At 41.8% G+C, this 1153433-nt stretch overlaps 6 protein-coding genes and 1 long non-coding RNA gene across 14 annotated transcripts; 4 read left to right on the plus strand and 3 right to left on the minus strand.

Moving 5' to 3' along the window:
• Positions 1–1885: 1885 nt before the first annotated feature.
• LOC106500024 (uncharacterized) lies at positions 1886–3280 on the minus strand. The gene is made up of 3 exons (XR_001295306.2): positions 3058–3280; positions 2451–2612; positions 1886–2119 (listed from the first exon to the last, which is right to left on the minus strand). It is a non-coding gene; the product is annotated as an uncharacterized lncRNA (long non-coding RNA).
• A 341-nt stretch (positions 3281–3621) lies between these two features.
• Positions 3622–202348, plus strand: PTK2 (protein tyrosine kinase 2). Of its 5 annotated transcripts, none has more exons than XM_067290110.1 (33): positions 3622–3744; positions 20279–20337; positions 49225–49251; positions 94397–94623; positions 106546–106712; positions 114357–114444; positions 127768–127847; positions 128998–129060; positions 134089–134143; positions 138124–138264; positions 138981–139058; positions 140083–140190; positions 141804–141921; positions 150337–150367; positions 152486–152538; positions 166097–166153; positions 168582–168679; positions 171242–171326; positions 173068–173168; positions 174631–174746; positions 175443–175543; positions 176424–176513; positions 177058–177262; positions 183385–183496; positions 185588–185674; positions 186718–186855; positions 187833–187964; positions 192205–192267; positions 194533–194572; positions 195280–195386; positions 199142–199297; positions 199920–200000; positions 201060–202348. In XM_067290110.1, the coding sequence occupies exons 4-33, from the start codon at positions 94429–94431 to the stop codon at positions 201270–201272; spliced, it is 3159 nt and encodes a 1052-aa protein (XP_067146211.1). In that variant the 5' UTR covers positions 3622–3744; positions 20279–20337; positions 49225–49251; positions 94397–94428; the 3' UTR covers positions 201273–202348. The 5 variants fall into 5 exon arrangements, with proteins under 5 accessions (XP_067146211.1, XP_067146213.1, XP_067146215.1 ...); XM_067290111.1 differs by lacking the exon at positions 3622–3744 and adding an exon at positions 4664–4681; XM_067290112.1 differs by lacking the exon at positions 49225–49251.
• Positions 202349–203613: 1265 nt separating this feature from the next.
• Positions 203614–204995, minus strand: RPLP1 (ribosomal protein lateral stalk subunit P1). The gene is made up of 4 exons (XM_067290115.1): positions 204824–204995; positions 204583–204657; positions 204264–204378; positions 203614–203734 (listed from the first exon to the last, which is right to left on the minus strand). The coding sequence occupies exons 1-4, from the start codon at positions 204893–204895 to the stop codon at positions 203655–203657; spliced, it is 342 nt and encodes a 113-aa protein (XP_067146216.1). The 5' UTR covers positions 204896–204995; the 3' UTR covers positions 203614–203654.
• Positions 204996–214002: 9007 nt separating this feature from the next.
• AGO2 (argonaute RISC catalytic component 2) lies at positions 214003–265909 on the plus strand. Of its 2 annotated transcripts, XM_067290116.1 has the most exons (19): positions 214003–214208; positions 233947–234142; positions 238242–238362; positions 244519–244700; positions 246040–246176; positions 246318–246452; positions 249360–249447; positions 250245–250392; positions 250576–250695; positions 251050–251172; positions 253009–253142; positions 256060–256244; positions 258051–258210; positions 260575–260665; positions 261307–261501; positions 262500–262634; positions 263910–264011; positions 264649–264848; positions 265204–265909. In XM_067290116.1, exons 1-19 carry the CDS (start codon positions 214178–214180, stop codon positions 265310–265312), a joined length of 2592 nt encoding a protein of 863 aa, XP_067146217.1. In that variant the 5' UTR covers positions 214003–214177; the 3' UTR covers positions 265313–265909. The 2 variants fall into 2 exon arrangements, with proteins under 2 accessions (XP_067146217.1, XP_067146218.1); XM_067290117.1 differs by lacking the exons at positions 214003–214208; positions 233947–234142; positions 244519–244700 and having other exon boundaries at positions 238245–238362.
• Positions 265910–276489: 10580 nt separating this feature from the next.
• On the minus strand, positions 276490–279169 carry CHRAC1 (chromatin accessibility complex subunit 1). Its single transcript, XM_067290118.1, has 3 exons — positions 279008–279169; positions 278351–278477; positions 276490–277149 (listed from the first exon to the last, which is right to left on the minus strand). The coding sequence occupies exons 1-3, from the start codon at positions 279140–279142 to the stop codon at positions 277007–277009; spliced, it is 405 nt and encodes a 134-aa protein (XP_067146219.1). The 5' UTR covers positions 279143–279169; the 3' UTR covers positions 276490–277006.
• Positions 279170–286833: 7664 nt separating this feature from the next.
• Positions 286834–747896, plus strand: TRAPPC9 (trafficking protein particle complex subunit 9). 3 transcript variants are annotated; one of them, XM_067290119.1, is made up of 23 exons: positions 286834–286873; positions 288351–288951; positions 297939–298084; positions 300608–300736; positions 305838–305864; positions 307260–307381; positions 309718–309843; positions 317757–317973; positions 319869–320012; positions 338754–338880; positions 344682–344827; positions 349850–349935; positions 360070–360196; positions 363489–363621; positions 368359–368522; positions 379338–379490; positions 388916–389040; positions 456198–456340; positions 468135–468245; positions 507731–507884; positions 520456–520546; positions 737908–738131; positions 744723–747896. In XM_067290119.1, the coding sequence occupies exons 2-23, from the start codon at positions 288368–288370 to the stop codon at positions 744900–744902; spliced, it is 3459 nt and encodes a 1152-aa protein (XP_067146220.1). In that variant the 5' UTR covers positions 286834–286873; positions 288351–288367; the 3' UTR covers positions 744903–747896. The 3 variants fall into 3 exon arrangements, with proteins under 3 accessions (XP_067146220.1, XP_067146221.1, XP_067146222.1); XM_067290120.1 differs by lacking the exon at positions 305838–305864; XM_067290121.1 differs by lacking the exons at positions 737908–738131; positions 744723–747896 and adding an exon at positions 560113–560471.
• Positions 747897–810432: 62536 nt separating this feature from the next.
• KCNK9 (potassium two pore domain channel subfamily K member 9) lies at positions 810433–895157 on the plus strand. Its single transcript, XM_013961464.2, has 2 exons — positions 810433–811030; positions 894032–895157. Exons 1-2 carry the CDS (start codon positions 810433–810435, stop codon positions 894871–894873), a joined length of 1440 nt encoding a protein of 479 aa, XP_013816918.2. The 3' UTR covers positions 894874–895157.
• Positions 895158–1153433: the final 258276 nt, after the last annotated feature.

Consider the following 1153433-nt stretch of genomic DNA (forward strand, 5'->3'; position numbering starts at 1 on the left):
CCACCGTACCCCTAATTCCTGTAACTCTCATCCTCCATCTGTGTGACATTATTCACTGTTAAATGCAGGATTTGATCCTTCAGGCTAACCCATGCCACCGACCCTCCTAAAAAAAGACTGCATACGAGAAAAACACGCATCACCTTTTTTGCAGTAGATTTTAACTCTGATAAGGTGGGCATTGTCATTTTATTTATATCTACCTTATAAAATAGGTACCTACTATTTGCTCTTCATTCACCAATGTCAGAGTACTATATAGTCTTCCTATGTATGCAGTTGTCACACCTCCTGCTTTCCTTCCTTTATGGAAGAAGGCTTCTTCATCTGCGATTGATTTAAATGATTAAAAAAATACTGTTTGTTCTCTTAATGATGAAGAATTTTGCTGTGTATTTTGTGAAATATTTCACAGGTTGCCATTTTCTCATTTTTTTTCCTAAATCCCCCTGCATTTCACTGTCACCGCTTGAAATAGCCCTGCAGTTCAGAGCTACCTGCCTCTTGTAAGCCTGATCACTACGGTTGTGTTAATGAATATTTACCATCCTGCAGAAAAGCTGAAGATGCCTGACTGCAGCTGTGCTCCAAAACACCGGAAAGAACTGGATCTTTTTAAAGCTATTACCCCCAGCTCCACCATTTAATAAAAGGAAAGATAATACATGCTTCACCATAATGAAGTTTCCTACTTTTTTGTTTATAGCAATGCAACACAATGCTTCACGGGTTTAATAATCCCTGCAAATTAAATGAGATAATGTCATGGACTGGACAAATAATAAGATTAGTATTAAACTGAATGTCTTACTTCAATATTAATTGCTCAGTAATGAACTATAGGGGATAGTTTCTTTTCCACCTATCTACAACCTCTGTGTAGTCAGAGCTGGGAGGGAAATTATATTCCTTTTCTGCACGAGTTTTCAAAGATTAGAAGAAAACAAGAATCTTAAAAGACCAAGGTACAAGTCACATCTCGTAAAAGGTTAGCTATGTTAAGATTTAAGCTAATTACCTAGGCTCTCCCGTAGTCAATTGAGAAAAATAGGTACAACCAGAGGGCAATTCACTGTATGCCCAATAGCTAGGATGAATGATTTGCTAGAGGTGTCTGTGCTTCTTCCAGGCAAGCGGTTTGGCTCAGACCCTAAAGTTAAAGGGGAAAAAACTACATCTACAGCCAGAGCAGGGATTTGAAGCTGTATGCCTCATAGTCCGTACAGAAGCCATGACTACCCCTGCGCTCCCTCCCATGAATTTCTGCTGAAACTTTTGTTTTGTGTAAGTATGTAACTTTTCATTGAACAGGAACACCAACCCTGCTCCCCTCTTCCAGCCAAGAGCTTGAATCGTCTAGCTTTTATGGCACTTGCTCTACATTTGACTAAAAACTGCGTTCTGTAACTTGAGAAACATTTCCCCGCAAGGGTCTCGTCAAAATTGGCATGTTGCTGAAAGTGTCTGTTTTGATAAGCATTTTGCCGATGAAAAAAAGCAACAACAAACCCCAAAGAAATTATTCACTAGAACTCGAAACAAAGACTTTTCAGGAATTGGTAGAAACCACCAATTTGATGTATTATTTTGGGCTTGCCTTCATCCCATTAAAAGCAATGGGAAAGCTCCCAAAGACTTCAAAAAGCATAGTTCTTTTCCATGCAAAAAAAAAACCTATGAAAAGATTGAGCAGAAAGATGAGAATCAGACTCTCATACATCTCCTAATGGTTTTCCCATCTGTAAAACGGAGAGAATCGTTGCATTGATACTTTGGAGAGAATATGCAGAGAATAAAGTTATAAATACTCAGGAATTGTCATTATTTATTGAAGCAAAGATATTTGAAAAGCTATCTAAAAAAGAATATCTATGAAACCTGTAAATAAAAACTATAGGTTATATTACGCATGATAGAAAGTAGGTATTTTCTTGTACACTTAGGATAGAGCCCTGGAGACATGAACTATTTGTTTTTAGGCCTGTTCACCCAGTGACTAATCTGTGAATTTGGCAACTCAAATACTGCCTCAGCTTTGCAGTGTAAAAGATGGGGATAACAATATCTTCTTCACAAGTTTGTTCTGAGGCTGGAACACTTCGACATCTTTGGATGAAGGCTGAGACAAAGGAGAAACAAATTAGTAATTGGGACCAAATGCTCGGAAAGGTCATTTAGTGCACTTCCCCGCCATGGCTGGCAACTGCATCGTAAAAATTTATGAAGCTCCATTTTCCCTTTCTAGTATTTGTACCTCCCCTTCACTTCCCAGTATATTATACAGAAAACAATCATGCTTCTGATACTGCTTTTACTCATGCATTTCCTTCCATTTTTACTACGTCAGCCCTCAAGAGCACTCAGTTTGTCCTGCGCGTTACTGTGATCTTCCTCTTTATCGATGCCTCCCAACTTTCCCTCATCAGTAATTTCCATTAGCCCATTTCTACCTTTTCCGGCAAGAGCATCAACAGTGCTCCAAGACCAGTAATTACGAAACAACTGAAATCGTTCTTCCTTCCTCCTTTCTCTCCTCCGTCGCTGCACGGTGGTCCAGCTTCGACTGAAGGCGTCGAGCGCGTTTGCAAGCCGGTCAAGCCTACAGCGGTGTCCTAAAAGACCGACACGTCCAAGGGTGAGTCTGAGGAGGTCACCGAGGCTCCGTCTCCGTCGCCCGTCCCGCTCGCGCCGGCGCCGCTCGGGGCTGGCAGCGGGGGGAGGACCGAGCTCAGCCGCACTCCAAGCCAAGCGGCCGGTTAACAGGTCATTTTAAAAAATTAACAGTGATTTTTTTTAAAATGACCGTTTCGGATTTAGGCTATCGAAGTTAACTAGCCCGTGATTTTAGATCCCGTCCTTTGTGCCTTTTCCTTCCCCAGAGCGCTTCCCTGGGAAAAGGGGGTGACTATTGCCGGGCTTCGCCGTGGTACTCGTGAGGTTGAACGCACTCAACGACCGACAAGCGCGCGAACAGTGCACTCCTATATAACTTAAAATTTAAGTATTTCCTTGAAAGAGGATATCGCCGTCCTGAAACAAGAGAACAACTGTGCTCACTCGAGCCCCTGCGGGACTGAAGAGAGGCCGGCGGGCCCCGAGGAGGCCGCGAAGCAAGTTTGTCGGGGGCTCTCTTCCCTCCTCGGGGCGGCTGGCAAACCAGCGGCGGCCTGAGGTGCGCGGAGGGGCTGCCGAGGGGGGAGGACGAGGGGCTTAAACCCCCCTGCGCCGCCTCGGGGAGCGAGGCCGGCGGGGGGGAGACGGGGGACGAGAGACGCGCCCGCCCGCGCCGCCCCTGACAGGATCCGGGGCAGCGCCGGGGGGTAACGGCTGCCGCCCCCGAGGCCCGCGCGCGCCGCGCCTGCGCACGCGGGGCGGGCGGCTCCCCCCCTCCCTCCTTCCCTCCCCCCTCCGTCCGCCCGCCCCCGCGGTTTGGGGGCGGCAGCCCGACCCTCCCCCCCCCCAACTCCCTCGCAGCCATGTTAGTGTGGGGAGCGAAGCGGGCGGGGAGGGAGAGGGCAGCGGCGCATCCCATGGTGCAGCGCGCCGGGAGGGCGGGGGAGCGGCCTGGAGTGGCCGGGGCAGGCGGGCAGGCAGCCGCCCGCAGCGCCGCTCCGAGCCGCGCGGAGCCGAGCCGCGCGGAGCCGCCGAGAGCAGCGGGGCGGCCGCCGGCACCGGCACCACTTCGCGGCTTCCCCGTTCCCCCGCCTCGGCCCAGCCGCACGGAGGCGGCTTCCCCGCAGCCCGGTGAGTGCTGGCGGCGGGGGCTGCCTGCGCGGAGAGGGAGGAGGAGGAGGGGGCGGGGGGGGGGAGCGAGGCGCAACGGTCCTAACGGCCGTAACTTACACAACGGGGGGCGGTGGGGAGGGGGGGGCAGCGGCTTCGCCCTCTCCTTCCCCCCCCCGTCCGGCTCGTGGAAGCGGCCCCGTCTCCTCAGGGGAAGAGCGGCCCGTTTCTGGTGTGTCGCCGTGGGGAGCTGTGCCGGGGGGGGGCCCCTCACGCCATGTGTGTATATATATATATATATATATATATATATATAAAATATATATACACGCACACACCGTGCGGGCCTGCAGCCGCCCGCGGGCGAGGCGGGGGGCGAGGGCAGAGCCCGGCCGGCGGGAGGGCGCCGCGCTGTGGGAAGGGGGGAAGCGGGAGGCTCCGCTGTCCGGGGCGGCGGGGGGGGGACGGGGACGGGACCTGGCGCAGCGCTGCCCCGCGGGAGCAGGGGGCGAGGCGAGGGAGCCGCGGGAGGCCCCGGCGGTGGCGGCGGGGCGCGGGCGGGCGCGGGACGCTCCGCCAAGTAAACAAAGGGACGCGGGAGGGAGCGGGGGGCCCCGGCGGCCCGGTGCTCGCCCCCCCCCCCGCTCTCCTTCTCTCCCCGGCCGCGCTGGTAAATCTGCGGTCGCCTTTTCGAGCCGGGGCGGCGGTGCAGGGGAAGTGGTTGAGGGTTTTCTTCTTTTCTTTTTTTCGCATTTTGGTTTCCTTTTTTTTTTTCCTCTTTTTTTCTTTTTTTCTTTTTGTTGCCGTGCTCGCTGGAGAGCGCGGTCGCTGGAGCCCAAGCGAAGCGGCGGCAGCTCCTGGGTCGCAGGCGCGTTTTTAACGCCGGGATCGCTTCGCAAATCCGGCGCGGGGAAGGGGAGGCAAGTGTCGCCGAGTGTGGCTGCAGAGCAGAAGTTGGGTGAGATAAAGGGGCACCTGCTGTTTGGGGAGAAATTCAGTTTCTTTTCTTTTTTTCTTTTTTTTTTTTTCTTCATGTAAACCTGCTTTGGAGGTTAAAGTGAGAATTGTACCCTGATGCAGCTATAACAAAATATCTTCCTGCTCAAATCCCTGGGGCTAATTTTGAAGCATGCTCTGCGTATCACCAATTTTCACATCCATTCTCTTTCCAAACTTTCTTTACTCACATGACCTTTTTTTGAGGAGGAGGAGGTGGTCTTTCTCTTTGGTTTCCCCGTCTTTTTCTTGCTTAAAAACGGTACTTCACTAACTACATTGCTTCTGTTCTAGTGGAGTTGTGGTCTGTGTTATTTAAATGCTCTGAAAGCAGAATGATCCCGTAGGCCCTAGCACCAGTGTCAGACCCTTGCAGTGTCAGCCTGCAGTTTGGTTAAGATAATAGCACTGCTGTAGTAAATGTGTTGAACAGAAAGTTCACTCGAAAGCAAAAAGAGTTGGGGATTCATATTTAAATAAATGGGAGTATTGGATTTAATGCAAATGTGAGCTTAAAAGTAAAGGGGTGTTGCAGTGTCTCTTAAATTCAGATTTTTGGGAGCCTTTTGTTGTCCGTACAACATCTTTTTTTCTATGTTAATCAGAAAAGTCCCGCATTCCTCAAAGCTAATCTGCCTTTATCATCTCTGATTGTATTAAACCTGAGTAAGGTCAAAGGCACAGCTGGATCAGGGCCAGAAAATATTAAATGTTACATAGTTACTCGGAACAGCTTGTTATCTTGCTGATGTTGTCTATGTCCAAAATTCCGCCACTTCCTTTCTCCACCCACCTCCCTTTTTGTTACCTCTGAAATCAGGCTGTTATCCTATTGTGGGCCTGTGTTGGACCACCTTTGCCTGCATGGATTGATTTGAAGGATAGAGGCCGGCAGCCTTTGAATTTCTTAATGTAAGTGTTATGGCTGAGATTCTGTAAAGAAAGTATACATGTGCCTTTGAGATGGGAGCCTGTGTAACAAATTTAATGGATTTAAAAAGCTTGCAGGTGCTATCTTCATTAAAAAAAAAAAGAGAGGGGGGGTAGGCACTTTACTTGTAGCAGGGAATCAAATTTTCTCTCACAGTACTCTAAACTAATGGCTATTCAAAAAGGGGATGTGTGTAGAGGAAGGGAAAAATATTATGTGTCTTAAAAATAAGTTCTGGAATTAATTTGTCTTTTATGCTACTATGTCTTAAATCCAGTTTTGGTAGAGCATGGTTTGGGTTGATATTTCTCTTGGCTGACTCTTAATTTTTTAGGAAGGTTAAAATATACTCATGTAAAAAAGATGGCATAGTACTTCTTTTTCAAAAGCTCTAAGCTTTATTGAGCCCTGGGTATTATTAAGAGTACTGAACATACGTAGTTGATACAGCAATCAACCAGTAGTAATGGTAGCAGAGCATGTCACTGAGAAATGAATATTCTTAGAATAGTGCTCTTGTGTTTTGAATATATAATTACTGAAATAACCTTAACAATTATTTCAACTTCAGATATCTGGTGTAGTGATGCAGTTTTGCTTCAAAGTGTGTTACATGTTGTGAAACTTTTTGTTTTGTTTTTTAAATATAATGGCTTACTGCATTATGACTAATACTTGAATAGGGGAATCTTGGTTTTGTAAATTCTATCAGACTAACAAACATTTTGGAGGAAGATAGGGGATGGGTTTTTTTTGGGGGGGGGAGAGATTAGATAAGTGCTAGACCAGGTGGTTTTGATGGTTTAGCAGATTATTTTAACTATATACATACACAAACCAAATATACATATTTGAAGCTATTTTCTTTTCCTCAATAAGAGGGTAACTCGAAAAAAAAAAAAACCCAAAACTGAGTGTCTCTGAAAAATGAGAAGTTAGTTATTGCTGTTTGCATAATGAGGTGATCGATACTTTCTCCCTCTTCTAGTCTTTGCAGTGTACATGGCATACTGTCTTTAATATGACATAGCGTTCATGATGAAAATGAAGGCTATTCTAATTCTTTTCATATCGCTTAAGACTTGTGGAAAAGTCTTTTTCCCAGTGACAGAGAACTTTCTGTATTCTAACATTTATAGCCTTGTTGCATGTTCCTAGAAGTACGTGTATGTGTTCACTAGCATTTTTTTTACAGTTACCCTGCACTGATGTTTAAAGAGAAGTAGCATTTTGCAAAATATTGGTAACTATAAATAGGTTGTTGTTTTGCTGTAAAACCTGTGTGTTGAAATCTTGTATGTTTGTAATCTTACTTGCATAATTTCTTGTCCTAATTTGAGTCCCTAGCTCTATTTTTGATATAAACTGTTGCACACAGTGCCTCTGTATTCTCCTGTTCTGAACAAATGTCAGTTAATCAGTAGAAGATATTTAAAAAGGATGCTCTTGTGTTAGAAATTGTATTGTTTTTTTCCCCCCGTCTTACAACTGCCACTCTGGGATGCTAGTAGTGAAAACTTGGGTTTTACTTACTTCTCACCAGAAAACATATGATTCCTCATTTCAGAAAGCTCTTTTAGTGAAAACTCAAGTGTGTGACTGTTGTTAATTTCCATGAGCTGGTAATTTCCAGTCTAACTCTAATTTTGTCTCTTATCTAGTGTAATGTAGCGTGTTACTTGCTAGTGTAATTCTAAAGTTCCAGCTACCTTTGCTAAATGAAAACATGGACATATGGACTTAATTTCTTGAAAAGATTTTAATTAGAGGCCAGGATTTTAAAACTCCTAACAAAGAAAACATTTCTTACTCTTATCCTTTTGACTTCTTATATAGAATGATTACAGAAATGATTTAAGAATAACCTAAAATTCTGTTTTTGAATGTGTTTATTTAGCACTTGAACTACAGTAATTCTTGTCTCCCTGAATGGTAATTTCTTCTTCTTCTTCTTTTTTTTTTTTTAAGATTTTTTTTTTTTTTTTTTTTTACTATTATCTTTTTAAAGTGTCTGGAAAAAAACAGAACTTAACTCTGATTAATGCAAGTTTACATTGTGTAAACTGTTAGCAATTTCAGGCGAGTTTCTCAATTCATGTACGATTGATATTTAGGATACTCTGAAGTCTGTGTTGTACCACAGTGTTCAAAGAACATGGTTTATTGTGTGTGTTAGAAACATGAAGGTGACAGAACAGAGGTAAATGGGAAATGAATTGAAAACTTGATGATGGGTGTCTGTTTTTTAAATAGCCTTTTAATGTTGGAAAAGACCTTTTGTGGAAGATGGTCAAGTAGATCTTTCTAAAAACTTTTATTTTTTTTATGTCATGTTCTCTGTATTCAGGCAGCAGTTGATGGCTAATCAGATAAACTATTGAAGAAATTGGTTATTTAGGAATTGAGCAACTTAAAGAAGAACCTGCATTTTTGTGTTGTTGGCTTAAATATTTGTTTTCCTCTCCTTTCCTTTGTAAGTTTTTCTTCGTTTTTCCATGTAGGCTTCCTAAGGTGCAAGTTTGACTGTTTGCTCAGCATTTAATATTTCTGACATTGGGATGTAAATATTAAGACCGGTGACTTTTGAGTGATAGGTCTTCATGAATAGAAAATTGCTCTGTGATTTTTAAAAATCAAACAGACCAAAAAAAAACCAACCCACCCTTGATTTGATTTCTTCCTCTTTTTTTAGAAGACCTAAAAGAGACCACCATGATTATCTGGAAGCTATATGAACTATATTGCAAGTGGCAGGGGGACACTGAAGGCTATGTCAGAGGCTATGTTGTTGGATGGAGAGAGATGGCACTGGGAATCAGGTATATGGAAGAAATAGTCCCTGGAAAGAGAGAAGGGGGCCAGAAGTGTCTCCCTTCAAAGAGGGAGTGAGGAAAATCCACCAGAAGACTTGCCACCAGTGTGATCAGAGGTGGGAGGAGAGCCGTGGAAACTGGATGGTCTCTGACTCTGACAGTACTTGAAGTTTGCAGGTGCTGATCACTAGTGCTGTCAACATTTCCTAGATTAAGAAGAATTTAGACAATAGTTTCGGAAATCTGGTTTACAAGGTTTGAAAGCAATTTTTGTCAAATAAAATTGAGAATGAAAATAGATGAAGAAGAGAAACCGAAAGCCTTAGGCTGTGTTATAGAACATCTGATTATTCTCTCACATCGGCATTAAGTGTGAGGACATCTGAACTTGCTTCACATCTGCAGCAGTCCACAGGGGAAACTGGTAAAACTTCTCTATTGGAAGTTCTTTGTCCCCATTGACTTCAAGTCTCCTTTTTTTCTATAACTTTCTGTATTTGGCTTTTTCTGTCCCTTTCCACTCCCACACCGCATTTTTTTCCGTTGTTACTGCATTGCTTTACCTGTTCTCTCCATTTTTTTTATCATGTTCAACAGTGAAAGGGCATATAGAAAAGTTTATATAGGTTACCTAGCATCCCACTGCACCAAAATATTTCTCCTTTATTTTTGGCTGGGAAGGGGAACTGGCAAGCACTCTAGTCAGTTTTGTTTTGCTGCAGGGTTCCAACTTCACACATTTTAACGCAGGTCAGTTTAAAGTTTAATCCTTAAGATTAATCTTGACCCTTTCCCTGCCTATGGAACCATAATTCAACTCGCTTTGAGACCATGGTCTAATTTACTTCCTTTACTTTTGATTAAAAAAGTATTAGCAAAAGGTGTGCATCGGTTGTCCTGGAGGCAGTAATGGGAGATGACATGTTTTTCCCCACTGCTGGCTGTCTAGGTATAAAGATGATGTGACAGGAAACTCAGAAGCATTTAGGCTGTGTAGAAGTGAGTGCCCACACAGTGAGGCCCTTAATGCCTCTTCAGAGATTGTAGTGGTTTGTGTGATACAGCCGAAGCTGTTCTTACTGTTTGTTTTTAAAAAAAATAAAGGTCAGAGGGCTCTACTGGCTGCTAGCTACTCCTGCTTCCATGCTTGATGATCTTTTTTTTTTTTCCTTGTTTACCCACACATGAAAATGTGGAATTCCTGCTTTTGTTTTATTCTCTTTTGGGAGAGGGAGCAGATCATGTCAGGCTATTAAATATCTTTGGAAGGCAGAAATCATTTTTCCTTTAGTCCCATTACAGAAGACTTTGAAGCAGCAGCAGATTTTTGAGGATAGAAGGAAGGAGCTGCTGTTCTTTCCCATTTTCTTGTTGCTAGAATAGTAAGTAATTGGGTTGCAAAGGTGTAGCAAATGTCTAATTTAGCAGAAGCTAAAAATGAACAGTGATAGTTTTTTTTGTGTCGGTGTGTGTGGTTCTGAATACACCTCTTTAATCAAGGACCTCGCTATCTTCCCAGTCCTTTTTTGATGCTGAACAGAGTGTTTACTGAAATACGCCGTGGGATTTACCATAGCCAGTAAGACCTGGTTCGTCTACACTTGACACTTTATTGAAGCATCTCTAGGAAATAAAGAGGTTCAAAATGACTGCTAATAAATTAGTAAGGTACTGAAGGTACTAATAAGAGACTTTTTATAAATTCTAATGTCTGAGTTATATCCAGCAGTAGGGATTTATGTCCATAGCTTTTTTTATACTGTCATTTGTGAATGTTTTCATGATCAGCATGAATACTGAATGCTGATGCAAGTTTGTCCTCAATAATACCTTACAACAGTGAGTTTCAGAAAGCCTGTGGTCTTAAAAGAACACTTCCTCATACTAATTTTAGGCAATTTTTTTTATTCCTCTTCTATGAAGGATAGTGTAAAAGCATAAAATCTACTGTCTTTCTTTTATTTTTACTTAGGAATCTGTTCTTCATTTCCTCTTTTGCACTAAGCAATCATAATCTTTATGTTCTTAGAGAAAAATTGTCTGTGTTCTGGTTTAGAATATTGGAATCTGTATTGCCCATCTTTTTCAAACATAAGATTAGTACATATGATAGTGAAGCTAGTGTTTAAGAGAGTACTGCTCCTTCTATTTATTTTTGGTTAATTAACCAAACTGTTTCTCAGCTCTTACTTCTGCTATTTCTAATATGCTTTCTTGAGGCAGAAATTTCTTTCTGTGGTACCTGAATGCTTTTGTGTTTCTTTTCATGTCCTTGTAGACCTCAGGTTGTAGCTGGTTCCACCTGTTCATCCTGTTCACTGTAGTTTACTGTTCTGTAGTAGAACCTATTTAAAGGCAGGGGTATTTCTCCATAACTGATTTTACAATCTAGGTAGTGGCATACAAAAGCAAAAAGTGTAACATACCTTAATAGTTCAGTTGCTTGTTTACTCTTTGTAAAGAATTAAACTTGGTACTTCCTTGATTGGTTTTGTATTAGTCCTTAACTCTCACTCTTCATCCCCAACTAGTTCCAGAACTTGATTTAGGTAGTCTTGTAGTTCTGCTAGTGCCCACTAACGCTTCTGATGCCTAATAGCACTGTTCTTGCCTGCTGATAGTAGAAAAAGATAGGAAACACTGATATAACCACAGTATTGGAAACTGGAAGACAAGGATTTTATTTCTGCCTCCTTCTGTGGATTTTTTTTTCTTCTGATGTTGGCTAAGCTAGTTTAATTGTTATGCTATTGTTTATTCCCTTTAAAATAAGGACTGTGCTTTGCTCGGGTTTTGTCCACTGTTAGGTAAACACAAGGTAATTCTGAAGTGCTTCCTGTAACAGGAGTTTGAGGTGCTTATCCCTCACGAGGAAAAGGAGCAACCATGAAGTTGGATCGAGGCTGTTAGTTTAAGGTACAGTCTTACTGCTTGGAATGAATCTTGAGATGGCAATCTAAATTAATTCACATTTGTCAGTGTACTTGTTAACCTTTCACAGTACTTGAACTGTGAAACTACAGAACTACATTTGCATTCATGAAATATAATGCCAGTGCATCTGATTTAATAAGTAAGAACAAAAGGAGGTTGATAATATGTATATGGCACATGCAGATGCTTTTAAGATAAACCACAAATTGAAGGGTTTTAATCTGTAAGTTCCATATTTCATTATATGGAAGAGTGTTTAACTTTGTCACATGTTTAGCTGTAGTTTTATATTGTTAACCTTCATTTGGGAAACCTTTACACATTGCTGATGTGTAAGGTTCTCTTGCTCAAAGTGAAGTTTTGTTGCAAATGTTACAAATTATAGTTTCTGTTCTTACTTCTCTGTTAACAGCACCATTATGGGAATGTTGTTAACTAACAGCGAGAAAAGTAATTTTGGATTTTTATCGTCCCTCTATATCAGGCTTAAGCGCTATATCCTAGAGGCTTCTAGATCCTACTTGATTTATTAGCTATCTTGTTATTTTCACTTTATTTTATATAAATTGCAAAGCTGATTGGTTTTCCTACTTGCATCTGTCTTCTGGTACCTCTCATTTACAGCCTTTCCTCCTACTCTGTATTTAGTGCTTTTTTTAAAAAAACAAACTTGTTCAGCTGTCTGCTCAAGGCATACTTTTCAAGTCCTACAAGAGTTGAGCAAGTTTGGATGTGCATGTTACTGATTTGTGCTCAGTTTGTGATTAACAGTGTTCTGCTGTTGCAGAAAAGGACACACTCTGCTGCCGTGTCTCCATGGGGGTACATGCTTGGAATAACCCTTCTACTGAATTCAGTGCTGGTAGGATTTAGTTAGAATGCTCTGTTCAGTTTTGGGCACTGCACTTCAAGAAAGTTTTTCTGTCTCCTGGACTCTGTCATTAACAGATCAGATACCTGAAGAATATGGCAGATAAGAATTGAACAAATGGAAGTGTTTAACTTGAGACTAAAAGGAGATAAGTTTTTCATGTACATTAGGCTACTACAGAGAGGAGGAAGATTTAGACCTGGGAACTAAAACAAAACACAGTGGTCTTAAATAGTAGGAGTGGAGACTGGATTACTTTGGGGGGAAGGAAAAACTCCATGCTAAGAATAGCAAAGCTTTGGAATAGACTGCTTTGGGAAGGTAGTGGAAGGAACCCTTGTCCTTGATGGTCTTCAAGAACAATTTGAACATCTGCCAGAAAGGAAATGCTGTTTCCCCCTGCCTCGCGACTGGGGGATTAACAAGATGCGCTCTTCAGTAGTTTCCAGCACTGATTCTAGTTATGTCAATAGGTAAAGAAGATGGGGTTGTATTTTCAGGTTTACATGGACAGTCAGAAGGTAGCTGGCAGTAACCCCAGCAACAGAGAGTCTTCTCTGAGCCCTTGTAAGTCCTCTCCATTATCCAGTTGGCTGTTGCCTGATAGTTTTCAGTTTTGATGTAAATCTGGTTCAGGCAAAGCATCTTTTATTTTCTTGGTGGGATGCTGTTCTTAATTATGTTTGTAAAGATCAGGATGAGAAGAACTCTTCCACAGATAAAATTGCTATGCTCTTCTATAGATGCAGATGTTACCTGGATATGACTGGAAAAGCAGATTTGCAGACTAGCTACTGATCCTACAGCAATTAGATTAGTTGCCATTTTGTTTGTACCTTTACAAATTCAATGAAAGAAAACATGAAACACTTCTAATCTGTATAAGCAAATCAATAAAATAGCCTTGGAGGATGACTTCTCTCATTTCCTTTGGTATTGCCCTTTATATAATGAGTATATTCTATTACATGTTAATAAACTGAGTTTTCTTGCTTTCAAAATAATAGCCTAGAACTTCTGATGAACATGTACTTTCTCTCTCTCTCTCTCTCTTTCTCTCTTTCCTTCATTCTTTCATACAACAGCTTGCATTTTGATGTTGCACCAGTAGGCTTCCTCTTGATTATAACTCCAGTGAATCTGTTTTAAAGCAAGTCAAAATCCAGTTTCCCAACGTTTTGTCATGGAAGGAGTAAGTCACTGCTGTGTTTGGGAAACAGAATTAAGTAATCTTTAGCAAAAATGTGTACAGAGACAAAATGTGGTCTGTGTGCCTCTACTTGTAACAGCCTCTGCTGGAAACTAGTATTAATGACATGCCCTTCAGTTGAGGTGTTCCTTCTGCATATAAACAATAAACTCATTGATCTAACAGCTTTTTTGAGGCTGTGTCAAAAGTTGGAGGCAGAAGCTTCTTAAATCAGCATTATAGTGGTACATCTGGGTCTTCAGGAAGTCTTCAAGCAAAAAGGTGGAGCTAAGAGTGTCCATTTATGGAGTGTGTGTAAACCTTCAGTGAATTGCTTGCTATGGTTTGGCAAACAGTCATTTAAAAAAAAAATCAGGTGGTGAGGAGGCAAGGGGAAGCCTCTTCTCATCATTTGTATTAAATTCTGTTTAATCAATATGTAAAACCACCTAAATAGACTAGCTATTGAATCTTCATTATCAGTATAATTTAATAATTTCAGATTTGTAAGTGGCATTTGTAAGTTTTTTTTCTTTCTTTTTCCAAAAGTCATTTTGCAACTTAAACAAGGAGGAGGGCATTGCTAATGCATACCTTAATATATACATGCATAAATTGCCGCAGATATATTAGTCAATAGTATATCAGAAAAATCAATCATCTCAGTCAATTATTAAAAGTTAATGATATTCCTTCATTTTGCGCATGTATTTTTATGGACCAGATTAAGGGTTGAAATTAATAAGAGAAATAGAAAGCAACTTGTATGGCATGTGCTTCTATTGTGGGAATATCCTGACTGTCTGTCTCCTTGAATGCTGTGTGAATATTACATTGATTTTATTAGTCATGTGATAGTGGAAGGAATAAACATAATGTAGTCAGTGCCCCTATAAAACTTAGACTAAGAATGGAGTCAAAAGGAGAGAGATTTAAATGTTCTTTAATAGCAACTGTAACTTTCTTGTTTGCCTCATGGTAGTAGGTTCTGTGTCGTATAACTTGAAAACCAAACATTCCTCTGTTCCATCCTCTGCCCAGATTTAACATTCATGTTTCAGTTTTATATGAAAACTAGCTTCAATTCCAGGGATTTCATATTCCTTTGTTCCCTAAAGTTTGTTACCTATGTGAAATTAATAAATAAGCAGGTGGAGTGCTTTAGATGAATTAGAAGAAGGTGGTGTGCAGCACAGATTAATTCTTAGATGGGGATTTAAATGAAGTGAAAGTTTAATTGTTTCATAGACTACAAAGCCTCCACTGGTTCAGCCTTAGTTGAAGGGAAAGATTTTCTTTGTGTAATAGCAGCAGTGCTTGTCTCATGCTGTTTCAGTGCTTTCAACAGATAGTTTTATGCCTTGCTCTGGTTTCATCAAAAGAGCGGAGGTAATTCGTAAGACAGGAGTATGTATCATTGGCTTCATGTTACAACTGAATCAGCATTTTCTTCCCTTCCATTTTTCTTCCCCTTTTGCCTTCCCTTAAAGGCAAACAAAGCCCTTAAACTTTCATAGTCCAAGGAAAAATACTGAACAATGGAGCTTCCCTTCCTAGGAAACAGATTTTGCATTTCTGTAATCTATTTATCTGTATGACTTTTTGAGGTTGAATGGGCATTACATTGAAGAGCTTGCTCACAAAAGTCTCTTACTTCTGTTGAAAGTAACTTCTGATTCAACTACAGTTTTCTCAAGAGGGAGTAGGAGCATTGGTTATATTACAGCAAGCAGAAGATCATAGAATGGAAATACAAGAAGGATTGCAACAAGTAGGTGACAAAAATAAATTTAGAGCAGCATATTAACGTGGAAGTGCTTAAAGTTAATAGAAAAAGTAAAATAAGGTAAGATCTTGTGAGTTGCTTCATAGAGGTCAGTTTTGGAAAGGCAAGATGAAAGTAGGGAGTCATGAAAAAGGATTGGAAGGATAGTTAAAAGTTAGGAGGGGGGCAGTGTGGTGGCCATGTATATATAACATAAGTACTTAATGCACATCTCGCTTGAAATATGATAGTTTTTTGGACTCTTACAGCAGTTTTAAGTGTTCCTACAGTCAGAATGTTGAAGTTACATTCTCGGTTGTTAAATCTTTGGATTTATGTGTGACTTTTAACATGTGATGGCTCTTATGAATAGGAGGTAATAATGAGTATGGACCCGTTTATTTTGTGTTGTTTTTAATATGATATTACAGATGCAGGATCTTATTGAAGTTAGTATTTCTTCCCCTGTTTCATGGTCATAACAATCTGGTTAAATGTTTCTGCAGATCTGTTGGTGAAGTTGAGAGTGGCCAATATGGTTGGTTATGTCTTGTGGCAACACACTTATCTACGTCTGGGTGCAATGATTCTGTTGTCATAAACTATATTTTATGGGCTGTGGTCTTCTGGTGTCTGAGTCACTGAACAATGTTAAGGCTGAGTTAGTCCTTGTGCACCAGTTATTCCAAAACACTAAGGGTTTCAAGGCTGCTAATTTTTCCACAGCTTTGTGTCAGTGCAAATAATGCTTTTTGGGTACTCTAGAATTTGACTGCCTTGACTGTTGTAGGACTTATCCTGAAGGCAACGGATGATTTGTCCGTAGATTGTATTCAGGGTTGTTGTACAACACTCTTGCATTGGTTTGTCTTTTTGGTGTCACTTATTGCCGGAAGTGCTTCAGGCAGGTCGGTTATCCCATTGCTCTGCGAGCAGAGGAGCCAAGTGTATTCAGCTGAGGTCAGCTCATATTAGACCTCATTACTCTGAGATCTAATATCTTATGCTCGTTATAGGGGTTCTTATGAGAGATTTAGGAGAGAGCATAAAAATCTATGTACTATATAAGCATCGGTAATAATGGCAACGAATGTAGCTAATTTTAACGGTGTTGTCTCTCATAAAACGTTACTGGTGTTCAGAAATTGCTGGTGTTTCCTTGCACTGGCATAATTCTTGGAGTCTTCTGTGTCTAGCATCATCTGTTGGAGCTTCCTCTGATTTACTGTGGTGCCAGTGGGGCATCATCAGAGACCAGACCTGATCATGTTAGATAATTTATAAGAATAAAAATGTTGTCTCACACGAAAATGTTTGCCTTCTTTGCTGTCACAGACCGCAAGTAGAAGGTGAGGTAAAGGAAATAAATCATATTGGTCTTTACTGGTTCATCTTTAGCTTTGTAGGACTTGAGATGACAAGCCTCTGTATGGAAATGGAGTGGAGAGGGTTAAAGGAGAGGAATTTGTGAGAGGAAATTAATGGAAGGATGAGAAAGGAGTAAAAGGACAAGGTGTCTTCAAGAACATGATTGTAGAGCATCGAAGGTGTCTGAAAACATAAAGAAGCTGAAGATTGGGCTCCATGCCTTAAATGAGCTTTTAGGTTTTCCTTCCCTAGGCAAATGGATTATGTCTTCAGTGGTATATGTGGTCTAGAAGCCAAACTGGAGAGGGACTGGAGTGAGACTGGAAGACAAATCTATAAACTAAATTTTTTAGACAGGGTATTTAAAGGGTTAGGCCTAAAAGTATGATAAAACTTTAACTGAGAACAGGTAGGATTATGGGTGATTTTTAAGAGGTGAGATTAAAATATGGCTGTAGGTGGAAAGAAAGGGAGAAATAGATAAATATGATTTAAAAAAAAAAAGAGATAAGGAAACAGATAAAACTGGAACAAACAGTACTTTCAGCCAGTTGGAGAAAGTCTAAAAGGAGTTGTTTTCCACCAGAAAAAGCATGTCAAAGTTAAAACATCTAAATATTGTCAGTTTGCTGAAACCTTTCCCTTGAGGAGAAAGAGCAGTTCCAAAAGCTATGAAGAGTTCCATCCTAACGCTCTCAGAACAAATGTCTTTTTTGTTCTCGTGCTGTTTCAAATAAACAGTCTTGTAGGACATAGAGATTTTTAAAAGTTGAAATAAAAGCAAGATATTTTGTTTAACCCAAACAACTTCTTATGTTAAATCTTCTTTTGGCCAATTTAGAAGTTTTCAGTGTTTATCCCAATTAGAATGAGACTAGCTTATATTTTGCATTTAAAAAGCATCCTAACTGGTCAAACTGAGTTAGGCATAGAGGAGTCCTTGCTACCTCCTGCTTCATGAAGTAGATCGATACATGCAGCAAATGAGCAAGCAGTGGATACCCAGCAAAACAAGTCTTGGGAAGATGCGCTTAGACGCAACTGTTGGTGTAAGAGGATGAAACGACCCTGTGTTTGGAGCGTCTCTGCCTGCATTGCATGCTAGTGGCTGATGACCGAAAGGGAGGCCCATTATCTGTGTTTCGGAGATGCAGTCCAGCGTCAGATCGCAGTAACACGCATTTGTCCACTCAGCTTTGCACACATGGGTAGTTTATTGAAAATCGGTGGGACAGCTTGTGTGGAAAATTCAGTGGGATCATCAGTGTTTGCATTATTGATGCCCAAGCAATTAAAACAATATTTTTCTGATATGTTTGGTGCACATTTGATGTTACATGACTCCCACAGTAATACACGCAATATATATTTTTTAACATGCTTAAGGGTGCTATTGACATATTTTTCCCGAGTGGGGAAAGGTGGTCACTGTTGGTTTTGGAAATAAAAAGTAGTTTTTGCAGGATCAGAGAACATTTTTGTTTCTCTAAGCAAACCAATAACTGTATGTATTTTTCAATCTGAGAAGCAGTCTCTTGAGGGATTTCTCTTTTTGTAAAGGATATAAAAAGTTGTCATGATGTCACTCCCATTGTGTTAATCACTGGTGTTTTCATGAATTGTCCCAAGTCATGACTAATTCCCTAAAAATACTTGGAGCAGCCATGGTTCTCGGGAACTCTGTCATTTGCCAGTCAGTAGTTTGGTACCAGAACAGCCAGCTGACTTAACAGGTTCTATGCTGACTTTAAGATTAACAGGAATAACACCACCTCAAAATACTAAAGTAGTTCACTATTAAATATTTAAAAGTAGCCACTATTAAAGTAGTTGTTGGTGATATTTTTTTTGTTGGTATGGATACATGTCATGTGAGTGTCTGTGGCTCAAAGTGCCTAAATTGAAGGTTTACCCATAAAAATGAAGGAAGTCTTACACTGGCAAGTAATGATGGAAGACCAGTCTGGTTATTCAGTAATCATTTTCTGTCTTGAAGTTCTCATGTCGTCCAGCTCTTCTTAGAGAAATTTTATGGATATAACCTATTTTAGTCTTTCTGAGGAAGCGTAGGTGCTGGGACTACATGAGCATAGGAGGATTTTTTTTGTTTTTTGTTTTGTTTTGACTGTCTGAAGTAGCTAATGACATTTAATATAGTGAGTCTCTGCCTCCCCCGTATCCAGGTGTAGGGGCGTGCATGTGGGGAGCGGAAGGAACATCTCTCCACTGCTGTCACCCTTTTGCACCTTCTTATCAGGGTGAGACAGTTTCTTCCTGCTGCAAAATCATGAATTAGAAGCAGGAGGAGGCTGAGTTGCATCAGGCCTCTTTAGTCTGCATCACTGCATCTGGTCCGTACACTGGCATGTGTTCACACAGATCTGGCCATGTGTGAGCCTATTTCCCATACAGAAGTTGTTCGGTTAATTTTTAACATAGGCACATCAACTTTGTACGAAACAGTTAAAATTCAGACTGTAAGTTCTGTAAAGCAATCTCTGTCTATGCTGCTAGCGTGCATAAAAGGTGCAAGGGGAAGAGAAGACCCATGAATGGTTTTCCATCACTTTGCGCATGTTCAGGCATTTAAACTTTTGTGAATGTTTCACGTAGAAATTCCAAGTATTACGGTTTTCTTATTTTTTTCAATTTGCTATAGTTTTTATGAACAAAATGGTATTTGTGTTGTGTTTTTAATGTAATTTATTCTAAAGTCTCTTTGCACTGCTGCTTTTAACATCTCTCTGTTATTTTACCTCATCAGATTCTCTTCTGGAAATCTTTCAGTGGCTTTTGTGTGTGGGAAAACTTAAGTAGTTAAGGTGAATAAAGGTTCAGAGATGTTCTTAAAAATTGATTTCTCCGTGCTCAGTATGTACCTAAGCTCACTCTTTCTACTTGTACTGCCTTAATCTCTCTAGTACATGTTTGTTCAAAAGGCAAAAGAGCAGAAATAACTAGTCTGTAGATTGCTCTGTCAAGTTCTCTGTTTGTGCTGCCATCATTTCCTTTAGGGGGAAAAAAAAAATTTCTGGACTGAAGTCTTACGTGCATATTTTGACCTATATCTGTACATGTTTGTTGCTTGAGCTAAAAAGTGGCCTGTCTGTGCTGTGATGCACCTACCCTGAGGAAATAAATGCTTTTCGCTGGTTCCTCCCCCACACATGCTTTTCCCACACTTCCCCCCCGGCCCCCAGGAAACAAGCTGACTCTGATTCCAGATCTGGATGGTGCTAATATTTTGAATCACTCCTCAGGCTTTCCGATGTTCCCTGTATTGTAATGCCATTAAATACATGGGTTTGGCTATATTAATTGTTCACTTCAGAATCTTTCTCTTCCCCCTTCAAAATATTGAAAGCATAAAACTTTCAAAATTTTGAATTTATTTTTGAGACCTATAGGATTGTCATCAAATTATTTTGTAAGGTACTTGTTTCCATTTTAAATCTATGCCTCCTGGCTTCTTCTGCAGTTTTTGTGGGGCTTTTCTAAGGACTTACCCTATTTTCAAGTGCAGATTGTTTAGCTGTATCTACTGCAGTTCATTTCTTTGGAAAGTTATCTTGTCTTAAGACTGAGAATGTCATGGTTAAGTTATTTATGTTTAAGTTTCTATTAGATATCTGACTGCTTTGTTGGTAATCAAGAAAATATCCTAATCAATTTTAAATGATCATTTCAGACTTCATGTTCCATCCTGTATTGAGCACCTACTGCTGAGAGCTGGAAAGTCTACTTAAGGTATGTAGTATCTAATACTTTCACTTTCTCACAAGGTTTTATTACAGGTAGAATGATCCTGGTTAAGATTTTTCTGGTTCTTTCCTTGTAGTTGCTGGTGGAAATCTTGATTATAAACACTGAATGTTAAACAGAAGTTTTTGGATTTGTCTTTTTATCAGAGCCTCTTAGCACAGGCCTTTCTCTGACACTGCATATACAGCCTTGCTGTTCAGCGCGATGGGTAAAGATGTGGGCAGGCCTGTGTAGCAGTTTGTCTTGCACGGGAGGAATTTGTAAGGTATTTTCTCACCTACTAAAATTACTTAGCTGCAAATTCACTGACCAGAGTGATATGCTAGCATTGGAGCAAAATGTTAATGATTCTTTATTTTCATGTTCTTATTTTCTGTAATACATAAATATTTGTCTCAGGCAAAATCTTTGCTGTAGGAAGACTTCACCTAATCTCAAGCATTTTAGCTATAAGAAAGAGTAGAAAAACTGGATAACCACAGGCTATTCTTTGTACTCCAGGGCTCTAGTCTTGGTCTCCTATTTTTTGATCTTTGTGTGCTCTGCCAAGATGAAGGGTTATATTTGCAAACTTCAGTTTTATCCTCTGTATCCTTGGTATTTTTCTGATTTTTTTTTTTTCTTCTGCTTTTATTGCTGCTGATGTACGTGGATGTTTGGAATATTCTTGCATTCGAGTGTAGTTAGAGGAACTTGTTGGATTCTTTTTTTTATCTATACTTTATTGCTTTCTCGCTACAGCTTTCTCTGTGGTTAACAGTTTGGGAGCCTGTATTACAAGTTTTTTCGTGTTCTTTTTTTGCTCGGGCTTTGGCGCATAACAAATCTCATCTCTTGACACTTCAAGAGCACTTTTCTATCTAACTTGCTGATGCAGAGCACCTTATTGAAGGCTTTTATATCATCTGTTTTAGATCATGCTAATGGTCGTCTTGCCTGTTTTTTAATATAGAGAGGAGAGGAGGTGGGACTGCCAGCGTTCTGGATGGGGTAAGCCCCGGTGCCTCTTCAGACTGCTGTCTCGCAGATTATATGCTAGAGGCAGTAGTCTGAAGTTAAAAAGCTCTCCAGGATCTCTCCAGCTTTCTACCTTCAGGCAACAGCAGAGGTCGCTTAGCATCTTATGACTATCTAAATCTGCTGGAATAGATGTCTTTTGCTCTTCAGTAGCATTTTTTTCCTGCCTAATTTCCTATGCTATGAGTGGCCCGGGTGGTAATCAGGCTTTCTTAAATTTTCAAGTTTTTGGTGACTAATTGCTCTTCTTTTCTACCTACTGTTCCTTCCCATTTCTGGTTTGGGATGCTGTTTGTATGTGTTGTACAGTTACTGGATGGAATTCCTTGGAAAAAACTTTCCTTGCTCCAAGGAATAAATTGAAAGTGGTTTAAAAACGGTAGTCTTCAGTTTTGTGACTAAATTGGAAAGCCTGAAGCACTGTAGGTGGAACAGAAAGCATCAGTAATGGTATTTTATCAATTAAGACCAGTATTTGTTGGCCTGTGTGTCTTGCTAAATCCAAGTTATAATTCGGATGGAATCCCAGACATGTTTTACACTTCTTACTATACTTATTCTCCCTGAGTCACTGCTTCGTAATGTGAAAAAATTAGTAATGTGGGAAATCCAAAAAAGTAAGGATCTGAAAAGCTTTGGGTTTCTTCTGGGTCGGGGAAGGGAACTAAACAGGGCAGCTGCCTTCAGCTTATCATATATGAAGGACTATAGATCAGACCTATGGTTTCAGGGTTTATTTTTAATGCTTCCTTTCATTTTGCTTGACCTTTTAAAAGGAACGGCGACTACTGTCCTGATGTCATAGGCAAAAGCACACACTTGTATGTTTTGTGCGCTGTTTGTTCTTCGGAATACATAGTTTGTAAAAGATCGAAGTGACTCATATCCTGGTAAAACCATGACAACTAAGTGCTTATTAGTTTGTTAGGTAAATATCTTGCAGTATCTTCCTAGATAAGACTTGGTAGAAAACCAGCTCTGTGAATGACAGGGTTGCGAAATGTAATGTCAAGCGAGCAGAAACAGCAAAAGACATTAAATGGTGAATATTTCTGATCTGTCAGGTTTAAATTGAAGTGTGTGTGTATCTTTTATATATTTATATATATATACACACACATATATAAATTTATTTTTTTTTGGCTGGGAATTTGGTAGGAGGGAGAGATTAGTACTACTTACTCTTTGTATTATGTGTGCGAATACTGGAATGAGAGTTGCAGTGTACCGAATCTCTTGCTTACCCAGCTGGGTTAAAGACCGTTATTGCAGAGTCGCACATTCGGATTGCCAGTATTTAAGATCTTGTACATGTATCATGATAGTGTTTTCATTGCACGATCATATACTTTGTTCCGCAGAGCCACTGCCTTGTTTGTTGCCGAAAATATACCTGTGTATTCACTGCGCTCTTCAAGTCCTTCTCTGACAAAACTTCCTGATGGGTTTTTCCACAGAGTTTGCCATGGTAGTGTCTGCTTTACCTATTCCTCTCCCAAGGTTGTTAGCATCTGTCTTGGATGGAATCACTGAATGTAGGGTCAAAAGGACAGAATAATTTTAGGCCCCACATGCCATGCTTTTTGTTGTTGTGATACTTAAATTTCTTGCATTCAAAACAAATCTTTCACTGATTTGAATAGCACCTGGAAGTACTTGGCAGTTCTGTGTTTAACCTCCAGGGTCTCAAGGCATGCGTCCCTAAAAGAGAAATATTGAGATTGTGGAAAGCTTGATTGAATGATTCTGTTCACCTCATCCAGAAACCCTGAATGCAGAGATGACATTTAATTGCTTAAGCTCATAAGGTGTTTTTTGTCTTCATGCCAATTCTGATTCTCTACTTGTATGTCCCAGCAAATGCAGAATACGGATTTCAATGGGGAGGGGTTATGAGCAGCAGTTTTATTACCTTTATAAGTCTGACTTATTCCTCAGGCAAGTCTTTGTGAACTGAACTGATGCAGGGGGTCTGCAAGTAAAACAAGGTGCAATTGTGTATTTTCAAAGGAAATGCTGAACACCTGTTAACGGCAGGTGGTGCTTGCACTTCCACCTAAGAAGGAGCTTTCCAGAAGATGTTCCGGTGATTGTGTCCCTACTGCTGGTGACTCCCAGTGCTTTGCAACTTTCCAGCTTTATTTTAATTGGAGTTAAACTAATAGCAATGATTTGACAAGCAGCCTTGTTCTATCTAGCGTGGAACTTGTTGTAAAACAGTGTGTCAGATGAATAAATTTAACTATCATAGTATCTTTCTAGGAGTAGGGTGCTAGTGTTGTTAAGCTGGATTGGCTTAAGCAAACAAACTTGTGCTGAATTGGCTTCCTATTTGTCTCTTGGAGTAATAAATATTTCCCTCCTGAAGTCTATAAAGAACCATGTTTTCTCTGTCTTTTGGAGGTTATGCATCTAATCTTGTTTTGATACATTAAGAGCTTTTCCCTTCTTGACACAAAATTTGTTTCAAAATAAATGTCACTATGCAGTTAAAACTAAAGAATAACCACTTTATTCTGAAGAGCCAAGATAATTAATGTATAGTGCTTCAAGTCAATAACCACCTATGTGCTTATAGCTCCTCCTGGCTTCTGAAAGTGGAATTTTGCTGGCCTTCCTATCTGGCTTATTACTCTAGACTTCTGGGGCATTGGAGGACAATTTAAGTTTCCCCCAAGGTTACAGTAAACTTCCATGCATGCAAACCCAGCCTGCTTGGAAGAGTGTGCGAGATCACCAGTGGTTCAGTGCGTAACATTTCTATCTGGGTTCTTATTGCGAAGGGTTCTAGGTTTCATCTATATTGGCAGACATCACCAGGGGCATTTATTATGCCAAGTTTTAAAAGCAATGAACTTGAATTTCATAAGTGCAAACTATGCTTGCAAACTATGCTGTGTGGTACTTAAGGCCTTCCTGAACTCTGTCCTGGCCTTTGCCCGGCATAGCTGTTGTTCCTGAGCCTGTCTCCGAAGCAACTGTGGTCTTTTAAATGAAGCTAAGTGGGCTCAGTAGAGGGGGAAAATAAACATAGAATTAAAAAAAATAATAATAATCCCTGCTTGGGATATTCTCCTTAGCTGTCTCTCATTCCTCATTGGGTTTTAACTCCTAAAACATCAATCTATCTGGATTGTCTGGGAATGCGTTACCGAAGTAGAATGAAGTAAGCTTTAGTCCTCCCTCCAGAGGTGCTAAAGAACTTCTGTATGCTATAACAGATTATTTGTTTTGCCTGCTACCCCTTCTGGTAAATGCAAGTAGGGAAACAAAACAGAAAATAGTTTGCCAGTCAGTAAATACATGTTTCTTTGTAATACAGGTTGGATGGATCTGTAGTATTACAGCCTTGTAATGCCACGCACAGCCATGTAATGCTGCTGATAATATTCTCCAGACTATGCTTAAATTGCAGATTTCCGAGTTAGTCACTTGGTTTGACTTTTCCCCTGTATGCCAGCTATTAGCCTGTACACTGCAGCATTATTTCAGCTTGGAAAAGTATCGTTTTTCCCCCAAATGCATACTACTTGTCTTTCTGGAGCAACAAATTTCTTCATAACCCCCAGCCCTGAAAACACATACCTGCTTAAGTTTGTGCAACCGTGTTGATAATGTTCAGATTCAAGAACCACTTACTGATTTGAAGTCAAGCGTGCCTATTCATGTTTGAATTTCAGAGTGAGGATCGTAACGCTTGGTTATTGTGGTGGCAGGCTCTCCTTTATACTTGTAAGGAAGGTGGATGCAACCCATTTTATTGTTTCAAAAGGCAAACTAATTTTGGTTCACCGTAGCTATTCTGTTCCACTTTTAGTGTGTTACTGCTCTAAAAATAGATGTAGAGCTCTTGGGGGTGCAGCGCTATTTATGTTCTAAAGTTACTGTAGTTTGATATTACCATGAGACTACTTCATTTATTTAGCTACTCGTATATAATTGTCCTTTTGTCCTGTATTTTGATTAATGGGTTAAAATCTGTACTGCTTGTTAGAGTCTGCAGGAAATACGCAATACTTAACGCTGTGGCCTAGAGAAATTTCTAAAAGCAGCAGGATGTTCTGAATCATTCATCTAGACCGTTCTTATACAAAATAATCAATGATAATGTGCTTCTCGCTGCTAGCTGATAGACTTTACCCATCCAGGACATCCAAATTTCAGACACTCAGCAGATCAGCTCTGCATCAGCCTTTGAGTGCACCTCGAAAAGTGTATTCACCTTTCTGCTTGTGGAAAGAAAACACGAAGAGAATTTTCTGAGTGCAACAAAAAGACCAAAATCCAAAGCAGACCCTAGCCTTTCCAAGACTTGGAAATTCCAGTTTTCACCTGCAAATTCAATTTGATGTGCCTGGCTTCCCAACTATCCTTTATGGTACTGCTTGTTGTTTGGTGTAGCATCTTGAGTTGCAACTGTAGACCAGGTTGTAATGAGCGTCCCTATGCCAAAGAGATTACATTTCAAATATAAAAAAAGGGAAAACTGATGGATACAAACATACTGAGAAGTTGTAAAATATTGTGGGAAAAAATACTGTCCAGCTTGATAGGCAGCAGGCCCAGCAAATGACAAGCCAGTGACTGCCAAGGTTGGTCTGTGCTCTGTAGCGAAGGAGAGAGCTGGATTATTTCCTGGCGGATGATCACAGAGAAGTCCTCTGAAAGGCAGCGCTCTCAAATATACTTCCCGAGATGAATTTTAGTCAGCACTGCCAGAAATGCAAAGAATTTCGCTCTTCAGGAAATTCAGGATTTATAAATGTGTCATGCTCAAAACTGGACCTTATATTCAAGCTGAACTGAATAAATTGGAGAGATTACTTATCTTTCTCACTTTTGGCACCCTTGTTCACAAGTCCCAGTATAATTTTTTTCTCCCCCTTTCCTTCTCCCCAGTAGTCTCACTTCTGGCTCTTGTTCACTTTTGATTTGCTAAAACCTCCAGATGACTTTCTGTGCAATTTTTCTCTTGCCAGTAACTTCCCCTATATGCATGGCTGGTTGTTCCTACCTAGGTGTAAAGCTGGTGGAAATAATGTGAGATAAGTGTTAGAGATGTCCGAGTAGTAAGACATGACTTCTTTGCTTCTTATCTATCTGTAAGGCACATTACCAGTTATACATTAACAGCCAGGACAAATCATTTCAAACCAGCCTAATTCTCCTTTAGATGCTTACAGATAACTTGTTTAATTTGTATCTTATTTCTTTGGGACCTTGAGTTGCATAATTCTTCGTAACGGATCATAATTCTCTGGATGCTAGTTTCTTTTGAAACTTAAATGTTTCATATTTGTTTTGTCTATGTTTGCAGCTGAGTAGAAAATACTTTTAAAAAGCTTTCTTTCGTTCATTTAGTACTCCTGTGCTGCTTGCCATCTCTGTTTAAAAGGTCCCAGCTGAGCGACAGTTTTGGGCCAGTAGGTTGGGGTATACGGTGTTGACCATTACGTACGGCAGTGGAAATGACACTTGTGTTCTCATGTGCTTGAATTAATTTCATGAAAAGCATTTACAGCAGTGGGAGTTGACAGAAATTGTGGTTTCTTTTTGATTATATTGTGTTCTCTTCCCACGTACTGCTCCCTCGGGTGCAGAGGAGGTAGCTGTCAGAAGTGCTGTGTTTTCTTATGCTTCTTTCTTGTTGGCAGCTATCAGTTAATACCTTTTTCTGTGGCAAGATGTAAAGCAGGTAACTCGAGTTCGCAGGCAAGATGCTGGACAAATGCAGCTTGTACAGCTTGCTTATTGAGAAGGATTAAGAGGACAGGAGAAGACGGTAAGAGTCTATAACTGTGCCCGTAAATGAACATGTTAGATAAGGTATAGCCCCCTTTGCCTCGAGGGAGCCTTGATCACATAATGAAACCTGTGACCTGTAACTGTTCAGATACCACTGAAATACAACCCTCTCTTTGGTAACACGTGGAAGTCGTCTGGTAACACAGTTCGCTCACAACTATAGTGTGAAAGATACAGTCTTTAAATGGCTAACCAAGATTCTGATTTAAAAAAAATAAGTCATTTCTTATTTTAGTAAAATAGTATTAGGCATGTAGAAAGGAAAAAAAGGCATTTAAAGTCAGGGTTGTCCACAGGCCTCCGAGTCTGGCATTCCAGATTATATTTGTATTTATTGTAAGCAGGTGGTGGGGTCATCACTTCCCTCTTCCAGGATCAGTCTACTCGGTTTAACTTTCGGGACAGGATAATAAAAGCTTGACAATGTCATAGTAGGTGTTAAGGCCCAAAGAAATTGGGACAGCCACGATCATCAAGTTCTTTCCTTTTAGCCCACTCCTTTATTCTTAAATGATTTCTGCAGAGCAGTGTCCAAAAAGAACGGTAGGTTCTTTCTAATAATATTAACACTAGAAATGTATTTTGGTGACTTTCTCCTGTTTCTGGAAGTCTCCTAATGTTGTTTTGTTAGTACTAGCTTTGCTAGGAGCCTGGGTGGTATTGTATCATAGTTATTTTAAGTGGAACAGTTCAAGTTGTGCTGATCTGCTTTTAATGTATGCTGACTCTCAAATTTATAAATTAGGTTATTTTTAAATTGCACTCTTATTATGGTGAATAACTTAACTTACAAGCCTCTGCATAACAATTTTTGTCTTAAAAGCAGGGTCTTAACTTGCACCACCTTTTTGCATAATATTAGAGGCTCTGTATTGACCCTTGTTTGATACCTTAAAAAAGCAGTTTGAAAACAGAAAATGAAGATACTAATTTATTGGGGTCGAAATAGTGCTGAAGAACAATTTTGCTTAAAACAAGTCTCAACCTAAAAGATTCCCTAGGTCAGAAGCTAGTGGCGTTCCCTCTTGCAGCAGCTAGTCCATATTGTAAAGCTGGGATCCCGTGCGTTGTTCAGAGCAGCAAGTCAGTGCTTTTATCCACTGTCAGCCACATGCAGATCTGTGTGTATGCGAAAAACATCCGGCAGAGCAGCTTCTCGCTTTGTGGGTTTGTGCACTTGCGGTTCTGCTGGTCAGAGTGGATTTGTGTCCTTTCACATCTACCAGAGCGTAGGCGTTTTTGCATTGAAACCAGTCTTAGTTTCATGTTCTGCTTCTCAAGACAGCTAGTTGCTAAGCACGGAGTATGTTTGTCCGGTCTGAGCTCTTGTGCTTCTAGCTCTGCCCTAAATACTAGTGCTAGTACTAATACTAGCTATCACTAGGTGGTTTTGAGGGGGGGAAGGAGTGGTTTTTTTTTTGTTTGTTTGTTTGTTTTCTCTTCACCTTCTCTACCAGATCTTAAGTGGATCTAAGTAGACAGTGAAGAATAGGACATCTGGTGGCGATGGTGGGGAAGTCTGGGCTTCAGCTCAGAAGTTCCCTGTTAGTAAAATTCAAAGAGGAGCTGGGCTAAAGCTACCTGGAAGACACATGAGGGGGATGGTGTGGGGGGGAGATGTATGTATATGGTGTGAGATTTCACATCAGTTACTCGCGACTTTTAGAAGGAAAAGAATAAGAATTAGAGCTCTTACACTGAATCCAAAGTTCCAGAGACCAAAAAAGTCACTGAATCCGATTCATATTTATTTGACCTTGCTTTTGATGACAAACAGCGTTTTAAGCATTCTATAAATATAGCTCTTCCCTTGGGAAGGAGAAAGACTTGCACAAGCCAAACAGTAAGTTATATTGCTTGATATACTGATGGTATCTGTATCCATAGTGATGACATAGTAATGAGGCCTTCTACAGACAGCTGGAAGTAGCCTCACGATCCCGGGTCCTGGTTCTCATGGGGGACTTCAACCACCCTGATATCTACTGGAATGACAACACAGCTAGGCACAAACAGTCCCGGAGGTTCCTGCAGAGCATTGGTGACAACTTCTTGACACAGGTGGTGGAGGAGCCAACAAGGAGAGGTGTGCTGCTGGACCTTGTACTAACAAACAAAGAAGGACTGGTTGGAGATGTGAAGGTTGGGGGCAGCCTTGGCTGCAGTGCCCATGAGATGGTGGAGTTCAGGATGGTGTGAGGAGGAGGCAGGGCACTAAGTAGGATCGCAACCCTGGAGTTTAGGAGAGCAAACTTTGGCCTCTTGAGGGACTTACTTGGAGGAATCCCATGGGTTAGGGCCCTAGAAGGAAGGGGCATTCAAGAGAGCTGGTTAATATTCAAGCATCACTTCCTCCAAGCTCAAGATGGGAGCATCCCTATGAGTAGGAGGTCAAGCAAAGGAGGTAGGAGACCTGCATGGATGAGCAAGGAGCTCCTGGCAAAACTCAACCAGAAGAAGGAAGTATACAGAAAGTGGAAAGGGGGACAGGCCACTTGGGAGGAATATAGGAATGTTGTCAGAGTATGCAGGGATGCAACGAGGAAGGCTAAGGCCCGTTTGGAATTAAATCTGGCTAGAGATGTCAAGGACAGCAAGAAGGGCTTCTTCAAATACATCAGTAGCAAGAGGAAGACTAGGGAAAATGTGGGCCCTTTGCTGAATGGGGTGGGTGCCCTGGTGACGAAGGATGCAGAGAAGGCAGAGTTACTGAATGCCTTCTTTGCTTCAGTCTTTACTGGTCAGACCAGCCCTCAGGAACCCCAGACCCTGGAGGCAAGAGAGAAAGTCTGGAGAAAGGAAGACTTTCCCTTGGTGGAGGAGGAGTGGGTTAGAGCTCATTTAAGCAAACTTGACACCCACAAATCCATGGGCCCTGATGGGATGCACCCATGAGTGCTGAGGGAGCTGGCGGATGTCATTGCTAAGCCACTCTCCATCATCTTTGAAAGGTCATGGAGAACAGGAGAGGTGCCTGAGGACTGGAAGAAAGCCAATGTCACCCCAGTCTTCAAAAAGGGCAAGAAGGAGGACCCAGGGAACTACAGGCCAGTCAGCCTCACCTGCATCCCTGGAAAGGTGATGGAGCAGCTCATGCTGGAGGCCATCTCCACGCATGTGGAGGAAAAGAAGGTGATCAGGAGTAGTCAGCATGGCTTCACCAAGGGGAAATCATGCTTAACCAATCTGATAGCCTTCTCTGATGGAATGACTGGCTGGGTAGATGAGGGGAGAGCAGTGGATGTTGTCTACCTAGACTTCAGCAAGGCTTTTGACACTGTCTCCCATAACATCCTCACAGGGAAGCTCAGGAAGTGTGGGCTAGATGAGTGGACAGTGAGGTGGATTGAGAACTGGCTGAATGGCAGAGCTCAGAGAGTTGTGATCAGCGGCGCAGTCTAGTTGGAGGCCTGTAGCTAGCAGTGTCCCCCAGGGGTCAGTCCTGGGTCCAGTCTTGTTCAACTTCTTCATCAATGACCTGGATGAAGGCACAGAGTGCACCCTCAGCAAGGTTGCTGACGATACAAAACTGGGAGGAGTGGCCGATACGCCAGAGGGCTGTGCTGCCATTCAGAGAGACTTGGACAGGCTGGAGAGGTGGGCGGAGAGGAACCTCATGAAGTTCAACAAAGGCAAGTGCAGGGTCCTGCACCTGGGGAGGAATAACCCCATGCAGCAGTACAGGTTGGGGGTTGACCTGCTGGAAAGCAGCTCTGCCGAGAAGGACCTGGGAGTGCTGGTGGACACCAAGTTAAGCATGAGGCAGCAATGTGTCCTTGTGGCCAAGAAGGCCAATGGGATCCTGGGGTGCATCAGGAAGAGTGTTGCCAGCAGGTTGGGGGAGGTGATTCTCCCCCCTACTCAGCCCTGGTGAGGCCCCATCTGGAGTACTGCGTCCAGTTCTGGGCTCCCCAGTACAAGAGGGATGCGGCACTACTGGAGCAAGTCCAGCGAAGGGCTACAAAGATGATTAGGGGACTGGAGCATCTCTCTTATGAGGAAAGGCTGAGAGAGCTGGGCCTGTTTAGCCTGGAGAAGAGAAGACTGAGAGGAGATCTTATCAACGTGTACAAGTATCTGAAGGGAGGGTGTCAAGAGGATGGGACCAGACTCTTTTCAGTGGTGCCCAGTGACAGGACGCGAGGCAACGGGCCCAAACTGAAACACAGACAGTTCCATCTGAACATGAGGAAAAACTTTTTCACTGTGAGGGTGACAGAGCACTGGAACAGGTTGCCCAGAGAGGTTGTGGAGTCTCCTTCTCTGGAGATATTCAAAACACGCCTGGATGCAATCCTGTGCAATGTGCTCTAGGTGACCCTGCTTGAGCAGGGGGGTTGGACTAGATGATCTCCAGAGGTCCCTTCCAACCTCAACCATTCTGTGATTCTGTGACAGCAGGAAAACCTGCACAGAATGCCGCTGCCAATGTGTAATAACAGTATACAAACAGTGTGAATAATATGGGTCAGATTTTGCTGTTCTAGCTTTTCTAACTAAAACTCCCATTTGAAGGTATGCTTGTACAAAGAAAATTAATGTGGTGGCTATATTCACAGATTTAAAAGGTAGCTTAAATGCGAAATGTATGAATCCTGGAGTTAGACTTATTCATTTAGCCTCGAACACTTTTCTGATGCATTTTTTGTGTTCCCTAATTCTCAGTTAATGGGGAAAATGCAGAAGTATTAAGTTGGAGAAGGCAAGGTTGCCATCAGTCAGAAGGTTCATCTATTTTTTATGTATAAGATTATGTAATCACATCTTCATTCAAGTTCCTTGCCTGTCTTGTATTTTTTTAGGAAAAATAATATTTTTAACTCCTAAACTTGTATCTGAACTCTAAAATATTTTTGTCAGCAGAGATTTTTTGTATTATTTTGGAGTCGGATGGAGTTTAAAGTAAACTTGGTACTTTAGGATGAACTTCTTTCTTCCCCTTTCCTCAAAATAATTTTTGAAGAGGAGCTTGCAGAAACCCGCGAACACTTGAAAACTGGATTATTGGAAAGGCTGTAAGCTTGGCCTCGCGTCTAGATTTTTTGCTGTCGTGAAGGTTATAGTTGGTTAGAACGGACTGAATGAGAAGAAACTGAACAAAAGCACCAAGTCTTTTTGTGTAGGTGTAAGTATAACTTTTTGGCTGAGTCACCTTAAATACACAGCAGTGGAGGAATTTGGCAAACTTACACATTCCTTTAATCTTGTTTTTTCACCTCTGCAGCATCCATATTCTCTGTACAGCTGGTGTGATGACTAATTGAGGTCATATCCAGTCTGTTCATGAAATCCTGAAATTGTTCTTCTGCTATCTTGGGGGATTTTCTTTTGTTCCTAATGTTCCCTCTTATCATTCGTGTTGCATAAAATGTTTGTTGAAGTGAGGGCATGTTTTGATTTGTCTAGTGAGAGCTCTTAAATTTCTGAAGAATGCAGAGATTCGAAGGAGGGAGGCAGTCGGAGATGCGAGCAGCCCAAGGGCAGGGAAACCTATCCAAGCATACTTTCCTTTCCCTGCAGAAGAAAAAAATGTGAGAAAAAAATGTTGGTTTGGATTTTTGGTTTGTGCAAATAGTGGTATGTATGTATTTTACCTTAAATGGGGTGGTTGTTTACAAATTTTTGTTAAAAGCATGGAGTATTAAAAAAAAGTTGAAATATTCATACTGCGTAGTTGTTGAGACTTGGTAGTATACCTTGGTTGTTTTTTTTTCCCCATGTTGTGGTTTGTAATATGTTCACTTTGTAGATAACTTCTGTTACATTCTTAAAAAAAAAAAAAAGCCTAAATTCATTGAAAATTAAATATTGATTTGCGCGTTGCTGTTTTTAAACTTTAAAGCCTTTCTGAATTGTGGTTAATTGAACTTGGCTTCATACTTGAATACACAGTGGTTGTCCTGAAAGCAAGACATCTGAATTACAAATTAATGCATTTTTTTCACGTGTGTGGCTCACGTGTTCTTTAACTGATTCCGCTAACATGAGACCAGATCATTTTGCTGAGCAAGCGACTCTTTGAAATGCTTGGCTTAAATGTGATGGGAAAGTAAAGACAGAAAATAAGCTACTGCTAACAACTTTCTAATTTGAAAACATGAAAGTGATGTTATATCTGCTTACATGTAAAACATCTGGGAATTCAGTGGGGTTTTTTTATCCACTCTGTCCATCTCATGCTCTTCAGTTCCCCCAGAGAATTCAGAAGTCAGAGCTCAGTTTACTGGAGCTTTCCATAACCCACTTTAGTATTTTGCCATTAATCAGAGCTGTAATCCAGTCCATAAATGTTACCAAATTTCACAGATCTCTGCTATTGTAGTCTTCCAGAATATTCATTTGAATAGAGCAGATTTTGTCACCTGTCAGGACTTTCTGGAATGACAGGGTTTTGTCCCTGAATAATACATTTTCATGGCTCTTGTATGAAGCCAAATGAGGGTTTTTCTTTTTTCTTTTTTTTTCTTTTCTTTTTTTCCTTTTATGCACTTTAAAAACATTTGGTTGATGCATGTTGTTGTTCTGTTCTTAACTAGTGATTGCATTGCTAAGATTGCTTGCCTTTCATTTGAATAACATATGTGTTGCTAAGGGCGGGCGAGGGAGAAGTCCACCAGGCCCCTGGTCTTGGTCATTATGTGAAATTCAAAAGCCCACCAGGAGCTGTGATAGGGGACAGCTGTTGAGTTCAGCTGCTGAAAAGAGCCGCTTACTACCTGCAAACCTTGCCTCTGCCTCTGGTAAGCCGACAAAGTCAAGATAATGCAATGAGATTGGAAAAACCGGTTGATTCATTGGAAAAGCTGACATCAGAAAGGAGAGCTGTTTTGGCCTAAGGGCGTCCGATGTCGTCGTCTGGCTCCATCTGCCTGACCAGCCATTTGCGAGGAGACAAGGTATCCATGCAGTAATGGTCTGCACGGGAGGGGGTGCAAGTCCTAGGAACCAAAGGTTTTGTGACAAAACTACCAGATTTGCTGTACGCTAGCTGTAAAAGCAACATACTTGCTTTTGGGGGGCTTGGGTGGAGGCTGAGGGGAAAAAACGGAGTTAAGTCCTCTGGAAACTAAATCTCAGAAGCTGAAATGCAACAAACTATTTAGTATCTCAGAGTCTAGCTCTATATTTTTGTGATTTGGGGAAGAGGTGGGGGAGCTGGAGCTTTGTCTCAATATTAACTTATTTTTTTAAATAGTCAAACACGATCTTTTTCTTCAAGCCTTTCACAAATGGATGTGCTTGATGTAGGTCAGATTATAAAAGAAAGCTAAAACTCAGGTGTTCTCGCATTCACGTTAGTACTTTGGAAAGGGGCTGTGGAGTGCATCACGGCTCAGTACCGTGTGCCTAGCCTCAAAACTGCACTTCGTAATGATTTTTGGAGCAACGTTCAATTTTTATGTAGACTTTAGATTTCAGAGCTGTATGCAATTACCAAACCTATTGACATTAGGTAATGTCTACAGACAGATGTGAAGATGTCTTAATTAGAAAAAGCAAGGTTGGAAAAAACCTGAGATCTTGCTTTTTTTTTGGTATCGCTTTTTCTGAGGTGACTCAAGTGAGTTTTAGACTGTAATCCTGTATCACTGGGATAAGCCTTTTTGCACGTGTATGTTGTCTGTAAGAGGCATTTTGGACCAGATAACACTATTTTTACTTGTAGAGAAACTCTCTTGGATGAAACTCTTACAAGCTAAGGTCTGTACCACCCCTGACTTTGCTTTTTCCCTCTGTCCCCAGTCATGTTCTTACAAATGACAGTGCTGCCCAGTGTTAGCCTGCTTTTCTAAATAATTAGAAAATGCTCTCGAAGCAAGAAAGGTGTTGTTATAGTTACTGTGATGAAGTGGTGTGTACGTGGGGGTGTGGGAAATAATGCTGTATGAATCTATCTTTTCAGAATCTATCTATTCTATACAGAATAAAGCTGTATTTATTCAGGTTTTTCTTAATTTTCAAAACAATATCTGTAGGTATGAACTTTGAAGTCAACTTAAGAAGGTAAGATGTTCTTGGTAAGCATGTAAGAAGGTTTTGTGATCTTAGGTGTCCTGTTTAGCACCATACTGTGCCATTCATTTGCACCTTAGTCCTGCTTTTTAAATTTGGAGATGGTTTTTCAGGCGTTTCTTTGTTTCCTCTGGCATGGCACAAAGCGAAGTGATCTTCACAGCTGCTGGGAGCAAGAATAAGTCTGAAAGCGTGAAAAAACATGCAATAAGGGGATGGGGTTCGTCTGGCTAAATGGTGGTGTCTGCATGGTTGGTACACTCGTCTGAGCCACTCTAGACACTTACAGTAAATGCTGATTTGTTCAGTGGGATTGAGGGAGCAATTAATCATTTTGTGAAGTGAGTTGCTATCTTTAGAAACCCTCTCAGGGAGGGAGAGTCTTAAGACTGTACTTGCAGAGCAGTACCAGCTAGGGGTCTAGGAGTGGCTGTGGAGAGTTTGTAGGATTTTGTTGTTGTTGTTTATTTTTTAGCTGTAGATTGATCAGAGAGAGGGATGTAATTGCACTGCAGAAAACTTAGTATACTTGGAGTCGAATCTAAAAGGTTCTGCTTGACTGCAGCTTTGTTGGCTCCACTGGGGAAAGCCTTAGGGCACCGACAGGCGCAGTCTAGCTAGATCTGGTACAGGGATGTGAAAAGTTACTGCCCTGACAGTCCGTCCCTCCGCTTTCCTGGAGGGCAGCGTCCCACGGAGGAATCGGCAAAACAGACTGCAAGCTCTTACCTGCTTCAGGGTCAACTTGGGCAGCTTAGCCAAATCTCACGAGGAAGCCTCCAGGCTCGGGCAGAGGAGTTTGGGCTGCTCACGTTGCTTTCTGGAAACTCAGAAGCTCAAGTTGAAAAGATCTGACTGTCCTCGCTAGGTTCTTGCCGGTGGACCAGTGTGAAGTAGCTGTATGAACTCACAGGCCTTGAGCCAGCTTGTTAGCTACCAGGACGGACTTACAAGACCTGATCTTACTTGTTGTGCTCCTCCTGGTGCTCTTTCAGCCTTCCACCCCCCCCCCCCCCAAATCCCTAAAAGATCCTGTTGAAAGCTTTTGCCACTGGAGAAAAGGCCATGAGAAGTCCTTGCCTTAAGTTTTGTAATCTGCATCCTTCCTCATTCCTAACAGGCATAGGATGATAAATCTGTTCTTCTCCAAGTCTGACATAATCACCTTATTTTTAAACATGACTTTGGAAGTTTTTTATTAGAGTTGTAGCGATCGTGATTTATCTTGCCTTCATTGCACAAGAGCATTTTAACATTTTCTGAGAGAATACGCTCAGAGCCTTTCTCCTCTGTGACCACTAGGCAGGGAGAAGCAGGAGAAGATGAGATCTTTGGGGGAAAAACTTCTAGAAGATTTCTGGAATGAAGTAACAGTGGTGTTTGATAGCTGATGCTGGTGCCTTTTTGTGAGCAAGTAGAGGGTCGTGCTCTTAGCTATGGAAGGAGAGGGAGACTCCATATGTTTTCTTTGGACTTATGACTTCTGTGCTCTGTGATTCAAGAATTGAAAGAAAGGAGATAAATGGACCTCCTTAAATTGCATTCGTTTGGCAACAGGGATGATATCCCTGTCATTGAGACTGAAAATAATAGTAATTCTTTGGTTCTTTGAGCTTGCTCTGGTTTGCTCCGAGCTTGGTATCCAATTATTAAGGACTAGTGCACTTTTTTCCTATGTGGTGCTATAGCAGACAAAAATAAGTAGAAATTGTTTCATCTCCAGTTCCATGACATGTTTTTAGCATATGCAACCTGAAATTCCTTTATATTGTCGAGAATGCTTAAATTGAAGAATAATGAAATATTAACTATATCAGAGCTACACTAAATAGTTGCACACTACAGTTCTTTATTTTGATTTCTTTCTGCATATCACTATAAGATGCAGGTATTGAGAAATGCCTGAAATACTGCTCATGCAGTAGAGCTAGATGATTTTGCACCAGAGTAGCGTAGCATTTTAAATCAAATTTAATTTTATGCCCCCTCTGAACTTGAGTGGATCTTGAAGCAGCTTGCACTGAAAAGGGGTCTTTTATAATAATTATCAGAAATTTGATTTAGGTTGTTAAGCTGGGCCTTGAACCATTTTCTTTCTCTTTAATTTATGCTTTAAGCTTGAACTCGAATGAATTTTTTGTTTTGTTTTTGAGTGAGTTTTAGGATGCCCTCTCCAGCAAGTGGGAGAGGGATGGTTGGGGAGAAGATGTTGATGGACTCAGTGTTGGCTCCATAGCATTCTCTGAATTTTAATTTTTTTAATTAAGTGTTGCATATGTTCTCTGTCTGCAATTTAAGGAGAGCAGAAGACATTGTTACCATCCTGAATAACTGCTAGGCAGACATGACATTTTGTATAGGATAATTTGGTAACTAGATCATAGTATAATAAATATAACTACCCATTTTTTATGTTACTGAGGTTAAAAGTACATGAAACAACTGTCAGTTCTGTTCTTCATAATCCTTGTAACCAAGCTAAATTTTTTTTTGTTCTTGCTTTTTAAAGATTCAGTGACATCTGATTTTTGACTAAGTTAGTTAAGGAGTAGAAAAAAATTATGTATTTCTTTTAACTGATCTTTCTTTCCTCCACACCTGACAAATCAACAGAAAATAAAAATCTGTTTAGGGAATGTTCCTCAAATAGTTCATTTTCATTTGAAATCGCAGAAGTGGTGAACTGGTGTTGGTATTTAAGGCAAACAGGATGGTGGGGCAACCAGTAAACTAAAATATTACTGAACAGTTCAAAAATTATCACTGTGGCTGTTGTTGTTTAGGGGGTCACTGTACTTGGTTGGTTGCGCTGCTTGACTTCGTGTGAAGGGAGACGAGAGATTCCCCTGGCTTCAGTGCCGATCACGATGAGCTCACGAGAAAAGGGTATTGGTCTGGCTTGTAATTCATGTCCAAATATTTATCGCTAAGTTTCTGGATGTTAATAACAATTTATGCTAAATGCTATGTACAGTTCTTCTGCATAAATAACGTTTTCTGTAGTACAGACATTATGTTTTGTAAAGGAAGACTTGTTATATTGCCGTTCTGCAGTTCATTGCTCAGTTGAAAGTATACAGGTTCTCTTTGGTACTCATCTTTGTGGGCTTACTTGCTGCACAGAGGTAAGAATTCATTTGCTCACCGAGTCCCACCTATCAAATATACCTGCGTAAATAGGATTTTTGTGGCCCTTTTCTATTCATCCTTCAGAGAGGTCATCCACGATTCCCTTATTTGCTCCAGTGCATACTGCAGCTAATTTGCTTGCTGATAAGGAATCGTTATATGTCAGCAGTATGTGTATTCAGCATTGGTATTGCATTTTACGTATCAACAAAGCAAGTACAAGTTAACTTAATTGTACAAGTGTACATATACTGTATGATCATTTTGCATAAATGGAAAAAAGCTGTTAGTGAAATATTTATGCACTTTACAAGAAAAACAATGCTGTTTCTAAACACTCACCAGTAGAAAAAGTAAATTTCAGGCTGATTTTTGAAGTAATAGATATGCTTTGTCCTGCAAAAATAAAAATGTCTTTTCTAGAAAATTATAAAATTATGATAGACTTCAAAAATTCACTTAAAAATAGATGTGCAATAAATGCTTGTTGACCTTGTATTGGCAGGTATGTTTAAGAGTAACTACAGGATGGTGATTTTCAGCTGAGAAAGTAATGAGCAGGTTTTGTGGGCTGTACTCTGTCAGCATTCCCTTCTCCGCTGCTGCCCGTAGAAGTGGCTCGTTCATTATTTGCGAGGATGATCAGTTTGGCAGCCCTGGAGGCAGACGCGTTCAAACAGCAGCGGTGCGAATAGGGCTGCCGTGCCCTGGCCTTGATGCAGGGAGGAGAGCTGCTGCCGGGAGCGCTCTTCGATGTGGTCCCCGATACGGTCATCGCAGGGCAACTTTCTGTCGTTGCCTTTCGGTATTTTGGTGGATGGTCTGGTTAGTTTAAATTGGACCTAAAAATTGGACATAAAAAGGCAATCATCGCTTACGTGGGAGGCCAAATTTGAGTTAGCTGCCGGGAAGGTAAATGCAATCAGAGCGTTAACTGAAACAACCCCAGCAGCTTTAGTAAACACAGTATTGAGTCTGCAGAATGCCGAGTTTATAGCAAATCTGACATTTATCTGCCACCGAAGATGTAATGAATCTTAAATCTTTCTGCAAGTGCTTCTGGTGGTCTTAATCTGTTTTATGCCGGAGGCAGAGAAAAATGATGCATTCAATTTTGTCAAATTAAGTTTTTACTGTGCATTAAATTGATTAAATAGAGCAGCAGATTAAGGAGAAAAAGACTCTTAAATTACATTTCAAGACTGATAGAATCTTAATGATGCCAAGCTGAAGTTTTTCAATGGGCTCGTGGATATGAAAAACCATCAATCACGGACGCGAGACTTCAGATCTTGCTGCATTAGAAATAATCTATTTGGCTTGCTCGGGTTGCTGACGTGAGCCGCGGGCACGCTCGGAAGTCGCCACAAACCAAGTACGCGGGTTGCACGTGTGCTGTCTTCCATCAAGCTGATGGGGTCTCCTGTTTGATCACGTTCTCGCAGAGAAGAGCTGCGTAGGGGATTTTCCTGTTACATGAGTGACAGCATCTTTGGAGAGGCGCTCGCTGATGGCTGCGTGGCAGAAGCAGTTGGGAGAAGAAAGCCCGGCTCGTGTTGCGCGCTGGAGTTGTGCACTCTGCTGTCTTGTTCCCCCCTTTGGATAGATCAAGCTTTCATCTGTCGCTTCTCTTCTGGGTTTTGTCCCAGTGTATATGTGTTTTCTTCTGCCTGTGGTTCCTCCCTGCCTTGCTTGTCACCTTTTGGGCTGTCTTAAATTCCTATCCATTTTCTTTTCTTACTGAGAAACAGTAAAAAAGGTGATAGCAGAGGGAGAAGCAAGGGAAAAGACTTTTCTCCGTTTCTGCTAGTGCTTCTGCCCTGCTTGGAGTGGGATTGGGGAACCCGCGTATCTCAAATACAGCCATCACCAAGTATAGCAATTATATCAGTTTAGATGAACACATAGTATTTTGCTTTGTAACTGCTCTTTTGTCCTTTCCTGATTTCTGTTGTCTTTATATCTGTGGCATCAAAGGTCTTATTTAAGACGCTGAGCTAGGATCCACGTCGTTCTGCCTTAAAAACAGTGTACGTATGCTTTTGTAACAACAGAAATAATATTAATCTTTCTGCTGCTTCTCAGTACCCTGCGTTGTCTGGTTTCTTCTCTGACAAATAGTATGTTCAACCTAGATGGTTCTTGAAACGATCTTCCTCTCTTCGTGACCTACACTTTAGAAAGTTTAAAAAAGATGATTTACATCTGAATTATGCTTTGAGGTGTCCTGTACCTTCAAACTTTTACGGTAGTTTGAAGCTTAAAATCCGTGTCCCTGGTAAGAAGCAGAAGACTTGCTGAAGCGACAAGGTTGTTAAAGGAGTCTTTTTTCTTTCTTTTTTTTTTTTAAGTGCCTGTAGTAGTAAATTTATTGAAAGTATGTCTAACAGGCTGAACACGGTGTCCTCAATTTTCTGTTATTTCTTACATTGTTAGACTCCAAAACTGTCACGTCTCGCTGTTGAGAACCGATTTCAGGCCTCCGTAGCTTTGACTACAAATGCCGTAGGTCATGTGCTTGTGGAAATGGCCATTTATTGGAAAAGGACATTACGCTTTGCTTTGAAATAAGCTTTAGCTGTACCCAAATATTTTTTTCTCCATCTAACCCTACACATACAGCAGCATTCTCATTGAAAAGAGATTTCATCTTGTTTATTGGAGTGGATTTCTGAACACAAAAATAAAATTCTGCAACTGCTGTCAAACTCACTTTTGCAGTATTCCCGTTGAAATTAATAGAATTTTCTTTTAATTTTAGGCACTATGTAAGTTAAGGCACTAGGTAAGTCTTTTCATGCTTTCAAGCATTAACTAAGTAGCAGTCCCTTTTTAGATAACTACACTAAATGTGCAAAGATGATAACTATCTTGTATAAAACTTTTGGCAGACTGCCTTCTCACAGACGTGTGTGTTTACTGGAAAACTGTCTTTTAATTTCTCTTCCTTCTCCTTCCCTCCATGCAAGTGGTGTTGATTTATCCTCTTTGACCTTCTTTTGCTCATCTTTAATATTCTGTAGCTTCAAATGAAAAAACTTTAATTCTGGCTTCTGGAAAGCTGCAGTGACGACAGAGTCCGTGTGTGGGCTGTGCCCATGGGAATCGTATAACTGTACAGTGGCAGCACACGAAGGGAAATGACTCTCCCAACTCTTTAAGAATTTCAGTCTTTTAAAAGAAAAAGAAAAATACTGTTCCGATATTCAGAAAAAAACTTCCAGTTTTCTTGTTGTTAGTCTGTTGCTGTAACCTTTCTTAACAATTTATCTTTAAAAAACAAGAAAGCAGCTTTCTTCTGCCTTGTGCTCTGGGATCTGTAGCTCCGTTGTGCTTCATGTTCAAATATCCATGCCTGAAGTACTTTCTCCTAATTCCCGTCCTTGGTTTTGTCCTTGGTGTTCGTTTTTTTTACAAGGATAAGGCTTCACCTTGCAAAGTACCTGGAAAAATGTGTGGTTTTTTCTTTTTATCATGAAACATCTCCGTGCTGAGTTCCTGTCATATCTTGGAGTGCAAAACAGCTTTACTGGCGTGCAACGATAATCTTTATTTTAGTACAGGAACTATAAAAACCTGTCACCTCTGGAAAATGTGCATAACTTCTGGTGGAACATGGCATGTCACAACTCCATTGTAAAAAATGATGGGGAAATTTAATGACAGCAAGCAGCACTGAGTTGATGGGGTTTTAAAATACGCCTCTAAACCTACCACGTTTAAGAGGCAGCGCTGTGTAGTGCTGGCGGTGTAACGCTTTGGTTTTCCCCAAGTTTGCCCGGGGGCTTGAAATGGCAGGTTGGTAAAATGTCACAGGATTTCAATCGGGGTTACGTGATCACAGATCATAGTGCTGGAGACATTCCTGGTAGACCCAGCACAGAACGTCCTCCCTCAACCTCTTAAGCAGTTTAAGGTTCCTGGGCTTGCATAGGTCACGTCTAAAGCTTGTGCCTAGTCTGTAGCGGGATCGTTTTGGCTTCCCTTCTCTGGACCTTCCCTAACTCCCCTATGTTTTCCTTCTGGTGCAGGCACCAGAAGGAGCACACGAGATGTGGGTGCTTTATGGTTTGGTGGAGCAGCAGGTTTGCATCTGCCGTGTTTGTCAGCTGCCACGTTTTGAGCTGATGATTTCAGAGGAAAGAGTCACTGCACATGGGTTTCCTTCCAGAGCGGTAACTGCAGAAGTGCAAGTGTTCAGTGCAATGAAGGTATTGCTCAGAATACCTTTCCCTCCCTAGATGCATCGCTTCATGTTTATCTATTTTGAAGCTTATCTGCTGCCTTTTGGCAATGAGCTTGGTTTGTGAGGCCCTCTAGGGTTCCCTGCCATCGGCATGGCGTTTGGCTGCGCTCCGTAACGCTTGCAGACTTGGAGATCTCACTTTCCCATTTCACAATGCTGAATAAAAACAATTTTGGGGGGAGTTCACTCCTGACTCATCTCTAGCCATGCCTCTCATCCGCACAGGCGAAAGGGGTATAGTATTTGTGTGTATAATGAGGATAAACGCATTAACATAAGAGTTGGTCAGATACTGCATGTTTCTTAATATATATTGGGATTGATTTTCCCCCCCCCCCCACCAAGTAACCATTCAGTGAATTTTCTTGCTGCTCTTTATCTCCTTGAATTGTACGATAGCTTGCATTACAATTTTTTTCATTAAATCTCTTATTGTTTAATATACCTTCCCTAAAACTTGGCTAGTAGTAAGTGGATAGAGAACTCTGTGGATGTGCTCAATAATGTAGTGTAAATGAATTTACAGTTTTCAAGTGCATATCTCTTCTAATTCAGGGCAGAGTCCAGGTGAGATTAAGAAAAACATGTGGATTACACTCAGCATCTTAATCGGAATATGGATTTTAGATTTAAAAAAAAAAAAACCCTAATATTTACCAATTATAATCCAAATAGTTTAGGAGGAGTATTTTATTCAGTGGGAGAGGGGAAATTGCAATTGGAAACTTGAAAGACTTCTGTAGATGTTGGAAGCTAAGGAGACTAAACGTGGCTTTTGCTTTAAAATTGCAGTGGGTGGGAAGCAGGTATAAACAGAAGACTGGGGGTGGCGAGAAGAACGTGACAGTTTAGCTACTGATTTGTCCATTTGTTGTCAGTTGTAGAAATAAATACAAACTGCATGGATTCCCCAAGATACAGGACAAGTTAGCTGACGCTGACAGTTGTGCTGCTGTAACATGATGTAACGCTGTTGTGTGTTCAAAACTACCTGAAGTGTGTCAACCCTTCACAGCGCTTGGTGATCACAGTGTGACTGTACCTAGCATCTAGTTTATTAACCAAACATAATCTCAAAAAAAAAAAGTAGTGTTCTGTGCAGTATTCCAATTGATCCTCTAATTTTTTCAGTACCTTTAATACTGTGTTGCTTTTGTGATTAAGGAACAGCAGCTAGCATTAAAGGTAATAACTAACAGTTGCACAGGAGGCCTCAAAACATAGTATGACCTGTGCATCATTCCTGAGGAGGGTCTCAGAGCAGTTAGTTCTTGGCTGTTTGCTAGTTAACCTTTTTAACAGACGGAGATTAAAGCATTAAAACATTACTGCTGCTATTTGCAGTTGAAGCAAAGACTTAAACCAGAATAACGAAGTATTACAGTGCAACCTGGATCTCCTGTGAAGTTGGGTTGTAAACAGCGAACGTGTGGTTTTGTACGTTGAAGGTCTTCCTGTCTGGCCAAAGGACAAAAAATGCTGGTAAGCTGGTGGATGGAGGAATCCATCCTATAACCGCCCCCCTCTAGCTTTCCAAGGGTAAGGGATAAAAATTTGCAATTCATGGTACGTATTCAGCTGTTCCTGTGCCTTAGGCAAACGCAATAAATATGTCAATAGAGGAAAAAGAACTCGGGCTAAGGAAGCAAATGATATTTTCAGTGCTCTTATGATTGACTTCTGAATCCTGTGTCACACGTTGGTGTCTGCATGTCAGAGAAGTTCCTAAAAACAAAAATAGAGAATTGTGAGACTTGTAAGGATGATCACAGGTTTAGAAAAATGTGCCGTTGCACTGAGACGCTTCTGGTTCTCATTCTGTGTAGTTAATATAAGAAAAGATTTGACTGAGTCACTCCTTAACCTAAAACTGCCTTAATGGGAAATGAGCTAATAAAGGGCTGTTATCATCCAGCTCTGCAGCTGCTAGAGCAGAAGTAGGTTAGACTTGGGTTAGGAATAAGGGCTGTACTTTGAACAACGAGGAAAAAGATCTATATGGAGCAGTCTGAGCAGTTGTTATGGTAGATTTTGCGTGGAAACCTTTTAATTGTAATGTGAGGCTTTTTTTTTTTTCTCCTCTTTTTTCCTCTCCTTCTTTTTGGCAACTTTTCCTTAGCAGGTGGAAGGTGTGCTGCCAGAACAGATTCAGGATAGGATCCACGGTAGCTCCATATTTAAGGACTTTGCTCAATAGATAGATAATCAGGAATATGTCCTCCAGTTTACCAACGAATGTTGTAGTTTTACCAAGCAGTTTATTGAAAGGTGATTTGCGTTTTCTGCTTAATCCTTTGCTCTTTTCCTTTTAATATACTCTGCTGGAGGAAATGAGATCGCAGCTTCATTAAAGCCTGGAGGAGGATTTGGCAGCCTTTGAGCCTGCCAGAGGGTCGTAGGAAGGGAGGCTTCTGGCCTGTTGAATCCAGCCTCTAAGGCAATATCCTTAAGCGTCAGCCATGCAGAGACTAAAAGCTGGTTGCTTGCGTGTATTCCTGAACGATTTTAGTCCTGGGATGCGAGTAGGAAAACTGCCTTTTACGTTGTGGCTGCGATACTCCTCCTTCAGCTGGAAGGCTCGCTGTGCTGTTGAGTGCCATGTGTTACCCCGCTTCCTGGAGACTGTGGTCTGCGGTTCTCGGTGTGCTGCTAGCCTTTACTACCATTAGAGAGAGAGCGTTTCTTGAGCTGAGTATCAAATTCATTTCAAGAGAGCACTGTTAGGCTAGAGACGCAGCTGCTGCTGCTGCACTAGAACAGAATCAAATTTCTTGTGGTCTGCTGCTTACCGCAGTTCTGGAGAAGCACCAGTGTTGCAGACTGAGTGCGAGCGTGAGCCTCCGTTGTTGTCCATGGAGGCATGTTCTCATTTTACCTTGAGGTAGGAACATGAAGCTCTCACAATATTCCTGTTTTTGATGATTTAGATGTTACTCTTGGAAAGCAAGATGTTAAATTGTGGCTCCGTTTCCAAGAAAGCGTTTGAGGGAAAACCTGCAATGCAAAATGCATACTTTCACAAAAGCACGTATAGCATTACGGGTATATGGATGCCTTCTAGTTACGGGATGTCGTAAAAAAGGCTGCTTGTGGCTAGATCCACAAAATCGATATGAGGATTATACTGCCCAAAACCATCTCAGCAGGTATAGAAGTAGTAGTCTGTCTTAACATGAAGTCCATCCTGTTCTTCAGCGAATTGGTGTAGACAACTGTTCTGTTTGGCAAGCTTTTTTGGCTGAGGAGCTTCTTTGTTTTGTAGCGCCTCTAATGTTGTTACAGCTTTTTTCAAGTTCTGCTTTTGTCATCTGTGTATAATATTACAGGAATGTTGGTTGCAAGGGACCTCTGCAGGTCGTCTGCTCCATCCTCCTGCTATCTAAGATTAAAACTTTTTTTGAGAACTAGACCATCTTTGCTAGGCATGTGAAAAATTTGCAAGGAGTATCGTCCAAAAATTATATTTTTCTTTCTGCCTAATCACTAGCAGTTTGTTCCCTACTTTAGTAGCATGGAAAGACTTGTAAGAATATAAATGCAGAATGCGACTGACCCCTGGAAAGTTGTGTAGTGGTACCTGGATACGCAAATAGTGAACACAAAAAATGCACAGAATTGGTGATTTTTATCTTGGAATAATGACATAATTTTTAATGCCTTATTTATGCTATTACGAGTTGCTGTTCTGTGGTGGCTGGTGTTTTCCGCAGTTGAGATGCATTAGCCTCCAAAAGATCTTATGCTTAATGGAAATCCTTGAAAAATATGATACAACTTGCTAAGTGCGTTTCTGCAGTTTTGAGCAGGCTGATGTGACCTTCAGGCTTCAATTTCTTTTGTCCTTCTTGTTTTTAAATCTAGCGTGTGTGAATTAATCTCAGAAAACAGTCTTTCTTACACTCAGTTGTATTAGAAGAACAGGTACTTGCAGGAAGCTACATTAAGTATACTTGTCCCAGAGGTGTAGCATCTCTTCAGTTAATGCACTTAGGGAACTAATTTGAAGTGGAACTTGGAAGTAAGAAATCATTACAGTTGTTGACTAAATATAGCACTGTGCTGATCCTGTAGGTACCCTGCTTGGGTCGGTCCCGGTGAAGTTAAAGGGGTTTGTGGGAATGCAGGTGCCTTATTCGCAAGTAAATCGCCGAGGAAGCAGCAGCTCGAGCGCTAGGCACGAATGCCAAACGCGAGCGGTTCCTTCTGAAGTTAAAAATTGTGTGTGCTTTAACAGCCCAGCTTTCCCTGAAGGTATTTGAAATTGCATGGTTAAGTTCATGGAATACGAGTTAATGTTTTCTGCATATCTGTGTGCGTGTTATAATGTTCTTATCTGGCAGTCATGTTTACTAGCATTTTCTTACTCTTCTGTGTAGGTACGCTTAGTTAGATAGTCTGCTTTGAGAGCAATAAATGCTGTGATATAAACTTTTCCTGTACATCCAGACTTGTGCATTTTTTTACTGGAGCTTGTAGCTGTTCTTTATAATAAACTAAATTTTTTCAGATTCTGTAATTTTACAGACAACTGAATTTAGAAGTTAGTTTCCATCATAGTAGAAAAATTAAAATCAGCCATGATACTTTCTACTTTGCAATTTTATTTTAGATTATTTTTAACTCAAGTGGATAAAACTCTTCCTATTGTATGTCCTTGTGACGAGCAGGAATTTTTTTTGATTGCATCAAAACACGTGCGGAAACTATCAAGCAAAGCTCTTACAAACATGCAAACCGATAGAAGGACTTGGCGTTTCTCTTGGTTCATTTAACTTTCAAAGTTAACTGTTACTACAATGTATTTTTCTGCCAGCACAAAGATTCATTCCATATATGTGTGTGTGTGTGTGTATTTGTATGTATGTGTGTGTGTGTATATATATATACACATACATACATGCATACACACACACACACGCTGCTCTGTATTCTGTACAGAAACTAAGGCCGGAGACAACTTGAGGCTTTTCCTTCCTGCAGTTTCTGCAGCTTAGGCGTCTTCCTGCCTGTTTATTGTCGCTACCATCTAAAGGCATTTCTCAGTGCACCAGCTGGTTTTGCTTGTAGGAGGAGGCATGGTGAGCTTATCTTTTTATAAATGTAGTTTGTTACCTTTGAAAACTCTGTGTGCTTTTGCTGGAATAAAGCATGCAATGTTTTCTGGTGTTTTTGGGGGGGTGTCCTGTTGCTGTTTCTATTTTGCATTTTTAAGTGTGTTTTAGCTTTGTGTCTTGCCTCTCCGGGACAGTTGTTTCATCAGAATGAGCACTAAAGTTTAGTTTTGAAAGTTTGGGTAAGCTGCCTTTTTAGAGACCGATTTATTTCGGATGTGATTGCATTTGGTATTCAGGTTCCATCGGGCTTTGCAGACCCGGAAACGGAATATGAACAGAACCAAGCATGACATTTAGTGTCTCTCAGTACTAAATTTATTCAGTCTCCCTATTTTTCCTAATAGGTAGCAAAGTAGTGACCATCTGCCCTGATAGTCTCTGAAGCTGCTCCAGTTCTTAAGCCTGGGGATAACGTTCAGAGTCCACATGGATGTGTACCCAATACATTGATTTTTTTTTTTTGTCACTCAGCATTGCATTTAGGTATTTTGGTTTTTAAATCCAAACAACTATGCTGCTTCTTCTCTGACCTCTTTCTTAGGCTTTCTTATTTTCTTACTCCTTTCTTTTATTTTTTTCTTACTTCTATTTGTTTCAGCTATTCATCACCTTCTCAGTTTGTGTCCCCAGTCCTAGTCCTTATTGCCTTTAATAATTCTTGATTCCTAGGTTTTTTGTGGGTTTTGGTGTTTGTTCTGAATTCTCATTGGGAACCCCAAGCCCCCGCTATGGTGGTGATTATTGGAAGGAATATAACAAGCTATAGCTTGGGAAAAAAAAAAAAAAAAAAAAAAAAAAAAAAAATATATATATATATATATAAAAATAACAAGGAATATAACAAGTCGGAAGGAATATAACAAGCTATAATTACCTTTTTAGGGAAATTTAATGTATTTGCATTAATGTCTGTCATTCCTTAGGGTTTAATTTTTCATATGATTTGGGCTTTGAAGCAGTGATTTTTTTGGGGGGTGGGGGGATCCTTCCCAGAGACGCATGCTATACTGTACCTGAAGACATACTTGACACTTACTATAAAAATGTTAAGTAACAATCAGCTTTACCCAGATAGATTTCCTTTTCTTTTAATTTTACTTTTCATGTTTTGACCTTACCCATTTGAAAGCTTGGCTGCCTCTAAAGTTTTAAGAAAAAAAGGAAAAATAAACAGTGTCGTCCTCTTGCGAGGAGGCGAGGACTAACCTGACGGTTTCAGCTCTGAAATTATGTGGGTGATGATGGCAAAATCTATAGGTAACATTAGTTCAGTGACCTGCATCCTGCTATGATAATTACACATATATTGCTTAGCAGTATAATCTTTATCCCCCGGTTAGGTAGGCAAACCGTAATCCTGTTAATGAACGGGGTGAGACAGGGAAAGCGCTTTGGATTTGCGTGGGGCTTGCCTAGCAGCTGGCAAGCTGCTTCAGACCGTGGGCTGTATTAAGCAAGCACGGCCTTGCGGAAAGGTGGTTAGGCTAATGCAGTTGTTTTAAAACTACTTTTCCTGCTGTTTCTAAACATATTTCTTTATTCTTCCAGATATTTCAAGACTTTCCTTGCCAGCAGGTAAGTTCTCTTCTTTCTTATGTCTTGATGCGCCAGCAGGCAGCTTTTAGAGGCTTGCTTGTGATACGGTGACGCTTTTATATAAGCAGAGTATCGGTTCTTACCGGCACTGTTTTGGTATCCGGTCGTTTTGGCGACTGGAGTTCAGGCTAGGGAGAAAGCAAAACCTGTTGAGGTACAGGCACTTTGTGTTTAAATCGTGTATTTTGACAAGGTAATTGAGATACAAAGATATGTGGTTGTTAACAACGCATGTGATACAGTTAATGTTTAAAATAACGCAGCACAGCATGGGATAAAGCTGTCAAAAGAGCAGAGTAGCAACAGTCACAACCAGTATTAGCGGTGAATCAGAGGGGCAAGGCGCAAGGGAGCGCGGAGGGACGGCTCGCGGAGGGCAGCGCTCCGCTGGGGTGGTGGTGGTGGGGACGGCGGCAGGCAGGTTAACTTGCCCGGGGCCGCAGGGGATTTGTGGCAGAGCTGGAAATAGTGTCACCTTCGGTAGCATTCATTAGTGTTTTATAATACTGGTTGCAATACTGTTTTTAGTAATAAGCATCGTTAATCTGTATAAACTAGCTCAGCGTGACGATGCATGCTTTTTGCTCTTGGCAGCATTTTGTCCGTCTGTTCTCCCAATATGTGTAATCAAGGGAAAAGGTCGCTGTTTATAATTATACGGCAAGTTCTCTGTTAATGAAGCTCTTCCAGAGTCATACTCGCAGTAAGCTTTTACTTGAAGTTGAGCGAGTTTCAGGCTGGATCTTCATCGTCAGGCCGGCTGCTGTTGGTCCTTGCTGTGTTGGTGATTTTGCTCATGTAGCTGTTGTTTATTGCTTGTTACAGAACTGTGCTTCATACCTATCTACAAAACATCTTTTTATAAGTGAATATCTGAAGTATAATGGTCCTTGGTCACTTTGAGTCTGCTGGGGAGGTAGTTGTTTTTTTCCCTTTGGAATCAAATGCCAATTCTGATTAAAAGCTTGGTAGCTAGTATGGTGTGCAGTCTTTCCACAAAAACTCTTAAGCGGCTGTTCTGGGAGAAATCTGTGTCGTCTTGAAACAGCAGAGAGAATGCTAAACATGAAGTTATTTTTCTTGTAAGAAAAAATGATTTTAGAACCCTGAGAGCCGTTGTCAAGAGGCAAAGTGCTTGCAGAGAGTATTGGGAAAATAAATGTTTGTCTGGTGTTTAGCCAGGCTGAGGGAGGGACGTGGGGTGTCTTGTTCTTCTGCAGCTTTTAAAATAAGGATGCATGATAAAACTTCTGAGCTCCCATTTGGGACTTGAAGGGCTTTTTTGTCTGATATGTGACTCGGATTCACAATGAACAACTGAAATTTGGTTGTCCTAGAGTGTGTTCCCTATTTAAGGCTGGTTTCAGGTTGATTTCTGACCTCTATCTTCAGGGCATTTCGGGCAGATGGGGGGAGATACCTCCTCCTTCCTCTTCCCCCTGCTGTTTCCCCTCCCTGTACTTTCTGCACGATGGTAGGATGTGGCAGCAGGATTAGCGGCTGAAATGTGCCACCTTCTCACTTTGCGTGTGCACGCAAGTGTCCTAAGGCTTTTAGGAGGCACTGGGACTTGTAGCTGCGGCACTGAAGTACAGAGAGGGCAAATATTTGCCCTACGTCTTGACGTGGCGACCTGCGGTAAGGCAACAGGCTTTGTAGATAGAGTAGAAATGCTATACGCCGTAGCTTGACTCTAGCAGGCGTTTGGCAGTACTTGCCAATAAGCAAATTAAGGAAACTTGCTTTCAAAACGTGCTTTTAAAGTATTGTGCAAATAGAAGGGTGTATCGAATGAAATCCTACCGAGGTCTGGCTTGGCCTGTAGCATTGCAATGTCTTCATTAATAACCATGCTGACGGATTTAATGCGCTCGTTCAATCGACAAGCGACGCCCATAGAAAAAGGCTCCAAGCGCATTGGATGATCGGATTAAAATTCAAAGAAACTTGATGAATTGCAGGAATGGCCAGGATAAAAGATATCATGCATTTGAATAAAGACAAGGTTTCAATTTAGATAGGAGGCTTTAATTGATGCTGTTCTATCTTCAGAACTCATGTTTGCAATAAATAATGATATTTACTTATTTCGAATTTTACAGAACTTTATTACTTCCCTCTCCTTGGTGCCGCTTTTAGCAATGAACAGAGGTAGCTAGCCATGCTCTCAGTTTTGTCACCTGTCTTTTAGTACTCTGAATTTGTGTCATAACACATTTGTGTTTTTTGCAGTATTTGAAGACTTCACAGTAGCACGGAGGATGCTTCAAATGATCTTCGTCGTAGTGTCTTTGTTTAAGATGGGATTACATGTAAATTCTGTTCTTTGTAGTCAGCGGCCTACAAAGGTCACCCAGAACACTTCCTTTCCCTTTGGTTTCACGGTAAAATCTTAGTGTGACTTAGAGTGACTGCATGCTGTTGGATGCATTAGTGGATTAAGTCATTAAATCCTCACTCAAGGGAGTTATCCTACATTAAGCTGTATCACTACTTTGAAGTCTATAGGTAGCTTGGCTTTTTGCTACCTTTTAATTGAGGCAGTAGATATGAGGGTTGTGAATCTTTTGGAATGTGAACCTGTAGAGGCTTAGAGGGCAACTTGCTAAAGCTTCATCATTTCAAAGCCAACTAGGGAACATGCAATACTTCTGTCTGCGTATGAAGCTATCTTTGAACAGGAGCGTGTTCATAGTATGCCTGGAGGAATGGAAGACCAGCTTCCTTTGGTAAAATCAGCTGAGACTTGTCCGTGGGCACTGTTGCATTTAAAAGTAATCCCTCCTGGATTTTGCTAACCTCTGGCTTTTAAATAGATACGGCGTGATAACCTGTGTGTGACATAGCTGACTTTTTCTTTGGCCTTGGTCTTTTGTTCTTGATCCTGCAGTGCAAATGAGTATTCTTTACTAGAATCGGGAAATAGTAAGAAACCAGGAGACTCTACTTAAGAGGTACACTAGATGGATAGAGAAAATTAAGCAAAGTTCAGGATAGTATATACTGGGTTTTCAGTCAGGAATCCCAGAATCTCAAATACAGAATTGGGACCACTCCCAGGTCCTCGTCGGCAAAGCTGTTCTCTGACCAGTCGGCCCCCGGTGTGTCCGGGTGCCTGGGGCTATTCCTCCCCAGGTGCAGGATGTGGCGTTTCCCGTTGCTGACCTTCACGAGGTTCCTCTCTGCCCATTTCTCCAGCCCCTTGAGGTCCCTCTGAACGGCAGCACAACCAGCTTGCTGAGGGGGCCCTTGGTCCCATCATCCACGTCATCATCAAACAGGTGTTGCTCTCCTACTGCAAGGTACGGAAAATTAGTAGGGAATGAGTACCCGTTGTCCGTGTAGCCTTAATTCCAGATAGACGGTATATTTAAAGTCCGACTGGTGTTTTTGGGCGGATTTTTTTTGTGCTGTATAGCGTACAGTTTAGGTAGGTGCCCTTCACACAATCAGTGTCACCTTGAAATATTGAATGGGTTTGGCATCAGTTCTAGTTCCAAGTGCTCATTTTAGGATCCCCAAACAAAAAAACAAAACGCATTGAAGTGATACACTGTCAAGTCGGTCTGAAGAAGTTGCTCTTCCTGAATTAAAAATGTGTCCTCGTTCAGTCTTTCATTAGTGCGTCCTGCCTGGCTGCTTACGGGAAGCTAATTGCCAGGGGAAGCCGCAGTAGCAAGAACATGACAGAGCTGAGGATATGCAAAATTTTTAATGTAAATGTTCATATTTATTATGAGGGGGAATAGATTATGCAAAAATGACTTATGCAGCTGAGAACAAATTCAATAACATAAGCAGAAAACTGCTGTTAACATCTCTGCTTAAAGGAAAAAAAACCTGACCAGCTGTGTAGTTAAAAGTAAAATATTAGTGCTAAACTGTGGCTTCTGGATCTGTCACTTCCATTTAAATTAGGATGAACGCTAAATACAGACTCTATTAGGGACTAAACAGTTCCTCCCTGCTGATTTCAGAATTCCTGTTTTACAGCGCCCCATGGCTTGTACCAGAAAGTCTGCAGGATCTGCTTCACTAGCGGTAGCGTTTTCAGAAATGCCTTTTCAAAATCAGGATTTTTTCTTTTCTCCAAGGGATCTTTGAAAATTTCACGAAGAATTCAGCATCTTATCCAACGATAAATTTAATTTTTTTAATTTCTCCAGTTGGTTTTATTAGTTGTATATATATATTTTTTAATTGTAGTTGTGAGGTTTTGTAATGGAGTCTTACAAATGAAAGTGTATGGGATTAAAGGGTTTTTTTTGAATTTGAGTAAAGCCAGTGCTATCGAATTAGGGGAGCTGTCTGCCTGGCTCCTAAGTGTTCAGAAGACATGAAGGTTTCCTTTGTTTTGATGAAAGTGCGCTTTATAGCTGAAACTCTTTCAATCAGCAGCGAGGAATGTGCTATTTCTAGACTTCCAAATATCGTATCGCAAAGCTTGTATTCCTGTAGGATGAAAATTACTGTTGCTAGAACTTAAATCTCACTTTGAGGAAGTTTTTCCCTTGCTGCTTGTATGCTAGCTTTTTTCCTGTTTTAAAACTTTATTCTGCAGTTCTCATAACATAATCATCCTCACCTTGCAAAATGCCTTTTCCCATTATATACCTCTGCTGCTTTAAAAAGTACTATATGCCTGCCAGCCATAGCTTAAAAGGATGTCTGGCTCTTTGCATTGAACTCTTAACAGAGGTGGGAAATTGGTATCTGAATGAACGGGAATATAACACTGTCTGCCTTTCTCGTGGTACCTCATGTCTGTGTTTACAGGTGCCAGCATTAAACTAATCTGTTTTGGCCCACTACATCGGGTGAGGGGACAGTTAAGACCTCGGAATTAAATCTGAATATTTACAAACCTTTCTAGTGACTCTTTCTAGCCTTATTTTGGCTGCTCTTTTCTAACCTTGCCCCCCAAACTACGTATTTTGCAGTTAATATCCCCACAGTTCAATAGCAAAGTGTCAAGTGTGCGCTTTTGATGATAAAAAGTTGTAATCGGTGAGTTTGGCCTATGTTAGAGTTCATATCAAAGAGGATGAGGCGTACTAAACTTACTAAAATCCAGAGAGCTTAGCAGTGTTTTCTCTTTTTCCTTTAGAAAATGATGTTCTTGTTAGTCTTCTACTATGTGAAAACTTTAAATGCTACTAAAGCCAGGTTTGCTCATTTTGAAATCATTTCAGGGTGTAACTGGGTTTGGGATGGCTCAGGAAACACGGCCTTAGATACGCTGCAGTCTGAAACAGGAGAAGAGACCCTCTATTCCTCTTGTAACAGAGTACGGAAAGAAAACGGGCTAACGCAATGAGGGAAAAAAAAATCTGTGAATCTCTTAAAATGCAGGGTGGCTGGAAGGTGCTGCTTCTCCTCTGGGCATTGCAGAGTGGTGCTAAACAGTAATATAGTATATGTTTGTCTCTAGATCTAGTCCGTGTAACCACATCGGAAAAAAAAATGCTATTCATATAAATCCATTTACAAGGCATTGCTACACTTTGGTGCATGTACTGCCAGTAGGGTGAAAATGTAGCTTAAACAGCGATTATCTTCTCTCCCAACCGTGCAGAGCTGAAAACTGTTTGAGGGTTATATTTGGGACCTCGGCCTTACGCTATAGATATTGTCAGTTGGCTACCTAATATCTGCTGCTTGTTGTAAGAAAAATAAGTTTTCTAATATAGCTGTTTCTAATAATAGTTGTGTTCTTTGAATATATTGCTGCCCCATTTTAGATAATTGTTAGAATTATGCTTAGAGACTTTTAAACTATTGGGACTATTTATTTTCCGTTATCACCTCTAGAACTGTGTTGGTGGGTTTATTTGATTCTAATCATGAAGGTGTTTTTTTCCTCGTTCCTTTATAAGGTGTTTTATTCAGCTGATCTAGAACAGTTATGCTAAGTGTAAAACTTCTGCTGGCAGAAGGAATCAGGAAAAGTCGCAAATAAGAGCCCGCTCTTTCGTTGGAAGGCTGCAATCTTTCCCTTTGCCCTGATAATCTTGATGAATTGTAACCAGTCTGTAAAATGAGGTACAGTTAAGAAATTTGCCTTGGCTGCAGACCGCTGTTTTCTGGGAGTGTGGAAGGAAAGAGGTTTTAAGATAGAGTATGGCGAGCAAGATGATTTCTGTGGAGGTAAGTCGGGAGTAGTGTGGCACCCATCGTAACTGGCTCAACCTGTTGCGATGCTCAAAGTAATGAAGCTTGATGTATTTATCAATTAATGTGATTGACATGATTGCCTGTGAAAGTAGGGAGCTGGGACTCAAAGGACCTTTCATGTCATCAACTCCTGGGCCCAGGGTTCCTATAAATGTTAATAAGCCGGCTTAATCGTCTGAGAGAGCGTGTTTCCAGACAAACGAGCAGTGTGCAGTAGCAGCAGAGGAGTTGCAGCAGGGCTCAGAGCTGTGTCGTGCTCTAGTGCTGTCAGAAATAAGTAACTTGTAGTAATGTTTTTCTTTTAGAGAGATCCAGGTGCTTATTCGCTACGGAAAGGTGTATGCCTGGTTTGGAGAGGAGGGAGTACAGACGGCAGATGCTTATTTGTGCTTTCCATGCTATTACGTTTTCTCTTTGGTCCTGTTGCAGGGGAACGAGCGTCTAGCAGCTGGCAGTTCAAATTCAGCTGAGGTAGGTCGTAAGCGCTTTGCTGTGAGCAAAGTGAAAGAAGTTCATTCCACGCCGCACATGTATATGTATATTCTTACCAGCAAACCGACGGGCAACGGTGATGCAGAAAGAGCCTGAGGGACGTTGATGAGGGTTAATCAAATGGCATGCTTGATCTACATCTAAAGTAGTTTTTTGTCCGGACGCTGCCAAGGTTACAGAAATGTGACATCGCTCATGTTTCCGCAGCAGAAACTGTAATTCTCGGCCTCGGGGAGTTGTTGTATAATGAATGCCGTTGCGCTTCTCAGAAGTGAAGGCGGCCTCTGGTCTCCAGCAGAGGGGTGAAGCTGGGGCACCCCTTTCTAAAGGGTATTTGGTCAGACCTCACTGAGTATCCCCGTTCTAGCTCAGGATAGCAAAATCGGTTGGCATGAGACATGCTGATAGCGGCAAAGCGTGCAAAATTTGCATTGTTTGCTTTGCACTTCCTGTTGCAAACCAGGAACCAACTTCCAGCGGTGCAGTAGAGCGTAAATTGGAAAGTAGCTTTTAAGTCAAAAGGCTGCGCTCGCTTTGAAAAGTGCGTGCCTGCTCAGCTACCCTGGGCCATTCTGTGTAACCGGCTGCAACTTTTAAGGGAGCTTTTTAAGGACGTTTGATAAGTGGCTAGGAATTCAAGGGATTTTTTTCATGTAGGGTTTTTTTTTAATCTGAGTTTATAAAAGTTTGTTCAAAAGGCAGGGCAGTTGTAGGTATCTACCAAGAGGGCTGCAGCATGGAGGATTTGCCTGTCCTCTTTTGCAAAAAAAACCAACCAAACAAAAAAAAAAAAAAAAACAAAACCAAAAACAAACAAAAAAACCCCCAAAAAACAAAAAACAACCCCCCCCCCCCCAAATTCGAAGAGCAGAGCCAGACCCTGAAATGGAGGACAGAGCTAACTAGGCATTTTAAGGTATTCTGAATGAGAGATTCTGCCACTTCTTTACAAAACGAAACCTTCAGTGGCAGTCTCTGAAAGTATCTTGATGTTCTGGTTCGGAGCATCTTAAAGAAAATGCAAACTGCTGAAAAACTAAAGAAATTAATAATGAATGTACATAACCATGTGTCCCTTAGTGTATCGCCTGAGCAATATCTTGCTGTGCCCATGATATGCGTTCACTCTGCTTTATGGGACTACTCCACAGAAAGTACAATTTCTGCTAAACTCTGTAATCCCTTCAACTCTTGCAGTTCTTTCGACTTAAATATATAATGCACCTAAGAGGTTTCTGTGCAGCTTTCTGTTAAAGCCCTGCACCACACTGGTCCCCTGTGCAGTTACATTCACATCCCATATCGTAGTGTGCTACTACTGAAGCAACCTAAATGACCGAGCAGTGATTTACTGAGCCTTGCTGAACTTTGCATGAGGTTACCTCTGTGTTTTTTTTTTTTTTTTTTTTTTCCTCCTGCAAGGATGTTGGGAAGAAAGTTCTCCCCCTCCACCCATTTTGTGGAGAGGGTAGTAGTTAGTGGAAATGAGCAGAGTCAGCAATAGGTTTTGATGAGAACCGGGAGCTTTCTTGCATGAGCGCGTTAAGGACACTTGCTCTAGTATTGAAGTACGTTCGTATCTAAAGTTTGGTAGCAGCAAGTGTGAAGTAAAGGAAGGGTGGGGAGAATAAAGAAAAGTACGGCTGAAAGGAGGTTTCTAGAAATCAAGTTGGATCTTGTGAGGTTGTTTATATAAAATGTTAGCTGTTAGAGTGTGTTTTTTGTTCTGCAGGACCTGAATTGGGAGCGGCTTGGAATCGTCTCCCAAAATACACATATACATGTTTGAAGTTGAACATCACAGGCTACAGTGAACTGAGAGGAAAAACATTTCGTGGTGGAATTTTTATCAACTACGTTGTTATAAGTTACGCCTAAAATGACCATAAATAAAAGACTATATGAGAATTTCTTCAGTTTATTTTTACTTTCTTAACAATCCTTAGTGTATAGTTCCAGTGCTTTGCTTGTTTAGTTAGCTAATAACTTTATTTGTGCAAGTTTTTGTGCTCGACAGGAGACTGAAGGAGGGGAGTAGTAAGAAAAATTGTAGACACTGTACCTCTGGCTTCTTTCCCCCCTTGCTGTCTTTTTATTTTAAGAAGGTGAAGAACACCTTTAAGAAAATATCCAAACTGCTTAAAGGTAGCAGTGTTGTTTCCTGCAGGCCTTTCCCCTGTTAAGGATGGGGAGGGAAGTTAGTACCTTGATGGAATTTGGAAGACTGTGGATGTTACTTTGCTAGGCATCAAACGGATGCTCTTCAGGTTTTCATACGGAAGGCCAAACTAAAACAAAACAAAACAAAACCACTATCCATTCTTGTTGCAAACATATTTTTCCTTTGGCCTTTATTCCTGCTAAGGGGCCAGAATAACAGTAGTAATCTGTTAGATGACTGTGCTCCCGTTGGCGAGCTAGAATTACGGTCAAGATGGATGCCAAGAGGTATTGATCCAGCCTTTGTCTCATCTCTCTACTGTCCTCTTCCAAATGCTTGATGTGGGAAGCGGATTCGCTTTAGAAGCTGTTCAACTTCTTTAGAATTTGTTTAACTCCAGCACAAAGCTGTTTTCCAGATTATATCTTCGCTAATTATTCCTTTAAGTTTTTAAAACCTTTCTTTTAGAGTTTCTAGTTGGTCTCCATTCAAATTGGTTACTTGCACTAATATTTTTTTCAGGTGTTTTTGTGCAGCAACACGTGGTAACTTCTATGAAAGGGCTAATGTAGAGAAATATTGGGACTGTATTTCCAAGGTTAATAGCCCTTATCTTGTGATTCAGATTTACCTGCTTTCTTGAATTAAATCTCCGAAGGCTGGATGGGCCAGGATGTAAGCACATGTCTCTGTTGTTGTTTCTTCTCTTTGTCCTGCAGACACTTTGAAAGCCTTAGTTGCAGCTGAAGCTCTATTTAGCAGTTCAGTTGCTCTTTGAGTCCAAAGAAGTTTGCTCCACTAAAATACAGAAGCATTTTGCTGGTGCTTTTTGCAGTCTCAGTAACACGTTACTGATTAGCATTGAAGCTGCTGCTGATTGTCCCCCTGGTCAACTCTGCATCCTGCAAGAAGAGGAGTGAGAGGTGGTTACGAAGCTTCTGAAACCTAAGGCCTTGTGATACAGAAAGGTGGGGGAGCTGATCAGTACAGTGGGATGTCATAGGCGATCATGAGAGTTGAGGTTCTGGAAAGATTGACCATGGAATTGTTGAGGATTTTGTATGGAAATTTTGAAGGAGGACAGTAACCTGGCTGTTTAATGACCTGTCTCCTTCAAAGCCTGAGAGGAAAAGGAAGTCTGTCCTCCTGCCCTAAGACAGACTTGACTATATATGTCATTCCTGAAGATATCTAGCCTGTTACGATGGCAGTTTCGCAGCTCTTTCTCCAATTTAAGAATTCCTACTGTAATTTCATTTCAGGATATTTAAGCTAAACTTCTCTACCAGCAGTTTAAGCCAGCTACGTTGTTTTCCATGTCCTGGTAACAGCACAAGGCTTACGGCCGTCCTCTGTCCATTTATACGTTCACTGATCGTTGGCTCCTCAACAATCTCCTGTTTTCTAAACTTAAAAACTTTAAAACTGTCTGGTTTGAAATGCATCAAACAGGACAGTGGAGGCTAATTCCACAGGCTTTTTCAAGTGGTGCTTGACAACTCAGTGCCAGATGAGAGATGAGTTCTTGGCCCTGTCAGGCGCTGTTAAGTGCTGACAGCCTTGCTCCCGTGACATCTGGTAATGTAGGTCATTCAGGCAGCTATTAAAGGGCTTTTTAGTGTTCTGCCTGCCATTGTTAGACCGTGGATATTTGTTTAATATCCCTTCCGCTAGACCCGAAAAAGGACCGTGCCCAAACAGCTGGCTCTTTTTCAACTGTATCAGCTGGTCTTGTGGATTTTTGCTTCTCTGTACAGCTCTTGCCTAGTTTAATCCTTATAACAATAATCTTTGCTTCATGAGAACACCTTCATTGGCGCTCAAGTTGCTCTCAAGTCAGTGGATACAGTTAAGGCTGCTTTGAGATTTCTGTTGAATTTGGAGCCACAGTGAAGAAGTTGCTTTGGTCTGCTCATAAATCAACGTATTATTAAAGGATGCAGACTGGGAATATTTGCTACCTTTGACTTGCGTGCTGTTTCATCTTGTTTCATAGTTGAGCTCTGGTGAGGTACTAGAAAACTTTTTAAGACGGAGCAACATAGATCTGTTACTCTGGGCACTTTGTGATATCAGTTTGCAGGCATTTTTGTAGATAAACATAACTTGTTCCAACAACACAATGCTGAAGAGTTGTCTTTTCTGCTTGTAGGAACAAATGAGGCTATTCAGGGGTGATTTGGCATTGGAAAAGTAAGTTGTGTGTTGCCTGAAGAAACCCTTTGATTCTCTGCAGAGAGCAACTGCCTGAGGAACCAGCACTTGCAGGTTTATTGCTGTTCTCACAAGGCAGAGACCTGGGTGAAAACTGTAAAGGAAATGGTGCTTCTTGGTACCGAATTGGAAGAGGGGTTGACTAAAGTAAATAGGAGGTGAATTTTCTGTGGTTTAGGGGCTCAACCCCGCCTGGGCTCTGCTGCAGTTTTAAGGAATTTTGGCTGCTATACGGGATAGGGGCTGTCCTGTACAAGGCATCAAACCCAGCTTGTCCAGATTTCTCATGAGACTGTCTTGAACTGAAACTACAGTATTTGGAGAGGGGCTGGGGGTTTCTTGTCTCTTTGATGGTATTTTCTTGTTTTTAAACTGACTTTTTGCTTGATGTGATTAGGCAGAGAACTTGCTTGGTTAATACAGCTTGCGTTATAAAACTTTAATTGAAAAGGCATTATGTAAAAATGCATTTTTAGTTTCCTCTTTTCTTAGAGACTTGAAGGGTGTCAACACTGGCTTGTTGATTATTCTATGGTACTGAAACTTTGAAGTTAGATAGCTGTCTATATCTTAGCCTATAAGTGAAAGTTTACTTACATGTATGGAATTTATGCTAACTGCTCCACTAGTATGTTTTTAAATATAAACGGAATAACATTGTGTTATTTTGAGCTGATGGATTTTTATTCAGTTTGTAATTGCATTTACTGATTCAGAAGTATGAGGAGTCACTAATACTATGTTTGAGTTCTATGTAACAGGTGGGAGCCTTGGAAAATGCTTCCTTTTGAGGTGTCGTGATACAGAACTAGAACTCTTAGCTGTAAACATCTTAGCACAAAGTTGTGGTAAACTTCTTGTTCTAACTTTGTATTTAACATATAGAGGAGAAGCTGATAGAAGAAGGGAGTGAAGTGTCCAGACTATACCATTTCCAGTAAATTAACTGGGCCCTCTCTTCCTATGCAACTTTCTTGTTGTCTTTTGTATAACCAGTTATTGGATGGATGAAGGAGAAAGCAGCCTAGATATGAACAGAGACTCGTAAACCCATAACGAGCTTCAGTTTCTTATATCCCCTTTCAGATGTGACTAGTTATTCCTCGTTTACCTTTGAATTAATGAAGAAGGGTTTTAAGGAGCATCTGTAAGATCATGGATGCCTCCCACAGAACGAAAGCAATCCTTGCAGAATGCGTTTCCTTAAAACAGCAACAGAGGCTTGTTCCCTCACCGCCACCTGTTTCAGATGTCTTCTACAGAGGAACATCCCTTTGACCACTGTGGATAGCTGTCTCTCATTCCCTCCTCTCCTCCCACACCTCCTTCCTCCCCATCTGAGAAATCTGAAGAGAAAAACAATACAAATGAAACAGCACAGTGAGCCTGTTGATGAGCAAAATTCCCAGACAGTAAAGTTTTTTTTGCAGTAAAACATGGAGCAGGATGTGTAAAGTTAAGTTCTTTCTCCTCTTTGTTTTCCAGGTCCCCATGAAGCAGATTATTGCAGGGTATAAGCTTTAAAATCGTGAAGGGACTTCTCAAATGCATCCTGAGAGTAGCAACAGCTGTTTCTGTAAATAGTCTAGAATCCAAAGAGGTAGAAGCTTGGAACTGGTGCCGAAGGAAAAGAGTAATTTAAAACATTCTCAGATTTCACGGTGCTGGCTTTGTATTCCTCTACCATAAGCCTTCAAAAAAGTAAATGGAAGGAAGTGGGAGAAGATGAGGAGTCAGTCCACCCACAAGAAAATCTGCTATGCTGTATATGCCTGAATATTAATGCAACCCCTGAGAGTTTAAAAAATGGCAAGTCTTTATTTACAGAGTAAGAAAAATAAAGCTGACAGTGGTCCTTCTAACATCTGCTGTCCTAATAGCTTAGGCTAAGACACTGCCTGCTGCCTGCTCTGTTGCTCACCATCAGAGCATCCTTTGGGAAGGGGAAGGATTGGGAAATTCATTAACAACACATTCTTCCTCCTCTCTCCAACTTCCTACTCTGTTTCCTCTCCCCACCCCACTGTCAGTAGGTTGAGATTTAGCATAAAAGCAGTGAATTCTGTCAACTTCAGCTGTCCCCAAGGACTTAGCCAGTCCCCTGGCAAAGTAGGTGCTGCTTTTTGAGAGGTGAGTATTTTGGTAACTGTACATGAAACAACCATGGAAACCCCAAAAATAACTCCAAGGAGGCTTTACAGCTCAAAAAGAAATATGACTGCTCCTGTAAAATTTAGTTCTGAGAATAGTAAGGCTAATTAGGTGACCATAACCCAGAAGAGAAGTGTTGCTCTAAAACTCTGCATTTTTCAGGAATTATGACCTTAAATGCATAGTAAAGCTCACCAAATGGGGAAAACAACAGTAACTTCAGTAGTGGATCAGATTCATGCCAGAAGAATCTCTTAGAGAGATCCAAAATAGCTTATGCTCTAGAATTAACTTATGTTGGGATACTGGCAGCTTCCTCTGGTCAGTTAAAGCACTACAGAGGGATTTTTTCTGTGTATTTTTGTAATGTAAATGTAATTCTGTATATTTTCTCCTCTCCCTGAATAACAGCTGCACCAGACTGAAGCTGGAAAGGTTGAACTTTACTGTATCATACTCTTTCAAATCTCAAGCATTCTTAAAGCAGAGCATTACTGAACAAGAAATTCTTAAGTAGGTTCCCCCAGAAGTTGAAAATGAAGACTAAATTCACAAATCTGAGTTTTTACACACTTGATTTATGGGAACATCACAAGAGAGAACTTAGCTTTTCAGGCAATAGATAGTTTGCTTTGCATTTTTATTTGGATTGCTTCTCTAAGGAATATTTCCCAAGCACTAGTTACCCTTTTTCTTCAGGAGAAAAATGGCCTAATTCTGATCTAGAATATGGAATTTGAATTTGTCTGTAATATCAAGAGTCAAATGAGGTCATGGAGATGATGTTGCTTCTCAGTTGTGCTGAAATATTCCTGCCAGAGGACTGGAATTGAACATTGATGCTCAAAAACTAATGTCATTTGTCTTCCAGTTTTATCTGTCAGGATAGTGATAGTTGAGTAAGAAAGAGCTGCTCTGGTACTGCCACAGAGATGACTGAGCATCTCTGTCTTCAGAGATCCTTTATGGAGCACACAAAACCTGTCATCCTTGTTCTCCTTTGCCCTTTTGTCAAAGGGGGTTGAGGAGACGACTCTGTGCTAGAGAAGAAAACATGAGTGGAGCATCAAGCAGGGTAGGGGATTGCTAGCAGAAAGGGATGATATATTTAGAGACCTGTTCATCTAAGGTAAACTTCCAGCAGAGTTTCAGCAGGCTTGAGCTTAGGGCGATGTATAGTTCGGGAGCCATACCTCCAGGCGTGATGTAGTGGTGATGCACGTCTCAATGGTTTCTGTGAACAGGGGAGGAGGTCTGACTCTGGCTGAAGGCATCTTTCTGCTTCCCTAAAAAGGGGGAAACTTATGGGAATAATATTTTCCATTCTTAAATGTTCCACATACAGAAAATTATAGTAATTAAAAGGAGGGGAAAAAAGCAAGCTTGGGAGAATGAAGGTTACAGTGCAGGTTCTGTGGCTGGAGAGCATCTTTGCTGTATTCTGGATGCAAACATGGACAAACAAATGAGTTAGGATGAAGAAGACTGTTCCATGACCAATAAACTCTTTTAAAATTAACATTAGAATAGTCATGAGGCATTTTTAACTTTACAATCTATTCTGCAATAGCCTCAGTAAAAAGCACTGGTGGCTTTGCCAAAAGCCCTCTGCTTTTTGTGAGGGCAGACTTGGTTTGGGAGCTGTCCTTTTTCTCTTAGCAAAACAAATGCAATTAAACTTTCTTATTCCATCTTTTATATCTGTTTGCAGAACTTAGGAACAAACATATTTATTTTAAGTCTGTAGTTATTAGAGGGGATAAAGCAATAGCTGAGAAAGTGGCCAAGTCTGTCAGTGGTCAAGTCCAAAACAAAAAATAATAATGATGTGATCAATATGCTGTTGGCTGGACCTCTGCATTTGTTCTGTCGTAACAAGTAAACGTGCTTGTCCCTTCTCTCTCTTGGAAGGAGATGTGTGGTTCTGGTATGTTTGTCCAGGAGCTGCGAAGTTGCAGGAGAGAAATGGATAAAACAAGTCTCTCTTCTTCATTCTGCAATGAGACACTGCCTTGAAATAGATCTGCAGACTTTCTTCATGGTCTCTGAATACTGAGTTTAGTCAAGGTCCTTGGGGAGATGCGATTTCTGTAAGGATTCTGTATGTTTGGCCAGGTCCTGTTCCCCTTCCCAACAGTGTCCGAATTCTCAGCCCGTTTGGTCAAAAATTGATAAATGGAGATGTTAACCGATGTGACACAACACCCAAATGCCTTAATACAACTTAAGCTTCTGACTTTTTTCCCTGCCTTCAAAGAGCTGATGCTGATACTCAGTAGTCTTTAAAACCAGGCTGAAACTGAGCAACCAAAGTCATAGTCACTGTAGAAAAGCCTCGGCTTAAATTTCCTTGGAGGCAAAATTCAGTTTCTTAGCTGAGGACCTTGAGCTCTCTATTTTATTACTGGGTAGTTTGAGAGTTGGTTTTGGTTGCAGAATGTTTTCTATGAAAAGGCACGGTGCTTCTCCACACTCTCAGTATATTCTGATACAGGGATTTCTCTTGGAATAAATATTTTCCAGTATTTTCTCTGATAACTGTGTGTTTAACAATGATGATATCAGTAGATGTCAGCATACGTATCTTCCATAACAAAAATGTTCTTAGCGTTCTACAGCTCCAATTTCTGACGACAGTTGGTTACCTCAGTATAAATTATAATCTGGCCTCACCTAGGACAGATTATTTTACATAAATGGTCCTCAGATACCTTCCTGAAGAACCGTATTTATAAAGTATTGCAAATACTTGGTCTTGAATATATTTGTTAGAGGCAAATATTTGACTTTTTTAAATTTTGTCTTCTCTTTGTACCCCCCCTCCCTCCTTCTCTTTCTTTAAACTGAAGGTTTGGGATTTTTAACTCACTCCAGAATGCAAATTCAATGCTTTGGGCTTTTTTTGTATTGAAAGACAATATAATTTGAAAGAGGAGAACAAGCATTTGTCCATTACATAATTTTTACAGTAACAAAAAGATATGAAGTAATTGCCGTGATGTGTGTGGAGGTTTTTTGTTTTTTTAATCTTAGCCAGGCACTTCCTTGATTCTTATTTTGAAAATCTCTATTTTCAGAATGTAAAATAGTTGATAATTTCTAAACCTGAGTTTAAAAAAAAAAAAAAAAAAACTTAGTGTGATACTTTTTTCTCACCTTTTCCATTTTTGTAGCCTCACTTTACAACCGGAATGTTGTTATAACCCACTGCAGCATGTGTTGCTTTATGACCGACGGTAAATATAATCGACCTTGTTTTTGAAAGCGTTTGGCTATTTAGGTAGCGCTTTGGGGCTCTGAAAACTTTGGCAAGGGGAGGCGCGTGGGCAAAGCCCCAGCCCTGCGCTGAGCTTTGTGCCTGAGCAGCGAAGCAGAACATCTTGGGGCTGCCATGCGGCCTCGCTGCTTTTTTCTTTTACTTTTCCTTCTTTTTTTTTTTGCAGTGAATATATATATATATATATATATATTTTTTTTTTTTTCCTCTTTAAGCACTACTTTTTTCTATATTTAAAGGCAGCATTGCATTTCTCCCAAGTTTTGAAATACCCTGCTTTAGTCCCACGTAGCCGGTGTTTTGGGAAGTCAAGATGGCAGGGCTGTACATTTAAAAAAAAAAAAAAAAATAGAGCACATATTTAATTAAATGGCTGTTTTTGACTAGCCTGTGCCGCTACCAGCAGGCAGCCAGGTTAAGTTGAAGGTTGCTAGCTTTAGATTTATTCCCTTTTGGTTGCGGTCTTGGCTAAGCCTCGCTGCTGAGGGCTGCGAGCGAGCAACGATTAACGCGGGATCTCTCAGGAGCTTGATGACTCTGCGTTAGATCCTCGGTCCCGCTGGCTCCTGGCGTTGTATTTCAGCCGAATCGGTTGTTCCTAGTCTGTTTTGTGGAACCTTTTGCGAGGAGTAGAAGGGGTGTTTTACTTATTCCTGGCTGCCGCTGCGCGCCTGAGGTAAAGCGCGTTTTGAGCCGGGGGCCGCTGAACTTCGCGGAAGCCCTCGCGTGTTTTTTAGCTATGAAATGTCTCGAGCATCTGCAGGTGATGGGGGGGGGGGATAACCCCCAGGTTTGAGTGCTTGGCGGCGGCGTTTCTGAGCCGGGGCCGCCGGGCTTTGCAGCGGGGGCGGCGCCCGCAGCGCTCGGGGCCGCGCAGCTGCCGGCGCGACGCGGCTCCGCCTCGCCCGGCGGCTCCCGGCGCGGAGCTGGCGGCCGCCGCGGGCCGAGCGGAGCGGCACGGCGGGGGCCGGCACCAGCGGGTCTCCTCCTGCTGCTGCTGCCGCTCCTGCCGCCGAGCCGGGGAAGCGCCGCCGCCGGGGCTCGCTCGCCCCGGAAAGGGCTGGGCTGAGGCGGCAGCGGGCGCCGAGCCGCCGCGGCCCCCCCCCCCCCCCCCCCCCGCGCCCCGGCAGCGCTGCGGCACCGCGCCGCGGCGAGCGCGGCGGAGCTCAGCAGCCGCCGCCGGCCCCCGAGCCCCCCTCAGCCCCCCCCGGCCCGGCCCGGCGCGGCGGGAGCGGAGCGGAGCGGCGGGCTGGGAGGCTGCGAGCCGGCGGCGGGCTGCGGCGCTGCCCCGCTGCGCGCATGGTGCTGCTGGAAGGGGCAGGCCGGCAGGGCCCGCCGCAGGCAGCTGCCGCCTGCATGGAGAGGAGCGGCTGCAGCCCCTTCCCCGTGTGCTGGGCGAAAGGTACGCGCGCCTTCTCTGCCTTCTCCCGCGGGTCTTCTCCTCCCCCCCCCCCCCCATGCTTTACCACCTGTGGGGAAATGGGGGGGTTTTTTCTATCAAAGGAGGAAAAAAAAGAATGCAAAATAAATATATATTTTTTTATTCTGATCATGCAATTGTAACGTGAAGCAAGTCAGCTGCATCTTCTTTCACCTGACAGCTGTAACGCGCCTTTTGTAAATTATTATTATTATTATTTATTTCTCATCGCTCTTCAGAATTATCTGCAATGAAGCCCTTTAGCTGTTTTCGTTTTAGTTGCGCTGATGCGAGGATCCGGTTGCTTTGTCGTTCGTGTTTGTGTGCTTTAAAACCCCGCGCTGTAACTCTGCTTTTTCTGCTTTCGCCCCCCCCTTTGGGCAAAGGTGTTTTTAAGCGATTGATACAGCGTTTAAGGTGAAACGATAACATCATTTTAATTGATGTCTTAGGAGCTGGCACCTATATTATATGCAAAAAACCCCAACCAAACAAAAAACCAATAACTAGGTCCAAAGTATGCATTTATCATGGTGAGAGGGTTTGTCCTGAAACTGAGGTTTAACAAAAATTGCATGGAAATGTGAAACTTGCTCACACGGTGCTGCTTAACTTGAGTTGCAAGGCATCAATATTTACCCTATTGCAGTCCAAAAGGTTTTTCCCTGTTGGTGGTGTGGGTGGGAGTATCTGTATGAGGATACAGTGCAGGGATTAAGCTCAAAATTCTGCTAGTAGCCAAAGAATCAAATCTTCCTTAGACGGAAAGCAACTTGTTGTGAGTGGTCCTGTAGGAAACACCGCTCAACTTGTGCTGAATTTCTAACTGCCTCCTCCTGGTCGGAGGACGTGTGGAGGAGCATTTAACGCTGTCCGTGTCTTGTGCTTTCTCTGCCTTGCTGGCCTGGCTGGGCTAAACTATTCACATACCCTCATATATATATATATATATATATATATATATATATATATATATAGGGAAAATAGCTGAAAGTAAGAAATCACCACCTAGTCTGTGGCAGACTAGCTAACTGAGGAGATGGAGCTGGGCTTCAGCCCCTTCTTGGAAACTCCAGAGTCAAAATGAAGATGCTTTCTGGAGAGTGACTTTCAGCATGTACAAGTAGGACAGAAAAATTCTCTCTTAAAAGAAGAAAAGCAGGTTGTTACCATCTGTTATTGAGACTTTTTCATATTGGGGATATCGGTTTTCTTCCTTGTGCCCCGCTTCCGGAGGCGCCCTGCAGCAGGCTAGCTTGTCCTTGCAGCAGATGAGTGTGTCGGGTCCTGGTGAAAGGTGTTGCTCCCCCCACACGCTCCAGCAGCTCCAGTAGTGCACGAGGTGGGATCGCTGCCGCTCCCAACGTGTCCTTGCGGCACGACTTCGCCGAGGATGGCTTACCCTGCCTTCTCCTTCCCAACACGGAGAAGGGCCTTGTAATCTCTGGAGGCCCCTGCTGGGGGGAGAAGGGGGACGCCAGTAGCTACCGAAGAGGACGGAGGCGCAGCAGCTCCGACTCTGCTGGCTGTGATCGTTTCTGGAAAAAGCTACACATCCTCCCCCCAAAAAAGGGGGCGGCTGAGAAATTGCTCGTGCCGTATTTGTGGTTGGAGGGCGGCTGTTCCCTAGCTGATGAACGCTCTGGGTACCGTTCACCAGTGCAACCGCAGGGAAATGAAACGCATCTGGCCTACTTTGATAAGGGCTGCGAGATATCTACAGTCAAAGAAAGGTAATATATTAATGAGATAAGCATTTAATTTGGGTGGCTTTATTCCGGCCCTTTGGCTAATCTGTTAAACCTGCAGTTTGCTACCTGCCGTAACAAGCTAAACTGGACAAAATTGATAAACCTTTATTAAGTATTCGGTAATGTGTTTTAAAATGTGATCTTGATGTATTTGTTTTATTTTCCGTAAGATGCCGTTCTAAATGGTCTGCTCTCTATTTGATGGTGAGAGAGCTCTTGGTGCGTTACGTGTGATCTCAGGGCAAGCATTTGAAAATACCTTGAAATGTTTCACTAAATCCGTGTTCAAATATAGCATGCATATACTTTTTTCTTCTAGGGTTTCTAAATCTGAAATCTTTCATCTGCTTCGCGGTCCTGTGTGCTGACTTGACTGCAGTTAATTCTGCGTGCTCTCGGGCGCTAGGACTGCATCAAAGGAGAAGTCGGATAGTACTTGCTTGCTTTATAAAGTATTCATGCCGTCTGCGTTGCCAGCTTCTGCCGCCTCCTTCGCGCTAGCGTCAGCCCTGAGTCATGTCACTGAACTTGATAATTCAGTCTGGATCTGCATGCTCGAGATCCGAGAATATTTGGTTTGGCAGACTGAGAAAAAGTTTGTGTTTTGTTTACTGGAATACTTCTCCTCAGCAAGCAAATCTGTGTTACCTTAATTCAGCAACGATAGGGGTAAGGCATCGATTCTTGGCTTGCTTTCTCTCATTTCCCATACTAAGTAATTTCAGACTTGAAATTAAATCTCTGATCTAGTGAAAGGAAGGGATTGGAGCTTGGCTAGAGCTTAAATGAACACTGATGCGAGTATCTCGGTTGCTGGGAAGACAGTGCGTTTCCTCCAGTTAAGTACTGAAATTTTGTGTCAGTGTCTCATAGGGCTAGTCGTCTTGGGATAATTTTTTCTGACTGTAACAGTAGACTAGAGAGTATTGAAATTATCTTATATAATTTTTTGTGTATCATTATTAATCTTACCAAAGCTTACAGATGCTAACTGTAAGTTTTAAATGATATGATTTATTGTGGTTTATTGTAACTACCTTTGCTAGTTTCCTTTTTCCCACCGAGTTTCACGTGGTTTGCCATTTTAAGTTCACAAAATAGTTCAGAAAAAGAAATGTGAATTTAACAGGTAAGGAGTTGTTTGATAGTTCTGCTGCGTAGCTGTAAATTATCTACCCAAAGAAGGAGGAAGTTTCTTTAATTTACGCTCCATATGAAGAGCTGCCTGTTTAATAATTCACGAACAATAAATTGGCTCGATGCAGTTAGGTGTCCCCGGACTGTGTGAGTAATTCTAGTGAAGGGCGACTGTGGTTCTTAACTACCAGTTTTTAAGACTATAACATGAATAGATATTTCCTGTTTCCAAATAATCAAACCCAGTTCCATCCAAACCGCTGTGCTGACTTGGTATTTTTAAGCCAAGTATGTTGTGAAACTTATTTAATCCGCTAGAAAGAAGTTCTGTCCTACGTATTGCAGTCTGTTAGTATTGCAATATTTTCTTTAAGCGATAGAGCGATTTTTTTTAAGTAAATGGATATTTTCTGGTGAACTTTGCGACGTGAGGAGGTGTTCACACGTGGTGCCTCCTGCTCGTCTTTTGAGTGTAAGCCAAGTGGTTAGATGCATGGGGAGGAATGGTGAAGAGCTCCTCTTCTGTCCCATCTATCTCTGCTGTTTTGCTAACAGAGAAATGACTTCCAAGTTCCGCTTCAATTTTGTGGCGACTTTTAGTTGAGGTGACTGGAGGAGGCACCCGATGCACTTGTTGCACTTTTTGCCAATCTGTAGACGTTGTTAGGGAATGCTGCTTCTCCCCTGGTTTCTGAGGACATGGCAAGCAGGGAAAGAGGGACTGTTATTTCAATTAATGTGTGCCTCTTCTGGTGTTGGAAGTATTTTAAAAAAAAAAAAAAAAAATTAACCTCATCAAACATCACTAATTCTTCCAAAGCAATGTAAGAAAAGTTCCTGAGATGCCTGTGGGAATTTAAAAGTGAGAATAGCCTGGAAAAGTAGGCAGGGAGGTTGTACGGGGTTGTTTTTTTCCCTTCTTTCTCTCAGTGTTTTAGCACCGCATGTGGTAGCAGGGCTCTTTTTCAAAATGCCTGTGAAGGATACAGCTATGAGAGTCCTGATGCGTTTCTGCGAGGGTGATCGTTTCTTGCTCAAAGTGGGCAGAAAATGGAACTTGGGATATTTGTACAAAAAAGGTGAAGGACTGCTTTGAGCCCTCGGGGAGCATTTCGTGTCGCCCATCTCACAGGTGATCTTATCCGCGGTAGTACCTACTGAGGAGCCGGTGTGGACTTAAACTCCGAGCTGCCTTTGAAAAACTAGAAAGTAAGCAGGGAAAATAAAATGTTTTAAATATCCTTTTGAAGATGCCGTAGAAAAAGGCTGAGGAGTGTGCCTGGAAGTCAGCATTTCAGATGGTGGTACATTGATTGAAATAATGCTTTTTTGCTGAATGGTGAAACAGGAATTTGACCTTAATATCTTGTTCAGTTTATATTTGAAAATTTTCATGACAGGTCACCAAGGATATAGATACATTATATAAACACACATGCTCACTCTCAGAAAGCGTGATTTTCCTCCCCCAGTTAGCTTGGCAACAGTTGGAGTATTTAGAAGTTAGTATCTTTAGATGCTGAAGATCTCTTACCTATTTTAAATTTGCTTTTAACGAGCAAAATCCTTTGGGCAACTGGGCTGCATATACAGCTTTTATTGGTAGGATTAGTGCAATGAAATAAGCTTTTACGTGTTTGTAACAAAGATAGCAGCTCACTTCACTTCTTCCACTTCCTGCAGTGCTGTTTAAAAGGAACCGGATAGTTGCAAATTCATGTCGTTTAACAACTTCAGTGTATTAGCAAAGGGGATGTAGTTTTCATCAGTCATTAGTCCAAAGAACTCTTTAATATCCTTATCTTGTGACCTGGCATGTATTTGTTCATCATAATCTATTAAAAACCGGAGATATCTTAAATTAATAGGCACTGATCACATTAGAGCAGGCAAGCACGCACAAGGCGCTGACTTCTGTGAACTAACACAGCAAACAAAGCAAAGGCATAATAAAACGTCTTGATAAATGTTCCATTAAAAACAGGCGCAGCGTATCATAAATGGTATTTTAATATATCATATTATAGTTGTAAAAAGTATCGTAGCATTCATCAAGATCTCAGTATCTTGCCAAATAAATGAGACCACTGCGATCCTCTTGAATCTTGGAGAAGAGAGGGAATGCCCCCGATTTCTCAGCCAAGTTGTAGTGGGGTTACGCTGATAACTGAGACACGTCTGACATTTGAGGTGACACTTCATTTCCTGGAATACAAGAGAGGGTTTCTTTCCCCTCTTCTCATATTCAATGTAGCTTAGCAAAGATGTTGCTAAAAATGTATTTTTGGGTGGAATTCAATCCTGTTGAGTCATTTCATTGAAAATAATTTGCAAACAAACTTCCATTATTCATTTGATAGAAAGATTTATCGGAAGAGGAAACTGTTTTTTTGCCAGGAGGAGAGCTGCTTATTACCTCTCCCCAGCACCACCACTACTTCCCAAACTGGATTTCCCCTGCCAAAGACTTCAGACCCCCAAAATGAAGCACTTGCATTTTTTTTTTTTAATTGGACTCAGAAATTCTCTGAAGTATAGTCTATTGCTTTATTGAGAAATTTCTAAAGAAAAAGTTTTTCCATCGTCTCAATCTCCTCATTTTGTGCAAGTGCAGGAAGAAAATCAGCGTGGGACCTTCAATTTTGCAATTACTAGGTACTGCTGTACTCAAGGCAGCTGAAAATGTTGAGGTAGAAGCTAGCAGTGAAGAGCAATGGAAGGTGTCATCTCAGCAGGAGAGGAGGATAATGAACATAAGTGTGTCATTTTGAGACTAAAAGCTAAATTTTGACTGTAATTTGACATAGTTCAGAACTAAGTCTGTCAGAGGAAACTGAGTAGTCATAACTTCTCCTATGCATCCAGTGTTTGATATTTTAACTTACGTTAGCTGAATGTGCCCTCAAGGATATGGAAATTTCCTTTCAGAAACAGATACCGATACAATAATCTTCAACGTGTCCAAAAACCTGATAAACGCTTTTGGTTCTCAACCTCGTAGAAGATGCAGATCATCTTCACTGTCATGCTCCTTTGCTCCTTACAGTGGAGACAGACTTTATGGTGTCCTTTGACTAATGATTAAAGAATAGTGGGTCCTTCTTGTTACTGAATGCTCCCTAGTTCCTGTAGGGAATTGGACTGAACCAGTAATATTTAAAACTGTCAGGAAAACCAGACTTTTCTTCATTTACATGGTACTACTTCTTGATGAAGCTAGCCTACTTGCTCACTCTGTTACTGTTGGCTGGTCATGGATTCCTCTGCCTGTTGAACTTTTGCCTTTAATAGATCTATAAAAGGATTATCGTAGCAAAGAACTCTTTCATCACAAATAGCTGCATGATGGGTAATGGTCTATAGTCACGTTAAATCTTTATTTCTGGGGAGGAGGATGGGAAAGACGACTAGATGTATTCCTGAAGCTTCTCAGCTGGCTTCTAAAGATAAGGAGCAGTAAGATTTAAGCTCCGCTCATAGGCTCTCTGCTATTACGCTGCTTGCGACTCTGCCATGATCTGTTGTCCTTGCTGTTCTTAGGAGATACTAGTAGGACTCGTATTCCTAAAATTGTGGTGTATTCCATTAAGAGGAGTTTTTATCTAGTCCGTGACATGACAATTGGCCAAGATAAAATGAAGCAGAAGTACAGCTAAAATACTGTAGACTGCAGCAGCTTTTTCAATTTGATGATAACGGCTGATTCGCCTACAACAACTTGCATTGCCGGTCTGCTTAATGTATTATTACGGAACAGCAGCTTTTTGTCCGTTCAGGTGTTTATGGTTGCAGCTGTCTTGAATCGTACTTGTATGATTAAAACTCTGGCGTCAAAGGTCTCTGACTTATGATTTTACGTAGATTTACCTGTCCAAACTGAAGCGTACGTGTGCTGTAGCGGTCCATCCCAGACCTTTACCAGAGGCCGCGCTCTGCATCTTCAGCCAGCACTGCGGTACAGTGTGAATGAATGGAAAGCAGATCGGTGACCTGTGTGCAGCTCTATACCTGTCCGTACTGGCATAATGCCCTCTGGCGAATGCGTGGGATGGACAGACAGCAACACTGACCCTCAGCTAAATGAGGATTTAATAAACTCATCATAGGTTTTGGTAGAAGGTGGGATTTTCTGTACGCTTTTCTAAATCTGTGCCTTCTAATACTGAACTCCTGCTGTAGTGATAGCGTGGGGATTTAATAATAGGGATTTCCTTGCACTAATGTAGGAGAATGTCATCGTACCATTCCTCTTCTGCCCTTTGAGGGTTTGCGTCTTTATGCTTTTGCTGCTGAGTACCTTCAGCCATACTGCTTCTATATACGTCCGAATGGATATGAGTCACAGTCAGTACTTGGATGGGAAAATTTCCATTACCTGCTCTTTCTTTCAAAGCCATTTGGGGAATCCAGTTGGTTCTGTTATCTGTTATTGAACAAATGTCTTATTATTTTAGGATGAGCTGATGTATTTTTACTAAACTGAAGTGTGTGATCTGCACTGTGGACATGGTGCATGAAGAATCAAGTTTGCACATCTAAGCATAATTTTAAATGTATTTTGTCAATCTGAAGATTCAGTAAGAATTAAAGTGACTTGTTTTGTTGGGATCGTTCTTTTAATATCGTTCTCACTTGTTGAAGACTGACTTGCCCCACATCTTGCTGCTTTCTCTGGGCTCTGTAATGGGATGCTTGTAGCATTCAAGTGTGCTATAATTTCATGATGAAAAGCAGTGTATTACAGTAAAAACAGCAGCTTTTGCCAGGACTTGTGGCTGCCTAATAGTCCCTATGGTGAATCCCTCTTTCGGTTAATTTTTTGAACTCTTCATTTTTAAACTTTTTATTGTTCAGGCTGAAGTTTTTCACACCTAAACTCAGGAATCTCTTTGCCCCCAAACTGTTCTTTTCTAGAAATTTGGAGGGAAAATATTTGTGCTGTTTCTCAGCCCTGTATGGTCTGTAAAGGAGCAGTGACTGCTGAGGACAAGAGGATGATAAAGTTGTAGTTTCCTGAATTCGGAAAGAAGCACGCCCGGATTGTATTTCTGCCCGTTATTTTATCTGATAGTTAAAGCAAAAAGGTAATGTGTAATACTGCAGGCAAAGCAGGGCATAAGGACTTGCTTGGTTTAACTAGAGTGCTGCCATTCGATTAATGACAGAGTTGGGGCTAAAAGGTGCCGCAGCTCGCCGCTCGTGGGGAGCGGTGGGTCAGGCTGCCCGTAGGTCATCAGTGCTGCTCTTGCTTCCTCCAAGGAATTGTATACTGGGCCCTTTTCTACTGAAGATAAAGGGGAAGGGGGAATGTATGTAGTGCTTGTGTAAACACAGTGCATCTTTTTAGCATATTTTACACCTGCAGTTTTAGTACTCCTTTTTTTAGTTCACTATTCTTGCGTTTTTCTTCGGTTTGGACCCCAAGATGCAGTCTGACTACTTCGCTCTCGTTCTTCCATTCTAGTGAACAACTGCAATGTTCACCGGGTGCATCCGACGCTAAGAGTGACGACCGCGCGAAAAAATTCTCTTCCAGCTGTAACAAAATTTACTTCCTCTGTTTCCTGGTAAAATGTGAAGCAGGAAATGTGGTAAAATCACAAATGGATTTGAGAAAGCTCACTCTGTACTGCAGAGTAACGAAGAAGATATTCCTGTAGACATCGGCTTAGCCCTTTTTGCAGGGCATTCGTCGCGCAGTTCAAGCCAAGCCTCGCAGGTTCCTTGGGAAGGAAAGGGGAAGAAGCACTGCTGAGCACTTCTGTAACGCCATAACTGGACACTAGCATCCTTTAAGTAAGGAAAGTCAGGTGTGCAATTATGCCCATGAAGATCTCAACACATACCTCTTTCTTTTCAAGTAATACGTATCCTTTCGCAACTTGTTGATATCTGCCCCGCAATAGATAGAGAAAATAGTGATGGAGACAGTCGCTCTTCTGAAACAGTACTATTTTACTGTTTGTGTGATTAAGTCTTTAATTGTTAAGAATGTGTTGATGACCAGCCCGGTGGGAGCTTTTTTAAGATGTGATGTATGTTTATTGAGCTTAGGGAAACGAATTTGAAGACTTGCCTGCACAGAAAGCTTGCATTAATTCAAATACATGATCTTTTTTTTTACACTAACACTTATCCAGCATGGAAAAAACAATGGCAAACACTCGTTTCGGTTTAATCTAGGTTTATCTCTACTCTTTTTTTATTATGTTAAAATCACACTTGAGCCAAAGTGAAGTAAACCTGTGGGGAGGATCTGGTCTTCAGAATCTCGGAAACAAGTAAAAATCAGTCAAAAAGAGGGGAATCGTCATAAGGTGAGCTTCAGCATGGGTCCTAGCGCTGCATCTCTGCATAACTTAGTAAGCTACGTGCCTGAAACCCGTTATACCGTGAGGATCATGCTTGGATACATATTTACAAATACATCATTATTTTGACACAAGGATGCTCACCATTCTTGAGGCATCTGAAAAATGTGACTTACGGATATTTATGTTCAGTATCTCGAGAGATACTGTGCTAATTTGCTCAGTCGTTGCATTTTGTGCATCCTCTGGCAAGTGGAAAAGTTAAGCCAGCTCTGAAGCTTGCGGTTGTGTCTCTAGTTTCCATTTTTCTTTGGTATATTGGGCAGTTCGGAGTTGAGCAGGAGCATGCTGTGTTTGGAGAGAGGAAGACAAGAGGGCAGACTTAAGTAGAAAGCCTAACCTTAACGTAAAATGTCTTTACTTACTATTAGTGTGTGGTTGTGGATCTACAGAGGGTGTTGAAATACTACAATGATTTGTTTTAACGCTTCTTTTAAAGAGAGGGTCGCTTATGTCTAAAGCCGGTCAGTATTTTCCTGTTCAGCGATAGGAACAGGACAAGAAGTCGGGGATGCCTTAATGTGCCCCAGACCTAGGGCACAGCAGCTATCATGAATTTAGCTTGATTTCTGTCCCCGTAGCACCCTCGCTGCCTCAGCCTTGGGATAATTGTATAATACAGGAGTTTGTTTCTAACGCTCTGTTATCAGTGTACCATAAATATATTTACGTATTTAAACCTGCTCTTCTCCGGAAAATGGGTGGATGTGCTCATCGTTTTGCAAAATTAAGGCCAGACTGAAGGGCGAGGGTGGATCTTAAACGCTTTAGGATAACGATTTTTTTGTAAATTATGGCGTGTGTTTTCTTTGAAATTGGTTGCATAGTGCAATTTACCCTGAACTTTTACATGAAATATTATTTCTGGCTTTGATTCCTCCTTCCTTGCATTCTTTCCGTTTTCCCCTCACTCCTTTCGGGCCGCGGGGAGGCTGTTTGTTCTGTCGCTGTGAACTGTTTTGGTTAGGATGGAGGAGCAGGTTATATAAACGTGTTGTCTTGATTTATACGTTCGTAGCTTTCTGTCAAAACAACATGTGATTCTTAAAAAAGATTCCCCAAGTAATTTGTTATATCGCTCTTTAATCTTAGTTTTGTTGCATTAAAACAAACAAGGAGTTTAAATCTCTCCTAGAGGATGTCCTGGAAGAATGGACAAACCTGTTCCAAAAAAACGTCCTGGTTGCTATAAATAAGACTGCTGCTTCTTACGCCTTCTAATGCAAAATGAACAGCAAGGTAGATCTGTAAATGAGAGATGAAATTCATGCAGCAGCATATCCTGCCCCCCCCCTTCCTAAATTAAACTCTGAGAAAACACATCCGGTTCTAAAAATACGTTTTTCGTCTGGAAAATGAGGAACAAAGTGTTTGATGGTTTTACTGGGTATTTATCCTTATTTATTTTAAAAAAAAAGTTAATTTCAGATAACTTTTTTTATATCAAGTATTTTGCAGATGATGGAAAATGTAAGAATTTAAAGCAGACAAGCCAGCGAAATTGGAGGGGGGAGAAAGTCTTTCTAAATCCTATCATTTTAGATGCTTTTAAAAATAACTTAATTGATATATGTGTAAGGGAAGATGGATATGAGGAATGGGTTTTTTTGGTGTTTTTTTTTTCTTCCAGAAGTAACTTCACATCATAAAAGTGAAGTAGAGAGACTGAAGCAGTCTTGTTTTCCTGTTTATCTTCATCTCTGAAGTCTTTGAGCTCCTGGTTTCGATTGGTGAATTAAAAAACTGAATGAATCTATACTTAATCAGTTTGCCAATATTGAGCACAGATTGGGAGTGTGTTTAGTGCGGAAAAAGGTCTCTGCAGTTCCAGCGCTGGGCTGTAAAGCAGAAACTTAACTCCAAACGAAGAAGTCTTGACAGAAATACAGCTGTCTGATCCCTAGCAAGAACATGGGAGGGGATGGTTAAAATAAAGACGTAAATGGGCATAGACTCTGCTGCCATTTTTGTAGGGAAGAAACGTGGGAACACCTATTCCTGAAGGATGTTATTGCAGGGAAAAAACCCTTTTCATGGGTATTTTGTTTTTGCTACAAAGTATAGAAAAGATGCAGTCTGTACAACTAAAGTTCTTGCTATAAATGTGCTTTTTTCTGTTTAACTGCAAGCATGAAATACATTTTTACAAGCGACTAGCATGGGACAGGAAAGAATTGTCATCTTCATTAACTGGCATACTAAATGAGCAATTACTGTTACACATGAATGAATCAGAATTTACCCTTTATTCTGAAGACCTTCTAAATATATAGTCTTAAAGTGAAAGACTGTTGGTTGGGGGCATGTTTTTACTGAAAGGGGGAGTAGAGCACAAAGTCTAAATTGAGTACGATGCTTTGTATTCCCATTTATTCCCATTTACTGTAACATCCTTCTGTATTCAGAACAAATCTTACTAACTCTTAGTCTCAAAAACTCGACGTTCATGTAGCTGGAACGTTGACGTGGCATCTACCCAAAGGAGCACCAGAGCAGTTAAGCGCGGTGTGTCCCAGGGGTTTGCCTGGTCTGTAATGTCCTGGGTCTGTGTGGTACAGGTGGAACAAAAAGGTTCAAGCGTGTCTGAAGCCTGACAAGCTCCACGTTTTGCTCTTTGCTTGCTTCTCCATTGATCGCCTCTCATCAGCATCCGTTGTTCCTCCCTTGTCTTCGACAAAAGAACGTAGTTGTGTTTTAATAGAGTTTTTTCCCGTTCGACTGTCCGTTGTCTGCTAAACTTGCTTCATCCACTCAGTGAAACGTCCTGCAGCTGGTTGAAATCTGCTGCAGTAGTGTTTGAGAGTCAAGATTCAAACAAACCCCGAGCTTCTGTTTAAACCACACCTTTCTTAGGAGGTTTACAAAATAGGTGGACATAGTTAGAGATTAGCTTTGCCCGTACTGCCGTTACTGTGCCAAGCCTATTTCAGCGTCCCTTTTTTCCATTCCACTTCATCGTTGTTGTTCTATCATCATGTGTTCAAATGGTTTCTGCCTGGAAAGTTGCTTCTTTTAAAAGCTAGTCTGGTACTTGCACCACCCTTTTAAATTTTGATGCCTAGCTGCAGATCTCCAGATAGTATCTCAGTACAGCTAAGCATCAGACATTCTGTTGATTTTGGTGCAAATTGTAGGTGCTTATCACCTTCTAGCTTCAGCCTTGTATCAGATACCAACCTTGTTTTATCTATCCTGTTCCCAGAAGTTTCATATTTTCTGCACCTGCCAAGTTATTGGAGTTTTGTATAAAAAGGTAAAATTAGCATCAGAACTGCCTACTCTGGTAGTAAACACTTTGCTCCTAAGCAAAGGCAAATTATCATCTCTTTGAGGAAACTAGGTATTCAGACAACTTTTTTTTTTTTCCTCTCAGACTGCGCCTTCAAGGCTTCAGGTTGCGCAGCGTCTAATCTTAACCAAAAGTCAGGAGGTGCATCAATTTTTAATAAGTTTCCAGAGATATGAAATTCCAATATATTTTGGGGTGTGTGCATAAGAAGATTTACCCGTGTATACGTAAGCTATATCCATGCGCCCAGCATTTCACAGTATACTTTCCATCCACTTCCTTCGCATTTTATGATACCATCAAAGTTGCACGTGGCCAGACATAGCATCAGATTGTGTTTTGCAGTTACTTGTGTCCCAGAAGAACACTGGGTGCCGTAGCAGTCTCGCTGGCCGGTTTGCAAGCACTGCAAACTCGGAAGTTGCTGGCCTACAAGATAAATTGCTTCCATTACTCTGCTAACAGGAGACACGAGAACATGCTTAGATTAATGACAAGCAATTAATTAATGTATTTCTGAGGTCTTACATGTAGTCTGTTGCATACCATGCTTTTGCATCTGTTATAGGATTAAAACTTCTATTTCAGCAAAGCTATTATTGCAAAAAGCTGTATTGTGAATAGTCATAACATAAGACCTTCTGTGCAGTTTCTTTTCTCTTTTGTTTACTCTGAAGAGTAAGGAATAGAGATGTAGATCCATCAGTGACCTCAAGAGCTCTTCAGCCTCTTGTTATTAAGGAGATGCACATAGGAGCTTCTTCGGTAGGACATGCAGTGGAAGGGGAGCCTTATTTCAACTGGAGGGAGGCTGGACTCTAATTTTGGGGCCTGCTGCTAAGCACGGTGAAAGTTAAGTCAGTCTGCTGTGATCATGTCCCTTATTCATGTCCTTCTTTCTTCTGGCAGCTCTGACCATCATGGGATATTTTTCTGAGCCATTTCAATGTGTTGGTGTTAAAAGATTCTTGGTCTCTTTTTCGCGTGTCCCCGTGTAGTTGGTCATACGTATCAAATCTGGGTACCAGGTAATAGTTGATAAATGATTTTAAAGGGAAAGGGAAAAAATAATATTGAAGTTGAAAATTACACTTGAGTTATAATATTTTAACCAAATTGTTTTTGTCGTCTTTGGCCATTAAGAGAGGCGAGTTCCTCCTCCTCTCCTATCAGTGCCCTGCCCTCCCTTCTCCCTTCCCCTTGCCCAGCTACTGAAAAATCATCAAATGCAATTTAATGGTTAGCATGAGAGGCTCAGAGCTGACGCTTTTGGACCACGAATAGTTCACGTGGCTGTATTAGGAAAAGCAATCTCACCAAAACACGACCCTTTCTACTCCTTCCGCGAGTGCAGACAAGAGTCTTACAGTTCAGAGCCTCAGAGGAAGATAGTTTCTAACTCCCACGGATTTTTTTCCCCTTTTTTTTCCCCTCCTCCTCTTCCTCCCCAAGGTGTAGGCCAACAAGAGCAGGGATCCGACACATCAGGCTGCTGCTGCCAAAACCGGGAAGCCTCCTCCCTGCTGCTGGCCGGATGCTTTGGCTGTTTACTTTGTGCCGGCTCCAGAGCTTCTTAGACCTCTCTCGGAGCCACTTCACCTCATTTAATTGGCGTAAAAAACTCAACGCAAAACCAGAAAAAAGAAGCCTGGACAGATTTTTCTGTCTTAACAAGTAAAAGCAGCTCAAGAAGGTGTTTGAGAAGCACCGGAAGGCCGCAGAAGGGAAGCGGGAGCCGAGTCGATGAGGAAGGGGGTGGCGAGCTCTCCAGCTTTGGCAGCAGCAAGGACAACTTGGGTTTGCTAGGCTACTGCAGCAGCCTGCAGGGACAACTTGGGCTTTGAGAAGCCACCTCAAACTTCTGGACAAGCATATTCTGTGGAAGTAATCGCGCGTCGATCCTGCTGTGCGCAGACATCGTGCTTCTCGCGGTCTGGGAACGCGGACTTGAGGGCTCCTTTATTGGTATTTGAATGTTAAACTGTACCTGGGAACTTGGGCGGCATTTGCAAAAGTATCTCACGCTGTTGAAAAAGCTCTGTGAAAGTACTGCATGAGCGATGGGCCCTTTTTAATTTCTATTTCTACAAATTCCTCTAAGGATCAGAATACGCAGTGTAGATTTTCTGATGCATTTGTAGATATGGTGATTTTTTTCCTATGATTCTTTAATTTCTGGTTTGCCTGTGCAAGAAAGTTGTCCAAGCTCTGTTATTTGGGCTGGCTATCTTGAGGGCTGCAATTGGGATTTTTCAAGGCAGAATATTAGCGCTTTTGCAGAGTACTGTGTTCCGTTGTTGAACATCAGTGACTTTTAACGTACAAATCTTAGTAATAATATGTACAAATCTTAGTAATAATATGTACAAATCTTAGTAATAATATGTGCTTGCGGTTTTCAAAGGTGAACTGTTGAGTGCTTTGAATTCCCCTGTCCATGGCTGATTTTATTGGCTCTAAACAAGTTAAAAATAGTTTAAAAGCGTGATGAAAAATGCCTCTCACAAGGAGGTTCTGTTCCTTGTTTTCAGTGGGATAACTGTACTCTGAAATACCTTTTTTTTTTTTTTTTTTTCCAATCGAAGTGGTGTTTGTTATTGCTTATCGTAACACTAGCCTGGAAGCTCTTGTACCCAGTCACTGGGGAGCAGAAGGAATTCAGTGGCAGCCCAGCTGAAGCCAGGCCGGTCTGTCACCTTCTCGAGCTACATCCAAACTAGCAAACGGGTTTATTTACGGAAAAAACTTTCTTTTTATTAACAGCTAGATAACCTTCGGCCCCAAACCATCAGCGTTGCTGTACACCTCTAACGGTAATGAGTGGGAAGAATATAACTTAACTGAATACTGGTTGTCAGAAATCAAACCGCCTCCTGTGTGAAGCCTTTCGTCTGAAACTAGTAAGAGATTAGTTTAATCAAGTCTCTAGCAGCTCTTATTAGAGGACATATGGCTCAGTTTATCCTGCCTCGCTCCTCGTGGGTTTTTCTAAACCTCGATGGAGCTCCCCTTGCCCTCCCAGCCTTTTCGGTCTCCCTTTACTCAGCTCAGTTACCCTGCTCGGGGCTTTCAGGACAGTCATTAAGATGTGGTGGAAACGCCGTGGACTTTTACTCTGATACGCCTTGAGGCTGGGTAGCGGAAACTTAAAAACCATAGTTTTCTGCTGGTGGAAATTGTATGATACTAAGGATGCTAAAGTGCTAGTTGCTGCCCCCTCTTTTAACAGTATCGAGTTAGAGGATTGCTCTTGCATGGCGAGTATACGTCAGCGTTTTAAGCACTTCGCGTTTAGCCCCCAACAAAAAGTTTTGCATGTCCTAATAGGGATTGAAGGAAGAGAGGATTGATAGGTCTATGTATAACACTGGTTTATGGAGGCATCTTGTTTATGTGACGTCAGCTTAATTTATTATCGCCGCCTGTTTCTGCTGATAGTTAGATTGTTGTGTACGAATAGCATACTTCATCACCGTGACATGGTGGTGAACTGATTTATGGCTTCCAGGGAAAAAAATAACTAGAACAAAAATGCACTGTAAAGCAGCAGTTTTATCATGATCAGAGTCTTTTTAGCACCTACGTACATTCAAATATATTATAATAACGATGCAACAAATTGTTGTGAAGGCAGTGGAACCTGCTCGCTTGAATTCTCCAGGCTTGCCTTTGTGGTCTGGCACGTGCTCAGAAAGGACGACTTGACTCCAGTCACCCCACGCGTCCTTTATGCCACCCTCGCCTGCCAAGGGGCAGCGCATGCCGGTGGCCTTGGACCTCCGCTGCGTTGATAAGCTGTTAGGTTTGTGCTCATTAGCTGGCGGATGGGCTGGCGGAGAATGCGTGAAGACTGAATTTTGCTACTGGTTTTCACAAAACTTGCAGCAGCTTCGTTTTCTGCCGTTTCTGACCCTCGTTCCAAGCAGTTGCTTTAATGGAAATAGGCTAAAATGCTTTGTGGCAAAGGCTGTGTTTTATTTACTGCACGTGGATTGTAAAGCTTAGTCTAGTTTTGATCCAGGCCCTCCCCTGCTGTTGGGGGAGGGGAGGGAGAGGAAAACATGGTGCTTCACTTATCCTGATCAAGTGTTCTTGAGATGTTCCCATGTGATAGAAAAGAACAAATTATATGATTTTGCTAAAAATCAGTCGCTTGGTAAGCAGTTGTCTTTGTCTGTCCCCACTGACTGCACACGGAGGAAACCCACGTTCTCAAATTATATCCTCTTCAGTCAGTTAAGTCACAGCTCTCCCTTAAAATCATGGATTCCTTATTTCTCAGGATAATGCAACTATTGAAGCCCAGAATGTCCAGAATATTAAACAAATGTTCCTTTTCTCTAGGTTCGGTAGTCCTGTGTTGGGTCGAGGTAAGGGCCTGGAGCATGCCTTTGAGGGGGGGGAGGAGATAACATCTTGGATATCATCTGTCCTCAACAGCTTTTCAGTGCTGATGGTGCTACTCAAAGACTTCAAGGAGCTTTCACTGGACAAGACACCCCCCCCCCCCCCCCCCCGTGAGGACCGTGAGCCTCCTAAGTATTAGGAAGAACAAAGCCAAAGAAATCCCCTCCCAGTAGTTGTGCAATTCACAGGCCAAAATTTAAAACCTCCCTGGTTTTGTGGGGAAAGCGTGGGGCTGGGAAGCTGTGCAAGAAAGCGTTTCCAGCCGCAGTGGGATCGTGCTGCTGACTGACATCCAACACTGAGAAGTGTCTCGGAGGCCAAGGGCAGAGGTCCTAGATAGTGTCAGCCCTACGCTGCCTCTGTGGCACGTGAGAAGGAGCCACGTGTGGTGGCAGCACTGGTGGAGCACACACAAATCCTGCCCCGCCACAACACGATATGGGAGCATTGGCATTGACTGCAGAAGGCTAAAGAGGGTCTTGATGCACTGTCTTGAGCAGATCAAGTGGTTTAGATTGCATCTTTAAGGCTGTTCCCAGGCCTTTACAAAAATCTTGAAACGGGCCATACCGTGTGTATCCATCCGCTCCTTGCTCGGCCAGCAAACTTCTTCCCCCGAGGGCTGACTTAATCATTACCCTGCAGGCTTGGACTTGTACCTGCTTTATGGTTGCGTCAGCATCTGAAGCCTGCAAGCCAGCAAAATGAAATAACCTGCTGATTTCTTATCAGGCATTATGCCTTTGACTTAAGTGTTAGATCAAGTGCCAAATGTGAGAAGGGACAGCTGCTGGTTTTGGACTAATTTGGCTAATTCTGTTTCGTGGTGTGACACTGTTGTTTAATGCAACAGATAAAAACTTGGGAAAAAATGCTTAGCTCAAGACTGGTGTGGCTGGCGTTCGGGTTCCCAAATGCAGCATGAAGATCTTCAGCAGCCAAGAGCTGTGATTTGTAAGGGGATTCAGGGAAAGGTCCTCTGCTCCTCACGATCACAAGGAGACACGTGGTACACACAGACTTCCCTGTGCAAATGACTGATTTTTATATGCAGATACACAGAAGCATCATCTCAAAAAAGCTAGAATCAGAAAAAGAAGGATTGCGCTTGCCCTACGTTAAACTACCATTCAGTTACTTGAATAAGAATCGCTTTGTATTTCATTTCTGTCTATAAAACAGGCTGTAATTACTGGCTTTGGAAAACACTTGAGCCAGAATAGGCTTAAGTACAACTTTTTACAGGTCATTGATTTTTGTAATAAGCCGTTGTCATGCAGCGCAGCAACGTGACTGCTGTCATGCCGCTCCTCTCCCTGCTCAAACGCGCCTTTTATCTGATGGTTTTGGTTTGCATGAGAAATAGGTGTGGAGAACACAAAGGCAGCTAAAACTGTATTAAAGCGAAGCAAAAATTGAGAGCCTGTGCAGCTGGTTGATTTAAAATACAGGACTGGGATGATGATATCAAAGAATAACCTAAAACTAGGAAAGGCAGGATTAAAGTCAAATGATACCAAAACACAAATATGTTAAGCTGCGATAATGCATAGCCAGAGTACCGTACTTCTTTCCTTAACTTCTTCTAATTCAGGCATTTCTAGTTCTTAATCTTCGAGAAGCACACCTGCATTATCGCTAATCCTAATACACTCTTTACTTTTAGTACTCTGGAAAGATCGTAATCACTCAGTGCTTCTATTTGCTGCTTTTAAAGCTGTTTAGAAGAAGATCTTATGGTATTTAGGGCCGCCATGAAGATGTATGCAGTGTGTGGTATTAGTGTTTACTTGGACTTCAGTGGTACCAAGTGAAGGTTCAGACTGCTGTTGAAAAACGAAGCAAGTATCTAGCTGGATATCTCGTACTAATTAAAGCATATATAGACACTAGTTTTCTTGTATTCCCAACACAATTGATGTTTCCTCATTATTAAATTTTTTTGTATTTAAAATAGAAATTGGTGCCAACTCCAAAGTGAGCTGCTGAGTAGCACAGAGTATGCACGACATTATGGTTAAAATTGGGTTACACTGAGTTTTTGGGGTATGTCGGGACTTAATCCTGTGAGCTGGTTCCATGAGAGAGAAGGGTGGGGTCTGTCTTGAATATTGCAAAATTAAGAAATGGCAAGACATCTTCATTAATTTGAGATACTACTGTACAGTACAAAATACTCATCCTTCAATAGCACTTAGCAAAAGTGGCGTGCGAGTGCTTAAGATAACCTGCCTCAGTAGCACCTCTCTATGGAATGCGCCCCTGTTAAAATTAATTTAGTGGATATATAAATTGATAAATTGATTTTTGCTGAGTGTGCTTGCCTTGAGTTTAACAGGCCTGAGATTGTCATGTTGCTTTGCGTCATGTGGATCTCGTAGATGTTTCCCCTGGATTCCTCTTTCATGCTCCCCCAAACGTTTAATCTCCTAGAACATTTATACAGCTGAAATTTTTTCCACGTTTGTAGCTTGCATTGCTAAGCTTATTTTGACTTTGCTTTGTATTATCTTTTCCCCTTGGCTTTCTAGTGTCTTTCTAAAATACTTAACTGTGTGTGAAGAAAGAAAGATTATAAATCTGTGCTTTGAACTGCATTGAGGCATTGAGTTAGTGCCCATCTTTAGGCAATATTCTGCAAACAAAGTGGTCAGCGAAACGGTCGGTAACAGACCATTGTTCCATTTTATATTGATATAGTAAAATATCCGATGTGTCCATTTGGGTTAAAATAGATATTGAGAGATCATTATTAAATGGCGTTAATGTGTCTCGCCAGGCTGTTTTATACTTTGGCCTGGAGGTCTTGATCAATGCTTTTGACTCCAGTTAATGTGTGTACAAAAGCTTTGGGGGAAGGAGGGAGGGATTAGGCAGGTAGAGGGGAAGAGAAAATATGTGCATTATTGGAAATGTTTGTAGAAGGTGTTAGTAAGAAGAGTGAATATAGTTGGAAGATGCCTAAGGTGGAGCACAGTGATTATTCCTTTGTCTTTTCCTTTGCTTTAGATAATCAGCGTTATCTGAAAGAACGATAACAAAAATAAACTCAGAAGAGAGTAAGCAGCCAGTTTCCAATGTGTCTCATGGAAATAGCTGAAATTACAAACTGTTTCTGAAGGCAAAAGTGAATATAAAAGAAAAACTACCCTTTCTCCTCTCTTTCCCTGTGTTTATCCCTAATTTGAAATTACAAACCTCATGGGTTTCTTCAAAGAAATGTTTCATCCTTAAATCCGTAACAAGATGTTAGCATCAGATAAGTGCGAAAGCAACCTCTGTTGCACCTTTAGCATGGTTGCTGCTTCTCTTTCCTGGGTCATGGACACGTTCTGCAGGTACCGCTTTTACCACTTGGGTCATTCCACCTTTCCGTTCTGTCTGAGCCTGTGGGAATGGGACTGTTGCCATAACCAGGCTTTCCATGTGTGCAGCTGTGCCATGCAATCATCAATGTGTGTTTAAATATGCATTGTTTGCTTAGAAGAAAAGTATTTTTGTAAGTGCCACTAAGAAGGATTTTAGGGAGTCATCCAACCTTGGGACTAAATCTTGTGGTTTAAAAAAAAAAAAAAAAAAAAAAGCATTTCTGGCGATGGCATACCAGAAGTCAGCAATGTGCAAAACTGTATGCAGACTGTACAAAATACAAGATTTATAGTGAGGAAAATGGTTTAAAATTGTACCTACCATCCGTACTTTCTGTGAGGTTGAGAAAGACAAGTCAATATTTGCATGGCAAGCTGCAGGAATATTTAGTAATAACTGTGAAAATGGATTGAGCTGTAAACTCATGAGGTGTTTACTGACTGACATGACATATCATGGATAACTAAGGAGTTTAAAGTGTGGATGAAATTCTTAATTTACAATCTGAAGCACCAGCTTGCAGAATAGCTGAGGTTGGATGGGACCTGTAATGATTGTCTAGTTCTTCTAGTCGTTCATTACTGAAGAGATTGAAGAGCATCAACCCCTGGAGTATGTCGGCAGTGACTGGCCTCCAGCTGGACTTTGTGCTGCTGATCACAACCCTTTGAGCCTGGCAGCTCAGCCCACTGTCCTTTCACCTAGCCCGTACTTCATCACTTTGTCAGAGAGGTGTCATGGGAGAGAGTGACATGGGAGACAGTGTCAAAAGTTTTGCTAAACTGAAGATAAACAACATCTGCTGCTCTCCCTTCATCTACCAAGCTAATCATTTTGTCATAGAAGACTATCAAGTACATCAGGCAAGATGTCCCTTTCGTAAATCCATGCTGACTATTCCCAATTGCCTTCTTGTCCTTCATATGTTTGAAAATGGTCCTCCTTCTGGGTCCTTTGTCTGGGTCCTCCTTCTTGAAGATAGGGTGACACTTGCTTTCTTCCAGTCCTCAGGAACCATCCCCCAATCGCCATTTTCTATCAAAGATAATGGAGAGTGGCTTCGCAAGGACATCTGTTGGCCCTCACGGGTGCATCCCAGCAGGTCCCACAGACTTGTGTATATCCAGTCTGTTTGAACGTTCCCTGACCTGATCTTCCTCTACTGAGGGTAAGTCTTCCTTGCTGCAGACTTTCCCACTGGTCTCATGGTCCTGGGGTTTCTGAAGGCAAATCTTACCCATAAAGGCTGAGGTGAAGAAGTTGTTGAGTACCTCAGCCTTTTCCAGGTCCCTTGCCCCATTTGGCAGCAGGCGCACGTTTTCCCTAGTCTTCCTTGTGCAGCTGTACTAGAAGAAGTCTTTCTCATTGCCCTTAATGTCCCTCACCAGATTCAGCTCCAGGGGGTTTGGCTTCCCCAACCCCGTCCCTGCATGCTTGGCCAGTGTCTCTCTGTGTCCCTCCTGGGTGACCTGGCCGGGCCTTCCACCTCTGGTATTTTTCCCTCGTATTTTTGTGTTTAGCCGGGAGCTGATCATCCAGGCAGGCCTCCTGCCACCTTTGCTTTGCTTCGTGCATGTTGGCATGGACCATGCTTGAGCTTGGAGGGAGTGATCACTGAAAACAAATGAAATCATCTAATGTGGTTTCTTTCCGGTACTTGCTGAGAAGACAGTTCATCTTCAAGTCTGAGAAATTAATGAATTTGTGATATCTCCTGGCGTGCTGTGTCCATGTTTTATTGCATTCAAACGTAGGGAAGGAAGCTAACTTGGGATGTCTTATTTGGTCAAGCAGCATTGCTTGCTGAGGCTGCAAGTAACCCAGAGGGGTTTGTTGCTTTTAGTAACTTCAGGTATTTTAGAAATATGAAAATGCTTCAGAGTTTAAGTGATGTAGAATTTTTACACTCGGACCGGAGAAAGAAATGAAGCCTGCATTTTGATTGTGTTTGTGCAGGAGGTAGTGATTAGATTCTTACGGGAGGAATTAGCTTCAAAATTTTGAAGCAAGATGGAGCAGGTTATTCTGTGGAAATGTGGCCTAGCAGGGACTTTATCTCACAGATATACATGCTTTCAGGCCTGAGATAGGAATCAGAATATGGAGATTCAGCAACATTATAAAACTTCGTGATGTCTAGAAAAGGCAACATGAAGTTACCGTGTGAGTAACAGCAGCTTGGTTCAGTGTTGCATGAACATGTTCACACCTTGTTGTTGGCCATCTGCCATCGCTAGTATGAGGGGCTTTTTTTTTTCTGTTTTCAATTTATTGTTAATTTGCTAATACTGAAGACATTATTATTGGCACTGGAGTGCCTTATGAGATTAGGATGACTTCATTATAAGTTTATTAATCACTTTTAAAATTAATTGATTTAAATGTCTTTTATGGGTTTTTTTTTTGAGTGTCTCATTACTGGAAGTTATTTAGTTTCAAAGTACTGAGAGCTGGTAGTGAAATATGAGACTGAGCTTTGATTGTTTGTACTAAGTGAGGAGTCATAATATGGACTTTGTTCCTGACGTATCTACAGGCTATGGGGAATACGCAGTGCTTGTAAGAAGAAATACCTCAGATAACCAGTTTTTATACAACTTTCCCAGTGTATCTGGTGCCTGAATAAAGAAAATGGCAATGAATCAAAAAACAAATTGTATCTTAAAAAAAAAGGGGGGGGGAGAAAAAGGAGCAGGAAGAACAGTGAGAAGTGCTTTCTTGTATTGTATTTGATTTGAGAAGCTAAGTACAGCGTTGCTATTAAAAACGAACAAACCCTAAAATACCTTTTAACCTCATAAATTGTCTGAATAATGATATGCATCATTAGTCTGGCAGCAACTGCAACATCTTAGCAGAGCCACTAAGTATCAGTGGGCCGGGAGCTCTGCAGTTTGGTTCCCCCCCTCCATTCCTCTCTCCCAACCCTCTAACAACTCTTCATAGTATTGAGAAATACAAACGTATTTCATAAAGCTTGAGAATTTGGGAGCGGTAGGCTTTACTCCTGACAGCTCAAAGGGATGGTTGGCACACAGCTTTGCGTACAAACAGGTTGGACTAGACTTGATTTTAGACCATCAGTCTTAATGTTCCCCTGTTCTTTAAGCACCACAATATCCAATAAAATACTGCAGAGCTAAGTCTTCATGCAGAATTAAGTCTCCACATGCACTGTAGCATGTTTCTGCTCTGTAATAGCATACTGCTTGTCTGTTCTAATACCAAGAGGTCTAAATCTGGTCTATTAAACTGAGATCTCTAATGGCAGTATTACAAACCAGTCTGGTTTGAATTTAGAAGAGCTCAAGTAAGCATTCTGGTTGTGTAGTCTTACCTTTTTTTATAACTTAAAATAACCAACCCGATCTCGTAAAATAGTTGTTTAGCTATGCTTGCCTCAATATCAACTATGCCTCACAAATTTTTGGCCTAGGGCAGTTTTACAGTCACGTTATAAACTCGAGAACAGGGGCTGGTTTAATGGAGATGTTAATAGGTTCATAACCAGAGATATGGCCTGTGTTCCTGTAATTTTAGAGCTATCAAATTTATTGCTATTTTGGTACCTCATAAAGTAAACATTGGGATTTGTAAAAGAGGTTGTAAGGAATCCAAAGTTGATTGAATTTTGAAGAAAAACTTGCTTTTGTAATTTTGAGCTGGAGAATATTTTAAACAGCTCTATGCTGTGAGATCTTTGGTGCTCAGTTGTTTTCAAAGTTGAAAACTGACAGTACTCTCTACCCGGTCTTGTCCATCTGATGCTTGATCCTGGATTTTTCCCTCAATGCGGTGAATATATGGAGCTCTTCTATGCAAAAATTAGCTCTGTATTAGTATTTTGCCTGTCCACTGGAATTATGCTGGTTAAGAGGACCCTGTATATGGCAACTGATGTCTTTCATCACTTTTCCATTTGCTGTTCCCAAGGGGTGTAGATTGTCCATAATAAATCTGTGGTCAGGCATTTTTCTAAAAGCTCATTTCTACACTTCCATGTCACTTTTCTCCCTGCTTTTTCTGCCAAGTAATACTTGATGAACACACAAATTATGTTGATGGCATACTATGAATTAGTATTAAAACGCAGGCTTTCTTTTATTCCTCCTTTACTACAAAATTCTTTGTGTTGCTTTGGTCTGTGGCAAAATTTTCCACCAGTTGCATGTTTCCCTTTTTACTATAGACTTTGAGATAGGGTTGTTTGTTTTGAAGGAGGCAGAACTTTGTGGAGAAGGCTTAAAAGCAGCCTAAGTTTGAGATGAAAATTCCCATTTAACTGCTGCTAGTTGCCGTATTGGGTGCAGATAGGACCTGATCTAAGGGAATGGCCTAACGAAGCTCCCTGTCCTCCAACCATTTAGTTTCACAATGGCTATTTTAATGTCACGGAGAGGAGCCTCGCAGGAAAAGGAATGCGCATGTAAGGTCGTCTTGTGTCGGTATTACTCTGCCGTGGGGAAGGTTTACATACGTGCTTCAACTTTCTAGCCAAGGATTATATGAAAACAGTTTGCATGCTTTTTTAGAGAAGACAACTCAAGACTAACTTTGTTAGAGGCTTCCCTGTGTTTTCTGGTCTGTATCTGATGGTGTAGAAGAGGTTTTAAGGTGAGTGTAAGATTAGCTTAAAAGTATTAAGCCAATCAGTTGTGAGAACGGAGAACAATAAAACTAGGTGCAAAAGCTGTAATAGTTTATTGAATTTTCGGTCACAGAGGCAGCTGAGGGTTTTGAACAAGGTAGCAGGCAGGTCCCCCAAGGGCTAGGTGCTGGGAGGGTGTTTGGGAGAATCACAGAATGGTTGAGGTTGGAAGGGACCTCTGGAGATCATCTAGTCCAACCCCCCTGCTCAAGCAGGGTCACCTAGAGCATGTTGCACAGGATCACGTCCAGGTGGCTTTTGAATATCCCCAGAGAAGGAGACTCCACCACCTCTCTGGACAACCTGCTCCAGTGCTCTGTCACCCTCACAGTGAAGAAGTTTTTCCTCATGTTCAGATGGAATTGTCTGTGTTTCAGTTTGTGCCCGTTGCCTCGCATCCTGTCGCTGGGCACCACTGAAAAGAGTCTGGTCCCATCCTCTTGACACCCTCCCTTCAGATACTTGTACACATTGATAAGATCTCCTCTCAGCCTTCTCTTCTCCAGGCTGAAGAGTCCCAGCTCCCTGTCTTTCTTCATAAGAGAGATGCTCCAGTCCCTTCATCATCTCAGTACTCCAGATGTGGCCTCACCAGGTCTGAGTAGAGGGGGAGAATCACCTCCCTTGACCTGCTGGCAACACTCTTCCTGATGCACCCCAGGATCCCATTGGCCTTCTTGGCCACAAGGGCACATTGCTGCCTCATGCTTAACTTGGTGTCCACCAGCACTCCCAGGTCCTTCTCGGCAGAGCTGCTTTCCAGCAGGTCAGCCCCCAACCTGTACTGCTGCATGGGGTTATTCCTCCCTAGATGAAGGACCCCGCACTTGCCTTTGCTGAACTTCATGAGGTTAACAACACCCAGTGCTGCCAGTCTTGAATTCTTACAGTTCTGCTGGACGGATAGTATTCAGTTGTTTATTCAAGAGGTGCAGACATACCACACGTACAGGCTCTTTTTTTCCTGTTTATCATTTTACTGTGGGTATGGATTATGTAGGCACTTAACATTGCATTATGCTTAAAAGTCCTGTTTCATCCTCCAGTAAATGATGTTATCTACGTTTCCAGCCAGGATATTAACAGTGCTGAATTCCTGCTGTCTAGGCCCTCCGTGGGGTTTGACGTTGCTGGTAACCTTGCATAATGGCTAGCTGCTGCTGGAAGGGGAAAGGTCTGTCTCCTGCCCCTGGCCACCCACTTCTCCTTCTCTGGCTCTGGGCCTGCCTGACCTCCGTGGGGAGCTAACTCAGGGAGCTAGAAACCCTGGTGCTCTTGGCTGAGACCCATCAGCTAGGAACGGAGCCTGGTGGTTCTTTGCTTGTCTGAGCTAGCGGCCTGGAATGATTCTTGCGGCTGCGTCAGGAAGGCACAATGTCTTGTTTTCTCTCTCGTAGTACATTAATTTCTCACACACCATCAGCTCACGGTTGATTAATTTGCAGCCATAACCTAGAGGCAACAATTTTTTTTTCTTTGAGATGCACGGATCACTCCAGGAGTCTGCCTTTTGCCACCAGACTTGGAAATCACTTGGAAACCAGGCTAGTAAATAATAAAACTAGCCACTTAGTTCATGGGAGTAGGGACAGTGATGTCCCTAGTGGTTCCTTGTTAGCTTCTGATGGAAGAATGAATTTCTGCATGGCTCCGAATAGATTGAGTCGCACTGGCTTTCAAAACAACCCAAAATGAGTGATTTGAGAGTGTCCCAGCCTTAAGCAGGAGAGCCTAATGTTGGCGTGCTGCGTTTTTGTGCAGAGCTTCAATTTGGTGATTGCTCTGTCAGGGTTTCCACATGCTGGTCTTTGGGGCACCGCAAGGCGGACCGAGAGATCTCCTGGGATGCAAACTCCTGTTAAAACTGGAAAGCACTAACTAGTTCAGTCAAAATGAACCTTGGACATGGGTGGATGGCTCGTTAAACTGAATGGCTCTGAACCGTTGGGTCTCAGAGGCTTTGGGGAAGAGCTGGGTTAAGACATGAAGAAAATAAAGGAGGAAGTCTTGCCTGAGAAGCAATGTCACATCGTTTGGATAGGGATGACTTGCTTAAAAAGACACTAGCGATTTCTCTGGTGGTAATCCTGTTAAATTTTTGTATGTATGTAGATGTGTAGCTATTTTAGTAGGGGGCTCCAAAAGAGCAATCAACTGTCACTTAAAAATGAGTCTTTTAGGATTGCCAATAAATACTTTGTATGAATCAGTGTAAGATTTAGGTGTAACTAAAGTTAATTTGTTTTTTGTTTCCCTTTCCTAGAATATGACAGATACCTAGCATCTAGCAAAACCATGGCAGCAGCTTACCTCGATCCGAACTTGAATCACACGCCAAGTTCAAGTGCAAAGACGCACCTCAGTACTGGGATGGAGCGTTCCCCGGGGACCATGGAACGAGTCTTAAAGGTCTTTCACTACTTTGAAAATAGCAGTGAACCAACAACGTGGGCCAGCATTATCCGGCATGGAGATGCTACTGATGTCCGAGTAAGTCTGTTTTCAGCATTCTCAGGCCATCTTTAGGCTACATGTTAACTACATGCTCCAAAAGTATGAGGTAAAAGTTTGGAAACAAAGCAGCGTAGATGTTTTGCAGTTTATTTTAAAAGAATCTTTGTCATATCCCGTGAATAATTTCAGAAAAAGCTTTAAGTGATACTTTCTTTAAGAAAAATCAGATGTATGTATTATGTATTACCTTAAAGTAATATCAGAACTCTTCTCGTTTTTGCAGAGTTGAGACTTTACATTCAGGAAACGTTATCAGTCTAGACTCCACTGCTGATTTATGTCAGATGACTTTTACCACTTTATACTCCCCAAAAGCCTGTGTGGCGCTTTGTGGCGTGCGCATGTGTGTAAGCTCAGAGAGGTGGTCCATTAAACTACTCTTTTCTTGTGTGTAACCCCAAACTTACTGTTTTAAAACAAACAAATAAATAAATGAGTCTTGTGCCCCATGCCAGTGTGGGGAAATGGCACTGAAGTTGCTACTGCAGACCCTGTTCCCACTTGGTCTTTCTGTTTGTGCAGTGTGGTCCTTCTGTTAATCTGCCCAAAAACCAGGGTTGAGTTTGTTTTAAGAAGAACTTTAAGGTATCTGTAGTCTTAGAGATATGTGGAAACATATGTGTGCATGAAAGTACAGTATCTGTTCTGAAGAGGGAAGCTGAGCAGCTCTGTGTGGAAGGTGTAGGGCAGAAATCTAATGTCAAGGCCCTTACTGACCATTTACTACACTTACTCTTTTCATTTTTTGAGGTCTTATGGTAGGTAAACTGAAATGAAGCAGGAAGGGGCTCATGTCAACATGTCAAGTGTTTTTAAAACTTTCTGGTTCACTCGTTTTTAATTATCCCCCAAGAGCAGAACTTTGAGTGATGGGACGTGGTGGTGGGGGGTCGATTTTTCTCTGTAAGGTTCTCCCTGCAGAAGTAGATTCCCATCTGCTTATTCCTTTCAACACTGGTATTGTCTGTACAGTACCTCACACTGCACTTTAAGGACATAATTCTGATCTGCTGAAAGGAGGGAGTAATCAGAGTTCAGGAGATCCGTTGTCTCTTCCTGACCACTGCAAGAGAAAACTAATGAGAAAGCCTAAGGGGTCTTGAATGTTTTCTCTTTCTTTCCTACTGTTTATTTTCTAGCATCACTGTGTATGAAGAGAATTAACAGCATTCCTAAGTGGAGTAAATCTTGTGAAATTCAAGGATTTTCTTTGGGGACTATCAGAAAATCTGCTTCTTGTCAGTTTAATAAGCTCACATCTATGTTTAGGGATGTCTTGGTGAGTGGAGAAGTTGCACCTCTGTACAAGAATCGGAATTTTTGTTACCGATACACATACATGTATTTTCCATGGAGTAGGGATTTTTGAGTGCCACTTAAAATATCTTTGATCCCTGACTTCAGTATGTTGGTTTCATATAACCTATGTGATTGATTCATTTGATATAGAAATGTATCGCTGGGTACAAGGGAAGGAAAAGTAGGTCTCTGGGTGTCTTTAAGCTTATTTGCAAGCATCTGCTGTGGAAGTATGTCCAAGAATTTTTATATAGTCCTTTAAATTGAGGTTATCGGTCTTTCCAAAGAAATATCTAGAAACTTCGAAAACAAAAGCAGAGATTACATCTCTGGTTTCTCCAACTCAAAAATACCTGTGGTTATGGGCTTTTAGGATCTGAAACTTGCTCTCCCTGTAAGAAATTCAGTGCTGAGTTCAATTTGCAGAGTTATACACTGTTGTTTAAAGCACAGACTTCTTGGAATTTTTGTAAAAACTGGATCAAAAGAACAGACAAACAGCAGTTATTTGAGGCTTGCCTTAATTTTTAGTTTGCCCATTTATATATGCCCATTTATAACTGATTTATTTGGATATTTGTTTCTAAAAGTAGCATTTTTCTTTTTTTGTACTGATCTGTTTTCCTAAAAAAGAAGAATGTACTTTGGGCAAGGGTCATGGTTATACTTTATTCTTGAAGTTAAAGGATTTTTTTTTTTTAATTTTATTTTGTGAAAATGGTACAATGACTGCTGAAATGTGCAGGTACTTCATGGTAATGATCTAGCCCTGATGTATCACCATGTCTTGACACTTATTTTAGAAACAGTAAACTGTCGCTGGAGAACAAGTCCACATTCCTTTGAAATGACTGCTGTTACACCGAGCTGAATAATTTAAAATGAAAATAACCTTTAAGGTTTTTATGCCTTAGATTGTCTCTCCGTTTTGTGGAGGAGGTGGTCTGCAGCAGAGCTTTCATTTCTTCTGAATTAAGATCCAGAAAGGTGATTGGTGCTGGTTTGGGGTTTTAGCTTGTTTCCAAGGAGCTCTTTAAGCATATTCAGTGGTAGACGCCTTTGAAACAGCTCTGCAATTAAAAAAGAAATAAAAAGTTATTTTCAAGTCTTCTCACTGGTTAGTATGGCTTCTGGGATCATAGCCGAGGAACCTTTCCAGTTTTCAAAGGAAGTCTGACTTGGGCTGAAATCTCCAGACTGGCCTATTAAAGGTATTTCTGCTGTTAAAGCAGAGGACTTTGTGGAAAGTACTTATACCAAGGGAAAGTAAGGATGATATTTTCTTTCCTGGTTTCTCATATTTCCTTAACCTAACATCTTGTATTTTTAGCCAAGTCAAGTTCGCCTTTGTCAATGGAAAGGTTGTGTTTAACGGTCCAAGACCTCGGAAAAGGACTTATGTTTTTTACTCTTCTTTCCCCAAAATATGTATATATTTAAAGTTCCCTTGTAATTTCCAAAAAGCAGAGTGGAAACGGTGCTTTTTCCACTCTTCAGTGATAGACATCATACATGAATCCTTGATCATGAGGGGAAGCCCTTTTAATGAATAGACTAATGCCTGTTGCTAGCTCTGTTAAACAGAATCTAGCCTTCTGTAGGATTATCCCTAAGCGGCTAGACTAAAAGTACCATATCCTTGCTGTTTGTCTTGAAATGTCTGTGGCCAGGCTGGGCTTTGCTTCAGTGGGATCTTCCTGGCTGTGGACCTCTTTTTTCTGGGTGGATTTAGTCCCTCGGAGAAAGCTGTCTCCTGAGGGGTGAGAGTCTGTATTCTGCGAAGGATTCAGGAGCAGCTTTTCAGTTCTTGGAAATACATTTTTGGTTTTCAAGAGCTGGCACGCTCTCTTTATCCCCTTCCTTTCCTTGGTGTCACGCTAGGGACGTACTTCATTTAAAATATATATATATATATATATATATATATATATATATAAAAAAAATGTACAAACACTATTCTCCTGTGAATGCCTATATAGCCATGCGTGTGCCAGAGAAAGAAAGGATCTTTGTCTTCGCCATTTATCTTAGTACATCTTCATTTGGAGGTGTTGTCTACAGAGGAGGCTCTGCAGGGGTTTGGGAGGAGGTTGAGCTTGCTCTGCCCTGTCTCCAGCCTTGGCTGTGGCATGCGAGGAGGTGGGTGCCCTGAGGGAATTTCTTTGGTCTCGAGCACCCGCGAATGGAGACAGTGTCGGTGCATCCCGATCAGCAATGACAAGTAAATAACCTTTCTTTTTCCAGAAGATGTGATCGAAGCAGAATTAGGACGACCATATTTCTTAGATAAACAAAGGCGCAATTGACATTTAGCAGATTTTTATTATTATTATGAGAAAACAAACATTTGAAAACTCTGCGTGAGCCCCATCTAGGTGGCTGACACTGAAGTGTTGTTCTGCTCCGTGGTCCACATCCCCGCTGCAGAGGTGCCTAGTTTGCATCCGCTATACCTTCTTCTAAGCTTACAGCCTTCAAAACTGATTGCTGATTCTTAAATAGTAGTTGTGAGAAGCAAAGATGTGTGTAGTAGTAACAACCAGAAATCTCAGACCACGTTATTGTCAGGTATACATTACATCTTGCTTCTTATACAGGTCTGTTTTTTTCCAATTTTGTAAGACCAGCTGAGTGAGATGTACACTGGATAGATAACAGTAAAACTTTTGGTGGTCCATGCTGTCCTTATTTCTGGAGTTACGGAGTGGTACGATCAGAAGTCTTCAGTAAATAAAGATACTTTGGCCATGGCTCATTTAGCCTGCTCATGATGAAGATGCCTTTTCCTCACTCTTCTATGCAGTACCACCCAAAATGTTGGCCTCTTTAAAGCTGGCAGAATGAGAACTCAAAAAGCTAAGGTAAAAAGGAGGAGCATCCTTAACTAAGGATGAGGATATATCTAACTTGATGGACCTGAAAAAGTTTCTGAAGTCAAGGAGTATGCCATAGTTGTGTCCCGTTCCTGGAACAGAGTAAACGTCCAGAGCAAATTCTTCAGTTTCCTTATCCAGCTGCTGAAACTTATTTTCCGCAGAGAGAAAGCCTAGGTGCATGGTTGGAACAGTTGTGTATTCCAAGCAGTTCCATAATTTGAGCTTTTTAGAAAGAGAAGGACTTAAAGCATGTTCAGTCGAGACATCACTAAAGCAGTTTATTAAGCTGCCTCACTGTGTTAGTATTTGTTTCTTGCTTTTTCTTGTTTGCCTCTCCCTTTTGATCCGTATCCTGTTTTTATGTTCCCAAACCACTGGCAACTTCTATTTCTTAGTCTCTCCTACGGCATTTGTATTTCATTCTGTTTTGGCTAGCAGTGTTTCCTTTCTGTCCAAGTCTGCCTGCATTAGACCCGTAAGTTGTTTTGGGGGTATTTCTGCACTGTGGATTGTTGCTGTGCTTTACCCAGCACTACAGGAGACCTCACAATTTGATCTGGAGATACAGTTCCCGGTAAGGCTTTGGTGCAAAGGTCTACAACTCTTAAGTGATATCCTAGTCAGACGAGCATTTCTTTTGGCAGCAGTGCCAGCTTCCTTCTCACTGCTTGGGTTTTTTTCCTGCTGCCACCTTAGTTGTTGGCACAGGTGGTGTGACTGTTTGGCAAACTCGGTCCAGGTTAATTTTAACCTTTCTTTTTGATTTTTTTTTTTTTTTTTAAACCCAGATCAGTTCCGCAGTCTTGTTAACTGCGTGGCCTTGCAGACTGACACAAATGTGAGAAGAAGGGAAAGGCCTGTTTGTGCTGGCGCTACTCAGGCTTGCAGTGATACTGCACCATCAGTGAATAGGCTATTAAGGAGCAGTATGGTGCATCTGTCATCATCCATGGAAATACTCCTGGTTTCCTTCTACATCTAAAGCAGGATATTTTCTGTCTTCGTGAAGGGCCAAAAGGGATTTAAAGGCGTGCCAGTCTAACCTTAGTCCCTGAGAAGTTTATTCTCATGTTCTAGCAATGATTCCACCTACTCAGCCCTACCTCTGTCTTCCAAGCATTTCCCCTGTTTCAAACCCATCTTGTTTTTACCTGATATCTGGACAAAAGGTAGCAGATGCTGTGGCTAGCTCAGTGCAGAGCCAGTCTAGATGATACTGATTCTGACTGACTACTAGGCTGTCACCACCACATTCGGATAGCCAGAAGCTGAACACGCTGCTGAGTGGGTCAGATATGCTTTATTGCTTCTTGGTTTCTCCTAAAACAAGCAAATTGCTTGAAGAGTTATGGGAAATTGGGCGTGTTGTAGGACTGTTCTGGTATGTCTGCTGCTAGCTGTGAAGGACGATGTCAATCTATTAGACAGTAGAACTTATCTACTAGATTTTTCTTTTAAAATGGATCCTTTTGATAATGTACTACTTGGGTAGGGGATTGGTCACACAGAGTTCTTCTGTAGTCAATGGAAAGGGCCTGTGAACACTAGCAGGACTCAAAACTGTGCCAAATGTGATTTTTTTGGATGATACAAGTGTGCTGTATACACAGTGGCTAGATTTCAGACTCTTAATTTCTACGTATGTGCAATAATATATCTGCTTTGAGACAGTGGAACTGTGTGGTAGGAGCAGCAGCAGACTCGGTAATGCACTGGCTTCTCCCATTAATTACATATGGGGAAATGTATGAAATCATTCCTGATCTAGTAAAAGAGCTAGCAAACAGGTGCCATTTACAGGTTTTTCCCTCTTCTGTGCTGCATGCCTCCACGGATTGCGCTGGATGACAGGGCAGCGTTGTGTTGTTAGTGAATCTGTGCCTCACTTCTAAAATCTTGAAAAAAGGTATCAAGAACACAGAACTATAGACTTGCGTGTGTAAGCAGCATGAAAAAGAAGGCGTACTGCACCGTGATCATCAGACTAATTAGACAAAAATAGCTTTAGTCGTTAGAATACCTGTTTTATTTGTGCAAAATATTCTGATATCCTTGGATGACAGAGGCATGCAAAATAATTTTCTAAAAGCAGTATAAATAGCCCTTTGACATTTTACTGAAAATATCACCTAGATCTACAAATGTGGCCTTCAAGTCAACAGGACTTTTACTGCATTAGAATCTAACCATATAGGACTGGATCCAAGGAAGCGCTTAGACTTTGCAAGTGCAACTGAGGATAGGGTTTAACAGTGCAGTTAAGACTTTATAATTTGGATTAATCTAACCTAGACCTTCTCCCTGACCCTCTTCTAGGCACAACTCCCTGCTGTTTCTCTTCTGTTTCTCATTAGACTCCGCAGTGAGTTCTGGAAGTTAACCTTCCAGAAAACTAAACTTATTGTAAATGTTTAAAACGATGTTCTGCTGGTTGAAGAAGCTGGAGCAGTGTGCAGTAGCACCAGAAGAGCGCTAAGTCAGCGGAGAGGGTTGGAGAGCATGGCCATGCCTGCTCCCTGGTTGTCAACGCTGTCCGGTTGTGGGCAGAGGTTCTCTGTTGAATTGGGCCATGGCATGGAGGGACTCTTTTGGGTGACTGACCTATGTATGGCTTCAAGTGCAAGAGAGATGCTGAGGCACTTATTGCTCTGTTGTCCTAGCTGATGGTGTCTCTGGGCTGGCACGATGACAATATCCTAGGCACCTTGATAGCGTGGTTTCGGGCTGTAGTTTCAAAATATACCTGGCTGGGCTTCACTGGGGGAGTTCTTGCTCAGCTGGGTCAGTTCCCTGGTCTAGTTTGTCATGTCATATGTGAGCGTGTGCTGGATTAGTGCAGGAGGGAGATGGATAGCAAACATGAGAAGAGGAGGGATGTGGGCTTTGATCTTTCAGTGCTGTCAGAGGACAGCTTGAATTTTGGTGTTGTGAAGTGACTCCAGAGTTCTGCTTCATGGAAATTTTGAATCTAACTTGCGTCGGGGCTTTGTTGTTTACTTCTGTTCAGCTCCTCATTTAAATGTCTTACCAGGAGTAGTAATACTTACTGCATAAATATTTGACATATTTGAAGTGCTTCCCAAGCATTAACGCTGTGTCCCTATGTAGGAGAAGTTACCTGAAGACTTTTTCTAGTGCAGGAGACTTTCTCCTTTCTACTAAATGGGGAAATTAGGTTGGCAGTCACCCTGGGAGTATGTTATTCCAACTTCAATTTATTCATAGCAGCACATCAGCTTTGTTAATTTACAAGCAAGCAATTCGTTTCCACTCATTTGCAGAAGCACGAAATATTGCTGATACATGTCCAGGATAATCCGAGCCTTTCTCCAGTCTGTCTTGATTTTCTAGAGCCTCCTAACTACTGTAGGTGTTCTTTCTATTTTTGGACACTTTCTCCTTCTAATTTGGGACAAATATCAGCCTATTGGGCAAATTGGCTGTGTTGAATATCTTTTTGGACAAATTAGTAACAAGCAGGATTTCTAGCGTAAGACTCGGAGACACTGTGATGAATTTGAGGTCACAAAGTTGTAATCAAGGTCGAAACCTCCCTGCTCCTTACCTGTTTTTTCACTCAATAGAGCATTCGATGAGCGTCGCGAGCCGAGGGGCTGCTCGGAGCTGAGTGCGGAGCGTTTTCAGGTTTCTTTGGCTCTGGTTTCAGGTAGAAGGTTGTCAGGACGTGGTGTGGAGGGGTGTTTCCGTTGCTGCCGTGCAGCGGTTAAGCAGTTAAATTGTGTGTCGGGAAACCTCTGATTACATATTCTGATCACTGTTGCAAGCAACATCAGGGGGCTTCTGGCAAGACTCCCCAAATCGGGGCTGGCAAAGGCGGAGATGCTGTCGCCCGCCTGGGGTAGGGGCAGTGGCTGGGGTTGGCCTGCGGAGCCTGTCCGGAACCGGGGGCTCTCTCTGCCTTATTTACCACCGCAGCAGCGTTGAATACCCGACCCGCTTACGGCCGCCGTGCCTGTCGGGCACGCGGAGGTTAACCTTGGACTGTTTAGAAGCAGCCGCCAGATAAAACAGATCCCGTCGTCCTGCCCGGCAGTTTACTCCACTGTTTATGCGCCGCGCTTCCGCTCGCGGGAATTCGCGGTGCTCAATGGACTACGCTGCCGCTGTCGTGCCCGTGTAGACGGACTCGGAGGTGGGACTCTCAGTGTTTCAAATCAGACTTCTCAGTTTTATTAATAAAAAAGTAAATAAGGAAATAGATGTTTTGCTTGAGAGGCTTCCCCTGCAGACCAGCCATTTTGAGCCCTCATCGCTGTATTTCCTTATCTTTCCATTTTTGATTGCAGCTGTGATTTGCTAGTATGTGGAGTGATCTCGCAGGCATTCCTGATTTAAAATAACAAACCAAAACAATTTTAAAAGCCACGTATGTTTGATTCGCATGAAGCATCAGTTCATCCGTTCTGGGTTCACATAAAAGTTTTTAGGATGCGTTTTCAAACACCTGACCTCCTTTCTCCAATACTACTTGTTTATGTCATATTTAATTTTAATGGGCATCTAACTTGCCTGATTAGGTAGCTGATATTTAAAATGCTTTTCACTGCGTATGTCTGTTTTAGACTTTGAAAGGAGAGGTGTAAATCTTCGTTATCAATCTCTTTAGTGGCAGGCGATTCTTAATCTGCATTCTGAGAGGAGTTTCTGTGGTGTGCTTTACAGTGAAACTCTCCTCTCTGGCTTTTCTTTTTTCTTTTTTTCTTTTTTTTTTTTTGAGTTGCAATATATGCTCATGATAATTATTTTCATGGGGTGGTACTGATCACCTGACCAGAAGGAATATTGCACCCTTATTAAAAAAAAAAAAAAAAAGTGTGTGCTTGTTTTTTTTAATAGCTCTTGTGATAAGTTTAGGATGGATTGATGATGTAAAAGGGATAGAGGCATGAAAATCTCACTTTTGGTAGGAATTGAGATACCTGACTTCTTCCAGCCTATTTGAAATCCCAACCTGAAAATTAGAGAGGTTCTTAAATGTCCCACATGATTCTTTTTTTGAACATAAACTAATGGTTTTTCGACTACCTTATGCATCAGTATTCTCAGTTGTCCATGGTCTTAGAAAATGTCCAGTTTTGCCTTGATTTCTTCTTTCCAAACTCATCTCTTGTCTTATAGCAGCAGGCGTAACTGCCATTTTAAGAACACATACCCCCATTTGCATTATCGGCCGACAGCATTGGGGACAAGGAAGGGGGCAGATTTTGGAACAAAACCCTGCATGCTATCTACTTTGTTTACACAAAGTGCAGAAAGTGAAGAAAATGAATGAATCTGTCTTCTGTTCGTGCACATATGGAGAACTTGGCAGTGCTCCATGTAGAGGAAAGCACGCCTGCCAAAATGTTAGGCTTTGCTTAACCAAGCAGAGATTGTCTTTTGGGTGAGGAAGAGGTTAAATGTTTCTCTGCTTGTCGCTTCTCAGAGTCCCGAGCTGTTGTTACTTGTAACCCTGGATGCAGGCGACTGTTCTGCCTTCGGAGCGTTTGCGAGCTTCTGCAAAGACCCATAAATACTGGCAAGAAACAAACCTGATCAAGCTTTGCATCCTTTAGTCGGTTCCTTCAAGCCAGACTCAAACCAATTTGCTGGCCAGATAGCAGACCTGTGGAGCTCGTTGCTGAAGGATGCAAAAAGTTAACTGCTTTAAGAGGAGACTGGACAAGCAATCGGAAGAGTTGAGTTGAAGGTTGACGAATAGACAGAAACAATGCTTGGCTCAGGCGATCCACTCGGATAAGAATAGCCAGAGGCTGGCAGAGCGCCTGGCTGAAGTATCTGCTTGTCCTGGTTTCCCTCTTCCCCAAGTACCAGTCTGTGGCCACTGTGGTTTTTCCTTCATTTGTTTTACCAGCATACTGGTGGGGAGGTTGTTTTCATTGGCATCAGGCATTTGTCCCAGCAGCCTGGGCTCCTTCTGGTTGCCCGGTCTCAAGTGCTACTAGTGCTCCTGGAAGGCAGTGGCCATCTGAAAATCTTGTTCTGACTGAAGGATTTACCAGGGTGTTTTGAAGTTTCCTTCCCACATGATGCGGTCCTCAGCAAGTATCTCACAGGCTTTGCTGCTTGTGTGCGTCTTCCTCCAAGCGGAGGACTCATAATTGGTGAGGATTATCGAAGGAAGCCCTCTCCTGTCTGTGGAAGATGAGGGTGTTGTGGTACTACCGTCACTGGTATGGAAGACACTGCTGCAGGTGGTCATACTGCTGTTCTTGGAGACAGCGTGCTGGGTTTGATGGAAACGCTAACTTAGACTCTTTCTCTGAACTTACTAAACAGGCTTGTGCTTCCTTTTTGTAGGCTTTAAAGGGTTTTCTTACATCTCACTATGCACCATGTTGCTGTTGGAAGATCATTTGAAGGTTGCGGTTTGATAAGAGACATGAGTTGGTCCAGCAGCTCTCTGCTTCCAAAGCATGGTCCTGCCTCCTATGTGTGTTGTCTTCCCCCTCTCTGCAGCTTGTTTAGCGCTTCCCTAGTCCTTTCTTTGTAGTTAGCTTTTTGCTCGCTTAATTTGCAGAACCAGAGTCTTAAACAATTTATTTGGGATATAAAATACTAAGTTTTGGAAAACGGCATCATGCCTTACAAACTTTTGCTTGGCTGACTCCAGTAGGCCACCGCCAGGTTCCGAAGAACTTATTTCTGGCTATCTGTCGACGCTCTCTGAAATTCTGACCAAGAACCAGCAGCTTCCCTATAAACCCTGGAGAGCATTTTCAGTAGGATGGTTGCAGGGCCAGGAGCCATGGACCGTGGTTGCCCAGAAGCCCACATGGGAGCGGCGATAGCCTGTGCCCCTGCTGGGCTCTGGAGCTGCTGCCTCGCAAAGACCAACTGGTACCTTTACGGAGTTGCGAGGCAGCAGGGCTGAGCCCCTGCTGGTTTTCTAATCTGGGTAAGAGGAGGGCAGTCCGGCACCTTGCACTTAAAAGGTTGCTAATCCGCGATCTACTGACACGCGCGAATTTTAGGTCCCAGCGTGTTAAACCTTGCATTTGGGAAGGCAAACAGCAACCTGATAGGTGATGTTTTTTGGAAGGTTCCTCTCGCTGGCAAGAAATCCTCAAACTCTGACGTGTACCGGCAAGCAAAGCAGCGACACGTTGGTTTTGTTTGAGAACCTTCCCAAACGATGGCTTGGCTTTCTGGGAGGGATCTGTGCTGCACCTCAGGAGCAAATGCGGTGGGGACGGAGGGGGGGCAAATCAAAGAGCTGGGAGGCGACCTCCGCTAAATCCTGGCTGCTCGGGCCCTCACTAAGATGAAAGTCTAAAAAATTTTCCGGCTGTAGATCGAGAGTGATTTTGAAGGCTGGTGGCAGGTTTTTTTTATTATTATTATTTATTTAACAAATACATGTCCCTTTCATCCACAAATCTGCTCTTCGTATTTTGGCTTTTATGTTATTCTGTTTTACACAGAGGGAATAGTGGCTTAATTCTGATAAGATGCAGGGAAACATATTTACATGATCTTTTGTGAACGTACGCCAGCAAAGCTTCAGAAATGGTAAACAGTTGTCTGAAACCAAAGCTTTCAGTTTAACATGTTTAGCGTTCTTAAAGGTGATACCTGATTTATTGCTTCGCATTGTGCATAGGGCATGACACGGTTACATTTTAAAGCCTTGCTGTAGAATTTCTTTGAAATATCTGTTGCATTTTACGGCTTATAAGGAGTGTATGTTTCTCTGTTTTAGGGCATAATTCAGAAGATTGTGGACAGTCACAAAGTGAAAAATGTGGCCTGCTATGGGTTACGGCTCAGCCACCTGCAATCTGAGGAGGTTCACTGGCTACACCTGGACATGGGGGTGTCCAATGTGAGAGAGAAATTTGAACTAGCCCACCCTCCAGAAGAATGGAAGTAAGAGTGTGAATCTGTTCAGTGTCAAAATGAAGTTGTATAAGTCTTTTTGCCATGTCGGAAAAATTGACTCTATAATTTGCTTTATTGAAGAAAATCCTCTTGTGGTGGAATAGAGGGGGGGTGGCACAGGGGAAGAAGAAGTGGGGAGGTTTGCTTTTTATGGTTGGAAAGGGGTTCCTGCAAACTGAGGAGAACACGTGAGTCTAGCCTGGGATTTAGAGGAGGCCTAAGATAGGAGCAGAAAGCTCTGAGCTGTTTGTCAGAATTGTCCTAAAAACCTGCAAAACTTGGTGAACACCATCTCACGTTTTGTCATCTTTAAAAATTTTAATGCAAGAGTCTTACTCCAAATCTTGTTCCTATCTATGGTATAAGCACGCCTCTACAAATTTAAATGGACAAAGCTTGTTCCTTAAATGAAAATAAGAAAATATGGTTGAGTAGCGGCTGCATTTATATGTAGATTAAGTAGGACAAATATAATTTGCAAAGAATAGATCAGCGTGGTCCTCTGCAATTGTAAAACTTGTTAGGGGCCAATAAATTGAGGCCCCAAGGGAGAAGTGAAATCTGCCCCCTCCCTCCCTCTCTCTTTTTTTTTTTTTTCTTCTCCTTCTCCCTATCCTAACTGGGACCTTCAGTTATCCTTGGAGTAATGAGCAGCAGAAAGATAACTGCAGATATCTCCCCCCCCCCCCCCAAAGCCTAAGTCCCTTTGCTAAGATGCTTTCTCGATATCCGTTAGTTGGTTAGAAGAAGCGGCGTGACCTGTGCTGTGTTGAAGGTTGGGTTTTCTTTAGCTTTTTAGCAGGGTAAATGGAAAAGGCAAAGAGCAAGTTGATGCACGCTCAGGAGAGGACGTAGGCTGGAGAGGAAGAGGCGAAAGACTGTCCGCTTCCCTGGCAGAAGGACAAGAGGAAACTAATGTTATCTGCAAAAGGACACAGTAGGCTACTAGGGCAGAGGGGAGCTCAGAGTTTTAAAGTGCAGCACCACAGAGCCGGGTATAGCAGTAAAGTCATAAGAGGACGTTGAAAAGTAGATTACTAAGCTTACTAGTTCACGGCAGGGGTTTTGTGTGTGGTTTTTTTTTTTCCCCTTCTTTCTATTCGTAACCACAATTTGTGCAAAAGCTGCTAAAAATACAGTTGCTGAAGCCTACAAGTACAATCCTCTGCAGAATTACTGTGAATAGTCTATGCTTAATTTCTTGCAAATTGAATTAGCATAATGTACTAGCAGATGTCACGGTTTGCAATTTTCAGTTTATAAATTCACTTTAGTGGCCTGTCTTTAATCTATCAAAAAAATGAGGAATGTTTAAAACCTAGGTGTCAGAAATGTAGCACGTTCTTTTCTACGCATCTTGCATTTTATGGATTCTAGTATGTTTGTGGGATGTGCATCAGTATTTTCCCCCCATACCTCTCGAAGTTTTTCCTAGATAACATTTTGAAATTACAGATTTAGAAGTAGAGTATTCCTAAATGCATCCCGTGATACTAGTGTTGTATATAAAATGTGAATAATTTATGCTATGGAAATTTGTTACATAGTACGCAAGTGCCAATTGCATTTATATTATGCAATGCAACTCGCATTCTACATGTTGCAGAACAAAGTTAATCGGTTTTAAAAGCAAAGTTAGGTGATTGTTTTGAAGTTTGTGGAGAGGGTTTGTATAAAATACTCATGAAAGAGCTATGATAAGATATAAATTATTCAATACCTTCCCAGCGTGTCATTTTATATTTTATCGAATACATGCAGCCTGACATACCTTTTAAACCCATGGAGATTTGCTGTGCATAATCAAAATGTTGCTGTCATATTTGTAATACCATAAAGCAGAGCGTTTAAGATCATATGACAGTACTTGTAAAAATATTTAGATTAGTAAAGGGAGAGAGAAATCTTGGAAGAGTACTCGAATTAAGAGCTTTCTATAATATTAATAATCCACTAACTGCCTCTTGTGGAATTTTTTTAATTATCTAAATTAAAATGGTTGTATATTCAGTATCTACAGAAGCAGATTCTCAGACATTCTTCTGGACTAATCCAGACATTGGAAGTTACGGTGGTTGTCAGTAGGATGTAGGCAAAAGTTGCTGGAATAAAATCTGTCCCCCGTATACGAAGCTTTTGTTTGGGGCTGTTGTACTATTTATAATGCTGCAGCCGGAACGGGCCAGTGAAGGGCAGCGATCGGGATATGACTCTGTTTGCCCCAGATGACCCAGCCGTAGTTAAAGCCTAGGAAGAGTAAATAATAGTGGACTTGAGGTGAGGAAGGTCACCCAGAATTTTGTCATTTTAAGTATCTCTTCCCTCTTCCTATGGCAAGCAGTCCAGCTGCAGGAGCACACACAGTCCAGCTTCACCAAGCTGCCAGGGGCAAACCTCAGTTACGTGGCAGAAGAGCAGGAAGGAAATCACTGCTTACTGCAAGTCTTTCTTATCCCCCCCCCATGTTTGCTTTGATATACTACTTTTTCCGGAAAGGAGAATAAGGTCAAAGTTTTGCATTTTGCATAAGATAGCAAAGGTTGGACTGTCTTGTTGCTTAAAAAGAACATGCAGTGAACACCTAATACTTCAATTTTTTTCCTATAAAAAAAGTTAGAAAGATTGGTTCTAAAAGGCAGATAAAAGCATAGTATTAACTGTGCCTGCATCTTCACTGTACCTTCACTTTAGGGACATTCATGCTCGTTAACTGTATCAAGCAACATATCCTCTTTTTATTTTATTCTCTGGAAATGACGATAATTCCCTCCTTTGTCAGAAAACTCTGAATGTATCCAAACTGATGGTGTCAGAAATCATCAGAGTTATAATTACTGGAATTGCGTGCTTATTTGTTTATAATGGTTCAGGAAATAAGTATTCTGGGGTCTGCTGTATTATACGTCACATTGGGTAATACTGTCTTTTCTCTTGGAGGTGTGCGAGATCTAGGACTACAGAAGCACTGTATAACTTGAGCAGTTTCATGCAATTGGTTTAGAATAACTGTCTTCCAAATGCAGTCTGAGAGGGTTTTTGTTACTGAATTACTGAATTCCAGTAATGCTGCTGGTGTTATCTTACAGTAGCATGAATTGTTAATTCTTCTTTGAGCATTTGGTTGTGTGATTGCCTGTGTAGCTGCGTGTGCAAGAAGATGCCAGATGATAGGTGGAAAACTGAACAAACAGAAAGACCCCTGGCTTTTTTATGGAAAGGTAATAAAGACTGGAGTGCCTTCAGTTTATTTGTTTCAGATTTTCTTAGTGTTTGTGGCAGCAAGGCAGAACTGGGCAGGTGTAAAGCCCACTTTTTAATGAAGAAATGTCTCTTTACTTTAGTATTATTATTTTAATGATTGGATGTTTCCAAGGGCGGGTATGGTGAAGGATGAAGGAGCCTTCCTCTTAACCTTCGTTTTTATCTGTGTACAGTGAAATATGGATTCCCAGGATGTGGAATTCTGAGCTTCTAGTGTTTAACCTTGGCCAATTTTTGATAGTACTTTGTCTTAAATGGCAATCATAGCAGCTATCCTTTCTGTCCCGAGAAATGGTATGTCCCAAAGAAGGGTTCCATTTGCTGGTTGGTCTTGTCCCACAAGGGAAAATCGAGAGATTCAAGTAACAAATCATATCTCTTGGAACAAACTCTGCAGGTCTCAGATTATAGAGATCTTCTGGTTCTGCAGTTGAGAGCCTAGGTAAAGCAGGAGCTTGTGAGCAGACATCATGCATTGGCTCCATCCGGTAAAAGAAGGCCAGAAGGGAGCCTAGTACTTAGCGGTCCTGTACTGTAGGTTTTGGTAGCTGCAATAGAAGAGCCTCTGCGCTGATACGAAGGCCAGAACACCAAAGGTCTGATTTAACGAAGCAGCTGAGTTCATCTGACAGCTTGCTGCTCCTTTTCCCTGCTCTGCCTTTCTTCTTCTCTCTCTTGGTTGCAGTTGCACAGACTTTTCCCTTTCTTTGTACAAGTCCTAATGGTTGTCTAATCCTGCAGTGAGCTGATTCAGTTTGTTAAACTCACACAAGGCTATTTCTCCCTCCTTCGTTCCCCCTGTCATTCTCCTCCTCTCTTTTCAGGGTACTTTTCTGCTGGGGTTGTGAACTGAATCGGAACCTGCTGGGGCATGGTTAGGGCTGGTGGGATGGCTTCTTTCAGAGCCACAAGATGTTAAGACTTGCCTCATCCTTTCTTTTTCAACTGCACCAGCTGCCCAAGTGGTACTTATTGCTCAAGGGGAACCTCCAAGAAGTGCTCAGTAGTGTGTGCTATGGGCAGGTTGTTTCCCCATGCAACTTGTTAGCTCTGAAGCCCACCTTTCCACGGGTCCGTAGTGTGTGTCAGAAGGAAGAAGGAGGTTTTATACCTCAGTAGCAGTGACGGTCAGGTCTCAGAAGATTCCAGGAAGAAGTTATCCTCAGAAGGCATGGACTGTTCAGCAGATGGATGGATGAAATTTTTCCAGCCTTCAACATCAATACATGCATGGAAGGCATCTATACCCCAGTACTCTGCAGCAAGTCCTTTTGGTAGTAGGAGGGGATCATCAGCTGGGATCCTCACTCAGAAAGCAGATGTGTTTTGTGAGAAAGGACTTGTTGTCATGTTCAGGTGGCTGCGTTTCAAAGACAGTAGATTTCGATGATCCTGAAAAACAAGCCCATTCTTGACCTGGCATTTGGAAATCAGCTTCTTATTCATTCCCCTAGATGTAGTCAGAGATTAGTTTATAAGCAGATAATGAAGGTCACTTTCAGTGACTGTCCCAGCCAAGCTTTTTACCTTCCTGATTTTTCTCATGAGATCTTGATACAAAAAGAAGTACTTGTCATTGCTTCACTGAGGAGCCATGCAAAATCCCTGCTTTTCCTGTATTTTCTCATCCCAGAGAAGAGAGGTGTGCTATAATCCACTCTAGATGGGGGTGACTGAATCCAGATGTACACTGTTGGAGGTCTGAGATGAGTTCTGTAAGCATTTCTTCAGGCCTGAATAATCTCTGTTTTTTGGCCAGCAGGATGACTGAAAAAGAGATGTTTCAGAATGACTAACAGTATTTAGTAAACATTTGTTCTTAATATGTTGGAAGAACAGATAAAGGATTCTTCTTATATATTGTTACATTAATTTCATAGTGTTTGTAAGATGTTCAATGGCTTTATAAGTTTAGACAGTGTAAAATAGATTACATGATTTCATGTAGCCCCTTCAACTTGTAGGGTGTAATGCCTCAAAACTGAGTTACTGTTTGGAGAGAGAAATCAGCTCTGTTTTTAGATGGTTTCTTTAAGTGGGAATTGAACCCAAAAGTTACTCTTTGATGGTATAAGTGCTACTTTGTCTTTATTAGTTTTGTTTGTTTGTGTAGCATGAAAATTCAACCCCGTTTCAGAATCTGGCATTGAATAAGATGTCCAAAACACATGCTTTGAATCATAACATTTCCCTTCCAGGATTTAGAAGGACCCTTTGCTTAGGCATTTGTGATAGAAGACACCTCCTTAGTGTAGGAACGCTTGGGTTAATTAACCTGGAGGTACTACAACATGGATAGTCTGCTACCTTTAGTCACATTTAAGTGCCAGGTCAGTCAGCTTTTCTTTGCTTAGAGGTTGGCTCTTCGCTTTTGAATACTTCTTTCCTGCTTGCTTTTTCATGGCCATGTATTTGGAAAGCGATCTAGAGGCCTGCTGCCAAGGAAGAGAATTGAAGATAGAAACAGAGAAAGGAGTAACAGGGAATAGAGGGAAAAATAATACACCTAAGGAGTGACGAGAAATTGGAAAGGACAGTTTTCAGAGGACGTTCTTTTGGTCTTAATCTTAAAATGTAAAAAGGCAATTAAAAATGTTTCAGAGCAAAAAAAAAAGAAGGAAGTCATTTTTTTTAATGCAGAAAACTTGCTTCATTCTGTATTAATCTCTACAGTATAATTCAGAGATAAATTGCAGGGGCAGAAGCAGGGATTGGGGACCTCTGTTCAGCTGCTTGGTAGTGTGGTGACACTGCTTTCCCTCCTCAGCACATAACCACCTTTAGGTGTGTTTTGGCTCATATCTAAAATTTCAGTAAATAACTGAAGATAGCCACTATGTATCATGAAATGTAAATACTAACCAACAATAAAAGGTGCTTCTGTGTGCTTTCTAAATTAGAGTCCTTTTCACGAGAGTTTTTCAGCTGCGACTTTGACTCTTTCTGTATTTTGGTTTCTACCTGGCTGTGTCATTCACCCATCTTTTTATATCCTATAGTCTGAAAACTCTTTTAAGAGGGTTGTTTTCTGTGTGTAAGAAGACTGAGCGTGCGTTTTTCTTTATGAAAAGAGGCTTTTCATTATTATGAAAAAACTTTGTATTATGAATATTCCTAGTCTGTTTGCTGTGTGCTACAGTTTTACATAGTTTTCCATATTTTGAAGATTCATAACCAGGCAATATATTTTCAATGATTTCAAAGCAAAGAATCCTGCAGCTTCTGCTTGCAGTATGTTGTTGCGTGGAATCCTAAGCAAAAGCAACTTCTAGGAACTTTTTACCAAATCCCCAAATAAACCTTGATGACAGGCAGCCAAATCAGCTGCTTAAAAAAATTCTCTTTGTGATGAAGCCCAGAGATTGAAATGTTGCAGAGTTCACTCTTAGTATCATGAGTAAATGGTTAGATATACTTATTTTGGGGACGGAGTGTAGAGAATCTTATACTTGGGATATGCTGGATTGACTCACCCAAAGTAAAGTGTCAGGACTTCACTGCAGAAATGACTTGGAGGAGGAAGCATGCAATATGTGTCAAACGTCACTAGCTGTTACTGCAGGGCAAACAATAATCCTAAATTTAGAATTTGGAAATAGAAGCTTAAGCTTTGGGAAGGCGTATAAATTTGGGATTGGTCATGAATTAAGGGGACTTCTGAATCTGTCTCACTCCATTATGTGCCGTTATCCTGTAGAATATGACTGTCGCTCTGAAAACTAGTTCATTCAGCTTTTGCATGCATCTTAATGCCTTACTAGGAAGTAGGAAAACCTTTTACAGATAAATCTCTTCAAAACCTGTGGAATAAATCAGGGGTGCTTGATCAGAGAAGAAGCCGGGTCGTTTTCTTTGCGAGTGAGCCCTTGGTCTGTCGGTAGGATGTGGCTTGGAACGGTAGGGTGTATGTGCTCATTGCTGGCAGCTGCGTATTAAGTATTCTTGCTTGAGAAACCAAAGATCGCTCTTGCCATGAGGTCATGCCAGTGGTTATGTCAGCTCAGCTGCTGTCATCACCTACTTGGGGCCTCCCTTGCCTTGGATCTGGACCTGATAGCTTACCCGCTTTGAGTCTTGATGCCTCAGTCCTCACTGAAGCTCTGAGAAGGTCCCAGGGCACCTTCTTACATGTGCTTCTGTTCAAAGAAGGTCCCTTCTAACCATCTTCATGAAATATCATGTTCTGTGTGCCCTCCAGCTTTCTTCTTTAGATTTCTGAATTGTCAAAACAGAGAATTTTCCCTTAGTTTTCTAAGTTTGTTTTGATTTTATTATTATTTTCAAGAACACTTGAAGACTCTTTAATTTGTGATGAAGTCTTGATTGTTATTCATGCATTGTCAGTTTAATTCTCTTTTTCTTGCTTTTCAGATACGAACTGAGAATCCGATATTTACCAAAAGGATTTCTAAACCAGTTCACTGAGGACAAGCCAACTCTAAATTTTTTCTATCAACAGGTATAGTCAGTTCTGCTACTCTTTATTTTGCTGGCATCAATTTGGAAAGTTCTTGCTTTGTTTATGCAGAAAAAATACTGCTGCAGAAACAAATTGTTAAAATTTAAGGTTGCGTAGGTAAAATGGGGAACAGACCATCACATCTTTCTCCCTGAGAAGTGATGAGGATTGTTTTCCCAGGACAAGACAATTTTGCAGTAGTCGTCTTAACTCAGATGAAATTTACTGCTCTTCAGAGGAGTTTTGATAGTTTTTCCCCATTTTATTAAGTTCTTGAATTTCTTTATTTTTGCAAGTGTAAATAAGCAGGCAGTTGTGGGGGGGTTTTGTTTTTTTTACAACCATGTGATGTTTTTTCTGACTGCATTATTAGGTTATTTTCTTGATATCAGTATCCCTTTAGAGTCTAACTCTCCTACCAATTAGCAAAACTGTGTAATGGTAAAAATTCCTAAAAATTAAGCACCTATGTCCTCATTTTGTACTCTAAAATAAATACTTTCAAGCTGTCTTTAGACTGGCAAGTTCAAACTTCTGTTAGAATGACTTTGGTAGGAGTTTGGACTTGAATTTGTAAAGTGGCTGCTAATTTTAAGAATCCATGCATCTCTAAAAACTCCGACTTAAAATTACTTATTTGCTACGTGTTAGGCGAGTCTTTTCCAATGTCTGGCTGGTGCGATGTCTTTGTTCATGACTGAAATATTGTCAGTGCTTTACCAACAATTTGCGTTACTGATGGTGGTGAGTTTGTGAACCACATATTACATGATGTTTCTACATTATACTTTTAAACAATACTATATCATACTATATGGAGGATTATTTTTAATCTAGATCACTTCAAGGAGTCGTTTTATGGAATATTATCATAACTGAGACAAAATGGGGTTGGAATGGGAAGCAGGGAGAGAGGCCTTGGACTCGTTAAGTCAGCTGCACTGGCCGAGCTCAAGAACTACACCGTGAAGCTGGAGTTACGTTTTGAAATGGGATTTCTTTTTTTAGCCGATGCATTTTGCTGGGTCAAAGGAACAACCTTGTGAAGCTCTGATAGCGTTACACAAACCCCAGAGTTTCTACAAGCGATAACTGTTCTCATGGACTATCCTTTTGTTGCGTCTCTGCCGGGTTCAAACATATCCTCAACGTATGAGATCTTGTGATCGGCTCCAAAATAAGAAATTTCCTGAATTCAGTCATTTACCTGCTCAACATCTGAGAAAAGTTCAGGAGAACTCTTCCAGGTTGCCCCCCTTCTCTTACCGGGAGGGTATTATTATAGCGTAACAAAATTCCCCTGACTATCACAGCTTTGAAGCCTGGTAAGAACACAGAGCTGTGTTCTTTTTTTATCCCCCGATTCAAACCCAGGAAGGGAAGGAGTGATTTCTTTTTAACCCCTTCTGATGTCCTTATTTTTTCTTTCATATGTGAAGATCTGCATTGTTTTGATTGCAGAAATGACAGAGTGGCACTACAGACCAGTAACATCTTCTCATTTATGTCTCAAATTGCTATTTCTTTCAAGCAGGGAATTTAAAGTACCAGAGGAATATACTTAGCATTTTCTGAGAAACGTGCATTTACTGAATTTGGGAAAAACGTTAGAAACAGCTACAAATGGCTGGGAATAGCAAGACAGTTTAGAAGGTGTGCAGGTGCTGATGTGCACACGAAGACATCTGCATTTATCTGATAATGTCCTGAATCCCAGGTCTGTCTATTACAAAGTGAAACTCAGATGTTCTTCTCTCCTTGCTCCGCACCCCATACAGGCTTTTTTCTCTTCCCTTTTCTCCTCCTCACCCTTATCACAAGGTATTTCTAAAGCCAACTCTCTTTCCAAAGTCACTCTTCTTCATTCAGGGGTCCTGCAAGGTATTTGGGTCTTCGTTGTCATGGAAATCAGTGCACAACTTTTCAGAGCCATCGCTCTCTGTCCCTGACTGTTCTGCTCCACGAGTCTCACTTGGCCTCTTGGGTAAATCAGGGCAATTACGTTTGTCTTATCTGGTTAACCCTTAAGGCAACTTCACTGACTTCTGCAAAGACGGAAGGGGAAGAGTTAGAGCAATGGTGCTGCAGCATTCAACAGACCTAAAGCAAAAGGGAAAACGGGAAGACAAGGAAAGACAGATCTTCATGTTCTGTTCATCTCTTGTTGTCGTTCCCGCGACATTTTAACATTCTCTTTTTGCTAGCCGCCGCTCAGCCACGCTTGGATTTGTGTCATCAAACACAGCGTGTTGTATGGAGGCAGGAACACTGAAATGCTTATAAATCATATGTGCATATATAGATAACTCGAACTTTCTGCCCAGAAACAACTACATTAGAGATGATGAACATAGGACCCAGTTACAGCGTTAACAAAAAAAGTAACACTTCTGAAATCAAATTGGCTTTTGTGGATGTAAAAGTCAAATATGCTGTTGCCTTATGTGTTACAATTGAGAATAAAGATTTTGAGGACCAGATGCTGCCCATGACTAAATCTTTCTTTTCAAGATGTGGCTGAGGACCTGTTACTATCCTGATAACATCTAAAAGCAAGTTGTCTGTCTTATTAAAAAAAACACAGTATCAAATGTAAAAGGCCCTGGAGAAAAAACAAATATGGTGACTTCTGTGAAGGAGAAACCTGTGAAATGTCTGTGGATTTTAGAAACCATGTAATTATTTTTTTTAAGTTGCTGTAGAGCAGCAATATTGTTGAAAAACAAGCTGTGAAGTTGGAGGAAGACGGAATCCATGAGCGATTCCTCACAAAAGCGCAGAACATTTGTAAAGATAACAAAGAGCATTTGTAAAGATAACACAGTGTTACCTTAATCGCTGTCAACAGACACAGTTTATTCATATAGTTAACCCAAACCACAATTATGAGGCTGTTAAACTGAAAACTGGCACACATTTGTAGCTTCGCATGCATGACTACTCCCATTCACTTCAATGAGTGCCTGCCTTGGTATAAATATATGCAAGCATTTAAGTCTCACTTTGGACTTAATAGCTGAAATATCTTTCTTTTTTTTCCTTGATTTTTGACTATATTAAGAACGCTGTGACCCTTCTTTGTGTTAAATATTCTTTATTTCCAAGAGCCTTGAATAAATCAAGGCGCTCCAAGAGGAGCCCTGTGCCATCGGGGGCAGTCGTTCTGCCATCTGCAGTGGGCGTAATCGGTTCTAATGGGAAGCACAAAAGCAGCGCGTTTAATGAGGCTTTTCACAAGGGTGCCCCAGTTTCGAAATCTGTACAGCAAAGGATTAAAATTTAGCAGTGAGGGGAAAGCCCCCAGAATTTGCTGGAAAGGTCGGAATTGCTCACGCTAATACCGACGGCGTACTTTGGCGTTGGGAGTGCTTGGCGTGGAGGCTTGCGGTGGAGGCAAGCCTGGCGCTCCGGTCCTTCCTCTGGCCGGGAGGAGCCGCGTGTTCACTGAAATTGGGTCCTCACTTCCCAACTGAGACCGCTGATTAAAAAACTAACACGCTAGAATTTTTCTAGAGTTTTGTCTTTGGTTTGCTGGGTGTGGAAGGTGTCAAAGGTAGCAGGTGATGGGTCTTCAGATGTCTCCGTGTCTCTCTCTCCGCCAAGTGGAGCACTAGGTGGTTATATTGCATTGACTCTATTATCCCCCTGGGCCCAAGTGCCTAAAATTTTAGAAAGTTAGGCCAACTGGATGCTACCAAGTGTTGTTTGGATCATGAGATTAAATATTCAAGAGGTGGGAAATGTCAGGTGTAAGGTAATCCGGGCAGTTTGCAGATGCTTGCGGCATATACTTTATAGCCAGCTCCTCAGTTACTGTCCTGTTCTGCTGTACCCAAATCTGACATAAACTGAACTCTAAACAAAATGACCCTCCGAGCCCTTAAACACAAAGTACTCAAGATAGGCGAAGAAAAATATTGTAAGCGACTTTTATCAACAACATCTATTATCTTTCATTCTGTTGGCTGTCTTGTAATTTTGGAAAGAATAAAGGTATTTTTCTTTTGTATGAATTTGTACAAATGTTCAAGAACATTTTTAAGCAGAAGGATAAAGGTTTGAGAGGAGAACTGAAAATTTGGAATTTTTCAAGGAATGACAGCTATGCTTCATATTTTTTTAGACTTTCGGGGAGCCTTTCAAATTGCTTTGAGAAAGCGTTGGCAGAATCTGTTGTGTCATCCTTTCCCTAGGTCCCAGTGAAAATGAAGTGGGGGGGGTAAAGGGTACAGGCGTCTCCGTCTCTTTCCTTAATAGCCGTGCGCGGGACAAAAGCTCCGTCTTGCCTGGAGATAGAACACACATCGTTTAAAACATTCATATAATTAGAATCCAACGTAAGCTGCTTGAATTGCCTCCCTTTGATTCGGGGACGAGAGCCTGCCCACGCTTCTGCCTGAATACCGTGTTAGCGCCCAGTAATTGGAGCTGGTTTATCCCCTGCTGAAAGGGGAAGGAGCATCTGCACGGGTGCAGCGGGGGAAGCAGCTCGCAGGCATCAGCTGGGCCGTTGTCGCTGCCCTCCTGCCTCTCCTAGAAGACTTTCAAAAGAAACTTTGGAGATTTTTAGGTCCACGAAGAACAGGGGAAAAGTTGTTTTGATCAACGCAGATGCAGCCCGGAGAAAAATTCTGCTAGCTTGCAGTGTGGAGCTGCTCCGGAGGTGAACCCAGGTGTAATGAAGGAGCCCCTAGGCCTGACCTGTGTCTCAGCTTTGCTTTTTTAATGGGCTGAAGTAAAGCGCAAGAGAAAGAATTGCAGGTGGAGAGAGGATGATCTCAAAGGTGGAGCAGGAGAACCTGAGCTGAGCCACACAGCGTTTTCTTAAAATATGGTATATCACTAGTTGAGACCTCTGAATAAACGTGCGCTTTTTGATGTTCTGGTTAGGTTCTTAAAACTATGTACTAGTGCTGTTTTTAAAAAAAAAAAACAGGTTTGAAAAAATGTGTGACTAGCTTTATATTAAAAAAGAAAAAATGCAGCACTCCAAGGAAAGATGAGGCAAAGTTTCTCGTGGACAAACAGCACCTTTTTGTTCAGCTTCCGCAGTGTCTGTGAAGATAATTTCAACGCTTTAAATGTAGTTCTTGAAATGAAAATTCTCACTTATATGGTGGTAGAGAAATGTATCATGCAAATTAAATATCATTTTTTTTAATGCTCTCCCTGACATGTAAGAAATATTAAGTCAAGGTGCAATTACTGTAATAACTTAATGATTAAAGCTTTATAAAGCTTTGGTGCATGAGACATAATTTGAAATGCAGGCTGGGAATTAGGCTCTTTAACCTAATTAAATAACAGCACCTCTTACGTGGTAATAAAAATAGGAGAGCTAAAGCAAATGACTTTGCCAATAAAGGCTGTGAAGAAGATCGGGGACAGAGGGCCTAATAGTGGCAGCCTGTTTAAAACAAACACCAAAAAAACCCTGCAGGAGGGGTTAAGGGTTGCCACACCAAGCGTGCCCTACAGGGAAGGGGAATAAATGTAAGAATTGCAGCTGCTTCCAAAGTGAGAAGATAAATCAAACCGAGCATCACCTGTCTGCTCCGTACGGCTTGTGAGAGTAATTACGAGTGAACTACCCTTTTATAGGGATCTGTTTCTTAAAATTGCTGCAATTCACAGTTCCTAGTAAAGTGCTCATTTCCAGCTATAAAGGTTGATTTACGATCCCCAAACTCCGCTGCCCTTCTTGTTGCAGCAGATCTCGCAGCTTGTACGGTGGCGGGGCTGTTCCTGCATCTCCTTGGCCGTTCTGCGTGAAACGGGTCTGCTTTCTGTTAACAGTCCTCCATGGCAGGAACATAAAACATCCTCATATTCCTAAATACTTCCTAAATACTCAAACTCGGACTGGAGTAAAGTGGCTGCTTTGATTTTGTATTTCCCCCTGTCTGCAGGAGTTCTGAAAATAGCACTTGTGGGCTTTTTTTCCACTGAGGTATGTGAATTAATATTAATTCAAGACTAAATTTAAAATATGCAGGGCCTATATTTCCATGTATCAATGCATGCGTTTATCTCTGTGCTACTGAGCAAAACATTCTTGTTACTCCCTTTACTAAATTACATTGTATATAACGCACATCAGACAAAACCAAAGTGGGATCGCATTGATCCTCGTACTCATTTGATGTGGAAAAGCAAATTTTTGTGTGGGAGAGGAGGAGTATAAAATTAGCCCTTAGCAAAGCGCGCTTAGGAGGTTGAGTACTATATGACTCCCACGTGTATAGTCCTACTTTACGGAAGACCGGAGCAGCAGCAGTGTCTGTTGCGGTGACATCTGGAGAGCAGCCCGCTCTGACAGAAGGGATAGTTTTTAGCCATTCTGCCCCGAACAAAGCCTTGTCAAAAGTTGATTTTTTTTCCGATCTCTAATGCCCTTATTATTAACACAGGAGGTTCCAAAATGAGTTAGCGATGTCAAAGATCATCTCCTACATAATATAGAGACTGTGACCTTGGAAGATGAAGAGGAGGAGCAGCTGAGGGCAGATGGCAAATGAATGTTATCCCAACACTGAATCTGTGCTTTTAACTCCCCCAGAAAAGGCTGAAGCTTTAATTTTCCCCTAATGTGGACTCATCTTCTCTAACGAGTCTCATATTATCGGGTGACTAAATAAGGGTGGGGAGCAACCACATATGTGTTTCTCTGTCCCCTGCATATTTTAAAAGCTATCGTTATGATCATTAAGGTAGCTTCCAAAAATATTGGTGGCATTAGAAGCATACTTTGGGTTTTTGCGCTAATGTGGCTTTGTTCAAAGCAGATTAGGCACAAATATTTGAGGATTACTTTTGCACAAAATTTATGAAACTTTAGTAGCTGGAACCGTACTCTTTCAAGGCAAAGTCACGTCTGAAGCTGATTATTCTGATCCTGTAGTGAGGAAAACTTGGTGTCCTACTGGAACCTACTGTTGATAGTTTAGGATTGATTTAGCTGAGAAAAGATGCAGGGACCTTCTCTTTATGGCAGTTTTATGATTAAAAATATAAACAATTATGTAAAGTGACTGAAACACTTTCATTGAATGATTTATCTGTCCCATGGCGTCCTACAGCATTTCAGCAGTGCGTTTAACACTACAAAACAGATCGCAGCAGAATGTGCAAAATGTTTGTGGTAATTATTGCCAGTATTATATCCCAGAAGGGTTCGAGTCCCGAACAGGTGGACTTGCTTATGATTACTGCTGTAAGTACAGACAAAAACGCAACGGGAACTTGAGAACGCGGAGGAACTATTAATTCTGAATGTGAAGGCGCAGGATGAAAACAAATGTGCTGTGCCTTAATCATCGGTCGCATGCGGGGTTGCCAAACATCAGCTTTTGAGACCGATACATTGAGCGAAATCTGGACTTTGTGTTACAGAAGCCGGAGTTAAGAGTTGGTAAATGATGGGAAGGAGTTTGCTGGGCTTTCTCAGGACTTGGTGCCCCCACAAGTGTTGTGCGTTGGTACAGAACGATGGTCCTGATGAGCAGCCTTGGTGCTAGCTGACACTTGAGTTCCTACATGCAAAAAGCAAATGCCTAAACACCTTCACGTGTTGGACTCTTGAATGGTTACCAGCAGGCGTTAGGGGATGCACGTGAGCTGTTAGAAAGGAGGAGAAATAATTATTGTACATAGAGGAAGACGAAGAGTAGGGTTGGTTTTTCCTTATGTATATGTCACTGCCAAGCACAGATACATCATTTCTGAATATAACGCTTAAAAACACCGGCTAAAATTCTGTGGATAAAACGCATGTCCTGCAGAGAGAATGATGTAATGGAAGTCTTTCTCGTGGGCCCTGTTAATTCTAATTACGATTTTTATTCTACTTACTCTTAGGTCATCTGGAAAGACATGTTATGTTTGTTTGTTTGCTTGCATAGATTTCTTTTTAGGCCAAAGAATCACCAGCCCAATGTTTGTGCTTTAAACTCTTCGGAGGGTCCTTCACCGCTTCCTACGTACTGTTTAAATGCAGTTTTCAAAGCCCATTTCAAATGCCCATTTGAAAAGAAAAAAAATTAAAAATTAAAATAACTAAGTGGTGTAAGTAGGTCATAGACACTGAAAGTAAAGAGAGAGAAATAGATTACTTATTTTTAAACTGTCCTTCTGAAAAATTGGAGATTATCCTGTGGGAAATTTCTTGGCAATGTTAAATGAGATGGGAAAGCCAGTAGAGAGGCTAATTATTGGTTTGTAGCCCATTTTAAGACACCGTTTGATAGTACTATTGCTGAAGAATTTCTGCAGTAGCTTAGCCTGATAAAAACCTCAATAGAAAGTTTGATAATCTTATTTTGTAATTTTTCTGTAGGATAGAAACAAATTTAAAACTGGATTATAATATTAGGACGCAACAAGTAGGTCCTTTTATTCCTAAACTCCTGGAAAGCGTTCAACAGTAAGTTCAAAATTATTTTACTCACGTTCTTAATAAATACCAGTTTTAATGCAACATAGCGTTTTTATGAACTGCGCTGGCAAGATGGCTCGTCAGCCGCAGCGAGCGGTTTTCTGAAACGCTGCAGCTGCGTAAAAAAATCCCGTGCGGAAAAATGAAGCAGATGGCTCTTGAGAGCAGCAGCTGGTATATAAAATACGAGACCTGCGATAGATTTCTTCTTGGATCACGTGGACTAGCATCGGACTATTCTCTCGTTTCTCCGCATTCACAAACACGGGCTTTCTTCTGTCTCTGGTTTTTATTATAAACTGTACCAGCTGGAATTTGCTAGCCATTTGTATAGCTAGCAAACTGCCCCGTATTTCCTAGGAAATTCTGAAACGTTGGAGGAGATGCACCATCAGCAATTCGTCTATTCTAGCGAAAAGCACAAATCGTTTACAAGTCTGACGTCGGAACTGAAACTGAACCCGGGCTTTTCTTTATGTGCCCGGCTTCCTCTTGTCCTTGGGGAAAAGGCTGTTAACTTTGGTCGTGCTGTTTCGATTTTGCAGTTTTGAAGGGGTTCGCTGTCCACCTCTTCCTTTCTTCTGGCTGAGGAGCAGCTTTGGGCTCTTTGGTTGCTCAAAAGATGCTAGCGACGTAACCGATATTTTTGTTCTGGGTAACCAATGCAGGCCACTCCAGTGGCCAAAAAAAATAAAAAGCAAAAGTACTGGCGAGCTGCTGAAGAAATGCGCTGTGGCTTAAGATGATGTTGGGCTTTGAAATTTTTGCTTGTTTTAATTATGAACCCCCTTTCTAACCACGTATTGAGCGCAGGCACCATACGTCATGGGGGTTGTCTTGTTTTGTTGGACTTTATGTTGTTTGAAGGCGTAGAGAAGACTTGTACGTCTTGCCTTTGAGGATTGAATTTAAGCTTGGCTTTCAAGTTTTCCCCGTGCTGTGTTCTTTCGTTGTAGTAGAACGTTCATAGCTGTCGGGACCGAGAGGTTTGCTGTGAACGTGACACGTAGGTCACGTTTGAATGCTTATTCAGCAGCCTGTGAGTGAGCAAATGTAAGCACAGTTCTTGCTTTAACCCTTACTTTGGGGTAGTACTCATCTAGAAGCCTGAAGTGCTTCAAATTTCCATTGTATTACATTTAATCAAACGTACTATTCATGTACCAAAAAGCATGCACCCGTTTGAGTGTAAACGTCACTTAAACTTGCTGGAACATTTCAGACAAATCTGGGGGGACAGGTGCTTAAAATTAACGCTTCGCTTCGCAGCGAGAAATTATTTTGTCTCTATCCTCCTTTAAACCTTGTTTCCCAATGTATTTTTTCTCTGCCAGTTCAAATAAGCACATTCTGCTAGAATGCAAATGGGTAAATAAGTGGAAAAACCAGGATTGTGTTGCTAGCGGAGTAGACCAGATTAATTCACTTCATTAAGATACAGTATTTTTGTTCACTTCTGCTTAATGTTCTCTTACACGCTAGAAAAAATTAAGGTACCTTTTAAGGTAGCTTAAATGGCATACCATAAATTTTCCGTTTTGGCCGTCAGGTCTGATTTTAAGCAATTAAAATGGGGAAAAGAACCCCAGCCAAGGTCCTTTGTGTGCTTGGAGAGTACATGTTACGGTGAATGCTTCAGCCCTCCTCCGGGGTTGAATACTGTTACCTGAACTTCCAAGGCGCCGGTAAAGGTCTGCAGATATCTCAGGAGAGGGCACTTCTGCAGGCGTCACGTGAGGTCCCAGGTAATAATAATATCACTGAAGATCAGTATTCGTTCGGACTAGATGATCTCCAGAGGTCCCTTCCAACCTCAGCGATTCTGTGATTCTGTGATTCATCCTTCCTCTTAACGTGCCGCTTCTGGCGTCATGATGAACAGAAAAGACTGGACTGTTCTCCTCTCGATTTTCAAAGTACTGTGTACGTGTGTTTATATACATTTAGGCTTAAGCTCTTGAGTAGTGATATTGGAAACCTTTGCTATCCATACTAGAACACTGTTCAATCTGATTAGACGGCAAGTTTACGGCCATGGGCTTCCCGAAGCTTATAATTTCTTCGCATACCTTCCAAAGTTTGAAAATAAATAGGTCGTGTAACATGTAATGTGTATGCAATGCTTCATGGTAATCAAGCCCAAGTGCACATTTTTATGAGAGGTTGTCATGACTGATTTTGTAAACGGTGTCACTGGCCCGGTTTTTTTGTGCAAGCGGTGTATGCTTTTTCCATGTTTTCATCTTGCGTGTTGAGCAGATGAAGGCAATTTTTTCTCTCTCTCTTCAAGTTGAATAACACAGTGGCTTTGAAAGAGTTCAACCTCCAGACGAGCGTACAAAACCTTCAGAGACCCCCATGCAGTAAATCAGAAGGGGACAGATTATCTGTTGGACCTTTCTGTTGGAAATGTGAGGCAGAAGAAATGCAGTTAATTTCTTCCACCTTTATGTCCATCCCTTCTCACATTAAGACACGCAAAATAAAAATTGCTTTTCTCCTTGTCAAGCTAATAAAATTATGCGGTCGAGTAGGCGATTGTCAGTTTGCATGATAGAATATTGTGAAAATGCCTCACTTCTGCGCTGGCTTGCAAAAGTACTGAGAAGTTTCACGATTCTTACTTTTTCCTAGAAATTGTTGGCATTGGGAGGGGAACTTTTCAGCCAGTTCTGGTGCCCGTAGTTGCAAAGCAAAACTGGGGAAACATGGCTGGAATTTGTGAAAGCTCACAAGCTAGAGGGCAAGGGGAAAGAAAAGCCAAACTAGAAATGCTCGGGTAACATTGCACATTTCTTTATAGAATAGTAATTACTTGAGGCTGGCAGCATTTTTAAATATATTTGCGTGAAACTAAAGATGTTCTTAGGCTGCGAAGTTTAACAAGTGAATTGCCTTCAATACTGGGAGCTGCAAGCCAATGAGCTGAAGATAAAAGAATTAATATTTGATCATTATATATTAGTAGCCTCAAATTAACGTAGTTTCAGCAAGGGGAAATTTTATGTGTCAGCAGTGTAAAAATACTTTGCTGGAGCTCACAGAAATGGAGATTTGCAACTTTGATCACGCAACAGGTTTTCAAATGAAGCTGTAAGCAGCTAGATGGTAATCTGTACTGTAGATATGCATAATACCTGCGATCACATAGCTGACAGTTGTCTCTGATTTATACATGATTGCTGTTTCGCATGAGATACTAAGTTTTAAAACAGTAAGCATTACGAAGAGGCAGAAGATACTAATTCTAAGTTTTTTAATTTGTGTATAACTTTCTTAATTTATACTATCATGGGGAGTACAGATTGCCTATTTATTTCCATATGTGTATATAAATTCCAGACTACGTGATGCTGATGGACAGTTGTTTCAGTCTTTGGCTTCTGTCTCTGTAATTGGTGTTTGTTTCGAGCTGAAGTGAGAAAAATTAAAAACTTACTGTTTTCTCAAAATACTGAGCCCTGGATAAGTCCAAATGCAAGAAACTTTTCCCTGAAGTTGCAGCTATTGCAATAATTCACGTTCTCACCCTTATAAAGCTTATCGTATTTCTTCTTCCACATCTTCCAGGAGCAAATTAAAATTTTTCACGCAATTCCCGACTGGGAAAGTCTCACGGATTTGCCGCTTTGTAGCGCAGGGCTGGGTGCAGCTGCTGCGTCGCGGTGGGAGGAAGGCTGTGCCACCAGCTAGCATTGTAAAGCATGGATTTCAGAGGGGGTGGAGGCTTGAAATACTTTTTCATACAACTTTCCATCACTCAAATGTTTCCTAAAGCGTACCTCTCAGTGTATCATCTCCTTTTTGATTTGCAGTTAAGTCATGTTGATTTGGGGGGGTCTTTCCAGCCTTTCTGCACCAGGAGGCTGTGGGATCACGTTAGCCAGTTGAGGATCTCATGAGATGGAGCGTAATGTGAGCCGCTGCAGAAGGAACGGCTTTACGCCTGTAGAGAGATGTTGCTGGTGAAAAACGCCTGGTGCACTGAAGACGAGGCTGCAAAAATAACTTTTTCAGCAGTAGTTCTGCGTTCTGTTCTCTCGCTGCTTTTGTTAATGGCTGTATGAATGATTTATTCCAGTTGTGAAAGCGTTACCTAAAAATTAGGCATGCTGGCTTACGGCCAGGGTAGCGTATATAAAACAAGCCCGGGACGTGTGATCCGGCCTTGACCCCCCCGTAGGCCGTATCATTTAGTACTTCGCCTGCTCGCTGGCGCGGTCCTGGGCCGGCCGGCTCCACCGCTGGGCCAGCGTGGCCCCAGCGCGTCCCTAGCGTTGGCCTCAAGGGCAGAGGACGCTTCTTGGCCTCTTTTATTTTCTGCTTTAGATAGCAGCCGGTGCAATCTGCCTAGCGCGTAAGTATTTACCCTCTCGTTTTCTTTTTTTTCCCTTGCAATTTAAAAGGTTGCTCGGAGTCGGCGTGAAGCTGGTTTTCACACGCTGCCGTTTTTAATTTCCCACTAACGAGGGGACGTTTGGGTCCGCGTTACGCACGTGATCAGCCGCACGTGCGCGACTCAAAGCGGCTTCACCACGGCGGTTCAAGAGCAGACGCTGCGGTCGCCTGCCTTGAGCGCGATGCAACCTCGCGCCCCAACCTCCCGCGAGGGTCGCGATTGCGTTTAATAAAACGTGGCTAAATCGACGTGGACGGGGAAGCAGGTACCAAGTTCGCTGCGGCGGAAGTGGCTTTCTCACCAAAACGCAGCTTGTTTATGGAGGATATGTGCAGAACTATATATTTTTGCGCGCTGTAGCTAGTTCCCCCCCGCAAAGATTAAACCCAAGGAAAGACGTGTTTATTCCAGAGTTGCTTGGACGGTGTTTCAGTTTGTAACAACGCTGCCCCGATCTTTCTGTGATGCCAACCTCCTTCTTTTGCTGCAGGTGAAAAATGACTATATGTTAGAAATAGCAGATCAAGTGGACCAGGAAATTGCTTTGAAACTAGGTTGCCTTGAAATCCGGTAAGCTGATAATTTCATTTATTATTCAACATGTTTCTGACTGAATTTATACATTAATGTTGAAGCTGTTTTTAGCTCCTAGATTTCTGACGCATATAGCTGAATAAAACACTATAAAACCTTTTTGCTATAAGTAGTTTGAAGAAAAAAACCTGATTGCATTATAACCAATTTCTAGTGATTTTTAAATTAAAATTAATATTAAAATTATAGTTAACTACTCTTGATATTGCCTTTTTGGTGAATTTTTCATTTGAATAATTCAGAGGCCTGCAAAGTACAATGAAATATAGTAAAAGGAAAATAAATCAGAGATGTGAGCAAATAGTCTTGTCGTTGTGCATCCAGATATACTACAGCTGAAGAATGTAATTAAGGATAAACGCTGCTACCTCTTCTCTCTGCATCTCCTCAATTTTTCCTGTGCTATTTTAAAAATTACTTTTTCAGCAAATAGGCAAATGAACAAATCATTCAGGAAAGGTAAAGGATCAAATTTTTTTTTCTTTTTAACTTTTTCAGCATTCTTGTCAATGGTATAGACAGCTGTAAAGTAAAGATGAGTTTATCAGACTAAGAGATCCTCGAGAGAGTTCTCATCGCAGCTCTTGAAGCGCGTGTCTTGTTTTTGCTGATTTACAGAGACTTTCCAGCCTGAATCGTTTGATTTAGTTAGACTGTTGTCTTGCACAGAGAGATTAGGAAAGCAGTAAAACTTAGAAGAAATGGATGGCAAGCTTAAACTTCTTAGCAAAGAAGAAAAGTGGAATTTGAACAGCAGTTTTCCAAAATAAAACGGAATTTATGTTTGTCAGTAGGACCGCGGTAGCTGTGGAATTGCTGGGCGTTGTAGGAGAACCCGATGCCCTGGCTGTACGCTTTACCGGTAGCCCCGGAGAAAACAAAAATTCTCTGTGGAATTACAAATTCCTTACACGCTTACAAAATTACAGCTTCGTGTAATGACTCAAAACGTGTAATGGCTGTGATAACCCAGATGATGGGGTGATAATGTTGTAATATATATTTGAATTCATTCTGCAAGTGGTTTCAAACGGTAAGTTGCTGAAAGATTTGAATATGTTGATATTGTAGTTTTAGGTTGGATCATCCAGTAATTGTTGCTTTCCACTGTTTTTCCTGACTTCAGGAGATCCTACGGAGAGATGAGAGGCAATGCATTAGAGAAGAAGTCCAACTATGAAGTGTTAGAGTAAGTATTGTGCTCTAGCTTGAGGTTTGAACTGTTTCTTAATCAGGAATATTAAATTTGCCTCAATAAAAGAAAGCTTTTGTTGCCATTTTATATTTCTTGAAGCTTGTTGAGGCCTTCAAGTGTATTTTAAATAAGAAAAGAATAACAAAACCTTTCAAACTATAGAAGTAGAGGGAGCCTGTTTAACTCTGGTCAAGGCAAAGAAGGTTGCAGTTGTTAAAAGTTGCTGATGAGGATGATTATGGTGATTTTTTTCAATTTTGCTAACGCTTATGGGATCATCAAGTCTGGTCCTAAGGTGATTTTGTTTCTAAATGATTTTCTGTGCATCGCTGCATTCATCAGTTGTGACTAATCTGTGGTAAAGTCTGAGTTACTTGAAATGTCTGTGGTATCATTTTTCCTTTTTTTTTGTTAAGTATGTGGTTTTGCTGAATTGTGATCTTGCAATTAACCCCTTTATTATGTATTGATGTACCCCAAGCTTTAAGAAGACCCAGAAGCATCCTTCTACCAAAACGATTTTGGCTACTTAAGCATGTTGTGTGTTAGCTGGCTTCAATCCAGGCAGTCTGAAGTACTTAAGAAGTTTTGCAGATTGAAGACTGGTTTTATCTGTGTTAATTCAGTGGCGCAGCGTGTCCACACGTATTCCAGCGAGCTGGGCTTCGCTGCTAGTTGTCTTTCTGAAAATACGCTGTACAGTGTAACATAAAATTGGGAGAAAAGGTTGGTGTAGCGGTAAAGCCTTGATTTTTTTTTTCCTTTTTTGTAAAATAAATATACTAACTTAGAGATGTGAAATTGGAGTAGTTTGGAGGCACAGTGCAAGATTATTGTAAAGGGTGAATAAATTTATGAGTGCTTTTGAGGGAAACCGCATAATTTTGTGAGTAAAGCTAAATTTTGGCAATTGCCTACTTACAAGACAACAAAATTTGCACCTTCCAGTGCTCCACTAGGAGGTTTCCGTATCTTCAGACTCTTCACTGCAGATGCAATGTGCTACATGTGCATCCTTTAAAAGGACATTATTCTATATAATTTAATGTAGACAGTTCATGCCATTCTTAGCTCTGACATTGCCTCTTTTGGGTTATTCTGGCAAAATCAATTAGACATAAACTTTCAGAAGCAGCCTCTGAGTTTGAATGCTATCAAATTTGTCCATTTTGTTTGAATATTTTGGAGGAGGATTCAGCTCACACACTGGCCTTTTGATTTTGCCTGGACTTGTGTGTGGTTGGAATCTGTAAATCTTTAGTCTTTAGTGGCAGATATTCCAGACTGAACATGATAGAGACAACTTTAAGGGTTAGAAATCCAATTTTCTTGCACCTTTTTAAATGGAAAGTAATGTTTACTTCAAAAGTTAATCAGTTAATTTAGAAGAACAACTTGGATTTTATACAGTGATCCCATAGCTGCACAGACTTTATGACATTTTGTTGTTTAAACTAAGGGGTTTTTTTAAGGACTTTATTTAGTTTTATGTCAGCAGCCACCAGGAGAAATATATCCTGGTTAAGAATACACATAACTAAATGAGAAAGGAATAATAAAGATGACTAGAATGAGGAGAGAGGAAAGGTTAAAAGGCAATAGAAAAAGATATGAAAGTAGCGTGGCCTGAAAGTCCCATTTTGTGTCATCCCCTTTAAAAGAAGAGAGTTTGTGTGATTAATGACTACCTGTTGGCGATTCACCTTGGATTTAGAAGATGTGTTAAAACAAATGAGATAATGCAAATGAGAGAAGGTGACGGTTTCCATTTGCATATATTTCATCAAGAACTTGAGAAAGGTATTTTTGAGTCACTTATTGGTCAACCTTTAAACTACAAACATTTGTAATTAGGTTAATAATTTCAGAAACAGTGAGATAAAGGAAACAAGGTTCGTAACAGATGACACGAAATATTAGTTAAGAATTATCATGGAGAAGAGGGTCTTCAGGACTCTGAATGGGGGTCGCTTCCAGTTTAACAAGACTTGTTCACAGCGGAGACGTTTTCCAAGCAGCGTCTGTTTTGGTAGGTATAAAATTAATTGCTGTTGTGAAAGACAGGGACAAAAAGAAGCAAAACTGTGATGTGCAAAATATGACAACTTAGTGCCGTGCAGAACTAGAAAAGTAGAATTGTGCACTTCAAGGGTTTTTTTGGTTGTTTTGGGGTTTTTTTTGAGAAGCAATGTATATCTTGTATGGGATTCAGCTGGGAAAGGTGAAGGATAAAAGCACCTTAAAGTAGCTGTAGATAATTATAAGCTAGTAAGAGCCTGCAGAAAGTGCCAGTAATCCCCCAAATGCACTCATTTGATCCTACCACCTTAATAGCCTACTGAGGTTTTCTTACACAATTAACATTTATTTTTCAAGTGAGGCTTTTTGTTTCTTTTTTTGTTTGTTTTTTTTTCCGGTAGCTGTGGTCACATCGTGAGACACTTAACCAGCTGAGTGCAATTGCAGAAAGCACTTTTTTGCACTTGGTACGATTGCTTCTCGCCTGTCTTTGTCTGCCTGGTGTACATTCATCTTTGATCAGATTTTCATATAAGACCAAATTTGGATGGGAAAGGGTGGATGGAATCAAACTGCTGAGTAGCCTTTAATAGTTGGGTCTTCAGACAATGAAAGGAGGGTTTTTTTTCATAATAAATGCGAAGCCTTTTTGCATAGAACAAGGATAATTGCAAATAGAAAAATGGGAGCTATGTGAAAAAGCAGCTGCATCCACAGGGTTGAAAAAGCATATAAAATCTATTAAGCTATCCTAATACGGCTTTTTCGATATAACTTGGAGATAAAAAGTAGAAATAAAGGTGAATGTTGCCTAAAGCTGCTTAATCATTATATAACAAGCTGTATCATCTATCTGTAGTTGGTATTTTATTAATCCTATTGATGTTTATGCATGAAAACAATACAATTTTACATATAAATCCATGGGTAGGATAGAAGAGATAAAGCTAAATATAAAGCTTTGTGAACCAGGATCCGGTTACTAATTACTGGCAATCAGAAAATAGGTGTCCAAATCCTTAATCTGGAGCACTGAGTTGGTCTTTTTTCCCGAATTGGCCATTTTTTGCCCACGCAACGCAGCTGAGGATGGAAAAGGAGTTTGCAGGATCGCGTGAATAAACCTGCGTTGCACCTTCTCCTATAGCAAATAAATCTACTGCCTAATGCAAAAATAGGAAACGCCGTCTTTGAAGAGCTGTCATTCATTATACTCTACGTGAGGATTCCTTCTGGATTCGCAGCGTGCAGGTCCGTACCAAGAGCCACCGCAGGAGTTATTTTAATAACGCGCTGGCTCAGGACGTGGCAGCCCTGTGCTGCCGGACTGCGGACAGGAGCAGCGCTGGAGGCGTCCCGGGTGCTCGTTTTTGAAAGCACCATTTCCTTCTAAAATGCTTCGCGTTCAACTAACACATTCCTTGTCAAAACGTCTTTGCATGTTATTTAGATGGTAATGGTGTGTTAGATTTATTTAACTACGTGGGATGATAAACCGCATCCAATTTGCATTTGAGAAAAAATGCATCAAAGGACTTAACGTTTATGGAAGTTTTATCATCTCTTTCAGCTTACTGTCACTGCACAGATGCCAGCGTTCGCTGCTGAACGTGAACGCTCTGCTTCTCGGAGCTGAGGGTGTTTTTAGTACGTTTTGTGAAATTGTATTCTACTGGTCTTTAGGGAGCTTTAAAAATAGCATGTTTTATTCTTATTATTTTTAGATTGAATTTAATGTTGGTTTTCCTTTTGCGCCGCTGGGTAGCAGTGAATAGATACTGTATTTCTCTCGCTGGCTAACAGCTTTTTTTTCTTTGTTGAATATTTGAATTCCAGCTTTATTTCTGTTTACGTGCAAAGCATGCAGTCACGGAAAGTTTTCTTTCCTACTCGTTTCGGAGATAGAGAAGGGTCGTTGTTGAAAAGAGGTTGTAACCTCTTGAGCAAATGAAAAACAGCAAGTTGTTGGTAACACCACTGAGAAGGCAACAACAAAAATAATTTTCTTATTTAAATTTTTCTTGCAATTTTTCCTCTGTCTCATGGAGACTTTATGCTAATGTCGATGCAGCTAGTTCGTGCTCCTGCAATATTTGATGTGCCTGGCTGTGCAGTGAGCTCCTCCTGCACCAACGCCTCTGGCAACTTCTCTGCCACCTACTTTCTTTCTTCAAGCTAATGTCGGTTGTGGTGGTACAGATACTTGTCAGATATAAGCTAGGTGCAGCACGTTTCAGCCAAGACTATATTTAATCTTCATGGCTTTGGTTTTCAAACTAGGGCTGGCAACCCTATTTCGAACTGTGAAGTTGTGAGCGTGACGTAATTGAGCTTGCAGAAACGGAGCTTACAGACAGGGTTAGGATCCTGCCTTGTGGATGCGAGAAGTGAGACTGCTTTCAGTAAAAGCTGGGAAGTCTAACGTTAGATTGTAAATATGGGGAAAAGCGACGGTGGCGATTGCTTCAAAATGTTACTTGTCGTGCTGCAAAGGGTGAAGGGGTAGAGGAAAGGCTGGCAGCATCCCTCTGAGGTGGCATCATGAGAGATCCTCCCCTTTAGGCTGCGCTTTGTAATCAGTTCTAATAAGAGGAGTTTATTAGAATTTGCAGTCTTCATGTTGTTCCTTTCTCAGATGACTGCATGCAGTAAGGGTTTTTTTTTTCCATTTCCTTTAAATTAATAAAACATGCACAATTAACAGTTTTTCTTCCCAGAACCTCTCTGTGCCCAAGCCAACATTTAAAGTCATGTACGTTACACACTAGGTACCCGTTGTAAATGCAGCGTCCTTTAGATGAGAGGATGCTGCTGTAGCATGTTTGCTGTGGACTGGCTATGGTCAGCATTTTGATGGTACTGTATTCGTACTCTGAGCTCATCATGGACCTTACTACGAAAATCGTAATTATATTGCATGCATTGGCTAAAAGAAAACACCCTGAAAAACAGCAGTACCGTATCTCACGCTTTTCGTTAATGATGTGTGTGTTTTTGTTTCAGGAAAGATGTTGGCTTAAGACGTTTTTTTCCGAAGAGTTTACTAGATTCAGTAAAGGTAAGTATAGTTCCAGTTCGTTGTGTACTCCTGGAAAAAAAAAACGTGCTTCAGAAATCTGACAGCTGCATGACCGATTTCCCTGTGTAGTCGCAAGTAAATTGTTGTACAGTTCTGTCTCGGTGAAAAAAATTGCAAATCCGCCTAACAAATTGGTGAGATTTAGATCCCCTAGTTAAACAACAGACATGCAAACCAGGAGAAACTAAGGTGATAAAGCTTTACACGGTCTTGCGGAGCGGATAGGAGACCGGTACGCCTCTGCCCCTCGGATCCTGCGGACAAGAGTCAGACAGGACTCCTCAGCTCCTCTGATATCAAATAACTTACTTTTCTTCTAAGAGAAAAATGAGACTTTTTGAAGAAAGGGGAAAGGGACACATAAGAAAACAGCGTGTTTTTAGTGACAACTTGATAAACCAAATTCTGCTTTCCTTGCTCCCAACATATCCGACTCACTCAAGGAAGATTTACAGCAATTTCCACTCATGTTAATCGTAGTTAGACTACAAACTTTAATCAGATCTCACTTCCACTGAAGTCCGTAATAAAGTCCATAGTCCCTGAGTAAAAAAAAATGCAGATTTTTCTCAATATGTTATGAAGAAGGGGTTAAGAATTGTCACCAAGTCGCTTTATTGCATCTATAACAGTCTTGATATTAAAATCACAGTAAAGTCTCTGCTGTTCGTGTGGAAATAAACTATCATAAACTCGTACTTTAGAACTGGTTTTGGTAAGCAATGATGGTTTTATGGAGGATTTAGTTAGAGAATTTAGCTTACATGTGGAGAGTTAATTGTTGTGATTTAAACGGAAGGGTAAACAGAAAAGGTCTGTCATGAAGGGGCTTTTGTTTCGAAAGACTTTTTTAAAAAGACTAATGAAGCTGAGTAGGAAGTAATAGGAAGTAATCCCTATGCATTTTAATTTAAGGAATTACCTAGGACTCTATTCTCTGCTACATGCTCAAATTGTGACGAAAGGCTCCTCACCTAAAGGAACAAACAGCTACCTCAAAAAATGTGATGGGGGGGAGCCAAAAAGACCTGATCAACAAAGAAAGCTGCTCTTTAGAAATCAGGAAACCAAATAGCAGAAGTAGCAAGAATTACCAGAAAGTCAAGCTGAGCTGAACCTTGCAAAGATATTAATAATAAAAAGTTGGATATATTAAAAGAAAAAATAAGGGAAAGAAAAATAGTGCTGCTTTTCAATGAAATGAAGGACTTACTAAACATAATCCAGGATTGGTTCAGGTAATTAAGTGACTGTCTCACTCTGTGAAAGCTGATAATGTTGAGCTGCCGGGGAAAGGAGGGCTCCTGATGCCCATGAAGTGTAAAAGCACTTGCTTCGCTCCGTCAGTGGGGTAAAACTTCGATTCAGTGCAGTGCTAATGAAATCTGCTGCTGTTGCAAAGCTCGGAGATGTCAGCTAGACAGAGGATCTCACCCTATGTATAGGAAGCCTAGAAGGCTGGAATAATGCAAATCAAAATATTTAACAGTGCATGTACTTGCGTATTAACAGCAGGAGTTTCAGCTTTATTTGGGAAGGTCGTTAAAGTTGTGAGTTTAAAGACACCGGTATATTAGCTGATCGCAGAGTGACTATAAGACATGAATATAATGTTGCAAAAGAAAGCAAGTGTAGTCCCAGGAAGTGTCTAGTGAGGTTTTGTCCAGGATAAAACGTTTAAGTCATCGCACAGTGCGCTGGATTTCATATATATTGCAAATAGCTTTGCTTATCTGTGTTCAAGATAGAATATGTCAGCCTAAATCAAGCACAGAGAAAAGTTATTATGTCAACAGGCCTTCTATTCCCCTTATTTTGCTAGAGGAGAATAATAAACTTTCCTATGTTTAGCTTAGTAAATGATGCCTCTAAGAGGACGTGACAGCTTATTTGTGCCCTCTTTCCCTCTGTGGTTATATCATGTACGCAAACAGCATGGGGGAAAAAACTTATTCACAGTAAACAATATTGGGGGGAATAGATACAAACCAGCCTCTAATTAGTTTGAAAAAGAGGAGTTTTCTTCTGCCAGAGAAGCGGCACTCTAGAACATGCCTAAAATAATAGTGGAGAAAAAAAAAACAATTATAAGGTGGAGCTTGATCATTTTATGAAAGCGTTTGAGTCCAAAAAAATTGGAACATGAAAAGTTTTCTTCAGATATGGAAACTTTAAGAAATGTATTTAAAATGTTTTAAGTTACATACATGTGTGTGTGCCCAGCTTCATTACAGCATAAAACATAGCAACTGGAAACCAAGAGCCATGGTGGGAATGGAGAAGAAGACAGACGTTAGTTCTGTTACTTACATTGTACTTTGCAATAAGTTTTGGAAAATGACAGTATTTTCTATATCTTGTCTCTAGTAAAAAAATACTCTTCAGTGTTAGACTGGGAATAACCTCCGTTATATAGGTAAGGATGCTGAGAAGCAGAAAGGTCTGCTATGTCCGAGTCCCAACAAAGTCCGAGGCAGCTCGGGGCGCAGGGTGGAGGTGTCCTGGCTGCCGGACCCTGCCTTCATCCTACCCAGTATCCGCAGCCTGTTAGTTGGCAAAGGCTTCTGCCAAAACGATACAGTAATTTGAAACTACAACAAAATGGCAAGTTTCTTCAGCGAGTAACAGCATCGACTTTGTGTGCTCAACTGAGATTTTTTTCAGCCTGCTTTGCATCTGCCCTGGGCATTAGCGTTCCAAAACGGATCATTTTGTATGTGAACGTGTAATACCACTGGATTGCTCGCTGGATCACTGCTGTTAGAGTCAGACTCTTCTGAATACTCGTTTCTGAAATCCCTGGCTAATTTGAGCTCTTAATGTACTTTAAAGGGTTACTAAAAATGAATGCATAAACTGAGTGCAAGTGCTAACGACTGAAGAGGAAGTTTATGTTTGTTTGTGTAGTGCCTGGGGCTGTCTTAGGCAACGTGAAAGAATGAAGTGTTTTAAGGCTGTTACAGTAGGGAAATGAGGTATGTTTTTTTAGGGAAACAGTGATCTTTCCTGTCGTAACCTTGACTTTCTACAAAAATAGATCTGGTTTTACCTTCTATCATTGTTAGTTGGAAGATGCATCAGAAAGAGGCGGTTAAAGGTAGTTTTTTTTTGTTTGTTTGTTTGTTTTTACATCCCATCCAGCTACTTTAGATGCAAATCAGGCTTTGGCAACAGAAGAAAGAACAGCTGTGTATGTGGCTTTGGCATTTTGGCATTACATGATATAAACAGTGGTGAAAGACAGTGAATCAGCTGGCTTGACACACAGCATACATATGCTCTTGATTAAAGACGCAGGAGAGAAGCTACTGCGCTTTTGCTGGCAGCATCTAGATGAATCCTGGCGTCTAGGGACGGGGCATTCGTTAGAGGTTCTCGATGCCTCGTTCGGTTTTGCCCAGCCAAACTTGCTGGTTAGGGGATTGGTGGGGCATGTAAAAGAAGTTATTTTGCAGATTCTGAGAGTTCGGTATGTTATGGATAGCCTATGATACTTGCTCACAGAGATTAAGACATAGCTGCAGCTGAGGGTTATTCTTGCCACGTAAGAGAGTAACGTATGATGACATAAAATTAAGACCTAGTATGAAGGTATAGGTTGCTGGTGGCAGTGTTTTTCTACTGGTAGACAATTAAGAAAGTGGGAGAAATGGGGAATTTAGAAAAAACAGTTTCTGCAGAAATTAACATGTTGACTTACATTGTAATTTAATTGAAACTGTATTTGCCAGGTATTCCTGCTGTAGTGTACAGCAGAAATAATTTTGTTCTCAAGCAGAAGTTTGAAGGCAGCAGTCTGTTGTTCATATTGTGAAGCTCCTTTTTTTCCCTTGAGAACCGTCTGCTGTGTTTCATTGATAAAGAAACTGTTGTTAAGACACTAAGTGACTGATACTTCTACTGTACACTATCACTAGTTAGAATGAAAATAATTCAAATTTAAACTTCTTAATATACAGGCCAAAACACTACGAAAATTAATCCAACAAACGTTTCGACAATTCGCCAACCTCAATAGAGAAGAAAGTATTTTGAAGTTCTTTGAGATCCTCTCTCCAGTGTACAGATTTGACAAGGAATGCTTCAAATGTGCTCTCGGTGTAAGTACGGGGTGGGGACAGCAGCATACGTGCTGTAGTTATGAGTCTGATTGGTTTTTGCTTAGTCCTGCAGTTAATTGCCTGCTTAGTTCATGCTTTGATTTCAAGAAGAGTCCCTGGATTTCATTAACACCGAAATAAACTGATTATTCCCAACATTCTCAGATGACTGTCGAAAAAAGTATCATTCATTAGTAGAGCAGGGATTGTACTTTAATAACTATTTGTGTTGGTGCTTAGTTTGTGAAAGTCAAGCTATTTTTAACCTGGTTTCCTACGGAAATGAGACTGCTGTGCTTCTGTCTGTTTGTAAATCCTCCTCTCATACCTTTTAATCTCCACCCATCTCAAACACATGTGACAGAGGGCCTTAAATCTGGAAGCTTCCTGAAAATAGACGCTCGGGTAGAAATTAGAACATGAACATGGACATCCATGAGAAGACAAAACATAGGAACTCACTTCTCCTGTGGACCCAAGATAAAACATGCAGAAACTCACTCTAGTACTGCAGATCCCCAGGAAACCAGGCCTCAGTAGTTTTGCTGCCCACAGAATTACTCGATCTTAATATATTTTAAATGTTTGAAGAGTTTAGAGGCTTCTAGAGCTTAATTACTAGAGACTGTAATGATAACGTTGGAGGATAGTGTTCCATAATGTTTTCTTCTCTTACTCTTGAAATTTTGCCCCGTCTTCCTCCTTCAATCCCGAAGTCAAGCTGGATTATTTCGGTGGAGCTGGCAATCGGCCCAGAAGAGGGAATCAGTTACCTTACGGACAAGGGCGCTAATGTAAGTTTGCTTCTGGTTTCCTTTCTCCGTTAGTGCCTTAACAAGCTATCGAGTCAGCCATGGCCTGTTGCGAATTGAACTTTAGACAAAGAGGGTGGAAGGTCTAATCCTTGAGTTAAACTCGGAACAGCCAAGAAATTCAAAGTAAGAAGCTTATTCAGGCATTAACTCATGATGTGGGATGGGAGAAAGTACAACCGGGTTAAGTAGGGATGGTGTCAGCCTCAGTACTGAATTTGCTGGCTTTGGTACCCAGTGAAGCACTCGCTCAAGGAACTGGAGTATTAGTGGTGACTGTTTTTAACAGTGAAACATGCAAGTTATTCTAAATTATTCTCCCCTGTCTGAGGGAGACTGTTTAAATGAAGAACTTGTTTAATCAATTAGTGTCTAGCACTTGCCATGCAGTCATTGCTGGTTCATAATTCACTTTATTCTCCTAACAGCCTTTTAGTTTTGCCTGATACTGACTGTGTTACAGCATTTCCTTGCACCATGGAGGTGTTCAGGAAGTTTGTTCAGTCCAATTCTGCTAATAATGAAACATTTGGGAGCTTTACAGCCATGATTTAAGTTGAGCAATATTCCCAACTTCTGTTGAAACTAATTCAGAGGTGGTGAAGAGATGTGGAGATCAGGAATATGTAGTCAGCTAAGAATATGCCTTTTAAAGCAGTCTGGAGGTGTAGATGTATGCTGTGAGTGCGGACACCATGCGGTTGACCTGTTGAGTTTTCTGTCTTGACGTCCAAGAGGTTGTTTCCACCGTGTACTTAGCGTGTGCCCAGTGTTACTCAACAGTGACCTCTGTAGGCAAACTTGGTGCTTGGTTTAATTTTGCAAATTCTTGTAAATACCGTTACCCAAATCCCAAAGAAGTTGTAGCAGGAAACAAAGGAACAGACTTTTTACAGGGTGGTTTGGAGATCAAGGTCTGCATATACTTTTGCAACTTCAGGAGTAAAGCCAAAGTGTTTTGCTGTAATTTTGAATCTTCTCCACTTTTTCCATTGCCTTTCTGCAGCCAACTCACCTGGCAGATTTTAATCAAGTGCAGACTATTCAGTATTCAAATAGTGAAGACAAGGACAGAAAAGGGATGTTACAGCTCAAGATAGCAGGTGCACCTGAGGTACGGTATTGACAGTTGTGATAAACCTATTTGCTTTGGTTTTCCTAAAAAATGGAATTAGCATCCTCTTAATGAAGATGTTCTGTGTATTATACTTAGGTTTTTGTCTGCAGCTTCACTCTGGATTTTTCTACTGTTAATGTAGTTATGATAAATGTATTATTCTAAAAGTGTATTTCACATTTATACATACAAGAAAACTCTATTTATCACTGCTTTTAGCAAACAGCTGTATAAATGTACATACCCTTACCAGGGATTGAAGACTCCAGAAATTATTCTTTGATTTCTTTTTTTTTTTCTCATTTTTTCTCACTGCTAATCTACATGTGATGTTTTTCGTACGTAGAGATAGCCTGAAGCCATACAGAGAATGAATGGCACGGCACAAACATGTAATAGCTTTTACTCTTGTTTCCTTTTTATCAAGCATCTTGCCTAATCCAGTTATAAGCATCTCTGAGCTTGGGACTGCCTGACTATATGTGTATAGTGGCATGGCCAAAGACTTTGGTTATTGCTAAACTCTCTCCTTCTGTAATACAGCCAGTGAATTATATTTAAGCATATTTTGCGTTCCAGGCATTCTGTATAGTTATTCCATTTTTCTTGTTATTTAAGGGGGAATGAAAGGTGATCATGAGTAGGTATAATCATTATGCTACTCAGATATTTTCGTATTTAAAATAGATTTGTAGTTCATTTGATTCTTGTATACTCTAGTCTTTATTAAAGAAGTTTAGTTTAGAAATATTAGCTCTTAAGTGCAACTTTTTAGTAATAGCCTGTATATGCATATGGTGCTTTACGCTGAAGTGGATACTAAGTGGCTTCACTTTTGTGAAAAGAGGAAATAGGGAATATTACATGGGGAGAGAGCTGGAAGTAAAATTAACTTTTATCTCCTGGAAAACAGTCTCTGTGACAGACAAGGATAGAAGGCAAGTTGGCAAACGTGCAGGGGAGGATGAGTGTTGTCATTATTAACACGAACAGTTTGCCTGTATGTCTCTCCTCCCCTTCCCCACTTCTCCACTCTCCATCTTTTTTTAACGTTAATCTGTTTTTTAAGTTGAGGAGATTGCTTTTTAGGGCAAAGAATGAATTGCTGTAAAAGAGTGGAAAACACAAAAAGAAAGGTATCACCTGGAAGAGTTTTAGGGAATAAGCAGCTTCTACAGAATTGCCGTGATTATGACCGTAAAAGTCATAGCAGTTGTAGTAAACTGTTGTTGGCCAGAAGTTTGACCAGGAAACCATTTGATGAGCCCAGATCAATCTTAAATTTGGGTGTAAGGTTTTGTCAGCTCTACTTTCTGACCTCATTATTTGAATGTGCTAAATAGAAGGTAAAGAAAGCAGATTAGGACTGATATACCACCTCCAGAATATTAAGGATCTCTCTGTATAGGAGTATGGCACCTTGCATGCTGTGGTGCCAGCGAAGTGCAACTAATGTTTTATAATCTGATAGCTCTTCTCTTACCCATCTTCTTCTGTTTACTGTTTGCAAATGTGTGTGAAGTTCTGATGCAACGACGCAGCTGTTCTACTCCGCGTTTGCAGCTACAATAATACCTCTTTGTTGGTGCCTTGTTTTTTCCCTTCTTCAGCCTCTGACAGTGACAGCACCATCCTTAACCATTGCAGAGAACATGGCTGACCTGATAGACGGATATTGCCGCCTGGTGAACGGAGCCACGCAGTCTTTTATTATCAGGCCACAGAAAGGTAAGGAGGTGTTTCGTCCTGCAGGAAACGCGTGGTTTGCTACTTGCTATGCTCTGATAGATCATTAGTTGCTCTCTGCTGACAGAGTGTTTCAAACTGGAATAGAAGACACAAGGTAGGAGCAAACCCCCCCCTTGGAGACTGCTGTCTTTCTAGGAGGAAACTAAAGGTGTTTTTGTAAAGACTGATAATAAATGCCATTCCATAGAAAATTATTTAGATGATAATTCAGACTTTTTTCCAGGAGTCAATGCTTTTACACTATTTTTAAACTTAACTAGCAGACGTAAACAAATTGTAATTAAAGACACTCCTAACAAAGCAATGTTATCTTGAAATGTGATTCCCAACATCTGAGTGGAAATTCAGAGACATCAGTCAGACTGGATTTGGAAAAGATTCTGACAATTGATAATTTTTGAAAAATTCCACCTTCTTCCCAGATACACAAAATGTCTCCATTTTTATCTTGTAAACTTTGATAGGTGGCTGATGAGTGTTTCTCATGAAACAGAATTAAAGTAAAGCAAGTATTTTGTGGAGCTGATCAGTTGTTTTTGTAGCAGGCCACAAGTTGGTAGCAGTGATACTAGGGTGTGGGTACAGCTAGCTTTAAAGAGAGAATTGTAATTAGATTTTATTAGAAAATCTTCACCTTTCAGCAAGGCTTAAATTATTGAAAAATACTGAAGCAAAGCTGCTTAAAACTGGAAATTTCTGCCCTCTGTATTAATCTTTACTTGTGGAAATCAATGCAGCATTTTTGGTTCCTAAAGCAAGGAATAAGCTCTTTCCTTCTTCCGTATTTGTAATACAAGAGACAGTACATGCATCATCCCAGGAAGATGCTAAACCACTGCTGTCATCGTTGATGAGTTGGGTTACTCAGCTGAACACTTTGTTCAATACTGGAAGATTAGCTGTGTTGGCTACCCTTTTCATTTACACACAAGAATTCTGTTAAATACAAGTACAAAAGTGGACGTTTTACCAGTGTTGTTATGAAATAGAAGCTCTACAATCTGAAGTCCCCTTTTAGCCGTGTTTTTGCTTTTTTGTGCCACTTTTTTTCCAATCTGTCATTCCAATTGGGTAATATTATTGACATGGTTCGGGTCTTTCACAGGTCCATAATTAGCATCCTGCTTGTGCACGGCTCTGAAATCTGCTCGTACCCTTCTGTTAACAAAAAAAGAACAATACTGGGTCATTCAGTATCGAAGAACTGTGACTTTAGGGTGTTAGGCATTTGGATAGCACTTAATAATTGTTTAAATTATTCTTAAATCTGAACGTTTCTGTTTCTTATTTCTGACTCTAACGTGTACAGCTAACTTTTAGCTCCAACACAAGCAGCTTTGTTGGAATTTGTGTTAGTCATGCAACCTCATCTCCGTGCAACGGCAAATCTTTCCTCTGCTACACCAATTCCACTCCGCTGGCCAAACTACGTGCAGCTCAGCGAGGATGAACCATTGGCACCAAAACGCAACACCAAAAAAAGGATAAGCTAGCGTCAATGATAAGGCTAGCTAACTGTTCCTTTAAAAGTAAAATTGGCACCACACCCCCAAAATTTTCATTTCACTGGTCTTAGTCTGTACCTTCAAGTGATTATCTTTTGTACCTGCTCTTGGTTTGAAAAGTAATCACTATTTCTTTCCTCTTACGGAAAATCATGGTTTTGGGTTTGTTGCCGCTCTCCTTGTTCTCTCCCCAAACTTTCTTCCAATAGCCCCCAGCTGTTCAGATCGGCAGTTTGCCAACCTGAACTAAAGTAGACAAAATTTAGCCTTTAAGTTTCTTATATCCTAACACTTTCCCTCTCCCCACCTCTCGCTCATCCTAGGTTAATGGATAGCTCCATCGCTCTGCCGCTGTTGTCCTCTGCCCATGTGTAGGCTTTGGCCAATTCCTGCCACTTCTGTGTAGGTGGTACTTCAGCGATTTGGTCCGTTTAGTCTGCGTTGCCAGTGCCCCTATCGGCTTGTTCTCAGTTACTAGGATGGCTTGCTTTTCACATAAATGCTCTTAACTACCCAAAATGCCGTTGCTGTTTTCTTTCTGGGTGATGATTGCAATTCTGCCTTTCACAGTAACAACCACAGGGTCATTAAAGCCTTCATCATCAAGCTTTATCTCTGTTCACCTAATCTGCAAGCTTCCAGCGCCGCGCTGTGCTCCAGGCACCTGTATTTCCATTTCTCTGCCGAGCCCTGCTCCGCTTTCCTCTATGCTCTTCTTGCCCAAGCCAGGGAACAACTCCCAGTCAAAATCTATACAAAAATCACCATGTCCTCCTTAATTTCCAGCCTCTTCCACGATGCATACAATTATCTGCCGTCTAAGACTAGCAGGGCAAATGAGCCCTGAGTTACTGCCCTAAGTGGCGATAAAAATAGACCCAACCTTTTATTATTTTCAGTTTGTTTCTTTCTAATGTTGTCTTCCTCCGACCTGACTTGTCATCCAGCTATTGTGGCTTGTCTTCTAGAGTCACTAAGCTCTTTAAGGGCAAGACCTCTGATTTTTCTATGTGTCGTATAGTACTAAGCACAGCTATGTCTTGCACTGTGGTTTGCCTCTAGGCACTAATGCAGAATAAATCAATGCATGTAGTGGCATGTGTTTATTTGTATGATATTCGCAGTGTATTTTGACATAAAGCAAATGAGCAGTGATTCAGTTAAGGAACATTTGTTATATAGCACTTCGGGAACTGTTCTTAAAAGACTCTTCTTTATGCAAACATGAAGAGAATCCCTTAAATAAACTCTCTTTTTCTTGTTTCTCCATAAGTATGATTTCCTAGATACAAGCTCACCTAAACCATTTGTTGTGCATTTAAAATCAGTTGTGTTTTCTTGTCTGAGGGTGGTTTTTTTTAATTATTATTTCGTAGCGATACTCAACCCATTAGTTAAGTGTTCTGCAGGAGAACTCTCCCCACCACGAGCTGCGTGCCCAGAGCCCTCCCGCAGTGAGCACTGATTGTATAAGACATATCAGAAAAAAATCCTCGTAGCAGCTCTGGATCCAAGAGATGCATCTTTTTCTTCCTCTTTGAGCTTTCCCCTTCCGTCAATGTAGAAACTTTAAATTTAGCATTTGTATTTTCATTATCCTACTTTCTCTTCTAGAGGAAGAATACAAATGAAGTGACTGATAAAAACTTACACCAGTACTAACTGGCTGCTTACTGGCTGGACGTTGCGCTAAGTAGTTTCCGGTGATCTGAGTCTAGTGTCTGAACTCTGTGTCTGTCAGTTAAAACAAGTCTCTTAAGTAATGCAAAATTGTCAAACCTCTTATAAAAGACTAAAAATACTCCAGAAAAAAAACCACTTAAGCAACTCAAATAGATAACTGCTTGTCATTTCTTTATGCCAGAACTAATCTTTACATTTAAACAGTTTTTCCCTCTGAATCTAAAAGGATCACCACTAAATGAAAACTAGTCTGCATTACTTCATGATGAAGTTAAATAATCTATGAAGTTATCCCAGAAGGTATTTGTTCACAGTTCATTCGTGTGAAAGCTGAATGATTTGCATCTTATCAGAATAGCCGTATGTATTCTAATTCTTACGATACTGTCACTTTGACAGGCATCTTTTTACAGTATTTGCTTTCCAAATTATTTCAGTCAGATGGGAACACAGTTTACATTGTGGTAAATCAAAGTACTTGAGAGCTCTTCTCATGTGTCCTTGCTCGTGCATAGCCTTTTTTTTTAACTCGGTGGACAACTGGGTAGAACATGATAGGTTTCAACTCTTGAAAAACAACATGTGCTTTTACTTGGGTGTTGTTAAGAATATGCTTTGACTTTGCAACTACAAAGGGACTCGTGAATGTTTCTGATTTTACTTGGTATATAAGCTGCAAATGGCTGAGGACCAGCTTGGGAGACACTACCTGAAGTGATCGATTTATATCTGGTTTTCTTTGGTTCATTGGGGTTTACATATATACACACATATAAAAAAATACATATATATATTAAAAATATATATATATAAAAACATATATATTTATAAACACATATATACCTATATATGCTTACTTCTCCCATTTCCCCTGTTGGTGGGGCATGTCTCTAACAGCAGTAAGGCGGAGGTGGCCCCTGCAGCTGGCCGATGCTAATTCTTGCAGGAGTCAGGCCGCTGCTCAGGAGCGGCGCGGGGGGCTCCTGCCCTTCGCCGGGGCTGAGCAGGCGTTCGCCGCTGCTCTCCCGCCCCGGCAGCCCGGCGGGCAAGGGCCTGTGCTGCTCACTGCATCGCTCCGCTGCTAATGAGAGTTGAAAAGTACCCTCAGACGTCGCTGGTATTGGGAGTTTGCAAATGGGAACATTGCAAGAAAAAGGAGCCCGGTTTTGACAGCTCTTATTAGACCTGTCAAAGCCAGGCTCCTTTCCTATAAATTTGTAGCACAGAAGGGAGAATAAAATCCGTTATGCCCCCTGTGGCATTTGGAGGGTAAGGGACAGCAAAAAGGATGATAATCAGGAATGATGGGATTTTAATCACATTGGAAACTTAAGTCCTGCCTGTTTGTTTTTTTTTAACCATCTGGAAACTTAAACTTTCATTTAACTTGGCCTGGAGTCTCTGCTTTTCTCTGTTCCTGTCATTTCCCTGCATCACTTTCCAGCCATCCTCAAATGCTTGCGCCTTTATCACACTCTGCGAATCTTTTTTCACTCCCTGTGGATGCTGCCTTTTCCTGATTCCACCACCCTCCTTCATTCCAAGATCAGCAGAAACCTTTTCTTGTGTGGAGCCCTCACTCCATGACCATTTATTGCTTGTCCATTCCTGCAACTACTGATTCTTCCTGTTGCCTGCTGTGATCTGCTTTTTCCGTCCTTGCCTTGTGTGGCTGCAGTTGAAAATAAGTCAACTTTTCAAAATTTGAACAATAATGAGACACAAATAAATACAATAAGAGGATGTTAATATACCACAAGACACTAGAAATGTAGGAAATGCTTCTTTACTCTCGGTTCCATCTTGTGGCCCTCTGTGTTATTACTCATTAACTACATACCACTACTCCACTTACTACTTAATACCACTTCTATTCATGTTCTCTTTCTCTCATAAAATGCATAGAATGGGTCTACTTTAAGATGGAATCAGGATTTTGTAGTAAAAGAGATGTTTTGGTAAGATCCTTGCTATATATTTTGCACCGATAGAAAGCTGTTTAGTAAATGAAGCAGAGACTTGCAGGAACAGAATGGGAGATCTTATGGTTAAGGCAAGTTAATCCTGCCCTGGAAAGTTAGATTCAATCTTTCTCTCTCTTAGAGAGATCCTTTTTGATAATTAGCAAGTGACTTCAGCTTACATTGCCAGTTGCCACCTAAGGCTATTTCTCATTTTGTCAAGGCGTCGGGGTCTACATTTGCAGGAGAGATGAACAATCTGACCTGAAACTGAAATCAGTAGGAACCGTGCTTTGAACATATAAAATATTGTGTCTCTGCAGTGTTATGGAATAATTCACTGATGTTTCTGAAGTCCTCAAATATGATACTGATGTGCCCCATACAAAAACCCCAGAGGAAAATTAAAAAATTCAGTCTTTAGAATACAGTGTAAATGGTGTGTATTTAGTATGTCATGGAGCTACAGAGTGAACGGCAAGGAAAATTATTTGGAAAAGCTGGTTACTAATCGAGCACCAGTTATCTTGATTTAGAAATATGGAAATGATGTTTAACTTTGCAATTTAGTAACATTCTTTTGACATAGAGGTTTGTACATGTGTATCATTTCCGAAGCCTTTAAAAGTAACAGACTGCGAGTGTGTTTTATCTGTGACACCCACATGATTCATCAGCACCGTCTGAACCGTTAAATCCACTGCCAAATCTAGGAAAGATACTGCAATATGGACTGGCGCACAGGACACTTTCACAAATAATTACTGCTGGTGTAGAGATGAGGTGAGACTTAAGGTTCTTGAGTCTTATTCTCAACCCCGGCGAGGCTTGCACAGTAGCAGGCAAAACTTCTCCAAGCTTGATGCCTTTGGCTCAGATCCATCCAACTCGAACGTGCCCGTTCTGGTCTCTCTCTTTTGGGTTCTCCCCTCTTCCCCCCACTCATCTTTTTAGTGCTAGGCTTCTTCAAGCTTCTGATCCCGTGCTTGTCACCCCATGCTGCCTTTCAGGATCTTTGCCTTTGGTTTCCTTTCCCAAAAGGTCTCGGTCCTCCTCATGTTTCACAATACCTTTCTCTCCTTCCTCATGCTTCTTGTATAATCTTGCTGTCCTTTGTCTGTCCCCCGGTTTCCGGTCCTTGTTCTGGTCACTTTGCCTGGCTACTCTAGGTCATCTCCCAAATCTCAACTCTTTCTTATGTTTGCCTTCCTTCCCATATCTTCCTTTTGAACCCCCAGTCTGACCCTGAGGTGCACCTCTCTTATCCTCTGTGCAGTTGAGTTGGACTTCTTCCTGCTCTACACTTTTAAGTACAATTGCCTGTCTTTTCTTTTCCTTTCTTTTTGTCTTTTTTTGGTTCCAGTGTCTAAACGCCCTAGGAAAGATCTGTCTTTGTAGCCCTGGGCTGGTTTTGGAGCATGCGTATTTGCCTGCTCCATAGGCAGGGAGCCTGTGGAGCCCAGGTCCGCGTGAGAGCTTGAAGAGATGGAGCATGTTCAGTTACTTGCATGCACGCTGGGGTCAGTGCTGGGAGGGGGGCAGCGGAGAGCACGCTCGGTCGTTTTGTGGACACGGTGCATGTGCACTTTTTCATATGTGAAAGCTTTAAGGGGATTAAGGAGCACATGCTTGAGGTATGTGGTGCCTGTTTGGTTTGTCGCCCAGGAGCTGGAAAATGCTGGTTCATGGAGAGCGGTGCTAGGTGCAGCTTGGCCAGCGTTGGGTGTTATTAAAGGCTTGAGCATCCTCACTGAAGAGGAGATGCTTTCAGCCTAGTTTCAAGGCTCTGTTAGCGCTCTGCTGAGCATGCCTGCATTGCAAGGTTTATTTCCCCCCCCCCCCAAAATGGATAGCTTGACCAAAATTAGGCAAATTTTCATTGAGATGGCAAACGGAAATATTCTGATACAACTGCATTCCTGCTCCAAATCGTAGAGGCCCAGGCAATTTCCAAAAATATGTGGATTTTTGTTTCCTTTTCTTTAACACTGCGAAGGTCTGACCTGTCCCCTAAAAATAAGCTAGCCAGCCTGAGGCAGAAATTCAGTGTGGAAGCCATGGACCTGGTTGGTGAAAGTACAGCAATGCTGTGGGAAACTGAGAATGGATCTTTGTGACCTTAACAGGTGGTGCTGTTAGCATCTTTTATCTTGGAAACTTTGCTCCAAATGTGCTTAAAACAAACCTATGTTTCTGAGCCAAGCTATGTCACTAAAACTTTGGATAACAAAATAGGTGTAACAAAATACTCTGTTATGCAGTGTAGAGCACCATCACATCGGTAGTGGGCATTTCTCCACTCTGTCCCAGAGCACACAAACACGAGATTGTAGCTTTCTTTTATAAGGTCTGGAAATTTCAGGAATTTAAATATACAAGAAAAAAACCTCTAGAATTTACAAGATTTTGTGAAAACAGTGTATGGCGCGATTTTCTAAACGTGTGGCTCTTCCACTTGCTCTCAGGTCGCTTCATCAGTGCTCCTGTGACTTAGAGATACGCGTCTGTTCTACTTGCCTACTCCTCTCTCCTTCGCTGCATATTTCAATTTACCATAAACTGTTGGTACCTTTAGTAAAGGCGTAGTAATTTCCTCATCATCCTCCCCCACATGGATACTAAGTGTCTCATCATCAGGAAACACAACAGCTTTGATTATTTACATCCAAGCATTTGTACACAATAACATTATCAAAGCAAGTTACACTGGCAGAGGTTTTGCAGATAGTTTATAAAAAGCTATGTTCATCTCTGGCTACTAAGCATTACTATTTTATAGTGTAAACCAAATGTGAAATTGGTATAATACGTTACGCAAGTTAGTGATTTATATCAGTTGTCTTGTCTGGAAGTTCAAGTTGACTTCAGTAATTTTATTTATGTTAGTACTTAGCACATCTTGGAGATTAAAGGGGAAGCATTTATCAGTCGAGAGATGAGATACTGTCATGCCTTGTGCAGGTGATCTATCAGAGTTAAATTGTTATGAATAAAAAAGGAGGTTTATATATTTTGTGCACGTTTTTCTTCTCAGATGGGATCTTGTCAGAAGTTCTGTATCACTGGTTAGAAGATGCGTTGATATGCTGCTGATGATATAAGTCTAGAACAGTCTTTTGAATCAACATAGTTTGCCTGAGAGATTGTGATGATTAATATTTCATGCATGTATCTATTGCACATTGAAAGAGGCTATTTGGAAACTTGAATGAAATTTTAATCCTGTTTTCTTCTTCTTTACACAGAAGGTGAAAGAGCTTTACCATCAATACCAAAGTAAGTTTCATGCTTTCATTTTTCATATATTACAAATTTCTTGAAAAATAGTTCTGCTTAAATGACACCTTGGGACTTTTTATATATGCTTAGTTTCTGTTGTTGCTTTTGGAGTCTAGCAGAATAGCAGGTAGTCAGAAGAGACCATGGGACGTAAAGGACTGACAGAGGCATTCAACTATAAAGATACTAGACATAAAACCTAATGAAAAAAATGCATAATGTTTAGATTGACAGCAGCAAAAGTAGGATGTTTTGGTTAAAGACCGCACTGGAATGCGGGCTATTTAAGTCCATGAGTAAATTTAATTATAGGAGTGATGCTAAACAGTTTTTTGAACTGTGAGTTCAGCCCCTCTGTGAGTACATCTATAATGCTGTTCTGCCTTTTTGTCTCTTTTCCCTGCATATGTGAAATAGAGAACATACTTCTGTCCTAAACCTGTCTGGTCTCCTTTCTTAATAACACTTGCATAGTTGAGCCGATCTAATTTGGGACCTCTAGGTTCAACTGTAATAAAGAATAGTATTTAACATAGCAAATATTTTAACCTATTTTTTGACAAGGTACTTAAGTAGCAAAATTGCTCTCTAGTAACAACTGTGGATGTGTAGAGAATGCTAATCCGTGTCAGACAAATGAATTTGATTTTTCTCTGGCTATTTTTATGGTGACGCTGGGTTCCAGGTATGATGGCACTTGCTGGCTGCATTTAATAATTCTTAACTGAACTGCTCTAAGACCCCTCTTTTTTTTCCCCCCCATCTCAAGCTCGCAGACAAATAATAATAGATTTCTCATTTAAATCGGTTTGAACTAAGCGTGCTCCTTATGTCGCTGGAGACTGTATTCCGTGACGCACTGATAGCAAGCCTATTAATTCTCCCTGCTGATTCTCTGCCCTATTAACATTAGTGTCGAGATTTATTTCTTCTCTCTTTCCTAACGGCGCTTGCGCTCTTTGTGGCTTCCTAGATTCCTGTCCTTTTCCCGAGCTGCTTTTTTGTTTGTTTGTAATCTGGCTGTTTTGTTAATAGCCACATTCTGCCCCAATTTAAACCCCCGCAGCCGGGAAGAGCAGGGAACTCGCTGTTTACTGACATGCAAGATGGATATAAATTTGCTTTTAGCTGAGTGGATACGGCTGAGAAAGACAGAATAAGCTTCTAATCGCATTAATTTTATATTACTTTTTCCCATTTTTAAGGATTTCTGGGATAAACTAAGATTTTTCAGGAAAAGCTTCCTCTTCCCATTTTTGGGACATCTAAAATGAATTTGTAAACTTGAGTTTGTTTAAATACAGGTACTACATATGCTGTTAGTCTGACAGCAGAGGAATGCTCTTTTGTCAAACGTATAAAAGTACTAGCCAGCATCATCTTGCATCTGGAGAAATTTGCTTCTCACAGATGAAATTTCAAACTTCTCAAAGCGTGGAAGTGCGCCACTCTTTTGCTTTCTTACCATTGAAGTTATATATGTACGTGTATATGGGGAAAAAAAAATGTGCAAAGAATTTATTGGAGTGTTTCTTTTACTAATGATCTTCCATAGATAAAATAAATTTGATTTTAATTGGTCTCCTTCATTTACTTGGCATGTAACTCAATTTCAATGTGTTTCTGTACAGGATAAGTTATCCAACAGACAAAAACTCCATTCATTCATCTGGAAATATTACATATAAAAGTCACAGTACTTGGTGCATAGCTCTATTTTAGATACACTTTTTATCTCCAATATTTGCTACAGAAAGCAGATAGAAAAAGTTGCATGCATCGGCAGTGTTTAGACATGCACTGCTTGGTTTTAAAACTTGCATAACTTCCCTAAAACGTGCATTTAGGGTTTTTTTTCGAGCGGAATGTGCCCTTAGGAATTTATATGCCTGTTAAAGCAGTCCTCGTAAAACGTTCCCTCCGCTCCTACTCCCCCAGCTGGCTTGGAAATGGTAGTTTCTTTTTCCCTTTTTTTCCCCCCCCCGTTTCCCCCCCCTCGAAATGTGCAGCTGTGGAAAACGCCCGGGCCCGGCACTAGGCGCCCTGGGCGGGCGGGCGCCCGCGCCGCTGCAGAGTCATGTACGGCATTCAGCGATTTCACCCGCTCTTTTGCAGGCTGGCCAACAACGAGAAGCAGGGGGTCAGGTCGCACACGGTCTCCGTGTCAGGTAAGGAATCGTTACGGGGTAAAAAAGAAAAAACAAAAAAGCAGCAGCGTGAGGCTCGCTGGCGGCTGGCGGGGTGGCTGGGCGCTTGCCGCCGCAGCCCCCGTCCCGCTCCCATGCCGCGGCTTTTCCCAGGACCATGCCGGGGCTGCCTTTGCAGCGGGATTTCGAAGGAGAGGCTTTCTCCAGCTCTCCGTCGCGTCGCTGCCGAGGACGGCCGTATCCGTGCCGGAAAGCAGGGCCAGAACACTCCAAAGCAAGGCTTGGCTGTAAATATTTCCACCGTGTTTTGTAATGCCATAGAATATTTTGGAGCATATTCATATATATATATATACTGTATCTTAAGTTGCTTGAATATGTGGCGATCTGTAACGCGGTTGCAAAGGAGCTGCTTAAAACAAGGGAGAACAGGCAATTAAATATTAACAGTCGCTTTTCTGAAAGAAGCAGCTTAACAGCTAATTTTGTGTAGCTGCCGTCGAGATCAAAGTACGGTTACATTTTTCCCATTGAAAGTCACTGCATTAATTGAAGGGTGAGGATGTGAGGTAATATATGTTGTTTTTCTAGCCCATGGGCTTCTAAGATTTCTGTTTGGAGTTACTGTATTTTTTTTTCTGTTTTTAACGTTTTTATACTCGACAGCGAACATTTTTCTTTTACAGAGTCTGAAAACAAATCCTTCTGAGGGACTCAGTGTCCTTCTTAGTAGGAATATGTTTCTGAATCCTTGCACGTAACATTTACGAAGGAGGTTCTCCACGCAAAAGTGTACCAATATTGTGACATATCCCTACAGATGTACACAATATTGGGCCACAAGCTTCAAGAAGCGTTTTTGTGACCAAAATAACTGCCCGCTCTTGACTCGCAACCCCACCGTAACGTTTATGTGATCAATTAGTTGCCCATATTAAGAAAACTTGCATATTTCTCGCAAGAAGGAGAGAAGATGTCTTGATGTTTATTTAATTCCCGACTTTTTATGCTCCTCTCCCCACCCCTGTCCTTTTTTAAAGACGGTTAAGATTCCCCTGTTGGCATAGCAAGGCCAAACAGACCTTGTGCAGGGAAATAAGGGAGGGGATCTGGCATTCAGGTGTTCACCTAGCCGCAGAGGTGTAACAGAGCTTTGCAGGTACTGTTACCTCTCGGAGTTGAATAGCAGCTCGGGTTGCTTCAGGACCTGCCCGGCAAGCTTGGGGACCCAGAAGCAGCCTGTTCGCTCTTGGTTTACCCGCACGGCTCATTTTAGCTGTCAGAAAGAGTGGAAATTCCTTAAACGAAGAGGGCAGCGCTTTCTAATTGCTTCGCTTGCACAAAACAGCTTGTCTTCAGGAAAAAAAAGAAAGTCATACTTCCTTGCCACCCTGTCAGTTTTTCTAAGAAATCCCATATACTGTCATTATTGAAAAAATCATGGTAATAAACGATCCTTGATTTTATTATGGTCCTTCACAATCCTTTATTTGCAGTCTCTTTGCAAATTTAGCCAAATTCAGGCATTGCCTGATACACTGTATCTTGAATTAGTGTTGTGTCTCAGAGTGCAACCTTGCCTCTTTCCTACTGAAGCAGCAGTTTGTGGTTAACGTAGGGAAGTTCATCTTCATAGCACCTGACTCGGGAGGTTAGGGTGTCACGTGAAGACGAATGGTTGGCAGACAAGAGCTTGGCTGGGGAACCAGCCTTCGAACACAGCATCCGGTAAAACGGGAGAGAGGCAAAAGCAGCAGCGCTGCGGGATCGCTAGCTGTTCCCAGCGAACATCAGGGAAGCTCTCAGGGACCAAGCTGCCCCATGATGACGTAGGCAAAACGGGCAGCAAACGTCCCTCCCTTTCTTTCCAATACCAAAATCAAACCCACGTATGTATTTTTCTTGTGTTGTAGTGAGGGTTAAGATCTTTCCCCAGTGAAATCGTTATGCTTGATACTTGGGTTTTATACCATGTTACAAACCACTGGAAACGCTGGCACAAGACTGGAATGATTCGAGTCATTGCATCTATTATTCAGTCTAAGTTTGCTCTTCCTTTTAATAAGGATGGGTGGAACACTTCTTTTTCTTTTTTTTATGCCCCAAATTTATTTGAAGTGCATCAAGTGGGGCATGGACGTCAGGGCACTGAATTTCTACCACAGAAATAAAGTCATCTGATAAATGTTGTCCTTGGGAGGTGCTTTCCTTAAGAATTTGAGTCCCTGAGGGTACCGACTTGTTTCAAACGCAGCAGTACTTCACGTAGGCACGAGGAAGTGTCGCTCCTGCCGACGCCTGTAACCGATACCCCGGTGTTGGACGACGGAGGCGACAGATGCACGAAATGTTGGGTTGACCCGAGAGGGCCGGGGCAGCGGAGCCGGACAGCTGGCAGCATCCAGCACAAAGCCAGCTGTGGGCGATGCTCTCGGCTTGCAGAATAAGGGCTTTTCTCTGGTGGCATTGAAATGTCTCGGAGCGAGAGGCTTCCAGTAAGACGAGCCTTTATAACTTATTGACAGCTGTAATGTCCTTGAGGCCTTCAGTGGCTGAAATCATAAATTATCTCTGCTGCTTGTTTGCAGTGAGATCGTGGTTCTTTGCTGAGGCTTCTCCCAGTGCTAAAGCTTCGTAGCAAATATCTGAGCCGGGCATTCGGCAGAAAAATTAAGCAGTTGGACGTATTTGTAGTCTTAATACCCTTAGTTCAAAAGGAAAGTTTCCAAGTGAGTTCCCCCCCGCCAAAACTGGAAACCAGCAAGTGCTGAAAGCCAGTGTGGAGCATGGTTTGGTCTAGAAGTTCAGGTATTTGTCTGAAGTTTTCGAGGTTTGCCTGTTAATCAGCCTGTTAATGAAAGATTTCTGAACTTTCTTTCCAAACTGTTTATTAACATGCCTTGAAAAATGTCTGGCCTAGTGAAATGAAAACTTGTTCTTTCCAAGTATTTTGATATTCCAAGGCATACAAAGGTACAAGGTTATTAAAACCAATTTTTTTTTTTTCTCTAACCTTAACTAAAGACCTTTTCAAACTAGTGGAGGGCGAAGCTGGTTCCAGAAATCCAAAGCATCAGATCACTGGACCCAGGAGCCAAGAAATGTTCTCTTCTGGCTGTGTGTCCCCGAACCTTGTTTGACCACATTGCTGTTATTGCCTGCCTTTTTCCATTTCTTCTTGCGCTGTTTGTCTGTCTTGCCTGTTTAAAACATACGGTCCTCGCAGCAGGCACCATCTTTCATCACGTGCTAATAAGATGCCTACCAGTTCTTCCCCAGTTTTTTAAGCATAGTAATAATGTTTATCCCTCACAACTTGTTATATTTGTTTGTGTGTGTGTGCGTGTGTGTTTATACAAAAGTATAAATAAAAAGCACAGTTAAGTTTGAGTTGGATTTCAGATTTCTTTGGTATCGATCTGATGTTTTGGCTTAAGTTACTGTGACTCACCCGAAGCAACTAGAGCTCTAACTAATAGTTAGATAGTTCCAGCTTTTATCCCCTTCTCCGTCTACATCCGTCTTTACATTAAAAAAGAAGTCTTTGTACTTAGCAAGAGTGTGCATTTGGGCAGCGGTAAGGCGCAACTGTTTGCTGTGTACTTGAAGTCAAGATAAACACATCCAGTTTGCAAGAAGTAACATAGCAGTTTACTATAATTTTATTGACTAGATTTCATGCTGTTTTGCTTGGAGCCTTTTTAAAGTGCCCTGCTCTAGTCTGCAGGAACTTACTTTGGCCAGCAATTTGTTTTGAAATAGCAAACGTTGGCCTTAGTAAGGTGAGGCATGTATTTCTGACGCATGTATTTCCAAAAATAATAACTTACCTAGTCAGTTATGTATTATAAGTTGTTCTTCATAAAATGAAATCAGTAAAGCCATAGTTTGCTTGCTCCCTTTTCACATAAACTCCTTCTAACATAGAGTTCCTTGATTTCTCCCCACCGCCACCATCCCTCCTGTAAATACGACTAGGAAGAATAAATATCGTACTTCTGCATCCTTTGGCCAACCTTCATGCTTCCTTTGCGTGAATGAATCCTGCGGCTGTAAGCTCTTCTAATCCTGGCTTTACCAAAGCCTGTGTTACATGCAGAGCTACAGAATACGACGTTTTGGGCCCGTTCATTTTGGGGTGGAAACGTGTTGAACAAGCAATCACAGTTGACGCTGGGATATTCTGGTCCTGGTGGATAAAATAATGCATCTGTGAGGAAGAAACCATAACTAGGGGAAGACGAATAAGGAGGAAGATGGGCCCTTCTGCGGGCACTAGCACAAGGCACGTCCTTGAGAGGGGTTTAAGGGCTGGCTTAGGAGCCAGGCTTGGGTCGTGGTGCGTGTTGGTTTTGCAGCTTTAATATGTGCTTATTTGGCGATGGGAATTGCAGGGTGTTTAAAGCTGTGGTTACAGACATTACAGCAAACTGTTTACACCGTCTAAGTAACAGATCACATGCCAGACCTCTTTAATAGGGAAATAGGCAACTGAAAGAGAAATTTGCTTGTCCTCAGGTTCCCTGGCTGACACGGCTGTCGTTAGTAACGCAAACAGCGTTTTTAAATGAAACTCTAACTGCATGCCGTGCTTTGGGGCTATCGAGGAACATGCCCCGTATAGGAGAAATCCGCTCTCTTGGAGAAAGCTAGTTTATTGGAATTGAAGGATTTTAGCATCCGGGAAAGACTGGCTTCTTAGCACGTTTCAGGTTTCTGCCGAAGAATCATCAGTTTATAGTAGCATCATTATGGGCGCTGAAATCACGTCCTGGGACCGAACTGCCGATTATGGCAGATCCTCAGCTTCAGGCAGTTGCCATCTCATTCGTGTCACCTGGCTTAAAAAGGTAAAGAAAGTTGGAGGACAGTTTCGCTTTCAAAGGAGATTGGACATAATACATCTCTGAGAGATTCCCAGTCGCTTGCTTAGAAGAACGAAGCATAGCAGGAGCCAACTGTCAAAGTGCAACGGATGGGGGGAAAAACGCTAAGTGCATTTAGCTGATTTCAGTATTGCAATTAGAAGTGAAATGAAGGAGACGTTGGCCGACAGAAGGGCCTGAACGTCACCCTGAATGAGGAGGGCTCGTGACAGGCAATGCCGTGAGCCAGGGTGGGAAGGCAAATAAGGTTTTATTGAATCACTTCTACTGGCACAGCACAGTGCGTGCTCTATTCTGCGATTCCTGTGCTCAGAAGGAAGGTCTCTGAAAGGGTTTCTTGTGTAGGACTCCCGTTCCCCAATTCCCTTTGGATAAGTCGGTAGGGGAAAAGGAAAAGGTGTTCTTGGCCTGCGTTTGAAAAGTGATTTTTTGTTTTTTAATTTGGACGTGCTTATTTTATCAAGTCACTTCAAAAAGCCAATGCTGAAAAGTGCAGGTAAACAATTTTTAAGATGAGAAATTTATCTCCGGTGCTCAGGAGCGTGTCTGTTAGATCAGTTTATATCTGAAAGGACCATACTCTACAACCTACTGTTTCCGAAAGGAAAAAGACTCCAAAACTCTTAGCATATGTGGTTAGGCACTGAAGTTATTCAGTAACTGGGGGAATGTAAAGACTGTGTACAGCTATAGATCTCCTGTATGGTCACAGGACTAGGAGCTGTTCAAGCCCAAGTTTTAACAGATTGCTTTTATAACCTTGGGCAAGTCATTAGCCTCCAAGTTCATGAAGATTACTTTTTTCTCAATTAACCCAGCTGCTCTGCTGATTAATAAGATAATATGCTGAAAATATCCTTGCTGCTGCTAAATTACAGTGTTTGGGATTCCCATCACAGTTGAATAGACTGGTGTGTTACCTTCTTGTATTTTAGCCTTGCTGAACTACTGATGCTTCTTTTCTCGGACAGTAAGACCAGACTGGACTGCGGTGTCAGTCTAAGGTGATTTCTTGTGTTTAACCTGATTTTCAGCGCCTGGGAAGTTCTCCCTGTTTTCAGGGACCTGGGTCGCCAGTTAAGGAATGCTTTCCCTCCCATGCTCCTCCCTTAGGATCCGTTCTTTTGATTTGAGCCAATGCTTTTGCACTGCTAGTAATGACCCTGTAGTACAACTACGGAAATGTCCCACACATTATTAGATTTGCTTTTTGCTATTTATGCATAAGCACATTTGCTTTGACAAATACATTTGGTAAATATTCTAACCGCATAATGCTCATTTTATTTCAAAAGCTTGAAAACAAATAGATTTATTCCTTCTAGAGATTTTTTGGAAGCTTTTCTCAAATTGTTTAATTCAGGAATATAGGACTAAAATAGAATGGGAATATAATTTTTTTTTTTTGTAGCTAGACTTGAAGATATGATTTTAAGACAGAGGCAAACTTCTGTTTAATCTAGCAGAATAGTTGCATAAAATTTAACTGTGGACAGTGGATCATCAGGGCAAAGTTTTAAATGCAGGCCATGAGTTGGACTGAGTTTCTTGAGTTTCCGGGAACATACATACAGTACGCGATGAATTAGGAACACCTTGAGCATTTGCTGAGCGCTTCGTCTGAGCTAGGTTAGTCAGGCTTCAGGCAGCTGCTTGCTACCCGTGTGTCGGTACGAGGGAGCCCAGCATTTCATCTGACCTGAAATTATTTTTGTAGCCTGGGTCAACGTGTCAAGAGTTGCAGCACCTCTTCCCTTTCTGGGATAGCTTGCGCTGCTGCCAGTGGCTCTATGAGCCCTTCTGCTGTTGCAATACAGAGTGCTGTATTCCTTTTTTTCTTATTCATGATAATAGCAGGAGTATTTCTTCTTTTTCGTACTATGTCCAAAGCTTTGTTATGAAGCTCAGGCTTGCGTTAGAGTGATAGTGCTGAAATTTGTGCTGTTAGGAAGATACGTCCCTGTCATTTCCGTAATATGTCACGTAAATATTGGTGGTACACTAACTTACTGAATAATAGTTTTGCCCGCTCCTCAAACCTCCTTTGGTTTATAACGTTGAATCTCATTAACATTCTGTCGTTTTGAATGAAATGTCGGTTTTCGCAGTTGCTGAGCGAGTCCTGTTTGTTTACAGTCACCCTGGCGGTTTTGGTAATGGTACTTTGTTGTTTTGATTGGAGTTATCAGCTCAGCGAAGCATGAGTCGTACACAGCAGCACGTCACCCGTGTGATTTGCATGTGTGAGACTCAACCTGCAGCCTGCGGATTGGGCAGCGATTGAGCACATTTGGTACCGCCTCAAGAAATTCTGCACCTTGTCCCTCAAAAGCTGGCAACTGAAAAATTGCCCAGCTGTTTATAAGATGACGCTTTTGCATGAATGTATCTGCTTTGATGGTTCCTAGGTTGCTGGAGTCCACAAAAAGTATCAAGATTTTCCTTTTATTTTTTTTCCTAAAGAAGGTACCATAATTCTCTTTTTCCACTTTTGACTGTGACCAGCAAGTACCAGCAAGAGGGTGCAGGTTTTTTTGTTATTTGGTTGTCTTTTTAATCCACATCTCACGTCTCCTGAGATGGAGGAAAGAGGGGGAAGGAGTGAAGCAGAGGGGAGCAACCAGGTTGACACGAGAAGTAACGGAAGGAGCAGAGCTGTCCTCAGGCTCTGGCATCTTTTTGTTTCCTTCTCTCCTCTCTTGCCTTGTAAAACTGGTTGTGGTTTCTTTGTGTTCTCTCCTACCCCAAATCTCTCTCCTTATGATAAAAGCTGATCGCATGCGGGAGGGTAACCATGACAGGGGCCTGTGAGGACCTTGGAGCATTTTCTCCAGGAGGTCCTCAAAGAGTTGGAATATCTATTCCAAGTCAGGTCCACGCTGGGCATAAAACTCCAGGGAGTTATTTCATATCGTAATGGGCGTCCGTGCATAATGGGCGTTTTTGGTGGGATGGAGACAGCGAGCGCTTTGCCTTGTTCTGCCCAACTGTGCCGTGTGAACTACTGCTTTTGTGTTCAGCTCTTCTTGTGAGAGTCCAGCAGGTCCATACTTTTGTGTTTAAGTCTAGTGAGTGCCACTTAAGCCAGAATTTGCCTACCCCGCGTTTCAGTACAAGGTAGGAGGGGAGCTTGCAAAAATGGATTAAACTTCTGGGAAGATGCCGTTCTTTGCATTAGGAACAGCTGATGTATAGAGAGAGGATTGGCCAAAGTTGACTTTTTAATAGATTCTGCTCTCACTTTTAAGAAGTGAAATAAGAATAATTTATTGCCGGGGAAGGGAATTTTTGAGAAAATGCCTAACGGCCTCGGGAATTTCAAAACCTTCCGTATATCCGTTTTGCGTATGCCGAGTTGTAATGTAAACCTTTACTTTTTGTGTTCATGCGTTGTAGATGTGCTCTCTGGTCTCCTTTGGTTTTATTTCCAAATAATTTGTTTCTGTTTTTTCTCTTTTCTTTTTCTTGCCTCTTTGTAAAGGAGTCAATCACTGTCAGCATAAAGTAAAGAAAGCTAGACGCTTTCTCCCTTTCGTCTTCTGTTCCCATGAGCCGCCGCCTACGGGTACTGCACTGCTCTTTGCCTAGGCTGCCTTGTTAACCCCCAGCTGAATAGTGTACTAACTCGGTTACTGTCTGTTTGCGACCTTAGCGGCAGGTAAACAGAGCTCCAAGAATAATTTCCTTCAAATTTCTGCTGCCCTTGCCCTCCCCCTGAATTGGATTTTCATGCAATGTCGCAAACTTGCCGGTTGCCGTGTTTATGGGGGGCTTTGTCCCACGTGTCATGTGCTACAATGACAAATACATCAGTAATTCCATTTGTGCAGCTCTGCAGTCCCCAAATACCCTTGGGGTTTTGGTTGTTTTCTTTTTTTGTGAATATATCTGAACTTCATTCTTGGACCCCTGATACAGCATGCTCGTGAATGAAATAGAATAGCAACAAGAAGCATCAATTAAGATCACTTTAAATTAAATATTGAATACCGTGATGCTTGTGGCTGCTTACTGGTTCAGCACTTTGAGAGGACCAGATTGGCTTTGTTAGGGGTAAAAAAGAATTGGAGGAATAGGGGCGTTATTTTTACCATATTCGTATGCATTTTCATTTTATTCTTAAATAATGTCTGAAGTGCATCAGCTTGTGGTGTGGGTGTTGGTGTGGCATACGGCCATTGCCGGGAATGCAGAATACAGTGTTTATTTGAACAGATTCCCTGTAGAGTTGCTCCATGTACCACGCATTTAACTTTCAAGTTTGTATAACTGTAAATGTTCTGTATAATTAATACTTACATTACTCTATTTCTTATTCGTGTCCTAGCGATAGCTTTAGGAGCACAGGTCCTTTGAAAGAGTCAACGCCAACCTGGGTTTTCAAAAATCATGAGTGTATGTGCGAAGCTTTGCTAGCCAAATTGAACTGACTATCTGGCTGTAGGAGATCTGTCTTGTAGTGGAAGTATTGAATTAAGCCACAAATTGACGTTGCTTAACGATGCATTGACGTAACTAGTTCCACTCCCAAATTTAATTTTTGTGTAACTTTGTGTTTGGAAGTCATTAACTGTTTGATCATGCGAGCTTCTCAGAATGTATCTCTGTCCCTTGGGTTTTAGGTGAGAAGTCTTAAATTCCACTACTTTTCTGGTTTCTCTTGAGTCAGGTATATAAGATAACTGCAGTCTTAATACTTTTGGATTACTCATGAATTTAATAGTATATTTTCCCCTCCCCCTTCTCTGTCCCTTCTCTCTCCCCCTCTGTTTTTCTCTCTCCTTGCATGCCACCTGGATCTGCAGATGAAATTAGTGGGGACGGTAATATGTTTTCTAGTCTGTGTGTTACTAACATGCAATATGCAGCTCTTATATCCATATACCGCTTAATGCACATTTCAGTAATCACTTTTATACAAATTTTAGTATTAAAAAGCAATCTACATTGGATATTAGCTAAGAAACACTGTACTTTACAGGCCACGCGACTAACACTTTCTGCTCAACTGGAGTAGAAAAAGGGGGGAAAAAGTATTTCAAACATGCGGGGATTTGGTATTGCATGTGTTTGCAGTGCAAGTTCTGGCATGGCGCAAGGGAGGTTTACGGGTTTTCAAGAGTGTCCATTCATTTTGATTAAAATGGTGCTATCGCACATTTTTCTTTGTGAATGAGCAAGTAAATTGGACGTAATATAAACTGATAAATGAGTCTACTAAGTGATGCTTGACTTTAAAGGCATGGCAGCATCAAAGTGCTCCGTTGTCCTCTAGCGTTCCTTGCAAAAAAAGAAACTATGCAAAATGGATTAATTTAGATTAAATATATGAAACGTTAATCAGATTTCAGCTACTCTAAGGCCTAATTCTAACGGAAGATATGAAAAGGAAGGAGAGGAAAAGAGCTAGAGATAATGACTTTTGGCCTTCCTCTCGGTAAAATGTAAAGGGGTGTATAAATTCTCTTCTCCTTTCTCCCCTTCAGATATAAATCATGTTAAGGTAATGCTACCACAATTTTCTTTCTTTCCTAAACCATTAAAAACACAAAGGGTGGGTTTTTTTGTCATAAATTCAGAAATTCTATTTCATAGGCTAATCTTAACTTTTGGGTGCTTATCTCCTTTTATAATTTTTTGGGATCTGGGAAAAAAATATATAAAAAGGGAAATGTCATAGGGGGTAAAACTCAGGAATGAGCTGTCACAGATGTCATCTACAGGGATGTGTTTTTTCCCATGCTCTAATAAATACATTTTGATATAATAAAGCTCCAATTGGCTAACTCACCTCTACACCACCACCACTGCATGCTTGTCCAGAAGAGACCTATTTGCTTTTCATCCAGAATAACCTAGGGCTGGCCAGCAGATGAATAAGCTCAGTCCCGTTTTTAAGATGCAAGAGAAAGCAGCAGGGAAGAGCCCTCTTTTTATATCTTTGTCTGGATTTTCAAAGCTAGAACGACTCCTGGAAGCACGGCTTTGCTGGGAGGGGGGTTAAACCTTGAGGGTGCCGCAGCCCAACCATGTTCGTAAAGCCACCCCGAGAGCCTTGCCCGGCTGAGTTTTGCTTTCCGCTCTCTTTCCGCGTGGGTCCTGCAAAATCCCTCGTGGAAGCCTGTCCTACTGCACGACTCTCTAGTCGTGGTGTAAAGTCTGCAAGCGATGGAGGTCACTGATGTCTTCGGTGCAGAACACTTTCAGCACTTGTCACTGTTACGCCTCGAGGAAATTTTCCTCCGATTCCCGAAAAGACTGGAGATATGCGGGAATTGTTTTCTGACTTCTGAACTATATATTCCTCTCCAAAATGTTAAATGTGTACCAAGGAACATCTGTTAATTGACTACATTTAATTTATTTGGATTGGCCAACTGAAGACCCTCCCAGCTGCTGTACGGTTTTGGGCAATGTATCAAAAGCCTGTAAGGTGGGCTGCAGTGTTCTGATAATGCTCTAGTATGGAGGAACATCATTAATTAAAACGGAAAGATGAACGAGCCAAGTCATTTATCACATTTTATAAGCACTGTTCCATAATCCAGTGACAAATGTTTTGATTTTTTTTTTTAATGACCAGCATTGCACCGGTTCTAGTGCCCAGGTTCCTTCAATTCTTCTTGAAGCTGTTTATAATCTCACTCATTCATTCATTACATGCCTATATAAAGTACTCTCTGGTATCTGCCTCAAATAATAGCTTATAAAGGTAGCTGATATATATAGATAAGCGTTTTATATATATATATGTATATATATGTGTGTGTATATATATATACATATATACACACACACATATATATATATATATCAGTCGCGCTTGGCCTAACAAGTTAAAAATATCTCACCATAATATGACAGGAAAGCAGAACGATTTATCCCAGTTATGTTGCTATCACACTAATGTTTCCTTTCAGACGTTTTCTTTTTATTTTCAAACTAGAGCTTATTTCTCACAAAAAGTAAGTTTATAGTATAGGGAAGAAAAAAACATACCAAAAAAAAAATTAAATAAAGGCTTCTTTCTTTCCACTGGGGTATGCTGCCTGTTTAGGCTTGTGCACTTTCTGTATAATACACTGAATTTTTGTTACCTGACTCTCTTTTGCCAGGTTAGATAGAGATTTATTTTCTATTTGCCTAGCAAAAATCTTAAATGGCATAGCAAAAATTGCTTGGCAAAAACCTCGAGTGGCATAGGATTTTCTGATTCTGTTTTTGCAAGATACAATATATTCCTATGGGTGTTTGACAAAAAAAGGCTTTATTTATTTATCTGTTTTCTAACAGTGCCAAGGTAGGGTCATAAATCTACATTTAATCCCTAAAGTGTGCTGAACTTCAAAGGTTACAGGCAACCTGTAATTTCCTAATTGTCGAATATTCCTGCTGTTTGAAAATGAAGCCTCTTTTTCACGTACCTCTATAATAATTAGGAGCCTTGCTTGGGTTTCAGAGTTGGCTTAAGTTGGTTGGACTGAGGGCTGCCAGCGAAAGGGATCATCCCATCCTTCTGTCCACTTTCTCTCCGGCTTTATCCCACTCACCATTTGGATACCCAACCTCTAGAAAGGATAGCAGGGAGGAGTAGGAATATACATGTCCTGGAGAGATGGGGAACGGGGGAGCGAATCAGGCCGTTCAGAGGCAGCCCTGGATTCGATCGGCTGAAACCAACCCTGGAAACCACATAGCGACCTTGAAATTGTTCGGTTTTGAGAACCCTTATATGTATTTAAAGAAAGTTGGTGAACAGAATTTAATGGCCTTGCAGTGAAAAATCCTCTCGCTGTTGTGGATTGGGTTTGTCAACCAGAAGGAGAATTTATCCAGTTGTTAGGAAATGACCTACTCACACCGGAAACTCTTTAGAGCAAGAGGAGGATCTTCTGATAGGACTTGACACCATTTAGATCATTTTGAGAACTGATGATGTAAAAATAATAAGTCTTAAAGGAAGAAAAAGAGTCTTTTTTCTTAAAACTTGAGAATGCATGCTTTCCAAAAACTAACTGTGAGGTGTTGGTTCTTGATATCAAAATTGGCTAGTTGTTGGAGTGAATTTCCATTAAACAAGGAAAAACTAAGATGAATAGAGGAAGAAAGGGTGTAAGGCAAGAGTGTGACCTTGAAGGATCTTTATGCTCTAAGAGAATCTATGGAAAATTATTCACCTTACCACGCTGACCGTAGGTAGCTGCTGCCCTGGAACATCTTCCCTGTCTGTTCTGCCTGTTAGGTAGAACAAAACTAGCACACCTTTATTCACACTTCATTGAGAATAAAGGAATTTAACCTGTCGATATTTGCTGTTCCTATCCATTAACAATGTTGTTTTCTCTTTTTTGTGGCGGGAATTTGCTGTTAAAAATATTTTCTTTTTAAGTCAGCAGTTGAGATGGATTGGTTTCAGTTACAGAACTTACACTTTTTTAGAGTACAAATGAATTCTCCTTTTATTCCTTGTTAAATGCATCTACGTGACGTAGTAGAATGGGCACTGAAGTCATCATCACTTCCATAAGTAATTCATGCATGAGCAAGTTTAAGTCATGCTATTGTAAACGCCTCCCAGCAGCGGTGAAGTTGGGGTTGTGGTGTATCAGCGTTGATAAATTGGAGACAGTGGTAAAAACATTGAGTTTGTTTTCACTTGCTTTTCCCGAAACTCTTTACTTCCTCCCTTACAGAAACAGATGACTATGCGGAGATTATAGATGAAGAAGATACTTATACAATGCCGTCAAGTAAGTATGCTAGTTAACTTGGGAACTTTTGTCTGACAGCTTCTTAGGTTTAGCGGGGACCGAATCTTGTATTTCAGCCTTGAGTAATATGCGTGCAAAGAAAAGCTTCATGGTGAAAGATGTTCTGAAAACTCATGCATTCGGTGTCTTTCAAGTTCAACTTTTGGAGCAATGACAACCAAATTCTGCAACAAGTTTTGCTGTTGTCAAAGACTTTACAGTAAAATCCCTTTTTTATCTCAAAATGCAGGATTTTTCATTATGATGATGAATACATGCTTAGAAAAAGCGGATATAATTTCTTTGATAAGAGCAAACAGTTTGGAAAGTCTCTAGCTTCTGCGTGTTGCTCTGTAGCTGTATCTCAGCCTTGCTCTGTGATAGACTTGCTCTAATTCCTTGAAGCTTTAGGAACATAAAAATGCAAAGTTTTTCTCAGTCTTCATCTTTGAAGTCAAAAAAAACCACAGCCAATACAAGGATGTTGTCTTCTGGCATATCTGAATTGGAGCATAATCCTGAATTGGAAGGTTAGGGTTCATTAAGTTAACAAGAAGGTCTAGTGTTGTCATGTTAAAAGTTGTGTCCGCACATTACGGTTGCGTTATGGCAGTCTAGGATTTCTGTAGAAACAGATAATCAGTGTACAGACCTGCAGAAATGTCAGGTTTGGCTATGATGAAAGGGAAAGATGCTGATAAACTGATAACCATGATCAGCTGGAGAATGATGAATGTGTGTAAGGATTTCTAGAGCCTCCCTTACAGGGGAGGAATGTTTTGTAATCATTTCAGCATCTACAATATAGTACGCTATTGTGGAAAATGCTTGAAAAGCAAGAATATATATGTTTTCCCAAAACAAACGTGTTTTGAATGTTGTGCAGTAAATCAGTACGTGACTCTACTAAAATAATTGCAGGATCAAAGGATACTGCGATAGATTATGTACTTTATTAGGTGTTAACATATTAACTCTGTATGTATTTTTTTGCAATCTTTTCACTTAAGTTCTCGTGTAAGTAGTTACTTGTGAGCTCAGCCCTGGATGATGCTGAACACTTAAGTATGCCTTCAGCTGAGACCCCCGAGATGGACCCTTGAAGGGAAGTTCATTAAGTGCGTTGCTGCACTGAAGGGGATTCAGGTGTTCAGCTCTCGAAGGACTGAGCCAGGAAAGATCACGAGAACAGCGCCATGACTTCTGTTAATGCAAACTTGAAATTGCTTCAGTGTGTTATTTCTTCAGTTTCTTTTTAAATGTTAAAAAAAATATATTTGTCCTTGTCTTGTTAATGTTAAGAAGCTATCTCTAAGTAAGCGTTTGATTTTTCTCTTAATTGCACTGCAGAAAGCTATGGAATAGATGAAGGTAACAGGAGACCCTTTCCCCATCTCTGTGTGCTTGCAGTTTGGAATGATGTGGAATTTTTCAGTTTTACTATTCACTTTCATTTAATAAGCATTATTTATTTATCGTTAAACCAGCTCGCTTGGGGATTTTAAAGAGGAAAATGCAGTATCTAAAACAAGAGATGAAAAAGACATTTATCGCCTTGTTATCCATCTAGAAGACACTATTTTTGTAGTGTTAATGAAGCCATAAAATAATCAGGCATGAAGTCTAAGCTGGTCGATTATATATATACTTTTCTCTGAATAGTAGAAGAAGAGGTGAAAACATAGTGTACATGTTTTTCTGCTATTCCTGAAATATTTTTCCATGTCTGCTAGAAATTAAATTGCAAACGAAGTAATTCAATTGCAACTGATTAAATGTTCTTCTGAAGTAGTGAGCCATTATTATCAGTAATATCCCCACTCTATTAAACCATAAAGTGAACAAAATTGCATAAGTCACGAAGCATCGTATCAATTTTATGTCAATTATTCGCTGATAGAAGTGTAGTGCGCTCAAAATTCTGCTCTTTCATTTGATCTTTATTTGCCATGGTGTTGTTTCAATTTTTTTTCCCTGCAGTTACCTCTTTAAAAATTCTCCTGGCTCATTTGATGGTTCAAAGATCTAAAATACCCCATAGTGGAGTTCCCTTAAACGTATAAAAGCCTGTGTGCACAGGCTGTATTTAATACATTCCATATTGCCCTAGGTTGTTTGTGTTCTTTGTCTTTTGTTAGCTTTAATTAAGAAGGATTTAATTACATCTGTTGCATTGAAATAAATAATGCAGTCAATTTAGCAAATTCAATTTCAAAATTCCCTTTTCATTGCTTTGATTCAAACATTTGTTTAAGAGGATTCCACTGTGTGTATACAGTATTTGTATAGGTTGGTGTGCAGCAGATGTTAATCTTAGTTATTCATATGTGAGACATTTGAGTGACTGACTTTGAGTTTGGTATCTTGTGGATTATTTCTTTGCCCTTCGTCAGCAACGTGATATTTTAAGTGCATTATGCTCTTGCAGCCAGGGATTATGAAATTCAGAGGGAGAGAATTGAACTGGGGCGCTGCATTGGGGAAGGACAGTTTGGAGACGTACACCAGGGAGTTTACATGAGTCCAGTAAGTATCTCTTCTGAGTTAATAAAGCTGATGTCTAGTTTAAAAAAAAACATTGTATGCCTCTTATATGCCTTGGATTGAGTCCACTAGGAGAAGCAAACATTGACTGTGATTTACTCCTAAGAATAATAGGTGTGTGCAGCATGTTCTCCATGTTTGAGCTGATGTAGAAAACTTCCTCGTTCCAGGGTAATCGCTCTGCTCTATATCCCCATCAGGAAATAAATGAAAATAGCCAAGTGAATTATTCAGCCCATACCAAAGCTCCTGGCTGAGTCAGAATCGGAAGTCACTGCTTTTAACCCCAGCTGTATGCTTGCCCGCTCTTTAGCTTGAGTGTGTCCGAGCATGGTAAGCGCGTGTGCCCTTGGCCATGCCCCACTGTTGGGCATCCAGAGCTTCAGAGCCTTGTCAGAAGTTTGACACCGTATTTATGGGTGGTAAACCTAAGTTAGCTTTAGGTTTGACATTCAGTGCAGAAGCTGCCATTTGTGTCAGGATATGCTCATCTGCTTGACTTTGGCGCGGGAATGGGAGAACTTTCCTGGTCACTCTGCTGGAAGGGCAGTAACCTACAACAGAGCAACAACCTTAAAACCAACGGGGCTGTTTCTACAGTGAGCACCTAACCATATCTCTCTCTAAGAAGCTCATATCTTAATAAATTACTATATTGCCCTGAAAGAAAAGATACAGAATAGTTGGCCATTGATCCAGCACAAGAGTCACCCCACTGAAACCAGAGGGGTTGGCATGACTAATCGCCTGGTGCTTATGTGTTTTTGCAGAATGCAATCCCAAAGATTAAAATTGCAGTTTAGATGGATGAAGGATTGACTTTGTGGAAGTATGCAAGAGAAAGTTGTAAAATTATTTCACTTCAACAGAAAATTTCAAGGTTATAATGACTAAGGATTCTGCACATTTCAAGTGAACGCATCCATTTCTCATCTGAAAGGATTCAGGGGGTTGGTGTTTTGACAGCTAAACTAATAATTCATGTATGCAACAACCTAGCTTGAACTTCAGAAAAACGCCATTGACTTCAGGAAGTGTTGTGCAGTAAAAACTGGAGATGGTGGGGTCCTGTACAGGGAAAAATGTTAAATACTTATACAGGTTTGAAATCTGTTCTGGTATCTTCATTTAGAAACAATGCTGACATACTTTGCATTAAGGGGTATCCTTATTTTTCATTTAATCCTGTCCAAGTTAACCGACGAGTAATGTTTCACTGAACTTGGGGCAGAGTGGATAAATCTAGTGCTCTGTAAAACCAACTGAAGTCCCCTTTTTTAAGGAATTCCATTCTGAAAATGCTTTCCATCGCAGTCTTTCTTTATCCTCAGTAGGAAAATACATTTTGTTCAGTCATCCAGTGCATAGTAAGAGTTTTTTAAGTGGTAACCTGCTGATTGCTTTTATTAATAATTTTTTTTTACTACATGTCAGACACTGGAATATGTGAAGGGAAATTAGTAAGGGTTTAGCCTGAAATTTAGGTGCATTAAACAGGCTGTTACTTAAACCTTTGGAAGAAACGTTATGGTAGGTGAAGGATGGGTTACAATACCACGATGCAGTTCCATCCTTGTATATATATGTTCAGCTCCCCTGTGAAAACACGGGGGCGGTTTCTGGCGGCTGGTTCTGCTCGCTCAGATGTGAATCTGAATATCCATCTCATTATGCCCGTTAGTTGCACTTGCAGAGGTTTTTATTGCATTGAATGCCACTTGCTACTAAATATCCCTGAAACACCTGATAACATATTAGGAATATGGGCTTCTCGTGGGCGAGAGGAAGCCTTGGGTGTAGCAGCTTCTGCCAGGCCTCTGCAGAGCCGTTGCAGAGAAGCCAGCGGCACGTGAGCTGCCCGCTCTGCGACGCACGGCGTTGCCCTTCGCCTCGCCTGCGTTTGAACCCTCCTGCTTCAAAACAGCGTTGGCCAAGCCAGTTGGGTGGGGGGCTCTCGTGGGCGCTAGGGAAGCCCGAGCACCTAGAGCTGCTTGGCAGAGCAGAAACATTCTTTCGTAGTTTGGGTTCAGCTGAAAAGTTTAATTACTGTGGATCCTGCAATCTGCTTAATGTAAAGAATTTCAGTCCGTCGAAATTACAGCCAATCTCTGCACTGCAAAAGCCTCAGAAAATCTGTTAGTTGGCTTTGCAAGCTGCTTCCTTGCGTAAGCCAAGTACATTCTTCAGGCAGAAATCTACTCGTTTCCTCTGTTTTTGCTAAATATTATCATAGTTTACCATCTTCAGCGGCACTAGAAAATTTACAGTACTATTCAGTTAAACATTATCTTTCTATAATTCTGTATCAATCACAACACTTTAAAATAAATAAAATTTTTCTTGGTTTCATTAGATGCAGGTGTTGTACACTATCTTGATTATAATATTTTAAGTTTTAACATGCCGATGCTTTCAAAATGTAATTTCTTAACTAAAGATATTTTAGTTATTAGTCATTTTCTTTGAAACAGTTCTGCTAGGATTTTAAAGGAATGAGTTTGCGATGGGCTGTATTTCAGCTACTTCTAAATTTTTGTCTTCCAGGAAAATCCAGCTATGGCTGTTGCAATCAAAACGTGTAAAAACTGCACCTCAGACAGCGTTAGAGAAAAGTTCTTACAAGAAGCCTGTGAGTATTAAAATATTTCTTCAGGGCCAGCTTCTGTCAGTGGTCCTTGCAAAGACTTTGCAGCCATCTGTGCCACAAGCTACTGATATTCAATTAAATGTTTTAGGTATAAAACCAAGAAGTTATGAAAAGATGTAAATGTTTTGTATATTTATATAAAATGTGTATATAATAATAGGTTTTTTATTTTTATATATATATATATATAGCCTATGCTTATATACATGTGTGTATAGCATGAGCTTTGTCCTCTCCTGCAATATGTGCCAGGCAGACTGCTTTATACCCTGGCATTGCCCGTGTGTATGACTATATGTAGAATACTCGATTTTTTTTCCAATTTCTTTTGCAATTACATTCTTAGCTGTTGGAAAAGTAAATACCATTGTTCATGGTAGTAACTTAGCAGTCAAAGATACGCTGCTGATTCTTAACAATCTAGAAAATAATTACTCATTTAAAAGGGCTCCTTATTGTTCTTTGAGCTTGGCAGGTCAGGAAATGCTAGCGTGGCAGACAGATAACTAGTGCTTTTTAATTTTGATTTAATCAAACTGTATTCCTGCTTCATTTTGACATCAATGAAGCAACGTTTTCATGTTATAAATCATACTCAAAATTGCTTGGAGCTTGGTTAGCATAAGAGAACCCTAAAATTAAATGGCTGGGGTTTCTCTTGGAATATATACTTTATTTACAAAGATTTTAATAATGAAATTGGGTTCAGAGATTCTAGTTTAGTAGTGCATCCTTTTTCAGGATGCCAGAAATAGCTTCCTTCCCCCACTCTGAAATCCTCTTTAATTCAAAAAGGAGGAAAGGAGGGCAAATTTGAATGATTTAGGGATCCAACTTCAATTCTATTTAATATTTTACTGGTTGTTACTGCGCAGTTGATATTTCACCATGCACTCCTTTGTTTCTTCCTTTCTATTAATGTCTATTAATAAACTATTTCATTGATAGGGATGTCTGTTTTATTGACTTTTCAGTATTATTCCTAATAGGTAAATATTTTAAAGTGTATATTCTTATGTGTGTCCATATAGGTTTTCTTGCAGTATAATGTGTTGTTGAACTATTACGAGATTAGCTCTTATAAATAGAATTGTCAAAAGGTTTTTCTTGGGGACTGAGATATTACAAAACGTGTTGATTATATGGTTGCTGTGTGCCAGTGTACTTCTGAGCTCATCAGAATAGGAAATCCCAAAACACCTGCTGCTTTTGCTGGATTCATTTGTGATTAATTAAAAACCAAAATATGGGAGGTTTCTTCTTGTCCAGTTTTTTGAACTGAAGCAGACTTTTGCGGAAATACCGTGTATTTCTGTTGACATTGTAAACTGTAAATGTAAAAGAGATGCTACCTTAAGATTAAATTAAGGATACTTGTCATGTGTATGTCAGAAGATAAATGCTTAATCGGAAGACTGATGTTTTGCTTAACCTACTGAATACACCTCCCCACAGCATTAATAAGCATTTGTCCATCTTGCTGCGTCAAATATGCTGTGACTGCACTGCTGAGCCTGGAAAGTTAATTAAGCCCACAGAAAATAAAATCAGATGGGAACATAATCATTAAAGGAGATGTTGTGGTTATGCCGTAAACTGACACGCGAGCACTTGTCTGAAGTCCCGCAGAACTGTTATCGTGTCTCCTGGCTATTGGTGGCTCAGTTATAGACTAAAAGGTTTTATGTAATGCACTAACTTGATTTTTTTTCCCCCCTTTTAGTAACAATGCGTCAGTTCGATCATCCTCACATTGTGAAGCTCATTGGAGTTATTACAGAAAACCCAGTCTGGATCATCATGGAGCTCTGTACTCTTGGAGAGGTATGGAAAGTTCTCATCCGTCTTTGGTCTTCACCCTTTTAGCTTGTACTTTTGTAAAAGGCTGAAAAATCATTTGTCTCGATGCTGACGCAAAGGGGTCTGAAAATTCACTTGGAGGCAAAGTCCTCAAATGTGGTACCATGACTGTGTGCAGAATTGTGGATTCGGGAGCAGCAGAATTTGGCCTAAGCCCTCCACTAAGGGAACTGCAGCAGCTGAGACCAGCGTGATTTAGTCATGATTTTCAGAGAACTTCAGGTGCTGTTCCAAAGTGAGAATGAGAGCTGTGGCAAGTAAGACAACGATTTTGAGATAGCATTTAAACAGCATTTGCAAACATACCTTCTTCAGGCAAAATTATATAGTGTACGTTTTATTCCTGAAAGATGGCGATAGTAGCTTGTGTTGTGTGTGCAGCAATTGGAAAAAATTGTGAGCATGTTTGCTCTTCATGGGCAAAGAGAGCTCATAATGTTTCACTGACAGTAGTTAAAACTACGATTTTTCACCTTCTGGAAAGTAGCTTCCTGAGTGATGCTTCTTTTTCCCTGTGAACACTGAATTTATTATGATTATTTTCTGTCCAGTGTCTGCAGCAGGGACCCTAGAAAAGATGGTTTTCCTCATTATTATGTCTTTTGGATGAGTGGTTTAAACAGACCTGGATCTCAGCTTTTATAATTGACTGTTTTTCTTTGAGCCACATGCTTCTGAACATTTGAGATGAAGTAATTTTTCTTATTGCATTATAAGACATTCGTTTTAATTACCAAACTGCAATACAGTTGTCCAAGTTGAAAAAAAAGAAAAGAAAGAAAAGGGGCAGGAAAGCTATACTGGAGAGGTCATCTCCTCTCGAGAATTTACAGATCTCTTTTCCAGTACTCAAATTGTTTTCAAAGCCTTGTATTAATTTTAAGAGGAGAATCCGTTAGGTCTTAATTGCCTTATACCAGAAGTATAGTTTATAAAAAGTCTGCATTAATATTAGCTACTCTGAGCTAAAGCTGGGAATTTGAGCAAATGCAAATGTAGGTTAAAATTAATGCTGCCAAAACAATACTAATCTAACTGGTATTCATATTGGCCGTATACCGCTGCTTCCTGAAATTATCTAGGCCAAAAATGAGCAGTTTTCAAGGGAAGAATGCATGAGAAGACCAGGAGTGCTTGAGTGGGGACCAACAGCAGCATATGTATTTTGTCTTCAAAAAGAGCCTGAAAGCCATGCAAAAATTTCATCTGGGTTTGGCTAAACAGTTTTCACACACCAGAAAATCTGTCTGGTTTTCACCCAGGGTCACGTTTCTGCGTGACAATTGATTTGGTTTTCTCCTCCAGTCTAAAGGGAGGGCATGTCAGTTGGTACTTGGGTGAACTTTACGCTTTGAGGTATGTTTTGTTCCAATATTTTCTCTTTCTGTCATGAATTCTGTCCTTTTTCTCTTCTTGGTGCAAAAAGTTGAGATCGTTTTTGCAAGTACGAAAATACAGCTTGGATCTGGCCTCTTTGATACTCTACGCTTACCAGCTTAGTACAGCGCTTGCCTACTTAGAGAGCAAGAGATTTGTACATAGGTAAGATTTTATGTATACATGTCTGTGTGTGTATATATATGTTTTTATGTGTAACTGCAAAAATTTTAGGATGTAAGAAGTGTCCTTAGATGGTTGGCAAACCTGCTTGAGTGACGACAAGCATTTGCAGTACCTAGTTGCATGCTTTGAAGCTTACCTGCTATCTTCTTTTCCTTGACTTCTCCTGAGGAACGTGTAGCAGCAATACTTAGACACTCCTAAAATCCACTTGCCTGTTTTATGTCAGGCTCCATATTAGACTTTGGCTGTTTTTTGAGGCTCTGCAACCAAAATTACACCCTTTCCAAGAGTGCCACCTGCTGGCCCACTGCTAGATTGACCTGGAGATGTTGCCTGGCTTTAATCAGAAGGGTGGAGTTCAGCTGAGTTGTTGCTTTGCAGTTGCAACGTGTTTTCCCAAACATTGACGTTGACAGTTGTATTTTTGGATGGTAGTTGTTGCTTATAAGGATCAAGTATACTACAGTATTTCTGTAAGCTTTCCATTATCAGTAGAAAATATTATGTAGTCTTATTCTCTTCATGGACAGCTAAACCATGATTAGAAAAATAATTTGGCCCTCTCCGAGGAGTTTGATACTTCTGGGATTTAATAGATATTCATTTTTTGATGATGATATTTTACCACTTCACGTTTTTTAAATGACTGGAAATAGTGTCTCCTCTATTTGGCAGGGATATTGCTGCTAGAAATGTGCTGGTGTCTGCCACCGACTGTGTGAAATTGGGAGATTTTGGTTTATCCCGATATATGGAAGACAGTACTTACTATAAAGGTAAGTTAATATTTTGGATTCCTCTTGCAGGCCGGTGGGAACACACTTGCTTCTCACAGTACTGAGTTTGTTGTCAAAAGGAAACAGCCGGATTTGCTTGGTCTAGCTGCTGTAATTGTATAAAAAGGCAAACTATTCAACAATTAATAGATGGCGGTAGATTCCTTCATGCATGTTTCAAAAAGGAAAATCACAGGGTCTGTTTTCCATTGTAAAACTTAGGAAATTCATTCGCAGGTAAAATGGTGGGTTTTAGGACAAGCTTGTAGTGCTTGCTTTGCAATTTTTGGATGATCCACAGGTGAGGCTTGTTTGAGATGATGTTCCTATTGACGGCACAATCTAACTAGCCTACAGTGAGTTCAAGGTTGCCTACAGATATTCGTGCTGAGTTTGTCCTGTCATTAGATGCTGCGTACTCCAAATAGCAATAGACTAGGGAGATTTAGTAGAAAAAAATCTTTGAAACCTACTTTTTTCCATTTTGTACGGAAAACTGAAGTTAACTCTGGTAGCTGTGAGATGTCCTGCAGCACCTGATAGATGGGAAACAGCAGGAGAATAGAGATGGCAGTATACGGAGCCAACGACATTTTAAATCTGGTGCCTATTATGAAAGCATGTTTTTCTATATTTAATCTTCAATATATTTCTAAGTTTGCCTCATATATTTAAAAATATGCCTTATCTGGACCCCTTCTCCCCAGAACGTTTCCTTACGCCCCTTGTTTCTCGCAATAACACCGTGAGATTTTGTATGGCAGTTTCCGATTTGGTACCGGGGTGTTCCTGAGTGCGATCGGTGTATCGCGAAATCAGAAGAATGCGCCTGAGCCCCGCAGCAGGACTAATGGCCCTTCTGCTCTTCCCTTCCCCGCAGCTTCCAAGGGAAAACTGCCCATCAAATGGATGGCTCCGGAGTCGATCAACTTCCGACGGTTTACCTCAGCTAGTGATGTGTGGATGTTTGGTAAGTGAATACCAATTGTTTGGTTTCTTAAACGTCCTGCTGGAGAAGCTGTGTTTCATTTTAAGTGATGCGAGATGAATAATGTCCAGAGAATTGGCTGGGTTTTTTATTGGGCATTCTGAACATCTGAACAAACAAATACGGGTTCAGCTTCTTTAAAAAATAAAGTCTGAATGTTTTTTAAGCATACGTGATTTTAAACATACATGATTTTTGCCAGGTGTAAAACAGTTTGAAGAAAAGGTGAGTGCAGTTAGAGTTTGAAAAACTAAGTCTCCGGCTCATTCTGGCTGATCTTAAACCAGCACGCCATTTTTCTCTTTGTGCTTTTAACACCATTTCAACAGAAACTGTTTTATTACATAGTTTCTGCACCAAAAATTTGGCTCGACGCCAGCGTTAAAACCCCCTCAAAGCCAAAAATACCCTCTGCGGGTCAAAACAAGCCAGCCAGAACGAGTCAGAGGGAAAAGCAAACAAAGGGGGGGTTTCGATACCGATTTCGCCGTCCGCTGACTCTAGGAAGATGTGTTGTGTTTCTCAGGTGTGTGTATGTGGGAGATCCTCATGCACGGGGTAAAGCCCTTCCAAGGGGTGAAGAACAACGATGTGATCGGTCGCATTGAGAATGGCGAGCGGCTGCCGATGCCTCCAAACTGCCCTCCCACCCTCTACAGCCTTATGACCAAGTGCTGGGCGTACGACCCTAGCCGGCGACCCAGGTTTACTGAACTCAAAGCACAACTCAGGTAGGGTTATACTTCTGAAAGGTGGTTTCCGTGTTCAAAGATGCTTATTTTTGCCGTTAAAATGTTTTCTTTCCAGGGAAGATGAAAGACCGTGTGTTCAGTTTTATCTCCAGAGGGTCGGGTCACTGGGGCTCTTTTGGAAACCTGGACCTTATCTAATGAAGAAAATCAGACTGGGCAATAAATACACCGTAACTGGAAATACAAGTCACCTTCTTTCTCTCCCCCCAAAATTCAAAATTTTTAGCAATTTGTTTATAACTTTAGATAACGTATGTCACAGTCCTCAGGGCTAGTGGTGGACAGAATTTGGAGTGATTACTTGATCAAAAGTGCAGTTGTCACAGTGTAGCGGTGGAAACGTATCGTTTCCAAAATAAAGGAACCATCACTTTTCAAAGCAGGTGCCCTGATTTGGGTGCGCGAACATTTTCAGTAGCACCTCCACAATTTTGAAGCGGGCATTGATGAAAGCTAGTTTTGAAAATCACTTATCCACCCGGTACCTCAAAATGTGATTTGCAGCGTGCCAGGTGAGCCGACGTAGCGTGCAGGTTGCCCTGTGGCAGCTCTTTCTGTGTCGTTCTGTAGCCTGCAATGAATGCAGCATGATGAATTAGCAATGACTTTCCCCTCTATGAAGCAGGGGTGGACAACCTTACATTTATCATGGAGTAAGTGAGCACATGCCTGTGACACCAGGCTAAATTTGCACACTAATTTATTCTGCAATCATTGATTCCTGTGTCCGTATCTCAGTTTCTCCAGCTGATATTTAAACTTTGAAACATCACAAAGATACTGTATAGGCACATTTAACGTTTGTGATCACCTTTGCGATCTTCTGAGCGCTCAGCGTTTATTTTGTCTAGGTCAACATTAGCCTTGGAAGCACTGTTTTAAGTTTTCTACAGCTATAAATCTGCGAGTGGCTCCGTTGTGATTTGCTGCCAAATACTTCATGGTTATGTTTCGCCTGGTTTCAAAGTTGTGCTTTGTGGCATGTTTTATTTTCATAAAACAATTTGGGCTGTCGCTGGATGTTCAGCTATACAGGATGATTCATAGGTGATTAAAATAAATGATAATTTTACTCTAATTACGATGCTCTTTCAGAGCTGCTGTATGGATAACTTGTCCTGGTCTGTAGCTACCTTTGAGTTTTTTCCTCTTTCTTAAATGTCGCACTGTTGCACTGCCTGTTCTGCCTGGAGCTCCTGCGTAGACTAATAACTGGCCTAACTGCAGAGAGACGTGGTCCTTCTCACAAAGAACTTACCATAATAAGCGAGTATCTCACCAGCAAGGCAAGAGGGAAAATAAACCCAGAGCGAGAGTAATTGTGCGGGCAGTGAAGCAAACGTAGCCTGTACTCGGAGGGAGAGCAAAGGCAGCAGTGCTTGTAGCAGCACGCGTCCGGAGCAGGGAGAGGGCAAAAGTGAAGGGCAGGAGAGATGTCACCAGAATAACGGGACAGACCAATGACTCTTTGCAGAAACGCACAGCCGAAGGGCGAGAAGCAAGTCACAAATTGCAGCAAGGCAAATCCCAGCTGGATGTAAAGGAACAAATGTTTTTTCCTGGTGAGCGTGGTTAGGCACCGAAACAGGACACCTGGAGAGACTGGGATTTCTGTGCTAGAAGACTTTTAGACCCTGACTGGAAACTACCCTGAGTGACCTGACCTTCATCAGCCCTGCTTTAGCTGGACGTTGGACTGGAGACCTCCAGGAGACCTCCAGGAGACCTTCCAACCTAAATGATTGACTCACTCTAGCTGAAGGGTGAACCGAGGGAGGATTTTTTTGCTCCTCTTGTGGTGCTACCTGATTTGAAGCAGTCTTTGGAGGACAAGCTCTCTTCTGGGACGACAGCAAGCCTAGAATCCATTTTCTTCTCTTCTCACCAAAGCAGAGACTTTTCTGCCATGCCAAAAGGGTGACCTTTCTCTACTGCTGTCCTTAGGGCTTCTTTGCGCCGCACAAAGGCAAAGTCCGCCTTTCATTGGAAAGGTTGCCAATTCCCTTATGATGAGGCAATCTCAGGCAACTAAGCAAGACTGGGTTTCAGAACTCAAATTCCCATGAACTTGCGAAAACAAGCCATTTCCCTGGTGGCCTTTTCTGTGTGTTGTTTCTGCTGCTCTTTCTGGATACTCTCCAGGGTCATTTTTCAAGCTGAGAGCAGGCTAGTTATATTCTTGAAGCCAACGATACAACGCCGCAACATTCCTCTGTGTTTTAACGACAAAAGTCCATGAGTTTGGGAAAAAAACCTTTTTTTTCTGCGTCGGAAATAGCACTGATGGGAGCATAAACATCTCGTGTTCTCAGTTTGTTATTTGCTGCTTTACTCTTTTCATACCAACATCTGCTTTGCACAAACATTCTTTGCAGCTGCCTGTGCCCCATGAAGAGGCTGATTTCTGTAGAATTTATATAGTGTTATTAGGGTAGTAAGAAAGCAGGGTATTTTTCTAATGTGTATGGGTCCAAAGAAGTGTATAGGGATCAGTTAGGCTTCAGAGCAAGCACAGAAGCAAACAGATAGATTGTGGATTTGCAGTCTCACGTCTTCCTCGCTTCTTTGCTGTCTGTACGTGCTCAATATGCTGCGGGCGTTGTATTGCGAAGGCAGCACCAGTACAGTCATAGGCTTTCTTGCAAGTCAGCTCCCAGGCTTGGGCTTGCAAGTGTGGTGCCCCAGATGTCCCTTTGGTTGGTAATTCTGTTAAAACTCTTTTTTTGCATTCTGTGTTAAGCAGGATTTTACTTTTGAGCCTCTTGATATAATTCAGTGATGTTTCACTGCAGCACTGAATGCGTTTTCCATCAGGTACCCACTGCTGTCTTCTCCTCTCTACTAAAACCAGCAAATTAAGGAGCGGTTTTATCATTGCTGTGATAAGATTGTCTGCTGGGCCCTCTGTTGGTCGCTGATGAAGAAGCACAGGTTTTAACGGAGCAGACGACCTTGCTAGTGTCCCAGGACTGCAAATCACACACTAAATACAGATACAGCTCTACAAATAATGTAAAATAACATAAAAGTAACAACTGATTCACGGTCTTAAAATCTGTTTGAGTGACAACAGTGAGATAATTAAGTGATGAAGGTCAGACTTGGGGCTTTTTGTGACCGCATTCGCTGTAGCTCTTGCAGTGTTGCTTATTAATAGAAGAAAAACTGATAATACGGACAGCTCTTGAGTCCTGCTGTTTTGTAGCATCCTGCCAACATTTTCTCCCTTTTTTTTTTTAAGCACATACTTGATACGTATGATGTAGGCTGCAAAACACTTCATTAGCCTTTTGCTCTTTGACAGTGACCACGAGGAATAATCTCCCTGTAAAAGCAGTATTAAATTAGGGCCGTATGCAAAACCTGTTCCTCTGCATCCAGCCTTGTATTTCTGGTGGCTGGAGACAGCAGAGAGAGAGGAAGAAGCGTTAAAATGTTGGCGCTTCTTGACAGTCCCCGCACCGCGGCGTCGGAGAACGCTGGCATTGCTTTGTCTCCTCAAATGCAAGGAGACATTTCAGGATTTCCCCTATTCCTACGTTGAAACTCTCAATAAAGGTTTCCTTTTCAATGTCACGGGCGTGTTTTAGGGAAAGGGTTCTTTGTAAAATAAATAAGCTTATCAATTAAGCAAGCTTTTAATAGTTGGGAGTTTTTCCGCAGACGTCTCCACCTAGCCGAGCAGACGAGTGACGCTTGCTCGTACCACCTTAAGATTTGCCAGGGAAAATGGTATGAATAGAAATGCTTCTCCGCTCGCTCCTCTTTGCTGCTAAAAATACACGCAGTTTGGGAAAATATGCCTAGATCTGACTTTCCTGACCTTCTGCAAATTGCAATAAACTGTTCAGAGTACTCGAGCAACTGCGCCGAGAAAAGGTCAAAAATATCTCTTGGCGTCCTCGCGCTCCATCTATGGATCGGTCTTCCCGGTGCGGAAACAAAGGCATTGCTGTAAGTCAGTTATATTCCTTGCCCGGGGCCGCGTACGGCTTCTCGGCGGCGTTCCCGTTTCATACGCTCTTCTGGGCAGCAGCGCTCGAGGGCATCCGAGCCCGAGGATCGTCCTCGCGCCACGTGGCCCGTTGGGCGGCTGGGAGAGGACCTCCGAGCAGCGGGGAAGGAAGCCGAGGCCGAGGCGCCGTTGGGAAAAACCCCTCGTTTTAGTAGAAATTTGTCCCTTCCAGTGACACTGTTGAGCTCGGTTGTGTTGTGTGAAACACCCGGGCGTCACAGACACCGTGGCGTTGAGAGCGAAGTGGACGGGGAACGGCGTTTCCATCTTTCCCGTGCCAAAAGAGCAGACGGATGCCACCCGTGGCCCTGACCATCCATAAGCCACCTCTAAAAGTCGGCTGCTTTTAGCCAACTTTTGCCCCGTTCCCTGTGCTCCAGTTAGAGCCTGACGGCTATTTCAAAGGCTTGTCGCAAAATACGTTTTATGCAAAATACGTATTTTTTTTTTCTTTTTCCTCGGCATCCTTTGATATTTCCTGGAAAAACTGTAACCGTGCTTCCTGGCTATGGGTGCGTGTTGCCCGATTTCCCAAGCTCCGGAAAGCCGCGTGCCAAGTACCCGAAATGCGACCTAGCCTTAAAAGCAGCGTTCCCGCTAGTTCTGGGTGGATTCGAGTACGGATCGTTTGAGGGGAATGATTTTCCTCTCCGGAAGGGAGAGGGTGCTGAAATAGAAAGCTCTTTCTCTCGTCGGTCCCCCCCGGCGGGCCGCCGCCGCGTTTCCGCGCTGGTTGTATCGGGATGACTTGTGCGAATAACTTGCCTGGTTTTGTTTTCGTTCCACATTCTTGCGCTGCTTCAGCAGCGATGGATGGAAATCGCAGCAGCGCTTATAAACGCGGGTTTGCTGCCGTCAGGCTAGATGGCTTCCCTGCTTTTTAAAAGTGGCGTGGGTTTTTTTTTTCCCTCTTTTTTTTTTTTTTTTTCCGGCCGAGGGAGGAGAAGCACAGCTCGGGTCTCCCACCAAGCAGGAATTTCTCCCGGAACGAAGCAGGAAAGTTCCCAGATTAGAGCACGCTGCTGCAGTCGAGCTCATCGCTCGCCTGAGTAATTCGGGTGGCTGTTGAGCGGACCGAGCAGCAGATTAAAAAAACGCGGGATTCAGCTCCGCCACGAGAAACTCCGGAGCGATAAAGCAGCTGGAATCGCTCCGTGACGGCATTACCGTGTTACGCTGCAGACGGCGATGGGCCCCGCGCCCCCCTCCCGCAGAGCCCCGCGGCGGGCAGCTCCGGTGGGCTCGCCAGGCCCCATCGCCGAGCTTCCCTCTGGATATTTTTAAAATGGCAAATATCCAACGTTAATAAGCCGCGTAGCAGAGCTGGGAGGAGGCTGCCGGGGAGGAGGCGGCCGGCTCGCACTGAACTCCAAGCGCTCTTTCGCCTCGGCAGAGCGGTGGTAAGTAGCAAACTGGCGTCGCTGCTGTCTTGCGCTTTGGTGAAAACGTAGCCTGGCGACCTGGATATTTAGGAGGCGAGTGAACGCTGTCACACATCTCTGGGAAATATATTTGCTGAATGTGCTCCTGCTTAGGCTAAAATGTAAGAGGGAGGCATAGTGCTTGCAATGGTTTTGATTGCTTTGTTTAAAAAAAAAAGAAGCAAATCCTGGTAATTTGAAGCTCTGTCAAGTTTCCGTAAAGAACATTTTCTCCTTTGTTTTGAACTTTTGCAGCAGTTTAGCAGAAGGGTTTTCTTGCGAAAGATAAGTCCTTGTGCAAGTAAATGCTTCGTTTACTGTGTTTGAGTATTTTTCTGTGTAACTAAACATCTAAAGAAATGTTAACACGCAAAAAAAGAAACTTTCTTTTTTTTTTACAGGTTCAGCCACAACTTTCTAAAAACTAGCTGCTGTTTCTGTTGTTGAAGGCACACTGATAATCCTACAAAAGCATTTCTTCGCGAGCCTTTTTTTTTTTTTTTTTTGGAAACGTAACCAATCTATGTAGAAGACGTGTGTCCTTCCGTTCTTGCTCCCTTTGCTGAATAGTATTTGTTTGCCTGCGAGACGCAGGGGCTCCGGCGAGAGGTCTGCTAGACACTGAACGGGAATTGTATTAAACGCAACGTTTGTGTTTTCCGCAGTACAATACTGGAGGAAGAGAAGCTGCAGCAAGAGGAACGGATGCGAATGGAGTCCAGGCGGCAAGTCACCGTGTCCTGGGACTCGGGAGGATCCGATGAAGCCCCTCCTAAGGTAGCTAAGACAGCAGAATGCAAAGCATGTGCTAAAAAAAGAAAAGAAAAGAAACAACATCCTTTTTTTCCTTTCATTTATTTCTTCAAAGCCTCCTTTGACCGGTTGGCACAGACAAAGGCATTTTGGCTACTTTTGTCGTCTGCTAATACTTGCCTGAAGTGACCCAGCTTTGTTTAGACTGAGTTATTAGAACTGATCTATACTGTAATTTTTTATAAATACTATAAATACTTTAAATAAATACTAGCTAGTGAGACGGCACCATAAAGTTTGCTTAGGACTCATTCGTGAGGGGATAGAAAAGAATTAATTTTGCTTTCTTTATTCTGAACAGAAAGTTGCGGTTTTGCTTCCGTACCTACGTATGTTAGTTTATGTTTAATCTCATTTCATTGCATCGGCCCGTTTGGATGTCCCTGATGTATCCTGCAGTTGTGAAGTCGTAACCTCCCCGCTTGCTGGTCCTCTTCTCTCGCAGTGTCCCTCAAAAGACACATTTTGCACTTGGAAGGATCGAGCCTGTATTTTGGAAGAATTATTTTGTGCAGTCGCCACCATCACGTCCAATACTACCTGTGCCATAACCGGTTTGTGATGGTGAAGTCCTGGAGCCCGCTGTGCCAGCTCTGCTGCTGCTGCTGCTGGCTTTAGGTGTACCACCGCGGCACCTTCTGCCACGCGCATCCCCCAGCTGCCATGGGAAGGTCGCTTAGTTTTGTTTTCTTTAGTTTCCCCATAGGCCGCTTGTTGCCTGATGGATTTCGGAGCTTGGTTCTCCATTTTGATAGTGGTAGGCAACCAAGGAATATGGACAACGCGAGCGTTGCTTTCATTGCAGTGTTAAAACCAGCAAATAACCCATCAGTCTGTTCAGTCATCTCAGATTAACTCAGGTTTTGGTGCATACATAAATAGGCAATGTAAAAAGTTGCAGAAGCAGGTGAACTGTGTGAATTGGAAAAAAACGCTACTTGGTAATTAAAACCTTGTCTGAAGCATTTATTTAGCCTTGTTCTTTGGGGGCTCATCCGGATAGAATAAATGCTTTTAACGTAGTGAAGAACAACATGCTGTTAGAGATGCTCATCGTTAAAGCCTTGGGCTGTGACGCTGCCTAAACTGAACCACCTGAAAAAAGATGTGTTAGGACTGAAATTAATTCTCCTACCCCCATTTGGAGGGTGAAGTTTTTAACTCTTTGAGATGCCCTCACCATATGTGCAATGTAGTTAGGTTAGGGTTTTGTGCAGTGGTTTTTGTGTAAGATGTTGGCATGTGTACTAATGGCATGTGTCCAAATTGAATTTTGTGGCTATGGGTTTTAAATTTCTCTGAAGTTTTTATGTTTTCTAGCGGTGGCGACTGACTTTTTTCTTAGGACAATTATAAAAGTTGAAGCCCTTTATAGAGCTTGAACTCAATCCTACGTGTGCACAGATAATTTATCACAGCAGTTTTGTCCTGTGAAATTCGTAATGATAGAACGGTGCTCTCCCAAAGTAATGCGGTGGGAGCCTTTAGCTGCCAGAGGGACTATAGCAGCCCGTTTGCACAACGATGAGTTGTTACATTTTTTTTTTTCCTCCTTTGCTGATTTTTCTCCTCCTGGGACACTCAGCAAAAGAATTTGCTTTTGGGAACGTTCACAGAAACAACAGATTGATGGTGAAACTTTGGAGATTTTTGTATAACACAGGTTATGAACTTAGAAACGTTACTATTTGCTCCTGGAACCTTGACTTAAGAATTAGGCTCTTCTCTGGTGCCCTCTCTAGAATTAAGCAGCACAGAGCAGGGTCTTTAGTACTGGCAAGTCAATAGGCAGAAAGAACTTCCAGCACAGGCTTTTTTTGTTGAAATATCTAGCAAACGATTTAGGTTGTTCTGTTTGTGAGCAAAAATAGAGGAAACTTCAATTGTTTGTAATAAAAATAAATAACGTTGTAAATCAGCTACGATATTTATTTCAGTTTGCTTTTAGAGCTTGCTTTTGTGATTTAGCTCCTGTAAACGTTTGTCTTGCCAAAGACTAATCCTCTGCTTTTACACTTCTTTAAAGCCTCTTTTAAAATCCCTTTACCCTTACAGCCCAGTAGGCCTGGCTACCCCAGCCCAAGATCCAGCGAAGGATTTTATCCAAGTCCGCAGCATATGGTGCAGCCAAATCACTACCAGGTATTGCGCTGAACGCTGTGCACGCGCTCTGTTGAACGCGGAGCTTGTAACTCGCTTGCAGCTGGTGGGATCGCTTCACCTCTTGCGCGGTTTAGTTTCATCGGGTGCTGTTAGGTGTTTTCCGTTTCACATCGGAGCAAACGCCGGGTTGAGCCTGGCAGGTTTGCTGCAGGCGGCAAACGTTTCCGCAGTCGCCGAGGCCCTCGAGCGCCTAAAACCGCGCTGAGGCACGGTAGGCGTTTTTGCATTTACTGGAGGAACGCGGCGGCGTTCACGTTGGCGTTCGTGCTGGGCGGCGAAATATATATATAGCCTCCTTTAAATCTGTCGCTCAGTATACTCGCTGGCTTTGCTTTTATTCCTAACACTGCCGACGAAATTTAAAACACAAGTTAGTCCTGAAAGTACTTTAAGCATTCTTGGGTTTGCGCAAAGCTGCGGCCCTATACAGCAGGCTCAGCTGAGGGTGTTTGGGGTTTTTTTCCCAGATAGAGGAGATTTCCATTGCTTTAATGAGAATGCGTCAGACTCATTAAAACGTCTCTGATTTTTCTCGGGAGGAGCTGCCGGGCCGTGCAGCTGAGCCCAGTGCTTGCTGCTGCCCCTCAAGCCTTAAGCTCGTCGCGTGCACGGGGGGGACGTTTCCCTCTGGCTCCGTGGGGTGACCCGTGCCGAGCTCCGGACAACCCGAATGAGCTCCGCGTCCCTAACTTAGCAATGCGTCCGTAGGGATATTTTTGCTCGTCGGGGGACTTCGATCTTCTTTGCCTCCAGAGGTTACAAATTACTTTGCAGTGCTGCTGTTCGGCTGGGAGGCCTCAAATAGCATTAGGATTAGAGAAGGGGTTTTTGTGTGTGTCATATTTTGGCTCGGCTTCCTTCTTCCGGTGTCGCTTCCCCTCCTCCCTCCCCAGGACTGCCTGCATTGAGTCACTTCTGTGCTCTCCTCTTGGCTCCCTTGAGGGGGAAAAAAAAGAACTTCTAAACATGGAGAAGCACAGGGCACGGTAATATAACCTCTTTTTTTTCCCTTTCTCCCGAAGGTGTCTGGCTACCCTGGTTCTCACGGGATCCCCGCCATGGCGGGCAGCATTTACCCTGGGCAGGCTTCTCTCCTGGACCAAACTGAGTCCTGGAACCATCGGCCTCAAGAAATATCAACGTGGCAACCAAACATGGAGGTATCGTGGACCAGCGCGTCTCTTGTGGCACGCTGTACACTAAATGCACTTTGTTATTATTATTTAGGTACATCTGGAGATTATTGTGGGAAAATTAAGTGCATTTGTCTGGGGTTTTTTGTTTGTTTTTTAATTCCTTGATTGCCGTGGGATGGGAGTCGGGACTGAGTTCAGTTCTCTCTGAACCAAAATCTCTTACGTGAGGTTGGGCATAAAGCGTTTGTACTCTTTACGCTAATTCTTGATGAAGTTATTGCTGCTTAGCATCTTAACCTAGACATTGAGGCTAAATGAGCGACTGCAAACATTTTAGGTTTATTAAAAGAAGGCTCTCCTGAAACGTGTGGCTGTTAATAGAGGAGGGAACATTTGTGTTGAAGTGGTCCACAAACCTCTTCTTGAGTTGTGTTCCTAGGAGGTGCTCTTCAGCCTCTTGGGATTGCATAGCGCTGCGAGGAACACCAAATTATTTCTCCCTTTAGTCCTCTCTGATTTTTTCTTTTTTTCCTGTTCTCTTTCAACATTTTTTGCTTTTTTAATATGTTTTCATTGTGTGCTTTACAAGTGTTGGCTAAAATTGGAAAAGATACCCATTTGGATAAAAAAGTGTTTTGCAATTCTAGCAACCGGATTGTTGCATTATTGCTCAAGACCAAGAAAATGAATTTGGTAAATGTTTTTGTTGTCCTACTCGAGTGAAGTGCAAAGTATGGAGTGACAACGTTATTGGAAGACAAAGCAGAATTTTTCAAATCTTTTGGGTTTCAGGGATTAGGAACAAGGCAGTTAAAATGTAGCAGTGGGAAAGAGTTTCTTCTGATGGTCTGCTTCAGTTCCTAAGGAGATCAGGGACTCTGCTTGAGCACTGTTGTGTGTTTGGGCTTTTTTAAATCTATTCTTTTGTAATCTATAAGAAATTGCAGCTGTTTATGCAAATTTCGAGGAGTTGTGAGACTGAACAAAGCTAACTTTTGTAGGATTCGGGCACTTTGGACATACGAGGAATGGGACAGATTCTTCCCACACATCTCATGGAGGAGAGATTGATACGACAACAACAGGAGATGGAAGAAGATCAGCGCTGGCTTGAAAAGGAGGAACGATTCCTGGTAATGCTTTGTTTCATAGCGCTTCTTAATTCATTCTGGCTTTTTTTTTTTTAAAGGTTGCTAAACTGATCACTTTTATTGAAATGAGAATAATTACTGAACAAATAAGTTGGCCCCAAAACGTGGGTTTGGAAACAGATTTTAATTGAAGTGATCAGCTAGTAAGCGAGTCCTGTATTATAAATATCTCAGACAGCTGGTTTCTTTCGTGAGTCTCGCTTTATTCACATGAATATTTATGTATAGGAAGTTGTGGGTACAATTCTGTGGCAATCTGGAGATTGGCTGTTTTTTTTTTTTTCTTAAGGAGATAGAGCGGTGCCTGCTCTACCCCTTAAAAAAAAATCCTGACTGTAGTAAGATTTGTAAACAGAGACACATTAGTGGGAAGAAGTAATTTAAAAGAGTGTGAGGAAATAGCCTCTCTTTAAGGGGAAAAGCTCTGAGTACCACCAAGGAGGAGGAGGAAGAAATGCATTGGTAATGGGACTTTTTATTGCCGTTTCTCCGCAGTTTTGTGGTTTCTTGTTGTCAGTTGGGGTTCAACTCTGTCTTCCCAGTTGTCAAAATTCAAGTTCTGTGTTCAAATTCTTCTCCTCGAGACTGAAGGTGCCTGATGGCCACAGTCACGGCACGGGACAGCAGTGACGTGTTACTCTGGGCTCCTGCTGGGGAGCCGACGGGCATTTGAATGCCTGTTGCAAACTGGATACGGATTTATACATGGTGTGAAAAGCTAAGCAGGCTGTGATGATAGCAACAAGATGTATTTGAACCCGAAGCAGGATATGTCAAAGGAAACTGCTTGGTTCATAGGTAGGTATTTCAATTTTCTAGTTTTAGCCATGAGGGACTCAAGGTGACAGAAAGAAGTGACAGTCATTAGACCATTTGTTTTTCTTCTTAGGCACTAAGAGTGTTAAAAGGCTCTTTATTGGGCGTGTTTATTTTGATTCTGATTTTGAATAGTGCAGAGAAGTAAAGGTTTTTTCTAAATTATTCACTTGTCTTTGAAGTGAATAATCTGCATCTGGCCGAGCCTGTTTGCAGCAGTCATCATGGGGAGCCACCCTTGGAGGCCTTGCAGATCTCCTGGAGATAGCCACAGTTTACACACAAGAGTCCAAACACAGGTCCAGTGTAGAAATAATCTAAATGTATCTAAAAAGCAATAATCTAAATATTACACACTTGTGCTCTCTCTCGCTCCCTGCCCCGTGTTTCCTAGTCAAGGAATGACATTTCTTCTCTGGGACTTTCCTAACATGACTCCAAGTGTTTGAGGGAGGAGAGGCAACTCGTTTGCTCAAGAGTCCTGTTCCCGTCCCGCGCTTGCTCTGACACACCTTGCTGCCAGAAAGCTAAACCTGGGATTTCGGTAAGCCGTCTTGCCGAAGCGTGGCTCTCCTGTGCCCGCGAGACGCTGCGATGAGCAGAGAAGTCCTCCGTGGGGTTTCTGTTGGCACGACCGCTGTTTCCCCCGAGTAACGCCAGCTTGCTCGTGACTCAAAATTTACTGCTGCTTCTGCAGCGAAAAAACATGACTCCCAACACGTTAGTACAAGCGCAAGCGGCGCTGATGCCGCGCTGGCTGGAAGCGACGCCCCGGCTCAAGAGTTACGGTGCGGTGGCACTGGAAGGAAGATCTGCCAGCGCTCGGACAGGCTGGTGTGTGCGTGAGCAGCTTGCCTAAAGCTGCTCCTTGGAGAACACGGAACTGGTCAGTCCTGGGAAGAGCTTCGGTGTGCGAGCTGCGGTCGTGACGGCATCCAGAATGCGGGAATGCGCCTCGGAGGAGAAGGAAGCAAGCTGCTCGCTCCGATTCAGGAGCTTTGTGGGAAGCCCCCAAATAAAAACAAAGCTGTGCTTTAAAAAATAACGAGTGAAGAACCGCTAAAATTTAAACCGAGAGTCATCCTCTGCGTCTCTGCGCATCTTTTTAGGGCGTAGCGTAGGGAAGTTGGTGATTTTTATCCCCTAACTTTTGCCCTCTAGGTTCAGAAGCTGGGGCTAATGTCTCTGTGTGTTTTGCAGAACGATTTTCTTCTTTGGGGTTTTTTACTGAGCTCCTTCCCCGCATATATTTAATTTGCAGGTCGAGCCTTTCTGTTGTGGTTGTGCTGACGGTGCCGGACCTTGTTTTAATCTATATAAAGCAAGCATGTGTGCGCATGCCTTTCAGTAATTTCTCAGCAGACAGAGCAACGTTGTATTAAGAAATTTATAGTCCTTTCCCGCGATAGGCTTAGAAGAAATAACTTGCATAGTTTCCTTATCGTGTTTGGTTTTGTTTTTTTCTTCTGAAATTCCCACATAGTTGTGGTTTGGGTTTGTCCTTTTTTGACACTGAGAACCGCAGTTCAGCTGTAATTGATGTGAGCTGTTGCTAAAATAAGATTTTAATTTTTAGCCTGAGAAAATCCCACCGAGGCATTATAATTTGGCATGTCGTGAGAATACCAAGACGTGCACGCTCTTTTATTAGTGAGGGACCAGAAATACTGGAAATAAAATAGATGATGTTCCACTATGCCAACGTACACATCCTGTCTGAAAAGTCCTCCTGACGTTTCCAAGGATCTCAGACGGAGGACTGTTTCGTTAGAGAAACTTTTCAAGGGTTTTGCTTTTCTGCAAGATTTAAATAAAATACAATTACTCCCCGAAATCGATACCTGTAATGAATGTAACAGCAAGGGCAAGAGTTTTTGCTTAAACTTGTGTTTTAGTTTAGCCCCGCTGGTGCTTTCCCAGGAGGATTTTCTCAGCGCCGGGAGGAGCGAGGCGTGTCAAGGAGCCTCCCGGCGTTTGGGAAGGGGCAGCGGGGCGGTGTCGGGGCGGCAGCAGGACGGGTCAAGCACGGAGCGGGTGAATTTTGGCACGAGGATGTTATGGCAAAGCTCTCCGAAGGATCTCGGGATTGAAACTTGAGCAGCACGTTGCTACCTAAGGCGATCGGGGGGCTAAAATTGAAGGATCTGTGGAGTCTGATCGCTTAGAAGGATGCTGCGAAATTACTCCAAAGGGTTAAAACGCAAGTTTGGTCTTAGATGTTACCTGCACTGTAAAAACGAGTTAGTCTGTGGAAGTCTGGAGGGCGAAGGCGCAGGCGGCGCAGGGAGCCGCGCCGGGGGCTGCGTTGCGGGCGGCCCTCGAGCCGGACCGGGCTGCTTCGGTTGCCAGCGGGTGAAGCAAGTCTGTTAGCGTTGGGGTAACTTTTGCTTGCTTCTCCTCTTTTTAATCGGGAAAAGCGCGTTATTCGGCCTAGGGTGGATGTTGGTGCTTCCGAATCTTGTAAAATGCTAAATATTTCGCTCGTTTTGGGGTCTGGGCTGGGGGGAACTTCTGGAGTCATAAATAAAATCTTAGATTTCGTAGATCACTGAGTTAAAGACCCCTGAGATCAAACAGGCTTTGGCCGTTTCCAAAGACTTTGGGCACTTGCCGAGGCTTTTTTCTTTTTTATAGTTGAACAGAAATAAAAACGAGCTCCCCTTCCTTTGCTGAACTTGTCTCTCAGGGCGGTGTTAACCTCTGCTCCAGACCAGCTCGTCCTTTGCCTGTCCCCATGCCGAGTTTTTGTTCTGGAAGAATAAACGCCGCCTGTCTGCGTTTGCTGGGGAGATGTGAGAAACGACCGGTTACTACAAGAAAAAAACCCGGGTGGTTTTATCCTTCCCCCATGGAACACCCGACTCCCTCGTTCCCGCGTTTTGCCTAAAACTCGCAAAGCAGAAATCGAGCCGTTTGCTGCCTGCACGGGAGGAAGAGCGCGGCCGGGCTCCCTCGGGAGCTCCGCGCAGCGCCGGCAGGCAGAGCTCCGGCGGCCGGCGCCTTCTCCGGCTCGGCGCGGGAGCCAAGCGCGCGTGACCTCCCTGGAGCAGGAAGCGGGAGCTAACGCTCAGCAGCGGCGCTCCTCCCGCGGCGGGGATCGTGCCGCAAGGGGAGAAAGCGATTCGCCAAGCGGCTTGCGCTGCCTTTGGGAAAAGGAAAATGCAGCTTTTCCGATGTTGCCTTGGGGAAACGGTACTGGCAGTATTTCTGGCCCGGGTTTTTTAGCCGGGGTAGCTGCGAGGGAGCCTGCCGGGGCGCCGGGAGCCGCCGCGGGGGCACAGAGCGGCGCGGGATGCCAGCACGCGCTCCTCCGCCGTGTTTTCCTGTCTTTACCGTGATTTCCATCCCAGGCAGGTCGAAGCTGCCGGCAAAGCGCAGCATGAAGCTTCTCCTTCTTTCGTTGCAGAAACCCGACGTGCGGCTCTCCAGGGGCAGCATGGACCGGGAGGACGGAGGTCTCCAAGGCCCGGTACGTGTGCGCGGGAGCTTCCCGGCTCCCAGCTCTTTCTCCGCTTCCCGGGTAGAACACGCTGTACGCTGGCTTGATTTTGGGAGGCGAGTTAAAGCTTTTGCTAGCTGTTTCCACTACGATTGCATGCCGGCACAAGTTTCCAAGCGGCTCAGCTTCTGCGGGAACAGCAGCTGGGGCAAAACTCGTTCAGGCAGCAGTTTGGGTGGTTTTCTTTCCCCCCCCAGAAGCTGCTGGTGAAACAGATACCAAAACGTTTCCGCAGACACGTCGCAATTATTTTTAAGTGCCTGTGCGATATATAGCCGGGCCTTTTATTTAAAAAATACAGAGAGTTGCTCAAACTTCTGTCAACAGGAAGCGGGATTAAAATAACTTTGGCAGTTGTTTAAATATCTGAAGGGTTTTCTTATAAGGAATGTAAATGTTACTGTTGTGTTACCCAGAACTCTGCCCGGGGGGAATGATCCGCTGTGAAACAAAAGGAATAAACCCCGCAGCCACTCATTTTTTGCCAGGCCACAGCTGCAGCTGCGGTATTTCTTACGGGCTGAACTCCTGTCTGTTTAAATAAAAATAACTCTCCGACTGTTTAATTACCGTTGGAATCGCTGAATCACGCTGATTGGAAACAGGGGACTGGGCTGGAGACCATGGCAGCGACCGAAGCCTGACGGCTGCTCTGTTACTCGTCTTCGGCGATCACCTTTAAAACGTTTCTCTGAAATTAATGTTTTAAATTCGTTTTCCTACTTAGTCTGGGATGCGATTGTAAAGTCCTGGTTCGGCTTCAGTATTGAAGCTTTTGAACTTTGGAGCTTTGGTTTCTACTCCCGGTTCCTGAAGGTGCATTTTTATTTCTCAAGTCTGTAATTACCGACGTGAAGGAGGCAGGTTGAACGTGCTCCTGTCTTTCTAGCCATCGCATTTCTGCTCTAGAGCACTAAGTTGAGAGAATATCATCTCTGAAGCTTGTAAGAACTTCTTAGCGTCTGTCTCCGGCTTTCTCCCCATGTGATATATTATTAGTTGACCTTGCTTGCTATAAGTTGTGCTTCTTGCCACAGTTTTCCATGACAAACTGGTAGAAATCTCAAGTGTCCTACAAGTTTCGTAGTGGAAAGATGATCCAGTTGTCAAGACACGAGCTTCTCTGCTCAGGTCTGAGGGTCTCCTGCGGACTTGCTGCATGCTGTTGGCCAAGTGCTTGGTGTTCTTGCAGTTTTCAGCTGTCTAAAACCAAGATTAGGTGCCTATGGAATTGGGAGCTACGGATCGTAACTGTACTGCTCTTGTCCCTCTTACCTGGATATGTTTTTGAGAATAAATAGAGAAGGTGAGGTGGTCAAAAACAGTTGCTTAAAGGGTCAGAGAAGAAAGTTAATGAATTAACATTCTTAGGCAGTGATTTATGATAGCATTATGCAGAGCTGAAGATGAATTTGAGCAAATACTAAGTTTTTCTGCTATAAAAAGTGAATTCTAACTTGTCTGAGCATCTTCTTCAGTGTCGAAAAAGCAGCGTCCTGAGGGTCTGCTGCAAAGGAGTGTTCTGACTGCACAGCAAATGATCCTTATTTTATAAACAAATGCCTTGCTGAGATGTCTTACTACTAGACCTATTAAATTTTAGCTTCCTTCAGGGTTTTACTATGCAGTGGAAATTCCTTTGTGCAGATGCATTTGCATAAAATGTGACTCATTGGATTACAGTGTCTCTTCTGACACAACAGTTCCGAGTTTTGTTTGAAGTATTAATTTGGTTGCGACTCAACAGATTTTCATCTTTCTTGGCATGAAAATTGTGTAACTATAATTACCAAAGAAAGTCACAAAAGTAAAACAGCTTGGAAGCCTGTTAACGTTACTGAAACGGTTCAGCGGTGCAGAAATACCTCAGTCTTCTAATAGTTCCACTGCAGTTTGCTCCTCACCACCATGACTTACACAGTTTGATTTCTGCATAAAGGACAAAAGCGACTGCGAACACGCCAGCTCATTTGACTAACGGTGATATCAGCCTTGCAAGGATAAATTGTTCTTAGCCTAGGCGGAGGCCAGGGCTGTTGTGAAGAATATAAAATACGTGAAAATATTTTCATATTGTGAATGATACAGTTAGCGTAGCTAATGAGAGCAAATAGGGAAGTGTTTTTAAACGTTGGGAAACGTGCTGAGAACTGTCTACTCTCAGTGCTTAAGATTATACTAATGCAAGTTGTGAGCACTCTAATAACCAGTTTAAATGTGTATTTTGTTTTGTAGACTGGTAACCAGCACATATATCAGCCCGTGGGTAAACCAGGTAAGCGGCAAATTCCTCTCTTGTCCCCTTGAGCCCTTGACTACAAGTCTTCCAGCCACAGTAGTGAACGCAGATTTATGCTGGTATTTTCACCCAAGGGGTGGATTCGGTTCTGGATGAAAGTCACGACACGTAGGGGTTTCGGTGTACTCTGTGTGTTCAAGTTTCCCCTACAGTCACCAGGGATTTGGTCAGCAAAGCCTAGAAAGTGTTTCAGCAGCAGCAGCCAGGACGTGTCTAGAGGAAGCTGAGTCACTCCGTAGGACTCCGTGGAGCGCGGAGTTCAGACACGTAAAACGCAGGTAGACACCTAAATTCAGGTTTCTCAGTCTCGCTCTGAATCACATCTAGGCTTTCTGCCATGAAGCAGTCTAGTTTTCCAGACATGCAGAGCGTGGGCGGCACTCAGGTATTGCGGTACCAAGTGCGAAACACTTCTCAGGTCTGGGCTGGTGGCCCTGCGGTGCCACACCAAAATGGCCACGTCCGCGTAGGGCTTGATGAATTCCACAACCTTTTCTTGAGATGAAACGCAGATAAAAGCGGAGTTCATCCAGGCGGGTTTTTTCATAAGACACGTGATGGCGTTAAGATCTGCATTTCCTCTGCCGGTGCAGTAAAGCACCTTTATCGCGATGACAGGCCGGAATTAGGCAGGTTTAGCTGATACATCGGTCCTCTAAAACGCAGATTGTTTTGTTAACCAGATCACGCAGCTCCGCCAAAGAAACCTCCCCGTCCCGGAGCCCCCAGCCACCTGGGCAGCCTCGCGAGCCTCAACAGCCCCGTGGACAGCTACAACGAAGGGGTGAAGGTACATGGCTCAATGTCCCGTGCAATATGTTTCGGGAAATTACCCCTCAGAGGTTAACTTATCCTGAAGCAGAGAGACCTCGGAAAGCAAAAGCAACTAAACTTCCCAACTCACTGTGTTGTCCTGGGTCATACCTACACCAGCGCTCAGTCGCAGATGAGCGAGACGTGTCTGAGCTGTGACGCTCCAGCAAGCGCCTGCTGCAGTGTCAAGGCCCCTAAAACCCTGCTGGCTCTGGAGAACAAGGGAAGAGGGCGAACGGTGTGGTCAGGGCGCTCTGCCTGTGTAGGTGATAGGATACGTGGTTAGAAATACTCTCTAATTTGTTGTTTCGCCTCCAGTAAAGAGGCAGCAACACCAAAAATGAGACTTTTTGGAGCTCTCTGGCAGAGAAGTGCTATGGGGAGCTATAAAACGCTGCCTGGTCCCCCGTGGCAGCAGCTGGTGTAGGTGGAACGGTTCCTCAGCCTGTCAACCACCTCTAAACTGTGTCTCTAGGCTCCGTTCTCTGCCTTTGAGACTCCTCAGGTTCCTTATCCTTGGGAACTAGGAACCTGAGTGACCTCGGTGCCTCCCGAGGACAAGCAGCGGAGCTATTTCTGCCGGCGGCGGTTTCCAGCGGCGAGACACAGTGCTGGCTGGCCGTTCCCTGTCCCTAATGTCCTCGCAGAGAAGCGCAGCTTGCGCATAGACATAGCGGTTTCGTTACTTTATGACCTTCGCTGCCGGAAAAAATCCCCCCCGACACACACGCAGACTTTGGCTCTGACTGCAGTGTTACCACCCCGAGCGTTAAGGCAGGGTCGCTTGGGCTGCTGCTGCCGGTTCCTCTGCTGACGCCGTCAGCAGCACCCAAGGAAGGGATTTGTTTGTGCTCCAGCTCTTCTGCGCGAGGAGGAAGATGGGGTCAGCAGTAGAGCGCAGGCTCCTGCAGAGACACACAGTCAGCAATTGCTGCCGCAAGAGATGTTAGTTTCCACGGAAGGAAAAGGAAACCTCCCGCTAGTCTGAGCCCTGCCAAGTGCGTACGAAAGAGCTGGACTCGGTGCCGGGGTAGGCACAGATATGGCGGGACACGACACTTATTTTAGGGGATTTAAGCAAGTACGGAAAAGAGTCCAGTTCATCTGACCGCAAAATTCAAAACTAGCCATCAAAGCAGTGTGTTTAGCACAAACTGGCCTTTCAGCCGCTGCCTCTGTGTCCCTCCTGCTCTCCTCTTTGGAGATTATCTGCATGTTTGAGAATCAGCATAAATGGACGGCAGCGGCGAGTCTGAGCAGGGTTATTTGTTGCAGACTGGTGCCAGGGCTTTTCAAGCTGCCAAGCCTCAGAAAACGTTAAAAAGCAGCAGCAGATGCGTTACTAAACTTGGCTTCTCTAGCTAAAACTTCCTTTGTACGTGGTGATACTTGCACCACGGTCTCTCCCTTGTCTAACAGTGTACCGTTCCTTGCTGAGGCAGTGTCAGCCTGCCTGTGCAAAGAGGAGCCTTAGTGTTGATGTTGGCTATAGAAACAGCGACCCAAAAGAGTTAAGAAACGCGGATATCCTTACGCTGAAATGTTAGGAGCTACCGGTAGGAATGAAGTGGTTTGGGTATAATCCCTCTGGAATGGCTCCCGAGTAGCTCTTCACCACCACCGTGGTTAGTCATCGTGAACAGGAGCTGCACCGTTAGATGACTTCATATTTCCTATCACGGGTTTGAACAACAACAAAAAGACCGAGCGAGATTAAGGCAACGTTTTCTCGATCTCTACAATAACGGCTTGGTTGTGTAAAGGGCCCGGGGGGGGGGGTTCGCAGGACGCACGGTTCCCCCCTATTGCAAAGGCCCTCTACTCCGTTTGCCGCTTGCCCCACTGGCTTGTTGCTGTCCAGCTTTGCATGGTCTCTTCCCCCCGTGTTCAGTGAGATGCGAGCATGGGCGCATGGCCGGCATGTCCGCTCCGCGGGCACGCAGCCGGCTGCCAGCGCGCCGCGCTGCCGTACCGGGGGGCCACGAGCTAACACGGCCGCCCGCACCGTTGGGGGGCACCTTTTCGTTGCAGGCTTTTTAACTGGTCTCTTATTGCTACACATGGTTTGGTTTGGTTTGGTTTGGTTTTATTTTATTTTTTTTTTCTCCTGCTGAGTTTTATTAATATTGTTTTTCTTTTTTCCCTTCTTTTGGTAAATTTCTTTAACCTTCCCCCACCTTCTGCTCAACCATAGCCGTGGAGGGTAAGCAGTGCGCGAGCGCGCGTGTACGTGCCCCGTGCCGACCTCTTTGCATGCGACTTTGCGACATGGCTCTCTAACTCCTTGATCACGGAAGCCAATTGCAATCGCGTCCCTTCACTACTGATCTGAGCAATTCTAACGTTCGTCTGCCTAAAGCATCTTCTGATCAAAACGCGAGACTGAAATTGCGTCACGGTGGCCAGTACCTCCTTGGTGGGACACAGCAAAATGGAATCACCATGCATGAAATCCTGCACTCCTTCCTTAGGCAAAGTTTCATCCAAGGATTTTATAGTCTCAGCAGGGCGGTATCTCAAGTGCTTCCTAGAAAGTTAAAAAAAACCTTTCAGTAAGGATATCCTGCAAGGTGCTTGAGTTAATGCTCGTTTGCTTATTCGTTTGTAAGCGGGCGTTTGCAGGACGTAGTGAGGGCTCCGTCAAAGAAATCAGTTTTTTAATTTTATTCTTCGAGGGGCTGGTGCTATGGTAGACTCTCGCTTTGGAAGAGAAACTGTGCAGTCCAAATCGTTTGTTTTCTGCAATCTGGAGTCTCGTGCTTGCAGTGAAACGTCCTTGTGACCAGGACCAGTAGCAACAGCCAGCAGCAACCCGGTTTGGTGGTCTGCAGCGCTGTGAGCTGATCTCGGTCCGACAGGCTGGACTGCAGCTGCGTGACCAGCCGGAAACAGGCAGTTTCTTCACCACCTTCTCCCACTGGGTAGTTGCTTGCACCAGTAGTCCTGAAGAGCTGCAAGGTACTGGGAGGCTTAGAGCTTCACAGCTCAAGAGCAAAGCTACTGAGGATTTTACAGAGGAAAGGAAGTTTTCAAAGTTTGTTTCTTTTCTGACCAGGATAATTTCAGCCTGTCTTGGATTTAACTTTAGCCAGGACCAACTTGGTGGAAGTTTTGCTTGAGTGAGGACTACAGGATTTTTAGCCTATTGGCATTTTTCTGATCTGTTGGAAACAAAGCGTATGAAAATATTCAGTGTTTTCCACCCGTACTGGTGACACCGTTTTTGTTAATTTGCTGTGTGTTTTCACTAACGAAACACTTGAGAATGTGTGCTGCAATATTCTCTCTTTCCTGTATCCCTGTGTTGAGTCCCTTGGCGTTGTTTTAGAGCACAAAACAGCCTTCCGGAACGAGGGACCTGATAACTCGTTGTCTTAGCGATGAAACTTGCCCGTCAGTAGTGAAGCACTTAGACATAGATTTGTCTTGCAAATACTCCGCTCCTCGTTCCGCAAATTATTTGCTTCTGTGTTGTGGGAGTTGCACTGGAAGCTCTTCAGAGAACTCCTGGTGGGAAGTTCTTCAGTGTCCTGTCACGGCCAGGCTCAGTCGGAAGAACAGAAGGGAATTTCCTTCCGGTCTGAGAGCGGGTGCGCGGGGCCGGGACTGGGAGCCGGCGGGTGGGAGGGCTGCGCCCAACCCGAGGTCTTCCTGGCGCTCAGGAGAGGTTGGGAAGTCGCTGAGCCCCATCTGCTGGGGACCCGAGGTTGAACAACCTCTCTCCGCTTGCAGATCCAGCCGCAGGAGATCAGCCCTCCTCCCACCGCCAACCTGGACCGCTCCAACGACAAAGTCTACGAGAACGTGACTGGGCTGGTGAAAGCTGTCATAGAAATGTCCAGTAAAATACAGCCAGCCCCGCCGGAGGAGTACGTGCCCATGGTAAAGGTAGGAAGGCGTTTTCTACAGTCAGGGTTTGTTTTCTCTCCTGGATGACGTTGTTCTTATCTACATGATGTGGGAGAAGCTTCCTGGAAAGCTGGACGTAGAAAAGTGTTGCGTATTTGCGCAGGGTGACTTGTGGTCAGAGCGCTGGAGCTTTGGATGCTGTTACAGCTCTGCGGACGCGGGTGCTTTCCCCGGCTTGCCTGCGCTTATCAGGGGGTGGGGAGTTGTGCGCTAACTAACTTCTCTGCATTTCATTTTTTAAAAAGAAGCTTTTTCAATTAATCCTGTGACACCTTGTTTTGACGGTATGAAGTAAGGAATTACGGATGGGGTTTTCAAAGCCGCTGAGCCATGTGGTTTTAACTCTGTTCTTACCGAGATGAGCGATAAGAGTACCCGCTGCTTCCTTCACTTCTGCTGTAAGACTTTTCTATCCATTCCAGGTTTTTAAAGTTCAATAGACATCTGCTTACGTGGTCTAGAGTAATTCCTGTATGTAGCTGATGAGCTTAAACCAAACAACATGCTACGGAGAGGGGTGATTGAATCAGAACGTGGTGACGTGTGCCGTTGGGCTGTCCTCTGTCAAATTTATTATTTTCTTTTCTCTTTTTCTTCTTAGGAGGTTGGCTTGGCGCTAAGAACCTTACTGGCAACAGTCGATGAGACCCTGCCAGTGCTTCCTGCGAGCACTCACCGAGAGGTACGTAGAGCTCCGCTCACGGAAAGCTCACGCGTTAAGTTTGAAGTTGTCCTCAGGCAGGACAACTGTCTGGATGGGGTTGGGCTTTCCTAAAATTGAAGTACTAGGGTTTTTTTTTAACTTCTTTGCATCTGCACGTGTTAGATTCACTAAGCAGAGTGAACTCTCAGGTTAGAATCCTTCACGAAATGAATTTTATTAGAATTGAATTGCTGTGTGGACATGTGCTTGTATTGCCCAAAGTGAGGACACCTGAAGTGGGTGTAACTGAAAAGCGCACAACACGTATACAAAGTGAAAGGAAGAACGGTATCAATGCTTGTATGGAAATCGGCATTCCAATTCAGGAACGCCATCTGGGAATTAATTCTGACTGCAAGTTTAATCTTTCATTAAACTACAGCTTGCACACAGTCATTAAACGCTTAATTTGGCGTAGCTCGGTGTAGCTGGAAGCATTTGCTGAGAAAATATCCCTTAGTAACCTAGTTCTCAATGAGAACTGACCGAGATCCTTCAGTGAGGTTCTTAGGAATAAACATTTTCCCTCTAAACCCTGGATGAGTGGGATAATGAGAAGGCCTGAGAAGGATTCTTTAAATACGCTCTTAGAGAATCATCCCGCCTTAGCTAATGTGGTTCTGCTAAGCAATCTGCAGCTTGCTTCTTGCCCTGTTTTATTTTTACTGCTTTAGAGCTATTAGGGAAAAAAAAAGAGGGAGATGATGATAATAAGGACCGGGAAACCTAGGACAAAGCGTTAACTTTTGGACTCGGGTTAAATCCAGTCTTAGTGATGAGGGTTAGCGGTGGGTGGCTGACCAGAAGACTGCTCTTGAGCTCCATGCGGCCGATAATCAGGGCAGAGCAGCGAGTGCGGAGACTTTGCCCGCTCCACGTAGTCTCCAGGGAAATTGCTGCAGCTTCAATCCCGAGCGGGGGCTGCCCAGGTTTCGGTGAGAGGGGAGACAGCGCCGCTGCTCCGGTGGTGCTGCTGCCGCTGCCGGGAGCGCAGCGCTCCCAACGGTCTGCCCGGCTGACCGCACCTTGCTTTTCCAGATCGAGATGGCCCAGAAGCTGCTCAACTCCGACCTGGCCGAACTCATCAACAAGATGAAGCTGGCCCAGCAGTACGTCATGACGAGCCTGCAGCAGGAGTACAAAAAGCAGATGCTCACGGCTGCTCACGCTCTGGCTGTGGACGCCAAGAACTTGCTGGATGTTATCGATCAAGCCAGACTGAAAATGATCGGTCAGTCCAGACCGCATTAAATCCCGAGGGAAGAGTTTCGGCGTTCCGTTAGAGAGCTCTGCTTGCGAAAGGATGTTACTCCACCTTCCACCAGCAGCGAGGATTCACCCAGCGTAGTCCTGGCTTTCCAGCGACTCTTGCTTCAGCAGACCTGACTGACGGCTGTTGGTTTTCTCTCTCCTTACGAAAGTTTAACCCGGTTTTTATCCTAAAGCCAAGCTGGTCCGGGATTCAAAAAGTGGCATTATCACCAGATGAAGTCTGTACAGAAGTCCTTGGGAAAATCACGACTCTGGTGCGCAATTAACCCCCCCGCCATCGCCTAGGACGTGCTTAGCCTAAAGCGGCCACGGGGTCGCCGTCTCGGAGCCGGAGGGGTTCGAGCGGCAGGTCGGGGAAAGATATTGTGAAGTGAAGAATTCGGGGAAACCTCAGGGCTGAGAATTCTTGCCCACAGTATATAAACTATCCAGACTGGAATTTTTTTATTAGAACACTTACGTCGCAATATGCTAATCACAATTTACAGAGAAAGAAAATAAAAAGCTATATTTTCAAGACTTCGGTCATTTCAAGACAAACTAAAGCCCTCTTCATTTTCCTGCCTTTTCCTTTTCTGTGGACGTGTGAAGCATTTGTTTGGAAACTAGCTGTAGAACACAACCGAAAACTCTCGTGTCTTTCACCAGAATAACGTGCCAGTTTTTTTGTAGCAATGTTATTTTCCTTGGAAGCAAAAATGCTGCTTTGTACCAGAGCAATTCAGAGCCGCATTTAGAGGAGTTCTGTAACCATTCACGTTCCCCATTTTTATATAATTTATAAAGAAAGATTAAAGCCATGTTGAATATTTTAAACCCACTGTAGTTAACTAACCCATCTTTTTGTCTATCTTGCCTGGGAGGAGTTACAGTAGAGCAGTGTAATTAGATTTTCCTTGGTTTTCCAGTTATACCATCTGTTCTGTTAAAATAAAAACCACACTCCCTTTTTGCTGTTGAGGGATATAAATTATTCTCAGGAAGAATATAATGAACTGTACAGTTACTTTGACCTATTAAAAAGGTGTTACCAGTGAAATTCTGGCTATAATATATATTTTGCATGTATGTGATGTGTGTGCGCACCTCAGACAATATCATTGAGTTTTGTCTGCTGTGATTTATCCCCCTACCCGATCCCCCAAACTTTGAAGAATTGACTGAAACAGCGAGCATCCAAGGAGGAAAACCAAGGTTTATGTTCTCTTCCAAAAACCCCACAGCTTCTCTCTAAATACAGAGCACAGGAACAGGTTAATGTCACTTGGTGCCTATGCAGCTCGTTCGCAATCCGCTTGCTGTCACTTGTTGCCCTCCTGTAGCCTTCTAGAATCAGTTTTCCTCGAGGGAGTTTTAAGAAGGGGTGGGCAGGGGGAGGCAGGCTGCAGCGGACATCGCAGCAGCTACACAAGGGCCACCCATGGGTACAGCCTTTGCTCCAGGACCCGTGCGCGAGGAGGCCACCCGCACCCCCCAGGAAAACAACTGGAAGCCAGTTCGGGAGGAAGAGGGAGCATTTCTTGTTCTAGATGTGGAATAAGCCTGCGTAATTCTGGAGTCCTTCCTCTTGCAAAATCAGGACATTCTGCTAGGATACTGACAAACTTAACATACACACTTAAAAGACAGACTGAGCCCTTGCTCAGTTGCTCTGGAGAGTCCTTGTTCCAGAGCTTTAGTTACTATGAACAAGGTCACACAGTCTCCCATTCCCACCCTTCACAGCAGAGATGCTCCTTAACTATTTTTGCAAGAGTAACAAGTTAGGCAGTTTAAGCACCTTACACAGCCTAGGCTTGGCTGCAAGCCAAGAGCCTGAAGCCTTCCAAGACTTTGTTAGCTTTTAAGTCACATGTAACCATGAGTAAGTAACAACACGACTTTAGCCCCTAATTACAGCATTTTCCCAAGGCTCAACTGCCCTCCAGTGTGAAGTGCATTTAAACCCTGCCACGGCCCAGCCCTTTTAAGGGCTCCTGAACAGGTTAAGTTACCTGCTGCTAGAAAGCGCAGTGTTGTTAATGATCCCCAGGTGCTGCAGCTTCAGCAGTAGCAGCAGCTTTGTTAAACCTGACCACAGCCCACACTCACTGCAGTTACACTTCTCCCTTTGCTCATAAGCCATGAAGGCAAGTGAGAGCTGTAACCGTCGCAGGCGCAGCACACTGACAGTGACAACATTCAGTACCACCGCCTGTCAGGAAGGGTTGCAGAGCTCTGAACTGATGCGCAGTATGAAAGCAGCTTTGGTAGCTACAGGTAACGCACCAGTCCTCCATCCACTCCCCTTCACATGCATCATCTTTATATAAACAAAAAGTTCACTTAAATGTTCTTTATTACAGACATGTACAAAACTAATTAGTCAAAAAGACCAAAGCCCATGTCATCATCAGATTCCTCTGATTCTTCTTTCTTTTCTTCTTCCTTCTTCTCCTCAGCTAGAAAAGGAGAAAATAGTCAGCATTTTTTCATTTTCTCAGGTCACAAAAGTCACAAGACTTTCTACAGAAAGACCATAACATTAAGAAACAAAGCCTGTACAATCACAACAAGCTAATCCAATGGGGCCCAACGAGACTAGTGTCTCCATTACTAGAAACTGTTATGTCTTATAAGCAGGACAGAAATGTAGTTAAAATCTTTTTTTCCAAATTCCTGTCAAACCTGAAAAGCTTTACAAAGCAGGCGATCTCTCTCTAGCCATCACCCTGGGGTCCCGATGATGCATACAAGTAGTTCAGACTTGATTCAGCAGTAATGCTAGCCGTGCCCACTGACTAAGTGCAATTCCAGCCTTTCTAAAGTTAAAGGCTGCTTTGCTTTTGAACACTTACGCGCACACTAAGAAGCTCAACCCCCCTAAATATTTACAAGGGCAGAGTCAGCTAAGGAGCTGCTTGCCATCAGCTTCCATCAAGCATTTCCTCCAAGGAAACACCGCCGCCTCGGCCAGCGGAGCCCACTTACCGGGGGCAGCACCGCCCGCAGGAGCAGCGCCGCCAGCGGGAGCAGCGGCGGCCGGAGCGCCGCCACCGGCTCCTACGTTACAGATGAGGCTGCCGATGTCGATGTTCGCCAGCGCCTAGGAAGAGCAAACACGGAGAAAGCCTCGCCAGGCCGGGCCGTGGGAGGCAGGTTTCTGCCTCGCGGTGTGGCCCTAACGGAGCTTTCGTTAGGGGAAGCGCCTTCAGCGGCTGCAGGCGGGGAGCCACCCCCGCCGGGAGGGAGACGGTGCGGAGCCCCGGGGCAGCCCCCCCCCCCCCGCGGGCAGCTGCCCCCCGCCTACCTTCGCGAAGAGGCCCGGCCAGAAGGGCTCCACGTTCACTCCGGCCGCCTTGATGAGCGCGTTGATCTTGTCCTCCTGCAACGAGAGCAGCGCTAAGGCGCGGCCCGCCCGGCTCCGAGGCAGCCGTTAAACGGCCGCCGCCGCGCGCCCGGCTCCGAGGCGGCCGTTAAACGGCCGCCGCCGGCCATGCCGCGGCTCGCCGCCATCTTGCGAGGGCGCGGGCGGGCGCGCGCGCACTCACCGTGACGGTGACCTCGTCGTCGTGCAGGATGAGCGCGGAGTAGATGCAGGCGAGCTCGGAGACGGAGGCCATGGCGGGGGGCGCGGTGCTAGTCGCCGGGGTGGAACGGCCTTAGCTTCAGCTGAAGGACACAGCACCTTGTGCGGCCACTGAGGAAAGGGGGCATGTGCGCGCGGGGGGCCTTTATAAGGGCGCCCTGAGCCAATGGCATGCCGCGGCAGGTGAGACGTCACGGAGCCGTCAGCGCCGCTGCCCAACCTGCGAGCGGCGGGGCAGCGCCGGCCAATGACGTCAGGGGAGCGCTCCGCCAATGGCCGCGCGGCGGGGCACGACGGGACGGCGGCGCGGCCCGAGGGGAGCGCGGCGGCGGCGGTTGCGCCATGGCGGCTGCGGCGCCTCCCCCGCTCTCCGCGACCCTCCCGGGCGAGGGGCCGGGCCGCGCTCCTGTGCGGCTCCCCCCTTCCAAATTAGCGCTGAAATAGCGCTAATCAGAAGACGAGAAATTAATCTTCTCCCTTCTTCATGTGTTTTTGACGCGTGTCTGGGGGATAACACCCGAGAGCCACACGGACTACAGCTTCCGTGCTGTAACACCAGTTTGGAAAATAGTTATTTTGAGGGAGGGGCGAGCACTTAACCGATCAAACTATCTTTCCCACCAAAATAAGAGCTTTATTTTCTATTTATATGCAGCCTCTCAGTCTACTTCTAGACAGAAGTGGAGTTACTTAAACAGCATTTTTTTCAGAATACTCTTTATGTTTGACAAATAGGTCAAACTTTCAAAAAATAAACTTGTGCAGAATCCAGTTCAAGGATTTGCAATAAGCCTGAAGGTTTAAAATCCAAAAACGACAATTTACCAACACCAGCAGAATGTACCCAACACCCTAATACTGTAATGCTCCTTTATTAAAAAGGAAGAGGATTTATTAGACCATTACAGGTTAAAACCGAGGCACACAAGAGCAGCTCGACTTCCCTGTATCCCTTATGTGTTATCAGAAAGGACATGAAGTATCACTAAATTACCATTTGACACTCCTTGCTGCTGGAGATGACAAACGCAGAGTGCTGCAGCACTTAACTTCTTGCTTGTTAACCCTGTTAGGGGAGTCAGCACCTCTGAATTAAGCACTTAGGCTCCCTGTAACAGGCACAGGGCAAATCCGCAGGAGAGATTCCCAGCAGCCACCATCTGAGTGGGTAGATGCTTTGCTAAACAGCAGGGAATCCTGAGGACGGGGCTGTCTCGCATGCTGCCGTGCTGTGGAGTTTTAATGCTTGATTCCAAGCAGCAGATTAAAGCATCCTTTCACGAGGCTGCAGTACCCTGGGCCCCTCTTTCAGCGTTAGGGGCCCGAGGATGCGTTTTCCCAAGTGATTCAGGTGATGGACAGGGTGGTTCTGCTCTCGCCATGCCTCCCTTGCGCCCACCGGCACGCACAGCACTGGCAGGCAGGCCGGCGAGATGGGCTGCCCGAGAACTGGCAGCACAAAGAGAAGAGTTGTTCTCAGTTGAATGAGCTTGGAGATCTGATTTATTGTCTAGTTGCATGAGTTTAACCAGTGCCAGCGTGAGGCAGGAAAAGGCAGAACCAAAAGTATCCCAATTTTATCAGAAGATCAGAATTCACAGAACTTGGCCTTTCCTTTCTTTTAGGATGCAAGGGAAGGAGAGAGGGATATGGCCATATATTTGGCTGTGCACACTGAAGGGACTTTGCAACGAAGCTGGCGCAGGAGATAAGTAACAGAAATTGTGTGTGAAAAGCAAACAAAAGAGTACAGACTTATTAAGAGACCAGTCATAATTTGCTTATGCAGGAAGTTCATATGCAGGCTATAACTGTTCCAGATTATATGCAGAACTACTGATCTGGAAGCAGAACCCGGAGTTTCTTTAAGAGCATCAGAAATGTGGAGGAATTGCTTTATATCAGCTACAGCACCTTGGGAAATGTACAGCTTGTGAACAGGCTAAAAACACTGCAGGAGACTCGAACTTCAAATAAGAAGGATTCCTCCCCAAGTGGATCCCATGCCAGATTGCACTTACACATGTGGAGGAAGGAACTGAAGAATGAGTTGCCTAAGCAGAGGGAAGCAAGGGGAACTATAAATTGCTAATGCAGGACACCTAATAAAGGCCAGGAGCCTTTATTAGAACAGCTCAAAGACCTGCTCAGATACCTGATACTTTATACGTTTAAAGATGCTGCCAGGTAAGAAACCACAACGCTCCGAAATAAGTCTGCTCCACTGAAAACATCCTGCATTGAATGGAAAGTAACCCTAAACGCCTTAATATTGTCCCTGCACAACCTTCCATCAAGATGCAGAGTTAAGAAATAAACTATTAAAACTTAGAGTTTAAGCGTGACATTCGCATGAGCCTAGGCTTTGTTTGGTAGGGACGTTAATGAGATGAGATTTGCCTACACCCTTGCTTCATGGCTGTCTCGCTGCATTTATTGAGTGGCACTGACGTGGCTGATCTGGAGGGGCTCAGAGTAAAGTTACGATGAAAACAGATCACTGTGTAGTAACAGAGAAAGAACAGCTTTTGCTGCTTCCCAGAGCTTTTAAGCTTAGCTATCCAGGCAGCATTGCTGGTTAGTAGGACCTAATCGGGCCAGAATAAGGTCTAGAAACTTGCAGCAGTGCGGTCTTTGTTGGTTTTGATCCTGCTATTGTCCATACTTTGTACAATCCACTCAGCACCTCCGCATCCATACTCATGTACCCCCCCACACACACTCATTTAGGGCTTGGTGTGATGGGAGTGCTTAGGAGACTGCTACATCACACCGATTTTTTAATTTAAAGCAAAGCTTTGCTAGACTGACATTCATTAACAAAACACTCCCTACTAATAATTAGTTCTCACAATTGTTATCACGGCATAGTCATTCTTACGCATTACCCATCGCTACATCTACAAAGCAGTCGGTCCTTAACACTTTTATCCTAAATTAGCTGTGAGAATACAATACTGCAGAGCTGACGCTGTGTAGTTAGGGCATGACTGTGGTCCTCGGTGGTCATCAAGGTGGCCAAACGCAGGAGCTCTTCACTGAGGGGATCTTTCTCTTACCCTAGCCTGCCAATTTGGGAATTTCCTCTTTTTTGTAAGATATGCTGCATTAGTGTGCTTACGTTCGGGTTCAAAACGAGCTAGTGTTAAGTCTGCTTGGTGTGCTTCGGCTTTCAGGGGTGCCACAGACCCGTGCTCCAGCTACAACACTAGCTCAGTGCGGCTTGACAAGAGAGAGGGCCACCTGCAGCTGCCCAGCTGGCACACAAGCATGTGTTATTCTTTCACCCAAATCCTTCCAGGGCTCTGGAAAACTTTACTACCTTGTGACTTGATACTGAGGTAGTAAGAATAAGTAAAGACAGGTGAAACAGCAGCATCTGACATCTGCTACTTGAAGACAGTATTTCAAAATATGGAACAACACATGAGTTAGAAGCTTAGCCAGGCATAAGACCAGCAGGTAAGAAAGTCAGTGCCTGCCCAGCTACCCAAGAATGAGAGAAGATATGACTGCTCAGCTGAAAAAAGGACCCCCTTCCCCCCAAAAAAGAAAACCAGATTACCTTAGCTTCTAAATAGGCTTCATTTTGCCCAGAATCACATCTTCTGCATAGTCTCATGGTCTCCTTAAAGCAGTCACTGGATGACAGTGAAGGGACTTAGCAGTAGCTAAACCCTTTCAGGTGGTCTCTCTTCCTACTGTCCACCTTAATCTCTTCACGCTTTTCTTCTGTCAGTGGAAGTCTACTGTCATCATCTCGTTCTTGTCCAAACAGTCCAGTTTATTCACTAGCCCTGGGAGGGTGCTAATCTGGCCATGCAAGCTTTATCTCCTGGTTTTAGCAATTAGCAACACTAATGAACTTCAGGTTGTTGATCGTGATGGCAGCTCCTTCACCCAAGGTAAAGTCTGCCTGACTTCCAAGAGGGGGAAGGGGCTGGTAGCTCTCAGGCTGCCCAGTTCTCTGTTTATTGCCGTTTTGAGCCACCATTTACCTGCTGTGAGCCAAGACAGCCCTCCCCTCCCGCAACTGTTTCCCAGTAAAGATACCAGTGTCTTCTTTGCACAGCAGGGCTTTAGGACATGCTGCATTCTGCTGTGCCATGCTGAGTCTGGTGGCCTTTTCTGGAATTTGATAAAGCACCTGGAGATCATTAAATTGATTTTTCTAAATTTGTTCAAGAACAGCCTCAGGTGCGGTATCTGCTTCCCTTATCCTTTTTGGAAAGGTCTTTTTTCCATAGCTGAGGGTTTTTTCAATTTTTTTCTATCTGTGTTTTGTACTTGCTGATAACTAGGTTCAAATCCAAGAAATATTCTTATGCCTGAGTTCACGACCAAAGTGGGAAGCCCAGCTCAGAAACCTGTGCAGATGGCAGGCCCCTAGCAGAAAAACAGAACAAAATTGTATTACTGCTGTAATGATCAGCGCACGGTGCGTATCCCCAATAGGTGGTGCTGCATCTTTTTCATAGCGTTTAATTTTTGTGTTATTGGACTTAATCACCTAGGAGGGTGAGTCTTTCTTGAGTAAATTGAAGTTAGTAATCTAGTAATAATATATATTTTTTTAATATAAATGTTACATTTCATTTGGCAAGGGAAATCAAGCATGGCTTTTCAGCCTAGTGGTTAGTACAGTCACCGGGGTATAGGGAGACAACATTAGGTTTTGGTCCCTCCACAGCAGATTATTATTTTAGTGATCACCGATTTCATCACACGTAAACAGTCCTTGGAGAAGAGCTCAGAACCCCCGCATCTATCTACCATGTGAAAGCATTAGATGGCAGAGTCATGGTCATTTGCTCTTTCGTTCTGATCTCATTCATTTTATATTATTATTATGCAAAGGGGGATACAGAATATGTGAGGAAATCTAATACTTTCCATCTAATATAATGTAAGTTTGAATCCTCTCAGAGTGACAAATCAAATCTACATGATCTTTCTCCCAGTAACATTTCTTACCATTTAACACTGCTAACAATGTCTAACAGACATTCATAAAATGTGGTTTTAAAATGAATTCAAGGGAGGGTTGTTACTTAGTGGAAATCAATGTACGTTTTCTCACCAGAAGAAAAGCCGTATATTCTGCCACTAGACTATTTGTATGCAAAATTTTTATCTCAGATTGCCTCTGCTGATATAGGTCATTTTTAAAGCTGCTCATAAATACCATCTTCTCTTCCAAAATGACTAAAAGATGCTTGTTTTTTTCCAAAAACAATGATTCCTTCTTTGGCAGATATCAGTTCTGCGAAATGTCAACTTTAAATCCAGCAGTTATGGTAGGGTTTTGTGGCCAACAGTCAGACAAGTCTTTCTTTAAAGAAAAGCATTTTTACATGTTTCAGCAATTCTTCTTATACTACTGTGTACTTGTGAATATGGTGCATAAGGAGCATGCATATAAAAATGCTTTTATAGTTTTCAGACCTCGTTGGCCTCAAATCTTCTCAAAAACTGGCGTTTTTTCTGGTGAAATTGCCTGGTAAGGTGTAATTAGTTTTCGGCATGCTCGGAAACATCAGTTGTCAGGTGTAATGAATAAGAGAAAGCATTAGAAGTAGAACAAGTTACCAGGCCCAAAATGAGCGTGTGCCCTGTTACTGCGAGGTGAGGGTAGAAAAGAGCTGTAACTCTCTCCTTTCCTCGACACACAGAAAAGCTGCTCGAAGTGCAGAGTAGCAGGAAAATAGCCTAAAAGAAAAACAGGACTTGTCTGCATGAGAAAACCGTACTTAAATAAAACTATTTAACCAATTTACTATTTAACCGATTGTGCAAGCCTGCAGTCATGTACACACAGTGATCTGCCCTTTTGCTTATAAAGTTCTAAATCCACAAAAATCGGCTCTAAATCAATATGAGTATATTGCAGTCTAGGATGTTCCAGGTATTAATTGCTGCTTTCAGGATCTATGTTTTCCAGGTAATTTCTGAAATCAATTGCAGAGTATCCTCTGGGGCCCGAGAGAAGTGGTGTTAGCTATGTTGTGCTATTTTCAAACTGCTAGCAGGTACAATCGTGAGTATATATATTTTTTCTTTTGCAGCCATGTGAGGCGTCAGATGAAGTTCCACGTGGGTATATCCCTTCGGCGTGTAAGCTTCACCGACCATTGCTTTCACGCCAATATTTCACATGCAGAACGATGTAGAAAGGTGAGACGGGACAATATGTGTTTATAGACCTAGAGGACGGAGAGGGCCTTCTACCAACACGAGCTGGTCTTCCTTCACGTGGAAAAATATCATGCAGTAATCGTCGCTCCTGTCCTGTTTCTCTCCGTGTTGCAGGTTTGCAAGTTGTGAATGTCATCATGGAGGTTAGCTTGAGTGCTACTAGTTGAGGTGACCAAATTAAGCAAGCCTAGAGTACTGATTTTTTTTTTTTTTGCAGATGAAAGTTGTGTTGTTTTTTTGAGGAGACCCATGCATCTGTTATTTGTTTTTTTTTCCCCCTAGGAATTGCCTTTGGCATTATAATTAGGAAGGGCTATTTTACTGTATTCTGCAGTGACAGTCCTGGAAGTCTGTTGACCAAATCCTCATAACTTAAAACATAGCCCTCATAACCTAAGTCCGTGCACTTTGTGTGGTAAAATTTTTACAATGTAAAAGCTGATTCTCACAAAATATGACTTAGAGTACAATCTTAGAACTGAAAAGTTTCTGTTATAATACTTGATTGAAGTATGTAACCTTTGATAAATTTTTGGAGTACTAATGGCTCTCACATTGCTTGATGTGCTGCTGGTGGTGGTGGTATATATGTTACTGCCAGCAGGTGACAGGGCTCAGAGGTCACTAATTTTGAGATGCTGTGGTTACTTGTGATGAAGGCTGATTTTCATCTTGTATTCCGTGAGGAGCAAACATAAACTATGTTATTTCTCTTGCTAAAACAATAAACAAACTGCTGATATGATGAGAGCTGTGCTAGTTCCCCTCCTTCCATCCTTTCACATGAAACTTTTGAGTAGATATACGTAATGGTAAGTGCTAAGGGAGGGCTATAGCTACTTAGCCCAGCCGGTGCTGGCGTGAGGCCGGGAGTCTAGGCTTAATGCGCGAGATCAGGTGATGGGTACTGGATGCGAACTTCTCCATGATCACCACTTTCAGTGGACCGTTTTCGAGAAACCTATTTTCATGCTCTCTTGTCCGTAAATGCAGAAGATCTAACAGGCATGGTACAATGCATGTTAAAGAGAGTTATCTTCTAATCAGAAGGAACAGAAGAGATTGATTTAAATATCAGCATCAGAGGTTTTGATACTATATAGGGACTGCGTGATTTCCCACTGTCAGCTCAGCATTTAGTACTGTCTAATATAGCAGAAAGACCAGAGTTGCTGCAGATGACTCTCTTTTGGCTCGTTGTTTTTGGGGATTTTTTTTTTTTCTGTTTCCAGCCTCTGGTAAGACTATTTAGCATAAACAAGGAATTAGTGATGTTTATGCAAAAATCTACTCAAATCCTCAGAGGGAAAAACAGCAACCCCTTTGACAGCTCCCTTGGCTCTCTTCAAAGTCTATCTTTATAATTTTGCTACAGCTTCTTGCCTCTTTACTCTAGAACTAATTTTGAATCATGATTTTTGTCCTTTATTTGTTTACACTTACCAGGAAATCTTAACTCTCTGGCAACTAGAGGAGCCTGGAAGGCAGACAAATCCATAATCACTTCACTGGAAAGCCTAGTGGTGACAATGGTTTCAGGAGCAGCACGCCTGAAACTAAAGCTGAGCTCAGAATAGAGACCTGTGAATATCCATCAGTATAACCCAAAGGGAAGAGTGGACACACAGCTGACGTAACTCTGGAATAGCGAGATGCTTCTGTAGAGCTTCAGATATGAAGGAGGTGAAGGAGGATATTAATTGGCTTGACTGACCACGCAAGCAGTATGTTCACCTTGTGCTTTCGCAGCTAGTATTTACTGAAGGAATTCAGCTGACTTTGAAGGAGCTTTACTGTCCTGGGATGAGTCCTTTCAGGTTTTTTTAAGAGGCTTCTTCATCTAAATGAGATTACTAGAGCAGGTGAGTGAAACTATGGATCATAGGTGCTGTATTCTACTTCTATAACTAACACTTTCTGGTGGAAGTGAGTGTCATTAGCTTGCCCTTTGCATCCTTAGCAGGTTTAAGAATTTTATTCCTACTTTCTCCCCCTGAAAGGAAGAAGTCCCAACGAGGTGATTTCAAAAGGACGATGACTCCTGAAGGAATCATCATCACCACTGCTATCTCTGGGTCTCAGTGTGTCATACTGACCAATACCGTCTCTTTCACGTTAGAGAAATTGCTTGGTGGTATTCTCCTGTATTAAATTTATGGCCAGGGATTATCTTGTTGTATAATACACTCAGGTCCCAGATCACAGCTGCATTTAATAGGCACGACAAAAAGTGGATGTGGTTATGTGAGATCCACGAGGTCAGCGATCTGAAGGTTTCGCAGCAGCATTGCCCCTGTCGCAGGAGGCTTTGGGGAGGAAGAGAGGAAAGAAGTCCAATTTTCAAGTCAGCGGGGCATTCACAACCAGGCAGCGCGTATAACATCGAGGCCACTCTATTAGCCCTTTCACCCGCGCGCAACTGGGCAGAGTGCCTTAAGGGAGAGGTAGCGGGGAGGGAGCTAGAGGTACTTTGAGTCGCGTTTTCCAGGCTCTGGGTGAGAGACGGGTCTCTGGCAGCCCTGGCCGACCCAGAACGAGCCTCGGCGGGTGACGCCGGGGCCTGCAGAGGCTGCTGGCGCCTGCTTAGCCGCCCGCCGGCGGGCGGTGAGGAGAGCGGAGCGCGGCGGGGCCGGGGAGGAGCTGCTCAGCCCCGGCTGATGAAATTCCTGAGGAGGAAGAGGGGGAGGAAGGGAAGGGGGGGGGATCAGCGCGGAGCGGCGCGCTGTGGCGGCGCCGCTTCCCGCCGCCCCGGGGCCGCGGCGCGGGGGGCGGAGGGCAGCGGGAAGCGGGCGGCGGCGGCGGCGGCCGGGCAGGCGGGGCGCCCCCGCCCCGTGACCCCGCCGCTCCTCCCTTCTCCCCACCCACCGCCCCGCGCCTCGGTGCCGCCGAGGAACCTGGTTTCCCGGCGCCGGCCTGACCCTCCTCCTCCTCCCTCCTTTTTTTTTTTTTCCCCTCCTCTCCCTCTTTTCTTTTTCCTCCCTCCCCTCCCCTTCCTCCTTCGGCGACAGCGGAGCCGGGGCTCGGGCTCGCTCCCTCCTCCCCCCCTTCCCTCCCCTCGAGCCGCCGCCGCGGTCGGGACCCGCAGAGAGGCGCCGCCTCCGCCGCCGCCGCACACGGAGACATGTACCCGGGAGCCACCTCCGCCGGACCCGGTGAGGCTCCGGCTCTTTTCCCCTTCCTTCCTCCCCTCCTCTTCCCTTCCCGCCGACTTTCTCCCTCGCCGGCGGCGCGGCGGCGGGTTTGAACTCGGGCTCTGTTTCGGGGCGGGGGTGACCGCTGGCGCACGCGGCGGTCTGTCAGCGCGAGGCGCCGCGCGCGCCCCTTCCCCCCCCCCCCCCACGCCGCCGCCGCCGCCGCGAGACAGCGAGGCGCCAACGGCCGCCGGCGAGGCGTTGGAGGGGGGAGGGAGGGGAAGGGGGAGACCCGCGCACCCCCCCCCCCCGGGTGCCCGCCGGCTTCCCGGGCCTGCTCGCAGCCCTGCGAGGCCGCGCTGGCGGGGGAAGGAGGGGTCAGGCCGCCGCCGCCGCCGCCACCTCGGGGAGGGAGGCGAGTGAGCCTGCGTGTCCTGAGGCCCCTGCGAGGGGAGGGGAGGGAGAGGAGAGGAGAGGAGGGTCGCCTCGCTCTGCTCTGCTCTGCCCTCCCCTCCTTTCCCGCCGCCGCGGCGAGCCCCGAGGCAGCGGGGAGGGGCGAGGGGAGGGGGCCCGGCTCTGTGGCGGCTGCCGGGCCGCGCCTGGGGCGGGCGGGGGGGGGGGTGCGGGGCCGCCTCGGCCTGGCGGCGCGTTTCCAGCCGCAGCCTGGCGGCGCCGCCGCTTTGGACCCCGGCAGGCGGCACCCAGGTGCCGGATAGGGGCCGAAACGGTTATCGCCTTCGGCGGAGGTCTTCGGGCTTTGCGGTGAATTCTCGGGAGCAAACAGGAGGGCAGCGTGGGCAGGAGGAGCGCTAGCAGCGGCGTTAATACGGTTTAGGGGAAAGATAGGTTAATACGGTGAGAGCTTGTATGGTTAATGTGGGGCAATGCTTTAATTTGCTTTCTCTTTTTGAGCGTTGGGCTGTTTCTGCCACGAGAAATCTGTTCTAATATAGAAACTATTGTGTTTACCTGTTTTTTTTTCCTAGAAAAGTTTAAAAATTAGTGAAACTTCCTGTATTTTTAGCTTACCGTTCTTCATAGTTTTGTGTAAAATCTTTTTTTCCCTTAGAGGGATGATCTAGTAAGGAATAGTGTAGAGAAACACAGGACCTGTAGCTGGGAGACCTTTACAGCCTCTCTCTTGAGTGCTGCTGCTGTAGGAGCATTTACACCTTAGAATCCACAGTTAGGTGCTAGCTTCCTTTTCTTTTTCTTTTTCTTCTTTTTTTTTTCCCTTCTGATGTGATTACCTTGAAGGGAAGAGAATCAAGGAAGATCAGGATGGTAGTTCTCCTCTTAGGAAAAACAGGAGCTATACTTTTCCTTGCTTTTCTTCCTATAGTTTGTGAAGGCTTTTACTAGATACGGCAGGGAGATAGACCACTGTAGCTGTATGCATCCAGACTGATGACGTTCAGTACTTTTTTTTTTTTTAATTAGACTGTTTTCATGTTTCAGTAGCAATAGCTGTGCATAAATACTTGCTTTATCATTTTGCTCGGCTTCTAGTGTCAGGTTCTCTTGTTCACTTTCGGTATGCAGATAATCTTGGTGCTTAAATTGTGCTGTTGCTAAGGCTGTTACGTTCACCTCTTACTATTACATCTTTTGTAAAATTGTATGTAAGGATTCTTCAACTATCTGGTGGGCTTTTTCTTCTTTTTTTTTTTTAAAGAAACCAAATAATTGAAAAAAACTGCCTGTATATGGGCTGGGAGTAGGTTTACATGTGGGAGCAGCCTCTATCTTCCTTCATTTGCGCTTTATCTGATCCTAACACTGTCCCTTCTGCACAGAATGATTTTACTTCCACAGCACTGGCACTGGTGGCTGCTGTTTACCGCCAGGGACCCAGATTCAGCGTGTATGTTATCAGAACAACCCTCCCTGAGCCCCAGAGAACAAACACCATACCTTTACTGAGCTGCTGGTCCTCTCCAAACATTGCTGTCCTGTGCTGCAGGCTCCTGCTATTCTGCTCCCTCTGACTGAGCTCATCTTCTGTCTCATTTACTTCCTAGTTTATCCCGGGCTCAGCCTTTTTCCCTCTGCAGAGCTGGGCAGGGACAGCGTCTCGTCTAGAGCACGAGCTGCAAGTTGTTCTCCACGTCGTGAGGCGCTCTGTTTCCTTCCTGTGCAGTCATCCACAGAGAGCCTTAGCAGCGCGAGGGCTTTTAGCAGTCCAAAAAGCTTCCTGCTCCGCATCAAATCATACGGCAGGACCTGGGATGAGAATTTGTAACGAGAGAAGAGCTGTACCATGAACCAGTCTGGAAACGGAGACTGTCAGCAGGGTGCTTAGTTGTCTCCTGTAGGCTAAACGTGGCCCGTGTACTGCTAGTGAAAGTCCCCTTCTATACATTAACCTGATACCTATCAGGCGAATGTATGCCGAGATCCTCCTCAGAGGAATGGGCGAGCAGGAGCGCGGCTCGCAAACGTTCGGCACGACACAGCTGCTCTAAGTGCGGGAGAGCTCCAGCCTCTACATGTCTGTCACCACATCCTTGATGCAGCTTAAATGCTCCATTCAGATCTCTTGTAACTTAGATCTGGCCGCTGTCTGACGGTTCGTTGAACAGCGCTGCTGCATACGAGCCACTTTACTTGTCCTGCTCCCGTCACCAAACTGCACACCCCAGCCAGCCCCGTTCCGAGGGTGTTTGTGGCGTTGGCCTTCTGCCAACGTAATCGCTCAATTTGCCACGGGGTTTGCTATTTTAATCTTCATTCTTTCTCTGGAGACACTATAAAGCAAGTTAGGGGCCTGTATCTGACTAATTTAAAAAAATTGCAGTTAAACATGGAAACTTTGTTCTAACATGCTGTTACATTGGGGGGGGAAGATATTTTTATACAGGAGAGTAAGATATTTCCATACAAATTACTTTTTATCATTAGAAAAGCTCTGTTCCTTTTTCCCAAAACATTGTTCGACTTTGAGATCTTGACTTACTGTTTTATTTGCTGAGACTTTGCACCCGTGAACTTTTCTCCATCAAGAAACTATAGAAAGACTAAAATTTTGAGAGTGTGAATCTTATTTGAAAAAGAGAAAAGTTTCATAGTGATGCTTATTAGGATGTGTTTTTCTAGAAGGACAGGAAAATGCCAAGGAGGTATAATAAAAGCACTGTTGCTAGATCAGTTGAGTTTGAGGAAGTGATTAAAACTTTCATAAACTTTTGAAACTTATACTGTTTAGTATTTACATATTTATAAATTCTAAGCTTTGCATGCTATGGATTCTGTCTTTGTTGAAAGAATATTTGTTTTTTGTTTGCTACCCGAGGTTTTAATTTGTTGTCGAAGCAGCACTTGCCTGAAAAAGGGTGACTTCATAAAGGGGGCTGTGGCTTTAAATATAAAATACCAGGAGAAAAAAAAAAAAGAGTTTCTCTATGAGAAACAAGTTTGACTGAGTTTTCTGTAGCAGGCTATAGGAGCTAAGATTATCTTATCACTTGTCATTTAGTTATAAAGTACCTTCTTAAAATTGTTAATGTAATTTTGAAACTTTTAAATCGTGTTGGTCTTTGGTGTGTGTACTTATGTTCAATTCATGTATACTTCCTGAAGATATGCGATGGTTGGAAGTCAACTCTCTTTGATCTTTAGTTTTGTTGTGGGAAAGGGTGTATTCATGGCTCACTGGGAGAGGTGGTGGAAAAGGCAACGTCTTCATCTGCTGGACCTTAATTCTACCTGCTTCCTCTCAGCACCTGCCTCAATAACACCAACAACTCCCTTGGACTACCTGTCAAGGGTCTGCTTGTCACCTGCCCAATCTTTCACTTTTAAGCAAGCCTCTTAATATTATTTTTAGGTTGGAAGTGGGCCTGTTCGTATTGTGCTATCCTGCTGGTATCCCATGGTTGCACTTTTTTTGGGCTTAATTTTAGACAGTAAATTGTGCTGAAATTCATTATAAGCTGCCATATGTAAAAGAGGAAATGAGAATTTAATATACAGTGCTCTCAGTTTTTCCTGAGACTTTTTTTTTCCTTAAACTTAAATCACATTTGTCAACCCTAGAGCCTGCAAAACAAAGGTAAAAACAAAGTACAAAACAAAGCCATGTTTAAAAGTATTGTTGTCATGGCCAGTATATTTTCCTAAGAAAGAAAAAGACTCTGTATTAATGTTTCCACTAGCTGTATAGTTTTAGGTGGCTTAAAGATGAGGTAGTTATTTGGTAAAAAGATGCCTGACGTCATACACATGAACCAAACTTTCTCCTTTTCTTAGTGAACCAAAGTTTACAACAGATTCGCTATGTGAGAAGTGAAAGTTTCCAGCAGCGGCTCTGACACACCGACTATGCAGTAATGCAGGATTTTTGTACGCTTATTTTTCCGTCGACTTGAAGTTTTTCATTTTTGCAGAAGTGTTGGGCACTCATATATTCAACTGTGTTTTGTAATGTATATAGAAAGAGTACAGAGGGCGTGGGGAACATCCAGACCTTCCCGAGGTCGAGGAAAGTACCGCTTTCGTACTTCGCATACCTTCTTCTGCACTGTTAGCACCCTCGGCCTTCCCCTGTTTCACCGAGGGGTGGGGAAGGCAGCTAAATGCATGTGCTCTGCAGGAGAAAACTGGGGGGTTAGCCTAGCATACGCTGCTCTGTCCTTCCGTCCTCTTTAAACAGCATAACAGGGAAAGCTTTTGCTATTCCAGAAAACTGAGCGCTTCTAGGGACTTTTGGCCATCGAGAAACTGCGTGGATCAAACCGACGAACACAGGAAACTTCTAACTGCTGAACTGGCTTTGCAAACATATGCAGTTCTCATTAACTAGAAACTTTACATGTGTAATGAAAGCCTTGTTTGTATGAGCTAAGCGTGTGCCGTCAGGAGCTTTTCAAAGCTTGCAGGACTTGTCAAAATGCTGTTGTGTATTTCTTTCCTTATTTCAAGTTTTAGCGGAATACTTGGTCTTATTTTTCGTGACAGAATTTCTAATACTCAAGTACCAGAAGACAGTATTCAGCTTTAAAATGTCATCTCTGTCTTAAGTGACAATTAAGAAAAGTCAGCCTCAAGTATCTAATTTTTGAACTAGAAAAGGGTAGCTGGTGGAAAAATCTTCTGTAGTTTTACCTATAATGATTGTGGGTAAGGATTCGCTCTCTGCATTGTCTAAATAATTTGGCTTAATATCATGCATCCTTTCTGATGTACACGAAAAGCAGCCCACTGGTGTGGAAAGTAGCCCTTACCCTACCAACTATGGAGCTACCTCACTTTCTAATTCGGTGCATTTTTTTTTTTTTTTTTTTTTACTGTCCAATTTATTTTGATATCCAAAGCTGAATTTAAAGTTTTTCCAGATTTTGATAGCATAAAACTGATAAGAAAGTGGTAAAGTAAAAGACGGACCTGAATAGCTTCAGTCGCATCTAGACTGGACCTGTGTAATGTATCTCATGCCTTACACCCGAGTTGTAATTTAGTAGTGCAGTGTTTTCTTTGATAGCCATTTCTAAGTCATGCTTCAAAGAAAGGCTTTTTAGCACTGTTCACAGTGGGTTGTTTTTTTTTTAATCCTTAGACTGGGATGATATCCATATTTTTGTCTACCTAGGATAATTTTTCATGTACTCATTAAAAAGGTTTTAATAGATAGTGTCTTTCGGTGTGTTTGGTGGGCATCATAGGTTAGCATAATTCTTTTTAATTTCTTCTCTATTTGAACTTATTTTGCTATTACTGCTCTTCTGTCAGACTACAGCTAGTGCTTTAAAAAAACCCTCTTAGTGTAAGCATTATTTCATATGTTTCTTCAATCCTTTTTTTTTGTACTAAGGAAAGATATTTATCATTTATCATTGAAATATCTTTGTTTATAGCTCTGCTACATCTGTGAAGCTATATTATACCTATGACTTTTGAAAATTGGGCATAGTCAAGCTGGAAGCTATTGATTTAGATAAGTACTGTTGATAATGATGTAATTAAGTCAGTCCAAAGCTTGCTTTGATGTTTTTTTTTTTTCCTCTGGTGTCTTTTGAGTTCAGTTCTCATTGAGCTGTCCACAGTGCTGCCAAATTTTGGTTGTATTTGGGTTGCGAAACTGATTTTAATCACAGTCATGGTGAGAGCAGTTCATTCTCGCCTGTTGCAATTCGTGCTTTTCTCTCTATTTTTGTCAGTGCTGCTCAGCTGTGCTAGTTCTGTCTTTTTTGTAGGCTTTACTCTGTCTTCTTTCAGTCTTCATTAAACAGGCACCTGAAAAATAAAACTCTGCAGTGCCAAAAGTAGAGGTAAAAGCTGTCCGTGCGTAAGCCTGTAGTTTTACATGCATCTTAAACTAGCACAGTTTAGCACTGCTGCAGAAAGAAACGGTAATGCTGGCATTAGTGCACGAGGCTGCGTTGTGCACCATTTGGCGAGCTGGCCCGAGCTCAAACCAAGCCCCCTCCGTTCCTTGCCTTCATACCCCTCCTCCTCCTCCCTAGTTAGCTTTACCTGCTTTGCTGCTTTGCAGGAGCACTCATGATAATACAAGTTTTGGGACTGCAGGGCAGATTGAACGGCTGCATGAAAGCAAGACTTGTTTTTCAGCGCTAGTTCTGTCTTATACTAGCGTTGTTATATGTGAATTTGTTATGGCCTGAAGTGAAGCTGTCAGGGCCTGGGTTCCAAAGTGAAAATACGCCGTGATAGCTCTGCAGTCATAAAGGTCTCTATCTGAGAGAGGTGTTAAATACTTCAGCTTTTCAGAGATGTGGAATGAATACACAATTCCGTACTGTTCTGGATTCCAGATATGTTTCCTTTCCTAACAATTCTGCTGGCAGCAACCTGGTTGCGTTTCATGATACATGTTATTTTGTAATCAGAATGTGGAAAATAGGCTCCATGTCAGCTCTTCCTCTGTGCGAAGAATTAAATCACGTAACATGTAATTTTATAAAGTATGTATAAATCTGTGCTTAAACAGTACGTACATTGTATGTCCTAGGTCGTTTCCTACCTGTGTTGGGATGGGATTGAAACAAGGGGCCTACATATTTAAAAAAAAAGTCCTTAAGCTTTTGAGGAATAAGGTAAATTCTCAGCATGTCATCTTAAAAATAAGCTTTTGAAACTCCGTTGGTTTTACGGTGCAGACTTGTGCATAGACAATCATTATGATAATTTCGTACCTAGTCTAGAAAAAAAATTCTTGCAACTTTTTTTTCGGGCCAGACGATGAACTGACTTGTCAGGCAGTGTTCAACGCTGTGAAGCGAGCGTGGGTGGTTCTGTTAGAGCTGCTAATGTCGCAGATCGGATCTTCAGAACTTTTTGTCTTAGTAAGGCTTTTTTGTATTCTGAGTTTTAGTAATGAAATTTGTTGCAACCTATTGATGTGAGAAAGTAGTGAAATGTGTCTTTTAAGTTAGTAGTAGGAAGTGTGTGGATGTGCTAATTGTGACTTATTTTAAATAAGCCAATTTTAGAAATATTCCTGAGAGAGGAGGTTTCACTGGCTTAACTAGATCAGTCTAAAAACTGTTTGAAGTTAAACTTGTCGTGTAGATGAATAAGGCTTTAATACATAATTATTACTGGGGCCTTGTTATATACCTTCTGAAACTTGCTTAGCTAGTGTTTACTCTTAAAGGACAGGCTTTATACATGAAGAGGATAAATTCTGTCTAAACGTTGCTGTGTTCTTGGCTTCGCTTATCCTTTGGTAACGAACTTATTCCGTTGTCCTTCTACATGACTTTTGGATTTCCGTGGCTGTTCCCTTTCTGCTAGCTTTTGTCTATGCCTCTGTTCCCCTGTTGGTTGTCCACTCCCACCACACTGTACTTCTCCATCATTTCTGAAATCTTCATTTGCGGCCTGTGGAAGACAAGTCTGAGAACTTCTGGAGAGCAAGATTTTTTTTTTTTTCCATTTGTGTGGGTTTCTTTTTTCTTAGCCTGTTAACTGGCTGTCAAATATAAGGTTTCTCAAACAACAGTACTTTCCCCTTGACTTCAACTCGACTGACTTAAATGTTTCTATTGAAAACCTTAGTATGAGATAAAAAACCCCAACCCCAAAACCACAAACAAAACAAAAATAGAATTGAGAAGACGCTCAAGTTCAGGTAGAAATGACAATACAGCAGAATGAATGTCTCGGTGAACCGAGTGCATTTCTTTTTAGGAAAAGCTTCAGTATTTAATGAGAGGATGCTTAGGAGTGATTGGTATAGGGGCAGACTATTTGAATAAAGGTGTGTCGCTCAAGAAGCGAGAGCTTCATTCAGAAGGAAGAAATCGGTTTTATATATTTCTTGAGAGAAATTTGAAAATGGATTCCTGTTAGGGCAAGGAAGAGAAGGAGCTTTATTATTTGAGTCACAATCTGTGACTAGAATACAGTAGTATTCCTTTTAATACAGTCTCCCTCTTAATGTAAACTTCCGGTGGAGGTACAGGCCTCTCTGTAACAAAGTTCAGCTTAACAGTAGGCATGTGCGCTTTTTTTTTTTTTTTTTTTAAAGTTACCTTTCACGGAACCCTTAGAAGTAATCTGCAGAGCAAAAATGGCAATTCACGGGACGAGGTACTAGGTTTTGGCAGTGACGTTGCGGGAGAAAACGAGTTGTTTCTGCAGGAAATTTCTGTGGGGATTTGGCTCTTCCTACACTAAGATGTCATTACCTGCTCCCTCTGCCCAGGCTGTTGTCACTGTGACCGGGGTGGCACAGTGCCGCAGCTGAATCCTAATTCACATCATGAGAACCTTAAGTTGGTTACAAGAAGCAGGCGGGGGGGGAAAAAAACAAGATGTAATAGGAAAAAATTATTATAGAAGACTTCTACCCAAAGCCTACGCTCTTGCCATATCTCAATTATTCCATTATTATAAACCTGTACTTTACCCCTTCTTTACGGCGACACCGAAAACCACAGCCCTATCTCTTGAAACCGCATTAGATGCTGTTGGATCTCTTGCATGTTAAAGGTGCTTCTGCAGCTGCTTTCGCTATCTAAAATGATAAATCATAGCCTCAGCTCTTAACTGTGCATTTTCTATTTTGAAACTAAGCCTCGAGAGTGTTCATGTTTTCAGTTTAATTCAGTGTAGAACTGGACAAAGATCTCTTTTTCAAGGAAAGCACGACTGCTTTGCAGTTAATAGCTTAACAGGTTAATTTTGTAAACTGAAAATGTTTTAGGTAAGGAGACAACTTTATATTTTTAGATTTTACACCCCAAAAAACGGCTAGCCAAAGTCCGTGGGGAATATGAATGCGCTTGCAAAGGTACAGCACAGAATATGGCCATCCTAGCTTATTTCTTTAATAATCTGAGAACAAATCACTTCTGCGTTTCATTAAGTGTTATACAATGTGAATCCCACAGGGAACGCTGATTCGGGGCCTCTCTGGCACCAGTTTCCAGCTGGTGAGGCACAGCTCACTGGAAAGGCATGCCAGCAACAAGAGCGTAAAGCCCCAGCTATTACGGCTTGTCAGGCTTGGTGGAGCTTGCTGTTGGCACCGCAGCCTCCAGTAACACAAAAGGCCGGAGGAGAGGCATGGGATGTGATGGCAAGGGATCGGAGAGGAGAAGGAGGGCGAGGAAGAGGTGTTGGGAGAAAGGCTGGGGGTGCGACACTGAATTGAGAGCTGGGACTCTGCTCAGGTGACTTGATCTATCCAGTATCTGTAGTCTGTAACACGGAGATCAGTCTGTGCTAATTGCAAGGAAGTTTGGGGAAAGCCCATGCAATGTTGAGATCTTCGGTTACTGTGGTAATGGAAGTGCGGTGTCACTAGTGAGGCGCACAGTTCTCAAGCTGCTCTCTGGTTGCTGTTTGTGTGTGCAAGTGGCGTCGAAGCACTTAACGTGGTAGGTTTTAGGCTAGGAATCCATCGCCGAGTTCAGTTCTGCTTCGGGCGGTAGCTGGACTGACGCGTCCTGTGTGCTCTCTCCAGGACTGAACGCCTGTTCTCATTTATATCTGATAGTCACACCAAGAAGTCTAATAGAAACTTCAGTCTGTCCACTGGAGTAAATATCGATGGAAGAGTCAGTGTACCTGTATGAGGAAGTCGTGGGTTTTTTGAACCTACTAGCAACAAAGTGATAAAGACAATAGCGGTCAGGTTATACTGTTTGCATGTTCAAACCTGCTCAGTCGTAAGTGTAGGAATATAAGTGTCAATGAAGACAAAAGTGGGGAGCCACGTTTCTTTCCTAACCTGAATGCAACTTTTCAGAAAACTGAGGGTAAAGGAAGGGGTAAGGTGAGATGAAGAGAACAGAATTTCTGGCCTTTTCTTTTATTGGGGAGAAGCAGCCTGGAGAAAGGCGTAGAAGGTAGTGGGTGTTTTCTTTTTCTTTTACAAGATGTATATACTCACGACATCAGCCTTCTGGAAAGGCAAATAACAGAGATTCGACTGAATAGAGGCATTGCTCTTTATGAATATAGAAAATACTGCTTCATTTTTTATTTTAAATTGTTAGAAAAGTCACCTGGAATAAATTCAACATCCTTTTCTAAGGTAAGAAAGAATGAATGAGTTGTTAAGGTCAAATGCAATAAGCAGCACTAAATGTTCTCCATTTCCTCCCCTTGTTTTAGTAGAGGTTCGCCTAAAGATGGAGTTATTCTGCAGTTTGAATTCACACTGAACTTTAATCTGGGTTGCTTGCTTGTGGTAAGCCATAAGCATCCAGTGTATTGTTTTGATGAAGCTTGCTGTTTTAAATTGGTGACTTAATTCAATATTGCAGTTTGTAATTAAAAGCATTTCTCTGCATCCCTTAAGAAGGATTTCAGTCGTATTTTCTTACAGTTTAAATCTATCCGTACTACTAAGGCTATTACTATTAATGAATGAAAATAGATCAATTAGTAATAATAAAAGAAAAATTACTAATATTAATACTGCTAAAGTCTATCCTAACTGTTAATAAGCTTATTAATAGTAAGGATAGAGAGTCCTTACATTTTCCTCCTATGTTCTGATGCTGCTCTTCTGCCACTCAGCCCCATTTATAAGTGACCAGTTGTTATAAGTAACAAGCAGATGAGAACCAGCTTGTCAATATTTAAAAATCTGGATGATAACTCTGAAGGTCTAGGTTGCAAGAAGAAGGTGGGAGGGGAAGAAAATAAGACTAGCGCTTGGTGGCTTTTTCTAGTTGACATGGTCCATAAGAGGTTCGTGGGCTAGAAAGAAGAACCGTTATTAGTTTCTCCCCTACTGCATTTTACCAAAAGCAGCGATCTCTTCCTCTTCGGTGCTCTGGTCTGTTGTTCTTCTTACAGTCTTTCACGTATTCGCATTGGAAACCTGGTCATAACTTGCAAAGTGAACTGTATTGATGTCTTGTTTCTCCCATTCGCCTCCAACCCTGACACCGGCTGACACCATTGATGCCTGAGAGTAATTTGATTTCCGTGAATAGTATCACTTTCAGCATTATGAAGAGATCACATCCCTATCTTATGGGGTGGGGGAAGTAACTGAGATAACTAGAGCAGCAAAAGGTCTGTAACTGCTTACTTATCCCAAGCAAAATAATAAAATGGCTGATATAAGAATTAACCTTCCTTGAATTCTTTTGTATTATGTGACAGTTACACCATAAAAATCATATCTAGATTAGGTCTGCTGAACATAACAATGTTATAGGTTTGAAGGCAATGTTGCTTATCCAGTACTCCTCCTTATTAAAACATTTAACTTCATACTACAACACTAAGAAATTAGAAGCAATCTGGCACAACAAGAAACCTAAAGTTCTGAAGAGAGTTATCTAAGGGCCTTAAAATATGGCCAAATGTGAAGACAGCTCCTTTTTTCTTTTTCTTCCGCCCCCCTCCGCTCTGGTAGGCCAACTGGGTGCATACAATGCTTTGTGGTTAGAAAGCCTGGCAACTGCTCACTGAGAGACCAGAAGGACTTCTAGAGGGAGGGGCTCCATCAAGAACGTGAAAGACATCACATACGAATCCTTGGCAGGATCTGGGCACAGTTCATGTATGGCCAGAACAGGAAAAGAAACCTCATCCGGACAGAACGAGGAGTGCGAGAAGAGCTGAGTTGCTCTAAGGCTCAGATTCGCAGTGCGCGTGGAGACGTGAGGAGGCCTGGGACAAGCGGGTATTTGACGGAGGTGCGGAACGGTCTGAACGTGACGAGGAGTAAGGGCAGCATGTCCCCAAGCAACCTAACCGTGGATAGCATTTTAGGGGCCGTTTCAGGAGAATGAGCAATGGCTTAACAACTACAAGAAGATACATGGCTAGAAAAGACGTGGAGAATACAATACGTCTTTACCGATTTCCAGTCCTGCCAGATGCTTACCAGGTTATTTGCCGTGCGACTCTATAAAGTACTGTTTTTCTAGAGGGTGCATTATTAGCAGAAAACCTCAGGAAATCTTCTGACAACCGCCTGAATAAAGAACCTTCAATAGTTAATATTTAAAATAACACTATAACAGATGTTAAATTCAAATGAAATTTGGACCACATCATCCCTTCTTCTACTTCCCTTCCTTTCCTAGGGGTTAGTTTGTTGAATTCTCATGGATAATGGATAAGTCCATTACCTTGTTGTACATCGTCTAACCCAACGACTTACATTAAAAATGTCTCAGTCACGGTATCGCATAGTTTCCATACTCCAAAACATGCTTAATAATGAGTAGCAGAGGAAGATACACAGGTTCCATATAGATTCCTTCGCCCTTGTAATATCAAGGGACTATTAGCTGCAGCTTTGAGTTCTCCTTATCTCTTACGAAACACTGCAAGTCTTTTCCCTATCTTTCTCTAACGGTTCTTAACAGAAAGCCGATGTGAAAGTTAAACTTCTCTCTAAACTACAGACTGTAGCAAAACTTAATGATGGCCCAAAGCTTTTTTTAGTTGGGTATTAAAAAAATAAAAAGCTTAACTTCCAGTGTTCCTTTTCACATTCTGACCACGTATAAACTCTGTGCAGATCCTTGTCAAGGATTCGTGTATGATGTCTTCCACGTTGTTGCTGGGTCCCCCCTGTCTTTTGTATTGCAGTAACCGTTTGCGGAAACCCTGTTTCCCTCCTCCTCCAGCCCCTTTGGTCCCTTGCTCTGGCAGCCTCGCATCTTACTTCAGTTGTACGCTGAAACCCTTCTAAGAGAGCCTGTATGCATTAGGACACCGCTATCCTCACAGATGTCTTAGAAACCGTGTGTTTTAAGGGAATACTGGGCAGAAATTTGCCACCCCATGTTCTGCATTTCTGGTAGAGCCCACTTCTTTACTGACCTGGGCCATAGTCTCAACTGCATCTACCCTGTGGTATTGCCACTGGCTGGGAATATCTTCCCCTCTCCACCTGCTGCTGAGGAACGTCAACCTGACTTGCTTCTGAGACGCTTGGGTTCCGGGTCGGTGATGGCTAACAGCAGCTGCTCCCACCAACGCTAAGCAAACCCAGGGACTCCTCCAGCGCTGTTTTTGCTCTTGGTGGGTGGAGAATGGTGGCTGCATTTGTTGTGCCAGACCGGCAGATCAGAGCCTGTAGACTCCTACGGACCTTGCCAGCACCATAGGGTGAAAAGGGGCTACCAAGGAGTAGCTAGGGATTAAAGCTTGCTACTGCTGTGCTCCTAGGGGCCATCGCCCTCTTGACTGCCAGCATCCCCAGGTTACTGCTGTTCGCAGCAGCTCCTACACGTTGCTCCTGTCTTTCAAGGACAGATTATCCTCACTGGTTCCCATCTGCATTTCCATATCCCTATTTTAGGATACTTCCCTTCTTGCTGGCTCTGCAGGCCTTCCATGCTCCCACTTTGGATCCCACTCCCGACGTGGGACCATTTCCTCATCCTGTTTGCAAGCCCAGTGGCGGGCACCCGAGGTGGTCAGGGGGCAGGTGCACATGGCGTATCAGGAGAGGCTGAGAGAATTGGGTTTGTGCAACCTTAAGAAGAGATGGCTAAGGGGTGATCTTCTTGCTGTTTACGACTGCCTAATGGGAAGGTATGGACAAGATCAAGGCGGCAGCAGCAGACGGTGCACCAGAATAGGACAGGAGGCAACAGTTGCAAGCAGGAACACAGAAAATTCCACTTGGACATAAGAAAAGTTTTTATTTTGCCATGAGGGTGGTCAAACATTGGGACAGGTTGCAAGAGAGGCTGTGGGAGTTCTGTCTTTGGAGATATTCAAAACTTGACTGGATAAGACCTGAGGGGCTTAATCTAACTGGACCCTAAGGTCCCATCTGACCTACGTTATTCTCTTACTGTGATACCCTGCACTTCTGGAGAGCCCCTTCAAGTGGGTGTCTTCCTGCCCCTCGCTTTGCTGGTCTTGATTCTTTCTAACCTGATCGTGATGAATGTGTTTATTTGTCATTATTTGTTTCCTGCAGTTCTGGAGGCAAAACAGCTTACCAGCAGCTGAGGCCGAGCTTATAAGCTTTTTCCAAGGCGCAACACCACCTCTCTGGGCAAAGGATGGTGTCAGTGACCCACCTGGAGGCAGCTAAGTCCCTGTGCAGGTGCTGGCATTGTTGGCACCCTATAAAAAGTAATATATAAGGTGGTCTTCTTGCTGTGCTGGTTGGGATCAGCAAGCAAGGCACATCAAATCAAGTGCTGCAGGGCTATGTTGAATTAAGATTCCATATACTGGCATGCACAGCTAGGAAATGTTTTGAAGCCTTTCTTCAAGACATCCTTTCCCCGTGGCAGCTATATTCCACATAAACGCAGCAATATCTGAAACCACCCGTCCTGGTGATGCGGCAGATCTGCCCTGTTGTCCGATATTAGGAACTTTACCTGAAAGCGGAGCTTCCAAAGACGACTTCCTTAACGGTAGTTTCATTTAGAGACCGTATTTTTAGAAAAATGGTGTTAGAGATGCTTCCTATCGCCAAACATAGGCAGCGTTAACCCCATGCTGAAACATTCTTTGAGCTGTGAAAACATCACCTGGTTATTAAACATGTGTTAGGACTTGCTACACAAGGAAACTTATTGATATAATTACACTAGGGTAATTATACTCAGACAATTTCCTGTGTCAACAAGCCCTTAGATGCAACTAGTTTGGCCCCTTTGTATTTAGTAACTGATTAAGCCTCTGACTGCACATTAAAATTGTGTAATTCATGGCTAAAAAACTTCAATGCGCCGGGTTAGCGTTGGCCGGCAGGGCTTCCAGAATACCAAGCAAACCAGCAGCTAAGCTTTAAAAAAATTATCGGGAATTAAAGACCGAAAGAATGAATGTTCTAAGCCTGGGAAACAGCTATAAATCAAACTGTCCTGAAACAATTGCATAAATTTCAGCATAGGAGCCGAGCCGCACTCATTCAAAAATGGGGCTCGCCGACACCTTTTAGGTACTAGGAGCTTCTGGGCCAGGTGACTCCTTGAGTCACGCTCTTATCTCTGCTCCTGATCCACAATATTACGATGGGGGAGAAGCACGCGTGCGGGCTGCCTTGCGTTTGCAGTTCTGCTTCAAGTTTGCAAAACTCCGTGTTTGCACTAGAGTAGCCTTTCTGCGTCAGTGGATGGTTTCTGTACCGCTTCCTTTTGGCAGCGAGTATTGCCTGAGGTTTACTTTCATTTCAGAAAGTGCCGCGAAACTGTTACTTTGCTACTTTCTGTCTTTCTCCAGATTTCTTTTTTGTTGTTGTTGTTGTTGTAGAAATTGCCATTCTTAAGACTGATAACTCTGAACATCTGGTCTGTGTAAATTGGATGAATTATGATGGGAAGTCTGTTTTTCATCATAAAAATAAGCCTGAAGGCCACGTAGTGGCACCTCATTGTTCAGTATCCAGCTTAACTTACTTCAAGCCCTAAAATAAGATTTCTGCGTTTTCTTCGTTGTCTCAGTCATTATATCAAGGCTGAAACTTTCTCTTTATTTGTGTCATCAGGGAGCAAAAAGTGAGGCGCTTCACATACGTATCACACCGATGCTCTAGTTTACTAGTCTTTCATCTTTCTTCTAACTTGTTCTTCCCTTGACAGCGCTTTAGAAATAAAATCCGGGTGTGCACGTAGATCGCAGAACACTCTGAAATACTGGCTCTGGAAGCCTGATCCGTGCTCTCGAAGGAGTCTCCGGAAAACATTGCATTTTATTGATTAAGGCTAAGGTTTCTGCTTCAACAGAAATGAGTAATAAGGCTGTGTCCTCTCTAGACCTGTCTGCCGTGCTGTCATCCGTCAGAGGAGATACCCTTCGGCTGCCCTGACTTTACTGAAGTCAGTGTTTCGTGACTTTGGAAACTCTGCAAGTAGTTGCTGCCATGCATTTTACATGAGAGCGCTTGATGTTAAATTCTTAATTTGAGGCGGTAGTCCAGAAGGTGAACTCAGATCAACAGCTGTGATCTGAAGTTAAGTTCGCATCCCTTGGTCCCGTAGCTGACGCGTGCACATGAGTTTTATGTGGCGAAAATATAGGTTAGCTTCTTTATCAGGTCAGTACGGCTGTTCAGTAAACAGGCCTTATCTCATTCAAGCAACACCCTGCCCTAAATAAGTTTCTGTCTAGTGAGCTGAGCCAGAAATAGCTTCCTTTTTTACTGGATCATAAAAACATGTCATTTCAAAGAAGTGTTTAAAATTGAAATACACAGTGGGAGTAGTTTTACTTTCTGAACAGCTCGGTTCTGTCCTTCTCCATCTTACGCGTGTGTTACAAAACCGTGCGACCACGTCGTTTCCCCAGGAGCCTTTGCTGCTCTCCGGTTTTGGTTTTATTTTCGTAACTGAATGTATGCGCTCGCTTCTGTCGCTAAAGCGCCCGTGGAAGACTGTTGCAGTGGTTTTGAGCAACAGGCGGCTGGTTTTGATCCTCGAACACTTGCCTCTTCCTTACGCTCCTGGGAAGTACCAAACGGTCCCGTTTTCATCGGAAGATGTAACTTAACAATACCTGCTCTCCAAAATGCCTTGATTTTGCCACGTGTGTAGCTTGTGGGGAGTTTTCCCCTGCTATTCTGAGCACATTTGGTCTAGAGTAATTCTAATTTTAATGAGTCTTTGCACTTCCACATCCTACAAGTGTGTAATTAAACCGGTCATAGCGGTAAGGCAATACCTAACCCAGCTAGAATACAGAATGTGGTTAACGAGAAGCGGAAATGTTTAAAAACCAATGCCAGGAGCCTGGACAGAAAACGGGTGGTACTATGGCAGTCGTATGGAATGAACACACACAAAAAAATCATGGGATAACGTTAATGATTGAGTGCTGTGGCTAGTGGGAGTGTTGCGTTACAGAAGGAAGGGCATAGAAATAAATGCGTTAATGCAGTGATGAACTGTAAAGAAACAAGCAATAGAACGGAGGAAACAGTCGGTGGGTGTCAACGTTTCTTTGGGAAGAAATGGTGATTGAGATGGTTAGAGCAGAGCTGAACGCCTGCTGCACATTCCCAGGGTCTGATGTGGATATGGATAATAGAAACCTTTGTAACGTTATAGGTATAAGTATTCCTGGGAATGGTTTCTGTGGTACTTTCCAGCTGCAGAATAAAAGCTATAAATAAATCCGTTAGTTATCATATCCGTAACAGCTGGCTCCTTCCGGTTAAAGATACAGATACTTTTGAAATTTGTAATACCAAGCAAGGGGAGAGAGGGGTTGCAGAGGCTGAGTTAACCACCCTAAGAAAAACACTTGAAAGAGGCAGAGATCCTACAAGGATTAGGAAAGAAATGACAGGTCGGTGAAGAAATCTGTCTCAGAAGTGCAGGAATAAAAGGGAAATGACCACAGGCTGAGAAGAATTAGTCAGCAAAGTATTTTGACTTTCTTCAGGTGTGTAAATATAAAAGGAGAGGCGGAGGGGCTGCTTGCAGTGAGGGCTGGCTTTGAGACAACAGATTCGGTAGCTGTCGTGTGGAAACGAAGCACATACTTCATTTCTCACTAGAGGTGATGACATTGCAAAGGCAAGATGATGCACAGAAAGAATAATATTTTAATGAGCCTTGCTGCGTTTGCACTGAAGGCAAAATGGAAGGAGTCGGCATCCTTAAATTAGGGAGACTGAATAGTGTTTTATCACAGAATCCTGAAGTTTCAGGTAATGAAAATGCAAGTCTTCAGTCACAAGCATGTTTAACAAATCTATCAAGTTGGTGTTCGAGAATCACAAATTTCAATGCCTGTATTTATGAAGGGGAGGAAGAAAAGCACATTGAATGTCTGTACGTCAAAGGGGTGTATAGCTGGGCCTATATTTGGAAGAGAAGACCTGGAACAAGCTTCCCAAACATTAGCCAAGAAATCACAACCAAGGAATTGTTTATCTTATTAAAAAGCCTGTGCAAAAAGCTCTATTGCATTCCTAATGTCAAACCGAGCTATCTGAATTTTGATAAAGTATCTGATAACTGGGAAATTGTTACTGAAATTCATTACATGTTTTATTAGTTCTTATATATGATAAGATCGTATAGCCAGGAGTTAATAGAGTTACCTTCCAGTAAATGAGAAGATGGTCAGTCATAAACAACTGGGATGGACACGTGCTTCCCGACTGCTCACCGGGCGGCTGAGAACTGCCCTTGTAAGGCAGTGGTAAAATAGGCAAATGAAGTTTTGGGTTCGTTCCTGGGGCATTTCCAATGGCGAGAGGAACGCTTTCGAGCAATAACGAGACCTTAAGTCCCTCTTGGTGAGGAAAGGTGACCTGAAAATGTTACTGCAACAGCGAGAAGAAGGATGAAGCCTGTTTTAGGAGAGGAGACTATTAGAAGATGTACAGTCTAGCAACCGGAGTTAAATGGGAATTTGATTTGAATCTAAGCATAGATTAAGAAATACTTCATCTAAAAACTAGTGAGTATAACCTGACCATGAAAAAATTTAGGTTGAAGAGCAGAAGGATGTTTCTGAACATTAGAGCTGTGTTTCCCTGCCAGTGTTTTTTGTCCTGCACCACATGAGAAATCTGTCCGGAAAACCTGGGTACTGATGTTTTGTGAGTTTTCAGCATGCGAGTTGCTACCTTACCTGCTTTTCAGTGGATTTTTAATGGAATTTCATAGATTGAAACAACCACAAGCGACTATCACACTCCTGTTTCATATTGGAGGATCTGTATCAGCCAGCTACCGTTTGAGCTCAATAATACAGTACAGCAGTAGTAAACCATTAATTCTGTATGCTTTCTATTCAAAGGAAATAGTAGCAGGCAGGAACGATTGCTGTGTTGTATTCCCATCTCTTGCAGGCTGCACAGAGAGCAGAATACATCTAGCTGGAACGTGTGCGCAGTATTTGCTTTACATTTGCATACATACAGCTCATTCAAATGCCATCCCAGAGGTGTTTTAAGTGGTAGGAACTCCATTTTATAGATGTTTGCTCATCTTAACATGGCTTTGGCGTCTGTTTTGAAACCAAGATTCTTCCTTGTAATGCGTAAGTTCTCACTTTTCCAGCAGTGCCTGCTTAGCTTCTCAAATTCCCATCCAACTTACTTGTGGTACAGGAAAATGCAACTGATTTTAAGGTTTTGTTTAGTCATAAGGGCTAGGAGGTATAGTAACTAATCAGCCGGCGTGGGAAGAGCAGATTCAAACTTGCAGACTCCTGATACTGTTTTTTTTTTTTTTTTCCAGTTTTAAGATTGTTAAAAAAATTTACAAGTTTAAATGTGCTATACTTCACTGGTAAAGTTTGGCTGTCGATTTAATATAGTATTGTATAGTATATATTGTATAGTATATATACAGTATAGTAAAATAGTATTGCTAACGTGTGCTTTTTCTTTTTTCAGTGCTTGCCCCCCCTCCACCGTTGCCACCGCCAATACAGGGATATGCCTTCAAACCCCCCCCTCGACCGGATTTTGGTACTTCTGGGAGAACAATCAAACTGCAGGCCAACTTCTTTGAAATGGACATTCCTAAAATAGATATCTACCATTATGAATTGGATATAAAGCCAGAAAAATGCCCTAGAAGAGTTAACAGGTAATAGCGTGCATTGCTTTTCCTCAGTTTGTTTCTGTTCTTGTTTTCATTTGAAAATGCTGGAGCCACGTGCCGGTTTTCCTTGACAGCTCTGGAGGATGCGTCCGTCTTTATTTATTGTTTTTACTGATAGTTTCCAGCTCTGCATATCCATCAGCAGCCATTATTTCTTATACTTTCATTTCTCCAAGTCATTCGGTACCAAGTGAGATTCTTTAAGACTTTTGTGCTGATGGTCCTTTATTTTGAATGAAGTTCTTAGGATCTTAAAAAGCTGCTCATCAAAGCTACTGGGGACATCAGTATAAACTGTATTAACTCTAGTGGAGTTAGCTCAGTATGTGCCAACTTGATAAAGATGATTCTTAATAGTGCTTGGTTAAATATTGGAGCCGTTCAGCTGTGTTACCAGCTTGTTTTCCTGTCTTCCCCTACTGACAAGGGGAGGTAAACCCGTGTGTTGGTACTGCTGCGAGAAGATCTTGAAGGAGCTAAATTAGGTAAGAAATTATCCTTCATCGTCAGGCTCTATATAAGGGAACGCTGTGCTCCTGAAACAGATAGCAAGGTGAAAACATGGATCAGCTGGCTAAGAAAGCAAGCAATTAGGTCCTGTATTTTGCATATGTGCCCTATTAGTCACAGTGTGGCAACCTCATTGACTTGAGTGGTGCTGCCAAAAGTGAAACCGAGAACGAGGCTTGGCACTAACTAGAAACCGCAAGTGTCTTCATCAGGCCTACCTACGTCTTGACTATAGAGGACTGGAATGGACTGTTTATATATCGAAGAGCTAAAACTTTCCTTTTTGAAAAGAGGTCGCGATGGGCAGACTGTGTAGTCATACACAAACTATGGAGTCCAAACCCCCCCCCGAAAGCCAAAGCTTTCCTAAGATGAACTAATAAACTGGACTACGTTATTCGTTATACTGGAAAGTCTATGGATGATACCGTAAAGCTGCTAATTATGTGTTACACTTTGCTGTTTTCCTCTATTACAAATTTAATTTTTAAGCTAGTTTAAAATTGGACTTAATTTCGAAAGCAAACACCGTTGTAAGTACTTTAAGCCAGATTCTCTTCCTGCCCAAGTGCGACGCCGTTGAGTTCCCTGGATTTCACTCAGCACCTCGGAGCGCTGAAACTCATTTTTATCAGTCCCTTTTTTCGTAGCGGGAGCCATGACGGCTTTGCTTTCCTTAGCTTGTCTCCCTCCCTCCTGCTCCAGCCCCAACAGCTCGCGTGCTCGTGCCTGTTGCGGATTGCCGTACCTCCGGAGCTCCGCCAGAAGCTGCAGTGCCGCGCAGCTTTTGTGCGGTGTGTGTTTGTTGTACGTGGTCACCTCTTTCGTGGCGCAGTGTTTTTGTGCTTGCCTCTCTCCCATCCCTGCGTTTACCAGTGGGGACTATGCTGACCCTGTTCGGTACAGGCTTGGCTGAAGGCAAAGGTAGAGAACGTAATTATTAAATAATAAAATAGCTTTTCTGACTGAAAAGGCAGATTGTATTCCGCAACAAGCTGTTTTTCAGTGACAGCTTCTGACCTGTTCTGCTTTGTCTGGTTAGTCACTCCTGTTGTGGTAATAGGAGCAGGTATAAACCCACCTGGATTAAATACCTTTTGCGGTAAATGAGGATGCTGTGAATGCATTCCGGAATACTACAGCGTGTGTTTCTCAGTGCGGCGTGGGGAGAATACAAATTGGATTCACCTCATGAAGTTTGTTTTATTTCTTCGTTGAGTGCTTATTCCTGCTTGCGTTATGCTGTGGATGTATGTGCGTTCCAGTCACCTGCCTATGCCTGGGATTTTGCCAGCCATGACATTTGAGTCCTACGTAAATGCATATGCATATGTTTATGTGTGTACATATATACACACACACACACATATAGGATTATGCAGGATGTGCCAAATGAATACAGTCCTGCTCATCTTTTCATGTGTCACAGCAAGTCCAGGTCTAACGTGGTAGTTTGATAGTCAGCGTGGGTGATGCCCAGATCTCTTCTGACCTAACAGCCCCGTTCTTGGCAGCTATCAGAGTTTTATTTAACTTGGGCCTTCTTTAAGAAATTGTGCTTCAAATGATATCTGTAAGTAGCAGTATAAGACTTAAATCATAGTATAGTATATTATCAGTGCGTGAAAAAACTAACTTTGTTAGTAGTGGTGTCTGTTGATGCCCCAGAGCACTAGTACGGCTCAATAGTCTACCGGAATGGGAGGCTCAAGGGCATAAGCATTTGAAGGAAGAAAGGTCCTTTGCTCCATGGGCAGTTCATGGAGATGTTGTCTGTGCGCTCCCCTGCCTCCCTTCCCTCCTCTTTCAGAATCATGTGTCTTGATCCATTTGGATCCAAAGTAAAGCAAGAACCAGCATGATGTTTGGTTTGGCACCATGGATGTCCTCGGTTTAATTCATGAGGGCAGCTAGGACTCCTCAAAGGATCAAAATGTGCTCCGCTGGCAGTCAGTAGTCTCGGGTTCTTGGGGTGTATGCGTAATCTCACCAGAAAAGTGGTCCCAAAGGGCTGAAGTTAGAGCATTGGGAAATACCCTTCCTTTCAACTTCAAAGAGGGAAAAGAATTCACTTTTCATTAAGTTCCACCCACAGCTGAGAAACACCATTGCTAAGTACGGTTTGAAGCTTGAAAACCTTAATTAAAACGAAGTGCTCATATTTATACCAGACAGTTTACAATCAGAATGATTTACCTGCTAAGATAATGGGTTTTCCATTGCTCAAAATCTCTAACATAAGGTCAAAAATATCTCCCTCCTTCCACTCTCCAAATTATGTACTTGTTCAGTGAGACGTTGCAGACCTGAAGCAGAAATTATTGGACCAAGTTTTATTTATCCTTTCTCAGAGGGCAGACGAATTTCTTTCAATGGACCCATCCTGTCTTAAAGCCTTGGGACATAGCAAAGAAACTGTCAATTAAGACAGTCTTCGTTCTTTACAGTGTGTGATTCAGAGTTTCGCCTCAGATTTTTGCAGCTGCACACGTCGCTGTAATATCTAACTGTATGCTAGATTAGATACTTTTTCAAGTAAAGGAGTATAGGGTAGTGGTTTCCCAGCCCCTGCAAGCTAGTTGACAGCAGTACTGAAGAAATAGCTTGCTGTGGCTTTCCTTTCCTCGTCTGTTTAAATTTTGAACACCCTTTTGCCCCAAGCCATGTCTTTAGGATCTTCTAGGCAATGAGTTGCAGACCGCTGACGTATTTCAAATCAGTGGTCTGCAACTCACTGCCTGGAAGATGTATTTCAGATTTTGCAAACGTGTGCTACAGATAGCCTGAAGGATGCCTGGGGTGTTTGAACCAAAGACCTTCGGCGTCAAAGGATATTGTTATTCCAGTTGGCCACTAATTTGCTAGTGACCTGCTTTGCCGGGTCGGCTTGTAAGTAAACATTGCGGTTTGACAAGAACCTTGTGAATGGTTACATCAGGCTGAAACAGAACCTGATTCCAGCCATGCTTAAATTAATACGTGTTTTTAGTATGCGTGGGACCTGGTGAATGCTGGTGTTTTAGCTATGGGAAAAGATTAGGCTTAAAAGTAATCCTTCTGAATGTGATGCAGAAAAGCTTGCATATCACTGTCATCAGGGGAACGTTGTGCTGGTGAAACGTGGTGAGGGAAACCTTGATAGTGTTTCTTTAAAAGGTTCTCAGTCCTCTGATCTTTTGGTCCATGCTCCTCTGGTGACATGCAAAAAGGACTGGAGGACAGGGGAGCAGAAGCCTCAGGAGAATACCACGCAGCTCTAGTTTTGGGGATGAGATAGCAAGGATTGTTCATGTGCTGGTTCAAGTGTATCATGGAAAAGGTGAAGAAAAGTTTCAGTCTGAAAAAGCCAAAAACAGCTGCTTTAAGAAACCAGTTCAGTCTGTGAAAAGGTTGGGTTAAATCAGATCAGTCAAACAAATCTTGCCTCTAATGCCCAACAGTAGACAATCCTTTAATTTTCCATCTAATATTTTGGGGGGGTTATGCCTATACTCATAAATGTTAGTGATAGTATTCATTTGCTACTTAACATCAAAACCAAATCATTGATTTAACATTCTTTTTGTATTTCCAGAGAAATAGTGGAGCATATGGTTCAGCACTTTAAAACACAGATTTTTGGGGACCGCAAACCAGTGTTTGATGGAAGAAAAAATCTTTATACAGCTATGCCGCTTCCCATTGGGAGAGATAAAGTAAGTTTTAAAACAGGAGTTTCTACTTGGACATTTTAATGTAATATTTGCAGAGCCTTTCCAGCAACTGACAACAACCGATTGTATATTTTTGGCGTAAATGTGTTCCTCTGCTGATCTACGGTATCACCTTACTCAGGGGGTGGTTTGACAAGACAGGCTGAGCAGACGTATGAGCTTGTTGCCATCAAAAGGGTCGCTCCCCTTTCCATATCCCTTCTTTCCTCTGTCTCTTTCTCCCCACTCGCGTAGTTTTCAGCTGGTTTGGTGAGCTGGATCAGTTGCCCAAGGAGGCATGGAGATGAACTCCATACTGGTGCTAGGGGGAAGGTGAAAACATGATTGGGTTTGGGAGAGGAAGCACCCCTCTTGGCAGCAGCAAGCTGTTGTATCAGCTCGTTAATCTTGTCAAAACCTACTGTAAGCTGATTCTCACTATCCGCTAGTTGGAAGAAACTCCTCCAGCGCTCGGTTGGCAGAATGGCACGTGCATCTCTTCCCTAATCGTTTGCAACGGGAGAGCCAAATTAGTTTAAACTGCTTAGGTTAAGACTGCTAGCTTAGCACTGGAGCAGCTGAGGAGCACTCACATGTTCTGCTTTGCTCTCTTCTGGGGGCACCGACATCTTCAGGCACTCCAGTTGTAGTTTTAAAACACATGTCTGTACCCATAGATGACTCATTAAGCAGAAAGTACTGTGTTAGAACATGCTAACGCACAAAACCTATAGAATAATTAGTTCTACGCTTCTGTGGTCTAATATCACGTTGAATTTTCTGTGGTCTTTTTATTTAGATGAGAAACACTTCAGGTTACAGGTCATTCTCGTTATTCATTTGTATTACAGTAGTTCCCAGAGGCCATTTTACCCTTCTGCTGTGGGTGCGAGGCAAGGCACGTACAATTACCGTGAAAGTGTCCTGCCCCGTAGAAATTGGTTACAGCCAGAGTAGACAACAGAAATAAAATGTAAGAGGAAAGAGAAATACAAAGAAATGTGGAAACTTGCTATGTGATGAAGTTGGAAATAGAGCTTAGGTCTTCTGAAATGCAGTGACAGTGTGTTGTGAACTAGATCACAGTGTTCTTCTCCATCTCATACGCTTGACGTTGTTAATACTTCTACCTTCATCTAGCTCTTACTCTGATATATGTAATGTATAACTCTTGATTTCCCCCAAAATGTTCTCTGGTTTTGAGTGAGTGTAGAGCAGTAAAGGCCAGTCTCTGCTCCAGTCTGAATTAGTTTTCAACTTATGAACTCGCGTCTAGGAAAACTCAAAGCATTTAAGATTATCGGAGAGCAAAAATTTTTTCACTTTCGCTCTTTTAGTTTACTAATATATAGTATCCCAGTTCCTACAGATTTGACGGGCAAGATTCTGAGGTATTTACCATAGCTGGAATGATGTGTGTTGAGTGTGTGTGGGGGGGTCTAACCAAGTCATCCTGACACACGTCAAATCAGTTTATAGCCGTAATATTGTCCGTGTTGTGTGTGAGTGACTAAATGAAAAACTATGGAGAATAAACAAACTTTGATCAGATTAATTCCTGATCTAATGAGACTTCAGAAGATGGAAGCTGGCCCTACTTTGATCGAGGGTTGGAGCAGGTAACCTCCAACCTATGTAATTCCATATGGTCTGTAGCTGAGTAACCGCTTGCTGAATAGGCCTCTACCCTTGATGTTTTGAGTTTTGAAGTCCATGGTAAAAATGAAGTGTAGTGACAGTGTGTCATCAGGAAAGAAGTGGGTATTTTGCCAGTAAATTTGCCATTCACATGACTTTCTTCTTGGCCATGTCAGGAGTCGAGAGTTTTATCTGTCGCTTTTTGTAAAGCCTGAAAGGAGCTGCCCAAACAGGACGTAGTAGGTAGTTTTCTCAAAATTTCCAGCCCATCTTTCCCAGGGTATACACTGAGAAGCTGACTCCAAATTAGTGCGTATTACTTCTAGTCAAAGTACGGAAAATGCTTTAAAATGAGAAGTAAAGTTAAGGTGGTTGTACTGGAAATGCCTTTGAAGGCTCAGTTCCTCTGTGCGCATGAAGATAAATGTTGTAACCTCCTCTTAGAAAAAGGTTAACTTGAATAATTTTGTTAATCGCTCTGAGTGCGACAGAATTACGAAGCGTGAGCGATGATAATTTGCAAAGGGCTGGTGGTGTGGATCTCACTGGGGAGCCCGTTTTGCGTGGAAGTTAGCACAGGACGGCTTCAGGAGCGTCATCTACGTAACTGGCTCGCATTTAGGCTCACTTGAATAAACTCTCATTTTTTTCCCCCTCCCCTTCTCCCATCAGCTATAGGACTTTCCTCCAGGGCAATTAGACGAGTGGGGTGTTTTTTTAATTGTTCTGTGTATAGAATCCTGTTGGAAAGATTAACACGTAAATGATTAATACGTGGTGCTAAATCTAAACGAGAGCAGAGCCTGACTGAGCTGCAGCGCCTGTCGATAGTGGAAGAACTGATCCTGCGCAGAACCCTGATACCCAAATTGCTGGCATCTTCCTCCTGTTGCTCTTGCCCTTACGTACTCTGTCCTCATCTCTGGTCAGCGGTGGTGGCTCTGGGGTTTTTTTTTGTCCTTGATGACAACCCTGCTTCTTTTATAACTTTTTCTCTTACATAAACTCTTTTCATCTTTTCTTCTCGGCCTTTGTGATTATCCTACCTACTTATATGTTCTTTCCTTTGTTTCTTTAGAGCTTTCAGAGGAAATATGAAATACGTAAATATTAACAGAATATCTCCTTAGTTTTCACTCTTACACACTCGGGAAAAAGCAATGTATAGGACACTGTCAAATTATAAAGACGTTAATAGTCTCTTTGCTTGTAGCTTCTAAGAGCAAGCCTAGTTCGCCTTTACCTGTGGCTTTTAACGAACCTGCTGCATTACTTCTCTATTTGCCTGAACTGCGCTTCTAAAATTAAAAGCTAGAACTAAATTTTAACTTCATTTGGAATGTTTTCCTACCTAGCAAGATTCAAGAACAACTAATACATCTTAAACAGTCTTTAATTTAAAAGATGCACATAACTAATTAAAAGCGCTTTACATGAATTTGATGCTGAAAGACTGAGCAGGAGGCTGGCACAGAAATATTACTTCTGGTCCCTTTTGGAAGGGAAGCCGAGGCCCAAGGGCAGCCGGTTAATCCAGGATACGGCCCCAGCCATGTTACTTAACCTTCCTCTTCTTGACTTTGTCCGTCTGAAACACGGAGATAGTACCGGGGGCCGCGTGCGCGGTAGAAGTAGGCACCTTTCCTGACTCGTGACCCGGAGGGCTTCCAGAGCAGCGCACGGGAGGTGAGGCCTCGAGTATTTGGTTGGAAACTGCGCCTCTGCTCTCCTCTGAAGCCGTGGAAAGGAGAAAGCTCGCGGGCTGCTGGGCAAGAACGCTCTGAAAACACGCTGAAAACGTGACTGAAGAGTCACGAAGCGAGGCATGGGTTTTACAGAGAGGGGACTGGAGTACCGAAATCCCCAGGGCCGCGTGGCCGGGCTTCGAGAGAGCTGGGAACAGAGTGCGGAAGCTCCGTATATCGAGCGCCAGTTTTAATTACTGATGTACGCTGACTCCTACGAGTCAGTCAGACCTACAGGAGCTGTTCTTTCTAAGAACAACGTTCAGATTTTGCCCCGGCTTAGTGACTTTTTGCATGGCTATACGGTAACATCCCTTTTGCTTAGTTCCTTACCTGCAAAATTGCATTAACTGCGTTGCAGCTTAGTAATTGCTGCAGCAGGAATAGGTTAGTGACCGAGACTGAACACTTTCCTTTGGGACAGGTTGTTCCTGGTGCAACTGTAGGAAGTCAAAGATTAAATTTAGCCTTGCTATTTATTCCTAATAGTAAAGTAAAACGGGAAAGCTTCCCATTTAAAACTGCTTTTCTTTTTTTCATATTTTGCTCACTCTATCAAACTTAAATGTGCCCTTAAAAATGTAGAGCGGGATAAAGCACGAATGATCGCCAGATTTAAATTCTGATTTGCAGCACTTAAAAGTCTAGGTAATCTTCTTATGAATGTGGATTATGGAATCATTTTTGGTCCTAATGTATTATTATGATTTCTTTAATGGACTCAGTAAAACTTAAACGCTTAAAAAGCACGTCATTCACGTGAGATATTAGAGGATGAAAACCCGGGAAGCTGGTTTTAAGCCTTATGTACTTCAACGGTGACACTAATTCAGTTATTTTGAAGTGGTTTTAGACTCAGCAGTAATATCTATTTGGTCCAAATATGCCAGTGTAAATTCAGTTACAGCTATGCTAAATGTAATAGGTATTTGTCTCCTGTCTTAATCTGATAGTTTACTGATAAATTTATCTAAGATAGCTGAGTACGTGCATGTGTTACAACAGAGCATATTTTTGCTGCTGAAAAGGGTAAAGTGCTTTCGAATTCTGGCATACCTACTTTTAAAATTAAAGAATCTGGGAGCGGGTTGGACACAGGTTTGCACTCAGGCAACTGGAATACAAATTCTTCAATCCCGTGTCTTTTATTTCCGCCAGGGATACACAGTTACTGCAACACAAGTAGTTCAGTTCTTTATCTGTTTCCATTCCATCATGGGTAAGGAGCTTTGGAAATTGAAACCTGGAGGGAAGGGGAAAAAAAAAAAAAGACAAAAAAGTCTTTGTTTAGATTCATGGTACCAGAGTCATTAATAATCAGCCAAGTTCTGTGTTCAGCAGTGTCAGGGGTAATAAAAATGGTGTTTGGCAGCAGGAGAGAAGTGTAAAAAAATATGTAATTCAGGTGCAACAAATATTTTCCATCCTCTAAGTGACATGTAGGTTGAAGACCTTTTGACGGCATAGCAGAAAAAGACTTCATAAAAAGCTTCCAAGCTGTGTCAGCTGAAAACCTATACCTGCCTTTGCATCGCTCTCCGGTAGGATTAACATTCGGGGCCAGATTCAAACCAGTGACCCAGCAGTTACCGACTCCCTTTTCCATCATTCTCCTTCCTCTGCGCGACTCTTCCGGCGAATAATGTTTGTGCAAGAGGAGCGCTGAGGCTGTAATATTAATTTTAACTATCTACTCTAAGTTGTCAACTAGGCTTTTGGCTTATAGGAAGGCTTATTATTTGTGTTTTATTTTTACTTCTTTTTTTTTTTTTCTTTTCCTGTGAGCGAACCAGTTAACTGGCACAAAAGACCAGATGATTGCAGATATTAGCTCGCTGTTACCCACGTATCGTTTTCGCTACCCCACTAATTACAGTTTGTCTGTTAAGTGGATGCCTTTTGTATTGCAATTGTACGCTCCTTGGGACAGGAAAATCTAGTGTTTTTGTTTATATCCAACACAAAGGATATTCTGATCTTGTTATTTCTTGTCGTCGTTCCCAGAAGTTTTAATCATTTTAAACAAGCCTTAATTTTAGTTAAAGAATGTCTATATTCAGACATTCTTTGTGTTAATAAAGAGGAGAAGGCAGCATTCTAAAATGCATCACAGCTAAAGTAATTTAAAATAATATAGTTTGTCAATGTTGTGGGCAAAAAATTCAAAACGGAGCATAACAAGCCTTTGCTTGCATGTTACTATTGCTGGTACTTGAGCCATCATTTATTCTTTGGCATCTAGAAATAATAGTTATTTCTTTATTTTTTTTTTTAAAGCTCTTTCTGGCTTGTTTCTTCTCATTTGAACTATATTCCCAGTATATATAAAGTACTCTGTCTAGTGCTCTAGAGAGAGAAGGTCTGAAGTTCATGAATCTTGGCAGGTAATGACAGCCCACATTTTATTCTGCACACGCAGAAGTTGACGTTGTGAGTGTTGACACATCGGTACGTGTTAGATATCTGAATTCAGGTTTTCCGATTTTCTCTGAGACCTTCCTGGTGATACACGAGCGCTTCCAAAATGTACGTTGCCTTAATGAGGGAGGTAGATGCAAGTTGGGAAGTATGCTGGTTTTCTGAATTCCACCTTTGGAAAACCTAGCTGTAAAAAGAGGCTGTACCTAATATATGTTGTTTCTTCAGCATTGCTTTGTGTCTTCTCCCATGCTCTAGAGTTGATACTCAGAGGCATTCATGATCCCTTCTAAGCCCCTTTCATTTTTCCCTGTAAATGGAAAGAATCATCTTGGTTTGTTGTTTGGCATTGTTGCAGGTGGAGTTGGAGGTCACGCTGCCAGGAGAAGGGAAGGACAGAATATTTAAGGTGGCTATAAAGTGGATGTCCTGTGTGAGTTTGCAGGCTTTACATGATGCTCTTTCTGGTCGGCTGCCAAGTGTCCCATTTGAGACCATCCAGGCACTGGATGTAGTCATGAGGCACTTGCCTTCCATGAGGTGAGGGGAAGACCTTGACGTTGTTTAGAAAATTGCCTTACTGCTCATTCTGCTTCAGGGGCTATTTTACCTAGCATGTACTTTGATAGATCAACCGCAACAGTAGTAGATCTCGTGTGCTCAGGCGAGAAGCAATACCGCTGCTTTTCTGCTCATCGGGCGAAACTAGTAGCCTCCAAAGCGGACACGAGTCCCTTTCCTCGCTGGTCTTCAGCCTCATTCCATGTTTGTTTGGTCCGATCGAGGGAGGGCCCTTCCATCTCACCCATCCCTCATCCCCCTGAAGTCTTAAAAGAGGGACGTCCCCCAAGTTGAAAGCAGTTGGAGGCTGGGAGACACGTAAGGCTGGTTTCAAACATCCTTAGCCTGTTCTTAGGTTTTCCTGGGCAGATGTTTATAGCCAATTCGGTACACGGGATACTGAGCTAGACGGGCATTGACCTCACCTGATAGAGCTATTTTTATAGAAAACACTTGAAAAAGTTCTTTTCCAAGCAAGTGGGATCCACAGCATTTTCAGTCCAACCCAGGAGACGCTAGGTTGCATAAATTCTGCTGTTCAGACCACTGTTCAAATTAAAGTCAATTGGAAAGTAAAGAACAAAGCTTAATAAGGCTGAACTTTCCTGTTTTAAAGGACTAAACTGAGAAACTGAGAATTAAATTTATGTAAATATCTTTAAATATCCTATATTAAGTTGAATTTATCCCTAATGTGAGGATTAAAAAAAGGTACTTGAGTCAGCTTTTACAACAGAGAAAACAGCCCATACCAGTTAGTCACACATCTTTGCTCAGAGAAGAATATTAGCACTGGTTTTGATTAATTTCATATTAAATGCGTAATACTTAAATACCAAGATGAAAGATGCATTAAAAATATTTGTTAGATCAGTCTTTTACTCAGGCAAAGTTTCCATGGATTTCAGAGGAAGCTATTTGCAAATAAGGAGTGAGATTTAGACCGTTGTTTTTAATGTTAGAGATACTTAATTATTTTCTAACTGAATCGTAGCTGAGTTTTTAATAGAGCACAAAGAACGCTGTAAAGCTTTTTGGTTTGTATTAGTGGGTATGTTAATGGGGTACACTGATAATGGGTAAAAAAAAACAAACAAACTGAGTACTAGCTAACTTCTCACTGTAACTAACTGCAATTGAGAGGTGTAACCTGAGTCCTGATGAGAGTTTCAGGTTATTTATAATAGGAAACACTGATATTTCTGTGTTTTTGAGTAGGAATTTGTATTAGTTACTGTCTTAATGCTTAAGTTTTTTCCTTCTGCTTTTATTTTATGATCTGATTCCTTAGCTAATGAGTTCATTTTCTTTATTCCAGATATACTCCTGTGGGGCGATCTTTTTTTACAGCATCAGAAGGGTGCTCAAACCCATTAGGTGGTGGCAGAGAAGTTTGGTTTGGATTTCATCAATCAGTCAGACCTTCGTTATGGAAAATGATGTTAAATATTGATGGTAGGTCCTATACAAATTCTTTCTTCCTCCTCCTTTCTCTTTTGATGAAAAGCCAAAAATGTAATCCCGTGTGTCGGATTTCTTAACAATTTTCTCATTGTTATTGTAATATAACTTTAATGTACATGTGTTTGTCTGTAGTATCTGCAACCGCATTTTACAAAGCACAGCCAGTTATTGAGTTTGTATGTGAAGTTTTGGACTTCAAAAGTATTGAAGAACAACAGAAACCTCTGACAGATTCCCAAAGGGTAAAGTTTACCAAAGAAATAAAAGGTAATAATAATATAAAACTGCTTTATTCCCTGTGATGATATATGAAAACCACATGTTCAAAAAGTTTTTCTGTAGCAGTTGATTTCTTGTTGGGTGACAGATTGTCACAATGAACGGCGAACATAGACTTTTGAGCAAAACTAAGGCGCAAGAATCATTTTGTTACTTACGTATATTCCAAGAATTTCGGAACTCTGTTAATCAATTTTACATTTAAGCCTGTACCTGTCCTTTTTTCCTACTGTGTCTTGGGTTGAGCTCTGTAAAGTTACTGAGTTACTTTGTGACTATAAGCAAAGTTGCATCAGTTGAGATAAATATGTGGCTTCTTACTTGATTCATCACCAGTATAAAATACTAAGCGAGCATATTTATTTTTATTTAAACCCTGCATGCTTAGAGCTCAGGTATGCACATAAGTAAGCTAGCACGTGTTTGAGAATCCATGGTCATGATAATACGCATGTGCTTTTAGCCTGCGGCAAATATAGGGTAATTTTAATTAGCTTTGCCCTTAATGAAAGTGCTTCAGTGAAGATGATGCATTTTACTGTACATGTCAGGATGAACCAAAGCTTCCTAGCAGATGGGTAGTAATTTATTGTACTGAGATTAGCTCCTGGCTTGCGGTTGTGCAAGCTTCTCCTCCTGCATGTTCTCTTGACATAGCTCCAGTTCTTCGTGCCTCACCCCCACCCAGGCGCTGGGTTGAGCGTCACATCAAAGTTAGCTCTGCACGCTGGCATCTGCGAATATCTCAGTGCAAACTGCTCGCATCTTTTCTCCTGAGTACATAGCGCAGCATCTCTTATTATATCAGTCTTCTTGAAAAACATTTTTTTTTCTTCCCGCTTGAATATTGCTATCCTTTCTGGTAGTTAAAGGTTATATTTACTGCAGCGCTCTAACTCTTCTTAAAGTACCCCCCCCCCCCTTTCTAAAGTAAATAAAAGTTAGTTACAAATGCAAAAGTTTCACACTCTTTTTCCACTTTTGCAACATATGTCAGTAGTGCCAATCCTGATTTGATAGCAAGGTAAATTCTAGATTTGAATCTAATGATTTCAGAATGTTTGTAAAGGCCAGGAGTTCATTCGTATTTTTTAAATTACCTGGACTTAAATTTTCCCAGTTACTGCTGATTTTAAGATTTTCACGTGCCAGATTTTGCTAATAATTTGACGATATGTTTTTCCGTACTTAGGTATATTTCATACATATATTTTCCTGGAAGAAAATTACACTTATTCTAATACGTAATGACTGAATCAAAGAGTAAGCGGAGGGAATATTACTGTTTGTGCTCACAGTATCCTCGCTCATAAGATTTCTTCTGGGAAATCAAGGTCCTCCCTCTGCTCACCTATCTCCTACCTGATGAGGTGATGTAGGCTTGCAATGCAGGCAACCCTCTTGGTGCCCTTATATATCTGAGAAGGGAGACTACATCATAAGCCTGAGCGGGTTATTGGAGCTCCTACGTAGCAAGCCAAGTGTGCCTTTAGGGAGGTCAGGCTTTGTAGAAAGAAAGTCAGAAGAGAAAACCAAACTCCCCTAATCTGTCTTGCAGTGAAGGCAACTTTAGGGCTTCCTTGTTCCCACCAAACGTCCAGAAAATCATCTTGAGAACATATATTTGCCCAGCTAAGAGTTTGCAATAAAAGTATAAATAAATCCACGCCTTTATGTTGTTGGGTGCTTTATGATGGGATTGTACCACTCATAAATGTTTTGCAAAAATAATAAGCAGGCACTGAATTGCCAGGTATTACTGTCATTTTTTTCCATGAGGATTTTCAATCTTCAGATAAGAAATAGTCGTCTCGGATTTTGAGCAAAGCTAATCGTAAATTGATGTACTGAGGTAACAGTTTATCTTCTAATGAAAATATTATGATACAGGCTTCAGAGATACTCATGACAACTTGATATTTACTGATGCTTTCAAAACAGTTGGCACCTGGAGCCCTGGCAAATAACGTGGAAAGATTTGTATGTTGTTTGGCAAGTTATTGGTGCCTTTAGCAGAGAGGTTAAATATACAGTGTTCTTCAGCAGCTGCATGAGCCTATACCCATGTGCAGATATATAAGGAATTTATATCTGCAGCCCCTTCTTTCCCAGTCCCCTACATTCAGCTTCCTCTTTCTAATAGTCTACCCGCATCTGTTTTTGTCTGAATATGAAAGTAATACAAATGAAAATGCAGTATTCAAGCTAATTTTGAGAGGGTAGCGGTAAATGAGAAACTTTTCTGTATTGTGTTGTGTTGTTTTGGGGTGGGAAATGTGCAGAGTGGGGACAATTCCCCTTCTTTTTTGGCTAGCCTTCTCACCGAAGCTTGTTGGCTTTTGGGTAGGCTTGGCTTTTGTGCAAGTGGGGATTGTGACAGCTGTTAGTCTTCACTAGAAGTACAGCCCAGCCGCCTCATTCGGAAGGGTGCCCAGGGTCCCTATAGGTACTTTTTGTTTCCAGGTTCATTAGGTCAGGGTTGGTTGCAGCAGTTGGAGGCCTCCCAGTCACTGTATGTTTAGACATAAAGTATAAACAAGCTTTTGTTTCATGGAGGAAGCTGCATGGTCTTTTTTTTTCCTTCCACCATCCTTGACTTCCTTAGAGGTACAGAACTAAAATTATTTGAATGCGGTCGGCTTTGTCTTTGAACTGTTGGGGCTTTTGGGTTTCACCTTGCCTCCAAAATTCTTTGTTGGACTTTGGCTGAAGCTCAGGAGGTTTTGAATATGAAAATTGTTTTTTTTAGTTCTGTCTGGGATATTCTTCAGTGCTCTGAGAACATGCTGAATAGTGTTAAGCTTTACTGTACAGATTGAGTAGTCTTGTTTAGTAATAAAGAGGACAGACCCCTTGATTTTGAAGAAATGATGATACATGTTTTCCAATTTTTAGGTCTAAAGGTGGAGATAACACACTGTGGACAAATGAAAAGAAAGTACAGAGTGTGCAATGTCACCAGACGACCAGCAAGTCACCAAACGTAAAGTATTTTGCTTCTTTTTAAGCATATGTTTAATCTCCTGCTGGAAGGGTCCCTTGCCTGCAAACCTGTCTTGCAAAATTATACTTTATTTGGTCAATAGATTTAAAATCTACCTCAGAGTAATTTCTCAGTCTTGCTATTCTTGTTCTGTTTTATTCTACAAAGGCCTTCATGGCACTTCAACTAATCCCTTCATCTTAGACCTGTTACCTGTTTCATTTTTTTTTCTTTATGGATTTCTTCAACACTGGAAGAGCAGAAAGCCCTTTTGGTAGCCTGATGTTTCCCAGAATTGCTGAGTACGAAACTGATGTCAATTGGGATCAGGTTCTTAATCTTGCTTACTGCCAATCCAATGCCCTCCCCAAGAAATCTTTATTTTTATCGCTAACCAGAGACTTGCAGATAACTTCAAAATACACAGATATCCTGTTGGTTTTGTGAATCTTATAGTGGAAAGACTGTATTCTGTGCTTGGCATATCATAAAATATAGGACCAAGTATCACAAATAAGCAGAAAATATTAGTTGTTGCCTCTGAAGCACCCACTCTTAAGGAGCTTATGTTATAGCTTCAGATAACATGAATGTTAGAGAAATAGCCTTCTGTGGTACTATTAAAAGACACATGATAGTGGCAGTGATGGAATCTTCATTATAAAAGCATACTTAGGTCATTCAAAAAAAGATAGGTTGAATTTCCAGCAAATTTAACCTGTGCCAAGAGGTGCATAGAGCATGGGAAAGTGCTTTAGATAAAGCGATGGCTTATTTTCACATTTGACTTCCAACAGATTCCCGCTTCAGCAGGAGAATGGACAAACAGTTGAATGCACTGTAGCTCAGTATTTTAAGGACAGGCACAAATTAGTTCTACGCTATCCTCACCTTCCATGTTTACAAGTCGGACAGGAGCAGAAACACACGTACCTTCCTCTTGAGGCAAGTCAACTTCGATATAATACTGTGTTCTGGGAAGGGGGGGGGGGCAGAGCAAAAAGGCTGAACTGTTGACAAATTGTGCTTTACGAGTAGCCAACTTTAGAAATCGCGTAAATAAGCAGGAAAAAAAAATAACAGTTGCATTTTGTTTTTTTTAACTTACGTTTTGTGGGGCTGTTTTAGGTGTGCAACATAGTGGCAGGGCAAAGATGCATAAAGAAGCTGACGGACAATCAAACTTCCACTATGATTCGGGCGACTGCCAGATCAGCGCCTGACCGTCAAGAGGAGATTAGCAAATTGGTAAGTGCTCTGTAAGCGATGAGAGCAAAGTGTGGTAGCAAACTTAATTTTCCTCCTACCGCTAGAAGATATGAAGTAGTTTGTACCGCTGCGCACAGCTAATATGTCTGTTTTTAGAAGGCTTTCTCTGTTAGTCACAGAGAAACGTACTCTCACACAGGCTTTTCAAATGCTCTTTTGGTGCTTTATTTCAAATTTTAAGGCAAGTGTCCAAGTGGAATTAACAGCGGCTCTGAATGCTTGGCCTCACCCGTGGTGGGGACACGCGCTCAAATGCGGTCATCTCTGAAAATTTTAGATCTCATGAAAAGGGCTTTTTTTCTGCAAGCAATATCTCATTCCTTCTAATTTCAGATGCGGAGCGCAAGTTTTAATACTGACCCTTATGTTCGTGAATTTGGGATAATGGTCAAAGATGAGATGACCGATGTGACCGGCAGAGTCCTACAGCCTCCCTCGATCCTCTACGGAGGCAGGGTACGTTAAACCGGTGCTGTACTGTCTGTGATTGCGTTGATTACCGGCTGTGGTAACTTCTGTAATAAGGTTATTTTAAATGAATGAAGTTGAATGTAATGGGATAAATTCATGTTTGGTGTAATGTTTAGCACGTAAATATTTTTTTAAAAAATCCTTAAACTTAGTGGCCATGTTTTATGTGATATGCTACCTGCCCCATCGCTTCTTTATTTTTAAAAGAAAAGCTAGGGCAAAAATACATTTGTATCAACTATAGAGGAAAATATGTATAAGTCACGTTTTTCTCTCGTGCACTGTTTTGGGAGGTTTTGCAAGGAGAAAATTGCAAATAGTGGTTCAAATCAGTGCATATAGAAAAGAACAAAGACAAATGTTGTGGGGGTTTTTTTGTTTTTTTTTTTTAATTTATTTTTGCCTCCCTTAACTCTGAAATCTTCTTCCTGAACTTCTGGTTGGGTTTTGAGAGTCCTGGGGGGAGCAGCTGTGTTTAGGACAACTATCTTAAGGTGTTAGCTCTATCAGCATGTTATTCTCTAGAGCCACCCCTGCCTGTTGGAAGTATTTGACAGGTTTTTTTCTTTAAAATGGCCTGTCCAGTGGCCTCTGTCGCACATGCCCTTGCTACTACTTTTTCAAAAAAAGCTTGAGAAGCAGGGATTTGTTATCGATTGTATAATGTCCCTCTTGATTTTTATTTTTTATCAATTACATAACGTAATTTTTCTGCAAGAGGGAGAGTCTTAATGTCTACGATAAATTCACTTGTGGAGACTTCCGATGAGCGTCATGTAATTGAAGCATTGCAGCTGAAAACAGCTCTGTTCCCAGGCGCAAATCAGACCGTTCCCTCTGTAAACCTGCCGTGGGACGGGATCTTGAGCCTTCTCCCTAATGTTCTCCGGTCAAAACCAGACAGATGAGCTCAAACCTTCCTTCCCTGACAAGTTAAGCTAAGCTGGCTGCCTTTGCCTGATCCTGATTAGGGAGAGTGCTCCCAGGAGCTGTTGTGGCACCAGAGAAGGGGCAGCGAAAGCTTAAAGGCAGATAAATGGTGACAAGTCGGGGTGGGGGAGGTACAGCCTTCAGCCCACACAGCTCCTGACGAAACGAATTATTAAATTTGTGTCCTGAACGTTTGCCGTACGTTTTAGCCATTGCTGCTCAGTGAAGGGCAGACACTGCAGGAACTTGTGTAAAACAGCTACTGGATACTAATACTTAATAAGGTAATTAACATCAGCAGAATCGCTTTAGTCATTCTATCCCTTCTCCTCTAGATAATCCATCACAATAATGTCCACTCAATAGGAGAAAGAGTGTTACACAGGTCAAAGCTCGATAACCAGTCATCTTTTGTCAGCTCTTTCCCTTTTTTTTTTTCCAAGTGACCTTGAACCGCTATTTGTCTCTATTTACTGATGTGTAAAATATTGATAATACTTGAATTAAGTCACTCAAGTGTTGGGAAGCTAAATTAATTCTTGGAAAGTTCACTGAGCAGTTGTGAAGCCGCTGTAGGAATGTGCATTCCTTACTATTATTTGCCGGTTGTGAATCTCTGAATTACTATCCATACGTAATTTCTACTTGCTGCTGATTTATATAACCAAAGAAAATCGTCAGCAGTAAAAATGAGCATGTGATTACCATAAGCTTTATTTTTCACCAGAGTAGCAGGCTATCTTTTGAAGATAGAATAGGTTTTTGAATAATACAGAAAGACCTGAGAGTTTAAATAGCCTGGTAGGTAGAGCAGAGCAAGAGTGTAACTGATTTTTGTTGGTGTGAGTCGTTTTCTGCATTATTTTTTTTTCTTTTTCTTTCCACTTCCAGAATAAAGCAATTGCTACACCAGTTCAAGGTGTTTGGGACATGAGGAATAAGCAGTTTCACACTGGAATCGAAATAAAGGTGTGGGCAATTGCATGCTTTGCTCCCCAGCGCCAATGCACTGAAGTTCATCTTAAGTAAGTGTCTCCTAAGAAGATGGCTTTATTACGTATTCATTACGTACAGAAGTGTCATACGTTGCACTTATTTGTTTACTAGGTATATGTATTTTGTTAAATTGTTTAACATAAGGAAATATGTCTGTAACACTGCTCTTGCTGTGCTTTCAGTGTCACGGGTATTGAACCGTACAAATACAATTTCAGTGTTAGCATCATGGTTTTGTGAAATCCTCAGGATCAGAACCAACTTACACTGTATGGCAAGTTTCCTACCACAATTGAAGCCTTCGCCTAGAGTTAAAGATGAATAAAGAACAGCGGAGACTGTTGAAATGATACAATGAACAATGTTTATCACTAAGTATTTCTCAGTACTGCAAGCTAGCATGTGCGTGTCTTACGTCTCAATTTAAGTATATACCCAGAAAAAAACCCTATCAGTGTTGAACCTATTTAAAAGGTAAACTTTAATGTAAAGCAATCAAATTTTGGTCTCCAGTTTTCTGCCCCCAGAGGTACAGTAATGTATAAATTACTGTATTTACAAGATGAGTAAGAGCAGTTTGTTGTTTTGTTGACCTCGAGCATTTGAATGAAACTCAATTTTCAAACCTGGTTTCTCTATTTTGGGGGGCACAAATAAATGGAAGACTGTTGCTAAAAGTGACACCTATCGTCCTTAGATCAAGGAGAGCGTGCCTGCCCATGTACGGGGATTATCTCATTCCTTGGCACGCAGTCGCGCTTTCCCTTCGTGCATGGGCAGAGGCAGCTCTTGGGAGCTTGCTCGACTGCTCTTTTCCAGGGGAATGCGAGGCAGTCATTATCCGTAACAGTAGCATTACCATAACAATGTTCTTTTTGATAACTTGCCAAATAGCTAGGGAACGTTTCCCTAACAAGCGGTGATGAAACAGTAAAAATCTTACCTTTCGCTTCTTGTGCTGTTGTTAAGGACGTGTTCTCTCTAAGTCCAATGCTGCTTAGGAGAAGTTGGTCAGCTTTGGGGTGTAAAGCTCACCGGAGGAATAGGCACAAGCCTGCAACATAATGAGCTGAAATAACTTAATTTTAGCTTAGATGGAATTTGTCCTCATCCTGCAAAGAAGTTCTTTCATACTGGGAATTTGTCTGCATCCAGTCCCTTCTTGTTGCATCTTGTTGAGCAAGCTGAAACTCAGCTGCTGTTGAGTTGTCTAGTTCTTAGCTCAGACTAAGCACCTTCAAAATCCCTAAAAGTCTTCAAAATCATTCGGCTCCAGCTGTTGGGAACAGTGAGGTAACCTTTCCTGTTAGACACCATGCTAGTGGATAGACTCCTATAAATACAGGCTCAAAACTTGCAGCGTTTTAGACTTGTCTGTCCTGCTACTATTTCTGCTTATAGTGGTGAGTGCCTGTTTTGCCAGGGAAAACGTGTTACATACCTATTTTTACAAGAAGTCACAAGCTGCCGGGCTGAGGCTCACATTCTTTTATGATCCCTGAAAATAATGTTGGATATAGAAGAAACTAAAACTTCACAGCCTCTAAGTGGGTAGGACTGTGTTACCTGGCTCCCTTCTGTGAAGACAAGCAACTTCTTAGGCACCTATGGGGATGTCTACTCTGAAATAATAAAAGGTCTTTGTCAACGTTGATGTCAGTTAACTGTTGCTACCAGGGATCAAGCAGGTATCAATTAAACTTCTGGTAGTAGAGACAAGTGCCAAAAAAGGACCTCTCTGGGTGCTTCTGTGTTAGTGTTTTAGGTTGGTTTGGGAGTGCGTATTTGAAGAGACTCTCCTGCAGGTCACCACTTGCCAGGCCACGTTCTGCATCCAGGAGCAAGCAGAGTGCACACTCTGGATTTCTTTAGGATGAAACTCAACTAGAGGATATACATCAGCCCCTAACGGACATTCAGCCCACCACACCTGGCTACAGCCAGGAAAATCCCAGAAACGAGTCTGGTGTGGGTGGTGGTTCCTCAGCGCCAAGTTCTCCACCCTACAGATCTGCTCGGTGGCACCTCGCTACTTGCTACACTGGATGTGGCCTTTGCTTATCAGGATGGGAGTCACGGACTATGCATGCGCTATTGACTGCAGGCATCGAAGTGCCCCAACTTTGAAGATGCTTTCTAGACTCCGTATACTTTATAGGCCCCTAGACTCCTACACTTAAGTGCTTCTGGTTGTCTTGCTTAAAAGAGGCACAGTGAAAAATTGCTTCTTGGTCACCTCTCAAAGGGAAAGATAGCCAAGCACTGCAACGTGAACAAGGGCCAGGAGACGGAGGCAGACTGCAGCACGGCGGAGCTGCTAGCAGAGGCCCTGACGGACTCTTCACTGATAAAAGCCTTGGACAAAATTAGGTTGTCTCCAGTACCGACACTCGTATTGGCACCGTCCTGAAGCAGGTTTGTCTTGAACACCTCCAGGATGCGCCCTTCCTCCGATATCCAGCAAGTTTTTCTTGTGCAGTGTTGTTGCTCTTTGCTCAATTCGCTGAGCCACAATTGCTAAAGACTTCTGCTGGTCATTCTCCTTAGCAAGAAAAGAACAAGCTCCTGACGTTTTTCTAGCGATATGCGCTGAAGTGTTGTAGAGCTGCCTATCCAAAATGGTGTTGCTGTAGTGTTTTGTGCAAAAAGCAGCTCTTACTGTGTTTCTCATCGGCAGAGCTAACGGGTTGGAGTAGCTCACTTGCTTTGCAAGTGAAGTTTTTATGAACAGTGTTATTTGTGCAAGGTGCTTGATTATCTTCCTCTATTTTTCCTTCAGTCACTGAATAGGGAAAGCCATTTAATTAGAGATGCACTCGGGGTGAATTCTGGGGTTTTTTTGGACAGCAAAGCTTTTCAAGTTTAACAGGATTGTTCCATTGAAAATGGGCGCAAAATCGAAATGGTTTTGGCCACCTAAGAGTCTAACGTGTGTACAACCTTTAGGTCCTTCACAGAGCAGCTGAGGAAGATTTCCAGAGATGCGGGGATGCCGATCCAGGGGCAGCCGTGCTTCTGTAAATACGCGCAGGGAGCCGACAGCGTGGAGCCCATGTTCAGGCACCTGAAGAACACTTACACGGGGCTGCAGCTCGTCGTAGTCATTTTGCCAGGGAAAACACCAGTCTATGGTGAGTACGTGCAAATCATGAGCGTATGCGCGCGTTGATCACTAGTTCCTGTATTTTTGTGAAGTGTCTGAATGACGGAAGTTTAATTCTGGTTTATTTGTATAAATTCCAGGTAGGAATGGGCTGTGCATCAATTTTATTCCTCTTCTTGTGCTGCATGATGTTTCATATTAATACTGTAACTTGGTTAATCATTTTTCATTTCAATTTGCTTCATTATTTTCTCCTTTTAATTTGCTCTTTCACATTCATCCTGCTCATGATATGTTCCGTTTGTGGGAAAGCTAAAATCAAGGCTTTTTATAAAATTGTTTAAACCTGATTTTCAGTGGCTTACAAAGTACTTTATAGCAAGCTGTGTGCTAAAAGCTCCGAGTGACTGAGCAAGCAGTGAACTCAAAACCCGTGTGTAGCTTTTGAAACGCCTTTGCTGACTCAGCCTTTGGCAAAAACCTGCATGAAGTGGAAGATTTCTGCCAGTGGCTTTTTCCTGGTCTTTTTGTTTTTAACTCTTGGGTTGCGAGGACGCAAACGCATAGAATTTCACAGGTCAAAGCTCAGTGACGTTAAACGGTTTCGGAAACAGATCGATCGTTTGTCCAGTTTACAGGGCTCATCCATACTGGTTCAATACGCTTCAGACAAACCGTGTACGTTGTTTTTAATTCGCTCTTCCTGGACACAGGACTGCTCCGTTTCCCATCCTGTCTTCCTCCTTTTCTCACTTATTTACTCCACCTCATTGCAGCATCATCTGCCTTTTTTCTCCCCGAATGCTAACCGTTCCATTGGCGTTTTTGTTTCCTTTAAAGGAAGTTGCTCATCGCCAATTTGTTACTAGAAATCCGGTGCAAAATGACGCCTTCGCTTTCCCTGCTGGGCGTTGAAAGGGGGCTCCTGCCTCTCCTTGACCGCTGAGCGGAGGCGGCGTCGCTCCCACCCGCCCTCCTCGTCGCTGCCTTCCGTTAGGGTTCTCCTCGCCCCTCTAATCGTCTCCCTCTCTTTCCTCCCTGTGCTCTTCCGTGCTCCTGGGCTTTCTATACGCCCAGTTTTGCTTTTTCCCCTCCTCTTTCCCTCTGGTGACACCAAAGGGGCGGTTGCGTCTTCTCCGAGGGCAGTGTTGCTTCAATTCCTGTGGAGCCTAAACGTCTGCTTTTCCAGAAAGTGAGATCATGGCGCTCTCCAAGCCTGCGATCTCGGTTTTATTATTAACGGTAGGATTTGTTTAAACCTTTGAAGAGTGAAACTCTTAACGATGCTCCTTCTGGAGTTTTTACGGGCCACCCTTTGCTAACCTGTCCGCTTTCTCCGCAGGTCAGGTTTAAAGCTAATGAGCTGATGAACAGGAAGGATGATGTTCCTGGCTTGGCTGACTATTACTTACCGCCTTTATTAAGTTTGCATTATTAGTCCGGGGTTTAATGACAAAATAGCTGTTCATCCTAATGGTTTTCGTATGATGTGACTTCACTAGCCAAAGTTTCTTCTGTGCCGGTGATGAAACACAAAAACTCTGAAATTACAGTTAGGGTGATTTAAAATAATCCATAGTTAAGACGAATAAAAAAATACCGTTTGTTACATTTAGGACCCGGTTAGTGTACTGTCAGCAGGGAGAAGTTATACAGAACCGAGAGGAGGTTTGCTTGGAGGCTGGGGTGGTTCTGTATTTTTTGTTTTTAAAAAAAGCTCGAACGGCCGCTTTGCTAAAACTCTAGGAGTAGGTATTCAGCGCTGAATTAAATGTCTCCTTCATCTTTGGATTAGCAACGTGCAAATGCTTTTTGTTTTTGCTTTGCTCTGCAGCGGAGGTGAAGCGTGTTGGCGACACCGTGCTGGGAATGGCTACGCAGTGCGTTCAGATGAAAAACGTGCAAAGAACGACACCGCAAACCCTGTCTAACCTTTGCTTAAAAATAAACGTCAAATTAGGAGGCGTAAATAATATTTTACTGCCACAGGGAAGGTAAGACCTTTCACAGAGGAAGACGGTATTGTATTGTAAAGAGAATGTGGATCATATTAACATAATATAGGTGCTTTTATCTGTAGTAGATAACGCTGTAGTTTTTTTTTAAGTGACTATTTAGTAAAACTCTTTTTGGGGTTCTAACATGGTCCTGCAAAAGCTGGGTTATAAACACTGAAGAAAAATAGTTGTTCCCATTGAAATGTGTAAGAAAAAGTAATCAAAATATTTTAATTGCAATCTGATCGTTAAAGTCTACAGCTTTCATTTGAAGGAAGAATTTACGATTTTTTTTCTCACTTTGAGTTTGTAGAGACCTATAGAAAACATCTTGAATAGCAGCACCTTTTCCTATATAGTTTAATTATCACAAGGATTCTTTATTCCACTGTGTGTCTCGACTTACACAGATATTTGAAAAGACAAAAGTCGGGAGCAGAAAAGACTAATTCATTTCCAGGTCCAGTTTACTCTGCAGTTTCTTATTATCGTTGCGGTGCTTTAGTTAAGCCCTAAAGCACTATGAGCTTTAGTTATACTGTGATATAGTCTGGAAAGTTGCTCTGATTCTATGGACTCCCATATTTAACAGATCATTAAGTTCTCTGTATACTTGATTAGAGTGAGAGTGAAATAATATCTTTTTATTTGTAAAAACGACTGGACCCTGTTGTTCAAGATTCTGATGGGTTTGTGTATCCCTTTGTAACAAATGTTCTCAAATGGAAACCTTTCGGCGGTTTTATGGAAAAACCCATTCCAAAAAATTCTGATGGAAAAATGAACAAAATTCAGCCTGTTTTGTCTTACCTCTGTAGGCTCGAGAGGGTTAACCTAAAGATAGGTCTAGCTAGGTCCATCAAAATGAACAGCTAGGTCTCTACTTGGGTAAAAAGATGGATTTTTTCCACTCCTTGCATGTCGAGCTGTGGAGAGCTCAAGGAATAACCTGCCGTATCATTCTTGGGATCCCGTTTCAAAGAAGTCAACACCCTGTTTTGCTCAGATAAGCAAATGTTCGCTTCATATTTAGGCTAGTCAGAAGGCAGCTGCTGAAAAATAATTCAACAACAAGCACTTGGGGAGAAAAAAAAAGCATGTTATCGGAGGGGATGTATATTTTGTGTACCTTGTAAATTCTGTTTCAAATTAAATTATAATTAAATTCTAAATATGCTCAGCTTGGATAATGTGCTTGTCCAAGTCTCCTCTATTAAAGCAACTAAAAATCATTATATTACAGAGCATGCCCTTCAAAATGTTTTTTTAAAAAGTTAAAAGTATAAATATAGGCACAAGTATGAAGGTAGGCACACACCATATCAGCAGTTTTATGTTGTTTTCATAAATACGAGTTCTCTGCTGTGTCGCCCGTGTTGACAGCAGTAACGTGGCCAGAAAGTTGAGTTCTGCTTGTTATTACCGATAAACTATTTGTTCACAAAAATGGAGTTAAATAAAGGGAAAAAGACAAAACGGCACAACTACATATAACACCTAGCTGTTCCAGACAAGTGGATTTTGGGGTTACTTGTGTCAGAATGTTTTAATTATTATTTTCTGTTTTGTTTTTTTTGGGGGGGGAATAGAACAGTTTTCTATTTGTATATTATAAATTACATTATTACAATTACCTTCAAATACATTTTAGAAAAGGTCTGATAACAGGGGCATCTATCTACATAACTGTTCCCCCCCACATCCACAGACACAGGCAGTTCTGGTGGCCTAAAATCTCCCATTTAAAATTAAATGGTTTGTTAAGCAAGAGAGTTTTAAAGCTTTAAAATTTGCAGTGCAGTGTTTTGGTGTTCTGCTTTTGATGCAGTAAACTCACCTCATGATTTAATTAAAACTTTGAAACGTATTTTTAAAAATTCTATTTTTAAAATCACACCTATAACATCCAGATTTTTCATACTTCCCTACTGGCGCTGTTTTTCCTTTTGCGTGCAAAATCACCGTGGACGTATAGAAGCACAATCCTTTAATTTTCTCAGATGTTTGATGCCAAGAGAACAGCTTTTAATCTCTTCTGCGGTCTAATCCATGGAGGCTGCGATTCTTTGACTTAAACTTAAAAGGATTTTTTTTTTTCCCCACTCATTTCTTATAAAAATTAACAGTTTGCAATTAGCCACGCTTTAAAAATAGGCGCAAGTATTTAGGATCTAGCATGGGAACCCCAGTCAGGACTTCTAAGTCTTGTCACAGGGCAAAGGATCAGCTCTGGACGGGTGCAAACCGTTGACTCATTCCCGTCTGTACCGCGGGCGTACGAAGTGCTGTCTCTCTGAGTTACGACCGGCTCCGCTAAGCGTCAGCCTTGCTGCTTTCACAGAGCCGCTTCTTCTTTTGCAGACCACCAGTATTTCAGCAGCCCGTCATATTCCTCGGCGCAGACGTAACTCACCCGCCAGCTGGCGACGGGAAAAAGCCTTCTATCGCTGCGGTGAGTAAATCTTTAGCCCCTGCTCTGCCCGGCTGCTCGGTTTTGATGCGTTTCTTCCAATTTGGTGCTTACTTTCAATTACTTGGAGTTCCTGTTCTTCTAATTGCCCAATTACAGCATTATGTATTATTTTTCTGCAGAATCTAATGAAACTTTGGGGATCTTGCTCTGATAGTAATTACTTAAATGTATGTATTAGCTTGTAAAATGCCTGAGATGCTAATAGGCAGAGGAGCTTTTCTTATCAGCTGATATTTATCGGTGACCTCTAATAAGTCAGTGTATCTTTAAAACTGCCTTTTTCAGCAGTTAAAAATATTAAAAATTTGCCCATTGCTGCTAGTGAATTATGCTGGCCCAGTTGCGGTTTTTGTTGGTTCACGCTTCCTGACAAAACAAATTGTCTTGGATTTTTTTATTTTTTATTATATTTTATTTATATATATATTTATTTATTTATATTTATATTTATACAAATATATATATTATAATTATGGTTTTGACTGCATCTTTGCTTGGTCAGCCCTTTAGATTGCAAGATACTGTTAAAAAGACAGTTCAGTTATTTTCATGGAATAACTTGTATTAAAGTGCTTTCAAGTTCAGTTTGGTATTAAGCTTTTTTTTTTCCCCCCCCACAGGTTGTAGGAAGCATGGATGCTCATCCTAATCGATACTGTGCCACTGTCCGGGTCCAGCAGCACCGCCAAGAAATCATCCAAGATTTGGCTGCCATGGTCAGGGAGTTGCTTATTCAGTTCTACAAGTCGACCAGATTTAAACCAACTCGCATTATTTTCTACCGAGATGGCGTTTCTGAGGGGCAGTTCCAACAGGTTACATTTGTGTTTTAAGATTTTGATTACGTAGCTTTCTGTCGAAGACTTTGTAGTAGATGTAGTTCTGTGTAGTGGAGCTATGGAAAGTAGTGTATCAGTTCTTCCCTCAGCAAATACGTTGGACTCTAACCAAGAGGAGCAGGAAAAGTGGTTTTGTGTTTTTCAGGAGCTTTTTATTTTTTTTTCCCCTTAAAACACTTCCCTTTGCACAAATAAAATGATCAAGTACAGTTTTAATGCTCAAAAGCATTGAACATCTGGGACTTATTCAAGATGTGTTAGTCAAATTGGATCCCATAAACATAGACAGTAAAGAAAACCTAAGTGTAAGCTAATATTCTTATTTCTTTCCCAGAATTTATAAATCCTGTGTTTTCACATTGTCACTATTCATTTATTCCCTATAAAATTTAACAGATATCTTCTTATATTTATTTTCCTTTCATATGAACTTTATGGCTTTTCCTCTCACTAATATTGATTTTTCCGTTTGCTGCTGTTTTCCACTGCATCTTTCATTCATAGTTCAGGTAATTATGATAAATCCCAAATCGTTGCTTTTTGTTTTATGACGCTTCAATTTTTTCCAGTTTTTATTGGTCCACCATACGAGTTCGCAAAGCTGGGAAACAGTATTCGCTTCAGCAGTTCTGGATTTTATTCCTCAGACTAGTCTGGAAAATAATTAGGCTGTTGTACATTCAACAATCTAATTAAATGTTCATTTGTATCTGGCAGTTAAAAAGATTTTAACATCCAGCTTATTAGTCCAAGCCGCATGCTTAGAGTTGTACAAATACGGACGCTAATTCAGGCCCGGCTCAGCAAGCTGGTGAGCCAATTTGTTCTCATCAAGTGAAGAAATGAAGATTTGATCCCACATGCTTTGACATTTCATTACTCTGAGTGACGGTGCAAGAAGGGATGTTATAAATAAGACTAATTAGTAGAAAACTGTCTCGTATTTATCACCCTTTTCTATTTTTATGACTCAGGTTCTCCATCACGAATTGCTGGCTATTAGAGAAGCATGCATTAAGCTAGAAAAGGATTACCAGCCTGGGATTACGTTTATAGTTGTGCAGAAAAGGCATCACACCAGACTCTTCTGCACAGATAAAAACGAACGGGTACGTTGTGATCTGCGACTAGCCCAGTTGCCTATGTGCTGCTTTAAAAATGTGTCGCTTAACTAAGTAGCAAGGGACTGGTCGGAGGAGGTACGCGGTGGGATTTCTCTGCCTGCAAAGGAAAACCTTCATTTTCTGTTTTTATTTTATATAATAAAAAGGCACGAAGCTGTTACGAAAACGCGGCAGAATGTCCTTCGACGTGTCCGTACGTCCTTTTTTGCAATCTATCAAATTCTTCAGGCTTCCTTTCAGTTTTCGTACTGGCTCAAGCTCCTCAAGGGTTGAGATTCACCCGAGTAATGCAGGGTCTCACAGTGAAGGTCCCTACATCCAAAATAGTCGCTTCAGGCGCTTTTTGTAGTTAACAGAGGTCTAATTGGTGTTGCCAACACAGTTTAAGGCACAGTTCATCTGATTCCGAAGTAGCCAGTTCCGCCGAGTTCACTGATTTGATTTTGGTTGCCGGAAGAGTGGCTCCCGGGGAACTGGCTGACACGTAGACACGTGCACAGCAGACACAGAAATTAGGTGGGATGAACCCTGCACTTCTGGAATATTTTCTTTTCCATGAATGCTACCTTTAATATGTCTTAGGTGTCTAATATCTTGGACACGTGGAATTCAGTTTGGGCATAGCGAGTGTCACAACGCATTATTTTATATTATAGTGCTGAACACTTCCAGTTGTTTTATGAATGTTTCTTAATCCGTATTATATCTCTGTGAATACATGCAGAAGCCCCACTAGGCTTTAAGGCAGTAATTAGTTACTTTTAATGCTGATTTGTATGTGTTTTGAATATTGAGAGCATGCTATAGATTGCAACTGTTAAAGTATTTAAAAGTAAGGAATATTTTTAAGTTCTGCTCTTACGTAAAGAGTATTTTTAAGGGAAAGGGAGGCCCCCTTACAGCTGTGGACTCTCCTCTTTCAAGAATAAACAAGAAAAGTTTGGAACAGTCTCTCTTGGATTGGGAAGGTGAAAAGGATTTGACAGCTCAATCACAGGAAATTCTTTTTGCATTGATCAGAAAAGCAAATTTTTATGGGTAACTTCTAAGAAGATTTTGCAGCTTTTTTTCTTTTTCTCTAGTAGAGACGCTCCAGATTCTCATTTGAACAAAATTTCATTTTTACTGGTCCTTTTTTGACTTTTTGCTTCTTACCGATTTCTTTATTTTAAGATCTTTGTCGCGTTTCTCTTTTGGCTGCACAGCTAAAAGGAAGAGTTAATCTGAGCCTTACTGTATTTGCACTTTTTGTTCTCGCAGGTTGGGAAAAGCGGAAACATTCCAGCCGGTACCACAGTGGACACAAAAATCACCCATCCGTCAGAGTTTGACTTCTACCTGTGTAGTCATGCTGGTATTCAGGTAGGGCATCTCGTGGGCGATGAAAACTTTGAACAACGTTGGCTGTTGGTATTTCGTGTGTTGGTTACACAGGTGACAAGCGATACAACGTCCGTCTGTGCGTTCCTGGGCCGTGCGCGATGCTCTTCTATCGTTCTTAAAACCTGAAAGAAGCAACGAAACCAAACTGATGCGAAGTGCAGCCTGTGCATGTGGTTTGCTGTGCTTCGCTCCTGTTTGCTGCTCTAAAGAGTATCTTTGTTCTCTCCGTGCGCTGCAAGGGGAGCCTGGACTGCTGACACACATATATCGATAAGCACCTTAGTTTCATTCCGTACCCTTTTGCTTGTCTGGAAGTTATCTCACTTGCGTGGCTGAAAGTTATAAGAGACAAAGTGCCTCTTGCGTTAAATTCGCTTGAAATGCGTATCCAATTGCGAGGACGTAACTAGCGCTTTTAGATATCACCATTGTAGCTTTGCGTTTTCCTGCGATTTCTTCTCTGCGATCAGAAACAGCAACAATTAAACGATAGCAACAGTACTGACAGTCAAAATGTAATACTCTACGTAAAGATTCTTCAACGCGGGCACCAGTTAAATTGCTGTTAGTTAGGAATGTTTTTGAAGTGCTGATGTCCTCCGTGATCTGCCTGCAGGGAACAAGCAGACCTTCTCATTACCACGTCCTCTGGGATGACAATCGTTTCTCTTCAGACGAACTGCAGATCCTTACCTACCAGCTGTGTCACACGTACGTACGCTGTACTCGTTCCGTTTCCATCCCTGCGCCAGCGTACTACGCGCACCTGGTCGCCTTCAGAGCCAGGTACCACCTGGTGGACAAAGAACACGATAGGTGAGTTACGCGATTCTGAATTACGGCGTGATTTGAAGGCGGTAGGAAGGAAAGGGACTTGTTAACTCTGGGGTCAGGGGGCTCCTCGGTTAGCAGGGAGAGGGTAGGTTTGGTCTTTCCGCTGAATTACGCTGTGAAAGAGCAGAAGCTGCTTCTGCGTCCTTCTGCGCTTTCTTCTGTTTCAGAACTTCAGTGGTGTTTTAACAGTGTTAACTTTTGACCGTTCAGAAGAAGTGTTTGATATGAAAATCATGTATTTAAGGAGAGGCGGATTAAATAGGGCTTCTCTTCACCTTCCCACCCCCCCCTTTTTTTTGTTTTTTGTTTTTTTTTTTTCCCCTCCCTTCTCTTTCAGTGCTGAAGGAAGCCACACTTCTGGTCAGAGTAACGGCAGAGATCATCAGGCACTTGCTAAAGCAGTTCAGGTTCACCAGGACACGTTGCGCACTATGTACTTTGCTTGACATGTTCTGATGTTCAGCGACTCAGTACAGTACGGAGTTGGATTCACACGAGACCAGCTGCACTTAGACCACCAGTTGCCCAAGCTACAGTGACCGCCAGCCATGAGCGATGCGTCCTAATTTTTTTCTCTTCCCGTTTGCAAGAAAGCCTTCCGTCCAGAATTTCAGACTTGATTATGAACTGCATCCTTCTACAAAACCCTGCAGTCGTCGGAAACGTGGTTTGCCAAAATCTCTAAGCTGCTTGGTATAAAACAGACCCATATTTTATAATTAAATCAAGAGCTGTGATCTCAGGGCTTAGGGAAACCCCCACCCCACCCCCCCGCAAAACTCATCCTTCAGTTTGCTATTCATTTTAATTGCTTTTAATAATTTGGAGAGATCTAATTCACACTAACGTTGATGGGCTACAATGCTGTGAACTAGCTTTTAATACAAAGGAAAGCAAAGCGTTTTTTGACTATTTATGCCTTGATTATTCTAGATGCATTTACAAAACTTTATTTTCAAAAGGAGAAAGTGACAAAATTCTGGTTTTCAACTGTCTTAAAAAGATTATTCTCTGTGCGTCTAAGGGTAAATGTATTTTCTGAAGCTCGTCCTTGAATGTTTTTTATTGTGCTGCATTTAAAAATGTTTTTCATAGACTAAATATGAAATTAAAAAAAAAAAGAGAGAGAGAGAACTTGTACCTAAACTTTTAATAGGTCCAGTTAGATTGGCAAAAGAAGAGGTGCCATTTAAAAAATTTGTAAAGAGTTTTTTTTAAATCATACTGACAGCTAATTTTAGAATTTGTCATACAGGACTGTGACACTTAACTTTCCAAAGTCTCTAAAGAATACGGGTCTGTGGTGATAAATACAGTACAATCCTTTTTCACTGTTATGTTTGAATTAATGTAAATTTTATATATGTTTCGCAGTATTAATGTGATAGACTAGAGGCTATTATTTATTTTTATTTACTAAGGAGTGCTCATTATACTTCTGTTAACATATCAAGAAAGGCTTTGGGTTTAGAAATTAAAACCTTATCGTGGGGACACGGCTATTCCGATGCAGAAATACGCAGTGGAGCCCGGCAATCCGCGCGGTGGGGATCGGACAAGCGCGTCTTTTCGCGGGGCGGCTTCCGGAGCGCGCCGGCGGCTTTCTCCCCGCGCCCTTCGGAGCCGTTCCACCTTGGCTCAAGCACAAAACGATTTGTATTTTATTTACGTGCCGGTCCCCGGCGGAGCGGGCGCCCTGGCCGAGGAGGGCGGGCCGCCGTTTGTAACGCCGGCTCGAGTCGCAGAATCTATGCAGTAAAGGTAAATCGTAGGGAACCGAAGTTTACTGACGGAGGGGGGCGACGCTCTCTTCGTTACGCCTAAAGGTCCGGAGGAGACGTGGGAGTTTTGCCCTTCTCGCGGGAGAAGCATTAATTCAGACTGACGACGATCACGCAGGCGCTTCCGTTAGCTTGCACGCTGGGTTCGTAACCGCTCGGGGAACCGTTGCGCTAACCGCGACGCCGCGGGCGGGCGGAAGCGGAGCGAGTGCGGGCAGCCGGCCGCCGCCGCCTCGCTCCTGCGCGGTTTTCGCCAGCGAGCCGGACTAGGCGCTCGGAGGCGGCGTCCCGAAATCTCCTCCTCCTCCGCGCGTCCGTTTTGCTTTCTCTCTCCTCTCGGCGGACGCTCAGGCGCCGTTTCGAGCGCGTTTACCTCTAGCCGCGGAGCTGGGCGAAGCTTTAACCGATACCGAGGTCTGTGCCACGTAGCGGGTCGGGGAGAACGGCTTCCTCTTGAATAAGCTAGAAAATGCCCATTTTTGCTGCCTGCCAGCTCCAGGTACCTAACGTTGCGCGAGCTCAGCTCTTCGCCTTGTGGCAGCGTCTTGGCTGGCGTCGTTGTCGTCGTTTAGCTGCAATAAGTTTGAATTCTCGTAGCAGACTAGTCGTGTTCTTCTCGTTGTCAGTCAGGCTTGCGGGGTCGGAGTTTCTTCTTGGTCGTAGGTGGGTAAATCCAGGCTTAAAATCCTGCTGGGGTAACAGAAAGCAAAGTGCAGGGCGCGCTTCTGGCTTTTTAAGCCTGTAGCGCTGGTTCATCCTTCGGCTTTGGTTTCCCTGCCCGTCCTCCAACAAAATGGCAAAGCGGCGAATGATTTAAAGCGTTTTTCCGAAAAGCTTTTCGTGAAGTTTGGAAGTAAGGACAGCGTGCGATAGGCCCAGCCGCTGTCGTTCCGGGCAGCTTTTTAATAGAAATAACCTGTTTTAATAGAAACAACGTATTCGGAAACGCCTCCAGTCAAGAACAAGGCTCCAGTCTGTGCTTTTCTCGCCTCTGGTAAAACCAGCAATAGCTCAGGTAAACGCAGCAGCAGGATTCGCCAGCGGGGCGACGATGGAAGAGGAGAAAAAGGAGAATGAGGCCGAGGCCCACCTTCCCGCTGCCGCCGTCGCTACTTAGAACCACTAAGTCGCTGCGCAGCTCAGGTCAGCAATAACCCGACGCGTTTTTACCGCCTGGCAGTGGGTTTTCGAGCCCGCGCGACGGCAGGCGCTAAAGGTGCCCGGTGCCCAAAGCGAGCCCGGCCACCAACGCGCTTTCCCCCGCGTGTCGGAGCCCTTAAAGGAGGCTGCTCGCGAGCTGAGCGGAGGCGACCGACTTGCCCGGTTTGGCTCTCTGTCTTCTGTCGCCCTTCTGACGTAGTAACACTATTGGAACGGAAATATCCCAATATCGGAAGGGGTTGCGGAAGGTCGGTCCTGGGGCAGGCTCAGGCCGGGCTGGCCGGTCCCGGAGCAGCGGCCAGCGTGGGGCCGGAGACCTTCCGCGAGCCCTTCCAACCCCCCCAGAAACACGAGTAGCGAAGACACGAAGGCGAAATAGTCGGAAGGGTTTTTCTGTTCGTTTTGCTTGCTAAATGTAACGCTGTCACTAGGTTTGCTTGGTTTTCGACTCGTCTGCTCAGGCGGCTCGGCAGAAGTAACGCGGGCTCTGCCTCTCGCGGCACCCGGGGAAGCGGGTCGCGTCGAGCCCTGGGAGGAATCGGCCTGTCGCGCGGCGTCGGAAGCGGGTGACTTTGTCCCTGCCCGGCTTTGGGCTGGCGTCCGAGGTAGCCCAGTTATTTAGTCATTTGCCCAAGATATCAGGAAGGAGGTGTGTGTTCAGCTGCTGGAGCCAGCGCGGGAAAACTCAGCTATTTTTGAAACAAAAAATCCTAAATATATAGATATCTATCTATCTCCTTCCTCTTTTGCCAGGCGTAGCTTCCCTGGTTGGTAAAGCCAAAACGTCGCTAAGGTTTAGCTTTAATTCGAACTCCCTCAGTAGCTCTTAGAGCCCTCGTAGCGTTTTAACCGCCGTCTTGTCGAAATGTCAGTCGCTTTTCTAACGAAGGCAAAAGCTCACTTTTTTCACGAGGGTTTTCAAGGCGGCGGGTTCGGTTCCCGCGCGCTCGGGTCGCTCTGTGAGAAGACCGAGGTTTCGAGCTAAGAGGCTTCCGCAGCGGGTAGCTGGCGCCCCGGCGGCTTTGGGGGACCTGCTTGCCCCTCGGTGTGATCCCGTGACCCTTCCTGGTGGCACAGAGAACCCATAAGGGATTTATTATTTTATTTTTATTTTTTAAGCACTCTCTTACACATAAAAAAGGAATGTAAAAAAGTTCTCACGCTGTGTTTTTCACCCTCGATACCGGTGTGCTAAAATGACATTATTTCCTATTTTTTTAAATACTCTTCTCCTACAGCAACACCTCTTTTTGCGTACTTGTCCCGCCGGCGCGGCTTTCTCAGCTTCTGATACAGGGCAGCGCTTGTTTTGCTTTCGTATTCCGTTTGGTGACACGCTTCTGGATGCGTGCGTGCAGTCTTTTTAAGGAAAACTTCAAGCAGAAGGTAATTGCACTGATATATATATATATTTTTAAACTCCCTTTTTACTGTAAGGCTTCTTTTTTTGCATCTGCTGTAGCCGCTGGACAACACCGTGCGTAGCGCTGCGTGCAGCAAATACCGAAACGCTGCGGATGCCGTTCCCTGTTGTGCTGGTGTTTTAGGGATCCTGCCGTATTTTACGGCATCGAGACTCAAGCTGCGGTTTTGCAGGTCCTTCGACTTTCTGTTTGCGTCGTGGCGTGAACGCGAGGGCGCCGTCGCTTTAGTGGTGCCAGCGGAGGTGTTTAGGGTTCGTGTGACTTAAACGCTGACCTCCAGCCTCGGCGCGACGAGCTGCGGCCGCGTCCCGCCGTTCCCTGGCTTCCTTCGGCGCTCGGCTTTTGTGGCAAGACGCGGCGGCCGGGTTTTTCGGGCCGACCTTGCTCCTTGGTGCGGGAAAGTCTTCTGGAGCGATTGCAAAACCGAGCTTACCGGCTCGCGGCTGGCCGGGCTGAAACGCGGAAGACTCGGTTCGGCTCTTGGTTAGAGCTTAGGCAAACTCGGCTCCCCCAAATCCCGAAGGAAAGGACTTTGCTCCCTAGGAAGCGGCTGCTTTTCAGAAACTGTCTCGCCGCGTCCTGCGTTAGGGATGCGTAGACGCCGTCGACGCTGCCGTGGTCCGCTTAGGAAGCGGCTTTTCAAGAGCTGAATGTTTGCGTTGCAAATCTACGCAAAAGGCGATGCTCTTTTTTCTTCCGTAGTCGATTTGGTTTTTGGCCCCCCGCCTTTCGGATGCGCCGGCATCCCGGGCTGCTTTCGCTTCGTCCCGTCGTCTTCTCCTTAAGAGCAACGAAGATACCCGCTGGCCTAACCGCTCGCTGATGGCCGGCAGGAGTTGCAAAGTGACCAAACTGTCCCCGGAAACAGAGATTTAGGGTTTTATGACCTTTAGGATGGTTTTGAGGGCGCTCGGCGGGCAGCAGTGAGCTGGGGAGCTTGCGCGGCCCCGGCTGGCTGCCTTTGCGTTGCTCGCTCAGGTTAGATCTCCTGCTAGAAAACATATATATATATATATATATATATATATGCACACACACACACATATATATATATGTAGCCCGGCTGACGTGAATTTTCAACTCCTCTTTAGCTGGCCGGCGGTAACGTTGAATCCCCAGAATGTTTCCCACTTAAAAGAAGGTAGTAGCTTTTTTTCCCGTTTTTTTTCATTATCTAGTTTGGGGCGGTAGAAATAGTGATTTTTGATTACGTGGTTAGGGGGAGGCTTAGCTGTTTTATGTGTTTTGCTTAAGGGAGATAGACTTAGGGAATAATTTACCGTAGACCTTTGGGGGGGGGATTATTATTATTATTATTTTTTTTTTCCACATTTTGTAAATGAGGGCATTTGCTCAGGAAAAAAAACTAAGGCGAAAATTCCAGAATGATCTATTCTTGAGAAATCAAGCCGTAAATTGGGGGCAATGAAGAAGTTCACGCGGAAAAGCCATGTGCTCTCCCGAAGGACGCTGCCCTTCACTTCGGGTAATTTGCTGAGGCAATTTAGCAAATTTTATATATTATATGTGTGTGTGTATATATTACATATACACACACACACACATATATATATATACATACATGTATAGACCCGTCGTGCCTGCTGGCAAAAGGAAAATGGGCCTGTTATTTCTGTATGAAGCTATAAAGGCAGAATTTTGTTGGGGTCGTAGGCGCGGTTTCGCCGACTTCAGTAGGGTTTTTGGTTCGTTGGTACAATCAGGAGAACTGGCAAAATTTCCGGCGGTTTGTAAATCCGGATCCAGCTCGAGGCTTCGCGCAGCCCAGGGGTTGCCTGGGCCGCGGGAGGGCGAGGTGGAAACCAGAATGTATCGTTTAAATCCCTTTTTTTTGTTCTTTTTTTCCCCCCCTGCTCCCCGTTGCGTTTGGTACGCTGCAGATTTCACCGGCACCTGCCGAGGTTTTTGCCGCCTGTTTTACCGCTTTCCGATTTGGATTTTTGTAAGGTGGTTGAAAAAGAAGCGAAAAGGAGCTCAGCAATTGCGCGTCCCGCGGGCTCCCTCCAAACAAAATGCGTTTTGTTTTGTTTTGTTTTTTACAACCATTTGAAGTTTACTATTTTTTTGGAAAAAAAAGCAAAAAAAAAAAAGATTAAAAAAAAAAAATAGCAGGAGCCAAGGCGCCGGGGGTCTCCTGGCGGGTGCTGCCGGGGGGCTCGAGTGCCGGCGCCCGGCCGCCTTTCCCCTTCGGATCTACCTCATGTAAACAGTCGGGTGCTATTTCCTCGGAGCGGCGGGACGGCGGCGCCGGGCCGCCCGCGTCCCCTTCGCTGTGCCTTGGCGGCTCGTCCCGCGGGGCGCGCGCCGCTCGCCGTCCCCCTTGGAACCGCAGCCGCGTTTTCACCGCGGAGTGGGTTTTTAATTGCAAAAAAAAGAAAAAAAAAAAGAGCAGCAAAAGGTAGTTTTAGCAAGCGTTAGGCTATTTTTTCGGCGGATCGGATCGGAAAACGTGCGGTGGCGCAGCGGAGCGAGGCAGGGAGATACCCAGGAGTGAATTTTTCAAAAGATGTAGTCCCAACCCTGGATATATGCGTTTCTGTGCGTATCTATCTATATACCTACGCATATATATATATATGTATACACACGCACGCACGCACGTTACACAGGGTTGTGTTTGTGTACGTGTGTGCGTACGGACACGTATATAAAGCGAAGGGAGTAAAACGTCACTGCGTTTTTCCACCCAGTTTTGTATTTCACAGTTTACAACTCTGTCCGCGTTTTTCTATCTCCGTAAACCTTTTTTTACTCAAATAGGATTCCCTTGGGGAAAATTTTAAGTTGTGATACGCTATCGTTTTTTTGGAAATTAAAAAAAAAAAAAAGTTTTTATCAGTAGTGAATACAGAGGGGGGGGGAATCCGTTCCGTCAGTTGTATTTAGCTTAAATACGCAAGGAAAATCTCTATGTGGAATAGTAAAAGTGCTGACATTCCCTAGGGGCAGGACTGCCGAGCTGGTTCCTAAGGCTTTCGGCTGCAGAGAGACTCGAAAAAAAAAGAAAAAAAGGAAAAAAAAAAAAAAAAAAAAGGAAAACGCCTCTGTTAAACGTTTTTATAAAACTGCTCCATCAGGTCTTTACTTAAGCTATATTTCCTAAAGCCTAATCATCCTTTAAGATGCTGCATCTAAATTATCAGCATGGTTGCACTTTCTCGGTAAGAATGGATGCCCTTCAATTGGCTCACGATAAGGACTTTAGTTTTTTAACCAAACCAATAGTACTTTGGGCAGAAGGTAATATTTATATAGGTACCTCAAGGAAAAAAAAAAAAAAAGAAGAAAAACAAAAAAAAAAAGAGCCTGAATATGCTGCATTTTGTTCCTTTAACATTTTTCATGTAGCATTTGTTTGCTTTTATTTTTATTTTTATTTTTTTTAAGGCTGTTCCTAGCTACCCGTTTTGCTTTGGGGACCCCGGTAGCGTTTAGACCGTCGTTTTCCGTAGCTCTCGTCGAAAGTAGTATCCTGCCTCGGCTGAACGGCGGGCGCGGGAGGGGAGCCGCTTTGCGCGGGGGCCTCCGGGAAAAGGATACTGTCTTTCCAAAACAGACAATACGTGTTCCTCGTTTTTTAGTACCTTTTCCTTTTTTCTTCTCCCCCGCTCGTACGGCTTTCGTGACTCTTTTCTCAGCTGCAGCCCGGGCTCGGCGCCTCGGCCCGGCGTTCGAGCGAGCGCCTTTCTGCTTCTTCCTTTCCGAGCCGGTGAAAATCTACAAAATGTGCGGAGACGGGGAGATTGCGTTGTCGAGAACCGTTGAAGGAAGCTTCTAAGGCTGTGAAATCGAGCATTTATTGTCGTGTTTTTAAGCTTAGGTGGGTCCTTTCCCGAGTTTGTTTTACAGCTTGCAAGGTAAAAATAGTTTGCACTACTTTTGCAATAAACTCATGAAAAAAACCTAACAGTTTCTGTTTTGGTTTCTTACTGTATATATCTATACAACTAATACTAAAGATTTAGCATAGTGGTTTTCACCTCAAAACATACGACTTGTAACAAGCTCAGAATGCTGTAATTCCTGACAAAATAATGATGTGAATGATATTTTATAAAGTTATTTTGTATGGTGTCAATTTTGTTTTGCCTCATAGTATGTCAATAAAAGAAAGTTCCTCATCTTTACGAGCTTCCGTTGAAGGCCTTTTGCTTGCAGCGGGGCGCTTTCCGCAGCGACCGGGGGTGCTTTGGCCGTAGTCACCGTGGAGCCTTCAGGCTGAGCTGATGGAGAAGAGCGTTCAAGTTCTTGTGTCCTCACCAGGTGGCTGAGGGTGCTCACTGTGCCCCGGGACGCTCCGAGAGGAGTGAAAGAGGGTAAGTGACCTTTAGGAGCCGTCGTCCTTTCGGCGGTTTTGCAAACCTCGGGAGATGGGAGCTTTACGGTCTCCTCAGGCAGCCTGGGTGAGGAGGATCTCCCACGTTATTAAGGCAGCCTTCGCGGAAAACCACCTGGAAGGGGCCAGCTCATGTCCCCCAGCGTCTGGCTTGCTCGGGAGCTGGACTCCAAGCCTAAGTGCTGCGGTGTCCACTAGTGACCTTCAGCAGCCGTGGGGAGCCGGGGACGTAGCAGATAACTATGGTCCTGAGGTGCTTTTGGACCCACCCGGGGAAATTACTGTTAAATACTGTGGGTTATAGCCTGCGTTTTGCAATAGCCCACGAATCCAGCTCTTGATTTCCCGCAAGGGCTAAAGGCCGGCTGCTTGGTGACTGGGAGATGGCGCTTTGAGATCTTACCCTGGTGGGCTGTCGTGCTGGTCAGTGCGCTCACAAGGTATTTCCTTTAGCGTATGAGCCAGCGTTAACGTTAGCGCTTCGTTAGCGCTTCCGGCATCTCTTGGTGGCCGTATCAGTTTTGCTGGAAATAGGATATAGCAGTAAAAGGAGCGAGGGGAGCTGAGAGACGATCAAAGCACCATCAGAGCATTTCCGGAGAGGGACGCCAGGGCACGGACTGCAGCAACAGGGGTCATCGTTGGGGTGAAATGCTGCTGGGGTCGCGCATGTGCTGGCTTAGCAGATCTGCTGGTGGGAGCGGTGGTGGTGGGGAACAGCCACGCAGAAGGACGCTAGATTTGCTCATTGGCTTTACGGGGACACTCAAAGACACCCGTTGAGCAGAGGCTGGAGGAAGGATCTCATCATTCAACCTCTCTGCTTGCTCCCCTCTCCCCAGGTGAGCGTTTTGCAGACGCAGCTGCCCACCAGAGAGGCTGGGTTGGCTGTGGGGCCAGCACAAGGACCTGTTTCATACCAGGCCTGTACCTAAGCAGTCTGGCTCGTCTCAGGCTGCGTAGCCTTGCGGAAAGGGCACGTCCCGCTCTATGGACACAATTGCTCGTGCGCACACCCCATTGCTCGCGCGTGCCTTGTCTCGGGAATTCACGGCCAAGGGCAGAGATGCGCCTCTTGCTTATTCTTGTGCTTTGGACGCATCTTAATTCATCAGGAGACTGATGGTTTGGAGAGGAAGGCGGGGAGGAGAGGAGGGTTCAGACCAGCTGGCTGCAGAACCCGTGAAGTCTTGGTGCTTCCCGCGGGAGCCAGGGGAGGAAGCAGGCCAGGCACCGCCCTTAGAAAGCAGCACAACCATGGCTGGTGTCTTCAGCTCTGGCAGCAGATGGCTCCGAGTCTGTGCGAGGCACGTGTGCATCACGGACCAAGTGCTCAGCGTTCTTGGGGCGGGTGACTCTTCCTTGGGAAGATTTGTGCACGCCCCTCTCCGGTGGCACACAACTCAAGAGCAAGGGAGGCCGGTCCAAGAGCGCAGGCAGAGCTGCTAGCTGGCATGAGACCATTCTTGAGGCAGAAGGGGTTGGGGCTCTTGCACAGTGTCTGACAGGGGTGCTGCTGTGTCACCCAACAAATGCGAGCGCACTCAGGTGACAAGCCATCCAAGTGCCAAATCCAGCCATGGTCACCCCCCCTGCAACTTATGAATAGCGGGAGGTACTCACCTGCCACAGATCTCCATGTACTTTTAATAATTAAAAAAAAAAACCCAAGCCCTTCAACACTATCCTTCTGCATACAGCTTGGGAATTTTGCTGCAGCTAAAGCATCGCTTACTCTTCACTGCAGTGTTCCTGATGCGATTTTTGGGTTATGGTAACTTTGGGAAAAGCTTTTATAGTGCAGCCTGCTTTGATCTTGTAAAGTTTCCTTTGTGGCCCTGCAGCTTTATTCTTCTGCCAGTCTCTGATCTTACTCGTCTAACCCCAATTTTTGCATTGTTCGACCAAAAACGCAGAGTGCGCCAGATTACGCAACTGGCAGCGCTTTCTGCCTTGCATAGCAGGAGCTCGACAGGGAGGACGCAGGGTAGAGCATTTCCTGGCAGCTCTTTCCCATGCCATCCAAATTAGGGCGTTGCAGGAGACCTCTCACTTCCTGGTTGATTAAGGGCAGGCTGCTGCCTAAGCTTATTGGATTTGGAGATTTAGTGCCTTAATAACCTTCTTCCCATGCTTACTTGGAGCAGGGAGCTTGGTTTCACTGCGAGGCAGTGAAGCAAAACAAGTGTCCATCTCTTAACCTCCCGCCATCTGGAGAGCTGCTAGTTGCTTCGATCTCTCTCTAAACATCAGCTGCGCATCTGCAGCGACTCTTGGTTAACGCAGGTAGGACTCCCAAAGCAGGCTAGACCTACTTAGCACTGCTAGTAGAGAAGGCTTCGGAGGGCTCCGAGCATCGCGCAGCTCTTTCTTTGCCCCCTTCCTTTCTAGGGAGATGAACAGCAAGCGCACTAGGTTTGTGCCTTGATCATGTACACGACTGAAGCCGGAAAGAACTGTAGAAAGTCTCTGCATTGTGTCACTTTTCATATAAAACATTTATTTTAAAAAGTTGCATACAAAGTTTTACCTAGGACTGTTGCCATTTCTGTATTTAAAAAAAAAACCACACAAGATAATAATAATAAAAAAAAATCCAGCTCTACCACTCAATTGGCGAAAGGGTTGCTCATTCTCTTGCCATTCAACAACCCACATTCAATAAACTTAAAACAATGTCCATTTCGGTAGAAAACCGCAGACAAATTGCAGAAGTAGAGACTTCACCGGAGAAGAAGATTCTAGATATACATATTTACATCATTATCTAACACTTTTTACCGCTACGGCCGCAGAGCCACATTAGCTATTGGAACGGATCTCATCCTCCAGCCCACTGCTGTGCAGACACGGCTATTTAGGCTGCATTACAGAAGCAGCTTTTTTTTTTTTAAAAAAAAAAAAAAAAAAAGATTTTTTTTTAAAAAAAATGGGCTTAGTCCACTGCTAACGCCCTGGCACTGTTCCAGGGAACTGGGGGACGGTTTGATCAGCTACTGTCTGCCCACAGAGGCAAAGGCAGAGGATTGTAGAGGTCGGGTAAGAAGCCTCCCCTCCCCTCATTTTCCACGCTGGGGAGAGACACGAACTGGGGGAGGACGAGCCTTTGGCCTGAAAGCTGCGCTGCTCCTAAGACGTTTTAGATTTGTTTAACGATTGTCTGAAGAAGTAATTTTAAAAATCGTCCGAGCAAGTTCTGCGGTCAGATTTACAATAACTCTTCTTTCCCCGTCATGCGTCTGGGAGAAGAATTCCATTCTTCAGCAAGGATGAAGTTCAATTTCTAAACTTCTTAAACAAAGCAAAAGCAGATGGCTCAGTGTATAAATATATCCAGCATCTGGATTCTCAGTCGCAAAACCAGCATCCTTTATACAACAGAAAATGGATTAACTATGAAGTAACTCTCTGTCAGCCTTAAGATCCAATGTCCTCTTCAACACTTTCATCTTCGTTGTCTTCCTCATCGTTGTCTTCATCTTCCCCCACTTCTCCATCTCGCTTCTCTTTTTCAAGCATTTTCAGGTATTTGCTAGCTAGGATCTTCTTTGGTAAGATATCTGAAAGGTAGAATTGCTTCTTTTATAGAAAGTTTGAATGCTTAAATTATCTCATTAATACTGCTGCATCCATATCACTACTGAAACACAGTCCAAAAGAGGCAGTTTTTTAAAAATTATTATTATTTTAGGGAGTAACCAGATTATTTACTCTGCCTTATAAACAAGCTGTAAGAAAAGGAGGGAACTGCTCACTTAGGGCACAAGTAATCAAAGATGAGGAATATATTTTATAAAACTGATTACAAACAACTGTGTTTGCTACCTATTCGCTTACATTTTTTTATTTGATGTAAAGGTAAAACAGAGTGCTCAGTTACTTAGCCAGCTTGCACAGATTTAACGGGATAGCTATCCCATTTATGCTCTGTGGAAAAGGCTTTTCTGTGCTCAGAAAGGTATTGTTCAGGGCAATAACGATGGACCTGAGACAAAGCAGGGCTGCAGGCTCTGAAAGCATGTCCACAAGGTGCCCAAGGAAAAACTGGGCTACGAATCTCTCATTCTCAACCCATGCTCTATGCCAATATCTTTTCTAAGTGTTAAAACAAAAATCCCAGTACCACCAAGAAGCGTGCGTGCATGCACACGCATGCACGTGCATCTCCATACACTAAAAAGAGAGAGAGGAACCACAGAATAAATCTCTCCGAGAAAGACGACTTGTAGATTTAAATTTGTAGTTTTTGAGGCCACATAAGTTGGCACCTAAGGATGTAAAATGGTCTCATTTATAGGCTTGAAAGCTTTCGGATGCAGTTATTTGAAGCTAAGAAATGGGTATAGCAACATGCTGAAGGCTGAAGAGCCTTGTGTCATTTTCCAGCACTAGAAAAATCCCAATTCATTAACAAATAAATGTTCTTAGTGATGTAGTTTGAGAGCTACAGCTGAATGTTATTCAGGAGATTAAGGACCAGTAGGAGAATCTTGTCCTTACAGAACTATTCAATGACAGCACCCTTTCATTTCACAGAATCATAGAATGGTTGAGGTTGGAAGGGACCTCTGGAGATCATCTAGTCCAACCCCCCTGCTCAAACAGGGTCACCTAGAGCACGTTGCACAGCATCGCGTCCAGGCGGGTTTTGAAAATCTCCAGAGAAGGAGACTCCACAACCTCTCTGGGCAACCTGTTCCAGTGCTCTGTCATCCTCATTTTCCAAATTACATCCTGGATTTACTATTACTCTATAGATACCTGCAAGGAACTGGAAGGTTTCACACTCTTCCGCAGTATGAGACAGGTCACTGTAAGTGAGAGCACTCTTCTCCTTGCCTCTGCCATGCTTGTAGGAGTACGTAGCCAAATACTGAACGAAAAGCTCCTAGAAATCAAAACAAAATAAACAGTCAAGCAGTGAAGTCATATGCATAGTTGGCAGCAGTTTTCTTTAATCCCCGATTAAAGCCCCCTGTTTGACAGTACATATACCGGGCACTCTGTGCAAAGCCCCGCGGATTTCAGAAAGGCGTAAGGCCCCGATACGGAGCACAGGTCGCAGGCTGGGGCTCCCCTAAGGAGCTTATTTTGTGCTGCTCCGCGAGACTTCCCGCGGCCCAGCGGGCGACACTCGGGACCGGCAAACAGCAGGGGATCGTTCCCACACAGGCCTCATTTCTCGACGGCGCTGGAAGCGGGGGCTTCGGAGTCTCTCCAGACGATGCCCAAAGCCCTTTTACACTACGGCAGCCAGGGGATAAAGGCCGCGGGCAGGAAAGGCCGGAGAGATGCGGCGAGAGCGGCCCGGGGCGGCGGCGCCTCAGCGAGGAGCAGGCCCGGGAGCCCCTCACCGCCGGGCCTGGCCCAGGCACGGCAGGAGAGGGGAGCGAGGGGGAGGGAAGGGGCAGCCGGTACCGTGGCCTTGGCGGTGAGGAAGAGCGCGTCCTGGTTGATGCTGGACACCTCCGGCGAGCTCTTCATGATCACGCGGATGCGCGAAAGGGGCAGCGACACCAGCCGGTTCTCGCCGCCGCTCAGCCTCGCCGCCATCTTCCCCTCCCCCCCGCAAGCGGCGCCGGCCCGTCAACCCCGGCCCGGGGAGAAATGGGCGGCCGCCGCCGCCGCACAGCCCGCTGGGAGCTGTAGTCTTCGGCCGCCAGCGGGACCCCGTGCGCTGCGGCCAGGCTGGCGAGGCCCGGACTGCAAATCCCATGAAGCACCGCTCTCCCGGAGGGAGGACCACAAGTCCCATGGTGCACCTCGCCCAGCGCTGGGAGGTGGGAGGACTGCCCTTCCCGTGATGCACCCGCCGGCCTTGAGGCGATGGCGGCGCCAGGCGCCCGGAGCCGCTGCGGCACGGCTCGGGGCTGCGCTTTCCCCGGGCGCCGGGGGGCTTCGGGTGCCAGTCCCGGGATGGGATGGGATGGGATGGGATGGGATTGGGGGGGGGCCCTGGCGCCTTCCTGCGGCCCCTCCGCACGGGCCGTAGCCCCAGGCGGGCGCTGGAGTGTCGGAGCAGCCCAGCCTGCATCTATCCCAATTACAGGCCAGGCTGCAAAATGATTAATTAAACTGTAATTACAGGCGGCTAAACACCTCCGTGGCTGCTGTAGTACAGCGAGAGGGAGTGCTGCGACGCTGGGAGGTATGTGGAGGTGTGGAGAGCACAGGGAAGCGGTTAAATGGTGATGGGGCTGTGTGTTTATTATTAATTAGCACATTCACCATATACCTGAATACGCAGCAGCGCATCGTCTCCTGCTCAGGTGACTCGTGTCCCGCTTTCCAGCGACTGGCGTCAGCTCAGGCCCCCTGAAGGCAGCGGGGGTTTTGCCCTTGACCCTGTCGGACCCAAGATTTCATGTGCGCCTGTGGGGGTGAGACCCACCGTCCCCCCCCCCGAGGGCAGCCTGGCGCTTCCAGAAATGATGATGCGGTGTTTGCATTTCATTAATGTCTTTATTCAGGAGTTTTCGATGTGCTTTGTGAGCAATATGCCCGATCGCGTGTGTTTGTAAGAAGTCTGCTAAGGTGACTTGATCGCTGCTTAATAGAGAGAAGCATGGAGGCTTTTCTATAGCACGCAGAAATAGTACACATTGAATTTGGGGCAGAAAGTGTCAATAAAGAATCATAAATTGAAAATACAGGGAATTTGTTAGCAGGATATAACTAGCTTTGTGGGTTTTGCTCAGTTTTGGGACAAGGCTTTCATACAGCTGATTTTTTTGGTTATTAATGAAAGACAGCACCTTCAGCACATGTCCACACCACAGTGCAAGGATGACGTGGCAGTACCAGCACTACTGTATTTGGAGACATCTTTTCTGATTAGTTTTTAAAGACAATCTGTATCTCTTAGACTGCAAGAATCCCTTGAGGGTACAATTTCTTTGACGCTGTTCTCTGTAAGTTATGTCTAAAGCAAAGCATAACGTACTGTGATGCTCTGCTGCTATTTTGCAGGCTCAGTTTCTTCTTTGATCCTTATCCACTTGTGACATCTTGTGGAAACACTCGACATTACTATGACAGCGAATACCGCTCATATCGTTCATGATTTCAATATATGTGCAAAAGTCCATGAAACTACCAAAATTTCTGACTGTATTGAGCCATTTGGCTATGGGTTTGGGAGCCATATAGATCCTGTAGGAGCTAGGCGCCTGTTACTGATCCTTTTGCTCAGCAGTGGACGATGCAGCGTAAGGTGGTCCGGGCAAATCGGGACCCGCTCAGTCTTGCCTGGCTCCTGTGCTACTATGAGCCTTATCCCTTCGCCCACCCAGCGCGCCCGGACTCACGGCGCGTGGGACACCTCTGTCGTCCGTCAGCACTGTGCCGGGGAGAGGAAGGCATTGGACTGACGGAGGACGGGAGTGGGACCACAGCAAACTCCAGGCATCTCTCCCTTCCCATGGCGAACGTCGCTTTGGTTCGCAGGAGGCAGAAGCACAGCGCGGAACACAAGGTGGATGTGTACACACTCTGAGGACACCATTATATTGCAATATTATTGGCACTTGATAATTATTTTTAGTACATTTTGAAGTGGCAAAATTACTGTGGTACCAGCGACTGCCTGAACCTGTTCCTCATTCGGAAAAAACCCCAACCCATGTAGCAGTTCAAACTAGAATTATTTCTTTTGAATCAGAACTGAGTTGGTACTGTTACTAGGAATTATTTTTTAAACCTGACTTGAAACCTGGCTAAAATAAGTATCTCTCATGATGAATTCAAAACAAGTTTGGCAGAAAACTAATATGTGCCAGCGGAAATCTGTTCAGCATAGGGCCTGGTTGCACCGATTGCAAACCGCAGAGCAGTGTCACATCATGGTCTCTCCCTTCCTACTCCTGCTTGAGTCACTAGTCCTCCTTTTTGCTGTGCTTTGCAGACTTGAATAGGAACCTGCTCAGTGCAGGTACTTTTGCGCTTAATGAGCGATAACTACATTGTGTCTAATGGAAAGGAGTGACCAGAGCTACAATTCTTCTTGTCCCATAGTGAGGAATTGTTCCTTGTCGCTGCCACCTGCCTACCTGAGCTTCCCTGCAGCAATCTCATTTATTTCACTCTAGATATAGGTGTCTCTGGGTTGTGTATGGACATGCACAAGTTTCCCAGGAAAAGACAGATCAGACACCTTCCGCTCCCCCCTCTCTCTCATTCCCCTCCTGCAGTTTGTACTCTCAGTGCAGTGCCACAGCTTCTGTTGAGCTTCTCAAGCTCTGCTTCGTTTTTAGGGCATCGGAGAGAACCGGCGGCACTGTGTTAACAGGATAGGGATTGTGCAGGCTCCGCAGAACGGGAGGCTGGGACTAAAGCCTTTTCCTCGCTGCAGGCTCACCCTCTAGCATGGCCATCTTAATTTATTATCTGTGAGGCAGTGCATTATAAATCCCAGGTTACTGGTATGAATTATTAGTGTTCTGAACCAGAACAAAACTGGAACAAAATCATTCATGGGCTGAATCTGAAGCAGAACCTAACTGAAGAAAAATTACTGATTTGGCTTTCTAATTTACTAGTTTGACTTCTACTGTCCTCTCTTGAGTGGAAACAGAGCAATTGTGGTAGTAAAACTTCCTGCTCCAATAAATAATTGGTCTGCTCAAACAGGGACAGAGCTCATTCATAGGTACTAGTGAGCTGCCTGAAACCAGAAAAGCATGTTGAATCTTTGAAAAATACTTTTCTGTATCAGACCTTTATTGTATGGTATTAAAAATCATGATAAACATGATGTATCAGAATTCCCCATGGAAGGGAATCTGGAGAAGGTGTCTGCAGAATTCCCCAAAGTTACTGAGATACGTTAAAGTACTATCAGATAAAGAGCAAGTATATTATAGAAAGAACATGAAGCAATTCTAGCTGCACTGAAGCTCTTCCAATTATTCCAGAGAGAATATAATGAAGACTGCAAATTGCTTGACAAAACCAAAAAAGTTCAGGAATACATTTTCTTTACACAAAAGCAGAGCATAGCTAAAAAATTGACCATTACATTGCAGAGTGACATTTTAAAACTAACCCATGTGCATTTAAGAAGTGCATTAAGACTAATTAGAGATTGAATTATTTATGATCTGTAATCAGAAACAAGACTGTTGGCACTGACCATTATGTCGTGAAGAACAGTGGGAAAGTGCTGGACTAGTGAAAAAATGTGTTTGTGTCAGTGAACAAGGGAGGAAGCTGGAGTCAATCTGACAAAGCATAAACACGGTATATGGATAAGCAATTGGCACATACTGCAGTAAATGTAAAGATACATTAAAAGAAAAAGCTGTTTAGCACAAAAATGCATACCATCACAAAAGACATCATTAACTATGCCGCATCTGAAGCACAGCAATACAAAAGCAGCATTCACAAATAATGGAAACAGTTTATGACAAAGGTTATGATGAAGCAGCAGCATTGTCTTGCACAAGGCAAAAAAAAAGCGATTGTGAAGGCATTTGATGAAGTGTTATTGAGTGGGGATATATAAAGTTGGGTTATACTTAAAGTAAGAGATAAAGCTGAGCCACTGGTAAATTAGATGTTAACGCACAAATGCAAACAGCAAATGATTGAATTGACAATGGTCACTTTAATATATCTAAACATTTTGACGTGTCAGGTAAGACTTGGTGCAGAGTTCCTCCATCAGAACAGCTGAAAGGATGAAGATTTTCAACTTTAAAAATGTTTGAATGGAAGCCAGGTTTTTAGGCAGACAATGATCTTCCATTTCCAGTTTTGATAGATACCCATTTAGGGAACTTCTCTGCAGACTTGCTTCACCACCTGGGATTATTCAGTATATTATATACCTGCATCCTGGCGTAGCTTTACAGCAATGTCAAAGCTCTAAATCACAGTGTTTACACAGCCACAATCATTTCCTAGAGATGCTAAAATATTAGATGTTGCAATTTACATCTAGTCGTAACTCTGGATTTCTGCAAGCCATATTGTATCACCATCATCTTTTTGTATGGTAGGAAAAAAATGAAACAACAAAAAAACTGCTGACGCTACTCTGTACCATTGGTTGGAGGGGGTTTCAGACACACTTTTGACATAGTTCATGAATAGTAATGAGCGTTGGCTCTGTTCACGTGAGACCAAATCCTTAAGGTGCTTTGGTATCACTGATACCACAACTAAATATGTCAACATTTGCCACCCAGTTAGTACCTGCATCATGATTGTAGAACTAAACATAGCAATCACATTTCAGTGAGGAACACTCCCAGTCACATTCTTGGCAAAATTATGTGACTGAAAAATGATTATTTTGTTTATTAAAAACTGTCATCCTCTACCCCCTCCATCCTAAATTTGGCTAAGTTTGATCATGCCTGTCTTCCTTCCCAAAGAGGATGTGCAGCTTCCTACCCTTCTTTCCTTCTGAAACAGAATGGCTCTATTTGAAAACTGTAGTTTAATCTGTATTATCTCTGAATTACTGTTAAATCAATTTACACCAGTTAAAGGAATACCATCTAAAAGCAATTGCCTGTCCATAATCTTCAAATAAGCGTTAATGCTATTGAAGTTAACTTTTGCTTTTCAATCCACAGTCCTTATCAGCCTGAATTTTTCAGTCACAATTGTTTCCCACAGTGAATAATTCAGGATTACAGGTTTCTAGAACATAGCTAAAACTATTAAACTATATGCTAGCTGCGAAGATGAGAGATTTATGTCTTAAACTTCCATTAGGACAGAACCTAATGCTGTGACACGTTGTCCTACAGTGGCCAGTTTTGCAATGCCTTAGGGCATCAGACGGCTCTTGGGATCCAAAGCATTTTGGAGGAGGTGAAAGAAAACAGTATTAGTGGCTCTTTGATTACTAGAGTGGCTCTTGAACACAGTCTCAAGACCTTTAATTGATTGTGAATCAGTATATGGGGCTAAAACAGAAGGTGAATAGGAGGGTCCAGTTCTCTGCTGCCCCTTGTTGCTGCCCAGCATGGCAGAATGGGTGCGCACAGACCACTTCCAACTTCCGAGAGCAATAAGGAGGCTGAATTAAACTGCACCAGCTAGTTACAGTCCCTAGGGGAGCATCTGCCTGCACAGGCTTGTTGGAGTGCCCCTACCTTTAAGTCCTGATATGCTCCTTTCTTCTCCTACAGGCATCTGCACTGGGAAAGTAGAGACAGGGAAGCTGAGTACCCCATCGTGCCAGAGATATTGCAAACTGGGAGGCAGAGAGCAGTTTTCACTTCCATGGCTTGGGCTGATAGCTGTGGTGGTGGTGGGGGTGCGTAAGAACAGATCAGGCAGTGAGATGGTTTGGTTGATGATCTGGCTTGATAAATGGATAAAATACTCGGGCCAAGCGTCTCCATGGGGAATGACATGGCAGCAGGCGTCTCTTCTACGGGGAAAACGAGTAGCATGTTGGAAGCAAACGTGGCATCCAGGGACACATGTCTGCTCTCCTGGATTTCTGTGGAATACAAAAAACCCCAGCCTTGTAAAGTGAGGCAAAGGTTGTGAGAGGTTTTGGGTGTTTTGTAAGCAGGGATGTATTTTAAAAAAAGTAAAACTGTTGTAGAAAAGTCTGGTTGCGGAGTGTTGATTTCCAGTTCTCTCCATAGTTGTCAAGAGGCCACTAATGTGCAAAGAAGTAAGTCTGCAATATATCCCTTGTGTCTTCACATGCATCTGTAAAGCTAAAAAACGCGGTGCTTTCTAAGGAGAGACACCTGTCAGCTGAGAAATCTCCAGCTCCTTTTATCACAGAGGCTTTTGACTTGTCACTGAGAAATATATGTTTTCAGGTTATTCAAATAATTATCAAGCTAAATGGTTTAAGACAATTCATTTATCTACATTTATATATAATATTTGTGTGTTGGAAGTAGGTTTGGGCTCCTATGACCCTTCCCAAAGCCTTTAATCTTTCCTCAGCAATATACTTGTGACAAGGTCTCAAGGATGAGCTGTAAGGGGGCCATATTAACAATAATTAACTTAAATGAGGTTTTCTGTCTAAAGCCAGTAGTTAACTGTGTTTTTTATTATCCCCAAAGTGTTTGTATAATAACTAGTTCTAAAATTGTTTGTTTTAGAAAAGTTAAACGCAGAGGTAATTCGACTCATTTTCGTTGGTCTGTTTTTCGGGAAGGGATACGTTTGCACCACTCGCATGAACCATCTGTTGAAGAAATGAAATGGTGACGTTCTTTGGGCTGCCTGCGTGAAGAAGTTCCCCCTATCAAAAGCCAACGTTTTATCAGACTCGCTCGTGGACAGAAGGTTTATAATTTCATAGCGATTTTAAGTTAAATTGACTGTCAAGATTCTGGATTACAGCAAATTCCTCAGCACGTAGTGGAGCGTAAAATGGGAGGAGGTGTAAGTACCGAGAAGCGTGGCACCAACTAAGAGCCTTCCGTTTGGAAAGCAAGCTGGAAGGATGTCCTCTGGGTGCCCTGGCACGGGTCCGTCCTGCCGACTCTTGGCTGAGAGAAAAAACAAGGGATACGCTGAGAATTAGTCTCAATGTGGCTAGCTGTTGTAATGAGGTGTGACAACACCTCGCTTTTCTTCACCAAACCTTGGACCCGGTTCCTTCACTTTGTATTTTAGTAGAATATAACGTGGTCTGTTTTGCGCTTGAAAATCGCCTGATTTCAGAGGTATATTTGGCAAATACCGAGACATGAGACATGCCATTCCCACCCTAGCTGTAACTTGGATCTCCTGTGCGATTAAGACTACCTTCTCATATAAGGTACATCTTCCCAGGCTCTCAGGATTTTTGTTCTTTAAGCTCGAAGGTGCTGAATGCTCATTCGAGGAGAAGGTTGCCCCAAGTAAGCGTCAGAGTAGTTGTCAACTGGACGATAAGGAGAGATCCTGGCAGCTGGCCATGAGAAATCACTCTTATTTCGGTGACAGCCCGATTTACGAACCGACGGACAAGCAAGGCCTCCCTGCTCCCTGAATAAACACCATTTCCCGGAGCCACCGGCCGCTCCTTTCTGCCAGTTTTGTCGCCCCTGGGGCCGCGCGGGGGAGGGGCGCGGCGCCGCCCGCCAACGGCTCCACCGCCTCCTCACAGCGTCGCCCGCCAACGGTGCCGCCGCCTCCTCACAGCGCCGCCCGCCCGGGGAACAACGGCTCTGCGCATGCGCCGCCCGGCGGCGGGGGGGCGGGGCGACGCCGGGCCCGCCCATTGCCGTCAGTTCCGCCCCGCCCCGCCCCGCCCCGCCCCTCCGGCGTGTCCGGCAGCAGAAGGAGGCGGGGGCGGTTCCTGTCCCGGCTGTGAGTGCCTCCCCCCTCCCCCCCCCGCCCCGCGCTACCCACCTGCTCCTGCCCCGCGCGCGCGCACGCGGGGGGGGGGGAAGGGGGCGGCCGCCTCCCCCTGTGGGGCCGCTCCCCGCCGTGCCCCCCCCTTTCCCCCGCGGGGCTGCGAGTCGGTGGGCCGGGGGGGGGGAGCTGCTCGTTTTTCCTTTTTTTTAATTTTTATTTTTTTTGGGAAAAACAACGTGTATTTTTCCCGGCCAAACTTCGCCGCGCCCGGAGCGTGGAAACGAAAGCGCCCGCGGAGCGGAGCGGCGGGCGCCGCCGTCGCCCCCTCACGGGCTCGGCCGTGGGGACCCCGGAGCGCCGGGAGCGGCGCGATAGGCGCCGCCCCCCCCGCCCCGCCGCGCGCGCCCGGCGGCCGTTGGCCGTTAGCCGCGCTTCTCTGCGCTGTGAGGGGAGCGGGCGAGGGGGGGGTCGAGGGGGGCTCGGAGGAACAGGTGTCCCTTGCTTTGTGCCGTCTGTAATTAAAAAAAACACCCTTGAAACAGCTTCTTTCGCCACCTGCATGCCTGCGCACAACACTCCTTTTCTTGGTTCTGGTTGGTAAAGCAATTAGTGTCGTTGTGCTGCCTCCCCCCCCCATACGTACATTTTTAGAGGGTATTTTGAAGCTGAAATCCACCAGCAGGTCTGCGGTCCAGGAGGCCTCAGAGGAGATAAAATGTTTTAGCTGTGCACGTCTTCTTTTAAGACACAGCCGCAGTAGTACAGTCGGTTTTAGAGCTCAGAGGGGAAGGAATTTTAGATATTTAAACATAAAGGAAGAAGTAGTTGCCTGGTCCTGATAAACCTGCGTGGGTTTTGAGAAAATAATGGCTTCAGTTCTGCTGGAAGAAGTATTCTGGACCTGATTTCCACCTGGCCTTGTGAAAAGCTTTGGCAGCTGTATGGTCATTCTGATTTGGCATTAGTCTACCCTTCACCTTACCCAATTTTCGGTGTTTCCGCAAGGTGTATTGTGGAGACAGACTGGAGAGTCCAAGTCTCAGAAGAGGCCTGTGCTGAGGTTTCGGCAAACATTTGGTCTGTGGCAGTGGTAGATTAAGAGTAGCTAGAGATTCTTCACTGCCCCGTGGGCTTCTGCAGGTTTGCGTTGCTTGCACAGTTACTCGTATAGCTGCACAGGGAATAGGATCTGGGTGAAGAACAAAACTTACAAACTTTTGTTCGTGGTTGTATGGCTGTGTGACTAAGAGCGCTCTATTTAACTTTGTGGCATTGAAAATTTAATAAAATTATGAAAGAAAGTATCGCAGAGCAAATAGTGTTTTAACTTGAAAAAGGGAGAAGAGAATAGAACAGTTAAGTATGAAAGAAGTTTAAAGGAGTGCATAATATACAGAATGTAGAAATGTTTAGAACCACAGTCCTCGATTCAGCAGCCACGGGTACATCTGAGTGTTTAAAAAAATAATAATCGTTTTTCTTTTATTAGCCCGCAGTTGATGCAAAATGAGTGTTCCTGACTACATGCAGTGTGCTGAGGACCATCAGACTCTCCTGGTTGTGGTTCAGCCAATTGGTATTGTACCAGAAGAGAGCTTCTTTAGGATCTACAAGCGAATTTCAGCAGTGAGTCAAGTTAACGTGCGCGACTCTCAGCGTGTGTTGTATATCCGTTATAGGCACCATTATCCGCCAGAGAATAATGAATGGGGGGATTTTCAGACGCACCGCAAAGTTGTGGGGCTGATAACTATTACAGACTGTTCTTCTGCAAAGGACTGGCCTCAGACTTTTGAAAAATTCCATCTTCAGAAGGAAATGTATGGTTCTACACTGTATGATTCCCGGTTGTTTGTCTTCGGACTTCAGGGAGAGATTGCAGAGCAGCCACGCACAGATGTGGCGTTTTATCCCAGTTATGATGAATGTGAGACTGTGGAGAAGAGAATAGAAGATTTTATTGAATCCCTCTTCATTGTGTTGGAATCGAAGCGACTTGACAGAGCCACTGATAAGTCTGGAGACAAGATCCCACTACTCTGTGTTCCTTTTGAAAAGAAGGATTTTGTAGGTCTGGACACAGATAGTAGGTAAGCAGCTATTTTTATCAGCTGACAGGTTTTGAAAAACGTATGTGGCAATTGCTAGCCCCTAGAGTAAGCCTATTAGAAAGGACAAAGCATACTTTGTTACTGCAGAGGTCACGCCCCTGTTTTATTGTGTGTGTCTGCTGTAATTTAAGAGAACTTAATTTGCTGTCTGACTATATTTGATGTTTTGCGTTTATCTGTATAAATATTTATGAGGCTAATCAAATAGTAGGAAGAAGTCACAGAAGAGATTTGACAGATTCCACTACAATGAGACTTTTTACTGAAAAAATAAATATTTTATAGATATACAGTATTAATAAAGAAATTCAATTAACATTGACAAAATTAATTTTATATTTTTTGTAGTAATATTTGAGTTATCATACCTACTGTGGTTTTTTTTCCACAAGACTCTTCTTTTTTATGCTATGAAATAGTGATCATACGATTTTGCTAAGTTCAGCGTCTTGCCCTATCTTTCTTCTTTTCTTTAATTATTTGATGTTCTTGACCCATCTTGTTTTGCTACCATTCCATTCACAATTGTTATCTTTGTGCAGAGGTTTTGTCTATGTTATAGTTTTTATTTTTAATTCCCATCACATCACTCCCTCCTAACCGTTTGCATGCTCAGCTTTCAGATTTGAGTGTTGCATAGTTCTGGTGTTAGGGATTAGTAATTCTGGGTTGCTAGCTACAGGCAGATGCAAAATCTATTTGACTCCACTGTTCAAAGGCAAATCCAAAGTAAGAAATCAAACATTTTCCTATCGTCTTGGAGAAGACAGAGATGTGGAAGTCCTAACAGAATACATAGTATGTGTAGGAGTAATATCTTTCAAATCAGTCTTTTACGACTAGGGATGCTAGCAGTGGTTAAAGCTCAGAGGTATCCATCTGGATACTGTATGCCTGCTGTAGAGGTATGCTTGTAAGGCCTCCTGACCAAGTTAATTAGCCTGACTTGCATAATTAATGTTAGCCTTAGAATCTCTGTATAAGAGTGTAATATGCTGGAAGACATTATTCTAAGTTTCTAAGTAGCTTGAAGCCTCCATTAAGTTATCTCTGGTTCCTTGAAGGGATGGCCAACACTACCTTCCTCCCCTGCTCCAGATCCTCTTTGGTGGTGTGCAGTTGAACTTGCTCCAACTTGCTACCAGTATCGTTTCCAACTGTAGCTACTCTTTCAGTGTTCTGGTTAGTGCCTGCACTATTTGACTTTCATTAGTAATATAAATTATTATGTAATTGTTTTTTCATGGATAGTATGGACAGTAAAATTTTATAGGCTACATGAGCCCTTTTAGAATCTTGGCTTTAATTACTCAATTTGGATGAATTTTGGATGAACATAATCACCAAGATTTTGTGTTTCCGATTAAACTAAGAAAACTATGAATTTTGCCCCCAAATCTTTGCCTTAATATCAGAATTAATTTTGTTGCTCTGTTGTTTCTTCTAAGTAACATGTTTCCAAAGGGTAAAATTACTTACTTATGAGCATTGACTGTGTGTAGCTAGTGGCCAAATATTTCCTGTGAAATACCTGAAGTGGTGGGTAGCTCAAATAACAAGGAGTCTATTTATTCATCCATATCCAAGAAGAGGTTTTGTGCTGTTGCACTGAAACCTGGAAACAAATTTAGTGTCATGCTTCAACTCTCTGCAAAATATAAAGTGCATGTCCCTTTTCCCCGACCCGAGTTCAGTAAACGTATGGATTTACAAAGAATTAAGCAGTAGTTTAGATATGCATACAACCTTGTCGAATGGCTTGAATACTAAATAGATTTTCAGTAAGTCTAAGTCAATGGATATACTTTAACTAAATGCTTTCTGCACTTAACTCCTAAAAGTAAAGGTGATAAATGTTCTGATATTTCCTCTTCAGTTGAAAAATAAAAATGTTTTTCAGTTTTTTATTTTGCTGTGGAATTAGCACTTATGATTGTTTTAAAACTTGACTTTATATATAATAGCATATACAAGCTAAAAAAAAAGATCTTTCTATTCAGTTTAGTATTTTGCAATAGACAGGAAACTAAGAAAATGTTCTAAATACCTGAGATTTTTTTACATCATTGAGTTTTGTAACAGAAAGGAGAAATGTATGTAATCCTAAATGGATGGGGATGACATTCCCAATTGGAAAAAGTGCCTTTAAGAAAAGTTGTCATCCCTGGTTCAGTTAGAAATACACGTGCATAATGTACATGAGCTGCTTTGCACAATCTCCAAGGCACCTTTCGTGGAACATGACGTATCTCTGCTTCTGTGGTCTACTGAGCAGAAATTCAGGAATGTGAAATGTGGTTGAACTGAGATCAGTTTATTAACAAATTTACACTTTAAAACAACTTACACCTAAGTCTTTAGATGTGAAATACTAGTGTATTTCATTTTGTTACTTGGGTTTCAATAAAAGGTTTTTATTGTAGCGTATTCTCTTTTGTTGTGACTGATACCCTAATTAAGGGGAAATCATTGTTTTAAGTCATCATATGAAGATACAGGGTTAGAAATGACCTTATTACACTGAGTCCAATTTCTGTTTTGGCAAGATGCTGCTTTGTATAATTCTGTCCAATGAGGGACTAAAGGTTGTCTAAGTGCTTGGAGTGCATAAGAAAACATCCAGTATAATAACTTTTGCTACTTTGTTGGTTATTTGGATCTTTGGATATGATGAGTTTAAAGAATGAAGTCAAAAATCAAGATGTTATTGAGATAGTGAGGACAATGAAACGGCTTTTCTTAAATAGAGGGAAATTTCTAAAGGGTGAAAGGCAAAGATTGTCCCCTTAATCTTTTTACAACCTGTTTTTATTCATCCCCACTCTGTTTTCATTTAATTGGTATAGTGTATCCTGACCTTGCAGTCAGTGTGAAACTAACTGCTGCAAGACCCTCAATGTTCTGTATTAAGTAGATGGAAGTTAGTGCTTGTAACAGACAGTACGCATCTTCGCTGCTGTAGTTGTGGATGTCTGCGTAGTCTAAATGAGCATATATTTTCCATCAGTTTCTAAATTTTTGAAGTTGAATTTGATAGTCTGTAGCAAAGGTCTCATTAGATTTAGAGTATAGGTGTAACCTTCAGCTAATGGACCAGGTTGACGTGTTGAGTGAGAGTATGTTAAAAAGTTACATGGGATGTAGTAATTATGATCATGTGATTCCTCCCCCCCCCCAAAAAAAAGACTAATTAAAACTACTCACCTTTTTTTAGTATCTTAAGTTGAAAATAGACTTTTCTCCAAGATTTATGGTAAAATACTAAGGTTAGTGCCAGTGTTGTGATCAGAACTAGATGGATAGGATTGATGTTTTATCTTGCCCAGTTTATAAGACTGACATTAGTATCAAGACTGAATATTTGCCACTAGGTTGCATAGTCATTGAAACCTAACTGTCATCTTTTGAGATGCGGTGTTCATAAATTAGGAACATGAATTAAGCTGCATTTCAGATAAGATTCTGAGGAAAGGTACAGTTGATCTTTGTCTTTTGACAGGTTGTTTGTATACTGAGCAGGTGAGATAGTGTTCCCAGAATTCATATGGAGACAATAATATAGAGAAAAACATTGTACAATTTGGGTTGAGTAACTTTTTTGGCTGGTAAAAAACTTTTTTTACATAGCAAAAATAGTGGGATCCCTATGAGGGAGTCCTAAGAAGTGTTGGAAAGATAGGCCCATTAACAGAAAGCTGTAGGACTGGGAGTCTGACCAAGGTTTAATTTGTAGAGTAGCCAGCCAATAGGTGATCATGGCAAATCAATTAATTTTCCTATGTTTCTGTTCTTCATCTGTAAATTACATAAAATATTGTCACAGGGCTGCTGAGGATAGTTGAAAAAGTTTTTGAGATCAGTTGCCCTTGGTAGTTGTTTGTAGATGTCTGGGAACTGACTCGAATTGAAGGGAATGGAATTGCATATTCTCATAACAACACAAAAGTCTTCCCAACTTGAAACTGGGAAACAGACTTGCCAGAAATAGTAGAGTAGGGTCATAGCTAGCGCGCACTGTTTTAGAGATAATTTCCATGTTCTTCATCCGTATTACTGAGTATAATACTGTGGGGCTCTATTCAAGATGTAGGATAAGACCTTTCCTTTGAAATCAGTCCATTCTTGACCACCTTGACAAACTCCATTTGCTTAAATTTTCTGTGACTTTTCTGTTTTCAGTTAAAAAAATCCTCAACGTGCTTGTATGTATAATCTTTTTAGATAAGCACATTTTAATATTGTTTGTGTCAGTTTGTGTGCTAGGGTCTTTTTTTTTTTTTAATGCTCATAAGGCATGCATTTAATACTATTGAGTGATTAGAAAGTAGAGCTCTGTTTATAAAAGTCTGTTTTTCTAAATAGTATAGTTGGTGGGATTTGTTCACTGATCCGTCAAACTTTGTGATATTTAAGTATGTGTATGTGGCTGTTAATTTTGTTTCTGTTCTTTGTCTTTCTAATTTTTATTTTGTTCCTTTCTTTTTTTCTTCTTCTCTAATACTGCCCTGTGAGTTTGTTGTTGGGTCTAAAAAGGTAGGCTGTGATCGCGTATGTTTAAAAATAGTTAGCTTTCTTCCATGTACTGCCTTTCCACTCTGCCTTCATTGCATAGTTTAGTGTTGCTTTTTATATTTGTTTTTCAGTACATACAAAAATGATTGCTGCCTGGACCCTCACTACTGTGGTTGACCCCTTTTGGCGCATTTGGCAACTGTATTTGGTAGCAATGCTGAATTTTTTTGTAGGACACACATAATTTGCTTAGGTGGCTGCTGGCCTCTGGAATTTGCTTTATTTTTTAAACTCTAAAGCCATGAAGCTATTGCTGCCTGTGTTTGGTTTCCAAATTCAAAAGTTCTGGAAGTCAGTCAAATGCTGTAGCTGTGTTTTTTAAGTCTGGATAATGTTATGATTGGTGATATCTATAGTTATGCATGCTAATTGGAATTGGCAGAATTTGATGGAAATTTTTGTTGAAGCATTTTGCATGAATACTTTTGTGAATTCATTTTGCATGTTTTTATTTTTAAATTTAGCCTTTTTGAAATTTTGAGGATTCAGAAATTCCTTTCAAACTTGTTGCTGGATGGTTTTTAGTGAAAATAATTTCTGTCTTGAAATATAATACTGTTGCTCCGAATTTTCCAAATGTTATCCTTGTAGCCATTCCAGGCAATTTTAGTTTCGGAAGGGGGAGGTCAGAGAAGAAAAGAGTTGGGGATGGAGGAGTAAAGAATGTATCCTATATATCAAATGGGGTAGAAGTGGAAATGGGTTACGGTAGTGCTTTCTGGTTCCATTTTGAGAACTGGAACTGGATTTTTCTCCTCCAATTTGAAGTAGTAGTAATGGTTACTGATGGTGATGATGGTGGTTGTTATTCTGAAGAGCACCATATGTTTGGTACAAAATTAACACTGCTGGGCAACTTTAGAGAAGAAGACTTTAAACTAGATTTTTAAACTTTATAGTCATGAGAATGTACGTGTGTTGAGGAAAGGACCTTCTGAAGAGGTGTTTGGATGATGGTCTGAAGTTATGGAGTATATGGCACGTAGTCCTGAATTACATGACATTGCCTTCTCTGAGATGTTTTTGGGTGCATCGCACTCCCTGGAAGGGCCTCTTTTTGTTGTGTCTTTGAGTGAGACTGCTTACCTAACATCTTAAATAACCTTCCTGGGGAAAAAGACAGATAAACAACTCTTCGCACTGGGATATGACAAGGACCTGACCTCTGCTTATCCTAGAAGAAGTAGCAATTAGCTTGTGTGGACTTCCTGTCATCAAATAGATTAGGATTAAGCAATAGAGAACCAAAACAATTAAACAATGTTTTAATCAAAATTAAATTAGGAAGAAGGTATCCATAAGCTTCTTGCTTTCAGCTTTGCAGCCTGATTCTTTGGGTAAAGCTGTGAAGCTTTATGAATAATCATGCTTTTATCCTAGAAGGGTCAGCATGTATGATTTTTTTTTTCCATTGGATTTACTATACAGTAACTGATTGATCCAGTACTTGATTAAATCATAATTCACTTAGTCATGATGTTAATGACCCGATTTTGTAGATGTGATTTTTCTGAAACAAGCTTCCCAAATACAAAGTAAATTGAGTTTTGCTGTCTGTGGAGAATGGGTTTAGTTTTAAAGAAACTGCTTTTTTTCTCTTCAGACACACTTGCAGTAATTGAGAACCAGTATATTTCTAGTTTAAGGCTTGAATTCATAGCACTTAATTGTGAGTGCTGTATTAAGACACAATTTATACATCTATACATTGCAAACTTCCTCTATAATCAGTGGAGAAGTGTTCTCAAGGAGGATGGTGAAGGCTTTGCAGAGTGTGTAGGATATAGCTCCTATCTTGGCACCCCATTTAAGAGCCTAAAAGTAGGTAGAATGAATTTAGCCTTTGAATGATTAATAGTTCATATCTCCATCATCAGGAATAACATGTTTTAGCTTATAAACAGGGAGAGTTTCTGAAAGAGAAATGTTATGTACAACCAATATTTATTGATGTCTAAGCTTTACTGCAGTGAACAGATGCATTCACATTTTGAATATATTGACATGCACATAAACGTTTAGCAGAATTAGATATTGGTTAGGAAGAGTTGGTGAGGCTGTATGACTGAAGTGTTTCCGGTATGAGATTCCGGTTTAGAAGTCGAGCTTTATTCTGCTTTTGCTATATGACTTACACTTAAGAACATACCCCTAAGAACTTAAAAATATGCTATCTGGAAAATATTAGTTACTGTAAAAATTTTCTGACCTTTCTCATGGAAGTCTAATGATGTTATTAAGATTATATTGAATTTTTTGAGTAGTATTTATTTTAAAGAATGTTCTTTAAAAATTTCTTCCAGTTGAGTGCAAAAAGCAATAATAAAATCAAGCAAAATTGAATAATTGATGCAATCCAAAAATTGGTAAATAAAATCCATTTGGTTTGCTTTGTTTGGATATTTCGAACTCTTCTCTTTGGTCTCTAAATTTGCATATGATATTTTTAAAGTGTTACTGCTAGTCTGTTGATTGCTGGCGCTTTGGTATAACTGTGAAATGATCTCATTTGAAATATGGACAGTAGCTTCTTAAAAAAAATAATTATATAACCTTTCAGCTAATCAGAAGGTTTGTTTCTTGGCTGTAATACTAACATTTGGAGGAAAAAACCTGTTACAGATCATGATGACAAATTGATACTGTAATTAATATCAGGAAAGAGAATTAGGATGATAATGAATAAAAATAATTTTGTATGTATTAATAAGAAAAGCCTTTACGAAATTACAATTTTGCAATAATAAGGAATGCAATTTGTCCATAAACCTACAGAATACTTGAAAGTTTAGGGAGAGGAAATTTGAAGTGTTAGCATTTCTGAATGAAATTATAGCTCCGGAAGGAAGCTATGTTTCCACATTCCACTATTTATTCTGTGTAACAAATTAAAAGAATTATAACATTTGTAATCTTCATTTCATTCTAAAATGCAGAGATTAACAAAACCCTGACTCGAATCAGGATGGTATAGGAGAGTATAAATTGTTTACAAGAGTAAAAATCAACGTTTTGACCAACTGTATTTCTCTAAAAGTCAAAGCTCATATTGAAGTCTTGTTAAGATTTGGTGTCCTTTCTGAGTTTGTGCAGAGCAATTTTAGTTTTCACTTTGAATTTTATTGCTTTTTTGCTTAAAACAGATCCATAAAGTACAAGCTGGTTGAAAAACTAAAAGATAAGAAATAATGCTATTTCTTGACATACCTGAAAGATAAACAGTCTTTTTGTAGTTTTGTGTGTTGCCCTCTTCATCATATCAATTGTGAATATGATGTGATTGATCAGAGAAGTGGGAATATATATTTATGGATTTATGGGATTTATTTGCATTATTTTGGCTGGACAGAAGCAATAGGAGGCATACTTCTTGACTTCTTGTCAATAATACTGGTTCTGATGGCTTTTCTACTTGATTTGTAAATATGAGATTGCATGTTTTTCCATATAACTTTTACCTGTAAATTTTTGTTCCCAGACTGAGCCATGAGTCAGTTATTTTGCCTTCAGACCTTTCCTCTTGATGAACTTTTTTTTTTTTTTAACCAAGTTCAAAAAATAAGACATTTTTTCATGGTTGAATGTAGGGGCTATCATTGGGACTTGATGCTTGTCTTCAGTAAAAAACAGTAAAATGTAGTTAATACAAATGTTTTCATTGTTCTCATCTCTCCTAGCCTTTATGCCTAAAGGAAATAATTTAATATGCTGTACTTTGGTTGCCTTTCCAGTTGTACGAAAGTATCTGTTCATTTAATATTTTCAGTAAGACTTTATTGTCCTGGTCTATTCATTGTTGTTGGGATAGGAAAGAAACTGTATTGTTGGTGTTGTTTGAACTTCTATTTGAATAAATAAAAGAGGGTAGGAACAGAAACCCTGTCAGTTCTTGACTTAAATGATGGTGGTCACGTTGGGCCTCTAAGTGTAGAGTAGGAGGAAAAATGGAAAGGAGCTGCAGGCTTAATTCTTCTGCTAATTATCCCTTCAAAAAAACCCATTCTTTTTTTAACAGGCCATGATATTTCTAAAGAGGTAATACTACTTTACAGACATAGGCAGTTCTTTATTTTTTATGAGTATATTTTTATTTAATTTATGATATTATTAGATGCTATTTAAGCGCACTGAAGAACAATCTTCAAACTTTGTCTGACTGTATATATTAATGTTATATAGCCAAAATATATGATGCATCAGTTTTCTCCATATCTCCTCAGAACATTGGTTCTTTTGCATATTATGCTGGTTGGAATTCATACTGGATGTTTGCTCAGAGAGTAAATTAATGTTAATACATTATTAAGGAGGAAAGAAAATTGACTTTAGGTTAAATATTATCTCAAGTAGGTGTTTTCTGGATGTAATTATAAACTGCATCTTTTATTTTGCAGACACTACAAGAAGCGTTGTCAAGGCCGGATGCGGAAACATGTTGGTGACCTGTGTTTGCAAGCTGGGATGTTACAGGATTCCTTAGTGCATTATCACATGGCTGTGGAACTTCTGCGATCTGTAAATGACTTTCTGTGGCTTGGAGGTAGGATTAATTGATGATAGTGGATCAAATAATTATTTGCTAAATCCAAGGAAATCAAGCTGTCTTCTATAACATTCCTTCTACATTATGAAAAGGAGGAAAAACTTTAGGCGATCAAAATCTGAATGTCAAGAGTGACTAAGAATTAAATCAGAAATAAAAATTGGTTAATAAGACATTAGAAAAAAATGTGATTTTAAAAAACCCAAACACCTACGATATAAAATGTGCTATTGCAGTAAGGCATGTACTTTAAAAAAAAATTTGAATGCGACTTTTTAATGTTTTTTTGGAAAGTGTTTCTTTTTTTCAGTGGATTGTACAGATGATTTAGAAATCTTTCCTGCATATATTTACTAGGACTGCTAGCATAGCAAAAGATTTTTCCTTTTATGTCTGCTGAAGCCTCAGGGGTTTAACTTCCATTGACCTATCTTTACTTTCACATTAGATCCTAGGCTTCACCTTTTTTTTTTTTTTTTTTCCTTCAGATTTCCTCTCCTGCTCTATTCTCTTTATTGGATACAGACATGATCTCTGAATTAAATTCCTTTTTCTTAGTTTCCTACTTTTTTAGTAGAATTACTGTCTCCAGCTCTACTTTTAGCTTTCTCTTTCATTTTACTTAGAAATCCATTTGGCGTCTTATCTGCTCTGTAGATTACAAACTACAAAAACCTTAACAATTTCCAGCTTTCCGCTTTTTCCCTTCTACTCTTGCAAAAGATTAAATTGCTTAGGGTTCTTCAAGGAGGAAAGGATAACTTATCTACTTGTGCAAGGCATGCAAATATTTTAAGCTCCATCTATTGGATTATAAAATTATAGAATCATAGAATAATTTAGGTTGGAAGGCCTGCTAGCCTGACCTTCTGCTCAAAGCAGGTCCAATTAAATCAGGTTGCTCAGGGACTTCTCCACCTGAGTTTTGAATCTCTCTAAGAGTGGAGGTTTTACAATCTCTGGGCAACCTGTTCTAACATTTTACACCTCGTAGTAAAAATAACAAACCAAAACAAAAAAAACTTGTATTAAAGCAAAATTTCCTGTGTTGCAACTTGTGTCTGTTGACCCTCCTCCAATCACTGTACACCTCTGAGAAGAGTCTGGCTCTGTCTCCTCTGTACCTTCTCGTTGGATATTTGAAGACAGCAATAAAATCTCCCCTTAGCCTCCTGCTCTTAAGGCTGAGCAAACCCAGTTCCCACAACTCTCCTCATATGTCCCCAGATGAGGCCTCACAGATGCAGAATAGAAGGGAATAATCACTTCTCTTGGCTTGTTGGCTACGCTGGGTGTTACAGCCTCCTATGCAGTTGGCCTTCTTTTTTGCAAGAACCTCCTGCTAACTCCTATTAACTTGTCTACCAGGACCCCCAGGTACTTTTTTGCAAAGCTGCTTTCTAGTCGGTTAGCTCCCAGGCTGTGCTGCTGCCTGGGGTTTTTCCATTTGAAATGCACTTGCCTTTGTTGAACTGCATGAGGTTCCTTTCGGCCCATATCTCCAGACTGTCGAGTAGTCTCTGAATGACAGCCCTGTCCTTCAGCGTACCAGCTGCTCACCCCAATTTGGTATCATCTGTGAACTTGCTGAGAACGAGCTCTGTGCAATCATTCAGGCTGTTAATAAAGATATCGAAGAGTATTGGTCCCAATATTGACCCCTGAGGGACACCGCTAGTAACTGGCAAGCAGTTGGACTTTGTGCTGCCGGTCGCATTCTTTGAGCCTGGCAGTCCAGGCAATATTCCACCCACTTCGTGATTCACTTATCCAAATCATATCTCATCAATTTGGCTATAAGGATGCTATGGGAGATCACATCAAAGGCCTTGTTAAAATCAAGGTATACAATGTCTGTTGCTCTTCCATTGTCCGCTGAGCCAGTCATCTCATCATAGAAGGCAGTGAGGTTGATGAGGACTGATTTATCTTCTGCAAATCCATGTTTGCTGTTCCCAGGCACCTTGTTGTCCTTTATGTGCTTGGAAGTGGCTTCCAGAAGGATTTTCTCTATAGCCTTTCCAGGGATTGAGGCGAGGCTGACCTGCCCATAGGTCCCTGGTACCTCCTTCTTGAAGATGGGAGTGATGTTTACCTTGTTCTAGTCATTAGAAACTTCTCCCAGTTGGCATGACCCATTGAAGGTGATAAAAAGTGGCCTCACAACGACACTGGCCAGCTCTCTTGACAGCCTCAGATGCATCCTGTCTGGTATTGTGGATTTGTGTCCAGTTGGATTAAGCGCTCCCTAACTCTGTCTTCCTCTGCTATGGATAATGCTTCGCTCCCACAGACTCTGCTAGTGGGCTTGGGGACCTGGAAAGCCTGAGGGTAAACCTTACCAATGAAAACAGAGGCAAAAAGGATGTCAAGTATCTCAGCCTTTTCCGTGACCTTTGTCACTAAGTCCCCAGCTGAGATATACTTCGTGTTCATGTAAATAAACTGACACTACTACATGATACTTCACTTCGTGTAAATGAGCTGACTCTACTAATCTGTTGGTTCTTTAATTTCCAGCTGCTCTTGAAGGACTATGTTCAGCATCAGTCATCTATCATTACCCTGGTGGTACCGGAGGTAAAGCTGGAACTCGTAGGGCACAAGGAGGTTCTCTTTCTGCTGAGGCAGGCAACAGACACAGACCAGGTAAGCGCTGGAGTTTATTTGTATTCTGGTTTTCAGATGTTCAGTAATGGTAATATCCTCCCCACTTCCTATGTTTAGTAAAATTTTACACATAACAGGATGAACTGAGGCAAACTAGAGCTATATTTCTTTTTGAAAAATTTGCATTAGTGATTCTTCTGCTGGTCTGATACTCATGTCAGAGTGTGTGCCTTACACAGAGTTGTAAAGATTTAGATCAATACTACTTCATCTGATTGTTAAAATTTAGTTTCAGTATTAACTTGAATTTTGACGGAGGAAATGCAGACAGTTTTCAGAAAACATACATGGTATGGAAGAGCCACACATATGAGAAGGATAAGTTAGGTATATTTATGCTGAGGTGTTTTGCTGTTCCAAAGTCAACATTTAACAAATAATTTTGGTTAACTAAATACCTATAAACCAGCATTGTTTTCAAGATTCAGCATGCTTTTTATAAACTCTTAGATTGCATAACTAATACAATGATTATATGACATTGATTCGGTAGATGTTCTTTGGAGACTTGGCCTGCTTAACATGCATAGGAATTATTAGGAGAATAACAGAGGGAAAAGAAAGAGAAAATGTCATTAAGTAAATCCATGGTTCACCTATATCTGGAATATTATGTGCCATTTCATTTTCCCAGCTCAAAATGGTGTCCATGTTCCCTATCTCCAGTTTCTCTACTGGAAGGAGGTTGCAGTTTGGCAACAAAGATGATCAAAGACTTGGTATGGTTTCTGTCCAAAGAATAACTGAATAGACTAGGACTCTTCAGTTCTGCCAAAAGAGATGATTGAGGAGAAATGTGACAGAGATCTGTAATACCGTGAACACTGGGGGAGGATCAGATGTTCACTGCTTCTTCTGACACAAGAACTAGAGGACATCAGAGAGAGCTAGCAGATCATAGGTTCAAAGCAAATGAAAGGAATTAGTCTTCACCCAATTTTTAGGTATACTGTGGAACTCCTTGCTGTTAGGAGTTGCCAAATACGATAGACTGATAGAGGCAAGGCTGCCTCAGCTCCATGTTCTCAGATCCAGCCAGCTGTGAGACTGCTTGTGTGTATCCCCAGTAGGTACACATGCAAACGTACACATAATACGTATACACGTGGCCAACCACACAGCTCGACACAAGCAGAAAACACGGCACTCATGCAAACACAGACAGTGCTGACAGCCTAATCCTGTTTCCTTTTCTGGCTGATCAGTGTGAAAGCCTGTTAGTGTTACACACGCATGTACACACACACACACAGACACACACACACTGTGGATCCCTCCAGTATCTGGCCCAAACTTCCAGCTACTCCAGTACTTAGCTCCCAAACCTCTTATCCTACCTGCTGGCTAGTCTGGCTTGATGTTTGCTAGTGATTACACCCTGGCATATGCATCCACACAGTATGCACACACTCTGGTCTCTCCACTTGCTGGCATCCTGGGTGCATGTACCCCATGACCTGTGGGCGCTTTTCCCATTGTTAAGCACGTATGTACATGGAATAGAGTCCGCTCGCCCATGAAAATAGTAAATGGAATTTAATAAGAAGACAGGACAGACTGTAGTGACGTGCGTTGCAGGGTATAGCCAGACAAGTGTACTGACCAACAACCTGTTTACACGTGACCGGCCTGTGTTATCCCCTTCTCCCTCTATTTTTCCATGCTTGTTCCTCCCCAAACTGCCTTGATCCCTTCTTTTCCCTGCCTTTGGTTTGTTCCCTAAAATACCATAATAACTCTTGTATGAACCTGAGATGCTCTTCCTCTGTATCCCCTGATGCGTCCCATACCCAGGTAGGCAGTAACCCACCTCAGTCTGTAAGGTGATCTGGAGAGCCTCTCCTGGTGACTCACCTTAATGGATTTCACCCCGGACAGCTCTGTGGGATCTGATTAGGTTATTGGGGTTCCTCCACCTGATACTGTTCCCCTGTGCTCCTTTGTGTTTGTTGACATGAGCCTCGAATCACATAACTGAACGCTCGCCACAAGGTGTTGAGGCTGCTGAAAGTTGAGGTGGCTTCCAGGATAGGCTGGGTAGGGTTCTTGGAAGAAAAATCTGTTGATGATTTCACAAATATGGGAAAACTGCCTCTGGTTCAGAAAGTCTGAGCTCCAAATGATGGTAGGCAAGGAGAGTATTCAGTAAAATATCATAAAAGCTTGCTTTGCTTTCATATGCTTTGTGGGAGATAGACCAGTAAGCTGGACAGACCTCTGGTCTAACTCACTACAGCTGTTATTTTGTACATAGTTAGGTTCTTATAAAGTATTGAAACAAATAGAAACTGAGTTTAACTGCTGGTATAAGTACTCTTTTGTGTGTGGTGTGATTAAAATTAATTCCTTCATTTAGAAAAGCCCAAAGTTTATTCATATATAAATCACAACCTAGCAAACATATGCTTTGTATCATCTTTAATACAAGAGGTGTGTGTTGACCCCAGATAATTTTGAGGTCAACAATTAGAATTACCTTATTTCAGGAGAAGATACCAGGTATACATACAATATATCGGGATTAAAATCTGTTCATTTGGTCTTATGACCTGTGAGTGTTTTTTAAATGTCGGCTATTATGGTATAATGTCACACAGTTAAGAACCTTTCTCCACTTTTCAGCAAATATTTAACGGTATGTGTGGCAATCTCTTCTTTGCTAAAGGGTGCTCCTTTTTAGTAAAGGATGTAACAAATAAGTCACAGCTGTAAAAATAATTGAATAAAATATATTTTGGGTGTAACATTGCTTTTGTTGATAAGTTGTTTTGTAACTCAAAGTCATTCTGTCACTGTTAGTCTGCAAGCTTGTTAATGCAGTTTTACTTTAAAACTGTGTAAATTCCATGTGACAAGGTTTTTTTGAGAAACTATGAACCAAACATTAATAAATGAAGAAAAATTGATTACATTTTTTTGTCATTCCTTTCAGATGAAACTGTTACTTCATGGTCCATGAGTTATTGTTCCCTTAATCTAGTTATGACCTTTTAATGTTTTGAGATCTGAAATGTTGAACTCTAACGTCTAGCCAAATAGCTAGTGATGTGATGTCTTTCTCCTGTATTTTCTGAAAGATTCTTTTCATTACCCTTTGCTGACTCTGCAATGCCTTTCATTTAAAACCTTTTTTTAAAAATCGCAACCTTGTTTATACAGTTAACCCACCTGTTATGACTAATTTTGTAAGAACAGGATTTAACCTAGGGAACTAATTCCAGTGTACCTTTCTGTGGAATCAGGCCAGATCCAAAAAGGGCCTTGGGTTTCCAAATTCTACCCAAATCAAGATATGGCATTCTTGGAACTTAAATTCAAATCACACCTGCTTTTGAAGAATATAGATGTGATAATTATCTTTATATCTTCCTGACATGCTTGGAATTACACCTCTTCTTGCACGTGTAACTTCAGCCTTGATGGGACAAGTTTTCTTGGTGTTCCCCCTGTGCCCAGACCTAGTCAAGAAGAACATGTTCCTCTTGAATCTCCTGTGACTTCCACCAGTTGACATTTTTAGGCTATCGTGCAGGACTAGGCTACTCAGCAAATGGTGTGGTATCTGCTTTATTAAAAAAAAAAAATCTGGGAGAAAAGCATTAATATTGTCTCTCTTTCTGTAGTATAAAACACAAACTTAAGAAAAGGGAGGTGTTAAATTGTTTTTCTGCTAAGCAGAATTGTAATGTCATATTTCACACCTATTTGGGAAGTGTTGCAGCCATCAGAATATTGTCTGGTTTTTGGTGGCGAACCCTTCACTTTCTTCTGAAACTCCCTAGAAAGAGTGTCGCTACTCAGGAATAGTTCATTCAGAAGAGAATTAGTCAATAACATAGCGCTTAAAATACTTGCCTGAGTGAGGGAGATGTGGAGTCTTGTCTTCTCCAAAGACAGATTCCTTCCTTACAGTCATTGCCTGAACCACTGGGCTGCAGTATCTTGCTAATGGTAAAAAGATGTTTTAAAGAAAAAGTGCAGCTTCTCAGGTTCCTAGAACCTTGTGTTCGTAGAGGGAGAGCATCAGAGTGTGTCCCTTTGAACTGATGGATTCACCTCTCTGCAGCCTTTAGTATAAAAATAGATTGGAGAATTGCTTAGTAGTTCTGGTTGACCAGGAACCTGGACATGTTCTATTGGCTGCGTGATTTGTATGTCCAATAAGCTGAATTCAGATTGCTTCACGTTTAACTTACTAGCTGTTCTGGGTTTCATTCTACTGTGTTTTGTTTTGTTTTGTATGGAGCGCTAGGCTCTTAATTTGGTCACCTGACCTTTCCCTGTCCCCAAGAAGAATTAGGAAACCTGAGTGAGGTGTTGAAGTCCCTTTTTGATCTGGCTCTAAATCTGTAGTCCACTAGTCTGGAGAAGGAGAAAATCAATTAAAAGGAGGTCCTGCCACTCTCGTGGAGCAATTGTTTTGGACTGTTTAACCCTCAATCTTAACAATTTCATTGCCATTTTTGATCAGACTTTAGGGTCACAAGATGTTGTATTTCTGATTAAACCAACTTATCTCCAACAGTCCTGTCAACTCTGTTGTAAATAGTCTGGCTTGTTGAGTTGGCCTTATTCAAATCATTAAAAAAAAAAAAATCATGGAGTGAAATTAATGACAACTGTAAGGGATATATTGGTTACAGTTCTTTAAGAATGTTACCCTAGAGTATTGTGTAGCTTAAATGAGCTCACATAGGGAGATTTAAGCACTGTAGGACCTGATTAGTAAAATATAGTAAGTGGACTGTCATAGAAACTTGCCAACTAAAACAAGAAAAAAGAAAAGGGTGAAAAGAGGATTTGACTTTAAAATATATCCTGAAAATTCATCAATTCTTGTTGGTGTGTCTTAAAATTGATTGTAAGGTTAGAGGATTTTTACATTTGGTTTTTAACAAAATTAGATTTAACGTATGGTGACTACTTATATATTTGGCAGTCCTTCAATATAGGAATGATGATTCTAATAAATTTTATAATTTTGTTCAAGCCTGATGATAGTTATAAACCATATTATAAGAGCTTATTTTGTTGGCTGTTTTGAAGGCTGAAAAAAAATCATTTTTGTTCCTCCTTTTAGGGGCACAAGAAGTTCTCATTGATCCAGGTACATTATTTTCGTGCATGTTTCCAAAGTCTTTTCTTTTTATTACTTGCATTTGTTTTGCATTTGTATAGGTAGTTACTGCCACTTGCCAAAACTAGTACTAATTCCTGATGCTTCCGTTTTTGGCTATAAAGCTTGAGGAAGCACAAAGACTGTGAAGGGCACAAAATAAATTCTGTAGTTCCATTGTTGTATCCCAGTAAATCCTTATCAAAAATTGTTTCTTCTCATGAGTAGTGGGGTTTTTAAATTTTTAGCAAACAAACCTGCATGATCACATGTAGTCTCGTAGTCTCAAGGTACTCTTTCAGTCATCACCAACAAAGATTTTGCGCTTAAGACTTCTTTAAAAGCCTAAAGCATTAACCTGCAGGTATGATTCTTTAGGTTTGACAGACATAAGAAAAATGTTATTTTAGCATTTAAGCATATAAAATAACATGTTTCTGAATGCACAGAAGGAGTAGAAAGTAGCATTCACAGCAGTTCTTGACCGTAACTATTCCAAGAGTTTGGTCCAGCTCTGAAACGTGAAGGTTTCTTTGCCATCTTAGCAGAGAAACCTCTTGGAGAAATAAATTATAGTATAAACATAGGCATGGACTTTGAATCCTACAGATTAAGTAACGTTTAAAAAGGTGTAGAGCCTTTCCAAACCTTTGATGTATGTGTTTAATTTTATTATGTTAACTCTGCAGTAAAATTAAATTCGAAAAATAAAATTGTCATGTTCTTCGCAATACCCCAGATTTTTTTGTCTTCTATTTCAGATTCTCATCCCTTATCTATGTAAAGCCTCTCTGTCTCTTTCTCTTTCTTTCTTATATATGAAATGCAATTTCTCATTGTACTGGCCTCAGGTTTTGTTTTTTTTTAATAGTTTAGTAGTTTTCTGGGGCTGGAGATAGGGAAGAGAAATATTTGTTTTAAATGATTGGAGGAGAAGATCACTGTTCTAATAATTAGTTTATAATAACATATTGCACAATTTCTTTCTTAAGTGTGCTTTAGAAATTCCATTTATAAGTAAATGAAAAACTTAAAGATTAAAAATACATAGTCAGATTTGTCTGTAATCTAATTTTAACAATGTAATATTTTATTCATTGTCTAAATATTCAGATCAGTGTAAAATATTATGAATTTATTTGTTTTTTAATAAGTGAAAGGTTATTTCGTGTTTGTTGTTTTATGATTGAATTCATTTTTCATTTGCATTCTTTATTAATATAGCATAGTAAAAGAGAACACTTATTTTCTAGGGATGGCATGGTTCTTCAGTTATTCTTTGTGTATGCTTTGGTAAAACCTGCAGCATATTCTACGGATTTTTTCTTAGATATTTAATGCTAGCTAGAAGTATTTCTGCTCATTTCCTATCCTCTTCTTTTTTAGGTGCCCTGACTTCAAATGGTATAAATGCAGATACCAGTGCTGAGATAGGACGTGCCAAGAATTGCCTTAGTCCTGAAGACATCATAGATAAATATAAAGAAGCCATTTCTTACTACAGCAAGGTAGTCCTACTTAGTTTTAAGAAACTTCGCTGAAATTCTTGTAGATAATGAACTGTTGTGTTTTTGGTTTCAGAGGCTCTTTTAAAGCATGTGCAAAAAAGTAAACGTAAAGTAATGGGAGAAGTAGGAGTATTTTATGCCACTGCACTAAATGCTTGGCTTAGAGCCTGGGCATCTCATGACTTTGGTCAAAGATGACATCTAAAATAGCAGTGTGCTGAGTTATACTATTTACTATGTCTGCTTGTACCCGTTTTGGATTAATCGTCTTATTTTTAAAGCACTCTAAAAAGAAGTGTTATATTTGGAAGGTTTTGATGACTGTGAAGTAGGTTTATGGTCTTCAATACATATGGCAGTGACATTATTGATGCTTTTATGCACTGTGTGAGCTGAATGATTATTTATTGTGACTGCTGGAATGATCTCTGAGGAACGTGTTCAGGAATTTATACAGGGATTGCTGATCCTGGGTGTGATTTTACAGGACTGCTCAGGGAGGCTAATATTTAGAGCATGCACAGAGGTAGGGGTTACTGAGAAAATGTGAAAGATGAACATTCTTCAATGAGGATGTGCAAAAAATTAAATAGTTTTCAGCTCTGCTGGAGCATTTTTCTAGATTAGTGTGGAAACGCTGAGCCCGTATGGTAGTAAGGTAGTTTAATGTTCTCATTTATAATATGGAGAAAAATTTTGGTTTCATACTGTGGCAGCAATGGCTCAGTATCCACATCAACGCTAAAGCTAGGTTTAGTTGTACTATTGTGTAGTTGTCCATTTACACTTTAATCACTTGTTCATTTCAGTTATCTCTCTTCTTTGATTTTAGAAGTATCTTTAAATTGAGTTATGAAAATACGATATGTTGTTTCCACAGTTGTAGCAAAGGGAGACTCTCCAAATGTACACAGAAGATATATTGTGTACATCAGTTAATTTATGATGAGGTGCAGTGAAAAGTGATGGTTTTAGGGATGGTTTCAGATAATAAAATCTCTTGCTATACTACAATAATTCTCCAGTATGCATTCAACTTCTTGTGTTAACGTAATGATAAGTTGCTTGTCTAGAAAGAGGGTATTTTTTTGAAGTATACTTACTGGACTTAGTTTAGGACAGGTTATTCCTATTTTGATTATAATAATATCCATTGTGCTCTCTCCAAGTAACAACTATGCTTCACTGCACCTTCACTTGCAAGTAACCAAGAGTTGTTTTTTTGTTTTTTGGGGTTTTTTTTTTTTTTTGATCTGTAAGACCTACCTGTAGAGTAACTTTTGCTGAGGAAGCAGCACTTTTTACGTTGTTTTGATGTCATCACTGAGCTTAAGAAACCTTCATAGTTTCTTCTAAAATGTATTCAATCCCCATAGTCTTTTTTTGTTTTTGCTGATATCTCAAATGCACAAGAAAGGAATATGTAACTGTAATTCTGTGGAAAGTTACTCTTGTATTTCATTCTGAGCCTTTTTTCCCACATTAAATTTCAAACATGATGAACACCTCAACAGAGTCTAACTTACATAGGTGATAGGCAGACGCAAATGTCCAATATCAATATTATTTGAGAAAATAACTAGATCAGGTTGCTTGTCTAGAAAATTGCCTATGTGTTGTCTGAGCTCAAACAGATCAATGCGTGTATACATTGTTTCCTGTCTTTCTTAAGCAAGCTGTGTAGTGTAACTGAAATGTTCATTTACAGATAATATTCCCAACTGTATATTACAAAGATTAGAAGGGTTTGTAATTCATTTGTAATCTATAATACTGTTTTAACTAAAAATAAATTTCAAGCAGGAAAACTAGAGTTCTGTTACTATTGCTTCCTATGTTATTTCAGGTATTTTGTAATAAATAGCAAAGGCAAAATAATTTCTCAGTTCACTGCTTAGATTGGTGAAGTGGTGAAGTATTATTATAAAACTGACCTGTGTGTTAATGGCTTTTAACTTATGTACGTATCTACTATGCTGTGAAGGTAGAATTTTTTTGTTTTGGACACACAGAGGTTATACATGGGGATATCCAAAATGATGGTGTTATTCCAAACTTTTCTCCTATCTGAATTCACAGGCTGAAGTTCTGCTGTGTCTTAAAATAAGAAAAGTTGAGTGAAGATGTTGAAAAGTGTTGTTTTGCATAATAACATTTTGGATGACACCTTAATTTTCGCTTGGGTGTATGTTGATAGTTTAACAGTATAGTCAGTAGCATTCAGGAGTTGCTGGCTTTGGGAGATGTGACAACTGACTTGTGTGTTGAGGAGAAATGCTCGTCAAATCTAACAGGTGCCGTACTTTAATATTGTTTTAATTATCTCTCTCTTCAAGTACAAGAATGCTGGTGTGATTGAACTGGAAGCCTGTGTGAAGGCAGTGAGAGTCCTTGCAATACAGAAAAGGAGTATGGAAGCCTCTGAGTTTCTTCAGAACGCAGTTTATATCAACCTTCGTCAGGTCGGTGCAGAAAGTCCAGTCATTTTTCTGTTCTCATGCGAGAAATTATACTAAAGCATTGAAAGTTGCTTAGATTCAGGAAAATCAAGTTCCTTTTCTGTCTCACTACCTTGCTCCTCCCTAGGACTTTTCACATCTGTGAGTGTGGTTAAAAAAAGTATTCAGAGTTCATGTAAAAACACGAGGAGTTTGTTTGAGATTAGTCTTTATTGGCCCTTCTCTCTTGTGAAGGCAAAATGTCCCATCGTTATTCTTTTCACATGTTATGCTAGGGAAAAACAGCCATTAGGGACAGATCTCCTAGGACTGGTTTTTCTTGATTGTATCTATTGCTGGATGAAGCTGTGAGCAAATCAAGAATGGCCTGTTGCAAAGTGAGCTTAGAATCTAATTAGTATCATTATCAGCTGATTTTTTTGTTGTACAGTGCCAAGTCTGGGTTAGGCCAAATCAGAAAGGAATTCAGATGAGAAAAGCAGTATTTAGAACTGTGAGAAAAGGGAGGAACATGTGGAGGAGAAAAAAAGTCTGGACCTTCTCATTTGAGGGGAGGAACAAAGACTTGATAATTTTAATTTGTAATTGCAAGCAGCTTTTTGAACTGTTTTTGTACTTTACGAACATGTGTATTAGAATACTTGTTAACTTGTTAACACTTGATAACACTGAATCAGCAAGGTTTCAAGATGGAAAACGATGTGTTCATATACCTACAAATTTGGCTGTATTCACAGATCCTGCAGATTGGCCAAAACCTCTCTAGTCTGAGTTGGAGAAGATGGGTTCTGGTGGTCTGATTCTTGTATAGAGAAGCTGGTGCTCTGTACCAGCACAGAACAAGACTAGCACTTCAGCAGTGTCTCTTGCTTTGTGCCATTTCGGAGACTGCTGTGGTTGAAGCAATTCAGAAACAGTTGTTAGCTTTCCTACCGTTTTTCCTTTTTAGCTCATTATGGCTTGATAAGGCTAGCAGCTTCTTAAGTCCATACCATTGTGCTTATTAAGCCCAGTGGTGATAGCAAATTTATGAGGGATGTAGCGTTCGTTCTTTCGTTTGTGGAGAATTCTTTCTGTGGAGTTCTGCTGTGGTCTTTCAGATATTCGCAAGGTGGTACTCTATTTTGATCATTTAATCTGTAAATTTTATCAGTTTTCTGATCCAACATAGAGGAGAAGTTAGTTATATGATTATCTATCATTATATAAATGATTACTTGGTGCACAGTGCCTTAAATGCTAAACCTTTTTGACGCTAAGGGCCTTCTGTTCAGTTCTGTGGTCCACCTTTCATTGGCAGCTCTGTAGCCTTTCAGGTAAGCTGTTGTGGGAGCGTTTTCCCCGTGCTGCTCTTGTGCTGTTCTTTGACCTGCAAACTCCAGTCTTGTTATGCTGTGTTTCTTATGGAGGCAGTTGCCACCATTGTGAGAATCGCTCTCTCTTTCCCCCTCGACTGCTTTTCTACTACTGATTTTGCTACTTTTAGTTTATATTGGAGGGAAGGAAAGACAATGAATAGCAAAATAGGTAAGTCATTCAAATAGCTGCTAAGTATTACTCAGTAGTATAGATGCACGAAGCTTGGCAACTAGTCAGTGTGCAACACCTGCCCCTGCTCAAAGCTTGCTCCAGCCACTCTGATAGTGTCACAAATGGAAATAACTAAGAGGGATGAAAAGCATCCAATACTAGTAGAAAAGTGTGGTGAAAAAATCATCATCATTTTTGTCACCTCCTGCACTGGAGAGAACGCCCAGAGTAGGGCATTCTGGAGGCCCCATCACTTCTCTTCCCAGCTGGCCAGCTTCTCTTTCTCTTTCTTTCTCTCTGCTTTTTTTTTTTTCCCCTAAAGTAAATTTGAAGTTGATGTAAAACATCAGATACTGACTCCACAAATAAATCTTTGTGCATGTAAAGCTTGTCTCAGTGTGCGTTGTCACACTACTTAAAAAATGTACTATTAATGCCAGATGTCCCACTGTCTGGAAAACCTTGAAATCAAAATTAGGCATATTACTTATTTTTGTTGTAGCTCAACCAGAATTTAAGGATTTAATGCAGGTATTATTGAGTGCAATTCTATTGCTTGCATTATGCAGGAGATCAGACTAGATGATCATGGTGCTTAGTAGATGTGTTCTAAAAAAAGAAATGCACTAAATTGGATACTAAGGAACATTACGGTCATTTTTGTTCTCAGATGATATTGATATTCACTGATTCTTTTGGAACGGTATTTTTAATTTGGGATTTTTTTTTTCTGTTGAATCTTCTCCTGTTGTTCCATTGTCTATATCTAATAATCACTTGTTCATTTCGTAATATAAGCTATGATATCTGCTGTTGTGATATTGGCCATTGTGTGAGTTCAGAATTAAATGTATATGATTGCTTTAAAAACCAGCTTGACAATACTGGTTATTCTGCCATTGGGGCCCATTGCTGAGCTGAGGACCAGTCTTAACCTTTACTGATTTCAATCAAGGATGACATTTACATAGCTTGAAACTGCTCATATCTACTATTTTGTTATTTTCTTGGATAGAATTGTTTCTGGAAAGTATTAATACAAGAAATATGAGGAAGATAATCTTTCCAGTGTTGAGGCATCTATTTTCCATAGTGTGTGGAATGACTGAAAATTATATTCTCAGCTATTCAAGATTTATTGTACATAGCACGGAGGCAGATAATAGTGGTACTTAGAATTTGGACTAGAGGAGAAGTCATCTTTTCATAGGTTAAAAAGAAACAAACTGCAGAATTGTGTATTTCTGTTGCAGGTAGATAGCAGAAACATCAACACAATCAATATTAGAAAGCGAAAAACCACCTCACCAGGATAAAGTGTATGCTTCTGATAAAAAGTAATGCTAGTTTCTTTCCATATATTCAATCTCCTATCCATTCTAAATAGAATTATGTAATTTATGTTTTCTAGTTATAGGAGCGCTCCAGGGTAATAAGACTTATCTTTGCATCCAGTTATGAGGAATAAATTGTAACATCCAATTACAAATTGTGAGAGAGATTACTAGAAGTTTACTTCAATATAGTAAGGATAATTAAAAATCAAATAAACAGCTACCTTCTTGAAAGTCTGACTTAGAACAGGCCTGAGAAAAAGCTGGCCCAGTTGCTTGGATGGTGAGCTGGGGCTTTTAAAGATGTAATTGCTAACTTGTTTTGCTTTAATAGTTAAATGAAAATTAACCAGATGGAACAGATGCTGTGCTTCAGATATTGGGTACAGGCATACCTCGTTTTATTGTGCTTTATTTTATTGCGCTTTGCAGATATTGCGTTTTTTACAAATTGAAGGTTTGTGGCAACGCTGCGTCGAGCAAGTCTGTTGGCGCCATTTTTCCAACAGCATGGGCTCACTTCATGTCTCTGTGTCCCATGTTGGTAATTCTCACAATATTTCAAACTTTTTCATTATTATTATACCTGTTATGGTGATCTGTGATCAGTGATCTTTGATGTTACTATTGTAATTGTTTTGGGGAGCCACGAACCGTGCTCATATAAGATGGCGAACTTAATCGATAAATGTTGTGTGTGTTCAGACTGCTCCACCGACCGGCCGTTCCCCCGTCTCTCTCCCTCTCCTCAGGCCTCCCTAGTCCCTGAGACACAACGTTATAGATTAGGGCAATTAATAACCCTACAATGGTCTCTACGTGCTCAAGTGAAAGGAAGAGTCACATGTCTCTCACTTTAAGTCAAAAGCTAGAAATGATGAAGCTTAGTGAGGAAGGCAAGTCGAAAGCCGAGAGAGGCCGAAAGCTTGGCCTCTTGCGCCAAACAGTGAGCCAAGTTGTGAATGCAAAGGAAAAGGTCTTGAAGGAAATTCAAAGTGCTGCTCCAGTGAACACATGAATGATAAGAAAGCGAAACAGCCTTAGTGCTGACATGGAGAAAGTTTTAGTGGTCTGGATAGAAGATCAAACCAGCCACAACATTCCCTTAAGCCAAAGCCTAATCCAGAGCAAGGCCCTAACTCTCTTCAATTCTGTGAAGGCTGAGAGAGGTGAGGAAGCTGCAGAAGAAAAGTTTGAAGCTAGCAGAGGTTGGTTCATGAGGTTTAAGGAAAGAAGCCATCTCCATAACATAAAAGAGCAAGGTGAAGCAGCAAGTGCTGATGTAGAAGCTGCAGCAAGTTATCCAGAAGATCTCATTAAGAGAATTGATGAAGGTGGCTACACTGAACAACAGATTTTCAATGTAGATGAAACAGCTTTATATTGGAAGAAGATGCCATCTGGGACTTTTATAGCTAGAGAAGAGAAGTCATTGCCTGGCTTCAAAGCTTCAAAGGACAGGCTGACCCTCTTGTTAAGGGCTAATGCAGCTTGTGACTCTAAGTTGAAGCCAATGCTCATTTACCATGCCGAAAATCCTAGGGCCCTTAAGAATTATGCTAAATCTACTCTGCCTGTGCTCTATAAATGGAACAACAAAGCCTGCATGACAGCACATCTGTTTACAACGTGGTTTACTGAATATTTTAAGCCCACTGTTGAGACCTACTGCTCAGAAAAAAAGATTCCTTTCAAAATATTACTGCTCATTGACAATGCACCTGGTCACCCAAGAGCTCTGATGGAGACGTACAATGAGATTAATGTTGTTTTCATGCCTGCAAACACAACGTCCATTCTGCAGCCCATGGATCAAGGAGTAATTTCGACTTTCAAGTCTTATTATTTAAGAAATACATTTTGTAAGGCTATAGCTGGCATAGATGGTGTTTCCTCTGATGGATCTGGGCAAAGTAAATTGAAAACCTTCTGGAAAGGATTCACCATTCTAGATGCCATAAAGAACATTCGTGATTCACGGGAGGAGGTCAAAATATCAACATTAACAGGAGTTTGGAAGAAGTTGATTCCAACCCTCCTGGATGACTTTGAGGGGTTCAAGACTTCAGTGGAGGAAGTAACTGCAGATGTGGTGGAAATAGCAAGAGAACTAGACTTAGAAGTGGAGCCCGAATATGTGGCTGAACTGCTGCAGTCTCATGATAAGACTTTAATGGATGAGGAGCTGCTTCTTATGGATGAGCAAAGAAAGTGGTTTCTTGAGATGGAATCTGCTCCTGATGAAGGTGCTGTGAACATTGTTGAAACGACAGCAAAGGATTGAGAATATGACATAAACTTAGTTGATAAAGCAGCAGCTGGGTTTGAGAAGATTGACTGCAATTTTGAAAGAAGTTCTACTGTGGGTAAAATGCTATCAAACAGCATCGCATGCTACAGAGAAATCCTTCGTGAAAGGAAGAGTCAATCCATGCGGCAAACTTCACTGCTGTCTTATTTTAGGAAATTGCCACAGCCACCCCAGCCTTCAGCAACCACCACCCTGATCAGTCAGCAGCCATCAACATCGAGGCAAGACCTTCCATCAGCAAAAAGATTACGACTCGCTGAAGGCTCAGGTGACGGTTAGCATTTTTTAGCAATAAAACATTTTTTAATTAAGGTATGTACATTGTTTTTTTAGACATAATGCTATTGCAAACTTCATAGACTACAGTATAGTGCAAACATAACTTTTATATGCTCCAGGAAACCAAAAAATTTGCATGACTTGCTTTATTGCGCTATTCGCTTTATTGCAGTGGTCTGGAACCGAACCCGCAATATCTCCGAGGTTTGTCTCTATTTCCCACCACCTAATAGGTCTTTAGCTTTTATACATTTGTAAGGCCAGGAGAGACGATTGTGACTGCTACACTAGTGGCCTGCAGAATGCCTGCTACAATCTTCCCAGAATCAACTGATTTGGGATATCTGTGGGTTTTTCTTTTCTTTTTTTTTTTTTTTTTTGAATCCTGGGGTGGTAGCACTGAGCTGTTTGGGCTGAGGGAAAACACAAAATTTTGTTCTTCTTGTTGTGATGAGGAAACATAAGCGATTTCCTGCAGCCACAAAAAATATTTGAGTAACTTTGTGGGCAAACCTTAAGCAACTAGTTAGGTAACAGTGTTAAAAACTTATTCAAATATGATAAAAAGAAATCTTCAGAAAACTTGTTGCCTCTCTGATAGTGGTCCCAATTATTAGTTAGCAATCATGTTCATCTAAGTATTTATCATGACCCTTTTCTCTTCCCATATTAAAAATTTAGTTTTCATAGATGCACATACATTGACAGTATTATGTATTTGAGAAATAGGTTGGATAATTTTTTAAGCTTTTTAAACTTTTGTATTTGATCATGTGCTCATGCCCTTTCCAACTCTGCTACCATGCGTTTTTTGACTGTACTCATTTTTTTTTTATGACATAAACGGAAAAAAGAAAAAAAAAGTTGGAGCAGCTTCTTTCCTGCTAGGGTAGGTGACCTTAATCCAACGCTTTTCTTTCTGAATGACAGCTTTTGGGGATTCTGACAAACTGTTCTTAAGAAGTTCTGTATCTTCATTTCATGCCTTAAAGTTCTTTCCAACTGCTTTGATTTATGAAAGTTTTCAGCTTAGTGCAGTTGCCCTTTTACAACTTTTGTTACAGTTAATCTCTTATACGGATGGGCTGTATGTTTGCATTGTATATGTTGTGTTACTAGTTCTGGGGGTAACAGCAACTTCAGATTCAAAAAATTGAACCTGCAGAAAGTCATTTGCTAGTCTGTCTCTCTTCTGAAGATTTGAGATATCAGATAAGGGCCTGGTGCCTTCTGAAGACACTAGGTCTCTGTGGGGTATATATCTGTATGTTCAAAATTGGTAGTGACTTTTGAAACCATCTCTCACAGTTGTGTTAGGATTTAAGTGACTAAAACATGTTTTGGAACTTCATTTATAAGACCTATGTTCTTAACTAATTGTTTCAGTAAAAGTTATTAGTGTGTCTGGGATCATCCTCTTAGTTTCCAAGACTTAAAGCATCTGAAGTTAGACACACGGAATTCACTGATGGATATTTTCAGTCTCGAAGAATGAGTTGCAGAAATGCCGTTTCTTCTCTGTTAGTGCAATTTTTGCATGAAGTTTGTTATTTTAGATGCCTTTAAAGCTGCTGATGTATTTTTCAGAATAATTCTCGGTAATTTAAAATCTTTTGTAATGCTCTTGGACGTGCACGCTGTATATCGTGCACTAGGTGTCAGCATTGATCTGCTTTCAGAGCTTTTGTTGCCTGTTGCTGGGATGTGGAATTGAAATACCTGGTAGCTTTGAGGCTTCCTGCACAAGTTTCTTGGCTGTTCTCAAAGTGGGATTGTCATTCAGACCAGGGAGGAAAGCGTGATTACCTGGGACTGGTGCCACAGTAGGAATAAGCTAAAGAAGTGCATGTCAGGAGTTTCGTATCAAGCCTGTTTCAACTTTAAGCCTATCTGGCCTTAACCTTGCGCTAAATTCTTCCTCGCTGGTTGGCAGTCTGCACAGAATCGTGAAATTAATATTTTGTAATTTACAACGTTGGAGATGCATAAAGTTGGGACAACTGTTTCCTTGCTTTCGTAGCCTGAGATTTCAAGATTAACTAGTACGTTTGCTCTTAAAGGGTTGAAAACATCTGATTTGGTAAATCAATAGTGTTTGGAAGTAGTGTATTTTTCAGTTCTTATTACACATACAAATATCACACCAAGTGCCATCCATAAAATGGGGAATTGTTTAGCTGTTATTGACTGTTTTGACTAGCTACTTGTTAGTACTGCTGACAGAAAAAGTTGATAAAGAAACCCCTATCTGCTGCTCTTGTTAGCTGTTGAACTTGAAGCAAGCTGAAGTTTTCCTGGCGGTAGGAGATGTTAAGACTAGCTGAATGCAAAATCACTGGCTTTCTGTAAAGTTGGAGAATGTCTACTACATGTTTTTTTCCTGTTATGTTTTACTCTTGTATGCTCTTTAAGATTTTATTTGATTAAAAACAATCCTTTTCTCTTTCCCCTTTCAATTTCAGCTTTCGGAAGAAGAAAAAATCCAGCGTTACAGCATTCTTTCTGAGCTGTATGAACGCATTGGTTTTCACCGAAAGTCTGCGTTTTTCAAGCGTGTAGCAGCAATGCAGTGTGTTGCACCTAGCATACCGGAACCTGGCTGGCGGGCCTGCTACAAATTGCTTTTGGAAACTCTTCCTGGCTATAGTCTGTCACTGGATCCGAAAGATTTCAGCAAAGGTAAGTGTCTGTGGGATGGAGTAGCATACTAGGTCGCTCAACTGGCTTTCTGTAAATTTTTCAAGTTCCTTGAGACATTTCAAATGCGAACAAAATCCTTTACTTGTCTGAAACAAATTGCAGCGAGTAGAGCTGTTCTTTCTGATGAGAAATACTGCCAAATGTTTTGCTGTATTCCCTTCTACTCTGTTTCAAAAATATGTCGTTGTGTTTGATTATACACTCTTCAGTACAAAACAGTCATGTTTTATTTTCGAGTATTTTTCAATTAAAGTGCTTTCATCTTGTGTCTGAGAAATTGTATTTCTTTTGATAGTCTGTGTTGGCTTATAGTCAAAGAATGAAAGATTCTTTCATGTGTTTTTATATATAGACATGCACACATGTACATGCACACATAGATATATATGGGAGCTATATATATAAATAGCTATATCTATACTTGTATCTATAGCATTAAGTATGATGTCACTTTTTTCCACAAATTAAATAAATGTGATATTATCTGCAAGACCGACATTTGGTTAAGAGCACTCCAACAGTTTTTAGATGCAGTATATCATTTGAGTTACTGTTTTATTGCATCTATTAAAAAGCAGAGCAAAAAACGGCCTTAACAACACATGACTATTCTTGTAGTTGTAAAGTACTGTGTTCACTTTCTGTAAGTTATATACTGTCTGCTGACCTTCTTTAAGTAAGCTATTTTTGAACAATTTTTAATAATTATAGTTTGGTATTGATGTTAGCTAAAGCTGAATGTAAGGTAATCATTTTTAAAGCTTTCTTTATTTTAATATACCATGCTGCATCTTTCCTCCGAAAGAAAAGCCAACTAATATGCTGCTCGGGAACTCCTTTTGAGTAAACCCTCGCATGTTACCCCCAAAGTTGTATTCTTTTTGGATAGTAGCGTTTCGGGGGGCAGTCACTAACTGTAGCTGTGGGAACAGGGCAGCCAGCAGTGGGCTGGGCACGTGTCGATGGAAGGGAGGTGGGGGCTCACTAGCAAGAAGACTCTCTGAGCTGTTTAAATATGAATGAGCTGCAGCTGGTAGATTCTTCTCCCTTTTGTGAAAATACACTGACTATTTATTGTTGGGATTCCGGTTTGAAGTTATCCTGTAAATTTAAGTATTTCTATACATGCTAGGTTACTCAGCTCCTTTATTGTCAATGGCTATGTAGTCAATTCAGCCAGCTGGGCATATGGAAATGCTCAGCTGACCAGCCGCTAGGTGGGATTTTCCAGGCTCTCTTAAGCTGCATTTATGGGATTTCCATTGACTGCAGCAGACATGTAGACAACCGGCTGTATGTGTAGACATTTAAAGTATATTTATTTTTTAAATCAGATACAGCCTCAATGGCCATTGGAAAGAGGTGATGTGTGAGAGGAGGCAGAAAATGCCAAGTGGACTATACAAATCCTCTAGGAAGAGGGAATATATTGGGAAAAAATATGCTCTGGCCTATTATGGCAAAGGTGAAGACTAGGTTGGGAGTGTGTTGGGAGGGAAGGTTCTAGAAGTTCTGCAAAAGTTGTAGAGTGATGATTGCAAATAAAAGTGATGTCGTGCTTTGTTTTTTTTTACTTCCTGGGAAATGTTAACTTGATTTTCTGAAGTCTCATGTTAAATTTGTGAGTAGATAGACAAGCATATAAAACCAAAATTCCTTTACACTGAAATATTCAAGCAAACCCAAATACCCTAATTTTTCTTTTGTTTTGAATGCAAACTTTTGGTTTTGTAATCAATAGGTTCAATTTGGTGATTTTTATACAAGTATCATTAAACTACTACATAGTATATAAAGAAAACTAAATACAAGTATTTTTTTGATGACTTTTAGCTTTTTTAAAAAATGTAACCGACTCTCTGTTTCCTTTACAGGAACTCATAGAGGCTGGGCTGCAGTGCAGATGCGTTTGCTTCATGAACTAGTATATGCTTCCAGAAGAATGGGCAATCCTGCTCTATCTGTCAGGCACCTGTCTTTCCTTCTCCAGACCATGCTGGATTTTCTTTCCGATCAAGGTAGGATTTAAAAAAAAATAAAAAAAAAAAAAAAAGGAAAGAAGAATCTGTACTTTCTTCTGTGCTATAGTGAAGCAGTGTGACTTTGTTTTGAAATATACTTAATTTGAGAAGTAATGGAGAGGCCAGAAGTTGGGGAATTCTGTGTAAGCAGGAGATAGCTGGTTGACAATAATGCAATCAAGTATACAGTGTTATTAGTTTTAGATATCAGAGTGTTCTGAGCTTGGTGTGTAGTACTTAAAACTTTCTTAAAGGTTGTCCACCTGTGGATTGACTGCCTTAAGCCTAATGCTCTATTCCCTCTGTAAATATTAGGTATATGACTAGAGGGCTTGATTTGTGTGTAGATGGAAAAAATTACATATTATTTGAAAATACTAGAAACCTCCTTAAGTGCTATTAACAGAGAGATTGAGAGGAATTGAGGCTGGTTAGTAAATTCAGATTAGAAAAGTTTACTTGGATTAGACTGAATCTACTATGAGCTTTCTCTGATGAAATGTTTTAATAGTCTGGATACAGAAGTCGTCTAAGGGAGCAGGGTCAATCCTTGCTCTTTTGTTTGAGACAATGAACCTGCGGCAGCTGCACACGATGGAGTTGAATTCAGCCCTGTGTAACTAGGACAGTAGGCTTAAGTTGCTAGAAGTTAAACCAGCTCCTGTGTTTTTTTTCCTTTTTTTTTGTTAATTCAGCAATAAGTTTCAGTGCGATTTATTAAATTTGTCAGTGGATGACAAAGGACTGAATGTGTCTGTGGATGATTGTCAAAAATGGTGCTTATGTGTGTGAAGAGCTTTTGGGGGGAAGGACAAGCAGTGTTTACAAGATCACATGGGAAAGCAAAAGGTGACTATTATGTTAGTATCATATTTCTTAGGAAAAATGTTTCATAAAGGTTTTATTTATAGCCCAGAATAATAACACTGAACCAATGATAAAAGGTAATAAAAATGTTTTTGATTCCCTATAAACCTAGGTAAAAGGTGCATTTTTTTTTCCCAGTTGTTCCCTCATTTAAGATACAGAGGAATGGAGTAAAATGATCCATTTTTTTCCATTTTCTCCTTTAGCAGTAGGCAAATGTCTCTTCTTGGTGACTATCCAGCAAAGAACTTTGCTGGCAAGCTTTAGCTTTTTTGTTGCCAGTGAATTCACTTTGTTTAGTGGCTCAAACTGTGAAGAAAGGAAAGAATCATAGAGGAACTGATAAACTGGAATAAATTATCTTTCTATCTACCAATCTTATTTGCTCTCTAAGGTGACTTGGGTTTTTGTGGACTTTTAGATCAAACTTTATAGATTTATGTAGGGACAGTTTGGCTGAAAATAAGACTTTAAGCTGCTCTATTACGTATGTTCACCTACAATGTTGCTAATCAGAAAATCCTAAAATGGTTTGAAATTTTAAAATGAAATAACTTGTTTGTTTTTACATTTGCAACTAAGCTTTGAATCTCTTAAACTTTGGCTGGGTTTCAGATTTCTTCTGTATAAAACAGACAAAATGAAAGCTGAAATTCTTGTGTATCTTGTCTTCAGACCTTATAGGACTAAGTAAAGCTTCCAGTTTCATATGACCTATGGTAACTGTGATGTTCGGTGTCTTTGAAAAATTAAACTTCATTTTTTCCCAAGTGTTTGAATAATAGCTGAATCTTTTTCTTTCTTTTGCTGAAGAGGTCCAGAAAAGACTGTTATTGATAGCATGTTACCCAGACATCATAAGCGTTACAAACTGGGTTGAGTATGCATGACAGAGAAATATATTTCTTGTCTGTAATTCTTTTGTAATTCTTCTAAAACTGATTTTGCGTGGTATTATGCAAGAGTTCATTTAGCATAGAAAATTACTGTGCCTTTTTTTGCTAGAATACTAGAAAAAAGGATTATACACACACTCACATACACACACACACACACACACACTCTCACACTTGATTATAGTACATATATACACACACACTCACACTTATGTGTAGGATTATACTACTTACTATTTTAAGTCTGTGAATGTTTTCCCTTATCTTATGAATTTTTTAAAAGTCTCGTAATTAGTACTTTTTTTCCCTGATAATTACATGCCAAACTTTGCTTTCGCACTAAAACTTCCAGCTTCTGTTAGCCAGCTAAAGGTTTATTTCTGAAGAATGCTCCCCTTTTATTGTTTTTCTGCTCTTTATAGAAACTTGGCAGGTTAGCAGTTACTAGGTGGAGGAAAATTCATTCTTTTAAAAACTAAGTTTTTAATCTGAATATGTTTTTCCTAAATAAAATAAATGTACTATTTTTAAAGCTTGTTATTGATAATACACTTACAAGGTAGCTTGCAGGCAAGCTTTAAAAACAAAACAAATGGAACTGAAAACTCTAAACTAAAAGGAAATCACCAGCTAAATATTTGGTGCTCAAACTTGAGCTTCTAACCTTTTCTGTCTCAGAATTAGCTGCCTGTAGACACATGAAAGGAATGTTCTCTTGATCTAGTTTGTTAATCGTTCATTTGCTACTTTGGTTGAAGTTGAGAAACACGGGATTTCAGAAAACAGAAAAATTTCGCTTCAAGTACAAGCGAGGTAAGAGGATGAGATTTAATAGCTATAATGGAGGATCTAATATTTAGATGCTCTTGATTCTATTCATAGAATACAGATGCATTGTCTAAATTCCTTTGTATTTAAAACAAACTTTTCTTGTATTGCCACTGAATGACTATTTATTTTAAAACACAAATTTTGTAGCTATTTGCTTGAATTACAATTTTCAACTAGCAGCCTGGCAAATCTGAATAAAAAGTAGCATCAAGTAAATGGGAGATGTCAGTCACTATTTTAACAACATAAGAGTTAAGAGTCTGATTTAAAATTAAGCTATTTAGTTATATAAATATGTAAAATGCAGCCTTCTGGTTAGCAAAAGAGGTACCAAATTGAGCATAAAGGCTCTCTAATCTCAAGGCATTGTGTGTTAACCCTTTGAGAATCATTCTTTCTATAAGGAGAGTTAAAATGTGCAGTTGCAGAGTTGCTTTGAATTAAACCCCTCTCTTTTGCATAATGCACATTGAAACGTGTGTACAGTTCACACTGAATTAGATTTGGGTAAGGTCAGATACTTGAAAAAATGATGTTGTGGATTTTTATTCTAGTATCAACAGTGCTTAGAAGGATTGTAATTTGTGTTGTGTGTAAATGCTTCTGATTTAACTCATCTAATAAGACTTGTCTAACGCAGAGTTACTTGGAAACGGCCATTATCCAAGCCCATGGAGATTCCACTTAGAAAGAACGTGTGTGTCAACCCTGCAAGTTCAGATCCAGCTGTGTCACACCTGCTATTTTCCTTCTGGTAGCAAGGGTCCGTGCACTGAGGTGGCTTTTTCTTACTATTTGTGGTATGGGCTGAAGCTAGGAATGCGTTTTTCCTTTCTTTGAATGAGTTAGTCCTTTAAAAATACTTGAAGTTTGTCTGTTTTATTACTTGGGAAATAGTGTATGCTTTTCAGTGCTTCTTGGTAGTATACCTCTGTCATTAAGACCGTCCTGTCTTCTGATTGTTGTTGTGTTTTAGTTCTTTTCAGCCTTTTGGTGAGATGAAAGGCTTACCTTGCGAGTTCTCTGCTGAGCTGGCTCTTGTGTACTTGCAATTAATTAGACTACCAACTTGATAATGGCTCAGCCGTGCATGAAATACGCAGAGGTCATGTTTCATCTATTACCAGCATTCCGGATGTCTTTATTGTTGAGATGAGTGACACTAGGTGAGGGGGAGACCAAGATCTGCAAGTACTTCCTGAAGCAGGGCAGGTTGCCTTTCTCTCATTTCTGTGCATGGCTGATTGTTGTGATCCTTGGTCTGGGATCTTTTGACTTTGTCATTTTTGACCGTGATCATTTGACACCATTGTTGGTGCCAGCTGTTTCCTCTGATACCACCAAACTATACGACAGAGGATGGTTCCCAAAACAGTTTGGCAGGGGTTTGAGATTGTGGAGGCTAGTATGAAGCTGCATGTTGGCTTTTTGACACCTGTTCTACCTGCTGGTGATGGAGAGTCAGTTGACAAAGGTAAAAAGACAAATGACAGTGTTCCATATCTTTCTTTTCTCCATCATGGTTACTGAGTTTGGAAGCAGCCTGTATGATGTCTAAGGTCTGCTGGGACACTTTCTGAGGCTTCTCTAGCCAACTCCCACTGGATTGTCAGCACAGGTAATGCAGAGTTAGCATGGCCTTTGGTGCCTCAAAACTTCTGTTCTCTTCTATGGCTCTTATCACTCCCCAGATTTAGCACTATAGCTCTTTTAAAAAAGAACTACGTGAATTGGTTAACAATTCAAAGAACAACAGCGTGGCCTCTTATGTATTTATGTTTACCTTTCAAGATTGGAAAGACAGAAAATAGTGGATATCATAAAATTCGGAGTCCTTCTGAGACCTTTGTCTTTAGTCTTGTCAGCAACAGCAGTGACCAAAAAAAAAAAAAAAAGAAAAGAAAAGCCAAGTTCCACAGACATGACCATAAAATGTCTGATGAAGTTATCAAACCTTCTTTGCTTACTGAGTATAAGATTTTGAACAATCGTCATTTATTTGCCTTCCTACTAATGTCAGAAGGGAATTTGTTTGAGCCCTAGCAAACTCCAAGTGATATCATGAGCTTCATAACACGTACTATTAGAAGAGAGCCTGATCTCTGCAGAGCAGACGCTCATCATTCTAGCCACAGCCCCTGATTTTGTTCAAGGACACAAACTCTTCAGTGGAAGACTGAACTTGTTATGACACTGCTCATCAGCCAGAGGACAGATGGGCTCCTGCATGTGGTAAAGGATTTAAGACTTCCTTGCAGTAGCTGGATATTTTCACTTATTCAGAAGCAAAACTCAGTTCATGACTGTCCTTTAGGAGGGATTTTTGCTTCTGGATTTTTCTTTACGGTATGCCTGTGTTTTTTTTTTTTTTTTTTTTTTTTATATCTCCATACAGACATTGCGCAGGAGACACCTCAGAGTGGCTGAGATCGTTTCTTGTATGCCGTGGCTGCCCTTGGTCAGTAGGATGATAGAAACAGTTCTATCTAAGGAAAAGTTTTTTGTTCCTTTCAAAGGCCCTGAGCTGAGTTCTCAGAAATATCCCTGGGGCCGCGTTAATTGTCTAAATATCATTGACATGATTCTGAACTCCATGGTGGCAAGATTCCACCTCAGCTGCAGTACTGGCTATTACTTGGCACTTCAAAATCATATGACATGGTGAGCTATGCCATGCAAATCTTAGAGGTTTGTAAGTTTGGCTCCAGGCTGTTTTCTGATGAAAACATAGTCTCTTACCTTCCAGGAGATGTTTATTCTCAGCCTATGGTATTCCCTGATGAGGAGTTTCTGCCAAAATGTATGCTGGATGCTCTTTCAGTTCCCCATATCCTCTAGATCAGTTTTGATGGACATGTCTATGTTGGCTGAGCAGACCATTTTGATGCCTTGACAGCTTAGGGTTGTTGGTAGCTGGATGTTGAGGGACTGCATGTCAATCATCCTGGATATTGGAGAAGTCAGAAATCACTTTCAGAACCTTTTGATCCTCCTTTCAAGACTGCTGTGTTCAGGTGATAGCCGACGTCAGCTGACAGGAGTGTGAGGTCTGTGCCTTTTGCAAAGAAGTGATGAGCTTGATCTTACAAAAAAATCCCTGAACCTGGCATATTTTTAGAAATTATAGCTAAACCTGGTCTGTTCGTAATTTGATCATGTCAGACTTGGTGTCTGACAACTGTAAAATATCCCTTTCTGTCTCATGGTTTGCAAGAAGAAACTGCAGTATTTTACAAATGTTTTTATTTATAGAACAGATTTCATATGCATTCACTTTGAGATTTAAATTTCCAATTGCTGTGTAAGAATATGGAAAATAACAAAGAATATTAAACTGGGCTCATAAAAAAAAAATTGACAGCTAAACCAAAAGGAAATACGTAAGTGCTCTTAAACGTACTCCTTCTGCCAAGCATTAATTGGCAGAAATAAAGACCAGACTTGCATTGTCTTGAATTTCCACCCAAAGACCTGGGAAAATTAAATCAAGCTGCATGGGCACTTGGTGAGTTATACTTCCTCACACAGATTTAACTAAGTAGTATTTTATAGGAGGTAGGGATACAGAATAACCTATCAGCTGATGAATAACTGCTCTTAACTCTAGAGCATGAAATAATTTACCCCCCCCTCTTGTTTTGAGGGACTGCTGGAGCAACTTGTTACTATATGTTCACCTGTACCTGAAAGTAAAGAAGGTAATGAGAAGAAATTAAAAGAAATGTCTTGTTTGCTGTTAGCATGGAGACTGCTTAAAGATGTCATAGCAGATTCTCTGTAAGTGTATTCTCCATTTGAGAAATTTCCAAAAGCAGTGAAAAAGCAAGTCTAGTTAAACAGCAAAATACATACAATTACGGTAAAAAAGGTAAAATTTATAAAAGTGGATGGTGTGTGCAAACATGGAGAGTAGAAGGGAGCACAAACCCTGGCAGGTTATGTGGGGGGAAAAAAAACCAAAACCAAAAAACAACAACCCACAAGTCAGAAAAGACTCTGAACTTGCAGAAGTCATAAAAGCTAATAACTTCGTCAAACACCTCAGAAGCAGGAAGCCTTCCAGAGCTTTTGTGGAACTGAAACGTAACTGAGACGTGAAGGAGACACTCAGGGAAGACTGAGACATAGCAGAAAAGTTGAGCAGGGTTTTCTTTTTAGGAAGTAAGATTTCCATGCTCAGTCTTTTCTCTACGGAGAATGAATTTGAGGAACTTTTTCGAAGTGTCATTAGAAATGATCTATAGTGGGGAATCATCTGAACCATCAAATGAATAGTAGTAAATTGTAGGGACCAGATAAGGTCCAAAGATGCTAAAAAAAAAAAAAAAAAAAAAAAAGAAAAAAAAAAAAAAAGAAAGAAGAAGTACCTGAATGATTAACTGTTGCGAATAATGGTTTTCTTTAATTGTCTTCATTCTCTTTTTTAAAATGGAAAGTGGCAAATGAACCTCTGCATTTTTTAAGATTTTGGAGAAGGAGGGGAGTTCTTCTAATTAAATGTGGGTGCCCTCAGTGTAGATGCCCGCATCCTAACCAGGAGTCCTAGTAATTCTTCGGACCTGACCTGTCACTCCCTTCACGTGTATGTGGCTAGCTGAGCACTGGCTAGGTGTCTGCATCTGACCTGGTTACTGAGGCTTCAATTGAAGGGTGAAGTTAACTGAATTCCATCTTTTAAAGCCATCTGCAGTTCAACGAGTTTGATATCTGTGCTGGATAAATTGTAAGAAACTGTTTTGTGAAACTAAAAAAAAAAATCTAAATCTTTCATGTGGGTTTATTTAACCAAAGGTCTGTGATACAGGGCCATGTATGTCTGAAAAGGACATGCAGTCTACCATATACTCAGAAATAACATCCAAATACATGGTTTTTATGTAGGTTTTATTAACATAAAACCTGTTATTCTTGTTTGGAGAAAGGTGTAGGGAATTATTTGGTACCTCAGTACAGTACATTTTTGGTTGCTCCTGTTTCTTGTAGTGTGACTATAATTTTCTGATTAAAATACAATTTTGGTTATAACTTAATATTGAGTTGGTAAGGAAGGTTTGTCAGAATCATCTCATATTTCCATTACTGTGATATATTTAAAATATGTTGGAGGCGAAATTAAAGAACATAGTTGTCAATAGGGCCCAGCTGTCTTGGTTACTGTCATCATGTGCATTTGGAACAAATGTCTTCCCCAAAGATCTTTTAAGTTGAATTTATGTAATCGCTATCATTAATGATACCCTAGGAACTATTGCATAATTGAATCATTGCATCTTCCTTTAGTTTTTCTACAGTGTAGCAGATTTGCCAGTGAAAGTGTTCTCAGGAATGGTTTTGACTATTCTGCGTCTGCATTAGCATTATAGTTTGGGTCAAAAATGTGTTTTTGGAAGTGGATCACCCAGTAATTCCCCCATACTCAGCAATCCAACCCAAAGCGTGGCAGTCTCGGTGTATGCAAACTGATTTCCTTCAGATGTAACTAAACCAGTGAGTGTGCTCTAGGAGCATGCTTGTGCATACCAGTGGATATTCAGGCCACATATACTAAGACTAGTTTCAAGTAATCCCCTCAAATGTGTTTGATGTAGGTTTTGGGTCCTCCATGCCAACTGTTTTGCTCCATAGCACCTCTCCTTTTGTGCTGCACTACTTGCTAATATAAATATAGCCTGTCAGTACTTAGCAATATTTTGTAGTTATTCACAAAGACAATGTTTAAATGAGGACGGCATTTCCTTAGAACCCTCTATAGCACATAAATTCATTTTTAGAAAGATAAAAGTTACTGATTTCGAAGGCTGAAGAGTGAAGTTTTAATCAGCCTGAACACAGAATATGATGTAAATTAATACTTGACGTTAACTTTTGAGTTGAAGTGAGGGTTTACTTAAATGACATTAATGAACTGGTTTTAATGGACTGTATTGTATTTTGGTTACAAAGTGCCTGCAAGTTGCTTTTGCATAATCTGTAAATCTTTCAAAAGGGAGCTAGTTTGTTTGGTCTTAGAATATTAAAATTAACCTATTTCAGGATGGAGACTGAAATCGTCAATGTAGTTGCTAGGAACTATTTATAGCAGCATAGTAGGTTCTTAGCCATTAGTTGCAAATATTTTTGCAGCTGTTATTTCAGCATAGTGCTATATCTAATCTACACACATATATAATTTTAAAAATGTATATATAAATATGTGATTGAACAGACTTGTTATCTGATAGGTGTTTGTTGTCCAGGAATGGCGCAATGTGGTGTAAGCAAGAATGAATGTAAAAAAAGCTTGAATCTGGATGTTTTCTACCATGCTGTAAAGAGATCATACAACAAGTAGGAAGAAGTTCCTTAGAAGTCACTTAACTCTCTTTATTCTTCATGGTACCTAACATGATCAGATAAATAGGAAGAGCACTGGCTATGCACCATGCAGAAGCCCATGAGCCAAAGTTTTGTTTTTCTCTGACTCTCTCTCTGCTGCAAGACTTCTAGGAATGATGCTATATGATCCTAATTAAACTTTCCTGCATAAAGTTAACATGTGTAAGAATAAATAAGATAGTATTTAGAATTTGCTTTAAGATACCTAGCGGAGATATGAATTTTATTGCTTTTGTTTTAATTTCATGTTTTCTTTAGCCCTGTACTGTAAAACTTGAGCAGCGTTACATACTCCTGTTACTGGGGCTTCGTTGTTTATGTGCAACATGTTTTTCCTGCCTTTTTTAATCTCCTTTTTTAATACAGAATGTTAGCTGCATGGTAAAACTGTATGGGCTTATTTTATTTGTTTTATTAAAAAGCTGTAATGTATTTTCCAGAAATGCATATCTTTTAAACTGTGTTCAAAGTTAAGGTTACTAGAAGGAAAACCAAAATGGCTGTACGTGTTTATCTGTTTCAAATAATCATCTGCTTATCCTTGACTGTAGTATCTCTGTTTTATGGAGTGAAGATTCTGCTTCAGACCCAACTCAATGAATTTATTAATTTTGAAGGGCAATAAATAAAGGAGACTCAGTAAACTCGTCACAAATGCACAAATAGCTATAAGAAAGATTTAAATTTATTTATATAGCACAAAATATGAAGGCAAATAGTTTCTTGAATGATATGGTATTTGAAAGAAGAACTACTGTAATGTAAATAAAATCAAGAGTGACCGACATTGCCTAACATTATAACAAACCTGAAAGTCTTTGTCACGTGATTTACCTTGTTTTAGATTTGTGTGTTGATGAGCACAAACTCCAGCCTACAACATATCCAGATTCTTAGGTGGAATAACAAATTATTCATTAAAATAAAATGGTGCATTGCTTGATGACAAAAAATTCTCATTAACTCAGTTAAAATCATTCACAAGTGAAATGAAGCTTCCAAGCTTTTACTTAGGGCTCCCATCTTCATGTAGTTGTCTCTGCTTTTGAAGTGTTATATGTTTGATTGATTAATTGAAAAAAAAGATAAGCGTTCAAATGAAGACAAATTGCCAAGTGTTGTTCCAGAAAAAAGAACTTATGTGAAGACATACTTTAATCGACAATATGAGGACATGAAGAATTTGTGCTGTATTTGAATACAGTATATTGGGAAAGATGTCCTACAGAAATTAGCATGTTGTTCTTGTCATCTTCTGTCTCCATATGTCTCTTCCACCCAAAATACAAAAATCAAATGTCTCTTACAATTAGGCTATCATATCTATAAATTTTTTTTACAGTCTGTTTTGTTCATAACAGCTTTACAGCAGTCCTTGATAACCTTTTTATTGGTATGGAAGTTATCTTTGTTTAATTTCCTCTATTTTATGTTAAGGTAGATCTTCAGGTATTATTAATATGAAAAATGATTGATATTGTGGTTTACATAGTGATTTTTTATCTACAAAATATATTTTGAAGTGTTCAAAATACACAAACATCTGAAGTTTTCTCAAACATAGTGGAGAAGCAGCTACTGAAATTTTAATGGTATGTTTCTGAACTCTGACTTAGTTATATCCATTTTTCATGAGGTTTTATCTAAAAATACTTTTGTGCTAGCAGTGAATTTCAAGCTCAGTGTGACTTAATGTATACAAATATTTTCTATAATTATTAAAAATCCTATATTAAAAGACCTTTGTGTGTTTAGACAATTTCTTTCCATTCTTTCTCTCTGTGCGGTGGTCTACTTCAGAAGTAGAAAACATTAATCTGACCCAGACAACTCTTATTTTTTGTGCATGTGGAAAAAAATTTCTTCTTTATTACTGATTGGGCAGGAGAGGGGGAAAAGCTGATCCTTTCTGAAAGTGAACTATTACACAACAGATTACTGAATCCCTTTGCTCTCATGCTTTTCTTCGTATGAATGGAGCCACTTTCTTTGATGTTGTTCATGATGATCTGTTTATGGAAGCGGGTCTTGTTCACCTAGCTCTCTGGCTAGCATAGATTAATTATTTTCTTGTTGTTGCCCTTCTTTTTCCTCTCAAGCTCTGTGAATTTTATTAGTTTTAGTCTCCTTTGTATCTACTTAGAGATTTATTTTGCTTGATTTCTCAAAGAACCAGAATTTATATGATATGCTGTCTGCCAGTGCCTTTCTGTTTTTCCCATAAGAATAGCTTTTGAGCCTATTGACAAAATGTGGTATGGAAAAGAGCTCAGAGGTGTTAAGTTTGTTCCAGTTTCGTGACACTTGTTCATACATAGAAAAGGAAGACCCTAACAGTGCCCATATCTGAGGGAAAGGAAAAAAGACCTTTAGCTGTAGTCGTTCCTTTCTGTCTGGCAGTCTGATAGGTAGGAATCGGACATGATGTTCAGGGCAGTATAAAAACATAGGTGAGCGCTGAGAGTTATTGCAATAGAGGATACTGAGATGAAAACCCAGCATTCAGTGCATTGCTTACAAAGCAACTTGTTCAAGCATTGGATCTTTGAGCGGTTTGAAGTTGTATTTACTTGCTCCGTGTATTTTTCTTTCTCAGAAAGGTATTAAAAATGCTGTTCGTTTAATAAAAATGTAGAAAATGCTGTCATCTAATTCCTGTCAAACTTAATGTAATAAAAAAACAGGTGATGTGTGCTTGCAGATTAGAAGAGACCTGCTCTGTTCTGCTGAATTAAACAACTGAAATACTGAATTAGTGGATTGATCTTGCAAGTCTTACTAAGACACTTCACTGACAACATCACCTTGCTTGTGGTGATGAAAAATGATGTACTGAATATACAAGTAGTATGTTTAGTGTCCTACTGCATCTATCCCAAACTAGAATTTGAGGGACGGCTCAAAGGTCATGAAGATCTTTTGCGTGCATCCTGTAATCTAGTGGTTAACTACACGGTGAAAACAGTTTGTAGCAGTTATAGTCTCTGAATACTCGGTTGCTACTCCAGCTTTTGTGAGTATTACAGTCCTAAAATTTTTTGGGAGCTGTTTTGAAATTCCTTTATTCCTTAAAGGATCAGCAGCATCTTGATGGCAGGGGTTGTGCTGAAGACCTCCAGCAGCGGACACTTGCCTTCTTTCTTCTCTAACTGGAATATGGCTCAGCAAAGAGTTTTCTTTTTTGTGAGAGAGAAATCTATGTTTCTGGGTGCAGATCCCTACTTCATTCTCCTGCTTTTTCTGCAGTCAGATTGACTCTTCTCTGTCTTGTTGCATGTAATTTGGCAAGGCGATATTTCACCTTTTGCTCCTGAGACGGTTGGGCAGGCCAGCTGGCTGCCAGTTCTCTGCGGCAGACTGCTTCAGGAGGTCTCCTCTTCTCCGACTTTCCCTCCATGAACTTCATTTGCTCTTCCAGTGGGGAAGGAAAAGCTCAGCCAGCACAAAGAACCACAGGGAATAGCTTTTTTGTTAAACCTTTAATTCTGAGCTCATCATGAGGGGAGAGTTGTGGTCAGAAGTTTTTTAGCTATTTGTTTCCCTACTTTCATCTTCAATATTTTAGTGAGTGGCATAAGGAAACAGAAAATCATTTGTCTTCTAGTATAATTGGCGGATCAGGCATAAACTGTTCCTTTTCTTCATTCTGTCTTGCTGTAGGTGGTTCTACAAGGGACACAATGACTTCAGCAAAACAAGATCAACCAATTGTTTGCCAGAGAACATATATATTATTTTTTAAATTTGACTCCATTTATAATGGGCAAAGTACACATATTCTACATTTCTTCAAGGTATTAAAAATAAAAAGCTAAAAGACACAGTTAAATCAATTGTTTTCTGCTGATTGTCTTCATTATCTGCCAATGCATGAAATGCCATTGGTTTGAAACTGTTAAATCATGGTTACTGAAATGTTTAAAAATGTTAGTGTATAAATGACCTTCCTTCCTTCCTGTCCTGGCCTGATTTTTCAATGGTTCCATTACTGTGAAACTAACAGTAAGACTTTTCTTTTTTACATTAAGTAGTGTTCAGTCACAAGTGATTTCTAAATATGCAGCTAAAGCTTTCAGATTTTTGGATTCTCAGAAGAAGATTAGAAGCAGGTTTGCAACAACACCAATGTTCATTGTGTTGGCATGAAGTAGTTAAGCAAAAAATTACAAAGAATTTTGGTGGACATGAAAAATTTTCAGTAATCAGAAGAAGCATGAAGATGGTAATAAAAACAATATTGTACAAAATGGGGAAATTGTACTGTGAGATTATATTGAACAAACTGAGAAATATAGATACAAGTATTAATACTGACTGTAGCTTTATTCAGCTTTATTTTGTTTGCAGCCATTCTACCATCCTGATCTTTCAATGAGTCTGGAAGGAAACTGGAGAAAAATTCATGAATGTAGTTATTCCAAATGAGATAATGGAATTTGTGGATCATAAAATTGTCAGGAGTACTTGTTTCAGGAAAGTTTTATAGAGTTAGAGGAAATGGACCTCTCAGAGAGGCTTTGTGTTTGCAATATATGTATGAATGCTCTTGAAGAGTTCATTAGGTTGTACAGAGTAACCTGCGATGTTGTACTACTCCCCAGTGAATTTGGTCAAATTGCAAGGAGATTCAGGATTGCCGACATTCACTTTTCAGCTTTTAGAAAATAACCTATCATTTCTCACTCAATAAATGAATCTCTTTAATACCTACACGAGAGCATCCAGTAGTGCTTCCAGCTGCAGTGCGGGCTTTTAAAGCTGTTGAGGAGAATTCACAGGTCAAAGGATCAAGTGCTTATCGTTTTCCTGCTAACATATCCAAGCGTGAAGACACTAGGTGGGTAAAGAGCCCTCCAAGAGTAGCTGTTTTCCATCCCTTCCTTGCAAAGAGACAGATAACTACTGACGGTATCTTATCTCTTTCAGCCACAGACAATCTTCTAAACTATCAGTCAGGAGACTTAATAGTTGAAAAGATCCTCCTAGAAGGTTGGTGCGGTTTTTTGTTGTGTGAGAACAGGATGGCAGCCAGGCAGATGCTAGGAAAGTTCAGAGAGCTGTTTGGAAACAGCAGTCTGTAGGAGGTTGTAGTAACCATTAGGCTTTGATGCAAATGTGACTATACGGGTAAGTCTGTGTCATTCGTTCATACTACAGGTAGCAGAGGTGCTCAGGCAAGGGAGAAAGGCTCCGACATTTGCTTTCAAAAGTGGCACTTGGGCAAGATTGTGCTCTTATTGCTCTTTTATATCAAGTACGCTTCTTGATGCATCGTATTGATGTAGGTTCCTTTAGCATCTCGGTTGTGACCTAATGCTAAGTGGAAAGCAATAGAGCTGCTGGCTTGGCAGCAGCAAGTTATAAACAGCTTTCAATATCATATCAGGATAGAACGAGGTCCCATTTTAGCTTCGTCTTTTGTGGAAAGCATGCTGAGCTCGTACTGTGAAATGAAAATGCAACTCTAAAATCTATAAACAGATCCTGTTTGAAAATGGCAGCATTCTTTCTTCGAATGTGACAATTGACAGAGTTTCACACTGCAGCTTTTAGGAAATGAGAGCCAATTCTTTAGAATGACAGACCTCCCATTTCAAACAGAAGTAAGTGCACAATGTACCGTCGTCATCATCACTCTTTCTTGACTGTTGTGATGCTTTCCATCTCAGTAGATTCTATATATGCTGTATACCCTTGCCGCTATAAAATAGCGAAATAACATCCTGAATGCTGTAGTCTCAAATTTTTATGAAAATATTCAGTCTTGAACCACTACAGCTCCAGGCTCTGCTCTCGTGGTCCGAGTGTCTGTGTATGTCTAATAATGTAATTCCTGGAACATTTCCTACACCCAGTTAAAACGTGGTGAGTGTCTCAAGAGAGAGTTCAGTGAAACATAGACACAAGCAAGGCAATTTGTCAGTTGTGTAGCATTAATTTCCCAATATAGGTAGTTACAGCTAATGTTTACTTGCTGAAAGAGAGTATGTACTCATGGCCTTAGAATTTTACAAACTAAGCTGGACTGGTGTGTGCAGCAAAAATATCAGTGGAAGACACATGCCATGTGTACCAGAAGATACATGTGTGATACCTGTAGCCTCTGTTGTGCTGCGATATTGGATTGCTGTTTCATCAGAAGAATCGTACAGCCTGAATCTTGAAAAGTTGAGTTTGAGGAAGCTCAGTCATTGCATATGGAGAATGAAGTGTGTGTATGGAGTGTTATCAATAGCATTTCAAATACGGTATTGTGGTGTTTGGTTTGACAGGAGTTAACAGAGAAACAAACAGTATAGAAAATAGGGAAAGAAAAGTCTGGTAAGAATAAAAGAGGATGGATGCCCCTGGCTAACTCTCACCAGGCACTGAAAATCCTTGGATGAAAAAAATATCCTGAACCTTGAAAGTGCTGTCCTGAGTGAGGTGGTAGGGATGAGCTGGCTCACAGCAGCGGCTGCCGGAGGCGTTCTCTTGCAGAAAGAGGCATGGGGTCTACCTGAACCATGAGTAGTTTAAACTTAAAAGAGAAACCACAGTGTTTCTCCCATGCATATTTTCATAAATCTAGGGTCCCTTGGGCTAATGATCTTTTGTTATTGAAAGTGCTCTTTGTAATTATGGCAGTCAGCTGCCATTATAGGTCTGGAGAAACAGCAGACTGGAAGAAAGGTGGAAAATCCATTTAGGCAGGTTGTATCACCTTAATCTGTAAATGGATGAGAAATAAGAGGAGTAGTAAATGATAACATAACGTAGACCTGTGGACTGTATCCCAACATTCAATCTGCTAGTATATGATTTCATTCAGGAATGAAACTAGTAAATTATTTCTATTAAGGTGTGCAAGAGACAAGCTGGTTAAATGCCTTACTAGTAAATACATGTCTAAGTCTGAGGAATAAATATGCAGAAAATGTTCTAATGGTGTCAGGAGTCTGGTAGTCTTACTATTGCATTTTAAAAAGTTTAAAAAATGTAAAAAAAAAAAAAAAAAGTCTATATGTTCATTAATTCTGTCTGATAGCTGAGCCTGCATACCTATCCAACCTGAACATCTGTTTTGAGACTTTATCATCTGACTTTTCTCTTGTCATAGTGCCACTGAAATTCCAGAGGTATTAAAATAGATGGTTGTTAAATATTAATGGTCCTTTACGTACATGCATGGAGTCTGTCTATTGCCTAAAAGAACTAACTTTTTAAAATTAGCTGATAGTGGATGATGCCATTGTGTACACAGTTGTCGCTTTGGGATATAGCCTGAATCACCTGGGTGCTTAGAGATGAGAGGCTCTCAACATGGATTTTGGTGGCCTAAGTCAACTTGACTCTTAAGTTGCTGGACTCGGAAAAGCTAAAAAAAAGTGCATAGATGCAATGTACTGTGACACAAGTACAGCCCTGTTGAGCTCTGGAATTGTTACAAAAGCTGTGATAAGTTAATGATATAACGAGCAAATTGAGCATATTTATTTACTGCCATATATTGCTAATGGACTGTCAACTGTTTTAAGTTCTGAAAGTCAGTGATTTGGTAGATTCTGATAATTCATGTTGGACATGAACAATTCAGTAATATTCATGTTCTGTTTTCTGTCATAAATCACTGCATCTTTTTTTGCACAATGATGTCTTAGCTGTATATGCAGTTGTAGATAGGAACAAAGAAACAGCTTATAGATGTTGCAGAATAATTAAATGTTTGTAAGTTCATCAGTTCACCTATTGCTCTTTACTCCTGTTGAAATGAATAGATTTATGTCTTGCCGGATTTGGTAGATTAATGTTATTTGCTCTCTCAGACTTAATATTCCCTTTAAATGCAGTCCTTCCTTACCCTTCAGGGAGAAAAGATAAAGATGAGAGAATCCTTCCCACAATCTCAGTTGTGTCCTTTAGGGAGAAAAGATAAAGATGAGAGAATTCTTCCCACAATCTCAGTTGCAGTTTCTAGCTGCTCCTGGAAGTTTCTGTGATCAGTTTTGCTAGGAACAAAGAGGGAAGCGGTAGCAGCTTGGAAGGAGAGTAGGGTGCTGATGGCCAGGAGGCAGCAACAATGGTCTAAGACGATAAAACAGTAGAAATACTGGTGTGACAGTACCTCTGATGGTCAGGTAGTCCAACCTCCTGCTTCAAGCAGGACTGTTACCAACAGTCAGATTGGCTGTGATTTTATTTAGCTGCATCTTGAAAATCACAGAATGGTTGAGGTTGGAAGGGACCTCTGGAGATCATCTAGTCCAACCGCCCTGCTCAAGCAGGGTCACCTAGAGCACGTTGCACAGGATCGCGTCCAGGTGGGTTTTGAATATCTCCAGAGAAGGAGACTCCACCACCTCTCGGGGCAACCTGTTCCAGTGCTCTGTCACCCTCACAGGGAAGAAGTTTTTCCTCATGTTCAGACGGAACTGCCTGTGTTTCAGTTTGTGCCCGTTGCCTCGCGTCCTGTCGCTGGGCACCACTGAAAAGAGTCTGGTCCCATCCTCTTGACACCCTCCCTTCAGATACTTGTACACGTTGATAAGGTCCCCTCTCAGCCTTCTCTTCTCCAGGCTAAACAGGCCCAGCTCTCGCAGCCTTTCCTCATAAGAGAGATGCTCCAGTCCCCTCATCATCTTTGTAGCCCTTCGCTGGACTTGCTCCAGTAGTGCCACATCCCTCTTGTACTGGGGAGCCCAGAACTGGACGCAGTACTCCAGATGTGGCCTCAGCAGGGCTGAGGAGAGGGGGAGGATCACCTCCCTCGACCTGAAATGATTTGAGAGTGGGAAATCAGGACATCATAAACTAGTTCAGGCTTTTAGGTAGTAAATATTACTGGTGATGCCGTTCAAACCTAATTGCTTGTAAGACATTATGCTTCTGCGTCTGGGAATCTTCAGAAGATTTTTATTCAGTTTCTTCATGAAGGCAGGATATTTTACTTTCAGTATTACAAAGAAAGTGCGGTCCTATTCCAAAAGAAACTTCCCTTGCTCATTTCAAACTATTCCTTTTTCCATTTGTACTAAAGTGAAATTTTAACACTCAAGGCAGATTTTTTGCTAGCGGAATAGTGAAAACCCGGTTTCTGAATGAGTCTGTCTTAGGTTGGTCACTTCCTGAGGATTGCTACATCTAGCAAACAACTCGCCACCTGAAACTGGTTAAGTTATGGTATTTTAATTAACAATGTTTATTTGCTTGAACATTCTTGTATTTTTAAACAAAATCAAAGCAAAATTTTGTTACTGGTTGTTGCAGTTTAGTAGCATAGTATAGCACATTTATTTCAAGAATGATGTAGTTTTAGCATGAGGTAACATCAAAAGTCAGTTATTTCTCCTTTTTGCCTTGGGGATTGTTTCAGCTGATGTTTCAGAACAGGGCTTGTTCACATAGCGATGATCTTATTTAATAACCTTGCGGCCGTTTGTTTTGGACTGTGGATTTTCTAGCTAAATTGTAGACGTTGTCTCGATGATGAAAAATCTGTCAAAATTAGGTGTACACTGAAAGTTTAAAAATTACAAAATGTCAATAAAACTGCCTTGCTTATGACAATTTAATTATTTTTGTTATACCTGTTAAGGCCTCTGGAGCATAGCCTGTAAGCATGTATGCAAATATTAATGCGCAAGATATTTAATAAAAAATGTTGGCAATCCATTAGAGTAATTTTGTACGAATGCGAAAAGCAAGAAAACCTTTAATTTATGACTTCATTTTAAACTTTTTTTCATATAAGTTTGACTTTTTTTTTTTCTTTTAACACATTTTTTCCTAGAAAAGAAGGATGTAACACAGAGCTTGGAAAGCTACACAGCAAAATGCCCCGGCACTATGGAGTTCATCACTCTTCCAGACGGCCTGAAGTTACCTCCCGTTCCATTCACCAAATTGCCTATTGTGAGGTAAGACTCCAAAATATAACCCTTAACGTTTCCACAGAACCTGTCAAATTTTAAATGATACTAGAAGGATATAGACTTCTTGTTTCACATAAATTCTTCACAATAACATGAAAAAATGTCAAAATGTCAAATTGAGAAGTTCTTAGGCCAAAAAAGAGCCTTTGAGTAAGAAATATTCTCCATAGTCTTTAGTTTCAGAAGGAGAGAGAGGTTTTTTTATTTTTTTTTAATTTAACTGTAATTCAAGAGATACTGATACAATCTAAGAAAGACACTTTGTAATTGAAACTGAGATTTAAAGTAGATACGTGACCATACCGAAAGCATCAGCATGAGTTGGATGCTGTCTCTACCCACGGAGCTTAGAACTCAGCTGGAACTGATGCCTTTTGTAGCTGTTCCTTTCAAGATACTGTGTTTTCAAGCTGTCCTGTTCACTGGCCTTGTACACTGTTCTAAATCTGTGTTCCATGATATAGCGAGTTTTACTATGTACTCTGTAACTTTTTCATTCTATTTGTTACATTTGTTGAAGAAAGACCCCAACTATTTGTAATGCATTTAACACTCTAGGTGTGTTCACATTAGTGATTTAGTGTGTGGGAAGTGCTCTTTTTAGAACGTATTTGTCCTCAGCCTTTCCTTGAGGTTCGGTTGTGTGTGATCAGACACGCCAGAGGTGTCCTGGAAGCAGTGGTTTGTCTCCTGGGAGGAGAAGCTGTGCACTGGCTCACCACCTCAGCAATCCCACTTCAAAAGTGTACTTGAGGAGGGGAAATGCATCTTCTGGGCGGTCTTCCAGCAGCGTGCAGGATTCGGTTAGCAACGACAAGGCGATGTGGGATGGCTGCGCAGAGATCTGCTTTGTGTTGCCCACTCAGGGATGTGCAGTGAGTGGCAGCTGGTATTGACTTCATTGCTGGAAGACATGCAGTGTGGACATATGTCCTAAAGCCATGAGCGGTAGCACCACATCAAATCCTGGTCCTTCCCTTTGCGCTGCACCAGCTGCTAATCTAGATGCACCTCTACATGTGCTGCAGTGTTTTGTAAGGTGCTATATCACAGTGGGAAAATTATTGGACTAATTTAATATCAGCCTACCTCAAGGATGGTATAGATTCACTAAAAGTGTATGCGTACAGCTAAGCTAGTCATCTTCTGTCTCCTTTACAGCCAAGAGACACAGGTAGGCACAGTTTTTTCTGATCCAATTTAGATACCTGCTTAATGATGAGCTGAATCCCTGGAATCCATGCATTATACTGACTAGTTTTCTGTTGACCTGAAAGATGTCAAGTGATAGTTTCAGATAGCTCTGTCTGTATGTTAGATGGCTTCCCTGAGAAATACGTTCTGAAATAGAAGGCGCGTATTTTTTCTCCTGAAAATTTTGTCTGAAGTGGTTTTTAGAAATCCTAACTTAGTGAAAATTTTATCCTAATCTTTTTTTAAGAAGTAAAAATATGAAATAGTATTCCAAAAATCTAAGTTAATTAAGAAAATTTGTATAATCCTTTCTCATACTTGAGTTAATTGATTATAGGGAAGTTAGAGCAATAGCTTCTAAGAGTAGCTTATTTATGCAAAATAGTTTCTTTTGAGAGCAAGGGTGCCATCAGCCTCTTACTGCCTCTTGCAGTTCTCTGTTCTAGGAATAATCTTAGTATTATAGAATGTAAAAGCAAAACCACCTTCCTTAATCTGACTGTGTACAGTATCTGACTGTTTTGGTAGTCAAAATAGCTGTAGGAACACAGCACTAAAGTTTCTTTATGAATCTAACCCTTAGCTTGTGCTAAAAGAGCAGCATTGTGTTTAGCAGGGAAGTGTTAAATCCTGAATTAGTCTCAGGTTTAGCTTTTTGCTTAACTTTTAAAACATGAAGAAAGTGGATTGTATTGGATGTATTCCGTAATACTTTCTTGTTCTTCTCCATCTGAATATTGAGGAGGCACTGAATTCAGGTCTGGAGGACATGGGAAACTCTGACCAAATCCTTTTCTATAGAAGTCGTGCATGCAAAGTGCAGTCAACACTTGGCAGCAGATTGCCAGTCTTCCGTGGAACCTTACCTGGAACGTACTGTGCGCTGAGAAGGGGACGGGCACGTTATATACAATATACTGGCTTGTCCCTCCTAGGCCACGGTTTGAGAAACTGCTCGCTATCCAGATGCTTCCATTTGTGTTGCCAGGTTTCACTGACCTGGCCGTGCTTGGAGTACTGAAAATATTTGAAAATATTTGTTTGGCAGTTAAGAATTGCTGTTTGTGCTCTCCCCCCGCTCTCCTTGTGTTTCAAAAGTTCTCTAAAAACCACAGTGATGATAATAGCCTGAGAAAATATTTAGTTACATCTAAATATGAAGCCTGCAGGCACGTCTGCCCAGCAGGCCTGGTGTAGCGTGGAGCTGCGCAGCTGGCTGCAGTGCGGCCAAGAGCCTTGCTGCAGCCCCGTCAGCTAAATCCTGCTCATTTGGGGGGCATAAATTGTAAATGTGTACAAACGTGGGTTTGGTCAGTGCTGAACAACGCAAGTTTGCAAATCAATTGCTGCTAGATCACTTCAGAAACACGCACCAATGTTCACTGATGATCACGACTTCTATTTGCTGTCGGCATTTTAGGGTTTGCTAGTTTTTAATTCATTTAATGTGTGGTGCAGGTTTTGTATGTAGGTTTCTTAATCAAAATACTGTGTCAAACATTCAGATGTCTTAGTGAAATGTCTTAGAGAAACTTATAAAAGCAATAAAAGGTATTAAGACTTGGCAAAGTCTTTATATTCCATTACTTATGTCAGCTGGCATTTAATGTATAAATGTCCTTTATTTAAATATTTACTCCTGGCATTCCATATAGACTGCTTCATAACTTTTTTTCTACCAAGTCTTTTAACTAGCTACCTGGTCTGTTATTGGCTTGTTTTAAACATTATCACATTTTAATGCATTTTTGTTTGGTCTTTGGAACTTTGCTCTTTTTTTTTTTTTTTTTTTTGTCATTTAAAATACTTTGGTGCAATCTAGAAAACTCCTTCATGAATCTTTAATTCTTTTGCTGAAGCTTCAAAAGTTTGATTTTTTTGGATTGGAAAATATTTCATTATAGCATACTGTGAAATCATCATCTAGTATTTTCTCAAATACATAATAAAAAAATTTATTGATTTTTTTTCTTTTTATATCAGTCCATGAACTATTACCATTTAATAAGTTAGCCATATTAAAACTCCTTTTGTTACTAACATACTTAAAGGAAGAAAGATTTTTCTTCCTTTTCAACATTGATGACTTTTTAGTTGTCCTCATACGTTTTTCTTACCACTTTAAATTTACTTTAATTGCTGCCAGTTTTTCTTTCATCTGTTTATTTAGGTATAGTGCTTTTTTTAAAAAAAATTATTTCCTCTCTAAGTAAGGTTGTTTTAATTAACACAGTTTTTCAAATAAAAGATTTTGGTCCTCTCGGCAGCTAGTGAAATTATTTTGTAATTCCTAATTGCTGCTTGTTTGAATTCGGTAGGGCTAGGACTGGAGGTAGAAGACTTAATTTGTGCAAGCTTTCCGTTCAAAGGAATTTAAAAAAATTACTGTATATGTGGTTGAAGAATATTCCCCCCACAGGCATGCATTAAGATTAAAGAGGTTAGTTTTGTAATTCAAATAGTATTTATATAATAATGATGGATGAGTCAAAGCATTTCTGTATATAAAATGCCCCTTTATTAACAGTTTATGTAGTTTAACGTTAGCTTCCTCAAATGAGTATCATTTGCATGTTTCGGTTTAAATTGCATTCTAATTTGTATCAAAATCCTATCAGAAGAGTTAATGCATTCATTTCGACGTGGGAAATATTCAGGAATCCGTCATAGTTTCTCTTTATTCCTCCAGCTCATTATCAGTATTTTTGCATTTGATTGTTGGCAACTGAGCGTTGCCAACAAATAATGTATGGATGTGATTTATTTCTTGTTCTAAAATACTTCTAATGTTCTCTAATAACTTCTTATTAAGTGTTTTATATCACTGAAATAACATGTCTTTGTATTATTGCTCTTACAGCTTCATTATTTTTCCGCAGTGGCACATTATCTTGAATGATTTGGGTGATTTTTAAAATAAATTGCTCTCTTGTATATACCTTTTATTAGTGGGATACTGATTTGTTTGGTTTCTATAACTGTTATTCATTGTGCTGAGTTCATTGGTTATTTCCCAGGACTTAAATTATTTTCACCTTCTCATTAATGATCTACTGTTTTGAAAATAAGTATACTTCTGTAACTTCGGTAAGTGAATGACTTCAATTATATCCTGTAAATGATACAAAGTTACTTTAGCACGTGAAAGAACTGCATTTTAAAATGAAGGCACTTGATCTTAATTTGTGTTTCAATGACCTTTACAACTGAGAAAGGCAGGTTTCTTCCTTAGTACTCCAGTGCTGTGTTTGAAGAACGTCATAAAACGTGAAAACTTAATCCGGTGCTGTAACATGTATAGCTGCTTTGGTATATTATGGCATTATCAAAGAATTGCAATGAGATAACTTTCAGTGTAGTAGATGGATTTGGGAAAGGGGGGAAAGAAGGAAATTAGTCCGTGAGCACATTGCGGTTTTCTAGGTTTCTTGTACCTGGCTTCTTAATTGCTTTCAAAAATCTCCTGTGTGTTTAGTTAGACTCTGTTATAGTTAAAGCCTTGGTACATGCCTACTGTATAAGTAAGTGCCATTTAAAAGTTTACTCCTGGAAAGTTTTTTTGAGCAATTTATTTCACCCTTATTTATCTATCTCAGTGTGGTGATGTCTCTAGCAATTAGCAAAAATTGTACGTTTATTCTATGAGAAATATTTTTTTTTTCTTGAAAACCAACTTCAGAAAAGTTGACGATTTAATCCTTGTGTGATTATAAAAGGAAGTTTCTGGTCTCTTGTCATTTTTTAATAAAAAGTATGAATACTTTATGCTTAATAGAAGTTAGCAAAAAAGATACGATACTATGATAGAGTGGTGCCTCTGATCACCTTTTATTTTTCCTTTCCTGACTCCTTCCTGACTCTAAGTACTTGGGAATCTTCCGGGCTCTTATAATGCTACTACTGTTATTAAATATCCACTGGTTAAGTGTCCGCTGCTTGCTCTTATTTTGTTTGTTTAGTCTCCAATTTCCCATCAGCATTGGAGGACCGGTGGTTTCCTTGCATAGTAGCATAGGGATTTTGGTCTAATAAGGATGTAGTCTAATAAATCATCCTTGTCTTGTCTTGTTTGTCTTGCTTTCTGGTCTTTCAGCAAGACCGCTCATATTGCTATAATACTTTGTTCCTTCCAGAAGGAGGTCTGTGCATTTTAACTGTTTTAAAATCTGCTTTATTCACCTTGGAGAACTTTTTGTTGTATTATGTTGTCCAATGAAATTTTATCTGTCTTCTACTTTGGGCTTAATTTAAATATTCAGTCACTTTCTGTGCTAGTGTTATGGAGTATCCATCATTTAATTCACACTTAGCTCGGAAGCTAATAGCTGGGTTTCAAATCACCGATCTTGCTCATTTTGTGCTTGATGGTTTCTGAAGAAGTTTATTTTTTATTTTTCCTGTGGTATTTGTTTCCTTATACCTTTCTGAATTTTTTTCCTTTAGTTTCCTTGTATTGCTGTTATTTTCTTTTTTATACCTGGTGGTTGTTTCGTATTTTCCATTTCCAGTATTTCAGTCAGTACCAGAGTGTCATTTAGTATTTATCGGCATCATTTTTAACATAATCATCTATAAATATTTATACTTAACAGATCTGTGAAGCTCTTGAATCTCCCCACCAGCCTCCGACCTCACAAAATGAAGAGTTTGCTTGGTCAGAATATGTCAACCAAAAGCCCCTTCATATATTCTCCAATTATTGCACACAGTCGGGGTGAAGAACGAAATAAGAAAATAGGTGAGAATATTTTACACTGTTTTCAGTTGTTTTGTTAGGTTGTAAAACATTTTCTCAGTCAAACTGAAACTCAGATTGAACCTGAATATTGCTTTCTTGTATTTGAGTTAATCAACTTGCCTGACACTGTGAAGAAGCAAAGCTTTGGTCTCCCAAGTGACTTTTGAACACATGGGAGAGCTTCAGCCAAATTCAAAAGGGGGGTGAAGTCTCATAGGTGACTGAATTTTTTTCAGAGAGATAAACGAGTGGTGTTTCCTTCTCAGACAAAGAGAAACGAGGCAAAACTTAGTTCTTGCACATTCTGTTTGGCAGCAGCCAGCTTGGCCGCTTGTCATGAGCCTGAGCTAGTTGTCGTGTTGCGTTTTTCTCGTCTGATGGGGGTTTCATCATGGACACGAAGAAATTAGGGTGAATGAGCTGCAGCTTCAGGGACAAAGGACGCAAATCCATAGGAAACGGCATTGCGGTAGTTCATTGCTTATAGAAAATGTTTCTCTTTTTGGTTAATAAATTGGGTTAGATCATTGGGTTTTTAAAATTGGTCGTCGGTTTGCTATCTCTTACAGGGAAAAAAAATGTACCCATGGGATAGATACCCGTTCTGATTTACCTTAAATTCAGAATGGTTAACTGTTTAGTCAGTTTGTCTTAAAGACAGTTGAGCAAATACCCCCAAATCCTGTAAGCAATGTTTAGGATACTATAGCAATTTTCTGTTAGAAGATTATTTAATTTGTTACAAAACACTTGAGTGCAGCAATTGTGCTACTGGAAATAGGCTAAAAGGCTTATTTCAAACCCTGGATTAAGTTACAAGTATTGGTAGTCTTATTTGTTGCCTTCGTGCGTATCAAATGCACGATACTTCTTAACATAATCATTAGTGTCAGCACAAAAGGACTTTGTGCCTGTGGAAGAGAATTGATTGTAAAAACTTGAATACAGAAATTTGCAGAGTGGTGTTTATGTTAATTTGACTCGTTCTGTTACTGTTGGTTCTTAGTACTGTCTAACCGCTGGCGGGGGGAAGAGTGGAAAAAGAGTGGTTTGAAATGTCACCAAGGTTTCTTAGATTTTCTATATCATGCTTTGAATCGTAAAAAACTAAACCTTTAGCAGGTGAACGTCGCTAATGTTCCATCTAATTCTTCAAATGGGTGCTTGAGGAACAAGTTAGCAGAAGCTCGCGGATGGGGCAAGCGTGAGCGCTCCTCAGGACCTGAATTGTTGTTGTTCAACGTCGTCCTCCAGGGCTGCTTTTTTTTCCTTCTTGCCTCTCTCTTCCCCTTCCCGCAGTCCCCGCTCCTCTATTTTTAAAGCTTAATTTGCTCTAGCGGTGTAGCAACGATTTGGCTTGTTTGTCTGCATTGTATTTGGCTGGCAGAGCCTGTGGTCGGAGTGTGGCTCTGTGATTCCTCTTTAATGCACAGGGCTCCTGCCTTTTTCCACGCCGTGTGCTGGGTTAGCTGTTGGCCTTAACTGCCTTTGAGGTGGACCCGTGATTAGGGTTAAGAGGATAATCTCCACCTTGAGAAAAACATGCATATTTTCTAATTTGTTTTATGATAATGTGTGTTTTCAATGAGTTGTTGCAACATGAGGGAGGATGTAAAATGCAGAGGTATGGATTATTATCTGGCAGACTGGCTGGGTGTGATTTAGTGCTTGCTCTGCTCCAGTACTTTTTTTTTTTTTGATTTCACAGGATGGCTAAGAGAGGATAAGAAATTAAAAACGTATTTCTGTGGGAAGGGCTTAAAGTGATTTTCTTTAAAGAAATGGAATTTCTTTGGAAAATGGTTCCCATTTGTCTTATTAATTTCTTTAAAAAACCCTCAATTCACGATTAAAATTTTAACATTTAATCTCTTTAGCGTACCTTGTCATAGTTTTTTCTTAAAATAAAACCTTATTGCTAATCTTGTCAACTAGTTGTTTTATGTAGTATTCCTGTTCCTTCATGGATGCAAACGGGAGCCTGTGTTCTTGGAAACTGCAAATTAAGGTTTGGTTATATTCTGTGTGTGCCATAGGAATTTTATATTATACAGGGCAGTTCGTTTCTTTTGGTTTTATTTAGGCCAAGGAGGTGTTTGAACTGCTTGTGATCATGTGAAGTGTTAATCTTTTGCCATATAAACATCATATATTGACTTTAAAAATAACCTCTAATGTTTAATTCAAACTCTCGCAAACAAAAGAACACGCAGAGCAAAAACAGGTGCTTCCTTCGCAAGAAGCTGAAGAATTTGACATACTTTCAAACGAATCAAAATATTTTTAAGACATGTATTTAATTTATCACTGTATGGATAGATTTTAAAAAATAAACAAAGCAACAAATAATCTGCCTTTTTCCATTACAGATAGCAGTATGTATTTTTCTGCTGTTCTAAATGACTGGTAGTTCACTGAAGATTTTGCAGATAAACTTGGCTTATTACCTGGGGCATTTTGTATTGATAATAAGCTGTATTTCAGATAAATCCTTGTTGCAGCAAGGGAGATCAAGTATTGCTGACAACAAAAGGCAAACAAAGCCCTTTAGAAAAAGTCTTAAGAAAATGCTTTCAGCTTTTGACTTTTCAAATTGATAAGCTTTTCTGATTTGAAACAATAAATTGGGTTATTATATTCTGGTTAAATTGCTTTAATACCATGCTAGTTATGAGAAATAAGCCCACTGTTTTTTGACATAGTTAAAGTGATTTGTGTTATAAAAAGCTGATAGTCTAAAGCAGCAAGAATGTATCATGTAGTTCCATTAGGAAATCTTCCAGCTGCTCTGTCATAGCTACATCACCACTTATATAAATACAGCTGTTTACCTAGGACCACAGGACCCAATTTTATCTTTCTGTTCAAAAGCTTTTTTCCCCAGGGAAGCAGTTCTTCAACGCTGCCCTGGTCCTTTATATAGGATGGACAGACCTTCTCGAAAGCAAACCAGAGGCAACTAGTGAAGGTGTCTTTTTTGGTGAGGAATAGTCACGTTTTTCTGGGGCAATGATAAGACCCAATGTATATTATTTTTGCTTACAAAGAAATTTTAGTAGTTTTGTAGGGAGGTGTTCTGTGCTGAGAAGGGGGTCAGAACTGCAAAAATGAAGAAAGCAGCCTAGGATCGGTTCTTAGTGGAAGACGTTTGTGTGTCTTTAGTTTAGAGGAAAGCTTAGAGTGATCAAGCAATGCGTCTCCAGCATGTTCTTCTGGTAACTCCCTTTTCCAGAGTCACTTTTTATGTAGTTGTGTGTTTGTGTATAGGATGCATTTTCAAAAAGGATGTTCTGACTGTATAGTAGTCCGTCTAATCTGGAAATTGCCGTAGTTCACAATCACTGAAGTGCCCATCTCCATTGGAACAGCCCTAATGGGGGTTCGGTGCTTAAATATCTCTGAAGGTCCGTGCAACCGCTCTTTAGAGGAATAACTGATTCTTTCGGGGAGTGGAAGAGGCATAAGACTTTTTGGATGCTAATAAGCAAGCATATAGATAAAATTCTACCAAACATCCCCTACAATTGCGCTTTTGATCATTTTGTTTTAATCAATTTTTCATTGCCAGGTTTCACAGCATTATAACCTGTTCGTATCTCAGAATATATGTTTTTAAATTCCACTTGCATTAATTGGAGTTAATCATTTGCATTACGAACGTCTCCCTTGAGCTGTCTGATATTGCTTGCAAAATGTAACCACGTAGTAAATGATTGTGAATGTGTAATTAGATTACAGAGAGTTTTAACTGTAAATTACAGTCTTAATAATCGTGGTTTATACAGGACACTTCTAATATCCTTCTAAAAAGTATTAATAAAGTTTGTTAAGATTATTGAGTAAACTGGTTAAAAGCTAATCCATATATGTTATAGATTAGGTGATGGTCATGATTTAGTGAATCCATTTAACAACCATCGTTAAACCATCTTTTGTTTATTTGGACTGCAGTTCCTCAGCTGACAGGGAGAATATTATGACCTTCAGTTTAAAGCCTGAGCGTAAGGTGCTGGTGGTTAGCTGTGAGAAATGTGGCAGGTAGACAGTAGCTTCTGGACTGAAAAGCTTATGACATGCTGATGTGAAGTAGTCTTTCTGAAGTGAATAGTTCCTCAGAAATTGCATCTCTGCTGCTGACCTCATTTCCTTAAATTTCTCACTTTCTTAAGCTAAAAAACCCAAATTTTAAACTTGGCAGGGTTAAGTGTCTTTCAAGCCGAACCTCTGTCGTTGAACAACTGTAGTGAAATACAAATCGTAAATACATGCTAGTCCCTAATCTCTGCTCTGGTCATGTGTCTTTCCTAAGCGTTTTCAGAGGTTACTTAATTTGCTTTATTGGTTAAGTCTCCATTTTGTGACTCTCAAAAAATATATATCCATATATCTATGACACCTTAGCGTCATCCTCCCCTATCACAGCATTTCCCACACTTCTTACTGTTTCCCACAGAAAATTAATAGGAGGAAACTCAGGTAGCATCTTGCTGGTGAGCAGTCTTTTCCTTCTCAAGAAGTAAATAAAAGAACATCCTGAATTACTCTCAGCTAAGCGTATATGAAGATATGTTTCCATTACTGTTATTTCCTCCTTCCTGTATTGTTCACTCTGTGTCTGGTTGCTTTTTATCCGAGTCTCGTTTAGACAAGACGATGTGTAGTCTGTACCTAAATCCACGTATGCAAGCTGTAAGTGTTTAACGTCAAGGATGCGCTTGAGTAGTACTTTGAATTGATGCCTGAGTTAGTTTTGCCCGTGTAACGCTGGCACGCTGAGGCTTTGGAGCACTGCAGCCCGTATTAATGAACGCGTCTGGTCCTTAAACCCGTCGCTCTGCCTGTGGTTTATACCTCGTGTCCCTCAGTGCACCTGAGTGGGGACTTGGGTTGTGGCGATTATACAGGGATTTTAATTTAGAGCGTAAAGATGATATAGCAATCTGACAGCTCAGCTGATGCTATTTTTTTTATAACACTGTCATTGGGCAATTCCTGTATTAATTCTGTAATCTTTTGGTGTAGACTTCCAGTGGGTCCAGGGAGATGTGTGTGAAGTTCAGCTGATGGTGTACAACCCTATGCCTTTTGAGCTCCGAGTGGAAAACATGGTATGTATCTTTCTAAATTTTCCCTTTTATTCTTCTTAAAAAAATGTCCCAGTTCTTTTCTAAGTTGAACTTTCAAATATGGCTTTCTGTATATCACATAGTTCAAAAATTGCTTAAGCCGGTATAACCTCAGTTTAACAGTGCAGTAGTGTCAATTTTCTCCTTATATTTTGTGGTGGCGTTGAGGTATTGAAACAAAAATCTTTGCCACTCAGAGTGTTTAAAAACTTTACTGTTACTTACTTGTAAATCAGTTCTGTACCTCCCTGTGCATTGATTAGAACTCATGCTGAATAATTTAGATATACTGGCTTTCAAGCAATAACCATATCCTGCGACATAATGATTAGTGTATTCTTCCTAATGCAGTTTAGCAATCTGCATTTGTCATAGCTCTCCAAATTCCGATTTTACCTACCCTTTTTAAAAACTAGGAATTAAAATAATTAATTCTAAAAAGCCGTGCTTTTTAATGGAAACTTCAGCTCATGGAGCTGCTGTTCCCAAAGATGTGTGTTATTTGAAAATACAATAACATACAGTGATCTGGAGGAAGCAAAACAGCTAAAATACCAGGCAGGGATGTAAGGTTAGAAGAGAACCTGTTGGTCAAGCCCAAGCCTTCTACTGCTTTGGGCAACTGTATGATATTCTTGGTGGACTGCTCTCGTTGTATCCTGCAACAAGCTAGGTTGGTTTTGTCCTCTTTATACTGAGTAGAAGCACTTTTTAAAATTGTGATCCGTTTAATGGTTTTTATGTTTTATATCCACTCACTCCTAATCTAGCGTCATCCTTAACTAATTTTACCCTTTTCCCAACATTTAATATCGTTTTTAAAAATAATCATGTCTTTTAGAGCCCATCGTTCTGTTTGGCTAAGTGAAACAAGGTATATATATTTGCTCAGTATTTTTGATTATTTATTGATAGGTCTATTCCAGTGGCTAGTCAAACAGTTTGTTAAATAACTAGCAGACTGACATGCTATAAAATAAAAAATATTTTTCCAGCGGGACCAAACACACCCAGAGGTTGTGTTTATAGCTTAATAAAATTCGTTTTTGGAAGTTACCACACTGGTTGCTTTAGCAGCATTTTATCTAACACTGAAGGAGCTATCCCAAATTGTTAAGAACGAATAGAAAAATTAATTGTAAAGTAGTATCTCAAAGGCAACTCTAATTTATTTAAACAAATTTTCATTTATAGTCTAAATTGTATTATGTAACTAATCATGTAATTATATATTCAAGAAATTGGTATTGGATAGCTTATCCCTAGAATTTCTTAACGAGGACTTGTCTGAAGGCTTGCATACAGTTAAGAACTGCAGTCCCCTCAATTTGGCGGTTGTGAGACCACATCTTCAGAACCGCGTCCACTTTTGAGCTCCCAGTGCAACAGAAATCCTGACGCGCTGCGGTGAGCCTGGCAGAGCGTTCCCAGGGTGGTTAGTGCGCTGGAGCGGTTCAGAGCTGCATCTGGAGGAGGAGAGGTTCAGAGCTGCATCTGTTCAGTCTGAAAAAGCGAGGACTAATGGGGGATCCGTACCGGTGCCTTCAGCTACCTCATGGGGAGGTGCAGGACAGCAGAGCCCGACTCTTCCCAGAGGAGCAAAGCATAAGGTGCAACGGACAAGTTGCAGCAATGGAAATTCGGATTAGATATTAGGAAAACTTTTTTTTTTCTTTTCCAACCCTGAGCATGGTCAAACATTGGAACAGATTGCCCAGAGAGAAGATGGGGTCTGCGTCTTCAGAAATATTCAAAACTTGCCTGGAAAGGACTGTGAACAACCCAATCTAACAGCAAAGTTGGCCCTGTTTTGAGCAGCAGGTTGGACCCGAGGGCCTCCAGCATTTCCTTCCAGCCTAAGCCCTTTTCATCCTATGAGTTACTACTTTATCACAAGAATAAAATCTTTTGTTTTTATTTTAATAATTCAAGGCACTGTTCAATATTTCAAAATGTTTTGGTTTATTATTAATGCATACTCGTGCCTGCAGTCCACACGCCTCCTTGTTGTCTGATTTCTCATGATGTGTCACCTTCTTTAATATTACTGTAGACTCGCAGAGACACTTTCTTAGTGATCGCATCCTTCTGCGGCCTTCAGCGGCAGTTTTGGCTTATTCTTTGACTCAGTGCCTCTCCTTTGCAGCATGCCCACTCCTTCACCCTGGCTCTCAGTAACTGGCAGGCCTCGGCTGAATTCCCCTCTGCTCGATTGCCCTCGTTCTTTCCCACCTTTCGTGGTTCACCATTCATCAACATGCAGCTCTTCTGAAATCAATAGTCTGATTTCTCTCCTGCTCCTTATCCCTTTCAGTCATCTTTTGGCTCAAGATTTGCTGCTATACTGGCTCACTTATTTTAAGTTAAATGAACGCTGGAAGCATCAATACAGTCTTTTATCGTGATACTTTCCGAACGTGTCTTCCCGTTCGATATGGCTCAGAGTTGTGTAGGTAGATAACTTAATGTTGAAGCACAACACAAGTTGTTAAGCAGAGTAATTCACCGCTGAAAGCCTTCCCTACCCTTTTTTTCCCCCCATCATTTGAAGTGTTTATGTCAAGTTTGTGTAGTTCTATTGAAATATGCTTAAGGAAAAATAATTGAATTTTTGGGCTTGACATTAAAACCGTGGAGAGGTGACTTAGTGGTCAGTATCATTCACATGATGAGCTCTGTCCTCACTGAAAAGTTGCGTTTTTGGGTTTTTTTCTTGGTTCAGAGCTCTTTGTGCCGATCTGCCTTGTTCTTGCTGTTGTTTCCCCCTGCTGTGCATGTCATGTCTATGGTTTGGGAGTCTGTTTAGATACCTGTTCTTTACGTGTGTCTCTCTCCTCTCTTTTTCCACATCATGTATTTCTTTTGATATGGTGGGAGCTCTAATCCAATGAAAGGTGCGATTTTGTTTGTACAATAACAAATAAAAATGTTTAACCAGGGAATGTGGAAGCGACTAGATCCAACAACTATGTATTTTGGCCAATAAAGCAAAGCAGGAGGGATCATAGGTGTAATTAGAGAGAACGCTTTAGTAAAACTTAGCAGGTATCTTCAGTCAACAGAGTGGGAGAGATACAAATAAGCCTAATTATTTTGTCTTAGATGGGTTAGAATCTTTTTGCTATCCTGGTGGTGGAACCAAAGTAAAGAGAAGCTTTGATGTATATCTGGAAATAAGTGCATATACCACTTTTTTCCAGAAATATTAGTTTCTGTTTAGATTTGTTCAGATATACAAAGGCTAGCCTCTACCTCTCTTACAGTTCCTAAGCCTTTTTTGTGCCCAGGAAAGACAAGTCTTCAGATTTCAGACCATCAGAAAAGTGCAAAATTCTGGGAAATCTTTGACTGATTTGTTTTGTATCTTGGGAAAAAATGTTTAAAGCTGTAAGTCATGGTAAAGTCTGCTGAGATCTACTATTAAATAAAATGCATATGAAGATGCAGTGCTGAGTGTCTTAAATCACCTAAGATTTTAACTACTTTTTTTTTCTTTATTTTTCAAGTTTTGTATTAAAGGCAAATGTGCCTTTAATATTATAAGACAGGCTCAAAATTTTTGAGGGAATTTTTTTTATTTTTTGAGTGAAACCTTTTTTTTATTACAGGAATGGCTTTAGAAGTAAGTTTTGGTTAATCACAGAATAGTTGAGGTTGGAAGGGACCTCAGGATCATCCTGCACTTATTGTGGAAAATATAATCATGGTTCTAAGAAGGCAATGATATATATAGGACAGTATAGACTGTATTTAATAAATGAATATTGAGAAAATAAAAAAGTATTACCCCAAAACAGTACCTGGGAGTACTGTTAATTTATTGGTAATTTATGGTATTAAAGCTCATTATTTGAAAGAAACTCTATATTCTGTAGTTTTCATTCAGTTTGGTGGGTATATTTATTTGAAAGTAACACAAATGTGGTGTTTTGATTAAGGATGGTATGAGAATAGCTGTTAAACTATTGGTAAACTTCAAAACTATATTATTTACCAAGAGGTTTTTCGGTATTGATGTTTAAAAATAACATCTAAAATTGTATCTACTAATTTGATAAGTCTTTGTGCATAATCAATATAATTGAAGATCCACTGGGCAAGAATGTACACGAAAGAAAGGGAAGACGGAAAAAAATGGTTGGTGTTTCTTAAGGTCTGCATAAAATAACCTTGCTAGAAATAGTAGGAGAACCTTTTTTTTTTTAATAAATATTTGAAAATAGTAATGAACATTGTGTAAAGTATCTTCAATGGGAAAACTAACCTTGTTGTCAGTGTTATTTGAAAAAAGAATGATTGCCTTTCAAAATTAGTAAGTAAAGCCTAAAAAGGCTTTAGCGTACATACCCATTTTAACAGCATCCCCAAATGCTGTGATTTTCATACAAGTTGTTTTGCTTCTCTAAAACTAAACCTAATTTTTGAGGGATGGAAAGGCAGACTGTGGTAATAGCATACATATATTCACTCTAAGACTCTTAGGTTGCTTTATAAGAATATAAGGAAATAAATCTTTTTTCCTCTGGTGATTCATATCTTCCCTGAAGAAAACCTGGAATACAGGTAAATTTTTTCTGTAACGTCAAAAAGAGCTATGATTACTAAAATATTATTACTGATATACAGTACAAGACTCTAGGGAAAAGAAATCTAACACCTACCACCTTTTGTACATCAGATATGCTTAGGGAAAGGATATGACAGTACTTCAACCTGAATTTGGTTGTTCCTGTTATTAGAAAACTTTTTAAGCACCAGAGGGCAATGTTGGGCAAATATTGCTGAATTTTGCCGTCCAGCAAATAGCAAAATTGAACATGTCATTCAGACATTCTAGATATGTCACTGTATTTTAAAACTTACCTGTGTTGATTATATTTTAAGGGTGAGTGTCTTGATCCCAGTTTATGCCTGAAACTCTGAATCCCAGTTGAGGTTTATTTTATTTATTTTTTTTCAATTTTGATGAGTTTTTACACTTTGTTTTAATATCTTTGCTCTTAAAAACTCAAAATTTTACTGAAAAAATTTTGTGTGAGTAAAACTCACATAATGAGAGAAGGGAATGATGTATTCTCCTTCGTGGGATAATACAATTGAGACTGTTTAATATCTATCCCAGTCATAGTCTGTGCTTAATGCACACGTTTTGGCATTTCCATTGCATTTGCTCTGTAGAAAAGCTCTCAGTGTTCATTGTCTTTGTTGCTGAAGAATTACGTGTTAGAATGAAAATACATTTTCAATGCAATATAAGAAAAATACATTGTACTGAGGACTTGATTTGCTTTATCAGTTATCCTGTAATCAGCATGCTGCATTTGTGGATACTATGATCCAAGGGTGTCACTCTGACATTATCCCGGGGGTATAGACCAATGTACGCTGTATTTAGCAATTTTTTTGTTCTACTGTTATGAACTCATTTTATTACTAGTAACTTCTCAAGCAAAGTAACTCTTCCTTCTTGTCCATAAACACATTCATATTTTGGATGATTGTACTCCAGAAGTGCTCAGGTGCCTGTTTGTCTATTACTATCTGTATTTATGTTGAATCTTGTCTTGCCTCCCTCCCAAACCTGACATAAGGGAATGTAGAAGAGTCTGCAGTTAACATGCTCATATTGTCTCAGTCCTTTGGCTAAGAAGATGCTTTCTCTGACAGCCGGGTTCTGTTCATTGCTCTTCTTGACCTTTGACTATTTGCCTTTCAAAATATTATCATTAACTTAGTCCATTTTTCCTCAATTCATTTTACTCTTTTTTTAATGCCTATGATCTTTAGCTACTCAAGGAACTCTGGCTGGACTCTGGTTCATCCCATGTCTCAGTTCTCTGCAACGAGAGAACTCGTAGGTGTCAGATTAAAACTCCAGCTGGACCGTGGGGTTTTGGCCAGCACTTCTGGTTTATATGGCAGCCTGTATTTGTGGACATGTGGGTGCTTTTTATGTATTTCTCAGGGCTGTGCTGGTGTATGGTTCTCCTTGGGGTGACTTTTTTTTTCTCTGCAGGGCCCTAAAAAGTCTTTCAGTGGAATGTCTTCCCATGTGCTTCATCAGTCTAATTTGATAATGGAGGATGTCTAATTGCTGGGATGAGGGACTAAACTGTATTATCTAAGAGCAGAAGACTGGTGATACTGCAAGAAGTAAAATGGTTGTATAAATGTATGTCCTAGAATCCAGCATGATTAAAATGCTTTTACCTTTTCTCAATCCAGAGCCATTATATAAAGGTGAATCTAGCAAGGTAATGCAAAATTCCCTTCCGTGTGCAGGGAAGTTAAGTTTTGAAATAGGACGCCCAAAATGCCTTTTTGCAACCTATATTCTGGAAGTGCTGACTATTCTAGAGGATAGTCTGTTATTTCAGGGCATTCAGTCAGGCCAAGGAGATAAATTCTGATGTCCTTAAGAGTTGCGGGCATTCAGAGTTCAACTTCTTTTGCTTTTAGGGTGCAGATGTGAAGTACTAGATCCTCTGCTCCAGAATCCACCTGAGCCAGGCCCTCACAATATGCTGCTGGTATGGAAGACTTGCTGTATAATTTCCTTTTAAGCAGAGCATTTCCAGAGTTTTATACAAAACATCAGATTGACCAGCGTGATTTGGACCTCATTCATCTAGTCAAGAGAGCTGTGATGCCTAGGTCCTCCTGAGTTAATAAATACTGTAGGCCCAAAGTTGTTATTTTTCCAGGACCACCTTAGTGACTCAGGCCTTAGCACCTGTGTCTCAAATGCTGGAGGCTAGATGGCTCTTTACACTAGAGAGAAAATGCTTCCCCCCATACTGGGGTGTCCTCACCAGGAGCGAAAAAGTTTCCATGAAGTGAGGTTATATGGAGTAGGGTTTTTGCCTCTTGCTTGGCTAGCTCTGAATCTCTAGTTAGTCTTGGTTCTTGTCCTACTAAAACCCAAGGAATCTGGTCTGTCCTTTGCTTGGATCGTGTCTTATCTGAGAACAGTCTCAAATGCGTTATGCCCTTAAGACTGCTGTATCTTTTTTTCCTATCCCACCAACTTCTGAGTGATTATAAAAAGCACTAATAGTGGAATGAGTGATGAAGACAAAATGTGGTCCTCTCAGGTTGGCTGTGTAATTGCAGTGCTACTTGTCTAAATCCTGACCCACTTAGGAACAAGGTGTCATTTTGTGAAAGCAAACACGGTTATATGGAGTTATCTTAATGGAATTGAGCAGCCTGACATTCAAAGAGAAATTTCAAATATGATGAAGAGTAGTAGGAACGTGGGAGAAAGCTTTCTTTTTTCAACTCCCCCCACCCTACCTGAGGAAAACTGAGCTAATTAGGACCATGTCTTAATGAGGAACTTCCCATATTTCAGAAGAGTGACTGGACTGTGATTCCGCAATGAGTCTTCTGTGCTGTAATTTCTTAGTGTTTTGGATATGTTTGTATGCATTCGATATCTGGATAAATTTTGGGAGTTAGGTAGGAATGGAAAAGTAGCAGTGAGTATATTATTTGTCACAAGGTAAATTCAGTTTAGATGTTAGGAGAAAGTTTAAACTGGGAAGACTGTCTAAACATAGTGTTAAATTATCAGCTTTTTGAAACTACAATTGAGGGACATTAAAAAATTGTCTAGATGAACATGTAAGAAATGGTTTATGTAGAGCTGGCTCTGCTTCAGAGCAGGGAGATGAATTAGATGATACTGAGAGGTCCCTGTCAGCTCTACCTTTTGACAACTTTCTATAGTTGATATTAAACCACTTGTTGGAATTTTTAGGACTCTACAAGTCCCTGGATCAAAGTATTTAGTTGAGGTGAATCCTGACGAATTTGAATATATTTGAATGTTTGCCCAAGTGGTAGTTCAGTGCTTTGGGGACAGCTAATTTTACAAAGCCTTTTGTAGCTGTCTTAAGGGTAAGTTCTGGAGCATGTGGGGATACCTTTCATATATGCTCTAAGATTTGCTTCAGTCGAAGCAAAACCAGAGTGATTATGATGAAGACTGAAGCTAAGTCAGTAGTAGAAAGGGTAAATGTTCACCCCTTTTCTGAGGGATGAATCCTCAGGAGGGATTCTTGTTGAATCACATGCAATCAATCATGTTGTATGATATCTAAAATTAGTTTGTGCTAGCCGATTATTGTAATAATTACTTTGGTCTCTTTGGAAAATATTCTCTGACTGTGCAATATTTCAAAATAAGGAGAGCACAGAGGTCCTTTGAAGTTCTTAGCTACGTAGATGTATCCTTTTGGAAAGCAATGATCAAGTTTGCATTTATGAAGTGGGAATCACAAAGCCTCAGTGCTCTGATATACTGGGTGATGAAAGTGTAGCACGATAGAATTATTTTTTACTTGAAATTTGTTGTCATTGCTCCTGACAGCTGAAGTCTACATGTGGAATTGGGGGAAAAAAGTCTACAAAGACGCAATTGCTAGAATGAAGGATGTATAGCTTTTGGGTATATTAGGCACCGTGTGAATGTTGGTGACTTCAGATCTTCAATAAAAAAGAAGTCAAGAACCTGCCAAATACATTCAGCTTGCTTTCTTAATTTTCTAGTGTGTTGACGACTTCCCTATTCACAATCTTAAATGCAAAACTTTTCTTTATTTATTACATAATGTATGCATTATATAGGTGATTGCTAATTTTCCACAAAACACTGCCTTTTCAGGAGGGAAGAAATTCTGATGAAGAATTTCGTTCGGTTTTTGACCATTAGGGGTCAAATTTAGTTAGTATCCAGGAATTGCTTGAAGAAAACTTGGTGGTGATTAGGCCCTATGCAAATCAGGCCATTAAAGACTAAGTGCATACGACAGGTCAAGTTCCAGTCATTGCCTGGATAATTCAGGTGGTGCCATTTTCTTTTCCTGCAGTACTTGTTATCAAATAAGTATCAATTTTCCTAATTTCTAATTGAGAATAAGAGGCAGAAGAGTGCTAGTTGTTTGCCTTTTGCACCTGGCATGAGCAGTAGAGGTGCCCCATTCAAAAACCTGTTTAATTAGAAACTAGGCAATCATGAGTGTTTTCAAGGGAAAGCAAGTACTAGTGTTCTGGCACTGTGCAGGTATCACTGATGGTTCTTAAACTTTGTTTGGTTTTCAGCCTCTGTGTGGCTTTCTGTGGCTCAAACTGTTAATCTTTTTATCTGTCTTTACAAAAGTAGTATCCACCTTTTTGATAGCCTCTTGCGTTCCTGTGAAGCAGTTTCATAGAACTGGGGTTTAACCCAGTTGTACTTTCCATATTAAAAGTTGGAGAGAATAATACTAGATAACATCTTCATAAAAAATAAATATTTAAGCAGCCACAGTGTTGCACAACAATAAATTTATTACTTCTAACAGTACGTACTGTGTTCAAAAGTCTTAAATTTATAAATGGAGATTAGAAAACCAATTAATCTAGTCAGGAAAGTAATGCTGTATTTAAAAGTTTGTTAAATAATTTTTTTGGCTTCATTTCTTGTTTTTGTCTCATGTTTTAACTTCAGGAAGCTTAGAGATTTCTCTGACATGCATTAAGGGAGTAAATCATACAGACTAACTGCAGATATCTAGGCTGGATAGACAGTCAACTTAGCGAGGTGAATGTCTTATTCCAACTCCTAATTTAGACATTTAAGTTAGATAATAAAGTTAGACTGGCTGTGTTATCTGTAATTATCCAGATTTTTCCTCCCTCTAGATAAGTCTTTTTTGGCCAGGAACTTTAATTAAAGCTAGGCAATGGCTGCTACTGATGTTTGATTTCCACTGTCCAAAATATAAGCAACTATATAAATAAGGTCACAGATACAATTAAATGTAGGTACAAAAAACACCTTGCAGATTATATCACTTAGGTTTTTTATTGTGCTTGGGTATATATTTTTATTTGTAATCCATATATTTTCCCACCGCAGACAGATCTTGAAACGCATGCTTCACTATCCAATACAAGTCTTACAGTAATTCTAGATGCGTGCTTGTGTCACCAGTACTTTAAAACCAAAGCAGCTGTTATGACAAATTTGAGTGAATCCTAAAAGTGTTTTGATGATGTAATGTAAAGGATTAAAATATAAGTGTTTGTATCTTGTAAGTGGATTTATATGTGTAATGTGCCTTTTTCCAGGGTCTCTTGACAGCAGGAGTAGAATTTGAATCTCTTCCTGCAGCGCTTTCTCTCCCTGCGGAATCTGGTCTCTATCCGGTAACTCTTGTTGGTGTTCCTCAAACCACTGGGCAGATCACTATCAATGGTAAGCAATATCTTCAGTCATTCTCTTCCTAGCAAAACAGTTACATTTTTTAAGTCTCTGCGGATTGCATATGTTTCTATGACACAGTTTCAGTTGGTATCCTTTATATATTTGCTGCTCTGAATTCTCTCCATGTAAAACAACCTCCCTCAAAAAAAAAAAAAAAAAACAAAACGAAAACCCCCTTTTCTGTGCTAGACTTCCTTAAGAACATAGCCCGTGATGCTGAAAAATCACTTGTTTGTAATGGCAGCAATGAAGAGCTATTTACAATAATATCTCCAGTATGAGAGGAAAAGGATAATGAACTCAAACTCCCCTTCATTAATGTTTTCATTTGAAAATCTTCTGAGAAAAATTACTTAAACTTCTGCATGAGAATGCACGGAGATAATCTTGCAGTTCATTTTTCTCAATTAACCATGTTCATGTAAGACTACAGAAATTTTTGTAAATTGCTTGAGTAGAAACAATTTAGCTGATGTGGGTAGTCTGTTGCAGTGCAGATATCATTTCATTAATAAGCCTAAATAGAATTGTGTAAGTAAAGAGAATTAAAGAGCTTCTGTAGAAGACTAGCAGATCAGTCCCTTAGAAAAGGTGGTAAATGAGAAGATGACAGATTTAACAAGAAGTAGCACTGAAGCATATTACCAGTGTACAAGTTTAAGTAGATGTTCCTGGAATATAGGATTACAGGAGAAGAACCATTTTAATAAAGTTCAACACCAAAAGAAGAGGGCTCTGAACCTGAAAAAATTTTGTTCAGACTCAGTTTTTCTTAAATGCTTTTCTGTCTGCTCATAATGCTGTTCTCCATTTGGGTTTTTTTTCATAAAGTATTTTAGTAAATTCGGAATAGCATCAAAGCATTCAAAAACATTTATGATGTCTGCTTTTAGTTTCACATACTAAAAAGTATTACAAGTAGAGGAGTTGATTTCTGCATTTGGCTGTTATTCATGTATTAATGTGAATATTGTGAGGCTGTGCTAGGCACATATAGTAAGGACAGATTTTTCACTAGTACTGTACATATTTTTTCTGGAAACTTTCTAGTAATTTCTCTTCTTTACCCTATCAGTGGATTCACAGAAAATCTTTCTTTTTTTCCTTTTTCCAGTAAAGAAGAATGTCAGTGAATTGTCTCTTTGTGCCCACTTTTTTGACACTAGTGTGTCAAACAATAAATTTTCCTTTGGACATAGGTTGTATGTATTGCAGAATAGCTGGGGTTGGAAGGGACCTTTGGAGATCTTCTGGTCCAACCCCCCAGCTCAACCAGAATCACCTACAGCAGGTTGCCCAGCACTGTGTCCGGGCAGCTTTTGAATACCTCCAAGGATGGAGACTGCCCAGGCTCTCTGGGCAACCTGTTCCAGGGTTCCACCACCCCCACAGTGAAGAAGTGTTTTCTTGTGTTCAGGCGGAATTCCCTGTGTTTCCATTTGTGCCCATTGCCTCTCATCCTGTCGCTGGGCGCCACTGAAAGGAGTCTGGCCCCATCCTCATGACATCCTCCCATCAGATCTTTATGCACACTGATAAGTTCCCCCTCAGCCTTCTCTTCTCCAGGCTAAACAGGCCCAGCTCTCTCAGCCTCTCCTCGTGTAACAGAGGCTCCTGTTCCTTAATCATCTTAGTAGGCCTCTGCTAGACTTGCTCCAGTGTGTCCATGTCTCTCTTGTACTGGGGAGCCCAGAACTGGACACAGTACTCCAGATGGGGCCTCACCAGGGCTGAGTAGAGGGGGAGGATCACCTCCCTCGACCTGCTGGCAACACTCTTCCTGATGCACCCCAGGATACTATTGGCCTTCTTGGCCACAAGGGCACATTGCTGCCTCATGTGCAACTTGGCGTCCCCCAGAACCCCAATGGCCTTCTCCACAGAGCTGCTTTCCAGCCAGTTGCCCCTCAGGGTGTAGTGTTGTAGGGTTGTTTCTCCCCAAGTGCAGGATGTGGCATTTCCCTTTGTTGAACTTCATGAGGTTCCTGTCAGCTCACTTCTGCAGCCTGTCGAGGTCCCTCTGGTGTATCAGCCACTTCTCCCAGCCTTGTGTCGTTTGCAGACTGGCTGCGGGTATGCTCTGTCCCGTCGTCCAGGTTGTTAATGAAGATGTTAAACAGTATTGGCCTCAGTATCAACCCCTGGGTGACACAACTAGTAACTGGCCTCCAGCTGGACTTTGGGCTGCTGTTTGCAGTCCCCTGAGCCTGGCAGTGCAGCCAGTTTTCAGTCCAACTCACTGACCACTTATCTAGTCCACACTTCATCAGCTTCTCTATGAAGATGTTATGGGAGACAGTGTCAAAAGCCTTGGTAAAGTCAAGGTAAACAACATCCCCTGCTCTTCCCTCATCCACCAAGCCAGGCATCTCATCGTAGAAGGCTATCAGGTTGGATAAGCATGATTTCCCCTTTGCAAATCCATGCTGACTACTCCCGATTGCCTTCCTGTCCTTCTTGTGTCTGGAAATAGTATCCAGGATTAGCTGCTTCATCACCTTCGCAGGGACTGAGGTGAGGATGACCAGGCTGTAATTCTATGGATCCCTCTTCTTCCCCTTCTTAAAGATAGGGGTGACATTTGCTCTCTTCCAATCCCTAGTATTACTTGGTAAGGAGTCAGTGTTCAGGTAATTTCCTGTTAAATAGAACCTTTTTTTTTTTCCTTTAGTGACTGTAACCTTTGACTAAAACATGATAGTGTGACAATCAAAGAATGAGCTGCCTTTCACAGGGGGACTGTGCGTGTGTGTGTGTATTTTGTTCTGTGGGTTTTTTTTGTTTTATTTTGTTTTTTAGACAATTCATTTGCTTTAGAGTGTGTTTTTTAAGCTTCTGGATACAGTTTCCTATTAATATTTTTTAGAGGAAATGGGTGACTCTTAGCATATGTTGAAGGATGAGAAGTTTTGTGTACACCAGTGGATTAGGTGACGTGCTGTTGTAAAATGGTGGTCTGCACACTGTGACTTGTGATTACAGAAAACTTACCGCCAAGCGTGGTAGAAATCCTGGACTCTATTTTTTGTTTTGCCTGTCATAAATATAAAAGCATAGATGCATGTTATTCATATGATGTGGTGTTTTTATAAATATTATCCCTTTTTAGGGGATTGAAAACCTTTTTAAATTTTGTGTCCTAGTAAGATTCTGCTGTAGAGAAGGTGGTGATTTGGGTAGTGGAAACACTGGCAAGATCCGACTGCTAAGCTTTCTGTACATTTAGACCTGTCAGAAAACCAAATAATTTCAGAATATGCTGTTATTTTCTCCCTAAAATCAGGTTATCATACTTCCGTTTTTGGAGTCTTCAGTGACTGCCTTCTGGACAATCTGCCAGGAGTCAAGACCAATGGCTGTACTGTTGAAGTCATTCCAGCTTTGCCAAGGCTGCAGATCAGTACCTCCCTTCCAAGGTGAGAAACTGAATAAAGTGGGGATTCTGTCTCTGCTATTGTTTATCATGCATAAAATTAATACAGTTTAATTTTAACTTTTACACTAGAAACGTGAAACACAAATTTGCTTGCTTTTTTTGTTACTGGTTGAAATCTTGGAATTTCGTAGAAAATATATTGAGATCTAATTAACTGGGGGAGTGTACTGGTTGGTCTTTATTAAAGATGTCCTTTTAAAAGACTGGTTACTATAAATGCTAAATTTTTGTAAAATGTAGAAGTAAACAAACACAAAAAACCTTATGTATTAATATAGGGTTGGAAGGGAAGCCTCTGGAGATCATCTGATCCAGGACCTTGCTCAAAACAGGGCCCCCTTTGACAGTAGATATGACTTTTAATGTTAGATCAGGTTGCTCAGGACATTATCTAGTCAAGTTTCAAATATCTCTATGGACAGTGTTTCCATCACCCCTCAGGGGACTATTTTCCAATGTCTGACCAACTTCACTGTGAAAATTTGTAATCGGAATTTCTCTTCCTGCAACATATCCTAATTTGTCACTGTGCACCTCCAAATGAGTGTGGCCGTGTGTTGTCCTCAGGTAGTTGATGACAGCAGTAAAAATCTCCACAATAATATTCCACAATAATAAAAGTGCTGGCAAGACATTGATCACATTCAGTTTTTGGAACTTTTCAAAAAAGTACAGAGCTGCTCCCTTGTGCACTGTAAGTGAATTTCTATTGTTAGAAATTATACATATGTTTTCACTGAAGTTGATGGGAGATTTACTATCATTTCGGGAAGATTAAGATTTCATTTTAGGGAAGATTCTTTTTAGAGACTTGTTTTTCTCTTTATGTACCTTCCTGAATTTTTTAAACTGTAGAATTAGGCTATCTAAATTGTCCTAGGGGATATATATACCTGTTTTTTGTTGCATTCTTTAATATGGTTTACTTAGTAAAGCAATCAGTGTGGTTCTGATTTTTCCATACTGCATTCTGTTTTTCTCATGTGGAGTGGGTTGTGTTAATGGTGTCATATTACAAAGATATAAAAGCAATATCCTGATGAAGACCATATGACAGCAAAATAAGAAAACACTGCAATTGAGTTGCATGTTCATAAATTCCCTATAAAAATTTTTCTAGATATGGCAGTCTGTGTAGTTTAACTGTTATCAAAATTAATATTGGATAGTCAAAGTTATGAATATATTGAAATACATGATGAGTTTGAAATACAGAGGGAATTGCAAATATTCTTAAATGACCATAATATTTCCACGTGCTGAATAAATGTTCAACTGCTAATGTTGACTGCTTTTGTTTGCATCAGAGCTTTATTTTCCTTTCCACTGATGTTATCTTTACTCTTAGTTTCTTCAAATACTTTAGTTTCAGTTCTCAGTCTCAGTTCCTAAGACATCCTTGGAATCCAGACGTGCTTCTGGCTGCCTTCCTGCATGCTGGAGAGCCCCTTGGTTCCTGTCACTTACTCTTTCTCCCAGCATCTACGATATCAGCAAATTAGCTCATACAGCTCTCTCATCCTTTGGCTGCTCTGGAGAATGGGGTACTTTTAAAAGATGTAGGTGAAGAAATGAAAGAAAGAACATTCTTGATATACTGGCAGCAGGATGAAATCTAAATGTGTTTTCTCTCCTTGCATCTTGCTGATTTGCTTTACGTGCTTTCCTGACACCCATCTTATCAACACTTGATGTCTTAAGTTGTATTTGTGAGAGAGAGTCTTTTCCTGGCAGAGTATGTTAGCTTTTACAGCTGATTGTCTTTGGATCCTTCTGCGGGGACTGAGCTGACTTTTCTTCCTTCTCATCAAATTTATTTATTTTTGAAGCATTTGAAATAATCTTGATACAGTATGTATTATGTCGCTTCTTTGGTGATAAAAGTGTTGGTCTGTAGGACCAGGTTTATCTGGTTATGCTAGTTAAAAGCATATAGACCATTGCTGTCTCTTCAATAAATGACTGATGTAATAGTAATTTTGGGGTGCCGGTGATATTATATAATAATCCCAAGCCTTTCTAGGCATATTGCAACATCTATTTAGAAATGTAAACAAATTTTATTTAACTATATTATGGAAGGTCAGTTTTAATAAGCTTAATTTAGCAGAGGCTGTAGTGAAGTTTGCTGTTTGTTGAGAATGGCATTGTTTTTAAATATATACATATATAAAAAATATAAAAATGTATATAAATTATATATATATTTTATATACATATATAAATATAAAAATATCTGTCACTGAATTAACATAGTGTTAGTGTAACACCCTGTGAAATAATAAAACAGTGTGAAGACAATGACTTTGTTTTTGTAGAACTACAAATACTATATAGATAAAACTATGGACAATTTCTAATATGGATGAACTTGGATGGAAATCGGTTATTTCCACAGGAACTACAAATTTTTGAAACTGCATGACAATGCAGCAGGCATTCTAGGTTGCTTTCTTGAGTACTTTCTAATGCAGCAATGCTGCTATGCTTGAAGTCTTGTTTATGGGCAAAGAGGAAATGTACCTTATGTATAAAGCCAAGAATTTTTTGTTTGTATCTTAACTATCTAATTCAGGATCATTGTTAGTCCAGAGGTAATTACTACAGAAGAAGAAAGAAAAAGAAAGGAAAGAGAATACTCTATACAGAGAAAGAAACACTAATAATAATACACATAAAATTGTTGCAGACACACTTCCAAGTTTTTATCTATTTTCCTGGTGTCATGCTTATCCTTCCACTGCTCCTCTGGGTCCTCAGGTTGGTCCCTCCAGTCTGATTGTGGTGTTCCAGTGAGTCGTCAGCATCTGGATTCCTTTGCTGGGAGGAATATAGCGTTGATGGTCTCTTGTGTTCGTTACTCCAGGGTACACTTGAGGTCATTTTTCTGTTTCCTAACAGGCTGTTACACCTTGCTCTTTCTTCACTGGTTTGCAGCTCCATGTTAATCCAAACTTACTAGACACGGTGCATTTTTCATATGTTAGGTACTTGCTCTTTTTTCACTTTGTTACCCCCTGAAAATGGGTTTTGTCGGCTCCATCTGCTTTTCTTTAACCGACCATTGGTGAGTTGTTTATAGCCGGAGGGTCTCCAGTGCCAAGCCTGTGCCCCATCTCTTGTCATTCCATGCCAGTACTCCTCTGTGCTGCATCTGGTGTCTCCACTTCTCAAGGCCTCTGCCTTGGGGCCTGTATTTCTCTCTGCTACATCATTATGTTATACTCATAAATATCACATTCTACATAGAATTGCTACTCGTTGCTACTAGCTGTGTAAAACTATGGTTGCTCCGTACAAAGATAAAGAGTAAAACAAATCAGGCGTAGCCAGCTGGTCAGAAGAAAAATCGCTGCTGCAGCTAAACTAAGTCAAAACCAAGTTGCAGGCAGGGCAAGACCGGTTCAGACAAAGGGAGCCCGAGACGCCTTAATCTCGAGGCCTTCCAAGTTCAGAATGGAGCCCGTGGCTCCTAGCTGGCAAAGGCGCTGCCATATTACTGGGCTATGGGGTTACAAGACTTGGACGGATGAGAAGTGAGACAGTGCTCAGTATAAGAAGTTCTATTACAGCAAAGGATGCGTCAGCTGAATTAGCTTGGACTCAGGTGTCATATATACATGTATACAGTCAAAATAGCCGTTCTTTTCGTTCGTTAGTATACAATTCCTTGATATTTTTGTCTCAGTAGGAAGGGAAAAAGGAAATTCCCTCTTTCCTCTCCCATTGCCTCTCCAAATGCCCATACTTCAGAGTGTTGTAATGACAAGGATATACCACAGCAAGGTTTAAATGATCAAAAAAAATGCGTGTTGTATGTATTTGTTGTCAAAGACGCTTTCTGAAAGACTAAGACTCTGCTGTGATACTTGTTTGTGGAGGATGCTTATCTTGTAGTAAGTTAAGAAAGGATGGCTAGCAAAAATACCTGCCAAGAGAAGTTACTGAACAGGGGGTTGACAGCAAATTTATCAGTCATTAATCTCAGTAGCTTTTGCCCTTGTATCCTTGATCCCGTCTGGCCACTTTGCGATAGCATGAAAAATACGGTCAGAAATTGAACCTCTGCTCATCTGTCTTGTTCTGCAACCCTTCTTCCCTCATTCAGGTTCCTTAAGTAGTTCATTTATATTCACTGTTTCACCTTTCACTCAGTGATTTTCTTCCAGAATCCACTCCTATAAGGCTTATGCCCTCAGCTGTCCACTAAAACTGCACTCTCCAGGCTCCCATATTACTTCTTCCTGGCAAAGTTCAAGGTTATTGCTCAATTCTCTTTTATCCATGTGCTGTCATAGGCCTGTGCATATCTGCTATTTCAAAAATTGACTGATTTGACACATTTGTTATTTTAAAATCAAACTCCTGACATTCATTTAAATAAATGCATTTAAATATTTAAATGGACTATTTAAATAATTAAATTTATTATGGTTCTGGCAGTAATTTTTAATAACCTTTCACTGTTAGAAATACATATTCTATATTGTTTGAAATCTGAATTATCTTATGCATAGCATATTAACTTTTGTCCTCGGTAGCTCTAAAAAATGGTCCTAGCTAAAATTAGAATGGAAAGTGATATCTAATATCTTGCAAGATTGTAGAGCAGTAGCTTGTCAATCTTCAAAGAATGGTTATTGGAATATAATAACTTGAACAAGCTTTTGACATGTGTTTCGTAATATTTGGTTTACATATTTATCACTCTCTGCAGGTCTGCTCATACGCTTCAGCCTTCTTCAGGGGATGAAATCTCTACTAATGTGTCTGTCCAGCTTTACAATGGAGAGACCCAACAGCTTATCATTAAGTTAGAAAATATTGGAGCAGAACCTTTGGAGAAGCTAGAGGTCACAGCAAAAACAGTCAACACTAAGGGTGTGTATGCTGATATATATGTAGAAATAATGATTGCTTTTTCTTTGATAAAAGGGGACTACTTGCTATAGGCTTAAGTTGAGGCAGTTTTGAATAAATATCGTAATCACTGTTAAGTTTGATTATATTTGTAGAAACATGGAAATGAAAGAGGGTATAAGAAAACATAGAAAGAAAATGAAAGAAAATATAGAAACATTTGTGTGTTGAAGGATCACCAGCTTTTTGGAAATCTAGATTTCATTTTAATGTCACTTAAAAAAAAAATCCTAAGGCAATAAATAGTTAAAAACAGGAATCTTGGATCTAAATTATTTTCTCCTTATGCCTAAGTATGGTGATTAGTTAATTAAATAAATTATCATTAACACTAATGTGTAGATGAGAGAGTGGAAGTAAATAAGCCTACTTCTCTCTCACTCAGGTAGCAATAAGAAAAAGCTGGATAAAACACTAAAAACAAATCAATGAACAAAATAAGCTATTATTAAGATTAAGGTAAAGAAGAATTACAGTACATACTTTTCCAGCTTTCACTTATTTCTTCTAAGATACTCTGTATGTATTAATATTAAAATGTAGTCTGTAGGGTGAAGCTCAGTTTTGTTTTGTGATGTGTTTTATCATTTTTGGTTTGTCCTGTGAGGCACTGTTATAAAAATGATAATAAGAATTGCTGGTGAAAAGGAAGATAATTTTTACTTACTCTGAAAATACCATATTTTATTGTAGGCTTTTATTCTGCCAGTGCCAAAGTGTTAAAATGCAACGTGATACCTGGTGATTTTTGCTCAATTTGAGTATCCAAGCTCACAATTTCTTTTTTCAATAGAGTATCCTCTTCTCTCAACTTGAGAGAATAGGAGTTGCCAATCATCTCAGAATAGATTTTCTGTCTGAGACTTGTTCGCAAGACTAATTTTAAAAGCTGAAAAGTATAATGAGTTACTGTTTTTATTTTAATAATTTCAAGGTGCTCCTAATATGCTAGGTGCTGTATGTATATAATGGAAAGACCAAATACAGCACATATATTAAATGGTGAAAAATGTGGGCCTCTGAATTGAAGGTGTTAATGAGACTCTTAATACATAACACTGTGCTGTTAAACTTGGTTAAGAGTTTTGGAAAAGAGATCCTTTTCAACTTTCCAACTATCGTAACTAGCACGATTAAAAGTTATAATTATAACTAAAAATTATATTTTAAGAAATGGGGGAGAAAAAGGAGAAAAGCTGACACGTTCAACTGTGACTTCATTAAAACTTTAATTTTTCTTCATCCTTTCATGTTCTTTCTGTATAGAAAATCTTTATAATGAACCCTCCTAGTGTATTTGACAGTCTTTTAGATGCTATTAAGCATGATAATTGTCTTCATCAGGAAGAAGTTCTGATGAATAACTAAAAAAAATAGGCATACCTTTATTCAAAAATGCAACACAAATCACCTTTTCTGAAAAACAGGAACGAGACAGTTTTAAGAAGTGAGGAATGATGTTTGTGTTAGAGTGTACTAACTTCAGAAAATACGTTTGTGTACTGCATGTATTGAAAAATGCCTGTTGTGAAAATCATAGAATCATAAAAAAGTATAGATTGGAAGAGACATCTGGAGATCATCTTACCCAACCTTCCTTTGAAAGTAAGGCTTCAGATTAGGTTATCCAGGGTCCTGTCAAGCTGATTCTTGAAGGTATCCAGAGAAGAAAATTCCACCACTTCTCTGGGCAACCTATTCCAATGTTTCATTTTTCTCACGGTGAAGAATTTTTTTGTTACATCCAGACAGAATTTGCCCTGAAGCAATTTGTGCCTACTGCCTCTTGTCCGGTCACCATGCATCCTTGTGCATAGAGTACGTCCGTCTTGTCTGTAATGGCTTTTCAGTACTGCTGGGGAGGGGTGGGATTTCCCCTGAGCATTCACTTGTCTGAACTGAACAAACCCAGTTCCTTCAACCTTCATATATCAAGTTCTCCAACCCTCTAATAATTTTAGTGGCCCTCCAGTATTTCAAGGTCCATTTTGATCTGGGGGGACCAAAACTGGACACAGTATTCCACGTGTGGTCTAACAAGTGCCAAGTAGAGTGAAATATCACAGAATCATAGCATGGTTGAGGTTGGCAGGAACCTCTGAAGATCATCTAGTCCAACCCCCCTGCTCAAGCAGGGTCACCTAGAGCACCTTGCACAGCATTGCGTCCAGGTGTGTTTTGAATATCTCCAGAGAAGGAAACTCCACAACCTCTCTGGGCAACCTGTTCCAGTGCTCTGTCACCCTCACGGGGAAGAAGTTTTTCCTCATGTTCAGATGGACCTTCCTGTGTTTCAGTTTGTGCCCGTTGCCTCCCGTCCTGTCGCTGGACACCACTGAGAAGAGTCTGGCTCCATCCTCTTGACATTCTCCCTTCAGATATTTGTAGACGTTAATAAGATCTCCTCTCAGTCTTCTCTTCTCCAGGCTGAACAGGCCCATCTCTCTCAACCTTTCCTCATAAGAGAGATGCTCCAGTCCCCTCATCATCTTTGTAGCCCTTCGCTGGACTTGCTCCAGTAGTGCCACATCCCTCTTGTACTGGGGAGCCCAGAACTGGACACAGCACTCCAGATGTGGCCTCACCAGGGCTGAGTAGAGGGGCAGGATCACCTCCCTTGACCTGCTGGCAACACTCTTCCTCATGCACCCCAGATACCATTGGCCTTCTTGGCCACAAGGGCACATTGCTGCCTCATGCTTAACTTGGTGTCCACCAGCACTCCCAGGTCCTTCTCGGCAGAGCTGCTTTCCAGCAGGTCAGCCCCCAACCTGTCCTGCTGCATGGGGTTATTCCTCCCTAGGTGCAGGACCCTGCACTTGCCTTTGTTGAACTCCATGAGGTTCCTCTCCGCCCACCTCTCCAGCCTGTCCAGGTCTCTCTGAATGGCAGCACAACCCTCTGGTGTATCGGCCACTCCTCCCAGTTTTGTATCATCAGCAACCTTGCTGAGGGTGCACTCTGTGCCTTCATCCAGGTCATTGATGAAGAAGTTGAACAGGGCTGGACCCAGTACTGACCCCTGGGGGACACCGCTAGCCACAGGCCTCCAACTAGACTTTGTGCCCCTGATCACAACCCTCTGAGCTCTGCCATTCAGCCAGTTCTCAATCCACCTCACTGTCCACTCATCTAGCCCACACTTCCTGAGCTTGTCTAAGAGGATGTTGTGGGAGACAGTGTCGAAAGCCTTGCTGAAGTCAAGGGAGACAGCATCCACTGCTCTCCCCTCATCTACCCAGCCAGTCATCCCATCATAGAAGGCAAATAGGAAAATAGGAAATAATTGCATCGCTTTGTCTGCTGGCCATACTCTTGCTGATGCAGCCCAAGACGCAGTTTGCTTTCTTTGCTGCCAGGGCATGCCGCTGACTTAGGTTTTGCTTTCTGTCCTCCAGGACTCCTACGTCCTTCCCAGCAGAGGAGAAAAAACAGTCAGACCCCAGCCTGTACTGCTGATTATTCTGCCTCAAGTGCAGGACTTTACATTTATCTTTGTTAGACCTTATGCAGTTCTTGTTGGCCCAGTCTTCCAGCCCATCAGGGTCTCTCCTGATACTTCCTTCTGATGTTACCTACCTCTCATCCCAGCTTACGGTCGTCTGCAAATTTGGCGAAGTTATTTTAAAATTGCATTACCATGTTATGACCAACTTTTAAGGAGAAATAGGTGCATAACAGTATTGCACTAACCTCCTGTTGTTAAGTCCTGCAGAACATTTTTCAGTGTTCGGTTTACTTTCAAAGTCAAACATATGTGTTATCAAATATTAATTCGTTATTCAGTGACAACAAAACTTGTTTTTTTCCAAGAACAGAAATGCATATCCTGCAATATTCTGTAGAATGTTACTGTTTATATATAGAAGAATATTCTTTGTTTTGTTTTCTACTGAAAGAACCCCCAAAGGATGGACCTTTGCTCTGTTTTTAATGGACACTACAGGATTATATTCATTCAGTAAGATAACATTGTTAAGTAGAGATGTTGCAAGTAATGGGGTGCCTCTGCAAACACTCATTTTTATGTATTCATTTCCTTGAGTTGCTCACAGAAGTGAGATGAGGCCCCATATTTGGATCTGTAAGCTCAAAATGAGGCATGTTATTGTGGGAAAATACATATTTAAATAAGCATGCCTTATTACATGACAGTATGGTGCTGGGTATCACATAAAGGGCTGAAAAAGACTATCCATGGTAAAAGAACCAATAGTCCACATTAACCATGCAGTAATTATGTTATGTAATTGTGTGTAGGTGCTGCAAAGGATTTGTCTTTCGTTTTAGTGTAGTGATCAGTGTAAATGACACAAATGCATAAAGATGGACTCACCATACAGTGCAAGAAAACTAACAGGGTTCTAGTGATTCACAGAGAATGAGAAATTGGAAATGTCAGCGACTCAGTTTGGTCAGTGAATATGTTCTGTAGGCTGAAAATACTACACGTGGAAAGATGTGGACACTAGTTTAAGCCATCTCTAATAGTAGCACAAGCTTTTAACTTGATATTATGTACCATGATGATATAATATATCAAGTTAAGAGCATAAGCAGACTTATGAACTGTCTGTAGTACCTTTAGAAGTTTTGTCTCAGATGTTTGTTACTACTCCTCAGCTGAAACATGGCTGTGATTTAAACTATTCAAGGTTTTCTTGAAATCTGTTATGCGTCTTCACCTGCCATAACCCCAGCCTCCCCATCACCTTGGGAGCCCACGAGTTGTTGTTGCCTGGTTTTGGCCAAATACAGGGAGCTTGCAGTCATCCTTGGTTTCATCTGATATGCTGTGGTTCTTCTGGTCTCACAGTCCCTCATGAGTCTTGTGCAGCTGTTGCATGCGTGCCTGTCTGACTCCCATTTCCTTACCTTCTGTTTCTGGGGCAACAAATTTAGAACAAAGATGAATGCTGTAAATGGCAGCCGTTCTCACTTTTTGTTGTAGTATACTGGATGGTGTTTGCTGTTGCAGTGCACTGACCTGACCTCCTCCTTCATTACTCTGTTCTCCAGATGTTGGCTAGTCAGTCACTTTTCTTGGGGGAGCTCACTTCTCTGGCATTGGTTTTTGATGTCTTCTTGTTAATGAGATCCTCTGGGGGTCAGGTCTTCAAACTCTCTCTCCTGTTCTGTTTTCTTCGGCTGCAGTTCTTTGACTTTTCAACTCTAAAAGCTTTGACAGCCCAGGTGTCTTGTCCACCCAGGGGCAAGTTTCCCAGTGATGTTTTGAAACATGAGAAGAGTGTGCCAGGTGTTCATACCAGGCTTGCAGGTTGTTAAGGTTCTGGTAATGAGCATCAGCTTGGATGATGAAGAGAAACCTCATTGATCTTTCTTAGAAGCAATTGACCTCTGGAATTTTAACAGAGAGAAATTAATTCACCTGTCTAGCTGTATTCTTTTCATGGTCTTTGAACACATCTGCTTGCAGTCTCAGCTGTTTAACGATGCCCAAACCATGAATGAGAGATTCACTCTCAGGTCCGTGTAACTGATTTTTAAGGACTGTGAATATCCTGGAATAAATCTACTTACCTTTGTTAACAACAAAAAACAGTCTTTCGAATTGCAGTTGGCTTATGTTTGATATGGAGTTCTGAATGCGCACAGGCTTTCCTCCAGTTAGTGCAGAGGTCCCTGCCATGATATGACAAAGAGGAGTGTTGGTAATCCTGCCCCGGTCCTACCTGCCATGACCTTGCTATCAGGGTTTCTCAGCTGACCCTTCCTTTTTGCCCACACTGGTTGACCCAAATCTTCATGATCTTTTACAATTCTTACTAACTTTTATTCCAGTCATAGGATGAATGCTAGATGGCTAATATTTTTTGAGATGGTTTTGTCTCCCGTTAAGGAGACGTACTAATTGCCTGGAGGAGGCTCAACGAGATCCATTTACCAGGGAAAGAGTATAGTATAGCAAGTCCTGCAAGTCTCTTTCTATCTACGAGCTCCGAGTCCAAACAATATTTTGGACTCAGAGCTCGTAGGTAGAAATATCTGGATTCTGGTTTACCTCCTGAATTTAAAAGAGTCTGGTTTTCCCTCATTTCCAAGGAAAATTAGCAGTAAAATTGGTTCACTGCCTACAAGTGGATGAAACATGAGTGTTTTTAACCCTATAGTCTTAATATGCATGCCCCACAGTTCCACATTTGCTAAAAAGTTCCTGCATGCTTTTTAGTGGTAAATACAACATTTCATTTTTACTAGAATTTCATGCACTTGGAGAAGCTCATTTGTATGATTGCTAGTGCCTGGGTGTTTAGAACTGGTAGTTGTTTTGGGGTCCTGTGTCCTAATCTGGTAGGAATATATGCCTCATCGTTGAGGCATCAAGAACGTGGAGTTGCAGATTAATTACTACAGAAGCCTTAGGAATTTTGTTGCCTTGAAACATACTTCAGATTTCTGTCATCAGGTATCTGATCATATGTACATTCAAAGTACATATGTGCATGTTGTGTTCAGAGATACAATAGCACGTGGGATATTTTGGTCTTATCCCTCTGTGCTGGTTGGAAAATGCTCTTGCCATTCTATTCTTTCAGCTATTCAACTTGAGAAGCAGCATTATTTTTGGCTGTGCTCTACCCAGTCTTCACCGTTCAGCTGTATTCTGTCCCTTTTTTAATTTCTATACTGTTTCTTTTTCTCCCTACCTTTTAAACCCTTTTCCCCTCCACTTCAAGTGTTTTAATTAAATTGCCTGTAATGCTGTTAGAGAGTCTCTGGGCCTCCAGGCTGAACTACATCTTTCTGTCTTCCTGTGATTCCTTTTAGATGTGTGCTCATCAGAAATGCACAATTGTGCTCAGAATGCTATGCGACCTATATACAGTTTCTCTGATGCTTTACATTCAGTTTGCTCTGTCTGCAGGTGTGTGCTTAATGTTGTAGGTAATAGAAGATTCATTTTCATCCTGTCCCGTTCTCTCACAGAAAGAAAAAGGCACAAGAACTTAAGAAATGGCCTACTAGGACTGACAGTCTATCTAGCCCAGTATTCCCAGTGACATTAGGGGATGCTATTAAGGGAGAGTACGCAAGTCTGACAGCTTGGGGGTCTATTTCTGTTGTGCTTCCTCAGCATCCATAGTTGTACATCCCTGCCTAATCCTTCTTGGTAGCCCTCGGTGGACTTGCCTGTGAATTTGTCTAATCCCATTTTGAAGCTGCTGATACTGCCTGCTTTGGCCTCCTGTAGCAACAATTTCCAGAAGTTCGCTACCAGCTGGATAGAGAAGTTCGGTCTCTGTTCTAATGGGATCTACTGTTTTCATAAAGTGCTCCCAGTTCTCATACCATGGGATTTAGTGAATAACAGTTCTGCATTCGGCTTGTGTGCCACCTTGTGATGTTGTAAACCTGAGCCATCTTCCCCCACTCAGCCTTCTCGCCAGACTGAAGGGTCCCAGCACGTTTTAATCTCTTCTCACATGGCAACTGCTTCACCCCCTTGATCATTTCAATTGCCCTTCTCTGGGCTGTCTCTAACCCCAGAATGTCCTCCTTGCAGTGCAGAGACCAGAGCTGCGAACACCGCTTATGACGTGAGTGCACCAAGGTTTTAGACCCACTTTGTCGTGTTCTCAGTACCTTTCCTAATGATGACCAACATTTTGTTAGGCTTTTTTCTCGGCTGCTGCTGCACGCTATGCTAATTCCAGAGGACTGTCAGTGGTGGCTCCGGGGTTTCTTTCTGGAGCTGTAACTGCTGCTTCCACGACCAGCATAGTTTAGGCATGGCTCAGATTTTTTTCCTTAGCTGCATTACTTTTATGTATATTGAAGTCCACCTTCTTGCCTACTTGCTTGGTTCTGTGAGGTCCTTTTGAGTTCCTTGCCATTGACATTACTACTTTCCTAAATGAATTTGAAATCTAGTCAAGAAATGTCTGGAAATGGATCTGATGAAGTGGTGGATTTAACCTGCAAAGCAACTTAATGCTGTTAGCCTTCAACACAGTTATTAAAGAAATGTCTGTGTCTACACTGTTGTTAGAAAAGGCATCTTATGAAGACAAGGATGAAATTAAAATCTTGATAGTCCATAAATTCTACACCTCTGTAATCTATGCAATTGAAATATTAGTGTTCTAATGTACCAAATACTAAATACACATTGCTAGTCTAATTTGAATTTGTTCATATATAAGATGAGCAATTCTTAGATTTCTCATTTTTCATGGTTTTATTTGTCAACTGGTTATTTTAAAAGCAAATAATTTTGAAAAAAAATGGTAGGTGATCATATTATGGCTTATTCTACACAACGCATGCACTTGTGGTGGTGGGAGGGCAAAAATAGTTAATTATGACTCCTCGTCATGGCTTTATTATCCATGTAAATTTAAATGCCAAAAGAAAAAGTTAAATAATTTCAGTAAAGAATTTTATAGATGTGTCTACATTGAGATATACTATTTGTGCATCTTTTGAATGAGACATGATTAGGAAAATGAACCATCTGAAAAGAGACACAGCAAAGAAACAGATCTACTTGGGATCCTAAGTTTGAGAAGAACTGAGGGATGGTTCCTGTCGTCTCAAAAGATCTGTGATTCTATGGAGCTGCTTTGTGCAAAGAGCTAATGTGCATTTGTTTTACAGACCCTAAGTTCTGTTGAGAGTGAACCTGAAGTTAGATTGTGGGTGAGCTCTTACATGACGTTTATTGTTCTCACTCGGGCAGTCTCTTCACTCGTAGTGTCTTCAAGTAAATCTCCCACTTGATGAAATTACATTTTTGGAAACAATTTGTTCCTCAAACTGGAGTTATACTCCAATGTTTGTCATATTTCATTCCTCTTTGCTTGCATTGAGGAATAATAATCCCTTTACCATACTATGTCTTTACTCATCAGGAAAAAAGGGATAGAGATTGCTGTACTTGTTAAACTTCCTTCTTCTTTTCTCGAAAATAAAAGAAAATCAGAATGCTGTGGTCACAGCTAAGTCAGTAGGGGAGGTGGAGGTGACTTTAGTGAAACAGAATTATTAGCAGGAATTTTTATTTTTATCTCATCTTCATTCTTACAGAGAAGCCCATTATATTGATTTGAAGCGTAGAGTAACAAGGCAACAACTGGTCTGCGAGAAAGATGTACCTCAGTTCAGTTATACAGTTATTATTTAATAGGAATTAAAGGGAAAATTGTTCACTTGTTTTTGTAAATGCAGTTGTTTCTGGGCAAATTAACAAATTTTGAGCAGGAATTCTCATTGTTTTCTTTGAAAGAGCCTTAATTCTAGTTTATATTTGTTGAGGCAATCTTCCTACCCCATTTTCTCACACACGGATGAAGTTTTTTGAAAGGTTCAGAAATGCCCATACACAATACAGTAGGCTGGTATGAAATAGAGATGAGATCTGGGACTTTGTTGTTGCCGTTTTATGCAAAGCAGTGCTCAAATTGTGATTAAACGAGCCTTTAGAAGAATCCTTTAGTATACTTTGCAATGGTATGTATCGTTATAATTTAATAAATACCTTTTTAGGATGCTCCCAGTCAAAACACCACATTTACTTCATGTATTAATAGACTTCTGTAGTGCTCATCGTTGTGCAATCTTGCAAATACTAATGAATTTATGGATTAAAAGTGAAGCACTGAGAGATTTAAGTGATTTTTTTACCCAGGATCATTCACGAAGTGCATTAAAGAAATAAGATATTAGCAAATATTTCTTGTGTCTATTTAGTGCCTGAAGTAACATTAATTCAGAAAAAAGTTACTGTGTTACTGTATCATTTTAGTATTTAACACCCTGTTTTGTCATTCTAAAATTTTTTTTGCTTTCTCTGACATGAAATTAATAGAATATCACTGACTGCTTTTGCTGAAGGTACTTAAATGCCGGTTACTTTAATTTTTGACGTACTTCAGGTTTGAAATAGCACATAACTAACACCACGTTCTTTTTTTCCTGAAATAGACTTATCATTCTCTGTTCTTCTTAATTGCAAACTAGACCTTTTTGATGTTACTGGAGTACTAAAGAGACTGAGTAACGGGGTAAAGTGTCTCAATCTGTTCATGAACAATAAATAATGGATTTTTTCCTCAATGTGCTTTTTGGCACTTCAGGTGTAGGAGAAAGGAACTAATAATGACAGATGTCGTTTCTCATGTGGAGCAACGATAAATAATTTATGACACAAATATCTTTTAATGCCACTAATCCTGTCTGGCAGCATCCTTAATATTTGGGTCTAGTATACATCTTTCCGCATCTCAGTTTTGAGAAAAACTTCGTTTTAATAAAACCCGAAAGGGAATAGCCATTCTAGTTTTCTCCTGTGCTCAGTAAGTAACTACCTCAGGATGTTACAGCTACGTCAGAGCTCTAACTGACTTATCGCACTATAATATTTTGATGAGATGGTGTTTGCATGCATGTGCCATTTCCTGATCGGGAGACTGTCTCATTCAAAACGATACGAAGTTTTAGTTCCCCGTTAGGTTATATTCTTGAGTATTCAGAGCATATATTTCATGCTACCTATCGTCAATATGTTTTTCTGGTAGTAGTGTTGAGTTAAATTGATACTTTGAGCTTTGTGATCAGCATGTTTTCAGGCAAATGTCAGTAACATCTTTTATGTCTTGCTACTGTTAAATTCATATTTAATGCGTTAATTCTAAATGCTGTAGAATTTAAACAGAAAATGACAAATCAGTTAATAGTTGGTGTAACAGTAGTAAAATTAAATGTTCTTAACACAGTTGTTATGCTCATGAAATATTTGCTTTTTTTTTAATATAGAAAAGCTGTATGGTGACTTCTTGAGTTGGAATCTAGAAGATACCCTCTCCCAGTTTCCTCTAAAACCTGGGAAGATTGCAACGTTTACTGTAAACATTAAAGTGAAGCTGGACTTTTCCTGCCAAGAAAACCTTCTGCAAGATCTCAATGATGGTGAGTTTTTGAATTTCTTCTTGGTTAGGAGTATTGTATTTAGTTCTAAGAAGCACATATGTCGAGTTGTCATGCCGTTCTGTTTTAAATATGGTGTGTGATGTGGCAGTATGCTTTCATATTTGTATCTCCTAATGCAAAGGCACAGTTCTTCAGTGAGAGGTATAGATGGAAGACTGAATTCTTGTGACAGCTTTGGACATGAGAGTTTGGCCAAACTTTCTCATCATGAGATGTTGCCCAGATATATTTTTAAATCTTTCTTGACAGAGAGATCATTTTTAACGTGTCTCTCTGTGGTATCTTCATCTTATGAAAGCAAAGAAAAATAAAGTTTGCAAACATCAGTGGGCATCAAAGAGAAGTGAATATTAAGTTAATTATTCAATTATCTAATATTGTAAAATTCTTAATCATGGCTGACTTCCGGCATTTTGCCAAAAGTGGCACACTGAAACACAGGGAGTAATCTCCCTAATATTTATAATGTATAAAAAGTTTCATGTGGTTAAACTCATAGTTTCTTTTGCATCAAAAAAAGAACAATACTTGCCTGTACCAGAATTATCCAGAATTGCAAGTATCAGATACTTGTGCTAAGGATTTCCTCTCTGTTAGAACACAAAATCTTACAGAGTATTTGCTGTACTCTGTATATTTTAGGTCTTCATTTTTTTTCCAACTGGCATATTTAGTTAAACTAATTGAATTAACTGGAGAAAACAAGATATTCCTGTATTTTAATAAATAAAAACATAATTATAATTTGGACTCTTTCCCAGGATCTAATTGCAGGTATGCATAATTGATATAATTAATTATTAAAATACAAAAAAAAATCAGTATGGAAAAATACAACAAACAATGATATGCATAGCTTATTCAAAGTGAATAGGACTGAGTTCTGTGAATTATCTTGCACATTCATTTAGGCTGAAATTATATTAATTGTTGGTAAAGATTAAAAGACTTCTTATTTTTTAAACATCCCTGGTATAAAATACATAAATTATCAAAATACTTTAGGGCTTAACTGCACAATACCCACAGTTTTGCTGCACTAAACTTTGTTTTGAAGGACTCCATTTTTCAATTACTATTATGCTATAGCTTTTTAAAGAAGATTCAGTGGAAAAGGTGAGAGGGAAAGCTTGAGACTGCTTTGAAGCAGGGAGTTTTTTTCTAATTTTAAACTAAAAATACAGATTTTTAGCCTTGATAGTAGATTTGAGTTATGGTTTTTTTGTGTTTTTTATTTTTTAACTTTTCTTCCTGGGCTTGATGGTTAGAACTTTTTTGAAAAGCTGGGACGGGGGGAAAGGGCGAGTAAGACGCTTTGATATCGTTATGAAAACCCAGATGTCAAGAAACTGAGGCTTTGAGAAATGCCCTTGGCTGGAAATGGTTCAGTAATTCTGTACAACACGAACCTGTGCAACAAGTTCCCAAAATGAGGGGAGGCAGATCTGATTGCTGGTATCATTGGATGACATGTACAGTGTGTACTTTGAAAGTATTAATAGAAATGCCATGTATGTTGCCTTTTTTAGTAGTTTGTTTAACTTTTCTACATAGATTTTAAAATTCACAAGCATTTCACAAGTATCTAGTACTTTCTAAAGAAGTAGGTAAGATCCTAATATGAACAGCTGGAAAAGCCAATGGCTGCTACAGCCTGACTTTTAATTCTATGGTCGCTCTGGTGCCTTTTTCTTTAAAGACCACATTTACAATGATGATCAGAATCCTTTTGTCTTTTAAAAATAACGCCCTTACGAGGGTGTCTGTTACTTTGATCTCTTTTCATTCGATGCTGAAATTGCTTCCTTTTACGCTGTTTGTAATTGGAACATAGCACAAAAAGGATAAATTACAGATGTTTCTGATGATAGTTATTCAATTGGAAGGTAAATTAAGTCGTCGGTCAGAATTGCTGATGTAAATCTTGTGTGTTGATGTAGACCGTCTGCTAAAGAAAAATGCTAGATGTTCTCCTAGATTAAAGGAAGCAAAAACACACGCGTGACTCTACAGGATCAGATCAAATGTCCATCTAGTGCAATATCCTGGCGGTACTAGTGGCTAAGATCAGACGTCTAGGGGAGAACATAGGGTAAGTCATGAGCATACGTGCTGCTTTCCCTTAATGCTTGTGGACTCCAACTGTTGCCAGCTCAGGAACGACCTGAACCTGACATGGTTTCTCTGTAGTTAGTCATTCTCCATGGCTTTCTCTTTCATAAAATTTTCCAGTCTCATCCTTGAGCCCTGTGCAACATCCTGAGACAAGAAGATCCACGGCTACATTACTTCTTTTACCAGCTTTGAGCCTAATACCCCTTAGTTCTTGCGTTGCGACAAACAGCTAACAACCCATCATCTACACCTCTAACCTGCCCTCGTGATTTTATACATCCCTTCCTATTACCTCTGCAGGTGTCTCACTTAGGGGCTGAAGATCCCCAGCTAGCTTAGTTGCAAGGAACTGTTTCCGTATCAGGGACATTTGATCAGCCTTCTTGTCCCTTCTGAATCTTTTTTCCGTTCTATACCCTTGAGAGAGGCTGTATATGATCCTGGAGAGGTGGGTGATCTATGGATTCCTGCAGCAACCTGAAGATATTCCTTGCTCTGTTCTCTGTTACTTTCCTTATAATAATGCGCAATGAGCATGGAGCTGGTAGTTTTGTGAGGCTGTGAACCATAGCTCCAAGATCTTGCTCCTGACTGGTAATTATCCACTGAGCGCCCATCGTTTCCCGTGTGAGGTTAGGATTGCTTTTATCTTGTTAATTTATACTGAGTTTTATTTGACCTTCAATTGGCCAATCGTTAAATCTCACAAGGGCCTTCTGCAGTCCCTCAAAGTCGCCCCTTATCCTTACTGCCCTAGGGATGTTAAAAGCAGTCTTCCTTGCCCTATCTCTGTGCTCAGGCAGGCAGCGGTACAGTTTAGGGAAATAATTGTGCATAATATTCATATAAAAAATACTGCAGTCATTTCTCAGTCTGTCCCAGCAGGTCTGATGACTTCTACTTTTTTTCTCAGAATGAGAAATCTCTTTTCCTGTCCGGTTTGAAACTGAATTTAACTGACTGACCTTGTCCCTCCGTTCGAATTCTATGCAATTTTCCTCTTTCGTGTCCAAAATTTTGTAACCAAAGGTTTTGTGGCTGAGAAGGAGCAGGACTGAATGACGGCAGTGCCTTTTGGAGCTGTTAGGTGTGTCTGACATCTACCATTTATTCAGGGGGACTAAGAACGGTTTTTGGTCTTTGCATGCAAGAGCCTCAGTGTTAAAATTATATATGTAGACTGCCTCAAGACATAATGATGAAATTCCCAAAGGCACTTAATTGACAGCAAAATTCAAGCCCCGTTATTAAATTTGATACAGTCACGTAATTGTATAGCGGTTCAGATAAACAAATTGCTAAGTGTCGGTGAATCAGCGTCCGGGTGCGTGCTCATCTGGGCAGAGGCAAGGTAATTCAGGCTGGCAGTGTATGTCGGAGACTGGAAGCTTTAGCTTGGAAAAGGCAAGTGGGCAATAGTGAGAAGGGCTCTACCTCTTTTATGTTTTTCCTTGTTTTGGATCAGTCGTGATAGCTGCGTGATTTGGGAATGCAATTTTGCCCTTCTGTAAATACAAACCAGATCTTTTTTTCACAGGCACTTGCTCCAATCTGATTCTTTAGCAGTCTGTTATTGGGGAAAAGCGGATGTGAAGAAGTGTGGTGCAAGGAAAGTTGAAAGAGCTTCTGTTACCAGCCATCTGTATCAGATTCTTGTTGGGCTGGGATGTGGGAAATGAAAACTTCTGTTGCTTCTTTATGTTGTTTTCACTCTAACGCAGCCTTGTGCTGTGCTTCCGTTAGGAGCTCTTTACTGTATGACATTAGCCAGAAATGAGAGGCAACATTTCTTAAGCTTACATCTTTGAGAAATATCAAGAAATACACTTTTCTTAGATAGTCATTGCTGAGATTAAAATCCTCCGCTAAACATGATCCCTCTCAGAACGCTAACTTCTGTATGCATTTTGTGAACCTTTAAAGCTAGGTTATAGTGCTGTGACCAAATCTGGATGTGGTCTTTGTGGAAGTGTTTTTGGAAATCTAGGGCAAATATTTGATCTATAGTGTCGCCAACTGCAAATATTAAAATGTCATTGGATTTGATTAAGATAATGGAATTGTTTAGCATTTTAGACTACAAATTAAATTAAAAAATTAAGAATTAAATTAAAAATTAAATTGTATTTAATATTCAGAAGATCTGGAGCTATATTAAGCTTTTATCTGTGATAGAATATCATTGATAAAGTGGTAAAATTTACATCGATACAGGCAGGAGTACCAGCAACAGTAAGGACAGCACTAATATTGACCTTTTGTATAACGTTTGGCTGTGACGTCAGGAACACGTTATTCTGTCCTTGGTGGGTAGGCTGCCGTGTGGGAGCTGCGTTAACGCAAACAGAGCCTAATAGTTTGCCAGACAGAGGTGCCGAGGGGTGCACGTTCCATTAAAGCATGGCGTTTAGGGTTCTTGGCATGGTCCGGGTTGCCTCGGCTTGCTGTCTTTGGAAATAATCCCTTTGCCTGCACTTTGATCAGCCAGGTAGGTGTGCTAAAGACACTCGCATTTTGTTGTTTGAGATTAAGCTAGCCAGGCTTGCATCTCGAAGGCGCTTGCCCGGGATTTAGGGGTTCCCTTTAAGAGATCCGTTGGCTGCGAATGCTATTGCAGTTTTGTGTCTTTTGTCTCTGGGTTGAGATTCCTTCTACAAGTGTTCTTGGTTCTCAGATCGGGGAAGTCAGTGTGTGGATTTGATTTGATTTGATTCGAAGGTTGCACTGGGCAAGACAGGAGGAAGCACTGCGTCTGCTTGGTACAGCCAGGCTTAAGGAGCTTCAGTGTTAAGGTCTCACCTTACTCTTGAATATTTTTGATATTGGTATGCAAGACCATGGTCTACCTCATCATTACTTTGTGGCTTTTCTGCTTAAATGAAATGCTTCAGTTTCATAGTTGGATTGTATCCACTTAGAATATTCCTGTGCTTGTATAGCTTATAGACAAGGTATATCATTGTCAGAAAGATCTGGTTTTGAACTTGAACGTAGTCTCAACAGGTCTTCCAAAAAAGAAAGTAGCCCAGAGCACTGTATTAGGATAATTGTATTACAATAATGATGATGGGATGTCCTCCAAGATATTACAGTATGATCGTTTATATGTTGTTAGTTTGGTTGCCTTTATTGCATTTAATAATTGAGAATATTTTTTCAAAGCAACTTCATTTTTAAGGAGTTGTATGGCTCTTTACAGTTTGGAGGTGATGGCTTTTATTTTGGTTGCAGTGTTGATCTGAGGAAAAGAAGGTTCTTTTTTTCTTTTGACTACAAATGCTTTCCGCGTCCTCCATAAGTTCGTCGCCATATGACTTAAAAATCTATTTTTAATTTTTTAGGAATTGTCCTTATAGAATTTTTTTTTAAGTATCAGCCTTAGTGATTACCGAAGATAAGGAGCCTTTTGCTCTTCCAACTGCCTTTTAATCCATCTAACTTACCTCGTGATTTGGCTGATATAATTTGTTTTTCTTATTTTTTACAGCGTATAAGAGCCATAAGACCTTAGCCAATACTGGTTGTACCAGCCACTAGACAAATGTCGGGAGAAGTGGTGCAGGCCCCAGATCTGTACAACATAAATAGGTAGGACAGACATGAAGCAAGCAGTAATAAATTTATTAATGGAACATCTGGGCTAATTGTGCCGTCACCCTGTTAAATGTCCTGTTATGCTGCTTCCTTGCAGAGGAGCTTTATTCTGGTGCCTCCTGGAGCGTGCCGGAGTAGTCTCTAGTCTACGATTATGAATTTCTTTACACTTTCGTTGCTCCCTTTTTTGGTATTCTGCCTTATTCCAAGTTTAACTTCCCGATGCTAGTTCATCGTCATCAGGAAGGAACCCTTAGTTGACTGTTTGCTATTATTAAATATTATTATTATCTTCTTCAGATGTAATGAAGTCTTGAAGAGGTGCTTATTCCACTACATGCCATGAGGAAATAATAATGAGGAAAAAACCCAAAAAACAGTTTAACTGAGCCAGAAAATACAACATTAGCATACGCTACAAATATATAACTATAGAAGACACGTCCTTGTTCAGCAAGCGTACTCTGTCTCCAGTCTCAAACTGGTCGGGCCCTTTTTCTACACGCAAAAGTACTTTGAAACTGTTACAATATTACTGAGAAATATTGCCTAGCAAGAGGCTTTATATGCTGAAGCTTCTGTCAGGCAGTGAAGATGGGGAACTTTTTCCCCTTGACTGACAAAAGAAGCAAATGGGTTGAGTGAGCGTTTAGTTTTTAAGAAGGATACTTTATGCCAAAGTTGCATGTTTTTGAGAAATTGCTTACTGTGTCATACGGTGAGAGCACTCAGGTAAGAAAGAAGTTACTGTAGTGTTTTGATAGTTTTTAGTGTTAAGTATTTTTCTTGTATTTTTAGAATACAGCAATAGGTGAGTTGGTCTTTGCTATTTGATAGTAACCATTTCTTCTGCAAAGGAGAAATTTAAATTAAAATTTTATAGTTTTGCATCTCGTACACCATTATGTTGCCAGTTAGCTGTGGAGTGCCTTAGAATGCAAAGGGAATTTAGGACTTTTTGGCTTCGGTGGTAAGCTTGTTCAGGAGTTGCCCAGCTACAGATTTGGCAGCTACCTTAGCTGTGCTGATGCATCTGTTTAAAAATACATCTGTTTTTGCCATTTGGATCAGGTCAGTGATCATTGTGCAAAACAGCATTGCGACCGACGGGGCTGAGACGCGTTGGACCAGAGCAGCGCGGGCAATGTTTTACAGCAGCTCGTTCTTCGGGTGCTTCGGTCGCTGGGTTGGGAACCGACAAGTTTAACTGCATTAGTGAAATTTCACTTGTTGGTGTATGAAATTGCGTGGGATTCGTTTGCGTGGCGTAGCGTGAAAGGGGCTAATGAAGCTAAATTGACAATTTGCTCAACGTTTGAGAGGAGCGAGGAAACGCCTGTGAGAGGTTTTGCTTTGTTACGACAGGAGCGACTGCGATGCTGGAAAGGCAAGTTGCTTTTATTTTTCAGCTGCCGTGGAAAAAGTGTTGGTCATATGCTGTTACCCTGGAAATACGCAATGTGGACTGCAGAAATTAGGACGATTTCTGGATAGAGCAGAAAGGCAGTTGTTCTTTGCCTAGTGAAAGGCCGCTCCAGCCGTCTATCTGACGTTAGGGGTTATTGAAGCAAAGCTGTGATGGAGGTATCATCTTCAAAGCTCTAAGCTTCACGAAAGAAAAAATGCATTGTATTTACACTATGAAAACTCATATAATATAAGCATGGAATAATTTAAAACTCCTGGTGAGCTGCTTCCCCAAGAATCTCATAACTTCTCAATTACCTTTTTTCTTCTGTAATCACTAAGTTTTGCAACTTACAGCTGCTTTTAAAAGGATGTGTTCCCCCATTCTGTGCTGACCGTTCCGATTTAACGTACGGTAAAGGAGCTGGACGATATCTAATATTTCCTAACTTTGCTGCCTATCAAAGAAGCGAACAAGCTAAATAATCAGAATAAGCAGAACACTGATTATTTTTATCCTCTGGCAAAACGGTCCCCTTGCAAAGTCAGTTGTGAAGAGGTGAGTCATTTAAAGTACAACAAAGTGCTCGGTCCTGGACTCTGCGCTCTAAGCAACATGTGAGTGCCACCGTCTTTAAACAAAAACTTTCAAATACTGCTTGGATTACGTCAGAATTTCCTCTTAGCCTGAAGCAGAAATAATGTATTCTTTAATATCCTACACCCTTTTGCCTTGAGGTGTAATTTAGAAATTAAAAAAATAAAATAAAAAGTTAGTTTGAGTCTTTATATTTTTGTCTAAGCAAATGAAAATAGAATGGGTTTTTAGAAGATAATAATATTAACGAAGCCATTAGCTGTATGTCCAATATGTTCAAGTTTACTTGAACTTTTTATTGTGTTACTGCCTCAAATCTTAGGCTAATAAATCAGTTTGCTTTAATATCAGGTCACCCCCATTAGAGGCTGGTGTATGTTTTCTCTGCTCCGAGATTGAAGCCTTTGATTTTGTTTTGTTTACTGCAAATGGAATTCAGATTGAGTGCACCCAAATTGCTCTGCAAGCCCAAGTGAGTGGGGATGGTTAGGAGATTTGCTTCAAAACCATGTGCCAAAACACTAGATGTGGCAAAGGTCACCTTACCTCTGATGCAAGCCCTTGTTGCCTCTAATGGACATTAAATATAAATGTGAAAATTGTGGGTTGAGGGGAAAAGGCAATTTTCATACACTCCATGCAAAAATTGATATATTTTTCGTTTAGGTAATAATTCTTTTGCTTCTGAAGGTCACCAAAGCCATCAAAATCATTTTCTCTTCCTTTAAATTAACATCGCCCATCAAGGCAGGCTTTGCCCAAGCGCAGCATGTCGGTGCCTGGGAATCCATCTTCCCTTGGACTCTGTAAGGGTGATTGACCTTTTAAAGAGCTCTGAAGGCTCCGGGTTGATTGAGCAGATGCTGTTGATGACATTTCGTGATGAAAATGACTGAGAATGTTAATCTTTCTTTTCTATTAAATGTTTTTTTTTTCTTATGAGTCTATTGAAAACTTATAAGATTTTTCACTGGTAAGTCTTCTGAATCAGCACCTTCAAATTTGTTGGTATTCATAGGGCTGTATCTTTGAGGCTGAATGAAGGCACTTTTTTAAACAATTCAGTAAGTTATGGGAGGAAGTAGGAAGTAAAGGAATATGAGAAATGTCCTTTGTTTTCCTGTTGGGATATCAGTGAAGAAGGTCTTCAATGGTGCAAAAAAATTTCATGCTCCATCTTTTTCTTCTGGTTTGAGCTTTTGAGGAACGCATCTGCATGCAGATCCAGATTTGAGGTCATCCATGTAACTGAAACATAATAAAACAAATATAATTGTATGAGGATTTTCTTTGTATTTAATCAGTGTGTGCATGGTAGCTGCTTTGCACAATATAAAAGAACAAGATCCTGGTCTTCCTTGGACTTCTGATTTACTTCTAAAACTCTGAATAATAAATTGTGAATCTGGTTCTTAATGTATGCTAAAACATATGCTATCTATTGTGATATTTCACATGCAATTTCCTTCTTTTCCTGTGAACTTCATCGAGTTTTAGGTATATTTTTATTTTATTAGTCTTCTAGAGCAGAATATAGCAAAATAATTTAAAAAAATCTTTTTTCTTTAAAATGTTAATATTTCATTTTGAGTATTTTCCCTCTCTTAGATAAAATAGGTATAGATTTGTTAGAATAAAACATCATTTTTGAGAGGAAAAAGTAAAGCAATCTCATTTATTCTTTTTTCAGATGGAATCAGTGTTAGCGGACTTCCACTTTCCAGCCCTTTCCGACAGGTTGTCAAACCACGAGTAGAGACTAAACCCATGAATCCACCAGAAGGCAGCAAAGCTGGTGACTTCAGTCACGTGAAGGTAAGTAAGTGGCACCAAAACACGCGAAAGATTTGGTTTCCATTGTACCGCACTATGGTTTGTTTTGTGATTGAAAAATAAAGGATTCTTTTCTTCATAAGTATTTCCTTTTTTGTTTTCTTAGAATAGCTTGATATCCTTTGAGTAGCAAGCCTTTCAGAAGTATTCATGGAAGTAATACAGTGGAATAATTGAGAGCGCCAAATGACATGTAAATAGGTGTAGCAGGATGAAAGAGCAGCTGCGCTGTACTTGCTGGGAGAGCCACTTCCCTGCAATTAGCCGCTGTGTGTTCTTCTGATGAAGGTCTTACCTGCTGAAGATGTAAACTTTTTATTTCAAGCAGTGAAATAAGAACAGCTTTATGCCGGTCAGATTTGCAGAAGATATAATTTAAGGTTAAAATAACAAAGCTTGTCAAAAATGTAACATAGGACTTCATCTTCCATATTTTTGGCGAATGTTTTGCACACTGTTCAATATTTAATACAGCTCCTTTAGGGAGCTGTATTCTGCATTAGTTTGTTCCGTCAGAAGTTAACTTGAGTGTTATATTGCACACTGAAATATTTGGCTCAGCACATCTTTGGCTAAGATGCAAACGGTAGCTTTGTTTCTTTCACTGTATCTCACTTTGCATGTCCTGGTATTTTATGGCATAGCAAGGTATTTTGCAATTGCTCATCAGTATAAATCATCATGATTGAGAAAAAAAATTTGGGATGCACACTAGTTAAGTGGTCAGCATTGATTTTTAATTAAATTTAGAACTGTATGGAAACTAGAGTTTCTGTCCGATAGAAAACTCTTGATTTGTGGAAGCAAGGGGAATATTATTTTGAAATTGGAATAAAATTCCAGGCATGTAGACTCTCTCAGTGCACCAAATACATGAAAAAAATCCTTTCGAGCACTTTTTGCTTGTCAGCTAGTTGCCCTGGCAACCACAAAAATACAAGCTCACAGTAATCTATGTGATGGTATTACAAGGGTGTTGGAGAGCTGTAGAGCAAGAACTTGTGTTTTCAGCAGTGTACAGAGAAGCTGCCTGGTGGAAACACACACATACTTGATTCTGCTGTTAGGTTTGTGGGATGCATTTTGATTTAATTAATTGATATTTTCTGATGGAAGCACCATGCAGGTGGTCAAAACCACACTCAATGGAGAACACATTTATCTGTGTATTGAACCTGACTGATATGACTGGTTTAGAGCTCCCATAACATGCTTGAAGTTAACTCTTTACTGTGTTAGACATCTGTTCTGAAATTGGCTTAATCACTAACATCCTATTTTTGGTGAAGTGTGTTTGGTATAGAAAATCTATAGAGAATCAACAGGAAAAATATAAATCAGGGTGCTCAAACATCCAACAGAATAAAGCTCTGGAGGAAGCCTACAACATTATGTTTCTAGTTACTTAAATTATAATATTCAAATCGCATATTTGCAAGTGAAATTCATCAGATAAAAGTATGATTTAGTTTCTTCCGAGATCTGCAAACTTTGCCTGTTATGGATGAGAAGAGAGAAAACCACAACGAGGGTATCATCATCTGTAGGATAACTTATTGTAAGGGCTAATATCATTTTAACAAATCTCCTTTTTTAAAACCTTCATTTGTATTTACCATGTTACTATATTTATAAATAATAGTCACATCCCAGTTTGTACTAATTAAACTACTATGAATCAATCCTTTGATCTGGCTGAATTAAAAATGCCTATGAAGTTCAGACCTGCTTAGAGTATCTTAGAAGTACTTTTAGATCCACCAGACTATCTACGTAATTAAGTCTACATGTACGTGGACGTACACGGTTGATACAGGCCAAAGGACGAGAAGAAATTACCTGCCACAGTTCAGTAGATTGCATTTGTCTTTAGGTAACTACGTTACATTCGACTTGTAGCCATTCTGCGATCAGGTATTAATTACATCCAGCTTTTTCTCGCGCTGTCTGCTACTGCTTCTGTTTATTGCTGTCTGTTTGCTTCTGTCTGCTACTTCTGTCTACTTACTGTGACAGGGCTCTTTAGTCTAGTAGAAAAACACATGACAAGAACCAGCAGCTTAAAATAAAAGCCAGACAAATTCCAATTAAGGAATCAGGCAGTTATTGTGAATAATTGAGTCAATTAGCCATTAAAGATACAATCAAACTGTATTCTGGTCTAGTTTGCTTGGCTGGGTTCTGGTGGATTTGCTGTATTTTCAGTTTTGATTTGCTTGACTTCATACTGCCTGTCTTTCAGGCTATATGAATCTATGCTGGTTGACAAATGTAAAGGCTTTGGCACAGAAGGAACGTTGCTGTCTGAAGTGTAGCGATCTGGGATATATAACAGAGATGATCCAACATTCCCTTTGACCCTGAATCAAAAAAATTTTGATGTTTATGAATCTTTCTGAATGACCGAGAACTCCTTTAGAAGGTATTTTGGTTTCCTTCTGTTGCTGCAGAACAATTCTGAACATGTGGGCTGTTGCCTGCATCCTGCACAGTGCCCTTTGGTGACTGCTTGATTATATTTTAAGATTTGCCTTGTAATAGTCAAGTTAATTAAAGTGATTTGACAAGGACTAATGTGAGAAGCACGTGGGAGTTTTTAAGTTAAGAAACAAGACAAACCTTAAACATTTGCTGTGAAACCTTAAACATGTGAAATCTTAAACATGCTGTGAAAATGGTCTAGCAATAGGTGTCTGTTGTGAATTTTCAGGATCTGTAGTTATTTTTCAATCCTATATGTGCATAAGCTAGTCTTTGAAAGTAAGGTGAATCCTTGCAAATGAAAATTGATATAAATCAGTATTACTCCTGTTACTGTTTCTCAAATGTCCTTGTTTAGATACTTACAAGCATTGATGCTTAAGCCTTCCCTCCCAACTTGTTTTACTTACAATTTTTGTTCTTCAAAGTGCTGGAATACTGAATATTGTCAGTATTGCACTTGAACTTTCCTGCAGTCTACGATTTCAATTTTGCTACAGGCTGTCTTCTGATAAACCAGTCACTGGCTTCTGGAAATGACTGTTGCTATAATGATCTCATAAATTCAGTATAAAAACTGCTTTATGGCCTCATGATAACGCTTGCTTACCCCCTCAAGCGGAAAAGAATATCACAGTGTGATATTATGTTCAGATACACTCTTTTCTACTGTTCACTTCTGAGTAATTGTGGTAACTGTTGTCTTCAAAACCTTAGTCATCCCAGGGTACATGAATGCTGCAGGGTGAGTTAGCCCATGCTTAGCTCCGCATTGCTGTGGTTATACCCGTACACGAAATGACTTGTTTTAGGGCTGAGTTTGTTACGTTTTGAGTAACATTAGACTGTGTTTAGATATTCAGCTATTCTATGCCTGAATGCAAAAGCTGCAGAAGAAGTTAAACAAGTATCATCATCTCTCAGCAGAAAATGTGTTATTTTTAACCTAGGGCGTTCAGTACTGGATTTCATGCTTGGAAGCTGAGTTTATTTGGCCTAGTCTAGTGCTTCACAGTGGTGGAAGAAATCCACCCTCACTCCGTGCCATGTATTACAGACCTGAGGCTTGGAGAGATCAATCTAATTGGTGCGAATTTGGTCCTTAAAGTCACAGAGATTGCCATCGTGTAGTGGTAATTCACTGGTAGTTCTTATCTATCACCAGATGAAAACGCGAATTATCCGTCAAGGTGTCTTGGTTCAACACAGTGTTCATGGTTTCTTTAAAACAGATCTTCTGGGAGTAGGAAATGCTACATGACCCTAATCTGACAAAAGACCAGTTCAAAAATTGAAATGGATCTTTTAGTTGAAAGAAAATGTTGAAAGTTATGTGGTGGATTTTTTTTTAAATCTTGATTTAAGATGTTAACCATTGACTATCATTAATGACCAGTTGCATCGCAGACTGCAGGTTGATTTATAATGTAAAAAGGCCTCATCTGACTGATACTTGTTTTGAAACTTGTATGTTCAGGAGAATTTGCCTCTGCATAGTGAACATGAGCTGGAATTCAAGAGATTAAAGTGCAGAAAAAGAGATGTAAGCAATCTAGAAGAATGACTGTGTTCCTATACTATCAGTAGATGGTAGGAAGTGTTAGAATAAAATGTGGAGCTCCATATGCACCATCCTTAGCGTATCTTTTCTGATTCAGATGATAGTGTATTAAAATGAGATGTCAGACTTATTTGGATGTTGTCCATGCAATTCTCAGGCTATGCTCTTTTAGTGTGGATGCTGTTAATTGAGACAAACTTTATTTTGTTGTTGTTTTAAGCTCAAAATCTTTAGAGTTGTAAGCCTTAAGTCTATTCTTCTATGTTTAAACCCTTGAATAGAACAAGTTTTTAATGGTTATAGATCCTACTGAAGTTAGTGGGAGATGTAGATCTACTTTTTAAATTTGGATTGCCTGAATGTGAATTTAGGAGTGAGATCTTGGGCATAAAAGCTTAACCCATGTTAGATGTTCTACTTTTGCATTGTCTGGTTTAGGAATTGAATAGTATGCTTGGAAATGCTGTGGCCCTGAGTCACATTTTGTATTGGTGTATTCATGCCAGCGTTGTATGTGTAGCTAGAACATTCATATAATATAAAAAGCATGTAATCCTTCACGTTATATGGGGTGTCTCTGGTTGCACAGTAAAGCTGATGGGATGGTGCTGCAGCCTGGGACTGATATGCGCTCCCTGTTCACAGTGCTCTTGCTTCTTGCACCTGGGAAGTAAAGTTGGAAAGGAACTGCCCCAGAAATCCTTTTGTAAATCCATGCATGCTAAGGAAGAGACTATCATGGTACCCTAGTTCTGATTCAAAAAAATACTTGTTTCTTTGAATGATTCCTGGATCACCGTTCTCCTTCAATATTACACACATCAGGTCTTATGAAAGAAAAAAAGGAAGATCCAAGTCTGGGTCTTTGTTTCGCTAATAACTCTTCAAGCCTATAAAAGAGACAATAATTATATAGAAATCCAAATCAAAGGGCTTTCACTTCCCAAGTTTGTTTCTTCCAACATCATCATATTTTTTTTTGATTGTTAATTGTGATTTGTGAGGTAAGTACCCGAAAACCAGTCACATCTACTGGACTGTGGTTGGCAGCCAAATCAAGCTTTGCCAGGTCAGCAAGGTGCTTTATGTTGCTTCCCTGGCCAAAAATTGCAATTGCTCCTGTGACAAAGAGAAAAATAAAAATGGATTTGTTCTGCAAAAATGAGAGAGAGTTGAATTCTTGGTCATTGGATATACCAGGCAAAATTTGTTTTTGATCTGATTTTGGATGAAAGCCTGCAGTTCGAACAGTCTGGATCTAAATCCTCTAACTTCCCTGCCCTGTTTGGCAGTTGATTATATTCCTTTAGGAGCTTTTTGGTTCTATAATTAGTTTGTTGGGTATTCAGCGCTCTTTCTGCTCCCCAGTGCTCTTCTTCCTGTGCAAATTGTCGCATCAAGAAATGAACGCTCTGCTGCGCCCTGGAGATGATTCTCCCTCAGAACACGAGGAAAGTATTTTACCTAAGTAATTTTCCCCAGTGCCACAGGAAAAATAAAATTGCTACCTTCCCCCCTATTTTGAATGAATTTGATTAATTCGTAACATCTGGTATTCTACATTCAATATTATCACTGCAGTAGCTACGATTTCAATTCTGAATGGTTTACAACTTTGAGTACTTCCGTTTTTGCAATTTATGAGGCATGAAGGAAATACTTGAAATTGTGTCTTGCTTTGATAGCAGAGTTTAGATAGAATCACTATCTGCCTGTCAAAAGCACTGTTTTCTCAAGGCTTTTATTCATTGTCACTCCGTGAACAAGGTATGATAGTCTACTTATACCCAAACAAATATCTCATCAAGGATGGTTGCGGCAGGTACAATCTCCTACATAAAACACACTATAACTCTTGTCCCTCTTTTTGACTGAAGATGAACAAAGAAAAATTAAAGTTGACATCAACACAATGAACAGAGCTTATGGGAACAGTAATAGACTCCACAGGCACCAGAGGTCCTTTGCTGAAGGAGACATCCATTGCAGTCCTTGGCCTTGCTATTCACCTACAGTCAAATCTTGTTGCTGTAGTTAGTGTGTGTCAGCATCTCTTGAGACTACTGATTTCTGGTAGCTTTATCATCAGCTTGCTAGACTACACAGGAGTCATTAGTAGAGTCAGTGATATCTGCTTCTTCTGAGCCTTTCCTCCAGAGGAGAGATGACGAAGGGGAGGATACGGGTCACCTATATTCTAGTGCTGTCACATGTGCCACATAATCAAAATGTTACAAATTCAGGATGCCTCCACATGAATATATTGAATTTTGCTCTTGCAAATTGTTGCAAGTTTTGTTCCTGTCTCTTAATGAGGATAGATGAGGTCAGGCAGTTGATCAGCCCTCTGAAGACTCTTGTTCTCCTTTTGGACTTAGCGCACAACAGTGAACTGCCTTTTATCAATACTCAGTCTCCCTGTTTGCACTGTCTTCCAGTTCCTAATTGGCTCATGTTCGGTCACACCAGCTTCTGGACAGAATGAGCTCAAGCCTGTTCATGAAAAAAATTTGTAGATAGTATTTAAAAGGTCTGTGTTCCCCCAAGTACAGAACGTTTTGCTCTGCCACACGAGAATTCGTCCAGAGAGACTTACCTGAAAATACGGAAGAGATTTGCATTCTGTGTCGTGCAGACTTTTTCAATTGTTTGATACTTAGGTTTCAATTATAATGGCATATTTTTGAAGATTCTGAGTATTTTGTTCACTTTATGGCCTAATGTATTTCCACACTTCATGCTTTAAAAGATTTATGCAATATTTGTACCCATTTAATTTATGGGTAACGATAAACGTTGAATTTTGCTGTGCTCCTTTTCCCTAGGCTTGTCATTATAGTTTCTGGTTGACTGTAGCCTTTTACCTTGACCAGAAGTGTGGAACTGGCTGGAAGGAAGGCAGCTGCTCTAATGGGAAAACGTGGTGGCAGAAGCTGAAAGGGACCAGAAAATAGTCCTGAGGAGACCAAGTGAGAGGGCAGCTCTGATGGGCGGAAGATGTGAAGGATCTCCAATGCCTGTATACATCGATCTGATAGCTAGTGAAATCATTCATTTTCGTCTGAAAGTATATTTAGGATTTTAATTCAACACCTGTGAGTGTGAAGTTAAATGCAAAGAGTATCATAGAGGTGCTGTCTTATCACACTTAACTATACGCTATCTTAAGGACATTTTTGTTCCTGACGTTTAAGACAAGGTTATGCCACTCACTGAATAGTATCTAAGTTCAGGGAGAGTTCGATTCAATTCTTTAGGTCTCTCTATAAAAAAAAAAAATGTTATGCAGTGTAAGGTTAGTGTTTCAATGTAAAGTTTATGTATACTGGGCATCAAACGGTTGAAGAAGAGCATATTGGAGATGTAGTAAAAAGCAATTTATGGAATTGGGCTACTCTTCTAGAAGGTAAAATTCGGAATTGAGGGGAGGAGTGGAATCATGCTTTTTGTTTCATTTTGAATTTAGTGTTACTTCTTCTATTTCAAAATCCTGTTGCTACTTAGTAAGACACAAAAAAGTTGTCTTGAACTGACTCCCTGTACGTTCTGCTTTTTAGCTTTATATTTGCGAGTTTTTCCATAGAAGCTCGATAACATTGATGGCTGCATTTTCATTGCTAAGCTAGATACTTAAATTTCAATCCTTTTAAATGTGTTGTAGCATAGTCAATATTCTAAGAACTTTCTTGAACAATTTTTGTTTTACTGCCATTGGGCTCGTTATGCAGTTTCCTTCGGTTGCTCAGCAATACTCAGGGCTTCAGAGCCAAGCAGGTAACATAGTGGGGAAGTTGTTTGCCTACCAGATAAATACTATGCAGTAGTATATAAGCACAAAGCTTAACTGCTCATCAGCACACAACACCCACACCTGCCCAGGTGCACTCCAGTAACACTAATAGCATCACAAGCAGCAAACGGATAGGGAATAACTACATAATTACTCCAAAGAAAGCGTTTGGGGAGGCTGCCTGCTGCACTGGAGCTGATGCCCCGGAGAGGACTCGTCTGGCGACTCCTGTTGCTCCAGGCTGGCCACTGTGGAGCGTTTTCTTTTTTTTCTCTCTCCTTCTTTCTCCTCTTCTCCTATTCCTCCTGCAAAATAACCTTGATGTGAAGGTATGCAATCAGTTATAGCTCCTTCTAATAAAGCTTTGCCGCATGCACACCCTTCCGGACTTTTTTTGCAACAAGCTTATTTCCTTCTTTGTATCTTGTGTCTTGTTTTGCCCTGAAAATAAGGGAGGCTGCTTTGTTATTACTTTGGAAACATGCTACCTGGAGGAACTATTTTTCCCAATTTCTTAGTGATTTAGTTAGAAATGTAAGCTTACATGCGAACCTACGTTATATCCTGTGACTTAGAATCTAATAATGATGTTGCATTACTATTATAAATCTTCCCTTGGAACAATAACAAATGGCCTGTCTCAAAAAGTCATTCCAATATGATAGACTTAACCAAATGAGCTAGTAAACAATCATTTAGGGTAAAAATGATGTGTGGTATGGAAGAGCAGTTTGTGGGAAAGGAGACGTGCTCTCTAAATGACAGTGACTGAAACAGTTATTCAATAAATGTAATATTACTTTTGGTGCTGTGCAGGAGTTAAATGAGGAACACCATCTTTCTTTACATCCAAAAACGTCTAGTTAGGCTCACGTTTCATTAACCACTACTGGTGGCAAGCAGTATCTCCGTCTTGCTCATACTCGTTTCTGTAGGTGCTACTACTGGCAGTTGCTATTTACCCTTCTTGTCCAGTGCTTGCTGCCGGATACCTTCAGCCCTTTTAAATATATGGATGAAGAGGTGGAAAAGAAAGGATAATTCTAGGTTCTTTTCCCTCTCTTTGCATTCTGTGAAGATCATCTAAAGTTTAGTTCTTTGCATGTGAAGTGGACAAGTTCAGAAGGTAATAATCTAGACATTTGCTGCTGAATTTTATTTAAACCTAATGTTAGATTGTTACTAAAATATTGCTCATGGTGCAGATGATAGTCTCTTCTTACAAAATGTTAATTGGATCTTTTTGGGGATTCCATAGGTTTTAACAATTTAATCTTTTGCAGTGGTATACTATTGACAAATAATAAAGAGCAGCTTTTCTGAAAGCTGATTTGCAACTCCATGTGCAGTATGCAGGGCTTTCTCAGCGTATAACCATGATTTGTATGAAGCTGCTCACCTTTTATTCTTTTCTTTTATATGTGGATCAGTTTTTTTTCCCCCTCTATATTTGAGAATAAATAATTCTGCAAGAAAGTTTAGTTTTGTAAATTTTCCAATAACTTTATTCTTGAAATAGTCTTAATTTCTCCATCACAAGCACAGATCGCATTTATGCATGGAGGTTTGCTCTGGTTTTTGGGCAACTTGCCAAAGGAGTTAGAGTGCATCTTAATAGAAAAGCTGAATCTTTAGATAGCGCGTCTGCTGTTTGTTTAGCTAAAAGTGGCATTCGTAATAGCTGCCTTACCCAGGAGTATGAGAAAGGGAATGAAGTTTAGTAATTTATCACTGTAGGGACTTCAAAAGAGTAGGTCAAGTGCTGTAGTTTTTCAGCGGAAGAAATTGGAAGCGTGGAATGTGATAGCTGTAATTGATGCGAAGCCGTTTTTGAAAGGGCACATCAGAATCTACCAAGTTCAGCTTCACCTAGGGAAATGACTGGATAATCATCACAGCAAGCTCCACATTTACTGTTAATGGGGTAAAACAGGTTTTAAATGTCATACTTTGCAGTTTCCTAGTAAGATGGGTTGACTTAATATTCTGGTTGAGGGATTGCTTAGGAGAATTCTGGTTTTTATTTATTTGTTTAAGACTTTCTACTGCTATCAGTGAAAACAGCCATAGAACCAACACAGTGAAGCTTTAACACAGGCATTATATCTTCATATAGTACTAAGAATAATATCATGTTAACTTTATGGTTGTTCAGCAGTGAAGTCTGAATCTTCATTAGTGTAAGTAGGCCAATTCTGTCTTTAAAAGCCTTACATTTCCAAAAAATGAAAAAGGATCTGAAAGGGTCAAAAGTAGGGGAGAGAAAAATCCTAGTAAAAGAAAAGAAAATGCAAGACAAAAAAAAAAGAAAGCCATTTATAATATTGTTACATGAAATAAATCCAAGTTATAACTCATCTTTTGTTAGCCAGTTTGTGAAACTGGTTTCTGTGCATTGTTGTTAAACTGCTCTTTTTGCTGGATATTGGAATGACCGATGGCGTGAGAGGAAAAAGAGATAATGAAATCTATTATTACATGAAGAGGTGAAAGTTCAGGAGTTTTGAGATGCTGTTTTATTGTAGGATCAAAAGGAGTGTGTTGTATAGATTTTTCTCTGCGGTTGGTTTAGAACTAACCTTGTGTAGGCATACACTTATAGTTAAATGAATTCCTAATGTTACTAAGTTTAAATAGAATAAAAATTTTGTTCTCCAATGGTAGAACATAGAGAGAAATATTAGTACTACTGCGGTGGAAGACTCATCGTTTTAAGTGATATATGTTGCTTGTGCCTAGAATATTTTCTATACCCGTTGACTTAGAGATCTATAGCTTGGGGATATATTAGTACAAATGTTAACTGACTTGGATGTGCATCAACTGACTGTAGCCATTAAGCACAGTGAATATAACATATCATTCTCTAGAATTATATTTTTAACATTGCAGAACTCATGAAGAGTAGCTAATTTTAAACCTGGGGCTCTTAAAGCATATTATTGATTTAGCTGAAATAGGTCTGAGCAAGAGAAAAAGACAAATGACAAGAAGCAATTAAAATGCACGTTCTTTAATAAAGTGGTTCTTTGGAGCATGGAGGCTTCTAGATTACTTAATGGCAATAGTTAATTTCTATATACTAACCTTATTAATATTACAGTTATGTTATGTCTTTGCATAAAATGATCAGCAAACTGAGTGGCACATTTCAAGTTCCGTACAAATAGCTTTATTTGGATTATGGCATTTCCTAAAAATCCACTCTTTTTTTTTGGTAACCACTATGCAAATGCAAGTAAAAGACGATTGTATTATTACTGCTGCCATTTGATATAGTGGTTGACAGTCCAGATCACTGCAAAGAAGTATAATTGGGAGTATTTCAGGTATAACCATCAAATGGTCCTCTCTGAGGAGGATGAGAAATGGTTGATGGAGTCCTTTTTCTTTATTTAACAGAAAAAACAACCCCCTCCCCCTTCCAAAAAAAAACAAAGCAGAAACCCCCCACCAACAAGAGCAACCCAAACCCTCTATCTTGACTGCTGGAGAAATTCAACGTGAGATATTTCCCCTGCTTAACATCCTGATATTTTATTAGCTCCAAAACCCATTTCTAGATTTTTCCTCTGCTAGATGCTTGTTTCCAGTGGGCAATTATCTATGCCCATTTCTCAGTATATTTTCCGACTCTTTCTTGGTCTGATGCTGTGCTGCAGTGCTCTGGTCAAACTAAACCCGCTCCCTGAGTTTATCTGCTTGCTTGGCACCCCCTCTGGAGCTCCTGCTCCAGCCTAGAATAGGAGGGAATAGCTACAAATAGAGAGCAAATGCGTTTAAATACAAAAAGCTGGGATATTAACCATAATAGTGCTCTGTGCAGTCATTCCTTTTATATATAATACACTCATAAGCCAGAAAAGGTAGCTTATCATGAGGGCTGGATGCCACTGTGATTATCATAGAATAAAGTTGTGTAGTGACATAAAGAAGCATATGTTATTCTGATGCTGCTAATCCATCCTGGGAAACTTACCCTAATGATCCATCAAGTCTGGTCCTGATAAACCTCACTCGGTGATTCCAGCATCAGGCCAAGAACACTGAGCCAAAACGTGCGTTCTTAGAGAATCATCCAATTTTGTTAAAATATTGCAGTGACAGAAAATTTCTATATTGTTACAGCAGTTACTTTAATAGTTAAATACGCAGGTCGTTCAGAAGAACGCATTTTATTATTAGTCTTGATTTGTTCTCATTCAGTTTCCACCACTGGATTTTGAAGCAGGTAGAGGGCCTTCTAGTGCTAGACATCTTTTGTCCACTTGTTGTTAGTGAGCTCGCGTAAGTCCAATTATTGTTGAGGTTTATTTTGAACTTTTGCTTATGAGAGAGCTATCTTATCCAGAAAGAGGGAGAACGTTACCTTTCCAGCACTGATATACAGCTGCATGATCATTTTCCAGAAGGTACTGCTTTTGGTATTCAGGCTGTTTCTCTGTCAAGTGGTGAAACCAGTTTTACAAATTCTGAGGTATGCTTTTGAACATGGTACATTTTTGAAACTAACCTTTTGGATTTCTTTACCATCATGTTACCATAATACAGAACTTCATTTTGTTCTAACTGTTCTTGATACTTGGTATCCAAGAGTGTTTGAAAACTGTGAGCAATGATCTCCTAGTCTAGATGGAGTAGAATTGGAAATGTTAGGCTACAGTTGGATTTTAACCAGTGAGGGCCATCCCTCATGCTCCAATGGTAGTGATGCTGCAGTGTCTATTTGTAGAGGTGCCTGGCATTTGAATTCAAAAGCCCGGCAGTCAGTATATGGTCATTCTCTCTGTATGCTTGGTCTAGCCAGGGGACCTTGGTTCCCCATGGAAATCAGGCGTGATGGCGTAAGTAGGTGGTGAACAGGGCATGGCAGCTCTCTCCAGTGTGCAATGCCAGGCTGAGTCCTACTGGATTGCAGGGACATCACTTTAGGCCCTTTTAGCATCCTAATAGATGTACCTTTGAATCTCCTTTGGAACAGCAAGGGATAAGAAATGAAAGTTATACTCCAAGAGCAAACTTCTGTGGGATACTGGATGAGAGAGGAAATGGGGAGAAATCCAGACATCAGCCTGATAATTTTGTTTTGTAAGAAATTTGTGCATTCAGGACAAAATTTACAATGCTTCTCTAACCTCTGTTACCGTGAAATCCAACTCGCTCCAGGCAGGCACGTACGGGAAGAGATACCAGAAGGACTAATTGACAGCAGTAACCTGAAGTAACTTCAGTTGCCCTTCCTAGAAGGGAAGAGTTGCCGTAATTGCTACCGTCTGGTGGCGGAAAAAATGGCCAAGATCGGTTCCAGTGCCTGGAGAGGGCCTCCTGTGCCCAAGCAACGTATGGAAGGGCAAGGGCAATGTCAGTGGTGTCGGAACATCTTCCTCTGCCTCTATACCTATGCATTTCTGCTCATCATTTCAGACATGCATAGCCCTGCTTTATTCTTTCACTTGATGTTCTTCTTCTTTCTACAACTAGTGGGTTTATAACCATTTCTGGAACTGCCTTTGTGGGGTAGGTTAGTGCTTTAATAATTAAGCTATTGGGAGCTTTTCAGCCTTTTGGTTATTTATCTCTTCTCATCGCTCCTATAGTATTTTTTGCTCATTGAAGTACTTTGCCATGCAGAAAATCCTGCCTTTCTTTTTCAGGAATCTTGCCATCTGCTGAGTACCTTGTACTAGCTTAATGTGTGAAAGTCAGTACGGTTCTCCTCATGTTCTCTTCTCCTTGTTTGTTCAACTTACTGACTTGCAGTGTTATTCAGAAAGAAAATCAAACCGCATGAGCGTTCGGCTTTTTAAGGCTACAGAAAAGAATACCTACTGGAAATGGAAGTCAGTCAATAGTTGTGTTTGTAGTGAATTTTCATTTTACATCTTAACTTTTGACCTCCTTTCTAGATTCATCAAAATCTCCCTATGTACTTCAAAGTGGTTGTGCCGTGTGTGTTCCTAGACTACAATGTGAGGAAGTCATTCAGTGTAGGGTTCAAAATTCAGTTTTTCTCACGTATTTTAATATATGCAAGTGTGTGAGTTAGTTGAACACCACCTAAAATAGTGGGCAAACATACACTTACTGTTAAAAATCGGCCATCCTGTTACTCTTAAAAAAAAAAAATTTCTTTCAACTCTTCAAACAGACATCTACTACTGTTGATATTATTATTTTTTTAATCTAAAGTTTTTATTTCCATTGGTGTAACAGTGGTATAAAATACCTGGTCTGGTGAACACAATGCCGTATATTAGATTCATGGTCCTGCAAAGAGAACCAAAAAGTGAAAAGTTATTGGAGTCTTCTCAGTGGATAAAGATTAAATTGCGATCATTGAAAGAGTTAAAAAGTGCCTAGGGGTGGTCTTATGTATCTGAAGAAAGAGAGGAAGCTGCTCAGTTGTTGTCCACCATGCTTTCCCTACAGACTATCTGAAATTTCTAAAAAGGAAACCTGCTTTTGGAAGCAGAAACCCGCAGGTCTGGGGATTAGAAAAGCAGTGGAAAATGTCCTCTGTAAATTTGCTCTCTGAGAAGAGAACAGCTGGTTCCAAGAGGTTGAAAGCAAAAACCTCAAAATGTTGCAGACTGGGGAACGATTAATCCTGTTTGCTCAAATGGTTAATGTCTGCAGCGTAGTGAAACATTTCATTAAAATTTTGTCAGGCACGCTGAAGTGTTAGTCTTGGACTAACCTAAACAAATGTGATGGATTGGCATATGAATATCTTGCAACATTACATCTCGGCAGAATTTCACAGTTTTTCTAACCCGTTTTCATTTTTTCCTTTTTTTCCTGCTTCGTTCCTCCTTTAAAGGAAGGTACATTTTATTTTGGTAACTTAGCTTTTTTTTTTTTTTTTAAACTTATTACTCAACTTTTAAGAGTGGCTAAATGTTTGGAGCTCTAGTAGGCTTTTTTTTGTTTTGTTTTAATCCTATTAAGTCTTTCATTTTAGCTCAACTTACAAGTCCAATGGAATAGCTTGAAGTTTTCATACTTGTGCGTCCAGGTAAATAGGTTGCTTTTTTTTTTTTCCTCTAATGAATAATGAAAAAAATTGAAGAATAGTAGCAGATTGTGAAAGGAGATTTCCATATTATGGAACTGGAAATGCCTTTCCTTGCAGTATTTTCTATGGGTTTTGTTAAGGACACTGATTCGAAAGCAATAAAGTGGAAGGTAGCTGTTGCAGATTCAGAGCTTCTCTGCAACAGTGATACTCGTGGAGTAGGACCAGACCTGCAGTGGCTGGATGTAGCCGCGGAGAATGTTGAATGTGGATTTTCGATATAGGGCATGAGGAGCGCTGGGTTCCTGGGGACTGAGGTTATCTGCAGGAATATGGGTTGATTGAACTGTTAAATGAAAGCTGAGGGGAAGAGATGAGGGCTATCTGTATGTCTTCAAGGTGTATTATACTTCTACGATACATTAGAATACTATATTATAGTACTCCTTCTTTTCTGTAAGAGAAACAGGGACCAAACATGACATGACAGGATGTATAAGAAAAGATTTTCTAGTTATTGGCTTATTCAGTTGGGCTATACCTTAAGTTTTGCTCCGTATTTGACTCCAGTGCCTGCATAGTCCCTAATCTGGGGGATGCTTTATACATCATGAGGCAAGGCTGCACCTATCTCATTGACCTATCACTGTCAGGTAAAATTTCACTAAAATCTGAATATTATTTGCCTCTTATATTCCACAGCAATGTGCATATTCTTAAAACAACTGATTACTACTCTTTTCTTTGCCGTTATCAGGAATCCACCCTACCCTGCCACTAACATTTATTCAGGACTTTCTAGCAGCTGATGATCGTATCATCTATGGCAAATTGCTACCCTGTATCTTTAATAAATATTTGCGGCACAAAGTGGAAAGAAAACTATGATCTAGTAGGGAGAATTAGTATTTTTCTGCAGGTAAAGACTTTTATTCTTAATAAAAAGCCAAACAAAATTATTTTAAGTACAAATAGACATAACTGAATTGCCAAAAAAACACTTCCCCAATTGCATAATTTCATGTGCTTTGTTTTGGGATGGTTTTCATTTTTACTCTACTTTTTTTTTGTCTAGTAGCTCAGAAGAAGAGATTATGGCTCTGAGTCTTACACAGATCCGTATCGTTGTTTTGACAGCAGTGTCATGTTAAAACGTCAACAGTGCCGAGCCATGCTTAGATAGCGGGGTCTGTTCAGGTCCCTGGCCTTTGAAAAGTGATCCAGCTAGAACTGATGTGCGCGTCTGTACTCGTTCACGAAAATGCAGTCACCCGCCTGTTCTGATGTTAATTTAAGAGGACAGTTCAGTGTTAGGGCAGTCTTGGCAAGTGTCAAATGCGTTCATTCTTACATCCGACCAAAACTGCAGGTGATACTCGGATCAACTCAAGCTGAAGTTATCACAGCGTCCCAGCAAGGTGTTATTGGGCTGCAACCTCAGCCTCTTTTAAAGGAATCTGATTGCAAATCAAGCCTCTAAATATGGCCCCCCAAAGAAATTTCCCCAAGTTTACCTACAAAGGTAACTGCTTAATTTTTAATAAATTTTCCTGTTCCATTAATATGTGGTTGAAAATGAAGCTGAATTCAAAGTTACAAAAATAATAGCTAGGTAGCTAGAGAAGGCATGTATAAATTATTTGTTGCCCTAAACGGATTATGCTTTTATACATGAATTTGGGAAATTGACCTCTCAATAAATTAACATATGATCGAGGGAATGGTAGGAATGGTTAGTGTAAATTTTGCTATCTTTTTTCCTAAATTAACATTTTTCTTTATTATTTGAAATGATCAAAGTTTTTTAAAAAACATTCTAATTTAAATGCTATTGGAAAATGTAATAACTTGTTTCACTGATTCTGGTTTTAACCTGTCTCTTGGGTTTCACAGTAGTCGGGACTGAAGGTTCACGGTACGGTTTTTAAACACGTTTCAGGAGGGAAAAAACCCAGTAGGCATACTTCAAGTGTAGAGCCGAGATATTTGGACGTGCTGATTTTTTGAGGGCTATTAATAAAGGCTATGCAGTTAATAAGCTGAGATTGTTGCTTTAATATAGCCTTCACATTCTTTTGCTTGGTCCATTGCTTTTTTGTCTTAGATTGTATGTTTCCTGGAAAATCATATGAATTTCTTTAAATATATGTATCAGTGCCTTCAGCGTCCTGACCTATGAGTGAGGATCTGAGGCTAAGCTACAAATAACTTGGAAATTGCAAGGTAAAATGAATTAATTCAGCATTATGGGAATTAATTTTAAACTGATAACTGGCAGTTAAAATTGTATACAAGTAGGCAGATTAAAAAAAAAAAAAAGGAAATATAACTTGCTTTTATAAACCAAACTGAAATACTAGGACTTGTGTATTTCAGTCTCGCTTGTTTTATATTTAGAAAAAAAAATACTGTGACTCTTCTACTACTTTCAGCTGTCATTTCTGTCAGCTCTTAATTTACTTTCTGAAGTTTAAAAATTTGTTCATTTAAAATTGCAAGTTGGCTGCTGTCTTATTACTGCTTCTGTTTAACACATGCTTGAAAATGTGCTACTTTTGAAGATGCTTATTTAAATGAAAGCTTAAATCAAGCATTTGAATATTTTTTTTTCACAAATCTATTTCAATTGTCTGTGTAATGGGTCTTCCAATGTTCATATTTTCCAATTTTGACTTGAAAGTGGAATAACAGAATAAAACTTATTTAATACAAATGCGGGGACTAGTTCATTTCTGCTAAGTTATATAGAGTAAAAGTATTGAATAACTGTATGAATCCTTAAACCCAAGAGTTTTGCAAGGTGAGTTTTGTTATTATATTTTTATGTCGAATGTTGTAATTATGAAAGTTCATGTGGTGCTTAGCAGTTGTGATACAGCAGTTCTAGTGAAGCTTTCCGGTCCTGATTCATTAAGGGAAATCAGTAGATTACTGCGAAAAGCAATATTTATGAATATTTATGAATAGGTACAGCAATATCTGCCATTTTAGTTGTGTGTGGCTATAAACTTTGTACTATTTGCAGACTTTTTGTCAGTTTTGGTGCATTTCTGTCCTTCCTGATGTGATGAGATCCCAAACACTGAGATTTTAGAGCATTCTCTAATCCGTTGAAGTAATGCATCTGCAGGCTGATTCGTATTGGCCTGGGTGCCTGGTTATTTCCCCAGACTATTTCAGATAGTCATTAACATCATGTTGAATGACCCAGTGATATTTTCAAAGCCACTCTGCAGACCTGTGGCATTGGCGCTGCGGCGTATAAACGGCAATACGAGGTGACCATCTTGTGCAGCAGACATGTGGTGAGGCTGTCAGAACCTATGGGCAAAAGCGACAACAGGATGCAACAAAAAGGCAACAGGGAGAAGTGGATGAAGTATGAGCATCTTCAGACTAGAAGGAGGTGGCCCCTGATTTTAGTCTCAGGAAAACTGGGAAGATAAGTGAAATACAAAGGAATTTCGGAGGAGCGAGGAGCTGCAATTATGCTGTTACGCTGCAGCATTTTTCCTCTTACCCAGCCTATTATTTGGTTAGGGGAATATTTATGGTTAGGTCATATTTAAGGAAACTAACCTCAGAACTTGACGTTCTTCAAAGATTTATCTCTGTCATCCTTACTGAAGTTCCTTGGTTAGAGAAGAGATGTGGGCAAAAGGAAAGAAGAATGAGCAGTGAAATACTCGTACAATATATAGTAATGGAAAATAGGAAATACATGTTCTCTTTGAGAGCTCCTCAGCTGTTTTTCTTATGAGAAAACTAGTAACTAGTTCGAAGAAAAATTGCAGCAACTGAAGCACCATTTCATCTTTTATACATGTGATTCCTTGTGGATATATTTAATAAAGTGATATTGGACTGGGAATTGAAGCAGTATTAATGACTCTAACCGTCGATGAAAAGAATTCATTATCTAACTCGCGAGATAAACACCATTTGTTTCATATGAAGTCGAGATCTGATAACTCCTATTGAAAAACTTCTAGAAATGTGTTACATGGCGTGTTTGTATTCAAGACTGAAGGAAAGCCAGAAGTCTACTTGTAATTTTTGTTCAATAGCTATCTTTTTCATGTAACAGTTTCTGGATGAAGAGTTTGATGTAATCTTAATTTTTAATTAGTGTATTCTTCTTAGAGCATCTCTGTCTTGTAGAAAAACACTTGTGAGGGAAAAAATTACCAAATATAACACAGTATTCCTCTAAACAGGCCTCTTTCATTGGCGGGGTGAAAGGACAAACATGATATATTATAGTCTGGTCACTTATTTTGTTGTGGGAAGAGGGGAAGGGTGAATAACAGTGGGAATATTTGTTGTGAATTGGGGGAAGGGGAAGAAATGAAGGCCTGAACCGAGATGAAAAATCTTCCTTCTGTTACTGTCTTCATCAAAGCGTCAGAATTTGGCTCATTGCTTCTGTAGATGGTTGCTTTAAAAGAGAGAAAACATACACTGAGATTGGGAAGGGTATTTGAATTTATATTTAGTATTCCCATTCATCTTCGCTATGTTTATTTATCCGCGACCACTTTTTAAATGACAGCCATGGTAATTTTAGCGATAGAGCTTGAGCAAACATGTTCAGCAATGTTCGTCCTTGCCTAGCTGGCTTTTAGAGGCCAGATTCCAGGGAATGCAAACAAAAGGCACGCTCTTCCATTTATGTCAGTCTTGAGATCATGCCGTTCATTATCTTCAATAGAAACTTTCTTATTTTTTTATAGTACTATTCATATGACTTAATGGTCATTTACAGTTTTAGAATTCACCATGTTCCTAGTGCACTTAAAGGTTTGGAAGAAGAACATGTGAACTGGAAATGTTGTACCGTTCCAGTTCATAGAGAATCATTTCTCTTCTCTCCTTCAGTTAAAACTTAAGACAAGAGAGGGAGTTAATATGTGGTATTTGGATGACATAAGGTAGTTGGATGAGCCTAAAAGCATGCCATCTATTTAAAATGTATAAGAGTATAAATAGTCACCAGATGGCACTGTGACTGAAATTTAAATCAGGTAACCGTAAATATAGTCAATCAGATCTTGGAATGAATGTTAGTTTTCTCTGAAGTTATTATATGAAGTGGTGGTTTTTTTTTTTCCTATGTTTAACTTTAGTTGTACCTTTCCTTAACTTCAGTAGCTAGTGCTGAGGAGCTGCTAGTTTGTCCAAGCAAAAACATTTATGAAATTCAAGCCATCCAGTTGATCCTACGGATTGATTTGAGAATATCTGGTTAAAATACAACACATTTGGACAACTTTTGAAATTGTGCAACAGATTACTTGCGGAAAATGCAGCCATTCTGATCAGATTCAAATGGGACTTGAGCAAAGATTTGTACCAGAAACATTTACGCAGAAGGAAGTTCAATCTGAAGAGATTGGTTAATGAGTTGTACAAAGTCATACAATAGTAGTGACAGTGTCCTGTTTTAATTTGTGGCACAAGTTTAACTAGAACTTGTATCAAACTCTTTACCTTCCTTGGAATAAAAGCATTATTGTAGTAGGTGTTGAAGTTAAGTGGAACAGGATTTACTTTCTTTTCCACATAGGTTTCATCTAATTGTAATCTAATTTCATCCAATTGTAACTGCAGGTGTCAGTTATCCAAGCAGTGTTTTAAAAGAAGGCTAGCAGTCAAGTTACTGCTCATTTTAATGTCTTATTCTGTCATGAAACTTTCTGTTTGCAAAAATTGTAAATCTCACCAGATCCAACTAGATCACACATCACTTTCCTTCAGTGCTAAGCATCACACTTTGGTTCAGTAAAAATCTTAGTGGCAGTAACATCACTTGGCAGATATGCAAAAGTCCTAGAGAGATATGGAATAGTACTGTCAGTGCTTATATAAATTTTCCGAAAGCAGAATTTCAGAATTGTATGCGGTATGTTGTAATTCTTGTGTGATACATCTATAAAAAAGATTGGAAGTGTCTAAACTTGAGAGAAAGAATAGATGCAGATGCATAGCTGACAATAGACAAATTGGAGTGGAAGCGTTGGTTCCATTTGTCTTGCAGCCAGAGCTCACTGCAGTGAACAAGCTGATCCATATGCTTTATGAAAACAGCAGTCCTAATTATCCCAGGAGCTGAATTTCCTTGCCTGAACATTAATATGCCTCTTACTACAGTACAGTTTACTTTTTCAGTATTTAAGTTTTGTAGGACAGATGATTACTTTGTCTTACCAGAGATATGCCTTTAAGAGGGTCACAAATGAGAGAAGGGGTTGCATTTCCTTTGGAGTTCATCCTTAAATAATCTTCAAGGAAGATGGAAAGTCTATTCTAAAAAAAATCTATTTCATTTTGGCTGGGAAATACTTTTTCTTCCCTAGTGTTTTGGTTTTACTTGTGAGAGTACATTGAAGATCTTGTCTTTACTGCTGAAGAAAAGAAATTCAGTGTACTTCAAACTTGGTTTAAATTTAATTTCTTATTTTAAATGCAGGTAATACCTGTTAAAACTGAAAACTCGAACTCATATATATACTTCCAAAATAAAATCAAGTACTTATCTTACACAAGATTGCTCCAGGCGACAGTGCAGGTGGGGTGCTGACAGCCTAGAAAGGAACTTTGCAGTAAAGGACCGGGTGGACGACAAGTTGAACTGGAGCCTTGAAGAAGGCCGACTGCAGACTGGGCTGTAGCAGAAAAAGTGTGGCCAGCAGGCCGAAGGAAATGATTATTCCCCTCTGCTCCGCCCTTGTGAGACCACATCTGGAATACTGTGCCCAGTTGGGAGCTCTTCATTGCAAGACAGGTATCGATGTGCCGGAGTGAGTCCTGTGGAGGTCCTCCATGCTGGAGAGGGCATTGGAGCCCATGACGTATGAGGAGAGACTGAGAACTGGGTTTCTTCAGTCTTGAGACTGAAGAAGTTATGAAGGTATAATACGAGGGTATGGAGATAGGAGGGAGCCAGACTTGTCTTGGAGGTGCCCTGTAAAACAACAAGAAGCAGTGGATTCAAGCTGGACCGTATGGAGTTTTAATTGGATGTTAGGAAACTTCTTGTTCGCAGTGAGGATACTCAGACCCTGGAAATGGTTGCTCAGAGATGTTGCAGAATCTCCATCTGCAGAGATGCAGATAGAATTTGACTGGATGAGGCCCTAAATGGTCTACTCTGACTTGGCCATGCTTCTAGCAGTGAGTTGCAGCAGATGGCCAGCAGAGATTCCTTCTAACCTGAAATATTCTATGATTTATGACATTATTGTCTCTGCAAGCACATTTTTGTTTGTGAAGATCTTCATAGTTTGGATCATTTTTTTGGACTTCCGCTTTTTCCAGGCAATAGTCGCCTATCAGGAATTTAGCAGTCTGTATTTTCATCTGATAGTTTAAAGAAATGTAAGCATTCACCTAATCAATAAAGGAAGCTCATTTATTTCTTTTAATCTGTTGACCTAAATAGCCACACTGGTATTAGTGCACTGATATCAACTATGGTCACAAAGATTTTGACTTAAGATGGTGAAAATACTATGAGTAGCAAGTAAAAGCTCCCTTTTTTGGGAGAATGTGTGTCTGAAGTCATGACTGCTGAATTTAGAAATCTGTTTTTGGACAGTTTTCCTTTGTTCATGTTGAAAGGTAGCTCATACAGTTGTTAGGAACGACTGTGTAACCATCATTTTCTTATTTCAATTGTATGGAAGCATATTAGAATGAAGCTGAGCTCCAGCAACTCAGACAACATAATTTGTGTGCCGTTGATCGGCATGTATGTTTTTTTTCTTGTAAAATGATTTTTGATTCTGCCCTTGCTTTGTGTACTTTGAATTCTAGGCATTACTCCATGTTTTATGTCAGGCTTTTCAAGATTTTTACTGTTGTGCTTTTATTCATACTGGTATAGGGGGGGAATGGAGGTCAAAAAATGTCATACCGTCTGTCTCGTGTGCCACAGATGTTCATTTTTCAGCTTCACGCAGAAAAAAATTGAAATTCGCTATGTGTATGTGACAAAGTGTTTCTGAGGACAAGTGTTCAAATGCAATATTGTCAAGCTATTTTTAGCCAACTGCTGTCCCTACAGTGCTGTTTAAAGATTCAGTTCAGGCTGCTAATAGATATATTTATAACCATTCTGTCAACTGCCACAGCATGAGTGCTGTTACAGATGATAATTCTATTCTTGGAAGCAGTGCCATGGTTACCAGTCCCCTAGCTGCTCAAATAGGAGCTATACATCTGTATACACTTAGTAACATTTTAATATGCTAACACATTTTTACGCTGCAAGAAAGAACAAAGCCAGGCTTGATATTAAAAGAAGTGATATATATGCAGAAAACCGCACGAAACAATGAAAATTGGTACATTTGCTTGTTTAAGAAAATACAGTGACTACTTTAGCATTGTACATTCTGAGGTCTGGGTCTGGGAGAAGCTGTATGAGGTTATGTTTTGCCTGCATTTATTTTTGGTGTAAGCTATATGCCTTCACTGGTTTTATTTCATGTCGGATTGCTAATGCGTAGACGCTCAAGTACAGTGTGAGTATGTGTACACACGCTTTTGGTACTGTGAAAAGTCATTATGCTGAGAAGGATGAGGTTGTGTTCTTCCAAGAAATTCAGAATTTTAGTAAATTCGAGATTTATAAACTTAAAGGTGTGATTTGACATAAAAAGTTTCATGTTCTTTACATTTGTGTGCTGTGCTGCAAACGTAGGCTTACGAGGTGCGGCACTGGCTTCGGATGGCTGCCTGACGGCACGTGGGCATCTGGGTCTTTTCTCACATCCTGGCCAAGTGAGCCCAGGGATCTCATAGGAACTTTGGAAGCTCCTGTATTTGAGTCCCAAACCCAAGTAATCCGAGGTCCTGCAGCCCTTTTAGTCTCCATCGCTTTCAGGTAAATATTTGCTAAGCAGTAGTACACCATCTGGGACTTGACCACTTTATTAGTGTACCCTAAGTGCCAAGGAGGCTTTAAGCAAGTATGGCTGGAGGCATCACATTAGGTCCCATGTTTGAATAAGCTGTGTTCCTGGTGACTGCACTGTGATGTGCCTGACAAGCAGACTAGAAGAGAGAGTAGAGCTGCATGGTAGGGTAGCGGTTAGGGCTTTATTATTATTATTATTATTATTATTATTATTATTATTATTTAGCTGTTAGGTTTGCAGGGAATTGGGCCATGAGTAGTGGTAAAGGGCTCTGTACAGCATAGGTGATGTCAGTTTTGGGATGATGTGATACTATCCACCATGCTGGGAAGCAAATGACCTATTAATTGGTATGTAAACTATTCTAAAATATGTATGCAATAGAAATTTATCTTTAAAAGTCAAGATAAAAGTGAAGGGAGTCCTGGTGGACAACGAGCTGGTGAGGCTGCATCTGGAGTGCTGTGTCCAGTTCTGGGCTCCCCAGTACAAGAGGGATGTGGCACTACTGGAGCAAGTCCAGCGAAGGGCTACAAAGATGATGAGGGGACTGGAACATCTCTCTTATGAGGAAAGGCTGCGAGAGCTGGGCCTGTTTAGCTTGGAGAAGAGAAGGCTGAGAGGAGATCTTATCAATGTGTACAAGTATCTGAAGGGAGGGTGTCGAGAGGATGGGACCAGACTCTTCTCAGTGGTGCCCAGTGACAGGACGAGAGGCAACGGGCACAAACTGAAACACAGACAGTTCCATCTTAACATGAGGAAGTACTTTTTCACTGTGAGGGTGACAGAGCACTGGAACAGGTTGCCCAGAGAGGTTGTGGAGTCTCCTTCTCTGGAGATCTTCAAAATCCACCTGGATGCGATGCTGTGCAACGTGCTCTAGGTGACCCTGCTTGAGCAGGGGGTTTGGACTAGATGATCTCCAGAGGTCCCTTCCAACCTCAACCATTCTGTGATTCTGTGAAGATCACTTTTGTGATCCAGTATCGCTTTATGTTCAGATCACTAAGAAACGCCTCAAGCTTGAGGACAAAATATGCTTTGCAGTGTAAACTTAATCATGTTACGACTAACTGGGTCTTCATCTTTGAGGATGACTGACTGAAATAGGCATATCTTGTAAAATACGCCGTTCAGGCCTCTTTTCTTTTGCGACCAGCAATGCCTTATGATGCCAGGGATGTCTTATTGTCCAGCTTCTTGTTACCTGGAAACTTGTAGACAATTTACACTCAGTGTCGGATCTGAGCTGTAGGCCACGAGAATGAGAGACCATTTGTACGTTCGTGTTCTTAGTCTAGATACTCTTTTGTCTCTATGGAGTTGGGGAAAAGTGCTTATCTGAATGATGGGCAGCAGCTGCTAATTTTTCTTTGCCCTTAAATTCATTAGGTAAAGATCGAAGAAAGCTATCTCGCCTTTTATACAACTACTCATAAAAAGATCAATATGTTTTTCAGTACATCTTCCTTGCCATTGAACGTATCAGTTTTCTGACAGACATTGAACATTAATTACAGATCATGGCTGCCTGAAAAATTGAAAACTAAAGTGTACTTTGTTTTTGTAGGAAGAGATGTGGAAAGATTAATATTCTGGGCTTTTGCAGAAGAGCATCAGCATTATTGATTTTTTCAGCTGTGGGAATTACCCCTATCCGTACTTTAAATTGTAGAATTCATTGCTGCCAAATGGTGGGAAGGCCAGAAGAATAAACAGGCTCAAAATTGAACAAGACGAATTCATGGAAGATTGGATTTGATAGGTAGCTATTGTCAGCCTGATCCAAGTGCAATGTCTTTCCTAAAAACTTTGTTTGCTGAGAATAAGCAAGGATAATGATCACTTTGTTGCCTTAATTGTCGCACTCTTACTTAAATAAATACTACTGGTCATAGTAGGATGCAGAGCTAAAAGATCACCTGGTCTGACTCAGTAAGATAAGCCTTGCATTAATGAAAAGAGCAACAAGACTCCATGTGACAAAAGGATTTTGTTACAAAATAAGGAGAAGTTCACAAGTCATCCAGTATATCACATACCATCTTAATTGAAATGCCAAGTTTGTTTGTTTGGGCTGATCAGTGGAAACTTTCTATTTTTAAGATTTTTTTTCATAATTTTTACTGGTCTGTTAAGTATTTTTTTTTTTTTTTCAAATTTGGTAAATTTGTTGAACAGGTTTAAAAAAATAGGTAAGATAATGTGCTGTCCTGTTACTTAATTTTACTCTTTGTACAAATTCAGTAACAGCACAAATTTTTAGCAGGACTTTCAAATATTTTTGAAGTAATCTTGGTACTTTTATGTAGCTGGCAGACTGTATATAGCAGAGGCACTAATAGTTTTACTAGTCTTCTTACAGATAACTTTTGTAGTAATCAGTACAGGCAAGTAGTCTTTTTCTTCTAATTATGGAGGTGGTGAAGAGTGAACAAATATAGATCCAGATTCTTTTAATAGATTTTCTCAATTTTTACACTGGAAGTGTAAATCATGCTGAAATTTGTCTTTCTAGTTCATTACTAGAATTGTGAAGTGGCTGATTGTGCCTGTAAGGGAAGCAGTTATCCAACTTATATTGTGGATGTGAAATAGTTCCCTCAAAATTGTGTTTAAAGAAAGAATAGAACCCAGTTTAAGGTGGACTGAATATGGCTTGGTATGCTCAGAAATGGGTACTCTTTTCAAATCGTGTGTGTTTTCTAGAACGTGTAAGGGGCTTAGATGTTGGGTAATGTGTAAAAATCACGAGAGCAAGCATGAAGCTTAAATCGTGGTTTTGCACTTGCCTTCAGATGGAGGAAGAAGCAGCAATAAAAATGTCATGCTAGTGATTAATAGTGATTAATTCTACTACTATGAAAAGAAAAAGTAATTGATTGGCAGGAAAGGAGTTTTTAACATGATGTACATCTTTTAACATATTACATCTGTGAGATTTACTACTCTTAATCAGGTAATGCTATTAAAGCTATACTATGTATTACAGTGAAGGTCACTGTGATTAAAACTGTCCCTCTTCCAGTAGTGCTTGGAATAAAAGTCAAAGAAGATACACTGCAAAAGGAAGGTCTTAGGGCTATCCTATCTAAATTGTATTGCCGAACTGTTTTTTTTTTCTTTTTTTCATACACAAAAATATATGAAGTTATAAACAGTCAAGACAAATTTGACTGAATAGTGAAGAAAGGTAAAGCATATTGAAGACATGCAGAATTCTGATACACCTTGACCAAAACAAAATACCCTAACTTCATTGCATATGCAACGGCAAAGGCAATGCGCTGGTTTGTCAAGCTCAGAATTGCGGATATACAGCTGGATATATATACCTATATACATACACCTAGAATGAAAATCAGGATTTGGAGTTTGGTTTTGGACATGTGTAGAAAAAGGAAGAAAAAAGCATCCGAAGATAAGGTTATGGTAAAGACCAAAAATCTGGACAATGATACTGGAGAGTATGAAAAAAGTTTTGGTAAAAGGGGAGAACGTTGAAGGAAAGAGTTATTTGATTTTCAGATAGTTATTTGATTTTCAGATAACATACCGTAAATGACATCCAGATGTGATTTTTGAAGTGACAGCAGTTTCTTTTTATGAAGTCTTTTGAAGGATATGGTGCTTTTATATTAAAGGGACAAAACCAGATTCGAGATTGGCAACTGGGAAAGGTTCCTGATGACTGGAAAAAAGTTGATGTTATGCCCGTCTGTAGGAAAGATAAGGAGGCAGATCCAGGGGTCTGTAGGCTGGCCAGCCTCATCTCAGTTCCTGAAAAGAAAATCGAGCACAATCTTTTTCAAATACATGAATGAGAAGAGGGTAATTGAGCACAGTCAGGGTTGCCTTCTTTGATGAAATGGCTGGCTCTTTGATGATACTGAGGCTGATATTATCCAATATCTTAACAGTCTAGGTGGTGAAACAGAATGCATCCTGAGCAAATTTGTGGACGATAGTGAATGTTGGGTGGACGTTCTAAATGGTAGAGCTTGAGTCCAGAAGTACCTTGAGAAACTAGAGGACTGGGCCAACAGAAACTTCAGAGGTTCCACAAGGAGAAATGAAAAGTGCTTTGCCTGCTGAAATTATCCTTGTGATTGCAGGGGATGCCAAGTTTTGTATGAGCAAACAGTGTGTCCTCATTTTGAATAAGGCAAATTGTGTGCTGGGATACATTAGGAGAAACACGTTCAGCAGATGGAAGGAAGCCGTTATGCCGTACTATTTGGCTGCACCTGCTATACTGTGTCCACTTTTAGTACATGGTTCAAGAAGACTGTGGAGTAAACGGAGAGGGACTCGCAGAGAGCTGCCAAGAGGGACCTTGACCATTTGACTTATGAGGACTGGTTTGGTATAGGGAGGAGAGATCCTTAGTATCACCATCCACTAATGCAATGCTTAGACTTGTTTGAAACTGATTCTGATATTGACACATCTGCCATTTTTTTCTTTTCTGTTCTTGACCGTAAAAAATGAGTATTATGGAATCCTTCATGGAGGTAAAGCAGTTTGATTATTGTGAAGTTCTCAAATACTTTTAATCTATTTCCTTCTATTTCTTCCTCATAACATACAGAAATTATATTCATTTTGTTGCTTCAAAATGTTGTGTTGGTAATGGAAGATGTCAAGCACGAGTGCTGCATTCAGTTTCATTGGCCATGAGAGACTGTTGCCAGATCTCCACATTATCTTTGTGTTTGGTAGATCCATGCTTTACTTATTCCCTTTTTATTCTCTCCCAGAAAACCAAGCTATTTGAAGCAATTGTTTCTTCTTTTCTAGAAGTTTTCCCATGAAATTTTTTAAATTCCTGCTAGCCTTGCCTTTTATGTAAGGCTGCAAAGGAGGTTGTGACAGATTGGGTTGCAGTTTCCTCAATATGCTGCTAATACTCATTTTTACATCTCCCTTTCATGAAACGCAGATGGTCAGGTTTTTCAGATGATCAGTGTCTGACTGAAATTTGGTTTTGGCGAAGAGCTGATTGTCTGAAGCTCGTCCTAACTGAAGCAGATGACACTGCTTAACTGAGGGGAAAAGACGAGATGGTAGGGATTTGTTTCTTGAGAAGGTGTAGCTGCCTTTAGTTGTTAAGACAGATGTGATGTTCCACTTATATTAAATGTTTGCTTTTCCTTTTGGATATCAAGCTTATTTACTAATCTTCATTAAGATGCAATTTTCTGCTTTTGTTTTACTCACTAGATTCTGACCTTAGTTGCTTACATCAAATGTCATACTTGTCTGTGGCTTTGTCTTCGAGAGGTATTGAATTTCACTTACCAAGAGTATATCCGTGATGTGAAATGTACCTTCCTGTGTTTCATGTTCTGCATAAAAGACGTTAGGTATAGTCTTTTGGAAGGAGTATTACCTTTCAGAACGTTTTTTCTGTTCAGGATCTTAAAATGACTGTTTGCACCTGCGTATCTCAGTGTCCTGTTCTCTTGACTGAGAACAGGCAGAATTCTTAAAATGTGGTTTGTAGATTTAAACACTGCCATTAATCTTCTGCTTGGCATGTTAGTTCCCTTCAAACTCTAGGGTTTAATGTGAAATCCATGTTTTGAGGTACTGTATAATTTTACCTTGGAGGAATATTGCCATAACTTTTTGAGAGTTTTGCATTCACAGTGCTAGTTCATTGAAGGTACATGTCTGTGTTCTGGTTTCTCTGTATATATGCATAGGTTCTGTGTTAGCTGAGTATTGTATGTTGTTTTGTAAATAGATTGCATTTTGAGAACTAATAATTTCCGTGTCTCAGTTATCAGCAACTGTGTGTGGCAGACGTCCGTGGCTTTATCCACGTTGTTTGTACTGAGATGTTCTGGAAGACAGTTTTTTGTAGCATATAAATAATTAAATGCTTACAAGTCTCAAGCAAATGTGATACCTGAGAGAAATTGTGTATTTGAATTAAAACTTAAAAGAGAGATGAAGTTATATAAAAATCACTGTGAGCCTAAAATGTTGTTTGCTCTTCATAGACGTTACTGACTTCATAAAGGGGTGTTTCATTCCATTGGTTTTGAGCTGAACATCAAGAATTTTGCCTGTGCGTGTTTATGAAATAGGTACATAGAAAGCATACATTTTTATGCAAATCACACTTAAATTTATTTTATACATAATCCATTAGTATATGTATTAGTATATAATGAGTTGAAAATGATGATTTTCTGATCTTGCTTATTTGGAGGGATGTCCTATAACATGCAACATGTAGCAATGTCCACTGTTTTGTAGTATTGAATGGAAACTGGAGAGTGCTGTGGGGAACTGGAAAGGGAACAGGAGGCAGCCGGGTTGCAGTGAAGGGACATGGACAGCCACCAAGTGCCAGGCAGTCACAGTGTGCCTGCTTTGCCACAGGCGCGAGACCTTCCCTTTCAAGCATGAAAAGACCTTCCCCTTCAAGCATGAAAGAAATAGAGTGATTGTCCTTGGGATGAGAGAAGGATGTAGATCTGAAGAGCTGATGAAGATGGTCAGAGGAAAAAGTGGGTTGTGTGCTTAAAGGGTTTTCACTGGACCTTGAGCAACTTCTAGCACCTCATTAATATAATTTATGGGAACTGTAAGGATATCTCACTTAAGTAATTTTCCACTAGGATTTAGTTCTTTGTATTAGAGCAGATTTTGTCTGCATAACTGGATTATCTTGGCCAGTAGCATCTCCTGTGGCTGCAACTACAGTTTGAATATCTTCCCTGTTATTTTCCTTCCACTTTTACCTTCCTCCCAAACTGAAATTGTGAAGGGGTGAAGTAGTCCCAAATATCCCTTTCTTCCTTCTTTTTGTTTGTAATAATAGGAGCTTGTGACACTGTGCAGTTTTAAATTAGGTTATTTTAACAGCGGTTAGAATTGTTATTTTAACTATAACTTGTGTTGATATCTGTTAGCAAATCTGCAGCGTATAGGAATTTTGAAAAAAGAAAACTTTCTTCTTTGTGAAAAATGCAGTCCTGGTAATCTGATCTCTTGGGTTTTGTTCAAGAAAATGACAAAGGTAAGAGAAGACCCTTCTTTTTGTCTCTCTCTCTCAAAAAATCTTTTGTAGGGATTTAAAAAAAATATATTATTAGTCCTTAGTCTGAGGAATCCTAGACTAGTATTTGTATTTATAGTAGCCCTGCCTTTAAATCTCGGACATAAATCTTTTTCCAAGGGATCAGATCAGAGTGAGATTTCCACTCTGTAGGTCTGGGTCATGCTCTTGGGTATTCTGTGTAATGTCACACAGTCAGCCAGGATACAATTTCACTTCATTCTGGTCTGCTAAAGCTGATTCATGGACTAGGTTAGATTTCCTTGCGGTCACCAGTTACTTAATGGTTTTCTCAAAACTGGTGTCTGTACATCCTCTGATACTGACATTTAAATTTTGGCATCAACATCTTCTCTTCCAAAAACCAGGATGACTCTGACTTTGAATTCCCTTCTGGAGTTTCTTGTAGTAGAACTTTGCAATATTATGTTGCAAGAGAAATCCTACAGATGATTGGTTTTCCGACTGTCCCATGCCTGGTAGTTTCAAGAATCCATCATTAGAAAGTTCTCGTCTGTCTGAAAATTTCTGGCCAGCTCAGCATCTATCTGCTACATAGATATTTAAGAAAAGATAATTGCTATTAGGCTTCTTGTAAGGACTCATCATGTTTTTTAGACTGTCAGTTTTAGGATCATTAGTGGTAGCACTGCTGATGAAAGCTAAATAGTCCATTATGAGGAAAAGGAGTAAGCTTCTTCAGAAAGAGCTCTGTGAGTCATAAGTATAAAGAACTAATTTTTATAGCATTAACGTAAGGACATCCATCTTGTTGCTTGATAAAAGACCAGCCAAGAATACTCTGTCTCTTCAAAAGTGCTGTGTAAGCAGATCAGCACGAAAAGTATTTATTTTACCAAGGTAAAATTAATGCATTTGACATACAGCAGTAGTATTTTTTTTTTTAAGCAGACAGAAGTTTCTACAAGGATAGAGAAAGTAGGTCTCTCTAACACCTGTGCCAAAACACTGTCCTTTTTACGTTTCAGAAATCTCCTGGGTTGCTCATGTCCTACCATTTCCTTCCCAGAGGATGCTAAAAGTAGTTAGTCCTCCACAAGAACAGGGACTGCAATCAGAAGATGTCTTCCATTTGTTTTAATAAGGCTTTATTCACTTCTTGATCAGGCAGTCCATAGTAGATACCCATCATAACGTTCCCTAGTTCGCATCCTCTCTCAGTCCTTACCCAAAAGCTTTTTCTGGTCTGGTCATCTCTTCTGCAGCAGAGCTCCATGTATTTGAGCCTTTATATCCCAGCTTTTTCTTCCCACCTTGTCTTCTCTGCTTGTCTCCAAGTGTATCCATCTGTTGCAGCACTCTGTTGTGTGAGCTATCCTGTTCCATACTTGTTTTTCACCTATGCTCCAATCCTCTGCTTCTCTTCAGGCTTTGGTCTCCACCCCTCAGTGAACCTAACTTGGAAGCTCTCCTCACTGGGGTAGCAAGTTTGTTGGCAAAGAGGTGCTTGCCTTGCTTCATCAGGTCTCTGTCTCTTTGAAGCAGTTCTTGTTCCTCAGAGAGGTGCACTGGCCAGAGAAGCCAAAGCCCAGCTGTGAAAGATAGCTCTGCAGCTAGGTGTCCGCTCCTGCCTGTCCCCTTAACTGGCATGATCAAGGGGCACAAAAGCCCTGTAGCTGCCATTGATCTGCACTCTCAGGTCTTCCCAGTAGCATCATTGGTGCCCACAGGAGTGGGAAATACAGGGTAGTATTGAGAGCTGGATGAGCCTTAGCGCTCTCTTTGACATCCCCAACCAGGGTCCTAAGCAAGCGGTACGTTTCCTGGCAGATGGATGCCTATGTCCTTCACAAATAGAAGTTTCACAGCCATATACACAGTTTAAAGTCAGTAAAACTGTTTGTGGCAGACATTTACTAGGATATTTAAAGCAGCCCTCCAGAGGGATGCAGGATTTACCATGCTGTGGAGTTGTCAAGCGAGTCCTTAAGCAATTTCTCTATACTTAAGTATATATATTTCTTAGATGCAGTAACAGATGACTAGATATGTAAATGCTGTGTTTAGCACAAGCGGTGTGGAACGATATGAGAAGCTTAGGAGGGCTCCATATAACAATTGAAGATTTCATATTTAAAAGATTATTGTGCAGTTAGTGTGGAAAATAATCTATAGCATGACATGCATGAAACTTGAATTACCTTTTCTTGCTTCTTGGTTTATTAGATTTACAAACAATGTATCTGTCTTAATCTATATCTATAAGTTTTTTAAAAAAATCTTAGTTTTGGGGCTCAGTTTGTAATCAGTAAGAATACTAGGCAAATGCCATTTAAAATGTTATTTACTAAAAGTACATTTTTATATGAAAACGTACATGTTTGATGTCCCAGAAAATTGTAAACTAGAAATAAATAAGAATCCAGTTTTCCCAGTTAATGAAGACAAAAGCATGAGAAAGTGCAGGTACAATGCAGTATTTTCAGGAGACTTCTTCATTTCTTTTTTCATGCTAAGGTTTGGGGGGCGGTCAATAAAATTAATTCTTAAATCATATGTGAAGTTAAATTGGCAGTAGTTTCAAGAGGTCACGTACTGTGTTCTCTTGGGAAACATGTCCTTTAATTTCTAAAGATCAGCCTTTTAAAAAAGTAGCAGAAATTTGAACCAGAACATGGAGATTCAACTTCTATCTGGATTTATAATTCTATATAACAGTCTTTTGGGTTATTACTTACTAGTTTTGAGATGTTACTATTCCTGCCTTTTTCACAGGATTACAAAAAAAGAACGTTTTACTGCCATTATGCTTCCCTGCTTTTATTAGGGTAGGACTTTTCTATGTTAAGCACGCTTTAAAAGAAGATTGCTAAAAGCATGGCTCTGAATAAGGTGCAAGAACAGCTGCACTTAAGAAAGCTCCATCTAGCCTCGTATCGTGTCCCTGATACTGCCCACTACTAATGGAAGTATTTAAGGAAAGAACATGAAAAACTGGCATATGAAAAGTCATCCTTTTCCATTCTGCTTCTACCAGGTTGCAACAATCAGCTGCTTCTTGGCTTCATTAAGCTTTGGTTGTACCTGATGCATCTTGTTTAAAACCTACCATTCAGGCCAGTTTTCTGTGAAATTTTCGTATCCCCTTTTGAGCTGGTGGCCTGCACAGTATCCTGCTGAAATTATTTGGGGTGTGTGTGTGTGGAAATCTGTTGTCTGCCAAATAATTGTATCAATTGGCTTTATTTTCCCCCTCTTAATAGTAACTTAGTCATTTGGTATTCATTCTCTGCAGGCTGTTTATTATTTGGTAGGCTCCTTCAATATTCCCTTCCAGGTGTCTCTGTCCAGGTGTCTCTGTCCAGCTGAGGAGTCGCCGCCTGTGTGATCTCTCCATTCGGAGCTTGCTGCCTGCTCCGCAGATATTTCCCGAGAGCTGCCCACAACAATCAGGCTCCGATTTCTCACCAGGCGCTCTGCGTGCATACTTAGCATCGTAGTTTCCAAAAGGGGCCGTTTTGCCTTTGTCGTCACAGAATTTCCTCTTCAGATTTTGTCACCCATGCTGTCCGAGTTGTTAAATCATTTTCTAAACAGCCAGATTTCAAGTTAACTGTTGTGAATAATTAACTTCAACGTACCATTAGGAAAGCTTCCCGCGTATCGGTGACCCCGTTTTCTGTGAACAACCCTTTTCTCTTATCCCATGTCCCTTGGTTTCTAAAGTGCTTTTTAGGAACCTTTAGAAGATTTGAACCTACTAGGTCATCCTTAGTCATGTTTACTTTGACTTCCGTGAAGATCACATTTGGGTGATGTCATTTCTGACTGCAAAATCCATTTTCAGTGTTGCCAACGCATCGCTTCAATCCATTTGTCTGCCGAGTTCTTTACTATCATGTTTTCTGCCTCTTGGCTGAGCCCAGAAGTCATTTACACATCTGTAGTTTCCTACTGGAATCGCCTTCCTTTAAAAAGAAAAACAGGCGCATTGGATATCCTGCCTGCAGATAGCTTGTTCCAGTAGTTCACTGGTTTCATACGTGAGTTCCTTTAGTACTCGAATGCGAATACCACAGTGGCAATTTGTTTGTCCTTATTTGTCCTAAAATTCACTGACCTTCCAGCTGGAAGGTAATTCTTCAGGCTCATTCTCTGTAAAGGAAGTTGTATGTAATATCATACATAGAAAAGGAAAATATATTGCCCATCCACTTAGTATTATGTCAGCCACTGAGTGATATGTCAGTCAATTTTCATAAATTTATGTTGACAGTCTTTCTTCCTTGCAGATTTAGCTCTGGGGAATATGAATGACTAAAAGAATGCTATCAAATAACATTTAAAATGCTATGTCCTAGAAATGGTAGAAACATTTTGATTTGAAACTCGCTCAAAAACTAGGAGATTAAAAATTTGGAAGGATTATTGTTTTGTGTTCTGCTTAGGCTAGAGGAATATTTTTAAAACTTAAAAAAAAAAAAAATCCATACAGATTTTTTGTGCTCAGAAGAGCTTCTGTGCAGAAGGTTTTGAGGTTAATTAAAAATAAGGGGGATCACAGGAAGCTAATGGAAGTTACATTTTGCTTGACCGTTCTTACACTTGTGTGTATTACCCTACCTTTTAAGAGTATTTGTTTGCATACATTGTTGGCAAAAATTATAATGGTAGCACTTTTTTATATTTTTTTTAAGAAAGACTTGAGGGAGAAATGGCCCATTTGTCAGTGACTGATAAATGTATTGAATAAAGGTTAATTACTCTGTGATTCACAAAATAGCTGAAAGCACAGATGAATGCACCATGGAGACAAACTTTAAAGCATAATCAGTGCTGGCCTTAAGTGCTGGGAGAAATGGTGAGAAAACACCTTTCTAGGCTAAGTTCGAAACATAATAAGTGGCAACAGATATGATTACGTGATGTGATTTAAAAAGCTTCAGTATCCTTTGTATAAAGGTTAATATCTTTTGTCTATTATTTAACAGCATTATAATACTGTGTCATCTTGAAAAGTCTGTGATTGCTTTTATGCCGTATATGTTTTGGTAATAAAAATAATAGGTAGCAAAAGACACTGCCCCTGCCCTAAATGTATGTTTTTATCTTTAGATTATTCAGAGTGACAGTACATTACCCCATAAAGATTGCTGTAATGCTTATTTTTTATATTTGATGAGACAAGTGCGTGTGCTAGTTAGCGTGGTTATATTTGTCATTCGCTGAGTGAAAGTCGCAGAAAGTTGTGGAGTTGGTCGATAATGTTATCAGTAACATTAAATTATCTGTTTAAATTTCAGATTCATGAGATGTTCGCTGGTACTTGAATCTTGTGAATGTTCAGCATAGTATTCTGCGCAGAGATTAGGACTTGCGAAATTGCAGATTTTTCCCTCGCAAACAGGAGGTTACTGGTGGGGGGACGGCATTGCTACAAAAGGATTCGCATTATGCTTCGCTCTGCGTGACTTCTTTCTCCTCTTTAAGAGGCGAGGTTATCTGCTCGGTAGCTGATAAACACAGTGATGTTCTTTTTGCAGCCGACGTCCGAAAGTCAGTAAAACTTGAAATATTTTAAAATTCCTCGTTAAAGTATAGAGCAAAAAGTGAATGTGTGCCATTCTTTTGTGTTATGTGCCGTTATAAATTAATAAGCAATGATGTATGCATATAATTAATTTATATATATAATATGTATATCTATAAATATGTTTTATAAAGAAGAAGGTAGATCTGGAAGGGACTTTAAGAGAAAACCTAGCCTACCGTGCTGCCGCAAGGTTCAGCTTACACAGAAGCAATGTCTGGGCCGTTCTAGAAGAAGATCTGGTGAGGGAAATGCAGCAATCTTCCTTTAATCCTCTCCGGTGCTTTGCTGTTGTCAGTGAGAGAACTTTTCTTACTTCTGCGGTAATTCTTCCTTCCATAGTTGTCCTCTCCATGGGGGACGTGGACACCAATTTTTCCCATCCTCCGCGGATCAGACTTGTCCTTATTCAGCAACTGTTCTTGGGTCTTTTCTGCCGAGCTGCTTTGAGTCTTGCTAGTTAGGTCAAAGGACTCTACCCAGGTAGTAGCTAGAGTTTTAATTCGAGCCTGAATCTCCAGTTCATCAGGTGACTTTGGGAGAGATGTTTAGCAAAATAGTACATAAGAGTACGTAGTGCTGACATATGAGATACTTGATAAGGAATGCACTGTATGAACCAAGATGACAGATAACTGTATCGATTAAGGAAATTTAATTGAACATACACTCCTTTAAACGTTTGGCCTTTAATATATGAAATAGGTATTCAAGTGAAATTTCATTTCACTTGGTGTCTTTTTAAACTTGCACGATGAGTTAGTAATTGGTTACAACTGATAAAATGTTACAGCTAACAAAGGAGTATTTGAAGTCGAAAAATTCTTTCACTTTTTTTTCCCATTTCTTTCTTTTTTTTTTCTCCCTTTCTTTCTGAAGATCCTAGGTACTGTTTAAATGAAATGTTGAATGCATTGACTATTACACAGAGTACCTCCTTGCAGCGATGAAGTTGGCCAACCTGAAGATATTGGTTGCCTACGTACTTGTTTTCACCTTGCAGTACTTTGAGAAAGGCCAAGTTAGTAATGTTACATACAGTAAAAATATGTGAAAATACAGGGTCTGTTTTATTTATACCTGGGGTAAGTGAAAGCGATTGTTGCTGCTTGTGAAAGATTTAATGTACACTCAGCACTGGTTTGATTATTTTTGATTAAAAATTGGCATATTGATGGAGGCTTTTTAACTCAGAGAGGACTGAATTTTTTAAATTTTAAATAAGCAAGTCATATACCTGGAGCTGATTCTTCAGTTTGCCTCAGCAGTTATCTTATTAAACTGTCACATTTGATGGAATATATTAAATATATAAATATATTAAATATATTCCATTTGATGGAATATATTAAATGATTTACTGCAAATGAAAACATTCTTTCATAATTACTATTAAAGCTATAAATATTTTAGAAAACATTATGTATTTGTTTTCTCAATGGACCCATATATTCTGAACCAAAAAGTGCCTTTGTAAGGAAATCATTCATAAGTTGCAGAGGTTGTATAAACAATAGATTATTATTATTTTTTCCATTAAGGACAGAAAATGGGATAATGCATTTTTAAGCCTGAAACCTCTTGATGCATTTGACAGGAACACGTGAAGGAAAGCCTCGTGCTTTTTGCGACGGGTTTGCCTTTTGGGGATTTTGTTGTAGGAGGAAAGAATTCATCTAATACACTTTTTAGTGATGGCAAACTGCTCTGTATATAACTGATGAGAGACTGACTGAGTGTTTCTGCAGAGCTTTGAGGCTAAGCTGTGTATTAGTGTAGGTTGTTAATTCTTCTACGTGTATCGTATTACTTGGTTGTTAAACATTTTTCCTCTTGGTCCGGGATTACACGAGGGCTCCTGTTGTCCTGCAAAGTCTTTAGGGCTGCTTGAAGTTACTACCCCAAACTTCAGCTCCTCCCTGACGAACCTGTGAATTCCTGATGTTCTTGTACTTAATTGTACAAGGTAACCTAGCAAAAATGGATTTCTTCCCCCCGTGTAGCTATGTGTTTGCATTGCGTGCACAGTAATACTAATGTGGGCTTGATGTGATTTTTAAGATGTAAAATGGTAATAGCCTGTGATGTGTGTGACAATCTGCTAGGTCTAGTAGGCTAAGCTATAATATTGTGCTCACAATTAATGTTACCGCTTAGATTTTCTTTTCTGCTTGCTGATAGAATCAGGTACATCCTTGCTAGCATAAAAAAGGAAAAGTTTTTAAATTACTTGCACGTGTAACAAATGGAAACTCTCTCGAGATTCCACCGATAATATGGAAAGGATTAAAATATTGAATTAAGCAGTCTTTGAATAGGAAATGTCTAAATGCGTGTTCACAATGTAGACTTATATGTACCTTGAAGTACTCAAAGCTGGAGCCTTTTCTATACCAATGCATAAGGCAGTGCATACCCCCATCTTCTTTCCTGCTTGGATGCATGTGTATGTGCAGTAGTGTTTTCCTTGGAATTTTGTGCCTCTCAAATTCCACTGATCTGGGCTGGAGCGTTCAGCTGATCCCTTGCAAATAGCCTGTTTGCTTTGGCTGTCTGAACATGCTTTCTCGCAGGAGTTTTCTTCTAATTCTTTTATTCTTTTTGTCTTTGTTCTTCGCTCTTTACTTTAGCTCTTTATTTTATGCTGCTATCCTTTTCTTTTATGTGGTGGTGATTGTCTGCGCTGTATCTTCTGAAGAAACTATTTCTTTCTGTGGCTGTTCTTAATGCCTTTTTCTTTATTTTTCTTCGAATTTTGTTGTCCCTTTGACAGATTATGTGGTGTTATTTTTTCTGAGTGGGGACTAATTAGGAGTTATGCTGACATAAAATTATATTACAGTCACTGCAGTTTTTGGAAACAATGTCCATTGGCTATGAGCTTGCTTAACGAAAGCATAAAAAAAAAAGTTTCCAGACCCTGTTATTGTCTCGATATTGTATTACATCTCTCAGTCTTTCAGGATCCGCATTGACTTTATCATGCATAATGCTGCAGGGTCTCTCCAGAGAACGGCAGACAGGTATAATACTTCAGAACTAATATTCTGGCCAATTCTTCGAGTCTTCTTTCTTTCCTGAATATAATGCACATTGTTTATACTCTCTTGAATATCTGTATAATCCCTTGGCTATCACCGGCAGCAGCTTAGCCTCTGCCGCCTCACCTAGCGCTTCTTTATACTCCCTTGGAGTTGCCCCACTCTTTCGCTTCCCTGTAGAAGAGTCAGGGGTTGTACATGAGATAACTATATCGAGGCTGTTAGCCGTTATGCCGAATTATCTCTGGATGGGTATAGAGAGCATGGATTAGGTTGGATTAGACAGATGATTTATTCCATTTTCTTAGTGCCGTGTTTATGTACAAGTCTGATTGTAGGCTGATACGTTTTTGACCTCACCTCTCTGTTTTCCCCATCTGAGACGGCAGTTGCATCAGAACGGCGATAGTCGGGTTGGTTTGTGTTTCGAGGAGGCATCTTACCCTGCTTATTCAGGTGCACACCTGCATGCTACTGCCTACCTGGTGTTGCTGTAGGCTGCGACCACTGCAGTGCCACATTACATGTTGCTATTCAGCAAGCATAAACAGGTCTGGGACTCAGTTTACTCCAAGATTTCAGGTTTGTGTAGATGTGAAATGCCAAGCAAACAGCAGAATTGGCTGTGGGAAAGCTAACCTAACTGTTGCTTTGAAGGCATTTTTTTTTTTATAGCCTGACAGCATGAGAACATAATTTGACTGAGTGCTGTAATTGGACTTTTTTTCCCAGTGGCCTACTTAGCGATTAATTATTACATTAATAATATTCTGGGTGTTACTTTCGTTTCCTGAATTTGAAATTTCCCAGCCATTTTGGACTAGGAGAATCATTTGGGAAGACCTTATGACCGTGAACAGGGGTGCGAGAGAATGGCATTCTGATTCCCTTGTGCCTTTAGCTAAGCTAATGGACAAACACAAAACTGTTTTACAAAGTCCTGAAAGTCTGAGTATCTGATTTTGAAGTCATACTTTTAGTACCAAGTGAGGCACCTCAAACACAATCATTTTGCTCTCTTGTAGCTATTCTATCCTAATGGAAGAACTCCTTTCAGGACTTGGAGAAAGCACTGTAAAATTCATCTCTTTCCTAAGTGGCGTGCGTAGGTGCTTTGTATGAGTCTTGGCTGAATGAATTGTACTCGGAGTGAATAAAGTATTAACATGCTTTTTTTTAAAGTGGATATAATAAAAATATAAAATGCTTATAATAGGAGATAATCGTACTGCAGAGCAATCAGTTTTGTGGTCCTGCTGCAAATATTTAATATAACTTGTTAGAAACGCTAAGAAGGAGCTAAGAAGTATATCACACCTGTGATAGAGAACAATGTCACGTCTGTCCCAAGTTAACAATATCTATTTTTCCTAAGTAGGAATTCCACATACCCATTTTGAGGGACAGCTGAAGTGCTAAAGAGTTATTAGTTGTGGCAGATATTCTTGCTTAAACTAGTCAAAAATTATTGTAGATTGGTACCAAATTGAGTCAGTTCAAAGAGGGCGCTATGTAACTTCCCACTGAGGCCAGAATTTGAACTGTCCCAAACACCTACCAGGACAGGGTGACAGCTCTTCAGGGTATCTGACTGTGGCATCTGTCAGGAGGATTTTCTACTCCCACTGAACAAGTGCCTGTTTTTCTTAATAAGAGAAAGGAAAATGTGATTAAGGCTAAGACTACTAATACTCTCATTAATATCTCCAGATTTTTGTCTAATTATTTACCTTTCTGCATCAAGGACTCCAGCTGTTTAGAAAATGTGTGAGGCTTTTGATGCATAATAAGGACCTAAGCAATAGCTCACAGAGATTAGCAGAGCCAATGACTGCAATCATTTTCAGTCTTAAAATGTTTGGGAGGAAAAAATGGGGATACTTCTTAGAGAAATCTGATTTGAGGTATAAATTTCAACAGATTATGAAGACTGTTGTGATCCCACACCAGTCCTGTAATTTTAATTCTTTCCTGTTTTGAGGCAGACGTCAGCAGGACGTCAGAAGTTTGCACACCTCTGATGCCTCTCTGTATATTTGTCTCCTTAGTGAATAATGAGTGAGTGTGCCAGCAGGTCGAGGGAGGTGATCCTTCCCTTCTGCTCGGCACTGGTGAGGCCACACCTGGAGTGCTGTGTCCAGTGCTGGGCTCCCCAGCACAAGAGAGACATAGACCTACTGCAGCGAGTCCGTTGAAGGGTCACAAAGACGATTAAAACCTGGGAGCATCTCTCGTACGAGGAGAGTCTGAGAGAGCTGGGACTGCTGAGCCTGAAGAAGAGAAGGCTCGGGGAGGATCTTATCAGTATGTGTAGATACCTCATAGACGGGTGTCAAGAAGACGAGGCCAGACTCTTCTTGGTGCTGCCCAGTGACAGGACAAGAAGCACTGAGCACAAACAGAAACCCAGGAAATTCCACTTGAACACAAGAAAACACTTTGTCCTTGTGAGGGTGTCTGAACCCTGGAACAGGTTTCCAAGAGATGTTATGGAGTCTCCATCCTTGGAGATATTCAAAACCTGACTGGACATGGTCCTAGGCAGCCTGCTGTGGGTGACCCTGCTTGAGCAGGAGGGTTGGACCAGAAGGTCTCCAGAGGTCCCTGCCAACCCCAACTAACCTTGATTCTGTAATAAGGGTTAGCTGTTATCCTTGGCAGATTCTAGCTGACATATTCTTGTGACACGGTATTGGCTAAGCGTTTATAGACTGCTTCATCGTGAAGCAAGTTATTTGTGTACTTGTACATACTGCAGAAAACTACTAAATGTAAGAATACTGCTTAATCATTTGGTGGTATTAGAACTAGACAGAGTGTCTTTGTGTCTGTCTGAAGGCTTCTAAAATGGTTGGATATTGGCTTTAGAAAGACCTTCTTTTATAGAACATTGAAATCAGGAAATAAAAGGTGTTATTTATGGAAAATATAGGTAAGTTGTCTAAGGGAAAAGGTGGATCTCATGTTTGATAGAGATAGCTTTCCAGCAGAGGTAAAACGAGCAATTTTAGTGAAGTCCTTGAACATACGTCTTCTCTGTAAGTGCTATCAAATGAAAATGCTAGAGCGTAAACTTCAGGTGCATCAAGAATAGGGTATAATGCACAAAACAGACCAGTCATCTCTTCTCCACTAAAACCAACCTTTTAGAACATTATATTATATTTTAATTTATTTCAAAAGATAAACATGATACTCTTTTAGTATTTCAAAAAGTACAACAGATTTATAAATCTACCCTGCGATAACCGTATAAACTTCCCGGAGAAGCTTTAGGAGGCTTCTTCAGCAAAATGACTGTAGTTTGAATGTTAAATATAGTTGGTTGTCAAGTACTATAGCCCTGGATTAGAGGTTACATGTACTTTTCAGATGACTGATTGATACGTTATTTTAATATTCTGTATCACCAGTTACAATGCAAAATGTGGCTTGAAACTGATCTCAGGTAAACAAATTTACTAAGTAAATATTTTCTCCTATTTTCCTGATGTCCTTCCCATACTTCTTTTTCAGGTATAGTATAGCAAGTGCTGATTTCTTACGATTTTAATGTGGTATAAGTGCTAACACTTCCTGCTGTATTTCAGAAAGAAAATTTTGCTGTTTTCCTTCTGTTCTTGGCTTTTTGTTTCCTCATTCAAAAATCCTTGTTTTGCCCCATTTTTTTGAACATCAAAACACAAAGGTCTTAACATCTCTGTTCTGCTCCAATTTCTTGAAGTGTGCCGTTGGTTCAAACTGATCAGCTTCCTGATATGAAAAATATCAGTGATATGTTTGTTTTTCCCTTGCTGGGTAGTTTATCTCCTGTGCTAGTTGTATTTCTCGTATTGTAAGGAATACTGAAGCGGTATCTTTATTCCTCTCCCTTGTTTCTGAAAACTGAGCTTGTGCACAGGTAGCAGGGCTTTCTTCAATCAAACCGCAGAGGCAAATTGCACTTAGCAGCAGGATGACTTTTGTGTCGTTGGCTGCTGTTGCTAAATAAAGCCTGTAAAAGTAACCACAGTCCAAAATAAAACTCTTTTTTTGTGGGTTAATGAGTACATTCCACAGCCTGTGTATGTGGCTGCTACCAAAGCTCTCACATACTTTTCAACATCATTTTCAAAAATTTTGTCATAGTATTTTAAACCTTTTACAAAATTGTTTGGTTGGCATTTAAAATCCTCTACAAATTAATTGATGTATATCTCAGTGACCTTCTAATTCCTTCTCTTCTGGTCTGAGAGCTAAGCTGCAGTGTTACTTTTTTCAGTGACTCCCGGACATGTGAAATTACGGAGTAGTTGGAATATAATTATCCAAATGAACTTTAGCGAATATATGAAGGTTAGCACTTTGCTCATGAAGACTGTCAGGTTTTGAGAATGAGGGGCCAGGGTTCCAGTTTTACGTCTCTTCTGAAAAATAATGCTTTCAGCAATGCATCCTAATACTGTATTAGGATATAAAATTGTTACCTGATCCAAAAGAAAGAGCTCTCTCTCCAGAAAGATGAAGAATTTCCTTTCTCTAGACCTTGTTATACCTTTTAAGCTACGTATTCGTTTTTTCCAGAATTCAGATGCAATTCTGAAATCTTTCGGTGGCCTGGCCCCCCGTTACATTTTTGACTTCTGTTTTCCTCAGACTTCTCCTTCTATATTTGCAGTGGGTAAAGCCTCCATTCGTAGTAAAAATATAGATGCTGAATAGCTCCTCTAATTTCTTGAGCTGGGAAGGGTGAGTGCAAGGTACGTGGCACATTTATTATGGTTCATCACCTATATTTAACTGGGATTTGATGATGTTTCTGACAAGCTGCTTGCATTTGGACCGAGTCAGCAGTTCTCCACGGTGACGCATGGGCTGGAACAGATCATCTGAAAAGTGCAGAGAGTAGAGGACCCGATTGCAAGGCAACGTTAGGAAGGGCAGTCTAAAGTAAATATGGAAAGCAAGATTACTGCTAGTTTTGATTCGTCAATTTGGCAGGTGTGAAACACTGAATGTATAACTTTTTGTGGTTATACAGATATAATGACTGAAAGGACCAAATTGTGGAAGATCCAGGAAGATTTAGGTCTTTACGCTTGTCATTAAAATAGTATTTTTATTGTTAAGCTAAGATTCTACATGCCATATGTTATTTACTAGTTTTTCTGAGTTTCTATTATGATCTTGAATCAGAACTGCTGTGCTTTTTTTTCCAGGCTACTTATAGTAGATACTTTTATTATTTAAGAAGTATCTATAAATGACTATTTGCAATTGTGACTGTAATGAAATTCATTACTTCATTAATATGAATTAGGGGAGATGGAAGTGTGCTGTCGAATGCCCTTTTCTGTAAGGCTATTGTAAGAGAAAAACAGAATATCTGCATGGGGTCTAGAAAAAAACATTAAATGAAAATTACATTTTTTTGTATACTATTCCAGAAATTAGAAAAAAAATGTAAAAAAAAAAAAATCAACCAAGAGATAATTTTTTCCTCAACCTTGGTTTCTCTTTTCCCCCAGTGTCTGTTATTTTCATATCGGATCTTTCTGGTAATATTCCTTAGACTGTCAGACTGAACAGATAGTACCCATGAAAAAATGGAATCTTTCATTAGATGATACAGTGAAAAACAGCCTAAAGCTCTGCTGAGCATGCATGTAATCAAAACAGGAAAATATTGCTATGCAAAACACTTATTACACTATCCACCAGGATCATTCAAATGATCTACTTTTTCAACAGCAGAGCAAAATTCTGCTTTATATAGCTGTGAATTTAACAAGCAATTTGTTGTTAAAATATTTGGCAAATTTAAAAGTAGGACATTTGTAGGTCATATTTGGAACATTTGGATTTATAAAGGAAAAAGGTTTTATCTTTTAAAGTTTATTTTGAAATATAGTGCTAAAAATCAATCTACAGTCCTTTCTTTGTTTCTGGCGCTCTCCTCCATGTGGTGCTGTTTATCTATAGCAGTGTAAAGCTGGTTTTTGTCATGAGTAGATTTTCTGTACACTACATTTCTATACATTAAAACAGTTGATGCCAACTTCTTAGGTTGATAGAAATAGAAGAAAATACTCCACATCTATAGATAAATCAGCAACCTGAAACACTGAATAGATGAATTGTGTCTCTCACACGTCCCACGTTTTGACTGATAATCCTGTGACTTGCCGAGATTACTGCAGAAAACCCGTCTGAAGCATATAAGAGTAAAGTATCTAGGATTTAAATCTATTCGCTTTGAGCTTTGTGCCAACAGGTCCCATTCATATACGGAAGAGACTGAGCTTCAGAAATATGAAAGCCCTGGAGATGCTTGGTAGTCCTGAGCAAAATAATGTGCTTTTGTGTGAGAGACACTAAAATACATCTCATTAATCCCAGAGCAAATGTTTTTATCCAGTTAGCTGTATTTTACTGTGGAAGTGCTTTAGCGCTTATTTTTATAAAGGGAGCCCACAATCATTTCTCTCATCCCCATAGTTATCATAATGTCAGTGCAGACTCTTATGTCAATAAGAGATTACGGTGACACATTGCACCCGCTGGCTAAGTGCGCAGGGTCCCCTAGAAAGCTGCTAAGACTGTTTGGTCACAGGTGTCCCTTTGCAGATGTTGGGAGGCTCATGGGAACACAGGAGTCAAATTCCACCTTTATAGCCTTTATATTGCAGAAATGTTTTAAAATACTTTTATATCAAGGGGAAAGTACTGTGCTTTCAGGGAGAGAAATGGGATGGCTCGTGAGACTGAACAAGGCCTGAGTGGAAGGCATAATAACAAGACTCCTAGTGCATAAGCGGCGCAGGTGGTATGAGTTAGGGAAAGTTTTAGGGAAATCAGGTTAATAAACCAACCATGTCATTAAGTAATATAGAATTTCTTTGTCAATAGTTGAAATGAATAACCTGGATTTCCAAGCTTGGAATTTCAGTCCTATACAGAAGAAGGTTATATTAGATCAATAGCGGGGACTGGCCAGACTGATGATACTGATTGCAAGATCTCAAGGGAGATTAGTGAGGCTGTGAGTTACCAGTACAATAGTAAGAGATGACTCCAAATGTTCTCTTGTAGAGTGGACCAACACTACACTGGGACATGACACAGACTAAATTTGCAGATACATCTGTTTTGTGGAGCAGCTGATTAGAATACCCGTGAGATAAAGTCAATCTATGACATTTTCCTGGGGAAACATGTAGGACCTGGTTCAAAGCGTTAAGTTGAAATGCCACCTGATAATAGCGATTATGGTATACCTGGATTCAGCATTGTTGCAGGAGCAACACAAGCTGTGCTCAGCTGCTTAAAGCTACCTAAAGAGAACATTCATAAAAATGAGGAAGACTAGTAAAGAAACCCAAAAGAGCAACTAAGAGAATTAAATCCCAGCGGGTAGCATGGAAACTCTTTGATGGCACCCTATCAGAAGCACAGAACAAAAATATTCTGATAGGAACAGCCTTTTGTCTACCAAGAATGACTTGAGAAGAGGACAAGAAAAAATGGCAAACAGCAAAGCAAGGGAGCCTGTTAAAAGCAAGATGACATCTTCTAGAAGTGCTCTGGAAATGTTTCTGTGACAGTCTTCCTCAGACCCAAGTGTTTGTAGAAGGTAACATGATACAAATAAAATTAACAGTACCACCAGCAAGAGCACCTTTGTGGACTAAAGGGTTGTAATGGTTAAAATATCAATTGTGGTTTGTTACCTCCCTCTTTAAATCATCTTAGTACTCGAGGACTGATAGGTGGCAAATATGATGTCAATATTTTTCAGGAATTCCAGATCTGGGAAGCTGCATACTGCAAAACCTGATGTCTCTATTGGACCCTTGAATAGAATTAGTAATACAGAACTAGCGAACACATGAGTATATCAGATATACTGGGGACATGGCTTTTTATGTCTTTTTTCCTTTTTAAGACAGTCCTGCCTCACATACTGGAGTTCTTCGAAGAAGTGAAGAAACACTTGAATAAGGGAGACACTAAAAGATTTCGTGAATTCAGGGAAACATTGAACAAATTCAGAGAAGAAGAATTCAGTGAGGGATATTAAATACATAGAATCTACCTCTGTCTCAAAGAATCTCATATTATTTGTGACTGGGAGAGTACGCTGGGAAGTATCTCATGTGCATGCTCTGTTCTGCAGGCATCCTAGTTTGCCTGCTGTTGAAGACAGGATAACGGACTAGATGGACATTTGGTCTGAACCAGTGTGGCCACTCTTACTAGTATAAAGACATAAAAACTTTTCTCTACTGAAAGACCAAAGAGTAAATCAGCAATAAAAACATGCTATCTTAAATATTTTTAAAGAAGTTATATCCTAGCAAGGATTGAGAGAGAGCCAGGAGGTGGCTGTTCTCATACAAAACATCTAAAGTACAAAGTATCTGTATTTTAAATGATTGCACTCATCGTTAACTTTTAAAGATGTGTTTTTGTATTAGAACTATTACTGCAAACCAAACCAAAATTTTTTTGCTTGTTTTATATCTCTTATGTTTGTAAACTGATTCTTGCATAAATATTTGAAAGATGCATTCTAAAATGGAGGAGTGCGCATATTATAATTTTGTCAGAATGAGCAAAAACATACAGCTGCTTTTAACAAGTTCATTTTTTTTTAAGTTTGTATCACAATTTTCATTATATGGAGAAAGTCGAAAAAGCTAGTTATTCTCTCTGCAATGACCAAGCTTAAGTTTTATGCTTTGCTGTCTTTTCTTTATTGTTTTAAACTAGTATATGAGAGAGTAAAAGAATTTAATTTGTATGAAGGCGGAGAAGGTGAGAGCAAGGCCTGAAACATCTGGGTGATGTGGATAGAGGGTGAGCCGCGTGTATAAAGAACTCGCCAGATATTTGCTCTGTAGAACAACATTTTTCCTTGATGTCATTCATAAAGCTGTCATACCAACACCACAATAGAAAGATACTTCCCTGTACAAGTTTTACAATATCGTGCAAGCTTGTTTGACAGGGCACATGACAGGCCTATCAAAACAGGGAGTCCTCTGTGACAAAATTCAAGACAAGTAGCAATCCTGTAAATGAAAAAGGCGGAATTTATATATGTCAAAAGCAACCCCATTTTTACTGAAATTTCTTCTTACCGTTTTGCCTTGTCATTTTTCTACCTATAGGATTTCAAATAATAAAATGAGAATCATGTTAAGATACTGTCTTGCAGTACCATGCTTTTATATAATCTTAGTTGAACATTTCTTGCCATATCTCGTCCTTAGAGCTCTTCCTTTAGCTCATCCTTAGAGGTGATGAATATATATTTAGTTAGAAAGAATTGAATTAGAATAGAGCGAAATGAAGAAATAACTTTTTTGTAACTTTTCCTCAAAATATTAGAGACTCACAGTTAGCGAAACGACTGGCTCAAGCCTGACCTGTTGTTGCAAATTCTCCTACCTGAACGAGCTCAAGCATTCTAATTAAGCCAACTAAACAAGGGGAGAGAAGCAAAAGGCAGTGGTGCAGATGAAAGCGTCCCTAAATCAAGCGCAAATACTATATTTAAATGCCGGAAAACATGAATGATTTATTAATCTGAGGATATATTTAGAATGGTGCAGACTGTTGTCCATGACACTGATTTCTAATGGAATAAAATGGTGAGGTGGTGGCACGTGTCAATTATGTTTAAAAACACATAGTCATTCACCTGTGTTATAAACCCCAGCACAAATGTGCTCAGCTAGCAGTAGCTGTAGACTGTTTCTTGAAAAGAGGATGGCTGGGTAGCAGAAAAAAAGGTTAGAAGGTTCCTGCTTGCTCTGTCCTGGCTGCTGCATGCTGCGTTGTTCACAACCTTCTGGAGAGGGAGAGATGTTTCCTTCCTGGGAAGCAGCTTAAAAAGCTTGAGAGGCGAAGAAGCTTCACAGGTGATGGGTGAGAAAGGGGCAACAGGAGTGGCTGAAAGGATGGGAGCTCAGACAGCAGGGAGCCTTGACCTCAGCAGACAGGGACAGTCTTGGGAATAGCAAGGATCAGCTTGTCAGGTGTCTCAGGTGACAGAACAGACTGTTGACATAATAAGTAGGTGCTGATAGGTACCTGATAGCACCTAATAGGTGCTGATTTGTAAAGTGAAACAGTGGTGGCTAAGGAACCGATGTCTGCAATATCCATGCTTTTAGGTAGGTGGGGGAGTTTATTTCAGACCAGCTCTATTTTGGTGCTGTGAACCTGAATGCCTAGTAGTGGATGGAGCACATCTCCCAGTTTAGTATCAAAGACTTATTGCTGTTGGGAAGGATATCTGGAGATTGTCTGGTACAACCCTCGTAGTCAAAGCGGGGTCATCTAGAGCCAGCCACATCCAGGCAGGTTTTCAGTATCTACAGGAATAGAGATTCCACAAGCTCTCTGGACAACCTGTTCCAGCATTTGTCCACCCTCACAATAAAAAAGTTTTTTCTTATGTTTAAGTTAAATTTCTTGTATGTCAATTTGTGCCCATTGCCTCTGGTCCTTTCATTGTTTGTCACCGAGAAGAGCCTAGCTCTGTCTTCTTTGCTCCCTCCCATCAGATGTTTATACACGTTGATAAGATCCTCCTGAGCCTTCTCTTCTTCAGGCTCAACAGTCCCAGCTCTCTCAGACTCTCCTCGTACGAGAGGTGCTCCAGGCCCTTAATCATCTTTGTGGCCCTTCAATAGACTCGCTCCAGTAGGTCCATGTCTCTCTTGTGCTGGGGGGCCCAGCCCTGGACACAGCACTCCAGGTGTGGCCTCACCAGGGCTGAGCAGAAGGGAAGGATCACCTCCCTCAACCTGCTGGCAATGCTCTGCCTAATGCAATCCTTCGTAATTCGCCCTGAATGAATCAGGTTTGTGTGCTTCAAGACCATTCCACAGAGCGCACAAAGGCTCAGTAAATGAAAACAAGCAGGAGACTGACTTTAAAAGGACATTCCTTTCCAAACTCGAATACTACTGAAGATGCACACATAAAGACCAAAAGTGGACTGCAGAGTTTGCACAAAGTCACCTAGATGCACTGATAGAAACCCTGCAAGAATCTAGTAGATGGGGGAACTTATTTACAAACCCTTTTCATTTCAGTTCTGTCTCATTTTGCTTATGTTTAAAATGGTACCTGTTCCAGTTCCTGATCCAATAAAGCATGACTATTAGGGGCAGAAGGGGAGGCTCGTGAGAGAGAGAAGTCCAGGTAAATCCATCTCAGAGTTCCCACTGACCTGAGGTCCCATCGTAATTTCACAGTTAAGTCTAGCTCATAGCGTTTTAAACTTGGATATTGTTTTTTTTAACATTTTGTGCCTACTGCAGTTACCTTGGCACGATTTTAGAACCAAATAGTTTAAATATTACATATAACGCTAATAACACATGTTTTTGGGAAGTTCTCATTTTGACTTCTTATCTGCTATAGAAAAGTTAATTTCCTTTTTTAATCAATAATCCATAGACCTTCATTTTTCTCTAATATAGGTTGAATGCAGAGCAGTTGCCTTAGGCCATCAACCCTCAAGTACAGTCCTCAGGAGTAATTTTTACTTTTTCTCTATTAAACTGTGAGGCTTGTATATTTAAACTGAATTCTCATGTATCTTTATTTCAATAGGAAGAAGTTACCCTTGTGTTACCTGGTAAAAATAGATTGCCAAACAGATTGTTTACCATTTGGTGTGATAAAATTAAAATGTTAGAGATGGACAAGAAGAACTTGGTTCTTCATATTTTTAACATTTTTTTCAAAGTAGGTTGTGACACTTGTCATCTAGATGCAAGAAATGTTGGCAACTGTTTATACTTCATTGTTGCTTGACTTTGAAATTGAGTTTTGACTACTATTTCTCTTCTGTTAAAGAGTGAATAATACAAATTTATTAGTAAACAACCAGTGACTTTTAAATGTTACAGTCCTTAACAGTATTCAGTAAAAAGCTATGCGTAATAGAACATGGATATATAATATTCAGTGTTCAAAATTTCTTCTAGCAGGCAATTACGAGGGACGTATCTGTGGATCAGAAGGGAGTGCATTTTTTAGCAAATATGAAATCTAACTACCACCTAATTTGAATTATTTATCTTAAAGGGCATAAAGGGCCTTCAGAATTGCTGAAATAATTTGTTTTGACACTTTAAATAATAAAACTTAATTCTTCAACTAATTACTCCTGTCTTTTTTTTTAAAAAAAATAATAACCTAAAAAAAAATCATTTTATTTGAAGAAAGAGAAATACATTCATTCAAGTTGAATCCATTTGAATAAAAAGTTAAAATCCTGTTGATCACCATTCCCAGCCAAAGTTCTGTTAATTGCCTTTTTTTTTTGTCTTTAAGCTTTGTTTTTAATACAATTTTACAGGAATAAGACATTGGGTTTCTTTAAACTATCTTGCTGGATTGGACACCATACTTCCTCAGTAGGCAGGCAAAAAAGGGCGGTTTCTACACTATCGCATCAGCCTCTCTTCACTTGAATACTTTTCCCTTTTCTTGAGACTTAAATATTCACACCAAACCAAAAAGCAGTAGCTTCAAAATAAATGGGGACTATGTTGTAATATGGCTGGAACTAAACTAAAGTCACTCCTGATGATATGGAAGGGGTCAGGACTCCAGATGGCTTTGAATATCTCCAAGGCTGGAGACTCCACAACCTCTGTCCGTTCACAACTCTCAGAACTGACTCCACTCACACTCCTCAAGTCCTGGGGACTTCTTTTGCTTCCACAGAACTTCTCAAAATAGGCTTTAGTATTTTGTTAATTAGAATGTCGTTCGTTAGGCTAAATAAGTAATTGTAGGTATGATTTCTACATTCTTGGAAGTATGGGATGGTGTCCCACCCTTTGCTTGAAATTAATCCCGAGGAATTTCATTGCATCATGTGCAGTAGTTCTGCCATTCTGGTGATGATGGAATGGCTAAATCTTTTGACTTTGGTTATCATGTAATGATAATAATTTGCATTTATATCATATGGTCTTACATTGTGCATACATTAGGATGTCTTTTGGTGAAATGGTTAGTAATGTGCCTATAAGCAAAAGCCAGTATTTTAGTAACATATGGATGAGAGAGTTTAAAGGGGATTCTTTATTCTTGCATTGTCCATTTATAGAACTCACTATCTTTATAGTAATTGCATATATATTTAATGCTGTTGAAAGTTAACAAGTTATTCTCTGTTATTTCAAGACAAAATGAGAGCATTTTGATCATATTTAGCAATAAACCTTTAAACACTTATTCTGAGTATTGTAATTCTGTAAGAATAAGTAGATAAGGATGCCAGTGCATTTTCTGACTAGGAACTAGATAGGATTGTCCAGTTGTACCTTTTGAAAGGTTTATTTGAGCAGAGATCTAGGGAGAAGAGACTTCAGGATTGTTTCATGTCCTAAAATCATGTTTCATGTTTATGGGATCCACCTCACTAAATGGGGCACAGGCATCTTTGCCAACAGGCTGGTCAATCTGGTAAGAAGGGCTTTAAACTAGGAAAGATGGGGGAAGGGGAGAGTTATTGAGACCATGCAGGCAGCAAAGCAGGGCTCAAGTGGGGTTACCTCCAGCAATTGCAGGCCTGTAGGTAATGGTGTTCCACGGGGTTCAGTACTGGGTCCAGCCCTGTTCAACTTCTTCATCAGTGACCTGGATGAAGGCACAGAGCGCACCCTCAGCAAGTTTGCTGATGATACAAAACTGGGAGGAGTGGCTGATACACCAGAGGGCTGTGCTGCCATTCAGAGGGACCTGGACAGGCTGGAGAGGTGGGAAGAGAGGAACCTCATGAAGTTCAACAAAGGCAAGTGCAGGGTCCTGCCCCTGGGGAGGAATAACCCCATGCACCAGTACAGGTTGGGGGTTGACCTGCTGGAAAGCAGCTCTGCGGAGAAGGACCTGGGAGCGTTGGTGGACACCAAATTAAGCATGAGGCAGCAATGTGCCCTTGTGGCCAAGAAGGCCAATGGTATCCTGGGGTGCATCCTGGTGTTGCCAGCAGGTGGAGGGAGGTGATCCTCCCCCTCTACTCAGCCCTGGTGAGGCCACATCTGGAGTACTGCGTCCAGTTCTGGGCTCCCCAACAAGAGAGACATGGACAGACTGGAGTGAGTCCAGCAGAGGGCTATGAAGATGAATAAGGGCCTAGAGCATCTGTCATACATGGAAAGGCTGAGAGAGCTGGGACTGTTCAGCCTGGAGAAGAGAAGGCTGAGAGGTGGATCTTAGTGTGTATAAGTATCTGAACGGAGGGTGTCAAGAGGATGGAGCCAGATTCCCCTCAGTGGTGCAGGCAACGGGCACAAACTGAAACACAGGAAGGTCCATCTGAACATGAGGAAAAACTTCTTCCCTGTGAGGGTGACAGAGCACTGGAACAGGTTGCCCGGAGAGGTTGTGGAGTCTCCTTCTCTGGAGATATTCAAAAGCCGTCTGGACAGGGTCCTGTGCAATGTGCTCTAGGTGACCGTGCTTGAACAGGGGGGTTGGACCAGAAGATCTCCAGAGGTCCCTTCCAACCTCAACCCTTCTGTGATTCTGTGATTCATTTTTCTTCTTTCTAAAAAACAAAAAGTTGGTAGTTATTTTTTTCTAAAATCAGTGACGCGTTCTTAAATAAACTGAACACAGATTAGATGTAAGACGAAGAATTATTATCTGATGTATATTATTATATGAAATAGTTTTTCCATGTAAGCTGTTCAGAATTATTCCTCCTTTCCTGCTTATCTGGTTTTCGGTTGTTTTCCCCCATAGTGCTGTTATTTCTGTAGAACTTCATGGATGATCAAGCAGGATTCACAAGTGCCAAGGGTTGTGGCTTCTGATTTAATCAAGTATGACTAACAGTTGGGAAATTCATGATTATTTGTCTGTTTTAAACCTTTGAAGTTCTGAGTCACTGTTTGGGAGTTTCCTGCTGAATATTTATAAGTTCTCGGAGTGAGCTGACTCAGTGTGTTTTTTAAAAAAGCATTGGTAATCCCTTTAAATGTGTGCTAACCGCTTACATTGGAAAGGAAGTAGCATCCAAAACAGAATCAAAATAGTGATTTAAAGGTCAGACACTGGTTACCTTAAAAAAAAAAAAAAAGCAAGCTATATATTGCAGGAAATCTGTTAAGAATTTGTTTAGGTCAGTTCACCGCTGGGGATCACTAGGGAGACAAGCGATCACATGACAGAGAGATTTTTGCTGGAGTTTTTACGTGTGTAGTTAACTGCTGGAAGGTGGGGAATGCACTTAGTGTCCTCCGCTCTGAAAGAAAGAAAGAAAAAAAGAAAGGAAGAAGGAATCGGAGATTGACCTTCTCCTCTTCACACAGAAAGGAGATTTTCTGTTCATTCTCCTTTTAGAAAATGGAGAGCTCTTCGGATATTTTAGCATACGATGGTTTCAGATGGTTCAGATGGTTTACAGCTTAGATGCTGGAATTAGATCTGTCAAGTTGCCTCCTGGAAAAGATCTTTGAGTCAGCTGATTAATTTTCTCATTAATGGTAAGTTATTGGACCTAATTGTAATCACTTCTAGTTAACTTTCCAGAATCTGTTGTGTTGGATGGGGGAAAAAAACTAACAACATATAATAAGCTTTTATTTTGGATGTTATTTTTATGGGATATTCTGTTATTTTTAGACACTAAGTGATCTGTGTGAAGAATACAGGTGTGTGAGTAGTCACGTTGCAGCTTGGAAGCAGCGATGTTGCAAGTATCGCCCGAACCGCGCGATCGTGCTCGGAAATCAATCATGAACCCATCCTGCACCATAGTCTGACACAGAGAGTCCAAATCATCGGTGACTAGCCCTTTATAATTCGTTATTTCTGAGAAAACATTCTGTGATAGCTTTCATCTCTTTGAAGATCTTCCGTTTTTGTAAAACCTGTTTTTGCTGTTGTGACACTCGTAGAATTTAAAGTTTATTCTCAGCCTTTAGGACTCTTTGGTGCAGTTGGGACCAGGAGCAGGCAACGGGGTTGGGTCTCATTGCCACGGAGCATGTTTACTTGGCTGAATTACGGCAAAATGGGATCAGTGAAGGGAGGAAATGAATTTTAGTGTTGTCTCTACTTCTGATTTGTATCTGCAATTATCTTCTTGTGTTTACACAAGAGCTAAGGCCATATTCCTTATATTGAGAAAAAATATGGGAGGAAATCACATACACTGCATTTATTAAGCCCTGTATGTTTTAATAATTTGAGTGAATGCTTGGTTGCTTGGCATATTAACTTTAGGGTGGTGTGCCCAGTGAAAGAAAAGAGATGCATTAGAATGGAAAGCGTTGCTGTTTTGCAACTCTAGGACCTGATTTCTAGCTAAACTATAGTACACGTTTAATTTCTGAAGTATTAATCCCTGAAAACTGATTTCACTTTTTGCATACTATTCATTTCTATCATTGTATTAAATAGTAGCTTAAAAGAAGTTGCTGTATTCATTCCAGTTAAACCCCTTTTCATTCCTTATTAAATAAGTGATAATTTTAGCTCAGTAAGTTTACTGATTGTGAAGCTGATAGAGCTACTACAGCCCGTGTTTCCAACCCAACTAGCAGCTGAAAAATCTGGAGTACTCAGTCTTCCATTGTTATATGTTAACGGCTGTGCTAAATAAACAGATCTATTAAGTCATTCAAGTAGTCTTTTCTAAACCGCTTTTTTTTCAGTTACTGATGCTTCTTAACAATCACGTAATTTGGCTTCTCTCTCCTGATCGCAGGAATTCCTGAAAGATTGATCTAGGATCATTTAACACAAGCATGCCAAAGAGCTTGGATGTAAAAAACTGATTACTCAGTGTCAAGTGTTTTTTATGTGTTCTGATTTGTTCTGATTTGCTAGATGCATACATAATTTTTAAGGTGCTTCTGCAATTGCAGGGGAGCATTTGTTTGGTCATTTGAAGGTGTGGATGTGGTTACAGCAATATTCTGAATAAAAATAAGCCTGTAAGACCAGAGAATGGGAGTTGAGTTCTTCGGGAGATCTTTTGTGCATGGTGTGCCCTTTGTATGGGATGGGTTTATGTATTAGAAGCTCTGAATTTTGCTTGCTTGGGTGACGGGAGAGTCCTGGACCTGTATCTGGCTATATGCCCTAGGGGAATGCCTGTGACTGTCTTCCTTCTTCCTCTGGGATTATCTTCTAATACTTTGGTATTTTAAAAGTTTGTAAATTTTGAAAAGGTAAGTTTCATATTGTCTGTCATTGGGGAAGCAGAGCAGCTGATATATTTACTTTGCTCTTACTGCTGTGTGTAGCAAAAATAGAAATGTAACAACAGACTTCACGATAATAGGGGGTATATAGATTGAGATATCGTTAAAATGTTTTTTTGTGGAGGGCAGTCATGGCTAGCAAACCTATCAGAGCTCTTTGAAGCGTATGCCGAGTAGGTGAACAAAGGAAAATTTGTTGATACGGCTTGCTTTGATTCCTGAAACACTTTCAACAAGACTCGCACAAAAGCCTCTGAAAGGAACAAATATGCTATGAGATAAAAGCGAAGGTCCTGCCACGAGTCAGGATTTGATTAAAGGTAGGATAAATGGTCCATTTACTCGCTAAAAGGTGGTCTCCAGCGTAATTCCATAGGGATCTGTCTTGTGCCTGTGCCATTCAACATACTCAGGAATGATCTGGGCATTTGGGTGACTAGTGTTGTAATAAAGTTTATCAAAGGTAGCAGATATGAAATCCAGCCTTTAAGGGTTGCAGGATAATCCTGTGATAGACATGTGGTGTTAAAACTTCAAGTGGAGATCAACATTGATCAACACGTGTGTTGTAAAGTAATGCACGTAAAGAAAAAGCTGTCAGCTTCGAATACACAGTGATGGGCTCCCAGCAAAGAGACCTCGGAGGTATGAGATGTTCTGTGATGATGTAAGCTCAATTCTTAGCAGTGAAAAAGGCAAATAGAATATTAGGAATAATATAAAGTAAGGGAACTGAGAGCAAAACAGAATGTTTCTTCTGTGTTTATCCCGCTTGTTGTGCAGTCGAACTCTTTTCTTGCAAAGGACGTGGTAGAAGCAGAAGAGGAAGAGAAGAGGGATGGACTACTGTTGAGGAAGTGTGAAGCAGAGTAGAGCTGTTCAGTGTGAAAAAGAAATAACGGAAGAACTTGGTGGTGTCACCCAGAGATCTCAGGTTGTTGCTACAAGTGTATTCTGACTTGGTGGTGGTGTAGCAATCACCTTGTTGGATGGGAGGCTCTGAGCAGAAAACTTGCGCTCACACTTGCTAACTCTCACACTCTCATACTGCTTTTTAAAATTCTAATTTACTTAACCCAACATATATGCTGAATGATAATACTTGATTGCTGAGCCTGTCGTAGCAAACTCGAAGTTTGAGTAGCAGCTCCAAAAGCAGTGCTCTTGCTTTCTCTCCAAAGGGAGAGAGGACCTGCACGTGGATGAGAAGCAACATTGGTCAGATGTGTCGTTCTTAATGTAGGTGTCAGGTCTGCAACACTTCTTTGTGTTCTTTTGCTGCTGTTCCTTTCGGGGCGGTGCCTGCTTTTATCCTTGTTACTATGTTCTCATGATATGTTGGACACTTTACATATGCTGAATGCATGTTCTTTATTCTCGTTGTTGTGCCCTAGGTTTGGGTCTAACCACCTGTCACGGCTGCACACCTTTAGTGACACGGAATTAACTGAGTGTTGATGATTTGTATTTTTCCAGTTGGGGCCTTTGGTATCATCCTTTGCCTGTACCTTCAAGGCATCTGCCAACATCTTGTGCTCTTACTCTTGGGGACCCTGCGGTGAGCTGTAAGAACAGGTTTCAGTGAGGAGAGGCATTCGCCGATGCATCGCTGCAGCTTCTGTGCAGCACAGACGTGTTGCATAGCGGTTGCTGGGAGAGCCAGGCTGAGATGTTGGTCTTTGCATGGAGAGTGTTTCCCCTTCAAAGGGTGAGGGGGCGATGGTTGTTCATCAGCATTGATCTTCAGGAGTGCTATCTGAATTTACTCTGCTTTTCACCTTCCAACTTCAGAATCAGGGCGAGGATTTTGGAATTAGAGAAGTTATCGAAGAGCACGCGTGATGACTGGCGCCTCCATTCCTTCAAGTCCTCATGCATAGAATAGGAAACAGGGGTGCATGATTTCTGAGCACACACTTTTCTAAAAGGCTCTGCGGTTTAGTGTCCATAGACCCCAAACTCTCAATGGGAACCTTCCACAGCCACACTCAAAGAATAAAAATTACTCATATGTAAATTATGTCTAATTTCTCATCCATATCTCGGCCGAGACTCAGACTCCATGATAACTGAGGTCAGGATCGTGTGCATCTAAGTTGACAGAGGCAGTTCTGAACATGCATCAGCCGCTTTGGTGTTTGGCTGCCGTATTACTGCCCTGGCAGCCTGGATGTAATTTGCCTTTAATTAAAGAGAGCAGATTTCTGTGATTAATATTACAGGAAGAAGTATATATTACATTTCCTTAGTGTTTTCAGAGGGGAATTGAACTTTAAGGGGGAATACTATCTGGAGGAGTAATGCTATATACTTTCTTTTACATCTCCTGTCTTTTGGAAATCACAACTTGTGTTCCACCTAAGGAATGCACAGTGCAGAAATTGTGAATAAGGAGCTGCAGCAGCCAATTAGAAAGTGCATGGCTGAATGTGAAATCAATACCCTACAATAAAAGATGCTTGTATTTGATCTGTTGATCTGTATATGTTTGTGAGAGTGACCTTTGATTCACCCTCCCGGTGGATGTGCAACGCCTATAGCATGCCTGCCTTTAAACTTAATGTTATTCTGCTCACATCTCCGTTCTCATTATAAACAAGGCTATTTTTAGCCGGCTCACATTCAGAATATGCCTTGCAAGCTTAAGGGGGATTTACTGAGCTCCTGTGTGTATTCACTAGGGATTCCTTGTGGAAGCTTACTGATTTAGGGTCGGGGAGGGGAAAATGAACTATTTAATTCACAGCATATGCCTGCAGAAGCTATTTTTAGCTTCCGCTACTTTTCATGGCCGTTGTGCTATTTTTACCAAGGGATGCGGCAGTTTCATTGTTCAGTGCCTTAACTAGACATAAATGCAGATGGATGAAGCTGGATAAACATTGGTGCACTGCAAGTCCTGCTGCTAAAATTCGGTGTGTGCGCAGTAGGCGTACTTGAGTAAATCTGCACTACAGCCTGAATACAAAAAACAAATATTTCTCACCTTGTTTCATAGCCTAGGCATGTAAATTCACCTGAGTAACATGCTAAAATTTATACTTAATCTTGCTTTAGACTAATGAAGTAGTGTAACAGCAATAGCAATCTGGGCTTAGTTTGTATTTATATATAAAAAGGATTTAATTTACTATGGTGGCACAATATTTATTTTATTGCCAGTCAGTTATTAAGAATTTTATCATAGCTTTTGTAATTGCCATGTATATGCTTAATGGTAGGCACAGGAAAAAATGAGTACGGAGCATTCTTGCTGCAGTTCAGTCCCCCAGGGTGATTACATGTGCGTATCCATTTTATAATGCACGTGTCAGGGATGCTGCTATTGATTACTGTGCTATTTGGTGCTTTAAGGAACAGTGTCTACTGGGACAGTGTTTTCTATTTGGGGGAAAATTAGTGATTCTGCCCTGATCCACCAAGTATTCTGTAGATTTGGGTTGGTCTCATGATTTACATTCAGAAAAATGGACAGGTACTTTCTGTCCTATGTTGACTGTTTGATTTCTCATAAAAATGCAGAATTTATTTTTTTTTCAGCTGTAATGGAGAATTTGAAAAGAACACGAAGAATTTTGTATCTTTTAGAAAATACAGAAAACCTAAGGTATATTCTGTGTTTCAGAAAACCAGACACGTTAGCCCTAAGTGAATAGACTAATATTCTTCAATGAGAGACAGAACAGTGAGTAGATCTCTTTCTGCAAAGTCGCATAATGCCACTGTGCACTCATTCCCGCAAGTAATTCCTTTTAAAAATGCGATTTGTGATAGAAGGTAATTTTTGTGAACCATGATACGATGTTTTCTACAGATGGAAACATTTTGTATATTGTTGTTCGTGTGTTGCACTTCTGATCTTCAGTTCTTGTCCTGGACCTTTCTCAGGCAGCCTCCTAACTGTGCCAGATACTGGTGGTGTTCCCTGAAGACGTAAAGGGGAACTAATTTATTTTTGCTTCTGGAGTAACATTGGGCTTGAAAGAAATTGAGGTGTAAAGGGTAATCACAAAGCACATACCCCACTGCTCCCCCAAATTTCCTTTCAAAACCAGTATTACAAGTAAAGGAAGGGCTCAGGGCTTGAGGGATTAATGTGGATTCCTCCATGGAGGAAGCTTGGAAGATGAGATCAGCTCTGCGGTCTCCGTCTTGCAGTGCGAGACCGGTCAGCAGAGTGAAAGCTGAGAAGCGTGCTTAGGCCGGGCAGCCTAAGGTACGTTGGGAGAGCAATCCGATTTCGGTAACGCTGTTCTTTGCCTGCCTTTTGTCAACAGACAGCGACGGAAACGTGGTGCTACTGACATTTAGCTGGAGCCCTTTTTGATTTGATTTGAGATTTTTGTCGTGACCGTGAGAACTATGGTCTAGCTGGTCAGCAGTCTCGCTTTTTCCTGTTTGGTGGTGTGTGCGTGCTTGTGCCTTTCTTTTTTCTTTCTGTTTTTTCTTCCCTGAGAACAAGCGGATCAAAGGATATTCAGCTTCTGTACGCAAAAGCACCTATTACTTCTCTCAACACTGCTGTTAAGCCTGGTTTTTATACAGACTTTATCCTTTGTCAGGTTACCACGTGAAATCACGGATTGTAGACTCAGCAATAGGAGAAAGAAGCAAAAATGACAAGTATTTTTCTTTTGTTAGGCTACTGTAAATTAAAACTCATGAAAGCGCTAATTTAAATCAATTTTGTTGGCCGGATGATTACATGGACATAGTCCCAGTAGATGCTGTTCTTTAAGGCCCCAAATAGCACAGTAATCAATAGCAGCGTCCCTGATAGGTGCATTATAAAAAGGATATGCAAAGCCACAGGCTCATTTAAAAAGCATATACACAGGCAGAGAGGTATTCTTTCTGAATGCCATCTCACCTGACTGTTCCTTCTGGCCTGAATTTTTTCATGAGACCAGGTCCAAACTTGGAGACAGCCTGTGCCTGCACGAAGCAGCCCGAGGACTGGGAGCTTCACGTGCTGCGTCTGGGTCCCCTCGTCCTCGGTTTCCGCTACCTGAGCATCTCCTTCTCCCGCCTGCCGCTGTGGGCTCCCATTCTCGTCTTTTCCCGAAAAAGATTCATCTGTGTTCAACGTACAGCTTTTCTGCGTGAATTGTGGTGCTGTTTGGCTTCACAATTTCAGGTCAGAACTGAGGAACCTCTGGCGTCTGGATAAAATTCAACCACGTTAACAAAGTTTTCTCAGTTTGGTGATGGAAGTTTGTCTCTTAACTGCTCAGGACAGAAAGAAAAAGTGAGGAATTGCCACGAGGAAGATCACCATAAAGGAGCGGGATCAAAAACTGCAAAGAACTCCATTAAACAAATTCAATCACTGATCCTTCCAATATTTGCAGAGAGCTTAGTATGAACGTGCTTACCCGTTTTTAGCTCTTTTTTTGGGTTTTTTTGCAGGCTGGATGAATTTTTTTATATTGTGTGGCTAGTCAATATTTCTTGTTTGAAAGTCAATATTTCTTGTTTGAAATTAAAAAGCCTAATAGAAAGGGAGAGAAATGGCCAATTCATACCGCATTTGCTCGCGGCCGACCCGATTAGTCGTGTGACGTAGCTGCTGTGCGTTTCAGCGTCCGCTGCAGTAAGCTGGGCTTGTTGCACTGAAATGTATCTGCAAGGAGAGCTTTTATTTCTGTTCCGATTGGAAAGTGGGATTTATTTTTTTTAGCAAGGTTATCATGATATTTCAAGTCCGCGCATGTAGAAAATAAAGTCGGTGCTCGTCTGCTTCGTAGGTGATCTGATTTAATTGAGGCAAAGTGCAATGTTATCTTTAAACGTACCAAGCAGAGAAGAGGTGACACCTCTTTGAATAACACTTAGGTAATTAGGAGTATTTTGCTTAGCACTGAAAGAGAGATTATCATCATGACCTGGGAATCCTCCTTTTTCTTAATTCACCACACTTCTTAGTAAAGAAGTGACTGATACGCAGCTCTGCAGTGATTTAGGGATGCCCCAAGTTGAGTTGTTGTTGTTCAGCTCTTTGCTGTCACTAGTACATTTATTTCCAGGGTTACCTGCTGCTACGGAGGACACCTGAATCAATTTGAAAAACTCGCTTTCTCTTTGTTGCTGCCACATAATTTAATTAATTACAAAATATTCTCGAGCAGCTGAAATTCCTGAGAAGTGTTATTTATTTCCAAGTGTGCAACCCCTGAAAGGATTTAAGAAGCATGGTACCCAAAGGAAGAAATTTAGAAATTAATTTTGCAGAGAGATTCTCCAGTGCCTTTTGGAAGATGGACTCAATGAACTAGTGCATTTTTTTTATCTCTTTCTCTCACCGATGAATATCACTGATGGCCCATCACAGTTGCGTATGGGAGTGGAATTGTCTGAGAAATGAGAGAAAAGGAGGGAGGCAGATAATGTTTTTTATATATATATATATTTTAAAGGCCGGAAAATAAAAGACATTCAATCAGGAGAGAAAAGGGGCCGAAAATCAGAAAGACTGGCTAAACACTTATGATTGCATTGCCTCTTTCTGGAGTGTGTCCTGCTGATGCATGTGCTAATTTGGGTGAGAAGCAGGAGATGGTGAGCATGATGGGATTTGGGTAGAAAACATGTTTATTGTAGGGCATGTAATATGATAAAAAGGAAGGTATAGTTGAAGATTGCACACCTAAAATACGTTCTTTTTCAAATTTCGAGCCCTAATCCTATGACAAATTACACTCTTTAGTAAGAGTTATTTTCTATAATCAGGTGAGAAAATCAATATGGGAAAGAAACTCGGATTTTGAATTTAAATATTTTTCATATTCTTTTTGTGCCTTTAGCTTTTTTAAATCTTACGGGGAAGCCGGCAGCGGTACGTTTTGGTATTTCTGCACACTTATTGGAGACGGTGTCTGCGGAGTCTCAGGAGCGTGCCGGCTCTCGCCAAGGACTTTAAATACTTAACTGAGGTCAGAAGCTGGTTTCACTGTTGGTAACACAATATACAGTATAAGTGGTGATGCAATACTGTGGATAAGGAGAAGCGTTATAAAATAGAGCCTGCTGGTTCTCCTAGCAGCAAGAGTGTTTCCTCTACAGGATACACACCAGGGGGAAATTTGGGTATTACCATTCCTGCTACGAGTGCTTAGGAATGAAGCTTTCTCGGTTCTTTTCCTGCTTCTGCTTCTGGCTTGTAACTTGTCCTTCGGAAAAGTTACATCGCAATCCTCCTTAACATCTGCCTTTGAGAAATGGATTTGGGGTTTGTGATTTCATTGGGATCTGGAAACTTTCTTATAGGTTTTTAAGTAAAATATTCAGATGAGTGGGTTTTTATAGCTAAAAATTATCTTCCCCTAATATTGATCCATTTTTCCCAAAGGAAATTTGAGGGCTTTTTTAATAGTGTATTTCAGCTGGTTACTGTTTCAAAACATCTTTTTTTAAAGAATCATTCCTACCTTGTATTCTATATACTGCACACTTTACAACATTGGAAGCACTGAGTTGTGGTCAGGAGCTCCTTGGCTTACGTCTCTTTTGCCTGGGGGATTTGTCTTCCCCACTTCTGGTAAGCAAAAGTTTAGATGCATAGAAGACCATGCAAAACCTTAGTATTATATATAATGATTATTTTCCTTTACATTCAGTAAATAAAGATTACATCTCCAGAGAAAGATTCTTATGTCCTTGACTTACAGTTGCCTTAACATAATTTTGGTCTAGATCAATCTTTTTTGAGCTAAAGTGGTATTCTTTCACTAACTATAACTTTAAACACCTTTTTTAAAGCTTCTCGACTCAGCTGTTTTTCTTGGGATAGCCGGGGAAGCCTTACTGGTGAGCTAGCGTACAGAAAGGGTGTCCTTAGTAAAGCTAAATATCATCATTTAGTTAGGAAGCTTTGATGCCCAGCATTTTGCTTTTCATTTGCTACCTAGTGTTATTCAAATAGCAGTTCTTTTATAGTTTTGCTTTTAATTCTGTTATGAGAGCGGATATGGCAAGGATTTCAAAGTGCGGACTGGAGAGATTTTTTTTTTTTTTAAAGTACCTACTTTATGCAGAAAATGTCTTTGAGGACAAAACAGGTCAAGAAACCGGAACGGTCATTTTTTGATAGCTTATGAGTAAAATATTTCTTCTCAATACAGCAAGGTGGTATTAATGTCTGCTGCCTTTAATTAAGAGTCTTGGCACCTGGAACTTATGTGGGGAGACACGTTTCCAGCCCTTCCTCAGCAGAAGGAAAGACCAACACAGTAAGTGGTCAACAGCATGCAAATTCCTCCAGCCAAAGTCGCCAAGCGGTTGAACAGCTTTTCCATGTTCTCAGTGGGGGGCTTCCACGACGGAGCCCTGCTTGAAAGCTATAACCTATAATCTGCCTCCCTCCCCAAATTTATTGATATTTCGAATTCCAGATGCGCTCCATTCTGCTTTCCTCTTTTTTTATGGATCAGCCGCTGGCAAAATTACGTTGGCAGTGACACCCTGCCTTTTCCCGCTGGCTTGCAGCGATGCGGTTTAGCAAAGTCGAATAAACTCTATGGATATCCTTAAGGATTAACAGGATCTGCAGCTCAGGCTGTCATTTGGGTTGGTTTGACAAGGCCGCTGGAGTAAGTACCCAGCAATGGTTAGATCTGTGGCGTTAGCATTTGGGGGGAGTTCTGCTTTGGAGGTGCCGTGGGTAAATCGTTTTACGCTGGAGCTTTGTAAGCTTACAAAAATGCTGGATTTTTTTCTGTCCTAGAGACAGAAAATCAATCATCCGTGTCATACGTGGAGTTCTTCCAAGGCATGTGTGGGGGAGTTTAAAGGAGTATGTATATATCTTCATTTTTACATCCTGTTTATATGCTATGAATCCTATTACCATCCTAAATTATACGAATGAGTTTGCTTCGATACATTCCTCACTGCGGCACGTTATTATGAAGCCCTTAAACTCTGGTGCTCATCGGTGGCACCTGATGGTTGTATTTTTAGACATCTTCTGCACATTTTTCATTTGTTGTAGGATGTTGGGGAGCCTTTTGCTTGCAGAGTGATGATGCTCGGATATATTTCCTATACAGAATAAACCAAGTAACCGTATCGCAGTAGGTTGACAAAGCAGGACACCATGAATATTGCAGCAATAATATAGAGCATATATAGCTAGAGTTTTCATAAAAGAATTCCTAACTTAAAATTGAAATTCTTTCTTACCTTCTGACTTAAGTAGCGTCAGACACATGTAGAGCCTAGCTCTGACTTTTATTAAATCATCCAGCTGCTTAATTCGAATGAAGTATGTTTAGAATGGGTTTGCATTTTTTCTTTATTTTTGTACTTAATATTGATTGCCTCGCCTGACATAATAGAAGCTCGAGTTCATTAACTGCAAATTAGGAATTAACGCAGAGCAGACGGAAACGTCCAGAGTGCCCAGCGGATATTTTGGGTTGCACTATAAGGTGACTCATATGAATATTAATGAAATTAAATCAGGAAATAGAGTTAGCCCCCATTACTTAAAAGCAAGCTGGAAATATGCAAAATATGTATGCGCACACATGGAGCAAGACGTCGGATTCTTGATTTGGTAGTTTTTAAATCACTGTGTTACGGTAATTTTAAGAAATGGCGTGTAAGAGTGTTTCTGTTCTTTCACTCAGAAACAGAATGGTGTCAAACATGAGTATTTTTTGGAAGCTAAAAAATCCTTATAGATTGCTCCTTAGAGCTTATGGGGAAAAAAAATTAACGAGTTTCATAAACTGCCTTATAAATCTTGGATTGAAAGGGAAAGTATCCTTAACTGAGGAGTGGTGACACCTGGCAGATATAACTGTTTCCCTTGACTTGTGTTGCCTTGGCTTTTGGGGTTTCCACTAATCCTGGGAAATCGTCCTCCTTTTTAATATTTGCTAAACAATCTTGTTCCTCTAAATTGAACTTCATGGAAAGATAAGGTTCATGCATTTCGTCTAGTCAACAGTTATTTTTACTGTGTTAGTTTTTGTGTGTTTACGCTGACTTATATGAAGACCAGATGCTTTAGTTTTGTTTAACCTTCCTCTCCATGCCTGCAGTCGAGAACTTTAAAAGCCTATTTTATTAGGAAGGTAATGACTGGGTCAGTATTTTTTAAGAGTATAGCAGAGCATATCATTTAATAAAGCCTAAACGCTTAGAAGCGAAAGTTAGCTTTTCATTTTTCCTAAGTTTACTGTAGTGCAGGGAGGAATTGCGTGACGGGACGTCTGGTTGACTTCATTCTTTACTCCGTAGTACTGGAAAGGATTAGGGGGAAAAATAGCACCTGGTTCGATGCGATGAGGTCGTTTGACTGTGGATGTTTCCCTTTTCTTAAGGTAAGAGAGTGGATGGTTTAGGAGGGCGAATTCTTGATGGCCTAGAAACTTCGTTGTTCAATTACGTCGAATGGTCTCATACAACTGAGCCGTTTTAACGCCCGGCAATGAAACATAGCTAACAAATAATTTAATTTTATTTCTCTAGACGCTGGAAGCCATTTTGAACTTTAAATACTCCGGTGGACCAGGACACGTTGAAGGGTATTACAGGAACCTTTCGCTAGGCCTCCACGTAGAAGTAGAGCCGTCCGTTTTCTTTACACGGGTCAGCACCCTGCCAGCCACCAGGTAAACCTTGCTTTGACTCCTGTGTTTGACACGTCTCTGCTGTATTGATTCTAACTTCAGAAGCTTGCAGGAAATTTCTGGCATCATCCGCAACATGTAGACAAAGAATTATGTCCACGAGTTCTCAAAATTCCTCTCGTTGAGGAGTTTAACCCCATTTGACCTCAGACTATGATTAAGGCAGTCACTGGAGAATTTCTGAAGCTCCAGTATTTTTTTCCATGACGCTTTATTTTGTGGGGACAAAATATTGCCTGTTTATTGTAAAACTTGGTGATTTCTTTCTATACGTCTTTGCTGTGGTGGCATGTTCTGCTTTACGTTGGTTAATGTTTGCCCCAGCACCGTCTTGCAGAGAACGCACGTGGAAATGGTTGTCTTTGGAAGCGAGGAATAAACTGTAATCATTCTCTCTTCTGGGGCTTTTTTCTTCTTTTAAGCCACAAAGTAGTTTCCCATGTACCTAGCAATTTTTAAAAATCGTAGTGGTTTGATGGGGGTCAAATACCATAATTACTACATTTTGATTGCCCAAAATTCGTCTGCAACTGTGAGTGGAATCGGTTTTAATAATTATTTTTTGCTGTAATTGTCTTCATTTGTGGCTAAGTGCAGAGTTCTTAATCTGTATATTTTTATTAATTTCATATTGTTTAACATACTGCTTAAGCAAAGTGGCTTTTGCAATGATGAATTCTGTAAGTTAATGATTTTACTCATCCTTTATCTTTTTTTTTTAATGTCTGCATCTAAGTTCACCTATGTCAGTAGTTAAATACTTTGCAGCTTATAAATATTTGGGATGTAGTCAGACTTTTGGCAGTCAAAAGGACTTCAAGGTGGCGTGGGAATAGCTGTTATTCAAGAGATGAATGACTGAGCTTGGCTTTGTTGGGAAGAAAGAAGACTGAGAATGGAGCTGTTTCAGTCCATAAATACTTCTGAAGTACCAGGAAGGAAGAAGTGCTCTTTCAGATGAAGGATGAAGTTAGTACAAGAAGAAGTTGTTATAAACTGAACAGGAATATGTTTGTATTACACCCCCTTCTAATTCCGACTACCAAAATAGCAGGATTATTGAAGAGCACGCTGGCGTGTGTAGTGGGGGCAAGCGTTCTGCTTGGTTCCAGGTTTGAACTTCTTTCAGTGCAATTATATAATCTTGCTTTGATAGTAGAGGCTGAATTTAGTGGAGCCAAGAGATTCCTTCCAGTCTCAGGTCCTTTTCCATGACAAACTTCAGAAAGAAAATCCAAAGACAGACAAGACAGGAATACCAGCCTTGGAGGTATCGGGACCAAATTTCATTTTCAAAGTCACCGATATCATAGTATTGCAAAAATGGCAAAGAGCGGATAGACAGCAACCTAGCTTGCAAAACGCAAAGTATTTCTTTTGTTCCTGTGAGCAGCAGTGAAGCCTCAGGAAAAATTCTCTGTGGCTAGCTGGGGGCCTGAACTTAAAAAAACTTGAAGAAAATGTGGGTGAGTTGGAGAAAGTCTAGAGCGAGAAGTGGAATAAAACGTGACTTATGCTAACAGACTGAAATTGTTAGACTTGCTGAAGCTAAAGACCAGCCTGTGGCAGGGGATAGGTTTTTACTTACATAAATAGCACCGCAAGGCAGATAGGTATCTGTTTTTCACAGCAGATAATACAGTAAACAATGACCTTTGCATGCAGCAAGGGAGTTTTGGGTTAAACAAGGATAATAAAACACTGCAATAATTTGTATAAAGATGTTTTAAAATGAGACAAACGAGATTGTCTCAAATGGAATTTTTTTTTATGAGTAGTGTCCAGCCGTTGTAGAAGAGACACAAAACTGCATGGTTTTATTGGAAAGCAGCTTTTTCGAATATTTTGCTGCTTGAAAGTGTGGCGTAGTAGACTTAATTTTATTATTTTAGGAACTGTTGTAGAAAAGTAAATCTAACGCTACCTGTAAAGGCTGAACTTAATACCTGGAATAGTTGTTTGCAAAATTCCATTAGCATATTAATGACATGCAGACTTTTGGCACCGCAGCGGCTCTTCGTTAGGCACGCGTAAGATCGTCAAGGCTTTATTGAGTGACCTCTCTGTATCAACCTGGACATGCAAGTACTGCAGCATCCTCGTTTCCAAGTAGATTCATTACATAGGTTAAAATACTCCTTTTGTGTTTATCATTTACTTGCGTAGTCCTTTTTGTTCAAAATGTCAGAAACGTCCTTCATACTCTGTTTCTCTTAAGTATACTTTTAAAGGTAAAAGTTTAAAGGTTCACTGAAATTACTTTCCTACACTTGCAGAGTAGCCTGGATTTGAAGCTGCAAACCTTCCCCAAAAGCTTAAAGCATAACCTGATGATTTTCTTTGACAACCAACCGCCAAAACGTTTGCCTTTTGTGCTAGGTTTCCGCAACGATGCTTTCTGTAACACAAGGTTACCCTACCCCTCCGTTGCCAGTCTGTTCTCAGGAACGCGCTGTGCCTGGAAAACGTTTAATCGTAAAATCTATAAAATATACTGAGGTCTTAATTCAACGGTGAAGTTTCTGCATCGTTCGGCTGTGTACACTTGCACAAGTCTTAGAGCAGCAGGTGCTATATATAGTTGCTCCAGTTCAACCAAATGCGTACATTCACATTGTGTGCATTTGCTTCATTCTTTGCCTGTTCATCACACACATCAGCCTTTAAGTCTGTGCAAACTTTATTTTAAGCATTTCGCTGACTGGAGGTGAAGTTAAAGATGTGACCGACTTTAAATTAGGATGCCTAAAAGCTTTCCTGAATTGGGGGGAAAAAATTGTAGTTTAAATGTCCTTCAGAAATGTTCTATTGCAGGACCTGTCCAAAGGCTGTTCCGATCATTTTTTCGTTGCGTAGGTGTACGGTGACTGCTCAGTCATGAATGCATTTGATTTTTATATGCTCACCGTCTCCCACAGTTTGTTCAATACTAATGGTTTTAGTGATCAGAATGCTGTTGCTTTACTCTTGCGCTTCCTAGTATTGATTCCCCATCAGCAAGAGCAGTCGCAGATCATTCTGGATTGTTTTAAAGTGAAAATTGCAGAAATATGTCATCTTCCAAACACCTAAGGATAAGTATTTATCATCAGGTGAAGCAAAGCTTGTTTCTTGACTGTTGATCATCTCTGCCAATTTCTAAGACTCTGTTACAGCAAATATAAGTCAAATTTTGCACTTTCACTGTTGCTCTTCTAAAATCTTGAATTTGATTTCCCTTTGATTTACAGCTGAGATTTCATTGCTTAAATTCTGTTTGAGTTTAAATTCTAAACTTTTTGTTTAGTAGTTATGAGAAACTGTGTTCTATAACTTAGCTTTTCAGCTGTCAACTCAGAATGAAAGTTGTCATTACTTTCATTTTCTCAGTTCAATTTTTTCCCTTTCTTCTAAGTTATTTTGTTTGTGTTGTTGCTTTACATTTTACCTCAATGAAAGTAAGAAACAATAGCTTAATAGGTGCTGGGCTTAAAAATCGAAGTAAACTAATAAAAAAAAACCCTTAACATTGATTTATCCCTTCAGCCTTTACTGAAAAACAAGGAAAAAATGTGAATGATTTCTTTTTTCTTGCAATACTAACATACAGATTATGGTTTATGTAAAAGTCTTCCAAACTTAATTGATACTTCTTTGATACTGGTTCTCCCAGTCTGTCCCACAGCCTGCTGCAGTCTCAGAGGGCTTCTGGGATATACTTGCTTGACCCTTTATGTACCATAAAATGCCCATAAATCAGCATAATAACATTCGTTCCACCGTCTTCTGTAATTGGGCACACCATGTGAATTCACTCCTTATCAGGTCTTAGCCCCAAAACTACTGCTGCGACTTCAGGCCACAAAACAGTTCAGTTGCCAGCATATTACTTCCAAGACCACCAGTAGAGATACAGCGCTAATGGTTCAGTTTAAGGGGAACGTTGGGTTGCCGGTTTCATGTGATGCACCTCTTCATTTCGGCATACCGTTAGCTCCAAGAGCGTTTGTCGTTGAGACCTGTTCTAGCTGGATTGTCTTGAACGATGTCTTTTATAGGTGTCGGTTCTCTCAAAAACATTACCTGCCAATTTTGGCAGACACTGGATGTTGTCCCTTAATGCCTATTATCACAAAGTGGCTGATGCACAGAGCATGAAAAGATGCCAGCAAGCATACTGCTTTACTCCGTACTTTTGGTAAGAATTCAAGTAAGGTATGATCTAAATGCTGTAAAGGGACCCATTATTCTCTTTGCGTCCCTTGCCATTATGCCATCTGGACAAACGTGGTTTAGATGAGAGCCGTCTACGAAAGTCTGAAAATCCCTCTGTTTTGCTTGTTGCAAGGGTGACAGGTTGGTCTGAATTTGTAGATGAAGTCAATCTGCAGCACATCAGGCACGCTGCCTTCCTTTTTGTGCAAAGCTTGAAAGCCAGATAATTAAGGATTTCTTAGCGGTACATTCTATAAATTCAAAAAGGTGGAACAAGGTAAATTTTTGAACGTTCTTGAAGCAATGGAGTTTTCTTCTTGTCTTAAAACCACCGCACAACTGATGAGGCATCAGCTGCAGATCTTGTCTGGCAAGTGCAGACACTCAAAGTCTGTTCTTTAACTGAGTCAAAGGAAAAGGGACCTGCTGCAGGTCTTGTAAATTCAGTAAGTGCCAGGTCATGTAGATTCACGTACATTTTTCCTTGCACCATTAGTGTATGTTTTTTAATAAAATGTTTTAATTCTATAAACAAGACATAAGTCCACAGTGATGCCTACGACGTGCTCCCTGCTAAGACCTGTCATTGCTTTGTATTTAATGTTAGAATTCATTTATTTCCAACTTGGTTTCACCAAAGTGTTAGGAGACTAAGAAAGAACAACCTTGAAATGTTGAGTATTCTCAAATGCTCCTGAGTTTGGTGGACAGAACTTTGGGTCTTAATGAAACCAAACAAAGTTTTCGGAACAACAATTACTGTTTCCATGGTTTCCCACTTTTTCACTACGCTAAATTTCAGCAGAGTTTCCTTGGCAGTCAGATATGGGGTAGAAATCCTGATCATGCATTACAATTGATAGAAGGAAAAGAGGAAATATGTGTTTGCCTGTGCTCAAGTTCTTGTGACTGCAGATCAGCCACAGCCCTCCCTATCCTTGGAGGGTAGCTTGGAGAACGTGCGAGGAAAACATCACTGTGTTCTTGCTCTGTTGTTACATTCTTCCTTATGTGCCAGGCTAGATGAACCTTTCCTTTAATCCACTCAGATTATTTTCATGGATCCAGCCTCCTCAGGAAGAGATCCCTTCGCCCATCTACTTCTTTTGCTCCTTTGCATCCACCAGTTTTGCTCAGGAGTTTTGCTCAGGAGGAAGAGCAAACATCTGCAGATCTTTGTTACTGTGTGTTCTACTATGGTGATGCAGATTTCAAACCCTTGCTGTAAAAGCAGATGTCTTGGGTCTTAGTTATCTGACCTTAAAACCCCTGATGACAGCAGTTGCTCTGGGGAGAATACACTATTCAAAACCTTTGACTACATGATACTAAGGAAGTTGACCTCTAGTGAAGAAGGTGCAGTCAGGAAGCTCACAGTCACGTGTTTGTAGTGATTAAGCATATTTGTGTTTACATAAGCATTTAAGGCTTGACCCGTTTTACTCTCTTGGGGTATTTGCACTGCCCAGGCTGATGAACTTTTTCATCAACCTAATTAATGACAGCCAGATGGCATATCGTTGACCTTGCAAAGGTGTTGACCTTGCAAAGGAAGTGATCTTCAAAATGCCTATGAGCCAGCTTTGTGAAGACCGAGCCTCCCCGCAGGCTCTCTGCAGAATTGACTAAGACAGCAGGTATGCCCTGCTCTGCCTTATCAGGTTGTTCAAACAAAATGTGTATATCTTTTAATACAATCAAATATGAAAGATACAGTAAAAAAGTCACAGATCTTTGAAGCATGGAGAAAAAGCCTTTCAGTTGGGTGCTTGAAGATCAATCTATTTAGTTTATTGTGAGGAAGGCTAAAATCTGACTTGTTTAAGATGAATGGCTGTTGCTACAGGGAGAAAATATTGAGTGTTAAATTCACTCTTTTGTTAATGAAAAATAATAATAATGAAAAACAGTCGAAAGAGATACCAGGCAAATCGAATTACAAATAAAGGTCTCATTTTGATCAATTAGACTGATTAAACATTGGAAAGAGCTGTCAAGGAATGGATTTAGTAACCTTTTTTATGTTCTCAGGACTGGATGCCTTTCTAGAAGATACTCTTTATTCATGCATACACCATTGAGCTCAATATAGATTTAAGTGAGTGAAGTCAAAGAACTCATGGCACATGGAAAGTTAGATTCAATTCATCTTGCTAACCTTAAACCTTGGTAATTGTATAATGTTGCAGTAAGTTTGGAGAAGAGCAGCGAAAAGTAGTTTATGGATTGAAGGAATTGATTTTTGAGATCAAAATGTTAAATATGTACCATTTGGCACATAAAGACATGAGAACATAAATCTGCAAGTATTTGTAGATGTGCTGGGAATATTTAGCATAACTGAAAGGGTTTATAGCTAGGAAAAGTCAGATGAGGACAATCCTTAAAATAGCTGAAAAGACCTTTTAACAGTGAGATGTATAAATTTCTGACTTAACCATCCAAACGTAGGGTGGAAAGCTTCGTTTTTAATAAAAATTAAATTGAAGAAACCCTATTAAAATACAATAATAACAGTGAAGATGCTCTTTTTTGTCTCCCGATATTACTATGTGAAGTAGCTATGTTTGTCAGTGGCTTTTGGAGAATTGGGTATTCTGGCAAGTCATTGCCTGTCTTCGTTGCCAAGTGCTTCTCTTGACTTTATGAGTAGGGGTGTTGTGTACGCCTGTTTAAAGGAAAAAGTAAAAGAAACAAATAAGACACTAAAGCAAAAATGTGGATTTAAGAACACACATTGATTTCTGTCGATGGGGAGACTGAGCTGAGTCAGGATGTAAAAAACTTGCCAAAATCCCCCCCTCAGTGTTTCTTGCTTAAACTGCCTGTAAAACTAAGCTAGAAGCAGAACTGCAAGGAGGCTGTTCTCAGCAGTGAGCCATCATTACAACATGACAGCTGCATCTGGTTTTTAATACTGCCTTAAATACTACTGAAGCAAGTCCTCTGATGTTTCTTCGGAGTGGATCGGAAAAATACTTGCACTACCCCTGAAAGAAGTGTTTAGATCAAAATATAATTGTCTCTTGTCTTAGTTTCCCCTGCTCCCAATTTTGTGACCATTTTTGGAATCGTAACAGGAACTGTAATTTTTTTAAAAGGATAATTTGATCCATCATATCTATACCTGTTGTTTGTGTGTTATATCCTGAATTATCTAACAGAGGATAACAGAGAAATTCAAACAATAATCTTCAAGACAGTTTAGAATTAACTCTATGATTTTCAATAAAAAATTAAGAGAGTGTTTGAAATGATTATTAACTTAATTTTGTATGTTATTCTGAAGACCTTTAGATTATAAATCACCCGACTGAAAATAACAGGATCCAAAACAGTGAAATACTCTTCCCAAACCTGACCAGATCTTTATGGTTAAAGCAAAACGGCTCATGGATAACTTGAAGTTGGTCCTGCAAAAAGAGGGCCATTTCGTGGATCCTCGCAGGACTCCACCATCTCATGGTCACTGCAGCCAAGGCTGCCCCCAACCTTCACACCTTCAACTAGTCCTTCTTTCTTTGTTAGTACGAGGTCCAGCAGCACACCTCTCCTTGTTGGCTCCTCCACCACCTGTGTCAAGAAGTTGTCACCAATGCTCTGCAGGAACCTCCGGGACTGTTTGTGCCTAGCTGTGTTGTCTTTCCAGCAGATATCGGGGTGGTTGAAGTCCCCCATGAGAACCAGGGCCTGGGATCGTGAGGCTACTTCCAGCTGTCTGTAGAAGGCCTCATCGACTTCCTCTTCCTGATCAGGTGGCCTGTAGTAAACACCCACAACAGTGTCACCTCTATTAGCCTGCCCTTTGATCCTTACCCATAAGCTCTCGACTCGCTCTTCATCCACCCCTAGGCACAGCTCAATACATTCCAGTTGCTCTCTCACATAAAGAGCAACTCCACCACCTCGCTTTCCTGGCCTGTCTTTCCTAAAAAGCACGTAGCCATCCATGACAGCACTCCAGTCATGCGAGCTATCCCACCATGTCTCTGTAATGGCAATGAGATCATGGCCCTGCGACCGCACACACATCTCTAGTTCTTCCTGTTTGTTCCCCAAGCTGCGTGCATTGGTGTACAGGCATTTCAGAGAGGTGATCGAGCATGCAGGTTTCCCAGGAGGGATACCAGAGGGTCCTCCATAGCCACATCCCATGCGCACTTCCCTGGCTGCATTCACCTGCTGGAGGCATCCTGACTTGAGCAGTCTTTTGCCAACTACCCTGTCACTATAACTCTCCCCTTCCCCCATCTTTCCTAGTTTAAAGCCCTTCTTACCAGGTTGGCCAACCTGTTGGCAAAGACCCGCGTGCCCCGCCTCGTGAGGTGGATCCCATCTCTCGCCATCAGTTGTCGATCTTCAAACAGGGTCCCATGGTCGTAGAAACCAAAACCCTGTTGCCAACACCAGCGGCACAGCCAGTCGTTAACCTGGAAAGTCTGTCTCCTCCTCCTCTCATCCATCCCCCTCACTGGCAGGATTGAGGAGAAGATGACCTGGGCTCCCAGACCCTTGACCACCATCCCCAGAGCTCTGAAATCCTGCTTGATGGTCTCCAGTTTGCCCTTGGTGTCGTTAGCGCCCACGTGGAAGAGCAGCAGTGGGTAATAGTCCGAAGAATGGACAAGCTTTGGCAGTCTTTCCATGACATCTCTCACACGAGCCCCTGACAGGCCACAAACCTCTCTAGACATGAGGTCAGGTCTGCAGATAGATGCCCCCGTCCCCTGCAGCAGGGAGTCCCCCACAACAATCACTCGCCACTTCTTCCGGGCGTTCCGGCAAGGCACAGGTACTTCCCTTGCAGCCAGGTCCATCTCCTCCTCATCCTGGAGGGCACTGAACCTGTTCTTCAGCTGCAAGTCTTCAGGAGGAGCAGGAGCCTTTCTCCTCCCACGAGCAGTGACCAGTTTCCAGCCTTCTTCTACAGTGTTATGATGTACCATTTCACACGGCACAGAGCCCTCCAGCAACTCCACTGCTGTGGGGGGTTGGGACTCCCGAAGCTGCACAGTTTCCGAGAATACCCTGTCTATCTCTTGCTCCACTTCTCGGATGCTGCGCAGCCTACTGACTTCCTCCTGTAACTTCCAGTATGGGAAGTTGCTATGGGATATATTAAAAAATCCTACTTCCATAAATTTTGTAAACATACTCTCTAGCAGAAGTTTCACTTGCAGATCTTAACTTCATATCTACTGGAGAGGCAGAAGTCTGTGGTGTCCTTACAGGTCTTGTCCCACTCTCCCAATGCTGAGATGGAAGCCAGGCTGCTTTTTCTCTCCTTTTCATTCATTACCGGTAACAGGTTAGCTACTAACTTGAGTGCTGCCCTTCCAGTATTTCTTTTTTTGTGTGTGTGAGTTGTTAAGGGAGGGAATTCTCATTAAGGGCTCTGACTCCTCATTTCTTCTAAATTCTTGAGTTTGGTCATGTTTGCTTCAGGCACTCAGCTGCCTTTGTGCATTCCTCTCTATATTCAGTGGGGTTTGATCTGAAAAGAATGAACCCCCCTAAAAATACAAAAACAGCCTCCACATCTCCTTTTGCTTTTCTCTTTGTCTAGGAGAGATGCCCCTGTCTCCAAGCAGCATTTGCTTGTCATTTAGTGCCCGATTGCATGGGATGCTGCTATCACTGCTGTCGCCTGAACTTGAGCCTCCCGGGCTTGTTGGAGGAGAGTTTCCATCTCAAGGGCTTGCAAGGTAGCAGCACAGTCCCTTCTGCGCATGCTCCGAAAATGATATTCCTTGATGTTCAGAAGAGAACCATAGTTTGATCTAGAGAATCTGCTTCCAAAATAGAAGAGCGGTTCCTAAACTCGTGAACTGCTAGAGTTTAATTTTCCTTTGGAAGGGTTGGCATTTGGGTTTAACTGCAAATTAGTGTGCAGTAGGGTAAACGTACTTGGCTACCTGAGACACTCAACTGTATATTATGAAGTTTGAATACATATAACTCTTGAAAAGTTTAGTGTTCATATCTGCTCGAAGATATTTCTGGTTACCAGGAGAGAATTGTTTCTTTATTTGGTTATTTCTTCTGAGGTTTAGCTTTTGTGAAATGACTGAATAAAACTGGAATTAAGGATATTTTGCATGCTGTGCTTGCTGTTGGGCACGGTGAAACCAAAGGGCAAGGAACGGCACGAGCATGCAGACTTTCAGGGCCCAGCTTAAGCAAGCTTTCGCTGAGGCTCTTCAATTTGAAAACTCCTATAGTCGCCTGAAAGCTAAGTAAAAACTGAGATCAGCATATTTATTTATTCTTTACTCCTAAAAGATAACCTGCCTAGGTGTAATCCTTTAAAGCACACTAGACCTGCACGTTGCAGTTATTGGGAGGACAGCTCTGATGGTCCTCACCTTGCAAATGTGTTTCTCCTCCTTCCTTTTGGGGCGTCTCCTCCTGACGGACGATACCAGCATCTTCCCCTGCGTCTAGACTCTGATAGCACTTACCTGTGCTGTGATGGTCCGCGATCGTTGTGCGATGGCGATGCTGCCTTACGCTGTGCTTCACAGCGGCAAGTTTGGTCTACGTGCATTTAAACGTCAAAGTAATTTAGGCTAAATGGTAGCGATGCTTCGGAAGGCCGGGATATTTCTCTGTTGTTCATTAGCTTCTCGGGAAGTTTTGAATTTCGGAGTAGACTGATAAAGCGTTATCACGGCCGTATGATTGCATCTGGCCTCATGGCATCTGATTCTGTTTCTTTCTTTCTTTTTCTTCTCTATTGTACTATAATCTTCACTAAATGCTGCTGTTGGCAGTTAGTTCCACAAGGAGAAAAAGTGCCTAAAGAAAACTTAGAGCAGAGTTTCTTTTGCAGAGCTTTGTCAGTAGTATTTCCCAAGACTATCAGAGATGAGGTTGGTATATTCGTAACGAAAGATTTCTAGGGAGATTTGGGTTGGAAGGACAGTGGCTGACGAATGTAGGGTTTTCTCCTAGGACTGCCGGTGTTTGCTTTTCTGCCAGAAGAGACAGAGTTATCTCACCTCTTAGAGACCCAGTTCTCTCTCTCGGAGCAGTTGCTATAATGTAGAAAGTATCCTAGTTGCCAGCTTTCTTTGGTCCGTAGACAAAAGAGCTATAGCAGTACATGAATTGCCCTCTTTTGCTGGGCAGGGATTTAAATTTTGCTTGTAACTTTGTTTCTTAAAAAGATAGTGTCAAGGTAATTTGAAGTAATAACATCGGTCTAACATGAATGCTCAAGAAATGAAAAAAAAATCTGTGGCTTTTTAACAGACATGGATCTGAGAGCTGCAGAGTGAGAATATGTGACCATATGCTTTGGGGCTTGTGCAGGTCGTAATCATCGTTTAACTTTTTTTTCCTTTGACTATATATGCTTCTGTCTAGTTTCAGTAAAAAAATGAAACATAGTTTCCAGTAAAAAAAAAAAACAAAAAACTCTTATAATTGGAGTATAAAATATGTATGTGAGAATGTGTATATATATGAATAAATATAAATATATATTCCAATATGTACACACACACACACGTATATATATTATAATTATTCTGTGGTGTATTGTTGAAGCTCTAATACTCTTTTTTTCTTCTCTGAACAGCACCCGGCAATGCCATCTACTTCTTGACGTCTTCAACTCTACAGAGCACGAGTTGACCATTAGTGCTAAGAACAACGAAGATTTAATTCTGCACGCGGGCGAATGTCAGCGGTGAGTGCTTTCGGTATTAAAAGGGCCCTATTTGTGGCCCTGTTACTTCTTGTACCCTATTGATGTTATTGCAGGTCTATTTTTCTTTTTTAACGTTTTATACATGTCAAAGAATACAATAATTTTATTCATTTTAAAGTAACATAATTGATTTCAAGTAATTTCTCAATGTAATTTATTTTGGCTGTGAATCTAAAAAGACTGAAAATAACAAAATATGAAATAGCTGTGAGATAAACAAATGGATATAGCATTGACATGGCTAGTTTAGCTATAATTTAGCTATCAAGGAATGTTTTAATAGCATTTTCATGCGTTCTGAACACAGTTGTTCTGATGTTGCAGCCTGAACGCACTCGACTGTCATCCTTTCACAACTTGAATGAGTCTTTCCTCTATACAGATCCCCAGCCCTTCTATCAATTTTAATAAGAAGAGAACTGAAGGAAAGAAAATAGAATTGAAGAAAAAGCAGTGACAATTTCTGCGGAAAAAAATAGTCTAGATTAAGTAGGCTGTTATGTATATTGGCTCTTATAATCCTACTAGGGTGATGTAAAATGTAGCTAACTGCAACATAAGACACTTAAGAATCATTTGCCGTGATAGATTTTCTTCCTCGAATTTCTGCCATTGGCTGTACCTAGGCACAGTGTTGCTTGGTTTATCTTCCTGGGATATCTGTTACGTCTAGGTGACGTCATTTTTGTCCTGGAAAGGTGAAACTGTGAAAGAGGAAACGTTTCAGGTTGGTCATGGAGAGCTTGCTATCTTCACCATCTCGATCCGGTTATTAAGTTCAAAGTAAGAATAAGTCATTGGCAGGACATGCAATTGGGCAGAACAGAAATTTGGAATAGCTCACAATATTAGTAAGGTTGGAATGCTTTTTGCCGTTAGCGACTCTGATATCGCAGCCATCGGCAAACACATCTGCTCAAACTGAGGCTGAATTTTGACGTTTTTTTCTTTATCGAGGAATGGACAAAAATATCACTAAAATACGGCGTTTGTGCCTTTTGCATTTTATTTGGAAGGCATCAGTCTTTTTTTAAAAAAGCAAACTAAATACTCACCAAAATGTGCATATTCTTATCCATGCTGTGTGTGTAATTGTGTTCATATGACTCTTGCTATTTCCCATTGATTTTTAACATCATGTATTTGGTAAGTTCCTTGGAATAATGATAATTTCGGTCTCCCAGTTTTGGCATTGATAGGTAGTAAATAGAAATAATGCTACAAATACTGTTATAATGTTACTTTGCATCTCCTTGACTGAATTGCTTTCATTTTCCTATGGGTTTAATATTTGAAGTTTAAATATCCTTAAATCATTATATTGTAATGGATATAAACCTTTTCAATAAGTCCTTTGAAACAGTCATTTATCAAGGAGGATTGTGTAACTGTTGAAAGTATTTGGACCTTTTAAGGATAATGATTTTAATCTTACTGTAAAATATTGTTTTTATTCTCATTTAGAGGTTGCCCTAGGTTTCCTGTGAGTTCTACACTCATTTGTTTTCTATTTCTTGAATGGTAAGCTATTAATTTAACTCTGTATATGGCTGCTATATTGCTTAAAAGATTTAATTTTTATTCTGATCGATCTGCTAGAGAAATTTAAATGGAACATAAACTGGGCCTTAAAATTACCAAATCCCTAGCAAAGGGCTTTTGTTAATCTTATGAAAAAACGAACAACTCGGGAATCTTCCCCTTCCTTGGGGCATTGGTTCTAGGTCCTTCTGTTTCAACGTCGGACAACCAACTTTGGCGGGTTGTTTTTCAATCAAATGTTTTCAGTCGGAATATACAGTGAATATTCTGTGTTATGGAGCAGTCAAAGCAGAATATACAGAATAAGCACTCCCGTGCCCGGTAGGAAGGGATTTGCAGGGAAGTCTTGTGTTGCTCTTGCGGCAAACGCTGAAGGCGATGGAAGGCGTTGGGTGCTGTTGAGAAGCCATTGATTAGGAATATTTAGTGTGTGCAGTGCAACCGTTCTCAAATTTGTGTATCAAGCAAAGCTCCTGAGAGGCTGCACTCTTCTTACACGTTAGGATAAAGAGTTGTAAGGAACACGTACTTTGCTAACCGGTTGTTTCTTACTATCAAACGATGATGGTGTTGATGGGTTATTTCTTGACTCCCTTGTTCTGTCTTTTACTGTTATCTTTTCTGTGAATGCACAAATGCAAAGGAACAGCCTTTTCTTTTTCCCATATCCCAGGATATTACATGGACAGTGATCTTCATACTCCCCTTTTCAGTTTCTATACGATTTGAAATAGTCCTTCATGTCCCACTGTGGGATGATGAGTGGTGAGTTTTACTCTGGGGCCTTTTGTCCACAGAAGACTTGCTTGGAAGGGAGCAGAAAGCGGGGAGAGATTTACATCTCCTCCTTTCCTGCAAGGTGGCAGGTCCAAGAGAAAAGGGGCATGGGTGCTGGAGGGTCCTTCGCTGTATTGCTGAAAGTGTGTTTTGGGTTCATTGGGTTCTGTAGATCAAAACTAAATGATTTTTGCTGCTTCCCATAGTTGATCTGCAGTTTTTTTCAGCTTTAATCTACAATCTGAAATATGTTGTTTGGACAGTTGGTGTCCTGGCAAAAAGCTGCCAGATAAGTTACTCTAGAGAAGAAGTTCTCACTAGACTGAGTGAAACTGAGAAGTCTGCAGTGTCTTCAGTTAATTAAAATATTTGTGATGTACAACACTGTGGTGTCTATATGCTTTGTTAACCTATTCAGTTGAAACAAATCCTCTTAAATATAATATTGGAAAGCTCAGTCTTCAGATGATTTCTAGACTAGTGGAGCCTGCCATCTACAAAGCTGTTTCATGAAATAACTGTGCGCTGTTGAAGCTGTTGTACAGTTGCACATTGTTGGGCTCTGCTATCAGTGTCGAAATGTTATGGATGCAATCAATAGTAACTGAACTTGTTTATCACAACAATGTGGCATTTGACTGAATGTTTTGAAATGGCAGAATATAGCAGACAGCTCTGGCAGGGAATTGTATTATGTATGTTAACAAAAAAAAAAAAAAAAAAAAAGGCATTGCCAGTAGCAGTGATTTTAATTTATTGAAAAACTTAGGTATGGTAATTATTGTGTTTCGTACTTGATTATCAAACCATTAAAATTAAATTTCATGACAACCCTCATTTATGCGTAAATCACTTCATAATTCATGGTAATAGACGTTATCTCATTACGTGCCCCAGGATATCTCATTTTGCACAGCATACTGCACACTGCCTTTGCATTTACATTCAGCGCGGCGTGCGTCTGGCGTTCAGGCGTCCCAACCAGCGCAATCAGGGGAAGATTTATCAAGGCAGCAGCCTGAACAGATCAATCCTCTCATCTGTCTTTGTGGTACAACACACCCGAGCTGTGCAAGTCTTTCAGGTATATGGGATAAGCAAAGGCTCCACAGCTGGTGGCTGTAGATATAGCAGTTCTAGACATTGGAGTTTTTGGACTTTTTTGGCCTTGGTGTGAGGACCATAAGGATTGAAGCTTGGGACTGCAGGGGATAGGACTGGAGTGAGGAATGAAGACATGAAAAGCAAACAGGCCGTAAGAACAGGCTCGGGAGAAAAGGGTCAAATGGTGTCACTCATGGCAGAAGACGTCTAGTGGATGCCATCCACTAGAGAAGCCATCTTCTCCATTAGATGCTGGAGTGAGATTCAAGTTTTATTGAAATTTGTATTTCACTGGGAAAGGTAATTATTTCTGAAGCCCCTGGACAGGTGTCTTACTGGTACAGGCCATCATAAATGATAGTATCCATTTATTATTAGTTCAAATGACAGAGCAGCAAAATTAATAAGTTCTGACAACTACTGGTGACCCATATGAAAGTTGATTTGAAATAACCTGATCAGATTCTTTCTGCTTTTTTTTTTCCTTTTTTTTGGCATGTGGGGGGTGGAATGGGGATACTTGGGAGCTGCATGAGAAAAAATAGGCTAAAGAAATACTAGAGTACCAAGAGCATTCAGAAGTTAAGAAATTCCAGCTCATCTTGCTGCTGGGTAGCCAGTTCCTGCCTATTAGAAGGGTTATTGAGCTGAGTGAGTGAGCTTTCTTATCCATATCCACTATAATAAGTTACCCATTATTTTTAAATCAGCAGAATGTAGGTATTTTTCCCAGTTTTGATAAGTAAACTTTTGTTGTATTGTTTCAATTATTTTTAAATATATATTTTTTAATCCTAATGACAGTTAAGAATAATTAGTTTAAGAAACAAATCATTTTCGTTATTATCTCTTAGTGTGGTGTGTTTTCATCCATGAAAACTAAAGATTATGTTTAAAGTTCGTTGTGTGTGTATTTTTAAAGAGTGCCATTGACTACTGCTTAATTAATTTATTTAAATACATTGATTAATTGAGCTATAAAGTCTGTGAATATCTTATTAGACTTAATTGGCTAAATGTTGAATTTGCAGAAGTGCCATTACTCTGGAAACTGGTTGCATGATTAGCGTTAAATACTTGCTATCTTTTTTTACAACTGTTAATAATAAATGTATATTAAATGATCAATGTTTGCAATGATCTTGTATGCAACAAGAAAAATCCTTCAGTTGAACTGGAATACCGTATCCTGCAATTTCTGCAGTGCTAGTTAACAATGCACGTACATATTTAAAACATTTTGAAATATGTCATCTGCCAAAGGGTGCGAAAATGTAAATATTCTGCCCCTTTCTAAATCATCAGTAAGTCCCCTCAACAGATTTATTGTCCATGTGTAAGTAAATCATGATTGTTAGTTCTCTTAGCTGCCAAGACGATGTTTAATTTGTGCTCTTGTTTATGACAGGGCATGTTGTCTGTATGAGAGATTAATTATGTCTTCCTTACATTGACGTTATAGTTCGTGTTTTAAGACACAGCTGCTGTGACTAAGGCTCTGCGTGCTGTCATCAAAGGAAACTAGAATTTCACAGCAATTTCCCTGGGTCTTCCTGTTAAATCCATGGCAAGCTGGCAGTTTCTGAGGTAGCTTGAAGTAAATTTAAAAAATGATGAAGAGTGTATTAACTAAAATATGAAAATCACTTACTGCTTTCATGGTAATATTATTTGTTTTGCCTCATACTTGAAATTTGTTAAATACGTCAATTTTGTAAGGCTTGCCTTTTTTATACTAATAGGCAAATCAATCTTTAAATATGCCACATAATTTGGTGTAAATAATTAGTTATTTTCAGCAAAGAATTTGGGAAGGAAATGTTCAGTAGGGTAGGGAAAATTAATGTACATAGCACTGGTCTGATCAATATTATGGTCCCATTCTGATGTTTATATTTATTTCAAAGCACTTGGAAAAATTGGAGAGAGTACTGAGAAGATCTGCAGAAACGATAGGCCAGCCAATTGTTGAGTAAAGAAAAACTTAGTTTTTAGACTGATTTGTAGTTAGAGAACTCAGGGAATTGCTTCCATGGAAGGGACATACTTCTATGGTAAGGAGCAAAGGCGTGATGGTTGATCGCAGGATGGCTGTGAGTCCTCCATGCGAGTGTGCCATGAAAAAACAAGTATGATCCGAGAAGATGTCAGGCAAATAGAGAGAGGGAACAAATACTGCTGGGACAGGGTGCCCAGGGAGGTTGTGGAGTCTCCATCCTTGGAGATATTCAAAAGCCGTCTGGACGTGGACAGGGTCCTGGGCAAGGTGTTCTAGGTGACCCTGCTTGAGCAAGGGGGTTGGACTAGATGATCTCCAGAGGTCTCTTCCAATCTCAACCCTTCTGTGATTCTGAGAGTCTCTGACATTCAGTTCTGGTTACACAGATACAAGGAAGAGGAGATCAAATGGTAGAAGATGCAGATCACTGATCAAAAGTGGATCTCAGCTATCTGACTGTTTTTCTAAATCACGGAGGACTAATTGGTAGCCCAAGGTTGCATCTGGCCTGCGTGACAATTTTTCTGACCTCTAAGCATTGACTTGAGCTCAGGAAATCCCATTTGTAACATTTCTAATATTTTGTGTGTGCAGCTCAGGGAACGGGAGAGCTGTGAGTGCAGACCAAGTTCATTTCTAACAGGATTTATTAAGGTAGAGCATAAACATTGTTATATAGGTTGGCCCCTATACAAAATATCAGGCAGACATAATACAAGTTTGCCATCCTAGTTTTAGATGATGTATCACTCCAAATCTGATATTCATGTTTATTTAACCCTTAATTCCTAAGTAGAACGTTGGTTGGAGTGCAGTGTTCCAGCTCTTCAAAAAAGTCAGAATAATTGATTTTAGAATTCAGATTTAGAATTTTTTTTTAAAAAAGACTTTTTTTCATAGAAGAAGCCAGACTTTTTCCTTCCTTCATTTCTTCAGTACTTGGAAAAATCATTTATTTATTTGAATTTGTTGATGCTAGGCACTTACAGAGGGAAACAGATTTTGGTCCTTAGTAACTAACAATCTAAATGGAAGCATTTAACAAAGTGCAGACCTATTAAAAATTGGCTGAAGTGCTTCTACTTTGTCACTGGTTTTCCATTTCTGTGAAAGATGTGTGGGAGAAACGGGGAGAAGGGCAGAATGTAGGAAAATTCATAAATGCTTCTTTCTTTAGATAGCAATGGAGCAGCAAGCTAAACGGGAGAAAAGTGTGTTGCTTCTTGAAGAAAGTCGTTGTGGAGATCAGACCACACACTTCCTTCATTCACACGCATTGAGGCCAATAAATTTGTATTGTAGTTTTAGAAAATCATGTTTCGACATCGGTGGATTACAGAAAAAAGTAGCAAATGAAAGTTGCCCCTTGTCAGCCTTTTAGCCCCTCATTAAAATTAAATCAAAACAAAATACTCATTTCCAAAGGAAGGAAGGCTTCCATGGGAAATATGGATTTTGTCTGTTCTTTTTCTAGTGGATTTTCTGAACACGGAAGGAGAAAGCTAAGTATTGCTAATCGACGTTGGTTTTTCTACCAGTGTTGGTCAATGATTTGGAGAGATGAAAACTTAATCAAAATTTCTGTCTTGTCTCAAACCTGCTCAGTAGTCAGCACAACCCAGAGACGGTATTGCTGTCTGCCATCTTGCAGTTGTATGTTTTCCTATGTGAAATTTTCATGTGGGTGTTTACGCATTATAGTGAAGTCCAAGTTAGAAACCTAGCTAAAGGAAACGATGTGAGACAGACATTAGAAAGACAAGTATTGCACGTATGCTGCTGGGCTGCCAATGTGCATATGTGTGGCCACCTCCCGAGTTAGCCCTGCTCTGAGTAAGGGGCTTGGACTGGTCCCTTCCAACCTAAAATATTCTGCGATTCAAAGAATCTACCTACACGGCGGTATACTCGCTCGTCCTTCCCAAAGCTGACCGTGCTGTGTTGGTGTTTCTCTGCTGGACATGTGCCCGTGTGAATTGGTTCCTCTCGTGGCTGTAGCAGTTTATGCCTGCTCAGGTTGCCTATCTGCCCAGCAAGTGTCCTCTTCTGGCACTCTGCGCTTTGCTTCCTTTCCTCAGCCATTCTTCCTGTATCCTTCTGCGTAGCACCATGTTACGTGCAAGGCTCTTGGCCTCCAGATCCACAGACTGCTTGAAGCAGTGTGTTAGTGGAAGTAGTCCGTATCTGCACAATCCTGCTTCGTATGCCTGATGAGGTGCGTTACTTTTTATGTTCCTCCACACCTGGTGAAGGCACCAATCTGGTGCCTCCTGTGCTCATCTGGAAAAGCAGAAGGGATATGCAGAAGCTTTATAGGTTATAGATTGAAATGTGAAGTGAGCTGAATGCTTTTTACCCAATTAATCATCATCTTTACCAGGGGAAGAAAGCTATCAATGCATTTTGGGACATTTTTGTTCACACTGCCAGTAGCAGAGTGAACAGTCAAGTATAGGTACAGCTCCAGGTCAGAACTGAGTTGATGGATATCTATGGATAAACAGATTAATTTAGCCTATAGCACACTCTGTATTTAGGAACACTTGGTGTGTTTTGCAGCTGTGGTGACATGGGGACGGCATTAATGGGATGAAAGAGGATTGCCTTGAATGGACGCCAGTTAAGTCTGCTTTAATGGCCAAAGGATTTATTAAAGTAGCACTTGGACGCTGCGCTGATTTGGCTTTCTGCCTACTCTCTGATCCCCTGTAAAAAGATCGTGATGGTGTAGCGTAGATTCATGAAATTGGAAACAAAAATACGCAATTCCTATTAATTTATTTTAGGTGATCAAGAGCGCAATTAAAATAGTTGTTTTATGAGCCTTTCCTTCAAAGGAGAACAGTCCTTTAAAACTGGTGCTTCGCTAGTTTGCGTTTATTCTTCAGTCTTGACGTGCATTGCCTTCTTCCTTCATTAGCTGGAAGCAAAAGCTGAAACAACAGTGACCTAAAAGAGGAGTCTGAAAGACGTTACGTAAAGGCTACGGTATATAAAGCCTCTCTATATTATGACATTTCTCTTTTTAAAGTCATAAAGGTGTCTTTAGAAGTGTGTTTGAAGTGGAGTCTCTGTTTTCTTTTCGGTCCCTGAAGTCGCTAGACTAACTAGGATTCTAGACAAAAAGTCGAAGCCTTCCTGGGAATAATGTCCTGATTTATAGGTTCTAAATTAAAAAAATACAGTGCTCTGCTAAATTTGAGTGCAATGTGTTATTTACCTTGCAGAAATATAATAGCGACCCTGCTCCCCTCCCCCTGAAAAAGTATGCACTGCTTTAGGAGGGAAGGGCAAAATAAGAGCATGTGAGTAAGACAAAACACCTGTGGTGGTTGTGTCATGCCACTTGCCTATGTTGCTATTTCTATTAACGGATTTGAGTAAGTGATGTTGACAAATCTTGATCTGTTGGTGACGAGCTTCAAATTTTGCAGTGTTAAGTTCATCGCCTTTCCTGTCTTTGGCCCCCTTGCCCCTCCACTCAAGCCTGCTCTTTTACGGGCTGGAGTTTTCCCAAGGGCGAGTTTTACCCCTGCTAACTTGGCCGGGTTTTAGTCAAGCGCGCAGCATTTGTGCTCTGCTTATGCAAATGCATACCGCTTCCAGTTGGTTTTCTTGCAGTTGGCAGGTGCAATAAAAATGAAGAATCCTGTCCTGGCTTTGGATTTTTGAAGAATAACAGACAGTTCTCAAATGAAATGGTTGGAGCAGTTTGGTCTGCTGGCCCTCAGAAGGGCTGTTACTTGACGGACGGAAACTCTGATTGAATCCCGTCATGCTTTGATTTCTGTCTAGTGCTGTATGTGTGCTTAAAACTTCTGTATCTACGCTTTAAAAATTACTCCTTGCCTTATATAGTGCTTTCAGGCTGCCTTTACCACTCAGGGAATGGGCGCAGGTCCAAAAATTCCCGGGTGTGAAAATGCCTGCTCGGTGCTCAACAGCGTTGAATAGCAAACAGCTCGCCTTTCGAGCGGGCGTATCGTATCGGCAAACGCATGCACATCACGGGATATTTCCCCATAGGAAAAAGTTATATTTTGTGTGCTCAGCGATCTCACTGTGATGAACATGAAGTACTTCTAATACTCTTTAATAGCTCGAGTTTCCAAATAGCGCTGCTGTTGGCTTAGTTTCATATTTTGAGAAGATTTTACTCTCTGGAAGTTGGGATTCAAAATTCCTTTAAAATTTGAATTTCACTCTAGGACACTTGTAGGTCTTAATTTCAGAATAAATGTGGGTCAAAGCATTCTGTAATTTCTATACGTATAATTTATTTGACCTTTTTTCGACAAAATATGTAATGCCATACTGTATTCCAACATTATATGATAATAATTGTATTTTGAGATTCTGCTTTCCTGATGTGAGTGCATTAATCCTATAGCATCCTTACAAATATTAACCTCTAATACACCTTAATTGGTCTAATCTTCTTGACCTTAACAGTTAACTGTTAACATTAATTGTATATCCCCTGTAAGAGTTACTTGACTCTGAAAAATCCCCCCCAAAGTTGAAAGGCCAATGTTGCTTGAGAATACTGACTTTATCTTTTATTTTGCGATCTTCTCATAGTCTCGTTCCCAAAGAGGACCAGTTTCGGTACTGCCGCACAGCTTGCCCTTGTATAACACACCTGGCAAAACTGACTTTGGTCGCAGCTTTCATTGCAATTCTGCTTTTACGCTGAATTTTCCGAGGGGACTAGAGTGGAGCGTTATTGGCTTTGTTGCCAGTATTAGAGCCTGAAATCTTCTTGCAGGCTTTTCTGTGCGCGAGACCTCCCATGTTGAGTCACTTGAGAGCAATGTGATATAAAAAAACGCCACCATAGATTTTTTTCTTGAAAACGTGAGAGCATTAAATTGTTTTCTGCGGATCAGCCTTTCAGTGGACATAGTTCAAACTTTTGCTGTAGTGATCAAAGCTCATAATTTTAAACTATACGGTGCAGGAAATTTGATAGAGTATTTCCCATAATGATGCTGTTTTTAAGGTAGGTATTGTGGTCTCGTGTTTGTACAGATAGCAGAATGGGACCATGGTGAGACCGCAGCCTGTAGATGCTGCTACGCTTGAGCAAACGCTTAAAAATAAAATTAAAAAAAAGCAGAAAGCAAGTACACAGCATAAATGGAAGAACAAATTATAAATTTATTTGAAATTTAGTAGCCTTAGAGGGTTGGTAGTAATTTTTTTTTTCAATTTCTTCAATTATAGGATTAAAGTTTTGCTATCTGTTACAACTGTTGTTGAGGCAGTTAAACAGAAACCGGTTTATTGATTTGTTTCTTTACTAAAAGATACAAAGGGTGAAAGCAGTGGAGAGGCAGGAACAACAACCACCTGTTTTACCATTTTTTAAAACAGCTGATGGTGCTATAAGCTACAAGACAAAGTTAGAAATTCTGGTCTTAGTCTATAATTAAAAATTTAGAGATAAATTCAGTATGCATTGAAACTAGATATACCCAATACAGCAGAACAGAGTTTGGCCAATGGTTTAGTACAGCTGCAGGCCTTTAATGCAGTTAAAATCATTTTTCTTCTTTCCCGTCTAAGTCTCCAGGAACTACTGTTGTTTTGGAAAGAAGCTGTTGAGTCATTGTTTGCAGGAGGAAATCTTTATCTCTTTAAATTATTTCAGCTATAACAGTTTTCCATCTGTATTTCCTTGATATGTTTATTCTTTGTCTTTTTTCAGTTCAAAATGAACTGGATGTCAACGCTGCAGGACACGTGGCACAATGTTCATTCTGCTCGTAGCTGCTGCGACGCGTCCGTGGCAAAATCCTGGCTGCGGATGTAGCTTAGCTAAAATCGTTTTCATTGACTAACGAGGCTGCAACATAAAAAAAATATATCTACAGATTACCCGAGGTTGCTTCCACCAGCTAAACTTTGTTCTCAGCCGAATCGGTTGTATCAAAATGGTGTTAATTAGTTGTGCAGCTCCCTGCGTTGGCAGAGCTTTAACGGCTTCGAGGAGATCTAACACCTGGTGATGCCAGGGCAAGAGCTTGGCCACGGCGTTGCAGAGACCGCGCTTAACCTATTCGAATCATAAGCTGCCTTTGATCAAATACAGTAATAGTAATAACCTGTAGCCATTTCTGAGCTCTTAAAGAAGTTTCTTACAGTAGGATTCCTCCACTCTATAAAGGTTCAGCATGATCTGAACAAAACCAGGCTGGATCAAGGAGGAACTTCACGAGAAAAGAGGATTTTACTGAGCAGCTTCTGCATTAGCAGTGACCATGTGTATAAACCATGTGTATCGCTGTGATCCTGCCATAGCTGAAAAATAGCTCGTAGCTGGCCCAAGCTTTAAGATGCTGGTAGCTTTGAACAAATCCCGCTGTCCACTCTGGTATTCAGAAATGCTACAGCAAGGAGAAGCAGCAGCTCACATTACATTAGTTTTTTACATTCCTGAAAAATACCTTCTTTAGGGCCCTGGTGTAAACGGTGTCATGGGTGTAGGAATAAATTCATGCAGATTTGTCTTTAAAGAAAGTGCTTGTGGTGGGAGTGACACTCTGGGTTTGTGATTTTTTTTTTTGCTAACTACTAGAAATAGAAGTGAAATGGACTTTTTGTAGAAAAAGGAGAAACTGTGTCTGTTTTTAAAGCTGTTTTTGAATCACACTGAATACTTGTATGTGTGTATTTGGAAAAAATATCAGAAATACATTTGATGTAATTTCCACTGGGTAGGTTATGTTTTGTAAAAATAACAGGTACACGCAGTATTGTCAAGGAAGGGAGTTAGTTAAAGTTCCTATTTGTCTTAGTGGCAGAACGTTCCTTGCACAAAATAAAACTGTTTTTTTTTATCTGAAGTCCTGCCACTGTATGTTTCGGGGTGCACACGCAAAGCCTTTTCCCTCGCGCTACTTGGAGTGTCCTTCGTACGTATTGAGCTAAATTTATTTGGCAAAGAGGAGAGAAAAGGCGTGCGATGTCTGTAAATCTAATCTTCTCAATTTAAACAAAGCTTACGCCGAGGTCTTAAGAGTTCAGTGACTGAAGATAGTAGGTGGTAAGAGAACGCAAAATTAGAAAAATGTGTATATTAATGATATTTGTATAGCAGTTTACTTTCCAGTTTGAAAAAGGGGGCAGGGGAGCAACCGGTAGGTCTTTAAATAGGCTGCCAGGCCACCGCTGCATGCAGGTTCTGGTGTGACAGATACTGCATTTCTCATTAATGGTACCTTGCAAGCGCCAGCGGTTGCCATAGGAACTATCTCTGAGCCTTATACCTTAAATTTATCCTGACAAAGGTTATTGTGGCAATTCCTACTAATTGGCTTTTTTTTTGCTGCTGCTATTTTTAGCTCTTGCCCTCCCCTCTGTTTAAGTCACGCATCCTAAATTGAGCGGCTTGGCTGCCATTCTGGCGCTGGGTGAGAAGATGCTTTCCAGAGCCCGGCTAATTGGCGACTCAAGTCTGCGTTTTGCTCTTCAGTGCTTGGTCAGGAAAATCTAAGTTATAACCTTCAGCGGTAACTGAAACGTTATCTGTTTTCGCGTTCGGACGTTGTGATGGAAAATAATCTAGGTGCTCTCGAACTGTGGTTTTGGTTCATCCGTGCTGCTAGTGTTTATTACCGAAGGTGATATTATGAACACACAACGGTCACGTTGTTTATTACCGATATTGCCACCAGCGGAGACACAAGGAAGTTAGCCATATCCTGAAGAGCTGAAAAGCTAATTGAAAGGCAGACTCTAATAAAGAGAAGATTGCACGATGAGGAGGAGGAAGGAACAGGGGCTCCGTTTGTACCAATGTTGTTACCTGGCACGAGCTGCTACGGCAGGTTGAATTAAAAGTTAGAAACAGGCTGATGAGATCATCATCTCATTTCCTGTGGGTGTTTTAGAGGGTTTTAAAGGACTACTCCTTTAATCTCGTGGCTAAGTACTCTCAATTGAATCGCTTTAATTGCTCAGAGCAGCAGAGAAGTTACAGGTGATACGGTGGTGGTGGAAGTCAAGCACAGTAACTTGTGGTAGGGTGGAAGGACTCATCAAATCGTTCAGTCCTGCCAAACCGTGGGAAACTTTTGCAACTGTGATAAGACAAAATGTAGCTGTAAAGGAGACAAGGTGACAGGAGTAAATCCAACCATGCTATTAGGGGAAGAGAGGGGGTGGACAACTCTAAACTTCTCAGTAATGTGGAGGATAAGTATGCGCTAGAAGCCCACTGGTTTCCCCATGGCAGAGTTTGCCCAAAGGTGTACCCAGTCCTTTGACCGTCATCTTTACAGACATATCAGAAAGGGAAAGACACTTAAAACTTCACAACTCTTAAACGTTGAGCTTTCTCGTTATATTAGTCTCATGATATTATTCTCATTTGAGTCCTGGTGTTGATCAGCATTTGAGTTTAGGGTCCTGCTAACTTAAAAGTTGTAAGAAACGTTTAGGCACAGTGGACTCCTTGTGAGAGGCTAGGGATGACCTGTTTACTTGCTTTGAAGCCCAGGAATGAGTCCACTGCGACTTCTTTTAAAAACAATTTAATATTCTCTCCTTGCTTTGTCAGGATGAATTTGCAAGGACTGTAAATTCATGCCTGTAGATGGACATTTCCTGCAAAAGCTAAAAAGTTCCCAAAGGAAATTTTGGGGAAAGAAATGGAGATTGGGAATTTGGTACCTGATCAAGGATTATGCAGAGGTACATTTCACTTTTTTCTGTGAGGGATAACTTTGGCCAGAAGCCTCTTGTTCAGGATAAAAACAACATGGAAAGCTCTGGAAAATTGGCATGGGCTTTCAGTACTTTTAATTCTCCTCCTTAAACTTTTTACTTGGAGGACAAGATAGAGGACAACACTATGCTAATCAGACCTGATCCGATTCTGAGAGGATTTATATCTTGTTTACAATAAGTCTGACTTTAATATAATTTAAAGGGAAGGGTAACAGAGCTTTGTGTGATATGAAATTGGTGTTTTGTCGCTCTGAGCCCAGCGCGATGTTCTTCTGCAGAAACCTCGTTCTCTGTCTTGTTTGGTGCTGTAACTCCTGCCGCACCATTGAACTTTCTACATGGTTTTACGTTCTTCGCCTGGTATGTCTGAACAGGAGCAGAAAACAGAAGTCGTATTCTGCTCATTTTTTGGAAACTTCAGCCATTTAACTTAGCAGGTAGTTAACCAGAATAACAAAGTCTGTCTTGCATGGTTTTTTTAATCCATATGCTTAAGCACGTTATGGAAGAGGTGCATGCTATGATGCGAGGCTGGAGAGACAGAAGGTGCCGGGAGCAGCCTGCCCTTTGCGGTTTGCCGTAGCCATCGAATGCTGGCGCGGTGCCCTGGCAGCCTCTGAGCATCACGAACGTGCCTGGAGAGGCGAGGTTTGCAGCGGTACCAAGAGCTGGCATGCAAAAAGAAGAGCTTCAAGATTTCCAAAAGTTTTTACTTTGAATACATCAGCTATAGTGGTCTGAAATGGAAATGATGATTTACAGTCGCTTAGGAAATTACAGCATTGTTAAAGACTACTGGTTTCTTCCTATGGTCAATTATGGAAATGCCAGAGCCCTGTTAGAAATCCACGATTAAATATGCAGTGAAGAAAATGGCATTCTCCTGCTACTATAATTTCTCAAGCTTTTGAGGCATTTAAACCTAAATTTTGTGTAGCAAATTACACGCCTTTGCTGCATAAAAGAATTTCTAGCTGAACACCCACTGGAGAGCTTTTCCTCTTGTGTTGACTTTTCTATTGTGTTGACCACTTGCTCTTTATTTTTTGTTCTCTCTCTTCTCTATTCTACCCAGCAATTTTATATCTGTTTTGTGTGTGAACTCATTGACAACGGCTTGTCTTTTCCCTGTGTGTGTGTGTGTGTGTGTGTGCGCGCTCCTTGACGCTAAGTGATTCTGATCACTAATTAGGACTCATACCTGCTACTGCAGAAATTACAAGAAATTGAGGGATAATGTAAAATTATGCAAAAAGAAGAAACATTAATTTAAGTTGCAGCAGTGAATGTCTTTTCAGATCTTTCACTTAGGAATACAGAATGTATCCAAGTCGCACACATGAATTTGAGTATTATAGGAGCAACTGTAAAAATGAGTTTTGGAACCGTGGTAGAACATAATATGCACGTACCAGATTACGAGCTCCGTGTGTTCCTCTTTGGAAAAAGAAAGGTGCTGAAGAAAAGTCTAAGGTAGCAGCGAGTTTCAAAGGAAGCTGGTCATCTACCTGTTTTTCGAAAGACTGTAGATGAGTGTGCGGTGAGTACTTAGTGTGATTTTCAGCATCCGCGTTGCAGTCTGTAGCTAACGCCTAGATCGGGATAATTCCAGCTCACTAAGCGGACTCAAACTGAGTGGAGTTGATACGTTTTGGTACCTTCTTGCCATACAGATCCCTTTTACGAGTGATTCAGCATAACAGGTTGGTGGAAACTCATGTAGGGTAGTGATCTAAAAAAAATCTGCAACAAACGTGAGCTGGTTTGGAGTGGAGGTAAAGTTTATGTCCTTGCATTAAAATATAGCTCGTAAGCTCATGATAGCTTGAACGTTTCGTTCTTTTTCTTATTAATGTTAATAGTATAGTTAAGGTATGGTTTAAATACACGGGAAGTTGATTTAAGACCAATTTTTTGGGATGTGAATGCTTCATCAAAAATATTAACGAACTATATTTTAATAAGAGTATAACTATTCGGGACCCCAAACCCAAATATTTAGTGTAAGCAAAATGAAGATGTGAACAGAATTTGTATTTCTGATTGAAAGTAAAACAGAAAAAGAACTCATGGAGAATAATAGTAAAGATATGTTTTTAAATTCATTTCAGTTTTAAAATCCTGGTAACTTAGTTGATGAATTTTCTTTAAATATATAACTTTTGAAAGGGGTCTGTGGGACTGTACAATAGCATTGACATCTCCCTGCACTGAAAGGTAAGGGTGTGTAAATCATCTAGAATCGTTTTCTTAGTTATAGAACTAAACCATAATGAAACAGAAATGTTTTAAATTGGAACCTTGTCTGGAGTAATAAACCTTCCCAGCACACTTCTAATTATCCCTAGATGTATATGCACTTATATGAACTGATGATAAAACACTTCTGTATGGGAAGCATTGATTCCCATTATCTCTCTCGTGGATAAAGCTGCCTTCCTTCCCTTTTTGTTTATTCCTTTAAATAACTATGAAGTAAAAATTGCATTTTTTCATTATTGGTTTAGATAATCACCTGCAGGGCTGAATAGTAGGCTTCTGTAATTAGTGTAATTAATGGAGAAATGGGCTGGTTATGTGATAGCAGCGATTATAACAGTAGCATTGTTCTGGCCTAGACTATGTTCTTCTTTTATTTTAAGGCCTGAAAAAGCAGTTAGTGCATATAAAGTCTCCTCACAGGCTAGTGTTTTATTCTTCATTTGTGATTCTAAAAAAAATTCATTTTACACTGAATGTGTAGTGTTTTCTTATGACATGTTGTGAAGTGCAAATAATGAAAAGCTGTAGTGTCTTTAGATGAAGGTAGAACATGCATTTACTCGATTGTAGTTCCTTTTTTCTATATGAAGTGGCAAATATTTTCTAAAAAACCCACAATTTTGTATGCCGTTAATGGTAAATTTTCTTTTATATGTAACGCCTGTATTTAGCAGTGAGTAGATTAACTGGTTTTCCAGCACAAATACTATTATATGCATATTACTCCACCTAATTTCACTGAACAAAATATTCGCCTTATCAGTAGCTTTTATGCAAAGTGCTCCAGTTTAATTCTAAAGCTATATTTTATTTCCATTTTTGTTTCATTTAAACACAAGAATACTCCAAATTTGGGGGTCTCGTGAATTCAGACCTTGGCTACTTGTCAGCCGTTCCAGCCGGTAAGGAGAAAGAAGTAGGTTTGGACTTTCTTCCCTACGATTGCATTGGAGCCGACCTACGGCTGCGTGTACTTCCCCTTACGGTAGTCTGCCACCGGACTGCGGGTCTCCGCTCAGATATTACGAAACCCCGATAAAAGCACATCTGCTGATATCTGTAATGGCTTGGGTTTTGGATGTGAAGGACTATCGGGGACTTGTTCAGGTCACTTAGTGCATTCGCTCCGAGATAGCTCAAGCTCGCCCCGTTCACTGTTTCGTTGTTCCATTTGTTGCTTTGGTGGGCGTTTTCCCTGGTTTGATGAAAATGTCTCTAACCTGGGACACAGTAAAAATGTGGTGTACACCTAAAATATGAGGTGCGTAGTATTGTGTGCATTGACTAATGAAATAGAGATAAATGTTAGTATACAAAGTTATTTGATACTGTGTTGTAGCGAGCAGACTGTGTTGAGTCTGGTCTTTCTTTTCTCCCCTGGTAGAATTTCTCCTCTCCAGTTTCCATTCAGCGTTTTGTATATCTGCTGCAAATACCATAACTTTGAAGTTCACTTTCTGTTCATTTGAACTCAATAGTGTGATTTTACTGGATTCTAAATTCAGTAAAGCAGCCTTGCCCTTTCCTTGATACTAAATAAATAACTAAAAGCTGAAATTAACTTCCTAAATAAATAGATCCTGACTTCCATGGGAACTGCAGATGCTTGTGTTCTCAAAAATATAACTACGGGCTTTAGGATGTACTCGTCCATTTTTGAAAACATTGGCCCATGCATTTTTATATTTGTGCATACATTATATGATGCCAAGATGTACTGTAGATATCTGCAGATTCTTAAGTACATCTCTGATCTACAAAGGTTGGTTTGAGGGCTAATATTACCAGGTGGCAGACCTGGTAATAGTCCCAGACCACCTAAGAGAGATCTCCCTTGATGGACAGTAGATTACTGCCCTTGAGGGACAGCAGATTACTGTCTCTCTGAAGAGGCTCAAGTGATGGGAAGACAATTTGTGACTCTGGGCACCTCCAAAATATATTACAAACTGACAGAAGCCGAGATTCAAGACTTAGCTCTGATTAAATGCGATTATTTTACAAAAGTTGATTTAAATCCTGCAAAACAAAATTAATTTTATGTGCTATGAAGCCATACATGTGATTTAAACACTGTGGTTTTGCTTTTACAATCAGAATCTGGAATCTAGTTGTTATGTCCAGGATTAGTACTATGTCTGACCTTTCAAATCTGTCTTTTTAAACCTGGTTTTCAATGGAAGCAAGGCTGATGCAATTGCTTTTTCTGTTCTGTCACTCCTAAGTTTTGAGTTCACTGGGAAATTGAGGAAGAGAAGTCTCAACGATAGATTTCATTCTTAAATGTTCTATCAAAATCATCAATGCAGGGGAGAGAGAAAAAATTGTTGCCCCTTTTTGGGGAAGGACAGGCAGAACTTAGTGAATATATGTTTCATTTGGCCCGTGGAGTTTTTTTGCTTGTTTGAGAGGGGACATGGAAAAAGGAAATCCCCCCCCATCTGAATGATGGCGGATCGAAGAACACAAATCCTTATGAAACAGACTTTATTTTTCCTTCTGCCTATGGGAGAACTTATTTGACTAAAAGCGGTGTTCTCCAAAATTCCTCAGAGGGAAGAATTTTGACCAAATGCTTCCTGTGTTTCTGTATTACCTATGTTAAAGCGATTCTGATCTTTTTATCTCCATCTGAGAAAATTTATTATGTTGTCTTTAGGAATACAGTAACTTGACAAAGCACGGAGTCCTAGTGTTAAGTGTAGTCGTTCTCTTTAGGGCTGAGTTCACTAAGACATAAGCCTTTCATGGCGCTGTGTGCCTTCTGCTCCCATGTCTTTGAAGAACTGTTTTAGACGTCCAAGCGTTTATCTCCACTTCTGAGGTGACGTGATCCTGGATGATGAGAGGATTAGCAAAGTTCCCTGCAGAGCACCCAACTGAGCAGGCTGATGAGTGAGATTTATAAGAAGCTACTGAAAGTCCTGCCGTGACCGGAAATGATGTTCCAGGAATCGGTGGTGCCCAATAACCTCTGTCCTTCTGAGGTCCAGCTTTTTTGCCCCTTATTTTTCAAATCTCCTCTTTTAAAAGGGTTTGTTTTGTTTGATAGGTTTGGGGAGTTTTTTTGCCTTTTAAGGGTAAAAGCTATTTTCAATATTATATTCAGTTTTTTCTAACTGTTCTCCTGTATCACTTTTAAAGATGTTTTTGGTGGCTTTGCTGTTTGGAAATGAAGTCTAGCTGGTCTTTCTGGCTAGATCCAGAAAAGCAGGAGATTTTCCTGCGTTTTCATCCTGTCCTCCCCATCTTATTCATGGGTCTTCTTTACACTAGCAAAGACAGGATATAGAGTACTGGGAGACATGTTTGTAACTGAAATGATAGAATTTGTAGAAATTATTCCAGCCACCTGGAATTCTCTTGCTCACTGTAGGAAATTGAACCTAACAGGGTATTCTTTGTTGTACCAGTTTAAATGATTGCATATGTAATGCACATTTTAACTGAAGAACAAATATATCTTCAGAAAGTAATCTTTGTCATCCCTTAGTTGTGGAAGATCCCCCATGCCACTGTGCTTGGGAAGCAAGTCCGTGTTGGGAAGAGGAAGGGGTTCTGCAGCCCAGATCTCCATGCTGTCTTTTGGCGAAAGCTTCAGCCTTGGTGCCTCCACTGCGCATCCCACAAGAGTGGCCACGCTAGGTCTGACTAAATGCTGATTTAGTCTAATATGCTGTATCTAACTGTAGCTGATAGGAAATATTGTTTCAGCAGAATTCTTAAGAACATGGCACACACACTGCATCTGACAAAAAGTTGAAATTTTCTATTAACAAAGCTTCTCTGAGTTAGACTGAAGCATGTCTAGCTTTGATTTAGACTTCTTGAAGGTACCTGGGAAGCCTACAGGTGATCAGTGATGTTCTACAGGTGATCAGTGATGTCTTGAAGGTTACGTGTTGGTTGTGTGTTGCATGTCATAGTGTAGTCCCTTATCTACTACCAATAATATTAATGTGGTGTAGAAGTACATAATTACAATTTGGCAGTTGAAAATACATTACCTTAAAAAATTAACAATGAAACAAATATGTTTTTGAGTCTACAGTTATGCTGAGTGCTCATCACTTGGAAATTCATTGTTTTTCAAGTCTGCTTCAGATCATATAAAAGAAACGTATTCATATTTAAATGTACTATCTAGTACATTTGTACAGCAATAATGGTGTTACTATTCAGTTAGAGGCTTTTAAAATCATTTAATGTAAATAGTATATATTATGACAGCAGTTCTGTTGCTGATTTCAGATTTTTTAAAAAGCAAATGATCATTTGCTCTTGCACATGTATTTCATTGTACTTTTTTATGATTTTCCTTGTTTCAATTTGGAAATCAGTGTGACAAGTTTCTGAACCCAATGAATATTGTTCTGTTAGTGTTTAAAGCAAACGTAATGATTCTCAAAGATTCTGGATAATGCGCAGAATATGCTAACAAAGAAGTAAGTTGTATAAACTAGGAGAAACGAGACTTCGCTTTTCAGAAGTGGATTTAGAAAGCAGCAGTAACATGCACAAAACACCGAAGCAGTGATAAGTTCAGCCACGGTTCTCCGACAAGCAATACTGGAGCCTCAGCTGTCATTAAACTGCTTTTGCACCATCCAGTTAATGAAAAAGGATAGAGACCTGCCTTCTACTTGCAAGTGAATATTGTCCTATTTTAAGGACTAAATTGACAAAATAATCTTTGGGGTATTGTGGCTGGGTAACGGATTCAATTTGGATTAAAACCAACTTTGGAGCCTGGCAAAAAGTTGAAGTTTAACAAGTGTCTAATCCACAAGCATGTCCAGAAGTGCTGGGCCTGAAGCTCAGAAGATCAGAGCTCCTGAGTGGTCTACAGGTTAGGATTACAGTATGACCATGGCCAGGAGCTAGGCTGTCGGGAGGAGACCAGGGAGTTCAAACAAGGAGCTGTGGTTCTGTGACAAGGCAGAGCTTTGGCTAGGTCGGATGACAGGATCAGAAGTGGAAACTAAGGACTTGGAATCGGGGCCAAACGGGCCAAACATAAAAAAAGCACGGCAGGCATAAAAGTTACCACAAATTAGGCATTTTCTAGAAGGAATCGGGCCTTGTTCTATTGTAATGTAAATAAAAAGTGTGTGTGTGTGTGTAAAAACCTCCGCTTTCATAGTGCAAGTTTAGCATCTCGATCAGGAGGAGAGTCAGGCCCATAACCTCTGCAGTACTTACTTCTCAATAGTAAAAATGTTTTCTTCCAGCTACAGATTTCCCTCTGACGCAGAAAAGCCCACTTTTCTAGCGTACGCGGTTTGTTTTCGCTATCTTCTTAGACGATACATTCCTCAGGGCAAGTCTGATTCATCTTGCAGGCCTGGGTCTGCTAAAGCAATAAAACAGCTTTCTTGCCCATAAAATAAAGCTTCAATTTTGCATGGTGTGCCAGAAGAGAGATTATATTTGACAGTTCCAATATTTTGATTTCACACCATACCCCACTTTGAGTTGCATCTGTCAAGGCAAAGGAGAGGTTTGCTCCTACGTAAGGTATTGAGTAGAAGACATGATAGTCTTTATTATGCCGCTCTGCAAATTTCTATTTGTCGTCAGCTTTGTCTTCAGAGGACAAGGAGTTAGTTTCATGTTGGGTATGATTAAAAAAGAAAAAAATCAATACAGAATTAAATGGTCGTGAGTCAGATATGGCCTGATTGTGATGAAGAGTTGTATTACAGATTTCTATCTTTTTTTGCTAGCTAGGGCAAAGAAAATTCAAGAATTAGAAGTTGTAGAATGTAGATAAAAATAAATATCCAAATTAGCTGAATTGCTGTGTTTTAATGTTTGGGGTGCCAAGGCCTGTCATTAGTTCCAACTTTTCTGTTTGCATTTATCAGTAGTAATTAGTTTAATCTAAGTTGTTTTTGAGAATACTGGCATGACCTTGGAAAATTGTTTTCATCGTTTTGCTAATTTGCTCCTTATTTCTATTATTTTAGCCTTTCACACTGGAGAACCCTTATTACCGCATGACATAATGTTTTCTAGACAAACATGGCAGTGGGATCGATCAGGGGCTTGGTAGCAGTGGTGAAGGCGGGATGCTAATTAATTACTATGACATTTTATATACTCTTCAAGCCTCTTCCAACCCATATGTACCCTTTCAGTTTTCTTATGGTGAAGTCTTTAAAGAGTCTCCTGGTTTTTCAGGCACATGTTAATGAAGGCAGCCAGTGCTGTAACCTGTTAATCCAACCAAAGCTGCTCTTGGATTCAGGAGCGGTAGGACCTTGAAATACTTGGATGTAGATGGAGAGGAACAAGAAGAATCGGGTAACACACACATTTCAAGCTCTGATATAAGTACTGAGAGTAATACTAAAGAGGAAGAGACACTCAAGAAAATCTGTTTTTATAAACAGTCTTTGAAGTGTTCCTAATGGAGGAGGGTTGAGTGAAAGAAGATGAATTTAATGGAAACAAAAAGTGCAAAAGAACTAAGGAAGGCTTCAGTTGTTCAAAGGAGTTACAACCATTTAACATTATTTGGAAATTGCAGTTCATTTACGTAATAAAATCATTCCAGATATGTTACTGTTATGTCATGGAGCATTTTGAAGGCTAACGCTTGAGACTTGAATTTCACTGAGACTTCTTTATGAAACCGTAGAAGAGGGAAAGTAAAATTTGATTGCTTTTAATAGTCTCTGTTGCTGAAGTGATTGTTGTCGGTGTTTTCATGACACTGGAGTGGGTTATGTGCTTAGGTCTCCAAAACTGAACATGAGAATAAGGAGCTTTACAGTTCTGGTGGCAGAGAGATGGCTGTTAAAATGCACTCATATTAATGAAGAATGAATGGATACCCTATACTGAATATATTATTTCAAGTTCATGTAACTGTGTCATCAGCAGCGTACGGTGCACCATTGCGTGATAATCAGAAATCTGAGGGGATAATCAGAGAGGTTTTTCTTCTTTTTTTCTGAATCCAGCAGGAAGTTGTCTCTGAACCCCAACACAGGAAAGACTGTTGAATCGTGACCCTTAGTGATTCAGGTTGCTGCCAGAAGATAAATGATACTGAGCTCACATGCACTAACTTCCTAATGACCTTCTCAAATAAAAAGAGAGCAGGACTTTTACTGTTAGAGCAAATTCTTCATCTGTCTGGAGTTCAGTGATGCAGGCTTTATCTGAGCTAGCTTGTTGTACCTGTGCCTCTCCAAAGCATCCTCCTCCTCCTGTGGGACACAGCTTAGCACTTCAGGAGATTCCCACTAGAACCCGGTTTTCCGTTCACTTTTTACTGTGCAAATAATGTGGTTTGTTAGTGCAGGGTCTTGTCAAGCAAACTGGCAACCTTAAACACCACAGTAATTAAAAAGCCACAGTAAAACGCCATGCCATAATCACCATGATGATTAGGCTTTACTGTTAGCACTCTAATTAGATTAAGCTTAGAGCTCGCTTTGAAAGCTGCTTGTCGATGCTGAGTGGCATACCTGTATGAGTTTACACTTGTCTTCATGTTTTCTATTTTCCCCTAGGTGCTAAAGTGCTAAATTCTGCAGACTGTCTGTCAGATGTGTCTAGTGGCTTGGACTCAAGCGTTGGCCTGGAATGTGTTGCTACATCTGTCTTGTATCACTTGCAAGTGCATTAAATAGTCATATAAAAATCGGCAATATAAAATTCCTTAGGTGTTCCCTTTGCCTCTCGCTCCCCTTCTCTGTCTCAGCTATTCCCCAGCGAAGGCTCTGTTTTCCCTTCCCCTCAATCCCCTCCCCACCTCAAATGACCTGGTCTCCTAAACCAGGCAAGATCCTGCGTTTTTTCCCCCTGCCTTCAGGGGATATTGTGTGTAGGTGTTGGGAATAACTGGAGGTCGGAGACTTCCTTACAATTAATTCATTCTTGTGAAATTAGTTGCAGCAATAGCACGCAATAAATGTACACCAAGAATTTCAGTTTTTGTGAGGGCAGAGGTAATAAGCGGGAGATCATCCCATGAGTTCTTGTGTACATTTCATTGTGTTGATGTGTTTTCTGAGCTAACGATGCCTTATGCACGCAACGCTTTGAGTACTTGAATGTTAAAATACAGCCAGCCCGACTCTGCGTAACTTCGCCTGTTGAATGGGAACGCTGTCCTTTTGCAGCTGACGTAAATATTTATTTATCTAGAGCAATCTTTTAAATGTTCTGTTCCATGTTTTTCATCCCCTTTACTGCTTGAGAGTATTTTATTTATTATTAATTGAAGATTTTCTCCGCATTACTTTATAATTATTTAGTAGGAAATGTAGCCTGGCATCTGGAACTATCAGGGGCATGGTGTTCTAGAAAAAACTTCAGACAGGTTTTTTTGCCCTTCTGCTCTTCCTAAGTAGTTTTAAGACAGAATTAGATAATTTTATGAGTAAGATTACAGAATCCCACAAACAATCACCGAATGGATGAGGTTGGCAGGGATCTTTGGAGACTGGCTAGGGAAACCCCTTGCTCAAGCAGGGTCACCTAGAGCAGGTTGCTCAGGGCTGTGTCCAGTCCGGTGTTGAATATCTCCATGGACTGAGACTCCACAACCTCTCTGGGCAACCTGTTCCAGTGCTTGACCACCCTCACAGTAAAAAAAATGTTCTCTGTTCAAGAGGAATTTCCTGTGTTTGAGTTTGTGCCTGTTGCCTCTTGTCCTGTTGCTGGGCACCACTGAGGAGTCTGGCCTCATCCTCTTGACACCCTCCCTTCAGATACACACTGAGAAGATCTCCACCTCAGCCTTCTCTTCTCCAGGCTGAAGAGTCCCATCCCCTTTCCTCATAGGAGAGATGCTGCAGTCCCTTCATCATATTCATTTATTGTCTTAGCTTTATTTTCCAAGAAAAAGCAGTCACTTGTTGATCTGAGACACCAACCTCAATTGTTTGGTTGACTCCAACCTCATTCCTTTCTTTTTGCCTCTTCATCTTTTTCGACAGCAGTCCTTAGTCCTTGATATATACCTTATTTTTTCAGCTACTAGAATAAGTTGTAGGTATCATGTTTTTAAGAGATTCTCATTAGTATATGACCAAGTATCTCCTTATGCCTTACCTCCAAGTATCTCCTTATCACAAATGTAATGGTAAACATATTCAAAACTGTTTTCAATAATTATCAATATTTGAGGTACTTTTCAATTTAGAAGAGCATCTTGACTTGTAGGAAGCATTATGGATTCTGGCCATGTTTTGCTGAGATTATATAAAAGTTTTTTAATGTAAAGTGAGTACCAAAAAATTTTTTCCTGTTGGTAATTTGATGTAGTTGGGCAGTACTTTAAAGCTTGTTGGTGGGAGGCTACAGCTTACACTTTTTTCTCAGATGCAATATTGTGTTTCATTATATTTCTGTCCTGACTCCTGGTAGTATTGCATTAACCTCATCTGATGTTTGATAAGTTTTTTACTGATGAAAAAAGCAAATGGAAACTTGACATCTTGTAGAAAGTATTGTTTTCTGAGCCTGGGTTAACAGTACATCAATTCAGCTTTCCTGCTGTTGTCCCTAATTAGATAAGCATTCTACAGGGCTGAAGCCATTTATCTCTATTACTTCAAGAAAAAGATTTCTTTGAGAATATAGTTGCTCTTTTCAATATTATGTTAAGATTTCCACTCACATAAATGTCTGATATCTCTTATTTTTAATAAGTGGTCAGTCATTTTACTTGAAACAATATCCTAATCAGTATAGAAAACGCATGTATTTTCAGCAGGCAGTATTAAGTGGTGCTGTAGACACTTCCTATCCCAAAATGTGCAAAGAAGTTTTTTGTTAATACGCAGCAAAAAATCTAACTTCTTTTGACGTGCATCAATGTTTGCATGTGTTGTCATTCTTGAGAGAAGATAACAGCCAAATTCACCTCATTTAGTTTAATACATATTTCTTAAAGCATTTCCTAATTCCTCTCGGGAAGCTGTTCATTCATCCGGTTCAAGAGATATTCTTAAAATAGGGGTAAAAAAAAATCTGTTTTAGTGTTCGTTACCTGTTTCAGGTGGTATTATCTGAACTTAACCAACCTAACCAGTAATGTTGGAACTGAAAGTCAAATATAATTACTGAGGAAAGTAGTCTTTCCTGTACATAGCTTTGGCTAGAAACATGAAAGAACCTCAGGACACCAGGGTGGTAAATCTATTTTTAAAAGAGAGCATTGCTATTTAATGAAATGCTGAGCCCAGGGAATGCAGTAAAGGGTAATCAGAGGCACTTATCACCTTTGACAGGCTGCAGTATTTCTTGCGGCTTTGTTTCAGCCCATAACTTCTTTCTTCAGTAATCAAATTCTTTCTGTACCCATTTCTACGGAAAACATTGAACTTAAAAAAAAGAGCGCAATAAGAAAAAAAAAAAGCATAGCTGGATGGAGTGGGAGAATATCAGATCTGAAATATCTAGACTCCCTAAACCAAAGCTCCAAATCCCAGGAGAGTTGACTTAGTTCTTTATCTTTTGCAAGCTAGATAACCTGAAATCTAGGCAGGATCATTAAAGCCCCTCCACTGGCCTGTCCGTGAATCACTTTACTGGTGTTCAGAGCACGCTTATTGATGGTCTCGTTAAACTGTTTTTCAAGGACTGCAAACAGGAACTCTCTAATCTGTGGTAAACACAATATTCTACCAAGCATAGACCTGCCACAGCCAGAAAATAAAAGCGTTGTGGAGGAAATCTGAGCCCCCGTCATTGCCATTATTTCCATTATGTTTTTCAACCCTGAGAAACATTAGATACGTTAGAGTAAAGGCTGTGGTATGTCAAGGTTGTGCTGGTTTTCACCAAGACAGTTCTCAGGCTCCATAGAAAGGTGAAATTATATTCATGAAAAGATCATGTGTGTTGCAGGTTGATGAACAGTTGGAAAGAAACCATTAGAATAGGCGCACGGAGATGGTTTCTGGTGCAGTGTGATCAACATCGAGACCTGGATGTTCAGGATTCCCCCTACCTCTTAAGCCCATTAAACTAGTGTGAGTATAACTCAGCATCAGCTGATGTCTGGAGAACTGTCGAGAATTAGCTGTGACCTAGTGGCAACACCGTCGCTTTTGTCAATAATATTTCCTCTCTTAGAAGGTCTTTTTAAAGCTTCAGTTCTTTGCAATTTGGAGTGTCTGCTGCTTTCTGACCTTGTGGATAAGTAGCTTGAAGCTATTTTTAGACCTTTTGTGAGCGTATTTGTGTGACACTCACTTTTTTAACTTTGAGAAGCCAACGAGCTGTTTACAACCTACTGTTAAAGAGTCAGTGGTCATAGCTCAGCAGTTAAAACTGAATTCTGTTTTGCACTTAAAAGCTGAGATTCATCCTTTTAAGCCTTGTGCTGACTTAATGATTCAATACAGGTATATGCTTATGGGAAGCGGTATGTGGCTGCCTTGCTCTGGCTGCATAGATTTCTTCCTTATAAAGAACAGGTGTAGTTTATACCAAGGATCTTTATGCCATCTTTTCCTGTTTTGATGCGTTTTCATTTCTGACAATGCAATTCCAGGCATAAACCCAAACCGCAGCTATCTTTAAAATAGTCTAAAATTTGAAGTACGGGTCAGTAATGTAAGCAAGAAAAAAAAGATGTTGCAATTATCCCCAAATTAATCACTTCATTTTCAATAAATTCAGAATTAAAAATCACCCTTGAGAGAAATTGATGTGTAAGATATTGGAAATGTCTTTCTAATTTTTTTTTTTCTCATAGTATTGTGATAAGTTTGTCTTGGAATCTCATAAAATAGTTTGGTTGTTCTACCCACAGTATTTGATCAAAGTCTAAGATCTTCAGGTATTTTTCTACTAATGAAAACTGGCTGTGGAAACAGTGCTTTACATGAATGAGCTCTGTTCTCTTTGTATATGGTTTGCTTTTGATGCATTTTAGTGTTAAATAAGTATGGTTTTCTTTTGTGAGCGATTGCCCTGCGTACAATGTTCCAGCAGGGATGTGTGCGTTTCTGACCACTTGACGCCGTAGACTTTAACTTCTCCTGTACTTTAGGAATGAACTAATCCCCTTAAAATTCCTGGGCACCTCCTGAAGGTGTAGTTTGGAGCAGACCTCAGTGGAGCAGCCTTTATCAGCTGCAACAGAAGGAAAAAAAAGTAGGCTTCATCTGCTTGGGAGGTGCTTATGGCCATGAGCACTTTTGCCCTTGATGCCGTGCCATACTGCTACGTGCTTTCAGGCCACAGAATTAATCCTTCAGTGAGCTGTGTTGGCCAAATTCCAGGAGAAGTCCGATGTTTCCTTGCAGCTTCCTTAAAACTCTGGTAGGACTTCCCAAGAACATTTTGGAAACTTTTCCTTGGCAATGCAATTTCCTTAACAGAAGTGTGTCATCCATCTGCCTTATTGAGATGGCATTATTCCCATCCGTAGCATGTTACGTACCACACAGCTGCTGTTGCAGTTGACGTGCTGAATTAAGGCAAAGCTGTGTCGTTACTTTGCCGCCGATCGTGGTGATGAGCACGTCCTGTAGCTTAGATACTGTTTTCTCAGAAGCTTGAGAGATGAAGCACTCTGTTGACAAGAAACCCCACTGTGGGACAGAGCTGGAGAACAGGGAGAAGCAGTTCCTTTTTTGCGGCAAATATAATTAAAAACTTCCATGCACTCGCAAAGCATTAGATTTTTTTGTGCTTATACATTTGATACTCATTACTATTTTAAATTTGTCCTTTTAGCTTCTTTATTTGATCTTATTGGTTTGGACCCAGACGTGAATGTAACCATTTTGTTACACTTCCTCTCCTGAATTCAGTTTTCACTTATATCTATGCATTACATTCTGTATTCTGTATTATTCATTATTCATAGGAGGGGACATATAAAGCGAGGATGTAAAAGGAAAATTATTAAGATTCTAAAGGTGAATGATCAAAACTGAGGATGCATTAATTTTAGGATAGCAGAGCACGTGCTTCATGTTTGAAATTGGGAGCTGAAGTTTTGCTGTTTTTTCACTGGAGTTCAGGCTTCTAAGTACCAAAGTAACCTTAGAAAATGAAGTTTGTCTTAAGTCATTAGGTGTTTTTGAAAATAGCCATAGGCCTAAGTAATGGGCTATGCTGTATTGTATAAGTAATGCTCTAAAATGCCTCTTCACAGAATCACAGAATGGTTGAGGTTGAAAGGGACCTCTGGAGATCATCTAGTCCAACCCCCTGCTCAAGCACGGTCACCTAGAGCACGTTGCACAGGATCACGTCCAGGCGGGTTTTGAATATCTCCAGAGAAGGAGACTCCACCACCTCTCTGGGCAACCTGTTCCAGTGCTCTGTCACCCTCACAGTGAAAAAGTATTTCCTCATGTTCAGATGGAAGCGTCTGTGTTTCAGTTTGTGCCTGTTGCCTCGCGTCCTGTCGCTGGGTGCCACTGAAAAGAGTCTGGCTCCATCCTCTTGACACCCTCCCTTCAGATATTTTTGTACACGTTGATAAGATCTCCTCTCAGCCTTCTCTTCTCCAGGCTAAACAGGCCCAGCTCTCTCAGCCTTTCCTCATAAGAGAGATGCTCCAGTCCCCTCATCATCTTTGTAGCCCTTCGCTGGACTTGCTCCAGTAGTGCCACATCCCTCTTGTACTGGGGAGCCCAGAATTGGACACAGTACTCCAGATGTGGCCTCCCCAGGGCTGAGGAGAGGGGCAGGATCACCTCCCTCCACCTGCTGGCAACACTCTTCCTGATGCAGCCCAGGATACCATTGGCCTTCTTGGCCACAAGGGCACACTGCTGCCTCATGCTTAACTTGGTGTCCACCAGCACTCCCAGGTCCTTCTCGGCAGAGCTGCTTTCCAGTAGGTCAGCCCCCAGCCTGTACTGGTGCTTAATAACATGTACTGGTACTCTTAATAACATGTTTTGTATCAGTCCTGAGCAGCGTTTACCCCAGCTCATCACACAGCAGCACGGCCATGCCCAGCAGCATCAGGCCCAGTTGATATCTGATACGTCTGGCATGGGAAGAATATTACCAGTATCTCCTTTTTTTTTCTCAGTCTTCAGATGAAAAGTGTTGACACACACTTAGCGTATCTCAAGATTGCTATCGCTATCAGTTTATTTAAGCCCACTTACGTTCCTTCTGAATGCACAGTGACTTCAGTAGGATGGGACCTTAATCAGGAATATTCCGGATCATGACCTCCTCAGTAGGAAAGAAGAGAATGTCCTGAAACCCACTAATGGAGTGATGTGCGAGCCAACGAATAGGTGTTTAACAGGCAATGACTACATATACACGGGCTTTCATCATGGGGTTGTTTAAACCTAGACTCTAAATCAACAAGGACTATTCTTACACCAGTGCTCCTTGTTTTTTGTTTCCTAGGCTATAACATGCATGTCCAAGTCAACTTCTTTCTTGTATTTCCTCTTGTAGTTTTATGTGAGGTCTCCTTTTCTGGGAAGAGCCAGCCATCCGTAATTGCGCAGGAGAGCTTCTTGCCTTTTATCTGGCATTATCTGAGAGTCTGCGCAGGCCTGACTCCTGTACAATGATATTTTGAAGTACGCGGTGACATTAGACAGTTGGTTATGTCTGTGCGACTTGCCCTGAATACATGCTCACCAAAACAAGCCCTGGTTTGTGTCTTCTGTATCCCCTCTCGCTGTTCTCAGTACTGCCTTCAACTGCACAAACTCATTTACTTTTGATCCTGTGTACACAAGAACTCATTTATACACATAATTAACATTTATTTTTTTAATCATTAGTATTTTTAAAAGTCAGCTGAAAGGTTATTCTTGTGGTACTTATATTTCAAAGGCAATTTAAACCACATGGCTTTCTCTGTTTTCTACATTTCCATACTGCTCCATCGAGTAAGAAAATCACATTACCTCCTTTTCAAGCCTTCCATTTGAGTTTGGGTGCTTGTGTGAAATACACAATAAACTGTGTGTGGCATTTCTGATAATGAAATAATGGTTAAACCAGGGTTTCTAAGCCTGGTTGGCTGTTTTCCAGTGGGATAGGAATTTTCAGGAGACAGAAGGTCATATATTTGCTATTAAAATAGTATTGTCTAAAGAGATACAGCATGAAAGGAGATAAACAGCTAAAAAGGGAGTGACTTATTGGGAATTACTTGAAGGAAAAGTTCGATTTGGCTTAAGATACAGAGGCTGTCCCAGGTTTGCAAAACCATTTGCCTCTCTTCATTTTCAGAATTAAGTTAGTTCCAAGAAGCCATTTGTGCTTAGAGTCATTAATTCATATCTGATATTCTGATTAGGAGCTTTAGAAATAATTATTGGTTTTAATGATCTAAACTATATTCGATTGTTCTCAAAATGGGATGAAGATGCCTTATTTTTTGCCAGGTTAGGCAATATTCAGAAAGCGAGACTCTTGAAAAGCACCTTGGGGAGAAGTAAGTGTTGCTATTGCTGCTCCTATGTCTTCTGTAGCCTTGGACAGTCACTCGTGTCTCCCTTCTAGAGTAACTTTTGATCCCAACTTGCATTCGGACTCCTGAAATAGCTGCCAAGGACTGGACCAAAGTGCCTGTGCAGTATTGCAAGGACAAGGCACAGAGCATGGGTGAATTGGGTAGTCTGCGACACGCACAAGTCAAGTAGTAGTTTGCTGAGAACAGCTGGAGATGAAGAGCCTGAAAGCTTGTAGATGATAATTGTTTGAATATATATATATTATTTTATTCCTTTTAATGTTGTTTGTGATTGCAAGCCAAAATTAGCATCCCTGCTTATTATCACTCACATGAGAGGCAGCAATTAAGGTGGTGATTTGATAGTGATTTCTCTAGTTCTATGATAGCATATGGATTTGCATAAGGGAACAGTCCAACTGATAAAATGTGTGTAAATACCTGTTTGAAGGATATTGCAAATAGAAACTACTCTTTGATGACTTTGTGCTCAACTGTGTGTCATTAGTGTCTTGTATATTAATGAAAAAACCCTGCTATTTAACCCATTTCCTAATAATAACTTGATTTACAATTAAGAAAAAATACTGTTTGGGTGCAAAGGTCGTATGTGTGTGTGTGAGAGAGATGTGCATAATTTTTATTAATAGTGCTGAGCAGTTCATTGCTGTGGAGCCTGCACACCTCCTCGTATAAAGCTTCCTTATTCTGACCGAAGAAATCAGATAACAGCTTCTTCATGCGCCTACTCATATTTGTGAACATTATACTTGGTAATAGTTACAAGATAAGCTCTGTAGAGCAAAACTCATTCTCTACTGTACTGACACTTTGTTTCCTTAAACTAGTTGTGTCCTGTTCCTTGGCAGGATAATTGAAGTGTGGTTTCACTGACAAGTCTGTTGCTTCTGGGACTTGAGAATCTGTATAAAATCTATATAACATCTCTATATACCACCAGAATCAATAAGGCTGTGGCAAAATAAATACTTTAAAATCAGTGGACTGGACAACTTGTGTACAAGAATCTTCAAGGAACTAACTGAGGAGCACTGTGAACAACTCTTGTTATTTTTTAAGAAATCTTGAAAATGTGAAGGTCATGCCTATGGGAGAAGAATACAAGTTACAGGTCTAGGAAGGGAAATGGTTTAGGGAAACAGTGACTTGGAATGGAATTTGGTTATCACAGTAAATAATCTCAAGGTGAACTTTTACTGCAGTGCCCTGGGAAAAAGGGCAAATGTTATCTTTCTATATAAAGAGCAAAGAGGAGCAAGTAGGAGAAGATTAATGAATAATTCACTGTGAGTGTAGTGCCTAGTTTTTTCTTGAAGTCATTGTCCATGTCTGAATAAGTACATCTACACAATGAGTGTTCATGTATCCTATCATTTTGCCCCAAAACTTTTGAATCACTTTCTTATGCAAGACGTACATAAAGCCCTGTGGCATGTCATTTCCTCTCATCTAATCGTTGAGATGTATTTCCTCATGTATGAGTGGTTTCTCAGTTGTGTAGTCTGTTCTGGGTTTTTGAGCACTCTTTTTGGTTTATCTCCGAATTTTGTTTTGACTATCATCTCAGTATCTGAAGATGACCTTTCAGCAATGTGCGCCATGTTATGGTCCCATTCCCATAAAAGAGAAGCACATTGCCATGTATGGTATGATTTGCTGGGAATTTAAGCCTTTTCTCTGAAGAGAAAGTGAGTTGATGCTCCAGGTGTATCACGTGCAGGAGGTCGTGAGATCCCTCAAAGTATCCTGGTCTCCTACCTAGGTCCTACGCTGACCCAACTCTACTACGCTTGCACCATGCCACCGGGCCCCTGGACCAAGTATAACCAGCAGTGTGGGGATGGGACAGAAGCCATTCTGTGAAGTGATCCGATGGCCATTCCCAATCACGGTGCTCCTTACCATCATTACTTCTGGTTTCTTTCGGGGGTTACAAAGCAGAGACACTTGGCATTTTTGTCACATGTTCCTTGCTGATAGGCGTGTGCAGAATCAGTGTCAAGACGAGGGCTGGGACATGTGAGCACGTGGTTCCTGTCTGCGTGTCCAGTTCTGCAGCACACTCCTCCGCTTGAGACTGAAGGAAGGATATTCTCTAAACACGACGGAGATTATTACAGTTATTACAGCTGTTTGTCTCTGGTTTTGAGGTGGCCAGAGAAAGGCTTCTTCTCCTGGGAAGACTGAGAGAGCTGGAGTGAGAGCTAGGAGTGATGGTAGACTTTGTTTTTTTGGATTTGCTTTTTACATCTGGCACAAAATTCCGGTTTTTTTTGAATTTACAAGTTTTCTTTTATGCCTTCTACCAATACAAAATTACACAAATGAGCAACTGAATCTGAACGTATGCATCTTGAAATGTATTTCTCCAATTATTAAAATTCCACTGAGAGAGAGGTAGGAGGTGCAGCATGGCAGTATTCATCCTGTCATTATAGGATGGCAATCCATATTTAGATCAACTGTGATAAATAAAAGTAAGATATTCATCTCAATCTTCAATTGCTATAGTGCTGAGCCAGATATTATGCTTTCCCAGATATTTTAATGGAGTGAATGACTATTGATTGTTAGTCTCTCATGACCCCTGCAGAAAGTGTTGTATTTATGGGGTATGCTATTACCATCATTATTATCTTAAATTTCTTATTTCATTAAGTAGCTAACATTTTTGCAGCATGGTGATTGCCACAAAAGTCAAAATCATTTAACGGGCAAGTGAACAAAGAGGTAAGTTATGCCTCTTCATTTCCAGCTAATGGTTTTCAGATCTGGATTTAGGAATTAAAAAGCCAGATTCTCAGCACACGTAGTACAGTGGCATTTAAACAGAAGATTTATGTAGATAACATTCTTTGAACAGTTTTTCCATTTTCAAATATTACCTTATATACAGTGGAACTATTCTTTCCTGGTTTAACTTTTTATCATCTGAAATATTTTGGATCAGATAAGTAAATGCTGTTGAATTTTACAGCCTTCAACACTGTAGTTTGAATTTACCTTCACTTCAGTTACTTTAAATAAATAATTAAGCTCTAAATGCAATTTTTTAAATTTAATTGACCTTTCAAAGATTAATGGAAAGATTTATCTTTTGTTCTGCATAGTTCAGATACTAAAGCAATCCTTTTTCTTTATGAAGTCAGTTTTAGGCCAGGAGGAGACATCATTACTTAGGGTCTCTTGAGCTACTTATTTTTTTAAGCTTTACTGAAATGCATGCAATACAGATTGCAGTTCTAAAGCAGTGAAATAATTAGAAATAAACAGGAGGTAATGTTAATTTGGATTACGTTTCCTCCTCATTTTCATCTAGTGATATGCAGTCATCTCATAAGAGATTTGCTTCTTGAGGTCCCTTTTAGCCTGTGAATTATTATGTACCGGGATGTGATTCCTCTGCTGTTTTGTTTTTTTATATCAGCTGCATAACTTGTATTCAGGGTGAACTATGTGTGCTTGAACATTATGTTATAAAAAGGGTTTTACTGAGATTGTACCGTGGAAGAATCAGGTGAGTTTTTTTAAAAAAGTTGGCTTGTTGTTAAGCCTTTTAATATTCTCTGCAGTTTTTACCCCTTAGAAGTGCAAACAACAGGATCATCTTCACTTCTGGCTTTTCCTGAAATTTATTTAAAGCCATTAACTCTACGGGGCCTGTTCATAAACCTAAGCATAAGTCGTATTAATGTGCTCTGCGTCTGCGTCCCTGTTGTCTCCTTCATGAAAAAGGAGGATGAGCAGGAAGCGTAATATTGGATCACGTCGCAAACTGCCTCCTTTCGGCTTCGTTATGCAAACAGCTCGCCAGCTCCTCGGCGGCTGATAGCGCTTAAATAGGCCGTTAGCCACGAGGAAGAGGTTTTTGGGTCCCGGTTATGTCATCTCGTGGTGCAGATAACTGAATAAGCACCGTCTCTGGCTTTTTCACTCTTCAACCCTAAGCGGCGGTGTTTTATTTCCATGCCGAAAGATGAAATCGGGTTAGGGTCAGCACGCTGCTGCTCTCCTTTTAATTCCCTCGCTGCTTTTAACCCTGTTGGGTGAGCGTGTCATGTCACGTTTTGCGTCGCGGGATGTGGAAAACGCTCACGATTAGTCATGAGGCCATTTACAGGAAGGCTTTTTTCTCTCTATAAAGTCCTTTCTGCTGTGCATTTTGTTATCGTCACAGAATAATATTTCCAAGAAAGTCGTAACTCATTTTCTCCAAAGAAGTGAACTGAACTGTCCGGTGTCTCCAATCATCCTGCAGAGTAACACTTCAGATGACTGTCACTGAAACGCCTGCTGCACCGTGGGAAGATTGGTCTTTTTTTTCTTCCGTACGTCGTTACGCGTCCGGGGGACACGAGACGGTGCCGTGCAGACATCCCGTCGGCATTGCTGCGGCGCCGACCTTTTCCTCCTCGTTCAGTGAATTTGTCTGTGAATAATTCGCGTCGCTGTAACAACGGTCGGCTGTCAGCGTAGCTGTCCCCGTGGCTCGGGCTCGTGCCGGGGCAAAACCCGGCGGTCTCAAACATGATCGTTTCATTATTTGGGAAAGCTGTCGCCGCTTTATCCCTCTTCCCACATGAGCAGAGTTGGCCACAGAGGAACAAAACCTATTTTCCATTTGCAGCGTTGGCTATTAAATATTTGTACGTAACGCAGTGTTCTTGTACAAGTATCTTCCTGATTTATTTAAAGCTCTCCCTGGAGAAAATTTGGAGAGCTACCTGCAAGGTAAAGTAGGTTAAGATGAAACTTCAGCCCCTTTTCCCGAAGCGAGTAGATGTTTCAGTGTTTGGGTTTTAAGTTGGGCGATGGTCAAGGCATCGCCTTGCTCTGCCTTCCGCTGTTTTTTAGGAAAAAGCCTGCGTGATCTCCATGGGCCACTTTAAATTTGAAAAAATCCTTCTCTGTGTAAGTTGTAAGCCAATGTCCAGCTCATCTCTTTTCTCTTTGAGTCAGCCAGTTTCGGGCATTTGTTCGTCCGTCGCTTAGTCCCTCGCCGGTGAAACGCATCTTTGGAGATGGGAGAGATCATCACGTTGAAAGTGAAGTGGAGGAGCTGTGCTGGTTTAGGTGTAAATCAGTAGTGATGAGGGACTGGTTTAGGTTAAGGTACTTAGTCTTTGGTTTGATTTTGATGGAAAGCCTTCCAATCTACTGTGCGTTGCATAGGCTGAGGACTAAATCCTGAAGAAACATCATTGACACAAAACAGAGACCAAACTCAATACGAATATATTTTTAGCAGAAGCAGCAGCAGAGTACTGAGCGCAAAAGGCATCTGCATTCAGGAGAAAGAGCTAGAATTTAATTTTACCCTGCTTTACCTTGAGTGTAACTGTAGTCCTGTAAAATTTTATTTATCTCCGTTACTTCCATACGGTCTGCCTACAACTGTATTTGTAATATTGTGTTACTGGTTGTACTGTGTGGTATTTTTCTCCCCACACTTCTCTTTTTCTCAGACCTCTTTGCTTTCTAGCAGACAAATATGCGGTTGGGAATTTTTTTTCTTATATCTTTTCATGTAGTATGAGGTGTCGCTTGGCTAAATACAGTCTACACAGTGTAAAAATAAAACGTGATTAAAAAAAGTGAAAAATGAGTTCTGACCACTAGATGAAGGAAGAGGCAGAGCTGCTAAGGAGTGCTGTTCACTGCACTTTTCCATACCTTTGAGCTTATTAAAAGTTATTTCAAACCGAGGTGTACCATGGACTTTTGTCAAGAAAAAATCTAACTATATTCCCCGAAGCCGATGCGGATCTGTTGTGGACTATTGGGATAAAAGTGCTTACATGCATATTTAATTTCCGGCGGGGAAAAAAATTACCATATTGCCAGTAATGATCCATTAAAGGAAGACTGCTGTGTGAATGCCTTCAATTAAATATTAAATATTGTTAAGCTAAAATGGTTTTCTAATATATCATTCACTGAGAAAAGTGTGCCGCACTAAATAAATGAGCAGTTTTCCAGGTCTGCTGGAAGATGGGTTCTGAACGTGTTTGTTTGGAAATGAAAATAATCTGTTGTTTTAATACGAATTTAGGTAACTAATGATGAGTATTTATGTTAGAATTTAAGCAATACCGTATATATATTGGAAATCAAGCATGGGTTTGCATCTGGTTCTTTACCACAGAGTGATCTCAGAAAGAAAGGCAGAAATGATTTAGCGATATTCCAGTTGCATCTCTGTCTTCCACCCGCATTGCCTCTAAAAAATCTGGGAAGCTCAACTGGCATTTGCCGACTTAGGTCATATTTATATGCCAGTAAGAAGTGATGTTATAGTCATGTTTTCCTGCCTGTTTTTTTTTTTTTTTTTAATCCACTCTACAGATTCTATCTAGGTGTTTTTCATTACATTCTTTATTTCTGACGCGATTCCCACAGTTTCAGTGTTATACATTTGGTAGTTCATTTTCGCTTTTTTATATGCCCGGCGTTTGATGGTCTTTGCATGTAAATGAAGAAACCGTAATGATCTCTTGCTGCAGCAAAAAAAATAATGAAAACAAAACCACCTCTCAGAGAGGCATAGATTAATTCCGCTGACTTTTTTGATTTTTAAATGTGAAGATCAGCGATGATGCAGTCTGCAGAGGAGGCAGCTTGTAGACACGGTACTTGTGGCACCGTCGTCTCAGTGCGGTATTTGTCCCTTTCAATGACGAAGATAGTTGTGCAACGTTAACAGCTTCTCCTGAGATGTCGCTTTTTGCTCAGGGTGAAGCATGACCTGCCTATTCAAATTCATCTTTCCACAGCAGACTTTATAAGCTCTGGATTATTCCTTGCTCATCCTTTAAAAGCCTCTTTTTCCACTTTCTGTTAGGGTCAACATCCTCTTAAATGAATGCTAATTATGCAAAACCTGTCTAGTTTGGTGGGATTTTAAAGCACTTTCCTGTTGACTTCCATTACCGGCGTTTTCCTTTTGGGAACGCCTGTGGGACATGTTTCCCTCTTTGATATAGGTGGAAATAGAGAAAAGGAGTAATAGTAATGCTGCTGTATGATGTGAAATGCCCTTCCCGTACCTCCTCTTCGACTGTAGTTGCACTCCACCAGGAATGGTTTTCAGTGCTGGTTGCTTGGTCTTCTGTTTTCCTTAAGTGCAAAGTTGTCTCAAAAGCTATGTATTTTTATTCTTCATTAACTACTTCTCTGTTTCAGCCAATTCAAGAAATTAGAACTGTTTTGGCAGCACAGTACATTAGATCTTCTATAGCTTAATAAAGCACACCAGGAGCATTTACATGCCAAGAGGAAAAGCGGATGAATCTCTGTAGAGCCACAATGAGGTCAGCTGGTTCCAGCTGCAAAACAAGTATCTTGTGTACTGCTCACTAAGGCATTAAAATGTTGTTTGATGCTTGTTTATCTTACCATCTTTAGTAGGCTTTGGCTCCTGTTTTTGGTAGTGTACATCATATGGCTCCTATGTCGTTACTTTTTGGGATAGATCCCACTGAGCCCAGTCCACTCTCATCTTGTAGTGATTGGTTTCACAGTGGTCTACAGAGGTTTCTGCAGAAGTCCTCTCTTTAAAGTTGTTACAGTGAAAATTCTTTTTCTTTCTTTCTTTTCCTTGTGCTACAGTATGGCTATCCAAGTGGACAAGTTCAATTTTGAGAGCTTCCCAGAATCCCCTGCTGATGGGACCCAGTTTGCGAATGCAAAGCAGCTGGAAGAAGAAAGGCAGCAGGCAAAAGGTCTGGAGATTAACAGCAAGCTGGATATTTGCTGGAAAATTATATCCTTTCATAAATACTTGCTTTAAAAATACATAAATAGGTACCCTGTGACACATTTTGTTTTATAATAACTGTATATTATAACTGTATATATATTATATATGTGTGTATGTGTGTGTAATGTATATGTATTATAACTGTATATATGTTATTGTATAATAACTGTATAGCAGTGTTACTGAAAAGAAAAGTAATTAGAACTATGAAGCTTATCATAATTATAGACTGTTTAAGGTTAATGGTGCTGTATTTTATTTAGATGATGTTTGGGTTTTACTGTAATGTTTTTTTCTGAGTCATTGAGCCTGCTCAAGCCCTGCATGTTTTTCACAGCTTTTAGGGAACTGAGGAAGCATAGTGAGGATTGATGAGTAGTAGTTTTACAGGGTCAAAATTTTCTATTCTCCCCCACACTCTGTGAGTGAATCACACCCATAAAAGATACGTTAAATGATTTATAGAGCTTTCATATATTTAATGATATTTGAACAAATCAGAGCATATTAGAAATATTTATATCCAATTCGTTACAGATCTAGTAGTATAACTAATTTTAGGCAGCCTTTGTAAGGCTTAAAAAGGATTTCAGTGATGACTTAGTCATGAAAATCCTTAACATAGCCCCCTCCAAATCATGCTAAATGCAATAAAATATTGCCTCATTATTATTAATAAGGAAGTACATTAAGAAGATTTCATATACATTCAATCTGCAGTTAAAATAAACCATTTGTTTTCCTGTAAGTTTCGTGATTTCCATAAAAATTCTTGTGCGAGGCTTACCAAAACTACACTTTTCCATGATTGTCGACAGGGAAAAGCGGTGTGCAGCCAGCAGCCCGCCGAGCCGGGTTTCGGTACGCCGTGTCCTTCAGGAGGTTTATCTTTTTCACTCAAATCATGCCCAAATTCGCATGATTGTAGGTGGCATGAAGTGTGAGAGAGTGGTAATAAAATCGTGATTCATCTTTAGCGATGCCTTATTGTGCTTTTAATTGTACTTTTATCTAACGATCTGAAATGATTCTTCATTACTAATTATTAAAACTGCATAAAGCTGTACATGGTTAGTCAAAGGCAAGACTTGAATTATAAATGAGGTTCCTAAGTGCCTGGCTCCATCCCTGTGCGCTAGGCAGCATTTCAGAAAGAATTTCACTTATGCAAAAATGTCAATATTTAACCAGAACTCACTTAGAAAATTTCTCTGTTATAGAAAGATGTAGCTATTCTTTGATAACCTAGTTGAATTCTTAAGCTGGAATTGAAGCCATAGCTGTAATAGTTTTATCAGGGTGTAAGAATACACCCTCATTCATTTTTGTTGCTGAGCAACACTGTTAACATCCGTTCTGTGTTCGGTATTTAAACCGAATTTTGCTACCAAAACGGTCACGGCTGATATGTAAGTCAGTACCGAAGAAAACTGATAGGACAATTCATGAATTTTATCTGTTAAATTCAGTGCAAGAGTTAGTTTCTATGTTTCTAAGATTTTTTTTTGAATGTTTTCTTTGTAACTAGAACTAAAACTAATGTAACGTAAGGCAACGAAGCGTGTGTGTGTCTGTGTGTAAAAATTATTGAAGAAACTTGTACATTGTTTTCTAGATTTTATGTCCCAACTGCAGTCAGTCTTGCTCATCCTTTCATTCCTTACAATAGCATTTAGATTTCAGCCAGCAAAAAAAAAACAATTCTCTTCTCACTTCTACAACTTTGATTTTCACAAAACTTTGAGAAAGTTTCTATTTCTGAGACATCTGTCCTTCTGCTAGAGCAATTTGCAGCTAGCAAGCAGAGTTGATTTCAGAAAGACTGATGGACAGCTTAGCTGTATAAGCTTTGTTTTCCTTCAGAAACCAGTCTAAATGCAGTCAAGAGATAAAAACTGTTTATTTGCATAAATACTAAGCTGTGTTTCTGCTTATATTCCTTACCAGAGAAGGCATTTTTGCAAAGGCCTTTTGTATGGGAAGACGAGGTGATCTCTTAGGTGTCTACCGTCTTCAAACTACTTTGAGCTCTCCAGCTAGCCTTTCTGTGCCAATATGCCTATATAAGCGAGAGGAATGTAGATTTTAGAAAACACAGTTCAGATAATTTTACTATAGGTAATCATATATTATTTAAAAGGGAAGGGATATATTATTTAGTTTATTAGAAATAAATAGAAACCGATGTTTTTTTCCATCAATACAATAAAATGGAAAAATGAGTTGTCATGGTTAGAATTTACGAGAGATTCAGTGTTCATAAGTAAATCAATGAAAAGTTCATGAAGATGTTTCCAGCATAGGGAGGCCAAAGCCTATTTTTACATTTAAAATATATTTGGGTATATGGCAGGAACAGTAAAGAAAAAGAATAACTCCGTTTTTCATACTTTTTAAGCAAGCCATCATCTGTGTTGGGAAGAATTACAGTATTTGGTTGATACTTTATGAAATCATTGCACAAACAAAGGTTTCAAATTTTAAGTGGATGGATGACATTGACTGCCATAAAAAGTCAGTTATTTAGAGCTCCTTGGAGGACCAAAAATAGTCCATAAATGATGAGAAGTATCAGTTTACTCCTTCAACTCCTTCCGGTATGGCAAGTACATTTTCCATTGTTTTATCCACTGAAATATTCAGGGCTTCAAATCATGAGATTTTCAATGTTTCATTTGCAAAAGTATCGTAAAGCATGATATTTTATTTTATACTTTTGCAGGGCGGGAGGCAGGAGCTCAGGAAACAGCATACTATTCAATTCAACCTTTGTGCATTTTTGACAAAATTAAAATTATTAGGAAAATAGACCGTCTTCTGAGAAAGCTTACTGCCATGCCTTTTCAATTAAAAAGAAACTGGAGTAATTTAATTTAGAGTATCACTGAGATTATACGTGTATTGAGATAATTTAAATTAAGAACACGCTGTCTTGTTTTTTAGCATCTGGTAAATGGCATCTGGTATCAGCTTAAAAACCAGGGTTTGTTGTTTTAACACAGGATTTGAACAGATGGAGCACATGTAGTATTAAGGTGGCTAATATTTTCAACTTACGCGTCTCTTTATATTTTCTAAATATTTTTAAACAAGATTCATATTTTTCTCATGGAGCTTCTATGCGTTCGGACTTGTGGATCAAGCATCTGTGCTAAGTGTCTTTTAAAGTTTCTAGGGTGCTGTGTTTGTCGCAGAGTGCTCTAAGATTTGCATCTTTATATTGATACTTGATACTTGACTCAGACTCTTAGCTTAAGAAATGTCAGATTCCGCAGGTGGAAGATGAAGGGTTTGTGGTCTGTACCCACAAGAGATGATTACTCCTCAGAATATTCCGTTGATTTGTGCCATCTACTTTTGACTTCAGAAGCTCAATTATGCTCAAACTCATTTCAGAGAATTTGGTCACATGGAAGTGATCTTCATTTTTAGAAGAATATGCAAAGATTTAACAACGTTCAGATGGCTGAAGGGATTTTTCATAGGAAGCACAGAAATGCCTGGCTAGAGGTGTCATCAAGAAGTTATTTATGCTTCAGTTTTGTATGTAGTTCAGTTTGGCATAACTCTTGCTGCTCTTGTAATGGACAGTCTTTCCCTCTCTAGCTCTGGCTGCCTCTTCTCACCCTCCTGAAGAAGCAAGGTAAGAGCAGACTTGCTAGTCTAGTGAGAAGGGCTTTCAACTTGGTACCTTGCAGGATGGAGGCCGAAGCCTGAAGAGCAGTCGGAGAACAACAGAGAAGGAGGATCCAAAAGAGAAGGTGGGTGAAGTCTTCCATAAAGAACTGGAAGAAGTCTTCCCATTGTAGGCAAGGAGACTTCTGGAGTGTGTTAGGGATGCTTTCTGTGTACAGGTGTTAGATGGCTTGATTTGGTATGTGCTGTGCTGGATCTGCTACTTGCAAATAATGAAGGTCTGGTTGGGGATGTGAAGTGTGATGGCAGCCTTGGCTACAGTGACCCCAAGGTGGTGGAGTTAAATATCCTGAGGGAAGTGAGGAAGCAGGTGGCAAAGTAATGACTCTGGGCTTCCGGAGAGGAGACTTTGGAGAACTGGTAGGCAGGCAGGATTGTACAGGTTGCAGAGGGGCCCAGGAGAGCTGGTTGACCTTGAAGAACATCCTTCTCAAAGCAAAGTTTCCGAGTGGTCAACAAGGTACATCCTACTCTTCAAGCAAGACGTAGCATCAGAATAGTTTGGCTGAGCTGACAGAGCTCAAATGCAAAAAAGAAATGTATGGAAGGTGGCAGCGGGACCAAACCTGCACGATAGGTACATTGGCAACAAAAGGACAATCAAGGGAAATACAAACCCACTGCTGAGAGGGTGGGCAACTTTGTAATCAAAGGTACTGAAATGGAGAAGGCTGGGATGTTCAGTGCCTTATTTGCCTTGGTCTTTCCTATCAAAGTCATCTCTCAAGCCTACCAAAGCTCTGTGCTTAATGGCAGAATTTGGGAGGGAGAAGTAGTAACAGTGGTAGAAGAAGTTAGAGACCACGTCACTAAACTCAGCACACAGAAGTCCATGGAACTGAATGGACTGCATCCGTGAGTGCTGAGGGAGCTGCCCAGGATCATCGGAAGACTGATTCCTAACATCTTTGAAAAGTTGCAGTGACCATGACGAGGGGAGGTCTCATGATTTGCCTTTAGTCCCAAGGGATGTTATGGCACTATCCTCGTGGAAGTCACTTCCAGGCCCACGAGGGACAAGGTGATTGGCAGCAGCCAGCACAGATATCCCAGAGGCAAGCTGTGCCTTGATCAGTCTGTTTGCCTTCTGTGATGAGACGACAAACAGTTTGGTGATCAGTAGCCAAACTGGAGAAGTGTGGACTGGAAGGCTGGTATACAAGATAGGTGAAAACTGGCTGGACTGCTGGGTACAGAGGGTTGTGATCAGCAGTTCAGATTTTAACTAGCAGCCATTTATGAGTGGCATTCCTCAGAGTTTGATATGGGGACTGATATTGCTTAATATCTTTATCGAAGACCTGGATGATGAGACAGAACGCACCCTCAGCAAATTCGCAGATGATGCTCAATTGGAGGGATCTGCCAATATCTTGGAGGACATGGATGCCATTCAGAGGGGTCTTGACATGCTGGAGAAATGGGTTGGAGAAACCTCATGAGCTTCAACAAAAAGCAAAGGAAATTCTTGCACCTGGAATGTAGCTATTCTGTGCGTCAATATAGGCTAGGAACTGACTGCTGCTTTGCAGAAAGAACATCGGGTCCTCTTGGACGTCAAGTTGAACGGGAGTCAGCAATATCCCCTTGTATTGACAACAGCTCGCACCGTCCTGTCCTGCATAAATGGGAATATATCCAGCAAGTTAGGGGAAGTAACTGTTACTCTCCCCTTGGCACTCCTGTATGTGCAGCTGGAATGCGGTCTTGTTTTGGTCTCTCAGACTGATGGAGATACTGAAAATAGGACATGGGAGGCCACCAATGCAATCAGGAGACTAGTGCATGTGTGAAGAGAGGCTGAAAGAACCGGATTTGTTTAACCTGGAGAAGCTAGGCCTAGGTGGGGATCTGATTGCTTTTTTTCAGGTTCCCAGAGGATGGCTGTGGAGAAGACGGAAGCAGACTCTTCTTAGAGGTGCACAGTGAAAGGATGAGAGGCGACTGCAGCAAGTTTCAGCCAAGTAAATTCCAGCCAGGTACTAGGAAAAAACCTTTTCACAATGAGGGTAGTCAAGTAGGAGAAAAGGTTGCCCAGAAGTGCTGTAAATTTTCTGTCTTTGAAGATATTTAAAACTTTGAGACAAGGCTCTGAGCACGCTGTTGTAACTTTGACATTTTCCCTGCTTTGAGCAGCAGGTTGGATATTGACCTCCAGAGTCGCCTTCCAATATAAATTATTCTGTGATTTATGCAGCCTCACAGTGAACTGGATCAGAGAATAAGTCTGCTGCAAACTAAACTGTCTTTTCTTCCCCTGTCTCCTCCTCTGTCCAGGTTTGGTTTCAGTCTGAGAAATTTTCTAATCTGCTTCCCAGATCAAATAAGAATTGCTATTTCAGTGAAATGAGACTATAATGTTTGGGAGAACATTTTAAGCCCGGCTCAAATAGCCTTTAAAAATGAGAGCCCCACTGCCAATTTAAATATCACGTTCCATTTTTAATTTTTCTAACAGGGTTTTTCTTACTTCAGCATTAATTTTAGTGATGTGTATGAAGCCTGGCATATTTGCAGTGTTTCTTACATTCTGGAAATTGTATTCGGTGTCCCTTCCTCTGGTTTTTACTTTCTATATTTAAAGCCAATTGTCAGCTTTTCTTCAAACCATATTTTCTTTCAGTCGTGTCAGCAATATTCATGATGAGTGGAAAGCAAAGCTGGAAACATCATTTCAGGTGAGGCTTCTCATGGAATCAGAGATTTACCTCCTGTGTGTCAAATGTGTTGTGTACTCCGAGAGCTAGACCTGTCTTCTTGCAGCAGTGTCCCATGTCGATACCAATCAGTATTTTGTGTACGGTCCAACATAACTGATCTCTGCTAGGCATTTATTCCTAACCTCCATTTATGAATTTCTTGCTTTCTTCCTGACACTTGGAGCTTTTCTTTGTTGAATTTCATCTAATCGATCTTGGTAAGTTGCACTAGTTTATTAAGTTTCTGAATTCTGAATTCCAAATGCACAAATTTTATGGATTGTTTTTGTTTCATCATCTAAATAGCTAATCAAAATATTTAAAAGATTAGGTATTTTATAGAACCTTGAGTTATGCTATTTGATATGCTGTCGGGGCTAGACAGCAAACCATTGATAATTGTTATTGAAATTTGCTTTTCTAACCATTTCTCTGTTCAGCTTTTAATGATTTCATCATGGTCATAATTATGAACCTCCGGTTATGAAAATATTGCGTGTTGTGGTACTTCTGTACATCAGAAAAGGTTTCCTTAGAAATACTTCAGTTGGAGGGAGCTTTACATTTCCATGCAGCTTCTTAGCATCAACAATTGTTTGCAATAGTAACAGTTATTTAAGAACCTTAATGACTCTGTAATTAGTTTTAGTAATAAAGAACCACAATAATAATCAAGCTGAAAACTTAAAATATGACAAGGCTACTGCTATAAGTAAAGTGTGATCATTAATCATTTAAATTTGTTTTTCATTAGTGTAAATTTTATTTATGCAACATTTATGAACATTTCCTAATTTGTTTGTGTTGGTGTGGTTGCTTCCACCTGTATTTATTTGCAGAGGAACGGAGAAATATGTTACTGAGAATAAATTTTAGAAGGATGCAAGAGGTGGAGTGCTGCATAGCAGAGAGAAAAAAAATCAGCAATTTTAAGATAGAAACCTTTTTAAAAAATATAATCCCCGGTCTTTTTAAGCAACAGGTTTCAGGTAGCATGTGCTGTTATGGTTGTGGATACCCAAGCACGCGTGAGACAATCAAGATATTATCAAAGACAAAATTTTGCCTTAGAGAAATAACTAGTTCAGTTGACTGTCATTCAGGTTTTCGGTATGAAACACTTTACATTATATACAATCTGTTGTGTTGCTAAAGAAACATGAAATAAAGGTGTACTCTAAAAAATTAGGTTTTCTTTTCTTTTTCTTTTTGTTTCGAAACAGCATCAGGTAGCTATGCATTCCTTGGCTCTGAGGCCCCAGCTGAAACTTTGCTTGTGCAAATAAAAATATGGTGTCTTAAACTGCCAAATATGAACAGTTGCACTGGAAACTGCGAGGCAACTGTTTCATCCCAGGCTGATGCATACGGTGCTAATGATAAAGATTATGTGGTAGGAGCCAAGGCCCAGGTCCCTAAAGACTTTTAAGCATCTGACTCCGATGGAATGGCAAGTTTTTCATCACAGTGAGAGTTCAGCGAAACGTTTGGAGGTTTATTGAAGTTAACGTATTCTGCAAGGTCCAACTTGACTTCGGCAATCTGTACTTCTGTTTATCTGTGCAATTTTTTCAAAGAATTTGAAATTCTAGATCTTACAATTTTGTTATGTACCAGGTTCCCCTTTGAGCTAAGAACCAAAGGGTATATTGGCACTCGCTGCTCCAAGGGTTTTGCTTTAACTGACATCCAGAGGCTCCTCTTAGAAAACAGGCAAGCTGAGTTAGGCTTTTTCTCCTTCTTGCTCTCTGATTTTACTACTGCACACCCCTGTTACTTATATACTCCAAGGCGATGCCTTTGCTACACTGTTCAGTCCATAGTGCCTCTTAAACGAGCAATTTTGTATAGTGGTCTGATGTATACTCAGGAGACACAGATCGATAGTATTTAATTCAATGCTATTTGTGTCCATTTGGCATGGTTAGAGCATACCAACCGTACTGAGTCCCTCTGTCAACTTAAGGGATTTTTGTCTCTGAGTCTACTTTGCAGCAGAGCTTAAGTGGAGCTAGATACACAGCGACTTCTGCATCTTCATCTTGGTGGTTATTCTAAATTTCTGTTTACTTTTTAATTTTGCATGTGTGTGAGAGACTGTCATAGAGGTAGAATGGATATGAAAAAGCTTAGACCATTGTTTTAATACAGATTTTAATAAAGATCATTGTTTTCCTGTAACACTGAGAATAAGATAAAGTTGGATACAAATTACACTTTATTTTCATTATTTGTCACAGAGTCATAGAATGATTTTGGCCGGACAGGATTTCTTCTGGTCATCTAGTCCAACCTCCTGCTCAAAGCAGGTCCAAGTAGGTCAGGTTGTGCAGGGCCTTGTCCACTCAAGCATCCCCGAGGATGGAGATTCCACAGCCTCTCTGGGAAACCTTTTTCTAGTGTCTTTTCACCCCACTAATATGAAGATTTTTTTCATTCTATCTAATTGAAGTTTCAGGTGTTCCCAATTTGTCAGGAGTCCGTTGCCCTTCTTCCTACCACTTCAAGCAAAGTCTTCGTCCGTTTTGTCTATGCCCTCCCTCTAAGACAGACAGCAATAAGATTTCTCCTTAGCCTTCTCTTCTTAAGGCTGAACAAACCCTGTTCTCTCAACCTCTCCTCATCTGTCGTGTGCTCCAGCCCTCTAACCATCTTGGCAGTCCTCCAGGGGACTTTGTCCATTATTTCAGTGTCTTGTACTGGGGGAGCCCAAAATGGGCTGTAGGACTTAGGAAGTGTAGGTACGCTCTTTTTGTATTATTTGAGGCATAGGTACGCATATTTTTTTAATCAGTGTAAGTGCTTGTCATAGAGGAGTAATAGCGGCTTAAATATAGACTTTCTTCTGGTTTAAATATAGACTTTCTTCTGGTTATTCCACCACCCTGGAGAACTACTACTACTTTTTTTTCAGTGGGACTCTGAAGAAATATCGCGTGCGTAGCAAGTCTTCTGCGCAACCTTTAAGAAGTTGGCTCTAGTAAATAAGCTGTAGATGCATTGCTGTGTTGAATTTGAAATTGCAAAATGTGTTTTCCTTATGAAGACACGGATCTGCTTTGATAGCATTTACCGATAGTAAAGTGTGGAGAATCACCCTTTTTATAGTCATTTTATAATGGTATCTGAGACATTAAGCTTTCCGTGGAGCTTTAAGCAGTAAAAATTTGTAATATTCTAGGCACCACTGTGAGCTAGTTGTAAGTAAATTACAGTTAAGTTAGTTTAACATTACAGTTAATGGCAGCCACTCTGTTTTAAAACTTCTTTAAAATATTGCCTTTTTATTAGTTTTTCTCTCACTTACTTATATTCCTTACATTAAAGATGTGGTAAAAGAAATATTTATCTGCTATCTCTATAAAGTAATGCAAATTATGTATTCTCTGTCCTCTAACTCGGTTTATGGAAATTGTTCTGTCGTGTTGGTGTCCCAGGTCTTATTTTCCAGAAGTGATACTTTTTGGAAGTGGTGTTCTGTTGCCTTCAATTTTCCAAATAGATGCTTTTCTTTAATGTTATTTAGGGCTTTCAGGCTCTTTGAGGTTTGTGAATTTTTCAATTGTAGTCCTTTTAGGGAAATTAAAGCTATTTAAGACATTTTTCAGTCCATATGAGGCCATAATGAGGATTATTTAGAAAAAAAAAAGTTGTATTGATCCCCCTCTTATACATCTCCTTCAGTTCTTAGTCTAAAAATCACTAATTGCTAGATCTCATTTTAATCTGAGGTTTTTAAGACTTTTTCTTTGCCTCCTATACGTCCTTTAAAGTTATGTCCTGTGGTAGAAATTAGTTATCTGCAGTACCTGTTCATTTTCTTTTGAATAACTTATAGGAGAAGATATTTTATCTGTCAGATTATGTGCTTCTCTTTCCAAAGTTTTGCAGAAAAAGTATTGGATCATGCTTAGGAGTGGTTTATAAAAGCTCATAGATTCTTCTATCTTAGATCTTTTTTTGAGTAGGACAGTTCCAGTAATTTTGGGATAGTTGGATGGAACCTTGATCTATCTTGCTATCAAGAAGAGTTAAGCCCTTAATTACGGTTGGACACCTGTTTACTAATGGTTATTTCATTTGAAGATTGATAAGTTGGAAAAGGAGCATTTCTGAGTCTGTGTCCATCCGTTCCTCTCAACTTACCTGAGATAGGGGCCTCTTGTTCCTGTTCCAGGCAGACTGCCTCCCAACCTCTCTGTAGTACTTTCATTCTGTTGTTGTTGTTTTTAATTTATTTTTCTTGTTTTTTTCCGTGGGTTGAAAAGCGCTTAGGTTTTCATTTGCTGAGTTTAGTGGGAGTTACTCCTGAGATCTCTGTTGTCAGCAATATGTGCATTCCCAAACGAAGAGGTGGCATCTGCAAACCTTATAAGGTTTGCCTACCATGAGGAAAAGATACTCTGGCATCTGGTGATCATTCCATCTATCTTTTCCATGCTTTTGAGAGTCGCATCTTGTACCCCAGAAGACAGGCAGTGCTAACTAAAGAAACAAGAAATCTATGATCTGTTTTTGACCCAAGGAGAGTTCATTCCCAGTGGAAACTTTAGCTCAGTAACCTTGAAATTCTGCAGCCACCCAAAATTTATAGTGACCTTCTAATAAGGAGAGCAATGCCTGATATTGGACAGATCTGACCCATGCTCTAGATTTGGATGCTTGTAAGAGATTAAGGTATTTATGGTGTTAGAGACCATAAATATTTAGATGATATCAATGAAAAGCTGCATTCACTGGCTTTGGTACAACTTTGTACCGTAAGGGTAACTATTTACTCTTACCTGGGCAACGGGCTTGCAAGTCATGTCTCTGGAAAAGATGATTTGCCTTTCTGGCTTCCGCCCCACGCGTGCAAGACCAGTGCATTCTGGTTGACACTCACCATCAACTACAGTATGCTTCATCAGCTCCAAAGTTGGTGACATAAACCTTGTCTTCCAGAAAGCAGCTGACTTACAGGACTAGGGTATTGAGCGAGTTTGCTCCTGGCCTTTTTTTCTGAAACTCTGACTGCCGAAATAGGTTTTCCTTTTTCAGAATGATAGTTCACGGAAGTGGAGAGAGATGGTTTTGGAGCAATTAAATGCAGAATTGGAGTTAATCTGTAGCTGATGAGGCCTGGACATAAGCCTCGTGAATCCTTGGCCAAACTGTTCACAGGGTACTATTGGATGTGTTCCTGATGGTTGGTCAGAGCTGATGTCTACCTGCTGTCAGATACCTCACCTGTCCAGTTGTCACCACTGATGCAGCAGTGGCGATCCATTCCAGCAGCTAGGGCAGCTCCACCATCTCCACTGCCTTGGGCGCAGGGTCTGAGGACCAGTCTTCTTTTCCTGGCTCAACCCTGTTCTTCATCTCAAGGATGCTGGATGCGTCTTTGGATTACACTATCCGTTCTCCTCTCTAGTTAGAGGCTGTCTGTTCAATGGCAGCGCACTGTACTTGACACTCACTGGTAACCAAGTGTGCTTGATCCTGGGACTTAGGTTTAACTAAATCAGGAACCCAATTTAAGGCTGCTTTTCCTAACATCCAAGATTAGAGCTGAAAGTTTGCCTGATTTTCCATCAGTGTTGTTAAAGCCCACAGGCAGCTATTCGTCCCGTGCCTCTAATGCATTTGAGTTTATAAGGTAGCCATGACCTTAATTTTGTTTAAAACAAGTGTTATTTTGATGGATACAACCCACAGGAAATTATTATTAATTTGTTTAAATGGAAAATACTATCGTTAGGAAACACTGGATATTGTTTAACCTTTTATATTAGAACCTGTTTTGGAAGTCCTTCAAAAAATAGGGATTCTGCTTTTCCCAACAGGCTATTGAAGTACTTCACTGCCCTTAGTTCTGCCTCCACAGAACTGGCACCTAGCCAGTATTCACAGCTATCCCATCACACATTTGTTCTGATTTGTATTGCCCTGTTAAATTTAACCCTTTTTGTTTTCAAACTGTTCTTAATTTGTCATCTGGATAGCTGAAGATATCAGCTGTTCTAATTATTATCGTCAGCCAATTCATGGGTTAATAAGACCATGTCTGTAGCCTTAACCTTTAATGAGTCTCCAGGATGCAGTTTTGTTTTTCAATAATAAAAGTTGTGTGCATTACCTGCTCTTTTTTTTTTTTATTTTTGCTCTCTGAATCAAAGTTTTCCTTAATTCTAATTTACCCTTCTCTGAAGCGTGAAGGGGAAGCCAGTGTGGAAGGCGTTCTCAATCAACTGGTCCTAGAGCATCTACAGCTGGCTCCTCTTCAGTGGGGTGAGTAACATGAAAACCTATCAATGACCTTTTTTGAGAATGTATTGGTTTGTAATTTTTGGCAGTATTTTCTCCTTAATAATGTTCTTTGTAACGTCAAATCATCAAACCTGTTACAGCATACAGTGCTGTGTATGAGAATGCTACAGTTTTCATTTACAATTAATTTTCAATCAATCATACAGAAGGATTTGCTAGGGTTTTTTTCTTTGGATATTTTTGCTTAGCTGAAGATAAACATAAAATTGAGTCTATTTTATTTTAAGTGTCAGTGTTCGGTGATAGCAACTGTGAGACCAGGGTACGCGCTTATTCCTGTAATTTGTGGTCCTGGTGGTTTTGTATGAGAGTTGGCTGCTGCTTAAACTTTTCCTTTACCTGATAGTGTGTATTACGGAGTAATATCTTTAAAATGTTTTCATATGGAATTATAATAAACTTTGTGGTATATTTATTATCATAATCTAGGCGTTTCCATTACTCTAGCTTTTCAAGCACAGAAAAGGTTATTACTTTGGGTAGTGGAGAAGAACAACTTCCCTTAATTGTGCATTCAGAATGATGTTCAAATTATGAAGTACTGAATTAGTTTAATTCTGAAGAGTCATGAAAATGTGACTTCTGTCTGAAGTTCTTAACAAGGCTTATTTAGAGGTTTTGAAACATGATGTTTTATCTCCAACGCTTCTATTACAGTGACACTTTACCGAGAAAATCTCCAGTTCATCAGAAAATTGTTTTCAAAGCCTTTTGTGTTTAAAGCAAGTTTAACTGGATACTCCTTGTTTAATGAATTTAATGACCTAGAGAGGACCAATTTTAAGGAACAGTGATACGTCACTATTGGCTGAGTTAACTGTTAAAGCTAAGGAGACCTCAAACTCTAACCCCAAACTCCAGTATTTATGTGTATTTGCTCTTTAAATGCTCTTTATTTTTCAAGCATACAGACCATCCTCAACTGGTACGTTAAAATTTGTAAGGTGAGAACATGAAAATGGGTAATGGTTTAAAGTAGTGTGTTGTGTACATGTCAGACTTTAACCTCTGCCCTTAACTGATGCCAGACTCTCAGGGGTTTGGTAGCCCTCGCTTGCAGGACTTGCACTGGCCATGGTCGTCTTGGTCCTAATCCGTGAACTAAGTGGCTTGTGTCAGGCGTGAGTTATGAGGTCCATCTCCAACGGGTCGCTTTGGTGTCATCTCAAGTCTGCTGAGCTCCCCTGGAATACATGAATGCGGTGCTGATTTACAGTAAGATCAGCTTGCCTGTGCAGTTGGTAATTCCTGATATTGCTGCTTAATTCGGTTAAAGCGTCCTTGTTCCTGTAGGTTTCAGCCCACATGAACACTGACCTAAAGCCTGTGACACTCGCTGCCACAGACCACTGCAAAATCCTTTGACACAGTCTGCAGGCTGAGGATGACCTACACCGTGATTTTCTATATTAAACAAATCAGAGAAAGGGAGATCCTATGGGATCTCAAATACTTGGTCTGCCGCAACGTATATATGGTATATCCTTATACAGATTGCTTAGGGGTGGTGACATTGTCAAGAAAGTAAGATAAGAGATTGAGAAAAAGGCTAAATTTTTTTGGAAAGTTTTTGCAGCAGAAAATACTGGTTTGGCAGAAGTCTGCCTTCTGCCTTGTTTTCATGTCTAATACTTTCTAAATCTGAAATCATTATTGAACATATTATCTGTTTTGCATAATATAAAAATTATGCCCACGTAAAAGATGTAACTCACGGAGGAGATTATTGAAAAGAACGTTTTGATTAAATGCCCCATTCTTCTTGAAAACAGAAGGGAAAATGAAAATCAAAACCGATGGAGAGGTTTCTTTTAATTAACTATAACTTCAGATATTTGGGAGTTAAATCTTTGTTTAGTTGATTTTACTACATTGTAGCCAGGTAACCCTGCCTGCAGTCACCATAAGGAGAGCCACGGGGGTCCTTAGAAAGGGCTCCACGGTGATGGGCACTATCTTTATTTCTGTAGAGGATGGGATAAGAATTTAAAGATTATGTTCTCAGTTTGGTAGGTGGGAGTAGCAAGCAGTTGTCGGGCTGTCTGGACAACCAAGCATGTGTGTGTGTGTCAAGTATTTACCCGGTGTGACGCTGTCAGCCAGAGTTTGAACTGGCGCTTTGGCCAGAATGTATTTCCCATTCAACTCATTTAGGCACAGTAAAGGGTTTGGGGTTTCAAATCATCTGAGATGTAATGTGAAATGTGAATTCGGTATCCCTGTGTTATTTTTTCCCGAAATTTGGAAGTAATGGAAGTAGCATTTTTGTTTTCATGTGGTTTATTAGAGATCTCAACTACCTTGTAGGAATCAGCTCTTTCATTGATGGTGGTCTACACTGAGGTCCAACAGGATGATAAACTTAGGAAAGCAATCTTAAAAGTTCTTTAAAGATTAAGATTTCTAGGAGAAAAGAGCTATAATCTTAATATATATAATTATTAAGGCAATTCTTTGCAAGTTTTCTTTTCCTGCCTCTTCCCCTTTTTTGGTGTTATTGATTAAAAAAAAAAGTAGCTGTAAAAATAATATAATATGGTACTGTCAGCAGATTGAGGTGCTTCTTTCTCTTAATCATAACACTTCTTGTAATTACAGCCTTGCTCAGCTTTGAGTTTTCTTTTTTAGGTAGGTAAGAATTGCTTGCATTTTAATTTTTATTTAATGCTAGCAATCATTTTAATGCAATCTTTGCATATTTTGGCTAAGAAATGTTGCCTTAGTCTTATGCAGTAAAATTGATTCTGTGATTATTCAAGATTTTTGCCATGTTGATGGTTACATTGAAAGGTTTTCTGCATTATATATGCTTACACTGAAACATGAATGAATATTTAATAGGATTCTGATTAAAAAGAGACCAGCTCTTGTACAAGCTGGAATTCAGAATTCCTTTTAAATTTGACATATTTAATTCATACTAGAGCAATATTACACTTCTAAAATTATAAAAACACATTGAAATAATTTTTTATGTAAATTTGACAATCCTGTCTTTGCATTAAATACAAGGGAAGACTGTTAAAAGTTAGTGGCACTAAAATGTCGGTCTGAGGGTTAGAAGTCAGCTCTAAAAGTAGTTGTGCTGAGGGAAAAGGTGGCTTTTGGTGGGCAGTGTTGTTTGTGATTTCATATAATGTAGATGACTGGGCAGGAAAAATATTTAAAACATAAAGGAGCATAGAAAAAGAAAATATGTCAAAGGGCAGAGTGAGAGTTCTTAATGTGTTGTTAAAATTGATTTTAAGATTTAGGACATCTCTTTAAAACGGAGTTGTCTATTAGGGAGGTTATTAAATCACACGTAATTGAAAAACATAATCCTGCTCAACACCAGCAAGTTCAATGTTCTCTAAAATTTATGACATATTTTCTTTTTACTGCTGGGCAACAAACCAAATGTAGGCATAGACGTGGTTTTAAGGTGACGATATTAGCATCATCAAATCAAAGAAACATAGCCTGCAGAGTTTAATGACTCTTCTAAGACATATGTTAATGCAACTTCTGGGGTTAGATTTGGAAAGGGTCGGGTGGCGGCATTCGGAGTTGCTTGCACTGCAATATTTTTTCAATCTTTATTTGATTTGTGTTGCTAAATTTTGCAAGGAGGCAAAATTTTGAGACTAAACACTTCTCAGTTCGATAGCCTTCTTCTGCATTTTGTAGCAAAATTATCATAGGTACAAATGGCGTGAGTAAAATGTTGCTGATTGAACTTGAAATGCGCTGAATTTGGGATAGACGGTGGATTGGACTTGGAATAGGCTGGAACCGGGATATTCCTACGTTCAGATCTGAGAACTGCCTCTTAGGTGAGAAGTTCCCAGCATTTTGCATGCTGTACGCAGAAAGTTTTCTTGAAACTATTCTCCTGCATAAAACGGAAGAAACCTGACTTCCCTCATTGGTTGCAACCTCCAGGTAAAGACAGGATACTTATCTTTTCTTGATGGTCCTCATATGTAGAAGAGTGAAGGTTTATTAGAGAAATTTGATTTCGAAATTTAGAATTGTGGACAAATCTAAAAGTGCTAGATGTGATAATAATTATCATATACAGTACAACACAATACGATAAGCAAATATTTAGCTTTTCTCTCCCTGGAGAAACTAACTGAACAACTGAAAAGGAATGATTATACGTAAACTCTTAAGCCAATGTAAGCAGTAATGGTCTAAGAACCAGACATTAACCAAGCATCGCTACAGGAAAAGTCCAGAAACAAATTTTTGCTCTCATTCATTCTTTTGTTTCATTCATTTCCTTCATTCCTCGCTTCTTCCTTTATAATATGAATTAATATGAAATAATATGAATAATATGAATTTCAAGAGAGTTGATAACATTCAAATTAAGCCTGGATACCTTTTCACAATGCAGAAAGTTTCATTTACCAGTATGTGATTGACGGGAAAAGTAACAATTCTGTTACTGAATGCTCTCCAGATCATAATTAAGGAGAGTGATGCCAAACAGCCAAAGTCTTAATTATTTACTTCTAGGTGGCGAATGCTGCACATTTTGTTGGGGGTTCACAAGAAGTTGGCTGCCTGCTTGCATCCTGCAGGCATACTGTGTTTAGGGAAAACTCGGAACTGAAGGATGATTTTAAATTGTGCCTCATAGGTGAATGCATCAGGAGAGAAGGTAGATTTACATGTATTTTGAAGTGTTTTGTGAGTATACAGTCCCTTTTATGACAGCTGGTTTGGAAGTTCTGTCTGCTTAGGCAGTCTGTCAAAGCATCTTACAGAAGTATTACTTTTTAAATAAATTATCTTGTTACTATACCATTTGTTTTAAAAAGCACCAAATCAGGAACGCTTCTTAATGCACGGAGCTTATTTATTTCATGGATCTTAAAATTAATTACTGCACCTACTCATCCATTTTATTTTGCATTTTCCAGTCGGACCTCAGACCATAATTAAATCTTTCTTTCCACCATTCATGGGTTTAACTCTTAGGGACCTCAGCGGTGTCAGATCAGAGTGTCCTGAATGCAGAGGAAAATACCATAAAATGTCTGTCAGGAGGTAGCGGAGGCAATCACACATCTCTAAGGCTGCAGAGGTATGTTGTGGATGCCATCCGGACACCTGGACAGCTGGTTGTCCCCACGGGGCTAGTTAAAAAGAGCCAGATCTCTGCAGACCCGACTGCTACCAGCTTTGCTTCACTCAGGGCAGCCCGACAAGGTTGCTCTTCCCCCTTAGACGAAATGCTAGCACTGTCCTGAATGCTCGTTAACAGAATATTTCTTAATGGCATCCCTATCACAGCTGGGGAACTGCAGGGAAGGAGTCGTACTTTCTCCTTTAATAAGCCACTGATAGGCTCTTCATAGGAGCATTTGCTTTGTAGGATTATATAGGGAGAAGTGTGCATTGTGCTTGGGAATATGGAGAGATTAGGAGGGTATTTGAGGGCCAAAACAAGACTGAGAGCTTACCTGCTATTCGTTCTCTGAGAATATTAGACGTTGGTCTGGACTTTCCTTTTAGCAGTCCATAGTTGAGTCAGATATCCTTTCTTTGAAGGGTTTCACATGGAATGTTAAAAATTAGGTTTCTGTCCTTCAAACACAATTACGAATACCATTCTGTTCATGTATCAAAGTAAAATATTCTTTAACGATTTCTAGTTTAGAATTGCACTAGACTGACTATTATGATCAGTGCCAGGATGAAAGCAAGAGCATCAGCCAGAAAAAATGCAAGAGCAAGCTGTCCGTAACGTGGAGAATCACGGTCTGGTTCATAGAGAGACTTGAAACTGAGAAACGATCGTGTGGGAGATGAATTCTACTAGGTAACCAACCTTCCTCATCCATTTAGAAAAATCTTCAGGTTTTTTGTTTTTATTTTTAAGTGCAAGAGAAGTGGGAAGGCTTTCATATCCTAACAGCTTGTGTGCGGGCTGTTGGGGGATATTTTGGCAATGTCAAGCCAGCAAGATGCTTTAGTTACGAGGAAGTGTTAAGGGACTAGGGTAGTACATTGAAAAAGGGACTAACTTGATGAAACTAGGGCAGCTGGCACATTAGTAATGTTCTCACATGTCAAAATATGCCATTGTGTGATATACTTTGAATCAGCTGTTGTTTCTAATTCCTACTGAAGTCTTGGTTATCCTAAACTGAAAGGAAGAACTAGTAGAGAAAGGTTTCAGACATAAGTGGACCAGCAGTGATTTCAAAGAAAAGCTACTAAGAATAAAGTGAAAACAAATGAACAAAAACTCCTATGGAAGACAGATAGCTCAAGACAGTCAGGTTGGTGCAACGCCTGTGGGTACCTCCATCGTGGATGTCCAAAACAGCTGGTAGCTGAAGCTGCGGGGCCACTGTTTCCAGCAGATCAGTGAGAAAAGGCTGGAGGGAAAATGGTCTTACAAGTATTATTGGATTTTTTTGAGTATTGCTCTTGGACCATTCTTTTACAGGTTCACTAGTGTGAATCATTAGTGACCTTTGCTTTAAAAAAAAAAGAAAAAAAATAAACTGATGAAATATGCTGATGGCTCAAAGATGAGCACCATCATCTCTCCAAAAAAGGATCAGGATACCACACAGCAATCAATAGATAATTTTGAAAACCAAAGTGCTGCAAGTAAAATGCATGAAATGTAGTCAGAAAGGGAGATTATCTGTTCTGAGACTGTTAACATAGAAATCTGCTTGGAGTGATTGGAGAGGAGAAGACGCTGGGTGCATCTGAGGAAGCGTTACTCTGAGCTACCCTTGTGATTCAGCAATGAGAAAAGGTGCATGTGATGTTTGTGCAGGTCTGTGATGGACCTTCCCATGGGAAACTTCCTATAGAAAAGATGAATTCTTACCAGAATAGGTAAAAGTAAAGTTTTGGAGGTGATCAAGGAGTGGAGACTCTTGTGCTTACATTATAGAGATACTACGCAGAGTAAAATTAGCTGAAGTCCTGAAAAAACAATACCTCAAATCTTGAAAGCAGGTCAGGCAGGTGGGGTCTGTGTTCACTCCTTAGACTTCAAATACACAGTCTAGCTTGCTTTGAACTGCGTTTTCTCTGAGAGTGATTTTTTTAATTTAGCAAAATTAAGGCATAGAGAAAAGAGATGATTGATCTCCACGAATGCATCGGAGGCCCAGGTCTCCCAGGAGGGGAAAAAAATTGCTGAAGTAGGGCAACTTTTGGCATAAAAGCATGCTGAATAGAAACTGGCCGTTAATGAATATAGTTTAAAATTTTTTAAAAAACATTAAGGATTTTAGCACAATCTTATATCAGGAATATTGGTGGGGAGGAATCTACCGTATAATGGCATTTGATCAGAATAAGAAATGGTAAATTGTGGTAGCAGGAAAATGCATTATTCATGCTTGATTCAGTCACATATTGTTCTGATTAGTAACTTATTTTGTTTTCAATATTTGTTTTACAGAACCTAATTGTATTTTTAAGGGGAAAAAAAAAGAATTTGCTATGCATACACTCTTTGTACTTATTTGTAGGAATACTGTTTACCACGTTACGTTTAAGCCATAAGAGGTGACTGAGGAACATTGTAAGGATGATAAATTGTTACACAGTTAAGCAAGGTGTTTTATTTTCTAGGTATTGTTAGAAGTAAATTTCGTAACAGATGAATTGAACGTTCAAATTAAAAGTTTAAGAGCTATTGAAAAAATCATGAAAATGGGTTACACTTTGCAAAAAGGTCTAAGGACTTGTACGGAAGAAGATTGAAAAGGCAAGATTGAAATTTGGCATGTGAAGCAATTGGTGCCAAATATCACCGAATCTGTCGGGAAGTAGATTTGTATTATTCTGCTGGACACAGAAGATACCATTTGCATAAAAATTTTAAAAAGTGCGATTCGGCTTGTGTACAGTTAGAAAAGAAAAAAGGAAAACCAATCCGAAGGTGTACGTATTATCAAGAGAGGCAAGAAGGATGCTTTGATCAGGCAGGATTTTAATTACCCAGCAATTAAACGAGCCGTACGGTGAAGGGTGTAGAGAAGGAGAATGGAGACTATGATAATGGCAATGCATAGCCTGTGTAGGACACATTCAACAGCTCATGATTTCGCTTTAAAAAATGCTGCGTGTGCTTGGAACCTAATGGCATATCTATTGCAAGCAAAAGCAGCCTTTGCACCGACTTCCTCGTGCTTTGGGTCAGATCCTCTTTTACACGAGACAGTGGGTCATCGGCCTGGATTATAACATCAGCTGGGGAGAAGGGTCCACGTGTTCTGCTGCAGTTTAAAAAGTTTGTAGTCCATCGATTTAAATGGAAAGTTTTCCTTTTATTTGGCATTTTACCAAAAACAAACTTTTCCAATGGATGCACATATATGTCCGTGTGCGCGTTTTCACGCACACCCGCCCTTCATGTGCTTTAACTCTTAGGTTAAGGTCAGCATGGCCTCTGGTCAGTGGTTCCTTGGTGGACCGGCGTTTCGGGAGGAGGGAAGTTGGTTCCGTTTTAAGCGTTTGTTCTGAAGGATTCCTTTATTTCATCAAGGAAGCAGAAGGGCGTTAATGACTATAAAGAACGTAAATCCACCTCAGTAAGCCTTGTAGTACCAAAATTAATAGCTTCCAACTGTCAAAGCCTCAACAGTGTGAGCGCAGACCAGAACGGAGAGATTCGTAGGAGAAAACATAAGCTATGACTGCAGTCCCCTCTCTCTCTCTCTCTCTCTCTTACTCTCCCTTCCACATTTTTGCTCTGTCTGTCTCAGTCCCTAAAAATTGGCAGCTAATTTCCTATTTTCTAGCTCAGAGATTTTGTTTCCATCTTCTTTTTCTCTATTTTGTGATTTTTCTTTGCCTGTTCTTCCACTGTTCTTTCAGTTCTTTGGTAAAACTGAATGTCAGGACTTTTTTTCTTATATTCACTTTTACATTGTATTCTAGACCTTTGTATGTAGCAATCCTTTTTCTTTTTTTTTCTTTTCTTTTTCTTTTTTGGAAGAGAAAGATTGCACAGTTTTAGGCCAGAAAGGCATTAAAAGCAGGTAAACTTTTTGATTTGATTTTCAAAGGAAGCCTGTCAAACAGAAGATCTTTCCCGGGCTGTGATTCTGAGTCTTCATCGATACCATATACTTAGTACTGAACTTAGGCTTTGGGGGTTTTTTTCTTTCTTTTTAGTATCTGTTCCCTTATCGAGCAGACTGTCAGGGATACATTAGAAAAAGTTATGGAAAGATAAGGGCTATTTTTTAGTATCTTGAGATATAAAAAAAGAGCTGAGTGAATGTGTTCTGTAGCGTGGCTTTGGACAAAAGGGATTTCATCAAAAGATACCATAGTTGTTTCCCGTCACTTGATATATTTTGCATGGCATGACATAAAGCTGTGGCTCGGTGATATCAGAAATGTACAGAACTGTTACAGAATTTTTATAGCAAGGCCGGACATGAGAGGAGAAATAAGGAAGAATCTCAATTAAAATTTTTAGCAGTATATGGAAAGGGTAAAATGTCCTAACGCAGCAACTTCAGAGCAAATCGCTCATTGGATCTGCTTGAGTTTGGCGGGTGCCACTGGGCCCGGTTCTGCTGGGAAGTCTTTGAATGATGCTGGCAGCTGTGAGAGGATTTGTTAAGTCTGATATTGCGTGACGGGAAGGCTCTGAGCTGGTTTTATGCTGCACCCAAGCGCCAGTGGGAGCAGCTCAAGCCTGGCCTGAGTCTTTGCCTTCCCCACCGCCGAGGCTGGTGGGTTGGGTGGACCATGCGCTTGCACCTCTCTGTTAGGCTGCTTGGATCCAGAGCTGTTGGGTGAAACAAGATACAGTTGGAGCTTGCCTGTCCTCCCCGGAAATTTAGGCCTGACCCGGCCAGAATGAATAAACCCCACTAAGAGGGGAGCTGCCTGCGTGTGGCCGTGTCTCCATGTGGGGCTGCCAAGCGGAGGTGGTCGGGAACCACGGTGGAAACTGGTGTCAGGAACCATGATAGAAAGTGGGGTCAGGAACCACGATGGAAACGTGTTGAGCACCATGATGGAAACGGGTTGGGAACCACGAGGGAAATATCCCAGAACTGGCTGTGCACGAGGTTGGGTTTGACCTAAAAAGTCATTTTTAGCTCTTGCTTCCACGCTGCATGAAATGTGGCTATATATATGTATATATATGCACTTTGCTATATCAGACTGAACCTGGAACAGAATAGTTGTATCCACTAGTTCATCCTCCCACAGCATTTGTTGCCAAACTGGGGTAGCGAAATAACGAAAATTAAAAAAAAGAATGAGAGGTATAGTCAAAGTTTTTAAAGCCGATGAAGACGAGACCCGTAGACAGCTGTCAATCAGAGGGAACTAACGTCCTGAACTCCGTCGTCAGGTAAACGGACAGACTGACCTCTTCGGGTTTCCTAGCAACCCTAATTTCCTGTAGCTTGCTAGAACAACCAGTCTGTCGGTGAACATCTGCTCCTAATGAAACTGTTAAGCAGCAGTGCTCGCGTTATTGGCTATTTATCAACTATTTCTGTTAACAGGAGGAATTTGAAAAGAAGTTAATCCCTTTATGGATGCTTACCAGTGATGCGTAGGGTCCACATACTGTTTGAAATGAAGCTCGTGGCATGAAATACCCGTTTTTAGGTAAAACGTTACTTAATTCAGAAATAGATTGCAGAAGACGTCCCTCTAATTCTGTTTGGAGAGCCTTTTATAAGCTCGGTGAGCTGTCTCTGAACCGTACCGTGGGCAGGGACTTCCAGATTAAATTTATTTGTGACTCATTTCCAGCCCTTTTGATCTTGTGTCAATATTGTTCTTTAGTTTGAAATAGCTTTTCCCTGTCTCTGATGTTTGCCTTTTTTTCCCCTCTTTTCTTTAGTGCATTTACACACAGCAGTCATAGAACGAACTCTGCTAGACGCCTCAATAGTACAGGTTTTTTATTCCCCACCCTATAGTTATCTCGGTACACCCTGTCTGTGCCTGTCGTAGTATTTTTTTTCTCTCTTAGATATGGATGACAAGGTTATAAGGAGTGTTCAACCGATTAGCTCTTCGGTACGGTCATTCCTGACACAGATCATTGGCAGTCTCTGCCTCGATGAAGTAAATCTGTGCTTTCATTTTCAACATCATCTATTGTCATCTCCCGTGTAGGTGATCACCTAAATGATAAATATTTAGTATTTCACATAACAGCATGTATCACATAGAAGATTTGTTATGTACCTTGGGTGTTTTAGGTTTACCCCTGATTTCAGCTTAGTCTCGTTCTTCCATCTCTCAGCAGCTTTTTTATCCCATCACAGCTTTAGTAGCGTTAACAAGGTAGATAGATAATCCTGCATACACGACTTTGTTTCCAAAACTTTCAGAGCTTTTCACCCGTATTATCCATTTTTGGATGAAACAAAATTACTTGCTCTCTCTGTTTTCATTTAAGGGATCTGACAGTCTGGGCTACTGAGACCAGCATTGCTTCTCTCACAAGCTTTAATTTGAAACTAGCAATGATGGCATGAGTCCAACCTATTAAACCTTCCGGCTCATTTCAAAGTTTATTTATCCCAATGTATTTCAAAGTTTATGTTCCCCAGTGTGGTTTTGGTTGGAGTCCAGCTACAACAGAGTAGGGAGCAAGTTGCTTCTGTCTCCTCTGGTACATCAGGATCTTTAATGTCTGCGATGGGTGATAATGTAATCACTCTGAGTAAATACAAAATAATTAACCCACCAAAACTTTCAGAAGAAAATTTTGATTACATTTGGCATTTTTGGGTGCATAACACCATAACCAGAGAAAGGCAGAGGAAAAACAGCCGCTTGTGGCTGTTGACGTGGCAGCTGGATAGCTGTCTACTGAGAATTGGATTGAAGCCTGAAGTTGATTAAGAACTAGTCAGATGTATAACAAGTTTTTTTTCCCTATTTTCCTAGCTTGTGTTGTGAGTGACGCAGTGACATTTGTCTACCCAGGTATTTGTATTGCCCTTACGAACGTGGAACCAAATGCCTGTTTCTTGTTGTATCACTTCCCTTGGTATTATAGCTTGGAATAGAATAGCTAGGAAACTCAGATGTACAGATGAGTTTCAATACAGGTTTGCATTATACAGCAATTACACCTTTCACCGTACCCATAGATAAAATCTTGGAGACTAGAAGCAGCATGTTACTTTTCCATTTCTGGACCTTCCCCTTCAATTATTGCCCTTGGGAGAGGTTGTGCAGTCCGTGTGGTTCCTCGGAGCCATTAATACTCAGAAGTCTCTGTGCAAGCATTAGATGTTACGGGAAGGAAAAAAATATGCTAGAATGATGCAAGGAATGAAAATGAGACAATTCAGAAATATGATTGTTTACTTATGAGAAATTGCGGCTTTGGAGCTGTCACAGCTCGTAGTTTCGGCCCACGAAGTCCACTGAGAAAGATGCGCATAATGCAGGCAAGGGAGAATGAGAAGAGGCAAACTAGGGTTGTGCCATGTTGTGATACACGTGACAGCTTGCAACAGGGATCGGACACGATAATCTGGAGGCTGGTCTTCAAGAGGCACCACGGCAAACAGCCACGTTTGTCTGTATTTTGACAGAGGGAAGAACTAAACTAAAGGATCATCATGCAGACCTAACCTCTGCAGGTTTCCTTCGGTTGCTTTAATAAATTGTTTCTAAAACAGTGTATTGTGTGAGATGAAAAACAACTCTGGAACCTCCGTATACTATCCTCCTTAATCCTTCTCTTTATCTTTTATACTGCTTTGGCATGCACAACTTGGTAATAATCCAGTGGCATTACCTAATTTATGTAAAATGCCACAGATGGCATTTACCCCTATCTTTTATCTGGAGTTTCTGTCCAAGGAGCTGTTTATTTGCCATACAACACGCCATAATAATCAACGAACCTTCAGTCGAATTAAGCTAGAGAGTCCTATGGCTAGTGACTCACTATGCTGCGTATCTAAATTTAAAGATGAGGGCACCAAAGCTGCATTACAGAAATCCTGAGATTTCATTTAGTGCAACATTTTAGCAACTAAAACGTTGCTCTGTTGAATTTTTGAAGCTGCTTGTTCCTTCAGATTAGCTCACAGTGTAGTTTATTCTTCTAATTGGGAGCTCACTGTGTTCTTTGGGATAGTGACTGTTTCTCAGTTGCACAGATTCCAACTGTGAGCCTTGATTGTTCAGTTATTTTCATTTTTCACAAAAATTCAGACTAGCATTAATGGTTTCACATGTCGCAACACGCACATTCCCAGTATGGGAGTCTTCTGGATATCGTTGGATAGTATTATTTATGCTCAAACTTGCAATAATGAAGTCTTTGAACTACTTTTGGGAAGAAACTTTAAACTCAGATACTGTAGTGATAGGACAAGTGATAGATGATAGGTAGTCAAAGGACTTTTTGGAGATCTGGGGTAACACTAAAGAAATGGGAGATGTAAGTACAGGTCCAAATATTTTGTGCTAAAGTAGAATCGGCCTCAGCATTTCTCTAGAAACAAAATTTGAGTAAACAGTGTCTGTCAATTAAATCTATTTTTATGTACAAAGACTAGACATTCTTTAATTTTCATTACTTCATATTCTCATGGCGGAGTGTATTATAGTTTGTAAACACTGAAATAAATACAAGTAAATGTTTTGTTCAGAAAAATCTGACTCAGATTTAATAATGTCTAGGTGAAAAGCCATTCGGGATTCTTTGTATTTTAAAACAGGGATTAAAATGAATCAGAGTCATCTTGCTATTCATTAAGCAGCTTTCTCTGGCTCCATCATAAATGATAAATGATATGATGGGAAGACTCATCACTTGCTAGTGAAATTTGAATATCAGCAAGTAAGTTGATAGATACAAATAAAAAGCAAGTTTATGTCATCATAAAACATCTTTAAAACTTTCTTATGCTGTAAGATAAAGATGAACAGGATTGGACACCTTCTACTGCCCAAGAAAGTGGAAAATTCCAAGGTCTTTCCTGATTTTTCCATTCCCATACTCCATTCTCACTAGCTATAATTGGCAAGAATGTAGAACATCTAGTGCTTAAGCCTTCAGAAATAGCTGCATATTCTTCCTTTCAACCCCTTTTAACGGAGAATCATCATTATGGGAGACTGAGGCATTATAAATAGATACGTTGATTACCAAACATCCTCACCCCCCCCCCCCAAAATACCCCAAACCCAACCAAACAAAAACCCGTAAAACCCCATCTAAGATCTCTACCCCCTTTTTGGGACCGAATGTCTTGTAACTGTGACCGATATCTGAAAGAACCTGGTCAGAGAGTATTGGACTCTGACATTAATTTTTATGGGAGATCCTGGGAATTAAAAAAGATGGTGCTGTAGGTAGAAATGTGTCTTTCATTCTCCTCTCTCCGTATCCCCCCCCCCTTTTTTCTTCTGTATGTGGAGGTCTCGTACTGATGCCAAATCATGTTTGTGGTTTTGAAGAAGTGTGGATTAAAATATTGTAGGCTCTGTTAGATGCCTGAAAGCACTAACTACAGCAGGAAATTTATACTTTAGCCTGCTAATTGTTGGAAAATATGAGCCCTTGATTGGTAGGCAATTAGAAGCGTAACATTCTGTTAAACATATCACACAGCATATGGCATGTGAGTAGCGAATCCTCTAATTTAAAATAAAAAAAAAAAAAGTATGTAGTTCTGTATATTAGAAATCTTTGAAGGGGAATGAAAATTTGCCATTTGTCTGAATGTCAGAGGGGAAAAATTCATCCTTAATTGTTTGGGTAGTCTAAATTTGGTTTATGTTTGATTTGGTTTATGCGATTTCTCTAATGATAAACAAAACTAAAAGAAGAAAGCCCATACTATATTTAAATGTGCTATTAGTTCCAACTAATCAAAACTGTGCCTTTCCTACAAAAAAGATTTTGCATTACCTACCACATCTGCTTTAATTCAAACAGGTTAAAAATGCGGAAGCAAAAACATATTTGCAGAACCTCAGGAACAAAAAGTCAAAGGATGGGGAGTTCTGGAATTGAGTGGTGGGCAATCAGATGGTGTGCTGTTTTGTCAGCTAAATTATACACATAAAACTACGTGGGTGTGGGTATGGCTCCATAGACAGATAACCGCTTTCTTTTCAACCTCAGTGGCTCACAGAATCACAGAATGGTTGAGGTTGGAAGGGACCTCTGGAGATCACCTAGTCCAACCCCCCTGCTCAAGCAGGAGAGCACGTTGCCCAGGATTGCGTCCAGACGGCTTTTGAATATCTCCAAGGAAGGAGACTCCACAACTTCTCTTGGTAACCTGTTCCAGTGCTCTGTTACTCTCACAGTGAAGAAGTTTGGAGGCTTCATATACTCTAGTTTTTCAGTACGTATTCCCTTCAGATCTTAAGCAAGGTTCAAGAGTTTTGTTTTTCTTTTCCTCTATTTTGGGGTTTGGGGTTTTTTTTGCATAACATTTTCACAGATATACCAAGCTGCTACAAGAAATAACCTTTGGTTAGACAGTGGCTGAAGTCTTCCTCATATGAGCCTGGGACTGACTAGTCCTTAGAAGATGCACTAGCCCATTTACGAGGCTCATCGTAAGCACTGCTAATTGTAGGCCTGGCTAGCTGGAAGACAGCTAGCAGTCCAGGCTTAGATGGGAGCAAGTAAACTGCATCTGAGAATGAAATACTTTCCTTTCTCAGTGGTTGTGCAGGTTGTGTAGCATTACTGCATGCTTTGAACTACAGTCTTGGAGGGGATCACACTTCATTGATTGACCACATACATGCAGCAATTTCTGGTACGTATCCGTGAAGTTTCAAAGATCTTTGAATCCTTCAGACATGTCCTTGTTAACTCAACAGGATACTCTACAAGCTTGTTATCTCTAGCAATTGTAGTGGGTAAAAAATTTTTGGTGATTGGCAGGTCATATTTATCTTCTTCCTGGAAGTTTCTGCCTTCCATTGCTGATACGTTAGGATTACTTGTCATTTTAAAACTGTGCCTTATTTTGGCTTTAATTTACACCTTGTCCATGGTGTCTATCTCATGGCATAGTACCTGTGAGATGTCAGTCTGATGGTACATTGCCAGTACATCTCAAAGCACCCTTCTAATGTTGCCTTTATTGAGGGTTTGTCCTGAAATGGTAAGTCGGATGCCCATCCCACTCGCCGTCCCGTCCATCCCTTGTCACCCTGCGACTTCGGTCCTAGAGAATAACTCTCAGCGCAGTGTAGCTGGCTCCTGCAGCGTCGTAGCCTGGCCTCGTGAGATGACAGCCCCTGCCTTAAACAGGGCAGTGAAGAAAATCGTTCTGCTCTAACAGATAAACCGATCATTTTTTATGCTCAAGCACTGACATCGGTGACTTTGCGCTTCAATTTGACGTTGCATTATACAGTTAATTTGGCACTGAACTGGAGAAAACGAGAATACTAGGAAGCAGATTCCTCAACCTATTAATAGCCTGTTAATATTATATCAAAGAAAGCTTTTCATGTTGCTGCAAGGGAAGGGGAGAATTCTATTATTTTTTTTTTTTTTCTTTGCTTACCAAATTATGCAGTTCCTTTGGAAATCTTAAATCTAGTACGTTTAAGATCAGTTGTGCTACAAAGCCTGAGGTTTGGTATCGCTTGTTCCTGTTGTGTGTTGTAGTCAGTAATCGTTTTAATGAAGAGCTTTTAGCGTTGAAGAGATTCTATTTATAGTAAAGCCATTAGAGCATAAAGCTCCTCATTGCTATTCTGCAGCATGGCGCTGTAATGTTTGTCAGTGGAGAAAAGATATTTTTAGCTGCAGCATTCAAAACCCGAGGCTGAAAGGTCACGAATCCTCGCGGGGATACGTACTGCTACATCGGTGCTATCACACAGCTGCTGTTTACTCTCTCATCGTGCTTCAGTAATAAGACGATTTCTTTATTGTGACACTAAAGGTATAAAGCATCGGAAGGATTTTTGTGCATGAAATGAATACTTGGGGCACGATGATGTATCCGCTCGCATTAAACGTGCTCCTTCTCCTTAAGCGAACGGTTTTATTTTCCCAAAGACCATCTCGATACCTATTAGTCAAAAGATTCGCTCTAGGAAACCTTTTTTTTTATTAAAGGGGATAAGACCGGGCGCAAGCGAAAGGCAAACTGCCCTTATAGCGACGTGTTTTAGGCACGCGCTATATCTGCCTGACATCTCCACCGTTCATTTCCTTAGCTGCGCGAGCCGAAGACGTAATGCCGGCGTGCGGCTTGTCGAAGGAAGGAAGGAAGGAGCCTGGAAATAGCTGCTGGAGCAGAAACGTGGGTGGTGGTGGTTAGATCTGCTCCAGGGCATGCCCGTAGCATGCCGGTGAGGACCGCAGCGGGCACGGAGAGATCACGTGTGCCTACTGAACCAGCATAGACCAAAGGGAGAAAAGAGGAGGGGAAGAAAGGGATAATTCCAGGAATACAAGGCTGCAGATACTAGCTGAGCATCCAACGTGGAGCCTTCAGAGCATCTGCTAATATCTTGATATAAAAATCTGGGGGAGAAGAGATTAATTGCCACGCGGACAAAATTAGGGCTCTATGATCCAAGGAAAGGCGGAGAAGAAATAGTCTGTTGGCAGGCGGCTCAGCAAAACGACAAGGTTTTTCAGAGGGGAGGCGCCCGGGGTTTTGTGCCGCTTGGGGAGGCGCAGGCCCTGTCATCGTATTTTCATAATAATAAGCTGCTCTGTAACTCTCTTTATTCACGAAACGTTATGTAGCACCAGAAAAGGGATGAGTAAAATAGTACACTGATAGGTAGACTTTTCTTCTCGGTGTATAATGAAATTAATTGCGCTGCTCCGCTAAGAACGTCTTGGAGTTGGCACCGCTGGAGGTTGTTCTTATCTTCTGACACGTGGGTACCATTATCACCTGCCTTTTCAAAGAGGTTCCTTCATAGCAGGAAATTATTTTAATTCTCCTCTTTCTGTATGCCCGAGATGGCTCTTAACACCATCGTTTCCAAGCTTTGGTAGTTTGAGTTAGTCCACGTGGTTATAGCTGTTAGCATTGTTCTGTGATCGTGGTGCCAGGCAGCAGCCCAGGATGAAAACCTCTCAAAAAGGAGGAGAGAGACTGAAAACATCTTAATTCTGCAAGTATTTTCTCTTGTAATTGGATAAGGTTTAGGTAAATGGGCATCAGCTGAAGGGAATGACGGAGAAAGGGAGAGTATGACTTTATGAAGAGGCTTGCAGTGCTTGAATGGCTCGTTCCTGCCAAAAAATGTATATACACACACACACACACACATATACACTTTTTTTTTTAACAGAAGAACTTTGTAATGTCAGTGATGGTTTTAAAATATTGGGGGAATTGGAAATTGTCTGATGGTAGCATATTTCTTGCAGGACTCCTGCGAAGCAGAGAATTTGGGGTGTGCTTTTATTGCTGTCGCTGTTAGATTGCAGAAGGAACCAGCCTGGAATATGATAAAAATTACGTAAAATCGTAAACTGGGATCCTAACTGCAAATCAAAATGTTATTTGCTCATAGCTTTCATGGCCTTCAGAGGTAATCGTGGTGCTTGTGAAATAAAAGTAAGTTCTAGGTCCCAGACTGATAAAATAATGGAAATCCTACTGCATGCTCTCGTCTTCCACGCGTTGCGTAGTGAATCGTGATGCTTTTTATACTCACCTCGCCGTGTGAAATCCCGTGTAGGGTTGCTGTCTGGGCTGCATTCTCTCTTGCCTTTTTTAGACTATTGAATTCTTATTTGAGCTTACAGCAGATGTAATTACTTTAATGGTGGTGTCTTGCAAATTTGCATTCACTATGACATCTCTTTTTTTTGTAATTGCTTTTCTTACAGTTAGCCATTCAAATACTCAGTAATTTGCTTTATTGGCTAAGCATTCTTGTGGGGAACAGGCTGTTTTCTGATATATATATATATATGTATTTTTTCTCACAGTGGCATTTGTTAGTAAAATAAAGGCAGCTCTTTTAGGGTCTAATGGGGTAATGCTCCAGGCTGGTCTTGCGTTGGCATGAGGCTGTCGACTTTCGACATGAACTTTGTTGTAAATTCAGGAAACTCAGTGCAAGTCAGTTACTAAAAACATGTTGTTTTCATTAAATTCTCCCCTAGATCTCATCCATAAGCAGGGGGATAGGTTTAAAAAAAATTGAAAAATAAACTTCTAGATCTTTATTGATGTATATTCAACCAGTGTGCATCAATTGGCGGTTGCCATTTACTCGTTTCATCTTTTTGTTTTAAATAGCTAGCTTCCCTGAGAGAGCAGAAATGTCAAAGCTGTATCTTCAGCGAAGCCAAAAATGCTTGCCTGCACTTACCGTTCTCTGAAAATGTATTTTGCCATAGATGTTTTATTTATTCTCCTTTCTGCTGGCTCTGCAACTTGTATAGTCTTTATAGTCTTTTCCTAATTCGTTTATTAACCAAGGGGAATTTTTACTTCCTACTTGCTTGTGTTCGGCGATTTATTGCGTGATTGCCTCTAATGTGTAACTTGTCAAATTTTATAAAATACGCAGATAACGTGACCTACTTCTGACCTCATATACCTCTGCTGAGTTTTGCCCCTAGCACATTTGGTGGCCCTGCAAGTCCTTTTAGCTGCTGTTTCCCATCACAGAAATGTCTTTGGCTCCTGGTTACTTTCTAAAAGGACGAACGATTCCTGACATAACTGAGTTTTCAGCTGAGGAATCTCGATTTAAATCTCCTTGCAACAACTAAAATAGCAAGGGTGGTTTTTAGGGAAAGACCGAGTCACTTTGAGAGAAGTGCACAAGTTGTACAAACCGTCCGTCGCAGGATCTCATCGCTTCAGCTGCAGCTTTTCCGGCTGGTGCACGCCGTGCTGGAGAGTTCAGTGTACCGACTCGAGCTAATCCATGGCTTTGCTTCGCTGTAGAGACAGAGCCCGTGCCTATTAAGTGAATGTATTTTACGTGTAACTAGTGACTTGCTGCTAGCAACTCATAAATGTGTAACTAGTGACACGTTTTATGCTCAATTTATAGCTCTCGTGAACCTCAGAAAGAGTCTTAAGACACTACATATTTTTTCTATAGTTTCCTGCTTGTGGTTCAAGGTTTGTAAAGAATTTATAGAGCTGTAGGTAGCCTTGCCTGACTGTCTCTCTTCTTAGATACCATTTCAGCGCTTGGAATCCAAATTACGTTAGCAGCACCTTGGGTCGGGGTACTTACGGGTAAGCACTTCTGGAGGTGCACTTTGTTCTTGCTGTCTATTCAACGATCAGGGCCCAGCATAAAATCTTCCTCTTTGTTCAAGGCTCTGACTTGTGTGGTGTTGTCACGCTGGAAATATCGTGAAGACGTGAGAAAAGGTACTCTGTTGTTATTGCCTGCCCATGTGTATTTTGTTTGCTGAATAAATAACCGAGAGGCTCCTTCCATTTGGAAGGTTTTTGTGGTATAAGTACACAAACACATACATTAACTTTTTTTTTAATTTCATAGGATTCTTCAGTGATATGTTCAGCATAAACAGGAATAAATGAACTAAGATTTGGGGAAAACTATATTTCTGCTGAATAGCATTACAGTAGTGCAAAAAATTTCCTTCTAAAATGTTTCTCGGTGCTTCTGAAGGAAACACCTCAACCGACAAATGTGATTGCTAAAATAACTGATCTGTTCCAAGAGGGTAAAAGTAGGAGACAAAAGAATAATTTTGCCTTTTTACCCAATGAATATGAGTCCAAGAACTGTAACATGAATAATCCAAACTGATTGTTAAAAACATGGAAAGAGAATGTTGCTGTGTTGTGAGGGAGGCAAAGCCTATGAAGATGTCTAATTTGGACACCGTGCATTGCATCTAAGAACAAAGTGACTTATGAGCTAGAAACATGACCGTATAAAGAGACGGCCTCTTTAATAGCTCCCATTCCTAACTAGTTCCCAGAAGAAAACATTGCAATGCTCTCACCAAGAGCTGCTAGAGCTCTGCTTTCATACTGGGTAGATCTGAGGAAGCATCGTTATCAGTCTCTGCAACTCCATCACCAGCCAGACTCCAGCAGCATTTTAATAAAATAAATGGGCAAATCTTTTTAACCAAAGAAGCAAATCCTATTTTCACCATTTTTTCTGCTTGGTTCCTTCCCCAAACTCTTTGCCCCGCATCAGCTCTCCATACCTCCAGGAGAGGATCTCAAGCCATCTCCTCCTTTTCCCTTGGCTTGTTTAGTCCTCACCGGCTGGACACTTGCAGTTCCTGCACTCTCCCAGGGATCAGGAGATGACGGGAAGTTCTTATCCCATCTGGCTCCAGAGCAGAAGTCCTGAAAAAGCCAAACGGGTAGTATTCACCGAGGGCAGAATGAACTTAAAGCTTTTCATTTCTGGCCAGCATTAGGTTTATAATGCTGTTAAACCTCTCTTTTTGGGGGGAAGCTGATTAAAAAACAAACAGAAACCCTCAAGGGGCTTGATACCAGAGAATTGTATATCTTTAGGTAAAAGTTTGTTGTAACTTTTGAGTTGTGCGACCGCACTGGTATGAGAAGACGGTTGTTTTCACTCTGTTGCTTACCTCTTGCGAATTTATGATGCTGTTTTTCTGAGAACATTGCAATGTTTCTTATCATCAGTGAACGAATCATATCCCTGTGAGGAGCATAATGTGCATATTACATAGAGACAGACTGAGAAAATATCATTATTTTGCCTTCGGCTACAGAATAAGTCAGTAAAATAGTGGGAATTTCAGTCTTGCAGTCTCTTGCTTTAACCAGTAAATGACTCATTTATGATACCAGCTTAAAATGCAGTGCGAATGAAGGCTGGTGAATAAAACTTAGACAGTGCTTGCTCAGATCAATGTCCTCTTTCGGGTTTGATAGTGTGGGACGTTCAGTCCAGTTTTGAAATTAAACTAAAATTATGAGACTATATTTTGCTTCTGGCAATTTCCCTGATTAGTAAGCAAAACAAATGTTTTTCTGCACGGAATTACTTCCAATTTCTTTATTTACACATCAGTGTGACATGGTCGTCCTTTTGCTTGGAATTTGGCTGTTTCTCAAATTTTTTTTGTTACTCCCTTCAGCTGCCACTGGCTTGGCGATGAAGGGACATTAGGCTTACGTTCTTTTGAACTTCGAAATATCCCTCCCAGCATCGCAGCGATACGTCCTGCGCCGAGACCTGCCTTGACCTGGCGTCGCGAGAAGCCTCCCCTAGTGCAAGGTTTTATTCAGAATTGCAGGTACGGCATCCCCAAATCTGGGCTTCTTCCGAGTCAGTATCAAGCCTCCAGACTTCAGGTGGGATTTCAAATTTATAGTCTCCTCCTGCTCCTGCAGCCCAGGGTTTTCCTTCTACTGCCTCAAGTGTGGTTTGAAGATCGGTTTAAATTGATGTCAGATGAGGCCAGCCTGGCTCGACTGCTTTGAGAACTGTAGGCTCAGATCCTCCGGTCCCCAAAAGAGAGGAGAAATGGTTTGCTCAGGAACGGGACTCCTCAGTGTGCCTGTCCCCACCAGTCCCCATCATTATAGGAGTTTAGCTGACGCTTACGTGCAACGCCTGGTGTCCAGCTCTCCGTGCTGAAGTTGTGCCACTAGAAGTCTTCCCTCTACTAGACAACCAGATGGCCAGTTCAGTGGCTACAAAACCACATCATGAAATATTCTTTTATCCTTGTATCTCTTTGGCTAGATATTTTAAGCTTCAAAACTCTGTAGAGCTGACGGCTTATTTGCAAATTATCTAATGAAGCTTCGTTTTTCTTCTCCAGTGTAGTATGACTGAAGGCAAGCGGGGGAAGCAGAGTGATAAACAAATAATGACTTAATAATCACAAATCTAACCGAGAAAGCAGGATTAATTATTCATAGAGGGTGATTTATCTTAAAACTCTCCCTTAGAATAGTAGCTGAAAAGCAGGTAAATGTTTCTGCTTGGTCCCAGAGGGCTGGAAATACAGGATTAGAGTCAAATTTGCTGTCCATGTAGTGATTTGGGAGGGGAGGAAGGTCTGTACAGCTATTTTTTGTATATGGCGTTTGTTTGCGATGACAAGAGGGCTGCACTTTTTCAGTGTGTGTATGTGTACTGTTGCCGGTCTTTCATTTATGATGTATAAAGACTGCACTGCAACGTCTCGCATTTAGCTCTCATGCTGCGTATTTTGCAGCAAGCATTTACAGGTATAAAGAAAAAAGAAATTAAAAATGTCATGTAGTAAATTTAAAAAAATACTTTAAAATTGTGAAATCACTTCTCGAAGTTACAATTTCACTCTGCAAGCGCACGTAGACCCCCCACAAAGCTGTAGTTGCAGAGCACGTTTCGATTAAGGATGAAGACACCTCCAAGGTCAGGCGGCAAGCTAACAGCAGAGATGAGATTTGACAGCGCGCTTCCCACCCCGGCTCCGTCTTCTGCTTAATGTGCTTATAAAAAGCTGCAAAACCCTCTTATGTGCACTGCAGTTTTTCTTCGGTATTTACACTAATTAGATGTGGACTCGAAGGTGACCTGGAGGACGCAGGGTTATGATGAAGAGAGGGAAAATAAGGTGTGAAAGTTGAATAGCTTCAGTGGAGTGTGAGCCATGGATCCGCTGGGTTCAGTTACGTTGTCAACATGCCCTAAGATCAACGCTGAAAATCTTGTTGGCCATTAACCGCTATGTTTTCATGTCATCCTTTCTTTTAAGAGAACGTGTACTTACAATTTTGACCACTGATTTAGCTCCCGAGCATTTCTGTTCATCCAGCTAAACTGTGTAATACTGTCATTGAAGTGTTGTGAAGTGGCCTTTTTTTTTTTTTAATGGAAAAATATCGGGGCATGTATGTGCATTCAAAGTTTATTCTACTGATTGGTTCATTTACATGAAAATAATGCAGATTTACTGGAGCGTTTTGGGAGCAGCTGTGGTATTTACTGGCTCTCTGTTTGTATTTTTCTTTCTGTTCCTCAATTTTAGAGTTTGTTGAAATGTGTAAAGAAATGATTCAATGCAACAAAGTGGAAAAGGGAGGCAGCAGGGGCCTCCCTAGCTCTTCTCCCTCTCTCTGTGAGATGTTCGTGTTTAGTTGTCCCCGGAGTGCGTAGCATTAAAGCGGGCACGTAGGGATGTGCCGGCAGCTCTACGGGAGGGCGATGCTCTTTGCTGCCCCCCTGCCTCTGTGCAGAGGGGATCTTCGCGGCTTCAGATCTGGAGTACAATTTTCTTTGGTGGGATTCGCATCGAGTTTTCTTGCACACAGCCACCAATATGCCTTAGTTGTTTCTCCTGTGGCAATGTTGAAAACAGAGCAGTCGGCCTTAGAGAATGCTGCTCAGGTTTTGTCAGTGCTAATTATTAGGATTTCTAATTTTCCTCGGAGCTGTGAAAACATATAATAGCTTTTCGTGTATTTTAATTCACATTTTCCTTGGAAACCTGGAGAATGTTTCCTACCGACATCTCCACCTTGGAGGTTTTCATGTTTTTTCTCTTAACATCCTTCTTGGAAGAGAAGATTCTTTCTGGATGCCTGGTGCCAAGCTAACTTCATTATGCTAGTATATATATTATTATTTAGTACTTTTTTCCCTAGAGAAGAACACCAGAACTTCTAAGAACATCAATGTGAGAGTGGCTGTCCTTTCGGCATATTGAAAACCCACCCGTTTTCTTTGGGAAAAGGGGTATACTTTGTGTGTAGGACATCAGTCTGGAAAGACTGAGAGAGCTGCCCAGTAAGACCTCATTGCAGGTACTTTTCTATACTGAAGCCTAATAGAAAATCTGCAGTAATTAGACTGTTTAATGTCTCTTTGCGTGGCTTAATAATAGAACCTGTGATAATAACATCCTATCAATTGAAGATTTAATATATCATTTCAAGTGATAAAATATATATGGAAGTGTAATGGCCTCAGGACTTGTCTAAACAAGCTTTTTTTTTAATTCTCTATTGAAGACAGTAGTTCATTTGCTTCAGCATTAGCAATATTTGGATCACTGACTTGAACACACTGCTGGCTGTTCAAGCCATTTTCAGGCAATAAAACTCGTTCTGAGCCAACAGGCACTCCAGCACTTAGCTGTGATCTAGATTCCAGTGCATGGAGCCATCTGAAGAGGGCTTTTGGCTCCCAAAGATGTACATCCTTTTATATTTTTTCAGCAAAAAAAAAAAAAAAAAGTAATTTGATAAGTCCGCTTTGGTCAAGAGCGTTTAGGGGGGGCCACACTTTTTTTGTATATGTCAAGTGAAAACAAAACATGAGACTGTTGGATTTTTCCTCTCCTGGGAAAAATAAGATTTTACCATATAATGAGTTCTGGGCGGACAGTTATTGCAGACATCAGTACTATCTGTGATTGGCACATCGCTGCGGATTCCTGTTTCTGCCAGCCAAATCGGAGTCGCCAACGGGAAGGGAGTTGAACCGGGTTTTGTGAGAGGTGGTTGTCTCTGCTCCTTCACATGAATCACCTTGGTATCCATTTGAAGAGGTTCATATTTTTAGTCTCAGCTTTCACATTTTTCTATAAAATGTGTTTGTTCCTGTTGCTATGTCTAGACACAGTTTTATGTATGTTTGTGTGTGTGTGTGTATATATATATATATATAGTGTTTCTACTGCACATGTATGCTTATATATGTGCATGTACAAAAAAATTTACTGGAGCTGTATTCAGGCCGTTTTATTTTATATGACTAGCATGTGATTCTGCAAAAATATAAAATTTGGAGAAGAAAAAAGTTAGAGGAACTGGATTATGGAATTCAGGATACAGAAAACTTGCTAATTTGGTCTTTGAAAATGCTAGTGATGTTTCCACCCTGGATCCACTTGCTGTATATTCCATAAATAGACTTTATTCATGTGCCCCTAGGAGAGATGTGGCTGCAATTTATGGAAACCTCATCGTGCTTCACGAAAATGCTGAATCCTGCAGCTTTCACCGAAATGCGCTGGTTCATAAATGTTGCAAGGCCACGAGCAGTCCGAAAGTAGACTTTTTTTTTTTCCATTTCTGGCAGGCGATGCGGTTTTATTGCTTGAAGATGATTCCTACTGAGTTCAAGGCGAAAATAAGCGATCTCAGTGAATTTTTGAAAGGATTTGATGCTGACTAGCACAAAGGTTCTCCAGTAGGGCTGCCAGGCTGATCGACAAGCTGTGATTTCAGAGGCCCTTCGCCTTGCGTCGCTTCTGCTCTCACCTGTGCGGTGTCGCTTTTCAGCCAAGCCTTCCGCTCCCGATTTGCCTGTCAAGAACTAATTTTCCCAGCGCAACTTATGCTGGGGCTCAGCTCCGTAGAGCTGCAAACCCTAGAGCTGCTGTGCACTAATGGGGGTATAAAAATGATCAATAGAAAAGCACTTTGCTGGACGGGAAGACTTTTTTTACCTGAAGATGAAAGCTGTTAGTCAAGACAAATGATATCCTTTCCTTATACCAACAAGCGCGTGCATGCTGTGTAGAAACGCTGCCGCGTTGAAATTGGGGCTTTTAGTGTCCCTGCAGTGTCCTTTGCAAAGCGCATGATGGATTAGCAAGACCAAGTTTCTGTTATACAGCTTAGGGTCACCTCGTTCTTCGTAATAAGAATTGATGGTGGTGCATGGCTATTTATTTACCATTGCGTGTGTGCAAAATACAAGTTTTGAGATGATCACATAAGAGCCGTAAATTAAAAAAAAAAGGGGCATTCACTGTGGTTTTGACTTGCTGATTTTGAGCTTTGCGGAGCAACCTCAGCGCTCTGGTGGGACCTCAATACGTCCCGAGCCTCGAGGGGGCTCTGAGGTTACTGAGTCCTCTTTAAGGAGCCCAGGGCTCTCTTAGCTCAGGTCCTGTGTGTTTGAGTTTTCGTATCGCTATATAAAGTAGGTGTGAGAGTATGGCTAGAATATAGAGCACAGAGAGAGTAGAGCTTAATAACGCTTTAAATGGGGTTTAGCCTCTAACTGTTTTCCCTCGTTCCTACAACCTGACTCCCACCTCTGTTCCTTCCGAATCTGAAAATAGCATATATATTTACTGGAAAAAAAAAAAAAAAAAAGCAGCATGATGTTGGATTTTGGCTTTTCACTAGATGGAACAATCTAGAGCATCAGAAAGATGTAAGAAAGTCCTAAAGAAATATTGAACTGAATGAAAATGTCAGAAGAAGAACTCTATTTCTTTTTTTATAAGGGAGAATCATGAATATTTTGCTTCCTCTGTAGCAACAAATCCACAAGGGATGAAAACATCCTCTAACCAGCTGCTTTGCAAAACGTACAAAATTCATAATGTGTTTGATTGCAACGTCAGTGTTACTTAAGCTTTGCACCGAATTTTGCAAACATTTAATGAAGAGCAGTTCATAAATCCGATAAGGTACGCTTACAATCTCTGTCAAAATCTGCCGTAAGCACCATTAAGAATTAAAAAAGTTTAAAACTCAATGGGTAGTTACAAATAAAGCAAGGAAAGAAAAAGGTTCCTGTATTACTCGGACATTGGGCAACGTCAGGACTTGATCCCTTCGCCTGGAATTGCCTTGCGTGGGTGCTAGTTCGAATATTCGTTAAGTGTGCCGGAGAAATGCGCAGAAAATAAGGCAGAATTACAGAACTGCTTATCCGAACTGGCAACAGACTGAGGAAGGGATTTCTCCTTGTTTTATTTTCATACTTCGGAAATAGAAGAGTTAGGAGATTGAAAACCTTTAATGGGCTCACCGTGAAATAAAGACTTCCCCTCCCCCCCGCCCGAACTATGGACCTGTGAGTGAACAAACTAATGTGATCCAACTAATAAAGCCACTAAATTAGCTTGCAAATTCTTCTGCTGAATACTTGTGTTGCATAATGATTAGAGGTTATAATCAAATCTTAAATAAAGTGAGCTTATCTAAATAGCGCATGTGCTGCAAATGCTGTTAATACAATGTTTTTCAATAAGCTTCTGCTTCTCGGATGATGATCTTCAGGTCACCTGCAATACCCTTCGTGCCTCCTCTTTGCTGAATTTTATTATATTCCCCAGTGGTTTTCCAACACAGAGGTAAAGGAGGGCCATAATGACATTATTGCTGTGGTTTTTGTTGCTGAAATTTTCTCCGAGCCCTTGAGCAAAGTGAAGCTGAACCAAAATTGGTGGCATCCATCAGCCACGGAGAACAAATCGTATCACTTCCCGTCAGAGGGAAATGTAATGTGTCGTTACAATCCATAATTAAGTATCCGCTCTTTCTTCTTCTCCCGCTCTCCAACTTATTTACTCGGACATTCATTATTTTGACATTTTTGCTGACCTGTGTCCCAGAAAATTATTTTGTGTGTCTTGAATTCCCTTTCCCAGATTACCCTGAGGTGAAAGTGTTTGCAGTCCCCTCCGATGGCAGAGGCTGCTAGGAAAACCAGCTGCTCTTAGTGCAGCCTTAATCTCAAAATACAGTGTAAAAAAGCTTCAAAAAAAAAGAAATGTGGAAAAGAAAGGGAAAGTCACATGAAAAACAATATGTCATGTTTGAATGTGAGGAAAAGAAGAATGAATTGGATGCTTTAAAGCACAGTGATATCTCAGGTGATACAGAAAATAGGAAAAATCACAAATGCTGATTCTGTTTAGTTGGTGGATTTCGTAAATCACGGGAAGAGAAAAGGTTGGTTTATGTCGTCTTAAGATCCTTGCAAAGCAGTGAATAAAGTAAAAATCAGTCTTGCATTTCAGATTAAGTTCAACAAGTAAATAATAAAGGAAATGAGCTTGAAACAAACTTTAGAAGTTTCTGAAAACCTTTGTCGCTAGTTCTGACCATTTGGCATTAATGCTGTACTTTTTTGTTTGTAATAAAATCTCATTGTATTTGCTAAAATAAAATGTGAGAGAGATGCAGTAGCTAGTTTTGGTTTCCCAAACGATATTATGCTTATGGCCTGCAAGCTGCTCCCAAATGGGGGAGGAGGGGGAAAAAAAAAAAAAAAAAGCACTTAGAGCAGCTGCTCCCAATTTTCTCCCTGTGATGAATTACAGCAAATTAAGTTTGGAAGCCCCAAAGCTCAACTTTTTTAATGCAATTTAATGTGTGGTGTTTCTCGTATGCCAGTGTTTGACCAACAGTACGATGCACGAGAACTTGCTGGGTGCAAAGCCAAGAGCGTTTATGCGGCGAGTTTGCCAGGTATTTCCTTCAGCGTAATAGGAACGCAACAGTTGCTGTTTCAGCAGAAAATTTCAAATCTGCGGAAGCCGACGATGTTCGATTTTCAACTCCGAGTGATGCCTGCAAAAGGCATCCCTGCCCTAGCGAGGAGAGCAGCGCTGCGCTTGGGCTGGTGGGATCTGCGTGCTCTGGGTGGGGAAAGCAATCCGGGAAGCCAAATGCTCTTCAAAACGAGCAGTGATCTGATTTTTAGTTCAGCTACGTCAGGTCATCCTTAATTTTAGGAGCTGTGTTATTTGCCTGCTGGCGAGATTATGGAAAACTTGTTTTCTTGTGCGGATACTTTTCTCCTTAACGGCCCCTTTCAGCTGGGCATTACAGTTTCATGAGTTAAAAACCTGTAGTGATAGAATAACGTGGGAAGTTATTGGGAATATTTATACATTTTGGAACAGCATGGGCAATAATATGTTTTGGAAGGACTAATTTTCCTCGCTGTTGATTGTAAAAATCCATTTGATTTTAACTGACTTTTTATTCCAATTTGGCGGTACATCTGGCTGGCACAAGTGGTTTTGAAAATACAAATTAAATTGATTAGCAAGCATTTAATCTGAATGAGATTTTTTCTGAGCACATTTTTTTCCCCTAATAATAGTTATCAGTGTTTTAACAACTGTTCTCTTTAAATGAAATATTATGCATGTTTTTACTTTTAGGAATTTTCCAAAAAATAATTTTGCAGGTCTTTTTTTACAAAATCATAATGCATAGGGTCGGACATAAGAATAGAAATTTAAAATATTCCTTACAGTATGAAATTGGAAAAGAAGTTTGGGTAAGATATCATCCATTACCAAAAATAATTTAAAATATATTTACTTTCTTCTCAATGTCTTCTCTCCAAAATTTTGTTAAGGCGAGACTTTTCTAAGCATCTGCTCTGAAGACTTAATGAAGTTATAACTATAACTTAGCACTGTGGTTATTCAGGGAGTCTAAGTATTTTTATTTTTCACTGCTTTTGATTGTATATTCTAATTTAGTATCAGTGAGCCTTGTTTTGGAAGTGTCGGTTAACTGCACATTTCCCCCGCTCGTTAAATACTTTAAATTTAACTTTCCACTAATTCTGGTTGAATGAGTGGGCTACTGTATTTGTTGCAGTTCATCGTGTGGGTACAGGAGAGTAAGAAAAGCAAAAATGAATTTATCAGATTCCCAAGAAATTCCATTTTTAAAAAGATTATTAGAAGCAGAGTATAAAATGATGCAGATACGGAGTCTTTTGACTTCTGGCCGCCTGTTAAGAAAGCCAACGGACTCTCGTGCCCGGTTGGGGAGAGGTGCGGTGGAGGTCCCTTCAACAAGGGTGAGGGCACCTAGACAGAGAGGACGGGAAGGGGCTGAGGCTGTTGCCACTTGGAGGAAAGAGTTGAAAGCAGGGAAACATTCTGCAGGAAAGGGCCCTTGGAGAAGACAGCACGACTAGCTCCAGCCCGTTCCCTTCATTCTCTCCCATCTAGTTGTGCTTGAACTCTGTTTCAGATAAATTCCTGGTTTGGGGCACAATGCTCTATTTCCAGGTAGTCACCTTGTCTTGCTGCTTGCAATACCATTGTGACCATGCCATGCAACGTATAAAGCGATGGCTTTATTTTGGGGTCAAATAACGATTCTATTCCGGTCCGTTAGTAGTGATTCTGTACCCTCCAAAAGTTGGCGAAATATTATTTGAAACCTTTATAAAACTGGCTGCGTTTTAAACAGCGTTACGTGTAGCTCGAACGGCAGCTTGAAGACGTTGACAAAGGGAACAGTTCTCTCTTCGGAGTTTTTGCTCAAACTTGAAGAAGGTTAGCAGCCACCACGTGCAAGGTCCTGGTAGCAACAGCAATGGGTAGTTGTAGAAGTGACCAGTGTTGCCGGGGGATTCCCATGCTAGATGGAGATCTGGAGACCCAAAACAGAGTAGATAAGGCACAAGATGGTGGCTGCGAGTGCCCCAGCTTTAAAGTAACAATCAGATACAACCGCTATTGGAAGAACAGTAATTACAGAAGAAGTCGTCTCCGTTGCCGCAGGGCGTCAGCGGGAAAGCGGTGTTGCATGCAAGAGTAGCTGAAAGGTGGAGGAGAACCTGCATACACGTTGCGGAGTTTGCAAAGCACAGAAAAAGGCTTTGGTGCAGAGTGTCGTCGGGGTTGCGTGTCCCGAGTTGTCTGACTCACAGAGGGATGAGATAAGGGAATCATATTTTCAGCATGAAAAAATTCCATTCTTAACACTTGTAATAAAATCCAAATACCCTGAAAAGGCCCAGAGGAGTCTCGGTGCGGAATCAGTGTCCTGCCACGCAGACCTGTTGCAAATGGTGTCGTTTGTGTGCTGGGTGTGAGACAACTTAGAGAAAGCCATATTTCCGTTCTCATTTAAAATTCAATTTTCACAAGAACTGTAAGAAGAGAGTACAATTTCAACCCCTTTTCCGCAGGGTGAATTTGTACCAATACTTTAATTATGATGAAATGTACGGTGGCAGCCTTCTGCAGCCTAACAGTGTTGGTGCATATTGTATAAAGCCTAAGAGCTTGTAACGTACCCACGTCGTCTCCCTTGGAATAATCCTTTAGAAATCTGCAGGCTGCTGAACCAGTGACTTTGAAGCTGGCATTTGTTGATCAAATTGTATAGAATGAGAGAGTGCATTGTCTGTGATTTTGTTTCCCCGGTGTTCGTTATCATCGTGAATTCCCTCTGGCAGAAAAAACAGGAAAACAGGAAATGTTGAGTGTTGGGGATCTGCCATAAGGTGGAAACGAGTTTGGAGCTGGGAATGTGAAATATAATGGGATGCTGTAGATGGGTACTTTGTGTTTAGCACGTATCAAAATATTATCATTAACCTAGTGGAGGATGTTGAGGGAAGAAACCTCTGGTCTGCACATGGTATCTCTTATACATTGGCACAAAGGTCACCATCTATCACAGTGGACGTGAAGTTCTCGATAAAACGTTGTGCAAGGTTTCCATCCCAGATGCAAGCGGAATATTGGCAAATAGGTGACTTTGCTCTGAAGCTCCGGACTGTGAGCCTGCTTGTTGTAGACTGCTGCTATAATGAGCACTTGCAGCGGTTTCTCCAAGATTGCTTTATAAATCTCCAAATTGCACTGATTTAATGAAATAGCTTGGTTAAGTGAATTTATTTCGAACTATTTATCATAGTTTCATTGCAATATGGGCCTAAATAAATGGGATTTTTGTCGTGATGGAATGCAAAACAAATGCTACCTTGCCAATTAGATCTTTAAAAAAAATTAAAGCAGAGGGGAAAATTATAGCTGCGTTGACATGCATTGATGATATATACTTAAAAAAACCCCTCCCAAATGAATGTACAAGAAGTATCATTGATAACTAAGAGAAAGTGTCTAGTTAGGGCTAATTTCAGCACAGAAGGAGGTTGCTGGCTGGAAGCCAGCAGAGGAGAAGTTTCAAGTCACACATCTTGCCTCTAGTTTCTCTGCTGGTTATGAGGAGGAAGCTCCAACATAGATTTAGAATAATATTTATTATGTGGCTGGTAAGTTTTGAAATTACGCAGGAAGTGTTTTTTTTTCCTTTTGGTTTTTCAGCAGATTCCTTTTCTGTTTCAGCTGAGCAGTGAGGGAAAGAGTGAAACCTAAGTTTTGCGAAAGTTCCCACGGCCTATAAGCTGGCCTTTTAGGCAGTGTTTCAGATTTAAACAGACTCTGATCGTTCCCGTTTCAGTTTCGGAAACATCAGGAAACAAAGCCAAAAGCCCTGAACACCTTTTCGTTGGAATCGCGTAACGTTATATTTGCTTTATCTTACAGCGACACTCTGTAGAAATGTGTAAGCCAATTTTTTTGACTAGCTGGTTTCCCCTCTCAAGTTGGCATTTGTCCCCTGCTGTCATTCACCCCCGTGGACTATTCTGGTGTGGATCAGAGGGGTGTTTAGCTCTTTCTCCTTCCTCAGGCATGAAGGAAAGGGGAGAACAGAAAAGATAAAGGGATGATTTTTCCCCTGCCTGCACCCTCCAGCAACCTTGCTACACATCTCGGCTCAGTAGTCTATCCCTCTCCTATCTACTGCAAACTCCAACCCCACTTCTTCATCATGTACAGTTTTATCATTCATTCACCATCACCACAGTCGTGATGAGCGAAGAAACGTGGTTTGCTATGGAGCTCGATGATCTTAAATTAAAAAATACAAAATAAAAGAGCTGAGAGATATTTTTAACTTTTTACCTTTTCATGTTAACATTGCAAAATTTTTTGGAAACGTGTCAACAAGATTTTACCGAGGGACAGGAGGTGATATTTCAGAGTTGTAGGGAGATGATTGATTTTTTTTCTTTTTCTTGGTGGGTTGGGAAGGAGGGAGATGGCTGAAAACTAAAACAAATCTTGTTCTTTCTAACAGCATAAAGAGTGTTGGATTTAGGAGATAGATGATGCCTGCTTTCTTCTTGCCTTTAGCTTAGTGTGAGAATTGATGGGAGTTTCTCTGCTGAGGCATTCATTTTTCAAGAAGCCTCTGTCAGAACATTATACTTTTAAGACCTCTACTCATTTTTTTGAAATTTGGTTGAAATAATACAAAGATTTAAAAAAAAATGAAGAGGAGGACAGATGAATGTGGAGCCAGTGTGATTGAATAAACCCTGTTTTATTGCGAAAATAGGTACACGTGAGCAGGTCTGAGCCAGATGCAAAGGGAGTTTTGCCTTTTTTCTCTGCAAGCGTTTTCATCAGGCTCTAACTTAGCTGGATTGTCACCATATTTTCTCCCAGCCAATCAATTAGTAGAAACATTAATTTTTTATAAATGTCAAACTGTTATAAAATTACTTTGTGTCAGTTGTTTTTCCCCTGGAACTAATTTTTATAGCACAGGGAGAAGTACTAAAGTGTATAATTTTTTTGGATCTGAACAAGATTTGTTACAGTAGGATAATAACCGTATGTTTTTTAACAGATGGGATATCATTTATTTTCTGTGGGCCTGCTTTCCTTCATCACAAAACATTTCATGGAAAAATATGAGTGTTTATTGGTAACATCTTTCTTCCAACCTACCCGCAATGAGGTCATGAGATCAGTACCATGGGCTGTCCAAAGCAAGTATTTGAGTTTTAAAATTCAAGGATTCCCTTTTCTTTGAATTTCTTGCTAATTCAAGCAGGAATTGTTGTTACTGTTTTCATGTCCTTGCAGTATATTAAGCTAACGAAGAGGTTAGTTCTACTGTGTTGCGATTTTAGCTTTGACTGAAAGGAAGAATGGGGAGTAGAAAGATGTGCATCTAAAAAGGTATCGTGTTGGTTGACCTTTGAAACCTTTTATCAAAAGTGGCAAGTTTTGGTGATGAAGTTTTAACCTCTGAGAGTCCAACCAGTGTATCTGGCATTTTCTGCAGTGAAATGTAGAGATCTTCCTGGCATTTTGCTTGAAATTGTGTAAATTTGTGCTTGTGCAAGGAGCAGGTGGTTAGAAGATTCCTACTTCTGTTGGTCTTTGAGGAACCCGTTGTTAACACTCCGGAGTAAGTATGGAAAAAATAAAACTGGGGGCCGACACTGCTTCTTGCAGGCTTCCTCTGAGCTGAACCTGCAGCGGGAACGCATGGCGCCGAATAGCCGTCCATCAGAAACCATCCACCAAGGAAGGTGGGCATCCATGGCAACCTTCTCCATATTCACTCACAGATAGTTTCCTTTCCTCCTGGCTTTGCAAGCCCCACTGAGTGGGCTTTATTATGGGAGACAAGCGTTTGTGATGCAGAACTATCAGAGTTGCTGTTCACTCAGAAGTGTGAATTGTGTTTTGCAAAAGCTGGGCAAAAGATTTTCTTTTTTTTCTGCTCACTTTTCATCTGAACTTCTCTCTCAGGAAGGAGACACTGCCCTTTCTAAGAGCTCTGCTCATAGAGAAGATGGCATTACAGGCAGTAAGAAGAAATTTTTAAAATAATTCTGCTGTTACGTTCCCAATTTCTGTTTAATTTCTTATGCAAATTCAGTTCCATGGTGCATATAGAGCTTCACTCCGTTTTTTTTCCTACAGTGGGGCCTGAGGAATCCCAGTTTTCAGACTAGGATGTGGTTACCTGTTTGCTATACTCCTGCTTCTCAGGCTCTTAGATTTTCTTTTTCAAACCAACCAGCTAAAAGGTATTTGGTGCTTGTGACTAAGAAGCTGGTTAAGATATGGCTGGTTGCTCCTGGGATTAAAAAGAAATAATCTTTGAAGAATGCTTAGCCGCTCTCCTGGTGCATATTTGCTTTTATATGAGGTAGCTGCATTTTTTTGTTGTTTGTTTAGGAAATATAAATCTCTCTTTTTATGTAGTGCTTGGTTGAGATATGGTGTATCCTGCTCATTCTTTACTACCTGTCAGCTTGAGCTTTTGTGAGGGTACGTAATTGGGAAAGTAGGCTGCTAATTGTACACTCAGCGGATTTGATCTGCCGTCAGCGGCAGACGAGAAACATTGACTCACAGAAATACCAATATTACTACACAGCCATTTGTTACTCTCTTTCTAAAAGAGTCTCATCTACCTGAGCCATCGTGCGCTGCACGGAGGCAGACGTAAGCCTGAAGTCCACCGAGGATAAACACTGTGCTCGTACTTTAAAAAAATGGTCACAGAATCACAGGATGGTTGAGGTTGGAAGGCACCTCTGGAGATCATCTAGTCCAACCCCCTGCTCAAGCAACAGCCTATTTACCACGATCGGGTTGTAAAGAATACTAAGGGTGTCATTTCGAACAGCTCAATATTCGGGGTGGTATTGCTGTTTGGCACTTCTACTGATTTTGTATGCATGCCATTTTGCAAACCGATAGTGATACAGGGTCTGATGTCTTGGCGTGTCCACCTCATCAGTCAGGACTAATCTACAGAGGGGAAACACTGTTCTCCTTTTGAGCTTAAGAAAAAATTGAAGGTGTTAATGCCCTCAAACCAGGTGGTAAAGAGAAATGAGCAGGAAGTAGGCAAAAAGAAACAGTGTCACATAGATCTAATCGCCTTTCATGAGAAAGAGTCAAGCCTTATGGAGAGTGAAGAATCAGTAGATGATGTACTTTTTTCAGTTTAATAAGGTTTTTGACATTTCACATCACGTGAAGCTAAAGAAATATGGTTTAGCTAAATTACTGTACAGTGAATGTAAAACTCATTGGAAAACCGTTTTCACAAAACTGTGACGAATGGTTCATTGTAGGACTGGAAAGATGGGTCGGACGGAGCTCTGCAAAGACTTGTTCTGGTGCGTATTTTCATTACCAGCTTGGGCAGTGGAATAGAAGACACTTGTCAAATTTGCAGATGGAAACAAGCTGGGATGGGCTGCAAGTGTGTATGAGTACGGAATTAAAATTCAAAAATTTCTGAAGAACTGGACTACAAAGAATAAGAATTTCTATAGGAACAAGGACGAATTGCTAAGTTTAGGCAGGAGTGCTTGGTTAATTCTCAGGTGTGTCTTTCCAGGAGGATGCAGACTAATTATAGAGAATTCAGGGTATGGTCATGGTTATAATTAGACATCTACACAGCATGATCTGTGAGGGGAGGATGGAAGAATTGGTGTTATTTAACCTGATAGAAGACTAGTAGGACCATAAGGGACCTCCAGTATGTGAAAGGCTGCTGTAAAAAGGAAGAGCAAGGCCTAAATAACTGATTATTTGTGTTTCTGTTTAATAGAAGTTTTTGAAATACAAGTTGCAGAAAAAGAGATTTTTACAGACTATTTGAAAAACAATAGTAAGGATAGCAAAATTATGGAAGATATTGTCAAGGGAGGCTGTGGTGGTTTTGGAGATGGGACTAGACAGAGGCGTCTCAGGAATGATTAGGTATAACAAGCTTCTCTTTTGGGGAAGGGAGATGGAGCAGAAGTCTTCTTCTGGTTCAAGATCTAATTTTCGTGACAGTCTCGCCAGGCTGCCGTCTGTGGCACACCCGCATTGCCGTGATCGTCCATCCTCACCATTTTAATTGGGGAGGGGGGATGCTCAGGCATATAAACTTGTCAAGCTGTATCCTCCATTGCAGATGAGTGAGTAAATTAGATCTTTTATTTTTACATTTGTGAGACTATAAAGGCTTCCCTTGCCTATCAAAACAGAGACTTACACTTTTACTAATGGGTTGTAGGAAGCAAATGAAGCTTGAATTCCGTTCTTTTCGTTTTGACAACTGTTATTGATATGAAGTGTAATGAAAACAGCCTGTCTGTTGTTAGGCTTTTAGTTATTTGGTATGTCGTTTCCAGCCTCTAATTTAGAAGGATGAAATAATTGACCTTGTATCCTTATAGGGCTGATTGGGAATTAATGGCTGCAGTTATGTTTTATTTAACCAGCAGCGCTGTGCAATTGAGAACAGTTAGAGATGTCTTTAATAAAAATAGAGGATGGTTTGGTTAAATGTCCTCACAGAAATTTTTGGTATTTGATAGCCTTCTGATTGCACAAATGTGGAGTGAAAAAACCTTGCCAAACGATGAGTAGTAACAAAACCCAAAGAACTGAAGTCATTTTTGTTTCCTGCAGTAGGATCTGGTAACTGCAAAAGTGAAAGCACCTTGATTCATGCTGCTTACAGAGGAAACGTATGTATCCTTTGGAAGGGTCCAAGGATAACGGCTCCAAAGAAGAAGGGTGGTGGAATACCCAAGGGCATCCCACAGCATCACAGCGAGTCACTGTTTTACGTTGTTGTTGCCGTTGCAATTAGGATCAAATTTCTGTCAATTTGACAAAGTTTGGTTGCGTGTCAGTTGTATCGCTGCTAAATTCTGGTGAAAAGATTTCATGATGCCTGTGGCTGACGTAGTGAGGGTCTGACCTGGAGGATCTGAGAGATCCTAACAACCCTTTCTTGCTAGCAGGAACTTGATACCTTAACAGGAACTTGATACCTTCCCATCTTCAAAACACTGTTTTTGAGCTGTGCCCGATAGGACTGCTCTAATGCACATAGCTTATTTGCGTGTGTCTAAACAGAATTGGTATGTAATTATTTTCAATTACTAATTTAGAGAGTTACTTCTTATGTGGAGAGTGGGTTTCCTTGGACAAGAAACGTTATTGGCAGATGTCAGCAGAGAATTTTGCAAAATTTGCTACCGAGGACGTTTAGCTTAGTCACTTGGCAAGGAAGAACCTAAAATGCATTAAAAGCCTGAAGATTTTCACTTAAGATTATGGTGCAGGAGCTCGGTGCAGCTGTGCTCCGGAGGGTGCCGTGCTGCACGATTTGGGGCATCGCGCTCAGTGCCGTCTCTCTCCTTGCGACACTAAGCTAAATTGTCTTCCCTGGATGAAAAAATACTGAAATATTATCTGAATTACTGAAGACTTATTGTACCATCCTTTTCGGACAAGCAAAGCTGTGTTGGTCGCTGTCTACTGACCCTTCGTTTGTCGCCTACTTCCCGCGCATCTGCTCTCCCTCTTGCCTAAGGGCTGCTTGTTCCTTTAAATCCGGGCAGAGTTGTGCAAACAAACAGATTTATTATTGAAAGTATATTATTAGTATGGTGCCGAACGCAGAGCCTCTGGGTGGCACCCTAACATGAATAATGATAATTATAATGAGTCGAGTCAGCCATTAAATCACTTCACCTTCAAATCTCGGCTGCGTGTGGAAGCCTTTTTTATTTCTAGAGCTGACTCCTTCCGAATCTAAAATTCATCACGGTGTGCATTTTTCATCCCCGCAGACACGCTGCTGTTCGGTGAAAATTAGGCTGCAAAAAGAAACCGAAAAAGCTTTAATTAAAAAGCAAATGGCATTCTTCAGCAGGGAAGAGAGGTGGTGAGATCTCCCCCAAGGCTTCTCTTGCTATAAAAAGAGCCTTCTATTTTTGTCTCGCTTGCCTTTAAAGTCAACCGCCTACCTTATTTATGCATCCCCACTTGGAACTTACTGATCCAGTTGTAAGCGAGGTGCTCAAAATCGGCAGCCGCGCCGGGGCAGCCTTAAGGGTACGTTGCTTGCTTCGGAAAAGGAGACGCTGGGGGCTCTGCCCATTGCTGGTGCAGCTCCTCAGGCCCCGGCATACAGCTCGACTGGTGTCCGTACCTCTTATTTTTGATATTTAATTGCCAACATGTGAGGACAGATTACTTCTGGGAATAAATAGAACATCCTGTTTTTATTTTTCAGGCCACATTTGGGAAACGCTATGGTCTGGGTTGTCTAATTTCACATTTTCACAATTCTGTTCAGGATGGGGCGAGTTAGGGGTTGCACTACTGAGGCTGCTGGGGAGAAGTAATACATTTAGCGTAGGTATCCTGTTAATACATTATGTGCTGCTTTGAATAAATAACCTCTTTCTTATGTTTCCCAACTTCATAGAGTTGGCTGAGATTGAGCAGAAGCATCCTGATGGCTTTTGCATGCAGCTTAGTTTTCTGTCTCCGAAATCAAAGCAATGAAAAATCCATCACAATTTTTTGGTGACCAGTTTGAAGGCAACGTATGATCAACTTATTTCGCACTTCACAAGAGCATATCTTGTTCTGTTTTATTTAGCTGTAATTGGCATCTTTTTTGGCAGTCTTAAGAAAATAAAAGCGCTGAAGTGGGCCCTGGGAGCTGATTAGACCCTCTTCAGTACCGAAGGCTTGGACTCAACTTTACTCTGCTGTTCCTCTTGCTCTATCGTCTTTGCACTTGTGCAGCAACCAACACTGCTGAGCTTTCAGACCACCATCTCCCATATAAATAAAGCACAATAATTTTTTTCTTAAAATAAAACCATTTTAGTTTCTTTTTGACTGTTGGACACTTTGTTTCCAAGAGCTTCTTTGCTGTTGAATGTCTCCTTGTATGGAAATATCTGTCGTCCGATGGTGTAGTATGATCTTCCCAGGGGTGAAACCCTGCTTCTATTTTAGATGGGTTTTGGTTTAGGGACAGCAAGGATTTCGCCTTTTATGTCCCAAGTTATGATGGTATAGATAGCCAGTGATGTAGTGAATGATGTTTCCTGAATTTAGGGAATAATATGTCTTCGGTATTTTTTTCTTAATTAACAAATTGACATTTAAATTACTACTGTGTTGTACTGCTGCAAACACCTGTACTGATAATACGTGGAAAAACTTGCTTATTCTTATAATGTTGAAGCTGCTTTAGACTATACTGATAACATCACATTTTTTCCCTGAAATTGCAGTTTTGTGGAATTCAGAAGAGGCATATAAATATAGACTCTGAAATGGCTGCAAGCTATAACTTGATTGTTCTGAAAACTAGACTGCTTTTCAAATGATCTTGTGGAGTTTGAGGGTTTTTTCATTAATAGGTCCGATTTGGTTGCTGTGGCCTGTGGAAACAGTCCTGTGCTCTGTGTGGATGTTCAAAGTCCCTTTTCTTCTACGTCCCGGCTTTTCTGCATCCTCCTAGCTGCGCACCAGCTCAAGCCTGGTGCGAGCTCAGCCTCTGCTCTGGAATAACCTGCAGCTGCGGGTGATTTGACAGCCTCTTTATTTTCCTTTTAAAATGTTGTTAGTTCATTACTTATGATAATCACATATGGGAGACCTTCTTCTCCTTTTGTTAGGAGGTAGATATTAGGTAGTAAATCCTTCAGAGCCGTCCCTACGCAGCTGGCTGCTTTTGCATATGAGAGTACAAACCCATGAAAGTTTGCAGCTATTTTTAACCTTTTGCCATCAAATGCACGCATAAAACTTTACGGCTTGTGGTTTAAAATCTTTCGGTAGTATAAAGCCTTTTGGAGTCATCAATTTTATTATAGACTTCTAGGTGCGTTGTAACTCTTTGGAGAGACATTGCCTTGCTCGTGTTGGTATAGGTGAGCACCTCTTCTTGTAGCCCTGCGGTCCGGAGTTACTAGCGGTTGCGATGCAGCTCGCGCCTCAACTGATGTGCTCTTATTAAAGGCTGCTGATAAAATTAACGCCGAAGCTGTAGGGTGACTATGTTAACCCAGGTGACTGCTCAAGTTGGAAGCTCTACTCAGAGTTGCTGCAGGAATGAAAAATGTATACTTCAAAAAGGTCTTTTTCTTATCCACAGTACCAGTTACGTTGATTTTTACAACACACCCAAACCTTTGACCTTATTCTTATCATACCTTCATACCAGTACAGGAGGTTTTGAATGGTTTTGTGATTTTTATGAATAGGAAATACGTTTACTATATTCCTAGAAAACTCTTGGGACTCTTAAATATCTCTAATTTCCCTCTTTTAAAGCCTCATTGCAGTTCTCTTGTGATGAACTAGGACTTTCAAAGACGTTCTCGAGTCATGGGTGGCTTCAGATGAGGGGCTTTAGGTTTTCGGGTGCTTCGGAGTCTCCTGCCTGTCATTCTGCGTTCTTATAATTTCCATGATCTTGTCTTCAAAAAGTTTTTCTCTTCTCGCAGTTTGAAACGGACTATTTCACACACTCGGCTTTTGTCTCCCGTTGTTTCCAGCTGGCCAGGCAGTGCCCACCGCTTTGCTTCTTGCCTTGTTTCCCTGCCTAGCTGTCTGCCCTCGGCTGTCTTCTCCTCCAGCCAGGCCAGCGCCGCATTTCCTCGTGACATTCAGATCCTTCCAGAAGACACGTTTCCATTAAGATGCCAAAAAACCTGTTGACAATTGATAATGACATTTTTTAAAGGCATTTAGGAAAAAGGGGAGCATAACCACACTGCCTATTCTATGTATACATGATACCTGCTTCTCTTTTGTCCGTCGCTTGCGACTTTTAAAATGCAGGCTAATTTTTGCATCTTTTTTGCCTTGTTTGCCTTTTTTTTTCTTTTGACAAAGCCTGATTTTTTTAACCCCCTGCATTTGCAAATTAACTACAAAAAAGAAAAGGAAAAAATATGGGACTTTGAGTGGTCTCCAAGTAACTGTCCTTTAATTGCCGTCTTTCTGAAGTAATTACCTACAGATTGTTTCGGCATCTATGCTCAGCTGTCATGGTAATAACAGAACTCCAAATCTATGGTTTTTTGTTTTTTTTTTTCCTTAGAAGATTGTTTGCAGACCTACTAGGCATTAGCAGTACTTTTCAGATTTGAAAAATGATACTTTAAAATCAGCCTCTGTAATTAAAATATTATTAAAGGAAGAGAGTGGCAAAATGAAGTGTCAACAGAAGTTAATGATGTGTAAAGTACCCATGTTATTAAGCGCATCTCCTAGTTTTTAAATTTTCTTGGCAACTGAGTTGTCACAAAGCAAGTGAAAAGCATCAGAATTTTATATCAGTAAATAATGGTATCAATAGCATTATTGATTGGTTACCATCAGTATTGATTTATATTAACAAGTAATGATTTTTGACTTGCCGGGAACACTGGTGGTCTCCAGCAGGCTTCAGCCCTTAGGCTGGGAGAGCAATAGCAGCATTTCTTTCCGCTGATGAATGACCGTTTAGACTTTCCTTTCAGTTAAAATTACTTCATTGTAAAATGCTGTAGATATTAAATTGGGAGAGAAAACTATTTATCCAGCCCTTGCTATTTGTTATCTCTCTCCTTTAATATTGTGTGGAAAAATGATCCCCTTTATGCAGAAACAGATTGTAAGCATTAGACAATTTGGTATCATAAACTATATTTCCATCCTTAAATATACCATAGGGAAAGAAGAAGTGACCGTCTGAGGTTCCCCAAGAGCAGGAAAATATATCTGTGATCCTGAAGCCCAGTAAATTGAATAGGGAAGGAAAAGGATCCCATTGCACTTGAACTACTGTGCGGTAACCGTGCAGTAAATCAGAAGTCAGATTCTCCTTTGCCAAAAAATGGAGAGGGCCCTGGTGAACTTCGCTCGTGCCCCAGTTGTTGTGTTACGTGAAGTTGTGAAATAATCGCCCCCCGGTCGTGTTCATCGTAGAATTCTTGATTTTATACAGCTGTATCAGATCCTCCTTGGGTTGTCTTTCACCGGCTGCGAAATCAAAATACTGTTTTTTTTTCTCATACGTTAGACTTGCCCTGTTTCATCCTTTTTTGTCACTCTGTGGTTTTTCTTCTGCTGTCTCTTTGAGACGGCAGTATCTGAGATATGGGCGCACCATAGATTTTTATATAGTCGCAATGAATGTTTTCTCTCATTCTCTCAATACCATTCCTTATTATGTGTTACATGCCGTTTTCTCTCGTAATGACTGCTGAGCATTGCTATTTCATGCCATTTTCATAGAGCTGTCTCCCGTATCTCCAGCATCTCTTTCCCGACTGGTAATGACTGACTAAGAGCCTGTCATTGTACTTAAGACCTATCTGCCTTCCTCTGAATTTCAACTGCCATTTTATCACCCCATCACTTAGATGGATTTCGCAACGCTGCGATTTTTCGCAGGAAGCTTTTCATTTTGATTATTCTGAACAATTTTCCATTGTCAGCAAAATCCATCCCTCCGCTCGTCAGTCCTTTTCCGCATCGTTTGTTAAGCTTCGCAACTGCGCGGGTCCCTCGTGTGCTTCTGCATCCTGCTCTGAGCCAGCGCCGTCGTGTTACAGCGAAGAAAGGACAGGGACTTCTGTGAATTAAGCGAGGATTTAAGGATGAATGGCCATCAATCTGGAGCTCCTGCTCATAAGCGCAGATTGCCATTTTTTGGGAAAGTTTATGAAGCTTTGCAATGATTCCTTTGCTGCAACTGTTACCGTATTATGAATCTTCGGACAGAAAAATAGCAAGCAAGTAACTATTGATCATCTGATATTCCCCACATTTACATGCGCGTTAAGTGCAATTTCCTTTTGTGAGTTTGCTCTATGAGCCCTAGACTGGCCATCAGAATGAAGTAATGGTGACATATTTCAGTTTTATGATCCTTTTTTCAAAGCTAAACCTTTGATCAGTGCTGCTATATTTAACATCCTTTGCTGTTTTTCCTTAAGTAGTGTGACGCTGTATGCTGCCATGGCAGAATAAGGTCCATAGTGGACATTTTACAATACACCAGAAAACATAATGTATCAAAAGTTTATATTGAGGTAATTTTTAGTAGCATTCCAGCAACGAGTTTTAATGGCCATGGTGTGAACCGTGATGCATCAGCAGATCTAGACTGCTGATTTTTTTAGTAGAATGACAGATTCTGTGAATCTGAGAAGAATTCCTGCAGCAGTGCCGGTAAGCAAGGTGTCCTCTCTTAAAACGCCACTGCTTCTGAAGGGTGGCTGCTGCATGAGTCCGGTACTTAAACTACCCGCCTACATTTCTAACTATAAACACCTCCGAGTTTTTCTTCTTAGTATTTCTTTAAAAAGAAAAATAAACACAACTGTGAGAGAACATTTCTCTACTGTCAGACATAGCTGAGCTTGGAACTGCGGTTGGCCGTGGGGAGTATGCAAGACAGAGCCAGACAGAGGTGTGTTTGTAGTATTGTAGGCTGCTTTGCATTAATTTCCATGAAGCTAGGGTGGTGACAGGCAAAGAAGGTTGAGGCAGCCTAAATTTCAGTACAGGGTGTCAAATGAAGTAGCTCTCAGCTCTCTTGCTGGTGGACCTACACAGCTTGAGTTGGAGGCCTTGCTGGCCCTGCCTTTTCTGCTGGTGTCACCCATCTTGGCTAAATTACAAACTCGTTAAATACAAGTTGTTTTGGTATTCCTGCAAGTGCAAAGGGTAGATCAGGTGCAGTTACTGCTGGTGTTACCCATCCTAGCTAATTTGCAAACTCATTAAATACAAATCATTTTGCTATTCCTTCAAGTATAAAGGGTAGATCAAGCAGATACAGGATCCAGCAGTTGCTCAGCATGTTCTTTGCAAGCTAAGATATGGTCTTATGTGTCAGATATTTGACAGTTTGCAGTTAAATTCAAGGAATCTTCCTGAATATGTAAAGTTTAGCTGTCTGCATTGGCTTTTCTTTGTCTGCTTCTTGTGCTACAAATATTTAAGTGGAAGCTCTGGAGGCTCTGCTTATTAGTATGAGAGTTTGAATTTATGTCTTCTTGGAAGTAGTTAAAACCAAAAATAACAAAATCTGAACACATAAGATATAGTTTATGCAAAAAATTATTTTGTGTGAGTATTCGTTAGAGAAATGTCCACATTAATTTTGAAGACGACTACATTTCTTAGAATTCTGGCACAGCTGAGCTCCACTGTGGAAATACATATTATAAAGTTTATGAAGTTAATATATCATGCCTAGAGTTAGAGAGCTTTTTCTGTAATACCAAAAAGCATAGGCTATTTAGTGGTAGTACAGTGAAATACTCTTATATTTCAGAAAATTTGATATGAGTAGTTCCAACATGCTGTTGTGATACACTCCTGGAAAATCACAAGTGTTATTTGTGTTTATACTGAGATTGTACTGCTGGTAGCTTTTTCTGTGAGCTTGTTACTTTTGCTAATACTCGATTTTGGTTTGTTAATATATTTGGCTGCTCTGACCAGTGCTGTAGGTTATGATCTTAACGGGTTGAATAACCATGGCAGGGTTTTTGGATTGTTGACCAGAAAAGAAGATTTTGCAGAAAACAGTCTTGAATTGGGGTTTTGTTTGTTTTTCCAATTGTGTCTTCCTCTCATTTTGATAGTAGTTCAGCATTTTCTCTTTTGGAAGTTGTGACCTCTCTGTTTGGTAGAGCTTTTGAAAGAAAGGTCCATGTTGGAGTGGAAGGGAAGAAGTTTCCATAGTCCCCCCTCTTCTGAACTGAAGCTCTGCTAAGAACAATTTAAATGGGTACGCAAGATTACAAGGACTCCTTTAAAGATTAAACAGGAAGAGAGCTCAAACATGGTATATTTTTTGAACATACATTAAAATCAAGGGATAAAATGTCCTATTAGAGGTGTGAAGAGGCAAATTAGAGATGACACCTTTCTGGCACCGTGATGGTTGTCACTTCGTAATGAAAGATTGAAAGATTTATGGCTTTTAGAGCTATTCATTACTCTATAGATTAAGACTTGTGAACTATTTGCTATGCTACAGGTCAGGCAGCCCCGTTGCTGTGAATAGGACTCCTGTTAGTGATGCAGTTGGCACTTTTCTTCCTGGTCCTATTAGCAGTTATTTTCCAGCAGTTTCACTCTGCTGTTTACTCAGTCCCCGTTAGCTGAGGTGGCAGCTCGCGTTTCCCAGGACCCAGCTCAGTACTGTATGGCTGCAAGATTTTTTGCAGAATGACTTTCAAATGCTTTTGAGTCTTCTTTTTCTTTTTTTCTCATCAGTCTTATTGCACAGCCATGGTTAACATCCCTCATTACAGATACCTATTGGAAGTAGCCGTGTATTGGAACAGCAGCAATGAGGGAAGGAGGAATGGCTTTTAGGTCTATTAAATTATTTTCCTCAATCGAAAGATAGCTCTGAGTGTTTTCCAGACTTCTGGAAGAGGTTGCCCATTTCTAGGTATTGCAGCATCATTCCTGCAGGAAAGCTCATGCTTTGCTAGAAGGGAACTTTCTAAAAACCCTTTACCTTCATTCGAATTACAAACACTGAATGTTGAGCTGTGCAGTAACGTACTGCAGATGTTTCCAAGGTACTGTTGTCTCGTTTGCAGAGCAGGTCCGTAGTACCTGGTGGTGGGCCTTTGGGTTATGAGATGTTGGCCAACCAAAGGGGTGCTCGTGCAAGATCGCCCTGCTCTGAAATCCTGGTAAAAACATCGCTGTCATTATGTAGTATCATTTCACTGCTGTGATGTGTGAAGTAGTGTTTAAAAAAACTCATTTAAAACAATTAAAGCCGGCATTTTGAAATCCGTAGTTAGTTTAGTTGCCTGGATAAACCAATGTTCAGGTACCTAAATAAACAGTCTTCAGTAATGCTGATCTCCAGTGGCTTCCATTGACTCCAGAAAGTATTGGGCTGAATTCAACTGCATCTGCTGGAGCTCCATGTTGTTACAGGTGACTCTGTCTCCTTCATTCATTAAATACCAAATCTCAGGGAAGATAATTCTTAGACACTTAATAATGTATTTTCCGGGCTGGATGAGATTAATTTGCCCTTGTAATCCTTCTTTTTTTTTTTTCCTAATAAATTCAGAAATTAGTAAGTATGACATCTCCAAAGACCCTCAGGGGAAAGTATCCTGAAGAACGTAACTTGATAGGACAGCTTGTGCTTATTTAATTTCTGGCTTATGACGTGTTCAGTGGTGCTTTTCTCAGAACTTTCTGGGACGTCACAACCAGACCTAAGAGAAGAAGAGACTTTTTTGAATTAGGAGAATTCTGTAAAGAGGAGAGGGAGGCATTTTTCATGAATTTTATCAGGATGAATATGCATTTAGTAGACATAGATATTAAAGTCGGTGCTTGCAGAAACCTGCTGAATTTGCCAAGAAGCATTACCAATTAACATAGTTAATTAACAAGAAGCTATGTTAAAATTAGTTTGGGGGTTGGAAGAGGGGAGCGAGAGCGAATTTTAATTAGAGGAAGAAATCACAGCTGCTATTTAGAGAACTGGTAGGGAAGTTTGCAGGTCTAGCTGCCGGAAGAAGCACTGCATTGCGGCTATGCCTCCTTCATTCATTCATTCATCCCAGTCTCGGTTTTCTACGAAAGAGCTGCTTTGGTGTTATGTATCACAATTTCCAAGCCATATTGATTACCCTAATCAAATTTAACTTTCTGCAGGCTAGAATAATAAAAAAAAAAGGTCTCTTTTTTTGGGACTTCTCAGAAAGGTATGACTCTCGTTGTTTCTTGAGGATCTAATGTTTGAGAAATTATGCTGATTTTCTCCTGTTAAGGATTTGGATCCTGCTGAGTAGAATCTGCTCAAAGAAAAATGCCGACTTTCCCGGCTTATATTACCCTGCGTGCTGCTACTAAGCAAAGAGGAGAAATCAAGACATTTATCTTTGCAAATTGAAACAAGTTTCAAACTAGAAATATATGAAAGTTACCCATGAAGCAGAGAATGTCTCACATATGTCATTTTATTTTCTCAGTGAAAAACAGTTTAGAATTTTTTTAATGGGTTTCTGAATAGGCGTGAATAGCCTGGGGAATTTTCAGGTCTTTTAAAAATACATTTATTTTAAAAATTAGATTGGACATTCAGATTAGGCTGTGTGAAGCAAGCTTGAATCTACTTAGACTGTAGTGCAACTCAAGAAAAGTCATTAATGCCCAGTTTTAAATTCTGATAGACAAAATGAGCATCTATACCATTTCCCTATTTACAAGCTTTTCTGGAAGACTTTTTTTTAACACCAGAGGTTCACCAGTTAAGGCAGGTGTTTATGCCATTAAGACCAAGGGCAGAGTATGCACTGGGTTAGTCATGTTACTGGCTGTTTTATGTCAATATAGGTACTGAATATATTTGATATTTACTGTATTTTATAAAGATATGCTGGCAAAATTTTTGTGTTGTAGTTTGGGTCACACATTCTGATTTTATTTATGTAGACGTGTGCTGGCCACCACGGGGATGGGACTTTCGTTTATGCCCGATCAATTTATGGATAATGTCAGTGAGAAACTGTGGTGCAGATCTGCAGAGACAGTATTTTTGAAGAGCTTTGGCTAGTGTTTTTATATCTTAAGTACATGTGCATGAAGAGTTCTTGAGAATTGACCTTGGCTTTTATGAAAAGCGTACATAGGTAGCAGAATGAGCTTGGTGACTTGTGAACGCCTTAAATCATTATTTATTGCCCTGGTAGTGCTAAATAAAAGCCAGATGAAGAGATAATGTTGTTATTCTTTCTTTAAAATGTGTGCTTTTCAGTTTAGCGTAACATTTCTTTGACTTTTTAATGCAGTAGATGCATCCTGAGAAGCTCTGTATATAGAAGCAGTTCTATTTAAATACCTGTTAGAAAGGCCATTAATAGCAAATCTGGTAGCTTCTGCTTGCCATTCCCCATTAGGCATCATGATCCTTTGTTTCTGCTGACATAATTATCTTCACGGGAGCCAGTTTTAATATCAAAAGGCAGAATTAAGAGTTCACATTGTAAATGAGCAGCAGGAACAGATGGACCGAGAAAACAGTTGGGTTTCATGCAAATATCCATAAAGGTGATCAGCAAAGTAATAAAAAACGTGGCATGTGTGTTCCTTCGTCCTAATGACAGAGGCCTAACTGGAGAGGTTTTGGGAGCAGTTGGAGGTTTGGAGAGTTAGATATTCTGCTCCTGTATGTTAAAAACTCGAGTTTTGGTTTGTGAAAAGGAGATGCTGCCAAGACCAGTGGACTATTCAAATGATTGCACTACCAGGCCCAGTAATGAAAGTCTTTTCTTCACAGATTTGTAGTGCTTAAGGCCTGAAAGCATTAAATTTCATCCAATGAAACAGACACTGAGCTGAGAAACTCGGGTTTGGTTAAAGCACGCCTGTGAATAGGTAAAGTGGGATTAGGGAACCTTTTGCCTGGGTTTCAGGTTTATGGTTGCATTAGCACCTACACTTTCAAGTTCTCCTCACTATCACCCGTCCCTCTGTACCTCTTATCTTACTCTTTCTGGAGATACTGGTCTTCTGTAATGCTTTCACAGAGTCACAGAACAGTTGAGGTTGGCAGGAACCTCTGGAGATCATCTAGTCCAACCCCCCCTGCTCAAGCAGGGTCACCCAGAGCAGGTTGCCCAGGGCTGTGTTCAGTCAGGTTTTGAATATCTCCAAGGAAGGAGACTCCACAACCTGTTCCAGTGCTTGACCACCCCCACAGTAAAGAAGTGTTTTCTTGTGTTCAGCTGCTTTGACTTCATTGCTTTGTGGTGACACTGATGCCTTCCCATCCTTCTCTATACTTTATGGAGCCCTGCCCTTTGGTAGACCACTGGTCTGTTTGCCCTGCCCTTTCTCTTGCTCCTGTAGCTGCCAGAGAGAGAGAGAAGAGAGCGGCAGAGCCTCTGATGAGATGGAAGGGGGGAAACAGCTAGAATATATGTCAGCGAGCTGATGTTTCCAGCTGGTTCACAGAAATTTGCAGCTCTTAGTCTGGAGAATCTGGAGTCTTGTGATGAGTTCAGAGAGGCCTTTGCAAAGAATACTACAGGGTATTTGCCTGCCGTCCATCCCTTGCTAGTCTTTGCATTGCTTTGAAATAATATACATTGAATTATTTTTTCTTGCACTTAATAACATTTTCTGCCCTCTGTATTTATAATGGATTTAAAAGCTTGGATGTAACCTTGGTTTCCTTAGTTTTGCTGTAACCATTAAAGACTTCTAGCCAGAGCCACTCTTGTTTTTTGCAGTCTGCTCTGGGAGGACAGGGCTTTCTCAGCTAGAGCCGGAACTTCATGCATTTCACTTAGCTTCTGATTGATTTTGTTGCTGCTCGCTATTGGTACTGTATTAAAGTTGTATTTTTATTGTTGTAAGCTCCTGCATTCTCTGGTGGTTGGCAATCTAGAAATGTATTAAATAATATTGATTTCTTCTTTCTCCCACTTGGCAAACATTTTATTTTACTCTTTCTCTAATGCTATTTTAAGCATAATTTACTGATTTTATTTTCTTTCTTATTTGCGGCTTGGCATCTCGCAGAGCAAGGGGCCATAGTGGTGCCTAGACAGAAGTCCTAAGATAGAGGATGTTAACAAGAATATACTTTACCGCACCGTAGAGGATTCCACAACTTTCTTGCAGTTTTGTCCTGAGTTAGAAACCCATGCTGAGGTTTGGCGTGGCCATGCCGAGCAGTAGGCCATGCTGAGAAGAACAAGGTAAACTGTGATTTCTGAGAGCTTCATTGCAGTCATTAGGGGAACAAAATGGCCTTTTCAGCTGTGGTCTACTTCTGTTCAGACCTTTTTTTTGAGATAATAGTTATAGGTTATTTTTTAAATCAAAAGAGGTTGATGTGGTGGCTTGTTGTCACAGTTGATTTTACTTTTGCTTTGTACATTTGTACAGCTTCACACAGCTCTGATTTGTTTCCGTCACTGAAATAGATGATGTTTCTGTAATAAATAGTGCTTCTATCCAAATTTTGTACAACTGTTAAGCATTTCATCTTGGAGGAGAACTTTTTTGTAGACCTTCAGGACAGGCTAGTATAGCAGCTTCTCTGAAGCTCTGTGTGTGTGCGCAGGGGGTACAAGTTAACTGGTTTTCCTGGAAAGAACTTTTTATTTAAATATTCTGGCCAAAAGTTTTCAGGAGAAATTCCAAAATTCTGGAAAAATTATTAACCGTTCTTTTTTTTTTTTTCCATTAGAAAAGCTTGTCTCTTGATGTAAAAAAGAGGTAAAAAGAGAAGTCCAGTCTCAGCAATTCAGCAAACTCTAATGGATTTCCTTTTTGTGTAGGAAAGAGTAGTTTGGAGAGTGCTTTGAAACCCCTTCATGAGAGAACGAGCACTCACATTTTTCGCTTGATTTTCCCTCTTCAAAGACTGATGAAATCTAATCTTGTATCCAGTCTCTATAATTTGGAAGTTGTAGTTAGCTGAACACACATAATTCCAAGGGAATGATGCTGCAATCCAAAATCTTTCTTCTGGACAGAAAAGAAACACCTCTATTTGCAAAGCCAAGAATTTATTGCTGGTACGACTGAAATCTTAACAGGCGAATTAAAGACTTAATATTAGTCTGGATCTCATTATTACAGAAGAAGAAAGAAAGAAAGAAAGAAAGAAAGAATGCCATTACAGAAAAAGTTTCGATAATAGCATAGTTAAAATTCTTATACATACACACCTCTTTCTCTGCTGTTGTACTCATCCTTCTACTGCCCTTTGGCATCCTAAGGTTGATGGTAGCTGTCTTCAGAAGAAGCAGGGGGTTGTAGTGAGTTATCAGCATCCCCAAGTTCTTCCCTGAAAGGAGCATGATGATGATGATGATGGAGTTTCTTCTTCCTCTCCTTCCTCAAGAGGAGTATGATGTTGCTGCTTTCTTCCTCTGTACTTTAGGGTCCGCTTGAGGCTGTTTTTATGTTTTCTGATACGCTTTTACACCTTGCTCTTTTTTTCATTGATCTACAAGTCCATGTAACGAGTGAATTCACTGTATGTAGTGGGTTTTACATATGCTAGCTAGATACATTAAATCTGTTCTTTGATCTCTTTCCTACCCCTAAAACCATTTTTTCCACTCCCAGATGTGCATTTCTTTAACTTACCGCTGCTGAGTTGTTTAGGGTCCTGGGGTCTCCAGTGTCAGCCTGTGACCCTTTCCTTACCACACCGTGCCTGTACTCCTCAGCACCATATCCCACGTCCCTGCTTTCAAAGGCCTCTGCTGTCCTACTGGGGGCTGTGTTTGTCTGTGCTACACCATTACCCTAGAGTCGTAAATACTTCATTTTAGCCCAAATAATTGCATGTTACTACTATTTATATAAAGATTACTAGCAATGCCAATTCGATATATACTGGGCTGCTGCGCTGCAGTGGATGGATGATCTTGTAGAGCCTGAGGAGTTGGAAGCTGTACCTCCCCCAGGCAGTCTGCACCACTTTGCCTTTTCAAATTCACATTACTTCAGAGCAAAGAAATATTCTGTATTTTTGTTGCATGTGCTAGCATTGCTTGATGTGTTACAAATTCATCTCAGTCATCTGAGTATTAAAATTGGCATTTATTGCCGAATAGCTCTTATGGATAGACACCATATTTTCTTGAGCCCAAATACTGTGTTGGGTTGATTTTGATGCCAAGGCACCACTGTGACAAGTTTGTAGCATCATATCAGTGCAGCTCACGTTCTAGTCACGTTGATGCCTTAACGTGCATCTCGTTCCCTTTTGCTAATGTCAGTGGAGCCTTCTTCTCAGATCCACTACCTAGCTCATTTAAAATTTTAAGGAAGGCGTGTTCGTGGAGTTAAACTCTGGGGATAATGTTCATGCAATGTGTTACTTATTTGTCTAACACTGCAGTTGTATGCATGACAATTTGCAGACAAATGTAAGAAGTGAATCCTAATTCTTTTATAATCTAATTTAAATACAATGCCGGCTACAGCAGCGAAGCAGTAAGCAAAGGATGATGGCAAAGAGGATGGATGGATGAGGTTGCAACAGTGAAAGATCATGACAAAGGAGTATTTTTGCTGTCCGTTTTAATTTCACTAGGTCCCGTATGACATGTTTTTTCACCAGGTCTGCTCCTTCTAACTGTCAATGACTCCCAACGTCTGGACAAATCTTTATTTTAGAATCTCTTTGATAACCTAATTCTCCTCAGTCAATTGATTTCTGACCTGACTTTCATTCTTGTTTCAAATGATGTACTTAATAGTTTAGCTAACTACAGTTGCCAGTAATTGATCTTATTAACCGTTTTTCCTTAACATATCTCAACCTTTTTGCCACCCATCTGCTTTGAAGCTGCCCATTTGTATGGATTCTTTGCATAAATATTTTGTGGCTCATTTGATTCTTTGCATAATTAATTAATTGCTTCTCATTTAGTTCTCTGCATAACTAATTTGCTGCCACGTAATTAACAACTCTTTAATTCCTTATTAATTATTTACTGTTCTTTTGAATATATGAATTAATTGACTGTTTAAATTTGCTGCTGTGCTGATTTGACATCTAGTTAATTGTTTTGATCAATCAATTAATTAGCTGCTTAATCTCTCCTTCAAAGTATAACCCCGTGACTGCCTTGTGCATGTTCTGCTGCCTTTCCCCATTCTCTTCATTCCTGTCGTTCAACCTCATCCTCATCTGGATGGTCCACTTTCTCTCCAGGCATGCACAGCCCTCGAGGACTTTCATACTTCCCTCCGATGAGGCCATCTCCATAACCCCAGTGACGTTCCTCATACCTCTGGTCTTCCTCCAAGTATGTTCTTCTTCCCTCTCTGCTGTTATGCTTCCATAATAGTAACTTGGTTACGTTAGTACACTTGAGCCTCAATAGTTGCTCTGTTTAGAGCAAACGAGGAGGGTTGAATCAGGGGGGAAAAAAGACATTATAATACTTGCCAATTAAACTTCCAGCAGGGAAATGTGATATGAGAACAGACCTGGAAAATTATGCATTTTTATGGTAGGCAGGGTAAGGATGTTTCAGACGCAGTTGAGTACCGCGTGGCTATTCCAGATGTTTGGGATAAACTGATCTAGCTGATAAAGTTCCCGAAACTTTGCAGCAAACTTTTTGAGCAAACTTTACAGCAAACTTTAGAGCAAACTCTTCCACTCAACTTATTTTTTCCTCTCGTTCTTCACTACAGAAGATTTTGTGTAGACAAGGAACCTTTCTCTTCACACTTTGCTTTATTTATGTTCGAAACCCATACTTAAGATTTCACAACTGGTTGCTGGAGAAAATGCTGTTCTTTTTGGGGACCAGGCCTTTGAAAGAGGTGTTATCTTAAAAAATACTTTCATGTTATATATCAAGAACAAGCCAGCAGAAAACATGCCTGATATTATGAGAACTCCTTCCAAATGGAATTTTTTTTTAAGTTTCCCACAAGGTGTCAGCTGCTCTTCGAAGCTATTAAAGCGTGCCTTCTTATACAAGTGGAAGTGTGAGAAAATAAATGGCTTTATCAAGCATGCAACATGAGACACGGGGCTACATTTGCTTCTTTAAAGCAAGGTGCTAAGCTGAATATTAACTTTCACAGCCAGAGAATAACCCTGTCAGAATCAAAACTGGTTGGGCTGGCTCAGATGTTGTTCCAATACGTATTACAGTGATATAGTACACGTAATATGTATGTTACGGTATGTGTTAAAAGGACGTCTTAGCATGATTACTTGTCCGCTGAACCATGTTTAGACAGTATAAGAGGGTCCATAGACACCTAGTGCACATGCACATACCTCCAGGGAGGTGACTAAATTTAGATATCTTAATCTTGAGCTGAGTCCTACCCTGAGTGTTTTTGATGAAAGACTTTGACAATAAGGCACCAACTAGTGCAGGAAAAGTCATCTTTCTCTATGCTGAACTGTTTGGGACACGCTCATTTGGTGAAAAACATTGGAGAACATGGGGAAGTTGTTCCCACCTCCTAGGAAAATGATTAGCATGAAAAATTGCCATGAAAACGTGCAAGGCAATATTTACAATCTACTGGCTCGCCTGTTTGCTCTAAGCGCAATGGGGAAGAATTTTAAATAATTTTCTTTTCCTTGTTTACCTTAGGCAAATTAACGAGCGGCTTTTTTTCAGGGCCGATTCACAACATAGTTAGCCTAATTTGTAAATAATCCGAAACAACTGGATTCCCTGAACATGTGCTGAATAATAATGGCATGAACTAAATATGAAGTTGTTGTTGCCGTTCCTCTGATGCTGCTTTAATTAGTCCGTGATATAGTGAGCATGCTGCAAAGTGTGGATCATCTCTTAGCCTCTCCGTATCTTGTTTGGAACAATGAAGCTTTACTCTTCGGGCTTCCAGGCGCTGCTTGATACAAAAGCTATTAATAACTATGACTAGCGTTGAGCGTAGAAGTATTCCATTTCAGTGAGACTATTCATATGATTAAAATGAAGCCTTAGACTCAGATAACTCAGCGAACCAAAGCCCTGATAATATTCTCACTGGAGTTTTGCCATTGCAAAAATTTGTTTTAAACAGATGTACAATCTCAGTGAAAAAAAGCTTTTGCAAAAATTAACGGGCGGTAGGAAATGGGTTGTAATGTGACAATGTAGGAGAAATATGTGAGTAGGTGAAACAGATGGGAGAAATTCCAATTTTTATTCCCAGGAAATACATATGTATTTATTGTCAATATTTCTTACTATTGAGAAAAATGTATGTCAGCAACCCAATGGCGTATAGGAATTACCGGAGAAGGTGAAATAGCTAAATGCATGGGACCTGCCATCCCTACTCAGCTCTGTCTCATTGCATTTTTATGTCAGCTTAAATCCACGGATTCAGTGAAATTGTTGGCACAGACCTTGATTTCTTTGTCTAACTGAAACTGTGCAGACAGGAGCCCTTAGACTTCACTGTTGCTCTCTTATTTAATGCTAGGGCAGAATGACTCCAACGTGGAGGGCACGAGGGAGCGCGGTTCTCCTGGTTGTTGTCCGATTCCTCGGACTGAAACTTGTTCCTTGGCTTTCCATAAGTTTGATAACTCCCCCTCAAATCTGAAGTAAACTTTTCTAATAATTTATTTAAATTCAGTTTTACTGTTCTTTTTCTTTGGTTGTATTTCTCAAGGTTAGAAGGATCATGCACAAAAGCAGGATTACCCGCGTGTTTCAAAACCTGTCGCGATCACGACGCGGCTCCGTTGGTTGCATCAGCAGAGCTGGGAGTTGGTGTTTCAAATAAATCACTGCCTTCGCATCTACACAAAAATGTTGGAAGCAGATTCATCTCTTTTGCAGGTCTTTACCGTTATATCCTTCTACTGGAAGCAATAGGGAAGGTTATGAAAATAGACGAAGTGTGAAGGATATGTTGTTGCTTTTTTGCATCATCAGCCGTATTATTTTGGGTATGACTGAGTAGTTGCAGTTGACAGAAAGGATGGGGGCAAAATACCAGAAGCCAGTGCTTTGTCATGGATTTGTATTGTATCTCAACTCAGTAATGCTGGTTTTTACTGGTTATGTCTATTCACTAACATTTGAAAGCTGTAAGAGAAGATGCAGTGTTTAGTCTGGAAGAATATCAGCCTCAAAATTAGGTTGGCATTGTTTTAGGAAATCTGTGGAAAAATAACTCAAACTGCTAAATAAGGAAAGCTGGCTGCTTTTGCTGCTTCCGCTTCAGTTTACAAAAGCTGTGTGCTTTATTTGACAACAAGGGTTTTGGAAAAGTTTGATGCTCAACAACTTAATGCTCTAATTATCCACTGTGAATCATTCTTAATTATAAAGCAACATATAGAAAGTTTTTTGAAATATCAGGAACATATGACCAATGGCTATCTTTTGAAATCTAAAAATCCACAGGAAAAAGCTAGTACTGAGACATTTTACGATGCTCGACCATTTTACAAAGCTCCTCTGAAAGGCAATGAAGTATTGTAATGTATTAATAAGAAAACATATGAACATACATTACCTTAGCTATTATTCTTCAACTTATCTAAGAAGCTGAAGAGCAAGGTATTTTTTTATGTCTGTATACCTATCTCAGTACTTTCAAAAGAAATGACAAAAGTCTTTCCTTAAATTTGATTTAAAATAGTATAGCGGTATCTTAAAGCTTTCCAGAAAGTAGAGAGTGTTGCTTCAGCCGTCTTTTTATCAGTTACAACTTGCACAAACTACTCCCAGTAATTCATTAGCTGCCTGGTATGGGCATGGTGGAGGCAGCTGGGTTTCAAAGCTGTGGAACAAACCAAAAATGCTGGAGTTCTCTCTTTAAGATTAATGTTTTTGTAGCCTTGTGGTCTGAGCATGATGAAGGACAGTGTGTATAGGGCAGAAAGTCAGAGTAGACTTCTTCCAGTTCACTTCTAGATGGGTTGTAATATTGTGTTTGATTAGAAAGATTCCAGAGTTACACTTGGACTTTGAGCTTCAAGAAATGGAGAATTCCCCATTTCCCTTTCGTTCTTGCTTCCCACTGCCAGCCGGGAGCTCCAGAAACTAGAATGAAATTGTCCTTTAGGGCAGCAGCTACCCTAACTCTGAACTCCCTACTTTCATAGGCTTATTTATAGCTGAAATTTTTAGAGACTCCAGAAGGACACACAGCAATGTTTGATAACCTTAGCTATCCATGAGAAGTGTTTCTGAGAATTTTGGTTGCATTGTTCAAAAAATGAAATAAAGGGAAAAAAAATGACCCCGCCGTGTGCAATGGTCAAGTTCTGCTCCTTCCGCTCTTCGGCAGCAGTTGTCTCAGCTACAGCATGTGCTGGCAGCACAGTGGGATCTGCCCGTCCCTGTGTTACGTCTCATCCTTGCATCCTTGTTTCTGTCCTCACAGCTCTTTCCCATAAATAGCAGATTTCACCAAGAAACCTGCATATCAAGGAACTAAGGAAAAGATGCTGGAAACAGCATAGGACAGAAGGGCTGAGGGAGGAGGCTTTTGAAGGGGAAAGGAGAAAGATCATTTGGAACAGATGAAGATGTTGAGGATTTAAGAGTTGTTTTCGCATATCTTCCTTGAGCATGTGTAATATATTACCTTTCAGAAATAATTAGATTTTCTTCTTAAATGGTTCTGCTATTCAAAGCATGCTGCAAAAGTTTAAATTCCCTTTGATAGCAACATCTGGCCCTCTGGTTATTCTCCTAGTTCTAACAAATCGGAATTTGAGCCCTCAGTGCCTGGACGCAGCTAAGGCTCAGTAGCAACAGCTTGTTCCCTTGTACGACCCATCCTTCTCGCTTCAGCAGAGTCCTGGGCTGCCAGATGTTAGCTCTGCTCTGAATCGTTGACTTAGTCCTTAACAAATCCTTGAGTGTAACACCCTGTCCTCAAGAGAGGATGAGTGCCAGCTTGTCTGAGGCACAGACAGAGTGACTAAAATGAATTCGGGAGAATCGGAGACATACTCTTACCCTTCTAATGTGTTAAAAAGAAATTGGGACAAATTCATTTTAGTCCTTTGGGGAAAATGTTACCTGGGGAGCACCTTGCTCAAGTTAATCCAAATGTGGACCTCTAATCTGGCCTCAATTAAATGTGATAGGCAAATTTCAAGATGATCTGGGTAAGCATACGGATAAGAGAGCTTTTAGACTATTGAATCTGCAATGAAAAGTACAGTTCTAGATTCTGTTTCTCATTCTCCAGCTCAATAACTCTGTTGCTCTGTTACCTTGGGCAGTCTCTTAGAGTTTAACTTTACAAAGTGTAGGGTTCCTGAAAGGTCCATTTGAAATCAGGAGGATCTGTGGGAGCAGAACACCATGGGAGGATGAAGACAGTTGTACCCTCTTTGGTCTTCCTAACTACCTGGGTAGACTGCTGAAAAAGGAAGGTGAAATAACTTCTTCCATTTCCATTGTTTCATGACGCGATTTGAGTAGGCAAGTGGCAAACAGTCAGATCGTTAGGATATTCAGCAGCAAGTTGATTAGGAAAGTGCATCCCTGGCTGTAAATTGTTTGTGACACCCCGTGAAAAGTATGAGAAAATAAGAAAATCTGTGTGTCAGAGTTGGGTTTCCTCCAAACCCACTGCTGGGCAAGGCTGAGTGCTTTCCATCCTAGAGCCTGGCGGTGCTGATCCCAGGCTGGCTGGAGAGGGTCACGCCACAGCAACTGTCTCTTTGAGGCAGAGACCTGTCCACATTTCTACTCTTAGCTTCTGCCCACCAAAGGATAAGATAGAAATGACTGGAAATCGCAAGAGAGAAAGTCCTCAGTTGTTTTCTACATTTTTTAGATAGTGTTTTCTAGTCAAAACTGCCCCGGAAAGCGCGTGGCTCTTTTTAATATATACGATTATTGTAAAAGGGTTTGTAAAAGGCCTGGTCACAATAAATCACTGAAAGTTTCAGACGACATGATACGACTGCCAAATCTTGAATTTTTGTTCTCTTGCTTTTCATTCCTCTTCCGTCTGTCTACAGCTTCCAGATTCTGATAATATTGCAAAGTTTATAAATCAAAATGTAGGGAGTGATGGTAAATGTATGGGCAAGAGTCTGAACTGCAGTCTATAAAGTATTTTACTTTATGAAGTCTGCTTATAATGAAATAAGACCACTCTACATCTGTTTCCAATAGCATTAAGTTCAGTTAAATGTACTGTTAAGGATCTCTAGAGAAAGTTTTTTCAAATAGTTTTGATTTAGAGAAATGTTTCGTGCCACAGATTTCTTCTGATAGGTTAGTGCGTTTGAGGTGGGGGAAGAAAGCAGCTATTTGGAGTCACTGAACGCCGGGATGCTCAATGTCTCTGCTTTTTGGTAAGGGATAGTGAGTGAGTAGAGAATTATTTGGAAAAGTCCTGGCGAGGGAAGGTGCAGAAAGGTCTGAAAGCAACACATGGGGCAATTCTATCTCTTCATATAGCTGGCAAAAGAAAATTGAAGCCACAAAAGTATAGGGAGGATGGAGAACGTATTCCAGGGGCAATTATCATACAGTTGAAATCATTGATGGGGAGGACTTGCCTTGACTTCCTTCCTTGCCTATAAATCATTATGAATAAAAAGTTTCCACTACTTTTGACATCAGTATCCTTTGTGAAAGATACTTTAAACAGGATTTTCCTTCAACGTGCACATTGTACATTATGGAGCCACCAAATCATACAGTGTGACAATATTGGAAGTACTGTGCTGAATTTTCATGTTTGCATCTTGGCGATTTCCAGCTCAAATAGCTCAGCTATTACTTGGCTTTCAATTCCCTAGTGATCTGAATGTCAGTTCCTGTTCTTTTGGGATTATAAATAATCACTGCTAAATAGACTTTGCAATGACAAATTTATTTAAAAACATTCTGGATGGCGATGGAATCAGAATGGGATTTGTCCAGCTTCCCATAGCTTTGTTTATTCTTTAGGACTTATATGATTCAAGAAAAATCAAAGCATCTGTTTTCTTGAAGTAGTGAAATATGAGGATATAAATCAGAGTACACAAGGTAGTTTTTTATATAACAAACAAGAAGTGTTATTTTTGAACTTTGTCATGTGATTATGAAAGTTTTCACTACAGTAATCCTCAAAGAACACCAATTTATTAGGAGATAGCTGACTTTTCCAACTTCTCCAAAATACTTGAAAAATAGGCAGCTATTAACAGCATATCTGCTGCATACAAAAAGGGCCGTGGGTTTTACTTTTTTGCAGACAAATATTTGGCAGAAATATCAGTCAGAAAGGTGTTGGTTTTGACATTGCCCGGTAGGATGATCAGACTGAAATTTTTTTTTCAAGATTTTAGGTTTTCTCAAAGTACTCCTTCAGTCCTCGAGCCACTTTCTGAACCGTGATGATTTTAAATTGAAGAGGCACAGCAAAGCTGGTGTCGTTCCAGTTGGCTGATAAATTCTCATCATCTGCATTGCGTAGCTGCTATGTATGATACAAATAAAGTAACAACGGCTTAATGCTGTTAAGAAGAGTTGTTCCTCTGCTTCGGCATATTTTGCTAGCCATTTCTGATTATTTTTTGCTATCCGTCCAACAGAAGCCCTCGTGCTGGTTCTTTTCCAAAATATTTCCTATTAAAATTCTATTATGCAGTAGATATTTTCTTCGTAGACAAGTTGACCTCAGTAAGGGAACATCTGGTTGCTTCCTTGTATGCCTAATTTGGTATTGTGTTTCAGTAGCGCCCGCTTTGGCAGTGCCTAGGGGCAAGTAGCGCAGGACCTTTGGCTTCTCTACTGCGCAGTGTTTTATGATTGCAAGCCCGCAGGGTTGCAGAATATGAATGTCTTCATTTTGAATTGTTAATTAACGGTAGAAGCAGGGCGCGTAGGTAAACTGTGCGGATTTAACATGTAACTCTAAGTTGGCAAAGTTATGTTTCGGTTTCTCCTGGAGACTGGAGAAGGAGCAATAGAAAGATTTTATTTTTACCGTTTCTTCAGAAAGCACGCGCTGAGGCTACAAGAAAGTATGTAGAGATAAATGAGAGAGAACAGGAGAAAACAAAGAACTTCTCAGCCTGATGGTTTCGGAATTGTGTAACGTAAGCGCTTGTCAGAAGGCTCTAGATTTCATACGTTCTTTCAAATAATGGCTCAAGACTTGTTGAAAACAAAACTCTACGTCTCCAGAATTTGCATTTGAGTAACTCAGGAGGATTCAGAAGGTCGCTAAGCAGTTAATGATTTATTCTCCAGCCCCTACAAGTATTTCTTCAAAAGCTTACAGTCTTGACTGGGGTTCCTAGTAGGACCTCAGCATCTTGTAAAAGTAGCATCAGTTTAATTCCTCGTGCATGTGTCAACACACTGGCTTTCTGCAATCAGTGAATGGAGCTTACTGACTCTGTGAGAATGTTGTGGGTGAGTGCTTGACTGCGGTTTCTTTTTTTACTTAATCTTTCAATTATTTGTAAAGTTAATGCTTAGGGTGTTCTAAGAGTTCATTCAGCTCTACTGTGCCAAAGAAGGGCTGGTTATTTTAAACTGAGATCAACCTGTTGCATTGTGTGTTAATAAATGTGTGTGTGTGTATTTATGTGGTAAATAAAATGTAACTTCATTCTGCATTGCCTTCCCTTTCTCCTCTTGTTGATTTGAAGCTTGGCAATCTTTTCTCTTTCGAAAGCAGAGAGCAAATAGAAGAATCTCACATTTCATTAATAATAAGAAGAAAAGGAGGTTGCTAGCTCTTTTGCTTGCAAAGAGCCCTGAGTATGTAGCTTCTGTAAACCTATTCCTTGGCTGAAAGTTGAGTTTCCCTAAAGCTCAGAGGGTTGTTACCCACTGTTCCCTCAGCACAACTAGGAATGAATGTCAAGTTCCCAAAAGCTGTTGTGAAAAACTCCCGATTTTTGTTTTTCTGGGGGTGAGGAGACTCCATTCGCCATCCCTTGGTCTGCTAACACCCGCCAGACCTGGCGGCAGAGCTGCTGAGCCATAGCCTCTCCGGGCCTCCCGCTCCATCGGTGACGTGGGGGGACCGTGAAGGGCGTGAGGAGGTGGAGGCCGATTCCCCTCGCTGCTTTTCATCTGATGAAAAAAGACCCCTCAAATTCGCATTGCACTGTGCATTTAATAACCAGAAGATGCTATATGCTAGCCTTTTCTAACATAGCTCATACTGTTGATTTTAAGCTTTATCAAATAGTTAACCTCTTTTTTTTAAAAAATAAAGTACTCAGTTTCAGAGCAAGAAAATGTAGGTTTCTCCATGCTTTTGTTTTTCCTTCTACACTTTGCAGCTTATCATGTAGTAAATTGAAACCTATGCACGTATTTAATATTGCTTGCTTTTCCTGCAGTTTCAGAAAGCTGAAAAAAGAATGTTTTTAATAAGCTGAATACATTGTTACATTATTAGTAGTGCTTTATGCAGGTGTTTTCCAGTTAGGTATGAAACCATGGTTCTGGGCTTATTGAGTTATGGTAAAATAACCCAAAGAGAACAGACTTTCGAGCCATTTTTCCCGGTGACACTGTATTACTTTATCCTTTCCTGTTTGCTTTGCTGAACAGGTCTGAGAGCTTCCTCTTGTAGCACGCATCAAAAAAATCTCTTCCGTAGCCCCAGATTTTAAATCTTTCCTCCTTTGCAAATTGAAACGGTCTTGCTAGCACCAAGATGCAAAGAATTTGCCCAGCATGTCGGTGTCCCATATCTGCTGGGTGAGAAGCCAAAAAGCACTTTACTTCCAATGAGATCTTGCGTTATTGAGCAAGGTGTCTTCTTCAGTCCCACTACGGGAGAGCCAGGTGAGTCAGGCCATGCCGCAGCCCCGTGCTGCTGTGCCGCGACCGCAGTTTCACGAGAGCCCGAACGAGCGGCTTGTTCTGCTGGGTCTCAAAGCGGGTGTTTTTCCACAGGAATCAAACTCGCTGCCTCTGCGGGAACTATTCTTGCTCGTACAACTCCTATAGGATATAGTCTGAGAAGACAGCTTAACGACCTGAACGCGTATCTTGTAGCCTACCTAGCAAAAATGAAATCTGAAGATTTAAAATCCCACATTTTGGAAATTTAACGCTTGAATAGCATTTCTATCTCCCCGATGATTCTGAGGCTTTTATGTAGCGAATGCTCACAATATCTGGGATGCAGCTGTTCGCTGGAGAGCTGCTGGGTAAACCGGAAAGCTCCCAACCGAAAAAAATACGTGGGGTTGGCACCGACTTTAGCACTCGAGAACAGTCCCTTTATTTCTTTACTCTCCATAAAGAAGAGAAGGAGAAAACATTTACTTTCCTATGATAGGCTGGATATTTTTGGTATCTATGAAATGTGGTTCTTTCCAGAGCTATGTGATTACCCAAACAGTAATGAAAAGGAGAAGTTTTGTTTAACTCTCAGCTGGTGGTTCTACAGGGCCCCCAAAAAGTAAATCACCTTGAAATCACCGTGTTAGGCAAGCACAGTCAGCACACTGCTGCCACGGACTGTACCCTCAGGAATGGGAAACAAGGCGAGAGCTCTCCTTGGTTCAAAGCGGAGGCTGAAACTCCTGATGTTTCAAGGACTTCATATGAATCTCTGAATCTTTTATGTGCGCGGTAGTTCAGGATGCTTGGCACTTCATAAAGGCACGTTGCTCTGCCTTCAATATCCAGCCCCTGAGCTAGAAAGAGGTCGTAAAAGAAAAGCCACAAAACTCAGGTTCTTGTCCAAAAAATTAAAGTGGACAACAACATGAGGAAAGGAGGAGGAAAAAGCTGACTTAATCATGCGGCATACTAATATTTGTTCGATCCTAATGTGGGCTGCCGGGTTGAATTTCAAGGACCCGATACAACATTTTAGAGGCCTGTTTCTTCCACTCTGGAAAGGCAGGAACATCTGACTCTGTCCTGGAGGGTAGTCAGAGCGTGCTTTTAGTGGTGAGGATTCATCTCCAGACTGGGCATCAGGAATTCCCCCCAAATCTCTGTCCGAGCTTACAGAGCCATAAAAGGCCAAATGCGAATGCGCTGAGGAGGCCGGCAGGTCTTCTCCTCTGCTACGCCTTGGAAAATGGTGAATTCTTAACATTAGTGTCTTGCAGAATCTGGAACACAAGTGTTTGAAGATTGTTCTAAACTATATGGGACTGGCTGGTGCAAGGAGCTTGATCTCTCTGCTGTGTATTAAATATTGAAAGTGTAAGTTAGATCTGAGAGTCTTGAATTTCATTATAAACTCTGTCCTTAATCTGCTGCATCCTTTTATACCAAACCATATTACAGGCCTTTCAGTTCACCCTTGATCTGATAAGTTCAGGGTGATACTCTTGGTAGTGCTGGAACCATCCTAGATGGGATTAATAAACTTTAACAGTGAAAGTCCTTTTCTATATAGAACATGTATTTTATCAGAAAACATTGCAGTAAATGTTTTTGAGGGATAGATGTATCTTTCGTGAAATTGGAATTGCAATTATTTTGATTATGGGTAGGAAGCAAAGTGACTCGCTGGATGGAAGTCCCATGACAGAACGTGAAAATAATTTATTAGAGATTAAAAATTGCAATTTTTTCCTCAAACTAATATTACTGAGTTCAACAGCACCATCTTTCTAAACTTCTAAAGAGTCAAGTGTCCAATAAAAATTGTATATTTGATATTAAATTACTAAGATTGCACAAAATGGAGTAAATATTTTGTGAATCATAATGGAATGAACCGTAAAAGAAGGTTACCGTCATTGTTCTTTTGATTTAGATAGTAAAAGCACTTTTTCATGGGCTCTGAGCTCACTACCATTTATCTAAAATTTCCTTGCTGATTTTGGCCATTGCGATAGCGGAGAAGTAGTTCAGTGACTTACCTAAAACAAATAAATCGCAATCACTCAAGTGATGCTCAACATTGAGATAAGTTGCTTGTTTTCTTGCTCTGACTTTCTCAACTCTGCCTCCTCGCTCTTGCAAGCTCAGTGAGTCAGAGCTAGTTACACACTGCTTTATCCATTTTTGGGAGAATATGTGGGTCCTCCCAGTAGAGGTAATGCCAAGAAAAACTCCTCTCGGTGATGATTCGGAGTAATTTCTGCACATCACACTCTGGTGAGCCTGTTCCTATCTCTCAACATACAGGCAGAGTCATCTCCTAGCTGAGGTCCTCAGCTGTGTAATCTTTCACATATAATAATTTTAATCACTGATGCTTTTTTTCCCCCCCTTAATGGGCTCAAACCGAAGTGGATTTCATTCGGTCATTACAAGTTAAAAGAGCAAAATGTCTCAAAGCAAAACAACCAGGCTGCTGGGATAGGTTAACTGTGCTTGTTTCACAGAAAGAAGGCAGTTCCTGAGAGTCTAAAATTGCTTGCCTAAGGTCAAAGTGAATTGATAACAGATCCAAAACCAGGACCTGGAAATATGGTTTTCAAGGCTCTAATTACAAGCTGGGAAGGGAGTAGTTATCTTAAGCTATTTTATTGCGTTGCTGCTTTGACCTGAACATAGTCAAGAAAAATCAATATTTTCCATAGACTTCTGGAGATGGCTTTGTGGGTGGATGAGGTTACTTTGACTTATTTAATGAAGCCGGTGGCGTGAAGTAAATAGTGTCATTGAGCTTGTTCCCACGGACTGGACGGAAAGCAATGATTTTTAAAGAGGCTGCTTTTTGCGCGTTTATCGATCTTTTGGTGGATCCATAGCTACTGATACTTTTGTGATGCCAGATTATTTTATCAGTAACTTCAGAACTCATTACGTGTTCCCTTCTTAATGCATTTATATTCCCTTTAGCCACTGACAAAGCATGGGACAGTAGGCTCAGATTTCTGGCAGAAGGTGACAGTTTCTTCTTGAGTTGGAGCAGTCACCCTCTATCATTGCCCCGATAAAAAAAGGTGCAATAATTAAGAACTTCAGTAAGTTTGATTCGAAAGAGCCAATATGTTCCGGCTACAGGTTTTAAGGTTGTTACTTTATGTGCTGTGCCTTTATGACACAGGAATGGGAGCGTCTGTCTGCTGCGCGGTGAAGCCAACACCCCCCCTCAAACCCTCGGAGGAGCCCCGTAAGTCACGAAAGGCTAAATAAGACAATCTATATCGTTGTACTTGACAGCAATAAAAGAGAAGTTATGCTGTGTTTTGGCTCATGAATTTAAACACCAGCGGAATTATGAAAGCCTCTTAGTGTTACCGGCGTGAGGACTGCCAGTTGCAAATTGCAGTGCTTTTCAGATGTGCTGACGGGGCACTTTGAAGCCTTTTACAGAGAGATTGACTTGATGGTATATTTTAATCTTGTTAAACTGCTGCATGTACTGTAATAATGAGTCCCTAGCCGGGTTTGATACGAGCGAATCAAACAAACTTGTTAAAGTCCTTAAAGTCTCATAATTTACCAAGTATAAAAACGATTGTAAAAATAGAGTCTAATTGAGGTACATATTGCCATTTCTGTTTCTTCATGCTCCACAAAGCCAATTAATTCTCTCAGCAAACCCAAACATGTGGCAAGAATTGAATGCGGCCCAAGGGTGCTCAGATCTTTGAAGGTTTGTTTTTGGAGGGGACCCGGGCAAGAAGCTATTAAGCCAGTTACATAGCAGATGTGTCCAGGTAGTCTCAAGGGCACCGAGCACCATTGATGTCTGAAGCCAGGGAGACCCGTGAGATGTCTACCCAGAATGGGAATCTACCCACTACCCAGAATGGGAATTGGAAAGCCTTGGTTGGGACCATAGCTAGAGGTGGTGGTGGTGGTTAGGCGTTGCTGGATAAGTCCCATTGCAGATGTTACCGATGAAGGAAGTTGCTTTCTAAGATCATCTATTCCAGCAAAATCAGCTTTTGTTCTTGAGTGATTCAGAGGGAAAGTGACCTTTCATGCCTGCAAGTAAAGAGATTTTATGTGTCATTTCTCTTTCAGGGGGTCTCGGAGAAATGTAAACTCTATTTTTCTTTCCTCAGAGGGTTTCCAGGTGCCACGTCCTTTGCACCAGTAGAGGGAAAAGGATGCTGGTCTAGGGAAATCCTGATCCAGATGCTTGGAGGAGTTTTGTGGCACAGATCAGGGTGGTCAGAAAGAGTTGTCACGTCAGTAGGAACTTGCAGCCTTTGGAGGCAAGTTTTGTAGTTTATTCTGAGTATTCATAACTTCCAGATAGCTCAGGCCGGTCCTTCTAGGTTCAGAGCAAAAGACGAATGCAGCATTTCCGCATTGGCTCCTTTATGGCATGTGGCTGCTTCTTAATCCTCTCCCTCTTCTGAGACTTCATTTTTAAGAGCAGAAGTCCCTTAAAATGTTAGGCTTGCTCAGTTAATTAGCTGAATTTAGCAATAGTGTTTTAATAAATATTTGCGTTAAATTCCTCCTTTTCTGTTACTCGTAGATGATTTCATCTAAATCAGAAAATTTGTCTTTTCACAGCTCACGGGATAATTTCTTCCTTCTCTTTAAAGAAATGCTGATCTTTGTAAGTAGAATAAAACAACCAGTTGCTTCTTTACCCGCCGGTGTTCTTTAATCAGTTTACCGGCCTTTTCCCAGCCAGGATTTTCTTAGCGCTGCAAGTCTGATATTTTGAAGATGGATTTTTTTTTTTGCTTGCGTGCCCGTGAAGAGCCTTGAGCACAAAGTCATTATCTGAGAGCTACAAACTGGAATTGATCTGTCTTAGAGTTAGCATAATTTCCATGTCTGCGCTGACCCGCCTGTTATTGTCCAACAGGTTCCTGAAAATGTCAAGAGCCAGAGGGGAGGTCCTGATGAAATTGCACTTCTTCCTTCCCTCGGAGTAACTGCATTTTAAAGTCCCCGAGCCCTGTAAATAAAAGAGAAAAATTGGTAATGAGAAGAGGAATTAATAGGATAGTCTCTCACATGATTTATACAGCTTTCAAAAACTGTTGCGTTATTGTGCTTAAAAGTGCTGGTCTACAGCAGTTTCACACTAGGAAGACAAGATTAAAAACTCAAAGGGGCAGCGCTGGGAATTAGAAGCTAGAAGATCTGATGGATCTGAAATGAAATAAAAGCTGCTATTGGGGAAAATTTATTGGAGAGCTAAAATAGCGTGGCTGCCGATGAAGTATTCAGCGGACCCGAATGTTTACCTTGATATAGACGTCACATTTTCAATTTACTAGACGAGTACTTTTTTCAAGTACTGTTGTCATTATGGAAATTAGCCGAATGAATGTACGCCGTACGATGCATTATGCAGTGAAGTGGGCTCCGAAGCCAAGGTGCCGTTATGCAGAGGCGTTAGGCTGGGCCGACGCGTGGGCAAAGTCATGTCATCGCGAGCCCGTGGGGTACGTGGCGCCTGGGGAGCAAAAATTTCAGCCAGGAGTTAGAAGGGGCTTTTGATTAGTAAGGCGAAGAACGAACAGGCACTGATGCCTTTGCAAGGCAGCTGCCTTTAATGAAGATTGCTTTTTGGTGAAGTTAGTTATTTTAAACCAGTAGCAGGTATAATGAAATACATTTTTATAGTGAACCTTATTTTAGCGAAACAAGGACGTAAGTCCTAATGTTGGAATGCAATGTGTCCGCTCTTAATGCCATTATTTCTAATATATTTCCGTATGTATTAAAACCCCTCTCTCAAACGTGTGCATGTTCTCTATTATTCTTGCAGGACACAGGCCCGAATTGGTAGGCGTGTGCACAGCGCTATTGTCTTATTCATAATTGTACTGTGCGTTTAATGCATCTGGGATAAAACTAAATTGATTGCTACTGAAGTAAGGTCCCGTTATGAGCATACCAAGTTCCTGCAGCTTTTCAGTTTTTATCGGGTCTTCTCTGTGAACGCTGTTCTTGTAAAGAAATTTGGCCCTGGAAATTGTTTGTGTCTCTGTTCTAAAGCTTTAGCTGTTACAGAATGGTGTTTCTCTATTGATCTTAAAAGAGCTGCACCAGTTTGTGCACCAGAATCTGTCTTCTTGGTGTAAAATATTCTGCAATAATTTAGGAGGTGAATATGTAGACATTCATTTAAATAGTGCTTACGTGCTAGCGTTTGAACTTTTTGATAAGAATTTTCTGGGTGAAAACTCATGCAAAAGAGGTCAATGTAGCTGAAGTAAGGACTGGGATGCTAATTATTATTTTAATTGCATATGTGGTTTTTTCAGTGGATTATTATTTGCCTGCTATTTGCTGTAGGGAGTTTTTGCTAAGAATTTCCATCTCCTGATACCGTCGAATTATCTGTCTTACTTTTTTTTTCCCCCTTGGAAGAGCCTTAGAAGTTTTTGAGGCAAACAAATTGATTGTCACACTGCAGCGTAGGAGGATTTAGTGTTGCATTTGTTTGAAAATGTTATGGCTCCTGGAGCTTCGTTGGGAAACTAAAAACTTCTGTAGTCACTCCTCCGTTTTCTGCTCCATTTGCACCTTTTTTCTGACTACCTAGAAATAATCTGCAGTAGCGTTAGGAGGAAGTTAATGAACATAAAATAAGAGTGCTGCAGGAATTAGCAGAGCTGCGAGTAGGAAATGCATATTCTTAGAAACTTGCTGTCAGCAGAAGCTGAGATCACAGGATGAATTTTTTCTTTTGTTTATTATTTGTTTCAGGCTCTTTATCTACAGTATTTAGCACAAAAGGAAACAGATTAAAATTTTTCTACCAGTATTTCCAGGAAAAAAAGAGAAGTTTTATTTTTGTCCATTCAGAATGAAGCAAAAGCATCTAAAGAAGATCAGGGCTAAATATTTTTAAAAGTTAGCCTTTTTTTTTCTAGTATGGTATGCTGTTTACTAGTAGTTAGTCCGTTAAGACTATGTAGAATACTTAAACGTTGGAAAGCAGTGTCTCCAGGTATGTTATACGATTCCGTAGATGCTGTGGGTGACATAAAATGCTCTTTGCAAAATACCATTTTACAAAATGCATGCCAGGTGTATTGCCAGAGACCTTGTACAATACAACAAGAAGCTGTGAATACAACCAGGTATTGCCACATTTGGGTAGCACAGTGTCTTCTCTGTGGCGCCCGTTCATGCTGGCCCAAACGTGACTTCCGCGTACCAAAGACGTTCCCCTGGGGAATGAGTTGCATTTTTAATGAGCCACCTCAAAATAGGGAACACCACAGAAAGGAAGGTGCCTCCGACCAGACCTGGTGATTGCATGCAACCCTCCTTTGGAATATATTTTGAAATCGCCAAATAGTGACAATGTGTGCTGGAAGAGGGACATTCATCCTCTTCCCACCTTCAAACAACTCTCCAGCACTGCTAGATGCCTTACCGAATGGGAACTTCAGGTAGGCACCAAAAATGAAGGCAACCAGAATACAACTTGCTGATGCTTCTCCTCAGCGACCATCATCAGTGCCCTCTTCAGAATCATGAAATGAGTCTTCTTAATGAGCATCCCCTAACGTACATTTTCCCCAGTGAGCTAAATGCCTCGTGGAAGTTGGGAGAAGGTGAGACTTGCACAGCAGAACGTAATCACGGACAGGAACGCTCATTTGTTAGCGGGAGGGTAATTTTAACGCAACCTTACTCAAGGGAGATGCCCAAATACCTTCAGTACATGCACCTGAGTGCTAAAATTCATGACAGCTGATGAAAATGAGATGTTAGTTTTATGGCCCATTCCAGTCCTTATTAGGGTGTTCTCTCATCCACTGTCCTCTCTCTCCTCCACAGGGGCTGACTTAATACCTGTCACCACCAGCCCTGTTACTACACCTTTATGCTTTGCTGGGCCTAACTGCCCTCTTCTTTCAGCTTGTCTAATTGCATATTACAATATAGATTCATTAAGAGCAATTGTGCCGTGTCTGTGATCAGCTTGCAGTTGCCTGCTGCTTTGTGAGGCCCGAAGGAGAGGAAGTTTGTTTTTTACAAGGATATTAACTGGTCTCATAAAAATATTATGTCACCCTACAAATTGCATTGTATTTTTGGACCTGATGGAAGATTAAACAGCTGGAGCTCAGCTGCTACCACCAGTGCAAGACCGCTGTAGGCTTTGTAGGAAGCCTACGATGTGTCTTCCGGGGTTGTTCATTTTTAGCTTGCTTTCTATAAAAAACAAGAAGAAAGAAATAAAAAAGATGCTTATTCAACTGCTCTGTCAATTCCCACCCTCTGTTAACTTTTGAACTCTCTAACCCAACCTTGGAGAGGGAAATTTCCATCTCAAGGATAGCAATTTCATAGTAGTTGCAGGAAAACAACTGGACAGAGGAGACGCATTCTACCTGTGCTCCTGCTTAGGAGAAAGGTTGCAGCCTGGCCTCGGTAGTTTTCTGTTCTGCTTAGCCAATTTACTTGCCCGGTCAGCTAAAGTTTTACTGAGAACCAGTTTTAGAACATGCTCCCTCTTCCTTGGCCATTGGGTAGGGAAGCTGGAAGGGAACCGAGGGAATTCTTCGTGGGTTTGGTGCAGAAAAAGTCATGGAGGCAAGAGGGAGCAGAGGTTATTGTCTTGTGAGGGTGAGATAAGACTTGAATCTACAAGAAAACAGCAATAAAATCCATCTTCCTTACCTTTAGATGTCTTTAGTGTAGATTTTTATGCCTGAGGTTGTGCATGCTCTCATAACAGTCATTGAACATCTACTCAGGGGAGTTGAGGGTGCTGTTCATCAGAGCAGTGACCTACTCATGTGCCTGCAGACCACTCTCAGATGAATCTTGTCCTAGGTTAGTTCCATGGCACAGGGAACAACTTGTGTTTGGTATAAATGGGTAGGAGATGACATCAGTTCATTGGAAAGAGCAATTCATTGCAGTCCCTAGGGTGTCCTGGAGCAGTGACCCTTGTTTCCTGACATTTGTTGCTACCTCTGTAGGCAGAAAATGAAGTTTAAATATGTCCCTGCTGCCATAACTTGTTTCAAGTGGTGAACCTGCGCTGGGTGATCGAATAGACAGATAGAGCTTCTGGTGATTTACATACTCTTAAGTCCATAGAAACCATAAAATGAAGGGCCATTTCTTTCTTTTTAAGGATTTTTTTGTGTTTTGTTTGGTTTTTATTTTGGCAAGTTGAGAGGGACCAGCCTAGTTGCTGAGGATGAGAAGGTAAGAGCCAGAACCGATTCCAGAACTTCTGTCCTTAGAAGAAGAAAAGAAGCTGGTTCCTCTCTGACCTTATTGTCTTTGCTAATATGGAAATACAGCAGGTGTGAGAGCTGCCGTTCTGTCTTTGCTCAGCTTTGTCGTCATTCCCTTACGCGGCCATGCTAGAGGACTGTTCTGGTTGTGTTTCTTTGGCAGCTAAGGAAGAGCGCTGTAGTTGCACACTACAGACATAATGCTTTATTGCTCATGTATACTTCTACAGAAGCTGATGTTTTTGAAAAGGCAGTGTTTGCTTGAGTAGTTAAATCAATTTAAAATATATCTTTCATTTCTGGCAAGTTTTGGACCATTATTGCATATTGCCTAATCTTAAATAAAGCAATTTGTAGATGGCAACTTCCCCCTAGAGCTGTCATTTGCACACTGACTGCTTAATATTGTTTAGCAGTCACGTATGGTTTATTGCTGGGATTTTTTTTGAGTATTGATCTTATTGTGTTAATTGTGTTTTGTCTGAATGAATTTCAATTCTGGAAGGCAGCCCCAAACCAAGTTTGAATTTCAGAAAGATGATGATAGTGTGTTAATCATAGAGACTCTGCTGGTGGCATTGCTTTCTTTTGCTTTTTTTTTTTTCTCGGGATTATTAATAGATCCATATAAATTGATATTACTAATATTGCAATGCTAAGTGGTGATTAGTAAAAATTTCTTGTGTGATGAAGCTGTTCAAAGGTTTTTTTTTAAACAACACCCCCCCCCTCCGCAGTTCCTTTTCTGAATTCCTGTTGAAATTCCTCAACTGATGACTGATCCTGTGCCCAACAATATTTTGGGACTTGTTGGATGCTGAAGACTTCAGAATATCAGGCTACTTATCTGGATGCTTGAATATAAAAGCAAAGCCTTTTTTTTTCTTTGAATTTTATTGGAAAACTTGCAATTGACCTGAACAATGTGAAAACAATGAGCTTCGGCAAGGGATAATTATTTTTTACTTAAGTAGATTAGAGGAAGGAATTCAAAAGAAATCACTTAAAAACAATCCTGCTTAACATTTGTAGGCAAAACAACTCCTATATATTAAGAATCAAAGGTTTTGCCCAGTTCCCACCTCCAATCTCCAGATGAGTGTTGTGAAATGTCCACCTTCTCATCCAAATCTGCAGAGGAACCTTTTCCTCTCTTCCACAAAGACCTGTTCCATTCAGACCATCGGTAGGTGGCTGAAATAAATAAGCAGGTTTTGCAGTAACTAACTCCACTGTGGACACAGGGAAACTCCCAAGAGAATACGATACTCTCTCTTCTGTACAGACGTCTAGCTGCCCTCTACATGTTGAATCCGAGCATTGAAATTCAGTGTATCGCCTCTTGCTCCCATGATTTACACAGCAGAACAACACTGGATCTTCTTTATATAGGCAGGACTGTGTAAGCAGGAAGGGAAAGGTGGAATTTGCTTTGTAGTTTATGCAGTCACTTTGTAGTGTTTCAAGTGCTTTAGCATCTTTCAGTAAAAGTCACTATAAATGTAAGAATGTTATCAATAATTCATGTGTTAATAGCCTGAAAAAAAAAAGACATTTACTCCTGCAGGGTCCAAGAGGCCAAGTTGAGTATTTTCCATGGGAAAAAAAAGCGGGAAAAAAAGGCTGCTGAAGTCTTTGTTGTATCTCTCTGAATCTGCAAGAGAGGCATGGAACAAGACCTGGAAGTCAGCAAAATCTGATTTTAAAAGGAATTAGTAGAATATATGTAGAATGAAGAAGTAAGAAGAACGGTATGTATAGCTAAAATGTGTTCTTGCCAAGCCCGGATTAAGCTGATTTGTTTGCACTGTGGAGAAGTTAGCCTCAGAGATACTGTCTTTATGGTACCTTTTAACGGACTCAGGGTGATCATGCAACATTTTTGTGCCTTAGGCTGTCAAGCAAGCTCTGGCTTTCAACCCTTCCTGCCATTGACATATTGTGTATTTGAAGCCGTGGGCATCTGTCTGAGTCCATGGAAACTGTTCTTGTGTCCTGAAACTTTGAGCCTTTGCAGCCTGAAGGAACTGGCGTTCAAGACCACCAGATGATTCCTGTGCTTAGGTTGTTTAGTTTAGTTTTTTGTTTTATCAAGACAATGTCTTGTGGTGTTTGGTAGTGGAAATAAGTAGTATCTATCACAATGGCTGCTACCTCTCCTTGTTTTTCCTTTACTATACCTGGAGCAGAATATTTCCTCTCTCTAAATAGAATATTCTCTAATTCCCACTTCCCTTCATTAGACATCTTGTGCTCTTCACCCTGATGCCATCCCCTGGTTCTTTTATGGATCTTTTCCTATTGAAATTCAGATGTTCCACCCCTGAAGTCTTCACTTTGTCTCTTCTTCTTTCCTTGCTGCTCTGTAAGGAGATTGTGAAGACGATGATAGTTGGTGAACTGAGATGGAATACCTTCATCTGAACCTCAGATGTGCCCAAGAGGCTGGAGTGCAAGCACTCAAACAGCAACACACACATCTACTCTGTCTTCCCGCTAAATGGGCAGGAGGATGCTCTGCCCTTATCCGTCTCAGCACTCTGGCTTTTTTCTGCATTTGCCTAAAGTTGCTTTGGCCGTTTGGGCTTCCCTTCTCTTGCTTACAAGAAAAGCACAGTTCAAAGTCCCCTTGGGTGTATCAGCAGTGCTTCAGATAGGCAGAAAATAAGCAGGCTGCTGAGCTCTGGAGATCGCAGTGGCCCTGCTGCCCAGCAGGCAGTGCAGAATAAGCCCAGCTAAGAAAAGTTGAGTTTTGTTGTTTAAGTAGAGCAGCAGGGAGCATAAAAGAACCAAAGTGGGGAACTTGGCCCTTTGCGATGATTTCCCCCATGCGGAGGCACCCAGAATAAAAGTGCTTGGATCCGGAACGTCCTGCGTTCAATCAGACAGTGGAGGTAGCTAGCAAAATACTTCCCATGCATGACAGAAGTTGCCAAATTAATGAACTTTGAGCAAACTGTGGCAAAGCCAAAAACATTACTGAATCTTCAAGTCAGAGCTAGCATTCACAAGGACTAGATGGTCTCCAGAGGTCCCTTCCAGCCTCAACCATTCTGTGATTCTGTGAAGGTGAAACTGCCAAATTCAAAAGCCAAGAGGGTGATATTTGACTTCAGAAGTGCTGTTGGCCCATGGAAATACGAAGCTCCTTGCCTTATTTGAACCAGGTTGGGACACTGTGGTACGTTTAAACTGATAAAGCAAATCTGCTAAGTAAAAGCTGCAGGGATCTCCCAGTTTTACACAGTAGAATCTGTAGAGTAACCTCTGCTACTCAGTCTAACAATAATAATAGCAAAATCTAAGCACGGTTTTTGGAAGGAAAGCGAGTTATTAGTGAATAAATCCTAGAAAAGTCGTTCTGGAACAGCACCTTCTCGGTGATGAGAGCAGATTTGCCTAGAGAGGCCTGGCTTGTCCTGAGGGTGGAGATAGTCTCCACAAATGGTCTTGCACGCATGATGTCTCCCTTGCTGTGTTGGAAAATGCTTGATTTGGAGTAAATAATTCTATGGAAATGGCCTTTTCCTTTTGGTGAGTGAAATTAAAGCTTTAATAAGCTTTAGAAGAAAGAAAAGGCCACAGCATATGCATTATGAAAATGCACAAGGGAAATAAAATTCCTGTCATGGAGAGAAACAGAACCATTTTCCCTTAGTTGGTACAGTAAAATTTCAAAGTCTATGTATGGATGTTTTTTATCTGTTAACCTTGCTAATTTTATATTCAAGGAACTGGATGAACTGTGCAACAAGCTAACGGTAATGTTAATCCCCCAAATCAATGCAGAAAATATCTTGCTTCTATAAAAGAAATGTCTTAATTGGGACGCTCAAGGAAGAAGGTCAAATTAACCGTTTCCTATCCTAATATATTTTGGAAGAAATGTGCATTTTCAAAGATGCTCTTCTAAGAAGAGGTTTCATTTAATGTCAAGTCTTTAGGCACTTAGCTGAGAGAAAAATCCAATTTTTGAAAGTCAGTACTATGAATTCAGTTACTATTTGCTGCATTTATTTTTATTTTTAGACTGGTTTTCTGAGGAATGAGGCTTTCTGTGCTTGTGCTTATCTCCCTTGTCCCTACTAACTTTTTAACCTGTTGGACAACCAAACTCAAATTTAAAAGAGTGAGAGCGCGCTCAAATGTAATTTAAAGTTCTACCAGTTTTGCAGGAAACTGAAGAGAGCGACCCCAAATGTTACTGAACTCAAGGAGAGGCTGGAGAACTTGTCTGGTCTGTGTCACGTTTGGCAGCAGTTGTGGGTCCAGCAGTTTGTGGGTCCAGATTAGCCCCAGCGCTTGCTCACTTATGCTTAGTGACAGTGATGTTATGATGACTAGGAGCACCCAAACAGTGTCCTTCAGGAACTAGGCTTCAAGCCCGTTTGCTCAGGTGTTTCTGGCATTGCTTTGGCAAATTATTTGTAGCTTAGAGCAAACTTTTAACAAACCAGAGTGGGAAATAGCAGCAGTCCAGCGTGGGAGCCTGAAAGCAGAGTGAGCAAGCTTGTGGCTGTACTGTACTTCCTACTCAAACTCGCTTTTTTGAAACCAGTTCAGATGTCACTGTGCTGTTGCTGTTTCACTAGACAACGGTTTTGCTTATATTGTTAAACATAAAGGCCAGTTATTGCTGTGGATTAGTATCAAACAAAATTACTCCCTTATGCTTGGGCAATAGTATCAGAAGACAAAGTCTCTCTCCAAAGTGCATCCTACAGTACCTTCTACACCCTACTTTAAGTATGGGTAAAACCCCACCAAAGTATAGTTTCAATGATATGCACGCCACGAAATGTCTTCTCTGGAGCTATCCTTCAGTGCAGACTGAATTATTTGGCTTTGCCTTCCTGTGCTCCTTTGCACTAGGAAACGGTTCTGCTTGCTCCCCGTGCTCCCGTCCGTTGGCAAAAGAAGACTTTGTCCTTTACAAAACCAGTACCAGATGATTGACCATGCTTCGAAGAGCACAACAGCAGAAAGATGGTTGATTAACAGGAAAGTCAGATGAACAAAGAATCTGTGGTGATGGGCATCAAGTAACAACAACAAAAGGTGTCTATACTTCTTAGCTGAAACAGTTACATTTTATCATTTGCTAAATGTTGCCCTTAAAAAAAAAAAAGCACCAAAAAAACCATGAGACGTTTTGAACTTCAGTAACTGAATTGCAGCTTCTACTGAGATTGCAATAAGCTGTGCTGGGCTGGTGCTGTACATTAATTTCTTGGCTGGCGTAATGAGGCATAGAGTTATCATGCCGGGTCACTCTGGGCAGAGGAAATTGTGCCAGTCGGAAGTGATAACTTGCATTCTGTCCTGCCCAGGTGGAATCGCAAAGATTTGGCTGTGCCACTCGAGTCTGTAGCCAAGAGCTCATCATGCATGCAAAACTCGAAAGATCAGATGGTGCCTTGTGTGAATGGCAGGGGAGCAGAGATTAGTTAGGAAGAGACAGAGTTCGTATGTCAGCATGTTTTAGGCTTCCATTCTTTATTCTTGACTTCATAATTCAAACCCGTTGATGTCCGTCATACCGTCTTCCGCTCCTTTCTTTAGCTTATTGAACTGCATTTTAAACTTCATTGGTATTGCAGTCCTTTCACTGCTGTGCTCTTGACACAAGCTGAGGATGCATCATTTAGCATGATCCTGTGCTTTGCTTTGTTCATTGAATTGACGGCAGGAGGATGATGCGTGCTGTACTAAATATATCCTTGGCGTTTAAAAATGGCATCTGGGTGGACGTATTGGGCTATGCTCCACAACATCAAGAGTCATGCTTAAAAAAAATCCGTTTCTTCCTAAAAAATGTGCATTTTTTGGCAGTTCTCAAGGTGTGTTATAGACCCAGTTATTCTTAGGCTATACGGATACGATTTTCACAATATCTTCAGGGTCTGACCTGCCCTGTCATATGTGATAAAAAGATGTTCCAGCCCATATGTCGAATGCTGTAAGGGCATTAGTATAACCAATAAAAGTCCCTTATAAACTAAAAATAGTTTTAACAGCAAATCAGCATATTTTTTAGTGCTTGCTTAAGAACTTGGTCAGAAGTTAACTGAAGGACCAGAAATTAAGGTTCTGCTTTTTAGGGATACTTTATTTTTCTTGCCCAATTAGCCATATGACTTTCAGCTGTCATTGAAGGGCTGCTTTGCTGGAATCATGACTTAGTTAGACACAGTGTAATAAGTATAAGACTAGTAGAATCCAGTCCTTAATTTCTTTGTAACTCAGTTTATCCTAAAAATGTAAGGAATTGTTCTTGTCACTTTTGATAGTGGAATGAAAAGAATTACTGTCGTATCAAAGATATCCTACATTGGCTAATCGCAAATAGTTATTTTGAGTCCAGAAAGGAATTGGTGAGAAAAAAAATTGTGATCTGCCTGCGGAATCCAGACCTGAGCTTTTGAAAAGCTGCTACATGCTTCCCCTAATTGGCTGCAAAAAACTGGTAGCTGCTCCTTGTTCAGCAGTTTCAGCTGTTGTTGGAAAGAATTCATGCATTTTTTTAATGTCATTTTAATATGCGATTGTGAGTATTTGCTTACCGACTGGTGCAGCAGAACATTAAATGCAATCTGGAGAAGCCTGGTCATTCTCAGCAAACTTGCTTACAGCTACACGTACTGCGATATGATGGATTGTCAGCATGCACAAAGTTATTTGCGAATAATGTTTTGGCCTTTATTTTGGCTGCTGGGTAGTGATGAAAAGGAATATGAAAGTAAAGATACTTTTCTTGCGCAGCCTTGATCCCTTAGCGGTGGTAGTGCTAATAGCCGTGAGTCCTGCCGCTTGTGGGCGTACGGCATCCGGACGCAGCAAGAGGAGCAACAGGTTACCTGTTTCTGCTGGTGTCCTACTGCTTTGGTGGGATTTGATCAGTAACTTTCCCCAGTTTTAGATGCTCAGACACAAAGAAGGGGTAAGATCTATCGAGCTGGCAGATGGCAACAAATATTTCAGCTCCAGAGACTATTTCAACATTTTTTTATAAGAAGGGGAACCATCTATCCATTCTGCTTCTCCTTTTCTTCCACCTTAAGTTGTTGTATCAACAGCTGTTCTTCTCAAGCCTGCTGGAAATGTTTTGTTTGATATCTGGGACTAAGCAGAAAGCTACTGTCTGTGGGAAAATAACATGGCATACTTCAGTTGCATGGAGCTGAAGATAGGCACTTGCATGCCCCTAACTGGGCAGGACAACAGCATGAGGAAAACAAAAGTGCTTTAGAGGGAAAAAAAACAGCCATTTCATTCTCAAAAAGAGAGATTTCTTTCCTAGCCTGATTTAGCTTGCAAGAGCAGAAATCAGTTAGTACAGTGCTTCAGGAAAGATATTCTGGTGGGTTGGTTGGTTTAGTATAGCTGATAAAGTGGGTTCATCTTAAGAAGAAACAATTGAAGGAATGGGCAGAAAGTTGAAATAGTTCATCTTGGGCCGGGCAGCTCTCCTCACTGTGGCTGAAGGCACGTTTGAGAGCTCCAAAGTTCAGCAAAGAAACGATATCAGTGAGATGTGGCATCTCGTGTGGCTGGCGCTGATTTATTTTCACCCAAAGACATGCCCTTGAGAAGGACGTGTGCAAGCGGCTGATTGTCCGCAGAAGCAGCAGCACAGAGGAGCTCTAGTTTTGCAGCTGACCACAGATCTTGCAGTTTTGAACACAGAAAAGTGGGAAATCAGCAGAAGAGCAAAGTGAATATACTGCGTAATTGGAATCAGCGCTCTGCTTGGACTTCACCAAGCACGCTGACATTTTTCTAGGTGATTCGAGCCCGAGTAACAGACTGCAGTTTCTGATCTGTTTCTCTCTCCTTCCTCTTCCCCTATCATGATGCTGGTGTTCAAAATACTTGTATTCAGATTTTTCTGGGTTTTTTTTTCCTGCTTCTTGAAGCAAAATGAGTGTTTAGTTATATGATTGATTTTTAATTCATGTGCAGAGAACTCATCAAAGTTTTACTTTATTTTTTTCACATGGAAAGGGAGCAGTGCAAATGCAGTCGGGTTTGCCCATCTGGAACAACAGATTGAAACTATGGTCTGGTGAGAAATTGGGAAATCATTCAGTCAAACTATTACCTGGTGGATTTTGCTTTGATTTGTATGCTTTGGGGTTGAGGGAAGAGGAGGCAGGGAAGCTTTAGCGTATGGACTAACCTTAATGTGTGTGTGCTTAAAAAAGGGAAAAAGTTCTCCACCAGCCTTTTTATGGGAAGATAGAGAAGCCCATGGCATGTTAAGCAAGGTGTTGTGATTGCACAGTGATGAATAAAACATGTGTGTCAGTGGAGAGATCTCACTGCTGATTATTTAAGTGGATTTTTCTGTGGCCAAACTACTTGTAAAATATGCAGACAATTTCTGAGTATGAGCAGAAAAATAAACCGAAGATTGCAGAAAGCTGTGGAATGATTTGAAGTGGTGGGGTTTGTCACAGGAAGTGGCTAACCCCTCTAGTCACAGGATTTTTGAAAGATTGGCTGTATGCGTTTGCTAGCAAAATTGCAATTATGATCCGCAGCCTAGAGATTCTTCAGCCCATCTGGCTTTGAGGACCTCATCTGGTAGGTAACACCAACCTTCTGGATCAGGGATGTGGGTTATGGTTGTGTTGCCTCTTAGCCAGTATCCGGTGGTTTTCGTGGATCAACGAAAGACAGGTCCAAGCAACACGCATGGGAGGGAGGCATTTGAAATGTCACTGAAGCCCAGACTGCAATTGGGCTCTTCCTGTCCCCTGTGCCCCGTGGTGTCCTCACAGTGCATCACAGCCGTTTACACTCTCTTCTCCTTTGCTCTTGAGTAATCATTACTTTATTGTTCCAAAACTATGGAAGAGCTGCAGCAGGAGAAGTGGAGGTCATGGTACACGTTCCTGGTTTTCATGCTGTAGGTGGTGGGAAATGCAGACTCTCACGTTTTCGAAGTATGAGCAATGTGGTGAAGGAAGGCACAACCAGTGCTTCATCTGTGACTGTATTTCTTTAGAAAGACTGACATTTGCATTTACTCGGAGACAAATTAGGACTGTGGCTTTCAGGGAAATAAAACCCGCTTCCCTGCAGTTTAAAAGGATCTTGCTCTCAGTAAGGGGCACGATTTAAAGATGCACCTGTCACTTCTGTGTTTCCTACCAGCTGAGTTTGATATCTCCTCCCAAGCTCACTGGTGACTGTGGAGTCCATGCTACAGTAACTTGTGTGCCCATGTGTCCTTCGCATTTCCCGATTCAGATATATGGATTCTACTAAACTGAAAATTAGGTGATAAGATAGAATATTGTAACGTCTGTTCGTGTGTGTGGATCCAACTATAGATGCCTTCTAGGACTACATCAAACAACATGACTAACGTCTGCCCTGTATCTTGTTCTTTCATTTATTGGGGCTTATTTTAAAATTAAATGTGCATACTTAAATAATGAGCTGAAATCAATTATTTTAATATGCTAAGGATATGATTTTATTAAATCTTCCTTACTGTATCTCTTTTTGGCTCACGTGTCGCTTGCTGAAAAGAGAGAAAATGTATTTAAGGTCCTTTATTTCACAATGTGGTGTAATTGGATGTTGCTGGTGGAAGCTGCAGGTGCAGTAGCTGAGCAGTCTGAATTCTTCTCTCCATGACCATGAGCAGTAGCAGCACACGCTTCCTTCACGCAGCAGTGCCAGTGTCCCCCCAAATCCAATTTAAGGGGAGTAACGTTAGCTTGTTTCACACGTCTTCTTCCTTTGGGCTTTACTTAGCGTTTGTGTAAAGTTGCCGTGTGTGATATTTCACCTCAGCGCTCTTAAAGAGCTTGCACTCCACGTTCTGAAGAACCGTATCTCCTCTACAGCACTCGGCCAGAGATCGTGACCGTTCTCAGATGTATTTGCCATCAGGGCTGGCTCATTTTAATGAGGGGAATTCAGCATTTTGCCCAGGCGCTGAGGACAGTGGAGGATGCGGGACTCCAAATGCATTAGGAGAATTCAGATTGTTGTAATACTTCATGATAGGATCCCTCTGTTGCTCTAATGTGCTATTTACTGGCCCCCTTGACACCATTTGCCCTCTTCTGATATCATACCATTCTGATATCATCATTTATTTGACCATTTATTGATCCACACATGGATCCCAGCTCATCACTCCATCAGATATCAAGGGCTTTGGCTCCACCTTCCAAGCTCTGTGCAGCTCTCACCTTTCTAGTCAAGCTTTATGTCCCCTGCTTTGCCAATATCTCCAGTTTCATTTTATAGCTTTTCAGGTGATTGCCTTCATTTTTTCTCTTACGTGGCCTCTAGCATATGTTGCAGCTCTGTCTGGCTCGTGTTAAATTCCTGTAGGTTCCTCATGAGGATCATTTTGCTTAAACTGGGTGTAGTGCAGTTCTTCCCCTGTCCCCCTGTAGACCTGACTGTGTTTCCATCCAGATTCCATACCAAAGTGCACTTGTGTGCACCTCACTTCAGGTTGTGCCTCACCCCTCTGCTTTGCTGGTTCTCTTTCACTTATGGTTCAATAGAGCTTCAGAGGTTTCGAGGTTCATTTATACATTTTCTTCATCTTCAGCATGTTTGCATCAGACGTTGACTTGTCCCATTAGCTGAAGACTTGGTCTGATAGGCTATTTTTAGCTAAACAGGAATCCTATTGCTAGGAATTAAGTCTAAAATATACTCTATGTGCTTTTTCTCCCACCCTTTAAAATGATGACCCCAAATTCTTTCTACGATAACATCCTGAAAGTGTGACAGTGCCCAGGAACTGGAGATACGCTTCTTGACAGAGATACGGTACTTTGGTTCTCATCATTTCTGCTCACCTTCACATATTATTCATAGTGTAATAAATGCTGCTTTGGTTTGCCATAGTTTCTACCATCTCTGGTTTCTTTGGTTTTCACTTCTTTTTCCGTACATCAAAAGCAATGCTCAAAGAAAAGTTAATAAATAGAATTAAGAGGAGGAAGTTAGTGGGACTAGAAGAAGAGCTTTCAATATTCTTATGGCTTGGTTCATTGGTGACCACTAGATTTTAGCTCAAGAAATACAATTTTAACAAGCACTTTGCAATCTCTGCCCATAGCTCCCAGCCTCAGGAAATACATTAATACTTCAGAGCTTTCATGTGCTCATCTGTGTCTTGCTTTTGGGGGACTTAATGGAATTTATCCTGTAATTTCACTGAGCAGATATATTGCTTTTCTGTCTTATATAGGTTACATGAAGAAATTGAAGAAAAAAAAAAAAAGCTGTGCAACCCTGTTGGGAACAGAGATTGTTAAAGGCAGAAATGTTCTTCGAATTATATCATAATAACAGTTTCTTTAAAATAATGCATTGATTATAACTGACCCATGACAATGTTAGATATTGATTTTTGTTATAAGTGTTTGCACATTAGTTAGACTAGCAAGCTTGTGTTTTTCTTTTTCTTTTTTTTTTTTCCTTTTCCTTTTGTAGAATGCAAACAGGAGGATTGTAACTGGAAAATCAGTTTCAGAAATATTCCATAGGGGGATGGAGACATCACAAATAGCTCAACCTGTTATACTGGTCTAAATGTGGCCAGCCAAAATGCTGAATTAAAATTAAGCCTTCAGAGGAGACTTAGACATGAACATAGAAAAAAAGCAGTCTTTTGTGAACGGTGACAATAGAGCCAAAGGACCTATTGTGCTTTGGTATTTTGGGACCTGTCTCCTTCACCCAGTCACCATTTTTCAAAAACCCATAGAAATTTATTTTTCTTTGAAATGCTGTCAAATTTGGATGAAATAAGCCGGTGTGTCCAAACGTTACTGGAGGATTGATGGACAGGCAAACAGTGGTACCGCATGTATTTTACTCGGGGGAAATCAAACCAAAAAAAGGAACAAATGCCCCAGGACTGTTCCAGTGCTTAAAGTATGTCCTATCTGCATGCTTTTTCTTACTGCCCATCATATTATATTCTTAAGGGAAATGGAAAATATTCCTTTTTTCTTATTCCCAATCGAATATCTCCATTCCGGCTGGTTAATCCTCCCTCTGGAGTTTCACTGGCTGCGTTGTCCTCCCAACCTTCAGTGTTACATGTTGGTCTCTTTAGAGCAGCCTTTTGTGTAAGGGCAGAAGAAGTATTTTCTTTGTTGTTTTTTATACTGGTTTCAGATATACATGAAAGTATTTATATGTTCATATAATGTAACTTAAGCTTTCATAGAATCATAGAAATTTTGGTCAAGCTATGGTGGTCATCTAGTCCCATCTCGTGCTCAAAGAGGGGCAGTTGCCAGCAGTAGATGAAGTGAGATGTGGTTTTCTCGCAGGATATTAAAAATCTCCAAGGATGGAGATCTCACAGCCCCTCTGGGAGACCTGTTCCAGCACTGCAGTATCTCTGGTGAAGAAGTTTATCCTAATATTCAATCTAAACCATGATCTCCAAACCTTCCAAATGACCAATCTCTGATCCTTTTAAGTGGTTGTTTGTTTATCTGTTTTCTAATTCCTAACCACTGATTCCTGAGTTCAGTGGCAGCCTGTATGAGGCCAGCTGTGTCATTTAAATTTAAGCATTTCAGCTCTTGGAAGACCATACAGTACATAGCAGGCACAAAGTAATAAACATTAAATGTTACTATTGCCAAGATTGCAGCAACAGCAATGAATTGATATAGCCGCGAAAGAACCAGATCATTTGAAGAGGCAAAACAAGTCCTATACTGGGGAAAAAAAAAAAAAGTGAGAAAATAAATTCAAACACTAAAGCTGTTCCTTGCAGCAGTTCCTTGATTTCTGCCTCGTTAGAAAGTCTAACACATGATGCTTTTGCATGCTGTAACCACTGGCTAATATGTTACCGTGAAGCAAATGCAAGTTTCCTCACCACAAAACGCCACTTTTCTGTTGAGTTGATTTTACTCTTTGTGCCATATTCACAGAACCACAAAATGGTTGAGGTTGCAAGGGACCTCTGGAGATCATCTAGTCCAACCCCCCCTGCTCAAGAAGGGTCACCTAGAGCACCTTGCACAGGATCGCGTCCAGACGGCTTTTGAATATCTCCAGAGAAGGAGACTCCACCACCTCTCTGGGCAACCCGTTCCAGTGCTCTGTCACCCTCACAGTGAAGAAGTTTTTCCTCGTGTTCAGATGGAAGTGTCTGTGTTTCAGTTTGTGCCTGTTGCCTCGCGTCCTGTCGCTGGGCACCACTGACAAGAGTCTGGTCCCATCCTCTCGACACCCTCCCTTCAGATACTTGTACATGTTGATAAGATCTCCTCTCAGCCTTCTCTTCTCCAGGCTAAACAGGCCCAGCTCTCGCAGCCTTTCCTCATAAGAGAGATGCTCCAGTCCCCTCATCATCTTTGTAGCCCTTCGCTGGACTTGCTCCAGTAGTGCCACATCCCTCTTGTCCTGGGGAGCCCAGAACTGGACGCAGTACTCCAGATGGGGCCTCCCCAGGGCTGAGTAGAGGGGGAGGATCACCTCCCTCCACCTGCTGGCAACACTCTTCCTCATGCAGCCCAGGATACCATTGGCCTTCTTGGCCACAAGGGCACATTGCTGCCTCATGCTCCACTTGGTGTCCACCAGCACTCCCAGGTCCTTCTCGGCAGAGCTGCTTTCCAGCAGGTCAACCCCCAACCTGTCCTGGTGCCTGGGGTTATTCCTCCCCAGGTGCAGGACCCTGCACTTGCCTTTGTTGAACTTCATGAGGTTCCTCTCCGCCCACCTCTCCAGCCTGTCCAGATCTCTCTGAATGGCAGCACAGCCCTCTGGTGTATCGGCCACTCCTCCCCGTTTGGTATCATCAGCAAACCTGCTGAGGGTGCACTCTGTCCCTTCATCCAGGTCACTGAGGAATAAGCTGAACGATACTGGACCCAGTTGGTGAAACGGACTTCTTTGCTCTTATGCTGAAAGCTGAAAAAGTTGTTCAGTGCTGCCTGCTCCCCTTCGCTATGGTTAACCTAGGGGCTGACCACCCCATGGTACCGCTCATAGGTGTGATCATTAGTAAGCTAGCCATGGGTCATGGGTAGAGAAACCAATTCTCCTCTAGCAATAGGCAGCAACGTGCAATACCCCTTCCAAAAGCCCTCAGTGATCTGTAATCATTTTGGCTGTCCGTATTGCTATTTTTGCTGGGCTGCAAGTCGAATGTGGCACTTGAGGTTTCAGTTTGGTGGCGTCGGGAGAATGCAGTCAGAACTGACTTGCCCGAGATGAAAAATTGCGATGAATCTGTGAGCACTGGGCAGATGCTGAGAAGAAGCCATTGATAGCATTGCCAGGATCTTTTATATTTAGACTCTGAATAAGCTAAATCTGGGCTGGGGCATTAGTGTGAACCTTTCAGATGGGACATTGCAGTTGTCGTTCTTGAAGAGATGAAGAAACTTCGTTTCTGATAAGGTTTGCATGAGGATCTCCTGAATCCTAATACCATTGCAAATGAAAACTTTGGTTAGAAGGGAAAAGAATGTACAAAACTCTCACACCATAAACATTAGAAAACGTGACATTTTCATAACCATTCATAGCTATAGTATATCTAAAGCGCTATGTGTAGTATCTGTAAATTGTCTTGAAGCTGAAAAAGTCATCAGTGTGGCTCTGCCCGGCTCTCTGGGCACGCTTCAGGGTCTTCCGCCAACTTCGTTTCTTCCCATCTATGTTTTTAATGCTTTCATTTCCTTTAATTTAAGCTGTAAATCTGAATTTCCCAACTTTCTAATATTTGGGATTTATCTGGTTTATCACTACGGACTTTTAGAATTACTGAAGTTACCAAAATGTGCCTTCAAGCTTGGCTTCTTCTTAGGTTTTTATCTGCAAGTGCAGAGTGTATTGCAGGGCATCCTCGTGGTAGTACAAAGTTCAGCTTTAACAAACACTATAAGCTTTTATTTGTAAACATCTCAGTGAAAGGACAACCCTAAGAATGAAAATTTTGAGTGCCACTTGAACTTTCACTGGAATTTTATGAAAAATGGATGAGAGTAGTGAATGCAATAGATACTGAGAATTACCTCTTTGTCAAATTTTCCCCAGAAAAATCTCATTTCTCCTGCTTTTTGAGGAAGAATAAGCTTTTCTTTTCTTGTCCCTCGTCTGGATCGCTTTATCATTGCCTGTTGTATGCAGGCTGTGGGAATATCAGTTATACTTCAGTAGCTTTTATCTAGAGCTCATTAGCTGTAATTGAATTTATGTACCAAGCTGAATATGTTTATTAGTAACTTGATAATTAATCTGCTGCAGACACTTATTCTAGGAGAAGGGGAAGAAAAGGAGACAGTCAGACAGCTTGTTATCCATCAGATACTGCTCTGGCCTAAAAGAGAAAAAAACAGTATATGCTAGAAGGTGATGAAAGTTTAAGACTTTAAAAATGCTGCTTAAATTTCAGCCTCGTTCCATTTGCTTATTTATTAATTTGGCTGTCTCCAAACTAAGTAGACATGAAGGAAAAGTGGCTCAGTAGTTGTTTTTTATAGAATAGGGTGGCCCAGATGTTATGCAAGACGGGCGACCTAAGCTTGGCGCTGTCCAACCTTTAACACAGTAACTCCTCGTTTTAATCTCAGACTTCATCAGTGGCGATTTCACTAATTCTTGGGCAACGTAACTTCCCAAATGAGGAGAATTTGAGAGAGAGCACCTTTCTCATGCTACAGTTGATATCAACGTATGTGAAGGTTGATAAGACTAAGAAGGTTGAAGAACATACAGTACATTTGGGTATTTCTTGGTGGTGGACAGGAGAGCCTACTGAAGTCTGGGAGCTGTTATCACTAACATTTTGGGAGGCCTAAAACCAAAGATGAACATACAAGTCCTTCCTTTTCCATTCCTAACCCCTTTCCTACGAGGTTTTGAATAGAGCAGGCACATACCACCACCTTCATTTTTCCTGCATATGTCTTAGTTTGCTAATCCTTTCTCAGAGCAGGCTTGAGAGGACATCACAGGTACCTAACTGCTTCGCTTTCGCTCTAGTTCACCTTATGCATTTTTAAAAGTAGAACACGCTCAGCCGAATTTTTATTCTCTATCAAGTGTAAGAGTCAGGACGACATTATGTCCCGTTAATCGCGTTTTAAAAATATGCCTGGATCCTGAGAGGAAAATCACTCCATTCCCTGGCTCTAGGTAACGAAATAGAAAAAAAATTATTACCTCCGGAAAAGCTGCGGTTCGGCACGGTCTATAGCAGAGCCTATTTGTGTGCTTTGTCGTATTGGGACCGGCGTTTTTAGGAGAATGAAAGAAAAAAGATGAAGTGGCTCTCCAGAGGAGCGCAGTGCACAAAATGTGCCTTTTTGTACCCGGACTTGAAAAGCAAGGCATGCTTTTACCCAGCGGCGCAGCCTGCAAATGGGATTAATCCAAGAAATAGATTTCTCTTCCTTGGTTGAAGACACCTGATAAGTTGAGGCTGATTAAATGCCTTGCGTTTGCTTTATCGAGTAATCAACCTTCGGATCCTGTTATTTGTGGAAACGTATCGGAGATCGGGGTTTTAAAATGGGGAAATGATGACTGAAATCTCACGGCTAGACTTGCTAAGCTGAACCTGCCTTGCTGAAAGCTGTGACCATTTTGAGAGGCTAAAAGGGCCCTCGTGCAGTAATCTGAAACCAGCCAAACGGCGGCTCTGTGCAGAATGTCTCAAAAACAGCCTCTGTTTTATTCCAGACGGAACTCCTGCCACCGTGTCTCATTAGACAGGGAAAAAAAAAAACGGTTTTATGATTCGTATTGTCATGCAGGCCTCGAGTTTGCCTCACTGGAGTAGAAATAGGCAGCAAGCAATGAAGAAACGGGAGCGTGGGAAAATTGGCAGTGATTTTCCCAGCGTGTGGCAGGAATTGGTGGGGTTTTCTGCCTGTAGTTTATGGTGTGTATATCAATACATATATAAGTACATAAACACACACACACATAGAGGCACAAAAATTTACCACATTTTGTATCCCAAGGCAGGATATATTACCTAGGTTTGGTTTATGTCCTGCTTGGTTTAGGGAGGGTTGGGGTGTCGGATACTTCTCACGATTGGGTGAGTTTTAATATACAACTTTGTCATGTTTTGGATACTGTAGCCATCTGTGATGATGACGATGGTCCTCAGAGTTTTAATGGCAGGACTGCTTTCCGCACGTATTCTTTAATAAGTGCTCTTTGGGGACGTTATCTTTGTGTCTTGCTGTAGGATTACAGTTTAGGGAGGGCTGTTTTGAATCTTGCCAAATTTTGCTGGTATTTATTTCTTTTTATTTGCGAGAAAATGTAAAGGCCGTTTTGAATTAGCACATTTTTATAGACATAAATGCAAAGAGGAATTGTCTGAGGCTGCAGACAGATTTGTGGTTTAATTTCTTTGCCTTTTTTCTGGTACTTCTGCCCAAAAAATAGACATTACTGTTACATTTTTGCATGTATAATCCATTAGAATTAGTTTTATGTTCAGGAATAAAATGGAATATAAGGAAGAAATCATTGCCTCTAAATTCAGTTGCTCCCTTGAAGATATGTTAGTTGAGTCTCTGCCTGGAGTTATATTTGAAAGACCATTAGAATCATCAGTTTTATATGATATTGAGAAAGGTCTTTTAATTCTGAAAGGTTGCCTTAGTGCAAAAAGAATGAGTTTAATATATCAAATGAGCAAAACTTCTGAAATTCATAGAATCTTTGAGCATGGCAGAAATTTTCCTAATGTGACCATTGCATCATACTGTTATACATTATTTAAGTATCTAGGGAGATGTTTTCTCACTAGGCGTTTTGCACCCATACTTCATCTTATAATGTACGCAGTTCCTGTCCATAAAATAATTTCAGGTGGAAAGGACAGGACCCCTGGAGGCCACCTCGTCCAACCCTCTGCTCAGAGAGTTCACCAATCTTCATAAATATTAATGTGCTCTAAAAATATCCCGTCAGTTTAAGAAACATGGATAGGAAATCTCTGTTTTCTTGCACATTAATTTCCTTAATGTTGTTTTTGCTAGTCTTTTGCAGACCTTTCTCAATGCAGTATTTTTCTGCAGGTCTGTCTGTATTCTTGTGGCTTTCTTCCATGGTCCTAACTTTCGCCATGCGTTAAAATAGTTTTGAAGGTTAATTCTCCACTCATTTCAATGTAACCTGAAAGACTGTGGTTTTGCTTCTTAATATTCTTCTGTGCTTGGAAATATGCAACAGTCAGGATTTATTTCTGGATGGGAGGATCTTTGCATCCATGGTGGATTTATTGTGTCTCTTTGAGTACAATGAAAAATGATTTAGTGAGGGATTGCTGGACGCTCAGAAAAAGAGAATAAATAAATAAATAAATTGGATATTTCCTCTATTTTTGTAGGGATATTGAGAGAGAAAGTGATAAAATGGCATAAGCATTCTTTAAAAACACCCGCTTCACCCCCAATTCTTTGCATCATCTAAGGTGAAAGCCAGCTCCGGACATGTGTGAGAAGCTATATATTGTCTATGTATATATATTTGAAACTGTATTAATTCACATATCTACTCTCCCAGGCTGATTTCTTACCCCCATGCCTTACACGTGTTATTTATCGCACACCACTGTTTTAAGAGCCGGGACGTGCTGAGGATTGCACAGTTGCTGTCCGATTGATCTTCGACATGGTAGCAAATCAGTGGAGCAACCGTGTTTAACATAATCCTCAGATTGTAAAAATCCAAGAGTATCCCTGAGCAGTTTTTTCTCTTTCCCGTGTTTTCTTTGTTTTCTTCTGTTATTAGCACGATAAGGCATTGCAGCCAAGGGGTGCTGAACCTTATTTTGAGATAGTTTTTCTAATTCGAGAGACTTGCTTGCTACTCCTTTTGGGAAGGGAACAGAGCCTGCCACAACTACAGCCCTCAAGTTTGTGCCTTCTCTGACAAATGTCCATGTTAGGCAAAAAAATAAATAAATAAATAAAAAATCACAAAATCACAGAATGGTTGAGGTTGGAAGGGACCTCTGGAGATCATCTAGTCCAACCCCCCTGCTCAAGCAGGGTCACCTAGAGCACCTTCTCCAGGATTGTGTCCAGGCAGGTTTTGAATATCTCCAAGGAAGAAGACTCCACCACCTTTCTGGGCAACCTGTCCCAGTGCTTTTTCCAGCGCAAAGTCGAGTGGGACAGGTTCAAAATTGGACTTGTTTTGAGTCCTCGAGGCAGCAAGCTCAAGTGAACTTTTCAGGCAGCGTGCTTGACCCATCAGCTTTATAAGCATAGCCACATGGTTGTACAAAAACCTGGTGGTTTGGTGTTTTTTTCCTGCGTGTGTGGTAGTTTTATCTCCTTGCCGACAGGGCTCAGCATCTGTTAGTTGCTGAAAATTCACCCACTGCCTGTTCGGGTAAAAGCCACTGAAATTGTTTTTTTTTTGCCACATCCAACCACCTTTGCTCGAGTCCCAGAGAGATATTAATTCTTTGCAAATATAAACTGTGATAACTATTTAGCTAGTTTTTAGTTTCTGTAATTACACTGAATAATCCTAAAGAGTTGGACCTATCTGGCGATGGCTGAACGGGCATTTTGGGGGCTTGAACGCTGTGCTCGTGATTTCCATAGTGACTGCTGGTGCTAACTAAATCTCAGGCTCTGTTGGGCCCTTTTGGTCATAAATTATGCATCACGGACTAAAAGACATTCGGTCTCTCTTGTTTACTTCTTTTCAGTCCTTTTGGCGCGACGATCTGGATTCGTCGTCTTGCTTGAAATGCAAATGCTAAGATCTATTTGTTGCCGACTGCCAGAAAGCAAGAAGTAGTATTTTAGGAGAAAGAAATCAAGCAAGGAGGCAGAGCCGTTCATTATTTAAATGACAGCGTTGCATGGTGGTTTTTGTCTTGAAATAACCTTCTGGTTTGCTAAAATGTGCAGCACTGCTTTTTCACTCCAAAGCGTGAGTTTGTGGTACACGCGTTACTATCTCAGCGCTGGAAAGGTGGGAGCAGATAATCGGGAAGTAGTTCTAACCCGCTCTACATCCCGGTGAGGCTAATGAATCAGTCTTCTGCTTCACTAAGTGCACATTGGTCTCCAAGCCATTTGGCAACCCTTTAGATCTGACCCGAGAAAATAACTAGAAGAGGGTTTTTTTCGATCCAGCTTCAGCCTCCCAGAGTCGTCATTCACCTCCTGCTCTCACAAGGCAAAATGAGGAGCTGAGGAGCCTCCAGCTTTGGAGGCTGCCGAGGTGTCTCAGGAGAGAAGTTAGGAAGTGGCCATGCTGTATCTTCAGTAGTTTTGCTTTGCTGTCTGCCCAAAAGCAGCGTCTTTAAGTCGGCTCAATGAAGAAATGGCAATCGCTGTTTCCCAGTGCCTCGTTTTGTGCTGCGTTGCTTGGTTTAAAGATACGCTCTACTATAACTTCTGTGCTTCAGACGCTTGACTTATTATTTCCCCCCTTTTCACCACCCTTCTAATATTTCCTGGGTGGCTTTGAGAGCGTCTATAACTAGGTCTAATTTTTTGTGTGTTCAAACAGCAGAGAAAATTCAGCTACGGTTGGGTATTTCTCTGCTTAAATTTGTTAGCGATGGCCAGAAGTTACTGCCAGCAAAGGACCAACACAAAGTATGTTGGTTCCCCCTAACCTACCTCTCTTAGGAATTAATATCCTGAAATGATTATGCTGTACCTACATGTGGCCACCTAAACACCACCTGTGCTCGGGTTTTGGGGTGAAATTTCTGACTTTTAGAGCCTCTCCGCTCCCTTTGAGATAACCAAATTGTTGCCTTCAGGCTCCAGCAGGCTTCGCAGATGCAGCTCTTCTGCTGTAGCTGGAGGACACTTCTCTTTTGCTTGTTTCTCGGTGGCTTTGTGGTCCCTGTGGTTTTTCTCTTTTGGCTTGCGACGCCTTGCCGGGTTGTTATTCGCGAGCTTTTGCCAGCAGTAATCTCCGGATCTGTTCATGGTGTGGATGGGCACCGCAAAAGCTCTCGTAAAAGCGCTCATAAACACTTTCTGGGCGAGAAGAAGGTGCTCCAGGTTGGGGCTTGTTTAAAAGATAGTGAGCGTGTGCTGTATTTCTCATGTACTCATCTTCAGAGTCCCGGAGTGGATTACTGGCATTAATTTTATTGTATTATTAATTTTATTAATTTCGCACTGTTTATTATTTTATTTCCTTGATTTCCTTATTTCCTTTTGATGATGCCCATTCAGAGGGGTGGGAAGACCCGTGATTCCCCGGTATTGGATCCCCCTGTTATCCGGGATGCCTGCAATGCTGGTGTGCGGCGGCACTGTCCTTACTCATCGCTGTGCCCTGGAAAATCAACCTTGTTGCAACGGGCTATAGCACACGTAATAAAGGAACTCGCCTCGAGGAACCAGCGGTTTAAACTGACTGCGGACAAAATGAGCGGAAAGGAAAAGCATCATCATCTCCTTCCTCGAAATGAATCAGAGCTCGGGGTAGTTCCTGACGTGAAGCAAAATTTTGGCTTTTCTCCCTGGTGTTTTATAGTACCAGTTCTCGCACATCTTGCTAAAGGTATTAGAGGAATTATGTGGCAAAGCAAGGAAATACACCTAAATCATTGGAGTCTCCGTCTGTTGCCTTAATCGTAAAATCAACCTCACCTGCCATTAAAAAAAAGCCCTCTTTACTTACAGCTTAAAAACAAATTTTAAAAAAATTTCCCGTGCAAGTTGAGTTCTTTAATCGCTGCCCAGTGAGTTGGGGTCAGCGTGTGGCATGACAGCAGCGCTGTCGCGTCCGCCCGCGCTGCGGGAACGCTCTCGGGAATCACACACGGCATCTGGACTGAGCACGTGTGTCTTGAGCAACACAATGCTCGGTTTTGGCTCCAAACAATGTAATAATAATAATAATAAATAATAATAATAATGATGATGATGATGATGAAATTTCGCTACTGCATTCTTGCATTGCATGCTAGTGTTACGCAGAAATATAAATAAAGAAATAGGTGAAGAAATAAAGAAAGGGAAAAAATGGCCTTTAGGCAGAGATTGCACTCGTGCTGTCTGTATTCAGTGCCTAGAAGCACGACGGTGGCATTAATAAGGCCTTTAGCTATGGTCACAATTAAAAAATAATAATATTTTTCAGTGGTCAGTATCTCAGCCTTATAAAATCAATGTTTTATGGTTCTATGCAACAAAAACGCCGATTGTTGTCTGCCGGCAAATGGGCTGCGTTTCGGACCTGAAGAAAGGGAGATGAATTTCCCGAGTTAGTGATGAGACGCAATTTCACGTCGGCGTTTTTTTGGTCCCGATGTTAAGATGGTGCTCTTAGCATCTCACACAGATGCAGCAGAAAACACCTGGTGCTGCGGCGTGACGGAGGGAATCTTTAATGTTGCACAGCGCCACGTGACCCAGGCAGGCAGTGAAAAAAAATTAGTCCGTTATTGGCAAAGATTATGCAGGCAAAATACATTTCCTTCGTGCAGCGGGATGCAAAAAAGCCAGCACGGATGATGAGGATGTCCATTTAATAATGATGCGGCTGTACTGTTTTTCCCTACCTTCTCGTATAACTTTAAATGTTTAGCACTGAGAAAATTTTGCTTGGATTCCGGTGGGTTTATTTATGTATTTTTTTCTAAATAACCTCTCAGTTAGTGCAATTTGAATTGCGCCTGAGCTCCTAAAAGGCTGAACATATTTCCTTTCTAAGCATCTTGTGGCTTAGGTGTGTCTGTTTGCTGCAGAGACCACATGGACGGGAGCCTTTTTAGGACAACATTGGAAAATTAAGTTTAAAGAGAGCTTTTTTGGTTTAATTTGCTGGGTCAATCTGCTTGAATAAGCAATAATCTTGCATTTGCCCTGGTGCACCCTTGGGTGGAGAGCACGTTGAGGCGGTGGTGGTGCAGTATCATTTTCGATACCGTAGAACACTGCAGGTGTGCTAATAATTGATGATAAACTGATGCATTTAGGTATTTTTACTTCCGGCTGCCTGTTTTTTGGCTTAGGAATTGTTTGCGATTGACGGCGGGTCGTCCGTTGACTTTTTCTGTGCCTTCGCTATGGCAAGAGGAGCTGCTCTTTCCCTTTGCTCCCTGCTCCCAGCCTCCTCCCCAGGAGATCAGCTCCAATCTCCGCACCGGCTGACAGTTAGCAGTTGTGACAGGCTGGCCTATTTTTGGAAGTCTGTCCCCACTCTTTCCCCGCTGGAAAAGAAAGGCGAGTTATCTTTAAAAATTCAGCCAGCCAGCCATCCGGAGGAGGAGGAGGAGGAGAAGAGCATCGCCTGGCACTTGCCGCTCATTGCTTGGACCGCGGTCTCGCTCGTTATTTTTTCGGCTCGTGTCACAAGATCGGGGAGGTTTGCACTTTGCCTCTCGCTGATCCCCTACCGCGAAGCTCGGCGGGCGGCTTCCTCTTGTTTCGCGCCGAGAAAGATTCAGACTCGGCGACGGCGCGGAGCCGCGTGGACGTTGTCCAGTGGTGTCTCAGATTTCACACGTTCGGAGCTGCTTTGGCAAAACCCGAAATACAGCGGCTCATCTCCAAGGAGCAGAAACAGAAGTGCAGAATTTGGCGGTTGGGGCCGAAAGGATTTTTTTCCCCCTCGTTTATTTAGCCCCTTCTTTGGAGTCTGCGGGTTCTGCGAGCAGTACGATGGATGTGTTAAATCGCGCTGCGAGTAGGGGTAGTAGCCGCAGCGCTCTTCCGCGGGAGGCAGCAACTGCTTTGCACGTAGCAGTTGCACCTCGTCTTCTGATGCGGTCCTCTTATAATCGAATTACTGTGCCCGTGTGCATCGCAAAGGCAGCCCAAATAAGGCACGTGCAGCCCGGCAACTTTCTTAATTAGAAATTCTTAATTAACAGATATAAACAAATGCTGACGTCTGACGGTGGAAGGAACGTGACAGAATCACGCCGCCAGTAGAGAGTTTGTAGCATCCCGAGGAAGCCGGAATTTCAAGTACGTGAAACTGTGACCCGCGTGGCATTTAAATTCAAATTCCCATTTAATCCGTGTGCCTAAAGCTCAGGAACACGTTGGACCGCTGCTTTGAGTTTTGCTCTCCCGGAGCGCTATTATTTGGTTTCCTCACAGGTGGTTATTATCGGAGCTTTAAAAATAGAGGCTGCTCCCTGTCTAATCTATTCATTTAACCTTGTTGCAGAGGCTTCGCTTCTTCCCGTGTGCTCTGAATACCTCCGCGCCCACGCGGTATATACCTGTCATCGCTGAGATAGCAGGACACCTTTCCCTGGAAAGCCAGTGCTGAGTCATCTCCAGAAACGCTCCCGTCCTCCCCGCAGCGGCGCGGTAGACTAGGAAAAAAATATTCAGAATATCAGTGAAGTAAGGAGCACCCAAAAAGCGGTGTTTCCAAGGCCACGAATGGCTAAGCCGCTATTTCTGAGCAGTTGTGGCCTCTCGGGCTCCCGAACCGCTAGGCGCAGATTTACGAGGCGAGCTGGCTGATGTGGCAGACCTCATCAAATCTCCCAAATTAGGTAGCTGTAGAGGCGAACCTGCGCTCCCTAATCAGGGGGCCTTCGCTTTGCGTGGATCGCGTTGCCTCGGGACGGCTTCTCCCTTGTCGCCTTTAAAAGATTATAATAATAGTATATGACTGTTCCCGTCGCCTGTGCGAGCCGGAGCTGGATCCGCGCACAGGCTTGTCCGCTGGGAGTGGGTTGAATTGAAAGAGAGGCAGTAAATTAATTTACAGCTACAATACGGTTTTTTATTGATTCCTGCAAGCCTACCGCTGTTTTCCTCCGTTCTACCTCCCAAATAAATAAATGCATATGTTACACATTTTAATTCTTCGGGGTGAAGACCTTCTAGAGGAACGTAGCTCAATTAATTACGTTCTCACCCGGTTTGTTTTTATTGCTTCGCGTTAAATTCACACCTCTCGCTCATCTAAGCCTTCACTGCCAGAAAGGGATGCCCACGCACACACAGGTAGGCACATCATGTTTGTGTTTCCTTCTAACAGCCAACTTCACGCGTGTGCACACTGCATAAGCTCAGGCTCGCGTGGTCGGGTGAGCAGGGGCACGCGTTTGAACATCTTCGGTATGCCCCTTGTGCGTCTTGGGGTGTAAACTATCTCGGTATAAATGTGTGTATTTCTGGGAGATTTTATCACACCAGGTGGACGTTCTTGCACAATAGTTTGATTGCGAAAGACCAAGAGACAGGTGAGGAGGAAAACATTTTAAGAGACTTTTGGGGCTGTATGTAAGCGCGTGTGGATGTGTACACCATTGCCCCTTGTCTCTTAAGGTTGATTGAAACGGTAAATACGTTTGCAGTCCAGCAGGAGATCTTTCAAACCACACCTTGGTAGCATCAGAGAGGTAAGGAGCGATGCCAGGGGATAACTGGTCCCTGCCATCTCTGGGAAATCATGGATTTATATGCCTGAAGGTGCCAGTAAAGGGAAACGTGCCTTGAGTAGTGGCGTCCCTCTGCACAGCTTGTGCAGGAAGGGAAGACGGTTCCTTAATTCTACCCCTCATCTCATATACAAAAGCATAAGCATAATTAGGCCCGTAAATTGATGATTACTCTTTCATATCCATCACCACGAGGATGTCGCACTTTTTAAATATTCATACCAACTATCTGTGAACTAGCAACGTAATGAATGGGCTGTGCTTCTTGGACTTTCTCTTTTCATATGCTAAGCAGTAATAGTTAATCAGCAGTGGTATGTGGTGCAACATCAGATAATCAGACCAAAAACATCCATCTGCTTCTCCCGAAGTGAATCATCCTTCCAGCATCCTCGCTCTGTATCTTCTGCAGAAGAAGAATGGCACAAACTTCTTCCAGCATAAAAAACATTTGCCTGCTTGTTCTAAAAGACTGTCTAAGTGTGCGGAGGGAAGAAGTGAAGCGATGCAGGTATGTATTTGTATAAGGCTGGCTGATACGTGACACTGTCCCTATGTCCTTAGTATCAGGGCACCAGGAAAAATTGTCCTTCTCCACCGACTAGCTGGCCTAGGCATGTGGGGAGGTCGCCGTGCCCTGAAGTTTTAAGCTGGTCTCGATTTCTATCTTGAGTGTTAGACTCCAATCATCCAGTCTTTCCAGTTTGTGCGCTTCTCTTTTTCTGAATTAATTATCCACACTTTTATGTATTTCAGTTAACAGGTTCCTATATGCGGCGATCAGCAAATTATTTCTTCCTTTTCGGTTGCATGTGTAGATTTTATCATCTTTTTATCAGCTTTTCTCCCAAGGTACAGAACTGGTTGGACTTTCCTAAATCAGTTCTCTGGCTATAAACTCTGATGACAAATTTTAAGTAAGCCTGTATTGTGACACACAAAATATTTACTATGAATTTGGTCTGAAGTTAAACTATTTACATGTTTAAGCTATTGTCCTCAGCTTATAAAAAGCAGTCTTTCTGAAGGAAGCCAGGGGATTTGCCTTCGTAACTCGATAGCTACTTTGAGAGTAAAAGCTGCTTGCAGTGTGTGTTTTCTGTGGTCAGGGCTCCTTTCTCTTTTTTTTCAATAATTATTTAAGACACATGATTAAAATATTTCTGGTTCCGTATACTAAATGCCCAATTAAACCTCTCAACTACGAGAAGTCACAATAATTGATACTTTACACTGAGCGGTAGGAATTGTCTGATAGCTTTAACCAAAATGTCACCCATTTCTTTGCCTGCTTTGAAGGTGTGGCAAGAGCTCTAGGATTTAAGTTATAAGTGAGTTGCAAGTACCAGGCTTGCTCTTTTGGTATGACTGAGGTGTAGCTGGGGGTCAGGGCTGTGCCTGGGGATACACACAGTTTACTTATTAATTCCTCCTATGGTCCGGGAACACCTGAGCCTGGCGTCTGCGTAGATGAGATAACGAACTGCTTTAAGACAGTGGACCAACTTGAAGCTGGATGGGTGCCCGAGCCTTCACAGTTAAGTTCACGTGAGGATGTCTGTCAGTCTGACTTCTTGATCATTGAGAGCTGTGCAAATAGATGCGTAACGTGCCACCGTACTCAACTGAGAATGTGTGACTATCACTTGGAGCACGTGAGGAAGTCCACTCAAAGCATCCGGCAGAAGTCGTCAGGTTTCCTCCTCTCCCTCCCGACTGCCGAGGTCTCCGGCAGCATCTGCTCTTTGGGTTCCTTCACTGTGTCTTGATCCAGCTAGTGCAAGTCTTCTGCACTGCCATTCCTGCTGCATGGAGCATGAATTCACATTGCATTCGAAAATGCAGGGAAAAATCTCGCTTTTGCCTACTGAACGTTTCTCTCTTTTGCTAAAGCTTGCTATTTCCATCCACAGAAATATTCATCCGGTTTTAGTGTTAAAATTTACCACTCCTTTTGTTCTCTTTGTGTTCATCGGAGTCTCATTTAGCAATAAGGCAATGCTGGCATTGTTAATTTTTTTTTGTTTGTTTTTTGTTTCTTTTTGCAAAACCTACTATCTAAGTGGCTTTCCAAGGGCTAGTTATGCATATGATTGCAATTCGGCAAATCATGTGTGTCATTGAAATTCCAAAGCATGCAAATTAAAGTGCTTCCATATGGCTACCTCGGCTTTAGCGCTTTGTTAAACAGCGGAGGAAGGGGTCTAGCTGGATCTTTTCTTGCATATGAACATCCATCTGTTCTATCGTTGCCCTCGTCTCTGTCACTTTGGCGTTCTCAGTCTTTACTCTGGCACTTACGTGACTGTAAAAAAAATGCTTCTTTATGGATTTGGTCGTTATACTTGCTTCCCTTTGATCACCAGCTTGCAAGCTGGTCAGCATCAAGAAGCTTCTGCATTATTTATCGCTGTGCAGGGTAAATCAATATCTATGTAATGGAACAAGAACATACGCATTAAGGCTGTGGATTATGGTGGGGTCTCTGATATCGTGTAGTGTCTCTGGACCATGAGCTTTCAGCTATCTTTTAAGGCTGGCAAGATGCTGCCTGACAAAAAAAATATATATATATATAATATGTATATGTATATATATATATAAAAGATGTAAAAGAACTGGTTCAAGCAATTCTGGCAAATCTTCCTCTGCCTGGACTCCCAGGGAAAGGGAGCTGTTTGCAACCGGCTGGGGGGGATGGGGGGGAATACTCCATTTTCCCCCCTATTTAATTAAAGCTTCCATTTTTGCATGTCTATAAAACTCACCAGAATACAAGTGAAAATACTAATTTCTCATAGGCAGGTATCGCCACGTTAGTATGCTTTGTTCTCACGCATGTTCAGGCAGAACAGCGGTAATGAAGACTAAAATGACATTGGCATATATTAGTGTGGAGAGAGCTGACAAGTATTTAAGTTGCCTGGAGTTAGCGTATAAGTTATAATAAGAGGAAGCAAATGTCTGGTTTCACCCAGTTACCTAGAAAGGAGCTTTATGTCATTCTTAAGAGCTTACTCATGGCTCTAATTTTACACATAGTTACATCTGCTGCCTGGTATGGCAGCATACTGCTTCTTAACGCTCAGGACCTGGAAGCCAGTTCACCGAAGACCGACGGCTAATGCCTGTCTAATGAGTCTAACGACTAGCATTTTTCTTGCTGTCCTCCCAAGAAAACATTGGGGTGAGGGAAGAGGGGACCTTTTAAATTGAATAATTCATTAACATTATGGATTCTCATTAATAAAGATAAAGCTATAGAGGTTCACCTGTGTTTCGGGATGGGAAGACGTGGCTGGGGGCATCTAGCATTTTTCCAGGCTTGCACCAGTCCTTGGTCGCAGGGGGAATTTTCTCCTTGGCTCTAGAGTATCTGAGGAATGGATTTCTTACCCCCAAACTGGTGATATCGGGTGATGTTTTAGGTGTCTTGACTGCAAATCATTTGGAGGCATGGAGAACTGCAGGGCTGTGTGATGAAGCTGGTGTATAACTTGGTTTGCAAGATCTTTATTACCAGCGATGGTATGAGAGAAAATGATAACACAGGTTGACTTTTAGATCCTCGGTTAATCATGAAGCAATATGTCTTAGGGGAAAACAGAATTGGTGCTTGAGAATCAAGTGTGTTAAGTATGATATTATGGATACTTAGCATGGAAACCCATAATCCCAGTTTATAGGCTCATTTTTCAGAGGAGAGTCATACTTTTAACTCTCTTTCTCTTCTTCAGTGTCCTTCATATCATGTATTTTTATCAGCTGCTCCAATAACACAGAGCAGAAGATCCCTACCCTGATGATTTTGAACTCTGATCTTTCAAACACTTTCTTACATGCTTATGTTTATTCATGTGAGCTGTTCATTTACCAGTGTGTTTGCAGGGTAAGAGACCCATAAAAAGTGCATTTTGAGTTTACTAGCCCAGAGTTAAGGAAGATAGGGGAAAGTGTGTATGTGTCATTGCAAGCTCCTTTATTTCGCTGTGTTTATTGTAAAGAACATAGCAATATGTTCTATGATGAAATTTATCCTTGTGCTGCTGGTGGCACAGAAGACTGAATAAAATACATTTATTATAGCATAATAAATCATATTAATACTGAATAAAATAGCATTGGGATCTTGTTACAGATACTGTGACTGCAGTATAACCCAGGGCAATATGTGAATAAGTAACATTTATTACCAAAGTCTAATTTTTATGCTGCTTTGAAAGTGACAAACATTTGACACGTTCAGTTAATTGGTTTAATTAAAATTCAAGATTAATTATGAAGATGAGTAACTCTCCTTCATTACCTTGTAGGAACAAAAGATACTTACATTTTCAGAAAGAAAAGATGATTAACCTAGTAACATGCATCAGAAGAATAGCAAATACTCCCTTACAGGAGCAGAGATCATAAATATTAAATTCTGCCTCCCCCAGCAAAGAAGAAGTGAAAGTCAAAGCAAACTGAGTGTGCAAAACTGCTGTTTTTCAAGAAAGCAAGTTTAAAATAACCGTAAGTGCGCTTGTCCAAGAGGTAAACCATTGCTTCGGAGAGATCAGAGACGATTACGACAGTGGAAGATCTTGAAGTCTTGCTCTAAAACACGTCTTTGGGTTTTTTTTTCCCCCTCCCAGCACACTTTTGAAGTATAATTTAGATGTCAAGGACTGTATGTGGGATTGGTTTCCTCGGTCTGAGTTCAGAAAGTCCATCCCATGTTCACGGAAAAAAACTTGAAAGAGGCTCTTAGACAACGATCCCGATTTCTTCCATGCTTTCCAAAAAAGTGGCAACAGCAGACGATGCATTAGCAGTGCGTTATATTTATAGGCCAATTTAGTAGGTTTTTCTATTAAATCTTGTCAGGCTCCCTGATTTATATGGTATTTGTCCAGCAGGCCTCTAGCGGATAGGGCTGGTAATATGAAATATGAAATGTGCTAACCTCCGAGTTAAGCTAATGGTGAAGTTGAATTAGGCTAATAACAGTTTAAAGCGGCCATATGTTTCCTTTCAACTTTGTAGACTTTCAGTCTTAGATACGTTTTTGCCTTGTATAGAAATGTGAGATTTTATTTCTTTACAAATACAGCTTGCTGTTCCGAAGGGCCACCTCCAGCTCTTTGATTTATAAGCAGGAGAAAAAAGGATTTTGTTTTTTAATGTCTTCTGAAATCGCAGCTTTTGAAAAACTTCGGCTTTTGGCATTTCTGGTGTCAATTGTCAGCGCTTTAGCCTAGATTTTTAATCCATTGCGAGAGCTCGTCGCTGGTTTGAAACCACTAGGATAGTTGTTTCGTCTCCGCAGCCTTTTTATGAGGTCCTTTGAATTAGCTCCGGGTAAGCTGCTGGCCTTGCAGCTCCCATGCCGCTTTGTGGATTTGATGGGCAGCAAGGCGCTGCTGAATTTGCCGTACAAAGAGGCTCACGGCTCTCTTCTGGTGAGAGCAGAGCGCCTGTTGGCCGGCGTTCAACTCCATTTCGTTCAGATTTGACAAGCAGGTTGGGCTTTCCAAAGCCGCCTTCCCTTCGGTGACATCTCTGGCTGTCGGCGTGTCCGGTCTGCTGGTGTGCGTTGCAGTCAGCTGTTTCAAACGTAAAATACTGGTGAGTGGCTTTTTCGAAAACGGAGCGCCGCTCTTTGCTTATGAATGAGCGAATTCAATTTTTAGGAGTGACATTTGTGTAGGTGCTGTGCCTCGAAGGTTGCAGCTTGTTTAAGACTTTCTTCACCATTACTGTTTCTTTTATCCAGGTTTTCCCACCTGTGTTTCCTGCCTGCTCCGGTTTACATAGGAATTCACTCTGAATAAACAGTATCGCTTAGAAAAAGTGAAATCCTCCTCCCGCTGCAATTATTCTCTTCCGAATAATGTATATATACGAAAAATTAGCATTCTTTTCGTTGTCTTGATTAACAGCCAAGTTATATTTTTATCCCCAGTCGATCTGCAGGCAAGTTTTTATACGTAGGTCTGGATGTGCTTCCTGCAGTTAGTGTCATTACCGGCACGTGGACCTCAAGAGTGGACCTCAAGAGTGGACCTCAAGAGGCATAGTTAAGTTCCTACAGAAAAATTTGCCTCTGTTGCTTGACTCATCTAATGCCATGGGGTAACCCTGCAGATCATACGTATTTGTGCTGTGGAAATGGTGCCTGTCCAAAGACTTCTGTCGAGGGGATGGACTATTTTTAGGTGGATAAGATTCCTGTTTGGGAGCATTAGCAGCGAGCTGTGTTTTGCCATGGGCGGTGCAATAAGCTTCCCAATCCTGACTGTCGCAGGAAGGGTACAGATCTAGGATGAATTAAATTGCTTTTCAACATGTGGCCGTGAGAGCAGGTTGAAACAGCCCAGGAAAATCTCACGAGTGTCGCCTCTCGGTCAACCCACACGTCCGAATGCGTTTGTGTCTCGCATGAAGAAGGTCTGTCATGTTAAGCAGCAACTACAGCATATTTCCTGTGTACGCCATTGCCCCCTGGCGCGTGGTAAGTTTGAATAAGACAAAGATTATCTGCTGCACAAATGAAACCGAGATGGAAATCCCTTTGTGGCGTACAGCTGTGTCGCAGACTGTTTAAGGTGGTCAGTGTCCTATATTGGTTCAGGCCATCTCAAATTTCTAAGCTTCCTAACTTTCTGGCAGCAATATCTGGTGACTCAGTTCAGTGGTAGTGACTGTGCACTGGGACCCTTCGGCCAAAATGGAAAGTGCGAGGGATCCGGTCGCTTTTATTTTTGCCCAAAAAAAGTTTCCATTGTTTTCTTCAAAAGCACATGTGCTAGCCTCACGTCGTGGTCAGACACCAATTTAAGGAAAGGTAGGCTGCCAATCTGTAAAGGGTCACCTTGTTAGCCTCACTGAGACCTTCCCAGGTCCCCAACGTGATGGTGAGAACCTTTCTATGGAAGATTCTGCACTATTAGAACCTCCACAGAAACTGCATTGCTGGTGTCTCTCAGTTTGAGGCCAGTCTTATCGTTCTTGGGATCATTGTTGTATTCTTCTCTGTTTGACTTCAGGATCTGAGGAGAAGCTTTAGATGCCTGAAAGCTTGTCAGCTGGTTTCAGTAGTTTGTTTGCCAAAAGATATTACCTCTCCTAAAAGCCTTGCCCACATCAGAAAATTATTTACAAGATTGGGAGAGGCTGACCTGTTGTCAGAAGCTATGTCACCCTGGAATTTCAGGAGAAGAAATAAGAAGGAAAAATCTGAAGTTCTTCTTTGGCAGATGTATAATGTAATTTACTACATTTTGGGGAAGATATAGAAAAATTGCAAGTTTTCAAAGAGGGAAGGAAATTCTCTCTTTTACATTAGAAAAGTTCGTAGTCTAGCAGCGAATAAAAAAGAGTGCTGGTCTGTGCACTTCTGTCTCTCAAAAGGGAGTCTACTGAGAGCTCTTCCATATTTATTTTTCATTTTTCCTTGCAAGATATTGGAAAAGTTTTTATCCCATTTGAGTTACTGACATATTGACATTGCATATTAGCAAGTCTCACTCGTAGCCCCTCTTATTTCCATCTGGCAGATCAGAAGTCCTAAGAGCATTATACAAACCTGAAATAGGTTCTCTTAAATTATGCTGGAAGATAAATTTTCCAATGGAGCACTTATGTATTTTCATTCTCTTTAGTCGCCGGCTTTTGGTGAAGGGGGTCAAGAAAGGGTAAAACATCCTAAGAGCTGTTTCAGGTGAGACCAGATGTGCAGCTCTAACCCAGTGTCCTGACAGCAGCCAGCAGCAGGAGTCTTTTTTAGGGAAAAATGTTTGAAACGGCAAGCATACAATAACGCTTTCCCTAATGTACACTTCTAGTTTTGGATTTCCACATCCTAGGCGCTTTCTGCGCCCGAGGTTGTATCCGCATCTCTGTGTTTAAGGGCTCGCGGGGAACTCCCTTTGATGGATTTGTCTAATTAGGCTTTGAAGCCATTTGTACTTCTCAGTGCCTGTATCATAGGCAGGAATTTTTCATGCATGTTTTATGCTGGCTTAAAGGGCCTCCTACGATCACCTACAGTTTGTTTGCCTACCATAAATCCTTATCTGGGTGTATAAATCCAATTAGTATACCTTCTATTCTGTCTGTTGAAACTTTGGTAAACATCTCTGCATCAACATTTATAGGTTTATATAATAAGCTGTTATTCCAGTTTCTCCCCTCTCTAAGTATTACAGCTATTCTTTCTTAGCTGTAGCAGAAGGAAATGCTTTTACTTTGAAGAATTTGCTAAATAAATCTAATCTACTAATAAAGATTTAAAACTCTTTTAAAGCTTGTAAAATTCACATATAAGCTCATATAGGACTGCTGCTTTGTTTGTGTGCATAGGAAAATATAGGAAAGCATGTATATATATACGTATACATGTATGTATGTATATTATGTATATATAAAATTAAAAATATAATGGGATTATCCAGCCTCACCCTATCATCTTTTTCTTATTGAAACCATGGTCAGGCCGTAGGATGGTTGGCATATCTGTTTCACATAATCCTTTAATAAAACCTGTCCGAAAACTTCTGCTATTTATTCTGAGCTAGTTATCAGATATTTCTTGCTATTCCTAATGAATAGACTGGCCTCATTACCCATTTTTTTCCTTAAGCTTAACATCCTGTTATTTTTTCTATATTCTCTTTTGCTGTTCAAGAGATCTGTTTCTGGCTTCACTATTTTCTTTGAAAAGTTTTAGCTACTGTTTAGTCCTTGGTTTGTAGGATTGGAAGCTTTATCAATTAAGGACACTTTTCATCACAGCTAGTATCCTGTTGTGGTTTTTGTCTGCTTGTTCGTTATCTTTTTAAGGGGCACAAAGTAAAGGCGCGTTGAATGCCTATGAATGTTATTTGTATTTTATTTCCGTCCTCTTCACCCTAAATTAATGGGTGATTTTGTGTCTACAGTGTTCAGTGTATTTCTTCCCAGCTGTAGAAAGGAATCAAGGGCTTGCTTTAATATTTAACAGGATATCTCTTCTGGAAGCCTTATCATTGTTAAGTGATACTTCCATGCTTTTCTTCATCCTCCATGTCCTCCGCAGGCCGCCTCTTCTTTACAATGATCTTCATCTTACCGATCTTGTCTTAATGGTAGATTTTGAAAAATACGCTTCCAGTTCCCTCTGCCTCTTTGATTCCAGTTTTGGAGGTATGATTTCTGAGCCTAGCTCCTCGGGGACCTCACTCCTCGCAGGGGCTGTTTTATATCTCTCCTTTTCCCTCCTGCATATTTGCTCTCTCACTTGAGCAGCCAGCTGTGATTCTCCAAATCCCACGCGGTATCCAGAGCTGTGGTCCCCCCGGGAAAGTCTTTTGGGGAACAGCATTTCTAATCGTTCCCTGCCCTAAACTATCTTTTTCCCAGCCGAGGGAGTAACATTAGGGAGCTAGCAGGCCAAGGAGCAATGGGATTTGCTGGAAGATTTTGACATCTCGCCCTTCAAGCTGCAGCCCAAGCAGTGACACTGTAGGTTCCCCGTCTCTTAGTGCTTTTTTTCTTTTTGGCAATTTTTGCAAGTTTAGCATAAAGGTAAATTCAGAAATTTTAAAATAATTTGGATACTCTTAGCAGTTGGTGTTATTATGAAGATGGAAGAGATGAATACTGAAGAGTGTGTACTTTGTGGATTTGATAGTACCTCAAATTACTTTTAAATTGTCAAGCCGTGTTGCCAGTGTTCCTTCTGATCAATCCCCAGTGCCCACAACCTAGCGAAATATTAAAAATTATCCAGGCAATGAATTCCAAAAAGAATAAAAATGGGAAGTGGAGGGTTTTTTTGTTTTTAGAAGCCAACATCTGTCATTTTCATGAAGCACTGGTTTTAGAGATTGTGTGGTGATAAGTGTTGTCGCTTGTTTTATGTAAAGCAGATTTGTCCAGTAATTCATTTTTTGGTATGAAAAGTCATTTAATGAATAATCCTGGGGTGAGGAATACCTGATGCTCCGCCATGCCTACTGTGGGCGACCGAGGGAGGGTAACAGAAGAACACAGGAGAACAAAAGTGAGGAGGAAACATAGGCTGTGGCTTTGGTGGAGAAAAGAAGGAGCAAGCGGCCCCAGTAAGAAATGCAATACAAGATGCAAGCCAAGGTGGACTGTCGGACTAGGAAGATAATTTTAGTGGCTGTGACTCAAACAGGCTGGGAAGCAAGTGTGTGGGAACTGGATGCCAGGTAGGAAGAAGTCGCAGCAGTTGAGGTGGGAGATGATCAGGGCAAGATGATCGGTGGGTGGTGGTGGTGGTGGTTCCGGGGAGATGTTGAACGAATGCTTGGAGGGAAGGAGGTTAAAGTTTCCCAAAACTTATAATTAAACCATTACCCCATATTGTAGCAATGAGAGAAACTTTTTAGTGACATCTAATACCTTTTTTTCCAGCGGGTTTTGATTCTCTGACAAAGTAACCGTATGATGCATTTTCAGCTGGAGGGAAGTGACATACGGTGTTGTTTAATAATTGAATTTATTATAGAGCATCGTGTACCATAATCAGCCCTGGAAGTACTGTACACATTGCTTAGCTGCCTGGGAGAAGGAAGAACAGGACTCGGGCTGTGCAAACAACTGTGCTGTTGTGCTTGTAGATGGCTGCAAATATCAACAAGTCAAGCAAGTGACGTTAAATTATGGAAGTGACTGTGGTACCACTGGTCCTTGGTGGAGCTAGAGCTCTTTCTTACCCTTTGCTCTCTTGTGCAGTGCTTCTGCTGGCAGAAATACTCTCCCAACGCGGATCAAGCCCACAATTTTATCCACCAGTAAAAGACTCTATGCAATGGGGAGAATCTTTCACTTTTTTCCCCAAAGAAGTGAAATATATGAGAGCAATGAGACCCTCCTAGTGTGAGTCCCTGGTGATATTTTTCGGTCCTGGGGAAGGAAACCTTTGTTCTAATTGGACTGTGCTAGTGCTGTGTTTATAAACATATTTTTAAAAAATCATCATTCTGTCTTTTTGTAAGACCGAATGTGAGCCAGAAAAAGCAGGACTGATATTCTGCCTTGGTTAGATATACATATTTTATCATATTAGCAATTTCTGTTGTCATATTGGTTTCCACTTTCATTAGGGCAAGACATTCCAGTGTTTATTTTCCTTTTGAGTTATCTGAAAGAAATTACAATTTAATAAATACAAACAACTGCATAAAAACAACATTAGGACTGAGGGAAGATAAGTACGAAATAATTAATGTAGAGGTAACGATTCTAGCTTCTCTCCTCCCATGGAATTCCCAAATAGATGGTTGCAGACTCTGTGTTTTGGGTTTTTTTCCCATGCATGAGACTTCCCTATGGAAGTGGCCACAGCACAGTCTTTCCTCCCACTGCTCTGAACTGATTTTGGACAGTCAGGTTTGTCGCACGGTTTCCCACCCTGTTGGGTTTGTGCTTTACTATTAGTGCAGTTAATGGCAGTGAATAACGTAATTCCTAGCCCTCTGTTTTGTTCTCGGGCACGCAGGCTATGTAAAAGGAAAATTCAGTCTCCCCTTCCATCCCTCCTCTGCCATCTCCTTGAAGAGACTATCAGAAGGGCAATATCAGAGCTATGTCTCCAGCACAGTCCTGTGAGTGCCCATACAGTTTACTTGCTGGCATGCTCCCTGCACTGTCCTGGCCTTTTCTAGCTATCCTTCTCCTCTTCCTGGGATAGCATGGGCCAGGAACTGTTTGCAGTAAGCGCTCTGGATGAGGCCATACTGTCCTGGAGAGGAAGAATCTGGCTATAGGTACTTGAGACTTGTGCCACTTGTCCACCTGGTGAGTTTTATTTATTGATACAAATTCAGCTTGTGAGTCCTTCGGAGCTCCTTTAGCAAGTTGAATCTCCAACACCTTCCAGGAGAGGCTCATTGGGCCCTACTGGAAAGAGAAGACTATAAACCTTGCCTCTAGCCCCTGCCCAGCAGGTAGAATCACAGCCAAACACAACTTACTGGAGTTGCAGTAGGAGAAATGAGTGAAATTATATGTCCTGGGAAATATGAGAGGTCAGGGAAGAAGATATAATGTTCCCTGTTGGTTGTAATGTCTATGAATCAGGGACAAACTCCCAAAGGAGACATTAATAATTCTGAACTAGTTCCCCTGCTCAATTTATTTTCAGTCAAACTGACAGCTTGGTGGTTGACCTCTTTGCATCATGAACAGCAGCAAAGTACCCTCTCTCCACTTGATATATAGGAATCTGAAATGTCAGCTGATGGATTATCTTTGCAAAAATGATGAATGTTTCTGCCTGATATTTTCCCAGTGATCTGCGTGACTACATAAAAGCCATGAAACAAGAGAGACCATGGATACATTTGTCACTTCCTGACCCAGCTAGAGCTTTCGGGACTGGTTAACATAACATTGTACTGTGTGACGACACTACGTTATAACAGGCTGCTATTTCCCTGTCCCTTCCCACCCGACAACAACAAAAAACCCCCACAACACCCTCAAAGCCAATCCACCATTTAGCATCGAAGAGATCCAAAAGGGAAACTGTTGGATGAAAGGCATGTCGCTATTGTGGGAACAAATTTATTGCATTTAAAACAATACTTTAAATAGCTAAGAAGAAAGTGAATCATAACTTTGAAATTGTTTGAGAGGCCTCTAATTTGTATGTATAAGCATCCAAGAAAAATGATGATTTTAAAAATCGTCAGGTGGTATTCCACAAAGGGAAGATATCTTCAAACAGAAACAATAGCGACAGGATTCATGTCACCTGGTGTAGATGTCTGCTTCTAATCTCGTTGTATTAGGCAGCTTTTATACTGAAAGGATATTAATAAGCGTGCCGTAACGCAGGTGAAGAATATCTACATTTGCTCAACTGAATTCTGCCCTAATTATTTCCTCTAGTAAGGAACTAACCTCTTTTTAGGTCCATGAGTTATAGAATACAACCTTGGAACATCTCCAGCCGTACAGGATGCTTTGATATGATGATAAAATCCTTAGAGTCATTAAGACGGCAAGCAAGGTTTGCCCTAAATACCAATCCAAATGTTGCTTTCCATCCCGGTGACAGTCATTGGCATGTATACAATGCCAGGGCGATACCAGTGTATAAAGATCTGAGTGTTAAAGGAAATACGGCAGCAGTGCACATATAAGCTGTAAATGAGATAAGATTGGTAACACCAAAAGGCACTATCATTTGAGGAAATCTATTTAAATAGCTGCTTTGTAAATTAAACTCATTTGGAGAAATATTTATTGTCACAGATAAAATTTCACTGTGGATTCTGCTTCTAGGAAGCCTGCAACATTGTGCGATATTCCATAACGCTCATGAGGGCAGAATTAAGGTACGTGCCGTTAGACTAGTAAACAGGGTGAATTGTGAACATGCTCGAGTCATAGTTTTGTGAGTAGGAAGGGCAGAACACACACTGTTTTTGTAAAGTTATCTTTAAAACTCTGGCATGTTGAATTTAAAGGATATTTGAAGGGTGCAGGTTAGGTTTATTGAATGAGACCCTAATGAGATGGGCTGTTTAATATGTAAGATTGAGAGGAGGAAAAGATTTCTAGTCCGTCTTGAACTCTGTCAGCACAACTACTGTAGTTTGCCCAGGGACTGTTAAAACACTAATTTCTTTGCTGAAAATGGGGAAGTAAATGAAACCAAATTTTTGATGTTTGTTTACTTTTCGTTGTTGCCTTGAGGTTTGATTTTTCAAGGTGTTAGAGTTATTCCAGGTTGGAAATTGAGTGACTTTCTTTGTTATAGTCTATTTTAAGCTGTAGCCCAGGAACTGGATGTTACTGAGAGAGAAAGAGATGCTTTACAGGAGCGGAAAGGAAGTCTTCTCTATGGAAGTCTGTTGACAGCTGAGCAGGGCTCTTTCCAGAGCATTGCAAAGCTAGCTGTAATGTATGATATTTAATTTCTATAAATGCAGGAAATAACTTCTGCTTTCAGTTCCTCTGTAATGCCTCCTCTTCTGTGTTAAAATTCTGCTTTTCTCATTTCTGCAACGTGCCATGCATTTTATGTGCTATGGAGGTATCTAACTGTGATCAAAAGGAAAAGGAAAATGCATGCTATCAGGAGGAATGTCCAGGTGATGCTTGCTGTTGGTAGATGATCTCCCCAGAGGAGTGGTGGGTGTCCCATCACTGCAGGGCCCTTGTGGCTATTTAGGAAAAAAACACTGGAAAATATGGACCATACCTTTTCTGTTTCATATTCTGGACCCCCTCAGCCTGCTTCCTACCCTGAAATGAAATATTCAGCTGAACCTGTCCTGGTCTGACAACTTTCTCTTGTCTCTAGTTCACAGCTCAGCCTGGAATTCTTCTTTAATCTTGCTCACTAGTCAGAATATTTCACAAGACACTTTTGGCCATTAGTCAATTCAGGTAAGATAACATATGAAATTATGGCTTCAGGAGGTTGTTAAAAAAGTCCCACCAATAACTCCAAACCCCTCTCTTCTATGCAGTTAACACTGATAAAGTGGTAAGTCCACATGAGAGTAAAGTAGACCTACTGAAGAAAGCGTTACAATTAAATTACTTAGAGAGGATAGAGAAAGCATACCTGAGATAAGGAATTACTTTGATTTCAGAATAATGTCCGTTTTTGAGTAGCTTCTGTTAAATTTGCAGGGGTTGGTTAGCAGCACCCAAATGAGCTGCATATCGCCAATATTGAGGTCCCCCGTCTGAGGAATTCCCCATATTCTTGCGATAGGGTCTTGCATTAGTTGAGCGAGGAGATGTAGTGGATGACTTAATAGAGCTTTTCTGTCCTTAATTCCTAAGACCTTTTTTACTTCTCTCAGGAGTTAGTGTGTGGCCATGTTCTACTGTGCTTAAAATTGCTCTCCTTTAAAGGTTTATGTGATCAGCAGCCCCTGCAACTTATACCACCTGTAGAGAAACTGCCTATTGTGAATAATGGCCTTCTCCCAGCAACCAAAAATAGCACTGCTTTTTCTGTCCACGTCTGTGGATCCTGGTGAGGATTTTGAAAAGCCAGCCGTTAGACATAGATATAAATACATTCCTATTTGACAATAAAAATCTGTATCTTCAAGCTCGATTGTATTTCTGGGTATCTATCTCTAATGTATAGAAATAGTTTGCGTTACGATATTAGGAAAGTCGTACGTTAGCTTAAAAGAGAGAAGGTGAACTGTAGGAATGAGGAGAAACCTAAAATTTAATATCTGATTTTTTAAATAGTACAGCTAATTAGCCCTGGTGTGGGAAAGTAAATTAGAAAATACAGTCTATGAAACATGGTAAAGACTTATTTTCCTGCGCTCTTAATAAGTTGATTGTTCTCTATTATTTATATTCCCATAAAACCTGTAAGTCTCTGCTGGCTAATTCTGCTGACTAACTAATATTGGTGCAAGCACTGGGACAAAAAGGGGAGACCTTATCCAGAAAGTAGCCGTCTGTGCAGAAGATGAGAGAAAATAGCTGAAGGAGCTGGGGAGGGTACCAGGAAATGGTGAGATACTCCGGTTCACCATGGTAGACAAGGACCTCTAACACATCAACAGCGTCGCTGTCGTGAAGCATTTGTGGGCATCACACCAAGGAAGTGTTTTGGGGAGCAAAGCAGCCTACCTCTTCCAAGAAGCAATGGGCAACACGAGCAACAGCTTGAAAAAGGCTTGATCTAAAATCAAACAGATGGATGACGGATGTTGCTCTCACATGGCCATTAGAGGGGAGCTCAACCGTCCAGCGCAGAAAGAGGGAAAGACAGGGGAGGACACACCGTGGAAAACATTGAAAGCAACAAAATGTGATGGGCAATGCATTTCTATACTATTATTACCCTTCTTATGTGATGGTATGATGTCAGAATTCTTTAAAGCCTTTTTATAGGCACAATAGCAACACCATATGGAATATTTCTGTCTTGGCCATGGCCACGTGCTAGTCTTTTAAGAATACCACGTGCACTCAGTTTAATCTGCAGCGCTGAAACTGTAGATGTCTGTGGAAGGAATATGTTCACAGAATAAAATTCATCCAATAGCCAATTAATATTTAGTAAATTCTCTTCTCCTTACTACTCACAGTGACGCACAGGCAATTCTTTCCTGGGGTGGGGACAGGTAAAAGGTCCCATTTATATCCAGAGTTCTGAAATAATTTCATGATTGGATGTTGCTGATATGTTACTAAATAAAGATGACAGAAAATACAGGATTTTCTACCCCCAAGTTTACAGTTATCTGTGGGAACTTGGAGGATTCCACAGCATGAAACTGTGAGCTACCCCTTCATATATATTTTATCTGTGGAGGTATAAACGTAAGAGCTTTTAACTACTATGCTTGAAAAGCAGGCTACTGAACAGGATACAGCTGAGCTCATCTACAGAATGGGTTTTCTTTCTAATTGTACTAAATATTTCTTTTTTTTTTTTTTTTTTGTATGTGATAGAAAGCTCCTTCAGGGAAGTTTGTTTCTTAAGTGAAAACAAGCAGGACAAATTGCCACTCATGTATTAACAGATCTCCATAACTTCAAAACCAAATTGTGCCCGTGATCTTCCTTAACGCAGAGCGTGAGGCCTGACTTGCTGCAACTTTGCTCACCTACTCCATCCCCTTTCTGAAACATCGCTGCACGGCCTAGGCAGGTGAAAAAGGAAAGGAAAGACTTTCTGTGTCCTCTAATGTTCTAAACCGTTCTATATTGTCATCACATTTATTGTGTTAGGTGCATTAGATTAACCTGTTCAATCTGAACAGGATTTAGTAGTGTCTAGCAGACCTGGGCTAAACCTCCTGATCTGAATTTCCGCTAGACAGACAAAAAAAAAGCATCTGCCTAAACATACATTTAGGTTCGCAGATAAATGAGAATCTCGGTGGTGGTTTTGTTGCTGCCACTGTTAATAAATGTCTAAATGCTCAAATTCTCCCAAACTAGGGAACGTTTGTAGCTGTTCAGCAGACGAAGTCCATTTCTTTCAGTGCTTAGGTTAAAATAAGAATGCTGATGCGATTCTACGTGCAGATTGCAGATCTGGGGCTGGAAATATTTCCATTTCTGCCACAGTTTAGCTAATTGGTTTCCAGTTGCCTCTTTCATTTCACAGCAGCCAAATGCTCATCTTCAAAGCTAGCAGCCACTGCGTTACTAATTCTATAAAGCAGAAAAATTTTGCTTGGCTTGATCATCTTCGGCATTTTTCTGGTATCTGATGATCTTTGAGCTACTTGTGACACTGATAGCTAGAGTTAACTAATTTACGTTACTTCTACAAAACATAAGCTTAGCAAGATTAAAATTGATTTCTACTCTACTGTTGTATCCCTATGCCATGAAATTACACATGGAATCACTTGCAACTGCCATTAAGACAGGAGAGATCTCTTGATGTCAGAAATGTCTCCCGATTTAGAAGAAATTCATATTAAGGAAAAATGCAGATTTTATTGGCTGTCGAAATACAAATAGCATGGCATGTATTTATGTCAGATGCATCCCTTTGATGTATACCTTTTAATCAGCTATCCCGTGCCAGTCCAGAATGAGAGCAATTTGTAGGTTAATAATGGTAGATTGCGGAAATTTTTTTCTTTCTTAAATGTTTGCATTCTGAGAAGGACTTGTTGGTTTGGACTAGAGGTTTCCCACACCGCGCATGTGTTCAGGCTGAGGTTATCTATGTGCGTCCCTTGCAACATCATGTACTGTGCCTGGGTGCACCATTGCTCTCTGTATGCACGTCAAAAAAATTAGACCAGTGAGTTACTGACTCCGTTTTCAGTAATATCAGGAAAGATAAAATGTTTCAATTAAGCTCGATGTATCTCATGGAGAAGCGAAGTTGAGCACTAGTAACATCCTAGGTGGCATTAATCAAAAAATAAGAACAGAACTAATAAGGTTTGTGATTTGAAGATTGTTAATGTTTCCCTAAAGAAATTTTTACTTTTTTGTTGGGCTGATTTGTGACGCTGTCCTCTTCATTTTAATATTCCAGTTTTCACTCTTACTTGTCTACTTAGAGAATGTCTGAGAAACCCCTTTAGAGGGTTAGCAGAATTAATGCTGGTTTACTCCTCTCAGAGATAATTACATTTTACAATTAGCTAGATTTTATTTTAGTTCTTCTAATTGTTTAGATGGCAGCAATGATAAAATTGTCATGGTCTCTCATATCTCTTCTCTGAGCTGGCCCAGGTTCATTATAAAGAAGCCTTTGGGAAAACATTAAGTAGCAAAATTTCCTTGTTCAAAGGCAGCACTCATCATCTACAGTGCATTAAATTCAGTCATTTTCCAGCTCTCTTATATAATAGCAGTAAGGAAATCTTGATAAATCTGAAGATGATAGTAGAAATTATATATTAGATATATTCCTTACACATTTTCGGATGTCAATTATTTTTATGTTTCCTTTTTTGTAAAGTAATCCTTTTACAATACAGATATTAAAATGTTGTCTGAGGTCAGGTTCCAGACATATGAACAGGCTTATGCGTAGTTATATCTTTAGACCATCATGGTAACAACAACGCTGTTGTTATAAAGAAAGATAGCTATGGTTTTGAAAAATTGGATGAAATTCAGGAATGCTCAAATGACTAGAAAAATACATTATAAAGAAAGGCTTGGGAGCTCAATGTATTTAATATAAGAAGACAAGGTTATGAGATGCTGATCACAATCTCGGTATATCTACTTGAGGAACAAAAAAAAAAAAAGGTAATGGAGGGGGTTTCAGCCGAGCAAAGAAAGATCTGGTAGCTAGAGACTGAAGCTGGATACATTCAGACTTAAATAAGGTGGCATTTCTGAACAGGGAGAGTAATTCACTGTCGCAGGAGTGGGGTTGGATTTGCCATCGCTCAGCAGCCCACGTTTCTCTGAAAGTCATTCCAGTGCAAACACAGATTAAACAGGGGGAATCCGGTGGCCTAAGCGGTGTAGGTCATCCAACAAGCTCTGAGAAGACCCGTTTGTTCTCCGAGTTACCGCTAACGTGGGTGGACATGTTAGGGATGCTGTGACCTGTAGATGTGACAGCGGGATCTGTTGAGAGTGTGTGGTTGGTCTGGTGTCGAGTCTCCTCAGGGGTGTGATTGCTTTCTGTGAATTTAGATGTTTTGCTAAAAGCCCTACTTCCTTGCTTCCATTACACGTAATAAGGAGCCTGACAAGAACAGCGACTGCTGACCTCATGAGATGAAGATGAAGTTAAGTTAGTGATGAAGAGTGTGTTCCTGTTCTCCTTGTTATTGAGGAATGAGATGATTGTAACCAACATGCATGGATAACGACTTTTCAAAGTGACGAGCTTTCCTGCTCCACTCTCATGCACGTGGTTCATCCCATCGCATGGCTTCCATTGAAAACAACCGTGCTACAGTTTGCACTTTTTTTCAATACAAGCTTAAGCTAATGAAGTCTCGTAGTTGTTCCCAAATCTGTGGGTTTTCTGTTTGTACCTTTTAAAGATTTCTTTACCATACCTTGCCTGCAAAGGAAAGCAGCCAAGAGAAATTAAAATAGTCAAGACAGTTTAATGCAGAATTTTCTGGAACTTATGTTAGGAAAATCAAATTGGATCAACACCTGGTCTTTAAGTTATTAAACATGCTGAAACAAAGAATTAGTCCTACACTCTTCATTCCCAGAAAAGCAGTTCCCAAATAAAGCCAGGAATCAGGCTTAAGTGGTACAATTAACACCATATAGGATATGTGAAATAATTATCTGATTATTATTACACCAGTTAATTTTGCAGCTGCCAGAGGTTTTTCATTTTTGGTGGCACGATTCCCACTCAAGTGGGCAGCCCTCGGTGCAGCAGCCGGTCTCATCAGTGACCATTGCACTTAGGCCTTGTCTCACTTACCTGGAAGGGAGTGAGCACATTTCATTTGAGGGCATTGGGCAGCTCATTGATTATTTCCATACTAACTTTGAGCCTGGTTTCCTTAAAACTTTGCTATTACTCTGAATTTGTGTTTGTGGCTGAAAATAATTCAGAGATTAGGATGAATAAAATTGGATGTTAAATATTTAAGAGGAAGTGGTGGGAATTTAATTCACAGTTTTCTTTTGTTGCAAGTGGACTACCGATCAAAAGCAGAAATGTGCCTTTCGGATATAAAAAGCTCATAGTTTCTTTTTGGTAGACATCTGTGTACGTGAGAGTTTTTAATATGAATAAAAGCGGTGCTTGTGCTTTGAGAAACAGTGCTTCTGTTTCACACATGAGATCTCTACTTTGCAGATGAGAACCTGTAGCAATGTCACACAACATGCAAATATATCCATATTTGCAGGTGTCCATCTGTGTATGTATTTAATGCTGGTATTTAAAAATATGCTGGACAACAGGAAAGTTGTTGTTGGCCAATGAATCTTAATCAAATATATATTTACTAATCTCTCCTAGTCAGTGGTATTTGAAATACTGTTTTCCATACGCTGTGTTGTCTGTTCTAAGAATATCTCAGATACCACTCTGTAACAAACTCAAATGTTGGCTTTTACTAAAAATGGACTTCAAAAAAATTATAGCAGTATTTCTACCTTCAGATCCCACACCAGGGCTAAATGTGATCAGCTTGCTATCAAGGAGCGTTAAATAAGAAATCCCAACTACATTCCGGAGACGAAAGGTTGGCAAGTGGTGACCGGCTTCAAGGCTCACTGGGACGTTGGCAATATCAGCATGTATTCACGTACTGAAATGATGGATCCCTTCAGGTAAAAGGTGTAGGGGTAAGAGAGGTTTTCAGTTTTTGAGTCATATTTGAGGTGGTATTGTTAGATTGTCCCATGTTGACCTAGCAGAAGAGCTGTTTAAGAACCAGCACACAGTCACTAGCAGCCCAGCGAAAAAAGCTGAAACGGCTGAATAACAAAGTTTCGTGGAAATCTGGTGGTCATTTTGCATAGAAAAAAACTACCCCAGAATCCCTCCTGTTACTATGCCCATAGCTGAAAAAAGAGTTGTTTGGTTGTCAGATTCTCAGCTCAGGAAGTCCGAGATCTCATTGAAACCTCAGGTCTTTGGGATGATTTTCTCTTACAGAAGTACAAACTGGCAAAAGTCAGTGTTTGAAGTGTTTGACTTCTGAGAACTGCTTTCACTTGATACTTGGAACTGACTTTGAGCAAAGGTACCATTATGTTCCTATTTGAATGTATAGATTTAGATCTGTAGGTTCTTAATTTCCAGTGCAAATTTGCTCTGCAGTTGTGATTGGTTTATATCTATCTGCTAAAATATTTTACGTGCACTCAGACTGTTCTTTGAAGAGATTTTTCTGTTTCTGTCAGAATGATGATCAAATTTATGACTGTGTTCTAGGTAGGAACATCAGTTATTCCAGTAGAAGTGAAATAAAAAGCTATTTACTTGTTTTCTCAGACAAAGACTTGCTGGGACTTTCAAGTAGCTGAGATGTCTGTATCACAGCAAGCCTCCGTAGCACAATGAATTCTCATGCTGCCTTCACATGTGTTCCTGCACTGTTCAGTAGAGAGGCCCGTGAAAAGGCCCTTGTTGATACCCTGGGGACTAGCTTGTTATCCTTCTTTTTGTAGACAGTTTCCCTAAACAATGTAGTTCAGTTCAATGGAACTTAAAATAATAGGCAGCGGAGCTGAAAGCGGCATTGCACTGCGAGAGCGTCACTTTAGCAGGAGCGTGTCTTTGGTCTGTTGTACTAAAATAGATCTGCTGCTGTCGAATGTGAAAACCTAGGAAGCTCCCTACTGCTTGTTTTGCAACTGCAAAGATTGTTGTGGTCTTTCTGTTGGGGTTTAATTTATCCGGCATGGAATAGAGAGGCAGGAAATGAAGAATTTTTAAAGGATGGAGGAATCTCTGGTTCTGCTCTATTCTGTATGAGAAGATGGAAGGGAGGTCTTGTCCTGTGCATGTGCCAAGTGGTTACTTAAGGCTCAAACTACGGGACAGGATCATCTCACTGCTTCACTCAGGCTCTGAGGAAGCATCACTTGATCTGTTCTTTGCATTGCCAATTGGTTGGTATCAAAGTTACACAAGTAAAATTTCTTAGATGTCTTTTTAAATCTTCCGTGAACTGGAGGGATCAGCCACGTGATCCAGCGCTGTCCTGTGAGGAGAAGGGTTATTAACACGGGATTTGTTTAGATTTGTTTTTTCCTAAGAAATTTCATTTTCATTAAGTCTTTCTCCCTTACACTCAGACCACGATTTCCCTTAGCCTATAACAGGGGAAATGATCTTCCCAATTTAATATTTTCCTTTGATTAAAATTTGTGCAAGTCATGTTGAGAATTGTAACATCTAGCTGTGATAGTGTTCTTCATCTCTGGTGCTCAAAGGACTCCGTAAGGAGGCAAGCGGCATTAACACTGTTTTGTAGATAAGAAGTTGAAGCGCGGGGAAGGAGATGCCTTTCCTAACATTTCACTCAACTGACGAGTGCGGTGCTCTCTGTAACAACGTAATGTTCTTTACCTGTAAATAAGCTCACTGAATATTGGTGAATCAGATTATTTTCATGCTTCAATGCTGTCTGCGGCAAGTTACCTGTATGCAAACATAGTCTGGCTTTGCAGACAGCGTGGGCTGTGACATGCTAGCTGTCCTAATGCTGCGTTAAGAGAAAAAGCAGATTCTTAATTTTGAGCTTTTTTTTCACCCATGATTGTAATAGAAAACCATATCTTTTTAAAAAGATCACACTACATCAAACTGTGTAGCAGACTGAGGAGATGAAAATGTCCCGGAGGTCCACGGGGAACTCGCTAACATTGGGGCTTGGACACAAGGCAACCAAATCTTGCGCGGCAAGGCTATCATTCTGAGAAATAGCTTAAGTAATGATGCCTGGGGAGCAAGTATGTCCAGCACTGGGTTTTCCATGGGGTTTCCCCCCACTGCTGGTTTTCTCACAGCAGCGGAGGTTGAAGTATAATACTTCTACCTGTAGCTTTAGGTCTGGTTGGGAACTGCTGTTGGGTAATGTTTATAGTACTTCAGCTTGGTTTCCAGTCATGCATTACTTAGCCCTGGTTAAATATGTTCATCCACAGTACCTCTCGAAACACTAAGATGAAACAAAAATTGAGTTTCGCTAGGTTCATTTTGTTCCTGGAAGTAGGAGGTGAAAACTTGGAGCAAACAGTACAACAACACGACGTAATGGGTGGCCCGACTCATTTCAACCTCAGATGACTTTCTGTTAGTAGGCAGCGGCATGAAGACTGTCCACCATGCAAGATTATTTGCAATAGATGGCTTCAGTAACATTTTACAAGTTTTTAAAGCCAACACCTACGATAAGTTGCTGATTCCTGAATTCCATAGCCAGATTTGATTAAAAAATTCTCCATATTTGACCGCGTTTACTCACACAAGAAAGAACTGTTTATTAACAGCAGTAACCTTGTTGCAGCCATGACAGTCAACGGATATTAATGAGCTAAAGTTTATAGGAAGAGGTCATCTCTTTTGTTACTTCTCTCTACAAACCTTGCTCCTCATTAATATGCATTCCTGTTCCCTCCACTAGAGAAAACATAATCCTGCACCAAAATGATTGTTCGCTTTGAGCTTTGTCATCTCAGGCTTCACAGTGTTATTTAGTTTTGGGTCTCATTTAAGAAATTACTCAAGTAGTGTTTCTGAAAGAGGTTTGGAATGTTAATTAGGTCCATTAGGTCTGTGCTGAGGCCATCAAATTAATTTTGCTTCTGTCCTGTGTAGATATGAATCTTAGCTTCCTGCATTGAAAAGGCTATTACATTATATACAACCCGTCGTGTCTCTGGAACTTCTCTATAAATGCATTTATAGTACTTATCTGCCCCAAAGAAATATTTCGGCTCGTTCAGGATAAGACGTTTAAAACACCAACTTTGGAGAAGAATACAACCTCCTCTGCTTCTTTTTACTTCTGATTTGTGGCAAAGTGCTAACTGAAGTTAAACTGAAGTAATAAGTATGTCCTTATTCAAACTAAAGGGCTTTTATGGAGGCTTCAGAATTCCTGGGTGTTTAAACTGAAATGAATAGGGCATTCTACAGCTTTAATTTTAATAAAAGTGCTTATTTTATGTAGAGTCTTGCATACAAACTGCATCTAAGATACTTTCTGAAGTTGAATTGTCACAGATGGAAGGAGAATTCATTTTTCTTGGTTTGTTTGAAAGAGGCAGGACTTTGTATCTTTGGTTTTATACGTCCATTCGTTTTATATGTCCTCTTCGTTGTCACAGAGAGACGGGTACGATACTAGAGCTACTAAAAGATACTCTGGCAAGTTGATCATAACCATGAAGGACTGCCTGAGGAAAGCATTATTGACACTAACCAGAAAATGCACATAAAACTGTAACATCAGTAGATGATTGTAATTACACGCTTCAACCATTCTTGCCACTTTTCTTGAAAAGGCAATCTGGCGCACTGGGCTCTTGGGCATCTTATGGGGTGGGGAAGAGCAGACTTTGTCTCCGGACTCCTCTGGTTCACTTCTCCACAGTGCCCTTGGCGCTGCATAGCCTCGGGCGTTCACAGCATTTGCATGCACTAGCTCACGCTTTCCAGCTCCATCCACTTCATTTGCAACTCACAGGTATCCCAGATTTCTGCCCAGGAAACCTAATTTGTTTATAAAAGCACAATCAGTTGGAAAGGCCAGATTTAAAAATCTTCCTCTCGAACCTTAAAGTTTATCTGTCCCCATCCCAGATTTGCGATTTCCTAAGGGGAGATAAGCAGTAATTGCTTGAAGATACTGGGGGTACTTACAGTTTAATTACTGAATGACTGTAAATGCACGGAGAACCTCTGATAAAAGATACTTAGGACATGGAAAGTATATTTGTTCTAATGTCTCACTGCAGGGACCCTTTCCTCGAATGAAAATCCTTGGGATAATATAATTGTCATGATAGTCGACTGAAAGCCCATGCGGTTCCTCTCGAGTTCTTTTTTCTTTTATACGTGTTACCTTAGGAAGAAATTATTCCAGTTAAATTTTTCACAACCAAGCTGTAAACTGAAAGTTCTGCTTAAGGAAGTTAATAAAAGAATGCAGCAAGAAGATGTGGTGTCACGTGTGATGTCAGGAAATAAATAGTGTAATTAGGTTTTCTGTCTCAGAGAGAGGAAAAATAAAGTGCTGGACTGGGACACAAAAAAGGAAAGAATTCAATTTCTGATATTTTAAGTGAGAAAAAGATTTTTTAAAAAAAGAAGAAAAGAAGCAGAGCTTTACTGAGCTCTTTTACTGCAGAGTCCTGTTGTCCAGCAGCAGGAGATACAACTCAGAGCTTCTCACTGATGTCTTTTCTGTCTCCAACAAGCCATTGAACTGTGCCTTGATTTCTTCATCAGCAAAATGAGACTAGGGATGAACATTTTGGTACAGAATACTGTGATGTATGCAGCTGAATAAATTTGAAGAATTTTTCAAGCATATTTGCCGCTAAGCTGAATTTAACCATCCAGATAATTGTAGCTGATATTAGGAGTATATTAAATCAACGTTATTTGGTATGTTTTTCTGTAAGCAATCAAAATTTGAGCTGATGTCCCAAATGTCAGGTTCTCCCTGGAGATGCATTAGTGTTTTGAGCCTGCAATATGCCCTGCTATTCCGCAAGTGAAATCGCAACTCTTTTCCCCCCAGAAAGTTGACAAGGTAAATACCGCAGTGAAATCAATGATACAGCCTGGCTCAATTCTGTGTGTGTTGCTTTTCCCGCAACCTTTGATGTTAATTTGGAAAGCAGAAAATTTTACAGTTTCTTACTGGGGATTCAAGGCTGGGAGGCTCGATTTTTCCCAACAGCAGATGGATTTTCATTTCTTTGTTCCATTTAATTCATTGTTCTTATTAACCTGATCCCTGAAGGTATGCAGTAGTCAAGAATGCGCCATTCCTGATTGCTTTCTTTTCCCAGTGGCAAATTAGCCAAACACAACTTCACGAAAAGTTGTTTTTAAACAGCAAAAATCAAGCATCAGTGAAGCATTAGTGGAGAGGGACTTATTGGACGTAGCGAGGGGTGTCTACAAGGTGAGGGGCGAGCGATGGATAAATTCCTTTAACTTTGTAAACGGTACCATGTTAGAAGTCTAAGATGAAATACCGCTGTGTCATGGGCTCAGTCAGCATTCAGCAGACAAATACATTTGTCATTGGTGTTGTGATTAAAAAGCATAAAGTAACATAAATCCAATAAATTATTCCAGAAGTTTGTGAGGGGTTTTGCATTTTTTTAAATCTGAAACCTTGCAGTTTTCTGGTGAGGGTACAAAAAGATCTCGGCGAACTATGGAGTAATAGGTTCTCCACTTAAAAATTATGATCCGTGTCATAATGAATATACGGCAAAAAAAAAAACAGTAATAAAAGAAGACAGCCAAATCCATGGTGAAAAAAGCTGAAAACATGCCCATTAATATGTCCAAAACAGCACGTGAATTACCTGAACGAGAGCATAAGAGCTGAACTGGCTTTAACGAAAGTAAGTTGGTGTTTGAGGTAATAGCGAGAACTTAGCTCAATGAACGCTGCAAGGTGAAGCTGTGCTGCTTGGCCCCATTAATCTGTGTCCACGGTGCCTCCAGCAATTTGTATTTTGACTTTTTGCTGACAACGCTCGAAATCACTACAGTCTCCTCGGCAGAAAGAAATGGTGAGTTTTCCTCAAAGCTTCAAACTTTTGAGTAGCCAGGATACTCCTTAATTCAGTAATAGGGGCTTGGCCATAATTACTACCCCAAATATTCCTTTGCCCAGAAACGAGTAAAGGCATTTCTTGCTGGTTTGCCTAGATTATATGAATGTAATATAGATTTGCCCGTAATACTTCCCATGTGTGTTCCCATGTGATTTTTAAGGAAGCATACACCATGGCGGTTGTAGCGTTTGGCACTTACAGGCTTTTACGTATCCCAGGCATTGTTAAGGCATTAATGGATCCTGACAACGTGTCTGCGAATGAAGAGTAATTGCTGATAAATTCGCATTCAATGAATTTGAAATGTGTGCTTTGATCTTGGGGAAATTGCTTATCCGTTAGGGAGTAAACGGCAGGCTGTGGTTTTCGCTTAGGTGTGCCCTGAATCCACTTATTGGAGCTGCATGTGTTGAGGAGCTGCAAGAATTTAGTTAACTTCAAGGACAAAAAAAGGAAAATAATAAACAAATAAACGCCAAGGCAACAATCTGGCATGTTCATTGCTACAAATATAACTGTATCTAGCAATAATCCTGTCTTTTTTCCTCTGTTGTTTTCACTGTCCTGGATGCCGTCAGATCTTCCCTCTGTGCTGAATTCGTGGCTTCAGGTTCAGGATCTGTTGCAGTCTGTTAAAGACGCGAGAAGGAATCAGGGTGAAAGCTTCCTAGCACTATTTCTGCTGCAATTCCATTATCTTTTATTCTGAACTCAAGAAAGCATGCATACCAGATTGCGGCAGATTGGTTTGGCTTTTCATTTTTTACTGCTCCTTTGGCAAACGAAGGAAGATATTGCCGTCCCCCGGCGATTTTTCTACCGCGCTTCCCTGTTCTAATTGCAAAAGAGCCCATATATTTGTGGCTTGGGGGAATGGGTTGTCCAATACCTTGAAACCCTTTGGGAGTTTTGATTATTTAAATTTAGTGTCACGTCCTGAGCTCCACCTGCGCTCCCCCTTCCCTCTCCTCAAGGGCTACTCGGCTTGGCTCGTGGGGCTCAAGCCTGGCCACGTCTAACCCACCGCGGTCTGTGACTCTCTCCACCATTGCTTGCAGATCCAGGAAATTCAAAAGCTAAAATTCAGGCCCAAAAGGGATATTACATCTAAAGTCGCTCGCAACGTTCAGCGAGTCCGTCAGAAAGCATGCGGCTTCCTGTGGATTTAGGCAGAAATTCTGTTGCTAGGAAGTCTGTAAAGCAACGTGTAGCATGAAGAACGTTAATGCGCACGGTAGTCCCCAAATAGCCCTTGAATCCATGCCATCCGTTGCATGTCAACATTTGCTTATGGAAATGTCTTTTCCCCAAAGCTGAGTCTACTTCAATCCAAACTTTCCAAGTTTGCTGTAAAACTGCTCATTTTTTTCAGTTAGGCAGATGAGTCCGAATGACTCTGGTGCAAATAATCAGCTCCGACCTCCAGCAAAGCACTTGTATTGTTGCGGTGCAGCATTTCTCCTGCAGCTTTTGCTCCCTTTGTTCAGCTATATGTGTAATTTATTCTTTATTTAAGCTTTTCCTGTTACAGATTTCATAATTGCAATTTAAGCATTACAGTGGGATAGGGCAAAGATTAATTTGATTTTAATTCATTTTCTAATTGCAGTTTTCTCCAAAGCTTGAGTTACATTTCTTTGTGTACTTAGAGCGGCTACATTGGGCTAACATAAATATTAGCCCACTTAAACCTACACATTGTTTTTACTCTTAGAAAAATCCTGTCGTTAGCTTAGCAAGACATTTCAGCTCTCTTCACCATGAAATTGCCACAAACAAAGAAACAAAAATAGAGCTGTGCTATTTAATTCTGTGCGCGCGGCATTGAATAATTATTCCTTAAGATATCTGTGAATTATCCTTTGAATAGGGAATCTTGTTTTCAAAGAAATTTACGGGTTTAAAGTTATCTCATCCTGGAGATGCGTCCGAATGTTGCAGGTTGAGTATCTGGACTAGTGGTTGTGTGGACAAGGGCTATCTACTGCCACGGCGGTCACAGGGAAAGCTTGTGCTGGAAAGGAAAGTAAAATGGAGGATCTGGGATCGCAGTCATCATCGAGATGCTCTTTGCAACTAAAAATATGATTGGGAATTTAAAGGTGAAGGGTTACAGCAAAGTATCTCATGTAAAATAGAAAGATCTTCTGCTCTGTGGACTAATCTTGTTACTGGTTGGTCATTGACATGTGTCCCTGGTGGTGCTCCTTCTTCAAGAGCTTGCAGGCTTAATGCTTCTACCAGTTTTGTTCATGGAGGAAAAATGTTTCCGTTTTATGCTGCTTTTTTCCTGGAAGACTAGTTAGGCCTCGATAGAAACGACCACGTCAGTAGTGAAAAAAATTGTGCAGATCTTAACAGAGCAGAGCTCTGCTTCTAAATTTGTTAGATAATTAAAACATTAAAATGAGAGTCTGTTAGCGTAGGAAAAATCTTTTGGATTTGTACCATCTCCGAGTTTTGTGACTGCAGATGTCTTGGTTGAAGGAAGTTGTGTCATTTACCTCTCGCACAAATCAGAGAGCCACCAGGAATGTACGCTTATTGATTCCCATATTAGCAATTGAGCTACTCTTAATAAGAATTCAAGTAGTAACAGGATTAGGCTGGGTCACATCATGATCCTGACCTGTGCTCCTCGGGGTGGCTCTGCTTTCTGTAGCAATACTTCAGGACGTTTTGTGGCAGTTTCGGGGACCTGTTGATGAGGAGCAAGAACGGACATACCCCAAGGGCCAGGGAGCAGCGAGGGCCAGCTGATCTGGTGGGAAAGCGGTGGCCAAGTGACCTCCCAGAACAGCCGCGTGTGCTCAGAGCTTTACTCTAAGAAAGAAAAAAAACGACAAAAAGACACGAACAAAGCAATGATACCTTTTGTATATTTATACATATTCAAGTCAGCTCCGAATGCTTAGCAGCTTTGAGTAGAACAAAGAAATGGAGAGCAACGCCAGAATTGTATGCTTTAAGAGATAGCTGCAGGAATACCGTTGACTGCTACCTTCTTCTGTTCTTGGGAGAAGGTTTATTTTATTTTATTTTATTGTAATTGATTTCACCCCCTTCACCACCTTCCTTTTTTGAAGAGAACAGCATCTCTCAGCTCCCCGGCCGCCAAGGCAATGCCGTGCCTCCATCGACGCACATACATTTTCCCAAGTGCGTTGTCTATAGCGGAGCATCAAAAATCAGAGCGGTAAACTGCTCCAAACAGGCTTGCAGCGTCTTCGGGCATGTCATTTTAATGGATTCACTGCATTATTTAGCTGTTGTTAGGAATCTTAGAAATGCATTTATTGCCCAGCAAGTTAAGAGTCATTTATGAAGGTGTCAGTCAGGTGGATTTTTCTTGCTTGTAAAATGTCACCTGAACGCTGGCCCTGCATATGAAGTTTCCCACTTGGTGACAATGATGAAGCTTTCTAATTTTGCTGGGAATCTGAATACATGCAATGCTTGTATGTAAGGATCAGTGTAATTCCTGTGAGTTTGCTGGGTTGTATGTGCCATTTTGGATCCTGGCAGCTTAAGTGGTTTTATGGCCATTTTGTGCTGCCACTGTGACATTAAAGCTTTTGGAAAGTACAGGAATCTTGTTCATGATAGTATTAAACACCTCAGCCTCCTACTATGTCCTTGTTTTACAGAAAAGCTTTTCTAGGTCTGGTTGAAGAAATAATGAAGGAATCTACATTTGCTATATTTATTTGAAATATAAATATATTTATTGGGCAGGTAATCAATCGGAAGAGGTGTGAAGATATCATCTCAATGAACCTTCCCTTTCTAAATAAGGTGGCCTTCCATCCCATGGTAATATATAACACGGCAGAGCGGCCTCTCCAGTAAATTTTATTTCAACCTGCCAGTGTTTCAATAAGGTAGCTGGGAATTACTGGCTTTTTACAATGTGTTTGACACTATTTTATGTATGTGTTTTGAGGAAGAGAAGTGAAATAGGTAAGGATTTAAGTCCAGTACTAAAACTGTATGTTAGAAACTTGCACAGAAAGTGCTGGCAGTGTGCAGTTATTGCTGATGACTGTCGCAGATATAGTCTAAACTTTCTGTGAACGAGCTCAGAGGTCTCTCGCTCTGATAGTGAGCACAGAAGACATCCAAAACAGGAAGATGAGTTTAAGGCATTTGGGGGAGTGCGGTTTGGGTCTGCTTATTTGAGACTCTGTGCTTTTAAGGTGCATGCTGATGTGGTTTTTTACGCCTGTCTTTCCAATGCTTTGGTTTCGTGCTGCTTTCTGTCAACAGGGTGTTAAGAGCTTGGTATATGGAAGGGTGTCTTCTCCAAAATCCATACAATGTGTATAATTTGCTGTATACCTTGAACCTTCTGTGTGCTCATGAACTACTCTTTCTTGAAAGGTGACAGAAAGATATCTAGCAATAATTGGGTGATAAATTAGGAATGTACTTTAACTAAGGTGATTGCAATCCCGAATTTGCTGAAGTGTTTAACTTCAAAAGTTATCCCTTTTCGTACCACTTTATTTTAAACTTCAAGGTGATTTCAATGCCGGTTGTTCAGTAGCCAGGATGAATGGAAATACTTATCATTATGTAGGTGGTTGGCTACAGGGTTTTATTGCATCTCTGAAATAGAAACAATACTCCTTTTCATTTGTGTGGAGACTTTTGCCTGAGGATATTAATGCAGTTCCATAACATTATTAAAGAACATTATTAAATCTAGTGTGTCAGTAGAGTAGATATAGTTACACGCCAGTAGAGAGAGCATACCCCAGTGGGGAGCAGAACCGTATTTTCCTGATCTCTTGAGTATAGAGCTTATATTGGAGAAAGTCACCCGCTCTAGCAGCGGATACAAGGCAATGGGTATTTGTAGATAAGTAAGTCCTCCCAGCGTTCGTTCTGTCTCTGCACTATGGCCCGTCAGGTCACAGCTTACCATGGCAAACTGCTTCCAGATCATTGGGATCAAAAACTAAGTAACATGAGCCGAGGCTGTCCTAACGTAGTAATTCTCCACACTTTACGCTGCACCTGACCATGAAATGTGGATTATATCAGGGGATGACTTGTTTGGTATGAGTGAAAACAGAAGAGCGTGGCATTTTCAAGGCTTCCATTTCCTGCTGGGTTTGAAGCTCTGAGGAACCTCTCAGGTCATCTTGGTCATGGATCAGTGCTTACTCTGCCACGCTCGCAGCAATATGTTCGCCAAAGGAGAGCAAGGGCTCTGTTAGGAAGCGTTAGGAGCCACAACACGGGTTTATCTTTGGTAATCATGAAATGGAGATTAGCATCCTCAGCTGATGCTAGCACTTAATGTTGTGCATAGTTCCCTCGCAGAAATATATTTCTTTTTCTCACTCTGAAATACCTTTTCCTCATTTCTTCTTCTCTTTTCTCCTCTTATTTTTCCTGTTTGGCATGTAGAGACTGTTGGGAGCTTGCTGATCAGATGCTGAGATAATACTGCTTCCTTGGTAAATTGGTCTTCATCTGGGAGTGATCTCCTGGCAGCCCTGTGAAACACTCCTTTCCCCAGTTGTCTTGCCCTCTTTCTTCCTCTGGAAATATGCTGGTCAATTCTGATGGAAAACAGAGAGTCTTAGCTTTGTCCCCATAGATCTTATTTGTGCTCTACTAACTATCGTTCTGAGTATGATCAGGTGCAGCATATAACGAAGTAGGTGGAACGCAAGCACTTCAAGGCATTTGCTCAAGACGTTAAGGAATGATCATCCGGGAATTTATTCTCTCAAGGAGAGGAGAAGCCCAAGTTTTTCCAGTGCTGACGGTATGTGGAAAATAAAATCACAGTATGTAAGACATGGATGCAAAGACAAGGAAGACAGATCGTGGTCAAGAGGTGGACGCAAGGCAGGTCCAGCTGAACTGTGAACTCCGCTCTGTGCTTCCAAGAACTTGGCGGCGTGCTCGTTCCTTAAGGCCAGCCAGAAAACCCTTCTCCATCTCTTTCACTTTCTCTCCTTTCTGGAAACTTCACACAAACTGAACCTGCCTGACAAATGCCTGGTCCTTTGCAAGCAGGCTTTATAAATAGATGCATTTCTGTGGCAGTTGAATTTTTTTTTTTAATCCAAATAACAAAATTACGGTGTGATGAATTCTACATGCTTGCTCAAGGAATCAATACCCTCTTTGATTTTCACAGTATGGATTCAATTTATATGTGCTGAGGGAAGCAGGAATGCACTTTTCTAAAGGAAACAAAATGATTCCCTGAGTTGTTTATATAGTGGTTTATTTGCAGATGAAGAATATCATGTGCAAGTGCAATAGATCTGTCTGTTGCAAATCATTTCTATGTATATGAACAGAGATCCAAGATATATCCTTCCAAAAATAGACCTCTTTATGTAATCATTATAAAGTACTACCACAGGCAAAGATAAATAGAGGCTCATCATGGTGATAATGTGTTTAAAAAGTTGAGTTCAAGCCTAATAAGGAAATTATTTCGTTATTATTGCTGTTCATATATTTTAATTATTTAGAAGCATAATATCAAGAACACAAGAGGTGCTTTATAGATATAAACATTAGAAAGCCAGTATCTTTTTCCTTTTTCTTTCTTAAAGGTTTTGACCGGTGTAATTTAGCGCAAAAAGTTTTATCTGGCATATCTGAGGTCAATTCAAAGTAGGAAGGAAATGAGAGGAATATAACAGAGGTTTGAATATTTGAATCAAGGGAAAGGATTGAACAACAAAAACTAATTTCAGTCATGAAGCATCATTTCAGTTGCTCTTGCTAGGCAAGTAAGGTATGCGCTCTCAGCCTGTGTTTTACGAACGGCTTTATAAAACGCTTGTATGTTTTTGGCAGAGATGGAGAGATCAGAGTCAGGATCGTGAAAGCATTTATGCAGAAACCGTAATTAGGATGTGTATAGGCAGTGATTTATTGCTGTTTATAAATGTGTCCTGGAGTAGGGCTGAGAGAGAAAAGAACTAGTAGTGTTTTTAGTCCCTCCCATTGCCAATACAGAAATGTTCAACAGAGTAGTGAATTCAGTAACTGGGGGGACTTCTGCTGGCTCCTGGAGGACCACCCCAAGCAAAGCTGTTGTTCAACTCCTTTTTATTTTTATTTTTTTTAATAGTCATCTAATTATTATTTGGCCAAGCGGCGCTTACTGCGGTATCTTTCATCCTAAATCAGGCACTCCAGCTTTTGAATTATTAATGCTGACCATGCTCTGGAATCTTATTAAACCTCTCTAGCACTGAGATGTGTCAAAGTGTATGAACCGGTTTTGATGTGGAATCCTATATGCCATATAGGAAAAACTAGCCTGCCTGGACCATGCTAATACACATATTCTGGAAGCGGCCAAAGCACCTTGCTGTCTCAGTTGGTTGTGAGCCTCTGCCTGAATTAGTCTGTCGTTACTCTGGGGCTCTCCGATGTTGCTACTTTCAAGGCTTTTCCCTCTTTTTAACGCCTATGTTTGAGATTATTCCTCCCCTCCCAAGTAATACTTGCTGTAATTATAGTTCTGATCACTCTGAACCTGTATTTTCATCTTCACATTATTGCCAGTTCCCACTCTAATGACATACGTGAAACCATTTCGTTTTAAATAAATCCAGGTCCAGCATCCACCTGATGACTCTAGTTAGTAACCACCTACTGCCGTTACCACTTCTTATCAGCTCTTTCGCCAATTTTGGTTTATAAATAAAAAAATGGGATTAATTTTTCATTTCACGTCTAGTAACCCACAGTGGGGAGTGTTTTCCTGGAGGTCAGACGATCTGTTAGATGCATGGTGTCCTCCTTGCTCACTGATTTGGGTAACTTGATCAAAAATTGCTTTCCGTGTAAAACTGAATATCCTGGGAGAAAGGACGTTTTGAAAGCAGCGTGTGGCAAAAAATGTTCATGTAGAAATTAATAAACAATGCAGAAGAGAAGCTGGCTGTTAATTTTCTCAAATGTTTTATGATGGCAGTAGACTTTAATACAGAAAGCACTTCATAGCTCAAGAAAATAGATAACTCTATTATCTGTAAACAACAATAGAAACTATGCATCAAGTTGTTTATGTAGCCATCCTATTTCTAAGATTTAGTGAGGCTTACTTTTAATTTTGGTTTCTACAAAGCCTTCCTGATTTATCGCTTTGGAGTCTCCCAGTTTATTGCAATGCTGAACCGCGTACACTATCCCCTCCATAAATAAAGAAGCCCCATTATTGGATTGTCTGTTAGTACAAAACTCAAAAGTAATATTTAGGCAATAAACTTGCATAAAATTCGGTTGTTGTCTCCTCTAGTTTGTTCTGTCCTCTCATTAGCAGACCTGCCTGCCTGCAGATAGCTAGTAATAGGAACGTAGCAGCTCTCTTACCAGCTCATACCCCTGGTCCTTCCCAGCCACTGGCCCTTCTTCAGGATCAGGCCCTCCCAGAAGTTTTGGGCAAAGATGAACGTATGGGAGAGCAGGCATCTCTGGAAGTACCTGCCAAGAGGCAAAATTTCTTCATAGCCCTCCCACAGTCTCCCCTGCCCCTCAAAAAGTGAAAACACACCTCTCCTCCATGACTTCTTTATCTATTTCAATAGAAGTCTCTTGCTTTGGCAGGGAAGGGTCATTTCAGGTCTTGCTGAGCCATTGGCCTCACTCATACCTTGGAAAATTGAATTTAAAAATATTTAAAATAAGTTGTTGTCTTTTGATTTTACAGCATCTAAGTGACAAGTCAGCTAATTGCTTTCAAATTTGGGTGTTTTCATGTGTGTAAAATTTGCATTTGGAATGGACCGTTTTCTTTTGAAATCCGACACAGTTATTAAATGGCTACAGGGAAGGCAGAGGCAAATGTATAATGATATCTCTGGTTGAACTTGTTTTAATTGTTTTAACATTACCCGACAAATGACTCGGGTGTTTATTTTCAATTGGCCTACACTGTCCTAAAATCAGGTTAACTCGAATGGCAAGGCTGAGATTGAGGGGAAGGCAACGCCCACTAAAAAACTCAAAAGAAAAGGAAACCCTGCACAAATGACTACTTGTGCTCCCCTCCCACACGCACCCACACTTTCTGCTGATAATTTATCCTCTGAGTTGGGACCTTCCATCAGTTTCTCGAGTAATTTGATTTTAGTTGCATGTCTGCTCTTCAACCTCTGGAGAAGAGATGAGGTCAAGCTGAGAGGAACTGTCATACGCCTGGTGGGACCCCGTAGGTGCAACAGCAATGCACAGATGAGTTTTGAGTGTGATGGGGTTATGCTGTCGCATACTTGTTAGACTGGTGTTTTCAGAAGTGGGGAAAGAGGCTGGGAGTGTAAACGAAAGTAGGTTTATAGAGCAGAGAAGTGAACTTGTGATTGGAAATGTTTAGGAACTGTTGCTATAAACTGTCGTGACGATGCATCTTTGTCTCCAGTTACGTACTTGCAAGGGCCAAAATTAAAAGATAAACCAGTTCTTTTATCAACTTTACCTGTTTTACAAGCTGCAGTGTCTCCTGATCACGCTATGATTGCAAAGTTTGCCTCTTGTTAACACCCAAACTTGGTCTTCGCCTTCTCTATCATCTTCCTTTCAAAATGTACTGGAGAATACGGCAATATATTGCCACTATGACTGGATCTTCTTAACAATCTTCTCCATCTTGGGAGAGGCCAGAAGAGGACATTAATCTATTTGCATTTTGACTTATTTTTGTACTTTCTTAAATCTGTTGAACAGCTTCTGGAGGAGGGAGAAAGGTGGGAAGAGCCTGACATATCAAAAACGAAGGCTGGAGAGCCATTATGTGAATAGCTGATTTTTCAAGGAGAAAAATTCTGTTTGAATCAAACTAAAGAAGATCTTTTTTAACTCCTACCCAAAGGAAATGGGGAGAAAAGGACAAAACACACCGATCTGGTTTGCATGTTCCTCAAAAGAACGAAGTGAAATATTGCAGAGGTGAAAGCAGGACTGTCCCTTGCTAGAGAAATCCTCAGTGCAGTGGAACGTGGAATTAAACATGAATTTCCTCGACTGGAGCGAGCATCCCAGCCCTTGTTGTTTGTTTGCCTGGGTATAGCAAATGCTGTGTGTAATGTGAAGCAGCTACAGTCAGGGGGGCCTGAGAGAGATTTGTTTCAGAGCCCCCAGTAGCTAAGTGGCCAACAGTCTCACGGTAAGTGGGAGACTGTGATTGAAGTCCTGGCTGTGCGTTGGCAAAGAGTGGAGGTGAAGGTCGATAATTAAATTTGGAGTTCTAGCGGTTTTTAAGAACTGAACTTTTGAGACTCTGAAATGAAAAATGGCTTATTCCAGCCCCTCTGTGGAGAACTGGGTTCTTTAGTGCTTTTCTTAGTATTTATTTTTGATGTGCTCTCGAGATCTTCACAGTGGGATTTCTACCACTTCCTCTGCTGGTATTCCAGCTCTGTTATTTGCAAGCTATGTTTCCCAGGATCTGAAGCAGCGCTCTTAACTTTCCTGTTCCTCCATGTCTTTAATTCAAGTTATAGCTAAAGGTTTCAAAGGCAGTTACAGCGGTTCTGAAGAAGCAAAAAAGGAGAGCTTTTTTAAAGCACCTGGGCTCCAAGAAAGAGTAGAGTGAAGGAAATATCGATATTTCATTGGAAATAATGGAGAATGTCCATGTTGATGATGGATAAAGTATCCGTATTTGCACTCAATTAATGACTGCTCATTTTAGAGTTCCTAAAGCAGGGAAGTATTTATATTTCTCGTGTAATTTGTGTAATCTTTGGGCCGAACCACACTTGGCAACATCCCTTCGGTTACAGCGTGGGTTTCTTTTGGTCCTCCCTTGAGAGAAATAAAACCCCATTAGGGAAAGCTGCCGGCACTCATGGTTCTTCCCGGCCACGCGCTGAAGTTTTCTGCCTTGTAGCTACCGAGACGAACTGAGCTGTAACTGTGGTTACAAAGCTGTGCTGTAAAGCACGTTATAACCTACCAGCACAGTGTACTGTTTTGCAAAGCAGTTTTATAGCACTCTTCAAGCCTGGCCAGAGAAAGCACGTTACCACCTCGCAGGCGAGAACCGTGTTTTAAAACATGTCACTCAAGACGGTTTTGAGCGCTGCTGTAATGAGAGCCCTGCGGAAAGATGCTCGGCGTATCGTAAGAGCGAGACGAGCCCCGTTCGTAGTCTGAGGAGGTGATATCTGATGAAATTGCGTCTGTACTTCCTCTTGTTATTTATATCCAATTACATTGCCTTCGACGGCTGATACAATCTCTGTGTTATCTCTGGTATGTATAGGCTCCCTCGGGCTTCTCATGAAAATGAGACATTTAAGATTCCCCTGGAAAATTAGATTTTACCTAAATACATCCACATTGATTACAAAAGGTGTTGTAGCAGTCTCTGCATTTTGGGTTTCTTGACTGTTTCTGCTCTAAGTCCTTGACTGCAGCATTAAACCTTTCTGAATTTTCCCCCTGAAGAGAAATTTTTTCCCATCCGGTTGCCTGAAAGATTTTATATATATATATATATATATATATTTATTTATTTATTTTATTTGAGTAAAAATTGTTCATCTGCTCCTAAATAGAATGGGAGACAGAAATATCAATTTTTTCTTATTATTAAATAAGCAAAAGCAATTACATCCTGCAGCTCAGGTTATATCCTTGGTTACACAGTGCACCTACATCTACAGCTTGAATACCATTCAAGTCTTTATGGGATAATAATTCAGCCTGTAAAGGGTTAAGCAGAATTTTAGTTTGGTCTTATGTTAGGTTCTTAGTTTATGGTTTTATCTTTTGCATTTCCCCTAAAGAAAGCTTGCTGGTGGCTAGAGAGAAAGCATGTAGCTTCCTTATCCTGGCAAAGTTATTTAAAAAGTGGCTCCATCTGAAAGAGGAAGGCTTTGGGGTAGCACGTTCGGAAGCTTAGTGACCGGTTAATATAAAATAACGTCCCTGTGAGCTCTCTACCCCACAACATGGTTAGAAAGACTGCAATTTGTAGAAAGCAACCTGTTGTTCCTGTCTCAGCAAAGGCATATCAGGCTCTGCTGATTGCCTCCGCGCTCTCTCCAATGCACTGGAAGTGCTGCAGAGGTCAAAAAAAAGCATCGTGTGACGTAAAAACTTCTTGTGCTCTGGCACCGTGTATCCTTTCCACTGGGAAATTATTAATCTGTGTAATGTTTCCACGTGATGGATGCCAGTGCATTAGAGGACACCAAGAAGAAAGAATGCTTCCCCGTGGCCCAAACTAGCGTTTTTTATTACTTTCTTGTTCAACCCTAGGCCGCCTTTGGCCAAGCGGCTTTCTAATCATGTTGAATTCTTTGTGAAATCAGGAGAAGAAAGCTCTCTGGTGTGAACTATTGAGCTGAGACTATTCAGCCTGTTTTATCTGTATTAAACTAGCACCTTAGGGGACCACAGAGAAGAAAGCTGGGCTTGGTCTAAGACTTCTTGTTGAACATCATAACAACAAGTGCAACAATATCATTGCAGAAGAGGAAGAGAACTGGGACAGGTGCTCAGCTCAGTGCAGCAGCTGAGATTTCTAATAGCAAACAGCTAGGGAACAGCTCTGCGTCAGGTTTTCATCACTGGAGGGTGCTCAAAAGTGGCAAAATGCTTGGAAGTTACAGGATTCGTCTGGATTTGCATCGCTTTGTTCTGCAGAGCAGGGGCCAGCAACGAGATTTCCACAGAAGGAAGAAAAAGCGTATTTGGCTAGCCGAGACACCTGGCGATTGCTACTAAAAAGAAGCATCCGTGCCAGTGGGCCATTCCTCATGTTTGGTAAAATGCTAGCGAATGAATTGCTGCTTCACTTCTAAATCACTAATAGCTCATGAAGTTAGAAAGAAGGATGTATTTTGAGTTTTGGCAGATACGGATAGGGAAAGGAATTGTTTGCCGTATTTATATTATCTGCCATGGTTCAGCATTTCAAATTCTTCTTATTTAGCCCTTGTAAAGAAATGCAACCTTTAAAAATTAATAAGGGCAGTAATGATAAATACAGGAGTGGAAGGGAAAGGAGGAGAGATTAGTTTGAAGACAGACTTGGCAATCATACAAGAACATCCATAAGGAAGAATTTAGAACTTGTATTTAAATCAGACTGGTATATTTAAAAACATTTTAAGCAGAGTGTAGAGCCCAAGCAACCAAAATTTGGTTTTAATTTTTAATGTTTGCATTTCTGAAATTTACCGAGCAGACTTAAGCAAAGCCTTTGCTTTTCAAAAGCAATTTCTATGTCATCCGCAGTATATGGCCGAAAACTTCTGTATGTCTACTAAGAGAGGCGTACCTACAGTGATACTTGTTGCTTGTGCTGTTCTGCCTGGTTCGTTCCCTATAATCAGAATGTGTTTGAGGCTCTTGAATAGGTCTTAACAATTGAGGCAAATCAGCTCCTTCCAATTTCATATATTTACTTTACTGTTTTAAGAACTAGTGGGAGGAAAAAAGAGCATTGGAGTTGTATATTTTTATAGTGAAGGTATAGTATACCACCTACGGCAAAATTCGGTAGATTTATGTGCCCTGAATAGTTGAAAAGAAGTAAATGTCTAGCTAAATTATCAAAAATGTTTACTAGCACTGTCTGTATTTAAAATAGAGCCTGGTTGCAAATTCTTATAAGAGATCTATCATCAGTGTGATTGGATTGAGAGAAAAAATACTGGAAATGGTGAGTCCAAATGGAGGTAGGTGCTCATTAAATGTATGCCTTGCACTAAACCACTGCATATTAGATAAAGATGAAAAGAGGTGGAATAAAGGGACTACGACTGAGTAGCGCAGTTACCGTTCCGGACACCTTGGCAGACCATTGGGAGCAGGTAGACCATGATGGCCATGTGCGATGGGTTTTGAGGACAGGGCTTGGAAACGGAGGGTTGCGTTGACACCCCGTGGTGGTGGGGAAGAGCCCCCAGATGCTTCTCCGCTTTACAGCACCCAGAAAATGCAGAGAGCTCTCCAAAGTGCATCAGCTACCTCTCACAGAGAGCAAGCAGGGCACCAGAGAGCCTGCAAAGAGCGCGGCTGAGTGCAATAAAAGTGCCTTTAATCAGCGCTTGCTTTTCGGTAGTCTGTCAGGTCTATAGCAGGCATGGAAAGACAAATCCAATGTCATATTTTGAAGTGAGTCTGAGGCAAAGAGTAACAATCTGAATTTGGCATGGCTGCCTGACAGAGAGGAGGCTTTGAAGTACATACTTCATTTGAAATAGGCTGGCTTGTTCTCACCCAGCAGAAATTGTCTTTTTGTTCTCTCTTCCCTTCCTTCGTGCAAACAGACGCTAAATAATGATAACCTTGCCCTCCCCACCAAACCCTGGGGAAAATCCACACTAGCGACGGCAGTTGGGCAAGAAGTTTGCCCATAGGACTGGTTGCCAAGCGCCAGGGACCGTGAGGATTCATCAGGCCATTCACTGGTCTGGGTGCAGCCTTCAGTTCCCTTCGTTCTACTTCCTAACGGGGTAAATCCAGCGAAAATCAGATGCTTGGTCTCAGATCAAAACACTACATACTAATCCTCCTGCATTTCAAATTGGGATTGGAATGGTTTCTTTAATCCTATTAGCTCAAATCTGTATTAATTTCTTTTTCCTGTTGGACAGTGTGTTGGAAAGAACTTCTGCAAACCTCCTGTTTTCAGTAAAGCCGCTGACATTGTATTTTGGTTTGCCGTTGTGTTGCGTGAGTGATGCACTGAGGAGCTGCTCGCAGCATCCCTCGGATTCGAGGGCTGGGAATGGGTTTCCCACTGGCTTGCGGAGCTGCTGTGCACGTAGGTGCCCATCCATTCCCTTGCCAGGCATCCGTGGGATCTGAAAGAACTTGCCAATGAAATGCAAGCGAAAACCTATTATTAGCAATCTGTTGTTTCTTACTGCTGAAATGGCTAACAGCCACAGGCAGGGCTGTGCTGATGGTTTCCGCAGCCCTCTGTTTCGTTAAACCAAACGAAATGCGCTTTTTTGACGTTGGTTAACTTGGCTTGGGTAGTTTTGTCTGCTTGGAGCACTTGAGCGAGCACAACGCAGAAGTAACGAACTGGCGTTGTTAAGAGTCGAAAAAATTGACAGTGCTTGGGAAGCAGTTACAACATATATTTTTTTCCCTCAGCATTATATCACCGGTGTGCCTGGGCAGAGATTTACAGTGTAGACACTTGTCACTTGAGAAGGAGGCACGGACCGCTATATTACCCTTGGAAGCAAGCTGGAAGGCTGCAGATTTTACTGTTTAGATTAGTGGTTTTAGTTACTGCAGAGCAAAATGCCCGGAGCCAGTAATTGAAGCCTTTGCACTTCTGAAGTACACCAGCTTGTATTACTTTTGAAACTTGTCCCATTACTGTTAATGGAACCTGTTCATAAAATCTGTTTTCCCAAATGCTTGCCAGAATGAAAGCATCACACAACAAAATGTATAACTATATAGAGATATCTCTTTTCTCCTTTGTACTTCTTCTATTATATAGAAACATATGGAAAAGAATAAATAGAAAAAAAAAAACACCGTATGATAGAGGGGAGGTAGAGAAATTAAGAAATGTAACCAAGAGAGGAGGGGAAAAAAACCCATGTTTCCATGTATGTCATTTCCATCTCTACAATATATCAAGTGAGTTTATCAATATATCAGGTAGATAGTTTATGAGAATATTGCAGTCTTGGCCAAAATATGACAGGCCAGAGCAGAGATACTAGAAACAGAAGTGGGAATCTGTGCCCTGGACAGCCTGGATGTGTCTGAAGTCGTCCAGGGGGCTTTTGGGCACACGTCCCAGAAGGTGCACTGAGGGGACACGCACGGAGGAGCAATCTGGGCCGAAAGGGTGTTGCAACAATATATGGGAGGGCTTACACTGTTCCTACCAAGATGATATCCCTGAATCTTTTAATCTTTGGATTTGACTGTTGGCAGAGATTTCAAAGGAAGGACAGAAACTGAAACAAATGGGAGGAGGTAGAAGATGTATTTCCAGAGAGCAAAATGAGAACAACGTGCTGCAGAGACGAGGGCTGGGCTAAAGGGGTTGATGGCACGCGGGAAGGGACGAGGAAACGACTCTTGCCCTAACAAATTCTTTTGCTTTTGAAGCGAGGTATTTTTGCAGCCAAGTATTAAAGCATCAGCCTTTTCCCAGCAAGTCAGGCCTGGTCAGTCAAAGTCTCTGGGAAATTAAAATACCTCTTCATGGCTGATGTGGATTTATAGCTGTCCATCAGTTCTGTTTCAGCTTCTAAATATCCTTTAAGTACCCTTGTTAAGACACTTATCTTACATAACAGTTGGGCAAATAATAAAATATGGCAAATATTTAGGTAAATTAGAGCTTCGTTTAATTACTCTATGCTACTGAAGGACAGGGAGGAAAGAGAGAATTTGAGGAGGTTAAATTGAAACGTAGACACACATAAAAAGTTTTAAAATCCCCCTTATCTTGTGATATTGATCCCTTATTTTGTGTGGTTGAAATGCCCTTATGAGAATTTATGAAAGCACTTTGGAAATATCTTTTCCGTTATCAAGTCCTAGCTATAGGCTTGTTGTTACCATCGAGGATAATTTAAAGCGGCTCCTCTGCGTTCCCGTATATTGAGGCACGAGATCTCTTCGTTTCGTGCGCAGATCGACTTCTCAGCTTGCGGCCGATGAAACGTGCACCCTTTGCCTCCGGAATAAGGAGGCGGCGCGGATGACGGATGATTGGATGTTGGCCGAAGACGCGGAGCCTGTAGAGCTGTGTTTAGGGCTCACGCCATAGAAAATTGTTTCTTTTCACTGCAATCTTGATGTGTTGCGGAGAGGAAAGGTGCCAGCATGCTGAGCCACGGTGGGATAATCTGATGTAAAATTAGGGTTTGGATCAGAGGAAATGCATGGCTAATATCACCTTTTCTCGTGACCTGATGGATTGCGGCACTTGGATTTCCAGCGATGTCTGTCCTTTTGAGCTGCTGTGGGGCCCGATAGAGATCCTCTCGCCTCTGATAACGAAACAAAACCTCCCCAATTAGCGACCTGTAAAATGGCAGCAGTAGTTGTTACCTAGCTGGGAGGAGTATTAAGAAGTCTAATTAGTGGCTGTTATAGTTTTCGTGGGAAAAAAGAAATTGCCGCACAAGCGCTGCTTTGATTTTCCTCTTTTAAGAGCATTTTCGATTAAATCTGCTATTGTGGAACTGGTCTCAGTGCTTTCAGGGATGAGGCAGTTAATCTAACAGGGCTTTGCCGTCTCAAAATACCATGATTCCTGGCCAGCCTTAGGCACAAAGGTTTCTCTTACCATCGCGAGGGAAATAGTGCTTCGCAGTCCTTTGCTTCCTTTCAGCAGGAAGTTCTAAAGGGAAACGATTTTAGATAGAAATGCAAAGCAAATCATGGCACTTCAATAACGGCCCGATCCTGCCACCAGTTAAGGATGCGAGTAACTTTGCACTTGTAACTTTTCTGGTAAAGTTGCTAGGACTGCTTGAGTAGCAACTCGAGGCATCGTTACCTGCCTTTTTGATGATCTTGGATGATTCTGTCTAATTAGGGTTTTCTTTCTTTCTTTTTTCGTTTTTAAGTTTCTCTCTTTGTCAGTATTTCAGCACTTCCTAGGTAAATTGGACTCACAGCAAGTCTCCCAGGAGACTTCATGGAATCTTCTCCCAAGCGGTTTTCTCCTTACATACATACTTAGTTACATCAGCTATGAGGAAGCTTCCTAAAAAATGTAAATCCTACCATTTTCCTTGTTCTAGTAAAACATCTCTCAGCCTGGTGTCTGCAGAGAAGCCAGTCTGATGCTGGAACGGTTGGTCAGAAATGCTGTAGCTCGAGCTCCACTGTGGTCCATACTGAGCTCTGTGAAAAACATCCTCCCTAAGGAGAACTCTTGCCTGGTTGTCATAGACTGGGAACAAAAAATGAAATTATAGTCCAGATAATATGAAATGTTGAAACGTTGAAATAGAAGAATCAGTGGAAAAGCATGGTCATTGCCCTCGAGCCTGAGTTTGCAGTAAAGTGCCAGGCAGAGGTCTATGAGATGTTTTGACCCTGTTTTTCCTGTAATCATAACAGACTATGATGTGTGCGTCACTTAGTATGGACACCGTAGGCAACATGACTGGGGTTTCAGAAATACAGTCAGAGTTCCTGGTGTGAGATTTTAACTGTGAGAAAAGGTAAATGAGACTTTTGCAGGCGCCATCTCTACCTTCTCTTCTCTGTCCATCCTCTTTCCCACTGTCGTTCAAAAAATCCACACGGGACTTGGTTCGATGGCTGCAGCCTGATATTCAGCACATGAGGATGAGGTGCGACACTGGGGCAGTGTCCAGAGAACGTCATGAGAAATAAAGATATCCTAGTTTTTCATTCAGTTAACTCCAGGTTTCAGCAAACAGAGGATAAGATTGCAGCTCTGTGCTGTGTTCTCGCACATCACCCCTTTCCATCTTGAAGTGTGAAATAAATAGTACACGGGCTGATTTTGTGCTTGCTGTTGATTTAATAGTCTAATAGTGTAATGGCAGAAGACCTTCCCACCATGTCTTTACATTTAAAGAATAAGAACAATTGCGCTTTGGGATTTTGTTCCCGGAAATCATATGCTATTGCCCACTGTTTTGTCTAGGCATGAATTTATCGGTAAAGAGTGTCTCTCTCCTACTTTCTCCTACTGAAATGAAAAGCTTGCAAGGACATCTTGAAGTTTAGTGAGATAATTATGGTTCCAGTGTAATTGCTAGGCAGGCCATACCATTATCATTATTTAATTATATAATTAACTTTCATTAATTTCTTAAACCATTAAGGAAAAAGAAGCGTAGTTAAATATTTGACCCTGATTTTGACAGACTGATCCTTGCCTGGAGCAAGGGCTTCTTTTAGCTGTTCTGTCATTCTAAGATTATGCAAGCTCCACCTTATTTTTCATTTTACACTTGATTAATTCTACTTAGTTTATGAATTTGTTATTTGCGGCTGACTCCCCAGGATGCTAATTGCTACTGTAAACCACAGATACTGCTGAGCTAATGTATTCTGGAAATATCAGGGAAAGAAAGGATGTCATGAATGCACAGTTCAAAAATGAGCCACTGATTTGTAATGTCGAGTTCTTTCCAAAGTGAAGAATCCCTTATTCTTTTCCTTTTTTGGAGAAAATGCCCATCTCCATTTTAATTAAATCTGTAAAAGCTGAGAATGGATCTGGTCAAAAGAGAGCTTTATCTGTCTTTCGTTTTAAATTTGATATGTTTTATTCCATAGTTATTAGGAAGACACAGTATATTCCAATGGAAATTTGAAGGTCATTTAGACCATTGGAATAAGAGGAAAGCTCTATTTTAACCAGATACAGTTGTCCTAGATTTTAACGTGCATCTCCTTCTCTTAGTTCAGGATGGATTTTGTCTGCCTTCTCCATCTCTCCCCAAAATAGGAGCCTGTCTCCATCCCACCCTAAACCAGAATAAATGCCTTAGCTTCCTCCTCTGCGCAATGCCGAGATTTTATTTCCTTCTCTCCTGTGGCTGGACACAGGAATGCTATGTGGCACTGAGAGACGCTACGTGGTGGCCTTTTTCCTTCTTCAGGACTTCACTGAATACCTTGATTAGCATGTCTCTGCCTTCAGGCTGTCTTTTTTATTATTATTATTTGAAGCCTTCTCAAGAAACACTTGTCTTCAATGTCTAACTATTTTCTCTATGTGACCGTCGATGGAGAGGAGAAAAAAAAAGGATGCTGAGATCAAGTGTGAAGTCAGCCCCCACACAGCTCCTCCTCTTGCCTCAGATTCAGGATGAGTTTCGTTCTGACTCTTTGCAGGACTCCTCTTACACCCACGTTTTGGGAGCATGTTGAGAGCAAGCGAATAGCTCCAGTTAAAAGCTGAGCATTATTTCTCAACGTCGAACCCATAATTTAGTTGTAAAATAAATGGAGATCCTTCTAGGATTTGCTTTGCTAGCCCTGGTTTTCCCTAGCAGGGTGTATGGAGTTTAAAAATCAGGGTAGCAAAATCCCTGCCGGCGGGAGCAGACGGCCCTGTCGTGATAGCGGCTGCCAAGTGCAGCGATCTCGTTTACAGCCCTGAAGAACTGGGCTTGCACTGCGCCACGTTTTATCAGCGAATTGCTATAGAGAAGGTGCTAATAGCTCATGGTGCTGCAAGCAGGTGGTGCAGGTGCTGGCGGTTGTCTTCCGAGAAAGCCTGCAGAAATGTGATGCTTCGCCTTGAAAAGCATCGCCGGTCACTCTCGATTTTCAGCAGTTTCTGCTGACGCCTAATCAAGATACTATTTGCAATGTTTTCCTGGGAGCTAGGGCTGTCCGTGCTGGTTTCTTGCTACGTTTGGGCTGAGACTTTGAATGTGCATCGGGAAACGTGAACGTGCGATAAGATGCTGAGGTTGAAGCAATTAGCTTAATAGATGCTGCCGTCTTGTTATGTGGTCTAGAGCACATTACCATCCCTTTCTCAGTGGTGCCTTCTGCCAGATGAAATACTTACCGCCAGCCTCCTGCAGAGTTTCCAAAATAGTGTAAAAGTATTGCACTGCATATTAATATAGCATATTAATAGGAGTATTCAGAGATTAGAGGCTGACTTTGTGCAGCAAAACCAAAGTTTGCTAAGTACCATTTATTTGATCTGGCAAATGGTAAGTCCAAATGTGTCCGTGTGGGCTAAAACTCATCTCTGCCTCTAGGATTTTGGTTTAACTTGAGTCGAAACGAGCCGATTCCTACACCCTTGCTACACTTAGCAGGTCCTCCTGGGATCCTTCTGGGCTTTTGCGGTCTCTGTCCTCCTGTCCTTTGACGCTGTGCGGTACGTCAAAGTTTGGTTTTAATAACCGAATGTGGAGTTTGCAGGTATTAAAATCAAAGCAAACATTAAACCAGGATGTGCTCGGTAACTGTTTAACTTGATTAGCATTTTGAATGCATAGGGAGCCTGAAAAGTTCTTGGAATATAGATGCACTGTAGGGCACTGCACGCAGCGGCAGCAAAAGATATTACTTGTTTAACGTCAGCACTAAATAATGTAGTGTTGATACCGTTGTCAAATGTCAATTTTATTGCTATTTTCAGTACAGCTTGATTGCTGGAAAATTAATATATCAGTGCTTCAGAAATTTTTTCAGCTTTTCCATATCAAAAAGAAAAAAAGTGATCTTTAGAGCCGGCATTCCGAAGAAGAAAGGCTTCTTCATCCCAGACACCAAATTTTAAAATTAATATTCAATTTTATTCATTAAGGTCAACAGAGAGGGAAGAAACCTCAGACTTTCAGCTTTTAGCTTATAATGTTGAAAATCTTGTGATCCGAGACCGTTTCTTAGGAAAGAAGATTGCAGCTCTCTGCTGTGCATGATTAATGAAGTATCTTGACTTCTCATATGAATAATATCCTGGCTTAATTAAAAAGTATGTAACCAAATATTTAAATTGGAGCAAATGTAGGAAAAATAACATCCTGATTTAATTAGATAGCAGTTAAGAAAGGTTTAAATCACTCCGCCAGCAGAGAAAGGGCATAAAGTATTAAAAAGTACAGACTCCTATCTTAGAAATGTCAGAGCTTTGAGCGTGCACTTAAAGGCAGCTCTGCAAGTAAGTGCCGAAGAGGACAACCTCTAGCAAGAACCCCTGGGATCTCCTGGCAAAATTTACACAACTTTGTTAGGCCTTTAACAACCTTGTGCTTCTCTCGCAGAAGTCAAATGCAACCTCACCTCTACTTCATTAGCTCGGTTCCAGAGGAACAGTTGGAAAAAGCCTTCCCTTAAACCTGGAGTTCACAAAAATGCTTGAGTTTCAGGGCAAAGTCCTCAAAAAACCCAAGTCCGTGACTGTCATAAAATACTGATAGGTGTTTTGGACCTGTGGGGAATAAGTTTGTCATTTGTTCCTGCTTCCACCAAAAAAGTGAGGCCAAAGCCACTGCTTTTGTAGGGATGCGTCAAGCACTGGATTGTGGTGTTCAAAATGAAACCCAAGTGCTTTCACCTCTGGTTGCCACCTTACTTAAACACGTGTGTGTGTGTCTGCTGTTTGTGTACATACACTATAACTATTTCTTCAATTTTATATTTTATTCTGACCTAATTCAGTGGCTTTCTCTCAAAGTGCAAGTGAATATTGTTCTGCTAAATTGCTTTACTACTCATGAACTCCCTTTGGCAGCACTTCTTGGTCATTAAATACACCACGGCAGTCTCATGTGGTATTTTACTTAAGCACAGACAGGAATTCTTTATTCCCTGGTGTGATATGCAGAGTCCCCAGCTATAACACAGCCACATCCGTTCCTGCGGGTGGAAGGAAGGTTGAATTTCTTACATTCAAGACACTTTCAAGGTGAGGCCATGATTTGTGTAGCTGTAAATTTCAACCGCAAGGCTCTCGGTCAGCTTTTCTTTGATGCTCTGTCAAAATGTGATGGGACACTCAAAAGCCAGTCTGCTGCTGCGGTCAACGTGTAGTTGCATCATTTCTGAAAATGACACTGGAAGAATGCGACACCAAGGACATTAAGACTGAGCCACAAAGTCAAGTCTTCAAGAAGTTAGGAAATGAAGAAATGAAGGCTCCTTCTCCAACTTGATTGACATTCAGGCTTTTCAGCAGGCCCCAGTAATTCAGTGATCTGACTCAAAGTTTAGATGTGGGACCTGCCACTGTTTCGTGCTGATTCCTATTATTTTACACCTTCAAAATCCCTTAGAAACAGGAGTCGTGGAGGTCACCTGTTGGAGAGCTCAGCAAAGCCGTTGCTCTGCGTGCTGCAGGTTTTCTCACCTCCACAATAAGCTATACGTGTCATGACGTGTTTTGTTTAGGATTTCCGTACCTTTCTTTCGCTTTCTCGGAGGGAGAACTGGAATTAATCAATTGTGTGGCCGATTTGCGTGCCGCGTGGGATCAAAGCGGAAATGTGTACTGGCTAATCACTTCCAACGAGTGGCTGAAAGGGTTAACTGCAGGCGTGGTACTCATAAAAATACAATTGTGGGAGATATAAGTTGCGTTTAAATGACACACAGTTCTGCCTAGGGATGCACTAAGGGGCCAGTTGACCGCCCCGCCGAGTTATTTGGAATCAGCACTAGGATGTTTTCTCCAACTTCCAATGAAGAATTTTACAGCTTTCCATGAATTTCAGGAGAGTATGTTGCCTTACATTTCTGGTTAGTCTAGGGTTAAATGTTAGGCTACGCACTTGAAGTGAAGTGCAAAACCAAGAACTATTGGGACCAAAGTGGAAATAAAGGTTGTAAACCATCATTACGTCTCTTCAAGCTAGCGTTTTTCTGAATGACCTTTTCAAGTTGCAAAAGTTTGCAGGGAGATCAGGATGTCAACGAGATGGGGCAAATGGCCAGTATTGGTGAGTGAACTGAAACCCTCTCTGGCTGGTTGTGGGGACCATCTGCTCCTGTGTAGGCCACATGATTTGTTGATGTTTGTCTTGGCACTTAGATACCTTGGTGAGAGATACCTTAATAATGCTGTAGCTAGAAATCATGTATATTATGAACGAGCAGATCATGACTTTTTTTGATTTTATTTTGGTTTTCCTTAGTGCATGTATAAACATGGCACTTCTTTTCCTCCAGCATTTCCTCTACTTTGTGATGCATCTTAAAGGAAAGATCCTCCTCCCCTTACACCTTAAAAATAATTACGGTTTCCATCTATGTTTGCAAGGAAAATAAATATAATTAAAAATGCGACATAGGCACTGGAAAGACACATATGAAAGCTGAAAGAAGACTCGTAATTTTGGAGATTTGTGTGTGCAAATGTTCTCACGCTACCATTATTGTGGTTTCTACCATACTTGATTGAGAGATGTATTCCTTTTTAGGGTATACCGAAAGGTTTCCTAGTTATTCAAAGGTAGAATGTTAAATCTCATTTCATAAGTGTCATTATAGTCTCAGGAATAAATTCTTAGAAAAGTAACATTTGTGGTTTAGGAGTAGAAACTGGATCTTCACAAAAATGTCTTTTGTGAGGATGCTTGACTATTCAGCCAGATGATTCAGACCTTTTGGTAATAATGGAAGGATCTGTTGCCTTAAATGACTAGATTGGCGTGGTAGAGGAGAAGTCAGTCTCTTACAACATGTAGAAGTCAAGTCTGCCTAGAGGAAAGCAGCCTTCTACATGCAAATTTTGCTGAGCAGTCCACCAACAGCTTATCATGCCTCCTTTAAAATATAATAATGACCGTATTCAAGTATCTGTGATGTAAATGTACCGAGAACTTCTCATGCATGTCAGTAAGTCACCAGAGCTGGCAAGAAGCCTCTGAAGTGGTATCAGTCACAATTAGTATAATGTCATCAAAGACAGGGTGATGAAAAATAAGAGGAACTTGGAGATAAATTGGAGACAACAACAACAACGACAAATCTTTACTCAACTAAGAATATGTGATTTTTGTTTAGAGAGGAGAGTATTTCCAGAGGGGAACTCCAGTTTGGCCTTTTTCTTCTGTTTTGTATGTGGATGAGGAAGGATGTTTTATGCTTGAATACCCTCATTGCAGCATTGTGCTGTCTTCTGACGATGCAAAATTATTATTTAGCCAGTGCCAACCACGTGGCACCGTAACTGGAGCACACGAAGGTGCCTTTTGACTTTAATAGTCGCTTGCACCGATGCCTTCAAGGAAAACCCCGCTGAAAAGGATGTGAAATGTTACAGCCCGCGTTTGGGCTGGCACCTTTTGTAGTCAGCGGGAAATATTGTATTATAAATGCTATGTAAAAATATGATGCAGCTCTGCTAAGAGCTGCTGTAGGATTCTGGGCAGCATTTATGCTGTGATATTGAGTTAAAAAGTCTGTGAACCCTGCTCGCAGATTGAGGCAGCCTAGCGGCCTCGTTCAGGTTTCTGTGCTGTCTTGCGGCTGATGAGAGCACACGTGTTTGACTGGATGAGTCAGGAATATAGTTCCTATTTTGTGTATACGCGATGCTACTGAGAGCTTTGGAAAGGCAGCACAGCTAGCCAAGAGCAAAGGATAACGCTGAACAGAACAAAACGAATGTAGCGATATTGAGGCCATCGAAGAGAAACACCCTGGCAGTGGATGTTTGCTGATATATAGGAAATAGTCAAAAAGCTCCCCAAACATTATGAAGATAAATTCAATGGTGTTTTTTTTTTTTTGACTAAAAAAGGTTAAAAACCTAGCTGGCATATCAGCAGCAAATGATGGACACAAAGCTCTCTAAGCGTTTCACGGCTGGCATGTAGCACGAGAAATTAAATTTCAGCAGTGCAGCGCGCCTAGAAAAATATCTAACTAACTGTCCCTCTGTCCTGATGTCTGGTTGCTTTGGCTGTCCTTCAGCTATGGATAACAGCAGGTTGGTTATGCCGTGTCGATGGTTTAGAAAACTTAACCTGAGTGTGTGATCTTGTCTTCTGTTTCATCGGAATCAGGCTTCACTTGGTTTGCTTTAGGCATGAAATGCTTACATACCTTGCATTGCACTTAAGTGCAAGTGAATTGATTTCTAGTTTAGAAAACAGCGTGAATTGTCGTACCAAAACTGTATGAAATCATCAAAGTTATTTTTGCCCCCTCGTATGTTCCTGTTTCTGCTGTGCTAACTAAGGCAGGCTAGTTTGGAAATTAAATTCTGAATTCCTGGATTGCTTCTCAGCTAATTTTTCCTTTGATATTTGTGGATCTCCGGGAATCCATGAACGTGCTCTGGCTGAATTCGAGAAGTTCGTCTCTGGTTAGAACAGTGGGTAAAAACGTGCCGAAATTAAGGAGTGACCTCAAATTTCATATATTTCGTAGTGATTTAAATAAACTGAATATGTGCTTAAGCATTGTTCTGAATACAAATGCTGTCCTGAATTTCTAATTTGAAGATTTGGATTTTTTTAGGCATGCTTATATCTGAGCCCCGCAGAATTTTTGGCTGAGGCCACTCTCCTAAATTAGGGAAGAGCTTTTCTCTCTGTAGCGCAGCCGCGGACCGAGGCAGAGGGAATTTGTGCCTTGCCCCAAGCTGGGCAAGAGTTCGGTGGCAGAGCAGGGGACGAAGTCTCGGTCTCCCGAGCCCTTGGCTGCAGCAGAGCTGCTAAATCTTGAACCTGGAGCTTCCTTTTGGATTTGCTGCTTTTCAGGCAGCTGCTTGCTCCGGCGTGGACCAAGGAGCGCGGACCGATTTTGGGTACGGACGTTTGCTCCCCTACCCTGCGCGGCTGCAAGTGCCCGAGGGTGGACTGAGTCTGTGGCTGGTGTGAACCGTCGCAGCCAGCGCTTGCAGCCGCTCCGTGTCTCGACTTTGGAAAAGCTGAGCTACGGCTGACTAATACCGCTCTTTCTTAAGCTTCATCATCCCCACTGAACTCCATGTCTGAGTTCCCTGAGCTCACATCTTTCAGCCCGACTCGGGGCTAAACCGTCCTTTCTCTCCAATTACAGACATTGACTTCGGTGGTTTTTATAAATCATCCTCTTCAACAGTTTTTTTCCCCATGGATGAGCCTGGGATGTTGAATGACTACCTTTGTGTACGCTAATCTAATAAAGCAACGATTTTCAGACTCTTAGGTACAAAACGAGAGAAAAGCCTCTTTAGACTTCCCGCTTAATAAGATTTGCAGTGTTTTCTATTAACCGCAGCCACAGTTTTGTTCTCAGCTCATAGTGCGTTCACTGTGCAGTCAAGATTTCCGAAATGAATGCCCGATCCTTTTATCCCGGTGGTTTTTCAGCTCTTTTAATTGGCACCGATCGCAGGCGACTCTGATCACGTTTTGCTGCCTCCAGTGCCGCGCCGTCCGGCTGCCGCTCTCCGAGCACCTCCGTTACCCCCAGGTCTTCCCCGCCTCCCAGCCGGCGCTTTCCAGTGCTTCCTAGCAGCGCGAGATTTTCCAAGTTCATCCTAGCCTTTTTCACGCACGCCTATTTTAGAAAAAAATATAGGAAGAAATGGCTTTTTTGTTTTGCTCGGTGTACCTTGTTAAGGTGAAAGCACTGTAGAAAAGGCAAGCAAAGTCCAGTAGTCTCTTGTTTCAGCTAAACCTTTGTTGTTGCTTTTTTTTGCAACTTTTACGATGTCAAATGTCAAAATTGTAGCCTTAAAGGCAACATTAAATTCTGTAATGTTAAAGTTCTGTTTCCTGGAAGCAGAAGATTTATCAACAGGAAAAATGGCAGCTGCCAAACCTTAATTTTCAATAAAATAATTAAAATTATATAACTTTCCAGTGTAGAAATTTGAGACATAAATTTTTATCTATAAAACAGATCTTAGTTATATTACTAATAATCAGTGCACACCTACTTTACTTTTCTTCATCTAGGTGCTTCTTACCACTCTCCAGCATAAAGCCTATGGTCTGTTTACAGCTATTTTTAGCATTACCTACTTTTTAAATGAATACTTTAGACTTGACTCCAGTTTATCTTACCTTACCCTGACTTAACTCCAGTGACTTCCACAGAGTTAACCGTAATCTTCATTTATGTAGGAGGTAAATTGTGCTCATTTAGCTAATTCTCAAGATGCCTGGGCTGGAAATGGAATGTAATGGATCTTAGTCACCGCTATGTTTTCATGCAAACTGTTAAAACAACATTTTATTTGCAGAACTTCCTGTACTATTGGAAAATACCAAAATTCATAAACACCCTTTTAGCTAGAGAAATGCAAATCTAAAACGTGCTGGTTTCAGAGTGTACGGTCCTGGGAGAAAGGAAGGCCTTCAGTAAGATCAGGGAAACTCCAAAGTATCGATGGCCACAAACGTTTCCAGTTGCGACTCCTTAATAAATATGTCCCTGATGCAGCTTTTTCTTTTTCTTTTCCTTCTTTCAACCGCCCCTTTTGAAACGGAGGTAGGTTACAGCATGGTCCCTGCAAGGGCAGTCAAGCAGAAGAGCACAGCTAAATAGGGAAGATGATAAACCAGAACACTGTGTCACTGTCTTGCTTTAATGCTAAAACATAAAACAACCCCATAAGCAGCACAAGATGTTTAGACAGCAGGCGTAAACTTAAGAGGGTTGTCAGAACCTAAAAGCCTTGCTGGAGATGGCTCTCCTGCCATGGGAGGGTACAGGCCTTTGAGACTTCTGCACTAACAGTCATCCAATAAAGTGCTGCAATGCCTTTATTTAAATGATAAGTAAACGAACAAACACACAGGAGGAATTAGAGGACTGCGTGTAGGGCTATAATCTCATGGGGGTGACGAGGACGTGGTGGGATTACTCACACGCCTGGAGTGCTGCAGTGGTTGGATACAGGCTCTGTGGGAAGGATGGATTGGGACGGTGAGGAGGAGGAGTTGCCCTTGATGGGAGCTTTGCTGTGGGGTGGGTGATGAGCCGGCTGAGAGCTTACGGGTCAGGATCGGAGGGCAGACAAACATAGGAGACACTGTGGTGGTGTCTGCTACAGACTGCCTGATCAGGACGAAGACGTAGATGAGCTCTTCTTCAGACAACTGGAGAAGGCCTCATGGTTGCAGGCCCTGGTCCTCCTAGGGAACTTTAACCACCCCAGTATCTGCTGGAGGGATGACAGAGCAGGGCGCATCCAGAGTGCTGTGTGCAGTGCTGGGCTCCCCAGTGCAAGAGAGACATGGACCTGCTGGAGCGAGTCCAGTGAAGGGTCGTGAAGCTGGTCAAGGGATGGGAGCACCTGAAACCTGAGGAGAGGCTGAGAGGGCTGGGACTGTTCAGGCTGGAGAAGAGAAGGGCCAGGGGGGGATCTTATGCATGTGTATAAATAGCTGATGGGGGCAGGAGTGAAGAAGACAGAGCCAGCCTGTTCTCAGGGGTGTCGAGTGATAGGACAAGAAGCAATGGGTGCAGATTGACATACAGGAAATTCCATTTAAATATAAGAAAAACTTTTTTTTTTTTCTGTGAGGGTGGTTGAACATGGGAGCAAGTTGCCAAGAGAAGCTGTGGAGTCTCCATCCTTGGAGATATTCATAACCTGACTGGGTTCAGTTCTGTGCAACTGGCTCTAGCTGATGCTGCTTTGAGCAAGGGCATTGGAGGAGATGATCTCCAGAGGTCCCTTCCAAGCCCATGCATTCTGTGATTCTGAGATTTGCCAAACTCCAGTTCACACAGCAAAGTGAGGGAAAGTCTAATGGTCCTCTCTTTCGCTGTGTCTGTTCTCAGGTACTGATCAATGTCAGGGAAGAAATTTAGCAAAGGTCTTCTCTGATATCCAGTTTGCCCCCACCCACTGCTGGGCTGTTCACAGAAATTCTTCAAAGTTGCGTGGGGAACGATAACTTCGAACAATATGATTATGTTGAGGAAAGGAAAAAGAAGGAAATGGCTGTTAGTGAAATCTCTTGGTTCATTGAGCAGCTTGCTAAGAGAGCTGCTGGGAGATCCACTGTATGTCAGTATTTAAAATGACACAAGACAATATAGGAAACATAACATAATAAGGGGATAAGAGGATGAAATTTAAGTTTCTCTTAGCTGTGGCCACAGCAGTGCCTTCAAGCTCACGCTCTGCTTTCAAGAGCCGCAGACTGTTTTCTACTTTTGTCTCCCGTATGACCTAGGGATTAACATATTTTGTAGCACGTGCTTGGAGCAGACATACCCATCCCTGAGTCCACATCAGCTCTGCCTGCGCATTACGCCTCAGTCTTCAGACTGCCCTCCCTGGCTTTCTTTAACTCCCATTTGTTTTTCAGTGCGGTCTGCTTTCTTATTCAGTAATGAATGTTTTTATATTCTTCTGTTTGTTTTGGAGAACTCTAGACGAGGCGTTTGCCATTCCACTCTCTCACTGCATTGTATTACTGAGCATCCATCGTCCCCTGTTTACCTGCCTTCGTCTCTGCTGTACAGGCATTGTTGAATTGAAATAGCCTTTGGGGGGAACTAGTCTGGCAAATGAGTAAATATTTGAGATGCTGAGTAGCAAATCAGTTTTATAAAAGCCCTGAGTCCAAGAAGATGGAGAAACTCTTAGTTCTTGCAAACCTCTGATTGGATCTCTCCTCCCTTTTACATTCAATACAAGCAAATATATGTTTGGTGTCTCTTTGTAAAGCGATAGACTTTAGCAAAAGTTTTGGAAAATGATCTACTTTCCTATAGACAACTAGTGGCTATTAATTAATAGCTATTTTGACCCAATAAAATTAGATCCCTACCAGAGACTTCCAGCTTTTCCAAAACAACTCATTCGTCATCTGTTTTATATCTATGCTATCTAGAAAAGCCATAAATTCTGTTCTTGTCTTCAGCTTAATGTTTTGTCTTTGTCTTCTGTGTCTTCCATGGACATCTTTATGAGTATATGTTATCCTCGAATCCTGTCTGCTGCCACTGTTTATCTTCAGAAGGTGACTGAGGAGCAAGAAAAGCACAAAGGATTGAATCCACATCTCAAGTGAGGGGCTGATTCCTCTTATTCCCGCAGCTTGGATCACTAGTGATTGATTGCTTTTGAAAGGTTGGAGTTACCTTCAGACTTCAGATCTAAGGGAGGCACTCCAATCTCCCTTGCCCCATGGGAAGCCCCAGCTCACTACTGTCTTTCCCTTCTCTCCACTGACCACTGCAAGTTACGGCCTTGAGTCCGTGGGGTTTATCGAATTTACAATGAAAAGATAGCATCCGGTCTGATGTCCTGCATGTTCCGGGAACTTGTCTTTTGCTCCTTGCTAATACAGTGAGCTCCACAACTTGGGCTTGGTTACGGAAAGGCACTAGTCTTAAGTGAAGAGGTCAGGATAGGGGTAATCCCCCTCTTCCCTGCCTGCTTTTTGGCCATCCTGAAACCACCCTCCTGGGTGAAACAACAGGCTTCATTGCTGATTTGAACTTCTCCAGCTTCAGCATTACTTTTAGTAATGTCTTTCTTCACTAATTAAAGAACCCTTCATGACTCTTCATTTTCTCCCCATAGAGGTACTTACACACTAATCAAGTCATTTTTCAATCTTTTTGATAAGCTAAACAATTAAGCTTTTTAATTCTGTCACTGAAAAATATTTTCTCCAACCTCCAGTTATTTTTTTCCCCTCTTCTCTGCATCCCTGTTGTTCTTCATTGTCCTGAAAAGAGGGGCATCAGAACTATATTCTGTTTTTCAGGTTAGTCTTACAAAATACAAAAATAACTTATTTCCGTTCTGCTTTTTACTTGTTGTGGTTGCAAATTTCTTTAATGCAACGCAACATTTAGAAGCTAAAGTTTCTTCTTTCCCATGACTTTCACATGCAAGAACATGAGAATGGCCTCACTGGGCCAGGTGGGCCAGTCTAGTCCATGATCCTGTCCCCCACAGCGGTCAAGACCAAAGTAAGCATAGTGGAGCTTTTCCATAGCAATTTATAGCTCACCCAAGAAGTAGCGGTGTTATATTTAGTAGATCTTGACGAGTTTCTCTTCCATCAGTCTGTCCAATCGCTTTTTTTGAACCCTGGGAAACCTTTTACATTGATAACATATGTTGGCAAGAGACTCTGCAGCTGGCCTATGGATTGGGTGGCGAGGTATGCGCTTGCTTTGTTTTCACTGTGCCATCTGCCACTTTTGTTTGACTTCCTCTACGGCGTCTGCTCGAAGAGACTGTGAACAGTCGGCCCCCGTTCACCTAATCCTTGCCATTCCTGGTTTTATAGGTCTGTGTCATAACCCTCCTACACCGGTTTCAGAACTGCTCATTTTCATGGCAGGTCTTCCGCCTCTGTAAGAATGGCCTTTGTTCCTTGAATACGTACACATGTGTTCATTTTTATGGGTTCGTATCAAAATAAATGAGCCCAGCTTTCCAAGTGGTCTACGTTGTGCTCAACAGTTCCTTGTCCTCATAATCTATCACTGTGTCTGCGCTTACTAGGAAATAAAAGGGGTGTAACGTTATTTCTGTGTAATATGTTCCTTTTCTTTGTGAGCTTCTTTCTAAAAGTATGGGCTTATACATACATATATATATATATATATTTGTTTTGTTTTGTTTTGTTTTGTTTTGTTTTTTCTCTCCCAAACAGGTTAGCAGAAACCAGAGCTCGGTAGCAACGTTGGCACCTTATTAATTCCAGCTTGCAACCTTAGATATTTAAGCAGGATATAATATTAATCTATTTATGAATTTTTGTGATGAGGTTTTTTACAGATCCTTTAATGCAAAAGGTTGTTCTGCTTAGTACAAAAAAACCCCGAACCCTCTGAATTCTCTTTTAGGGAAGCTGATTAGGAAGCCTTTTATATAACTCCATAAGGCTTCAGGTGAACTTAACCCACTGGTACGCTTGTTCTTTTGCATGCATAAAATAGCTTCTTATCCCTATAAAGTACCAAGGATTTACCTTTACCTGGTAAGAGCAGCTAGTCAGTAGCCTGAATCTGTGCAAATACTGACTTGTGGGGAGAGGATCGGGTATGAACTCCTTACCGACAAAAATGAGAAGCAAATCTTCTCTCTTCTTGCGTGCATCATACGCTGGCACGAAGACAAGCCCCCGAATGAGTAGCCTCTTCCATATGCTTGGTCTTCTAAGCCAACAGCATTGCATAAATGGCTTTGGGTTTGTGTTGTTTTTTTTTTTTAAATTATGCTGGCGATAATTTGAAAGAAACCGACTGACAAGGTATTTCGTAGCCCTAAAAGAGATTCTTAAAGTGAAAATTAGGTTAGTTCAGTTCTATATTCTACTACAACAAAAAAAGGCCGACTGAACTGGGAACAGTAGGGAATAATGTGTCACCGCTTAGCCCCGGTCTGTTAAAAGTGCTCAGGCTGCAATGTTGAATGTGCCTCCAGTGGAAATTAGATAAGGGCGTTAGAGAAAAGATTTGGAGAGAAGCAGTTTTTCCCAGGCTTGAAGAGGCAACAGCCTGGCCTGGTAATGACCACAGTTTCTATGTAGAAACGAATAATATAACAAATGTTAAAACAGTTCAGATATCTTTTTAGATATTCGTAACTCTTAGTCACACTGAATGGCAGCCTTCTTTTTCCCAGCTGCCCTTAATGGTGTTTATTTTCTCAAGTGATGATGTTATCTGTGTTTCTGGGACTGGATACTGTAAGTTTTGCCTTCTTACCCCAAGTAAGGATTTTTGTTGTGATTTTGAGAATTTTTGCAGCGATCTCCCTTCCCTGCAAAACAGAGCGATACTTACCTTTTTAAAATGAGTTGAATCATTGGAAAAAACATCGGATGATCCAAAATCATAAGCCAAATTGTGAGTGAGAACAGAGTTGTGAAAGTGATACTCCACAGCAAAAATAGATGCTGTGAGAATTAAATTCTTGGTTAACTATCCACAGTATAAATTGTCCTCTGAACAGCATCACACAGGGACTATTTTAAGGTTTCTCTTCATCAACTGGTGCAACTAAATACATATCAGTATAATAACAGGGACTCAGACTTGTTCTCCGCCCTCTCTCTCTTAAGTCCCTAACTTCTGTTTTACCAGGCTGTGGGGAAAAGGAGAAAAAGGTTTCTTGCTGTGTAAGCTCTCTGTCTCAATTTCTATTTATTAAGGCTAAAACTAAAAGGTAGGTTATTCTTTCTTCATCTTTTCCCTCTCCTGTCACACAGAGATAGACTCATACTCTCAGAAATAGCATATTGTTTAAGCCAAGGCTCCCTTCTCTTGAAATAATACCGATATATTCTTTAAACATTTCATATGCATTTCATAAGCAGCAGAGAATTTGATTACCTCATGCTCCTAAATTCAGCTCGTAATTATTTGTTGTGTATATAAATATATGTTGGGGTGGGCTACCACAATTAGCTTTGGCATGTTAAATAAATAGTTTTTTTTACAGCAAAAGGTGGTTCATGCCACGCTGCTTAGAGTAGGTTTCAATATTTCAGTGCTGTCTTGGAGCTAGCTGTAATTTTTAATTTTGTAGAACACTTTAGGACACCCTAAGAAAAATTAATCGCATTACAAGTGAGAAGTGTTGGGTAAATTTCTTTTACAAAAATGCATCCGTTGTAAATTTAGCCCTTAATTGGTGGCACTACAAAGTGCCGAGATGGAAAGCAAACAGGAGGAGACCTAATCCATAATGTCAGGAGTCCGTACCTGCAGGCTGGTCATGGTCTGCTGTGCCAGTTTGCATACAGGCTGCTGCTGAAAGGTGGAGGCTTTCAGGACTAAGAAAAAAACAGTGTTCAGATACTCAGTGCCTGTGGAGGTAAGGTGTCTAGCTGAGGAAGCAACAGGTAGGCAAGGACCTTTCAAGTCTTATTTGCTTTTATGGTCTCAGCCAAAGGGCCTCTCTGTGCTGTTACTTCCAAGGCAGGAGGGCAAATCATCAGTTCTCCTGGTTTTCTCTCTGCCATGCTGCACACTCTTTATGGGCAAACTGGCCTATTTTATCCAGTTTTTTGTCTACTTTCAGCTCTCAGCAGGCCACTTGGGCTTCTTCCACCACAGCCGATTGGCTGGATGGAGAAAAAGCCACAGATCTGGCTGTGGGGCAGCAGAACTGGGCTCTGCAGGTATGCAGTCTGGCTTCAGAGTCTCTTGTGGCTCACTGGAAGATGCCCAAGCTAAAGGACTCCTTCCCTTCTCACTCCAGGACTCCCAACAGAACAAGAGAGCAGCAAGATTTGGATTTGCATAACAAATCTACCTGTCCAGGACCTCATTAGGTATTCCTTATGCAGCCTCTCTACTTTCATCACCATCCAGGTAGTCTGTACCTTGAAAGATGTACAAGGATGATAAAAAGGGCACTTTGAAAGCTTTGCTCTTTCCCAGGCTTTCATATCTCCAGCAGAGTAAGATGTTATCTGTATACTTCAGTTGACATGTTTCTCAGGCAGCTTCAGTGCTCTGATTCTTCCTGTTCTCTCTGGGTTACATCAACTTCAGCGAACTCGTCCTTTTAGTTTATGTATGAGTTCACAATATAGTATAGTTTTCTGCGGTAGTTGGGGCAGTGGATCCTTCCAGTAGCAGGCTCCTTCCAGTTCTTTTGTTCCATGTTCGGGTCCAAGTCTCAGATGTATGCTCCTGACATCTGTTTGAGCAGCAGTTCTGCCTGTGAAGCTCTCCACCCTGTCCTTCTCCAGGAGGCTGCTCGCTGATGTCTGTGGACATCAATTGGCTGCAAGCTTCCATAATGAGAAATGCTGAGACTGAGGTTAAAAGGCCCAGAACAATAATTTCTGCCCTTAAAGTCTGCAAGTCGCAGAGAGCTGATTTCTCCCAATGCAACAGCTCTTTTGTGCTTATGGGAACGATGCCTTTCAAAGGCAGCTTTAAGGGAAACCGTAGGCCCTGCTCCTCAATGGTGGAGATTTGATGGGTGCGCATTTCCAAGTGATGAACTTCGAGCAAGCTGCTCTGTGTTTCAGCATGCTCAGAGGCCAGCTCTTCTTCATTACTATCCCTCAGTATTTGGACTTAGGGCAGCATTTTTACCCTTGTGTTCCTTTCCCTACTAATCAGAATTCTGTTTCGTTTTGCAAATATGTAGTAAGTTCTCCTTGTACAGCAAAAGCCATTGGTTTAAAGTCTTTGGTGTAAAAATATGCTGAGTGACTGAGAAGAGTAGACTTTTTCCCCAGTCTCACCATATTTGCTACAGCCATTCCTTCTGTTAAACTTCTGTCTTCATCAAGGCCTTCTGCAAGAAATGCTAGCAATGAACATGTCTTGTAGAGAGCAGCCAGATTTTGGGGTGCTGGATGGGTGGGAGGAACTTTGTAATAGGACAAAGCCTTGGAGGAGAAATGAACTTCTTGGGTCTCCAGTAGGCCTACAGTTTTCTTTTCACGTTGTCGTGTAAGATGTAGAGAAGTTGTTAAGGAGGAGGTAGAGAACATGTGTGATGTGGTGAACCATGGTAGCCTTTGCTGTTTATTCTGCACTTTCTTAGAAATAATGTCTAACCTGGAAAGATTCCTCTTACAGTAAAATGCCTGCTGTACTCGTGATTTGTCATGGTATTCCCTTAAGCCATTGCTTGTTCAGTGGAGGGAACAAGAAGAATCCTTCTTCCTTTCCTCTCTAGATGTTCCCAGTTAATTATCATGGTCTCTTGCGCTGAGTTGTTTTTTCCCTCAGCTCCATAACAAACTGCCCTTTTCAAGGGGACAGACCTTTCATGAGATAAACTCATGAACTGACTCTGACACACTGCTGTTGTCTAATGCTGGAGGAGATAAGCCCTTTTACCCTTTATGTGCTCCTTTAGGCATCCGTACAAATTCAGACAGTGGTGTTTGATGTCATGACTAGTTGAATTTTAATAGAAGTTTGAGTAGAATCCTAATAGAAATTTTGGTGGTGAAAAAGGGTAATTATACATACGGGCCAGGAACCTGAAATCACCTATCCGCTCAGCTGGGCAACGCACTAACTTCTGACCAGTGCTCTGTGAATATGTCTCCTTCCTAAATGGATTCAGTGATGTGAATACTTACTGCTCCCTTTGCATACTCTCCTAGCTAAGTGACATAACATTATTGTAATGCATGGTGGAAGAGTATCTACATAATAAACATCTATTACTTGTAGATAACTGTGATAACCAAGTGCCTCATTGCATAAAGTGCTTTTGTATATGGCAAGTCCAATGCTAGCATTAATTATGGGCTCTAGTGCAATGCTTAGTGTAAGTCTTAATCAAGCTGTCCCCTTCTAATAAGTTTATCTAGTCTTATTATTATTGTAGAGCTTCCAGCCTCATTGTAGTTCACATAGTGTACATGTGGATACTGTGAAGAACCAATGAGTTTATCATCTAAATACCAAAGAGAGACTCCGGTTAGCTACAAAAAAATAGCAGAGGGGAGATGACAAAGATAAGCATAATATGCTCTTACCGCTCTTTGCTAGTGGCCTGGTTTTAGCATTTGGATGAATGCTCTGCATCCACTGCTGTGACTGAGGGCAGCTGTCATAGGAAAGGTTTGCAAGACTATTTTGTTTTAATTCCAGGAGGAACTGAAATATGAATGAATTTCATAAAAGGCTGATATAATCTGTCCTCACTGTCTTGCATCTATTATCTTTCCACTTTTCTGTAACCACTTGAGAATGGACTTCCCACTGGGCTAATTAAAATCTTCCTGTGACATCCCGTTATCTCACCTGACCTCCGTCTCACTGAGCCTTGGTTTGATAATGACACTGGAAGGACAAGTTTAGCTCGTATGGGCTCTATGGAATAAAAACAGGCTCCTTTGATGGTGGTCTGTTTTTGCCAGAATATGACTGTATTGGTTGGTTTTAAGAACATGTCCATGAGCAAAGTAATGGAAAATTGAGAACAGCAGAATCTATTAAAGTCAGAAGAAAGAAAATGCCGTGACCGTGACTACCCAAGGAGAAAGACCCTATGTAAAATCCAGCATATTAATGAGGATTTGAAGCCATCTCCCTCACACATTTCTGAACTGGGGTCTGCAAACTCCGTTGTGTCAGTACATTCCTGCTTTTTGCACATAACACCATTAATTTAACATTAAGTATCCCCAGATAGAAAGAGAGAGATATTCTATTTCTTCATAAATTTCTCGTTTGTTTTTAATAGTGGGTGCCATCGCTACGAAGGGAAAGCACAGGTTTTTACAATAGGATTTGGGGGATTTGTTTGCATGCCCAAATAGTTCCTCTGTTTTGTTTCATTTTTCTTTTAAGTGCTAAAAGTTAGGCTACCGGGCGCAAATGATAAATGTAACTGAGAATTTTTTCATCCTTTAGGTATGCCCTAATTGTCAGGTTTCCTCTTTGTGGTAGAGGATTGGCCTCCTTTAGGAAAGGAGAGGGCATTAATACGTTTCGTAAAAGCTTAAAAATTCCAGTTTCATTTTCAGGGCAGGCCTCATGACCTGGTAAAGCTTATTTCTGTGGGCGCCACGTATGTTTGACGGGGAGGAATGCCAGACTCCAAATGACACTTTGAAAGATTGCGCAGGCTCTGCTTTTTCAACAGCTGTACGATGCACAGAAATTACGTGCAATTGCCCCCCCCCCAAAAAAAAATCAGTTGGGGTTTAGCAGAATTTGTGTTGCTCAAGAGCATAGCCAATTTTTTCTTTTTAATGGTATTATACGTATTAAAATAATATGTGAGGAAGGCCTGCTTTTCTGTCGGAATGCTTTGTGTTTTGGAGACCTAATCTCATGGATCATTTTTATGGTTTTCCATTTGTGTCCTTCCTCCGTAGCCTAAACAATAAGTCTTGTTATCCACAGTCGGTTCGTGTTGCTTCCTTGGGGTCCCCATTCTGGGGATTGCTTTTTTACTGTGTTTTATCCGGCACTAAAAATGAAGATAAAATAAACTGTCCAGATGGGGCTTTAAAGATATGAGCTGTGAAGATGTGCAATCTAAACACACAGTGAGCAGTTTCTGATAGTACTGCAGCCTTAGGAGAGAAGTGCACTTTCTCTGGCTTCTTCTCTGCCTTGGGAGCTAAGTACCTGTTAGCATGGTCATTGCTCCTCTTGTTTTAAACAAATCTAGAGCTTACAAAACGAGTACAGTTAAAGGAAGTCTGACGACATGGGTTTAGGGCATAGATAGCACCTCCTCATCCAGATGGCCAAGAAATCCCTACTGTCGCTGCCTTGGGTTGTTTAATCTTTGTGTCTCCTGAGGTGGTGCTAAGGGGGTTGGTCTGAGGATGGTTTCTATGATGGTTCACGTAGAACTACCCAAAAACATCTCTGTGTTTTCGCATTGGCTTTCCGAGCCGCCTGATAGTGATTTTAAATCGGTGATTTAGAGTTGGAAGTTTGCATAGGATCATTACTAAGCCTCCAAATACTCAACTCTGCTCCCGTGAGCTCTGTGTTTACATTTATGATGCTCTTGTTTTATAAGGAGGTTTGAAATTTCACCTTTTAAAATACTCCCTGACTAATGAAAAGTCAAAATCTCGTGATCGTTCTGAAGTTTTAGTGGAAGTTCATCAGTAATCAGTTAACTTGCAAAGGGAGAGGGGGCCATGGTGCACCAGGACACTGGAGCAGAGAGCGTGTTTCCATCAATGAGAACATAACCAAGATGCATGTCCAAGAGCTAGGGCTGTAGGTCATATAATTCACATTGTGGAGGCAGGGTGACATTCCCTTTGAAATCTAATAGAACAGCAAAATCTAACAGAGCAGCGCTTCTGTCACAGAGAGCCTTACGTTTTGCTAGAAGCCTATATCCATCTTCAAAAGCTGTTTAGTTTATGTCAGATCGTTTTTTAAAGCAAGCAAATATCCTTTATACTAGTAGTTTAGTTCTGTAGGTGCTAAAAATCTGGCTGTTGCTTGGCCGTGGTTTAAGTACAGTATGTGTTTGAAACAAAGTGGGGGGAAAAATGTAGATTCTATTAATTGCATGTCAGGACATACATTTAAAACCATAAAATTTGTAGCCTAAGTTCAAACTATGGGTAGTTGTTTACAAAATCAGACGGGTGCAGAGAACTATAACTTAAAGACTGTTGATGATAAAAAAAGATTTCAGTTCTGCAGCAGCCTTAGCGTGAAGGTATGATTCAAACAAGACACAGGAATGTAGCATCTATTTTGATGTGATCTCAGTTCTTCTGCATCTGACAGAGTATTCATGAAGCATCCTCACGTCAACACTATCATTTTTGGCTTTGGAAAGACTGCACTGGTCAGTAGAGGCGATGTCTTAATCTCTTTGTTACTGGGGACTACTCATAAAGCTCTTAAAGAAGAAGTAAATACATAAATACAGTTTAGCATCAAAATCAGAGCAATTGTACGTCTGTTCTCACCACCCTTTTGTGTCTTTTATTATAATAATATAATGTAATAAGGGGAGAGATATTGCAAACATACTCTTACTCATGCTCTTAACCCAGAGCCATGTCTTTCACTGAATGGCTGAAAGGTCCCCTGGCCCCAAATCTTCAGTCCAACATTACAAAGGATTCAAAATTTCCTAATTAGGGTTGGCTTTATTTTTTATAGGTGAAATTACTCCTCTGCATGGGACTAACTTGTATCCCTAGGTACCTCTGTCAGAGATAACCTTAAGAGTAAAACTGTACTTCTAGCCCCTCTGGAAGATGACTTCATTTTGTGGGGAAAAGAGTGCTTTTAACCACAAGCATTTATCATTCATCACTTAGTTTTATTTCGTGTGGTTTTATGCACTTCTGGGTTTCAAACCCGTGTTTGCACATTCGCGTTGAAATGGCATCATGGCTAATGTCAGAGAATTCTGATAAAAATAACAACAAATTGACTAATTTTGCTCCAGCATGCTTGTTCAAGCACATGATGTGTGGCCCTCGCAACAGAGTGGTCTAAGTGATAAATTTATTATTAGAGTCTAGACTAGCTGGCTTCATGGTGCAAATCCTTGCGTGTCTCTAGTAGTACAGGATGGACGTGTTGCTCATGGAAATCATTTATCTCATGAATTTTATGTTTTTTTTCCAATAAATTATTTGTAACTGCATTCAGGAGTAGTCGAGTAGTAACTAATAGATAGATAAACTAATGTTAATTGAGCAAGTTAATAAGTGACTTTTTCGGTGATTGCCTCTATATGCATGTTCAATTATTTGCCCAGCTGTCATGGGCAATTCCTAGCGGAAGCTGCGGTAACCCAGCTCTCTGTTATCTCAAGCTGATTTAAAGGAGCCCAAAATAATCTTTTACAAGTTTATTTTGCAGTCCAGTCAAAAGGTTGAGAGCTAAAGGTAAAAGTGATCACGTCCGAGTGAATGAAGGCATCAGGTGGAATAGAAAGCTCTACTTGAGAGACGTATTTAAAAGGAAAAAAAAGGTCATTTAAAACCAAAAAAAGCTTGCCAGTAAAATTCACAGTGAGTCAAGCCTCTTTATTAAATGCATGAGGCAGAGAAAGCTGAGTCTTTTATAGGGGTGTTGCCTCAATTCTGCTGTCTCGCCGGCGGTTTGAAGAGGAGCATGGGTTTAGTGAGACTCTATCGGTGGACCAGCTGCACCGCGACACCTTTACGCTGCCCAGCAGCTCCGGGGAAAGGAAAAGCGTTTTCGGAAAGCCGTGCCATGGCCAACCCGCAGCGGCCCCGCGTTCGCAGCTCCGCTTCGGTCCGGGAGCTGTGGAGCAATCTCCTCTTCTGTGGAAGCGGAGGAATTGGAGAAATTTACTGTCGTGCTGGTCCCGAGCATCCATTTTATGAGCACGCAGGGTGGTAAATTCTCCCCGTTCCCTCTCTTCCTGCTCTTCCCTGGCTGTCCCAGTGATTTGTAGGAGCTAATTATTTTGAAGTTCTCTTTTAAAAAAGTCATTCTGAACTTGACAGTCTTCCTTTCAAGCACATGCTTGAGCAGAAGGGACCACCCCAGGCGCTCGCTGCTACCCAACACATCAACAAGAGATGAGTGGGGAGTTAGAAATCTTGTGCGTTAAAGACATTGGGGTTTTGCATTGTTTTTTGGTTGATTTATCTTTTTAAATAAAGTTTCCGACAAGAACAGTGTTCCAATGTCAGAGCTTGATGTTTTCCTTTAAAACACCTTTAAAAATAGTAACCACTCTTCTGCTTGCCTGTTAATCTTTGCCAGGGTCTTCTTCAAAAGAAAAGATACACAAGACGGGCAGTCTAATTGAATACAGTTAATTTGGTGCCTTTTGCAGCAAATATAGTGTAAAATGTTTAGGCAAATGGAGCCTTCAAGTTTGCTGTGTCCCATGGGAGGGGAGAAACTGAGGAAAATTGTTGGGTGAGCAAAAGTATATCCAAATTCCTACTGCAGCAAAAATGAGGATAAGAAGAAAAATAGCACCATTTCTTCTACATTTATCGAAAGAGCCGTTTTCCTCCTCATCACAGGTGGATGGATCAGCATATGCTTTCACAGCTATATTTGAAGATGTTCTCAGCTGATCATCTATTTCAGTGCTTGGTCGTGGAGCCTCTCCTGATGTATTCTGGAAGCCCGAGTGAAATGTCAGGTTGCTGCCCGAAGACTTGAAGGGATCGGCCACTACTGGCTGCTTTTAAAACGATCGTATTACTTACATTAATAGTGATCTTCTCTTTGACAAAGCGTGCAGCAGTCAGTGAAATCCTCCCTAGTCTGGTGTTCCTTTACCGCACAAGAACCAGTTTCCTGAAGCGCCGATAGCAAGTACTCTATAAATATCTTTGGCCTTTGGAAATAAGAGACCCTTTTTGGCAGTTCATATCTCCTCAAAGCATTTACTGAGGCAGAAGTGCCTCCATTTTGGAGTGCTTTTGTTCATTGCACATTTCCTTTCCCATTTAACGAGATATTAAAACGATATCCTTGAGGGCAGGCAGTGAAATGTAGCAGCTGAAAGGCCACCAAAGAGCAAGAAGATGGCCTTTGAAGAGCTAATTCTGCAGGAAACCTGGCAAAGAAAAGAATTGCTTTCTAAAATTTCATCTCAGGAATAAGAGGTTTTCTCCCTGCTTCCTTTTGGGGTTTTTTTTGAACCTAACATTGGCAGGTTTTTCCTGTGCAGGGCTGGCAAATGCTCCTTTTTTTCCGGTTTTATGGTACTCTTAATATTGTAAATATGTTGTAGGGGCCGGGAGCGCTGCAGATATTAAACTTGTGCCTGCTACGTCTAATTCTGGGTAATGCTTCAAAGGCCTATTTTAACTCTTGGAAAAATTAATGGGCTTCTGTTTTCTTCAAATGTCATTACTTTTTATAGCTTTGATATAAACTGTCCTGTCTGGTTGCGTGAGGAAGTGTCAGTGAGTCCTTCTAGCTCTGAAATAAAGGAGTGCCAAGAGGACGGCGTGCGTAACGGGGGTCACCTGGAGGTTTAAAGATTAAGGGTGGCTGGTTGCCTTCACAAATCCTTTCTCCTTAGTAACGAACGCTTGGTCCATCACGTCCTTAACCCTTCAATTTAAATGAAAGTCATCCCACTTCTTTGTATATTAATACGGGGGAAAAAATCATGCACATGAGAAAGAATTGCGTCTGTGTTTTCTCTCTTTTTTCATTGCTCTGGTTCACCGAAGCAATTTAAGGACATTATTGGCACTACAGCATCCGTTGTTTAGAACCACGTGTCTAATTTGAGCCTCAGAGTTTTAGAGGAGGTCATTGAAAATGCTCGGGTTCCCTTTCCTCCTAAATTTCCAGCTCACTTTGATATTACTGTGTTCTATTAAGGAGACGTGTTATCAGAAATATTTCTTGACAGATGAATAAATAAGGAATGTCTCTGGTCTAAGTGAAAGCGTTAGGTCCATGGGTACCTTTAAAAGAAAAAAATAGCAGGGGTAAGGGGGTCTGCAACACCATGGCTAATTCATCACTTACCAAATATAAGTAAATAGCAGAAATAAAGCTGTTATGGTGGTCCAACACGATTAATCAATAGAGCAACGACACTTCTCTGACTCACCGGTTAAAATTAGTAGAGGAGCGATGATAGATTGCATGCGCACAATAAAAAAGCAGAATCTTTTCATTTCATTTTTATACTTTGATTTCTTTCTTCCAATTTTCTGCTACCCGTAAAGAAATAGTATTCGTTAGGGTGCTATTCAGGTGCCCTGTTATGACGAAGAAGTTGTGTTTGTTTCCTTATTGCTGTTTTCAGCCTGACTCTTTTGGTAGTTTTTTACTAGCGATCCCTACATGGAAGCCCTGTATATATGATGCTTTAAAGTTAAAATTCTGTAAGGGCTCCAGCTGTTACATTTGGATCCAGGAATGAACATGTTCAGGTCTGCTTTTCTAAGGCACTATTTTTCATAAAAATGAGCTATGTTCCATGATCCCAGTGTGAAAAGTGTTGCAAAAATATGGCCAGCTATTAATTCAGTCACTTTTTACTTTATTTCCAGTTTTGAGGATGGATACTGCAAGGTAAAAAATGATTTTTTTTTTAATTTCCCTCTCTGAAATTTGTATTTCACAGATCACCTCAGTGCCTCAGGAACTTCTTAAAAGCCCCAAATAAAAAAAGGGGGGTGCTGTTCTTCTGGTATTTCAGTGGCTCTATGATGAAAAAGGGAAATCTCATTTCATTTTTGCTACCCAAGTAACCATTTCATTTAGTAATCCTAGGAGAAGGGGCACAAATACACAAAAAGCTACCTTTCCTTTACTGTTCTTCCTTCCTGAGAGCCGGAGAGCACTCCTTTCCAGTACCTTATCAGTGATTATTTCCATATTTGTTTTGCTTTTCTCTTGAATGTTTTAAAGGAATTATTATGATTCCAGTTAATCTAAATTTAGGAAAACTTTATGCTTTTGCTAAGTGTAAAATCTCTGCTAAGACTTTGTTGAGGTCATTAAGACAAGAGTATTACTGACACATAGTATTGAAAATGTGGTGTTTTCACAAGAACATTTTTCCTTTTTATGCTCTGTTGCTATCAGAGTAAATCTTTTCTCTTTGTCAAAAGGTCGTTGGCTCAACAAAGCTTTTTCTTGTGCAGAAGCTAAATTACTAAAATATAGAAGTGCAATATAGAAAGTAATGGCTCAACCTGAGGTACTGGTAGAGCGATTTTCCTCAGCCTAGCCTGTAGTGAAAGCGTCTGGAATAATTAAATAAAACTACCATATGGCTTTTTACTTACGATCAGATCTATGTCTATATTCTTTTATAAAGCCTTCTATCACTCACCGTAAGTCTTGTAATCTTTCGCTGTTACCTAGAAAAGAAAAATGTTCTTTGATCTATCTTTTTCTCAACTCGAAAAGTAGGAGTGATTTTCTAAAGACATTTGGCTTAGTAAACCGATATTACTGCGAGATGAGCTTATGTTGTGCAACAGCATGCGTGGCAGGGATGCTAGTTTTCCACGATCTAATATGACACAGTGACACAGAGGTACAGTTTCTGTTTTGAAGAACAGTATAATTCTCCATGCGCTCGGTTGAGAATATTGCCCTCTATATTTTCTTTCTCAGTTCCCCAAAGGGAAGACCGGGTACAGAACCACTACAGATCTCCTATATTTGGTCATATTTTGGTCCCCTGGCTGCATGGAAGCAGAAGACACTCTTTCCAGAAGGAACCAGGAGGCCAGCTGACTCTTCTCCAAAGAGCAATAGGTTTGGGGTTTCTGGCAGCCTGGTTCTCCAGCTTGTTGATGTGCCTCTGAATGGCAACCGTTTAGCATATTGATAGCTCTCCCTCCCCAGTTTGGGGTCATCCACGAACTTGCTGAGAGTGAGCCCCATCCCATCATCCAGGTCATCGGTGAAGATGGTAGACAGTATCAGCTCCTGTATTGACCCCTAGAAATATCCCAGGTAACCAACTGTGCAAAGTTCAGACTTAACAGCAGCTCTCTTTGGCTATGATCACATCATTTCTTTTTGCCCTTGAAAAAGAAGAATGGTTATAAAGCAAGCAAACTCTCTTTTTTTCTTTGAAAAGGGAAAATTCAATTCCTAATGTCAGTTTTCTTTGAATGTGAATGTTTTTTAGCAGTTTTTATGGAAACACAGTAGAACAGAAGTATTACATAAAAAAGCAGAAAAAGATCATTCCTGTATTATTTTTGTATGCAACGTGTTATTAAATTTTGTCCTAATAGGCTTACTTTCGTCCCCTCATTTATTTCAGTTCAGCTGCAGATAGCCAAATGCACTGCTGCAGCTTTCTAGATAAAATGCCCTTTTGAAAACCAACTTAAATCTTGCATACTTCACATAACTACTGGTATGGAACTGCCAGTAATGGTCCTGGTCTATGCAATACTGACGTATCCGTGTGTCTGTAGAAGATGAGTTTCCTGAACTTCCTATGAGTTTGGTTGCTGAAAGGTTATGTGAACTTAGTTCAAGGTTTTGGGGAAACAAAAGGGGACTGCTTCAATATGTGGTCTGAAGAACTGGCCTCTCTTTATTACAGCCTCGGTCCCCTGCGATTCGTTTCAGTTAGATCAATTTAATAAACTGAGAGATACAAATTTTCATTACTGTCCGCACGGCGTAGCCAATATAACAGCAAAAGATCAAGCTGCATTCCTGCTCCGCTTCCCGCACGAGCGACGCAATTGCCAGCCGACTTTCGATTCTGGACTCCTCCGTGCCGGCGATGAGGCTGGACCTGGCAAAAAGGTCACCGAGCGAGCTTTCGGCGCGCCGGGCTGAGCTTGCAGGCTTTGCTACATGAAATATATTGTTTGGATTTGTAAGCTGAGCAAGCCGAGAATTAGACACATCGGGGGAATAACTGGGAAACCGCAGCATGCCATGGCCGTGCATGGTTTCCTCTGCGAAAGCCTTAGCTAGTGCTACACAAGTAGACCCAAGATTTCTCTTTCTTCTGGATGAAGACACCTCAGTCGACAGCTGACGGTTTTACTGTGTGTCGAGGATTACAGGTAGAGAAAATCCTCCTTCCCTCGTCCATCCCCAGAGAGCAGTGCTCTCTTCTCTAGAGAAGGGACACGCAGCATCTCTGCCCAGTTGCCCGCCTGGAAGCCAATTCAAGGGGTGACCTGGCGGCTCGTATTTGTGTGGATGCTGCCGAGCAGTTGTGCTCCAAAATCCAAGCAAAATATTTTGCTGTCTTTTTTTTTTTTTTTTGCAATAGAAGGTGCTAAATAATGCTGTTGAAAGCAGTATTCTGCGTCTGAGGAGTGCAGGAATATCATGCTAGCTTTAGCTGGTTAATCATTGATAGAGAGGACACAGTGCCTGCTCCTTCTCCTCCTTCCCCTCCGTGCTTTCATGGTCTTTCTTCCCAACGTGAAGCTCAATTAATATGCCACATTATTTTAGGATAAAGCCTGATCTCTAAAATATGCAAAATAAAGTTTTCAATTGTATGGCTTCAGTCACCTTGGCAGGGGGTATTTTTATGCCTATTTCCACATGAATATCATATCATAAAAGGGCTGATTAAAATGAGGTAACATGACAGGATTGGCTCATAGTGAATGGATATATTATTTGTCCTGTTTAAAGGACATTTCTGTAACCTTGCCTGCAATCCTGCAGAGTGGTTCCCAGTAAGTTATGTGCCATCTAAGCTTCTCTGGAATTTATTCCTTACAATTGACAGGTAGATTATCAATGCAGCAGAAGTCTTCTGTATTTTCTTTGGAGCAGGGGGTGGCAAGTAAGCAACCTTTCAAACAAAAATCTAAAGCGTTCATTGATAAAACTGGAGATACCTAATTTAGCATTTTTTTAAATTCTGCATTTCAGCAGATGAGTAAAAGAAAAGCATTGAAAGAATTTGGCAGTCAAAAAAGTGCGCCTTTTGTTCTCATTTCAAAGGGTTTTGCCTTCACTTGACTAAGGTATTTCATTTTTAAAGCAGATACCTGCTGCAGAGTGAGCCTATTATTTTAGAAAAATGGCAGTGTGTTATTTTTTATATTGAAGATTTACAATTAGCTGGTGAAATAGTTTCCTGGGTTAATAATAACACCACTTCAGCAGAACATTTTTCGGCAGTGGATCTTGAAGTACTGAACAGAAGACATCAGGGTCATCCAGCCCCGCTTTATAGACGGGGAAACGAAGGCACGGGGTGAGCGCCCAATTCACCCAGGTCATTCATCAAGCCAACGGCACGGCTCTGAACCTAATGCCGATTTTCTGAGTCCTGCTCGAGCCCTCGGCTCCCCTTCTTTGCACGTGGAGGGACGAGGACGGCTGCAATCGGCCACGTACCATTTTGAACAAACATGAAGGAAATACTAGAAATACAAATTGCATTTGGAATCTCTTTGCGCAGTCTGATCCCCAGAATAACCTTGTCCTTTAAGGCATCCTGCTCTTTTTCACTCACTTCTTTTCACAGACCTAACGGTCTAAAGGCCTGAAGGAGGATTGCTGTGGTCAACCCGTCCCCAGATACAGATGCTACACCTTCACTTCTTAATTTTTCCACTGAACCCAGTAAATTCTGGCTGAAGCACTGCAGGATTTTCTGCTTGAAGAGTTGCAGGATTTGCCTTTGCTAGAGTGAAGCACCTTCCAATATCAAACAGACTAAAGTATCTCCTCCAATATCTGCTCCCTGAGCAGATGCTGTGACCCAGCTGGTACTTCATTTTTTCTTCGTTCTGCCTTTCTGCTTGGGCCTGACAGTGCCAAGACTAGCTGAGAAAAGGGCACAAATCTTTTATGGATTCGGTGGTAAAAGGCTTCGGGAAAGTTGCTTCTCTGCCCCAGTGTAGTGAAGAGTTCCTCACAACTGTGACTTGTTTCTGTGCTGATAGAGAACTAAAAAGAAAATCAAAGGATATTTATGGTCCTGATGACACACAGATAATTGTGCGTTGTGCACTTATGCTATCAGTCCTTGTCGTGTTAAGGATTGATGTACTCGAGGCCCTGGCTAGTTTCTTTGGCTCGGGCATAAGTTCAGATTGCTGTAGATAGTGCTAAAGAGCTGAAGTTGAAGTATCTGTAGTTATGAGCCATGCAGCGTCGGGAAGGGGGACTCTGTGTGGCAGTTGGAGCTATTTTTTAGCTTCATTTCCTAAGAAAATTAGCTTTCTGCTGAACCCTCTGTCCATCTGTTAGTCTGTAACTTTTCAACACGTTGGCCAACTTCAACAATATCCGAACGAGGATGGATGTCTCAAAAATAGTTACGTTCCTACAAGGCAGCAAAGGTGGCAACAGGTCAGAGATGGTTTCTTGTCCGGTGAGGGGGTCACGGGAGCCGGGCTGGGAGCTGGGGTGATCATATGGGGCATGGGCTGGTGAGCACAACTTTTGCAGGAAATGGGGCCTTTTTTCTTCTCCTGCTCACCGGGAAACCTACTGTCTGTGCAGGCACAGCAGGGCTTTAGTTCAAGTTTTAGATACATTTTGCTATTTCCGTCCATCCGCTTTCTTTCGTGCCCCCTCTCCCTGAAGGAAAAGGTGTTTGTGAGAAAGGATTCTGCCTGCTGCAAGGGTTATAGCTGGTGAAGTCAATCAATCATCCTTGGGCTAATTAAAGCTGAGGCTCCTGGTTGGGCAATAACACGCGGTTTCTTTTGGCACAGTTATCTTTGCTGATTTGGGTCCGCACGCAGGGAAGGGAAGCGGGCGCCAAAAAGATGCTTAGGACAAGCTGTTTGTAGCTGGTCATAAATAGGAAGCAGTTTCTCCATCCTCGATTTCTTTCTCGCTTTATTTGAGCTATATTAAGTGAATGTTATGCACAAGCTATTTTCAGAAAGCAGTAATTATATTAAATTTTCTTTTTCCGGTATTCTTTCATTTTTTTAATGTATTCAAATGCTGGTAAGATATTGTCCAGACAAGATGATGATAAAATCTGATCATCTGTTACTGTTTAGTAATGAAAGCAAAATTGGAAGATTGTGTAGCAACTTTAAAAGAGGGTACTTTGACAGCTTTTATTTTATTGGAGTTGTTCTAGTCTATTATTTAACAAACCATCTCTTTATTGCTTTAAGGAGTGATTGCAATATTTCACAAGGAGCTCATTTTTCTTCAATTTCTATTCACTTGCGCAGTGTTCTTCTGATAGCTTTGTGCTCTGCTTCTCATGCTAATTCCTTTTACTGCAGCTGCGAGAGAGTCTTAATGAAATTTGGCATTTCCATGCCGTACACCGCCTGCCATATACAGTGCATCAGTAAAACCTGGCTGAGCATCCGAGTTACCACTTCAGCACAGGCTGCCGGCAAATCTGGCTACTTCACTCCTGAGCCTGCAAACCGTTGCTCTCGCAGATATCCCTTATTTTTATGTATGCCTCCTTTTAAGTTTCTGCGTAGAACGTAAATATTATAAAATCTTTTCAGGATCAAATTCATATTTTTGTCAACGGCCAAAAGCTAAGCGTATATAGTAGAGGGAAAAAAGGTATAGTGCAGTCATACAGTTTAATGGTGGTTGAACATTGCGGCAGCTTGTTGACTGCAGAGGACAGTCAAGTTTGCTCCCTGATGCTATAGGTCGCTCTGAAATTTTAAACCTAGTCACTGAAAACTATGTTAATTCACATGAAAATCAACCCTGATATAAGAATTTTGGCAGACGGTTCCCCAGATTAATTGAATTAGAGTCGACGTGTTGCTGCCTTATCCTCTCAATTTTTATCTTTTAGTTTTATTGATAGATCTTTTGCTTGTCTCTTCGGGAGAGACTGAATAGGAGAGCCCAGCCAGCTTGTTCTTTTCCTGCTGTTCAACCTTCAGCGTTTTGCCATTTCTCCTCCAAGAGGAATCGCACAAAAGAGTAAGTGCTTCTCCGAGCTGTCAGCTCCGAGGGTCTGGCTTATTACAAACCCCCCAAATGAGTTTTCTGCTGCGGACGGTGGCCTGGGTGATCCACAGGCTGTATAGAGCACTGAATAATATTTGTTCTTGCAGCCACCAGCCTTCAGATATTGCTTTTCACTACAGCTCTATATTAGCTTCCCCATTATTTATTTTTTTCTAATATTGGTGCTGAGGCTGGATTTGTCAGGTGGATTTTGTGCAAGTTGCCTTTCCCGGTACTTTACTGTACCTTACAATTTCCATGTTGCCACTACACATTTGAGAGCCAAATTTGACGCTTGCATATATACAAGAGTTATGTTCAAAGGCCTTCGCTGACCAAATTGTGAATCCTCTGCTTAACTTTAGGTAGGTAGAGATGTGTTTAAGGCGGAGTGCGCCTGAATGTGTATGCCAGCCAGCTCCCCTCAGCACCCAGCTTGATATTCATATGACGTTTTGCGCCCTAAAATTTGACTAAGTTTGAGCTACATTGAAAACCGTGATGTCGAGAGAACATTTTGGTGCACTGGTGTGAAGGCGAGTCCCGTAGGGGGCGAGACAGCCGCGCTCCCGGTGCTCCTCGGCTCGTCCCAACCTGCTGCGAACAGAGCCCGAGGGATGCGTGCAGCATTGCTACAATTTTCGGTAGTGTTTCTTGCGGACGATGAAAGGCACTTTTTGGGGGGAAGGAAAAAAAAATTCTTTTTCATGTGCTTTTTGGAGGCGCTTGGTTGCCACCGGGGTAATCGCTCCGAGGGAACTGGAAAGGTGCCGTCTTACAGTTGTTTCCATATCTGTGGGGTGCTCTCGTGGGCTACTGTTTGACTTTTACTGTGCCCGCTACTGTATTTTCCAATCAGAGCTAAACGCTAGCGAGCCCTGGGAGTTTTTGCAATTACGGCCACTGCCAGAGCAAACAGGAGCGAGGAATCTCAGCGGCTGCTATAGGGGCTGTGTAGAACGCAGCACCCGTGGAGCCAGCGGTGGCCCCCATAACCGTAACGTGAAAAACGAGCTATTGCTTCGCTGCCCACTTCGAAGGAATGAGAAATCCCCTCCCAGGCTGCAAAGCCGGCGCGCCGACGGCGTTCGTCCGCCTTGGTGCTTGTCCTCGGAGACCTGACGCCGTTCTCTGGTCACCGTTTAGTGGAGGCTAATGAGAATCCATGCGGTTTTGAGGGAAAACTTGTCATGTGCTTATTTTGAGGGTTGTACAGCGTCACCCATGCAATGATTTCGCAGCCCTCCGCCGGCATGAGAGACGCTGGTTTGACTTTGGTGGGCACCGTTCCTGCCTTAGGTGTCAAGGAGGAGCGAGGGATGAATCGCAGGAAGGTTGAAGCGGCGATTTTGGCATCCTTACTCATTCCCGGGCTCTGCCTAGTCCCCCTGTGCACAAATGTATGACCGGAGCCAAGCAAAGACGTCGCATTTTAGGTGGTTTTAGCCTAATCGCGGAGGAAGCCTTTGGGAAGGAGGAATCCTTAGCCCCCTTAGTCCCCACAAAGGAGTTTTAGGGCAAATCGCCGGCACGAGGCAAGATTAGCCCTTCTGTGGGCAGCTGGAAGAGAAGCGCAGTAAAATCTGGCCGCCCGTCTCGCGGGCGCTTGTGCCAGCGTTGCCTTTGGTTCGATCCGTGCGGATTTAGGGCCGTGTGCTGCATCTGGAGCTGTGCTGGGGAACGAGCCCAGGCGCTGCCAGCGGAGCTGCCAAGTTTTCTCTGGGCCCGTGTCAAGAGCAGCTTTGGATTCAAGCTGGAACCCAACCGGGCATGTGACCCCACCGCTCCACCGTCTCGTGCGCTGAAGAACGCTGGGCTGGTCCAGCCCGAAGGGCGTCAGCTAGAAGAGGTTGCAGATCCCCGTTGGCGTCACCTGGTGTCAGGTTAAAGTAGCGCCCACGGGCGTTTTTATTCTCTCTTTCCTGGAGGTTGGCAAATGGCCTCAGAAAACAACCTTTCGGGAGCGAACGTTCGACGCTGAAAGCCTGGCGCCCGCTTTGGAAAGGTTCGAGCGGTTGTGCCGGGAACCGGGCTGAAGGCGGGGGGGAGGCCGGCGCACGGCCCATTACGTTTGATGATCCCAGCTGCAGCTCCCGTCGGGCTCCCGCGTGCGAAATATCCCCGCTGGTAGCCGGAATTAATTTGCCCGGCTTGGGAGGACGGAGACAGATGTTCGAGGGTATGTTTCTGTTTTGGATGGAGATCCGACTCCCACGTATTCGTAGCTAGGGGAGTCTTATTTTTAGTGTTTGCATGCAGAGTAATAAACATGCCAGAGGGGGGGGAAAAAAAAGAAAAAAAAAAAGCAAACCCTCAAACTTTGTTTTCTGATGCGCTGAGATATCTCTGCGTTTCTCGTCGTTTCTGCCATCTCGTCGTATCCGTGCGTATTTTCGAGCTCCGCGCTGGATCGGTCTCTTTGCTTTCCCCCTCGGGCAGCACCTGGTCGACGCCGAGCAGCTGGGAGCAGCGCGACGGGTGACCTGCCCACCCGACTTCGAGCAAATCACCCTCGGCAGCGGGGCCGCAGGCTGTTTTTAGAAGTCTGGCTCCCGCATTAGGAATTCGGTATTTGCTTCAGCCGGCGTACAACGAAACTCTTGTGATTAGATTTCCAGGCAAAGCTCTTTGGAATAAAATTTGGTTTAACAATGGCAGCGCATTAAAAATTTATATGAGAAACGGGAATTTGTGTCTCTCTGGGAACTTAAATTTAAATACAGTCTACCTGGAACAGACGCTCAGGGTGTGATAAACACAAGACTCGCGTTGAACAGTTGAGTCCTGTGGATGTATCTGATCCCGTCCGGCTTAAAAATCCTTACAGGCAGGAGCTGGTTACCGCGCTTCCCGCTTACAGCCCTTTTTAAATATGGATTTATTTTCCGGAGTGAATAAACAGTCCCTTCAGGATTTTCACTGCTAACGTGAAAACCTCTTGCCTTTCTTGGTACCATCTTCTGACCTTTTTTCCAGTTGTGCTGAGCCTTGACACACGGGCCAAACCCAAAGCTACTCTTCTGCTGAGATGTCAGCAGCGCTGAGCGCGGTGGTGTGATGTCCTCCTGGACTGTCCCGTCTAGGTGAAAACAGCACAGAGGGACCTGTGGGTATTTCGCCGTACAAGTGCCTTGTGCCTGGTTGGCCAGTCTGCTAGCAGAGATCCTTCCCTGAGCTTCTCTTCCCAAAGCCGGTTATTTATTTTCTTTTTTTTCAATGCTGGATGTGCACATTTGCGTTCTCTTTCTGAAGATCAGTAGTCCATCCTCGTCTTAGGTGAGCTGCGCTGTGCTGATTTGGGGCTGAGTTCTCAAAATCCCACTGAATTTTCAGTTGTGTGGTCCACATCATCTATAGCACCTTCCAGCTCGAATCAGTTTTCCTTTATTTTTTTATTTTTTCTAGAATTTACACTACCAGAGAAAATATTGGCTAGACCTCAGGACTCACCTTCATGGGAGATGCCTCTGAAACGCTTTTGGCAGAGGACACCAGATTATCAATGATCTCTTTTTGCACGGAGATTTTCAATTATCTTTGAATCACTTGCATTACATAAAGATTCAGGCCACAAATGGAAAGGCAGATAACGAAATGCCATGGAAAAAGCTGTCATCACTGTTCTTCTATCCCAGCTGGAAGCAGGAAACTCTGGGAATATCAGTGATTATTTTCTGGTTCAGCCCTATTTTGTAGCCCTGCCTGAGTCGGCCCGCAGAGCTTAGAGCAATGACTTAAGAGAAGATGACTTACAGGAGTTTTAGGTCTGTGACAATATGAGAAAGGGCAGCTTGAGGTGGTTAGATGTTTTAAACTCAGGTTTAAGAAAATGAAAAATGAGAAAACTGTGATTTAATGCTGAGGTCTAAACACACGACTGGGAATCACGAGCCTCAGAGCTTTACATCTGGCTCAGGCTGTGACTGTCCATTGCACGGGGGAAACTGTGTTCAGGATCATCGGTCCTTTTTAAAGAAGGGACATCTTGGTAAGCGTGCACTAACCTACCTCTGAGATAACTCTTTTTGTTAATTTACTTGTGTCCACGAAAGTTGAAATAGAAAATATTATTTTAATCTTAAATATTACTTCTTTTTTTTTTTTGTTATACTGCAAGGCCCAGATCCTGCATACTTTTCCAGAGAGCGCTGGTCTTTAAATCAGAGTTGAATCTTATGTATGAGTCTTACTTCTTTTTAAAACTCTCTTTCATTCCAATTTGCTTGTAACCTTTTAAAATCTCTTCTAAAATCTGTTTAATTTTTGTGATCCGCTTAATATGCTCTCCCAATGTTTAATTTGTTGGAGGTTGACGGTGTTCTGATTGAAACTGCCATCGGCTCTGATATTCAGAAATAATATTAAAGGAGAAAAAGACAGGGGAAGTGTGGTGTATTTTTAAATCTAAAAGGCTCATTTAGATTAAACGTAAACTGGATGTGAACAACTGCCCTAGTATTTTCACAATACCCAGCCGGATGCCATCTGAAAAAACCCACTAATATCCTCATTTCTTTTTATGAGACAACACCGGCAGGGACTGATATAGGGGGAAAGCTAACTCACGCTACTTGAGCCAAATTGGGTAGTTCAACCTGAACGTAAGGCATTCAGCTGCAGTTGTGCAATAGGCGGTGCAGAGACCCCTGGATCCTAAAAAGCGGTGTATTAAATTGCCTCAAAGCCACGTCATCAATTTACTGTTTTTCTGCAAACGCCACACACTTTTGAGTATGTTTTTTACTGAGATTTTTCTGTCCGACTTTCCTCTCCCTTCCAGCGTGCAGACCAAAGTAATTGCATCTCAGATTCTCTAGTGCAGAACGTGGAATAAAGAGCACGTAACCCTCTATGCAAATCAGTCTCTCAAAACAGCTCGTCTGACATACAGAAAAGAAAAAAAAGTTGCAGAAGAAAGCTCTGAATTTTTGCCCAGAGATAAATTTGCGGGTTTGCCATCGCCACGACGGTAAGAAACTTGGTCTGGGTTAAGAATGTTGCCTTGACAGCCCTGAAGATTTAAGTCCTCTATAGGTGTGATCGGCGTCACAGCAAAGAGACGGCGTTGCAAGCATTTCTATAGGAGGGAGAGAGTGAGAAACCTTTTGATATCAAGAGTGCATTAAGAAAAAAAGTTAATACTTTATGAAAATAAAAATTATATATCAGGAAAATTCACCATGTGTTCAGGTCCTGAAAGTTCAGTCGCTTCCTAATCCCAGGGTTCGATCCAAGCCCATTTCTTAAAGAAGATTATTTTAAATTTAGCTGGTTAGTAAGAGCCACGCTAACAATGATGGGACTTAATTAATTGTCTTTGTCTACAAGCTGTTTTGATCTGCAAAATGCCTTTGCAAGAAGCATCGCATAAGGCAAAAAAACACAGCGCCGGGAAATCAAAAGGGGAAGGAGAAAAGCGCCCGCTATGCGGTCTTTGAGATGCCTTTTGTAGCATGATTTATTGGTCTCTCAGTTTTGTTTCAAGCCCCGGCTTTGAGGACAGTAGCTCACAATGCGAAGAGGTAGGCTGGCTTGACAGAGATGCATGTGGATCTGTAAAGTAGAGAAAGCTGGAAGGAGAGGTGGGGGAGAGTTCAGGAAAGTAAGGCAGCCTTTTTCTTTTTTTCCTTTTTTAACGGAGTGTGTGCGTAACATCACGCAATTGTTAAACGATTCGTTTCCCTAGGCCCTTTGACTAACAAAGTTTGCATCTGCTTGTCCTCATTAATTTTTTACATTAGTCACTACTTATGCAAAAGTTTAACTTCGTGCTGTTGATTTCTTTTAATGACCAGTAAGCCATAAATCAGCAGCGAGATAAACAACTTACTGTAGTATCTCCATGCATTGATATTTATCTTTACAGTGGATGTGAAACAAGATGAATTATAGAAACCCCACCTACACTTGCAACACCTACGTGTTTCTCAACTGTTTTTATGCCCATGCTATCCGAAAACGGATTTGGCATTAGAAATGTGCCTTCAACATATTGATAACAATAAAAGGCATCCCCCTGAATTACTGTGGAGTTGTGACTGTAGGAGTTTTTTGCAGAACTATCTGTCTTGCATGTTACAGGTCTTATCTATCTCCCTTAACTTCAGTTGTCTCCAGCCCCGGCTCTGCACACAGTCAGAGGAACGAGATGAGTAGCCGGGGGGCAATTCTCCCCATCCTACGAGAACGGCCCAAGTTAGGTGGGATGGAAACATTTTGGAGGTATATTTTTCCCCATGAACTTAGAGAGGATCTTGCTTTTACACAGCTGCAGTTGGATGAGATGAATCCTGTTCATGGGAGTGCTTGCGTTAGTAGTGTGGAGCCCCTTATGTGTCGATTATACTTTAATGGTACTTGTTTTATGGAGCAGATGTAGGGAAGAAGTATATTGTACCTGATTAAAGAACTCCACTGTTCCACTGTGTGTTCCATGTAGATTCGTTAGAAATTAAGAGCAGACCATCAACTCTTTTTATCACAGGCTATTAATTGTCACTCAACTACACTATTACTAGCCTGAAGACATTACGGATATATATTTCAGTCCTCTAGAAATTAAAACGTGGGCTTCAGGTAGAAAAAGAAGCAAGAAAAATCCCAGTGCCCATGACCCATGTTAAATTACTGTGTAGGTGTAGTTGCCTCAGAAGATCCTAATAGGTGGGCCATGTCCCATCTTCCCGAGAAAGCTGAAAAATCCCAAAGGGTGGGAGGTTCAGTCTCTGCTCCAGCTCCACTGTGGGTTAAAAATAGCAATAGCTCTCTCACACAGTGCCCTCCTGGCCCCGTTCTTCCCGGTATCTGTTAAAAATGCAGAATTTGTTGTTGCTTTCCAAGCTGCTTGGTGTGACAGCCCTTCAAAGAAAATTTGCGGTTGCTCTGTGTGGCTCGCTCTTCCTTCTTGATATGCCTCTCATGACTTTGCATGGGATGAATAAGTTGGGGAGGCAACAACTGAGCTGGGATTGTTTGAAGCAACCCATGACTGCGATTTTTCCGGAGCGAATGTAAGTCTTGGCATTGTTGGACCATAACTCATTCTGGCTTCTTCTGATAACTTGGCTTGAACGCGGCTGCTAAGCGTTGTCTATCCCCAATGGTTGTGACAGAGATTCTTTCAGGATCATCGCAAATGTGGCATCTCCAAATAAAGCAACGAAGGCATTTTTTTTTTTCAGTGAAACCCGTTTGACTGATGCCACAGACTGTTTCGGAATGACTAAAAATTCACTCCGTCCATTTTCAGTCAATGCATGCTATTCAGCCGCACAATGTCCCTTTAATGAAACCACTTAGGAAAATGATTCTATTTTGCGGTAACGCTGGCAGGCCAGAGAGGTTCATGCTTGTTAAGCAAACTGGCTCATCCGCTGACCAAATCGCGGCTGCAATACCCTCTTGGAGACGGCGTTTAGGGCTAAGCGTTTGTTAGCACAGAGAGAACCCAAGCTGCTTCAAAACCCTTTGCAAATCTAATACAGAAAAATCTTATCCTGGCATATCTTTTCAGGAGGTGAACTCAGGAGCTATTAAGAGGCCAGGATATTGTTAGCAGGGAGAAGAAAATAAAATACACGCTGAAAAGAGAACATAAGATTAAAGATAATAGTTCTGCTGTAGGGGCCCCTTCAGGCAATCGGGAAAAATAGAATAAGGCTTGTAATATTCTCTTTCTCTCCTCGCCTAGAGAAGTCTTCATGTGCAAAATATTTTTAATCTCGTTTTCTATTTTGAGACTCTGTTTCACAAAGTCATTTTTATACATCCCAGCATAAACACTGCGGCAGATTTAAGAGGGATTTTGTGTCTGTCAAAATTAAGTGCATCAGCCTGCGTGCGAGGCTGGTAAATGTTCGGAGGCAATCACAGTGCAAAACAAACATGCAAAAAAAGCAAACATCAAGTACGGAACAGTTTGGCGTTTCAGCTAAGTGGCTTTGGTCCCGAGGCTGACTAATGAAGGAGGAAGGAGAGGTTATTCGGTGGTTATCACAGAAGATGGATGACTGGGGCTTGGGGCTTCTTTTTCTTTGCTGACTCATTTTCTGGCCTTTAATGAGTCAAACTCTGTGTCACTGTAGCCGGTAAAAACGGGCGCGATAAGGATGCGTGTCCCCAAAGCCTTCTGAGTCTTAATTAACGTCGGTAAAATATTCTGGTATTTTTGGCTGAAGACGCGAAAATGCAAATAGCGTTGATAACACAAGTCCTAGCTCCTTCCACGTGAACGTTTCGGCATGGAGCGCCACTCCGTGTACCTAAATCGTTTGGGTTTCCTTCGCTTTCTCTTAATTTTTATACTATGTGGATCGTGCGGAAAGTTGAATGCTTCCACCGGCATTCAGCAGTAGCGCTAGATTCTGACATTTGGATTTTTCCCTGTTCCTCTTCCTTTCTCCAGCGTAAATGTTTTTGTATTGAAATTTAAGGGTTTTCCAAATTCAGCTTTATTCTTAACGGCTGGCATAGCTCAGCTCTTGCACGTGTTGCCGAGTGTTTGGGTGTGTAAATGTGTTACGCCTCTGTCCCACAAAAGTCGATGACAAAATTCCGTTGCTTTTCAGTAAGGCAGGACCAGATTCAATATTAAGAAAACTCCATTTCCTGGTAATAATCTATTTTGGTCTCTGGATAAGTTACAGAGCTGCATTTAAAGTGGATGTGTAAATCTGATGGTCTGCTTATTTGGTTCTCTGTAAATAACCTGCAAAAATGAGGTTTTTAAGGTTCAGTTCAGATTCTTCTCCATGTTGTTGCCGCTTATTCAAAGGTGCCCCTTTTTATAAATCAGGATTACTTCTACGAGTGGAGGCTGGCAGGATCAGGCCCTAAAATTCTCGCAGCAGTCTGTCTTTCAGACCAAGCTTCACGTCAGTCAGCTGGCTACATTTGCTTTGACGGTGCTGAAGCCTGGTAAATAGAAAGCAGACAGATGAATTAAGAGTGAACTCATCTAAAACAGGGAAGGTTGAAGCGATGCTAAAAAAAGGTCTTCGGCAAGTAGAGAACATGCTTTGAATGAGAGAGCATGTCTATCACGTCGGAGGGCACTTGGATTACGTGGTCTTTAATGCACAGGGCAACGCCAGCCCTCTTTGAAGCAGTAAACTGTAAATTGTATTAAACAGAATACAAACAGGATCTACAGATGATTTCCAATAGGGATTACAGGGAGCAATTCTAATAAAGGGGGATCGAAATTGTGAAGCCGAGAGATTCGGGTCACGGTCCTGATTCCAGGAAAGCGATTCTTTGCAGGGCGGCTGCTTTTGTGGCTAAAGCACCGAGAATTTCCTACAGCGTCTTTGATGGGATTTTGAGAGGTTCGGAGCCGGGCAAACACAAATCATTGGAGAAAAATTGGCAGCGCTGTGGTGCCATATTCAGACTGTTTTTCTACCGAAGCCTATCTTTAGCATCTGAATTTGAGAGAGTGATCAGTGATTCAGGCCACCTACAACCCAGTGCTGCCAGACCCGGCTGTCTGCACAGTCAGGGGAGAGAAGCAGTCGTGATACCTAAATTAGCTACTGGTAGCAGATTATTCTGAATGCAGCCCTGACTTTAGTAATGGAAGTAAGTCCTCGTACTGTTTAACTAAAGAAGGCTGTTGAAACAGCTGGGGAACCGACAGGACCAAAGCGTGCGTGTTGCTTGGCTCTCACTTCATAATTTAATAACTGGGGGGAGAGTGCTGAAATTCTCAATGGCTTTAAGGTAAAATTTAGGAACAAAATTAGAAGGAGAAAACAGAAAATAATGGTGGGTTCTCCAGGGCTTCTCTGGGTTCGGGGCATGGATTTAAAGTAATGCACGATGTAAAAATTCCAGGTATTCGGTGAGGAACCTTAAAACAAGAAGTGCAATGAACAGGGCAGCACTGCAGCAGAAAAGACCGCGTAATTCCGCACAGGATTGTGTTTAACTAATCTGGCGGTTCCATCAAACATAGTTATCATCAGGCATAATGCATTCACCGCTGCTCTTTATCTTTTTAATATGATTGCTAATTCTCAAGGTGCTTTTGCATTGCTTTGCTTTGTGTAGCTGTATTTTGGTATTAACTCTTTGTCGCACGATAAACTTTTAGCATTAATAATAATTACGAATACATTTTAATCGTCCGGTGTGGGTCCATTATGTGTGCTCTTCCTTGTTCTTTTTTCTTCTGCTTTATCTGGTAGGTTGTGCTTACAGTTGTGTACAATAATGAATTTCGTGAGTGAAAGAAAAAAACCTCAGGTGAATGAGAATAGGAGACAAAGAGAGAAAAGGAGAAAAAAATGAGGAATGCTTCAGTTCAGAAGTGTAGGAAAATATAAGAAAATTGTAGAAGAAAGCCTGTATGACACAATTCCCCTGCATATCTCTGACAAGGACAGTTTTAGGCCCTTGATTAAAAAAAAAAAAAAAAGAAAAACAACTCTTGGAAGCCAGTGGGTGGCTTTGCTAAAGGCTCGGTGGGCTTTGGCCGATGCTGCGAGGATATGAGCAAAGGACTGTTGTCCATCAGGGACAGCCTGACTGCTGTGCCCAGGCGCTGAAGATGTTTAGGGTGGCGTTCAGCTGGCTTGACGTTGGGTGTCTCCATCTGAGCTAGTCCCTAGGCTGGTGTTAAAGCCAGGGCAAACCTTTTTGGCTGTTTTTTTCCTTGAATGAGGCCCCTGGGGGGTAAATGGAAGGAGTAAGGTAGATCAGAAAGCTCTGGACAAGCTCAGCTGAGGGTAAAGAATCTGTGCCAGTAGAGATCTGCCTTGGGAATGACCCATGGGCACATCATGGGTTTCAAAAAGGAATTATGTGGTTGGTATTCTCAGTGCTGCTACCCTTTCTTTCACGGCAGGAAAAAGAAATAAATAAATGCCTGACAAATAGCGAAACCAAGAAAGATCAAAGCAGCAAATGGATAAAATGTCAAATTAAAAGCTAGTTCTCATTTTGGGTTTTTATCTAGACAGAACTTTCTGTCGAGAAACCCTAAAGATTTTTGTTATTGGTTTTGCGTGGGAGGTTTGGGGCATTTGTGGTGAAGGGTGGTGGTAAATAAAACACTTTTTACGATAGATGGAATCAGAGCTCAAAACGCTCACTGGAGTCCCATATGCCTTCTTTTCCTTACCCAGGGGACCAACATCCCTGGCTGGGAGTACAAAACGGACAGCTAATCTCTTCAAGGCGAGCCAGCACGATCTTTTCTCAGTTTAATGTATGTAACAGCTGGTATATGAGACATCAGTTCATATGGTCTGTGGCTGTACGTTGTGTTTGTTAGTAAGCGTGGCAAGGAACAATTAAATATATATAGTATTAAGAAAGACTTTCAGATTCTCTCCTAAATAACTTTCCAACATGGGTAAGTAAATGTTTCCCACTGAACTCAGTGCCTGGAAATGCTGGTATCTGCGAGGCGAAATACATCTTTCACTCAGCAATTTTGTATGCTAGCTTTGATTTCTGCTTTGGCATCTGGGCGAGCTCGGCATTGTAACTCACCTTCTTGACTCAGTCAACACATTAGGAGAAATACCACTCAGAGGTCATAACATGATGTTCCATCTGCTCCGTCTTGGCCTATATCCTCAGCTGGATTTGCAAATTAGGTCATGGACGTAAACGTTACGTGAGAGCCAGAATGCAGGAATTACAATACCGGGTCAGAACAGTTGTCTGCTTCGTCTGGAATTATGTCTGGCAGTGTTGGCACCATGTGTCTCAGAAAAAGGAGTATGCTGGAAAATAAGACTGTAAGCGTGTTGGGAAGATAAATGGTGATTTTGTGCCTTTGTATCTTAAGTGTTAAGAACATACTGAAAAGGACAAGAATTCACACATGCACTGGCCTGTGGTGACCTCTTTTCTGGCATAGTGGTGTGGGAGCAAAACCAAAAATACTTTTTACTCTGGTTTCCCATTAAAAAAAAAGTGTGTGATTACTCTCTTTGTAGAGAGAGAGCGAGAGAAGCAGTGTGTGCTTGTCTGCGTCTCCGTCTTTCTGTCTTTTCTCCCTGTATCTCCCCCAATGTCTTCTGAATTTGTTCGCCATTTTTCTTTTCCAATTTGATAGAGAGGTAGGGAGCTCAGTGATAATGAAATTCCTGTGAATCTGTGAAATTTGGGGGAGAGGAGAGAGATTTTAAATTAGGGAAAGGCTCTAACAAGCAGACTGCAGTCTGGGCACAGACCTTTCTAGGCACCAGCGAATCCACATCACAGAACACAGCTGTGTTCGTTGGAAGGCGCTGTGGGAGGTCTCTGGTCCAAGCTCCCTCTCAAAGCACCAAGACTAGACCAAGTCAGCTTGGTCTGGCTGAGTCTTGAAAACCTCTAAGGGTGGGGATTTGACAGACTCCCTGGGTGACCTCTTCCAGCGCTGCACTACTCTCCAAGTGAGTCTCATGTCCAGTCTGAACCTCCAGGATAGCAACTTGTGGCCGTTTACCCTCGTTCATCTTCTGCCATGACCAAGAAGAGTTTGGCTCCATCATCTTTACGACTCCCTTTCAGGTAGTGGTAAGCTGTGATTAGATCCCGCCTTAGCCTCCTCTTCACAAGAATAGAGAAGCTGATGCTTGTTCAGTGAAGAACAAGAAGAATAAATCATAGGGAACAAGGATCAATTAGTTCCAGTATTGCTGGAATTACTTTTTGTGTTACAAATGGGAAGACAGAGGGATGGGAATTAGATGTTCCTGCACTTCCTACAGAAATGTATAAGTGCAGCCCTGCAGTACGTTGATCTCTATTTTTTTCTATAGTCTTTGAAGAATAACAGCTATTGCTACAAGAACACCTACGAGTGCTTTCTCTCCAAACGAATGATAAAGTATCTTACCTTATGTCAGCATTAAAGAACAGAAATCAATTGTCTATCTGCCAGCATTTTGTATTTCATGATAAGTTGACATACTCTCTAGTGGAGTTTCAAAGCAGGAATTTGTTGTTCCAGGAGTGGTTGATAGGAGCCATAATGTGTAGTTAACTAAGTAGCTGCTGTGCCCCTTTATGGCAGTCTCCTCATTTAAAGAGTTTATTTAATGCCTTGTTGATCTATCATAGTGTTCCCTTAATGTTTGCTAGTTTGCATTTTAGAGCTGAGTTTTAAATAATATCAAAACTGCAAACTTACTGTTTTGCTATTTCTTCCATTGCCATTCAAAAATCATTAAAATGTTTCCATTTTATTTTTCCATAAAGAATTGTAATGGCTCTTGGTTACACAGCAAAATCAAAGCATCAAGAAGACTGGATGTTATAAACAAAGATTTTGAGATTTACAGTATTTTCCATTAAATGCCTATGTACATCATTTGGGCCAGTGAGGGGCTAGGATTTAGCAGCTGTATCTCATTGCAACCTGAGAAGTTCCATTTGGGAGCTTGAGTATTGTTAATCTGTAAAGTTGTACTCTGTACTTCCACAAAAAAGATGCTTTGAACACAAGGTGCCTTGGTTCATGGCATTCATCAGGACTGGTAAACTGAGTGCAGCCAAGAGAGAGCCCACAGACGCAGCAGTTTGCACAGCGGTTTCTGTGCTTTGCTTTGAGATCTTCTGAGAACTTCTTCTGGTATTGTCAGAGGACTCCTGGAAACACTTTGAGGAACGTCAGGATGCCTGCTGCTGCTGGGAAGGGATAGCTGCAGGAGGCCATGACTTCTTGCAAGCTCTAGCAGCTTCTAACAAGCTCTGTCAGCTGTTCCTGATCAGAGGGTGCTTTCAGCTTTTTGTTTCCAGCTGACTCCTCATTAGAGAGGGTCAAGCAGCCTTTCAGCAGATGCTAGAGAGAGGCCTATATAACTGCTGGGCTGTGAACCCAGCTCCTAGATGCATTGGGTGCATGAAAGGGGGCCAGAAGCTCTGCTGTGGATGCTGTGTGCTCAGCAGTGATGGTGCTGCAGGGCATGGTTCCCAGCACCTACTGGAGCAACTACCCCTGGCACATCAGAAGCCTTGACTCAAGAGAGCTCCCAAGGAGAGCTGCAGCCCTGCAGGCATGGGGCTGTTGGGGTGCCTGCAGGAGGTGTGTGCTGGTGAAGCATCTGTGTCACCAAGTAAAGGAGCTGCAGGAGGAGGTCAGCAGACTGCACAGCATCAGAGGTGGCAAAAAAGAGATTGACTGGATCTTCTCCAAGACCCTCAAGATACAAGAGCCCGAACCTGCAACTTTACCGAAAGAGGGACAGGCAGAATTTTTCCTTGTCGATTTGGGAAATGGAGAGTCTCATGATGGTGAAGGTGGGAAGCTTGTGACTTCTGGCACCAGGAGGATGGCTCCTGCTCCCTTTGCAGATCTGCAGCTACAGAAGAGGTGCAGTGCCCTGGTTGTGGTTGAGGGACTGGGAACTCTCTCCAATAAAGCATCTGAGCCTGAGCCCCAGAGCAGTACCAGGAGAAAGTGGTGAGTGTTAGTAATGGGTGACTCCCTCTTATGGGGGGCAGAGGCCCCATCTGCTGACTTGACCTGCTGTCTGGGGAGGTTTGCTGCTTACAAGGGGTTCAGATCCAGGACACTGTGGCAAGACTGCCGAGGCTTGTCCAGCCCTTGGACTATTACCCCCTGCTGCTCTTCCACGTGGGCATCAATGATTCTGCCAGGGGAAACCTGGAATGTATTAAGTGAGGCTACGTGGCTTTGGAGGTGATGGTCAAGGTCATAGGGGCTCAGGTAGTTTTCTCCTTGTTCCTGCTGGTGAAGGGGAGGGGCTTGAGGAGGAGTGCATGGATCCTGTGGGTCAACAGCAGCTTGCGCTGTGGATATCAACAACAGGGATTTGGCTCTTACGAGTATGGGACTTCCTTTAAGGATCAAGGATTGCTAGGAAGCGACAGGATCCACCTGACCAAGTGGGGCAAAAACATCATTGCCAACAGACTGATCAACATGGTGAGCAGAGCCTTGAACTAGGAATGACAGGGGAAGGAGATGATGACCTACATTCAAGTGAGAAGTGGTGGTGGACTGGGTTGGCAAGTAAAGTGCAGGATGATGTGGAAGAAAGAGCTCATAAAAAAATGAAACCGGGCTGAAAGGGGCCCACCTCAAGCTTAGGCACACAAATAGGGAAGTGCCGAGAGGCCAGCATTGTGAGAGAAGCTCTCATACCTTTTCTGGGAAACCAGCACGACTGGGTGCCTCTCTGAGCTGCCTGTGCAGTGATACGAGCAGCATGGGGAACAAACGGGAGGAACTGGAGGTCTGTCTGCTGTTGCAGGGGTATGATGTCATTGAGATCATGGTAGCGTGGTGGGATAGCTCACACGACTGGAGCGCTGCAATGGCTGAATACGGGCCCTTTAGGAAGGACAGGATGGGAAGGCAAGACTGGGGAGTCGCCCTTGGTGCGAGAAAGCAGTGGGAATGCATGGAGCTCTACCTGGGGACAGGCGAGAGGTCAGCTGAGAGCTTATGGGTCAGGATCGGAGGGCAGACAAACATAGGAGACACTGTGGTGGTGTCTGCTACAGACTGCCTGATCAGGATGAAGATGTAGATGAGCTCTTCTTCAGACAACTGGAGAAGGCCTCATGGTTGCAGGCCCTGGTCCTCCTAGGGAACTTTAACCACCCCAGTATCTGCTGGAGGGACGACAGAGCAGGGCACATCCAGAGTGCTGTGTGCAGTGCTGGGCTCCCCAGTACAAGAGAGACATGGACCTGCTGGAGCGAGTCCAGTGAAGGGTTGTGAAGCTGGTCAAGGAATGGGAGCACCTGATACCTGAGGAGAGGCTGAGAGGGCTGGGACTGTTCAGGCTGGAGAAGAGAAGGGCCAGGGGGGATCTTAAACATGTGTATAAATACCTGATGGGGGCAGGAGTGAAGAAGATGGAGCCAGCCTCTTCTCAGGGGTGCTGAGTGATAGGACAAGAAGCAATGGGTGCAGATTGACATACAGGAAATTCCATTTAAATATAAGAAAAACATTTTTTTTCTGTGAGGGTGGTTGAACACGGGAGCAAGTTGCCAAGAGAGGCTGTGGAGTCTCCATCCTTGGAGATATTCATAACCTGACTGGGTTCATTCCTGGGCAATTGCCTGTAGCTGATCCTGCTTTGAGCATTGGAGGAGATGATCTCCAGAGGTCCCTTCCAACCTCATCTTTTCTATGGTTTTTTTCTTTCTGTAAGAAACCATTCTTCCTTTTCCTTCACATCGACAAAGCAGCACACAGCAGTGTGAAACAAGGAACCTGATTTCTGGTGATGTGCTTGCAATGTGCTTAAGGAGACAACAAGTGGGAACAGTTTGCAGCACAGCTTTCCCAGAGCCTATTTGCTTAGAGCTCTGTAAACTTTTGTGAGTGAAATAATCCACCTTGAATTGGTTAATTATTGGCAATAAAAGAAACCACAAGGTTGACCTGCAAATTACAGGGAACAAAAACTAAGTGCGGGTTTAGACTTCACTGAAGCTTTGTTGAAACTCTGTAGGTATTCCGAATGCATTCCGAATGTATGTTTAAGAATGTCAGATGGATAAATAACAGCTACTTCAGCCATCTACTCTCTTTAACTGCAATTAGTGGTACACTGCAATCTGCTTTCTGAAAGAGCTGGAAATATTCCAAAGAAGAATTAGGACACATGATTTTGGTACAATTGGTAGAGATCAAGTGATGTGATGTCCTTGCAGTGTGGAGGAAGGAAAGCCAAAAAATAATGAACAGGCAGTGGTTGTGTGGCAAACATCTGGATTTCAGCTCAAGCTGGACAAAGGAGAAGATTTTGGAGGCTTGTAGTCAGAATTGCTGGTGTTGCCCTTAAAGTGATACTCTGAAGAAATCTTGAACAGCTCATTGCTTATCTGCTGATAAGAGCAGCATAAAATGAATAACTAATTCATGTATTTCAATAGCAAATGAAATCTGCATCATTTGCGAAGTGCTCAGTTCCAGTAATTTATGCAGTGGATGTGATTAAACATAGCTTAGGACAGGTAGGCTTGGAGCACAGGTGCTGACCATTCAGAGAACGTAGGAGAAGAAGGTTTTTTGGTTAAAGCAGAAATGGTGACAAAGAGTCACAAGGTAAACTTAGTTAACTGAAGAAAGGCATCTTTCAGACTGAAGATGGCTCCAGAAACAGAGTCTCTTTATCTAAAATAAATTGGTACCATGTATCTGCAGTCAGTCAGAAGCATGTTGGGTGGTAGATAACGCGGCCAAAGAGTTGACCAGGGCAGCTGTAATAGCAGAAGTGGGCAACTCTAAACCACCTGGCAACCGATATATAAATATGTTTATCCTTTTACGCTGTGCCAAAGGAGGTGGTCTGTTCCCACATTCTGCCTCTGGGGCTCAGGATCACTCGCAGTGAAGAAGCGATGCAAAACTGGGTATCGTGGTTTTGGCCTGTGCCCTTAGCTATAGAACAAACTGGCAGAATACTATTGCCGTTTGCCATACGGCGTGCCTTGCCTGTCCCCTGTTCCTCCTGCGCCCGTGGTGCTAATTGCTTATGTGTAATTAGTGACTCATCCCTCCAGCCTCTCTCCTCTCTTGTTTCTTCAGTGTGCAAGATCTGGCCAATGTTGAAGTGAAGACTGGCAAAGTCTCCTTTCTTGCTTGCTTGTTTTCTCATTCCTCCACTAATTTGTCACCGACAGAGGCTTATCACCTTCTACCTCTAGTCTCTGTTCATGCCTCTTTGGCCTTCGTTTGCAAGATACTTTCAGGGTCTCTACTCTTGCACCTCCTCTGTTCCCTCACCTTGACTGCAAGATTTCATCTCTTTCTCTTTTTCTTCTTGTCAGCCTTATTTCATGAAGTCTGGTTTGTGCAGGGATATATTTCCTTTTCTCCACTTGGCTTATTCCTAGAAAATCCATTATTATTTATCATTGTATTACTTTGAAAGTTAGCCCTAAAAATAGGTACGCTGCAAGACTGCAGCTGTTCTCAGAAACATAGCAAATAATGTCCTAAACCTATGCCAAGCAGCTCTACCACAGCTCACCTTTCCCCACTGATGGGGGGAGAGGAATCGTCTACGCATCTAATGCCAGTGTGGGCAAAAGAAAGCAACTTCAAAGGGGTGATGAGGCTGTTGCTTGCCCTGTTGAAAGGGAATAAGCTATGAATGAAGTGAAAACAAACCTGAAAAGGTGACGTGCTCCTGTAGAAAACCAAATGAAATTGTTTTGCCTGGCTGCAGGTAAAGGGGTTCTTCTTGCCTTTGTGAAGCTTGGAAATAATTTACTACTTACGTGTGCTGGAAATGAATTGGTTTCTAGAGCCTGCACCACACTGGACAGGGCTGAGGAGGTTGGGGGCCTATTCCCACCTCTGTCCCTGGCCTAAGAGTAAATTGTTTCATCTCTCTGTGCCTGTTTCTAAACACTATAGTGTTTACCAAAAATAATGAAAAATAGTCTTTTTTTATTTCTCCAAGGCATAGTATTTGTATTGCAGTACAGAATGATAGGATCTGGTTACTTCAAAGGTAATTTGGCCTTGAGCTTCTTGTGTTTATAACCATTTGGTCATCATACATTGGTTCCTCTGAAGGTCTGGTAATGCTGTTGCCATCAGAGCTTTTCAATGTGGGTTAAGTATTTTAGGGAATTCATTCAGAGCAGCTCTGCTGCAGAGACAGCATTGACAGTCTGTTTTCCTTCTGTCTTACTGTTTACTTTGAGAGCTGTATTTAAAGAGAAATTCTGTATGTGTCTCAAGAAAAAGCTTGGTCACTGTGAATGTATGCAGGAAGAATAAGATCCACAAACAAGGAAGAATCCTCAATGCGACCTGAGGACTCAATACTCTCTTCTTGAGAAAATCCTTGCGGAGGTACGTGGATGGGTGGAACTACTATGCTTGTCGGTACCTTGAGTTTCTAGAGGAGTTGTAGGTCAGCCTGACTAAACCTGGGATCCCTTGAAAAAGATGGTGAGGGAAGAATATTTCATCTACTTTTTTGCTGAAGGGACCTGCATGACTCACAGCATTGAAACCAGTGTGTCAATCTTAGTTTAACTTATCAGCTGATATTCACTGCAGATTTCCCAAATGTTGTCCTCTGACCTCTGGTTGGAGACCCCAGTCAGTCCTGGTGATCCACCTCACATCTGTACCTTATTTGGTAGCCATTTGAGCAGGAAGAATAAGACTTCAGCGTACACAAATATACCCTTCTGAGAGTTAAACTGAGCTTCAAATAGAAATCCATGTCTGTGCAACTAGGGCTAATAGTGGTCACATTCCTTCTTGTGAGGCAAATGGTAGTTGTGAGGGGATTCAAAGCTGTAACTCGTTTGTAGTTTGAAAAACTACAAATCCTTCTACCTTGCAATGTGTTGTCGTCTTTCAGATTATATTTCTCAAAATAGAGAAGGCCTGTAAGGCACTGTCCAATGCCTGAGTTGGGGGTTGGAGGACTGCAGTTACACAGGCTTAAGGAGGAAGACTGAAAAATGTGTTCCTTATCTTGTTTTTGGAAGTAATGGCCTTGAATGTAATACTGTTAGGAATGTCACTGCTGTACAGGTTCCTGCTGCCTTCTGGCTATTAGTAAAACAGATATCTGTTAGAACCAGCTGGTTTGGAGTTGCATGCACTGGTGGACTGGCCAAAGGTCTGAGTCAAGAAATCTCGCTGAGGAAACTATTTAAAACCTCTCTTTGCTCTTCTTCCTCCAAATTAAGTGACATGAAAAGATTTCCGTGTTTGTCCATAGCCATCCTGCTTAACTCGTAATTTGAAGTTCTTCACACTGCTTTGAGTGCAGCTGACGGTGTCCTGAGGCAACAAGCTCTTCCAGCCTCCAGTTTCACAGCTATAATAGGCTTCACACAGTATTTAGGACAAAATCTTTCTTTCTTCTGATGCTGGAAATTAAACTACTCTGTAAAGAGAATGTAGGTGGTATTTGGATTAAAAAGTCTTGACTAAGAATACACAACCATAACTTTATGAAGCTTATAGTTTGCAGAAATTTAAGTTTAGCAGCTAAAGGTTCATACCTACCTTCAGGCAACTGTACATCCCAAGCCAAATTTTAGACTATGTCTGTAACTTGTGAAAATGCTAGAGCTCTTCAGGAAAAACATCTATGTGAATTCTAAGCTGATCTTAGAAACTTTTGGCTCATACTAGAAGTCATACTAAAAAAGGCCGCTATAATTTTGCGCTAAGTAATTCATCTCAATGGTGAAAGACAGAACTGGCATCTTTGGTCAATATTTATCCAGGAATATTGAAAAGGAAAATCTCTGCTGTCACTCAGACCACTGTAATATCAGAAGAAATCTGTGGCAGCATTCAAAACACAAAAATTAACCAAAATATCATTCTCCTTTTAGAGAAAAGCAATTTAACATTTAATAAAAAAAAGTAACTTGACTCCAGGAAGGTGAATCCACAGCCTATCAGCCTGCCATATCATTTTAAAATTTATAACTCTCATGATTAGAAAATGTCAAGATCATCAAAATAGAGGGGAAATTACAGCTCCAACGGTAAATGAATGCTCTGAAAGTACTCAGATTGTATAATGTTATAATATCCACATAACAATCCTAACTTTTAAAACAGTTTTTCACGCATCATTTTTTGCTTATACATTGCTTTAAGACAGAGAAGTTTTGGGTGTGATTTCGCAGTTGATCTGGAGAACAAGTTATTAAATCCCTTACGTCTGATCCACTGCTCAGATAATGAACCTGTGCTGCAGAGAAAGTGTCAAAAAGTTGAATTTCTTTTGTGCTCAAACCCTTGGTATAAATCTGCGTGGGTAATAAAATTATAATCACATATTCCTACCTCTTTGCAAAATAAATGTAATGATACTCTGTATTCCCTCAGCACCAGCCCTCTCAAGTTCCTCAAGCACTTTATAAACATTAATTAAGACTCGCACCTCTGTGTTACCTAAGTGCCATCCTGATCTTGTTCATTGTTTTGTAAAGTGTCTGCCATGTTTTGATTGCTGTCGAGCTGTTTTTTAATATCGTGCCCATCAATAAATCGAGGCAGTAAGGTTAAGTCATATTATTAAATCCTTGCAACAAATCAGCAGTTGAGGTTGGGTATGGAATTAGAGTATCGCTTTCCAGTTGTCTATTAAAGCCACTGGACTAACTCCCACGGGAACTTTAAAAGTATTTTCAGTGATTTAAATTGGTTTCTGTGTTGAAAGAAATTTAATGCATACCATTAATAGGAGTGGGATTGTTAATGCATTGTCGGTCGGTATCTCTTGAGGGCAAATATGTGACGGTTGGTCAGCCATGACCTGTAATACAGCACCATTACAGGCTCTGTTCCTATAATAAACTCTCATCGGTGGCTGTTTGCAAGCATAAGCTGTGCTTTGTTATGGTGGGTCTATGGCCTGTTTATGACAGGATGACGAAACTAATTCTTTTTCAGCTGGTCTTTAGCTTGCAAAGTGCTACTTCTTCCTCTTTTTCCGGTCAAGAGAATTGTACCACCTTCTCCTGGAATCAGTGTTTCTCTCATCTCTTGCCAAAGGCTGTTTTATTAACTCCCAGCTAAGTCCTGTTTCCTGTCATCTTCTGTTGCTTTTCCATCTGAAGGAAGACAGTGGTCACGTCGTAATTATTTTCTTTAGTAATTGCCACAGAGATGCTGAGTGTTTCCTAATTAGATCAGGCACTGTTCAGGGTGAAATTTCAGAGATGCTGCCCAAGGATGCAAGTTGCCTTCGCATCTCACTAACTGAGTTGTACAGCCCGTGTTTGAGCAACCAGGGTTTCTCACTGCAGCTCTTTGAGGACACACGAGGATTAGGTGTTTAAAGAGAAATGGCAAAACACTTCCTTGGGGAAATAAAGTGATAGGATTTTTTCCAGTCCTTTAAATATGGCAAAAACATGGAAATCTACTGAACCATATCTCACCAGGTTCCTATTTTGCATGTAGCAAGTTGTGCTTACTGGAGCTAAAATACTCTTGTATAGGTGAGGTTCAGCTAATGACTTGAAGACTTAGGTGGGTTGTTGAATCAGGTGGATAAAAATGTTCTAGGGATTGAAAAGCTGTTTTTTGAACAAACAGTCATTTTGATGCTATATATAACTTTACAAAATATTCTAAGCAGTGCCTTATTGTGGTGTTTGAGGGCTGTAAAGTAATAGGCCGTTATGCTGCAGTCAAGATGTTAATTTGGAGGAATTTATGAGCAATATAGAAGTACTGAACATGTTCAGTGCACTGTTTGCTTTCATTTTTTACTAGCATAAGTGAAGAACGTGGTGGTCAGCTTTTAGGAGCAATTTGTCACCAGCAGTGAGGGTGTCCCATCAGCAGGATTAATGCTGATGGCAAATGCCAGAAGTGATGGCAGAGCTGCCCTTTATCTAACGACATGGGGAGGGGAGGGAATATACCCTTTGCCCCACTATTTCTGTTGAGTGCCTCCTTTCCACTTTTTTGCTTAATGGATATGAATGGGATGTTTATCCAGAGATAAACCCATATGGCATCCAGGTCTGTGATCAAGTCTTCCCTTTGCCTGCTGCTATGCACTCCCCGGACCATTTCGGCACACCAACTTTTTGCGGTCGATACACACCAACTTTTTCTCTGCCTTGTGCAAGCAGGATTGCAAAGCAGATTAGGTGGAAGATGATGCTTGCTTTATCCAGCTCAGAGTTTAGGTCGACAGAACATCCCCTACAGCCCCTCAGCCTTGGACTTTCCTTAGAAATTTTGCTTTTGACAGCAGACTCTTGAAAATAATTGGGGCTGAGGAGCATCTTGGATTGAGGTCTTGCTTGCACATAAAACCCGCAGCAGCGCTGTGTCTGGGCATTAGTTCAAGGCCAACTTCACGGGAAAAGGGGCACCTCTGTCCTTCCTTGCAGCATGGCGTTTCCTACTTAGGCACTTGCACCGCTTAGCGTGCCTTCACGTAACATCCAAAAATGACTGTGTGGAGCCAGAACCACACACAGGTAGGACGCGGCTAATTATTTTGTTAAGGCGGAGGATGAAAAGGTAACCGTCTCCTGGAAAGCAGGCAAAAAGAAGGTAGAAAGACGTGAAAAGTTTGCTTCAGTCTCCTTCAGTAGTGTTTTTTGTCGTTAAACAGTAGACCACACTCTCAGAGAGGAGAGGAGAAGCCAAGTGACCTTTTTATCCAGCCACTAACAGCACATGTTGCTGTCATTTCCAGGGCTTAGTGGATTCATTGTGTTTACCAAAATTTCAATCTGCTGATGCTATGTATACAATACAGTAGCAGAGGAAGCTGTTGCCCGCCGTGCAGAGAAGAAAGATGTGTCGGCAGCACAGTTGTGCTTTGGCCCGTTGGCAATGAGATTCAGTCATCTTTCTCTCTTAAGAAAGATTAGGAACAAATTCAAGAAGCGTGCTAATTCTCGCAGATGGAAACCACTGTGATATATAGGACGGCAGATTTTCCGCATATTATCAGGGCTTTTTTTTCTTTCCTTCTCGGGATACAATGCACATAAATAATTCAGCAATGCAAAACCTGGTTCAACCTGGCTGTCCAGCAGCAGATAAGATAAATATTTACAAGATTCTAAATATACTGTTATAAAACAGACTTGCGGCTCTATTTTTCCCACTGTGTTGCGGTCTTTTTGCCACTCCCAACAGTTTTCCCAATTGGATTCTCCCAAGAGTCTGTAATATCACACAAGCATTTGAGACTTTTACATTCACAACGTGAATTACAATCAGTTAACGGGTAGGGACAAAAAAAATCTTTAGGATGTATTCTTGCAGTATACAGCAACAACAAATGCAGCTTTTTAAACGTGTCTCATGATGTAAGATGCCATTTGCAAATCAGAATCAAAGGAGTTGAAATCGTTGTCAAAGTTGTACCAGTTTGACCTGTTGTAAGGGCTGACTGCAGAGATATTTGGCCCTATGTGAAAATGCAGGAACTCAGAATTGTTTCCTTTGCCTTTGCAAAAATCAGTGAGCATTTGAACCAGTGCTTGGGGCATATGTTTCTAGCTACGGTCTATCAGATGTATCTTGAAAAGAAGAATTTTTCTTTTTCTAAAAGATATTCTAGATGCTGTAGTCTTTTATTATCACGGGTGAAAGGAATTTTCTTCATTCGCTCTTTCATTGCAGTCTCCAAGCAGTTTGTCATATTTGGCACAGTAGACAGCATTGTTTTTCCTAAAAGAAAGGAATATTATTATTCTAATGATTGCTGCACATGGTATCTTAAAAACAAAGCCCCAAAGCAGTGACCATCTTATACCAGGTACTGAAGAAACACAAAGCAAAACATAATGATATTTTCCCCAGACCAAAGGTACTGTATTTTGGTTTAGATGTGGGATATCTTTTAGGACAGGTTAAGTCATTACATTATGCATTTGGAGGGCTTAAAGAAGACCTGAAATTTCTTTTTGTCTGCTGAGAGAACATGAGCTCCAACTCATAACTAGAAGCCTATCATGCCTCAGGTTTTCTAAGAACAAGGCAAAGGGAAGACCTGCACCCAGCCCGGCTTCCACTGTGGTTAAACCGGCATTTCCATGTCCATTTTAGCCAACTGAAAGCGTCCGTACTGAAATCATTTGCACATGGCAACACGTGTCTGTCATACAACAGGCTGAAGAGGCTAATGATAAAATAAAGCAAGGCGGTTTAGCAAAGGGACAAGGCACCTTGTTTTCCCCCGGAGGTTAGCAATGAATACAGTTTCTCCTGCTTTGCGGAAGTTGCTAAGGAACCCTGTTTGCTCTTGTATCTGTCTCTTATTGACCCAACAATTAAGGGTTTCGTTGCAAGAAGACTTCTTCTTGGATTTAGATTTTTGAATCATTCAGAGAAATAGAGTTCATCCTAGTCTGAGTTGGCTGAAATTTTCAAAGCAACTCCTTGGTCCGCAAGCCAAATGGTTAAAAGTAAATGCAGACTGTAATGGACTGCGGTCTGCTAGATATTTTGGAGATTAACTGTGGTTTATTGGTTTAAAAAGTTTGGGAACAACTTTTCTGTTCTTCCTTGAGGGATTTTGAAGAAATGAAGCAACTTCTACCTTGAGCAAATGCAGATATAGCCCCACAGAAAACCCAAACCAAGCCTACCTGAAGCAGGGGCCTTGGTGATCGCAATTACACTCCACTTTCTGGAATAGCTCTTTAAGTTTATATTCCCCTTAAATAACTTTCCCAAGACTTACACATTTGAGATTTTGATATATTGCTGTTTCATTTAGACCATCTCTCTTCCGATACCCTGAAATGGATTGCTTGTAACCCAGTTCCTATCAGAGTCACGGTATTATTAAAAATCAAATTTCATCTTTTTTTTTTTTTTTTTTTTTTTTTTGCCAGGCAGGACTGCTTGGCATCAACACTGTTGGTAAACAAACACAATCAAATATTCTTCCAGTACTGCATTCCCATGTGTTTTTGTTGAAGCTGCAGCTCAAATGAGGTTTGGATGCAGCAGTTCTACCTGACTGCAGACAGACACAGCAATATTCAGTTTGAAGAAGGCACAGGCTTGACAGGTACTTGAGTTAAGCCCCGTCTGAGATCTTCACACTAGAGATAAGTTTAATGTAAGACAAAGCCCAACATTTTCTTCACAAAAGAAAAGAATTCGGTTTTTGAATAACACACCTTCAGGTGCTGATATATTAGCCTTTTGATACATATGGTATAAAGGCCAGGAAATTCTAAATTAAAGAATTTATGCAAGATTATTCTTGACCTTTGGGCTTAGATCACATTTAATATCAGATTAATCTAAGACATCTGTATTCAGGGACGTGTTCAGTAATCTAATAGGCCTTCTCCCTTTTTAACTGCTATAATTCTATTTATTTTTAAATTATCTGGCTTTCATTGTTTTTTTTCCTGTCAATTTTAATTTATTCTAGTATATTTTTCTAATGTTTTCCTGTGGCAGGGTAATGGAGGCTAGAAGTGTTTGAAGGCTGCAAACCCCATGTGGGACTGGAATTATTCTGAGGCTAGAATATGGGTTATAATTAAGAGTAATGGGATTAAATGAAGAAGGGAGCATTTAGAATGAGAATTAAGAAGCCTTGACAGTAAGATCTATTGGACTGTGGAGTTATTTCCTAAAGGAAATGTTGAAAGCCTCATCATTTTGAACAGTTTCAGCTAGACTGGATAAATTAGAAAAATAACTATACGTGGAACAATCTTGGATTTATAGTTGGAGATTAATTCTCTTTTCAGTCTAAATTTTGTCTATTTCTTCTCTTGGCTTTATCCAGATCCTTCAGTGGGACTGGAAAGCATTTATGGAGAAGAAAGTATGTTATATTTGAATGTTGGTTTACCTGACAAAGCTACGCTATAAGAAACAGCTACGGTGGAAACAGCCTTTTCCAACAGAAGCCAAGAAGCCACCAGAGCTCTGATTTTTCTCCTCTCTCCTCCTGCTTGGGAGATGAGTGCCACAGCTGTTCTCTGCTTTGCTACCCAAGGAGTTAGTAAGACAACTTGCTTTCCTAGTTAATAGTACTTTTTGTAAGAAAAATGCAGAAGACTGAATTTCTTTAAAGTTCTTTTCTTCGAATGGCTATGGCGACATCGACAGTATGGTAAAACTGAACTTTGGTAGTTTATTTGAGAGACGTGACTTCTTGATGTGCTCAGTTTGATTCTCATTGGAAGTTTTATGATGATGATGGAAGTGTAATGCGGTAGCATCTGGATGTGGCAGGGGAGATCTGAGCACCCGTGGGTGTCAGCGCTACGTGAGCATGCAGTAAAGATCTCTGCAGCCCCTGTGAAGTTGAGACAGGATGCAACAAGAGAGCAAAACACTCGGTCTGCACATCTGAGGGGAGAATGTCTAGGAAAACCCTCATATCAATGTGCCTGCAATGGCCGGGAAAAAAAAAAATAGTGGAAATTTCTGTTCCTTAGAAATCTCCCGAGCCATTATCTCTCAGTGGTGTCCCCAGAAGCTTTGTGCTGGAAGTGCCGTGTGAAGTAAGGTAATGTTGATACAGAGCAGTCTCATTTGGAGAGGCCATCATATACGTAACTGGCAGTTTGGGAGAACTTGCAGTTGAAAGAGCCACTGAGACCAACCTTGGTGGCAGGGCAGATGCAGGGAAGAACAAGACTGTGGTCATGGGTGGAGATGGGGGCACAGCTCTAATGACTGTTAGAAGTAGCAACTGGAACATTTTTCAGTGGACAATATGCAGTCAGGGAAAGGATCCAAAGAAAGTGTAGTATGTTCAAAATGATGGCCCGGGAAACTAAGCCAGACTATTTTGCCGCTTAAGCTAAGCTCTTTTGAAGCTTTTTCTTTGAGCCTATGAACAAGCTAGTGTGTGTAGTGATCACTGATTTGGGTATGGTGGATACGCAGAATCAGCTTTAAGTAGGAAGGCCACTTCTGAGACATTTGTTTCAGTGCTGCCAATTGAAGAGAATGGTGACCGTGTTGCTTTGAAGGTAATGGATGAAAATATATGAAAAAGCAGCCAGACAAATGACCAATTTTTTAGTCTTTGGAGAAGAGAGGAATTCTTGTCTCCCCCAGCTCAAGTGATCTTTATGAAAAGTAACCATTTTGGAACTATTAGGACTCATTTCATATAATCACAGTTACCTTCTTTGCCACTGTTCTCTCTCTGCAAGGGGGCCTGGTAACTTGAAAAGCAACAGTCGTAATACTGGCTCTGCTCATTAGTGTAATCAACCTGCAGACAAACTTGAACTATTTTATTAATTAACAGCTGTATTGTTCTCACTTGGAAATCTCAATAGAAAGGCCATCCATGTGACTGCCCAGCAGAAATTGTTCGGTTCTCAGAGCCAAAGATGGCAGGTGGTTATCCAGGGCTCTCAATAAAGTCGGTGTCGTATTTTTTTTCTACCCAGGGCTTGGCGAGTGAGTAGTCAGGGAAATGGCATTTGCTGGGTTTGATGGCAATTCGCACTGTGGCCAAGCAATAAAGAGCCTTGCTTGCAAATGATCCAAGAGGGGATTACGGTTTCCAGCCCCAGACAATACGTATTCTCATGCAGTGTTCAAGCATTTATGACTGTTTTGATAGGATGATAAGTCTAGGTAAGGTAAATTGTTGCTCAGATTTGTTTAAATATTTCAGTGGATTGCAAGGAAATGAACCTCGCGCTGATCTCAGATGGATTTTCCAAAGTGATTTTACCATGCTGTCTTTCAAATATTTAGATTTATTGTTGGGGTTTTTGTGATTCCATGGATTCACAATGCACAAGCAAATATGTGCATGAAATATTCCTGCATTGGCAGGGGAAAGGCTGGCTGAGCAAACGTAGGCTTTTTTCCATCCCTGTGTCAAGTAGAAATATTCCAGATATAACTAGCCCTAGTACTTTTAGGCGTAAAAAAGCTGTTACTGGCACAGGAGGGAGCCTTTTGGGGCAGGAGTAATCTGGGAGGAAATTCTATACTTGGTGAGCTGTGGGCGGGAATGAACAAGGGATATTGGAAACTTCCCAAGGTTTGAAATGCTCCAGCGGCTCTCGGATGGGTGGGTCAATGGATGAAGGAAGCTGACACGGTAAAAAGTGTGTTATGTGGCTATATAGATAGCTACTAGCAAATAGCGTAATTGATTAGCTATCTTCTCTACGAACCTGTAAGCCTGCAGTGAGTGATCACTCATGTTCACATTGCTCTATCAACACTCACATCACATCGCTCTATAAACCCAGTGGATATGTAAATGGCTAAAGATACCTATTATGAGTTCAGCAAGGTCCTAAACACAAATTTAAAATAAACACAGAAGGCCCAAATGCCAAAGCAATACAGGAGTGTATGGGTCACATATATGAATTGCAATGTCTTATGTACTGTGAAGCTGGAAGATCCTTTCTAGACCATCAGATTGTAGGCAGGAGAGAAATTTATCCAGAATTGTCCCCATGAATTCTTGACCAGATTACTTGCTCTTGACTCTCAGAGTTAAATACAGCTTACATTTTTTTTAACCACAGGCATGTTCCGGGGTTGGAAAGAGGTTGACTGGTCTGTTAAAGTTTTTCTGCACTCTCACACCTCTGGACTTTTTAAATCATGTTTGCTCATTAACAAGCAATACTTGTTTAACTTACCAAGGTGCTTTGGGATGGTAAAGAGGGCAGTCCATTCTGCAGAAGGTCTTTGAAATGTTAAAAAATAAAATAAGATTGTAAGTGCCAGTAGATCTCCAGTTGTCCTTTACTGGTAGTGGTTCTTTGATATGAGAAAATATCCAATGCCAGCTAGCGTCCCACTTTCAAAAAGTTTATTTTCAGATTGTTGTTAATAACAAGTGTTGGAGGCAATAAACTGCAGCAGATACTGGCTTCTTTACTTGGACAAATACTTTTTGTATGATTCAGATCGTTCAGGACAACTGGAATTGATTTCCTCTGTCAAAGAAAACTCTCCATTATTTTTCTGTATTTTGTCAGTGTTTTGTTTTGTGGGCATATTGCTTGTGTGCTTGTCAGAGAAACCTGAAAGTAGCGTTAACTCTGCTGCAACTTAGTCATAAAGACCTTGGCTGAACCTACTGAAGAGGGAGAGCTTGGCCTTCCTTTATACTGAAAGGTTGACTGTGCAGGTTGGTACATCTCAACATCTGGATGTCATGTCAACAGCTGGCAGACTCCTCGTGCGACATCTGTACCCCAGCTGCCTTTCCTTGTGGTAAATTGAAAGCATCATCTAAGATGGCTCTTGTGTACATGGAGATTTCACTGATCATTACATGACAGAAAGCAATCATCTGAGGGCAGAGATTTGGCCTGTGTGTTCACACGGTGCCTGGTACACTGCGGTGGCTGTCAGAAGTAAATGCAAAAGGGATATTAAGAAGTAGTCAGGAACAACGTGGGGAGAGAGGAAAGCAGTGAGGAAGAGAAAGAAAAATTCTTCTACATCTGTAGATGTTGATCACTGACTTTCTAAGAATGGTTGGACCTTAACTTTATAGGTTTTGCATGTTCTTTTATAGTTCTGAATGGGATGCTTCACTTTAACAGATTATCCTGCTCTGATAGATGCTTCAGATTTATGCTATTTCTAGGACAATTTGGAAGCCAAGCCTCTCATGAAGGTGTGTAATTTATCACCTCTGATTTTTATTTTGCTTGTGTTTAAGGTCAGGGATATTTTGTTGACCAACCTGGTCATGAAATCTCATCATGATTCTACAATATTAGAGTGTAAATATGTGCTCTTATCGCTCGATATGACTCAGGAATCTTAGTAATGCCTTATGGAAGCAAAAGTAACTTGGATTTGGCCAGTGATATTGGCCAAATTGCCACCTTATGCCGTTTGTCATTTCTCAAGAAAGGATGTTAAGAGAGTCTTACTGAGTAGGCTTGAGCAAGAATTGTCTTCACAACAAATGCCTACTAGTGATATACTTGTAGGTGATGTCTGATGAGCTATGGAGGCCTGAAAAATATTTCAGTTTTATTGTCACTTGATAGTCTTTAAAACCTGCTTCCTCTTGGCTGGTTATCCAGTCGTCATGTTCTTCTGCGGTGTTGCAGTTTGTGCTCTTTCCCTGTTACCACTAACCGTGGTAACGTCATTGATGGAAATGGATAAGAGCGAATTTCTTTTGTTTCAGAGAATTTTCCAGGAGCAGGCAGCCATAGTTAATTCTGGGTCAGTTCATGTGCTACAATGTGAATACAGATTGCCGGCAGCATTTGGCGGTGACGCTGTATTGCCCAGCACGGTTTGTGTGCTTAGTTCTTTTAATTTGTTCTTTTGTTTGGCTTGCGAGTGGATGAAAGATAGACTTTTTCACAAATTAATGCTGGAAAAGACAGCCCGCATAATAGAGCGGTTAACTGCCAATGCGCTGTACTTGCTGAAACCACCAATGCTCCTGGGAGTAGTTTCCAATACCTGTCGCTGTTTGCTTTATATACTTTCGGACCAAGTCACAAGCTTGCCTTTGCTCTCTTACTTCAAAAATATTTATGGAAGAGCATAGCCCAAACTCTTACTAGAGACTAGAAAATTTCCGGAAAAAGTTTCCCTTGCACTGACGATGCCTTTTAATTTTTGAGTAGTTTAGAAAGGATCAGGACAAAATGATCCTCTCTACTCCCCTGTTTTGCATTATGAGGCTACTTAAACCCCTTCCAAGTTTGGATGTAAGGATGATAAATTAGTGCAAGTGGCAAAGCCTATATCCACACTTTGGCGGCTAAACTCATGCAGACAGCAGGAACGGTGTAGACGTCATCAGGGCATGTTTTTGAATACCGCCCTACCAAAGCCATTGCTAAAGAGCTGCTTCTGGGACTGGGGTGGCAACCAGGACCTCTTAACATTCACCCTCAGTTTTTGTGTTAAGACTGCAAGGAAGACTGCCTGTTCCCATGAAATAGGTGGCTTCTTTTCTTGGATCAGTTCAAGACAGCAAACATGATTTTTTCCTCTTTTCTTTCTCTTTTTTCTTTTCTTTTTTTTGTTAACCTCATGCTTCCTGGATCATCAAAGAAAAACTCTGTGAATTGCCTTTTGCCAGAAACTTAGATAATGTAAATACACTGATTCTCACAAAGCTAAAAATCTTGTCCCCTTCCAGCAGAGAGGTGATGGTTATGGGGGGGGGGGGTTGTTTTGTTTGCTTTTTAAGAGGAAACAAGGTGCAGTCATCATCACTTCACATGTAACCCACAAGATGACCTCAGAGACACAACTAAGGAAGCCATGAAATCTTTCCATACATTAGGTTTTCAAGACTATTAGCTTCCATCTTGTCAACTGTCAACACTTTATAACCTCTCTTCATTTCTTAGGAGTTCCACTGATGCATCGCTAACATACACACGTATTCTCAAAATACGTGAACCGCACCATGGAGACCTTCTCGGACAATTCGGTGTCACTTAGCTTTGTTTGGCAAATAACTTCTAGAAAAGAGACCTCATCAGCCGCCACACTACATGGATTTGCACAGAACTGCACCTGTCCTTTAAAAGCTGACGGTAGAAGGACAGAAGCTGCCACCTGACCATGGCTCTGCTTTGCAGCGGTCCAGCAGGCTGGTGCGTGACGGTAGATGTGGAGTGAGGAAGGGTTTGGCCACCCAGGCGGCCAGCTCAAAGCAAAGACGATGACAGGTTTATGCCTGCTCAGTTGTGTTCTGAGTGAAAACTCCCGATGGCTCTTTGCAGGACAGCTTACCTTGTTCCTAAAAGATCTCACTTTTCCCGTTTGGAAAACTGGGATAATGCTCACTTCATTGCCTCACCAGATTGCCTTCAATTTGCTATAAATATTGCCTCTACTTAAGGTAATTTGTTTTATTCTTTCAATTTTTCTTGCGGTACTGCCTGGACATCCCAGGCAGATAGGTCTAGGTGCCATACAAATTGTACAACTAAGCTCTAAAGAACATCAGTATCCCTTTCCCTATGAGCTTATAATCTAGGAATACATATATCTGTATATAGGCATGTGTATATAGATATACTATATACATGTTCTTTATATGGTATATAAATATATATGTCATAACAACAGGTTAGCAGGGAAGAGGAGAGGGGAGAAGAGTATAACGGAATAATAAGAAAGAAGTAGCTTTGCACACAAATTACAGCCAGTAAGTAGCAGTGAGCACAACTTGCTCAATGCTGCAGCAATTAGCAGATAGCAGCTTCCTGCGACTATTACAGCAGGAGCACATTGCGGTGAAGGAGCTGGGGGAGGGCTAAGTCGACCTTTGCAGCTTCTACCACAAAGATAGGTCCCTATGGGAGAAAAAAGGGATACGGATGTGGACGAAGTCAACATGCTGGCCTTGGAGGCTGCCATGTGGACATAACCAGATTATAGGCCTACAAGAGGATCTTTGAAAGCGAGATTTTCAGTAGACTAGAAAGGCAGTAGTTTGGATGTGTCAGGACCAGAGAAAAAGAGATTTTAATTGTTGAGGCTCATAATTTGATTATGATTTGATTAGACAAGAGTTTGGTGGTGTGGGCAGAGAGAAAAGGTCAGATTTGGAGAAGTTTTGTTGGAAGTGGCATCAGGATTTAATCACAGAGTGGAGGTGTGAATCATGAGAGGAGATAAAGTCAAAGATAAAGCCAAGATTGGCAGGAAAGATTCTGGTTTTATTCCTCAGATTGATAAAGGTATAGAGAGGAAAGGACTTCAGGAAAAATTCAGGCACTCAGTTTTGAGCACATTCAGTTTTAGCAGTTGGTAGATTTATCAACAGAAAGATCTCAAAGAGAAAAGCCAAAAATCGTTTTTGGGTAGATCATTCTAGGCTTAAAGATTTCTTGTTTTCAGTGAGTCTGATTGTTCTTTATGTGTTTTATCTAAAGAGGACGAATATGGGGATTTTATTACAGATGATGATTCAAACCTTCTATGCACATGTATCTAGTAGTGCAGTAAGTAGTCTGAATGGTTACTTTCCTGGTTTGGGTTGGCTTGGAAGTATCCCATCCAACAGATCTTCTCTATGTTCTGCTATTTGTTCTGTGGTGTAACACTGGAGATCTCCTTAGCAGTCAGTGCTTGGCTTTGGTTTTGACTCGACTAGATGACAGGAGCAGATGACAGAAATCCTCTTAGCTGCGCAGGTATGGTTTAATCCTGTGAGAGCTGACACTGGTCTTAGTAAGTGGATTCAAACTGGAGTTTTAGGCAGGTCATGATAGGTGCTTTAGGATTTGATCAGAATTAAGAAGTAGTAGCACCACAGAGATGAGCAGTAGGCTTGACAATTTCCGAGTCACAGCTACCTAGATTATCGTCTCATGTCTTAATGCAGAAGTGGGAAAAAGAACTAACCATACATACAGGAAGCAGTAAAAATTTAACTCAATCCACTGGTAATTAAAACAACTTAGACTCAGTAGACTGAAATATTCTGTGACTGAAATTCAATGAACCTTCCTTAAGGATATGTCTGTTTTAATGCACACAGTGCTGTAAGCGACCTCTGCTTTTGAGCAACTCTGGTCTGTAGACATTAGCCGCATGTAGTCTGGTAACCACACGTCACACCTTCCCTGTACATAAAGTGCTGAGATACAGCATTTGTACCTGAACGGAGTCATTTAATATCTCTCATTTAACTCAGCTCATTGCGTTTCAATCATGGTAGGGCTAAAGGAGGCCCAAGAGGCTCAGTGTCCTAGTGCTCATATTTACACAGTTACTGAAATGTGGTAAATCATCTACCTGCCTGTTAATAGGGGGTTATATATTATCTTGTAGCAGGCGTTGGCTGCTCTATGAAGATACAAAATTCTTAGAGCCTAGACATCTGATCTAATATCTCGTGGTTCTTTTTAATACAAGCATGGAAAAAACATCTCCAGGCATCTACCCATCATTTTCTTTAAATAATCCCTGTCACTTTTTTTGCTTTGTTAAAGCATTCTGCCACTAAATCTCTATATATCTGGGCTTGGAGATGCCAGCATATCTACTGTCTTATCTCTCTTCTCTTCTGCATTAAAATTCCTTCCTACTTCAGACAGTGCATAGCATATTTCATCCTACAGGATCCCCAAATACTCTTCAAATATAGCAATTATACTACATGTAGGAATAATTTAACTAGGAATTGAAAAAAATAGCTATCTGTTAGGTATGATCCCTTATCTATGTAGGAGTCCAGAGTACCAGTATGCGACTGTTGAATAGATAATGCAGAAAATACTGTCTCTGCTTGATAATGCCGTATCTAGTGAGAGTTTAGGTAGGTAGATTGTGCGTGGTGAAATCCTCATTTGCTTTTGCATGTGCAGGAGCCTCGTTTCATGTCTCCTCCATTGAGCAAACATTATTTCTTATGTGACTGGTGTGCTACTTCCCTACTATCTCCATAGGAAATGTGCCATCCCTACCACTCATTTCTGGAGCAGGCAACGCTCTCCAAAAGGCTCCAGTTCAAGTAGCATCTGGACCAAACCTGCTTAGAGATCAGACAGGCTCCTGAACCAGTACATTAGGGCTACAGACCAATTTTTACCATTAACTTTTTGGCCTCAGGTCAGAAACTCTCACAAAGATTGCATGAGACCTTCAAAAATCCCCCTGCAGAGACAGAGGTTCATGTCCATGCATCATTGCGGAGTGGGAGGAAGAAGGAGGAAATTTTAAGTCTCATTATGCAACTAGTGAGGAGTAATCATGATTTTTTTTTTTTTCAGTAAGCTGTTGGTTGAGCCACACGTTATTCATGACCTACAGTGGTTTTTCACAAACCTGCCTGTTATATGATACATCCTGATCTGGATTAGTTTTGCTGAGTTTTGCCTTTTCTTCCTTTTTCCTTTTTTTCCTTTTTCTTTTGACAAGGCAGGGCAAGGACACTTTGAAAGCAGTTCTGCCCCAAACCAGAAATAAATATAGAAATAAAGTTTTCAATAACCTGAAATAACATGCAAACCCTGAGATAGCATATTTTCAAAATACAGGCGTAGTGTGTACCAGCCAGATCTAGCTGTGGAGCAGATAATCAAAAGAAGCCTTCTGCAAACCTGCTTGTGATGACTAGATAAAAAGGGCTTGGCCTGCATTCAGAAATAAGATTATTTAAGCAAACTGGGACTATGTCACTGAATATTTTAAAGTAAGTCAAAAGGAGCTCGGAGACAGCGGAAAGCAAAGACCCTCTAAGAATTTAAAATTTCAGGGGTCCTCTTTGGAGCGTTTCGATTAGGACTGAACACGAACAGTACAAAACTCCGGTGTGATTTTTCACTTTGATAGCAAATTGGGCAAATCACCAAAGGACGCGTCATCTTGGCTGCCGGAGGAGAGAGGAGACGAGCAGGTGTGATCCGCGTGCCAGCAATCTCGCAGGGCAGGAGAAATGCATTTTGGAGACGATGTGCAAAATGAAATCACGCCCACCGAAACCAGAGCGACGGAGCTGAGCAAATACGCTCGCTGCTTAAAATAAACCGGCGGTTAATGGGCATTCAGATTTGCTGTGTAAGATCCCGAGTAAAAGCTGGAGGCAGAGCACTGTCTCTGCTAGTGCTTCTCTTTTCAGCTCGCGCGACCCTGGTGTTTAGGGTTAATTGAAGAAGACTTTACTACGTCGACACGTAGTTGATCGTGCTGATCACGTCTCTGCTGAGGCGAGATTTGGGAATTAAAATTGGACGTTAACATTTTGCCGATGTGCAGGGAGGAAGCTTCCCCAGCCCGAATGAACAAGCTTGAAAAACCCTTTGGAGAGAGAGCCCTGAAGGGACGCCGCGGCGTGCTTAGGGCCCCTGTCATCGCAGGGTTAAGGACAGGCACCAACTCCAAACGATTCCGCGAGAATCATGATGGGACCAGTCAGGATCTGTCATCAGCGGACTGGCCACTGCAACAGAGTGATTAAAGAGGAAGACACAGACAATTATCAAAGACTAATTGCTTATTGTTGCTAGAACTATATTTTAAATGTGTTTTTCTTTTTAATTACTTTTGGAACAAGCCAAGTGTCCTTAATTCAATTGTAAAACGGTTGGGAATGGGAAGCCTGCCATGAATCGGGTAGCTCGGAGGTCCTGTGAAAGCAGTTGCCTCTTTAAGGAGTCCACGTTCACGTTCAGTCATCCCAACCTCTGCCAACTTTCCTGTTTTCAGGTCTGCGCTCTGCTGCGAGTTGAAGGTCTCCGACTTGTTGGTGCCTGCAGGAAGCTTCCCTAGTTTGTCCCTATCTTTTCCTGTATTTTTATTCATCCCTGTCCAAGGGCCTTGACCCAAAGAGGAGCTTCAGGTCCCTAGTGGGTTTGAATCTGCAGGTGCTGGGTTTATTGAGCGCTTTCCAGGACAGGGCTTGCACTTTCCCCTTCACAAGGTGAAACACTGGCATAATTTGAACCTATTACCATTCAAACAACCGTACACCTCTGTACCTGCGTTTACTATTGACTGTAATGAAATTATGCAGGGGATAAATTTGGCTCAGCGTGTTGTCAGGACAACAATGAATGAACATGAGGATGTTGTTCCAAGCGAAGGCGCTTAGGCTTGGTGTCAGGAGCAGATCCAAACCACGTACAGTAGGTTTTATGCAAATAGATATGAGGCTCTTGTGTTATTAGATACCTGTTCAGCATTGTCTTGATGAGAACGACAGGGAACACAGCTTTTATATTCGTAGCAATATCTTCCTATATCATCCTTCGTGGATGCACTGAGCTCTGGAAATACTGCAGGGCCTTGTGATGGACAAGCAAATGATACCAACCTTATCTCACTGTGTGTAAATAATTTGCACCGTCAGTTTGGAAAATGAAAGGGAATAAGTGGGAACGAGGGAAACAGAAACAATGTTTAGGTTCGTTTATTGGAGAAGGTACATTAAAAAAAAATTCAGAGATCCTGTTGTATTACAAGAATACCTGAAAGCTCCTCTAAGCAGCTGACTTAAACAACCCCCCCCACCCCCAAAAACAGGCTGCTAAAGCTGCTGCTGACCTGACATGCAACAGGAGGGAAGAGGCAGGATACTTGCTTGATTGGAGATTGGCAGAAGCAGCTTAATACTGTACACTGAATTTGTCTGTACTGCAGGTTTTTGCTCCTTTCGATCTTTCTTCCATTTGTACAATATAGAAAACTAGAATTGGACTGAATTGTTCAGCCTATTTCTAAATTGCTGATTCTTTCAATCTTCTCTGTGCGCTTCTAAGTTCCTCGCAAAATCCTGAATAAACATTCCTGCAATAAGGTAGAAGAAGCTCCAGACAGCGTTGCTGGCCCTTTGATTGCTCTTTTAGGACAACTAGAAGCAAAACTGGCCTGGGCAGGCATTTTAATCAGCACTTTAGATTTGGTGAACGCAAAGTACCTGAATCATTCTGAGACTTTCACTGCAGCAGCTCTGGCTTGGGCTCTCGATCTTTGGCTTTCCTCCATCGAAGTATCTGATGCATCTTATCTGGAGAAGTCAGTGTTTGCTCTTCCTCTCCCCTCCGTCTCTGACTGCTGCTCCTTCTCCCAGTGTACAGATTGAGAGGAAGAAAACTAGCATTTTTGAGCAGTTCTAACAGCATAAAAAATATTTGATTGACTAAAATTCCCCAAACTATCCCACTACAGCTGAGCAAGGCTTGCTTTGCTGGGCTTGAAGATCTGTTTTATCTCTTGCGTGAGATTTGTTTACTCCTCTGGGCATCTCTTGCCTTGAGTTTTGTTGACCCTCTCATCTGTGCAAAGCAACGTCTCCGAGAGGTGTTTGTTCAAAGTCTCGAGCCAGGTTCTTGGCCACGGTGAATGGTGAAAGTCAATGCGTCCACATCAGCTGGGGATCCCACCTCCAGCTTAAAAGCAAATATCTAGCAGAAAATTCTCCATCCCCCACTGTAACAATACGCAGAAACACCATATCTTCCTATGCAGGATGCATACATATGCAGGATGCATAGATGCAGAAGATATTCCTATTCCTTATTTTTTAAAATCAGCCCAAACCTGAGTGAAGGGTGTAAACACTGCAGGAGTATGTACTTCCATTGAGAAAAAAACAAGCATTTATATGCATTTTTCCAAATTTTCAAAACTTTCACAGTGGTGACTGGGGAGCTGTGTGCGGAAGACCAATTAGCCACCACCCTGGGCTCTGAACGTGCAGACGGGGCAATGAGTTGCCAGTGCTCAGACGCAAACCTGACAGAGCAGCAAGAACAACTTGCTGGTGGTTAATATGAGCAGAATAAATAACATCAAATGTTGATAGCGTTTAGTATTCATTTCCAAGCTCCTTTGGGCAATGTAGACAGAAGTGTGCCTGGCAGGTGATGTTAAAAGATGTTTTTCTCATGGAATAGTGGTTGTCTTGCCTTTAGTAACATTCATTCCCTTTTCTGGAGAGTTTTGAGATCCTGAAAGTCTGACGCTGTGTGAATTCCGATATATTATTTTCATGAAAAGGTCTCTCAGGTTTCCTGCGCTATCAATAAGCATAGCGTGTAAGGTGGGCCATGAATCGTTTTTCCAGCTAAAAGGTGAGGTCACAGAGATCTTGAGAGCTTGGCTATAGTCACGCAGAAGATGAGTGACAAAGCAAGGCCTCCTGATGTCCCTTCTCAACAGCTTGTATTAGCCTCATCCACCGCCTTCCAGAATGGGGTAGAAAACGTTTTCTCCCGTGGCAGGATAATTACTTAGAGAACGTCCTGAAAATTAAACATACAGCACCTCCTCGGGGCTGTCCAGCATGAGTTCGTAGATGGTGGCTTTCCTTTCTCCAGTGGCCATCAAGCGTTACAGAGCAGTGCTGGCACACAAGGATGCTTCCCGTAACGGCCGTGTGCAGGGAAATGAGCAGGAAAGGAGGGAGAAAGAAAAGAGCCTTGGCTTATTAAAAAAGAAGCTATTGGCTTATTGAAATACCTAGAAAAAAAACAGGTACAGCTTTTAACTAAAGGGCGATCGTTAAGTCTTTGTGTTGTTTTCCCCAACAGCCAGCTGTTCCGCTTCGAGCTCTTTTTATACAATTTATATACTGCCGTTTGCGTTAAACTTGTACCTTCCTGCTTTTCCGAAGCGCTCCGTATCCTGCACCCGAACCTTCGGAAGAGGGAGACCCGGCCGCCCCCGTCTTCTGTGCTGGCGACCGTGGCTCGTGGCTCGGAGCTAGAGCCCGCGGCAGCCAGCGACGATTCACCCGCGCGGCAGCGGCGCGAGCAGTCGCCGCTTCCCTGCGCCATCTGCGTTGGGCAGGCGAGTCTTCCTCCGCTCGCGGCTGAAAATACCAAAGCAAAGCCGTATGGTCCGCGCGATGTTTTCTGTGTCAGCGGGAGGGATAAACTTAAACACGCCTGGCCATCCTGTTTCGCCCCACAGCCCCTGCGTGTTTTCTCATCCGGCATTTCATCGAGATCCTTGGCTTTAGCGCGGCAAGACGGAAGGGTGCTGCTGGGCGGGTAGGAAATAATTAATCTCTCAATGCGTACACAAACATGCGTGCAAATCAATCTTAAACGATTTTTTTTTTTTTAGGAATATAAAAGAAAATTAATCTGGATGAGTCAGGCTTAATTGCTTCCCTTTTGTCTGGATTTTTTTATTTTTACGTGGAGATATTGGGAAGCAATGCTCCTTGCTATTATTAGAAGCAAAGGTGGAGACCGAGGGCAAAGGGTTCGTTTATAATTCTTGCAGCAGAGGGTCAAATGTAAAACTAAAAGGCAAGCGGATGAGCCGCTTGAAAATAAAGATTCATCCGCTTAGCTCGCTGAGTTCGTGCTGGTCTGGGGAGCTAGCAGTTTTTATGGCTCTAAGACCCCCTGGCTGGAGCAACCAGAGAAAAAAAAGATATATTTTTTAATGAAAGAACTTACCTTGCAGAGAGGCTTGAAAACATAAACTGATATAAACTCCTGAACTGATATAAACTCCTTACTTTAGAAAGAAACAACTCAACTGCTGTGGCAGGAGGTTGGGAAATATAATGATTATATGGAAACACACACACCTATTTCTGTGTTTAAAAAAATTCAAGTCAGTTAAGCTTAGAGTGTGTCCCAAATAATGACCGCTACCTCACTTCCATATTCATGTGTCCTGCATGAACCCATTTGATCACGTCGGGCAAGAGAGCCCATAATTTTAGGGTGCGCCATTGCAAAACAAACCCCCCAAACCCAGTTTTTCCAGCCCTTTCCTAAAATGCAACAGTGACGATAACTTCCTCTCCTTCTCGTCATCATGAACTAGGCGTCTTGCTGGGGAAAGGAGGTTGTGGCATGGGGTCTGTCCCAGCTGGGACAGCAGCCCGCATTTTGGAAAGCCGTAGCAGCAGCACGAGTGCCGCAGCGTTGGCGTCCTCCCTCTGCCGAGCCTCTTGCACCCGGGATTTGCTGCCGCGCTTTAGCAGCTGTGGTCACGGAGGGGTTTTCACCCGGGGCAGCTCATCTTTGTTGAACCAACCTCTGGAATTCATGTCCTTTTCTGAACTTGTTTCTTCTCTGTTACTGGCTGGTTGTTTTTTTTTTTAGTCGCTGTGCTCAGGCTTGTTCAGTTTGCCAGGCTAAAGGGCATTGCAACAACATGCGTCGTTTTGTTGGTTTTCTTCTAAGGCAACAAAACAAAAATAAGTTTAAAAAAAAAAATCACTTTGGTGCCAAATGTTTTCTCTCCAAAAGTTCCTGAAGCATAAAACGAGAGTGTCTTTTCTGGAAGACGGGATATTACTGATGTAAATCCAGCGCTGTCGGCAGAGGAATAACATGCTGCATGTCATAAGGCGCGCGACCGAGGAGGAGCTGAAGTGATGGAAATGCCTGCCCCGTGGGTGTATGAGACTGTGGGGATCGGTATTCACACAGAGCATGCTTTCTTACCTGTGCCCAGGGCTTTTTCTTATCTCTGAACATGAACCCGTAGTGAAATAGAAATGTTGCTGTATTAATAGTGCATCAGAGATAACCCTCATCTGAAAAAAATACAGTAATACTGCACAACTGGGAACCTTTCAGAGCGAGGAATTGGACTAGCAATTTCCTAGCGTGTTAGTAATGAAACATTCTGGTTCTGTATAAGCAAATGGGCAAGGTTAGTGGACACATTACTCCAGCTGTCACTGTCCCAGCAGTAACCAATTTAGAGGCTTTATATCTTCTGCTATCCCAGTAAGTGAGAGAAACCCATGAAAAGTATAAAGTTAAAAATAGAAATCCCAGAATGAATTAAAGCGCAAAGTGTGAACAAGCTTGTAGTACTGCTGTATAATTTTAAAATCCCAGTTTTCCTTCTTATCTGGACCTTAATGTATGTATTACATTGCAAATTCTGGCAGTGTCCATCCTGCTCCAGAAGGTCACCTCCTAACGGGAGGATTTATTTGTGGCCATAACATGTGACATGGGCGTCCAGCATTGGATCTGTAGAGCCACGGTCTGCATTGATGATTCCTGTTTGTAGTTCCTCTCCCGTGATGGTGTTGGTGTGCAGGAGAAGCATGAGAAAGAAGGGCAGCTTCATCAAAGCCAGCCTGTGGCTTCGCCTGCAAGGGAGAGCAAAAGGGGTTGTCTCTTCTTCCATTTCTGGGCCAGAGCCAGGGCGGATACCAGCGGATGGTACCACTGGAGGTGCTGATCCCTTCAGAGCTGGTGGAAGAGGACCCCAGCACCAGCCAGGAGAATTTGACTCTTAAAAAAAAGATACCTTCTGGTACCTGTGTGTAGGAGATCATAATCATTTTTTTCAACAGCTCTTTCAACAGCTGCGGACAGACGTCAGGCCTTGATGGACGCACTGGTTGGTTAAAGTAGTTTCCCTGCAGCACTACCCTACCCAAAGGGTTGGGGTCTCGCGCTGCCTCTGAGGGACCACAAGGAGGGAATCACACGTGTGCGGCCAATGCTTATTGCAAGAGGAAGGTTCAACGCTCTGCGGGACTCGGTTGTCTCTCCTAACGTTAACTGTTGTGCACGCTTATGGTTCAGGTTGCTTTTTGTTGTTAGGTTTCCTAACAACCAAAGTTAATACAGTTTCTAGATCCGGCGTAATGTGGGATTGTTTTCTTGACTTACAGATATCCTTGTTGATGGGAAGCTTTGCGACTGTGATATTGTGGTAGACTGCAAAGTTGGGGACCCCATCCCGTTGGAGGTGAAGCTGACCAACTGGAGCAAACACAGCGTGGGCCCTTTTGCTCTCACAGTGACACCGTACCAGGATTACCAAAATGGGGTGCACAACTATGAGCTGCAAGATGCTATCACTTTTGTGGGATCCAACACCTTTTACATTGATTCGGTGAGTCTTTCTGTCGGACGGGTCGTGTTTCGGATGGCGTGCATCATGATGAAAGCCATGTGCCCAAGTAGATTGCCCGTGTGTCTTGAAGCCATGTGCCCAAGTAGATTGCCCGTGTGTCTTGCTTTACGTTATCAAATTTTTCTAAGGAGTGACACCGACCGCCCTGGAGAAGGAGTTCTTTCATTTCGTCATGCAAATTTCCTCGTGCTGCCCTGGCAAAGTGCTTTAATCCTAACTTAATCATAAACTTAATTATAACCATCCTGAAAAGCAGTTCAGCTTTATTCTGCATGAATTCTAGGGCTTTTGTTAAAACCTTGTTAAAAGTTACAAGATACCATTTGCAGAAAGGGGTTTCAGTATTCAATCGTGCATTTTTAAGGTAGGTTAATTTTCAGGAAGTAGCGCAGTTATGGTAGCTACTGCTGAAGATGTTGCTGGGTTTGGGGATATAGAATCATCTCCCTGAAATGGTCAAAGATTGTAATTTCATATATCATAAACCACTAGCAAGCCAGTTTTAGTCAGGTCCTGAGGAAAAGCGAAAACAAAATGGTAAACATTAAAGACCAATATGATGAGCTGATTCATTTTCCTGTCACTTAGCATATTCTTATAAAACTATATAGAAAAATAAAAAGATAGAAAACATATTTAAAGGAAGCCAAAAAGTGTCCTTTTAGAGAAAAACTGAGTTTTCTCACAAATACCTTTTCAGAACTTGCAAGTCCAGGAGTTTTTTGCTTCTAAGGCAAAATACTGAAAAATTCTTCCCAGATACAACTACTCCGTCCCACATCATTCCCCAAAGAGCAAAGATAACAGAAAAATCAGAGGAATGAAAAACATAGGGAAAATATTGCAGAGTGGAAAAAGCAGTATTTCTGGTACTTATAAAATAAACATGAAGAAGAGGGTGAGTGTGTGGGATAGTGCTTAGGACCTTTGCTTAGGTCAGCTCTTCAGTTAGCTAATAAAATACACCTGTCAAAACTGAATATTTAAGTGAACCTTAGTAAGAAAGAAATTAAAGGCTAAGCCCAGGGGTAGTCACTGTGCTTATTTTTCAGTTATGCATCATGTGAAGAAAATATTTTAGAAAGCTAATGAGCACGGAATACACCATCAATGGGAATTTTAATGGGTGCTAACCGTATCCTTGGCTGAATAATTTAGATACGTCAACAGAAATAATCGAGAGATGGCTTTGACTCCCTTTCAGACAATGTGGATTTTTTAATCAGAATTGCAGTGTTTAGATGGCCAGCTGCCGAAGGGGCTGACCCTGAAGGCTAATGAGGGAAAAGGGAGATGTCAGCGTGATGTATTCCTACCTTCTGATTGAGTCTCCGATGGGGCAAGAAGTCAGGAGGTCACATCTCTTACGCTTGCCCAGGCAGCTTTCTCATACATTACGGGCCCCTTATTTGCCCCAGTGTTCAGGATTGTGACATTTCTTCTGTAAACACAGTCCCTGATAAGTTAAAAATAGAGTTGTTTTCTGCTATTTCTCCTTCTTTTCATTCAAAAAGGAGAAATGAAGCAAATGTTGACTCTTAGGCAAGAAGTGTTGTATTTCACGGTATATAGTGCTGATACTTGTCCTCCGCAGGCTCCCCCAGAAAATGCTTACTCATGTTTCTTTGAGGCAGAGAGCACTGATGATGGAAGAAAATTCTTCGAACAGTGTATCTAATGTTGTCAGAGGCCCTTTCATCCCCTGTAATAACTAATTCAGTAATGGAAAAAAGATTTCAGGAAGCGGCACCTGGTTTGGGGACAAGAAGAAGGTCCTGGTTTGTGCATTCGATGCTTCAGGGAACGACGAACATCCTCAGAATTGTGTTAATGCTCTGAGTTTGGCAGAAACTCAGACAGATGCTGGTTGAGAAACTGAAGAAGCTCATGACTGGATGAGACGAAAGAGATTGATAGGTTCTCTTTTTATAAATTAGAGCTGAAGCATTGGACCAAATTCCCCAGTGCTGCTCTGTTGAACGTGTGCCCATTATTTTTGAGAACTAGAGTCATGGACACAGGATTATTTTGCTTGATTAACAGAGCTGACTTGAGATGTTCCCGTCTCCCAGCTGCTTGTTTGTGGCCCTTGGTGGGGAGTTGTCCCCCTCTTCCCCAGCAGACCCAGCAGAAGAGATGGTGCGAGCCTTCATTTCAGTGCAGAGCTGGCCAGGTTAGCTCAAACTACCTTCGTCAGCAGTTTAAGCTAATTGGGCTGACTTTACACTGACAGTAGCAAGGAGGTGGTGACATGATTTATTGCTCTGCTGAGCTGGGTGGGAGGGAGGATGGAGAACCAGTGTAGGGTTTGATGTACAGGCAGTGTATGGGCAAGAGCAGCTGGGAGCATCAGGTGTTACAGCACAAGTTAGAGAAGATCCTTCTCAAGCCCTGAAGATTTGGTCTGTCATCATGCTAATACGGAAACTGAAGCATTACTGGTCTGAAGTGAATGTGGTCTTTGGGGGGAAAAAAATGCTTTCCTAAACATTAACTTCTGATTAAGCCAGATGTCTAATTGTTCAGCAAATCAACATTATTTTTGTTTTCAGACTGAAAAGTTTCCAATCTGTTTCCACACCTATCTGGATGGCAGGGAATATATACAGTATTTTTCAGCATGCACACACTGCTTTACAGTATGAACAGAAATTGTTTCAAGGGTAAAAGTTATAGGATTTTGTATTTCTATTTCTTATGACCTGAGGTCCAGGTTAGTTGATGCCTCCTGGAGGTAATGTAATGAGTGCTTATTCACCTTTTTGTGCTCTTTACTTCAATATAATGCGGCAGTCTGGGTCTGCATCACAAAATTTCTGCTGGGATATGCCCAGCTCAAAAAAGCAAACTCTTTTATTGAAGATTTTAAAGGATGTCACGATATTTCCATGCCTTTTAAATTGTGCAAAATCTTTATTTTTAAGCATAATTTTTAATTTGGTTAACTTTATCTTGCTGTGTTTTCGTTTAACTGAAAAGGTGACTTTATCAGTTATCATTTAGATTGTAGACTTTTTTTTTCAGTGTAGGGTTTTGAAACGTGAGATAGGATGGTGGACCATCACCTCTTCAAATACCTTTGCATTTATTAATTTTTTCTCTCACTTTACAACCTTAGGTTTATCTTTAGATATATTATTATAAATTCTTAGTTTGTACCAATGTTTTGTCTTGAATAATTAGTTGATCAAGCAGAGTTGGTTCTTGCCAAATTAAAAGCGAAAAATGCAGATACCTGTAACTACCAGCAATTCATCTTTCCTTGTGGTTCCCACTTCTACTATTACTATCTGAAAGCAGTGTTTTTCCTGGGTATGTGAACACCAAGTAGCTCAAATGATTGGTAGCAGAAGATGAGGAAAAATTCATTAATAGATAGTCATTTTGAATCAGCCCAGAAGCTATGATGAACATTTGCTCACTTCTGGCATGTCCCCTGTGGCCCATCTGGAACAAATTACTTTTCCTGGCACTGTTTTACTCAGACTGTAAACTCTTTGGGGCAGTGTACAGTAGCTGGCACCAGCCCTGATCTCCAACTGGGCTCCCTGAGTACTACAGCAGTGAAAATAAGGAGTAATTAGTTCTTCGCAATCACAGTCCCACACAGTAGCCTGAATAAGGGAAGGATTAGGATGGAGGCAGAAGATTCTTCTTCTGTCTCTGAGGAACAGAGGGGGAATGTGGGCAGTGTGTTACTGATTCTCCAGTCATGTTTTTCTAGGGTGGCAGCTTCCCATCTTTGGTCTCCATGCAAAAGATTCGGCAGAAGAATTTTAGTAAAATCTGTTCAGACTTTGTGACTTGATTCAGCAAGCGTGCTGAATCAACAGCATCGCAGATCGGCACAGCTTGTGAGCGTGTGTCTAGGCTGCGGTTCCACAGGGATCGCTACCGGATCTGTGTGCTGCTAGATCAGTTGGCAATACAAAATGGATCTGGAGCAGACGTGAGTACATGATTCTTCATGTTTCTGTCAGATTTGCTGGATCAGGCATCGCAGTCTTTGTGCAAGGTGGCGTACGTGTGACCCGTGTCAAGCAAATGAATGGAGAAGGGGAAGAAAACAAGAGGGAAGACTTCTAGTGAGATGTTCTGTGTGTCCAGACCCAATTCCAGAGGGCAAGAACTTGTAGCCAGTGAGCGCAAGGACAGGGGATCAGGAGAACAGCTGTGACGGCTCTGACCACTTCCATGGATGATACGATGCCGATATAAGTTTGCTGTGGGTCAGCAAAAGTGCTCGGCGTCAAAGCCAAAGGGAGCCTGAGCTCCTCCAGCTCTGATGATGTTACTGCTTGTGAACAGCCAAACTCCTGTGCAGGAGCAGCAATTTAGGCAGGGTCAGCAAAGAAGCCTGATATCCCGGCGGAGTATAAGGGGTGCATGCCTGCTATCTAAAGTTCAGTGCTGTAATCCCTGAGGTATTAGCTGATGTTCATGTATAATCAGCAAGTATTTGTTGAAGGAGAGACCTCAGTCCTCTCCACCTTTTCTTTACTGCATGAGTTCCTGTTCTGAATAAGAAGTGGTTTCATTCGGTGTTTCTTGCTGCGCTGTCATTGTATGATGAAGTGATGAGCCCTGGGAGTGGTTTATCAGAAGTCAGGTGCAAGGGGGATGGAGCAGGATAGATGGTTAGGGGTGTACTGGGTTGAGCCCAGCTAGTGGGACTGTTCTGTGTGATGGGATGGGAGTTAGCTATGGAGCATAAGGAAGCTTAAACGAAAAGTGGAAATGCAACATGAGGCCTGCTCAGCAATTCCACACTGTCCCTTTGGCAAAGTACTCAGGACCGAGCAATGGAGGTCCAAAAAAAACTAGAATAGAAGAAAACAAAAATGAACAGCTCATTCCCTTCTCATCTGACAACTACAGAAAACCTTCCTCATTGGAGGCAGTGGCAATCCAGGCAGTTTTCAGCTCTTTGGCATATTCTTGAAGTGCCCCACATTCAAAGAAATTCCACTCCTGGACACCTTTCCAAGTGGTTCCTTTCCCATTCCTCCTCTGATTTAGACATCATCCTTCTTCACATCTTCCTAGGCAATGACAAGGTGCCCTTCAGCAGAGGGCACCCATAAACATTTCCCCAGTGAATCCCCAGTTGATGATGTCCCAGTTTAAGATAGGACCAAGGGAGCAGGGACACTGGTGAGCAGGGATCCTCCCAGTCCTTGACCACACTTGTAGCCCCATTTTGGAGCCTTAGCCTTGTCCCTTCACTGTTTCAGGAGTAATGAAGCATTGGTTCCCTTGCAAAGATTTTCTCCTGAATCCAGTCAAGTCCAGTACATGTGGACAGCTCAGCACTTGTAGATGCAACACAAGAGTTTCCATTGCAGTTGGATTTGGGTCTGGGCTTGGTTGACCAGTCATGCTGTCATTTGGCATCAGCCATAGACACTGTAACATGGTGGGCTTTGAGGTGTTTGGAGATGAGGTGGGTGAGAAAAGAAAGGCCCATTACCAATGAGTATCCAAGTGAAAAAGAAAATATACAGACATGGGCCTAACTGGGAGAGAAGGCATGATACTATGGGTACATCTTAAGATGCTGGCTTCAGGGTCCTGGGAGCAGAGAAGGACTGGTAAGATGGTCTTGGTTGAGGGAGGGCCAATGCTGAAGAGCATCAGGTGCCTCTTATTGGGTCTGTTCTGCTGAACTGAAGTTGCCTCTTCACTGTTTTTTGGAATAAATTCGGTCCAATGGAATTTGTGCTGATTCAGCTTTTTGTATCTGCAGCAGTTTTAACTCAGTTCTAGGCACCCTGAAACTGGATTTAACATTCTGTGGAGGCAGTGTATTAATTCAGACACTGGCACATGCTGAATAGTGATGGGATTATTAAAGAAGTACTTCAATGTCTTGCTGAAATGGTGGATCAAGATATATTTGTTGTAAAGATATGGATTGCAAATGGTTTGGGGATGAAAGGAGATATATAAATGTGGAAACAGTGCTGATTCTATTTTTAATTAGGACAAGTTAAATCAGGAGGGCTACTTTTAGTGGGGTATTTCCCTCCAAATTTAATTAATCCCATGATAGTGAATGTTAAAAAATTACTGATTAGAATTTACAGTCAGATTGTGTCTGAATAATAACTGGAGATGAATTTAGTTATTGCTAAGTAGCTAAATGGTGTTTAAGCATGTGTTTAACAAGAGTTCAAAGCCATGATTTAGACCTTTAATACAGAAGTTGATAAATGCAGTCTCAGGGATATTTCTGGATATTCAGGAAATCTGGGGTGACTTCTGCCACAAACTAACTCTCTTCTGGAATCAGTGACTCCTGAAGGTCTGTGTTCTGGTTTGAGCTGTGCCACAGCTTTGCTGCATGAGAGAATAACATAGGATTTATTTTTCAATGCTCCAGTTTTACCATTGTTAGAATAAGGGCAAGGTATTTACCTTTTCTTGTGGGAAGGCAATATTGAGATGTTTAAAGTATGACTATTTCTAGAGTACTTTGGGATCATTTGAAGGAGCTATTGAATTGAAAAGTGCAATTATTTTGTGTTGTTGCTGGTTCGGTTTTACTGATTTTCACCTTCTCCTTTCCAGGTGAAGCCAACCAAAGACTCTGTGTACTTCGGAGCGCTTCTCTTTCTCTACACAGGCGATTTCTATCTGAATATCAAATTCCACGAAGACAACTGCAGCAGGGAGCTCCCTCTCTCCTGGTTCTGCCTTCCGAGTGTCCACATCCGTGCGATGGAGCCTGTGATCCAAACTAAGCTGTAGATGTACCACGTGCTATTTGATTAACTGCAGCGCACAGAAATGCTTGGCACAGTCTCTGCTTGACCCCAGCTTGTTTCTGTCCAGCCCCCGGCCACAGTCCCTACTTTGGAGGAACAGCTGAACACTTTCTGAATTGGCTGGTAGTCATTTGGGCAGCTGCTCTAGCTAATTTCAGAGAGAGAAAAAGACAGTTTATAAATATGCTGGAGTCCTCCTCTGTTTCCAAAAAGCCTTTGAAACAGCTAATACATGCATTATGCTTTCATACACCCCATTGATATCAGTGGATTTGAAAGGGTCTTGAGGGCTGAATTTAACCATGTATCTGAAGGTATCAATTCCAATTTGAATAATCCTTCTTTATCGTTTCAGCAAGAGTTGTGTATCTGTATTAAATGCCTGGCGCACAATGAACCTGTGGTGTGAACCCTTGGGGTGTAGTTCTGTGTCAGGCTTGTTCCCAGGCTTGTTCTTGTTCCACTTGTTTGTTGAGTATTTGGTGTTTTCAGTGGTAAATAGTGGTAGTGATGCCTTTGCCTGTGTTACTTAGTGAAAGTAAGAATAGCAAATGTGCCTCCAGGTATTCTCTTCCTCCCCTGAGCTCAGTGTCTCTGCTCCTGGTGGAGTCGCTGCCTTTTGTTTGGTAGATCTATGAACATGAAAAGAAAGATGGCAAAGAAGAGCTAAATTTTCATCCTTGAGAAAGGAAATAAGCCAAATGTTGGGTTGCTGGGGGCTATCCTATGAATTCAGCCTATGAACTCGTGTTTCAAACAGTCGCAGCCACCAGAAACATTTGCAGACCCTTAAAGTGCCACCAAGATTAATCAGCTGGCCACTATTATCATTTTGTGTGAGTTTTTTGCAGACTCTTCTGATCAGGTTTTTCATGCTAATAGACTGAGCTTGATTATGTGGGGTTTTTTTTTTTTGGTAGAATGATTAAGTTTAATTATGAGCCAATTAAGGCCATAGAATTCCTGACCATAACAGTAGTTGCTGAATGTGAAAATTTAACCAGTTGTTTTTCCAAATAATGCTTTTGCATAAAGAAACCTGAATTTACTCCATGCAAAGCAGGAAGATATTTCATCTGTATGATTTATATGTTACTTCATGGACGATAGGTTTCAAACACGGCTCAATCTTTTCTTAGATTTGCCTCCTGCAGCTGTTAAAGCTGGTGGTAGAACACACTTACTGAGGATGAATACGCCAAGATGTGGTGGGACGCTCGAGTTAGCTCTATCTGTGCTAAACCTACATGCACAACCTTTTTCGCTTAGGCTTCATCCAGATGTGGATACACTACTTCACGCCTGCACTGGTGCGTCTGCGGATGCCATGGAGCACTAGGCTGGATAGCCACTTGCTCTGGGTCTCTGCACCATGCTCAGTTGTAATTGCAGATGTGACTGGTGTTTTCCGTAGGAACATGACAGTGCTCAAAACTCGATTCATTGCATGTTTGCAAATGACTGTAATGTATTGATCCTAAATATTTTCTTAATTTGAGGGAACTGTAGCTATAGCATGATAGCTATGTTTCCAGCGTGTTCAGGGTATTATCTCTCCATCTGTATTGAGGCAATTTCATCAGTGTTTGCTCTTGAGCTGTGGCTCTGTACAGGGCTTTGAATTTCAGAGTAGAAGTCTTCAGACTTAAAGTGATGGAAATCTGAGGCTGAATGAACACTTACTTGCAATGATGTGCTGCTCTGTCAGCTGCCAGTGAGCAGCGTCCGGTAACAAAACCGTTCCCTAGACTTGCACAGTGGCTCTGGGCCAGTGACACCAGTGGGAAGAGGGTCCAAGCAGCAGAGCTGGGCAGGTCCTGTGCCATGAGGCTGCGTCTCTGCCACTAGATAGGCATGTACACATAAAATAAGATCCCAGGAGAGCAGGAATTAAACCAGTTACTCTTCTCCGTAAAAGCTTGCTTTTGACACGTGTCTCTGTGCTATGTTACACAACACTGTTGCAGCAAAATCCAAATTGTGTTTTATTCAGTATTCCCAGCAGGTAGTCTGCAGATGCTAGGAGTACAGCTAAGGCTTTATAAGGGCCACATTGCATTTGAGGCAAAAATGTTGTGAAGCAGATGTTGTCGCAGTCAGGATGCTTCAGCTTACCCAGCTAAGGGAGCTTCTCACGGTTTGGTTTTGAGAGTGGTCCCTGAGAGCAGAGGGTGTTGCTCGGTGAAGCCTCTACCGAGGTACAGCACTCATGTGACCTTTACTTATAAAAGGGCCTGATCCGCAGCCCGTTGAAGCTGTTGGATGGGAACAGGTTTTATTATAGCAAAATAAAGATGCATATTCCCTAGGTTTCCAATATGCCATTATAAACCTGCAATACGTGCTCATAAGCGTTTATGTGTGAGCTGACCCTTAACGGTCTGTCTGTTCATTATATAGTATACTGCTCTGTCCCTTGTCAACTTTGATGGTTAGTTGCTTTTGGCATTTATGATATCTTTCCCAATTTTCTCACACTTCTACTTGTCTTGGTGAGAGAGATGAAACACAAGAAATTCTTCCTTCTGGGGATCATTTGTGACTTCTCGAGAAGGAGAATGTTAAAGTGTCAATGTAATTTGGAGAAGGGTGAGGGGAAGGTGCTTTAAAATGAGAATACTGTGTGGCTCTTTGTTTTCTTTTTAGTGGAAGCTTTCACTGGAATTGCTGTCAGGATTGGTGCTTGCAGTGGCTTGAATAAAGGATGATACTTTTCTGATCTGCTCTCCCTTTCTGGAACTGAAAACTTGTTTTTATTTCTCTGAACCACCCAGCTATTATTTTGAACCTGATGAGCCAATCTGTGCATTGTTACACAGCTGTAAATCTGATATGATCCCACTTGGATGAATTAAATCATTCCTAATTTAAATCATCATTGCTGAGAGCAGAAGTTGGTCCAATATATGTATGTGTTGGAGAAGCATAAACCATGTAAATTTAATTATCTGAATAAATGCTTATCTCGTGTTATTTACACCTTTGCCTGTCTCTTCTGTCTGTAATTCTTAATAGTGTTCGTGTGTGTTTTTATTGTTAATAATAATAATATATCCCACGGTGCTGTCTTCTGTCTCTGACAGAGAATGTATGTGACCCTGGAACTGAAATTTCAGCTTCATTCAGGCTTTATCTTCCCAGATAAATTTAGAGCTGATGAAGGATGTAAGCTTCATACTGCAACTCCCGTGTCCATCTCTGTCGAGCAGGTACAAGGGGAGCGGAGGCAGCGTGAGCCGCCCAGCGCTGACTGGCCAACCCGTCTTAACTGTGAGCTGGGGGGGGGAGAATGGCGCAAACTCCCCAGGGTGTTAAGCATGCCTTGTGGCGCTCTGGGATTATAATTCAGCTCTTTGGCACAGGTGGGAATTGGAGGCTTTCCCGGCTTTCATCTTCTGGGGAAAAAAAGTTGTTTCAAACCGTATTTTAGTTTTTAAACTGGAGTTTGATGCTCTCATCCTCTCTTGGAAACATCTCAAGATGCTTCAGCTGAATGGGACCTCACCTATTTAATAACCATCTGGTGTTGCTTGTTGGAGTGATACTTAGGCTAGTACGTTTATGATGCCTCAGTTTCATAGCACCAGTAGAACTTGTGCTGTATGTAGTTGACATGTCATCAAATATATATTGACAACTTTTTGTCCCTGTGTTCCCGATTCAGCAAGATACTTAAGTGTGTGCCTAATTTAAAACACATGAGTAGACCCACAGATTGTAGCCAGCTCAGAGTCACGCATCTGCCTAGGGAACTTGCTAAACCAGTGCCTAGATGCACAATCTGTATTTGAACCCGTAAGTCTGATATTAAGGCCCCCATCCCGTTACCAGTTGCATGGGCCATCTAATTCTTGGATCGCCCCTGGCTCCCAGGAACGATGGTACGGTGAGGAGAGGTCTCATCAAGATCAGGCACTGTCATTTTAATACTTGAGGGACATATATGTAAGGAGTCTGGGAGTGCAGAAGATCCTTCCAGGACAGCATGTACTCAGTGTGTGCCTCTACAAACCACAGTAATGAACCTTGAAGGTATAAATCATATGAATGGACCTGCTTGGGAAATCGCATTATACCAAAAGGCTGTGCCTGGAGCTGTGTACTAGGAGAGACGGTGCTCCTCCGCCTCCTGCTTGCAGCTCCTCTTTCAAGCGTTCCTCTTCCAGGCCAGGTAGCCTGGACTGTGCTGTACCTCCTCTCTGCCTCCCCAGCTCCACACGCACAGGAAATGTCCCTGGTAACTACCCAGAAACTCTACTCATCAGTCAGAAATTACCTGGCCTGACCCATGAAGAAGGACGAATTACAGCCCCTTTTCACCGTGTGTTCAGGTGAAGGTCCAGGCCTATGGCTGAAGTGATGCCAGCTAATCATGGTTCAGTGTAGGCATCTTCTTACCACCTCCTTTCCCAATGTCTCAGATCCAGAGCACAGATGCCAAGATACAGGCCACCTAAGTGAAGCATTTCATTTTAGGAACTAGGCTGGATCCTTAGTTGCCTGAGGCTGTGGGGAGATAGCAAGAGTTAAGCACCTCCAGGGACCAAGTTAAGATCCGAATCATCCTCCTCTTCAGGAACATACTTTGGACATGTAAGTTGCTAATTTGGGATGTAGCTTCGTGTTGCTTTTCTGTTGGGTGAGTGGTTGTAGATCCTAGTTAAAGGTTTTCCACTCTCTTCTTTACATTAGCAGGCATCTTGCCCCCACCCCTTCGCCAGATCAGCTGCCCTGATTCACCCCTCTGGGTGGCCGTGCCAGGCTGAACCCGGGAAATGATGTGGTTTGCAAAGGGAAAAGAGGAGGCGGAGGAGTGTTTTCCTTGCCGAGCGTGTGCGTGGGGATTATTGATGTGGAACTTGATCTGTGCACAGTCTGTTGAAGCCTGTGAGGGTGCAGCATCCCAGATAGACACATTTGCAGTGCTGTTTGGAGGGGGGGGGGAAAGGGGTAAATCGGCAGTGGGAGGAAGGGCAGGTTGAAAAGGAAAGAGAAGTGGCATGGGGCTACAACCAGAGATGCCCATAGTTAAGTGAGATGAATCAAGGCCAAATGGCTTACCTAACTCCCACTACATTAAAATCAGGTTACGCTGTATATTAAGATTTCATTTATAAATTGTTTATAAAGCATTCATAAATGTTAGATGCTGTAAGCACGTTATACACACGAATACTTCATGTTTCAACATTATCGATGGCTCTATATACAGCTGCAGCAGATATTATAGATGGTTAAGTCACAGCTCTAGAGACCAACAGTTCAATAGCAATATACCATAAATGATTCATCAATCACTTAAACATGTATTAAGCATTTATGTGTTCTTTATAAATGGAACCTTAATATGAAGTGTGACCTTAAGATGTGTGAAACAGAGAACTGTTCCCCTTTCATCTTTCTTTCCTCCTAAAAAAAATATTTTAAATACCTTCCCCAAACACTTCTTTAATAATGATTGTACTTTCCTCCACCCCTGGCTTGAAAGAGGCCACAGGCTCCTGAGAATTAAAAAAAAGGTTCATGGAACAAGGCCAATGCAGCGTTTGGATGGGTGCCCGTCCATGAGCAAATATGTTTTGTGTCAGCGTGGGGGACTGGGCTCCCGGGAGGCAGAAGGATGTCACCTTGCCAGCTTTTGGCGTTGCTTGGGTAGATGTCTGCAGATCCTGGAAGGAAGCACAAGAGCGAAGGTAATGGTAAGTGTCGCTGCAAAACCCACAACAAAAGAGCTGTGAAAATGGGATTTGAACAGGGTAACTGAATTCATGAATGTAAGCCCTGCAGCTAACTCTGTAGGTGTTTGCTTCTGGAGAAGATGCCACCAGAGAAGGTGGCACCGTTGCAGACCCTGGACACAAGGGAGCAAGGGAAGGAGGTCTCTGGCTCCCTACCATGGTGTCTGCGACGTAAACAGAAATCCAGAGGAAGGTGTGAAGTCCACCCATCCCCTCCCAGCTCTCCCCTGCAGAGCTGAGCCATGTGAGGCAGCAGTGGAGGAAACCAGAGAGAGCACAGAACTGTTGTTGCTATTAGCAGAGGAGATACAAGTTGTTCCTATCTTCCTACACTTCGCTGAAGTGCTGGCCAGGGCTGTGTCGTTACAAGCATCTTCAGGAGGGCATTACAGGGCTCTGGCCTTGTATGATTGTATTCAAAATTGTGTATAAATATTAGCCTTTTCCAAGTGGCATCAGACAGAAGCCCTGCAGTTCTTGGTTAATGAGCATTTAAATTTAGCACTGAGAAGAAGCACCAAAAAAATAAGACAAAATATGTGCAAATGCTTTGGAATATTATTTTTAATACAAATATTGGGTAAATCAACCATTTTTTCCCCTTTCCACAGCTCTCCAAATGTTGCTGCTGTTGAGCTCAATATAAAAACGCTTCCTCCGAAGTGAGTGGTCAGCCTGTACTGGGGGCTTGGGGTCACACGGGCTCTGTGGGGAGAAACGACTGAAGGGACCAGTGATGTGGTTAACACAGTGCTCTTCATTTAAACCAGCCGGATGTGTAGGGGAGCCATGTAACGAGCTCTCACCATTTACAGGGTGGTCAAGTCATGTTCCACAGGGCTTATTTTTTCCCATTGGCTACAAAGAGAGGCCACAGTGACTAGGTCGGATGGAGAGGTCTACTTACCAGGCTGCTGCATTCAGGAGAGAGAAATCCCAGTGAAAAGCTGACTCTTTGCCTGCTCCCCAGCCTAACTTGGGCCATGCCAGATCCTACCTCGTTCTTCTGATTTAGTACATCTGCGTGGGCAGCTTGTGTGAAGTGACTGGTGAAGGGGCAGAGCAAATCAGCCAGAATTGTTCTCAGCCTTCATATTTTTTCAAGCATTTGCACACACATGCCTAACCACATTTTTGCACGGGGGAAGCCCCAGGATAAATGTCAAATCAGTAGCCATCCATATGATGAAACTGTCAGCCATTGAGTCACTCACCCTCTCATTTTCCATGAAAAATCTTTAGGAAGAAAAGGACCCACCGTTTATTGAGGGCCATCAAGTTGTTCTGTGGCAGCAGAGCTAGCAAAGCTGGCTCTCCTGTAGCTCTGTCTCTCCTGCTTGGAGGCTTTGACTGATAAGGTGCAAATACCTACTGAAGTCACCCACTGGTGTCCTCCCTCTCTCTCTGCCTCTCAGAGGATCTCTGATGAGCCCTTGGTCTGTCTCTGACTATGGGTCATCTCCGTTTTCATAAACCAGGAGGACCTCCATTTCATAAACCTGGCAGGAACTTCATGTTTTTGAGAGAACCCTTTCCACCTGCAATGCCTTGGCCCATCAAATATGGATGAAATTACCCGATGAGTTTAAAAGCGTAAGAGGACCCAAGGAGGGCACAACCAGCATGAGCACAGAGGCCTCATCTCTTTGGAAGTAGTAGAAATACCTTTGTGGTGAAAAAAAGTGAGCTGGGATTTTTGAGAGCCCCTGTGTCTCTAGAGCAATGTCTGTGCTACTGCAAGCATCTAGGATTGCAGGCAGTGACCTCGCCATGTTAATGCCAGCCTGAATCCTTCCTAAGAGGACGTTTGCTGTAGACCACTCCGCAGCTACAGAACAGCAAAATCTGGACTTTTCCCTCCCCATCCAGGGTGCAGCTCAGTGGGCTCCTTTCATACATGGACTCTTCAGCGCTACTGTACTGCAAATAACAGGAATGCTGCTCATTCTCAGTGTTTTTCCTTCCCAGCCAGGTGTGCAGTGACCTTACTGGGGAGCAGGGCGTCACGCAGCGGGTCAGCTAGGAGCCATGTGATGAGGAAACATTGGTCTCCTGGGAGCGGCTGGACCAGTGATGTGAAAGGTCTGGGTGAAGGGGGAGGCGCGCTGCAGCTTTATCTCGGCTTTGTGCAAATCTGCTCCGATGAGACCCTCGGCTGAGAGGTGTTGCGCTGTTACTGAATGACCACTGTCATATTTTCCCTTTTCCCAGCTCCTCTTGCTGCGCTGTAGATAACGCTGCAGTGTTTTGGCAGCTGGGAGGTAATGGTCTATCTGTTTGCACATACAGTACGTTAATGGAAATGTGCCACCCATCATCGTTACTGGGTTTTAACTTGCCTCTGCTCAGTACACCGTTGACATCAGCTGGTTTCTTTGATGGCAATGTGAAGAGCAGCAGTTTGCAGTGGTACTGGTACAGATCACAGACCAAACAGACGTCTCTGTTCAAAACAGAAAAAGCCCTACGTTAGCCTTGTTTCATGCTGTTGCTGCTGGTTGCTCCATTGTGAGGCTCTGCTCCAAACTTCTTTCCCCCCCCTCTTTAGATATTCAAGCTTATGGAAATTTTCTGACATCAAATTTATTTATTTTGTAATCCCTCACTCTTTTTCTGTAGAGCTTTTCTGCAGCTAGGCTGTAACATTTTGTCCCTTTGATCTAATCCCCCTTTTCTGAGTTTAGAGCGGCCGGAGAAAGGAGTGGGGGTCATGCTGCGGGATGAAGTCCTCCTGTCCACCTTGCAGTGCAGTGTTCACCTGCTCAAGGCCACTTTCACCTCCCTGCCCTGCTCTGTTGCCTGCCTTATTTCAAAGCTCAGATACTAAGAGGAGAAAAAGAGAACTGCCTGGCTGTGCTCTCCCTTCAGACCTCATGCATCTGTTTTGAATTAGTCCGTGACACTGTTGTCCTCCCTCCCCTTATTTATCAATGTTCCCACCGGCTTCTCGACAACAAACAGGCAAGATTCTGGGTTCTGGTGACCTTAGGGTAGTGGAGAGGCAGGATGAGAAAAGGAGATTTAGTATCACCTTACTATCTCCTGCAAAATCCTTGTTTTGTTGCTTAGTGACAACATCTTTATAAGCAGTCCCAGCGCTACATGTAAAATATTAAATGCAAAGTGCTGCCGTGCAGCGAGAAGTTAAGCTTTGCTAAATGCCAAGTCTCCCTGCTCCGCTTTGGCCTCACTTGCAATGCAGCTGTCTACTCTGCTTTGAACTGCTGAAGGGTAATTCAGATATTCGCACTAAAAAAATGGCACGGGCCCTGCCTCTGTGGCAGACAGGCTCTTTGCCGAAGTGTTGTTGGTGGTGTTGGTCTGTCACTGGTGGTACAGCACAGCCCCACCGCGGGCACTGCACTTGCTTCAGCTGGGAACAGTGCCATGGTCACTTTGGGTGTATGTACACTGTATTTTTAAAGGTGGCCACAAGGCCTTGTTCAATCATAACCCTTCCTATCAGCCATGGGAACATAGCTGATTGGGTTTAGGGTGGACTAGCTGATATCTCTGGAGGAAATTCCTGAAAATACTCAGGTACATACTTACATTGAGCTGGCCTGCGTTTTCCATCTGTCCTTGTGACCATCCTACGACATCCCAGATGTGCCCCATACTTCATTGGTCAAGGCAGATGGGATCTGGGGGTAGCCTGAGCTCAGACTGCCCTGAAGGGAAACATCCTTCAAACCAGTCTGCAAAGCCCGGTCTCAGGAGTACATGGCTACCTTCTCAGATACGTGTCGACATGGCCTTGGTAACCTTAGCCTGAAGCTTATTTTCGCTCTGTGCTTGTTCCAGGGAGGAAAGACTTTAGCAACTCTATTTCCACTTCCATCTGAAGATACAAAGATGAATCTATCTGTTCCCAAGCCTCTGTCTTGGTGATGCTATAACTCACACAGAGGAGGCCCTAGAGCTACAAAAGGTCTGACTCTATAGCAGCAGGCACCGTGTATACTAGGGCATCAGCTGCCCTAGAGAGCCTTGAGCCAGGAAACGCGTTGCTCAGCGCCCTCCAGACGCTCTGCCCACCTCGTGCCGGGCCTCTGGACTCTGCTCTGGAGCGGGTCCAACACAAGCAATATTCCACCCCCTGCCCCACAGCCAGGCATCGTGAATAGGGAAGAGCCTCCTGCAGGGCAACGATCACTGATTTGCTATTAAGCCGCCTCAGGCTTTTACCTCCGGACAAGCGGAGAGCGTTTTCCAGGATCCTGCCCAGGATCTTCTCTCCGGTAGGGGCGATGAGCGGTGGCTCCTTTGCCGGTACCACAAAGCGAGGCTGGAAGACGTGACTCTGACCTCAAGCTTATGTGACCCGCCTTGCTTCCAATAACTGGAAGATAAACAGACCAAAGCCGAAACAGTGTCAAAACCCCTGGCTGTGTTAGAGAGCTGAGGAAAAATGCTCGGGAATGAATGCCTGATTCAATCAAACTGAAGTGGCTGCTTTATGAAAATGCATATTTCATGGGCTACCTGTGACTGACAATGCACCAAATATATTTTGGACAGTCTGCATTGCTAGTAAACTCCACATAATACACTCGAGAGGCTGAAGTGGTTGCAGCATCCTTGGCTACACCAACACAATATTCCATTTTTGTCTTGTTTGATGTAGTTTGTACAAGGCAGCATACCCTCAGCTGAAAACTGCATTGCTATTCTTATAACAAAAGAAAGATCTCCTCTCATTTTAGGTGAAGTCTCCATTTGCATTAAGAATGCCCAGGGGACGTGGATACATGAACACTTTTTATCCGAGGAAAATGTTGAACAGGGTTCTTTATAAGCCTCAACTCGTCTGTCTTGGAAAAAGAAAAAAAAAACCCAACAGGCTAGGGCTGTAGCAACACAGGCAGCCTTTTTCCTGCCATGCTGGGCAGCAAACTCGCACCTGTGATGGTGCACAGGAGGGTTGTAACAGCAAGAACATGCCTTTGGAATGGATTTAGAGATAATAAGAAATCATCCTAATGTGGCTGTTGAATGTACAAGGGATCCGGTAATAGTTATCACAGGTACACTTTCATTAACTCCCTTTAATTTAAAAGCTTAGTGTTTGCAGCAATCTTTTATGGGCAAGGAAAAGTCAAATCAAATAAAAAAATCCCGCTGAAGTGCGGTGCTGCTCTTTCCCGCAGGAGCTGTATAACACAGGCTAAAATACATCAGTAAATGACCCCCTCCTGCCGGGCCCAACAGCCCTTTCTCCTTCGACGGCTCAGGTGGGGAAGGGGGCTTTGAGGAGAGGAACCAGGCCCAGTTTGGGGAGGCGGTGGCAGGGATCAGCAGAGCAGAAACTGGGTGGCCCTCTGGATGAGCCACCAGCTGCCAGCTTGGCCCTCGGTGCCTGCCGCTGGCATCTCTTGCCTTGCAAAATGAATGTTGAACAGCCCCTTCTATGTTCAAAAATGTGTTTAAAGAGTGTCGTGGAGTTGTCCCGTGGAGGAGGGTGGCTCTGGGCACGTGGTGGTGCAATGGGCAGCAGGGTAGGGGAAGGGCTCATCACGACGCGCTGTCCTGGGACTATCCTTGCTCTACGTGGCATGACACCGTGCCGTGCAGGTACATCCCCCTACTCTTCAACAGACGTGGTCGCCACCCATCCAGCCTTGTGCAAGCACGTGCCACCTGGCAGAAGGCAGCGGCGTGCAAATAACTCTCCGCTCTGGATCTGTGGCCGGCTGGGGAGCGTGGCCACCTCCTGTCCTCGCAGCCTGGACGCTGGGGCAGGGCTCGTGGTGGGGAGCTGCGCTTGGGCACAGCAACAGCACTTCTCTGATGGCCACAGGAGCTGCCTTCCCATCCGTTAAAATACCGTGTATGGTCCGTCACCCACTTATCTCTGTGCGGCAGGGACCCATGCTTGCTGCGCACTAACCCCTGCCGCGCAGGGTCTGGGTGGGACCTTCCCGGGGAAACATCAGGGAGAGCATCATCAACTGCGTCACCCACGAGGCAGTGTGCTCCCGTGCTCCTGGCAAGATAGCACGTACAGTCCGGGCTCACAGGTGATAACGTCCCTCCACCCGGGAATAAACTGTGCGCACACCTATTAAAAATAATAATAATAAAAGAGAGGGCTTAGTGCACAAACCTAATACAGTTCTGCAACAAAACCTAAGTTATATTATCAGGATCTGGCGCAGCGCTCCTGAAAGTGAATAAACTATTTGACCTACCCAATATATTAGCTGCACAAATCAATGGACATGTCACAGGAATCAGGGATTTCAAGCCAAAGCCGGTAGCTTATGAGACTTGTGACGGCTGAGTGGTGGACGAGTGGGGAGAGACAGGCCATTGCTTCAAAATAACGTCGCTCCCCTTCCTCCCCCCCTTAACCCCCCCAGTCCAGGCTGTGATGAGTTTACACTGGAAATAATTGCGGCGGCAAGCGAGGAAGAGAGACCTGACCCGACTACGCGTCGGCTGACTTTGTAGCAGCCTGCCGAGCTCTGCTCCTGGGTTTTCTGCGAGCGCTTCGGCTTTATGAAAGACTTCATACATATTCAGGCATTTCAGAGGACAAATGCCAGGAAGGCTATAGGAAATTTCAGCGCAGAGATGGAGGGTTCCCGTTCCTGTAGTAGGAAATGCCTTTATTTGCAGAGCCAGGATAAGGGGGTGGGGATTCAGAAAGGAAAAATAGTTCCGTTCAGGAAAGGTTTATTAAAGGAAAATAACCCAACTGCTAGATGCTATCAGTGTTATGAATCATCCCCACTTCCAGCTCAGCTTCAATGGAAGAACGGTAGTGCTGTTCTCCGTAGTATGCGACACCACGCTCGGCAGGGACTGTGGTGTTACTGCGCAGTGGTCCTGGAGGATAGTCAGAGGTTTTAGGGCTCAATGTGCCGTAGCCACCTTGCTTAGCTTATCCCCTCGCTTTGCTGCTGAGGCTCCCCGGCACCTTTCTGCTCTGCAGCACCCCGTGACTTTGAGCATGGGTGAGCATCAGCCAGCGAGCGTCATGCTAACACTAACAGGAGGGGGAACAAAATTGAGGGAATATGTCCAAATAATGGCCGAGATATAGGATATGCCCTGTTTTAGGCCCTCCTCAGCACCACTTCTTCCCCTGGGTGATGGGCTTCCACCATGCCATCTCTGGAAGCTGAATCCCATGCAAGACAAAACTGATTTGTGGGGCCAAGCAAGGGGTGTAACACACAGTGGTTATGGCACACATCTGGGAGCCGGCTATACCTGCCTGTCCCCAAGGCCCTGCCTCCGAAGGTCATGCGTGAAGGCTGCTCTGACCCTGCTCCCAAACCAGCTCTGCAGGAGACTTCTGTGTCTGGCTGGGTTTGCACCAGATCTCCGGCAGGACCACAAGGCTGATGCTGGGGTGGGAGCAGCTCCGCATGTGTGAGATGGAGGTCCTGGTCCCACAGTCAAGAGGCCAGGGTTAGGCCCTGTCTGGTTAGGGCATCACCAAACAGGGGGTTTCTGGGCTATGGTTTTAGGTGGAGGCACAGAGAGGCGGTTTGGTGTCTTAGGTCTTTTTTTTTTTCTTGACCTACAAGGTGCGATTCAAGATAATTTGGTTTTGAAGAAGATTTGGGCATCCTGCAGGATATCTGCCTAAGGATATGTCTGGCTCTTGCTTTCTTTCACCCTATTCTTCCTTTCCCTCCATTGCCACTGGCTGTCAGGACATGTTCAGAGCAGACACAGAAATCTGGTGATGGGGAAACAGCCCCATCATGGAAGATTGTAGATACTTCCAGCAGGGTCCACTTGGAAAAAGCAAAGGGCCCAGAGATGGGAGGTTTTATGGTGTTAAAAAAAAGGAATGCAAAAGTGCTTGTGGATATCTCAGGGGAAGGAAATATGTATGAGTGTCTTCTGGGTGCTTTCTCTATGGCATGTCTTCTGCATCTGATTGCCCTCGGCTGGTCTTTGCATCATTGCCAGCTTGGCAGCTCGCACAGTCTGCAGGGAGTGGAAATGTGAGATGAGGGGGTTCCCCCAGTTGAGGGAGAGCTGAAATCTCTGCTTCCTGGAGATGAAGACTTGAGCCAAAATGAAGCAGTGAATTAGCTCCTTCCACGTACTGGTTTGCAGGTTTGTATCCCAGTAAGGGTTCAACGGCAATGAGCCTTACTGGTAGATGAAAAAAAAGTTCTTATTAAAACCAGTGTCTGGAGAAAGGACTTGTCAGGAAAAGCTGGGTCACAAGCTGAGGTCCTTCCAAACCACACGAGCTGAAGACCCACACAGTAAATCTGGACTTTCCTTCACCCCCAAAGCAAAGCTGATGGTCATGCGCTGGAGCCCTCCCAGGGCTACTCTGGGCACAGCAGCCTGCAGGGCGACAGCGGTTACCACCAACTCCCCTCCAACCCTTGCGGGGTTTTCTTGTCCCTCCTGTCTGCCTCGCTCACAACCCGCTTTCCCTCCTCCTGCCGTCAGTTCAGCTGCAATAAAATGGAATTAAATCCGCCCTCTCTTGCAAAGGGCTCTGCGGAGCAGAGCTGCTCTGAGGTTCATTCATGCTCACCGAGCTCTGCACCGTGCCTCCCCTGGTCCTGGCTCGGCGTCGCAGCCCTGGGGGCAGCTCTCCCCGCTGAAGGGCTGTCCCTTAGTATAGATGGCAGCTCTCACCGGCCGCATTTCTGCAGGCGGCGAGGGGCGATGGCCTGCGAAAAGGCCTTGCAGAGCTGCAGCTGTACTTCAATGCTGATTTTGCAGCAAAAGCACCGGAGCTCCAGACTCTGCAGCCGCTGGGTAGATTCAAGGATCACGAGCATGCGAGCGCCATCGAGTTAGTTACACACCGCTGTCGGTAGGGCGATTCACACCTGTACTTTGCTTTTGAACACAAAAGCACTACACACAAATGCTCTTGGGTGGTTTTTTTGGTTTTTTTTTTTTGCCAATGGCTCTAATCCTGATAGCCCCCCCACAACCTCCGCTTCGCTACAGCACCTTGTGTAACCGATAATATGGCATATTTATCCCATACCTCAGACCGTCTCTATGTTCTTTCACTGTACCTTGGAAACCAAACTTCTATTCTTGCCAACAAATCACTTTCAGACAAACGGGGGAGTGTGTGGTAGCTTGGATTTCTTTCTCTCTTTCTCTCTCTTTTTTTTTTTTAAAGAAATTTTTTGCAATCTAAGAAAAGAATCGAGGATCTATTTTTAAGGATTATCTCCCCCCCCTCCACCCACTGCACTGCAACAACTGAACACTTTGGCTTGCATGAGAATATTAGTAAAGCAGTCACAATCTGTAGGGTACACTTAAAACTACATTGCATAAAGGCACCAGCAGTGATCCTAACACGAGGAAATACAGTGGGGGCTGGGATTCTCTGCAGGTTGTGAACTAAAAAGGAAGGTGCCTTCAACCAGTATTGATCAGCAAATAGTTTGCAATTAAAATTAAATTCATAAATGCTGTAGTCTTGTTAGAGAATGGTTGATAACAATGTTTTGCAGGAAATCTAACTGCCAAAACAATCTTTCTCTTTCTCTCCCTTGATATATTTTCGTATTTAAAGAAACCAATAAGTACAGTAATGGCAATGATATGTCTATAAGATGATTTAAAAAGTGCATTTTTATCTTTAGAGTCTAGGGGAATTGCATTAGCTCTAATAAGATCCTATAGAACTTCAGTAAGGATAATAACTTTTAAATGTTGTTATTAGTAGCACTGTCAGGTCTATTCTGAGGTTTGTTGTGTTAAAAAATTAGGTGGAATTAAAAATTCCATTTGATTCTGTTGAAGGCTACTGCATTCAAGGAAAAATATAGCACCTTCTAGATTTTATCATAAGTCCTTGGGACTCAACCACCCACCTGGGCTGTACTGAGTGATTAATGCTGGTCATGTGCTATTTATCCCTTAAAATGTAATCACAAGCTGATTATTCTGTTGAACACGTTTTTTGGTGATTTGATTATGAACCTGCATGGACTTAAGAGATTCAAAGGAAAACGCATGGAAGAGGAGTTGAAAAGCAAAGGTTGCCCTTAGGTAAGGATGTTCTTGGGGCCTTGGTATAACCAAATATCTCCTGCTTAAGATTCAGTTCTTGTAGCACCTAAGGCTCCTGTGTGTCTGCATCTATCTTAAAAGAAGTGAGCTGCGTTGGTGAGGGTATATGAGGGAATATGGCCTTATTCTGCAGATCTTTGTGCAGCTGAAAGAAATCACATTATGCTTCAGGTCTACAGAAAATGTAGAACAGAGTGGAGGGGAAAGATGAAGATTTAGTATGACTCTTAAAATTTGAATGGGAAAGGTTTATTCTCAGCTCAGTTCCACTCTTCAAACAATTACTCCTTGTGCTTGACTTTGGAATCTCATCACACCAGACAAGCAGGAACCCTTTGACACGAATAATGATAATAATACTCAGCGCTTATGTGGTTCTTTCATGAGCATGTATTGACACTCATGAGAAGACAAGTATGAGTGACTAGCTCTCTTGCCAAGGTCGGGGGACCAGAGCACAGAAAAAGCTTTTTCTTTCAGAGAGACCTGGACAGGCTGGAGAGGTGGGCGGAGAGGAACCTCATGAAGTTCAACAAAGGCAAGTGCAGGGTCCTGCACCTGGGGAGGAATAACCCCATGCACCAGGACAGGTTGGGGGTTGACCTGCTGGAAAGCAGCTCTGCGGAGAAGGACCTGGGAGTGCTGGTGGACACCAAGTTAAGCATGAGGCAGCAATGTGGCCTTGTGGCCAAGAAGGCCAATGGTATGCTGGGGTGCATCAGGAAGAGTGTTGCCAGCAGGTCGAGGGAGGTGATTCTGCCCCTCTCCTCAGCCCTGGTGAGGCCACATCTGGAGTACTGCATCCAGTTCTGGGCTCCCCAGTACAAGAGGGATGTGGCACTACTGGAGCAAGTCCAGCGAAGGGCCACAAAGATGATGAGGGGACTGGAGCATCTCTCTTATGAGGAAAGGCTGAGAGAGCTTGGCCTGTTTAGCTTGGAGAAGAGAAGGCTGAGAGGAGATCTTATCAACATGTACAAGTATCTGAAGGGAGGGTGTCGAGAGGATGGGACCAGACTCTTTTCAGTGGTGCCCAGCGACAGGACGGGAGGCAACGGGCACAAACTGAAACACAGGCAGTTCCATCTGAACATGAGGAAAAACTTCTTCCCTGTGAGGGTGACAGAGCACTGGAACAGGTTGCCCAGAGAGGTGGTGGAGTCTCCTTCTCTGGAGATATTCAAAACCCACCTGGACGCGATCCTGTGCAATATGCTGTAGGTGACCCTGCTTGAGCAGGGGGGTTGGACTAGATGATCTCCAGAGGTCCCTTCCAGCCTCAAGCATTCTGTGAGTCTGTGTGATTCTTTTGATTTGCGTGCATCCCCTACACAACCAGCACCAAATCCTTGGATAGGACACATGCTCTCTAGTGCCCTGCGTATTTTCTGATGTTCCTAGTTAATCTGCGCTGGTCTACAGGAGGTTCAAAGCTATCTATTTAGCTGGGACAAGCTGATAACAGCAAGACATTTTCTCCTTCAGTGACTTCCTGCCTTTCTTTCTTCTGTTTTTGAAGGGCTGAGATCTGACAATGACAAATGAGTTGCCTACTGTAGCAGGTGTTAGATATAGAAGTCTAGAAACAGAGTCCTGTGTGCTGATCAGGAGGTGGGTTTGAGTCAGCCACAGAAAAGCCACGAGATGCATGTCTGAAAATCTGCTGGCCTAATGCAGCAGATGCCTTCCTGGCAATTACAGGAAGCAAAAGCGAAGACCGTTCCTGCATGTGAATGCCCAACAGCTCATGTGAGAAAGGACGTTTATCCTAGTTCACTCAGTGAAGGTGAATTTGTTTGGCAACATGTGAATGTTGGATTCGGTTTGGCTAACAACGGTTTCAGTTTAACCCTGTCAAGAAAAGAACTGGAATCCTGGAAATAATGCCTAGAAGTTGATGGGATACTTCATTTATGAGGTGTTCGTCCCTGTCGGAGGAAGGGTCATGAGGAAACAGAGAATACAAGATGAGGCAAAGAGTTCCTAACTTTTCTCTGCTTTGTGGCAACTAGCTTTAAAATTAGAAACACTGACTGTGTTGAGCTTAAAAGGATGTCCGCACACAGTAAATGGTCTTTGGCACTTTTTTTCCTCTGCGTGGGCTAAGATGACATTAAAATACATTGTGTTCAGTCTGCTAGCTGGAGAATGAGGAGAGAGTGTTTGACAGGCCTTGGAAGTAGTTGTTGTTCTAGCTTTGGAGCTTAAAAAGAGGTGAACTTATTCATAAAAAAAATCAACCTTTTGTTCAGTCCTGTCATTCACAGTTTCTCTGAAAACTACTTGATTTGGAAAGGGATTATTTTATTACTTTCTAGACCGTGTTTGCTCCTAGCTGATGATGTCCTGGAGCTGTTTCCTCTTTGCTTCCTAAGCACTGGCTGAGATTTTATTGCTGAACAAATGTCTCAGTCTGTTCTTTCTGTGCTGAATCCCTTCCCCATCACGGTTCCCTTGCTGCCTGATGCCACTTCTTTATGGGTCTCGTTCCTACCTTCCACACCTTGCCACCTTTTGGATGCTTTACCCCATTATGGCAGTCACACAGCATCGACTAAGGAACTTTGTAATGCAACACCTTTCTCTCCAAGTAGCTTTTTATGTGTCCTGCACTTCTCGTTCCCAGGTCTTGCCTTCCCCAAGACACGGTTCTCCCATTCCTTTCCTGCCTTCCATGGCTGTTCCACTGCTATGCATTTTGGCAGACTGTTTTTCTTCTCCACTTTCCATTTTTCCCTGGAGCCGTATGGAAACTTGTCGACTTCTCGCATTATACCCAGTCAGTGACTCCACTGGATCCTACGGATGGTATTAACATTTCTAGCTTGACATTTCATTGGCAGTCTACTCTCAAAGTGCTCCTCCTGGTTCACTGCTGCTTCTTGATCTTTTCTAAAAGATCTCATCCTGGATCATTGACTGAGATGGATGACGCAAGACTTTTTGTCTTCTCTCTGGGCACTCCTTGCTCTCTGCCAGGGCTAAAATGTCTCCATCTTCACATCACCATCAGAAGGCAGATGCCTTGTTCAAGTTCTGCCACTCCTCACCCTCAAATCCATGCATTGTCCAAATAACTGTGTCACCATAGTGACACGCTGCTTGCTGATAGCTGTATCTGACAGTTTTCTTTACAGAAAGTTAGTCTGAAGTTAGTTTGCAAGGTGTGTGAGAGAGGCCAACGCTTTTCATCTGCAGTGGGAGGTGCCTGGAATAGCTTTGAATGTCATTAAAATAACAGGGGATAAAGATTATTTCTGGCTGAAGCACAAAGTAAAGGACGTTTTGCAAGAAAAACCTCTCAGGAGATTTCCAGCACAACATCGAGATGAGAAATATGTTAAATAGCCAAGAGCAGAACTGTGTTTGGTGTAATATTGCATGGGTCCACTAAAGTCAAAGGAATAGCACAGATTCATCCCAGCTGAGTTGCCGGCGCCCAAGAGACTCTGTACGAGCTTCAGTTCAGACTGGTTTTTGCGCTGAGCAAGTCAGCAGTTCATAGTCCAGGTCTCTGGTTTTAAAGAGCAGAATAACATTGGGGAAAGAAAAGCTGCTAACAGTGGCACAGAAAACTCTTCAGTAATGCTGACTTGCAGCAGGAAACGAGCCCAGGATAGGCGCTGCTACAGCAGGAGATTTCAGGCAATTATTGCATCTCGTCTGAGATCAAGAGGCTTCTAGAGCATCGTATGGCCCAGCATGGGACCAAGGGAAGGGAGCGCAGGGAACAGCCCGTGCAGCCTCTGCACTGACTCCGGCTCAGTGGAAACATGACAGAAGCAGGATTTCAGCTGCTCGTTTCTTTGAGATTACCCTGTATCACAGAGTGCTGATGAGATGTGTAAGTTAGTTGCTGTCAGGGATCCAGAAGTGTGCTGGGATCAGTAGAATAAATCCAAAGCCATAACTGAGAATCAGAGACCGTCCTGCTAGTACAGACTTCTAAATATTAACACAGTAGAGTGAGAGATAAAGAAACCAGAGAGTATCACTTATTGCTGCTTAACAGAGAGGAAGGCACGTTCAACACTCACAAGCTTCCTTTTTTTCTTACCTTGCCTTTTTTTTTTTTATTATTATTCTCTTTTTTCCTAAAGCCAGAAAAGCTATTTCAAGACTATTTCCTACAGGATTGTAAGAGGCTGAGAAATGGAGCTGAACAGAGGAGATGGTTGTAATTTCCAGCAAACTCAAGTAAAGAATTGTTATCGACAAGGCTTCTGCCAGACTATAAAAAAAAAAACCAGCAGCCATTTTTTAACTCCTGATATTGTGTGAGATAACGGAGTCAGTGGCAGTAAGGACGACTCCTGCCTCATTACTCTGACACAGTGCTCAAACATGCAGCCATCTGAGAAGGGACCAGCGGGTCTCCAGGGGGTGATTAACATGCACACGGGCCATCCAGGCCTGGCGTGTGCAAAGCCCGGGATCACAGGCTGGAGACTTTTGCTAGCAGATCTGTGGGGAAATAGGTGATCAAAAGTGAGTGTTGTTTTCAACTAAGGCATAAAAGAGCCCCTGGCTCTCTCACTGCCGCGATGACGGAGCTGCTTCTTTCTTCCTTTGAGAAACTGGTTTCTAAGCTGCGAATAGTCCCATCCCCTATAAATGATGATAACTTTCCAGAGGGAAATTCTAGTATGGGACTTCGATGGAGGATGTGCCTTTGTATCAGCAAGCTTTCTGAGTGATGGCTCAGGGGAGAAATCCATTGCCTGTGATCTGTGATCCTCTCTGACCTCGTAGGCCTGATACTGCATCTACCAAAATCGTGGAAAATGCCCATGGCTTTCAGTAGGGTTAGATTAAATACCTAAGGAGAATAATTTGGAGGCAGGAGTGTGGACCTTTCTCTTTGATGTCTCATTAGGTTTCCTTCAAAAGGACAGTCTGACACGGGCATTTATCTTGGGGACAATTCAGATCAATAGTGACTGGCTCAGTTGCCCTCTCCTGTGCCATCGGTGGGGTGGGAGACATGGAGGAATAGTCTCAGTGCATTCCTCTCCGTGCTTAGATGTCCACGTCCTCAAAAACAGCACCTTTCAGCTAGACAAGGGTACAACGGTGATCTGAGTGGACCTGCATGCTAAATTATCCTCTCATCCTGTGGGTGATCCAATTAAGCCAAATTTGAAGAGAACCAGAGAAGTTTGTGCTCTGCCTTGCTGTACATTAAGTCAGCAAGTTAATAATAGACGTTGATGTCTAGGGCTGTCAGTTTGTCTAGGGTTGGATGGAAGAGATTTCAGATTATCATCACATCATTAGATTTCATACTGCAAGCAATAAACTCTGTAGCCTGCAGCTGCAAAGACATTAGTTTGAGAGCTATTATTTTTGATATTTTTGAGCTCTTGCTGCCATGTTTTATACATATATATATATATATATATAAATATTTTTTTTTTTTCAAAACTCTGGTAGTTCCTTCAGTTTCCTTCTCCCCTTTTCTGATTTTCTGGGAAGCCTTTCATATTAACTAGCTATCTCTTCATTTTCCCTCCCTCAGTTCCCCTCCCTCTCTTTTTTTTTCCCTCTCCCCCTTTAGTTGCTAGAGCAGAGGGAATTTACCCAGTACAGGAGACTCTAAATATCTGAAGATTCCTAAGTTTTGCCTGTTATTTATGAATATGATACGAGCCTTTTTCTTCTCTGCACACTTTCCCTTCTCCACGTGTCTTAATCTGACATCTTCTCCTCTTCGCAGGACTGTGACTTCCCAGATCTGTTGGCATCATTCCTGTAACTTCATCCATATAAGATCAGTTTGTTTTCTGGTAAATGTCTTTGAAATCATCATAAAAACACCTCTTTTATAATCTGATGAAGACAGTGCATGGAAATGACATCCAGACACCTCACCTGCACTGGGCGCTGGGACTTGGGAAAGGTTGTTTCTGGTCTGAATTGCTCAGGCTAGGAAGAGATGCCATGCAGGGGCTCAAGCAAGGATTTAGAGAGGTTAAGCAAATTCCTCCAGGAGTTGCCACACACCAGTGACATGTTCAAGAGTTTCTCTTTCCTATTTCTCTTGACTCTTCACCCTGTGTTTACTCCTCGGATTGCTTTCTGCCTTGCTGTTCTCCACCGCTCCAGAGTCCTGTGGTAGTTAGTAAAGGCAACCTTTTTAAAGATAGTTCTTCACCTGACTTTTCAGAGGGAGATCAGTGCAAAAATTGGCCCCAGAAGCAGATGTTTTAAAGGCAACAATAACATTAAACCTTAAGAAAATCATGCTAGCCTGTGTCTTTTGCATTAATGAAAGGAGATGTAATAGCTGCCCCTTTGCTTGTGTGGGATGGTTACGGTTAAACACGCCAGCTTGTAATGCAGGGTGATAAAAAGCCACATTTCTGTGAGGCTTAAATACAGGCCTGGAAAATAATAACTGGAGTTAAAGTGTGACTAAGCACTTCTAAGGGCTGTCGTGCTTGACACTGAAGGCAGCTGGTCATGCCCTTAAAGTCCTGTTTAATAAGATTACTGTGTTGCTCATTATTCAGAGGTTTAGAAAATGCCATAAATTGTTATATTCTTGTGAAGATAACTTGCTGCTCAGGGATGTCCTGCACCAGGGCTCCTGAGCGCTTTCTATGTGGGATCCAATAGGAAGCGTTCAGGCTCTTCTGGACCCATATTTGGATGCTTGCTTGAGGATGCCACCTTCCTTCTCACAGTTGCATATTTTGCGATGAGCCTTCAGCTCACCAAAGCCTTAGGCTTGTGCTTAAATACTTTTGAAGTCAATACCATCTGCTTTTTTTAACACATTTTTGGCAACTAGGACATTATGGTGTGCTATGCTGAGGGAGCATGGGGACAGCCGCCCAGTGAGCCAGTTCCCCTGAGGAAGGGGAGGTTTTCCTGTTGCCACAGGTTTGGCTAAAAATGTCCCCTGCGGTGTGCGGCCATGCGTGTGACAAAAGACACCCGGGAGCTGTACGTCTTGCAGAGCAGCACCAGCTTCCAATGCAGCTCATCAACCGCGTCGTGTGGTCACCGCTGGGGAGGGTTACTTGGTCTGCCCACATTGTTAATGAACGCAACAAGTTCTCTCCCCTGGCTGAGTTAACACTGAGCTGGAGAATTAGCCATACAGGAAACCCGACTTTAATTTCCCTTTCAATCCCCATGTTTAAATCTCCATGACTGTGACTCATTACTGAGAAATGATTCTTTTCTATCTTCATATGTTGCGACTAGATGATTATAGCCCTGTTTCGCATGTGTTGGTGATGATGGCCAGTGGTTAGCACACCCGGGACTGAATTAAGAGCCTCTAGAGCTAAAAGCATGAGTCATACCTACAGGCTGAGCTCAGGAGTCAACCTTTGTAGCTGGGGCTGGGAAAAGCTCGCATTCCCTAAGGACAAAAGGACTTTGAGCAGAGCAGGAGGCTGATCTCAACCTGCCCCATCTCTGTCTCGCAGAGGGCAGGTACTGGCTGAGCATCTCACCCACCGAGGCCAGCACCTGCGGAGGACCAGGAGCGTAAGGGGGTGCTGGGGTCGGGGTGCCCACTCCTCCCATCCTCCTGTGTCCTTTCTCAAGGATGAGTACATTTGAGATGAAATGCTTGAAAAGGTTTTAAGCTGTGTCTTCAGTTACGGGCACTTGTTCACAAAGATTAGTCTCCACTGAGCACCCAAATTCATCTTCCAGCGTAAATGCTCACTGAAGGCTCCCGGTACCACCAAGGAGACTACGGGAACGCTATCTGTATGAACATACAGTGCATTGCAGGAGACTGAATTGAAACTGAGTTTCATTTGGATGAGAAAAGAAACTGGGAAATACAGTTTGTCGCAAGTAACTGGGTAGATCAACTTAAAGACAATGACAACAATTAAGGGAGCTTTACTTTGTTCGCCTTCAACAAAGCCACTCTAAAGAGATGCTGTATTAGACAGCTTTTGCAGCTAGAAAACTTTGCCAAGTTTTCTACTTGCATTCTCCATATAAATTATTTGGATTCACAGTGTGTCCACTGTGATGGCTTAAAAAGAAGTGTAGGTACTGGGGAAGGCTAGGGTGATGCAGGCACTTGGCTGAGGGCTCTAACTGCTCAGTTATGAGGGACTCGGCACCTTGGTTCTTGGTCCTGGAAGACAGGCTTTAATGGATGGAGTCCAGGTTACTGGTCCACAACTGACCTGGGTCAATGATGCTGGAAACCCTCTGCAGTAGCAGCAGGCTCGGTGACAAATACTTAACTAGTTTCAGTCTTTGAGGGAAAATATGCATACTACTAAAACTAAAAATAAAATTGCAGTGGGTGGTAGCTTGACGACTGCTGGCGGAGGCAACAGAGAGGACACGGCCTGGCTGGGGTGGCCCCCCCTGGGGCCACCCGGATGTACCCTCCTAAACTGGGGCTGTTGGGAATTTAAGTGCTGTTTGTGTTTGTGTTTTCTCTGTTCTGTGGCACACGTCCAAGGCTATTCACATACTGCAGGCAACAGATATCACTGTGAATTCTGAGATGATTTTTTTTTTTAATGGATTAGGCTGCTTTTGGGTACAATGAGTTCAGGTTCATTTTCAGCTTGGAGAATGTGAGCTTAATCTGTCTCTGACTTGTTTGAATCTGTGGAAATAAGAATAAAATGTGGCCCTCCACTTCCTCAACAGCTCAAATAATAGAATTGAAGCAGATGATTATATAAGGTTCAGAACATGTTAGATATTTTCCCCATTGTGCTAACAAGTCTCTCTCTCTCACCTTCTTTCTTTCTTGCTCTTGTTGCCTCATTTTCCCTTTGTCTGTGCTGTGGCCAAGCCCAGGAAAATGAAATGCCAAAAACAAAAACAAAAACTTGGATTATATCCATTCTTACCGAAAACAAAGTGGAAATACTAGAAATTCAGTAGGAGAATATATTCTCAGAGGCCAAGTGATCTAGATAAATCAACAAGGCTTAGGAATTACTTAGCGATTGCTTGATGTTTACTGTTCCCTTAAAAGGTGAACAGTTTTGGGTAGCCTGGACTATTTCTTTATTAATAAGCATATAACATGCTTTTCAACAGGGAGACACGCTTGAAAAAAATCAGTGCTGTGGTATGGCACTATCAAGCTATGAAGATACAGTCGGCAGATTTAAACCCACTGTTAAATTTTAGGATTCCAACACAATTTATCGGCTTTCTAACCATTTTTATTGTCACTGGGAAGCCCTAGTAGTTGGGATCGATCTTTAACAACTTTGAAAATCTTGCTCTACGGACACTGTTTTGTTTCTACTCGTTGTTTCTAATTACTCCTTGCAAGACTGGTCTTGGAAGGATTTTAGTGCAGGTCTCAGCTATTGCAGAGCAAGACACAGCCCTTTTTGCAGTAAAAGGCTGGAGCACTTTCTACTGTTGCATTTAACTAGAAGTCACTCTCCCTGATTTTGTAGCAGCAAATCAATGCCATAATAGCTATTCCTTTTTGGCAAGAGACTGATAGCATTGGCCAGCACCCAGAATAATGCAAGCTGGAGATATAAAGTTCTGCCAATGCACCTTACACCTCCTGACCTTCAGCATCTCAGGATTTCCAGCTTGGAGAAAAGAGCTTTCTTGAGAAGAGACTGATAATTCTGCCTGGCTATGAGATGGGGTCCAAGAAAGAGCCCCAGTGGGAAACGGAAAGCATCCTCGGTGTTGCTGCTTCTTTCACACTAATGTGAATAATGGTTGATGCCTCTGAAACCAAGGGAACCGAACACTGAAAGTAGTGTTAAAGACAGCAAAATCAGTCCTCCTAGGCACATTCTGGCTCCAAGACGGTGCCGGGCTGAGTTCGCTCACAAAAAATCTGTTGGGTGAAAAGGGCATGTGCTTGGCGTGATTGCTTTGCCCTGCAGAGCAGCCTATGTTTTGGAGAGTCCTCACGGCGGCTGCTGATACGCTTTTCCCCCCAGGAAGGCAGCCCTGGGGGGGCTCCCACTTTCGGGCAGGCTAGCAGAGGGCTCTCTGATGCTCTGAAGCAGCCAGGCTGTCAGACTCTTGCAGATTATCATACGACTGCAGCTACAGTTAAGTATATCTTGGCTTGTGGGAGTGCAGCTAGCGCTGATTTTACCCTGATTAAGCTGCTGCATCGTTGAAGTAGCGAGGCAAACTCACTTCATTCTTGAGAGACTGATGCTTTACTTCTTGCTGAATGGGAGGTTTGGTTCACTAGTCAAAGCATGGCTCTGGGAGCCGAAAGTGCTGAGACCTCACTCTGCCTTGGGCAACGACTTACTGCATGACCTTGCATCAAGTCCCAGAGGCTCTGCCTTTATTTTCCCATCTGTAAAAATGGGTGTATGAATCCTAAGCAATCCACCTTCCCAAGACTGTTTGCTAACATGCAGAGTAGTAATTTTTCCAGTGTACCACTTACTTGGCTTGCTTCATGAACTGGACTGCTGGATGTAATGATGCAAAAGAAACATCGCCCCAAGCTGATCCCCTTAATATATAATTATAACTATAATTCCACCACGAAAGCTGACTTCTGAAGAGCTATTGAACATAAGGACGCTCTGGCATTGCTATATCATTTCGCTCTTTTCAGTTTACAGATTACAGTCCGATTGGCTACAGCACTTCTGCTGGTCTAATCCTTCATGTATTCCATTCACTTAATCTCAGAAAATTCCTTCGAGAGCGTATTGTGTTATGGATCTATATAGCTTTTTCTTTCCAGTGAATTGAACTATCCTGAACACATGCAAATAGACCTCTGAGTAGGGAGAGGGTACTGTTATTTCTTAGATCTTAGGTAAAGTGCATCCATTATAAAACTGTTGAACTTGATCTTCTGCGTAGCCAGGCTATTGAATTTTACAAAGTGACTCCTGCGTCAATGTACATTTCAGATTTTGATTTTTTTGAAAAGTGGCAGCAACAGACAGCGTCTCTTCAGACATAAGTGTTATGGAAAAAAGGAAAAGCAAGAGTTAAACTAAACTGGAAAGTGACAGTGTACCAGATGCATTGACACGAATGTGGCTCTTTAGAGTTCACGCCTAAAGGCTTTGTGTGCAATGATAAATATATTTGTTTTGGTTGCTGGACGTGCCCTTAAATTATTAAAACACAAAACAGAAAAATGGCTTTTCATTTTCTAGCCCCATTAACTTGTTTCACTGGCCATGAGAGAATCAAAAAAAGGTTCAGAAAAATCAAAGGCTCAGACAGCCCCAAATGTTGTTATAATTTTCAATCTTTTGTTGTGCTTCACATTCCTATCTGTTTAGGTCCAGTTAGCAGTGTCACTTATTTGTGAAACTTAAGCTCTGGCTGCTGCAAAAATCCTTTTATAATAGAAAGGGGAAAATAGGCCATTTTCAATATTTCCTTCCATTGATTCTGTGTATATGTGTGCAAGGGAGAGAGGGGAAGAGGAAAAAATATGGTTGTGATAAAATAATAATACAAGTAGCAATATAATTTTAGCAAAAAGAAAAATGTTAAAGGAGAAAAGTAGTTCTGGCTCTCTAAAGTTCTGAAGAGGTCTCTGGCACAGTCATAGACATACTTTGGGCTAAACTTTTAAAACCAGAGATCGGTGAAAACTGTTGATGCTATAACCCTTGAAAATTGTGTTTTTGTTATTAAAGGGCCACAGAATGTGTGGGCCACAGGTTGCAGGAGGGGTGGCCTGCTGTCTCAGAAGCATCAGGAGGCAAGAGGTGTGCCTTAGGAAAAGATTTCTTATATTTATTTTATTTTTTCCTCTTTGCTTTGCCAAGAGAAGTAATTTTTTACTGGCTTATGCTTCCCTTTCCTCCATGCAGACTAGCACAGGTAGAGATGAAACCCAGACTTGCCCCCTTCCCTCCCCACATGAGAAAACCCACACGTCTTGACTTGCTTCTAGTCTCTTGTGCTGGCCCATGGTTATAGGACGCGGACTTGCCAAAGGCTTGGTGTATGTGAAACAGGCTCACCACCAGTTGCGGCTGGCAGAAGGGGGTCACGGTGCGCAGCTGCAGGGAGGCAGGTGATTTTTCTAGCCTGGCGTTTGTCGGTGTGGGTCCTTTCCCTTCTAAGCGCTTTGCTGCTCATCTTCAGCCCAGTCCCCCTGCCTGTCCTGGTGGACATCCCATGACAAACACAGCTGATGAGTGAATCTCAGGCTGACTGCCCAGTATGTTGGACAGGGCACAGGAGAGGGGCCCAACTGCCGCAGATGCACGAGGTGCTGTGCAGAAAGGGACCTGGACAAGATGATCTCAGGCAGCTTGTGATACCTGGTGGCTCAGTGAGGTTCAGATGGGATCAGATGCAAGGTCCATCTAGCTGCGAACAGGCTGCCAGTGTAGAAGAGAGAAGGAACCTCAGTATGTCAGGATGGGGTTGTTCTGCCACCCTTCTTAGGTCTTCTCTGAGTTCAAAGGAAGCCTGTCACGAGCACTGAAGTCTGAGACTAGAGATCCCTTCCAGGAAATGTTTGTTATTGTCACTTTGAATAACTTTGGATATGCTGCATAGCTACAGAAATGTACTTAAAAAAAACAAACAAACAAAAATAACCCCCTTGTTCCACTCTTTCTGTCAGCCACTTCTTGGTTATGTGTTATAGAAAAGAGACTTCCTTCTGTTTTTTACAGCTTCCCGTCTTCCAGTGTTACTGACCCTTGTCTTGCTCATGGCTCATGAGAGGTGCATGTGAGTAAAAGACATTTCTGATTCGTCCTTCTAGACTCTCTCCTGGAACTTTTTTTCTATAATTAGTTACCGCTTATAATTAACTGCTAACTTTTATCAAGTTGCCTCCTACTTATCTGTTTTTGAAGAGAAAATACCCTCTCCCCCTCAGTGTCTGTTCACAGTTTTTCAGTTTGTCATGGTTCACTCTGATCGACCTTGTCATCCTTCTCGAAATTCCCTCATCTTCCACAACATCCTGAGCCCCCTTCACTTTGCAACAGTTTGAGATGCATGACCGGGACTGTAACAGTAGTTCAGATGAGACCAGGCCATTTATTTCTATCAAGGCTTTCTAATACTGTCTTGTCATTCATCTCATGTAACCTGACATCTTGTCTGCTGTCTTCTGTCTGTAGCTGAACTTTGAGCAGCAAGAGGTTTTCACTTATCTGCATACGTTGATGCCTCTTTTTGAGTTGGTGCAATTCATTTAGCAGGCTGTCGAGCATACAAATAGTCTACATTTTTGCCTCCATCATGTGTTACTTTTTATTTATCCCGAATTTCCCTTGCCGTTGCCCATTCATTTAACCCTCTGCTATTGATTGAATAATTTCATGTCATCTGCAATTTTTTTGCTCCCTTTGCAGCTTTCCAGCTCGCAGAACTGTTTAACAAAGCAGAACCTCATCCAGATTTTGTGGTGCTCCATAATTACTTTTTTTTTTTAATCATGTTGAAAATAAACCATTTGGTTACATACTGCAGATCCTCTTGGCACTCCTTCACAGTACACTGAACTCATGGTTCCAGTCAGCCTGTAGTGGTAGGATTTAATTTGTTGGCTCTATATGTCCTTCTACACCTCTATCTACTTGCACTCAGGTGCAGTCTACACTTTTAGTTAAATAGATGTCAAGCTTTGGGTCTCTCAGTTCTAAAAATATTGCCTTAAATAATAAAAAAAACCCCAATATTCACTGATTTCAGTGGAAAACTTTACTAGGTACAACATTATTCCACAGGTAACAATTTCTCAGGCTCAGTTAATAACGCAGGCTATCTCAGGGGATCCTGACTGGTTCTGATAGCAGCCTTGTGACCAACCCTTGTAAAAGAACAATATAAAGAAATGCATTTTTGAAGGAAAAACAAGTGAATCAGGCACATCTGTCTTCATAAATTCTATACCGTGAAGAGGGATGAATCTGCATAACCAAATGCTACTCAGACCAGCACGGAGGGAATAGGTTCCTTGCAATACTTCTGTGCCCTACATATTTTGATAACAGCAAGACTTTCAGCAAATAGATGTACACAGGACACTGGGTAGGACTGCTTGCCTTGTGGCACAAGAAATCTGGTAGCATAACAGAAAAAAAACCAAGGTCAATAAGATGGTGAAAAGGTGCTAAACCAAAGACATGGTGGTGATGAAATTCATGGCCAATGAAGTGTTGATTCAAAGAAATGGAGATGACCTCCAGGTTTTTCATCCACATCTTTGGATATCTCTTTTATTACCTCTCCCCAGACGCATACACACAGATGCATGAGCACTAAAGGCATGTAGGCAAGACAGGTTCTGCTGACACCAGCTGAGGTGTGCGTAATGGAGTTGGGCACTTTCTCTGATCAGACTAGCAGTGAGAATTGAGAAAATCCTGAATGAAGAAACGTTAGGGAACAGTTAAGCTTGGGAGGAAGGCTAGGCTGTGATTGAAAAGGCAAAGGCCGAAGAGGTGGTCAGAGGCCATGGGGTGCTGTCGCATTGGGCCAGAAAACACCACCTGCCTGCCCAGCCTTAAACGAAAAGCTGTTTCAGGGCTGAAAAACCCTAAAGAGAGCAGTTCCCTAAGTGTGTTCAACTGTAATTAAAGTCTCCCACAAACTTTTTAGAAGCTGACTTTACGCACAAAAAAATCCTGTTTTTTTTCTGTTTTTTAACTATGTTTTTAGGCTAAAAACCTCCTTAACTGTGATAACCCATGATCATCTTTATCGCATTAAACTCATAATTAAACAGTATTACATCTCCCTTGTTAGAGGCTTGCTCAGTACACCACATTTTAAAATATTGAGTCCCATTCTTTTCATTGGTAACTTCACCACAGGTAGTGGAACAACATTTTAAAGGTGCTTGGAAAAGAAATCAAATATAGATATACTTGAATGCAATTACAGGAGCAAATGATTGTGTACCAGTGAATCTTGGTTTAATCTAAGCTAAGCAATCACCTTCTGTACCCTTTTTAGTATCTTATTATTAACCTCTTGTCTATGGAAAAGCCTCTCTCCAAATGAAGGAGCAAATGAAAGTAGTTATAATGTTAGGCTTTAAATCTTAGCTGGGTCTTTATTCAGTTAACAAGCACAGTCGGAGCTGACAGTGCAGCCTATAAAGTTGTCTATCACTTTCACTTGTACGTGACCTCTCTTTTCAAAAGTTTTGCCAGGCTTTCACACAATCATGGAATAACTTCAACTGTTTAGGCTAAAATTTTCCATAATGGCTGCCTTTCTGCACCCCCCCCCCCATGCCTTAATTGCACCAAAAATGGTTTGGCTGGAAGATGTAATAAGAATATGGAAAATTTTGCTTGTTTTGCCCAGGTCCTGAGGTTTATTGGGAAGTCTAGCATCCACATATTCCTGAGCAGAGATGACATGCCCCTAGTGCCAGGTTTTTGCTACTCCTATTAATATTCATCCCTGTTAATCTTAGTTGCAAACTGCTGAAAAATCTGTTTGCACATATTCAGTAGGGGTGTATTGGAGTCTGGATGCTACATTTTGCTAAGATGCCACCCACCCTGAGTGTGCTCCATTCCCTCATCATAATTCCTTGTCGCCAGGACTGGGCATATAACTATCTATGATACATCTGGCTATATGTGTTCATCTACAATGAAGACATCTCCAAGTCCATCTGAGAAAGCCGCAGCTCCCTTATCGTTAGTGCAGACCAGATCAGTATGAACCCAATGGAGTTCAGCACATGCTTTATTTCATCCTACATTTGGTCAGCTTTACCCAGAACCCCTAGCTCTTGATGGGAACACTATTAGGTCTCCAGGGGAGGTTAACAGCTCAGGTGCAGACATCTACATTGTAGACATGTCAAATTAGCTGAGATGAATGGACCTGAAAGTAACTGACTAATTCAAGGCTGTAGGGATTGAGCACGACTTGGGCATATGTCATACCTAAATTTATAAAGGGAGGAATTACAGTTGCCTGAACATTTGTTTAGCATCATTTTTGGATGGAATTGTTGACACTGTTTCTCCCCAAATTAACTTGAGCTGCTAGGGATCTCAGGCTCATTCCACTTTCTTTAATGGAATAGAGTAATAAGAAAAAAAACCCCATCAAGTATCAAGCTAACCAGTAGCAGTGAGATGCCAATGGAAGTTTTCATTGTGCTAAGATTAAGAACAAAATGAACAATGCTATCTGAACTGACATTTTTTCAACAAAAAGTAATATTTCTGTGATAGAAAATCTCTCTCACACAAAATATATGTAATTTAGAACAAGTGAAAGAGTTTAAATATTTGGAGAACAATTATGGAAATCAGTGCTAGGAGGAAATGTGAGATCCGGACTCGTATAAACTCTAGTGGGATTGCCTACTGTTAAAATACACGTGTAACAAGCGGCAGCATACTACTGTGACAAACTAATTCAAGTATCAGGAGTTTATATGATATCTCTGGACTTGTTAGGCTCAAATTCTGCTGATATCCTGGTCTAGCAGGCTTATTAACCTTGCTTGGGTACATCTGACCAATGATGGGAAAGCCTGCGCGGCCACTCTTAGCACTTGCACTGAGCCTCCCTCCCCCATTTGCTCTCCTGAGTAACATGAATTACCTTCGCTGTATTTAAAGCATTTATTGGCACCAGTGTGTAAGCCCCAACTCGCTTTGTAATCACACTGCTAGGTCAGGTAGGTGGGGATTACAGGGCTGGAGAAAGCTTGACCTCACACTCTCTACCACATGAGATCTACTAAGACTGTGGATAGACTTTGAGTGACCATGGCTGTGACTGATTGGATAAGTCTGCCACTACATCCTGCTTTGGGTGTATAATTTATGCCAAACTTAAGCTGGACACTCTGCTGAGAGGGCCCTAGTGGTGGTGGGCTTTTGGGATTTGCAATGGCTAAGTGGCAGGTGCCCTCTGGCTTGCAATAGGATCGGGGACTGAATCAGGAAATATAGGATAAACCCAAACAGTCACTTGTCTCTAAGTCTCTCCGCATTTGTGCTTTGGGGTGGAGGTCACCCTAACAGTTGGCTGCAATAGGAGGAAAACCTGAAGGGAAGAACACTAGACAGAAAACACCAGAGAGCTGAGAGTTTCTAGGATTTTTTTTTTATTTTTTATTTTTAGCTGAGGAGGAAAAGATGGGGATGAGAGAGCAGAGAAAAAGAAGAGTCAGCTGTACCTACCTACAGTCTAGAGAGGCAACTACTGCTGCAGTCTCAGTGAGGGAAACTTTTGCAATTTTCAGAGACATACTTGTCTATTTTCATTTTATAAAGTGTTTCCCCTGAAAATTTCCTATAGTTGTTTATTTGTTATGAATCCAGAGACAGGGGTGAAGGAAAAGGGATGAAACCTGTAGGGCATGTTGGGGCATAATCTGTAGTATTTAGGGGTGACTCTATGACAGACCAGGGAAAATTTGGTGGCAGTTGGAAGGAGTGCGTCACACTGACATTGCACATGGGATGCTCAAGAAGACCGTGTTGATTGCAGATATTTTTTGAGACCTATCACATTTCTAGAGCTCAAGAAGATAAAACGGTACACCGGAAGAAATTAGTGAAGCACAGTGCCTCAAGGCCCTAGGTTCTCCTTTCTCCCAGACCTGCCTTTTAATTCCTTCCCCAGCTTCTGACCCCTTCAGGAGTTCCAAAAGAAGCCAAGCACCGGGAGGATCCTCTTTTCTACAACAAGGAGGAAAAGCAAGAGCTTCAGGGAGGCAGAAGGAATTTCTTTCAGTGGAAAACATGACAGAGAAGTGCAGCTGACCCACTGGAGGTGGACATCTATTTGATCTCTCAGCACATGAGGTAGCTGTGGTTAGACTTTCTTCTCCAGGAGCCAGAGAAAGGAAAAAGAATGGTTAATCCCCAGTTACACTTCCTAAAGACCAATTAAGGACCAACAGTAAAGAGCGGGCAAGTCTATCATTTGTGTGGGAGACTGAGGATGCAGATGCACAACCAGCAGACTCCCTGGTCTCTTGATATATGTCTTGTGCTTTCCTACTCTCACAGCTGTCATCCATCTGCATTTTTAGCGCTGGACTCTAGCCATTCAATAGGCAGCGTCTGCAACGCAGCGAGAGCCTCGGAGAAGCAATCTCTGGCAACAGAGGGTGGGAACCCTGATCAGATCGGTAGCCTCTGTGGCAGCCTCTGTGAACTGCTCATCCAGAAATTTCTTTGACTGTTTGTTAGCTATTGCACCTGAGATCATGACGATCCCTGGTGTTGCTGAAGAGTGTGTTTACTGCCACCACCCTTAATGGGATACAGCATGCCTCCGCTGCGTGTTCTTCCAGCCATAACTGCAAAGGGGAGGAGGGGGAGAAAGGGGTAGGGCTTTGCTCCTGCTTCCTTTTTCCATTAGGAGCGTTGGGAGGAAAGCAGTCTTCAGTTGTGCGTGGATGCTGTGTGGGGAAACTCGGAGCTGGCAGTAAATTCAGTATGTTGTCTGCTGTAGTTTGCCCTAAATATATGTATGGGAAAAGAAATTTTAAAAGACCTTTAATAGGCTTTCTGCAAAGTGCGTGCATGGGTCAGTAATACTGGTCAATACTGGGCATTGCATTTCCAGCAGCTTAAACAGATTCATTAGTAACTTTAAATAATGTTAGTCATTCTAACATTGATGAGTTTGTACAGAGGGTTAAGAAAGGAATGGAAAGTATCTGCTGATGCATTTTTCTTGGAGATGCCCTTCACCGGCAGCACCATATACCTGGAAGCTTGAGAAAGACACAAGACTGAATGGATTGCTGAAGATAGATAGCAAAAGATCTCACCTATTGATCAGCCCAAGTGAAAGACGCGTCTCCAACATCTACTGTTCTCGTCTGCAGTTGTTGCCTGCTTTCAGCCTTCACAGGTACTGATGAAGTTTATTTATTAGTTATCTTAAAACTTGCAAAAAAATGTGCTGAGGTGTTTTGGGGAAAGAAAATAAGTAGTTACAACAAGGCTTCAACCCTGGTAGGCCTTACAAGCTTATTTAAATACAATGTTGAGTGTGAGAAGAGCAAACAGCAGGAGGACTAAGGGTGAGGGCCAGAGTGTCTGGATTCTGTGGTGAGTCACTCTGGCGTGTGTGTGTGTGTGTGTGTGTGTGTGTGTGTGTGTGTTGCTGTTTTTTTTTCCCATCAAACTTTTAATAAGACATAAATAAAAATATATGACAATGGACATGGTATGAGAACAGAGGCTTAATGGAAACCAAGTTCGGGAAACTCTTGGAAACAACATTGACAAAAGTGATCAAGGTTTCTGCAATGCAACATCTCGGCTGCTAAGAAGCTACCTAATTTGAAAGAAGCAGCTTTGCTAACCTTGTGCTCTCAAAATGAGTGAAACAGACAACCAAAAAAATTGAGTTTAGCTAATAAAGACATGTTATATTCCCCTGGTCTCCTGAAACTGGAGGGGTGTGCTATCCAGTCCAAAAGCAAGAGAGTGCACCTGAAAGTAAAAATAACTCTTTTTGTCCATTCACAAGGGATGTCCCTTGTGACATAAATTACATTAAAAATGAGTCCTCTACTCTGGCTGTCAAGAGACGACTTCACTTTTTTTCCCCTAACTGCCATCTGCTCTTATTTTCTGCAGCCCTTGCTACTGTTTTCCTCACCTTCATTCTCCCCCATACATCCAAACTTTTCTTCATTCCTTCAGTGTCTCTCACCGATTTCTTTACATCCCCCCCCCCCTTCTCACAGGCATTTTACATATAACTATGAAAAACAGCAGGAGATGGCAACCACCTTTAATATAGGACTATCTGACAGTAAGCAGGTGTGCTTTCATGGGAAACATAAAAGGAAATCAGCCCCAAATTGCTAGAACAGCAATAAGATAATGAATAAAATACAGTGCCTATGCCTACATTAGCAAATGATATGATATGTTACAGCAAATGGTAAATATATTAGCAATAGGAGTAGGTATGTAGAACTAATGAGCTGACCTGAGGACCTGACATCCACACAATACAGGCATTTTGGAGGGTTTTACATCAGAGTATGTCTAGTCTGATCTCATGAATCAAATGCCCATTAATGGCTCAGGTGCCTTAGGTACATTCCCAGAGGGCATCATTTGGTTCAGTTTAACCCAGGAGCCCATTTCACCACTGCCAACTCAATGTTGTGAAGGAAGGTGCTGTGGGTATGACTGATAAATTCACTTCTAAAGCAAACTCTGATCTAAACTAAACCTCTAATGTAGACAAATCTAGTATGTCCATCTCAACTACTGTGGTAGGAAGGGGACTAGGCACTAGGAAATGTATTATAGATCATTCCTGAAGTTGCAAGAGGTTGGAACTAGCTGGAGTATGTCTTCCAAGACTGTAAATCAGGTACTCTTGAAAAGACGTCAGTGAGGTCTCTCTTCAGTGTTCAGATTCTGGTATTTTGTGGGCTGGTGGATATTCTTTCCATCCAGAAATCAATGCTTCCCACTTCAATGAGCTTCTTGTGACTGATGGGATTTTTATGAGGCTTGAAACCAGTTTTCAGGACAAGAAGAAGCTCCATCCTTCTCATGAACTGTAACTTGGAATGGGACAAGCTGCCAATGATGAGTTGCTCATTCCACTTGTTTGCTTTCTTGGACAGAAGCAGGCAAAGACAGCTACCGAGGAAATGAGCTGAGCTCTCAGCTTCCCTGTAGCTGCTCGCCATTACTCTGATTGGCAGGGGATGGGGCAGGGGGGGACTAAGAAGCATAGATACTGTAATGGCAGGTGTTTTACTTTTTACTTGATTAGCTTTTCTAGTGACTTGCTGCTGCTGTGTTTGTCCAAAGTTTGTGCTAATTTCATTTATACCCTAATATAGTTTTCTCCTGATTCTGCACTGATCTGGTGTTGGTGTGTGGCTAAATACAGGCCACTGAAAGCAGACAAAACTAGTGGTATTGATTAATTTTTTGGAAAAACTTCTGGACCTTTCAGTCTGGCGCTTGGTACTGTTAGAAACATCTCTCAGAAGCTTTACAGAGGGGTGTTACTCTGTGAATGAGGAAGGGCTTGACCTGAGCAGTGTGGCTTTTTTCACAGAAGATGATACAGTACTGATGGGGAGAAGGGGGCTCTCTCCAGCTGGGTGGGAAATTGTAGCTCCAAAGAAAGACACCATGTCTCCACTCTTCCCTGCCAATGGAGTGGGCAGAAAGGATTTGCATAATTACTAACTCTCACAGCCATCAACGTGCTCACAAGGTTATTTTCCAACCTGTTCCTAGAGAGTCCAGTTAGGTGGAAAATATTCCTTTCATATATGGCCTTGAGACAGTCAGCTCATAATTTAACATTTGTGTTGGCAGCTTCAATATGTGCCTTTTAGGTTTGAGGGCTGCAGGTAGCAAAGAGTGACAGGAAGGCATCAGAGTAAGATGTGTAAAACATACCGAAGCTGTGTTTATTTTTCATGTCGCAACTGGGAAGGCATTTCAATGTGAGTGTTAAGCCATAGTTTATTTAAATGTTTTATTATTTATAGCCATGACTCGGCTAGTATTGAAAGCAAGATTTCTGCATGACAGCAAATTGGGAGGAAAGGTAAATAATGAAGAACGATGCAGTTAGACACAAAAGGTCTTAGATCATTTAAGTAATTGGGCAAAAAGATGACAAATTCAGTTCAGTGCAGATAAATGTAGAATAATGAGTCTTGGAGCAAGGAATATAAAGAGGGAATATGCTAACTAGGAGGATGCTGCAGCATACTGACTAGCAAAGAGATCTGGGGAGTTAATGGAGAGAAATCTCCTTAATGCTCAGGATATAACTGCTCCTGAATGGGTGGAGTCACAGAGGAATAAAAAAAGGGTCAAGAATTGAATTTTTCATAGACATAAAACCCTTTTAGGTTATCTTGTCCATCTCCTTGCATCAGATGAGAGACAAGTCTTTCTGTAAAGAACCCTATTATGTTGAATTAAGAGGACTGTCAAGGTGATTCATAAGACAGATCCAGTTAGAGTGTGAAAATTTGTGCTAGCCAACACTGAAGCTGAACATTTTGGATAAGATTCTGGCCTGACTGACAAAGATGTAAATAAAGTCACCTATGCAATTATGAACAGAATCTCTCATGCTGTATGGAAGTATGTATGTACTTATTTATTCTCAGAATTTGAATTAAAACCAGGCTTTGCAATATTGGAGTTTTAGCTAGAGGTGCAGCTGAAACAATGCAGAACGTGCATTTCTAACAGGGAAATTCACAGTACCTCTACCACCCAAGCTGATTTAAGACTGGGTGGCTGGAATCCCATTTGCTGTCCTGCATGGGTGCTGCATGATGACCCAGTTCAGACACTGATCTGGATGAAAGCTTACCACTTTTTTTCAAGGGTTTGGCTTTCTGCTGGATCAGTTCCCTAGACTAGGTCATCTCATTATTTTGTGAGTGCCAGCACAGGGTAAGGATTGGGGCTACAGCAACCTCATCTTATGCTGACTCAGTCTACAGTGGAACTGCATGCTCCGTTTTCAGACTGGAATCAGTTCACCAATACCACCTCCCAAATGCTGTTTTTATTGCTGCCTATCCTTGAGATTTGCATCTCTACAGATAAACTGGTACAACCATAGGGAAGGCAGGATTTACAGCAGCCTTATCAGAGGATCCATTGACTTCAGAAGATGTTACTGGAGAATGAAAACGGCAGGAGTTCACTCTTGGAGTAAGAAGATAATCATGACAAGCAAGAATCAAAGTACCTAAGTCCAAATCTGTGAGCTTAAAACCCCATGACTGGCTCCCACTGGAAGAACACATCTTCTAGTGTCTGCTTATTTGGCACTGATATTTTCCAGGTACTTGAAATTTTGCTCTATTCACGTGCAGAACTGCTGGAATCTGCACCAAAATCCACCTGGGAACCAGAAAAAGGTCTAAATTCTTTGCCTTATCTGGGAGGAGAAGACCTGGTTTCGGACCTTCCTCCAAGGGCTGGTCATATGCTTTACATTTAACAGCTGCCAAGGCAATGACAGAAACCCAGGCCTTCCCTTTCCCCAGGAAGTGCTGTCATGAGCAGGCTCGAGCCCTGTTCCCTCTTGGGCTTCTGCCCTATGGGTCAATGAGGCTTGTGTTCTTTGTTTTTTGGCACAAGGAGTGGAGACCACCTCCCCAAACCTATTCCTTTGTATCTTGGTGTACGGCACCCTTTTGGGAAGCAAGAGAGGTGGGCAAGATAGATACCCTTTGGTTTGAGCGGGGCACTGATCCCAACACCTCTGCTAAGCAATGTGGCAAGCATGTATGGCATGAGCGTTTCTCTAAAGAGGCAAGAGTGAGCCCCGCTCATGTCTTTCAGAGGATTGACCTACGTGCCTCCCTTTGGGGGCAGCATTCAAGACTCTCAGTTCTGAGGAGATGGAGGAATCCTCCATCAGGGTGAGGAAAGGGTGAGAAAAGATGTGGAGGCACCCAATCTCCCTTTGCAATGCAAAAGGACTAAGCACTCAGTCCTGGGTCCTAGATCCCCCTCCAGGTCAGGTGCCTGCACAGTAGGTATGATGGTGTCTATGATTTCTTACGCTGGAAAGTGCCCAAGATCCACAAGTGAGCTCTGAGCAAAACTAGTAGGGTAATCTAATCAGAGCACTGTCATTTGTTAATTCAGCCTTGGAGAAATTTAGGTAAGCAATAGCTGCAATAGCCTTTTTATGTCAATGAGGTGTAAATTCTCCTACTTCATTCGCCTCAGTCAGTTTTTATTTCCAGACCTTGCTGGGGGATCATAAAATGCTTACACTGTTAAGCACAGGCAATTTAGGAAACAAACAGTCATTTGGAATTTGAGATGTTAATTAAAAGATTCTTTTTCTGATCTCCGGCCACACTTCCTTGTTTGTTTTCAGTTTGCATCAAGCTGGGCAGTACTTTTGAGGAGGCAAACCTGAGGTTGGGTGAGATGGAAACGGATAATGCAAGGTGCATGGAAGCAGGACTGCTGTGCCACTGGCAGCAAACTAGGCACATCATTGTACCATGGGCATCAAACAGATCCCTTTTTGCATAAACTGGTCCATTTCAACAAGGATTTCCGAGAGCCACACCTGAGATGTGGAAAGTGGAGGCAAACCCCTGCAAGCTTTCCACACAACCTTTGTCAAGGTGCATGTGGTCTCATACCCATGTCTGTAAATACATACACACAGAATCACACAGCATATATACAGAACCATCACCCATCTCCCAGGGACAGGATACCAATGAATGCAGTAAAACTCGTTATTTCTGATAGCATGGCCATGAGAGCCTTTAAAATGCTTGAGAGATCTTTGGTCATTCAATTCCCCCTTTTAAGAGAGGTGCTCTTTCTATAAGGCTCATTGTTGTTTGGGGGGATACACTACACTTGAAAAACACTTGAGGCCTTGGTATTTTGTGAAAAAAAGATTCTTTCTTTGTGATGAATTACCGACTTTCTGGGGCAGCATCTAAATAACACTATTGCATTGCTATATGTGCTCTTATTTTCTTTCAAAGTGGGTGTTACTGTCTGTGTCTAATAAAGGTGCTAACAAGTCTCTGTGGCAATTTGTTTCCTTCTGATGACATGTTTGCAAAGCCCTTGAAGACTATGACATCACGCTGGCTTTTCAACATATAAGTGTAGTATTTTTCCTGCTCTTTGATCTGCTCTAGGTTTCAAATACCTGTTCTTTGAATATCAAATGGATGCCAGTATTCAGTTATATAATTATCAGGTATTCATTTAACCTTTTTTGACACACAAAAATGTCAAATTCTTCCAAGATGCCTACCAATTTTGAACGCATAGCTACAGAACTTTCTCTTAAATTCTGATGTGTCATAACACCCCTAAGATGCTGTTATTTTAAATGCTATGTAAGTTTATAAAATAAAATGATACCCTGCTTGGTACTAACGGTGTTAAACAGCTCCTAGAGCCTACCAGTTATATAAACTAAGATAAATTCAATTCTCTTTGATGGGAAATCTCTGAGTGTAGCCAACCACAGGGAGAACAGGCTGTTGAAGAAGCTTTCCAGTAGGCAGCTCTCATCCCAGCTTGAAAATTTATCTTCTTGGGAAGTGTAAAGAGCAACCCCTGGCATGGGGCATCAACAGGCTATGAACCCCAGATGTTTACTGGCATGGAGGAAAACCCTGACCTGGCGAACTAAGGGAGCAATTCTGCATGAAGTTACTGTTAATAATCTATTATTTTCTCCATGAATGAACCCTTTCTGCAGAGAGTGGCATATAACATTCTACTTTTTAGATCCCTACACACACCTAGTCGTCAATGCATAACACTATTCAAACAGTCACATCCAGGAACATATCGACCAGCCCAGACGTTGGACTAATATCACTTTGAGAAAGAAAACCCACATTTGAAAGATGCAATAAGATTCATCCTGGAAAAAAGCTGTCTGAGACATCTTGGTGGGATGATATATTGTGTTGAGGGAGTAGAAGTAGAGGCACATTGAACATTACAGGGATATACATGACAGTCACTTTTGCAGGATCTGTGCATGTCATGTAGCACATCTTACTGGAAATAAAGAGCATATCTTTACTAAATAACCACTAGGGCCAGTTCTGGAGAGGCAAGAAGATGATCTATTATTTGAAGCTTTTAAATCAACAGCTGATATCTTTCCAAAAGGCATGACCTGCTTCAAAGAGAAAGGAGGAGCTGAACGCAACATTGCTGGGTAGAAGTTAGTGATAGGTGGTTACAGTAGTTCCCTCTCAACCTGAAACCCCTGGGTGAAATCCTGGCTTCTTTAGGACAGATGAGGCCGGGATTTCAACATATCAGGCAATGCCTTCTAAAGCCGGAAGGCATGTGGACATCTCTGCATTTTGTATTAAACTGAAATTTGAAACATAGTTGGTTTGTATCAGCTGGTATCAGTTGGTTTGTATAGGAAGAACTCAAAAATCAGCTATAACAGAAAAGCATTACTAGTGTTTTGATGAAAAGGTGTCTAGTAGAATTACAGATGAATAAAGATGGCAGTTGCTGAAATGCTGGAGCTGAGTCAGAAATGCCCAAGGACATTACCTACAGGCCTTGCTTCTGAACCTTGAAAATGGAATCAGAGCAGCAGGAGAAGTACCACTGTCACAGAAGCAGGGCAGTGTGGGCTGATTGTTCAAAGAATGGGCTAGGATCAGCTACACCACTGCATTTAGTGTCAAAGGAAGCCTTCTAAGTCTGGAAATGTCATGGAACAAACTATCATGGGCTGGCATATTCACAGTGATGGAAATGACTATTTAGACTTTAAGGAGAGAGTATCAATATGCTTTGTCAATGCAGTGTGTGTATAACAGATACTTTTTTCTCCCAGTGGCTTTGTGAAGTTTTAAACCCTAAACAGGAGTTGCAGGTGCATGGGGCATTTGGGCCATTGGTATCTGGTCTGTATCATTGAGTGCATGGTGCTGTGTTCCGGTGAAGAAGGAACCGGACAGCAGCTAAGGAGACCTGAATTTCTCTACCAGCTTTGTTGGGATAACTTGACCTATGGAACCATCTTGGGCAAAATCAGTATAACTCTGCCTCAATTTTACAGTCACTGAAAAGGTGACATTGTAGCATGCTCTGTGAATACAGTGAAATCTACAGTGACCAGAACATTGATGTCAGAGTTAAGAGGACTCACTTAGTCTGGATTTGTGGCACATGGCCTTATGGATGGGTCAAGGATACACTCCTCTCTCTTCTCTCAAAAAGAGGATTGGAGCCTTTTCTGCTCTGTACTGCTCCAGCAGGACATTGCTATTGGTGAAGACTCTGATTAAGAAACAGTATATGAGAGATCATACATTTTCAGTGATTACCATGGGAACCACAAATGATCGCATAAGGGTGGAGAAATTATAAGAAGTTCTAATTGAGAGAGGATGAGGCTTAAAACAGTTTCTATGGAAACCAGAGGTGGCATCCAAAAAAAGTATGTGTACTAATCTGGTAGTCTGATTGGCAGGTGACTGGTTCAGTGTTAGAGTGGTGGAAGCCTTGGAGTGTGAGATGAAGTGTCCATTGCACAAATATATAAAATGCATAGTCTTCTGAAGAGGAGCTGGAACCTGGAACTCTTTCTCTCCCAGCAGAATACACTCATCACTCAACTGGTGATTCATTTTCACTCTTGTCTCTTTGCTCAGCAAATCCTGTTTTTTTTTTTCCCTTGCAAAGTGGAACAACTTCAACAGAAGGGGTGGAGCTGCTCCCTCCCCATACCCAAAGCTTACAAGTCATGAGGATACACCTCTGGATAGCAGGAGATGTGGGCTCCAATGCCCTTCTCAGACAAGAAAGAGAAATGAAGGCTGGAAGACTTTAGTAAGCACGCTGAATAGTTGGATGAGATTTTTGCCTGTGTTTTCCAGGATGTCACTTTCTTCTGACTGACTGGCTAACATCCAGCTAAAGTTATTTCACAGAATCCAGAATTTCTGAAGTAGTTTTACTTGTAGGATCACAGTAGAATGCTCAATGACACAGTGTCTTGTATGATCTGTGGAGGAACCTACACGTATATAATAAACCAGCTAGGTTGGTATTTGTATCTATCAGAACTATTTGCTTTTAGGGCAAGTGGATGACTGTAATCTAGAGTTTTGGAGAAGGCATACAATGAGCAAATCAAATCACTTTCTTTGGTGGGGCCACAGCCCAAGTACATTATATTGTCCGTCAGCTGATGCCTGAAGAAGGAAAATAACATAACACCATTAGCAGTAAATTAGATAAATAACAGGCTGTTGGCCCAGCTGCAAGTTGCTAAAGTCCTTGTCAAACTCAGTGCCACCTCAGTGCTTTGTCAGGCATGTACCTATCTCCAACGTTCTCTGAGGTCACCAAATTTATTTCTCCATTCAGAAGATGTAGACAGAAATGCCTAGGATTTTGAAATATTTTACAGATTCAAGTTATTTTGAAAGAGGATAAGCCATTCTGTTGGAAAGCCTAGAAGGCTGGTCTGCCATCTCAGTGGCACTATGGTTCATTGCCCCTTCACTGACATCCATAATCAAGATCTAAACAAAGTATTGCAAAAGCATCAGGAGTAAAAGCATCCCTTAACTTAGCAAATGTGCTTCTGGAGAAGGCTTTGCCCATTTTCTGATCATAAAATTACTACTGCCAGTGTAAATCTCAGCAGAGTCCACACTGGAGCCATCTCCAGAATGGCCCTGCCTGCCACAGTCAGTAGCCAACTTTTTAGACAAATTTTTATCCAGAATGGCTGTTATATCATGGCCTCTGCATGCTCCAGCACAAAATGAATTTAAAGACTGGCACAAAAAGAAAGGTATTCAAGGATATCAAGAAGATTTCTTGCTCCACCTTTGGTCTGGCCATTTTAAATTAATTATTATCTTGCTCAAGTTTCATTCTGTGTCTTATGTATAGGACTAAGGCTGGATGAGTCTTATATCATATGTATCACACCTTTTCAAAACACTAAAACGTCTGCATAGATAATGGGCTAAAGCTGAAACCTTTCAAGGATTCTCTCTTTACAAATATTTGAGAAAGATTGCCTTTCCATAGATAGAAGGGCTAAGAAAAGCTGTGATGAAGGTGGTGACATCCATTTAAAGTGGACTAATGTGCTATTAGAATAATGGCACATAACAGCCACCATTCAACTGAAGGGGCTATCAGGTTGTTGCTCTGCCTTGTGGTTCAGTGAATCCATCGCTGTTTGTACCACACTTTCTTGATAGCAGCATTTCACAAAAACAAGGCAGTAAAATGAGTAGAATAACTAAAGAAAATGATGGGAAATGTAGCTCAGTGCAAGAACATCCAAGGCTCTGGCACCCTCACTCAGTCGGGATGGCTTTGTAGGTGGGTCAAGGTTACACTCCTCTCTCAAAAACTGTATATTTTTGAATTTTCATATATGCTTTTACTTCTGCCACTACCAGTGGATGAGCAGGCAATCAGAGCAGCAAATGTGACCCAGCCATATGTCTGGTAGGGTGTTTAACTTGCACATCTCACATTTACCTGGTGTGTTCACTGGTGGTGCTGGCTTGGGCCCTGCTTGTTATGAGCCCTGCCAGGTATGGCCTTTTGACAGAAATTTCCCAGAGCCTGCATTGGTAATCCACATTTCAGTTCATCTCAGATGTTGCTATTGCATTTCTCAGAAGCGCGTGTCTGTACGTGGGGAGATGTGTAGCAACCTTATTTTTATACACTTTCAATAGAAAGCAACAGAGAAAGTTTCGGGTTTACACAGCTGAACATTTCTGCCTGGGTTTTGCAGATGGTGCTTCATCCCTTCAGTATGGCATGCCAAAAGAATTAAGCCCCTCCAGGGACTCTCAGATCTTTTCTGTGTAAACAAAATGTTACACTAGCTGCAGAATTATCTGGTAGAAGTGGGAAATAAGCAGTAATACTCTACTGTAGTGGACAGAAGACAGTATACCACATTTTGTGGGATCAGCATGCAAGAACAACCACTGGGTCAAGGCCAGGTGAGCTAAATAAAGGAACTCATCACTCCTGAACCTTTCTAGGGCTTGGACAGGAGATGCTTAGGCCTGTGAGACTGAGAGATGTCTGAGCATGCACAAAGCAGTTTATTACCATTCAGGAGCAAGGTTTTGAGGCTAGGATGATATTTTGCATTAAAACATAAGCATGCTGCTCAGTAGTTGTCAAAAATATAAATTAGATTTTGGAAAAGGAGTTGAGAACATGAGAGAGAACTTCACCATACCCCTGTGTAACTCAACGCATCCCGAAGATAGTGTGGAGTTCTGGCTCGTCTGTCTCAAAAAGTTATAGTAAAACTGAAAAAGGCACAGAAAGGGTGACATGACACGGAACAACTTCTGTATGAGGGATGACTAAAAAGACTGGGATTCTTCTGCCTCAAAAGGGAATAGCAGAGGAGGAATGTTAAAGAAGCCTGTAAAATCTCGAGTGGCATGGAGAAAATGAAGGAGGAGAGTTTCCTTCGCGTTCTCTTTCAGTAAAACAACTAGGGGAAAATAATGAAACTAGCAAGTTGCAGGTCCAGAACAAGCAAGAAGATATAGCCCTCTGTGTAATGTGTAATTAAGCTATGACATTCCTTCCCATCGGATATTGTAGATGTGAAAAGCTTACATGGGTTCAGGAAGTGGCTGGGCAGATTCATAGAAGGAAAAGATCTGCTAAGGGCTATTCAATACAAAGACAGAGCCTCTGGGTCAGGAATACCTAAATGATGATTTGCAGAAGCTGGGCAAGTGTCAGCACATGCTGATCCTGTTCTTGTTCTCTTTCGCAGGAAACCACTTTCAGCCAATTTCAAGGATGGTGCAATGAGCTAAAGGAAACTTGGATTGCACCTGGGAAAGCTATTCTTAAGTGAAAAGAAATGAACCTCTGCAGGAATCTAGCTGTAAGAAAGAGAAGCTGAACATGGAAGAGAGGAAACTAAGAGAGGAAGACACCAATGATCCCTGGATGAAAAATGCAGCTCAAGAGGACCAGGTAGGGGCTCACAGTACTATTCATTTCTGCTTGTGCTCAAAATCATAACACTGCACTGAAAGCCTTTCAGAATATTTTGCAAAGTTGTGAATACACAGTCCCAGATTTTACAAAACAGTCAATAATTTGCTGCAATTTTTTGAGCTCAGCTCAAGACATCTTCATGTAGCCTGAAGTTCAGATGGTGGGTAATCACATCCCTGTTAAATAACATTACTATGCACTGAATAACCAGGATCCTGTTAGTAAATTCAATTGAAAGCACTTCAAAATTAGGTGTTTTCCTCTGAACTATATCTTCAATGAAGAAATTTTACTAAGTTGCCTTCTTTTGTTATCAGATCACAGCGCATCCTGTGTGTCCCAGAGTACAACTTCATGCCTCTTAGCACTCTTAAACAAGTTTGGGGGACGGCTGATTAAGAGAGTTTCTAAGATTTAAAGTCCTCATATAATCATGGCTTCCATAGAACAGCTGCATATGAAATAAAAATAACCTTGTTTATATTTTTGGTCTGAATTTACTTGGTATATAGGCCTTAACTGATCTAACTAGACCATTACGGAGGCCTACAGAATCTACTTGTAGATTTAAGCTAAATTAAAAGAATTTAGCTTTTTTTTTTTTAAATAGGAACATCTGTGATCAGTATACCCAAAGTGATATAAAATCAAACTTTAAATTAAATAGTGCCTGTTCTATTTGCAGACATGCCAAAATCTACATCAGAGTGAAGTCAATGTGCATGTTCCTGAAAGCTGCTTACAGTGATTTGCTCACTGAGTTTGAAAATATAGTGATTTGCTCATTTGTTGAGTGACAGTTAATATAGCAGCCTAGCTAATATATTAGCTTTCCTTCCTCCAAGCTGTAAGGTAAGGTAGCATTAATGGAGTACAGGAAACAGGCAGTCAGAACTGGGAGAGTAATTTGTAATCGATAATTTATCTGATAAATGCTACCTTTTCTTTCTTCTGTTTACAAACTGTCCATGAATAGAGGCTATGATTGGAATTATGTGCTGAATAATTCCTGCCACTGAGTCTCCATCCACAGTGAACATTTTCCTCTGAATGTATGATGGGCAAAGGTCAAGCAGCAGGACTGTTTCTTTTCCATTGTTGGATGGCAGGAAATCTCAGAGTAAAGCCTTCTGGAAAGAAACAGTTGTAATAACAAGTTCTGAGTCTGCTTTCTGACTGATTCAAATATGTTTTGGTGTTCCTTTAAGTTCTTTTAAAAGAGCATTATGTATTCCCTTCTAAGAGCTCTCTCCATTGGTTATTCACAAAGAATCTGGTAGCTCTTCAATTCAAAAGCAGAAGAAACTCATGAGCTCAGGTCTAGAGGCCTCCAGATCCATCTTTTGTGTCATATAAAATGAAGAGTACTGCTCTTTGCCTCAGTGCTCTGGACAATAAACTTGTCTTGCAAATATATTTCAGAATCAGAGATTAATGTAGGCCAGAAAAGACCTCTGGAGGTCTCTAGTCTTAACCTCTTGCTCAAAGCAGGGCTAATTTTAAAGTTAGGTCAGGTTGCTCATGGTCGTGTCCAGCTGAGTTTTGAATATCTCTAAGGATGGAGGTTCCACAGTCTCGCTAGGTAGTCTGCTCCAGTGCTTAACCACTTTATTGTGAAATACTTTCCCCCAAGGAAGTTGAAATTTTCCTTATGGCAACTTGTGTCCATTGCTCTCATCCTTTCATCATGTACCTTTGAGAAGAATCTGGTTCCATAATCTCTGTAACCTCCCATTAGGCAGTTAAGACAGCAACAGGATCCTCCCTTAGCTTTCTCTTCTGCAGGCAGATCCAACTCAGCAGTGTCAGGCTCTCTTTCTGCATCACATGGCAAGTCGATGTAAAAGAAACCTAAATGTGATGGCAATGAATTATTTTTAATATTGAGATAAATATTCACATTATTTGCCCCACCCCAAAGTATGCCTAGCTCTGCTGAGAGAGTAGATTGTCCCCTAGGAATATCTGAATGCGATGTCTTCAGCTTTAATAAGGGCAAATATGAAACACTGGAAGCAATACTTGTCTGTATGAAGTTCTGTCCAAAACTGAGGCACTTATTTAGAGAATAAATAATTGGGATATAATCCTTGCTTATAATGGCAAAATTTCTTAGTCAAGTAGCACAGATGTCATTGTGGTAAGTCAAATGAAAACATAAAAGTAAAGAAATCAAACAGAGACATATTTAATGAATAGGATAGTTTCTATGTCTGTAGTATTTCTCATTAAAGCAAAGCGCTCTTTCTCCCCTCCAAAACTCCTGGTCCTAACCTGGACTGCCTTCTTTGTGTGTACATGCAATGCTCATGTCAGCTGTCACAAATATGACTGCTCCTCTGCAGTTTGCCAGTACTTTCATGGCATTATAAGGTTCCCATATAGGACATCTCAGGAGGAGTAAAAACCACCACATCCAGCGTGACGCGCCACTAGAGGGGTGCTCTGGATTCTTTCGGATTCTGGGGTTAGCCGCACTGAACTTGAGAGATCATCATTTGTCAAGTATAAGAATTTATTAGAGCTAAGCAGTTCTACACAGATGATGGACACTGGGCAACACTAAACGATTAGCATCAGACAATCTACAAGTATAACAAAGCTAAAAAGTATAGTAAAAAACTAAAAATAGAATACACATATCAGAGTTCTATGGTTAAGCCACGGATGCACAGTACAATGACCATTCTCGCCCTTTCCTTGTTCTTATGGGCCACCCCTTTGGTACAGTTTTCCCTGGACTGTTCTCACCATGCTTGAACTGCGCCAAGATGATTCAGGTTCTCCCTGGCAGTTGGCATCAGGGGCGTCCCCGCTGATGGGTGGGTTGTCGGGTCCGCAGGCCAGCTGATGGTGAGTCTGAGTCCACATAGAGGTATGTGGCTTACTTTCTTTTATCCTTCCCGTGCTTAGTTCGTTATCCAGTCGATCAATGCCCGACCACAGTTACACAATAGAACAGATGGCCTCAGTCGATAACAGGATGGTCAGCAATATGGTCAACAGATAACAGTGCGCATATTCAACAGATAACCCAGTGCAAAGTTCCACAGTACCTAGATGCTTATAGTGTGAGTCTGCAGTGTCACTTCCCTTGGTTGACTAGGTTCGCTCAGCACTCATGGGGTCATTGGAGGGCTACAGCAACCCCATGGTGTGGTGACTCCAGCCGTGGTGCATCTGGGGTTCTTTAACTCTTGGGGAGCACCCCAGAGCAAACTCATCTATGGGCTGTGCCATCCTGAGTCCCATGCTTGCCTGTGTGGCACCTATCATTCAGGTGAAACTGCAGTGCATGCTGTTGGCAAGTAAATAGCTCCATAGGCCATACCATTTGCAATGTAATGGCACGGTAAACTCAGACTAGCTTACACTAGTCACTGCAATGAATGGGATCACCAAGGAGGATTTTTCAGATGAGACTGCATAGATACCAGGGATCTGCAGTTACAGCATTATGGCCTTTGATTGGACTAGTGGTGCAGAGCTCCTGATTATCACTCACGGCAGAACGGCTCTGTCCCCACTGCCTACTCTGCTGATGCCGGAGCCCTGAGGGACAAGGTTTGTTAATGCTGCGGAAAAATGGGTCTAGGGTATGTGGATAGTGGTTTTCCATCCCCCCGAGGGCAATATGAGTGCTACATCTATCTGTCCAGGGGCTTTCTCAGCTCTCTGTCTTAGCTCCCCTTTCCCACAGTGGGAACAGCCAGGACCCAACAGGGTCCGGGTTCCTCATCAGTATTCAGATTTGCCTATGTAAAACAAGCTTTGTGCTTTATGGGCCACACTTGCATAGAAAAGCATAACAAATCCTTTGGAAAGCAAGCTGGGTCAGTTATTAATATCAGTATCGTGTGGTTCATTTTTGAGAAGGTAAAGTATAAAATAACCATTAAATAATAACAGAAACCTCATTTTCTGTGTATGCTAATTTCGCCCTTCAAGGAAATCTTCAGCACATGTGTACCACTAGTCAGACCCATTCTCATTACAGCACTGCTGTTTTTGGTGCCTGTCCATAACCCTGATGGAGCTCTCCAAGGCACTGGAGGATTCCTATGCAGCAGAGAGTCAATATATTAATTCTTTATGAGCTGTCCTGTCCAGGTCTCATACTGGGGGTCTTGTGATAGGTCTCATGGGGATGAAGGTCCTGAACAGAGAAGTGCTGCATGCTGACTAGTCCGGGCTGGTGGGATGACTATCAACAATCTTGAGTCTGTTTTAATTAACACCATGAGCAGGCAGACTAAGGGCTATCACTGGGACCAGGAGGGTATGAAGGTAAGTTAAAACAATCTTTATGAGATGGCTATTGTGCTGAATGCAGATGGTTGGAACAGAAGCTAAGACAAGAAGTGTGATATTGTTGAGTCCTGGATACCTGAATTATAGCAACTGGTGTAAAACACCCTTTTTCATCTCAGTTGCATGAAATGACGTCAGTTAGGTTCAGCGCTAACTGGTATTTTTTTCCAGCTGATGCTGGCATATGTCAAGTGCTGGGCACATTTACTGCGCTGTGCGCTGATGTTAAATTATACTAAAAGAGGGGTTCTGTTAGCAGTATGGCCATTGACTTTAATGAAATAGCTAATTTGATCATTTTAATTATGAAGTCGAGGCAAAGGAAGAGCATAAATGTTAAAATATCATTTCATGCCGGTGGAGAAAAAGGTTGACATTTACCTAAACCAAGGACTAGATTGCTGAGAATGAGGGAGAGACATAATGAGCAAGTGAAAAGGAAAATAGGTACGAAAAGGTGAGACTATCTGAAAGCTGACAAGATACTAGAAGGACATGACCTGGAGCCAGAGATGGCTGGAAAAACCTTCTGGCAGGGAGAAGATGAAAAGTTTTGCAAAAAGATTTCATGTGTTTCTTTAGTTCAGGGAAGAAGAGTCTCAGTGCTGGAAAATGGAGCCTACATTTCCTGCAGTGCTAAACCAAAGCACTGGATATCACATACACAATAATGTCTCTGGATTCTCTTCTGAATGGAGTTATTTCTGCATTTGTAAGGCTAAATTTGATCAAATTCCCACAAGAAGAAAAGCAGGCACACTGATTCTCTCTCTCTCTCAATAAATAATAAAAAAGCCATATTTTTATTGTGGGAGGCTAGCAACTACAGATGTTAATAAAAAACAAGCGGGATTACACAATCACTTTGATACCAGAAGCAGAGTAGAAGTACCGAAGCACTGCAATTACGAACCATTCCAGCACCAAAGCACCTTCTCCTACACAGGTCATCCGAGCTCTGCTTTTGCTTTAGCCACTGATTAGGTCTATGGGCTTCATATGAATTATCTAAATTCTCTAAGTAAAATCTTGGCCCTACTGAGAATGTCTCCCCAGTGAGAATTTTATCATTGGCTTCGCTGGGACCGAAATGCTGGTGTACAAATTTGAAAAGGGAGTTTAAGAATGTTTACTGACTTTGCAGGGAAGTTAGTCACTCGCTATTTGATGTTTATTTAGCACTTGGATGGACACAGTGCTATGGGAAGGCTTGCTATGTTTAAGGGTTGACCAACTCTTGCTTTATGTACCTTGTGTTAGCGTCAGATTTTCCAGCCTTTCTTTGGAAATGATTTTTGTCTTCTCAAGAAGAAAATCTATGACCTGTGCTGAAAGCCTGAATAATTGCTGTGTTCTGTGTCAATACCTTTGCCCAAAAGCTGAGAGGTCAAAATCACCTTCAAACTTAAGCTAGGGCCTGATACTCTCATTCCACAGCCAGAGTTTACATGGGTCTGGGGGAGATACTGCTAATCATCAATCCCATTGGGAGATCCAGAATAATACTTGATGAGAAGACAGAATGGGTGAAAGTTTCTTCATATGGAAGTTCTCATGAGAACAAATTTCTTCACAAAGAAAATTCCATGTTTCTAATAAATTTAGTAGCATTATCATAAAAAGAGAAACGTTAAAATTTTTTGTTCTTAAAAAACAAGAGAAAGCAATTCCCTAAAACCTGAGAGTCTAAAAGACTGATTTGATCTCATATTAAAGATATATGATAGATCTGACAATTTCAGTGGTTTATCATCTATGCAATTGGATGTGGACTGGGCCAAATTCTCCGCAGGTGTAAACTGATGCCCTTGGTAGCTTTGAAGCTGTGCATCTACTCCAGTTTATGTCAGGTAAAGATCTCAGCCAGACACTTAGATTATCATATAGTGTTTTGATAGCTCATTTGTGTGATTGCTTAGGGAACAGTCTCAGGGAAATCTTGCCCCCATAGGTACTAGAGAGAGGCACACGGGGAGGCAAGTTTGGCAAGTGTTTATAGCCTTTGTGTCTCCATGACTTTTGGTTGAGGTTTCTGATCTGCACAGATTTTCTGTGTGATCCTGGAGAATCCTGTAATTTCTCTAAGATCTTGTTTTCCTTCTGTAAAATGAGGCTAATAATAGTGTTTTCTCACTTGAATGATGCAAGGAGAAATACATTAATGCAAGACATTTAGATAGTACAGTAGTGGTGGCTATGAGCATCACAAATATCTGGGTCTAGTCTTATACAGGGATGCACTCTGTTGTATTTATATGGATATAAGACCATGTTTTCCTATCTGCTATCAAACTGTTTGATGTTCTGTGTTGAAAAAGCACAAGGCGGTGAAATAAATAGCCTAACTGCAATTCCAGGGAAGAATCTTGTGAAAATAAAGAACTGAAAACTGGAAAGTGCTGCTTTAACTTCTGTTGTCATTTGCTCTGCCAGGTTACAAAAAGATTTTGAAAAATGAAAGTGCTGTTTTGAGGTTCCTGCTCTCCCTCTGTAATCATTCCCTCTCCTTTGCTCTAAGGCATCTTGACAGCCTGGCAATTAGTAGTGATGTTGCATAGGATTAAATTCTCCCTCCTCCTTGAAGTCCCTCATTCAGCTCCAGGCCTGGCCTAGAGCTCCTGACCCATTCCTTAGCTACACAAGTTGTGCTAGGAACAATTTAATGACACAGTAATAAAAGAATCTTTGAGCTAAATCCTAAATTTCTTTTCATTTATTCTCAGTTTCTATTCATGCAAGCTCCCAGTGAAACCAGGCATTTCTTCCAAATCCAGACTTCTGATTGACTAGACGTCAAGACACACAGAGAGTCAAGCATCTAGCCTTCACAAGGTTTGGGTGTGGCTTCAGATTATCAGTTGTTCATTCACCATGCAGAGATGCTGAGGCACAGAGAAGTGTGCAGAGTTGCACTAAGCCATGCAGCCAGCCTGCAGAGCCAGGAACACAAACCTATGGTGGCATCCCATGAAGGGCATCATGAGCTTTTGGCTTGTGCGTGTCATGGCAGAAATGACTTTTAGTGAGGACTTGCATGAGTTGTTGGGATGGAGGGGTCAGCAGGCAAACTGAGCCAAGGAAGATGAAAGGCATGGAAGGAGGCATGGACTCAGGAGAGGAAGAGCAAGATAAGTAGAGCACAAGGGCCAGAGTAACTGAGAGGTGGGAGTAGAAGTTGGACTGTGGAGGAGGATGTGATAACAGATGAGGCTGCTATAAGAAGCCTCAACTATTAGCAGTGCATCAGTCTTCTGTTTTACTTAGTAATTCAGTCTTGTGTAGCTTGTGGAGAGGCAGCTCTTTGCACATTTGCAATGCAGAAGATGAAGCAATCTGGAGTGGATCTCAGCCACTGTTTTATCACCTGACATTTACTGTTGAAGGAAACCTGCAGCAGGAAATGGAGTGTGGTTTATTTCACAACATTTATATGAAAAACATTCAATCATATTCCCTGCTGTTCATAGAGTTGCTAAGAGGATGAGATTGATAGTAAGTGGTCTTATGAAGCCATCAAGCAGTTTTATATCAAGGGCTCAGCTTTCTGCCTTTTCAATCTGCCCAGAACAGGCCTTTTTAGGGCTTTTCAACCTGCCCAAGAGGACTTTTCAATCTGTCCAAAATTATTACCCTTGTCAAGACATGATCTCCTGGGAAAACCAAAAAGCCCAGCTCCCTCCTTCCCCATCTCCACTGGCTGACTCAGCAGGCCAGTAATTCTCCGTTTGCTTGTAGGCTTTTGTTCCATACCTGGTGCCTGTTATTTAAAGTGGCTTCAGAGAAGGTTGACTGAATGCGAGCTCAGCAGCGCCCTGAGAACACGTGGCACAGAACCAGGGCCACCTCCAGCTGCAGCTCCAGCCACCCTGCTCAGCCTGCACTAACCACAAACTCTTGCTGGCCTAGTGACGTTGCCCTGGGGTTGGAGGAGGTGTGAACCGTGACTGTCTAGCTGTGCTGGCACAAAGTCCCAAAAGCAGTGCAGTTGTATGGCTAAAGCTGTGTGTTTTAATAAGGCAGTTTGCTTTGCTAATGGGGGAAGCTGCTAAGCTGGTGCAAAGCAGAACTTTGCAGGTGTCTGTGTATACGTGCAAAGATGCTTTGCCACTCACTGTAGCCTAGCTGTAGAGAAATGCACTTACTGTAAGCATAAATTTAATCCTGGGGAAATTCTACTTAAGCACCGGATTTCCCTCCCAGGGCTAGTCTGCCCTGAGCAGTCTGTTCAGGGGAATGGAGGGAAGGACTGTCTGGGAGGTGCATTAGGGCTAATGTCCCTCAGATATCTCAGAGCACATGGGCAATCTCCAGCAGTGGGCTGGGATCAGAAAGCTGAGGCATTGGTGGAGCCCTGGCTCTTTTTTAGTTCACACCATCAGTTTAACACACAAGCAGAAGCAAAAGTCTCTGCACTGTTATCATGTCTATGCAAGACCAAAGTCTTAATAAGAACTGTGCTCAAAAATCTTCAAGGCATGGTACTCTGGAAACACACCTTGTGTGTCTGAGAGTCCAGGTTATATCACCAGTACAGTGGTAGCTTCACTGAACATGGACATGCCTTTTCCAAGAATCCCCTAGATTTTGAACACTGCCAGGCAGACCATCTGGCCCTCTGGGAAAACTAAAATTTGGGTGCTATCTGTCCCCTTCTCTAGTTTCTTGCCTTCAAGAAAAATTGCCAAGAGGATTCAGCCAGAGACTCCAAACAGCTGGAAAAGCTGCAGACACAGTTGAAGTGGACATTGATAAACATTTTCTGCAGTTCTGAATGGAATTTTTCTGGCCAGTGTCAAATGGCTGAATGCACCAACCATTTCCCTCCCAGCCCCTTACCTTAGCTTCAACATGCAGTTGCCCCCAATTTCTTTGTCCTCCTCCTTCCTTGCTCTCCCACACTTTCTTTTCCTTTATTTATTTATTTTTTTCCATCTAGGTTAGATTCCCCTGATGAATATGTCCTGCATGACAAGCAACACTATCGTACTCTTCACTCACCTTGTGCTTTCTACCCCTAGTGCTAGTCCCATCTGTCTTGTGCACAGAGCTTGTGAGCCATCAGTATCAGGCATTCCTAGCCCAACAGAACCCTGTTCTTGGTTGGTCCTTCAAAATGGTCTTAATGAACTTGATGAGCATCTCTAAGCCTACTATTCAGCATGCTTTTTCAAAATCCCACTGGCTGCCTCAGAGAGCTGGCTGGGGTGTGGATTGCTAAGCAGAGCCATGGGTCATGGACTGACAATGCATCTAAATGTCATACCATGCAAGGATAAAGGCAGTAGCACCATGCCTAAGTAGCACCATCCCTTAGTAGCACTAAGCCATCATTTCTGGTAGTCAAGAGAAGTGAAATTGCAGAAATTCTCCTTCACTGTCTTTTATTATTATTATAACCTTAAGTTATTCAGACACTCTGGACTGTATGATGCAAGCACCAGGAAGAAATGTTGTCCCAAAGCACTGCTGCATGATAGTTAGGATACAGTGATCTGAGTTTGGTTCATGCTCTGCCACTAATTCAGTTGTTGGGCTTGTAACCATGTAACCATACTGTGCTTCAGAGCAACCATCTGCAGACTGAGTATAGTATTTAACGAATCACAGGGATGCTGTGAGGCTTCATCAATCAACTGCAGTTTTAAAAGGACTCTCCTGGCCCGAAATAGTAAATCATCATAATTTATGTCCTTGTTAGGTATTTTCTATGCAAAGTCTTTGTTGCATTCTTTTCTCGTAACAAATGTACACCAGTCAGTACTCAGTGGGTTACTCCTGATTTCAGGGCGTGTAACTGAGCTGAGAATCAAATCCCTTTTCTTCAGCCAGAGGAATGCTCTTGGTACCGTAGCCACTTACACACCCTCGAGAATGGAAGCTATTTAAAAGCCTTATTTGACTTCAACAGCAGGAAAGTGTGCACCTCACTTTCCTCAGCATCAATCCTTTTTTTAAAGCATACTGTGTGTTTACTGGCTGTCTTGAGCGCTGAAATTGATTTTAAATTGGGGCAGTTATTAAAGGTTCATTTTCTCTCCCTCCTCCAGTTCCAAAATAAGTGATAATATGAGGTGGTGGGAAATTCTCTCCACGAGGTGGTACTGCCTTTGCCCTGACTGTCTGAGTTTCTCAGGAAAGGTTTTCACTAGAGCATATATCCTGCTTGATCTCTACAAGTAAAACTATAATTTTCCTTTCAAAGAAATAGTTTAGCCTTGTGTGTATATACAGGTTGGAATTTATTTTGGAAAATGGCCCTAAGAGACTTTGGCACAGCTAAATGTAATTGAATTAGTTGAGGTTTAACGTATTGCTGTGCTTTTACTTCCATAACAACACAGTCAGATATGGTAATAATAATACTTAGCACCCAAATTCTTAATTGCTAATTAGTCCAGCCAGTGCCTGAGTTTGGTGAGATAAAGCTGACGCTTCCAGCATGGGGATGGAGAGGAGGAAAGATGCTGCTCGTCCACTTGCTTGACAGCAGGCAGGCTTGCTTTGCCCTGGTCTGTCCTATGTAGATTCCAATGTTGCACCCACAGCCGGAGTATTCAGGGAATAGGTTGGAGTATTCAGGTCTTGGACCACTAAAATAGGTTTGCTAGAGATGCAGTAGTGGAGGCAGTGGGAACACCCCGTTAAAGTAAGCTGTGTATCACTGGCAAGATGCACAGTATGTCCGTCTTCGGCTAAAGCTGCAGCTGGATACCTCACCTGCCACAGACTTTCGGCACGGCTTTGGTAAATCTCGCTCTTCCTCACCTGAAAAATGGGAAATACTGTGTGAGTATGCTGGACGGAAAAAATCTTTCCATTACTGAGAGGTGGTAAGGTAAAAATGATGGGAATAGAGGCCAGCAAAAATAGGCTAGAACAGAATGCACTCTGGCAGTTCTGGAGGTATCTGAAGCGTGAGTGCATTCATGTGTCCTGAAGGAGGAGAAAAACAGAAGGAGTTGGGGAAAAGCCCACCCAAGCTCTTCTAAATATAAAGAATGTGTATACATCAATCATTTATTCCAAGGAGATAAAAGCTAGATCCTGCTGCTCAAACAATCAACTCAGAGAAGTCAGGAAGGTAAATCAAAACACTTAATTCATCTCTATATTAAATAGTTCAAACTATATGGAGTCTTTTCTCCTGACACGACTTTTCCACAGCCTAACAGACTTCAGAATCTGTAAATATTTCGGATAGTCAGTCTCTGTTTTCTCTTTTTTGGTTGCACCCCATTAGTAATAGCTATAGACAATTCCACTAGCCAGAAAGTCCCCTAAGCAATTCATTTCCTCCTTCAGTGGTGATTTTAATAAAATGCACACTTCCATAAATTCTTTCAGAAGTTGCTGCATTAAATTATATTGCCCACTGCTATGTGAAGACTGCTGTCTTTCTTGTAGCTCTAGATCTCAGTTCTTTGCTGCTCACTTGCCTATGGCGATGATGAAGCCTGTACCAGAACAAGGTTCTTCCTTTCTACTTTTCCAGGATTCTTCTTGACTACTCACTGTTCTTATTCAGCAGCAATTTTGGTATGTAAGGTACTCATATAAAGCATGCATCAAATGCTATGTTGAGGCGTCAACTACAGTAAATGCAAAAGTGACAGCCACACTGTGGGCAACTGGAAATCTACAAATAGACCTGGAAGTCACATTGGCTCAAGAAACTTAGGTGAAGTCAATTCTGTAATGAATGTGTCAATAATCAACACCTTTGCAGTATTAATTTCTCCAAGGCAGCCTGTTTCTCTACAGCATGCCTACAAGCCTTGCATACATTACTGTCAGTGACTGACGTCCCCTTAACTGCTCATGTTCAAACAAACCTTTGTGCCTATACAGAAATTCTGTGTTTGAGTGAAACATCTTCCAAATCCTTCACAGCAGAGAAGGAAGAGACCTTTGGCTTGAATACTGAGGAGTGAACTCACCCTTTCTGCCATGCAAAAGCTCCGCAGAATAAAAATGATATATGAATATAAAAATAGAACAGAAGAGGCTATTTAGGTTGGACCAGATGCTCACATTCCTGCCACCTAGGTTGATTAAATATTAGTGAATTCACTGTAAAAAGAAATAAGTGTGGGAAAAATATGAAGCGTAGGTCTGGTCCTGTTCATTTTTCCCCCACATGTGAACTTGCTTCACACAAGCACCCTCTCCAGAAGTCAGTGAGACTATTTGCCCATGTTTTCTGTCACCATTGATTTCATTCAAGAGGATTGTCATGCTGCAGGCAGAAGGGGAGTGGAGGCAAGAATTAAAGCATCGTCTCCCTGTTCTGCCTTCTTCTATGTAAACACTGCTTGGGGAAGAGAACACTATCGATGGATTTTGGACCTGCCTGAGCGTATCCAACAGAGGTTGTACAACAGTGGGAAAAGGTAAAAAGAATAAAACAAGAACTGCACAGGAAAGGTTCCCTTCTCCATCATTTTCCTGAGCTTCCTAAAGACCCAGGCATATTCACCTGTTAAGCAGAGCTCAGCTTCCTCTTGCAGTCAGAGCAATAAGTCCCTGTGCCATGAACACTTCATCGAGTGTGCAAATGCACAGACCTGACAGAAACACAAAACAAGAAGAGAACTTGTGAAGCTAAAGGGAAGTTTGCCTCCTTACAGTCCAGCATCTAATCCTTTTTGTGATAACTTTTGCATTCCTGGAGAGTCTACGCTAACAGCCTGATCCAAAGACTGCCAGAGCTGATGAGAAAACTCTGACTATGACAGGCTTTGAGTCAGGCATTGCATTTTTATCTTGAGCCACTTCTCTGTTCTCAACATTTCAATGTCCTCCTCAGTGCTGCAGCTGCATTGTGAAGGACAATCTTCATTCATGGCCACATCAGTTCCTGAACTATGTTTTTTTAAACTTACAAGAAAGAACTTTCATGGGGGAGCACTGGTGAGCTATTCTCAACCGCTGACATTTTTCTTACACATTCCCGATCTTGCTGAGTGTTGGAATTGCTACAGATCTGAAAAACTCATCCTATGTAAACAGTGTGGTAATAACCACCCCTTGTGTGTGACCTCCTTCCATGAAGAACTGCCTATTGCCACCTAAAAGAATAACCATAGCAAATTTCATCACTCATCAGGCGTAGAAATGTATCTCCTGCCTCAGCATCTAAGCTTCTTTAGGAGATTGCAAAGCTGGAGATGACAAAGCTTAGCACAATATTTGTATAGCAGTAATTCAAAGAAATCCCAGAAAGGGCCAAGACACTGCACAGGCAGGAACCGAGCCAGGGCTACACCTCTGTCTTGCTTGCCTGTATGAGAGGAAAGAATTGGGCATGGAGCCTTCTACTCTTATTACCCGTGGCAGACAGATGGGGAAGCCACACAGAGCTGTCGTGTTATACCCCTATGTGGGGACACTGACGCAAAATGAAGCTACCTTGCTTGACCTTCAAAAACTCCACCAAATCGAGGGGAATGGAGAAATTGCATAGACACCAATTCTTCACTTTCTCTTTCAGTACAGGAGTCAAAGGGACGATCGAAATAAGCCTGATTTGAATTAACAGAAAGAAGTGTTCTTCCCACTGTGAATAAATAGAGCTGTTGAACCCCTTGTCAGGGGATGTCATGGATGCAAAATTTTAACCTGGATTCAAGAAGAGAAAGGATAAGTGCTTGGAGGAGATATCTAATACAGGTCATTTAACAGAGCAACTGCATCAGGCTCAGAAAATCCCCTGAATTAAAATAGTCTGAGGCTGGGAAAGCATTTGGGGCAGAGAAAAGAATCACATATACTTGTTCACTTTGAAATTCTGCCTACATGTCTGCTACAACCACTGCTGGAGACAGACTACTGGGCTAAATGAATCCTTGCCCCGAACAAGTACTGCCATTCTTACCATCTTCTTGCCATTGTTTTAAGAGAAAGAAAATAATTTCCTGACAACTTATGGAGAAAAATGAATGGGTTAGCTATTTTTCTTTTCAGTTTTGATCACTTCTTTCAGTTGTTTTCTCTGTCCTGATTTTTTTCCTTATCTGGGATGCTGTGAGGCCAGTGTTTGAGCAGGAAGAAGGCTTGTGGATTGGAAGCTCTTGGGCCCATCTTGCAGAGGCACGGACATTACATCTCTGTCAAGCAATATCTGACAGGTCAGCAGTAGCAACCAGAGAGGGCCACAAAAGCAACCAGAAAGCAAGTTCCCCTTGCAGCTAGCACTCTCCTTCACTGCAGAGTAAACTCAAGGTAAAGCTTGAGCACCCACACTCTCTTATCTTGATTATGGGAGACTTTTACCTCCCTTGGCTTCTTGTAGAGGGAGTGGGGGAAACCTTGGATTAGCACAGCTCTCAGCAGCCAGTGCAACCACTATCCAGCTCAGGGGTTATCTTCCAGCCTGTTTGCTTTCCCTCCAGTTAGCTAATTTGAGAGCAGCTAAACTATATGTGGACACCTTGAGTTAACCTTTTTTCCAATGAACGATCAAGGTTCACTCCTTCAGTAGCTCTGCCTGCAACTGTGCAGGTCCCTAGTTGGTCAAACAGTTTTCCATAGAAGAAAAGATGTGATTTTTTTTTTTTTGATGGAGAACAGTTTTGGCCAGGAGAGACCTTTTTAGCTACTTTCATTTACAGTAAAAAAGGAAAAGCTTTTCAGCCATCCCTTACCCCTCCAACCCTTTCCCTGTCACATTTACACAATGATATTTTCTAGCTTCTTCACCTTTACAGTTTCCTTGTCTCTCTGTCATGCTGTTTACACCCTTGGGTCCCAACCCTGCAATCAGGGTGACAACACACTTTCTGTTCCAGGGTGAGTTTATCTGTCTCTGCCTTTCACTCCGGTGATTTCAGCTCAGTCTGGCACTCAGGCAGAGCCAGTGAGCTGAGCCATCGATCAGCTTGTTGACAGTCACTCCTTCTCCCTCAAGTTTGACTGACTGCTTTGCTGCAGACAGAAACTTCTCTTTGGATGTTATTTGCACCACGGTTCAAATATGGAGTTTTATTGGCAAGTCTGGACGAGCAAAGTCTGGGGACTCTGAGAAAATAATGCTTTCTCTGCAACAAGATCGGCAAACAAGAAGAAAATCCCAAATTCTGGTGGCTCCTGTGGATGTAAATGTAGGTTTAAAAGGTGACTGCGGCTTTTATCTAAACAATGATGAAACCTTTGAGAATACACACAACTACAAATATTTCCTGCTCCTATGGCCTCACAGAAATACTCAGATATTCTTCCACAAAGCACTACACCCGGTCTGCAGTTTGACGCTGCTGCCTGAACGGAGGAAGACTGCAAGCCTGTGACCATGCACGTGTGCCTCTGCCCTGCACCTCCGTGACCATCACACTACTGTGTACCCCCACGCACCACGGAGACCTCATCCATTCCCAGCTGCTCACAGGATCCGCTTCGACCCCGGGCTAACCACCACCTTCCAGCTAAAGGTTAATTACTCTGGGGGACATTTTCATCCAGGCTGTTGCCCGCAGGTTGCAATCCCTGCCGGAGTGCTATTTTTAGACCAGCTCCTTCGTTGCTATTGATCCCAGTCACCCTCTGTTAATTAGATACACACAACACACACAGTATTTGCAACTCATTTATCAATTCAGTTCAGCACCTCCCTCTCCTGAGATGTAATTTGGAGCCCTCCTTGAATCATGTTATTGATCTTTCCCAGCAACTTTGCTATAGGATTCTCTGTGTTGCAAACTATTTATAGATCCATTTTTTTTCTCCCGGTCTCCCTTGGGGAATCAGAAATGGGCAACAGCAATCAGACTTCTATTTTTAAGAAGGAGTCGATCGAACCCAGATATTTCCTCTTTTCCCTTTCTTTCCCCTCCTTCCCCCTGTTGCTATTACACACAGGCTTCCTTCAGCCGGCGAGGCCTTCTTGCTCCGTGTGGTGCTGTAACGATTTTGGTAACGCTCAGGTGATGTGATCCAGACTTTGCCCTGGATGAAATCTCCATCCCTGAATTAACAAAATGAATTCCTTCTCCTCCGACTGAAATCCTCCTCAGACTGAACCCCCTGAGTCCATGAGTTTCATGAAGGGCTTCATGGGGAGCCTGAGACCTCCCTTTCAAAGGGCTTCAGGCTCAGAGGCGGCCTTTTCAGCCCAGAGGTGTGATCCATTTTGAAGGCCCTGGGTTCCCACCACCTGCTAACATCTCTGGAAGGGCATCCAAGGGTCTTAGTGCGTAGTCAGGAGTGAGGTACATGGAGCTGCTCCTAGGGATGGAGGGATTAGAGTAGCATTCGGGGGAGACCTAAAATACGATGTCCTGAGAGTTGGAAGAGCCTGGAGAAGCTCAGCCTTCACCGCGTGCTGTTGCTTGGGTGGAGATGGGCATGCGGATGGGGGGAAGTGGGCACCGCTCATGGGCACGTGGCCCACGGTCCGACCCGGTGGCCTGCAAGGGGCAACCTGCGTGTGCGCGTGGGGCATGCGAGGCCGTGTGTGTGTGTGTGTGTGTGTGGCCGTGTGTAGGATGGGGTTTGTGGGAGGGAGGCTGTGTGTCGCGTCTGGGGGCACGGTGTGCGGGATGGTGCGCTACGCGTGGAGCAGGGTGTGCGTGGGGGCAAGGCCTGTGTGTGTGTGAGGGGGGTGCGGGGGCTGTGGGGTGGGGTGGCGTGTGCGGGGGCTGTTTAGCGGCACCACGCGTCGTGTGTGGGTGTGCGTGCGGGGGGCTGTGCTGGAGGAGCTGTGGCGAGTGTGGGGCCGTGGTGTGTGGGGGGTTGGGATGGTGTTTGTGGGGCTGTGTGTGGAGCTGTGGTGTGTGTAGGGCTGTGGGGGGGTTGTGGTGTGTGTAGGGCGGTGGGGGGGGCTGTGGTGTGTGTAGGGCGGCGGGGGGGGGCTGTGTGTGCTGAGGGTTGTGTGTGTGTGGAGCTGTGGTGTGTGGGGGTTGTGTGTGTAGGGCTGTGTAGGGCTGTGGGGGTGTTGGGGTGTGTGTAGCGCTGTGTGTATGGGGGGGCTGTGTGTCGGGCTGTGGTGTGCGTGGGGCTGTGGTGTGTGTAGGGCTGTGTGTGGGCCTGTGTATGTGTGGGGCAGCGTGTGTAGGGCTGTGGGGGGCTGTGTGTGGGGCTGAGGCGTGTGTAAGGCTGTGGGGGGCTGTGTGTGGGGCTGAGGCGTATGTAGGGCTGTGTGTGGCTGTATGCAGGGCTGTGGTGTGCACAGGGCTGTGTATACGGCTGTACGTGAGGCTGTGGTGTGTATACGGCTCTGTGTGTACGGTTGTACATGGGGCTGTGGTGTGTACAGGGCTGTGTGTAGGGCTGTACGTGGGGCTGTGTGTGGCCGCGGCGCCCCCCGGGCGCTGCCTCCGTCCCGCCGCCGGCCCCGCTCGCTCCCGCCTCCCGCTGCGGGGTGGCGGCGGCGGCGGCAGCAGCCCCGGGCGCGGCCGAGGCCGGGGCGGTCCCGGCGCGCGGCTGGCAGGGGGGAGGGGGAGGGGCGCGCGCCACCTGTCCCGGCCGTTAACGCTCCGCCACCGCCGGCGGCAGCGAGGCCGCAGCGCGCGCGGCGACCGACCCGTCCCGCGCCGCCCTTCCCCCCCCCCCCCCCCCCCCCACACACACACACACCGCGCCGAGCCCGGGGCAGCGCGGCGAGCTCGGCCCCGCCGCCAGCGCCCGGCCCCGCTTCACCGCCGGGGCGTGGCCGCGCCCGGGGAGGGGCGGCGGGAAGGCGCCGCGCCGGGGGAGCCCCACGGCCTCTGCCTGGCAGGGCGGCGCCGACGGGGTTAACGCGCTGCCCGCGGCGGGCCGCGGCGAGCCGCCCTCCGCCCCGGCGCGCACACGCACACGCTCACACACACTCACACACTCACACACACAGACACGCTCACACGCGCGCGCGGGCGATGGCTGAGGGGCGCGGGCTTGCTTTTCCCCGAGATGATGTCAAGAGCTTGGGAGAAGGAGGAGGAGGAGGAGGAGGACGGTTGCTCTTTTGCTTAACGGCTTTGTTCTAAAACCATCCGAAATAAAGCCCCGCGCGCCTGCGGAGCAGCCGTGAAAGTAGCCTTTTTTTTTTTCCTCTTTTTTTTTTTTCCTCTTTTTTCTCCCCTTCCTCTTCGGTGCCGTGTCCGCGCGGGGCCGGGCCCCCTCCCGTCTCCCCGGGCCGGCTCTCGCCGCCCGCGGAGCGCCCGGCTGCTCCGCTCCTCCCGGAGGCTGGAGGCAGCGCCCGGCCGCGGCGGCAGCTCGCCGCGGCGCCGCCCTGCCCCGCGCAGGTGCCCCGCCGCTCCCGGACCGCCCGGCAGCCGCCTCCTCTCCGCCCTCCCTCCGCCGCCGCCGCCAGCCGGGGCGGCTCCTCCCGCTCGCCGCGGCTCCTGCGGGGCGCCGGCTCCCCGCCGCCGCCGCCGCCGCCGCCAGCGCCACGCCGGCGGCCGAGCGCGCCCGCCTCCCGCCGGAGCGGCGGCCCGGCCCGCCGCGCCCGGGGATGCTGCCCCCAACTCCCCGCCCGCCGCCTGACACCGCCGCCGCCGCCCTCGCCCTCGCCCTCGCCCTCGCCGCGCCGGACGCCGCTCCGCTGCCCGCGCCGCGGCCACCTGCAGCAGCAGCAGCAGCAGCAGCAGCCCGCCCGCCCGCCGCACCGCCGCGCAAGGAGTGAGGCGCCCGCCGCCAAGCGCCGGGGCCGGGGCGGGCCGGGCCCCGCCGGCCCTCCGCGCCCGGGTCCCCGCCGCCGCCCGCCGCCCGCCGCCCCGCCGCCCCGCCGCGCCCCCCGCGGATGGGCGCGCTGCCGCCGCCCGGCCCCCGCCGGCCCCGCGGCGCCGCCTGAAGAAACTTGGGACGGCGGCGGCCCCCGGCTGCCCTCGGCGCCCCGCCCGGGCTGCGGGCGAGCCCCGCGCCGCCGCGCAAACTTCGCGGGGGGACCCGCCTGCCGCACCACTCCGGCCCGCGGCGCCCCCCGCCCCTGCGGCCGCAGCCGCCGGCGCCCCCTGCCCGCGGCGAGAGCGCGGCGGGGCCCCGCTGCCGCCGGCCGCCGTGCTGGGCAGCGGCGGCCGTGCCCTGGATGGCCCTGCGCACCGGGACGGCTTGGTTCGGGCAGGTCCTGCGCAGAGTGTCCCGGCTGCAGGGCACCTGGTCGCGGCGCTCCAGCAGCCTCCTGTGCCTCTCCTCCTCGCAGGAGCCCGAGCAGGCGGGCGGGGAGCGGCCGCCGCCGCAGCACAAGCTGCCCCGGAGCAGCGGCAGCGGCGGCGGCGGCGGCGGCGGCGGGCGCCGCCGGCCCCCCCGGCAGCCGCCCCCCTGCTGCGGCTGCTGCGGCCTGTCGGATCCCCGGGCGGCCAGGGGGGGACATGGTCCCCTCACTCGCCCCTTGCTGGCGGCCATGAAGAGGCAGAACGTGCGGACCCTGTCCCTCATCATCTGCACGTTCACCTACCTGCTGGTCGGGGCTGCCGTCTTTGATGCCCTGGAGTCCGACAACGAGATGCGGGAGGAGGAGAAACTCAAAGCCGAGGAGATCCGGCTCAAAGGAAAGTACAACATCACCAGCGAGGACTACCGGCAGCTGGAGTTGGTGATCATGCAGTCCGAGCCGCACCGGGCCGGCGTCCAGTGGAAATTCGCCGGCTCCTTCTACTTTGCCATCACGGTCATCACGACCATCGGTGAGTGTCTCGCCTCGGGGTGGCCGGCCGGGGCCAGGGCCGGGGCTGAGGCAAAAAGCCCCCGTGTTTGGGAGCAAGGGAGGGGGGCAGGGGGCTGTGGCTTGCAAAAGGTTAAGTGCAGGATGAGTCTCTTGGCTTTCCCTCCCGCAGGGACTGTGTTATCTAATTCACTGCTCTCCACGGGCACTTGTTGAACTTGGAGGTGTCCCGCACCTCTTCCCCTGGAGATGGAGCATGTGTCCCCTGGGACACATGGACTGGAGAGGAGTGGGGCTGGCCAGGTGGGGGGACTGGCACTGGCCAGGCGGCTAACAGCAAGCTGTGGCTGGGGTGGCAAGGAGAAGGGGAGAAGAGGCGTGATGACAATCTCCTGGGGTCCTCTGCAAGGAGAACGAGGCCCTGTTGCTGTGCACCTCCTCGGACTGTGCATGCACCTTCACTTAAGAGACACGGGGGAAACTTAGGCAAAAAGCTGTTGGATGAGGACGGAAATGCTGAGGACAGAGGAACTGGATCAGCTGTGCAACCCCTTGGTGTAGCCACTTAGTCCTGCTTTCACAAAGTTTGTTTTGACGTTGACAGGGGCTGCAGTAGGGGTTCCCTACACCTGTGGTCCCATAGCTGGGCCTCTCCTCTGCATTCCCAACGTGTTCCTGAAGTTTTCGGTGCAGCTAGAGAGTCTGATGTGCCAACAGGTCACAGAGTGTGTCTCCGCTTTGCAGGCACACAGTCCAACAGGCAAAATGATACCTGCTGTCACATCTTTGTCGCTGAGCGTAAGCATGCCACGTCCCAGGACTGTAGAGGGACAGTCAGTGGACAGAGCCACAGACTGTCATTTTGTACTTCTCTGCTTCGCTCAGCTAAAACGGAGCGTTTCGCATAAAGTTTGCTTCCCCGCCGTAAAAATAAATACCACGATAACTAGAGGCTGTAATGTGCCGACAGAACTGTGCTACAACTCTTGCTTCGGCTTGATGAGCAGGGGTGTTTTTCCTTGTTTTGCATTAATTAGGGTGCATTTGGTGAAGCAGTTGATATGTCCTTCTCACAGCCCTTCTAGATGTGCCCCTCTAACATCTGGGGAGATCTGAAAAGATCTCTCTAGCTCGGTGGATGTTTGATAATGAATTATATTGAACAGGACAAGAAAGACTATCTCTCATTAATACAGAAAGACTCGATCTTTTTACTCTTTAGTGCTTGTTACAACAAATTTGCACATTAGCACCTCAAGATACTGTTCAGTTTTCAGCAGAATGTCCAATCCACTGTCCTTTGAATTTACTTGCATTTGTATTTGATTTTATTAGCTGGGACAGTAAATAATTTCCTACGGAAGACCATCTAACAATCTGAAGCCTATTTGTCCTTACAAAGATAAGATTTTTAAGGGATAATTTCTTCTTCTGTTTATGTTACTGCATGCATATATATATATATATATATACGTACATATGAATAGGCTAGAGAATATAGTGCAGAATACAACTTTGTAATAGCAAGGCAAATGAATTAGATTTCCTATCATTCATTACGATGTCAAAACTCTGTTTCTGCTCTGATCACTAATTCTCTCTTCCTCGATACGTGTCTTGTCATTTATTTGTGCTAAGTGAATACTGGATTATCATGCCCTTCTGAATTAAGTACAAGGCTTACACACACATGCCCATACGCTCACTGTGCCCTGTACTCCCGCTCTAAGAGATGACTGCAATACTTTCTGTGTTCTTACGCTCTGTTGGTGACAGGTAGAAAGGGCTATAGATGTTGGCTGCTTAGACAGTATTTTACTTGGAAACAAGTACAACTTGCTTGGGAAACCTTACAATTTTCTCGTGCAGAGAGCTGAGACTCATTTAGGAAGCTCAGAGCGTGTCAACGTGCAGAGGATAAGTGTACATTTCTGTAGGCAGAGATGCTTTGGGATGTCAGAAATGTTTAAATTTAAAATGTGTATAGCAACGGGGAACCACTGGGAGGAAGAGTGGTAATAAAGAATGGTGCAGAAAGACAGACGTCCTTTAATGATTGTTCATTTAGGAAAAACTGCTCCAGTAGGATACGTGATCAGTCTTTCAAAAGTTAATTAATAGTTACTATCTGCATTTTGCCAAATATACTTTTCTTCTATTTTGCATATGTCTTCAGTGCTAGAGTAGCTTAGTGATGTTATCTGTTCCGTTGGTAGTCTGTAGAAGTGAGTGTGGAAAGTTTTTCTTTAATTTCTTATTTGTACTAGAAGAGTCTGGTTCACAGGGGGAAAAATACTTTCTCTACTTAAATTCTGAGGAATTTAAGAAAGGATTTCCTCTCTGTGGTATTGTTTTCTGCACGGGGCAGTGATCTTCAATGTTTGTATTAATCTTCTACGATGATTCTTATTTTCAGTCTAACCTGGTGTATGCTCTCACATACATTTCCTTCTCCCTCTCAGACCTTCCAGACAGACTTCAAGAAGCACATGCATTGTATGCCTTAGTGAACATGCTTTAGTCAGTAAGTGTCCCTGTAAAAGTGCCTCTTTATTATCTAAATAACCATCTCAGGCTGAATTTTAAAATAGATTGAATAAAATACTTTGTTGCCTATTCCGGAGTGGTAAATTTATCTCCACAGAGTTCTCTTAAAAGAAGTGCAATAGCAATCAGTGGACCACAAAGCCTAGCGATATGCATATGATAGCAGGCTAATTTACATCTAACTTAATTGTGTTCCTCGAGATTGCCGCGCTAGCAACATGTCTGAAGTGATTACCTCTTTATACTGCGTGGATCTAAACTACCGTGGCTTTAATGTAACCAAAGGCGGTTCCGGTTGGCCAGGGAACGCGATCCAGCTGCAGGCAGCGCCCTGGCGGAGGCTGCTGTGCTCGCCGAGGGAGCGCGGGAGCGGGGCGCTGCGCGGGAGCGGGGCGCTGCGCGGGAGCGGGGCGCGGCGCGGCGCCGCACGTGGCCGTGGTGCTGAACTGGACAGCTCCCGCCGCCGCGCTCCGCCGCCCGCCGCCGCCCTCGTCTCCTTTAAATCCCCGTTCCCAAAGAATTGCTTTGGCTGAACTACGGAGAACGTTGAAAGCCTTCCACGCTAGGTGAAGCGGCGAGGTTTGGCCAGCTTTCACGTTTCCTCCAGTCGCTATCATTTTGCTTGTATTCGATGGTGGTAGGGAGTCGTTGCGAGTTTGTCCATCCGAGCAAGAGAAAACAAAGCAAGAGATGATCAACTGAACAGGGAGAGGTTTTTTTCACCTGTGACCCAAGATTTTTTTTCTACTCTCCAGGTGCAATGTTGTTCTATTCTACTTTTTTAACTGACCCAGCAAGGAAATTAACAACTGCAGATGCTACCACATTTGAGGACTCTGCTCTTAAAATCCAGTAGCAGAAGAGAAATACTGTGTTTTCACAGAATTTTGGTCACGTTTGAATTCTGAGAAAGTTTTTAGGTGATCAAAATGAACTAATAAGCTCCTATTGGCTCTCAGCACTTGCTAAATTTATTTCAGGATTCTTCTCACTTAAGAGTTAGTTAGTATCATTTCCTATCCATTTCCAGTTACCCAGCCAAAATGATGACAGGGAGTGAATTAATCCAGTTCTTCATCCAGCTACTTGTCTTTTATGTGATACACTGTAGAATACGCTACTGAGTTAGTCAAGAGGCTGGATATGATGTATAAAAACATCAAGTTTTGAAAATAAAATGTAATTCCTAGGATTTCTATTATTTTTAATGCCCATTTCTGCAGGTTTATAGGGATGAACAAACTATTTATATATAAGCAGGTGTTGGCACTGTCAAAATGTGTTATTGGTATGGATATCGCTCCATCATTTAAGCCTTAAAGGGTGATAGTCATACTTGATTTAACACCACCGAGCTCTAGTAAACACTGACTATTTCTGGAGGCTTGTGTAGAATGTAAAGAAATGAAAGCTGTTTATGTCACCCTAAAATGAACTGAAACAACAAACAGATTGAGGATTTTTATTTATTTATTTTTTTTTCTCAGAAGCGACTATGTAAGAAGAGCAAAATGCAGACAGAGTGTGCGCTGCAAATTGGAAGGCTCTTTTTTCGAGCTTTAGGCCATTAATATCAGTCTCTAATCTACTATAAGCAGTGACCAAACTGTTCTGGTGAACAGAGACAAAGTATTTTTAAAGAATGTGGTGCAGTACCTGTAATGATGAATGGAATATCTACCTGCTGACAACTGTTTGGCTACTTAGTAGCTAACCACTTAAGAACTGGCTACATCCAGATGAGAGGATTACTTACTTCTGGCAGATGGTTGCCTGACAGGGAGTTTGATCCTGCATTAATGAACTAAACAAACACATGCTTATACCCATTTCAGGGTAGTAGTTAAGTCTTCATAGCCTTTCTTTGCTGCATCTGTTTACCTTTCTGTAAAATGGGTATAAAAATACTCACCAAGCTGGTAGTGTTGTGATGTCTCTAATTTGGGTCAGGAAAAAAAAGTCTTTTTAAGTGTGAATTGTTTGGTCAGTATTGCTCCTTCTTTAATGCCATCTCCTGGTGTTTGGACTCTGCTCTTGATTTTTGATAGATAGCAATATTTAACAGCAGACCATTGAAAAGCTTTGAGTACAGAATCGTGGCAGATGGACAATTTGCAATGGAAAGAAAGAGAAGAAAGGAAGAAAAGACACAAAAAGGGAAAGAGAGAGAACAAACACCCATACTTTGGTCAATTAATTGCTGCTTTTGTGGCTTGCCAGGATTGTGAAGGTCATACTTCATTTGAAACACTCTTATTAATACACTCAGGTGAAAGCAGAGAGCATGATTTTCTGCTGATATGAATGCCTGTAGATCTACTGAAGTGATGAAGCTATTCCGATTCACACCATCTGAAGCTTCAGTGGGGAATACTGGATGATGGGGACTTGTAATATCTGCTGGTGGTGTGTCCAGGGCAAAGAGGAGGTCAGCTTCAGTGTTCCACGTGAAGATGCACTCTGTGACAGAGTTTGCTTCCCTGCATTACAATATCCTGCAAGACTTTTTCACGCTATATCCTTTGTCTCATTGAGAATTACAAAACAAAACAAAAAAATCCAAAATAGGGTTCTGCTGACACAGAGGGGCCTTGGTGTGGCTGCTTTGCTCACATGCTCACAGAAACAGTTTCTCAGTTCTTGAAAACTGGTTTTGCAATGATACCTCATGTTCTTCCCAGAGGCACATTAGCAAAAGCTTTTTTAAAAATCACTGATAAGGCAAAAAGATAGCTCAGACTGATGCTTGAACTGCAACTTCCTGCTGTATGGCTTGCTGGCAGTGTAACTGCAATATCCAGTAATAGTCTGAAAGTGGTTTTGGGGAAGCACTAAGAAACCCCTAGCCACTCAGCTGGGTGATGGTGTCAACTGATTTCCTTAGCGGAAACAGCCTTGCGAAATGAGTGTCTTACAGTTTTGTCAGGATTTGGTGCTCTTTCTTTTCTTCCTAACTTTTCTTAGCTTCCTCCTTAAACTGAAGCATGTGAGATTTAGATTAGGCATTAGGAAACTCTTCCAACTGTCAGGGTGGTTGCATGCTGGAAGGGATTGCTTAGAAGACTGTGGAATCTCCATCACTGGGGAGTTTTAAGGGGAGTTTAGACAAACATCTGTCAGGAATGGTTAAGTTATAGCTGCTTTTGCCTTTGGGGAGGAAGATGGACTAGCTAACCTTTTGAAGTCTTTACAAGACAAATGTTCTATGATTTTTTGAATCTTCATTTCTCCATATGTCTTGAACTCTGATAGTTCCTGGGATAGTTTGTTTTTCTTGAGAAAGAAAGCCAAAGATCTTTAATGACATTTTCTCCATTATATGGTTTTTGCACATGCTCATTGATTATTTTTCTATGTGGTAAAATAATTTACGTGCCTTTGCAAGTGTCAGAATAGAAATATCTATGTTTGCCCACTGACAATGCTATAAGTTACGGTGTCAGTGAGTCTTTTGGGATAGGAATTAGCTGAAGAAGAAAATGATCCCACTGATATAAGGATGGGAAACAGAAATTTACAGGATAGAACTGGGAGGAAGAAGTCTTATAGACTAAGAGTAAAGGAAGAGCCATAGCTGTTAGCTATGGACTTATGCCTGCTTATCCTAAAGAGAAAACAAAATCCCTTTGCTTTCTGTGGGTTCAGCATCAGAATTATGAAGCTTGATGTAAAGGAAAACTGATTAATGGAGAGCTTCCCTTTTGGACTGCATGGGTTTTGGGACAGACTCTCTGAATCATTTGGTCTGGCACAAAGCAAGGGCCAGAAAGCTGTCATCTTCCCTTGAAGGCAATCTAAGCTGAAGTGCTTAGTTCCTTCAATGCTGGAGAATATTCCTTCATAAATGATGAAGGCAATGCTCGTAGCTTAGAGCTGGTGTTACACAGCACTTTATATTCAGAATACTGTGCTGACATTAGGTGATTCATCTTCACAACACCTCTGTGTAAAAATTATCTTCAATTTAGAGACAAGAAGGTAAAGTGACTTTCTGAAGATTCAGGTTGGGAACTATTCTAATTGCCAAACAGCTCACTTCACTGTCTTTCAGACCACATGGCATTAGTTTATAGCCAGATTAAACAGTGAAGATGAACCAAAGGCACAAATCCGTAATGAATTCATGGTGATATTAGCAAACTCCTGCACCTTAGGTCTTCTGACTTGCAATAATAACAGAACCTGGAGCCTTATTATGTAAAGGGACATATACAATTCTGGATTATTATCTCTGTTATTACTATGTGTCCTTTTTCAAAGGCCCTTTTGTGAATTTAGATACCTGATTCCTAAGGATTTTTACTGAAAATCCTTGACTAGATTCAGATAATGGCTGCCTGAAATATCCCTTGCCCATGTAACAGATGCTGGCAAGGACACTTGCTGATGATGCAAAGCTAATCAGGAAGAGACCTTGCTGCTTCTAAGTAGGACTAACAGGTTACTGTGCACTTGCAACAGATGTTTGTTGTATGTAGCAGACCTGTGTTTTTCATCTCTTTTCAATATGTGGATTTTTTGAATGGAGGTATAGACTACTTTAGAAATTTCACATCTGTAGATTGTTGTGATGCAAATGTATTTTTTCTTGGTTACCTTCTCTGGATGTAGTCCCTGGAATCCACGGACTCCAGGCTAAAATCTACGGATAGGCTCCTTCCCCCATGTTACCTGTATCCTTCCAGGAGTCTGAGACGTGACTAGCTACAACTGAAGTTGATATCACTGGCAATGTAGCGACTGCAGTTTCTTTGATTAAAGCAAGAAGGTGTATGAATTAGGGAATATTAAGCAAAAAGAACCAGAAATTAAGGCTGGTTGTAAATAATGGAGAGAATATTTTAAGTCACATTAGCTTTGAATCAGACTGTTATTTGACATGAATTACACAATGCAAGGGGCTATACTCCATAGCAAACCAAATCCTAGAAAATATATCTAATACAAGATGAATAATAATCATTAAAAGAGAAGAATGCAAGTAATTTTCTGAGCTGACACTCTTGGATCTCACTGTACGGAGCAGTTTTTAGATTTTTATTCTTTTCAAATGATAAAGCAAGCAAATTTTGATGAGTTAGAGTTTATGTTGTCCTTGACGTTTATACTGATTTTTTTTTAACAACCAGGCGTGGAAAGCTAAACTACATACCTACTACATACCTAACTTTTAGCAAAGAGAAGTCTTAAGGAAGAATGTGGATGCTTTTTATTCTTTTTATTTATTTCGGTGGTGAGTTTTTTGAATTTCACTTTCTTTCCTCGTTGCCTGACAGTTAACAACCTCTTCTAATCCACTGAGACATTGTTTTGTTTTTTGTTTTTTCAAGTGTAATGTGCACTTTCTTCTTACCTCTTTTGGGGGAAAATCCTTTGACGTTTCTTAGCAGCTTTTTCCTTTTTTAAGAGTTACGTGACCTTTTTTTTAATATCTGGCCGATTGCCACAGGAGGCTTATGCAATAGTCAGTTGGTTAAAGGGTTCAGTATCCTTTTCAACTGCGTTCATTATGGAGATGATTAGGGCATGTCAGTGAAAGACATATCTCTATTAAGGACTCATGTACAAGTAATATCCTACTTGTTAGGATAATTAGGAGGGAATAGACTATATTGTCCTTTGACTTCTCTGCACCTGCAAGAAAGAAGTGCTTTGGAGACAGCAGGCAAATAGTGGGGTTGGAAGGTATCTGAAGGGAAGCTGATTGTCTCCTCACTCTCCCATCACAGAAGAGGATTGCTCCTGTTGTTAACTGTGTGAGCTTTCTCTGACAGGAAAATTTCACAGAGAGCTCTAGGACACAGACTGATGAATGAAACCTACAGCAGCTCTCTAATTGTGTAGTGCAGGAGATTAGCTGTAAGGAAATGTTCATAGACTCGCAATTTAGGGATATTCTTGACATATTGAAGGGAAGATGGAAATAAAAGAGATCTATTCCCAGGGCAATTGGCACTGTGAGCAGTTTCTGATATTCGATATGGAGACATTTTGGGTGCAGGTGGAGTATTTTATTTCCTTCCACCCTCTTTTCTTTTGATGCCCTCTAGAAAGGATGTCTTCTTCCTGTGTTTAAACCACCACAGTGGTTCATTGCTATGGGAACTATATCATAAATCGACTGTTTTAACAAACCTGTGACCACCTGGAGTTTCCAGTTGTCACTTTGCTACATTTCACACCCATCTGGAAGTTTTCAGGACCAGACACAGTAGAAAAAGAGGTCAAATACTCTTGTTTCAAAGGCCCAGGTCTCTATTACTTGAACAGTCTCTGTTAGCTGTTAATAGTCTGGACTATATAGTGAAACAGGCCTGACTTCACTCAGTGAAAACACTGCTATCAGCAGTAATAATAATAATCACCAGTAATTTCTAAAAATCTGCACTTGGTACTTCCATTAAGTGTGCTGTGGAAACTAAGGGACTTGCAATACTGTGACCTCCAACAGCAAGAAGTACATAGGGCCTTGACTGTAATGCTCTGTATACAAGCTATGTAGTATAAGATACTGCATCTGAAATGTTATAAAACTGTTGATGAAATAATGATGGTTGAACTCAGTGCTGGGAATTTGCACCAGAGGAATACCTTTTACTCACAGAGGTGACTCAAAGTCTCAGTGCTCCTCCATAGTTGTTCTGGTATGTGGGAACCTCTTGGGTTTCCAGAGATTGGCTAGGAGTTTTAAAAGCCTACTTTCATGATAAAATATCTAGTATTTTCTGCTGAGGACTGGGAACAGTAGAAGGATGCCCTTTCAGCATTTTTCAGGATCATTACATATCCTAGGTTGTCAAAAAACCTGGACTTCCCTAGACTCCCCAAGAGGAAAACAGCATATTTTGGGACATGGGGAAGTTTGGGGACCAAAGTTTGGGAAGTGAGACGGTTTCCCAGCATTTGAAGGGATCTGCCCATCATCACTCCTCCACATCCTGTATAAAAGTCCCTGATCTACTGTTTATTTGCTATTGGATGTCAAATGTGAGTTATCTTTGTAGTCTTTTTTGCAATATTACACAGGTGTTTTAGAAAATGAGATAAAGCTAATTCTGGGCAACAGATAGTCAGAACAGTAACCCTCGATCTGTTCCTGAATTCTTCAGTTGACCCTTGAACTGATATATTAAGAATTCAGGGCTCTTCTTGATCTCACCCCTTCTGAATTTCTTCCATCCTTTGTTATTTCATGTGGCAATGAACATCCCAAGAAGAGGAAGGAGGTGGTAACTGTTCAGTCTGTACTGATGCCATATCAGCTTTTGCATTCTTTTTTGGTATTTCTGTCTGACAACCAAATAAATGAGCATCGAGTCTTTTGGCAGCAAAGGCTTAAGCTCATGATTTGCTCTTAAAACACATCCTGCCTAGTAGTAAAAGGCCTGTTATTTAAAGGGCACTTTTCAAAACAATTAGGGGTTTAGTAGCAATATGTTTGCCTTAATGAGTGCACTCTGCCAGTCAGAGGAAACAACATAAGCTGATACCTACTGATGTAGGCCAACAGAGGCAAATTAGCAATGTTACAAGTCAGTTCATGAATGTACTGCACACCCAAGAGGTTTATTTTAATGCTTGAGAAGCACTAGATATGATTCAGAATGGCTTCATTTTTGTTTTCTTCCCAAATATCCACCCCCAATTATATTTTCATTTAGAAGCCTTTGTACAGCTCCTATGCTTTTGATAGCTTAATCTGTATGGGTTCCATTTAGCTCTGTTTTGACTTCTTGGACTGGCACCAGAGACAATTTTTCATAAAGCCTCACTGTATTTCAGTGTATCTGCATGTAGCTTTTGTCGTATGAAATTAGAAGTCAATGTCCTTACAATGTAGGTAGACCAGCTGCTGGCACTTTGGTCTTTTGTCATGGTTTTTTAATCGTGGTTTTGATGGTGGTTTGCCTCTGTAGCTCTGCTTCCAAAGCTGGGGAGGATAAGTATTTTCTGACATGGATTTTTTTTTTAAAGATTTCGAGGTGGGACACAGTAAAGGTTGGTGGTGCTAAAGAGGTAAATGCATGGGATGCAAGCTTGGCTCTGAATATCTAGCTATAGATATCACAGTGGAAGCTGCTGGCTCTTCAGCATTTGTGTTCTCAATTTGGATAACTAATTGAAACTTGACTGCAGGCAGAGTGATGAGCAGTTAAAAATATTTCCATGATAAAGGATCCAGCCTGGGGAGCTTTCCACATCTGACCCAGGCCAGGGTCTGTTCCTAAAGAACTTGAATGTGGTGCAGTGTATAAGAAAAACTGTTAAACAACAGACAAGGAGGATTTGGTCTAGACATGGAGAAAAAAATCTTTCTAGCAATGATACTTGTGAAACGCTGAAATAGGTTGCCTGGGGAGGGTGTGGGCTCTCCTTTGCTATCTCTTGAAGAACAGGATAGACAAGCATCTGTCAAGAGTGACCTATGCACACTGTCCTGCCTTGTGGCAAGGTATGGACTAGTCCCCTCCTGCCTTATTTTCTATGGTTCTGTACACACACAGGCTGTTTGAAGTTTGTCTTGGATCTTGCCCGGGATCTATGTAAGTTTATCTTGTCCTTTTTTTTGAAGGTTCCTGGTTCCCTGAGGGATTATCAGTGCTTCCTACAATTTCGTCTCCAGCTGAATATCTGGATAAGAATCAAACCTCTTCTCTTAGCAGCAACTGTTCACTGTCAGCAGTGTCACCAGTTTTTTATGGCTGCTGTTTGAACAGCTCTACCAGTGGCTGTTGCAGAGAAAAGCAAACAAAGTACCTATCTTTAAAAGAGGGACAGCAGGGAACATGGGGAGTTAATGCTCAGTCAACCTAAATTTGATACTCAGAAAGATATTTGAGCGAGCTGTTAAACAATGAGTGTGAAAGTACCTAGGGGGTAACAAGGGACAAGCTAGAACCAACACAAATTTTTCATGAGTAGCTCATGTCAGACTTTGCTTTTTTTTTCAATAGGGTAGTTGATCTAGCTAGTAGATCTTGACTTTTAGTAGAACAGTAGATTGTGATTTTTAGTACATACGTTGTATGTATTTACACTTACAATGTACTGCAATTACTGTATGTAATGTTATAACATTGACTTATCATTGAATTACCATGGGTGGATGCAAGGGCTGGATACGCACACACTGTGGACTAGAGGTTGTGTTGTGGCTGGGCTCCCCCTCGTCCCTTGCGCCTCGAGAGCTTACTCTATGCAGGAGGATGGAAATGGGGCAGAAAATGCAACCCCAGCTGGCCCCTGCTAAATCTACCACAGGATAATTTCACAACAGAATGAAAAAAATGCTAAAAATATTTATCAATAGTTTACTGTCAAACTGGATGAACATAACATGTAGAGTCTTACAGGGGTCTGTCTTGTGGTTGATACTATTCAATTTTTCCTTTAATGGCTTGGCTGATAGAACAGTGAGTACACATATTATTAATGGTGGGAGGGGTGGCAAGCACTGTGGAGGGCAGGAGTAGAATACAAAATGATTTTGATAAATTGAAGAAACGGTCTGAAATCAATATGATGAAATTCAATAAAGACAAGTGCAAAGTATTACACTGCAGAAGGAAAAATCAAATGCACACATAAAAAAATGATATGAACTGACTAGATGCAAGTACTGCAACCAAAACTTCATGGTGATAAAGTGGATTACAGTCTAAATGTGAGTCTATGGTGTGAGACTTTCAAAACAGGCAAGTGTTGGATGTAGGACACAGAAAGTAATTATTCTGCTCTGTTGTCATTGGTAATGCTTCAGCTTGAAAACTGGTTCCAGTTCTGGGCACAGTGTTTTGAGAAAGGAACAGAAAAATCAAAGTGTCAGGAGGGAAAAGCAACAAAAATGCCAAGAGAAAACTTGTCCTGCCTTCATTCTGCAGTGAAAAGAGATTGTTTAGACTGAAAAAGAGAAGTATGAAGAAGAGAATTATAACAGTCTTCAAATATGTGAAAGATTGTTGTAAAGAGACCAGTGGTCAGTTTTTCCACATGCCTACTCAGGGCTTAATCTGCGGCATGGGGGATGTAGGTTCACTTTCAGCAGTGAAAACATCTGGGTACGTGTTGGAACATGATCTGCAGGGAACCTGCGGGGTTCTGACGATAGGATATTGATCTGAACAGGTGAGACAGTTGTCCAACAGGCATGGTCTTGGTATGCTTTAGTCTGCCTCAGAGCTGAATGGACTAGATTACCTCTTGAGATCCCTCCAAGCCTTGCGTTTCTAGGAGTGCGGGGCTGATAGTGCTATACAGAAGCTGACTGGCTATTCTGAACAGCCCCTGAATGATGGGCTGAGGATCTAAGGGTCCTGAAACACCTTGAATGGTCTCTTGAGGTTTCTCCAGGCTCTGAACTGCTGGGAATTTACGCCCCATGGATGTTGCTGAATAACATACTAAATGCACTGCAACATTTGCTGTCTGGCAGTGGACTTCATTCAGTCAAGGCTGAACTTGCTAAGGGGGCTGCTCTGTTAGAACATGCATCAGTATGGGTATTGCAACCCCGCTCATTTTGTATTTTGTATTACAAATACTGTCGTGCTGAAACAAAGAGGTTTCTCCTCTTTCCCCAGATCCCATGCATACAAACCAGCAAATTGCCATAACACAGACAATCATGCAATCTGTTATCTTGGCAGGGACCAATGCCTTTCTACAGAGGAAGGAAATCTATCCCATAATCCACCTGTGCAATATATGGCAATGGTGATTTCGTTGCTAACCCCTGCAGCAATCAGTCTATGCCCTCAAGCATGGGATTTGATTATCCTTGTCATTATCTTAGCTACAAATGTTATTAGCAGCCATAAAATTGTCCATTAAAGTGAGAGGAATTACTTGCCTGCACCGAGGGGAGAACAGATAATTTACTACACATTTTTTAAGCCTAAATGTACTTTTTTTTCTCAGAAGAGCCCTCTAAGCCTTTTTGCAGCCTCTATTTTTTGTGTATCACAACCTGCTTCCCTCTCCATGGGCTTCAAGTTCAGGTCTTTATACCATAACAGTGATATATATATATATATATGCCATTCTTCAAATAACCCCAGAGATCGTGACCATACAGGTCCTCGTGTTTCATGGCTTGGGTAGATTCTTCATTAAATCTGGAACTGAAGTTGCCCAAACTTTGATAAGACGGCTGGATTCCATAATTTCTAGACTTCATTTTTGGTCCAGGCTTCATCTCGTCTTTATTTACCCTTCCGTCCTTCCTTCTTTCCGTCCTTCCTCCCTTCCTTCCCTTCCTTCCCTTCCTTCCCCTTTCTCCCTTTCTTTCTCCCTTTCTTTCTTTCTCTTTCTTTCTCTTTCTTTCTCCCTTTCTTTTTCTTTCTTTCTCTTTCTTTCTTTCTTTCTTTTTCTCCTTTTCTCTTTCCCTTCCTTCCTTCCTTCTTGGAAAGGCCATTAAGATGGAGCCAAGAGCCATGTTTTAGCTAGAACTCCTGGATGGAAATGTGAGCGCAAGATTCACACAGTGAGTTGATGCATCTATTGGACTTCCTCCATGTGCATGGCCTGGGAGGCTAGTGAACACGAATCATTCTGGAGGCCTCAGATGGACTTGGCGTGCATGGACAGACTGTTTAACGCTGGTTGAATGTCGGATTAGTTGATTTGCTCCTGAAAGTGTCATTTTTATAGGTTTTCTGGATACTGCAATAGTACTGTTTGTGAGAGAAAGAGATGATATATAACAGGGGCCAAGAAAAGATGCTGTGGCTGAGTGGGTGAGAACCAGGGTAGTGTCTGAAAAATTTCTTTGTCTTTGCTGGGACTGGCTGATTCATTCCCTTCCCACCACCCTGTGTTAATTCCTGTTCATATTTCTGTTCACCATAAAGCTGCTTTTTTTATTCCCACGTGGTATTGTGTTCCCAGCCCCTTCCATCAACACGGAGTGGGAGAAACTGCCTACGTCTTTCCCAACAGACAAAAATGGTGGATCCTGGCAGACTGGGACAGATTCTGATTATGGTTGCTCTTTGTAAATCCTGTGTAACTCGGTTGTTTCTGTGGAGTCATTGGCTTTACACTGAGATGGATTTGTTCAGAATCTGGTCCTGAGAGCCTGTATTTTGAAGAAAGCATCCCCTCCTACTCACCCAACAAATTCACACACACACTGTATAGCATCAATATTAGCTCCTGTAACAAATGTAAGATGTGGCAGCAGCCTGAAAGGAACAGAAAATGTTCCCAAACAGGGCTTAAAAAAGTAAATAAACAACATATAACCAACAAAATCAATACAGTTCCATAATGGCCATTACAGATACCTCTGTCTTTGTCTCTGTCACACTGTGCACATTTCAGTGCTTTGGAAAATGTATAACTCGGGGGACCTTATTTCAGAACTTAGGGCTGGTCTTGGTCTTAAATGCAAGGTCTTGGATGTGAAGTCTGACAGAGGTTGATGTTAAATAACAGAAGAGGTTTTCCCCCCTGCCCCCCAAACAGCATTAACTGAACAGAACAAGTGCAAATGTGTATCCAAAATGGATATATATATTCATGAGTGTTTCAATGTTATTAGAAATAGCTCCTCCAAAGCTCTTGTTCCCTGGGTCATACCCACTGACTTAAAAAAATGACTTTGCAAGAGCAGGTGCAAGTTCAGGGTGTCCAAGAGGGGACAACCCTTCAGCTTTCTGCATTCTAAAAGCTTTGTGTTCCTAAGCTGCTGTTCTGCTTGGAGGGAATCCTAGATGTAGGAATGCCCTTATGCTTCCCAGTCTGTCTCTCATGGTCTTCTGTCTTTACTCTTCGCATCTTCCAACACATTCAGTAATATCCTAGCAATTCTTGTAGGTTTCCCTATAGAATTTGTCCAAGCCAAGTGCTCTGGCTGCCTCTTGTCTTTCTTTGAGGACTGGATGTCCCTACTGATCCAGTAAGCAAGAAACAAGACTGTGGACTAAGTAGGTGGCTGATGACCATCCCAGCTAGAAGACCATGTCATCAACTCTCTCAGTAGAAGTTATGTTAGATTTAAAAGGAAGAAATGGTCCTGTGACACGAGATCATTCTTTGGTTGTTTGCATAATATACATATTATTTGGGGAGCATCCTATGTCCTTTGAATGGTGACTCTTGCTTCCTTGCAGAGCTCTTTACCAAGGAGAGGCTGGCAAATTTTCCTGCACAGCATATTGGTAGAAACATTGAAGATGAGGAAGAAGCTGGAAACATCCGTTAGGACAAAATGGACCATTGTTGGAATCATTCATTCAGGTGATTTCCTGAAATGGAAATGTCTGGTTTGTTTGGTCTTCGGCCTCCTAGTGTTTTCAGTTCTGTATATCAGAAAGATTGTGCATGCTCACTGAAGCTGTTGGAGAGCCCACAGGAGTTGTGTTTCACTGTGTTTGCTTTTCTATTGGAATGATAGCATTATCTGAAACAGAGAAAAAAATATGCACCCGTATCTCTGTCTCTCTCTCTATTTTTTTCTTTTCTAGGTAACCTTTAAATGTGACATACTCCAACCCTTTTACAAATCTCCAAAGGCTCTTTGGGAGGTCCACAGCCTTGAAGGGGAGACAGAAGACTTTTGTCTCTCCTGTGGCTTCCCCTTTACCTCCCAACTGCAGTGCTTGATGTCAGTCTCACTGCTGAGAGTGCCTGCAGCATGAAGGAGTCCTGCGGGCCTGGGTTTCTTGTCTCTTTAACAGCTTTCTGTGAGCTTGTGCTCCGAAAGAGACAGAAAGATCAAAGGCTGTACAAGTGCACTGCTCTTGATTTTGCTCACACCAGTATGAATCGATTGACTTCACTGGGTTATGAGGGATTTACAGCTGGGGGAGAGCAGGTTCTGACCTAATGGATCCAAAAGAGGCTTTTCTTGGATGAGCAATGTAATTAGAGCACTGAAACAGACAGATTTCATGACTCATCTGTGGGTCTGAAGTCTTTTCTTTGCTTATAGTAGGGTGTTCACTAATGTCACCACACTTTCATTTCACCCGTGGGCTGATCTAATGAAGGACCAACCTTTGCTTGAACAGAAATCCCTGTTCAGCTGCAAAGCATCCTCCAATCTTCATGTCATCATGCAAATTTTATTTACCACTGAGCAGACTAGGCAGGAGCCCAGCAATCTTAGGGCTAAATACTGAAGTAGATAGGAAAATTCCCAATTTCTTCCTTTGCTGGAGAGCTAAAAGAAATAAAATAAGTGAGGCAGGGAGCAGGGAGAATGGGTTAATGACAGGATCTATTTACTAATCCTAAATAAGTGTCTTAGCAAGGGGCAAGATGGTGGAGTGCGTGTGCCAGTGTGGACTTGCTCTGTATATCAAGCTGGAAAGCAGTATATGGATTTTGAGATCAGTAAATCTCCTTTCCAGAGCTGGTTGGGAGTCTGAGGATGAAATATTTTTATTAGAAGATACCAATACACTGAGATTGCAAGGCATCAATTTGGGAAACTGTTGGGAACATTCCCCAGGTTTGGGGAGAGGAGGTAATGGCAAGTGTAAGAGGGACTGAGCATGTATTTGTAACTAGTGAGGTGTGAGCATACCAGTCACAAGGCCCCGTCTTGTCTAAGTGTTTAGAGGCCATCCTGGGCACAAGGGCTTGATGGAGAGGTGGCAGTACTGAGGAGGAGGATGTGGTGCTGCTTTGGCTGCCTATTCTCCTTCAGTCCCACTGCAACGGGAATTGGCAAATGGCTGTGGCAGTCTGGCTGTTGGCCATGACCATGACAACAAGACCATCAGGGTTGTGCCAGGGTTGAGTGGGCAGCAGTTCCTACCCTGCTGCATACATGGTCCTACCTCTTCCTCACCCATCTCTCACTTGAGCTGCGCTTGAGGTTGTGATACCTCTTCAGTGCCTGTGCTATTGCGATGGTGGCAGTAGCCTTGCTTGGGTCCACCAGACAAAGTAACAAGGAGATAGTAGTTTCAGGAGAGAGTAGGGAGACTGTGATGCAAAGGACTCAGGCCCAGCACAGGCTGGGAGAGGTGAGGCAGAGACGCTGAGGGTGGCATTACTGAGGGTCCCTTCCAAAAAGATGTGAGGCCAGTGATGTGGGGAACCCAGCTGCAAGTGCCTGCCTTGTGTGCAGCCCTCACCTTGTGTCTGTGTGTTATCTTCTGAAGCCTTCAAGATGCCAGGGTGCATCTGCTCTGAAATCACAATGTACTGCGGCTATACGTGTGCTAGCTTTGGCCTTCCTAACTGGGGTGCTGCTGGTGCAAGCGCTTAGCACAGGTTGTAAGACCCACCTGTGAAGAAGGTGAATTGCCATGTGCTGAACTGTGTGCCTGACTACTTGGCAGTGACAATAGCATAACTATATCTGCAGTTGGATTTGATGTTGGTTTTCTTCTGAATTGCCATTCTCTCTGTCTTAGAGCTAGTCATGATGATTGGTCCTGTCCTTGGATTCAAGCCCCACTGCACCGGGCTAAGTACCAGCATGAAATTCAGGGTAATTTCAAAAAAGTGTCTACAGAAGACCTCAGAACTGAAACTCCATTTTCAAAAGTAGCTTTTGCACTTAGGAGGCTAGTTTTCAAGCCAAGTAAGCTTGTACATGCCAGATATGAGTTTGGAAGATAGGTTGAGGTGTGAAGCCATTGAGGAACATGTGAAAAATATGCCTTTTAGGGTAGTTTGAAAAAGGTATAGGTGCCTTGTAACTCTGAATCTTCTGGTAATCTCTCTACACAGCTATCTGTCACACAAACTTCTTTTGGAAGATTTTGCTGTCCTATTATTCCTAAGGGAATGAGTCACCACCTGAAGTATCAATGAAAGCTGCAGTTGGTGCTGGTCTGCTTGTATAGGGAAGGCTTAAACAACCCCTTCTGCATTCTGACTTGTGAGGTACAAACTCCCATTGATATTCACAGGAGCTTGGTGAATACCTTTAAAACATGAAATAAGCAACTGCCTGAAGAAATTTCAGTCTCTTTGAAAGAAGACAAGAATGAGTGGGGAAAAAAAATAGGACTGAGGGGAGGAAATCATGAAAGTGATAACACAGTTACATGATATCCTGGGTACTTTTGCTCCCAGCCATTGGAATTTTTTGTTCAGGAGGTCTGTATTTAAAACCAGCTCCTCCTAATTGCTCTACGTTGTCACCATCACTGGTTAGTTGAAGAGTAAGCTCAAAAAAAGCTTACTCTTTTTTTCTCAAGAAAAATACTGGCCTCATGGGTTAGGTCAGGGAGGTCTTTCGTGTCCAAGAGGCTATGAGGAAGAATGTGTGGAGGTATTTTTTGATGAGCCAACAGATGCTAGTCACATCATGCACAAATGATGTTGCAGATGGGGAAGTGGGTGATGAGATGAGAAATGGAAGCTGGGAAGGATGGAGTAGGGCTTTGTGGTCATGAAAAGCTGAAGATGATGTGGGGAAGAGAAAAGCCAACAGAGGGGAAAGGGTGAAGTTCTTAGGGTACTTTGCTGCTCAAAATAGAAGTATTGACTTAGGTTTCCTTTGATGCTTTTTCAAGATAGGTTAGAATTTCCCACCTGAACATGGTAGCCTGCTGGTACATCACAACTTGTGCAAGTGTCATTTCAAACAATTATGACTTGCTGACCTGCCCTGGGATGCCTGTGGGAATTGTATCTGACTGAGGGCTTTCTTAATTCCTTGCATGGTCATGGGGATCTGGATGTAGGATGCACACTGTCCCTTCTGAAGGAGTCTGAAGCTGCAGATGATTTTTTAAGCCTCTAGGGATGAGTGCTACCATAAGTAGCCAGGCTATTTGCACCACAGAGCTAACTGTAATATAATCTAATACAACACAAAAGGCTCAAAAAGCTCACAAAGCTGCAATATAGAGGGGTTCAAGCATGTTAGCATGGTGCTGGAACCGGAGCCTATAGGTTTTGTGTGCTCTCTGCACTAGGCTTAGCATCCTAGAGAACTGGCACTGGGTCAGCATCGTTAGTGCCACAGCTTTTTTTTAATGGTCACCAACGCTTTTCAGCAAACTTTGGAGTTAAAAAAAAAACACCGGTGAGAGAGCTGTAAAATTGTTCCCACTGGGGGGGTTTGTGGAGGTATTTGGTTGTGGAAACAGCCGTATCTCAGCAGGGTTAGACAATGTTGGAATAGGAATGCTAGGCCTAAAGTCTATGGCATAGAACCCAGATCCTCAATCAATAATTTGCAGTCCCAATTTTCCAAGGCCAGATGCTGCTCTATGAATTCAGATGGATTTGTGGACACCTTCCAATTTTGGGTATCTTGAAAACAGACCTCCAAGGAGGGAAGCCGCCATGGTAAATGTGTGGCAGATATGTTGGTGCTTCTGTTTCCCGGTCTGGAAAGTGGGGGCAGGGCTATTTAAACCTTCCAAGACCTGTTCTCTGGTTAAACCATGCTCTGGGAGTACTAAATATTGTTACTATTATTTGTTTCACTGAAGAGAGCAAAATTACCTCAGGAAAAAGGAACCAGCCAAATCCACTCTCCTAGCCAGGTCACCCCAGAGAAAAATTTTGATTGTGAACAGCTCAACACCAAGCTGTCGTGATGTTCAGCTGCCGTCATTGTAATGCTGAGAGATGTGCCGCTTCCTTTCTAAATTGTGTATTTTGAGCACGTTTCAGTAGTGCTCTGAGTTAACATTTTTTTTCCCTTCCTCTACAGTGCCAGTCATTGCCTTTTCTTCATTTTAGTGATTAATTGCTCTAAATACTCCTGCTCCTGGACTGCGGGAGTACAATTTCTGAGCTGTATTTCATTTGAACTTGCTATGCAAGTACAAGCGAACTTGGGGGAGTGCACACACCCACGTACTGCTAGGTAGAGATGGTTGCCAAAAGGACACCAAGTAAAAGAACAGTTAGTTCTTAAACAAGGGTATAATCTAATAAGCCAAAAAAGAGAAAATTACATATTGGAATCTTCAGTTCTTTCCCCTCCCCCCCCCATTTTCAAAATTAACAGCTAGTACAAACCCTGACTAGAGCAGTGATTTAAATATATATAGGCATCTGTGCTTCTAAGAAAAGGAAGTGTGTCTGTTTGGGGATCTGTGTGGAATGAGTTGGTGGATCTCAGTCCAACTTCTGGCAGCCAGGTTTTCAGATCACTCAAAGCCACCCCCTCGCCCAGCCCCCTGCAGGGCTCATGCCAAACTGTTCATCTCTTCCTCGACTGATGCCACCTGTCTTAGCACCTTCTGCAGGCAGACTGTGTTGGAAGGAGTGTTTCTCATTCCTGGTTGTGGTCCTTCTGAGCTGGCACTGAGATATGTTGCAGGCCTGTCAAGACCCACACGTGCAGTGAGAGACTTGCAGAACTGGCTTTCTTCTCACTCTCTCCCCCAGCGAGGCCGATTCTGCACATGTGGGAAGCCAGGCGCCTTGGGTTCTCTTCCTCCTGTGGTCCTCATGTGTTAGATACATTTAGCTGGCCCATTCTTTGAATTCTTGACCAGTTTTGCCTGGCTTATAGTGTCATCTTTTCATCGTGCTGAAAAGAGACCAACTAGAAGGCACGGTGCTCTCTTGGGTTAGCACCGTGGTGCAGCCCCCTTCCTAGGGCCGACAGGCTGACATGCACCTCTCCTGGGTCCGGTAGGCCAGATGTGTCAGGAATGTGGATGTGGTTTGGGATGTGTGGTAGGACAGGACTTCTTCGCCTTTTCAGTGCTGTAGCTCTGTTTTATTACAGGGAAAAAGCTTCAGGACCTGCAAAAAATTCAGCAGTCTGGAAATAGAAGGTTATTTTGAGCTGCTTGGAGGTTACAATTTCCTCTCCAGTTCCTAGGTGGAAAATCCATGGCTTGCTGCTCTCCTCCTTCATCTGTTCTTAGGATGTCCGTTGCCAGGACCCTCAATCTGGTTTTGTTTATACGCTGCCTTCCAAACCTCACTGTGCAAGTTATTTCTTACAAATCTGTCACTATGCCTGGGTGTATTTAGCTGTTTAATGATCATACTGTGCACCTTGAAAAGCACAACAGCCCTTTCTGATGAAAGTGGCACTCTGCAGGCTGAGTACTTTTACCTTGCCTTGACTCAAGAACTTAAAAGGAAATGTTAATTGCTTTAGTAGTGTTATTGTTGAAAAATGCATGCCAGGCAGACGAGCTCGAAAAGATGAGTCGTGGTGCTGATAAGGGAGAGAGCGCAATCTATGCAAGTTTATGAAAAGTCAGTAGTGCCCAGGGCAAATTCAAAAGTGGAATGGAAATATCTCAGTGATTTGCTTTCTTGTTGCTTTTGTGTGGAGATGACAGAACTGACGGGCGTCTCAGGGCTGTGTTAGCTTCTGTGTTATTTTGTCACAGGCTCTGGGCTTCTCCAATGTGCTGCCTATGCTGATTTTTCCTTTTATGGCGTGTGGCCAGCTAGAATGCAAAGGGGAGAAGGAAAAGAGGCTCTTTAGGGAATGAATTAGTTACAGGAGTCATGAAGGATATGGGGATGGTGCGTGTTTGCTCTTCTAGCTTTGGGGATGCTGTGGCTGCAACAGCAGAATCAGATCCAATAGTTGTTCACACCCAGGGAACTGAATAGGCAGGGAAGATGTGACATAGCTCTCACAGAGCCTTCGTTCAGATCCGGGGGACACGACCCCAGAATTGCGAGGATGTCCTGGTTAGTTCCCGCTCCTGTTGCAACTTTTGCTCTAAAGCCAAATCAACATGGCCTTCTAGTTGCCAGTGGTTTGGGATAGAAGAGATATGTTCTCAGGTCGCAGGCTTGCTGTCTTTACAAGTACTGAAGCCTCTACACATTTGATACCTCTGCCTTTTTTTTAATTTTACTTTTGTGCTCTCCTGGTTGCTACAGTTTTCCATGTGCCCAGAACTGCCCCTCTCATAGCATCTCAACACCTAACCCATCATTAGGCATGCTTGGGATCAGGAAGAGAGGTTACTCTGGAGCAAGAGGAAGTAGGGAATGCCACTTTCTACCCTTCTTGTTAAAACTGAGCCATTCTATAGGAAAGGATCCATATGGAGAGCAAGAGAGACCCTAAGTGACAGAGTGTGTGATGCTGTAGCATGCTAACCGGGCCAGATGTTCTGAGGTGGAGGAAGTCTTTGTCTCTGTTTTTTGTTCCTTGCACTGATTCTGGATTTTATATTTGAATAAAATACTTAAGCAGTCATGACAGCCACATCTCCCATGCCCCTAGGACAAGGTTTTGAACTTCACTCTCTGAACTAGACACCTAAAACAGAGGCATTGCTATGGCTCTATTGTAGGTGTCCAAGGACAGTACTGCTTCTAGCCCTTAATCGTACTGTGTCTCAGTTTCCTACAAGTGAAGTAGGTATAACAGTGCATCCCTCTTCCCCTCTTTGTGCAGTCTACACTGAGAAAGAATTCTTCCTCTGTCTCTTACTATGTGTTCATGCAGTATGTAACGTATAGGTGCTCAGCTGGGGTTTTAAATGCACAGATCGAATCCAATGAACTTATGCATCATTTCAATTTCTGTATGCACCTGTCATCATTCTCCAGATTCCTGGAAAATTCTTTCCTTTTACACATTCATGCTCATTCTCCCCAAAGAGCTTTTAATGGGCAGAGAGAATTAAAGTAAGGCAGATAGCCTGTAAAACTCCAGACACTTAGGAAAGTGCAGCAACCTAAATTATCACCTCAAGTTATCACTGTGCTGTGTTACTGCATATCCTGCAAAGTGCTTTGAGCTGTGATGAAGCAGTTGGGTCGTAATAATGGAGCTGTTTGGTATCGGCTAGAATCAGAAATGTCCCATTGCATGCTAAGTGGTGATGGTGGTCTTCCATACCAGTGCATGGTGATAGCTCTCCTGTATTAGTGAAAGGCCAAGCCTCAAACTGGCTATAAATTGCATTTAGTTAACACGATCTACAAGTCATACTACAGAATACTCACAAAGATAGCTTGCAATCAGCTAATCTTACTGCTGGCTGATGGGTCAGGAATAAAACAACCTAAAAATTGTCCTGGTAGACAAATGGGAAACATAAATAATCCGTATGGTGTAGAGTGGGAGATTAATTGGCCTTAGTAAAATTTCCTTGTTGCTAACTAAAGCAAGTGGCAAGTGCTATGGACTCCTTGACTGGCACAGCAGCCTCAAATTCAGCAAGAGAGCTGTAATACTGCTGGGCAGGGTGCAGAAAGCAGAGAATTTTTTGGCACACCTTTTCCAGTGTGAATATGCAGGGAGGACATGAACATTTGGTTCAAATATGTCACAGATCCAATCCCACCCTTGAAAAAATAAGCAGCCTCATGCCCTACAGACTCCCAGTCAGCCAAATCATCCTGTATTTGGTTTTTCTTGCTCTGTATATCATTCACTGATAGATTCACTCCCTTTGCATTACTCTGCTCTTCTGACTATATCTCAAGCCATCTCCCTCATTTTTTTCTTTTTTCCCTTGATCCTTAGCCCATGTTATGTCTACTTCATGGGATTTCTACCTAGGATCAGATGCTGAAGAGTTATATAGCAGGCAGCTATTAGGTATCAGAACAGTGTCTGCTAGATGAACAGTGATGGCTAAAATTAAAAAGTGCCAATTAATGCTTTTCTGAGCTATTCAATAACCTACAAAACTGGGTGCTAGCCTGAGACATTCAGAAAATTCTCAGAAAGACCTGGGTTTCAGGTTTCACTGGGAATTGAGAGCACTCACAACCTTAGCCCAAGAGAGTGTTTTTCCTGTCATGTGACTTTTATTTGGGGCTAGAGGGAGAAGAATGGCTGTGTCTGTGTGGTAGCAATACTGCAGTAGAATGTGACTACTTGGGTTCAACACCCCAGTTGTCCCTTTGCTGGTGTTTGCATGGGTTTCCTAGGGCTTTCAAGACAGTCTCTTTTTTGGGGATGGGGCTTGTCATTGCTCCAGAGAGAATGAGCAGTCAAGAAATGGACCAACTAGTGCAGTAGTCAAGACAGTCCTTTGAGATGTTAGTGGGATTCATGGTGCTGTTCTGGTAATGGATACTTAGAGAGGAATAGGTCCAAGGGAGGGGGAAAGGAGGTGGTGTTATCGGAGGCTTGGTGGTGTGAGGCCAGGGTTCAGGCCCATCATTAATTGGGCTGTGTCATTCACTCTAATGATGGTGCTTTTCAGCCTGAAATTCCATCCTGCTCCTGAGAAATGCTATATGCCAAAAGTGGTATATCCCTAAGCAAGGGGCCAAGGGCTGAACTGAAACTTTCAAACAAAAATGCAGGGAAATTAATGTATTCCGTATCTGTTCTCATTGCTGCAAGGAAATCCAGCTGGACTGTGGCCACTAGGTCTCCCAAACGTCTCCCAGGATCAGGGGCAATCATCTCTCCAGAGCTTAAGTTGAACACACTCCTGATACAATTAGTTCTGTTTCTGACCTGAGTTTTGATATGTCCCTACAACAGGGCACAGGAACAGGACAATAGACAACAGGAACCTCAGAAATGCACCCTGGTATTTTGGTCCTAAGCAGGCAGAGAGGAAAGAGAGAGGAGGGAATGTCTCGGTCAGCTCAAGTGATGGAGACAGTTCAGTCCTCACAAGTTCACTTTGGTTTTGTGTTGTAGGCAGGAGACTGACTGCTCCCCACACTGGGGAAGAGTCATTACTGCCAGGCAGCACCTAAAGGGCAATCTGAATGTCTCTCACTCTGAGTTACTTGCACTATCGTGGCCGCTTGAGGAAGTTACCTTTCTTGGCCACTTGTGAGCCAGGCAACCGTGAAAGGAGCCTAGGAAAACCGTATGGTATTTTAAAAGCTGTGGTTGCAGTCACAGGGGTCCTGGACATCTGGGAAGGTAGCCGTCAGGTGGGACATGGCAGGCAGATGCGTGTTCCCCCTGGCCTAGGAACTTCGTTACGAAAAACTTCAGAGAGCCCGGCGTTGTGCTACAGCCAATTCGAAGTCATCTAATACATTTTCCAATATCCTGTGAGCAGGAATAATGTAACTGTGATGCTTTTTCTTTTATCCCTGACATTCATCATAAAAACGAAAGCAATGATGTTGTGACTCAGCCAACCTGAACGAGCCTGACAGTTCTTTTCTCTGATGAGCTGGGACTGGGTTATGATATGGAGTCATTTACTCTTAGTTGGCTTTCAAGCAATAAGGACTTCAGAAATGTCCCTGGTGAGGTAAGGATGAGGGCACTTAGCAAAAGCCAATTCTTATCTAAGTCACAAACACACACACACACACACACAAAGCTGTAGGAAGCTCCTTACTCCTGGTTGAAACATAACATCAACACAAAAAAGGAGTTGGAAAAATACCTCATTCCAAAGTGAGTTTTTCCATGGTAAAGTGCTTCTACAAAAGGCATCTTGGGACTCCATGTTTATTCCCCCTCAATGACTTCTAGACTGGGTTTGCTTGACTTTCAAGTCAACAGTTTTTTTCCAACTGCCAGTCGTATAAACTCAGCTGGATTCTGGAAATCAAACAGTGTTTTCTCCCTCACAGCTGTCATCTCCAGTAATATTCTGCAATCACCACATGGGAAACAGCTTAATTGGTGATATGTGAGCCAGTTTAGAAACCAGTTCATTCCCAGTTCAGTGACCCTATCATGCTCAGAGTAGTAAAAACCTGTTCCTCTAAATGAAATAGGAAGACCTGACTCAGGCACATGCCACCTTGAGAAAGAAGGGGCTGCTTTTTACCTCGGCATGGTGGTAACTGCAGACTTTTACCTTTTGTTTCTGGTTCCCACATTCATATTTAAAGTTTACTGTGGTGATAAGCTGATGTAGCTGTGCCTGAGGTGGGATGAAAAAGAAAAGCTCATGTATGTTTATATTTTCCCCCTTTCTGGAGAGTCATATGGAAACTGCACTTGTTCATTACAAAATCTGTTGGCTGGGATGTGCTGTTTCCTGAAGGTAGCAGCTCAGACAGTGATTTCCAAAGGTAAGTGGGGAACGTGCAAAAGTGGCAGTAAGTTGCCTCTTGTATCTCTGGGGTTTTGGATGGATCTCAGGGCCAATTTTAGGTCTTGAATAGCGGGGAGAGGGAGAATGAGAGTGATTTCTGTGAGTTGTTTCTGATGCAGACCTAAATTCATTTTGCGCTTCTGACAGCCCTTGCTCCCTGTCTTGCCCCAAATTTTGGTTCAAGGAAGCCCCTTACATGGAATCATAGATGGGTTTAGGTTGGAAGAGGCCTCTGATGGTCATCTAGTCGAACTCCCTGCTCAAAGCAGGCCTAGTCCTGGATTAGATCAGAGCCTTGCCAGTTGTGTTTCGATCATCTTCAGGGAAGACTTTTAGCAAGCTGGAGATTGCACATCCTCTCTGGCCCTTGTTCCAGTGCTTGATTGCCCTTGTTGTGAAGATTATTTTTCTAATATCAGATTGGAATTTCTCTCTCTGCAACTTGTGACCACTGCCTGTCATTTCGCAGTGCACGTCTGGGGGTTCGGCTCTGTCTGTGTCAAATAGAGGGGAATAATCTCTTCTCCTGAAGTGCTAGCTACACTCTTACTAATGCAACACCATGCAGTTGGCTCTCATTGCTGCAAGGGCACATTGCTAACTCCTGTTCAACTTGTTGTCCACCAGGACCCCCAGATCTTTCCTGCAAAGCTGCTCTCTTACCAGTCATGATGATTTGCACTCCCCTCATGTCCAGCACTTACACTTCGAGAGGATCATGTAGTGGCAAGAGCAATAGAATCTGGAATCCATCTAGATGAATATTAGAAAAAAGGAATGGAAAAAATTCATCCCCTGATCTGTCACCAAGGAGCAGAGCAGAGCTGCTTCCTTCTGTAGCTGTGCTGATGCTTTTTCCTTCCTTAGTGTAGTAGTCCTTAAAAATTGTAGAGTATCAGTTGTAACAATACCATTACAGCTTGCAAACATATTACCTTAAACTGTTAGTGTGAGGCTGCACACTTGACCCTGTAGGTTCCTGGAATGATTTCTGCTGAATCCTCATAGATGTCAGAAGATTCTGAAAGGCTACAGCCTGTATTAAATAAAATCTTTGTGTTTTCCATAAAAGATCACTTTCCTTGAGAGACTGTTCCACAGAGGTATAGGCCCAGCATTCAGAATGAAGTCCTGGTTTCTAGCCTTCATTTCTGTTTCCTATCTTCCTTCAATTCTTGCTAGTTTTACTACCTCAAATAAAGCATTTATATCCTTTCAGTATTTATAGACTGTTATAAAGTCCTCACCATAGGTTATATTTAGTCAAACTGTATATTTTTTGACTGTTTTAATCTCTCTTTGTTAGTTCTTTCCCACATTGCAATAATTTCTTATGCTTTCTCTGGATTTCCTTATCTTGTACAATTAGTTATCCTCTCTTTCTGGTACTGGGAGTTCAGTGGAAAAGCAATCACAGGAGAGCTTTTCTCTTCTCATTTTTTCATCAGAACATTCACTTCAATTATATTTCGTCAGTGATTTTAGTTTTAATTTTGCTACTTCTGATGCAAGTGTAAATACAAGATTTGTGCAACTACGTCAGTGAATCCTGGCTTGACCTGGGAACTTCTGGAATTCAAAGCCATGTCTATAACTTAGGCTGAAATGAAGGAACCACACACAGACTTCTCTGTGCAGAGAAAGCTCCTCTGAAACAGGGCTGTTCCCAGCTTCAGCTTAATGAACATTAAGGACCACAGCAGCTAAAATCATGACCAAAGACAGGCCTGCAAGGGGGCTGGGGAGAGAAGGGTCACAGGTTTACATCCCCCCCAGAAGGAAGGGATGCATAACATATATTCCTCAGTAGGGCTACATGGTGGAGCAGTGCCACGTTCTTCTTTGCAGAAGCATGACCGCTCCTGGACCCACCTTGCAGGGGCAGAGCAGGGGCATTTACTGTTTGAGTGCTGAATCCAAAATGGGTGCAGTGCATTTTTGCCATTCAAGAACCAAGGGAACATTTTTTGGGGAATTTACCGAGCTGCTTGAAATTGAAATACTTGCTGTTAAGTTTGTCTCGTGGCACTTGGATGTATCTCGGTGTCTTGACACCCTTGCAGGGTCCTTCTGAACAAGAGGTTTTCACAGAGCTGTATTTCACAGGACGCATATGAACAAACTAGTCTACTCCTCGTGATATTACTGATGGACATGGTTAGGAAGGATAGTGAGTGACCGAGGCAGAACATGTTGAGACTGATTAATTTAGAAGCAGTTCAAAATGCCTGAGGCGCCTAGAGATCACGCAGGAACTGGTGGAGAACGTGCCACCGGGGAGCAAGTGAAAGCAACTTCATCATCACTGCTGATATTTGTAGTAGTGTTTAGCTGCCTTGACCTGGATCAGGCCCCTCCTGTGCTTGATACTGTACACACGTACAACCGGTGCCACCCCCAAAGAGACACTGTTATTGAGAGTTACATTTCAGGACGGATATGCTGTTGCTCAGCCCTGGTCTTTCTATTTATTTTCTTGAACTATCCAGCAAAATGCCTTTAAAACAGACACCTGCTTTTCCACCCTGAATTTCCAGGGGAAGAGGACAGTTAGTTTTCCAACCAGCGATAAAAGGCAGAGAAGGCTAATTTAACAGTATAGAAACCCGAAACGGAACCAGAATAGAAAGCGAAATGGAAAAGCCCCGGGGGGGCGAACTGTGATTTCCGAGCTCCCCCCAGAGGCCCGTCGGGGCGGCGGCACCTCGGCGGCGGGGCCAGCCCGAGCCCGAGCCCGAGCCCGAGCCCCGGCGCTCCCGGGCCTCCCCCAGCTCGCGTCGGCTGCGAACCCAACCGCTTTGGGCTTTTTTCATTATTGTGGGTTTTTTTTCCTCTCTTCTTTCCCAAAGCAAGCCGTGGGTAAAGCATTTATCTTTTGCAGAAATGATTCCCGCTCTTCCTCCCTCCCCCCCCCCCCCCCCCCGCGCATTTTTCCTTCCTTGCGGATGGATTTTGTTTGTAGAATAGGGCACGGCTCCACCACCATCTGCTAGGCAAAAAAAAAAAAAAAAAAGAAAAAGAAAATAAAAGAAAAGGCAAAAAAAAAAAGCACCCTCAGAAGTCAGTTATTAAGCCTGTTACAGACTGTGGGATTAAAAAAAAAAATAGAAAACCCTCCAAATTTTATTTTAAACAATTTTAACTGCTTTATTTTTGGCGTTAGCTTTTTAGGAGCCACTTCAGGTTAAAAGAGATTTACAGATGGCTGGGTATGTATGAACGTCTCTCATTCAGCCTGTCCATTTATGCCTGTGCTGTTCAAGTATGAGCCGTCACTGGAGCATGGGTAGAGAAAGGAGAAGGGAAGCTCGTATCTAATCCTTCTAGGGACTTCATTGTACTTGTTTTTTACCTCCTGTGGGTTTTTTTACCTCACTGTTCCTACTGACTGTGGATTCCTGGCCAAACCAAACTCCCACTTCTTGGGAACCTGGTGATGTGTCTCTAGGTAACGTTCGCTCCTGGCTGAGCCGTGAGGACTTCTGCAGGCTTGCGGGATGCGCTTCACACGCTTGTGTTTTTCTCCCCGTTTTGCTGGGGAATTTTGGCTTGATTACTCCTCCCACCCCCCACCCCTTCCTTTCCTCCCCAAAATGGTGGTTTATGGTGGTGAAGAGAAATGGGCAACGGAGAATAGCAACATCAGCTAGACTGCAGTGTAGGAACTTTTTGTTCAACCTTGTGAGTGGGTCATGTGGAGAAGAGGTATAGGTATTAAACTGGTTTTCTGTCAGGACTCTGAATTACATGCGTTTCATGCAAGGGATTATAGAAGGAGGAGATGCTACTGCTTTGTCAGTACTCATCTCCTGTGCCTGTGTTTGGGCGTCTGGTTAACATTAAGGTGACATTTGAATGGTCCCATTAGCCTCCCTGAAACGAAGGAGAAGGCAGAAATCTTTGCACTGTCAGCCAGGCCTTGGCCATGCTCCAGTGAACCAGTGAACTGGGAGGGAAGTGCAGTTTGGGGGTTATGGGCATACCGGTTTCTTTGTTGTGAGTTCCCATTTCGGGGTTGTGGCTTTTTGAATATCCTTCTCAGTTTGCATTTGTTTTGTTTGACGCTTCACACGCACACATTCTTTCCCGTCTTTAAACTTATTATGTGTTTGGCTGGGAGATGCACAGACTGATGAGTTCTCTACTGCATTTCTTTTTGGCACTTGGGCTAGGCTTTTCCAACGGGCTAGGTGCTTACTAAGGATTATTTTCTGGTATTTCCCTCTTCTTTTTATGCAGTCTATGAACTTTCAGACTGTACCTGTTCTATCTGAGCAAAGGCTTGAAATCACTTGTCCAATGTGATTCAAGTCCCTTAACTGCCTGTAATGAGCAGGGAGCAGAGTGCGAGAAGGTTTCTCCCTTTCCAGTGAGGAGTTTCTTCACTTGTTAACAAACATCTTACTCCAGACTTGAGCCAGAGTGGGAGCCAACGTATAAGCAGTGCGACCATTTGCGAAGTCTGGGCTCAAGCCCTGAGTAATCCTGTTAGTGAAGATGTTCTCAGGGTTCTTACCTGGCTGGAGAAGATGTTTTGTGGTGGAGATGGCTCCATGCTGTGTGTATCACCCAAGGTAAATCCCTAAGCTGCTGTCAGGAGATTCCTCATCAGCAAGAGAGACAAGGGTAGGTACATTTTTAAGCATTATGTTTTTCTAACCAGTGGGATTTATTTAGGATTTTTTTTTTTTGGTCCCTTCATGGTTTGAATATTAAAGGCTGTAACATGTTCTTCAGAAACTACATTTGACGTCAGTCGAGTTCTCCTGAAGAGTTGTGCCCCAGGGTCATGCAGCTACTGGTCAGCAGAATAATACCATGCGACATCAGAGAGGCTGTGGCACTTGTTTACAATAAAATGTTTGCTGGAGCAGACCTGACCTAAAATTGGCCCGTTTGGCATTTCTTACCAAGAAACATGCCGCCTTCTCTGCAACCATGAAGTTCAATGGGGATGGAATTGGAGAGCCTTTCTTTTTGTTCTTTTAAGTAGTTTAAATCCAAAATTTTAGGTAAATGATAAAAAAATTAACAAGCTCTTTGGCTGTTCCAGGCAGTGATGTATAAACAAGAAATAAATAGCTGGTGGCTAAGTCCTCAGCATGCCATGAGTAATAATGCTATGTTAGATTAAAAGGACAATAATACTGTGTAAAATCATTTCAGCATGTGAGGATCTCATTCATAATAAAATATTACATTCAAAATGTGCTGTTTATTAGGCAGTATCCAGTTAAATTTGACCTGTTTATTGTCTATGAAACACCTATAAAATAAAAAAACCTTAGCCTCGATGAATGTGTCAGTGAGTATATACAAATCATATTATGTTTGGGTTAATAGACATTTAATAAAACTCAGAGGCTAAGAAAATTCTGCTTTTATACTTTTCATTTAGAAGATTGTAAGAGAGCATAAAGCACTATGGAAAATAGACACTGTTTTTGGATAGATGAACTGCTAACTTAAGGAGGTTTTAATACCAGAAGTCATTAGAAAATGCACCCCAAAGTACTTATTTTAAGTATATAGTCAAATATATGTTCATGATAGCCAAAGAATTCCACAGAAATGCTGCAGAATTAGGTCTCTGTTGATATTTTGTTAAGGTAATAATTTTTTTTTACTTTCCAGATCATAAGGTTTCAATAAAAGAAAATGAATTTTAAGAACAACACTGACATTCACATTCTGATGGAATTGACTCAAATAATCAATTCCCTTGTCTGAATCATTCAACTTTTCATCAACAGATTCATTTCTCTTCTCTATCCCCTTGATTTGAGTATTCAGAAGTGCAACTGCTTTGTCATAATCATAAGAGACCATTTTTAGTATCTTCAGCAAAATGATGTTTGGTGGGAAGAGGAAATGAAATAGTGAATCCTAGTGAAGACAAACACAAGAATTCATTTTTCTTCTAGCCAAAATGCTACTAAAATGTTTAGTGAAAATGATGGAGGTATTTATAATTGACACAATACTTGCTGTTTGCTTTCCCAACTAGGCGTATCAGTCAGTCATGGTCTGACTTCCACCCCAACCCCTCAGTGCTTACCATCTCTGGGGCCTTGTCATTCTTCTCTATCATCACAACCACCTCTAAGCTCTCACAACCTTACAACAGGGTGAAGGCCTTCAACTAAAATCCACCCAACTCCATCTAATCCTCACTTATTCTTTCAGACTTCCCTCTTCTGTAATATCTACTGAACACTGTCGGTTGACAGTTATCCAGCAAGAGGGAGGGTAGACTCGTATTTATGGCATTGTTAAAAGGGATTTAGGGTTCCTGTTACACCTCAGACTATGGGACTCAGTTCTGCACATGAGAAAGGAAGGTAATACCTGCCCCTGAGGGTGCTGTGAGGCTTTCACACACGTGGGATCAGTAGTCCTACAAGCACCTGTGTTGACATCATTGCTTGTAATACAAAACTGTGGTTGGTTCATTGCTGCCTCCTGTCTTCATTTGTTGGTGTCATCCACCCAGGTAAGGAAGTGTCCCAGGCCTTATGATTCCATCCCATGGGGCCCTCTCTCAGGGCTGCAGGGAGCAGTGATGGAAATGGGGAGCTAGAGCTGCGCTGTGCTCCTGGAAATCCACCTTTGATTGTAACAAGAGCATCTTGTATATGCAGGACATTTAAGCAAGTGCTCAAAAGCTGGAATAACCAGGTTACTCCTAGAAGCCCTGTGAGATATCAGAACTGCTGGACTAGTCACGGTGGTGGTATTGTGGATTTATCTTTTTATCTAGAGACGTTGAGAGGGACAGACAAACCTTTCTGAGAGAGCAGCTCATCCCTTTCTGCCCCATGGCAGATTGTGTTGAAGATGGGCTTTTAAGAAGAGGAAAAAAAGCCATTTTGGACAAGTGCAAAACTATCTTTCAAGCCTGAGCTAACAATCTGGTTTAGTAGGTAGAGTTGAGGTAGAGAGCCTGTTAGTTTTGCCCCCTCTCTTTTGTCTCGCTGGTTCATTCTGGGCAAGTAGCTTAAATTTTCTGCCTGAATTTCCTCCTCTGGCTATAACAGTATCCACATCCTTCTTTCTTGAATCCTTGGTGAGGATGATTTAGCTAATATTTGTACAGTTCTGTGGGAGTGAAAAAATACCTCTAAAAGTGCTAATTATTAACCCAAGTGATGAAATGCTGTTGTACACAATAATTCATTTTTTGCTGGATGAATTGGCTAGTGGCAAATTAGCTAATGTTCAAAACAATTCATTCCGAGGTCCCGCTTAGCTGGGTTTATCAGCCACTGAATTATTAGCCCAGCATATTGTTACGTATTACACAATGAAACTATCGAATATGCATCAGCAAAGTGTCTATTAGCAAGACAAGATGGGTGTAATGCTGTAAGTTTGCAGCCAAGCCCAATTACCACGCGAGAACGCCTCTCTTGTTTGGTGGCTGCCAACCATTTCAATTGCATATTAATGGAGTTAACTCCATTTAAGTGGTTTTGCCATCCTGTCCCTGGCTCCTTTTTCTCTGGCAGTTCTGCGTGTAAGCAGTGACAGGCATGCTCAGAGGCTGTTTCAGCCTGGAGGCAGGATTAATTGCCCTTTGAAGATGCTGTGCTCTCTCCATTGACTACAGAGGGATCCTGATGTGCTGAGATGTGTAAAGTACACTGCGGCTCAGTCTCTACAGTCAGGGTGAAAGGGGCAATAGCAATGACAATTTGCATGATGGCTACAAGAGCCTGTGACCTGCCCCATGACAGGGAAAGAGCAGGCACATCAGGCCAGGCAATTTCCTGGTGGTTTGAGAGCTGCAGGATCAGATCTAATGTCTCTGTGGGAACAGGTTTTGCCATGGCTTATATTCTGCGTACAGCAGCGGAGGGTTGACTTTGGACAGAGGCAAAGTAGACAGTCGCTTAGGCAGCAGATGGCGATGGCCTTGTTGCCTACTTTCCAAGGGCCTGGTGAGCCAGGGTTGCTATCCTGCCAAGGGAGGCTGTGGGCTGCTCTGGAGTATGGCTGAGGTTGGAGGTTGGCCATGCTCCACAACTTTGGTGGCTGTCCCTACCATCTCCATTGATTTGGTAGCAGTGGGAGTAGCAAGCCTGCTCTGTAGAGGTCTGCCCACGGCTTTCCTTCCTATTCCTCTCTTTCCCCAGCTTTCAGTTTTTCTTCTACTTCTGAAAATCTCCGGCTTGGCTTTTGAGCAGAGGAACTGGCACAGTCAGGCTTGCCCATATCAGCTATTTCAAGCCAAAGTTAGATGACCCTCATGATGGGATTTCTTCTATCTTAGCCTTCAGGCTGTTGGTACAAGAGAGGGATTAGGCCCACGTCTGATTTTCCCAGGTAATCTGGGCCAGACACAGTCTTTTGTTTCAAGAACAGGCACTGAAGACATTTTAAGGATGTCGTCACAGCTATACTCACAGGCAAATACAGCAGTTTGGCTGCTTTAGGCTGTGAAGGTTTAGTTGAGCACTGAGGAAAGGCTTGAAGCTGAATTCAGTCTTGTTCTGGTGGAGAGCAAAGTCTGCCATAAAAAATTGCTCCCTGTGTTTGCTTTCCCTGCACCTTGGCCGTATGAACCTAGGACCAGCTCTGACCCAATTCAGAACAGTGTCTGTGCTGAGAAAGGGAATATTCTCCTTGCTAAAGTTACTTTCCACAAGCAAATTCTCCATTGTATGCTGTGTTTGGCATGTGAGAAAAACACTCAGAGGAACTGAACTGCTGTTTTTATAATTGCTGCTATTCTGTAGCTAGAGATTGAGAGATTTGCAGGCTCTCAGTTGAAATGTCATAGCAAGATTGCTCTTTATAAGCTTATAAGAAGAAACAGATTATGTGGGAGAGGTGGGCCCAAGAGAGAACAGTTTATCTGTTTTCCTTAGTAATATAAAGATGGCATGTGTATTAATTTGGGAGTGGACTGTGGAGATTTGTCAGGAAACCTCATGGGTTTTACTCCTGAATAAATAAATACTCTAGCATACTTTGGCTCTCAGGCCAATTTCTTGGCCTTTTTACAGCCAAAGGCACCTGATTCTTCCCTGCCTGTAAGGTTTACATTTGAAGATCCTAAGGGACTATTCTGATGCTGGTGACTTAGAATCAGTTTGCCTGGATTTCCACACAGTGAAAACCTCTCGAGATGGCATTTAAAAAATGCCTTCAGCCCTGTGTGGTCATTGTTAGGTTTGTCAAAGAAATCCTCATCAGTCAAGATCCTCTGTTAGAACATGGGCTTGTGGGATCCTCTGCAGATGGACAACGGTTTAACTTCTGAACCTCGAAGATCCCATGACTTCTTTAGGGATATGGCAGAATATGCTTCCACCCGTACAGATTTGCTCCGTGGGGCCCCTGAATGGGATCTTCATGAAGACTATCATTAACTGACTTAGATTTGCCTGTGGTTTGTGAACAAGAGAATTTGGGCTGTTATGCAAAATAGTATGTTCGTTTTTATTTGCTTGTTTGTTTTTAATGAGGAAAGAAGTGCTGAAGATCTCTTTTAAAGATCTATTTCTTTTGGGCAGTTTTGCAAAACCAAGACGGTCAGATAATTGAATAAAGAGCAGAACTGCAGGATATTGATGTGAATGAAACATTCGGGGATTTATGTCACTGATTCTTTTCTTTCTGCAGACAAACAGTGCTCAGAAGATCTTTCCATAGTCACACAATCTCTTTGCATGGATTTAACAGGAATTCTGAGAGATCTTCTGGTATTAGATCAGTTCATTAATATATTGAAGAACTGCTAGTCCCTTAAAGACTTTCTCTGTTTTTTTTTTTTTTCCAGAGATCCTCGCTTCTTGTGACATGTCTGAAAATGTTTTCGTTCAAATATAACTAACCTGAGACCAACACTGAGATGCCAGAAGTATTTAAACTAGCAAAGAGTTATTACAGAATTGAACCTTGAACTACCTGGGGTTACAGAAAAGCACAGAACTAGGTACGAATTATGAGGAAATAGATGTGAGATGAGTGAGAGGTAATACTCTTGGAGGCTTTATGATTCCAGGAAAGAGGTAAATGTGAAATGGAAGGTGAGCCAAAATTAGAGACCCCTAAGAGACACTAATAAATCTGAGGGGGCTGATTAATGTGAGGCTTTTGAGTAACTTCCCATCTCTTGTGTGATCAAGGGAGAATTCTTTGTAAATCAGTGCATGCTAACCTGATTCTCACCTTTTACCATCATTTACATAGGTGTGAACTGTGACATAAATCACAGAGGTGATCTGTTTCGGTAGCATTTTACCAACACTCTGGACAGATGTGAAAACAAAAGTCACAGAGGCCATACAGAATTTTGCCTTATGTTTTCCCCTTGTGACTGTGGGGTTTCACTGCACGGTTCCAGGTTTTATTTCTTTCGCGTTTCTCTGATGTGATAAAATGAAAGGAGTCTAAAACAGTCATAGCCTCATCCATACCAAAACTTGAGCCAAATGTAATTCAGAAGTAAACAGGCTGACCTGTGACTGAAGCTTGTGGAATCTCACCTGCTTCCCTTTCCTATGTCAAAACAGCACTGGTAAGGGATTACTTCCATGGTAGGAGATCTAAGGCCCTGTTGTGCTGTAATTCTTCCTGACGATTTAGGTTCCACTCCAGATAATGCTGTGTGTAGCCTACTGCTAGTGCCGAGGCTGTCTGTGACCTTGGTGAGGTTAATCCTCATTTGTGCTAGTATGAAAACAGAATCAAGTCCATATGTTCAGCCTTGCATGTGGCTCCGGAAGTAGCATGGATAGGTTCAATATTAGAATCATATCTCTGTCTCCTTGGGTAGATGGAAGTTTGCCAGGACTAGAGGGGGAAATGTTAGCTGATATTCATAAAAGCAAGGACGCTTACAATTCTTCCTTTTCCCCTTCTCTCCTCCCACCTCGGTTAGACACCCAGAGAACCTCGGGACTTTTATCTTCGGTATTGTTTTGTTCAATGAGCGAAGAGATGGAAAGGCTGATTTTGATTTAAATGTCAGATGACAGAATTATAGCCTTGCCAGTGCTGTGGGTGCCCTGTTATTTAAAAGAAGCATCTGTGCAAGAACGAGTACCCACAACAAAGCCAAGGTCCCAGACAGCAAAATTAAAGTGATTCTAGCCATCCAGTAAATATAAAGCACAAGTATGCCTGAACCTGTTTCAGAAACTTCAACTTTTCTTCAAGCTGGAGGATAAGGGTGACAGGTTTTCCTAATCCTCTGACTCACATACCAGATTGTTCTTCAGCAAAGTGTGTGAGCCACAGGATGCATCAGTGTACCTGGGAGAGTGGAGGGGACAGGGAGCTTCAGGAATAGTTTGCAGTGGGAGATGGTTGTGGTTTTTCAAGGGTCTGTCCCTCATTTGGCTCTACTGGATAATCTGATGGGGCTGGTCTCAGTAGTCTTGGGTTCTTTGTAAAGCTGAGAGTTCAGCTTACCCAAAAGCTGTGGCTCACCTGGCCCAGTGTCTGAAATGTGAGTGGCTCTTGAACTGTTCAGCCTCTATGCTACTTTCCTTTTTCGGGATATAAGTAGACTTCACGGAAACAAAGGTCTTGGCTATTCTGAAGTGTGAAGGAGAGCAAATATCACACCTGGCAGCCCTCACAAGGACTGCCCTTGCCAGCTCCAAAGAAGGAAATACAGGGGACATCCTTCTAACCACAGCTATATGACACACCAGTATCTTTGTTAGACAGGTCTCTAGCAGAGCTTAGCTCTGTTTCTAGAGCTTCACTTGGAAATGTGAAGCGAGCCTGGACTGTGGAATATGGATCTGCAGGCAGGGGGTGAGGTACACGATCTATGAAGCATCATTTCATTGTGCACCTGCTTTGCTCCCCTAAATGGGCTTTGGCAAGGGAGTTCCCTGCTGCCAAGGAACCCGGCGGCACTGGTTTTGGGTAACGACAGTGTCCTTATCTGACAGGTGAAGCTGCAAACTCTCAACCTCTGTCCCAAGTGGACTTGCTGGGAGCACAGCACAACGTATCTGACTCATCTTATGCGCCACTGATGTGCCGCGCAGTGTTGCAGGTGACCCAGTAGAAGTTGAATAATATCCACAAGCCTACTGATGTCTCATGGAGAGGTCTGAACTACTGTCATCATGTAGTGCAGTAGAATAACAGGAAATGAGTTCTGATGGAAGGGAGGGTAACAGTAAAGACAAAAATCCCTTCTAGATCAAGAGGTTAATACAGGCCAGACCAGCGAAGTGTTGCTGATAGGGGTATAGATAGGCCATGAAAAATTCACAAACTAACATCTTGAGCCTCTGTCAGACTGCAAAATGTTAACTTTAATCCCCCGAGCCCATGATGTCATTGCCAAGCAGCAGATACTGAGCCTTTGCAGAAGAACAAGGGCTGGAGCTGATGGTCAGGCTGATTTCCCTGCAGCATTATTCCAGGATCTGCTGATTTCTGTGTCTCGCTCAGATTTATTATGTGGCAGGAGGTCTGATGTGTTTGTTCTGAAAATGCAAAGCCAAGGCCTCACCCAAGAGTTGGCAGGAATGTGTGTACTAACTGGACTCAGTGCTGGACCCACTGAACTTGGGGATTTTTTCTTTTGACTTCTCTGGAAACAGGAGGAATATGTCTAATACTAAAAGGTCCTAAATATCTCATTCCAGGGCATGCAGGGGTCTCTTTGGCCTAGCAGTAGCATTGTAACTGCTCCACATCTCTTAGGATTCAGTCTAACACTACAGAGTTTTACTTCATGACACTTTTCCTTAATTATAAAATTGCTGAGCATCTTCTACTCTTTACCTGAAGGAAGGAAAAATTGACCAACTCCACTTGATTATGTTATATGAATATTAACCTGAAGTGTTCAAAAGTTGCTGTTTTGAGGATACAGATTTAAAACCTCATACCTAGTCTAAGCCCAGGGTGATGTGTCCAATGGAAAACTGAGAAATCTCCCACCATCTCAATCTCAAAGAGGAGAGACGGTGCACTCTGAGAGTCAGAGGAGCAGGCTAATAATTAACTCCGATGCGTCTTCCTCTGCGTTCTGATCCTGACTCGCCGTGAAGGTTGTGTAAGCAATCTCCCTCCCTCTCCAAAGCAGATAGCTAGCTGTCTCGCCGGTGTCAGAAGGTCTGATTGCCTGGTGTTTATAAAGTGATGGAAATCCTACAGTGAAAGGCTGAGTGCTATTTCACAGTTGTAACAACCCCCATCTTGCGTGAGCCGTAACCCCTGGGACAACAGTATGTCACTCTTGTTTTAAGCCTAATCGTATTTAAACTTGTTTATACAGGAGCAGAAACCACGAGAGTGAGAGAGAGATGGGGAGAGTAATAGTCACATACATACCTACTCAACTTTCCTGTTTAGAGACAGAGTAAGTAAAGAGTAAAATCTGAGCAGGGTTTTCTGAGTTTGGCCCCTAGGGAACCTTTTTTTCTCCCACTGTAGAAGAAATGTAGCAGTAGTGGGATTTCCCTATCTTACATCCCTGGACACAGGTCTGTATATTCTCTTGGAGACATGGCTTGTGTTCCCACCTCTCTGAGATGCAGCCCTCTCCAGCGTGCATCGTATGACTAGCATACCCGTGCACCATGAATCTGTGACAGAAAAAGCCAAATCCAGCTGACATTTCAGGATCTGTCAGCTGGCTACTTACACTCACCAGCACTGAAAATGTGAAGGCAATATAAAGGCTGATGGCTGTAAAAAAGGAAAAAAAAAATCACTGAGGGGTCTTTATGTCCCTTCTGGAAGACAGGACCCTTCCTTTTGTATCTGCGGGTATCTCAGCCTGATGGTGACAGATGGCCTTTGTGCAGCCATCTGTGCAGCACCAGATTTGCAGCCCTTGTGATCAGATCACCACTGCTTTCTACTGTTTAGGCTCTAGCAGGTGTGCAAGGCACTAGCACTGGTGTGACTGGAGATTTTTGGCAGTGCTGCCTGGCAGAGGTGTAAATAGCGGCAAATGAAGAAATTCAAGCCACTTGGGGGTCTTCTTAGTAGTAGCCCTAGTAGTGATCAGGCTGCTATTTGTCTTGTGAAAACCAGAATATTTTACTATGACAATAAATTGATGGTTGTAATATGCTCCCCAATTTATTGGTAAATTTATGTATAAAATGAATGTGAAATACAACATTCCTGTTGCTGAGATATAGCATGGTAGCAATACTGCCAGCATCCATAGATCCTCCCTTCCATAGAGATGGGGACCCCTCCTATAGGTTTCATTCATGCAGAGGTAATTGGGCTTCTAATAAAGCTTAGTGGACTTCCAGGTGCTACATCATTTCAGATTCATTTGCTGCTTGCCTTAATAAACAATTGATTCATCCCATCTTCCTAGTTGCAATGGTTCTAAATACTAGACTGTCAAGGTGAAAGGGAGACAATCATGGACAATAAAGAGACTGTAGAGGAGTTCAATTACTTGGTTGCCTCAATCTTCACTCCAAAGCTGTGTTCACGCTGAATTGGGAAGGGTTTCGGTGGCAGGGTGAGAAGAGATGTGTGGGAGGGAATTCCTTTCCTCTTCTGAGCGTTAGTGTCTGAGTACCGTGGAACTATTCCTACAGGCAATGCTCTGTGCCTGTGAGCCCAAGTATATCTAACTGTCTCCCCTATGAATACATCACGCCAAAGCAAGTGACCCTAAAGGGCTATGCTAAGACTGGGATTGCAAGTCATCCGGGATCCCACTTCAGAGAATTTTTCCTTCTTTGCTCATGCTCAAATCACATAAAAGAATTAGGGGGAGAGGGCAATGCAGATGCTGGGAGAGGGAACCAGAAAGCAATATGGCGATGGAGAGGGTAAGGCTCCGATGCTGTAAGGAGCACGTCATGGACAATAAACCTCTATTATATCCTGCTGAGCCGGCTCCCAGAAGAGAGGCCCAGATCAGAGCAGTGGGAAAATCTTCTAGATGTCTTGAATGAGCTAAGTAATTCAGTATTATATTGGAGATGCACAGCCATGCTGTTTATCATGAAAACCAGCTGGAGAAATGGAAGAATCACGCAGTTAAAATATAGTTTTTGTGTTTTGTGACTGAGCTGTTGAATTCACTTTGCTTTGCTCAATTCGCTTCATTTGCTGTATAATGAGAACCCCAAAGGATTTGTGAAAGCATCCTCCACTCTCTGAAGTCCACTGATGTTCATCTGGAAATTCATATCTGCAGGACGTTATACTCTATCAATGATTTTCCAGTGTAGCGTGCTGCTTCTCTAATAGAGCTGTTAAAAAAGATCATGGACTTGGAGAACCAACCAGGCACCATTAAAAGTGAAGAGTCAAAGAAAATTGTTTGCAAATATCTTAAGGTCCATTTGCCAAACATTTATAAACAATCAATACAGTTAAAGAAAATCAGGATGGTTCCCAAACATTCTGCTAACCAAAATGGGGCTTTATTCATAATAAATACTATTTATGATGAATAATTTGACTAGGGAGGACTGGAGAGAGGCCAATGTATCCATCTATTTAATAGGAACTATGGGTGATCCAAAGAATTATAGACTTCTCAGTCTTATTTCGGTAGCTGGAAGAATAACGGAGAAATTAATTAAAAAACAGGCAGTAAAGCGCCAGGGTAAGTAAAAGTTGAAAACAGCAAAACACCGTGGATTTTAAGGGTAAGAATTCAGCATGCCTCCACTCCCATTTTCTAGAGTAGAGGTAACAATTGTTCCTTTCACTGGCTTTTCTGTATCTACTAAGATCATGAGCAAACAGGGATGGTGACTTTCCCTCTGTGTAGACAGCACTTAGCACATTGCCACATAATCCTTGCTGATGTCTTTGAACACTACCGCACTTGAATACAAATAATAAGTTATGTCTCTAATGTTAATAACCCCTTCAATTTCTTTGAGAAGATTAACAGCACAGCAGATAAAGGAGAAATGGTAAATACAGTTATTTTAGATTTTCAAGACGTTTTTCAAAAAGCATCTTATGAGAAGCTATTAATGGCATTTGGTGACTGTGGATGGAGAGGGAAGGCAGAAGTACAGCTTCGGCAGTGGTTAAGAGGAGAGAAAGAAAGAGGAGGGCTAAGAGTTCAATTCTCAACACGGGAAGAGGTTAATAACAGAGTCCGCCCAGAATCAGGTTAGTGAAGAGTAGTGAGGAATAACAGCCACTCCATAAAGGCTTAATAAGCCTCAAAAATTGCCAACATGAATTTCAATATAGCCAAGCGCAAGGCAGTGCCGCTTGAAAGGACTGACTTAAACACCTCGTACACACTGATGGGTTTTGCATTCGTTCTCACCCTCCAGACTTCTGGGCATCGTTGTCAACAGCTGAAAGAAGGGATTTGCTCAGTGTGCAGTGGGGGCTTGGAGCAGTGAAAGGACCACTCAGCTGAAGTAAGAAATGTGTGGAGGAAGCTGTGGCTAACAATAATGATGTGGCTAATAATAATCCGATGAACTAATGGCTCATCTATACCACCTGCTGTATTCAGTCCTGATCACCCTTTTGTTGAAAAGAGAAATGATAGCACAAATAGGAAAAAAATGAAGGTGATCAGCAGCATGTGGTTCTTCTGTATGATAAGAAGGGAAAGTGACGGGGTTTAATTCATGTGGAAAGGCGATAAATAAGTTAGGCAGGAAGTATTTCCCAGGGTTAATACTCCTAGGGGAGGGCTCATCTGTCACTGTCCTTTTTTGTTTTTTGTCTTTTAATCCTTTTCATGGAATGATGAGCGCATAGAAAAACCTGGAAAGCTAAAGGTAGTTCATTTCAGAGGGGAAAACTGTTTAGAGGCTGCATAACAACTGTTCCTTGTTTGTGGACCTCAGTGGGAGAAGGATTTCTTGGGGGAAGCTGTATATTTTAGTAACGTGTGATATACATCTTTTTTTTTAGCTAAGACTCTAATATCATTAAAGGAAAGAAAATTACATGGGCTGTGAATATTCAAGCTTCATACTGATGTAGAGCTATGAATGGGAAGGAATGTCACCCTGTGGAAATGTCACCCTTTTCAAAAGTACTGGTATGCACAGAATGCCTTGTGCACAGCAGTGATTGCAGCCTGGGTTGCCCCTTTCCAAACTCCAAATCGTTCCAGTGTTATGGTAGTTTTGGGTGTAGTTCAGGCTACCTAGAAGTTCCCAGGACCCAGTATATGGTGTCCTGGACCAATCTGGGATGACTTGGGCAGGGCTGGGAAGGTCTTGCCTATATATGATTCTGCAGCTGGGAGAAACCCAGCAGTTTTGGTTCAGTTTCAGGCTCAGTTTTTGAGCTCATTTGAACCCCAGGAATGAAGTATGGGCAGCTGTGTTCACCCCAGCTCTTGGGCAGCAAAGAGCCTGATAAATTTTCCTGAAGAGTAGCAAAGTGAAATCCATCCAAAGCTGAAGAGTGCTTTGAGAAATTGCCTGAGACCTGAAGCACTCGTGTGTGGTGACACTCCCCTGGCACAGGCTGTGACACTGTCACTGGGCACACACGTGCTGGCATAGGAGACACTGAGTTACAGAGAGCTGCAAGAAGATGCTTGCCAACGGGGAGGATTGCTGAGATGTCTCTCCCCCATGCCAGCGCTGGGGAAGTGGTGGCTGGGGGACTGAATGTGCATTGTCTAGTCTTTTCCTGTTTCCTGAAGCCACTCAAAGTGCATCTTAAGATGTGCCCACCCAAGGTACCTGATAGGTCTGTTTTGCCCATAACAGTGTTTGCTGCCCCAGCCTTATGCTAACTAGGCTCTTCCAGCTGGTGTTGAGAGGCCATCTGCTCTTCTTCCCCACCTCATTTCCCTGCAGGACTATTGCTATTGCTGTTATCCACAAACGTGACAAGTAGGACAAGAAAGGAGGAAGGACCCTTTGTGCAAAGGAAACGGTAGTCTGATGTTAAATAAGTGCTTAGGACACTGATAACATGTGACACAAGGATCATGTCCTGGATTCTGGCCCTGGGTGTAAAGGAGAAGGTTGACCTTCCCTTTATCAGGACTACCTTTTCCTCTCCTTCCTGTTTGTCATCATTCTTCATTGCATCACATTTAGTGTAAGTTATGGACAGTTCAGGTCTTTCTGGGGTATTCTTTGGGGAATGAGCCTCGCTTCAGGGCTGCTATACGAATTCATAACAACAGTGATCCAGAAAAATTAATTCTTAATCATGGGTAATTTCTAAAATGAATTAAACACATTCTATTCTTTCCAGTGAATAATTCTTTCAATGCTAAACATCAGTAATCATAAGATCTCTCTGATCTCCCTACAAATATGTTTTTTAAAAGGCATGGGTTTCTACTTTTAATAAATCCCCTTTGGAAATGTTCTGTTTAATTTGAAAACCTTAGAAAAAAAGGAGGGTCTGGGTCAAAGGCAGTCACTGCTGTTCAGCCTTAACCACATCAAGATGGTTTCCATCTGCAGACTTAATGCATGTGTGTGGGTCTGTGGCTCATATCCTTCCTTAGGCATGCACTGACTTGATAGGCCTTAATGACCATGCCAGTGATCCACAGATAATAGTTTGCTGGGTGATGGGGCTTTTTGAAACTGCACCTTTCAATCCATGTTGCTCTGCCTCCAAGGGGATTCAGAGGCAGCCAAGAATCAGTGATTATATACCCATCACAGAGCATCCTAGAAGCACCTTGGGCAGTGACTTTCATGATATCCCTAGCTTTTGAATAACTCTAAACAATGGCGCTAAACAGCGGGAAGTGGAGAAAAATCAGAAACCCAGAGAAGGTAATACTGAACCACATTGCAATGCACTGTTATTTGTCTTCTCACTAGGGATAAAGCCCCTTTGGGCTCACTGAATAAGCCTACAAGTAAATGCCTGTGCACAGTCTGTCCTGGAGACGATCTGTGGAGTCAGTGGAGGGGTGCCAGAAGGTATCTGGCCTGCAGCATCTGCTGTGCAGTGCTTAGACTCTAAAGGACATATGCTGGGCTGGGCTGGGCTGGAAGGAGACAGACAGTCACACACGTGCAACATGGGCACATGCTCTCACTGAAAGTAATGCCTTCAGCTGATATCAGTCTTTTCTTACTGCCCTTCTACTCTTTCTTCATGCCAGTCTAGACAACCCTTCCCCCCCCCCCCACACACACAGATTGGGGGTCTGTGGCTCAGATCCTTCCTTAGGCGTGCACTGACTTGATAGGCCTTAATGACCATGCCAGTGATCCACAGATACCCTCTCTCCTTTGAGATGTGACAAGGAAAAACTAATTGAGGAGGGTTTAATGGATATCATCAGGGTGGAAATGCAGAAGGGCTGTCAAGAGAAAGCACAGATGCTTGTGGCTCTATAGATGATTTGGTAACTGCATGTTCAAAATGCATGTTCAATGTGCCAGCTGCCCTGCTTTAGGAGGAGACGTGGTTTCATGCTCTCCTCCACTGATGTGCCCACAGGACAAGTTTGTGAGTGGTGCGGCTGTGAACACTTGACCCCAACACAGAAAGATTTCAGGAAAACGTGGAGTTACTTTCAGGAATTCCTGGCACTTTTATTCATACTTCTCCCACAGGATCTCCTGACCACCTACCACAGTAGTTCTTTTCCCAGATTGTTTTTGGTAAGTCTGAAGTAAGAAGGCATGGAATTAACAACAGAAAACTGTTACTACATTCAGAAATGTATTTTGTCAGGAATCAAGAGATTGCCCCCATATGCAGTGCCTGAATCTTAGAAAACTATTGCCAGGGGTGCAAAACTTCTTGCTCATGCCTTGTGGTGGTTGCACTAAATACACAGTATGAGTAGCTGATCTTGTTTCTTCTCCCTGTGTTGCCAAGGCTGTCCCACAGACAGCAGTGAGTGCTCTACATGTGGATGCAGCAAAGTAGCTGGGCTGCCCATTAGACTTGAAGTCTTGCTGTATGTCACTATACAGTTCACTCCAACGTGAAGAATGTGTAGGTAGGAAGGATATGGCCTCTTGTTACAGATCCAGAAATTTGAGTTTGAGCTTCCCTCTGCACCCCTGCTAAAAGTTATCAGCCCAGGAAAACATGTGTGTCTGGGCATTTGGACTAGAGAGTTAAAGTTGTCTGGCTATGATGGTTGTTGTGTCTCTCTCTTCTTTGCTACAGGAAAGGTGGTGGAGTTTGGCCATGCTTGCACAATTTTGCCTAAATGATTAGAGCCGTAAAGCACTGGGTTTCTGGAGCAAAGGAGTCTGAGGTCCCTCAGTGTCCTCTTTGCTTTTGTGGCCTTGGCCGTTCCCCAGACAGTAGTGCCTCCCACTGGGTGCCCTCCCCTTATTGCAATCTTTCATTTTGGCCTGTCGAGTTGCCCCTGGTGACTACGGCATAACATATAAAGGGTGTCACTCTAGCAACAGGCTAGGCATATTAAAGAGCAGCATGAAGAAAGAGTCTCTCATCTGGGGTAGCATTCAAAGGCAATGTGAGGGAGAGAAATGACCATCCAAACCAAGAGCTGGCAGAAAAGTCTACTGCCCTTTCTAGCCTGTCCAGTGTTGGCTGGACATTTGTTTCAACACTTAGGTCACTGGAAGTGGTCATCTTTGATTGGTAGGACATAGGAAAGTGGTAGCTAGCTAAATATATATATATATCTCACAATGTTTAAAGATCAGGAAAAGGCAAGTACCTTACAGTGAGGTTTCTTGAGCTGATTTTTCTGCCTTGTTTTTTGAACACAATCATTTGCTTATGCTTTTAAATGGGTGGCTGCTGGACAGATGAACTGGGGTTCACATGTCAGCAGCAAATGGGGTGGAAGGAGGCAGGCAGGAATGTATGGCTGGGGGCATGGGAATCTTTTAAACTGGATTTACCACTGGAGATGCTGGAAACTAGACCTGCATTATCCTCGCTCCCCAGTTCCTGTGGGCAGGGAGGACAGACAACCCAACTGATTTTGCAGTAGTTTACTGCAATTAAACAGCAGCTGCACCTTCGCTTTCCAATTGCTGCTCAATTTTCTTCACAGAGCATGTGGATCATGGGACAGACCATTACTGGGCAATGCTGTGACCTTCTCTCAGTCCTCTTGCAGCTCTATTCCCCTTGCTCGGGACTGCAGTCGCCTGGATTCATGTGGGATTTCCACCTGGGTCTGCTTTCACTGTGCCTGTGAGGAAGAAGACCTCTAGCCATGAAAATTTAGTGGGATAATTTGACTGGAAATTATCATCTATCTGATTTGGGTGTCATGCAAGACTCACAGTGGCTCTAGTGGATACGATAGACAATTATACTAGTTTTGGAAATCCTAGATTAAGTAATGCATGGAGGCCTACAAGTGAAGAAGGCAAAACATATACTGACAAATTCTTCCTATCCCGTCTTCTAACACGCGTTTTTTTATGTGCCGTCTTACAGAGCAACTGTTCTGCAAATATTATAGAGAGCTGTAATACATTAAAATTAGGTTTAGATTAGCATCCTCCCACCTGGAAATCCAGGTGCTTTACTTATCCTGAGTTGAGCTCTCCAGAGCTTGGAGACAACCATAAAGCGTCTATGAGCAACTTTAAATAGCTGTTCTGCACATATAAATGCTGCTCCTTTGAAATCAACTATCTAATTTGCAGAGCAAGTGATATATATTGCTGTGCATAACTCCCTCCTTCCCAGAATATGAATTGCCCTAATCTTCTGTTGCAGAGCATGAACTGAGGCCTAGAGTACCAGTTTAGTAGTACGTACTTCTGTCTGGTCTAATTTCCCGTCTCTTTTTGGAGGAGGGCATGATGGAAAGAATGTGTAGGATATCAGTTTTTCTCTTAAATTAGTGATAGGCATTTGGGGGTGTCTGGGTTGTTAAATGTTAGCCTGTGTGGCAAGAGAGGTGGAGCAGAGGGATCACGCAGGCAAGATGGTCAAGGGGAAACATCACAATGCATCAGTAATGGTCAGTGTTACTGTAATGACTCTCCAGCTCATCACATGGGTGTCATTTCCCATGTGTGTAGTACATCCCTTATTGCTTGGGCTACCAGAAAATCTAAGCCATACCTTCAGCTGGTGCAGAGTGGCAGAACTGCATGACTTCAGCAGAGCTTCGTGGATTTATTCCAGCTGAAGTCGGGCTTATTGTCTGGCTGCAATGAAATGCACCACACATCTGTTTGAGATGGTGAGTACAGAATGCTGTATTCAAGGGAAGTTTTAAGGCAAGTGGAAATAACACCCCGTCTCTTTGGGTAACCCATTCCAGTGTTCAACTACCCTCACAGTAAAAAAAAACATTTTTCTTATGTTTACATTTCCTATATTTCAGTTTTTGCCCATTGCATCTTGTCCTGTCACTGGGTACTACTGAGAAAGTCTGGCTCCCTCTTCTTTACACCCCCACATATACATTGATCAGATCCCTCCTGAGCCTTCTCTTCTCCAGGCTGAACAGTTCCAGCTCTGTCCTCATATGTCAGATGCTCCAGTCCCTCAAGCATCTTTGTGGTCCTTTGCTGGAGTTGCTCCAGGATGTCCATGTCTCTTGCACTGAGGAGCCCAGCACTGGCAACCTGGCTACAAGCCAAGTCTTCAGGAGTTTCACGTCATGTTGGCATGCTCACCTGAGTATTTTAGGGGCCATGCCGAGGCACCTGGTCTTCCAAATTTTGGTCTGGCTTTGTCCTGTATCAGTCAGAAAATGAGCAACAGTGGCAGGAGCTGTATCCCCACTCTGACAGCGAGGTTTTCTTCTAGCAAGGCTCGGAGATGGTTCCCTTCCCTGGTTTCTCTTTCTTGCTGTAATGAATACCCTGCCTGACTGATTATCAGAAGTGGAGAATTTGATGAGTCACTGTCTTGTAGAGCAGCGCAATTTTGTGTGGAGTGCTGCACCAATCTGCCTACCTATCTTGGGCAAAGATTTATTTATGGCACTCTCCGAAGTGATACTGTAATATCCTTTTCTAGCCCACATTCCCTCTGGTGCCTGCTCACTACAAGATTTTTTTTTTAATGTGTTAAATAAGATTATAGCGTATTGAAGTTGAAGAGAGCAGGATATTGTCAGGATTTTTATCATCAAATTACTGCTTTAAACAAACTGGAAGTCTCTGATTAATCATTTAGAGCTCAATGTGCTGGTCTTGGCCTTGACGTCCTCTCCCTCCTCAAAGCCCCTGCAAGATTCAGCAAGGATCCAGAGGTTACTCGAGGTAAAAGTGGAAAACATACTGGTGTGAACAGCTGCTACTGGTGCTGCCTCCTTCACTCTCATGGAGAGTTCAGAGGCAATAGATTTGTCTTGGTGAAACATTTCTCCTGCTTGGTAAGTTGAGCTCCACTAATGTGCTCATCTAGCAGGAGGCTATTTTCAATTTATGCCCGTTCTAACAAGGATAGAGCACATTTCCCCAGTCCAGCCCAGCCTCCTTGCCCTGCCTTGAGGGGCTTGAAGGGCTCAGCGGAGGCGTCTAATGTTTGCAGGAAATGTGAGTATTTGCAGGGCACAAAGAGCCGCTTCTCCACCTTGAGTCCATCCAGCTTTGTGCTGCCTCTCTGTCAGTGAGTGGGACCACATACCTGAGGACAGGAGCACTCAAGGTTTCGCCTGAGGCCTAACTGTGGTCCAGGGGAGCTAAGTGTGATTCATAGCTGTCTTGTCCTTCCTTAATGTCATGGGAGAAAAGTGGTCGGCTGAAGGTTTTTAGGGCAGGCAGACCTGGCCAGTCACCAGTTTCTCACTGTCTGTCTCAGGTGCAAAGGTGGTCAAGTTACATTCAAATTTGCTATAAAAATAGGTTGCATTTAGATGCAAATTCAGGCAGGGGACCTGTGTTGCCCTTAGTGTTGCTAAGTTTAGATTGCTAAGTGCCAGTGATAAAGTGGTATCTTCCCTGCTTCAAAAGAAGTCCAGCCTCTCCCATTCTACAGCGGGCGAGCGGATGCATGCCTCTGGCGTTCCTCTCGCCTCCTGAAACACGAACTTGGACTTGACGCTGTCCCTCAGTCAGTATGTAGTGGCTACTGAAGCTAACTATCATAACAGTTAACCCGGAGGGCGTCAGTTGAAATGGTTAACAAGAAGGTCAGGGGGCCAGAGAGAGAAGAACAAAATGAAGCTGGATTATCCAGGACAAGTTGTTTCAGTTTGCTGCAGAGGGATGAGTCTCTCTGGTGATGGTGACTAATGTAGATTGCAAGAGGAGTGGGTCTTTTCTCTGGGTGAGATTTTCAATGGCAAATACGGTTTAAATGTGGACTAATGTCAAACAATGCATTGGGGACAGTAAAGTGCATATGTTAAATGGAAAAGCTCTGCAGCCTGCCACCCAGTGAAAGGATTGCTGGTTTTTTTATTACAGATTATATGACAGGGGAAGAAATCTGGCTCATCAGGGGCTAGGGAAATTAAATGTTATTCTCCTGTCACGGTAGGTGCTGAAATCAGACTATTACCTCCTGTTACCTCTTTTGATGATCATGCAAAGCAGCATGTTGGTTGGTGGATGAGGCTGGCTTTTTAACATTGTAGCTGACTAATTTTGAGGGCAGTGATAACAGTTCTGGTTATGAATTTCAGAGCATAAAATGTTTTCTGCATAGATCAAGAAAGAAGACATCCCTGCCAGGTAAAATATCAATGACTGGTTATGGAAGTGCTTTTACATAAAGAGAGCTCTTTAAACCATCAGATAATGGTATTACTAGAAGCATGACATAGAACCAGACCTGCCATGTTTTCCTGTGATTGGTGCAAAATTGAGACTTCCACCAGCTTCAGTAGAGATCTACCAGTTTACACCTTTGCAGGGCTTGACTCTGTTTCCATGTCACATAATTCTGTGTCAGGGCAAATATGGTCCTGTGCTTAGCATCCAGACAGTGATACTGCTCCCGAACTCCTAAGCTTTTTAAGACTGGTGGCAGTAAGGGATCTTCATACACAGTCAGTGCTTGTGTTGATTGATTTAGTTGGCACAGTAGATGTTTCATGCTTTGAAAACAGTAGTTACTTCTTTGCCCATCTGCCCTGTTGGTGTGTCCAAATCACACCTTATATTTCTTAAATTGGCCTTAATTTTAAACATCCCATGCTCCAACACCTACCAAAACCCAGGCCTAAAGGAATGGGACTTGGAACACACCCATGGAGTCTTTGGGGACCGTTGCTATACAAATGATTAATACCAATAGCATGTATGCTGTGACCCTCTGTGGCCATTAACCCCAACATCTGGCAGATTGTGGCAAGTGTACTAAGCATGGACTTAAGCCTTATGGCCATCCTTGATGCATTAAGTGGTGCAGAGATAAGTGCTGACAAGTACCTGAGAAAAGGGAGAGCTGAAGAGGTGTTATTGCTGCTTTTTTAATGGAGGAACAGGCTTCAAGAATATAAATCCATATCTACCCTATGGTAACAGACAATTCAATTTTTCTGGGAACTCTATGTGCTGTTTGATTGCTTTTTCCTGGAGAGACATTGCTTTCACTGCAAAGAACTTGGTGGCTAGCACCGGACAATGATGTTCATTACATTCGGCTTACAAAAATGTTTGTTATATATATAAGCAAAGATTAAGGACTTGAGTCTGTTCCTACTGAAGGCTGTGAGGTTACCAAGCAAAGAGCAGTCAGCATTACAAAGTGATTTGGTAAATCTGAATGAGATCAGCAGTCCTTGCTGAGAGCAGCCTTAAGAACACAACAAACGAGACAATCTAAATGCAAGCTGAGCAGATAGAACATATTGCTTTATGCAAGAGACAATCACATGGAGTCAGGACATGGGCAAAAAGCAAGGCTAACCAGCTTAGGAGACAATTAGGCTGTGGCTGAGAGGAAGGATAGTCTTGTGATTTAAATGCCGGCATAGCTGTCAGATCAGGGTTCTGCTTCGAACTCTGCCGCAGGCTCGCAGCCTCTTTCCTTTGCCATTGATGCTCTCCCCTGGATAGCCTGGCTTCTACTTCAGAGCTGCCAGAGTACACTGGTGGCCATATGGGGAGCAAAATGTTTTGCTAAAGACTTTGAGCTCATTAAAAAACAGTCAAGTCTTGGCTGAGAGAGAGGTGCTGGTGACAAGGCTGGTTAGTACACTATCTATAGCTGCACGTAGCTGTAAGGCTATTCTTGCTTCTACCTGCAAACAGACTTGGAAGTGCTTTCTAGCAGCTGTCAGGGAGGTAGGAGCGTGGCTGCACTCGTGCCTTCTCGCCTCTGCTTTCTCCCGAGGTCTTTTGTCAGTCACGGGGAGCAGATGAGGAGGGCTAAACAGGCAAAAGCTGGGACTGTGCCTCCTTTGTAGGGAAATATATTGTAAGATAATGACTTGGGGCCCTCTTGGGCACAGGAAACAGCTCACTGTAATCATCTAGCGGGAGGGGGGCCCTTTCAAAATATCACTGGTACATGGCACGGACTTGCTTTGGGAAAATAGATCCATCCCCTGCTCAAAAGGCATTATTTGCCAGCAAGTATTATGCCAGTGTGTCTGAGTCGATGCACGAGGAACCTCTGGGTTTCCTGACACAGCCCTGGCAGCTGGTGAAGCCCAGCGGTATGGAAGACAGCGCAGGCCACTGGTGGGGGGCAGTCTTGCTCTCCTACTGCTCACCAGCGCAGTCTTCCCTCTGTACCGGGAGGGGATGCATCCTTTCACACAGCGACCTCAGGAAGCTAAAAGACACTCACATGTGTCTTGTGCCAACAAGCCCCGTGGAAAACTCTCGAGGAGCAGGGAGTATGTGCTGCAGAAAGGGAAAGGGAGGGACAGACAGGAGAAGAGCCAGGCAGAAGAGAAATAGGGCAAATAAATACAAAACAGACTTGGAGCCAGCACTACCCGAATCTTCTAGCCAGAACATGCTAGGAGGAAGCAGAGATCATGACCTCTCATACCAGCCATCAAAATATCCTTGATATCCCTTGCCAGCCATTTCTCCCTGGTGAGACAAAGGTAGCAGGAGACTGACCAACCTCATCCCAGGAGCCTCCGGTCCAGCTGCATCAGCCATAGCATGGCATAGGCTGGCCTTTCTCTACCCTCAGTTGGACTTTGTCCTCCCTTCAGTTGGAGCTTCTCTCTCTTGAATGGGCCAGAGAAGATCAGACTGCCACGAAGTCAAACTGTGGCAGGCTCAGCATGCCGTGATGGCTGTGTCTCGCACGGCCAGGAGCAAGAAGGAATGTGACGTGCCTCTCCAGTTGAAACAAAAGAAAATGAGAGGAGAGCTGTCCCTAATTTGTCAGTCAGCCAGAGCTCTGGTAAGGTGAGGAATGGGAAGTGACGCCCTGTGGCACAATAGCCATTAGAGAGGAGGCGGCAGGGCTGTGCGTGCATGTTCGCAGCCAGGCGCTGCAGCTTGCTTCACACCAGCAGGGCAGTTATTTCCTGCTGATCCCCCCCTCCCACACACATACAAGAAAAGAGCTGCCAAATTAGCTGAATAAACTGTTTCATAAAAAAAACCAAAAAGCAAAAGCTAGTGAAATAGACAGTAATTCTGTCAAGGAGCAAATTTTCTGGAAATCAATTACCTAAAATTCAACCTCTGGCTGGTGAGGTCCTGCAGATCTGAGTAGAGCGTTTATATTGTCTGATGGATTTCTTTCGGTTGGAATTGCTCTCTCCTTATTATAATTACAGCAACTTTCAACAACCGCAGCAAAGAACACCCTGTAAAAACAAGTCAGGCAGCTCTGCCTTATGCACGTTTCAAATATGGTCAGTGAGGCTGTTGATATTGCCACCTTGTTACATCCAGAGATCAGAAAATGAGGCTCATGCTTAAGTGGATTATGCAGTTTTGCTCAGTGGCTTCACATGGAGATCAGAGACCAGGAGCCAAGATTTCGGGTTCCCTGCATTGCCACTTGGCAATAGCTGCACTCTTCCGCCACATGTGACGTTGCCACCTGTTTTGTTATTTGGTACAGAGCTGGGGCTTCCTTTTAATGCACCTTCTTAGGGGCCTATACCGGATCCCACCCACAGAGCTGGGTTTCTTTCCTGTTTATTACTTTCCTGTTTTCTTCAGATGCTTCAGTCTTTAAATCTGCAGAATGCCAATGCAACTGGAAGGATGCTAAGTAGACGAGCTTAGAGATTGCAGCTTGCGTGGAATCTCCCTGGACTCTTAGCATGACCTCCAGATAGCTATAGATGCTAGGAGATAAGTAGATGGCTTCATGCCAGGAAATAAAATGTACAACACTTCCTGCAAGCACAAGCAGAGGAGGGAGAAGCAATCAGCCACTGGGAAGAAGCGGGGGAAACTGAACGCGTTGTTCTGTCCTTTTGGGAATGGAAAGTCCCCTTCTCATAGCTTCAGCAAGGGCAGATATTCAGGCTTGTTACCAAAAAGGTATGGATTACTAGGAAGCACACAGAAGTCAGTGGGAAGGTGATGCAAAACACTAATGGAGGGCTAAATCTGAAGAACCTATCCAAGAGATGAGTAAAAGGGCTTATGCTACCTAGCTACAAAAATGTAATGGATGTAAAAATGAAAGAAAGAGGGGAGTGCTTTGGCTTAGTCAAAGGCCATAGCACTTAGCAGTAACAGGGAGAAATTAGGGGAGATTAAAATCCAGGGTTGAGTACAGTACAAATCTGCAGTCAGATGTGTTAATTTAGAGAATAACCTCCCATGGAGCTGTGTGGCAGTTGGTTCGCATTTTGAGACTGGGTAAATGCACACAGGATATAAAGGCATCTGGAGAAAGGAATGCTGTATAAACAGGCCTGTTGACATATGAATGCATGTAAAGCTGTGTTGTGAGGTCCCATAGATATTTTGCCCATGAATAACAGTAATAAAGAAGCTGGGAGAATCAAGTGGGATGACTTTCCAAGAGGCAATCCAAAGGAAGACTGGCACGGGAAGAATCAGAAATCAGCAGAGTTTGCTGGCACATTTTTATGTCCAGTGCTTTCTATTCAGAGATCCCACAACCATTTTCACTTATCGATGGACAGACACTACTATTCCCAATTTACAGAGGTAGTGAAGGGAAGGTTTGGATGGCCAAGACTGTAGTCACTTAGTGGATCAGCAGCTGACCTCAAAAATTCTTATTTTTTATCATTTAGCCTTTCCACAGAAGTGTACCATGCTCATATTTTTTTCCCATTCCTAATCAGTACTGGAGCCTGCTATACCAAAGTGCTGCTGGGAAGATATCTTTTTTGGAGGGGGGGTGATCTCCAACTGAATCATGAGAAAGACTGTACTTGTCAGATTGCCAGCACAACTTCTGAGACATTTTTTAATGTCCTTTAACAATATTTGAAGTTGTAGTTGCCTCTCCAGACCCAAAGAGATGTTTGAGGCCCTTTCAGCCATCATAACGGAAATTTCATCCAGGGAACCACAGCATCCTTGACTTGTTATTGTACTTGTAATACCCAATGTGAAGGAGCTGCTATGTTCTAAATTTACAGGATTCCACAAAGTTCATGTGTTCATTCATTTATTTTTCGTGCATTCAGTGAGCAGATGGCAGCCAACAGCTGTTGCATCAGGATCTGGGGAGGGAGGGAATGATGGCAAATCAAGGATTACAAGCAAGTCCCTTGTCCAGTTGGAAGTGTAGCAGAATTTCCGGGTGAACAAGAAAAAAATAGTAATATCTGTCATTTTTAAGAAGCTGGTCTATAGCTAAGAAATTAGTCTAGTGAAGAGTCAGTTTGGATCTCCGAAGAAATGCCCAGAGAATCATAACCCTTTTAAGGCTACAGATCCTGGAGCAGTTGTGAATTGCTCCTGAGACAGAGAAGTCCAGCGGTGTCAAGAAATATCTTAATTTTCTTTTCATGCTTATTTGATTTTCCTATTTACTTTCCGCACACAAAAGCCACATTCATTTTCCCAGCCTTTTTAAAGGTGCAGGATCCAGTTCTGCTCCTTATTCATTCTCTGTTTATCTGATACGTGGATGCAGAAGTTGGTTGATGAAACATGCTACTGAACTGAATGAGGCCATCACAGGAGAAGATGGCTTATTTTTCCCCCCTAATGACAATTCGCATAAGTAGGCAATGACTCCTGCAGGATTTTGCATTGAGATCGTGGAGTTACAGGCAACTTTCTCCTGTGATTCCACTCTGATCCTCAACCATGCTCCTGGTTTATCGTGTTCATACATGCTTTGACCTCCTGGCACTGATGATGTTACTCTGCGAGGTGAATTTGAGACTTGGAATAGAGCATCCAGGAAGGACTTGATGTTCAACGCTTACATTTTGGTTATCAGTCCCACAAATGACAGTAAAAGGTACTGCTTAAGTACTGCATCTCTAAACCTAAACAGAGCCTTGGAGAGAGCTGCTGTGCCCTTCCTCTCAGGCCGTGTTTAGTGTTGTTTGGTGATCCCAAGGGAGGTAAGATGTTACCTAAGGCCCGTGTTTGAGGCCAGTAGTCTGCAGATTAGCTATAGTCTTGGCATGTGTAAAGACAATGCTGCCAATTCCGTGAGCATACAAAGGTGCTAGCATGATGTTGGTGCAGTGGTGGGATCGCCCATGCATACAGTTGCCAGCCCAGGTTTCCTGCTGCAGTGAGTTGGTTTCCGTCTTAGCTAAAACACTGGGGTTTAACCAGCTATGCAAGATTAGGCTAAAGACAAAGCTATGTAGTGGTAAGACTCATGTGCCCTGGTTTGGCCATGGATGAGGATATATAGCACACAGTGATACCAGATGTCCCCAGATCTGTATGTGACTAAATCTGGCACCATTTACTGCTTAACTTACAGACTTGCTGTAGCCAATATCTTAGGCATGCAAACAGTAAGAACTCCTTCCTGTCTGAGATGGATGGGATCTTTTTCTAATTCTGTTAATACCAATTGTCTGTGCTTCCTGATAAGCTAAATAACTGCAGTTGGGGTAATCTTCATGGAAATTTCCATATCCCCCTTGCAGAGAAGCCAATAACCAGCTGTCAAGCAATGAACCTCAGACCAAACACCCCACCAGGACTGCTGCTAAATGGGAGTGGAGGGAATGGCGGCTATTCGACTCCTGAGTGTGTGGTGGCAGAGGGGCTGCTGCCTGCGAAGGTCTGCGTGACTGCTTGCACAGTAGGCTTGGGCTGCTACTGAGTGGCTGTTCCAGCTATGGAAGAAGTTTCCAGGTGGAGATGTGGTAACTGCTGCTGTTGGACTGCCCATAAATTCACCACAATTAGGGATGGAAAGGCTGTCTTCATCATTTGGTCCCGTTCCCTTTTTCAGTACAGAAGTGGCCTGAAATCCTGTGAACAGCAGTGCTGGGTTAATATTCTCTTTGCTGGGGGCCAGCAGTGTGCAAAGGAGGTCTTACCTCCTCGAGCCCCTGTAGACCTCCTGTGAGTGACAGAGGGGTGAGCTTTGCCTCTGTCACTGATCAGCTCCGCAACACTACAATGTTTATTGCAGCTTTGTTCTTTCTGTCCCTGAAATGTCGGCTAGTGTCTTCTATTTCCCTTATACTGCTCATGGCGTAGTAGAGATGGTGTATTTGGAGTATTTAGAGTAGAAGTTTACAGTTATCTAATCTGCAGCTTGAGAGAAGTAAAGTATGTCATTCAGGAGTACAGAGAGTTGTTTTGTTATTATTTTATTAAAAGTGCATTTTTTGGTAAAGGGGATCCTTAGCCAATAATCAAATAAGAGAAGCTGCAGATCATTAGGAAAACAATAAAGGATCAGACTAATGACTCTTAGGGCCTCATTTGCTCTCCAGTTAATTAAACAGACAACACAGATGCTGCTGCTGTTAATAATATCATTCAATTACTGTGCTGCTAAGTATTATAGTCCCTGGGAAACCATTACCCAGTGCTGATTGAGAAGGGGAACAGTGAAGGGCTACTTAGGGGACAATAAACCATGTCTCTCTTGAAAAGGGGGCTGAAAGTAGTTTTTACCAGAGACACTAGGTGCTCCAGAACAAGTAGGGGCAAGGTTGTTTGAGATGATGGAGGAGCCGAGGGCTAATCCGAAAAGACACTCGTACCCAAGATGTGCTAGCAAAGCTTAGAGCAGCTGGTCCTGGGTCAACAGGACGACTTTTGTGAAGAAGGGGCTGGGGAAGAGGGCTCTTTGCTCATGGAAACAAGCGAGTGTGTGTGTACAGCTGTTGGGAGATGGATTGTGAATAAAAGGGAATTGGAAACGGAAATGAATGTATCTCAGTACCCAGTGGGTACTAAGCATCTCTCTCGGGGAATATCAGAAAAGCCGCATTCAGCAGTGCAGGTAATAGATTCACTTGACTAATATTTTCACTCTCCTCATTTGAGGGCAAGTTAAAATAGAGGCTTGGCAGTTCAAGACCTCATCTCAACACTTAGGGCTTTATCAAACTCGGCTTTCTTGTCGCAGTGACAGGGACTATTGAGCTCAAAGAGCACAACACAGGGTGTTCCTAAGCGGCTCCTGCCTCCTGGGCTTTCCCGCACACTCATGGCACAGACCAGCTCCCCGGGCACCTCAGGAGAGCAGCACATGAGGGTGTGAAAAGGGAGAGGAAGACAGGTAGGAAGCAGAAGCACCAGCGAGGCTGATGTACCTCCAGGTCTCTGGCCACTGAGGACCACGACCTGAAGCTCCCACACCTGCTGATGGACAGCAAATTCACGGGATGATTACAAGGATGAATGTAGCCTCAGGAGGTGCTGAGGGACCTTCTGCCAGTGCCTTCTCTGTAATTGTGGTTATGCCATAACCCTTGGAAGACTGTGAAAGGGGTCTTGGAAGGAAATCTTCTCCAGAGTCCTGATGTCTCCTTGCACCCTTTTCCTCTGTCCCAGTCAGCCTGGTATCCCTCTTTTCCCCACAGGGGCCAAAGGGAGCTTTCCTCTCAGTTTTCCTTACTTCCAGTGGCTAATGAGCGGAGAGCTGGCATTTTCCCATGCCCTGGCTAAAAGGTAATGAATTACATCCCGAGGCCCCTAACCTCCACCCCTCCCTTTAACTCTTTCATCTCAATGGAGATTGCTTCCTAAGGAAGTGAAGGGCCGGTTAAAATCATCAGAGTCGGGGAATGAAGGTGGTCTGAAGCCTTTTCTCCCTAGTTACATTTGCCAGCCGACCTGCCGGGCGCTCCTCTGGGCTTACCTATGCAAAAGGAGCTTTCACAGTATTTATCTGCATCGTGGTAGCAGCTGGAGACCTTGACCGGGCATGTAGGGGGACTTGTATGCTGTGGTGCTCAAGCTGGCAGGTAACAACAGTCTGGGGTTAATGGTCTGTGTGCGTGGGACTTTTAGCTGTTCTTTGGCCCCCAGGAAATGCCTTGGGTCATGATCATAATAGCTTAAGTAATATGAAGAAATGTGTTGGAAAATGCTTGGCGGTAGCTCTGTGTAGGAAAACTCCTCCTGCGTGGCTGCCTTGACATTTTGAGTGCATTGCTGCTTAGTTTGCTTCTGTGTCAGGCTATGTCTTTGCTCGTGGTGAGGGTAAGCAGGCTAATATGGAGGATTTGGGGCGCTAATACTCTGTCCCTAAGGAGGTACTGGCAGTGGCAGGGGCCGTAATGCCATGTGGTGACACCAAAGCCGTGTTATAACTGGCTTTGCCTTGGCTTGGCAGGGAGATCCTTTACTGGCCTCTCCCAGAGTACTGGGGCAAGATCAGGATTTCAGTTTTCATGTTAAAGGTTAAAAAAACATTGTATATTTGTGTGTGGATTTGCCCACTGTGCAAAATGCTTCACCAAAAATCCCAAAAGAGGGAATTATACTCACTTCTGAAAGCTGTTCTAGTGGAAGAGAAGGTGGTTTCTGCTTTTTCTTTTTTTAAGATTAATTGAAAAAAATCTTTATAATTTTTATGCAAACTTGCATGTATTCATTCAGGTTCTCACTTGTTAGTATTTCAATATGCTGTGTCAAAATGATTTCAAGCAGCTTTAATCCCACATACATCTGTGCCCCTACTGAATTAGTGTCTGAGCACCAGAAAACAAAGACTGTTTTGGCCTTCTGAGACTTGAACCTTGATCTGGCAATTTGCATTTCTTTGCTCTCTGGCTGCGTCTCAGGTACGGACTTGGGAACATGCTGGGATCTGAGCATGCACCAACGTCTCGCCAACCCTTGGGCTGGAAGGGGGCCATGGAGTACTGAGGGCAGCCAGGATCTTGTGGTGTTGCCGTGGGGTGGACCTGCTGCTTAGTCCTGGTGTAACCTCGGACGGGGTCCATCCAGAAGTCTTCAGCAGCTCCAGCTCACTGGGGCTATGTAGCACGTTGTTCTGGAGAGTGGGAGTCTGTCAGCGGCTGACCCAAAACAGTGGGCAAGGAAAGCGCAGTATAAAACTGAATCTTTCAGGATGGCTTTTAGCACTGTGACAAGCTCAGGTAGCGAAAAGTTAAATGAGGAGGATACAGTGGAAGCAGCAGCAAAGAAAATTTGGACCCAGTTCTGCACTTATACACAGCAAGGTGGGAATAACTTCAATCAGTGGAATTAAATGCATAGGAGAAGAACTGCCCAGCACCTTGCTGTAAGCACTGTTAAGGAAGGAGATTTATTGTGAATGAAATCATTCTCCAGGGCTTCTTTGATGTAAGCAAGGTGTCTCCTCATTTCCATACAATTTGTCTCTGTTGTCACTGACCTAGTGAGAGGCAGCTCACAGCGCCTGTGCTCTGGATCTCCTCTGAGTCAGCAGGAACCGAGATCAGCCTCATGGAGTGTGCTGCTACGTTTGGTCGTTTGCTCGAACAGAGCGTGGGTTCGGGGTGTGCAAGAGGGGCTGCACCATCTCAGCCACCAGGTCCATGCTAGTTAGCCACAGACCCACCTTTACTGCGGATGTGTTTGTGACTCTTGCTAGCTGGCGCGTCTTGTCACTGGAATCCCACTTGCAGTGCCAGGAACACAAATGAAAATACTGAATAAAATCAGCTCCACCTTGAGGAGCTCCACCTGTGCTTGTTGGGATGGGACCTCTTTCAGGCAAGGCTTTTGCTCTTGGAGTCTCGGCCAGTCGCCCAGCCAGACCCGTGTTTGCAGCCTGCTGCAGTCTGTGGATCTCTCCCTCTGCCTCATCTGCTTTTTCCTCTGATGTGTGTTTGCTTACCCAGTATTATAGTAAAGACTTGCCTCAGTCATAAGCTGCTACCCAGATGTCTCCTTAAGCACGGTGACAAACGATGGCCATTAACTCCTTCTGAGTCAATTCTCTCTCTTTCTATACAACCTGTTGGCATTTCTTGTTTAATCATTTAACATTTCTCATTTTCACTAAGGACTGTATATGTGGGGCATATTAATTATCTTACTGGAGTGGAATAAGAAACAGACCTGCAGTTTCTTTTCCTGTTTTTTTTTTTTTTTTTTTTTTTTGGAGAGAGTATTGATATGGGGATATTCTACATTTGAGGACATAGTTGATGAGTTGTTACAAGTTGTCTGTCCCAGATACTGATCTCCATCTGGTCTTTGCCTGAGCATCTAGTAGCTTCCTTTTTGCTGAAAACCAAAGCAATTTTTTCTTTTATAGTATGGCTCGTCCTCATCCTACCCTTATTCTCTAGATGATACCTTTTTTTCCTTATAGAGCCAAAGAACCCTTTTCTACTTGTTTTAATGTTCTTTAGGCAGCTCTCATCTTATCCTTACATATACAGATCTAGAAGACATGGATTTGTTGATTTTGTCCTTTTCCTGGTCCTTACAAATGCTTCTTTTACTGTTTTTATTTATTTATTTTTTATTTTTTGCCCGAGGTAGTTATCAGCTATGTGGGAAGTGCTTTTCTCTCAAATTTTCCCTTGCAGAAAAAAATGCTAGTATTCTTTGCACATTTGTGATGGAGAAGTTTCAAGCTTCTTTTTTATCATCCCTGAGTTCTTCACACCAAGTGATTCACTACTTCCTTTAATTCTTCACCTTTTGCCCTTTGGAAATTGAGGACCTGGGTTGCAGATCTGCTTTTGCTTCCTTCTATCCTTCTATTTAATTTAAACAGTACTAGTGAACAGTTGGTCAAAGTTATTTCTATGATCATTTTGCTTCTTGCTGGCTCCTGTGCTATTTCAGTGTGTGTGTGTGGAAAATCTATTGCCCATTAAATCCAGGAAGGACTGAGCTCCAGTATTACAAGTAACAATAATTCTCCAGTTGCTATCTAGAAAATTGAATAATGACACATTCCCGGTATTATTCATCTTTCTAATAATTTCCAAGAGATCCCAGTCACGTCTAGATCCAATGGCAGAGATCTGTAGCAACATCCCAGGAACTGAATTATATTCGGATGGATCCTGTTATAACCATGTTCTAGTTTCTTAATTCCTTACAAGCACTCATATTATTCACTTGCACTGCTGTTTTGCCATTATAGCTTTTATGTCTCTCTCAGATCATATCCACCAGTACTGTGCTCTAGTCAGAATACCGATCCTATCGTGTTCTGTTATCACAGAAATAATCAGTTTCAAATCTAGCACCAGGAGTTCTAGTTCCTCCAGACACTTACATTGTGTATCTATCATTTTCTGCTGGCAAGCTTTTCTCATCTCCTTTTTTTTCTTCTCACTTTCTCGTCTTCTCTCTCTTCTTTTTCTCTCTTCATATCCTCTTTTCTTTTTCACCTGTTCTTTGTTCATCTTTTTTTCTTATCCTTTCCCATCACATGTCTTATTATGTTCTTTTTTTCCTCTCTTATTATGAAATAGCTCCCAAGTACTTATAAATCCATTTGTGCTTGTATCTCTGCTTTAGATTAGCCTGCAAAAGAGTAACAGGGAACCACACTTTAAAGGCATTTAAGATGTGCTTAGTCTATAAAATATGGAGAATGCTCAAATACAGTGAATCTGTCTTTGCTAATGTCCCAATATGTCAATGAGAGTTAAACAATCAAGGTCAGTGCAGTTCAGAGCTTGTGTGCAGACTGGATTACTCAAAGCTCATGCAAATAATGATACTTATCTCTCTTGGCTGCATTTAACTGGCTGTTTTGCTTGGGTTGCCAAATACTGCTGATTTTTACACCAAGCTGCCCACTCCAGGCCGCCGGTGGAGGAGGGAGAGGATGGGCCCAGTCTGGGAAATGGGGAAGAGGGTGTAAGAGATGAGAAATGATGATGAGGGGGAAATGAGAAGAGACTGGAAGGTATTGAAGGTGAAGAGGAGGAAATGAGAGGGCAAAATTACCAGGGTTTGGGAGGAATCGTTATTGTCAGAGATGGGAGGGGAAGGGACATTTGGCCACCCCTCAGCTGCTGTTGGAGATGGTATGCTGGCCCAGATGACCTCCAAATAGGAGCTGTATTGTGTTTCTACATCAGGGGAGAAGGAAAGCAGGCAGAAAGAGAAGGGATATGAAGGGAAGGGCCTGGAAAGGGACTGAGAGCTATAAAACGAAAAGATTAAGCAGGAGGCAGAAATGGGGCATCTCTGATCTCCCTTGCACTTCTCTTTCATAGACAGAAGCCGCTGTTTCCTGCTCCCCATCCCGTTCGGTTTCTGGGGAAAGCCAGCACTATTTTCATGTAGTCTTTGTACTGCGATGTGTGAGCACAGCCCAGCCGTGGCTTCAACACTCGCTGCCCGGATCGGCATTCAGCAGTGCTGTCAATAACACCAGAATAAGGGGGTCAGCTGCTGGCAAACTGCTATAGTTAAAAACCAAACCAACAAAAAAAATTATATATATAAGAAAAAGAAAATGAAGCAATGATGGGTTGGCCAATTAAGCTAAAAGCATTTGAGAGTGTAATCCAGCTCTCTCTATCAATAATTCAGGAGTCCAAGATCAGTCTAGTTGATTGAACACCTTCCACAGTAGTCAGCTACTAATAAGACAAATGAAATATCTTTTTTTATTGTCAAATCTCCATTCCGCATTCACACAGGCAATATCCTGCAGGGCTTTTCATTTGAGTAGCTTGGGTATTTTTTCTCTTGATAGAGATAAATTGAAGGCCAGTATCTGTTTTTAAAGAGCAGTAAATTAAGCTGATCTGCTCCTGGGTTTTGCTCCTTTGGCTGTGGCTGGGTGGAAAAACAGAGCTGTGCTGAACAGGTTTCACATATAAAACTTGTTTGGGTTGTGAAAGGTTGAACCCAGTTCCCAGGGTACATATTATCATGGCATATTGTTTTGAATGCCAAGGACACTCAGCCTCACTATGTCTTGACAGACTTCAAGGGACTACAGATCTTACCATAAAACCAGGGTCTCTTATCTCCTCACCTCTAAAGGAGGACCAGAGTAGGATCCTTGGTTCCCTACTAGTAGTAATACTTGCTTTCTCATGTGAAATAGTTGCTTAAAGGGGTTTGGACAAATGTTTAACTTTTCCAAATTATGTGAGCAAACCAAGTTCCAGGTTTTGTAACATCTGGTGGGTTGAGCTCTTCTGTGTGTGTGTAGTCTTCTTCAAAAATTGTGCCAAATTCAGTGATTTTGGGGACTTCTGTGATGGAAAAGTGGGGCATGCTCAACAAATTGTCTCCGTTTTGTTTCCTTTGGGCTGGAGCCTGGTGGGGAGAGTGCCCCAACAGGCTGGAGGATGTGGAAACAACTCCAGAGTATTGCCCATTGCCAATCAAAAGCTGATTTGGAGGAAAGGTGAGGCTTGAACCGTTACTGATGTAGGTGTGTATGCAAGTGCCTAATCTCATGGTGGAAATCCATGTGTGAGCAAGGCTTGTTTAGACTCAGATACTCACCGCAGTTATGCTAGTTATACTATACAGTTATACTTTCCTACACACAGAGGCTCTGGGATTGGATTTTTAGCCAACATAAATCAAAGTCATGAGGTGTTCTGCTGACTTACATGAGCTGAGGATCCAGCCCTGGGGTGAGGGAGCAGCTCTCCTTGTGATGTGTGCACGTGCGTTTAATTAAGAGAGACTGCAGGCTGTGTGCATGCTCCAGAGGCCCCACTGAGTTAACCTTTTCCCTGATGCAGTGGAAGTTACCTTCTGAGCAAACCAAAAGTCTGGAGATCTGGTGGCGACTTCCCTCTGCATTTCATTTGCTGTTACTGCATGTGCTTCCCCGTGGCTGGCTAGGGAGGGAGGAAGGGAGGGCAAGTGCCTCAGAGCAGCTCCATTTTGCCTGTATTACCTCTGAAATGTTATATAATGTGTTCAAACGCTTAAGCTAACCAAGACGTGGTTGTTTTACTTCCTAATCTAATAACTTTGTGATATCAGTCTCCTCTTAGCTTTGCTCTAGCTTGACTGTGCAAATGCCGTTTAATTGTGTTCTTGTGGAAACTACAGGCCAGTAGCTTTGCCAAGGATGGCTAATTTTATAATGCACCATGCCAGAATTAATCCTGTCTGCAAAAATAAGGCTGATGGTTTATAGTTGGCTGTTATGGTCATAAAACAACTGCTGTACAGAGTGGTTATAGGCTATAAAGTTCTCTAAGCTGTGCGTTGTCTAAGGAGATAGGTGTTTGGAATAGTCAAGACAGAGGAGAATGAACAAGAGGAAGGTGGGAATGAAAGAGAGGAACGTCGGCATGAGAGAGAGTAGGGAAAAAGGAAGAAAGAGAAGGAGATTGCAACAAATCCAAACTAGTAGGAGACAGGCAAGAGAATGGCATGGGACTAAGATCTAGATGGAGCAGGGGAAGAAGAGGAATGCCAATAATCCAACAGGAAGGAAGAAGGTATGGAAAAGAGGTAGAAAGAAACTGATGGGAGAAATAGGGCAGTGGATATAGCGGTCTGTAGCTGAGATGCAGTGCTGCCAAAGCAGATTTTTTTCCTTTGAAGGATATTTTTCAGCTTCTCTGTCTTTAGGTCATATACTACACATTGGCCTAATAAGAAAAGCAACTCAGTTACCCAGCAGATGTGCTGATGCTTACTGGAGTTTTCTCTCTGCGACATGTTCTTTCAAGCTGAGATCTGGTCCTTTGCAAAGATAAAGAAAACATTTGCCCACTTTGTAATTCTGCTGCTGCTACTCAGTCAGGAAGTCAAAAGCTGTTCAGGACTCAGAAACAGCTTCAGTCTCAGTGTGAGCACATGTGGCTGGAACAACAGCTCCGTCAAACTGCTTAGGGCTTTGCAAAGCAAATGGAGACCCCGCAGCAAATGAGGTAAGGAAGTGGAGCTGTCACTTCCAAGACTTCTTACAAAAAAACAAATAAAAAGAAGCTGTTGTTTATATGTATTGATTGTAGGAAATATGCAGATGAAGAAACTTGACTTCTACAAAATTCCACTAAGGTCCTTACAGGGAAGCCAAACTTGAGCATGTGTCTGCAATTCCATTCCCAAACTGAGCAGTGTTAAATAATATCATACTAGAAATACAGGGCATGCATGAGAGGGGTAGTGCAATGAAGGAAGGGTCATTATGTCTTATAGGCAGAAACTCTAGTGGACTCTCAGAGGTGCTGCTCTCTCTGTATTTGTATAAGCTTCAAAGCTTAGGAGTGGAGCTGAAACCAAGACTTAAATCATGCTGCGCCAGCTGGACCAGAAGGGAACCTCTTTTTAGCTGGTCTGGTCAAAGCTAAGCTTTGCTAACATCAGTTGGAAGCCAGACTTTCATATCTTGCAGACCCTTTGCTTTTATATACTGTGCAGGTGGGGAATTAGCTCCCTCATTGAGTCAAATCCCACTGGCAGTTACTCTTTCCAGTCCAGAGTAGATGTGCTGAACTCAGCAGAGTTATTTGGATTTACAGAGAAGATTTACAGAAGAATTTGACCAGTGGAAATTAAATATGGCAAGTAACTGTTATCTTGCCTGATCTCCATGACACTGGGGAGTGGTTCTAGAGAATGTTAGACGGCTTTGTCCAGAACAAATATATGCTACTAATATATCCAAACCAAAAAATATTCCTACTAGTAAGTTTTCTTGTTGGATACATTAACAATTCTCTTCATTACATGTCCTTTTTTGGGGGTGTCAAACTCTCAGTCTGAGCTATATTCTTCATGACTAGTCCCCCTCTCTCTCTGGTATCCCCATCATGAAAGTGCAGATGGTAATCCTCAATGTCACAGAAGAGTTGTGAAGAGTCAGGAACCATCTCATGTTATTCTGTGTCATTTATAGAGCCCTTACCACTGCGGGGTCTTGGACCATAATGGAGATTCTCAGGGATAAAAGCTGTACAAAGAGCGATGATTAATGATGATTACGAGTGCTCAGGAATGTCATATGAAGTACTTTGCCAGTCTGAATTCTGGAATTACCTTGTATGGAGGAAAACACTTGGTCATCATACTAGACTAATATAGCAGGAGACGGATTTTGACCCTGCAAAAGAGAAATGATGAGGGGTTGTAGTCCGAAGAAGTTTTGGTAAGTGGCTTCTCATTTCCTCCCACTCGCTTGGACTATTCCTATTGGCTAGGAATAGAAAATTGAAGTGATGGATGGGTCTGATTATGCCTAGTCGGGTACACTAAATGGTGTCTCACTCTGCTGCCTTCTGCAATCTTGCTTCTCCATGTGCTTATCAGGGCTGACGTGGAAAAGGTAGGTGTTCGTAAACAATAAGGAAACAGAAGGGGAGGAAAAAGACCTCAAACTGGCCTCAGCAAAAATATTTGTTAGTAACTGAAGATGTGTTGAGAAGGTTAAACTGAGCCACATTTAGAATAACTAATTGGGATATGCCTGTCAGCTTCAAGATTCATTAGTGCACAAAACCCGTCCTGCTTTTCATGGGTCATTTGTTAGAGAGCAGCTTGCAGCATCTGGAAAGTTTCTTTTTAGCATCCACTTGTGGAATGCTAACATGGAGCTTAGCTCAAGCACGGGTCTTTAGTTAAGCCATAAACTCATGTGTACTGGAGTTATAGTGCTGTGAGTTCATGGTTACCAAGGAAGGTTACTCTATTTCTATCAGTGTGAGACAAAATAAGGTCACATGGATGTTTAGTACTGTGATCCAAAGACAGGTAGGTTCAAGACTCAGTACTTTATCTCAACTTTCCTGCCAGTGCTGTCTCCAAGATCTGTCCAAAGTTGTATAAAGTACTATTCTAAATCTGTACAAATTGAATTTCTGTGTTTCTGTATCTAAATCTGTGTTGTCCACGCAAAAGAAAATTGAATTCAAACTGGAAGGGTGCAAAATTCTATGAAAGCAGTTAGTTGGCAGTTAGGCAGCAAACTAGAAGAGGCTGGCTTATTCATCCTACGAAAAGAAAGGCTGGTGGAATATGGCTGCTCTTTTTAATCTAATGGAGTAGGGAAAGCAAACGGGGAGGAGAGCTGTTTATCTAAGGGCTTTATTTATATGAGAACAAGCAGACCATGAATAAATTTGGGCTGAAAATAGGAATATTTTTAGTCATAAGAGGAGTGAGTTTAGGGACAGCCTTTCAGCTGGATTAGTGGAGACAAAAATTCTGACTGAGATAGATCTCCTTCTTTTTACGAAGGGGATTTCCACTGTATGTGAAAGCAGGTTCTGGGTTTAATGTATCTTAGTCTCAAGTTCCTAAAATCTCTGCCTGATCTTGTACAGTTTCTGCTGATTGGGACAGAATCTCATGAGAAAGCCTCTGGCTTGTCTTGGTGGGGAAGGGTACTGTCAGTCCGTACTCGCCTCAGGTGGGCTTGCTTATTTGAGATGAAAGCTGCTATCGGAAAAAAAAGGATGAGGTGACTCCAAACGAAAGTGCCAGCCCAGTCAGTTAGACCAGTATAACTGTGGCAGCGTAATTACCTTGATACCGCAATTCCAGCAAATCTTCTCTCACGTAACCCTGAATATGTCTTCAAAGTCCAAGGATAAACTGAAGCCAGACTTAGCACTGGCTCATGGGCAACTGAACTGGACAGTAAAGTTGGGCAATATATTTCCATTAACGTTTTTGTTTTCAAATTCCAAAAAAGCATTCTCAGTCAAAACTGAACTTCTTCCTTCAAAGAAGTTTTTTGATTGAATTATTTCAGTTTTTCTAAGACTGAACACACTTGAAATTTGAGAAACTTGAGAAATCTCTTTTTGCTGGCCTTTTCAAGCATAATTCTGTTTTGGGAGTATAAGCAACAGAAATCAAAAATCTTACATTGGGAAGAATAAGCCCAATTGAAAGCATTTGAACATAACATTAGGGTTTTTTTGTTTTTTTAATGAAATACACATACCCCTTTAATCAAATCTGTCTATAAATCTGATTGAATCACTGCTTGGTCTATATGTGATGTAATAAGCCAAACTTGGTCTGGCTGTCAGATCACTGAAGCCAGATTTCAGCTAATAAAGCTGCTGGAAAATTAGAGTGTCTGCAGGGAAAATATGCATTGGCCAAAACTGCAGCCCGCCCGAGTAAAAATTCATGTTTGAGAGCTGGGACTGATGTAAAGGAGCATGTGATTGCAAGGATCTAGAACCAGGAAAACTAGCATTTAGCAGTATTACAGAAGCTGTGAAAGACCCTTCAAAGCCCAGGGATGTTGTCCAGCTGGCTAATTCCCATATTGTAATCACAAAAAAAAAAAAGGACAGAGACAAAAAAGCAAAGGAGAAGGAAGTGGAATCGCTAGTTCCTCCACACTCGACTGTTCACCTGCTGACACAGAAACTGCACTGGAACAAGCACTTTTCAGTCTCTATAACTTTGTCCAGAGCAGAGCTTGCATCAGTTTAACTGTATTAGTAAAAGTCAGGCCTCCTAATTGATTTGCTGGCATGTTTTTCTAGTGTGGACCCGTTAAACATAGTGAGAATCACTAACCCTTCCATTAGCTGAATAGGGGAAGCCCTCGTTTCTCTAACAGCAGAAAGGAGATAACATGTGCCTATTAGTGTTTTCTAAAAGTTTGCAAAATATCCTTTTTTCTCTCACAAGGGAACAATCTTCAGTAGATACAGCAGGAAATAAAAGCGGATACGTAGGCAAACTCATAACAGATTATCTGTGCTCTCATAAGTCTCTTAGTTTCATAGAGAAGAGGGGAGTCATAGCGGCAAAATGTAATTGCTCCCGTGAAATCACAGCCGAACAGTTTCTCTAAACGCCATCCTGTGCCTCTCAGAGGGCTCCTCTGGACGTGCTGTGTTTTACCAGACGAGCTCTAACAGCGATTGATGTCACTCCGATTTGCAAGCAAAGCTCTGTGGACTGCACTGGGTAATGACACCACAGGTCCGGAGGAGGTGATGATTACTCTGGCCGGAATGATTTGTGTTCGATATTTCGAGCCACTCCGCTTTTTGCTGGCCTTCGGTAACACTTGTTTAGCAGAGGTTTTTGCTAAGAGTCAGCATCCCAGGCCCTGGCAGTGTCAGACTGAGAGAGGTCTCAGGCATTCAGCAGGTCTGAAAGCAGAACTCTGTTAACCCTGCCAAGGCTCAGGCTTGGTTTATTTTTAGCTTGAAAACAAGTAACCCTCTAAACAAAAATAAATCAGAAATTTCTCATACCCGTTTTCTGTCATCAGAGCATAATAAAGGAAAGGAAGAAGGAGCCCACTCACTTTTGGCCTCGCATTAAGACACGAGCCCCTACACTTCTTCCTGACTGATTTTTCCCTGCTCCCCAGGGTGCTGTTGGGATAATCCTAAGTCCTGCAGGCAGGGAGTCCTTCACCCTTCCACCCTCACTGAGAGTTCTTAGGTCATCACCAATAAACTGGTGATCTGTCCACCAGTAACCTGTCTGCCAAAATCCCAATTAAAGAAGAAGGGCAAGAAGGCCATTTATGAAGAAGTCTGGATACTGTAGAATAGCACTTAATGACATATGTGCAGTAGAAGGAGGCTTTTGGATGTGAAGAAATGGCAGCATCAAAAAGAGTTTGTAATGCAATGAGATCATTATGTTATAACGATGGCCAGTCAGAGGCGCGTACTCAAAGGGTACATTTGGCGAGGGGGGAACTGATTATCCTGCTTACCATGGTCCTTCTCCTTTGAAGACTGTGCACAATTCTAGCAAAGATCCTGGAAAATTACTGAAGAATGGGAAGGATCTCAAAGAAGTACAGTAAAAATGTCCACACTTTTAGCAGCTCCTTAGCTGCTCCTTAAATGTTTCTGAGGAAACATTTAAAATCTATGTATAGTTTGTAAAACATCTATTGTCTTCCTTGCTGCAGGGCTCTGCCCCAAAGAGCTCCATATCTAATATTGATTAAGGGATGAAGCTGTGACTGTCTCCAAGCAGCGTAAAGGAATGAACAATGATGGAGAGAAATGGGGTGTGTTGGAATGAGTGCTATAAAAAAGCACTGTGCTACAGGAGAGTTCAGAAGAATACAGGCTGTGTATCAAAAAACTTCCTAATAGCTGGATCTGTTAGACAGGGGAGTAGTTTCCTAAGGGAAAGAGCAGAAACCCTGTTATTTCAATCATTTAAACAAAACTGGACAAAGCCCTGGAGAATATTTTGTAGGGAACAATCATGTGCCAGCCCCTGGGAATAGATAACATGATCTGATAAATCTTTTCCTAGTGGTTGCTGAGATTCTCTTCAGATTGAGATCTTGTTCTGGGCATGATTTGTCTTGGGACTAGATGTGATGTGAGCCTCAGGTCAAACCTGACTGTTTCAGAGAACAAAATGGAGAGGAGGAAATGGAGAAAAGGCAGGCAGGGGCAGAGTCAGAAATAGAGAGCTTGAGTTGAGTGGGAAAATGTTGACTCAGAAATGCTACGGGGCTTTGTGCAGTCACGTCTCTCAGTGCCAGAGAGATATTAAACACACTCTGGCCCGAATGGAAAGCTTTCATGCTGCACAGCCCTAAAAGACATGAGTCTGTGGTGTGCAGGGACCAGAGAACCAGATCATTTGGTGGTTACTGTGAAGCTACCAAGGCTTCTGAACCCAAAGAGTCACTGTCAACCTTCCTGTCCTTGGTCTTTGGAGGTTTGTTATTCTTGCTGTTATGAGAATCCAGGTAGTCTGCTGATCAGTCTTTCAGAGTCCCTGTGATGCGCACACACTCTTTCAGTCCGAGGTGAATTTATCCTGCTGGTGTATCTGGCTGCTGATTTGTACCATTATTGATTTCTTTAGAAAGCTGGCCAGGCTCAGCTGCAGTTCAGGGAACTGTCAACAGCTGACCAGCTGGAAATCCAGAACCAAATCACTGTTGGTTTAGGAAAGAGTTGGGAAATGGTATTATGAGAAAAATGGCCCAAATCTGTGCCCTTTTCAGTGCCTGTCTCGTCACAGAGCTGGAGAAGGGATCTTTTCTGTCTTCCCAGTCTCTTTTCCCAGGCAGAGGAAACCTCTTGTTCTAGCTTGTTCTGCTTGTTCTGCAAGCCAGGAGCACTATAGGATCACTGAGAGCCTGGGGGAAGAAGGAGAGGCAGTGGCTGGATGGAAGGTATAATGCTCTTGCTGCTTTTTTTTAACTCAGGAGAAAGAACAACTTATTTCTCAAGGGTATGTTCAGCATCACTAGCAACGCAACCTTTACTACCAGTAGTGTTGTGCCCCCTTTCCGTGTTTGGGGCAAATGGGGAGACCGTTCCACTACAGACATCACTGCAGAGATGAGTAGAGATAATGTTGTCATGGCTGGACAGTATCAACTAGCAAATATTTGTATCCTTGACTTCTTGGGATGCTACACCAGCTAGCAGTTACTTTGGATGCTTTACCTTCTTATGCAAAATAATTGTCAATGACTGCAGTTCTCTCTTATCTAAGCAGCACAAATAGAAGCTGTATAAGTTCAGCAAAAGCAGGTTTGAGATGCTCAAGTCTTCTGTGTCTAGAGAATACAGACAAGCAGAAAAAAACCATCAGTGGTTTCTTGTGGCCATTTGAAAATTTCCTCTTTCCTTTCTTAAGGACCTTTTCTAGTGAATTAAACTTTTACAGAGAAAGATTGAAAAGTTGCATATGCCCCCCCTCAAAAAAAAAGATGCAAAACTCTCAAATCTTTTGTTTTTTTAAAGCAACATTTTCCAAGTTTTAGCTTTTGTTGGAAGCAAGCAGTTCCCTGAACAGCAGAACTAATGACACCTGTTTTCCTGTGCTCTGCGATAAAATTCCCCATTTCTCTTGAACCCTTATCTACATTCTCCCCCTTGTAAGGGGTTAGGCATCACATCGCAAGATGTCTCATAAGATGATGGAGACGTCCTATCCCTCCAGTTCTCTCCCATGCCCCTACATCTCGCCCCACCTTGCAGGATGCCCTGCTCCTGTTTTTTTTCCTGTAACTGGCCAGACAGGAAGCTGATCAGTTTGTAGCAGGATCTGGACTGTGGGTGTGTTGATTTTTTTGGACCCTTTGTGTATACTCACAGATTGGCCAGATGGCAGGCCCAACAGAACAGATTACTATCAAGTTCACATTACAACTTCTTGTAAGTGGTGGAAATTGATGAGTGACTTCAAAGCAATTGGGGAGGAAAGACAGATGGGTAGAGAAATATATATATGTGGCTGAGCCTTATCAAGAAATGGGGATAAAAACAGAACTATTTTTTAGAAAAAGTTTCTTATGCCTTGGTTTAGACTTGTCAGCCAATCTGTTCTCGCGTTGTCCCAGTGGGTGTCTGAGAGGGCCGAATGTTGTGACCAGCTCTATGCTTCCCCAGTAGGCAGAAGCAATAGGTCTCAAGATGGGGGAACAGTGTCCCCGTCAGGGGTGTGGGGGTCAGGAAGAGCATGAAATGTTTCCTAGGGGAAGCAGAGAATCCCCCATATCTCTTCAGTTGTGGGAAGGTGGAAACTGCCTAGGCAGTCACCTCTGATGGGCATATGGCTGAATGAGCACCTCTGGCTACTGCTACTCTGCCCCAGCAAAATGAATGGACACCCCTTCCCCCACCCCTCCCCACCAGCAGCAATCCAACAGGGCAGGAGGAGTGGACATCCCTTGTCTTCCTCTTCGTGGCTTGAGAGCCTCAAGGGTGTATTTATATTGCTGTTGAAGTTCAGGCAGGGAAGGAGGAGGTAAACCAAATCTAAGCAGTTTGAGAACCTCAGAAACTCAGTTCTCTGATATCTGCCATGGAGGTGACCTTACTGACAGCCTTACTGAGACTGGGACACACTGTTTGCCTTGATCCTCTAAGAATCCGGGAGAAGTCTTCTCCAGAGGGGCACCATCTTACAGGGAAAGCCTGAATGTATTGCATGTGATCCCCAGCTCAAGCTAGCCAGACATGAATTCCTAACTCCTACCTTGAATCAGAAATGAACATGGCAGTGTGTGGCTGTTTCACAGAGCTGAGCCTTTGGATCACTATAACTTAACGTAGTCTGAGAAATGTACTGTCTTCCCAAACTACACTCACAGCAGGAGTACCCAGAATGTTGTCTCAGCTGATGGCCTCGGTTTTTGCTCCTTCAAGGCTGTAAGAGTTCACGGCTCTGTTCTTGAGCAGGTGCCCAAGCACACTTCCATAGCAGTTTTCCTATGGTTGCCTCTTCCACTGGGATATGGTTTAGCAAAATCCGCTGGTAATAGTCAGGGGAGGGAATTGCCAGCAGGGAATTTGGGCAGTGCAAATGTTCACTGTGTTGGTAGATACTTGCAGCTCGGTGTTGCTGGAAGAGAAGTTATAGGAAGCAATTACTATCAGTAATGCTCCAGAGGAGGGGTTCCAGTTTCGTAAAGCAGGAGGGTTATGACAGGGAGGCAATGCATGATGAGTGTAGACCAGACCGCAGTGGAGGGAGTAAAGAAATGGGAGGCCAGAGAAGCCAGCGTTGTGGAGGGATGGGTGGCGTGGAGGATGGTGTTGCTGATTCAACAGTAGTTATCAGTCTTTTTGATGAGCCCTTCAACTTGTCTGCTGGGCTGCCGCTGCTCAGTTTGCTGCCTGGTAGTTCCTTCAGCCTGATGTGCTGGATGTTCTTACAGAAATCGCTATTCCTGGGGTAACTTCACAGGCTGAGGCAGTCATCTATCCTGATTCACGATGTGCACAGGTCAGGGCTGACCGCCCACCTGCAGGAAGAAAGGCTTCAGCTGCCACCTGACCTGCAAGTCAGCGGATCAGAGGAGAACAAAACCATTTCTTCTCCTCCTCATTTCTCTGCTGGGCCCCATGTGTGTTTGTGCGTGTCTGCCTGTCCAATCAGAGCTCTACTGACCTTCATTTGAAGTTGTTTTCCCTGAACATTTTGAAAGCTTGATTCCAAGATCAACAAGAAAAGACTTTGGTGCTCATGGTGGGGATAATAAAGCTAGAGAAGCCTGCTGCATCCTTGCTGTCTGTAACAGGAGATCTTATGTGGGTCTTGATTCAATATGAAGCGGTGAGTGTAATTTCCAAGCAAGCATGGCCTTATCTCTGCAGCCAGGACTTGGAAGCAGTCACAACAGAGCAGGAGTGAGAGGCTGTGCCACCCTTGTCGAGGGATTTTGGATTTGAGGGTGCAGCTGGTGCTGGTACATCTTTCCTCCTCTTATGGGCTGTTCATGTCTTCGCAGCACTAGATGATATTGTCCCATATTTCTTCATCTGCTTGTAGGGAGCTGCAGTGCCACACTTTGACCTGACATTAGAGACTGTCTTTTAAGCAAGTTGGAGGGGCAGTGCTGTGCAAAACCAAGGGACATTATACAGGTGACATATTGGAGTGATCAACTGAAGGGCTGGAAAGGGAATTGTGAGAAAAAGGGGGTCCTGCAGATGTTCAGGGGCAAATGCAGCAGGTTTTAGGGAGAGCCCAGATATGTGGGAGAAAGAAGACAGAGCAAGTTAAAGATGCTCATTTACCAGGAAGCTGAAGTATTAACATGACAGCTTACATCCAGGTAAAGCAGAATCAGGCTATGGTATTACAGGTGGACAGAGATCAGCACTTTTCCTGGCGGAGATGTGATTTGCTCTCTGATTTCCTTACAGAAGAATGGCTTTGTGCTGGTAATTGAGTTACGGGTAACTACCAGTTAGATGAAGTATCTGTCCATCTCTCAGTTAAACGCAACCGCTGCTGTGGTGGAACTCTGCAGCTGAATAACATTGCCAACGGTGGTGTGCTGCAGTTTGTGGTAAAAAATGAACGGGAGTGCCTTTGACTGAAATTTATGAATGGAGGTATAATTAAATAGAATATGATCACTCAAGAAAGAAGGAACTAGTGATAGTGTTCTGCACTTGCAAAAAAATTAAGGGGATATTTAACCACACGTGGTCAAAGATGCATCCTAAAGGTGGGGTCGGCAAGTATTCATTGCTTTCTAGCACCTTACTTGGTCATTTATACATGTTAGCATGTGTTTTTCACCAGTTATGATGGCGCTTTTCCCCCCACTGCTCAGGAACCTGAGCCTTGCAGCTTGTCACACCTGTCCCTGAGTCCATGGCAATGGCTTTTTGTTGCTACCAGAGTCAAAATGGTAGCAGAAGCTCCTTTCCCAATTCTTCTTGAAACCAGTTTCATTTGTACCATGAAGACAGCATCATTTCTTCTCTCTGCTCAAAGCACGAGCAGCCCAGGCTGTTCTTTGTGGCAGTTTTCCCGATGTAGATAAACCTCTGAAGTGAGTGTGTGACATCAGGAAGATGTTTCAAGCTGAATTATGCTTGCCCATCTGAGTAACAGGTGCCATTATCCTCTTTTCATTATCTCACACCCAGAGCTGCTGCCAGCATGAGTAAGAAAGGTTTGAGTCACGGGAATGGAGTAGCTCATTTCTTTCCAGAGGCTGTTGTCAAAGAAGACCAGGCCGAAATGTCCGTCACTGGGATGAACGATACATAGATGAGTAATGGGAGAAACCTACTCCTGAGAGGAACAAAACATCCCTCATGAATAATACAGAATGTCATTGTTTCAAGATTCAAGACCTCTAAAACCTGTTGTAAATTGAATGCAAATGTGAACGAGGCTTACTGTTCTGCAGCCACACACTGGCTTGAGCACTAACTATAAATAACTTATCACTGCCACATTTCATTTTTATCCTTTAGCACTGACCATGTATTTGGTCTGGTATCAATGCACATCTAGAGATAAACCTCTCCCAAACCGCTGACAGCACAGAGTCCTGCATGGAGAAATACCCTTTTCTTTGCACTACACTGGCTACATCTCTGCTACCGAGTAGAGCAGGACCTGTTTTTCAGACGCCAACAGATATGGCATGGAGAATGTGTAACAGCTAGATCCTCCTACTGCCCCAGGGTGGTGCTTGGCTGGAGTGGTCCCAGGCTAGTGCTAACCTCCATGGGTCTACTGTGCATGGGCATTGCCTGGGACAGTGCTGGGACAGGCCAAAGCTGTGACAGGAACTGTGCTTTAACAGTGTGGACAATCACAAGCTGGTGCTGGAATCCATCCCTTGGCCCAGTTTAGTTTGCTAGCGTAGGTATTGCCTTGCAATCTTAAAGAGATGGTTACTGTGTAGATGCAACACATTGGGAACCTTCAGGATTTTTCCTCACAATGTTTTTTTTTTTTGTTACGAATTGACTTATTCTGGGCAGTCTGCATCATTGCAATAGCATGGCATTGTTTTTTGAGATGTTTTTTGTTCCAGAAGCAAAGTGTTACTCAGGAGGATTCATTTTGGAGGACAACTCAGACTTTATGGGCATGTATATACCCTGCAGCTGAGTGTGGTGCAAAGATCACTGATGTAGATCTAAGCAAGCTGGCCTGTCCACATGAAGCAGTGCACTGACGGAGATATTTGCTCAAGGCCTGAATGTGGACTAGCAGAACATTGCATCTGTGTTGATAAACTGTCTAAAAAAGAGAGAAGGTGAGCAGGAGATAATTATCCCTGATCTCTTCCATACAGGAGGTATGGACCAGAAATGATACTAGCTGGAGGGACATTCAAAATAAAAAAGTGGAGGTGATTTTTTTAAAGAACATGGGGTTGATTTATGGAACTCCTTGCCACAGGATTCTGTAAATGCTAAAATTTTATACAGATTCAAGGAGAGAAGGTCATGGAAGCGAAATCCTTTGTTGGTTACCGAAAACAGTGAAACCATATCTGGGTCAGGAAGCCCTTGAGCTACAAATGGTTGGGAGCTGGGTACCTGAGTACTTGGGGAAATATAATATATACTCCTACCATTCTCATTGTCTTCCCTAGCCATCTGCTTTTGGTCACTTTTGGATTCACTGTGCTCTATTGCATGCTACAGCTGTGTCCTTGTACACCAGCACACTTGCTGCGATGTCCCTTTAGAAGCAAGAGGAAGCTATCCCTGCTTGTCCTCCTCAGTGGACCTCGCATAAACTCTAGTGAGGGCTTTCCCTCTGGGTCTCATTTGAAAGGCACCGTGGAAAAATAAGCTTTCCACGGGAGAGCGGACAAGAGCTGGAAGAAATCAAAGACAGAGAAGACAGCAACGAAGTACCCGTTTAGTGTAAGCTCCTATGGTCTGACTCTTTGCCTCCCTTGACTAAACCTTCCTGCAATTCTGCCTGACATCTGTAGTGCAACCTTTTCCATAACTTGGAGGAGGTGGCGTTTGCGGTCGATTGGTGCTTTGTACTCCAGAATTGGAATGACACTCTGAGACATGACATTTCTTCATGCCAAACTATTTTTCTTGGTGCCAAACTAGACGAGTTCTGTCTTGAAAGCTCAGGCCATTGAGAGGGATTATAAAAGAGAGAGGGCACTAATGAAATCACTTTCAGTCAAGGTGAAAGTTTTTTAGAGTCTCCTTGATCATTCAAATGTTATCTCATTAAATATCAGACAAGTCTGCCTGCTGTGGTCGTGCTGCTGTGCTGTGGGACACAGCAAACTGCATAGTACGCTAGAGGGAGGCACAGGTATTTACCTAGATGTGGACCAAGGTAAGACTCTATCTATATATACTCCATCTGTACATACTATTAGTGTAAGCTATAGAGAAGGACCAGCTGGCCTTCTAATGAATTCTGTTAGATGAAATAACAAGGCTTGACCATTTTTCCGGAAGCTCAGGGACACTCTGCTGTTCAATCCTAATGCTCTGTGAGCAGAACAGCCCCTCCTGCCTTTGAGAGTTTCTCTCATCATACAGATGGGGTGAACTATCCACTTGCAAAATAAGCGGAAATCTCTCTAATTCCAGAAGAAAGAACTGGCCTGAGTGTTTTGCTCCCTGGCACACAGCAGATGCATCATGTTATGGTCATCTCCCCTTCGGACACGCAGGCAGGCTTTCTAACTGTTATCTCAGTGCCTTGGCTTGTTAGGGGATGCATTCTCTGCATCTAGTTGTAATCACTTCTCTTTGACCTTTCTTCCTTCATCACAGAAGAGAAAGAAATATCAATACCGTGTTTAACCTAACTCTCTATTTCTCTTTAATCCTGGTGTTTCTTACTGTTCACGTGGAGCCCTCTCTTTATATTCTGCGAAAGGACAGCGGCATTTGTGTGGAGGAAGTTAACAGAAGTCTCTAGGCAGAATGTTGGTAGCTGAAATCTGCTACCAAAGCAGTTGCTTTTGCCTGTTCAGGCCTGACGTAAGTGGAACCCATCTACTTGCAGACTGACCTTGTCCACCGCAGAGGGCTATTTCCTGGGGAGAATGATTCTCTGTGCCCCTCTTCCTCTGGCAAACACCGACCTTCTCTTTCATCCCGTGGGCAATCTCTGATGTTAAAAAGACAGGGTGTTTCAAATTTTAGCTTTACTGACTTTTGGAGAATGTGAACTGTTGGAGTTTGCTTTTCACGTATTACTGGACAGATTCTGTAATGCTAAAGTAATTGAGAATTTAGTCTTTCTTTGGGGTCTTTTCAAAATGCTCATTTTAGTGTGCCGAAGTCAATGACTAAGGTACTTACTCTTTAAAGACACGTGACTGGAGAAAAATATCACTCTGATCCCCTACACATGAATTTATTTGTAAACTTTTATTCCAGCTTCATGAATAAGCCTTGTCTGTCTCCCAGCTTCATGATCAAAATATGGTAAAAGACATATAATTTAATATTGTGGAAACTGAGCATGACCTGGGGCAGAATAGAAATCAGACTTTCTGGATCTTTTGTATACCTGTAGGAGTTGCAGAGAAATTATAGTCTGTCTGTGACTGTACTTTCCTATCTGTAAAACAGGGATATGAATATATTCCTGTCTTATGAGAACGCTGTGAATCTGAGTTAATTACAAAGTCTGTTATGAACTTTAGAAATTCAACTGTGAGATAGTGTGTAAGCATATAATATTAATGTTTTATAATCTCCCTAAACTATCTTTGTGAATATCTTTAGTAAGTGGGATATAATGATATCAAAAGAAATCTTTTTTCATCCCAACCATTCTCTTTAGAACCCAAAGTGAAAGCTGTTTCCACCAACTGCCATCTCTGTAACCATCTGGAAAATCACATTTTCTGAAGCTTTCTTTCTCTTTCTCAGCTGTAACTGAAGCTATAAAATGGGAAGATGTCCCTGGTTTAATTAACACCCCTGTAGTTCAAAAGCTGATCTTAGTAATGAGAGGCAATTATAAGCTTTATTGAGGGACAGTCAGGTGGAACAAATCCAGCATCAATCTATTGGAGGCACTTCCCCTTCCAGGTAATTTGGAAAATGCTTTTTAGAGTGAACAGGCTACCTGTCCCAATGCAACAGGTGAATCTCTTTGTTTTATAACATGAAAAATAATGTCTTCCTCTTTTAATTTATCTACTGCTTTTGTAAACTGTTTTTTACATCCCATCTATCTGCCGACAACTAGCAACTGAGCTAAAGAATTGCTTGTTGCCTTTTAGAGGGCATTCTTACTGGTTTTCTAATTTTCTTTCCCTTGTCCAGTGTTGCTTTTCATGTTGAAGGTTGCTTGGTGTTCACACTTTTGTTCTAGCAAAACTGCAGAATCGGAGGTGCGCTGACCTCTTGAAGGCTAGGCACCTCTCTGCACCTCAGAAAAGATCTGGCAAAACTAAAGAAGGTCTAGAGAATGGAATTGAAACGATCAAGAGCATGAGATATCTGCTATATGAGAAGAGGCTAAAAAGGCTGCGGCTTCAGTTTGGACAGGAGACAGCTGAGGGCAGGGATAGAGCTGAGGTTTACAAACTCATGAAGGTGGTGGATAAGGTGGAAGTAGAACTTTAATACCAGAGCCAAGGGGCACTAGCTGAAATGAGGGGATATGTTTAAAATTGTAAAGCACGTTTTTACACAGCAGGAAGTGAAGTTCTGAAATCTGTTGCCGCAGGAGCTTGTGGACGTGGGCAGTATTAACAGGTTAAAAAAAAGCATTAGACAAATTCATGAGCATCAGTTCTATAACCAGATTCTGAAAATGATAGGCAAGGCTGGGGCAGTATGAGGGGAATGCTCTTCAGAGAGTGGCCATGCTCACCTGGTCTGCCTGATAGTATCTGAGATTCTTTCTGGCCTCCAGCTTCTGGTCTATAAGAATGTGGATCTGATGTATGTCCTATGTGTTATCTGCCACATTATAAACAGATATGAGATTATCAGGGGCTGCAAATGATGCTAGGCACCTCTGTCTGGGCAACTGCTTTGAACCTTCAGTGTCTACAATTCAGGCATCTACATTTGAGCTAGTCACTAAAGGCAGGGCTCTGCTCACGATTAAGGCACCCACATTTAGGTGCTTGTATATAGTTGTCTGCTTGTGCAGTAGGTGTCTAAATTCTTTTCTGGTCAGCAGAGATCTAGTCAGTCTAATGGGGACCTAGTCAATATGGTCAGTACAATCATTTCATCTCGCCGTAAGGTAGACAGGTGTGTGGATGGTCAGTTAAATGACTCTCTTGCCTGTTTTCATTAAATCTCTGTTGACTGTAATAGGAGCTTTGACATCTAGTGCACATGTAGACACCTAAATTTAGGTATGTTAATCCTGAACTGAGTTCTGTCCCTACATTTCTGTTATAATCACTGTAGACAAATAGGTGTCTCCTGAGAATAATTCATTGATCTGTTTTAGATCTCTAGGTGTAGATGACATGAACTGCACTTGGGAAGTGCTGATTTCTAATCTAACCTTAAGGGGAGTCTAGCTAGTGGTATATACATTGTCAACGTCATGGCCAGGTGAGTCCCAGCCATCCTGTTTCAGGAACTTTGGTACTGTCACTTACCCTCTCAGTACAAAATGGACATTTCTAAAGCAATATGATGTGAAATTACAATTTTTGAAACAGAACCTCTCACACTTGTGGTGTGATTTTGAATGAAGGTTTAGCTGTGATTTTATTCTCTGTAAACTATGCTGTGAAGCATGCTACATCCTTTGTCCTTGAGTAGTTCGGCATCCTGACACAGTTGCCTTTCCCAGCCTTGCTGTAAAAGCTGTAGAACTGTAAAAGGAATTGGTAAGTTGTTCGTTCTACAATAATTAAAGATAGAGCAGGCATTAAACCCCTAAAATCCTGTGGTATTCCAGCAGTGAGTGTCTTTCACAGGTTTTTTAGGAAAAGGGTTACTTCTATATGGAGAGCAGTTTGAAAAGGAGTTTCTTCGATTGGTAGGTCTATGGATGTTGTTGACTCCTCTTTGCCAGCAGATACAGAATTTGGATGTTATCAGTGTATTCTGATTTTGGGACAGACCAACACCAACTCTTTCTTGTTTAGGAGACCGTGTGGTTACTTAAAGTAGGATGGATTGCCCATTCTTTCAACTTTCTCTCTCCTGCGTTTTTTGTGTCTTTTTTGTTTTTTCTGGATACAGGATGTGGGCATGGAGATAGGAAGATCCTCTGACTGTGGTGTTCTCAGAGCCACTGCAGTTTGGGATCTGCTGCAGTGTTTGAGTTACTGAGATTCATGTGGCCTGCGTGAAGAAGGAGCTGTGGTAATCACCCGCCTTGCTGACTGTCCTGTCTTTTCATTCCCTCTCCCAGGTTATGGACATGCCGCCCCAGGGACTGACGCGGGGAAGGCCTTTTGCATGTTCTACGCAGTCCTGGGGATCCCACTGACACTCGTCATGTTCCAGAGCTTGGGCGAGCGCATGAACACCTTCGTCAAGTACCTCTTGAAACGCATCAAAAAGTGCTGTGGGATGAGGAGCACCGAGGTCTCCATGGAAAACATGGTCACTGTGGGTTTCTTCTCCTGCATGGGAACACTCTGCATTGGAGCAGCAGCCTTTTCCCAGTATGAGGAATGGAGCTTTTTCCATGCTTACTATTACTGCTTTATAACATTGACTACAATAGGGTTTGGAGACTATGTGGCCCTGCAGACCAAAGGGGCCCTTCAAAAGAAGCCTCTCTACGTGGCTTTTAGCTTTATGTACATTCTAGTAGGGTTGACAGTCATTGGGGCATTTCTAAATCTGGTTGTTCTCAGGTTCTTGACCATGAACAGCGAGGACGAGAGGCGGGATGCCGAGGAACGGGCATCCCTGGCAGGGAACCGCAACAGCATGATTATCCATATCCAAGAGGACTCCCAGCACGGTCGGCCACGGTACAAGGCCGAAGTAACAGACCTTCAGTCAGTTTGTTCCTGCATGTGTTACAGGTCCCACGAGTACACCAGCCGGGTGGTGTCCCACCAAAATTCGTTCAGCTCGAAGCTGAACCCCCAGTACTTTCACTCCATCTCTTACAAGATAGAGGAGATCTCGCCAAGCACATTAAAAAACAGCCTTTTCCCATCTCCTGTCAGCTCCGTCTCACCTGGGTTGCACAGCTTTACAGATAACCACAGGCTGATGAAAAGGCGAAAGTCCATTTAAAGTGATTTGTCTTCTTTTGCTTTCCTTGTTTTTCCCAGTTCTTCTTCGTTGTCTTGTTTTTGTTTCGTTCCTTGAGTGAGACGGAGCGAGGCCAAAGGGAGTAGAGAAAGCCAGTCCTCCTCTGAGACTCAGCTCTTGAGCATGAAGCATGGATTATTACTGTTCCAGCAAAGTATGCCTTACATTACCCCCTCGGTGGATGTCAGAGGATTCAAGGTGACGTGAAGTGGGTACCAAATCCAAAGTTGCACACACAGCTGGGAGCCTTCATGTGCCACTGGCACTCCTGACCTAATAAACTATTTTCCTCACGAGCAGGTTGCTGCGTGCGTGCGTGCTTGTGTGCGTGTTGGGTGTGTGTGTGTGTGTATGTGTGCGTGCAATTCCACAACTAGTGCCATGTGACAGAAATTAAAGCATCAGGTATTATTTTTTTTTTTCCCCTCGAAGCAATTGTGTTCCAGCCTGCTTTTAACTTTTAGATTGCTTCCAAAAAAGAATGGGGCGGGAGGGGAGGCAATTTGTTTTGTTTTTTGCCAAGTCAAGCATGCGCCATAAGCAGTCAATATACCAGGTGTATCATGATAAATTTTTTAATGCTAGATTTTAGATTGTATTAACATAAAAAGGCAGGAAAAGATGGATCATTTTAGCTTGCCAGTTCAAAATTAAAAAAATAAAATAAAGCATGCACTTTGTAAAACTGGTATGCATAATAAAAACACAAGAAAAACTAGCAATGGAATTAATAATCAAAAGCAAATAATCCTATTGATTTAACTATATTTACTTTCACCATTTGCAGCTGTTCCAACAATTTGCTGTGCAAGTGGAATTTTTATGATAAATTGGGAGAATTGTTGGAAGTAAAGAGTGTCTATTTTGTTATTTTTTATTTTATTTATAAATTTTTTATTATTATTATTATTAATTATTATTATTACTACTATTATTTTATTGTGCAGCAATTACCTGCATGAATAGGAATTATATTTTTTGGAATGCTTGGATTAGGATGGGTATAAATAGGTGGATGTATATTTTTTCTTATATAACAGTGACAGGGCATTCCTTGTTTTAAATAAAATAATAAAGATGATTGTCTCTAAATGCTTTTGATTTGTAAATAATGGAAAGCCTTTGTTGGTCTCAGGAAGAATTCAAGGGACAGTATCTTGTGTTTGGCTCACTGGGAACTTGTGAGATTAGATGTGGTATTGCTTTTTTGCTTGGCGGAAAGGCAAAATGCATGTAGCAGTATTGGGCAAAAGCTGTTTTACTCCAGTGTTTAGAGGGTAGCATTGGGAGTGGATTGCACTGGCGAGTTTTAGTGAAGGATGTTGACACCACTTAGTAGAGTTGTTCCTTGGAGATTGTCCATCGCTCGACGGTTGATCTGGACCGTACAGATTTACGGAACCAAATTAGAGGCCTAATCCAGCTCCCATTGAAGACAATAGGAATTTGCAAAGATTGTGTGGGATTTAGTGCTTTGGGAGATTTATCTTCGATTTGACAGGGGCAGGACTGGGATTTTTACAAACCTGCACCATTGTCTCTGAATTAATGCTATCTTTCAAATTGCCTTCCAAGTTAATTTGCTGTAAAAAAAAAATAATCTTTTTTGGCACTAATCGCCTCCTGCTGATTCTACTGTTTCGTGCTTTCAGTGTAAAAGCAATAATCTTCCATATTCTTTCTTAAGTAGATGGTGTGTTTTCGTACAAACCTCAGCTCTGAGCTCTGTGTGTTGATGGATCTTGATATCCTTCCAAAGAGGCATCTGTAAAGACCACTAATAGGGAGAAATAAGGAATGTCCCTTCTCTATTCTCTTCTCCCTGACTTTAAATTATTAGCTATATCAAATATGTTTATATTCTCCTAATTTCCCTATTTATCTTTCAACAAGTTAATGAAAAATAAGTATCCATAACTTTGACTTCCCTGTGCAACTTCCTTTGGGATTTTAAATCGCTGTGGCATGAAAACCTCCGTTAAGATTAGTGAAGAAACAGCTTAAGGATTTTTAATGAGGATGGAAGAAAATGGACTTTTTCAGCCTAACGTATGGGTATAACAACCTTCAGCGTAATATGCGAGAATGCTGGGTGCATTAATTATGCGCTGCTGGTATCACATCCTAAGGCAGATGTTGATGGCGGAAGTGTTGAAGCAAGCATACCTAGAAAAGCAGCTTTGGGATGTTGTAAACCATCTCAGTGATAGCCACCTAGAAGCCAGTGTCCAGGAGGGTGATGCACAGGGCTCACTGTGCTGCCAAGATTAACTTTCACAGACTTTGCTGATGGCATCCCAAAAGTGCAACTAGTTGCAGGTCTCCTTTCCTGCTAGGGAGATAAGAAAATGATACGTATTTCTGGAATATGCATGTCCATAGCATGTACATCTATTGGGTATATTTGGCACTGGAGAAAAACAAAAGTTTGCATTTTTGCAGAACTCAGAAGTATGAACGTCTGTCTGCCTTGTAAAGGAGAATATTTGTCACGGAACTTTTAGCAGTCACAAAAACTTTAAGCAGTTTTGTGAAAAAAAAATACTTAAAAAAATGGTGGTTAGCTTTTTCCTTTTTTCCTTTAAGAAAAGAGGAAAATTCTCTTTCTGTTCCATGTGAAAATAATATTTAAATGTCCTATATATGGTGTTGAACTCCAGAAGTTCAAAGTCGATACAAATTCCAGCTGATTTGTTACAAAATTTTCCTTCAGGAACTGTAAACTATGAGTAAATTTTAATACAGGAGGTATTTAACCAGCGGAACAACTAACCTAGGTTATCTAGGTATCTGTCACTTAAAATCTTTGCATTAAAACCCAGTGGCTTCCTAAAAACTCTGCTTTAGCTTAGTCAAAATTTATGGATGTGGTTGAAAAAAATCTATGCATATTGGTATGAAGGAACGAGAGGAGATGCCCTCAGTGATACTTTTGAGTCTGAAAGCTATAAAAAGTGTGTATGTGGGGAAGTGTTGCAGTAAAATGTATCTGCATTCTGTAGGATTTTTAAATATTTTATTATTTTTATTTTCTGCATGAAGAACCCGTGATTCTGTCCAATCTATTTTTTTTGGTACACACGAGATTTTAAAGTGGCCAGACAAGTCCTTCGCAAGGCTTCATGCATTCAGACATTTGCATGAATTCTTTCAGGACTTTGCTTTGTGAGCAGCCACAGTACAAAAATTCTCGTGTACCCATGAGTAAACCAGGCAAAATATGCTGAAAATGCCTTCTGTTTTTTTTTTTTTGTTTTTGTTTTTTTTTTTGCTGCTTCTTGCCTGATGTTATGTAAATGAACAACTTGGGCTGTTTGGAGTTGGAACAGGCAGAATATAGTGAAAGAGAAGCTTTTGTCCTAGGGTTAATTCCATCTTTTTGGTAAAACATGCAAAATCAGTCGGGGAAAGGTGAGCTGATTTGTCTGCTCCATCTCTGACTACTTATTGCCCAACATAAATACTGGCTTTCTTCCCACAGCTCTGCTTTTCACAGAATAGTCTGTCTGCTACGTTATTAGTTTTATTCCACTTAAGACATTATTTCTCTCAAAACAGCCTCTCTTGCTCTCTACTTCTTCTTTTGAAATTCAGCTAGAAGCAGGTAGTATTGGTGTTGCTTACAAGAAGGCATCCTAATGTCGAAAATGCCTAACATGTTTCAATAGCATGCTGACTTTCGCAATCACTTTGCGATGCATTTTCATTCTCCAGAGTCTCATTTCCCCTACCCTTCCCTATTATTAAGCATTAGAAATAATAATAATAAATCAGATTAGTCTATTTATGTCACACTAATGTGCTCTTCATCAAAACAACACAAATTTAGCTCCCTGCTGTCGCCTTTGATTATATAACAACCCTATTATCCTATCATATTTCATATTATCATCAAAGGAAAAAATCAGTTTGATCAGTGAAGCACCAAAATAGCTTTGACTGAGCATGCTGTGATATGGAAAATGAAAGAGGAAACTTAATAGAACAATGCAGGCACAACTCTACGCTTAGTCCTTGTTGCTGTGTAAGGAAGAACCTGACTGATCTAACTGGGGCTGCTTTGCCAGAAATTTGCACGTATGTGTGCTTTACAGGGGTGACTTTAAAGAGACAGCTCTAGAAGGCACGTCTGGATGTTACTTCAAGGCTCTGCAGTAGCCTCTGGGTTGCTAATGAAGGGAAAAGATGCACAGTCAACTTGAGCAATAGACTTTCTTCTGTTTGGACTCCTCTCTAACAGCTCATTAGAACAAAATCAGCAATATAAGAAAAGAGGGAAGTGACCAAGTTAATTTACTGTGTTGCAGGTCATCTCATTAGTTTCCTAGTGCTTTGACTGAAGGAATGGCTGGACAGTAATCAAGAGTATCGTGAATCAAACCCAAGCAAGGTAATTTCTTTTTCACTCTGACAGGTTTGAAAGCCTTTGTTGGGAAAAAGGCATTTTTTGTTGCCTAAAGCTTAAAAAAGAGCAATCAATGGAGCCAGGATGGAGAATGAAAATGTTCCAAAATGATCTGGTGCATGGAGACCAGAGGGCAGAGGCTTGGGTGAAAGTAGCCTTTATTGAAGTTTATATCTTCATTTAGCTTTATGTAATATTCCTGTTAATATTAGGGTCTAATTAAGACAGTCATTTAAAAACTTTATGAGGAAGCTAGATCACAGAGATGTTCCGGAGTGTGTCCATTACACTAATGTTATGGACTTTTTAATGCATATTTCCACAAGATACTCATATTAACTGGAATATTGTGCAAATTACAATGAGAATCACATTACCACTACTTTCACCAACTAAAGGTGAAATATTCACCTGTATAATACAGAACTGAAAAAGAAACATTGCCTGTTTGACTAGGCTGCCTGTCATCTAACTTCAATATCAAACTTTATTTTAGGAACTTCAGCAAGATAAACTATATGAAAAGGTTTAGCCATCGTAATGATACACCGAGACTGAAACAAATAGAATAATGACATTGGATGAGGAAAAATTGGTTACAGATGGAAGGTGCTCTGGGACTTTTGTGCTAGTTAATCTGAACTCAGAGACTGAATTAAAGCCATGAAATCTGATGGCACCCGTTGCCAAAATAAAGTTCGCATTTATTTAAGATGTACGTAACGAACGTAGCAGAGGAACTTTCACCCAAATAAGTAGTAGCAAGGCAAAAAGAAAGACAGAAATAATTAAATTCTGCTTAACAGCTGGAGTAGTTATGTTATTTCCGTCTGAAACCACAATGAGATGATTCTGAAAAGGCAGTTGTGTTTTGATCCGGGTAGAATCAGACTGGGAGATGTCCTCTGCTCAGACATAGTCTACGCTTATCCTTGCTAACCTGAGCAGAAATTAACTTGCAGATGCTTCCAGCTTCCCAGCCCACCTCTGAGTATGTCAGGAACAGGCGAGCTGATGTGACAGGGAAGGGTTAAGGGCAATGAAATGGGGCTCCATGGGGGGGTCTGGAGTCCTGCAGACCCCCTGGGCTGCAGATTTTGAAGGCCCTGGCCTGCTGTGTGTTGTGCAGCCCTTCATGCACAACATTTCACTGATTACTGCTAATACAGAAGTCCATGGAGATCCTGATCCTCCAGGCAGATTTTTACTGCACCCTTCATGGAAATTGAGACTTGGTTCAGCCAGCCCATCGTGAACACTGCTGGTCCTGTGATATATTATGCTAGGGATGTTGTTTCCTTTAGTGGTGGTCCTAAGTACAAGAGCTCAGTAGGGTGTAAGGAAACTCTTAAATACTTAGCTAGTCTAGAGCCTGGAGTGACAGGACCTTCCTCTGAAGTCCATGGAAGCTTTGCTGAAGCTAAACTTATCCAGACTGGCCCTAAGTCTTTCACCTCCTTGGAAATTGTTTGGTGGTTGTTCTTATTTTTTATCTTTTCCCCAAAGAGGCTTCTCCAAAATCCCTGACTGATTCTTAGTCAAACAGTGTTATCTATTGCACAATTTTCCAAGTCGTGTACATGTACACATCAGTATTCCTCTAGGGAAAACTCCAGCATAAAGGTTCAAATGGAGGAGCTTTCAGCATTTGTGGCCCCTTCACACTGGGAGCTCCATTCACTGCACAGAAGTCACTTTCTGTGCGCACTGGAGAAGCAGACACGGCAAATGCGTGGTTGTTGGGTCTGCCCATACCCTAGGTGGATGTTGCAGCTGTTAAGCTGGCCCTTGCTAGCGCATTCTCTGAAACCGGTGTCTTTATACCGCTGTGAACGGATAAGCTAAAGAGAAATGTAGGGCACTAAAATAACAAAAAATTAGCACTGTAGGGCTAATTTTTGTTCGTGCAGTTTTCTAGTATTTTCTATCTGGTTTTGGTGCAATGCAATGAGTCCCAATTTATATCCCTCTTACTAAAACTGGAATGTAGACCTGTATCTATTTACTGTTAGATATTATAGTGTTATCACCAGCTAGTGACTGGTGTGAACAAACTTTACTAAATATAATGGTGGGAGCAGAAAAACCTAAAGACAACAGTCAACCTGTATAACTCATGCTACTGTATTTTGCTTATGGAATCCAGGCAACCAAAGCTGCTTAGCTAATTTTAGGCTGGAAATATTATCCCTGGAGCCTTCAGTTGTCTCTTCTTCTGTGAATATTGTAATTAACAAGTATCCCAGAGCCTTCCCCCCTCCTTGCTTTCTGACCATGTAAGGAGTGCTGCCATACATCAACACCCACAACAGATCAGGAAAGAAAAAAAAAAAAAAAAAAAGGGAAAGGAAAGGAAAGATTAATGCTGCAATTTTGCTGGTAATTAATATTCACAGTTCCAAGCTGTGTCGTCTTTGGTTCACTTTGAGAAATGCAGAGCAAACAGCAGCATGATAAAATTTATCATAGGTGGCTAATTCACAAGTGGAGCTAGCAAATATAATAATTGAAACTATGCTCTATAATGCATCTTCCTCGTGCATGAGTTCTGATACCACTAGCCTGCCTTTGATTCACTGTTTATCTGGTCTGTGGAACAGCTTGCAGTAATTGCTCTATCCAGAGCACTATACTTGAGGCGAGAAGAAAGATCCATTTCACAGACAGTGGCCCTCAGGCTTTCTCCATTCACTCTTCCCCTTTCCTTCCCTGACGTTAACTCATTAGCCATTTCATAAATGTATGTTCAAGTCCAAGATCGCCACATTCTGTACTTTCCCCCATCATGTTTTAATGAAAAGCATTATATTAAAAAACTGAACCCTGGGGAAGAAAATGTTCCACTCTAATTACTGCTGACAAAAGAAATCTACAGATTGATTAAAAACAATACCCAGGGAATCAAATAGGAAATGTAAAGTGCACAAACCTGCACGTGTGAGATCCACTTCTTGGCCCAGATGCAATGTGTCAGCCCAGGAGGAGAACTTGGAATTGTGCTTCCTTGGGAGAAGGCCTGGGCAGCAGCAGAAGGGGCAGCACAAAGGGAATGAGCAAACACAGCAACGCAATGGTTTACTCATTGCCTGTAGATCATTGGCAAAGTCTGTGGTGTGATTTCAAATCGGAGGAAGAGCTGTGGGTCTCCCTGGTTTAGTCTATTTGCTAATTCTCTTCCTCCCACAGCAGAAGCAGCAGGAGGTGCAGGAAGGATGGAGCACGGCTGGTTCATGGTGGGGTGGACTGTTGGTGAAATCACATTACCAGTCTTGAGGGAAGGCATGGAGCAGGGAAAAAGGTGTCTTCTAGAGGCTTCTTCCCTCTGCTTGTCCTAGTAGAGGTCAGTTACATCATCCCTCCTCCCTGCTGCTGCAAATCCACAGTCTAACCACTGTGGCTTTGAGAGCTCTGGACCATCGTATCCTTACCCATCTTGATAGTACCTCCCAAGAGTTGTGCCACAGAAATGTGTGGGAAATGCTGAGCTACTCCGGCTGGGTGCAGGAGGTCGCAATATAGCAAAGAAACATCTTTCTATTGACAATGTTTGGACAGTTCCTACATGTAGAGCAATAATCAAAATTGACCTTTAGAGAAATAATAATAATTCATTATTGTTGACTCTCCCTACAATGCTGGTATGCAGCTTCTTTATTATAATTATTGTTAACAGACTGATTAATATGATAAGAGTATTTAATTAGATTAGCTGAAGTAGAGTGTGTAAAAGCTTTTGGCTTCCCAGAGACTGAAGTCTCAAGTCTACAAAATGATTTCCAAAGGGCCTGCTTGGCGATATCTCTGCTGACAGGGAGGTCATGCCACAGCTGTCCTATTGACAGGCGTCATCTTGGCAAGTTGCCTGGCTCTCGTGATGGGAATTTCTGGGGAAAGAATTTGAGGCAAGGTCCAATATGTGGAGAGAGGACCTTAATTCCCACTGAATTAAATAGGTACTTAAATATCTTTGTGGAGGTAGGCTTTGGACCTGATTTTGTGTTACCTGTAGATGAAAGAACTAGTGCTGTATTGTAGATAGATGACATGATCCAGATGGTGCTGAGCAAGGGGTTGCATTTCAGGATGGAGCATGGTTCTGACACTAATTTGCTGCATGGCCAAAGCATCTCAGTTGTGCTGTCTGGGATAGATCACGCTTCTAGGACAGAGCCCAAAGCTGGGGCAAGGCAAGGGTGAGCATAGAGATGGGTTGCTGGCTACATGTGCCAGCACGTCAGGACCCCTTGGGGAATGGGGAAGGTGCAGTCACGTTTCTCTGTCACAACCTGTTTTGGTGAGGGAGCACATGCTATTGCTGTACCCTTCTCCCAAACCCTACCTAAACAAGGTTAAAAAAGGCAGAGCAACAGGGTGGATTTCTGCCTGGAGCCTGGGTGAGGGTAGTGGAGAGCGGGGATGGTTTCTAACACTTGCCTTTGGACTACACGCTGGGCAAGGGCTCGGCACAGCACTCTCCTTAGGGACCAAGGCTGGAGTCAGGAGCCATCTGCATTTTTTTGTAAATGAGGAGTAACATCGCTTACCCCCTACACAGGTGCGTTGCAAAAGATTTACTAGCAAGTGTCAGTCCAGGGCCATGAAACTAGTGTGTGGTGGGTTTTATTCCTGCATGTTCCACTTAAAAAAATGAGTTGCAACATTCTGTAGGGAGGAAAAAAAAAAAAAAAAGCAACCCTCAAGCAATCTTTACTTCAAAAAAGAAGAGGAGCCAGATTGCTTGGCCCCTTTCTTTTATTTTTATTTTTGTTTTTTTTTTTTACATTTTTCTATTTGAGCTTGGATTTCAATAGCTCAGGGGAGTCCTTGGAATAGATATAATGTGACTTCTCTGGAGGCATTGCCTCTGTTGGGAAGAACCGAAAACAAATCTGCTCGAAGTTGCTAAGAAGCCAGACTTTCCGTTGCGTATTGACAGAGCATCAGACTGCTCCATATCCATTGATTATGTTTCCTTTAAACAACTTAATATGTTTCTCTGATCCCTCTGATTCAAAGCTGCTCTTCTGAGAGCCTCTCGTGAATGGTGATGTGGGTGAATCAGAGTTTCTCATTGAGCACGCAGCAGTGGAGCAGATTCTCGTATCTGCTTTGTGCAAGTCATCCAGATGGATCTGTGGGACAGCTCACAGAGATTCATTGTGCTCGTAGCTACCAGAAAGGGGCCAAATTCTTCTGTTTGCCTTGGAAAGCTGTCATTTTGCCAAAAGGCTGGCCAGGCATGCATGCAGAAGTGAAGACATAGTACCTCTGTGAGTTCCTTTTTGGAGTGTGTAGTTAGGCTTTTTGGTTTTTTATCTTTACTCTACTCATCTAGTTTTCTTCAACATCTAAGCCCCAGTTGCTGCACAATAACATCTCTTTCCATGTGAGAGGACTTCTCTTGTCATTGTAGAATTCCTCAGTGTCAAACACATTTTTCCAGCAAAGATCGATATCAACATTGTTCCTTTTTAGCATATCTTTTCAATTTCCAGCATGGAGAAATACTGCAGTCAGAGGTAACAATAAGAAATTTCACTTCATCCTTGATACTGTGCCCGTTGTATTCTCCTGGGAAGACTTGTGCTGCAGAATCTCAGTGTTTACCACCGAGAGCTTGCTGGTATGCTCAACACAACTTAGTGATCTCTTCATGACAGCTTTTCTTCTTTTTTGGCTGCTCAGCTGCATTTTCATTGTGGCAAATACTTTCTGTACAAATTGTTAATGCAGGAATATTATTCATTTACTGGTGGAAGAGCAGACTATCTACATAACAAGAGAGGGACCCAAGTGTCCAGGTTACAAAGACGTCTGACACTCTGTGACTCTAGCAGTTGGCTTTATTGTTAAGTCATTTCCTGGGTACCACTCTGGGGACCTCTCTTTTAGATTTTAAGATTAGCAAATTTGGTTAATGCACCTGAAGTTAGTTTGGGTGTATGAGTACCGTTGGCTTTAACCCTGCATGAAAAAAGACTAGTACACGCTACAGAAAAAATCTTGTCTACTACAAATTTTTTTAACAATTAACTAATAAGCAGAAATGATGAGAGAGTGACTCATTCTTAGAAAGCAAGCCTAATCTGTATTTCTTCTACAGAATGTAAATTTCCTGTAATACGCTGTACAACCAATAATCCAGCTGTTCCTTTTTTGCAAGGTCGGGAGTGAAATGTGGAAAAAAAATTCTTTTTCCTCTTGCCTTGGCTTGTTAAGATTTGTGTGGCTGTTTGTTGCCATTGAGGAGTATTGACTAAAAATTTTGATCCTGGTGATGGCAAAGGAATTATTTGGAGCTGGATAGGTCAATGGGGAATGGGAGGGGGGCTTAAAAGTTGTTTCCAGTAGGCCAAAAGAATGTGGATACTGTCTCTTCAAGGTGCAATTTCTTACTTCAACAAACTGTTCATCTATGAGAAACAGGGATAAAAGTGTTCAATTTGGGACCTAAGGAGTTTATATGGAAATTCTTGGATTTCTTCCAAACACACATACATGTTGAAATTAAATTGTGATTCCTACTTTGGAGACTGAGCCTTCCCGCTCAGATAGAAGTGTGCGTGTATGTGTGTGTTTGTGAGTGTGTGTTGATGCTATGTCTCTTTTGGATCTCTTGACACTTTTTGGTGCATTTTTGTACTTCTTTGAATGTGCATAAGAGGACTTACTGATGGTGTATCAACGGCATTCTAAAGGCCCTCAGCAGCTTGAGATAGAGCAAAACTCTCTAAATTTCTACCCTGGTTGATACATTTTCTGTGCAGCACGCAGGGAATTAGGAGCATGGTCATCTAGAAAGAGGAGTAGGCTAGCTGCTGGGCTGTGGACTGCACTGAGAATTTACCTCCTGGAGGCTGTTTTCTCTGCTCATTTCAGACCATTTAACTTCAACACAGTTGTTGAGCTGGTCCTAGCAATGGAGAAAGAGCAGGTCATAAGCATCAAGATGCAATTTGTTAAACCAGTGATAACTTGATTACAGAGAACCAAATTAAAGACTCCTTTGTGTTTTCGTTTCTTTTTCTGGCCTTCTCCGTAGCTGGAGAGGTTGCCGGCGCACATGGCCTTAGAATGCCGTACCGGAGTTAGTTAGAATGCAACAACAGTCAAATGAAAATAAGATGTATTGCAGCTTACATGAAGAATGAAAACTGTATCACACAAATGTTTACAAGTCCAAGTAGACAGCGAACCCCTGTACAATATGTAATTTATGCAAGGGATTGCATCTTTCTTTTGTAATGAATGCACTAAGCAACCCTGTATATATTTTACAATGTCTTTACAGAAAAAAAAAAAAGAATCATTTACTGTAGTGTTGTAAAATAATGCACTTTTCTAATTTTTTCATTAAAAATCCTATGGCACGTTTTCAAATGTATATTGTTTCTTTTATATTGAATGTGGAAATGTTAACTTCCTGTAAAATTGCACTACAGAAGTAAAATCCACCGATGGAACCTATTTTGTTAAAGAAAAGTCCCTTGGCAACTAACAGATGTTTATGATTTTACAATATGTATGTGTGTGGATATATGTGTATATAATGTATATATAATGTGTGTATATATATATACACACACACATACATATATCTAGTACTATGTGTATATATATATAAAATTATATAGGTTCAGATTTATATACAATTGTATTGATATAATATCTATAGATTGATAGATATGTATATATATTCATACATACACACAACAATCACAATGTACAAAACCAGAAAGATTTACTCATTAAATTTAAGGCGGGGAAAGAGAGATGTCATATACAGAAGATATTTTGCATTGCAATAAAAGCTTTTTTGACAAAAGTATGTGCTGAGTGAAATATGAACCTTCATCAAATACCCAACCATGCTGTGCCCAAAAGATTACAGTGCAGAATAAGCAAAAGGAAAGTGCTTAGGGAATGCATCGAGCAGAGCAATGTATGGTGGTTTGGAGTTAGCTATTCAGACAGCACCCACCTCACCATCAACAAGATCACCAATTTCATTATTTTTGGAGTGGCCTTTCCCACCTCACTATTGTGGAACTGAAGGGCAAGGTCTCAGGATACCAAAGTCAACAGCATAACTTCCCCTGACTTGAGGAGATCAGAATTTCACACACAAAATCATTCACCTAGTGCTGCCTAGCCACAGAGGGAAGGAGGATCTTAGTGCCGATTTTAGGTGGCCCCTGTTGCTATGGGGCACAAGCACGACTCCTCATTTACGACAGAGTATTGGGCAATTTTGACTGTTGTCCCCTTTCAGGTAAGTCTCAAGTGACATCAGGCATAAGACCATTGTCCATATGGTATGATTTCTGCACACTGCTACTTATGGAAGAATTCTAAAAGTTCCCAGATCTAATATTTGATATTCCATAAAGATCTTGCCTCTTTCTTTTGATGATGATAACGCTATGGTCAGAAGCTGATCCCAGCTGTGCAGCAACACCGAATGTGGGTTTTTATGTTTCACTCCATCAGCATCAATGAAAGAAAGAGAAATGTCCACATGAAGAGTGAGAATAATTAACCATTAGAATAAGTAACTGGTTGCAGTGAATTTGTGATGACTTGCAGCAATTAAACAGAGACCAGCTACCAAGTGCTCTCTCTCAGGAAAAAACTATTGCCTTGATGCAGAAAGTACTTGGTAGAATTCACTGGTTTATATTGTACAGCGGGTGAAACTAGATTATCACGATAGCCTTCATCTGCTCTTATTGTGTATGTGGCTCACTTAAAAATGAACAAACTGGGCTGACATATCCTGTGCAGTGGGACACAGCCAGTTTTATATACATACTATATATTGGTTACTGGCCTGAATTAAAACGAACAAACAAAATATTTATAAATGCTTCATTTTCTGATGATGAAGACAGGAGTTCTCGTGGCACAGAAAAGAGAACAACAGCTTTAAAAATAGAGATAAATACACCCGAGCAATCTCACATACATTTAATGTGCTGCATCAGATAACGCCTCTGTTAGCAATTAGGATCAACAATTTCATTACTTTTGGAGTGGTCTTTGCCAACATATTTTGTCATCTCAATTTATCCAGCATGCACTGACAAGCCAAAGAATCATTGAACTCTGTCCTCCCCTTTTACAAGCAAAAAAGCCTTTTAGAGTAATTAATTGAGCAATCAATAATATAGACTAGAAGACCACATTTTAAAGGGATCCAGGTAGTGCAGAGGCATACCCAGGAGAATCTGAAGAAGAGCTCATGTGCTGAACTTTTCTTAACAACCATAAGAAAGTGAGACATCAGGAAAAAAATTCTTGGAGAAAAAAATTCCAATTTTTCATATAAAGATATATAAATGATCTTTAGAAATCTGGATCAGTCATGGATGCTTGATAGTTTAGGGCTTGGCTGCTGCCGTGTGCCTGGGTCTTGTCTGTGAATGTCTCAGAGGAGGAAAGAAATTAAGCATCCTGCAGCAAAATACAAGAGCCTGCTCAGTACACATCAACTGTTTGGTTGACAGCAAACAAAATATTTCGGTAGCTGAAAACGAGTTTGTGTCTATAATCATGCTGTGACCAAACCGCTGCATCCTTCTCACCTCGGGCAATGCCTTCAGTTCTGCTTGCCCTGTTGCAAAAGTGGTGACTTTTGAGAGGGAACAAATGAGGGAATTGTGCTGGAAGTGTACAAAATAATGAGCAGTACAGAAAAGGTAAATGAGCTCTTCCCTGTTGTGCTTTCTCACTCTCCCAGGACAAAGCAATACCTAATTAAACAGAAAGCAAAACATTTAGAACTGAGAGAAGGAAATATTTTTAGCTCAGTTATTAAAAAAAAAAAAAAAAGAAACAGTTTTTCAGGAAAGAAGCTACATTTCTAGGGTCTTCAGAACCAGGAAAAACTGTTCTTTGATTAAAAGGCAGAGAACACAAGCTCTGGAAAGCTTGCAATCAGTGTGTCAGTCGAAGGCTCAAGTTCAGCCACTGGAAAGTGTATAAAAGACTAGTTGCTGCTTATATTAGGACTAACCTTGGCTCCAGCATTTTACTGCTGGGAAATGTTGATTATTGAAGGAAAGGAAGATAATGTTCCCATAGATGAAGTCAGTGTGCTATGCTACTTACATAGTGGCTATTAATGGAAATTCTTGGCTTTAACACTTGACATGGATTCAGACAAGCTGTCCCTTCCTAGCACTACGGTTGTGTGTTCCAGCTCTGGCTGGGGCAGGAGGGTGTTGCTTGGTTTCTAAGAGGGTAGAAATGCCAGATATAGAAACTATACTGGCATATACAACCAATCCGGATACCTCGGACTCTATTTGGAGGCTGATCTTTCCCTTCTGCTTCCTATTTGAGAGTGTGAGGAAGAAAAACCTTTAATAGTGATATTGCTTCTACATACCTCATACCTGGCTTGTATTGCAGCAGGCTCCTCTTTCACGTTGGAGGTTTAGGTCATACCAATGCCGGTGTGGCAAAGAGTCCTCCGTACAAGAGAGACAGGCACATATTGGAGCAAGGCCAGCAAAGGGCCATGAGGATGAGTAAGGGATGGGAGCATCTGATACACGAGGAGGGTCTGAGAGAGCTGGGACTGTTCAGCCTGGAGAAAAGAAGGCTCAGGGAGGATCTTATCAATGTGCATAAAAACCTGATGGGTGGAGTAAAGAAGATGGTGAGGGCCAGACTCTTCTCAGCGGTGTATAGTGACAGGACAATAGGCACAAATTGAAATTCAAAAAAATTCCATTAAAACATAATAAAGAACTTTTTTAATATGAAGATGGTCAAACATGGGAAGAGGTTGCCCAGAGAGGTTGTAGAGTCCCCATCTTTGGAGATATTCGTGCCCTGACCAGACATGGTCCTGGACAACCTGCTCTAGCTGCTTGAGTATTTGTACTAGATGATCTTCAGAGGCCGCTTTCCACCTCAGCGACTCTGGGATTCTCTGATTATATGAATAAACCTGGTATTTCCAAAGGGAACAATCCATGGCTGTGACATTAGATTTAGGCTTGAATAAAAGGAGAGCATACGATACATCTTGATCCCAGGGAATTTCAGAGCCAGCCCTTGTGGAGCTTGTCTGTCTCCAGTTTGCACACATCTGCTGGAGAGGACCCGTGGAAACAGAGACACTAGACTGCTGGTGCCACAGGACAGGAAGAGCATCTCCAAGTGTGTCATGCCACTGTTAGCTTAATCTGCTGTCCTTCTCTAGACGTGAGCCAGCACCTGATTTTCCAAATGAGGAATAACAGTCCATGCCACCCTGCAGTGTCCATTGCAGCACAATGCATGATGAGCAGCAGATTATATCTTGCAACAGCTTATATCTTCATTGTTGTAGTGTCTGGTGATGTTACCTGCTGCATTAAGTAATAGGATGCAGAAACAAGCTGCAAGGTGCTGACACATCTGTGGAGGTTTAGGACAGATTTTCACTGTGCTCTACACAGGAGTGAGATGAAACGAGGTGAGTTTGCTACTGGATTGATCCTGGTCCCACACTATGAGTTACGCCTCTTGATGGTGCTCACACTTAGTCCTATTACCGTGCTTTCCTTTCATTATTTCTGCTTTATAAAAGGTAAGAAATTCCATGTATAAAAAAGGGGAGGCCATGACCTGCAGTCACCCTGCTCCTCAAAGATTACTTTGAGAATGATGTCCCTATCTCTGTCTTTGAAGATGTGAGTTGAAATAATTTGCCCAAGAGTTTAAAGGAAACAAGGAGCAGAGGTGGAAAAAGAACTGAGACGCCCAACTTTCTAGACTCACCTTGCCCTTGTAAAACACTGACCGCGCAGTATGGGTGATCCCAGCTTGTAGTTCCGTGTTGGTCTGTAGTCCCCCACATCGTTCATGAGCTCTGACGCTTGTGGTCCAGACTTTGCGTTTCAAAGTAAATCTGCTATCAGTTTGCTGAATTTGCATTACTGTAAATGAAAGGAATATTTGGCCTAATGGGTTAAATTCATCCATATTTCAGTGCAACAACCTATGGGATGGTATGGGCCAAACTGTTGAGTGGTGGTGTAAAAGCCATCACTGAGTTAGGACTCAGCTGAATGCAGATGGGGTGAAAAAGAAAGGAGGTGCTAGAGCAGCAATTAATAACTAGTAGCTAACTAGTCAGAATTACTAAAACAGATTTTGATTCAATTTCTTAGCACTGTGCTAAGCAGTTAAATCCAGGCACAATCCACATTGGGGCTGAACTTTGCTCATTTGAGCCTACCTGGAAAATTGGTGCAAATTCTATCACCTTGCTAGTTCCATCTGTTTACTCCTTCCTGGACTACTCGCACTGACCAGGTAAATCCCAGCTCTATTTACATTACTGGGAGCCTTATTGTATTCTTCTTGGCCCTGATTTCATACTCATGATATGCTTTTGTTCCTAATGCTAATACAAAATACAATTCCCCTTTCTTTCTTTTTTTCTTGCATTCCAAAAATGCCTGCACAAAAGGCTTTGCCATTTATGTCATAAATTTTCCTGCCCAGATTTGGTCACCAAGGAAGAGCCCTCCTGCAGCTATAAAACGTGTAGATGGTGGATGTGGATGCTAATGGCTTCTGGCTCATTAGTACAAGAGCAAGTATCTGTGGGAGGTAATTGCTGTAAGGGTGATAATGTAGGAAACATCCAAACCATCGATCTCTGTGTGAAGGTGAATCCCCAGGTGCTAAATCACTTATATTAATCACCTAGAGCTGTTACAAGCAATGATTAGTGTCTGCTCTCCTGAAGAAGAGGGATGGAGAAAGAGAGAGAGGGAGAAATCTAGAACGCAAATCCTGCCGTGTTTGTTGTCCTGCAGCAATTCTCCACCTCGAACAGCGTCTCCTTGGAGCAGTTCCTAGGCCAATGCTACTTTGCAAGATATGGCCTTGTCAGGCTCCACAAAGAGGTCAGTCAGGTCTGGTGGATCTGCTAGCACGAGGCACTACAAGGGACCTGATGCTGTTTCAGTAAAAGGGAGGGCTCTGGGAGCCTGTTTGGTAAGTGGAATCACAAATGCAGTCTATAGTGGTTGCAGTCAGGTACTTTCAAGATGATTTTGGCCAATCTTTGTTATTTAAATCCACACTATGCTGATATCAGGGGCAAGGGTCTGACCATCAAATAACTGTTCTGTTTCTTGTAAGAGATGAGTTTGAAAATTTACCATTATTTCCCTGTGCTCTTTTAGATAATTTTACAAAATCCAGGGCTCAATAAGTTGTGGAAACAGAATAATCCTGTGGCCCTGAGCTACAGTAAAACAAGCAGTGTCTCTCATTTGTCTGGGCCTTGAGTGGAATTCATGGAGGCAGCGATGGCCTGGAGGTGTTCCTGAGCTTGCCAAACTTCATGCAGCCACAAAGGTAGTATAGGAGTTCACCTCTGTCATGATGCTATGGTGTCTTAACAAGTTGTCATGTAACAGGTGAGCTGTAAAACCTGGCCTTGTGTCTGTCCTTAGCCCGTGGCCATGCTATGCAGAGTTTTCCAGCCAGTTGTGATGGAGTGTGTGTTTTTGGACAGATGCACAGAGACATTAATTCTACCTCATATTTATTGGGGAGTTGTCTGGCCTGGTCTGCTCCAGTTAAGTCTCTGTAGGAAATTGGTTTATTCCTATATCCAGTCTTTACATGGGGAAGTCCACTCAAACCCTTTATTTTGTTTAAACAGCAGGCTCAGAAACACTCTTCTGATTTCAGCTGCTACTAACTCATAACACAACAGGTTTGAGGCACCCAAGACAGCTAATGAGCCCACCCAGGGATCCAGCAGAATCCATGCTGTTTCAGCTACGATTGTACAAGGCAGACCCTGAGGGACTGGAAAAACTGTCTCTTACTCTTCCTTTGGTCTTATATTCATGATTATGTGTTATTTTGACTACAGTTGTGCTTAATGCCAAGCAAAAATGGGGCCATTACGGTTGGCATTGTACATAGACACCACTGAGGCAAATTGTTCCCTTGAAGTGTTTATAATCTAATATGCACTGCTCTCTTGGGAATGTTACCATGAATTAATGGAGAGAACCTATACTCTGCTACTCCAAAACATCAAATAGTCATGAGCTGTTTCTGAAGTGTCTGAAAAGGGGTGAACACTAGGCTACAGCTGTTCATGGGGCCATGGTTAAAAGACTTACTCAAAATCTCTATCAAGGAGGAAAGGCGCTTGTAAGGAAGGCACTGTAAGGATGAAAAGGGTGGGAGAGAAATTGTCCAGAGCAAGCGAAGAGTCGGGGCCCAGCTGGACAAAGTCCTAAGGAACTTGATCTGAATTCAGTGTTGGCCTTACCTGGAGCAGAAGGTTGGACTAGAGACCTCCTGCGGTCCCTCCCAGCCTGAACAAGACTGGGGCTCTATATTTGAATTAGTGTAACTGAAGGAGCCTCCTGGATTCAGGATGCAGCCTTTGCATTTGTGGTGACTGGTGAAGTTGTTCCCATAGGTATAATACAAGAGACACAACCATGGTTACCTAAATATAGACTCTCATCAATATCAATAACACTCTTCAGGAGACAATAGGTCTGTCACTACAGACAGAGCTGGTGGGATTTGACTGAGCATCCATGAATCAGGGCTGGTGGAGAATGTGGGCAATGTTTCTGTGAGCCCTTATGGCAATTTGGGGACTGCCCCAAAATTTTTGTATGCAGACTATGGTAATCACAGGAGACCAGGAATGCAGTTAATGTGTGTTCCTGTGGTCTTTGCAAGTGTCTTGTTTATGGTAAACAATTGATTTATGGGCAAGGTAAGCAGATCTTTTTAAAGACTTGTTGAAAACACCAACCTTGTAACCCAGAGGAGCAGTGGGAGGGTGAGCATAAAACCAGGAAGTAAGGTAGAAACTAAGAAGTGTGTGTGTTACACTTTAAAGTGTATTATTACTATTATGACTTTTTCTTTATATAGAGTACTCTATCTGTGTTGTTATTCTTTATTCTTCCGTAATAATTAGATCTAGACTAATGATGATTCTTGAATTAGACTAAGATTTCCATTGTACTAGCAATAGATTCCCATCTTTATTTATATACATAAGGTGTGTTTCCTCTTTGCCCATAAACAAGATTTAGATCATAACAGGAGGAAGTCTAAATGAAGCGTAATCTAAGCACCCTTAAAACACATCTCCGAGGCAGTATAGTCCCCCTTGGACCTTCTCACAGCACCCTGGGCTTCCCTGGTGGTTCACCCTGGTCCATTCACGCCTCTCTTCCACCGAGCCCAAAACACCATATATCCAGCTTTGTGGCCTCCCACGGAGAGCTGTGTGCAGTCTCGGGTAGGTAGACATTAATCATTCAGGACTGCAAAGTGATGGATGGCTGAGCGCACAGGGCACAGCGTGCTTTCATTCTCAAAGAAGACTGTGATAAGCAGGAGCCAGGGTTGTAAGGACATGATTATTAGTGTAGCTGTCTGATTACCAGAGAAACGGCAACAGAAAACACAATCTGTTTGCAACCGGTACCCAAACACCTCTTCCCTGTAATGGCTCAGTGAAAGGCAGAGAGATGTGACAGACAGATTGCCTCGCAACGTTCACAGCCCTGCAGACCGGCTGCGAAGTGGCGTTACATGCCAAAAATGTGGGGTTATCCCCTCTGCTTCTAGAGGAGAGGGTGACCTGGTAGGTAAGGATGGTAGCAAATTGGCCACCCCACGTCTCCCCCTATCCTGACTCCACAGAAACTCATAAAGAGCCGTAACTTCTTCGACCAGTGAGTTGGGAAAGGTTGGGGAAATTGGGGGCAGAGCAGCAACTGTGCTCGTTGGTGTTGCTACATCTTGCGTGTCCCCTGGGAAGCTGTCCCCTGAAGCTCAGTGGTGGCTCTGGACCATCTCCTCAAGTCCTGGAGAATTTTCCTGTGGTACGGTGTCACTGACATTGGTGTGGAGAGCAGTACCCTGCCTCAGAGAGACAGTTCATTGACAGACAAGTGTCCAGGGCCATACAAGCACAATTCAAAATGATGCCAGAAGTTTCCCTAAGTGGAAATCTCAATATAGTGAGAGGGATCAGGGTGTGGAAAATCAAGAGCCTTCTTCCAGCCACCTCCTACAATGGTCTTAGGTCCCTACTGTGGCATATAACTTCAAGGGTGACTGAGATCCTTTCCAGACCCCGGCAGGTGGTGGAAAGAAAAGGTGCTATACACAGACTGTCTGCCTCCTCCAGCTAGCTGACTTAGATGTTGTAACTACTTATCTCTATTGACTTTATCGAAAACCATGCTCTGGTGCCCCTTGTTAGAAGACCATCTGAATAAATCACACTGTCACATCAGCTGGGAGGCACGTACTGTTGCCTCTGTGAACAGAGGACTTTACTCCCCGGTTCAGCAGTGCTTGACTCAATTGATACACAGAAAAAGTGACCACAAAGGGAAAAAATGGTACTGGCGTGTTTGTGAAGACTCTCCTACACACCTCTGTCATCTGAAAAAATGGCCATTCCAAAATATAGCTGGGAGGACATGCGACTTATACACAGGTTCGCTTTCCAGCATCTGATTTCACGGCTCTGCTTGTTTCTAGTACGTGTCGCCTTCAGTTTTCGTTCTGTCTGCTCTTTATCTCTGTCATCTTTTGCTGAAGGGCAGCACTATTTCTCATCTACCTAACTATCAGACAGGAAACTACGTGAACTCACGTACCATGTCAAAGGGCCCTTCTGAGCGGCTGCATTGTAGCTTTGATTTAGAGCTCCAGAGGGAAAAAAATAAACATTTGCATTCAATTTTCAATAAGCAGATGGTACACGGCTTGTTTTATAAAGCTGTAAATTTTGAAGTCCCTACTGAAAAATAAGAAAAGCTAGCATATTTGCCTTTATTTCAAACTATCCCTGTTTCCATGGCAATATCCCAGTGAGGTACCAAGAGTAGATGCTAGGATATGAGGTATTAAATAGTCCTGTTTCTCTGCATCATGAAAGACAATGCTGAGGTCCACATGTAAAGAAAAACAAGTCAGGGAATCATGCAGAGGAAAAAACATGGAGGAATTACCCTCAGGATTAGTGCTGAGAAAACTCCTGTAGATCATTCACAGCCTGATCTAACTTTGAAGTTGGCTTGGTTTTATGTCGGGGGCTGGATTATCAATTTCCCCTTCCAGCTGTGATTCTGCGATTCCCTGTCACAAGGCAGTCCAAGAGCCTTTTCTCCTACTGCACTGTATATTCACCTAGTCTGTATTTAAGGTAGCTGGAATGATACTCCTTCTACTGCCTCCTTTCCAAGACCATTTTGCAATCTTATAGATTTTTCTCATAATAAATATGTAAACCAGATTTCCACATTGCTCCTTTCTCCTCCGTTTCAGTATTGTCCTTGGCTGAGATACTGCAGCACACCTGAGCTGTGTATTTACTATTTACTTTAGTAATTGGAGACCTTTGATATAGCAACAGCCAGACACGAAGGCACCTGTTGAGATGAAATGTGTAGCCCGAGCATCATTAGCTAATGACACCAATATAACAGGATCATAGGATAATTCAGGTTGGCAGGGACCTCAGGAAATCGTCTAGTCCTGCTTCCTCAAAGCATGATGTGAAGGACACTGATCTTCATAGCCTCAGAGATTCAGAGAATGGTGTGGAAGTATCTTAAAAGAGTCTGAGGACCTGAAACTTCAACAGACATTTTATTTTTTTCTGTAATAACCGTGAAAGTAATCATAATAATCTATTAGTGTTACTATTTTTATTATTATTATGCAGTGAAGTCTTAACCCTTTAAACAAAAAGTTAATTCCTTCTTAAAATCCAGAGGAGGAAGAAAGACAAATGGAGAAGAAAAGGAGGATTAGAGTCATTATTTTACAAGCTGAGAAACTAAATGACATTTCTGAATGATGCATGCTGATCATGCAGCCAGAAACTCAGTTTTCTGAATCCAGGCTGGTGTTTAAAAACAAGACCACTCTTCTCTTTAATCATATGTTTTGGTCTCTGAGGTTTATGTTTGCCCCAGTAGCATTGGCTAAAGCTTAGGATTCTTCAACAAGGAAGAGAATAAAAAGAGGATATTGCCCAAGACTTGGGAAAGAAATTGAGATATCTTTTCTTCCTGTCTGTATGTGGTAACGATGAAGCTTATTTTTCAAATGGGACTTACCCATGAAGTTGTTTTTTCCTGCTTCCAAGTGTGGCAAAGATTTTCGTGACATTGTCTTTGCTGTTGATATAAAAGCATATGAATGAATGAAAATCTCTGCAGCACTTTGAAAATGGATTTGTAGCCCTCACTTCACTATAAAGGCAGTGGATGAGGTCCTTACTCAGCCACTAGAAATTCACCTTTAGTGACAGACTGGCTTCTGCACTAATACTGAGTTGGCTACCAGCAGAAAGCGCAACCGAATTTCTGAGTGCTGTAAATAAGTCAGTGGGTATACTGCTATGGGGCCCAGGAAGTCTAATGTAGTCCTATCCCTTTTGATGTTGCTGCTACTGGACTTAATTTATTATTCTATTGCTTTTTAATATTATAGTGTCTCATTTTATTTTATTAATTTTTTATTTGTTATGGACTTAATGTGTTTCTCTAACAGAGTCTAATTTTTTTACAATGAATGTACAATGTGCTGCTTCTCCGAATACAACGGGTATCAGTCTCTTTGCTCGGAGTTCAAAACCTCTTTCCAGCCAGTGCAGTAGCACATCTCTCCTGGCTTTCTCTCAGGGTCATACTGTCAGAGCTTCTCTTGCTGTTTCCCTTCTTTTCCAGCCCTTCCACCTGCCCTGCTGCGACTGCTTCTGTTAACGGGGACCCTTTGCATCACCTCCCCCATCACGTATATCAGTCCCTGATGAAGTGGCCACTCTGCTGGTCTGTGTTTTGGACAGTGGCTCTGATCACAGAGTTTGTCTGCTTCTTTATTTCATCCTGGAAGAGGCCTGGCTGTAATGCTCACCACCTTCAAGGCCATTGAAGGCAGTGAAACAACTTGAGATTGATACAAAAACCATGGATGCTCTGTTCCAAGAGGATCCTGGAGCAAACAATGGCACTGATCACTAATAACAGTTTAAGTATAATATGAGTCTTTCTTGCCCAAGGGGGAGGCACTACCTGAGCTCGCAGGTCTTACTAGCCTTTTACCCCCTCACAAGAAGGGCTCAAGGATCCCCAAGGGACTAATGCTCAGGGAGTGCAAAACAGATTCCTAGACTAGAGAACAACCCATCGGAAGAGTGAGCTAGAAACCCTCTGGGCAGAGGACCCCTTCCTAATATTGGATTAACATCTTCTGTAATGCAAAAGAAACCACAGCTTGTGAGGTGGGCAGTGATTCATGACACTGTGAATGTCTGAGTTCTGCAAATTGTTTGGTCAAGACCACTTCAGTCGTTGAGAACAAATTGATAACAAACATGAGCCTTGTTCGAAGTCCAGGAAAGGCATTTGGTAGATTCAGCTGACATCCACCGGGATTTGGCCAAGTCCTGAGGCTGTGTATGTTTTAGCAAAAAGCACAACTGAAAGTTCTCCACCAGATGGGTCTCATCTGAACACTGACCACCCTTCAAGAGTACCCCAAATACCAGACAGCACCAACTGTTCAGTAATGATGTAGGAAAGAAATATTTTCAACCAGCACTGTTCTGTAGCAACAGATGGCTTGATGCTGCCCCTAGTAAGAATTCCTAATGAGGTCCTTCTAGTGGAGCTCCTGCAAAGGGTAGAGGAGGAGAAAAATGAGTCCTAGTTTTACAAAAGCTCTTGTCTGTGCTCATACTGTCTGTGCCTCGGCTGCAAGGGAAGGAGAAGAATCTCACTGCCTCCTTGCAGAAATTAACTTCAGCAAGCAAAGTCAAGCCCATGAGATAAATACAAAGCTGAGCAAATAGTTCTAAAAAAAGATATGAGCTGGAAGGTGGCTTGCTTTCAGGGTTCATAGTTGGTTAATTTTTGTGGCATGTGGAGAACTGGGATGGAGCTTTTGTATTTGCAAAAGCAGTGACGTGTGAGTGGAGTGCTGTGCACAGAGCATGAGGCAGAGAGAGACCCCTTCGCCATCTCTCCTGCAGAGTCTCAGAAAATCAATACTAATAATATTAACACACGGGGAAGCTGAAGCAAAGTGTATGCACCAAGGCTGTGATATCTTAATACGGTCTTTTCAGTGAGCAGTGAAGGAAAACAAGATATTTAGATACTGGGAGAGCAGTTCTTGGAGCCGGAACCAAAAAGGAGCTTAGACCATTGAAGTTACTTTCTGTGATATCTAATTTTTATTCTTCTGGCTCTAGGTGTGGAAATGAGGCCTCCTGAGTGGGTGTCCTATGCTGTGCAGACAGGACAAAACTGGGAGGAGTGGTTGATACACCAGAGGGTTGTGCTGCCATTTAGAGGGACCTCAACAGGCTGGAAAAATGGGCTGACAGAAAGATCGTGAAGCTCAACAAAGTGACATGCTAAGTCCTGCACTTGCGGGGGGAATTAACCCCAGGCACCAGTACAGGCTGGGACCAACCAGTTGCAAAGCACCTTTGTAGAGAAGGACCTTGGGGTCCTGGTGGACACCAAGTTCAACGTGGGTCAGCAATGTGCTCTCATGGCAGAAGCAGCCAACAGTATCCTGGGTTGCATTAGGAAGAGCCTTGCTAGCAGGTTGAGGGCGGTGATCCTTCCCCTCTACTTAGCACTGGTGAGGCCACACCTGGAGCGCTGTGTCCAGTGCTGGGCTCCCCAGCACAAGAAAGTCATGGACATACTGGAGCAAGTCCAATGAAGGGCCACCAAGATGATTAAGGGTCTGAAGCATCTCTTGTATGAAGAGAGGCTGAGAGAGCTGGGACTGTTCAGCCTGCAGAAGAAAAGGCCCAGAAGGGATTTTATCAATGTGCAAATACTGGGTGAGGGGGAGTTAAGAAGACCAAGCCAGACTCTTCTCAGTGGTGCCCAGTGACAGGACGAGAGGCAATGGGCACAAACTGAAACACAGGAAATTCGACTTGAACATACAAAATGCTTCTTCACTGTGAGGGTGGTTGAGCACGGGAACAGGTTTCTCAGAGAAGTTATGGAGTCTCCAACCTTAGAGATATTCATAATCTGACAGGACATGGTCCTGGGCAACCTGCCCCCTACTTTGAGCAGGGGGATTGGACTAGAAGATCTCCAGAGATCCCTTACCACTTCATTAATTCTGTGATTTCGTGCATGGGCAGAGTTATCTGCACTGGAATGGAGAGCTTGAGCAGAATCCTGGCTAAAATCAAGATGTACAGCCTGCAGTTGCCTCCTGCTAGTGAACTGATAACAAGGATAAGCCATAAACCCACAATTCAGGAACATTTTATTGCAAGAAAAGAAGCACTTCTGTTTCCAAATCTTCTCAGAAGTAAGTTTCTCCAACCTTTTTTTCAATGAATTGAACCAATATTTTCTTTAAGAACAGACCTGCTAGCAGTGAAGGAGATAAATGTGTCCTCCTCTTAGACCACAGCTTTGAGGTTATGACATTTGCCCAAGAAATGAGACTGGGATTTCATTCCTTCCTCACTTTTGAGTCATACATTTCTCAGTGCCCAATAGAAAACCTCTTCAGCTGAGATGGATGCCCTTACTATTACCTCTGCTTTGTATGGCTATGTTTGAAATGCAAAATGCAGCTATCGCTCCCCTTTTAGAGGTTTCTAGTCCTCCCTGTGGTGTGGAGGATATTCTGATGGTGCCCAGTCAGGGGCGTCTTGAGATATAAAGGCAACACTATGCCTTGTTCTAGGATCCTAATCATATTTACACTAGTAGGGATAAATGCTCAGAACTGGTGCAAATTTCAGGTGCTTGGAGAATGTCAAGATCATAAACATGGAGGTTAGGGAGGACAGGCACCAGCTGAACGGGATTTTCAAGCAAAGAAATTTTGGATTGAAGCATAAGGCTCAGTTCAATCATTTAAGAACCCCCCTGTCTTCTTCTAAGGGATATAGCCGACAATTCTACGATTGATACATTAAACACCTGAACTATTGGAAACAGGAAAAAACAGCAACGTCCAAGAAAAATGAATCTCTTAAAGGATAGGAAATGTAATAAGGTAACTATCCACAAATCCTGTCCCGAAGAAGGACTAATGTCCACAGAGCAAGTAACGGGCTGCTCTGTGCTCAGGATGGAGAGAACTGAATGTCTCTGCCCAGTTTTCCAGGGCTGAGTTTCCCATCAGACCTGATTTTTCTATCATCGTTCTTGTATTTGCCATATACATAGTTGGGGTGCAGCGTGGAATAGGCTGGGACTAGCGTAGTTCTGTCACTGTGTCCCTCAGAACGAGAATTAGTGGGGCATTTCATCCCAAATTCATTAGCATCCCAGGGTGTAAGTTGTTCATAATTCAGCAGTAGGCCACAGACATCAGCACCATTTATTTCACTGGGTAAAATGTGGTTGTCAATTTACTTGGCTCTGTGGAATATGAAGATGAATAAAGAGGCTTTACTCTCACTTTCCACTGTAGCCATTGCACAGAGGAAGAGCATTTCTTTTACAGTGACTTAATGATTTATTCCCTGACCACAGGAATATTCATTATTCTTAATGACATTCTTAATAATGTCCTTAATGATAGCTGTGACCACAGGGATATTCATTAGATAACATTATTGACCATCTGGGCAAACAGAAATTGCACTAGGCTATGTCCAAAGGACATTACTCTTTTGAATGCTAGTGGGGCCAGGCCATGGTGTGAGGATGCTCTTCTTGATTCGGTAAGAAATCTTTGAATCTGAAGAAATTGCAAGGAAGGCCTTAAAGTCTGGCTGAATTGCAGAGCTCGCTGGCTGAATGGCAGAGCTCAGAGGGTTGTGATAAGCAGCGCAAAGTCTAGCTGAAGGCCTGTAGCTAGCGGTGTCCCCCAGGGGTCAGTCCTGGGTCCAGTCTTGCTCAACTTCTTCATCAATGACCTGCATGAAGGCACAGAGTGCACCCTCAGCAAGGTTGCTGACGATACAAAACTGGGAGGAGTGGCCGATACACCAGAGGGTTGTGCTGCCATTCAGAGAGACCTGGACAGGCTGGAGAGGTGGGTGGAGAGGAACCTCATGGAGTTCAACAAAGGGAAGTGCAGGGTCCTGCACCTGGGGAGGAATAACCCCCGGCACCAGGACAGGTTGGGGGTTGACCTGCTGGAAAGCAGCTCTGCGGAGAAGGACCTGGGAGTGCTGGTGGACACCAAGTGGAGCATGAGGCAGCAATGTGCCCTTGTGGCCAAGAAGGCCAATGGTATCCTGGGGTGCATCAGGAAGAGTGTTGCCAGCAGGTTGGGGGAGGTGATTCTGCCCCTCTCCTCAGCCCTGGTGAGGCCACATCTGGAGTACTGCATCCAGTTCTGGGCTCCCCAGTACAAGAGAGATGTGGCACTACTGGAGAGATTCCAGTGGAGGGCTACAAAGATGATTAGGGGACTGGAGCATCTCTCTTATGAGGAAAGGCTGCGAGAGCTGGGCCTGTTTAGCTTGGAGAAGAGAAGGCTGAGAGGAGATCTTATCAATGTGTACAAGTATCTGAAGGGAGGGTGTCAAGAGGATGGGACCAGACTCTTTTCAGTGGTGCCCAGCGACAGGACGCGAGGCAACGGGCACAAACTGAAACACAGACAATTCCATCTGAACATGAGGAAAAACTTCTTCCCTGTGAGGGTGACAGAGCACTGGAACAGGTTGCCCAGGGAGGTTGTGGAGTCTCCTTCTCTGGAGATATTCAAAACCCACCTGGATGCGATCCTGTGCAATGTGCTCTAGGTGACCCTGCTTGAGCAGGGTGGTTGGACTTAGATGATCTCCAAAGGTCTTTTCCAACCTCAACCATTCTGTGATTCTGTGAAAATATAAAAGAAAGAAGGGCTCTATACATGGGTTTGCTTTTGTGAGGCAGCCAGATGGTGAATGGGCTGTTTGAGTATCAGCGTCCTTGAATAAGAAGGGTGAGAAGCATCTTTCAGCTTATTAGCTGAATCACAGAGTGTGAAAGAAACTTCACAACCTGCTAGACTAGAAAGCAGCATATTTATAGAAACGTCTCTGTAAACTGTATGATCTATTCCTATACTGCATGCTCTGTCTGGGACTGGACATTATGACTATATGCTCTTACCTCAGCCTAGCTCGAGATAAAGTGTTTTAGAGATAACAGGCTAACTCCAAGTCATTCCATCCCCTTAGTGTGCCATTCCTCAAAATGAAGTTGCTGAGATACTTAAACTGTGCTGAATTTCCAGGCAATCCCAGGGTAATGGGAACATACGTCCACTTACATCCTAGCAGCTGACTGGGCACCTGGCGACATGGTACCTGGGAGGAAGGAGAAGCTCCTCGTGGCCACTGTTAAGCCAGAAGGTCTCTGACATTCAGCAAAACCCCAAGGACCCCTGTGATAAGACCACTGAGTTTGCAAGGGCTATGTGGTAACTCTGCAGAGATGTAGGTAATAGTTGGTATGGCAGGAACAGACTCACTCTGCTGAGACTCTGTGTCCTGAGAAAAATGGTCCTCTCTTGGCCCCGAGCCCAGCTGTTTGGGTTACTGTTGTAGCCCTCGAATAGACTGGGTTTTGAGTGGCTGCAGTTCATTTATTTCAATTTCCGTGAGAACAAGCGTCAGTATGTGCAGCGCCCGCCACGGAGAGAGTCCTGCTCCCTTCATAATGCAGTTTGGTAGTAAATATTGCCACCAATTAAAAAAAAAAGTAGCTGTGCTTATTGGGCTTGATTATGGAGTTATGTGCTGGTGGGTTTTTGGATCTCTCTCTGAGTGTCTTTGTACTTTTCCTGCTGACTGGTTAGGAAGGTTAGTGGTAGTATCAGAAGTAGTTACATCCTTAATCAATCACAGCCTATTCAGAGAGAAGCAGACCAGTGTAATGCAGGGGATTAGTCCTAGAAAAGGTCCACAGCAGAGCAGTAAAACCGCCTCCCACAGTCCTTAGGGGGTGTCCAGCTAACTACAACCAGATCTCCTGGCAGACACAGTGACTCATGTGAGCAACACCTTCCAAGGGAAACAGGGCACCTGAGAAGTTAAGGACTGGTCTGGGCACCGTCTCTTGCTCTTGTTCGCAGGGAATGGTGGGTGACACTCAGACTGCACAAGGCAATAAGCAGGGAAAGAAAAAGACAGAGGAGGGGATGTGTCCGGGCCCTGGGAGCATCCCTGAGCCAGATGTCCGTCCCCCAGGCTCAGGGGCAGTGTGGTGATAGCGCAGCCAAGGTGGCCCCATCCCTTGGCCGATGGTGGGAAGAGGCTGCCAGGGAGCGCGGCGGTGGGATAACCTGGTCGGCAGAGCAGGGGCCTTGCAGCACCCCAACAGGATGGAGGGAGAGGGACTAAGGAGAGGAGCCCTTTGCGCAGCACCTAGCACGACGGCACTCCAGTTCTGCGAATGTGAACCAGAAGTGGGAGCTGAACTCCTGATCGTGAACTGCTCTTTCCTCAGTTGTAACTTACAGTGAAGCTCCTAATCACTGTCACAAGACAGAAGCAAAAATACAGCTGATATAGTAGAAATTTTCTTCCAGAGGAGAACCTAACTACCAGACACAGGAACAGAGAAGCACAAAGCACAGGACAGTGGCAGCAGAGAGGACAGAAGCAGCAGTGGGAAGTAACTGGGTGCAAAGTGAGAGCTGGATGGCCAAGCACTTTGGCTTTAGAGAGGGAACTGGGATGCCTTGTGAGGGAAGAGAAGACACCATTTATCACTGTGAAGTTTCTATCTCAAGCCTTTTTAATGCATGGTATCAATTAATACCTATCAGCATCCTGCAGCAAAACGGTGTCAGCTCTTCTCCCCACTCCCACAAGTTCCCAAAGCCAACTACGTTCAAAGTCTTTGCTTTTCCCACAGTTGTTGCTGAGTGAGGGAGGAAAATCCATATATCACACATAATCTTTCTAGATCTTTTTAATCTGTTCTACCTTGTAGCCAGATCTTAGTTTTGATGGGATTTGGGGGTGGGGATTATAATGATTCAGCCTACCAGTATGTTACAATGTCATGGTATAATGAGTGATTGCTTGGGATAGTGGGTCATTGAATTACTGCTCTCTTCTGCTTGACGATCACCACTGAGTGCCTCAGAGGAAGATTTTTAAATAGGAATCAGAACTGCTATGAAACTAGAGTGATACGATTACTGTAGAGAATTATGACCTTTTTTTAGAACTTTATTCCCTTAAAACCAGTCATGATGTGATTTTTGGTATTTAAAATCAAGACACAACTATTGCTTAGGCAGGAAAAGGCTAGAACAAACTGAGCTGAAAATTCAGTACTGAGGGAATAAATCTCTTCCTTACAGGCATCATTTGAAACCACCTGAGAACTTGGGCTTTTGGTTTTGAATTGCTGTGCTCTACTGAAAGCAAAAGCCAAAGCCAGATCTCCTGGGGACTGGCTAACACCTTTGTTCTCCCATACCTAACCCTGTATTACGGCACGAGTAGGTCTTGATCCCCATACACCTGCCTCTCACAGCCATTAGCGCCAGCACAATGGGAGTGTGAACACAGACCATGCCTATCCAGTTTTAACTTGTGCAGGATGCTGTCCCTGGAGAATCAGGTCTGATTTCACACTGCTGGGAGGTCTACAGACCAGCAAGATTGCTTGTACTGGTGATGAAAATCTCCTCCCTTGCAGCTGTACAGCAGTTTAGAGGTAGATCAGGAAATGGTGGGTTGACATGGCAAGGTAGTACTGAAGTGGTCTTTTGTCACCTTTCCTGACCTCTGTCAGCTTAGCACCACTGGTAGGGCCATTCATCTGGTTTCTCTGGTCTGGACCCGCCAGCTCTGCAGCCATGACTGCTTAGTACCTCTGCTACCCCTAATTTTTAGGTGGTCTCTCGTCCAAGCAGTGCTAAGTGCCAGGATGTCCAAGATGAGAGAGGTGGGTTCAGAACGTGGGTGTGGGAGACCTCTGCCACCACACCGCAGGCTGTCTGCACTTTGCTGCAGAGAAGTGTTTAAGCAACAATGGTGCAAAGTAACTCCTCTCAGCACTGGTACCAGCTGAGCTAGGAAGCTCCTGTTGTTCAGTGTGTCCTTCTGAGATGGCAGCCCATGCTAGCCCTGGGAAACTGCCGTTTAGACGCCATGACCATGAGATGAGATAAGGAGAGCACAGCAGATCAGTAGGCACAATACCCGTCACTCTTGCTTTTTCCTTCAAAAAGGAAGTGTGTTCCTGGATAAGAGGCACCAGTGCATGCAACTTTTCCCTTACTGTCTGGCTCTTTTGCCTTCTCTTCCCCTGCAACATCAAGAGCCTCTCAAAGCACAAAAGAGTGCTGCAGCCAAAGGGAAACACCAACATGATCAGAAGTGACATTCCTGGGCTGCAAGTGAATGAGGACTGGGATTTTCAGAGCAAGTGTGGAGGGCAGCCTGTACAATCCAAAAGTGCCTGGGGAGCAGAACTGTGCAGGCACTGAGCAAGGCACTTGATGCCTCACGCTTGCCTGTTCTCAGCTACTTTGCACTCAGAAGTGCTCAGACAAGGCCACAGGGCCACCACATCGTAAATTCAGAAAGTCTTTTGAGATTGAGGGTTGTTGGGTTTATTTCCTACCACTGACAACTCCTTTGCTCCATGACTATTATTCTGTGCTGCTGCTGGAGGTAGCAACCATGGGAATGTAATGTGAACCTGTCATTTCAGCAGACTCCACGTGGGTCTGGGCAGTGCAGGGACAAAACCTTCCTGACCGTGCTGGCTGCCTCAAGGAGAGCAGTGACTGAGGTATAAAGCTCGGTCCAGATGGGATCCATGCTAGGCCAGAGGTCCAGCTCTATCTCTTGGAATAAGAGCAGAGGAAAAGAGCAAATGCCAGTCTATTACAATTCTGGTAAAACCACTGAGGACACCCAAGGGGGAACTGCTAAATACTATCCGTTGATTCCACAGGAGGAGCCATGCCTTGATGTCAGGGAACTTCTAAGTCACAAGTTCTAAGTATGGTGCGATTTTTGTAGTCTTTACATGGACTAACACCTTTGATATAGCCCTTTGATTCAATTCATCTGTCTCCATACAAACAGCATGAATAGTTGAACAGCCTGCTTCCTGGGGTCAGGCCTAACTCTAGACTTTAGAATTTCGGGATTGACAAAATCAGGTACTCTCTTTTCTCATTTTCCCAGCATTGTTATGTGGTGCCAAGAGGGTTTGGAGAGGTGTTTGACCTTCAGTTTTTGCCTCACTAACCTACCAAAACAGCTAACTGAGAGGAGTGAAAACTGAAAACTGAAAACATCAAAGCAATTTGGTTTAACAATTCAAGCAGCTATGTAAGCAAGGATGAACAAAAGCCAAGACCTCACATCCAAAGTCACTTTTGGGGTTTCTGAGGATGCAGAGGTCTGGACTATGTCAGATTTTGCTCCCTTAGTTAGTTGTGTCTGGGCAGGGCTGGGCTTTCTGCTTTGGAAATATTTTTTGCACAGCCAGGATGTGGTTTAGTTCTTTAAATGCAGCACTGAGCATCCAAGGAGTCATCGGCACCATGCTCTCTCCCTGACACTTGTGCGTTTGCAACTTGCATACTCAATTTTTCCAATGAAAGGTCGCTAAATTTCCCCCAAGAGCCAAACGCATCGCCGGGGCAAGGGCGTTGCAGCATAATCTCCACGTACGGCTGACAGGAGGGGAGAGGACGTGTCCTACTGAGTAAGGTGTCTGAGGTACTGGGGAATTTAAAATCTGTTCCTGAGGGCTTCCTTCTCCTCCGTAAGAGTTAGTTTTCCCTCACACTCTTTGTCTATTGTTCAAACCGATGCACAAGCTGTCTGCCTGGTGCCTAACACACAAATACCAGTACCCGAGTCTGCTGCAGGTACTAATGGATAATTGAAACAGTCGTGCAAGTGAATGGTGAGCATCCTCCCGAATGTAATTCACTGACGTCCTCACTTCTACTAGAAACTCACAGATCATCAGCTGATCCAAGGTCTATTGGGAAGGAGAACCCCCCCCCCCCCCAAACACACACACAAGCATAGCTTCTACCTTGTTCTAAATCTTCCTGAAGCTTACGGTGGGATTTGAATGAAAAATATTATTTGTGAAAATAATAACTTCAATAGTTTTAGAGAAATATAGAGGTGCAATGCAATCTCCCTGCAGGTGCAGATAACCTTCCAGGACTTACACCTGGGACAGGGAAGGTAAAGCATAATTCACAGACAATGGAGAAAGGAGGAAAAAAAAAATCTCTGGAAAGCTTTCATCAAAGAAAATTGAATTTAGGGGATGAATTTGCACCATAAATCTAGGAGTAAAAATAGCCAAGGTTGGCTGATAGTGGTCTGAAAAATGAGTTCAGTTAGAACGGTCACAACTGTGATGGATAGAGGAGCTGCTTCTTATCAGGTCAGGCCAGTAATGGAAAGGCAATGGGATAATCATCAAATAATTCTTTTTACTACCTATCAGTTACACATAAGTGGTTGCCTTACAGAACCAGTTAACTAGTGACAGTAAATCTGAGCAGAACCTGTACGCTCCAAATGAGGATCTTTGTGCTCCTCCCTTACTCATTCAATTGCATTTTGTTTTTCCATCTCCGGTATTGCCTGGGTTGGCTCTGACTAAGTGTCGTTGCCATCTGACAGCGTCTTGTGCTAGAGATGCCATACTAGTTTCAAGTGAGACAAGTGTTAAAAACACCCTCCCCACCCTTAACCTGTTTCACTAGTGACACTAACTTGAGAGATTTTAGGAGATTTATATTTCTGATAAGAGTAAAGCTGAAGTCATGACTATGGCTCCTAGGACTGTTGCTGTTACTTTTGCTATTACCAATACTTATGGTGTGGCAAACCTAGTAATACCAATGGTAAAAAACAACAAGAAATAGTAATAATAAAGAAGCTCTCCTCACCCTTCCTGAGCACTGAAAATCCCTTTGCAAGAATAAAAAGACTAGCTCTGACTCCCTGGCACCATTTGACCTTGGATAGCTGCAGTTTGTCCACCAAGGAGCTCCCTAGGGTGTCACTTTGGAGCTGGTGTTCTTTGTTGCTGAACTCTCGGGTGATTTTGGTGCATGCTGCAGGGTGCCTCCAATGTAATGGTGGAAGAAAGGCTTTTTAGGCTATTTTAATGTGTTCACACTCACATGCCTAAAATGGAGGGTTGAAGACAAATAGCCTGGTGGGAGAGGCTGAGTTGGAGCTGTAACCTGTTACAAGCATGCTATCAGAGTCCAGTGATGAAAATATGACTGTGGGCACATTCACATGGGTGTGCCGTATGGCTCTGAAGCTCATTTACAATTTTCAGAGCAGATAAGATGTCCATAGAGCTAGATGCCTGGTTGCTCCCTGTGTTTCCAAGTTGAAATATACCCCTATTTCGTAAAACAGTGGCCTGCATAGTGCTGTGGGTCAGCTATTGTGCTGAGGCATGGTCTATGCACAGAATAGCTAAGTCAAGAGCTTGTCTGCCCCCTGACACTTATTTCTTTCAGTTTAAGGAGATAACACTGGAACTGGGCAGAAAGGGTTACTACTGGTATGGCACAGTCCAGTCATTTCTCTCACTTAAGATGTTCTTTAGAACATAAACTGTCTTTTAGCTTAACGGCATATGCTTGATCATGAACTGCCCAATTTTCCAATCAAGTTATCATTCATCTGCTGACTGAATATAAGTCTTCGGCCATGCCCTGTGCTCCCTGCTGCCTTCAGCTGGCATTGGCTTAAACCTTTCTCACTGAGCAGGGGCTGTCTCTTATTTTACTGTGTAATATTTTGTTCAATGGAGTCCTAATTTTATATATGGTTTTGGTTGCTGCTTTACTGTAGATAAAATAATTGTTTGCAAAAGGGAAATGCTCACTTCCTTCTTTCTTGGTGCACCTCCCTCACCTTTTACACAAAAATTCTGCTGAAAGAAAAATATGCAGCTTTTGATCACTGGTGATGTTGTTTTTATAGTTTTCATCAGTAAATCCTTTGCTTCTGTGCTGCAGCAATTCAAGAAGGTTTTCAGTTTTCCTTCCAAACCATCACACTATTCAGTGAAGCTTGAGCCAACTCATGAGTTTAATTAGTAATGTGACTTAAAGGAAAACATGGTTGCAGTTTCCTAGATGCCATGTCACTCTGTATATCTGTCAAATTGGCTGTGGGAGTCTTCCAAGAAATGCTTGCCCTACTATTCAGAAAGCCACGGCCTTTTGTTCCCTTCAGTGGCAGCTTGACTTAGTAATTAATACTTAGCACTATGTAAACACGAGCTAATGAATCCTCACGCTACTCAAACGCTAAGGATTAGTGTTTCTCTTATGTGATGGGGGAGACTGGGCCGCAGCAAGTCCTATTGGGTCTCCTTCTCTGGTTATGATGTATTTTTTGAGCATGCGGAAAATTATGTTTCCAAGGTATGTAGGTTAAGTGAGGCCTGAGCAGTGGTTTTCAGTATACTGATGATGCTTAAGAAATGGCTTTAGGTGCCTAGATGGGTAGGAGAAGAATAGAATGTAAGTGGTTCACCCAATTCCCTCAATTTTGTGGTATAGCCAGAAACTGGAGCCAAATCTTCCAGCATCCTCTGATGTCAGAAAACTTAGCCAGACGTAAAACTGAACAACAGTTGTGTGTCTGTTCACTGCCACCCTTTGTTTTAATGGTATCAAGGGCTGGAACACCTTAGCCAAGACTCTTCTTCCTGATCAAGCTGTTGATGGCTTTAGCCTCCTAGGTCAATGCAAAGCTTGTCAGGGAAGACACTCCAGGGGAAGGGAGGCCTCTTCTTCAAAGCAGCTTAATCCTAATAGGGAATTGCTGCTGAGCCCACTGCAGAGTGTCAACCTCCCCTGCCCACCTCAGCACACTGGTGGCTTAAGCTTCTCCTGGTGACTTGGACTTCTCCCTGCTGATTGCAGCGGTGACGCAGCAACAGCAGCTCACCACTGACTCACTCCCTTGACGTCTGAGAGAAGCAGGGGCAGGAGGGAGATCTGCGTTTCCTTCATTTACATTCCGGCTTCTCTGCAAAGCTGGCAAAGTGCTCCTCAGGCTGTCTGCGTGCTGTGTTAGAGAAACCTTCATGCTCCCTTCCTCTGGCCAACAGTTCGTGGCATCCAGCATCCCTCTGAGTCAGAGCTGGCGGCTCTTTTGTTTGTTTGTTTCACTGGACGTATACAAATCCATCACAGGGGAAATCGTGAAATGGAAATACGTCCGAAGGATGGTCACTGGCATAGTGGTGAATGCCATTGCTTTTCACACAACACAAGGGAAAACAAGACTTAACGACAGCAGCATCTCTAACGTATTTGTGTGCCAAAGCACCACAAAACCCAGAAACGGCTGCATGTTGCACAGTCTTTCCCACTTCTCTGTGGCAATTGCCTTGGGATGGCTGATAAATCACCTTTGTCTTGAGCTGAATTAAAAAAAGGCCTCTTTTGTCAGTGCATGTGTTACTGTCATTCTCCCAATACCCTGGTTCCTCCTCCGCGAAGCTAATGTGCAGCGGAACCTCTTGGAATCTTTATCTCGGTGTCTGACCAGGTTTTGCCCTGAACATGTTGTGCCTTTGCAAATTATAATCTGATTTGAAAGCGATACTTATCTAAAGCGAGCTAAATGATTTACAGTTTATAATCCTGGACTTTAGTAAAAAGTATAGGCATCAGACACGCAATATCTCTCAGTCCAGAATGCAGTGTTATAATCTGTCAAGAGCTCTCATTTGGGAGAAGGGATTGAATTCCTTGTGTGTAGCGCAGACATCATCGCTTGCACGATCCCTTTGCTTTCAAGTCATTACACCACTGATTGTTCCCTTTCCCAAGCAGCTTCTACAGCTTTCATTTCTGTGCCTGTTCCCAGGAGTTTTATTTCCCTGGTTCACAGAGTATCACACAGCCTTCATCAGCAAACCATTGGTGGCATCGGTATCCGTGAGTTCAAAGCCTTATCTGGCTCAGGTGTCTCTACAAGTTTTCTCCAGCCAAGGGGTTTCTGAACAGGAAGGGTGTTGTAACATTCATCATAACAGCAGGCTTTTCTGTTGTGTTATTTTTCAATGTTTTCTGCAAAAGGGTGTCCTTGTCCATGAATGGGTAAAAATACGCACTGGTGTTAGTATAACGAACAGCCATTTGGAGCACCGCCTTGCTAGGCTGGTGTCCTGATGCTCTGCACCAGCTCTTGCTGTCACCAGGCGGATGACACAGTCCACAGGAGGGAAAGTGTTTTTAGCAGGGTGTTGCTGGTAGCTGGCTGCTGTTCCTTGTTGGCATACAAGTGCCTGTGGTAATAACAGTGACCATGGGAAGAATCTGTAAGGGCAACAGGTAAATCATGGCTCCATCTCCACACAGCCCTGCCTTAGCACTGCCCACTCACGTGCACTGGTTGCTTTTCTCACGTGTATTTGCTCCTAGGGAAGGAGACGCAGAGACTGTATTGTGCAAGGAAAGCAATGTCTAGCAGTGGAAGGCAACACCAAATTTGTTCATCTATAAAGACCCTGCAAGTATAAAGCGGACAGACAGTGGAAGAACAGTTGAGGTGGATCGGGAGATCTGAGTTGAAACTGTGCCTTGCTGCGCCCAGGCAGCCTTGCACTGAGCATGGACCTGAGCGTCCTCCTCAGCAGGAGAAGGAACCAAAGACACTGCACAAAGTGGATCCCATCACATTATTGGGTGCATTCAGCTACACACAACGGTGAGTTTTGCTCAGTGACTGCCCAGGCTTGGGATAGACACTGGATTGGCCTGTGAGCACACTGCAATTTTTTTTACTATACTGAAATGCCCTTTTCAAATCTGGACAACCTTGAATAATCTGGGAGATAAGGCAGCTCTCTACCTGATTTTGAGTCTTTTGTTTTGTAATCTGAGAAGAAGGCAAGTGTTTCTAGTTCTAGGCTGACTCTGTCCAGGCACATAGTGGAAACAACATGCTCTATTTCTGCTCTTCTGGTTGCAGCATGTAAGACATATTGAAATAGGTCTCCAAAAGGCTGCACTGAAGAGCAGAAGGACAGAATGAAGACTTCTGCCTCAAGTGGCTCCTGAATTGAATTCATCTTCCTTTTCCTTGGGCAATCTCCCTGTGACATTAACTTATACTCTGCTGCCTTGGGACATGCTCATGAGAACTATTTTATCCCTATTTTCTACTACTGTATGGGTACCTATAGGGACTGCCTCCCTCACCTCCCTTTCCATTTTCTAGTGTTATGGCAATACAAGACATCAGACTTCAAACTAGATGTTGGGGCAAGTTCTGTCCAATAATTTAGTAAGAGTGAGATGATAGCCCAGATCTGAGGGATTTCATTTTTAAAGCAGACTTTTTGTTTCAAGGTCATTTGCTTGACACAGTCAAGTTAGAATTTTGAAAATAACCTAGCTGGAGATTAACAGTGGTTTGAATGCAAAATGAGGTGTCTTATTGCAAAGCTACTTATTACAAAAATATGGTAAAGGCAGCCTCTAGAGATGGGAGATGTCAGGTTTGTATTTTGATGGAGAGCTGGAGATTCTGTTTAACCCATTAAAGGCTTCACTTGGAAGTTTACAATGGCCATATTATTCATGAGCAGCCATTGTACTCCTGGTTTGTTTATGCTGCAGATTCTTATAGAAATATTATGAATTAGAGAGTTATAAAACATTTCATGATGCTATAAATCCAGGTTGCCTTAGTTACCATCTAGCCAACTGCACAGGTGAGGAGAGAGAGAGAAAGAGCGAGAGAGAAAGAAAGAGATTAGTACTAATATGTTTCTTAAATCTCAAAGGATCTTCTGAACTGTAATGTTGTGGTACGTCAGAAAGATTTCAAGATCTGCACAGTGCAAGAGGACTATGAAAGCTAAGATTCAAAATGGTGGTTCGATGGCAGGATATTGAACACTCTTATAGACCTTTTTATGCAGAAAATCATGAATTTAAGCCTGAATATTGCTGAGTTGAAAGCTTTAGCAGAGCTAATACTTAAGGTTCTTGAATACCTTCTGTATTTGGGCTGGAGAGCAACGTCTTCACTGGTAATAAAAGGTACCAGGGTCTGCTCTTTCACTGGGAGAGCAGGTGGCATGGCACAATACGGCATCCATATGGTTAAACCCTCTTCCCTCCTCTCTTATCCAAACTGCCTAATGGGACCAGAACAGTCTATGGTACATCCTGGACCTAAAGGTTAGGCTGTACTGTCTGTGAACCAGGCACAGACATTACCCATGCTAATTCGTATAGACCAAAATCATGCCATGGAGTACATGAATAACTAAATAGTAAAGACAGCCGCAGGATAGCACTCGAGTCTGTGCTCTGGTCTGATTTAGTGTAGATAGAGGCATGGGTAGAGAAGATAATGTCTTCTGAATACCTTAAAAACAAAGCAGTCTGGAATGGTAGCACTGGTATTCTTGATAAATTTTGTGACACAATTGTGAGTCACATATAAGTTGATGTTTTTCTTAGAGCAAGTCCCAGCTGCCAGAATCAACAGTGAAGACTTGACAATCTCAGCCTTCATTCAGAAAGACAAAAAAAGGAGAAGATGAAATCAAATAATTCTAGTTCTCCATGTTGTTAAGGAAAGTTTGCATGAATGGAGGTCCCCCTGTGGGCTGAGAGGACAGCATTTAATAAAAGCTCTGACCTTAAGCCAAGCTCATAATTTTCTGAGGACAGGCTGATTTCTTTGTGAGAAGTGCATTACAATTAACAGGTTAGATACCTCTTCCTCCTAATACTTTCTGTCTCCACTACAGCGAATCAGATTTGCTTTTCTGTGTGGTAAAATCACCTGAACTGGAAGGAGTTTTGAAAAAAAATAGACATGTCTGTCTTATGCCTGTTCTTTCCACACAGTCTGACTCAGTAGTCATGGCTCGTTAGGCCCATGGTTTGGGTTTTTGGTTAACTGCTACTGAATAATATGATCACACAGGTTGAGAGCTGTGTGCTGACTTACATGTGAGTCTGAGCCTCCAGGGAAGCTGAATGCAGATGTTTGCAGTCACTTTTCTCTAAATGATACCCCAGGGATCTTCAATATTAATGATGATAGCTCTTAACTGCGTCCTGACAAAAATAGTTTGTCTAAATTCGAGTGAAGAGAATGGGTAAAAATCATGGCACCCTTGCTTTATTTTTAGCCTGGTTTCTTAAAGAAATAAAAGGCTCTGTAGACACACTGGCTGTTTGTTAATCGGTAACCCCTACTCCCTTATTATTTTAACCTGATGGCCAGTTCCAACCAAATCTAAAAGAAGGAGGGAGATCTCAGAGACAGGAATTCACTACATGCTCAAGATAAAAGATGCTAGTCATTCTCTCTGTCATAGTCATGATAACTCTTACTAGGTCCTGGAGAATTCACATGGGAATGCAACTTCAGAACATGGGACCCAGGCCTATCTGCTCCATGTTCAAGGACCTTCTGGTTTCTAAATGAGATAGGTTTTCATACACAACCATGTGTATAATGATTAGTGGAAGAATATGTTTGAATAATTTATTTATTTTGGGGGGGATGAATGTGGCCCTTTTCCTCATGGGGGCCTGTTCAGGGATCTCTTGGAAGAATCCTGAGGGATATGGCCCTAGAGGGAGGAAGGGTCCAAGAGAGCTTGTTAATATTCAAGGATTGCCTCCTCCAAGTTCAAGAATGGTCCATTCTAACAAGCAGGATATCAAGCAAAGGCAGTAGGAAGCCTGCATGGATGAACAAGAAACTCCTGACTAAACTTGAACAGAAAATGAAGTGTACAAGAGCTGGAAGCAGGCTGTTTTGTGTCAGAGGTATGAAACAGTTTGACATCTGAACAGTTTGGCATCTGATCAGATTCTATTTGGTGTGTTGTATCTCACTGAGGTTTTTTTTGACTGCTTATGTCCTACTAATATTTTGCAAAATCTATTGACTCACTAAAGAACTCAAATACCCTATGTCTTAATTAAAAAAGGCCCCAGTTCTCTTTCTTCAGTGGTAGTCACAGAAATGAACAGCATTAGGTAAGAAAATCAGGGGTGCTAAGTTGATATGCTTCTTGGAAGGAAGCAGGTTCCTCCATTTAGCTGAAAGTGAGAGAGGAACCTGAGGAGACACTTGCTTTTCCTGCAGTAACTCAGTCTGACTGGTAGCCTCAGTTTGCCTGATCATGCAGTGACCCTCTTCCATGAAACCTGCGTTCAGTCAAGCATGCTCTTCTTGGGATAATATGACCAAAACAGCTCTCTTGGCAATAGTGCATGGTGAAGGAAGTGTTGCTGAGGTTCACCAGACAGAAGACTTGGATATCAGTCCTTGTTCTCAATTCTGGCATTGAAGACATGATTCCTCAGGGCTTCTGTTTACCTTTCACCATCATGAATGTGACCATAACTTATCTGTTTTATCTGTTGAGACTTTCCTAAAGAGATTTTAACATAGGAGTTATTCTCAAAGTGTAACTATTAGAAATATTTATTCCCACTGATCATAGCTGAATTAGATGGAATCAAGAGACGCAAGTATTTGATTGGAATGCATGGTAGAATACCTATAGTCCCCAGTATCTACTCCACAGTGCCCAGTTTCTTTTGCTGACTTGATGTCTGAGATATACTGGATAGATATTTTTTCTGGCAGCATTAAACACAGATGAGTAATTCTTATGGTCTTTAAAAATAGCCCAGGCAAAGAACTAACCATCTGCACAACTAACATCACCACCACATCTTGAAATTGCCTTGCTTCCTTTAAAGGCTCATTGTTCAAGCAATTGAAACTTACTTTAACAATAAATATGGCAACACTGTCATTCCTGATGGAATGAGAAGCTCAGAACTGGTTAGTGTTATTTACTCCTTGAGGTAGTTTGAATCTTGACAAAAATTTAATGTTTTTCTGTTACTGTTTCAGTTTGCTGGCTGAGCATTTCTTTAAATGCTTACTGTCTCTGCTCAGCAGTATAAAAGCAATATTGCTTTTTATTGCCATTATCTCCCAGCACAAGATTGTGTCTGGATCTCTTAAAGACTTAGCTAAGCTTGTCAATCTGAGAACTTCATTTGTAATTTGCCAGGAAGCCTCAAGACACATTTCTTGCAGTGGTCCTCTGTCTCACAGGATAGGGGCTAGATCCACCCTTAGGAGTGCGGGGAGGGCTGGGAAGCAGCACACGTGCCCCTTTTGCAGGCTCTGCAAGGGCTGGTGATGCTGCAGAATGTGGGCAGCATGCTCTCCCTCCTGTCTCTTTTGCAGTGGGACTAAAGCAGCAACTCCAGGGTCCCAGGGAGTAATATGGCTCAGGGAATTATGTTTGCTGTGGTTTTGCCCTGACCCTGCACACAGCTCCTTGCAGCCCAACTGCCCCTACTGTGGCTCTCAGTTGCCTCCTCAGCCCCTCCTGAGTTGCCTCCTCAGCCCATGTCCACTTTCAGCCTGGTTCTTGTCCCTCCTGCTTCTTGGCTCCCTGCTCTCAGTCCCATAGCTTTCCCCACCTGCCAGAAGGAACAACTGGAGGGAAAGGTTATTCCATTCTTCCAAAATCTGGGATGGAACATGCTTGCCGGATCCAGAGTCTTAGAAGGACCCTGCAACACTGTGCAACATGCCCTAGTGAAACTGCACCTCCACAGGCACCAGGGCAGTAGACAGGACACCCCGACACAAAAGGCGTGGAGGTGAACATGAAGGTGCTGGACAATATTCAGGGAAACAGTGCAAGAATTGCTTTATATCTAGGGAAGATACTTCTATCCTTCATCTTATTCCTTGAAACACTAGAAGGAATTTTGCTGAAATTTTCTAAGGACTTTTCTTTTTCCTCAGTCAAAGCATGCATTTAAGGAAAAATGTTCAAGTTTTCCAACTCTCTGCTTGCTCTTCGTAAGTAAAGCTAGGACATGATACGAAACTTTCCATTGATCTCAGTGGAAGCTGAGGACAAAGACAGACGACTGAGACGGGAGCACAAGAGACAAAGAGGAGAGATCAGTCGAAAAGTGTCAGATCAGTGAACACATGCAGTCCTGCCTTGATGGCTCAGCTTTGCTTGTTTTCCTCCAGAAAAAAAATGCCTCTTTGTGCTCTGTGAGTACAGCCTGTGTCTCACTGAAGATGCTGAGAGGGGGAAGGGAAGGCTCGGAGAGGAGCTGAAAACTGAAGGGAAAATTCCACTCATGATTCATGTCTGTGCTTGGAACCTGAAATTCAAGGTTCAAACTTCATTTAAAGGGATGTGATTAAAGCCTCAGTAAGTCTCTGAAGGGATTTCTGCATGCAGAGATGGATAAGGGTGCCTAGCAGCACTTGCAAAAGGACCTGATCAAGGGGGGGGGTGCCTAATCCTCTATGGTTCCCTTTTTAGGCTCTTTTGTAGATCACATTGAGTTCCTATCTCACATCTTAATATGCCTTTGTAAATCTTGTATAATCCTGTACTCACCAAATTCCTTCACTTGGTTGTAAAGCACGCAGTTATTTGTAGCAATACCTTGTGAGAGCGATGGATGCTTTCAAGCAGCATTTCCCCAGAACATTTTCCTTTCTGTAAACTAAACTATTTTATCCTCCTGGTAATAACAGTGGTCCTACAGGAGCAGCAGAGCACCAGGGCATTGCTAATACTGAGCATCCCCTGTATGTGCGCTGTACTGGGGCCACTACAGTATCAACCCGCTCTCACTTGCCCAGCATAGCTCCAACCTGGTACTTGCTCCCCTGCCGCTGATGTTTCTTACCTGAGTCAGTACGACAGCTTCCCATCACGCCACTTCTCTTTCTCACACCCCTCAGAAAAACTAGCACTTCAGCATCCACTTGTTCCCTGCTTTTGATAAGTATGAATCCAGAAATGATATAGGCACATCTTATTTTTGCCTAGCTTCATTGTTGGAAACAGCAGAAGGATTTTTGCTGCAACTTTCAAATATATAGATATAGCTATAGATAGATATAGCTATAGCTATATAGATATATGTATAGGTATACATAAGGGTATCTGAATTTTGAGGCCTATTTTTAGATGCTACTGCTGAGTACCATGAGATACTGAATGTAAACAGTGCATTGCAAGATGATTGCCTTTCCCTTGTTTCTCATCTTCTGCAGCATCTGTAAAGAAAAAATTAGCTTGAAATAAAGTAAATCTAAGTAACTCTATGATTAGTTCTTGGAAGACTCAATCAGCTTTTTAAAACAGTCATAACTGATTTCATAGGAGAAAGTAACTCTCTACCTTGAGGATTAAGTAGAGAGGTCAATTTTGTAAAGGTATACTCTACAGTGATGCCTGAGATTCAGACATTGCACAAAAATAACAAAATAGTAGAAAACAGCATCCAAAAAAGGGCCTTGAGAAACTGTCTAATCATCCCTTTGACCTAAGCCAAAGCTCAGCTCCTTTTTCCCCCCTGTGCATTTGTGAACAAGCTCAGATTGGTAGAAGTGCAGTGATGGCTGCAGAGGTGCCGAGGGAGGAGAGGCTGGACAGGAGTTGAGGGAGTCGGGGGAGTGAAGGGTCTGGGGGATCCTTGCTGGATGATGGACTGGGACTCGAGTCTGGCTATGCTGGGTAAGACCAGAAGCGACTTTGCAGGAGGGTGGGATTAAAGTCTTTTTGGGGAGGGAACCGGCAATTGCAGATTGCCAGAGGAAATCAGAAGGCTGGAGGCTGAAGGGCAGAAGGTTTGGTGAGAGCAGAAGGTGGAAGCTATCTGTGCAGAAGAAGGTGGGACAGAACAGTCCCAACTTATTAAGTAAGAAGGTGGGAGATTTTAATCTGAAACAGGGCTGAAAGAAGGGATGACAAGTCCTGATCTAACCTGTACAGAAGCCTCTCCTGACTCCCACCGCTGCCCTCGGCAGTCTCTTCCAGTGCTTCCCTAACTTGTGGCTAAGACTTTTCTAATGTCCAACCTGAATTTCTCCTCCCATTGTCGTTATTCGTGAGGACTTGTTGGCCTGAACACCAAAAATATTCAAAGTCCACATTCCCCCCTCCTCTCTCTCTCTCTCTCTCTCTTTTTTTTTTTTCCCCCAGCAGCAGCTTTTTAGGTATTTGAAGACTGTGGACTGTCCTCCTTCAGCCTTCCCTTTTCTAGAGCTCTATCTTCTCCCCAGTTCCTATGACATTTCCTATTAGGCTGCATCTCTGGAATAATGCTCCCCAGGCACTAAAGTGTGTCTGAATGAGGAAAAAACCATACTTGTGAGGATATACACACAGGAAACAATAACAGACACATATAATGGGACTCAGCCCCAGAATTGAGACAGAAGAATTTAGGGGTGTGATTTGGTTACCCAAGGATAGGCCAGTAACTCCATTTCAAACAGCCTTCTGCTTCTGAGATACCTGCACAGGGCTGGCAGGACTGCTAGGGCATCTTAAAAGGTCTGAGATGGTTATGTGTGGGAGCTGAATCAGGCTCTCAGTGCTTATCTGTAGATGTCCACATGGGCACTGGATAAGCTGTTACAGTCAGTGGAGATTTAGGACTTGATTCAATTGTCTAAACATAGCTCTCTAGTGCCATTTAAAATTTCTCAGCTCATCCAATCTGGTTTTCAGCTCCCAATATGGAAAGGCACAAATCTCTTCTAAATCTACATCATATCTGGCAAACCCATGTGGGTGTATTGAGTAGAATATTTCAAATGCCTCTAGACACATCCTTTTAGGCAACTGAATTACTTGCTTAGTCAAAAAGTGCAATTCAGTTCATCCTAAAGTAGGCACTTATTGGCTGGTCAGTCAAATTGCTCTTTAGAGTTCATTCACTGTATTGACAAGATCAAAGCAGATTATAATGAGAGCTTTGACCCCTACCTTATTTTTAGACATGCCTATCTTAATCAGGAGCTAAGTCCCACCTGAGATAGGACAGCATACAAAATCATAATGGACTTGGATTTCCACTGGTCTGTCTTTCCCAACGCTTCATTAAACCACCATCTTCTAAATACAGTGCCGTTGTGACCAGCCAGCATGTGACTCCTACATCAAGGTCAGCATTCTCTTTCTTCCTCTGCAGGGAATTCTTTGCTTAAAGCTTCTTAAGAAGGAAGGATGGAGGCTACAGCTCCAAACTGTTATCCTTATTACTTGTTTTCACAGTATTCTTCGACCTGATTCCTGAGCAGGCCACTGCAGTAGTCATTTCTCCAATGTCCTATGTAAGTGCTAACTCTTCTCTCCTATTGCTATTTATGTTCTTCTGTTTATACATCTTGCCTGAGTGAAAAAAGGAGACTGTGAATACACCAATGTAATCTCTCAACAAAGTTTTTAATGAGTGTTCCTTGCAAGGACACAGAAAAATGACGAATATCATGTTTTCTTCTGTTGGTCCCTTCTACAACATGCCAAGAAACTTTGCTTTAAACATTATCAGCAGTATAAATCTAATCCTGCTTAGAAACACTTGTTTAAGAGATAAGAACCAGAGCCCAAAATATATAAAACCTTGATACTGGTCTGCAACCACTACTTTACAATAAATGATAGAGTGGATTTCTTTTTCCTTATTTTTCCTCTTGGGGAATTCATAGCTTTTGCTTTGTGACAAATAAAAATATTTTTAATAACCTTGCAACAACGAATTTCATGTGTGGTTCTTAAAGCCAATGTGAGAAACAAAATCTCCTCTACTTCAGCAGTATGAGTGATCAAAGAGATGGTATCTGAAGCACCTCCAGTGCTGCCTGGTAGAATTCCATTCATTGGTGGCGCACTGTTTCCATACAAGTGTAAAAACCAGCAATGCTTAATGCATTCATATCCAGTCCCCTTTTACACTTCATTTCCTTTTCTTATTATGAAGCATTGTCAGACAACTAGCTTTCTGTACTTTATGGTTCATTAGCACCCCTGCCAAAACACTCACAAGATTACCAAGCGCTGAGGCAGAGTCACTATTTGCACAAACACACATACACACGCATACACACACAGACGCTCTGTTTAGATGGAATTATTATTCATAAATTAGTCTTAATTAGACTGTTCATCAGTCTGAGAGATTACACTCCCCCATTATGAGTAGCATTAAATTACATCTTAAAATCCATTACCATAGCTTGTTTTTCATGTGTCCTCCTCCCCAGTGTCGGCAGAACATCCTCTTATCTCTGAAACTTTTGACAAGTTTTTGATAATCCTGGTTGCTCATTCAGGCAGGGTGCCTCACCTTGCATAAGAAGGGAACGGTTACGGGGAAGGTCTTATCCAGCAAAACTGGCTGGTATGGAAAAGACGAGAGCTGCAGTGTGGCCCAGCTTGCAGTCCCAGAGGTTTTGTACGTGTGATTCCCTGTCTAGGTCTTCTGTATCCTGGACAGGCCCTTGCACTTCTAGAGGTCTCTTTGAAAAGAGAGAGTTTAAATGGATAAATGAATAAAACCTACCTTCAGGAAAGGTTTTAAATGAATATAGCACTAACTAAAACACTTAGGTCCTGAAGAGGAGGGGGATTAATTTGCTCTCAGTATGTCCTATTTCCTAGCATAGGTGTTCTTGGCTTTCATGTGAGGCTGTTACAGATGCTGTTCAGAAACATCTAAATCTCCTTTCTCTTTTCAGGGACCCTGAGCACTTATCCCAAGTTCATGGTTTCTGCTATAAAGCCATGCACCAAAAGTAGGTTCTGTCATCCTGAGCATCACAGTGGCTGACTGAACCTCCGGGAGGTTTTGGCCGGACAGAGAGGGTTAGTGCATGGTAGGAAACCGTTTCTTCTACCTGTGGGCTGTCTCATATAATTTAACACCTGATCTTGATTTTACTTCACAGTGCAGCTGCTACTCTGAGAGCAGTCCAGCATCTCGTGCCTGGGAATGGGACTTTGGCACCGGGGTGCACAGACACAGCTGGAGTTTTCACACCCGTTTCACCAGGAGGTATCCACTTGCGACGCCTGCAGCTGGGCAGTCAGCTTGCCTTGTTCTCTGTGCTCCCTAACAGACTGCCCTGTCAAATGCTTTTTTATTTTGCTTGTGACACAGTAAGGCAAGAGGCAAGAAAGCTCAGAAATAAATACTCGCAAGGAGCCAAGAAGAAGAAAAGACAAAACAAATCCTCCCACTGAGGTAGAGATCTCAGAGCTCATTTATTTCAACTTCCAGCTTAAGCTGAGATTTTCCAATTTGCTGACATTGAAAAGTACATCGAATCTTGGCTGAAGTACAAGATCTCAAACTTTTTTTTTTTTTTTTTTTATATATAAGCAGAATTTACATCTATGGCTGCACAGGAGACAGATAAAAGAGCAGGCAGATGAAGCCTAGCCATTCCAGGACAGGGAATTTGCACAACTCATTGCGAGCACTGTGACAGAATTCAGAGAAGGAGAGAGAGTCATTTCCTTCAAACTTCAGTTGTGCTGTGGTATTTATTGAGAACCATCAAACTGGATTTCCTTGTTGGCAGAACTGTAAGGGAGGAAAGGGACATCGCTAGGTATTTAGTCCATTGCCTTTTCTCTGAAGAGCTGAGACTAAACCTGCCCCACAGACATATGATCAAATAGTTCAAGTTATGAATCCCCTGTAAGATCTATGCAATGTAAATTTCCTCTAGTTGTATAGAATCATGGAATCACAGAATGGTTGAGGTTGGAAGGGACCTCTGGAGATCATCTAGTCCAACCCCTCTGCTCAAGCAGGGTCACCTTGAGCACATTGCCCAGGATTGTGTCCAGTCAGCTTTTGAACATCTCCAAGAATGGAGACTCCACAGCTCCATAACTTTTCTTTGATTGGTTTGGCTAGCATTATATACTTATAATTGATATTTAAGCTAAGATTTTATAATGATCCTTAAACTGAAATACCTTAAGTCCCAGTTTAAGACTCTTCTCATGAAAAATGGATCATTCAAACATATTTGTTCACTTTCTTTACTTCTCAGATATCTTTCCTTAGGATTGCATGTACAAAATTCCAGCAAAATTGCCCAGTGCTGACTCTTCTGATGGCTGGAAAAAACACTGCCTTGTCACTGTCCTAACAACTGATGCCTGAAGATCTTTCCTGTGTCAAGGTGAAGGCGCCAGAGTAAATGGAAAACTGCTGGAACAGCAGCTTGTGTAGAAAGCCATTTAGACTTCATCATAAATGTCTAGTCTCACAAACTTTTTTTGAAAATTTTAATGACTGGCACACCACTGAGGATTTATTGAGAGCATCATTAGAGAAGACTGCATCTTAGTTCCTCAAATAGAGGCTGAGGTGGCTGTCCCTAGGAAAGATTAGAAACCGTATATTGTCTTTAGAGTGCCCTTTCATGACAATAATCCCAACGGAAAAGCATAGTTAGCGTTATTGTGACCCTCTAAGTACAGGAATAGGTTAATTGCTGCTCTTTGTATTCTGCTAACAGTTTCTTTACCTGACTGACCACACTTTCAAGATCAAGGGACCAGGTCTTCATGTCATGTACTGCCAGTTCATCTGACTAGTTTTTCTCTCCAAACCAAAAAGGGACTAGTGATGGCCAAAGGTTCTCCTGAAAAGCCTGGAAAATATTCTGTCAGAATATGTGCCTACCTCTTGGAGATCCTTCATGCTGAAGCCTGCTGCCTACCTATATTCTAGGTGTGCTCTGGCTGCCTGGATTGTATGGTTTTAGAAACCTCCTGATGCGAAATGATAATAAACAAATGAAAGAGGTTATTGAAAACATTACAGGCCATAATTTTAATAAATGTTGGCTTCTGTCACTATGTTCTCTAGTATTTATAGTTTTATATACTGCCAACAGATCCAAGTGTTTTGTCTTTTTGACAAACATTTCATGCAATCATAAATTAACTCATTTTTCAACAACATCTGACATCAGCAGTTAAGCTGTCAGTACATAGAAGTACTAGGGTTGGCAAATTGTCATCTCATAATAAAAACAAAGAGTTTTAAATGAGTCCCAGACAGTGAGCTAAGTGTGCCTGGGCTGAGTCTGCTATCTCAGGCCACATCGGTCACAGATCTGACAGGCGGTGATTCTGCAGCTCACACATCAGCCAAAACAGCTCTCACAAATGTTAGCCTCATTAATAATGATGCACAGGTATGCAAGAGCAACTCCTGCGCTTTTGATGAAGCCAGGGAAGTTAAAGCTTCTTGATAGCTGCTTGCTGACCTGTATTGAGTTCTGAGTATTGCTAGTTTAGATCTTAAAAGCCGTGCTGCACCAGGTGGTTGTTCTTTCAGATGTAGTTCTAATAAAAACAGACCGCAGCCTGGCATAAGAATAATTTCTCTGCTTTATTCTGGGTTTTACCCAGATCCTGATGGAGCAGGACACTTTGGGCAGGCTTGTAACTGAACTGCAAGTTCCCTTTGGTGAATCACGATGCTCAGGTAGGTTTGATGCCACCTCTTTTGAGGTATCTGAAGGGGATGGGGCAGAGCTACACAGAGCTACTCAGAAGCTCAGGAAGACTCTGTTTATAGCTATAATCCATATAGATTTTTCATTCTGAACAAAGCTTTAAAAGATCAGTGCTTTACTCTCATTACCTGTTCCATTTCTCAGTGGTCTTGAGGAGAGGGTTTCTGCAGAGACTGCCTCGAGGGGAACAGTCTGCTTGCAGAGACCTCCCTGGCTGCTAAGGCCATAGGGCTAGTAAAGCCATATGGAGATGTAGTACCCTTCAAAGGGGAAACATTTCCTCCTTCCAGCACCTCAGAGCACAAGGTGGAAAGTGCATGTCTTGTCAGCACAAAGATGTCAGACAAAATTATAGCAATGAGTGACTCTTTGAAGGAGCTAGTGCAGAAGGCAAGAGCAAGAAACTGTATCCAGACTGTTACTGGAAGAGTTGTAGTAGACATGGAGCTACAGAGGCTGCTGAAGAAGTGTTTAGGAAGCCTGAGAGAATTAGGAGTCTGCAGATCCACAGAAGTCCTTCCAGGAGATGATGTCTTGAAATTAACAAGTATCACCCAAGCTCAGACTTGAACGTCTGAGATTAAGCATGAACAGGAATTTAATCTCCACGCCAGATACTGTTGCAACAAGATGCCTACAGGATATGGCTGGTGCTAAGGTGAGACTAAAGTACAGACAGAGCCCAGCTCACTTTGTCTGTACATTAATATCACCAATATCAATATCAAGCTGGCCACATGTAAGCAAGCTCCAACCAAGGATCTGTGACCATGCTAACAGGAGGCTGGGTTTCCTAGCTCGGATATGGGGCTGCACTAGCACAGCTACACATCCTCTCCTGGAAACTGTTTCATGCCAAGCCAACCGGGAGCAGAACAGAGCAAATTCAGTTTACTGTTGCATGCTGAAAGGGACCGAAAGTTTCATTTGGATTGGTAAATTTGCCATGCCAATCCTTTGGAGACACGAAGAAGGGATATTGAGGTGACAAGTCTCCAGTCACAATCCACTTAGTGACCAACTGCATAAATGTAAGAGTTTAGTATTATTTTAGATGCTTTGGCATATTCCACCTGGTTTCCAACAGGTTATGAACCTCCCATTGGATGCATGTCATATCTGCTCATTTGGATATCTAGGACATCTTAGAAGTCCATGGAAATATTGCCAAAAACTTCACTGTGCTTTGGAGCCTGCTTTCAAATTACCTGGGAATTTTCCCCCCAGAAAAAACCTTTTCTACTCAGAAAAAGATTTCTACAACCCTTCCTCACATACAGCTTTCTTCTTGCATGGGGAAGAGGAACATGTTGGCTCCCTGCTCTGAGACACAGGGTGGAGCAGCTCCATCTTGCATCTCGGGAGTCTACTGACAACAGACTCTGTGGACCTTATTTGTGTTTTCCAGTCTGTTTGTTTGGGGATAGGTGGTGGCAGTGGTGGACTGTTTAATTAAATGTAGCCAGTATTCAATTTATGTGGAATTTACTATTAAGCTGAAAAAAATAAATGATATGCTTTAATAAGCAGAAGCCTTTGGATTAGCTAGTGACAATAAAAGCAGTGACATGCCGATGCCTTATCTTTTTTTTGTTCAGCGTTCCTGCGTCAGCTAAAGTCTACTCTCATTCGTCATATCTTTTCAACATTTTGGCTTTCCTCCCAGGCTGGTACATTTGATTTTTTTCTAAAAAGAATAGAATATAATAGGAACCGTTTTTGGTTGGTTGCTGTGGAATATACAAGGAGATAAAGAGTACCTGAATCAATAAAAGGTGAGACCACAGGTCTTACTGTTTAAAGATTTAAACGCTGCTTGTTTCTTCATACTTCTCCAAAACAAAAAAAATGGTGATCCTTAATCATTTGAGGACACTTATAGACACATGTTCGGATAAGACCTTTGTTTGTTTACCAGTGTCTCTAGCATACTGTGTTCCTCTTGTCTTCACTCCTTTAATCCAAAGCCTTTCAAGATCTTTTCCCTCAACTATTCTATTGAGGAGTGCAGTGAGTACCTCATACAGTATATTGCTTAAAGTGCCAGTGACTTCCCACTTACACAGTTGTAAATGAAGATCCTTGATTTTTTATTTATTTATTTTTTCTGCTTGGGGAAACAAAGAGGGAGCAAGATAGAAAGCAGAATGTGAGAGCAGGAAGTAATTTCCTCTAGCAGTGCTAGGCTAAGAGTGGCTGTAGCAGGCCTTTGAAGCTTTGGCCTCAGTGATTCTGGATCTCCATCGACTTGAAACCCTACTAAGAAATCTTCTCACTGTCTCACTCGCATTCTGGGCTTCGGCTGTTGACCACCCAACAGGAAGTTGAGAAGGGAGCATGAGAAGGATGTTCATGAGAGCAAGGTTTTGGCACTACAGAAACATAAGAAAGGTCACACTGGCTCATGTAACCCTTCATCCTTCTCTGACACATGTTTACTGCCTGCTTATTAATTATTTCTGGTAAAGGAAGATACAGCTTGTTTTAATAATGCTGTGGATTCAAGCCTCTCACTGGGGATTCCAGGCACTGCTCAGGTATTAACCCATTATTTCGACCTGAGAAATCAAAACAAGTGTAAAAGTCCTAGCAGGAAACAAGGAGTAGTCTGGCATCTTCTTTACCATTTCCCCTCTATAGTCTAGAAAGAACAGGAATAATTCTTAGCAACAAAAGTGGCTTTTACTCTTACATAGTGGTTTGTTTTGATCATGGCTTAGCAGTAGGTAGTTACCTGTTATTTCCTAGAGGAGAAAAATAGGAATGAATCACAGAATCACAGAATCACAGAAGGGTTGAGGTTGGAAGGGACCTCTGGAGATTATCTAGTCCAACCCCCCTGCTCAAGCAGGGTCAGCTAGAACATGTTTCCAAGGAGAAAGAGACAAACAGACATGTCATGGTATCACACATGGTGTGGGGGAAAGAGTAAGGCCATTCTCCAAAGTGATGAACCTTTAGAAAGAGGGAACCCATTGAAATTTAGAGTTCTTCTCTCAGAATGAGTCTGGAAACACAAAAGCAGCTTGATGTGATCGTTGGGCCAGGCCAGACATTGCTGTGCTGTGAATTCAGTGAGTCAGATGTGCAGCTGGAAGTACACCACAGCCAGGAGTAAGCATGCTTGCTAAGGCAGAACTTTCTCCTTCTCACCCAGTAAATCTGTGCCTGGTTGCTTAATTACAATCTGCTACGATGTATCTGAGCACAATGCCAATCACACCATTTCCTGGTGCTCTGTTAATTATAAACATGAGGCGACCTTAACTGTAGTAGCCCAGTGACCTGTTTGACTTGAAAATGAACCCCAATCTCTGCAAATCTTGCCATTATAATCCCAGTCTTAGCAAGCAATTATCTTTGAGGATGCATGTGAACTGAATTCTCCCTGAACTGAGATTTTTTCCTGGACTGAATTTAAACAGATTGTCTAAATCCAAACTGTACTCCAAGTTCACAGTTTCAACATGTGGTTAAAACTTAGACTAGTCTAGATAATTGTAGCCTTTGTATCTGAAAAAAATAGCGTAGAATTCATTAGAAACCAATTGCTTAAGAGATTTGAAAAATCCACTGAAAAATCTGGTCACACCAAAGTAAATATAGGAACATCTGGACTGAACTAGACTACTTGGTTCAAAAAGTTCAATTTCTTGCAATTATAAACAAGTGTAGAATAAATGTCTAGTGTAGAAGGGGCCATAGAACATCTATTCTACCTACCTTCAAAAAACCACAAAACAATTTATAACAGACTGTAACAAGACTTACAATCAAAGACCAAATGCCACCACTATGATATGCCATGCAAAGAGTGCGCTGGGCGTTGCCATGAAATCCCCCAGGTACTCCGAGGAAGCAGACAGTGCACTGTGCTAAATAAAGAGGCAAAAAATCTGGCCCCAGCAGCCTATGCTGCTCTGAACTGAGAGGCACGTGTCCTCCAAGGATGTGAGAGAGCCAGGGAAACACACCAGCAAAGAGATGACTTATCACCTATGCCTGTCTGCAGCAATCTCTAGTGATTCAGAAGAAGGTGAGATCTTCCTCTAAAGAAACCAAGGAGACAAATTATACCTCAGACAGGAAACAGTTCCGCCACCCTCTCTCGGGGTTGCCAGAAGAAATCCTGAAGAATGGTAATGGTATTATATTCTATGATTTAGGCTTGCTTGCCAAACCAAAAGCATCATCTGAAAGCATCGGCTGCTACAAAGAAAGCAGAAAAATTGAAGTCAGCATCTAAAAAGAAATGAGAGGATAGAAAAGAGAACCACTACATCTGAGATGTGGGTTCAGATCACTTCCAGTGTTCCTACACTATGAGTGTCCCATGGACAGATGGTCCATGAAATGGGAAGGGTATAAAGGAAAGAAAAGTAAACATGCTCTCTCACTCATGAGGGAAAAAAACCTGCCAATGGTCCTGCAGTGGTAAGAGTATGGCATGGACATTTGAAATGTTAACCTATAAGTACCTATGTTCACTCAAATAGAATTGTGAATGTACAGCAAAGAAGTAATCAGGGGAGAGGCAGACTCAGACAGTTCCTGTCTGTGAAATATCTTCTGATTTTTGATGTTTGTAAAGAACTACTGAGAATAACACTTTACTCACATATAGCTGCTGTTGTGGGGAGTACAATAACCACATTATTTGGACTTGGGCTGGATTTTTACTCTGACAGATACAAATTAGGTCATAATGGTCAAATGTTGGTTCCCAATTCTCAACTGAGCTAATTAAAAGTTGCCTGGCTTTTCAGCTGAGGAGAGTTCTTGCTGGGAGATGCATGGACCCAAACGCTTTTGAAAGGCAAATGCTTTTCCTTTACATCCCTACATATTGATTTAGGAACTTAACATTGGCTACTGAATGTAAATTAGGATCCAAAAGATACTGCTCTGTTTTATGGGCACAGTTAATGAATTAAGCTTTCCAGTATGCCCTCAAGGTAAGTAGCAATCATTACTTGAATTTTTGAAATACAGAAAGCTAAGGCCAAGTAATCTCTGAAGTATCCATTAATGTGTCGAGTTCAAGACACTTACATTTTGGTTGTCCAGGGGCTTGTTCAGCACTGCTGACAGTAGGTGCAAAAACTAAGCCAAAGGACAAGATCTGGAAAGACACCATAGGCACATCCAACTTAAGTGTCAGAAGGTGAAAAATTAGATATCTGTTCACCTCCTGTCCCACCTGGTATGGAAAAGGAACAGTTTGGCATCTATGCTCCCTGCATAGTCGTTGGGGAGAGTTACCATCCCCCGGGCCAGCGAGTCACAAAGCCTGGCATTAAATAACCAGGTAGTTAGGGGCAGAGGAGTGCATTCAGACATGCTCTCTGGAACGTGTATGTCTGAATCAAGGATAGAGCTTAGCTGCCTCCACCCATTTGGGATCACTGGCTGAGTAAAAGTTTGTGATGTGAGGAGGTTTTTCTCCCTTTGAAGGTGATAGTATCATGGATTTTTATGTAATGGACTGGGGGTTAGAGCATTCACCCCAAACAGTGGTTATGTTGCCTCTAGGCTTTCCCCAGCCTTCAAATACACCTCACTGAAGAGAAACTCATAACCACATATTTTACTGAAGCTAGTTTACTCTTCAGTCAAAGATACAGGAGACTTTGGACTAGAAATTGAACAAAAGGGTTCTAGTCCTACCTCTGTCTGTATACTTTCAAAAATTGAATATTTAATGCAAAGTGTGAGGAGCAGGGACTGGAACCAAGCTCTCTTTCTGCATGGCTGAGTCTCCCAAATAGTGAAGCTAGGAGGCCAGCCAGCTGTGAAAGCTCTTTTATGCATCCCCAGGTCTGGGGTTGGCCTTGATCCTACTCACTTTTTTAGGAATTGAACCTGAAGTTGCAACAGTTGTGTGTTGCACCAGAAATCCATGCCAAAAAGAAAGCAGATGTAGCTGGTGGAAGAGGTTCACCTTGCAGATGCAAACTTATTTTCTAACAATTATAAATATATATTCTGAATGTTATGAATGGTGCCCAGATTTCTAGGAGTATGGCAAAAAGGAAAACTGATGCTGTAGCAGAAAGATCTGATGGGAAATTGAGAAAAGTTGAAGCATGCATGCTCACCAGCTTCCTCTTGAACGAGTCAACAGCTGTTGTCGACACAGCCCAATACTCATTTGAAAGATGTCCACAGAGCACAGTTTCAAAGGAGAGCTATTTAAAATTATACCAAAAGGAAATACTGAGGAGAGAACACTTCCCAGCTATTTGAAAGATAGATGGAAGATATGGATGTGCTTACGCCAGAACTTGTTTCAATAACAGCAGCTGGTGCTTTTCCCTTGCTTCCTAACGATACTGATCGTCTTCTACTGTACAGGAAAGTCTTACCTTTCCAGAGCCCCTGAGAGCCTGCACAGGCTACCAGCAATCCTCATGTAGCACAGATCATCCTAAGAACAGCAAATTGCATCCCTGTCAGATTCCATTACTTTTATTCTTTGAATGGTCTTTTAAAAGTGCACATTACAGCTTCCTATCTTCTTCACACAACAGTGCAAGAGAAAAACACTGAAAAGTTTTCAACATCTTCTTCCAGAAACATGCCAATTCTTGGATCAGAGAGGTGAGCAATATGAAGAACTAAATGGTCTTCTGTGGCTGTCTGGTTTGGCTTTCACTGTTGAGCTGACATTCAAACTTAAAGACCTCAATCTTCAAATTCAAGGTGAAAGGAAAACTGTGACACATATGATTAGACTGGTAAATTCTTTCAGAATGAAACTGAAGCTTAGATAAGCCAGTTCAACAAAGAATTCTTTTTCTACACTTCAAAAGAAAGTCGAAGAAGAAATAAATTTTCCTAAGGTGATATAAGGTGATGTAAGAGTATTTTGAAAGTGTTACAAGGGATTTTGAAATGCGACTTTTCTGTCTTCAGCTGAAACAAACTACCCTGTTCACCACCTTCTTGGTTGCTAGAGTTATATGCAGAATTGCTAATCAGATTGGAAATGTCTTCAGAGTAAATGCAACTGACCTGGAATAGAAACCGTAACCTTGCAAACAGATACGCAATTAAATGCACAGTCAGGTCAACCATATTTTTAGTCATTACTGGAAAAAGCTCTGCTTTCTGTTTCTGAGTGGAGTTCCCTTTTGATTAAGTGCATGTTTCAGGTCAACATATCTAAGTGAAGCTGAAATTTCCATGATGAAAATATTGAAGTCCAAGTTCAGGTCTTTCCTGTCAGATGACCTCCTTAATGACTGCAGACAAGAAGCAGTGACACATAACACATCCCAAAAGTTGGCTGAGAATATGCAATGCTAGAATTCTCATTATTACTTCTCTGAGAGCAATTTTTTGACACTGGTGGCAATAATATACCTAAAGGTCTATGTCTGCACTATATTTTTTAATATAGTACTATGAAAAAATTTAAATTACGCAAAAATGAGTTAATTATTAGCTACTATTAGCTATTTTAACCTCCCATTTTTGTGAAAAGTACAGGCCTTATGGAAAAATCTTACCCCATCATTGACTTTGAAGGGGAGCACAGTGAAAGCACACCTCAGTCACTCGGTGCCAGTCATGGAAGAAATTCATAAGTAGCCACAGGAATCAGGGCTGGAGCAGATTCCTTGCTGCTGGACCTGAACTGGCTTCTCCATATAGCTGTGCTGGGTTGTGTGAATTTACTGCCTTGTTTGAGGCTCTCTGTTCTGAACCTCATTGTGTGCTGTGGTTACATCCAGGTCTGAAATAGGTAAGTGGCCCTCAGTCAAGAAAGGTTTATCATCCTGTCCTAGTTCTATGGGGAGCTGTAATCAGTGAAAAAAATAAAGAAACTGTGGCCTGGAGAGTGAATAACGTATCAACAAAATGAGCAATGCTTCATCCCGGGAGCAAGTTGTTAGAGTTGGCCAGCAACGGACAGGTGGTGCATTTTGTTCACATCCTTGCAGAGGTGAATCTGGAGAGGATAGAAGTGGTGGTTGCACAGTTCAGGATGATGCTTTCTTTACCAGCAAAACATAATTTAGGAGGACGTGCAGGTATGACCTGGTTGGTAGGTATGACCTAGTTGGTAGGTAGATATGCACAGTGCAAGTAGCCATTGCTTGACTCCCTAGACCCTTCAATCTAGAACACTGACATTTCTGCTGAGGTGGATTGGGGTGCACTGGCACCATCTGCACTGCTTATGGGTTTGAGGACTGGTAACAGCTACTGGGAGGTGGAAGCCTGTGTATGCAGGATAGTAATCTCTACCTGCACATCTCTGTCTAGGAGATGATGTTATTCAGGGCCTTAGGAGGACAGCAGATCTCTAAATGTCTTCTGGCCCTCTGTGTCCAGCACAGTGGTTCAAAAATCCCAGTTTCTCCCTAGGCAGGTATTTGTATCTTTATCAACGCCACCAGAACAAAAGCAGAGCAGCTGGAAATCAAACTCATTCTCTCACCTAAATGCAAATGCTTCCCTGCCTGTTGTTAATAGCCTGTCCATTTTGACAGCATCTATTGTACTCACTTAAGTATTCCATTAACTCAAATCTCTACCAAAATGGGCTAGTCACTCTTAGCTCCTCCTGTATGAGTTGTCCCAGCTTAAAAATGCCTCAGTAATAAACACCTTAGCTTAATCTCAATGCCATGATAATATATTATGGCCATACATTAGAAACTGCTGGATAATGTATCTTACAGCACAGAACAACTTTGCAATAAATTATGAAACAGCTCCATCATAAAAAACATAAATGATGATTCTTCAGATGAATACACCATCGACATTTTGTCACTGTTTATTATGCTTCACAGCACAAATCATGGCCATCAATATTGCTCAAACGACTAACGCATGACGGACTGTACTGTAATACTGTCCCTCGGTTTGATGTGGATGCGGATGCAGTCACAGCTTTAAACAGTCGCTGAGCAGGGTCTGTGGAAGGGACTGGCAGGCCCCCACTATAAGACAGAGCAGCCTCCAGCCACCTCACTCTACAGCCAGAGCATGTAGAGCTAGACTGATGCATTTCAAGGACCTCTAATTTTATTGTTCTTGCATCTACGGGGATTTGTGTTACTACCATGGGTTTTTATATGTTGAGTCTAGATCCTGACTTTTTCCTTCTAGATCCTGTCTTTTTCCTTTACTCCTTTCATTGATTTTGGTGGAGCTACTCTTGGACTACCCCACAACAACATCAGGATCTCAGCAGAGACCCATAATATTAATCCTAGCTCTGTTAAAACATATCTTTTGATGCTTCTCAAAGGGGGAAAGTTGGAGCATTGACCAGTATCCCAATTGTCTGGCAGAGTGGAGGTAACTGGCTGCTCTTGGGCGGGACTGTTCTTCAGTTGTTGACAGTCTTGTCTTCACTGTATTGCAGAAAGACACATCAGAGAAGATAGATTTATCTTGGTGGGTTTTTTATTACCATCCAGTGTCTGAAGGGGTTTGCCACTGGACACATAGCTGAGAGACTACACTTTTGTCTGAATACTCTCTCCCCGAGGAAGAGAGAGCAGAAGATGTTGGAAAGCAAGGATCCATGTAATCTAATAATGTGCAACACATCAAAGTGTACTAGCCACTTATAAAGAACAAACTAAAATATAGCCTCTTCCCCAAAAGAAGTGTAATGAAAAGAGCCTACACACAACATCGCTGGTGTTGTCCTTTCCAGTAACTGACACAGTCATTTCACAACAGGGCCCAGCTTCAGCTGCTCTGCTTGTGCAAAGAGAGGAAGGATGTGGAGCTACCCGAGCTTGTCCTAGAAGCTGGTGAAGTGTTGATTCACACTCATTTATTCTAGCAAAGACATTTTGCTTTCAAAGTTAGTAAACATCTTTTATTGATTCATCCTGATCCCACATCCCTTGTGAAGAAACAGAAGTGGAGCTTGAGAAGAGTTAGCAAATTATCATAGCGTCATCCTGGATTTGCTCTTCCTCCAATGCAAACAGGTCAGCCATGCTTTTTGGGATCCTTAATCTTTCTTGTATCATCCCATTGATATAATGTAATTTCTTTCCTGCATATAGATGAGAAAACGTGGTTTAGAAGCACCTGAGTTTACAGAAGGACTGTCCAAATAGGTTGGCCAGTTTTAAGCTAACTGGGATTCAGGTGGATGTGTGCTAAATGGGAAATTGCTGAGGGACAAAGTCCCTGGAAGGATGCTATATTGTTGCATCTTTCCCCAAGTAAAACCTAATGCAATGCCCTAGTTATATGGAGATGGTGACTGTATGCCACTGTACAGGTGTGCAATGGGTGAAACTGAGGTCACGCCAGCAAAATCCCTTGTGCTTTCTGAAAGAAAAGTACTATTGGCTGTTCTGTGCTGATGAAATTCCAAGGTCTTGTTACAGGAAAACAAGCAAAAGGGATGGAAAATGTTTTCCCCAGCTTTCTAGCAGTACAGCATGCCTGTCCCCAGTATGACTCTTCCTAGGTGCCGGCATGTTTTCCTTCTGGTGCAGCATGCTCTGCATGATTAAAAAGCTGCTTGTTTGACCTCATCGTTAAGTTTTTATTTTACTTTTTGATTGTAGTGACTAAATATAACAATACATGATTTAAAGAGGAGACAGAAATAAATGTCAGAGAAAACAAACAGCCTCCCCCCCTGCCAAAACGCTGAGTGGCGTAGCAGTGAACGGTTAAAAGAATCACATTTAATTAGGCTTCCTTTCAGCACTGAAAATTCCATTTATGCACACTATTAAAATAATCTTCTGCATTAATACTAATTTGCATCATCAAAATAGCACTTCATCTATTATTCATATGGTATTGTAATTTCTCCCGACTGAGAGGGTGAAGCGTGGTAAGACTCTTCTGCTAAATACTGCACAGATATTAAGATATCAGTAATGGCTTAGTTTTTTCTACCACATTAGATATCCCACACAGTTTCCACGCTGCTCTGGATACATGTAATGACCACTGAAAAGAAAGCAATAATTATTGCACATTTCGCATGACCTTATGGCCGAAAGGTCTCGCTCCCACAGGCATTCATGTAGCCAGTCTCCCTTTTCCTGCTGCTGAGGTGCAGCCTCAACCCTCGCGGGATGGTGTAGGAGCAAAAGGGTAACTCTTGAAGAGAGAACCAAGAAAAATCTCTTTTCTTCTCAAGTTTGGAGGGTGATGGGGAGGGTTGATGTGCAGAACACAGCATAGCTGGATTTTCATACATTTGGGCCTTGGCAAACTCTTGTTTTCCGTACAAGAGCAAGTGATGTTGGTTTGCATCTGTCACTTGTCATGGAGGGCTGCTCCAGGATGTGCGTGAGCATGCGTGTAGGGTGTTGGTGTAGCTCCCTGTTACCAACAGGCACCAGAGCACACATCCTGCCTCACGCTGTGCTGAATGCCAGGCTGGGGGCACTGGTTCTCTGAGGAGCAAACACTAAAGAACAGCAGGATATTTGTCAGTTTTTTAGGCTGACTGTCATTATACTAGGAAACGAAACCAAAATTCACACTACTCCAGCAGTACAGAACAGTCTTTCAACAGTGCAGTTTTCATTTACTTGGAATTACAGTTCCTTGAAATGATTTTGGTATTGGGCTGATTCTTTCCTCATCTATGCGCTTCTGAAGCAAAAATAAAAAGTTGTAAATCATCTATTAAGGACAAACTTTTCTGATAGCATATCTGTTAGGCTGAAAAGACAGTTGATAGCTAGAGACATCTGAGAATTGACTGCACTGAGCATTAGCTTATATCTCTGCTCCAACAGAGCGAAGGGCAGATGACCTAAGAGGACGTTTACGTTCTGCGATGGAGTGAGTCACCCTGCTCCTACTGATTAATACAAAGGGAGAAATAATTGTCTATAAAGACTGCTGCTAATCACTTGTTAACAAGCTGGAAGGAAGAAGAGAGGTAGTTGGGAGATAATTTTACTTTTGACAAAGACAAAGGTCTAACCAGAAATCTCAAGTGTCAGTTGAAGAAGAAAAAAAATCTCACATGATATTTCTTGGCTTTGGGACTCGAGTGGCCTTTCTACTGCTTGTTGCTTTAGCATCTGCAGCAAAGCACAATATGACTCTGCAATGTTTAAAGAGCAATCATCATGTAGACTTGGAAATCAATAACCAAAAACAAAGCCATTCTAGCCTCAGTAAGCCTGAATATAAGAAATTTTATAAAAGGGAATATTTTTTTCTGTGAGATGAAAGGTCTTGCTTTATTACCCATGTAGTTTTATTAATCTCTGTAAAGCTATTTTTGCACCTAGGCTGGTGTTTAATAATTACTGGTTCTCCTGCTCTGGGCTCTTTAGAGTATATTCAGCACTACAGAGCAGATGGACAGTAAAGTCAACTAAGTCTGACTGGTCATCTTGAAACTGCCCATGGGAAGGGCACTTCTGTCAAGAACTAAGTGTGAAGTTACCAAGAACTTGTGGAAGCAGGGTGAATTTTCAACGCACTTAGAAATCCTTTAAGTAACATGCATTATGGGCAGACTTCCATCGCTGATTTCTTGCTGCTATCTATGATCATAATAACATGATACAAGATCTCTGAAAGAATGAAAAATAAGCTTCAGAGTGAATTTATATGATTGTAAATGAATGTATGAAAAAAGATCTTCTAATATACTCTGCATTATCTCCCACATTGTGACACAACAGCTTTTTGAATTCTTTGTTAACTTATTGGAGCACGTCATTACAGTAACAACAAAATCAGAATTTCCATACAAAGAGATTTTGCACTGTCGTATTGATTCATTGATCTTAATAGCCAAACTCTTATAGCTTCGATAGAGAAGATAAGCAGGTAAGGGATGGGTGAAATGAGTTTATATAAACAGCTGGAAATTTGTACCAGAAGATACCTAATGACCTTTTTCCCAAGGTCTCACAGGATGTTTGTGGAAACAGGGAGCGGATACTTGGGAAAAAAGATCCACATTAGGCTGGGGAACTGAGTTTCATAAGGTTTGATAGCCTGGGAGTTGTAGTGACTGAAGAGAGGGGAGCTGTTTCGGAAAAGCAGGGCTTTTAGCAAATGTTGAAACCTGTGACAGAGCAAGCTTGAACAGATGGTTAAGCTTTCCCTGGACCATTTTGAGAACTTTTTATGAGAAGCAGAAGGACCATGACCTCACAATATACCTAAGTTTCTCCACAAAATTAAGGATTTTGCTTTCCAACTCTTCCAAAAGTTTCCACATCAGGTTGCTGATGTCAGATGACACAGTGATACATCTATTAAACACCTGGAAACACAAAAAAGGATGGAATTCACAAGTTGCAGTCTCATCAAGCACTCTGACTGCAACAAGTACACCCAAGTCATGTACTCACTGTTAGGCAGAAAGATGTTGCATGCTAATCATCAAATCCTAAATCTCTGAAATATGTTGCTCTTTTCCTGGTCTAACAGCTTTCAAAGTCAGCAGGAACTACAGTAATAAGTCAATGTAAAATGCATAGGCCAAGCCACACGACAAGGTATAGCTGATTCCTGTTTCAAGCCCATTATCTCTCCTTGAGTTGCAATGTAACTTTTAGAAAAACAGCCAGTATTGATTTAAAATTTTCCAGTGATGGAAAATCCATCACAGCCATTGGTAAGTTGTTCCAATGGTTAATTACCTTGGCTATTAAAAGTTTGTGACTTATTTCTTGTCTGAGTTTGTCTAGACTAGGTTAGATCTTTCAGCATCATTCCCTGTGAAATAGAGGAACCTCTAATTAACTTTTTGGTTCCATATGTGGGAACTGGTGGACAGCTTAAGCTGCCTATGTTAACTTTCTAATATTCTGATACATACATTGAATGAGGAAAAGTCTTCCTACAACTGTGATACCTTAACAAATTGAGAGGCTGTGTAATCACTGTTAATACATTCAGAAATCCTCAAATTTATGTGTCCACGAGTCATACTGGCCTTTCTGACTACATGTTGCACTGGGAAGTCATGACCTTTCCAAAGTCACTGATATCCAAGAGGGAATGGGCTCTGCCCTTATTCTTTATTTCTCCGTATGTAATTTGACAGTTGACTGTGATAAAAACATTGTGTGTGTCCACTTCACCAGGTAGTTCTGTCTCAGTGACCTCTCTTTTCAGTATTGTCTATTTAGAAATCCAACTAAATATACATTCTATTTGCAATTACATGTGGAAGCCTATCAGTCAACCAGTTTGTAAAAAGTCAACAACTACATGCTCATTTTGCATCCTCCTAGTTTCTTGTACAAATCGTTTCTGGTGCAAAGTCAAATACTTTTTTGGTTTCTACTGTTTTGACATAATTGTCTTTTTCATCCAAACTTGCAATCTCAGGAAAAAAATACATTGTATTATTTTAGCAAGATTTATTCATATACTTGAATTCTGATATACATATTGTTCTCTTTAATTCCTTATTAATCAGTTCTCATATTAGCCTGGCTATTATTTTGGCCAGAATAGGTGACAGACAGAAATTTAGCCCTACAATTACCAACCTTTATCTTTTAAAATATTGGCTCAGAATAATTTCCTCCCAGTTTCTTGGAATGTTCCTAGTATTCTAAAATATATTGAAAATAAATATAAGGATTCCAAACACCTTCTCTTTTAAGAAGCTTGGAGGCAAAAAATGTGGGCCCATGGATGAAAAATGCCCTAGTTTAATAGCTACTGTTCCAAAATCCTCCAAAACCAATAGTGTTTTTTCTTTTTACTTATATAAAGAACTTGGCCATGCATAGCTTTTTAGCATAATAACTTTAGATAGTTGAATTAATATACATAATATTATTTAATGCCAAGAAGGATGGTTCATTATGACATTAATAGTTCTTAATGGTCATGGTTTAATGATCAGGTACTCTGCTATATTTCTCTTGTGTTCCTAATATTTTGTTCAGCAGGAGCAGACTGCAATTTGATCCACTTTCATACAGTGGTGATGGTAAAAAGGAACTGTGGTTAATAGGAATTTAATAGATATTTCTCTATTATTTCATAGTTAATGTATTTTTTGATTGAGTATGAATCAGAATAAAGTAATAAGGTTTTAAAATCTAAGTGATGAACATCTTGTTTGTATGACGTAAACTTTAATCCTGAGAGAACAGGGGAGACAGAAATCATCTGGTTTAGGCACAGGTCAGATATTTTTAGCGGCTTGTATGCATGAAATAGTACAAGGTGATGGTCAGATACTCCTGATGGTGATATTTGGGTTTTACTTTAGCAGATGTGTTCAATCATGTGTTTTCTGTTCAGTTGCTTTTAGTACCTTAGGGCCAAACATTGTCTCATTTATACCAGAGAAACACCATCAAAGAGAACCCAACCCAGTAAGCAAAGGCAGGTAACATCCTTGATCAGAATAGGAAAATTGTGAAACTGCGTGGGAGCTCCCACGTCACAGGAAGGGGAATGTGTTTGCTGAAGAAACAATAATTAGGCTATAGCATTGTTAGACAAGTTCCTATGACTGAGCTGAGCATTTGTCCTTGGTTACATCTTTACGTACCAGTGGGTATTTCTTTCCGTGTTTCTTTCTTTCTTTCATTTTTATGTATATATTTATATGTATGTATATATAGGTATTTATTTCTTTATTTCTTTACTTTTGGATCCAAACATCAGAAGGGCTTAAGCATAGCGAATCATCACATGTTTTGGAAGAGGTCGATTACAGTGGCTAGAGTTACAGCTGTCACGACTAAACTGTAAAGTAATATTATAGAGCCATTAAAGGCTTGTGAACTGAAGGTATGACACTGCTATTTTAGGTGAAAAGGGATGCATTTTCCCATCTGTTCTTTCAGTCCCACTAGTTAAACAGATTACTTACTGGCATCATTCCAGCCCATTAGGGGTTGATATGCCTGAATTATTTTTTGCATTATTGAAGGACTGTGATGAAGCGTATAGTATTTTTAAAATAAAAAGCACTAACCTGTAAGCTCTAGAGAACAGATTTCAAATCTGCCTTAATTTACTAGATCTTCACTCTCTTAAGCATGTCCTTGCCGGGCATTCAGCAGTGTTACAAAATCACCAGAAGATGATCTGTTGCAACCTCTCAGAAGCTGCGGAGGGCTGTAACAAGGCAGAGGGCTGCCAGCCAGGTTACAGCACAGGCATTTTGCTTTCTCACCATTGTTTTCTTCTAGTATGAGAATTCAGCTGAGACATATTAAAAAAAAATAAGCAACATCTCCAGGCTGCACTGAAGACATTAAAATGACATATTTGCATCATGCCTGTTTAAACACAGGGACTGTCACAACATTCAAAGGAGCTCTGGCGCTGTTCGTCCCGTGCCCTGGCTAACGTTGTCTCTCCCAAACTGGGACCTGTGCAGCCTAGGGGAGATGCATGCCCCTGACTCCTGGATTTCCTTTGATCTTGTAGGGGGTGTAGGACACTGAAGGATCGATCTCTCTCCCTATTTTTGCAGCTCCCTTGGAAGCTCCCTCTGGCTTGCTTGGTTCTTGAAAACCCTCTAAACCAGACAGCTATTACGGTAAAAGTAGAGGATGTATTTATTAACACATTTCATAATTAATACAGCAGCAGTGTAGGAAATGAGGGTATCCTTCTATAACTATGTGTATATTTGTTTGCCTGGAAGGGATTTTCTTGGTTTCAGTCTGCTTGCTCAGCTCTCCTAGCTGTGATGCTGTCCATAGGCAAGGCTCTAGTCTTCAGAATTGCTTTCATCGATTGGGATCTTGATCTGGAGACAAACGCTTCCCTAGAGACTCATTTTGTGCTTGGGATTCTGCTCAAGTTCAAACTTTTCCCCTCGAGGACTTTCTATCACTCATAAACTTGATACTTAATTGAAATATTACATGTTCACATTTCTCCTGAAGGGTCGTTTCCTGCCCCTGCCTGTCTTCAGAAGTGCTGGTCTCCATTGAGAGTGGACGGCTGAGCAGATGGATCTGCTGGCTGGACAGTAAACAAAACTCACTAACTTCAGCTGCAGTAAGATACTCTGTAAAGGAAACATTTACTCTGATGATGGGGTTCAAACACACAGTAGGCTCTGTAAAATACTGAAAATTGTCATAGACATAAACATAGGTTGAGGACTATACTTACACAAACATACATAGGAAAACAATGTCTTCAAATGGTTCCAAATCCAAAATCCAAATCTGGCCTGTCATGAGATACTACAATAGCTAAGTAACATTTGTATCATAGGAGATGACATAAACGACCCATCAGCTTGTCTTTGATGGATACCATGAGCTGAAAACAGTGCATAGACATCAATGGCCAAGTTAGAATAAATGTTGAAACTTGATCTATGTTTTCTCAAAAAAACCCCCCAAAAAACAGGATATTGAAACATTGCTATGATTTCATTTCTGTTGTTTGATGGACTAATGCATTCTTGGGTTCTCAGCCATGACAAATGACAGAGAGGCAAGGATGCAAGGAGAAGGAACTGACAACATCAAAGCATATATTGACACCTGTTGCATTAAGCAAGAAAACATAAGGGAGCTGACAGTGAGGGCAAAATGTTTAAACAGTGTGGATGTCATGGGAAGAACACATCTGCTTAGTGCCTTTGGCCAGTCTGGGAACCAAAAATCAAGCACAGGTGGAAGAATCAGTGATGTGAGGAACCAAACAAGTAGAATTGAGATATAGTTTGGGTAAATTATCTAGGCTTCTTCTGGTACAGCAGAACAGTTATTCTCTGTTCTCCCTCAGCCCCTTGCCTGACTACTGTTATTTCTGTATTTGCAAAGTATTATTTGATCTGTTTTTCCCTTCACACCCTTTACTGGAAAATGCTTAATCTTTAAGACGGCCACACTGGTAGAAACGATCAATCAGTTACAGGAAATCAGAAGACTTAAGATAAAACAAGCAAAAGTTACCAACACTTGCAATAATACCACTGCCAAGCTGTGAGTTTTGGCAGCTCTTCTAAACTAAACAAGGTTGAACTTAATTAGTACCAAGATGAGAGACCACCAAAGAAAACCCAGACCAGTAAGCAACACTTTATCTTCTCAATCAATTTAGCATGGCTCTTCCAATACAATGTCATTAGCTGTCATACTGGTTTTGAATGAATAGCTATTTGAAAATAGTTATTCTCAATTCCTTGTTTTTCTTTTCTATTCATTCTTACAGAAGGGAGTCTTGTCTTTTTAGTTGCACGAAAACTTAAGAGCTGCTTCATTATCCCCAAATTTGACAAATATGTTAGCTGTTATTGTCCCTATTGGTTGGACTAGATGATCTCCAGAGGTCCCTTCCAACCTCAGTGATTCTGTGATTCTGTGATTCTATCATGCTGAAGTGAAGTTTTATATCTAGAGTGACTGTTATGCACCATCTCTGATTTACTGCTTATGAATGCCTTTCTCCTAAGATAAATGGAGTTTACAAGCAGAGAGCTGACTTCAGCTTGAACCCAAACCAAAAGCTGGTTTAAAGAAATATTTTTTCTTGAGCTGATGATGAACTGGATTGGTCAGTATGAAATCTTTTTGAAGCTGAACTACTTTTTTTTTTCTCCCTGGAAATGGAGCTAAAGCCAAATTGTTCTTTTGAAATATGCTGCATTTAAACCTGTATTGAACCAGAACAGCTGAGGTCACACCTGGAACAACAAAGGGATTGAATCAAAGTTTTCCTGGTGCGACTCCTTGTTTACAAGTAAAAAAGCCCCCCAAATGCATATAAAATTCTGAAAAAATAAAGAGTATGCCATCTGTTTAAAAGCATTCAGAAATGAGACAATGAGATGTTCTTTGCTTGTGTATCAACACTAGAGTCATGAAACCTAGTGAAAAGAGATTCTCCCTTTACTAGGCGTCCCTCAAGTAGTGACTTGCACCACCACCCCTGGGCAAGTTAAATAATGAGGCAACTCAGGCATGGAGATCCTTATTCAAAGCCTACTCAAGTGATGCTGTTCGTTGACATCACTGATGCTTGGATCAGGCTCAGAGACCACAAGAGCATCCAGACGCTCCTGAAGGGTGTGGGCTGGCTTTGTGGATTCAGAGACCTGAACGGCAGTAGAGTTTCACTTCCCATTGATTTTATCTGAAAAAGTTAAAAACACCAAAACAAATGTGTGGATCTTCAAACATCACTGCAATGGAGAGCACCACATCTCTCACTTACTGTAGCTACTCCTGGGGAAACTTTGGTAATAGGATTTAACAGTCTGCTGCACATGAAAACAGGTGGCATTCAGAAAAAAACCCTCTTCATTCCTTTCCTCTCTCTCCTTTGTTCAAAGCTGCCAGACTGAAGTTTACTCAGTAAATATGCAGAGACTTAAAATTAGCTCTCAGTTAGCATGGACTGAAATGGGAAAAATCGCTTTCTGTCTAATCTAATTTACTGCCGGTATCAAGAGTGTCAATAGAAGAGAGTCATCAATATGACTTGCACACTGAAAATCATTCATTTCTCTGTGTTCCCAGGTGGTTGTGGTGCAGATGCAGCGGTTGCTTGCATCCCATAATTAAGCCCCAACAGCTTTACAATTGTATTATCTGTTACATACATTATCCTCAAATTGTTTCCCTTCCAGTGATGTGTCTGACTGATACGCTGTGCCGCTGAACAGCTGACATGAGGATGATGGTGATGATGATGCAGCACCAGCAAAATGAACCCTCCGGTGCAGGAGCTGGGATGATATATCACCCTATAATGGCTCTGTTTAAGCTGGGGAGAAAACTGCAAGGTGGGACAGGACGACACAGCTGGAGGCTTTTGGGGGACTGGGAGCAATCTCCCCTTTTGGCTGTCTCTCCAGCACAGTTTCTGCTGGTTTTATGACAGTGGGTTTCTAAACCTGTCTAACTTCTCCCCCTCCTTCTGTGTTTAGATAACAATATTTAACTTTTATAGCACTGCAGTGGCAGGGATAAACTGTGACAACCGTAGCTGAAAAGGGAGACAAAGTACCAGACAGCCCCATGCAAGAGTACGTGGCTCTCGGCTCCCCATTCAATACGGCCCCAGATTAAAGCTTCTCATCACCATCTCCAACGCTCTGCATAACTCTTCCCTTCCCTGCTTGCCCCCTTTGCCAAACTCTGTGTCTTCCCTGCCCCCACGACCACTTTTGCCCCGCCAACACTTCCAGCTTTGCCGGTTGTTTATCTGCAGTTCCCACCGTTGCCCGTGAGCCCTTTCACGTATAGCCCTCTATATCCACGGCACAACTTCCACCCGCGTCTTAAAAACTCCTTTGTGTTGCGCTACTTAACAATGAATTGACTCGAATATACGCTGCCTAGGCAGAAGCCTCAAGGATTGACAAAGTAGATGGTTCTCTACCTCAGATATTAGGTGCAGCCGGTATTTATTATTTGGTAGCAAATTTTCCTCATTAAAATTTGCAAGAGTGACAAGTCTGATCCTATTCAAGTCTGATGGGGAGTAGTCCAAAAACTTGGCGCGAAGTACTCCTGCCTGTTCGCAAAAGTAGGCTAAAGCTGGCTGTGTGCCTGGTTCTCTTTCTCTCCTTTAAACTACATCCGTCCTCAGATCATGAGCTCCTGCACATAAAAAAACCCCATCCTGCACCTAGCAAAAATTGGGCATAACTTTAAACAGACAATGATCTTTTATACAAACGGTATCCCAAAAGGTTTTATTGGTTTAAAGAAGCCAACCAGTGTTAAAAGAGTAAAATAAAAGATGGGTCAATTTAGAGTAATGGGTGGAAAGTATTTGTAGCTGTGGTTTGAAAAGAGAGCTCAAACAGAACGTGAGGAAGAGTTGATATGAAATAGGAGCTGCAGTTACTGGAGGTAAAATGAAAAGAATTATTATATTCAGGGAGTCAAGAAAATGTAATGAAGAAGAAAGGATATGAGTGAAAAAGTTACTGGGGCAAATGGATTAATGATTTTAAAATTTAAAAGGAAATGATTAAAATGGAAGTCTGCAATTACAGGAAAAGCCCCTGTTAAATGGTTAGGAAAGCGTTGTCTGAGGTAACTTTCCAAGTGGGAGACAGTGATGGTCTTGTATATGATACAATACGGAGAGCTGCAGTAAAATTAAAAACAGGAAGGGAAACTGAAACTGGATTAGTACAATTGGGAAAATGCATGGAAGGTGATGATAAACTTCTGGACCTGAAAGCTGGAAAAAAAAATCCAAACAGGATTAAGAATTGCAGGAAGTGATCAGATACTGCAAGCACCACAGTAATTCTAGTTGATACAGAATTAGTCTGTCTATAGACTTTTTGTGCACCTGATTCAAACCAAAGCAACAAAGCTGGCATTTGCCAAAGAATCATCTAGGTGACGGCTACAAGGAGAGGGGGCTGTGTGGGAGTAATCCAGAGTGTCTGATTGCATCTTATTCTTTTCAAGGCGTCATTGATCCACAACTTCAGTGAGAACTACATTGGGGCTAATTTACCCTTCTTTTTCTCAGATATTTGAACTGTTTCTTGGTTAATCTGTGTCTAGTCCTTCCATGCTGCCTCTGAGTCCGATCCAAAACCAAGAAAAATCAAATTAAGCCTACCTATCTGTTCAACAGATTTTTAGGTCATGCCTTCAAAGTCATTCAGAAGGGATTTGGGATCACCTTCATTGCTGGTTCAGGGGATGAGGCTGAAGGATCGGCAGATTTCCCACCAGCTCCCCAAAGTTAGACTGCTAGACTTGCTCAAACACAGCATAAATGCCCCAGTGCCAGGACTTCTGTTTTCATGCTTTTTTCTTTGCTGGTTAAAGGGAGCTGCAGGAAACTTGAAAGAAGTCATTAAAAATGAAATGACTCATCCAATAAGGCAGTGAGGGACTTAATTGGATCCCAAAATGAGTAAATCAGGTTGGTCCATGGCAGCGTAGAGCAGGTGCCAAGCGTCTTTGCGAGTGTGGAAAGCCCTGCCTGTCAATACAGAACAACCGTGGCGGGGTGGAGGGTGCCAAATATCTGTCAATAGCACTATACAGGGAGTGCGTACAGGGAGGCAGAGACATGCCATCAACAAGATCTGCAGCTCACTGCGCCTGCCATGATCCCTGGAGCAGAAACTCATTGTGAAGGTCCCAATGTGCAGCGTACTATGGGATCCTGCTGCAGGGTTAGTCATTTATTATCTTTCTCGGTGGCAGCCACGCGAAAAAGAAAGGAGAATTTTTAAACAATGATGAGTGGAAAATTCAGAAAACTGAATTGCCTGACAAATACCAGTTTAAAGACCTTTAATGAACTGTGATTAAATATTTCATGTTTCAATTAGGGCCTAACTGAAAGTCGGTTGAGGCCCGCACAAAAGCTTCTCATGACTTCTGGCCCCTACCTTCAGAGTTTGGGTTTCATCTATACCATCTGTTGGGTAGCAAAGCTCCACACCGGGGGTCTAGTTGGAGGTTTACCAAGTTTGCTTTGTGCATGCATGTTAAAGGAGGCTGAGATGGGATGATTACGTGGTGCCCCCTTGGTGTTAGGAAGAACGTTCCCAGGGTTTGGTCACTATCCAAGACACATCAGGTCCCTCCTGGCTGCTGAAGGAACCTGCCACAGGGGTACAGTGGAGACGACAGGTTATTGTCCTAATAAAAATACAGATTGGACACAGGGCAGCTCAACAGGGACCCCCAAGCAGTCGTTCCTGCAGAGAGAGAAAGATATAGTTCTGCAAACATAAACACACCTAAGGGCCACTTAAACTTGGCTGTTATATGAGGAATGAATAGCTGAGCTCCCTACTTCATGCGACTTGGTTAATTGTCCGTTTGCAGCTGGGGCCACTGGAGGCTCCTCAGCCTCGGAGGCTTTCGCTCTGCTCCACCTCCTCCTCCTGCCATGGCACTAAGGTGCATTCAATGACTGCTTTATTTCCAGTAGAGTCGATCAGCATTTCACTTCCTTAAACAACTGCTGCCAGTTAAAATGAAGTATTTGCACATATTGTAACTTTTAAAATTTAGTCCTGCTCAATCTGCAGTCTTTTTCTTTCCTCCAAAAACCTGTTCTTTCAAAAGTTACTTTTTTGAAAGTAGAAGATATAAAGTCATTGTAAAAGGAAAGTGATTTAAAGATTTCAGTGTGATTTAATATAATTCCAAATAATATCTTTATCATTTTACCTGTAATTGTTTCTCTTTGATGATGTAAAGGTTTCTGTAACTCTATCCTCCTTCCTGGCAATTATTCATATCTTAGCTGAAAGGCTTTACATTCATACAACCATAATTTTTATATTAATGGTTTGCACATCAGCTACCCAGTAATATTTTACAGAGATATTTTTCTCATTCTACAAAATTCCTCTTATAATTATTCAGAAGCCAAAGAGCATAAAATATGCCATTTGGAAAGGAACTTGTTGATATCCCTTACTCAGTGGAGATTGTCATTTGGAAGTTTCCCAAAAACTGACAACAGTACTCATCTCATAACAATCTGATTTTCAGCCACAAAAATACTGAAATCGATAAGCAGCTAATTTTTCAGGGAAGCCAAAGATAGTAAAAGTAGACATTTGGATGGTTATTTATTCAAAACTATTTTGAAGCTAGTTGGAAGCTGTTTGGGGCACCCACACTTATGGAAAGGACAGAAGGCCCTCCCTCACCCCGCAAATCAGTCCATTTTCACTTGTCCTGCTTTGGTTGTTGTCACTGATAATTTTTTATTTTTTCCCTGCCAAAAGCACTTTGCACTGAATGAAAATTAGAAGTAAAGCTGGTAACTGAGCTTCTAATAAGCCACTGTCTCTATATGTCCTCAAAAGCTGTCAGGCGCAATGCACAGCATGTCGAGATGTTGTTTGGTCTTTGGCTCATCAGCACTGTTGGAGAGAACAGCCAGAGACCTTTCTTCAGAAAACAACAGTGCACGCTGTTTAGGGATGTTTCATCCATGGTGGGTTTTGAAGCATTTGTTAGAGAAGCCAACAACTTCGCCTGTCTGAGGGGATTTTAATCTAACTGTGGACACCACCTTGGACGCTGATCCATGAAGCTAGTTTCATCTGGAGTGACAGAGTACCCGGGTGGAGGTGAAGCTCTATGCAGCTGGAAGTTCTGCATCCTTTATGGGACAATGTTGGCAAGCTGTGCCCAGAAATGCTCAGCAAACAGCGTAAGTAAAAACAGTTCTTCTAAACGTGACACATCAAAGTTATTACTTCCATGAGTCTGTGTCCTAGAAGTTTATCTTCTAACTGATTAATCAAACTGGGTGAAAAAAGGTGTTCTAACACTTCCGAGGGTTCCTGTTGAAGTAATAGCGTTGTAGTGTAACCAATTATAATCACTTGTATTTAAAACAAAATAACATCCTTCCCATAAATGGCAGCTCATTTGTTTTCAATCCCTCACACACAGTGGAAGACAAATTCATGCCACTGTCACAGCAATCCTGTCAAACAATAATTCAGGGTGGCTTTATCTTTCAGGAGAAAAAGGGATACCAAATTGCAAATTGGAGTCAGATCACTCTATCAAGGGAAAGGGAACAGGCCAACATGCTGCTTCTCGAGGACTCCTCACTTGATTATTTCCCATCCACACTGTATTCTTGGAAAGGTGATTAAAGCTGTGAAATAATCAACAAAGGAGATTCAGAGTAAATTCCAGTTATTGGTATTTCTGGTAGCTGAGATGATCCTATCTTTCTCTTACAGTGTTTCTGGTCTCGCAGGTTGAAATTTCTTCTCTTCCAGTGCTAGAGTTGCATGCAACATCACTGGTATTTCAGATTTAATTATGCATTGTAGTTGTTCAGAAAGAGCTACATTTATGCTTTGAGACACAATATCAACTGCAGGCTCACAGATTCCAGGATTAAAACATCCAAAGGAACCACTGTGGTCAAATATTCTGACTTGTTGTGTGGTATAGGCTTTGGGACCTCCCTGATATTACCTTTATCGGAACAAGAGCATATTGTTTCCAGCACACTGTGATTCAGCTAGAAGTGCTGTGGAATCCTCCACAATTCCTATTCCAATAATTCTGTGCTAAAACTGTGGGCCTCTGTCTAGCTTTGTTTTTCAACTGTGGACCCTTGTATATTACTTTTGTCTATGTGATTGAAGAGCTCATTATCCAGGAATATATTCAAATCCTGCCCATCTCCACAAGTGTGACAGATTAGCACTGAGGAGAAGGGGAATATTACAATGTTGGAAAAATTAGGCACCCAAAATTTATTCCAATATTGTGTGTAAAGTACTGTGACTCCTCAAAGCAGCCACAATTATGAATTTTACTGCGTAGCCACGAGCTTTTTCATTCACAGATCACAAGGCTAGAAAGGACCATTACGATTACCTAATTTGACTGTTTCCATAAATATTGTGAGTTACGATTCAAGTGATTGAGTCATACATAAACCCATTTAGGTAACAGTATTTTTTTGAAGACATCCATTGCTGGATGAAAAAATTCAGCTGATGGAGGATTCATAGGTCTTTAGGTAAGCTCAAGCAACCTTTAATTTCTCTCCAGGTTTGTATCTGTTTCATTTTAATATGTATCGTATTTTATCCAAGTATGTCTAATTTCAGTCACCCGTTATTAGGTACCTAGTCTTTACTTTTTAGAATAAAGAATTGACTTCCCTCAGAAATCTTCCCTCAGTGTAAGTATTTAGAGGCTGAGCAGGCAACGTGGGTGAGCTTCATTTAACTATACGTAGATATACATGCAGTGTAACCTAAAAAGTCTGGGACAATCACCCTTTCCTCTCTCTGCAGTCAACAGATGTCTGTTCGTTATAGTCAGTGAAGACTAAGCTACAATTCATCTCATTCTAAAGTATACCTCCAAAATACATCTGATTTACTGTGCTATGGAAGTGATTACTTCTCCCCAGTAACTATAAAGTGAACCTAAGGTCACCAGCTCAGCCAGCATGGAATGAGATGAATCCCATCCCTTTTAACCTTCTCTTGAATAGGAAGGCACATCAAAAACATTTTCACTGAAGTTATGTGAAATGCATGGAAGAGAGGCTCACATCCTCCTGAATGATCATGCTACAAGGCGGTCTGTTTGATTTTTTTTTTCCCCATGGGTCACCAAATTGTCATTAGACATGAAAACAGGTTGACCCCTGGAAGACAAAAAGTTGCTACATCTGTTTCCAAAACACTGTTATCTGAACATGCCCTAACATCCTTCATCTGACCTTATAGACAAAGTGAAGTAAATACAAATGCAAATGCAAATACAAATACAAATACAAATACAAATACAAATAAAGGGGAGAATTCATCTGAGAAATGCACAATACTATGTTACACATGAAACTATTCAGCTGGGACATGTGATGCAGAGGCAGTGCAGAACTTTGTTTTGTTATTGTGAATCATTTCCTTGATATCTGGGACTGGATTCATCTCATCTGACCTTAGGAGTGGCATTCAATTCTGGGTGAAGACACCTAAAATTTAAATTCTACAAGTAGGTGTCCAAATGTGTACTAGATTTCTAAGCTGTCTTTGCAGTCAGTGAAGATTTAGTCAGTTGTCAATGGAGTCCACACAGTGATTTGGCTCACCTTAAAGTAGATATCTACTGTCTGGTCACCTGGGTTGCTTCCTGGGCTCTACTGACTGTATTGACAAAGGGCTCAGCCCAGTTGCCTGCAGGGAGTTGTCTAGTGTCATTTGAGATGCCCTAAGGTACCCTGTCTGTTCTCTTCCTGCCACTCTAAACGAGAGAAGATCTCCTGCCAGATGTGCATGACACCTGGCAACCTGTGTGGATATCCTAGGAAATTTCCAGTGACACTAGATGCCTGTGTTTAGGCAACAAAAACCAGCCCAGATCTCTGCTGGCTAAAATGGAAGCAACGAAATTTTTAAGTAGGGCTCCACACACAGGTATTGTAATCTTTTTCCCCACGTCTTTAATGTAGATAACTACCTCTGAGGTAGACCTCAACTCCTTTTATAGTCAGTAGATTGGAATAGGCACTTCTAGCACATTCTTCATCTGGTCTGAGACATATCCTCCAGGCAAAGATGCCCCAGATGTGCACTGATCATACTGCAGTCTGGAATACTAGACCAGCTCTTAACATTTGGCCAGATGAATTCTAATGGGGTCTGTTCAATTTTAAGACTTACTTTTTTATTTCTGCCAAACTATCCTAATACCTGTCCTGTAGCATGAACATACGGAAGAGGTTATTTGAGGAAAAAAAAACAAAAAATAAAGTAAGTTCTCAAATGCTTCTTTTCAAGACTGAGGTTGCTGATAGCGACAGAAGTCATATTCCCTGTAGAAGTTTTTCTGAAGTTTCCCAATATTTCATATCCTTATGGAACAGAAAACATAATGCTCATGGCTGTATCTGGACTTTGCTTCTTTTTGATTTTTTGACATCTTGGGTCTAACTGAGTCATTTTCCCCTGTCAATGTAGCACCCTAGTGGATCCAAAGGGCAAGAGGCAGAAGGCAATACAAACAGTAAGTAGGCAAGAATCACCCTCCTGCTACCTTTGTATAAATCAGTCCTCTATGATAGTTTGAAATGGGAAAGAATATCAGAACACAAAAAACTGAATCCCATTTTTTCCCAATAGGAAGATGAAAAGTGCACGTGCAAGGACTGGAGAGCTGGTTAACACCTGATACTCTGTGCTTCAATTACTAGGCTGTGCTTTCTAAACAGAATCAATATGAAATGAACCACAATCCTATTTTATGTTGGAAGAGCAAAACATTTTGGGGCTCTGTATAATGTTCCCCAGTTGCACATTAGAACTCATAATTCACTTACCCAATGCATATTAAAATTCGAAAGGGGAGTAAAGATCTTTTGGAAAAATACGAATCTCTGATGGTTCAGGCTGGAAGGTGTTTAGCTTTGGTCCTTTGTCAACTAGCAAACTGAGAACTTTACTTTCATTTGCAGTGATCTTATTATTTAGCACACCAACAACAATAACAACAATAACAAATTAAAAGTGTCTACAATGCTAAATCTTGATTTCAGGACTTGATTGTTTCTTATATTGTTGAAAAGCCCATTAAAATATCATCTTCAGGCATATGTGTCTTCAATACCTGTAAAAGGGAAAAAAAAAATTCAAAATCTATGTAAATCACATGAAGCCCAGAATGAATCTTTGATGTTTGATGTTAGATTCTCATCTCTGCCCCTTGTGAACTAAGGATGTATACCTCTTTCCCATTCTTACCCCAGCAAAGGGGTATGCTTGGTGGTCTGCAACGTACACAACTTTTCTATGGAGCTGGTTAGAACACCACCAAAACATCGACTGTAGACCTCCTTTTGCTAATAGTCATACAAATATTGCATTTATAATACACCTTAGAAAGGAGATGAGAGGATATTTGTGCTGAGTTAGTTCTTAGGCTCTCCAGTCATATCAGGGCTCTGCTATGAAGAGTGCTGTACAACCACCGAACAGAACGGCTGAACCACCAAGAGCTCACAAATTAAATGGAAGTAAAGACAGAAGAGGTGGTTTTGTCACAGAGATAGGAGTAGCAGGATACAAACAATGAGACAAAATGGATGGTTGAGAAGACCATCTCTCAGTGCTGGGGTCCTACATGAAAAGACAGCACAATGAATATGGAGATCCTGACTGTGACCTTTAATAAAATGCTTTTGAGAAGCAAGGTATTTTCTCTTTACTTTTAGCTATGATGGGATGAAATAGTGAGCCTCCCTACTCCGTTCCTCACTCAACAGAAAAATTGCTCCTCAGGTCTCCTTGTTTTGAATGGAGGAGTTTACTGTTACACGTTTCTCCCCCTGGAACTGCATGGCCTTTGCATTTGGAGGTGTTGGTAGGCTACACCCAGACATGAACTTCTTCTGGAAAGCTCTGTTATCTCATTTCTGGATTCAGCCAAATGTATCTATTGAATAAGGTATCAGCGTAGGTTCCAGAATTTCAAAGATGTATGGAAACAAAACAAAAAACCCCACTATTAGCAGGAAAAAAGCTCAAAGACATTTTCCAAACTTCCCACAGCTGAGATGGATGGAGTGTGAGGGAGGGTAATTATACCGGAATTGTGTGTTGAAAGCAAGTTGTCTTAATAGATTTTTGGAGCAGTCTTCTGAGAGTTGCACACAATATTGCTTCTTAAGGATTTCTGCTGTACTGCTGTCTAAGCTGTTTGTGGTGGGACAGATTCTGTGTGCTCGATTCTTCTCTCAGGCAGCGAGGGAGCCACACCGCTGGTGGCGATGGTGTAACACCAGTTATTATCTGCGTGAACAAGATGAGAATCGGCCTCCACCTAAGGGTCTTAAGGTGATGAACCAGTAAAATACGAGCTTGAAACACACAGAGACTGAATTTTTGCAGTGGGATTTTTGTTTTCCTTATCCCAACCACCTATGGCAAAACTGGGTAGAGCTCTTTGCTAATTGCCTTTCTTTGCAGACCAAACTCCAGCTGGGATTGCTGCAGGGACCAGCAAATCTTTAGGAGTCTCATTAGAGGAAGTCTGGCAGAGCACACACTACGGTCATGGTGTTGGGCAGGAAATTGGATAAGCAAGGAGTATCTGGGATCAATGAAAGGATCTTTGAAACGATCAAGTAATGTAACAGCTTTTAATGAAGAAGGGCACATGGATACAGTCCCAAGAGGAGCTGCAGGGGAGTCTAAGCTAAGCAGAAAAGGGAAGATCGCTGGAGCTCCTTTGAAAGTACTGAGTCAGTACCACCGCTGCCAGAAAGCCACACCAGCTACCCCACACAGGGATGGACAGGGAGAAAAAGCAGGAAGGCATCAGTCATCCATTTTTTGCTGTGCATTTGTATATCTGGTTTGTAAAATAGTTACTAGTGTAGTATCTAGACGCTCTGCTTTTGACATGAGAAGGAGTCTTTTGACGGGATGAATGGCAAACCTGCTTATCCTAAAACTAATAGTTATTAACATAACTACATTAACATAAAAACTGGAGTGAGGCATTAGAGGGACCGGTTGTTATCATATGTGCTCCTCCCCTGACGTAACTTTGCAGCACATGTTGTCTCAAAAATCCCTTTGAAACTCACGTATGGTGACGAGGGCCAGGGCAGGAGGAAAATGGAGGGCTGGCTGTAAAATAAAAAACATGCTTCATAAAATGTATCAAGGATCTTTTGGCTTTCTTTCCACTAGTCTTTTACAAACTGGTCTTTTATAAATTTTTCTCAAAGGAACATGTAACAGAGAGATGCATCTCAGAAAACCAGCTTGGATACAGCAGTAAATTGCAGCTTCATACACATTTATAGTGAATTTTCTACCCACCAGGCAATTAGTTATCCTGTAATGGTCCCCTTTTGTCTCACTTGTACTCTTGTATGATAAATTTGTATTTATTCATTGAATCACAGCTGAGACCTGGGGAACCTTACCGAAATGGATATCACTGAGAAATTCCTGACCAGTTCTTGCACTGACCAGTTTATGCTTCCAACACTTCCTTCCTTCTCCTCTCCTGCAAACTGCTGTATGTAAGGTCTTCAAAGATGTTCTCATCTGGAGAGTCCAGAATTAATTTGCTTGCTGCTCTTTGGCTTAGTAGAGAAGAGGCAATTGTGATACACAGAAACCTTGTGTTGATGCATCAGTACAGGCAGAAATTAATGCAATATCAGCAACATTTTGCATGTACTTTTTCATTCCAGAAATGGAAGGACAACAGAACAGTTGTATCTTAATGAACTGATATACAAAATATATGAGACTTTGTTCTTCATTTTTCTCCAGCTTGTGGCATCATCTTCCTCACTGCAAGGTCTATCTGGAAAGCTACCAGCAAGCATGATAGCAGGTTACATCTGGTTTAAACTGGTATAAACAAATTCATGATCAGCAAGGCAAAGATGAGTTCCAAAAAATTCTGTTTGAACTCCTCTGGACCTTTTCACATCTTGCATTAGTGGTTTGCAATTTTGAGTTGGGCCCATTTCTGACATAGACCTTATATATCCTTGCACCTGCATAAAAGGTGGGGTAAAATAAGACAGGTGGCTTCAGCATGTTACAGCACTATGCACTTTAAGGTAGTCTCCCTCTTGCAGAGGTTACCTGTTTGCCTGGATTATCTTTAGCTTCACTGTGTCCTCAGCAAAGCCCATGCTGGATACAGACTTAGGGTTTGGGATCATAAACATTACATTCCAGTTTAAAATTTAAATTGTGAGGTATACCTAATAATGAGGGCTCAGAATGGAAAATCAAACTAAGAGATGAAGAACATAGGAAAATATTAGGGAAAAGAACAAAAGGATGTTTCTGATGAAGACCAATAACTTCTCTGTCCTCCTTGGCATTGAATTCTCCTTCCTCCTTGGATGTGTCCTCTTCTGTTCTAGTATCATCAATCCATTGCATTAATATGACGTTTGCTCCCTCTTCTAGATCATTAATGAAGGTGTTCAATCTTAAGTTCACTAATTAAAACTGACCTTGGAAAGCACAGACTAGATGGACGTTAGGAAATGAAAAACAAGTAGGTGGAAATACAGGAGAAAATTTTAAGACGTGAAAATTGTACATCAGAAGTCAGACAAAGTACTGAAGATGTTGAGAATTTAGTAATGTGGCATAATTCACCAGAAGGAAAACAACTCAGTCACTGCATAGTCAAGAGGCTGCGGACACCCTGAGGTCCAGGGATTACCAGTCAGAAGGAGTTTCCAGACTCCTACATTCTGACCTGTACAGCAGAACTGATTGGAAAATTTCCAGTAAATCTCAGTTTACCTGAAAGCACTGTCTAACAATACACAGTATTTGTGAATAATCCACCTTTGGTTTACTATGATTAAGAAGGTCTTCATCTTTGATGACCATATTTACGAAAGCAAAATAGGATTTGCGAATATAAGCAAGATTTTTGCCCAGAAAGTCAGACATATGCATTGTGCACATCTTTTGATACCTGTTCATTTGACAATTTCACAGCAGAGGCATGGAAATTTAACATTTATAAATAGAAGCAAAATGGTGAAATAAAATTATTTATTTGAAAGATGTCATGAACAGAAAAAGGATTGTATTTGTAAGGCAATGCACTGGTGAAGAAGGATTTTGGCCCTTTAGCCCCTGCATGCAGACTTAGATAGATAGCATCTTTTAGAAGAGGTTGTCTTCAAATACTGCCTCAGAAGTTAAAATAGTAAAGGAAAGTGGATATTTTGTTCACTTGTTTCTTTTTTCCTATATGCACAATTGTTTGTTAGAGACATGTCCAGCAAGAAAGGGTCCAGTTAATATTCTAATACTATATGACTACATTGAATAAATAAATGTAAACAATCTTCCTCCCCTAGTTGTTGGTACAGTGACTTTGAAATCTCCTGATATATCTTCTAAATTGTGGTTACAATTCCTGTTGGTTAGAAAGAGATAGCTCTTCATTTTTCTTTTCAATCTTCTGTCTGGCTCCTATGACTTTGCAAATTTTACCTGCTGTTCACAGAAGCAAAATACATACTAAAGCTTAGTATCTTGCAGTAAGTTATAAAAAGGTTTGAACCCCGAAACCTGATATATCAGCACCAGGTGAGAAAGTGAAGAGACAGTGTCTGGATTAAATGATAATAACTTAAAAAGAAAAAAAAGTCTTGAAAATTAACCAGGTGATTATGTGGCAATGAGATAACCCAATCAGTCTCCAATAAAGCCTCTGCAGTGCCCGTGAGCATTGACATAGATTCTGTAGCCTCAGGTCAGCCTTGGCTTGTTCGCTTGCAGATCCATCTGGCTAGCAAGTTTGCTAGCTCGGATCATAAATCATTAAAAAGATATTCTGTTATTCCAGGCACTGATGCTCCAGTCTGTTGACGCGCTTTTCATTCAGGGGCAGAGCCCGGCGAAACAGGTCATTGTTTGACTTATGCAGCACTTCTAAGAGAGGTTGGTAAAATGCTCAGAATTACTAATGCCTGTTATCTGTCCACTGGCAATGACCTTTCTGTGAGACACCCACAAAAACACAGCTTGCACTGGGATTTACCACCAGGAGAAGCTGGAAGCTCTGTTGTTGCTAGGCAGATGCTGTGGATGAAGATAACTTTGGTTGTTAGACAGGCAAAGATCAGGACCACCGTATCTCTGATACACATCACAGATGTGCATGCTGGAATTTCCTAGATGCATACTTTATTCTTTTAGCCCTCCTTCTGCCCTAAGTGGATTTGTGGCTTCTAACATAGTACTCCCTGGATGCCCTACTGGCACTGATGACCTGTGTAGCAAAGAAATTGCCTTTCAGAGAACTTCCCCTCTCTATATGAGGAAATACAAATGCAGTAAGGGAGCAAAAGGAATGATGAGACTGTCTATAACAGCATCATGAAAATTAGTCATGAATGTGCCGGATCTCTGACCAGTATTTGCTACTGGATGCCCCTGCTACCAAGTTCTCATGGTGTCCTGGAGATTCATCATGACAGATTTTGTCCTGGGGTGGAAGTTGGGGCATGTACATTGTACATTAGCCTTCACAATGTTCCTACCCAATATACTAGACTTTTATTCCCAATTGCTGATGTGAAGCAATGCTGTTTCTAGAGATGGACAAATGAGGTATTATTGTTCAGGGCTGGCAAGAGGCTGTGCTGGGAACATGAAGGGATGGGAAGGAAAAGTCAAGGTTGCACATATGTCAGGGAATATGAAAAGACTCATGTCCTACAAACAGGTCCAACCAAATAAAGACCTTTACCTTCACTGGCTGTGAATTAACAAGGGTGGCAGTGGTGAGTTGTTTAATGTGGCTGAGTTATACAAAGCAGCAGAAAAATCTTCCATAGACAGCCGTGAGATGTAGTTTCCTATATTAGGGGAACAGAGGGACCTCCAGCTATGACGTATTTGGAGAAGCCAGTGAGTGACTAATGGATGAGTAACTTTGTGCGTGCTGACTTAATTGCAGTCCCTTGGCTTGTGAATGCTGAGAGTTTCTGGAGACCTTAAATATGCATCTTCAGCTTTCCACCTACTTCTGAGCTTCCCATTTGACTGTTCAAATCCTCCTCCCCACCTCTAGTCCTCCAGAGCTTGCATGCAAATAGCAGGCTTCTCCAGCAAATGCCCTGGGTCACAAGAGCCAGCAAGCCTTGCTAAATCTTTAAAATCTCCTTCTATAAAATCCAATCTAAGTGACTCTGTCAAGCTCTCTTCTCACTCTGCCTTTGTTCCAAATACGCCGCACCACCTACAACATGACGTCATTTTGCACAGTGTCTGTGGGGCAAACTGCATCCTTAAATTGCTGCCCAGAGATAAAGAATGAATAACATCACAAAGAGAGAAATCATAGTTTCAGGGACGTGAAGGGAGCTGAGGCTGCAGAGAAAATCTGAAAATGAGTGGAAAAGTAAATGGGCAGCAGCAAAACTGCAGTATCTGCTTCAAGTGCTGGACCTCAGCCAGAACTGAAATACCCCAGCCTGGATTGGTAATATTGTGTGTCTGAGCACTTTGGAAGGCCAGTTTTCTCTTGGTTCATATTTTTTAACAATAAATCACAGTATATAAAGCTGACTCTGTCATTAAATCGAGTGTCAGATAGTCTGGCTATTCAGTTGGAAGGAAACTTCCTTGTTAATTAACATAAATAAAACCTTTAGGGCTTGTAGGTGTCAGCCAAGGCACAATGGAGAAAGTGAAAAAGGAAGGCAACTATAGATGGCAAAATGGGAGGCTCTTTAGAAGGGTTGGAAATGGACCTGTCACATGTAGTTTGACTGGTAATTTGATTATTAAAAAAATTAAAATTTGATGATCTTAGAGAATAAATGGCTCATTTTACAGTGCTGGAAGGGAAATTTAAAGGGGAGTGAAGGGAACTGCAGATTCCTATATATCATATTCACTTCTTTTTCAGAAAACTGGAAGAAAAACTCTCCTACTGGCCATTATAGAAAGGGTCACCATGCTTCATCTTTGGAAGAAGAAAATTATCTTGTCAAGGGCTAGTTTTTGTTGTTGTTGTCGTTCTTCCTCCATCACAACACTTCCACATCATAAAAAATGACATTGGGGTCTAATTCAAGCCCCAGTGAAGTGCCGTGTCTCGAAATATGATTGGCGATGCTTTCCTGTTATAGAGCAGGTTTTAGAGATTAACTCCTTGGTGGCAGAGGCTCTGCATGGCAGTGCCAGACTCTTGCAGCAAGTGGAGCACTGGCACCTCTTTCAATTCCTCTCAAAGATTTTTGCTCCTGTACAGCCCCTGTCCCTACAATGCAAACACCCGAGACATTTTTTTTGCGGGTTCTTGGAGATACCAGGGACCAAGCAAGGTGCTGTTGTGACCTTCAATGAATCCTACAGGAACTCAGCCCAATTTGGCGTTTTTGTGCTTTTAGATATTTCCTGAAGCCCTGTGAGTCCTAGCTGGGAGAGAAGAAGGTGTCACCTCCTCCCTGCAAGAGCAAAGGGTCACTCGGGTTTTAGACCTAGTCGAGAAATCAGCTGAGAGTGGAGTAAGTGCGTCTAAATGCAACCAGCCTCAGTAGCCTGAAGGAAAATCCAGGAAGAAGGGCTCCGTCCTGCAAGTGTCACTATTTTCCAGGGTCCACCCTTTTTTATTTTGTTATCTAATTGATTCCAAGCTCATCTGGCTTTGGAAGTAACCCGATTCAATGACAAAACTTGCTCAGGAAGTTAACCAGACCCAAACAGCCTGCTGCCAGAAGGAGTAGTAGGATCAAGGCACAGCAGTCATATGCCAGGCTAAGCTGAGGTGCACGAGTGAGGATCAGACAGAAGTTTGCATGGCTTCTTTTTCACTTTTTTAATTCCTTCAGCTCCTTCATGTTCATGAAAAGAACTCATAGGAATATATATTTTTTAAATTTCTTGACCTAAAATTCCAGAGTAGATGATTGATTTTTTCCTTCCCTTAAGAGACATTGCTGGTGCTAGCAAGCAACTGTTTAGACAAAAGACTTCCCTCTGACGCATCTCTGTGCAAGTGAGAGAAATAAAAGGGAGTTTTCCTAGAAGAAAAGCCATTTGAATTTTTCAGTGAAAGTGTTTCAAATTTACCCTTTTTTTTTTCCTGATATATTTCAAACTGTTTAAAGGGATTGCGGTGCAGCAGTCGCTGTGGGTGAAATTAGCCTTTTTTCACTCAGCACAGTTAAGTATTTAATATTTTAACAATAGAAAGAACTTACCTTTTAGTGAGGAATTTACTTTTTTTTTTTTTAAGTTGCCTCTGAACATGGACAGGGGATTGAAAAACTTAGAATCAACAAACTTGCCTAGGAAACAAGGGAAAATTTTGCAGTTTATTTCAGGGTTGAAATGTCTCTATTTTCTTCTCCATGATAGATATCACTGGAAATGGTGTGATTTTGCTTGAGATGCCTTTGTTAATTCAAAGGGACAGCATCTGAGAGGTTTAAGTTCAGCTGCTTCCATGACAGATTCCGAATGACCACTCCTTTCATAAACTTGAAATTACTTGGAGTGAAGGTCTGTCAAACTGTCCTTCTTCATTCAGAAAGAGACATTCAAGACAGTCTACCATTACTATCCGTGGCGTGAGAACTGACACCTTAATTACAAGGTGGCTGTAACCACTGGATAATCTTTTTAGAAAAGTCAATTAATTAATCCTGTGATAATGTGACAAACTTTAATAATGCTCCAAATTGCCAAATGCTCCAGATCACTGAATGTGAAAAGATCTGCAAATGATTTTCACAGTCTCAGATTTTCCTCTGCAGGGCAAAATCTTTTCCAGGACAAAAAAGGCTTTTCAATTCTGATACTGTAAGCACAGGATAACCAGAGTTTAATATAAGAGAAAAATAAGGGAAAAGAGTTATTACAGGATAAAGGGGTTACCTAATTACTGCTTGGCAAAGCCACTATTTCTTTGGACCTGCTTGAAGCATGATCTATGCCCCAAGTTTCTCAGCTTAGGGAGTTCCTACCAAAGTCAGGGGCTTATCACAGTTTAAGTATTGCGTCATTGCTAAGTAAGTATTTCTGGAATATCCTGAGAGTGGATTATTATGTAAAAGCAATTGTGTGTAATTTGGGCTAACTTGGAGATAATAGATGGAAAAATGAGGATAAGTAAAATGCAGGCTACTTGGTTATGTCCACATTGCCAGTAGGGTAGCCTAGAGAAACATACCATACATTCAAACATTTAGCCTCCATTTTATACAAATTTTCTCCTACCTGGCTGGCCCCAGGCCATGCCATGTGTCCCAAGAGTGCTTTTGGCATGTCCGTTGCCCTGTCCCTGGCTGTGCCTAAATGCTGACCCCACACCAGGAGTGCTGTGCTGGTAGTCATCAGTCTTGGGGCACAGGCTGTCCTCCAGGGCTCTGGAGCTGAGCCATACTGGTGTGCCTGGTGGTCTCCCTTCAGCAGGTCCCTGAAGCTCATCCCTCTCCCAGATTGCCAGAGCTCATCAGGACCCAGAGACATGGGGGGTCTTCTTGGGTGGGTAGGCATGCACCCAGAAGAAGAGGGAGACACTGGGTGCTAAGGTCCTCTCTGGGCGCTGGGTCAGGAAACAAGGTACATTGGCCTCTCAGTGTCTTTCTGAAAAGGCATCGTTTCCATTTCAGATGCTCTCAGTCTCACTTAAGCCTCTGTGCCTAGTGTTTTCTACCAGCTGGATTCAGCCCATGAGACGCTTTAAGCACAAGGCCCAAGGTGGGATTTAGGCCATATGAATCCAGGTTGGTATACAACAGCCCTTGTGCAGCCATGCTTGGGGAAAATAACTGAAGCTTCAGTCAGGGAAATGCCACAACCCATATGGGACAGAGCACGTAAGAACAACTCTTCCAGCTTGAGCTGTCTTGAAAGGAAACTCTCACAGAAGGAATATCACTCAGGACCTCAAAAAATTGTGTCATCAGCATGAAAAATAAACCAGTCATGGAGTTGGAAGTTGACATGCAGTCTCCAGGGAACTGTGTATCATCATAAGGGCATGGACCTCTTCTCACATAAAGCATTATGATGCTTGCAATGACAAAGATGGGAAATTCAGCTCGACTAGACTAAAGCAGCACCCATAATTGCAGCATTGGATTAGGGTTGTATCAGTACATTGTTCTTAGCCTGAAAGATGCTTTATTTATAAGCAGACACAGAGAGCTGGGTGGCAGAGCTGCCGCCAGATGAAGGGAGGAGGGGGAACAGGTCTAGGTAGATCACTGGTGTTGAAAATCTGGAGCTACCACATACACAGGAAATTATTGCAGTCTAGAGCGTGAAGACTCTTAATTCAGGGGGAAAAGTTAAGGTATTGCCACAGCAACTAAAGTAAAGAAACAATTCCTGATGGAAAAACCCCATGCACCAGGACAGGTTGGGGGTTGACCTGCTGGAAAGCAGCTCTGCCGAGAAGGACCTGGGGTTGCTGATGGACACCAAGTTAAGCATGAGGCAGCAATGTGCCCTTGTGGCCAAGAAGGCCAATGGGATCCTGGGGTGCATCAGGAAGAGTGTTGCCAGCAGGTCGAGGGAGGTGATCCTGCCCCTCTACTCAGCCCTGGTGAGGCCACATCTGGAGTACTGCATCCAGTTCTGGGCTCCCCAGTACAAGAGGGATGTGGCACTACTGGAGCAAGTCCAGCGAAGGGCTACAAAGATGATTAGGGGACTGGAGCATCTCTCTTATGAGGAAAGGCTGCGAGAGCTGGGCCTGTTTAGCCTGGAGAAGAGAAGGCTGAGAGGAGATCTTATTAATGTGTACAAGTATCTGAAGGGAGGGTGTCAAGAGGATGGGACCAGACTCTTGTCAGTGGTGCCCAGCGACAGGACGCGAGGCAACAGGCACAAACTGAAACACAGACGCTTCCATCTGAACATGAGGGAAAACTTCTTCCCTGTGAGGGTGACAGAGCACTGGAACAGGTTGCCCAGAGAGGTTGTGGAGTCTCCTTCTCTGGAGATATTCAAAACCTGCCTGGACGCAATCCTGTGCAATGTGCTCTAGGTGACCCTGCCTGAGCAGGGGGGTTGGACTAGATGATCTCCAGAGGTCCCTTCCAACCTCAACCATTCTGTGATTCTGTGATTCTGTGGATCCTTTGACACCAAAAGTGAAGATTTGACTTGTCCCAGCCACTTTGAACTAACTAAATTGATATTAGTAGAAGGTCTCCAAAGGACATTTAGCAGAGTGGCTTACTTGCTGTGAAGGGCAGCAGCAGGCACAGCTTTTGCACTCTGGAGCTGGACACAGTCAACAGAGGTGTAGACTCTCTTTCAGAGTGGGAGTTTGTCTCAGAGTCATCTTTAAAATGAAGAAAGACTTTTTGAAGTCTTTCAGTTATAGAAAGCGGGGTAGAGAAAACAAATAAATATTGATGAAGAATGCAACTGAGCATATACCACCACATTCATTAGCTTGCTCTCTTCTGAGCTCCTGTGATGTTTTATGCATTTTAAATTAACCAGTTTACCATAGGCCAGGTTAATTCCCACTGCCTGGAAATTTATGTATGTGTATATACACACACACACACACACACACACACACGCACACGCACACACACACACAAAAAATATATATATATATATTTAAAGTTGTTTCTGGAAACGGTAGGTATTCATCTAAGTGTATGATTTGCTCCACAAATTTTCATTTTAAATTGAAGAATGCCTCATAAATAATGATTAGAAGTCTCAAGAACCTGAGGCCAACAGTAACAGAAAAAACCCCTAAGGCAAATAAGCATACTCACATGCAGAGAGAGAGGAGCACGACCAGGTCTATAGAGTGCACTAAGACAATTTTATGGCAACCACATTTTACTGTTTCTACCCCAGACTGCAGAGAAATGAATCCACTCAATGTTCACTGCTGAGTGCTGGGACAATTTTTATGACAAATTTGTATAAAAAAACCCAAACAAACCAAAAAAACCTCTAGTAATTTCTGCACAGACTGGGAAAGATATGTGTCCTTGCTCTTATCCTAGCTTTGACACTGACTCCTTCTGTCGCCTTAGGCAAACCATGTACATTCATTCAAACTTTGTGATTTCTAGAATTGGTTTGCTGCCTTTGTGAAGAAATTCATGAGTGATGAAGTAACGTTAATCGCATGTGGAGTCCAAAAATTTCCTGCCAGTTGAGACTGAGGCACAACCTGGAAATGGGACTTTGCTCTTTGATGTACTTCTCAGATAGCAGTGGATGTAAGAGCAAATATTTTATCCAGATGGAAATTTAATGGAAATTTGGGGAGGCAGATCAGGATGGCTAGAACATTGAGCATTTATGTTTTCTCAGGGCTGACAGTATCTTCACAGTACGTGTACACATACTGATAACTCAAACTATTTTGCTTCAATGTTTGAGAAGAGACCCTTTTTAAATTCTTTTTACAAAATGTGAATTGCAAAGGAAGGATGGTTGAATTGTCATTTCTTGGCACAATTTTGAATGAGGAACAGCAGAAATAGTTGCTGATCTTGTACAATGAGAGAAGGCAAGGGGGGTTATTCATATCTTCCTTGGGAAACTCCTTCATTTCTTCCAGCTCAAATACTTTGTCACTCAGAGATGAATCAGACATTTTCTCTCTCTCTCTCTCTCTCAAAAAAAAAAAAAAAAATCTAATGCTTAGGTATGCACAATTGGTAGTACACATTTATGCTTTGTAGTATCATCAAAATCTGTGTAAAAACTGGATGATTTCCTGATCAGCTTTTGATTCAGAAATAACTGGGGCTCTGGATGCAAGATCCAATGACCCTGGAAGGCCTTGCATGCTCTACCAGTTTTATTACTAGTGTTCCCATCACCAAAACAGTGACCATATCTCCACAGGACAAAACCGAAATCAGTTCTGATGGAACCCAATTCATCGTCTTCACCTTGAAACGAAAGTCGAGTTGGCAGTCTGCTGAAACGAACTGTTTGCTACAGCTTTCAGGTGGCACCTGATTGCTGCCCTTCACGTTGTGAAGGTGCAGCCAGTGAGTTGGTCCAGTTGTGCTTCCTCAGCACTGGCCCTGGGAAAGCATGAAGGAGAACCTTCTGTTCTGAGCTCTCTGAATGCTCCTCACACTTACCTATTTTCAATCTCAGCAGTCTGTTTCAAGCTACAGAATAACCCATAAAAGTAAGCATTAAAATGAGCAAATGGCTCATATGGACTTGGTAGGAAAAAGGTGCCCCAGCAAGACCTCTGTAGTACTCTAGCCACCCTCAGACTACTACGGCTTTTGGTACGAAGCCTGTACATACCCAGAATTGCTGGTTTTGATAGTATTATAACGGCTGGCATCTAGCATTGCCTCCAAGCCCGTGTAGTCTGAGAAAAGCCCGTCCCTTAAAGCATACTGGTCTGTCTTTCTGTTTGTTTGCTTTTGCTGTGGTTTTAAAAAGCTCTCACGATGTGCTTGCCCTTACAGAAAGCTCGGTATGAGATACCAGCTCAACACTCTGGGTGGGCTGCGGGGGTTTCCTGCACTGTACAATCACTCTCGCGTCCTGCATTTTATGCATGAAAATAAATTCAATCTTTGGCGAAAAGTTATTACTTTTAGCTTCTAAGACACAGAGCACCATCTTGGGAAATAGCGATTCAATTGAGCTAAAGGTGCAGCTGATGAAATAGGAAATGCCAGCCCTGAACCCTGAAGTGTTTAAGTCCCATTTCATTCAAAAATATTTCCTGAGTTTCGTGAATATCTGTATTATTTATAAGCGTTTGCTAAATATCCTTAATGAAAACTTTTCAATCTGTGCACTGTTTGCAAACTGTTCACTTCAAATCATCACTATTCATCATATGTGTTAGCTCACGTGGCCTGGTTTTTGCATGCTGCTTGAGTGCCTGAGACACATTCACAGGAAAATAATGAGTAGTGCATCTTCAGTGCAAGCTGTTTAACATTCAGAAATATTTTCCTGAACAGGAAACAGTTCTCCTACTCACAAGTATGCAGAATACGAAGAGTGTGACCTGTTGAATGGCAAAGCTCTAAATTGGAATCTAAATTAGATTTGATTATTCTGAAAGATATTCATGAATATTTTACTTAGTCAAAAGTATGCAGTAAAATATTTAAAAATGTAGGCCTGACCCACACTAGAAATAACTTCAGTGTTCAGTATGAATAATGGTAGACTCTTTACGCAATAGAACTCCTCTCTGCATTCATACTATGGACATGTACAGTACTAGCATTTTTCATTACTATAACAGCTGACACCACAGAAATGTATAACCATTACAAGCAAATGTGCTTGATGACCCCAGGCCCTCCAGCAATAAAACGTGCAGGCATCTTTACTGAGATGACTTAAGCTAGGCTTAACATAACATAAAGATTAGCTAGACCAGATGCAGCTTTTGCCCAAGGTTCCTGTAGGAACTGTTCCCCAGAATACTAGAATTGGTAGCTTGTGAAATGGAACTGGCTTTCCTGACTTTCCAGCATTCACGCTCTGAATTTCTTTACATTTTTCTAAGTATTCTTGAAGTTATTAATTCCCAAACTAACTCAGTCTTAAAGATGGTTTTGAATTCTCAAACTTATTAATTTTTCATGGCTTATCATGATGTCATCTAGTTTTGCGGGATGTCATTGGTAAATTCCGTGAATGCATTTGACATTATAATTTCATAGTAGCATTATTCTGGAGCATCAAACTTCTGTTTGTTTGATGAATGATACTTTTAAAAAGAATCTGATTCATACACTCTTTTTTTCTACACAGTTTTTTCACTCTTTAAGTTTCCAAAAACAGTATGTGTCGAATTTTTGTCACAGAAAAAGTGAGTTTGTTATAAGTGAAGTAGTATGTTTGCCAGTTATTTGAAAGGAAAAAAAGAAATGATAATGCCAGAAAATTAGAGTTGCAAAGTGCTTAGTTTTCAAAAATGATGTAGGGATGATTTTTGAAGAGGATGAAGGAGGGTGAAGTGGATGGATAGCTGAAGAGTGGAAGCTGAACAGAAAGTGTACTTTGGTATGGTAATCTGTTGAAAGTCTCAAAAAGGGAATCAGAGCTCTGTGTTACTACGATGCAGATGATTTATGCATATCTCACAATCTGCTCTCCCAAAGCATAAGCAAAACACAATTTTTAACCTTTTGGCACAATCAACTCTACATCACATCTCTGCTGTGAAACTTTAATGTTCTTCCAGACTTATCTCCAGCTGCAAAATGATTATGGCAAGTACCTGAACATTTTTAGCTAGTCTTACAACAGCTCTTTTTATTTGTTCCGCCTTGTGGTTTTTGCAAGTAAAGTACACTGTCAGCATCATTTAAGGGCACCATTTGAAGTTAGATGCCTTGCACTTTTTTTTCAATAGCACTAAGTATATATACTGTTGTAAATATAAGACATAAAAGCAGAAGCCTTGATCTATGGAGGCTTCTGAGAAGCAGTTAGACATTAACTCAGGAAGGAACAGTGTGGAAATCTTGCGTATTCTTTCAAAATTCATTTCCTCAGTACCTAAAAATATTTCTTTACTTCACTGTTAAGCCGAGTGTGATGAGGGCAGGGTGAGCCAGCGTGAAATCAGAGGATGCTCTTCCTTCTCAGAACTAAAATGCCCCAATAGATCAGTGTGTACTGACGTACCTAAAGGAGGTCGTGGATAGAGTTCAAGGGAGTCACGAGCCGGAGGCAGTTTCCTTGGAAGCAGGAGAGGATTTGTGTGTGTTTTGGGAACAAGCAGGGTTTTGGGAAAAGGCTTCCTTTAGCTGCAAGGAACAGAGAATGGAGACACTCATTGCTCTGAACAAACCTCAACCTCTAACAATAACCAAATCCTTTTTAGGTGTTTTTTTGTTTTTGTTTTTGGGTTGGTTTTTTTTTTTTGCTCTAGCTACATTCTGCACATTCCTTTTTTCTCTTTTATGCATGTATGAATGAAACCTACAATGATTATTCTTTTTTCTCTTCATTTTTCTGAGAAACAAGTTAATCAGAACTATTTTGGGAATTCATTTTTCCCCTTCTCTTTTCCCTCCAAGCTTTTGTTGACAGGTTTCCAAGCCTGCCTTCTCATGTGCTGTAAATAAAACAAAGGAATCAGAGCTGGAAGTTTTCTGCTACATTTATATAAGATGCACAGAGAACAAATTCCAAAGAAGACAATCACAGATGTCCTCAGTACGCAAGACTACTTTTGGCTTAAGTTCTAGGATTAATGACTGTGCAGTTAGTTATTGTTAAAGCTAGATTGACTGCCAAGTTTTCAAAAAAAGTATTTGTAATTAAGCTTGATTTTTTTTCCTGCAGAAACTGATATGGCCATATCTTTGAAGTCATCTTGAATCCTGACTTGATTGGTACAGCCCAGATTTTACATGTATCTTTGGCTATTCTTTGCAAATAATTGAAATGTCTTGGTGTTTCATTTGATCAGTTAAATTTTTAGTTACTGAAAAAAACCCGAATAGATGCCAAGTAGAAGTAGCTCATATCTAACAGGGACAAATAATTCAGTGAAATGACAGTTCTTGGTGATGAAGTGCTTGGAGAGAAAAACTGAGGACTGCGACACAAAGCCGCTGTTACGCTTGAAAGTGAGTACTAATGACTCTCCTTCACTGTAGCACAATGAAACAATTGGACACTAAGTTCCTCAAAGAAATCCACTCTATTAAGAGAGAGATACATGTTACAGTTGATTCAGATGCCGACAGTAGAGAAAGTCTGTAAAACAAAGAAAAAAAACCACCTCCTTTTTAAACCAATTTCTGGGAAATAGAATTTACATAGGACAGAGGTGTGGTCTGTGTGACCATTAACACTGAGATGAGACCATCCAACATAAGAGTAAGACTCAAGTCCCAGGTCCAACACTTGGAGATACTATGGTTTAATCCCATGGGTCTGCTGAAACTGTTTAGTGAACCATTCATCTTCTGATTTGAGCTGTATAGCCAGTTTTCTCTTCGTGCTAATACTTAGATCAACTTTCCTTGAACAGCTGTGTGGAAGAGGTATTTGATGGAAGACTCAATTTCAAACTGATGCAATGGGCTTCAAATCAGCTTTCCGGAACCAAGGTCTTGCTAATTGCCCTATAGCTTCTTCTTAATGTTTGCAAATAAAACTGTTACATGGATTCCAAGTTGCTCCTCTTGAAAGCCAGATATTAATTAAGCTTGTTTCTATGAAAGCAACTTAAGCACCTTTGCCCACTCAGTTTCTTATTTGTTCATGCTTTTGCACTATAAAAATATTTCATTAAAAGAAAAACAGAGATTATATTCAGATGCTGAATAAAGTCTCTTCAGTTACTGAGCTTGAAATGTTGCCATAAAAAACAGTGCTTTCTGATGAGACACATTTTGTAATGCTTAATGAAAGGTAAAATGAAGACTTAAAAAATGATAGGTCATAAAAAAGCTCATACTTAATGCAGCACAAGGGAGAAAGATTCATGATTCTGGTGCAGGTACATTTAGGAGGAAATTTCTGTGGGGTATCTGCTTTAACTCAGTCAAATTTGCAAAATATGTGTTAGAGGCAGAGTAGCACCAATCCCATTTTTTCATATCTCAAGTTTTGCACTGAATTCTCTCCCTTTCTCACATAGAAAGATAGGTAGATAGATAAACAGATAGATAGATAGATAGGTATAAAAGTGCATGCATGTGTTATGTTCATACATATACATATGTTTTATTCAGGTAGAGAGCTAGACATCTTATTTTGCAAACTCTGTGGGACAAATTTCTACAAATATGTGAATGTTTGTGGGGTTTTTAGCTAATGGCATTGCTGTTATTTGAAACTCAGTGAGTAGGGCAACTCACGGATGCCACAGCCATAATAGATAACAGATCCCTGTGGACATTCAAAACTTGATTGGATGTGGTCCTGAACAAACTGGTGTAGTTTGACCAGCTTTGGGCAGGAGGTTGTACAAACCTGAATTAGCCTGTGATTCTATGAATCTTTTTTTTGTAGACCAAGAAAAACAGTTTTCATCCTATTATAAAGTTGTTAGCGAGACTAAATTAGGTTCCTTATATAGCTTATTATGGAAAAGAGGAACTCAGCAGCATTTATCCAAAACACAAAATAAGGCAGTCAGCTCCTGTATAGGATAGATCAGAATGTATTTGTCTCTGTTCATATAATTTTTAATTACTAGGAGAATTATGAGGTTTAAATTGCTCAAAGATATTAAAAATGAGTGACATTCAGAGAGAACTGATTGATGATAAAAAGAGGCAATACTATGAATATGAATAAATAAAGTGAAGGTAGTTCTTGCTGTTCAGGAAGTCTTTTGGTGGAACCAAGAGAAGTATGAGGGCAAGTGTGTTTGGTAGACCACTATTATTTGCCTGCGGAAGATATATATCCAATCTTCTTTCAGGTGACTACTGAAGAATTTATTGATTCTGCCTTGTTCCAGTCTCCAGAACACTGCAGCATTGTAGTGAATAGCTTCTTTTCAACTAAATGAATTGAGATGTGTCATGCACTGGAAAGATCAGAGTTCATATACTATATATATATATGTAAACTTTTTCCTCTGGTATGCCATCTAAAAAACAAATACCCTTTCTACATAGCTATAGGCTCCACAGTAAGTCTGGGGTCCTGAAAATTGTAAATAACTTAGAATTTTGTAAAAACATTTCTATGAATTTCTCCACAAAAATAAACATGGTTTGGTACTTTTAAAGGCCACATTCTTTCCAGAAGAGATTATATGAATATCAAGTAGATATTTCATTAGTAATGAAATCTGGTGTTCCGAACTAAGGCAGTGGACCTAGCAATAGGTATCAAAGAAAACTGTATTTGTCCTCTCCCCATAAAACAGACCCCCCCACCCCCCGCAAAAGAATACCTTAGGTTTTATTGTGTCAAAGAGTGACAAAGTGATAAGATTAACAAAAGCAAGGCAAATCTACATCACACAAGATTAACCTGATATTCTGATCAAAGAACTGATTTTTATAGAGAAGGGGTATGCCACAGATTTTAACCTCTTCATACCTCAGTAAGATATTTGATAATTCCACATAGAAAATTATGAAGATAGAGAAGATAAAGATTTGTAAAGGAACTGAAAAGCCTCCAAAACTACTGCAATGGGATTCAAGAACTGTTTATAATGAAAAGAGAATCATCAGACTGGAGAGAGATTACTCCTGTTATTATTCAAAGCTAATTCTTGCACATAATGTCATTTACTATTTTCATTAAGGATATTGGAACAAAAATACAACCATGTCAGTAAAAATAACAGATGACATATATTGGGATTCATTATCAAGGTAGAAGAGTATTAGATTACCATACAAAAGGAATAGATGGCCATGAATACTGGAAAAACAGATGTAGGATGAAATTTGGAGGAAGGTCTGGAAGTTTTGAAGATCTGTTGTAAGATGAATTCTTCTCAGTAGAAAACAAAAGAGAAGAAGGACACAGATGAAGTAATTGGTTCACAGTGACTGTGACCCATCAGTATGAGACCATCAGGAGAAAGCATACTAGGATGCTTTAGGTGAGATTTTTCTGTAGAGAGAGGAAAATGTTAATGCCATTGTAACAGACCTGGAATACAATGTGCACCTCTGATCAGCAGTATTGGAGAGAGAGGTATTGAAACTAGAACAAGGTTACTAGAATGAACAAAGGGTAAAGAAACTACCTTAAAAAAATAACTGAAAGCTTGCTTTCTTCAGACTAGCAAAATGAAAGCTAGTAGAGGATGTAATTACTGTTTATAAATATCCACAAGCGGGTAAATTCCAGGAAGGGATAGGAACCATCTAAGCTAAAGAACAAATGGGGTATAAAATGATCATAAATATGGTTAGGCAGGGAATTAGAAGAAGCCTTAGAGGAAGAAGATTAATGCAGATCAGCTGTTCGCTTGGAGTGGTGGGTACAGATGACATAACTACTTTTAAGAGGGAGTTTGATAAATGTACGACTGGGGTGATATGACATGACTTCCTGCTGTGACTGAGGACTGGAGCTGATTACCCAGGAGATCAGTTCCTAAGTGGATAGGTAATTGGTTGAGAGATGAGGGAATAAGCCAAGGAGCATGTAGTATTTAGACTTAAGCAGAGAGAAAGCCAGAGATTAGAATTCATTTAACCATTTAGAAGCTCGAAGTCTGGTTTAAGAGAGTCGTCTGGGTTCACTCTGTAGAAAATAGAGAGGAATTGGCAATTTCAAAAGGCAATTCATCCCATCATAACAGAAACCTACAAAATAAGTGGATGAACTACCTTCTGAAGGATGTTATCTTTCTCAAAGTCTTTCTCTGTTGAACACAGCGGGAGCTTAAATGGCTGGCTTGAATTGCATGCCTAACTTTCAGATGGCTACAGTTAGTTGAAATAAATCTTACCACATCTAGGGGAAAAAATGCGAATGGATAGGGAGCTATAGAGGGAGATGTGAGAAATTCTGCAGAAGGGAAAATAAGGACAGTGATTTAACGTAGTTCCTGTAGTTTTATAATAAACTTGCTAACTCTTTGGCATTTTAATTACCTTTGCAAGTGATTTTCTTGGCAATAGAAATGAGTTGACAATGACAGCATGCTCATCAGATAATGCCTGCTAGAGATGTGTGTTGAAGAGTTGAAAGGTGAATGTTTCATCTGAGGTTAAGAAAATCATTCTCTTCTCATCTTCTGTCAATGTTTCTTAAAGTTACACTCCTGTTGTTTCTTTATTTCTCACTGAATTTGACCTTAGGAGAAATAGAAGCTTATACAGGATTTTAAGAAATGCACCTAATTCACTTTTGGACCAAGTAACTGTCCTCTATCACATTTTCTATAAAAAACACAGTTCTTCCTTACGCTAAGCTGAGTGCTGGGTTCTGTGCAATTCTGCAACAGTGCACAGGATATTTTCCTTTAATGTTGGCCTTTGGTATATTATAGGCTATTACCATAATACAGAAAATGCACTTACAATAGCAATTTGCAATTTCCTCAAAACCATACAGACATCAAAGCTTGTGAGACACATGAATGAACAATTTCAAATGCATGCCAAATTGGGCAAAAGGACAAGGGGCAAAATCAATAGCAAACACCAAGCAGAAGGAAAACACTTCTTTCTTATGTAAAGAAACAGTGATGCTTAGCAGAGATCATTAAACATTTCATTGTTCCTGCTATATCATGCAGATGAAAGCTTTTCATTTAATTTCTATAGGGAGTTGTTTGTGTGGGTTCTTTTCCTAGTTATGACCAAAAAGCCAGTTCAAAGGTACTTTAAAAATACCTGTCGCACAAACACACACATGCACACCGTGTGTCATTTTACCAGTTCTAGGGGTCATACTCCTCACCTAGGAAATATTAAATCTTCCTACCGCCCACACTGGCCTTATCCAGACAACTCAAACGGAAGGACTTCTACTGACACCTGTAGGATATGGATGAAACATTGAAATCAGCTGTTACGGGATCAGATGTTACCTTCTCCAAAGGCAGATGCTAATATTAATGGTTTGTCTCTCGTGTCCAGTGGCAGAAGCCAACAGAAAACTTCTGCCTCTGCTCTCCAGGGATGTCCTCAGCTCCTCACAAGCTACAGGTAGTTCCAGTTGAAGTGATATAATTCTTCATGGTAGAAGTGGGCTCCGCTTGCCAAGAAGATGAAAAGTCAGAAGCTTTTTGTTGTTCTGATCATTGTGACTGATCTCACGACTATGTCAGGGTTTGTCTCAGTGGAGAAGATTTAGGGGGTTTGTCATTTTGGAGATAAAGAGCTTGAACAGTGATGTATGAATTCTGCTGCCACATCAAGTCATGCTGCTATTCCCATTTCCTCTGCAACAATAGCTGATGTATGAAACTCGTGTAAAACTGTAATATGCCACATGCTTCAAGCATTCAAGCTAGGGTAGGAGACACACAGTGCTGTCTCAGCAGGGGAGTTGCTTATCTTTAAAGAAGTGGATGGCCAGCTGGCTTTCTGGAACTGTTGCCTTGCAATTGGCCATTCCAAGGTGATATTAATCTGCAGTGAATTTACTGAGCCTAGACAAAGTTGGCCTGGTTGGGTTAGTTTGTTGGCACATTCTTGTTCTGCAGCAGACAGAGGTTTGTTTTAATTACTTAGAAGTGTTTCAGGCACACAAATCATTACCAACCGTTTGCTTGTAATGCAGAAACACTAGGGGAGAAGATTTTGCTAAGTGAAAATGACTGGGCCAGTTTTTTTCTGTGATTTCCGTTTCTTGCAACGGAAACATCAGAGGATTTTATGACTTTTTTTGGCTAGTTTTCTGCCTCCCAATTCCTCCTAACATTTCTGAACATCTGCAGGGGGATGAGGAATGGAGATGGTTCCCTTCACTTGGCTCACCCTCCCTCCAGCGTTGGAGCCACCTTGTATTTTATAGTTTTCAGAGCAGAGGAGGAAAACAGATTAGGTAGTACAATTACAAAAGAGGAGAGGAATTAGGGATTAAAGTCCCTTTTCCTGCCCTAAAAAGCTTTGCTCAGGCTGCATTCGTATATAGACACTTGTGGTTGGACAGTGCCTGGAGGAACCACCAATAATAACTGATATCTAAAGAGAGCTAGCGTTCGGACATCTCTTCTGCAGTCACAGCAATTGTACAAATGCAAAGTAAACTGCAGTCCCTACCCTGAGATGCTTTTTTTAGATGGATGAGACGTAAAAGGTGGATGACACAAACAAGAGGACTAGATAGAAGTGAAGAGGAAAAGCTTTTGGCTGTAAGAAGCTGTAATAACTCAAACCAGCTGAGTGCTCAGTTTTTAGTCCATTGGCAGCAGAAATCGCACCAGTCCCAGCTTGCTGCATAGCCAGTCTCCAGTGTGATGGTCTGTGGTATTAGTTTCCCAGCCACACACAGCCTGTTTTTGGAGCTTGCCACTTTGCCCGATTTTGGCCAAACTGGGGGGGATGATGGGGCCCGAGTTGGTGCAGAGGCTGAGGAGATCCAGTCATTTGGTCTGGACCACTCTATCATTTCAGAGGAGGTGGGGAGGGTTGGAGAAGAGAAATGCAGGGCTCAGACTTAGCACTGCCCTGCTTTGTTTCCCCTACTTGCAAAATGCAGATAATGCTACTTTTTTCCCTCAAAATGTTCTGTTCTGCCTGAGTAACTACTTTCTTTTTGACCAGCCCAACCCTTGCTATATATTTGCACACTTAGGACAAATGCCCTAGGCAGAGATTTCTATGAATTGCTATAATACAAAAAATAAAAAATAAATATTTTAATACTTAAAACATTTATGTAGATATTCACAAATAAGACTTCTCCAGGTAGTGCCATGGGCGTGCTTCTCCAGTCCCTGCTCCTTCGCAGTGCTCATCACCTGTCTGCTGTGACTGGCTACTTCAAATCTTACTTCTTTAGGGAACTTCTCTTTGCCCTTTCACAATGCTTTAGCACTTTAAAATTACTTTTCCTCACTGTCCCAGCAACTTCCAGTAAGGTGACAGGCATGAAAACTCCCAATTATCTTTAAATAAGGCCTTCCACTAATTCAAATTAAAATGTAAATCACCATTAACAATTCCTTTGCATGGTTAAATATGAAAAAGGAGAAGAATGGCTCTTCTGTTTTAATAATCTAGACTGAAAATAAGGGTTTACTATGCGGATCAGAGATTTAAATGAATGTACCTGCTTTAAAACCTCGACAGCAGTTCACTGTGGAAATATGATATTTAATCACAGCAGGGTGGTCAGGCTTCTAGGGATGTTATAGCTGTGTTAAGACTAAAAATAGAGATGAGTTAGTAATAAAGTACCAACCTACTTTTTCAATGGTGTGTACTCAAATGTTAAGCACCTTAACCTAGTGCCGTAAAGACATGTGGCTTGAATATTTATCACATGAAAAAGGATGAAGACATTTCATACAGATTTTGCCTGTGGATTTTGCTGGAGCCAGAGCTTGTGTATTTTCTCCTCCCAAGCTCTTGTTCACACACAGAAAAACCTCTAGATCAGTTGAAGCTGGCTTTTAAACTCATGCAATCTGCCTGTCCGTGGGTGGGCGCCCAAGCTGATGTGCAGAGCTCGACGGGAACTTGCATGCTGAGCCAAAGTCAGAGGAACGCTTGGGAAGCTTGGAAGCAGGAGGTTGCCTGAGAGCGTTCCCAGACTGGCTTTTCATCTTGCATGAAGGAGATAGCCATGATGAGCTCTTTGGAGTTGTGTAGCAACAGCCATATCTTCTGGCAGTCTGATGTGCCTCATTTAGCCCTTCACAGCATATGCAGTGCTTGGCAGGGTCACCGTCTTGCACAAAGCAGGGAGAAGTTCCCCTTTTCAGCTGGAACCATTTGCAGCGATGAACCTCCTGAGTAGGCGGGAGTGCTTGAACCGCCGTGCCTCTGTCCCCTCTTCCCTTTCCCTGCCTCTGTCTGAGTCAGTGCTCGGATCCCTGCGCACTTTCCTCCACGCCAGGGCAGCAGGACGTTTGGGCTGCCTGGCTGTAATTAGCATTGTCACTTTGCCGATACGGAGCGAGGAGCAGCACTTTGTTTATAGCTCACAAAATTATGTGGGATAGAACAGAGCCATGTAGGTGGTTCTGACTGGAGCTGCCAGGACCAACTAGTAAAATGACTGTTTCTGCCGGAAAAAAAAGGAAAGAGGGTTTTATTCCGCTTTAAAAAGGAAATAAAAGATACAGAATTGCACTTTTTGGAGCCTTCATTCAGTCTGGTCTAATGAAAGCAGAATTATACATGTTTTGACTGGCAACGAGTAATCTCTTCTCACCACCCTGATGTTTATGGAGAGAGGATCTGGTATGGGAATATCAGGAGAAAACAGCCCGGCCCTGAGCACGTAATAGCAGCCCCCTGTTTATGCAGAAGGAAGGCCGAGGAGACCGTTTCATACGCAGCTTCTTGCATCCTTCCAGAGGAACCTCTGGAGCTTCAGATGGCTTAATAGTGCTCGCTACTTGTGGGAGCTGAGTTCAACACATTTACTGGGAATAAAGCATGGAAATCACCTCAAGCTCATGCCCCTTTTGCGTGCGCTTTTGCAGATCTTTTAGTGAATGAGTATACTGCCATTCAGGGAGCCTGTCTTAACCAGAGACACAAATACATACACAAAGTCCAACACTTGCACCCTAGAATGCAAGCATTGGTGGTTTTCCTTTGGAGTAATGCTTCTTTAAGGAAGGGGCAGATAGGGAATGAGCCAGGGGTGAGCTGCTCCAGGCCAGGTTCTCAAAAGGATGCAAGTGCCGCATCCCTACCTCTCTATCGGTGTTGGCACCTAAATCCAAAATGAGATCCCCCAGATACTGCACACCTTTGGCTGCTTCTAACATCCCTAAGCACCTCAGGATGTGGCAGTACAATTCCTCCTTCACTGATGATCCTGGAGCAGATGAGCTGATCTGTAGGTTAGTTTTACCCAGTATCTCAGAGTTAACTGAATCTCTAACAATGCAGGAAGCCTGGATCAGTACTGTTTTTTTCATTTTTCATAACCATATCTCCTCAAAGAGTGCTCAGCCTATCTATCTAAGGCTGTTTTTGGAAGAGCTCTTTGTCCTGCCATTGAAGCTCTTGCATGTTGGTTGGAACAAATAATTTAACAAACTTTCTTATTCCTGTACAATTGTCCTTTTTCATATTCAGCAATATTATGTGGATTTTTTTGGCCTATGCTAGCCCCAAAACACATTTGAATATATCTTAGTCATTATAAGAAAATGGGTCTTTCACAGCAAGATCTTGAACTAGGCTGTGTGTACTTCTTGGGAGTAGATTAAGAATTGCTTCTTTACTTGTAGATTTTTCAATTATTTGGTCCATAAAGAAAGGTTATGGTGGTCAAGAACAGGGACATCATATCTGCTGTAGTATATCTCCAGCTGACTTGGGGATAACTGAAACCTCCCATTATTCTTTTATATTTTGTCTTGTAACCTCTGTGATTTCCATCACTGTATCATCCTGGTTGGGTGATGGACTGTAATGTCCCAGTAATATATTATTCTTCTGTAGATATGGACTCTCAACCCATGGGGTCTTTATTTGAATATCTAATTTTCTTTTCCTTGACTTTAGGCTCTCTTTGATGAATAGCATTAACCCTCCACCAGAGCAACCTGCTCTTTCATGCAGTCCCTATCCCAGCTTTTACACCGTTACATGGATGACCTTTCTCCTCTGCCATTTTTAATCTCAATATCTGCATTTAAAAGAGGCATTTTAGTCCTCCCATCTTATTTATGAAATTTCTAGCATTTATGCAGAAGCACGGACAGATTTAGTCTTGGCTTGACTGTCACCTTTTCAGCCTCCTCCTTAAAGGGGTCTGTATTTGTTGAGTCTGATCTTTGTTGCTTCCTACCCTAATTTAATGCCTTTCTATGCTATATCTTGTTAAAGAAAGGGAGGTTTTGTGACTTTAATTGCTCTTCAAAGCAGACATTTGTGATCTCAAACTGTGTTTTTTCTGTACCAGTTGCTTTGTCGCATCTCTAGATTAAGACCCCTCTATAGCACCTGCAGGCTGATTCTGTTTTGGTGTCAGTGTCTTGCTCCATCCCTTCCAGGATTTTCTGTAGTTCCTAATATATCTGAACTGCTCTTCCCTATGGCTCCTTTTATCCAGGCACTGGGACTTTGCTTCTGATCAGGTCCTGTGTGTGGCACCGGGAATGTTTCAGAGGACATTCCCATGGTGTCCTGGTCTGTAATTCTTGCCAGTAACTTATAATTTGCCTCCAGGAACACTTTCCCTCTCCTCTCACATTTTGTGTGCCTTCACAAGTGCTAGCACCACCCCAGCAGGCCTTCCAGATGTAGAGAAATGTGCCGTAAAGCATGCAGGAAAACTACACTTCCTGCTGGATTTCCATCTCCATTCTGACTTACTGTGAGGTTTCCCGTGACAAGTGTTTAGTGTATTTGCCTCCTCCCCACTTTTAACTCTGTGGATTGGGGCAGGGGGAAGGGTATTGCCTTAGGAATTAACAGTCCTGTAATCCCTGTCCCACAGCAGCTGGATTCCCAGTTAGGAACATGGCAATGCCCTACTGATGGCACGCAGCATTCCAGTAGCATCACTGGGGAGACTGGTGCCTCAGCTAACTCTGCCCTTCAGAGGTGTTTAACCCTCTCCATCGACCTACACTAACTTGGATACCTAAGTTAAATGGTTAGGAACATCTTGTTAAGCATTACAGTAGATGCCCAAAGTGAGCAGTCTGTATATGGCCTTTTCTTCCATAGCAATAAGTGGGGATTTTAGTAATCTTGTTTCTAATGGAGGTGTTATTAGGATACTGTGAGGTGCTATCTTAGAGAGCGGTATAATACCTGAGATTGATGTGTGTTGACAACACAGATCATAGCTGAATTATTATTCATGCTGCAGTGAGATGTAGAGCGCTTAGCTCCATTGTGTTAAGCCGTGCATGCAGATAAAACAAGAGAAGATCTCTGCTCCTTACAGACTTGGAATAAAACAAGAGATGGATACAATGAAGAGAGGAGGAATGTTACCTAGCGATCATGAGATAATCACGGTCACTGTGATAATTGGATTGTTTAAATTATGCCTTCAAGACCATTTTCACTTCAGAAAGTATTTGCAGAAAATGTTCAGTAGAGTTTTTAAAATAATGAATTAAAGAAAGCAGTATTCTCCTGTACTCACAGAGCACAATTCACAAAGGGAAAGTATCTAAATTTGTTAAATAAATTATTCACTCAGAAGTAATTGCCAGCTTGACTTTTTATGATGTCCTTCGTAGCAGTGAGGTATGAACCAATAGCTCAAAGATGCTCAGGAGAAAATTTAGATTTAACTGAAGAACAACATTCTTCACTTAAATGTGGTGTCCCAGCGCATCTTTCAGTGTGACCTCACTCTCAGCAGTGTGATGGCACAGTAACTTGATTCCGTCTCAAAAAAGAAAAAAACCAAATTTCACAAGCAGTGGAAAACTAAAGCCTACTTTCCTGTGGATTCGTAAGGGGGACTGGATTCTCTAACGCTTGGTAAGAACGAGCTCAGGCTGCACTGACTGCATCTCTCTCCTCCAAAGGCTTTCTAGACAGACAGGCAGGTAGGAAGGCACTCTCAGATTCATACAGTCACTCACACAGAGTAATGGCTTCAGCCTTGTATTCCTGAGAAACCGGACTGAAAATGACAAAACCGAAAACCAAAACAAAAAAACCCCATCCAGTCATCACAATTTTATTACTTTCCTGTATACCGTACCTGTTAGACATCCGAGTGACTGAATTCCCTACCTTATTTTTTATGCTCTCTTCCAACAGGAAACAGACTTCATGCTCCTTACTCGTAGTTGCCTTGCTTTTACTTCTTCACAAGATACATTTCTCCTTGAAAAAAGTTTCACATATCTGAAGAGCAGCATTAAGGAAGAAAAACTGAGAGCATCATGGGTCTAATCCCACAGATTATCAGGTTCTAAAGCAATTTTTAAAGGAAAGGGTAACTAAAGACTGAGAAATAGGGTAGAAAGCAAGCTGGACTTACAGTTAGGATTGCATTAGGTTACCCAATATCTTTATTAATGTGAAAGTACCAGGTGTTATCAATGTGACATATTTTCTACAGTTCTTCAGTGGAAATTAGCAGCTGACTTGGAGAAATGAAGATGGGTGCACTGCTTGAAAGACTTGTAGAGAAGCGACTGAGTGGTCACAATAGCAAAGAAATATCAGCACCAAGGGGTGCTACTAACAGAATTCCTCAAGGACAAGATTTGAGACTGATTATATTTAATATTTTCATTAATAATTTGGCATAAAATTCAGAGTATGAAAATAACATTAGTTTATGACAGAATAGATACATCCTCCATGCCAAGGAAGATGAGGCTATTGTGAACGAAGTGTTGGATGACTTTGAAGATTGAAGTATGAGAAATGAAATCAAATAGAATCAGAAAAATGTGCACGTCATATGGGAGAGTAGACAAGAAGTCCAGCAACATGACAGGGCTCATCAGCTGAAAATGACTGAGGAGGAAAAAAAAAATCATGGATGTGTTAGAGGTTTGCAAATTAACAATGACATGCCAAGGTGGCAAAACTGTGAAAAAGGTACAAAAGGGTACATGTGTCTCAGTATACATCTGCTGAGCCGGTCTAGTGGATACAGAGAATTATTAGAGTGCTGAAATTATGTTATCTGGAACACTACTCAGTTTTGGTCATTTATGCTGAAGGTAAATGGACTCAGACTGGAACTCACAGAGGGGATGTTATTTGGATCTTCGCAGTAGGGCAGAGCCTTTGTTGACTGAGGACAGGGAAAGAGCTTGGCTTGCTCAGATTAGCAAAATAGTCTGGCTGGGGAATGCTCCCTATAAATGTACCAGGAGGGTAAACACCCGGGCAGTAAAAGAGATATTTAAACTGAAGGACAATATCGGCAAGAGAACAAATAGTTATAAAGTAACCAGGACTACATTTAGGCTAGAAATTGGAGAATGTTTATTTTAGAGGAATGAGAAATTTCTAGAAAGAGAAATGAGGAAGATTCCTATTTGTTTAATAAAGGCACAGCATACTATAGCTCTGAATGTAAAGGACCTGGACTTGCTGAACCAAGACATTGTTTTTATTCCAAGGTCATAAAAAATTATTTCACATCAATGTTTAACTGAGTGTTGTGTTTTGATAGTGCCATTTGACTGGCTGGAATGGAAATTCGCATGAAGTTTCCTTTTTGTTAGTCTGTAGACCATTTCTTTGCCTCTTCAAAAGTTCCTTGTGAATAGACTTGAACTTGTTTATGAATTTATTACTTATGATTACCTCTGATGGGAGAGAAGATAAGCTAGGGATGACTCAAACAGTATTTCTGCTATGTGTTTTTGTGACTTGTCCCCTCATTCCCATTGTGTTGCTTCTGCAGGCTGACTGAAGGTAATTGTGATAACGAAGGGGAGACCCTGAGTCGCTGGTGGATGCCTTTGGCTTTTATCAGGAAGGGAGAATTGGGAGTGGTGGTTGTATGTATCGTGCATGCTATTCTTTGTACAGTACTAAATGTGTATGTGTATGTTGCAAACCTCCTGCCTTCTTTGACCATCACTCATCATAGCCATAAGCATACAATAACTGCAAGTATGTACTGCAAGAATTATAAGAAGGATTTGGTAGTTATTGCTGTGTCAGGTCTCTTCTCAGAGGTGTAGGGAACATCTTAGCATGTGTCTCCCTCTGAAATAATTATGAGTTCTGTGTCTTTTCTGTCCCTATCACATGAGGCAGATTGTCCAGAAAAGAGACATCCATGGAGGAAGAATATGACCTTTTATCAATGAGCCCATGGAAATCTGAGGAAGTTATTTAACACGGGTTTGGACTGCAGATGAAAATGGATTGCCTACACTGCTGCTTGTAGTCAGAATGGCTTGGATACAAGCTTTTGGGTTTTATCTGTCACAGATGTCTACACCTCAATTTGCTAATTACTTTTACCTTGCTCTTACAGATAAGGAGGTCCAGATTTTTGTCTGAAATACTCTGTTTTATAGGAAAAATGTCTACTTAATGGTGTCGTGCACCTTTGGCTCATGTGAACCAATGCATAACTGATTCCTCAATGCACATCGAGTATGTTGTCCTGGTGTTGTGTAAGCTGCATATCAAACATAAGCTCTGACCTGTGAACTCCCCCCTAGTGCATGTTGTCTGTCATTCCTTTTTGCAATATGCCCTTTTTGAGTCCAGCACTTAGAAATGGGAAGAGAGTAGCTGAAAAAAGAGGTCTAGTACAGCATTTTGGCAATTATTACTGCCTGCTGCATCTTCAGCTCTTCCTTTTGGGCTGTTTTCCTTTCACACTGTTTTCCCTTCGTTATTTTGAATGAGCAGATGCATATGCGCAATGTCATGTCTTCTCAAGTGTACTCAGGAAAGGGACTTCCACCAGTTCCCTTGACAATGTATAAGAGCAACCTTTCTTCTCTCTCTGCAGAATGACTTTTAGAAAGTTACTGGAAATTTGTCTAAGGTCACCTTAATCATTCTCCCCCCCCAAAAGCTGTATGCTGTAAAATCTAAGTCTGAAATATGAAAATCCCAGGCAGATTACCTTTACTATAAATATTGCTTCTCACATCCCAGACCTCCTCCCCATTAGTAGCAACTAATGTCTTAATAACACTAGCATTCATTAGGAAAATGCGTTTCACCTTCTATCTCATTCAGATCAGAATGGATCTTTTTTCTAACTTCAGAGAAGAGTTTTTCTTCCAGGAAATGCTTGCTATTCAGAGATTATATTTCACATTGCAATTGAAAGGGATTTAATGATGCATTTGTAATAATCAGAGCTGTCGTGTTTTTGTTCTTAATACATTTTGTGAATGACTAAATGCAGCACCTCCCAGTTGGCCCCGGTAATGTTTGATGGGGTTCTTTGCCCCACTGGGTCTGAAAAGTTTCATAAAGAGAATGATTTCAAATAATGAAAGTTAAAAGGGTGATGTGTAAGATTCTACGGGAGAATTTGACATGCCTGTTCAAATTATTTGTCATACTATAGAATTGCTGGAATAGAGCTATAAGAATATAAAGGGTGGAAAATTATATTTTGTCTTCCCCATTCAATATTTTATTTATTCTGTGACCTTACTTTTGAACAACATTTTAGGCCTACTAGAGCTAACAAAATTAGAAATTGCAGCCTCAGGCTGCACCTGCCAGTCAAAGATCATGACTGTGGTATACCAGGTGAATCTGTAATGGTATAATAGATTTTAGGCAAGCTAAAGTGTCATTAATCATCTATTAAGTGCTGGGAAAGAATGTAATTGGTCACCCTGTATAGGAAAAGCTGCTTAGGAAAAGAACAAGTTTAAAGATATGTCACTTCTCTCACCACTTTACTTAACATTTTACTGTATCCATTTATTCATTTATTTATTCATCTTTTCATTTATTCATTTATGTTATCAGCAACCCTAGGCATCATTCTTTTGGTCTGAAAGATATGTTTTCTTCTATTTTTGTCTCTTTTTAGTGTGTTACATGGGTCTGTACTTTGTGTTTCACAGAATGATAAAAGAAATGCGGTATATTTCCTGTCTCTAGATTTCAGGAAAGTGATTGAACTGGTGCGGTGTCAGACTTTATTAATGATGCAAGAGAAACTGGAAGTTAATATATGAATTATAAAACGTGCAAGGAACTGGATAAACTACTGCATAAGCTGGATGAATGTGGATTATGTGAATCTGTGGATCTTTCGACCTTAGAGGTTTTTTCCCAGGCCTGCCTTCTTGTGGAGGCAGAAAATGAAATGTTTTCAGAGTCACGGAGCAGGAATATAGCTTCACCAACAGCCTCTTGACTGGAACTGCAAGGCTGAGGTGACACTTGTCAAAATCAGAGAAAACGTTGTTGAGATGGGCCTGGACAAATGTTAATTGTGTGGACTCAGAAGAAAGTTGTGTCCCACAGGTATAGCCTGCGTAAATGCAAAAGCTTTCAGACAGAGCAAGAAGAACACCAAGACTTAGATATTTTAATGTTATGGTAAGTGCTGGGCACATGCATTATTATAGGGAGGCACTGGATCTTTCAGATACTATTGGGACACAAAGAATGACTGTAATACAAATGATGGCACGCACTGGTGGACATTAGTAGAATGGGGTGTTTCAGGCACTGTGTCTTACACTGCCAGTATTAAGCAGATGAGCATAAATTGAATTTCATGCTAACTTGCTCTGGGCAATGAGCACCCAAGTTTTTAATTAAGTTTTAGTGAATTAAGGTAACTTAATTAAAATATTTTCACACAGTTCATGGATACAACAAAAATGTTTTGATAGCAATATTAATCTGTTCCACAGTCTGCATACATTACAGACAACGTTGCTAGTGTCATTAGTGATACTGGTGAAGGAACTGCATCTTGGGTGTAAAACTTGGCAAAGCAAGTGTAGCAATTAAATAGCCTGGTATAGTATAGATTGGCGAGAACATCATGATTCAGATATTTAGAGGCAACTAGATGGAGCTGGAAAACACTGAAATTGGAAAGATGGAGGGAAAACACTGAAACTGGAAAGGAGAGGAGAATGAATGATGTGGTAGAGTGGGACTTGGGGCTAGTAGAGCTAAAGAAAGAAATAGTGGACAGGAGAGACAGGAGCTCAGGTACAAGAAACTGGCTGGACATGCAGACTGGCCCAGACATCTAAGGTACGAGGGATAAAAATGAAGTAGGCAGTGAAAAAAGAGCATGGGACTTGGAATCACTAGGGAATGGAGAAGTAAAATAAGGAGGTGGGGACTGGAGTGTAGGGAGGGGAAGATTAGACAAAGAACTGGGACAATAGTTGAAAAAGTCTATCTGAGAAATGAGATGAAGAAAGAGAGAGAAATTGGGAAACCTGGGAATGAAGGAAAACTAGACCTATCTGGCTGGTGAGACTGGGACAGGAATGGAAAACTTAAGGAGCGGTATCTAGCGCTGGCAAATGTGAATGTGATGAGGTGTCAGGGATGGACAAAAGAAAGGACAAGGAGAAACTGAGACAAAGCAGACTATGCAACAGGGACCAGCTCATTTTGTGCACTGAATCAGGCTTGTATCCTGTGGAAAACACAGCACCAGATCATGAAATGGAAATCCGACCTCATGTGTGCACAAGGAGTCAAACGGAACATGAGCCAGCAATGCGCCTTTGCGGCAAAGAAGGCCAGAAACGTCCTGGGCTCCCCAGTACAAGAGAGACTTGGGCCTACTACAGTGAGTCCAGCGAAGGGCAACACAGATGTTGAAGGGACAGGGAGGATCTCTCATATGAGGAGAGGCTGGGAGAGCTGGGGCTGTTCAGCCTGGAGAAGAGAAGGCTCGGGGGATCTGATCAATGTGTATAAACATCTGATGGGAGGATGTTAAGAGGATGGGGCCAGACTCTTCTCAGTTGTGCCCAGTGACAGGACAAGAGGCAATGGGCAAAAACTGAAACACAGGTAATTTCCTTTAAACATAAAAAAGTTTCCTTTTTCTTTTTACTGTGAGGATGGTCAAACACTGGAATGAGTTTCCAAGAGAGGTTGTTGAATCTCCATACCTGGAGATATTCAAAATATGACTAGACACACTGAGAACCATCTGCTCTAAGTTGACCCTACTTTGAGCAGGGTGAGTGGACAAGACGTTCTCCAGTGGTCCCTGCCAACCTCTGCTATTCTGTGTGATTCTGTGTGAAATAGCGGTTACACAGAAAGCCTCGCTTCTGACATTTGCTCATTTTTGAGTGCTTGACTTTGTCACGCTCTGGGTCTTTTAATGTAATGTGCATATGTGCATGTGCAGAGGTGCATGTGGGAATTTGGGAAAGTATGGATGTGAACACACATATACATATATAAATGCACAATAGCTCGTAGTTGCTAACACTCATATGTAACATATGGGACATGCAAGTTGCACTTCACGCTTCATTACCAGCCCAATGAGGATTAATGCTTTCCCCCATAACAGTCAATGGAGAGCGCACTGATCCATCAGTAAGGAAACCAGACTCTGGTTTTGGTTGTGCTTTCTGACCTGCAGGGCAACCATAGAAAAGCTTTCTGCTTTCTGAATTTAAGTTGCCTATTGGTAATGTCAGAGTCAAGTGTCTCTGAACCTGTGTGTACAGAGCAAGTTCCCCATCTCATCTGGAACTCCTAGAATTGCCCTGGTATTGACACGGGTGAGAAATGCACCTTTGCTAAACTCATGAGAAGAACAAGGGCTCACCCTGTTAGAAGAAAGTAGTGTTGGCCCATTCACTGTGCCAGGAAGTGGCAGAGGAATGATGCATTTTTGGCAGATGTCACAAGCATAGGGCTCAGGCACGAGGGTAAATAGACCCCCATGTACTTGTGCGTAGGGCATCTGCATTGCTCTGGTTTGTCCTTGCATGCACCTTCCTCAACCAGAGTCATGGAAATTAAGTGGGCAGCAGGCTCAAAAGGGGAACTAGCTAGTCAAATCTCTCTCCTTCTGCTTTTTGATTTCGTAGATGGATGGCTGAGAGGATGGCTTGTGAGCTCCAGAACTTTTTTGCTTCTATGTCACTCGTTTGAATCTAGACCAGGTCAACATTGATCAATTTATTTTCACTTGAGGAGAAAATTTATTGGTGGTGAACAAGTGCTTTCTTAATGGAAACCATGTGTCTCCACACATAAATTGCTGCTCTCGCTAGTCTACCATTGCTATTAATCTTTCTCTGACCACTGTGGAAGATTGCCGTGCAGAGCATGGGCTGTGAGGGTGTGGCCCAGCCTACATATTCGTTCTTTTTGATGCAGAAAGAGGAAAGAATGAGAACAGCGTTTACCAGAAGTGTTCAAATGGACTCAAAATATAATGGAAGAGAAAACAACAGAAGGATTCATGCCCTCCATTTTTTCTATCTCAATTTCAATTACAGCTGCACTTTTAAGACTGGTGCTATTTTGCCAATGTTTCTCTTTTAAAAATCTCTTCATATTTTTAAGGATTTGCGTCTTAAATAGTGTCTTCCTTGGTGATCCCTGAACCAAAGGCTGAATATTTTGCATCTTCAGAGACATACAAAGCTCTAACAGGAAGCATGGCCAGAAGCAAAAGAAAAAAAAAATCATCCCTTGGGACTGTCAAGGGAGGTGTTTAGCATGAGATCTTGGAGGAAAAAAAAAGGCATGTATTGCTCAGACATGTGGAAGAAATATCAATTTTAGATCCTATTGATGAGAACATTGAATGAATAAGGGGCACCGAACTGGCAGAACGTGGGATTTAAGTGGTGGAGTCACAAAAGAGAGAAGGAATAAAGAGAGACATCAGCAGAACAGTTCAGTGACACGGAAGGAGAGAGAATCCTGAATTTGACAAGGGAGACCAGCTTGCAGAAAGAGCCTCATCTGGTCTACTCCAAAAATTTGATCGTCAAAGATCTACTGAGCTGAGAGATTCTGTTTGGTTTTATTGTCACCTAATGAGTAGGGGGAAAGAAATGGCAAAGGAGGTGAAGAGGATGGCACAGATAGTTTACAAGGGAAGAGGAAATATTTGAATGCTTGAACAGTCTGAGAAGGGAGTCTGAAAAGAATAAGACAAAGTACATCTAGTCAAGGGACTGCAGTTTTGTGGAGAAAAGAAGGATAGTAAAGTCACACTGGTTAAATTATGCAGCCCAGAATGTAACCTAACCAGGGTGATTGGGAGTACAGTCCTGTCTCTTCACAATATGGGAGGATTTAGGGAGTACAGAAAAAAAGGATGACATTTTCCAGCTTTCAACTTCAAAGGTGGCTGGGTGTCCAAGGAAAGTTTTAAGCAGAGTTATCAGATGTTACTCTGAAGTGGTCATTAATGGAGAGAGACTGATTTCAGGCTGTTATAGAAGACATGGTCATGAGTCAAGATTATGGATGCCCCCAAGAAAAAGCGGAAACTAAAAATAAATCCTAAGGGGACACTAAGCAAGGGGGGTGGAAAAGAAGTCATTGGGGAGTCTCTAAAAGAGGAGAGATGGCTGAAAAGCCCTCCAAAAGGAGAACAGTAGAAGGAAAAGAAACTAGGTTAAGGGCTGCCAGTGAAGCTGACAAGTCAGATGGGCAGAAACTGGAAAAGAGACCTTAATTCCATCCTTGTGCAATAATCTTCCAGGAGACATAGTAAAAATCATGTCACTTAAATCTCTGAACATGGGAAAGAATAAAGAATGGAGTGAATATGCATTAAAGGAAAAAATCTTGCACTGTTAGAGATTTGTGTAGAGATAGGATATTGTCCTCCTGCTTCTAGTTGTTACAGTTCTTGGACTGAAGTCCCAAACAAAAGCAAAAGAGGAAGATCCAGCCAAATTGCAGCTGGCAGTTTATCGCGGATTCCTGGCACACTGTTGTGAATGTGCCTCACTTGCATTTTCTTACAGTCCACGCCAGCAGCTACTTCAGCCTCTCCAGTAATGAAGATGTGTCTCTCTCATTTACTTGTATTGAAGCTGTTCCATGTTGCATAAATAATTAATTATTCATTGGAGAAGGAACTAGGATAAAGTGTTTTGCATCCCAGGTGAATGCTCAAACTACTGTGTTATGGAGAAATTCCCAATTTCTTTTGCTCATTAGGTCTTAATTCAGCTCTATAAAGAAGAGCAGTGTCAACAGAAGTAAATAAAATGGCTCTGTCCCAGATAACTGTACAGTGCACTGAGGAGGGCATCTCCAAAGAGGGTGAAAAGCCGGGATTCGAGTTCTCTTTCTACTTCATTTAAAGCAGGGGTTTGAAAGCTTACAAAGATGTAGCCACAACGGTATACAGTTTTTTTGGGCTGAGGTCTCTCACTTAGTCCTGGGGAATAAATTGTTTAAATTCAAGATTTACTGAGCCAGAGAAAATAAAAATGTCTGTGTGAAGAGCTGTCTGTTGTTACATACTTAAGTCCTTATTTCTTAAAGGATATCTGAGAAGGAAAGAGAAAAAACATAATGCAGAGAGACTTTCCTCTCCTGTACCTCCAAGGATATCAGCAACTTCTGTCTATTGACTCTTTTTACAAGTGAAGATTGATGGTTGGAAAGAGAAACAAAACAACAGGACAAGAGTGAGTCAGAGTGATACTGGCTTAAATATGGGTGTTTTATGCACCTGCTATATCTCCCAGTGCCTTGTTACATAAAAGCACTATGCAACTTCTTTGTGAAAGGTTAAAAGAAAGGGTAGAAGAAGGACGATAATTTTCATGTCTGGGCTACAGTTGATGTAACATGGTCGTGTCAAATGACATGAGATTACATCAACATGCAGTAGTTGATGGGAGTTTTGAGGAAAATCAGATGCGGACCCTATAATATCACCACTGCTGTGAAAGCCAGATCTTTGGGAGTGTGAGTCACAGGGAGAGCTTTACCTCTGTAAACAGTAGCTGTCTGTTATAGATAGGGCACTGCTGTAATGCCCCCATCATCTCCCCCTCCAGCCTGTGCACAGGACTTCCTCGCTGCCCAGCTGCTCAGGTGGATTCAGCTATAAAAGCTGCTGGTTGGAGGGACACGTATTCATCCATACATTTGTCCATACACAACATTATCTGTGCAGTGCAGAGAGAAATGGGGAGGAAGATCATTGCAGGGAGAAGCACAGGGCACGTGCTTGGTGCCAGGACTGAGACGTTTGCCTGTGCCTGATGGCAGAGAGCAACTTGCTATGCCAAGAACTAGAGGAATAGAAAATATTGGCCACAGACACATGTCAAGGTGTGCCAAATTCCTGTGCTTCCCCTCCCCTTTTCTTGCCTGGGTGAAATAGGGAAATGATGCATGTTTGTGGTCAGCTCAGCTTATGGGTTTTGCATGCTTTGAGGGACCTGAGACACAAAAACCTCCACCTGTCCATTCAAAACCATTGACTGAGTTCATATTAGAATTTGGATCTCTCTCACCTGGGGACTGGGGTAGAAAAAACATGTTTTCCAGAAAGTAATGCTTTTTATTCATCACACATATTTGCTGTTCCAAATACAGCCTACACCTTTGTTTTCTGTCTCTTATAACAACCTTACAATGCTTTTAGCAGCCTTCCATTGGTTTATTCATTTAGGGGCCAGTGACAATATGGGACATAATGGTGAAGGCAGTCACTGTCTTGCCAGTGACAAAAATGGGACATAATGGTGCAGGCAGTGGAGCATCTTTAAAGTATCTTGTTTCTCCTGGGTTATGGTATGGAGGAGTTGACAGTACCTCCACCTTTTAAAATAAAAGGAGCCATTTTATTAGTTAAGTATAAAAAGTAGACAAAACCAGCGATCTTATGCATTTTATACCTGCTGTTGACTTGAATGCATGATATCCAATACAACTATCCCTCAAAGCTCATTTTATGGGAACACTGGGGAATAATAAAAAACATATGACTAGATGGTACCATAGGTGTAGAGTGAAGCAGAATTACACCCTGCACAAATAGGGATACCTGGGAATGCTGTGTGAAGATAGGAAGCTGCTTAGGAAGAGAAATTTCTTGCATAGCACCGTATGGGGATGTTGCTGGCTTTCTGAGAAGCTTTGAAAGTAGTTTTAAAGGTTCTCCGGAGCTGACTGCTGTGTGCAAGGTTACCTAATGCAAGCAAGAAAGTGCAGCAAAAGAGCTGGGTACTTCTCTGTTCAGTGGCAAGCAGCACCTTAAACATTAGTGTAGGAGAAGAGACCTTTTCCATTCTGCACCACGAACTCTGCTGGGTGAAAAGGCCCTTACACAGCCTGAACCGAAATGCTTTTAGTTTTCTTTTTTCTTCATTTGCTGAAGGGTTTCCTAGCTTAGTCTCTTTATGGTCACATTTTCCACGAATTTTTCATTATAAGCAGCTAAAGGTTTAATAAATAATTAATTGTTCCTATAAGCATCTTATAGACACAAGCACCTGGAAAAGAGGCATTTTTAATTACGTTAAACCTTGGCATGGGCAACCTAATGGGCTGCTGGGGTTTCTCAAAGCTGATTTCAAAGTATTTATTAAGTGGTCATTTATAAATTAACCCTTTACAGGCAATCTTCAAGGAATGCTTGACCACATTTCTTTCCAAAATGAGCACTGCAGACTTTTTGGGCAGTAGCTCTAGGTTCCTTCCCCATCTGATTGCGTCAACATCTGTGATGGGGCTGCAGCTCTTCAGAGTTGTACCTCACATGGGGGTGCTGGGGTGACACGGCCGAGTCTTCGTCTGGAGAGAGAGGAATAGCTGTCACGTCTGTGATGTTCCCATGGCACTGCCCCGCTCAGAAAATGAGAAAACGAGATGATCCTTTACCCCATTCTGTGCTCTGCTCGCTGCAACCAGCTCTGCCAAGCCACACTTCCCTGTGAAACCTGGGATCTTGTTGTCCTAAGTAAATAAATACTTGTCACAACAAAAGAAGTGCAGAGAATCAGATCATAGGAGGAAAAAAAACTCTTCAAAGAGAGACCCAGTGCAAACCCAGTCCCGGCTATCACCCAAGGACCCTTCAGTCACAACCAGCCACTTATGAAAGCATCTTTGACTGATGAAGACTTTGGCACCGAGACTAAACTCACCCCCTCACTCACATTCAGAGCAGGACTTGAGCACAGGCACATGCTTGGAAGAGGACAGTAGCTTTTGCCAGCAGTTGCTTTAGCTCTGCATCCTGAAATGCATTTCTTTTGTGCCGAGACCCTGACCTGGTGCGGTTGCATTGAAGGGGCAGGTATCGATGCCTGTTTCCGGGGGCCTTGACCATCAGATCGGGGCTGTGAGAGCTGGAAAACCAAGCTGTCCTTGCATGTGCTCAGAGCCTGCAGTGCCTTCAGCCCCATCCTCTTACAGGCTGAATATTTCTCTTCTAATAAATCTCCTTCGTACATTGATAAATGGAGGCTGTTTGAGAATATAAGAAAAAAAAAATATATATATATAAAAAAGACAGAGAAAAGGCTTCTCACCTGTTTGAAAAATTGCTTCACAGACCAGCTGCCTCCTCGCCTTCCTCCACCCTCCTCCCGGGCTGCTTAGCACTTCGCCTGGCTGTGTTTTCACACGAACTGTGCTTATTCCTGGCTCGTCTCCCATCAATTTGAGGAGCTGGTCACCTTGTACAAAGTCAAGTGGCTGCACAAGTCACGCAAGCCAGCAGCTCCTGTGCCGGCCGCTCTCCGGGACGGATCCTGAGCAGGAGCAGCTGCGTTGGAGGCATCCAGGCCCCGCTTTCCAGCCGGAGCTGAAAGCGCAAGGCCGGACTGATCGAGACGTCAGAAGTGCGTTTTCCCCAGAGGTCAACTACACTCAGGTAATGACGCAATGCCGCACTGCGCTCCTCCTAATCCAATCAACTGACGTAATGGTTTAGGCTCTATCAAATAAAGTTCAAGGGAGGCATGTGAAACGTGGCCGCCCCTCCATTGCTGGCAGCTTGCCTAAGTGCTGAGAATCAGATCAGAGGGAGGAAAAAAAAAAAAAGGAACATCTTCAAAGAGAAACTTTCACGTAGACACACACTTGGAAAAAAAGACAATACTTGAGTGCAGCTTTCTGTGCCAGGCTTTTTTTTTTTCTAATTATTTTTGGTTTTCTCTCATCTTCCCATTTTAATGCCTATTTATTTTAGGCCCAGATGGTTTCTGAAATTGCTGATGAACTTGGATGCCTCATTTTTGAGGTGAGACCATGTCTGGGAGGTGGTGGGGGGGGTGTCCTGATTTGTTCTCAGATGTGAGCAGACTAGTATATTGCGTAAAATCAAGCCCCTTTGGAAACATCTCAAATTAAATGTCCAGAAATTGGTATGTTAGAAAATATTGGTCATTTCTGGAACACTTTGGCCTTCGCCTCTGGGACTGGACATCTTTGTTCAGTAAAGTCACAGACATTACTTGAGCAGTTTTAAATATCAGATCAGGGGATATAGGTCCCTGTGTAATTCATCTGGTATAGGTTAAGTATTGTAATACTGCTTCTGTAGAAATTTAATCCATCAAACAGTAAATGCACCAACAAAAATTTGCACAGGTATCGATCTGATTTATTCCTTATTAAATGTTAATTTAAATTTCTCTCATTGCTTCATGTCCTGTGAAAGCTGTCCAGCCGGTTTAGGAATATATGAGTATTTATCCTTCACATAATGCAGTGCATTCATCCAAACAGCATGCGGTATTGAGTAACTTACCAGTTATTTCCCATGCAGAACATCTGAATAAAAGCAAATTACTCTAAAGGTCTGTCTGCTGCGTCAGTACAACCCTATGTAAGAGTCTGTGACTGAATTTTCCAGTGAGTTTCCAGTGACTTTTCCACCTTGCAATGAGCAGGGTAATAGGCAGTTCTCAGGTGTTTGGGGATATGGTCAGTTCTTATTTACCTGCGAGGGGGCTATCTAAGGCAGGGATTAACCCCGTTGTGGGTGCAAACCACTCAGCCTGGACTTGCTTGGCCTGGCTCAGGTCTGCAGCCAAGCACGACCGTGCCAGCACAGCGCTGCACATGTGGACAACCTGGCTTGATCCAGCAGCCGCAGCACGGCCCTTTGGCCCATTGCAGACTCGCACAGTGGTCTCAGAGCATAATCTTCATGTGCTTCACATCGCTCCTTTATCCCGGTTACCCCTCCCGGATAATTAAAAAAGTTGACTGCACTGTCAGAATAAAACAGATTCAGTCCATTGGGTTATACTCTTTTCTCCTTCTTGGAATACTTTCCCCTCGTCTGCTTTCTGGTCTGTTTTACATTTATAGCAATTTTCTGCAAGTGAAGTCAGGCAAAACTTTGCTTCGACAGCACCAAGGTGGCAGGCAGAGAAGAGCTGTGCTAAGTTGTCCAACTGCTGCACACAGGTTAAACTTGGGGAGTTTTTTTGGTCTCTTCCTTGCCTGTTATATTGTAAATCTCTGTGAGAGCATTGAGTTAATCAGATTTTACTGAAACCTTGCTAAACCCAGCTTATTAATGCAAGACCTGCTAGCAAAGGAAAAGTGAAGCCCTGAACTCATTATTTAACTCTGGATTCCTTCTTCTGTATCAGAGCCACTGACTTTTGTTTTCCAGTGAACCCTATGTGTTCATCTCCCGTTTACACACATTTTCCCAGGTTCTGCTGTGTTGTTGCTGTGGTGTGGTGTATCGGGAGTGAAGCAGCTCCTCTCCTCTGATTTATTTGTGCTTCCTGCCTGCTGTGAGCTCAAGGGTCGGACTCTGCCTGAGCAAGTGTTCCTTTGGAGTCTGGTAGCTCTTTCTGAGCAAACTAAGCAGTTGCCAGGGTTTACTGAAGGGATTCGCAGGCTGAGAAATACAACTGTTTCTTCCACATTGGTTGTGAGACTCACCAGCTGTGGTTTTGAACTGTGCATTTTTTTCTGAAGAGTTCATTATCCAGGCCAAGGGTTCCGTTTTCCTCAAGTGCAGCTCATAAATGCGCTATGTGGATCTCAGTTATTTCATCTAGTCGTTTTTTACAGCTTGTGATCAGATGAGCTCTCTTCAGCACTACAGAGGAGTCAGCCCTAAGCCTAAACCTGAATGGTCACAGGGCAGTGTGCATTGCATCAGTCCCCACCTCACACCCAGACCCGGTCCTTTCTGAGGGCCACGGGGCTTTTCCAAGGCAGTGCTTGATGGGACAAGCCAGGTAGATCAGGGAGAAGCCATGGTAAACATGTGCTTTGCTTTATTCTGGGCCATGTGGGCTCTGATGCAGAGAGGGAAGGGTTATGCTGTTCCCGAATGACCAAGACAGGCCAATTCAGGATCAGGCCCTTGGCTGTTGGCTGATAGTGCCCATCTGCTGGCTGCTGAGTGCTGTCCCTTTGCTGGGGTGCTCCAGTCCCAGCTGCGGAAGTCCTGGGGAAAGAGGAACCTTGCTGGCAGCCTTGTGTGCCCAGCTGAACGACCACGACCATGGCAAACCTCCAGCAGCACCGGGCATGAAGCTACGAAAGCGAGTGTTGAATCAGTAACACCATTCCAAGCACTTCTGCTAGAGAGGAGTCCTGGACCAGTCTTCTAACCATGCTCCCTTTCTCTTTACTTGCGCAGATAATAAAACACGCCATAAGAACTACCCTGCTTTGGAGGGGAGCTACATTAGACGGTCTAAAAGTTTTTGTCTTTTCCTACAGTTTGATTCTGTAAAGGAACGAACCAACAGGGCCCAAGGTCTGAGAAGTCTGAGGGAATTTGACTCCATCTCTAAGGTAAAGTACGTTTCTTTGGAACATTCTTTTCAAGATTTCTTTTCTCTGGTTATGTTTGGTTAACCAACTGTACTCCAGCGTGAAGGTTGGGCTTTTCAGGGAAGAAGTGTATTTAAAGTTAAATTTCATCCAGAGATATTCCTTTGTAATGCCTGTTGCCAAGGATAAGATATAAATGCAGGCATCTGATTTTCTCTCATTTCTCAAAAAACATTGACATTATGGTAATCTCTGGTTTATTCTTGGGAGGAAAGAACTGGGACAGCTTTATAGTATTGCAAGAACCATTCATGCACATGATTTAAATCACACTGTTCTGCTGACAAGCTGAAACCTACTAGGAAATGGGTTTTACTTGCTCTTTAAGTGGATAATTTTGGAGGGGGGACAGTGAAATGAGGGAATCTGACAGGAGTAGCAGTTGTGATGGTGACAAAGACAGACAAACTTCATCAAAAATATGTTCACTAGACATGCAGAAATAAACAATTCTCCACTTTCTGAATAAAAATAGTATTTCAAGATAATATGCCTGGTTGCTTTTTTTTCTTGTATTTTTCTGTCAATTTTGTGTGCAGAAACTTCCTTACATCCGTCATTGTCCTACTTATCGTTTTAGCCACAAGATAGGAAAAAAGACTTGGATTCAAGGAATAAAGAACAAATATGGAGTGAAAATTGTCCAGGCAAGTTTCTCAAGGCCATATACAATAAAGGATCCAAAAGATTAGAAAAGTATCCAAAACATGCAGCATTCTCGGTAAAGAGCTGCCCATCTCCACTGTGCTCAGCATGCAGCTGTCTAAAGCTAGCCAGCAGAAGATGCTGATGGCAGGGATGTGTTAAATCTTGGCTATCTACTGCCTGATTCAGAGCTGCAGAGAAGTGCCTCCGTTTTGCCTGCATTCGGCCTTTGACCATCCCTAGAAAGTGTTACGGCTCCTTCCTGTCTCCAGGTTGTCTCCAGCCAGAGCAGATCTTTGTGGTGTGTCTCCCTGTTGTATAAATGCTTTCCAGACAAGGAAGAGGAGGGAGGGGAAGTAACTTCCTCTCCTCAGGGGGGTAGGGCTGGAAGTTTATTTATTGCTGCATGGGGCAGAATTAAGCAGAACTTGATCTCATCAGTGGTAGATGTCTGCCTAATCTGTTCTTAAAAAGCTCCCGAGAAGGAGATCCTCAAATTGCTGGAGGGCATTCTGCTACCCTTTGTCATGAAAATCACCCAACAGTCTAATGTAAATTGTCTTTTTCTGCAAATTAGGTAGGTTTTTCTTTTCTTGCTCTTTCCCCGTAGTTGTTTTTCATAACATACCTTTTATGGGCTGGAAGACCACTATTATATCCCTCTTCATATCACCCTTTCCTGAACAATACAAACCCAGTTCCACCTACAAGCTGCATTTTTAAACCTGCTATCCTTGCTGTTATCCTCTGGACTCCCTCCAATCTTTCTACATCTTAGTATGACGCCCAATACTCCAGCTGAGGTTTTACCACCAAGATAAAGGAGGATAATTCTAATTACCTCCTGTGTCTTCCATATGTTAATTCAGTCAGGAATTCTGCAACAGCAGCATATCATTGAGTCCTACTCAGTGGACTTTCACCCCAACTTTTTTTCTGCAGTATTGCTGCTCAGCCAGTTATTTCCCTTTTCGCATCTGATTTCTTCTTCCTAAGTATAGCACTTATTTATTGATCTTGTTTTTATCAGAGCATCTCTTCAATATGTTGAGATCGTTTTGGTTTGCTATCCTGTCCTCTGGGGTGCCTGCAATGCTCTTGGTTTGACATCATCAGCAAATCTTATGAGCCTTTGCTCTACCATCATCCAAGGTTGTAATGAAAATATTGAATAAGCCATATCGAGGAAAGACCCTCGCAGGACCCCTTGCAATGCCCTCTGAGTTTGATAGCAAACCCTAGTTAACTCTTGAAATGCTGCATTTATCTGAATCCAAGATATGTCTTTATCTACATCTCAACCCTGTGCATGCAGTTCATTAAGAGAATTTAAGGCAAGCTCAGGAAGTGCAGGAGAGCTGAGCAGACAGTGAGGTGGACTGAGAACTGGCTGAATGGCAGAGCTCAGAGGGCTGGCATAAAGTCTAGCTGGAGGCCTGTGGCTAGCGGTGTCCCCCAGGGGTCAGGACTGGGTCCAGTCTTGTTCAACTTCTTCATCAATGACCTGCATGAAGGCACAGAGTGCACCCTCAGCAAGGTTGCTGATGATACCAAACTGGGAGGAGTGGCCGACACACCAGAGGGCTGTGCTGCCATTCAGAGGGAGCTGGACAGGCTGGAGAGGTGGGCGGAGAGGAACCTCCTGAAGTTCAACAAAGGCAAGTGCAGGGTCCTGCACCTGGGGAGGAATAACCCCATGCAGCAGTACAGGTTGGGGGTTGACCTGCTGGAAAGCAGCTCTGCGGAGAAGGACCTGGGAGTGCTGGTGGACACCAAGTTGAGCATGAGGCAGCAATGTGCCCTTGTGGCCAAGAAGGCCAATGGGATCCCGGGGTGCATCAGGAAGAGTGTTGCCAGCAGGTCGAGGGAGGTGATCCTGCCCCTCTCCTCAGCCCTGCTGAGGCCACATCTGGAGTACTGCATCCAGTTCTGGGCTCCCCAGTACAAGAGGGATGTGGCACTACTGGAGCAAGTCCAGCGAAGGGCTACAAAGATGATTAGGGGACTGGAGCATCTCTCTTATGAGGAAAGGCTGCGAGAGCTGGGCCTGTTCAGCCTGGAGAAGAGAAGGCTGAGAGGAGATCTTATCAACGTGTACAAGTATCTGAAGGGAGGGTGTCGAGAGGATGGGACCAGACTCTTTTCAGTGGTGCCCAGCGACAGGATGGGAGGCAACGGGCACAAACTGAAACACAGACAGTTCCATCTGAACATGAGGAAAAACTTCTTCCCTGTGAGGGTGACAGAGCACTGGCACAGGTTGCCCCAAGAGGTTGTGGAGTCTCCTTCTCTGGAGATATTCAAAACCTGCCTGGACGCGATCCTGTGCAACGTGCTCTAGGTGACCCTTCTTGAGCAGGGGGGTTTGGACTAGATGATCTCCAGAGGTCCCTTCCAACCTCAACCATTCTGTGATTCTGTGAGAAGGGGTTTGGGCAATAGCTGCTTCCTCTGCACAGAAGGCTGATAGGAGAGGTTGGGTTTTTTTGCATCTCCCCAGCTGTCATTGGGAAGAAACAAGTTACATGTTCTCATCCAAGGTAAAACATGGTAAGCTACCTTCTTTTATAGAGGGGCAAGGAACTTCAAGCCAGCTCACGTTTATCAATGGGAAAAAGCCTTTTTAGAAATTTCCTCCAAACCGTCCTTCTCTTGGCTGCTTATAAGATGTCACGTGAGACTATAAGAAAGACTCACTGAAGGCAAATTAAACTGCATCCACCACTTCGGCCTCGACTACCAGTTCTGTTACCTTGTTAAGGAGGAAATACGATCAGTATGACATGACGTGTTCCTTGCATATCCATGTTGGCTTTTTCCTGTCACCTGAGTTTCATGTAGGTGCTTATAGATTGTTCAGTAACATCTCTCCTGAATCAGTCTGTGAATGAGGTCAGGTTGACTGGCCTAGTGTTTTTGAGCCCTCTTTTCCCTCTCATTAAGTTCTCCATTTTCACTGCTTCAGCCTCCTGGGATCTCTCCTGACTTCCACAAGTTCTCCAAGATAATTGCTAATGGTTCAGAGATTACTTTGGCTAGGTCCTTCAACATCCTTTGGTGAATTCCATTATGCCTTGCAAAGTTGAATACATCTATCTTATCCACATATCCTTTAACCTATTCATTCTTTGTTTGAGATTGTCCTCTTGTTAAAATTAATTGCCTTAAGTAGCTGGTCATAATTAATTTTTTAGTGTAGTCTGCTGCAAAGAGAATATTGAATTCTTCAGCCTTCTCTGCATCATGTGCTATTTGTTCTCCTTCCCAGTCAAGTAAGGGACCTACACTTTCCAATATTTTTTCCTACTTCTAATGCATTTATAAAACCTTCTTGTATCACTTTTTATGTTCCTTTCAAGCTGTAACCCATTTCGTCCCAAATCCTTTCTGATTTTTTCCTCACTCGCCCTTAATCACATGCCCTTTTTTGCCTTTTGTGTGATTTTTTTTCTTAGTTTATTTTCAGGCCCTTTAAGAGCTCCTGATGCAGGCATAATGGCTTCTTACCGTGCTCTCTGTCCTTCTCCTGTATCGAGATAGGTTGCTATTGTGCCTTTAATACACTCTCTTGCCGTAACTGCCAGCTCTTCTGCACTTCTTTATCCCTTAAATTACCTTCCCAGGAGACCCTACAGATGAGTTCCCTGGGCTTGTTGAAGTCTGCCTTTTTTTTTTAAGTCCATTATCCTTACTTTATTTCCCTGACTCCTTCCTTTTTCTTAGAATAGTGATTCACAGTCCTTTCACCTAAGTCACCTTCCTTCTTTAGATTTTCAACCAGTTCCTCTCTACTAGACAGAGCCAAATCCAAAACACTTTCTCTCCTTATCATTTCTTCCACCTTTTTAAATGTCCTTAATTCATTTCAAAGATTTTAATTGACTGTTTGAATTCCACCATGCTTTCCCAATAAACATTTGGGTGCTTAGCATTCCTTATTATCACCACATCCTGTCCTTCAGATGTCCATGGTCTACAGAAGACCCATCTCGTCCTATAGCCCCTCCTCCTACTCACATGAAGACAGCTGCATCACTCCTGAACTTCAGAGGAAATACATGTTCTTGATATGCAACACAACACCCTCTTTCCTCTCTGTCCTTCCAGAACAAGCTGTGTCCTCTGTAGTGATATTCAAGTTCTCCTGCTATTCCAACTATGATATCTAGGTTCCTTCATCATTTCTTCATATATATTTTTTTGATCTGATTGTCATAGTTTAGAAAGCCTGAAAAGATTTGTGAGGAAAGACCAGCACTGAGCTTTGTGCCCACACCATCAGTCTGCAAGAATAAAATACTGCTTGCTTCTCTGTCTGGACACATGCAGCACTCAGTCACAGTTGACTCAGCCTTAATAGAAAGGCTGAAAGGCATCTCTTGAAGAAATACTTGGTGTGCAGCTATATTTGAGGCTCCAGAGGTGAAATTCAGACATGAGAGAGTCATACTGGATCAGATGACAGTCCTTCTAGCTCAAAAACCTGTATCAGGCAGTGGTCAGTAGCAGATGCCTAAGGAAGGACTATCAAAATAGAGCAGGCATATAGCAATGTTGCCCCACTTCTGTGGCATACCCCCCAGCTTCTGGCAGCCTCTGTTTTGGGGATTTCCTGAGCTGCAGGTTGCATCTCTGCTTTAAGTTTAACGGCCCACGATAGTCTTTTCTTCCATGCAGTTGCCTAATTGCTTTTTGCACCTATTTATAACTTTAGACTCCACAGCATCTTACTGCCATGAATTCCATGATTTAATTATGCACTGCGCAAGCCGTTCTTTGTGTAAATCTTCTGGCTGATAATTTCATCTGATACGCCTAGTTCTTGTGTTGTGAAAAACAGTGAAGAATAAATGTTCCCTACTCCCTTTCTCCATGCCATGCAAAATTCTGCTAGAGCTTCTTCACATTCCTTCCTTTTCCAGGCTAAAGACTGTCCTTGCACAGAGCTATTCTATAACTTTGATCCTCTTTTTGTCCTTTACTGTAGCCTTTCTAGTTCTGCACCTTTTTGAGATGGAATAACCAAAAAATGCACCCACTGCTTTGGGTTCACCATTAATGCACTCTGGGCCAAAAGGAAATGTTTTGGTTTGTTCTCTGTTCTTTTTCTAATAATCCCTAACATGTTACTTGCCTTCTGACCTCCTGCTGACATTCTGTTGACATTTCTACGGAGCTGTGTCTATTGAATCAACATCCCTTTCTGCAGATGTATTTAGAGACTTAGAGTACACTGTAATGTAGATACAGCTAAGTTGTTTTCCCTCCACCATGCAATCCTTTGCATTTGCCATCAGGGAGTTTAATTTGCCATTTTCTCTCCCAGTATAAGATAATTCTGCAACTTTTTGTAGTTTTTATGAATGTGTAATTTCATATCTGCAGCTAACTTTGTTGCCCTATTACTCAGGATTGTCTGGTGCTAGTCAGGTGTTGTGTCTATTGATTATGCAGTTATTCTGGACACTCAAATCTATTGATTTTTTCCTGTTTTTTTTTTTTTAATCAGTCTAAAAAATAGGTTGGGAGCGGAGCCTTTTTGTAGGTACTATAGACCTATGCTGGAAATTCTTAAAGTGCTTTTCTAGTTGTCCTCAAATAATCCTGCTGAAGTAAAAGTGTTCCTTTTTATGTGAGGCTGCTCAAGAGTATAGGCTGGTATTTTACTGTCTCTCAATGATCTGGGCTCCCATCTAGCTCTGTTTTCCATAAGCTCCCCTTAGCAATGAAAAAAGTGATGTTCCTTTAAGAGCTCATATAATAAGTGTTAAGGGCACTGACAACAAGGAAATTATTATCTTTGCTTTGAGGAACTGTGGCATTTTTTTGCAGCTGCAGTTCCAAGCAAGTGTTTAGTAAGTGGGAGGCACTACAGAGCAAGTCCCTTTATCCATCACATTACCCTAATAATTAAACTGTCAGCCAGGGATGTCAGGCTTTAATAGAAAAAAAAAGCCATCAGAATCAAACAGTGGTAAAAAAATTGTGACTATTCCTCCAGTTAAGCCTATAATTCTTTTTATCTTAATCATTATGTTTGCATAAGGCATTGCTCAGAACATGCATTTTAAAATGTTTTTTAATACTTTTTGTATGTTTTAAAATAACAAGAAGTTATTTAACCACTCTCCATTGTTCCTATGACTCTGGGAAACAATTATCCTAAGAATCATCTGTAATTTTTTTTTTGTGTGTGTGTGTGGTTTATGTCTAAAATGAGCTTCAAGAGTGTTTTCTAGACTCTCCAGGTACCTTTTCCTTGAGGATGTAAGTTCAGCAGATGGTCGTCTTCTTCTGAACTCTCCCAGTGGGGCTCATTCAACTGGCTGTCGGGTTGTTAGAGGTCTCTATTACAGACAGAAGTAACCGAGCAGTTCTGGTCTCTTTGCAGCAGGACATGGTTGGCTGTCCTCCCCTCTAAATCCTGGGTCCTCCATTTTTTTTTTCTTCCCCGCCTTCTGCGTCCCAGCCTGCGGTTCAGACTGTGACAGACTTGTCTGTAATGAAACTGGTGGTCACTCCTGCAAGTTACCAGATGGAGGCACCGAACTGGCGCCGCAGAGCCTGATTAGAAGACCATGAAAATGATAACAGTGAAGCGATGCGTTTGTCCCTGGCAGGTGGCTCTGCCCTGACTCAGAGATGCTGTCTTTCAAGAAGATAATGCTCTTCTACCTCTCCCACCTTTGCTGCCAGGATCAGTTGTGCTAAGTGAGCCAATGGTAACCAGTAACTTTGAGAGAGAGGTAGGGATAGTTTTACTCTGAGAAAGAGACAAAACCTCCTGAGACAGTTTTCACTGATCAACAGGGCCGTTGGGGTGAGAGGAAGCACCTACATGTCCTGGCAGTGGCTGTTTTATCCAGAAGACTTAACAGCATGTCTACTCCAAATGATACCACAAGCCACAGAGGGGTGACTGGTATACCTGAATTCATGGCTATAATGAAAGTCCAAAAGCCAAAATGATCATCTACTCTTGGAACAGTCATGAAGAAGATAGATAGCAGTAGCAATATCCACTTGTACATGTTGACCCATATTTCTCTGTACTCGAAATATTAAAGTATTACACCACATTTTGCAAATGGCTGGAAAACGCTGATTTTTTTTTTATGTTGTCATTTTCTTTAATGGCTCCCTGTGGTATACGACACGGTGACTGTCATCGCCTTTGTCCTCATCTAACTAGGACCAGACAGAGAGAAGTGTAAGGTTTTAGTATCCCATTACCAATTTCCTGAGCAACAGAATGCCAAGTTCCAATTTGCGTTCTAATTTTAACTACACTATAGATTTTTAAATAAGCCTCAAGCTTCCTATTAACATGATCTGTCTGCTCCTTTGGTGCTCTCTCATCCCATTCTGATCGACCCATGAATGGGCTCCCTGTATTATTCATTGTACACTAAATTAAGCTTTTAGTGTTAAAGGCTTTCAAGTGTAGCGTTCCTTCCGTAGAACTCATTACCTGTGTCAATACACAAAGCAGAAACGCTTAATAGATTTAAAACATCTAGTATCTGTCCATTTTTTTCGGCTGTTATTAAGACTCATGGGCATCTGTTATTCTGGTAATATTCCTTATTGTCCTGATATTAATTTCATTAGTCAGTGAGTGTGCACTTTAGAGTTCCAAAGTGTCTTTGCATCACATTAACTTTAATTAGTCCTGAGGTTTTCTAAAAAGGTTAGGTAAATGAAAATTATTATGGATAATCATGGCTTTGTACACATTTGGAAACTAGGAAGTCTGTTATTATTACTTGTGGACAAGTAGGGATGATAGCATAGGAAAAACCCCATCCACAGCACAGCATGCTACAACCATGAAATATGCAAAAATCAAATGCAGATTTAGATGATATATTGCTAGGTTTCATTACAGTCCTACTGAACTTAGATTTTGTGGGGAAACATTTGAATAAGTGTATAGCATCCTGATAGCCTTTCCCAACATCGTTCTCTGGGGGACCCTACAGAAGATGTCATTCACAGATATGTGACCCTCTGTCTCATTTCTGGCAGGAAGAAACAAAGAGTTAACATGACCGTATTATCAATAAGTACTCAGGTAACACTCCATGAAGACGGCTCTCAAAGCTGTTGGTCCAAGCCTATGCAGGGCTGCGGCTGCAGTTCCACCTAACATTTTCTTTCCCAGAAAAGCTGATTAAGAAATTCCCATCCTTCAGTGCCCCAGATACTCCTCCTTGCTCCCAGACTATAAGGTACTGTCCCTTTGCTGTACCTGTGCAACTATTTATGGGCCATGCATTAGACTGAATCACTGAAACCAAAACTAAAGATCTGGATCATTTTGCAGATGCGGTTTATGGTGATCTAGGTTCAACGTACTTCACTGCTTCCCTTATCCAAAGAGCTGCATCTCATCTCACTGTTGAAGTTATTTTTTCTCTTGGGGGAAATAGACTGCTTTTGTTGTGGATTTGGATTTTTCAGAAAGGCACGTAGAAGCTTGTTCTTTGCAAAGACCGGAGTTTGGAAGGGAGACTGATATGTCAGTGTTTGCCCTCTTCCAGAAGATTCAAGTTCCTCCCACTTTTTCCAAGTTGGTAGCTCCCTTAAGACATTTAGATGGTTAAAGCAAAGATCATATTCCTTTTTAGTCACAGAAATAAGACAGGGAGAGAGAAAGCTTTAGGGATTTAACGACTGCATTGTTGGGTATCGGTAGTCAAACTCTGGAAGCTTAAACAGATGACCTAATACAGGAGGTGGGTGTAATGTATTCTGTTGCACCGGGTAATGTATGCTGAGTTTCTTGGCTTCTGGGGAGAGAATGCGAGGGGAAAAAAAAGAAAGAAAAAAAGATAAATAATCCTGGTTAGGGGAAGAAGTGAATTCAGCTCTGTGGCTGCTGAGCAACTCCTCCCTGCTTGTCCCCATCTTCACTCCTCTATCAAGGTGAAAACAAGAAATCAGTAAGCTGGGAGTAGTGTCAGTGTGGAACATCTTCCAGGCTGCCTTTGTCTGCTTGCTAATAATGAAAGTCTATTTATAGCTCTGTGCAGAGCAGGGAGAGTGTGCTGTGGGTGACAACGTGATACGGATTTCACAGTCCATCAGTTTGGATCTCAAGTTTACAGTCCTCTTTTGGACTAATTGAGAAGTCAGACACTGTTTTGGGATGTTACAGGCAATGCAAAATAGGGCACTTGGTGCTGTGTTTAGCGAACATTTGGGGTCAGGTTGGCTGGGGAGACGTCACAGCGCTCTGAGATCAGTCAGGCTTTGCACAGTGGCCTGGGAAAACCTAGCTCATGGAGAGAGGTTTTGCATGCCGAGCATCAATGTGCTTATAGGCCTGGTGTCTGCCCTAGCCAATCACTTCATGGTAATGATTACCAGAATTCTCCGTTCAGAGGGTGCTACGTGCACACTGTGAGGGCATGGTTGTACATACACAGCAGAGCCTCACAGCTATACCTCTTTCTCCTGCCCCTCCTGGGCCTGGCTGCTTGGGCCACCCAGTGTCCTGTCCCTACAGCTGTTTGTGGGCTCACACGATGGGGCCAGTCTGGGTGCCAGCCCCCCCCTTGCAACAACAAAAGGGAAAGTGGAGGAGATGTTTTAACATGGCCCAGCTCTGTGGTCTGGTGTTATGGCATAGCTGAGGGGTGGCATTGTGGTGAAGAGGGGAAAGTGTTCCCCATGGTGAGGAAGGAGAAGGGGGACACTCCGGCAGCTGCGTAAGCAGCAGATTTGCAGTAATAGCAATGCCCTGAAGAACAGCTCTCTCTCTGGAGGTTTAAAGCTTAAGCAGACAAAAAGTGGAGACAGATATGGAAAGAGGCATGGAGGTATGAGGTGATTTCCTGGCAGAGTGAGAAATAGAAGTTGAGTCTCTTCCATCTCAGTCTAGTCTGTCATGTTGCTCATGAGGGGATCCCTCCCAGGTCTTGCGGGGTAAGAAATACCCTTCTCCCTCCCAGACCAATCCAGAGGGTCTGTGTCATATCACAGAATCACAGAATCACAGAATGGTTGAGGTTGGAAGGGACCTCTGGAGATCACCTAGTCCAACCCCCCTGCTCAAGAAGGGTCACCTAGAGCACATTGCACAGGATCGCATCCAGGTGGGTTTTGAATATCTCCAGAGAAGGAGACTCCACAACCTCTCTGGGCAACCTGTGCCAGTGCTCTGTCACCCTCACAGGGAAGAAGTTTTTCCTCATGTTCAGATGGAACTGTCTGTGTTTCAGTTTGTGCCCGTTGCCTCCCATCCTGTCGCTGGGCACCACTGAAAAGAGTCTGGTCCCATCCTCTCGACACCCTCCCTTCAGATACTTGTGCACGTTGATAAGATCTCCTCTCAGCCTTCTCTTCTCCAGGCTAAACAGGCCAAGCTCTCCCAGTCTTTCCTCATAAGAGAGATGCTCCAGTCCCCTCATCATCTCAGTAGCCCTTCGCTGGACTTGCTCCAGTAGTGCCACATCCCTCTTGGACTGGGGAGCCCAGAACTGGATGCAGTACTCCAGATGTGGCCTCACCAGGGCTGAGGAGAGGGGAAGAATCATCTCCCTCGACCTGCTGGCAACACTCTTCCTCATGCACCCCAGGATCCCATTGGCCTTCTTGGCCACAAGGGCACATTGCTGCCTCATGCTTAACTTGGTGTCCACCAGCACTCCCAGGTCCTTCTCGGCAGAGCTGCTCTCCAGCAGGTCAACCCCCAACCTGTACTGGTGACTGGGGTTATTCCTCCCCAGGTGCAGGACCCTGCACTTCCCTTTGTTGAACTTCATGAGGTTCCTCTCCGCCCACCTCTCCAGCCTGGCCAGCTCCCTCTGAATGGCAGCACAGCCCTCCGGTGTATCGGCCACTCCTCCCAGTTTTGTATCATCCACAACCTTGCTGAGGGTGCACTCTGTCCCTTCATGCAGGTCATTGATGAAGAAGTTGAACAAGACTGGACCCAGTCCTGACCCCTGGGGGACACCGCTAGCTACAGGCCTCCAACTAGACTCTGTGCCACTGATCACAACTCTCTGAGCTCTGCCATTCAGCCAGTTCTCAATCCACCTCACTGTCCACTCATCTAACCCACACTTCCTGAGCTTCCCTGTGAGGATGTTATGGGAGACAGTGTCAAAAGCCTTGCTGAAGTCTAGGTGGACAACATCCACTGCTCTCCCCTCATCTCCCCAGCCAGTCATTCCATCATAGAAGGCTATCAGATTGGTTAAGCATGATTCCCCTTGGTGAAGCCCTGCTGACTACTCCTGATCACTTTCTTGTCCTCCACATACTTGGAGATGGCTTCCAGGATGAGCTGCTTCATCATCTTTTTAGGGACGGAGGTGAGGCTGACTGGCCTGTAGTTCCCTGGGTCCTCCTTCTTGCCCTTTTTGAAGACGGGGGGTGACATTGGCTTTCTTCCAGTCCTCAGGCACCTCTCCTGTTCTCCATGACCTTTCAAAGATGATGGAGAGTGGCTTAGCAATGACATCTGCCAGCTCCCTCAGCACTCGTGGGTGCATCCCATCAGGGCCCATGGATTTGTGGGTGTCAAGTTTGCTTAAATGATTTCTAACCCGATCCTCCTCAACCAAGGAAAAGTCTTCCTTTCTCCAGACTTTCTCTCTTGCCTCCAGGGTCTGGGGCTCCTGAGGGCTGGCCTGACCAGTAAAGACTGAAGCAAAGAAGGCATTCAGTAACTCTGCCTTCTCTGCGTCCTGCGTCACCAGGGCATCCACCCCATTCAGCAACGGGCCCACATTTTCCCTAGTCTTCCTCTTGCTACTGATGTATTTGAAGAAGCCCTTCTTGTCCTTGACAACCCTTGCCAGATTTAATTCCAAACGGGCCTTAGCCTTCCTCATCGCATCCCTGCATACTCTGACAACGTTCCTATATTCCTCCCAAGTGGCCTGTCCCCCTTTCCACTTTCTGTATACTTCCTTCTTCTGGTTGACTTTTGCCAGGAGCTCCTTGCTCATCCATGCAGGTCTCCTGCCTCCTTTGCTTGACTTCCTACTCATAGGGACGCACCGCTCTTGAGCCTGGAGGAAGCGATGTTTGAATATTAACCAGCTCTCTTGAACGCCCCGTCCTTCTAGGGTCCTAACCCATGGGATTCCTCCAAGCAGGTCCCTGAAGAGGCCAAAGTTTGCTCTCCTGAAGTCCAGGGGTGCGATCCTACTCGGCGCCCTGCCTCCTCCTCACAGGATCCTGAACTCCACCATCTCATGGTCACTGCAGCCAAGGCTGCCCCCGACCTTCACATCTTCCACCAGTCCTTCTTTGTTTGTTAGTACGAGGTCCAGCAGCACACCTCTCCTCGTTGGCTCCTCCACCACCTGTGTCAAGAAGTTGTCACCAATGCTCTGCAGGAACCTCCGGGACTGTTTGTGCCTAGCTGTGCTGTCTCTCCAGCAGATATCAGGGTGGTTGAAGTCCCCCATGAGAACCAGGGCCTGTGATCGTGATATCCACATAGGGACCCCAGCAATCTTTGTCCCAGAAGTGGACTTGACCACAATATTGTTCATCCTCCTGCTCTGGTCACTGTGGACAGGTCTCATTGCATCTGTAGGTTCGTTGCTGATCTGGTGTCACAAAGCCTGATTGCACTTAGATTGGTGTGACTGGAGCCAAATTAACAGAGAGAGAAAATATCGAGGATGGATATTCGGTGGTCCTGAGTAGCTTCTGAACTGCTAGAGCAAGCTTCTGTCTGTGCGTGGTGCTAGGATTTGGGCATTTACGCTTCTCCTCTCTCTTGGTTCAGGTTCAGTTCTTTGGGCTTATTTCCACCATTTGCTTCTTTATGGACATGTTTTCAGTGAAGTGCTGTTGGACACGTGTCTTGATGCACTTCTGCCTGACATCTAACCTTTTCCTATTGCCATTTCCATTGGCAACTCCTGCCCTTGTTGGTAAAAAGTCCGCTCAGAGCTCCCCACCATATGGAATCAACTATGGAGTCCACACCAGGGGATATTTTGTCCAGACACTTCATTTTCACATAGATGATGCCTAGTATCATAGCTCCAAATGTGGGTGCCTACACGTAGGCCCCTGAACTCAGTGGTGGCTGTTAGATATGAAGTCCATGGGTCTATATGGGGTCTATATGGGGTCAATGACTACAGTGCCTATTTTAGACCTCTGGGTTTCAGATTTTTAGTCTTTTTTTGCTTTTCAGGTTTTTCCCTTGATCAAATGAGTCTGATATTATTTTAGGCAGAGCTTATGCTGTCTTGGAGCAGGGAGATAGACTACACCTTCTGCATTTTGACCCTATTTTCTAAGTAGAAAAAGCATGGTAAGGCTCAGTAGTTTCATACAAGAGGAATCAGCCTAAAGCACTGCAAATGCTAGATCTTTATTTAGGAGTCTCTGCCAAACTGTTTCTACTTTTCCCTAAGTCTTTAAATGCAAGGTAGCACCAGTTTACACTTTATTTATGGCTGCAGCAATGGCTACTCCCAGCTTCATGGTCAGCTCTTGAGGAATTTCAGGGTCCTATGAGATGATGAACACACTCAACACTTAGAGAAATTGGTAGGAACCTGGGCCAACATCCACAAGAGTGCTTAGATGCTTCATCAGCTCAGTGGAAATTCAGGTGCCTACATCTCTTTGTGGGTACCAATTTGGCAGTTTGGAAGCTGTTTACTGATCAGGGAATGAGATTTATCCTGAAACAAACACTCACCTCTTTCCAGTGCCATGTTCAATTTTCACTTGGATCAAGTATTTTCTCCAAATTAACTTAGAGTTGAATTAAAGATGCCACATTTTGCTGGTTCTTGCATGTGATATGCTGGAGAGTGCCATGTGGTATTCTCCCACCAGTGGTGGGATATCAGCAGCCATTTCCCCTCCTTCCAGGCCCAGTGATGTGGTTGTTCTGCTACATCTTCTCATGGTGATGGAAATCAGTCTTCTGTGTCAGAGCTAAGTCATTCTGGGATCTGATCAGTGGTGGAAGTTTGAGGCACTCTGCACTAGCAAGCTGACATTGCAGAGTGCAAGGCAGCAACGAATTAGACCAGATCAGCTGTGCTTTAAAACTGTAGGACTAGTCTGAGCCTAGCACTCAGACAATACAAATTGCAGCACCCACTGAGTTTTAAAGTAGCCGGATTCAGAGCCTTTCAACTGTCTTCTCACTCCCTCCTCTAGGTTTTCATTTAAGTTCACACCCTTCCCATTGATATATCTGTAATTCAGTTTACTTGACATAGTCCTGATATCTGATATTAAAGGAAAAAAAAAAAACCTTCTTGGAGCTGAGAAAAGGAAACAAATTGCAGCTTAGCCTCTTGACATTCCTCACTCTCTCCTTCTGCTCAAACACACCCACACACAGTATTTTTTCAGCCTTAAGAGGAGAAGCACTACAGGCATGGAATTGCTAGTTTCATGAGTTCATAAGGTCGGTTATCTGATAAAGCCTGCTCACCTCCGATCATGTTTGACGACAAACACCCTGAGTTGCATCCGATAAAGGAAAAGTGCTGGATTATTCTGCATTCCTGCTGTTAACGGCTCGCAGTAAAGACATTAAGAAAGGAAAAAAAGTAGTTAATTTAGTCAGTGAGCTAAAAATATGCTCTTAAAAATTTTAAGAAGCAAATTCCTAAATTGCTATGTGTTCTGATAAGAAGCAAAGCAAGTACAACATGTTGTCACTTGTCAGAAGCAGTTTGCTTCTTTCCTTTGCTGAGTAGCCTTTGGGTTCTGTTTCTCCACTGGCTAACGTGCAACCCAGATCATCTGGTGATGACTGTACCATTTCCCTTCTACTGAAGAGCAAAACAGCTCCCTGCTACGAGAAAAATACTCCAGCTTCAGGTTTACTGGTTTTATCAGACACATTCCAGGCTTGTAAAATCTCCAGCTATAGTGAGTAAAGTGAATATTTCTACAGCTTCCCTCTGCACTTTGCTCTCAGTTAATGGGATTTTTTTCAGAATCATAATCTGAGCTGTTAAAAACTTATCTTCCAAAAGCAGCAGAGATCACATCAGATCTGCTCACTGAGCTTGAGCTGGGGCTGAATGAGTTTGTGCTCTTTGTCTTGCATAAAAGACCCTGTGTTTCAGCATTAGCTGAATATGTACATTTCCAGATAAAGCTCTTGGCAGAAGAGGCTGATTTAAGAATTTGAAGGATGTTGTAGCCACTCTCTGGTCCTTGACACCATAAGTCAAATTTTGCTTGTGTGACATAAGAGATCAAGACATGCTCCCTTTGTTTATGTGACATGTGACAGAGAGGTCAAGAGGTGCTTGTACCAGGTTCATCATTTGTGTTGAATCCACTCTCCTCTGTAGTAACAAATGATTGTTTGGTCTTGTTCTAAGATTGATTTAACCTTCTTAACCCTCTACAGCTGACTTCCCGGAAGAACAGCTGATATTTATGGAGGGTGAAGTTCTGGTGATGATCAGTATTGACCTCTGTGTTGCAGCCTTGAATTTCCAGTCCATCACACTGTCCCACCTAGCACCAAGAGCATCACAGTGTTTTGAGTCCCTTCTTTTGAGGAGCACATCCAGAGAGTCCTGAGGGACCTCCAGTACCATCTGTATATCTTACATATGGATAACCACCGGTAAAAAGAATTTTCTTTCACACTTTAGTTATAATTAACATGCTGTCACTGGGAGAACTGGTAAGATAATACAGGCTATAGCACTGCCAATAAACAGGTTAGGGCCATGTAACTGTCACTGGGCTGGGCAGTGCGATGTGCAGATATCAAGTGTAGAGCTGAACTGGTGCAGCCCCAGTGTTGAACACAGATATGGGCAAGGTCCTGGAAGCTGTATTAGTGTAGCGCTGTGCCAAAATGTTCTGCTAAATAGGTGCCGGAGCTCCCAGCCTGAGCCTATTGCTTCCACTTGTGGAGTTAACGCACGCTCTGCTAGCTCAGACGCCTTGAGACACCCCAGAGCTCAAGAGAGGAATGAGAGTAATGGGCACTGTAGGAGGATGTTTCCCGGCAGAAATCGTTGGTGTTGGCACATGACTTGGGGCAAACTGAGGCAGGGGCAGTCACTGTGGCTTTGCCAATTTGCTTCCTCCTGTGTGCCTTGGAGGGAGCAAAATGCCCTCCTCTGCAAGGCACAGAGGGCTTGGCTCATCCGTACCGGGGCTTTCTCTTCTTACAGGTAAACTCCCTCTCCTAGAAGATGTGCTGTGGGGGAGGCAGAGGTGTGTCTGAGGGAGCAGGAGGGCTCGATGAGCAGGTTTGCTTGAAAGGAATTAATGGCTTCTGATGACACCCTTTGTATAGGTGTGAGTGCCACAGTTGTGTGGAAATAGTGATTTCATGCACTTGGCACAGGGAGGCTACACTGGCTCAACCTCATCAAGGATAAAACAACTTCTTTGATCCACTAAGGGCCTTGCTTTTTACTGTATTTTCCAAATTTGCTGGTGGGGGTGGAAGGGAAGGGGAGGGGAGGGGGTGCCTGAGAGAGCTGGCAGAGAGTAACAACATATCCAAGCTTTGACAGACTCCGGTGGCATAACTTAATTAACTAATGGCCTGTGCAGAGCTGTAATGGGATCCGAAATCAGAAAGCTTTTAAGCAAAACTTAAAGCCAGCGGCATCAATAACGGTGAGCTGAGGGCACTTACTCCCTTTGGTTTTTCCTGTAAGGCTGGTGACACAGCCTGTCACCTACTGCCTATCCCTAACTGAGTTTCTCCATCTAGTGTCCCTGGGCAATAATTGCAGCCAGCTTGGTCCTAATATCCCAAAGGGCTCAGAAGTTTCTTCTGAAACCCGTAGATGCTCTAAGCAGAGTGAAAGAGAAGGGTTTCTGAAAGGTTGCTCCCTGGCGCATCCTGGTCTGCAGTCACCTCCCTTGAGTGCCTTCAGGCACCAGGGAACAGACTGTTTCTTGGTAGTTTTGGGGACACATGGGGACATTCTATTTTGTCCTTCCACCATGGAGCATGTGTAGGCTGAGCTCTTCCACTTCTCCTTCCAGTGTTCACTCCTATGAAACAGTTACGGTCCCAGGTCCAACTCTTCGGAGCGGCTTCATTAGCCTGATATTGAAGCAAGGGTTTCAGACTGCTGCAACACCCCCTTTCCTACATGTGTCTATCTTCAAGAGGAAGTTAGTGTGTGGAAACTGCCTGCAGACCCCAGCATAATTAGCAAACTTCTCACAGCGTTATCCCATCCTGTGGCATACACATGGGTGTATATTCACATAGCTGTGAAATCTAATGAAGCCAGTGTTTTAGGTAACATGGTGTCTAAACTAGCTGCCTGATGTAGGCTAGCAGAATCTATCACATCACCTTCACTGCTTGTATTCTCTACTAAGTTGTTAATGTGAGTAATTAGACCTTGGTCTTTATCTGCACTACTGTTATTAATTTGTTGGATGAAGATGTTGCCTCTCTTCCAAGCACAGTATCCTGAAGGCCCTGAAGCATGCACATATGGTGACACTCCGATCTGTTCCAGCAAGGTAGGTGGTCGTGCTGTTCTCCTTCCTCTTCTCCCTAATTTTCCTTTCAAGTGTATACCTTCTTTTTAAAGATGAAAGCTACGTGACTCCTTGTCACGTTTTCTTCTCACCACCTCCCATTTTTTTACGTGAGGCCAAATGTGGTTGGTTCTGCAGGCTTGTGGGAACTTGCTGGACATTAGCATCAGCAGTGGCAGAAAGTAAGCTTGGACAGATGGCTCTCAGCCGAACCTCCTGCCTGTCAATGGCTGGCAACTCTTCTGATATCTGTAGTTTTTCAGGGAGAACAAAGAGCACTGCCAGCTCCTACATTTAGTGTTGCTGGTTGCAACCTGCCAGAGACAACATATGGTCCACACTACCTACAGAGAGAGTTGGACAGGAGATAGCTGCAGGTCCCTCACTGCGATTTGGACATGCCTCATTCTGCCGGTTGTTACCAGCTGAAATGCCACAAAACCATGTATCTTGAATCATTCCTAAGAAGGCACCCTGTAGTCAGCCAGAAAAGTGCTGAAGACATCAGGGAATCTAAAATACATGTTGTGTCCTATTTAATACCATTCCATTCAAGGCTTTTGGGAAACAAGTTGCATGTTTTCTTGATGGAAACGTGACATTGCTGGGGGTTATGCACTTGCCCTATCTGCTGTTAGTGAGCCGAGAAGAGGAAAATAATGATATAGCATGGACAGAACAGTGTCCTTTCCTTGCAAAATGATATAATCTAACAGTGCAGAAGGAATTTTGGGCTTATAAGTACAGCTCTTGAGAGTCTGTCAGCATTACACTCAGAATCAGAACTCAAAACCCTATATACCCTTAGGATGCAATGGGACTATGTGTGGATCCACAACACGTTTCCTAACAACACATCAATGCTGTGGAGCCTCAGGAGGATGCATCCTTATCCTGGGATGTGTTAAAATCCTCTCAACTATGTTATAGGAACCCCATTTAAGATGTGGGGAAATTTGGTCCTGTGACTTCAGTGGAAGCTGTATTGGAGGGTCTCTTGGAAAGATCAGAGAGTCCTAAACTGGCCTCTTGTCTGGATCCTTGATGGACCTTCTCGTATGTTTTTGTGGGTGTGCTTGATGTTTGGAGGTTAAACTTCCGTCCATTTTCATGGAGGAGGAAAAAGACTGTTCCTCTGGCAGAATAATCTGACTCCATACTCTTCCCACAGGAAGAGGAAACCTCCAAACTTAGGGAAATTTGGGTCCAGAGAGGTAATCCACAGCTGATCGCGATGATGGCAATGGCCATGAAACAAGCACAGGGATAGATACTGCTGCAAGGGAACAGCAGACTTAGAAAATCTCTCTCTTGAGGCTGGTTCTTATTACACAAAACTGATCAATAGCAAGAGCAGAAATGCTTCATATGGTGGGTAAAACTTCATGTCAGTCAAAAGTGTGACTGCAAGTCTTGCACACATTCCTGAATCAGCTTTTAATTAACTAGTATCAAGGAGCTTAGCACACGCTGTCTCCGGCGTCCCAGGGGCATTGTGCTATAAGTACGCTGTAATTAGTGCTTAAGTTATCTGTTTCAGAATTTGCTTGCATATCTGTCCCCTGCTGTACTTGCACCTTCCTCTGTGGACCCATCAGAATGAAGTGGTGTGAAATCCTGGTGTTCACCTCTCTAAAACCTACTGGAAATAGACTAACACATTCTTGACATTTCTGGCCAGGAGAAGCAGTGGCAAGAGTCAAGAGGCAGTCCTGTAGTCCTGAATTTGCCCTACTATGTATGGTTACTCTTTACAAGAGAGTTAACTTTTCTGATTTCCTTCCCAGCCTTTGTTTCATTCAGATTGGGGACTTTGTCTTACTCTACTGAGAGGTAGAACTTAGCACAATATGGTCCATATCTCAGGTAGGTAAAGACACTGTTTCAGTGTAAAGAGGTGATGGCACTAATTGTTGGGATCAAAGAGATGGAGACCCTTGGTGATAGTCAGTAAGACTCCCCCATGTCCTCTGGCTGCCATTAAACACAGAGCTTTGAAAATAGCAGGGAACTTAGTAATTCTAGAAAACCTGAAAATCATTAAAAGGAGCTAGTTCACAGTTAATCACAATTTCCCCATGAAAGGTGAAATGCTAATTATTTCCCCCTAATTACACTAAAATCTTGAGAGGATTCAAATACTGGCATGACCTGTAGTTTACAGAGACCCAGATGACACCCACATACTACCTAATTAGCAATGACTTTCCACAGAAGGCATCTCTTTGAAGCATTACATTTTCCACATGCTTTTTCATATTAGCGCTGCGAAAATAACCCTCCCTACTTGCTACAATGGAGGATGATTCAGAGACACATCACCACAGCGCACCCAAAACCTTCCCCGACCAGAATAATCCTTGTAACACTTGCTAATAAGTGAAAGCGGAGGGGGGTCTGCTCTGATCTTCCTGTCAATGGGAGCTAAGTGCGCATAGGGAGGAGAGAACACAATTAAAATGAACAATTTGCATTAGGCACACGTTATAACGAATACACTTTAACCATCGGGGAATAATTATCTGGTTGTATTAGTAACCAGGTCATGCCTTGGTCCAAGGCCCTGCGGCCACAAGATATTACTTGCCAAGCTCTCCAAAGAGCAGCAACACTGCAGAGATATCCAAGCCGAGATCACAGCTGCTGCGGGGAGCAGGGCTGGCAATTAACCATTACTATCAGACCTATGAGCATCCCTCGGCTCAGCTATTACGGTTTCTGATATTATCGCTAGTAGAAGACAAGTAACACCTGGAACTTTACAGACACAGGGATCGTGCTTTAAACTGGTTACCTTATAAATCAGCCCTGTCTTTTCCCATTTAAGCCTACAGAAAAGAAGCAGAAATTTCACTTTGCTGAAATCTTGCTGGATATGTCAGCACTACAAATTCTTGTGTTTCTGTCAAGGATTTAATCAGCATAGTAATATGAATAAATCATTCTCACTACAGCGTCGAAATGCACACACTCATGTGCATGTCTAGGAAGCAGGTAGTAAACAGCAGGCAAAGCTGGAAGTCAAACTATACAGAAACGTGCATGTCTCTGTTGAATGCCGTTTGTTATGTAAAGAAGAACGGTGTTTCCTGTAGGCTGATGCTCCTGGCTGCAGTTACCAGCAAAGAAAATCTTCCAGGTGTATCAGACCAGTGCCGAGAGAACCTAGGAGGGGAGAGGGAAACTGAGTGAAATAAGGCTGATGTGGAACAGGGTCTTCCTTACCTCCCTGATCTGTCTTCCCAAATCTAGTTAACAGAGGTAATCAGTAAAGCCATAAGGAGAAGATGCTTTACTTACTCAGCTTTTGGCCTCCTAAATGTAAGCCACAATCTATATTTTGGCAAAGAAACTCTTTTCATGTTTTTCTCCACCTGCCTAATCCTAATGGCAGTCTAGGACCTGGTACAACAGTCAATATAACTTACATCATCTGTGTAAATACTTCCCTTCTGCAGAGGACCTTAACAGGGTGGGATAAAGCACTGGTGGGAGAGGGAACTCCAGTTTGTTTCTGAGAGTACGTTGTCCTCTGTCTTGGTACACTATAGACTTGCCTTCTTTAAAAGAGATTGCCAGTGGGAAAACTCCATATTAGGGGAATGGCATCACAGAGAAGGTTTGATTCAGCACGGAACCATGCTTTCTGACCTATGGAAACAATGCATGAAGTTAAAACTCATTCTAGAATGAAAAAGAAGCAAAAAAGTTAGTTGTTCCTGGCAAGGATTTTTAAAATGAAGTGCCAAACTTTTGGATCCTGAATCCACATTATCTAAATGTCTAAACAAATAGGCCTGACCCGTGAGAAACCCCACAGCCCAGCACTGACTTCAAGTCACCGAAGACTATGATCTTTCATTCAGTATTTCTGTACTGAAATGTTCATGAACTCCTCTGATATGAAGGTGGTGAGGACCTAGATGGTTCAGGGAAATTACAGGGCAAAATGAAAGTAGATCAGTAAAAAGATATTCCAGCACTGCTAGAGGACTGCTCTTAATCTTGTGAGTTTTTCCATACATACCAAGTGGTGGTCATTTGCTTACTGGGTACCTCTCACTAGATGGGAACAACTTCTATTAACAGAATCTGGGGCTGAAAAGTAAAGAATGAACTTATCTACACAGAGTAAGACAATGAAACAAGCTAATTCATCTCTTATTAATAAAAATGAAAAATCCAGATTCTCTAGGAAGAGATGATTTGATAGAAATTGAGTCTTCTGCCAGCAAGGGTGAACAACAGCACATTGGGGAAAATGAGGGACGGAGGACTTCAGGAAGGCTCAGAGATAAAAACTGCATCAACCTTCACCTCATAACAGAGCAAAAGTTTTTTATTTGGGGAAGAGGTGAAGAAATTGGCTGAAAACATACTTCACCTTGTATCTGAGTAGCAGTTGATACTTGCAGTTGAATTAGGAACTTAAACAGAAGCAAAATATCACTGTCCAGTTGCAATTCCAAGACACTTCCTAGCTCTGTGTGCTCTGCAGTAGGCCTTCTCTGACTGCAGCAACTCACTGCAGCTATTTTATCTCTGTGAGATGCAATCTCCTCTCTTTTTCCCAGCACCTGCAGGGAATCGGTCGGCACAAAGAGCGGTTACCTAGCATGGAGGTACCATGTTGCTGATAAAACAGTGAGTGATCTCTTGCCTGGGACTGGCAGAAGCTCCTAGAAAGACTAAAACCTGGACTACCTGCAGATGTTACAAAAACCAAGCCAAGTTGATCAAGCCTGCAGAATAGGAAGCAGAAGGATTGTGTAGGAATATGTATTAAAGTGTCCTATTGGTCCTCTTAGAGACAGGAAACCCACTGAACACTTTTAACCCAATAGCTAGGTTTCCTTCACTGGCGGAATGCTTATTTCAGCCAATTGCTCTGAACAGAGCAGGGTTCAGTAGACATAGGCTTCCTACTGAGAATTTTGGAACAGCACAATCCACTTCAGAAAACCTGCTGGAGGTTAGAACTGGTGGTGTAGATGATGAAGGATGCATTTTTCATCTTTTTCCCCCATATTTGGCAACTGGATTATTTGATGTGTTATTAGTTTTGCTCTGTAGCTTGTACAGTCCTATTATATTGAGTAATTTACATGACATATAGTAGCCGCATTCAGATAGATAATATTTGGAGTTATTTTTCATGTTCTTCAACCCCCTCTTCTATATTCCATCAGCAGAAATGCTTACACCTATTATAGACAACATCTTCTCACTCATTTTAATACACCCCTCTTTTGAAACAAAGGACTTAAAGAAAGGAACAATTGTATTGACTATTTAGCATCATTAATCCTTGCCTGTTGATACCTGAATTGTCATTCCAGCCCATAAAATTGTTTATATAGCAGCTTTCATGCAATGCATCACAAAACACTTTACAAATAATAGCTTAATGAAACACAATAGAACAACAAATCATTACCAGAGCAAAAGGACACATCATAAAATCTATTTGAACACTGCAAGTGATATCAAACGATTTGAAAGCAGATACTGTCTGTGCTCCTTGTACTTCTCAGCAGAAGGCAATTCTGTACATGAGGTGCATAGCAAGTAAGAGCTTTTGAGCCATGCAGTTTTCAGGCAAACTTTTCTGCAGGCAGATTTTCCTGTGATCCGAAAGATTGCCCATAGATTTACAAAGGCAGAGTCTCCCTTCATTTAGGACTTATTTATGTAAGAAATTTATGATTTATTCATATCTGAATATGAACAGGACAGGAATTTAAATAATATGAGTATTCCAGCTAAATTCCTTACTTGGCTTGTAGTTTATTCCAAGGCATGACATTTCCAAAGTGGAGGTAGCAATCTTGCACTTACTGGGTTTCCTGGTGGGGACTTAATGCAGAATAGGCAGAGACCTGTACATTCAAGTTATGCAAACTGAATGTGTAGTGACTTTAGCATTTAGATATATCCTTATACTGCTGAACTTCAGAGAGCTGCTCCTGAGCTATACCAGTTGGAGAAACCATAAAAATCTGGTTCTTCTGGTCCTTAAGGGGCAAGAGATAATCCTGAACATATGTGATATAATCCTGTTCTTTACTACTATTTCCTTGTGTAAAGGCTGATTAAAACTGCAGTCCACCATTGATTTGCAGTTCCTTTTGTTTGCATTGTCTGTTCAAAAATATGGAAGTAACTAAGATGCAGTGACAGCTACATCCCTGGCCAAGCCAAAACTCTGCTCCAGGATTCCTGATCCCATCCCATTGCATTAACAGTGATGCCTCATGTCATCTTGCAGGAGGAAGCCTATAAATTTTTTTGAAATCCGAAAGATATGTCTTCTCCAGGAATAACTGTAAAATGCTTATGATTTGCAAGATGTGTTGAAAATGTTTCCCTTTTTCAGAGGCTGTAAGCTGGTATGGCTGGGGAACACGCCATCGACAAACAGTTCCAGGAAGAATCTCAGTAATATCTGACTGAAATATATGGATAATAAAGTTAGAGATCAATGGCCACCACCCAGCAACATGCTTCCAACAGGATAAAGACAATGTATATAACAGCATCTGCTGCACAAAGGGTTATGCTGAGTCAGCCCCATTGAGCTGAATGTCTGAATGCTCTCTGATAGGTACTGAATCAACTCTTCCCTCTACTGCATAAGGGCGAGGAAGGATTTGCACAAACTGGGGAAAGATTCAAAGTTGTTTAGAGTACAGGAAAAATGATATTATGAGTGATACTATGATACAAAAGACTGCATCATAAAACCATTTAGAAGCTCTAGCTGTAGGTAGAACTGGATGCTAGAGCAATATGGAATACTAGACAAGGCCTTCTATGCTTAGTGGAGAAATAAAGCGATCTACCTAAGACCAAACCAGAGGTCTGTGGGTCCTTTGACTCCATTGCCAACTGTCTAATTTCTTGACAAATTATACCCTTATGTACTATGTGTAACTAGTTCCTACTTAAAATGATGCAATTTAAATGGGAAAGGGGGCAAGATAGGGCATAAATCCTTAGTCAGGGAACATATGGGAGCTTTGCTGCAAACAAGGATTGTTTGGTCTGGCTCTCTTGTGTTCTCACAGTTTCTAACAGTACTAATGACCTAGAGATGAAAACCACTATATAAGAGCCAAAGCTGATTATAGAGCTTGGTGCAACAGAAGATGTTAATTCAGTTGAGTTTTCTGTGAAACTGATGAATGTTTCTGTTCTTACTAACACGCTAAAGTCTATCATCCTGTTAAATTTGAACTTGACTGTATATATATTTTAAATGCTGGTGCACTGGTGTATTTTTGCATTAAAACTCATTCTCAAAACAGCTATGTTCCTTTTCTCTCAGAGCAGAACAGTCATTACCCAACTGAACAGAGCAGCAACACAATGTGGAGGAGAACAAGAACTCTATAACCTTGAGTGGGTCTAAATACATTCAGTAGTATAATATATTCTAGAGCTGGTAGTATCCTCAAGAATTGGTACAGTGGCATAACTCATATAAACAGACCTTCTGCTTTTATAGTTTCCTATTATGCTCTCCACTCACACTGAGTATATTCAATAACTTTATCTGCATGAATTTCAGAAATATGGCCTCATTCCAAACATAAAAGCAAGGTAACAGAAGAAAAAAAATGTTTTAACAAAGTCAAGGACAATGAACTCAAAATGCTGATGTATGATGGGGAAAAAGTTCTCCAAGTTTTTCCTTCCATCATTATGGATCTGGGCATTGCTGTATATGCGTGTGCTTCCATTAGCACCAAATAATTTCAAACCTTTTATATTCCTCTCAAATCCCTTTTTTAAATATCTGGGATTCAACATACTAATCAAAGCAGGTGTTGGGGGAAAAAAAAGGCCTTGCAATGATGGCACTGTGTGTGGACTGATGTGTAGGGCCACTGACACCAGATTCACAAAGCTATGTAGGCTCCTAAGTCCTGTCCAGCACTCACACTTTTATAGACTTCACTGGGATTTGTAGGTCTTGATCCTTATCTCTTCCAGGCCATGGAGAAAGGAATTAATATTGCATGAATAAATAAATCCCTTGTGTTCCTCTCAGGAGTGAAAAGGGCATTAATGTTCATGGCTGACAGTCAGGTAGCAATGGTCTTACATTTTACTCTCAGTGACTAAATGTCACCTCACTTTGTGGGGATACAGTCATTATGAACTGTATGCACAGAACTGAGAAAATAACCTCACCTATCATGTAATAATCCCAATAATTATCTGTGTACCCAAAGCACGTCCCTTCCACCCACTTTTGCAGATGTTTCTGTGCTTGAAAGTATTAGCAAATTCTTATCTTTGAACAACGTGACATGACACCTTGGGGTATTTGCCCATCAAGCTTAATATTCTCTGTGTGAGAGTGGTCAAGTCTAGCTTCTAAGGTGAAAAAGCCACAAATCATCCATATCACTACCGGGAAATTCCTTCCTGCCATCTCTGCCCATTGACTTATATCTGAAAACAGGACAGAAAAATGAAAAATACCTGGGTCCTAATAGGGCTTATTTAAAGCAAACAGCATGTAATTTACCCAGCTGGAATGCTGCCATTCTCTATCACCACTGGAACGATCCATCCTCTCTGACAAGCAACTGGAAAGGGGCTGGGATGCTGGCATGGCTCGGCTAGTTTTCTGGCATCTGCCCCCCAAAATATGCAATTCCCCTGCTGAGAGAAGGCTGCTCCTGGCAGCTTCATTCTCATTATTACCCTCATACCATCCTGAGCTGCTGTCATGGCAGTGATGACCTTTCTACTGCCATCAGCGGGAAGTTCCTTACCTCAACTATCAGGAAAACTAAGAATGAGCCAAAATAGAGGCTTCAGCTGAATATATGAGATGTACAAATATGTGCATTCTGCAGAAAGGTGGCTGCAGCCACCTTTGAGGTAACAGAGGACAGAGAAATAAAAATACTACAGATGTCAAATGGCAGAATAAAATTTGAAAACGGAATGTGGCTGATACTTGGAGATCAAATGTCTATCTTTAAGAGCAGTCTCAGAGAATCTTTGTTTGGAAATATCTAAACTTTTGTCTTCTTTAACTACCTGTGAAGCAGTAAGTATATAATGATCAGAGTTCCAGAGTGTCTAGATGGTGGGTTTATGTTGTTTGTGTTCCACAGATACCACAGTTATGCAAATAATTCACAGCATACAGATGTTTATCTTATTAAAATCACCCTGAGGAATGAAAACTTCCACATGATGCTAGTATTTTCTCTAGAATTAACAATATTCGTAATTCTCACTTACTTCGTCCACCTTAAGTAATGTACAGAGCGCTGAGGCAATGAAATGTTTTTAATAGCAGTTTAGAAGGATCTAGTAAACATCTTGCAAAATAGTGAAACTACATTTCCATGTACTTGCATCAGATGAGATATCTTCACAGAGACCACCCCACAGACAAATATAAAATTAATAAACTATTGAAATTAGTAAACTGGACAGAGCAGGATTTAGACCCCTGCTTTTAAGTAAGTGAACAGTGTCCTGTGTTCCTCCAACAAACGTAGCCTCTCCGGAGGGCCGGGCTCATGTAGCACTACCAGCAAGATCAATCAGGAGGGGATGTGAGGTCTATTTTTGCCAGAAGAAATATCATCAGAGGAAATTTCAGGTAAGCAGGACGCAATTGAATGCAATTATACTGCCAGGAGTAGGGTGGATGTGGTTATTCACATTTATTCTGGGAAAAAGGACTCAGACGGGGTGTTGAGCTATCAGTCATTACAGTGGACATGCAGTGTGTCTCGGTGCTTGTTTGAACAATGTTGTGTAGGAAAGAGAGAGATAGTGTTATTACAGGCAGACATTTCAAGCTTTTTTAACTCTGGCATTTATTTTAACCCTGTGTTCCTTCTCTTCAGTTTCTAGGAAGATGTGGAACAGACCTAACCATGAAAATGTCCCTCTGCTGTGCCTGCAGCAATAAGCTTAATAGTTAGAAGCTTTATAGTTCTGAATTGTAGACAAGCCTCCTTTAATGCTTTCTAGCTCAGTGGCTCTGTGAGGACCTCTCTGAAGGTGCAGCTCTTTAAAAAGACTGCTAAATATAGAAATGAGCTTCTCTGAGTGTGGACTGTTTTCCACATATTCACCTTTGGAGCTACATTTATATATAAGATATAGATTTTAAGGAGAAAAACTGGGAAGGAGAAGCAAAAAAGGAAAGAATCTGAAAGTGAGAGTGTCTGTTTTCAGCCGAGCGAAGAAAGGCTTCATCTAGCAGATTGGCCAGCAGTGCGATGGCATGAAAAGGCAAATACATGGTAAAATACATCAGCCAGGGTTTTTTGTTAGCCGTAGACAAATATTAATCTCATCACTCAAAACACTGGTGAAATGGTGATTGAAAATACTGTGTATTTTCAATTTGGTCCTCACCAAATTTCAAGAAACTTGGATTCAGACTGGGGCAGATCCAGGCAAGGCAGTGTAAGCTGGCTAGAGGAGGGGAGACCCCGTCTGGGAAGACAGGCATGAAGAGCCTGGTACATTCAGTCTGGCAAAACAGATGCTGAGGGAGCTGAGAAAACAATTTGGAAACAGCTCCAGAATGGAGCAGGGTTGATGAAGCTAAAGGAAAATGCTGGCACAAGAGTAATGGGGCATAAGCAGGCCATACATACATTTCTGACCTCAAGAGCAGAGGTTCTGTTGCATCTTTCTAATAAGAAATATAAAGCATGAAGTCCAATTTGCTTTAAGAAAAAACTCTGTGGTTTTATGAAGAACATGATGCAACATCATTCCCTGTGCAGGAAGGTCTCCTCCAGCCCTCTGCCTTGGATTACCAAAATACATAGAGGATGGAAAGATGCATTTAGTAGCTCTTCCCAACTCTGGAACTGGTCTAAAGTTTAAACATGGTTAAACTTAGCACTTTCTGCCCATTAAGGCATGGAGAGGACAACTCGGAAGTGTCTTCTCCTCAGAAACACTGTGGTGCCACTCCATGCCATAGGGCTTATCCCAGTGGCGTTTTGCATGACATGGTGCCCACCTGTCACCAGGGGAGACCAGGATGATGGTTTGGGCCTGCAGAAAGGGTCACTCACCCACTGCTTGGCTGTGCTCTGCACCACTAGTCCTCCCACTGCTCCCCCCAGGGCAGGTGGGGCTTGGAGACTGTGTAGGGAGCAGAGGGCAGGGTTGCAGGGGGGCACGAGGCTCTGAAGTCTCATCTCACAGCACTGAGAGGGGCAAAACAAGTGTTCCTGAAGCTAAAGAAAAGAGGCATGGCATGAGCAGTGAAGGAGAAAGCTCTGGAACCAAAAGCAGTGAGATTCGTGGTGAAAGACAGCGGAGGAAGTGGGGGAATAAAAGGAAATATGATATGGGGAGGCAGGAGCGGGTCAGTGAAAGCTGTTGGTTGGGGTCTGAAAGGGTCAAACAAGGTTTATGCCAATATTCACTGATAAAGTGATTTTCTTCTTCTAATGACCTGTCCTAGCTGTAAGAGGCAGGTAACACGGATTCAGTAAGTTAAGGTTTCCTACCCCTTTGCCCAATAGGAAAACTGAGCTCTTTGAGATGGCTGCAAACATAGGGGTGACATCTCCCCATGTTATTTTTGCTTCCCAAGAGACTTTTTGTGTCCCCAGCTATGGGCAGGTCTGGGTCTGGGAGAAGCCATTTTAGGACAGGGAAAAAATGAGATTACAAAAATTTCGCATTGTTCACAAGTGATTCACATCAGATCCCCATCTTGAGCAGCATCAGAGCCTTCAGTCTGCAGGGGGAGAGGAAGAAAAGAGGCCAAATGGGGTTGCCTCTGAGGGGAGTTTTGAGGGAGTTTTGAAAAGGCTTCTTTTTTCCTGTTAAATACCGGTGCAGTTTGGTCCTTGGATTCATGTGTGACTGGCACTAAAAAAACAGAGACATAACCACTTGCCTAATCCCAGAATTGAGACCCTGGCTCCCCTGTGCAGGACCTTTGGGATGTTTTTCCATCAGATCCAAAGAGACTTAGGAGCCCAGTGGGACTCCACTGAGCTACAACCACGAACCATGAGTTTGGAAGCAGCTTCCTGGGTTTCTGAGTGCATCCCCTCCCCAGTGCCACAAGCCCTTCATCCCACTCTCCTCACCACGTGTAATCCAGTTTGGATGTTTGTCGGTCAGAAGCAGGACCCTTCCAACAGCGCAAACCCTCTGTCCCATCACGCAGTCATTTGGCGTCTTGCTCTGATTCAGAAAGCTGACATATCATGCTTGTGTACCTTGCGAGGGGCCGTGAGCCATCACCGATGGCTTCGTGTCTATGTGCAATGTGCACCCTAACCTCCTTTACATCAGCCATGTGCTCATCCTACCCACACCCACATATTGGCAGTGAGTAGCTCAACCATATGGTGCATTTGTTCTAAAGAGCAGGTAGCACAGGGACTGGCTAGCTCACTCTCTCCCAGTGCAAGAACTGGGGCAACTGGATGGGGATAGTGAGAGACAGAGTCTAACCAAAGGGAAATGATTCTTCACCCAAGGGCAGGAGATGTGCAGAATTCCCTGCCATTGGAGGCTGGATGCAAGAAATCTGCGTGAGTTCAAGTGAAAAGTACTTGGACGATGGATCCATTACAGAATGAAATGAAATGAAATGAAATGAAATGAAATTAAATTAAATTAAATAAAATATGCAGCGCTAAACTGATGAACCATAATGGACTCAGGAAATCCTTGAGCTGAAAACAGACAAAGACTGGCAGAGCATTAGGGGGACATAGCATGTATGCTCGCCCTAATCTTATTATTTCCTGGGCATCTACTTATGGACAACATTTGCTAATTTGTGGGACCCAGGACATATGGAGTGCAGGGAATGAGCCTCAGACAGATAAGTACTGGCTCTGCGGTCAGTGTGTCTGTCCTGTCCATCCTGCCACTGAATAACGGGGCTGGCTGGGCCCTCGATCTGAACAATGTGGCTGTCTGTACATCCTCAGATATAATATCAGTTGCCTGTGTTTCTGTATGTTGCTTCAAACGTGACGCTACAAGTACTATTAAAAGAGTATCCTTTTCTAAATAGTGCACTGTTGTGTGGTTTGTTTTTTTTTGTCCCTCCCCTTCTTTAGCTTATTTTGGTATTTGTTATGAAGAAAAGTTCCATCACAATTAGTTGCCTTGGTTACTAATGAATTTCTTGTATTCATATATAGCTCCTTGTATTTAAACATAGCACCTAATCTATCTGCTTTTGTGTTGCTTATTGTGACAAGGTCCTAGGCCACAGTGAGCCTGTGGTTACAGTTTTGGTTAAATTAATAGCATCTTCAATTTTCTTTTGGAGGTAATCGTTTTTCTGGAAGCAATGTTTAGTGCAGGGATTCAGTGAGATCACATTGAACCTCATATACTGTTTACAGTGCACCATGGGAGGAACTTCTTTGGCTACTGTACAATTAAAGAAATTAAGGCAGCTATGTCTGTATGCAGGTGTTTGGTACCTGGGAACTTGCAAGACTCTGGATTTTTGCAGTGAGTTACAACAAGAAAAGGAGGTGCCCCGCAGCGCTGGCATCCCATACTGCCAGCCACCTGCAATGGCTACAGACAGAAGACCCTGAAGTCTGAATAAACGGTGCATTTTTACACATTCATTTCCAAAGAAATACCAAGCTAGCTGACAAGACATATCTAGTGAGTGTGATTTACTCCAGGTCACACCAAGTGTCTATAACAGGGCAGGGAGCTGTGCCTGGTCCCCCGGCCGGGCCAGAGGTTGCAGCACAAGGCCAGCTTATTGACTTTGCGCTGGAGACTCCAGGGAACAAATATTCAGAGGGGCCTCATGATGGTCTCTCGAGTGGTGAGACTGTGGTGATTAATGCCCAGGAAAATTTTGCCTGAGCTCTGGGAAATCAAAGAGCTTTCTATGGAGTTCTGGCCTGATATTTCCACTTTGAGAAAGACTATGCCTGAATGCCTGAAGTTAGTTTCCTAGCTTGGTGAAATGACCTCTTGGCCCCAGAAGTGAGAAGCAGTTGTCGTTCCAGCTGAAGTCAGTGGGAGCCAGGGAGACTCGTCGCCTTTGAAAATCAAGCCACTTAGCCTCAGTAAAAGGGGGTGGAAATAAATGAGAGCACATCTTTTCTTCAAAATGATACCACATGTGTTGCTCAGCTGGTGTCTGAGACCTCCTGCCAGCAGCACCTGTGCCACCAGTTCTGTGCTTTGGCTTTATGCAACTCCAATTTCATATCATTTGGAGAAAAGTATGAAAAAGCTCTTTGTGCATACAGTGCATGTGCCCGGTGAAACTACTATCATGAGACTAGGCAGGGGCAATGTAAAGGCTTGGCTGTGTACGCACCACATTATATATCACCAGCACAACTCATCCGTCATTCCTAGGAATAAACACAATGCTTTGGTAAATAGAAGCACATAGCAATAGAGATCTCAGCAGCTGGGATGGATCCGTCCTGGCCAAAAGTGTTGCTTGTTAAATCACATGCTATATTTTTGCCCTTCAGCTCTTACGCATAGCTGTGTTCAGTTTGGCTCTGGAGACAAGATTATGCTTTGGTCCATGCTTGTGCCTAGTCAGGGAAATAAATTTGCAGCATGAAATCTTAGTCCTGCTGAAGTCACCAGGAATTTTGCCATTAAACTGAATGAATTGCACCCAAGGCCAAAGAGGAGCTTTTACAATTGCACAGTCTTGCTCAGCAGTTCCTTCATCTCTTCCTTATATCACATGGCTGAACCTAATGTATAATGTCAGAAAGGCATAGTATTAATTACCACTAGACAGCATCCTAGTTAACTACTTGAGATACTTGGTGGAACCATTGGACCTCATGTTATATTTCCAGTTTGAACTTCGTTGACTTGCTCTAATTGATATATCCCACAATGGATATTCTTATGGCCAACTCAGGAAGTCCTCTTTACCTATACAAGGTTTGTTTCTTCTTGCTGGGGCACAGAGGCTTTTATTAAGGTGACTGTACTTTGAGAGCTAGCCCTGTGAAAAGGTCATCTTTGTGCAGAACAGAACTGCTGCCCATGGTTTCTCAGTCATGCTTGCTCATGTAGATGAGGCTACTGCTTTGCACTGCAGAAGACGTTGGTGATCCTGCTCTGGCTGTCCTTAATTACCCAGGCTGTTAACTAAAGCTATGTCCAGTGGAAGATCATGCAGAGACACCCAACATGGTTCTCGTTAGGTTAGCTTGTTAGCAATTGCCTTTCGGCCAGATTGGTTAGCAATGCTGCAGAGCAGGAGCCTTTACCTTAATGCTACTGACTGCAACACCAAGACTCTGCAGTGTCTTGGTGTCTCTGCAGTCTGGATGTGCCAAGCAGTCCGCGTAAGGGTCTTCCACCAGTCTCTTCCAGGGATAGGTTTGGTGAAACGGTGAGTAAAGTCAGACTAAAAGCAAAGCCTTGAGAGTGTATTGGTCCTCAGTTCAACTCCTCCCCAGTTGCCCTATCCTCATGCCTGAGTCGAAGGAAACAACAAGGTATTTTCTGTGGGCAGCTCAGCCTGGTTGAGGTGTGAACCAGCGGCTGCCTCCAGCTCCTGCCAGCGGCTATGGAGGGATCTCGGCACAGTTACTCTCCAAACAGAAGCATTTAGGTCCCTGAAGTAGAAAGGGATGAAACCAGGAATGCCAGGCTTTATTCTGTGGCAGAACTGCATTTCCTTTCAGAAGTGCTCTGAAATATATGCATAATTGTTCTTAAATAAATGCTTCAGTGCAGATATAAAAAAACCGCAATGCCTACAGCACTGCACTTGCGGTGAGCAGCCCTACAATAACTAAACAACAATTTGTGTATGTACCTGAGGCAAAATGGTCTAGTAATAAGTTAGTGTCAAGCTTCTAGGCGATTAATATATAAACATTGCGTTAAATATATTTTATTTTTAAAAACACACAGGCAGCATCTTTGCATGCAGCATGTTATTAAAAGTGACATGAGTGACTATTAACTAATGTACCTAAGCACACTCATGTCATAACTCATTCTTTATTATGCAACTACAGGTAAGTACATAAAAATTCAATGTACTGTATTACATCTTATTTAGATTGCTGTTCCAGTGAAATATAGTGTCACCAACAGATTTGCTCTACTAGCAATTCTATAGTAAATTACAAACAAACTCAGTGAAGCTAATCCTCTTGTAATTTATTTGACATGATTTTTCCATTTATATTCAAGATGCATTTTGAAAAATAAGCTACATCATTCAAAAGGAAAAGAAAAAAAAATACCTTAATGTCTTGTACGGCCAGAATTAAATAGCTGCTGACCTGGAATCTCTGCAGGTAAATAAACTTCAGCGGAGTGTCCTCCCTCTACTGTGTTTAAGAAGAAAAACTACATGAGGGCACACATAGCAAGGGCCACCGCATAGGGGTGCCTCGTTAGTACCATAACCACAGTTATGTCCTGTGGCAGGTAAGTTCACAGTTCGGTTATGAGCTTTCTGAGGAAGAGGCTTCCACTTGTTTGCTTTAAATCTGCTGCTTGACTGTTTCAGTGGGTGTTATTAGTCCTTGTATAATGAGAAATAGTTAATAGCCATTTCTTATTTGCTTTTTCCATACCACTCACCATTTTATTCTCATTTGACTTCTTTTTCTTCAGGCATCAGGTTCCTCTTCTGTTAAATCTGTGTAAAAAAAGAAATATTCCTCTTGCCATCCCCAGAGTTCCTGGGAGGTAACAGGAGATGATATGAAAGCAAATTTTTGGCACTGATTTTCCATGAAGTAGCTGCAGTGCACTTCTGGTTAGCAAACTGAGTTTATTCCAGGAGCTGCTATAGGAAGTGGAAAGCTGAACATGGGCACAGTTTCTCACTCCTAATGGGCTGGTGGCTTTATCAGAGATCTGCACTAAAGCATGAATGTGAGATGCACACAACCCAGTTAACACTGGAGTTAGGTAAGGATTAAGTGAGACGAAAATAATTGCTTGAATTTGAAAATATTGTTTTCTTTAAAAACACAAGTGCTGAAAAGAAAAAACCCTACTGATTAAAACAACAACAGAAGAAACATTCTAGAGAAGGAACTGGGAGATCAACATCAATGGTGAATTTTGATGCAGATGATAGAGAAATGATGCATTTTTTGGGGGGGCTACATTGACAAGAACTGTAACAAATGCTCTCTGCAAACTGTCACCATACATGACAAATGGGTTTCAGCAACCTTAGCTGTTTTAAATGGCAATTTACATAAAACAAATGCTGAGTTTATATCTAATGAAAAGTGTTGGACTGGTCAATGCCAAAGCCTGTGGTCCCTTCCGTGGCCGTTCAGAGCGGCCAGCTCTAATACCAGCTTCAGCGTTGTACCCAGCGGGTGCCGAGAACTGCAGTATTCCTCGGCATTCATGGAAATCATATGACAAAATCCCAATGGAATTCCCTTGCAAAAAGGCATTTCACCCTCTTCAGGTCTTTGGTAAATCCTGTCCTCAGTCTTGTTCCAGCAGTACTGTCTTTGGATGGCTTCTGTGCTAATCTGAGTGCAGAATCGAGCTGTGCACAATTTTTTAAGCATAGCTATACAATCTACTTCAGAAAAGTATGTAAGCAACTATTTAGTCTCTGTCTTTAGAAGTATTTTTTAATGTTCATTTATTTATTTAAAAAATGTTCATTTATGTATATGCAGTAATATCATTATAACCCACTCAATCCAATTAGCAGCACCATGAAAAAGGGATGGAGGTTTTTGTTTGATTCAATTGTAAGCAAATGAAGCAGTAATAAACCCCCAATTAGCTCTGAGGAAAATAGGCTGAAATTTTTTTTTCCCTAGCATTTCACTGTAAACAAAAATGTGTGGCTGGCATTCAAGAGGAAAGAAAAGACAATTTAAAGACACTTTAAATCTTCAGTGATTAATGTCATGCCAAGCAACTCATTAAAATTCCCATAAAAATATGACCGTAGAAAAGAATTCTCTTCTGAAGAAAAATCAAATGTAATTAAGAAGAGAGAAAAAGAGAAAGAACGGGGGAGAAATTACTAGCCAAAATCAAGCTAAGCTAAGCTGTCAAATAACATTTCAAGTGTGGGGGGTGACCAGGCCTCTGTTGAAGGGATCAGACTGGGACTCAGGAGAAATGCATCCAGGTCTCAGGGTTGCCCCCGGCACTTTGCATGAAATCTGACAAATCCCTCATCCGTGGTTTAGTTCCTTGTGTGTAAAGTGGAGATGACGACAGCTCCTTTCTCCCACCCTCTGATGACTGTTGATTTTGATTGTGGGTTTGCTGCAAATGTGTAGAAGACTGCCCGAGGAGATGATAAGGTCAGAGGCACCTTTCTGGTGGTCTGATGGGGCAAGACGTGGCTGGAATGCAAGATGGGGCATCAGTGGTGTTAGGACCTCCTCCTGCTGTCACCAAGTCTACAAGCCTGAGCATCAGAGCCCAAAGTTTCCCATTCTCTGTTCCTAACATTTGAGGAGAAACATATTTACACACCTGTCTCATAGCATTACCACTTGAACTGGAGTTTGGCTGCCTTATGTCACGGATGTGCGTTGCTGATGGTCCTTCAGGGCTCTTATCCACTTCTGACGTCCTTTCTGCGATACAGCACGTTGTAGGACTAAGTTTTGTCAGAAGCCTGACATCTCTGTTCCCTCAATGCTCAGATTTTTGCACTGCAGCCTCAAGCAATTGGCTGAAAGCTTGGCTTCAATCGTGTTGTTCAGTGTACATGTTAATTCATATTTGGTTCAAGCATTTCCTATGCTATTTTTGAATCAGGGAAAATATCTTATTAAGGTGACAGGTGGTCTGGCACTACAGAGACAGGTCTGCTTCGTATGGCAAAAAAAAAAAAAAAAAAAAGAAGTTATCTAGATTTCAGCATTTCCTCCTCAGTTAGCATTTCTTCAGTTGGTTAACCTGGACAAAATGCTGATCATATTTAATTTCTCTCTGGTTTGATTTTTTTTTAAGGATTTTTTTGTTTGTTTCTGAAAGGAAAAGTCTTTTCTGTTCACAAGTGGCAGCATGTACCACAGATGTCCCACGAGGATTCAGTATGAGATAAATGCTTGTTTAATGTAGAGTACAAATAGGAAGGGGAGAAGGAAGGGGACCAAGTGCTATTTATAGACTATATTTGAGTCATCTGGGCTCGTATTGTGACTTCTTCTCTCCATTGGCTGTGCAGGGAGTTAGACTGGCAAGCTGAAACTGGGCTGTCCACACCATTCCTGAACAGACACATCATGACTTTTGTATGTCTAAGCAGAGCATCTTTCTTAGGCTGCCTGATATGGCCCCAGGACTCTCAAGCTACATCTAAAAGCAGCCAAGGTCTGTTCTCTGCCCCGAGGTCAAGTGGCATGGCACAACCCGTGCCCAGAAGTATGTGCCTGCCTCCAAAGAGCCTCATGGGAATGGTCCTGGCTGTGCTGGCTCCTGCATCCTTCCTGGGCATCCACTGGGAGAGTTAAAGTTGACACAGGCTATAACCGCACCAGGTTCATGCTCAAAGCTGAACCATCTACGATGATCGGAGAGCTCAAGCTCTCTTCAATATGAAAAGTCTTTTAACTGTCAGATAAAGTGGCAGCTTAGAGTCTGATCTTGAAGATGAATATGGTTGACACAAATAACTTGTGCCCCACGTAAAGTAAAATTTTCCTTCATTAAACATAGATGCATGCTGTGCAGTGTTCAGCAGTTTGCTCTTTTATATCCAAGCTCTGATTGTTTTATTTTTATCCTTTAAGAGAAATCAGATGTTAAAGAGGAAGCTATTCTTAGGCTGACTGTACAAGTGATCAAGCCAAGCATATCCACATAAGACAGCTGCTGGCAAATGACAATTCAGGGTTGTGCTTTCAGTGCAGAAACAGCAGTGTGAGTGCTGGGGATGCAGACACAGTTTCCTTGGGGATCAAGAGAGTAGCTGTCATTGCACTTCTGGTCCTCATCTCAGGTCCTCAGCTGTGTATGAGTGTCTTCGTAACAACAATTCCTATCCTCCTTCAGGCTGAGACAACTCATTCCTCAGTACCATGACCTCCTTTGACAGTCCTGAGCCCTACTGCAGAGGTTGCCTGCACCAGGACTGGCCCCAAGGCAATTAAGTAGTTCTGGATGACATTTCTCGAAGATTTTCAGGAACTTCTGCTCTACGTTGACAGGTCGAAGAACATGAATCCAACAACCAAATTGCAGTCAGCAAAGGTCTGACAAAAAAGCATTGCTCAGGCTCTGTCCATCACTTTAATTGTCTGAGTTTCAAAGTCCCTGACCAGGAAGAAAGTTCTTCTACTCTGTAGGAGCAACTCCCTTAGCAGCTGATGTGGGCTGCAACCATTTAGTAGACCAGAGAGGGAAGGGAAACACCTTTGGAAAGGTATTGAATGGATAACTTTGTGCTAACAGCAGTAATTCCAGAATCCCTCTGTTGCTCTGGACTGTACATCAGTTGTGTGTCATGAAATATGGACATCAAACGTTCCTTTTGCATATCACTTTGGGGTATGCTCAATCTTTTCCTGTGTGCCTGTAGAATATACAATGGACCTTTGTTCTCATTTTGGATCTTTAGGTACCAAGAAAGAATCCAACACCATATGTGAACATGTGGTCCCAGACACTGGGAACAGGCATTGTCAAACAGCTCCCAGGGTCGCCCAAGTCATGGCTGCAATAGCAAGCACCTTCTGGCACACCAAACCAGCACATGGCAGCCCCTGTTGGCTGTATGCGTGCTGCAGCACCAGAGGGGTGGTTGTTGGCCTAGAAGTGACAACACTGAAGCATACAACTGGTATTGGGTCCTCAGAGTCTGTAAAGAATTATATGTGATAGAAAAGGTCATTTGTTCTTTTGATGAAAGATTCTGAAGAATGGCTGATGACATCACATCCACTTCTGGGATAATGTGAATGAATCAGGTCAGCCTAGGTGAATGTAAGAAAAAAAATCAGTCATTTGGTAGCCCAGGCAGTGCTATATGAAAGGTTTGATATCTTTTCTTGTTAAAATTTCCATTCTGCTTTGGGGATTTTTATTAACCTCATCTTAGTGCCAAATCAGTTGGGCAGATATGGTTGTAAATTTGCTTACAGTGACACGGTTAGCTTGTAAAATACAGACTGATAGCTCTAAAGCTTTATAGTATTTCAAAACATTGGTCCCTTTTCATAAATTTAAAGCACTCTCCCTTTTATTTAAATCTTTTTTTACAGCTGAAGATTCTCTGAGTCTTTTCTCCATAGATCAAATTCTTCTGGTAGAAACATGCAAAAGAAATGAGAAAGAATGAGAAAATAGGTCAAATAAAGCAGAATAAAGGAAAAATTTGAATGATGCAAGTTTCTTCGTAACTGGATATTTTTTAACAATGCTTAAAATAAGATGCAATTAGTGATGAGCAGAGGAGTCTCATTCTTAGCAGCAGATCGCTTCTGTGAGCAATTCATTGCGAGCACTTAAAGTGGGTCCCGACGTGCACTGGTAATACCTGTTTGCCTTGCGTTGCTAAGTGACCAAATAGTGGAGACTGGATAGTGCCCAGTAGGCAAATGCTGAGCCAAGCCTAAATCTCTAATCTCATTGCTGAAATTTGCTTTAAGGGTTCAGCCAGCATGGATGCAACAGTAGTGAATGTGGGGGACAGCAGCTCTGCACTGCAGGAAGCCTCCTTGGACCCGAGTCCGTAATATGCAGACACGGTTGTGCTGGTGTGTGACAGCAAATAGGTGAGGAGCCACCAGGCAAAACTCTGTGGTGAAACCCTGCGGAGGCCAATGGAGTTGTCATATGGTGGGGACCAGAATCGATTTATACAGATACAGTCCAATCTATTCCTGCTGCTCCTCGCCACTGCCTTTAACTAAACATATGTATAAAAACGGTTTATGCAGAGCTCTGACCATACTCCTTTAAGTGACATTTGCTACTTTTGTGACAGCAGTAAAGAAATGATGTAAGGAACTGGGGTTACTTAATCTGGAAGAAAGGAGTCTGGAAAGAGACATGACTCTTGCTGCAGTGAGTACTGCTCTCCGTGTCTGGGGTGGAGAGGACAAGAAGTAATGGGCTCAAATCATAAAGAGGGACATTTCATGGTGTTTCATCACCAAGTTTTTAAGAACAGAGCACAGGGGTGATACGGGGTGATAATGGTTTAAGTGTGCCTAATCCTGCCTTAAGGAGGAAGGATGCATTATATATGACGCTCGTTCTATTTTCTGTGAGCCATATCCTCCTATTTTTCAGAGCAATTGGGTGCCTGACTCCAAAGATTCCCTTTAAAAGTGCCAGACTAAGACATTCTGAGCATCTTTGCTAATAGCTTTGCTATTAACTACAGTAATATGAGTTAATCATTAGTGTATCTACTCAGCTGGCAATTTACTGATTGCCTTTTTCTTTAGAGGGTCTGATCCCATCGGACGCCAAGGTCTGGGTGCTGAGCATTAGCGACTCACTGAAGTCAAAAGGAGTCAAGAGTCTTCATTTGTGTCCCTGATCATGCCTTAATTTCTATTAAAATCCTTAAATATTCTATTTATGTCTTAAAAATATTACCATATGAATCTCTTAAAGTATTACCCTGCTGCTGATGCTTTTGGCAAGTTGCCAAAAGAGATGCATTTTGCCTTTTAACTGGATACAAAATTAATTTAGATTAAACTAACCTCAGCTTCTTCAACCTAATCAATGTTATATATGACTAGCTTTTATCCAGCCAGGGGCTTGCCCCTGTGCATATGTGTGCTGATTACTCATGTGACTGGTCCTACTGATGCCATTGGGCAACTTGTAAAAGACTTGCTTCTAATAATAATCTTTCTTTTTTCCCCCTCCAAATAGCCTGATTTCAAAAAAATATATTGTTCTTTGATTCCCAATCTACAGCTATAAATGAAACTACCCAGGACTTTAAAGGAAGCAATACTGGTTGTCTTGACAGCACCCTCTCTCCGCTGCCTCCTGGGGGGTGTATGGAGGTTGTTTTGTGTTGGACAAACAGCCAGAGATTGAGTCTTTTCAGTTCCCAGGCCTTATGTGGGCAAACTGTGTCTTCCAGTCAGCATAGGTCACACCTGCCACCATCTCTTGACCTGCAATGCAGCAAATTTACAGAAATCTCTAATATGACAGGGATTCTCTAATTCCTCAGAGTGTGACTGTTTCTTTTGGTGTAAAGCTCGCTTTTTAGCATCAAAGATCCTTTTAACCATAATCTGAGGGTCTTTGAACTGTGTTTCGCCATTTCTCATAGTTTGCTCTCTAAAGACTTTCTTTCTCAATGTGACTTCTGCTCATTAAGTGCATTTTTGTAATTAATTTCTCTGGAGTGTTTGCCAGTTCTGTAGACACAGTCAGCAGGTAGAAATAGTCCTTCCCTTCCCTCACTTTATCTGCAAGGGAAAGTGCCAACACTTTATTTACTTCCTGAACGGGCTCTTCTGTCTTGCTGAATGAGGCTTTTCTCTCCCACATCATAACCCACACTCTGCATTTGCATGGTTTCAGATAGATAATAAAAGCACTCATCTCCATTTATCTGAGCCCTGCTATAAATCTCCATGTAGCAGATAGCGTAGCTTTTTGGCAGGAGGAAAAGCATGGCTTGATTGTTCGCTGAAAAAGAGTGTAACGGCTGCCTACATGCTCCTTCGGCAGGTGCTGTTGGGAATTAGTTTGTCTTCCAGAGCCAACCCTCTGCCACGAAGTGAACCCCTTGAGTTTGAAAACCTCAGAGATTCCTGTTACGAGTCAGGCAGAAGCCAGGAATTCACTGAAGAACTTGAAAAAGAAGCTGAATAATGTCAGGTGATGTCTTCTGCGGGGGGAGTATTGATTGGGAGTGGAGAGGGAAGGTTATTGATTTAGATTTTTACCTTTCGGTAAGACGAGTTTTAGTCTGGTTCCTCCCCCTCCCTCCCGGTCCCCCTGTGGTCTGGGTTGCTGATTGTGCTACTTCCACACCGGAGTCTGCTCCGCTCTGTCTGATCTGTGTTTTTAATAGATGGCAAAGGCGCCCAGAGCTCTCCTTAAAGCCGTATAAATCTAAATAAGTGCAGCTTCTCTGTTCTGCCGGAAAGCATTTGGACTACCCAGCAGGCTGAGCGCTAGTCAGAGTTTTCTCCCTGCTCCCCGTGATGTGCAGGGCTCTCACCATGCCCTGGGAGGTCTGGCCTTACGGTGGGGCACCCCATGCAGAGGTAGGGGGAGGATGGTGAGATACATTCGAGAAACAGTAGTGTTTCCTGTGTCAGGCAAACACAGTCCAGGAGGGGAGATGATGGGCCTTCATGAAGATCCTCAGATGCTGGAAATCTGAGGTCCACTGAGAAGCCCTTTGCACAGGTGCAGAATGCCCACAATCTGTCTGCCTCTTTGACAAAAAGAGATTTGCAAAATCTGGTGTTCTCCATTTCTAAGCTGTTATTCTCATGGGGCAGCAAGTAGCAATGGGGTCTGCTATGGGCCAAGGGAAGTATCTGACACCAGATCCTTTGAGCGAAGGGCCCAGATGATCCACGGGAAAGGAGATGGTCATTCCATATGGCTCTTCATACTACACTGCCTTAGGGATTTTATTTTTATGGAGTCGGTGAGGAGATTTTCCTAGAGAGGAAGATAAATCTTCTGGCTCTCCACCCTCATTTATTAATTTTCCACCTCACCTCTGTCCAAGCTCTGGGTCTCCTCCAGCAGCGCTGGGGGTGGGTGGAGGATCCCCAGGAAGTGCAGGGTTACCAGAGGCAGAGTGGTAAGGAGGGTGCAATGCTCTCATGTCCCTGGGGATCTGGCACACTCCCCTGGGAAATCAGCAGTCACAGCAAGGTGGCAGTGGCCATGGTCTGGTTTGAAAATGGGTCTACTGTGCTCTGCTTTCTGCATCTCACTCAGCCCTCTCTCCTCTGCCATGACCTGAGAAACTATGTCAGCAACAAACTAAATGCACGCTCTCTGCTCATAGCAACACACTTTGCATTCCTGTAGCATCATCCTGTAGCAATCAAAAACTCAGTTCCCCAGCCATAGGCAAATATTAATTTCTGTCGTGTTGCAGATGGGAAAAATGATGTCTGCAGAGGTTAAATGAAAGGCTGATCATATGTCTTCCTCCTGCCAAGGGCTTTGCAGCAGGTTAGCATCAGAACAAGGAGGAGGGCTTGTTTTCCTCGGTCTGCGTTTCCTCTCAGGCTCTCTTTCCTTCCTAGGATTTGTACCCACTGTTGCTGGTGCCCCATCCACTACCCAACATATTCGTTACTACCCTCCAGCTTCCTCTCAGCTTGGCCCATCCACTTTAAAACCTGCCCGCTCCTCCTCTGTAACTCTCTGCCCAACCCTTGTAGAGTTGTCTTTGCTTCCTCAGTGGCTTTCTGAGTTTAGGTTCTCCCACCTCTTTGAGCTCCAATCCACAGTGCCTGAACCTGCCATCGCACCATCCGCTATATAAAATTTGTCTGCACTTGTTTGCTACAACCACTTTGAAGAGTCATATTGGATTCACATTAAACACATTTGAAAAATGTTGCCCTCTTACTCCCTAACATCCCCCTGTCCTTGGCATGGGAACCATCCCTTCTGGTCCAAAAGGAAAATCCCCAGCGCCTGGTGATTAGCATCACCAGTAAACTGAACAGTGTGTGCACATCTGGCTGGGTATTTACTGCTCTATTCAAGATCAAGCTGTCAGTGAAAAAGGGAGTGAGTGGGTATAATGCTCTGGCTTGTGGTGCCATTTGTCTCTTCTTTAGATCGTAATAAATATTAATTTACTTGAACGTATAGAGTCTTTTAAATCTTCCAGGAGCATTACAAGCATTATCTAATTAATTTGTCATCCCTTGTTGCCAAAGACGATATTTTGTCTCTGGTTAATAAAGATGTCTGTGAGGATGCAATGCTTTGATTTTTGAAAGTACCAAATGACAGGCCTGGGTTGATGCTCATTCAAAAAAAAAAACAAAAAAAAAAACTCCCCAAAGGTGAGGTTCACAGGAAAAGATGCTTTTGCTAGTATAAAAATGTATCCCAAAGCCATTAGTCTTCTCACCAAAAAATGGCGCCTCCAGCAAACAGCAAAGCAGCAAGGCTGCAAACATCCCATCTGTGCAGGAAAGGCAAGAGTGACCTCCCTTGTAAAGGATTGTGTTATCCACTGGTGAAGATGTTATTTAAGAGCTACTCATAGGAGCCCCTGCCCCGAAGGGTTTGCAGCAAAGGGCACTGCAATCTGCAGGTGCTGCTGTAACACTGAGCGACACAGTTCAGGAAGGGATTTCAGCACACAGGGTTAGACAAAGCTGACCCCTAAGTGCGTGGCAGGACCCTGCACAGACTCTGTGGTGCCCACAGAGCTCTTCACCGTGTGGCCATGTTGTGATGGTAGTTCTTTCAGAGCAGCTTGTGCTGCATGGCAGACAACCTTTTACTGTAGCATCTCCATTTTTTCCACAGACCGTCAAATCCAACTCCATCCTGCTTTGCTGTTGAAGCCTTAAAAGATGATGACCAGGGATTATAAAGCTATAATATAGAGGACTATAGGTTTTAAACTATCACTGGTAGCTTACTAATGAGGTTTCTTTTAGCTTCTTAATAGATGGAATCTGTATGAAAGCAGCAATCACCACATTTTCCATTAAGTTCAAAGACCACCTAAAAACTGAGGTAGCTATGTGAACTTCCAAGCAAGAAGTCAGTGGCAAGAGACAGGGACATGCAGAGGGTAATTCATCCCACCCTCAGCACTGAATCCTTTCTCTTTTCTGTTAAGGACAGACGGAGCCCTGGGCAAATTCACTCCTAGCCTAGTTAGATAGGATGAATCCTCCATTTGTGTGACTTGAGAAGTTGTTCCTTGTGAGCTAACTTCATCATTAACATATAGACATAGGATTTGCTGTGCTTTAGGTTTAGGGACAGTCCGTACTTTAACAAACTCAGAAGTCCTCATTCACGGGCCAGGCACAAGCCAGGAGACTGCAAAGATGTCTCAGGAAACTTCAACCAAGTATAGATTTCAGGACTCTGTCCTGCTGTCCTGCTGTTCCTACCCAGCTGGATGGTAACACGTCCCATAATTTGTAAGGCTGCAAGACTGCAAAATAGCAGTACTTTGCCTCAGCTGTAGTGAAACCTCTCTTGCAGGTTCCCAAATGCTGCTGGTTAAACAGAGGAAAAGGTAATGTCTCTTCAAAGGTGAACTACTTTAGCTAGTCTTCAGTGGCTCTGTGGAAAAAGAAATTCTAGCTCCGATGCAACCTCAGCTATTTCTTCTTAGCCAATCAGTCCTGCATACTTACAGAGATAATGAGATTGAAGCTTAAGCCTTCTTCAGTCTCATTTTGAGTTAATTGGTATATCCGCCTCTCTTGCCTCCACCCTGACCCTTTCCCATACAGTGTCCTAATCACATGGGCTTTTTTTTTCAAACTGCCTGGCTGCTACTGCCTCATCTTCATTAGGATGCACCTTCAGTATTCATGTAGATCCATTCAGGAGCCTTTTGCTGTCTTAATTTTCCAGGCAGTGATATTTAAGCAGTAATCCCAGAGTTATTGGTCATTACTTTAGTCTTTAATCATAATGAGAGACCAAAGACAGGAGCTAACCCTTGCATAAATCACTCTGTTACAAGAGAAGCAGTTAATTTTTAGAAGATTTAAAACTCATAAGCCATTGTCTTGCTTCCTGGTCAAATCCAGAGGACTGTTTGCAACGATCTGGGCAGAGAAAAAGGGATTGCAGTTGATGGCATAAATCGCCCATGCCTAAGCTATTAGATCTTGCTAATAATACCTTGTATTTCTATTACAGAACTTTCCACCTGAACATCTCCAAGCTCTCCACAAGCTGTTCTGCTTTGGCTGGAGTAATTTAGACCAATGAGTTTTATGTTTTTCCATCCTTGACTTCCTTGATGGTCAGAGCTGAGCATCTGTGCCTGTAAACTGAGCCACGTGAGAGCCTGGTTTCCTCTAACAAACCTGTGCTCCGTAAACTCTGGGTCAGGCAAGAAATGGGGTTTAGAGCTTTGGGCACCCCACTGCAGAAATACATTCCCATGTTACTTGCTCCAGGAGCAGGGAAGGGAATTGTGTAAATAACAGGAGCAGACTTTCTGTGTGAGTCGATCATGGGCAGTACTGCTCTACCATCATAACCAAGACATTGCTTGCTTCCAGGCAACCCCACTCTCCTTTTGTGTAGTTACCAAGCAGAAATCTGAGGCAAGGTGGAAAAAAAACCAAGCAGTTTGAGAGACAAGCGTTTGCTCTGCAGGAGTTTCTTCAGGCAGCAGTCAACCCCCCAGGCACATCTGGACTCTCATTCCTATCAGTATTGCATGGGCTTTATGGGAAAAAGGCACTCCCCACTCTTCAGGCTGAGGATCCAATTACTTTAAAAGTGTCTTTATGTCATTATTTTCCCATTAAAGCAATAATTTATCATTCTCCATTGTACTGTTAATGACGCTTGAAAATAATGGGCTTGAATTAATATTATGCCCAGTATAAATGTGGTGGAGGAAGACGGAGGACCTTAGCAAAGCTGGTTGCATTTCCCTGACTCTTTGGCTGGTTTGGTGTTTTGAAAGGGTATCTACTGAAAGAAAAAGCTCCTGTCATACATACTAATTGTGCTGAGCGGTACAGTGAGAACTGATAAGCTATTTGCTAGAAGTTACATGTCCAGTGTAGCATTTTGATGCATCTGGGACACATTGGATTAACTGCACATGCAATGTAGAGTCTTCTGGTTAATTCTTCCATGTTCCTGGGCAGAAATGATAAGTTTTGCCCCAGTATGTGAAGGGTCTAAGTCACGAACCTTGCCTGGTACTTCTGACTTTCTCTGATGTGTCCTGCAGCTTCTGTGGCTTGTTGCAGCTTTCCCTAGGACTGCACTGGAAACCAGTGTGCCAGCAAATCCTTTTTGGCTTAAACATGCTAGTTTTGTTTCCTGTTCCCTGCAGCTGGTGGCTGGTGATGTTGTGCGTACACCAAGGATGTACTCTATCCTTTCCAAGTGCTGCTACTCTTCAGAAGGACAGCACATAAGCTCTGAAGACAGTTTCCCTTCCTTATTCTTCTTTAGGTTTGGAAATGCCCTGTGTGGGAGGGCCCATTTTCTGCTGTATCCATGATGGGGATACTTCACCCATCAGTCTTCCTCCAGAACTGGCTGTCTCAGAGTCCAGCTTTGCCTGTATCTAATCTTGAATGTGAAATCTTTGAACTTAGAATTACATATTCTCTCTCTCTTTTTTTTTTTTTGGTAAAATCACATGCTTACTTCAGGTATCAAACAGATTAAAAAAGCAGCAGTAGATCTGTTGAGCAGCCATAAGGTCTGAAGCGTGGAAAAAAGGTTAAACAGATTTCCAGAGATTAACAAGGTTCATCTCCCATACTCCTCCACTTCTCTTTACACAGTGGAAGTGACCCAAGAAGATGGTGGACAGTCAGCATGCAGAGCAGCAGTTCATGGATAAATAGGGATGTTTCTGCACTCCTGCCAATTTTCAGTGCTCTGATTCCTCTGACTTTGCTGCAGTTCTTGTGACTGGTGTCACCGTACCCAAGCTCAGGGTGCTGCGGGTGCTGCAAAATCGTCCTTTGGGGAGAGACTGGGATGCATACAGCCCAGAGCAGCTCACTCCCTGGGGGAAGTGAGGTGTCCAAGTGGCACCACAGCAACTCAGTCCAGGGACTGTGCAAGAAGTTGTAGCGCAGTTCCGGAGCATGCTTTGTAAAGGCGTAAGAAATTACAAGGCAGTAAGCCTACTTCACTGGCAGTAAGCCTACTTCAACCCTCCAACCATATATTTCAGAAAACTTTATTAGATTTTGTTTTAACAGAATTTCCTGTCCAGTCCAGCCACATCGGAGCAATTTCCTCCCTCTTTCCACTCCGTGAGTCCTCATTTTTGATACTGTATGCATGACTGCAAAACCAACGCATGCCCTGACAGCAGGATTAGAAATGGAGGCAGTGACGGAGGACGGCAGGAGGACGTTTGCTGGCTGAGGCAGACAGTCTTTGTGGAATAAGGAAAGACAGCAGCCTCCTTATGGACTCCTATGGCTCTACCCTGGGAAGGGGAGGGACAGGTTAATCTTCTATTTCCAGACTGAGCAATAAAAAGAAAACTCTCTAAATTATTTGGTCATCCTCCTTAGCTCAGGCTCTGTCAGCAAATAAAATGGTCCAAGGGCTGTTCTCTGGCCCTCTGACAACTGGCCAAGCATTGATCATGCCCAGAAAATTAGTACTCTTGTTTTCCCCAGAAGAGCCCCATCCAAACTGCTTCTTGGGAAGAGTCCCTAGTCCATGCTGGCTCCAGTTTCTGCCTCGGCTTTGCCTGGGAGAGTGCTGGTTAGCGTGGGCCAAAACAGTGACGAACAGCATGGTAACAGGTAAGCAGTGATTGTTGGTGCTCGTGTCTGTGCCAAAGCCTTGTTCAGTTTGTCACTGTAAATCTTAGGTGGCTCACTTCTCTTTAGCCTCCTATATTAAAGGATGCCATAAGACTTGATTGAAAAGGAATGGTGTTTTCAGAGGAGGTTGTTGATGACCTTCCAGCTTTCAGACCCCACATATGGAAGCCTCCATCCCACTTTTAAGCCTGGGGAAGGAGCCTTTGCATCAGCCACAGTAGTGACTGGGGGAAAAATGCAGGACCTCCAGATGGAAAGAGCTCGGATACAAGATACCAAGCACCTGTGGGATTCAGCTGGGTGGCAATAAGTAGCCTCCAAGCCTGGGCAGCTATGTGAGCAACCACCTGAAGCTGGACATGGAGAATCTGAGCGTACAAGAGGGTAATCCTAGTTCTATACTATTCCTTTCTTTCAATGTGTGACTCACTAGTTTACATATTCCTGATTTGGTTACATTATTTTAAGGATAAGTTAAAATGAGGATAAGTTAAACAAGTTAAGGATTTTGCTTAAATCAAATTCAACCCAAGTTCTGTCTATTACGTGTCCTGATGCGCTCTAGAAATCATTCAGCTGAAAAACAGGATCAGCAAAAGGCCTCCTAGCAACACTATGTCAGGTAAATGACACATAGGATACTGTTGGGGTGTTGACTCAGCCAAATGGGAGTAAATTAGTTGCTTTGTCATTCATGTCTGTCTCTTCCTCCAGTGTCAGTTAATTAAATGCAGTGAATTTGCCTCTTTTCTTTTCTTTTCTTTTCTTTTCTTTTCTTTTCTTTTCTTTTCTTTTCTTTTCTTTTCTTTTCTTTTCTTTTCTTTTCTTTTCTTTTTCCTTTTTTTCTTCCTTCCAACTTTCCAGAGTTTGCTGGCTATTGTTAAAAACAACTGTCTCCTATTTTGCAGGTAGCTGCAAAGCAATGCTTTGCGTGACTAGGCCTACTTACACCCACATCCACAGTTAAACAGCAAATGCATATATACATCCACATCTCCAAACACAGAATTATATCCCATATATATTATATGACATATAATATCACAGATCTTAAAGCACAATTGCACTGAAGCTAAAGAAGGAGCTTCCAGAAGACTATGGAATACTTATTTCAGGTTCAGATTTTAAGGTATGACTTATGGTTTCTAGAGTGTGCAGGGACGCTGTATGATAGTGAAAACTACTCAGGTAAATGGGGTAAGGACATTTTCTGCTTTGTGCCTTCATATCTCACAGCTTCTGATTCCTAGCTTCTTCTCAGGAATATCCCTGAACATCTTGGGAAAATGTGTATTAGTGAATTTCCAATGTATAGCCAAGCTTGGCTGCATCCTCTATTCTTTCATTAGTCACTAGCCACTTCAATTAGAAAGAGCATTAGCTCACAAGTCATAAATTTAGGAGAGTAGGTGGTATCCCTCACTGCTCTGCAAAGGGATCTAATGACTTCTTTGCTTCAACAGTAGAGAAAGCATTTAAAATAATGTCCCTTGTGGATAGTCTCCAGCACATGTGATGACTTATTTAGAGTACTCAGTATATTTAGCAATGAAAGAGAGCAAAACTATGAGCTTTTCTATTAGAAAGAACGAGATAAAATGACACCAAAGTTTTTTTGCAGACATGAAGTATGCTCAGGTCTGTGCTTCCTTATACCCCAAGTACACTCAGCTCTGCTTGCTGCAAGCCGTTTGCAACCTTGCCTCTTTTTTAGAAGCCAAAGCAGCTGAGCAGGCTCACAAGCATCCAAAAGACTAAGTATGTTCTTGTTAGCTCATTTCCTTGAGTACCTGAAGAACCTTCAGTAGCATCTTCTGTCATTGGACAGCCCAGCACCACCTCACATGTCAGAGCAGGCAAAACAGGAGTGTTTATACTGTGTAGGAACTTGACCACAGAAGTTATCTGCTTGCAACCTTCCTTCAAGTTTGCTGCATGGGCGCAGCCATCGTGTGTGCGGGAGGAGCAGGGGTCCTGAAGCCCAGAGGCTGGAAGGACCTGGCATCCAGGCTACAACTCTGTGAAAGACAGTAGTGAGCACTCGCAGTTGCTAGGTCCTCTGTGTTAATCCTGTGCACAGCTCATTCTCATCCCATAAAGCACCTCTACCATATTGCCTGCCTCCAGCAGATGTCTGCTTCTGTGATTACTGTGAAGTAGTCCACTACTCCACAGTGACCGTCTGAGTTATGCTGGTGCTGTCTCTAGGGAGAGCACAGCAAATACATATGGGAACAGCAATGTATGTACAGTGTCCCTTCCCTCCAATCTTAAAGCAGTGGGAGCAGAGAAGATAAAATATTTAGACTCCAGATGTCTTTATTTGCCAAAATAAAAATCCTTGCTGTAAAATATCTACAAAATGTAATTAAAATTGCCATTTATTTTTCTCACTGTTGCTAACATTGCTAGCAAAACTGAGTCACTTGGTGCTGCCAAATATAGCATTCCAGGTGTAAAACATTCTCAAATGTTCATGACATTTTGCACGTAAATAGTGAGTCATTGAGGATGATCTGGTACTATCCATATGCCTGATACAGAAATACTGCGATGAGTGGGAGATCAGTATACACACAACAGGATTATGTTTGAGAATGAAAAACTTGTGTTTGTGCATGCTGCCTAATAAAGATGCTGAATATTGCGGATAGTGATTTTTCTGCTCTCAAGACCATTTTACAAAGGAGGGCAACCGTCACCCTCATCCGCGTGTCACAGCTCAGGAAACTGAGGCACACAGAAGTAAAATGGCTTGACCAAATTAGGGATCCCAGGCAGAGCTGGTTCCTCTCACTCCCCAGCCCTCTTAATGCTGCTTCTCTGAACATCAAATTAAACTGTTTTGCTAAAGTATGTTTCCCTTTTCCAATTCCTTTTTTTTTTTTTTCCTTTTTAACCTTGCCTGCGTGAAGGACTTGCAAACTGTGCTGCATCTGAAAGGTAACATCTGGATGCTTGGTGTGCTGCTGTCTGTTTAAAAAGACTGCTTTCCACCAGTCACCTTTTCAATCTGCCTTTCGGCTGCTGCTACTGCTCTGCGCAACAGAGCAGCAGTAGAGCCTGTGTTTGCAGGGCATCGTGCTTTCCTGGGGAAATGGATGTGTTTCTGGAAAGCGTGTGGGAATGGTATGCCCTGCAATCATGCTAGAGGACCCAAGCCCTGGGGAAAGGCAGTGTTTGCTGAAATATAAGCCACGGAATTGAGTAAAATCATTTCAGCCTTACAGACACAAGTTTCTCTTCTTATCAGTTACATAAGGAAAAAAAATCCTCTGCTGTTATGAGTGTGGAAGCTCAGGATCAGACCTGTGCCGTACCGTATTTTGCAGGCACAGTCAGGTTGGCCCTGCACTTTGGTGAGACCCACCTGGGCTCTCTGAGCCTTGAGCAAACTCAGACACCTCTCACACGTTGCTCACGTGGGAACCCTAATGCCCTCTCTCTGACTCTTGTTCTTTCTTTTTTCTGTATTTTTTTTGCTTCGAGTCCCCCTGAGGACCTCTACTCTTTTCTCTTTGCTCTTTAGCAGTGCTCCACTCCCATGCTTTATCGTATATAGAATATTTTATTTTTCCTGTTTAGGCTCAAAACAGCTTTAGGCTGGTAAAATCAAAGACCGTGGCCTGGGACTACCAGAGTTTGCACAGGGGAGGATTAACATGTGCTCAGAATAGCCTTTTTATCTCCTTGTCCCTGTTGGTTTGGATTGTTATTCAGCAGCTGCGAAATGCTTACATCTGAGCTTTGATGCATTAGATACTGAAGAAACTGCATCCACAGCCACATATTTAATGCTGCAAAACATCTTGCATGCTTCATGTGCTGTTGCAGCAAGCTGGCTTCTGGTGACCTTAGCAGTGAACGCTGACTTGAGGGGTCCTTCAGAGCATAGGCTGTCAGGCCTCCGTCATTCGAGCTAGAATGATGATCCAACCACAACTGCCCACTGAAAGGATGCTTTGCCCCTAAGCACACCAAATGTGATCAACTATTTCGTTATCACAGACCTGTAGTATTTACTTACTCGCAGTCATGCAGAAGGCAGAAGCCACTGCTGGGCAATGACAGATGCCTGGGCAATGTTAAAAGTAGGTTGGTTTTGAAGCCAGGGCTTCTGGAGGGGCTGAAGTAATGTTGCAGGACTTCACTGCACACTCAGTTTGGGGCCAGCTCCAGGCCAGGTACCTTCTGTCTGTTCTCCCTCTGCCTGCCTAAAGCAAAATAGGTCTTTCCTTCCCTTCTGCCTCTCGCTCAAGGGAAATACACCAAAATGTGTTAATGCAGCAACACTAACCTGGCTATTATACAGCTTTTCTTGCCTTTTTCCTGCTTTCTTTCACCACAGAAATTTTCTTATTGTTATTACTTTTCTTTTTCTATGTTTTCTCTACATCTCCACATCTCTTTCTCTTCCACCAGCTCCCTCTCCTTTTTGGCCAGTTCCACAGTCTGTTACTTCCTCTTCTTCCACCTCCTGCCCATACATTTACCTGATGTTTTACCATGGCGGTTCTCCTGTCTGTTTGCTAGGGAAGAGCCAGTCCCAAAGGCAGCTTTGCAGCACATTTATAGCAAGACTCTATAGAGGTGGTGGCCCCACTAGTGCTATCAGGTGTTCTCTCAAATTGCAGTCAGGATGAAAGAGTTTGCATGAAAGATGGCTAAACCAGAAACACGATTTTCCTATTTTGGACAAGTTCTCGAGCATCCCCATTTCCTTGTTCAGTTTTGCATTCCTGTCTGTCCAAATCAAGAGAATTAAATGTTGGAGACTAGACATGAATTATACTTAGAAAAGCATTGAAGTACAGGACTAGATGGGATGATGAGAGGTCACCCCTCTATGCTGCAGCAGGATTAAATAAATCTTGGCCACCACCAACAGAAGTTTGTGTAACAACTTAGAAGCTCCTTAGCTTGTAATCCACAGCCTTCTGAGGCAATCTCTGTAAGAGCTCCACTGTCCTTCCTGTTAGAAGGGTTTTTTTGTCTGTTTTCCTTTTCCTATCAGCTAAAATAAGTCTCCCCTACTGAAAACTAAGACACTTGCTCTTCCTTTATCCTCAGTGGGCACAGGGAGCTATGGATCCAAATTTTTTCTATGCCAACCTTTCAGACTCTTGAAGGTGATTATTACATGTCCACATCAGTTCTACAGAGCCAATTATTTCATTCAGTCTTCATCAGCCACGTTTTTCAGCACCTGCATCACTCATGTTGCTGTGCTCTGGGCTCTTCCAATTTCAGTTAGGTTGACTTCCTTACTAAAGAGCAATGGCAAGCAATAGACACCTGTGCTCTTGCTGGAGTCTCTCATTAGTGCCAAGTTCAGTGACTAATTCCTTCTGGGGCCTTACATAACTGACGGTGTTTAAGATGTCCCAGAATGCCACGTACCTTGTTTGCAGCAATATCACAGGGTTTGCCTAGAGAATAGAGTCACTGTAAAATCAGTTACAGTATGCAATGTTCTGCTTTTCCACACTAATTCCCTTTGGGGACTCTCTAAACCTATATTAAGTATAGCTTATTTCACTTTAAAAGTGAAACTGTGAACTGATAAGGTGGAATTCAGCTCAGATCAAGACCTACCTTTTAGTGCCTACAGATAGGTGTCCACCTGTCAACAGGGCATCTTAATTCAGCCACTCAAGAGGTACGGCAGGGTTCAGGCACCTACGGAGAGTCATCTGGTACCACTGGACCTGCCCCAGGAAATCCCATGTCACCTCTGGAGGCCATTCCCAAAAGGTACGGGTCTCTCTTAGACACTGTCTCATGTTTGCCAGCCCCACCAGGACACCTTCTTGGAAACCTCAGCCATGCTGGGCACCTAACTGTGGGCAACTGCACTGAGATTGGTGTCTGCTATGGGGTTAGATGAATCGCTTGCCAGGAGCATTGTGTTGACTGTGTTGATGAGGGAGCAGTGTGAGCCTGTGCAGGTCTTTCTGCCTGTCTGTGAGTCAGGTGTCTAGGCTTGCATTTAGCAGATGGAGACCCAGCAGACAACCCCCTAAAGACTGCCTCCGTCTGAGATGCCCTAGATTGTCCTGCCTGGCAAGTGTAACCTGTAGCCTGCAGATTGTGTAGGCAGCTCCGCAGGCAATGAGCTGGTCCCCTGTTTGCTGCTGTCTGTGCTCCACTGACTGTACTGATCAGTTCTCCATGGACTATCTAGGGCTCAGCTAAGTTGTCCACACATGGGTGTTGAGCGCTATTTGAGTTGCCTCTGGGTATTCTTCTGTCCGGAAATAAGTGCATGCTTTTTGCTTGCACACAAGAAAATGTTCTTCTTTCAAGAACTGCATCTGTGCCAGAGCGTTATTTATGATGCTGAAGCTGTACTCATTCCCTTGGCACTACTGACTGGGTAAACAGGTAGATCTCAAAGAAGTAGCACTGGTAATTTCATCACCATTACATTAACTCAGAACTGTAATAAACTGGCAATTAGGCCACACATTTTAAAAGAAAATAATTAAGTTAAAATCATTAAAAGTGTTAAATTAAATGAAAAATTTACAGTCTACCCAAAGGAGGCTGTTGAAAGTCCATGGAACCACATTTCTCCAACAGTGTTTGCAGTTACAACTTCCATGATGATGGTGGAGCATAGCTGTGGGAAATGTCAGTGCTTCCCCTTAATCACTGCATAAATTATCCTGTCTTTGGCTGGATGGAAGCAATCCTTTTTTGACAATTCATTGTTGGCTGTTTCTTATCTCTTTCCTATCTTTTAGGTGCTCACATATCAACTGCTTAATCATTTGGTCTGTTTTCTTTCCAAGTATCAAAGTGGCTGACTCTTCTGGAATTCACCTTTCTTTTTACAACGGTACTGTTTGCCCTTCTTTGCTCTTTTGGTACTTTTCCTCCATGAGATCTCAAAGATAATCTCTAGTCATGAAGTGATTGCTATTGGTAGTTCCTGATGTATCCTACAGTATATTTCAGTATATTTCAGCTGTTCCCACTGACCTGTAGACACTTAATTTATCCAAAGATTATTTAACTTGTTCTTTTCCTGTGCTGACCTGCCTTTCTCTCCATGCATCACTAATTTCAATTAAGTTGAGAATCTGCTCACAGTTAATTTTTACTTTTTTTTTCTTTTTCTCCAGTCAGGTTGCAGTAGAAAGGCATTGTACCAAGCAAAAAAAAGATAAAGCCATCACACAGATAAAGCACTTCAGGTACATAGCTTAGGAGTTACGTAGCAACAGCTGGCCGTGAATTACAGGGAGAAATTATCCACAATCTAGATGGCTTCATTCAGCTAGAAAGCGGTACTCTTCCAAAGCTAAAAATGACATAAAAATCAAAGGGGGCCTAAAATCTTAACAGTGCTTGAAAGGAAGGGAGGAGTTTGGGTAAGTGAGGCTAATGCGAGTCAGTGAAAAGCTGACAGTCCGCCTGTCTCACAGAAAGGCAAGGAGACAAAGATGTGGTGACACAGTGGGATGTTTCTAACTCTAAAGGATGAAAGGATGCAAATTTATGAAGATGCGCCTAATATCCCTGCATTTAACCTGAGTGTGGTTGTTAGACTTTGTTCTGAAAGCTTTGTACCTTACAGGAATAAGTAAATAATGTTTTGTTCCGAAGGCAGTTGCTTTTGTCACTGCAGATATATGCAGCCACAGGCAGCATATAGGAAGCTGAAAGGGAATTTTGCAGGGTCTGGATGCCAGATGGACGGATGAAAGCAGACAAAACTGAAACCTGTGGGCTGTAAGGAAGCTTTTGGGCTGCAGAAAAGCAATGCCCTTAGGGGAGATGGCCAGGCCCTTGGTCCATTTACTGTGACTCAGAAATCCAAGGATAGTACAACTAAGAGCTCAGGCTGATAAAATGACATACAGAGTAGGGTGGACTTACATGTGATGGACTCCATTTATCCAGACAAGAACAGTATTGCTTTGTTCAGATAAAAACACTGATTTTTACATCCCTCTGATTCTCTGATCCCACATTTTTATAACTAGAACTCAGCAGCGTCAATGTGAATTGCCCTGTTAGACTCTAGATTTATCTCCTCATTAAGATATTTGAAGAGTGATTCATTTGCTGAGTTTCAGAAAGATTCATGGGTATCACCTGGGAAAATAGCGCTTGAGGCAGGGATGTACATGTCTATATATATCTTTGATAATCCTGTTACTTTGACTGTGAACTTCTTGGGGCAGAGGCTGTCTCTGCATAAACACAAAGGGACAGCAGCCATGGCCCTGAATGAGCTTTAAAATATTTTCACAATCAAATAATACACAGTAGGTTTCAGAAAGATGCACTACCTACTTTTGAAACTGGTTTGTTACATGAATTTGTTATATCATCACCTTGTCTTGTAAGTCCTCAGTGTTTCCATCAGCCTCTTATCTTGAATCATAAAGAGATTGCAAACTCTTCAGTGCAAGGGAGTTTTTTTTATTACAAACATATAAAACAGCAAACACCATACAAGGGCCAAGTATTTCCACTGCTGACTTCATTAATGTAAATGGCAACAATACTAATGATAAATTGATTAAGGGTAGTACAGTAGAAGGTAACTAGGAGTAGCAGGCTGAATTTAAAAATTGAAAAAATAAACCTGAATATCAGCAAAAACTTGTTACAAAAACATTCATCAGGATGCGGCATAGTCTCCCAGGAAAAGTGGTAAAAGACCTATCATTTATGTCATTTATGATCAGACTGGATCATATTCTGTGAGGAACCATCAATCCTGTATTAGTCCAGCCAGAATGGACAGTGATTTTCATCTGTAATTTCAATTTCAAAGAAAGATAAAGTGTATTTCTCTGTACAGAAAGTACAGAAGTTTGGAAACGGAGGTTTATATATCTCCTGAGACACTAAAGATTTGACAGGAATTAGAAGAGGAGAGTGCAGGGGCAGGAGAGAAAAACTGGTAAATATGCCAAGAGCTCTTTCTGTTTGACTGTAGCTGGCACAACTGGTGGTCTATTCTGGCCACCTGAAAACCTACAGAAACCTTCTGCAGATATTGTGCTAAGAGCATTGAATGGGTCAGTGATCAAACCTTGGACCTTTTGACAAAACAATGTGAAAAACAAGTAATGAGAAAAAAATAGAGGGGCTCAGGCTAAAGGAAGCAGAGAAGACTGAAAAGAACTGTACTGGACAAGAATGTAAATCTCATGAGTAAAGATAGGTGAAAAACAGTTTAAGTTAGGCAAAGGAGTAAACGTGAGAAAGTCAAAGTTCCAGAAGCTTAAAGCAGCCATGCTTATCTTGACAGAGGATGTCAAGACACTTAATAGGAGAACAGCTGCAATATGCATTTCTAAAGGCTTCTGAGATGCATACAGAGAAGTGTCCCCATTTCCCTGAAGGTCAGTCCAGCCTTTCTAGTGGAGTAGAATGATATTGGAGAAGAAGATGGACATGGATGTGTTTTGCTTGCAGAACATGTGGGAGAATGCTTGTGTATGCACATGAACAGCTACAGTTTGAGATCTGTGCAAACAGTTTGAGATCTGTCCAAAGATCAGAGAGAGTCTTGTAGAGGTCCAGCTCTCTACATAAGATCAGGGAATTGGCTGCAGCGGATAACTATCCTCAGAGAAGATGTGCTTAAGAAAGTACTAAGAAGAAAAGTCTTTGGAGGTCAAAACATGACCTTTGGAGGTCAAAATCTTCAAGCAACCTCACAACTAAAGCATCTATGTGATTTACTTGTGGTTGGCAAACTCGGCAAAAATTAATTTGGGAGTGACATTTTTTTTGTGGGTGAACCTGCACAATCTCAGAGTTCTTCCGTACGTGCAAACAGACTGTATATAGTCTGAAAGAAGATGGGTACTTTTGCATACTCTCTGCATGAACACTGATGGAGCACCCAAATGCATTGGACAAAGGCTCAGCTTCACACTACAGTGCCCTGCCTTGGCACTAAGCAGCACTTGTGGGCAGCTGACACCGGTAAATTGCAGAAAATAAGAGAAAGTTTGAGTAAGCCAGTATATGCTTGTGCTTATTAGCAATTTTAGTTAATAAGAACATAGATACTCTTCCCCTTCTAATAACCTAGCTTGAATATGATATAATAAATATTAAGAATCATTAGCAATTAGCATCAGTTGTTATATTCAAAAGACAAGATAATAACATGGCAAACAGAAGATGGAAAAATTTTTACAGCCTTTTGCTTTATCAGAACACAGAATGTGATATGGCCTAGCAAGGCCACTGAAGAAGAAACTGTTGAACAGTCTACGGGCATTGGTCCATCTCCCGAGTATTTCATATAAGCTGTACCAGGCATCAGAGGGTCTCTTAGACATTAAGACTAGAAAAGATAGCTTTCTTCTTTTAGGTGAAGGACGAAGCTATCCAGAGCTGTGATATCACACTGCAATATTAGATTGAAAGACATCACACCACAGCAGAGGAAAACCAGAAGACATTGTGTCAGATAACTCTTGGCTTAGGAGGGTCCTTACATAGAAGGAGATACTAAGTTCATGCTCCACACCAAAGGATGAGTGACGGCATCCAGGGATTAAAAGGCTGGTGACTCTCCTAGATTCTGCACATACTGTTGCAAGAACCTATTTCAAAACTAAATGTTAGCACTGGTACAACTGTTTGGAAGTATGCAAAGAAATTTTGTTTGGAAGGCTTTCTGTGGCCAAATGGCACATCCGAATGACCAGTGAACCAGGGCTGTGAGCCTTGATGGGAGCCAGATAGGGCGGGGATGTGGACGGGACACTGAGCCACCTTCTCTAGCTGACACTGCTTGGAACAGGGAGGTCAGACTAGATGATCTGTAGAGGCCCCTGCTCACATTGGTGACTCCGTGATTCTGTGAATTTTCCTTTCTAAATTCCAGAGGAGCTTCCAAATCTTCAGTTTAGTTTTGTTTGTTTGTTTGCTTGTTTGCTTTTTCTGTGGCATGGGGAAACTCTCCTAGCACTTTTTTTTTTTTTTAAACCTTGGCTTTGATTTGATGCCAGCTGAAGACAAATACCAAGAGCTTCATAGGGTCAGGAAATCAAAGTTCATTTTGTGGACAGCTCCAATTCCTATGTACATAATGAGCCAAAGTATGTGATGTTTAATTAACCTTTCACTTAAATGGGAGGTTTTTTGGTCAAAGACTTTGGGAGCTGTTCTTCTGTGTAACCCTTCTAAATTTGTGAATATATTTTGAATTAACTGTTGAAAAATCACAGTATCTGCTTCACAGTAGCCTGCACTAACATAAAGACTGGACATCTGTAGTGAGACAGAAAACAAAGAGGAGGAATTAGTTAATAAGTTTACAATTTTAAATGTTCTTTTACTAGGTTTGAAATACACAGAAGGCATTGTTTTACGATATACAGACAGTGGGACAAACAAACCACAGGATTAAACTAGCAATGTGAAGCAGGGCTATTACAGAGGAAATTAAACTCAACACTAAACGTAATAGACAACATCACAGTGTGCAATAAAAAGGGCATAAATATATATTCTAAGTATCCTCACTATAGAAGCATGCCTGCATGCTGGGTGAAACCGAGCCACGGTTTATGACATAATTTTTAAACTTGCATATGACAAGGAGGTCCCTCTAAGTCCTGGGGGCTCAATCTATTTTGTGGACCCTGGGAACCACTCATACCACACATTATATTGCATGTTTTCCAAAACAATTTTGGCAAAGTTTGAGCACTGCAAACCTCATGATTAATCCAGGATATTAGAGATGGCCTTTAACAGTGCTTAAAGTCAGCCCTAGTTTTCACCAGCGGGTACTTGCCGTTAGGAGAACCATGCTTTCTCACTGTCTTGGATTAGGAGGTAGGCTGCGGTCAGAGACAATAGCAAAGCACAGAAAGTTTCAGCAAAAGCAAAATGCACATGGAGTGAATTTTCAGACTATTCATCATCGTCCAAAGACTACAGACAGACACTTGGAAAGTGGAAAGGCTTTAAAATCCGCATGCTCATCAAAAGACTGAGAGAGCTACTCACCAAAGCAGGTAGTGAGAGAGCAGCCAAGGAGCAGCCACCTCCGACGAGAGCCCAGGGAAGGCTTGATACAAAGCTGAGCTGATAAACGAGGTGGGGGATGCTGGGTTTTCTTGGATCTGTGTTGGAAGCTACCTGTGGCAACATCCCAAGCACTGTTTCTTTCTCAGTCCTGCTGAGAGGATTTTTTTGGATGCAAGTCCTGCCATTTGTATATCAGGGAGGCTTTGTAGCTCAGTACCTATGATTCTGCTATTACTAGTTAAAGGCCACCAGCTTTGTCTTGACCTGACAGTCAAGACTGAGTCAGCCCAGCCTGGGGATTTGTCTGGGCTTGCCTAGGCTGAGCTAATTTTAGCTTGTTTTAGTTATGATAGAAATTGCCTAGCAGTCAGGGAACTATGGCTTAGGTTTGTTTTAGCTCAGCTTTAGTTTATAGTGATAACAGAGGGTTGTGCTATGTGGACTGAACAGTCTGTGATTTCAGAATAAAATGCAGTGTGGAAGAGTACAGACATGGGATAATACTAGAGGTCCCAGGCTGTAAACACAAATCGTAATGATCAATCGATGGTCACTACAGGAGTGTGGTTCAGATAAAGACAATTTTGGAGATAACAACAAGAACAGAAGAACTGAATAATTAGGAACTAATGAGAAGAAAGAACATGTGTTAAGAAAATGTATAGAAATAAATCCCACCAGACCCAAGACTGAGGAAGAAGAAAGCATCAACTTCAACATCATGTGCCTCCCAGAAGAGAGGAGAAAGAAAACCCAACCACAAACATCCTACTGTGATGTTTGGTATTTTGATATCCTGGCAGATATCTCAGGATGCTGGGAGCTCGTGATAACCTACTTCCAATTCTTCCTGATGAAGGCTGAAATGGTCAACTTTGGCACCCAGAAGGGCACTGGAAGCATGAGCGTTATACCAAAGAAAAGGGGTAGATATCAGAAAGGTTTTTTTTTTCCTGTATAGCAATTTTAGCAGTATTATTGAGACTTTCCTGTATTAATTTGAATGAAAACTTATATTTTTGTAACTGGACCAATCATTTGGACCATTAGATTGTTAAAACTTTAGCTGGACTAACAATACAGTCTTAGCTCCATATATATGTATGGTGTGCTCCATTCTTCCCCAAAGCAAGATTTTGAGTGTGATGGCTTATAAGTCCATCACAGAGCTGTAAGAAGCAGCAACTAGCATTCTGTTTCCTGCTTGTTCAGTGGACTTGGCTTCACCCATTAGACTTGAAGGATAATTAGTGGTCTGCAGAGAGACTATGTAGAAGATGAAATTTAATCAGTCTGTTCTAGGGAAGGGGGATAGATTGCATGCAGTTTTGGCTGGAAAAAAACAACCCTTTGAGAGGTACTGCTGGTATTTCTGGCCACCTTCTTGTCTACTTTATCATCTACCTTAAAGTGTGAATGCTAGTGAAGGGGAATGCACCTGGTCCCACTTTTCTTTTTCAGTTCCCCTTTCATTTCTCCTTTCCAGTGTTTCAAGCTCTCCAGCTTCCGGCTGCAGAGGAGCAAAAATTTAAAAAGAGAATAGAATGAGCCCCGCTTCCTTGTGTGACCAGTCATGTTAGTGAAAATCAGCCCTACACAAACAGCTCTGGCCTGAGCTTGGAAAGAAAATTGTTGTATACATTCTCTGTATGTAACAGTTCACCCAGCCTTCTTGTCTACAGACTGTAACTAGTCCTGTAATTTAGCATGTTGCATGCAATGGATGCAGCTAAAATTATTTCTCATTTTCATGAGACTGTGGCTAGAGGACGCTGATTTGACTTGTCCCTGGTGTCTACAGTGGCACAAAGGGAAGGCAGAAAACAGCAAAGGTCTGCTCTAATTAGCTTCTGCTTACATAAGGGTGTTGTTCAAAGGTAGCAGGAGCTGAAGATGCTTCTGCAAATTATGGATGATTTTGTTTGTTGTATGAAAGCAGTCCATAAGCTGATTACAGCTCACTCCCCCCCCCCCCCAAATGTTTTTCAGTCTTCAGTGTAATTTGGCTTTTGCTACTCCTTTATTCTCCATTTATACCTTAGAACAAGGATGCACGAAAAAATCTGGGGGGAAAATCTTAAGTCCTCCTTTTTTGTTTTTGATTTCTCTTGCAAAAGACTTTTTTTTCCCCCCCACAGAAACAATCTTTTGAGAGACTTGTCCACTTGTGTCTAAGGCAATTTCTCAAGGTTTGAAGTCAGGTGAAGGGCAGGAATTGTCACGAGAGGCTTAATCATGACAGGACTATTGTTGCTTTGGGTGTGTGTGCGTACAAGAGTGTGTGTGGGAGAGAGAACGTGAATGGTACATGGGGAAATGGACTGCAGTTGAGAGGAACTAGATATACCTTCTAGTAACCCTATTCACTGCTTTGGAAATGCTGACTGCCATCTCTGGGACACTTTTCAGATTTTCACATTTTAAAAAAGATTCATGTTAATATACAGAAGGTGGGATTTCCAAAAGGCCTTGGCGATTTATTGGCATGTGTCAGTGACTTTCGTTTGACTCCTAAGCCAGAAAGTCCATTCCGAGCTCTGATTCAGGAGGATTTTAAACATTAGTACATAATGCAAACTTACAAGCTGCTTCATCCCATAAGCTGTTCTCATTAGACAGAACAATTGATTAAAAAATTTACTTAGGCATTTTGTTCTTTCTTTTTGGTACTGAAAACTCCCAACCCAGGCTAGTCTCCAGCAAACTGTAAGTCCATATCTCTTCTCAGTTTGTTCCAGTGCAACTTAGTGGTGTTAAGACAAACATCAACAGAAGATAGAAAAGGACAGAATTTTAAATGAAAAAAATAAATCAAAAGCCCACTTTCACAGGGGCTCAAGGACTCATCCTATGCGCTGTGTTATCTGTGAAAAGGGTCCTGGCCCAGTAAATAGAAAGTCTGGTAGCAGAGAGGTGACTCTCTCCTTTAAACAAGCAGTTCCTATAATGCTGTGCTTAGCTCAAATCATCTTCACAGCCAAATGTAGCATATTTTTTTTTCCTAGAAATCTCATAGTCCCTGTTTTTACTATTTTTTAAACAGAGACACTGAGACTGATGAATCTTTCCAGCCATTACCCATCACCATCTGGAAGGATGTATTCTGCTTAGAAAAGATAAGAGCTGCCTTATAATGTGAGCAGTAATTCTGGTCCTTCTGGGAGGGCAAAGCCCTGGGAGCCTTTAGGAACATCGACTCCACAGCAGAGGTAGGGTTGGCCCAGGAGTGTGTTTCCTAGGGCTAACATGAGCCAGCCAGGTCAATCAGGCTAAAAATCAAAGCAAAATACTTTGTAGGGAAGAAAGAAGCAGAGCCCAAAGGGTTAGAAATGCACAGTCTATAACAGCCACTGAGCTGGAAGGCAGCATCAGCTGGGCTGCCCAAATGGCTGCAATTAACCTCCTGCTGTGCCTGGAAGAGATCACTTCCCCTCCGCTGCCGCTAGTTCCTCCCCCAGTCACTGCCTTATCTATCTGGGTTGTAAATATTTAAGGGACTGTTGTTTGTGGCATTTAGACTGTGCCCAGCACCAGGGCCCAGGAGTTTCTGGGAACTCGGATGGCCAGATAGACCAGAGGGGGTTCTGGAGCTGCTTGCACTGATCCTGCATGAGCCAGCGGCTGCATATTCAAGTGCTAGAATGGTTCTTGCTCTTCGCACTGGCATGCACAAACTGACTGAAGTTGGCCTTGGGAACTGGTATATCTGTGAATTTTTCATTCCCATTTTATCTTACACAATGTCCAAGAACAACAGTTTCTTTAGTTTGGATTTTCCCGTATTAATATGCAGGCAAGGGGAACGTGCAAGTAACTCATTTGTATTCAGAGGCATATACTGAGGCACACAACGGCTCCATATTCTACCCTCTTTGTCACACTTTGTTCGGATGGATGTGGTTTATCGTGCTTATTGCTGAAAAGTCGATGCTCATCTGCAGCTCCTCAGAGCTATTCACTGATCCTGCAGGCGTTCACCCCTAGGGAAGAGCATTGCTGCAGCAATCTCGCTACCCAGCGATAGATGGGAAAGGTGGATACCATAGCAGGGGTGATGATATACCAGCTATTCACTTACAGGGCGGATAACTGATCTTCCCGAATAAATAGCATAACGAGTAAGACTGAGATGTCCTTTTCTCTCCTTGCAACACTCCGCTACAGAAAATGAAAGTCTCTGTAGAGTAAGATCACCCTGTAGAGTAAGACTGTCAAAACTAGAAGAGAGCAGGCAGTGGTGTCACCGGTGACACCAGGAATTGTCTGTGGTTACATAGCTGAATTCTCTCCTTGTACAGTCCTGGAGTGATCAGCAGTCAGGGTCGGGCAGATAGCACTGGGAATAATGCAGGGCTCTAATCCTTTTCTTTCCAAACTCAGCACTGCCATAACCTTCCTTCTTGCTGACAGAAAACTTATAGACAGAACCCCTCTGAGGATACCTCTTGTTAATCCAACAGTACCAAGGAATATTTTGGGGCGCTGGCACTGCGTTGTCTATGCTGCTGAAGTGCTAGAAGGCTCCCTGACAGCCGTTGGTCTGTGACAACTATCATCCTCCTAAATGATTCCCAGGCACAGGATGGCACTTAGGACATTCCAGAAACCGTGCAAAGGAGGCAGTTTGCATGCAGCCACCCTCTTGTGCAACCTAGCAACCTTTATTTTCGTAGACATTGGCTGCGCCATGCCAGTCGGCTTCAGTATCCAAGAATGACTCAAGCATATGTAATTTATAAGTATAGATACAGCCTGAGTGAATTCCAGCGTGTTCCCAAAGTTCTCATGTTTCTTTGCTGCACGCCTGGAACTGAATTGATCTGTTCCTGCTGTTCTTGATAAAAGCCAAGCTCCTTTAGCTGTTAAAGACAGAAATAAAAAACAGGTTCAGGAGTCACTCTATGGCTATAGTACAGCCACTGGTTGACTGAAATAGTGAATGGGTTAGAAAAACACCATACCCAACACTACTGTAGACACGGCATTCAACAATACATCTGATGAGAGACTGCAAATAAGCACTGATGTTGCCAAACATCTGTCAGTGGTTATAGAAAGGGATTGGCCAAACCAGAAACATCAGCATCTTCTCCAAACAAGAGTCAGCTGGACAAATGAAAAAGGGTGGAAATCAGGCTTTTCTCATGAAAAACACCTGTGGGTGTGAGACAGCGTATACCACAGTGTGTCTGTGTGGTGTCAGAAGATCCATGTAATTCTGATGACCTCACCAAGGAGCTAAATTATGGAGAAGCAAAACCTAGAAGTGGGAGGACACAAGAAGAGGACAATGCAGAAGTAGCGCAGTTAGGGACACTGCAAGGTAGTTAGGCAGCACCAAGTCAACAGAGCTGAACAACACAGCAGACCATCACTGCTTTAAGAACTTATTGGAAGGAACAAGCTTAAACTTAGGTGCTTATCTTGCTACAGAGCATATGAAGCTTCCGAGTAGCAACAAGAATTCACAAGATGTGGCTTTATCTGGTGCTTCCATACAGGCTGCTGCCAGGAACAGGTAGCTCTTAGGATGTAGTCAGAGGAAGCCAGATCCTAACAGACTGCTATCCTTAGCTGGAGACAGCAGCTTTGGTGTCACAGTAGAGACACTATAAATCTGTTATCCTCCTCTCCCCAGTCCATCACTTCTCATCCATAAGAGATCCAACCCTGCTGTTGTTCAATGACTGGTCACAGGATTCACTCTCCCTGCTACTTCTCTGCTAACTCAACTAATTTAGCCCATGTCTGCATCATCATCATCATCTGATGGATCTGGTAGGCCAGGCTATCCCTTGGCTTTTATTGCTTAGTCACCTTGACTTGTTCCCTTTTGGCCCTTAGCTGGAATGGCTCTCAAGAGACCAGGCTTGGGACAGTTGTTAAAATCTCTGATATGACTGAAACCTGCTGCATTGCCTTCTACTTTCAGCAATGCCTCATGAAGAATCTTCTCTTCAGTGTGTGATGAATGTACATATTCAGTGTATATGAATGTTCCTCCATGAGTGGGTAACACAAAAGGTTTGACGTGGCTTGGCATGCCTCCTGTCTCACATACTTCACTGTAGGCTACCAGCCTTCTTGGGTCTGATGTGCCCCACCATGCACTGGGATTTGGATATAATATAACAGACTGGGCTTTTGGAAACCCCATATACCCCCCCCCCCTTACTGATACTGCTGGAAATCAGGCAATTTCTAGTTAAACACTGAAACACAAATGTGGGGATATTATTTTAGGAATCTGCACTTTAACAGTCAGGCTGGCATGATCAGAAGATTTCTGGGCCACATGTTGCAGTGAAAAGAGGGCAAAGACAAGGTGAAGGACAAGAACACAGAAGAAAAGGAAAAAGAATGAAAGGAGGAAAAGGTGCATGGGATGTGAAAGATAGCTGGAGGAGAGGGACTCTTTAAAGAAGAGTACTTAAAGTAAAGTAACGTTTCTTACTTCAAAGAAGAAAGAAGAATATATCACATTCACATTTGTTTTTTGGCATATGGAATACGTTCAGAGCCCGTTTCCCTAAGTGAATGCAGAAATGCTGACCCTAATCTCACACTACTTATCTCCAAGCAGGGCTTCTAAGCCTTTCAGTCATCCTGAGTGAGCACAGGCACCTGGTCTTAGGACACACAGCCAGAGCAGCTTGAACACTGTGGAGTAAATATACCTCATCAGTAGAAGGAGACGTGTCTTGGGAATGATAAAACAAAGAGCAAAGCAAGAACTGCCGGGCCGGCTGGTAAGTGTGGGAGCTGTTGGCTTCTTATTGATGGCACAGGAGTCTCATTTTAGAGAGAGGGCTGGAAATTTTTACCTTTAAAAATGTTACTCTGAGAGGGCTGAGAACAGAGCAGGAGCCAATGCCGATCAGATGGATCAATGTAGAACATGGGTGGAATGAGGCTATTTATAAGTAGTAAGACAGAACTTGGGAGCTAATCAAATAAAAAACCATTTCCTAGTTGCAGCATTGCACAGACACTTGATTACCATAGTAATGACAATGGAGAGACTGGAAACAATGAACTATACAGTAAAAGCTGACTGAAAATCCCTTCTCATGGAAGCATCTATTTAAAAGAGTGGCTAAAAGAGAACAATTTTCTAGAAGAGATATATTTCAAGATATTTAATAGGGGTTGTAAATAGGAACCAGTGATCTTTGGAGCGTGAAAAACTGAAACTAATGCTGGCAGAAGATGCCAGATAAGCCTGCAATCTCAATTTTTCTAGTTATTGCTAGCTGGGTGACAATTTCTCACAGCTGGCAACTGTATGTCTAGGCTCTACAAATGTCTTCACCTGCAGGGACCATCTCCCATTATGCAATAGAGTTATTCAGTCTTTGGCATCTTTCACTGAAATACCACTTGGTGTCAGCTTTTGAGGAAAAGGCCTGCAGATATGAACGAAAGGGAAATATTCCTGTAGAATTTTGTTACATCCCCAACAATGTCTGCCTAGTCCTGCTATTCAGTCCTATAAGATGAGTCCGAAACTCAGGAGACCTCTCCTAAACTCAACAGATTTTTTGAATGATTGAAGTAGATTGAAGTATTTCTTTGGATTTTTCTGTAAGTAAAGCCTGTTTATAGCTTTTCATGATGGATTTGTTACTTGTACTGAAATCCTCAGTTTCTTCCAATAGATTAGAAAATTGCTACTACTAAAATAGACTGGCTTATTCAGTCACATAAGTAGCTCTAAAGCCAAGCTACTAATAACTTTCACCATCAGCTCTTCACTACTGGGGAAAGGTTTCAGGAGAATTCTAAGCCTGATTTGCCTAATTTCCTTAAGGAAATATCCAAGATCCAAGGATTGAACAAGACAGTTAAGGGGAAGCAGATGAGAATTTTTGCCTTATGAAAAGGCAGTTAATGGGGAAAAGCCCACAGGAGGGGTATTAGACACTGGGAATTTGTAAGCTTGGGGTCCTACTGCATAGTTTTTCAAACCAGAACAGCATTTCAGATGTGTTTTGGACAAATAGGGAACGAGCTGGCATTTCTTTTCTGGTTTTGATGGCACTAGTCATACCGCTTTCCCAAAACATTAGTATTACAAGACTGGGGGAACACTTGAAAAAACTGAGAGAGCCATGAGGTGCAAAGATGACAGTGAATCTCTGTGTTTCACTGAGAGTAGGGCATGTTCTCTACCTGAACAATGCAAACATTTCATAGTAGATTAGGATGAAGAAACTGTTCAAGAACATGCTGTGAAACATAACCTTAAGCACAGACTGGAGCAGCAATGATTGTGTCTGTATGCTGTGCAGAGCAGAAAGCTGCAAGTATCTCTGTGACCCTAGGAGCAGGGACTGCCCAGTGCCTAGGACAATGTGGTGTGGTGCGTTTGTGGCTCTGGAAGTGTCCGGTACAGTGTAGTTTCTCGGATAACTCCAGAACGCGTTCTGTATCAGATACTGTGCTGCAGTTATCACAACATAGCAATGACGACACAGTGTTTGGGAAAGTTTCCTCACAAGTTTCTAACAGAAGCAACAGACCATTAGATTAGAACAACTAAACTCCATCCCACACTTTCCATAGTTTCATGGGATGATGATTTGATATTAGCCTTAAGACAACAGACATACATATTTAGTCTCCTTTCAGTATGGGAACCACACCAAGACTGGGTAGACTTCCTTTTGCTTCTTAGTTTGCGCACTCACAGATTAAGAACTGAGATCTTTGCTGATTCCCTCCATGTCTTTGGAAACTGCATTAGAGAGTGGGGCAGACGGCCTGCAGGGCAACAAGAAGGCTTGATTTGTGATTGTTTAATACTAGGAAGTATGTGTGGTTTAAGCTCAACTTTAGTCTGACATGGCAAGTGGAACTAAAAGCCCTATGCGTTCAATATACAGTATATACACATATCCAGTACACAAGGTGCTGTTCATTGTTCTGAAATGGCTAAAGATCATCTTGAAGGATGCTAACGACCTTCTCTGATGCCCTCACCCGTTTTCCTACCCCTCCTGGGAATGTCACCGAAATCGGGAGAAAAACTCCTTAACACCAATGTAGCATTAAGAAGCAGGCATTCTCTTTATTACGGTGCCAGGTACATGGGGGATAGCTCCACCCAACGTGCACACTGTGTGTCGCATCATCTAAAGATTATATTGCTCTATCATATACATATGCATTAAATTTCCAGGAATGATTATACATATTTATTCTATTTCCTAGAACTAATTACTACATTTACATAATCATTATGCATGTGGTCTGAGTCTCTGGGGGTCTTCTGTGGGGGTCTCTGGTGGTCTCTGGTGGTCCCTAGTGGTGTCAGAAGAGGTGTCACTCAGTGTCTTGCCATGAACTTTGCTATACTTTTCCATACATGGTCTCAACCTGGCTTGCTTCCTTGTTTGAGGAAAGCCGTCTTGGTCCTAATCTTGGCTCCAACTGGCTTCTGCTGGTTTTTCTGTACTTTCTCAGGATGTATCAGTCCCAGCTGCACCTGTGTCCTTGGGTATGTTTGTCTGAGGCTCCTGTTGAGACTCCTTCTTGTCCGAGCTGGTAACAGTTCCCACAATCCCCCCCCCCCCCCATTTTGAGACTCTTTTCTGCCTGGGGCCTTTGGTAACAGGAAGGAGATGCTTAAAATCAACCCTGAACAGAGGCTTTATTGAGCGTAAGAAGACATACATGGTACAAGCTATGCCATCCAAGCAACACCACACACACAATCCAGCTGCCAAGAGACGTGTGTGGACAGTCTGGTGCTTTGGGCAGGATGGAAAATGAGTAATAGTTCAGACTTGAACTAAGCCCTGTATTATCAAGGTAATTAATGACAGTGGGCATCAATAAAACTCTCTCTCTCACTCTGACATATGGCTTCTCAGGTCAGGAACCCACTTGGAGAAACAGAGCGGAGCAATGGAGAAGGCAGAGTGCAGAACTAGGATTCTTCATTCTGCCACTTGACTAGATCATAAAGTTGGAGAAAAACCTGTTTTTCAGCAAGGTCTCCTTTTTATAGGTATGACTGTTTCAGGCTGACTCAGTCTAGGTTTCTCCATGCCTTTGTTTTTCCCATCAGAAACAAGATTAGCAGGAAGGACAGGCAGCACATGATCCCATTCAACATGGAGCCTTTCCCCTAAAGGCATTCCTAGAGATGGGGAACTGGCAGTCACTGCTTCTCCACAGCTGAGGCCCTGCAGTGACTATTCACATATACTTTCCCTTTTAGCTACCTTGCTGGTTACTTATTAGATACATTAACAGCTCCTAAAGCCATCTGGAGGATCTGATATTTAGTTATGATTCAAGACCATGAGAAAGAAAAGAAAATGAATCTGAAGATGATTAGAGAGCTCCCCTTCTGTCCCCTGACCTGTTAAGAAAGTCCTATGTACTAATAGCTTTAACTTCCCTTCCTATTATGCTCTGATAGGATTTGCTTTTCAAAGCACTCTGACAAGATAAGGCAGTAGGCTGCTGAATTGGAATAAGCAACACCGGCAGAGGAAGATGTGGTTGTCTCAGGACACAGTGATCTGTTGGCTAAGGTAACTCAGTACACCTCTCTTCAGAGAAAAAACCCCAAATCTTTCCAAGTTTGACATGGGGAGAGAAATTGCCTCATTTGCTGTTGAATTGGAAGAACCAGGAGCAGAGTCTCCAGTGAGACAGAGCAAGAGATAGTAGCAGTTTTGAGGAGATGGACAGAAGGTTACGATGTGCTAAAAGCAAGCTTCTGCGTGGTCTGGGGTCTTTGGGAGATCAAGTTATTTTGTGTGATCTGTTTAGGCTGAACATAAATTTTTTGGTGTAGACGTAGATGCCTTTGACAAAACCCAATCCAGCTCATACTAATGAGTGTACAAATTTACTCAATGAGGAAAATTCACTGCTTTTCCAAAAAATCAGGAGGAGGCAAGACCCTACTAAAGCCTGAATTTGAGGCCTTGCATGGAAATTAGGCAGGGAATAGGTCTCATTTTGCCCTTTTCCACTTGTAAGGAAGCTCAATGGGATTGTTTCCTTGTTCTGTAGTGCCCCATATATCTAGGTGTTTTCAGCACTGGATCCTCGGCTAAGGGGCATACACAGCACCCACGAGGCATCGGGGTGGGATGACTGAAAATATGTGATGAAGAGGACAGACAGAAAGGGTGGAGGGAATTACAAATAATGAAGAGGATGGAGAGAACAGGTTATTGTGCCTGACTGAACTCGATCACTAGGTAAGCTGAAAATGAACAAAAAATATGCTCTGCAGCATGGCCAGAAATAATGTTATGCAGCTCAGAACAAGGAACATCTGGCACTGACAGTCAGCAATTCAGAGAAGGTCAGCCTTCACAGTTTTTCCCTTTGGGTGTGGAAATAGTGAATACTGATGATTGCTAGAAGCTTTTGAAAAGTTTGATCTAGATTTTTGGCAGAAGATGAGTTGAAAGAGCTGAAGAGTCTCACAGAGAATAGTCTTGGAGGTGTTAAATGGCATTTAATGAGGTTTTCATCAGGAAACTCCCTTCACTGTTCAGCTGCATGTAAAATTGGGTGAACACTACCTGTAATTTATAAAACTGTGCTGGGGAATTTGGAGAGGCCCCCTTTGATTCTGCCTTTGTTGTAATCAAGGGGAGTGCAAAAGGCACAGGATCAAGGCCTGGGAATTGGAGGGGTGTCCCCAGGGTGTCCCTGCTGCAACATACAAATTCAACTTCTGATGATACTGAAGATCTTGCCGGACTAGGTCCAACACCGAACAGAAATGTTCTCATGGAGAGCTGAATTTCAGAGCACAGTGCTATAGTCCTGAGGGCAGAACGACAGTCAGTTATTAGAAGGGTCTGCTATACACACAAATGATACAAAGACCTTGACTACCGGCATGGAACATGCTGTATTATCTTATGACATCTTAGCTCTAGCTTTAGACCATGCTCTACAGAAGAGTTGGAATCGCCTCTATGACCAGCTGGTCATGTAACAGGAGAAGAGGTCCTTGTGAATTCAGGAGGGAGCAGATTAGCTGGAGAAGCATGATGCTGGCTTACTCCAGGCATTGTGCTGGAAAACTGCTATTCATTCAGGCATTGTTTGTCCTTCATGGTAAAATGTGTTTAGCTCTCAGGAGAAAATCTGTTTTCTATTCCATCTTAACTCCTGAGTGCAAAGCAATGGCAATAATTAAGGGAGAAAAAGATAAAATGGAGGAAGGTGAATAAAGGCATCAAAATCCCTAGAAAGCTGTCAGGAGTAATTCAGGTAGTCCACAATGAAACAAAAGAAGCCCCCTCCCACATGGAGACTTGGACTAATGTAGGCTTCTGCAAGTAAGGATGTAATCCTCATTGGCAGAATCACTGGAATGACAATAAACCATGAAAAATGTAGATGCTCCCGGGCTTGGTAGAATAGTTGAACTTTCCTCCAGCGACTGTACATGTCCCATGTAAGGCAAGAGACAGAAGGTGGAACCAGAGCTGAGATTGAAAGGAGGCTTTTGTCCATTTTAAAACTGGCTGTCTTCTGTGCAATAGTTGAGCACAAGGTCAGAGTGAAGCAGAGAGGTCTACTTATGTTTCCTGATTAAATTAAGTCATCTGCTAAGCACTGAGAAAAGAGAGGGACTCTTAACTGATGGAATAGAACATGCTCAAAAGGAGAAGTCATCCTGACAGCACCAGGACCTCATACCTCATGGTTCAGAATAATTTGAAACTGCTTCTGCACAGACATTCAGTGGTATGAATTGTATTAAGTGTCTCCATGACACCATTAGTGATCCATGTGGGCAGCAACTTGCTGTTGCTGGACAATTGGAACAGCAAGTTCCAGTTGTATGGGAAAGAGAGTTACTCAAAGGTTTCAAAACAGAATCTGCTGCAATTAATGAAACAGCAGCATTTGTATCCTAGCTGTCAAAGAGAGGACAGAAGAGATGCACTAAGGATTCATGAAGTCTTCAATGACCTTTTAGCAATAAATTAGGTACCATAATAGAGCTTAGCTCCCTGGGCTCCTGAGAATGGGAGAAAATTGCTTGGTGCAATTATTAGAAGTATGCTGTTTTTGTGGAAAGCATACTATCAAGTTGTACATCTCTTTGGAGGAATTTGAACCCATAAAGCTACACTGGTGAAAAAAGGCCATCTTACATCTTGCTGTGCAGATAGGGTCTTTCTGTCTCTATTTTCTTCAATGCTGTGGTGCTCTAACCTGAACAAACATAAGAACTCAGAGTGACTTTTCACAGCTGTGGCTCATTTTCACCTTTCTCTGTGCTGGTATCAGAAACTGATACAAGAACCTGAAACCTGGACCCAGAGGGGTCTCAAAAGTTCCAGAAATTCTGTCCTGCCCTTTTAACAATTATTAACTGAATTTTGAGCCTGGAGCAAGACCAGGAGGACTGCAAGCCCCTATGGTCTCTGGATGCCACACGGACAACATTCTGAAAGGGATTTTATCTCCTCATAGCACACAGCTTTGCCTGGTATTGTGAGTGTCACTGGAGCATCTGGTGAGAGCCATGAGTGTAATGAGATTATTCAGCTGGGTTTCATTATTACTCCTTTTTTTTCTTCTCCTCCCTGTCCCCTCCCCTACCCCCAATGAACCTACCTGGTTATAGTGTGTACTCTAAGCTGCTGGAAACACAAAGGTGCCCAGCTGGCGGTAGCTAGACAGAGGTGCAACAGAAAAGAAACAGAAAAGAATTTCATTCTCAGTAGTTCATGGTAAAACTATCTAAAGCTTTGTTTGGCTGAGACAAATTGATTAGTGAAGATATTACAGTGTAACTTCTCAGCCATAGCTCTCCTGGTATGCTTTAACCACTCCAGAACAACTCCTCTATATAGAGATATGAATGTAGAGCTATCTTTGTGTTTGGATTAGCTTCTTCACATAGGGGAGTTAGTCTGTAATAGCTATGCTGGTAGACAGAATTCCACTCAAATAGATTCCACTCAAATAGATGGACCTTTAGAAAGGTACTTTACCCACTAGATCCAGAGGGGAAACTGTCTCATAGCAAATATAAAGTGGAATAAGTCCCTATGCTGAGATCCAGTGAAGTCATTAAATCATTTATATCCCAGATGAGCCTGGTTTTGAGAAGTTTAAGTGACACAAAGCAGGGAATGCTATTCTTTAAGTCAACAGGAACATGTTCACTGATGGCAAGTCACAGTAGCTGGGAGGACCTGGGATCTATTCTGTGTGCTTAGTCTTCTTGTAGGGATATTCCCTTACCAGAGATTTTTTCTTGGTTGTGGCAATTTTTTCCATTTTTGTTTTCCATTGTTCAGTGAACAGTGATACAGATTTTGGCAATGTCACCACGTAAACTTGCTTTATTTGAATGGTTACCATAGGCTTTACTCCTATGGTAACAGATTTTTAGCTGCACTAGGTCCCGTTAGTCATTGTTGCCTGTGTCCTGTTTCTCTACGTGGCCTGAGCTTTCCAAGACTGGTTTTCAAGAGGGTTAGGGTTGCACTGGGCAGAGTTAAGGAGACTGAGTGACCAGCAATCACAAGATCAAGCCTTCTTTCCTCTTCTCCCTAATCCTGGACTAGGCGGAGGCCAAACCAGCCCCAGCAGAGCTTATAGCAGCTAAGAGGCTGCTGCAAATTCTGCCAGCCTCAGCGATTCCTTGTGGATGATCATGCCAGCAAGATTCTGATCCTTTCTGTCCCACCCTGATTCCTCTCCATGGCAATATGCCCTTTACTCAAAAGTGGGAGAAGTTCCCACTGTGCCAGCTGTCAGAGGGATCTTCATCTGTTTCTCGAGGACATTATCCCTGGGGCTATATTAGCAAACCAGGTGGAGTTAGAGCAAAGGTTTTGGCAATATCTGCAGCTCTGGGACTGTGTTTAAGGTCACATTTCTGTAGCTGTGCTTGTCTTCATTTAATCTTGTTTGCTCTGACGTCAATGCAAATGTAGCAGCAAGCCCATGCTGTTACATGCTCTCTATTTTTTTTTCTCTCTTAAATCATGGCTAGTTTCTTCTGATTGAGTTAGATTTACTATGGAGAGGGGCGGGTTGTTTTAACAGTGCACTAGCTAGGGTGTTGGCTTATTCTATCCAAATACAGAGTATCTGCACTTAATAATTTTGTTCAATTGCTTCTTTTTATAACAGCCAAAAAAGCTGAGTTCACTGTGAGCTATGTGTGCCTGTATCCTGGTGCGATTCAGCCCTGAATGCTAATGTATTAGTCCTGCCTATTTTATACATAAACAATTTATTACCTTCATATGAATTAAATTTTCATGACATAGATTAATGTATTCTGCCTACCATCTGGAAGGTCCTACAGCAGTCTCCAAATGGTGCAGGAATCCAAATGTCATTGAAATTCAGTCCTTTCCAGAGCGGAACACAATAGCTGAATAACAGTGCACAACTTCAGGAGCGTTGGGACAAAATGGAATGAACCAGACTGTGTCCTGCTGAAACCAGAGGTAAATTTAGGTTGGAAGAGGCTATGGTGCTTATCTTGAGCAGCCCAGCAAGTTTAACAGACTCCCATTCCTTAGAAAATGTGTGGAGAGCATCCCTTGATTACAAGGCACAGAGATGTGCAGTGACTTGTCTAAGTCTGCAAAGCAAGCTCATAGCAAAGGTAGTAATAGTTCCTATGTCCCCTGCCTGCCCACTGCACTGCTCTATAAAGGAGTCTCTGTTGGAAGAGGAAAAGGGAGAAGAGTCAGATAATAGGCTTGAGGAAAAGAGAAGAGACAACAAAATCTTTCAACATCCATGTCATTAGTGGATCAGAGAATAGGCTGTCGTTGACTCTTCTGGCCTTAAATGCTAGTGAATTCAACAAGGAAGTGGTAATTTTCAGGGAATTGGAAAACTGTAGACTTTTGGGTTATGTTTAATCATTTTGTACAAAGAAGCTCTATTTGTAATACCCCTGCTGTCAAAGCGTCAGTGGATTAGCAGAACTAGCAGGTAATTCTGCCTTAACATCAATACTGACATAACACTATATGCTGCCTACAGCTTAATAGGAACATGTGAAAAATGTATTCGTGGAGTGACAGTATTAAGCAAGTAATATCTGCAGACTGTGGGTAATAAAACTATCCCAAGGGGTAAAATAAATATTCAGGACTTGTCCCAGCCATTAAACAGATGGGGCCTGCTGATCAGGCTCTGCTTTGCTGCTGGTTCCTTAACATAAGTTTCCCTTCATTTACCTTTAACCATGGAGCCACAAAGCCATAGAAGTGGGACAAGGTCTTCTCAAAGATAAGACACCCCACTATTTGAGATAGATACTATTTGAGATACCTATTTTCAGATGGGAAGAATTGATTGCTCACTATTCCTACTGAAGACACTTAGATAACCAGTTCAGACTAGACTCTTAACAGCTAGAGAGAGGTGAGCTGACTCCCGTTCCCTGTGCACAGCCTTTAAATAGCACAGAACTGCCTTCTCAAAGACTTTTCAACTGTAGGATTCCTCTGGTGTGATGAGATTCTGCCAGAGGTGTCCCACTGGGAGCATGCCCAAACCAAAACGTGAGGCCAATCTGGGCTGGAAGTCCTCTCAACCCCTGCTGTTGAAGCTGTGGAGATGGAAACATATTGCAGCAAGGAGTAAGGAAATGTGAGAGGAGCTTTTAGCCCTGTGGCTGGGCATTCAGCTGGTAAGGGAGAGATTTTGGTAGCGGCCTATCTTTACTGTCCTTGTCAAAGGGCACCTCCAAGGTAAAGACCCTCATTTCCAGCCTGTATATCTATGCCAGTCTTTCACTTCTGGCCCAATTGGTCTAAACGAAATGGAACTGTTTTGGCAGGAATAAGGCATTCCTCAATGCTATGGAGAGAGGGCACATGGGGGCTTAAGACTCTCTCCTTTAAGAACTGAATTTCCTAACCTTTATATTTTAAGAAGAGATAATGTCACTGCTAATGCCTCCTTTTCGGAAGACAGGGATGCTCTTTCTTCTCTTCTGAATGAAACATTGCAGGAGAGAGCTGAGAAAAGGTGCTTGTCTCCCTGAGTATTTCTGAGCACAATGGATGAGTGGCATCCAGAGAACAGGCATACTGAATGATTGCTGAGTTGCTTTCACTGCCTTCTAGGTGCTGATCTCTGTTATCAGTGGGATAGTGCGGGATACCAAATTAATTTGTAGACAGGAGTTTCCACTGTAGTAGATAGCTCCATCTCTCTGGTTGTACCGTGCCAAGTCCTAAATTAAGAAAAACTGGCAAGGAAAGAGCTCAATCTCTTTGTCCCTGCAAGTTCTGTTCATGCTGCTATCTTTGTGAACATGTAATGTTAAGTAGGATCTGGTAGTTAGCAGGGGATATTGAATTTTCCATTTTTACGTCACTCCACTAACAGCAGTGGGAAGATTTAGGCTAGTGCCATAATGTCACCCCCAGCACCCTGGGATGTCTGGGCTCTGCAGTGTGGATCCAACTGCACGTGCAGACCTTTACCTTGTCATGCAGTCTTGTTGACATGATTGGGATCTGCTCAGGATTCTGGGAAGACAAGCTCCTTATTCTGACAGCTAAGGCTAAGATTTTTGAACCTGAAGATAGAATCTTAAATTATAATTTAGATCTTTAAATAAGTTGCCTGAATTTAAAAAGTGCAAAGCCAGTGCTTCTATTGAAAAGCAGGTCATGTATTTATATCTTAAATTTGGATTTAGAAGCCTAATATTAGTTGTGCATTTTTTACAGATCTTTGTCTTGGTCTAAATAAGGAACTATGTCCCTGTTTAGATGTGGAAGCTGGAAAAATTAGTTTACGTGACTTATGTGTGGTTGCAGAGTGTCAACATTAAGTCCAGGACTGGAATTCTGTAGTAACTGAGCTCACTCTCTTCCTGCAATATTGCAAATCCCTACAAGCTTACCAAGAACTAAAAAAACAGAGTTACCTTGCTCAGTAAAGCTAAGCAGTGATATGGGAAATTTTGGACAATAAAGTCAATGCCACCTGGAACAGGCTGCTATTCTTGGGGGCCCCATGATTTGCAAATTGGGTGGATCCTCAAGGGCAGGTCTGCTGTAGGTTTCCTAAAACTCAAACCAGACTCTTCATGTATTCAGTGAGGTGCTATTAAAGTAGTGATAATATTAGGAATGCAAGTTCCAATTCCAAATGATATGAAATGATATGATTTCTCTCAAGATCCCCAAAGCTTTATGAACAAATATTAAATATGGTTTCATGAAACACCCCTGTAAATTAATGATTGCAAATATTGAATCATGTCCCAAACCCTTTCACCTATAAAATATAATCCGTAAGTGCAAAAATAATTGCTCTACAGAATGTAACTTGTAGCAATGATCTGTAAAATGTATTCCCCAACACAAAGTGTAAAGAAACTTTCAGAGCATCAGTGGTATAAGACAATGTTAAAAAGATCTCACTGCCCATCCAAAGATTCAGCCATGTCAGTCAAGTGAAAAAGGAGACAAGAATACTCTACCTTATAAAGTGCATAGAGCTTTATAGAGAAAAATGTTCCATACATGCTCAGCATTATGGGCTGTGATTTTCAAGAGGTTATAGGGTTTTGCCTGCTTCTGTTTTTGACTATTCAACAGATGCCACCTGATTCTGTAGAACACTTGTTTTCTGAAAATTAAGTTGTCTGGAACAGAATCTATTCTGGGAACTAACATAACTCCATTTCCAGTGTTGCTGAGTAACTTGTATTCTATAATATGCTTACATTCATAATGCTTCTGTGAATTAGGAGAATCAGCCCAAGTTTACAGGTGGAGAACAGAGTCACAGAGGAACAAAGCATCTTTCTGCCATCACATGCGCAGTTTGTGGTGGAACAGGGATTTTAAGTGGGTTTCCTGATGTCAGGGCTGGTGTTCAAACCACTCAACTTTATTTTGTTTTGGAGCTCTTCTTGCTATTGTTATTGTTTTAAGATACCTACAGATGCAACAGAAGGGGAGTTGCGGCAGAATGGCTCACCAGATCTTTGGATCCTCAATTGCAAAGACTCAGCATGGACTTGTGCCAAGTCCTCCCTGCTCACTCCACCTTGAAGTGGACACCTGCTTATCTGGGGGTCAGCTGGGTGTAACATCAGCACTATCTTCAGTGCTGTTGGTTACAGGCACTGTTATGTTTTGGCTTCACCAGCCTGATGGACCATCTAACATCCTTCTAGCACCCAGTGGTCCACAGACACCATTGTCTTGTTAAATTTTTCCAGTGCAGAAATGATGAGTCCCTGACTTTGCAGATGTGATCCTTATGTCAACCAACGAAAGCAGCCAGAGTTCTTGGAGGCTGGATGTTTAGGGCTTTTCTGGGAGCTGCTTGAGACGCCAGCTCTGTTTGCAGCATTGTCTGATGACAATGATTGGAGTCATTCACTACATCTGCAGAATTTACAGTGGAAGAAAAGCCATTCATTCCTAGCCATTTAAACTGAATCATGTCTCTCCCCAGTTGAATGATGGCACATATAATGGATCTCCACGTGCCAGAGGGCTTTTTGCTACCAGTGCTTCAGCTATTACATGGAGAATTAAGGCATGCAGAGGACTCCGTGTTTATTTGGGATTGAACTCAGAAACCTCCAATCTAGGGACAAGCTTTCAACTGGTTAAGATGGAGGATTTGATTTGTGAACTTCCGTTCTTAGATATTTCTGTCTCTCCCTTTGAACCACAGCAATCAGTTGATACACGTGATGGTGGGAAGGAAAAGCATTTGAGTTGTGTAACATCTGCTTATCACTGCAGATTATCCTGTAGCAATGAGATTAAACCTTTTCCTTATGTAGGAAGGGCTTGTGATTTAGGATTTTTTGTTAATGTATTATAAATCTAGTTTCACTGAGCAAGAACAGGAAACTTTGCAAGTGTGACTAAGGAAAATAGAGTGCAGGGATTTTTAAAGGACCCCCTTCAACTGCGACACACCTATACACTCCTTGTATTGCCTCTTTGTTGTCATGTTCACAACTGGGCAGAAATGGAGCACCCACGGAACCATGCAGGGAAGTGATTTGCATAAAATAGTGGTTTGGATCTCAAGCCCTGCAGAGTTGTGTGATATCACCACAGCCTGCAGCTTTCTTCTGCTGAGGAACTGACTTTCTCGCTAAAGTCCAGTTGGTTGCCGGTGTAGCTTTGTGCATCCCATGTAAAATGTGCTTGGCCCATTCTTCTTGCCCCAGTTCTACCATGTACCTACCAAGAGAAACCTCAGGACTCCTGAGGCTGCTTGAAATCTGTCTGGTTTCATCAGATATTGAATGACAGAGATTGACGGCCAAGACTGGATAGTGCTCCTCAACTCAATCCCTTCATCAACAGGCCTTGCCTTCTAGCTGGTGAGCAAGGTTTTGAAACAGTGTCAGATTCCCCTGAGGCGCTACTGCACCTCTCACTTTCTGCCTATAAATCAAGTGTTTATTGCGTGTAATAAGCAGACTCCTGAAATCAAAGTGAAGTAAAAATAGCAGAAGCACCTCTCTCTGAGGACTAGTATGGGCACTAAGGTAGCTTAAGTGGAGGGTCATCAGATTCCTGCTTGTGGCAGACACCAAGTTTCCTTGCTAGTCCATGCTAATTGGCCACCTTTTTGAGGTGCATGCATTAAATTTAGTAAAGCAGTAATAACATATACTGACCCTTCTGTGGCTGCCTTTCCATTACCGTGCAGTTTATAACAGAAGGATAAGGAAGCTGAGACTGGGTAGAAAAGTATTTAAATTACATGAAGGTTGTGGTTTCTAAACCCCTTTTGGCTCCTTTGATAATACCGCTATCATAATACTTTGATCCTGAGAGCCTGAAGTAGTCATTCTTTGCATGGGTCTCTCATTGACTGCAAAGGGAATTTTGGGCACAGAGCAATTACCAATACAAGATTGGGCCAATTACTTAATTAAATTTTAAGCAGGACTATATACATAGCAGATGGACATTTTGAGAAGGTATTTAGTAATGCATGCAGGGTAACAGAGGATGCAGCTTATCTTGTACATTGGCCTTGGACAGGTTTTAAGTGTATTGACATTAGGACTCCAATAGGATTTAGGTGGTGTGTCAAATTTCTCCTGGCCTTCTTAACAAGGTCGATTTTTCATGCAGCAAAGAGTTATCCGGTCAGGTAATCACTCTTGCCTGAAACTAGCATAAAAACAAAGAATGGCCATAGCTAGGAAGAGGCTGATGTAAACACCTTCGATGTTCAGTTAACATTTTAAGGACATGATGTCCTATACACCAAGCACCATGGCACCCATTTGTCTAAACTTGGATAGATTATTGGGTTTTAGTTGGCTCCCCACTTTCTAAAGGCATGCAAAAGAATTTTCAACAAAGATCTTTTTTAGAATGATCACTTGTAGGTACTACATTATTTACCTTTCCTTCCTTTCTATTCCCATACCTCACTGTAAATTGGAGCTTTCATTCTGTCTCATTGTTTTATGTCCTTGAATTTTAGGACAAGGGTTTATTTATGTTTATTGTATTTCACTTTGCTTTTACAGAGCTGTAGGCAGCCTTAACTGTTTTGCTGGAATATAGCAAAGCACTTAAAACTAGCGACTTTAGCACTTTAGTGCTTTCCTTTAGTTAGCATCTTAAAATTCAGTGGATTTGAAACTGAATGACACCCAGGATATGCTGAATACCTTCTAGACCTATTCAGGGGTATACTTTATTGACACTAGAAAAATCATCATTGCTGTAACTGTCTGCCATTTATGGAAAAGCATGTAGTGTAATTAGGCAGAATTTGGACAGAAATGAAGGCACATGTCCTGCCCTACAAAACAAATGTCATTACAGACACTGGAGTGAACTGGATGATTACCTTCAGCAGAAATGCACATTACTCAGCATGTTGGAGGAAGAAGGGAAGGGCCCACACCTGTGCCTCGTCTAGGAGCTCCCCCAAAATAACACCAATTCTGTGGTGATAGCAACATTTTACAGGTGTTGTGGAACTCTCCATCTTCCTTTAAATTAGTGACTGCGGTGTACAGAACAGTCCACTCACTGCTTAGAAAGGACACTCAATACTTGGGACAAAGTGGGAGGAAAAAAAGGAAATGCTGCACTGAGAAAATGAGTAATGACAGGCAGAGCTGGTGACACAGTCAGAAGGAGACAATCCTTGAAGGTTGTCAGGCTTATTGTAAACATGGAGCAGATATGGAAATTAAGTTAGCTGTTTGTGTTAGCTTAGCCAGGGGTGAGCCAAATGACGGAGCAGAGCGCTTGGAGCTTATGGTAGGGGGAGTTAGCTGCGTCAAGCTACAATCCTGCCAAACTCAAAACATATAAAAACCTAATGGTGACCATCAACAGGATGTGTGGTAGTGATTCCCATGTGTGTTTGCTTTCTTTAAGGGTGCTTCAACGTCTGAGGAAAAGCTGATGCCTAAGAACAACTGCACTGTCAGTGAAGTCACCATCATGAACCTGCAGCCTGAGAAGAATCCCATCCTCATCTTGCCAGGAGGGAAGTCAGGAAGCGAACGTAGAAACCTTGGTCTCCATCCTCCTTCTCCCAGGATTTCAGAGAAAAGGCCAAGCCAGGGAGAGAAAAAATTGTGGCCAGAAAAGGTAAAAAAGGAGGGGGCTTTGTCTCCCAGCCTGCGTCATGCAAACGAGTTATGTAGCATGGAGAACGTCATCCTGAAGAGGCCGGTGAAGTTGGCTCCTCTGGAGATTCCTTTGGAAGTGAAAGAAGCTCAGCTCCAAAAAATTATGGTCATCCGGAGAGAAGCCCAAATGGCTGCTCAAAAGCTGACAGTTACTAGCTCCATCAGCAATGAACCCCATGTGAAAAGGGTAAAGAATCTGGCCCAGGGGGAGCTAGAAAACCTTCAAAAGATAAAGGTGAGTGAGAAGGCTACTCTGGAGAATAAAGATGATCACCTTTCCCTGAAAAGCAGCAAACCCCTGGGAGAAATCCAAATTATTTCGCCTCCAGAGACAAGCTCTAAGTTGACTAAGCAACTAGGTCCTGAAGATGCTCCAAAGGCAGTCCGTAAGCAGTTAATCCCCGCTCTCCAGGCACCTGACATACACGAAGACTCTAACAGCCCTGACAGCAGTGTTGATCCTTGCCAGAATGATTCCCGACGCCGATTCAGATTAAGGCACATGAAAGAGCAGAAGGAAGATCACGGGAGAGACAAACCCTTAAAGGTCACAGATCCAATTGTGGGAGAAAGCAAGCAGAAAAATGCAGGTCAACGAACACAAAAAACCCTGAATGATGCAAACAAGCTCATTGAGGATGTGGCCAAAAAGCACAAGGAGCGAGGAGCACAGCAAGGGGTAATAAATGAGGCTTCCTTTGTAAGGAGACAGTCTATTCGAAGGATGGCCTTAGGAGACATCATCCAGGTGGATGAAGACTAAATATCATGTATCAGGATCCTCCCCGCTGCTTGTTAGATCCAACTCTGAAAAGCAAAGGAGTGTTAAACACTACAGCTACCCAGTAAAAGGCATTAGACTGACTGTTTAGGTAGAAATTCTTCAGAAGAGTGTCTAGAGACTTTAGTAGACCACCAACTGAAAAGAAGTCAACATTGCTAAACAACTGCAAACCCTTCCCACTACCACAACCATTCTTGATATGTGTAGACAAGCATGTCATATGGAAAATATCCTTCTACTCTGCTCAGTGCTAAAAAGGGCCCAACTACAGTCCTATGTCCAGCCTGGAGTACAAAATTTCAAGAAGGATGTGGACTACACAGGGAAAATTCAGATGTGGACTGGGTGGAGAAAAAAAAAAAAGGATCCTAGAAAATATTGTATCTGGGGCAAGACTGCAAGAATTAGGATTATTTGCTCCTGAGAAGAAAGCCCTGCCATTTTCAGTTACAGCAAGTTAGCTTCAGAAAGGAAAGACTGAAATGTTCTTCATATCTATTGTGGGCAGGACAAGAAGTAATTTGCTTAAAATTAGCATGAGATGTAAGCTGGAAAGTGAGAGATACTTTTAAGGATAGTAAACACTGAAGAATGCTGCTTAAAGATGGAGGCATCTATCGCTGAAATTTGAAATAATATATTAGACAAACAACTGCCAAGAATGAATTCAGAAGAGTTAATCCTTCACTGGAATAAGGAAAAGAGCTAGATGATCTCTAATGTCCGTTCCACTTCTATTCCTTTTGTTCTACAGTCTTTTTCTTTCATTTGTCTGCTTGGAGAGCTACTAACCATGCAATTATTCTGTAGTGCAAAAGTATGCAATAAAAGTAACTTTCCACTTTGCAGTGATTCTTCTCCATTTTCTTACAGCTGGTGCCAAGATGTTCACTGAATCCTTCAGAAGGCTGCATCTTTTGGGAGGACTGCTTCTCCCTGGTTTTTTTGGACATAATTCTGTTTGTTCTTTCCTGCTTTCTTGGTAAAGGGATGATGAATCCTTATACTTTCATCCCCAATTTTAAACAGCTCTGCAACCAGTCAGCTGTGCTGACTTGTATGCATTCATTTGCAGTAATTCATCATCAAAAATGTCCTGCAATTTCTACCTGTTCACTTTTGGTCACTTTTTAAGACCATCATCCTCTCTTGAAGACTGAATATTATTTAATGTATAATATGAATATATATAAGGTACAATATGAAAAATCCCAAGCATGCACAGTCTCAAGTAAGTCCCAAAATATTTTAAGGGAGCAAAATCTATTCCGTGGTTTTTTTTAAGCAGCTAGTATGACAAGCTGTCAGAGATGCTAATACAGTGCAAATATTATTAGTAAAACTAACGTGTTATGAAATTGCTTTGTAAATGACTTTTTCAGTAAAAAAAAAAAAAAAAAGGAATGTTAATATATTCCGGTAGTTTGCTTGTTTGGTTGGTTGGTTTGTTTTTAGCAAAGCTGATATTTTCTGGATATCACATGATCCTAGAAGCTGGGACTTTAAAAAAAGAAATGGTGAGACTTGCCATAAATCAAGAGAGTTGGCAAAAATACATGGATGTCCTTGGAAAACTGGCAGTTAGATAAGATGGCTAGAAACAGCAGAACTCAGCCTTTAGACAATCTGGGCTTGGGGGAAGAAGAGAAGAATGAAGAACATTTGTTACAGAAAAGAGGTGAGCCTAATTTTATACTTTATTCTTTCTTCTATACATGTGATGAAGACAGCCACAGCCACAGCATATGAGAACTTGTGAACCATTTGAGTCATTTTCTGCATTTCAACAATATCAGAAACTGCAAAACTTTTTTTTGCTGAAATGCTCCCTGATTGTTCCCTTTGTAGCAGAAAAGCCAGTGCACAGACATGCATCAAGAATTCACTCCTAAGTGTCTCTCACTGAAGAGAAAACAGTGCTAGAACAGACATTTTTGCCTCATACATTTTTGTTGGTCTTCCTTCCTTGCTGCTCCCCTGTTTTGCTTTGCTTGTGTTTATGTGCTTTTTCTGCCACCTTTTTTGATTTGTTTTTGTTTTGGAACTGTTATAGTTCAGTTTTATTTTTGCATTATTGATTGCCTGGTCTCAGGTAATTCCAAATATGCCATGAACTCTTATGTTTGACTTTGCATAGAGCTTTCAAATCCTTACTCTGTGATTTGTTTCCAAACAAGATGGAACAAATTTGCTCTTCTGTAACACCTGGCCCTTTCTAGAGGCCTCCACAGGCAACTTACAGTTGAATTCAGGCTATAAGAATTAAATAATCAGAGACAGACCTGGAGGCAAAGTGTTCCACAAAAACGGAAATGTTTTAAGGCAAAGAGAAAAGGTTGCTCAGCACATTGGAAGTGGTCCATACTCCAAACATTTGTGTTGTGTAAAATGAGACACTGATATAAGAGGTCAAAGAAATCACAGAAACCTCCCCCAATGGAATAAGAATTAGGGAGTGCAAGAGTGAATGAAAACTAAGACGGGGAGATAGGAGCAGTGTATGTACAGCAGAAAAGGATGAGGAAGCCATCTGAGGTAGAGGGGGCATGTTGGAAGAAGTAGGAGAAATTATTTTTCATTTTTTGTTTTTTACTGCACTTGGGCAAAAACTACTAGTTGGCAGTAAGTGCTAAGTTATTGTCTTGTAAACTTTCTGAAGAAGTTAAAAGTTGCCATGCAGGACACACTTTCTGGTGCTGTTCCCAGATACTCCTACACAGAAACAAAAACCAGCCGCAGAAACCAGGATTGTAACTGTGCCCAGGCTTGTCATAGAAGCAGTAGCACTACTTACACAAATCAGTCACCCTATGACTTGCCACTAGCTCTATTTGTCAATTTTCTCAGTAAGAGTAACTGGGGAGTGAGGGCCTGAAGCTATGCAGGCAAGATAACATAAATACAATTAAGGAAGTTGTAATTGTCCAACACAATGCAAGGAATTAAGATTAGATGCTAACCCAGGGATAAAAGAAACCAAGGAGTATGTCCTCCTTGTGATGTCTGGGCAGTGAGGAAAAATAATCATTCAGCTCGCGTGAATTCAGCTACATTTCTGACTCACTGCACTTACCAGAATAATTGTGAATGTGAAACTGCTGTCCCCAGGTGTGGTGTTTTGGTGGCATCTCACAAGTTCCCAGCCAAGCAATATTCCATATATCTAAGGTAATACCCAGAGAAAAATTATTGCTACTAAAATTTGCTGTTGACAGTAGTAGAGGCAGAACAGCAACATGAGGGACAGGTGAGTTCTTGAGGTTGGCCTGGCTCATCTGAGAAGCTGTTCCCCTTTACTAAGCCATAGCAAGGTGATGCGGAAAGGTTCCTCAAGCAGGTATTGAGCCCACCTCTCTAAGAATCCTGCCCTGGAAATACAGTGGCAGCTCAACTGGATGGACAACCTGCAGCTGACTGAAGCTGTAGGAAGGTCATTGCATGTACCAGAATGACTTGCTATTGCTCTGCTCCTTTACTTGTCTCTTTTAATGCAGCTAAATGCAAACTCATGTGTCCAGGAACAAGTGCAGCATTTTAGCCGAGGCCACAGTTCCACAGTACCATTCATCGATACAAAAGCATGCTGTCCTCTCTCTTTGGGCCGGTTAGGCTTTCCCACCAACTCCTTGTGCTGGCACTGCTTCTCAGACAGCTACACAGTGATTTGGAATGGTGAATTTGACATAGCAACTTGCTCTCCAAAATGAGTTTTGAGGTGGGATCCATCCCCAGTCTTGATTCACTGCTTTAGCAGTGCTTGTGTCAGCATGAAGGAGGCAAGGAACTAGGGGACGGGGATTATGGTGACGGACTGTACTTCTGTCATGTTAAAGTGTCTTTAAATCATACCCTGAGGGCATAAATTAATGTATCAGTGTGCCAAGGAACACAGTGGGAACACTCTCCATGATATTAAATCTTGAAAAATCTTGACTCCATCTTTAAAATTCTGTAGACTGAAGAATAATTGTGGCTCTGGTTTAGAAATGACTAGTGTTAGGTGGAACAGCAGTCTAGGAGATATGCTCTACTCTGCCTTTCAAATCTGTGAATCCCTCTTCTACTCATCTAAGGTTTTTTAATCTGTTCAGTCTGGAATGTGATGATAGCCACACATTTTCCATAATGGAAAAGCACATCACTACAGGAGGACCAGGGGAACTCTGGTACTTTTCCAGATCATTCCAGGAGGATGCTCCCAAAATTTAGCCTTTGCTAGTGAAAGATCTGTGACTCAGTGTTTCCCAATGCTTGCTAGCATATAAAGTGAGTAATGAAAATGCAGTCCTGTGCACACATAAAAAAAACATTTAGAGAGCAAATGTAATTTTGAAAGAACCCCTTTCAATAAACAGCCATGCTAATTTCTTACAGCAAGATTAGGGCAAAATAGAGATTTTGGCAAAAGGACACTGATCACATCAAGGTGGGCATCACGGAAGGGGGCCAAGCTCTGCTCCCATTTATATGCTCTACGTACATCATCACTCCCTGAAGTCAATTTAGTTGCTTTGTTGTTATCCCTTTTAGAGTGATATCAGAGAAAATCTGTTTCAATAATGTGTTTGAACTGGGAAAGAATGATGCAACCAATGGGGCTGCAGTCAAACCATAAAAACATTCTCAGATATTGATCACAATGGGACAAAATTCTAGCAACTAAATAATGAGGGGGGATCCACTCTTATGTAATGAAAGGTCAAAAATGAATAAACGGTGCTTTAAGCATTCACATCTGTGTATGTATTTAGTAGATTGTTCCAAGATAAAACCTCTTTGATTTCCTCTTCCACTTCTCTGTCTTTGGTTCCAACATTTTTTGCAACTCAGGAACCCAGGAGGTCATTTATTTCTTATATAACAAGAGCAAGCTCCATCTCTTTCCCTCAAGCTGCGGAAAAACAGTACTTGAAGATGGTCTCCGCCTCAAAGATTTTTAAACCTTAATGTAAAATAAAGAAACTGTGTGTGGATACAACAGACACAGAGTAAGCAGAAGGTAATAGCGTGATCCTTTGTAAATCAGTGTGATGAATGAAACTTACAGATTGCTGGCACAATTATCTAACTTAGTGCATATCCCATGATGATTACCTCCCACCCCCAGAGATTTTTATATTCCTTGCACAATACAGCAAAGCAACACTCCCTGAGATGGGAAAAGAGGGCAAAAGCTTTGACCAACACGTAGCCTTCTACACCCAGGCATTGGATATGGGAAGAGGACAAGCCAGAGAGATCTGAATTCCAAGCACTACGTGTGACAGATGGGAACACTGTGAAATATCCCAATGTCTTGGTTGTACCTTCCAATGTACAGGAATGCCCCTGGAGATGCTGCCTCAGTGTTTTCTTGGAGTTCTTCCTCCCTTCAGCCTAGAGCAGGAAAACTCAGCATCTTGGGTGGAAGACAGGGAGAAGAGATTCAGGCAAGCTTTTACAAGTGAGGACCTAGAACAAGAGACAAAGATTTTTTCATCTTTATTATTACTTATTATTAGAATTCCTTATTTTTACCCTTATTTGCAATTACCCTTAAGTTGGCAATGATTGCCATATGGATTTTGTGTGGAAAAAAACACAGTGATTATAGGAAACAACAATGTAGTCATCAACAAACTGGAGAAAGAGCAAGATAAGAGCCAGAAGCATGGAACCAAAAAGGTCTCTAGCCTATTGTCACTGTGACTGCAGCTCCTGCTTGCTGTAAGCATGTCTCTTCATGTGCCATAACTTTTCAGATCATGAAGACTGAAAGTTTTAAAAAGCCCAGTCAAAGTTTGCATCTAGCAGTTGGTGCAAGTCTGAGTTGTGACCACTATTAATGAGTCAAAGACTTCACACTAGGCTGTGTCCATGATGCCCCCTGAGGGGAAGAGGGAATTGGTTCCCACACTAGAGTCTGTGATCACTCTGGTATTGCATGACCAGGAGCTTAAATGGAAGTAGGGCCCTTTGCAGAGAAGTTCAGCAATTACCAGCAGCAGGGAAAATACTGTTGTTCCAAACCAGGATTTCTAGTTATCAGGGTGAGTCTGGGAAAGCCTAAATGTCCCCTCTGTTTTCTCCTGCTCATGCAGCCTAGTTGCATTAAGCACTTGGAAGACAGCCTTGCAACTTCAGAAATGCGCTGGCACAGAGTTTGCCTTTGGGATCAACGTGTTAATGCTGTCAGGCCATTTGTACCAACAGGTTGCCTTAATTTTCAGTTTGTGAGAGACATGATTTTAAACATAATCGTTTTCTCTGAATATTCACCGAGGTCCTGGGGGTGACATGCTTTCTGGCAATTGCAGCAGAAATGTCAATAAAAGGAATAGTGCTGGAAAATCATTAGCAGAGTGCACTTTTAACTTTGTTCCTTGAGTACAGGTGCTTTTACCCTGGGCGGGGTGGTGAGAGTTTTTCTGTCTCTGGAAATTTATTGTGGCTGCAGAAGGGAAATTGGTTCAGTTAAAATAAAGGATATATGGAACACCCAGCTAAACCCAGAAGCAAACACGAATGGTGGGCACTTGGGGGTACAAAACACATACTCCATGCATTTTTCTTTCTTATACTTATTTTGTGCTGCATTTGCCAGTTCCTGCTGGAAATAAGAACAGAAGCTCTGAAAAGCCTTTCAAGTGTTTCTGTCCCAGCAAGGAACAGAAAGCAGCATACAAGCACCTTGTGAGAATGTCAGCCAGGTTTTCAGAGCAGTAAAGATCCAAAAGGTCCAATAAAGTTGAGATGAGTAAAGAGAACATGAGGTCTTGGTGTGACCAAGACTTACTTGTTTTTATAGTCAATGGGAATCTATCAGCAGGACTTTAGTGAATTTCTGAGGCAGTCTTCCCTTAGGCATCATGCAGAGATACCTATCCAACTCCTGACAGACACTTGAACAGGGATTTACTCATACACTGTAGAAAATGCACTCTTCAGTTCAACTACCAATGCTAGTAGCACAGCTGCAGGCCACCTGACTTCATTTTCTCAATGCTATCCTAAGGACAGGGCCCATCTCGATCTGCTAAAGTCCGAGACTGTGGGTCCCAAGAACAAGAGCAAGGCATAGAACAGGGTCTGCAGGGTCCGTCGAGTAATCCTACACTCTGTATTAGAGGCAAGTCAAATGCATAGTGAGAGACATCTCAGCTCAGACTGGAAGCAGTAAAAACACCTAGCAAAATCCCAAATGTCCCAGATGAGATTCACTCAGATATTGTTAGTTATATCCTCTCCACAATCCTGTCTTCAGGTCACTCAGCCAAAGTGTTTGGCTACTACCTATTTTATCCAGAGTGCATGCTTTAAGATGTAGGTGCAAGCTCTTCGTGAGAGTGTGGGGGAAAAGATGTTGAAAAGCAGTTACTCAATTATTGGTCACACACGAGAATCAAGTGTGGCATAGTTGAGGTTAGTTTGTTCCAAACTGAAACTTTTGGTGGGAGCTTTTTCCCCTTATATTTCCTTTTTCTCTTGTTCAGTTTAACTGTTCCATAGCACATTGTGAGTATGAGAGTAAGAAACTGTTGCAGGTCCTTGGCAACAGGATAAGGTAACTAAGAAAGGTGTTTTCATTCTAAGTAGCACTTCCTAAAAGCTGAGGCCTATTCCCATTGTGCTAGGACCACCATCAACTTTGCCTGTCAGAAGACACATGCATAGAGCAAGCAGAATAAGGGAGCACCAGAAACAGTAGATATGTCTACAGGGTCTTCTAAGGGCCACCTTGAGGCTGCACTCAAGACCGAATTTGCTGCAGAGAGCAAACCTGCCAATGGTACGTAGCTAAGGTCAGGCTTTGGAGCATGTCAGTGTCTTCCTTTCACAAACACTCCTTGCACTCTTCTGTGCTGCTAGAGATGCCTAGACAGGCCTCCAGAGGCATCCTGAGAGAGTCATGTGGATGGCAAATAGGTGAGCATGTTATAGGCTTACTGTCTTAGCTAGATACAGTCCTACCCTAAGGAGATCACAGTTTGCACACAGAAAGAAGTACTACTACTTTTCTCTGGATGGGAAACTGAGTAATGGGTCTGTGGCAAAGTAAGGCATGGAGCTTGCTCATCTGAGACCTGGTGTAGCCAACCAACCATCAGAGCAATATCCACAAGCAGTGGAACATAAAGTCACTTTTAATAATCTCTCAGTTCTAACAACTCAAGGCTGTTGCATTAGCAACAGAGGCATGAACAATTTTTTTCTTCCTGTTGACAGTGAGCATCCTGTTTCACTTTTTTACCTGAATTAATATTTTCCATCACTAGTTTTTCTCAGTTAAGCATTTTCTGAATTTAAAGAACTGTCAGTAGAGGGTAATGAACATGCAAGCAAACCAGGGTAGTGTGAGCTGGAAGTAAACTTTGATGTTAAGTTAAAAAACACAGTTTGAGGTCTGGGTGCACTTCCAGTGGTAATTCACATAGTAATTCAGCCAGTTTGTCCTATCATCAAGCTGTAATATCTAGGCAGTGCTGCACCGGGTCCCTGCCAGTGACTATTAAACAAGCCATTATTATTTCAGCCCCATTAGCTAATGGGATACACCTCTCTACCCAAGTAAAGATGCTAATCAGCTTCACCTTGAAACAGTATATTCAGCCTTTTGCTTCTGAGACATGACTTCCTACATCACTACTGAATATCAGTCCAAAGAGCTGCGGAGCAAAGAGCAGACATTCAGCTTACAGAGAGGCAAGCTGACCTGATCCCTTATTCCCTTGGCTGTGGTGGCAAGTAGTTAAGACAAGTTCAGGACCAGGAACCAAGTCAGGTGTGAATTAGTGCGAATCCATTGACAGATCTACAAAGCTGAAGAAAGATGTCCTTGCTTCTGTTCATGAATACATTACCTGAGACTTGAATAGATCATTTGAGACCTGACCCAGCCCGAGATTTTAGTTAATTTCCCTGTTTTGCTTGTGAATCTTGAGTCAGGCACTGACATTGCAGGGGAGCAGAATTTGACACTTTGTTATCTGCTGTGTTTCCTGCCAGACTGTGCTGAGGGTTGTAAATCCCATCCTAAGGTGTCTTTTTCTTCCTGGATGTTGTACAGGGACTACCAGCCTCTAGTAGAAAGCTGTAGATACTGTGCTGCAAGAAATATATTTTCTGTCTAATAGATACTACAGACCAGTCTTTCGAAGTAAAGTAAATATGCCTGGGTTTGTTCTCTGGTGTGGAGGTCGGGTGACATGTGACAGCCTGCATCTATAGTGTTAAACTCTCTCATGTGCCAAAAGAGGGTGGCTGCACCTAAACTTCCTACTGGGAATGGTCCATGGCCCATATAGACTCCCAGATGCCCAGGTATTGCCTGGGAGACCACTTGACAGGACAGACAACTGTTTCCCTGTGCTTGGGAGTGTGTTCTGGATCTGCTCAATTTACTAATACACGCTTAGCCTCAAAACTGAAACCTCTTTACTAATCTAATTTATAGGTCCTCAGAAAAATTAGGGAAAAAAAATATTGCAGGTAAACACTGATCCTCTGGTCATACTTAGGCAGGGTTAAGAATTGCAAGTATTTTGTTTCTTGTTCCTGGGATTCATTTACAGGTGAAATGGTTGTTTGAATAGGTATTGGGGGAGTTCTTCCATTATAGATGGAAAGCTACCACAGGGAAGAGGTGAACTGATTAAAAAATGGTAACCTGAAAAGTTGTTAAAAGAATAAAAATGCAGTCCTAGTTTTTCAGCTGAATATGATAGTTAGTTCATTCCATCTGCCTCCTTCTTCCTCCTTTAGTTACCTTTGAAAACTGAATACATTCTGCTAAGTCACTTGATAATTTTTCCTCTGACCTTATCTACTGAAGGATCAGACTTGGAATTCCACCAAGTCCTATAACCCTATAGGCAACAACTCCTCTAGTCTGAAAAGCTTTCTGCAAGAAAGTTCCTTTGGTTGCCTCATCCTGGTGGGTTGCACATTAGCAGCAATGGTCTGTTTGCTCTCCTTTGCTCTGAGGAGCAGCTAATTCAGTGCTCTGATTTTCACTGATTAGGTTTTCACCGATTAGTTTACTAGGGTTCCTCCAACTATCATTGCTCCTCTGATCCTTGCTGAGTCTTTCTGTTTAATTTGCTTAGCCTTTAGTCAAAATACCTGAAGTCGACTTTCTTATGCCAGTAAAAATGTGTTGGATTAGTCTAACATCAGCGTCACTGTGCTTGATACAGCATATGTATATAGGAAGAGAGCATGCCCATGCTACCAAATTTTCTCTTTTCAGTCAGACGGATGAATCACGGACCAGGGAAAAACGCAGAGGGAGTGATTCATTCAAGGTCATAGAGCTGTCATTGGTGGAGCTGGTAGCAATATCTAGGTCTCCTGTATGCCCATCCTCCAACAGACCATATGACCTTCCTGCAGACTGATGGTGAATCTGTTCTTAACTTTTTGTGCTGTATCCCCCACTCATCACAGAAATTTTTATCCTCCGTCACCATTTAACATCTGTCTAATGGTCTGTTTTTAAGGGAGCTCTGCATAGTTTCCCCACCTTTTTTTCCAAGCTTCTTATTTTTGGTAAAGTTTGAGGAAAAGAATGGATTTTTCAAACACCAGCTAGCAGCTGTGGCCTGCTATCCTAAAAAGGGTTATTGCAGCAGCTTTCCAGCAGATGGCTGACTTCTGTCATGAATAAAATCCACCTATGTAAAGCATAGCAGCACAGTTACAGGAAAGAGCAGAGATTTATTTTCTTTTGCTCTTGATTAATGCCGCAGCTCTTGTCCCTCTTTGGACTCATTAATGGTACTAAAAATAAAAACAACTCTGTGCAATCCAAGGAAGATAAATAAGACAATAGAAAGTAAATTGACAACATGAAAAGAGAGAGTCACTATCCTATAAAGAAAAAACACCAAACTCCATTCTCTGTTTAGCATTCTTCTTTTTAAATATTGATATTACAAAGTGTTGAAGACCTTCAGCCTGAATGGATTCTCTTTGGGTCATGCTAAAATAAGTGCCATTCCCCTTCCCTAGAGCCGAAGGAAAGAGGCTGAATGTATTTTAACAAACAGGTATGTTTTGTCTCAGTAGGAGAGTGAAAGATGAAATGGAAGAGGACAGATGACATGATCTAGTGGTTCTCCAGTCTTCAGATCTGTGAGTTAAAGTGAGCATGCCCAGCAGCAAGCCAAACGAAAGTGGGAAGCTGCTGGACTCAGGTTGTTTTGGTCAGAAACTTGCCATGAAATCTTTCAGCTTTCAATCTCATCATGTGCAAAAGTAGTGTCCAGTTGTAAAACCCAATTCATCTCAATTGTTAAACAGGGAAAAGGTAGGAGAGCCAAGACTAAGTGTCATAAACTACATGTAGGGAAGTTAATCTAGAATCGGTGCATTGGTACCATCACTATAATCTCTGCAATAGCTAAGCTATTTATTCATGTTCCTTCATAAGTAATAGATTAGCAGATATAGAGGAAGTGACATAATTGTACTTCATGACTTTAGTCGCCTTTTGATAAGGTCTGCCATTACATTTTCCAACTCACACAATGAGCAAAAGATACTGTGTGAACAACAGACTGATATCCACTCCCAGGGAGCCAATCAGATTGAGCAGACATGTTGAGTAGGATCCTACCAGAGTCTATACTGGATCAAGAATTGCTCAGTTATTATCATTGATGACTTGGACGATGGAAGAGAGCGCTTTTTAGAAAACGCACAGTTAACACCATGATGGAAAAAGCTGAAATGAAATTATTTCCCTTAATTTAAATTTATTTATGAATGGAAGAGTATGTGCAGTTATTGACACCACATTTCAATATAGAGACAAATGAGAGAGGTATGAACAAAAAACAAAAAAGATAGTAAAAGCTTTCAAGAACATGAAAGAATTTGGTTTGTTTAGGCCAGAGAAGAGAATGCAGAGGGAGAACCCAATAGAACTGCTCAACTGTTTAATAAGATAACTTCTGTGTTTCAGAGAAATAATGGTCATTGTTTCCTGTTCATTCTCCACAGACAGTAATTATCTTAGTTCGTAGCAAAGGAAACTTAGGAAAATCTTTCTAACCTTAATAACATGTAAGTATTAGGAAAGTAATCCTCATTGTTGAAGGCTTTGCAAGTTGAGTTAGACAAGCATCTACTGGGATGGTTTAAGTTACCACAGTTCATTTGGTGACCTGCATGGCAAATCCAATCCAGGAGGCACTTCTGTCTAGCTCACTGTCTTTCTCCTGTAGAAGATTGGGAAGAGCTGTCTGAGGAATAAATACCATGTGAATAGGTTAAACAGTCTCTTGAGCCTGAATGGCTGTCTTAGAGTACCACTCACGTTGTAATGATACTGTCATGGCTGAGTCTCACCAGGGAGCTTCCAAAACTGGCAGTCACCTGTGAAGGCAGCTGAGGTTGGATCGCCCTGCCACGGGATAGCCCAGAGAGATGTCATTCTAGAGGAAACATGACTTTCTGTGTAGTTAGTAGAAAATAAATCACTTGCAGAGATGAATTTTCATATTTCTTCTGTCCTAGGATTGTTTTTCTCACCTTATCTATGTGGACCAGTTTCTGTGTTTGGGCAAGCCATTAGGTACCAGCCTGCATCATCTTAATGCCCAAATTTCTACTGAATGGTAGACATTTATAGAGCTGTTTGTTTACCTCAAAACATAGTCACATAAAATCACATGTAATCTCATACCTGACTTAAATCCATAACCATCAGTGTAGCTAAGCAGAAACTCTTTGTTCCCTGAGTTGCACGTGTATTAATCATTCATTTATGTGAAGGAATTTACTGCTGTAGACAAAAAGAACAGGAAAATGAAGGGACAGAGAACACAGGCAAGGTTCAAAACCTTTAAGGCTATTTGGTCTCAGTTTCTGACAATATCTGTATTTTTAAACAGTGAGGTGAATTTTGTACTTACTGGTGACACTCATGAAATGAAGCTTGCTGATACACCATGTGGCATGTTCATTCCTTTGAGTCAGTAACTGATACTGCAGACTTCTTTTAAGACTGTCAGAGTCAATACGACTGTTGCTGTGCTCACTGCTGATGTTTTGCTTAGCTTGTGAAAGGAGTGAGGTGTCCTACAGACAGCACAGGCTGTAACACCTAACTAAGACTTAAAGTTCAGGAGAGGAGCACTCAGCACAGGCAGAAGCAAGGGAAATGTTTTCTCAGGTTCCCTTTGAGACCAGGAGTTAGATCCTATGGGGAGATATTTTTGAAACACTGTGTAGAACACAAGTATAATCCCTGGGCCAGTTTTGGGCTCCATTGTAATATTTCTTTGCATCACTAATGAGAAAGCTCTCAAAAGACCATCAGGAATCTGTTGTGGGGGGCTTTTCAAAAGACCCACATAACCCTGATCCCAGTACAAGGAACATATTGAACTGAAAAGACCAGACAGAGATTAAAGTCTTATCTGATGAAACGAGCAATTCCTTAACTGCTTTGGCATCTGAGAGGGCAAAGAGGTGGTAAAGGTCATCTCTGCTTTCCCACTTCTTAGCTGCACTCACTGATCATGACTGATTGTTATGTTTGATACTTACCACATTTGTTGCTACCAAAGCCAGGGCCAAGCTAGACTCTGAGAACAGTGTTTTCTTTCATGCATGTCATAACTCCGAGTACTCAGGGGGTGCCTTCTGCTGGGAAACCCACACCTGAGGGTCAGACATTTATTCTGTGCATCAGGAAGTCAAGGGGAGCAGACCAAAAATGTGACTTGTGGGCGGTCTAAAAAAAAAGGATAAAATTACTTCACAAAGTTTTGCTCCCAAATAAGCTTCTAGCAAAAACCCTGAAAATTTAAATTTTCACAGAACAAAATGGGGAAATTTAGAGGGGATAAAAGGTAATTTTCAATAGAAATATTTTTAGGAAAGCTTTTTACCTCATGTTGATACTAAGTTTTTGTTTCCTTGTTTTATTATTTCTACAGCTTTGCTTTTTAGGGCTATAGATAGAACGGCTCCCCTCACAAGCCCATCTGTGGGACAAAACACTAATGGCTAATCCAGAAAACCATTGCTGTCTTCTTTTCTTGTAGTTTGGCAATTTACCCTCCTCCAGGATTTGTTTGGCTTCTCTTCCTCTGTTTTATTTCCCTGTGACTGTCTAAAAGGCTGTGTATGGTACTATCTCCCTAACATACCTCACTGCCTTCCTTTTACATGGCCTTCCTAACATATATTACGTCTGATTCACCTCAGTCAACTCCCAAATGTAGATTTCCTGCAACAAGCAACAGAATTCTACTCCAAAAAAGGGAAAATCTTATTATAGGATTTATTAATGGGCAGGAGGATCAATTATTCCATTGTACTCAGAGCCTGTGAGGCCTCATTTGAAGAACTGGATACTGTTTTGGGCATCACATTTTAAGAAATGCAGACAAATGGGAGACAGTCTAAATGAACAGGAAATAATCTGTGAAGAAATGCTACGTTTGGAAAGCAAAGGCTTACAAGAGACATGATGCGCATACCTATGCTGCCAGTTAAGCAAGTCTAGGTGTTTGTCCTCAAACTAAATTCACCTACTGTATTGTTTAGCATGGTTTGCATGTAAGCACCTCTTAAGAGGGTTCCTCAGCCTGAGCTCCAGAGCTTACATAGGTGGTATCTTGAGGCTGTTCAGCATAGTGTCAACCTCAGTTGTTTTATGCAATACAGACTGAGCTAAGATGTGTCTGAGGATGCTCAGGCCAAGCCCTCCAGTGAATATCCCAATGACAATATGTTACAAGCAGACTATGACAGAGCTAAGGCCAGCAACGTGAGGAAAGAGCAGATGCCTCAATGTGTATAAGCATGTTTTTGTGTAAATTCAGGACCTTGTGGTGCAGATAAGTCTTCCAGGGGGCAAAAGCTGCTCTAAAGGAGGCAGTATCTGGCTCCTTTTCCGGACTATTGGGTAATGAGAAAGAAACAATCTGTTTCTTCTGCAGAAAAAAAAAATATAGAGAGAGGTTGATCAAGAGGAAAAGCTTTCTAACTGCAATGGCAATGACACATTGGAAAAGTCTGGTGGGAATGTTATAAGAATTCCTCAATGAAAAGAGCTCATGAACAACTTAGACAAATACTTGTCAGGAATGACCTGGGCAAACTACATCCTGCCTCAGTGCAGGAGGCTGAGCTAGGGAGCACCTTGAACTCCATTCCAATCTTGTGTTTTGATCCTTCTCTGTTGCTGAGGGAGAACTAACTGTTCATGCAATGCAGCTTATCAGATCAGCCAAAGGAGCAAGACCTAATAATTCCTTGCCAGACTTACAGGCCCTTGGCATTTTGCTTGGAATAGCATCTCTGATGTTTTAACTTTTATTTTAGAGAGAAAATCATCAATGATTTTGGGAAGATGTAAAACTTTCCCTAAACAGCAGAACAGACAATTAGATTCTACTTTAAATGGATGCCACTTTTGCAGAAAGAACTACACTTGGTCACTAAAAGCTGGAGACTGCTGTCAGGCTTTAGGTTCCCCCTTCACTGTGAGGGGATGATTTGCAAGTGGCAGTCTTTTATTTTTGTTACAAACAAAAGTCCAGCACAGTGTGTGACTGTGGATGGAGTCACCAATGCAGTTACACTGGTGTTGGTGCTAGAGCTTGTCTTGGAAGGGAAGCTGAACAACAAAAAGCAAAGCTCTCTAATAATATTAAATCATTCAGATTAGTAAAGATGGAAGACAAATGCACACAGTGGCAGAAAGACTTCATGACTCTGAATGACTGGGAAGTAAAAGAGCAGATGAAATTCATTATAGCTAAATATAAAGTGGTGCACATGGAAAACTAATCTCAAATGTACATACAGTGATGGGTTTTGATCCAATTGTTAGAACTAGATCTTGGAATTATATTCGATGGGCCTATGAAAATGGCATTTCAATGCTCAGTAGCGGTCAAAACAAAGAGAATGTTGCGATTACGAGGAAAAGGAAAGAGAACAAAACAATAAGGATTATGTCACCAAATAAATCCTGGTGCAACTAAATCTTGAATACTGAGTTCGGCCCTTGTTGCTTCCCACACAAACCCTTATATTAATAGGGATAAATTGGAATTTTAAAAGGTACAGAGAAGACACGCAAGGAAAGTTAGGTGTTTGAAAGGGATTTCATATGAAGAACAAGTAAATAGACTAGGATTCTTCAGGCTGCAAAAAGGAAGCCTGAAGAGGGATATGAGAGAGGCTTATAAAATCGTGAATGATATGGAGATGTTGAAGAGGGAATGATTGCACTCTAACAAAAGTATTCAAGGGCATAAAATAAAATGAGTAGATGCCAAATACATAAAAGGAGGTAGTTCTTTGTGCAGTGTGGTTTGAAACGCTTTCTTCAGTTTGCAGGGTTCAAAAAGCGATCGTATTCTCTTATGAGTGAGAAATTCACTGAAAGTTGTTAGATACCACCCTCATTCAGAAAAAAAAACCCAAACTAAGCTATGAATTACTAGAGCTAAGGAGATTATTCTTTACCGTATATTTGCCCTGTTCTTCTCTAGACATGTCTCATAAGAGAAGTGATGATTCGGGGCTAACCGAAACTTTGGTCTGACTCAATACAGCTCTTCTTCTGTTCTTACACTTTCTAAAACACGTGCATTATCCAACTGTCTCCAAAATGCAGCTGATTAAATCACCCTTCTGGCTTGCCACTGACAAGGCACCATACCATCCTTTCCTCGACTGCCTGATGTTCACGTTGTGAAATTCAAGCTTCTTCAGTCTTCCCAAACCCTCACAATTCTTTTTCCTCTCAAATTTTCTGTCCGTCCATATTTCACATTATCTCCGCATACCAAACTTGTAGCCCCGTGCACCCAGCAGTAGAGTCTGGCTCACCCAATTGCGTGTTGTTTCTGTGCTCATTTTCTCCTCAGTAGAAAGATCTCTGTTAAAACTGCTCTTCTGCCCTCTTTCACCTCATCTCATCTCATCTCAGTGGTCTGATAGGGCAAACCTTGTCTCAGTCCTCTATTCTACTCTCCTTTTTTCTCCTCTGTGCTCTTCTTGCCTTTTTTTTCCCTCATGCTTCTTCTCAAACAGTATGTCAGCTAGTGTTAATATTTATTTAACAGGATCAAAAAGGAATACAACCAACCGTTCAATTCAAAAATGTATTTTATATTCATAGACTTTTTTCACTTCCCTGCTTAGTCTGTAAATATATAGCAGCTGGGTGCATTTGTTGTCTCTTGTCAGTGTTGACACTGATTTTTCTCTGTATGTTGAAGTTAATGGAAAGAAAAAAAAAGCATCTATCTAGTAAATATACTATACATGAGATGTGGATAGCCATGAAATAAATTCATACATCATCTGCCTTTGACCACTATACCAGCTCAGTGCCCTTTAACCCATCTTCTCAGACTAACTGCAATATTTCAGACCTTGAAAAAGCAGAAGGCAGCTAGCATTTAAAATAAGGTATCCTGAAAATATAATCTTCATTTCTCAACCTTATTTCCTCAAAATCTCCTTCTAAATTTGTCTTGGCTTCAGGCCATGAATAGACCAGATTCGGTCTGCATCATTATTTTTTCTTCTCTATATAAAAACCTACGGAACTTTGTTTTATGGAAGTCATAGGAAAAGAAATCTGGCCTTATCTTAGGATAAAATTAGATTTTTGTCTCTCAGTGGGTTATAAAATGTATCTTATAGACTCAGAAGGTTCCATGATATGAAACTATTCACACTGGGAAGTTATTTCTGTATAGAGAATATTATTTTGTATCGAAAGTATATTGAAAAAATATTTTAGAAATATGTGTGGGACTTTTAGAATGGCTTCATAGAAAGGGACACCTGGGGGGGCATAAGGATGGGAATGTATGGTTGATAGGATCAAGAACATCAGTCTCAAACTATTTAACATTCCAGGTAACAGACTAAAACAGTGCAAAAAGGAGATGTATACTTAACACTTACTTAGTATGCCCAACTTCTTTACATGTGAGTAATAGTCTCACTTCAAACATACGTTGCAAAAGGTTTTACACTCACTACTCACCCTCATGTATTTTCTTTGTGTATGACATGCACAGTCTCTTACATCTGATTTACTGCTTTCACACCGCTTTTAAGTTCAGCTGTAAATCCTCTAGCCGATAGGATGTGACAGAGTGGTTCTGGAATTAAGCAAGGAGTCTCAGTCACATGAGCAAGTTTTACTGACACTGAGCTGTTGCAGGATACACCAATCAGTGCAAACTAGAGAACAAACCACTTCAGACTGACTGCATTTCAGCACAAGCAAGGGCCACACTGCTGACTAAGATATCAGAATAAATTTCTTTTCTTATGGATATTGTTACAAGGTTATTAGTGACCACAAGGGAATGGAGACAGCTTCTCGCCTCATTCAAAGTATAGACCCTATAATTTTATACCTACGCCAGTATCCTTAACTCAAGAGTTATAACCATATCTTTAATTCCTTCTCCTGCTACTTTTGTCCTTATTCAAAGAATAAATGTTTGATTTCATGTACCACATGCAATGATTTGAGTTCAGTGGGCATTGGTGTTTTTTAAAAGAATTAGGGCTTTGGAATTCCAGATTCTATGTTGATTGTAAGGACACTGCGATGTAAGTGGAAGAAAGGAAGAGACATGTCTCATTGGCTTAAGAGAGGTGGAGATATTGTATTTAGGTTTTACATTCAGCAACCAAAAATAGAGTCCTACGTCCAGTTGTTGTGAACTAACCTAGCCCCACTGAAAACCCAAGAAACAGGCATTGATGTTGATTTACCACGTTACAAGGAAATGTGAAGTTGAAGTGCACTCCAGGCAAATCCTTGTTCAATAAAGAGGAAGAAAAACTATCAAATCAGTGCTACTCCATCAGGTACGCTCCATTTTGCAATGCATTGACTAGCTGAGTTAGTGAGTCACAGACATAAACAGAACCGCTCCTTCCACTGTACCAATGTCATTAAAAGTGCCCTGTTTTCAAGTGTGATGTGATTTATGACCTTGCTCCAGAGCTCAGCACCATAGAAGTTTAGCATATACAGCTGGAAAGACCCCCCTCACCCCCCAGCATTTAATTGTAGAACTGTATTGTCACCTACTATCAGCTGTATGATTTACGTAATCTACTAAATCTAGCAGTAGTCTTAATTTGCAATAAATGAGCCACAGCTATGCAAAAAGTGATATTTGGTCCTCTCTGATATTTACACAACTAATTAGTACTAAACTATATGTTTGTCTTTTGCATTGCTTTTGCAGACTGTTGGGGAGGGAGCCATGTGATAAATTGCATTTATTATATATGTAGAACTGCCTTACTTTGTTCCACTATGCATTCTGCTTATATGTCAGCCCAATGAGTTGCTTCAAACAGTTACGCTTTAGAAAAATGGATTCAAAAAGATCGGGCTATCACAAAAGAAGTTTTCTCCTTTTCTCCAGCATAGAATTTTGTGCCCCAAATTACATGGAGAATGCAGATCGCGTCTTATTAAATATTGCATCTGTGATATAGTTAGATACAGTATCTCCTAACTCATCAAAATGAAGATTACATTTTTATAAAGCTGATTTGTGAATGAAGAGTCAGAACCTGGAGACTGTGGATAAATGCTTTCAGATAGATGGTGCAGTATAAGTCTATCCATAGATAAGTCAGGAAACAAGACATTCTTAGAATATAGCAGGAATAATGATTTCTGTGAATTATCATAGTGCTTACGATTGCTTTAGATTAGGTGGGATTTAGGCATAGCTGGAGTTACCAATACAGAAATCAATTATACAGGCCTCAAATAGCCAACTAAAGAATGATCTCTCTAAAGATCAGGCAGTAAATATTGCAAGTCGTAGCTCACAATATTTTTATTTTCATTTTTTGTTGCTACTCTTTAGTCTTTTAAGGTACTGTTCCAAAAAGTATTGTAGGATTAACAGAAATTTTATTTGTTGTTAGATTAACTTTATGAACCCTTTCACTAAACTGTGAGGATTTCATAATTTATGATGTTGTAACTTTCAGCACTGGATGAAGTGCTGGATGTAGCACTCGTTAAATGGAAAATATTTATGGGTCATGATTTGGGAAGGACAAATCCTACAGTTTATTAGCAACAAAGTGAGATAAGAAGTACAGCAGAAATAATATGATATCACAAAACATGGAATATATAAAGCCTATAGCAACCTAAATCATGACATACAGCACAATGTAGCATTACAGAACACACAATGCAAGATAACACATATATTCTACTGCAGAATTTAACATTTTTCTTTCACTGTTTTTAATACATTTTGGCAAAGAAAATTCTACACTGCAGGAAAGAAAAAAAAAATTCTATGCTACATAGACTTTTTTTAAGTGAGATCGTTTGAGTCTGCTTCATGCCTTGAAATGTAAGCTGTTTGGGGACTGTAATACCTAACATATACAAGAGAATACATATAAAAACATAAAAGGCATAAGGATGTAGGAATTTATGAGTTGCCAACATACAGCTAGTCTAGTACTTTGTATCTGAGCCTGGCTAGCACCAGAATTTTCAGGAAATTTGTAAGAGAAATCTGTCAGAGCCATGAGGCTATAATAAACAGAAAAGAAGCAGTGCAGAGTTGCAGCAGTTACTGAGCAAAAGTCGGCTGATGGTTACAGTTATACGGTTATACCTATGATCAGACTAACTAGTAGCTTCAGGAAGTTAAGGCACTGTGATTTGTGTAACTACTGGGACAAAACTGTTGTGGAATGTTGTGGACTTTTCCACAAAATGTTTGCAAGCAGTATTTATATGGACTCAAATGTGGCTGGACAAATTTACTGAAGAAAAAAGAACTGTGAGCTGTTCAATCCACAAACCACTTCTCGGTGAGCAAGTCCCTGAGCCGCAATCACAGGGAGTGAGAAGTTATTCTGGGGAAGTGTCATGGAATGATTACTGTTTTCTTATACACCTGCAGAGACGGTCATTCTTGAAGATAAGATAGCAGGCTGCACAGACGTTCCTGACCTGGTACAGACATCTCTTATGTTCCGAAGCTCAGAGTGAAAATGGAAATCAAAAGCTCACAATCAGAACAGAAAGAACTGTGGAACGAGGAGAAAATCAAGTTATGCATCTGTCGGCAGTTGTCAGAGCACTCTGAGCTGCTGATACAGTTCTGTTTCAGTAGAAATCCTAATAAGACAGCATCTTGAATTACTGTCTCCATATTCTTAAAGCATTTTATGTTTTCCCCCAGATCTCTGGAGACAAAATATCTGCAAAGTTATTTTTATAGAGGAATGTTTTCCATTCTGTTAATCAACCGGATACAATGGAAGAAGCAACAGCTTTAACAACTGAGTTTGCTACAAGTATGTTGACAGACACTTATTAGAAACAGCAGCTGAAGTATTAACTGCTGCAAAATACACACACTAGGCCACTGTTAAGGACAGAGGGAGGATATTAGATTTTCTTCACTGTATGCAACACTCATCTTTAAAGCACCACTTCATCTAATCTCTTACAGCCGATCAAGCTAATGTGTTGGTGAACAGTAAAGCTCTGTTTCCTGTTACAATGTCACCAAATGCTTGGGAAGCTTAGAGAGAAAACAAGTATCCCATAGACTGACATTTTGACATTAGCTAATGTTTAATTACTGGGAGCAGCTTGAGGAAAAACGGTATGTAGACTGCCGGTATATATATTGTAGCACTCTATTCTGGGGGAAAAAAAAGTATTTTGCTTCTTTGGTCTAGAGGTGAGCAACCCATCTATCCTTTTGCTTCTTTTGACGTAGTGTGCATGCTGGATGAGGTACAGTCTGAGACAGATGTTTACTTCTCATGGTTACAAATGTATATGCAGGACTAGATACTGCAAATGGTAGTACAAACCCTGCAACCAGTCCAGAAGCCAAGCACAGGTCAAGCAGGTTGTGGGTCCTCAAGAAATACCTCACCTTCCTGCACTCACCTGCAGATTTTTTCTTTCATGTCTCTGAACAGATTTTCTAACAACGTGTGTCCAAAATGCAATCCTGCAAAGACGTTCTAAAGAGCCACACTATGAACGCTAACTTCAGGCCCCAATTCAGCAAATATGTACCTAAGCGCTTTGCTGAATCAGGCTCTCAATTGTATTGAGGTAATGATCCCTGCAGGAAACCTGAAAGGTGATTATCTTTCTCCATTAGTAAAGTCTTTCTATACCCACACAAAAGATAAGGAATGTGTTCAGCCCAAGGAAGGGATGAAATGGATGAATGAAATAGGTCTCTTGCAATTGCATTTGGTCAGACATGATGGCTGTAAATTGGTCTTAATAATGAGCAAAGGATAACATTATTATACCACATCTCATTGCCAGTAGAGGCAAGGATACTAGGGTGAGTGACAATTACATCTGTCACAGGCAAGGGGGTCTAAAGAAAGCATCAGAGAGCTAGTCATCCCTGTCTTTTCCATTTTAGCTGATTTCAACCATATCCACCATAGCCCTTGGTATCTGAAATAAACGGATGTGACTCCACTTTACTCTGTGTCTGTTAAAAGATCTTTTGCTGCATAAATAGTCTGATGAAAAGGGCAGCATATAAAGGGGAGCTTCATTTTACTGGAGGCATTACTCAAAGAGAAAACCGTTAGAGATACACAAGGGCTCACTGACCTCCTGAAAACTCCGGAGCATGTGGGTATAATTTGTGAGTACCATATATCCTGCCATGTGTAGCTCTGCCTCTGTCCTACAACAATTGGAGGTAAAGCCTCAGAGGAGCCAACTCAGAGATCCCTGCGGCAGGAGGCAACGGGGCCTCACCAGTTTAAGGCTACTGCCAATCACCAGCGCTATCACTTGCCAGACATTGACAGGGATGTGAGAGAGGCCATACAAAAAAATAGTGTCTAATTCAGTTCAGTCTCCCAACTGCTAACAACCGTTACTGTGTTGCTAAAATGATTTATCAAAAAGGACTAGTATGTTGAATTTGGACTATCTTTTTGTCAAAACCACTGGAAATGTGTATATATATTTTAATAAATTGAAATTGTGTATCTATATCTCTCTATATATGCACATACACACACACACACACACACACACACACACATATATATATGTATACACATATATACAAGGGGAATACTTATTCCCCAATAAATATTGCAATGTGACATCCTGGGACTAAGAGTGAACTTGTTCAATGATTTTTCTTTGTAAAAATGAAAAATTTGTGGAAGGGAATTGCAATATTCCTTCAGTCTGAGGGTGAGCTGCAACATAATGGAAATCGTGTTTCTGCATGCGTCGGTACCACTTAGCAGACAAGACCAAATAAAACAGAACTGTGGTCTGTCACTCACAGTCGTGCTCACTTTCGTGGAGCTGAACAGACTCAACCCAATGAAAACCTAAGGCCTCAGCCCTGCACTGGGAAGTTTTAGCAGAAGCAGGAATAACTCCGTAATCTCAGTGAATGCGCTGGTCTAGATTGCTAGTTAACTGTCCTGCTCTCGATGCAGTTGCATTTAGGGCCACGATTTTATACTACTCCTAAATTAGCAGATAAATACATGGCAATGCAGGACATTTGTGACATCCCTTGTATCGCCCATGACTCCCTCTTGAGAAAGTCTGGGATTGACTGGGCTACTCTGGGAGCCTCGTCGCCCGTTCTGACGAAGAGTGGATAAAGTTACGGTCGGTAACCGGCCACCCGGCAAGTAAAGGTGCAGCACACGAGCCTACCTACAGAGCAAGACACCAGCAAGCAGGAGAGGGAACAAGGCGTCAGCGGATGGATCCAGGGGCGACGTCAACCCAGCGTGGTGGAGCTGGTTGGGGGAATTCAGTGGGGGCCGCGAGCAGCTCCGGGCACCGAGGCGCGGGCGCGCGGCGGAGGAGATGCCGGGCTGCGTCTGGAGGGGGGATGAGGAAGGGCTGGTGGCTCCAGTGTGGAAGTCAGAGTTGAAATGCAAACAGAAATATCCCAGCCGAGGGCTTTTTATTTAGATACTGAGCTCAGGGAAGTGGTAAAAGCAGCGGCCACCTGTTTGCTGAGCCAGAAGGGGCATTTCCCTGCCGCAGCGTCTGGGGGCGCGTCCCCTCCCGCCACGTCGTTGTCCCCTCCGCCTGCCATGAGGAGGGCGGGGGGCTCGGCTTGCCCGGCTCCCCTCGGCGCCCGGGGCAGCTGTAAAAGCACCAAAACACGCGGGAAAGCCCGGCTGCGAACGGCCGGGGAGCTGCTCCCCGCCCCCACCACCCTCCTGCCCCCCTCAGGCTGCTGCGCCACAGCCGCCTCAGCCCCCTCGGCCCGCGGCGCCACAGCCGCCTCAGCCCCCTCAGGCCGCTGCGCCACAGCCGCCTCGGTCCCCCTCCGCCCCCCCCCCCCCCATCGCCTCAGCATCCCCCCGGCCCCGCTCCCGCCCCGGCCCCGGCCCCGGCCCCGGCCCCGGCCCCGGCCGGCAGCCCCCAACTCCTCCCCGCCCGCCCCCTCCCCGCGCGCCTTAAGCGGCGGCGCGGCGCGGCCCCTCTGCCGCCTCTGCCGCCCGGGCCGGGCCGGCTCCTCGCGCCCGCCGCCCCGGCCCCGCTGCCGCCCGGGCCGCGCCTGCCCCTCCGCCTCCGCCTGGTTCCGCTCTCTTCTCTTCTCTTCTTTTTTCTCTTTCTTTTCTTTTCTCTCGTCTCTTTTCTTTCTTTTCTTTTTCTTTCTTTTTTCTTTTCTTTTATTTCTTTTTTCCCTTTTCTTTTTTCTCTTTCTCTCTTTCTTTTTCTCTCTTTTCTTTCTCTTATCTCTCACTTTCTCTTTCTCTCCTCTCCTCTTCTCTTTTCTTTAATTTTCTTTATTTTTCTTTTACTTTCTCTCTTCTTTCTTTTCTGATCTTTTTTCTCTTCATTTCCTTTCTTTTTTCTTTTTCTTTTTTCTTTTTCTTTCTTTTTTCTTTTCTCTTTCCTCTTTCCCTCTTTCTCTTTTCTTTTATCTCTCTTTCTCTTTCTCTCTTTCTCTTTTTCTCTTTTTCTCTCTTGTTCTCTTCTCTTCCCCCCTCTCTCTCCCTCCCTCTCCCTCTCCTTCCTTCTCCCTCCTTCTCCATCCCTCCCTCCCTCTCTTCCTTCCCTGTTTTTTCTCGGAGGGCGTGGGAGATGCAGAGTTCCCCCCTCTCCTCTCTGCCGCCAGCGTGCGTGTGCGGGTGCGTGTGCACGGCGCGATAGGTGTGCGGGTGTACGTGTGTGCGGGTGTACGTGTGTGTGCGGGTGTGCGCGGGTGTGCGTGCGGGTGTGCGTGTGCGTGCGCTGGTCCCTGCGCGCCCGTCGCCGCAGCGGGTCCTGCCGGCGCTGACACCTCGCCAAGCGCCTCTCGGCTCCGTGCCGCGCTGGAGCCGGCAACAGTTAGCAATTTTGGTGGTGCTGTTTTTGCACAGGTAAGAGGACACTTTGGGTTTTGCAAGCCTGGCACCAGGGCACTCTGCCCCCAAACATAACCCTTTTTCTCTCCCTTTCTTTCCATTTTTTGCTTGCACGCACAGGCAGCTTGAGTACAGAAGAATTTTTTTTTTTTTTTTTAAGTATGCAGACATGCAGAAACAAGATCTGTCATGTAAAAAGGAAATCCAAAAAGGAACTGGGTTAAATTATACTTAACCCATTTTTTGGTTTTAAATTTAGTCAACAAAGTTTTTAGACGGTCTGCAGACTCTGCTAGGTGAGTCTGTCAGCTCAACTCCGGTCTGGTTCGAGCCCGACCCCGTGGACCAGCGGATGGGGAGAGCCGTGTGCTAAAGCAGAGACTGAGGAAGGGGTAATGCCCTCCTTGAGGAAAGCCATCAGAAAAGGCTAAAGCTGACAGGAGCTTCACAGATGTCAAAATTGCCTTATAATTACTCTTTTGGGGGTTGATTCTCCTGGTGGTATTTGCCTTGGGGTTTTGGTGACCTAACACCTTCTTGTGTTGTGTTTTGTGGCACTTAGGTTTCTATCCGCAGGTGGGAATACCCCGGCAAGTTAACAGGATAATGTTTTCTTCAGCTCTCATTTATTATGAATGTGCTCTGTATCGCTTTCTTGCTAAGCTAAGCAGCCCCTAAGCTGCCCAGTTCATCAGTTCTCTTTCACTTTTATATCTTTACATAGCTAATGCTCTTAAAAAGTGTGCTGTTTTACAGCTGACACTTCGCAGTCATTGGTATGCACACAGTGCTGCGTGTGTGCGTGTATTTTGATTAAGACCTTAAAATAACACAGCCCATCTGCTCAGCGTGGACACTAACAGAGTGCTGCTGAGGAAGATGCACCTGCAAAATCTGTGCACGTAACTGTATGCTTAATTTCCATCCAAGATTACTCTAGATGCACGCATGACTCTTATTTTTTTCTATTATAAATGCCTGTTCAGACATCTGGCTCAGGGGACTTTAAGGATAAATACTATTTGATAAAGTAGTAGGGACAGTTTCTCAAATAGGTTAGGCAAGCAATTGCAAGGCTGAGTCCACCTCAGAAGCTCCATGACTTTTTTTTTTTTTTTTAAGAGCAGGAGTTTTTGACAGTAGTTTTTACTGAAATTTCAATTCTTCTCCCAACCGGCATGCGTATTTTCCAGTATGATGCTGCAATTTTGAATATACAGATAATACAGTTCAGATGTGCTTTGTCCATTATTAGGAAGGTGCTTGGAAGTACCTGAATAAGACATTTCAAGTGTGTGAAAATATATGTAATGAATTTACATCAGTGAAGTGTTTACAGAGTATTATTACCAAAGGAAGCTGTGAGTAAGGATTGCAGATTTGCTGTGTTTCTTAAAAAGTTGCGTTGTGTTGCTGTGGCTCATAACAAGGGTCAACGTGGTAGTTTGGAACTGTTTTTGGTGGAAACAGAGGCTCAGGGATGTTAAGAGTCACATTCTGAACGCAGTGACGGATGGTCTACCAACAGTGCCGTAGAACGTCATCTGGTTTTGGGTAGGATTGCTCAAAGTACCTTGCAGAAGAACGCGCCTCAATACTTTGCAAAGTTTCAGTGGAAACCAGGTTTTCTGCCTTCCAGAGCAGTAAATGGCGCTGCTCTGTCCCGTGATCAGTTTGGGGCCAAATCTTGTCTTGGCTTCGAGGGAAATTTCGATTTGTCATGCTGCAACATTTTCACCTAAAACCTGCTTTGTTTAATCACTGCTGGGTGATGGCAATTCCTCCCTTTAAGAAAAAAAAAATCATTCTTAAACTCTTCCCCTTTCTCATAGTGAGGAACAAAACCTTGAAGAAAAAACCCATGTTAGAACAATGTCTTGTCTGTACCACCATACTTGAACAGTACAGGTGATACTGAGCTATGTCAGCTGTTCTGGGCAATGTCAAATTTTCCAATTCTTTTTTTTCTTAGATAAACTGTAATTATGCATTTTCCCCCACTACACTGAAATATGCCATGCAAGCCTTTCCAACTCTGTTTTCCCTAATGAAGAAGATGTGGCAGTGCATTTTTGCCTTTACAATTAGCTCTTTAGATAGTAGCTATTCCTGCAGATCTTTCTTTGGCTAAACGGATCTGAAGACAGTGATGTTGGGTCCTTACTGAATACTGCTCACTTTGTATGAAGGCACTGCCAACTATTATGAAGATGTTTTAGAGCATAAGAGCTCACGTTGTGGAAACTAGGGATGGGGAATGGATCCAACATCTCCAGAAAGCACTAAATCGTAGATGAGGAACTGGGTACATGTTTTAAAATTTTAGTAGCAAATGTGGGTAGAACAGGAAAAGAGCATGAAAATGAACACATTGGAAACAGTCTGGTTACGCTTGAAAACAAGTTCTTTCTCTGTATTAATTTGCTCTATCTTCTACTTCATTTTACTTGGTGTTTTCTTAATGGCTTGTTCCAGTTGCTGCTGAAGGTTTTGTGATCTCCTTCGATGGAAGTGGCATCAGGCTTCTGAAGTTGGCATAAGCAAACCCAGTCTGAGACGACTGTGTCCCAGCTCAGTTAGTGGAGCCAAGCTGCGGCTTGTATTTTGCAGTGAGAGAAGCTTCTGCAAAGTTCTCTGTTTGTGCTTTTGGAAGATTTACACCTCTTAAGCCTTGCTTGAAGTTGTCTGCTCAAGCTGTGCTCAGACTTACACTCTACACTTGGCAAGACAGTAAGGCTTCTGAAGTACTAAATCATAAGATTCAGGCTATTTTATAATTCTCAGTTCTAAAACTGAAAAACTCTGCCCAGGTTTTGGGGTGTTTTGCTGGGGAGAGGAGGAGTTGGTCCTAACAGTCTCAGTTTAAAAATTACATCAAGAGGCAGTAAATTGAAGGCGAAATTAAGGATTTTTGCCTTAACGTTAGAGCCAAAAACCCCAGTGGACTACAGTCAGAGGCTATGGACAACGAGCGTTGCTCTGGCACTGCTGCTGGCTGCTGCACAGCCTTTAGCCAGTCACTTGAGCTTTATACGGCGTCAGTTCTTCTGGCTGTGAATGAGGGATAACCGAGTAAACCCACATTAGAAGCAAGTCTTAGGTCAACCGTACTCTGAAATGCTAAAAAAAGAAAGGTTTATTAATACAAAGCATTCTTAGTTCTTACTGAGTTATATGTTCTGTAAGGATTGGCAACATTTTCAGAAGTAAGATTCCAAGTAGATTAGTTGGATCCAATTTTTGGGAGGTATGGAATGACTTTCTGTTGTGGATCCTGGAGCATATCACCAGCTGAGAAAGTGTGGCAAATGGCTCTGGCAGACGTGTTTTATGGGGAGGAATGAGGCCCTGGGGATGAGATTTACACGGGCATGGCTCTGAAGCCACAAAGAGTAAGGAATCTCCAGAACGGGGCAGGCAGGCTACCTTTTTTCTCCAAGACAAGCACAAGAAGCCACCTTACTGAGTTTCCAGCCCACTTCCATGACTGTTACAGTGTGTCTCTACTCCATTTATTGAGGAATATGGATAACATTGTCTTCTCTTTGGAGATGGTAATAAAATACTGAGAACCCTAAACCCCGTTTTTCCATCTCAGGACTTTTTCCCTTCTTATCTCCCTTGTCCTTGCTGGTGTGAGGGTGGAACAGGGGTGATAATATTTCTTTCTCAGCATCACAAAAAAAGAAAAGACGTATGAAGATTAAATAGCTGATGCTTCACCTAGCAAGGAAAAGGTATGCATTCATTATTATTGCCTTTAGAAAGCTGTTTAAGAACTGGCAGTAGGTGGGTAGATGGTGGGTACATGGCTAGCTAGGGACTTGCGCTGTAGACCAGAGTTTTAATCTGGAGTGGGGAAAAGAAGAAACAACCCACCTCTGTAATAAACGTTACTGGTACAGTACGTATACAACAGATAAGTTACTTCCTAGTGATTTGAGGGAAATTAATTTAACTAAGTGTTGCATGTAGTGAGATAGCTTTTGTTTCCTTGTGCTGCTAGGAACAGCTTAAAAGCAGACTTTATTCGCTTAGCAGATTGAAGGGGGAATGAGTTGCCATTCATTTAATTTACTATATTGAGCTTTTCATGGCAGATGCCTGGTATCTTTGTATACAAGCAACCAACAGGAGCCTGGGATTTCTGGACATATTTTGGCTTTAAAAGGCTTATTGCTGTTAAACAGTATGAATAGTCTTTAAAAACTTTATATTTTCTCCCTTGCAGGGAGAAAAATTAGCAATGCACAGAGGGCAGACTGGCCTCAAGCCCTGCCTGGTACCTGCTTGAAAATCCTTGTGCTATAGGAATAGGAATGCAACCCATCTGGAGAGCCCCATGAAAAGATACCCCACCTCCCTCCTCCAAGGTGGGTATAGGTGTAGAGCTGGCCAAAAAAGTGCAAAACTCGGAGTAGTTTTGGTTACAAGTCACAAAGCTTCTTCAAGCTATGCTAGCCTTGAAAATGCATTAGGAATGAATGAGATTTACTTATGGGTCACATTTTGTGAGTGCCGTCAGTCCTGATTATGCATGCTGTTGCTTAGATTTCCTTTGCTTAGGGAGAACTGATACCGCAGAACTTATTTGCTATGCAGTAGACATAAGCTATTCTTTCCCAGCTTATCAGAACCTATTTACTTTGCATTGATTCAGTTCCTTAGAAAATAATCTTTGATTCTTTGCAGAATAGAAGGATCCCTTGAGTTTGGTCTAAGCAACTGAATTTGATTATTGTTACACACTGAATATTGATTTTTAAGTGATTTTAATGGGAGGTGTCAAAACTACCATATTTTAGGTCATATTAGAAAGGAAGTTTAAACTATTGACAGTTTAAATATTTTTGGACCCATGCTCTTTGATCTAAGCTTAGCCAACACTTGATTGTTGTTTGACTGCTTATTACTCAAGTGCAATTTTTGCGGTTGCTGTTTGCTTAACCATGTTGAATTATATGTCTATTGGCAGAGTCCAGGTATTTCTTTCCAGAGCATACAGGTTTATATTGATTGTGATAAAAAGAAGGCATTTTGCTTATCAATTACAATTACTCTCCCTGAGCTGCAAAATTTAGACTGAGAGGACCAGGGGAATTTCTGTTGGCCTGAGATTTAGAACAAAACTACTTACCCTTTGTACTACAGAACTTCTATAATTGCAATTTTATCAGTAGATAAAGGCTAGAAATAATCTGCATGAACTGTCTTGATTATCACTGCAGTTCTTAGAAATAAAACAGCATCTGGCAGCTATTGCCAAGCAGTTTGTGCAGTGGGGATCCCTGGAACCCTTTATCCATTTCAGAGGTAGGACACAGCTTCTGCTCTTCAGCGAGTGAAATACCCTAAGGAAACTATAAGGTAGGAAAGCGAGGAATGCATGGTTTGCAGTCCATTGTAATACTTGATAAGAGAAGGGTACTCAGTGCTGGCCTTTGCAAAATATGCCAGAAAATATTCAACAAGCTCCATTGGCTCGATCTAGACAGGGTCATCAGTGGCACAGTGGTTGTAACTCCTGACTGGAGAATTGATTCAGCCCTTGCTAAGAGAGAACAGGGCACGACCCTTCGGGAGCATCTGAAGTTCAGGTCTCGTGCAAGCACTGACAAGGCTCAAATCAACCCAATTTATAAGACCTGCAGTGTCACAGCCTAGGATGCCCTCAGTCCGAACATGGGACCTGATGATCTAGTTCTGCAATGGCTTCAGTAACTTCTTGTTCTTGCAGCAGAAAGAAAAGGCATTCCTTTTGTAAAGGAAAACATTTTAGAATGATTAACAGAACTGCTCAACTGCTCTGGGAGGCCAGGGCAGTACTGAATTACTCTTTTCTAACAGATGGGTTGACAACCTTTGTTTGAGTCTGACATTTCATAACCCACCTCGTGCTTGAGCTGTTTCAAACCAATTTTCCCCCGATCCTGATTTGCTGTTTAATTATAGTTCCACCTGTAGTGTATTTCTAAGAGCTGTTTGTATGTTTTCTGGAAGCTTTTCTTAATTATACGGGTAAGTACTTTTATGATTGATTCCTGAAATTAAAACAGTCTACCACTGAGCTTATTTTAGCTTCTTTCTTTATCATCCCTTGGGTTTATTACAGAATGCAGTGTCTGTTCTTTTTTTCACTCGAGTTATTTGTGCATTTCAGAGTACTTTCTTCTTCTTCTCCTTTTTAATTCACTGTTCTGTCTCTCTTATTGCCTTTTTCATCTTTTTCCCTCTTCAGTAGATTCCTCTACAGACATATTTTCTTCCCTTAACATCCTTTTTACTTCCCTTAACAGCTGTTTCCAGACTACAGGCCGTGACCCCAAGAAGGCTATGGCAGTTATGAGTGGGTTATAAAATTAAGTTGCTAATTTTGGATGTGGCGATACAGGGAAGTCTTAGAAATGCTGCTCTCCAGGACACTATCCCATTGTGCTAGGAGCTGTATACTCACATAAAAAGGGATCACCTTTCCCCCCAGAGTTTCTGATTTAAGACTGTGGACAACAGGTGACAAAACAAACAGATAAAGCATAAAGTAACCTTGTGCCAGAGTTCCACTGATATGATGAACAACTTAAAAATATTTACTCTTACCTCAACTTCTCATTTCCATGTCTATGTTTTGCTCTCAGCCTGTCTCCCAGAGAGTATTTCTTAAGGTAACAACCCATAAGGCAGTTCCTCAACCAGCCAAGGAAGCCACAGAGAGGAGCTCACAGATACACTGAGTTTTGGGGAGACTGTCCCCTCTAGCTGGAGCAATTGCTGACAGCTTTGTAGGTCTGGAGGATTCATGACAACTACACCAGAAATAAGCAGGAGCAATTCTGAATTACCCAGTATCACTTCTTTTTCATAGCTGTATGCCTTCCTCCTTCTCCTCATTAATAACTTGAGGATTCATCATGCCCTGGGCTAAGTCCTCTTAAATAATCACTGCTGCTTGTAGCATGGATGCCCATAGCCCCAGGGCTGTGACTGTGCCACCAGGCATGGGGTTGTGTGGAGTATAGCCTTTCCTGGCCCTGTCTTGAGCAGAAAGGACCAGTAGTACCAGTAGGTCTGGGGATGGTCCCTTTCATCCCAAAATGTCATCGTGGGTCACCTCACCTAATTCTAGATGTCTGTGATGCAGGTTTCTCCAGCTTAGCCAGACACCCCTGGCTCCCTTTAGAGTCAGTGACGAAAAATAGGAAGTTTTACAGCATGATTCATCTGACCTGCATTAAATGAATTGCTCCCTAGAAGTGTCTGTTCCTCTCTATAGATTATAAAGACACAGTAGGTGGTTTACTCAGATATAGACATCTCCTGTAAATCTCTGGTATTTGGTCAGGTGAATCCCTGTCATATTAATAAAGCCTTAGCATATCATTCAGCAGCATTGCTAGCAGGACTCCATTCCCTATAGGCAAACTGTGGCGAACGGTGGCTGTTGACCAACGTGCAGCAGCATCTTTATATCAACAAATTAGCACTGAAGAAAAAAAAATCTATTGATTAAAACTATAAGAGCAGTTTAGGTTAAGAAGAGGGCCTGGGAATGTCTGGAATAGCTGTAGCAGGGTGAGGTGACAATTTTATCCCAGGTCGCAGATTTAGGACCTTATATGAGATATGCAGGTGTGACAGTGATGTCATGTACCTAGGTGCTCAGTCCTGTGCAGTCGGGATAGGAAGTATTAGGCTGTTGGGCTGCATGTTATCTTAAAAAACCCTCTTTTGTGTCTCTTCCAGAACCCATGAAGGAGGAGTGATTACATTGGCTTTGGTGAATTCTAGCCTGTGGGTTGATTTAGTCATTCCCCTCACCCTATTTAAGATAATATTGATATAAAGAGAGTGTTTCTCTTGGACTGAAAATGGCCAGCAAAATAGTTGCTGGAGCATGGTGACAGTTTTCTGTGAAACAGACACTTGATCTGAATGTTCTTTTCACTTATTCCTACTGTGAATGGGATAACGTTTATTAATTCTGATTTGTCATTAAGGCACTCCACAAAGCATGGGTTTTCCCTTTGTCAGTCCTAAACTGTTTGCAAAATGGCCTTTTTCTGTGAAATCTTTCAATTAATAACAGTATTATAAACACTCTTAACCCATTCCTAGGTGTGGGGATCCATCCTGTTGTACATACAGCTTTTCTGCTTCATTACCAGCTCTTCTTTTTTTTTAGCAAACTCGTTTGCCTGATCGACTGGTAAGTGTTAATCCCCTCACTATTCTGTGACATGATGCTGTATTGGATAGCAGTGAAGCCGACAGGAGAGTTTTTTTCTCCTTAAATACCCTCCCTAAGAATGGGAAAGGTGAAGAGGCTATTAATCCTCTTTGAATCCTTTACGTCTGTATACTCACAGGATTTGTGAAATCCTGTCTATTAGGCTGTAAACTCTTCAGGAGCAGGGATCATGTCTGGTAAACAGGACACCCTTTGCTCTTATCCCGGTAGAGATAATGTGAGAGTGGAGGTCTTGTCTTCTGGTGCAAGACCTGGACTGCTGAACTGACCTTAATTCCCAGCTTTGTCACAGACTTTCTCTGTAACCTTAGGCAAGAAAAATTGAATCAGTGCCCAAGTTTCCTATGTTGAAAAATGGGAGTTTCACAGAACAGGTGACAGGCCTGGTCATAACTCTTTTCTGATACCTCAGGAATTTGTTTCTAATTCAGTTCATAATAGGGAATTGCTGGGAGATGTATCCTGATAGGAGATTTGAGACATGGCAGCATCTGGAAGATCAGATTAGGGAACATTTTATTTTAGGTCTATAAAAGGCTCACTCTGGAGAAAGAAACTTGAAGAATGGGATGTGGAAGGTGGAAGATGTGGAAGGTAGGCTGTGGAAAACTTGGGTAACTCTTTAGGGCAGAGCCTGACCTTGAATTGTCCAAAAACCTCCAAGGTCTGGTGCAAGGGGCTGTCACTTAAACACAGTTATGCTTCAGGACTGTGTTAGCCAGGAAGGGCCCGTGAATGAGACTTAAGCAGGTGAAGGAAGGATTTGGGGGATGGATTTCTGTACAGGAGAAGCTGGAGTGATACTTGGAAAGGGGCCCAGGGGCTGTGTTGCCCCTAAAAGAGAGGACATGGCAATCTTCTGCAAGAAGTGTGCTTGTAACTCCTGAGAAAGCAGGACAGCTGGATGTGTGCTTGGACCCAAAGGAAAGATTTGGGAGCTAGAAGAGGACCAAAGCTTTCATGTGCCTTCTTCCAAGAGGGCAGGCCTTGTGGCTTTGGTCGCAAGTGATATTCCCCAAATCTGTGATGAATAAGGGCTGTTAGAGGGCCAAACGCAGAATAGTGATAAGCTGTATATCTTCCTTTTCAACCCATACGTAGTCCGTGACACCCTTATTTGTCCTACCATTTGTCTACGTTATTTATTAACTGTCTAACTCCCCTGACTAACCTCTGAAAAACTCCCTCTCAATAACTTTCTGTGTCACTTGGGAGCTGTGACAGTGCCAAGAGCAGAGCCCAGCACTCCTGAGCAGCAGACCGTAGTGGCTATGGAGGCCTGATAGGTTTTATACTAGGTCTTACTACTGCCTACTCTCTTACTGGGGTTTAAAGAGAGTCAGTTCTCACATGTTTGTGCAAGACCTGCCATGAGGGAAAGGCTAAGTCCCACCTTACACTGCTAATCTAGGAAAACAGCCATCACTCCTATCTGTGCACTTTAACCACTGACTGCCCTTCTCCAGTGACAGGTAAGACCTTGTCTCAGTTGAGTTACCCGTTCTCTCTGATTTGTGAAAACAAGGTTTCTTTAGCCCTGTCTGAGTTCGGGCTCTTTCTTGCATCTTTGTGTTCAGGCTTCTGGAATTGTTTAAGGTGTGCTGCCTGCTGCCAGGAGCAGAGTCTTCTTTTTTTCGCATCTTACAACTGCTGATTATTGGGCTGTTTTTATCCTTTAAAAGCCGTTTCATGCACTTTGAAGGAGCCTTGTCCCTTGGTCCTAGGGATTGTGTCATCTTGTTTTTTACTAGAGATGATCCTCTTTAGTTCATGGTTTATCACAAAAGACAAGCTTGTGTCCTTCTTGGAGAAGTCAAAATGAATCACAAAAGACTCTGCATGAATTTCAGCTCAAAATCACTTTGGTGTGTACCCCAACAAGTGAAAAGAATAGGAATTAAAGGCTAAAATTTGCAAAAGTGGCTGTCAGAAATTAGGTATCAGGGACAGATTTTCAAAAGATTGTGCTATTATTTTCTAGGATCAGTACTTGAGTACTTATTAGTCTTATTAACTAATAAAATTATTCTGATGCTTAAAGGAGAATAAACACTTAAATCTTCCTCTAGTGATTTCACTGAAGTACAAGTTGTGAAATGTATTTGAGAAATGGGGCCTCTCATTTGGTGACCATGTATAAAAAGAGTGGCATGCATTTCTGTTTCCGTGCCTGCATGTGTGGCATAGGATATGGGATTCCTGTTCAGTTGAAGAGAAAAATGTTGGTGACAAAAATGAGTAGATTCTCAAGGTTGCAGAGGAAGTCTGGATGGGTGGGAACTCAGATTACTTTATAACTAATTCTGTATTTGAGACGCACAAATATATTTCTCCAAGGTCTTTCATTGTATCCCCTGTGTTCAGGGAAAGGGCTCTGACCTTGTTCACACTGATGCTTTCTTAGGCAGGAAAAATAGATTATTTGGGCTATGGTTTAAATGATGACTGAACAGAGTGAAAAATACAGATAGGAAAATTAATGCAATCCTGCCCCTAGGTTTAATGCTTTCTGAGAATAAATTCATGAAGTCTAGGAAGGGGTCTGTCACTAGCAATAGTTATCTGTGATTTAAGGTATCAATAGTGTGTTTAGTGTTATACAGAGTTAAGTGGAAAATGAATCCCAATTTATTGAGACTTATACTGTGGTTTCTTTACTTAGGGGCAGATTCTGTCATCTCAATAAAAAATTATGGAGTACTTTAATCTGCTAAGAGGTATGCTGAGATACCGGTGGGATTGTCTGAACATTGATCATTTTGCAAGCAGCATTACTAAATCAGCAGGGCTACTGAAGACTCTAGTAATTTCTTAATCCCACAATTTAGGGTGGAAAAAGCATGCTGTCCAAGTTGACTTCCAGTGATATGATGGGTTTTACCTCAGATTTCAGTAGGCATACGTGAAGTACTCAAAATACCTGATATTTTAAATGTTTCCAATAATTTTCAAAATCCAGCTGTTTAAAATTCAGACTTAAATCTTTTTTTTTATAATTGATTATGACCAATTACACAAAAATAATTGCGCTCGGACTGCTGTCTGTAGGAAAAGCAGGTGAGCTGGAATATTGCTGGCAGTATCATTTCTAGCCTGTTGGATCCAGAAATGCTTCAAATCACAGGCTAAAAGCTGCTGTCCTCTGCTCGCCGGTCGGCAGTCTGAATTTCGTGGGTCTTGGCGAATAACCTGTGCACTGCCCAGTGCACCGGTGCCAGTATTCAAACCAGCCCCGCGCCGGGTGCATCTGCCTGCGGGCGGAAGTTTCAGCGGTGCCTACGTGTTCTCCTGGGCCCGGCGGGAGGCGAGCGCTGGCGTCACCCGAGCCGTAATCACGGGAGGCACCGCGCCGGGGATAGCCCTTTCCACAGCTGTGGTGGCCCTGAGGCTACTTTGGTCCTTGGAAGGGTGCAGCCTTCCAGGGCCTGGTCCCAAGTTCTGCCCACATCCTGCCTTTCCCTGCCAATTTACTCGCAGGGCTGTAGTCTGCGAGAAAGGCGTTCTTCCCTGCCTCGGGACAGAGCTCAGAAGTAAGGTAGGTCTTACGTGGCTGAGAACGCCGCTCCTGCGTGGTAGGCAAAATGATTTCCCCTCCTCTCACTCTTTTCCTCAGTTGGGTAACAGGAGAAAATAGTCCATTCCTAGATGAAATCTTTGCTTTTCCCTTAGAAATGTTCCTTTCGCTGTGAGATTCAAGCTATACGATGGCAACGTTGCTATTTATAACCTGTGGTGAAGAGAAATCTCTCATTAAATAAAAGGGTCATCTTAGAGTAGCTGTTGAATAGACTTAAGATGATTTGGTAATATATTTATTTTAAGAACTTGTCCTCTGCAGACGGGTGGGTCAACCTCAGCGTCAGGGTCTGTGCTGCTTCATTCTTACTTTGTTCTAGTGTAATTCCATTTTATTTTGTTTGGTTTGGTCTGGTTTTTTTTTTTTTTTTTTTTTTTTTTGGATTACACTAATACCTAGAGTTGCAGCTGCACATCGGGATGGAGTCAGGCTCTGAGATCTTGAAGATGTGCTGTTACAAAGAAATAAGTGATTCCTGCCATTTGGAATACGATTAAACTGAAATGTGTTAAGCTTGAATACTTAGCCTGCACTTGCATGATCTTTCCAATAACTCATGTTCCTTTGAAGCCGTTTCGTTGTCCTGACTTTCCTGTTCTTGAATTGTTGCCAGTTAAATTGAGTCCTCCTGGTGCAGTTCATAGGCTGCAGTCATAAAGCTGAAGCTCTTTTACACTGGTATGTGGGAAAGAAATCTTTTTGCCTCTAGGATATTAGGAACAAGATGACAACTTGTGAATATTTTCCAGGTATCATAATGCTTTAATATATTGGAATGTTTAATAACATTGGTGATAACATCACAACAATATGTGAAGACAGACAGTCATTCTGTTGCACAGAATAGCTGCTAGCTTAAGATGGACAAGGAAAATCTTAATGATGAAACCTCTGTTCTATCTGTTAAATTTGGTCTTTGTCTTTTAATTCTTTCAAGCTTAAAGACACTTCATTTGAAAAATATGCAAGAATAGGGAAAACACTAGTCTGATGGCTATTCAGTGGCATTGCTGTGTATATAATTGAATGCTTTATGAAAGTAATGGTCTAACTTTTATAAAAAACATCCCAAAGCAAAGCTTTTAGAGGAATCTAACAGCATACTATGAAAATCTATTTTTTTTTATGATGGTCTCTTTCTAATTAGTGAAGTCACAGATGAGTTAGACAAGCTGTTACACGTGAGTAAATGAATCAATATGTCAAACTGATATGATGGTGTGTAAAGGTAAGAAGGGGTCCGTTGTTAGTGAGAGGAGGCAAGGGGAATGTGAGAGCGGATGTCCCTTGCAGTTATCTCTGACAAACATTTTTCCACAAACTTCGGAAAGGGAGGTCCGTGTCAAGAAGGAAGAGCTCTATTATGGTTTTGATCTTTTCTATGTTTCATGCTTCTCAGAGGGAAATAAAATTCTGTCATCTCAAAAGGGAGACCAAACGTGAAGTGTGAGCGCACTTCTTTCTCAGAGTGACTTCAGACTCAAAGCTGTGGTTCATACAGACAAGAGTACCAGAGCTAAACCTATAACATTTTTCTATTCAGATGGTACATTCAAAGAATAGAGGAAACCATAAGTATTCTCACCTGGTCGTAGATAGCTATCTCAAGGGAAAAAAAACCCTTCAACAGTTAAATTTCAAACATGTATCGTATGATGCCAATCATATAGAGAAGACCATCCCACGGAAGGGCATAGTTTATGTGAGATGAACAGAGTTTAGTGTACAGAAGAGAGAACAGAGTAAAGTGTATGAACAGAGAATATAGAACAGAACTTTCATATTTCAAGTAGTGTTGAAGTTTATTGCTATACTGCACTTTGCACTGGAAATAAAAGTAGCAAGGCCAGGATTCTAATACAGCAAACATTTCTCCAGAGCTAACAATTTAGGGCTGTTAAGCAAGGATTATTTCTTTTCCCATCCCCTTTAGAGAGTTTTGGGACTTACATCAGTTACTGCTTTATTGTAATTCTACTTGGATGTCAGATTTGCCTGAGAGATGTAAGTCATTGTGCCGGTGTGGCATTTCACTGGAAACGAAGGACACAGTTCAGCAGTTTCAATTTAAGCATGCTGAATTTTTGAGACAAAATTCCATCCTAAAATTTAGGAATCACCCCAGCAACTCGCATGCCCTGCATGCCAAGTGGAAGTGCAGTGGTGGAAGCTGAATGGAGGGCAGTATTGCATTGGAAGTCCTGAACGTCTCCACTAAGTTAAATACGTAAATAGTGGATGAAAAATGCACTTTTGTAGGTAGCTTTAAAAAAATGTTCTCTAGTAAAAATACAGTGAATGCAGTTGCTACAGCTACCAGCAGGGCTTTGTGAAGAACTTCTTGTAATACTTATTCTTTAGTTGTATACAAATGTGTAGTTTTTCTCAGTCTGAGGATTCAGCATCACTTTGTGTTTAGGTTCTCTCCTAAAGCATTTAAACTACACTGGTAGGCAGCAGAAATGTTTAAAGTTTCTGGAGGTAATAGAAAAAGGAGAGGTACTATGCTGATATTGAGAATTAATTTTTTATCTTTATTGCACAAATGAAACATTGCTAATGTAGCTGAGCTAGTGTTTTATTTCATTTCTTATTTGTTTGTCTATTTGGGGTTCATTTTAGGCTAAGAAATAGCTATAGCATTGTGGGGCTTCATGTTTGCCTTACTAGGGAAAAAACCCCAAACTCCTGGTATATTAACCACTAGCCTACTAGAAAGTGTTGCAGATTAAAGCATGATGAAATTTAAGGACACAGGAAACAGAAGATGAATGAATTCATTCTAGAGATCAAGTACATTGGGTCATGGTAACTAAGCACTTGAAAAACTTCCTAGTTCCGGTGCAGGGAATGTTCTGTCTCATAAATCAAGACTGATGATTCTCCAGAGCAGGAAAAGTACTGCAGCTTTTGTACGAGGTATAGACTAGATTCTGGTATTATGAAGAAAAATTTTGGACTTATGTTAGCTATAAGGTCAGATTGCACATAATCGTCCCCTTTCTCTGTAATGATGTATAAATAAGAGTTGTTCTCTGAATGCGTTGACATGAATATGAAAAACTTCCGTACACTAAATTCGGTCCTACACATACCCATGGAAAACAAGAGGTGTAAGTCACCTGTTCTTACTCAACAAAGAACAGGCAGTCAGTCATGCTAACACAGAGACAGAACAGGAAGACAAGCAAAATCCCGTAATCTTTTTTTTAAATTGAAATCAAAAGAATTACTCAAAACACAAAGGCAACAGTTTGATTAAGACAGTTACTCTTCAGAGAGCAACTGCACTTGAAATGTTTGCTTATCTGTGTGTATGGTGAATTTATGTGCTCGTCTGCCCATCATCTGCCCAACTTGAGGGTGCATTAGTACTCGTTAGTACTTTGCCGGGAAATGGAAAGCTAAGGAAAATATGGATTGTTGCTCTCTGGGGCAGGAGACCTAGTGAAAAAAGACATGGAAATGGTCAGGGTACTCAGTGCTTTTTTTAACCTTTGTTTTTACCGGTGAGGTGTGTCCTCAGGCCTCCAGGTCCCTGAGCCTACCTGCAGAGTCAGTGAGAGTGAAGCATTACCCACTGGCATTTAAGACAGCTGAACATAGGGGCTGACTTCATCCAATGAAGTTTGTGGGTACAGAAAACTCAAACTGAAATTTAGCCCTTTAGACGGTTCAAGATTCCATGAATGCCCTTTTAGTTCCCATGTCCATAAAGATTCATGTGGAAATGGACTAAATCCTGCATAGGATGTTCTTAACCTCTCTTCATGTAAGGTAGTGTAATATTTTCAAGTTCAAAAGGGCATTGCGTTTCCTAGATCTGTATTGGTCCTTCTACTCAAACAAGTTTTTCTAACATAGTTTTATCATGCAGGAGATGTATCTTTCTCTCTAGACATGCTTCTTCTGTCCCCCTGTTAGACAAGACTTTCTACTCTACACTTTTCACCCTCTGCCTCTTAACTCGCTATTGTTTTCTATTATTAGTATTACTGTCTGTTAGTGGTTACTATAGTTACTTCTTTAGGAAGAGGTAAAATCAATCTGGCTATGGAATTGCTTTTTTTATACCCATGAAATAGAAAGGGAACCCATCTGGAGGAGTTCAGGTGTAAAAACACCTACAGTATAAAGTTAGACATCTACAGTCTAAACTTAGATGAGATAAATCTCAATGAAAGTCCTGCAGTGTCTTGAGAGTTAGCCTAGTGTGAGAGAGCATCTTATATTCATCTGTAAAATCCATAAAAGGAGCATATGTCTTTTGATTTAAGTTCTAAAGAGGCAGCACTGCTATCAAAGTGGGTGGACTACAGTATCTCTTTTCCTTTTCTACAATTCTTTCTCTATCAAATCTCCAATTTTCTGCTTTTTATCCTTTTCCTGGTAGCTACTGTATGTCCTGCCATCTGATCCTGGAACCCTCATTTTCAGTTGTCTCTCTTTTTAAGGAAATATTGCTTTTCTGATGTAATCATACAACCTTTTGCCATTTATCTGAATTGGCTCTGTAGGAGAAAAGAACGCATGAGAACAGAGCACATATAGTTATAGTATTTTAATGTACCTAAAGACCAGTGTCCTATCCCTGAGATAACAATTCAGTCTGCAGGGTTGTCATAGGTTTGGAAGTAATGGAAATTTTGAAAATTTTTGAGTCCTTATCCAGTTGAAAATATCCTTCCTACACTCATTGAATACAACTTCTGACATTTACTACTGCTAACCCAATATCTATTATTTTAATGTACAAATTCAGGGTATTACATATGAAGAGGAAAGGGCAGGAGGGGAACAAGTAACTTTCTAAGTTGCAGGTCTTTTTGAGACAGCTTGGTGTCATGGGTCTTCCTACGGTTAATTACAAGAATTTGTGGTATGAAGAAATGAGGTTTGGTGTTTGAGTGTTGGTGTTGTTCTGTGATTCATCCACACAACTCCTTATATTCCTTTGTTTCCTGTATGGCTCTTTCCATTTCTGCTCTCTTTCCTGCAAGAAAGTCACCACCATTTTTAACACCTGTGGAATGAATTAAAAGGAAGCAAGCAGGATGGAGGGGATGGGATGGGCATTGAGATGGTTCAAAATCCTTCCAGTGAATGTCAGGATTATTGACCTGACACTGTCCCTTCAGCCTGAAGCACAGAAAGGTGGAACCAGCTGTTGTGCAGGGGTGTCAGATAGTGACCTTTCCTACCAGCTAGTACAGGATAGACCTCCTGTGTCTAGCAGCTGCCTGTGTCTTTCGGTTTCTTATCCTCTCTGTGGGAGTGGCAGTGGTGGTGAGAGCCATTCATGGCAGAAAGCAAGGGAAGTTTGCATACTTATTCTGGCTACAATTCTTTCTTACTTCATTTACAGCTTCCAGACACCTACTTGATAAACTCCTTTTAATTGTCTTCCTCATCTGCTGCCTGTTTTTCCTCTAACAGCCCTGGAAGCAGCAATGCCAGGAAAAGGGACAGGGGCTGAAATTTGCTGCAGGTCTCCCACTGCCAAGATCAACTGTTCATGGGGCCATAACTCTGTCTGTGTTGCATTCAGAAATTGAGGGGAGTGAACTGTATTTTGTCGCAATCTCAGACTTAGGATCTTTGTGACACTGGACAAACTCTGCTTCTGCTTGATTCCTGTGCGTTCCCCCTACCTGCTGGTTCTGTTTTAATGGTGGCCACAGTACTGGGCAGAGATAGCTGAGTGAGATGTCAAGGATGTGGCGCTCAGTTTGCCTTGACTCAAAGTTGGTGCCTGGGTCAAGGCTGTGCTTCTTATTTCTCCTTTGACTTGAAAGGATTCTACGGTGGTGGTGAAGACACCAGTAGTGCAAACCTCTGTGGTCAAAGAAAATGAATCTTCTCCTAGCCCCAGCTCCTTCCATGAGAAAAAGAAACATTTGAGATCAGTGCGAAAAAGGAGTTGGGTGACATTTAGGCACCTGTTTCCAAGATTTTCATTCTCAAATCCTTCATACAACCTCCTAACTCTGCAGACACCTAAACTGCTTTCCTCTTACTTTAGAGTTCTGTTCCTGGGTCATGCAATTATGAGAAATAAACAGTAGATCCTAAATGGGCTCCAGTCTCACTTTGTATTCCAGATAGTTCCCTAAATGCGTGGCTGCTATTTCTATTAACCTAGAATTGCTTTCTACACTGGGGCCCTGCTGCAGTACAGAGATAAAGAATGGCCTTATTCCAGAATATCTGGTAGCAGAGGTTTGCCTTCAACCTGCTATTTCCTTATCAGTTCAACTGTCCTTTGTCTTGTTTTAAAAGAGAGTAGACAATGCTTGTTCTCAGTATGCAAGAGTGTGGAGATATTCAGCTTGGGTGGATTTCAGGCAGTGGATCCTGAACAGGGGACAGTACCTCCTGTGAATGTTGAGTAACTTGCAAGAAATTGGAGGGCCATCAACCTGTTGGAAATGTGGAGGAGAGATTCAACCACACGGTGGGAGTAGGAGGCATGTATATTCCTGTATTTGGGAAATTTTCTGTCATATGGACAGTTCAGCAGAAGAGTGGGGAAGTGGTGGGTGAGTGCATGGTACATTTCGAATTAGTGTAGCCGTGTTAACAAGCTTTACAGTGAGAGACAATTGTTATGAGCTCATTTCTGGAGCTTTTAAGGATTCTGGTAATCCTTATCCATGCCGTTATGAAAGGCATAGGGCAAGGAATCCTAAGAAGTTCTTCCTTGCATTGGCCCTAGTAGGACTTCTGGGAAATACTCTCGCCAGACTCCTTTTTGTTAGGAAAAATGTTGCCTATTTTCCAAACGGATTTAGGCTGTTACCCCGTTCCAATTCCTGGCTCCAGCTCTCTTAGCTGACTATATAAAGCCATGACATATGGACCTTTTTACTGACATAATCCTCTACTGTACTAAAAAGGAAAAGATTAGGTTTCATTCCAGGAGCTGGAAGAACGTCCATGAAGATATAAAAAGCACAAAATGGTCTCCGTATGAGTAAAGCATCGTCATATTGAATAGCCTCGAGGTGCTCAGTGTTAAAGGTTTCTTCCTAATAGTTAATGCAGGCTGGAACAGCTATGTCTGTGCTTGAGAGGAAATGAGATTTGTGTGACTTTCCCCATACAGCTTATTGGGTTTAGGGCAAAGGACTGGTGTTCTGTGACCTGTAATACGTCTACATACTCCACACACTAAGGACAGTCTGAGCATGTAGTATTGGCGACATGCCTCGAGATTTTCTACTCCACAGCAAAATGTTTCTGCAGTTTTTTTGCTTTAGCCGTGGAGTTCATTTTCATCCTTTTCTTACTTACATCACTCCTAATTAAACTGGATATCCTGCAGCCAGCAGTGGATGGTTAATTAAATGTCTGAATTGGGCTCCTCTTCCAGTGAGGAGGCCAGTGAATAGGGGTAGTTGAAATCTATTATCCTAAACAGTCAGTGTGCTTTGTATTACATGCTGGTGGTGGACTTTTCAGTTCTAATATATATGTATACTACATACCGTGTTTCAGTGACCACAGGAGAGACATTTTGGATTTGTGTTCCTAAGTTTAAAAGAAACAAGCAAGGGATACGGACGAAGCTTTCTATCGTAGCTAGGATGGGATGGTGCATAATAAGGATGGGTGAGTTGTGCAGCTGCTATTGAGTCATGTAGTTTGGAGTGTGTGTTCCTCTCCAGCAAGTCCATCCTCTTTGATAATTTATTATGTATCTAATCATTTTCTTGTGTTAATATGTACAAGATTCAAATACACGTTGGTCCCAGTAGACCAGGCGCTGCAGAGATATAATAGGTACTAGCGCACTGTGTAAATGACTTGCAGTCTACATGACTCAAATGATATATTTTGGGACATTTGGGGGAAAGGAGAGGATAGTTCCAAAATAAGATTACAAGAAGTTGGTTGACAAGTCTCAAGTCCTCTTCCCAATTTCCTGGTCTTTGCTAAAGAGGTTCAGGCTAGTACTTTCCAGAAGAAACTACTCCCACAGAGCAGTCATTCCATGTTACCAGTATGCAACCTGGTGAGTCCATCTTGCTGGAGGCAAACCCTGCCTAATCCTGGGGACTCGCACCCTCTGTGTGCTGTCTAGGAATGAATAATCTAGTACTCCTGAACTGCGTTCTCCATGGGATGGCTGCTGGACCCCCTGAAATCAGTCTTAGCACTAGCGAGAATTAAGGAAAAAATAAAAGTAAATTTATTCTAGCAGTAAGGCAGCACTGAGAAACTAGTTGCTGGATCTGGATACTGCTATACAGAAGTGTGCATCTTGAAGCATTGACCTGATACTTCATTTTTAAATTCAGGATATTCTTCCTGTCTTGTCAGCAAGTAAACCCGAGGAAAGAAGCTGGCTGGCAGTATGAGCACTGCAGATACTGGGGCCTGCTTCTTGGGCAAACCCTGTTTTCCAGGCATTGTCTTCCCAAGTACGAAGCCCGGGATAGGCAAAGCTTCCCTTTATGAGCTGCCCTAATCCCATGGACCCCACGTACACTCTGAGACATTTCCTGTCAGTCTTTGTTGTGATAATTATTTCAATCATTATTTCAATTTGTAACTTGCCTGCTAATAGGACAGCGTTTTATACAGACCTTGTGATTGATGTGTAGAATTTCTTTTGAAATGGAAACTCCTTATTAGCTGAAGCGAGACAGGGTTAAGACTTGCCTAGTCGATAAACACATGTGTTCATATGGTGCAATATGGATTCTTCTGACAAACTGATTAATGATGCCAAAGCATTTCTGAGTAGTTAAGCAATTAGAACTGCCAGTTGTGACTTTCTCTACCATATCACTTGAGAACATGTTTTGTCAGTGCTGGTAAGGGGTGCAGCTTGTTTCTAGCTCCTGGTGGGTTATGCTGGGAGACCGAGACAGCTGCACTGTGTGGCATGCCGCAAGTCTTGATTTACCCATTTGGCCAGATCTGAAGGTTTGGAGGACACGTTGTGGCTTCTGTCCTCTGTGTGCTCCTGTGGCAGCCGGAGCATTGGAAAACGGCGCATACCTAGGTCTTGTCCCATCAAAGACCTGGGACATAGACACAGCACGCAGCTCGTCCCACCATGTGAGTGCAATCTATTTGGATGAAAGGTAACAAGACAAATTTGAGGATGGCAGTGCGGGTTTGGTAGTGCCCTAAACACAGTCTGTAGGTTCTGGCGGATCCTATCTTAGAGATGTTTTGTCACAGACTAGTTTGTTTTTTGTTTTTAGCCGGTCAGCAGCAAGAGATTTCTAAGCTTGACATGCAAGAATACAATTTAAATCTGGAGTTACTTTCTCAGCACAAATCTCTGAAAAGTTAAACTTGGAGCTATTGCATCAAGGTTTAAGCCTGCAGACACTGTGTGGCTGCAGCAGGCAAAAATACATTACAAAGTCCTCAACTGGTACTTAGGGTATTTTAGAATTGCAGCAATTTGGCAGGCGACCAGTAATAGCTCGTCTTAAAGCGTCTGTGGTAGATGCATTTACAAAAGGATCAATTTGAGGGATGCGTGATCTAAGCATAGGTTAAGGAGTCAGGAACTGCTGAATTGTAATTCTGATTCTTTCTATCAGTTTTTCCTGTGGGTGCACATGCAATGCAAAGGAGGCTAAAAGAACATTTTTAAAGTTACAAAGTGGAGCATGGAGAAGTTAGGAAGTGCCAGTGCAGGCTTAATCCAGTCCCCCTGGCGTATGCCTTATGACCTTCTAAGACTCTTGGTTACGCTAATGTGTGGGGTTTTTTTCTTTTTTTTTTCATGTGATTCCTGGCTCATTCAGTATCCTGGACAGACTTCAGTGACTTAGCAAACAATGACTTATTTACTATTTTTTCCCACCTAATTGTTCAATATGTACTTTATTATCACACAAAAATCTTTCTAAATCCAGAAATATTAATCTGTCGTGGGCCCTGATAGTTCCAGTACCAAGTACTTCATAGTAGTAATGCATTTCCGCTGAGGCAAACAGCTGGTGGTTTTGTGTCCTCTGCTCATCTTTCCCACTGCCCCATTTCTTCTCCTCTGAAACTGCAGACCACTTTGGCTAGCTTTCATGCTAACCCTCTTCGTGGGACTGATCTGTTTTTTTAGGGTTCCAGATAGAGGTGGTTCTTGAGACACGAGACTGGAAAAGAAGAGAAGAAATGTCTCGGACCCCACAGCCTCACCATTATTTAGAGCAGACTTTGGTGAGCTGTTCACTAGCAGGGTGCATGAACGTCCCCATCCAACAAGCTGTGGAATTGCTGAGAGCCTCCTCCTTGCTTTCAGCAGATTTTGGATCAGCTCTAATTGAACAAAATACCTCAGGAGCTACTCTGATGTTAACATAGGATTTTCTGCTCTGTTATTCACATGGGTTTTGACATAATGCCCACTGAAATCAATGACCCTTCTTTCATTAACTACAGTTGGCTTTGGATCAGGCCTAGAAAGATGCATGTCTTCCAGAGATGCCATCGGATTATTTCTTTAAAAAGCATCAAACAAAGATATATGATGGTATGGGCTGATCGAGAGAGGAAAAAAAAAAAAGAAAATTCCATCTCTCTTTTACATGGTCTGCTTCCTGCTCATATCAGCAATAATTTAGATAATTAAATTGCTCAGTTCAGTAGTTGGACGAGACGCGATCAACAAGCTGACTCAACTAAGATGTCAAATGTATTAGTGTTCCATTTTTTTTTTTTAAAGCTGTATAATTGAACACCATCTTTTCACCCTGGGCTAACCTCTACTTCAGAGGAGCATACTGAAGACATTTAAAATCAAATTATGAATGCCAGCACAGTTAGAACATTTATATGGTGTCTGGTGATGTTTCATGGCAGCAGGCGAATGGGTGAAATTAAGCAAAATAATAATATTACCTCCCCCCCCCGAATATAACAGTAAGATGAACAGTGCAGTGTTATGATTTAGTAAAGCATACCCTCCAGCAAAAGTTCAGATATGTTAACGAGCATGCTAAAGTCCATAACTAGACATGCTTTTTACATTCAGCCTCGAATCATTGATCTTTGCACTGTCCCTGCAGGGTCTTTGAACTTTTGCTGGCATGAGGTATAAGCAGTTTTATTAGATCATGCTGCTGAAATGCTTATCTTCCTATTGACTCCAGAGTTGTTGTTTTTTTTATTAATGCAATTTTGTGACTGAATCGTTCCTCTGAAGGATGCAGTAGATCAGGGAAATTGGTTGTTTTTTTCCATCTCTAACTCACATGGTTTTTGGTGTGGGTGACGTCTCTAAAAACAGGACAGAAGAGCAGCATCTGGAGGGCCTGAGGTAGGGAATATCTAGCGCTTGTGTTTAAATCTCTTGTAGTAGAAATGCAGTGAAATTTTCCTCTCTGAGACATTCTTTGTATTTGTCCCTTCTTTTCCATTAATTTTTCTAGGATTGCATTTCTAAACACGCAGATTTATTTCTCTTCTTTCACACACGTTTCCCCTCCTTGGCTCCTGAATTACAAGAATATGACAGTATCATCTAAGAACCGGGGTTAGACCTGTGTCCCCGTGGTTGTTCTAAATCAGGCTCAGGCAGGATGAAGACAGAGGCAGTAGGATAGAAAACATTGCTTTCTTATTCACAATGAACAGGGACTTTTATTTTCCACATAAGCTGATGTCAGGGTATTCTTTGATGTCGGTTCTATGAGAAATAAAGCCACGTTAGAAAGCAAGCAGAAGGGACTCCAGCTAGGCAGTTCAGTTCTGGACCTGTACAATGTTTTTTGGACTGCAGAGTCATAGCTCTGTTCCTAGCAACCATAAGGCATAAAGCTCAAGAAGACAAAGCAGCATCCCTTAAAATGCGGGAGTGCAAGAGAAGCTGAACAGTGAGCAAAAGCAGAAAATGCTTTTGAGACAAGACCCAGTTCTTCTCCAGCTTTTTTTTTTTTTAATGCAGCTTTTTATGGACATACGATTCCTAAAGTGTGTTTATTTATTGTTTAAAAGCAGAGAGGCTTAGGCATGGATGCACACTGACCTAAAACTCTATACCAACCCCCCAGAAAATGCTGTACCGGCACTGGAGATTGTATAGAGCTGGTGTCTATCATCTTCTGCATATTGTTTGTTCAGCTGTGAAGTGGTATGAATAGCTTAGTACTATGCCTGTATTTTAAGCGTAGAGAGCTCATGTTAACATTTAATAGCATGCTTTTCAGCCTGGATGCCTTTCCCACATGTTATTTGCATGTAGTCAGAATGATCCAGTTCTTTATCTCCCATTAAACTGTTAAAAGCAGGGCATCAGCTGCGGAGTTCGCAGTTTGGTAACAAACTTGGATGTGACAGGGTTTGTCAATTCTTTTTGGAAAACCACTTAGTACATCCACATGTGTTATCAGGGAATCCCACAGTGATAAGCAGAAAAAACAGAGACATTGTCTTATGCCACTTTGAGGAAAAAATGCTGGACTATAGGCTGGACTAAACATATAAAAAAAACCAAAACCAAATTGGCCACTTGGAATGGGGTCCACTAAACAGAACTGCTTGTTCTTGGGTCCCTCTGAAACCTAAACTTTCCCACTTGGTGGGAAATCAAGTGGGAAACCAAGAACCACTTGGTTTCTTTTCAACCCTTTCTTCTGGAATGGGAGAAAAATGCCAATCAGCTGCTGAAATCTCAAACTCAGCTCTGTCTCACAGTGGTGAACTGAAGCGAGAAAGAAAGTCCAGCGTGGAAGACCCCTCACTGATAATGCCTTACCTCCAACCCTTCCTCTACTACCCCTGAAGATTTCATTGCCATGATGTGAGTCATGCTGATGTGAATGGGGCAATTTTCTCTCGCCGAAACATCCATACATAAAGTATTTGCAAGTTAAGAGGCTTGATTCAATTCTCCACACTGTAAAAATGGATAATATGATGTATTTTGACCTGAATGCAAGACTAATATTGAACCACAAACATATATTATAGTTACCACAGGTTACGTTTATAGATTTTAAGCAGATGCTGTGATTTGTTTTTCCACTATTTTTAGCTCTAAGCCTACAAGTCTCTCCTGAGATACCTTTCTACACTCCTAATGCAGCAATGAGCTCTTGAAGTATTTTAGCCTAGCTTGTAAAGGAATGACTCTTTAGAAATTCAGGTCTCAAGCTTGGTCTTCCGCCATGGCAGAAGTCCCATGTGTTCGAAGTCAGCGGTGTGAGCCAAGCTCACAGGAGCAGAGCGTGCACCACGTTTGGAGCCGATGTCCGTCTGTCCCGACGCGGTTCTGCTGAGTGACACCAGCGGGTGGTCTGCTCTTTTTATCCTGCCCTAATGTGGGCTAGCAGCTGGCAAAGGTTGTTTTTAATAATGTATTTATAAAACTTTGATGTTGTGCAAGTCCAGACATAGAGAAACAATCTTCTGAGCTTTCAGCACTGAAGAGCAAAAAGCTGAATGGGGGATCTGGTTTCTCACCCCTTCCCCTGCCGTTAACCTGCTCCTGCCTCGCCAGTGCCAGAAACCAAGTTTTACGAAGAAATACACAGAAGGAAAAACCTTGGGCCGAAGGCTCCCATAGCTATTTTGAGTAATGCATGCCCTGCTGCCTCTGCAGGAGGCTGGCTGATTGGTATTTCAGTAATGTGTTTATTTAGAAGTAAATTTAACTACTGTAGGGTATGGTGATATTTTCGTTCTCTTTCTACTCTTTTTCTAGTTAGCTCGAACCTGGGCGCCTCACTGTGTCGCAGGGACACCATCTGGCTGAGCTGTAAACTACAACACCTAGTTGTACCCTTTGGGTTTAGGGATGATTGAAAAAGCATGCTTCCTTTTTGGGATCCTTTCTTGCATTTATTTTCCACTTCTGGCAGATATTTTCATTTTTTTATTTAAAGAGTACAGGATATATTAGGTGTATTGTTTTCTCCCTGTCTGCATATGACATGGTCTTTGGAAATGCAGGAGCCTGTATTTTGCCCTGCGGTTACGTGGGAATAAGGATTTACAGCTAGCTCTCAATGACTACATAAGAGTTTTTATCTTTTTTTTATTTCCTAAACCAAAATGATATTCAATTTATTTTTGAGGTATATTGTAAAGACAGGCCCAACATTTGACTGATCAAGACTACTTTAAAATAAATGCTGACACCATAATTCTTTTTTTGTCTGTGATTCTCCCAGAACCCTATTGCTTTGAAAGCAAATATCCTAGAATGCATAATCCGTCCTAGAGCAATGATCTACAACATGCAGTGTCCCCTTCACACCTTTTTTTGCCCAGCAGTCAACTGTGAGAAGCCAATATGTATGTTAAAAGATAGAGGAAGCAGAAATACACTAACAAAATGCAAAAAGTAACCTGTGCACTAAAGAAGAAAGATGGTTTCAGAAGCTGAGAGAAAGCTTTTCAAAGTGATTCCTCAGGCAGTAAGAACTACAGGGTAGAAACAGTTTTCCACTGTATGTGTAGCTTAATACATAGAATTGAAATTATTTTGTGATCCTTATAATATCAATCAATAACACAGCAGCAGCAAATAAATAATAAAACAATAATAAAAAAGAGCTGGTCTAGTGTTAGAAAATGTAGCTAAACCTCTAACAACCCAGACACTCTGCCTGACTTGTTGCAATACCAGCTGACTTAAACGGCTTCAGTCAAGGTATATTTGAACCAATGACCTTAAATTGAAGATCATCCACCTAAGCTTTTGGACTTCTTTAAACTAATTAATTGAAAGATGTGTTTTCAAGCTGCTGAGTTTACTCATATAGACAAGGACTGATAGCAACAAGTACACATATGAAAATGTTACATATTTTTATCATTGAGCATTTCTGAGGCTCAGAAGCTGAAAGCAATGGGTGAGGAGGCAACTGGTTCTGTGTGATTTGCCGTCGATTTTATCTTGGCTCTGTGTCATGTATCTCCTAAGGATGAATGTGTGGGAGGGCCACG

This window comes from Apteryx mantelli, chromosome 2 (assembly GCF_036417845.1).
Source record: "Apteryx mantelli isolate bAptMan1 chromosome 2, bAptMan1.hap1, whole genome shotgun sequence".
NCBI lineage: Eukaryota > Metazoa > Chordata > Aves > Apterygiformes > Apterygidae > Apteryx > Apteryx mantelli.

Excerpts from the sequence above, each read along its gene's own strand:
- TRAPPC9 (XM_067290119.1), top strand. The coding sequence starts at position 288,368 with ATGAGTGTTCCTGACTACATGCAGTGTGCTGAGGACCATCAGACTCTC. Across the intron at positions 360,197-363,488 it reads TGGGCAGATCACTATCAATG|GTTATCATACTTCCGTTTTT; the intron begins GTAAGCAATATC and ends CCCTAAAATCAG. Across the intron at positions 363,622-368,358 it reads ATCAGTACCTCCCTTCCAAG|GTCTGCTCATACGCTTCAGC; the intron begins GTGAGAAACTGA and ends CACTCTCTGCAG.
- KCNK9 (XM_013961464.2), top strand. The coding sequence starts at position 810,433 with ATGGCCCTGCGCACCGGGACGGCTTGGTTCGGGCAGGTCCTGCGCAGA. Across the intron at positions 811,031-894,031 it reads CACGGTCATCACGACCATCG|GTTATGGACATGCCGCCCCA; the intron begins GTGAGTGTCTCG and ends TCCCTCTCCCAG.
- CHRAC1 (XM_067290118.1), bottom strand. The coding sequence starts at position 279,142 with ATGGCGGCGAGGCTGAGCGGCGGCGAGAACCGGCTGGTGTCGCTGCCC. Across the intron at positions 278,478-279,007 it reads TCCTCACCGCCAAGGCCACG|GAGCTTTTCGTTCAGTATTT; the intron begins GTACCGGCTGCC and ends TTTGATTTCTAG. Across the intron at positions 277,150-278,350 it reads AACCTTCCAGTTCCTTGCAG|ATATCTTACCAAAGAAGATC; the intron begins GTATCTATAGAG and ends TCTACCTTTCAG.
- RPLP1 (XM_067290115.1), bottom strand. The coding sequence starts at position 204,895 with ATGGCCTCCGTCTCCGAGCTCGCCTGCATCTACTCCGCGCTCATCCTG. Across the intron at positions 204,379-204,582 it reads GGCCGGGCCTCTTCGCGAAG|GCGCTGGCGAACATCGACAT; the intron begins GTAGGCGGGGGG and ends TGCTCTTCCTAG. Across the intron at positions 203,735-204,263 it reads TGCGGGCGGTGCTGCCCCCG|CTGAGGAGAAGAAGGAAGAA; the intron begins GTAAGTGGGCTC and ends CTCCTTTTCTAG.
- PTK2 (XM_067290110.1), top strand. The coding sequence starts at position 94,429 with ATGGCAGCAGCTTACCTCGATCCGAACTTGAATCACACGCCAAGTTCA. Across the intron at positions 114,445-127,767 it reads TAAATTTTTTCTATCAACAG|GTGAAAAATGACTATATGTT; the intron begins GTATAGTCAGTT and ends CTTTTGCTGCAG. Across the intron at positions 200,001-201,059 it reads CTGCGAGCACTCACCGAGAG|ATCGAGATGGCCCAGAAGCT; the intron begins GTACGTAGAGCT and ends TTGCTTTTCCAG.
- AGO2 (XM_067290116.1), top strand. The coding sequence starts at position 214,178 with ATGTACCCGGGAGCCACCTCCGCCGGACCCG. Across the intron at positions 234,143-238,241 it reads TGCCCTAGAAGAGTTAACAG|AGAAATAGTGGAGCATATGG; the intron begins GTAATAGCGTGC and ends TTGTATTTCCAG. Across the intron at positions 261,502-262,499 it reads CTGAGGGGCAGTTCCAACAG|GTTCTCCATCACGAATTGCT; the intron begins GTTACATTTGTG and ends TTTATGACTCAG.